The sequence below is a fragment of the Paralichthys olivaceus genome, chromosome 11 (assembly GCF_024713975.1).
Source record: "Paralichthys olivaceus isolate ysfri-2021 chromosome 11, ASM2471397v2, whole genome shotgun sequence".
Classification (NCBI taxonomy): Eukaryota; Metazoa; Chordata; class Actinopteri; order Pleuronectiformes; family Paralichthyidae; genus Paralichthys; species Paralichthys olivaceus.
In genome coordinates, this window is record NC_091103.1 from 14,296,388 (window position 1) to 15,449,611 (window position 1,153,224).

At 40.8% G+C, this 1,153,224-nt stretch overlaps 45 protein-coding genes, 5 long non-coding RNA genes and 7 other non-coding genes across 126 annotated transcripts; 28 read left to right on the forward strand and 29 right to left on the reverse strand.

The window, feature by feature from the left end:
* The first annotated feature begins 754 nt into the window (after positions 1 to 754).
* Positions 755 to 4,805, forward strand: crybb1l3 (crystallin, beta B1, like 3). 2 transcript variants are annotated; one of them, XM_020088161.2, is made up of 6 exons: positions 755 to 839; positions 2,625 to 2,698; positions 2,797 to 2,915; positions 3,004 to 3,136; positions 3,418 to 3,560; positions 3,839 to 4,805. In XM_020088161.2, exons 2-6 carry the CDS (start codon positions 2,633 to 2,635, stop codon positions 4,005 to 4,007), a joined length of 630 nt encoding a protein of 209 aa, XP_019943720.1. In that variant the 5' UTR covers positions 755 to 839; positions 2,625 to 2,632; the 3' UTR covers positions 4,008 to 4,805. The 2 variants fall into 2 exon arrangements, with proteins under 2 accessions (XP_019943720.1, XP_069390726.1); XM_069534625.1 differs by having other exon boundaries at positions 760 to 833.
* Positions 4,806 to 5,387: 582 nt separating this feature from the next.
* Positions 5,388 to 22,044, forward strand: unc119a1 (unc-119 lipid binding chaperone a1). The gene is made up of 5 exons (XM_020088179.2): positions 5,388 to 5,752; positions 18,437 to 18,550; positions 18,868 to 18,961; positions 20,711 to 20,883; positions 21,021 to 22,044. The coding sequence occupies exons 1-5, from the start codon at positions 5,629 to 5,631 to the stop codon at positions 21,131 to 21,133; spliced, it is 618 nt and encodes a 205-aa protein (XP_019943738.1). The 5' UTR covers positions 5,388 to 5,628; the 3' UTR covers positions 21,134 to 22,044.
* Positions 22,045 to 22,925: 881 nt separating this feature from the next.
* On the reverse strand, positions 22,926 to 36,370 carry foxn1 (forkhead box N1). Of its 12 annotated transcripts, none has more exons than XM_069534678.1 (10): positions 36,091 to 36,369; positions 35,407 to 35,471; positions 30,441 to 30,561; positions 29,777 to 30,100; positions 29,506 to 29,601; positions 28,959 to 29,089; positions 28,760 to 28,856; positions 25,206 to 25,413; positions 24,516 to 24,953; positions 22,926 to 23,680 (listed from the first exon to the last, which is right to left on the reverse strand). In XM_069534678.1, exons 3-10 carry the CDS (start codon positions 30,546 to 30,548, stop codon positions 23,388 to 23,390), a joined length of 1,695 nt encoding a protein of 564 aa, XP_069390779.1. In that variant the 5' UTR covers positions 30,549 to 30,561; positions 35,407 to 35,471; positions 36,091 to 36,369; the 3' UTR covers positions 22,926 to 23,387. The 12 variants fall into 12 exon arrangements, with proteins under 12 accessions (XP_069390779.1, XP_069390777.1, XP_069390787.1 ...); XM_069534676.1 differs by having other exon boundaries at positions 35,402 to 35,471; XM_069534686.1 differs by lacking the exon at positions 35,407 to 35,471 and having other exon boundaries at positions 29,777 to 30,064; positions 36,091 to 36,370.
* Positions 36,371 to 39,968: 3,598 nt separating this feature from the next.
* On the reverse strand, positions 39,969 to 51,313 carry LOC109630268 (solute carrier family 13 member 2-like). 2 transcript variants are annotated; one of them, XM_020088356.2, is made up of 15 exons: positions 51,182 to 51,313; positions 48,474 to 48,558; positions 48,239 to 48,344; positions 46,829 to 46,957; positions 46,597 to 46,733; positions 45,560 to 45,807; positions 45,392 to 45,451; positions 44,891 to 45,062; positions 44,210 to 44,332; positions 43,896 to 44,105; positions 43,542 to 43,636; positions 42,439 to 42,554; positions 42,182 to 42,343; positions 40,975 to 41,112; positions 39,969 to 40,657 (listed from the first exon to the last, which is right to left on the reverse strand). In XM_020088356.2, the coding sequence occupies exons 3-15, from the start codon at positions 48,338 to 48,340 to the stop codon at positions 40,529 to 40,531; spliced, it is 1,821 nt and encodes a 606-aa protein (XP_019943915.2). In that variant the 5' UTR covers positions 48,341 to 48,344; positions 48,474 to 48,558; positions 51,182 to 51,313; the 3' UTR covers positions 39,969 to 40,528. The 2 variants fall into 2 exon arrangements, with proteins under 2 accessions (XP_019943915.2, XP_069390761.1); XM_069534660.1 differs by lacking the exons at positions 48,474 to 48,558; positions 51,182 to 51,313 and having other exon boundaries at positions 48,239 to 48,452.
* slc46a1 (solute carrier family 46 member 1) lies at positions 51,297 to 56,771 on the forward strand. Of its 2 annotated transcripts, XM_020088357.2 has the most exons (6): positions 51,297 to 51,770; positions 52,710 to 53,101; positions 53,177 to 53,655; positions 53,928 to 54,011; positions 54,250 to 54,406; positions 54,563 to 56,771. In XM_020088357.2, the coding sequence occupies exons 1-6, from the start codon at positions 51,429 to 51,431 to the stop codon at positions 54,615 to 54,617; spliced, it is 1,509 nt and encodes a 502-aa protein (XP_019943916.1). In that variant the 5' UTR covers positions 51,297 to 51,428; the 3' UTR covers positions 54,618 to 56,771. The 2 variants fall into 2 exon arrangements, with proteins under 2 accessions (XP_019943916.1, XP_019943917.1); XM_020088358.2 differs by lacking the exon at positions 54,563 to 56,771 and having other exon boundaries at positions 54,250 to 54,410.
* Positions 56,476 to 61,949, reverse strand: sarm1 (sterile alpha and TIR motif containing 1). The gene is made up of 8 exons (XM_020088354.2): positions 60,772 to 61,949; positions 59,556 to 60,174; positions 59,250 to 59,462; positions 59,066 to 59,157; positions 58,654 to 58,980; positions 58,333 to 58,522; positions 58,004 to 58,125; positions 56,476 to 57,740 (listed from the first exon to the last, which is right to left on the reverse strand). The coding sequence occupies exons 1-8, from the start codon at positions 61,242 to 61,244 to the stop codon at positions 57,629 to 57,631; spliced, it is 2,148 nt and encodes a 715-aa protein (XP_019943913.2). The 5' UTR covers positions 61,245 to 61,949; the 3' UTR covers positions 56,476 to 57,628.
* A 958-nt stretch (positions 61,950 to 62,907) lies between these two features.
* Positions 62,908 to 67,451, forward strand: vtna (vitronectin a). Its single transcript, XM_020111097.2, has 8 exons — positions 62,908 to 62,975; positions 63,179 to 63,298; positions 63,384 to 63,827; positions 63,935 to 64,074; positions 64,172 to 64,328; positions 64,454 to 64,606; positions 64,689 to 65,204; positions 66,580 to 67,451. The coding sequence occupies exons 1-8, from the start codon at positions 62,918 to 62,920 to the stop codon at positions 66,696 to 66,698; spliced, it is 1,707 nt and encodes a 568-aa protein (XP_019966656.2). The 5' UTR covers positions 62,908 to 62,917; the 3' UTR covers positions 66,699 to 67,451.
* On the reverse strand, positions 66,929 to 75,433 carry scarf1 (scavenger receptor class F, member 1). The gene is made up of 11 exons (XM_069534659.1): positions 74,943 to 75,433; positions 74,573 to 74,634; positions 74,303 to 74,404; positions 72,693 to 73,233; positions 72,390 to 72,608; positions 71,599 to 71,727; positions 70,658 to 70,764; positions 70,383 to 70,494; positions 69,985 to 70,109; positions 69,288 to 69,425; positions 66,929 to 69,173 (listed from the first exon to the last, which is right to left on the reverse strand). The coding sequence occupies exons 1-11, from the start codon at positions 75,041 to 75,043 to the stop codon at positions 68,068 to 68,070; spliced, it is 2,742 nt and encodes a 913-aa protein (XP_069390760.1). The 5' UTR covers positions 75,044 to 75,433; the 3' UTR covers positions 66,929 to 68,067.
* A 155-nt stretch (positions 75,434 to 75,588) lies between these two features.
* rilp (Rab interacting lysosomal protein) lies at positions 75,589 to 85,280 on the reverse strand. Of its 4 annotated transcripts, none has more exons than XM_069534663.1 (9): positions 85,140 to 85,280; positions 84,549 to 84,951; positions 82,533 to 82,659; positions 80,801 to 80,922; positions 79,185 to 79,370; positions 78,614 to 78,783; positions 78,411 to 78,536; positions 78,212 to 78,313; positions 75,589 to 76,995 (listed from the first exon to the last, which is right to left on the reverse strand). In XM_069534663.1, the coding sequence occupies exons 2-9, from the start codon at positions 84,903 to 84,905 to the stop codon at positions 76,866 to 76,868; spliced, it is 1,320 nt and encodes a 439-aa protein (XP_069390764.1). In that variant the 5' UTR covers positions 84,906 to 84,951; positions 85,140 to 85,280; the 3' UTR covers positions 75,589 to 76,865. The 4 variants fall into 4 exon arrangements, with proteins under 4 accessions (XP_069390764.1, XP_019943523.2, XP_019943524.2 ...); XM_020087964.2 differs by having other exon boundaries at positions 82,533 to 82,662; XM_020087965.2 differs by lacking the exon at positions 85,140 to 85,280 and having other exon boundaries at positions 84,549 to 85,126.
* A 402-nt stretch (positions 85,281 to 85,682) lies between these two features.
* Positions 85,683 to 101,761, reverse strand: prpf8 (pre-mRNA processing factor 8). The gene is made up of 43 exons (XM_020088250.2): positions 101,535 to 101,761; positions 100,875 to 100,995; positions 100,597 to 100,765; positions 100,314 to 100,478; positions 99,948 to 100,166; positions 99,652 to 99,864; positions 99,326 to 99,451; positions 99,064 to 99,169; positions 98,563 to 98,753; positions 98,313 to 98,432; positions 98,013 to 98,202; positions 97,627 to 97,746; positions 97,286 to 97,420; positions 97,003 to 97,132; positions 96,684 to 96,880; positions 96,101 to 96,307; positions 95,449 to 95,612; positions 95,209 to 95,335; positions 94,803 to 94,995; positions 94,413 to 94,600; positions 94,035 to 94,273; positions 93,796 to 93,942; positions 93,468 to 93,678; positions 93,261 to 93,377; positions 92,923 to 93,170; positions 92,630 to 92,809; positions 92,353 to 92,488; positions 91,867 to 92,036; positions 91,558 to 91,687; positions 91,317 to 91,463; positions 91,029 to 91,189; positions 90,680 to 90,871; positions 89,921 to 90,158; positions 89,702 to 89,830; positions 89,283 to 89,396; positions 88,995 to 89,168; positions 88,503 to 88,696; positions 88,123 to 88,362; positions 87,861 to 88,002; positions 87,603 to 87,743; positions 87,349 to 87,488; positions 86,649 to 86,851; positions 85,683 to 86,288 (listed from the first exon to the last, which is right to left on the reverse strand). Exons 2-43 carry the CDS (start codon positions 100,981 to 100,983, stop codon positions 86,134 to 86,136), a joined length of 7,017 nt encoding a protein of 2,338 aa, XP_019943809.1. The 5' UTR covers positions 100,984 to 100,995; positions 101,535 to 101,761; the 3' UTR covers positions 85,683 to 86,133.
* A 576-nt stretch (positions 101,762 to 102,337) lies between these two features.
* Positions 102,338 to 102,456, reverse strand: LOC138412110 (5S ribosomal RNA). Its single transcript, XR_011244618.1, has one exon. It is a non-coding gene; the product is annotated as a 5S ribosomal RNA (ribosomal RNA).
* Positions 102,457 to 102,987: 531 nt separating this feature from the next.
* LOC109630091 (uncharacterized) lies at positions 102,988 to 105,584 on the forward strand. Its single transcript, XM_069534665.1, has 2 exons — positions 102,988 to 103,105; positions 104,027 to 105,584. The coding sequence occupies exon 2, from the start codon at positions 104,075 to 104,077 to the stop codon at positions 104,729 to 104,731; it is 657 nt and encodes a 218-aa protein (XP_069390766.1). The 5' UTR covers positions 102,988 to 103,105; positions 104,027 to 104,074; the 3' UTR covers positions 104,732 to 105,584.
* On the reverse strand, positions 103,395 to 103,468 carry trnai-aau (transfer RNA isoleucine (anticodon AAU)). Its single transcript has one exon. It is a non-coding gene; the product is annotated as a tRNA-Ile (tRNA).
* Positions 105,585 to 106,020: 436 nt separating the features above from the next.
* Positions 106,021 to 106,139, reverse strand: LOC138412121 (5S ribosomal RNA). Its single transcript, XR_011244629.1, has one exon. It is a non-coding gene; the product is annotated as a 5S ribosomal RNA (ribosomal RNA).
* Positions 106,140 to 106,668: 529 nt separating this feature from the next.
* On the forward strand, positions 106,669 to 111,460 carry LOC109630382 (arsenite methyltransferase). The gene is made up of 10 exons (XM_020088562.2): positions 106,669 to 106,858; positions 107,591 to 107,724; positions 108,216 to 108,366; positions 108,443 to 108,579; positions 109,151 to 109,220; positions 110,050 to 110,131; positions 110,228 to 110,359; positions 110,446 to 110,588; positions 110,675 to 110,797; positions 111,079 to 111,460. The coding sequence occupies exons 1-10, from the start codon at positions 106,823 to 106,825 to the stop codon at positions 111,166 to 111,168; spliced, it is 1,098 nt and encodes a 365-aa protein (XP_019944121.2). The 5' UTR covers positions 106,669 to 106,822; the 3' UTR covers positions 111,169 to 111,460.
* Positions 111,440 to 119,011, reverse strand: aifm4 (apoptosis inducing factor mitochondria associated 4). Its single transcript, XM_020088561.2, has 19 exons — positions 118,899 to 119,011; positions 117,668 to 117,763; positions 117,458 to 117,567; positions 117,249 to 117,358; positions 116,340 to 116,384; positions 116,182 to 116,263; positions 115,841 to 115,953; positions 115,447 to 115,533; positions 115,255 to 115,346; positions 115,041 to 115,171; positions 114,749 to 114,864; positions 114,588 to 114,659; positions 114,130 to 114,193; positions 113,908 to 113,984; positions 113,523 to 113,640; positions 113,321 to 113,419; positions 113,123 to 113,198; positions 112,922 to 113,026; positions 111,440 to 112,360 (listed from the first exon to the last, which is right to left on the reverse strand). Exons 1-19 carry the CDS (start codon positions 118,910 to 118,912, stop codon positions 112,330 to 112,332), a joined length of 1,638 nt encoding a protein of 545 aa, XP_019944120.2. The 5' UTR covers positions 118,913 to 119,011; the 3' UTR covers positions 111,440 to 112,329.
* Positions 119,012 to 121,291: 2,280 nt separating this feature from the next.
* tlcd2 (TLC domain containing 2) lies at positions 121,292 to 145,462 on the forward strand. The gene is made up of 4 exons (XM_020088399.2): positions 121,292 to 121,809; positions 122,556 to 122,638; positions 125,485 to 125,567; positions 142,815 to 145,462. The coding sequence occupies exons 1-4, from the start codon at positions 121,631 to 121,633 to the stop codon at positions 143,193 to 143,195; spliced, it is 726 nt and encodes a 241-aa protein (XP_019943958.1). The 5' UTR covers positions 121,292 to 121,630; the 3' UTR covers positions 143,196 to 145,462.
* Positions 145,463 to 146,506: 1,044 nt separating this feature from the next.
* On the forward strand, positions 146,507 to 156,417 carry ccdc92ba (coiled-coil domain containing 92Ba). The gene is made up of 4 exons (XM_020088398.2): positions 146,507 to 146,900; positions 147,796 to 147,940; positions 151,726 to 151,773; positions 153,901 to 156,417. Exons 2-4 carry the CDS (start codon positions 147,805 to 147,807, stop codon positions 154,608 to 154,610), a joined length of 894 nt encoding a protein of 297 aa, XP_019943957.1. The 5' UTR covers positions 146,507 to 146,900; positions 147,796 to 147,804; the 3' UTR covers positions 154,611 to 156,417.
* Positions 156,418 to 159,076: 2,659 nt separating this feature from the next.
* cluha (clustered mitochondria (cluA/CLU1) homolog a) lies at positions 159,077 to 178,988 on the forward strand. 4 transcript variants are annotated; one of them, XM_020088303.2, is made up of 27 exons: positions 159,077 to 159,497; positions 164,743 to 164,936; positions 165,364 to 165,535; positions 166,155 to 166,298; positions 166,588 to 166,715; positions 166,858 to 167,012; positions 168,221 to 168,346; positions 168,656 to 168,803; positions 168,904 to 168,996; positions 169,330 to 169,764; positions 170,217 to 170,476; positions 170,573 to 170,973; positions 172,188 to 172,289; positions 172,656 to 172,756; positions 172,860 to 173,012; positions 173,101 to 173,163; positions 173,251 to 173,495; positions 173,593 to 173,677; positions 173,778 to 173,931; positions 174,525 to 174,664; positions 174,754 to 174,834; positions 174,948 to 175,073; positions 175,184 to 175,305; positions 175,389 to 175,482; positions 175,575 to 175,709; positions 175,805 to 175,878; positions 176,341 to 178,988. In XM_020088303.2, exons 1-27 carry the CDS (start codon positions 159,368 to 159,370, stop codon positions 176,465 to 176,467), a joined length of 4,188 nt encoding a protein of 1,395 aa, XP_019943862.1. In that variant the 5' UTR covers positions 159,077 to 159,367; the 3' UTR covers positions 176,468 to 178,988. The 4 variants fall into 4 exon arrangements, with proteins under 4 accessions (XP_019943862.1, XP_019943863.1, XP_069391009.1 ...); XM_020088304.2 differs by having other exon boundaries at positions 170,573 to 170,886; XM_069534908.1 differs by lacking the exon at positions 159,077 to 159,497 and adding an exon at positions 159,845 to 160,134.
* A 1,154-nt stretch (positions 178,989 to 180,142) lies between these two features.
* Positions 180,143 to 209,753, forward strand: pafah1b1a (platelet-activating factor acetylhydrolase 1b, regulatory subunit 1a). Of its 2 annotated transcripts, none has more exons than XM_020088296.2 (11): positions 180,143 to 180,340; positions 187,114 to 187,429; positions 196,176 to 196,260; positions 198,637 to 198,711; positions 198,961 to 199,167; positions 202,134 to 202,302; positions 203,214 to 203,316; positions 203,449 to 203,677; positions 204,961 to 205,062; positions 205,174 to 205,330; positions 206,010 to 209,753. In XM_020088296.2, exons 2-11 carry the CDS (start codon positions 187,398 to 187,400, stop codon positions 206,081 to 206,083), a joined length of 1,233 nt encoding a protein of 410 aa, XP_019943855.1. In that variant the 5' UTR covers positions 180,143 to 180,340; positions 187,114 to 187,397; the 3' UTR covers positions 206,084 to 209,753. The 2 variants fall into 2 exon arrangements, with proteins under 2 accessions (XP_019943855.1, XP_019943856.1); XM_020088297.2 differs by having other exon boundaries at positions 180,218 to 180,513.
* Positions 209,754 to 210,232: 479 nt separating this feature from the next.
* Positions 210,233 to 227,742, forward strand: mettl16 (methyltransferase 16, N6-methyladenosine). Of its 5 annotated transcripts, none has more exons than XM_020088573.2 (10): positions 210,233 to 210,327; positions 210,736 to 210,871; positions 216,592 to 216,779; positions 218,110 to 218,250; positions 218,727 to 218,842; positions 219,000 to 219,142; positions 221,195 to 221,264; positions 222,627 to 222,716; positions 226,386 to 226,559; positions 226,722 to 227,742. In XM_020088573.2, exons 2-10 carry the CDS (start codon positions 210,744 to 210,746, stop codon positions 227,328 to 227,330), a joined length of 1,659 nt encoding a protein of 552 aa, XP_019944132.1. In that variant the 5' UTR covers positions 210,233 to 210,327; positions 210,736 to 210,743; the 3' UTR covers positions 227,331 to 227,742. The 5 variants fall into 5 exon arrangements, with proteins under 5 accessions (XP_019944132.1, XP_019944133.1, XP_019944131.1 ...); XM_020088574.2 differs by having other exon boundaries at positions 210,273 to 210,428; XM_020088572.2 differs by having other exon boundaries at positions 210,275 to 210,432.
* A 136-nt stretch (positions 227,743 to 227,878) lies between these two features.
* On the forward strand, positions 227,879 to 246,061 carry mnta (MAX network transcriptional repressor a). Its single transcript, XM_020088345.2, has 6 exons — positions 227,879 to 229,604; positions 234,788 to 235,403; positions 235,908 to 235,949; positions 236,145 to 236,256; positions 242,881 to 243,073; positions 243,260 to 246,061. Exons 1-6 carry the CDS (start codon positions 229,532 to 229,534, stop codon positions 244,060 to 244,062), a joined length of 1,839 nt encoding a protein of 612 aa, XP_019943904.2. The 5' UTR covers positions 227,879 to 229,531; the 3' UTR covers positions 244,063 to 246,061.
* A 3,377-nt stretch (positions 246,062 to 249,438) lies between these two features.
* On the reverse strand, positions 249,439 to 272,451 carry septin4b (septin 4b). Of its 5 annotated transcripts, XM_069533940.1 has the most exons (13): positions 264,305 to 264,750; positions 256,634 to 256,753; positions 255,475 to 255,816; positions 255,043 to 255,139; positions 254,844 to 254,930; positions 254,597 to 254,720; positions 254,306 to 254,440; positions 253,126 to 253,243; positions 252,871 to 252,972; positions 252,063 to 252,159; positions 251,672 to 251,834; positions 251,203 to 251,302; positions 249,439 to 249,566 (listed from the first exon to the last, which is right to left on the reverse strand). In XM_069533940.1, the coding sequence occupies exons 1-13, from the start codon at positions 264,338 to 264,340 to the stop codon at positions 249,498 to 249,500; spliced, it is 1,590 nt and encodes a 529-aa protein (XP_069390041.1). In that variant the 5' UTR covers positions 264,341 to 264,750; the 3' UTR covers positions 249,439 to 249,497. The 5 variants fall into 5 exon arrangements, with proteins under 5 accessions (XP_069390041.1, XP_069390042.1, XP_069390040.1 ...); XM_069533939.1 differs by lacking the exon at positions 249,439 to 249,566 and having other exon boundaries at positions 249,642 to 251,302; positions 264,305 to 264,754; XM_069533942.1 differs by lacking the exons at positions 249,439 to 249,566; positions 255,475 to 255,816 and having other exon boundaries at positions 249,645 to 251,302; positions 264,305 to 264,748.
* Positions 272,452 to 294,108: 21,657 nt separating this feature from the next.
* Positions 294,109 to 343,339, reverse strand: limk1a (LIM domain kinase 1a). 4 transcript variants are annotated; one of them, XM_069534108.1, is made up of 16 exons: positions 343,151 to 343,339; positions 340,461 to 340,563; positions 320,286 to 320,424; positions 306,895 to 307,004; positions 305,341 to 305,556; positions 305,045 to 305,150; positions 304,339 to 304,550; positions 303,670 to 303,856; positions 303,355 to 303,441; positions 300,507 to 300,638; positions 300,277 to 300,336; positions 299,621 to 299,686; positions 299,059 to 299,227; positions 298,832 to 298,887; positions 297,459 to 297,616; positions 294,109 to 297,288 (listed from the first exon to the last, which is right to left on the reverse strand). In XM_069534108.1, the coding sequence occupies exons 1-16, from the start codon at positions 343,206 to 343,208 to the stop codon at positions 297,114 to 297,116; spliced, it is 2,034 nt and encodes a 677-aa protein (XP_069390209.1). In that variant the 5' UTR covers positions 343,209 to 343,339; the 3' UTR covers positions 294,109 to 297,113. The 4 variants fall into 4 exon arrangements, with proteins under 4 accessions (XP_069390209.1, XP_069390208.1, XP_069390210.1 ...); XM_069534107.1 differs by having other exon boundaries at positions 340,461 to 340,560; positions 343,151 to 343,306; XM_069534109.1 differs by lacking the exons at positions 340,461 to 340,563; positions 343,151 to 343,339 and adding an exon at positions 334,508 to 334,702.
* On the reverse strand, positions 322,340 to 322,431 carry trnar-ucu (transfer RNA arginine (anticodon UCU)). The gene is given in 2 exon segments: positions 322,340 to 322,375; positions 322,395 to 322,431. It is a non-coding gene; the product is annotated as a tRNA-Arg (tRNA).
* Positions 343,340 to 344,550: 1,211 nt separating the features above from the next.
* On the forward strand, positions 344,551 to 344,623 carry trnav-cac (transfer RNA valine (anticodon CAC)). Its single transcript has one exon. It is a non-coding gene; the product is annotated as a tRNA-Val (tRNA).
* A 10,454-nt stretch (positions 344,624 to 355,077) lies between these two features.
* Positions 355,078 to 393,651, reverse strand: elna (elastin a). Of its 7 annotated transcripts, XM_069534397.1 has the most exons (34): positions 393,339 to 393,651; positions 383,535 to 383,603; positions 382,627 to 382,674; positions 381,425 to 381,526; positions 368,413 to 368,463; positions 368,176 to 368,247; positions 367,170 to 367,199; positions 365,896 to 365,970; positions 365,444 to 365,521; positions 364,202 to 364,249; positions 364,019 to 364,081; positions 363,751 to 363,786; positions 363,594 to 363,668; positions 362,207 to 362,248; positions 362,028 to 362,108; positions 361,910 to 361,951; positions 361,706 to 361,801; positions 361,443 to 361,493; positions 361,207 to 361,323; positions 360,910 to 360,942; positions 360,606 to 360,800; positions 360,221 to 360,478; positions 359,757 to 359,912; positions 359,451 to 359,603; positions 359,206 to 359,304; positions 358,909 to 359,055; positions 358,685 to 358,742; positions 358,587 to 358,654; positions 358,061 to 358,141; positions 357,903 to 357,941; positions 357,454 to 357,582; positions 356,814 to 356,933; positions 356,678 to 356,713; positions 355,078 to 356,315 (listed from the first exon to the last, which is right to left on the reverse strand). In XM_069534397.1, the coding sequence occupies exons 1-34, from the start codon at positions 393,412 to 393,414 to the stop codon at positions 356,227 to 356,229; spliced, it is 2,913 nt and encodes a 970-aa protein (XP_069390498.1). In that variant the 5' UTR covers positions 393,415 to 393,651; the 3' UTR covers positions 355,078 to 356,226. The 7 variants fall into 7 exon arrangements, with proteins under 7 accessions (XP_069390498.1, XP_069390496.1, XP_069390497.1 ...); XM_069534395.1 differs by having other exon boundaries at positions 355,079 to 356,315; positions 358,587 to 358,742; positions 358,909 to 359,037; XM_069534396.1 differs by having other exon boundaries at positions 355,080 to 356,315; positions 358,587 to 358,742; positions 359,757 to 359,891; positions 393,339 to 393,650.
* Positions 393,652 to 419,619: 25,968 nt separating this feature from the next.
* LOC109630192 (uncharacterized) lies at positions 419,620 to 426,066 on the reverse strand. Its single transcript, XR_002202768.2, has 3 exons — positions 425,905 to 426,066; positions 423,450 to 423,532; positions 419,620 to 422,279 (listed from the first exon to the last, which is right to left on the reverse strand). It is a non-coding gene; the product is annotated as an uncharacterized lncRNA (long non-coding RNA).
* A 7,027-nt stretch (positions 426,067 to 433,093) lies between these two features.
* nipsnap2 (nipsnap homolog 2) lies at positions 433,094 to 439,895 on the forward strand. The gene is made up of 10 exons (XM_020088435.2): positions 433,094 to 433,252; positions 433,895 to 434,034; positions 434,115 to 434,160; positions 434,548 to 434,642; positions 435,408 to 435,478; positions 435,586 to 435,726; positions 436,888 to 436,919; positions 438,211 to 438,305; positions 438,584 to 438,667; positions 438,852 to 439,895. The coding sequence occupies exons 1-10, from the start codon at positions 433,161 to 433,163 to the stop codon at positions 438,914 to 438,916; spliced, it is 861 nt and encodes a 286-aa protein (XP_019943994.1). The 5' UTR covers positions 433,094 to 433,160; the 3' UTR covers positions 438,917 to 439,895.
* Positions 439,896 to 439,897: 2 nt separating this feature from the next.
* psph (phosphoserine phosphatase) lies at positions 439,898 to 443,434 on the reverse strand. 2 transcript variants are annotated; one of them, XM_020088436.2, is made up of 6 exons: positions 443,275 to 443,434; positions 441,835 to 441,978; positions 441,603 to 441,737; positions 440,889 to 441,034; positions 440,555 to 440,703; positions 439,898 to 440,433 (listed from the first exon to the last, which is right to left on the reverse strand). In XM_020088436.2, the coding sequence occupies exons 1-6, from the start codon at positions 443,319 to 443,321 to the stop codon at positions 440,323 to 440,325; spliced, it is 732 nt and encodes a 243-aa protein (XP_019943995.1). In that variant the 5' UTR covers positions 443,322 to 443,434; the 3' UTR covers positions 439,898 to 440,322. The 2 variants fall into 2 exon arrangements, with proteins under 2 accessions (XP_019943995.1, XP_019943996.1); XM_020088437.2 differs by having other exon boundaries at positions 442,665 to 443,341.
* A 1,454-nt stretch (positions 443,435 to 444,888) lies between these two features.
* On the forward strand, positions 444,889 to 446,717 carry LOC109629981 (uncharacterized). Its single transcript, XR_002202750.2, has 5 exons — positions 444,889 to 445,125; positions 445,453 to 445,600; positions 445,721 to 445,772; positions 446,176 to 446,287; positions 446,598 to 446,717. It is a non-coding gene; the product is annotated as an uncharacterized lncRNA (long non-coding RNA).
* LOC138412125 (small nucleolar RNA SNORA15) lies at positions 445,808 to 445,946 on the forward strand. Its single transcript, XR_011244633.1, has one exon. It is a non-coding gene; the product is annotated as a small nucleolar RNA SNORA15 (small nucleolar RNA).
* On the forward strand, positions 446,353 to 446,489 carry LOC138412126 (small nucleolar RNA SNORA15). Its single transcript, XR_011244634.1, has one exon. It is a non-coding gene; the product is annotated as a small nucleolar RNA SNORA15 (small nucleolar RNA).
* A 91-nt stretch (positions 446,718 to 446,808) lies between the features above and the next one.
* phkg1a (phosphorylase kinase, gamma 1a (muscle)) lies at positions 446,809 to 453,344 on the reverse strand. Of its 2 annotated transcripts, none has more exons than XM_069534507.1 (10): positions 453,017 to 453,344; positions 451,857 to 452,009; positions 450,436 to 450,614; positions 450,108 to 450,162; positions 449,966 to 450,031; positions 449,720 to 449,883; positions 448,893 to 448,983; positions 448,654 to 448,807; positions 448,380 to 448,505; positions 446,809 to 447,945 (listed from the first exon to the last, which is right to left on the reverse strand). In XM_069534507.1, exons 2-10 carry the CDS (start codon positions 451,937 to 451,939, stop codon positions 447,682 to 447,684), a joined length of 1,182 nt encoding a protein of 393 aa, XP_069390608.1. In that variant the 5' UTR covers positions 451,940 to 452,009; positions 453,017 to 453,344; the 3' UTR covers positions 446,809 to 447,681. The 2 variants fall into 2 exon arrangements, with proteins under 2 accessions (XP_069390608.1, XP_019943522.2); XM_020087963.2 differs by having other exon boundaries at positions 447,547 to 447,945; positions 451,857 to 452,006; positions 453,017 to 453,156.
* Positions 453,345 to 454,239: 895 nt separating this feature from the next.
* Positions 454,240 to 457,945, reverse strand: chchd2 (coiled-coil-helix-coiled-coil-helix domain containing 2). The gene is made up of 4 exons (XM_020087959.2): positions 457,734 to 457,945; positions 456,202 to 456,454; positions 455,444 to 455,657; positions 454,240 to 454,614 (listed from the first exon to the last, which is right to left on the reverse strand). The coding sequence occupies exons 1-4, from the start codon at positions 457,781 to 457,783 to the stop codon at positions 454,604 to 454,606; spliced, it is 528 nt and encodes a 175-aa protein (XP_019943518.1). The 5' UTR covers positions 457,784 to 457,945; the 3' UTR covers positions 454,240 to 454,603.
* A 532-nt stretch (positions 457,946 to 458,477) lies between these two features.
* LOC109630127 (protein FAM98B) lies at positions 458,478 to 461,680 on the reverse strand. The gene is made up of 8 exons (XM_020088145.2): positions 461,522 to 461,680; positions 461,328 to 461,434; positions 460,387 to 460,512; positions 459,982 to 460,235; positions 459,817 to 459,897; positions 459,623 to 459,739; positions 458,988 to 459,134; positions 458,478 to 458,889 (listed from the first exon to the last, which is right to left on the reverse strand). Exons 1-8 carry the CDS (start codon positions 461,563 to 461,565, stop codon positions 458,734 to 458,736), a joined length of 1,032 nt encoding a protein of 343 aa, XP_019943704.1. The 5' UTR covers positions 461,566 to 461,680; the 3' UTR covers positions 458,478 to 458,733.
* Positions 461,681 to 464,690: 3,010 nt separating this feature from the next.
* LOC109630100 (BICD family-like cargo adapter 1) lies at positions 464,691 to 480,809 on the forward strand. 2 transcript variants are annotated; one of them, XM_020088112.2, is made up of 10 exons: positions 464,691 to 465,288; positions 466,741 to 466,956; positions 473,112 to 473,231; positions 474,652 to 474,798; positions 475,361 to 475,543; positions 477,677 to 477,841; positions 478,429 to 478,506; positions 478,984 to 479,096; positions 479,255 to 479,375; positions 479,890 to 480,809. In XM_020088112.2, exons 1-10 carry the CDS (start codon positions 465,043 to 465,045, stop codon positions 480,133 to 480,135), a joined length of 1,635 nt encoding a protein of 544 aa, XP_019943671.1. In that variant the 5' UTR covers positions 464,691 to 465,042; the 3' UTR covers positions 480,136 to 480,809. The 2 variants fall into 2 exon arrangements, with proteins under 2 accessions (XP_019943671.1, XP_069390709.1); XM_069534608.1 differs by lacking the exon at positions 477,677 to 477,841 and having other exon boundaries at positions 464,844 to 465,288.
* A 1,260-nt stretch (positions 480,810 to 482,069) lies between these two features.
* ube4a (ubiquitination factor E4A (UFD2 homolog, yeast)) lies at positions 482,070 to 493,833 on the forward strand. The gene is made up of 20 exons (XM_020088538.2): positions 482,070 to 482,200; positions 484,389 to 484,558; positions 484,674 to 484,850; positions 485,544 to 485,656; positions 485,780 to 485,932; positions 486,029 to 486,188; positions 486,312 to 486,514; positions 486,715 to 486,906; positions 487,012 to 487,345; positions 487,534 to 487,660; positions 487,819 to 488,126; positions 488,569 to 488,701; positions 488,857 to 489,047; positions 489,392 to 489,492; positions 489,936 to 490,049; positions 490,332 to 490,506; positions 490,606 to 490,786; positions 490,997 to 491,144; positions 491,324 to 491,481; positions 491,653 to 493,833. Exons 2-20 carry the CDS (start codon positions 484,429 to 484,431, stop codon positions 491,786 to 491,788), a joined length of 3,234 nt encoding a protein of 1,077 aa, XP_019944097.2. The 5' UTR covers positions 482,070 to 482,200; positions 484,389 to 484,428; the 3' UTR covers positions 491,789 to 493,833.
* A 2,520-nt stretch (positions 493,834 to 496,353) lies between these two features.
* On the forward strand, positions 496,354 to 535,562 carry kmt2a (lysine (K)-specific methyltransferase 2A). Of its 2 annotated transcripts, none has more exons than XM_020088293.2 (34): positions 496,354 to 496,696; positions 506,797 to 506,869; positions 507,001 to 510,314; positions 510,920 to 511,097; positions 511,349 to 511,577; positions 511,722 to 512,416; positions 512,520 to 512,593; positions 512,692 to 512,928; positions 513,054 to 513,200; positions 514,314 to 514,412; positions 514,630 to 514,750; positions 514,916 to 515,029; positions 515,276 to 515,460; positions 515,545 to 515,721; positions 515,976 to 516,086; positions 516,753 to 516,826; positions 519,200 to 519,414; positions 519,510 to 519,604; positions 519,697 to 519,834; positions 519,941 to 520,099; positions 520,320 to 520,431; positions 520,533 to 520,611; positions 520,727 to 520,887; positions 520,978 to 521,124; positions 521,289 to 523,935; positions 524,043 to 526,655; positions 527,446 to 527,514; positions 527,595 to 527,821; positions 528,088 to 528,162; positions 528,284 to 528,458; positions 530,218 to 530,325; positions 530,449 to 530,529; positions 530,699 to 530,828; positions 530,915 to 535,562. In XM_020088293.2, exons 1-34 carry the CDS (start codon positions 496,451 to 496,453, stop codon positions 531,188 to 531,190), a joined length of 13,581 nt encoding a protein of 4,526 aa, XP_019943852.2. In that variant the 5' UTR covers positions 496,354 to 496,450; the 3' UTR covers positions 531,191 to 535,562. The 2 variants fall into 2 exon arrangements, with proteins under 2 accessions (XP_019943852.2, XP_019943851.2); XM_020088292.2 differs by having other exon boundaries at positions 496,411 to 496,696; positions 514,317 to 514,412.
* A 2,942-nt stretch (positions 535,563 to 538,504) lies between these two features.
* Positions 538,505 to 542,832, forward strand: c1qtnf5 (C1q and TNF related 5). Of its 2 annotated transcripts, XM_069534546.1 has the most exons (4): positions 538,600 to 538,697; positions 541,280 to 541,327; positions 541,406 to 541,650; positions 541,937 to 542,832. In XM_069534546.1, the coding sequence occupies exons 3-4, from the start codon at positions 541,419 to 541,421 to the stop codon at positions 542,455 to 542,457; spliced, it is 753 nt and encodes a 250-aa protein (XP_069390647.1). In that variant the 5' UTR covers positions 538,600 to 538,697; positions 541,280 to 541,327; positions 541,406 to 541,418; the 3' UTR covers positions 542,458 to 542,832. The 2 variants fall into 2 exon arrangements, with proteins under 2 accessions (XP_019943853.1, XP_069390647.1); XM_020088294.2 differs by lacking the exon at positions 541,280 to 541,327 and having other exon boundaries at positions 538,505 to 538,697.
* A 3,159-nt stretch (positions 542,833 to 545,991) lies between these two features.
* On the forward strand, positions 545,992 to 549,364 carry LOC109630401 (uncharacterized). Its single transcript, XR_011244560.1, has 3 exons — positions 545,992 to 546,147; positions 547,258 to 547,400; positions 549,029 to 549,364. It is a non-coding gene; the product is annotated as an uncharacterized lncRNA (long non-coding RNA).
* Positions 549,365 to 549,760: 396 nt separating this feature from the next.
* rnf26 (ring finger protein 26) lies at positions 549,761 to 553,412 on the reverse strand. Its single transcript, XM_020088594.2, has one exon. The coding sequence runs from the start codon at positions 552,934 to 552,936 to the stop codon at positions 551,587 to 551,589; it is 1,350 nt and encodes a 449-aa protein (XP_019944153.2). The 5' UTR covers positions 552,937 to 553,412; the 3' UTR covers positions 549,761 to 551,586.
* Positions 551,788 to 595,657, forward strand: mcamb (melanoma cell adhesion molecule b). 3 transcript variants are annotated; one of them, XM_069534543.1, is made up of 18 exons: positions 551,788 to 553,429; positions 564,104 to 564,258; positions 585,907 to 586,031; positions 586,118 to 586,349; positions 587,034 to 587,104; positions 587,187 to 587,274; positions 587,390 to 587,569; positions 588,283 to 588,410; positions 588,607 to 588,742; positions 588,849 to 588,964; positions 589,989 to 590,130; positions 590,342 to 590,469; positions 591,154 to 591,295; positions 591,572 to 591,631; positions 592,972 to 593,013; positions 593,475 to 593,598; positions 593,805 to 593,916; positions 594,025 to 595,657. In XM_069534543.1, the coding sequence occupies exons 2-18, from the start codon at positions 564,195 to 564,197 to the stop codon at positions 594,025 to 594,027; spliced, it is 1,893 nt and encodes a 630-aa protein (XP_069390644.1). In that variant the 5' UTR covers positions 551,788 to 553,429; positions 564,104 to 564,194; the 3' UTR covers positions 594,028 to 595,657. The 3 variants fall into 3 exon arrangements, with proteins under 3 accessions (XP_069390644.1, XP_069390645.1, XP_069390646.1); XM_069534544.1 differs by lacking the exon at positions 591,572 to 591,631; XM_069534545.1 differs by lacking the exons at positions 591,572 to 591,631; positions 592,972 to 593,013.
* A 1,812-nt stretch (positions 595,658 to 597,469) lies between these two features.
* On the reverse strand, positions 597,470 to 632,713 carry cbl (Cbl proto-oncogene, E3 ubiquitin protein ligase). The gene is made up of 16 exons (XM_020088240.2): positions 632,567 to 632,713; positions 626,621 to 626,868; positions 613,311 to 613,457; positions 612,467 to 612,623; positions 609,056 to 609,177; positions 608,202 to 608,339; positions 607,386 to 607,473; positions 606,214 to 606,345; positions 605,810 to 606,028; positions 604,437 to 604,571; positions 603,719 to 604,132; positions 603,173 to 603,261; positions 602,785 to 602,979; positions 602,582 to 602,670; positions 601,446 to 601,682; positions 597,470 to 600,720 (listed from the first exon to the last, which is right to left on the reverse strand). Exons 1-16 carry the CDS (start codon positions 632,711 to 632,713, stop codon positions 600,425 to 600,427), a joined length of 2,853 nt encoding a protein of 950 aa, XP_019943799.2. The 3' UTR covers positions 597,470 to 600,424.
* A 751-nt stretch (positions 632,714 to 633,464) lies between these two features.
* On the forward strand, positions 633,465 to 639,085 carry drc12 (dynein regulatory complex subunit 12 homolog). 2 transcript variants are annotated; one of them, XM_069534547.1, is made up of 6 exons: positions 633,465 to 633,959; positions 634,038 to 634,112; positions 635,970 to 636,089; positions 636,331 to 636,423; positions 636,537 to 636,667; positions 638,475 to 639,085. In XM_069534547.1, the coding sequence occupies exons 1-6, from the start codon at positions 633,908 to 633,910 to the stop codon at positions 638,601 to 638,603; spliced, it is 600 nt and encodes a 199-aa protein (XP_069390648.1). In that variant the 5' UTR covers positions 633,465 to 633,907; the 3' UTR covers positions 638,604 to 639,085. The 2 variants fall into 2 exon arrangements, with proteins under 2 accessions (XP_069390648.1, XP_019943804.2); XM_020088245.2 differs by having other exon boundaries at positions 634,044 to 634,112.
* A 1,757-nt stretch (positions 639,086 to 640,842) lies between these two features.
* grik4 (glutamate receptor, ionotropic, kainate 4) lies at positions 640,843 to 941,661 on the reverse strand. Of its 3 annotated transcripts, none has more exons than XM_069534505.1 (21): positions 937,909 to 941,661; positions 873,283 to 873,486; positions 817,219 to 817,352; positions 785,678 to 785,842; positions 782,598 to 782,695; positions 759,277 to 759,442; positions 751,895 to 752,073; positions 747,530 to 747,583; positions 725,997 to 726,158; positions 721,451 to 721,603; positions 720,428 to 720,532; positions 700,476 to 700,583; positions 692,356 to 692,559; positions 689,695 to 689,808; positions 680,574 to 680,683; positions 679,377 to 679,550; positions 678,774 to 678,939; positions 649,616 to 649,841; positions 648,129 to 648,257; positions 647,857 to 647,975; positions 640,843 to 646,019 (listed from the first exon to the last, which is right to left on the reverse strand). In XM_069534505.1, the coding sequence occupies exons 3-21, from the start codon at positions 817,298 to 817,300 to the stop codon at positions 645,633 to 645,635; spliced, it is 2,901 nt and encodes a 966-aa protein (XP_069390606.1). In that variant the 5' UTR covers positions 817,301 to 817,352; positions 873,283 to 873,486; positions 937,909 to 941,661; the 3' UTR covers positions 640,843 to 645,632. The 3 variants fall into 3 exon arrangements, with proteins under 3 accessions (XP_069390606.1, XP_019943541.1, XP_069390607.1); XM_020087982.2 differs by having other exon boundaries at positions 640,843 to 646,022; XM_069534506.1 differs by having other exon boundaries at positions 645,995 to 646,132.
* LOC138412036 (uncharacterized) lies at positions 649,029 to 680,563 on the forward strand. Of its 2 annotated transcripts, none has more exons than XR_011244555.1 (3): positions 649,029 to 649,270; positions 649,620 to 649,721; positions 680,276 to 680,563. It is a non-coding gene; the product is annotated as an uncharacterized lncRNA (long non-coding RNA). The 2 variants fall into 2 exon arrangements; XR_011244554.1 differs by lacking the exon at positions 680,276 to 680,563 and adding an exon at positions 678,493 to 678,767.
* A 10,552-nt stretch (positions 941,662 to 952,213) lies between the features above and the next one.
* On the reverse strand, positions 952,214 to 990,489 carry arhgef12a (Rho guanine nucleotide exchange factor (GEF) 12a). 6 transcript variants are annotated; one of them, XM_020088376.2, is made up of 42 exons: positions 989,042 to 989,212; positions 974,632 to 974,652; positions 973,636 to 973,737; positions 973,463 to 973,554; positions 971,100 to 971,165; positions 967,945 to 968,043; positions 966,796 to 966,845; positions 966,515 to 966,572; positions 966,246 to 966,418; positions 965,871 to 965,948; positions 965,399 to 965,518; positions 964,828 to 964,935; positions 964,401 to 964,535; positions 964,191 to 964,277; positions 963,907 to 964,017; positions 963,688 to 963,786; positions 963,336 to 963,378; positions 962,908 to 963,013; positions 962,600 to 962,737; positions 962,401 to 962,433; positions 961,425 to 961,539; positions 961,227 to 961,332; positions 960,935 to 961,138; positions 960,712 to 960,850; positions 960,584 to 960,616; positions 960,333 to 960,484; positions 959,937 to 960,083; positions 959,095 to 959,180; positions 958,197 to 958,319; positions 957,829 to 957,943; positions 956,541 to 956,641; positions 956,258 to 956,335; positions 956,038 to 956,113; positions 955,780 to 955,947; positions 955,089 to 955,176; positions 954,934 to 955,011; positions 954,745 to 954,839; positions 954,416 to 954,616; positions 954,082 to 954,318; positions 953,731 to 953,957; positions 953,550 to 953,625; positions 952,214 to 953,458 (listed from the first exon to the last, which is right to left on the reverse strand). In XM_020088376.2, the coding sequence occupies exons 1-42, from the start codon at positions 989,071 to 989,073 to the stop codon at positions 953,448 to 953,450; spliced, it is 4,407 nt and encodes a 1,468-aa protein (XP_019943935.2). In that variant the 5' UTR covers positions 989,074 to 989,212; the 3' UTR covers positions 952,214 to 953,447. The 6 variants fall into 6 exon arrangements, with proteins under 6 accessions (XP_019943935.2, XP_019943934.2, XP_019943938.2 ...); XM_020088375.2 differs by having other exon boundaries at positions 953,731 to 953,960; XM_020088379.2 differs by lacking the exon at positions 973,636 to 973,737 and having other exon boundaries at positions 953,731 to 953,960; positions 989,042 to 990,485.
* A 2,854-nt stretch (positions 990,490 to 993,343) lies between these two features.
* tlcd5a (TLC domain containing 5a) lies at positions 993,344 to 998,619 on the reverse strand. 4 transcript variants are annotated; one of them, XM_020088018.2, is made up of 3 exons: positions 998,243 to 998,619; positions 996,549 to 996,752; positions 993,344 to 995,652 (listed from the first exon to the last, which is right to left on the reverse strand). In XM_020088018.2, the coding sequence occupies exons 2-3, from the start codon at positions 996,742 to 996,744 to the stop codon at positions 995,120 to 995,122; spliced, it is 729 nt and encodes a 242-aa protein (XP_019943577.1). In that variant the 5' UTR covers positions 996,745 to 996,752; positions 998,243 to 998,619; the 3' UTR covers positions 993,344 to 995,119. The 4 variants fall into 4 exon arrangements, with proteins under 4 accessions (XP_019943577.1, XP_069390724.1, XP_069390722.1 ...); XM_069534623.1 differs by lacking the exon at positions 998,243 to 998,619 and adding an exon at positions 996,928 to 997,466 and having other exon boundaries at positions 993,344 to 995,559; XM_069534621.1 differs by lacking the exon at positions 998,243 to 998,619 and adding an exon at positions 996,928 to 997,066.
* Positions 998,620 to 999,304: 685 nt separating this feature from the next.
* On the reverse strand, positions 999,305 to 1,015,284 carry oafa (OAF homolog a (Drosophila)). The gene is made up of 4 exons (XM_020088564.2): positions 1,014,542 to 1,015,284; positions 1,002,333 to 1,002,467; positions 1,002,056 to 1,002,236; positions 999,305 to 1,001,057 (listed from the first exon to the last, which is right to left on the reverse strand). The coding sequence occupies exons 1-4, from the start codon at positions 1,014,839 to 1,014,841 to the stop codon at positions 1,000,783 to 1,000,785; spliced, it is 891 nt and encodes a 296-aa protein (XP_019944123.1). The 5' UTR covers positions 1,014,842 to 1,015,284; the 3' UTR covers positions 999,305 to 1,000,782.
* Positions 1,015,285 to 1,030,569: 15,285 nt separating this feature from the next.
* Positions 1,030,570 to 1,040,869, reverse strand: pde9ac (phosphodiesterase 9ac). Of its 2 annotated transcripts, XM_020088134.2 has the most exons (20): positions 1,040,695 to 1,040,869; positions 1,040,198 to 1,040,359; positions 1,038,614 to 1,038,684; positions 1,037,852 to 1,037,929; positions 1,037,728 to 1,037,771; positions 1,037,544 to 1,037,598; positions 1,037,213 to 1,037,283; positions 1,036,869 to 1,036,956; positions 1,036,693 to 1,036,774; positions 1,036,528 to 1,036,602; positions 1,036,349 to 1,036,435; positions 1,036,079 to 1,036,183; positions 1,035,792 to 1,035,874; positions 1,034,878 to 1,035,034; positions 1,034,604 to 1,034,717; positions 1,034,246 to 1,034,350; positions 1,034,011 to 1,034,139; positions 1,033,824 to 1,033,919; positions 1,032,751 to 1,032,833; positions 1,030,570 to 1,031,266 (listed from the first exon to the last, which is right to left on the reverse strand). In XM_020088134.2, the coding sequence occupies exons 2-19, from the start codon at positions 1,040,264 to 1,040,266 to the stop codon at positions 1,032,783 to 1,032,785; spliced, it is 1,560 nt and encodes a 519-aa protein (XP_019943693.1). In that variant the 5' UTR covers positions 1,040,267 to 1,040,359; positions 1,040,695 to 1,040,869; the 3' UTR covers positions 1,030,570 to 1,031,266; positions 1,032,751 to 1,032,782. The 2 variants fall into 2 exon arrangements, with proteins under 2 accessions (XP_019943693.1, XP_069390844.1); XM_069534743.1 differs by lacking the exon at positions 1,032,751 to 1,032,833 and having other exon boundaries at positions 1,030,571 to 1,031,266.
* A 3,452-nt stretch (positions 1,040,870 to 1,044,321) lies between these two features.
* On the reverse strand, positions 1,044,322 to 1,051,978 carry hepacama (hepatic and glial cell adhesion molecule a). The gene is made up of 7 exons (XM_069534350.1): positions 1,051,457 to 1,051,978; positions 1,048,740 to 1,049,087; positions 1,047,755 to 1,048,036; positions 1,046,186 to 1,046,276; positions 1,045,885 to 1,045,952; positions 1,045,688 to 1,045,758; positions 1,044,322 to 1,045,192 (listed from the first exon to the last, which is right to left on the reverse strand). Exons 1-7 carry the CDS (start codon positions 1,051,548 to 1,051,550, stop codon positions 1,044,830 to 1,044,832), a joined length of 1,317 nt encoding a protein of 438 aa, XP_069390451.1. The 5' UTR covers positions 1,051,551 to 1,051,978; the 3' UTR covers positions 1,044,322 to 1,044,829.
* Positions 1,051,979 to 1,054,442: 2,464 nt separating this feature from the next.
* Positions 1,054,443 to 1,063,953, reverse strand: nrgnb (neurogranin (protein kinase C substrate, RC3) b). 6 transcript variants are annotated; one of them, XM_020087918.2, is made up of 7 exons: positions 1,063,854 to 1,063,953; positions 1,063,458 to 1,063,662; positions 1,063,042 to 1,063,121; positions 1,062,886 to 1,062,928; positions 1,060,351 to 1,062,092; positions 1,056,783 to 1,056,984; positions 1,054,443 to 1,055,396 (listed from the first exon to the last, which is right to left on the reverse strand). In XM_020087918.2, the coding sequence occupies exons 2-7, from the start codon at positions 1,063,609 to 1,063,611 to the stop codon at positions 1,055,341 to 1,055,343; spliced, it is 2,277 nt and encodes a 758-aa protein (XP_019943477.2). In that variant the 5' UTR covers positions 1,063,612 to 1,063,662; positions 1,063,854 to 1,063,953; the 3' UTR covers positions 1,054,443 to 1,055,340. The 6 variants fall into 6 exon arrangements, with proteins under 6 accessions (XP_019943477.2, XP_019943479.2, XP_069390450.1 ...); XM_020087920.2 differs by having other exon boundaries at positions 1,056,829 to 1,056,984; positions 1,063,854 to 1,063,951; XM_069534349.1 differs by having other exon boundaries at positions 1,063,458 to 1,063,658; positions 1,063,854 to 1,063,920.
* On the forward strand, positions 1,063,617 to 1,065,410 carry LOC138412019 (uncharacterized). The gene is made up of 3 exons (XR_011244533.1): positions 1,063,617 to 1,063,729; positions 1,064,272 to 1,064,371; positions 1,065,282 to 1,065,410. It is a non-coding gene; the product is annotated as an uncharacterized lncRNA (long non-coding RNA).
* On the reverse strand, positions 1,064,225 to 1,067,048 carry LOC138412018 (uncharacterized). Of its 2 annotated transcripts, XM_069534352.1 has the most exons (10): positions 1,066,865 to 1,067,048; positions 1,066,438 to 1,066,743; positions 1,066,261 to 1,066,314; positions 1,066,141 to 1,066,176; positions 1,065,890 to 1,066,006; positions 1,065,768 to 1,065,792; positions 1,065,623 to 1,065,663; positions 1,065,491 to 1,065,541; positions 1,065,265 to 1,065,377; positions 1,064,225 to 1,064,398 (listed from the first exon to the last, which is right to left on the reverse strand). In XM_069534352.1, the coding sequence occupies exons 1-10, from the start codon at positions 1,066,911 to 1,066,913 to the stop codon at positions 1,064,267 to 1,064,269; spliced, it is 924 nt and encodes a 307-aa protein (XP_069390453.1). In that variant the 5' UTR covers positions 1,066,914 to 1,067,048; the 3' UTR covers positions 1,064,225 to 1,064,266. The 2 variants fall into 2 exon arrangements, with proteins under 2 accessions (XP_069390453.1, XP_069390452.1); XM_069534351.1 differs by having other exon boundaries at positions 1,065,491 to 1,065,663; positions 1,066,865 to 1,067,024.
* Positions 1,067,049 to 1,067,515: 467 nt separating this feature from the next.
* LOC138412069 (SCO-spondin) lies at positions 1,067,516 to 1,117,708 on the forward strand. The gene is made up of 103 exons (XM_069534694.1): positions 1,067,516 to 1,067,528; positions 1,067,782 to 1,067,826; positions 1,067,965 to 1,068,079; positions 1,068,182 to 1,068,269; positions 1,068,603 to 1,068,791; positions 1,068,953 to 1,069,058; positions 1,069,155 to 1,069,388; positions 1,069,479 to 1,069,580; positions 1,069,760 to 1,069,951; positions 1,070,110 to 1,070,220; positions 1,070,734 to 1,070,926; positions 1,071,050 to 1,071,186; positions 1,071,623 to 1,071,847; positions 1,072,070 to 1,072,211; positions 1,072,362 to 1,072,485; positions 1,072,829 to 1,073,020; positions 1,073,109 to 1,073,246; positions 1,073,421 to 1,073,603; positions 1,073,762 to 1,073,956; positions 1,074,317 to 1,074,465; positions 1,074,581 to 1,074,749; positions 1,074,869 to 1,075,003; positions 1,075,158 to 1,075,310; positions 1,076,023 to 1,076,224; positions 1,076,435 to 1,076,575; positions 1,076,669 to 1,076,854; positions 1,077,130 to 1,077,201; positions 1,077,362 to 1,077,488; positions 1,077,574 to 1,077,707; positions 1,078,053 to 1,078,250; positions 1,078,715 to 1,078,864; positions 1,079,503 to 1,079,682; positions 1,080,530 to 1,080,646; positions 1,081,705 to 1,081,854; positions 1,081,968 to 1,082,120; positions 1,082,344 to 1,082,559; positions 1,083,161 to 1,083,265; positions 1,083,869 to 1,084,013; positions 1,084,124 to 1,084,335; positions 1,085,007 to 1,085,225; positions 1,085,386 to 1,085,492; positions 1,085,882 to 1,086,035; positions 1,086,166 to 1,086,265; positions 1,086,498 to 1,086,670; positions 1,086,799 to 1,087,035; positions 1,087,193 to 1,087,380; positions 1,087,825 to 1,087,945; positions 1,088,285 to 1,088,435; positions 1,088,605 to 1,088,744; positions 1,088,952 to 1,089,098; positions 1,089,893 to 1,090,015; positions 1,090,393 to 1,090,548; positions 1,092,176 to 1,092,292; positions 1,092,409 to 1,092,570; positions 1,092,766 to 1,092,984; positions 1,093,205 to 1,093,375; positions 1,093,725 to 1,093,859; positions 1,095,017 to 1,095,232; positions 1,095,881 to 1,096,059; positions 1,096,338 to 1,096,440; positions 1,096,558 to 1,096,716; positions 1,096,875 to 1,097,037; positions 1,097,595 to 1,097,698; positions 1,097,787 to 1,097,966; positions 1,098,084 to 1,098,293; positions 1,098,699 to 1,098,878; positions 1,098,979 to 1,099,170; positions 1,099,676 to 1,099,825; positions 1,099,953 to 1,100,056; positions 1,100,262 to 1,100,464; positions 1,101,249 to 1,101,469; positions 1,102,193 to 1,102,339; positions 1,102,457 to 1,102,621; positions 1,102,809 to 1,102,960; positions 1,103,156 to 1,103,324; positions 1,103,691 to 1,103,799; positions 1,104,262 to 1,104,398; positions 1,104,800 to 1,104,925; positions 1,105,496 to 1,105,669; positions 1,106,745 to 1,106,969; positions 1,107,093 to 1,107,219; positions 1,107,361 to 1,107,560; positions 1,107,652 to 1,107,864; positions 1,108,009 to 1,108,154; positions 1,108,482 to 1,108,609; positions 1,109,222 to 1,109,366; positions 1,110,069 to 1,110,201; positions 1,110,341 to 1,110,532; positions 1,110,645 to 1,110,771; positions 1,110,874 to 1,111,085; positions 1,111,181 to 1,111,343; positions 1,111,862 to 1,111,950; positions 1,112,713 to 1,112,873; positions 1,113,016 to 1,113,130; positions 1,113,957 to 1,114,138; positions 1,114,223 to 1,114,367; positions 1,114,455 to 1,114,787; positions 1,114,902 to 1,114,999; positions 1,115,092 to 1,115,198; positions 1,115,291 to 1,115,370; positions 1,116,140 to 1,116,168; positions 1,116,246 to 1,116,380; positions 1,116,784 to 1,117,708. The coding sequence occupies exons 1-103, from the start codon at positions 1,067,516 to 1,067,518 to the stop codon at positions 1,117,267 to 1,117,269; spliced, it is 16,152 nt and encodes a 5,383-aa protein (XP_069390795.1). The 3' UTR covers positions 1,117,270 to 1,117,708.
* Positions 1,117,709 to 1,120,007: 2,299 nt separating this feature from the next.
* Positions 1,120,008 to 1,133,039, forward strand: scn3b (sodium channel, voltage-gated, type III, beta). Of its 6 annotated transcripts, none has more exons than XM_069534401.1 (6): positions 1,121,200 to 1,121,612; positions 1,124,487 to 1,124,659; positions 1,124,778 to 1,125,000; positions 1,127,921 to 1,128,059; positions 1,131,429 to 1,131,494; positions 1,132,066 to 1,133,039. In XM_069534401.1, the coding sequence occupies exons 1-5, from the start codon at positions 1,121,450 to 1,121,452 to the stop codon at positions 1,131,490 to 1,131,492; spliced, it is 762 nt and encodes a 253-aa protein (XP_069390502.1). In that variant the 5' UTR covers positions 1,121,200 to 1,121,449; the 3' UTR covers positions 1,131,493 to 1,131,494; positions 1,132,066 to 1,133,039. The 6 variants fall into 6 exon arrangements, with proteins under 6 accessions (XP_069390503.1, XP_069390502.1, XP_069390501.1 ...); XM_069534400.1 differs by having other exon boundaries at positions 1,121,210 to 1,121,612; positions 1,131,429 to 1,131,513; XM_020088022.2 differs by having other exon boundaries at positions 1,121,470 to 1,122,143; positions 1,131,429 to 1,131,513.
* The last annotated feature ends 20,185 nt before the right edge of the window (positions 1,133,040 to 1,153,224 follow it).

The following is a 1,153,224-nucleotide window of genomic DNA, read 5'->3' on the forward strand; positions in this document are numbered from 1 at the left end:
TCTTATAACATCTGTCTGCAAACATTTGAAAAAATAATAATACAAATTTTGCTATACCCAACATGGAAAATCAATCATTAGAACACCAAGCAGACAGTTGAATCTTTTGCTTTACTCATAGATTAATCTGCGGCCCTTTGGTCACAATTAGTCTTTTACTATGGATGCATGTCACTGTGCATGTACATGTGATATGAATGTATGTATGGATACAGCTTATAGTGCAAAAGAGTGTCCAGCACTCGCCTGTCCAAACAATAGAGAGATGGATGTCGTTTGTGCAGTCAGCACATTACATACACTCAGAGGCTCAAAGGCTTGGAGCAGCGGCACCAAGGATCAGGAGAAACAGAGAGAATATGGAGGTGAAGAAAAAAACAGAGATCACAGACAAACTGCAGAACGAAGGAAAAGAGAAGAGGGAGAAAATAAATAAAGAATTTAGAAAGAAAGTGAGTAACAGGCAGTGAGAGCGGTGCAACTATGTGTGTGTGTGTGCACGTGTGTGTGTGCACGTGTGTGTGTGAAAGAGGTGCGAGTGGTGTAGTGTAAAGCCAAGCAAACTTTCTGCTGATGGCAGTGACTGTCCCTCGGTCCCCCACAATGGTGCCGGACAACAAAACAGTCAGCAGAGTCAGCACGACTCGTGCACAGATATGCAGTGTGACCTCTGACCCCTGGACCACGCTCTAAACAGCTGGCAGCCAATCAGGAGTCAGAATCCTGCCTCAATAGACTTGCTCTGGATGTGAATATATATATATATATATCCTCACTCACGACGCCTGCGTCAATCACTTTCTCCAAAGCTCGGTCCATTTCAACCTGCTGTTGTAAGTGTAAGTCTCCACTCTCAGGTCTTTTAACTCATTCAGAACTGTCTATGTAAACTTTGGACTTATAGAACCAGACGAGGATTGATTCCTCTTAAACCTTGACTTTGAACTGAGATGCTGTAAAATGTAGCAGAGTGTGATTTTTAAGTTTTAGAGCTGCACTTGTGTCTTGATGTAAAATTAATGACAGAGATCAGGGACTTTGTTGAAGATGGATGGTTTGGACAGATTTTGTTTAAAGGTTGATAATAGCATTCCTGCTCTAATTTACTGGACGAAATGTCAGAATTTGTAATGGGAATTTCCACTTTTACTAGAAAAACAGTCAACATTGTGCTACCAATGCTCGCATTATACCACATTTCTTTTTTTACTTTTCTTCATTTTGATTTTCACATTTAATTGAGTGAAGAAGAAAAAAGAAATCCTCAAGATTTATATTTGGTGCATCAAGAAGAAAAAATGTTGTAATCGGCTATTTACAAAATGATTTATTTGTAAACCATTGAGAATCTCGTGTTTTCGGATTCCAGTGATTTAAGATCTAACCTTGATCTAGTTGTGTGACATCAGAGTCGGGCATGGTTACACCATCACTGATGTTGGGTGTGGTCAGAGGGGAAATTGACTAAAATCTTTCAAAGGTCCAGTGTGTAAGATTTAGGTGAAAGGGATCTATTGGCAGAAATTGTAGAATAATCCTCATGATGTTTTCACTAGTTTGTTTCATCTAAATTGTATGAATTGTAGTTTTCTTTACCCCAGAAAAAACCCTTTATATTTAAATACTTTATATTTACATGAAGGGGACCCTCTCTACAGAGGCCGCCATGTTTTTTACATTAGTCCAGACTGGACAAACTAAACACTTTTTGAGTTTTTATGATAACTGAAGCTACCACAGGTCCTTTTTCATGTGTGGAAGGAGAGGGTGAGGTGAGGGGTGTTCAGCTGCAACATGCATCTTCACCACTAGATATCACAAAATTCTACACACTGTACCTTTAACTATAGAGGACAGTGAAACTCTGATTTTCAGCCTGATAGTTAGTTAGCTCTTAATAGTCTTTGTTATGTTGATATTATTGAATTTCAATTGAATTGTATCTATTTATTTACTTTATTAGTTTTTGATTATACACAATATTCTAGTTTTTTGCTCACTTTACTACACATATTGTCTCTCAGGATTTAATTATATAATCCTCATTTTATAAATCTTTCTATTTATTTCTATTGTTTTCACTCTCTTTTTTATTTAGCTTTTTTGAATTGTAGTCCTTTTTTATGTGGAGCATATTGTGTTACATTTTGTTTGTATGAAAAGTGCTTAATGAATAAAGTGTAATTGGTTGATTGATCACATTCAAACTGTCATCAAGAGAATAAATTGAGCTAAGTTTGATCTACATTCATTAATTTCTATGTAACTTTAAAGTCATGCGAACATATGAAGACCTGCAAAAGACAAAGCTGTCAGGCTGTGTTAAAGTCGTGAATATCTTCATATCGACATTCATTACATTTAAATATCAAGTTGTTCTTCACTCCATGACATTTGCACAGGGCCTTCAGGCAGCTCTGATGTTGATAAATGAATTTAAATGTTGGCTTGAGTAAAAGAAGCAGCTTTCCAGTGACTCTATCAACAAGAAGAATCCTTGTGCTCACACATCTGTTACATGCCACATACTGTGTTTGAGTACTTTCCAGTGATGAAGAAACAGTAATGACTCTCTCCACATCTCCACACTGACTGACTTCTGTTTTTGTGCCTGTTTTCTCCAGAACTGATCATGTCTCACTCAGGTGCTCAAGGCAGCATTGGTAGCCACTCTACCATTGGGCTGCGCAATTCAAAGGTACCTACTGATCCCAGGAATTACAAAGACTGATTATGAATTCAAAATACCTGCAGACTGCAGAAATAAAAGCATTTTGCTTTTCTTTTTTTTTTCAGATATACCTCTACGAACATGAGAACTTCCAGGGTCGTAAGATGGACCTGTTTGCAGAGTGCCGTAACCTGTCTGAGAAGGGTTTTGAAAAGATTGGCTCCATCAGGGTAGAGAATGGACCGTAAGTCACCAAACTTTCCATCCACATACTTGACAACATTGTATGTGTTTTTCTTAAGAGATTAAAAGTAAAATACCTATCTTTCCAGCTGGGTGGGTTATGAGCAGCAGAACTTGACCGGGGAGATGTTCATTCTGGAGAAGGGAGAGTACCCTCGCTGGGACACCTGGTCCAACAGCTACAGGTGTGACCGCTTTATGTCAGTCAGGCCCGTCCGCATGGTGAGTAGGGTTCATCTGCAGGATTTGGTGTGTATATATATTTGTGCTGCATTTTCTTCTTTATTCTTCTTGTCCACCTTTCATTGGTGTGGAGGACAGTGCTTTTTATGGCTTTATTGACATTTTTATATTTATGGATCCAAGCCACTGTCTGTATTTTTTGACTAAACCTTATATTATCATATAACATCAACATTTTGTGACGGTTTTCAGAATAATAATAAATAAAATAATTATAAGTTATCAGTTTGTTAACCCCAAAATATGTGTGTGTTTCTCAGGACCCCCAGGACCATAAGATTTGCTTGTATGAAAGCACAAACTTCGAGGGTCGTAAGATGGAGGTGTGCGACGAGGATATTCCCAGCCTGTGGTCGTATGGCTTCCAGGACCGTGTTGCCAGCATTCAGGTCACTGGTGGAACGTAAGTCACATCTTGTTGCACCCTTTAGTTTAGGAGAGAGATTTAAAGTGATAGATAATTTGAAGTGCGATATAATTAAGGTAAAATCATTTGAACGAGTATATCATTATCTATGAATGTTAGCAATAGAAATAGTTGAGAGATATGATTATACAAATTCAACTTCACTATCAAGCTGCACCAAATTTTCAACAGTTAAATAAAACAGCACACAACTTTGGGTCAACATAATAATAGTTTCATGGTTTACATCTGTTTCTCTCTTCTTCCCCATACAGCTGGGTGGGCTACCAGTACCCTGGCTACCGTGGCTACCAGTACGTGTTCGAAATGGGCCCATACAAGCACTGGAACGAGTGGGGGGCCCACCACCCACAGATCCAGTCCATCCGCAGGGTGAGGGACATGCAGACGCATCGCAGGGGCTGCTTTGAGATGTCCGCATAAAGAGGGGTCCAACAGACTGTGGGCGAAGGGAATAGCAAGGGGTCTGGCTCGCCATGCTGCCAACCATCCCTTGGAGATTCTTTAAGAGCCACTTAGCTAGTACAAGTTAATGGCTTTTGAATATTGTTATTGCTTTTACTGGTAGGATGTTCTGATTGTCACAGACCTCCAGAGTAAGTGTAACACTGGTAAAATCAGTAGCAATGCTCTCTGTCTACAGACCTCATTAAGATTACATGATTCAACCTATTTATCAACAGGGAATAAAGGGGATAAGTAGATTTAAGTTTATAGTTTGTGTTTTATTAGTTTGTTTCAAGGCTATTCGCAACAACACCTACAAACCTTTAATTTTATTTTTATTTACAAAACTACGTTTTATGCTCAAATGATGCCAATAAGCCTGTTCATCATCTCCTGCTCGTGAGAGCCACAGACTTTAGAGAGTTAGAAAGGGACAGACAGATCATATCACTCCTTACAAAGTTCTACTACAGGCAGCTCTCAGCTTGGCGCATGCCCTGCAGTAAGGTTACCAGGCAGAGGGAGGCGCTATCTCCTCACCACAGAGCTCAAGACTCACCTCAGTTGCGAGAGGAGGGTACTGGTCAGTCTGTGATTAAACAAGAGAAAGGTGGCCATGCAGGGTTGTGTGTTGCAGATGTGAATATCTTTATGGCCGGCCTGTTTCACCCTGTTGATGGGGCTGTCCAGAGGATTCTACACTTTCTCAGGGATGCTGGCATCTGGAAAGCAACTTTCCATTAGAAAAAATGAAATAAAAATATTATACCTGGACGGTTGTCTCATCTCCTTCTTGCTGTTTTCTCTCAGTTTTTTTTTACACAAACAATGGATTACATTAATGATGTGAAAGGGGTTGGTTGTACTGATGAGCTAAGAGAGTATTAACCAAACTCTGCAGTTCCCTCTATATAAGTCTATGGGTGATTTTAGCTTCTTTCAGCTTCTAGTTTTGATATTAATTTAATTTTACAGTTTTAAGTGTTCCCATCATATTGTGCCCAGACATGTCAGGTAGATGGTTTCAAAAGGTAAACGAAAGCAAGCACATCCAAACTTGATAGAGGTGGTGTGTGTGGACCAAAGCAACGCAGACCAATTTTGGTGTGTGTGCGTGTGTGTGTGTGTGTGTGTGTGTGTGTGTGTGTGTGTGTGTGTGTGTGTGTGTGTGTGTGTGTGCAGAAGACGAGGCCCGCAGACCTGTCAGCCATACACCTCTGGTCTGTTTAAAGCCACAGGATTTGGATTAAATAGCTTGTGAGAGAGCCGATGAGCCTTGGGCGAGGGAGGGAGGGAGGGAGGAGGAAAGCTAAGGGCTGATTTTTATCTTTTACCGGATCGAGGGAGGGAGGAGGAGGAGAGGAGGAGGAGGCACGGAGAATGAGTTATTCTTGTAGCCGCACAGAGCCTGTTTTCTGCGCCGAGTATTAGCCTGCGCGTCACCAGAAGCTCCGACGCAAGTAAATCGGCTCCTGCGGCGAACGACGCCGAGCGAGCATCATCATCATCATCATCATCATCATCATCATCTCCAGAAGAACCCCCCGGCTTCCCGTCAGGTCGCTCGCCGACACACACAGCACCTCTTCCACTGGACATGAAAGTGCAGCAGGGCTGCAACTCAGCAGACATGGGGATCCCGGTTACAACCGAAGAAGAGCTGCGCAGAAATACCGTAATAACGCCCGAGGATGTGCTGGGGCTCCAGAAGATCACCAAGAGTGAGTGTAACCTGCTGAAACTGAGACTGTAGTTAAAGCCTGATTAATGTCACCCATCTGCTGCTGCTTCGTGTCCCTGTGTCCTGACACCGGAACATACACTCCGTGCGTAACCGTCCTGTTTGTAGTGGCTGTGCAGAGGAAGCAGACATAGATACCATGGACAGCGACACACTCTGAAAGGTCATCAATGAGTCTCTACTGATTTAAATAAGAGGAAGTCAGTGAACAGTTATGGGTTTAAAGTCTGACCCAACTACATTACCCACAATCCTCTGTTAATAAGGAGAACAGTTTATTGACTTTACTTGTGTTCAGTTTACTATCAGTGCTCCTGTATGTTGTTCTATATGTGTTTGTAGGGGTTTGCATCTCTGTGCACTGTGTGTGGGCATGGTAAGAAAATGAAGGTGTGTGTGTGTGTGTGTGTGTGTGCTCAACAAATCCTGCCCCAAAAAAACCCATCCTGTCACTCTCCACATCCTCACCTCAAGGCACCTGTGGCTCTGAGGTAACAGGTGGCCGGAGATGTGATCCGCCGATTATAGCTCCTCATAGACAAATAGTCTGACGTAACAAACACAAGAGAATAAAACTATCAGCACGTTGTTTGACATATTGTAGTAACTGTTTCCACGTTAGGTCATGGAAACAGGGCAGCGTTGTCTGTCAAGGGCTGTAGAGACTAGGTCAGCTGGTAGATCTGGGTTCTATCTCCAATATCAGGAGAGTTGTATCAGAGAGAAAATTCTAATACAACTCACAACCTTGTGTTCATGTCTTTGCTTCTTAAACTGATTTTAATCTTGGTTTTCTTTTTTAACTGTTCTTATGTTACATATGTTATATATTGATTAGGTGTGTGTCTCCTAATCTTAGTTTAACTCTTGGATTATTCATGTGTTTACTTGATATATGATATATAGTAAGGTGTGTCTAGAATGACACAGTGAATACCATTTCTTATTATCATTATTCATATTATTACAACTCATGAGTACTTCATAATATCATACAGTGTTAAATGGAAGACTTTCTTCTGATTGCTTATATAATTGGTGAATTGCTTCTGAAATCTCACTAATTAAGTCCAGTTATACTTCTGCATTGTGCACATTTTGTGGATTGCCTTATAATTAACAGTAGGAAAGAACTGTAGTTTGTGTAATCTACCTAATTCCAAGAATGAGCATAGCAGTAAATGTACTAGTTTAGATCACTTAGGAAACATTAGTTTGACAATTTAATTAAAAACATTAATCCTAAATCACAAAATATAGTAAACTTTTTTCTGGAGCCTTCAACCTCACTCAATATCATTGTCTTTAAATGTGAGTAAAGCCCATGGGATATTAAAAGCTCTGAAAAATAATGCAGTCAACCTTTTTATTATTTATTTCAAAGTCTAATGATGTTCTGAATCTAAATATCTAAATACAAAAATATGTAAATATTTGCATTTTTAATTATCGCTGTTGGCAACTAAAATGTAAACAACAGGGTTACCCAACGACCAACATGCTTTTACTCCGAAATTGATTGATGGACTGATTGGTCCTTGATAACATTGACGACACAGGAAAGTTATTGTCATTTTCTGATACTGTAAACGTTTATTTGCATTCATTTTCACTCACTCAAAAATAAAAACTATTTTTAAAACTGACTCTTCGCCCTCATCCCTTCTCAGAGAATCAAATCTGTACCACCTCATCAAAAAGGCAATAGTCGTGCTGCATCAGTGTGATAAAACCTAAATTACTCATGATGGTGCAGTAATCTCTGCTCTCTACTGACATGTAATCTGGATTATGTCAGGACGGCTGTAACACATCATTCTGCAATGATGAGATGCGCCTCAGGTAATTAATGACCCTGCAGGTCACATTAAAATGGAGCTCTAGTCATTTATTTTCTGGCTTTTGACAGCAGTAAATGTAATATCCACTAAAATAAATCCTTGGTGGTAAAATATGGCATCTGTCACGTGTCGAAAATGTAATTTCTGGTGATTTGAACCGTCGCTAGATGATATTTGGGTCTATATATAACCATAGCGTTGAATCTGCTTCTTTGTTTCCTGTTAAAATGTCTCCCAAACATTTTAAATGGCAGACCATACAAATGATCTACACCACAGAGATAAACATTGAGTGTTGTTCAATTCAGACGCATCATTTTCTGCTGCAAGGGAAAGAAAATTGCTGTTGGAAAATGACTTTTCCAGTTGTGCTTTTTGGAGGTAAATACTGTACCACCATTTTGGGGCAGCCCGGCTCCAGTTTGTCACGGTGGTTCAGTGCTGATAAGCGAGGCGCAGCGCGTCATTGTCACACAGGCAGAGACGAGAAGAAATATAATCCAGGCAGATGAGAAGAGCTGCTGTGATATGAAAAATGTCACATTATCAGTTTACTGTTTACATGATGGATGAGTTGGATGATACACAGCCAGGCAGACAAACACAAACACTGTCACTGCCAAATATATCTTATGTTCATAACTGTCATTTTGTGACTTTATAATACCAAGAATTACAATAATTATCACTGGACAACAGAAAGTGTGAATTATAATTCATCCTTGGTTACAATCAGGAATAACAATCAGTTTTGGTTTGTTATGTGTTAAATGCATTTCTGGATCATTTTGTGTTGAAAATGTTGTTTACCTCTCAGCCATCATGCCTCATTGTGTTTCCATGGAAGTGGAAGTGGAGAGAGCAGTCAGAATTTTAAAAAAACACAATGCTGCATCTCACCAAAAATGCTCTAAAAATGATGTTTAGTCTTTCACTTTGGGGATTTAGATTTAAAGATATAGATTCATTTCTCAGTTGAATCATAACAAACTCAGAGCTCCCAGTTTTCATACGGTTGTGTGTTTTTTTCTGCGATAATACTATTGACCCCCCGCCTTAAATACTTTACCAAGCTGTTTACTAAGTTGTCAGGGTGGTCCTGTTATTCTATTTTTTATGTTTCGTCCCTAGTGTATGTCAAGGACCCAACAAATTAAATTCTTATATCTAAAAGAAAGAAAAGTATTTGTTGATGTTCATAGTGTCCAAACTTAAAGATGGAGCAAAGCCTGTGATCATAAAAAACAGAAATAAGAGTTCACAGTCTGTTCACAGTTCTCAAAGGCCTTCATTGTGTTTGAGAGAGATATTCAAAAGTCACACGAGTTGTCTGATGCGGCCCCCGTAACTCGGAGGTGTGGCAGGAGTGAGCGTCAGATGCTTCTCCACCATCTGACAAGCACTTTGTTAAAAATCACATTGATGAACAAGCTTACACAACAGCACCATCAGAACACTTTCTAAGAACAGATACCTCCATAGTATAGTATTGTATTACATTGTGTAATGGGATACCACACTTGAACCCCTGCTGTGCTGTATATTTGACTCAAAGGTTCCTTCTACTCTAATGGATCATCAATTATTTGGCCTTAATAAGTTGGGGACAGAGCGGCCCTTGTTCTGTGCTGGGTGGAATCTCTGCTCTGTGATGTCTGCCAATACAATAGATGCAGCTTTAATTAAAATTGATTGGTGCGGCCGGTAGTTAATCTGAAATGCACACAGCTGTCACAAGGTTATTCTTTCAGAGTGATTTGACATGGAGAGAGAGAAAGAGAAGCTTGTTACGTCCATGACAGTGATCAACACACGCTCATCGCTCACGTCTGCTCCTTGTGTCTCAATCTTCAAATCTGGCAGCTGTTTTTAGACTCAGAACCGTATGTCTATATATTACACATGTTATTTTAGGTAAGGTGCATTATAATCATAGATATATGTAGAGAGAGACAGGGATATAGGTAGATATATAAAGCTGTAAAGAGATTATACAGAAATGTTAAGAGATGGATATATAGAGATAGATATTTATTCATCTTTATGGAAAGATGGAGAGTCAAACCAGTGGTTTCTAACATGATCCATCTTTACTGGTGCTAGATGCCCATGGGTTGTGACCAGATCGACTAAAGAGAGATACAATTTTGTCCCCCTGTACTGAAAAAAAAAGAGGTTTGACTACCCAGACACTGATCACAAAACACCAATGATTAGAAGAAAAGGTGTAAATCTTTTTTACTGCTTTTCATTAATATTGTCATGTCCCATGGGATCATTTTATGGGTCCTTGGGTAGATCCTGACCCCAGACTGGGAGTCATTGGTTTAGGCCACTGCTCAGAAACACAGATATTAAAGGGGAATTGTGTTTATTATGGCCTAGGACATTATACAGAGCTTGGCGCCCTGGATGTATTCAATTAAAAAAAATCTATACCGTACATACATTATGGATAGAACTATAGTCCCTGTATACTTATACAAAGAACTTAAAATACTTCTTAAAGACATAGAGCAAAGCAAACATAATAAAACCAGAGTTTGGTTAAGGGCTTCTGTAACGTGTATAGTTAAAGAAATTGGAGCAGTTCAAATACTTTGGTAACTTGTTGTACAAAGAGGTTGTTGGTGGGACCTCACTCCACACATTAATCTATTGCTAATTATTTGCTGGCTGGTTAGGGTTTGTATTTAATTCATATAGAATTCAAGTTGTTTAATCAGATGAATAATATGTTATATTGAGTGAAACTCTTTTTATTCTGCACTTGTGTCTCAGAAGTCTTTTTAGATCATGACCAGAGATGAGGTGTGATCTGAAGGAGTGGAGGGAGTGAGACGGACAAATCATTGATGTCCCTTCAGGTCCCTCTCACAGTCTGACCCTGAATGTGACAGAGTGGTCAGTGTCTGTGTGTGTGTGTGTGTGTGTGTGTGTGTGTGTGTGTGTGTGTGTGTGTGTGTGTGTGTGTGTGTGTGTGTGTGTGTGTGTGTGTGTGTGTGTGTGTGTGTGTGTGTGTGTGTGTGCCCCCACAGGCACAGAGATTAGATCATGCTCTGTAATGAAGTGGTGTCATGCACCTGAAGCACACACACTGTGTAGTGTGCTATTGATGTGTGATGTGCTCCACAGAACATAACCCTAATTATTACAAACCCCAACGATCCTTGAGTTCAGTTACATTCAGGCTATTATTAATTATACAAATATAATTTTACTTATTACATGCTTTGAAGATAAAAAAAATGTTTAAGGCTCAAAAGGTCAAATGCTGTTAGCAACAGTGCAAATCATATAAAAAGAGAATCTACAGAGAAATAATTATAATTTCACTGCTCCCCTATTGATCAACAATAGAAAAGACACTGTAAAGTGAGAGTCTGGAGGAAGATTGAATAATGCTTCAAGGTAAAACAACACATATGGCACAGTTGATAAACAATCAGCTATTAGCTATTAACTTTTTGACAACAGCTAACATTAGAATTTAACCGCTCCGCTGCTAAAATAAGTGCTTGATACTGTCACATGATATGATGGGAAAAGTGTTCCGACAATGCACCTCCTGAACATATTTATTCAACCCTGGAGGTATGTGACATTTTTTCACTTCCTCAGAGATGAAGCCAAAATATTTCACATGTGAGCGCTGCGGTCTTGGGCCTGAGTCTGTGCAGTAGCGAACAGGAGTTCACATTATTGAGATCCCATCAATACACACTCAACCAATCACGAGTCAGTCTGAACTGTCAATTATGACGTCTCACCCCGTTATTAGTGCAACAAATATCTAATCAAAAACTAACGAAGCAGGAAAATTAGGACTTGAACAAACTAGTAAGATCAGTAAGATAAGACCACCCGAAAATGAAAGAAAACATCTTAGAGGTATGTATTAATATTAATATATGTTATATATACTTTTACTTTTTACTTTTGTCCCATTCACTAACATGTCGGAAGCAGGGTTTATGACCTATAATGTAGCCACCAGGTGGAAATTGGGAAACTTTGGCCTCAGTAAATGACAGAGAAGTAGACGGGGAGACACTAAGTATAAAAACAAATAAGATATTGCGTGTTAATTAGTGAGATTAAGGAATATTTACAGTTTCTAGTTTTTTTTTAGCAGACACATTCAAAAGTGATGTTGATCTTCTAACAAAGCAAGAAAGTGAATAAGCGCATAGCCAGAGATTTTAACTATTGGTTTCAGGTTGACAGAAGCAAATGGGCTTTTTTGTCCTTCAATGAATGTTTCATAGTTTAGATTACATTATAGTTAATCCTCATAAAACCAGGTACAGTACATTTGTTTTTTTCCACTCTGTGATACGGGCCAGGGAGCGATAAGAGATAAGAATCTAATCTGAATTCAGCTGCTCAGAGAGCAACCTCTCCATGAACCTCATCGGTTGCCAGTTTGCCTACAGGTGATACGAACAGAGAGACATGAAACAACCTGCCATACACAGGTGCACCGTATATCACCATGTGGACATCAAGGTTTAATGCTAACGTCACTATAACGGCCTGCAGCTACAGATTATTGTAATGTGAAGTCGACATGCCTGCATTGTTTTTCTTCGTGTTGTGGGATTAATTCATCTCTGCACTGATCGGAGACCACAAAGTCAAGCGGAAAGAATAAGACATGTGAAGTCAATCCCTGTGGCTGAAAGTCTGTAACTCCAGGCTAATCTCTAGGATTAAGGAGCTATAAATGGCAGCTCGCTTGCTCTTCATGAATGCCACTTTGGTGTCAGACAGACTCTGAGTATTTGAATACAGGAACACAGCATGACTCAAGACCTGGTGCTAATTTTACTCCCAATGGGGGCTGCTGCCAAACACATCTTTTCAGGATGGTAATGATACTTAGAGTGAAATTTGACAAAAATCTGCTTTTGGTCTTTGGCACCATGACTTGTGTGCTGACACAGATTATCGATTATCTTCAACCACAAAAAAAAAGATTTCTAATGTTAAAACAAAAGAAAAATCAACAACTGGAAGTCATTTTAAGACATAAACGTTAAACATAAATGTAGAATTGAACAATCCTCCTCTGAGTGAGAGTAGAAAGACCATAGTGTGTAATGATGTCAGATCATCTGTAAGAGTTAATATCTTTCTTCACAGGAACAGTAAAAAATATAGTAATCTATCCTATAATATAAACATATCCTCTTAATATTCTGCCTCCAATCTGCACTGTCTTCGTCGCTCCGCTGCTTCAGGGTTATGAAACTAGACGGGAGGTAGGCCTCTTTTTATAGGAAGAGGCCTCAGGTGTAGCCTGCCGTTCATCAAGTGTCAGACGAGGAACATTTCCCATTTGCATACGACTGATGTCAAACCCAAGATACACTCCTTTGATTCGCTGCTGCAACCGGTTGTTGCAGAGCAGCCAGGTGGATGAGGGGAAGGAAAAAGACGGACTAATCGAGCTGGCGTGCTATCAGAAGGAGCGTTGCTAGGTGACAGTGTTGAAGGAAGTGAAGTGGAGCATTTTTCGTGTGTGTGTGTGCTGTGCAGGTGAAAGAAAGAAGGAAAAAAGAAAGAAAGAAATGAGGTACAAACGTGTTTATTGTGGTGTTTTGGAATATTGTATTGGAGTCAATTCACCCTGATAATGTCAAGACATTGTGATTCGTTTAGCCAGATTTTAATGGTTAATTCCTTCCAGCATTATATTGTATTTTCCTGTTAGAAGAACAGTAAAAATAGGCAATTATGCCTGCAGTATGGTTTTCCTACAAAAATGCTACGGCAACTTGCGTAAAAAAATTGATTAGATCAATAACACTCTTACAGTGTTACAAGGTAGAAGACTCTGAGAGTTTAAAAACAATCTTTACGAGAGTCCTAGCTGGGTCCAAAGAAAGCTTACTTAAAGAATGATCACAGTAGAAATGCTGATATGTTCATAGGGGAACTGATGAGACACTGAGGTCAGGGAAACAGGGTATGAGTACGGGAAAAAACAAGACACAGATGAAAATGATAAGGGCAAACAATCAGCAGGTCGCAGGGTGAATGAGACAAAGATCGGAAGTCAAGTATTCTGAAATAAGAGACAACAAAATAAAACAGGAAGTAACTGCTAACATGCCGAAACAGAAAAACAAAATGTCTTAACTCAAGGAAAAAAATATGACCCTACAGCTAATAGCCAGTTAGCTTAGCTCAGCATAAAGACTGGAAGCGCCACTAACGCTTACAACTTTTGACATTTCATTTGTTTAATTCATTTAAAAAAAAACTGAAGGGTAAAATAAGCAAATTGGGAAATTTATGTGGACTATTTCATAGCTAGGCTAAGTTATGCTAACTGGCTGCTGGCTGTAGCCCTTTGCAGGACAAACAGACATGACACAGTGCGATCTGTTTTCTCAAACAAGAAAAAGTTTCTCAAACTTTCACACTCTTCTTTTAACAGTTCTTCATATTTGCACAAGTGTGATTCAATGTTTTGTCTGGCCTCTGGAATTATTTCTCAGTTTCTTCACCCACATTTCGAGGATACACATTCCTAATGAGAAGCTTCCGTAATGAGGTCTGTCGATTATTCTCAGTAATCATGGTATTGTTTGTGCACATTTCAATAACATCTCCAATAACTGTGAACTAATATGATTTTTGTTATTTGCATTTAATCACTTATGCCTATATCCATCATAGAAATCCCAGGAGTAAAATATGGTTTCCATTGATTTAATTTATATTCTGTCATGGATCATGTGTAAATTAATTATGTTTGAGAGGTTGGTGGATTCTTCTATCATATCTTTTCAGAAATTAAAATCTAACATTTGATAAATATTGCATATTAAGTTCCACAACCACCCCAACTGGAAGCCTATATACATCTATTATCACTGTGAAACAAGGCCTTGGTTGGTCATTAACTGCAGCCTGTGGATACATTGATCAGATTCAGTAGTAGACGTTTACAGAGAGGGTTTGTGGTTTGTTGAGCTTCATGTGACTGTAGGTGTGATGCGATTATGTGGGATTTCTTGAAGTGGACTGTGTGAAAGTGACTTTGTTGGCTGTGCTAACAGATTAAACACTCCATCTGTCTTTTTCAGAAGGTTTGGCAAGTAGTTGTGTCTGATTCACAAAATACATCTCCCGGTCATCTGCCCACAGAGAGGGCGAGCTCACTGATAGCTACACGAGATGAATTCAGAGCACAGCGCCAGCAGATTTTCTATTTTATTTTGGCAGACTGTAATTTACAATGAGAGAGGATTTATTACTTATGACTATGTGGTTTGGTGCACTGGTGCACTGGTGCTCTGAGAAAATGTTTAAACAGTAGAATTTATATATAAAGTTGGATGACATGACATTTTTCCAAAAGGGAAGCCAGAAGTTTCTTGATCGCCCCCTCTGGTGGCAGACTGCAGTGTAGGTCATAAATCTTGCCTCCCCCACGTTAGTAGATGGGACGTGGACCAAAATAAAAAGTGAAAGTATACGTCAAATAAACTTTCCTCAAATATGTTTTCTGTAGTTTTAGGTAGTTCTTATCACACTGATGTTTCTCCAAGTGTTAATTTATGTTTTGATTAGTTATGTGCAAGATGGTCCTTATCCGGGATAGTTTGGCTTCATTTCTGGACAGTGGGAGGAAGTGGAGACTCTTCGACCATCTTTATATACAATCTGTGGTTTAATCAAGTTAGATGAAAATAATTTGAATATGTTTATGATGCACATCTATTTAGCTTAAAAGGCAATACAGAAAGTTGTGTCATATGCAGATATTCTGTTGCAGTTTTACAGATTATTCATAAATATTTTTATCAACCCTTTATTAAACCTATTATTAAACTTAATTTATGTAATCAACATAACATTTAACATTAAGTATTCCACTGTGAGAATTGTGTTAAGGATGAAATAGTATTGATAGTTTTTTCTTAAATTAAGGAGACCTTCATATTAAACAGCAGCAGTAAAAATAAGTTCAAAAGGTATTACTGGGTATAAATTCTATTATAGATGCAAGTATTGTTAATATTTGTGCTCTAAGTGGTGAAGAGATGTGCAGTGTCAATATGTGTAAGCTGTAGAGAGTAGTTCTGTACAGTATTATCATGTATTATTATTATTTAGGAGTATTTGATGATGTTTTTATTATCTTCTAGTCATAAATTCTTCTGGTCACTTTAAACTAACTCTGCAGTGACTCAGGCCACATGCAGTCACTCTATAAATAGCATGTGAATTTTCTTTTCTTACAGTTGCTTCAGAAAAACACAGTCCCAGATGAACAGTAGGCTTATAGTAATATTCTCAGAGCAGATAAGCGCCTCACATCAAATGAACTGGCACTAGAGGGCACTCCATCAAGCGGAGGCCCGCTAACCCTCTTACTGCAGTTTGGAAGGCAGCATAAGGAGACTGCGTTTTTGAGCCAGAGAAGCTTTACGTGCAAATCTCTTCACCAGTCTTGTTACGTTCACCATGGAAACACTGCGCTCATATCGACAGTACATTAACATGAACTCACTAACTGTGCACGCTGCAGTGTGTGTGCAGAAAGATGCAACAGCAGCAAGTGTACGTACACTCACATATACAAATACATATATGTGCATACTCTGCACACATGCACAGAAATGTAGAATCTCCACTTTCCCGTACCGTTACTTTGAATTGTTCCTTGTCGTCATACGAACAACTTTACTTTTAGACATTTCTTTCATATCAGTAACCATCCAGACATGAAAATTGTGATAACACAAGTCAAGAAGAAGACATAACATTCTTCACTTTTATATAAAAGGCCATGTAAGCATTAGAGAGATGTAAAACTTTATACAAAATACATTTTATTTCTTTACCTTATTTTGAATGCTGTAGGGCATTGCTGATTTGTAAAAGATGTGATTTACATGATTCAAACCTCCAATCAACCACCTGACCAACCGTGCATCACAGCAGAACCTCAGTGTCACAAGGATAATATTGACTTAAAGCTCAAGTTGTCAGTCTGTTGCTTTATTTTATTGTGAAGCTCTGTGATGTTCTCCTTTTGAAAGCTGCTTTATAAATAAACTTACTGAGATCAGTTTTCGTGTCACAGCACTGATCCAGCACACTCTCACTGCTCTGCTGCTTTAACATGGTGATAAGATTTGTAAAGTCATGCCTGTAGGTGGACAGCGATGAAGCCTGACCTCATCTCTTATGTAAATAATATATTAGCATTTAAATGATCCAATAAATCAGTTGCATTTCTCTGCATGACTGTCACAGCCCAAGAAACTTGTAGATTTCTGTTTCGATTCATCTGTCTTTTACACGAGCGCTCAAAATATGCCATCCGCTCTAAATGGTGCCGTTTCACAAGAGCGACATTTTTGTACAAGGTGTCAGCTACAGTGTACTGTACTTTATGAAAAGGTCTATAAATACCTTCAAGCAGGTGGCTAAAGCCGGCGTGGCCCATCTGCTCCCTAACCCTCAGAAACAGAAGATGTAACAGTGTGAGCGTATTTGTGACCATATGCCTGAACATAAATACACAGATCGTCCTTCGTGTGTGTTGGTGATAAAGTCAGTGTAACGTTTGACCTCAGTTGATGTTCCGTGTTTGTCTTTTTTAACATGTTACATGTGAAACTAGCCGTAAGAAAGTCTCTTCAAGGCTTATGCAACATAGACTGCCAATAATAACCCTAATGAGATACTGGGTGCATGTGTGTGTGTGTGTGTGTGTGTGTGTGTTTGATAACCAGTTGGTCCATGTGATGGTAAAACACAATAAGCCTCTTAGGCCTAATCCTGCTCTGTTGGGAGGGTAGTGTCTCACCCATGCTTACAGAGAGAGAGAGAGAGAGAGAGAGAGTACACACACACACACACACACACACACACACACACTCTCCCTCTCTCTTTCTCTCTCTCGCTCTCTCTCTCTCACACACACACATACAGTGCCAGCGTGTATAAATCTGTCCCTCTGCTCAGGATACTGATACACTCCTCCACTGGGTCTGTGTGCACTGGACTTGATGATCTGTTGTCAGATGAAAAAACAAATGTATTCAGAGAAAAGTAAAGTTCAAGTAACTGTATCACGGGTATGAAGCAAACTATCCAGTTCTCAGGAGTCAGGAGGTGCAAGTGTGTGTTGATATAAAATGTTGGAAGTTTAAGATTACAAATGTAATACTTCAAACTACAACCAAAGTAAAAACTGGATTTTTTTATTTGTTTTGATGAACAAAAAGAAAAAAAGAAAACTCAGAACATAACTTAACTACACCAGAGACATAAAACAAAGTAGGAAAATATAAAAACTAATACATGCCAAAGGTTGAAATAATAAACAAATGAAACCGCTATTTACACATAGTAACTGCACAATCTGTTGTGTTGTATTGCAGTAAATATGAGCTGTATATACTTGATACTGTGTTATTTCTGTTGATCCTGCAGAGAGATCCCTCTTCTGCTCCTCTCCCTGAGGTTTCTTCATTGTTTCCCATTAAAGGGTTTTTTCCACATTACAATCATGGATTTACGATGTTTATCCTCTGAGGCTAATTTGTGATTTTAGCTTTGTTATTTGTTTGTTGTTACATACATGACAATGGTTTCTCGTTAGTTAACATAAGGGAAATAGTTTCCCTGGATTGTGAAGTTTCAGAGGTGAGAATTAATAAAAGGTCACAGAGGCGTCTTAAGTACAATTGCTGCCTGATACAAAGTTTCCTTTATTCAAAGGGTGTTAAGTGTGTAGTATAATTGTTTGTTATAAAGTCTAAAGGCTCCTTTCCTGTCTGTTTCTTATTTTTCAGATTATCTTTGTTCTCCAGAAGAAAACGTCCACATGATCGACTTCACCAGGTTTAAGATCCGTGACATGGAAACAGGGACAGTCCTGTTCGAGATCACTAAACCTCCAACTCCAGGTCAGCGTCAAACCTGACGCACAAACTGTTACACACCTTTTCCAGATTGAGTTCATGTATCCTTTAAAACTGTATGTCAAATTGTATTGTATGATCTTTTCCTTGTCCCATGGCCTTGTGTAGGATATGCTAATACAACAAAAATAATAATAGCAAATATAATAATGGATTTTTTTTTCTTGTCAGCTTTATATTGTCTGTTTGTATAATGAGCTATAGCTACATTTATCTCACTTGAGGAAATTAGTGAAACAAGGATTTGGAGAAGTTGGATTTTATTGCTCTAACTGCTTTTTTCTTTTCTTTTCTCTGTTTAGCGGGAGGTAAAAAGCATTGTGACCCAAACGCCGGCCGTTTCGTGCGATACCAGTTCACCCCAGCCTTCCTGCAGTTGCGGCAGGTTGGAGCCACGTAAGTTCACTGTGTGTTTCTTTCCTCCACACGAGAGATGAAGACTTGAGACTTTTGTCCTTGAACGAGCACAGTGATGCAATAACGTCCATTCAACCCCTGCTGCTAGACACACAGCAGAGGTAGGAGGCGCGTGGGCTTCAGTGTGTGGCGACAGGCTGGCGATGATGAGTGTGAACATACATAGCGACGCAGCCCACCTCCTGAGTCAGGCAGCAAATAACTGTCAGAGCTCCTGAGTGGTGTTTATCATCAGACTCCTACTCTGACTGCAGATTTCAGTCCAAACCAACAACTGACTCATCTAGATCTAATGAAAAAGATCAATGTATATTAGATATCATGTGTTCTGTGCAGCATGAAATTACATTGGCAGCACCGAAAAAAGATCCATGTTGAAGATCAATTTAAAGGATCATTTGTCATAGTGAGTCATTGTTGTCAGAAGTTGTATTCACTTAGATACGTTATTAATAATGAGTTCTGGTCCTACAGTGACATCATTAAGATTTTGTCAGACTGGCTGAACAGACAGGTGGAAAACAAATTCCCTAGTTAGACAAACTAGGGAAAAACAGAGGCAATAAAAGAAAAGTGTTAGTTGGTTGCAAGGTTCGACTTATTCAATTTTTAGATTTAGTCACACGTGTTTCCTTTTTCTTTTTTTTTCTTTTTTGTCTAGACAGATACAATATTTTCCCAGTGCAAAAAATACAAATCCAGTTTTTCAAAAGACTCCCACTGACGTGCTCAGCACAGTGGACTATTAGCATATGATGGAGAAATTGTGGAGCAGCAGAATCTGTGAAAAACTTTGATTTAAAAGTTTAGTTCACCCCTGGAAATAATTCTGGATGGAAAATGAGATCATGAAAACAACTTTGAAGATGCAGACGCTCTGGTCTGCATAGCGAATCCTGTTTGACCAAATCATCGAACAGCTGAGGTCACAAACAGGGCAAGCCTGTAGAGCTCTGATCATAGATATGCACACTTACAATTCTTCTCCTTTGACCAGTTATTAATGACAATAACTTCAACTTTTACAAATTCAGAATTAGTGTAAGATATACTGAACCAAACTTTAAAAGACATGAACATGATGCTTGTGTGTGCATGTCGTCTCTCTCCCCATTTCAATTGCATTGAACAGTGTCTAATAAAATAAAGGCAAAAAATACCCAGAAAACATGCTCAGAAGAATTGTAAGGTTTTTGCCTTGTTGTTATGCTGGCATAAAAACAGGAATATCACATCTGTAGTAAAATACCTTTTGTTTTGAAAGCACTTTAGAATCACTGCCACAAATCTGAACCAATTCTATAGCTGTTGCAGTGATACTGGTGATTTCCCATTCACAGAGATCCTACAATGATTCAGGTCAGGTGATTAAAGCCTCCAAACAAAATAGATAATATAATTATATATACACAATATATATATGTTTTTTTACAGCTAAATACCACAAAATACACAGTAAAAATACCATAAAACCATTTTACAGTTTGTAACCGCTATTTGCATGGCATTGTGGGTAAAGTGCATGATGCAGTACATCATTTACTGTAACTTTCTATATTTTTGGGGCGCAGTAGTGCTTTAAGCCAAAGAGTCCATCTGGTGGGTTATTGTATTTAAAAGGTGACCTCTTAGTTTGTGATCATCTGACTCATCATATTTCTTAATCATCTGTATTTTCAATGAGTTCAACGTTCAGTAAATTTCATTTCTCCCGTTGTGTCTGTGCAGGGTGGAGTTCACAGTGGGCGACACCCCCATCAACAACTTCCGCATGATCGAGAGACACTACTTCCGCGATCAGCTGCTCAAGAGCTTTGATTTCGAGTTTGGCTTCTGCATGCCCAGCAGCAAGAACACGTGCGAGCACATCTATGAGTTCCCCGCACTGTCAGAGGAAATCAGTGAGTGTGCCCCACACACACACACAAACACACACACAAACACAAACACGTAATCACAGGAGACAAATACACCCACACATAGACGTTTTATCAGATCTAACAGGATTTGATGTTGTTGTGTACTTGTTCTCTGTCAGTGCGTGAGATGATCCTGCATCCTTACGAGACGCAGTCTGACAGCTTCTACTTTGTGGACAACAAGCTGGTGATGCACAACAAGGCGGATTACTCCTACAGTGGGGGGCCTTAGGAAGACACACTGCCCTCCGTCCTATTACTCCCCCTCTCTTCTAGACATTTTCCATGATCCAGGTACCACGTCAGGACCACAACTGATGGACAAACCACTCCTGTTATTTTAACATGTTATTTCAATTCAGGTATTCAGTCACGTTTCTCCCTCTGTCTCTCTTTTGCCGGAGCATTGAATTCTGCCACTTTTATCATCAGTTTGCATTAGTTTGTTTGCATCAGTTCGTGTGTGTGTGTGTGTGTGTGTGTGTGTGTGTGTGGGCAGTAAACACATGCAGCGTCTGTACATACTGTCGATTTCAGTGTGTATATGTGGGCTCCACTTGATCATCAGGGAAACCAGGATTCATTTACATGTTGTGTGTTTTCATAGTCGTGAATGTGAAGAGGAGAAGGAGACAACGTTTGTCCTGAATCACATCACGAGACAAAGAGAGAGTTCAGTTAAAACAAAAAAAAGTTGAATCATCCTTTTGGATGTATATTTATATAGTTTGTATAGAATCTCATTACATTTTTACTCCTGAAGCTTCCCAGATTTGTAGACGTCATTCTCGTCTGAATGATTCAGTCCTCCTCCTGTGAGCGTTGTCATTGTTCAGTCGAATGACAAACAGATGTGTACTTTGTCTATGTTAATGTGTCATTCGTTTCACGTCCTCTGGTTCATAGTACTACTACTAACGTCAGGAGTATTTTTTAAATAAATAGCCATTTTGAAGTGTCAGAAAACATACATTAGACAAATTTAAAGGTCAGATACAAATTTTGATAAGCAGTATGTTCTGTGTAGTACTAAAGAACTATGTATACTTTATGATAAATGTTTTAAATAAAAAAAAGTATGTAAAGTTTTGACAGCCAAGATATCATCACTGCAATAAATATGGGATTTTTTCAAAAATTGTATATACATTGTGTGTTTTTTTTCACAAAGGATGTAACAAAGAACAAGAAAAATAAAGTTGAAAGTTATGCTGAACAGACAATATATTATCAAAACAACAAATATTATTAAGAGTCTTAGTTTCATTACACTTACTGGTGATATAAAAGATATAGAAAAACACTTTTCTGTAATTGCCTAATATATATATTAAAATGTGTTCTTTGTCTCCCCCATTAAACAATCCAGAATCTATGAATATGTATATGATTGCAATGTCTAATATTCACAAGCTGTATTAACTGGCCTAAAGGGCTGTGTGTCTAATTATTTAATGTAGTAAATTTAATCTACTCTTAGATATTAGATGGTAAATAAAACCAGTTTATGATAATACTTATACATGAACTGGTTGTTGAAACTGTGTAACCCAAAGATTTTCAGATAATATATATTTGACCTAATGTAATTGAAAGTGTTTTACCTCAGCGTTTCTCAGGCCTCACAATGAAGGAAGAACTAATTGTCTCTGCTGCCATCTTCTGTAACAACAGTCTCACTACACTGAGGACATGACGACTCCTACAAGTGTTTTCTACAGATCCAATGACAGTGGAGCCAGTTATGTCATATATAGTAAAATATAATATAAAACACAAAATCTTGTTTTTTATAAAATATCATATTGAATATATCTAATGTGAGTTGTCTAATCAGAGACTGATTGTTGTGTTGACTGCAGTTACAACTGGTTTGGCAGTTTGATATCATTTGATATCAAGGTGCTTTAGAAGAGGACTTCCTCATTTGTGTGTTTGTGTAAACTCTCATAAGGAAAATCTAAACCCAGACAGCAAATAAATCAATTCATTATCAGATCAAAAATAAAGGGCAGACCATACAATTGACATTCATGTTTAATTTGATAGGAACATTTATTTACAAATGACAATAAGACATTTAGTACTTTCAGGTGACTTAAACATCCAAAATAATGAAACAATTATACAACAATGTGACAATGAGGCTTATAAAAGGTAAATAAATAACTAAATTCACAAATAAATTTCACAAAACATATTCAATAAGGAACTTTATTACAATTATAATTTATATCATTTGTTAATTAACCATATATCAGCTCTTGTAAATAAACAGAATGGGGGAAATAAATGTGTTGTGAAATTGATAAAACTGTGTAATAAGAGATGTTTCTTTGGATGCGAACAGTGAATATGTTTAAATCATTTCCTCCACAGAGGATCTCATGGGTTAAATAACCACCACACTAATACTTTGGCACAAAGCTGCTGGTTATAATATTTCACATTCTGTTAAATATCAGTGTTCATTAGCCATCAGGTCTTTACATTAAGGAGATGGATGTGGTGCAGGAGGTCAGATAACCAGCCAGGTTCTCCACCCCTGAATAAGCCACAGGATGAAGTCCATTCGAACAGCCGTGCTGATCCAAGCTTCGTCCGCCGCCAGCGTCCTCGTCTTCATACTCTGCTTTACATCGACCCACAGGCGGCATCACCTGCAGGCAGCCGGTCTGGACCTGGGGCTCCTGCAGGACAGGGGTAGTGGACAGAGATGCAGCAGTAACATGTGGATCTGACAACAGGGCGTCCTCCCTCAACTCCTCCCAGAGGTTGCCTGAAACCAAAGAGGAAACCTCAGGTGGGTTTTGGAAAGTATCAAAACAAAAACAAAATACAAAAATGCTGAATTCATACAAATGTATAATTTCGCTGTTGGAGTAGAAAAGATAAATTCTTCATATTCCAGATTGAAATGATATCAATTTCCCTGTTGCAAATATTTTTTTTATCTTAAAACAGGTTCAGTGAGGAACTTCTGGATCAATTTGTCAAACAAAAACCAATACAAATGATTTTATTTCCTCATCTTCTTTCCAATATTTCATACAAAACACAGTATTTATTAAAAAAATAATCAAACAAGGAATAATTTCATTAATATCAAATACTACATTCATGGCGTGAAAGAAACTGAAGACCCAGAAGCACAGCTGAGTCAATAGTGGCAGGCAAAGAGTCTTTCAGAACAAGAAACCCGTATGAAGAGGTGGCAGGAGAAACAGTCAACAACACGCATCAGGGAGAGACTGAAGTTTTTCATCTACATCAATGAACTCAAAGATAATCTGACAAAAGTCAAGTTTGCTTATGACCTCTCAAAACACAGTTTTTGCATTTTTGGAGGATGAAGGTCAAAATTAAAAGTCATAGTGACCCTATAAACCAAGCTTTTGTGAATGCACCATCTCAGGAACACCTTGAAGGAACTTATTCAAGTTTAGTTCAAACATTCAATTGGAGTCAAAGTAGAACTGATCGGCTTTTGGGGGTCAAATGTCAAAGAGTTTTAAGTGATTTGAAATCAGGCGACACAAACTGAAACAGTTTGAACCTGTGAGCTATTATTCCCTGATAATGTGAATGTGTGGTTTTCTGGGACACTGTCATACCTTGCAGCTGCAGGTCAGTCAGACTGGGGTTGAACGTGTCAATATCATAACTGGCATCTCCCTCCAACAGTAAGTCCTGCATACTCCTGGGGCCAACACTGTACTGGGCCTGCAGAGGAGAATTATAACCTGGTGCCATCTTGCCTGCTAGGGGGGAGTTCAGGCCTCTAGCTGCAGGCTGCTGTCCACAGGGTGAGCACAGGTTAAATGAGTTGCCGGGGTGAGCTGTGGTGGGGGGAAGGTAGCAGGGCTGCTGCGGAAAATGGTTATAATGTGGGCGCCGCACGGGTTGGCAGAGTGGTTGGAGCTGGGCAGAGTTGCAAGAAGACGAGGAGGTGCTGTAAAATGGAGTCACTCTGGATAAGAGGGATGAGCTGGTGTAAGGAGGTAAAGACCTGAGCTTGTCTGGTCTCTCTCCCACGAGACGATCAAGGTCTTCTGCAGAGAAAAGCGTGGATCAAATTAGATTTTTAGTTTTAATCAAATAATACTTGATGAATTTTAAGCAAAGGTTGGATCAGCAAAAATATTATTCAAAGGTCAAACATCTGTGCAGAGCATTTTTGATCACTGAATCTTTCACTGACATGAATTCATGGTAAAAATCAATCTTTATCAAATTTAATTTTAAACATTTTTATTTTCAGTTCCTTTCATGGATTTGCTGTTCAGTGTATTGAGCGGATCCACCTGGCTTCGCCATGCTTCTGCGAACAGTGATGGGGTCTTTGCGTCTCCACTTGTGCAGCTCCTCCTGCATCTTCCCCACCTTGGCAGGATTGAGAGCCCACAGACAGCCTTTACGGGACGAGTTCCCATTTTTGTTCTCCACCTTCTCAAAGCACTTGTTCAGGGAGAGGTTGTGACGCACTGAGTTCTTCCAACCATCGGGAGCTGTCTGAATCACAGGGGAGGGGAAAGTTTTAATGCAGCTGTAGAGGTGAATCAGGTTAAAGACACAGCTCTTTGTTGAGGAACAGTAAGGAACCAATGCACATCAATTAATGAGTGTGAGCAAGATTTTGCAAAAAGTACTGGACGGATTACCACAAAACTTGGTGGAAGGATGTGGAATGGGTCAGGGAAGAATCCATTTAATTTTGGTTTGGATCCGGAGTAGGAGGCAGATCCAGATTATATATATTATGATTGTGAGATGGGTAGTTTGTTTTTACATCTTTGTAAATTTCCCAGAGAATAATTGAAAATAACATTTATGGAAACTGATTGAATTGAAGGGGACGGTTTGGCCTTGGTGGAGGATATGCACTCTTTGGAGTGACATTCTAGTTTTCTCATAAAAATTTCAGCAAAATGTCGCCCAGAATGTTTTCTCACTGGTGAACAGGAACCAGTAAACCATTTGTCATGTTTGTCTCAAAAAGAGAAGTTTGACTAAATTATTAATCATCTAATAGCTTCAATCAAACCGTCGAAACCGAATTAAAATTGTACTTAAATTATTAAAATCACTATGAACGTGTTTTATTTTCTTTGATGTAAATGTAAATTATTCTCTAATGTCTGTTATGGTTTGATAAACAAAGACACCCAGCCTTGTTGCAGCTTTGCCCTCTATCTGACTGTGTTTCACAGACTATGAGTCAAATCCGAGGACTGTTACAAACTGACAGAAATCAGCGCCATGCCCTCCCCTGAGGCAAAATTAAAACATGTATTCATTTTCCTGCAATCTGCAATGATTTATATGTGCGTGCCATGGCAAGTGTCCTCTGAACTGAACTGAACTCACACATACTCGACAATATTCATAAAGTTAATTCAATGAATCTCAAAGCTTTTGCTAAATCCACCTGACTTTCCTCAGTGAGTATCACTCTATCATGTGTCAGGTGTATTTTATGGCCCTGCAGCCTGTGTTCAGGGTCACAGGCAGCTGTTTGGAATGCAGCCATCTATAAGGTGCCTTCTTGAATAATAAAATGGCAGCACCTCTTTGAGCTCTTTCCAGAAGTGAATCTGAACAGATTTGATTTGTAGATATCTTGAATCCCTTTGTGAAATCTAGTGTGTTTGTGACGACTGAGGGTTCAAACCAAGGTTTGAACCTGCAGCTGCATGCTTCACCACTATAAAACCACAGGGCTGTGGATTTATGATGCGTTTTAATCTCCCAATCTTGACTAAATGAAACGATTAGAACTGTGGATATCTGGGTTTAATGTGAAGGTTTGATTTTCTGAATGGTCACAGAACTCACCTACATACATGTACACACACATGCTGGTGATATTAAACCGACACAAAACCACCCCTCCATCCCACTTCACATGCCAGCCTCATGGCTTTACAGGCTTCTGACAAGCTGGTCCAGAGCCACCCAGCTGCAGGTGCTGCACACTGCACAGTGCCATTAATCATTTCATGGGAGTAATCAATGTCAGCTACAACACAGATGTGGTTTGAGAAAATATTTCATTTACAGCAAAACACTGGGCAAACATGAACATCAGCCCTTCAGCTATAAACCACTGAAACCACTGTTACAAACATGTGCAACCACATGACCACACATATACACAAGTCTGTGCAATTGTTAGGACTCTGCATTGACTTCCATTTGATCAATTCTAACCTTACCCTAATCACAATTCCCATCTTACCCCAAAACCTTAACACGGGCCTCGGAAACTAAGATTTGTCTTATTAAAAACGAGGTTTGGTCCCCATGACATTTGCTGGTCCTGACAAGGTCAGTGTTTATTTTGGAAAAGGTCCTCAGACCTCAACCTTAAAGATAAGGTCCAAAATGTCAACTCAACACATGTAAGATAATTAAAATATATATATATACTGATACAATAGATATGTTAGGGCCAGAGCAACATGAGGACCCAAATCCAGATGACACACTCAAGGACAGATTAAAAAAAAGTCTTTTAATAAGACAAAAATGGTTGGGTGCACAGAAAAGATTTCAAGAAAGGTAGAGGTATAGAAAAAAAATAAAATAAAGCCAAAAGGAAAGCACCAATACAGGGAAACAAATTAAACGCAAGAAAGTCACAAGGACTCGGACCATAAAGTGGCATGAGAAACTGGCAATAAACTGTGGCACACAGGGTTTAAATAGAGCAGAGTTAATAAGACACATGTGTGAACAATGAAGGTCGGACAGGTGATCAGTGAGGGAGGGAAAACAGACAAACACAGGAAGTAAAATGCACTGAAATGAGAAACAAGGGTAAGTGACAAAATAAAACAGGGAATTGCAAGAATTTGCAAGAACAGAAAAAACATGAGTGAACTCAAGGTGCAAACAGCCGAGAAACAATACCAAAAAAACAAACACAAGGAAAACAACAAGTCCAAGAACACAAAAGATCCAGAACATATAAATCATAAATCCTTAAAAGATCGACACAGGATAGAATCATGACAAAATAAAAGCAAAAAGGTCAGATTCATTTGATTGGAAAACAACTTGTGGTGTCAAAACTATCCTGAACAAAAACATGGCTCCAGCTCCTGCTCTGTGCTTACTGTGATCATAAATACGTCACTTTGCTCTTAGTAGCACTGAGTTAGGTCTGTTTGGTCTGTTCTGTATTTTGTCTTTAAACAAATATGACAACTTATATTTTGTTTCGAAGATTTGAGTCTGGAGATCACGGAGATCACCATTATTTCTTTCTTTAAAATGGTGGGATAGGGCCTTGATGAAGGTTTGCACTCCCTGAGTGCCTTTCTAGCATTTGAAGGTTTAGTTTTTCAAAAAATTGATAAGTCAAAAAAACTTATTTCAACCATGTTTGTGCCTGGATTATGACTGTAATCACACATCATTTTTGGGTTTCTGTATGAAAAAGGGGTGGTTGCTTGGAAACAGGTAATTGAAAACAAGAGACAAGGTAAACAGCGTTAAACAAAAACCTTTGGAGGTTTAACATCTCCAGAGGAGAACTGACTGCTATGACCAAATAACGTTTGAACACCAAAAAGGTTTGTGAGAGGTGCAACAACAGAGGAAACATGTTTGACAAACAGTGCAACAACAAGAAGTAGACAAGATAATCTCAGATAATCTCAGATTCAATTCTCAATAGGATTAACCTAGTTAAAAATTATGCTGATAATAAATTATAGGATGTATTGAAATACTGGACAGATTTAGACAATATGAATGTCCAAATTTTGTATTATCCATTTCTGCTTCAGAGTCTGAGACTCTTTTTCTCTGTTAGATTCAGTGTGTGTAAAAAAACAAACTCATGTTGTGGTACCTTGAAATATGGGAAGTGTTCCGTCATGAAGCTGTAGATCTCGCTGACGGGCAGACTTCCTGTTTTACTACTCTTCAGAGCCATGAAAATCAGGATACTGCAGTGACAAAGGAGAATCTCTTTACATTAACACTTTAATTGATGCTTTAAATTGTTACACAGTTAAAAATATATGTGTTAAAGTGTGGTGCAGTTTCACCTGTAAGAGTAGATGGGTTTAGGGAAGAGGGACTGAGTGGTGCTCTCCTGGTGAGATTGAGTAGAGAGACTTTGGACAGAATATTTGGAGCTGTTGGACGGCTCATTGTTAGAGTAGAGTCTGGACGAGACCTGTAGAGAACACACAACCACACACACACGCACACACCCACACACCCACACATCCCACACATCCCACATACACATCCACACATCCACACATCCACACATACCCATATTATGACCAGAGAGTTGATAAAATACATGTGGCTCAGATATGTCCTTAACATTTTCTTTCCTTTGCCTTGATTGAGTCATATATATTGATCTATAAACTGCCAAAATGTTTATTACATTCAAGTAAAACCATTAATGAACCAATTTCACAACCACAACAATGTCTGGCATTATCTTGACTTTAATCAATTATTGTGATATCTTTAAATCATGAAAGAAAACCCATGTACCTGCCACTTGGGTTATTGTTCATCACATAAGTCCCATCTTCTGCAGCAGCCATGTGTTTGTGTGTATTGTCGCTCACTCACCTGTGGCAGAGGCCTGGATGAGCTGTAAGATGGGTAACTCTGAGACAGGAAGCAGGAGGGCTCCACTGGCACAGCTGGTAGCTCTTGGTACGAACTCTGCAAGTAGGAGAAAATAAAGGGGAAACTGCTCAGTGTGTGCAGGCGTGTGTATGTGTAACTATGGCCTATCATGTGAGGAACAAAGTGAAGTGCATCTTAATCGCATCTCCTTTGTTGAAGTCACCTTCCTTGGACTCAAATAACAAGTGAGTTGTACATAAGGAGCAGGAACCTGAATGCTGCTGTTGTATTGGTCCCAGGGTGGTGGTGGCCCCTCGCTGCTGGACCCTGGTGAACTTGGATCTGGACTGAACCCCTCCTGCAGACAGCTGAAGGAAGAAGAGCACTGCTGGAGGCAACCTGCGGCCGTCACCGCTCCATCTCCGTACTGTCGGCGGTATGGGTGGAATCGGTCGGAGTCGACGGGGGCTCTACCCGCTGCTGACCCTGACCCTGAACTCATGGTGCCATCAGCGCTGTGCCTCCTGTTCACAGCTGTGGTCCTCAGGGTGAAGGCATCCTGCTGAGTGTAGCAGACGTCCCTGACCTTAGTAGTCTGTGGTGTGATCATTAACATAGGGATGCAGATTATACATAGATTTGTTATTCTTGTCTTCAACCCTTTTGAAATAAAGACATAAAGATGCTTTCTATTACAAGCAAACAGAAATCCTGATCAATGGCAGGGAAAGTATTTGATCTTGGAAGTCTGTTTCTCAATGAATATTCAACACAAGTACAACTTCCATTTTCAAAACTAAAATCTGAGCATGCAGTTCAAACAGCAGCTACACTTGACCTCAAATCAGAGTCAGCTGTGTTTTTCTATTTCCACTTTACACCAAAGAAATGTTTTGAGGGTTAAAACCAGAGTGGAGCCTGAGGCAGCTCAGTACCTGTGATTCGGCCATCTGCTGGCAGGACGTCCCACCGGGCTCACAGGTGTGAAGGTTGGCCTGAGGGGTTGACGTTTGAGACCTGCTGCACGTCGACGAGTCTGACATTCTGCACCAGAATCTGGTCCCGAGAACAGACAAAAACAACAGGCTCAGTTTGAGAGTTATGTGTGAGTGATATTTGTGACTGACTGATTCAACAGGGTCATTGAAGCTGTGAGCTGCATCAATTTGGATTAAGGCTCACAAGGACAATGAAGCAAAAGTTTGGGAAATTAGCTTTTTCATATAATAATTAAGAATCTATGTTATCTTAGCATAGCATTAACATTGAAAACACATTAAAAACACTGAGGGATAAAATAGGTGATAAAATCCAACGACCATCTAATAAAAAATTACCAACATTGCTCCACTTTTGTGAAACTGTCTTTAATCACCCCCTGGTGGCTGGCTGAAATATAGGTCATAAACCCTGCTTCCTCCATGTTTGCAGATGGGACATGGAACAAACTAAAAAGTCAAAGTACATGTCAAATTAAAGTTTGCTATATAATGATTTCTGTCTTTTTAGGAATTTATTTTCACAAAAATATTCATAAGTGCAAGTTTTCCAGTTTAGGTAGTTTTTTATGGCATCAAATTTTAAAGTAATTCTACTGTGTGAGGGAAGGAGATACTATACTAAACTATAAGATACTTTTATTTACAGTCTATGATTTAATTCATGTAAAAAGCAAAGATAGGAAATAAATGGGGGGGTTATAAAGTCTTCTTTAAAGGATGTGTTGAGAGGAAGGTTAAAAAAAAAGTTTCAAAAGAAGTTCCGCTCAACTCGTTATAGTGTGTTTTTGATTTATACTTCTGTTGCCACATAACAGGAAGCAAAAGTATTGAGACAAAGTCACTGATCCTTTGAGATCTTATCTCCTGAATCATTATTCTAAATCTCTGACAGTATGAAAGCAGACGTGGGAACAGGAGATAATTTTTCTGTACTAACTCCACCATTTGAAGTACAGCACATGGGACAGGGGTTTATCTGGAGTGTGAAGAAGTGTTATCTGATCCCAGAGGAGGTGAGAGACACGTGGCACAGGCTGCATTAAAGGTAACCTCAACCCCCAACATAAACCAAGCTCATTAAAACTGCCAACGAACCATAGCTGCTGGGTCACACAAAGCCAGATAATGCTGAGGCTGACAAACCTTGTATGTGATGTGTGTGCATAGGTGTGTGTGTGTGAGAGAGAGAGAGAGAGAGAGAGAGAGAGAGAGAGACACTTTAGAGAGGCTAAAGTGTTGAGGTGAAAGTTGAAAGATTGTCTTTTCAACACTTAGGCAACAAATGCTCTCAGAGCCGCTGTCACCAGACCACTTACAAAGTAGAAATAGTGTTATAAATAACGTTTTAATAATTTTTGATTGTGTTTTACAAATAGAGCAGGTATGTAATGTAAAATTAGTTAAAAATCAGTTTTATCATTCAGCATATAGATTTTCTTCTCCATGTTAGAAACCCTGCCTTTGTGTTTTTGTACCTGAAACTTTGTAAAAAAATAATTTGGGCATTTATTTTTTTAAATAATTGGATAAACACAGCTTCATGAAAAATATCAACTGTATCATTTATCAGCAATTTCAAGACAGAAAAATCATAGTTTGTGTCTCCAACGTTTCTTCTGTTTTATAAAAAGTTTAAACCTGACCTGACCTAAAATGAAGTTTCTGTGGATCCTGTGAAAAACTCACATTAACCCGCATGAGTGTCCATCCTTAAACTAAGACTTTGTTGAAGCGTGTATGATTTTATCACAGCACTGTTTGTTGGGAGTCAGTTTCAGGACATCTCCTGTGCACTGCCCTCCTCAGGTCGCCCCACAGATTTTCAACTGGATTCAAGTCTGAGGAAGGGTTGAGCCATTACAAAACTTAAAACACCAATAGAAGATGCTGCCACTAAGTTCAACAAGATTTTATTTAGCAAAGTTCTGTTTTTTTCCTTGAGAATATTCTACCCTGCTGCCCACAGACTGCAGGACTTGCCTTCCTACCCCACAGCCCAGGTTGTGAAGAATACAGGAGATTGTTGTCACATGTAGGGATCGAACTGTACTTGCCAGAAATTCCTGCAGCTCCTTTAATGTAGCTGTAGGCCTTTTGGCAGCTTCCATGATCAGTTTTCACCATTTCTTTTTATCCATTTTCTGAGGAACATCCTGTTCTTAATGTCACTGCTGTACCATATCCTGTCCACATGTAAATCTGGACTTTACTTGGTTCTTCATTGGTATATCCAGTGCCCTGAACCTCTCATCTGATCGATTCTTTTCAACAACAAGATCCCTTTTATGCATTGAAACCTCTTTGTTAATAGTTGGATGCAACTAAAAGGAAAATCCGGACAGGAAAAGCTGAATTTTATTTGGGAGTAAACAACCAAAACAAACAGCTCAAGTCTCAGATAAGTTAGAAGAACAGACAGACTCTGTGGTTTAATGTTTTCAGATACAATACCCAATAGAAAAGAGAATAACTAGACTTAGACGTGTGGTTAGAATAAGATACTCTCGTTTATCTTCTCCTTGATAATTCAAGCCTAACTATTTCCTTTTAAAACATCCTATTCAAAACCTTCTTCTATTTGCTCACAAGATTACATCACAAGAGGGTGTGCACACTTAGTCAATCACGTTATGAACACTTTTTTACTGTTTCAGTTTAATTTTCACTTTAATTTTACAGGTTATAGGTCATATTAAAGGTGGAAAAGGTAAAACCTTCCATTTTAATGTTTGTCTATTTATATTCACAGCACAGTATAAGCAGCGAGACTTACAGCTCTCTTAGTGATTTCAGTCTATTCAATCAAGTTCGTCCATTGTATAAAAAATATCAAACACGGTTTTAACTTCACAAGATCTATGTGTCAAAGCGTCAACACAACAGTGTTGTGTAGCTGTTTACAGTGTCTGGTCTCATATTCATGGCTTTGATTAAAAAAAAACTGATATCTTATAAAGAGGCCAAAAGAAAAAATATTGTCAGGAAATGATTTAGATGAATAGACATTTGCTATCATGTGTGATCAAATCTGTAAATCTGATCAAAATTGATTCCTGTTTTTTAATTCAGCTTTAACATGAACTTCTAGTTTCGTTGGACTTGTTTCAAATCAGGGAACTCTCATGGTCAATGACTGTTTTTGTGGTTGCTGTTGTTCCTTGTCAGAATTTCTTTATAATGTGAACCATTAACCATATTATTTTATTAATGTATCACATTACCATAAAGCAATTATTGAGCCGTAATGCTAAAAGTTTTAAAATGTGTGTAAGTAGTTTTTTATATTTATTTGTATAATTTCTTATCAGATTGAGTACAGCTCCAAAGCTGTTAACACAAGTAACATCAACACATGTCCATCTAAGTTTGAACTTGTATGTATATCTGTTAATGCTCTAAAATGTCACTGAATTTGTTCTACAAGGTCATGAAGGAGTTTGAAGGGCCTATTATTGGAGACTGACTCACACAAGTCAACCAATGAGGCTGAGACAACAAGAGTGAACAGATATATCGACATGTATATTTTGGCTGATGAGCGTATATTTTCCTCTGAATCTGAGCTATTCCAATGAACTGAAATCGACAGTTATATCTGTTAAATATTTAAAAGGCTGTGTGAAAATGTCTCTTTATCAATCGTTGTATTTTATGGAGATTCAAAATATCATCAGATTCATTGGAATTCAACAAGATCAGGTTCATTTTCAGACCAATCAATTTTAATGACCAGTTAGTAAAAGTGTTTTGATTAGAAATAACAAGTTAAATGTGCTGAAAGTTCACCAAACTCATTAAATGAAGTCTCTAAGAAACATCAGGTTTCTTAGTGTTCAGGGTGAAAAATGTCGACAGATCACACTGATTTGTTGTCTGTTGAGAGGTTGCTTTTATATCTTAAAACTATGTTAAATTAAGTCATGTTTTTTGTTCATATTAATAAATACAGTGAGGACCATGATGGGGGCCGGTATATAGAACTGACTTTTAAAATTTCTCACCAGTTTTCTCAATTTGTTTAATCATTTCAGTCAACTCACTCATTTAGTTAATAGAAACTTAATAACAGGACATTGAATGTTTTATAGTTACAACATTATTTAAACTCTTATTTACTACCTTACAGTAGTATATAAACACAAAAGGCCCTTATTTGAAATATAAAACTTTAACAACTAAAGTTCACTTCAAATACATTAATGAAGAAATGTATTGTAAGTCGCTTTGGTTAAGCGTCAGCTAAATGAAATGTAATGTAAAAATCTAATGAAAAGTGAATTCTTCTCACTTGATGTCCTTAGTTGGTTCAACATAATTTCACCAGAGGTTTTCAAAATTCAAATCCTGCTCAATAACAAATGGAGGAGCTTCTAAGTATTTAAGAAAGGTATGTGATGCTGAAAATAATATAATACTGCAAATAAATGCTACTAAATCACTTCTAAGTTCATTTAATTACTAAACTGATTTTATTTGTATAAAGTGTAGCTTAGTATCGAGTCTGTCATTAGTGACAGAATCACAGCCCCATGTTTCGCATGGGAAACATGGGGCTGTGGTGCACCTCAAACTAAGTTTTACAAAAATGTTAATGAAGTTGCTAATTATCTTTTATGTTCTTAACTATCAGAAGACAGGAACAAGTGTATCTGCTCACTTTAGCATAATTACCAACATTATATACTGACAGTGACATGAGAAGCCACTCAAATGTTCAGAGAGGTGAACCAGCTGTCAGCACCTGCAGCAGTGCCAACAGTTTCAGTACAGAACAGTACACTGCTGCAATGTGTCTGAATGTTCCACCGTAAACACGGGGCAAAAAGTTGTAATCGTATTTAGGTAATAAGTTTATATCAGAGCAAAAACAACTAAAACCTTTTAAATGAACTCACCTAACCTTTGACTCTGCTCCGGTTTGTAGTTTCAGCTTGTCAGTCTGTCCACATCTTCAGCTCCCTCGCCCTGACAGTGAGCCACTTCGATTAGATTGACTGTCTAAATACTGTGTGTACCGAGCTGGGTGATGGGCTGGATTCCAGTTTTGGCAGCTCGGAATATCATCCTAATTCCGTGTGTGTGTGTGTGAGTGTGTGTGTGTGTGTGTGTGTGTGTGTGTGTGTGTGTGTGTGTGTGTGTGTGTGGCACTCGTCCAGGCTAGCCCAGCAATAACATATACAGAAAGAAAAACCTGTTCCAGCAGGTTCCAAAAAAGATCTGCCGATGCAGTCAGTGGCAGCTGGCAGCGCTCCCTTCCTTTCCCTTCCTCCTTCCATCACTCTTTCTTTGCCTCACTGAATGGTTACTTGTCTGAGTGGGACATAAGATACACTACTGATTACAGCCCATGGCAGAGAGCGAGTGGGCACTGTGCCCTAGTTTCTGAGCTCGCCCATGGCGGTGGCGGTCTCAAATGTGATCTAGTTCCACTTAACTGATGCACATTCAAACAAACATGTGCACATGTAAACACAGACGGGAGCATGTGAGCGTTTGGAGCATGCAAAAATGCACCGTTTACAGCTGAAGCATACTAACACTGCTCAAGAGAAGCTGGAGTTAATGTCACTATTGATGGACGTACCTATCATCAGGTTGTTGTGGTCTGCAGGCCGTGAAGTCAAACTATAATCCATAAACTTTAAACCATCAGACAGGTCCTACACGTTTTAGGATGATCCACAGCAAAGCATTTCTTCTTTCTTGATAAATTCAAACTTCAGTTCTTCTCTCTCTTCAAACATTCACAGCGAAGGTTTGAAGCTCAAAAGGCAGAGAAATAAGAGGCAAGCGAGAGAGGGAGAGGGAGTAGAGGTATGTCAATACAGGTAGATTCCTATCCTATCCTCCCGATGAACCAGAAAAACATCAGCACCCTTTGCTCATAGCTATACCTTGAACAAACCCTGTCCTCAGTGAGAGGGCGAGGCAGAATGACAGAGAGACGGAGGATTAATTACAGATTGAATAAACTCTTGTGTTACAGTGCAAGGCCTCTACAGAGCGAGGCTCCTGCCGAAGGCTTTTTCTGCCAAAGACGGAGTTCTTGAGGAGGGTGTAATGTGGGAAGAGATTCCAGGGGGCACTTAGGTGAAAGTCTCATTGTCTTCTGGGAAATAATTGCTCCAATGCTCAGGCGTTCTCGGTTGCAATATCATGTTGTGCAGCGCTTGAACACGTTATTGACCCTTTTATAATTTATAAGCAGTGACGGTGAGTTTCCAGTCAGTGGTAACCTTAACATGGATGAATCTTAATTTGAGATACCAGCCTTCTAATGCATTTTGAAGACACCACAGTAAAAACCAAGAAACAATGTATGACATGGTGACAGTTAATGCCAGTGGAAGATGTAATCATAATGACTCTTGACACATATCTGAGAACGCACTTTACATTCTGACATATTATGCAAATCAGCATCTCGCATTCCAGAGTCATCTAGACACATTGACTTGTGCACGCAGTTGTTTTGATGCATCTACAAGTATCTTCTCCTATTGACTAATTTCAAAATGAACATCGGCGACTCTAAATTATCTGTTTGTGAGAATGTGAGTGTGAACGGTTGTTTACTGCCTTCCTTCTGACCTTCCCCTGCGCATGTCCCTTACATAATCCCTGTACTCACCTGGGATTGGCTCCAACCGCCCTGTGACCCTCAAAGCGGTGGAGATATATGGATTTTCTCTAATAAAATTATTCATAAAGCAATGGTATGGGTGTAAGATCAAATTCCATATTTCATGTAATTAGAAAGACTGATTTATGAATGTCTTTTGAAAACTGAGGAAAACACACCTCTGTCCCTGAGGCAGTGAGAGGCTGAGATTTATCACTTCATACCTCACAGTTTGGCTCAGAGTGAAGCAGCCTATATCTTGGCAATAAACACAGAAATATGTCTGTCTTTCTGTCCATCATCTCTGTCTTTACCTCTCTTTTAACCCCTCATCCAGTCAACTTCAAACTTGATGGGTGTGTGTTTTAATGATCCATTTGATCAGTGAAGGAGAGAAAGGAATGAAGGTGACATGGTCTGGCCAGGTGGTGACCAGGGTGTGTGCCCGTGTGTTGTGAGATCTAACCATTCAGCCATCAGGATGCCAAGGTAGGTGTGTTTCTGAGGAACTATGCCAGTGCAGTGCTGACTGCGAAGATGTGACCATAACTGTCCATCTCTCTTTATCGTGCCTCCTGTTTGCTGCCATGGCAACCATGTTTAAGATAATCCTTTGACGATTGGATGACATGATCAGCAAAATCACAGAACTTTGCTTTCTGAGTTTGTAAATAGCAACTATATGACCTCAGTCTGACTATTTTCTTCACAATTCCCCAACAGTTATCAGTGTATTATAAGAAACCTACCAAGCAGCAAGTAAACACATTTGAAAAGCATGAACCAGCTCATGTTTGACATTTCTGCTTGATCAATGACTTTTGCTTTGATCAGTTATCAAAAACTGTCATTTTAAATATTCGTGATATTGCTGCCGTGTTCACAGAGCAACATTTTGATTGACAAAAGCATTATTTACAACCACGAGATAGGATGTGATTAGAATCTTTAGCATTTTTAACCTTTGCTCATAGTGTTACTAATCCCCTCAGTGGAGAAGCAAATCAAAACAGGCTACACCACAGGAACATACTACACAATCAAAGTACTGTATACTACTAGTTAATACTATTCCTGTCCCAGGGATATGTCAACTCACATAACTTTTTAGTACGATGTATTAACAATACCCAGCTACTCAAATGATTCAGGTCCCTTACTACAAATTATATCAGAAATATAGGTACAGCTCAGATGCATCACATTGATTCAAATCTTAATACTTCTTACACAAGGTCTGTAACTTAGACCGAGTACTGACAGTCCCCCTGAGCTTTTGAGTTGAAAATATACTGCTGCATTATAACAATACAAGTGAGACACATACACATGAAGAAAAATACAGTAGTCAAAAGTAAGACAGAAGATGTCTTACCTCCAATAGCGGACGTCCAACACACTTCCATCAACCTCCATCACTGTAAGAACTAATTTACCAAAAGAGAGAGTGATAGTTTTAATGTTGTTTCGTTGCTTGATTCCGTCTTTCACTCTCCACAAGAGGAACAGTCACTAGATTAACCCAAAATGTTTTTGGATTGCATGGCTGCTGACTCCTATGACCTCTGTGTGCTGTAGATTCATAACTTTAAAATCCCCTTGCATACAGCAGATATACGGACCCATGATAAGAAGTTCAATCAAATGTTTTCAGTCAGTTTTTGATTTCTGTGACCTCCCATCATTATTTTTACATTACTCCCACATTGACCTTTGAAAGGATTTGCCTCCTGTTCTCTTGGATCTCTTTAAATCAATCGGCGACCCCTGTAGTCCTAATCCTATGGAAGGCAATGAGATTGAGGCCATCATTAACTTTAACAGTCTCAGCCAAAACTACAGTGTACCACTGAAAATATCAATTTTCTTCTTTCATTGACAAACATCAGAAAATAGTTTGAGTGACTAAAATTGAATGCAGTAAAGTGTTAGTATTTTTCTATAAGCATCCAGTTAAAGTAGTAGCGATGTTTATTGTTCCCTGTGTCAAGACTCTTCAGCCTTCATAGAGTATAAAGGCTGAAGAGTGTCTTCACTCAAAAGACAATGATTGTTTATATATAATAAGGTAATTGTAATTTTTAATAGTAATAGTGACGCCCCTGCAGTAGAGAAATGTATGTTTGGTGTGTGTGAAAGTGCAGAGTGAAATCTGCCAAGTTTATGCTGAATCCTGGCTGCCTGCCGAGGACAGTAAAATCTTTATGGGTGTTTTACCTGCCCTTGACGTGGGTAGGAGTTTTCCCTGTGCTGAGGATCAATCTGACTGTGACAGAATGTCAGTCGGTGTGTTTGTGTGGGAGGGAGAGAGAGAGGAAGTGCGAGGCAAAGAGCCCTGTCCTCCTGTTCTATTCGAAACCATTCGGTTTAAACTTTTGAAAATAAATTGTGAAGCAGAATTAAGTATAGGATTTTTACTAGCACACACAAATTCTCTGGACAGGTAGCACTCTCTCTCACTCCCATAGCAGATGGGTGGATGCCTGAGAATGGGTGGGGGTGGTTCTTTGGTCATTTTGGTTTAAAGGGGATGGCATCCCCCATCATCCCCCATCAAACTGCCTACAGGTGACCATCCATTGTGTTTAATAACAAGTGCACATATAGACAAATCTTTTCAAACAGATCTGAAAGTAATTAATATGAATGAGCTGTTTCATGCTTTCTACTGAAAGTGCAATATAAATTCAGACCATTTAACATTTATGTATGAACCTGTACAACTCTGATTTTAAAATGTTATCTTCCTGTGAAGCACTTTGTGACTCTTGTAAAGTACTGGAAAAATGTATATTTCTTACTCACTGTCTCACATAGTAGTACAAGTAAATGTTTGCAAATTATTATTTTTTTACTTAAGTTTATTATATTAGGATAGTATAACACTTTATTACAGATGCAATGAACTCACAATATAAACAATTGCCACAATATATCTTTACAGCAATCTCCTTGTTTTTATGCAAGAACACTGGATTTTAAATACAATTTCTTGTCGGTAAAATACAGACCAAGTCAGTCTTGGATATGAATTACATTCATGATCAGTTTTTTTGTCTGTCCAGAAGATAAATTATCTAACTGAACTGAACTCACTTCAGTCACAACATGAACAAAAAGATGCTCCAGTGTTTCCAACTGGTTTCTGAGCACACAGCTCACAGTGTGAGGCAGGATATGAGACAGAAAGCTGCAGAGAGGAACCTGTATCAGCCTACAGGGACAGGCCTCAGTGCACATCAGGCTGTTCTGGCTGGAATCTGTGGGGCAGCGTTAAAATAAAAAAATAGCAAGGCACCTGCTCACCCAGTCTTCCTGTGGTGGAATCCTGATAAATAAGCAGATATTGTTCATCTCCCCTCTTTTTTTCTCCACTGTTTCTGTTTTTCTGAGCTCATGTTCATGGAGTTTTGGTGACATTAGCCCAAGAGGGAAACGTATCCAGCTTGAACATGGTCACACCCCACGTATTAATAGCAAGGTTGATGGTTAGGACACCGACAAAGTTCAGGATGAATCCAGTCTTGGCCTGAAATGAAGAGACAAATTATATTATATTTGGACCCCTGTGCAAGGTTTTGTCAACACAAACATAATGGGTTTTATAATCTAATAATATTAATACCATCTAGCTACATATACATAGCATTTGCTGCTAAGTCCCCCTGAGCTATTTCCATGGAAATACTCTGAATACTGTCTGAATACAAATACATTATAATGATCAGATACAGGGATTATTATAAGCTGCTTATCTAGAAACTGGATATGAGCCATTATCCAAAACAGTGCGTGTATGTCAACAAACACAGTTTCAGGTTTTCCATCTTTTCTGAACAGTCTTACCATGTCCATAACTTTGAGGTTGCCGTAGGAGAAGGCAATGGCGTTGGGTGGCGTGGCTACGGGCAGCATGAAAGCCAGCGAGGCGGCGATGGTGCAGGGAAACATGATGTACAGCGGGTGTAGCTTAATGGCAGTTGCCTGGAAAATAGAGCATTCACTCTGATGAGATTTCGGTAAGTAGATATATTTTAAAATCAGTTTTCATACAATGTCATTGCCTTTAATTTTTCATAATCAATTTTTACCATTGATTCCCATATGTTTCTGTCTGTTTAGTGCTTCAGTCTAAACATTATTGTTACTTATCTGTTACTACTGTTATCTGTTCCTGCTTGTATTTATATATCAATCTTTTTTTTATTGAATTTGCTCTCAATCTCGATTAGGACTCCTGGGCACAATAGATATTGTATCACAATTGGGCATTTAGTTAAATAAAGGATCAATTAAAAATAATAATAATAGGTCTCACATAGTAATGTGTAAAATGACAATAGCTCTTTATGTCTACAAGCAGTAAAAAGAAAATAAATAGAATTCTTATTAAGTTTTATGTAAACGTGAATTCTCTCAAAGGAAACCTGTGATTGAAACAAAACAAAATAGATTGAACACACACAAAAAGCTTCAGTATACAAACACATAGCATTTATGCTGATAAAGGGCAAAGTAAACAAGTTTGTGTAGAAGATAGTTTGGCGAGGATCTGCATCAGGGGGCAGATCTAGGAATGTTTTTCATTTGGTGAGATATGATGTTTTACATTTTTGAGATCATTATGTAAATTAGGCATGTGTAGAGTGCTTATATAGATGATTTGGATTTTGTAAATCCTTTGGGAAATATATTTTTTCATTAGGGTAATCTTTGTTCAGATACTGTACAGTAACAAACTTCCTAAAAGAGAATATATCTTTTGCTGGTGCTAAATGTGAGCAGTTTGCAGAACAATTCATTGTTATATGTATCTGATCTCAACATGCAATAAAATAAGACTTGGCAGAGGTATGGGTGCCTAACAAAAATGTGCCCTTCTAGACCATGATCAATTAACAAAAATAATCAATTTATGATATGTTCTGTGGAAAATATTGCGTAAAACTCTCCAGGCAACATGGTACTACATTATAAGTTATAAAGTTATGTATGCAGCGGGTGTTTGTAATGTTAGAGTTAAAAAATTAGTTTGTATCTTCTTCTGTCTCACCATGGAGGCCAGTATCGGCAGAAAGAGAGTGGTGGTGGCTGTGTTGCTGGAGCATTCGGTCAACATGGCCACCAGCAGACACAGCAGGATGGAGATGGCAAAAGGAGGGATATTCTGCAGCGGAATGAGAGTTTCTCCTAACCACTGAGAGAGTCCAGATTTCTTTATCCAGGGTGAGAAAAAACAAATCAGCATCCAAACACTTACACAAAGATTTATCTTCAGAAAAAAAATGTGCACTTGATCAACTGTGATACCTCACTTCCGTGGGCCAACGCAAAGCCTCCGCCAAGAAGTAAGAGGATGTTCCACGGCATCTTTTCATGGACGACATTCCAAGTTAGCAGAGGAGAGGGGACTTCAGCAGGGGTTCCTATTAGAAGAAGAAAATAAAGAAACTGACAGTTGACTTTCAGCCATTGGTTAGGACGGTCATATATTATGATATTTATTATAACCTAAGTGTAGAAAAGATTAACTTTTACAGTCCACAGATAAGATACTGAGACTTTAAAGACGCACCGTGAAGATAAGAAACCTGATGAAGTGGTATGCCATGAAAACCATAATAAAATCTGGTGCTGTAACTGGAGTCATACTTTTTAACAGATTTTTCTCTTGTCCAAGGTGACAAATTGACTTTGGCACCTTGAAGTCTGCATGACACCTTTTAATGTAAGTGTGTGTCAATCATTGTCGCCTCTCTGTGTACAAAACACTCTTTTACGCTTCAAGGAGGAGCAAAAACCTCGTTATATATGAAAGAAGGTCACGCTCAGCTTAAGTTACAAAGAGAGAAAAGGTTATCGTTGATACAGAAGTGGTTTGTGGAAGGAGTAGCACAGCATGTGCTGTTGCACAGGCTTGACCTTGGAGATATCAGGCTACAAGTCAGGAAGGAGTTTGGATAACATTTATTAGAAAGCACTGAATCAGCGAGATAAGTTGTCACAGGCAATAAACTTTATTGACTGTATCTTGGAGTGAACAGATGTGCTTATAAAACTGCACTCCTATCTTCATGTGACAGACCTAACCTGCCGCAAACATAAAACTGTGATGCAACAGTGGATGAACTCTTCCCATCCAGTTTTCCAGACAAACACACTTTGAAACTGATAAGAGAATAAGCTCCTGCTCCTTTTTCCTTAAACATATGGAATTTAATTTCTCTTAAAACTTGTTGACCTGTGTTCTTTTAATCCCAATTGTTTCAGTGTTGCACAAGAAATAGAAATAGAACTATAATTCTGAGCAGGCAGTGTGATCTCACATGAAACAGTTGCAAGTCTTTTTATTGTAAAGATGATTACATCAATGCACCTGTTGTATATGTGATGTCATCACAAACTTGACCTACCATCCTTAGACTTCCTCCAACATCTGGGCAGATTGGACGGGATGCAGAAGAAAAGCGATGACATCAATATGGCCACAGTGCCGTCTGTGATGAACCTGATAAGAAAAGATTCAAAATATCTGGTTCACATAATAACTTATTAACTCATTTAAAATTGATGTAATTTAGATTTTTAATAATTAAATCAAACAAGTGACACTGGACCAGCACTCAAAGATACAACAGGCCAGCGATAATCGACTGATTGATATATTTTTAGAAGTTGAACCCATAGATTCCCTGGTGGACTGTTCACCACCATTTATTCTCTGTGGAGTCAACATAATCTGTTAAACAAATGATGATTGAACTCACGACTTTTTTTCTCCGAACAGGACATTGGCCCAGCCCGGTATGAACCCAGGTTCCCTCGTAAACCACAGGATAACCAGCAAAGTGAAGATAGAAAGCACACAGCCCTCAGCGAAGCTCATACGACCCAACTTTTTGTACTCGTCTTTGATCACCTGGTACGCTTCGCTGTCACCAACTTTCTTTGTTCCGCATCCGAAGGACTTTTTGAAGCTGGAATAACACAACGTGAAAATAAATTATGTTTTTATACTTTTCAGGCTTTGGTTTAAATAAAATCTCTGAAACAGAGAATTACTCCACTTCATGAAACTTACTTGAAACCCAAAAACATAAATTGCAGCCACAACCAAGACAGAAACAGCATGAGCAGCATGTTGGGGAATGAGAAGCCAAACCAACTCGCAAAGTTGATGATATCTCCATTACCTGGAAAAAGTCTGTTTAGGAGACAAAAAAATTAATACCAAAAAATGACAGAACACCTGCAGGACTCTAATAATAGATGAGCAAATCTACAACTGATGCTAAATTGCTGTCTAAGCCAGTTGTTCTTTACATTTTCAAGACAAGACCCACCGGTTAAACCAGGCTGTTGTGCGCTGACATGAATCTGGAGTGGAAAAACAATCCTCAGTCTAAAATATGTAATTTTTAATGTATTGTATGATTTTTTTCTCCAAGATCATCTGGCAACCCTCAGAAATGATCTTGCGACCCTCATAGGGATGGGGACACCCAGGTTTAGAATTGCTGGTTGAAGCTATCACTTATCCTTTGGTAGTGGAACACCAACAGTAATTACCGCCACCAAGGAGGTTATGTTTTCATTCCTCTTTGTCTGTTGGTTAGCAAGATTACACAAAAACTACTGATCCCGTTTCCATGGAAGTTTGTGCGGGGGGGCATGACTCAATGAAGAACCCATTATGAAATAGGGTGTAGGCTTTTGCGTAGTCTGTTTCTCGGTTATTTTCATGAGCGCAGGTCATACTCACTCATCAATCTGGCCCTTCAGGATGACGTTGGGAGTTGTTCCAGTGAGGGTGGCTGTCCCTCCGATGCTGGCGGCATAACACACACTGAGGCTCATGCCTTTCGACAGCTTCTCGTACCACTGCTCCCTCTTCAGTCTTCGCTCCTCGGCCTCTGGACTCCTCTCACAAACACCTGGAGGGACAGAGCTCAGACCTTCAGCAGTGTCCTGTGCTGTGCCATGAATTTACAGCTTGGTCTTACAGGCTTTACCACTGTCTGTAAACATTTTATTTATTTAAGACAGAGTCGCTGCTGGAGTTTTCTGACATTATGAATGATTCTAATGATTATTTGAAGAATATCCATTATTATAAACAGAGCCAGCACTTTGATGAGTTAAGATTAGTATTTAAAACCATTATAATAATTTATTTGGCCTGCACTTTTATTCCTTTTCTTCATCTGAATTTTATTAAATTTTTCTAAACGAGTTAGTTTAAAGTCAAAGTTAGAAAACCTACTTGAATTGACATTGTTTTCTTTGATTTTCTTGTCTTTGGTGTGATCATCATCATCTGAATCTGCAAAAACATTGAAACAACAGTTAACATAACAATTTACAAGTACGGTGAATGAAAAGTTTAAAAAGAAAAAAATTAATACTGTCACAGTTATAAACAAACACGCACCGATGTGGATTTGGTTGTCCTTTAGTCTGAGCTCCTTGTCATAGTTTTCTTTCGAGTCGCTCATCTCAAATGCCTGATTCTCCTGACCGTCCTTTCCATGTGCATAATCCCTCTCGTCAGCGTTGGCCTCAGTGTCACACAGCTGCTGCAGCACAGCGTTAGCAATGGGCAGCATCATGGCTGCCGAGGCCGTGTTACTGATCCACATGGACAGGAAGGCTGTGGTGCTCATGAAACCAATCATCAGACTGGAGAGGACACAGAACAAATGGTTAGATGATAAGGTGATGGTCGAAGAAAGCATGTCAACTTAATCGTTTAAAAGTCCAGTGTGTAAGATTTAGGTGAAAGGGATCTATTGGCAGAAATTGAATATAAAATAATCCTAGTGATGTTTTCACTGGTGTTTCATTTACCATAGAATGGTATATTTACATGGCGGGGGGTCCTCTCTGTGGAGGCCACCATGTTTTTTTACTTTTGTCCAAACTGGACAAAATAAAACCTTTTGCATTTTCATGACAACTGAAGTTCACCACAGGTTCTCTTACATGATGGGAAGGGGAGGGTGAGATGAGGAGTATTCAACTTCACCTCTAGATATCACTACATTCTACACACTGAACCTTTAAATAAAGCTTTGTTTTCATAGTATTAAAAATGTCTTCACTGGAGGATATCAAGTTTTTACAGTCAAATTTCAGTGTTCACCAATTTCTGAGAAAAAGATTCCCACCAAAAGGACTTTAGATATTAGGTTGTTTTTAAAGAAGAGCTGAGGGACAGTCAGCAAATGAGAATGATTGGTAATCAGTTCAAATGTGTTACTGAAATTAGTTGGAGAAATATTTACTATATTTACAGTTTGTCAAACTGATTAGTTTGTTAATGTCAGGCATCATTTTATTCTAAACATTCTGTCAGCAGCAGCATGAGTGACAAAGACAGGAGAGTCCCCATACTTTCAAATATGGTAGCTGCAGTATGTATATGTAAGTGCACATGTTTGTTTGTATAAACAGCATAAGGTCTCTTACAGAGAAGGCTTCACTCCTACAATGAGCAGAACTTGAAGGGCGATCCTCCTGTGCAGTTTCCAGTTCTCGACAGCAATGGCCACCAGCAGCCCACCAAAAAAGAGCATGTTGGAGTCTTTCAGGTACTGGATACAAACCTGAGTGAGAGAAGAAAAGAAATATCCTGAACTAATTCTCAGTCAAAGAAAATATTTTTGTGAAAAGCAAAATATAAATATGCAGTTGGAAATACCTCTCCTGATGCCATGATGCCCATCATGGGGTACAGAATGACCGGTAGCAGGGCGGTCACAGCCAGGGGGATACACTCTGTACACCAGTACAGCGCCATGAGGATTATCACATAGCCACATTTTGCTTCCTGTAATGAAGATTATGTGACTTAAATTCTGACACACGTGACTACAAGTGCTCTGGTGTTGATGTCTAGTCAGACGGAGGAAACACATCAAACTACAACAACAGGCGAGAGACTTTCAGACCTCCATAAACCTGCTACAGCTCAGTCAGCCTGGTTCAACATTCTGTCATAGCTACAGTCAACATTAGAATCACTTCTATAACTGGAACATACTACATTTTCTGATGATAATCAAAGCATACTACTTTAAATTTTGAATATAAAAAAATAGATTCCTCATTTCATTCAAAATACCAAGAATAATATTTACAGAGATGAACCTACAATATTCCCATTGAATTGATTTGTTGAAGGTTGGGCTCAATCTTTCCTATGTTGTGGGGAATGAAGGGCACCGTGCACAATATCTATAGTTTAGAGTCTCTGGACTTCAGGGAGAATCTACAGTACTGAGAGACTTCACCCCTCACATTAGTGTTTGTAGTCAGTCTAGACTTCACTGAGGCTTAGTTGAGCTTCTGGGGTATTCAAGTCATAATGAGCCCTGTGTTTATAGTCTAGTCACATTATCTTTTCAACCCTTTCAGTTTGCTCATCGGTTGTTTTGTTTGATCGTAGACAAGATTACACAAAACAACTGAACGGATTTGCACAAAACTTGGTGGAAGGATAATTGGTCAAGGAACTTTTTTTCTCATGGATTAATTCATGGATCTTGATGGGAAATAATTAGACATATTTCATTATTTTGACATTGTAGTTCATAAGGGGTTTTGGTATCAGACCACCTTTGGCCAAAGGTCAAAGTTCAGATATGATAATGCACCTCTAGGTTCTATTGTCAGGTCTGTTATTGGATGATCTTTCAATGTTTTCGTAAAAGGGGTTAAGGAGGACCAGCTACCACACAGATCCCGTAAATGTGCAGTGAGGTTGACCTGGAGAAGTAATGAGTAAAGACTTGTCTAGAATTCTTGCAGCACTTGGGAAGCAACTTTTCATGCATCTACCCAAACAAATCACTGCCATCTCAATATAAACTTGTACATTTTAAAGCCACACTTGCTTAATTTTAATTTCTAGTCATTTCTAGCCAAAACTACAACAGACACTAGAAACACCTACTCATTCAGCTAAATGTAAAGGCTGAAAGTTTCATAGGGGTGACTTAATATAGTGCATGGCATCATCCAATCAGAGAAGTGATCCTTATACAATACATCCGAGTCAAAAACCTGTCTGCAGATTATCTCTTTTACAGAAAAGTATACATGTTCTTACTGGAGTTGGACTGCTGAGTGGCAGAGGCAGAAGCAGAAGAGGCGTCAGGAAGATCGTGATGTAATTCCTATACCGCCACAGACCTTTTAGAAATCCAGCCATGGTCCTAGAGGTGTGATGCACATCCACAGTATTGAGTCAAAGAGAGAAAAATAATTAGTGATCCCACTTTTCAATGTTTAAGACTGTTCGATATGAAGTCGGTTTATATACTGGAAAAAGATTAACGATTAACTTTAGAGTGAGGGGCCTGCATGTTGAGGGTGTGGCTCCATGTGTTTAGCAGGGGATAGATAAGGTAAGAAACCGTGAGCAATGATCTACAGAAAAAAAGAAAATCTTTTGATCTCGACTATAAAATGCGGTTGCTGCTTTGTCAGCTGTATAGGATTAATACAAACAAAACAATCATTATTATTATCAGGACCGATCACAGGGTTAGCACATCCAGTCAAAGACATTCATGTGATTTTAAAGCTGCGGACACTTAACATCGTAATGGGAGATAATAGCTAGGCAGCTTTAGTTATAAAGCACATTTCATACACAGCAGTAAATTCAAGGTGTTAGACAGAGATGTTAAAAACACCACAGATATCAAATGAGCGAAATAGCAAAAATAGCAAAATAAAAGTGGTAAAGCAATTAAAAGAGATAAAGAAATGAAATAAATAGATAAATCTGTATAAAAAATTTAAATAAGTTTTAAGTTATGGGAGATTAAGGTCAGATTTAATCAGACTTAATCAATAATTATCAAATTGAGGAAGATGCATTGAATCAAGTATAGATATCTCAAAATAAACCAGATAACAACTTAACCCCTGTATGGGACTACAAAGTGACGAGGGTGTTGTTGTGCATGTCAGGAGGCGAGGAAACAAAACAGAAAAACAAAGATTCGATTAGATAACAGAGTTCAAGCCTTGTACATAGCTCAGGTGGGTGTAACTAATGAATAACAATGTGGTTCCAATGAAATGTCTCCGATATGCAGACAAACCAGATTGTTCCTCTGCTGTGTGTGTGTGAGACAACCTTGAGTTTGTATTTAATTACTCCACAGGCAAAAGTCCCTAAATGTTACTGCACAGGGGAAAACAGTCTCTGCTTGGAAAAAGCATTATATATGACATTTGTTATTGAACTTTTGACTTACAATATATTTGTAGACAATCCCCTTTAATATTTTATTGAAGAGACAAAAATAATATATCAGTGTAAGTGTGACCAAGTCAAATAAAAGGTGTGTTGGTCTCATTGGTCAGGTGGGGTCAGGTGCATTTCTATCGTGAAGTAGCAGAGAGGGACAGACCAACAAAACAGAGGTGCAATGTTCCACTGTTATCTTAAGCGTAGATATTGATAATAATTTGCACCTAGGTGGATGAACAATATGTAAACATACAGATTTGTTTCCTCTGCAGACAAATGTTCTCTCTTACAACCTTGTAAATCCTCTAACAGCAATCTTATAATCATATAACCAATGTCCAAACTTACCTGACTTTTAATGTGAAAGCGGGATGGCTCTCTGATTAGTTTATTGCATACTACACCATAAAATAGTAAGTACAACCCTTTTCCCCAGCATGAAATTAGACCAAGTGGATGTGGACACTTTGCAATTAATACCATGTCCTTACATCAATAAAAATATGGCTTTATTTTGAACTTATTGAAATATTGTATTTACTCTCTTAATTAATGATTGGTGTGTTTTGGGTTCACATGTAAGAAAAGAAATTGGAATGCCACCTCCCATTCCCTTTAATATGTATTTTATCTTGAAATTAAGTTGAGAGAATTTGACTGATTAACCTAAGTCTGTAAACTTTAATTTATCTTTACTTTTTGCCTCTTAAAGTGTCACAAAATGTGTTTAGTTATTTGTCCTGTTAAAACACAACTGTAGAAACAATTGATTTCCTATGACACTGTTCTGCCACAAATATACCATTAATATAAACCTCGATCAGACATCCATATCACCTTTTTGCATTAAATTGAAGTTCATTATCACATATTAGAACTAAGAAAGACTGTACTGTATTTACTGTATTTTGTCTTCCCATGCAAACAGAGGAAGCTGCAATTCACACATTTCCTATGATGAGAAGAGAGTTGAGTTGTTATCAAAGAAAACTGACTATTCGTCTATAACTAAAAGATTTGTACGAACAAAATAAACACTCCTGTCTTAACGCAGTCCTGCTTTGACAAGCATCATAAGTGACTCGTGTCTATTTTCATTTTCATCCCTGCTCTGTAATTATTTTTATTTAACTGGCCTGAACAGTAAAGGGGTGTGTTCATGTTAGCAGCTGAAGTTACAATAATAAGATTCAGCAAAGAAACAATAAACTACCGATGTAAAAAAAAAAAAGCCTTCTAGGTAAACTGGCTTAGTTAAAATGTTTTTTCAATACATGTTTGTGTTGATCAATTACTATTCTGATTAAATTAAATAATAGTAAAGATAACATTCTTATTTCAAATGTATAAATCTTGATTTTTGTATCTGGTATGAAAGAAAGCCATTGACTAAGCATTTTAGGTATATAAGGTGACCTTAAAAAACAAAAGTAAGCTCAGACCATATGCTCAGATAATTAAGGTATGGACAAAAATACTGAAATATTCGTTAGTCGTTTTCACAACTTCTTAGTTGTATTGTGTGGTTGAATAAAGGCACGTGTGTGCATGAGTATCAGACATGAGCTTAGTTTCTGTGCGGTGTCAGGGTGCCCACACTTGAATTTGTATATCATATCCAATGACATCCAATATATATATATATATATATATATTATATCTAGTTTTTTTATAGACGATTAGCACAGGTTAACTTAACACAGTTCTATATTTATTTTCTGTGCACATCTATCTATCTATCTATCTATCTATCTATCCATCTATCAGTCTATCTGAAGTGTAGTTGACCGTTTCGTCCAGGTGGTGTCGCTGAATCACGGCTGGAACGTGTGTCCCTTCCTCCATGGAGCGGAGCCGCTGGATAAGTTCACTTCTTTAACTCAAAGTCCAGCAGCGCTAACTCTTCAACTCTTCTAGCATTAGCATGCTTAGCTAGTTAGCCGTTCGATCGTGTCTAGCTGGTTGGTTAGCGTGTGAATCCTCAGTGAACCCTGAGTCAGAGAAGTTCACAGTTCATGTTTACAGTTCCTCCGACATGGAGGAGTCGGACACCGCAGCCATTCTTCCCGCTGATGTGCTCAATGCTACATCCGCAGAGGAAGACCCAACTTCGGACTGGTTCGGCCACAAAGAAGAAGCGGAGGTACCGACCACCACCACCACCGGGAGCTGCGAGCCCCGACCCCGGTTCTCATGGCCGCTGCTGCCGCCGGTGTCCGTGGAACCGGTGCTGTTCCTCTCCATGTTCTCTCTGGCCCTGCAGGCGCCTTTGTCCACCCAGTACCTGTGGGACAGACTCAGCGAGGACCTCGGGTACAACGGCTCCAAGAGGTCGGAGTGCACCAACGGCTCCGTGCCCCCCGACCCCCTGCAGAAGGTGACCCCCGCACCCTCCGTCTGCTGACGGCTATTTATTTATCGTCCTATCGTCACGTATGGCTTCCGGGTGGCAGTGCTGATCGATATGTCTATTCGATAGTCGATTAGTCGAGATTGATCATTATCACTATTTGTGAGCAGAGAAAATATATGTTTTACAAATAGATCAGTGATGTTGTTTACCTCCTCACTGTTGATATCGATATATATTGTTACATCTCTGTTGTTTTATATATTGGAAAGTATATTAGGATGATTTCTGATGTTGTTTTATCGTCCATGTCTGTGCCACTGTAAATACCCAGTATCACAGCCACATGTCAGCGTGACCCCAGTACAAGACACTCAGTCTGTGCTGCTGGCAGATATTTCTGTGGTCTGGAATCTGGAAGAGAAAAGTAAAAATTGCACATATAGAATATAAGTTTTGGACAAAACTAACATTATGTGAACGCACGCACTCAGAACTGTCCACACGTGATCAGATCACAAAAACCACATGTTAATACCAGGTGTGGACAGGGCCTGAGGTGGTGTGTGTGGTTTTGGTCTCAACCTGTTTTCATGTGATCTGAGGGTGCTTAATTTGAGAATAAAACAAACCCACAAGGACCAAAGGTAAGGTGAAGTGGCACTTCAGAGAACCACTTAAAATCCTGTGGCTTTCCAAAGTGGGCCTTCATCAAAAACTCCAAAAGAATATAAATTGGCAGACAGAAAAAAACAGAACATTGTGATGCTGTATATTTGTGGGTTTATATGTTCCATAATTATCAAGTATAATGGTTTTTCGTCAAAATCTCTAGATGGGGAAAAAGAAAAGAAATCTGTTTTCAGTTTTGACAAAACTATTACTGTGTTTATCTGTAAAGTCTCCCTGACAAGAATGATGATGATGATTTCCACCCTGCCTTCTGTTTTTTGTTTTATTCATCAGGAGGTGGAAACCCTAACAGCCCACTGGAACCTGTACATCAGTCTGGCAGGCTTCTCTGTTGGCCTGTTGGTGGTGCCTCTCCTGGGCTCATGGAGTGACCTCGCGGGTCGCAGGCCAGTCCTCATCCTCCCTAACCTTGGCCTGGCACTGCAGGCAGTAGTTTACCTCGTAGTGATGTACCTGAAGCTGCCGGTGGTCTACTTTCTGCTGGGAAGAATGTTGAGTGGCCTTTCAGGTGATTTCAATGCCATCCTGGCAGGGTGCTTTGCATATGTGGCTGATACAAGTGACAGGAAGTCCCGCACCTTCAGGGTGGCAGTGCTGGAGGCCTGTCTGGGTCTTTCAGGGATGCTGGCCAGCATTATCGGGGGGCAGTGGCGGCGTGCACAAGGGTAAGAAATGTCAGTCAAGTTAGTGCACTTTGATTTGACTCAAAATCCTTACTATATGTTAATGCTTGCATTTAGGTACATCAACCCATTCTGGCTGGTCTTGGCCACCAACTTGGCCTCCGCTCTGTACGCTTACCTGTTTGTTAAAGAGACTGTCCTGCCAGACCCAAGTGCAAAGCTCCTCACCACTCGCCACCACAAAGCTATCTGGCGCCTCTACTCAGCAGGCGGCAGGAGCAGTGAGGATGGTGGAGGGTTTCAGAGATGCAAGCTGTGGTTTTACACACTGAGCTTCTTCCTGGTGGTGATGGTACATTCTGGCTGCAGGGAGCTGTATGTGCTGTACGAATTAAGCTCTCCGCTGTGCTGGGGGCCCGCCCTCATTGGCTACGGGTCAGCAGCTCAACACCTGGCCTACCTGAGCAGTCTGCTGGGGCTGAAGATCATGCAGCGCTGCCTGGAAGACTCCTGGGTGGCTCTTGTGGGTCTGGCCTCCAACATTACCGGGCTTGTGGTCTTCTCTGTAGCTGACACTATACAACTCATGTTCACAGGTGAGAGGCTCTGGAGTGAGTTCATGATCCAGATGTTTTGTAAACAGCTTTCCTTGTTAGTATTATGGTGGTTGAAAATAAGGTTTTTATTCAATTATTCTATTCAAAATCTAATCCCATGATTATCTATTTGGATCTTTTCTGGGATTATCCTATATATATATATATATCTCTTGTATAGACTAGTGCTATTACCAACTCCTGTATATTTCATTGATATTGATCTGTTTACTTGAGCTGCAAAGTAAAAATATGTCACTTTGTGTCACCAGGTTATGGTCTGTGTTTCCTCTTCATGGCCTCGACACCTGTTCTTAGGTCGAAGCTGTCGAAGTTGGTGGACCCTTCAGAGCAAGGTCAGCTGCCGATCACGTCTAAACACTGCAAAAACAACTGTTTTTGGCACAGCTCACTGTATCGATAATATTTAACCAGTATATTGTGAGGCAGCACAGCTGTGTTTTGTTTGAATTAGTCAGTGAACCATATGTAGAACAGTGTTGCACCAGTTGCTGTTTCATTTGCAGCACATGTTCCTTTTAACCAGAGGGACATGTTGTGTAGATAAATGTGTGTGTTTTTGTTTTGTTGAAGGTGCCCTGTTTGCCTCTGTTGCTTGTGTGGAGAGCTTATGTTTTCTGGTGGGTAGTGGTGTCTTCAACTCGCTGTACCCGGCCACCCTGTACTTCATGAAGGGCTTCTCCTTCCTTTTTGCTGCCATCATCCTCTTCATCCCCGCTGGAATAATAGGGTGAGTCTGCTTGTGTTTCAGTAACTTGTCTTTTCTTTATTTTACTGGTGTTCTCTTGTTATAAGAGGTAGAAATTCTCCACAAATGTGAAATTTCAGAAAATCTATATCCACTCTTTTTAAAATGTTTGCTACTTTTTATCATCTGTCTTTCAAGGACTCTACAATGTGTAGACCAGAGGAGAGAACTCAGAGACTCCACAGTATCCTGACCTGAAAAAAGATGCAGAGGGCAGGAACCTGTAATGGGGTTTAGGTTCATCCTGGTGTCAGTGTGTGAGGTGAGCTGCTGTGGCACAGAGACATTCATCCTGTCCAACTGCGATCCTCAGGGGATCAGTTTTAAGAGAGTTTAGCAACTGGATTCTTCCAAATAGTCCATCAAGGAGATAAACACCAAAGGATGAAGAATTAAACTTCTGTCTGACTTCACTGACAATGTCTTAATGAGTAGATGCTGGACACTGGAGTTTTGTTGAATGTTTGCAGGTCCTAAAATGGGAACTTTGTACTGTAATGGTGTAATGAAGATTTTATTTATGCTTTCATTTTGTGATTTGACACATTTTCAGTATCAATGCAATGAGTGCAAAAGGATGTTCTGTACATTTCCATTTTTGATATATGGACTTCAGCAGCTTTAATGGCACACTGCAGAGTAAAGTGCTAGGGGAAGGTCAAGTGCGAGAGGACTCTGAATAACAAAGCCAAACAGGGGAACTTGTACCTCAAAGAGAGGCAACGTTTGTCGCATGGACATGGTTTAGGTTTGACAACTTTAACATGGATGAGAAAACGGTACATTTTAAATTATGCCATAAAGCAGACTCAAACACCACTTATCTCTTTTGGCACCTACACAAGAATCATATTAAACAATACAGAGACAGATTAGAGCCACAAAAGAGCCGCAGCCAGATGTTGTAAAAGACTTTTACCTGAAACAGAACATATAAAGAATCACGAAGAAGGAAGGAGATAACAGCTGCTGTTGTTACCTAACCTAACAGTCAATAAAAGATTGATTGCTGATATGAAATCACCTCGGTCAGGATATGAGATCGGTCGCAAACATTTGTTCCTTCCTGGTAAGAACTTCACAGAGGTTATTTTACACAAAGTTTCTCAAATGTATTTTGGAATTGTTTCCTGTATTCTGTTTTTAAAATCAATCTCCCTAATTAACTGTTAACTGTTTTGGATACATATAACCTGCATTGAGGACACTTTATCTTTATCACACGTGGAAACACTGCATTCTCAGAAACTGGGGACTCGGCAGCAGTAAATAAAGTGGTTAAAATGAGCTCCACCTGCAGCAGTTATTATATTCAGATAATATAACATCCATTACTCTTGGTACTTCATTTCTGATTCTATTACTTTGGTACTTTTACTTATGCAAACTTTTGATTGCAGGATTTTACTTATTACAGATCATTTATACATCGGGCCATTGGTACTTTTACTCCAGTAAAAGATGGGAGCACATTAGAGTCGAGCCAACCATGGTAAATTTCCCCAAACCTGCAGAGGTAGAATTAGTCCATAAAACCCTCAAACAGATTCATGGTCTGATTCGTTAAGTTGACGGATCATCTATGGCAAACATGTCCAACCGCAACTACAAGTAAAACTGCAGTGGCAGCCTGGGATTACTGAGTTACACTTCTCTGGCCCTCCTCCCTCCCTCCTTTTCCCATAAAGCAGAGAGTACAGTCCAAACTCCCTGAACGACACTGGATAGTCCCAGAGCTCAGGCCCACAGCCCGACATGCACACAGGGGTCACAACCTGGCTCCACATTGAGGGAACCAGAGCTGCCAAATCAGCTTTAAAATGCACACAGGGAAGTCACAATGTTAAGTGGAGCATTAACTGGTCAACTGTGAATTGATTTCAAACATACTGAGTGACAAAACTGACCAATGATGCTGTTTTCACTTTATCATAATCAATATGTGTAGTATTGATTTTATTTATTGGAATAGAGCTGGATTGTTTTGTTTATTTTATGACTAAGATCATAACTGTTTACATTTCACATGTTCAAGATCATTTCACTGTTAATTACTTTTGTAATACATTTTATTTGTTTTCATGTTTCAAATAAAGAGACCAAATTATCTTTGTTTTACAATAAAAACATTGAAAAATTTGAAGATTAAAAATAAAGTATAAAAAATGTCAATGAGCCTTTTTAACAGATGCTATGAGGACATGGAAGGCAAATAATAATAAGGCATAACCAAATCAAATCAATTAAAAACAAACATGTGACCAGTACATCTTAACAACTGCTTTGGTTAATTTGCAAATGTTTCATTATGTCTTTATTTCAGCCTCAATAAAGAACAATGTTTTTTTTCTTTTTCTTTTTTTTGATCGATCGTCACAGGTGTACAGCTGCAGAAGTTATCCACCACTTCTCTTTTATATTTTCACAAACCTTGGTGTTTGTGTCATATTTCTGGATTTCTTCTATTGAATACACTTACTTACTCACATGATGAGATATTAACTGCAAAAGCAGATAAGTTATTACGAGTTATTACTCAACAGACTTAACACTGGCAGACAAAATCTCAAGTCAATTAATTACAGTTTTACATATTACGCTACTGTGTTGCAACGAGCCAAGAAAACACTGTAAAACAAACTGAGTCATAATTTTCCAGGAGTTACCTGTGCCTGTTTTCTGCCACGACCCGAAATTAAAAACAAAAAACAGACGTCATATGAATGTTGCATGTGACTTAATCAAAAGATGACATGTTGCTTTAATGAGGACGCCGGTGTCAGTGGAAGTCTTAGAAAATGCTATTGATAATGTTGCTGGGTGTCTGTGACAGCAGATCTATATCAGTTATTTTCCTGAGAAACAGAAGGCGTACCTGAATTTACATATACGGCAGCATGATACTAACATTAAAGGCTTTGAGTTTATTATGTACAATGTGAACTCCCTTTTTCAATTCAGTGTATTGTTTGCAATATATTTAGTTCTCTTTTGTCCATACAGACATATGCATCCTTGGGTGTCTTGAAAGACGCTATATAAATTCAAGCTATTATTATTATTATTATTGTTAGTCTAATTATATTAGGTCATCAAATTTACTTCACATGCATTTGGGCAGAGCAAGGAAAGCTGCCGGCCATTTCACCATAGGCCATGTGGAATTTGGCATCATTGAGTTATTATAGCTGCGTATATGTTCGTTTATTTCTTTTTCTGCCCTTTGGAGGTGTCTGGGCCGTCGACTTGGTCTGGGCATCTTTTCAGAAAGCGAAGGATCTTCTCGATGGTGGCCTCCTGATACTCATGGGACCATCTGTGTTAAAAGGAGGGAACAGGTATTTGAGGATTTGAAGACAAATTTGTTTTTCTCTGACGGATTTTACGGATCTGCTAAACATCAATCACAAATAATAGAAAGTTAAAACTTGGTTTGATAAAATTTTCACTTGAGGAATCTGAGGCTGTGAAAGATTAACAGCATCATATCTATTAAGTCAGTTGCACTAAACATGGTGAACACTGTGTGGTGAACACCAGAATGTACCAACCCAAATAGACAGTAAATCTGTTACTCACTTGACGCCGTTGAATTTGAGAACCGCTCTCATGTCCTCTGGCAGAGACATGGCATCTGGCCACGCAAAATTATCTATCACAGGGATTATGGTCTTCTTTCCAGCCAAGGCTGTGACTATCTCCTGCAAAGTAAATCATCATTTCTACAGAGTCTATGAGCTACTGAAATGTAATTACATATAAAAGCACCTTCCACAAATCTGATGTGGTTTATTCCAACTAATGCTGTTGTATCAACATAGATGTGGAATATCTTGATTGAGGCTTTTAAGCAAAAGTGAGATATAATGAGTGACATTTCAATATTTTGAAAATTTTAAACTACTGACCTTATGCACCCAATCCTTCATGTCAGTATCAGCCATGCATTTGTCGAGCGCGTTGGCTGACAGGACCAGGATGAAGTTGCTAGCTCGCTGGACACTCTGGATCAGTTTGTCATCAAATTTCCCAGCCTCCAGTTTCTCCACATCTATGAAGACGCTGTATCCTCGAACCTGCAGGTGAACCTTCAGAAGGCTTGGACCAGGGAAGGAAGAAAAGAAAGGATGAATACTGACTGAATTTTAAATCTCCCACTTTTAAACTAGCTTTAATTAAGCTAATTTCTCTTCCTGAATCACCTCCTCTAGTCCCGATTCAGTTCTTACCTGGCCAGTTGGGAGCCGGTGGTTCGACGGTAGCTTATGAATACGTCGGGCCCTGCAGGCTGGGCGTCTGTGAAACATGGCTTTAAAGGCCGGCGACTGGCAGACAGTACTATGGCTCTGTGTACTCCGTTGTCGATGTGGCAGTCATGCTGAAGCTGCTGATCGGTCACGTACTGGACATTGTTGCGATCGACACCTGACTGGACCAGACTGTAGGTGTACTGACGGAAGCAAGGGTCCACATCAACTAACCAGTCAGACATGTTGTTTGGGTCACATGTGGAGTAGTTGGCATATGTTTTTAACACACGCAGATCCCTCAGAAATCTGGAGGGGAATTGAAAAGGTGAAGAAAAAGGTGAAGGTTTTGCTTTTGCTCAGGTTGAGGTGTTAATGAGTTTTTACCACTTGCCTTTTTCGAGTGAGGCCTGCAGTCATTCCCAGGTCACTGTTCAGATCCTGGTCTGTGATGTTCAGCAGGAGGTCTCCATCCACCTGCAGCTCCTGCATAAGATCATGAACTGTGTCAGACACATTGCTGACAGATGCTGGAGGAAAGGATGAGTGGATCCATGACTCTTCGATATCTGACTCACCTTGAAACGGTCACAGAAGGTACTGAACCCAACCTGCTGCAGCCACTTCTGCACCTCACAGGTTTTCCAGTTTGGAACACACGACAGGATGCGATTTGGAACTTCCTCATCCATTATTTTCAGTGCCCGTTTGGCGAGGGAACAGGCTGTACCATTACTGGAGTACATGGCAATTCTTTTTAGGCCCTGCACTGCTCCGATCTCTTGAAATATCTCGAAACAGAGGAAAAAACTCATTCACAACACAGCTACCAGACAGTACAAGCTAAAATGTTGGGTTCTATAGAAAGCGGACATTGCTTGTACCTTAGTGTTGCGCTGACGAGACTTGATGCTGGCCTCAACACAAAAGTAAAAGGCTGCAATGCACTTTCCCTCCACTCTTGTTCCATCCAGTAAAGGCAGAAAGTGCTGCAGATCAGATGCTGTCCTCCCCTGCATGCAGTCTGCTCTGTCCAACAAATTGCGGGCAAAGTCATCCGGATCCAAGGACGAAATGAACGGTTCCACCAGCTCCAAGGTCCCAGATTTCACCACCTCCTTCTCAATTTCTTTGTTTGCGGCCAACACAGTCACAGCCAGGCATGCATGGAACCGGATAAGTTCGTCCTCTTTGGAGAAAGCCAGAGGGAAAAGCCACTCGGCCGCCTGTTTTTCAATCATCAATCGCTGGCAGCGGTGGCCCCCGTACATGGCACAGTTAGCCAGGGCCACGGCACAATGTCGCAGGACAGTGGGATCCGTGCCCCGGCACCAGAAGAGGAGGGCATCCAGGGCACCATTGGACATGAGGTAGACGGACGTCTCCTCTGTGTGTTTGAACATGTGCTCCAGGATCCCAGAGACGCTGCGAGCCAGCTGGGCATCTTCCTGCTTTTGAGTCAGGTTCAGGATGACCCCCAGTCCCATACGAGCAATGTAATCTCTGTCAACAGAAATGTGAACATGAATCACACAAACTTGTAGGTGATGTATTAGGATTTCCTGTGTTTCTGTTTTAAGTCATTTCTGGTTGAATATATTTAGTTTTGGGATGTAGGTTTGACAAATTACATTACAAGATGCCAGTATTAAGGTTTAGTGACATTTTGCAAACTAAACATCTTATAGATGAATTTAAAAAAAGAAAAAGAAAACTAAATGATTAAGATGAGCTGTAAAGTGAGGTTTAACTTAATAAATACTGCCTGAAACATTTGTAAATTTTACAATGTCAAAACCTCTGTTGAGAAGTTGACTAAATGACGTGATCATTGTAGTGGCTGTAGTTTGAGTTTGTTTTGTAGTTGCATTATACGAAAATATGTGTTTTTTATTATTGTGTTCTACAGATGTTATGGCAGTAGCACCTAGTACTGTACTGTACTGCATCATATTTTAGTGTGTTTTGTTTATTCATGTGCAAACAGCGCATGTCTGACAACAGAAATGAAACATTAATGATGTAATATTAATAATATATAGAGAGAGATAACAGGTTTCATTGCAGAGCTGTAGTTCTGGCTCTTCTTCCACTCTGTACCTGTTGTCTGAGACCAGTATCTGCTCCAGCAGTTTTGCAGACTCATAGATGATCTCCACAGAAGGTGTCTGGTGGAGTTGAAGCAGCAGCTCCAGGCCTCCTTCTAGCCGGACCCTGTTGCATATCTCCTCGGCCACCTGACGGCCCACGGTGGGCAGGACCCAGGCCTCCTCCACCAGCTGGAAGATCTCTGCAATGCCCCTGCGGGTCTCCTCCGAATCCCCGGACTCTTTGGCCGACTTCAGCCTCCCGATGGCGGCGCGCAGGGCGGGGAGCGAGGTGCTCAACACCGCCTGCACGTCGGCGTTGACGCCCGGGGACACCGGCCTTTGGGGGTCGGAGCCGGAGCCGGAGCCGCTCCTCCCTCTCTGCAGCCGGCTGACATAATCCGGCACCGTGAGCCTTTCTGAGCTGAACATGGCGCAGAAATATTGATGGAGCCTCCACAGGAGCTGCGTCAGGGAGAGGAGCATCTACCTCCGGAAACAAGTGAGATCAGTGTCTCTGTATGATGGTGGATTCAAGAACCTCTTCGAATAAAGCGGTTTTAAATACAGACAGATACAATGCTGCAGCTTGATGTTTATAAAGACGAAATGTAAAGCTGCTGTCAGTGAGGTCCAGTACACAGCCTCCTCCCTAAGGCCTCTGATGTTAATCACAGCTGACACATCTCATCAGGCTGCCTCTCTTCTCTGTGGATGTCATCTCTCACACTCAGTCAGCAGCTCAGCAGCTCAGAGGACGTTTACGCACAGTCACAGCTGCTGTTGTGTTTCTCTCGTACCAACGATCATTAGACAGGAATGTGAACACATCCGTTTGAAGAAGTGTCCTTAAAGAGGCCACATCTCAACCCACTCCAGCTGCAGAGACAGGGAGGACACTCCTGCTTGTTTACCGGAAATAAAGCATCTATTGTTTGTTTCTGCTCAGAGGTCCTGCAGACAAAGAGCGTCTCCTCATCCCATGTAGGGGTTTCATTCCACCGCAGTCGAGGAAGCACCGCACCGTCTTGTTTCACGTTCAAAATACCAAACATAGCAGCACCCAACTACCGCATCTTCAGGTCAGCATCCGCATCTCCAGGGGTCTGCACCGCCCACCGGCTCTTGACACAGCCGGCTATGTACAGAGAAAGAAGCGCACCATCCTCCCTGCAGCAAGGCCGGTCAGAACAGGCTCATTGTGAGGACTGCCCCCTGCTGGAGGAGCTGGGGAATAGCCCATGAGTTGGCTGTGAATGTGTGATGAGAGGGAGCTGGAATGGCAGTAGAGTGCATATACCTCCACCTCAGAACACAACAGTCCCCTTATGAAACCACATTGAAAGTCACTAGATGTGCTAACCATTTTTATCCGCACTACTTTGCACACACTCGTCAACGCCTGTCCCCTGAACATTTCTTTTCCCATCAACCTCCCAAATATTATCTGAGAAATGCAACGAAAATGTTTTTTAAAAAACGCCTGAAAAAGAGTGAAAAGGTATTCCTGGATTAGCCTCCTGATTGCTTCTTCCCTGACCCGTACCACATCCTTCCACCACATTCCATGGTAATCTGTCGGCAGTTTTTGCGTAATACTTAAAAACAAACTAACAACAAACAAACGGGTGAAAACATGACCTCATACCATACCTTCGTTAAACTTTTTTTACCAACTTAAAAAGACTATTTAGTTTGGAGGACACAGATGAATTAAGTTTGTTCAAAGTAAAGTTAACAGGTTATAGGCCTACTATCACAATTTTTAATTTAAATTAATTAAATTAATTTGTGTGTTATCAATATTTTTTAAGTTGTTGAATAATTTACTTTTGCAAATGTAAAGTTCACAATAGTCATTGCAATACATGATATATGAAAACATCTTGAACCAAGTTGATTTTAAAATGAAAATGTAGTAAATCCCCAGTATAAGTTCAAAAGTTGAGCGTTTAACCTTTAACAGACGATCATGTGGCTCAAACTTTTGTTTCCTGCTGAGCTCTTTCTTTCTGTGTCTGTTTATTCAGTTGAAAAAGAGGTTTGCCAATGAGATTAGTAAACAAGGATGTGGGGTGACTGACACATGCTTCCAATGATTAGGAGCACACAGTCCGTCATTACTTTGTCATTCTGTCCTCACACACAGCAGAGGCAACATGAGGCTGCGGGTCGTCCTGCTGCTCGCTCTGCTCGCTCACTCCTTTGCTGCTGAAGGTAAGTACAACATTTAAAATCTTATTTATAGCAAACAAAGTACAATTAGTCACAAACACTTTTGTTAATAAAGAGTAATAGTCCCATGAGCTTTATTATCCAAAGAATGACATTCATTACTTCAGAAGAAGAATACAGAGGACGCAGTATAAAAAACACATAAAGTAAGATACAGTTTTCTTTTACTTTCATCTTGTGTTAAGAATCATGTATGGATCGCTGTGAGAATGGCTTCGACTCTCAGAGGAGCTGTCAGTGTGACTCCATGTGCAAGTACTACAAGAGCTGCTGCTATGACTTCGAGGTGACCTGTGGGATGATGAGTAAGAAACCTCTCTGCTTTGTTTGTTCAAATAATACAGTTTTAAAACTACATACAGTCATCAGTCATTTTCATCCTCCCTTCAGCTCGTGGAGACACGTTTTCGTTTCCAGAGGATGCTGATGAAGATGAGGAGTTTGTGGGCACCACCCCTTCCCCCAGACATTCAGCACAGTCTTTTATCACAGCTGGTCATCCGCTGAAAACCATGCGTCCACCCGTCTCTGACTTCAGACCACAGCAGCTTCCAGAATCCACACTAGACATGAACAAACCACCACGACTGATGGACCCCATATTTCAGAGAGTCCCCATCAGACAGCAGACACCCGCCTCAAACACTGTCCTCCCTACACAGAAGGTCCCCTTCACAACTGAACCCCCTGAGATTAATACAGCAACTCAAACGACCACTGTACCCGTCACTACCCGCACCACTGAAGCCCCTGACCCAGACGCTGAGGTCTGCAGTGGAAGGCCTTTTGACTCTTTCATGCAGCTTAAAAATGGCTCCATCTTTGCCTTCAGAGGTGAGTTACTGGTACTACAACCCTATAATACTCAAATGTCGTGATCTGATATTTAAAGAGCAAACCTGCGGTTTAAAGTAGGATTCTTACCAATGTGTGTTTACTAGGGGACTACTTTTTTGAACTGGACCAGAAGTCGGTTGTGCCTGGTTATCCAAAGCTCATCAAGGATGTGTGGGGCATCAACGGGCCAATCGATGCTGCTTTCACCCGCGTCAACTGTCAAGGGAAGACCTACATCTTCAGGGTGGGGACAGAGAAAATGATCTTTTATCAATTTCACTTGATATCAGTATATCAGACAACCAAATATTACTGTTTTAATGCTTGAAAACTTTAAACAGGGTAACAAGTACTGGAGGTTTGATAGTGGCGTACTGGACGAAGACTATCCTCGAGATATCAGCGTGGGATTTGACAAAATTCCCGATCACGTGGACGCAGCATTTGCCCTCCCGTCCTCAGGTCATCATGGACGAGAGAGAGTCTATTTTTTCAAAGGTGGGGCCAAATATTCCTGAAATCTAGATATTTGGTTATTGAACACATGATACTGTTGAAAATCAAACACAACATACATGTCAAAAGTCCTTAAAATGTTTGTGGCCTCTTGTTGGCTTCTCCAGGGGATCAGTATTACATGTATGAGTTTTTGCACCAGCCGTCTCATGAGGAGTGCATCACTATGTCTGAGAGGTCTCCGTCCACGCTGTTCAGAAGCTACACTGACGTATACTACAACGCCTATGAAAGTTTCTTCAGCGAGCTTTTCTCTGACTGTGAGTTGTGAATCACTCATGTGTGTTTGGATTTGAGGCACATGTCATGTTCACAGCTTTATGTTTTTCCAACCTTCTTTAGTGCCTGAGCATCATAGCAATCACCACTTCATTGACAAAGACTGGAAGGGCCTCAAGTCTCCGGTGGATGCTGCCATGGCAGGAAGGATCTATGTGACTCCCTGGAGGTCATCACGCCGCGACGGCTATGGCCAGGACCAGCAGTGGGATCAGCAGTACAGACGGCAGTGGGATCAGCAGAACAGACAACAGTGGGATCAGCAGAACAGACAACAGTGGGATCAGCAGTACAGACGACAGTGGGGTCGCAGGAGGCAAAACCGTTCACCCGGCTGGGGCTCCATGGGTGAGCAGGGCATGAACATGGGTCAGGACTTCGCTACCAGGGGGATGGAAATGGGTCTGAAGTTGGCAGAGAAGAGGATGGAAATGGAGGAGCGGCTTGGACGAGGCTGGGACATAGAGTGGGGACAGGAAGGGGACCGATACCCGCAGAACAACAGACGCAATTATGACTCCAGGCACTTGGAGAGAGCGAGGAGATTGCCCATTCAGAGCGTCTACTTCTTTAAAGGAGGTAAGTCATCAGAGGAACGTGTCATTAGCAGAGAAATCCAGGTCTGGAATAATCAGACAGAACAGTTAAATATTTATTCACTTAACCTTTAGACTCATTACCACGGTGGATGTCTACAATCCATGAGAAAACAATTAGGCCTTCTGCTCATGATTATAACCATTATTGGTTAACTAACTGCTTCGTCCTTGAAATTTCAAAATGTCAGTTAATCGAGTGCCCAACCGTTCACCTGGTTGAACGAGTACCCTGTGTTCAGAGACTTGAGTTGTCCCGCAGCAGCCACATGTTCAGTTCCGACCCTCAGTTGCATGTCTTCCCTGTTCTTGCCCACCTTCACACTTAAGTGTCCAAAACAGATATATTTAATTTATCAGTGACATAAAACTGAGGGAACCAACTAAACGTACTGATAACTATTTGTTTTTGCATGTGGTTTCATAAGGGGACTGTTGGGCCTTGGCAGAGCATCTGAGTGCCATTCTAATTGTTTAATAAATTACTTTCGTTTATACTGACAGAATATGATAAGCTGTCCACAACATGTCCCATGAGTTTTTGCTACTAGCGTGTAATTAAAGCCTCATGGGATCTGTAATCAAATCAAATCCAATTTTACTTTATCAGTTGAATGAGGATATTAATTTGGTCAAAGTTGCACAGAAACCATGTGAAGAAAGATAATAAAGCAAAAGCTGTATGTTGTCATATCATCACCCTCCCTCCATACCAATGAAATCAGAATCCCTCTTTCTGAGTCACACACACAATCCCCCATGCATAAGTAGCTTTGACCAAAAATCAGAGATAAAAGGTGAAATAATGTAAACGGTACGTGGTCAATGTGGTCAAAAAATAACCTCTGCGTTATCTCTGTGTATGTTCAAAGTGCAAGGTGATCGAAACAGTAGAAGGTTCCCATGTAACCCCAAGAACCTTATTTCAGCTTTGTTGAGTTAGAGCCACAGACGTCAGCTGACAGACAAGAGAGGAACTCAGTAATTTCATCAAACTTTGAACCAGAAACTTGGCTCTGTCTCACCACGCCAGAGTTATTATAACTGGTTTCACATGCTGTGTATTAGTCCACATGACAAAGAAACAGATGCTTAAAATAACTTGAGTTTCCCTTTTACTCTCTGTTTTTGGGAATTGCTACTTCAACTTAACATGAAACAACCAGTGTTTCGATAAATGCTGATAGTGATGTCTTTATGAATATTAACTGAGTTTTGGATTCACAATGGGGACATGTCCAGTACAACTATTAGCAGCACTTAGACAGAAAAATTACAAAATTCATACTTTAACTCTTCAAACAAATTATGGATCCAGATGGAATTAATGATTGTCTTGTTTTGTGTGTTTTCTATAGATAAATACTACAGAGTGGACCTCAGCACCAAGAGAGTCGACCCTGCCGTTCCTCCATATCCCAGATCCATCGCCCAGTACTGGCTCGGCTGCTCAAAAACCAGCGGATCAGAGAAGTAGTGGTCCCAAATGTCTATATTGATATTTTTGTGTACGACAGAATCCAGATGGGCTGTGTTCACTGTGATATCTGTGTCAAACATGTTCAGTGTAACAAATAACTAGCTGCTCATTAACTTTAGAAAATATTGATCTGTGAAAGTCCTTGTTGTGGCCAAAGTTCAGCAGGCAGGTTTTCTGAACTCTGCAGGTCATCGGTTTACCTACTTTATCGAACACAACCGTTCTGATTAAAGAAAACCTATGTTTATTTGCAACAGTTAACAGGTTTAACATTTTATACATTCACAGCTTTTCATTTAAGTCTCCAGTGTCGTCATAGTTGAGGAGTGTGTTACAATACATCCATTCAAATACTCACACAGACACAGAATCACTTATGTTTTCTGAATCATGTATCTCAAATGTCAAAATGTTTATACTCTCATTATTAATTGTCAAGAAATATACAGTGATAGACATTTAAAACATTAATGGCAGGGAAGGAGGTGTCATAAATTTGATTAAGAGAAAAGAAAAACTCAGAATGTTCATGCTCAAGGACACAAATCATATTTACAACCACAGTTTTCTAACATTACTGATAAGCTTCAAAGAGTGAAATTGAACACAATAATGCACTGACAGAATGAACTAGGTAAATGTTGGTGGTTTTTGACTGACGTCTACAGGACATTCTGTTTACAGAGTCACGTTTGTTTGCATATTTACAGTCTGTTCTTAATTGTGTTTCAATAAAACAAGCAAATCTTATTCATTGTGTTCGCTTCAAAATTGCAACACATAATTCATTATACTGTGATCACATACATTTCTCCAGAATAGAAAAAGTGTTGCTTATATAAGCGTATGAATATGAGTTTATATAAGACTAGAAAAGCTCTCTATAAATACAACACATTTGTTCTTGTCCTTCTGTTACAATCCAGGAAGTAGGTGCTTGACATTCTCTCTCTAGGCTTAATGGTTTTCTCTTCTGGCAAAGGCCCAGATTTAACAGTACTTGTCCGTATTCACTTAACACAACACGGGTGCAAATTAAATAAAATATCATTCATTTGGTTTCCATATGACAATGGAGGTTGTGAATGCAACAAGTGGTTTTCTTAAAATTATCCAAGTTCCACACCTGAAACTCTTTAGTATTTGTGCTCTACCCTAACTATATATTTGTTAATGTTTATTCTATAGTCTCAATGCAAATGCTCGCCGCATGAATATCCTGATGTAAGCTGCACTTTTACATTACTGTTAAACATGATAACACCTTCATTCAAGAATCCATGGTCTGCTAACTGAAATTTACAGTAGTAAAAATAAATATACATCTGTTAGAATCAGTCCTGCTGATGCCGTGGTTAGTCAGAGGTCACAAGTGGTTAATCATGACATTTTCATAGCAAGGTTCATCATTCACACTGACCACTGCTCCTTCGTTGGTGATGACCTCTGTGAGACTCGCAGCGTCTCCTGACGGTCCTACAGTCAGGTAGTTGCTCTCGGTCTTTCCTGAACTGGAGCCCTCATCCTCAGCCCTCAGAACTGGCCCCGGGTCGCATGCAGCCAGCTCTGGCACGCTTTTCAAAATGGAGGACAGCGGTCGTTTGGGGGTGCCACTCTCTGATTGGGAAACATCACTACGGGCCACACTGTCAGAGGAGTTGTGAGAAGCATGCTTCCGTCTTATAGGTTTACAAATGGCGACCTCCCCTCCAGGTGGCTCTCCCCGCTCCCACACACTCGCCCTATCTCCAAGCTTCCGTCTGGGTGGTTTGGTGATCCCCTCGACTCCCTTGGATTTGGACTTGCCAGACTCCTGCTCTCTTTGTCTCTGAAGGCTGCCGAGTCTTCGCAGCATTGCTTGAACGGGGCCTTCCGAGCTTGTCTCTGAGACGGGTCTCCCTGCTTTACCCACTGTCACATACACTGTGGTGACTTTATTTAAAACCCCGGCCTGAGCATCACAGCCAGATGTTTGCGGCAGGTTCCCTTTATGTGCAGCTGTGTTGGACATGGTCCGTCTTCTTCCTGCTGAGCTTGGGACCTGTGAGGTGGCTCGGGATGGGGTTTTGTCTACTTCCTGGTCCCATGCCTCACAGCTTGACTCCTGGTTGTCTGTAGCCTGCTCATCCACTTCCTCTTCCTTGTCCTCACCCTCTGCTGCATCCTCATCCCCAGGTCTAGCAGCACCTCCCTGACTTTGAAGGGCAGAGAGCATCAAAACCCCCCAGGTGGATTTGGGTTTGTTGCGAGGGAGAGCGCCAGGGTCTTGAGCGGAGCCACGCCGCTCCTTGGGGCTGAAGCGGGTGCCCTCTGCGAAAGAGACAGATGGCCGCTTTGACTTGGCGATGCTGGAGGTGCGAGGGATGTTGAAGGGTGAGGTGATGTCCTCGCTGCTGAAGCCTGATGGGTCCAGGAACATGTTACACTTTGAGCTCATCTCATGGAACTCGCCGCCTGCCACGGCTGGGATGTCTGTCAAAGAGACGTCCAGAATGGAGGAGATAAATGGGAAGTACATCAGTTCTTCTTCTTCTCGCCAACAAAAGAGGGCAAGTAAAGTTTAGTTAAGAGTATCCCTGCTCCTACCTTCTCTTGGAGGCACACAGTAGAGAGCTTCACCCTCCTCCTCATCACTGTCAAAGGACGACCCCTCCGTCACCCAGCCAGAGGATGGAGGCTCAATGAAGCTGTGGTTGAAGGTCAGCTCTGGGTCATGGTGAGATACTGTGTGTGGCATGAAAATAGATTAAATAATATAGAGGGTAATGTTAGTCGAATCCATACAGGGCTTATCTAAATGGGGCTTTACCTGTGAGATTTAATACAGCAGGACTTTTTGGCCAAGCTCCCAAGTTTAGACAGTTATATTTTCAGCATGGGCTCAAATACTAAATTCTTCCTACATATGTTTCACAAATGTTGATAATAACACAGCGGTGGGGACATTTTTTTTATTAAATCCAGACACATTTAAAAATATCGATTTTAAGAAATTTCTAAGAAGCATAACTCAGGAATTACTGTTTGTATTTTAGTCTCAGGAGCAAAGTGGGGAGGTCTGACACATTTTCAACAACTGAGGGCTGTGACCATCAAAAAAGAGGTGAGCTAATGATAAACAGTTGAGTAACTGGTTTAGCAAATTAAACTTTCATATTTTACGTCACTCTACCCTTCAGCAACTTATGTATTAATAACAACATGAGTTCATAATTCATGAATTGTCCTGTGCTATGCTGTCCTTCTGAACATGTACAGCTTTGAATGAAGGTGTATTACTGACCGGTGACACGAGGCAGACCAGAGGACCAGCTAGAGATACATGGCAGAGCAGCACTGATGTTTGCCAGGACGCTGTAGACGTGATATTTCATCCGAACAGACAAACCCCCTTCAGCCACAGCCGCCCTAGGAGAAAAGTTTATAAAGTGCAAGTTTCACACAATAGCACAGTGCCACAGCTAAATTTGTGTTGATTGTAAAAATACAGTAAAAATGTTTTTTTACTTTTGTACATTTTAGAAAAAACAAAGCTTCTGCTGTCACTGAACATCTGTACAGTAAACCTGCATCCTCGGTTATATGTATGTGCTACTCAAGTAGAATCAGCTGTGCTTGGAGTGGAGCATTGTGTAAAGACATCTGTGACGGAATGATTTAAAGAGTGAGTGAGGTACAGACCTGTCTTTGCTGTCAACAGGGCCTCCTCCACAACACAAACAACAGCACAGCACAGCTAACAGCAACAGGAGCAAAGGGACCAACACTCCTGCTAGTACAGCACTCCTGCCACCTGACACACACAAACACACACACATACACACACACACACAACTCAAAAAACATCCCTTGAGGCTCATAGATGAATTGATGGATGGACAAATGGTCAAATGGACGGATGGTCAAATGGATGAACGGATGGATGGATGGTCAAATGGAGGGATGGATGGGCGTACTGTTGGGGCAGACTCCAGTGACTGGGTGGCAGCGGACCCCCTCAGCACAGTCACACACAGAGGAGCAGTTGAGGCCGAACTGCAGATCAGAGCAGCTGCTGTTACAGCTGGGAACAGCAGAGAATCACACAATTACATATAATCACCACAGCAAACAAACTAAAAACCTGCATACACAACTCAGTAAAAATACTGTGATGACTCATAAACACTGACTTCATAGAGAGGAAAACTAAAGCAACCATTACAGTGGTTCTGCATGTTTTCACCAAGTAACCTGAAATGTTATATGCTTGACAATAACATTACTGCCAACTACTATGTTTAAATTATTTAGATTATACCACTGGTTGGTTTGAAAACTCCCCTCATTCAGGCTTGAGAATAAGAATTGAAGTTCACATTTTGAACAGTCTCCTCTGGGTTTGAGTTCATGCTTCTAACTGTATTACCATGCGACAGTAATGTAACCTACATTAGGTTGCCATACAAATTGAATTATAGTGGCTAATGGGTCAAATCAAGTACGCCTTAATAAGGCTCAAACAGTCTAGACTAGCTAACAAAGGCAACTACAGAAACCTGGAGCTGAGAGATAAATTAAAGTTCAAAATTTGAAAGCGTCTTGTGTGTAACAGATGTACGTGTTGAAAAATCTTGACTTCATGCTTTAAGTTGATTATACTGCTGAACAATCTATGTTTCAACAATGTTAAAGCATCTAAGCTGAGCTAGGTAGCTTCGCTTTTAGTCTTTCGCAGGGCTTGTTTGTGTGTGTGTGTGTGTGTGTGTGTGTGTGTGTGTGTGTGTGTGTGTGTGTGTGTGTGTGTGTGTGTGTGTGTGTGTGTGTGTGTGTGTGTGTGTGTGTGTGTGTGTGTGCATGTTTGAAGTGACACTATAACCCTGTCCAAAGCAAACACAGACGCTTCTCTAACTCTCACCTCTCTCCCTGAAAGCCTGCCTGACAGACACATCTTCCTGTCACGTGATGGCAGTTACCATGGATACAAGGGCTGCACAGGAAGCTGCAGGAGTCTCCGAACGTCCTGTCAGGGCAGGCCTCCTCACACCTAAGCGACAGAGAACAGATAGCAAAGACACTTTAAATAAACGGACTCAACTTTAATAGATATTGTTCCACACTCGCTCTCATTTCATTTTCATGGTCTATAAAAAGTACACATGCTTTCCACTGGCTGCTTTTGAAATGTGAAGATCCATGCAAAGACATAATTATTCTCAACGAAAACAAACAACGATCATAGTGTTGTTTTTACATGTACGAAAGCAAAATAAATACACAAGATAGAAAAGTTCATACTCTTCACAATCCACCTCACAGGAAGTTATTTGAATTGACATTATCAAGTTAATACTTCCATGGGGAGATAATCCAATCCATCAATCACATTTGATCAATAAATAGAAATGCAGTTACCAGAAGCTAGAGGTTGGTTGCTTTTAGCAGGTTCAGCTGCTTGTCAGGAAACTTAAAGTATTTCATAACAACTACATAATAACTATAACATCAGCCTTTCTTGGAAACAGCAATGTAGTTGGTATTTGGGGAATTATTCCAAAGGTTTCCAGGAGATAAGGTGAAAAATACAGGAACTTTACCAGAATCTGTGATTCATTGGTCTGAAACATGAAAAATCCACCAAAAACCTTTAGTGTAACTTAAACACAGTCTGGTCACACATGCTCACATATGCTAAACGTGTGTGCACACCTGGATCCTGTCCATCCGTGGTCACACCTCCAACAATTTCCTGTCTTTGGGTCACATGGTTCGTTGTTCCTGCAACGTGGACACTTCTCCTGGCAGCCGTCACCGTAAAAACCGGACGGGCACGGGCGGTCGCACTGTGTACCGTTCCAGCCGGGTTCACAGGCGGCGCAGGCCCCGTCAGTGGCAGAGCAGAGCTGGTTGTCCTTACAGTAACCACAGCTGAGGACAGACCAGACAGGGTTTACCAGTAAATCCTGCAAGCTCAAGATCATAGAAACACACATATCTAACTTTTACACATACCTCATTTTACACCCACTGCCATACTTTCCAGATTCACAGGGCTGGTTACAGGTGGCACCCTGGTACCCCAGGTGGCACAGGCACTCCCCATTACTAGGGTCACAGCTGCCGTGTGTGAGGTCACAGTTACATCGCCGGTCACAGCTGGGTCCCCACCAGCCTGCCTCACACTCACACACACCAGTTCTCTCATTACACATCGACAGGTAGCAGTTGCAGGTGACGGGACATTTCAGCCCCCAGTGTCCTCTCCGGCACTGACAGCGGCCTGTTAGCTGGTCGCACCCGGGACCCACAGAGCCGTTGCTGACGCACTGGCACGGTTTGGAGCAGGTTTGCGTCCACCAGCCTTCGTCGCAGGTGCAGTTCCCATGGACGGGGTGGCAGTGGCCACGGCGGGTGCATTTGCAGGGGTACTGGCACAGTGGACCCCAGCGGTTTGGGTTGCAGGTGCATTCACCTGTGACGGGGTTACATCGGCCGTGTGGATGGCACCGACACACCTGGCGACAGTCTGACGCCCAGAACTCAGGAGGACAGCCTGATGACAAACAAACAAACAAACAAACATACAATTAAATTAAAATACTGAACATACACACTGGTTATAATACACACTGATACTGTACATACACACTAGTATGTACATATACACTAATACTGTTAATATATGATAGAATTAAAAATACACACAAATACAGCTGCAGATACTTACTAAAACTGTGTAACCACTGCATGAAGTGGGAGAATCTAACATTTACATCATCACATTTACTGCTTAAGGAGACATTTTCCCTCTAGTCTCAAAATTGGTTTCTCTTTTAATGATGTATAGTATAGATGTACTAATACTATTTTTATTTTCATTTAAGTATCAATTCAGCTCAAAACAGTGCTTCCTGCTTGTATGCACATTATTATAATAGCTCATAATCGAACTAATACTAAAGTAAAAATCAATTTATTAATATATCATTCAGGGGCTGAATAAATGCATTTACATTTGAAACTTTAAGTACATCAAGTTGATAATACCTGTATACTTTTAAAAGGATTTCCAATTTAGATCTATTTGTTATTTAGTATTTTTTTTATTGTTGTATTGGTCATTTCCCTTAAAGGTCCAGTGTGTACGGTTTAGGTGAAAAGGAACTATTGTCAGAAATTTAATGTAGAATAATCCTCATGATATTTTCACGAGTTTGCTTGATCTAAGTTGTATGGATTGTTGTTTTCTTTACCATAGAATTAACCTTTTGTATTTAGAAACTTTATACCATGTTTTTTACTGTCGTCCAAGCTGGACAAACTAAAACCTTTTGAGTTTTCATCAGAAGTGAAGTTCACCACAGGTTCTCTTTCATGTTGGGAAGGGGAGGGTGAAATGAGGAGTATGCAGCTGCAACATGAAAGTTCACCTCTAGATGTCACTAAATTCTACACACTGAACCTTTAAGATAAAGCTCTGAACACTTCTTTCTGGGTACCTATAAGAAACTACCAATATTAGTTTGAAAAAACTAGATCATCAACGTTTTTGATCTTTAGTGTAGTTTAATAAAAAAACCTTTTTAAACACACGCATCAATCTGCTGTTTAATGTAACTCACGTGTTTTGCAGTGAGCTCCGTAGTAGCCAGGTGGGCAACGACACACTCCAGGATATGCACAGATCTCATCCTTTAGACAGGCCTGCTCACCCTCACACACAGCTATACACACACACACACACACACACACACACACACACACACACACACACACACACACACACATATATATAACATATTAGTGAATGAGCAACAAGGACGTATAATGGAGGCAACATGGAGGCAGTAAAATTATTATTTCTACTTTCTATCAGAACAGTAAAAACTCACGTATAGTGCACTCGTTTCCCTCTTGACGCCATCCAGTGCAACAGACAAGGGCGGAGGGGTCTCTGAAAATGTAGGAAATAACTGAAACAGCCTTACAATTGAGACAGACAAAAAAATCCCAGTAGCCAAAGTGATAGCCACGTATTATGAGAAAAAGAAGATATGTAAAAAATCAGTTTGCATTTTAACAAAGGTCAAAGTTGAACACATCCTTATAATGAGAAAAACATTGATGGCAGTAAAATGTGTGACAGGAACAGCTCTTATATCCTGATTTCAAAGGGATGTCAACATATTTTGGTCACAAGCTTCTTCTAAACCAAAAAGTGAAGAGTCCACAGGTGTGATTGAAGGTGAAGTTTCACTCTACCTGATACTGCGGCACACGTTCTTCCCAGCAGGGTCCAGTGTGTGTGAGGATGACGACCAGCAGCAGAGCAGAACACTCAGAGCTGTGAGGACAATCTTCATCTCCACGCCAGACCACAAACCTGGAGCCGAATATCTTTCTCGTCTGAATGTCCAGTCTGTTCCTGATTTCTGTCTGTCCTCCCAGTTTGTTCTCCTTCCAGTCAGAGCACAATAAGAGGCAGCTGTATCTCTCTGTCCGCCCTCCACCCTTCCCTCCTTCCCCTGCTCCCCCTCTTTCTCTCCTGTGAGTCGTCTTGCAGCTTCAGTGTAGCCAGAGAGGCCGAAGCCCCCAGGTTTCCTCTTCCCATTTCCTGGGGAAGTCAGAGCCACTTCCTTCTATTCAGCCAGACTCAGAGCTTTTTAAAGATGGTTGAACACTAACACACAAAACACGCCACACACACACACACACACACCCCTGATGTTCACTCTTTTTCCCCAGAGTCTGACGTTTACAGTCTTCCTGGAGATGATGAAGAAAGCCTCACTGCTCCTTATAAGTCACGTCAGTCTTGTAAGTCAGTACAAAGATGGTCACATGATCAAACTACAATGACCCTCAATGGAGTTCTACAGTCTCCTTATGAAACCACATTTAAAATCACCAAATCCAGATTTTTATTTGGATCTGCACCAGTTGCAAACACTCATAAATAACTGCTCAGGTCAACATTTTTTTAATCAAGTTCAATTCATTATTTTATGAGAAATCAAGAAATGTGTCTTAAAACTTCCCGAATACATTTCTGAATATTTTTAAAGAAACTTTGGAAAAAATGGATTGAGACCATTTTTTCTTTTCAATACCAGTGTGTTAAATGGATTTTATTTAAGTTTGAAATATCAGGGTCACAGAAAATCCACATTTTGAATTTTTTTTGTCACATTTTCAATAAAGTTCAAATAGAAACTAAAATCTTAAATAAGCTTCGTCACCACACAATTTCATTATAAAGATACTTACAAAAATAGATTCCAAACAGTAATGAATGAAAACATGGTGTGATTTGCAGGTCATACATTGTCTCTGTATAAACACAACACCACTGGTCTGTGAGCAGTGTTATATTCAGACATTAGCACAGGCGTGAGATTACAGTGTTCAGATATTTTATGTTAATTGTCAGTTAATGTTGGAGAGAAAAGAAATCCCCACGTCTACTCTCATTTCCACACGGAAGTGCACAACTTCCTTAAACGGTAACCAGTCCACACAGGCCGGTACAGCAGCCAAATTAAGAAAATATAGTATACATGTTAAGGCTTATTCAGAATGCACCCACTGCTGGAAGAGTCTAGTACTGCAACTTCAAAGTGCTTAAAATCATGAAAAATATATGAGTAAATATTATTATTAGTTAAAAAAGGAAACAATACCCTCTTGTGGATTAGAGGTGCACTTAAAATACTGGTTTTCAGATTTACTAGTGGGGTTAGCTTTATTTCAGAATATATACTTTTGAAATTTTGTGTCTTTGGTTTTAGTTTAACTTGAAAAAATATAATTATCTGATCATTAAAAAAAATTACCAACAATAAAACAATGAAAAAAACATTATTTGTATCAATACATAAATCATATAAAAGGAAGCTGTGGTGAGTTCAAAGTTTCCCTTAATACTGTGGTACACCGAGCTGTTTATACTGTAGTTAAACAGTGTGACTCATATTTATGACCTCTGGGAAAATAAGGGAGCAAAGGTTAATGAGGATTAAAAACATTCTGTCTTCATGCTCACATAGTGCTTTTTGTGTTGCACACACTTGGCCTACACTGAGAGAACCTCCTGACCTCTCTACTGAGGAAAGACCAGACGAAGAGGTTGGGACCAAAAGGAGATAGGGCGTCAGGACTCGTAGGATGTCAGGTTCAGTACTGGGCTCAGGAGGACGTTCGCTGCTCCGTCTCATCATCGGTGGCCTCTGAGTCTCCGATGATCTCCCAGCCAGAGGCGGAGTTGCTCATGTGGGTGGGGCTACGGCCGGCGCCCGACCGCGTCAGAAAGCCAAAGCTGCAGAGTAGAGAGTAGAAAAAACAGGCCTGAGGTCAGATCTGCAGACGGGGATTAAAGCTAAATATAGAGCAGCACTGATGAGGATCCCTGCACTGTGACAGCAGACAGAGATAAAACCGAGGCTTTGATTCACAGATATCTGTTGTTTTTCTGATTCACCTTTAACACAAGCTGTACAGCGCTTCAGTTAGAGTTTAATTAAACATCATCTATAGTGTCTAATGTCTACATGTGTCTCAGAGGTTTGGTGCTGAAGTGATAACTCTATTTCAGATTACCTAAAGCAGAACTTTCAGCCCTAATAATCATTTCTATTATAATAATTCAATTATATTCAACTGGCTAATTAAGTCAAGCAGACTCATAACACATCCAAACTCAGCTGTATTTTCAGACCAGACAACATTACTCACATTTTATGCTTAATTCAGTTGAGAGGTTTCCCCCTCACCCAGACTCAAACAGACTTTCTCATAGATACTGTGGGAAGTTAAGATCAGTCTCAGCTACAACCCAGTTCGTTCTTTATCAGCTGAAACTGTTTAATCTCTTCTGTCTAAACAATTTCACATTTCTAAGAAAACAGACTTAATCTAAGGCTAAAATCATGAACACATGTCAACACATTAAATCTACTGAGTTGATTTGCTGAATCTAAGGACTCAAATCACATGTCAGACGTTTATCTTTCTCTCTCCATGTCCATTTCCTCTTCCCCTCCCACATTACAGCCTCACATGATTTGTATGTTGCAGATGACTGTTTCCTGAAGATCAGATTTAAATTCAGATATTGTGAAACGAAGGGGACTGACAGTAGCCAGATTCACTGGGTAAAATGTTCAGCTAGCAGGTAAAAGGGACAGATTGAAGGCTCCGTGACTCTGTGCACAGCCGGTTTTGCAACATGGGAAAGTCATTTAGGCTGAGTTTCAAAACCTACTCTCTCTCTCTGCTTCACATCAGGACATTTGTTTTGGAACTCAGTCAGTGGCATTGTGCAAATACTGACTTGCTTCCCAATGGACACATTTTAAGCACACACAAGAAGGTTTTGACTTTGTAATTGAGATAAAAAGCATGACTTGATGCTTCATTTTGTCATCTTTTTGTTTTTTGTGTTGTTTTTTTAAAGTTTTGCATCCTTTAAAAACATCATTAACATGCACGTCTGAGCAGTGAAGTGCAGCAGCGCAGGTCGAAGTTGTACTCACAGGTTTCGGATGCGTGATTCAGCTGGTTTGTCAGTGTCAGTGTCCACTCGTGCACCGTCTACTTGTGTCTGGCCGAAGAGAGAGCTCCTCTCCTCCTCATCACTGGAGAGAGAAAATAACAACTGTGAATAAAACTAAACCTTCTCTTCTGAACACCTAAACTGCCCCGTCATTTTGTGTTGTGTTTGTTGAGAGAGACCTGCTGCTGCACTCGTTCACAGAAATTCCGAGCATCTTGGCCTTGATGAGCTTTCTCCTTTTTTTGATGGCTGAGCGGACGGCTTCTAAGAGGAAACCCGGACACCTCTCCTCATTCAGGATCTCCCTGCAGAAACATCATTCACATGTCAAATCATAAGAAGACAATATTTGGTCCACACACACTGCGACAGGCGGACCTACCTTTGATAGTAGTTGAGCTCCTCCTGCACCAGGAACAGGTTGGTTTTGAGCTCGTTCCTCTCGAAAATGATGTCACGCACCTCCTTCTTGGTGAAGCACGGCTGATCGGGATCCTTCTGGTCACCGGTCGTCTTTTTCCTTGACTCGCGAGATGTTTGACTTGGACTGGACTGATGAGAAAACAAAGAGTCATTAGGTTGTCTTTATAAACTGCAGGAACCATGTCCTATCTTGAGTTTGTTAGGAGGAGGAGAACCAAGAGAACGAAGCCGATATATTTTGTCATGTTTGATTAAAGACACTGTCAATTTTAGATTTAACACATTTAGCTCTTTGTAGAATTAATGCTGAGCAGTTAAAATATATATAAGTCCACTCTTCAATTAAACATGTCCCTTATTATCTCCTATATTGCTTATATGTTTTGTAAATAATATACATTGTCCATGACGCAAAAATCTTTGAATTTGAGAAGCAAACCCACACAAGCATGGTGTTGTACATTACAGTGTTAACAGTTAAAATAACGTACTTCACTGGAAATGAAATGAAAAGAAGGACAGAAACATACAGGGCTGTTGCTGTTGGCTCTGTCCAGTTGTGCTTGGAGGTTTTCTATCTCTTTGCTCTTCTCTTTGAGATCGGTCTCCATGTCGGCCTTCCTCTCCACGGTGCTCTTCAGCTGAGCCTGCAGCACGTTCTGCTTGTGTCGCAGCTCTGCATTCATCTTCATGAAGCGGTCCAACTGCTCTTGGAGCTACACACACACACACACACACACACACACACACACGCACACACACACATATATACACCTTAACAAAATATTCTTAATATCAGGTGGATTTTCCTGGTTAAATAAAGGAAGTCCCAGCAAGTAGACCAAATAAATAGGTTTGAAATCTAACAGCTTCAATATTTCCAGCCAGGTATAAATATAAAATCAACATGCCAATGTTTGACCAAAAACACAATCTGCATCAGCCAAAAACAAACAAAAAACACTGCAGGAGAGTGGGTTGAAAATGTGTCCATGCTTGGGATTTGGACCTTAAGTCTGGGGGAGGGAGAAGAGTCAGAATGAAACCACACAACGTCAAGACAAGAGCAACATTCATTTCGAGGATGAAAAAAATTCTCGGCATCCAATAGAGCCAACAGAGGAACTAGTTTATTTGACCGTGAGTTGTTTTTCTCAGTCTTTTTAAAAGTTAAACGTCAACAAATGCACACCCAGTTATGACTGCTATTTAAATCATGTGGTACACATGCCTTGACATATTTAAAGACACGTGCAAACACTCACACCAGAGCGCACACACACACACACTCTGCAGTCATGTGGGGAGTAAACTCTGCTCAGACGTGTCTAAAGTGCAGCATAACTCTTAACTAGTAACTATGTGGATAATCCCTGCTGACTGTTAACTTTCTGGTTGTTTACTGCAGTGGCCACCACATGATTTAACTTCTCTTCTGACTTTATATATGTACAAATATTACAAAATGTATAACCTTAGCATGATAGAGATTAAAAAAAGGCCATTGTATCTGTTTGGAAAGTAAAAGAGTCTTTAAGGAGAGAGAACCTTTGAAGCCACAGTCATAAACATCATGTTGTTTGTGTGTTCATGTGTTAAAGGTGCAGCAGCTCTATTTCTCTGTCTCTCTCTCTGGTCTGAAACCTAGTGCTAACAAATGTTTTCATCTGCCTTTGTCTGTTACTTGGGATTACGCAAAAAAATACGCATTGGATTACCACTAAACTTGGTGCAAGGATAGTTTACAGGTCCAGAGAGATCTGGATCAGAGGCCAGATCCAGGGATTTTTTTTTCACTTTCTTAAACATTGTGAGATAGGGTGTGTCTATTCTAATTTATGAAAAATCTGACATGCTTAGGGGCTATGGTATCAAAGAGTGTTTTGAAATTTCTTGTGGAGCCAAATTAAAATCTGGAACTAGTGGATTTAAATGTGGTTTAATAAGGTTGTCAGCCACTGTATTTGAAATCTGAAACAAGCCCCATCGTGTCACTGAGAAACATAATGTAGCCTCAGCTTACAAGGGTTGTTGTTGGGCCTTGGTGGAGGTATGCGCTCTACTGAGTGTCATTCTAGCAGAGAGAATGTGTCAACATGCAAAGGCAGGGGAATCATCACACACACAAGCGTCTGTGTCTCCTTACCGCCTCCACCTCTTTGGAGATGGTGGTGATCTCCTGAGCCTTGGCCCTCAGCTCGTCCCTCTGCTTGTCCACCACCTGCTTCAGCTTCAGCATCACCTCTCGCTCCTGCCGCTGCACACGGTCTGACCATGGGAGAGAAAATAGCACCTTGACTGCATATGTGTTATGAAAGCACTTGGCAGGATATTTTCCATCTCAAGCCAAAGATAAGATCATAGTTATTCTGTAGCTTCTGAGAAAAGGGATAGAGTTGATTCATGAATCTGTGCACCTACTGAAAATTACATCAAAAACATGCGTAATCTATCAACAAATAGTCTTCACATAAAAGAACTTTATAATTGACAGGGGATACTAACTTAGAGGATCAGTTCACCCAAATGATAAAGCACATGGTATCTTTAAGAGCAGGTTATATTCAGGATCTTTTGGTTTTATGCCGTTCTTTATGCCATGAAACTGTTCCAGAGTCAATTGCAGGTAAATTAGGATAATTGCAGGAACAATTTTTTCTTTAAAAAGTTCAACACTTCATAGTGAGAATCTTATCTACAGTAGAAACAAAAACTGACACTTTTTCTTTGGAAAGAAATCTCACTGTTGTATTTTGTTTAATGCAAACATGCCACAGATTCCACACATTCCACTCTCCTCTATTGTATTGGTGAGGACTCAGAAATTGTGGATTTCTCAAATCCTGGGCAAATAGAACCAAAGCTATCCACAGCTCGATGCCATTCATGCCCAGATGTTTTCTGTGACCTACATAAATGGATTTGGACAAAAAAAGTGTCATGTTCTGTCGTCCCAAACTAAATTCTTCTACATAAACTAAAATAAACAGCAGCGCATGTGAACTGGGCTGGTTGAAGCACTGGAGCCTGATCTCAGTCACATTCATCAAATGAAATCAAATAACTAATTCACCTGCCACATGACTGCTTGTCAAATAACTCAAATTGCATGTTTTTCCTGTCAGCACAAGAAAACCGGAGCCACCATGATGACGCCCTTGTCTGGCTCACATTACTGTGGGGAGGTTTCTTCATGCTGAAATACATCAGAACTCTTTATCTAGCGTCCTCTGTATTTGCAAAGTAAGCACAGCCTCTCGTCCGAGTCCTCTCACACCTGTGAGAACTTCTGTTGCTTAATCTCCGAAAAATAACCACAAAACTGAAAGTGCAGCAACCAGTCTGACGGCTTTCAGCGTCCCTGTACGTGACTGTTAACCAACCATTTTGAATCTGTACTGTAATTGGTTGAGAAGATTTTTTTTTCCTGTTACATATGTTTGCATACCTGGACTAAAGCAAACTACATATTTAAACGGCCTTCAGGGTGATTTGCATCTTTAGAAAGACCAATAACAGACTTGGATAGGGGCAGGGGGATTTCTATGGATCACTGTGGCAAAATTACTAATCTGTTTAGAAAAATGTATGTTTGCACATAAGACTATGATAGCCACATTTATTCATTTTTTGAAAGTGACAGCCATCCTGAAAACATAGGGCCCCAAACATTTCCCCTTTTGAAATATATGTGATTCCCTCAGGGTAAGATTTCTCGGACTTCAAAAGTCATGTGAGGAATATTAACAACATGTAGTCGGAAGACTGAAAGGCTGCTTTTAGAAAGAAAAGAAATAAGTCTGTTGGAACTGATCTGGATTTAAAAAACCAGCATCATGCCTTACATTGGACTTTACTCATTTGATCCTCAGACATACCTTCATGTGCATAGCTGCCCTTCAGCCTGCTCTGCAGCTCCTCCCTGTCCTCCTGGAGCTGCTGCACCTGGACCTGCAGCTCCTCACACCTCCTGCTCCACTGCTGCTGCTCTTTCTGCTGCAGCTCCTGCTAAAGAGGATGAAAGACACACTGTAAAACCACAACATCAGAGACAGGATACCAAAGTTGTAAATAAATAAGATCAGAATTCTAGGTCAACTGTAAAAGCCTCTTGAGCATCCATGAATTTGCCTTCAGCTAAATGGGTCATTTCCAACAGGGTGTGTCATTAAACTGTTGAGTCATCACAAATGTTGTGTGGACCTCTGAATAACAACCACACCTCGTCTTTTACTTTCTCAACCGTGCTTATAACAGCACTGTCATGTCTGCAGCGTAATGGCACTAAAGAGTCAAGTGTGAGGTGCTATACATAATGAAAGATGAGTAGTAAATGAAGGTAGGTTAAATTATTTGCATAATTAGTTTAGCAGCTAGTTGAGTTAATCAATGTAATTCAAGAAATAACAGTGTTGCCTCTCAACAATGAAGCTCTTCTGTGTGTTAATAGTCCCATGACACATACAGAGTAATGACTGTGGGAGTAACTGCTGGTAATTCTATCACAGCACTGTTAACGTGGAACAAAAAATGAATTACTGATAACACTAATAACTGTTACTAATAACTTGTGTCCCTCTATTGGTGCTTTGAGTCTCTATTGTCAAGGCCGGCTGTGGCCCAGGAGGAAGAACTAGAAGGTTGGTGGTTCATCTCTCCCATGCTGAAGTGTCCACGGGCAAAAAGACACTGAACCCCTGCAGTAAATGTGTCAATGTTATGTGGTTACAGCTTCTTTAAGGGAACATTCTCTGATTTGTTTAGCCCCCTATAATAGTTGACTCAATACAATACTTTTACATTCGAGGACACAACTTTATGATTTAAAGGTCCAGTGTGTAAGATTTAGGTGAAAGGGAACTATTGGCAGAAATTTAATGTAGAATAATCCTTATGATGTTTTCACTAGTTCGTTTCATCTAAATTGTATGAATTGTAGTTTTCTTTACCCCAGAAAAGGCCCTTTATATTTAAATACTTTATATTTACATGGAGGGGGTCCTCTCTATGGAGGCTGCCATGTTTTTTACATTAGTCCAGACTGGACAAACTAAACATCTTCTTATGATAATTAAAGGCTGCCACAGGTTCTTTTTCATGTTTGGAAGGAGAGGGTGAGGTGAGGGGGGTTCAGCTGCAACATGCAACTTCAACACTACACATCACAAAATTCTACACACTGTACCTTTAAGAAAATGGGGTGACTTTTTTTCAATATGTTTTACAGTTTATTGGCCAAAGGACAATCCCATTAACTGAGATAAAATAACAGTTTGGTAAATAGTAAGTGAGTCAATATTTATAATGATTTGTTCATAATCGTCAGTGGTTGTCAAACTGCGGTTGTCTTGGAGACACAGGGGAGCAGCTGGTAATAGCAGGTTGGGGCAAATGTCAGGGGACACATATAGAACAGATGACTCCAGATAATATCCAGGTTCACACTATCCTGATTACACATATAACATAAAGCATGAAGTTATTATGTATAACTCGTGTCTGTATCTTTAATGTTTTTACTGTATTCAGAAGGCGTTGCCTCTCAACTCTGGCCTTGGTTATAAGTTTTAAGAAACAACCCAAAACCTTTTTCTATGATCTCACTTTTGATTGTCTTTATTTCTTACTTCTTTTTATACCTTTTGCTCGTTTTATGCTTTTTTCCTAAGTCTTTGTTTTACTGCTAACGTGTTCTTATTGAGCTATCTAATGTCACGTCTCTGGGTTTATTGTAAAGCACTTTGAGCTGTATAAATAAAATGTTTTATTGTTATTATTAATAATGTCACAGAAGAACCATGGCGCTGTTTAGTTCCACAGCTCTAACACAGAGTGGCTGGGACAGTGTTTCCAGACTGCAGGGAGGATCTCACAGCTACATGTCCGTGTCTCACCCGTGTCTCATGTCTGTCCTCCTCGCTGCTGTTGTCTTTACCACCTCCACGCTTCCTGTGCTGCTGCAGCTGCTGCTGCTGGAGCTGGATGGCCTCGAAGGTCTTCAGTAGCTCCTCTTCCTTCAGCTTGTGAGAGAGGTTCCTCGACGCGAAGCTCTCCAGCAGCTCCAGCACCTTCACGATCCTCGGCACCAGCCCCAGGACGCTCTCTTTCCCGTACCCGTCGATGAGCCTCTCCACCTCGGCGCCGATCAGCTTGGCGATCTCGTACACGTCGTCCAGCGTCAGCGCCGAGCAGGACTTGTCGAAGCAGCTCTCCGTGGGGCCGGTGTCCCGCTGAGCTTCGTGCGCCTCCATGTCCTCCTGTTTGTCCGATATCGAAAGCGACAGGGGCTCTTCAGCGCTGCATGTCAGTCACACGGAATAAAAGCATGTCAAAGTGAAGTTGAAACCGGTTTCTGTTGCGCATGGCTGAGTCGACATCCGAAAGTGACCTGCTCCCCTTCCGACGACACGTCATGCACGAACCTGCTGAGGTCACAACAACACAGCCCACATGAAAAAAAACACACAAGAACATCGAGTACTCACGATCCACTGTACTACAAGGCAGCACAGTCCAGGGCGGTAGACCTGCAGCCTGCATACTCCCCGCAGGATCCTCCTCCTTCTCTGTCCAATGTAATGTGAGCACACACACGCATAACAACATGTAAACGCTCTCCTGCCAAGTCGAGCATAGTAACGCAGGCAGCAGAGCTTGAACACTGGATTTCCTCTGCAGATCTGCAGTCACAAGTGTTGACTTATAGCTGCCCAATAAATGTCAAATTATAAACTAAGGAAGTTGTGAGGGGGAAGAAACTACACTTTGCTCTGAGTGAAGAGGGAAGCAAGCTGAAACCTGTTCCCCAGTACTGTCAAAATAAATATCCACATAGAATAACACTTCACTTCTCACCACACATGTATTTGACATTATAGATAGTACTAAGGGGAACGCCAGAGAATATCCGTGGCAACTGTCTCCAACATTTGCTTTCTCACATATAGACCCTCCAGAAAATTTCAGTTGATTATCCAGAGTTCAGTGCGGGTCTGAAAACAGCTTTATCACAGATCACATCACAAATGTTTATAAAAAATGTTTTTTATTTAAACCCAAGCTACAATGTCATAGGATGTACAGTACAACATAGTAACTGGCATGAAAATACAACTTTCATTTCTCAAAAGAGCTGAGGGGAAGTAAGTCTCCATTTAAAGATGATGTCATTATCAAATATCACACTGAAAGTATTGTATACTGAAAACTACACACAGATACACATAGGCAGGAGCCACAAGAATCAGATTTACTCAAAAAATAACCAAAACAGGGAAAGAGACGGAGCGGGTAGCAAGAAAAAGAACATTTGTAGAAAAAAAAAAAAATTAACAGGTTTCTAAAACTTCCTGAAGCCTTTACATAAAAATGTCCACAGTTAAACGTGATCGATAGAAATATTACAGCGGCTCTTCTCGACCGGCTCGTCATGGTGCTGGCAGAGTTATCTACAAAATGTATTGAGAGCAACGGGTCGACTCAAGCATACATGTCCTCTCGGTCAGCGTTGTAGATCTCGCCCTCCTGCAGCGAGGCGAAGTTGAGGAAGTGTGAGGGCCGATGGACTTCATGGTAGAACTCTTTGGGGTTGGCCAGCTGCAGATCGTACTTCATGTTGGGATCATGGCGCACGCCTGTTGAAAGAATGGTTTTTTTTAGTGAGCTAATTTCTGGTTTGAGCACTGCATGACTCAATTATTCCAGTCTTGCCTAAGTCATGGTTCATATCATTTAAATATTATACTGTACATTAATTTAAGGAGGAAAAGACGGTTTGCTTTCGAGCACGAAAGAGATTTTTCAGCTGTGAACCAGTTGCACAGTAAAATCAATCAAACAGAAACAGGGACACAGCGGAAACATCAATGTATGCCAACGATTTGTATCACAAATGAACACGAAATGCAGCACTGAGGATATCAGACATGTGACCTGGCAGTTTGAAGCAAAGGAATCAAGTTAATCTGAAAAAAATAAAAACTACAGCTACTGACCCATGAAGTTGTAGTTCCAGGAGACTTGTCCAGGCACCATGAAGAAGGCAAGGAAACGATCAGAGAGCAGCATCTGCACTCTCTCATAGTGGGAGGGCAGGTAACCTTTAGGGTTGTTTCCCTTGTCTGTGTTCTGACGACCCCACTCGTAGCCACTGGGCGTTAGCTTGTAGGCTGTGAGTGTGCACGAGCCGGGGGTGAAGCTGAAAACCAAAATCAAAAATACATTTAAGTCCCAGTTAATTTCCTACTAATTGCTTATTTTATGACATTGTGATAGCTCTTAAGTCCAAGAACGCCATTATTTTTCAAATTCATAGTATACATTAAGCAGCTCAGTTAATAAAGATTTTTTTTTACAAAAGACATGATGTTCATTTTCCAGGAAATTGTGATGTCAGAGGTTTTCAAAGTGTGAAGCGCTCGTGAGTAGCGCTAGTGAGGCTCCAAACTGTTACAGGGGAGGCTCAGTGAATGGAAGTAAAAATATATGACATTAGTTATCACATAAAAGCCTAAATGTGTGATTTTGTTAGAGATAGTTTAGAGATAGGAGTTTCTCCAATGAGGAGGACCACAACCTCTGAAAACCCCTGATCTACATGCTTTGTTCTAAAGCTTGACTTTTATATATTGTACATTAACTGACAAAATGCGGAAAGTTTGGGGATTTAATAGTCAGTCTTGTATTTAAACCTACCTGCAGGTGATGATGATGGTCTTTTCTCCATCCCATGAGGGGTTGTCAGCCATGACCTTAGCGTGAGTGGTGACGTCCTGAGGGGACAGCTGTGGTGACTCATTGGGCTGGGTGTGGATCCAGCCGAGGGGCTCCATTTCCTGTTTAAGTAAAGAAGTTAAAAAAACTGGAATAAAACTGAATAAAACTAGAATAAAAATTGAACTGAAAAGACAAGTACTGAACATCAATTTCTCACACTACGTGTGACTTACTTTAAGGTATTCATGACCAGGCAGCTGGTTGGGCAGGTGGACAGTCTGGTGCGTCCCCCATTGTGGTACCATGACGATACAACGGATCTCCTTCACCTGGGGGTTGTCTGGTGGGCTGGTGCCGTACAGGTAACCTGCGATCTGGAACACAGTGCACATTCAGAACGTGTTGAACAATGACAAAAAGGGTTTCTTTAGTTTGAAACACAACACAAAATGGAGGGTCCTAGTGGAGAGACGTAAAAGCATCATTCATACCTGTGCTCGTAGATCTGAGATACAGATGAACTTCTTGAGGACGTTCTTGGGCAGGATGTAGGTGTAACCCGTCTCCTTGATGTCATCAGACGACACATAGATGTGGTTGGTTCGGAGATGGAGGTTAGCAGCAGAAATAGCCCTGACAGGTGACAAGGAAGGATCATTAAAGCTGACTGAGATGGAAACCACAAGAGCTGAAATTATGATTGCCTTGATAACAGTTTAATTCAACACACGGACTTTAACACTGCCTGCATACCTCACTCTCCACTCAGTCTTGGAGGAGAAGGTCTGCGTCTCGTAGTTGGAGGTGGTGGAGGTGATGATCTCGTCACCATGCTTGTTGACGGTGCGGGTCTGTGTGGCGGTGAGCTGCGACTGCTCTTTGGTCTGTTTCTCGATCTCAGCAATTTGCTGGCGCTGCTGTGACGGAGCAGAGATCTCCATACCCAGGATGATGTCACGGATCTCAGACTGCGTCAGTGAGGCCACGTTCACACTGGAGGGAGAAAGGAAGCATTAACTACTAAATGCAAGTCTGGTTTTATTCTGTTTTATTAAAGATGTTTTACAATTACTATCTGAGCTACATTAAGCCTTCATTTTAGTGCAAGAATATCAATCCAAAACAATACTCACTTGTTCTTTTTGCCATAATCTGCCAGAATAAGGTCCTTGAGTTGCACCTCTACCTTGATCCACTCCTCATCAGTGAGTGTGGGCCAAATGTGGTGGGGCTCGGTAATTGTCGTCTTGTCAGGCTTGAGGATCACCTTTGCTCGGTCGTTGTTGACATGGAGCGCTCTGAGAATCAGGATGAGTCGAGAGAAGGCCTAGAGATGGAGCAGACAACCAAACACAAACTATTTACACAAGATAATTAGTTGATGTCACTAAAGAAAAAGCCCCGAAATGGGTTTGTTGGTTAATTACCTTGGATCAACTCAGGTTTGTTTGTAACCATCATTTATGTTGGTAAACAAGCACAGACGCTTTCTTACAGCTTTATGCATAATTTCCCAGTGGGATCAAATACAACAGAAGATCTTCAATACAGATGCACACAACGATACAAATTTGATACAATCCATTAAATCCTGATGTGAATCTCTTGTGGGGACTAAAACTCACTGTGTAAGATGAGATGGTCTTGAGCCAGTCGTCATAGAGGTTGAACAGCACCATCTGAGGTTCTGTAGCCTTCAGGATCAGGTCTCCAAACTTCTCCACCTTCAGACAGGCCTGGAAAGGCAGCTGCAACTCAGAGCCCTTGATCACAATGTTGGGGAAGTCAAGCAAGTGGACCTGCGTAGAAAAAACAATGGTATTAGGGCAGGAAGGCACTGTATGTATCCATCAAACAAAAAGATGACACATCAAGGCTTGAAATGATTATTGCAGTTCTCATCATGACCTCACCTCCAGAGGGTCCAGCATGCCCTTCCTGGTGACAATGATCTGTTTTGGCTGTTCTTCTACAGGGAGGGAGCGAATCAGGGCAGCCACTTCTTCAGCTGTCTTCCATTTCGCCAACTACAGAGAAACAATTGACAACTTTAGTGTATGTGACATTTACCCAAAGGGGTAGAAAAGGTGTTAAAGTGCAGGTGTTACTTATTGGGGACTTTTATGTTACGAACATAAAATAAACGTTAAAATTCAGCAATACTTCATCCCAGTGATATATGCTAAACAATTTAGCTGCAGTGCTTATGTAACAAAGAACAGGACAAAACTAAACAAAAAATGACACGAAGAAACCCTATTTTTAAACCTACATCAAAACTGACCACAGTAAGAGTCTGAAAAAGCTAAAGTTAGTAGTAGTTAAGCTGTACCTGTCCCAAACGTTTCTGTCCAGCCCACACAGATGTGTGAATGATCTTGAGGAAGAGCTGACCAGTCCTGGGGTTGAAGATGAAAATGGCTCCGTTGATAGGCTTTGTGGTCAAGTTACCTTCAAATGTCTTTTGACAAAGACAAGAAAATCATGTTAATTTTTGTAATAATCCTATACAAAGGTAATATATTTACTATCACACGTTGCCAGCCCTCACCTTGTGGATGGTGACTCTGTAGACATTGGTGTCATCCACAAACCAGATGATCTGGTTGGAGAAGAGTTCACCGTAGTTCTGTGAGGACAGGTAGGGCTCAGTGGGCTCTGAAGAGTACAGCTGCAGACCTTTGCGGATGCGCTCCCTGAGCACATACAGGGCAGGGTTGGCCTTCATGATCTTAGCCATGGCCTGCTGGATAAGAGGCTTGCTTCCCGGGAACCAGTTACCATAGGCACTGCAGAGGGAGAACAAATTAAATACCCAACCGTGCTGTTTGAGCTCATGTGCGTTGACAGTTGTGTTCATATACAACAACTTAGTACGTTGGTGTGAAACCTTTACAGGCTGCTGCAGAACATTTGTGAACACAAACAAGTGGATGCTAATATCTAAGGGATGGTGTCAAGCATTTGTCAGTTTTCTAGTTGTTAGACACATGTATCCACCATGGCTTGCTTTAATAATCACAAAATAAAATCACTGGCTTGACCTTTTCAACAACATATTAATGCAACTTTGGAATATAGAATAGGTTCAGTGACTTAAATAAAAAATAACTATGTGAATGTAACGAAAATAAAATATATAGTACCGTCACTCTGACCCAAAATCAGATTATGTTGATTATATTAAGGTACTCATATTTGCACCTTCAAAATAATGGGCGTTCAAGCAGAAGTTAATCTATAATGATAGCATTGATTATGTTCATCTTATATTTGCTGGTCACATAGCAATGCTTTAAACAATCCTTACCTGTGAAGGTTGTAGGCTAGGTCGATAGCAATCAGCACCCCAGTGGGGGAGGGGTAGATACTCATGTTGTCAGTGGTGTAGTCGAGGAACTTAGCCCTGGCGTAGCGCTCAATGTCATGTGAGTCGTAGTCACCCCAGCGGAGCTGAATGTCAATCCAGTACTTCTGCGTGGTGGTGCTGTCCATCACGTCTCTGAAGAAAGAGATGAACAATTTTATAAAAATGGATAATGACTTTTCATTGTGCACAGCTCATATAAAGGTCTTCCTTGTTCTAGTGAAAGTTGTCAGACTTCTCAAACTTTTTTTCTGTAGGTATCATAATGTGAACATTGCACCAGAAGTCATACTTGGAGTCAGCGAGCAGAGATGGTCGAGAGACATTCCACTTGTATGATGCAAAGAGTAGGATGTCTGCACAAGACGAGTTCATCTTGTATGACTTCCTAGGGTGAATGGTCTCCTTCTGCACCGTCTCAATCTCCAGAGCATCCAGTTCCTGGTCAAACACCTAAAAACAAAAATTAATCGCAGTTAGTCACATTGTGTTTGGTTTGCAGTATGATTTTAACATACTGACTGAGTTTGTCAGGATGCAGAAAAAAATCTGATTAACAGGGTTAAAGTAGAGAACGTACCTGACAGAGATCCATGACAATGCTCTCATGAATCTTCTGCCACAAGTGAGCCCTGAAGATCTGAATGAGTGAGATCTTCAGTGTGGGGATCTTTCCGTGCATGAAGATTCCAGTCAGGTCAAGTTGCACCTGGAAACCCACGTACACCTAGAAACAAAAAGAGGGTTAAAACTGTGAGTCTGAACCACCACAACCGTAAAATTACATGACCTGGTGAGAGATTTTTTTTACTTGTACTAACATTGGCTCTGTTGATGGTGGGTGACCACCACAGTGTGAATCGACGGTTGGGGATTTGGTTGAGACCAGACCTCTGAGCATTGGTCAGCTTCTTCCATTTCATAGACTCCTCAAAGCCACTGGCCTTCTCCCTAAAGCCCAGAAAAAAGGTTGTTGCATTTTAATAAATGTAATTTTGTGTGAAATAAATCAGGTCCTTCTCATGTACACAATCAGAGGGGAATAGAAAAATGAGGTAATGCAACTGGATTGTAACAGTCCTCATTTCCTAAAATGCATTAGAAGCATTTTAATGTTCAAGTGCTCTCACCAGAAGAGACCCTCCCATGTGGGGAAGTAAGTGCCTTTGAAGAGCGTGTGTTCCAAGATGCCCTCCACACCGCCCAGAGCCTGGATCATGTCTGTTCGGTAGTTGTTCAGGTTCCACAGTTTGCCATCGTGCCTCTGGTGAGTCCACCAGAACGGATTCTGCTTCAGCACCTGCACTCAGACAAGACGGGGCAGACATCAATATCCATGTGGATGTTGGCATTTACAGCTAAACGTCAAATATTGACATAGTACATTACTGCATGTTAACATTAACAACTGTTATTATTTTGGGTCTGGTACTGTATCTATCAAAATCAAAACAGATGCCTTGTATTTTAAGATTCAGGACAAAATGAACATAGTTTTGTCCTATAAAATCCTTGTGAGGCTTATTTTTTTCCAGTTTAGATAAATGCATCTTTAGATAATTCAATTACTGCAATTAAATGGCAGCCAGCAGCACACCAGGGGGTCTCCATCATACCTGGTACTGTTTGAAATCTGTCCTGACTCTCCAGCCTTTGTCATAAGCCAGCGTGTGTCTGTCCTTCTGGAAAAGGGTGTTGATACGGGGGATTCCTCTGTCCCATGAGTCCTCCAAATCCTCAAGGGTCAGGCGCCTGAAATACAAAAAACACCGCTATTTATTTCATCTAGTTTCAGCTCTCATTTCTTATACACAAATACTTCTCAGTGTAGCACAGAGAATCAATAAATCCTTGCTCATCAACTTTGAGAAGATGACAATTAAAAGCCCTTACCTGTTCTGGGCGATGGCCTCCTGTCTCTTGAGTGCGTACTCAGCCCAGACCCTCTGAGAGTCGATGAACTCACTCTCCCATGGCTGAATGTAACGATACAAGTTAGGAATCAGCTGGTCCTCTTCATGACTCATTCCAGATCTGAAGTGAGTGATGCCCACATCTGTCTGCTTGGACCACCTAGGGCAGAGAGAGAAAAACAACTATCCTGTTGGATGTGGCACTATGACTTGATTTATTCACAAGAAATCTACTGACGAGAGAGAAAGGTATGTATCAGTCTGCTGCCTTACCGTAGGTCTGACTGTGGGATGAGCACATGGCCCATGGACAGCATGCCAAGGCCACCCAGCTCTTTGGGAGTGTAGAAGACTACTGGAGGAAAGCGACTAGGCATTTTGGAGTTCAGACCGATCTTGATACGTGTCTGAATCTTGTTCTCACACTTCACCAGCAGATCTAGAAGCTCCTGTGTGTTGACCACAGCCTCACGGAAGTATGTCATCAAGCCGATCAGAGCTGTGTTCCATTTGTTCACAATCTGAGGGTAAAAACGGCATGCTGAAATATTCTGACAGACATTTTCTCGACTTATCCACTGGAGCTTTTTGGGACAAAGTTATCTACTGACCTTTGTGAATGTGGTGGATCCAGAGGCCATCAGGATCTGACGCACTCTGTTGTGGAAGCGCTGCATTGATTCATCATCCACACGCAGGAAACATTGAGCCGTCCTCTCTTTAGTTACCTACACATGAACAAACAGTGAGAGAATGTGGTTGTGACCATTTGAACAAATGAAGCAGTAAACATTTTGTTTCGGGCTTTATTTTCTCACCTCATTCTGCAGGTTCCACACACCATCCTTGTGAGTAAACTCTTCGTAACTGGTGCGGCACTTGGGAAGGATGCGACACTCAAATCCACACATGTTGAAGAGCAGGTTGGGATTGTCTTTGCTGTAGACTGACACAAAGCTGTTTTCCCATTGGATAGTGGTCACAGACCTGGGCAGGCGATTTTTGATGTCCCAGAACACTGCACGTCCACTGAGGACAATAAGGAAAGAAAGGTTACAGCCATTTGTCTCAAACTCTCGAGGCAATCTGTTTGACTGATTGTTAACAGTACTCGTTAATTATTTACAGTCTTCAGGTGAAACTCACAGATTGACATCGTGCTTCATCAGTCTCATGCGAGCATCACGGGGCCAGCACTTCTTGTTGTTGTAACCAACGATGTTCTCATTGTTGGGGTCTGGATGCTCCGTCAGATACCTCTGAATCAGATCTCTGGCCTCATCAGCCGAGAACCTGGAAGAGAATGTTTTTCAACTTATTCTCACCATTTTGGCAGAAGAAACAAGATCAGTGAGAAAGAGCTGTCTTTGGTGATTCAATCCCACCTGAAGAAGATGTGGATGCGGTCGATGTAGCGACAGTAAAGCCTGATTGGGTGGGCACTTTCTGTAGCTGTGTCCTGGAAACTGAGGAAGTCGTTTGGCATCTGAGGTGGACCAGCCATCTCACTGGCACGGTGCAAGCCCAGCACCAGCAGATCCATCACCAGGCCATAGTACTGTACAATAAACGAGGCGAACTGGAGCCCCCTGATGATGCCATAGGAGTTGGTGTGGTTCATGTCCTAGACAGAGAAAATAAATTTTTTATTAAACAATCATAAAAGAACATCTAAGATGCATCAAAATGGGGAAATTAAAGTTATTCAACTGTAAATAAATTCTATTTAGTCTGGATAATGAGCTATACGTGACCTAGTTTACCTTGTAGTTGATGACCACGTTGTTCTTGGCTGTCATGTAATCAGCGATGTTGTGGTCAACAATAAGACGTAACAGCCTATTGAGCAATGTTAAATCAATCTTCTCATACATTTTCTCATAACGAGACTCCAGCATCACGTTACACTCTCCCTCAGCAGTCTCCCACACATCCTGCAAGTTGTTGATGCCTGAGGACAAGAAACAAAAAGCCCTTAGACAAAGGTTGACAGTCATTCATGTTAACATAGTGGGATTGTCAAATTTGGAGCCCGTGCTATTAACAAATCAGTTTTATGCCCCTAAATTCAGAATAAAATATTACACAATCAGATGATCACATATCATAAGATAACCCTCCATCACATCAATTTCTAACATGACAAGTCTGACCTTGGCACCACTTGTAGACGAGCAGTGGCGGTGGTTCAGTGTCAGCAGGTTTGATCCAGGGTGGAAACAGGCGTCTTTTGTCTGCCTCATACCACAAGTATTGGTCCAAGTAGGCATCTGTGATCTTCTCCAGGGGCTCCACATCGTACACGGGCACCAGGTGGCTGTACAAGTCCATGAACTCGATACCCACCTGCAAAAAAAAAAAAATAATACCATTCAGACATTGAAAAAAGCATGATGTGTAAAACTATGCTGCTTATATTACTCATTTTGAAATTTCAGGACACTTTTCCAGTCAACAAAACATTTCCAAGTTCATCTAGTGTTTGAAAGCAAAAGCTTCACCATTTTTTATTCCGTGAGTGTAAATTAAAATCAAAAATCTGTTCGTCTTGGTCCTGACCTCTTTGAAGGCTCTCTGTGTGAGCAGATGACGTTTGATCCTGGACAAGGCCTCGTGGGGATTATCATAGGCCTGTTCTATCAGCCCCAGCTCCTCCCTCTGACTCTGGTTCAGACGAGACTTCACACTAGGAGATAGATAAAAAATAAATAATATAGAATAAATAGGCTGACACAGGTGTGTTACCTGGTTTGGATGAACATTTGCTGATGAAGTTGGTTGGGTGCGAAGCATGTTTACCTGTATGCTTCCTTGAGCCTCTCTAATGCCAGGATGAGCAGCTTGGTGTCATGTTTGTAGGACAGAGGAGGGAAGGGGATGGGTGAGAACCTCCGACTCTCCAGCCAGTGAACGGTAGTGGTGTAAATGGCCACTGCCTCTTCAGCTGTGATGTAGGGTCCATCCTGTAAGCAGAACATGTAAACATCAATTAAAAATACGGCAAAATGTGAAAAAACAAAGTTGCTTCGATAGTATAACAGCATTTGTGTATTGTATAAGCTAATAGCAAATATAGATGAACAGGTTACTGATAACAAATTGTAAATGTTAAAAAAAGTATAATCAGAGTATACATTTTCAGAGCAAATATCTGAATGGTGAAGAAAAAACTGCAGCCGCAGCCAGATAGAAATAAAAGAGCCACCATTCATTTTAATATTCCTCAAGTTCTTACGCACAGGCAAGCAGACCAATGCAAGTGCGCCTTTGTAAGAGGACTTCATTCATAACTTGGACTGGGAATTTGATATGAACAAAATATATTATATACATTCACTTTACTAGTAAATGCAGGGGTAGTCAATTTCTATATGGTTCAGAAAAAGTAAAGAAATACAATGAATATATTCATACAAATGTACATGTTGACTTGTTAATGAAAGATTCTTACTTTCAGGTAGTTGTGTTGTCTCTCCTGCTCAGCTTTCAGGTACAGACGAGTCAGTCTGCCTAGGTTCTTCTTACACACCGTCTTGTCCACAGTGGCTCCACGACGGATTCGCTCACGGTTGTAGTGGGCCGTGTTTGTCCACCAATCAGCTTTGGCCTTCACGTAGCGCAGGATCATGTTCTCAATGGGAGTGGGCAGGCCTGGCACCTGAAATGATGAGAAGAAAGAATGAATATTCAGTGTTTCATTGTTACTCAACATAAAGGGGTGTCAACTTTTTTTCCCCAACCACTGTTGCAAGCATTATTACTCAGACTGATTTTAACTTCTCATTGTGAACTTGCTATGTTATAAAGGAAATTATAGACAAGGTTTGAAAAATTTACAACCACAGTAAATAAGGCAAAATCAGCAAAGCTGTCTTTATCGCCTACATTATGAATCAACAAGGGCAAAGATAATAAAATAAAGAGGGCGCAGAGAACATCTTAAAAATCCGAAAGATTTTGGTGACATTACACTTGACAATCAAATGTCCCCTTTAACATACAGTACGGTGAGGTCATCTCTGTGATGCACTGACCTTCCAAGGGATGTTGGCCTTCCAGCACCTCCAGGACTCACTAAGGTGCTGAAGGATGGTCCTAGCCTTGTTCTGTTTGATACCCTCGGGCATCATGTCCAGGATGTCATGCATCACTGCAGCACGTAGCTCAAGGTCAAAGTGAGACTCCACACGCTGTTTGGTCACTGTCTTGGCCACACCCTTTGAGTGACGTCCTGGGATAATTGAAAAAAGCTGCTGCTTAAACTGGTATAGTTTCTTCCAACCAATACCTCTGAGTGTGTACATCACACCACTTGTTGCTGAAATAAATAACAAAAGGAAAAAGTAGACGTACCTTCAAACTGCCTGGCAAGAAGATTCCCCAGCCACCTCTCCAACAGTGGAGTGATGCCCCTCATGAAGAACAGCCACACTCTCCAGCCGGGAGCCCAGAAGCCACAACCTGGACCCTTGCCCACAGGACCCTGATCAAACAAACACACACAGATGAACCCAAACGTGAAGTAAGAATTCAGGTTTATTGGGTGTGTGATTCTGCATCTTTCCTATAGGTAATGGATTTATGATCTTTAATCCTCAGACAGTTGGCAGATCAACTTCATAGTAAATGTACTTACAGTGTTGAACCGGTAGTAGATAAGATGCTTCAGGTCTTTGCACATCCGAATCTGTCTCATCAACTTGTACTTGTAGCGGTACATGCCTGTCAGCTGACCAACGTGAGCGAAGATGTACTGCAGTCCATCAGACAACTACAATATGGAGAGAAGTGTGTAAGATGGACCACGTGTGAAATGACAGTAAAATAACCAAAACCATGTCGAAATAACATTAAAATAGCACCACTCGTCCAGTCAGTAAAGTTGCTTCCAGAAGAAAAAGTGAATATGGCAGGCAAGTGTAGTTAGCCTTAAAATTAGATGGGAAGCGCCATGTAAACTCCATAGCTGGAACTAACCTGGAAAGCATCAACATTTCCCAGTCTGTACTGCACGTGGCTGTCCACCACCAGCTTGCTGAGACGCAGCACCTCTCTGCACAGATGGAAGGCATTGCCGAATCTGGACTTCTTACGCTCCTGTTGGACACAAACAGAACAAGAGAACAAATTGGTCAGTTAATAATGCAATTGTTGGTTGTTTCTTGTTTGACATTGTGAAACAACAAAAATGTGAGACTAAACCAAATACATTTTTGCTTTGCAGAAATGATGGAATGACAAAACATACATGTTTTATACATAATACCTCCCACAATGGTAATAATAATGGATTCTGAGAAAAACTCTTTAAGCTCAACATTAAATCACACCATACTAAGATCAAGAGATGGATCTACTTGTACCTTTGTTGTCAGTGTTTTGACAGGCTTCAGATTGAAGTTGTAGTCGAGATGCAGGTAGTTGAGGTTCTTGCGGTGGATGAGCAGATTGAGCATGTTGTAACCCTGTCTGCAAACCTGCAGGCCGACCTCCACCCAGTCCAACTTGGTGGACTGAAAGAACTTGGTGGCCTTGAAGGAGCGGAACAGATACCTGAAGACACCAGAGGGAAAATGTTAACAGGTAATACTTAGGTGATGAGCAAAAGCAAATAAACAGTTTCAAAACACACAAGTTAAAATTAAGTGACAGATGATGTTCACCTCTTCTTCTGGGCCTTGGGTGGTCTGTGCTTCAGAGCATTGAGCACATAGTACTTGAGCAGTTTCTGGTATGATACACGCACTTTCACTGGCTGTCCTGCAGGACAATGCTCACGGTACCTGTAAAAACACCCAGCATAAAGCAGTTTTAGAAAATCTCATTTAACATATCGATTTTCACAAAGCCAATCCATCTGCTTTTCATCAGTAAGTTATGACACATGTTGCTATATGTTGATCAATATCTCACCAGTTCTTAATCAGGGGGATGTCAATGGCACGTCTTGTGCGGCCAGATCGGAGGTTGAAGGGTCTGGGCGCCCACAGCAGAGCAATGCCATTAGCTGTGTTGTCTGTATAGAGTGGGGTCTCTTTGAGGAAGGGTTCCACATACTCAGGTAGCTCAAATTCCTCATCATCATCAGGCAGAGGCTCTTGACTCTAATTGTGTAACACATGAAAGACATATGTGAGTGTTGTAGATAACATCAGATATGGTATTAAGGTGAATTTTTATCTCAAATTAACCCAAATAAAAGCAATATCTGAATGGTGAAAGGCCAGCTGCATCTGCAGCCAGAAATAAAAGTCACCATTCATTTTAATATTCCTCAAGTTCTTACGCACAGGCAAGCATACCAATGCAAGTGCGCCTTTGTAAGAGGATGTCTTTCAAACTTTGCTTGTGTTTTGTTGCAAGAGTATTAAACTTCTCCCAGCTGCCAATAAGTGGATTATAAGTCGCACTTACCTTGACAGAATGTCTGTGTGAAATGGGGTTGATCAGCGGGTCAAAGTAGAACGCTGGCAGATCTGGATCCTCTGTCTTGATAAACACCACATTTGGTGTGTGATACCTTCAGAGGTAATGTCACAAGTATTAACTAAGGTCATTTTGTACCAGGATGAGCAAGTTCAGGGGCATTCCAAACACATTACATCCAAACTATTTTGCTATAATTTATTTTAATTACTTTTCAATTAAAAACTTTACAATTTAAGTAATTTCTTACCAGGTAAGGTGGACATGGTGTGGCAAGTTGTTGTACAAATAGGGAAAAGCGATTTTGTACTCTGTCCTGATGGGCTGTCGGATGATGATTTTGTTGATGTCATTGAACTCATTCCAGTCTTCGTCTCTGTGGGAGAAACAAAGGGATCAGCTAAGGCACAAATCATGCATCATCTGTTCTTACTTTACATTTGAGATGAAGTAACAGGTATTTAAATAAATGAACGCTACCTTGACAAGTGAAGACAAAGTGGCCTTCAACATTGAAAACAATTAACAGCATAAAGTGTTTAGCTCTGTCATTAATTGAAAGCAGGGTGTGCTTACTGGAGGTTGATATCCCGCACCAGTGGCTCAAACTTTGGTCCCCCAGGGATGGCCATATTTAGGGCCTTAGAAGTGAAAAAGGCCTTGAGGTCAAAGAGATAAAAGTAGTTGAAATCCACCAGATCTGTCAGCAGCTGATTAGCCAGACGGTACAACGTGGACATCATAGGCAGTGTGAACTGCCAGCGACGGTAGGTGGTGCCATTCACAAACCTGAGGACACAAATTTATTAATTTCATTCTGCCAGCAATGCATCAGTTTGTAAAACTTAAAACGTGTGACGTGGTGAACTTACTTGGACGTGTCTTTGAGGGGCTGGTGCTCATAGAACCACTCAACAACTGAACCGTCCTCCTCAGAATCCAGCTCCATCTGAATGGCCTCCAGTGGCTCCACATCAAGGATGTTGTCAGCATAGTCCAGCGGCGGCTCCTCATCATCAAATGGTGGGAAACGCATCCGCTTGAAGTGCCGGCGATCACGCTTCTCACGACGCATCATGATCCACATGGTGCTACGAGGAGGATAAGCAATGACTTAAAAACACTAAAAAAAATGTGATGATTTTTTTCTGATGTGTAAGAAAAGGGGCTACGAAGATGACAACATAATAGTAAAGCACTGAGTTTTTAGGATCATTCAACAACACTCTATCACTCACCCCCACTGGGCAATGTACACCGGCTCTATGACCCAGGGTATTTCATTCACAAATGAAATAGCTCCAGTGATGTGGTAGAGAACAGGCACATCTCTGATCTGTTCCCAAGGCATGGGCATGTTCTCAAGCAGTTTCAGGACTGCATGGGGCATGTACTTGAGGGCACTGTTCAACAAAAAGAAAAAAAACAGGATGAGCTATGGGAGGAGTGGTGGATTCCATCAACATATACACTTCACTTTGTAAATTCTCTTCATTTTGTTGTTTAATTATTCATTTTTACCCAAGGTAGACCCTCTTGTCATGGCGAAACTTTCTATTGGTCATATCTCCATGGTCCCTGATGATCTTGCGGACATGCTCAGGTGGCATGTCTTCCTTCTGAGCATCGACAAATCCAAATTTTCTCTTTTCTGAGTAGCGCTTTGCCTGCAACTGCTGCCATTTTCTTGCTGTGAAGGACATTTTTACACATTATAACAACGTCACACACATCAATGCATGATAATACAATTGAACATACAACCATAAATGGGCTGTATTTAGAGGAAACAGGCATACCTTTCTCTTGTAGTTTCTCCTCAGACATGTAGTCTGGCACCGGCACAGGAGGGGGTACACCTGGTGGCATCGCTGGAGGGACCCCTCTGTAGGGGAAGGTAGCCGCCATGGTGCCTTAAAACTAAGAACAAACCACACAAAATTACACAAAATACTTTTACGATATTAGTTATGTGTGTGCGGAATCATCACAACTAAGGGAAAGCAAATAAAATAAATGTGACTTTAGTACAAGTCCAAAACTGTGTATTACACTGACACAATAAATCGTCGTTATTTTAATAGTTAGACAAATTATACTCCATAAGCAAAGCTGGTGACACAAACTTGTACTCGTCTACTGGCACCGTGACAAACATTAACTAGGCCAAGTAAACTCTCCAAGCGGGTACCCCGGAACAGCGGATACAGAAGCGTGAAACCATACTGTATCATCATCAAAGTTAATTTATATATCATGAGATGGATACATAAACGTAAACACTAGCACAAATGGGGGCTTTTCAGTGAGTGAGACCGGAGATCTTGTGAATATTAAGTTTACAGTCTGGATATTGAGAAGGCCAAGCGTGGAGGAGGCGGAAAGCTAGCTAACTGCTAAGATTAGCTTAGCGGCTAACAACTGAATGTTGGGGGGAAAACAAAGAAACTGTTCCAAACCTCGCTGACTTCACTCCCGCGGAAGATTCCGAACCTTGATGACGACCTTATCCGACGCACGATGGCTACCACCACATTTCTCTTTCCCCAGGGCCGTGCAGTCTTCTCTCTGGTTCACCGGTGTGTTGACTTGTCTTCATGCGGCGGCGCGACGAACAACGGCGGCCACACGATGGTCGCACTTACGTCGGATTCACAAACGACTGTTACGCCAGATGTACGTATTTGTTAACAACCAAACGCTGATGGGCTTACGTGGGAAAATACGCAAGCGTAAACCGAGCGTAGTTTCAAAATGCCCGGATGATCTTGTTTCCGGTACGCTGCTGCCCCCTATAGCGTTGGGGTGATTTGACTCATTTAAAATACATTGCAGGTTCAGTTCTCTCAGAGATCCAGGTTTGAACAATGATGTGTTAAGATTACATAAATAAAGGATTGTTCCGAAGAACGAGCTTAATGTGCATTTTTGTCGTATCAATGCAAGAATAAAATCATTACAATTTTCAAAAATGTGTCATTTTGTCCTAGTATTGCAAGCAAAAAAAGATAATGTGAATTTTCAATCATTTCCTTCATGAATTATGTCAGGGTTACAGGTACACGTTTTTCCTTGATGCTGAGGAAAGTCACTGACATGTTAAAAAGACATGGTAAAGTAGTGTTTTGACTACATCTGGTCTTTTGAATGCTCACTCTGTTGCTGCAGTGATGATGTGACGGTTTCATATCCTTTCTTTCTGTGATGAGCAGTCCTTCCTGCTCCAGCAGCAACAGCGCCCTCTTGCAAAGAAAAGTGTAAAAGCTTACAGCACCTGGTATTCCCAGGCGGTCTCCCATCCAAGTACTAACCAGGCCCGACCCTGCTTAGCTTCCGAGATCGGACGAGATCGGGCGTGTTCAGGGTGGTATGGCCGTAAGCGAGTGACTGCAACCACAACACCTCCTTTATACATGTGAATCATCATCATTGTCACTTGTTCTGTTGCTTTTGCGACTGCGTTCAAGTGAGCAGACGTTAGTCTTTTCCTGATTTCAAGTGCGCCCGTATATCAGAATTTATGGCAAATGCAGTCAGTCCACGATACGGAGCGAGTCAATGTTTTACTCTACTGTAAAATCTCTTTATTCTATAATTTCTGACAAGGGTTGTCAAAAGTTGTCATGGATCGAAGGGATTTTACAGCAGAGTAGATATTGCGCATAAAGCCTTTTTCAATTCAAAATAATGAACTCTGAGGCTGAATTTCTCAAACATGATACAGTAAATATGCTTGATACTGACTGAGTGAACAGTCAGGATGGCCCTGAGATCAAGTGTAAAATAACATGATCAGACACCATCGATTAACAACTCAAATTTGTTTCTAAACCTCCCAGTAAAAAATGACTGACACAACACTATTCTTTATTTATTTATTTATACTTAAGTTATTTTTACTTCTCCAAATGTCTGTTTCACTCTTACACAACACACACACGCCAAAACCAAACCTCGATTCAAAACGAAACGTACCGATCAGAAAGTGAAATTGACTGAAGGTGGCAGACAGAACAAGTCCTCATCGAAGGTAAGGTTGATCTGTTCTAATGTTCACGTGAGTTTAACAAGCCGGATTTGTTTTGTATAAGTAGTTGGAATGAAAAGTGGTGATTTGTTGCTGGGTTTACTGATAAAATATATAAAGAAGTGAATTGTTTTGCGCGAGTTGTCTGAGGGTAGAGTTACAGTTTGTTGCAGTAGGCCTGAAAGTGAAAGTGTTGAAGTGACTGAATGGTAAAGTGGATGTTTTTCATACAACACAGTAAATGTTACACAGTGTGTTTATGGAGACAATGATTGACCGTGAAAATACATGATGGCCCGTACGGGGATCGAACCCGCGACCTTGGCGTTATTAGCACCACGCTCTAACCAACTGAGCTAACCGGCCATGTAAAACGTGTGAATGACGTCAGCATAACCTCAAAATTAAATGTACAGATCAGAAATACCAAAAGATACATTTATTTAGTTGAAGTAGCTGTTATAAGAGTGTTCGGTGGCTGGTGGCTGGTGCCAAGATTCATGAATGACAAGAAACAGACAAGAACAGAGTAAACCTGAGAACAGAGGTTACAATGCACTTACGTTGCATTTGCACTGGTTTAGCTCAGTGGTTACTTCATCAACTTTCTCCTTGAGAATCACTGATCACCAGTCCCTCACAGGATTGAAACCACGGGCGCTGTCCAGTGTGTTTTTTTTAACCTGATTTCCCTTTGGGGATGAATTAAGTAATCTATCCATCGCAGTGCCAGATGTGCCAGATGTGACAGTTCAGGTCAATTTGTACTTGGATTTCAGGAGGTGAGTCATTCTTCTTCCAAAGGGGTGACAGACAGAAAAACGTATCTAATGTCTCATTGTACTTGCGTCCGTTAAGAAATGTTACATCCCCTCTCAAATCTGCTATAACGTGGTGTCATATTTGTGTTCTCGTTTCTCACAGAGTTGCAGATCTCTACACCTGAAGATCTTTGTTTAATCCTCATTCACGATGCCCGTGCAGTTCTCTGGCTGGGAGGTGGTCGATGACGGCGCTTCCTTTACTGGTGTGCTGCTGAAAGCAGATCAGAGCCCTCAGGACCAGGGCGTTTACACTATGTACCACGGGACCAGCATTGCCAGTGCAAGGCTCATCATTGCCAATGGTTTCAAACGATCGCTTACTGGCATGCTGGGAGAGGGCGTGTATGTCAGTCGTAGTATGATAAAGGCATCCAGTTATCCAAGGAATTGCATCGATTCAAACCGCGTGGTCCTTGAGGTACATGTGCGCGTTGGCCGTGTCAAGCGCATTGACAAGGACGACCACCCTCTGCAGTATACCTGGAGCACAAATGGCTACAACACCGCCTGGGTACCCCCTAATTGTGGCATGCAGTCTGTGCCCAGCGGACTAGAGGAGGATTGCGTGTATGACCCCAATAGAGTGAAGGTGGTGTGCATCGCAAAGGCCCCGAGCGCTGCCATAGAGAAGGAGCTACAACAGCTTATTGCGAGGTCCACTAGCGGAGGTGGCGGCAGTGCTCCGGACAGGTGCCCACTGTGTAAGAGGATGACCCAGCAGGGATCTCAACACATCGAGCAGCAGTGCTGGAAGTGTGGGAAAAAAATCTGCATTCTCATGTCCAAGCATTTCTGTCCATCTTAAAGGTCCAGTGTGTAGGTGAAAATAAACTATTTACAGAAATTTAATGAAGAGTAATCATAATGATGTGTTCACTAGTTGGTTTCATCTAAATTGCATGAATTGTAGTTGTCTTTACCACAGAAAAGGCCCTTTATATATTAATACTTAAATATTTACATCGAGGGGGTCCTCTTCATGTTTTTTACATTAGTCCAGACTGGACAAACAAAACACCTTTTGAGTTTTTATGACAACTGAAGCTACCAAAGGTTCTTTTTCATGTTTGGAAGGGGAGGGTGAGGTGAGGGGTGTTCTGCTGCAACATGCAACTTCAACACTAGATATCACAAAATTCTACACACTGTACCTTTAAACCCTGACGGCGGTTGAAGGAGGAAGACGGCTTGGAAAACAGAGCAGACAATCAAGCGAAGACAACCTACAGCCACACGGAAACAAACCCAGAGTGCATGTGATGAGAACCACAGCAGAGTTGTACTGACAGGAAACACAATCACATCAACACACAACTTCATAAAGTCTACACTCTTTAAACACCTTGAGTCCCCTCACAGCATCAGGTTACAAACCAGTTGTCTCAGGAAGATTTTCTTGGATCGTCACCTCATACTATGGATTGTTTTCATTATATATATTCATATAGATTTTTCAGTGTCTGCATTAACAGTTAAACGACTATTTTTACTAAAATGTTCATTTCTGATTTCTACTGCACAAGTGTTATACTCTCCGATCATCATTCATTATGAATTTGTGCCTTAGTATGAAAAACTCTTTGTAAAGCAACATTACTTTTTCCCTTTATCACATTTTGAAATGTAATAATAAAGAATGATTCTGATTCTTGGAAAAAGTTGACATTTAGTCAGCACTACATTATGTAACAGATCTGATATATATATATATATGTATATATAAAATACACACACACACACACACACACACACATATATATATATGCACAGTATATATATACATATACATATATATGTATATATTTATTTAAGATGTCTCACGTAGAAGTCTTACAGAATTTTTAAACTACAAAAATACAATGCACAAAAGTATTTTGATACAAAATGTGAATACATTTTCACCTTACCTGCCCTCTGCTGGCTGAACAATAAAACCTCACACAGTTGTTGATGTAGAGGTTTTTAATTCATACAACACAGTATGTGGTACATAATTATGGAGGAGGAGAAATGACTTCTGTTTATTTCTCGTCCTCCATACTTTCCAAGATGCGTCTCCTCTGAAGCAGCAGCAGCAACAAAGAAAAGTGTAAAAGCTTACAGCACCTGGTATTCCCAGGCGGTCTCCCATCCAAGTACTAACCAGGCCCGACCCTGCTTAGCTTCCGAGATCGGACGAGATCGGGCGTGTTCAGGGTGGTATGGCCGTAAGCGAATAATCACAACCACAACACCTTATTTATACATGTGAATCATCACCATCATTGATTGTTTTGTTGCTTTGCGACCCTGGAATCTTGAGGTGGGGGAGGGGTTAAATTGTTCAGAAAAACAAGCTCAAGGTGCAATTTTGTCATATCAGTGCAAGAAAAAAATCATTAGAATTTTTCACAAATTGATGAGCAGTCTTTCCATACATGAGTCCTCCTGCTCTCACTGCTGCTTGAAGTCAGCAGACGTGATTTTAAAAGAGGTTCTCGTTGATCAGGTAGCTCATACTGCTTTGACTCGTCATTTCGAATCCCGTCCCAGGTTTTTGTACTATATGTATTTTTTTACCCATATGATTTATATTGTTTTGTAATGCGATGACACGGACAGACATATCGTGACGGGGTTTTGTTTGGTGCTTTGTGAAAAATGACGAATCTGCGACCGAGTCTGCAACCGACCGGCAACATCTGGAATAAAGACAACAAGTCACCAGAGGCCACGATCCCCAGTTAAACTGCAACACCTGTCGAGACGTCGACAGTCACGTGACGTAACGTCACAGCAGCACGCGCTCACTCTGGAGGAAGAGGTTTAGGAGACAGCGAAGATCAGATCTGACACCACTGCAGCCTCTCGTTAACAACACGTGTGTTTTTATTTATGTGAAACTCGTTTGGACGCGATGACAAGTGTTGATGACGTGCGGGAAAACGTAAAGGTATTGATTATTGGTTTTGAATCATACACCGATGTCAATCAACTTCTGCTCTTTGTCTTGAAAACACCGATATCTGCTCTTGTCATTGAGATCGATACATTTTAGCTTCTTCATACGCGAACACTACGTCAAAACTCGTATGCTACGTTCCTATTATATAATAAACAGTGGCAACTGGCCAGTAGAGGGCACTAGGAGAGTGTGTGTTTTTTTATTTAAAAAATCTAACTATGATAACTTATTTAAGTATTTATTTGATTAAAATTCACCATAAATAAAATATAAATAAATATGTCCAGTGAAATGTGTGGGAAACGAGTGTTCAGGGCACAGTCTATGGTTCAAGCGCGCTGGAAAATAATGCCAGCACCACTGACACTGTCAATGGCAGCTACCAAATAAGGTACAATCTCTTCTCCAAACTCCATTCGAGAGAACTTTGGTTGAAAAACTGTGAATTCAAGAAATTGGACGAGATCAACCTGATATTAAAATCAGCCAAACAAGCCAGCGAAAAAGGTGAAACCTGAGGTCAGGGGAACACACATGAAGTTTTCTGTGTTTAAAGTTTACCCCATAAGATATCCAGAAGTATATGGCACCTCCTTTTATTTTGTTTTAGTGTAATAGTATTTGTTAGTAGTACTGTATATGTTTGTATGTATAAAATAATTTAGTTACATGTCAGAGCAAGTGTTAATAGCACATTGCATAACATGACTATGTGTGCAGAAATACTATGGCGGTCGACTGGAGTCCTCCTGTGATCTGCAAACAAGTGCTGCCTCCTGCACTTTGTCCTTGGGCTCAGTGCCGAGGAGTGTCAGAGATGCACTGAGGCTGGTTCACCCAGAGGTGACCAAAAGGTACAGTGCCTCTACATTTTATATGTCAAGTTTATTGTTAAAGCACATTTAAAACAAGCAGAGTGGACCAAAGTGCAATACGATCACTGAGAACAAAGAAAATTCAAGAATACATATCCCTCTGGGTCAGTAAAGTCTCTATCTGTCTATCTATAAGATATCTATAAAATAAAAGAGGCCTACATGATAAAATAAAATGTGAGAATTCTTTTTATCTTTTTATTCAGTTAAATGCAAAAAAGTGAATAAAAATAAGTAAGACAGTCAAAAGCCTAATAGAACATGCAGGTCTTCTCAGAAATCTCTGCACAGTCACATGACCAACATCTTGTTCATCAAAATCACATCCAGTAGAAAAAACACTCTTCCTCTCGTCTTCATTTGTTATTTTTGTTCTGAGCACCACAGGATTATCTCTGTAATGTCCATACACATCCTGTCATTGAAAAGTAACTCTGTGTTAATGCACTCTTGTCCTTAACAACACCCAGATTCTTCGGGTGCGGCCTTCCCTTCCCCGCGAAGCTCGAAGGCTGCAGAGTGCTGGACCTCGGCAGCGGCTCCGGCAGAGATTGTTATGCCTTCAGCAAACTTGTTGGCCCGAGTGGACATGTGATGGGGATCGATATGACGGAGGAGCTGGTAGCTTTACATGCATGCTCACACCACCAACTCTTAAATTCTGTACCTTCCACTGATTTAACTCGTCTCTGTTTAGGTCACTGCTTCTCAACAGTACATTGAGTATCATCAAAAGAAGTTTGACTACAAGGAGCCAAATGTTACCTTTGTCCAGGGGTACATGGAGAAGCTCGGTGAAGCTGGCATACAGAGTGGCTCAGTGGATGTTGTGCTGTATGTTTAAAGTGCAGTAACAACTGCTTTCAGACAGAACTCAGAAGATCCTCCGGACATTCTCTGGCGTCCAATTAAAAGCCTCCTGACTTTCTGCGGACTCTCTCCGGGCCAGTCCTGTAGTATAAAGTCAGCAGAATGTCCGGGGGAGCCAATGTTAGAACACAGCAGGAGATCCACTGCAGAATTGTGAGTGAGTGAGAGGGTTGATGACGTTTCTAACACGTGACAGATGTACGACTAAAAAATAACTAACCCAAAAGTAAACAAATATCCTGTGATGAAACAGCAGTGCCACACACTTAGAAGACACAGACACTGGTGTTGATGTGCTGTAAACAAAAACATGTCATCTCTACAGCAGGATTAATACATTACATCCTGCCTCTGTCTTCTGCACCACCCCTCACCTGAACGCTCTGGAGATTTCGGAGTTGTTCAGAACTCGTCTGAGCACAGAATCTCCTGCTGCATCGACTCTACAAGATCTGAGAATTAATTTAATGATCTGTTATTCACAGAGAACTTTGTTATGTTGATAAAAACTATTTTTTCCTTCTCATCTATCCAGATCCAACTGTGTCATCTGTTTGTGTCCTGATAAAAGAGCAGTGCTACAGCAAGCCTACAACGCCCTCAAGGTTGGTCTGAAGAAATTCTACCAGTTGATTACTCATTGAAGTTTGGCGGGTTATTTTATCAAGCCTTATTTTGTCCTTTAATTCTGTTATCATGTTTTACTGTAATAATTGGCCATGCTACAGTGATGCGGGTGAAGTGACATTGATTCAAGTCTAAAAACTGCGAACCACTGTTGAGTGTAAATATTCGATTAATGGGTCCTCTTTAAACAAATTGTGACTGTCTGTAGTCTGAGTAATGGTTAGTTTGTCATGAATCTGGTTTAACTTTGAAAACGTATCTGTCTGTGACAAACCAACCTTGCTCAAACAGTGTTCTCTCTGCATGTTCTCCCCGTATTCACAATGGTTGTCTCTAGATACTCCACCTTCTTCCTACAGTCCCATAGGTGTTGGGTTGATCACAGACTCTAAATTGACTGTATGTGTTAATGTTAGGGTGAAAGGTTGTTTGTCTGTGTTGGCCCTGCGACCTGTCAAGGGTGCATCCTGCCTGCTCAATGTCATGGTCCTGATCAGTATATAAACGGATGGATAGATGTTTTATTAAGTATATAGGATGTAATGATGCTTGTGCACTGCAACATGTATATGATCAATATGTTTCTCCATATTTTATCTGTAATTTTACATTTGTGGTTCATATTGTCACTGAGTCATTTTCTTCTGTTTTGCATAATACAAAGTTAATGCTCATTCTTTATTTTTTCAGTAATGCTGCTGACAGACAAATTGCAATGAAAACATAACCTTCTTAGCAAAGATTTATTTTCTATTCTTGAAAGACACTTTAGCACAAACTTTGTATGATTTTTAATATTTTATACAGGAGGGAGGTGAACTGTACTTCAGTGACATGTATGCCAGCAAAGTTGTTCCTGAACACATGAAACATGATGCAGTCCTGTGGGGTAAAATAACGCTTCATCATTGAAAATCCAGTTTAAAGGGCAAAAATACATAGTAGGATCACTCTATCACTGTGGGTTTCTTCTTTTTGGTCTAAGGTGAAGGAATGGGTGGTTCTTTGTTTTGGCAAGACCTCATTGCATTGGCCAACAGCGTAGGTTTCAGCACTCCACATCTTGTCTCAGCAAGCCACATTGTGGTCCACAACAATGATCTCAAGGCAAAGGCAGGTAAGAAACAAAAAAAGGGTAAGATTAAGCTTTTAATGATGTGTTTAAACATCATTCTACAGCTGAGCCAGCTCTTCATTGTGCAGGTGACGTCAGCTACACTTCTGGGACTTACCGGCTCTTCAAGCTGCCCAAACATACAGTCATGTCTCGGGCAACAGTGACCTACAGAGGAACTGTGGAAGATTTCCCAGATCAGCTGGACTTTGATTCATCAAACTGTTTCAAGGTATTTCACAAGTTGGTGTATTGTTACAAGGAACATTTTGATACTTTGAAAGACATGTAATGTATCATTATGTTTGTGCTCTACAGAAAGATGTTGCAGTGGAGGTAAATGGAGAGATGGCAGCGATTCTCCAGACATCCCGTTTCTTCCCTGATTTTGAAATCGAGGTGCTAGATGAACCTGAGTCCATCCCAGAGTCAACACCACAGGTAGCTGTTATTTTTGGTTTGATGAGTAAAATGCTTTAATTCTAATTGATTGATTATTGTATTCACTGTAGCTTGAACCCATTTTGTGCATGCAATCAGATCAAGTTATCTTTTAATTATTTGAAATGCTCTTATTTGAAATATCCCATTTTCCAAATATTAAAAAATAAATCAGATTGCACAACTTAAGAACTCTGATACAAAGAGATCATTTTTGGACCAAATTAATGTTTAAAGTTTTACATTAACAGATCCACCGATGTTCTTTATTTTTTCCTCAGTACTGCCACATCAACCCGTTTCTGTTGGCTGACAAACTGGGGTCTTGTGTCCAACAATGCTCCAAAACAAGCAAAGAAAGGGTCAAATGAATACAGATAAAATATATTTGAAGGACATCTCCTTAGTTTTTACAGGTTACTTAAAGGCTAAATATGTGTGTAATATACAGTATATTTGCTGACCATCATGTACCTGTGAAGATGTAGAAGGATTAGTGTCTGTCTGTGTTCATAGTCGATGTTTTCATTGGATAATATAGAGTAGTTTTACAACATTACATCATCAACAAAAAGCTGTTGAAAATAAGGATCTCACATGTCAACTTATGAAATATATAATAATAAAAAAATAATAAAAATCTTTTTGTTTGTGTCTCCAAAACTTTTTCTCTGTTGTGGTCGGTCAATGATTTATTGAATTGTGTGTAACACACCTGAAGGGGAAAAAAACTAGAATACATAACCATAGTGAAGCCACAGTTCTTGTAGAACCAACACTCATCACATCACATGCTCAGGGTCTTAATGGAATGAAGGCTGATAATATAGATAACCAGTGCTGTTGAAACTCTTCACATTAATTTAATACCTGAGCATTACTTGTATTTCCTGAGTAACTAAAAGACCTTTAACATGCTACAAAGTGCTTACTTACATGCTCTTACTTAAATCCAGTTTCAAGAATTTGGATTCTACAATTTAAGATAAAGACAGAACAAGTTACCTCTCTGCTGTAAACATTTGCGATACAAAGGATTAAGGCAGTACAGTACATATGAAACAAACTTCAAACATAAAGGTCAAATGAACTTAATTATCAACATGTTTCTGTATTTTAGATTTTAAATAACTTAAACCCAAACTCTTAACTTAATAAATTCTTCAAAGTGGATACATTACATTGCACTATTATTGCAGGGTACCAATATATTTGGATATAATGATATATGGTGATGTAACGCAATTTATTAATGACAAAGTGTAATGGTTTACAAACTTGATTTTAACTGTGGCTGGGCTGTATTCATTACGCTGAGATTAGATTATTCACTTGATGCCCAGTGTGTGTAAATTCAATAAAGTGTAAATTCAGTAAAGCTGTGTGTGCTGCTATGGTAACAGTGTACTGAGTTAGGGAGGAGAAGAGGTCTGATTGGCTGTCAGGAGGCCTGAGGCATTGAATTGAAAAAAGGGCGAGAGGAGTGACATCATGGGTGAGTGGCGTAACTCCTGAACCCAGCAGCCCTCTGGTCACATCTGCAGCCAGCTCAGGTCATCAGATCTGAGAAGATTAAAAAAGGGAGAAAACAAGTATTCAGTAAAGAGCAGTATCCAGGTAATGAGGCACGAGTGTAGAGACAAAACAAAGCCTATCAATGTGTTGACCAGAGCTTTGACTGTGTAGTCCCACTTACTGAACTGAAACACAAGTGCACTGTGGATATTACCCATGATCCCTGGCTTCCTTAACCAAAAGACCTGTCGTTGTAACAAAAACACCAAAGTCGCATTACTCCTGAACTGATTCTGGCAATTTAAGAAGTGTCAGTGAACCATCAAAGCTTGAAGCTGCTGATTTATGGTAAAAGGTTTAATTTGTTCTTAGAAAAGGGTTAATGTTGTGTTCACAGCCAGTCTCTGTTACCCCCAAGTGGCAAAAGAATTTAAGGCAGCTTTAATAATTGAAACTTAACACACTGTTAGTAATGGGTGTGTTTTAATGCTGTCCAATGGTTTAAGCTGCTTTATCACATCACTGGTAACACATGACAAAAACAAGCAAATATCAAAACTGAGGACTTCATCAGTGTGTCACATGTGAACATTTTACAATATCACTCACTGAGCCTGTGTCTTTTTTAAAACCTGCCCAGTAGCCATCAGCTCTGCGAGTCGTGCCACAGCAGGATCGAACATCAGGCTGGCTGCAGCAACCACCACCTCGTCCCTGTTGACAGAAGGACAAATTAAAAAAATAACTGCGACAAATCATATAAGATCTTCATTATTTACATGGATCAGGGGTTATTCCACAGATGCTTACTTTATGTAAAATGCCAGGAATTTCCTCTCTTCCACTTTGCCTTTAAATATAATTTCTGTGTATCCTTCCCCGTAGCCTGGAATGAGGAATTGAAAAGGTGAAATGTGAATCGACACAACCAGGGCTGAAATATTCTGATGTCAGGGAGAGATTACCTCCAAAAATGCTAAATAAAATAAACACATGTATATTTATTACCTGTGTATCTAATGCTCTTCCCAAGCAACACAGTCCAGAAGAAAGGAACTGACTCAATTTCGGTTGGTTTCCTCAGCATGTTCAGAGCAGCCACTCTTCCTGAGGTAAAGGAAATAAAGAAATTACCATCAAGTTCTCTGGAACAAAAATGTGAGAATAAACAGATCACAGAGTCATCAGTAACCCTGTATCTTTGACTTACCATGAGCCTGTGACATTTGCCAGTGACCAACGTTTACTCTTTGGTCTCCTCGAATGGCCAGAGGGAAGCAGGTAACATCTCCAGCACTGAAAATATCTGTAATATTGGTCCTCATGAACTGTTAGAGAGGATACAGCATTAGCTTTACAAACACAAGTATATACAGTATATGCACTATTCAGTATTCAGTCATCTGTACACAGTTAACAGAAGGATTCCGATAATATAATGTGCGTGTTTGACCAGAAGTATTCAAAAACATGCAACTCAATCCATCTGCAGGCATGAAACAAGTCATACATTTAAAGCCGTATAGACAAATTCTTGCTTCATCAGCTATGCCATTATCACAGTGATTAAATGTTGTCCATTAACTGTGTGTTACCTTGTCAACAATCACAGCTTTCCTTGCATCCACCTCCACCCCGCTTCCTTCTAGAAAATCTGAATTAGGGATCACACCTGTAAAACAGATCTTTGGTTTGGATTTCTTTTTTTTTGCAGAGCTGAAAATCTGAATGTGAAAGACCCTTTTTGGGGAATTTAAGCTGAGGCAGCAGACACCAAATAATAATAACAAACCGGAGCAAAAACAATAGGGTTTTACCAATTCCAGCAATCACCACATCAGCTTCCAGGACTGTACCACTCTTTAGCACCACCTCCTTCACCTGGAAAACATAAAATAGGAATCTGTGATAGAAAATAGATCAGGTTTGAAGCAGCATATAGTTTCCATGACAAAATGCAGCCTATAACTGTAGAATTAATAAACATAAAAAAGTGTTTAAATGAATAGATCAATCAGTCTGATGGATGTCGGCACAAAGCTGAGAAAGCTCAGATCTGACTAGTTAAAATGTAAACAATAACAGTGTAAAGTGGTTATTGATTATTAATGATAGCAGTAACAATTCATATAATAATGAATTACTGAGGTGTTGTTGTTAATAATAGTAATAAAAGTAATAGTTGTTGTCCTGCAGTTCTGGAGTCAGAGATATCTGCAATGAGAGAGAGAAAGAGAGAGAGGGCTATATGCCAACAGAATAAAGGTAGATTTACCTTGCCGTTCTCCCCTTTAATCTCAGTGACTATGTCATTCATGTAAAATTTCACGTTTTGCTCCTCCAACATCTGAAATAAAAAAAAATCATTTTATAGAAGACAAAACAGGAAATTTTGTTCTCTCACAGTAAAAGGTGAATCCTCTCTCTAGTACTCACTTGCATCGTCATTTTGCCGATCTCCGGGCCCAGAGACCACTCATACGGGTAAGTGGAGGTGCCCACCATGGCCACACTAGCAGCTTTGTCCGATAAGAAGGACACCACCTCCATACCTATTGTGTTTTAATAATCATGAAAAGCACTCCAATAGCCTACCTTTACTTTGCACTGTCAAATGCATTTTTAATATTAAGAGAGCCACAAATAATCACTTTACCTGATAATCATTAAAAGAAACAAACACTTACAAAGCTCATTCCTGCGATGTAAACAAATCAAATGTGATTACCTATGAAGGAAGATCCGATGACGACAGCCTTTCTTCCAAGACAGGAGCTGTGAATCTCTTTGGCGTCTTCATGATTCTGCAGTAACTTCACTCCCTGCAGGTCCCAACCAGGACAGCTGAGCGGCCGCGCTCTGTAAACACAATAAGGACCGTCACACCCCTGTGGAAATCTGTTTCTAAAACACTTGAGGAGCAGGATTGTGATGACTCTAACCTGCAGCCTGTTGATATAAGGAGCTGGTCATAATGCTGCACAGTGCCATCACCCAACTTCACCTCCTTACCCAGTGGGTTTACAGACACCACCTGCAAAATAAAAAAACACATTTCTTAACAAAGACCAAAGAGAGTTTCTTCTCAAAACGGTGAGAGAACATCACAGAGAGTTTGTGTTCTTTCTTCTCACCTCCTTCTTTGTCCACATCTCAATTCCATGTTGTTGATAAAAGTCATTTGACCGGAGGAGGATGCTGCTGCTGTCCAGGTTCATAGCCTGAAAGGAGGTTTATGCAACTCACATCTCAATACTGGATACAAACACAAAAGATGAACTAGTTCTTTTATTTTGATCGGGACAGTGGTCATTGATCATGAGATACAATTCTGTGTGTTAGCTGTATATGCACATTTTCATCTGTTGTACCTGAAATAAAGTAAGATTACCTGTCATCTGGAAGTACAAATATCCATAGATAGTATAAGTGGTCTGGTTCTTAGACCAGTACAATAAATACCCTCCAAACTAACTGTACACCCGATAAAAAAACCAAATATATATATATAAAAAGTGGGATAATTACCTTACTCAGTTTGGGTTTGTCAAACGGAGGGAGGGTGTCTTTGGTGACCATGATGATACGACCCTGGTAGCGGTTCTGTCTCAGTGTCTCCGCACAAACCAGCGAGGCAGGGCCTGAAAAAAATCATATTCACTGTGTAATTTTTCACAGGGAACATTCAGAGATGGAGCGTAAGGAAACACGGCAGCACTACACTACCACGTGTATTTCAACAGCATCTCTGGACCTGAATCTCTTTCTTCATCCTGCAAAGTTCCTATTTACTGATTAAACCTATTGAATACACGGGTTAAGTTCTTCAACTCTCCGAAGCGCTTGTATTTATTATATCTAGTCCTTACCTCCTCCTATGAGCAGAACAGTATGTTTGATGTCCGGCACCAGGCTGCACATCTCCTTCACTCGCCTGGTCAGATTAAGAGACTGAGGGAAACACACTATCTGTTTAAAATATGGTATTTTAAGATGTGAAACGAGTGTTTAACTTGCTGTCTCTTACTTTTTTGTCGATGGAAACATACACTTTGCCATCTTCAACTTTGACCTGTTGAATTCAATTTCAAAAAGGGATTACAAGTTCAGAGTCATGTTGGTACAGGTAAAAGGGTTTTAAAAAAAGAAATATTCTGAAAGGATGAGAAAGTATCCTGTTATATTAACAGAACTACAAATGTTGTGAACTGGGGCCAAGTATTAATTTGCAGTTTTACTGCTCTTTCTTACAAAGTTTTGATTACACACTGTGAACTCAATGTGGTGAGTAACCTGAATTTCTATACATAAAGAACAGACCAGCTGATAAGTTTTATAATTGTATTCTTCCATTTAATTAGCTATCTAGCCAAAACATACAGTATATCAAGAAAGCTGTTTTCAGACATGAACTCTGGAAAATGTCTGGAAAATTGCGTCAGGACATTTTCCAGAGTTTGCACGTGTGAAGAAAGCAGCAGGATATTGTCTGGGTCAGACACATTCACAGCAACAGGAAAATGTTGGGAATTTTCAGAGGGTGGTGCATGTAGGAGGCAGAGCAAACAGCATAAATTCCACTGCGGAGAGCATGGTGGTTTTGTTACAGCGGATCGACACCAGCGTCAGCCCTTATTGCTCTCAAATCTGGTGTTCTAGACACCTCTATTTCAACCTGAGATATTTGGGTTCTTCTAGTTTTGCATCCATCTCATGTTAGAAACTTCACATTCAATTACCTGCACTTTTTCCTGCTGTATTCTCACATGACTCCCTCCGACATTTTACAAGGGGGAATGGAAAATCAAATGAATGGGTGCAATTTTTGCAGATAAACCATCATGACTGTGACTACATTTTAAAATCTCTTCTGGATTTGTTTCTGTCATATGATCAGTAAATGTTATTAAAGTTGTTCTCTACAGCTGTGTTTCACCTTATAGCTGGGAAGAGAGTCTAAACCTGGATACTCTTCAATGTCTCCAGTTCGGACGTTAAAACAGGCACCATGAAAGGGACATCTGACTCTGTCACCAACCAATGTTCCTGCAGCATCAGAGGACAGAGGGTTCAAATCACTCAACGCAAAAGCAAAAATGAAATAAGTAATAAATCAGATGTCAATGTACAGTGATCAAAGTTTACCTTTGATAAGAGGAGCATTGTAATGAGAGCACTGGCTTCCAACAGCACTGTATTGACCGTGGGTACGGACCAGCAGCACTTTCTGCTCCCCCACAGTAACTTCCCTCATCCTTAATAAACACACAACAGACAAGGAGACAAAATCTAGCTGACTCAAACTAATCATATAAGTATTGATGATCTTGTATTTCCTGTGAGAAGAAGACTCACTGTCCATCGTTCAGGTCGTCCTCCTGACAAACCAGTCCAGTCACCTCCTCCTGCTCCACACTGTTACCTGATTCTTGACACTGACTCATCCTGGATCTGTTGAGAAAACGTGTGAGATGTTAGGCCTGAATTCCAAATGACTGTGAGTGACTTCATCAAGTTCATTGAAGCCATCTTTATCATTATGCTACTGATCTTAGATTTTATATTTATATCTTTCTTTATATCACCCGCAGGAAATAAAGAGCAGTAAAACTCCAAATATTGTGTGACGTTACTTTAAGCTCCTTTTTATTCCCAGTTGTCTGCTGTTGAGAGCAATTCAATTCTTGAAAACAAAATGCTGTGTCACTCTTGCAGATAATAACAGTGTGAATTCAAAACCAGTTTTTTGCACCACACACCTACTACACACTCCTTCAGGACAAAAGACAAAACAAACAACACAACATTGTGAAACAAAAGTGTGTACATTTGACAACCTGTTTTGGGCACTCTGGATGTTTAGCTTCAACAGCTACAAACAACCACAGACAAGAACAATAGGGACTTCTGCAACAGATGATGTGACCACAGCACACATCCCTGATCTCTGGGATCACATGAGCAGACAGAAAACACTGTGACATGTTGTAAACCTCAATTATAAAACTGCTGCATGTGAACTGAGGATAATCTGTGCTCTGGTAAAAGCCAAAGGGTGGTCACACCAAATTGGGGCTGCAACTAATGACTATTTCCAGCACAGCATCAATCATTTCCTAAGCTGATCTTTAATGGAAACATCAGAAAGCAGTGAAAATGCCCATCACAAATTCCAAGACCTCGAGCTGACGTAAATAACCTGTTTGGTTTTTTTTGTCCAAACCCCAACTTGAATTAGATTTTTGATCAATACATGGCTTGAGCGATTAGTCTTGTAGTCGAGTTATCATCGCAGCTCTACATCAATCATTCGTTCCATTTGTGTGTGTTTATTGAAACTTGTGTGCAGATATACTCTTATACAAACAAAGATATCATCACTTTTTCTTGAGCGCCTAAAGCGTTTGCACAGTGTTCTTGTGGTGTGAGCAGACAGAACAGAAATCCATACTGTTCTGAAATCAGCAGCTACAGAATAGGATCTCCAGTGCACGTGAAAGGTACCATACGGTATCTATTATATGCGACCTGTGTACTTTGATTGTATGCATGTATATACATTTGTAAGAGATGTATGAGAGCTCACCTGTTTTCCTTCATCTGACAGCGATCACAGAAAACGATGCTGTTGTGCTGATACACTGATCTGCGTCCACTCACCCGCGTGACAGCTAGGAGGAGCCACGTGGTCCGACTAAAGCTCCTCCCACCACGAGGGAGGGGCGGAGGAGTTTGGTTTTGGTTTGATAGCTCACTTCTATCTCTCTGATGTTTATTAGTCATGTTATCTATGGAGACTGGTTCCCCTTTTAAACTTCTTATATGGTTTCAATTAAATATGTGTTTGAAACATGTCTGAAAACATTACTGCAAATTTTCATCTTTCCTCTCCCATGTATTATTTTCCAGTTGTTTGACCTTAGAGGGAGCCAACCCATGTGTTGGGAACTACCCTTAACAACAATTAGCTATATAAAACAATACATATCTTCAACTTTCGCTGCTATAAAATAGCAAAATACTGCTCACACACATAACGTATTAACAATTTGATATGTGATAAAAAGCATGATATAACCCTGACAGAGTCCATTTCTGCAGAATGAGCACACTTTTGATTGAGAATGCACGTATACTCATGTGGGATTTGTATAGAAAGACTGTATGTAATATATTTTTTTCACAATGATGAGAATCTGAGTATTTCTTCCACCACTTTACTTTCATCATGAATGTTTATAGGCAGCGAAGAACTGCCTCAGTGCATTTGTATTGTTGTAAAACGTTTATGAATTCCCCCTCCCAAGAACATAAAGTTTTATCTTAACAAATAATAATGTGTTGATTATATTTTATATTATCAATAAAAATATACAAAAAACTGAAATCATTAAATAAATGACATTTAGTAAAAGTGCTATATTTTCTTCTGAATTGTAGTGGAGTGGAAATATAATGGTGCAAAATTTCAATACTCAAGTTAAGTCCTCAAATTGTACTTAATATGCTTAATTAGCACTGGATAAAAATGATTCCTAAAATTGTCAAAGCATTTGAATAATTCTAACAAATGTGTGTTTTTCTTATATTTGCAAATAAAAAATGTTTCAAAATTGATTAGAAATGTCTATAAATGTCTATAATTTCATCTTATCAGGGTCAAATCACCCATATTGTCAATATCCCTGTCAGAAGTATAGAATATTGTGTAACATTGTGTCCGGCACAATGCACCATGGTGCTTGACCGGATGGTGGCGCTGTGTCATTCACGTTCATGGCCCTGCTGTGACTTGACCGAAGACAGCGCTTCCTCGGTCACGAACACTGAATGAAACAACAGTGGAAAGACATATTTTAATAAAACTTAGATTTTCAGTTAGAGCATGAATCAACATTAAAACAAGTCTCTTACATGTGATTTATTTATTTGTGACATAAACTTGAATGAACCGAATGAAAGTTATGTGGGCTTCAAGTGCTCCTCGTAATTTAAAATCTCCTTTTTCAGACAGTACTTTCAATTGCATTCCTGGATTGTGATATTTCTGCTAGATTCTAATGAACCCCTCGTTCGTGACTTGTTTTATTTTAGAAAAATAGAACACACATTACGTAATGCTGTGATATATACGTGCAAACACAGCTCCAGAGGAGGATATCAGTGGATATTTAGGATAAAAACATGGCGTAAATGAGGCCCTAATTTGAATGTCTGGGTTTATGGACACATGGATGACAACACAGGAGCCGTATGGATTATTTCCCAGCAGATTTTGTTTTATTTAATTTTGTTTTAACCATTAGTATTTTGATATGTATATATATATTGCGTGGTTTATTTTTGTTCTACCTTTTACTTTGTGAAGCACTTTGTTCGACCCAGTTGTTTTAAAGGTCCAGTGTGTCAGATTTAGGGGAAAGAGAGGGGGGGTCCTCTCTGGGTTTTTTACTGTCGTCCAAATTGGACAAACTAAAACCGTTTGAGTTTTCATGTTGGGAAGGGGATGGATGAGATGAGGGGTATTCAGCTGCAACATGCAACTTCATCACTAGACATCACGAAATTCTACACACTGAACCTTTAAATGTGCTCTATAAAAATGTATATGGCATACAGTTTCCTGTTGTTTTTTAACATTTGAAGATCTGGTCACCATTTACTTCAGTTGTATTGGATTTGGCTGCAACACCGTTTACCCCTGAAACTCCAAAAGTGCGTTGTGGACTAAAACACTTCACCCACCCCTCCATAGGCATATTTATTTTTTGAATAAACCATCTCTTTAAGTACATCAATGATCATTAATGATACAGTATATCCCATAGCACACTGTGAGGTGTAGAGTGCAGTCTGCCATGTCTCCAGTCTGCGGTGGGGAAATGTCCGACGGCTCCTGAACGTGGGAACAACACATGTAACGTGCTCGTGGCCGCGCCCCTTCATAGTAGGGTGGGTTTGTGTTGATGTCAAAAAGTTACACAAGCGACCGACGAGGCAGCGGAAGAGGACGAAGACACACCGGTCACACCTGTAACCACACACACACACGTTTCTGTTCACACAGACGAAACAGCCACGACCGTCAGATCGAGTCAGCGGGGAAATCCTCTCACACAACCGAGCACGGCTCCTCCGTTCGGACAACACGTTGTTTTTTCCGGCGCGCACACCGCTCACTACTGGGAGGAGCACCGGCATGTCACCGTGATTTCCATCGGTTAACAAGTCGTCTCCTGCGCGGGGCCACGCTCCTCACTCTCCGCTCACAGACAGAAGTGTGGCCTGCTCACTTTGTACAACACCAACAGTTCAGTCATGGAGCTGAGCTCAGTGATTCTCACCACCGGCGGATCCGCGGTGTTCTTCAGGCTCCTCAACGCGGGGGTCAGTAGGCTGCCCATGCCCGCGTCAGCCTCCAGGAACGCGTGGAAATGGAGGAATATCTCCACATCGTTCGTGCACAGCCTCGTCACCGCGATATGGGCCGTGCTCTGGTAAGTTCAACACAAGAAGCACTCTTATTTATTCTACTTACTTTTATTTTGGAATTTAATCAGGGGATACAATATGATGCACTACGATACTCCAAGGTATGATGTGATAGTATATACTTATTTAATCCCTCACTTTACACCACAACACAGACAACAGGTAAGAGAAAATCTTTCTCTCAAGGCAGTAGACTCATGGAGAACACAGCTACAAGGTGACTATCAATAAATGATCAACGATCAAATGTTTATTTTGAATGGAAGTTGGGAATTCTGGAGTGCTTGTATTCAGTTTTAAGTTAATGATCTATTTATTTTCAGACTAGAGTTTGACTTAATTTTGTTTCAATCTAGGCAATATGGCTCAACATTTAATTAAGATAAGAAACATGTATATCAGTTGATATTGATAAATATGATACATTTCACATTATTTCTTTTTAAGTTTAGTCAAATGTTTTGCTCCTGAGTGAAGGGTGTGGTTTTAAATCCGCTTTTAATGACAAACACTTGATGAACAGCATTTTACAAGTCTGAGGTCATGGGTTATACTTCCACTGTGTTAACAATGAAGAAGTAATAAATCAATATATATTGAACCTTTGTTATATTGTTATTGACGGAAATTTAGATAATTATTAATAATTTTTAATCACTCAAAGTGAATTTTTACTGTAGATAAAGTTGGCCTGGTTCACACTCTCAAATCACTTTTCCTTTTCTGAACTGGTGGTTTTTTTTTTTGGCAGCTTTTTCCGTCACCCGCAGATGGCTGAGGATCTAATAGACACCTACTCGGCGTTTTCTCATGCTTTGGTGTCGTTTTCGATCGGTGAGTAGCAGCTCCACTGTGTTCACTGCTGAATTACAAGTTGTGTCCTCTGAATGGGACAGGGGAGGGTGCACCCAGAGAGATGCTGCCATCCTAAGGGAAAGCGAGGAAGTAATGTAATCCAGTATTCTGTTTCCTCTTCTTCTCCCACATGTAAGGGTTTACAGTAATGGGGCAGCCACAAACAGCTTTGCACATTTGTGCCATCCTGAATTCTCAATGAATTGCAGCTGACGTTTGAATGTGCCACATTATTTTATTGTTAAATCCTGTGGCTGTTAACTGACAGGTGATATTTACCATATTGTTTTTATGATGGTGTGTTAAAGTCATGCTGTCTCTGACTCAAACATCATCACTGCTGCCTTCAGTGTGACTTGGAGATTGATCTGAGACTCTTAGGTGTGTTCTTGGTAATGTTTACTCATGGGTGTGTATTTCAAGTTCACTTTATGTTGCCTTAACATTGTTGGCTACAGTCTGCTCTCTCTAAACCAAACTAAGACTATCATGAATTTGATTTGGCTTTATTTCCTCATGACCTCATGCAACCCCACATTCTTAAAATAGCAACTTGCCCTGCTTTTAACATTGAGTTAGACATATGGTTTTAGAGTGTCTAGAGTCTCTCACTCTAGAGCGCTTAAATCCATAAATTTGTTGGATCAGTGCCAGAGCAACAAGTTCTCCCGGAGGATTCCCAGGATGTTTGACATTCTTTCAGGAAGCCCAGCCCTGGAAGCTGACAATGCGAGGAGCATTGTCAGTGCGTGAAGATCAATGGGGGGCATTATGATCGGTCCCAGGCACCGGGTGCAACCCCTCGTATACAGTCATGGGCATCAACAGAGACTGCGCAGAAAGTTGATTTATGTGAGCAGTCCACATCAGATGTGGGTGATAACAGAGAGGGGAGTCTTCTATATGCAAAAACATAGGAAGAACTTCTCCGAAACCCTCCCACAAGAGATGTGGAGTGATTCTTCTGAGGCGTCACTAAGTGTTCAGAGGAGTTTTACTCCAGCAGATCTGTGGATGGAGCTTGGATACCACGCGGCAAAGCTCGCAGTGACATACCGTGAATGATTGTAGGCTTGTTGAATGAAGACCCTGTCCAGTGCCTTAAACAATGTCCGGCAGAGAAACCCAAGTATGGTTAATGTTTAAGGGTGTTGAGCTGTTTTCTTGGACCTGGAATTCTCAGCACTTCCTTCTCCATTTTTAGTGAATTTTGTTTTACCCTTTATAGATTACTCAATGTATCCCACAGTTTATCGTGAAAAGCACTGCACAACAGATGGTCACTAATGGAACAATATATACCATCATGCATTGCGCTCACCGCATTGACAGGAAGCAAAATCGCACAGAGACAAGAGGAGAGAGGGCAGCAAAAGACATGCTGATTGTGAATATCAGTTCTGCTTAGAAAAGAACCCACAGTGTAAGTCAAGTTTACACTGGCAGCATAAAGAAAAAGCCAAACAGTAAGATGTTTACATGTGGTAAGTTGATCAGTATCAGACTAAGTCAGGTGTCATAATCAGGTTTGTCATGCTTAACCTGATCATTCCGTCAGAATCATTGTGTTGACGTCTGAAACCTGGTTGTATGACTAATTGGCTTAAAAGAGGAATCCCCTGAATCTCACTGCAGGAGACGTTGAATGGACAAAAGTAAATGTAGCAGCTACTTCACCAGAAACCAACCTTTTCCTCTGCTGACTTTTCTATTCAGGCTTTTAAGTGATGGCAAGTGAAAAGTCAAAGCAGTGCTTGATTTCCTTGTTCTCGGTTTAGACATTGGCATTAATAGACATCAGCTGATAAAAATCTTGTGATATAATAATAACCTTTTTTGTATAAGACTTTTCAAAAAAAAGTTACAAAGGGCTTTATTGAAGAAAATGAAACAGAGCTCACAGTCAAGATAAAAACATCAAAACCTGAAAAATAGAACAAACAATCAACACAAAAAAAGTAAAACATATGTATAAAACAACATGGAAGAGACGATCTAACTAAAACGGAGTGTTAAGATCAAAATTATAGAGCCTGGGCTTCAAAATGGCATTTTGCCCATGTGTTAGTTTTTATATAGTGCAACTCTGTCGTCTTTATTTTTCCACATTCGTGATCTGAATAGAGATCTATCACATGGTTCTGAATTATGATACTGAGATATAATAAAAACCCAAGGGCAAGATGAGAGATGTGAATCCACTTGCTGGGGTTGACGGTTCATAGAAAACCTTGATCTAAACTCAACCTCTATCGGCTATTGTTGGAAAGACTGCATTGTGTAGGAGTTCCCCTTGTCCATTGTCAACGGTCTTCTGAAACAATATGAACTGTTATGGAGACCACATAATGAAAAAAAACCAATCAAATGCTTTGCAATAGCGATCTTGCAATAATTACTTGGTCCGTGGTTTGGTAGCAAGGACATTTGTTTATGTCGAAAGGAACCAAAATACGTCATCACAGCGACAGAAGGGTCCTGGTGTCAGATTTCAAACATAATGGGGGTGGGGGTTAATTCCTGCTTCTCCAAAGCCCTAAGCGCCTGTGCACCCTTCTATTCTCAACACATTTTTTTTTTCCAGCATTCAGAGCTGTCACCATGGATACGACTGGTGGCTGGGAAGGATGGGTTGGGGGTGGTGGATATGAATAGCCCCTCTCCAAGACACATCTTGGTTGCCATCGCTGTCGTCATGGAAGCAGGGGTCCTCCCCGGCACACTCAGTGAAACCCAATGCTGCTCTTGTCAAAAGAATCTGTTGCATTTTAGTTGATTAATGAATCTCTGAACCCTAAACTTAGATTTTCTGCTCATCCCCACAGGTTACTTCATCTACGACTTCTTTGACATGGTGCTCAACCAGAAGCTGAATCAGTCCTGGGAGCTCCTCTTCCATCACATTGTGGTAGGTCTATCAAATATAACTCACAGTTAAAATCAAGCTGTGGTCCGAGATTTTATATTTGGACCGAAGATGTCACTGAGAGGAGATAACCTGCACTTTATATATGAGTAAGAAACCTGATCATGAATTCAATAAACAGTGTCTGGACAAATCTTGCGCCAAAACTCCAGCACACCTGTCAGAGACACTGACATGGGAAAGACAAAATACCAGTCTTTCTTGTTGAGTTACAATGACCAAGTGAGGGAGGAACAAAGACAACCATTCCAGTGTGACATTCCCCTCCTCCCTCCCAATCATCGAACCTTGTCATGCCTCCAGAAAGATGAACTCCACCCGACTCCCTGTGTCTTTTTGCCATCCATTTAAGCACACGACACTTTAAAGCAGTGTCCCGTCAGATCCACTCATCTTCATGATACCGTAACCCTCACACAGCAGACGATATTTTCCTGAGAGTAGAACAAGTCCGACCCTTCCCCCCACTCCTGCCTCGAAACTCCATGGAAAATAAATAGGGGAAAGACCTGAAGTGGAAACATAGAAACTACACCCTGAATGAATATTTTCCTCCTCTGCTTCTGGCTGCCTGACCTACATCCAACACTGTGCTGATGCTCTGCGTGTGTGTGTCTGTGTGTCTTTCTGTTGCCAAGCTCTTGTTATTGTAGTGCATTGTTCACCTCACAGGGGACGCATGGGTTCAACTTTTATTGTAAATGTCTCTTGACAGAATTGGAGGGTATTTGTACTGTACAGCAGAGATGATTTACGTGTGTGTTTGGCTGTTAAAACAGAAGCGTTTTTATCCTGACATATGTTGAAATATTTGTCTGCAGCATTTAGAAATGAGGCCACTGAAAATGTGCTTTTCTTTACTGCGTGAAGAAAAGAGGATATTGCACATGGATGTTCCAGTAATGGAAGGAAGACATGCATAGCCTACACGTTTTGTACTAATGAAATCCATGATTTCAAAGCCTTGTCCAGCTGTTTACTGACGTTTGTCATGGTTAATGAAGAGAGAGGGAGAGAGATACAGACAGACACAGACAGACAGACAGAGAATTAAAAGACAGTTTTACTGTTTTACAAATTAGGAGTCTCTGTGGGGAAGAAAGACTCTCTGACCTTCTCCTGCTTGCCATTGAGCAAGACATACAAATAAACCAGAGTGAGGTCATAAAAAAGATGGCACCAAGGAGGATGCTCCTGTGAGGTAGCTGAATGACCCTGCTCCCTTCACCTCCTTTGTAAATAGTTGTATTTTATAGAATATATTGGAGGCTTTATTTTTATTTCATTTGTTCAGAGCAGAGTTTTGAGTTAGAATATTTTTATGATTGTTTTTTTCCTGTTATTCATTTATTTATTCAATTTGATAATTTGAGTTACCCTATTTGATTAGACTGTGTTGATTGTGTTACCAAAAATAAATATATAAGTTAAATATATCCTACCATGTTTACTTAGTTTTAGGAATAATTTTGGTGATGGGTGCCCTTTTTTTTGGCTTGAACACCTTCCCCCAAAAATGTCTGTGCACGTGCCTGTGTGTATTCAAATGCTAGAGTCAGAGGATGGTAAAGCTTTGTGAGATTTAATTTTTCGAGTGCCGAAGCGTTACTATTCCCATCAAGCACAGTGACCGCTGTGTGCTTCACCAGAGAAAAGTTTTTCCCACAATGCAGCAAGTAAAAGGTAATTTACCACAAGTAGTGTGTGAACGGAAACCTGCACTTTCTTTTCTTATCTTACTCGTTTTGGATCAGTTGTGGAGACACTGTGCTGATGTTGTCTGTACAACCTGTTTGTTGATGGCAAAGTCCTAAGTTTGAGAGTTTGAGAGAAGATAACTGTATCTCTGTATCAGAAAGTCTTGTTTTTTTTCTCCTCCACTTCCTCTAACCCTAGTGAATGGGTCCAGCTGGCTATAGATTGTCACTAGATTTCTTTCTCATTCACAGGCTCTTTGTGTTTCTCCGCTATTGCTAACATTTCTCTGTACTCCCTTTGTTTCCCTGCAGCGCCATCATTAACTTTCATTCATTCTTTTCAACGAGGTTCACTACTTGACTTCCATGGACCTTGGGCCATCCTCCTTCAACGCCTTTACAATCTTGTACCTTTTTTTTCCAGCTTTTTCCTGCAACTTTTATAAATTGGGTTATTGTGTTGGAGGTGAAAACAACAACTTCATATTGATTTATTAGTTCATGGGGGGGAAGTCCATCAGTTCCACCATGTATATACACACCTTGATGCATGTTAAGCAATTATGGACCCCAACAAACAAAGTTTTTCATGTGAATATAAAATGAGGACAAAATATTTTAAAGCTGTGTTATCAGTCCCAACAAGTCTGTCTTGACTTGACTTAGATGGTTCAGAATGATAGAATAAAAAAGTAGAGTCAAACCTCAAGTCTCATTTTCCTCCTTTGCTGTTATGCTCTGTTCAGCCCCCCACCTCCTTCTTAAGTGTTTGTCTGCACTTATATATAATCTTTTTTTTTTGACGCCCTCATTTCTGCAATCTGCCATGAGGGTTTCCTCTTACACAAACATAGTGAAAGACCATGTGGTGCAACTCGAGGCATGTTGATCCCTGTTGTCGCAGTCCAGGAACAAAATAATAAAGTCAAACATTCCATAGAAAGTTTTCCGCTCTCCTTCTTATTGACCCAAGTGGAGATTACAGCTTCTTATTTCTGTCTGAGAAAGATTTGGGTCCTGTCAGAGCCGCTGACGCCTCTTGAGATTCTGTCAGCCACAACCTTGTGTTTCCTTTGGAAAACAGGAAGTCCTGATAGTACTGCCAGAAATAGGGGGCCTCCCTGCAAGGAGATTAAATATATATGCACCTACTATAGATTGTATAAGAAATACAGCATCCAGAATTAATTAAGTAATCAGAAATGTGCAGATTGTATTAAAGAAAGAGCTTACTGTAGCTGGGCTGATTGAAGTATGTATAGTTAATGTAAAACCAAGATTTGTTTGCTGTGCTTGTAAAAAGAAAAAAAGGCAGATCCCATGTGGAGTCTGTTTCAGCCATGTTTGTTCATGAAACACAGAGGTAGATAGACAGAATTGTTCTCCCCTGAAGAGCGAAAGCATGTGAATAACAGTATGACCAATGTTCTCTTTGGATATTTATCATTGATGATAAAGAGTGAAAACACAGTCTGTCAGTTTGGCCCTCTTGTTGACTCTGTGCCCTCACAGACGGTTTGATGTTTTCCAACATCGTTGCTGTTTCCCTCCCAAAACTCTCTGTCATCCCTCTCTCATTAGTCTGAATTCAGTTATCTCTGTAGAGTGAGGCTCAAGGCTGACGCTCATCTAAAGCAGATCAGGGAGTCACGGGTTAACCGGCTATCTGAGGATCTGCGCTGTTTTCAATAACATCTTCTCTGCTCTGTCCAGTGTGGCCACCTCCAATTAAAAAAGCTTTAAAACAGTATATGTAGGCTCTTAAATATTCTCCCCTCTATGATTAATATTTATTCCAACTGTGTAACATCATTTATTCTCCAAGTAGCACGTGGGATTTTTCTCCTCTTCTACGTATATGCTCAAGATTGTTCCCACTGCACATCGAGCTTTCATAAACAGGTTCTCAGGAAAGATAATGCAACATTCATTCAACTTTTATTTTAACTCAGGATTACATATAATTATAAATAGAGGTATTGAGACCTCATTGACAATATAGCAGAGTACAGGAACTAATACAAACAAACAAGAAACCGTAAAATGTGTTAAAATAACAAATGTAAGAGTAAAAGCCTTAGGAATAGTTGGCGTACATAAATTTCAGTTTATCAGCATGTGTCTGTGTGAGGACCTCCTATCTTATGTGCCGATACCCTCATATTTGCCATGTTTTCAAATTCACATTTTTCCTCTCCAGCATTCGTCTTGCACCAACCTCAGACATGAATGGAACTTGTCTCAGTTTACGGGGCATGAAAATAGATACTTCTGGGAGGAGTGTGGCGCTGTCTCACAAACTCAACAGCGAATGTCACTTTTGGAAAGCGGGCAAGTAGTATATTTGGTGGTTAGCTATGTTGTCATTGTTGTCACGCCAAGGACTCAAATTTAACAAACTGAAATGCACAATTTAAACTGCATGGTGCAAGTGCATTTTTAGGCTTATTCAACTTAGGCTAGTTTAACGACAGGAAAAGAGTTAATGCAACAGTAACATGGTTCAAGGTTTTTTTTTTTAAACTCTTAATTAATCAGTGTCAGTCGGTTCCCTTTAAAAGACTGGGTCACGTGCACCTTGGCGTGTTGTGGTCGGCAGACTTGCAGAGGGAACACTTCTCTGCATGAAGAGTGTATGTTCATTGTGCACCCTCCTTTGCATGGGTCCTGTACTATGTTGTTGATGCATCCTTAAAATAACAGTGAAATCATTAATCACTGACTCAATACCAGGTTTTTTTGGTCAACTGCACAACACCTGTTGGCTGCCAAAGAAACTACAAGCAGCCTTATGTATGAGCTATTCTTACAATGCAAACATACACATGGTAGCACTTGTAATTCTTACAGATAAGTTTGAAGTCTTTTTGACGTTGCTGAATCAGCTCAAAGTTCTAATCTTGATCAGTTATTCTGGGGTCATTTCAACAGATATGGGACTTTCAGTGGTCACAGGAAAAAAAAAAAACACTTTAATCTGAAAAGAACAAGATATAGTATAAAATGTGGCTTTCCCTAAAGGTCATACTTCGTATGTGCACGGTTTGGCTTGCATCAAAGCTGCCATCAGGATTTTCAAAATGGTTTGTTTCTCTCTTACAATCTCTTGGGGCAGCCTCATTTAAACACAGCTCTCAGCTGAATAGACGGCTCCTCTGGGTTAAACTTCTAGTGGTTAATGTTGCATCAACAACATAAACAAGCATGTTGTGAAGTGTAGTGTGGTTCGTAATATACCCTTTGTTTTGTATTTCATGAATAAAGCAGCCATGGCCTCTTGATATTTTCAGCAGCAGCTGATGTAGTACGTATGGTATGTTTTTGTTTTTGGTCGCCAGCCCACAGATCTACTGTGTTTCCATTCATCCACAGTCTGTGGGCTATGCCACTCCTCCGATTTGACCCACACTTTGCTGTGACAGACCACATGGAACAAGCGTTACTTTCTAAAATCTCCAGCGTCAGCATTGTGTTTGCGAACCAAGAGCTGCTGGGACATCTGCTGTTTTTTTCCTGAGATGCTAGTAGAGCACACGGTTGGATGAGTGAGAAGGCCTTGTATGATTCATAGACAATAATATCATGACATACTCGGAATAATGATGGCCTGTGAGTGGGGCGAGAGACACATTGGAAAATAGGAAACGGAATATGTGTGTGTGTGAGAATTCTTTGGCGGGCGAAGATGATGATGTATTTCTCAGTAGCCTCATCATTTTGAAGGCGGAGACCCAGGAGGTTTCCCCCCATTCTGTGTGTATCCAGACAGGAGGACAGACATCTGGTCTCCACTTGAACCCCAGGCTCCAGAGAGACACGCACGCACGCACGCACACACACACACACACTTGCAGCAAACCTCAGCCTAACCCTATTTCCTGAGAGGGCTTTTCCAAATGTGTGCAAACCCCCCTAAAATGCTTCTTCACTGCAGCTTCCCTCATATATCACACACACAGGCTTGTTTTCGACCCCCTTATCCTTGCATAACCTCCAAAACATCTCCTCCGCCCTTGTCCACCTACTCTCTGCAACTTGTTCCGCCCCCTCACATGGATACAAACCAATGAGAGCCTCCACGCTCTGGTAGTATTATATATTGTTTTTGTGTGGGTTTCTTTCCCTCATGGTATAAAGGCCTCACACTGAGGACTTTCCTAGTGTGTTGTTTTTGTGTTGGAAAGTGTTCACACTCGAGTAATGCAAAGGAAATAAACAGTAAAATCCACTAATTTATACCTTCTTAACTTTTTATTAGCCTCTGAAATGATGCTGTGGTATATCCAGGATGTGTCCGGTACTTATACACAGCAGCAAAGTATAAATGGAGATAAACAACATGTGTAACATTGAATTTATTCAATGCCGAGTGCATTTAAGAATGAGAAAGCTTTCATAATTTGTGTGTATTCTGACTGCTCACTACTGTGAATGTCTCTGCAGAATAGTGAATAACTTTTGTGACCTTTTAAAGACAGATAAAGAAAACTGTTGGCATTGCTTTGGAATTCAAAGTAAGAAAATAGCAGGAACATTTTGTCAATTATAGATTCATTTAAAGAAAAGAGAAAGTATGCCAAAAACAGATGTACAACATATTTAGTCTTAATCCCATCACAAACGCTTATCAAGGGAGAGGAATTGTGAAATTCAGCAAAGAAAAATAAACAAAGGGTGCAAAGGCAGGTCCCATCTATCCTGAAAAGAACAGGCCATGGTGTGAAAGAGCCTTTTATTACTTCATCCTAAAACGAGGTGGACTTTGTTCACAGTTGCCATAGCATGAAGGAATGCTGTTTGTGGAGGCGTCCATACGTGCAGATTTAGATAACAGAGCTCACACTCAGTAAGCCACTTGTCACTGCTGAGAAGCAGGTAAAGGCGTTTGTGGGGATTTAAGTTGTTCTGTCATTACATCAATTGAATCCACAGAGAGGGAGAGGGGTTTGACTGCAGGGCTCCTCTCAGCGTGCATTTCCTGATTTCCTGTCCTGACAGTGGAGCTGACCTGAGAGCCGGACATGACCCTGCAGAAGGATCCGTGCGAGCAGAGGCCCTGCATGAGATCAGTGTAGACCTGAGGGGTTAAAAGGGAGGAGTGGAATAGAGGGTGTGACACTGTAAATAAATCCACGAGCTGTATGTAACTTTTAGATTTAAAATGTATGGAGGCTTTTAAAAGGTAAATAGTCAACGACCCAAACACAAATATTGATATTGGCTGGAAACACACTTTTCTTCACATGCCCTTTTCTCTTTCTACCTTTTCGACAAAAGACTCAACTACTGTAAGTTCATACTGCTTCTATATTAGATAAGATTTTGATTCTAATAGAGTAGTTTTAAAAATAAGCTGTGATTTGCAGTGTGTTTACATTTTACAAGCTTCAATACAATGCAAGCAGGATGATGGAGAAACATTAAGTTACCACACAGACGTTTATGGGCCTAATGATCATCATTGATTGTCTCTAAGAAGCATTACAAACACTATGCACTAAATGGACAATTGAAGTATCAGGCCCCTGTTATATTAGAAAAATGTAGCTGTGGCTTAGTCTGACACTGTAATTTTACAGTTTAAAAAAAATTATATTTAATGTAATTGAACTTCCTATAGTAATGTATATGATCGAGTATTTATATTTTTTCACATTGTATCCATGGTAACTTTTTTTTTATTCCCTCAGTGAGTCATTTTTTTCCTTTGTGTAAAACAAATCATACCAGTTCTATAGGTGTGGAGTTTATCTATAGAAAAGGGAGAGGAAAGGTCACACTCAAAAGAAGTGAAGTGTACAGGAAATCTACAGGCTTCATAAAGTCTGTCAGGTAAAACAGTGCATTAATAAACATCATTGTGTCATTTCCCATTACAGTGAAGGTGTCAATGAGTTAGTATAAAAGTTCAAATGATTCTTAATTTCCAAAGATCCTCTCAGTCAGTAATATGTGTGGTTTTAAATATAAATAGCTATTTACAGACACACATTTGAATATGTAATAGTTCATATCTGAGTATGTGGTGGAATAGAATATGCCAGAGGCATCATTTTTTGGTTTTTAACAGCCTGGTCTCTTACTTCTTCCCTCTGGCTGTCTGTTCCATATCCTTGTGGAAATGCCTGTGACTCCAGTGTGAAAGAAAAGTAGGCAAACTAGAAAGATGCCACGGCACCTGCCCAAAAAAAAAATGTCAGACACGTGTTGTTGGGACAACTCCTAGTGTGGCACCCCATTACAACCCCACCCACAACCCGCTGGCCACACACCCATACACACACAAACACACACTCCTCACTTATCCCAGGCTGCCACACCTAATGGCCTCGAACCAACGCATAAAGAGATAGAGAACAAACCTGGCTCACATCCAGCTGCTGTGGGAATTACACATTTAAAAACTAGTGTGGGTGGGTAGTGGTACGTAAATATGTGAGAATACAGCACTCACTCTAAGATCCATGTAATAAATATGTAGCTGGATCCAGCAGCTGGTTTGCGCAGTCTTGCACAATTACAGTAAACAGGGGGGAAACAAGAATCTCTGACCAAAGCAACATCTGCATTCTAGCACCTCTATCCAAGTCCTCTTCAGTTTTGAACTGACTGCAAGTCTACAAGTAAAGCACTTAAAATGCTACAAATATTGCAGCTCATGAACAATAGAATTTTGTCATCACTCGTCTTAATGAGCGTTATGATGCTTTGGAAAAGCTCTTTATCTTTCCCTTCCCCCATTTGAGGAGTGAGGTCATAGCTGAGACATAAGGTTAACACCAGGCAACGCAAATCACCACCTCTCCCTTCACATGCCTAAGTACATCAGCTGACTGTGATTCACCAAAAAACATAAATTAACCGTGACACAGCCTCACCAAGAAGAAGAGTCATCCTGTCATCATGTACTTTAACGACCACAAACACAACTGAATACCTGCACAATATCACGTTTGCCTTCAATCCTTCAATAAATGTGTTTGTGCACATCTGGTAAATTTCTGACCACACGTCTGTAACAAGAAGGAGCTGAAACATCCTTCTGTGCCTCTGTCAGCTGACGAGAATTAACGCAGGTCGCATGATGATACTTAGTTATGCCCATCCTCACACACACACACACACACACACACACACACACACACACACACACACACACACACACACACAGAGAGAGAGAGAGAGAGGTTTCCAAGCTAAACATCCTTCCCTCCATGTCCTCTTGTAGACTCTGAGCCTAAGTGAGGTTGTTGAGGTGGGAGGACCACTGTCGGTCTGTCATTGACCAGATGGCAAACATCTCTGTCCGTTTCCAATTAGTTTTCTCCCCATCGACTTCACCAAGCCTCTTCCTTTATGACCTGTGTTTGGGAAGGACCATCTGTAGTTTGTTGAGGCTCAGGGAAAATATGCAAGGAATATGAACAGAACTCTTAAGTTGTATTTAGACAGATAATCAATTGCTAGGGCATACTGAATTTTGTGAATATTACATAATAATTAAATTAAAAATTATACCAGTTTAAGCTATAGGTTCATAATACTTGTATATTTTTACTGCACTGGTGTACATTTACAGCTCTTGTTAGAAGCTAAATATTAACTGGTGAAACATGGTGATAGCCTCTCTCTTCTATGTGTCAAAATATATATTTTCCTCACGAGCGTTCTGAGACACACACACACACACACACTCACACACAGTCCCCTGTAAAGTAAGTCATACAGTATATTTGGAGTACATTTAATCATCATTTGGCAAATGTGGCTCTCATAAATATCTATGTCTTGTTAGTGTGAGTTGTGTGTTTGCATGCATGCTACATTGTGTCAAGCTCCTGTGTGCTAAGGACCTCCTTCATCTCACTACACCACCCTCTTTTTTTATTTATCATTCAACAATCACTTTGTAAGAAACGGGCTGCGTCAGTACTGAGCTTCACCTCTGACTGAGCCAGCTGGAGAGTTACCAGCTGGTAGGGAAACTGGTTGGACGTGGAAATCCTTAATCACCGTTGTGTCTGACTATTGTACCAGAAAGTGTGTATCAGGGAAGTCGAGCCAAGTTTGAAGTATTTTAAATATTTAAAGTCATTAATGAAAGGATCATCAGCATTGTGACGTATTTGCTGCTACTTCAGTTTATGGATGTGTGAGTTAAAGGACGTAAAAATGTTTAACACACCAAACCTTGTCATAGGCAGATAGAGAGAGACTGAGAGCAGGTGACCTGGTTTAACACTATATCCTGTCATAGGGACACATATGCATCACATGAAATTCTACATACCTCAACTACTCTGTTTAATGGTCAATTACTATAAGCTTTTGATTAATTTCATCTTAAATTTTTTAGTATGTTCATATGAGTTTCATATGTCCCTGTGTTTCTTGTCGGCTTCAAATCTGAATACTGATCACCACAGTGGCTTGGTACCTGGCATTTCGACCCAAACATTCATATTACTTTAGCTTTACCCCCACTTTTTGGTTGACCTTGCATAACCTCCAATTTTACATTGCAATTTTAGTTTTTTCCGATGATGCTAAAAGCCCAAAAAAGTGCCTCTCACCAGTGTTTCCCCTCTGAAAGCGAGGCGAGGGGATCCCTCACCAGGGTGTAGAGAACTTTGGTAACACTTTATATTAAGGTACACATATTCGCCATTAACTAGGTGCTTACTAAAATGCATATAAGTAGCAAACTAGCCCTTCATTAGTAATTATTAAGCACATATTAACACCTTATTCTACATAGCCGTATTCTACCTCTGTTACACCAGCCATTAAGGCTAAATGTAATCAAATGTAAACAGAGGTCTGAGTCCAAATTGAAGACCAGTCAAACAACAGACCAACTGTCAGGATTAGCTTGACATTTCCTAAATGTTTTTAAACCAAGCCTTTTCTTTAAACAACAGGTTTTAAAAGTGGTTAACTGGTAAAAGCATCTCCAACCCTTTTAATACTTTATTAGCAAAGGGAGGAGTGTTCCCTCGGATTTCATATCCTCGATTATGGTTCATTTTTCAGGGGTGTTACGCCCGCATTTCCTGGCAAAGGCCAGGAGGGTCTCCACTGCAGGTTACCAGAACTTTTAATTGAGCCCATGGGGACAAAATGCAAAGAACAAGCAGCCACACCACCTTGTTTTTCAGACCTTGTGTACAGGTGGCTATAACAGTATAGGTTAATGTATACAAGTGTTCAAATGTTAAATAACACACTTCTGTCCCATTTAAACTTTAAAGCTACACACCTGAGTCTGAAAAGTCTCTGTCTGTCCGTCAGGATTTTAAACTGTACGTGCTGTGCACAAGAATAATGTCTTCAGTGACATCCTAGAATATTGCTTTTATATTGTTATTGAAATATTGTTTTTGAATGAGGAAAAAGCGTTACGATGCAATAATGGAGATATCATAACACAAATCTGTTTAAATATTGTAAATGACCTTGTAAATCAGTTGACAATTCATACCAGAAGGCCCATTGTTTGTATATTTGTATTTTATAAATAGCTATGTAGCAGTGACTGTGTTTGCACTGTGCCAAAGAAGGACACTTAACTGTGACATGTAGTGTGCAATGGTGTGACCAACCTAAAAACAGTGGAGTACCTAGTGTCCAACCAACGTAAGCATTCAGTAGTTAAGTACAGTAAATCACCTAATCAAGCAAAGAACATAGGCTTAACAATTTGTCTGTCGACATACAATAATTTCTAAAATAAAAAATGAACTTAAGCGTTAAATATGGTACGATAGAAAGTGTATCAAAAAAGTGTTATGTTTTGAGTTCTTTCCGTGAGGTAATTTTCAAAACAGCCAATGGTCTGCTCAACCCAATATTGAGCAATCGTTGGCTCAGGATAAGTTCAACAGTGTCAAATGTCTTTGAAAGATTAACCTTCAAGGGTGTCGGTGGTACAATGTTCTTACCTGAAGCCACACTGATACGAAGAAATAATGGTATTAGTACTGAGGAGCTCCTTCAGTTGATCATTTATCAGTGCCAAAGGACCTTTGACAAGACAGATATAATGAAAAACGCATTTTAAGCAAAGGTGAAGGAGATGCTTATTTAGCCTTTAGTGATTAAAGACATGGTATGTATGGTTTCATATTATCTGGAACTGCATATTTTTTAGTGTGAAAGAGGAAATGGATCAAAACGGAAGGGCCAAATTAAAAAAAATATTAAATTGTCAGTCATTACAAATAGTTAAGATTAGTCTTGTCTGAGTTGCTGTTTTGTTGGCTTTTGCTCAAATCCAATTTCTCTCATGGACTTACTTAGCCTAGTCAGAACCAGTGGTTTCACCAATAAGTGTAGTGGAGCTTTTGATTTTATAACTCAATTTTACAGCTGTTTAAATTTCCATTTTTTGAACATATAGAGGACTTCTCATTTATGTTAAAGTACAGAGGGCTGGCTAGCTGCTGCTGTTTGTTTGGTGACATAAGTGAATGCAGTCACCTCTCCAGACCAGGAGGACAGACATGTGGTTCGTTTGTCCATTTTATCTTTTTATGGTTCATCGCTTCTACATTTCCTGCTGCCAGCCTTGAAAAGTTTTACTGAGGTGTAGGTGACTGTGACATAAGGCATTGACATTGTTGTGTTTTACATAAGGTCATTAAGCTCCTCTGAGCTGAGCTGCGCTGTTATCTACCTTTATGTTATTGGCTGATAAACCATGAACTGACAAAAATAGATGAGAGTTCACCACCATAAAACTAGATACATGCAGGTTTATAAATTGCCCTTAAAATAAAGATGTTTTCCTACATAAAAAGTTACGTTTGTTACATGAACATGTTTTAATCAATTGACAACTTATTGTAAGAAGTTGGACAAAATATAATAATAATAAGAGCAAGGTGTTAACTTATTTGCTTACCACTTTTTAATAATATTTCTGTGTTCACCAAACTGCAGGGAAATATTAAGTTAGCCCAACTTGTCTACATAGTGAGTTTCAACTATGTATTTTTTAAGATAAGTACATGCACAAATTTGCCCCGGCACGTTCTACCGCAGATGCCTCTATCACAAGAAGAGAAAGGAGGAAGACAAACGGGAGTTTTAATATTTGAATATCATGAGGGTAAGTAACTATCTTTGTTTTGTCTTATTCACAACTGCTAACTGAGTTCAGCACACAGTGCAAGATATTATTGTTTTTTATGCAGCACTTAAGTTAAATTATGGAGCTCATTTAGAAAACTCCTATAGGCATTCTTAGCTAGCTAACATTAATGCTGTCTCTTTTTGTCGGAGGCAGACAAATTACGTTACGTGGCACTGAACTTATATAGAGTTAGTTTTGCCACTGCAAAGGTAAGAGAGTAAGTATTTTACTGCATTTCAAGTTAAAGCTGGCACTGGTAGGGATGTTAAGCCATGTTAACGTGGAGCATAATCCAAAAGCCAATGGAAAAATCCTGTTGGCTTTTTGAGATAGAACCAGGGCGATGCTAACATTCCCGAAGCCTACAAAGCCTATGTTATCTCATACTCCGTGGATGTGCATTTTTTCTTGTTCACGGGATAATTCAGTCGAAGGAAGGAGAGAGGTCACTATCCGTTATCTGGTGGCGTTTCTCAGAGAAAAGGAGGAGGGCCTCTTCAAAGAGCACATGGTAAGAAACACTGAAGTTCAAACAGTTCACTGTACTTTGTGTTGCTCTTGTTTTTAAATGTGATGACTTAAAACACTAAAATATTTTCTGTCCTACTTATTACAGGATGGTGAAGCACAGGCTACCAGTGAGGTGATGAATGTGCCATAATGACTGACAGCCAGTGCAAGGATTGATGGAACAAAGGTCCTGGAAGACCTGAATGTACCAAGAGCATGTGCCTTGCTAATGGGGCTGATATACGCACTCAACCTCAGCTAATCAAAAGAACTGTACAAAACATTTGACCATCACACTTGTGTTTATCCTTCAGTGACTTCTGAAAATGGCTGCTAAAGGGCCTATTATGAAGACTATCTCATTTGGGGATGAGGAACCAGCTAAGCACCATCATTTCTCTTTTCCCAACTATTGTAGGAAGTGGCTGGGCATGTATATTTGGTGAACATAATTGTTAACAGTAAGAATAGTTTGAACAGTGTTTACAATAAAAAGACCATATTAAACTGTAATTGCTATTTGTTGTTCTTACTTAAGCTACACAAATAACTGATATCAATATCACGTTTTACATCAAGAATTTTGTTGGAATGATTTTTCATATTATCTCATGATCTTTAATTTTTGGATGTCAAATCCTCCTCCATCCTTATTGCTCTGTTAACTGTATCTTGTCTTATTTTAACATTGCCTTTAAATTAAGTCTATATATAAATTTTAAACATTCATCCCTCACTCCTGGTTCCTCTACCGTTTTATAACATGTAGTCTTATGGAACATGTTTTCTGCATCTGTTTTCTCACTGCGTTGAGTCAGTTTATGTATCTTCATCATCTTATCTCCAGGTTTTAGAATGGTTTGTTTTGACCATGACCTTCTCATTTAATGTTATATCATCCTAGATCAGATTACACAGGTTATCCAGGTTGAAGGCCCACTCCTTATAACACACATGCAAAAAACAACTTTGCGTGCTGTTTTTAGTGGGGGTATTATTGTAAACTGAAAGCAGGGACATTCCATAGCAACCCACCACAAACCTGTCACTTTATGTCACACAGACACTCACACTGAATTCATGGGACCTTGCAAAATTTTATTAGCTATATAACATTTTATTAGTTATCTCCTTTAAGCCAAATTACATGCAATGTATTTTCTGTCAAAAAGCATTGCAGCCAGGAGAGATTTACCAAGAAACAAATTAATATGAGTGAGGTAGAATGAAATGTAATTTATTTTGAACAGAGGAATAGACTTAGACCCCAGCAGGAAGTAGAACACCATGGAAATACACCTATGAATCAGGTGCTTTGGATCAAAGGAGACTTCCCCTAGAACCTAGACACTGGTGCTGATGAGGAATGGAGCAGGAAGTTGGGACGTCTGATGAAAGACATTTGATTGGATGGTGGATGGGCGATGACCTGGTATCCAGAGTTGAGGTGGTGCAGGGGTGGAAGTTGGTCACTCAGGGATTGTGGTAATGAAGCGACAGCTGAATGACAGGAGGAAGAGAGAGCATTTTAAACTCAGCTTACAGGTGATTGACACAAGGCAAGTGTCACGTTGTGATTGTATGAAAAGGGACAGTGAGTGTTTTAGCCAAATAGAAATTAAATAATTATTCATTTGTGTATTGTGCGACTGCACCCACTGAAAGACAGAAACAATAATCAGAGTGGTAGTTGTTTACCAGTCTGTTGGAGTTATTTGTATGATTACTAACATCTTACTCACCAGTTATTTTTTGACTTTGAGAACAGGGTGTTAATTCACACCTCATTTATCCAGTTTTCAGACCTGACCTGCTACACGTTTACAGAAAACATTTCACAGGACTGTTTGACTAGCACTGCAGTGTGAGCTTACATATTTGTGTGTGTGGGTGTGGCAGTGTGTGTGTTTGTGAATGTGTGTGAATGTGTGTGAGTGTGTGTGTGTGTGTGTGTGTGTGTGTGTGTGTGTGTGTGTGTGTCTTTGTTTCCTCCCTGAAAAGCCATGTGGTCTGTCAATTCATGGTCCCCATAGAAAATTTTGAGAAGATTGTAGTGACACATGACTGCCTATCACTTCCGTCCATGCGTGGACCTCTTGGAAATTAATGTCAGGACCACGAACCTGTGTAGCCTTATAGCAACACTTTGGAACTTTTACTGAGCAACAGCGCCCTCTGCAGCCACATGTGGTGATACACTCTGCTGGGCGCAATGTCCATGTGATTAAGTGGTTTCGTTAAGATAAAATAAATCCTATCAATCTAAACTCACTAAACTGAAACACAACTGAATTGTGGATATTTCCCATGATGCCCGGCTGTAACAAATACACCAAACTCTGTTTAGAATTCTTCACATTTAAAAGGTTTCCAATCTGTACATCAGAGATTAATGCAATTTTTTTAAATAACTTCAAATTTTTTGAAAACTGATCCAGAGTCCAGCATTGCTCTTGAACTTACTGGGCCTGATTCTGACAATTTAGGCTGCACCGATCAGTCAACCCATCACTTCTCACAGGAGATCGTACCCACTCACCAAAGTTACATAGTGCAAGAACAGACATTCAGGGTGAGGAGTGGGAATTAAAGTGGCTCCATGCTCCATATTCCAAGTCAGTGAACCATCCAACTCGGTTTATAGCTGCTGTTCTGAGATAACAAATTGTACAATGTTGCTTTAATATCAACTACTATTAAATATGATGAGTTTCGTAGGGTGCGTGCGTTAGGTGTTTTACTACACAAAGTACAACACGTACAGTGAAGAAACCTTTTGAGCTAAAGATAGAAGAATTACAGAGGATGCGTAGTGTTCTGTTGCTTAACCCGCCACAGTTACAATGCTTCACATGACTGTTGCATGAGAGATGGCATCCTGTGACCACAAACACACTCAAGCACAAGATGCTTCTCCAACAGAGCAGTGATTGATGGTAAAGGTCATCCTCTCGCACCACAGACTCATCCCATGACCTTGAACACTTGACTCTACTTTGGACGTTACACGGCAGCTTACGTGTTAATGATTGTGAAACTACATTCCACTCTGTGTGAACTCGGTTTGTCCCTGGAGTGTGCTCTGAGTGTGAATGAGGCTGTTGACATGCGGCGGTGGTGGGAGTGGGTGCCGGCTCCCGTGGGGAGTTGGCTGAACAGCCTGTTGCAGAGCAAACACATTTCTGTCGTCCAGATTTTACACAGCTGCTGTGAGTGTATTTGACATCAGCACAACATACCAGATACTGTTCGTAGTCCTTTCCCTTGACTCCTCTGTGAAATGTCAGCAGAACGGATGTGTTAAGTTGAATCTCGGAAAGGTTTTAAATAAAGATGCTGCTGCTGCCACCTTGTGGAGTTCATCAGTATGTTACATCACACACTTTCGTAAGCACTGCTCAGCAGAAATCAGTCCTGTCACATGATCAATGTCTATCAGAGGTGAAAGACATGGATGGAAACATGGAAATCACCTCTGTCGTAATGTTGTGCTGGGTATTATGAAAATTTAACACAAAAACGTTTTGACTTCTGGAATAAAAAAAACTAAAAAAAACCTCAAATAGTGTGAATGTTACGATCCAGCTCATAAGGATGAAGGAACAAAACATAAAACCAATTGTTGTTGGCTAAATTAATTATTTAGATTAAGTAAATAAATAAGGCTTGAGCAAAAAAGAGGAAACAGGTCTAAAGGGGCGGATTGAAAAAAACCAACAAAGGACTCCAGAGTTACCAGATATCTAAATGGTTAAAGCTAGGTTTGGTAATCCTGGAAAAGCATGAATCAAAATGAATCCATAATCCAGCACATTTTGTATTAAAATACTGTTACAGAATACTGTACTGCATCCAGTGTAATGCCCCTCCTCCCTGTCTGTCCTGTAGGTGATCTCCTGTTTTGGCCTCTCTGTGGTCTCGGGCCACTACGTGGGCTTCTCTGTGGTCGCCCTGTTGGTGGAGATAAACTCTGTTTTACTCCACCTCAGGCAGATGCTGCGTATGGCCAACATCGCTGCAGGAACACTGTACCGGGTCAACAGCATAATCAACCTGGGCACGTACGTGGTGTTCCGCATCAACACGCTGGCCTGGATGACCCGCTGGCTGGTGCTCAACCGGGACAAGGTGCCCCTCCTGGCCTACACGCTGGGCAGCGTGGGCATGGCCATCATGACGGTGATGAATATTGTCCTCTTTTATCGGCTGCTCCGGAGTGACTTTTTGAAGAATAGCACCCGGGAAACAAAGAAGGAGAAGGAGATGTAGAGACAAGGAGGAGGAAGAGACACAAGAAGGATTAGATTTCACACACTTATTGCTGTATGTTTACACCCTATGGCTCAGATTTGGTACCATTTTGCCTTTATGTATATAGTACAGTAAACTCATAGCTGGGAAACGAGCGATCTTTTTCATATTGTACAGATTGTAACCGGTGGGCCTCATTCCAAACACAGATCACACTCAGCCTTTATGCTGAAATCTGTCATTTGTAGTTTTGACAGTTTCTGTCCTCTTAAAGTGACATTAGTGGCTCACTGATGGTGAAAAAAGGATTTTTCATATAAACTTGTAAAACAACATCAACACCTTCATCGTCCTGCAGGGTGATTCAGCTAAATCTAAAATGTGGCTTATGGTAAGTGAATATGCACTGTTTGTAAACCCTCCCACACCCATGTATGCATTCATATTATATACTGTACATATTGCATATAATATACATACATATGCTGTTGTGGGTCATTTAAAAGTTTCCCATAAAGTTTATTTGCAGCATAAATTAAAATTTTAAGAATAAATTAGTGGAATTCAAATCCTCTGGGTGTGTAACACTAAAGCCTACAGAGGTGATTATTTCTTTTTTCTTTTTCCACCAAATATCCTCAACCAAAAACCACCTGCTACCTCGGAAAGCTTGTAACAGTCGTTTACTTCTTTCAAAAACAAGCTTCACTGTCAGTGTTTGGCTGGTAGTTTGTTGCTGGAGAAGAGTAAACGTTAGGAAAAGCTTTTGTCAAATAGAATCAGGAAATCCAGCAAACAGCAGTCCTCACACGGAGGAGAGAAGAGGGTACTCGGATGGTTAATAATTGCTAAATATGTCAAAAAGTGGCATTTAAATTAAAGCAAAATAGATTTGAACAATAATAGCCTTTTTAAAAGATTATGTAAAAATAACTCACAAAGCTTAAACAAATCAGTGATAAATCACATAAAATAAAAAAAGCGCATGTCTATTTGTTATAGAGTCCCATGATGGTGGACAGTCTGCAGTAAGAGCTTTCAGACTACCTGATATTCCTAATCTGGCCTATGGAGGGCAGCAAACTCCTTAACATCACCTCAGTGCCCTCAAGACCACCAGAGGTGTCTTTTATTTTGTAATATCCTCAGAAATATGTGCCTTTGATTTGAAGTTGGCACAGGAAGACATGGAGAAATCCTCGAGGTCAGTGTTGGATCAAGCAGGTCTGAGATCTGTGAATACAGCAAACTGTTAAACATGCTGCTGCCTACTCTTCCCACTCACACTATGACATCATGATGATGCCATTCGTGTTTTGTGTTTTTGCTTTTTTCGTGTATATTAATTGTCTCCAGGGGTTAAATTGTATATATGTATAATTTATTTGTAATTAAAATATAAATTGGGGATTAAAGATGGAATGAACACAGTGTTCAGGGAATTTCCCCCGATGTTTTTGGGTTGTCCACTTGTCCCATTCTTGTGAACACGATATCTCAGGAACACCTTGAGGAAATTTCTTCAAATTTAGTAAAAATGTTCAGTTGGACTCAAAGATGAACTTATTAGATTTCAGGGGTCAAAGATCATGTGACCTCACATGAAATGTATGTATAAATGTCTAAAATACACTGAACATTGTAACCTTCATGAAGGGAGGATTTGATGCTTAACTGTTGTGTTAGACTCAGTTTGTTTCGGCTGAATGTAGTTTGCAGATAAATATTTGACACAAACAAATTCAAATCTTTGTCCACATCAAAATCAAGACATCGCTGCACTAAACAGACTGCACAGTTTGGGAGGAAGGCAGTAGAGATTGAATTATTATTATTGTCGTGACTTAATTACCTTTTTTTAGTATCTCCCTTTTTGATTTGAGCCTATATTGTCAATCTAGATTTGCTTTTCTCCAACTTTTTCGGGCAGCTTTGTGGTTGTAGTAAGGAAAAATGGTGACGATTGAAGTTCTTACTAACAAACAAGCTTATATTTGTAAATGTGTTGTGCAAAGCTGTAATGTTATTGGAATTATACATGTTTGATACCAGATATGTCCATGATGTTGTTGTGGGGTCTTATAGGAAACACAGCAGCTGAATGCGGTTTCAAATGATGGCAGGATAAATGCCATCATCAGCCCTGCTCTTCCTGGGGTCCGCAGCAAACAAACCTACCTTATAAGTTGGATAACATTTTTATTTTTTATGTTTTATAAATGAAACTCCAATTTATGTTTATACAATAACTGTTTAACGTGACAATAAAGATCAATGAAATGAAACATTGTGTTTCGCTTTCGCTAAATGTCAGCGTTATCTTTATAGATGAGTAAACTACCAATAATTGTATTTTGATATCGATAAAGATTTTCTTTATTGCAGAGTTATGTGGGAAGGAGATGAAATCTGAAATGTTATTTTTATGGTTATATATGTCCTGGAGTTGTTTGAATAGATTGCTTATATCTCAGAGTTTTCATTAGGTAATGTGTTGTTTTAATCTGTGGTTAAATTGCATGGCTATATACTGTATATCTTATTATAAGGAGCATTGGAGTTTCTTTTAATTTAAAGGATTATTATCCTTGAACCTACCATTTATTCTGATATTTATTTACTTTGCTTCTTTACTCACGTGGCCTATGATTTAATAATATTAATAACAGCCTTTCTGTCAGTTTCCTCACTTCCTTTACATTAATTAAAGCCTTTTTTTGATAACCCCATGAATTAAAGGTACAGTGTGTAGAATTCAGTGATATCTAGTGTTGAAATTGCATGTTGCAGCTGAATACCAATAACCTCACTCTCCCCTTCCAAACATGAAAAAGAACCTGTGGTAGCTTCAGTTTTCAAAAAAACTCAAAAGGTGTTCAGTTTGTCCAGTCTGGACTAATGTAAAAACATTAGTAAACATTTTACATTAAATTTCTGCCAGTAGATGCCTTTCACCTAAATCTTACACACTGGACCTTTAATTATTGGTCCTCAGATGACAAACACTGTAGAAATCTCATCAACCAAAAACTCAGAATAATGACACTTGATACACAGCAGATGTTTGATGTGGATCTTTAAAACATGATATTTTCGAATCACATTGTTTAAGTACATGTTGTTCATGATGGTGTGTTGTTGTTTGTGCTCCCATGAGTCCACACACCCTTGGCTCTTTATATACAGTCTATGCTCGGCACTGATCCTCTTCAGACTCCCTCTATTCAGATCAGGGCTGCTCCCTCCAATCAGATGCCGTGTTCACTCCGTCGTACGATGTTCTCGCGTGTTTTGCGCACGGTGGCTTGTTTTCACAGCATTTCCGAGCTCAGCGTCCACAGCAGCCTGACGTGTGGGTGTGCGGGAGATGAGGAACAGACGCATGCATGTCGAAGAATATATAATTTGAAAACATGGGCTGCGCACCTCATCCTCGGACTTTGAAAACATGACGAATGACGCGGACGTCGCAGCGGTTTCTCCAGAGCGCAGCGGTGGTCGGGCATTTTAACGCAGCTCTCCAGCCTCTTGTTCCCCCTCCTGCTGGGATCAGACAGCGTCACATGCGGATGAGACGCACTCAGATAACATGTCTATGGATGAGAACCGCAGCCTGCATGATCTGGACCAGCGCTGGAGACCAGCATGCCCGCACCGGAGGACGTTTTTCTAACGATTGCAAACCACATCTCTTAAATTTTGGTACTTGACATCAATTATAAGGTAAGAAGAGACTCTTGTGTTGACCGATGGTTCAATGCAAAATGCGTAGCTGGGTCTGTGTCCTTGCATGATTTGCTGCCATTCCCTATAGTTGAATGTGGTAATCTAAAAAAAGAAATGTTCATTATTGTAATCATGTCATTCCATGGTTTATTCATGGAGTAACGAGACATAAGTATAATACTTCGTTTTTGATAATGCTGTGATGTATATTAATATGTCAATAACTTATTTTTGCAAAATCTACTTTTAAATGTTTGCTTTACCTAATGTGTACATTATCAAATTATAATGATCTGAATGTATTTGAATGCATTTTTAATGTTTGAATGTTGTGGTTTGCAAAGAGATAGATGACCGTGTTATGATCTTAAGATGGAAAACCATATTGCTGCTTGAAGTAGTTTACAAGAAACTATAGCTGAGTTTATCGGGTTTGAGCTAAGGCGCCTCCAAATGTCTTTGCACATCCCTGGTTTGATCCCATTTCTGTTCATCTCTCTGGTCATCAATACCTTATTTATAGACCCCCCCCCCCCAACATGACCTTAATACTTTCAATCCTCTCCCTCTTCGGCTGACACAAGCAGCATTCATCAGTGTGAGAAAATAACATTTGCAGCTTTACACTGTCACAAGTTAAACTATAGGACTCATACCATAAAAAATAATGACTGTTAGAAAAACACGATTCAGTTGTTGGTTTCTGGAATCAATATATTTGTAGCAAAGTCAACCCATATTTTTTATTTCAGCTACTTTGGCCACTAACTCGTTGGTATAATCTGCCAAGTGTGATTTTATTATTTCTAAGGTGTATCAAGTGTAAGGTCTAATAATTTAGAAACTATCCATAGAGTATTTGACCATGCCAATTCTCTCCCTGTGTCTGCAGCCTGCAGCCATGGCTGATGAGAGCAGCAGCGTGTCCCAGCAGATAAGGAGTGTGGAGAGGAGCATGGTGTTCCTCCGGCAGGAGCACCTCACTTTGCTCCACGGTCTCCACCTAGAGATCCTCTCCCTGCAGAAACGATGCTCAGGTGAACAGTGTGTGTGTGAAAGAGAGAGCGAGAGACCATAACACCAAAGACATTTTTAGCAGTTAAATCCTTTATATAGTAAAGTAAACCCTCAAGTGAATGAGAACGTAGACTTTTGTGTATGTATTAATTGTTGGTTTAGTCTCTAAAATGTCAATACAAGTAATGAGATCCTGCCCATCACATCAAAGTTTGTCATTTTTACTTGAAAAATCACAGATAGGATTCATCAATTATCAGAATACACTGTGATAAATTCTCTGTCAATAACAGACTAATAACTTCAGCTGTAAATAGCTCGTGTTTATGTGCTTCATTCGCCTTTGCCTCATGCTTAGCTGCTTTAATTCTTCATTAATCAGCAGGCACCCCTCTCATTGACCCCCTACCGTCACACAGGCGATTTATTCAGAGTTTTAATTACAGGCTTGATGGATTATAAGACGATTGTTCCAGGCCTTTTTTTAATGAGGGTTTAATAATCCACCAAGTCTGCGCCCACATATAATTCATTTGTAATGATTTCACCTTCTTTTATTCTGGCTGCATGACCAATATTTAATTTAAGGGCGTGGTGGTGGTTTAGTAACAGTCTTCGAATGTTCAAACAGTACCATGTGCACACGCTCCCTATTGTTCTCATGTGTGTCTGCTCCATCAGTCAGAGCCAGACTGTGACTACATGGTGATGTCATGCTACAATTCCTGTTGATTACATCATTTCCTGTTTGAGGCTTAATGGATAATGAATCCATATAATCAAGCAAGTGCAGATGAACACACGAACACACACACACACACACACACACACACACACACACACACACACACACACACACACACACACACACACACACACACACACACACACACACACACACACTGCTATTATACTTGTGAGGCACTTTGATTTTATCAGTTTTCTGGAGGCTGTCCCTTTCCTTTACTATTGCAGTTACATGCATAAAGCCAACACCCTCACATCATGCTGTATTCCTGCAATACAGATAAGAACATCTGATATTCTGACTTGCTCACACAATGATCCTATAACCTAAGTGCTAAAATATCACATCACACATCAGACAAAATGTCACATCAGCTTCAGCTGATTGTGTTGTTTAAGGTATTTGCTGCTGTTTTTAGAAGGTTACAATCAAACAGTGTATAGTTTAAACAAAATGAGCAGAATTAATTATTGTGAATGTTGGATTTTCTCTCAGCAGTGGTGCAATTTCAGTTATTCTGTCAACATTCTCCCAATGTCTGGGATTCCTGATATCTCCAAGTCAGAAGTCAAACAGTTTTCCCACTCAGCTGCTCTCAACTACAGTTTAAACATAGTGATATGAACATTGCAATAATCTTATCTGATCTGACCTGAAACCATGAAATGAATGTGCTGTAAAGACAGCAATCTGAACACAAACACATGGAAAAGACCAACAAACACACACACATTTATTGTCACACAAATAAATCCTCGGAAAGATGCACACAAACATATCCATCATGGTTTTGTTAATCCATGGATTCCATAGCGTTTAGTAATCCATCCGAAGGGTATTTTGGTTACATAAATACTGTGTGTGTGTGTGTGTATGGAGTCATGCATCTGCTCAGCAGTTTGTATCTGCCTGTTACACAGACCTTTATTTCCACACTCCTCAGAGGTTTCTGCAGGGTTGCATAAGCAGGGACATTATTCTGCTACATTCACTGAAACACCCAGGACCATCTCCTCTTTCTGCTGAGCGTCTTTAAAGCCTCTTATGATGCTTTCATGCCATAGTGGAAAATCTGTTTTCTAAGGCAACGTAGGATCCAAATAACTGCGGCACAGGAACAGGGATTTCCAGTAGGCAGGAAAATGAGACTGAAAATTCTCTCAAAAATGTAATTATGATCTTAATCATAGGTCGAAATGTAAAGTTTTGGTTGATGTGGAGAAACTTGAATGTCAAAACGTTGCTGCTTCGATTCATTGGAGCTTTCTTACTGGTTGATTATCCTGCACACTTCCACAAACAATCCCTGAAAGGCTCACCCCCCTCTCCTGTGAATGGTTTCTTCTGATTTAGAAAAAACTAGATGGAGCTGGTCCAAAATGCTCAACTTTAAAATGACACTTGGGTGTGATAGGTGTTTGCTGCCACCTCGCTTGTGTGCAGCCTGGAAGGGGACTGCTAGGTTGATCTGATGGTGAGAGCAGGCAGTATTATCTCTGTTGTTGTATTGCTGACCTCTACCTCCTTTACTCCTTATTGGCATGAAGGGGCTCTTTTCTCTGATATGATGTGTGTGTCACAGAAATCAATTATTTGAGGGTGTGTTCCTGCAGTTTGTCCTTCAAGATATCTTTACAGCGCCAAAGGTTGAGCCGAGAAACAAAACACTGAAATGCTCAGTGAGACTGCAGGAGATAAGTCTGATTCACAAAGCCATGCACACACACACACACACAAACGATGCTGAAATGTGCTGAGCACCTCTTTTCCTTTATGTGACTCTGTTTTCAAGAAATATTTCTCACAGTTGGCTCCCTGCAGTGAAATGAAATTTCATAAATGCTTCTGGTAGTTGTGAATGAGGATAATAACTAAAAATAAAATTCATATTCCTCCAAAATGATTCTGTATAATAGACTTTATTTAAAGATTGATGGCTAATGGATTCCTATAAGTGAAACCAAAGGTTGTGTTGAGAACTTGAGGTCAAGATTTCCCCACAGTCAGGCATCACTGACTGACTGAGTGACAGTCCAGACACGACCAGGCAGCTGTCTGGTTTCATCTGGAGACTAATGTTTTTATCAGGGACAATCCAAAACCACTAATAACTGAAAACCAGTCTGATACATTATCTTCTCAAACACATGAACCATTAGTTGCTGTAATGCCAGAACATGAGATATAATCCATCCAGAATCTAAAAATGTCAGTGTGCCAGATATCATATCACGTAATATTTGGATAATCCTAATCATGCCGCAGGGGGATCTCATGACGGCTACTACAATCATGTCTGTTTTACCCTGCTTTCACAAATGTACTGAAGTCTTGAAATTATTCAGAGGGGCTATATGTAAGAATGCAATTCTCTTGCTGTGTTCTTCAAATCTGAAACTCCAGAAAATGTCTGGACCCAATTTTTCCAAAACCCCCAAAAAAGCTGCTGAGAATCTGTCATTTTTAATCACACAAGACATCTGAATGCAGAAGTTATTGATTAAATCAAGCCATAAAATAAATATCTAGAGTGTTAGCTATATTTAGAAGTAACAAATAATATTTGATATTTCTAATTCATCAGCGTGCAGAATATTGAAACACACCAAAGAAATACCAAGCATTTCTATCTCACTATAGGTTCCTATTTGTTTGGTTTGCATTGCTCTTTGAAGAAAATTGCAGCGGCAGTAGTTTTTATTTAAGCGTGTATTGATTTCACAGAGGAATGCTAATAGTGCTTATACATCTTATTGAAGTTACAGTAAAGACTTTTTTTTATGCTCACTGCGACAAGTAATGAAGCAGGGCATCACTGGCAGAAAGTCTTTGGCACAAATTCTTTTGATGTAAAGTTTCAGATTTAGCCTCATAAAATATGTATGAGATCAGTGATGTGCTGGAAACTGCATCGAGCATCTGTTGTGTTAACCAACAGGAAACGTCTGCGTACATGCAGCTTATTTCAGAACCACTCAGCGTCTGTATTTATGCTCTAACAATATGATTTCACATGGTTTTAATGGCTCTCTCCTGTTTTTCTCTTGTGTTTTTCAGAATTGACGAGTGAGCTGAAGGTGGTTCCTTCAGGCAGAAGCCAATTAGGTAAAACTCACAATGATGAATTGATCTTTATGATTTTTTGTCGTCTTCTGGTTTGGAGACACAGAGTCAGACACATGTTTACGTTTCTCTGGGCCAGTTTCTCTCTCGCTGCACTCAACCCCCAATCGACCATCTCTCTCTGTGCCTGCATCCATCTCTGCCTCCCTCTGCCCTTCCCAACCTCCCATCCCCCCCAGGGACAGATCCCTGTCAGCCGCCCTCCTCCTTCTTTTCACCCCTGCCTCCTTATATCTCTCTGTCTGTTCATTCACAAGCTGCAGGAAGTCTCTTTCAAACAATGAGTGCAAAGCGCATCTGTGTTTTCCCCTGTGTGAGTGTTTATTTGCTTTGTTCCTCACATGTGCACATTTTTCTGCTTGAAAAAAATTGGTCATGGCCGTATGAAGATATATACACTGCAAAGACAGCGTGCCCCGATCTGCTTGGAACATAGCTGACATTCGCAGGACCATCTATTGTGTCTAAGATAGAAGTACAAATGTGTGTGTGTGTGTGTGCATGTGTGTGTGTCTGTGGCTACATTACTCAGACATTAGACCCCATCTTTTTTTCCAGCACAGGTTATCCCCCTGTCCATTAATACAACATGGCCCCATGTTCTCTCCTCTCCCACCTCGACAAAATTGATCCATCCTCTTTTTCTTTTTCCTGCTCTCTTTTTTCCGCCAGGGTCCCGGCGGGGGTGTCTGCTTACAGACTTTGCTGAAAGGGAGGGGAAGCATAGAGTCAGGAAAAGAGAAGGAAGAAGAGGTGGAGAGAGAGGTATATAGAAGAGAGCAATTAATGGAAAAGGTAAAGGCAGCAGGATCAGGATGTGTTGAGCTGCAGACATGGTGGAGAAGAAAAGGTTACTATGGGAAGTGAATAACACATTAGGTGGACATTAGTTTAGTGTAGAGCTCAACCTGGGTGTGGTGATGGGCGAAAATCTGAGACTGATCGAACCCAGAGGATCCACTGTGGAAGACAAAGGGAGACATAGAGAATACTAGAGGGAAAATATGGAAGGACAAGGATGTAGAAAAGGAAAGAAAAGGATGAAAGGAAAGAGTGATGTTTGAAGCACCTTATTACATTCAAGCCTAATCTGGACTCCCACTACCCATTGAGATTCTCTCACCCAGAAACCTCGTCCTAGTTCTACAGTCAGAGGTGTCAGCATCAGCCTCTGTGGATGTAATCTCCTTCTCCTCTGGAGAGCTGCAGCTCAGTCAGCCCTGAGGTTGCTGCACTGACTCAGGGCTTTTCATTCATCCCCCTGGAGAATTTCACAGGAATCAAAGAGCACAAAGGATATATACACAAGCAGAACATATATATACATTGTTAAATGAAACCTTGGAGGTTGGGGTGAGGAGACCTGAAGCACTAGTCTGTCCTTGTAGCCATCTTGGGAATGATGATACTGTACAGTACACAAAGGTTTGTATAGTGCAGCATTAACTGTGTTTGCTTTTAAAAAACTTTGACGTTTTAATTACTTTCCTCGGATATGAACTTGGACGAGATAAACAGAATATAAAATAACAAAATATAAATCTATTGTTTATGAAGATGGATGATATAATGTGATTGCCCCCTGGTGGCTGGCTGCAGTATTGGTCATAAACCTATTCTCCTCTGTGTTAGTGGATGGGACATGGACCAAACTAAGTCAAATACACATTGATTACCAGAAATGCAGTAAACAGCAATTTTGACGATTGATTATTGAATTAAAAAAACAAATAATGATTTGGTTTAGTTTCTAATTGGTTTAGAGGAAATTAGTGTAATAATAAAAATAGTCATGATTTGGTCCAGTTATTACTTTCATATAATATTTAAATGAACACATCTGTGCCAAGAATATGATCTGGATAATGTTGGAATTGTGACTCTGGTTCACACGTGTGCTGATGATGAAAGTGACAAAGACTCAGTTTTGCATATATAGGTGAGATTGTAACAATGTGTCACAAAGTGAAGAACACACAGTGCATTGTGGAGAGAGCATTCACATTATTTGACTCAGTTTGTGAATTATTGTGTTGAGCACATACACAGAGGTTTTATTCAAAACATATTCTAACGTGTTTCAACATTTTCATTTCTTCACCGTGTCAGAGTTACAGGAGGAAGAGGAACTCCTGGAAGCCCACTGTCGCGATGTGGAGAACCGGCTTGAAGATCAGGATTGCACCTTAGGAGAGCTGCGTAAAGAGCTGACTCACAAAGGGGCTTTGGTGGGAGCCCTCAGAGCCAATCTCAAAGAAAAAGAGCGCCATTTCCTGGAGGAGCTCAAACGCCGCAGCCACTGCTCGACCATCCTCAACACAGAGCTGCAGAAACAAACAGAGGCAGCAGCGTACCTCTCCTTCCAGCTGCACGCTGCGAGGCAGAAACTGCACCACCAGCGGATGCAGCAGAGGCAAGTGCTCCTCGCCAGGGCCAACATTCAGGGGGCCCAGTACAGTGCTGAGCAGAACCCTGTTTCTCCACACATGCCGTCAGGAGCCTCCCCTTCCTCCCCTGTGGTTAAACCGAAGCGTAAGAGCAGCAGGGCATCTTCGAGGGTGGAGCGTGCCCGGGAGTGCGTTCCCATAGAGAGAGTGACGGGCCCTGCAGAGCCCACAGCCATGCCGGACCCTGCGCTCTTCCTTCACCCTCGAAGGCAAAGAGCTCGATCCAGGCACACTGTGGCACAGAGACAGCCCCCACTCTGCATGGATGAGGAGGAAGGAGGTGGGGAGGGGCCAGTGGAGCCCCAAGATGAAGCTGCCAGACTGATGTCTTCAGCTACAGTGCCCCCTGCTGCTGAGACGAAGGCAGACTAGGAACTACAGTGACTTGTGCTTTTAACTGCAGTGTGATCACTGTATTAATATAATGTCAGACTGTTAATGCTGTTAACTGTTGTTCTGCACCTTGACTCAATTGATACAGAGACTGGGTTTAGCTATTGAATTATATTACACTTATCATAGAAAATTTTTTAGATGGACTTTGATATAACCTCAATCAACAAAGAGAAACTCAGTGAGTATCACTTCTTAAATTAAATCAGATCTATCTGTTTACACTGCTGCCACATGCTCTGTATACTGTGGGGCCTTATTATAAAGCAATCCCTTTTAGATTTACGGTGAGGGTGCGTTTGAAGAGGGCAGCAGCCATTTTGGGTGGACTACGAGCCAGGCTGTGTGGCCCGACCAACTGTGACCTTTCATGCCAACCATAAATCACTCCATGTTGAGAATAGCTGAAGTAAGGGGCACGTCCTGTGTGATGTCCTCCATGTGATCATTTTAAGGAAGATATATTTCACATTTGGTTACATTTTGAATTTGTGAAGTTGAACACCACTCTGTTACCATATTGTTTCATTGTGTTTTACATTTTATATCTTATTTACAGAATATATATTCTGATTGGCCCTAAAACCCAACAACAGACGAAAGTGCTCCAGAAGACAGAATTAACAGGCTGTTGCATTTTAAATTACAAGGGCACTTGGACAGCACATAACTTCTCCAAGGTGCCCTCTCTCACCATGCTTAAGAGAGTGAAATAATCGCCTGTTTATCCAGATCTCCAAATTGTAATGTGGAGCTTTGTCGGTTCATGCCTCACCCATCCACACAATTCCATGGGCTGGTAGGTGGATAAAAAGTTCAGTTAGTTGTTGTGACTGTTGCCCAGTGCATTCTTTCCCTCCAGGGCTGAACACACAGTATGTATTTATGTTACTCAAAGTTACACACCAAGACATTTGCAACTTCTCCTCTGTAGTGACTGTTTTGTATAAATAGACCACAATTCAGGTTACAATCAGTTGGCTTCAGGTGTGGTTTGTGTAATAAACACACACACTACTACTTCTTCAGCTCATTTGTGGTTGAGGTTGTTGGGGTGGTGGGTTTTTTTCACCTCAGGAAAAATGGACAAACAGGAGCATAACTGTAGGTCCAGTTCTGTTTTCAGCTGAAGGATGGTCTGTACCTGCACTTTGTTCATTTTCTGTTTCACACAAATCCCCAAAGATACTTTAAAATACAAGACGGCCGGCTCAGCTGAACATGAATGGAGTGTACATGAGTCCACTGTCATGTGCACATGGTTGCCCCAGGTGTAACAATGAGCAAATGGCATCTTGGGAAAAGGAAGCAGTAGAAAGAAAATCAAACTAACACTTTCAATGACTGTATGTAATGCAGGACATACTTTTCGTGTTATCGCTTACATGTATGAGTGCTGATTATTAATTCAATGTTCTGATGAATACCCCACTGTAGCTGCTGCCTTACTATAGAGGAGAATTGATGTTAGCAAAGCAGGACTGTGAACAAAATATGGAAACGTATATATGACATTTCTCTACTCAAGTAGTGTGTCCTTTTGTTTCTACTACACTTTTATAAGATGCTGTGGGGTTTGCATATAAAGGTTTTTCTTGATTTGAACGTATTTTATCCGGTCAACACTTGAGCCAGGATGTGACTGAACATCAGTAACTCTGACACAAGCTAATTCTGAATTTAATTGTGGTTAGTTGCTGTGAGGCTCTTCTTGCCTTCTACAGCTACTGGTTAGAAGTATAGGATCCTATTTTAGTAGTAAATGTTCAATAAAGCAATATATCAATATATTTATATATTATTAGTAGGTTACATCCACTGGATTAAGTACACTTGAAGTGTTAAAATAGATTATTAAGATTGTTTAACTTTGTATATTGCAACTGTATGTTTTGCTGAATATTTTTCTGAATTGATTTTTAAAAGTTCTGTTGATTTGTCACATAATTAATTGTGTTACAGTTTACAGGAGGCATGTAGGAATCAAGGATATGCTGTGTGTAAAGCTGCTTTAAGCAAACGGGCATATGTATGCAGCATGAGACTGTCTGGATGAAACGTTGACTTCTTTTTTAGCAAAAATGCAAAAACTACCGAGGGTTTTCGTTCACCTCTGAGCTGGTATCTATTAGCATAACTGTGCACTATTCTTCCTTGAGTTTTATGAGACAGTTTAGAGCTGTCTTCTTCAAAACTGTATTTTTTCCCAAGAGACTGTTAGACCTCATGACATCATCACTCCACTTGTCATCCAAACGAAACGACAGGTAGATTAAACTCTCCACCTTCGTGTACACTGATTTCACATTTCACACTTCAGTATTATGTAACTTCTCTGATGAATAATCAAAATAGTGGCTGCTGTATATGCACCCAAGCTGCAGTTTCTGCAAATCTGAGACTGATCATTTGTTTGTCGGCTTTGAGGGAAAAATGCTAATGAGCCAAATAGGCCCACCACCAAAATGAACACAAAGACAAATGGTGTGGTGTCTTTATGAAGATGTCTTTTCATGAACATTTCAGCTAAAGGGAGTAAATATTCACTGCCTCATTTTTTCCTAATCTTTAGAGCATGTCTAACTTCATTACTCAAACACTACAAGAAATTTGATAATTTACTCACGCCCACAGAGGACGTCTTCCATCTTTCTAAATGCCTATATCATAACTCTAATCCTCATAATAAAGATGCATCTCTGTCTCATCCTGGTTGAGGTCAACATTTTTATTTTTAGGGTTATGTTACATGGGCTCTAGCAATAATGCTTTGTGGTACCCAATGTTGGGAGCAGAGGTGCTGCTCTGGGTCTTTCTACGGTTTTTGGTCATTGGGAGAGCACAAGCTACTGACTGGTTACCGCATATACTGTGTTAAGCTTCCTATACTGATCTACTGTACATATAATTGGAATAAAATGGAGGATTGTCAAGTCTGCTGTCTGTGGTTTATTGAAACAGAGAACACATTTCCAGATGATTCAATGATTTATGTTTTCTCAGACATGTGGAATTTGATCATTTATCTTAGTCAACCACAATTATTTGTTGTAAGAGAAATCTGATGTCTATTTGGTTGGATTCTATTACGTCGCTGACCATATAGGGGACCGTCAACACATGATATCGAAGCACCTGATCAGCCAAAAATAACTGTTGCATACGTTATAAAACACATAGGGTCAGAAACATGCTGCATATTGAACAAGACAGTTTTATTCTACAAAAATGAATAAATTAGTTGATTGAGTAAAAGCAGTTTTAACCATCCGCAAACAGATTGATTGATAGAAACAGTGCATCTCATGTACACATGCCACCTAATCTTGCATAACTAAACAACACAACAGAAGGAAACAAAACCACTAAGGCAGTGTCTCACGCAAACCAACAAAGTAAAACATAATCAAACTCATATAACAAAGTAATAGTATCACTTAGGACTAATACATGTTATGGATTATGCATTGTGAAAATGTGGGGATCTTTCCATTATTCTCTCTTTTTATCTATACAGTAATTCAGTGTATTCAGTAAATGATAAAATAATATTCAAGCCAACATAGAAAGTTGCATGTCGATATTCTCAAAGATGTTTTCTGTCATTTAAGGAAGTTCTTATCACACTGATGGTCATGTGCTATTTTTTCCCGGTAGGTTTGGTTTTGATGAATTACTTGATGCTGTTAAAATGGGGTGAAAGGTCATGATTGACAGCTGAGACTGACTCTCGATTGGTTGAGCGTGTGCATCAGAGGAACATTGATACATTGACTCCATGTCTTATCGCAGCTGCACAGGCTCCAAATGTGCACAACTTTTGGTGTTTGTGTACGGGATATTTTTACTTAATCTCTGGACATTGGGAGGAATGGAGATGTGTCATCATCTTCATATACAGTCTATGGCAGCGGTTCTCAAACTTGAAGGACCCGTTTACTGTCGGAACCTAGACCACAGACTCCCATTTGCCAAGATTTTTTTGTTTAAATGTGTTATTTCAGTACGTGTATACAATTCAGGAACAAAGTAGTCATACATTATCTATGTTTCTTAAAGGTTAAATTCTAGTGAAAATAACTATTCCCCATTCAGTTGCACCATTTGGGGTCCCCGTACCCCATTTTGGGAATCTCGGTCTATGGTGATCACTGTCAAATATCTATACAATGGTCAGTGATCAGTTGTTACAGGTCATTGTTGTAAATTGTTGCTCTCAGTGGGAGTGGCCAGTGTAACAGCCACTAACGTGTGTCAAACTGTCAAAGGTAAGTGCTAGTAATTAATAATTGATTTGTGTTGTTGATAACAGTCACAGTGCTGCAGCTCTTTGTCTTCCAGGGTCATTTACTCTTCTTGTATATGAGAAACTCTCCGCTGTTAGATCAAGTAAAGATTAGTTTGTAAGAAAAAAAAGAGAATAGGAAGGTAAAAAAACATTTGTCGCATGCGGCTTTCCGTAGCGCCACGCTCAGTGGGTGGGGAAGTGCAACGCAAAGGCAAAGAGGTCAAGAGGAGGGAGGAGAGAACCACGTGTGATCACCACCATGTACAGCGCTGTCCTTCCTCCGTAGACTTGTTTTTGTAAGCTCGTACCCTTCGCATGTAGCCAGCTAGCCTGCGTTAGCCGGAGAAGCAGACAGGGATTTCTTTCGGTTGTTTTGCATTTCTTAAACAAGTCTCATACATTCGAGCAACCTGCTGGGGGGTGTCTGGAGCCACACTGACTGCCGACCATGGTGAGCAAGACAGATGACATCCCGGCGTCAGTGCCTAACTGTAATCCGGTTGATCTTGCGGATGACGCCGGGGATGGAGCCTATCACGAATCCAGCAAGACGCGGCTGAAGGATTCCTGCGAATGTGGTGAGACTCTGCAGCTACAGAGGCTGCTTCGTATCTTCTGTCATCACACTTAACATTTATCAAACACACGTTGATTCCACTTGTCACGATGCATGAACTGATCGTTAACATACACCCTACACTCATGTGCAAAGAACAATGTTAAGTGTACTATGTGTTATTGTCCCATTTAGCATCAACTAAAGCTGGAGACATTAGCTTCCATGCTTTCTGTGACTTCAAAGTCCTCAAACCCAAGGTGATGGTCTCTGAGGTTGACCCATAGGGGTTGACCCCTCCTTCTCCCCCCAACTATCTCCATGGTAGCCTCTTGAAGTTTAAAAGCACCTAGCATCACCTGCTAATCCGCAGTACACATACATATGTTTGGGCATGTTTATGCTACTGGCAAGTGAGCATCCTCCACTGGATCAAATGCAAGTCTACATCCGTGTGTCATAGCTGTAATCGAGCCTGACACTGAAACCGGGAGCATAGAAGGCTAACCCAAACACCGGCATGCTAACATTAGCACCGTCGCTCAGTACGCGGCTAGTTAGCTCGCCGGCTAACTAGCAAGCAGCTGCTCCACTCAATGTCGGCGCGTCACCTAGTGTCGCAGAGATGAGCGCAGGCGGTGAAACCGGGTGTTTTACGGGTAAAGTATGAGTCGACAGTGTTGCACATGATTCGTGGAGTTATCACAGTGGAGCCGCTTGTGTTGTACGAACCCGTAACGACGCACATGTTCGTTTACGACATGTGAGAGCCAGGAACTGAAGGTCACCTTCAGTGGAGCTGCTCACTGCCTGCATGAAGACAGGGGGCGGTCATAAAAAGGGTGATTTGTTCTAATGTAAAGGTGTCCATTAGTTCATGTGAAGGGTGTGTTACCGCCTTGATTTACTGTTAAAAGTACGTTATAATAGATGTCAGGTGGCTGAAACAAGCAGCGGCCAGTAATAACCTGCTAACCGGCCCCCTCACCTCCCCGCCGGGGACGATCATATCGAGCGTCCCTCGTCGACCGGGAAGCGGAAGCTGGTCGTTGCGGCGGTGTGTGCACGGTGAGAGGGAAGGTTACGCTCATGGTGAATGAAGTGCAGTAAGCTGGTGAGTATGGTGCCAGATAAAAAGTTGCTCTTGGGCGGATTGAACCGAGCGGAAACGATCCCGAGCGGTGTCAGCCGGCGGAGTTCACGTTACACAACTTGCAGAGCAACAGGAGTCGGTGCAGTGTGTCTGTCACATGTGGGACCTTCAATTGTCTCTGTGTGCCTCCTCATTGGAAAACACAGGAGGGATAAGCTTAATGCGAACTGTCTGAGTGCAGGTTCATTCACGTGTGTGTGTGTGTGTGTGTGTGTCTGCATGGGGACTTCTGTTCGAGCTGTCCTGTCCATCCTCAAACCCATTATACCTTATAAGTCCTTCAGTTAGAATGAATTATTATCGTATTGTGGCAGTAGAAGCACAAATCCCACACGTGTCCCATATGTTCTGTGGCCCCTGCTCATCAGCTCTGAGGATTGTGTGATATTTGTTTAAGTGATATTTAAAATAATGTTTGAAGTGTTGCTCAGACATCATAAGCAACCTGATGGTTTCATCTTGTGCTTTAGGAACCGTGTCAGGTTTAATACACATTTGAGGGCCCGAGTGATACATAATAAATTGATCTAGGAATAATCAGTAGTTGCAGCTACAGTTGATCAGCAGCAATATTTCAAGCAAAACATTGAAAGTTTTCTCTCTTTACGTGCATCTGTCTTGTCAGGATGTCATAGAGACAAGATAAGACATTTTGTGATTCACCTTGTGCTCTGAGAAAATGAGTGAATTGGCTGCTGATTCTAATGAGATAGTTCAGATTAACAAGTTGCGGTTCATGCATGTTAATGTTATGACTACAAGTCTCCGCTTCAAATCAATCTGAGCATGATTACAGATAAACATGCAAGTCCAGCCCCACATCCTCATCCTCTTTATATGGGCTGATTCTTGCTGGCAGCATCTTGAAAATTGTGCAGTAAGAATGAGGAGGGGCATCTCTCCAGACCCATATGACTGACTGGCTGATTTTTACCATTTGTTGGCTGCCTCATATTCTTGTCCAAGATCCTGCAGTTTTCTGATATTTGAATTTATTAAACCTCTCAGCCAATCACCAGTTCCTTGACTACAACAAGTTGTCTTTTAATGTCTTAATTTGTTTGATCAATAGATAATATTGGCATATAAAAATTATATAACTACCACAATAAAATCAGCACATCCCAACAAGCTGAAACCATTTTGTACCCACAACTATAACAACCTTCAGATGGACTTGCATCTTCTCGTTATATTTTATTATGTAGCTGAGGGATGTTGTTGTCATCATTCATTCTTGGCAAGTTTGATTTATAAAGTCAAACAAGCTTTTCATTCAGTCTTCACAGCTGTCACATCTGCATGACTCAGGGTCTGTCTGTCTACCAGGAGGTTTCCACCTTGTGATGCTAGTTGGGTTGTTGTTGTTTCAGGGTTGTCTGAGTGGCTGGTTAACGTTGCCATGGCGTCAGTCAGGGTGCCCATGTCAAGGGCTGCAGAGCAGAGACATAGCGGACTGCTGCTGAGTTTATTATTTTGTTATCAACAGGAGAAATTGTCTTTAATAAAAAACTGAAGAATAGTTTATTTCTTAGTGTTGTTTTCTCTGAAAGATGGTGATGTGAATCAGCCCTCTGAGCTGAAAGATTGATACACAGAAAGGTTTAGTCAGAGGAAAAATGGGTCAGTTGAAGTGTAAACTTACTCAATGAAACGTCTCCTTTTTTTTATTCACCTGTTCACCTCACTGCTTAATAACCTCTCATGTCTTAATTATGTGTGTTTTTAGCTGTTGTTGACATCTGAGGTTACAGAGTTGACTGATTTGTTCCCGTTTGAACTCTCCTGCAAATTACTGATGGAGAGTTGGTGTTGTTCTGGTATGATATTTAACTTGGATTGGATGTAAGAGTTTAAAGTTGAGTGAATGATACTTGAGGCTAGAAGAGAGGGCAAAGTTTGTCTTTAATATCATGGCAATATGGGTGGTTGACACAAAATTATCTTAAACTGAAAGAAAATCCCTGTAAACATATTGTGATACACTGAATAATTTTATTATTCTGTGATTAAACAGGTGATTCGCATTTTAACTGAAGAATAAATCGAATTAGTTTGGTGGGAGGGGAATTTATGAACTCAAAACGTACTTCATGATGCAGTACTTTGACAAATCTAGTATTGTCATAAAACATTCACAAATTTACATCCTTGCACACAGTGGCCCAGTATAATCACAAATATGTCACTCAGAGCTGTATCTGAAATGGATGACCTCTTATGACCCTTTATGAGAATGCAAACCAGAAACGTCAGCCTTTTTTTTCAGATCCAACTGCTGTTTCATCCTTTGACCATATTGTGTCTCACCACCAAAGCTCACTTCAACAGGAAATGCATCAAGATAAAAAAAACTTGATAGATCTAGGTTTATGCTTCTTTCTCTCTAAAGAAAACTGTCCTTTTCTATCAACTTGTTCATTCTTTGTCCTTTACAACTGCACCATTTAATGTTTGCTACACAAACAGACTTGAACTCCAAAAAGCTGCAGGAGAGGGAAAGGTGGTTGGAAATTTTGGTTGAACACATTTTTATATTCCTAGATCTGCAAATACTAAATAAGGCTAAGGTGTAGAGTTGCATCCAAGTCATTATAAGGACATGGGAACGACTGCAGCACCAAAACACTCGACACCAACCCCTCGGTCTCCTCTGGTTTGTAATGTTATGATCTTGTGTTGTCCAAAGCCATTGTATTTGTTATTCAGAGCGTGGCTTGAGCTCCTCCACCATTTTAGCACGTTCATTCCCCACCCGGGGTCGTAGTCCAGTTATGAGGCCCCACCCCTCCCTGCAGGCCCATCTCGTCAGTAACCCTGACGCTGTGTTACCCTTGATAAGTGAGCAAGGACACGCAGGCTGGCAGCAGTTGTCCCGGTGAGAGAAAACAGTTGTCTGACATCCACGTAATGATACTCAGCCCTGCTGCTCTGAATGAGTGTAGCCAGGGTGCTAATTTTTATTCATGTCATAATTCTTTCATCTTTAATGAGCTTATCATTCATTCGTGAAGATTCTTACAATACATAGTTTTTATGTATAAAAAAAATTATTGTAAAATTGAGAGATTAAACATCAGTTAAAGAGGGATTGTTGTGACATCACTCACAATCAGCCATGCAAGTTACCAGTAATACCCAGTTGTGAATGTTTAAGTACTTTGTTGCAACTAATAAGATTCATTCTTTCTTTATCAGCTTTTTACTTATTCTTAATTTTCTAATACAATTATTTGTCTGTTGTAGGTTCAAAGAGAGTATCAGCATTAATCTTTAGTTTATCGTTGAATTAATCTAAATTATATGCACTCACACAGCAGCACTGAATTACTGTAGCTTAGGTCTGTTGGCCCTGTTAACCCATTCATAAATATTTCATAAGGTTTTTGGAAAGGTCGTTGAGCCTCCGTGCTGTGAGCTTGGTGCTTTGTTTGTCACCAGGCTGCCTGAGAGCGTCTTGTGTTCATATGGTAGAAAAGTGTTTTCTGTGTTGTCAGGATGACTTGCATTGCTGAACTGAACTGTTCCTCAGATTATGTTTGGCTATTGAACAGAGCTGTTTCTTCATATAATAAAATTTTAGTGCAGGATATCAGGTGTAAATGCTTTGTATTTATTGTTTTTACACTAATAGATATAATATATACCTATTCATTATAATGTCAACAAGACATTTGTTATGTTTTGTTGACTTGTGTACTTGCATTATCCAAAATGTTTACAACAACCTTTAAACCCAGAAAAGTCCCCAGTTTTCTTTAAGATAACAGGACTTTTCATTTTGCTCGCCTTTTAATTGTCGCCTTGTTTTAAAGTCAGCTGTTTTTCCATTTGTATTGGTCATTTGTAATGGATCATGTTTATTAATTTCTGTTTGCTGCGTAACGTGAATTAAACTTCAATACATGACCTCATCTGTGAGCATGATTTGAGTAGCGTCAGGTGAACAACTCCCATGATCCCATGCTGCTTCAAGATGCCATCAAACTAGGTCTTTTGTTATTGTTTTCATTCAGGGGCCCAAAGCAGCTGAAGCTAAATATTGTACATTTACATTGTCAGAAAACTGTAATAAAATGTATAGTTAACAGCTGACCTGTGTTTTCCGCTGCAGGGCACAGTGGAGATACAGCCATGGTGAATGGGGACGGGGCTCACGAGCACACAGAGGAGGCAGAGGTGAAGCAGGATGGGACCGGTGAGGCGGACGGAGGAGAGGAGTCAAACGAACAGGAAGTGATTGTGATCCAGGACACAGGCTTCACTGTTAAGATCCAGGCACCAGGCACAGAGCCGTTTGACCTGCAGGTGAGGATATGGCACTTCACGAGCAGCAGGTCTTCAGGCTGGGTTTAAACCATAGAATCAATTTAAAGTTGCACGACATGTAAAATACTCAATCTGTTTATTTATGCCATTTACATAGTCATAGTCAGAAATTATAATAAAGCTGTAAGAAATAATTACCACTATAATAACTTTGTACGGTCGTGATATCCTTCTACATATCATATACAAAATAATGCTGCACCTTAGTGTGAGATATGCTTCAAATCAATGGATCTAAAACTCAAGTGTAGCCAACCTGGATTATATGAGACATGTTTTTGCTCTGAACACCAGGTAACTCTGACCAACTGATCCCAAAGTAGCTGATATTTCTCAAGCTGCAAATATTTCTAAAGATTTGCTTTTCAAGATTATTTCACCTCCCCTGTTCGCACCTCTTCGTCAGGTGTCTCCTCAAGAAATGGTACAGGAAATCCATCAGGTGTTGATAGACCGAGAGGACACCTGCCACCGCACCTGCTTTTCCCTGCAGCTGGATGGAAACGTGTTGGACAACTTCGCTGAGCTAAAGTCCATCGAGGGCCTGCAGGAAGGCTCGCTGCTCAAAGTGGTGGAAGGTCAGAATCAGAAGCCCGCCCGTAATTTGTCATAATTTTGGTGCAAATTTAGAAATGAGCATTGAAAAATTTAGCTGTTACCATAATGCTCCCATTGTTTTTGCCTGATATGTAAAGCATGTACAATAAATGCACAATCATTATCCTCGATGCAACACATTCGTATAATATTTTTACAAATAAAACTGCTTTTTATTAAATATCGAAAAGCTCCTAACGTAAAGCTGCAGTGTGACCATCTGTGTTTGGAAGCTACAGGGAAAATGTGTTTTACCTAACAATCGGAAAAAGTCCAAGACTAATCTAGTCGTGTGAAAACAAATAAACCATTAATGGCAGTGATAAAGTCAGACTGCATGGACAGGTGCAACCTGACAAACCTTATCAAGATCATATATCATCATTCACAGCAAATACAGTGTTAATCCTGTTTCATCTTCATGTAAATGGTTTTAGGAAGAATGCACAAGTTAAAACCTGCATAACTGGTAACATGGCTGCAGGCAAAGACTAAACTTAAATAAGTCCTTTTTATTTTCATAACAAATGTGGATTATCCTGATCTATCACTTCAACCCATTTGTAACCTTTGGGTTTCTTTTGCATGTTTTTGCTGCAGAGCCGTACACTGTACGTGAAGCTCGTATCCACGTGCGTCACATCAGAGACCTGCTGAAAAGTCTGGACCCATCAGACGCCTACAACGGCGTGGACTGCAACTCCCTCTCCTTCCTCAGCCTCTTCACTGATGGAGACCTTGGAGGTACAACACCACAGGGCTTTTTAGACAGTACCTTTTTATATTCAGTATGGTAAAGTTAAGCCTTTTTGTCATTGGTCTTGCATGACCTCAAATTAACACAACAGTTTTCTGCCATTGAACAACCTGAGCAACATGTTAAAATATGATCAGAATAATGTAAAGGGGTCCAGATCTGAAAGTGGCTTATCTGGTTATATTATCCTCCTTTGTTGCTGAGTTTTACACAGTAGTGCAAGATGGAACATATGTTGTCCTGCACAAACTCATCTTACTCGTGATGTGGTTGCAGATAGTGGTAAGCGAAAGAAAAAGGGTAATGACCTGGAGCAGATTGACTGCACCCCCCCAGAGCACATCCTGCCTGGCAGTAAAGACCGCCCCCTCGTGCCCCTTCAGCCACAGAACAAGGACTGGAAGGTGAGAAGTTGCCACGGTTTGGTTCTACATGTAAACGTAATCATGTACAGGAAATACTGAGCTTTAACCAATTCATAGTAATAAAATAAAGTTAAAATGTCATGTTTTAAACTTTGACTGATGGATTTAATGTGCTTGACAGCCTATGCAGTGCCTGAAGGTCCTGACAATGAGCGGCTGGAACCCTCCACCTGGAAACAGGAAGATGCACGGTGACCTCATGTACCTGTACATGGTGACTGTGGAGGAACGTCATATCAGCGTCACTGCGTCTACACGCGGCTTCTACCTCAACCAGTCAGTCAACATTTCTACCCTGTATCTTCGAACAGCTCCATTGTTTCATTTTAGTAATTCAATTTCAGTTTATACACAAAGTAGTTGGCAGGTGTTGTTATGCAGAGCAACAACTAGGGACCCATCTGACACCCGACACTAAGTGTCACAGGGGCAAATGTCATTTTCTCATTCAGCACATGTTGATGAAATAACAAATGCACTTGCATCCATCTGAGCACCTATGAGTTTGTTGGTCTGATAATGTGATGTGATCAGGTGCATTGTTGGTGCTTCAGGCAGAAGAAAGTTATTGCATCATTGACCAATAAAAACCTGGTCTAAAGAAGTATTCTCTCTGACTACCTAGCCAATTTTCAAGCTTGCCTGTATTTTACTAGGAATGGGCGATAGTACTCTGCTGGTCAATTACATATTACACCCAAAACACACCAATGATTAATTAAGATAGAAGTACAATTCTTTAAAAACCATGCATCTGGAGCATCAACTTTTCTTTACTATATCTAGATACATGATCCCAGATTGTTAAAATTGAATCCATAGTGTTGTTTTATTTATAACCTTCACAACCATCAGCTCAAATCGGGTCTCAGCAGTCAGACCTCGATTAGCTGCTGTTTAGTGCAAATGCGCTGCTGTGAGTGAAGTTAGGCTGTTGTCTCTATTGAAATAGAGCAGGGTTTCATATATTTGCAGCATATTTTAATTGAGGACAGTGTGATTAGTGGTGATAGAGACTCTAGAACTTTGGTCTATTAGCCGTTGTAGGATTCTAATTTTGGATGCCAGCAAAAGCTTAGCAATCAAATTAATGAGCTGCAATTGGATTACACTGGAAAATAGAATTGGGGAAGATATTGTTGCTTGGAGCAGTGTCGTCTGTCTGTTTCTAACAACTCTTTCACAGCCATTATACCATCTGTGTACCACTCAGCTAATTATTATATTTTGTTAATACAACCCCTGCAGCAAACAAACATTAAAAAAATTTCAAAATGTTAAAGCACTGTTAATTTTATGCCATGAACATAAAATACCTAGAGGTTCCTCTCATGTTTTAAATTCTATGAACATTGGTGCAATAAGTTACCTCCCTGCAGTAAAACTAGTCCCCAGTTCAGGCTTGTTAAGTCCTTTATCTTTTCTACCCAGTACTTCATATATTACTGTGAGTTATGATGGTAAAATGTGTGTGTTTATTCCAGATCTACCACCTACACCTTCAACCCCAAACCAGCCAATCCCAGCTTCCTGAGCCACTCTCTGGTGGAGCTGCTGAGCCAGATCAGCCCTGCCTTCAAGAAGAACTTCACTGCCCTGCAGAAGAAAAGGTGACGACATCTCTTCACCTTTAGTTTCACTTCATCTTTTCTCCTGTCAGCAATCAACCACCCACATCATTCAATTCAATTATTCATTCAATTTATTTTAACATATTCACAGTCTAGATCTGACCAGGAGGCATCAGGCCAAAATATCAAAGCACAATAAAGAAACAAATTTACTCTGATTCTTGTTATTCACTGGTTGTTATTTTAATGATGCAGAAACTGCTCCATATTTCCAGATGAACCTTCTGATATGTATTTTAAAAAAAAAACAAGCAAGTCATGTGTTGATATTTTATCTTTTTGCTGCAGGGTTCAGAGGCACCCCTTTGAGAGGATAGCCACGCCCTTCCAGGTGTACAGCTGGACCGCTCCGCAGGTAGACCACGCCATGGACTGTGTTCGTGCAGAGGACGCCTACACCTCCCGCCTGGGTTATGAGGAGCACATACCTGGACAGGTAGGCGCAACTGAACACATCATTTAACAAGGCAGATATGATTTATGATGTTAAGTTGTTTTTCCGTGTTTATAATGTATTTGTGCTGATGTGTCTCCAGACCAGAGATTGGAATGAGGAGCTGCAGACAACCAGAGAGCTTCCCAGGAAGAACCTGCCTGAACGGCTGCTGAGGGAGCGAGCCATATTCAAGGTAACGTTGAGCAGCTCGAGCTTTGTCCCATTGTGTGAATGTATATTGGATTTCTCGTGGTCTTGTAATGTCTGTAAAGTCTTGCTTTTCATTTTCAAAGATTCTTGCATATTTATCATTTCCTGCTGTAGGCAGTAACATCAGTTATTAAATATTTTTGTATGTGATTTGGCAGAAAATGGCAAAAAAATTGCTGCTGCTGTTTCAGTTGCAGTTGTTCAGGAGCCCTGTGCATAAACTTCACATTCTGATGTTTATTTAACGATGTTGGTTTTAAATGTGTAGCTTTACTTCTTAATCACCACCACGTCTCTTATTTTATTTCCTCTGCAGGTCCACAGTGACTTTGCAGCAGCTGCCACTCGAGGAGCAATGGCAGTAATAGATGGCAACGTCATGGCCATCAACCCTGGCGAAGAGACGCGCATGCAGATGTTTATCTGGAACAACATCTTCTTCAGCCTCGGCTTCGATGTGCGGGACCACTATCGTGAGTTGGGAGGAGATGCCGCTGCCCATGCTGCTCCCACCAATGACTTGAACGGAGTACGAGCGTACGGGGCAGTGGACGTGGAGGGTCTCTACACCCTGGGGACGGTAGTGGTGGACTACAGAGGCTACCGAGTGACTGCCCAGTCTATCATCCCAGGAATCCTGGAGCGTGAGCAGGAGCAGAGCGTCATCTATGGATCCATTGACTTTGGAAAGACTGTTGTGTCTCACAACAAATATCTGGAGCTGCTGGAGAAGACCAGCAGGCCGCTCAAGGTCAGTAAAGCCCAATTCATGCTTCTGTGTCGAAGTTATTTGTGAATATTTGTAAATAAGGGGACAAGAAACCGGAAGACAGTCAACACCAGCATAAAAACTCTACTGCCGCTAGTGTTTCGGCCATGTAATTGTAGTGTGACTCACACACACTTACACAAATCTGTGAATCCTCGCCCCTATGTGCGTACCTATGGCATAGCATATGTCAATAAATCCGTTTGTGTAGTGAAAACCTGATATGAGTTAGTCCTAAGGCCCCTGAGCTCCATTGATGGTGTAGTCAAGTCGTGGAGTAAGCATGACGTACTAACGCATCATTTTTGTTTTCATGGCATTTGTTGCTACTTAAAAAATATTACCAACCTTATCTTTTAAGGCTTTTTAAAATTAGTATTCTGATCCTCTGTCTTTCCAAGTCAACTTTGCCATATGCTGCGTATACATTGTAGGTCCAGAGACACGACGTACTGAATGAGAAGAACGACTCAGTGGACCTTTGCTCCTCTGTTGAGTGTAAAGGCATCATTGGAAACGATGGCCGACACTATATCCTGGACCTCCTGCGTACTTTCCCCCCTGACCTCAATTTCCTGCCCGTGGACGGAGAAGAACTTCCTCCAGAGAGTCGGCACCAAGGCTTCCCCCGCCAGCACCGCCACCGCCTGGCGTGTCTCCGCCAAGAGCTCATCGAGGCCTTTGTTGAGCACAGGTAAGAGTCTGCTGCAGTGCTACAGCACAAACACAGTTCTGTCGTTGCATGGAGCGTTTGTACATTTGCTTTACTGTTTTTTGTGTCCCTCTCCAGATATCTTCTCTTCATGAAGATGGCGGCATTACAGCTCATGCAACAGAAAGCAAACAAGGACACTAAGACTGACAGACCTGCCATCACAGAAAAATCCACAGAAATCAACGCAGACTCAAGCCAGACTCAGACCACTGCAGCAGATTCGACAGCAACAGAGGTCTCCTCAGACAGCACAAGCCTGACAGACAACAGCACCTCTGCTGCTTCACAGTCACCACCTGACAGTGAAGAAAACTCAACTACGCCCACCACAAACGGGCCTGTAGACCCGGCAACCACCCAGAATGGGGAGTGCAAGAGCCCATTGGAGGGTAAGGAGCTTGAGGAAAGTATTCCAGGATTAGCTCAGGCCAAAGAGCTGGCGGAGACCTTAGTTGCTGAAGATGGATCTGGTATTGGTACGTCCAAAAATAACCCAAAAAGCAAACCGAGGACGATGCAGGGAGAGCTACTCTGGTGGAAAATTGCATTGAAAAAAGTAGTGTTTAATCACAGTTGAGAAGTATTTTTAGTTGTCTTTGTGCAGCTAATTTTAGAGTGTGTAGCATTATCTATTAGAGCATTCAAGTGCCTATTACTGGATCATAGTGGCTTCTCTCCACCTGGCTACCTGTCCCTGCTCAGTCCTCAGCCTGCTGTGGGAAAGAGTGTTGGCACCCAATCAAATCTCTCGTCTCTCCCTGTTACAGTCTGCGACACCTCTGCTGTGGGATATTAACTGAATAATCAGTTGCAGTGTGTGCTAATCTTGTTCAGTGATTTGTGTACTGATTCTTAATCACAGTAATATGCTCGTCAAACACATTGACCTGATCTGTAGTGGTTGTAGTTTTGTATGTTCAGTGGATTTGAAAAAGGTGGTGGGTGCTCGTCCACATTGAGATTAACCTCAACTAACTGTGATACTGTCGAGGAAATCACTTGTTTATGCAATTACATGATGAATGCTCCTGTCTGTGTGGTCCTGCTGATCAGCAGGAATCACACAGCACTGATCTCACAGAGCTGGAGGTAACAGAAATCTGGCTTATATTAATTTAAAGATATTCTGATATCACTACCACCATTGAAAATCTCACCGGGCATCGACGAAGTACGCAAATCTATTTACCAATCTGATACTTGTCCTGGAAATCACTACTTATTGTTTTACCACTTAAACAGCAGTCACTCTGTCCTGCCACTGACACGTACTGTATTTAGAGAAGCTAATAAGAAGTGACCATGGGTTGTGAAGCATTAGCCAGAGCAAAATATTTCATGTTGTTAAATTCCTCATATAAAACAGTGATGTGTAATATATTCAAGACTTCAGTTGCAACACTAGCAATAGTTGACATCAGTCATCACAGCATAAAAAACAGAAAAATAATAATAAAAAAATTGTATAAGCTAATAATTTTTATTTAGGCACTAGTATTTGATTGGTGTTCTGTATCAGCCGATGTATCAGGATGGGAAAATGGTATCAGAATATCTCTATTTACACTATTGAGTCATATCACTCAACTGAGTTAGAGCACCTTCAGCTCTGTAATCCACATGTGTATGTTGCCATTACTTTAAACATTTCCCTTCTTTGACCTGTGTTTGATCCCTGTGTCACCAACAGATCCCAGGAGCCGTGAGGTCGTCCTTAATGCTTGCAAGGCAGTCGGGTCCATCAGCAACACATCTTTTGACATTCGCTTCAACCCTGACATCTTCTCCCCAGGTGATCATGATACAGATGATGAAGAGAAGCTTCACAAGAGCTTTAATGTATATTAAATATTAAAGTAAAACAAATTAAATATAAAGCATCTATAGGGTGGAAATATTTGGATTATTTTGCTTCTCAGGAATCAAACCTTAACAGCCAGGCTGGTGTGCTGTTCATACTTTGGTGGGAAACCCGGCTGATAAATGATGTAGCTTCAGAGCATTATTATATTATTACTATTATTATTCTAAATATTCCAAATATGAAAATAGTTTTAAAACGATAATGGCTTATGTAAAGTAAAAACTGAAACTGGTAAACATGAAACTGCATTGTATTGAACACAAACAATAATAAATGTATTATGCCTTCGAACAGGAGTACGTTTCCCAGACGACAGTGCAAGTGACGTCCAGAAGCAGAAGCAGCTGCTTAAAGATGCTGCTGCCTTCCTGGTGTCCTGTCAGATCCCGTCACTGGTCAGTAACACACACACACACACACACACAGATCCAGATCTTACAGGGGTAGAATTTTTCGTGTTGTGTATCTGAGCTCACAGCCGTATGTTTGTTCGAGCAGGTAAAAGACTGTTTGGACCACAGTACTCTGCCCATGGATGGAGCCACACTCACAGAGGCCCTACACCAGAGAGGCATCAATGCTCGGTATTTGGGGACAGTTCTGGAGTTTGTGGATAAAACCCCTGCTAAAGCACAGCTGGAGCACTTCTATGTGAGTCTGATTCCACAATACTGACCCTCACATACTGTTTGTACTTGTATTAAGTCATTGTAAATATATTTTTTCTTCCATATCTTAGAGAATAGGAATCAGTGAGCTGATCACCAGATGTGCAAAACATATCTTCAAGACATACCTCCAGGTTTGAAAGATTGAACTTTCATTATATATAGTTGAAAAAAGACAGATCTACTTTTATTTCAATTGTCTTATTTTTGTCGTCCTTCAGGGCGTGGAGTTGTCTGCCCTCTCTGCTGCTGTAAGTCATTTCCTCAACTGTTTACTGAGCTCCTTCCCTGACGCTGTCGCCCACCTGCCTCTCGACGAGCTGGTGTCACGCCGCAAAAGCCGTAAACGTCGCAACAGGGTCCCCGGCAGTGGAGACAACACCGCGTGGGCCAGCCTCACGCCCAGCGAGCTGTGGAAGAACATTGCCTCCGAGGCCCAGAGCTACTATCACTTCACCATACAGTGGTGAGGGCACCATCTTTCAGAGTGAAACAAATGTTTAAGGTGTTTTTGAATCTCTTTTGGTGACAAAAATTGTGTCTTGAAATGTTTGTTTGTTCAGTGAGAGCGCGGACCAGGTGGTGGAGAAATACGGCCTCCAGAAAAGCACCTTGCTCAGAGAAATTTCAATCAAAACTGGCATCCAGGTAACACCCATGGAGTCTGTAGTGGCCACCTCGTCGCCACTTTACCAAATGGCCACGTTGGTACATTTCATCTATATTATCTTCTTCATATGTCTTGTAGATTCTGATAAAGGAGTACAACTTTGACAGTCGCCACAAGCCTGCCTTCACAGAGGAGGACATCCTGAATATTTTCCCTGTTGTGAAGCACGTTAACCCAAAAGCCTCTGATGCCTTCCACTTCTTCCAGAGTGGACAGGCCAAAGTACAGCAAGGTGAGACATGCTTATTGCAACTGGTGCAGTCAGACATGTTAATTTACAAACCTGAGTCAAACATTAACCTCCTGATCCGGCGCCCTTCGTTTGTTAATGAGTGATTATGTTTGTGAATGAGAATTTTAGTGGCGTATAGACTGAAAAACGTACAGAGAGCACATACCAAGGTTGAATAGCCACTTTATCACCATATTGCAAATATAATTGTTGTATTAAATACATATTCAATTTACACAGAAACTGATTCAGTTGAAAGGAATATTTGTTACCGTACAGTAACTAAATTAAAATCACTTCCATAAAAATACTTATTTTGACTCACAACATTTTGCAAATTTGACCTGTTAATAGATATTGGCCCTCTAAACATTCTTATTATTATTTTATTTATTTATTTCATAAAGAACTCCATAGAATGGATTCTTCTCTGGCCCATACTTTATCCTTACACCAAGTTTCATGGTAATCTGTCTAGGGGTTTTTGTGTAATGTTGCTAACTACGGAACAAAGCAGATGAAAACTTGACCTCCTTGGTGGAGGTCATAAATACTGTAGATGCAGCACATCAACCATTTGTTCTGATTTCCAGGTTTCCTGAAGGAGGGCTGTGAGCTGATCAATGAGGCTCTCAACCTCTTCAACAACGTGTACGGACCCATGCACGTAGAGATCTGTGCCTGCCTGCGCCTGCTGGCACGCCTTAATTACATCATGGGAGACCACGCTGAGGTACTTAGAATTTATTCTAACCTTGTTTGTAACTTTAACAAAAATGTCTTAGTTATTATTTCACTAAACATGTATTTACCCGCACGCAGGCTCTGAGTAACCAGCAGAAGGCTGTTCTGATGAGTGAAAGAGTCCTCGGCATCGAGCACCCGAACACAATTCAAGAATATGTGAGTCATCAAACCCAGAGATGGATCTTTTTAGGTTATGTACAGAAATGTTTAAAATCCCTCTTGTATTTATTTGTATTTCCTGTGTGTGTGTGTGTCTCTCCACTTCTTAGATGCACTTGGCTCTGTACTGCTTTGCCAATGGGCAGCTGTCGACTGCCCTGAAGCTGCTGTATCGGGCCCGTTACCTCATGTTGCTGGTCTGCGGGGAGGACCACCCAGAGATGGCACTGCTAGATGTGAGTTTTCTTTTTTGAGCTTTATAAATAATCAACACCAACACTAATGTTGACGTACTGTGCTCTGTTGGCAGTTGTAATATTTACTGTTCATGGTTCTCCTTCCGCAGAGTAACATCGGGTTGGTGCTGCACGGAGTGATGGAGTATGATTTATCTCTAAGATTCTTGGAGAACGCTTTGGCCATCAATACAAAGTACCACGGACCCCGGTCCCTCAAAGTGGCACTCAGGTGGGGACACATTCGTCATCATCTATAATGATGTAATACTGACTTTACATGATGGTTTATATAACATGTTATTTTTTTTCCAGCCATCATTTGGTTGCGAGGGTTTACGAGAGCAAGGCTGAGTTCCGCTCTGCTCTACAGCATGAGAAGGAAGGCTACACTATTTACAAGAACCAGGTAAAGTCGGCTGAAATCCAACCTGCTGACAAACGTCTTTCTATCAAATGTGATGAAATGATGCTTAAAACTCCTCCTTCTCTTCCTCTCAGATGGGTGAGGCACATGAGAAAACCAAGGAGAGCTCAGAGTACCTGAAGTATCTCACCCAGCAGGCCGTGGCTCTGCAGAGAACCATGAATGAGATCTACAAGAACGGCTCCAACGCCAGCATCACGCCCCTCAAGGTGACTGCTCTGTCTGATGTGTTTTTGGGATTCCATCTGTTCAAACCCAAACATTCAGCACTGATGTAATGGTTTTATTTCCTCTGTTTCACCAGTTCACCGCCCCCAGCATGGCCAGCATCCTGGAACAGCTCAACATCATCAACGGCATCATCTTTATACCTCTCAGGTAGAGTCCCAATACAATATAAGTGTTATGTGGCTAAATACATAAATACGTGTATGTAGATTATACATAAAATGAATGGATCCGAAAGTCTGTTCAGAGTTACACAATCGTTGCAGTCACATGTGAATGCCTATGCTTCCCTTCATTGTCATTGTCAGTTGAAGAGTTTGCCTCTCTATTTTTTCCCCTGGTCTTGTTCAATGTCACAAATGTGCCGGAAACCAATGTTGTGCTTTGTAAATACTCAAAGGCTATGGCTATTTACGCGCTAATGCCCGTGGGTGTTAGTGGGTTTTTTGACCAGTGGAAAAGGGGCTTTAGAAACTGGTAGCTAAGTACTGAGTTCAAATATGGTCCTTTTTTAATAAAAGTTAAGGAAACATAAAAGGCTCACATTTTAAAAGGTGAATCTAGTAGTTTCTTCTACGAAACGTCATTGACCTGTCTCGTTTTCCTTTGCAGCCAAAAGGATCTGGAGAACCTGAAGGCGGAGGTTCAACGGCGGCAGCAGCTGCAGGAGCTGGGAAAGAGCGAGGAGCCGGCTGAAGACGGCCCACTGGAACTAGACGACAAAATTCCCATTGATTAATGCCCATAAATCCCTCAATGCACTGCTTCTTTCTGCTATTTGAGGGGGGAGGGAGAAGAGGCCGTGACGAAACAGCCATGTCACCAGGCCTGTGGACCCGAGGAGCGAGCAGTTTAAATCAGCGTTGAAATAAACGGGGCGGAAGAGGGAGGGATGGGCCAGGGCAGTCCAGACAACAAACTGTGTGAACTGTAGGACAAATAAATACAGAGCAGGAAGTTCCTACAAGGTAGGATGCGAGGGAGGAGAAAGTACAAACGACATAGAATCAATATTAATGTGCAATCTAAAAAAAAAAAAGAAAAACAATCCCCAACCCGAGAACCTGGTGATGAAGTCACTGGAGGCGTCAGCTGCTTAGAAATATGATCGTATGTGAACGAGTGTCTGCAGCCGGGGAGGGAGACCAAGGATGACCATGACATTGTATACCAGAGCCTTATCCACTTATCCACTGTACCATCATCCCAAAGTCAGGCTTCTTCTCAACTCAAACTTCCTATAACCACTGTAAGCCCAGGACCACATTTTGCCCCACCATTCCCTCACTAGCCTTGAGGAAACCCCAGGCATTTACCCCGCCCCTACACACGCCAAGCTGCCCTGGTGCTCTAAATGATAAAGCACCTACCCTGTCCTAGAACTCAGGGGTACTTTATACTGCGCACTAAGACCAGAATACAGTCAATAAATTTGAGATTTTTTTTCACGTGGGGCTTCAGAATGTAACTGTTCCCTCTCTGTGGCTTCTTTGAGTCACTTCATAACAACCGCTTATTGTTCTCACGTGACCCCGATGGTTTATTCATCATTTTATCATTTGTACTTACGACATCCCAGGTGGGTCCCTGCTGTGACCCATGGTTCCTGAATCTCCAAGCAAGCAAACAACGCATTAGTTCGCTTTTCAACTGTTTAAATCTTTGCTGAATTTGTTTTTTTCCTGTTTAAGTAATTTTTTTTTTCTAAAAGTGCACAGGAGAATTAAAAAGGTGTTTTAGGCCTGTTAATCATCAGTTAAATGAAGCCATGTCTGTTTTATAGAAAATGTATAGAAGTGGGGGAAAAAGATGTATACATCTCTATCGGGTTTAGACAGGTACTGGATGGATGCTAATGGCAAAAAAACGCAGATTTGAAAACGTCCACTTTATGCAGTAGATCAATCTATCTATATAGTAGCTGTGTCCAACTTTCTATTTTTACACATTGAAAGAAAATGTGTGCATGTGTGTTTGTATGTGTGACGGTGTGTGTGTGTCTTTGTGTAGTCCAAGAGAAAAATCTTATTGGTGAGAGCTGTTGCTAATTTTTTGCTGCTGCATAGTTTGAATAGAGGCTGAGTGAACATTGGCTTTCCAGATGTTTTATTTTTCTACACGCAGTAAACCTGTTGGATGGCTCACGCCTCTTTTCTTAAAACATTCATGGCCACCAATGTTGTCAATCTGTTTATGCATCAAACGTCTCACTATCGGACAGGTGCTCAACATTGGCAGTAGTGAGTGATTTATTGTTGCTGGGTGTATTTTTTCCTTCTCTTTTTTTTTTCCATTGTTGGTTCATGTCATCTTTTCATATCTAACAAAAAAAAAACCCAGCCAGGAGTGTCTGTTCATTGAGCAGTATTTAGAGCACTTTCTTGTGCTGTGTGGGTGTGTTAACATTCACGGCACCACCAAAAGTGGACAAACGAAGGGCTGCCTCGATGTGATGTACCAAAAAAAAAAGACTGATAAAAGGTTTGTTTGCGCTTGTATACATACAATGTATCCCTCCCATGGCAATTTGTTACTTAATTGTTGCCGTGTCTAAATGTCTATGTGATTAAAGCAATAGAGATGGTGCTGGAGCTGTTGCAGAAAATGCAGTTTTTACTTTGGCATAAGACGTCGGACATTGACTACTGGATGAGTGCAAATCCAGCAGACGTGTATGTGTGTATATATAAACAACATAAAGTGAGCTGTAGAGACTGATTCATGAAGTTTTTACAGTGAGTTTCCTGAATATGCTCCTAAAACATGATGCCATAACGTGCAGTAGCAGAGTCTGGTGTGTACTGTGCCTATTATTTATGCTTCTGAATGAAATGAGAGTGATGACAGGTAGAGTCTTCATAATGTTGAAATGTTCTTGATTTTTCTTTTTCCTGGATTTCTTGGATCATACTTTTTCAGTTTTACTTTTTCTCCTCTTAACCAAGTCTAGCGTGACAGTAATACCACCAGTGTCCACGAGGTGGCACACTAACACTTGTCTCATTGTGAAGTACATACATTAATCTAAATGTCAATCAGATGTAGTGTAAATGCGCACAAATACACAAGTTCCATACATTAAAGAGGGAATTGTTCTTTATTTTTTGTCCGATTATAGAAGTCAGATGACTAAAAATAATGACTGCTACCTTTTGAACATGTTTTAAACCTGTTGAAATCTCCCAACAGCAGTGAGTCTATTGTTTGAATATTTTAATAGTTCAATAATAAATAGAATAAATTCATTGAGAATAATCAAACTCTATATTGCTTTTTTTTTTTAACACTGTGTCGGTTCAGTTGTACACATCAGAGTCCAGTTTTCAGTTGTGGCCATTGAACAGGTTTAGCTGTTTTAAGTGCATGAAATTATTTCACACTATTAAACCTAAGCAAAGGACGAAATGGAAAACAATAAGGCACATTGTGTAATGATGCAAAGCCTAGTTTGAAGTCTATTCTTTCACATGGCTTTCAAATAAACCATTTGCAAAGCACCTTAATTGTAAAGTGCAGACAATAAAGCTGAAATATTACTACAATGCAACATTGTAAATAGAAATTGAGTAGAGATTTGTGTTTTATAAATGCAGATTATGGTGTCTTTAGTGTACATTCAGCACTGGGTATATTTTTAGTGTGTAATACAAACCTTATCTTGATTTTCAAAATAAGAAGTGTCCATAACAAGACTCAGGACTCAAGGTAATAGTATAACAAATTGTATGAACGTCTACAATACACGCATAAATGTGCAGAACAGCTACAATTTCATCTCCATAGTCTTGCATTTGATTCCAGGGGCCTATTGTCTTATAACCCATGCATAGCTGTCGATTTTTTGAGTTATAAATCGTAGCTACTATATATAGAATATATATATCTATATATATATGATACTGTATATTATAGTTTTTTAAATCATTATTTTGGCATTCATCAGACAATGTAACTGTGGATAGTGTACAATGTATTCATGATAAAAATCAGGATTTTAAAAGTAGAAATCACTCAGGAGTGTATTGGATCCATTCACTTGCAGCCTTTAAAGGTACAGTGTGTACAATTCATACAAATTAGATGAAGCGAACCAGTGAAAACATCATGAGGATTATTCTACACTAAATGTCTGCCAGTAGATCCCTTTCACCTAAATCTTACGCACTGGACCTCTAATGACTTGACTGCAGTTCATATGAACTGTCTCCATCCTCTTTAATGGGCCATTAAACAGTTAATAGTCTCTTTGTTTTGAGTGGTAATACTACAAGGTGCAGTGAATTGAGATGCTTCACATGCATTGTTCATATTTAATGCTGTGACAGTAACAGATCAGTAAAGAGTCGCCTCGTGTGAGGGACATTAAACAGTTAATAGTAAATAGTATCGAGTGCGTGCGCGCTCTCGTCGGTCCGTGAACGCGAGCTCCGTGCGCGCTCCGGGCTGAAGGCGAATGCGGCAGGCGACGAGAAAACAAGCGGCGGAGACGAGACGAGACGCGGCTCAGCTCCACATCACAAGACCCGACCCTTCTGCAGCGGAAACCTCACGCCCTGACGGGTCGTGTTACCGCAGGAGACGGCGGAGGACATCCACGGCCAGAGACCATAGGGTGAGTCCCAACGCGGTCCTGTCACCGAGCCGGTCGCGGGCGAAGGAATCGGCCGTTAGGGGGAAAATGACGATGTGGCTGTAACGTCTGCGCCTCCTTTCTATGTCTCAAAATGGCGGATAGGCCGCTTGGACCGGAGCAGCAGGTACCGTGTCAGCGGACTTTATCCTCGGGTACAGATAACCACCTTCCTGTTGGAGCAAAATACAGAAGTAGTCGGTCATTGTCAGCTACTGTGTGAGCTAACTGTCGCTAACTGAGCTTGACTCGCGCGCTGTACCGGAGCGAAGAGCCAACTTTCTGACTGAAGCTAACTTGGCTAACGTTAACTTCAGCTAACGATAACGCAGAGCTACCGGCTGTCAGCTCGACCGGAATCGTTACCGACTTCAACACCGGGGTGAAAACGTGTCAGTGTGTTCGGCGTGGTGACACCAGCTTACATTACGGTGGCGTCTGGCGTCCGTCCCAAGTTAGCTATAAGCAGTAATTAGCAGTGTGAAGCAGGGGCTCTGCCTGTCAACGTTGTTAAAAATACCACACGACAAAATCCAGTGTCGCTCACAGCGCCTAACATTAGCTCTGCTATCGGGAATGGTTGGACATGTTAGCGCTATCACCGTGTTGATGTTGTGTTAATCGCTTGTGTCCAGTGTTAGAATCTGAAAAGGGCGTAAAGTGCTGCTCGTCATCGGCCCTCAGCTGTTTGCTGTGCACACACACACACCATTGCATTTGAGCGCCACAGAACCCCTGCTGCAGTTTTTTAACATTGCATGTTCCCTCGTACATCTACTCTGCTGTGTCTGGCTGGAGGATGCTCCCTGCATCTCTCATGCTTCATGCGGTTTGTTGGCACGGCGTTATGAAATCAGGGTGGAGCACATCGGAGACGATGAGTTTATAGGAACTGCCTCTACCCAGTGCTCACGTGTTTGCTCTCTCATTGTGTGGATGTGACTTGAGGGCTTCTGGTCAGGGTTTTGTGGAACCTGCGTTTACATTGAGATGAATGGAAATCAGTGGCGATTGGTGGCTGGCACGGTTGTGCACTGAATTCAACGAACGGCGCTCTCTCGATTTGTGCAAGCATGTCACGGATATATGGGATAGAAAGCACTGGTTAAAGTCTGGGACCTTGGCTGTTTTAGTTTCCTCTGCCACGCCTGTAAGGACTGCCTTGCAGCTGATGAACTGGATTTATTGGATGTTGATGAAATTGTTCAGCTTTCTAAAAGAAACGCTGACTGTGCTCCACTCTCAGGTAAGAGTGTTTGTTTTAGACTTGAAGAGGGGTGTGAACCATATTTCTGCTTGGAGTCATTTTCACAGCTATTCTTAGTAACATTTAATCTACTCAAATGCACTAATGTTTGTTTGATTTTTAATATCACAGGTGAGGGATATCTTAACACTGTGATTGGTCAATGTCGAAATCTTACAGGGTGTTTTCACACCTACCTTGTTTGTTTTGAACCAAAATATCAGATGTGAAATTTGCCTTGGAACGCAGACTGGACCTAAGGGTTCAACTTTTGGCTCGATTGAGAAATGATGGTTTAGGTTCAGATCAGACACAACTATGGTCTGGTGTACTCTGGGAAAACGCTCTTTTGGATGGTATAGAATCTTGTACCAATTACAGGAAGTTGAAGCAGGTTCATCACCAATTAAATAATAGAAGAAAACTAACTGGACGAGAAGTAAATATGAGCTACAGTAACACATGGGGTGATGAGGACATTAAATATTTAATTATAATTTAATTTGCTTCGATGATAAAATCCAAAGCCAAAATAGTAATTTCAATATAGAGGCAATGATATTAATCGTATCATTTGATTTCAAATGATGCAACCTTCCAAACTGACAACACAATTAACCATCAATTCACCAGTCAGTGTCAAGTATAGGGAGACGTAGGCATGATATACAAAGTTTTTGAGTGTGCTCGTAAAAAATTGCAATGTGAAACCAAAAGTAGACAATGGAGCATAAACATAAACCTTGGTTGGACCATGGACTTGCATTTGTGAAAACACCTGACAGTGATGCTAAAAAGACTCAAAGTTCAAACTAGATTCAAATTGGGTCTAGCTACCTTGTTTGACTATTGGGAATAACAAACTAATATGACAACAGCAGCTCTTTGTTTTTGTATAATATCCACATGCTTCATTTCTTTAGCAGTAATTGTGGGAGACAGTGGATGCAGTTAGCTGGTTGTACTTGATAGCGTTCTTGAGTTTGGTCAGAGGTTGATTTGAATAAGTGCATCCCTGAAGCCAGGGTCTATTCAGTGCTGTCAGTAATGGAACCACTGCACCAGCACCAATTGTACATGCCTGCAACACAAAGCCTGGGCTCGCTTCCACTTATTCAGCAGAAGACTTGAACAATTCACAGTCACAGATCTTGTTGATCATTTCTTCCTCTCTAATACCGTTGTAAAAGACTGACAGGATTCTTAGAGGTATAACCTAAAAGCAAGCAATGGGGGAATCCTCCTTATTTTAAGTCAACACATGACGAAAGTGAGAGGCTGTTTGTCTTTGAGATTGTGGAGGGCTGCAGAGCAGGCATCCATATTACTCTCCCTCCCTGCCCAGTCACACTGACGTTGACCTTCCACACAGCAGCTAACTGTGATAACTGACCTGCTGCCAACCGCAGCGGCCTGTCACCTCACAAATGGTCTCTTTGACATGGTGTTTGTATATAATTTTGAAAATCAAATAATTGACAATGTTTGTGTGAAACTAATATCAATGTCAACAATCTCAAGAAGCTGTTGAATATCACCTAAGCAACCACTTATCCTTTAGTGTGTGCCAAAGTAGCTTTTGGAGAATTGAAACTTTGGATTTGAACATGTTTCATGCTTGGCAACAACAACTGGCAGACTCCACATTCACATCCCATCTAAATTTAGAGCTGTGACCATTTAAATCACAAACTTGTTGGCATGACGTGAATGCCCTGGAGAGATCCAAATCATGTTGATTTGAACAAGCACCTTATGGCTGCTAAGTGGGTGTCTGCTTGTACCATATAAACCTGCATGTCTGAATGAAGGAGGCTAACTAGTCAGTACTGCAATTTTCCCACTTGTGTGTGCCGGTTGGTAAATACAACTGAGTTGTTGTTTCTGCGAGTGTCCTGCCTGCTTTGTGTTTTGTCCCTCTGTTGGTTTTGTTGGATGCAAAATAAATTCAAAGAACTAAATCTGTAAACTGTGCAAGTAAACTTCTAACTTGATGCAGTGTGGAGCTGAGGAGTTGAAACAGATATTAGATGAGTCTTGAGTGATTGAGTCTGAGTCTTCAGTGCTTTAACTGAGTAGAAAAGTTTAATATATTCTTTGATAATGACCAAATATGCTGTCTTTTGTTTAAAAAAATCTATAGTACAAATGTTGACATAGATAAAGGGATAAATCACAGCAGATAACTATAACTACTATAATAATTTTCTCACCCTAATTAAAATGATGTCGGTCACTGCTCACTCCATTGTGTTGACCTCCAGTGTTTGTGTGTTACTTGTGCTCAGCTGGAGTGGAGCTTTGTCAACAAGCAGAGTCCACTTTCATGTCACATCACAATGTGTGCACACATTATTAAGCAAGAATGTGGAGTCACCTTTTGCTGTTGTATTTTCATGCATCTTTGAGTAAGTTAGCTGTTTCTACATGCCATACTGTAGTTTAGCCTTTCAGAATTCCTCCATGTTGTCTGTAAAGAGTCAGTCAAGTATGATGATAATGTTACCTTCCCAGTTTACAGACGAAATGAAGTTGAAGGCACCAAAAGAAAATGTGGGTGCTCCAGATTCCATCTGTTTGAGATGCTTGGTTTTTAAAGAGGTTTATGTCACAATGACACTGAGAAAAACTGAGCCGTGAACCAGAGGTGACAGTGAGGCGATAGCTATGTCAACACGATTGTGATTGTATGTATGTTTTTTGACAAGCTGCTAAGACACAATTTGACACTGCTGACTTGCCCTGCATTCCTCAGGGATGTGCTCTTTTTTGCAGACATGGAAGTGTTGATTATTAGAAAATGTTGAACACATATCTTGTCTGTCATATTTGAAAGGTTGAGTAATTATAAGCTGTAATATGGTACAAATTTAGGTTGCATTTTGACCAGATGGCAAATTGGTCAGCTTCAGTGTACATGTACACTAACTGTTCATCTCATTAAGATTTTGATGGTTTTGTGCTTTTCTGAAAGGTTGTCTGACACATTACTCTGATAGTTATTTAAGTGTTTTTTCGGTTTTTGTTACTTGCTGTTTTGACCTGTGTTAGGGTTTTTGAAATATATAGGCCCATCTCTCAAGCGCGACTTCATAAACACAGATTGTGCACAGACAGTGACACAGTGGGTGTGGTTCATTACAGTTTTGACTTGATGTTTGACGGAGACGGAGGAATCATTCCATTTATCATTAAAAATGACATTTTCACTACGGACAACCTGTTGGCACCCATCAGGAAATTAAACATCTATCAAGAGTCTGCTCCATTATTATAAGGAGCACTTTACTGTACAGTTGTCGTTGCTACACAAAAAAAAGAGAATCAATGGGAGGAAGACACATAACCATTATTAACCATCAGCAGGCAGATTTATAGATGCTGCAACCCATTCCCCCTTCCATAGAAACAGGACTGCATTTTTGTGCTGAGGCAATTAGTCTGATTATGGAATTGTGCAAACAGTTTACTCAATACTGAAGCCACAAACGAGATTTGCAGAGAGGGGAGTCTAACACATTAATGGATACATACGGAGATGACAGCTGCCAGCGGTGGAGGGGAAAGTGTCAGTTTATAGTAGATGACCTCATTTTACTCAGATAGCAGTTGTACAAGTTGATGTAGAAGGTGCTTGCTTTTAATGCATGTTTTGTGTGTGGACAGTTGTGAAGGATCAATTTTTATCTTCAGTGCCATCATCCTACTGTGTTGTTGTTATGCTGTGACCCTGAACCATGGCTGAGTTGTTGGGCAGCATCCAGAAACCACCAGCATGCCGTAATCTACACAGAGTCAGAGCTGAGCAGATATTTGGATGGCTGTTAGGTGGTGACATCAGCGTTCAGGGGTTAGCTGTTGGCTATGTTAGGTTACTGTCTGGGTAACAGGTTTTCTGCATTGTCAAATATGAAAATAAAAAGGCAAAAATGAGAGTTTTACTTAATGCCTTCAGAAAAGTCAGTATTACATCGGCATCCTTTGTGTTTTCCCTTTGTTCTCTAAAGCTGCTTTCAGACATGAACTGAACTCCGCAGATCCTCTGTACTTTCTCTGGAGAAGGTACAGGTGTGAGTGCAAAGTGAGAGGCACCGCAGTTTCTGCAGACTTTCTCCGCCGGGTCCCCTAGTATAAGGTCCTTGGATAGCCAGGTGAATATGATGTGAAAACACAGCTGGGGATCCCCTCACTGGATTCACCATCACTTCTTGCCTCTGTCTGCTGCATCCGGCTGCTCCACCTCTTGCCTCAATAATGCAGAGGATTTGTTGTTGTTGTGTATGTGTCCATGCCAAGAACCTCCTGCTGCGTTGTGCATGTGTGAAAGGCAAAGTCCGGGTTAAGTCTACACCCAATTCCTGGACTTAAACCACAGGTAATTTCTGAAAACAGCTTAAGTTTCTTTGCTTTTTGTGCAAACGAGGAGGAATTTAAAAGAGGAATTTTCCCTTGTGATAATGTCACTCCTGCATCATCAGCTGAATTGGTTAATGTGTCAGTTTTCCTTCATTGCAATGGAGTGTTTCCAATCCTCATGCTTACTCCAGATACATCCTTCAGGGGACCTGTTCGCAAATCTCTTGCCAGACACACTCGCTCTTCTGCACATGTCCGGACGTTGATGCCATGTTTTAGTTTTGTTGGTTTTTTGCAGGTCTCTGGAAGGACATACGTTGACTTTGTTTGAACTAGTCTGGCAGAGATTTAGTCAGACTGGTCCCAGTAGACTAAGAGGCTTAATGTAGCTCACAGTTGGTATTCTAGCTGGTACCTGTGTTGGTGAAGTGCTTTTCACGACTACGAAGCAGTATTAAAATAGACTCCATCACATTATTTTTCCTCACATCAACATTCCACTCCCAACAAGAAATTAATACTCACACTCACACTAATAAATTATTACAAATGGACGTAGTTATTACATTGTGCCATTAGCCAGCTTTTGAGGAGGTGTCATAATGAGATGAAAATGTCAGGGGAATTCAACAATAGCTCAGCCGTTACTCAGCCTGCTCGGCTATGTCCTGTTTTTCTTTTCTTTCTGCAACCTGGGAGGAGAAGCAGTTGCACTGAGAATGTGGGTCAGCCCTTATGTGCGCAGAGAGAGGAATTTGCTGCAAGAGCATAGCAGACCGGTGACATGACTGATTGACTGGACATGACAAGACTCATCATGTAGATGGCAGGATTGCATCTGAAAGCTACTTTTGGAGTGCTTTATAGGAAGGAGCTAGTTTTGATCAAATGTATGCTAGATGAGTGTATGTCGTCTTTTATCAGCTTTATGCTGAATGCTGTTGAAGTGTCACTGTGGGAGTTATCTTTCTGACAACACAGCTGGTATTGTTTTGTGCTTCTGTAATTTTAATAGTTTACAGACATTTTGTCTGTGTATAACTGGTGCTGATACTCATACAGCACTCCTTTGGCCCATAAACATTTTCATCCCCACCCACTTTCCCTGTAATCCATCATGCATACCTAATGTTGATTTTTCCCTCTTTTCCAGATGCAGTGTAGACTTGGCTGGTGACTGGTCTGCAGCCTCTCCACTTCTCTTGTCCCTGGAGTCAGACGGTTGGGGGGCAGATTCCTGCGTTCCCTTCTTCTCAGTCTCAGCCATCTCTGCCTGGACAAAACCAACCGCCTGCCATTGGAGTACACGGCTCATCCACGCCTGTGTTGCCTGGATCAGCACATCTAATCTCCTGACTGAGGAGAGCGCAGCAGCTGCACAAGATTCTCCTTTTACCAACTGATCCCTCCCAACCCCACCCACACCTCCCTGTCACCATGGTGCTGTCACAACGACAACGAGATGAACTGTGAGTTGCCAACACACCTTTCACAACATTTGGCTCGGATATGAAGATGTCAGAGTCATGGTTTGTGGCTTCATGCATTATGGTTGCAGTGTTGCTTACATCACGTGATGAGAAACACCTACTCAGCTGTAGAAAGAATGACCATGGATAAATGAGTTCTGTGTTTTGTGACGTTGAGAGAAGCTTCAAATGCCACACTAGAGGAACAATCAGAAATGCTCTGAGCTCACTGTGGAGTGTATGTATCTAGCAACTGGGTAAAGTGAGAGAGATTATTATGGGGAGGGGGTGTATTTTGGCCCTGCTCAATCTGTGGGCTTGGTAATTAACCCCTGAGGCAGGAGATGGAAAGGTAAGGCATTTCAATGTGAGATACAAGGTCACGAGTGGGAGTTTACATGATTGCGTTGAGATTTTCCCCTCCATGAAAGAAGCAAGCTAAAACTTTATAATTTATCCGTGCACTGTCTGAGAAATGCATCAATGCTCACATGACGAGGCTCTTTAACATTCAGTGCACTGTTTCTGTGTTTTCAGATTAGCACTGTGGGAGGGGACTGTTGGTATGGAGGGGTCCATTGGAATGCTAATCTATCATGCTATTTGCCATTCAGAGGAAGCTGCCAGCCCCCCCCACAAGTCTCTGGCCCCATAGTTTACAGAAAACTGGTGTTGGACACTTGAGTCACATTCAAGCATCTGTTGCATTCCACCTCACATTGAGTTAGTTAACATGAAGTGTCCTTAAGACCCTGTTCAGACCGAGTATTCATATATGTGTACAGTGATCTGATCTTAAGTGGTCAGGTGTAAACACATCAAAGACACACTGGAGAAAACCAATCAAAGACTCAGACCACATTAGAAGGTGTTTGGGGCAACACATCCTGTGCCACATTGAAGGACCACCTACTCAGCTGAAGATGCACAGTGTTAATGAACTTACATTTTGTGTTTCCCATACATTTTAATTTTATTTGTGGCCACTGAAGGGGCGGCTGTGGCTGAGGGGTAGAGCGGTCGTCCTCCAACCAGAAGGTCAGCAGCTCAATCCCCAGTCTTCCCCATCTGCATGTCGAAGTGTCCTTAGGCAAGATGCTGAACCCCGAATTGGCCTTCATAGAACAAAGAGTGCTGCTTATAGACACACTGTATGAATGGCAAACTGTACTGTGAAGAGCTTTGTGTGGGGATCAAGACTAGAAAAGACTAGAAAATCCAAACCATTTACCATTTATGATGCAAATATTAACACTGACCACTAGATACTTTTATTAGCAGTATTCTGAGTTATACTGCCTGTCTGCAGTATAACTCAAAAAAACTATTTAAATGATTTCAATAAAGTTTGGGGTCATGATCCAAGGAAGAAACCATAATATTTAGTAGTGGCTGCAGATAAATCCAGATGGATCAAGGATTCCCCCCCCCCCACTTAAACATGGTGAGATAGGGCCTTAGCAACGATATGCTCCCACCAAGTGCACTTCGAGTTTATCTTTTTATTTATTAATTATATACTTGAAAATGGTAGAAAAAAAGATAATATTTTTCCTTTTTGTTATTGTCTGAAAAGGGAATTAATGCTTGCCCCCTAAACCGATGCTGTTTTGTCAGCACCACAGTCAGATGCTGTAGTTGTTACAGCATCATCATAACAACTCTATTTTTATGTACATAGCGAATGAAAAGCTCATTTGTGTTTCTCTCCTGGGTCAGGGGACTCGTTCCCGCCGGTGTGCATTATAAATAGACACAGAGCACAAACTATCAGCTCCCCCTGAAAGACCTGGAGGCAGCCGTGTGCAGATTGGTCTTTGCTTTTGAACATTATCTTTGCTTTACAAAGAAAATCCCCTCAGCCTCCTCCATGTCTCAGGCTACAAGCTTGTTCATGTGATTTTGTCCTTTTTCCATCACCCCCTGGCTGTGAATGTGATGGATCAAGAGATTAAATGTCGAGACCTCTGCCATTCAGAGGACATAAAGGTGACTTAAACAAGCTTTAATGAAAACTGTTTGAATTCCTCAGTCAAACCTATGACAAGAGGAGGTTAGAGTGGTTAAGAGCATCTGTGAATTTGCCAGCTTTTTATTCTCAGTGTCCTAGACACAGAACAGATGTCATGTTTAGTGTATTTATTTACTAGTCTTACAGTATTCCTTCCCATTCAAATAATCTGAATTATGTAAAGCTCGAACTTCAGCTTCATTTGTAATGTCATGTTGTTCTACTGAGTTTTTTATATTTCCCAGCAATCCAAATAGAAATTCTTTAAAAATTGGTTATGATGAACAACGGAGAAACTGAAACTTGGTCCAAGGAAATTAATGAATGCAAAGCAGTAGCTGCTGATACACTTTTAGGCTAATGCTTGAAAAACAATGTATTTGTCCACAACAAATTGAAAGCTGATTGTTTTTAGTTATTTACACAAGGCTATAAAGTGAGACTATTATGATGGTTACATGTCAGGCTGAGTCAGACTTGGAATAAATTCTCATACCAGAAGGAGGATTTGGTAATGTCCTGTCCAGATAATGATGTATATCTTTACTTCTTGATCTTGATTTAGTTTCTTTAAATATCAGTTGGCGTTCAACATAACTTTTTGCAGCTATGATTGAGTCATCAGTTTAAATCTTGAGGGACACATTTGTGGATTAAAGGCCAAAGCGTCTTTTTGACTATTTTCACTGGTTGCATTGATTCTAACTGAGTTTATAGATGCACTATTTCAAGTGGTTGCATCTGTAGTAGCACTGTAGTGGTTGGCTGTGACTGATGTCTTCTCAGGGGTGGGGGTTGCATTCAGGGTTTGTCTCGTGTTTCTGGAGGGCTTATTAAGTTTCCAATTATGAGACGGTGTGGTTTTTCTCATCAGGGTGCAGACTGATACTTATCTTATCAATAACACCGTATCCAGGTCTTTATTGATATTTGTATTAGTTCTTGTTATTTTGAATACTAATAAAAATTTGAACAGGATCAAAGGAACAAAAACAAATAGTCTCTTGAGCAGCAAAAATAATATTCATACCAGAGTTAAAATGTCAATAAACTTAATAATATCATCACATTAAAACACAGTGAATTTGAAAAAAGGACACAGACAGTCGCTATCAGTCATCTCCTCTGTCGTCCTCCCTCTCATGATGTGGATTCATTGTCTACAGGTGACATTGCTAGAGAGGAGGAGGCTTGAAAACATTGCTTCTCTATGTGTTAAAAGCTTGTTGAACAGTTGGTTTGATAAAGGACTCACACTGAGTTTTTACTATGGTTCTGATTACATTTCAAGGGCTACACGCACAGTTATTGTGACCTAGAGTAAAACGTCACTTCTCACTGGTCCTCTTTTTACCTTTGTTGTTCAGTGTTTATGTACATGTTCACAATGTGATTGATTAAAATATAATTTATCGGTTGACACTACATTTTATTGCACGTTTTTGTCCCAGAATCTCTGCATTTGCGCTCAGTGTACTAAACTTAGCTGGGTGCAACTGCAGGGGGTCTATGGGCAATACAGATCTGATTTTGCCTTGGGACTAACACAGATGGACTGGCATTGTTACAGAGTGAGTCCTGGACTCATCATCCCATACCAATCATTCTCCATTCTTATAAAAGATTAACCTGGCTTTGGGAAGATGATTAGCCTACTAGATGTTTAAAACCAAAAATGTGCATGTTTTAAGTTTACAATTACAAAAAAAGCCCAAAAAGCCAATATATTCAGTTCACAATTATGCATGCATGCCGAAGATGTAAAGGGGCTGCAAATCCTCTCTTTTGAAATAACTGAAAAGATAAATACATTGATAATAATTTTCTGTTGTGCAGTTTGAGATCATCAGTTTTCTGTCATTGTATGTTTCATCACGATGATAAAATCTCTCAAATCCATCGCAGCAAAAAGTAGTCCTTCTCATGTGTGGCACTGTCCACAATAAATAGTACTGCTACCAGAGAAATTTAAAAAGATTACCACCTCAGGAAAAATGATTAAAAATAAAATCCTGTCTGCATGTGTGATAGGAAGTCTAGTCTCACATCTGTGCCCTGTCTCTCTGTTATCCTTTGTTTTTATAAGTTTAAATTACATGAACATTGGACATGTTGGTGTATAGACAAGACAGCTGTTTTTAAGCCCCATGCTGATTTTTGAAGAGTAATTCCTGCTGCATGTGCACACATGGGCATAATGAGGAATAGTAGGTGAATAGCCTGCCAGTGAATGGATTCTTCTCTCCTGTGGATCTCGGATAGAGGAAGATTCCCTCTTTAAAGGTTTCTTTGGGATTAAGAGATGATCCCTACTGCAGCGCTCTTAATTCATGTGGAAACAGAGACTTTTTTTCTTCCACAGCCTACCTGTTTCACATTGAAAGAGGCTTTGTGATACATGAAAGTTGGGAATCAAGTACAGAGCAGAATCTTCCATAGATAAACCAGATTTTCTCTTTTAAATGATTGTGATTAATGATATGGTTATAATGAGTGGTCATTGCCTTCAGGTGTCAAGCTTGATGTCTCACTAATCAAGGCCTGGGGCTCCTCATCAGTCAAGAAAAATAAATAGTGAATTGGTTAAACTTTTCACTGAGATGCAGCTGAAGCCGGCCAATTATGCAATCCTGTCATATGATTTTGTGGAATGTCTTTGGAAACAAGTTCTCCTTCAGACTTTATCAGCTGTTTAGTACTCAGCTGTTCAGATGGAGAAATAAGATGAACAGACTGAATACCTTGTTATTTTCAGATTAAACCTTTTGTTATGTTTTCTGTGCAATGTAAAAAACAGTTTGTTTGCAATCACTTGACCATCCTGGATATGCAAGTTGAAGCATGTTGTACCTGTTAGACTCTCTGGTCTAATTAATCGGTTGCTTTGTTGGACTGAGTTGTAGTACCGAGATCTTGTTGTTCTTTCAGTTGTCAAGCTGGGGGGAAAAAATGCTCCTATGGTTTTTGAGGCTTTTCATCAATTCCCCCAAAAATGTGTGCATTGGCTAAGAGCTTTTGTTTTTTTATTTGTTTGTACATTACTAAAAAAGACCTCCTGGCTTTTTAGCTCTTGAGATGGAGACCTGAAAGACTGACATGTGAGTTTTGCTTTTGTTCACAAATGAAGCATGAAAAAATATCTGTGTAAAGCTGCATGTCTGTTAACTGTTTTAGTCCTGAAATGGCATTCCACACTTTGCCATTTTTGCACAGTCTTTATTTGAGGGTCAGCATAAAGGAACATGAAATTAGATGTAGTTTCTTTCACTTGGGAAACTCTGAAAACAGTATTTTTCTTCAGCAGCATTGCCATGAGTACATATACTCAGCAGAGAAGGTGGTTACATAACCACACAGCACTGGCCTGTCGTCCTCTGGTGTTTGCTCTGTGATTATCATTTTAGAGAACAACCTCTGGTGTAGCCTTTGTAAGCTTTTGTAGGACAGGCGGGGCCAGCAGGAAATCTTAAGCCTTACAGTACACTTGTTTTCAAATGCAACATGTCTAAGGGTGTGACCTGCACACAAAAAACAGTTGACAGTGATGCATGCTTATACTGACATGTGCTGAAATGATGTACAGGAAGGTGAATTGTATATGTGCTTTGGGATCTTTCAGACTTTACACATAAGCTACTTTCTATTAAACATTCATCAGCTGTATTGAAAGATTAAACAGGTCTATACATTGTCAGCTCTTTAAAATACTCCTCTAAGGTTTTTACCAATTGACAAATATATGGTGCAGGTCAGCAGCCCGGTCAGACAAGCATAATTGCTCTTCAGCTCAGATTAATTAGATAGTGTAGCATTTGTTTGTTAATGATGGGAGTGCAGTAGTACTGTGTGCTTTATTCCTGCGCTGTCTGTGCTGTTTGGCTAACGTGTCCTCAGTTAAAAGTATCATAATCTGTGCTTTAATAGGAGCGTTTACTGGCTTAGTGATGTCTGTGCCCCGTTGGTTCATTGATCTATTTTTGGGGGGAAATTACGTATATATGAACCTTGCAAATTCAGACCTGGGCAAACATACATTTCGCTATGACATGCATTGTTTTGTTGTTTGTTTCTAAAGATGCTGGACATTACTGCTTTGTGAGGTTATTATTCCCACATTTTCTATGATAATCTAAAAAAGTGAAAAAAAATGTTAATCAGTACTTTTACCAAAAATAACATTAATAAACATAAACATTAAATCTGGTCACATTTCATCATTTACACAAAAAGTAGGGAAATCTGATAGTGGGTGGATGCTCAGTGTTACTCATCTCCACAATGATGTAGTATATGAAGTATATGATCATAGCGTAGGAACTGGCAGGAAGTGAGTCCAGTGGGAGACATGTTGGATGTGTGACTCACCTCTCTTCTCAGAACGATGAGGTCATACATACATCCATCCTCTCAACATCCTCTGTCACTACTTCGAGGGATTATTGTAGAGATCTGACCAACCACAGCACTGATCTAACCCATGTGAGGCCCACCTACAAGATAACTTGCACATCATAACATGAGTATGATTTTCAGTGAAGCAGAAGCATTGAAGATGACTGAGTTTACCTCTCTTCTCTCTGTCCTCCCTGTCCATGTATTCACCCTGCCCTCTTTCTCACTATCTCCCCATCACATCATCTAGCTTTGGGCTACTGGTAACCATGGAAACCAGCCCGTTTGCTCTCTCTCTGTCGACATTGATACACATCTCCCTCTTTTCCACTGTTTTCCTCTCCTTTCCTCGCAGTCTTTGAGGGCTCCACGTATTGAAAACTGCCTTACCCTTCCACATTCAGGGTAAAGTGGGAGTGGTGGATCCTCTGTGTTGATATTGAAGACTACCCTTTTGAGTGCACATTGTGCATTTTGAGTTATATGAATTTTGGCCCCTGTTTGATTGAGTTTGATTGCTTTGTGGTTATTTTCCATTATTAACAAAGCTACTAAAATGGTTTTATTTCAGTTATGGGTAGGATAAATCATTTTGTCCAGGGGTGGAGGCCTGCAAGGTTGTTTCATCCCGCCCGCAAAGCAATTCATAAATACAAAAAAAAAAAACTGCGCTCGACTTAAAATCTGTAAAGTTCTGTCTCTCATCTCCTCTCTCTTGAGTCAGGGAGCGAAGCAGAGTTTACACTTGCACACACAGAGCCAGCCCTGCTGCAACTCACTCACAAACAGACAGACAGACTGGGAGGCGGAGACGAGAACCCAGTAACGTGAATGAGGTGGTAAATGTCGAACAGTGGCCACAAAAAGTGTGAATACAGTACAGTGTCTCCACTATAGACCACAGCTACTTCAGGATCAAAAGTTGTTGACATTGGGTTTGGTTAACAGACACCTGGTCATGCAGATCTACTGACACACCCACACCACATCAAACTTCCTCAGCTTCCCTTCTGCCTCATTTGTTTCAGACAGGCTAGCCCACCTCAGCCCTCCCACCAGTTTTGTAGATGTCAAGCAGGCCTGCTGTCAGAGAAGCAGATAACCTCTTTCTAACCTTGAGCAGTAATAAGGTCTGCTTTTGTTGTCACAGGGATTCAGGTGGGCAAACGGAGACGGGGGTGTCAGTGCTCAACACTGACCAAAAGGGCACGGGGGGCACAGGCTGGGCTGACAGATTGTACCCCCCACCCCCTTCATATTGGCACCTCAAAGCACTGCTGCCTGACAGCTTGTCTAGCGTCTCCTGGCATTAATGGTGGGGATCGCTGTGCACACACACAGGAAGACTGGAATCAGGGAAATATTGTATTACTATTAGAGGAAAATTGCATTTTTATCAGACATTCATGAATTCAGTGTCTGTTTATGTGTTCTTCTAGTCATGTTTTTGTATTTTTAAGTCAATTATTATAGAGTCTGATATTCAGTAGAGAAAACTGAAGGTCTTGAAGAAAAGAAGTGTTCAGAGGTGTTGTTTAAAAAATAAATACTTTACTGCCAGGTGCTTATTCAAATTAAGTTCAACTGTGAGATAATGTTTTTGTTTGCTGTGTATTGTAATTAGTGAGTTTTTCTAGTGGAAAAATCAGGAGACAAAACAGGAAGAGTGAAGGTGTCCTCCTCTGTTCTTGCCTTCAGCTCTGACTGGTCTATTGTCTGTCCTATCTACACATCTCTCTGAAGAAATTGAAAGAATAAGGACAGTGACACAACACTGCTGCCGTCCCCACAATCATTAGTGTTGGCTTTCTGAAAGGTTGAGTGACAAACGTATGCCTGAGAAGGAGATGAACTGAAGCATCAGTAGCCAGTAACCCTGCTTCTCAAGGATGTCTCTGTCTGTGTGTATGTAGGTGATGGTAGCATGTACAATGACTCATTTCCCCATATCTACACCATAGGGAGTCATCCCTTCCTATTATTTGCCCACAGCAACAAGATCTCATTATTGAAGCCAGACGGATGTCTTCTCAATTTGTGTCAAATATGTGTGTGTGAGCAGCAGACTGTGAATGTTACGGGTAGTGTTTTGTGTAAGACAGTTTTTGTGCATGCAGAGCATTTTTATTATGACTTGGAAGCGTTAAATCTGTCTGAATGTGTGATGAACATGTTAAAATTACATCTTTGTCTGATACGTTTCCTGAACATGCCAATTTTTGTCTTTGTTTCACAGCAGTGAATACAACTTCAGTTTTCACCTTGTTTCTCTTATGCCAGTTAAACAACTATCACGTCTGCTAATCAGGAGAACTAATTACAGGTTCCCTTTGTCTGTTTCAGAAATCGAGCGATAGCCGATTATCTACGTTCCAATGGATATGAAGAGGCATATTCCACTTTCAAGAAGGAGGCGGAATTAGATAATGTAAGTAGCTTAATGGTGGACACGTACATCCTCACAGTCAATCAGACCAATTTATACCAACAATATGCCTTGATTTTCACTGAATTTCTCATTTCAGTCAATATGTTTACAAGTGTGACTGGGAGCACCTGCCCCCAATTATGGTGGTGTGTATCATTAAGCTTTAAGCTGTGTTCCTTTTTCCCTGCTTATCTTTGCTTTCTGATGAAATTACACTTAGCTGTATTTGAATATGGTTAAGATACACTTTATTAGGTATAGATGTACCTAATAAAGTGGTCAATGAGTGTACCTCAGTGACCACTTTATTATTATTTTACTGAGAAATGTTCCTCATATTCTACTTCCCACATGTAAATAGACAAAAAAAATGGAAACACCTCTTAATACGTGTACTTGTGTACATCACCCCAACTAGCTGTCCTCAATTATAAACATATGGCTGAATCACTTGAGAAAAAACTGATTCTCTTACTGTTCATCCAATATAGATGTGAATAGCTGCCATCACCCTTTAAGATGGAAGTCTGCACTTACACCTCTTAATCATTCTATTTTCTAACTTGATATACCCTGTTACAGAGCCAAATTGTGAATGAAAATCTCATTTTCTACCCTCCCTCTCTGCAGCGCCTTCATGTTACACCCAACCCCCCTCTCCTCAATGTCTTTATTCACTCTGTGTACTTGAAGGATTTCAATCAGAATAATTAATAGAAGGCATGCTGTAGTTTTATATTGCCCAGTGGAAGAAAACATATATACCTGCTTGCACACACAGATTTATTTAACACTGCCAATAGGCTGGCAGGCTGCAGTAAAGTCTGGCACTTGCCATTTTGTGTGTCCTTGTCTTGTGTGTCTGTCCGTCTGTGTGTGTTGGTGTAATGGGCATAGTGTCCAGGCAGATGGTAGATTAGATGACGGTAGACTTGTTCAAACTGGGTTTCCCATTCTCTTTTTTCTCCATTTGCCTCAGTTCATGTCTTTGTCTTTTGATACACCTCATGTTATAGTCTAAGGAATCACCTCTTGTTGTTTATAGGCGTCCTGGTTGAGCTAGTTGTGAAAACACTAATTTTCTCCCTCACTGACACTCATGGCTGTCTGTCAATGTGGATTTTTGATGCTTTCATAGTTAGTAATAGCCTCAAAGCATGGGCAAACACACGGTACCATCATAGCGATTACATTGGTTATATCTTTAGCAGAATAAAGTGAAATTTCACATAGTTTTAGTGTTTTTACCATTTAATCATATCTAGAGAAAGTGTCATTTTCATTTTTTATCTTAAAGCTGTTCCAGGAGGAGAAACACTAAACACTCATTTACATATTTTATAAATGTATTTATATCACTTGTGCCCATTGTAATCACCATCTTATTCCTCATTTGTTGTTCATGTGTATCGTGATGATGATATCATGATAATAATATTCAAACAACTTCAATAATGAAAATATCAATAATCTTTGTGGATAGGGGGTGTTACAGTTCTGAAACAGTGATACGTCCAGGAAATTTTCCAATTTGCACAGCTGAGAACTGTGATAGATTCTGTATTTTTGCTAACGATTGATTTTCAAAATCCATTACTTGACCTTTTTTTTCAAGTAATCATCAAATAATTTATAAGTCATCTAAGCATTGCAGCTCCACGTTTAATATTAGATTGTTCTTCAAAAAAAAGCAATTTGAGTGTGTCACTGCAGGCTTTGGGAAATGGTGATTATTGAAATTTAACTAATTTCTTACCTTCTTTATACCACCGGTTAATAAATGAAGAAAATAATTGATAGCTGAATTGATAATCATTCAATCAATAATTATTAGCTGAAGCCTCAGCATGAATTTCAGTTAGTATGTAGTGACTGAGTAGACTTCCCTCCACATTGTTTTGTTTGTTTCTTGGCAGTAAGATTAAATCTGTGAGTGCCATGAGGTCTGTTACGTAAAAGTTAGCAGCCAGCTTGGGGTATTATCCTGTGGGCTTCTGTCTGCCAGGACTGCCACAAGTTAACTTCCACTTCTGCCTCTGGTACTGTGTGTAGCTGTAAACTGCCTAAGTCTTCCTTGTCTGCAGAAGATTAGCCTGTGTGAGAGGGATTAGGACTAGGGTGTGTATATACGTTTGTGTGTGTGTGTGTCCCCTACACTAGGTTGGCGGTGTCTGGTAGTCAGGGTTGGCTTGTGACGGGTGTGTAAATAATTCCCTGTGCATTCTTACTATAACCAAAGACTTCAACATGCCACCCCAGCTGGCCCCCCTCCCACGGGTCTCGCAGATTATGCTGAGCCCACAACATTGATTGGCTTTCTTTGCATGTTTGCTGATATTCCATTTTTTTAACAACCCACCACTCTTTTCTCCACAGAATGAAGAGTTGGATAAGAAGTATGCTGGCCTTTTGGAAAAAAAATGGACCTCAGTCATCAGATTACAAAAGAAGGTTTGTGGGTCCTTTTCCTCCTCAAAGGATGGTTGAGGGAATTAGTCTTGTGAATGGTTCACGACATTACTGCTGGATCCACTAGGAAGTGTACCAAGGAATACATTAACATTCGACAAATTAGTACACATTAACAGATACAAGCAAACTTAACCCCTTTATTTCCTTCTTGGTACAACACGTGTTAAATGTTATTCATCATATTTTTATGCCCCTACGCTGTTAACACATACCATTGGCTTTGGACAGGTGATGGAGCTTGAATCCAAACTGAATGAAGCTAAAGAGGAGATCACCCTCGGAGGACCTGTTAGTCAGAAGCGTGACCCCAAAGAGTGGATCCCACGCCCCCCAGAAAGGTATGCTCTGAGTGGGCACCGCAGTCCGGTCACCCGCGTCATCTTCCACCCAGTCTTCAGTGTCATGGTGTCGGCTTCTGAGGACGCTACAATAAAGGTCAGTTCTGGTTTGACAATGACAATTTATTGTTTTATTTAGATTGCGTCTTAAATGATATTGGCTGCCTAGAGCAGGTTTTTTTTAATAAAAGCTGCCATATGTGATTACACAGAAGTTTTGCCTCTGGGATTGAAGAAATGCAAATAAGTGCAATCACTGGTGTAGTCAGAAATAAAACCTGCAGGACTGTTCTCTTTTTCACATGATTGGATAACCCTGAACAGTTCTGTGTCTGTTATTGTTTGTTTATTTCATAACCATGTACTGTGTGTACTTTATGTACACTTCAAGAGATTCCAAAGCCTCAGTAGAAAATGGAAATGAGGATAACCCTCTGTGATGAGCTTCAAACCTTTCATCTATCCAGGGATAAAAAGCATTATGGTTTTTTTGGGGTTTTAGGATTTTATTCGCTGTACACATGTATTTATCATTGAAAGCATCATTATAAACAAATTAAATTGTGTTTGGTAGTGATTAAGGAATGGGTATGATATTATACTTTTTTCTGTTTTTGCTTCAGACTAATTTATACTCAAATCAATACTGTCAGCAGATTTGAAGTCAGACATTAATGGTAATAAAAATAATATAGGTATCAAGCTGAGGTCACAGATGCTGTCATGTGTTGCAGAGCTGGTTGTAGAATTAATGTATTCATTAAGTAAAGCGTTTAACTGGTGAGAACATAAAATAGATGTTGATGAAATGTGTGGTAGGCAGGTTTGTGTACTACACTTTGTCATATGACATTATCACTAATGTATATTGTACAGTATATCTTGAGTGTTTACATTCTGGATTTAAAAAAATAATATCTTTAAATAACTTAACCTAATTTGCTGAGAGACAATTTTTGAATAGTATTTGTAAAATTCTATTATTCAGTCTTCCACTCACAGTTCACACAGAAAGCACACGTGCTGCTCAGCTTACTCTTCCAGACACGCCCTCATCTACACAAACATATCTCTGTTATCTCTGTTTCCCTAGATTTAAACTCCATGGTGTGTCTCAGGGCTATATTTGTGGCGGCGGCCCTCCCTTGCCTTGCTGTACAATGCCAATACTCTGCTGAGCTGTTTGTTCTCCATATATTATTCATGAGACAATAGGAGACACTTGTTCATCTCCTCCTCTGCTACACCCACACAGCAGGGATTCCTCTCTACGTTTTGCCATCTTCCTTCTCTTCCAACCTCACACCTCCCCTCCTCCCTCTGCACCCCACCCATCACACCGCCTCATTAATCTTCCACTCAAAGCTTCAGCTGCCCCACCATGACTACCTACCATCACAGACATCCATCCCTCAGCAGCAGGAGGAGGCAGGCATGGGCCCAAATGTATAATTCAGCCCTGCTTTCTTCCACCTAGCTCCTAGCTGGCTGGTCTCTCTGTGGCCTGGTCTAACTCCCCCTGTGTCCTACTTTTTCTCCTCCTGAGCAGCTCTGTTAAATTTTTAACCGGGGAGTGACCTTATGCTCTTTATGCTGAAAAGCACAGACTTAGAAGCTTATCTGCTTTCCACCTCATGCCAGGGCCTGACACTCAGACTAAACGTAATTTCATGTCTTTCAGTCAGCCTGACTTTATGTTCATGCCGACCCTTTTTTTTATTGATAGGAAAGGTTGCTTTGTTTGCCCTAAACAATCAGTGGCAATTGACACATTCACCCTGTCACAGAAGCTGCACCAGCGAATAGTTAAGAGCTAATATGGTTGATTTATTATACGGCCAGTCAATCATCGTAAAATATATCCATTTAACATTTGATTATACATTAATCGTTTTTAGATATTTTCTAAGCAAAAATGTCAAACGTTTTCTGGTCCTAACTTCTCAAATGTTTCTTTGTCATATGACATTTTATTGAATTTCAATAAAACAATTTAAGTAAAGTATGAATGACATTTCACTATTTTTAATAGAGTAAATATTTGCGAAATGATTTGTCCGATTTATCAATAAAGAAAATAACTGTTAGTTGTATCCGTAGCGATAGACTTTGCCAGGCAATAGGACATAAAAGGGAAGTATTCTTATTACTTCTGGCCATTGAATGACCACAATCCAAGGCATCCAAGAGAATCATCAGTGTTGAAGCATTGAGATACAGGTAGTTAAATGATGATGGGTGGTTTAGATGCTGCTATTGTGCACTGTTAGTTCAAACTGACCAGGTGTAGCTCAGAACACTTAAACTGCGTTGATCTTTTCTTGGATAAATCCCTGTACACACACATCACCATCTGCACTGTCTGTAGCTTCCTAGGGGGGCAGGCAGAAGGACCAGGGGGAGGGAGGAGAGGGTGGCATTCTCATGTTACCGTCTGTTCAAAATATCCCACCCCTCGAGATGGACCACGGAGGGTTTATCCCTCCATGAGAAACCTTCTGCCTGAAAGCCAGAGAAATGCAATAGCTTTCTCAGGCTATAAATCAGAATTATTACAGTTCACTCCATTTTTGTCTTTACGCCAACTGGCTTCACTGTACTCAGCATAATGAACTGTCGCTTGGCTTTTATCAGTTCTAACTATAACCCTAATTGGCATCTTGGAACATGCATCCCTGCCATAAGTGCCATTAGCAACAGTAATGCATCATGGATTCCCTAATTCAATATGTAAAAAGAGTCTGTGAGGCCTATGTGAGCTCTGAAGACAAAGGTAATGGCAGTGTTTGTAAAAATTCAATGTGAGCACTGAAATGGGACTTCTTCCCTGAGCAGCCTGCTTCTGTCTCCTCAGTTTGTTTTGGCTTCAGGGTTGCTCAGCTGAGACATGATCTGACTTCGAGTCACAGATGATCTGACACTCTGGGCTTTGCTGGGTTCTGGAAAAGGCTTCATTAAAAAATGAACAGCACACTCAAGTGTCTGAGTGACATACAGACTGTGGTTACTGTAAAACTGATCAGTTCCTCTTAAGATAATACTTTAATGTTTTCTCTTCTCCAGGTTTGGGACTATGAAACAGGAGACTTTGAACGCACACTGAAAGGGCACACAGATTCAGTGCAGGACATCTCTTTTGACCTGACAGGAAAACTGCTAGCATCCTGCTCTGCTGACATGACTATCAAGCTGTGGGATTTTCAAGGCTTTGAATGCATCAGGACCATGCACGGTAAGATAAAACCATTCATTTTTTCAATAAATTCAAATGATGGGGACTTTTATTTCTTGTCATCATGGACATGTTCTGTTATGTTTTCCATGTCATTGCTGTCAAAATGTAGCATGTGTGTTTACACAGGGCTCAGGTGGTAGAAATACTGTTCATTATCACATTTGATTCTGCCTATAAGCCTCAATCGGCTCCAATTCACTGCACCCTAATAATAATCAAAAGATTCTAATTCTAGCTGGAGTTGATGGAGGGAAAAACCATTTCCGCTCCATCCTTCTCTGTACCTCATCTCAATTCACTTATAATTCATCTACTCAGCCTTTTCTTGTTTTTTATTTACTCCCGTGTTTTTGCATCTGAAAAAATCAACTGGGCCAACTTGTGAAGTAGATTAGTGCAGATTTGGACAGCAGTTTAATTATCCTCTTCAGCACCAGATAGCACTTTATTGTGGCACTGCCACCCATTATTATAGCTTGATGGCATATGTACACACACACACACACACACACACACACACACACAGTTAAGCTGGCCTTTTAGCGTATACTTACTGTTGTCTTCTTCTGTTTAGCAGCTTAAATATGGCCTGGTGCCTAGTAATTAACCATCTCTTATTCTCCGTGGAACAGCATAGACCTCAGTAAATTGGCTGCCTAAATTGTCATTTAATTGGCTAATTACATCCAACCCCATCATTTTTGGAGCTGTTGGTGGCCAAATATATGTTACGAAGAAGTGATGCTGAATTTTGAGTATGATTTTTAGATAAAGAGACTAAAGAGATCAAGTGTTGCTGTCTGAAACTGTAAAATTACCTCTAGTCTATCTTGAAATGTTGCGTCGGCTTGTGTTGCTCAGTGTTTATAATGGTCTAAGATCTTAATTTTGTCTTCTCTGTTTTTCAGGACATGACCACAATGTTTCATCTGTAGCCATCATGCCCAATGGAGATCACATTGTTTCTGCCTCGAGGGACAAAACCATAAAAATGTGGGAGGTGGCAACTGGGTACGCAGAATCTAAAAACACCCTTTAACCATCCTTACAAACCACTTTTTTTTTCTTAAGGTTTATGTTGAGTCTCATGAATTACATCTACTCTGACAACTTGATGAACTGTTATTATTATATGCTTGTTAGATACTGTGTGAAGACCTTCACAGGCCACAGAGAGTGGGTCCGTATGGTGAGGCCGAACCAGGATGGCACACTGATCGCCAGCTGTTCAAATGACCAGACAGTGCGCGTTTGGGTTGTGGCTTCGAAAGACTGCAAGGCTGAACTGCGGGAGCATGAACATGTGGTGGAGTGCATCTCCTGGGCACCAGAGAGCGCCCACCCCACCATCCAAGAAGCCACAGGCTCTGAGGTAAGAACCGCTCAGACCTTTGCTAATTTCACTACATTTGATTCAGGTCTGGAGGGTTTCAGAAGGATTGCACTGTAGAGTTCAACGTGAGGACCTTTTGATTGGATTGAACCAGTAGCTCATAGGTCAACTCAGCTTGTGTTTGGTATCTGAAATCACAGTGGACCAGTATAAGCAGTGTGGGTAATGATCCAAACCAGACAGCCAAAAGAGTCCAATGTACACATCAAATTATCAACCGTGCATCAAAAATGGGGAAAAAAATCCAAAATATTATTAACTTGAAAATGAGCGATTGAAATTTACAAAAAAAAATGTAAACGAACATAACCAGTAACGTTTTGAGTCTGTGTGGATGCTTAATTTGTCACTTATGCTGCTGTTCAGTGACATAATTATGCCTCTTTAAGGCAAACAAGGGATTTGATGTGTTTGCTCATTTACCATGGATTTCTCACAGTATCAGATGATGCAGAACGTGTTCCCTCTACATGCGTAGCCATGTGAGTTGGTCTTATACGTCACTGCTCCAACGCACAGCCATGTGAACAAACCGACTCAAATGAGGTGCGCGTGTGTGCACACAAAAGAGAATATCAGCATGGCCTTAAGTCAACCCACGCTCCCTCGTCATGCCTTGTGACCTTGTGTGTCCAATTGTAGATTTATCAGATAAAACAATATTTCCCTTGCAGCTGTTACCCTGTTCTAACATGTGTAAAGCTGCAACAAACATTTTTTTCAATCGATTGATTATTCTTAGTCTTATTTGCCTTTTCTCGGTGCACAAAAAGACACTCTGTGGACACTATAATTGGGAATGAAAGTAAGCAGTGCAACACATTGAAATATATTTAAATACGTAAATCAATGTATTTAACATTATTTACTCAACAACATTAATGCGTTAAATATCACTGCCAGGTGTATGGACTGAACAATCCAGAACTTAAGAGATAGCTGTTGCCTCTCAGATGTTTGCATGTGTTCTTCGACTATTTGTCAATCACATTATACACTCACAGTCACTCTAACGTGTTGTATTTGGGCTGTTCTGCTGGTCAGTATGTTGTGCTACAAGCTCCTTGACCTTTCTGGTTATTGCCTTGAGGCACCTGCCAGCCTGTTTGAACACACTCTCCACTGATGCAGTTAAATGAGTGAATCCAGTGTCGCAGACACAGCTTGACCATAAAATGTCTTCTATAAACACAGAGAAAAAGGAGTTGTATTCATTTTTCATCATTATTGTTTTTTTTTCTCCACTCTTTGTGCCCAACCAGACCAAGAAGAGTGGTAAGCCAGGCCCCTTCCTGCTGTCTGGCTCCAGAGACAAAACCATCAAGATGTGGGATGTTAGCATTGGCATGTGCCTTATGACACTGGTGAGGACCATCTAAAGCTAATAGACTTTTCTGTTTGTATGTATATTTATTCACAAGTGAGATGAATTGGCTTAGAGCTTGCGTCTTGAGCAGCATCTGTCTGTGTCACAGGTCGGCCATGACAACTGGGTGCGTGGCATCACCTTCCACCCTGGAGGCAAGTTCATTGTGACCTGTGCAGACGACAAGACCTTAAGGATCTGGGACTACAAGAACAAGCGCTGCATGAAAACCCTGTGTGCCCACGAACACTTTGTTACCTCTCTGGGTAAGCAGCTCTTCACTTCACTCCCCCAAAACAAAGGTTTCATCCTTGTTATTGTTTGACCAGCCAGTGTCTTGAGGTGCAAGGAAATGTCTTTGTTTAGAGAAAGGTTCAGTATCTTCTCCAGCATCAGTGTGTTGAGTGTCCTGAGGGTTGCTGGCAGCAGGGGTGTAAGAGGGAGACGAGCGCTCCAGGATTTTCCCTCCTCCCCCTTCATGTATCTGCAGCTTTTCAGGACATCAAGGCTTGAGAAATCTCTTGAAGAAGAGATCACTGTGAGCTATTGAAGTGATGAACACGTTTTGTTTTTCATTCGAGTACAGTGTTGTCAAATACAGTGTCAAATATATTTGGACCCATTTCAACAGTGGTTTTGTAGATTCGGCCAGAACCACATGGCAGCATGCAAGTCATGATACTGAAGAGCTGCCTGTGTCGCGTAAAGGCCATGGTGCCAAACTTCTACCTGTCCATAGATTATACATAAATGTATCTTTATTTTTGTCTGTCCTACCTGCACTCTTCTGCTTTTGAGTTCCAGTCAGAGGCCTGTTGAATTATTGCAGTGGAAATGGGTTGGCAGCAGTCATATTGCATTCATTTTTCAGTGATTCTCGGCACAAGCAGAGTTTATTTCCTTGCTCGTACTTCATTCTCATGTTCATTTTTGTTTCCTCTGCAGATTTCCACAAGGCTGCTCCCTACGTCGTCACTGGGAGCGTAGATCAAACATTAAAAGTGTGGGAGTGCCGCTGATCTGGACCTCGGAGGATTGGACCACCACCCTAATTACCCAGGCGCTCCTCTGGATCCTACCTTCCTTCCTGCCATTCCACCTATCCCTTTCATCCCACCTCCCCCCACCCCCTCATCTAACATTAAGTCTCATCCGCACATCTTCATCTCCTCCGGCTGCACTTACCCCCCATGGTTATTTACCCATTGCGCTCTCTGGTCCAATAACTTTTGTCCTTCTTTGTAAATTATTCCTGGATGTAGATCAAGCTATTAAATGTTACACAAAAAAGTATTCTTGCATGGTAATCCAAAATTGTATACTGTAAATTTACATAACGTTGTCTAGAAGTACCATAGGTTTAACACGGGGCTGGCCGTCTGTCACGCAGCCTTACCGACCAACCGAAGGCAGATGTTTTTGACTGGGTGTAAAATGTAGGGCACTAAAAACCAATAATTTAAGAAATGACAGTGTCTTTATGTGTAAGATTTATTTTTGTCTATTTTTTTATTTAGGATTTTTTTCTGTTATTTCTCTCCATCACTGTCGTAGTCTGTTGGTGCCTAGCTTGGTGAAACTTTCGAGAGATAAGGCAGGAGAAGCATATATGACGCGATAAGATGCGATTGTTTGTGGGGCTTTGTTATTGAAATAATCTGTAGCTTTATAACGTCACTTCTCAAGTGTGCATACCATTTCTCTTCATGTGGAACTAGGTAATATTTTATTGGCTGTATATACGAATGTTTCAAACTGTTGTCGTTGGACCTCGGGGGTTTAAAAACAGCTTTGTACTCTTGTCATGTTGGCACATGAACCACTGCTAGGCTTTAGATAAAGGATCCCGTTTAATGAATCTGCAGTAAAGTATAAAAAGTTGAAGCGTTGCTGAGCGGCTTTGTGAAAAAACCCAAGTTTTTTACAAGAAGCCTGATGTAACGAGCATGTTTGTTTGGCTTTCGCTGTTAGTGAGCACCTTGAGTCCCAGCAGCAGTTACGGGATTACACCTATTTAATCTCTAGCACTTGATAAAGACCTTGGGTGTGTCTCCCTCCATCAGACATTTCCCTGTGACCTTGCATGTCAGACTTTTAAATGACTAAACACTGTCCACTTCTATTCTCCTGACTAGGCTGGTTGAGATTGAGGAATTATGTAAAGTCAGAAGATGCTCAGTCGAACAATGATGCATCTGAAAGCCACAAACAGAAGCCTCATGTGAAACAAGGCCGTTAAAGATTTAACAAAGACATGGCGAGGAGTCAAAGTAAGCCCCCCTGGGTTTGATATCTGGGATGTGCAAAGATCTCTTATTTTTGAGGGGTGAAATTTAAGTTCTGCGTAATAAAAATGGTTTTGATTGAAAAAACAGTTTTCTGTGAAAATATGAATTGTAAATTTAGCTTGTTATAGAGAGATTTGGCAGTTTTGTATTATCACACTATGGGATGAAGTTGATGGGAATTAAGGATTGGTGAGGAAGAGCCAGCAGCTGATGAGTTCTGTTGAGGCAATTTTTTCTTGAGGGGACTGATGTAGAGGTTGCGGTTTTATTGTGACGGACTCCTTGCTGAAAAGAGGTGGAGCACCTCCTGGATTAGATTACAGACAAACCCCACAGACAACCTCAAACATGTCTTTAGAGTGGCATTCCTCAAAGGTTCGACTTGTGGAGCCGTGACTATAAAACGAAAGACTGGAAAATGAGCGTAAACCAGGCCGTGCAGTAAAACGACCATTCCACTCCTCTCTGGAAGAAAAAACAGTGAACCATCATGCTTGTGACTGTTGCTGGCACGGTGATTCATTAATCTTGCACATCCCTGTTTTCACTAAGTCTTCGGTCCTTTTTAATAATGATCAAAGACGACTTTAAAATTGAATGATGTTGATAAATGCATAAACCTATAATTTCTGATTAGCCTTTTCATTCCAATTCAGTTCTTGGCTAATAAAGAATTCCATTGCTTAACTGATCTTAGCTTATTTGCCAAGTGTTCTTCTTCCTGTGTGTACTGGATGCGGTGATCTGCTGCTCAAGCTCCTACTAGTGGCTACTGTGAGCCTACTGTGACCTGTTGATGTAGCACTGCTGCATGTAAACCTGCACCAGCAGCAGAGCTGTCAGAACACTGAGCGTTCACAAAGATTAAATTCTGCTATTAACAGACCAATTTGATGGAATAAGGTGAGAAAAGGTCTGTATTTAAAGTAGTTTGACATTTGGGAAATAAACTTATTTGATTTTCATGCAGAGAGTTGGATGAGAATATTATATTTCAAAGGGGAAAAGACTATTAAATATTGTTAATCATTTTTTGAAAATGTACATTTGTGGACCTCAAGAGTTAACAAACCAGAGGTTATTCACTCAACAACTGCTTGTGTTGGCTAATGCTGCATTCAGGCACTGTCAGTAAAATGAGAGGACTGAAAACACCAGTTTTTATGACTCATCACTCCCAATTATTTAACCCTAGCGCTGGTACTAATGTATTTAGAGCATGTGTTGATAACACATGTATTTAGTAGTTTGTTAAAAATCAGATGAACAGATTGTATCAACCAGCAGCAGCAGCATCATTTGCAGCCACTCTGCCAACGGTTTGTTGACATGTTTTTATCAAGTTGGAAATAATCAATCCAGTGGCTAGAGTCCGGCTATTAGTCTGATTCCAGTTATGCTAAGCTAAGCTAGCCTGCTGCAAACATCCATCTTCTCATCTAAAACTCTGTAAGAAAGTGGGTCAGCCTTTTTTCCCCCCAAACTTTTTTTCCCAGAATGCTCCTGTAACATCAGAGAGTGTGTATGAGTTCAGACAGCTCTGTTCTCTGGTCGTAGAGACGCTGGTCGTGTTGTGTGTGATGCAAACTGATGAAGGTTCAACACCTCCATCTTCTGTAAATGCAATGGGATTGTGGCAGACTAGGATGTTCCAAAGGAGAAATCCTCTCTTTCAGGGAATATTACTGATGTCTCCCCTTGATGTGTGCCCCCTCCTCCGCCCCCGACCCGTACAAAGGTTTTATTTTATTTTCTACATTCTTTTTCTCCTGAGTGGAGAATCAGCTGATTTTTGTAGTCCTACTTGACATGGCTAATGAAGATGCCAGTGTGTTCAATGTTCTAGCTGAAGCCAAAAAAATGGAGACGTGTCAGAACAATCTGGTTTAAAAAAATGACGCTTGTCTCCTCAGGATCACGCTATGACATGCCAGACCATAAAATGTAAATTTATAGGGAAAAAAAAATCTTCCCTTCTTTGGTTTTATTCAAGGAAGGTGTTTAATTGAAGGTCAGGATGATGTGTGTCCTGGTTCTTTTGTAAGAAAAAGTAGATAGAAAAGCAGCGGCTGGTGTTTGTACACCAGTGTGCGCCCTGTTGAAGAAAATCCCCCTTTGCCATTTGCAGGTCCCAAGCAATCCCTGTGCTGCTCTGGTTGTGGTGTATGAAGAGACAGACAGGTCATAACTGTCTAGAGGTCATTTCCTGCTGCCTCAGGTCCACCTGTCCTCTGTAACCTGCCTGTGAACCACATGTGAGGGCTTCAGACCGCACAACAAGCTCTGACAGCAGAGCTTGTGATGTTTTCACCACTATGGTCTCACTCTTCACTCAGCAAACTGTCAACAATATACCTGGATGTCATTATTGTTTGCAATATAATAAAAGAAGTAAAATCTGCATCTGTGTCTCCTACTCATTTGTAGTGAGCTGTCAGGTTAACGGAAGAGCAGTGCATTTATAACAAAATTACATTTGGACACATTTTTATTAAATTTAAATTCTGTGAGTTACAGATCATCGTAGGTTGTGTCAACAGAGAAAAAAAAGAGTAAAAAGTAAGATGACTTAAATAATGAAATATATGATGTTTATTCTCAAAATGTCATTAATAAAAATATATTTGTATCTATTATTTAAAATGTGAAATTGTAACATTTGTTATGTAAACCTAGTGACTTTATCAAAAATGTAAAGCCTCAAAGGGAAATAGTAAATATGTTTATTTTCAATTGAAATTTAATTTGTAAAATAAAAATTCTAACAATAAAAAATCACTTTACATTCAAAATATACAATGAATAATATCTAATAAGTGATTATGATGTTTTGTGAGTAATTTTATTCAATTTGATCAAAAATTCAGTTGAAAAGCTGAAATGTTTTTTCCTGACGTCACTGCGCATCGACGTCGAGCGCTGACGTCGAGGTCATCCCGGAAGAGAGGAGCAGAGAGGGGAAACGTTTGGACAACGTGAGTTGTGCGATTGTTCGGCACAGTTTGAAAGTGTTGTGAAGTTTACACCGGCCGTAGAATAATAACAAAGCATCGTCACGACAAGACAAAGGCTTTGTGTAGGTAAGCAGGAAGTAGTGTTAGCTACGTGTTATCTTCCGGAGTTAGCTTACTGCACGGAGCAAGCTCAGTGAGTCCGTTAGTTTTTACTCCACGTTTGAGAAATGAAATATTTGTTTCGTTCTACATCGATCTGACAACAGCAGACGCTTGTTGATGGATGAGAAATGTTAATGGTATTTAGATCAAGTGTCATTGTGACATTTTTAATCAGCAGTTGTTTTGTAGTGTCTCTTGTGTAGTTTTGGTTCCAAACCCTCACATCATGTCTGTGGTGTTTTCTGTCTCTCTGTCCTTCTGTCTCAGCTCTGAACATGGCTCTGAATAAGTCCATGCATCCTCGGAACCGCTACAAAGACAGACCACCTGACTTCTCCTACCTGGCCTCCAAGTACCCAGACTTCCAGCAGCACGTGCACACCAGCCTCACAGGACGACCTGTGTGAGTACCTGACTGATCACTGATGAGTTTCCTCTCATGACACCATGCGAGCTTTAATATGTTGAGAAGAAAGAAATCAGTGGCTGAACAAAACCCTGCCGCTGGGTTTTTAAAAATCTGGTGGAAAGACCTTAACTCCGAAGAGTGCAGGCTGGTAAAGCTGCAGTTCTGAAGATGTTCAGGTGTCCACATACTTCTGTCAACTCAATCTGGGCTTTACTTCTGGTTCATCTTCTGGCATCAGCAGGAAGAATCAGAACCAGAGAGAAAGATCAACATTGGAAAAACAAACCCGACATCACCAGAGATTAGTTCTAATTCACTTCCTCCTCTGTTTAGTCGCTCTAATGAAGGAAAGGAGCAAACAAAGTTAATATGAGCAATTTTAAAAATAGCTTAATGTGTCAATCAAATACTGAACAGTGAGCTCCCAGTTTCACCTCACCTCTGTGTGTGTGTGTGTGTGTGTGTGTGTGTGTGTGTGTGTGTGTGTGTGTGTGTGTGTGTGTGTTCGTTCAGATTTTGGATCAATCAAGACATTTGTAGAAATCAATTAATGCTCCAGCTTAACGATGGATGGATAGATTGTAGTTTATTTATTTATTGTCATGTTGAAGGTCAAGCACAGATGTAACTTTAAATAACTGCTAGATTTCAGTTTATGACAATAACCAGTTATTCCATGACTGTTGCATTTTACTGTATTAGTTGTATCCATTTTTTTTGGATTTGATTATTCCACAATCGTGCATGTTGTTTAGTGTGAATCTAGTCTTTTTAGCAGGTTAAGTCCTCAAGTCTTTCATTTTTATTTTTTTACTGTCAGTAGATACAAACATTTGTCCAAAACAGGAACTTCCAGACTGAATGTAACTGACAGTTATTGTTGGACGTGTGTTTAAGCTCTGCTGTTCGTCTGTCAGCTCTGACGCCGCCCTCCTCCCTCTTTGTGTTTTCATGAAGCAGCTACCTCATCTGCTCTGTGAGGAAATCACTTGTTATGTTCAGTGTTATGCTGATGAGTGCAGATCTGGTGTCAGTGCAGAGAGTGTGAACATCTGTGTGCGACTGTGAACATATTGGTGTGGGCTGATCCTTTGTGGTTGTGAGGTGTCCAGTCAATCATACTGCGGCGGGGAGACGTGCATGTGTGGGCGAGCTGTGTGTGACAGGTGTTAATTATCAATCTGTGGTGTCAGTGTCCGTCTGTGGCTCCCAGACAGACAAACGGACAACGCACAATGTGGTCGTTGTGTTTGGACAAAGGACACCCAGGAAATAGTCATATGTAACATTTTTAGTACAAAAGAATGATCACAAAGCATGATCTACATGCATATCAGTCCCTTTATTAGGAACACTATACTAATATTATATATATATATATATATATTATTTTTTAAAGAATTCTTGTTGAAATTGTTTAAGGCCATCGTTAAAGTAACATTAGTCAGTTCCCGATTTATTGCTTTTGTCTCCAACATGAACGGATGCCCAGGATTTGCGTCTAACTTTCTGGTTAACAGTCTGCAGAAATTTGGCTCCTCTTCCTCGTCACTCTGTCATTCCATCAGTTGAGGGATTAGCATGGTTTTGTATTTCCCAATGAATTCATCTCCTGGGTTTTTAAGTATTTAAGCAGCGAGTCAGGGATGAGGGTAATCTTGGGGAGACACTCACTCATGACGTGTCCCCTCATTTAGGAGTCGTTAGTGGAGTGGGCTGATAGCAGCGGGCAGAGAGCTGAGCTCAGACCACAGGCAGCTGGAGAAGATGTGGTGAATGTGATTGGAAAGGGAAAAATGGATAAACCCCAAAATAGAGAGCGGGTTTATTTTGCGGACAGTGGCTCAGATTGGGGCGATAGAGGGGTGGGATTAGGGGAAATGAGTGGGTATTGAAAATGCAACATTCCTGGTGACATTTAATTTGGCAGTCTTATTTTTTATGGGCAAGGAGACTTTCACTTCCACAACTAATTAAATGTTTAATTTTCCCAGACTTATAATTTTAAGTATGTTCTGGCAATAAAAGATAAATGAATAAATAATTATGACCACTTTAAATTTATAAATGTAACCCTATGATGATCTGCATGACTTCTCTTACTTCTCTTACTGGAAAGTCCAGCTTTAACATACTGATACTTTTACAATCTAGTGGGAGATAAGTGAGAGTCAATGCCTCATATAGAACATTATTATTTTTACACATTTTAGCCTCTAAATGCTGTGAAGAAGTTGTGCTCTTAATATCCATGTAAAATCACCACTGTATCTAAATTGCTGTTTTCACATCATCAGCAGTTCTGCAGAATATCACCAAATAATCTCAGTGATATTCAGAGTCCATGTATCTTGTTTGTCATTTCTGCTCTTGTGAGGAATTAAAATGTTTCACTCAGTGTTTTAAAAGAAAAAAACCTGACGAGAGGGAAGTTGATGCTAATCAGCAAAAAGAGAGAGAGGTAGATCTACCTTGAAGGTCACCTCTCTGTGGACAGATTGAAAGTGTGTGTGTGTTTTCATGCTGATCATGTAACGTGGAGGTGAGAGCGAGCTGTTTGTCTCAGCAGTAAACTTCCCCCTGGTCTAATGATGTCTTCCTCTTCATCCATCTGAACCTGAGCCAAGGACGTTTCTGCTTCTCAGCACTTTCTTCTTCTCTTCCCTCCCTCCTTCCTTCCTTCCTTCCTTTAGATGCAGTCTCACTCTACACTTCTATTCCCTCTTTTCACCTGCTCCATGTGAGCTGGAATCAGCTTCAGCGCCTGAATCCTCCCCCTTTTTTCCCTTACTCTTTCTACCATCGTTACAGTGCATCTACTCTTTCATCTCATCACAACTTTCACGTTTGTCCCACTCTGTTTCCCGTCGGCCACGTTAATGTCGTATGCACGCAGCGGTGCACCTACGTGGCAGCACGAGACGTAAATCGCGGGCACTCTCACGCTCCGTCTGGTATCAGCCATTGCTCCAGCGTGGCCGGATTTGCGTGCTCTCTTCATCTGTTCAGTAGGTGGGGTTGCCATGGAGACGTTGCAGTGCTGCTGATGGGAGTGATTGGGCTGTATCCCCCCCCCCCCACACACACACACTATTGTATGCACACACAGTCATCAGGGACTATAAATAGAGGGCTGGCCTGAGCAGCCTGCCTCTCTGAATATTGATCGTTATCTAATGATTTCTCTGAGGAGAAGTGAGAGAGGGCAGAATATGTGAGAACTGGACAGATGAGAGAGATTGGCGTTCATTTTGGGAAAGTGAGTGTTGTGCTGATGTATCACTTCTGCCTCAATAGTCTCATTCCACGCCAAAGCTGGTTCTTCTTTGTAAATGTGTCGTACAACCTCAGAAGAGCCAGCTGTTAGTTTTTCTCCTAAGGGTCACACACGTTCAGCAGCTGATTACACTGGACCATTAACCTAATATGTTCATTAGGTGATAAGACACTGGCTGAGATTAATGTGGGACTCTCCAGGTAAACTACTTCTCATTTGTTTCTGTCTCAAACCTGGCTGCAGGAGGGTCTTTGTGATCTCTCCTGACTGGAGCTGTGTGCGTCTGTAGAAACACTCGACTCCCCTTCAGCCAAATTCACAAACCTGTTATTCCCCACTGGAATATTGTTACAGTTCTACAGGTTTGCCATATGTCAGTTCCTATGTACCAATATGAAGCATGTAATCATGATACCAACTGAAAAATTAGATTTTTGGATAAAGTAGAATTTAAGATGCTGCTTTCAGGGTTTCTGCATTATTGCTTCTCATGTTGTGCTGTAGTCTTGTAGTTTGCAAAACAACTCAAGTCACCACAATGCAGTTGTCAGTCACACAGACAATCTGGGGCCTTCTGACTGAGGCCTGATACTGTGTGATAATGAGCACTTCCCAAGATCAGATTGCCTTCAGCCCATAGATGTAGTGAGGGAGCTGAAAACAACACCACCTCACAGGCTACGGCTGTTTTTGAATGCAACACTTGTATTAACATCCATGTGTGTATATATATTTTGTTGCTGCTGTCTTGTGTTTTTTTTTTTTTTTTTTTTTTTTGTCGTTTTGCCACACCGTTGTCTTTGGTGTGTTTATGTGACTTGTACTTCTACTGGATAACTTACAGGTGCATTTATTCTGTAAAAATTTAAAATTAATAAAAGTAAAACAAAGACATTTGGAAATGATGATACAGTCACTGGTACGTAATTCTTTATCGGCAGTTATCAGTCATGACTTGTCTACCAGCAGTAAATACAAAGTGTTTCTAATACCTTTTCTAACTCTGCCTTGTTGCCCTGCTATTACTTTTCAACATTGCTCTTTCTCACTCATAGTATTTTTTGCAACTATGTGACCAACTGGAAATATACAATCTGCCTCAGTAACATCACAAGCTTAATTTCATATCTCACTGGTACCTGAAGCGATGCCGCCCTTGGTATTGTTATGACAAAGGACGGTTCTCAGCCCGAACTCTCACTTAAATTTAATTGTTGGAGTCTTTCTAGTCATTACACAGAGCTGGAAAGAAGAAAAAATTAACTGGGACACACTTTTGTGTAGTATCAGAGGATGAGCTGAACAATGAGAAAAATATTTCATCTGTTTGTGAGAAATTATTTTGTGAAAAGAAACAGTGTCCCTGTGAAAATAATGAAAAAATCTGGGGTTGCCTGTTTTAACTCTGAGTTGTGGCTCTGTCTAACCAGCAGTAAATGTTTTTTTTCCACTGGAATATGCTCACACCAAACTCGTGTGGTGCCAGACTCTCCCATCACCAGGACGCGTCTAATTACATCTGCCAAGGTGTGAAAGTGCTCATCCAAGCTTTAATTATACCGATCACACCCACTCGTTTTGTCTGCCGCACTCGTGCCCCCTCTTATGACAGGCGAAATCATTAAACATGTCGAGAGGAGAAGACGGGGGTGGCGAGTGAGTGGGACACAGAACTGGGAATAAAAAGTGGCACGTCTTAGTGTAGAAAATATGAATTCTTTTGTCATTAGCAGGGGATTGTGAACTCCTCATTGATGTGTGTGTGAGTGAGTGGTTTGAAGTAATAGGCTTCAGTGCAGGGAGCTGGCGTACTGTATTAAGAGCTGTTTGATTAATTGCGATCATATGCAACAGGATCATTTTGATCAAACTTAATTGGCAGAGAAAACAAGGGGAAACAGTAGAGCTATTACTCATAGTGTCTGTTGTACATTGAAATACCTTTTTATATAATCCCATATTACTCTATGATATTCAAACAGGTTATTTTACAAGCTGCTTCAGAATTTAAAGAAAGTCTTAAAAGTGACAAACTAAACTAATAAAAAAAAAAAGTATATCAATGAAATGGAAAAAATATTGTGCTGAACCAGATGTTCCCAACATTTGAAGGTTTCCTTAATATTGTGATACTGATTGTCAGTTGATTGTAAATGAAGTGGTTTCGATAATCTGGGTAAATTGTTGTCCTGTGTGAAACCTGTCTAATCGTCTGTCTGCTTTTGTTTGTTGATCTGTTGGTTTTATAGATGCGGTGTTGATTTCAGTTTTTGGCAGTGTAGTGTCATCATAACAGATAAAATGGCTAAAATTACAATAATAATTTTCTTTTACCCAACAGGTATGTTTTAGATGAGAGAGATTAATCAAATCCAAATGACTCTGTGCATTAAAATAATTCCCTGAACTTATTCAGCCATGTTTGTTTCTCCTCCAGTGTGAATTTCAAAGAGCCGGAGGCGGTGCGAGCGCTCACCTGCACTCTGCTGAAGGAGGATTTTGGTTTGACCATCGAGATCCCACTGGAGCGCCTCATACCCACTGTCCCCCTACGACTCAACTACATCCACTGGGTGGAGGACCTCATCGACGGCCAGAAGCAGCTACGCAGGGGCATCGACATCGGTACCACCACCACCACTGTCTGTGTCATTGCTGTAAATGTGTGGTCTTACTGTGTGTTTTTGATAGATATTACTTATAGTAGCGTGTAGTGAGGACGCGTCAAGTGAGTCCAGCTGACTGAACTTTTAAAATCACAATGTTCAACTTAGAAGGATGAAATTCAGTGCAGCAGAACCAAAGAACTGATCTGTTTTACCTGATGGTTTCTTAGTCCTTAGTAAATCCTGGGACCTCTTTAAACACTGTGTCTGATCACTGTTGGTTTCATCTTCAAGAGCAAGTTATTGTTCTCCAAGATTAAGATCTCACGCAGGAACTCAACTCAAATAAACATTCAGATAAATAAGAATTATTGCTTTAGTCATATAGCACATTTTAAAATGGCTGTTACAAAGTGCAAAGAGGGCAAATAAAAACCAAAATACAAAACAACAATGACAACAAACAAAAAAATTTGAAAGAAAATGATATGATACAACTTCATTTAAAAGTAATGACAAAAGAAAAGGATAAAAGAAACAAAAGTAATAACCAAAAACAATCAATTAAAAGCCATTCGGCAGCGGTACGTTTGGGGAGACTACCTAAAAGCATTTCAGGTCTGAGCTCCTCAGGTAAACTATGCCAGGATAACAAGACATGTTGCTCATGGTTGTTGTCAATTTTGTTGAGATTCAGTGTAAAGAAAATGAAATCCAAGAAATAAACACATTGAGAGTGTACTGCAGGGAATGGTCCCAGATTTGAGTTGTGGACTCCTGCTCCTGTTCTTTGTGTGTAGCAGCAGCTCTGAACCACACACCAAATGTCAGCTGTTGCTTCCAGCTGGTTCACATGTGCCCAGTTGCTCCCAGTGTTCCCAGCATATACCAGTCAAACCCCCTCCACATGTCACTGTGTGTTTGCTGTTCTGTCTTTCATAGGAAGCATTGCCTTTCTTTGTGTGCGTCCCTCTCTCATTAGAGCCTCTGGCGACCCTGACTCTTTCAGTACACAGACTGAAGCTGTCTTCTCTCTGATGGATCACCTTCACTAACTAATGTCACCTCTGGACTGAATCAAGCTTTAGTTCTTTAGATGTGAATGATTCAATAAAAGCTCCTGTCAGAGACATTTATTGATCACTGCGGCCACTAATTTAAAGATAATGATTTAAAATCACAGATCACACACACTGACACAGCCTTCCCTTCAGTCATTTACTTTAAATAGCATCTTAGAATATGTTTATACTGATCACTGAGACATAACCGTTCATCATCATCATCATGATTAAATACATCACTGTCACGCTGCCATAAGTGTGTGTCTGTTGTGTTTATTTCCACAGGCACCGGGGCGTCTTGTATTTACCCCTTACTGGGAGCCACAATGAACGGCTGGTATTTCCTCGCCACAGAGGTGGATGACATCTGTTTCGACTACGCTACGAAAAATGTGGAACAGAACAAGATGTCTGACCTCATTAAAGGTGAGTGTGGTCCTGGTCGAACCAGATCAAAAAAGACGGAAGCACAAAAACTGAGTACTGAGTGTGGTTTATATGCCTCCGCCAAGGATCTTGTGTTTTCTTTGCTGCCTGTGTGAAATTCAGGAGGATTACACAAAAACTATTATATAATATAATTTTTGTAAGGGGTGGGGCATGACCATTTTGGAGTGGATCCAGATAAAGGGGTGGATCCTGAATTTTATTTTGCCTACTTCAATACATGAGATAAGGGCGTTAGCCTTGGCGGAGGTATGCACTCTGAGCATCCATGTCAAACATGTTTTGGTTTCTCTGTTTAAATCTCAGAGATTTGCTCTTTGCTTTCTGTGATAATAAACTTGTGGGACAACCTAAAGTCTCACTTTGTTTTGTTTTTTTAATCAAAAATGATCATAATACCTAAAATCATCCAACAAATGCTTGTCTCGCTCAATTTTTTAAAAAACTTTCCTCAGTTGTCAAAGTTCCTCAGAAGACTTTACTGATGGATGCCTTGAAAGAAGAGACAGAGATCATATACGACTTCTGCATGTGCAACCCTCCTTTCTTTGCAAACCAGCTAGAAGCAAAGGTTAGTTTTCCTCCAACCTCCAACTGCTGCTTCGGTCACATTCTTTAACAGTAAAAGCTCAAACACAACACGGAGTAAACACCAAGACGATACACGGTAGTAAATGACTCTAATAGGATTTTGTCCTAATCTCTCTCTGTCTTGTTGCTCTCTCCAGGGGGTAAACTCCAGGAACCCACGCCGACCTCCTCCCAGTTCAGTAAACACAGGCGGGGTGACGGAGATCATGGCGGAGGGCGGGGAGCTGGAGTTTGTCAAGAGGATCATTCACGACAGTCTGCAGCTCAAGAAACGCCTGCGGTGAGGAGCGCAGGCCTTTGACCTTCAACATTGAAACCTAAATCACACGTGATGTTTGTCTTTAGCTGCAACCAAATCAAAACCAGATTCACCAAATCTAGTCCCACGGAAACTCCAAGTATTTAGGACCATAGAGCAATGTATTCAAATGAGCCGTTACTCTGTGCTCTGAGAGGCTGGGAGAGCTTTAAATGGCCACTGAGAGAACCAGTGAAGAGGTTGCTGCACATTGATGGAGCTGTCAGCCACACTAGCTCTAGTGAGTTTGGCACACGCTGTACCCTGCACTGTCTCTGAGAGTCCACAGGGAACAGCTGTGTTTGGGTGGGGAAGTTGGGGGGGGGGGTCTCCAGCGGCCGTCACTTTACCCTCCCCCTTAACCAGGGCTGTCACCGGGGCAGCGGAGTGAGACTGGGGTAGCAGGAGCTGCAGAGTGGTGCTATTAAAACTAATTAGACATGCCACACCTGCTTGGCCTCCTACAGTTAGAGCGTGTGCGTGCATGTGTGTGTGTGTGTGCGTATGCCTGTGTTCCCAAAATGAAAAGAGGAGCAGCCCTGAGGGGCTGATGTTAACACCTGCTTGCTCTGGTGTGGCTCTGTGTTACACTCGTGTAGCGAGGACACATAAAGTGAGAATGAACGCAGCCTCATTTAACAGTTTTGAGGGTTAGGGTTAGGCCAAACCAACCATGGCTGGCTGTTACTCCTAAAAGCATGCTGGGAAACCAGAGCCACCAGGTGTCCATGGAAACACTGCCAGCTTGTCCGATTGGTCCTTTGTGACGCTCCACCGCCGCGCCCTCCTCCTCTTTCACTCTTCTTTCTCGACACCTCAGTATTACACACATCCAGATATCCAGGAGCAAAGCCAGAAATGGGGAAACACTCCACATTTATCAAGGCATTGATATGAAAATGAATCCTCTCTGGTAATAAGATGGTAATCACATGTCTGCTTCAGAAACGTCTGGAGAGAGAAAAGATTGCATATGGATGCTGATGCAGCTGCACACTCTGGGCTGTTAGAAAAAGCCGTCTGGAGGAGGAGGGTTTTTTCGGGGGGCTCTTCTGGGTTTTTCTTCCCCACTGTGTGGAGAAGTGGGGAACATCTGTGAATATTAGAGCTGTTCAATATTTCATTCAGTGGCCTCAGATGATGACATGTTGCTCTCTCCACCCCTTCACCCCTCTGGGCATCTTCATACCTTCCAAACCTCTGTCAGCCACCAGTTTAAACAGTTTTTAACATGTTGCGTTGTTGAGTTGGGTGTGACTACAGCTATTTACAGAACAATGTGGTTGTGAATATGTCCTAACCTTTAAATACATAATTATTTTGTGATACTTGGAGATTATGTTCTTGAAGATTTGTTATGTTGCAAGGTCAGATATTTACTGATACTTTCATTTAGCTTCATCTGCTTTTCTTGATTAATCGATAATGTATAAAAAGAACTTTAAAAACGTTATACTGTGATGTTTAAGGGCAACTCAACAATGTTTTCATCCACTCTGAGCTTCTTTCATCTAAATTTTGGCAGCTGAAAAGTCAGAGGAACCTGTTTGAATAGGTGAAATAAATCAATCGCTCCCCTCAAAGTTCTAAACACTAAACTAAACAAAGATTTCACCAGTGGAACGTTGCACCCTAATCTTTAAATAGATATGCAAAGGCTTTAGATTTTTATATTCCACTTTCAGCCATTGAATAGAGACCAGATGATTGTATTGAATTATTATCTCTTGTAATGGGAGCGCTCTTTGTTTCAGACTGACTCTGATGTGTTTATTGTCCCTCCCTCTTCCTCTGCTGCTCACTGATCGAGACTAACCTCATCTCTTTACTGCTCAACAGAGTTTATTGATCAGATCTCCACCATGGGACGACTTCAAACCATCTTTTCTTCCACTTTGGGCTGAACACACTCAGCTCTTTGTCTTTGTGCTGCTCCCTCAAGCCCACCTCAGCTTGTTTGATCTCTGCTCTGTGGTTCACGCCCCGGCCCGTCACTGTCACACAGCTGGTTAATGTGGATCCTTCTTTCTGCAGGTGGTACAGCTGCATGTTGGGGAAGAAGTGCAGCCTGGCACCTTTGAAAGAGGAGCTGAGGAAACAAGGGGTGAGACCCAGAACAAATACAAACAAACACAATCACATCTGCATCCACTGTTTCACAAAGCAGCTTCAGCTTTTCGATCTGTCTGTTCCTGCAGCAACACGCTGCTCTGTGCACGGCTTTATGACAGCTTGTTAAAATAATCTTTGCCTCACATCTCAAACCAATGCTCTTCTGGGACTGAGCATCGATGCTAGCAGGCAGTTGTTGCTGTGCAGAGATCCAGAAAGCGATAACAGATCAGCTCTTTCTGATATGCCACCTAAGCAGTGTCACAAATGAGCCATGAACAAGCTGATTTCTGTTTGCAGTGCATGACTGAATCATGTGGCGCTCTGTAGCTAACATGCATTAGTGTCATTAGCCTAACTAATAGCCCAGCACATGATTTTCTGACTGCTGCAGACCTCTGGTCTTGTGCCAGTCACACCCTCACATGTTCAAAATGCAGAAATGGATGGTGAGATGTCTCCTCACACCTGCCATCCCTCTGTCCTCCTCCAGAGGTTTTAGAGCTGCTGTCGCTGCTCATCAGAGGGAGTGCAGCCTTGGCTGATATCCAGGGAGGAGTGTGTAAAAGGAAACCTGGCCCAGTTAATATGCTAATGCCTTTATCAGAAACAAACTAGTGAAAACATCACAAGGATTGTTTTACATTCAATCTCAGCCAATGGATCCCTGTCACCTAAATCTTACATACTGGACCTTTAAACAATTAAAATCTACATCAGAGTTTGAGTTTTATCAAAACTACCTTTTTACTGCAGCAGTTCAGACTGTTAAAGTTAAGAGGGTTTTCACAGCACATGCATGTTTTGTCACATCATAGATATATTTTATCACACCCTTGATTCAAGCTGTGGAATCAGCTCACAGTGACAAAATGTCGCTTTCACACTATCAGAGGTCAAAGAGTCACTGGGTGCTATAGGATTTATTTTAAGAGTGAAGTGATGAAAATGATTTGGTTATTTCAAGCTACATATTGCAGGGTTTCCACAACGTCTCACAAGTCTTCAATATGGTAAAATACTATGCACTAATTATTTTTGATAATGTTAATGCTCTCTAAGCCCTGCTCCAATCGCGATTTTTACATTTTGTTAAAATTTGCTGCACTGTTTTGGCCGCATGCAGTTTGTAATACATGCAAGTCCAACATGGAACCGATTCGACGCCTTGGTCAGAATTTATCTCAGCACACTGGGTTTGGCTGTGGGAAAGACTACAGATACCTACTTCAGTTTGCAAGAGCATTTCAAATGTTTCACTCATGACATGTAATTAAACTTTCTGAAATGGTCTGGGGCATCCATCTAACACACTGTTACTTTCTCGGTCCCTTTGTGTTTTCTTGTCGCTAAGGTGCCGAAGGTGACGCACACTGAGTTTTGTCAGGGACGGACCATGCGCTGGGCGCTGGCCTGGAGTTTCTACGATGATGTGATTGTTCCGGTAAGTCTGTGCAGATTCTAATTTCTGTTCCCTTGAAGATGTTTTATTCTGAATAATGAAATTCAGTGGCTTTATGAAAGGTTATGCTTTAAGAACAGTATCACACATTAATACCCCAAGAATGAATCTAATCAGCACGGGTCATTTTTCTCACGGAGCTGCTGCCCTCATACTCGTGACTGTTTCTAAACCTGCTTAATAATGCACCACCTCTGTCCCGCTCCGTTCTCTTGCCTCTCTCGACTGTATCCCCTTCCCCGCAGCCTCCTTTCCATTAGAAGCACTTATTCCTGCCTCTGGGGAGATGTTTATGTGATTTTAACACGCTGTAGCCAGGCAACAGTTGCCAGGTCACGAATGCAAGCGCACACACACACCTTAACATTGTCTTATGTGGACAGCAAGAGTTGGTAATAAATAGAAAATGGGCACACCAAGGACTGAGAATGATTCTTCAGTGGAGTGTGGGTGTGTGTGTGAGAGGACTGTTGGTGTTCTGGACTCTTCAGCATAGAAGCAGTTGAGCAGAAGGATTGGCCTACATTTCCTCCTCCTCCTCCACTTTCACCCAGATCCACTGCCATTCACTGTGTGTTGTGTGGTTACATGACAGAAGTTCTTGCATGTGTGATTCTTTGCATGGTTGACTTCCTGATTCTGTCTGCCTGCATGTGCATCTATGGTCGTCTGGTATAATGTATGTACATAGGAGGTTCATTAAAGTTACATATAGATGATAACATATGTGACATGCATCCAGATGTGACCTACTTATCTCCCTCCTTACCAGGTCAGCCTGGAAAATACTATTACCACCATTACTACTTTGTTTCCTCTGGTTTAAAATACATTTATCCAGACAGGAGAAATTCTCCTCTACAAGTGACTAAGTGAAATTATCATTAATAAACCAAGTTGAAGTTTTCAACCTCAAGTTATTCTGCACGGAAACAAATGTATGTTTCGTATAAATGACCCACTTTTCTCAGTCTCTACAAGGACTGGTCAGTTCTTCCACATGTATCAAGGTCATGAGTGGTTTTTTCTGTTATTGTCTTGAGTTAAAGAAACAGAATGTTGTGGTTTTCCTTCTGAAGTCTTTTTATTTTTTTACATTAAATAAACAACATATGTGTTAATTAGTGAGGTTTCTGCTGATGGGCAGATTTTTCTAGACTGTACAGACAAGACAGTAAATAATAATGGAATCATTAATCATGTCACTATGTTTATCATAGATGCAGAGGATGGATTTTAGTGAAGCAAAAGCAGATAAAGAAACCGAGTAAACACAGACAAAGGAGGAGGACAGAGGAACGAACACATGCAGACAGAATAAAAGAACGGATCAGACTGCATCAGACGGCCAGGCTTCATATGAGCCCTGAGGCAGTAGTGGTTGTTGCTCATACAGGCCTCTGGCAGGAGGAGGTTCAGGAGGGGTCCATACAGGGGGGAGTTGACAAAAAGGAAAATGGTTGTGGGGGGGAGAGGGGGTGATCACAGGGTGATTTACTATGTTCGCCTTAAGGAGAAATTGGCAGCATTTTTTGTGTGTGTGTGTGTGTGTTTGAGAGAGAGAGTGTGTGCACGTACACTCAGGAGGTCAAGAGAGATGACTGAATTACCTTCTATCTGGAGAGAAGAGCTCTTGTTGGATCTGTACGCTTTTAGTGTGGAGAGTTTTCAAAATGTGGCAAAGCTTTTGTTATGTCTACCCTGTGTGTGTGTGTGTGTCTGTCTGTCTGTGTGAAAGAGTATGCAGTGAGGTGCGTGTGTGTAAGTGGGATTAATAATAGTGTGAAAGAGCAGCCGTGTCTACTCATGGGTATCATGCTCTTTGTGTGTGTGTGTGTGTGTGTGTGTGTGTGTGTGTGTGTGTGTGTGTGTGTGTGTATTTATATACCAGTGTATTAGTGCAAGAATCTGTGTCAAGGATGCTCGGTACAAACACACAGATTTGGCCTGATGGATTTTATTGATTACCTCTCCCTCTGCATTGAGCTGCAGGGCCTGCAGAGCGAGGAGGAAATGGGGGAGAGACGTCTGTGAGAAACGATAAGAAATGAAAGAATATCTAACAGCATCTGGACGAGGCAGTGTTTTTTTGTTTTTTTTCATTTTTGTGGATTTATTTCACTGTATTTCAAATTCATCTATTCCTCTTCCAAAACAAATTTACATCATAAATTGTAAAAAACCCGACTATAAAGTCTCAAACGATGCACTCAAATGAACAAGTGCTCAAAACATGTCTCCAGATCATTGCAGCAGTGTGAAGGTCAATGTTTGCTCTATCCCTCAGTTGTTTGTAGGTCAGTCGGCCATACTGTCTGCTCCGTCACTGCACGCCTCTGCTGCTGCTGCAGACCCCTGCCGTCTCCCCACTCTCACTCAGCCTGCAGTGACGCACAAGTGCAGCTCTGAGATATTGGCTGCAGTGGACGTGAAGCGGACGATCGCTGCAGAGCGTCAGCTGGATTCAGACACTTTGGAGTAATGACATGCTCCGCCATGATAGCGTGACATCAGAGAGGATGAGAGATAAGGAACGGAGTTAACTTCATTGCAGGTTCAAGTGGAGTTCATGTGGTGTGTGCGCCCTCTTGTGGTGTGTAATGAACATCCATCCAGTGTCCACCCAGCTTGAAGTATCAGATCAACGCAAGAATAATGATCTGATCTGGTTAAATCAGTTGTTACATCTCAAGACAGTAATTGTTATAAATGAGAAGAGAACTTTTCATACATATTGCTCTGTGGTGATGTGACTGCAGTTCCTCTGTGGACTCCGTCTGTCCCAGTGTCTTCTGTCTCTTCATGTGATCTCACCACTGTGGGGTGACTGGATAGAATGGTTGAGACAAATACCACATAGGTGCATATTCCTTGAACAGCAGGTCGCCAACCGGACATTTTTCTGTCTCTCTCCTGTCTCATCGTCTCTGTTAACATAAAATATAACTGCAATAAATGTCCCTTTTTTTTTTCTTTTTCTTTTTAAAGAAAAAGAAATTCACTGTTGCCTGTGGTTACACCAAAGTAAAAATCAACTGACGATTCAGTTAATTTAATAAGAGCTGTACTCCATGCTCATACTCGCATGCTACAAATGTTTTAAACAAGGAAAGAATTGAATGTATACTGATCAGCTGGCGTGATTAACCCCCAGTCAGAATAAGAAGCTTTTCCTGTTCTTCACATTCTTCCTGTAGTGTGTAAATGCAGCATAACCCTAAAACAGTGCCAATAACTTTTGCAGTCCTGTGTAATGAATGTTAACATCACCACATGTGTGATTGTGATTTTTTTTTGGTTTTTACATCTGAACATTAGGTCAGATAAAGAAATAAAAGTAGTGAGACTAACAATTTGCAGCAGAATTGTGTAAAAAGAGAATAGAAAGGGAATTGGCAGAAACAACAATTCCGTACTGTTGAGGGGATGTTTTACTAAGTTGTTATAATGTTTCAGAATTGATGTGTCCATTATTAAATCATCTTATTGATTGTTATCCACGGTATCTCCTTTCAACTTGTCTGTTTCTTTATGAAATCATGCATCTAATAAGGAAACCGATTTCATTTGTATCCTGTTGCAGTTTGTCTTACACATCCAGAATCATCTTCAGGGCATATTATTGTTTAACTGTCGCTGGTTCTCTCTCAGTCTCCTCCCAGTAAGAAGCGTAAACTGGAGAAGTCCCGGAAACCGCTGTCCTTCACACTTCCAGAGGCTGGACTGAAGGAGCTGCAGGTCAAAGCTCTGGCAATCAGCTCCTCAGCCTGCAGCCCAGTGGACAACATCACTGCTCTGCTGGAGAGGACACTCACTGACCTGAGGGTAAGACTTCCAGAGATGGGACGTCCTGTCTCAGACTTGTTTGTGTGCGTTGTTGTGGCATCTGATTTTAAACTCAACAATGTTATTTAAACTACCAGATTTTATTTCTCAGTTTCACCAGTAACCGGAGCACATGCATCCATATGTCATCTCTCATGACAGGTGCTGCACAAGCGTATCCCCTGCAAGGAGCAGGAGCAGAGTCTCGTTCTGACAGCTGTGGAGAACACTTGGATTCATGGTCGACAGAAGCGACGCGAACAGAAGCGTCAGCTGCGAGAGCTTCCCAGGGCGCCTCACTGGGCCGCCGCCAGCTCTCAAACCACCGTGGCTTCAGCTGCAGCTCCAGTAACCACACCCTCCCAAAACCAGCCTGCTTCCACACAAGACAGCAACGACACTCAGGGGGATGTCTCTTACAGCGAAACCACACCTGCACAGGAGGAAGAGGAGACTGGCAAAGGCTGCTCTTCCAGTAAAGATGAAACACAGAACATGACTGGAGAACAGAACAAAGTCTCAAATGATGCGAGCAGTAAAGATGTGGACATGGAGTCTACAGGCCCGAAGGAAATGCCTCCCACAATGAATGAGCCCCCGAGCCCCGGTGAAGTCAAACACTTCCTGTTTAAGTGTCTGCTGAACGTGATGCTGGAGGGGAGCGATGTGCTGATCGAGATGCACTACGTCGAAGGTCAGAACAAAGACCTGATGAACCAGCTGTGCACCTACCTGAAGAACTCACTTTTAAAGTATATCGCGAAGCCCTAAACATCAGAAAGAACACAGTAGAGTCAGATATGAAACAACTGGAAGTAAAATTTCACCAACATTATTTTTAGAGGTTAGATCTGAGTACCTGTCTTTTGGGAAGTTTCTTTCAGGAGAATTAGAATGATTTTTCTGTGTATCCATCAGCAGGCAGCTTTTGAAAAGTTCAGAAAAAGCTGAGTTTGTTCCAGGAAAGAATCAACTATGTGCTCAGATGTTTTGTCTTCAAAATTTGGAAAACATTTTGAATAAATGTAGTTTTTTATTTTCTTTTATACAGTCAAGTATTTTTTCTACAATGATGCAGTGTCACTAAGTGGCCACATGGGGACAGTATTTGCGTTTCTTCTCCTGTAAAGGACAATTGCTGTCATGATTGGTTGTATGAAGATTAAAACCCTTTTAATCTGTGTGTTTTAGACACTGTATTTGTGAGCAACTTCGGTTTGGCAGTCGTGACATTTCACATTTACAGTCTGTGACTCAGGATGTTTGTGGAGCTTTTCCTGTTCCTGGACAACCGTCAGTGTTGTAGGCACCATTATTGCTCTGTAGTGGGTGACTCATTTCCTGACCAGAGTGGATAAGGAGAGAGACTTAAATATCCAGGTACATGTTTGGACGTGTAGAGTCAAAGGAAAACACACTGATCCTGGGCTTACGACATGTCCTATAGGTTATACCAGGGCTTTGAGTCCACAAGTGTGTGTGCCTGTCATGTGAGAGTTGGGCAACAGTAGATTTAAAAACACGCACTTTGTGTCCTTTTGTCACAGAATCCAGCCACTGACACTGTATTTATGTGTAAAGGTAAAACACCAGGCTAAAGTTCTATAGTTAAAAAAGTATAGTTCTATATCTATTTCTTCACATTTACAAAGAGTGAGAGTTAAATTCATGTGCTTAACTGAACATGTAAATCAGTCTGGATATTCCTGGGGGGTGGTTGGAATGGATAGATAATAATCATATAGTTTCCACTTATCAGTGTAATATCCTGTATTACCGGTTATTATGGATCTGTCTGGAGCTCAGTACATTCTGAAGAAGGTGTGTTCATCCTCAGATGACGCACAATGCATTACATAGACTTCTAGGATACATAGTAGAAGGATGCAGTGTGTGTCAGGAAAGAACGCATAACTTTGGACTTGGAGGATTTATGTGTGTATGTGTCTCTGTATTTATGAGCGTGTGCGATTTGTTGCCACCTGAAAGGTGACTGTTGAGCCCTGCTGGAGGAATGTGCTCTGCAGAGAGACACCCTGGAGTAAAGTTGTCAGATTCAGTTGAGTAAACAATACTTTAAACTGTATTTGAATGCAAGTACTTAAGTACAGTGCAAGTATCTCAAACTGTAATGAAGTACCACATTAAATTACTTAATTACTTTCCACCACTGCTGATACCTTTTTTGGTTTTTTTCTTGTTTACTCCACATGAAGGCATTTCAGGTCACTGAGTTTAAAGTGTAGGTCAGATGTAGAGGCTGAGTACATGTAGGTCAGCGGACTGAGCATCATGTTCCATCCACCAGCTGGTTAGATTTGGACTCATCTCTGTTGTGTGTGAAAGAGCACTTCATGTAAACTGCTCACAGGTGGGGTTCATACACAACATAGATGGTGGAGCCATCGCTGCTGGTTGACAGTGAACACTGATATTTAAAGTGACTGTTGTCATGGTAACTCGTTAATGTAAAAGTGTCATTTCCCCTGAAGTTCATCTTCTGGAGCAGTTGTCGTAACTAACCGTGTCTCTGGCCGCTGAACTGACGCGGTTAACGTCTGCTCCAGCGACATTTTGTGACTTTTCTCCAGCGGACTGATTCTTGAACGGACGTGAGTGTGACTCAGGCCCGCAGCTCCTGACCGTGAGTCCGGGACACTCCGCGTCCACACCTCCCTCCCGGTCGCTCCGTGTTTTCTCCGGAGGGAGGCAGCGTGTCTGTGGGCGGTTCTAAGCGCTGCGTGATTCACAAACCTTATTTGTTCCTACTACTTTGAGCGCCATCTTGTTTGTAACTCCCCTACGTAAGTGCTAGAGTTTCTGGTGAGGGGGTGTCTGGTTACCCGTTTTTTTCCAGCCTCAGTCTGGGGACCTCTCCCTGTGCTGCCCGGGCACGTAGCGCTGTTTTTGCCTCGTTGCTCTTTCTCTTGAGCATTTTGTTTTTCATTTCTATTTTTTACAACTGGACAGAGATGAGCATCGAAACGCTCCTGGAAGCAGCCAAGTTTTTGGAATTGCAAGCCCAGCAACAACAGAAAGCACGTGGTAAGTTGCTATTTTATTACATTTAAATATAATTAGCGTGTATCCCTTTGTGCTAACTGACATATATGCTTATCACGCGTAAAACCTCGTGAGAAAATTCATTTTCTGAGCCGAAGAGAAACTACATTTGTCGCTGGTGTATGAGCACCATGGTTGAACTACCTGCAGTATGCAGCTCACTGCTTTTAAACTTAAAGCTAACCCACGACCACTGAGGGGATCCTGGTTATGTAAACACGCGATATCTTACTTTTACTTTCATATTCGCTTTTTAGTACACAGACGTGCTGCAGAGTTTGACCTCAGTTAATCTCAGTTGTCTCAAATAAACAGTTAAACACACACGCACACACACACACACTGTGGCTGTTGCAGTCTGAGGAGTTACTGCATTGAAACCTGCTGCACACACACACACACGGAGCAGTGTTTATGTGCAGCAGCATCGCTCTGAACTTGTCCGATCCTCTCTGCCCCTGCTCCTCAGTGTGTTCCTGATCGTCTGCACGCACTGCAGCACATGTAAAACACGTAGAATAAATAGAAGTGCACCACGAACATGGGGGAAGGTGTAGGGCGGTGGCGCAGGGCCGAGCTTCTTTTACATAATGACCTGACATGGTCCGCCGGGGATCAAGTGACTGTATGTCAGCCCTCTGCTCTAACATGGCTGCCGCTGTTTGCATGTATATCCGCTGTGGTTGTGTTTCATGTCTCGCGCTGTCTGCATGTGTCCCGTGAATTACACGAATAGATAAATAAATAAACAAACTCCCTAAAACCTCTCAGACGCTACTGACGAGCTCCGAGTGTCTGTCGATGACGTGTACCCTCCAGTCACGCCCACACACGTTAACAGCTATCAGGGAACGAGAAGGCTGACCCCGCCCATTTCACCACGTGCGTGCTGGGCAACCCCTCCCAAAGATTGTTTATGAAGAAGATGACTCTCCTGCTCCACTAAAGCAGATTGTGTTAAACGCTTCACTTTCATGAGGATAAAACGTGACTTCTTTGATCAAAGAGAGCAGAGGCTGCAGCTCAGAGACTAAAACATGCTCCTGTTAAAGTAAAAGCATTTTATATAGAATGTCCAGTGTGTAGGATTTAGGTGGATCTACCACGAGAAATACAATGTAATGTTCATATATATAATCTCCTGCAACCAAGACTTCCACATGACTCAACCATGTGTCTACGGTAACACAGAAGGGACAAACCAGACTCTGGCTTTAGAGATACATGTGTTTTCTGAAGTGCACAGTAAATGCTTGGAAAGGAAAGGTTAAATGACGCTTATTTGGTTGCAATAGGTCACTGAATCCTACAAAGTCATCTTTATATATATTGCCCCGAGTTGGACTACATGTTTTTTGTGCCATGGCCCTCACAGTCCCCTGACCTAACCACTATTACAAATCTGTGCAGAGACCTCAAAAGACCAGGGCGTACCATAGAGACCAATAATCGCAGATAACTAGAGGGCAAGGACAAATGGACCAAAGTCCCACAAACAGGAAGTGAAAGACTGAGTCAAATCTACCTTGGAAAGGGGGTGTTACTACTTACTATGGAGAGTGGCCAAACTTTTGTTTCAGGCCCTTTTTCTTTTTTGTTATTTAAAAATGTAAAAGTTTTAAAAACACAATATAGTCAAAAAATATTTAAAAAATTGCATATGGAAATCAGGCCATCTGTTATCTACATATTATTCACAGTAACAGAAATTATGACCAGTGTTTCAAACGTTTTCATACCACAAGTGTGTGGCACATGTGTGTGTATTACATTAGAGAACTGTTACAGAGGGTGTGAATCAGCCCTTTTGCTCAAGCAGTTTAACATAACAATAGAGGAAAGATGTGCTACTACAAGCTCTAAAGCTCTATTCTTGTATATTGTACCCCCCAAAATTACCATATGTTCTACAGCTACCCTGAGCAATACATACACTTAGACTTTAGCCTTAAATGTGTGTGACAGTGGAACATATCCTTCAACCTTTTTTTGTTGTGAGTGTTTCCACAGCCATGGACCACAGTGTTTATTATTCCATGTCCTAATCAAGCAGAATTTAAGGATTTGCTCTCCTTTTATGGTAATGACAGGGTAACAACAGGTTACTGAAGTTGCTGTAAACAATATTATCTTTTATAAAATACATTACGTGAATTTCCTGTGTTGTGCGGGCTTGAATCATGCATAGCTTTTCTCTATGCGCAAAATTTCCCTCATGTTTAAACAGTCAGTACAGAGGAGATGTATTAAGGCCAAAATGCTATTAAATAGCAATTTAACATATTTCATTAAGGCCTGCATTTTCCCTCCTACTCTGATGATGGTGACATTATTGATATTTAGAACAGGGTCAGAGTGAGAGCTCCTGATTTTTTTCTCCTCTCCCTGCTCCTCTCCCTGCTCCTCCCGCCTTGCTGCATTGAGAGAGCAGAGTCCTCCCCCCTCTCTCTCCCTCTCTCCCTCCCTCCCTCCCTCCCTCCCTGCTACTGGAGAGCAGGTCACTGTGTGGAGGAAAGTAGGCCAGTGTTTCTCTATGTGCTGCTGCAGTTATATAATGTCTATAGAGAACCCTGTTGTTTTTTTTTTAAGTGTTTCATAGGTTTTCGCTCGGTAAAGGAGTCCTCTGATTAGTGTGTACTACAACATTAAATTATTGGTGTCTCATATCAAGGCGTGTCATATCTTATGAAAGCCGGCCTGCATACCAACCAGAACATCTTGTTCTTCTGATTTTCTTTTTACTTTGAAGAAAAGATTTTTGAGGGAAACATTATATACACATGCAGTAAAAAGTGACGAACAGAACTGTTCAATTTGACACCAATAAAATGTTCTCCAGAGCTAGTAAAAGCTGGAAATGTCTCTTACAGTGACAAACACGTTTGGCAAGTTAATGCACTGTCTATTAAAAAAAATAGGTTCACTACAAAAATAGAATAACTTTAAACTTGAACTGTTGGACAAATATAACCTACTATACTAAGTACTATCCACTTAAAATGTAACTGATTAATGCAAATCTTTCAAAACAATTAACATCAATTCAAGGCAGAAATATAAGAGAATAGCCTAATTCGTCTAAATATAAATCAGATTTAAGCCGTCATATAGTATAGTACGCTCAGCTGCCAGTTTATTAGGTACACCTAATAAACAGTTCACTAAACCTGTCCTCATGAAGGCTGTTTCTTTATTACGTGAGAAGGGTTGAATCTAGGACAACTGGGCTTGTTTGTAAAGACTCAGATACATTTGTGATGAACTGAAGAGACCTCCTATTCTACAAATATCTTAAAGTCTAGTTGTCCTTGATTAAACCCTCCCTGGATACATGACAGAGGATCTTCAGATGATGATTATTCTGATGGAGTACGTGATGATACAGTGTCCACAGGGGATGGTCAGTTATATGTAAAGTCATGATATTTTACAGTGTCTTGTTTTTTGTTTGGGGGAGAATCTTTTAATTTTCATGTTTCATGCATCATTGATAGCTTTGTGTTTTCAGTGGCTTTTAACAAACACGATGATGTGTAATTAACAGTTTCACTGTCAAAGAATCTGCAGTCAAGATAATATGGTGTAGTGCTGCTGCAGTGACCCTGGTCTCCTTCATAATGGTGTTAATGACAGCTACACCTCTGACTCTAACATCACAGCTGTCATAGCAACAAAGCAGCCCCTTCCTCCCACATTCATACATTATGGAGGGAGTTGGTTGAATATGAATGGGTAGTTCTACAAAGCTCTGTGATTCCAATTTTTCATGTGCATTGTGTCCAGACAAGTCTCAACTAAATAGTAGAGATGGAGTAAAAGCCAACCTCAAAAAAGTGCAAACTGTTTCACTCTTCACTACATGCCTCCTGTGTCCTTGACATTCTTTGGGACACCCTTTAACCAAAGTAAATGCTGGACATGTCTCAGTGGTAAGGCTCCCTTAGTGTGAGGTTTTGTTGGTAGAGACAGAGCAGACTTGCACCTACCTCCTGAACATCAGTGGACTGTGACTGGGATTACATTACAGCAATATCATCGCCATTAAAGCTACAGGCTCTTTTTGTTAGAGCTGCCACAGTTTAAAGTCAATTGAAGAGAAGTACCTCCGTCCCCATTAATTAAGACTTCCATTCATCCCTGTTTGCTCATCCGAAATAATGATACGTTTGCTAATGGGCAATATCATAGGCAGTGATCCTATGAAAATAGCAAGCCTTTTCTAATGATGGAGCATCCATTGCTGTTGCTGTAAGACCTTAGATCTTATCTGTAGGTGATCATTGACTGTATTGTGAGTTGATAAACACAATCCTGCCACTGACGTCATGTTGTGCCTGTTTTGAATTTTCAAGTTCCAAATTATTTTTTTTGCTGCCTTTTGTGGAGATACCCAGGGCTTTTCATCTTTACTGTTACTCTACTAAAGCTGTTTTAAGGCAAGCGCTGAACTCCATACATTTTCCTGAAATTTTCTGGAGGGGCCATACTTGAGCAGCAAATGCCTGAGTCCGTTTGTCTTTTTTTGCCCCCTACTAATTTCTTGAAAATGTCAGAGTTAGCCCCTGTGAGAATACAGCTGGAAAGTGGGCGTATTGATAGCGTTTCTAACCTGACGGTCGCAAAAGTGAAAAACAATACAAATCCCTTAGGATGAGAAAGAGGAGCCATAAATGTAGATGTGGAAGATGTCAACTTAGAAAGATGAGATTTGAGAGCTTTTGGTGATAATTGCAGACACAGGTGTGAACATGCTATCTCTGTAGCAGAATTTACAGTATATGTCACCTTCTTCCTCCTGCGTGCTCTATTGAAGCAACGCCCCTAATATGAATGTTCCAGACTTTCCCCTGTCTGACCCGGACAATCTCCTGCTGCATTCTTCATATGTGAAACTCTGGAAAATGTCTGGACACAATTTTACAGACATTTTTATAGAGTTCATGTCTGAAAACAACTGAAAACCAATGTGGCAGCTAACGTGCCTTTGGGTTAGTGTGTCACTTTTTTGTGAGTTGTAATTTTATGTCTGGTGTTTTCCCTACACATACTGTGCTGAATTATTATTTTTGTCATAAAATAAAGGGTATTCATATGGAGTACCCTGATTTATAGGAGCTGAATAGCTGTGGTATTTGTTCTGTTAACCTGTTGTTTTTCTTCTACAGAAGATGAACTAAAGGAAAAGCTTCACCTGGAGCTGATGACTGTGCAGAGACAGTCAGATGTGATCTATAACTCAACAATCCACATCAACAATGTCTCTAAAGCAGAAGTGCTCCGCACTGAGTTCTGCCCGGCCCCCACACCGCCCTCTCTACCTACCGCCCCCATGCCTATTGCTGTCATCCCCATCCCTGTGGTCACCCCCAACCCTGCAGGCTCTCCCACTCTGCCTCTGGCCACACTCTCCCCTCCAGCCGCTCCTCCACTGGCCTCCCCAATGAGAGACCCTCACTCCCCTCAGGAGGAAAGTGCCGTTGGCCTGCTGAGCCCTTCACAGCCCAAACCTGACCACCCAATCCCTGTGCTGACCGCCAGCCACAACCGGCTGATACAGAACCATCACCACCCACAGCTCATCGCCCCAACTAACAATACTAAACTACAGCAGCAGTTGGTCCAACGCTATCCTGGCTCCATTGTGTCACCCCCACAGCAGCACGCCTTACTCCCACAGTTGGGCCCTGTGCTCCAGCAGGCTCCACTACAGAACGGCTCCATCAGTCGGGGGAGTCCTCCTGATGATGCCCGCCAGCTCGACAACAAGAAGAGGCCTGGAGGGTAAACCTGTTTATTTGTTTACATTTTTACTAAAATATATAACTTTAATTGATTTGTTTGTTTTTGTCAATCAATATCAGCCTTTAAAATGTTAAACATTGATGAAATGATAAGAAATCCAGATGTGTTTCTGACCTGCAGACCCCTGAAACATTAGTGAAGATTAGCATCTGTGTAGCTGCTACATTATTGGAATAGAGTAATCTTAGTAATTTTAGAGTTAAAGATTTATTATTGTTAAGGCTAGAATTATTAATTGAGGAATTTCTAAGAGCTGACCAGAGACCTTCAATTTTAAAGTAGAATTTTTGTGCATGTTACAATATCTTTATTCACCCTAGATAAAACAAATTCTCCTTGAGTCATCTTAGATTTAATACTGTCCTTGTACTTTCTGATAGAAATAACATGAGAGAGCTCATCTGTGGATGATTTTGATAATTTTTGTCATGTTGCCCTTTTGGAGACCAAATTCTCACTGTGCTCTCGTCTGTGCTCTTACAGGGCAGGCACAAGAGAAGTGCACAACAAGCTTGAGAAAAACAGGTGGGTTAAACCTGTCGGCCACAGGGCCTTCTGTAACAGAGGGTATTTACACTGTTGAATTAGAATGATTGTATTTCCAAATGTCTTGTTCCATATAGCACTTTGTAATTGATGCATTTGTTTGGAATGGTTTAATTTTAGAACCTCCTGTACCATAATGAATGTTTCATGTCCTGTCCCCTCTGTGTCCCTCAGACGAGCACACTTGAAGGAGTGTTTCGAGACACTGAAAAAGAACATCCCCAACATAGACGAGAAGAAAACCTCCAATCTGAGTGTGCTGAGGAGTGCACTGAGATACATTCAGGTAAGCTGCTGGTGTCTGAGGTTTGGTCACTGTTTCATGCGTACACTTTTTTAAACAGTAGTTACTAATTGCTAAAAGACCTTATGTTAACCGTTTATTGTAATATGAATGGCTTGGACATTTTTACTTGGATGAGATTTGGGTCAGTGTATGGACAACCTGGCACTGGACCATGTGGCTTAAAGTTCTGTACATGGTCTTTGTTGTAATACATCTGTAATTTACACAACCATCCAGCATTTCCTGTCTTTTGTGTTTCTATATGAATCTAAAAAACATTTTGTACCATTTTTCAATGACTTTTTGTTTTAATATTGGAAAGTTTGTCATGTCTACAAATGATCATTTTGAGTCTGGTGCTAGGTAGGAGAGTAAAGTGGTTGTAACAGCTGATGCAAAGTTCCACCACTGGCCTATTTTAACGCTCAGACTGTGACTGTGCTGCTCAGCATGTCAGTGTTTACTGTGGGTAATTTTTTCCCTCCTATAGACAGTAGGTCATGTAGGGTGGCAGGTTTATTTATGAGATGCAAATTCACCCATGCGCCCAGACTGGCATCAGGTTTTGCAGCTTCGGTATTTATACTGCAATTATTTGTATTGCATATAAACCAGTAGAATTAATTCTTTTATTGTATTTGTGCGTGATATCCCTGATTGGTTATGAGCTTTTAAGGGCTCTATGAGAAGACTCTCCTGTAGTTGCTCATATTATTATATAACTTTGGTGCAGATTTACTCAACAAAACATTTAGCAGTGGACAGTGCTCTGAGTAACAGCAGTCTGGTGATTTCTCTCTGTGTGTGGATACTGAGGGAAACTAGGACAGCGTGGGTGCACAGCTCATCACCCAAACTCCTTCCCTCTGCCACCTCTCTGTGTGATTAAGCAACACACAGTGTACAGGGTTCTGTGTTCAACTGGCAGACGATCCTGCCTCCTCCTTTCTCCTGTCAAACAACAGCCGAGATGGACATCGGATATATTTAAATCAAATAGACTTAATGGGGAAAAAAAATCACTCGTATGTCCCTCTTTGTCACAGGGTGTCTTTTTACACTGGCCTGGCTGGGGGTGGAGTAAAAGATACACATCTTGCATGCAAAAAAAAAAAAACCTCTCCTGAACACTTCCTCTTCCTTCTGTACTCCTGTCCTTGACCTCCTCTGGGCTGGCAGCAGAGAAGCAGCCTGCAAACAAAAACTGGGCTCAGCACCACATTTCATTTGATGTATGTTACTCATTGTCTTTAGTGTTAATTTGGAACTAAGGACAGTGGTAGTAGTGGCTGAATATGATCAGTTTCCCACAGTGACGTTCCTGGCTCTTGCTTTACTGTCACAGTTCAAATTCCACTTCCTCATTTAATGTCAAAGCGCAAATGACTCAGCAACTATGACTTAAACCTTGCCTGCACTGTTTTGCAGTATGGTTGTGTCTGAGTTTTAAGTTAAACAGAGATATACAGGGGTTTGTGTTTTTAATGTCATGTAGTATATTTGTTCCTAAAGGCATTCCCCAGAGGCTGTAGTGGCACACCAAAAGTCGAGGCTGTAAAATAAGTCGTGATGCATGAAAGCTCCTCCTCTCTACTCCCCCTCCCTCCCTCCATCCTGCCTCGCTGAGCTTTTATGGCCACATGAGCAGCAAGCACATGGCTAGCCTGATCCGCGTGACGTCACCCCCTGTGCTGGGCCCCCGCCCAGTGCTGCAACAGTCAGGACTCGTCGTACCAGCAGGCTTAGCTGCCAGCCGCAGGGAGGAATACGAAGCGGTAAACACAAGGTTCGGTTTACTCTGCTCTGGCTTTGTTTCCCCCTCGATGCAGATAGAGCTCACTCCTCTGCTGCTTGTCCCCAAATGCCAATCTGAAGCATGTTGTGCCATCTTCTGGGGAAACGGAGGACATGAGTAAAAAAGCGTGTATGTTTAAGTCTCTGCTGCACTGTTGTGCAGATACATTTTCTACTGAAGCATGGCCTTAGAACAAAGGTGCACTGATAATTTGATCAGATTTTAAACGTCACTGCGTTGTAAAAAGCTCAGTGACACTTCTTTTGATTTTGAGTAAAGACAGTTGACCATCCGTATGTTGTATCTTTCACCAAGTAAATTAAGATTTTTCAGTGAAAAGAAGAAAAACCTCTGTCAGCAGGGTTGTTTCCTGCTCAGTTTCTTTTTTGAAATATGAACACCCACATGATAGTACTACAGCTATATTAGTTATAGTGCAGATTTGTTGTTTTATCTCACAGGAGTCTAACTTATTATAATAATTATTCTGTACTGCAGTATGGTCTGGACTAGTGCCCAGTTAGGTCTAAGCCAAGATGAGTTAATTGTGGCAGATATGACCAGCACAAGCTCGTACACAAGCAGTGCCTTGCAAAAGCAGTTATTTTTCCTCAGACAAGCCTTTTATTGTTGAAGTTGGACACCACGTGAAATCTTCTGTTCCACCTAGAAGGCACAGTAAGACATGGGTTTATGGTTACCACCACACTGTCACAAGACCTCTGTGGAGAAGCCTGATCAGTCAGCCAGGCTGTACAGCATGTCTGCAACGTGGCCTCCACTGCCCCTGGCCCTTTAAGAAAACCTAGCCTTGTGCTTTCTGTCCCAGGCTGCTGCAAATGTGAGTCAGTGAGTACAGCTTGTATTGCTCTCTTTCAATCGTCTGCTATCTGCTGCTCTCCCCCTCCCCCTCCCGTTCTCTTTGGGGCCATGTGCTCGGCACTCGCATTGCAGTGTGACAGCACTTGATCGGTGTTTACCTTGCGCACGCACACGCTCACACATAATGCAGCCTATCACCGCGCTGAACTAGATTTTCTCAAATGAGGCCGAGGTGTTGCCTTGTCTCTGTGGAGGGTGGAGCCATACGCAAAGAAACAAAAGGTGCTTGGCACATAGTGTCCTACCAACCTGGTGATTAACACTGATTAAGTCATGTGGGATCAATCTGCTACAGACTTGGTTATCAGGTGTAACCATGGTTAATCTAGACTAGTTTCTAAGGAGACGAGCTTGGTGTTTGTTCAATCCACCATCAGCACTGTAGCAGGGAGAGTTCAGTGGGTCTTGGTGTTTGTGGAGTGTTTCTCTCTCTCTCGATGAGTCATAGTTAGTGGCACGCACAGTTGTGGCTCCACTCATGTATGACTGCCTGCTAATACATGAGTGCAAGCGGGAGGCAGACAGTCCTTTTTGGTGCATGTGTTACATTCAGTACACACTTTACTAACACATTTTATTCCGCTCCACTGACAATCCTTTTTATTCTTTTAGAACATCTATTTTCAATTTATCTGAAAACAGTAACATCTACAATTATAGCCAGACTGGCTGTTGAAATAAACCTTTATGTAGAAACACTGAGAAAAGTACATTGCACCTATGGCACATGGTGTGCATGCTTTTAGGTTACTGAGGAAACCTTATAGGGTTTTTAGCTGTTTCCATGACAACCAAAGGTGGGGGCATTTCAGTATGCGGTCATGTGTTGAGGACGAGGCCACTGCAAATGTTGTGACTGAAACATGGATATTCCCAGCTCTTCAAGTCGAAAAAGAGAGACTGTTAATAACTGGTCCTGAGTGACACATGTTCAGATGTTCATATATTGTGTATTTAGGTTGATATCGGCTCATGAATGTGTGTGTCTGACAAGAGGTAACAAGAAACTGCAGTACTGAAATGTTAAACTAAGTTGGAGGTAACACAGAAGCAGGTTCACTTTTACATACAACTCCTCCACGCTAGAGCACTTACAATATGAAGACATCTATCTCAGTCAAAGGAAAATAATCCCAGGATGTGCTTCAGAATACTTTATCAATATTTAATTCCTAACTGTCAAATCAGTATTGGCCTTAACTCCAGGTACCATTCTTATCCTTGATTAATAGATTAAACAGTGTCTGTAGATTGGTGAGTTCTTGTTCACATCTTTCCACTACTAGTGTGATATGTGTCTAGGGCTGGGTGATAAAACGATAGCGACAATTATTGCAATATAACTTTTTCTTGATAGAAATATAATACATGGTCATATATAACTTCAATAGAACTAATTCTATCCATGTTTTGACAGACAACATGCACAGCCATTGACAATGACAATAGCACCGAACCAATCGTGGCTGGAATAGGGTTACACTCACATCATGTTAGATTGACACACACAGCACAGAGTGTAGGAGGAGCAGCATACGTGCTAATGTTTGGCCTCCTGCAGAGAGGAGAACGACTTCATCGATAAAGCGACAGAACAGAATTCATTCATGTTTTCAACTTTGTTCATTGTTTTAGCAGTTTTCTACCACTGAATAATTATAACCAGCGCTGCTTCAGAATCAGACAGACACACATTAAAGGTCGGGTCGTCCTGTGTCAGAGTCTCTGTTGGAGTCTACTTCCTCCTCACTCCTCCTCTGACCTGCGCTTATTTACACTTATAATAAACACCATCACTGATCACAAGTTATTAGAACATGTACAGGACTGACTTTACTTTGTGTTTGTTTGATTCGCTCTAGTTTATGAGACACATGTTTAAACCTGCTACACAACACAAGACATAACGTGACGCGTCAGTCAGGAGATCAGAGTTAAAGTGACCAGATTGATCCGTAGTTATGATCCGACACCATCGATTAATAACTATTTTAGAATTTAGGACTAGATGTTGAATATCCTATCCGATTATCAGTTCTTGTGTGAAGAGGGACAGAGATGAACACATACACAGAAGGTTCATTTTTCCCACAGATTTACAACATAATGTAACTTCATTGTTGTAGATGAAGCGACACCCATTATCCAGGAACATAATGTAAAGATTTTTATAAAGATCAGATCTACATGTGAGTGATTGGAAACCAACTAATTTTTCATGATATTTAAATGCAGTCTCATAAAGTCTAAACAAATCAAACAAACTCTAAGTTACTTCATGTACTGATCAGGTCCTGAGACAAACAGGTCATCACCTTGTCCTGAGGCCCTCTTCCTGCCTTCATTCCTTGGAATGGAGTCTTGCGGTATCCATGAAACAGTGTGTGTGTGTAAACTCCAACTCGCTCCCAGTCTCAAACAAACTTCTTCAGCAGTAGTAGATGCGTATGTACTGCTAACACCAGCCATTCTGTGCCGTGTCTGTGGAGATGTCAAAAACGTGAGCGGCATTCACAATCATATGTAAACTGATTCATTCAGTTCAGCGTTCACTAAAAATATGAACATGCACAACACTGACTTGCGCAAAGTAATGCACCTCAGTGCAGTGGCGCTGATTTGATTTATATCGTGATATATAGTGATATTGACTGATATGAATTCTTGTGATAAGATTTTGTTCCATATCGCCCAGCCCTATGTGTCCGAGTTTGAGTGTGAACAGCCCCAGTAAGACACAGCCAAAGCATAGAGCTATTGGCCTGTGTATTTCTAATCCTTGATAAGAACTAGAGACAGGTGCCGAATCAAAGAAGGCCCGCCTTTTGTCCCCCTTAGCTATTTATGTACGGGCATATTGTGCTGCAGATGCACTCACGGGCCATACACAGCCAATTTAACACACTGTACGACTAATGCCACGCACAGATTAATCTCTATCACACAGACATACACAGTGGCATGAACATCAGCAGGAATTCCAGTCGTCGAGGCTTTATGATCCTTATTCATCAGAACGTTGGTCATATACTGTATTTCATACAGAGTCACTTCCTTGAGCCTCGAGGCCAGAGAGCGTGCTGGATACGTGTCATAAATTACATGAAGTGTTTGATTTCAAAACCCTAATCCTGAACAACATAATTCTATCCTATTGGTACTCTAAGCCAGCAGTGATTCATTAAGAAATGCGTTCTTTGCATAGTATTTTGGTGCTTTGTCTTGGTTTAATTTTATTAATTCAACTTAACGTTCCTCCTGTTGCTGTGAACAGGGAAGTCCACCTCAGTGTTTAGTTTGCTGTGTGTCAGCTGACGGGTTAAGGGAAATTGGGTCACAGAAAGCCACTGCCTGGAAGCACCTCTTACTTTCCATACTCATCCACTCCCTCCCTCCCTCCCTCCCTCATTCCCTCCCTCGTGCTCCTGTCGCTCTGTTATTTTGTTCACTGCACACTGGCTCTGGTTTATAATTTATTACCATTTATTATTATAAGTCATTACTTGTTGGACATATTCCTGATTAATTAGCTATTAAGATAGGCAAGCATTATGCAAGCTTTTTCTGATGGAATTTTGAAGTAAACACAGTGAATTAACACAATAAATCATAATACAATATAATGACGGTGATAAAAATGTATACCAAACAAGTTTTAAATTAGTTTTTCTTTTCTATTTTCATATGTAACACTTAATATTGCCCAAAAGCTCTGTAAAAATCCCTGTGTTGGCAGCGTTTTTTCAGCCTGATGCTAAGTTTTTAATATAGACATATCACTATATTCAAAAATACCTCAGTCTAATACAAACTCACCAACTAAGGCCTTAAACATTAAACTCAAATTCAATCAGGACCTCCTGTCAAAAGCCCAGTTTCACAAAGACATGATTTCATGTGGAGATGCTTTGTTGGATTATTACAAAACATTGACTTTCTCTTCTCAGACATTGAAGCGGAAAGAGAAGGAGTACGAGCATGACATGGAGCGGCTGGCCAGAGAGAAGATCGCCACGCAGCAGCGATTAGCAGAGCTGAAGAATGACCTGAGCCAATGGATGGATGTAATTGAGATCGATCGTGTCCTCAGACAGACGGTTCAGCCTGAGGAGGACCAGGCCTCGACCTCGACTGCCTCAGGTAGGCTGATAGTCAGGGAGGAGCCACTGTAGTCCTCCCCCTGTATATGATTTAAGACTATTTAAATAAATGTTCATCTTGAGCAAATTTTTATTAGTTGGAGCGACAAACCTCTTTATTAATGCAGTTGCAAAAATCACAGTATTGGTTATACTAAGTGAATACGCTCACCTATTTATGTTGCAGAAGGTGAAGACGTCATGGAAGATGACCTAGATGAGGAAACTGCACCAAGAGCACAGGCAGCTTTACCCACAGTGCCTCAAACCATGAAACCTGAGCTGCACAAGAGTTCAGCACCTGCTCAGACCCCAACCCTGACCCCCGCCACCACCACTACCTCCTTCATCACCCAACACATCTCCATCCAGCACAAACCCCGTCTTCAGCCTCACCCGCTGCCAATGAATCTTCCACAGCCAGTTCCAAAGTCTGTAGCTGTACCTACACTCACAGCCACGACATCCAGCACTCTCACCACCCCCAGTCAACCCCTGATCCCCACCCAGACACAGATGGTGACGACGCCCAGCCTACACCCCACAGTTATTGCCCACGCTTCAGTGTCCCATCCCTCAGTCATCCAAGCAGTCAACCATGTCATCCAGGGAGGGGGTCCCAAACACATTGCCCACCTGGCTCCCTCAACCACGACCTCTGTCCAGTTAGCCCCTGGCCACCAACCCATCGGCCACATCACTGTGCATCCGGTGGCACACCTGAGCCCACATCTACCTGCCCTCTACCCCCAACAGGTAGCTGTCACACAATCAGCTGTGGTGAGTCACATCACCCACACGTTAAACCATGCCCACCCCCAGGTGAATGGCACTACCCCTAGCCAGCCAACTGCCACCATCATTGGCAAGCAGACAGCAGTGAGCACACAAATGGTGGCCCACCACCCACAGCTGGTGGGTCAGGCAGTGCTCAACCCTGTGACAATGGTGATGCCCCCCTTCCCCATCAGCGCTGTGAATATACTCTGAGCGATGCCAACGGGACCACCAGTGCTCAGAGACGCCCCCACGACAGGGGACAACCACAGGCCTTGGACCAGGCCCTTTACGAGCCCACAGTGACGGCAGGAGAAGTGACAGTACATGAAGCATTACAGCTGTTAAAAAGCAACCAGGATCATTCCTAAAACAAAGTACAAACCCTTCAGTACCAGTGTCCTGAAACATGGGATATACCAGACTGCATGTGACTGATGGTCGTTGTGTTCAGTGTGTGTGTGTGCGTGTGGAAATACACAGAAGGCAGATCTGCAGTTTTAGTTACTGATTAAGACGAAGCTATAGTCTATTTCACATGAGTTTTACAAAAACACCTCCGTTTAGCGAAGATATACGGAATAGTGTCCATAACAGCGTCCTGTGATAGAATGTCTGTAGGTTGGTGGTTAGACTCCCTCTTATCACTTCGACTGCTGTGGATCAACCAATAGCAGCTCATGCACTAGAGAGGCTAGAGTGAGGTTTGAGAGCAGTGACTGTGTAAGATCAGAGTGCTGGAGCAGCCATAGGCAGCACGTTGGGAATGTGATTTAGGAGAGCTCCTCCTCTCCAGCAGAGGCACATGCTGCAGGGCTGGAGCTAAACTGTGGCCAGAACTCCATCTTGTGCACTGGAGCTGCAGTCCTCAGTGATCACACATAAAGCAACAGCTCCACCTGCTGGCTGTTTGGGTGAATTAAAACTACAATCCCTGTAATGGTGGAAAGAATTCCTCTAAATGAAATATAATGCTGATGGTAGTCACTTAAAGAACATGCAGTTTTGGAATTAAAGGACAATCAACTTGTACCTATTTCTAATATTTGTCCTTCAAACAAACAAGCAACTGGTTTTAGGATGAAGTTTTTTTTTTGTCACCACTGTTTTAAAAATTATTTCCATATCTTCATGACCCCTCCATTCAAGTGTCCCAGCACACAGTGGCTTATTTAAAAATTAAACGTGGCAGCAAAAAATACACAGTCAAAGTTGAGTGTTTAGAGATTCTGAATGTGAAAACCTAAAAAAAAGGTCCATAAAATAGTGAAGTGTGTTTCTATGCTGTCTTTGTAGGGCAAATGGTGTAGACTGTGTGTTTGCATGCTGTGGATGCATGCCATGGCTTAGTTTGTGTAATGATTATTTGCAAAGTGAGGACATTGTTGTGGTTGCAGTAAGATTTTTTGGGCTCAGAGCTGAAGCTCTGTCATTCATACGTTTGGGTTGAGATCAGTACAAAGTGATTTCAGCAGCTGACATATATCCAATCCTTGTTTTTTTAATACCATCCTTTTTTCAAAGCTAGCACTGTGAAAATCAATGTTTGTCTCAATGAGCAGCAACCCCACAGTTCAGCGTAGCACTTGAACAGCAACACGCTGTGCTCTGATTTAATCTGAATGTACTGATCGGCAAAAGGATACTGAGCAGCGCACTCACCAGAAGTTTATACCTTTTTTGTTTTTAATAAAAAAATGTGATTACTTTATTAAAGTATCATGTGTATGTAAAGTGTAACATTTAAGAATGATTTTGTATTTCAAGATTTACTGTTTCATCTAGAGCATAACGTCTTCTGTTCAGTATACATTTTATAATATAGCTTTTTTTCTGGGACCATGTACAGTGCTGTATGTCAGAACAGACCTCCCACACTGATACCACATTCGGCCACTTTGGAAAGTATTCACCCTTAAATTTCTATATGTTTTGTTCTGATGCAATATGATATCAGCAAGTTCTTTAATTTCAAATGCATTTTATAACCATATTGCAGCAAAACCAAACGTGTGAAAGTCTACAGGGATTCAGGTACTGGAAGAAGCAACATTAATACATGTCTTTTCCCTATGGAGAAAGTTTACATTGTATATAGACTGTAAATGTTGGGCTGCATCTAGATCTAACTGTATTATGTAAAAAGCTGGGGAAAATATCAAATGAAAAATTTATTAAAAATATACTTAATAAAATTTATTATGTTTAAAAATGCCTGAAGACATTTTCTTTCAGGATCTCAGCAATTAAAAGATGTTTTTTTATTTGGCATTTAAGAAAAGTCAGAATAAAATGGTGATTTAATACTTTTAACAACTACTACTAAGGGGATTCAAAAATTGTGTCCATTCCATTTACAGAAGTGATGGTAGATTAAATGTTTGTCACACTGATGAAATGTCAATGATTAACAACAACATTAACAACATCAGATTTACTCGAGGCCTGTTGTTGACTTCATTAGTTATTAATTTACCATCCTGGGTGAACAGACGTATAGACTCCCTAAATATACAGTCTATGGCTGACACCTCACTGAAACACGTCTCCGTACTTACTGATAAGTGTTAAAGTTAAAAGCTCATCGTGAATATAAACATAGAATTTAGCGGAAACATCCTTCAGTGTGGCCCAGGATGTATTTTGTTTATGTTCACACTAAAAAAGAGCTGCATGTGTTAAGAACATAGCCTGTATACAAAGAGGCTGAGGCTTGTCTTCTTGTCTACTTTTTAGGAGGAAAGATACAAGATACATAATATGTCCAATTTAATCTGTAGTTCAGGTGGGACATTTTGATAACTTTACAAAATGACACATATCTAAGAGTTTTAATCTTAATCTAGTGGTGAAGTTGCATGTTGCAGATGATTACCCCCTCAGCTCACCCTCCCAAACATGAGAAAACCTGTGGTATACTGCAGTTGTCATAAAAACTCAAAAGCTGTTTGGTTTGTCCAGTCTGGACGACCGTAAAAAACACGGCGGCCTCTGTAGAGATATAAAGTATTTAAATAAAAAGGCCTGATTCTGGGGTAAAGAAAACTACAATTAATACAATTTAGATGAAACAAAGCAGTGATCTCAAGGGTTGTTTTACATTCAATTTCAGCTAATAGATCCCTTTCACCTAAATCTTACACAATGGACCTTTAAGAAGAAATACGAGGGAAAGTGAATGAATGGATGGAGCATCCCAGTGACAATAACGCTTTCACAAAAGTTTGAAAATGTTCTGAAGAGAAGCTGTACTACACATCAAGCTAGCTCTCTAAAGCACTTCAGGAATCATGCTATCTGCTTCGCGTGTGACAAGAAACACGTTTCAGTGGTGTAAACAAGACGATGGTAGATGGACATTCACAACTTGAAGGATAAGAATTGACTCACGGTTTTTCTTGCGTCATTAACTTCCCGTTTGTTCCTCGGCGAAATGACGCTAACCTCAGTAAACCGTCCAAGACCAGTTCAAGCTGGCTAGCTAACAGGTCATCAGTTAGCCGTTAGCTCCAACTGAAGCTAATTGCTTTGCTGTTAATAAAGCAGCAGCCGGTGATAAGACACTAGTGAATCATTCAACTAGTAGGAATGAGTTCCACTAACTAGTTCACTAGTGACACACTACAGGTGTTAGACACCTGAGGGGGCGGGGCCTCTGATCAGCCGCCTTCACAGAAGTTTTTTTTTAGCTTAACTGCAAAATATAAACAGCAGCAGGAATATGGAGCTAATCACGTTGTGTTGATTTGAATGGTGGAAGAAGGTTTTTAAATCTCCCTGCAGTACACGGACAATAACAATTCCCTTTCTGTTTCTGTTAATATTATTTTCTTTATTCTGTGAACTTCAGAAAGACATAAATGAAACATTAAATGTAGCAATAGTTTGGGCACGCTGCTAACATGTCAGTTCCAATCCCTCCTTCACCAAATGTAAATGTTGAGGCTTTGTAAAACCGACATAAGCAGATAAAAATGGATTCATCTCTGGATGTAGACGCCTCAAGAAAGTGAAAGTGGAAGATAAGAGACGTGAAATCTTTTTTGTATTTTATTACAATATTAGAATTTGTACATATCGTCCTCTTCATATGTATTTCGTTTTTTAAATTTATTACATAAATACTCCAAGAGTAGAATAACAAAAAAGTCAAATATAAAACAACTCAATTAAGAAAAAAAGAAAGAAAAAGAAGTAATACCTGACTCTGGGACAGAAGCTCAAGGAATGTTTTTTTTCTTTTAAAACAAAGGTCACACAACATGGCAGAATCGTCAGAGTTCCGTCACTCTTGGCTTTGACCAGTTATTCCAAAACAATATTCTTCATGTCAAAATAAAACGAAACCCACTCTTTGAAAAGGAAACATTTAGGACAATGAAATTTGTCGTTGTTGGCTTTGGTTATTAACGTTAAAGTTAGCACACGTTCAAGTTCCCATGAAGTGAGGACATCATTCAAACCAACCAAAACTATTTTCCTCAGAAAGTACATATTTTCTCTGCCCATAAATAACCATGTGATCACTACACTGATCTGCAATCTGAGTAACCTTCACAAAACACATGCAAAAATAAATACACTGCATGGACTCTGGTGCGACCCCTCTCTTAGACGCTCAGCTCATGCAAAATCAAGGGTCTTGTCTTTTTAAACTCCAGATCCTCTCTGACCACTGACGAGTCATCAGCTCTCACATGTGATCTGATGAAACAGGTCGAACATGTATGAGACGAACCGACTCTGAAACAACTTTGATTTGGGGATATTTCCAAATAGAAATAATAATAAAGGACTTCCTTTGTCATTTAAAAATCTGGATTATTTCAAATGTAGATATGGTGATCAACAAGCAATAATGAATAATGAATTCTTATGTGAGTTGTGGCTGATGTCAAGCATCCATGCTGAAAACTGATAAAGCTTCAAATATAAATGAAACAACCATCATATTAAGTTTAGACCAAATCAACTGCTACATAAAACAATCATCTATACATCATGTCAAGCAGTGCTGTGAGGTGTAGTTAAAGAAAAACTAGGGACACACACAGTAAAAGATGCAAAACAGTAGAAAAAAGGACTGTGGGTGTATTATAGAAAATTAAATTATGACAGTATATATATATGCATGTTGACCTTTATAATAAAAAATGAACACTTGCACCAGAAAAGCGTGCTTATAAAAAAATCTGAGCAGGTCACCAGTACTTGATGATGTAAACCTCATATAAGACCTCATGTAAAAAATAAAAATAAAGTAAAACAAGAACCCTGCGAACATGTGGCTAAATAAAGTTCAGATACGTGAACTAACCCTCAAACTATAGACTGATTCCTTCAGACAAACATCAGATCTGGCCATTTTATAATCATTTGATACTTTTTGACAGAAAACAGCAGAGTGGAGGAAGGTGGAGTGTTTTGCAGCAGCGGTGCAGTTAATGTCAGACCCTGTGGAGGATAAAGAGAGTTGATGAGCTGCAAATGTCAGACCGTCTTACCACCTCCTCGCAGGTCCCTGATGACGCTGAGCGGTGTTTGGGTGGACATGTGGTCAATGTTCTCGAGAGGAATTAAGGTTTCCTGTTGTTTTTTTTAATCCCAGTGATAGAGAGACACGTACGTGGTGTGACTGGTGTCCTGTGTTAATAGGCGTCTTTCTGAGTGTGCATCTGATCCTGGATCCTCTGCAGCATCTCCTGCATCCGCCGCAACTGAGAGGAGAGAGGAGACAAGAGTTAGGATCCACTATTGTGATTGTGTGTCAACAGTCTAAACACGTCAACACGCTCTGCTGCCTTTTATACAAACTAATTCTTCACACATGACTGCCCAGACAACAAATCGATAACAAGCAGGAGATGAGTCTGATCTGTTTAGATCACGTGACCTCTGCTGTCAAACACAGGGAACCACAGGCTCCTCTTCACCTACTGAATATTTAATATTACAGATGCTGCATATAAACTGTATCATTTACTTGATTATTTACTTTTTTCAATTCAAAATCTCTTACAATTGTTTTGCTTTGATTAAGATTTATCATATGATGTTTCATAAAACTTTCTAAAACACAATCATTAGCTGCTTTTGAATTTTAGTTGTTAGATTTAGTTTGGTTCCATTTGTGTAGTAAAGGATGTAAACTGACAACTATTTTCTCATTTCAGACACATGTTGAGACAGTTCGATATTACTTTAACTTTGTTTAACCACATTTAACTGTTCATTACACACAAAAAAAGAAACAACCGAGGACAAATAAACTCTTTATTTGTCAAAATAATGATTGAATGGGAAAAAGGGGGAAGGACTTAAATGAATGAACACTAACACCGTGTAAAACGATGTATGCCAGCTCAATTACCTTCACTGAAACATAATCACAGTGTCTGGACTCCTAAAGTGTGTGAAGGTTTAAATTTAGAAACCTAAAAAGAATAATACTTAAGCTAATACTTCCTCTAATAATATTCTTTCCACCCTGTGCCTACAATCTTGATTTTGTTCAGACAAAAATAATCAAATCATATTTCATACCAAGCCAAATGAGATAAATTATGATTTGTGAATATGGGCTACACAAATAAAATTGTATTGATTTGATTAATTGATAGTATTTTGATTTATTTAAATATAATAGCTAGGAGCTGAAAATAATTATCTTAAAATTAGAATAAAATTTCCTCAAGAGTTTGCACCATACTGACAGTATTGAACCAGCATATTTTAAAATAATTAATTAACCGAAGTCAAAAAGAAAAGCTGACTCCTTTCAATGTGGGCTTATGAAACATGTCTTAATGTAGGGTTTGATTTACGGATGTAAAACTTGGACAACAGTTTAAAATCTTTGTTATTTTCTATTCATGATTAAGATGTGTGCTGGATTCTGCTCACTGGGTAAATGTCTCATTTTATGATGAGCGTAGAGCATCATAATCAGCCCTAAAGGGATTTCAGGGTCAGTGTTGCTCAAAGTGAGAAGTCACCTGGATGTAGGCATTGACACTAGAGGGCGCAGCTCATATGAAAGAGAAGTAGTTATGTCTTGTTGTTTTCTACCCACAGTTCAGAGGTCAACGGGGTTGAGTGAGGACAGGGGGGAAGAGAAATTTGGATGTTTAAATACACTTATTCATGTTTCTGAAGCTGCTCATTGTCAGCTTCAGAAAACATGACGTGAGTGTGCTTCACACAAAGATTATATTTAATCCAAAGGTGTGACACTCAGAGAGCTTCGTCTTTTAAGAGATGTAAGTGTGTCTCTGGCTCGGGCTGAGAGTCTGAGTGCTCAGAGGTGTGGTCGTGACCATGTGACTCCAGGTGGTCATGGTCAGCATGCCGTACCTCCTCATCTTTCTCTCGGATGAGTTTTTCCGTCTCGCTGTCTGCCACTCCGGACACCGCTGGGAGAGGGAAGTCTGTGCCACTCTCCCGGGTTAGTTTGCTGCAGAGGGATTCAAGATGTAGAGAAGTTCAACATTAAATATTAACAGAAGGGTTTTGGAAGAGGAAGCATTTTCATTTTCTATGTTAGTATCAAGACGAATCCCTGTTTCAAGTTAACAACATTTACTCCAGATGTCACCAGGTGGAGCCAAACCATCTTACACTCACAACTCATTGGTACAATTCAAATCTGCTTTGGGCACTGTCATCTATTATGCAGCTGACAATCTTAATTAATACACAAACACCACATATCTGTATGTGTCTGTGAGGATAATTATGCTGCAGAATGAACCCTAAACCATTAAATACTTAAAAACAGCAATGTGTGTGTGTTTGTGTGTCCTGTGCTTCAGTGCGAGCGTACTTGCGGTTGCGTTCCTTCACCACCATGCGGGTCATGCTCTGGATGCACTGGGCTCTGTAGTTCTCGTAGTGGGTCTCCCGGGTCACGTCCTTCAGATCTTGCATGTGCGTGCGGACGAGCATGTTCCTCAGCTTCACAAAATCACAGTGTGCCGAGTTCTCCACTGCAAATCGCAGCATGCAGTTCGGTTTCAACAACATGTTCACCATATTCAATGTTTAAAAGGCAAAGGATCAATGAACACACACAAGCACTGTCATACAAAATGTATGCAGCTTCTCTAAACAACTATTATAATACATATGATCTTTATGTTTTTGTTTTTTTTGTCATTCATGCTGTTACGAGGAATCAGACTTTAACTTTTGACATTCTTGGAGAGTGTGGCTACCTTCTACGATGCCCCAGGGATACAGACGGCCCCTCACCCTCTTCCCTTTGGCCTCCACCACTGTGTTGCTGCCGATCACAGCAAAGGGAATACTTTCCTTGAGGGGAAAACAGACATTAGACAGAAGATTAAAAAGGTGTTTTCAAACATATCAGTGTCAATATATCAGTGAAGGAAGTAGATGATTTTATGGATGTTTTGGTTCATCTATCCACACTTTCCTCTTCAGTGTCTTTGTCATGTTCTCTCCAACATTGTTACATTTACTCCTAACTAACCACAACTCTTAGACATTCATTTGCTTAACTTTTAAACCTCCCAGTCTATTTTTTCAACTCTTTAATCTTTATTTCCCATTTTTAACACTATACATTTATCAGCGGCTACTCAAGGACAGAAGATTAACTGTGTCCTTACAGCCAGCTTATGATGTGTATTCTATGGTTTGCATATTGATTTCAAATCACTACACTACATAACTGGATAATCTTCTGTTTCGTGTTCGGGACAATAAAAGGGACAATGTTTTGGTACAGATCCAGATCAGGGGGCAGATCCAGGATTTTTTTTCCGCTTTGAGTTATATTGTGAGATAAACTTAAATGTTTTCTCAGAGAATAACTCTGTGTGTGAAATTTGGTGCAGCTTGATTGAATGTCAGGGGACAAATGGGGCTTTGTGTAATAGTAGCACAAGTTTTCAGGTTTGGTTGTTTACTTACTCGTGCACATGTCCACCTGGCGAGGTACCAACCTCAGACTGTAGAAAAGACAACTGGAAGAAAAAGACGCAGACAGCTGACTCTCACCTTCAGCTCGTGGTCCTGCTGCTTAAAGTCCTCATCTTCGTCAGAGTCACAGTCAGGAAACTGGTAAATCTTAATACCGTACTGCTCAATCTCTTCTCTGATCTGCAGAGGAACAAAAGAGCGAATGATGCCATCAGCGACGATACATGCTCAATAATCTTTTTTCATAAAGAACCATGCATGTATATCTGCGATGTGATTTCAGTTTCATCTGTGGGATAAAACACATACTCCAGACCAAGTTTACTCCCTTGCCTTGAATTTCTTTTTCTTCACCTCACTCGGGGTGAGGGTGTCGGCTTTGGCCAAAACAGGCACGATGTTGACCTTCTCATGCAGAGCTTTCATAAATTCCACATCCAAAGGTCGAAGGCTACAAGAGATACACCATAAACGAAATTAAACACAATTCTCTCTCGCATGTAAATAAAATAAAACCTTTAACACTCTTACAACATCTCTACAGATGAGTATTAGGATCAGGCATGAGAAGAAAATGAAAAGGTGAAGATTTATAGGTCACTAATTAACATTAGTAGTTTGATATATTAAAATTTTGACTTGATTCTTACTTTATTCTCGATATGGAAAGTGAAAAAATGCATTTTCTCTGATTTAATTTGACTCTTTTTTTTAACTCTTAAAATGCAAAATGAAAGAAACAAGTCTTTCTCTTCCCATATTTTTTCTGTTGCCTGGCCCTAATTCTATCCCGTACATTTCATTCTTTAAACACAAGGTGATATTTTTCAACTTTTTATAGACATGTCCATCAGTGCTGATTAACAAGGGACTGTTGCGTTATCAGAAGTCATCCAATGGCAATGGTCCCGTTCATTTTGTTCCTGATTTGAACTGTAGACATGATTTCTGATTCTATATTGTCAGTATAAACACAATGATTTGACCTTAAGTTTTAGCCATTAACACAATGTTTTTTCATCGTGGTGGTTGTTTGATCAGTGGGGCCAGAGGTTTTGCTCCCAGAGCTTCATCACTGTGTGCTATCTGATGAGTAATGACTGAAGCTTGTCAGCAGAGGGAGCCTTTCCTCCATCAGTGTGTCTGAAAAATGCACTGCAGCATACCTTGCAGCTTTGTGTTACATTAGTTCCTTAATGAGCACAGTTAATGTGGAACAGTGCATGTGAAAAGCACCACATCAGTACTCAGCACAAACAACTGCTTAGAGCTAAAGTGCTGCAGTAGATTTAAGTTCACCTGAAGGCAGCAGAGCACAGCTTTAACTCTGGAGAAGAGAATTAACAATTTATGGAGCTGAATGTACAATAAGTAAATAGAGATTTACAATAGAGTTAGGTGGCTGCGTGTGGAGGCTGATTATGATATAAGCACAAAAGATTTCATACAGTAAAGGGGGGGATGTTCCCCATTAAAACAGAGCGAGGGGTAAACCACTACAGGTTTGTCGTACCCATGACCGAAGGGCGAGATGAAGTAGAGGCAGCAGTGCACACGGTTGTCCTGGATGTTCTTGCGGTTGAGGCCGCTCTCGTCCCTGAAGTACTGCTCGAACTGCTGGTCGATGTAGTCAGCCACCGACTTCCAGCTACGACACAAACACACACAGGGTCGTTCACTCTCTGAGGCCACAGCTGCACGATGGCACATGACTTTCTAACCACAGTAAGAGCTCAAACAAGGTTATCCAGCTGTACTCTGCAAGGATTTATAGGTCAAGTCAAACAGTTTGATCCATTCGTACCATTCATAGTTGTTTACAGCGTCTCCAAACCCAGGTGTGTCCACGATGGTGAGCTTCAGTTTCACACCTTTCTCTTCTATATCCACCGTGTGTTTGGTGATTTCTACAGTTTGTGTGATTCGCTCTAGAGCACAGACACAAGCAGGCCATTGTTTTTAATATCAGCTACAACATGTTGTAGAACAAATATCTATTCAAAAACAAAGAAAAATTAATATATATATATGTATATACATATATTTATCACCTTCAGCATTGAGCAGCTTCCTATCTTTGTAAAGATCTGTGAGAAACAGGCTGTTGACCAGAGTGGACTTTCCCAGGCCAGACTCCCCTTCAAACAAAGAACAACACAGACTGACGTTAAGACTGTGTGATTACTAGTCTCTTCAAATTTGAGTCATGTGTGAAATCAAATGTCTGCTAATTTGAAGACGAGGATTTACCTGCCACCATGAGTGTGAAGTCAAATCCCTTCTTGACGGACTTGCGATGCACCTGGTTTGGCAACGTTGCGAAACCAACGTATTCCTTGTCCTGGTCCTGAAAGTGGAGACGAAGATATGAAAATACATCAGGGAAGCAAACAACAACCATTCCAAAAATCTGACGGTACCAGAGTATAATATACTCATTAATATTCATATTCTGAACTTTCCCACAGTAACAGAATTCTGAAGAACAACACAAGAGCGAAAAAAGCAGCGCTGCCATCTCAGAGCATCAAACTCAAAGCACAAATCGACCTCTTTTTACAATATACAATCTCGAACAAGCTCTGTCACATCATCAGTCTGAAGATGAAAAGTTCAACACATCACAGCACAAAGACAACATCGTCCTCTCTGGGTTTCATGGCCAGACCCACTTCATGTTACCTCATTATTGCTGTATGGGTCAAATCGACCCCAGGGGCTCTTGGGCCTGGACGGACTGACAGGAGACGGCAAGTCAAACTCCACACTCCTGCTCTGAGGAAAGCTGGGGTCTGAACCTGAATCTGACTGTGCCCTGCCAGCCACAGGGGGCCGCAAAGAAGACGGGGTGTGGGGGCGGTCTTCACCCTCAGCTTCCCTGTCAACATCATGATTCTCAGGGGCCTGATGGTGATGATGGTGCTCGTACTCATGGTGGTCATGGTGGTGATGGCCGTGCCCTCCTTCGTGGTGAGGGTCTTGCATAATGTTCTCTACCTCTGAGTCATCTGAAAGGCTTGAATGCTGGAGAGACGTTGTGGTTGAAGGGAGTGGATGAGGTGGTGCAGAGGAACAGGTGGAAAGAAAGAGAGAATGGTGTAAGAGGGAAGGGAAAGTGATCCAGGAAGCAGAAGGGACGGTGGTAGAGAATCGAAGTTGTTGAACATTCATTGCAAACAGGGACACTGAAATATATGTTTTCAGGCGTTTCGACTTTATTGACAGGACACTAAGAGTGTCTATCAATAAAGGGCCGGGTCAGAACTGAACCTGCGGCCGCTGCACGTCCCAAGCCTCCCTATCTGTGGTGGCCACATCATCAGGTGAGCTAGCGGACACCCCAGGGCACTGTAATTAATTTTTTTTTTCTTATGATTCTATTTATCTTTTGTTATTGTATTTATCTCTTATTTCTTTCATCATCTTCTGTTTCAAAAACAAAGCTTCTGCAGTAAGACTATACACAGCTGAAGTGTAAGCTACTGTGCAGACTCCAGTTACAACAGCTCTCCCAGTCCCTCACACCAAAGTCTCCCTGCCATTCGAGCACAAAGATAAATAATGCAGTGACCGTCACAAGGCAATGAGCCCTTGTAAAATGCAGCTGCAGGGCCACACTGTGACTCTGCACTCATGTTATGATTAGGCCCAATACATTAACTGAGGGGTAAAAGAAGATGAAAAATACCTGAAAGGCTCAACAGATATAGTTCAGTTGAGATGTTCTTAAATCATTTTGATCTCCTAACCGTACATTATGTTTGCTGTGAGTTAATCACTCAAATAAGACTATGGGTGGTAAAGTGGATAATTTGTGGGTTTGCAGAGACATCACCAATACCTCCTCTGCATCATGGTCCCTGCTGTGATTGGGGGAGGGAGGGCAGTCCTGCTCGTCTGCTGAAGAGTGTGCCTCGTGGTCACTGTCCTCCATTGCAACTGGACAGTACACTGCAATCTTCTACTGGAATGGAGCACGCGATGTGGAGAGGTTTAAGAGTGTGATGAAAAAAGGATGAGCCAGTTGGGAGAAGGACCAGAGAAAGTCCGCCATGAGGAGTGAATGTGTTCAGGCAGGACGGATGAAAAACAATAAAATAAAGATTAGATAAAGGCAAAGTAATGACATACAACACAACATACCATTTCCTTTAGTAAATGGTATGAATGCAGAGCAGATGTAAAGACTGCTTGGCTGAGTAGTGAGATGATTGACCGATGCATAATGGCATTTTGAGGGCAGTTGTCTACACAATCTATAATATAATGTTATTGCTCCAGCCTGGCCTCCTGCCACTACAGCACTGCCTAATGTTATTAGTTCCTCTCATATCGTCCTCGTCCTTGTTCCAGGCACCACCACCACTTGCACCACTGCAGCTGATGTCAGCACCAGCAGATGAGACAAGCATCCCCAGCTGCAGTTACATAATGCAGATAATCATTCATGAAAATTTGAATACAAAGTAAAACATGCTGAGACACAGTGTGCATGCCCAGAGAGACTTCATGCATCTCTAAAGCCACTTGGCAGTAAAAAAATCACTATCTGCTTTATGCCTTTACATGTTATCCTCACTGGAAACTACTTGGAGCCTGATGCAAGTTTGATAGCTTTCAATCACTCAACCAGAGTCAAAAAGCTTATTTAAGTGATCCTTAAATATTCTCTGTCCTCCTTCCATGGTTTTAATTATGCTGCTATTTAGAGCTTAAGGGAAGAGAAGGAATTGAAAGTTTCACAGTTTCACAGGAAATCAGTGACCTGCTTTCCTGTGCTACAACCAAAGATACAGAGATCAATGTCCCACATGGTGAATTCTGTGACCTACATAGAAGAGATGGTCGATCGCAACGCTGTAACAGACATGCACAAAGTTTCTCATTCAATTTAAAAAATGTTCTTAATTCCTGAGCATAACATTTTCTTCTTTGCATAAGTTGTAGCCTCTTGTCAAAAGAACAACTCACTCTATTACAGGGACATAAGAGCCCATCAAAGCCTTCCCTTTAGAAAAGTAGTTACAACATAAACCAAGCTCCCTCCATGCAGGGCCTCACCTGTGGTACCTTCAACCAGCGTGTAAAGTACTACTTCTTCTTTTTCTAGCCTCTGCCTTCACTGCTCTTCATTCCCAGTCTAGCAGGAAACAGAAGGCAGAGGCCAGGGGTTCCAGCTTTTATAAGCTCCTGTCCATCCCAGAGGACACACCGTCCTTCCGCAACATCGAGCCACCCCGTGCCTGGGGCAGCTGATCAGCAGCATTGATGAGCTACATGACACAGCGACCCACACACCAAGTACAGACTGAACAACTTTGAGATACAGAGCTGTCTAAAATTTAATATAAATTAAATATCTCACTTTCTCTTAGTTTGGTGACAGCATAAAAATATTTGGCGTTTTATTTTGAAAAATTATTGAAACAAGTGATCTTCCAAAATAATTTTGGGTTACTCAGCTAATCATTTCAGCTCTAAAACAACATGCTGACACATGCTCACTCCAACAAAGCAAATAATAAAGATAGCAACAAAATGAAGGAAAATGCTACGCACCATGTTTGGTGCGTAGCATAAGACCCACCACATAAAATGCTCAAAGTAAAATCATAATTGTAAATAATATATTAAACATAAGCTGCTGCGCTAATGAGTTCACTGCTTCAGCTAATAAATTAATTCATGATAGACTATTTATATGCCAGCGTATTTGTAAGAATTTCACATTTATATGCAAATATATGCAGCATGTTGCTCCCAAACTACTTTGTCTTTTACACACACACTCACACACACAGCCACGATAACAGAATTTTTGGGATAATTTGAAATTTCTCCTTCAATTTTCAAACGCACACCCGTTACCTTCTCATGGAGAGTTTCTACGCTGAACATTAAGCATTCCTGAACGTGACCTGAGCTTATGAATGATGTCACAGTTTTCTTCCATGATTCTCACAAACTATCTGGTTACACATGTGCATGTGAGATTCACGATCCACTTAAGCTCTAAATCAGCATTTTAAAGTTAAGATCAAAAACAAAACTGGAACACAGTGCAACCTTTTCCTCTCTCATTGAACCAGACGAGTCAGTCCGTGATGTGATTATCCTGGATACTCAAGTTTTTGGAGAAAGAAAAATACAGTTCCAGTTCATTCGTTTAAAAAAGGAACAAAAACAATCAGGTAAAGATTGAATAGAGCACCCAAACACCCTGATCTCTTTTATAACATAACACTGTGGCCTATAGAGAAAATCTAATGGGCTCAACATCATATTCACGGAGTTTCATTAGGCCACCACACAGAGTCTCCAATTCTCAGCTGAGACCTGAACCAATTATAGTTTCCATTACTGGCTGAAGTGACATTTCAATCAGTATATCATTAGTGATGCCCTGCAGAGTTTTCCACAGAATAAGCCTCAGACCAGGTAAAAAGGAGAGAAGGTGTTGTCTCCAGGAATTTTACTGGTTTAGAGTGGTGTAGTGTTGGTGTTCCCGTTAAAGAACACGGATACAGATGTCCTGTTTCAGGTTCATTTATTTGGCTGTGGTCTGCAATAGCATTACAAAGTATCCATCACTATAACAAACACCATACATGATACACAAACATAATGAGATAACTAAGGTTACAAAGGAATGTATTCAATAATCAAGTATATCATATAGATCATATAACATAAACAAATCACTTCACACAAGGCACACAGACAGCATGACCTAGCCTATTAGCTTTAACAACAAACCAGCATAACACAGCCACCCCCGACTGTCTGCACAGACAGTCGAATCCAAGGTAGAAAGGCCACTCAGCTAGGTGGATCTTCAGCTGCGTCTTCAAGCTTAGGGAGCTGGACCAGACAAGCTACTGGTCGATTGTAGATCCGATCCTTGACTTTGATGGCAGCAGTCCGGATGCGTCCATCAGCTCCAGGATAAGTAGCTGTTACCTTCCCAACAGGCCATGAAGCTTGTGGGAACTGGGGATCCACAATGAGCACCACTCGGTTTGGTTCGAGGTGTTTCCCATCTTTCTGCTACTTCTGTCTCTCCTGTAGGCTGTACAGGTGGTGACTGATGAATCTGGACCAGAAGTGGTCGACGAGGACTTGGCTGTGGATCATCAACAATTCCCGAGGGTGTTACTAGGGTCATAAACGGAGATGAGAGCTTTGACCTCTTCTGGGAATGACTCCAGCTGCGCCATTTTTAGGAGGAGATGCTCAGCTTTGATGTAGTCATCTGCTTCACTGGGTGAGTGAGAATTTGGGTTGGCCACCCCGTGAAGGGACCATGCTGTCCTGGCCAGGACAAAGGAGACATGAACTTCCTTCTGAGTGTCTTCTGTCAGCAACAGACCCGTAAGCCCTCTCAGAAGTGTCGCAGAAGATGTGTAGACCTCTGCTGGATGTCGGTGAGTCGGTACGCGCTGGTGCATAACATCTGGGAATTTCCATCTGGATGAGGTCTGGAATCTTCAGTTCCCAGGCAAGCCATCTATCACGGAGGCTCTGTGGCTGGATTGGGTCATCCCAGACGATTTGTTCCTTCCAAAGATCCTGAACTAGAATCTTGGCTCTGGTGGTAAATGCTACAATATAGCCTAGCAGGTTATATTGACAGGCAAGTACCTTGTAGACGTTTCTTAATGTGGGTTCAGTTTTCTCCACTGGTCTATGTTTGTACTTCGGGGAGTCACGGAGGCAATCCCATTGTAGCCCAAGAGTTCGCTCCTGAAGGTCCATGCTGGATTGGGAAAGCCATAGCTCACTGCTCCCGGATCTGACGTTGGATGGAAGATGTTCAATGACTGCCGGGACGTTGCTAGCCCACGTGCGTATATCGGGGCCCCCAGTGTGGAGTAGCTGGCACATACCATCAACAAGATCCTTCGCTTCCTCCTTTGAGTGGGTGCTGTGGACAACTTCTCAACACAATCAACGAGATGGCTGTTGGACTCATTTTTGTCCTGGACGTGCCACTGCAGTGCGTAGATGGCACAGCAAGGGCTGCAGGTAGTGCCAAATGGCAGGACTTGCCATTCGTAGATCTTTGGCTCTTCGGTCCGCTCCATCTTATCTAGTTTCTGGATCTCCTTAATAAAATAGACCTCAGTGCGCTGTGGGTCTTTGGCGAGTTTCCTCTCAGTGCTACAAAGACTTTAATTGAATGGAACTTAGTTCAATAAACAAGTTAACAATACATTAACAGTGCTGACTTTCTAACACCAGGTGAAACTATAATTTGGCTGCTTCACATCCAAAGTGCTGTGGTGCATACAGGACGGGAAATGTCTCAAAAACTCTGGGACAAACAAGCTTCAATATACAATAGAACAACTCAAGCTCACTTGGCTCTGAAGACTTCCTCACTAAATTCATTCACAGTTTCTTCACAGACTGGGGAAATGAAACAATGGAATGCCGACAGAAACATTAAGTGTTTGATAATGACATAAGGTCAACAGCTGCTTCTCTGGCATTTCCTGCTTCTTTGGTAAAAATGCACTTGTGGTGTGTTGATGGTGCTGAACACACTTTCATGCTGACCTACAGCTTATGCACAATCTACGATCTTTCTCTCAAGGAAATGTTGGCTGAAATGTCCTGTTTATCACATAAAATATGTAACGTCAATCTGGCCAGGTAACATTTTTGTTTTGTGGAAGGATATGGTATGGATCAGAAGAGAAGAACCCACAAAATTTTGGTGCGGATGTGAAATAATGGCCGGATCCAGGAATTTCATTTCACGTTCTCTGGATCGTTTCCCCTTGAATTTGTTTAATCTATGTCTGTAGCAGGTTGAGTGACAGGTGCACAGACGAAAGAATGCAAGAGAGTTCTCAAGAGAGGGAAAGAACTGCATTGCTTGTACGTGTACAACTGCTGCTGAAACTATGAGGTCTGACTGTCTGCATGGATGGTAACAACTTTATAGATGATGCACAGCTATGCAGAGCTATACAATGCAGCAACGGATAAAAACACCAACTAATTGATCTCTATTATCATGAGAGACAATTTTTTGGGGTTCATTAAGAAACTGTGGCAGGACAAATTTGAATATGGACATGTTTCAGGGACTGATATCTTCATGTTTGCAATTTGGTGTAGCTCCAAATAAAAATGTGGATCTAGTGAATTTATATGTAGTTTCATAAGGGAGGGGACTGTTGGGCCTCATCAGAGGTATGCAGTCTTTGAGTGCCCTTCTAGTTGCATACACAGTCCAGACCAATGTATCCAATCTTTTTAATGAAATTTAATGAGCGGTCTCAACGGAAAATAGAAGGTTTCTGCACAAAAACATAAACACATCATGTCCTCTGTAATCTTACATTCAAAGCATTTCAAGGAGGCCGCTGTTAGAAACTCTTCGGTATGTCAGAGTCATATTATATGATGGGACCCATACAGTCCCTGAGAAAAAATTGAAGGACATGAAATCTAATTACCCATAAACAAGTTGTGTATTTGACTATGCTGCTTTGTTACTGTTGGATCATGGTCGTAGGTCTGGCAGCCATGATGCTGATGGATGATGATTTGTTACATGAAACACAGTTCTCTCAGGAGAACTTCAAATATTCGCTGTGTGACATGGGAAATGCAATCAGATGCTGCCAGAAGTCATAAAGAAACTATACAGCACGTTGTAATTGATCTTCTAAGATGAAAACGCATTCCAGCTCCAGAGGAAATGCAGTCGACAAGAGTCATTTATAATCCAGCTACAATAATTACTAAACTATTATTCAATGACTGCTTAATCATTTTTTTCTTGGCAGACTTCTTCCTTGTTGGCAGGAATGATTACACTTGGTGCTGGGATATTGTGACGTTAAGACAGTTTTTCATGAAAAAGCATGAATATAAATGTGGTGGTTGAATCTAGAAACAACGCTCTGTTTATTCTCAGTTAAAAAGTGAATGTTGTGGAATGCTCAGGCTGAATACCAGTGAGGTTTCCCCTCGTGGCGTGGCCAGTAGCAGGTGGTGAAGTGAGCCATGTGCACTCTGTGTGAATGCTGAGGTTGTTTTGATAGAGCGGGGCTCTGTGTGAAGCTGGCTCAGGACAGAGAGAGAGAGAAACAGAAATAGCCCTGCATCACCACCATCACACACTCCCACAGCTATGAAGCTCCTGGAAATTTACACCAAATATTCAAAGCAAAATGAAAGACAATTATCACATACATTTCCGTGGGGTAAAGTTAAAAAAATATGGCAGAGACCTACGGTCATATGTGTCTCTGCCCCAAATATCTACCTGTGAGTGTAACAGCACTGTGCTCCATCATCAGAGGCAGACTCACCACACTCTCAATGCATTAAGCTGTCACTCTCATTGACTGTAAATAAACATGGACGACATGACTGCTCCCTAAAAGTGAAACCAAAGCGTCTTGATCACCACCTGGTGGTTGGCTGCAGTATATTACATAAACCCAGCCTCCTCCATGTTAGTGAATGGGGCATGGATGAAACTAAAAAGTTACAACACATGTCAAATAAATAATTCTGTTGTTTTACATATTCTTTTCATACTGTATGATCAAGTTAAATTTTTTTAGGTAAGTTTGTTTATATGTAGTTATTTGATGCAATAAAATTGAGGTGCAAAGTCATGACTGACAACTGAGCTTAGAGGTCGAGGGTGTGTATTGGTGGGACTTCAGTACCACAGCTCTATACAACTGATTGTTACTGTGCAGACTCTGGCTTCAAATGCACAAGATGGCGACATTCTTATCCTGGCTATTTCAGCTTAATTTCTCGATAGCCGAAGAATGTGGAGACATTTCCTCCATCTTTATGCAGTTGGTAATTGTGACGTGTGACATGTGCTTCCGGGGTTCAAGCTCTGGTATTTTCAAGATGCCACAGTGCTGTAACTGTAGATCTCAGATGGTGGAATGGCTTAAATATGACAGAAAACAAAGTCTGTCTGTCGACTTTGTATGCTAACGTTAGCAGCACATGAGCAATAACTGTGTGAGGACTGAAAGTAAGTTGATGAAATAAGTTGAGTTATGTGTGCTCCTGTTTAGCTGGAACATTTAAAAAAAAAAAAATTTGAATCCCTTTTTCACACAAAAAAAAGATGTGCATGGTGAATAAATTCCCAGGTGCAGATATACAGACTACGGTCACACCTGATCAATACACGTGTGTTTTAAAATCTTACAAAGCAGCAGAGTAACGCTCAGACACTCCAGATAGTTCCACAGTCATGTGCAAGACAGATATTCTAAACTATGTCAGTTGTTTTGCAGAAAATTGTCATCACTTGCTCAAAATCATACTTGAGCACAAGGCCTGGTCACATGCATTCATGTGAATGGAGCAGCTCCTGTGTGGCTTCACGGGGATAAGCTGCAGTGCACATAAGAGTGTGTATATGCACAGAGGAAATGTGCAACTACCCTGTGTTGAGACAGGGAGTAACACACACAGACACACACAAGAGTCAGCCAAAAGGAAAGTAACAAGCACATACCTCTGTATCACTGTTCATTTCTATGTTTGCAGCCATATTATCCCTTCAACACGAGCAGTATTCCTCCAGGTTCACCAGGCAGCAGAAATAAGAGCCAGACAGCAATGAAAAGGGCCTGTGAAAGCTCCTCAGTCTCAGTGTCACTTCTTTAGTTTCACAGCACCCTGGCATTACATAAGCGCACCTATTTTTCCTGCCTCACCAATTAGATCCAGGTTTTTACTAACCCCCATCCACTACACTTGGTCTTTAAGACACAGGTACACCTTCAGTCTCTCCCACTCTGCGTCTGGAGCATTTCAATAACTCCACCCTGCTCTCCACTCTTTTGGCCAGTCTGCAGCTGAAATGCAAATGAGCAGCAGCAGCTTGGTTGTGCGGAGACGTCCTGACTTGAGAAGAGGTGTTGCTCTGTGGGGAGCTCCACAACATCTGTCCCGTTGCCTCGCTACAAGCCTGCCGTGCCCTATTTCTTAAAGCCACATGTGAGTTTCAACACACAAATCATTACACGTGTGCGCACGCACACACACACACAAATGTCCCAAATGATTCAGAGATAAATTAAATTAATCATAAACAGAATAATGACTGTGAGGAAACCAATCAAGGTGAAGAGATCAATCAAATTTGTTGGAAATTCAAAGATATGGGGTCTGAGCATCAGAGGACAACAACAACAGTTTACACAAAAATTCTCACAATGGCTGTCACATCCAAGGACGTCCCAGCTGGCCAGTACCAGGGCCAGAGTGGCACAAGAAGAATCTGTGTGTCTGTGTGTGTGTGTGTGTGTGTGTGTGTGTGTGGTGAGTAAAAATGACTCATGGCCTACATGCTACAAATAATCTTTTTATCTAATACACACTATCTCTCTCCCTCTTACTCTAAAACACACACACACACACACACACACACACCACAAAGCCTTTCTTTTAATCTTTATGGATCTCTGTGCTTACAAGACTCATTTATTCTTAAAGAATTAGGATTTTGTGATTAAATTGGGATTGCTTCGAGTTCAGTACAGAAGTAAACAGGCTCAGTGTGTTTAGGCTACAACACAAAGACAGAGATGTAGTTGGAAAAGTTCAGTTTGTGTTGTTGCTCTGATCTAATCTAAGGCATTTTAGTTTAACATGAGCAAGCAGGAGGGTGCTGAGCAAAAACAGAATTCAGCTGAGAATTCATTTTGTGCCTGTGGGAGGAGGAACTGAACGTAACGTGATCCCAATCTTAATCGCTCTGACTGCGAGTGTGCCAACCTATACAACAGTAATAACAACCATAAGTAGTAGACAGGGAGTAACACAAATAGTATCGGGTGAACAGACGTGCCCGTCCAACAAACCACACAGCGGGCAACTCTCACTTAAACCCACATTTAACACATGCACAGAAATGGCCTGAGTGAGAGGAGGGAGGAAAAAAGACAGGCGACGTTACTTCCTACAAGCAAAGATGGTGTTTTGTTTGAATCCTCTGGCTGGACCAATTCATGATGATGGGTGGTGAGTATCATGGACTGTCTGAAAGGGCTGACAGTGCCCAGGGGATGGATGGCTTTAGATATCACATACACTTATTCACTGTATGTGATGGCCTGCCTGCACACACACACACACACACACACACACACACACACACACACACACACACACACACACACACACACACACACACACACACACACACACACGACACAGTAGGACAGATGAGTCATGACAGTAAAGTGTCATGTATGTTGCTGTGAGGATCACATTGCCAGTTCTAATTAAAATGTCTCGTGCCGGTGTACACTGTCCAGTCATCTGGCTCAGGTCCATGCAGCAGAGCTGGAATGAGCCACTACACAAACCAGACCAGCAGCCAACAAACACTGCAATTCAAACATGTACAACACCCAGCCAACAAACCAGAGATCTGAGCTATACTAAATTAACCTGCACAAAACACTGCAATGTGTGTGGCTACACTAGTACAGAATTTCTTTACTCACTGCAGAGGATGTGGCCACTGTCCCCCAGTGGAGCAGATAGTGGAGCGAGGGCAGTGCCACCTGCTGTTTATGACTGCATACAGCTTGACTTTGTTGTACATGTATCCGTGTGTGACATTCACTGGGTTGTATACGCGAATGGCCTTTTACACACAAGCAAATACACACACGTCTGTTACTAAGAGCAGTGAATAAGAACATTGATGACATTTTTGTTCTACCTCAGTGTCTCAGTAAACCATGACAGTGATATTACATGCAGTACATCTGAACCCTATGACTGAAGCAGCTAAATGGAATCAAGCTATTGATGTTATTACATTACACGCATGCCTTTCCTCATGTGACACGACAAAATGTCTCCTGCTGCCTAATGTTTAGATCCTGGACATTCAATCACCAGAGATCTAGATGCTCACAAATATGTAGTGTTGAAATTAATATTACATCATCCAGCCATCATCAAGAGTGGTTTTCCTTTTAGGGTCACATCAGGCTGGAGCCAATCCCAGCTGACATTGGGCGAGAAGCGGTGTAAACCCTGGACAGGTTACCTGTCCATCACATGGCCGAGCTACTGACACAAACAACCAATCACTCACATACAGACCGACATGCAATTTAGAGTTACCATAACCTGCATGTCTTGACTGTAGGGGGAACCCGGATAATATCAAATTATTACCATCTCAATTTATGATATAATATGGAACAAGTGGGAAAACATTTTGAATTTAAATGCTCTAATTGATCAAAGAAATGTGATAAACTATGTGCCAATATATGCAAAAAAATAAAACTGGTTATACGTGTTAGGCAAAGTTTTTTACAATCTCACAACACTGCTTTAAGTTTTGATAATAATTTGCTTGATCATTCAGGCTGTAAACTCACATCCAGCCCATTTGTCCACTTATCTTTAATGAGCACTAAGGCTTATTCATACTACATACAGATTCATACTGTACACAGCGGTTGTAAACTGAGGGACAATCTTCGACTTTACATGAGCAGCCATGTGACAACAAGATTTTGTGCGCACAAAGAATAAAACCTGTGTGGTTAGAGGGAAACAGAAAATGTGCAGAAAACATGAATTGGACATACATTTTTGGTGCAGCCTGAGAGAGAAGCTGGATGAAACATCTGAACTGTACTGTAATGTGCGGTGGACACTAACGCCCTCTGAAGCAGAGATCTACCATCTCTGCAGGAACATAAATATTGTTCTCTAACAGCAAGGAACGAGGAGACGCTGGATCTGCTGAACTTACACTTCCTACACTTCCTCCTCCATTCAATTAAGGCTTTTAATCTGACACAGAGAGATTCCTGTTGGAAGGGACTTCAAGTATTTTCTCCCTTTGTTTTTTTCCCCTTACAAAATGTGGCATGGTGCAACAATGGCTCATGTGAGTGGGGGGGTTTCCGCTGGACTTTTTCCAAAACCCGAATTACAGTCATATGAAGGTTTGCAACAGTCTGACAGGGACACAGCTGTTATTTACAATGTATTGATACACTTTCAGATTCAATTACTGTGTATGTTCAGGCCCTGTTACCTGTGGCTTGTCTAGGCTGTGTCTTCACTGACCAGTTTGGCGGCAGAGAGCAGCTGGTCTATAATCTGCCTCAAGACCATTTTAGCTACATTTTTTGCTTTTCAGAGAAGGTTATGTTTTCGGTTTGTTTGTTAGCAGGATTAGACATTACACCACCTGACGTATTACCACGAAACTAGTTGGAAGGATGCAGTACGGATCAGGACAGATCTTTGTAAAGATCAATGTATATTCATCATGATATGTAAATGTTCTGTATAGATGGATTGTGGGTAGGTTAAGATGGCGACTCTGTTTCTTTATTAGAAGTCTGAGGAAGAGCCTTGTGCTTGAAACCTCACGGCAAATAAATCCTTTATTGGAAGCTTTAGGTGTGCGGATTTCGTCTCTGTTGATCCAGCACCCATCAAAAGATTTTTACTGGATGTTGTTCCCATTTTGGGGGGTCAGAGAGAAGCTATTATGTTTTGGGGCAGATTTTCCCACGTTCTTTAACATAGTGTGCATCTTCGACATTTTCACTGATTTCTCACTCATGGATTTTAGTGAAAACAAAAATCAACATCTGGTGAATTTAAACGTGGTTTCACAAGGCAGGGTTTGTGATTGCTTTTGTGAGATATGTACAAAACATGCAAAAAGAATTGGAGTTAAAACAGCAGAAAATGAGAGCCATTAAAGTGAACTGTATTCTCAACATCTGGGTGTTTGCAATGTTCTGTTTGTAATCTTTTGATAAGTCTGACCCGCATCATTAGCAGTAGCATGGATGGTATAATGTTACCTGGCTAAATTATGAAAGAATCGAGCAGGTTTTAGGAGTTAGCACATACAAGGTGCTGATATTACACTTCAAAAGCCACAACTAAAGGTGTGGTTTCCCCTGAACTCAATACAAACATACTATTCCATAACCTCTGGCAGAGTCAAGCACCTTTTAATGACTTATGCTGTTTATTCTCGAAAATTATTCTAAATGAAAACAAGGAATTTGGCTCCAGTCGCTCCCATATCGCTGAACGAACCATCTCAGAACTCAAGGAAACCGCAGAACAAATTGCATGACTGGGATCCAGTGTTTAAAATGTGCTGTATTATTTAGACTAGTGCTGCAACCTTATATGACTGAGAAAAACCAACACCTCCGAGACAAAAGACGACGGCAGACAAAACAAAAGTCTGACATCTGCAGGGTGGTGGTGAACTCTTTCTCCCCCGATGAACGGAAGTCAGTCGGTTGTTGTGTGGCCAAATTTCTGCTGCGCTTAATTCCAACCAATCAATCTCCTATGTTACACTGAACACAAAACCACCGTGTGTGATTTTTGGCTCCTGCTGGGTCTTATCACGGCTCTGCTGGAGTCTGAAGTCAGAGCCTCAGACCTGCTGAAACAGTGTTGGCATTGTGTCTTGAACAGACTCAATAAGAGAAATTACATCAGAGTCTGGACTGAGTTTCCTGTCTTTCTTAAAAAGAGCCGACTGAGTGGAAACAAACATTAAGTAGCTGAACTATTCTCAGGTTCATTACTTTTGCAAAAGCAGATGAAGAAACAGTGTTGGAGGTTTTACTGTTCATTACATCATGCGCAATACATTAAAAATGTTTGACTGCGAGTTTGCACTGCAGGCGAAACACATGCCTGTGAGATAATCTGGGAGGTTTAACAACGTTTTTTACTGCTACATTAACATTATCAGCCCTATTGAGCTTCACCTTCCAAAGTTTGGTAGAATGTCTTAAAAGACAAACGTGCTTTTGCTGATCTCAGACCTCTGTCACAATAAAATTAATTGGAATGCAAACGCTATAATCTTATATAAAAACTGCCTCGTGAAAAAGGTTAGGGTGGTTGATGATTTCCTCTATGTTAATGAGAAACTGTAGAGTGAGCAGATAAAACAAGTCAAACTGTTTGCTCACTTCTCAATGCCATGTTGTTCCAAAAGCGCCTGGAGGGTGTTCCCATATCACATTATGTTATAATGTCATTCTAAACAGGAGGCTTCAGCATTAAATGGGCATCGTGTTGAAGTGTGATTGACATATGTTAATTTCTCCTTGGTGTGAACAGCCATTGCTCTAAATGCAACATACTGTAAGACAAAACTGGTATTTATCAAGTCTGATGTGGAAAGTTTAAGTTTTTTCACACATGGATACAGGATTAATTTACTGAGGTGATGATTTTTTTGTTGGTCAGGAAATATAAGGTATCTAACATGAACATATTTTCATTCCATAATGTCATTTTACAGGAAAATCCTCAACATCTGTAATAATTCAGAGTGTCCAAGATTTTAGAGACAGGAGGTAGAACAACTTACAATGTACAGACATTTCTTGGGTAATGACCAAAGTAGCTATAGGCAATATCACAAATTCTGTTCTGGATTAATGAATAATGTATATTTGAGCTTAAAGCACATTACACACACTCATGTTACAGTGAAGCCATAATAAGTCAGATATTTGAGAAAGTGTTAAATTCTTATAAAGGACATACAAAAACCTGAGCATGTGAGAGAATAATCCTCTGTACCAACCTCTTTCCAAAGAAAGCACAATTTTCTGCACCTACCGCGTAGACGTCTTTTGGGCTGTAGACTTTTATAAATAAAGTCTGAGCTGAATAAAGAGATAAATATACAATAGGCAAACACTTCTCTCCCAATGTAAACAAGATTATGATATTTTATCTGGATCGTGTATTTGTGAAGTGAAAAGCTGCACTGGGTTCCCCGCTACCCCTCCTGGGTCGTCTGGGGTCGTCTCCCTGAGGTGTTTGACTTTAGGTCAAAGATTGTTATGCACTTAACAGCGTCATTGATTGACAAGCAGCAGGGTCCAAATGAAGCTAACAAGAGCCTTTGATTGACAGTCCAGACATTGCATGCGATATCCCTGTGTGCTAAGGATTATGAAGCTGTTAGCATAACAAGCAGGAGAGCTCTCTGGTCTCAGGCTGACCTGTCAGGGCTAAAATTCTCCCTAAAGCTGCTGTAAAGGCTTAAGGTTGTTTGACTATAAAGTCGAACACGGCTCTTACATCTGGACCTCACCTGTTCTTCAGCCAGGTAGTCTGACGTACATGAGTGTGTTATAAAAAGGTAACATTTACATGTGGACTCTTTCATGTCACAGATTTCTTCTTATTCAAAAACAACTAGAATGGCTCTCAGCTGCACATACCTCCACCAAGACCCAACATTCTGAAAATTGTCTTAAAATTTAGCAATTTTTAAAAAAATTAACTAAAATCCTGGATCCTGCACCATTGTCCAGACTTTAATGGGTTCTTTTTTGGCCTGTGACCGATTGCCTACCAAGATTCGTGGCACTCTGCTCTGTGATTTTTTTTTTTACGAAATCTGCTCATTACACAAACAAACAAACAAACAAACAGACAGACAGACAGGGGGCGTAAACATAACCTCCTTGTCGGTTATAATAAGGATTTAGATACGTGCCAATCTGTGCCTAACACATACCCTCAACAGATGGCGGTGGTGACTTCTGGGGAGGTGCCTGTTTGGCTCAGGCTCAAACATGTACTACACATAATTGTTCTCTTCCTCCTTCTCTTTCCATCTGTTCTCCTCCTCTCGATCATAATCTGCTTCTCAAATGACCAGGAGCCACAAAAAAAAATACCCATAAAAAAAGCTTGGAAACAGTAACACAAGTGCCCACACACACATGCGATGCCTTGCCAGCTGAGTCATCTGTGATGCCAGTGACTTTAACACATGGAGCACAAACATACGTCATGTGCAATCAAGATGCTCCCCTTCATACTCCTCTTTGTCACATACTTGTTTAACCTGGTTTACAGCTGTTTTTATATTTGAGGAACATCTGGCTGCCAGGAGCAGATGAAAATGCCTCAGCTCTCACTACCGAACATTCCTTTGACCTCAGAAACACTGCCATCATGAAAATATCAATCCCAACACACACACTGCAGATACAGTCCAGACAGTCATTATTAAAGTCACAGCCTTCTTATTAAAGACTCCTGAGAGGACATCGCACTGAGAGAAGCAATAATAAACAACCAGGTCTTGAGAATCAGACTATAGAAATGTCAATATCAATGTCAAAAACAAAAGGCAGGATGATGAACACATGATTAATGTCTCTGCCTCTTCACATTATAAATGAACAGGACTTGTCTGTGACACCACTCCTGTGCCATGCAGACGAGCTGATCTCACTTGTCGTCACAATGCAGAAGACACGCTACACTTACCATTGTGCAGACGGCCAAGACACACACACGTGCACGACAAAGTAGAGGACAGCGACTGACTGCAAGCTGCTGCGGGTCTGTGCAGGCGAACCATTTGTACCTCCAGTTGCAGCAGAGCAAAACAGTCTTACAGCCAGACGTTAATAATGTAATGCTGAGCACAGACACATGCTGCATGCATCCCGGGTAGGACAACTGCTGCTGCTGCAAAAAGGAGCAGCAATGGTGGGGAAGGAGACGAGGGAGAGGGTTGCTGGAGTGTGAGGGACAGAGCTTAGGTGGGAAGAGAAGCTGGAAAAAATATGTGGGAGCTGGCATATCTAAGACCAGGACATCTCAAGTTAAACTTCAAATACATAATTTTATACGAATTTCTGATTTTGAAAATAAATTTTAGAAAATTCAGCATTAATTCTGTTAAAGGTCCAGTGTGTAAGATTTAGGTGAAAGGGATCTATTGGCAGAAATTGAATGTAGAATAATCCTCATGATGTTTTCACTAGTTCACTTCATCTAAATTGTATGAATTGTAGTTTTCTTTACCCCAGAAAAGACCCTTTACATATAAATACTTTATATTTACATCAAGGGCACCCTCTCTACAGAGGCAGCCATGTTTCTTACAGTAGTCCAGACTGGACAAACTGAACACTTTTTGAGTTTTTACTAAAGGCTTCCAAAGGTTCTTTTTCACTTTTGGAAGGAGAGGGTGAGGTGAGGGGTGTTCAGCTGCAACATGCAATTTCAACACTAGATATCACAAAATTCTACACACTGTACCTTTAAATACTATGTTTATTCACAAGATCTATTTCTGCGCTTGGTGTGGACAGTCTTTTTTCTTCTTGAGTAATTCATTTCTGAACCACAGTACACATTTTGATGGTTTTCCGTATGCCAAAGCAAATAATAAAACCAAAGGTAAAGCATTGAGATTAACACACCAATTTAAGCAACAAGTGAAGCTTTAACTGTTGTGGTTTAAAAGACGTTGAGGGGTAACTGCTGCTGTGGCCCGAGTGTGTTTGGGCACATTTAGTGGGGCATGATGATATTTATTTAGACTGTGCATACCCTGCTTCCTCACACACATGAACAGAGGTTGACACTGATGGTGCAGTGTCAGATTTACCACTTTAAAAACTTGTCACTGGGCTTGTATGAAAAACAGTGTTGAGCAGGCCATTAAATAAGTTTATTTTGCCAATTACATGAAGTTTTTTGCAGTATTAATCAAATATTCACTTTTCAAAAAGCAGAACAAGTGCACACTGAGATGTGAGCGCTGCTGCAGATTTCTTCACAATTCTTTATTCAAAGAGCAGGAAATTAAGTACAGCACATGTTGTGCGTCACCAGCACTCACACCTCAAATAGACGGGGTGTCATGACAGTGTCAAAAAGGAAATGGCACAGAATCAATGAGACACCTGGCATCATGCAGGGTCTCACACAGTCACATGTTTCACTCAGAACCTGACAAATGGAACTGAATCATACCATGAATAATACTATACTCCAGTGCTGAAACAAATCCTTTAGATTAAGTGGCTGCTCAACTGGCAACATATTAAAGCTGCCAATTTTGAATTTGGGTTGAGTTTGAGTTTCAATATCAGCATTTTAAGTTGATAAGATGTAAAAGTACAGAAAGTGTCGGACAGAAGCTAGTCTTAAATGTTAAGGACCTCTATTCTGTCTCTGATGAGTCAATAACTGTCATTGTAATGTGTCTATGGAAAAGAATGCCAAAGTCCTTAAACTGGGCCTTTGTAACTTTAGGAAGGTTCAGCTGCGTACATCCAGGATGTCATGTGGTAAAAGGTAGGAAACACTAGAGTTAGCATGGATAAATGGTCAACATTTAAGACTGACCGATACATTGGTTGGCCGATAATATTGGCCGTAATATCACAGACATATTGGTATTGATGTCTGACGTGTATGTTTGAGAGAAGATGAACACTTATGTTTAGTTTCTTAATTCATTTTCAATATATTTGGTTGTATCTGTGTTTTGTACTCTCAAATATAATAATATTGGCTTTGGCCTCCAAAGATCCATTGTTGTCAGGCTCTGTGTGTACAATAAAAATGTAGTTGGGAATTTTAAATACATACCAGCCATTAATACTTTCTGCAGTTTTACCCTTATCTCCTTAGTTGGATATTTCTTTTAATCATTTGATGCATAGGCTTATAGCCAAGCCCCACCACACAAACCTGGCGTGACTGCAGAGACACTGTGGAGACAAAGTGAGTTTAACCTGGCTGATGAGTGACCTTTCAGCTGGCACCAACACAGAGAGAGAAGCCCGTGTGGGACTGAATAAGAAGCCTCTTCAATGGAGCTTCAGTCAGACACAGGCTGCTCTGTGAGTCGAGCTAAATGAAGTGATGAACTCCAGAGTGTAACAGCCTCGCGTTCTCGTGGGCTGCTGGTAACAGGAGGGACTGAGCCACCAGGGCACAATGCGACAGTGATGTGAAGAGAAGGAAATGGGTTAAGGGCAAGTTAGGAGGCATTAACAACAGTGACAGAGAGGGAAAGAGTAGAGGAGGAGAGATAAGCCTCTGAGCAATGAATAGACTGATGCACAGAGAGCCGAGACGCTCAGAATCAAAAAACATCTCATAACTATCCACTAAGAGGCTGCTCTTTTTTTTCCTCGTCTTCAGCTCCGTTCACTTTATCCTTCACAGGCACCACTCCAGAAGGCTCACATTCCTGCATTTCATTCAACTCTGCTCAATTAGAAAAGTTAAATATGGCTATAATATCCACCAACATAAGTGAACTGCACATAGCAAAATGCTTCCAGCTCGGTTTCTGCATCTGTTGCTAAAGTCCATCCACCAGATGTTCATCGTATAATCTCCATAAACTAAAAATAGGAGATTTATGTTGCTGGACAAAATAAATTACTATCACAGTGGATATACAGTCACACACTAAAATTATTTATAAAACAGCAGACATACAGATTACTGTGTCAAACATGGTGAACTATTGTCATATTTAACCCTTCAGCTGTGAAAAAGTTTGAGTGGATTGTCATCTGTGTGGGTCTTTATGTACTGACTGTGTGTAGAGTCAGTGACATTCATCTGTCAGGGTTATACCAGGCTCACAAGGGCCATTGGTCCTCTGTTGATGTTTTTTTTATTTTTTGCATGATAGTTGAATGTGTGTGTCTAAGTAAAACTGTAAATGTGTGGGATTGTGTTTATGTTCTGACGTATGTATCTGTATGAGGGGACAGATTGATTGCACTGATGGATTGTTTCTAGATTTGAGGCAGCATTACGGACAGTAGTACAGAACTGCACCAGCTAACACTCAGTGGAACTGACATGCATCCAAAATAAGATAATATAAATAAGTAAAGATACAATATAAACAGAGGGATGTATGAGAAATAGAATTAGAAATGTATACAATGTGTGCAAAATGTAAATTGTAATATCTGATAGCACCGTGCTTTATTAAACTTAAAAATGTTAATCAAACATAAGCCTCGCAGTATCAGAAAAGGCAGCACACAATTGATTCTAAAGTTCTCTACAAATGCAGCAGCTGATACTTGGTGGCCACACAAATAAGTAGAAGTATTTTATGAGGAAGTTATCTTGTAAAATAAGCAAGTATAAATGTACCTCCAAGATTTCTTCAATGGTAAAACCAAGAACGACCTCAACTGCGATCATTGCATATCACAAAAAGGTGTTCAGCACACCACCTGGCTTACGGAGTGTGCCACACTGTAGAGTAGTTTAGTGTTCATAATGCAAATATGGGCCTTTATGACTTTATGCTTTGTCCTTTGCAGAACTCACATAAACAAAAACCTACACAACACACAAGAGGAAAGCATCATATGTGAGGGAGACTTCTCCCATTCTGAGAACCAGCTACATTGAAAGACAGTTCCAGTGCATACCAATGTGTCATCTCATGAATTAGAGAGATATAAAGTAGTTGCGATGCGGACGACACCTCCCATGATTTATGTAAGTCTCACTGTGTGAATCACAGGTGAGCTGGTGTAGACAGCAGGACACGACAGCTGGCACTTTACTGGAGGGAAATCTGGAGCAGCAGCAGAAGCAGGAGAGGGTCCCCCTACCTCACAGCACATAGATCCTGCATGTGTGGAGGTTTACATACATGAATAGAAATGTGAAAAATGCATAATTTCAGGGAGGGAGTTTTTTTCCTTCTCATTCCACTCCATGAGTTGGGAGCAGGAATCTGATTGCTGACCTTAGTCTAAATTCTCAGGCTAGCTCTATTAATAGCCCAGACACCAGTGAGTGCAAGACTCCTAAGTCAGCAGCCAGAGCTTGCTCACCAGGCCCCGCTTCAGTCTGGCTCTGGATGGATCAGGCTGGTGATTAGAAAGAAAAACAAGGCTCCAATTCATTCAAGTTCTCATTCTTCAGTGTTGACAAAAAAAGCACAAATACTGGGAAGCAAAGATCTTCAATGTAATAGTGATACACTAACTGCGTTTTTTCTGCACAAAGTTGTGTTTGTATTATTTCAATGCACAAAGCGCCATCTTCTCCTGATGGCAGTACGGCAGAGACGGGGGTACCCCATTTGGCATGTCTCCCATGGAAAGTGTGTAGCAATGTGAGACAGACACTGCTATGCCATAACGACTGCTCATTCAGAGTGAGGAAACTGTGCTTCTGTCTCCACAGACTCTGAAAAACAAAAAAGGTATTTACAGCGTTTTGGTGAACTGCAGCTCCAATGTTGACAAGAGCTCACAGTAAATCAGTTCAAAAACTTGCCCACATCCAGCAAAAGATAAACATCTACTGAGAAGCTCTTGGACATATTCTTTCTGACCTGCCAAAACCTATGACTCTGTGTTGTATGGCATCAGAAATTCACTGTTTAAGCATCACTTTCTTTCACACAATTCCCACTCCTGTGACTGTGTGAGGTTTACTTTCTTTAAAGCACTGGGGGATTGTACACATTGTCTTGGGATGTGATGCAATGCCAAGAAGTCTTTTCCCCGACCCACTCATACTGTAGTTTTCCCATTGAAAACAATGCCATAACCAAAGTGGCTCAAGTGGAAAAGGCCACAACTGTCATTTTAGATAAACATGGTCTCAAAGCTACATCTTACTGTCTGCCTACAAAGTTTCACTCTATTGTGTAGGAACCAAAATGAGACGAGTGTTATGCTAGTTAACTTATACAATGCCTGAAATACACACTCCTTTCATTACAGTCACAATGTCATGTTCAAATGAGAAGTTACACTGTGCCCCTCACCAGTTACAAAGTCATTTATTTAAAGCTTTAAAAAAATATAGTTTGTTTTGTAATCTGATCTGATACTTCACAGTAGGTTTAAAACATTCCCACCTCCTTCAGGGAGCTCCTAAAATACGTCACATTCCCCACAAACATAAATATCACAGACAGGCTGCACACGAGGGCGGCGGGTAGTCTGCTGTGGTGCAGTAGTGGTGGTGGTGGTTAACAGGTGGGGTAGAAGGGCAAGGACACTGAGGGCGTTAATTTACTGCCCAGTTGCTGCTCTGTGATTGTGGTGGGAGACTATGGGGGCCGAAGGGGTCCCCTCTGTGCTAAAAAGAAAGGTTCAGCAGTTTGGAGGTATTTCACGCTCACTACACATACACATTATATTGCAAAATGCGCCATGCAAATGTTTTGAGGCATGACAGGACAGCAGCACTGATAATTATAACATAATTAGACTAGAAGGGCACTCAGAGAGCACATACTTCCTATCTTGCAATGTTTAAGAAAGAGAAAAAAAACCTGGATCCAGCCAAAAGTTACTGATAACACTAGAATAACTGCCTTTTACCACCAAATTCTAATCAGACAAATTTGAAAGAATTCTCACATGGCAATCTTAATATTATACGTTCACAAGTAAAAGGGTTTTGCGAGATTACAGTGACCTTGCCCTACGACTACCAAAATCTTATCAGTTCATCGCTGAGGTTTTTTTAGAGGTTTCTTCCTGTCTCCTCCTCTCCACAGTGGCCAAAGTGCTGCTTATTGTGGGAACTGTTGGGTTTCTCTATATTAAATAAGATTTTAAGGTTTTGGCCTTCTATGTAAAGTGTCTAAAGATAATGTATATTATGATTTGGCGCTATTCAAATCAATTTGAATTGAATTGAAAACCTCTCACCAGCGTGAAGGCATAACAACAGCCTCTCGTTATGTTTCTGCATTAATTAACAGACTAATGGCGTCATTTATCAACACTGACAGTGATTTACTTACAACACAACAAAGTCACATCTTGGTCGAGTCATGATTAGTATACAAGCACAGTATTTAACACAGTGGGAGTTTGTCTTGAGCTATAGTTCACTTCTATGGGTAAACATTGTTTTGACCTTGGAGGCTGTAGATCTTATGGGAAATTAATGTGATAAATTAAGCTGGAAATAATAATCTCACTCTCAGCGACACAAGTATTCTTACGTCATAGTTATTTTAAGATGTTTTTGGCACTCAGTGTTCTTCAGTTTTTACGTAAATGGTTCTTCACACATCTTAGAGGAAGTGAACAGTGCTCAACCTGCTGTAAAACAACTTTCCGGTGTCTTTGACAAATTGTTTCATAAAAGAACAATGAAAACCAACAGATACTTGGAGAAAGGTCTGCATAGGCCCTGCAAGAATATCACTCTATAAAAGAGTTGCCCTTAGCAACCTGTAAATCTGCTAAAACTACCGGATGTTTTTCTCCTTTCCTTTCACTGACCAGGAGTCTAAGAAGAGACTGGAAGAGTTTTTCTAACAGTAAAAATAAGGAAGTCATTAGATAACTATGGAGCTTCTGCTTGAATAACTAAGACCAGCTCCATAAAGCAGTCAGTAATAGGCATCTATGTTGTGTGTCCTCTTAACCTTTTGAAGATCACACACACACACACACACACACACACACACACAGACACACACACACACACAAACACACACACACACACACACACCTGTAATTAAAGCTACCTCACACAGAGCAACAGTCAATGAGTGTGTGGTTTCCTACTGGGCTGCACTGCCAGAGGTTTTTGAACACGCTATATTTTGTGTAAATTCATTGTGAGTACCCTTAAATTAAGATATATATATATAACTTCACATACAGGTATAAGGATGAAGGAAATGTTTGTGACTTTATATTTAACAGGGAATAATCTAGATTGAATGAGAAATGGCATAGAGCTTGACATTTGGAGTAGAAACAAAAAACGTACTTGAACGCACTGTTGGCACATTGACATTTTCAATACGGTAATTGGTCCCTTATTATTATTTGATTAGTCGCTTAAAGGTTCAGTGTGTAAGATTTAGGTGAAAGGGATCGATTGGCAGAAAATTAATGTAGAAAAAATACTCATGATGTTTTCACTAGTTCGTTTCATCTAAATTGTATGAATTGTAGTTTTCTTTACCCCAGAATAAGTACTTTATATTTAAATACTTTATATTTACATGGAGGGGGTCCTCTCTACGGAGGCCGCCATGTTCTTTTACATTAGTCCAGACTGGACAAACTAAACACCGTTTGAGTTTTTATGAGAACTGAAGTCTATCACAGGTATTTTTTTATATTTGGAAGGTGAGGTGAGGGGTATTCAGTAATTTCAACACTAGATATGACAAAATTCTAAAAAAATTCACATGAACTACAAATCAATTACAAATCTAATCATCGCAGGTCTAAAACAGTGTCTCAGTTATGTCATTTTTCTAGAAGAAATCACAGACAATGTATTTATTTCAACTAAAAACACATCCCTAGATGTTTACAAAGATTCAGCAGTGACAGGAAGTTCATGATACTGAAAATAATACTTCTCTGATAAATAAAGATTACCTTATACCTATAAAATCTAATTTTTGTTTTTATAAACATATAATGCATTCATACTGTATAGGTTATGATGTATAGCAGATTCTTTCCAATAAAATAGAAATGAAAAAACTTAAACCTGTCTTTTATTTAAAATTTGGGGTTCAGAAATGTGGTCGTAGGCAGTGAAGACAGACACATGTGGAGAGAGGTGGGCGTGAAGAGTGACCCTGGTGTAGTTTGATGACGGGGAGGTCAACATGCTACAGATGTGGGATAATGTGAAGTATAAAGAAAGCCTGAAGCCTGAGAGAGTGAGACGTGCAAATGAGACAAACTGTTTTAACTTCAGACTTTTTGAGCTCAGAGTACTGGAAAATGAAGAGCAAAGTTTGAAAAGAAGGGAGAACATAAAGGGGCGAGGGGTGATCCCTGAGAGGCTCCAGGGTTGGAGGGAGGCAGGAACCTTGTGTCTCCCCTTTGATCCTTCAATGAGAGGCACATGTGTGTGTCACAGAGTTTGTGTGATCCCAGTCCTCACAGAAACACACCGCAGATACTTCCGTCACGAATCCCAACACATTTATAACACAACTGCTTTCAAACACTGAGTCTCAAAGCACTTCACATTTCAAAGCATTTACACACATCCGAAGAGTCATTCAAACTATCTCACAGTCTCCTGACTCAAAACAAAGCTTCACGATCACGGTTGTAATGTCACAGAAACCAAAAGACGACCAATCAATACCCAGATAAGAGACCAGACAGGTCATGGCCATGACTTTATCCAAACATACACGAGACTCATCAATACTGACCAGGCACACAGACACTACATCTATTTGAAGATACCTTGTTTGAATGGGAACAACAAAAATATCCTCTAGCTTTCAAAAGAAGAAAAAGTCTCATTAGAATACTTTAAATATCAAACATATTTATGCAGAATTTTGAAAGAAAAAAGACGAATTTATCACGTATAGCCCCATCACTACTGATTCTAAACCGTATGTGGATATTATCTGCTACAATCACCTACACTGCTGAGTCACCTGCACCTACAATACTGAATACCAAATACGCTACATAGAAAAATAGCAGTCAGCTCTGAAATCTAAAGAAGCTGAAACTATTATCATACAGTCACTCAATGAGCAGTAAATATTTACTGAATGTTAATGTGATAGAGCTGTGGTTATGGATTCAGTGTCTGGTTTCACAAGCATTGGCTGCTGAGGGATATGGATTCCCCCCCCCCACACACACACACACACACACACACACACACACACACACACACACACACACACACACACACACACACACACACACACACACACACACACACACACACACACACACACACTGTTGTGATAAGTGTAGGAGAGAAGTTCACATGGTCAATAGAAGTGCACCTGGTCTCATTGCCTCCACCAAAGAGGTTCTGTTTGATGGTACTTTTGTCTCTAAGCAGGATACAGCAGAAACATCTGAAGTGATTTTCTCGAAACTTCGTGGAAGGGTGGGACATGGATCAAGAAAGAACTCATTCAATTTTGGCGCAAATCTGAACAATGGCAATTTTTGAACATTTAGAGGCATTAACACTGTAGTTGTGATGGTTAGGGTTAGTGGCTAGGGAATGCATCATGTCAATGAGTGTCCTAACAACTATAGAGAGACATGCATTTGTGTGTGTAGATTGGGCTATTGGGTTATTCTCATTGGCACTAAGGTCTGGGCAACAGTAGATTCAAAAGTTGACCAAAAACCATGGCTACCACCAATTAAATGATTGATTTCCTCTTATTCTTGCTACTGTAATCACAATTACAGTAACATTCCCCAAAAATTGTGGTTGTGCCTCAAACTTCTGTCCCCTCTTCACTCCTCCATCTATCATCATGCCAACACATTCCATGCTTTCCTTACACCTAAGTGTTTAAATCTGATACCACCATCTGTAGATCTGTGTGTTTGGTCTGTGTGTCCCTGCTGGCTGTGTGGATGCTGATGCAGATAATGGTAGAATGCAGTAGGTTGAGGTTTCTCTATTGGCATCTTGTATTATAGAGTGTTGTTGGAGGCCAGAGGTTTTGTGGAGCAGCATCTTAAGTAAATGGAGAGCTGCTAAGAAGCTTCTGTTATCTTTTTTCATCAGTGTTTATTATAAAGTCTTAACCTTCATTGTTTTTCCCTGTTCCTTGCACTATAGTGACAATTCTACTTTAATCTTTTTCAAATGCTCATCTCTACAAAACGTAATCTTTTCGTTTCCCTTTTATCCATCTTACATCCAATTATCCAATATCCATTCCTCTTCATGTTGAACTCATACAGGATACAGGGCTCATTTGCAGATTGCATCAATATACAGGTCTCCCGTCCTCCTGGGATTTAAGCCACCATTCACTACATCCCCTGTCCTCAGCAAGATCTCCTCCATCTCTCCTGCTCTTCCTTTTGGCTTCCCTGGTATTTCCTCTCACTGTCCTGCAGAACGGTGGGAGCATCTGGAAGTGTTTTCCTAAAGGGAGTGAAGGCTGCTGCAGCTGAGAACCATGCTGCCGGTAGACACGCAGGACTGTCATCTCATCTCTACATGCATACTCACGCACAGTCACGCTACACGCTCACTCTACTTCAGGACCCATTGTTACAACTACAACTGTGAACAGTCAACCACCAACCATCAGTGTAAAGCTTTGCATATTATAAGAAAGGCTGACGAGAAAGTCAATTAAATTAAATTAAATTAAATCATAACATACATTATCTCAAGGCACTAAACATAAGGTTGAGACCTTAACTTTATAGAGACACCCAACAGTTCTGACAGCAAAAAGAATTATGGGATCAAGTCACACTGAATGGATAATTCAAAATCCGAAGAGAGTCAGTTTTTCTTTATCAGTGATCAATCTCAGAGCCCATTGGCTATCATCTAATTAGCCTCTGGTAGCAACGGACAATATTTTGACAGTAAAAATCTGAGCCAAGACCTTCTGTTCAGCATACACGTTTACAGTTTGACTAGTTTCATTTATCAAACATGCAGAAAGTTTCTCCGCACAAAACACAAAAAGCAATAATGTTTGTAGGTGTTTTAGGTCCAGACTACATTTTGGAAAATATCTTTTAACAGCTATTTGCATATAAATTCACATAAAATAAAAAGCTAATAAATTATTACGCCTTTTTTGCAACCAAACTGCAACCAAAGCCTGCTCACGTGATTGGTCAAACTACAAACAGGAACCAGAAGACCGGCCCCAAACTAATGTCCCTCACCAGCAGATATGCATTTACATGCGAGATTAGTCAGTGATCAACTGCTGTCTTAATAAATTGTCTTGAGTGCTCAAAATGTGAGACATTTCTGCACTTAAATTGTTCCCAGTATTTTGGGGTTTCTATCACAAACACAGCTTTTCATTTTTCTGCAGACATCACATCACATGTCAGAAATGTCAGCTGTGTTCACTGTTGTAGTGAAGTAGAAGTATGTAGCTGACTGTCCTAATTTGTTATCTGTCTGACATGTAGTTGTGTCTTCAAAGTGCCTCCATTTAGAGTCATTTGAGTAAACACACTGACTTTGCTCCCAGAAGCACAGAGATTAGATCAAGGCTTCCTGGCTCTCAGCATCAGCTACTCTTCATTCCAGCAAACGTTGCTCTGCCCGATTCACCAGTGCCTGAGTTGTTTGGGACTCCACTGCAGGAGTAAATTCATAACTCAGTGAGAGAAAACTCAATGAATATTCTGTGTGTTTTTCCTTTATTAAGCACCATAGTAGTGTAATGGAAATAATGTATATTTTACTGGCAATAAATGTGATTCAATAAATAATAAAACATTTACTAGAATGAATGTTTTTTTTGATTTGTGATAATGTTTTAGCGGAGCTACAGTACAGTAGGGTACGTTTTCTATTAAATACAGAATTATGGTTAACTGACAACAGGAACTACACATTTACAAGATAACTATAGGCACACCTCCTCATTTAAATACCTTTTCAATTGTTTGATTGAAACCACAGATTAAAAAAAGTTATTTGAAAGTTGTCCCATGGGTATTAGAGCTTACGAGTGAATGATGCAATACTGTAACTGTGTAATGTGAGGGATGTAAATCAGTCAGTCAGCTCCACAGCTAAATCACTGAGCACAGTGGAGAAACTGCAAGACATTTTGTCAAGACAATCTTTAGATGGACAAGTCTCTGAAACCAGAAACAGCTGGAGCACAGACTAATGATCTTCATACAGGAATGTTCCGTTATTTCCTGTGATCATGTGATAACTCTGAGAACAACTGTGATGACCTCAACACCTGCCTCACTTCCTCCCAGAAAGCTGATCATCCCTGAGTTGGTAACAGAGTGGTGCTCACTCTGGTGAAGCTGTGGCATATTGTGCTTTGGTAACTAAGAGCTGGAACCTCGGTGGGGGCCATGGGAACTGGGCTGAGATTATTTATAGCGGGTGGGGGGCTTGGCAGGGGCCACTTCTATGAGGCTCTAAAGGAATGTCTGAGGTCAACCCCTGACCAAAACGTCTTCAGAGTGCTGAGGCTGGAGGTTGGGAGGCAAGCTTGGGCTGACGTGGGACATCTGCGGAGATGAAGACACGAGCCAATTAGCTCGAGGTTCTGGTGAGCCGGCCCAGCAGGGACAGGAAGGAAGCGGTGAGCATAGGAAGTTAGGATGTCAGAGGAGGACCAAATAAAGCAATTCAGTGAGCCATTTAAAACCAGCAAAGATGCTTGTGTTCAACGTTCAGCCTTCAAGCTGATATTCCAGGGAGGATTGTAGAGGAATGCAGGAGATGGGACAGAACAGATTGTTTCTGTAGCAATGACAAATAAAAAAACGATTTTTAAATTTGCATTCACTGGGTTTCTTAATAGCATTTGATATAAGTATTTTGCTGCTGAGTGTTGTAGCGTAGCATCAAATGTTTGAGACTGTAGTTAGTGGTGGTGTAGGTGTCAGGTTTACGTTCAGCAATAGAAGAATTGGTGTTATTAATAACATTTAACAATTGCTCCGTTTGTTTCAAGTGTCCCAATAAGGGACTAAAACATTCAGAGGATGTGACCTTCGTAGAGTGAGTGGTCCCCCTTTCCTTCAAAATGGTACAGTCGCAGTGATGCAATCAATCCTGCAGCCTCCTAAGGGTGCGGTCCCCTGACACAGCTAAGCCATTTTCAGACATGAACTCCAAAAAATGTCCAGAAAATTGGCTCTGGACAGTTTCACACACTTTCACACATGAAGAAGGTTGCAGGAGATTGACTGAGTCAGACACATTCACAACAACAAAAAATATCTGGAACATTCAGGTGAAAGGTGACGTCTGGGTAGAACATGCAGGAGGTACGACATGAGGTCTATATTCCACAGCAGTAATCCCGTTTTTTTGTATTTACAGTTGGCCCTAATTGTCAAAAGATTGCGGATGTCATTGTCTTTCCAAGTAGAGATCTTTGGTGCCATCTTCTACGTGTATGAAACATCTTTTTCATCCTGAGATATTTGCATTCATCTTGTTTTTTTTTGTTTTGTGTCAGCACTAAAAAGGCCAACTGGACAGGATTATGCTACAGATTATACTGTGTGATGTTTCTAATAATTTTGCATGTCATCACCTCAATTAATTGTATATACTCAAACAAATAATGAATTGGAAATACTTGTGATGGGGTTAGATGATTAAACTCCACATAAACCCTTCATAACTCCTGATGACTGAAAGGTACATTTACAATAAAGCCTCTCTTCTGTTGGAGAAACATATGCTGGTGTCTGCTATTCACAGCAGATCCCTCTTCAAGCATCATCTTTCACCATCTCTTTATTGTTTGTCTCATGACGGCGTCATATTCAGTCAAGTGTTTCCTGCATCCTCCCTAACCCGATTGTTTGCCCTCACATCAAAACTGGAAAAGCCCACAGGGCTGCCTGTCAAAGCGAAGCCCACGGGCCAAAACCCTGCCGCTACAGCCTCAGTGTCTGCATCACCACTGTGCCATTATGACTACATGTTCAGAGGGTGAAGCCCACACACTTCACCTAGTGGAGAGTTATACAGAATGACGGATCGGGTTTCACCGATGAGTGATGCGTCACCACCTCTCACTGTGGGGCACACAGAGTAGAGTGGCATTATTGTCGGTGTGTGGATTAAGTGTGATAATGTACAGGATGATATCATTACTGCACAATGTGGAGTATAATGTTAACATTTGATACTGCACAATGATTCACATGATAACAAACACGACGAGAGACAACTGCTTGAATCTGGTTGAACAATGAGCTGAACATACCGTCAGCCAGTGTCATGAGATCCTGTCTCACACCCTACACTTGACATTCACTTGGCTTAATTACTGCTGATGTGTCAATCAGTGGAAAGACGGGTGTGGTTCAGCAAATCTGCACATTCTGCCGTTCCAGTTTGCAAATGAATGCAACACGCTGGCAGTGACAGCAAATGAGAAAAACAGACATGGCATCAGGGGAAACTGAGAAAAGGGGGGGAACACGGAAACCTCTGCAGAAGCTAGCAAGCTAATAGGCTAATAAAGTCCAAGTATAGACTGCATATGCTTTGGCTGCACTGGCGGGCAGCAATTGAAGGCACAGGAAGCTAATGGCTAGTTGAGTAAAAGCCACAGAGGAATGCACCATGAAGACAACCTCTGGAGAGACAACCATCCTCTATGTATCCCTGAGCACAGTTGGCACTGCCCAAGAACAGTGACGTCAGTCGGTGTCTGGGTATGTGTGTGTGTGAGTGCATGAGTGTGAGGTTATGTGGCATTTTAAGGCGAACAAAAGGAAGCCACAGCCACCCTCTTTGCTTCACCACACCCCGGAGTGGTGCTCCGTGGTTTGCAGCCATGGGGTGTAGCAGCAGGGGAGGGGCACTTGAGTTATGTCAAACTGGATTGAATGATGGCTTTCACAGGAGAGGCACATTGTGTTTAGATGGGAATCGCACAACCAGTTGGTTTTGAAGAACAGGAAATACATTTGTGCAGATTTGTTTTTTAATCACAACACCAGTGAGAGGCGTGCCAAACCACCACAAGTTAAAGTTGTCAATCAGCCTAAAGTCAACAGTAGCAGCAGCAGCCTCAGGATCCTATTCACTACATTAATACCAATAATCTGACCTTATTCTGTATTGGAGATTTTTGATTATGAGGTTTAGATAAATTGCTATTAATAATTCCATTCATATTTCTTTACATGTTAAGGAGCATAGTTTTATTACGAGCCATGGCAATATTACGTCCACTGCGTCAATGGTCCCCAAACTAAGGGTCTAGACCCCCTGGGGAGTTGTTGGAGACGCAGTGAGGGGGTCGTTAAAAGATTTCCATGAATCCAATATATTTTAAAACCAGTTAAAAACAGCACATTTTAGCAACATTTTTTACAAAAGATAAAAATAGTAGTAAAGATAAAACCATGCAAATAAAAATATTCCATCAACCATATAATTTTCTTCTTTTCTTTGTGATTTAGTTAGCAATCTAGCTCAAATTAGTATCTTCTGTGATATCGTGGGTGGTGAGGGTCAGGGTCCCACTACTTCATACACTTGACGTTCCTTAAAACCCCAACATGAAATTGTTTACTTCATTATGCTACTGTGTACCCTTTTGAGTGTTTTTCTTTCTAATTATGCAAAAGCGTCAACTTCTTGATATCTTTCCATCATGTTAACAATCGAACACAGAGCATCTGTCATCAAGCAGTTACCGTCACATAGGACGTAATAATGAAATGAACATGTCTACATAATGTAACTAATGTCGGAATATTCCACATGTTTTAGTTCTGTTAATGTTTATTCTGAGCGTGGCTTTATTCAGAAAGTCAGAAAGTGCTGTTTACATGACAAAATCTTATTCAAACTATTGTCTTAATCGGGTTAATATTGGAATATTGGTTTCCGTGAAAAAGTGTCTGTTGACAGATGTTAAAAGTTTCCTCAAAAGGTGTTCTCTCTGGCAGCACACACTACAGCTTTGTCACATAGGCTTGGAATGCTGCTGAGGAAGGAACAGAGGTCTGTCACACCCATACAGATTCACTCCTCTCCACTCGTCTGTGAATTGCTTGGTCTTGAAAACAAACACGCCCCCCTTTCATCCCCACTCAGCCGGGCTAAACACAGCTGCAGGATTTTGGGATATAGACAGTGACATTGAGAAGAGGAGTAAAGAGGAGGAGGTGGGGGGATGAGTCAGTTTTGACACTGATGTGACAAGCTGCTGGCTACTGGAAAGGTGATAACAGATGACAAACATGACTCCAGAGCCACGATATGCTTCATGGGAGCTAATGAGTCTGTCTAAGGTGGTTTGTGCAGACGCTGTCAAGTATAACCAGTGAAATGTTAAGAGTGAAACTCAGACAAAAGCAGCAGGTACACAAACAAAGCTGATGCACAGGGCAGATTCTCAGTTGTCACTTTGCGAGACAAGGAACAAGAAAATCTGGGCTCTGTGAACACACCTATTCTCACACAGCTATTTCTTGGTAGTGTCAAGTAAAACCCCAAAGCACATAACAGGGATAAGTCACACAAGCTCACGTACTCACAAATTCACAAGCTCAGTTGATAGGAAACATTTCTAAATTCAAATGACTTTTCCACTCACTTGAAACCAACAGACAAACTCCTTTTAAATTAAACTGCACAGCATGAGCTGCAGTGTCTGCAGGCTTGAAATGGGCTGACATCAACAAACCACAATGTCCTCATTTTGGTGAGATAATCGAGGTTAAATCTCGCTTCACCAACAACATACTTCATCTTCAGCAGCAGGACGGAGGAAAAACTCTGGTTTCTTACCTCATCGTCTAGTCAGAGGAGGACGATTGATGAGCAGGAGACGTGATTTCAAAATCCACATCCAACAGGGGTCAGACACAGAGGAGAGGAACAGAAACACATTGTTAGTGAAGTGACTATTTATTATGCAAATAAAATGCTGAAAATAGGTGAGCTAATGTTTGAAAAGACATTTTTGTGGTATCTGACACCTGATTTGTCTGATCTCAGAACCTGCCTGACAACATTTATTATTTTTAAGAAACTGAGACCCTATGTTGCCAGTAGGCTTACAGCTGGTTCAGACATTAGTGACTCAATAGTTAACTTTTACATTTCTCTTTAGGCTTTATCAAAGTTACAACAATAATGTTCCAAAAAACTGATCTTCCATCCTTTTAGGTGTTAAGACACCCAAGAAACAGACAGAATCGATGTATGAATCAGTTTAAATACATTTCATGAGACATAATGGTCAATTAATCTTTATCACATCCCACCAAAGAATCTCATGTTGATTAAGATTAAACTTCTGCACATTAAATTTTGTGTGTGTGTGTGTGTGTGTGCACATATGTCTGTGATGAAGCATGAGTGATGTTGTTGCAAAATACTGCAACATGCTTCTAGGACTGCATGAAATTCCGTCTTCAAAAGCTGAGCGTGCTTGTGGTTTATAAATAAATGGGTGCAGGGGCTCCCGGTGGGTTTTCAGATTTACACTGGGCGATTACAGCATCAGTCACTTCTTGAGGAGTTTGGTTTTTACTGAACAACGACAAGAGTGGGCACCCTGGTGGGGTCTTGCTCACAGAAACAAAGTAGGACTGTGGCATGTGCAGTTATCTCTCAAAGTCTGGTGCTTTCAGATCAGTCAGCACCTTAAGAAATTAAAATTATTCATGATGTTTCCAGTTTACTGATTCTCTCTGTTCTTAAAAAGTCAAGACAAATCTCTTTGCTCAAAGCTGCCGGTCCTGGGAAACTTACTGTGTTACAGATATTGATTCACTGCTTTAAACTCAGGTCGATCACAATCAGGTGACTTACAACTGCTTCAGAAGCAGCAGCAAAGTTACAGCAGACAGACAGTGTTTCACTGGTCCCTGCATATAAACTATATATAATGTATGAGCTCCATATTACTGCTGCTGCCCTTTAAAACAACTGACATCATTATGTATAGCTCCAGATGCAGTTTGAGTGAAAATACTTGACGTGCAAATGCGACTCCTGTGCACTGTTGACAGAGCAAACCAAGGAACAGATCATTTAAACATCCAAAGCTCTCTGAATGAATCTGCACATTCAGAGCTGAAAACTTCACATTACAGAGATGCAGACAATGTGATCAAAATAACTGCTGTGATGGCTACTCGCTCCACTTAATTTTTCTTGCGGTTTATTTCTTGACCTACATGCAGAGGTCCTGCACCAGTGACGCTGTCAGCGCAGCCACAGATAGAAGCGAGATGGGTAGTATCTCTCTGCAAGGCTTTTCCCTGAGGAATATTATCCACTGCTGACTGTGCCACCCAACCACACGCCGCTAACTCTCCCACTGGGTGCCCTTCAGTGTTAGACATTATTTTAAAGTGATTCTGATGTCGGTGGACTGTGTTGCTGCAAGTGGGTTATGGGCTCTTGATATAGCAGCTACATTTGCACCTACAGTTAAGAAGTTCATATTAGACCAGAAGGTAATTGAGAAATGTATCGATACATTGCATAGTCACTGTCTTGTTTGCGTGTTAGAAATAACTTTGACCACAGTGCTGCAAAGAAATATCATAGAAATGTAGAACAGCATTTTCCAGAAACACTAACAGAAAAAGTCAGACATGGAAAAACTAACATTTGAACTTGGCACCAATGTGTAAAATCTGATGTGTCTTAACAAAAAATGAACAGGCAAAGACCCACGGTGAATCTTTGGGCATGCAGTTTCATTCTCTACAACATGAAAAGGTAAAAAAAACCTTGAACAATTTGACAAAGGTTTAAAACATCTAACTACTGATGGCTGCTGAACTAGCTTCTGGTTAAACCACTGTAATAATTCATAGTGTTATATCTAGATCTATTCACAGATACATGAACACACCACTAGTGAGAGAAATAGTTCCCTTTGAGTTCCCTTTCAGCTTTGGGAAATGTGCATCAGAAGCCATAATCAATACATGCAAAGAAAACCACATGTAAACTCAGCACTATCTCTCTTTACTCTCTGCACATCACACACTAGTGCTCTCACAACCTCCCACTTTCTTCACTCTTTCTCCATCTCCAACACACCAGCCCTCTATGTACAAATCACTAAAATAAGCCTGATGTTTCAGTGTAACTGTTGCCTCTAGTACTAAATTACAAGCCCCTGAAAATAAACAAATTGTTTTACAAAGAGATCATGTCTTTGAAATAATGAATAGTAGGGATCCTGTCTGAGAATTTCTTATGTTATCCACTTCTTGCTTTGTGAAAATATACTATTAGCCAATGTCTAATGTTTGATATTTCAAAAACTCAGTTAAAGGTCCAGTGTGTAAGATTCAGGTGAAAGGGAACTATTGGCAGAAATTTAATGTAGAATAATCCTCATGATGTTTTCACTAGTTTGTTTCATCTTTGTATGAATTGTAGTTTTCTTTACCCTAGAAAAGGCCCTTTATATTTAAATACTTTATATTTACATCGAGGGGGTCCTCTGTATGGCGGCCGCCATATTTTTACATTAGTAAAAACTGGGCAAACTAAACACCAGAGGTTCTTTTTCATCTTTGGAAGGGGAGGGTGAGATGAGAGGTGTTCAGCTGCAACATGCAACTTCACCACTAGATATCGCTGAATTCTACACACTGCACCTTTAATAAGTGATTCAAAAAGATATTGAGCAGGCTATGGGAGCTTGAAGTGACAAGATCTCAATGACAAACAGCAGCATTTACTAGATTGAAAGCAACAAAAACCAAATTGGCTGCAGTTTATATAATCAATAACTAACATCAGTCAGTTTTCAGCTAAAAACATGTTGATGATTCCAAACTCTCAAATGTGATAATTAAAACGTTATTGCTTCTAATATTATGATAAATGTGATGCTGTCACCTTGAGCTCTGTGAAATGTTGTCCACTGTTTTCTTGTTATTGAAGACCGAATTATCAATCAATCGATCCACAAAATAATGGATGGTCTGTGATCTGTTGCAGCTTTGCAGCAAAGTGTCAAATAGAAAGTGTTAATTGTGTTAGCCTACTGAAGCACTGTCCACTCTCCTGCTCTGAACCCACAGAGGTGTGAAGTGTGTGGAGCTTCTTGACACAACAACCTGAGGCAGAGCTGCTTGTTTCACTGCAGCGTGAGAGTAAATAAGAAAACAGTCTTTGAGGGCTTTAACGCAGACCTCACATTATCGGTGCAACCCAGCCATGTCTTCAGTCCTGAAATAGTTTAGTGTGGTACCATTCTTGCATAACTGCAGGATCACACAGTGCTGCTGCTCTGGACTCTTCAGGGCTTTTCTTTCAGCAGGACGAAGTGTTCCCTGTGTCCTGTCACGATTACCCTGCACCCATAATACAACACGCACTCCGATATTCGGCTTATACACAACATTTTAGCCGTTAATGCTACGGTCCTCAATGAATCCATTTTAACTGGCGACCTGCTGGGTGCACTGTGATTTAACCCAGGAGACGAGCTGCACCTGAGTGAAAACATCCCACACACGGTCAGGTGAGGACGGCGTGGAGCTTCAGGACTCACCGTGGTTGAACACTGCGGAACGAAACCGGTTGATGCTGGACAAATTCTCCATCGCTCAAAGTTTCAGTTTGCGTCAACGGCTGCTGCGTCCTCCTCCGTCTTCTTCTTCGTCTTCTTCACCTCCTTCTTCTGCTCCTCCGGTATTTCCTTAATTTCCTCAGTCTGCGCACAACTGTGGTGAGATGACAGTCTGTGAGTGTGTGTGAGTGTGTGTGTGTGTGAGTGAGTGTGTGTGTTTGACCGGACAAACCCGTCCCCCCAACGTGTGTGTGTGTGTCGTTCAATCTGAAGCTCGTGTTGCCATGTTACACTGAACGCGTCTCTGTTTACGCCGCCAGCTACAAATTGAGCTTTATTTTAGTTTATTTTGAAGCCCAGTTGTTTACATTTAGGAAAAAAAACTACACCGATTTCTTCTTTATCGGTCCACATTTGTCAAGTTCACTTGAATGTGCTGACTCATATTGATAAATGATCTAAAATTAGAAGAAAACTTAAAATGTTCAGGAATCTCAAGCAAGTTCCGGATTTATAACTAGAATGCTTCCGATTCATTGGTTTCAGAGTTAATGCTATACTTGAAAAGTGTAAGCAGCGCTGAATGAAAAACAATGGTTGCATGCTCAAATGTAAGTTGTGAAGGTTGTTTTATCCCCCTCCTCTTTCGTTTCATATATAAAAACCGCCGGAGCCCAAATAACCAACAAGAACCTATTCAAGTCGTCCATTAAATACAGTGCAATTCACGGAAAAACGTCCAAACTGGCAACGCGGACACACGTTCCCGCCCCCTGTCGATGACGTCACGATACTCCCGCCGCCACTGCGTCGAAATGAAAACAATCGCACGTGGATGAGATGGGAGAAAGGTCACGTGCACCTCAGAGGCCAAACATCTAATAACAGTAATAATTGTGATCATAAAATGAAAGGATGCTATAACAGCACATTCATACAGGAGGGGGGGGGGGGGGGGTAGATGTGGCCTTAATGACTTCTGCTGTAAACGCCTTGGTACCTTTTATACTTTTTGAGTTCAAGACTACTTTTCAGTAAAGTAAAAGACGAAATACTTCTTCCATCACTAGTATTTTGCAGTGTTTATAGTAAATACACATGTATGCAGCTGTATTTAGTTTCTGAGTGTAGGGTTATTTACCCCTTAAATCAAAAGCAGCGTTAGATTGCGACATCTAGTGGTTGATTTGTGAACATCTTTTTACTGAATTAACCTGTTACTTCTTGAACAGAATTTAACTTTGTTTTAACCTCTTCACTGTAGCTCATACATTTTCTCCACCGGGATAACGCAGTACTCTGTGTACTCGTATATTGTTGGAGCTGTGGTGCTTTATTCTCTGTATGTGCTTCAGTAAGTGGAAATAGTCTGATAATGGTGTGAATACAAGTGAAGCTCAGATGGTTCTTGTCATTGAGATTTCATGAGCTGACAGTGACAGAGAGACGTCATCATTAATGAACACACTGTGAGTCTTTGGTTTGTTTAAGGAGCAACAGTTTTATTTTTAGCTGTGACAAAAGGAAAAAGAAACCGTCGCCTCCTCAGAGTCTACATGTTCACGTTCAGGATTAAAGTGCAGAATTGTTTTCACAGCTTGTGTAAAAAAAATTAAATAAGACAACAGAAGAAATATAATATTCAAATATCAAAACTGACAATGGAGATCTGGAAAATATAAATATGATACAGAACAAGATGAAATCTAATACAACATAGTGTCAGCAATGATATACAGTCCACTTGGATCAGGCTTGCACTTATGATACAATAAAACAAAAAAGAAGGAAATCTGTTCACGTTTTTTCGATTCGTTGGCAAGCCTAGCTTACAACAAAGGCACAGCATTGTTCAGAGGTAACGATCCTTTGCAAAGAAGTGCTGCTGAGACATTCTCACTGATCATCGACACGTCTAACATGCTCAACATGGATCAAACAGGAATGGACACAGAAACAAAGCCACTCACGTATACTACATGCTCACGGACGAACACATCAACCAGCAGGGGCTCGGTTGACAGAAAGCATGTGTTGTGTTATCAGCCTGTTTATATCGACAGAGGGTTACATGCACTCTGAGTGTCTGTGACGTAAGCTCCGGAAAAATTTTACGGCCCTGAGCCAAAAAGAGTGTGAAGAGAAGGTGAGAGGTGAGACAGGCCGGGTTAAGTGCTCTATCATCAGCAGTGGTTGCAGCCTCGGGGGGCATCACATGTGAAAACAAGCAAGTCAGAAACAACACAGGACATCTTTCACAAAGGACCAGTCTGTAGGCAGCAGGCAGAGCTGGGACATCACATCCTCCAGGTAGCAGAGACCAGAAAACATATTGTCTTGGCAGGTATTCAAGCGGACATGAAAGTGGAAAATAGAATTAATATTTCCCCTGGTGTATGACTTAACTTTACGATAAAGCTGCTTTCAGACATTCACTGAAGATAATCTCCATTCTCCAGGGGGGCTGAATGAGAGAATGCAAATGTTGAGTAAGAGGCTCTGGACTTTCTCTGGAGTTTGTCCTGCCAGGCCCCTGGTAAAAACTCTGGACCCTGATCCATGCTTAAAATGCATTTGAATCATCAGAAACGTCATTATTTAATGTTGATATAATCCAGTTTGCTATCAGGAGGATGAAATTCCCCAGATCCCATTTTTACAGTTGAAAGGCTCTATCAGTGTCTTGCATTCATATGTCTATCAACCTGAACTGACATAATTTATTTCCTTATCACAAGTAGCCCAAGAGAGGAAATCAACAAACATGGCTTCAACCAGCCATTTGGTAGGATAGTGCAAATTAAAGTACTCAAATTTGTACAAAAAGATTTCAGTGGTTTTATATATATATATATAAATTTATATATATATATATATGTGTGTGTGTGTATAAACAACAAATGCTGTGTTTTTTTTCCTCAATTCCTTTATAGCCTGGCTTTCTCTCTCAACCTTTTTTCCCCTTTTTTTCTTATTTAAAATCACATCAGTTAGATACAAAAAAGGAACTTGGTTCAGAAGCTGGGCAGACCTACAGTGGGGCATCATGCAGCTTGTGAAAACAGCAGCAGGAAATTGAAATTGAAATAAAAAGATTTTTTTAGATCAGAGATACAAGTCTTGTGTTAGAGGGTGCAAGAGAGAAATGTGACTGGTGGAAGAGATGACTTCTGAGGAGAGCGCATTATTGATGCAACGCACGCAGATGGATGTAAGGACGCACACAAGTATATACAGTGATATTTACAGATAGCATTTACATGTAAACAAAGGAGGAGGGACAAATGTGAGACAGTACCTTGTGTTTTCCAACACTAATCGAATAATGGGGCCAATGAAATGTTTAGAAGTATATTTTTGATGGAATGAAATGACAGAATGCAACATTTACTGAGACGTTTCATGGTGATGAGATTCCTCATCTCTCAAATGCTAATAAAAGCCTCTAACCTGCCACAGTGGCATTGCCCCTTTAACTGCAGTCCAACCACCACTCTCCTTTTTTTCAACCGGTCGGCCAGTAAAAATATGGCAATGTAGCGTACGTATATAAAATATGTCTGTACATTTACAATATTTAAAACATTTACAATGTCGCCAGCTATGTACAAGGGTAAAAATGCATGATGTAGTTTAAGTTGCCACATGAATGTGAATGAGATGCACTAAAAAGCTTTTAGAAACTGGGGAGGCAACGTACCAGATTTGTGATGTGTACCGATGTGTTTCGTCAGTGCTGCAAAATGAATGAGGGAGAGGAGCAGCAGGTCTGAGGTCAGAGCGACACGATGAACCAGGATCTGACCTGACGGCGTTATTTAAAAAGTCTACACTCTTCAGTGAGCTATTTAAAGCTTGAAAGGGATTGGTTTGACGTGCACTAGTTAGACAACAACATGATCTTAAACTCTGTGTCTTAAGCGACAAGTCAGGCACCTCTCCTTTGCAATTTTCATGAATTCAGTTTTAAGATCCAAACCGAAAAGCAAAATCAAACCAAACGCAGAGAGAAACACCTGCAAACACAGACTGCACCATGTGCTCTGTAGAAAATAGGCTGAAGTTCCACTTTTTGGACTAATTTATGCACGTGGATACACACACTACGGTTACTACAGGTTTTCTTAAAAGGCATGATGTTAAATCTACATGATTCAGGAGTCATGATTTGAAAGTTAGATCTGATTGCATATGACATGCTCCACTTTAGCTTTTGGTGCAGCAGAATCAAGCTATCGCAGTTAATGTCTCTTGATTTGACTGAATGCTTGCCTATGTGTGTGTGTGTGTGTGTGTTTATGTGTGTGTGTGCATCTTGCACAGGTGGCTTTTCACATCCACATTTTCCCCCTGAGTCTATCCGTTAAGCCTGAGCCTTCAAACACGGAGGGGTATGCTCATGACTCCTCTAGGCACCACACCACCCGCGCCAGGCGGTCGCCACCATAGTGGCATTAATTCAACCTTCCCACACCTCCTGTCACGCTCAGTCCTGCTCCGGCTGTTCAGGGTGGGTGTGCAGGCCGTTTTCAGGACGCACCATGCTGTGGTTCTCCCAGAAGGCCTTGTGCAGCGTGTCCAGTTCGGACACCAGGGGCAGACCAATGTCCAAGTGCATCTTGAGGTTCTCCAACCACTCCCCCAGTTTTGAGAAGGCAGGCCTAATGATAAAAAGGAAAAACACTATTATACAAACAAAAGCAGATAACATAACCTCCTTGGCAGAGGTAATAACACTGAACTTGGAGTGAGAGGAAAAAACTTTGTGTTGGGTGAACTGTCCCTTTAAATACAGTAACATTTTAGTGTGAATCTATTGTTGATGTCTGACCGTTTGTCTGCATCAAGGTCACAGCACAGAGCAGCCATGGGGAAAAAAGCAGGGGGACAATCTTGGGGACAGAAGTGCTCCAAGAAACCAGACACGTTCAATCCGAAGTCCATCGCCCTGGGGAGGTAGTCCGGGTCTGCATTCACCCTGCCAATTATCTGGAGGGGGAGCAAGAAAATCACAGAGAGAAAGAACAAGACAAGTTAAAGATGGAAGGATTCAGATTGAAGGGAGTCCTCTGAAAAAGCCTCCAGAGTCCTTTAAACAACCCTCCAAACTGAAGCTGATCATTCCCAGCAGACCACAACTACTGTTTGCCTGCCCGTCAGAAGCCACATGAAGACAGCTCTGCTTTCCTGCTCTCTCTAAACCCTGCAGTATTTTCTGGCTAATGGTGTCCATGTGGAGAAGTCATACTCTGAACCCAAACTGTGAATGGTGTGAGGCCAGGCCCAAAGACTTCCACACAGGCTCTGCTCAGCCCCTCCAGGAATAAGGAAATTTGTACACATAAAATTACTGAACACTGTATTCTATTTTTTAGAATTTTGCAGAAAAAAAAGTAAGCTTTCGTAAACAGAGAAGAAGAGAAAACTCAGAGACATAATTATAGCTGAACTTTGATTTTGGTGTAATTCATTGTGTAATAAAGCTGCAACACTTCAGACTCCAGAAGGTTTTAAATTAAGGTTTTGCAAGTGACAGTTCAACTACTAAAGGTAAAAACAGCTCTTTTGTTATTGTTTTGTTATTTTGGAAGATTTAATAAATACCAAGACAGTGAAAGCATGAGGGAACCATTCAAGCCTCAATCCTTTTACCCCCACCAGGCAGGTTATGTTTCAGCTGTTTTGTTATTGCAGGATTACGAAATACTACTGAGATTTCAATGAAATTTTGTGGATGGGTGGGACATGACCCAAGGATGAACCAATTACATAGATCAGCACCAAATCTGGATTTTTTAATTTTCTTTTCACATTGTGAGACAGGGTGTTTTCTAACATTTAAAAATTTGGTGCAGATCCAAATCCAGATCTAGTGAATTTAAATACAGTTTCTGTTGGGCCTTGGCAGAGGTATGTACACACCGTAGTATCATTCTTGTTTAGTATTACTCTTAATTATTATTAGCACATACCTCCACCCAGGCTAACAGCTTATTTTACCATATTAAAAAATGTGGACAAAAAACATCTTGGATCTGCCAATTTAAAGATCTGCTAAAATCTTGGGTCATGCCCTACCTCTCCACAAAATGTCATGAATCAATTCAGTAGATTTTGTGTAATCCTGCAAACAACAAACAGTGATGACAATATAACCTCGCTGAAATCGTAGCTATCTACTAGAGAGTGTGCAGGGCCACTCACCTCACAGAGCATGATACCAAAGGAAAAGATGTCCACTCTCTCGTCATAGCTCTTTCCTGTGAAGGAGGACAAATTGAAGTTTTACATTTAATATAGGAGGAATACAGCACACAATCAACAACTGCACTGCAGTGACAGTAGTTTTCCGTAGATATTTGAATGTGAATGGGTATAATTGAGTAAATCTTTATTTAGGTATGAAATAGCAATATCCCTGTAGCTCATACCATGGATCATCTCAGGAGCCATCCAGTAGGGGTTTCCCACAACAGTGTACCGCTTCCTGCGGTCAGGCCTCTTCAGACCTGGCAGTTTACCCTGCGACAACTTCTCCTCGTGCTTGTCATCGATCATGAGCCGCGCCAGCCCGAAGTCAGCCACCACCACTGTGTTGTTCTACACAAAGAAAATCCAACACGTCATAAACAATGAATGCTGCAAGTGAACATGCTGCCTGTCACTGCAAAAGGTAACAGCTTCAAGGTAACAGAGGCGTCTCACAGAGTAGAAGAACTTCACATGTGACGTGAACAAAACAAACTTCATGTGACACATGTACAATGATCTCTCTGTTTGAAGGGGGTGAGCTGGAGGTTAGTTGTGTGCCGCGAGTATTAAGACTTAAAGCTTAGTGTCTTATGGCTACTAACTAACAAAGCTCTCCTTTATTTCTGTATTTGAACTGCCCCAGCTAATGACAAGTGCACCATGTTAAATCCTCAAAGAAAACACACTGTATATGCACAGGTATGCCAACAAACACACACACAGGACTACACATGCTCTTACCTCTCGGACGAGACAGTTGTGTGAGTTCAGGTCCCGGTGGATTATGTTCATGGAATGCAGATATGACTGAATTGACAGAGAGACAGGAAGAATAAAATGAAGCCTTGAGTGGTTATCTCAATGCCAAGAGGAACAATCCTGCTTTTCTTCATCTCAAGTAGCTGCTGTTGTAAATATAATCAGTAATGCACGACATTCATCACTGTGCTCAAGGGAAAACACGAGGGAGTCGTGGTCTAATCCTGCAAGAATTCATGCCGTAATCTGCACAGAGGAAGATGGAAAATATCGTACACATTATGAGCAGAAGTGTTGTAGCTCACTGTGTGTGTGTGTGTGTGTGTGAGTGAATGGAGCCCTTTGAGAGTCTGATAAGAGGAGGAATGTTTTATATAAATACAGTAAACATTCACACACACATCAAGAAATATTAGATGTACAGATTAAATCTAAGTTTTTGATCATATAAACTACTGCAATACTGTTACATTGCAGCTGTGATTCAGGAGGTTCAGTGAATCCTGGATTGTCCTTGGTGTGTTTGTGTGTGTGTGTGTGTGTGTGTGTGTATGTGTGTGTGTGTGTGTGTGTGTGTGTGTGTGTGTGGTATGAAGAGTGAAGCCCGTTTACATGCACTTTTCGATCTTTGAACTCACCATCCCAGCAGCGATGTCCTTGCCAAAACTGACCCGCTGGTTCCAGGGATAGTTGCTGTCCTGTGAGAGAAAACAAAACAAATGTCAATGTCAAAAGTGCTGCTGATAAATTAAGCAAAGTGCAATGAGGACCTGATCATTTCCTCGGGCACAACCAGGCCCTTCCCCATGCATTTTGAATAGACAACAGGAAATAGACACGTTCCTGGAGGTGCACCCCCCATTCTCACCATTTTCTTGATGATTTCCCTTAAGGTGCCTCCTTTTATGTACTCAGCGATGAAGTTGAGCCTCTTGTCTTTGTAGAGGACTCCGATGAACTTGAGAACATTGGGGTGTTCCAGGCAACGCATGACCTTCACCTAATGAAACAACACAGAGCCTTTTTACACACTGACACAACCTCTCTGCAATAAGTCAACATCAGTGATACTAGTTGTTTATCTTGTAAAGTCTGAGGTCATTCTGCTGGTTCACACTTAGTCTCTGCTCTTTGCAGTTCTTCTTTCTACTTATAAAAGTCATAACCACACCACTGTTCTAAATGTAAGAGTAAATAGCAGTTGAACATTAATGTGGGTTGAGTACAAAATATTTTGACTTTGGGTGAAATAAAACTTTGAAAGAATTTCGGGACATGCGCTTTTATACTTTTCCTGCTGATAGTAAGTTGAGAGATGTGATACCACTGTTAAAAGATGAATATGGTACAGAGAACTATGTTACATATAATGTAATAACCAAAGATCTCCATGTGCTCAGCTGAGATCAAGTATTTTACTTTTGACTGTGGAAACTGGACTAAACTTTAATTTAGTGAAGGAAAGGTGGAGAGTGAGTTTCATGTCTCTTTCATTGTAAACTGTGTAATCTTCTGTGCTTTTAGATAAAAAAGACAGTGATTTTGTAAATACAGGTGATGTGAAAAGTTATTTGGAAAAAGTCTGGGAGAAGAGAAAAAAAGCTCCTAATTAAATCAATGTATAAATATGTAATAGTTCTGTTTGTGTAAGTTATTTTGATCTCTCTACCTTTTCTGTGTCATCTAAAAACACCAACATTACACAGAATTTAAAGTAAAATGAAGGAAAGAAAGAAAGAAAGAAGGGAAAGATTGTTTGGCTCTGTCCAAATTTAACACAATCCACCTAACAGCACAACTGAGACTCACAAAGGATGTAATGGATGTTAGGATGTTAGTCAGGGTGTGGGTAACCCTTTGACCTTTAACCTCTAAGCCCAAGATGTTATATATATTGTTATATTATTGCAACCGACCAGGAACTGTCTTTGTGCTAGGCTAAAAAAACTGCTCACCATAGCTTTCAGTTTAGCATACAACCATCAGAACCATTACAACTTTAATGTGACAAAATGTGAAAGTAGGAACAGAGTTTATGATACAAGTGTGAGAAACGACATTAGAGTCCAAGTTAAGTTTGACAACTTTTCTCAGCTACAATGAATCGTTGATCTCACAGCGGTCCCAGTGGGTAAACATACGTGCCACTCATCCCATCAATGAGGGTTCTGCAGTATTTTAGTACAGAGCTTTTAAAACCCAACAGAATACCAAAGTTACCAGTGAATCAAAAGCTTTGCCTCAGCCTCAGTCCTGTGACTCCACTACACAATTTGCTTTACTGATTTTTAATGCTACTATTTCTCTTTATTCAAAGGCATTTCTAAGGCAACAGAGAGAAACTTGGTTCAAAGCTGTGGTTTAATCGGTTACATGTGCTGCTCAGAGCGACACCTCATAAAACACTTCCCTCCCTGAAGCTTGGGCTGTGAAGAGAAGGAGGACACATATCCCTGTTACACACATAAACCTGAAATATTACCACTCAAGTCTCGTGATGTCTTTGTCTCAAGAGTTTGGTGCATTCCTGTCTTATGTTCACCAGAGAGGCCGTGAAGCACAAGATCACAAGAGGCTCTGTGATGTGAGATATGGGCCACCTACAAACAAACAGCCTGAGGGAGTAATAATAACCACGCTTCATTGTGGTTTGTTTTACTTCGTTGTCATCCACATTAATCACAAAGCAGAGACTCTTTATTATTGTAGCTGAATAGTAAAACAAGAGCCCCACGTACATAACATACATACGACCAAAGGAGAATAAGTCTGTGAACTTCAAACATCCTAATTAGAAGGTCTTTAACTGCAATACCAAACATCATATAGGAACATCTAGGCCACTTCAAGAGCAACTCAAACCCTCCAGTCTAAACTTCTCTGCAACCATTAACTCTATGTTATCTTTTCAGATTAATGGAAGGATGAGAGTGAGAGGTGAAGTTTTTGGAGGCTATTTCTCATTTCATTTTCGTCTGCATATGTTTGTCAGCAAGGTTATGCAAAAACTACTGAATGGATTACCATGACACTTGGTGGCAGGCTGGGTATGGGTCAGGAAAGAACCCTTTGTATTTGGGTGCAGATCCAAATCAGGGCAGATTCAGGGTTCGTTTTTCAATTTCGGTAACATTGTGAGACGGCTTGTTTTTGTCAGTAATTTCCTTGATTTCTCAGAGAATAATTAATGGACGCTGATGAACAATAATCAGGCATGTTCAGGGGATATTCAACACTGTATGGAGTTTGGTGCAGATCCAAATAAAAGTCCAGATCTAGTGAATTAAAATGTGGGAGGACAGCTATGTGCTCTACTGAGTCCCATTCCAGTTTCATATCTTTTACCTTAACTTATTAAAGGAGGAGAACTGCTCCTGTTTTATTCACTCATGTCCTACATTCACATGAGAGCTGCTAATTTTAACCTCAATCTCCTTCTCAGGCACAGACACATTTTCCTCCTTTACTTTCTGAGCACAGATTATTCCAGGCTGGTCAACGTATTCACACCTGAAACTTTCAAACAACAAATCTTCTTCACAAACCTTTGGGTTCTTGCCACTTATTTTAACATCTGAATCATCTGTCTAATAGCTGACTAAATCATGATTATACTAATATTATTTGTGAGGTGAAGGCTTACTAATTTCATTTTTCTGTTTAGGACACAACATGTATCTTCTTTTGGCCTCTGATTACAATTAAGTAAATCTTACCTCTTTCAGGAAAGTTCTCTGAGTCTCGTCATCAAAGCGAATCAACTCCTTCATCACCATCACCTCCCCCGTCTCCCTGTGGGTCACCTACAACCAAACACAATGACGCAACAAATCAAGTTCAGCAAACAGCTGGAAGAAATTATTATTATTATCCATAAACATTTGATTTTGACACTGACATTCAACTTGTATGTGAAAATAGGACTTTGTGTTAAACATCTCAATGCTGCCATCTTCTGGACATCACAAGTATAACCACATGAAAACGCCATGATGATATGATGTCAGTGTCTCTTTAACCCCCTCATCTACCTTGATGGCCTGTCCAAAGCAGCCCTTCCCCAGCACCTCTCCGTGGATGAGGTCAGACGGGCGGAAGATGCGGTGCGTTCGGTTTGAAACGACGCGGAGCGACTCTGATCGATTGATGTCCTTCCTCTGGGAGATGGGGGATGCTGCGTTACTGGAGCCTGGTGATTTATCAATACTGCAGCTCCGCCTGGAGGGTGAGAGGGAAGACAGTCAGGGTGAGAAGAGGAGGAATGAGTCAAGGAGAGGGAAAAATAGAAGAAACAGCAATATACATACTGATGGGACAATCTCATTAGGATCTCATTTATTTGACTTCATTCTTATTGAGAGCAAATACAGTAAATGCTAAGAGGATGATGGGATCATTATTGTAGATACACTCTAAAGTTTGAGCCTTTATGTTGATAGTGTGAGATAATATTGAAGTAAAGAAATACAAGACATTTTTCTAAGTCTAATATTTAATTAACACACTGTTGTGTAAAGAGTGAAATCACTTCTACAGTGAGTGGATTTTAGAGCTTAAGAGTCCAAAATGTTTTTTACTCACAAGTAACTATATATTGATTTATACATTTTATCACCAGAGGGTAAAAGTCATTTAAATATCTGTACATTGGGTACATTTCAATAGTTTTTCTATCGTGCACTTCTGTTTGTATTTCTTACGTGATGATGCGGGATCTCAGGTTGCTGATGTCAGGGTTAGGGGGCTGAGTGATGGGCAGGATGGGTCTGGGCCCCTCAGACAGGGGGCTGGACAGGGGCCCCTCCACATGCTCTCCAGACCCAGAGGAGTCTCCCTCTGGCCCCTGACTGTGAGGGTCGTGCTCGATGGTGAGCTGCAGCAGCCGGCTCGTCTCCTGGATCAGTAAGTCGATCTGGAGCAGAGGAGGTGGTTATGGGATGAGTCAGAATTAGAGGAGCGCATCTGTCTCACAGCTGAAGAAACGGTCTGATGGAGGAAGAAAGCTTTAGAACACTCAGCTTGGATCTGTTTGTATGTCCAGTGAAATGAAAAATTCACTTCTGCTGCTTGGTGCCTCAAGCGTTAATGAATATTTGATTTCCCTCTTACCACAGAGAAATATTAAACTTTTACAAGTCTGACGCTCAACAATTAACCATTAGTACAACTTCTATATTACAAGGCAGGTTTCAACATGCTACATTTAAGACTTTTTAAGACTACAATTTCATTTCAATAATTTCATTGTTCATGTAACAAAACTAAAAACCTTAACTTGTCATTTCTTGTTCACTAGATCAAACTAGCAGCACAGTACCAGTTCGAACAGGAGCATGAGAACATTCAATGCACTGTGGTTTCATTTGCATATTTGCTATAAAGAATAATAACCAGTGTGGTGAATACCTCGTCCAGAGGAACATTGTGAATAGGCGTCCCGTTGATTTCCAGGATCCGGTCTCCAACATGAATGGAATTCTTCACATCTGGACTGATGCAGTCTGCGTCCACTCTGGATGAAGAAGAAGAGGAACAGATAACAGATGATAAAATAACTTTTCAAACACCTATCTTAGCTCATTCATTGTCCTCCCTCTCAATTGCACATTTTAAAATGAATCTCATCCGTCACCGTCCTCCATTTTTAGTCCTCCTATCTCTCTCACACACACACACACACACACACACACAGATCGACTCACTGGGAGACTCTGATGGTATGTCCATGATCAGGGCTGTAGCCGTTGGTCGGGCTGAGTGGCTGATCGATGGCCACAGAGAAACCTCGCCCTCTGCGTCCGTTGTTGCCCTCGGCGGTGGCTGGGATGGACACCAGTGTAACTGTGTGAGGGATTCGCGAGCATGGCGAGTCTGGCAGCGACACCGGGGTGACGATGGTCTGGTAGTAACAGTGACCACTGGGTCCAGAGAGGAAGAGGAGACAAAAGATGAGAGAGGGAAGGATGGAAAGAAAGAGGGCAGTTATAAAAAAAAAAAAAGGAGGTTATGAAGTCAAGAAAATGAAAATCCTCGTGAGGTCTTTGGCTCGGTAACCATCCATGAAATCGTAAGAGGAACGTCAAGTTCTCATTACAACCGTTTTCACAGCATCACATGTTGTTGACAGGATGTTGCTTTAGCTTTGGAAAAACACTGTGCACTCATTGTGCAGACGTGAGGGCCAGCATGACTTCTGAAAAGTCAAGTGTGTGTTCCAAAAATTTGGAACACACTTTACTCTCTCATTCATGCGTCATCTCTATCAGACGAACAATTTGACGTAATCGCAGATTTCTTCTCCTGCTCCCAGTTGAGAACAACAGGAACCTGAAACAAACACATAATAAGATCCACGAGAGACTGATGTTTTTCATAATGCTCCTGATGTGAGATTTACTGATAAAGACTGTAACTGCTGTTCATCACCTCAGCCAAGGTTGTGTCTATTTGCAGCATTAGGCAAAAACTACTGAACCAACTTGATTAAAACTCAGTGGAAAGGTGGATTATGCGCCTAGTCAGCCATGGTGGAGGTAAGAGCTCTGGGTGCCCTCCTAAATATAAAAAAAAAAAAAAAAGTGGGTATCTGTGGCCCTCACTGGACTGTAATAAACAGGACCATTTAATCAGGATCATTTAATTCAGACCAAGTGTATCAGTAGCATTTTTTCAGCTTTTCAAGGATTACCAACTCTAGCTTCAATACCACTGAACTAATCTGAAAAGACTGGTTTTCTGCAATGCATCTGTCTCCAGCTGCAAACGTCTGCATTTTGAGTAGTTTCTAACACGTTTCTAGCTGGAAAAAGTAGCGTAAAAAATATCAAAAGCAACACATTTCAGACCATAACTTTAAATACGCCTGATAAACGTGCGGTTGCCCTGGTTTTCCCACTGTGCTTTGTGTCAGCCGTCCCCACATTTTGTGCTAATGTCGACAATAAGTTCTTTGAAGTCCAAAATAAGCTGCATAAACTTCAGATTCTGTCAGTCAACGACAGCTTTGGCTTCTTCTCTGTGGGTTTGGTTGCACTTCAAAGGGATTTCGAGTGGATTAGTTTGTGGTAGAGGAGGGAATTAAGATAACTAACTGAAACAAGTAATATAAGTTAGAAGGAAAGAAAACACACAAAGTAAAGAGGCACATTCTGCATTATCATGGCTGCCAGTGCTGAGACAAATAAATAAATCATATTTTAATTTTGGCTTTGAAAGATTTTGATATTCCAGCATGTGAATCTTGTATTGAGACTCACCAGTAGAGTTTGGATCTCTCCACCAGAGCGTATGTGTCCCCATCACCGATGAATGCCCTGCAGTTCAGGCAGGTGAAGCATTCTGGGTGATATTTCTGTTCCCCTGCGACCTGTTAGAAAGAAAACATTAAGCATGATTAAATAAATATTGTTATATAAATTTTCTAGAAACTGTAACCCACAATGTTAGAAAGTTAAAGAGCTTGTTCTCTGGTACAGACAGAAAACAGGGATCCATAACGACAGTGTTTGTGGTGTGACCAGAGCAACAGGCAACATGAGGCTTTATTAAATGTCGGAGAAGTAGGGCGAGGTCTGGCCGCTGAGGGTAAAGCTGAATTACAAGCTGGGAGATTGAGTTTAGTGCAGCCAGATCCCCCTCCAGGGCTTAGGGCAGTTTTGCAAAAAAGAAAAGGGAATTGAGTTATGGCCAAGCAACGAGGGAGGCAATGAGCAGATTAATCAGTGTGGCAGATCAGAGCACGATGCTGCAGCTGGAGGTTTCACTTCTGGGTGTTCTTCAGACCAGCAGGAGAAAACCGGAGACAAAGATCGACTGCATCATCATCACTGAGCGTCCCACCTACACTGCTCCTCATTAAATCTGTGTCCTCGCTTGTTGTGACTCTGAAAGACTGAGGCCGCTGCCTTCACATGTCAATATTCGTCCTTTTTAACTCTTTCTGGTCATTTTTTAAACGCCCCTTGGATGCAAATGACCCAAACACTCCGCCACCTAATTGTCTCTATGATTAAACATGAACTACACATTTTTGCTTTGAGAGGCAGAACAATTTGAAGGGAGCTGGGCCCCCTGACAGCACCTCTCAACCGCAATGATCTGCAATGCTAATTCAGTGTACTGAGGCAGAGGAGGGGCAGTGCACCCAGGACAACCCCACAAAGAATAATCTATTCAATGCAAATTAAAATCGAGGCGAAAACATAGATTCCTGCGTTAAAACTCCTTAAAATACAATTGAATGGCTAATGTCCAGTTTCACTGTGTATAAATTCTGCTCATGAAAAAACTCATCCACTGCTGCAGCCTGTAAGTAAAATGAATGCAGAACAGACACGTGGCCCAAATGGTCGATACAAGCAAAACAAAATGAGGGCTAAAGAGGGAGAAAATGTGAGGATCAAAGAATCAATAAAATCATTGTTTAAAGCCACATGTCTGCTGCTGCCCCACCCTCCTGGGAGAGCAGCATTAAAACTACGAGTGCACACAAACAGATAAACACATGCCACCAGCCCTCCGGCTGCAGGGAGGAAGACACCTTGCTTATTAATTAACAGCTTTTTAAGTAATTCATTGGAGCAGCTCCTTCCAGCTAAACACCAGAAAAAGATGCCACCACTTGGCCCAGATACCCAGAGAAGTATACTGTAACTAGTCTGGCTTATTCAAATCCTCTTTTTCTTTCTGTTTGTAGAGTAAAAATGACAAAGATTTGGAGCTACAAATAATTCAACTGTAAGATTAAAAAGCTCTCCTCTTGACTCCATGTTGTTTAATGCTCGAGCTGATCATAAAAGATCGTAGAGCAGGAGGAGAAAACACAGGCGTTGTTTAATGGACACGAGGATGAGCCAGCTGCAGGGCTTAATGACCATCTTCATTTCTTTATTTATCCTCCAAGCAGCCTCGTAAAAAAGGAGGCATTAACAATTACTGTCAGACATCAGCCAGTTAGAGGATACGAATCAGAGAGAGGAAAAGGAGAAGAGAGAGAGACGAGAGAGTGAATGTAAGGAGGACACCAAAGAGAGATCCAGAGAGATCATTTTAAGGTTAAATACAACATTTTGGTTTTTATGTTTTGAGTTTGGCAGTGTGTGTGTGTGTGTGTGTGTGTGTGTGTGTGTGTGTGTGTGTGTGTGTGTGTATATGACTTAAGTGTCGCCCTACAAATGGGAAAGACAGGAAAAGGAGGACAGCTGGACGGAGATGAAAAGGGCGTGTGGCTGCTACACAACCTGACATGCTGGCTGCCATTTGCTTGCCATGCAGCACACACACACACACATACACACACACACACACACACACCCTTCCTCTTTAAAACCACTTCTGACAGGCGACAGCTGCTGCCCTCAAATTTAGGACATGCTTCCTCTCCAAAGTGTAGAGATAAAGACAGATAACAGATACGTGATGTCAAAGCTGTGACCGCCTTGCAGCCTTTACAAGACAGACTCAAGAACCATCGCATTGTGTTAACGCCCCACAGCTTCCGTTCCTGATGCTCACTCCACACGGTGGTGCAGCTTCACGTGTCCTCAAGCCTCCAAGAGTGTACTTCTTTATTTGTGAGTTAGCTCATCATGCCCATGACTGCGTGTTAGCCGGTCATGAAGCCTCGTGGCCTCGTCTTCTTCTAGCGGCGAACCAGACTGTTTGCACATGTCTCCCTGGGGGGGAGGGTGAGCGGGTCGATGGGGTGCAGGAGGAAGTGGGTCAAATTGCAGAACAAAGCTCTGTTGCCAGGGGTGAATAGGATCTCCATCACATTAACTCTACTTACATTAAAGTATTAAAATATGTCTCGTATCCAGATTGTGTCTAGATCGAATTTTAATCTGATTACATTTACACTTAGTTTTATATATGTGTCTCCACTGTCCACACTGAGATCTGATTGAGATCCGATCACTTCTTCCAGCTCATGTTACATCCTCCTGTCTTTTCCAAAGGTCCCAAACATCAACACCACAAAAAGATGAGTAGACGATGTTAATTCATGAAGCCTTGGTTTTGTGTGTGCTTGTTTTTTAATTGGTCTCCATACACAACTGTCTCAGCAAGCTCCCCGCAGCTGCTGCTACCTCACAGGTTTGGAACAGTCACATGTGGTTTCCACTCGTCAAGTTGTTGTGTGTGGAATGACAATGTAACTGCATTTACACTTAAGTTCATGGTGGTCACACTGTATGTCTGACCACCTCCAGATGTGGTTTAACCAATCAGATCACAATTGTGCATCTTGGGTGCATTTACACTTTTGCTTTCATGTGGTGGAGCTCTATCTGATTGCAGTCTGTATTTTAATTACAAGTTTCAATGGCATAATTGTGACCTAAACTCCATGAATGAACTAAAGGACATGTAGCTCAAGTATGAAGTGCACTGCGTCTTTTGTAACTCAAACATCGAACCACTTTTATTTGTTACTCTTTGATACAAAGTCTAATCACTGTAACATTACAAAATTATATCATAACAGTTGATACAGTTATCATTAGGATCTTAGAAAAAGAGAGAAAATAATGCATTTAAGAGTTAAAACCAATGCTTACTTTATAAGACACACCAAATTGAAGCAAGGTATAATTGAAGCAGTATAAAACTAGCAGTAACGGTCAGCCTCTGAGACTGTTGACTGAGGCTGTCAGGGCCCTTCAGTTTTATTTGTTTTTAAAGATTTATACGTGTGACCTTAAGTTGGGCTGCAAAATGGGAAAAGACCCTTTCAGCCATCTGGAGGAATTTATGACTCTAATACTGTGTGACACTAAACAGTTGAGAAACATGTTGGTGGGTTTCTCGACCATTCCTTCAGGCCATCAGTCGCCCACTTATCCTGAGATGAGGTCTGAGTAATAAAAGCTCTGGACCTTAGAATTAGTTTGTACAAAATGTCAGAGATGTCAGACGTCAGCAGAAATCTGCAAAAATATTCTCAGAGGGTATTTTGTTGAATAAGAAACAACTTCTACTTATTTGCTGCTCTTTATATTGGTTATATTTCAAACAGAGTAATTTAGTTAAACATTTCACGATTTCCCACGATGTTCTAATTTCCTCATTCATGTGTGCTTTGTTGATTGTGTTGTGAAAGTGTGTCAGGGGGAGTTTGCAAAGATAAGGAGCAGCTGTAGATAACAACTGTTCAATGTCAAATAAAGAAGAAGTTACTTGAAATGAAGGCGACAAATATCTGATGAGTGTGTCAGGAGGATGACACATCTGAGGGATTTTTCATTTAAAAAAAAAGACTTTTCTAATGAAAGCAGTAGAGATCTTGTCAGCCACAACACTTAATACCATTCGTACTATTTTTAAAATAATCAGTAACATTGAAACTTGCAAATGTGAAGAACATGGGTCACATTTTTTTAAAGTCTTGTGTGAGATTTGTAGGTCAATATTTTTGGATTGTTTTACTTACATTATGCATATGGCCACAGAATCCTCAGAGCGTGTTGAAACACGTGTATTTATACTCAGGAGGACCTCATCCTCCACATCTATTAACACCAGTCAGACCCTGTGACTTCAGTCTGCTTCTGCTAAATGTGGAACAATGACCTCATATCAACACGGCTGTGGGTGCTTCTGAACTCACTAAATGATGGCAGATCTGGATCTCCTTAACCTCCTGCTTGATGTAATGACCTCCTTCATTACCTCAACTCAAAAAACAAGGTCCATATGTGTCTGAGAATCAACTTATACAGCTTGAAAAATTACCTCATGAGGAAATAGTAAAAACAACATGTGCACCAGGTACCTGATACTCCCCAGAGAGAGAGGGTTACAACTGGGTCAGATTCCAGAAATGTGTGGAAGGGAATTCCTACAATGCCGGATCAAAATGTAGTAGAGCTGCTGTTGTGGTGGTTTGAACAAAAATAAAGTCAGAAAGAAAAAGAGCCTGATGGCCAAAAGTCCCTATAGACCTTAAAGCTACAGCAGACATCATTTAGGCAAATACAATTAAACTGAGAGCCTGAGAGAGAGCGAGGACAGTGAGCCACATTCATGCTCTCTGAAAGGAAAACCCCCATCTTGCTCCAATCATACAGTAACACTGTACACAGGCCTCATCTTTAGAAATGCTGGTAATGTGTTTCCTCCTCTCTGTGAGTCTCACATTTACTGTCACCAGATGAGGAAATCATCACACAGTGTGATATGAATGTACCGGAGGTGGTGAATAAAAATAACACGCTGCTGTGACACAGCTATTAAACATGACAACCATGTTTCTCTGTCCCTGAATGTGATCACACACTTTGAGTCTCACTTTTATCTTTTATCTAAAAATAGCACGCGTGCCATGGCTGATCAGATTTTCATGACATGAAGAAAAGATGGAAAAAAAGCTGGGGCACAAGCAAAAAAAGAGGAAGAGATCTGAAATTGCAAAGCAGTAATATAGTGCCCCAGTTTAAAGGGACACACAACACAGCAGGCTACAACAACATGGCTCAGCTTCAACTTTAGAGTTGAAAACAGAAAGAGAGAAAGATGGAGGGAGAGTCTGCAAAGGCAACCAGCAAACCATGTCCTCCATCCCCTGAGATTATCTGCCTCCCGGCCTCCTCGCCGGCTCACGCATGACTGTACATCACCCAGAGGACACCCGGCAACCCAGAGCAGCATCATCAGCATTATCAGCACCATCCTCATCTTCATCATCATCAGCAGTGATCAGTGAGCATCCTCACCTTCTTGTCCCTTTTCCACAGCCTGAGACAGCAGAAGCTCCAGAAAAACAAGTCTCCCACCATGTCAGCGAGAGCCGGCTTCTGTCCCTCGCTTCTCTAGCTCATTCTACTGAGGCAGCCGATTCCCCCACTGTCACAACAAAACGCTGGCAGAGAGACACTGCTCTGAGGGGAGGGAGGGAGAGAGAGAGAGAGAGAGAGATAGAGAGAGAGTCCACGCCTTTGCAGCTGAGCTCATCTCTGAACCACTGACACTCCTCCTCCTCCTCCTCCTCCCAACCTCACTTTTACTATGACCTCATCGTTTCCTGTTTGGCCCCACCCACTCTTGCACATGCGCCGGCTAGCGGCATCACCCGCCCCCCAACCCCCTGGTGTCTTCAGTAAATTCCTCAGCCCTCCTCGCCTCCCACTCTGCAATCACATTTTGAAATCAATGATAACATCCAGAGTGACACAGTCACAGGCTTCACTAATGGGATGTTATGAGAATGAATAACACTAAATATTTGTTTACATGAATATTTTGTCAATCAATTATTCTCTAGATATCTGATTATTAAGTGATTAAAATGTAAAAACTTACTGAAACTAGAATTCCAGTCCGTATAACATTAATCTTCTGCCAAACATAATTTGTTTGTTACGTCAGAGTGAACTTGAACTAGTGCCGGGGGATACAGTCCAAAATTACATCAAGATAAATATAAGATATCAGACAATATTGATATTGATAATAGCATCTGGGAACTTAACAGTATTGCTAAGTTTCCTAAATTTCCCTCCTCGGGATCAATAAAATCTATCTATCTATCTATCTAAATGACCAAAGTTTCGACATATTTATCATACAGAAGGTAATAATAGGCCCTCTTCAGGGTAGACTGGACACGACAGCGCCTCGTTATTCATTAAGGGATAGCGAGTGCTTGTCCTCTACAGCACCAACAGAGTGCAACACCTATAGACCATTAATATCAACAAACAGCTGCCAGCACGAAACAGACGTCACCACAAGCTCTGAAGACTAAAGGGAATGTGACCAACACGATAATGATAGAACTCTATAAATCCTGTTTCAAAAAGACAATGTTAGTCAAACTACCTGTCCCCCCTCACTTTGTTTTAGTGCTGTGCTAACACTGATGAGTCAAATATTGTCTGCAGTCTTAAAGTCAAAGTATTATAACAGTGGGAATTTAGTTATCTCATCAATGTGATGCCAGTTATGTTTTCACATCACGCTTTTTAGCCAATATTCTTGGAAAGCTTGTGCCAACCTCAGGAGTGTGAGCATGTGCTACAGGATGACTGCAGTTTACTTAGCAGCCACATTAAGGGTTTTTCTGGATGTTACATATATAAAATTTAAGACATATGATAAGCTTGTGTGTTTTCTTTTTCCTTTTCTCCCTCATTCAGTCTCTGCTCCCAGCTTCATCTTTGCTGTGCGTCACTCTTTCCTTCGCCCTCCTCTTTCTGACTCCCTCTATCTAATACTTGCTGTCTCACTTTGCTCATGCCCCAAACATGTCCTGCATAGAAGTGTTGACCCCTCCCTTCACTCACAGGGCCGTGCTATGGGTTCATCTAAGAGTGCAGATATTAATAGATGGTCACATGCACTCTGTGAACTGCCTGTTGTTTCTTATGGAAAATCAGTAGATATACAGAGAGATGGTTAGTGAGGGAGTTTCAGAAGCTGCATTAATAACTGAAAGACACAGAGAAATCCACTGCAAGCAACATCAGGGCAAGGCAGATATTACAACTACACTGTAAATAATTACAGTGACAGTGGACATGACGTGAAGGAGTTGAAGTATTTCAGGGACTTGTTCATTAATGTGGAGACCATGGAGCGTGAGATGGACAGGCGTGTCGGTGTGGCGTCAACAGTATTGTAAAGGGCGGCTATGGTAAAGACAGAGCTGAGGTGCAAGGAAAAGCTTTCGATTTAATGATGGATCAACGTTCAAACCGTTCAAACCCTTACCTATGATCAAGAGCTATAGTGACTGAAAGAACGAGGTCGTGATTACAAGAAATTAGTCTTCGATGGGTAAAGCGGATATGATGCAACTAAAAGGCGACCGAAATGAACCAACCTTTTACCACTGTTTAAATGTGGGATTTCTCTTTAATTTGGGATTTCTCTTTCTATTATATCTTTAAATAACATTGAATGACTAAACATAACTCTGTTTAAGCCGTCAATGTTACATCTCAATTCTCAAACGAAGTGGCTCTGACTTTAAAGCTACAACCTTCAAATTGAGAAAAGTGAAAGGTGATATCGGTGGCTTAATGTTCACTACCTGAGCCTGGGGTACACTGCAGATCATTTCCTGTACCTATCTGAACTTTATATATCAAAATCAAATGTTAAGTCACAGTCAGATCAGAAGTGAAACCAGCAGCCCACAGTCGTAACACAGGGGGGAATTCAGCCTGGTGAGAGTTTTACTTTCATCAGTGTTTCCACACTGGAAAGAGGTGATGCTAAACAACTTACTTCAAATACTAAGCTGAGGATCACTTATTGCAAAATAAACAACCTTAAGTTCAAACCCTCTTTAGAACATGCAGTCATCCACGTAAAGTGTCCTCGAGCAAGGCACAGAGGCCTCAGCAGCTGCATCCTCCCTCTTTATCTGATCCTCACCTCCCTGAGGCAACTTCAAGAAAGGACCACTCTCCCTGATCATAAGTATTTCTAAATAATTTTTCACAGTGAGACAGAGCACTGTGTTCAGACTAGAATGACCGCTGTGTCTCACGCCACAGATGAGATCATCAACAGCTGATCTGGTTGCTAAGACGACAGTATTACAACCTGCACAGATCCTCACAGATAACGTTTCCCAACATTACACATGTCTGTCTTCACTTAAGTTTACAGAAACAAACTGGCAGATTCTTAATCACGGGGCTACCTCACACCAGTGGGAGTTGATGAATTTCAGTTTTTAATCTGGGACTTTCCATCAGTTTGACAGCCGAACTCCACAAGTATTTCTGTTTCTCTACCACCCATAAGGTCAGAGAGCAATGTGATGAAACACTGAACCTGAGACACACAACTGTTGGACTGCTCCTGTTTCAATGGTTCAATTTTATTTGTTTAGTGCCAAATCACAAAATGAATAAACTCATGTGACTTTAAATAGTCAGGGTGTTAAAGTGTAGATGTCTTTGTCTTTGACAGCTTAATTCATGGTCAAATGTTTTACTGTAAGTTCGGTGAAGCCCAGCTCAGTGCACAGACCTGAATTGGAAATTCAGTTTATGAGTTGATTAGTCCAAACCACTGCTGCTGCATCAGAGCACTGGTCACCTCTTCATTCAAAGTTTGTTAGCATTTGTTTGGGCCTTTAACAATACACATGCCAAGTGTGAAGATGATAAGATGAAAGCTTCTTGAGATATGTGTTGCACTTACAAACAGACAGAGATTTCTTAAATTAGTAGGTAGACCGACATATTGGCTGATATATCGATATCAGATTTTTTTTACTCCCTAATATCATTATCGGCATCAGTCCTCAAAACTCTACATCTGTTGTCCCAAAATGAAACAATTCAATTGTATCAACCAAACTGAAACCAACAACAATAACTCCTAATGACGCAATGAGGGGAAAACACATGGTGTAACAATCAGAACATGTAATTTGCATTTAACATGTTGCCAAACAAAAACTCCATGATTCATAAAAACTTTTGATTTCTGGGAAATATCTTTGGTTTGACCTTCAGTTGTTTCTGTGTGCTGCAATCTGTAAAACAAAGAGAGAAAAAGAGGAGAGACACAAAGTCCCTGAGATTTTGATTCCAGTCAGAGTCAAACCAGAACCATCTCTAAGGGGTTTTTTATGTAAAAGCATTGACATGATGACATTGCAAACAGCTTACTCATAACTTGTCATGTCCAAACAAGAAGAAGACCTAATGAGCTAACAGCTCGAGCTTCAGTGCTGCACAGAGGACGATCACAGAATATTTATCAATTGTTTTCTCTCATAACTCACACATGTCAAATATCTACACTTTGATCCACTTTGTTTCTTGGGATTCCAGAAGTTAATCCTACACTTTTCAATTATTTTCTTTCTCAATGAGTTGGCAACTTACTAACTAAGCTGCTTTCCGCTCATCTAACTCCAAACAATGAGCCCTTGACTGGGTCTCCTCGGGGATCAAACTCCATCTTAAAGTTCACAATCAAATGAAACCCATGCTAATTAATCCTTAAGGTCTTTGCACGTTAAAAATTAAATACAAACTCATGTTGTGTCAATCATGTTCACACAGCGGCTGCAGAACTTTGTCTAATCTTTTAGAAACAGGTTCCACGTGCTACGTTCCATCAGCTGACTCTCAGCCGTGAGTTGATCACAGAAAAACTGAGAGTGGAGATGAAGGTGACACTGCACATTCATCGGTCTGCAGCAGGAGTGATGGATGGACAGAATGACGGAGGGACTGGAGAAGTGAAAATTCAATTACAGAAGGTAAAGCTGTGTTCAGTATGTAAATCGGTCACAGTAAAGGTTGTAAATGACTGAGTAATATCCACTGACTGAATTACAACCTGTTTACTGGAGGCTGAAGCTGCTGACACACACACACACACAACAATGACTCCCTCCACAGAGCAGCTGCAGTTACTGAGAAAACGTACAGAATACACCAACACCTTCAATAAGACAACAATCCAACAAAAACAGTCACGCAGTTTGAGGGTTCAGCGTCTTGCCCAAGGACATGTCCCCATGCAGACTGGAGGAGCCCGGCATCAATCCACCAACTTTCTGGTTTGTGGATGACCAACTCTACCTCCTGGGCCACAGCTGCCTGAGCCAAGAAAAGAGCTCAAACAAGAAGTTAAATGGAAGCAAAATAATAATCTTGGTGGTTTTAAGTAAAAAATACTTTCACAAAAGTGCAGAGAATGCGATTAGAGTTTATAAAACATTTTAAAGGCTAAGCTTGAAATGAAATCCCATGAAATGCAAACACAGCTCGCTCGTTACTCTCCTCGTCTCACATTAATGGCTCTGTGGCTGACCATCAGTTGTGTGTCTGCAGACTCTGACTCATCACTGCATGAAGTCTTTGACTGTGACAGGACTTCAGTGTGCTGCTTCTCCTGCTGCTGGGTGTGGCACAGACGCAGGGCGCTGACCTTGTCCTGCTGCAGCCATGTTGGCAATAAGACCTGATTGGCTGACAGATCTCAGATTTACTTAAGTGTAACTGCAGAGATAGTCAATCACTGCAGTTCTGTAAAAGGAGCATTAAAGCAGAAGGGTGGTGCAGCAGTCCTCGCTCCACCCAATTCACTTTGGAGTCTCCTACATGTTTCATTACTCACATTGCACTGCAAAGAGCAAGCTGTCTGGAGGCAGTATGATAAAGCACACACACGCGCACACACACACACACACACACACGTACAGAGCCATGAATATGTTTTGTTCATTGTGACCATGACACATGAAGCCTGCAGAATCTGGCCTGGAAGCAAAGTGCAGTTTTATATTCAAAAGATAGACTCAGCTTTTTATTTTAAACCAGTTTCTTCTATCAGAGCAGCACAAACAGTCAAGGCATTTGTTCTTTTAATCAATAATCTGGGTTTTGGAGGAAAACAGTTTATAACCTCAGCTGGACAGAACTAAAGAAATAAAGACAAAACTAAAATTCAATTTCAACCACAGCTCTGATATATTTTGTTTGAAATAAAATCTAAAAATGTAAGTTAAATACAAAATGCTACCTGCATATAATTGAAATTCAAATTTATATAATTCTCAAGTTAAATCCCACTTCTAATAGCACTTTGAATAATTTCCCTGTCATATGCGCTTCATGCAAAGTAGACAGGCGGGAGTTTTCCAGAATATGAGCTTCACATATTTCCACATGCAGCTGACATAGTTTTCATATCGTCTGCTGCCATGGCTGATAATTCTAATTTTACCTCATGGGTGGATGCCACGACGAATACCACGGGCAGCTCTGTAAGCTTTCACAGTGATGAATGAGCAGGGAGGAAGATGTATGCCATAAATCCTGCTGCTGTTGAATCCTGCTGCTGTTCAACTCTACACACTGACCACATTCCTAAATACACCAAACTAGTTTCTGTGAAAAGTGTCCAGCTTTCTCCTTAAATATTATAATAATGTTTGGGTATCCTGTGTTGACATGGTGAATGTGTTTTAATACAACAAAGTAGATGTGTTAAATAAATAGGCTTTAATAATTAATAAAACTTATTCCAAGGGACATACATACATACAGGGACATACACATGTTTTCAATCTTGTAGGGTTTTTTGGCTGAGATAATAATAAAATCTGCTCTGTCAGGTAGTGAAATGTGTTGAGCAGCAGGATCCTGGTGTTCTGCCACTTTTCACCATGAAAGTGTTGCTGAAGATGAAATACATAAAGGGTTGTGAATACCAGGATTAGTAGCATGTACATGACATTATTAGTAAAATTGTTATTTTGTATTTTCCAGGTCATTAAATCTGCTGATCATTTCCCAAATTAATGGATTCATTTATAAATTAATTATAAGAGCTTCACATGATCCTTTCTGATTATATATTCCAGAACACACAGATGTCCTGTTTATCATCAGGCAAGACAAAGAAAAGACACTAATGCTTACAAGTGAAAACCTGGAATCATAGACTATGACTGTGGCCCAAAATGCAAGCCAAAATGTCTTGATCACCCCCTGGTGGCTGGCTACAGTATAGGTCATTTACCCAACCTCCTCCAGGTTCATGGATGTGACATGGAGCAAACTAAAAAGTCAACTTCCACGAAAAAATTTTCTTTAGTTATTTGATGCTATGAAAATGGGGTGAATCATCATGATTGACAGCTGAGACATTGATTGGCCAAGCTTGTATACTGACAGGACCTCACTACTGCGCAGACGTGGCAGTGTTTGTATCTGGGATATTTTGATTTCATTTGTGCATATTGGAAGAAGGTGGAGACTTAAAAAGAACTGATCTGATCAACTCATCATTAAAATAACTAATTGATTAAGCAACTAACCTTTTCAGCTGAATTAATAATAAATGGGTTGCCTATATCTACATTTTTATTTAAATGAACATTTTAATTCATGTTGAAAGCAACATTACAGTTGTTTTGTTTGTGGAGAGTCTGTGCAAACTAAACCGGTAACAATGACCATGCATTTTTACTAAAAGGTCTGAGCTGTCACGAGCTCAGGCCTGTTTCTGTGCTGAAAAGAGCATCAAGATACAAAGCTCTGAACAATCAGCATGAACACAGTCCTGCACCTCTTCAACCACCTCAGTAAGGTTGAGTTCATCTAGAGCCAGGAGACAAACACAAAAATATAAACATCTGCACGACAGACACCACATTGCACCTTCGCTTGTGCTGCCAGTGGCCTTGAGTGGCCTTGAATAAATATTCTAGTACACTGACATTCAGTATTATTCTGTTTCTACAAGCTTTGAATGAGTGTGATTCAACAACTAATCAACCAAAAGACACAACTCTCCTGTGGAGCCGGTATCTCGTCTTGTCTATAATGCAGCAGCACTTATCAACAGAGGTTGACTCTATTGTTTATCTGTTTTTCCGCTGCTGCAGCCACATCAATTCAGAAGCTCTGTGTTCTCCTGTGTCACAACAACTACACACAACAACAGCTCTGACGTTCACCGGTGGTCTGTAAGACAAGCTGACAAAGCAGTCAAAGGAATCAGGGTCAGTTACAGGTCTGGCGCCGATCCGACATGCATGTATGTAAGTGAGGCTGTAAATGTTTGGATGTCTGTGTGTCGCAGCTCCGAGCTGTAACTTGAGGTTCATCAGCAGACAAAGAAGCAGGGATGTGATGAGATAGGAGAGTCAGCGGACAGAACCTCTTACCATGATGAGGCCGGTGGTGATGGGATCATTGCAGCCGTGGCACAGCTCCCCAAACTTGGCCCAGTAGTCCTTCTTGCAGAAAAGCCGTCCATCTTTCTCATAATACCAGTGGGACAGCGAGGCTCTGCACTCACAACATCTGACAGGAAAGAAGACACAGAGAGCACTTAGGTATTTGAAGATGAAACCATCTTGACATGCCAGCAGAATTATTAAGGTTCAGGTCAACCACAACAATAATATTTCAAATTAAATTTACTGATCAGGAGAGTAGGTCAATTTTCAATAATCAAGCAACTGTCAAATCAAGACATAATCTCATGTGTTATTAAGCTGCTTTGTAACATTTTTTGAGCAGAAACAGCAGAAACAAGGTGGTCAGCATCATCACTCCATCACTAATTATCGGTTTGGACCTTTAACCAGTTGTTTTTGTGTCAACACTATATTACGTTGTACAGGACTCTGCAAACCCGGCTCTAACCCTCCTAATGACTCCCTGCAGGGCCACAAATTATAGTTTTCATGGGAATAATACATCCCTTAGTGTCTGTCACTCACCACCCCAGCTGAGGTGGAACATATGACATCACACCAAAACACGCAACACAACAATATCATTGTGGTGCACTACTACAACAACATGCTCTTCAGGGCAGAGTGTGTGTTTACTCTGACGACCACAGGGGCTGTCATATTTAGTGATGACATCAATATGTAGAGCACAGGAAGAAAGAACACGTTGTGGAGGAGAATGGGAACCATAATAAATACAGTTATATAAAGTGTATTTGTGCACAAACATGATCATCAGGGAGGAGACTTATTAGTCTTATATTGACTCTGTAGTGACACAAGCAAGACCAAGCAGACTCAGTCAGTCTGTCTGTCTCTGTGTGTCTCTTGGTATAGATTGAACACAGTGTACGACATGTCTGTGTACTGATGACTGACAATTGCATTCCGGTAGGTTTCATGGTTTCTAATGTTTAAGCTGAATGTGGGAAAAACTTGATTAGTGTTACTTTTATTTATTTTTCAGTGTGACTGAAATCAAAGAAACTGTAAATATTGGAAAGTTGAGCTGAGAGTGAAGTAATGTATGAACATTCATTTGAAATTTGTGTTTAACTCTGAAATATTTGTGAAGATTCTCAGTCATCCAGGTCATGGTATCTTCAGAGGTTGTACAAGTGCACGTAGGCAATTGGACTTGCTTGTGTTTCTGGAAGATGTTTCCCCTCTCATCCAATCGTCTTCAGTTCTTACTGACTAAAGGTTTTTTACACATCAGACAATAGCAGGGTGGGTCAATGACTGGCAGGTATCAACAGCTATTCACACCTTGACTCGGAGGACCCAAACGACCCACTAACTGGGGGATTGTCTAGAGCTTACCTGTTTAACATAACGACTCTCAACACAGGTACAGACCCAGAGAGGAGGAAGAAACTCAGAGAAACTGTCGTACTCAGAAGAGGATCAGGTCATTCTTACAAAGTTTTACCGAACTTTCATTTTCACTCAAACTGATGTATAAATATAGACACTGGTGGGAATCAATCCAACAAACTCTGAATAATGAGGAGAAGGCTATCGTGGAGAAATTCACAGACCACACCAGTGAGTACAGAACATGTACAGACTGAATGTTGTCAGTTACACTCGATCTGGTCAGTTTTCATTTAAAGGTTCAGTGTGTTAGATTTAGGTGAAAGTGATCGATTGGCAGAAATTTTACGTAGAATAATCCTCATGATGTTTTCACTAGTTTGTTTCATCTAAATTGTATGAATTGTTACCCCAGAACAGGCCATTTATAATTAAGTACTTTATATTAACATGAAGGGGGTCCTCTCTACGGAGGCCGCCATGTTTTTTACATTAGTCCAGACTGGACAAACTAAACACTTTTAATGAGAATTGAAGGCTACCACATGTTCTCTGTCATGTGATTTCATGTTTGTTTAGGTGAGGGGCATTCAGCTGCAACATGCAACTTCAACCCTGGATATCACAAAACTCCACACACTGTACCTTTAATGGATAAAACACGACTCTGGTGGGACTCGAACCCACAGCCTTTGAATGACTTGCCCATAACTCATCTAGAAGTCCAATGCGCTATCCATTGCGCCACAGAGCCACACACAGACTCTGTCTCCTAACACATGTAGAGATACATAACGGAGGAAGAAACTCAAACTGTGTGAAGTCGTACTCAGCAGAGGATCAGGTCATTCTTTAAAGTGATATACAGAACTTTCATTTGTGGGAATTGAACCAACAAACTCTGGACTCAGTGTCTGTCACTCACCACCCCAGCTGAGGTGGAACGTATGACATCACACCAAAACACACAACACAACATTATCATTGTGGTGCACGACTACAACAACATGCTCTTCAGGGCAGAGTGTGTGTTTACTCTGACGACCACAGGGGCTGTCATATTTAGTGATGACATCAATATGTAGAGCACAGGAAGAAAGAACACGTTGTGGAGGAGAATGGGAACCATAATAAATACAGTTATGACTCAGTCTGTCTGTCTCTCTGTCTCTGTGTGTCTGTCTTTCTGTGTCTGTCTGCCTGCAAGTGTCTGTGTGTGTGACTGTCTGTCTTTCACCAGAGTTCATTAGAAAACTGTCCCGACTGACGTCAGATCAGACTGACCGACTGATCAGACACCACATACCGACAGAGTGAAGGGAGGATGATTAAGAGACACACACACCCTTATAATGCAAACAACTTAACACACACTGCAGTGAACTGTGGGAGTATATTGAGTAAAGGGGTCACTGATGATCAGATCTGGATCTGATCTAGATTAGAGGGAAAGAGGATGCTGATGATGTCATGTGACTCAGGAGCTCTTGTTGGACTCAGCAGGTTTAAAACGGAACCAGCAGGTAGAACCTCACTGATCCTGTCGACCAGACATCGTGTCTCTATCATGTCTGCAAACACATTTACTCTGCATCAGTCCATAAATCAAACTGGCTGCTAATCCCCTGGTTTATAATGTACACATCAGTCAGTGCCCTGTTTACGTGCTTGCAGGCCTGTGTGCATGTTTGTAATCTGTCTAAATCTCTGTCACAACTAAGTGAGTGTCTGCAGAGCTTCCCTCACATCATCTTAAAACCAGCCCTTTCTGCTCTAACATATCAAGAGGGCATGGAGCTGAATATTTCATTTCATCCCACATATCACCATAGTTTTCTCTCATGCCCACTGTCCAATCATTTTAATTAACTCATTTTAGTAACATTTTGTGGTTCCTGGTGTCTAGATGTCATTTATGTCTATCTATCTAAAAAAACACACAAAAAACATTTTGGGAATTGAAACAAAATCTACTATGTCTTGTGGCTCTGACTTACTGAAGATATGTGGCATTTTTTATTTGAACATTATTTTTGCAATGTCATGTTATGCCATCAGATATAAGTGGGTCTGCATATTTTCTGACAGACTGAGTTTAAACCTGGCCTTTCACATGGACAACAATTGAACACAGTGAACCTCTAACAGTGAGTGTCCACATAAAGTGTATCGAACATGACTCATTCTAGCTGTGACACATCACAGGTTGCTGTGGAAACACTTGTTTGTGCTCAGTGGATGAAGTAAATCAAGGTCAGATCTGAGCCTAAAATACAAATGTCATCATGAAATGCATCATGGATATATTGACTATAGTTCATATACTGTGTATCACTTCGTTTTATACACAGTGCCAGAATTTATCTAATTGACTGAGTTTGTGCTACTTTTCTTTGTTTTCTTTGAAACATTTAATTTTAGGTTAGCTGACAAAAAAAGAAACTGCAAAGCACAATTTCCCTTTTTAAATATTCTATTGACATATTGATTGGTCAGTTAGTGGAAAAATAATCAATGGATTCATCCATTCTAAAATAATCATTAGCTGCAGCTCTCACTCACTCTGTTCTGCAGGGGCTTACATTTGAACAAAATCTAGAGAGTTACATCCACTCTGCAGTAAAACATGTTTGTGTCTGGTTCGTAACTCAATATGACTCTAATATAGTCTTGCACACACATACAAATATACACATGACCTTGCAGTACATACAGACACAATTTATTTATTAGACACACAGACACACCCTCTCCCTCCAGTGTCTGGGTGCAGAGCATCACCACAGCTCAGCAGATTGTAGCAGAGCTGCTTCGCTATGCAGTGTGTTTGGGTGAGCGGGGGGAGGAGGAGGAGGACACTTGGAAGTGGGTCAAGGCTTTCAGAAGACATCTACTACTCACTTCACTCTTTATGCCACTCAATAACTGCACACACACACACACACACACACATACACACACGCACACACACACACACACACACACAACCCTGCAGGGGCAAAATCTTACCTGGGGAGGGTTAGTGCAGTTAAATGTGCATGCACTCTCTGCACGCACACACACACACGCACGCACGCACACACACACACACACACACACACACACACACACTAAGAGGGAGTTTAATGCACACTAAGGTTCAGCTCCTTCATGGAAGCGTCTCTTGGAGCTGGGAGTGGCAGCAGAGGATTAAAGATATGGGTGAATAAATTAGTGACTCCCAGATGGAAATGCAAAAATCTCTGCCTTCAGGACAATAGTTTTGTCTCAGAAGTAAAGAAAACAGACAGAAACACTCAGTTTTAACCCGTAAATGAAGGAATGCCACAATACAATTTTTTTGTCAATATGTGGTTTTGTGTGCTCACATTCGGGCGTTTTTGTGCGATTGAGTTTGTGTGTGGATGAGCATTGAGCGTAAGAGGATTATCAGTGTGAAAGACTCTGCTATGATGCTCCCAAAATCAGTTTCTCACACTCTGCTAAGCTGTGGCACCTCACTGTGCAAAAATGAAAAAACTAAATAATGCATGTCCCTTTGCTTAGCAATGGAAACTGAAGTTCAAGGTTACACACAGGGAGAATATATGTGAGGGTATATGGAAAACACATTATAAGAAAGGGTAGAGAGTAAGGATAATAAAAGATGGTTGATTTAAGATACATTGTCCTTGGAGACAATAAAAAGGTCACAAGTTGCTGGGACATAAATAACAAGTGAGAGGGAGCAGATGCTGTGAGAGCCAGTTGTATCCCCCCCGAGGGTCAGGAAACAACCAGTGACAGAGCAGATGAGACAAATCCCTGATGGAATTAGCTCAAAGTGTCTGCCAGAGTAATAAATTCCTTTTCCAGGTCAAAAGCCAGCAGCCTTTTCCTCAACCCCTCACCTATAACATCTCACTCTAGCTGAGTGCTGTCTGTCACATTCACTTATCAATGTTTGTAATCTGTGAGAGCCACTTTCATTCTCTGAGAGAAAATCTGTGAATTTTAGGTCAGTGTGATCAACTCTCACAAAATATATAACATGACGAGGTGGAGAAAAAAGATGATTTAGAGGTCACAAGGTAAAATAGAACAGGAAATCTTACAATGTCACTCAGTAGAGCACATATCTCTGCCAAGGCCTAACAGTCCCCTTAAATTCAATCATCTGCAGCAATTGTCACACACTCATATCAGTTCCTTAAATGTGCTTAATTTATTGAACAAGATTAATGAATTATTCCCTGGAAAAAGGGTGAAAATGTAAAAAAAAATTATAAAATAAAATGCACAATGTTGAAGACAATAAAAAAAATCCTGATCTGAAACGGCACCTTAATTTAAAGGGTTCTCTCTTGAACCATACTGTGTCCTTCCACCAAGTTTCGTGGAAATCCATCCAGTGGTTTTCGTTTAATCTTGCTTACAAACAAGTCACCAATGGACAGGGCTGAAAGCATAATGTCCTTGGTGGAGGTAAAAATTCACCTCGGATAATTTTATAAGGAAAAACAATATTTTAAAATCATTTGTTTTATATTTATATTTTGTGTGTGTCTTTGGTCAATTGAAATGATTTATACACCAGATACAGTATCCAAGTGCTGCTCTGTATTAGTCCGTTATTATTCATATTTCTTATTCCCTCATTGATCTAATTGGACAGTTTCATGATGTAATGTGTTTTTGAACGACTCCTCGTCTATTCATCACGCTGACGTCTGACCCAGGTCAATACCTAACAGGATTCACTTGTCCCCGCTGATATGAATGAACCGAGAGCAGCAGGTCTGAGAGAACGAATGAAAGAGTCAAAGCCCCTGAGGGACTGAACTGCTGAATCTGATGAAAATGTAAATATATTGAACAAGACATTAGGACACACAGATGATGAGAAATAGAAAATGTGTCATCTGCCGTCACCTCTGATTACTAAATGTGTACAACAGATTACATTACAGTACATTCACATTACAATGTGTTCATGTGGGTTTTAAATACGACTAAAACTAAATTAAGTAATCTGTAAAAATATTCTAATAATTCAGTCGTTTTCAAAGCATAAATGTCAAATATTTTTGGTTCCAGCTTTTACAATATTATAATGTCTTACTATGTCATGAATTGCAATAAATTAAATAGGGTCAATGATGAGACAGAGCAGATTAATTAAAGATGTCTCTGAGGAATTATGACTTTAATAATTAAGAGTTTTTAAGAGCACTTTTAACTGGTGTTCTATGGATCTAATGACACACACAGAGGTAAATGACAGATATAGAGATGGACCATTAAATATTAATTAGGGGTAAATGTCGTCTGTTGGTGAAACTGGTCTGACATGCAGAGCTCTGTGGTTCTGTGTGTGTGTGTGTGTGTGTGTGTGTGTGTGTGTGTGTGTGTGTGTGTGTGTGTGTGTGTGTGTGTGAAACATGAGCAGCTGCTCCACTAAACTGTACAACTGACACAAATATCTACAGTACATGTCTGAACCAGGGCGGCAACTAACAGCTGTTTTGACCATCAATACATCTTGAGAATATTTTTCTAATAAATAAAAAAAAATTCTAATAAACTGAAAGATTTAAAGATTTAAAAAATGTCCATTGCAACTGCACAAAGCCCAATGTAATGTGTTAAACAGCTATGTTTTCTTAAATAAAACTAAAAAAATATTTGACTATTTTTGCGCAAAATAATCAAGCCCTTGATTGAATGTCAAAATATATTTCAATATAAATAAATCATGTATTGTATTTCTGTCAAACAGCTTATCCATTAATTAAAAAAATCACAGCAGCTCTCATTTGAACAAAGTACTGCACAAACACGCAGCTCTTTTATTCACTCTCTGATTTCTTGTTGTCAGATGTGTCCTTGAATGTCTCACAGTGAAATATAACTAAAATTTAACCTGACTCCCACACAAACCGTGCTGATCATGCAGTTCTGGTTTTATGATGTGTGTGTGTGTGTGTGTGTGTGTGTGTGTGTGTGTGTGTGTGTGTGTGTGTGCATGTGGCCAGAGGTCATTAAATGACGTGCAGGCTGACACCGCTACAGGAAGCAGGAGGAGTCAAAAGGAAACAGTGTGTGTGTGTCCTGGCAGAGGTGTGGAGCAGGATCATTACCAACTGACAGATGCACATTTATGAGGAGCTACACCTCTCACACACACACACACCAGCACAGACACACACACACATCTCCTCATTAAATATTAAGTCTTCCATCATCTGCGTGGAGCTCAGAAGGACATCCATCTCCTTCCTGTCTGCAGAGACAGCAGACCAGAAATGCTTTGAGTATTTGGGATCAATAAGTCAATACAATGGTCGACCCAGCCTTCCAGTACAATCTGACAGTAAACGTCAAGTATATGAGGTCTGACAGTGACAGAGACAAATGTGTCGACTGCAGAAAACCATCCCAGTGTTCAGCAAATGCTACTGGACCTGCAGGCGAAGCTGAAACCCTCACAGACAAAGAGAAAATACAGCCACTGGGAAAGAGACAGGGGGGCTATGGGTAAGAGGGAGGAACATACACACACACACACCCGTCCATGGTGATAAACCAGCTAACTGTCTGGGGGAGACCCCTCTCTTGATCCTCTGCGGAGACATAAATAGACAAGGATTCCTCATCCAGAGCCAAGATTTCCATCTTCCAGGAGGATTAGTAACACACAGGCCAATATATCAAGAGAGTATCCTCATCAAGAAATCTATAATACGACTCTGGAAAACAAACGTAGATTTAGTGACTGATAAAATGGCCGTAGCAACAGAAAGACAAATTAAAAAATTAAAAATTAAAACTCCAGTTTAGAGAACTATAAAGATGAAGTCGTCTTAAAGCAGAGCAAAGTGTGAAATAAATATACAAACAATAATATATTATCCGTGACTACGTTTTGTTGCGAGAGAATATTTTTAACCCTCAACAGAGATTCTCCACAGACTGTCAAAAGTTATATCCTGTGTTTACTGCAAAAAAGCTGCAACTAAAAATGAAGAGGAACCTCTGCGTCTTACACAACGGATGGACTGATACAGAATGTGAAAGAAAAACTGACACTGTGACATCGTCTCTGCAGACGACAAGGACGTGGTCATAGCCACAGCTGAGATAACGTCAATGACATAAAGTCAACAGAGGAAAAATCCAACCCCAGCAGGTTCCCATAGTTTGTCGTATTTATTTACTTTATTAAATCAATTGCTGTTAAAATGTACTGATATAAGCACATTTGTTATAACTCATAGACACACACACACACACACACACACACACACACACCTCCATCTCATTCCCACACTTCCCTTTCTGTGCCCCCTGTTTAATCAACCCACCCATCCTCCCCCCTTCCCCTTCCCATGGCAACAGAGAATGCCACCGCGATGATGTCACCCTCTCACATAAAGAGGCATTACCTCATCGCCTTCGACTAACCCCCTGTATTATTCGCCAGGATATCCCTCAGCCAATCGGGCTTAAATCTGTCTCCCCCTGACATTTGTGTATTTATCAAACTTTATTGATGAAGCAGTATTAACAATTGGAAAAAACCTATTCAATGCATATGATAAAAAAAAGAAATAAAGGAAAAAGATTAGTCATGGAATTATCTTTGAGCAGATAAGTGCTGTTTGAAATAATGGTGCCGTCAAATCAATGCCTCTCATTAGCTTAAATGAAGTTGAAATAAGCTCCCAGACTGCTTTTGTTACACATGCACATATTATTTTTTTATATGTTTATATATTTGATAATTTCTTATTCTATTTTTTATTGTTGTCTGATTTATACAACTACAGGGCTGATTCTCAATTTGTCTTATAAAAGAGATTCTACTGTAATGTTTCATATATTCAGCATCCACCTGGTTAAAAGCAACACTATGCAACTGTTTGTACTTTCAAACAGCTGCCTCAAATGATGGCTCAATGACTGTGAACATGGAGCATGGAGCCACTTTCATTCCCACTCATCCCACGTGAACGTCTGCTCTTGCTCTATGTAACTGTGGTGAGTGGGTACGATCTCCTCTGAGAAGTGTGGAACTGACTGATCGTCGCAGATTAAATTGACAGAAACAGATCCAATAAGTTCAGCATTGCTCTTGAAATTGTTAGAGATCTGAAACTTTTAAAATGTGAATAATTCTAAAAATAATTTGTTGGCTTTGTTACAGCTGCAGCTCCTCAGGTGGGGATTACCACACTGCGAGGGACAATACAGTCAAGAGATTGACAGGTTTTGTTTTGTCTCTACATGAAAACCTCTTGATCACTCAAACAGAATCAATCACCATGTGTGGCTGCAGAGGGCGCTGTTGCTCAGTAAAAGTTACATTGTTTTGCTTTAATTGCTAATTAATTGAACTGTTGACCTGCTAGTCAGGCTAGTTCCTGCAGGCTGAGGCTGCTTTTGTTTTTGACTTTGACTGACTTGATGGTGACACCAGGGAAACTGCCTTCATGTCAGACACACTTCCTCTTCCTGTAGCGTGTTGACAGAGCCGCAGCTTACTGTTCCCCTGACATTGGTAAACTCAAGCTCAGTGGCACTGACACCAGAATTAAACTCTGGGATTTCGCTGCTCCTAAATAAATCAATGAGCAGCAGAGGGAAGCAGGTTGTGAATTTTAATCGGTGGAAATAATTGCAGGCTGCGTAGCCTGGGCTCTGCTGAACAAATGTTTCAGCTGCTTTCTTTATCCGAGGATCGCTGGTCTATTCAGCTGATAAACAGGAGCGCTGGCAGACTGTGAGTGAATGATGTGCACGGCAGCAGTTTCCTTTGTGATTGTTAAGCTGCGTGGACTGACTGACTGTCAGCAGTCGGTCTGGGCCCTTCACACTTGTTCCACTGTGGGGAAATGATGAAAGGCCTCAGTGAGCTCTGGGAACCACCATGAGTGTTGTTTACTGGGATTCAGAGGAGACAGCAGAGGGCTCATTCATTAACAGCTCTCTTTGTGCTGCTGCTGTTTCATTTACAGCAGCCACTTCCACATCTCCTCCATTGTTTATGGTCACTCACTCACATCGCTTATTGGGACACTTGATGCAGTGAAGCCAATGTTTTCATTTACACCTCTGTTTTGCCTTCTTTAACAAAATGTCTGCAGTGAAAAGAATCTATTAAAAGATAAACTCTATTCATAGTGAGATTTAATATGTTTTCTTTTTTAAATGTCATTTTAAAACTAAAATTAAAAATCAAGTTTTCTGATCTGCATCCAGAATAACTGGAAACTGTGACTGCACCATTTTCTTCCTCACAATGAACATCATGATGTGTTGAAGTGGACTTGAAACTGTCATTGGAGAAGATAAACTCCTTTGAAAATGTTCACTAATGTTATGATTCCATCGAGAAGTAGAGTTATTTTTTTAGAGACTTCTCTAGAAGCTTTCCGCAACCGAGGAGTCGCCCTCTGCTGGTTATTCAAGAGAATACAGGTTTAAAGTACTTCACATTGGATTCACTCTATAGACCTGGAGTCTATGTTTATTTTCATATACAGTTCATGATCCATAGCACCACACCGTGTAAATGCAGTGAAAATGTATATCACAGACTCTTAGCGAAGATGCAGAATAACAACTTCAGCCTTTTAATGGTTAAAAACTCAAACCATAAGATTACATTGTAGCCACTGACGCCATGTTGCTGCTGCCAATGGAGACGATCTACTGGACCGATTCCAAACGCTTTAACCATAAACACTTAGATTTATCAACATAAGGCCCAGGTTGAAAAATTCTGAACTTTCCCTTTAAGTTTAGCAATTTTTTCAATATATATTATAAATTGTCAAAGGTGAATAAAGTGAAGGTCTGTATAATTTATTTTATGTGAATAAGGTCAAACCTGCAGTTACAGGACTCACTACTCAACACAAGGAGAACAAGGGCGTTAATCTTCCTTTCTTTAATCATGTTCAGGGTTTTAGTCTGGACTCTATCTGCTCCAAAAGCAACATCATTGAATTTTCACAGTGTGATTAAAAGTTTGGAAGTGGAGCCAAAGGTTAGAGTCTGGGAACAGCCGATTAATCAAAATGCGCCAACACATGACTCCTTTCTCCTGTCTACACGTTATCAGGAGGTACGAGTCGACTGAGGTTTCAGGGTGACGAGGAGCAGGAGTGCAGGCAGAGAGGAAGTGTGAGAAGAGAATATTCATTTCTTTTTTAAATGACAAGCTTTACTTGAATATCTAACAGCTTTAGAAAATCACACATGAAAATAGATTTATATAAAAGGGTTGTAAGCAGAAAATATCGAAGTGCATCATCTCATGTCTGTCTCAATGAGAGCTGCATGAAAAAATCAGACAAACAAATGTATATGCAGAAAAAATGTTATGATCAGTACAATATCAATAAATACATTGATAGCAGTTTCTGGTCAGGCACCATCTATCAAAGCACCCACACCTGGGAACTGCACCCACTGGACGGTAGTGTCTGTCAATCACACGGTATCCACGCCCCAATGTTTTCTGTGCTTTAACGTCTCTTTGACTCTAAATAGGACCATATGAATAAAATCATTCTGTATTCAAGAAGACTTGAAAGCTGAGAGTGACTATTTCTTCATTTTAGACCTTTATAACGACTGACTTCTTTAACCAGTGGAGTCTCCCTCTGCTGGCCATTCAAGAGAGTACAGGTTTCAGGCAATTCCACATTGGCTCCACTTTCTGGGCACTGCCTCTATATACATATACTTATATACTCTATTTTCATATATGGTCCATCATTATAAGCTAGCCTCCAGCACTTTGTTAACTATACGATGATTAGTGAGACCCCTCCAGCAAACAAGCCATTTATAGTTAATAAGTCATAAATAAACTGCTCTACAATGATCCAATAAGTCTACACTTGTAAACATTGATAAACAGTTTCTAAATGGATTTCCGTCCAGATGTCCTGCAGCACTTCTCCAGATAATAACTGTTCAAACAGTTCAGTGGAGAAAAGATGAATAAAAGAGCTTCTGTTCATATTATTGTCTTATAGCTGAACACAAATTAAGTAGGTTAAATGGTTTGTTAAAGATTTAAACAGCCATGAATTACTTTACAAACCCTGGTTAAAAGTTTCCTGAGCAAGGAGTGGCACCACACACACTCACACACACTCACACTCACACACACACACACACACACACACACACACACACACACACACACACACACACACACACACACACACACTTGTGAAATCCTCATGTCGTATTGTGACAGCAACATTCATCTATAATAACTACACATGCAGATGATGTGAGTCACAAGTGACACAGCAGCGTTTGATTCATTGTCCTGCTCTATAAACAGAAGTCAGCATCACACCCGGGGGATTTCTGGACACACACAGACAGAAGTGTGACACACACAACAGACTGATGTTTGCTGCACGCAACGAGAAGTGAGAGACAATCTAAAGAGAAATGAGAAATCATATCAACCACAATTCAATAACGACATCCCTCTAGTAAAACCTGTTTATTTAAACAGGCTTTTCAAGTTTGATTGTCTTCCATTTTTTATTCACTGTTCATTTCATTTTTGTTCATTTTTGATACACTGTTTCTTAGGTTGTTGTGTTTTTATCTGCTGTGTAAGGTGACCTTGAGTGTTCTGATAGGCAGCTATAAATAAAATGTATTTATGCGATTTATGTATTTTAAGAATCAAATGAAGGTGTTGTTTGTTACATTTGTGTGAGTTTAACAGTTTCTGTGTGGAGACGTGATGGGAAGTGAAACCTCAGGTGTGACAGTCAGCTGCTGCTGAGCCATGAGACGGATTATTCAGAAAACAGAGCACATAACCTGTGTTTGATGATTTCGAATCAATTCAAGAAAAATCACTGATATTAGTTTCTTTCTGCTTTTCTTTTTGTCCAAATAAAATGAACCTCTGGGCTTCAGACTGTTGTTTCGAAACACAAAGCACATTAGGGCTTTTATAGGAAGGGCGTTTTAATTTGAGTTAAATGAAAAATGTGGTGTTGGACAGAATGTTAGCTTTACTTTGTGTATTTAACAGAAACATTAGTGCAGATTAAAACTAGACACTAAAACTATTGATTATTACATTATTCATTATAAAACCGGAGACGATACCTCTGCCAAGGTCCAACAGCCTGTTTATAAAAAGAGATCTGCACCAAATTACACACACTCATAAATATCCGTCCCCTAAACAAGCCTTTTTCAACAAAGTCCATGAACTTTTCTCTGAGAAATCAACATAAATGTCTTTATCACACAACGTTAAATAAAGTGAAACAGATCTGTAAAGGTAATAAAATAGTGCCAAAATGAGTTGGACTTGCTTGTCTGGAAAACATGACACAATTTATGTTTTTTCTTCCTTGGATAATTTAATAGACAGTTTGTTGTTTCATTAACCAAATGATTATCTAATTAATGAAGGAGATTGTCTGTAAAGTAATTGATAATGAAAATAAGAATTAGTTGCAGTCGTATTCAGCCGACTGCGCAAATCAACAAACATTGTTAAATAAATTAAAACAATTCACATTTTACACCAAATAAAATGATGATAAAACAAGATAAATCTACTTAGTTCTCAGACTAATGTTTAGTTCGAACAACACGACACAACAAGACAAAGGCTGTCTTAAAAATAATCCAGCATTTTTTACGGTTCTTTTTAATGAAAGATCAACAAACCACGTCTGCTGGAGCGACTGTGACTTTGGTTAAGTCTCGTTTTTTTTCAGTCTATTTGTCCTGATATGATAAACTAAACACTCAATAATCATCCACTTGCATAACTTCACTGGTTCACTTACTTTGAGAGCAGCAGTCTGTCACTGCACTGGACCTCGGCTGACATGTCAGCGGTGGGAGCGAGGGTCTTGTTTTGACAGTCAGAGGAACGACTCATGTCAGCAGATCGGATGTTTAACAGCTCGACCGGCCTCACACTCTCTCACCGCCTCGCTGGCTCAACCATCAATGACTCTCTCCCTCTCTGTCTCTCTCTTCCTTTACTTCCTCTACTTCCTCTCAGCGCAGATGCACCAGGGGTCACGCTTCTTCTCTGACCATTTCCTGTCAACTGCCTGCCCTGTGGGAACAGACATGACCCAGCAGACGTCACATGGCTGCTAATTTCTTCTTTTTCAAACCCTATGAAGACTGGGATGAATCCTGCCCTTGTACCCTGCACAACGTTCAATACATTTAAAGATTCTAGCAGCACAAATCAGATTTCTACTACACATCATCTGTTAAAGCCTCCTAAAGGATGAGGGAGAGGCTGGAGTGAAACGTCATCTTCTCTTTTATCAGGTGAAGCGTAACCTCACTCACAGTCCGTACAGTCAAACGTTTCTCCACACAAAACACCAACAGAGATACTTTTTGTGGGTGTTTTATATTTAAAAAAGCTGATATCTGATGCATTTTGATCAATGTCGTCCTCCTCCTTTCCTCTCCACAGGGACTGTTTACCTGCGGGCGACCTAAGCCTGCTCAAACGTGATTGGTCGAACTAGAAACGTAAACCAGAAGAGTTCCAGCCATGAGGGGATTCTGCATATTCACATATTCACATGCAGAAACAACTCATCAGAGAAAACAAATCAGTTTAATTACTACTTTCATGCAGGACCTTTACTTGTAACGGCGTATTTTTACATTAAAGTACTTCTGAGAGTACAAGTACTTCTTCCAGCACTGGTGCTGTCGGCTCATTGATTTACAGCGAGTTACACAGAAAAAGTCAGTCAGTCCAATGATGGAGGGTAAATCCCATGTGGATGTCTCAGACTCACGTCACCATAGAAACAGTTGCTAAGGAGCACTACAGCATTAGAGACTAACACAGTTATCAGGATCTGGACATGTAAACAGCTAAAAATGAGATGTGTAGCATGTTTCATTAACTGAATACATGTTTACGACACAATCCGATCACAGCAATGAAGCAGATTATTTTTCTCTCAATCAACGGATCAATTAAACGACTGATTTTCAGCTCAACTCAACTTCACTGCAACTGTGTAAGATTTTCAAAGCTCCTCTGTTGAGAGTTTGATTGTGATTAACATCCACATCATCTTATTTTCCTCAGGGACTCCACAATGTTGTCTGACTCCACATAATCTGACTTTATCAACATCAGAGAACCAGTAACACAGAGGGAGGTCAGTGTTGTTCACTATGATTTATTTACTCCCTCAGCTCAGTCTACAATCCAACACATGCAGGCAAAATAAATGATCTTGTTCTGCCTCCATCTTTTCCTGCAGCTTCTGTTACCGGGCAGAGTTCATCTGCAGGTAGAAACAGCTGAGTCACTGCAGCTCTTCACTGTGTCTGTTACTGAGAAAAACTTCACTGCAGGACGGAGCTGCACAGCTAAATCTGGTGCACATTTCTATTTCAAATATAACCGACTTTCTTCATCTGCATTGATTCCTGGTCTTTATTTTTCTTTTGCTTCAATCTCTTGTTTCACCCGTGCAGATTTTCAAAACAATCACTACACATCAGTCCTAAATCAATCAGTTATCAGTGGCAGTGTTCTACAGAGTGAGTCAGCGTGCACGTATAAGTGCTATGACAGTCTCTGTGGTCCTTTGTGACTCAGCAGTGACTGTCGAGCAGAAATAGTTTTACTGAGAACAGGACAGAGCTGCACTGTGCTGCAGAGACACTGCAGCAGGAGTTCACTGCTTGAGTACAAATATAGAGATGTAGATTGGCAGTTTGGTTTTTTCTAGTTTCATGCATGTACATGTCTGCATGTCTTATATTTTATTGTCCATTTTTATTTCTATTTTGTACTAATCACTTGTTCTTTTGTCTAACTTTTGTCTAACTAGGAAAATTATTTTGAATTAATGTAAGCTGCCATTTCAGACTATGAAATAAATGTATATCTACATAATGACTAAATATACAAAAATCTAGAATAAAAACCATGAAACCAATAGAAAGCTGATGAGCATAAATCCTCTTATTCCTCAGAGGCACTCCGGGTTTTTAGTGCCGTCATAATGATTCTACACACCTTCATCTTTTCTGTAATGTCAAGAACAACGTTAACATAATATCTGCAACCCCCCTGACAAGTCGAATAAACTCACCCCCACAAATCTGAATAAGGCTTAAGTCTCTGAGTCCTGACGGCTTGTGAAAAAAATAATGAATTAATAAATGAATAATAAAAAATGGCATTTTCAAGCTGATCATGTGTCTCTGCTCTCATTTTTTAGGTGAAAACCACGATTCTATGAGACGCATCTCGTACAGTGGGACATGTGATGAACCAGGAGTGGGAACTGTTTCAGTTTTTGCAACATCAACATCACAACATGTGCATTTCATTGCAGTTAAAAATAATTGAGAAACTTTTGATTTGCTTTTTGTATTAATGAATATCCTAACAATGCAAGTTGTCTCATAAAGTGATTCTTTAGATCCATATTGGTGGTTGACTCATAAATCTTGGCACAGAATGGATGTTACGGTCTGTCTAGTTGAGCTTTGGGAAAAAACAGAGACAGAAAAAAACATCCAGTGTGAAAACAGTTCACAGTTAGAAAACTGCTGCAGTTCCCATGAAACCACCAGTCCAGTGAACCACTGCTGTTCTCTGAGGAACAGTTTTTTTCACCGAAGGGACTCATGAGAATCTCTATGTAACACTGACACTTTCATTTTGCATTCCTCCCCTCACCATTTTTTTGTTTGGATTTAAGCTCCCACTAGTGAAATGTTCCACAGAAGTGTTGTCTGACATATTAAATCCTCCTCCTCCATGACGATGCCGTCCCCTCTCAGGATGTGGATCTGGGTCAGACAAGCATTTCCTCTAATTTCTAGATCTGGTTTATTCTATGAGGAAGCAACACCTTCCTAAACACTATAATTAACTAAACTAAAGACTTAGTAACTGACATGGCGTTATTGCTGTATATTTAACACTTGTGTGATGCGTTGTGAAGCTGCAGGCTGATATCAGACACCTCTAAGAAGTGTGAATGTGGACGGTTCATGTCAAAACAGACCTCTGGGCTCAGAGGGGTAAGAGGCCTCCTTAAACGCGGTCTGATCATTTCTTTCTCTCTTTTTGCATCACTTTGGAATCGTTTTGTGTCTCTTTGGTCACTTTCTGTCTTTGAACTGAGGTCATTATACAACAGTCAGCATTCTCTCGGGCCCCCTGGCCTGTGTCTTATGGTCCTATCGTTCATCAATTACTGCTTTGATATCGCACTTAGAGAGGGGGGTGCTTATATAAGCTCTCTGTGCCAAAACACCCCAGAGAGCCACTTTACTTCACATGCTGAGGCAGCCAGATGTCTCTGTACACACACACACACACACACACACACACAAACACACACACACACACACACACACACACACACACACACACACACACACTGACTTCAGCCGTGTCCAGATACCCTCCTCAGATTTCTAATTCACTCTTCATTAATGACACACTGTGGGGGGGTTTCCACACAGAGACAATGTGTCGACCTGCACAGGAGGAGGCACGAGGACTTTTATTACCTCAAAGAAGAAGAAACTCATTAAGAGACCAGAAGGACAATGTCTACACTGGAATAACATTGTATTAACTATTAACTACTAGAGTAAATATAAACACTGACCAAATAATGTTGTATTCTCCTTAAACATTTGTCCTCAACTGTCAAATCTACATGATAAAAATCTAAGCTTTTTATTTCTGATTTAAACAGAATACAAGTACTGGGATCAGTAGCTTGGCTTTTCCAAGATTTCAAAGTACACCTCTTTACACCAAAATTAGAAATTGACTGACTTAGTCTCTGTATGTTGACTGTGTCTCAGGACCTGTGCAGGTTGTACCCCTCACCCAGTGTCAGTTGGGATTGGCTCCAGCCCCTTGTGACCCTCAAAAGGATAAGTGGTGCAGATGATGGATGGATGGGTTTTATAGTGATCATGCACCTCGGTTTTAGAGGAAAGAGAGCGAGCAGCAACATTTACAAATTTAATTTTAAGATTTTCTCTTGACTTATTAGACACAAAATTAATTCGTTTTTGAAATTGAATGATTTCATGACTTGTCTGTTTTAATTTGCTGCCTTGTGTGAAATATCAGGTCATATCAGAATATTTGTGCCCATGTAAACGTGTCCACTGTTTTTGTCAATGGAGATCATTTTAATAATATTACAGATGAAGGTTTTTGGTTTCACTGGTTAAAATTCAGAAATATGAATAAATGTCTTTCACACAGAGACACGTGTAATCTCACTGCCCACACACAAAATGCCACAGGGTCCTTTATCAGAATCTGACTGAGAGGAAACAGAAGACATTTTGTCCAGGTTCACATTTGAATCATATGAGTGTGAAGTGATGCTTCGATCTCAGTGTGCTCTCCAGACAAAAAACCCCTGAAAAGTAAAACTAAACACACACAAACATATACACACACACACACACACACACACACTCACTCACAGCGCTGTGGAAATGTTAATCACTGTGGCTGCAGATACTAGAGCTACACAAGCAGCTTGAAGAAAACAGAAACAAAAAACCTCAGGCGTTAAAAAGACCAAAGACATGAGGAAGAAATAAGAAAACAAAGGTATATTTCTAAGAAAGAGGAAAAGTAAAGATTGTTGAGAAGAAGTAAAGTGTAAATATGTGTCAAGTTAACGGACATGTCTACTCACTGCCAATAACACATGCAATAATGATTTTCCATTGATTAATCTGCTGACTATTTTCTCACTGGATTAAATAATCAATGTGATCATTAGAGAGAAAAACATAAGAAAAAATGTTAATCGGTTCATCGTAAATGATATTTCAAATTATTACAGAAAATGTGTGTGTGTGTTTGTGTGTGTGTGTGTGTGGTGTTATAATGCAGCAAATTCATTTTCTGAGTAATTAATCAATCAATCATTCAACTAGTTGTTTCAGCTCTAGACTCATCCATTCATTCATCATGAGACTCACCGGCTCTGCTCTTTAAAACTGCTGTGATCCATATTTTTATATTAAAAACAATAAATCAAATGATGATGTGCAGAGCAGGAGTCACCAACAGAGAATAATCCCCTCAATCTGCAGCTCCCCTCGTTTTCACAAACATTTTACTCATTGTTCGTTTACATTTACAGTTCTGGTTCATTCTCGCTGCTCTTAAAGCAGCTGTTTTCAGGAAATAACTCTAAAAGTCCACTTCACACCACTTGCTAAGCATTTTAAGGAGCTACAGAGTCTGATATTTCCATAAGAAGCTGGAGGAGCTAAATGGACAGAATTTAGATCTTGGTTTTCTCCTCTCATTGACCACTTAACATGTTTAACAGAACAATTCACATCCTCATTGTCACACATTCACAGAGCGCTTCCATACACAGCACCTTTTTCTATCATACGCAGTCAGCACAGTTGTCAAGGGTAATTTAGGCTTCAGTTTCTTGCTTTAGGACTTTTTAGACTGCATGGAGGAGCCAGGGATCGAACCATCAACCATCTGGTTAGTGGACAACCCGCTCTACCTCCTGAGCAACAGCCACCCCACTTATATTCACCCAGTGGTCTGTAACATGACCCCAAATGGATAATAATGTTGTCTGATTACTTGGACTGGATGTGTAAGATGTCTGTAAACTAGTTCACGATATCAACACCTTTTATCGGCTGTACCCAAAAAAAACAGTGAACCCACAAAGTCACTGTTATCATGTCGGGGGCGGAGTTTGTGTTGAGCGGTACCTGAAGCAGACGGTGTGCCAGTCAGTGTTGAGGGCCTGGAGGTACTGGTCATCGTAGATCCTCTGTTTGCATCCCGCACAGACGGGCAAACGTCCTCCTGCTGCTGCAACAACAACAACACGTCCGTGATCACACTGCATGTACACAATGACTCCTGTTTCATAAAGTGACTGGAGCTGCACGAGGAAAAGATATCAACACAAAAACCACAGTGTTCGACAATTCATCGCTACCGACAAACCAACACGACACACGAGTATGAGAAGCCAGGGTTGTGCTAAAGATCCTAGAATATAGATCTGTTTTTCAACTGATAAAGTTTCTCCTCTGAATTGTGCACAGTCTCCTCCCGTCTTCTAATGAGGAAAATGTTAATTATGATAAGAGTTCCAGGAAAAAAGTAATCAGGGACAGTTTATTCAGAAAAGCTTCACAAAGAGAGAGCAGCAGCAGAGTGTTGTCGAAGCAGCCGCAGCACATAGCAAACATCATCAGACTGTCTGAAAACCTGGACCCAACCTGGACCAAAACCAGCGATGAAAAGAAACCCAACATCTGTAGCAACAATGAAACAACACCTCTGCCTCCTGCATCTGAACATCTGGATACTGGTGCCAGCACGTTGCTAACACACAGTGATCGACGGTTTTAATTGTCAGCGTTTAGGTCTGAAAAGTGTGTTGGCAGAGGTTTTGTGTGATCAGCTCAGTCCTGTGATCGCTGAGTGCTGCGGCCCTGCTCGTGTTTTATTGATCAGATCAATACCCAGGGAGCTCTAGTTTGTTCCTGTGCCTGTTCTCTTCCTCTCCTTTCACCCTCACCTCTTTATCCATGAGTGTGTTTCACATAATCTCCCTGACGACGGCGTCCACTTCACCTCTGCTGTCAGCACATTCCTCAGGAAAGTCAAACAAACACACCTGCGTTTTCACACACACACACAAACGCACACAGTTTGAGTAGTGCAGGCGTAGGAACATGTTCCTCACCCGTATCTCACACAAACATTCTTCTTCCACATGAGCTGAACTCACTGTGACGCAACGTGACTCGTCACATAACAGATGCATTGTTGAGTTCAGTGAACCTGACTGACAGCTGCAGTCCCAGTATCTCATCAGAACTGAAACAAAGTATTCATCAGAGTATAGGACAGGATCAATAATGACGCAATATGACTTTCATCAGTAGAAATATTACAGAAATCCAACATATATTAACATAATGATGTATTCATTGTGAAGCACAGTGAGGAGGTGAAACACATGATCTGTAAAATGTTTTGCTGTTCATCAAAGTGTTTTTCTCTGCTCATAAAGAAGAGTTTAACAACCTTCACTCACAGAAACAATCAGAAGCATCACGACTTTTATCAGGACATAATCTTTATCCACATAATTCAGCCCTAATGAGACCAAAGCCTCTTCTAGAGCCAGGAATACAAATCCCACCGTGAAATAGCAATAAGAGTTCAGTGTGAAGGAGCGACAACAGTGTTACAATGAAAATTAAAGGAAATAATTGTTGTGTTTATTTATTTGTGTTGTTTTTCAGTTATGACAAACTAGATAATAAAATGTCATTTCAATCATTTATTCTCTGTATTTGTTTTTCAAAAGATTTCACCTGAGCCAAACAACAATGATGGCAATCATCACTTCTACACAGGGTTAGTATCATAGAGCTGTTATACACGTTGATGTTTCCACATGCACTCATATCAGACTGTTTCTCTGTATCGGCCGGTGCACAGTCCGGGTATCAGAGGCAGTATCTGGAAAAACGTTATCGAAACAGCTCTAGTTCAGACGCTCAGAGGGAAATCATTGTTCTATGTCTGCGGATCTGAAACTTTTCTTTAGAAGCTGCAGACAGTTCAAGCCCCCCACCTGTAATGGTGAAGGTAATTTATAAAAAGCATCCAAACTGAGTTATAGTGTTAACACGACAATGTCATTTAACTGTTTTCTTTTCTTACTTAATTCATATTAATGTAACTGTGTAATGTATTTTTGGGGTTATTCATTATTTCCCTGGTCATCCATGTCCCCCATGTAGCTCTATGTCCTCAGAGGGGGACCCACCCCTCAGTTTGAGACCCACTGCTCTATAGTAATATGGGCTTTTTAATAAAAATGTAATATTTGGTTGTTTTTTAATGTTTAAACCAATTGATGTGCAGCTCCACACCAGGAAAATGTCCCAACAACATTTTATCAGTGAGACTCTAACTTTAAGTAGCTCGTCATTAGGTGGTGTCATGTTTACATGACACACCCACACAGTCTCATGTATGTTACTAATCGAACGACCTGTTCATCAGTGGAGTTCATGTGAGTGTAGGTGAGCAGTGATCCTGTGTGGAGGTGAACACACCGACATGATGGTGCATCCTGTCAGAGAGAAAACATGGCTTCAGCTGCAGAGCAATGTGAGTCTGACGCTCCCTGCACACACACACACACACACACACACACACACACACACACACACACACACACACACACACACACATCCTGCCACACCTTCACTGAAGGATGATGGCCAAGCGCATGTTTGGTTTGCAGCCACTCTGAGGAGCATGTTTAGAGGATGCTCCGCTGTCCCTGCACCTCCCTCCGGCTGACCACACAGGCAGCCTCTCCTTCTCTCCTCTCCTCTCCTTCTCTCCTCTCCTTCTCTCCTCTCACCTTCCTCCTCTCCCATGCGTTCGTCCTTCCACGTGCAGCAGAGCAGCATCAACCTCATTCACTCTCCGGTCAGAGAGCCAGCCGCCTCTGGTCGACAGATTCCCGGTGTCCGACCACCTACACCACCGCTGCAGCCCGTCCGTGTGTCGGCCTCGCTCTGTTTCCTCCTTCCCTCGCTGCCTCCTGCAGCGCTTCATTCAAGAAGGAGGCCGACCAATGGAGCCGCAGAGCCTGCGAGAGGAAGAGACGCAGCGGCCAACCAGCGACGAGCCCCGGGTCATTAATGCAGAGAGGCGGGGTGGAGCAAAGGAGGAGGAGGAGGAGGAGGAGGATGGTGCGGTGCAGTGAAGATGAAGAAGTGAACAGGACATATAGAGGGAAATAATACTAACAACAACAATGACCACAATATTCATACAGGACTTTATCACCAATGTTCTTTGCTCTACATGGAGGAACCATTGACAATAACACAGTGAATAACAGTGGGACATGAGCAGAGAGAAGAGAAAACTAATATAGATAGATGGATGGATAGATAGATAGATAGATAGATAGATAGATAGATAGATAGATAGATAGATAGATAGATAGATAGATGGATAGATAGACATACTTTATTCATCTCCGGGGGGATTTTGTGTTCCAGCAGTACAGACATGTGCAATAAGTACAATTCTTTTTCTTTTTTTTTTTACATAGAAGGGCATACATGTAGGAAGAACATAAAAACATGAAACAGTGCAAGAGTAGAAGAGGTAGAGCAATAAAGTGATAAAACAGTGCAGGTAGTAAATGATACAGTGATGTACAAAAGAGACTAGCTCCTATATACAGTCTGCAAGAATAACATCTACTGATACTGATACCAGTCATTATAAACAGCAGCAAATAAATTACATTTACAATGCAGATGGAATAGGAGACTGATGTAGTTGAGTTAAACAGTCAGTTGGTACAATTGTTACAGGGAGTTATTATAGAACCTGATGGCAGATGGCAGGAATGACTTCCTGACTCTGTCCTTGTGACAGCGGAGTTGTCTGAGTCTATGTGAGAATGTGCTCCTCTGAGCCTGGAGGAGGTGGTGGAGAGGGTGGTCCATGATGGATAGCAGTTTGTTCAGCATCCTCCTCTCCACCACTGTTTCCATGTTGTCCAGTTTGCAGCCGATGATGGAGCTAGCCTTCTTAAGAGGATGGAGCTAGCCTTCTTAAGAGGATGGAGCTAGCCTTCTTAATTAGTTTATTGGGTCTGTCATGAGTTTATTAAGTCTGTATGAATATCATAAGTAGATCATCAGGATTAATCAGGGTTAGTCAGAAACTATTTGTCGTCTGTAAAAGTTTGAATAACTAGATTAACTCAAGGCGACAGATTAAGCCTGCTTACGTCACACAGTTTCCGTGGTGTAGTGGTTATCACGTTCGCCTCACACGCGAAAGGTCCCCGGTTCGAAACCGGGCGGAAACATTTATTTTTTATTTTTCGTATAGTATAGATCTTTTCTCCGGCAGTTATATGTTGTATCAGCTCTGATCTCGATAGAACCACATCAGATGTTATGACTTGCACTTAAGCTCAACTTTTAACTTAACTCTGCACCAGTCATTTCCTTAATTTCAGGACTTCTGTGCAATCATGTTCACTGTATATATTCCCTCACTGTGTATATTCTGTTTACACTGTACATATTAGTTTGATTCCAATTATACTTTCTTTTAGAGTTCCTTACATTTTTAAGAATTGCATGTTGATTTATTACTTTCTCATCTCTATTTTGACCACTGCTGTAACGTTTCTAACAATTTTCCTGCAGTGGGACTAATAAAGGATTATTTTATCTCACACAGACGGGGCTGAAAACACATAAAGAAATGTATTAAGAAGGATTTAAAAGAACCTTAAGACTTAGTCTGTGAAATGTCAAATGGGTTCAGTGAGTTTCATCACATGGAGGCTCTGACGTATAAAGCTCAGTCACCCTTTGTTACAAGGTGAAACCTTGGAGCAACCAGCAGGGCTCTGTCCACAAACCTCAGCAGTCAGAGGGCACGTACTGGGTCAGTTCATCTGAGAGGTAACTGGTTGCAAGTGCATTGAAGGGTTTAAGTGTTTTACAATCAATATGAAGTCTAACAGGGAGCCAGTGTAGAGAGGTAAGTTATATGTTCCTTTAATAGATCTAAAAAAAAGTTTGTAGTTTAGTTTTATTATCCTGCAGCTTCATAGGGTTTCTGAACATTACTCGACTAAAGCTTCTGCTGTTGGAACAACAGTGTGAGCTACTTTTTAAAGGATGTGGATCACAGGTCAGAGGTTCTCCCAGGAGATCTCCAGAGAACAGCATTGTGAGTTCATTATTTCCAGCTGGCACAACACGAGCAGAGTTTATCGTCACCACACTGGGGCCAAAAGTCTAATCTTAATCTGGGGCTTGTTTTCAACACAAGATTATTCAAATGGTCACTTTGCTCAGCAGGAGAGACAGGAAATATTTGGCAGAAGTGACTTGTATCAAAGTACCCGGGCAGGCAGGAATAGAGCTCAGGATATCATCAGTGTGTAGCTCACAGCAAACTGATCCACCAGGACGCTACAGGCCAGGTGGTTTTGATCAGGTCTCAGAACAAGCTCTCTCATGCACCGAGACAGAGAAAAGAAAAAAGCTCAGGAACACCCAAGATCTTTAAACACATTTTATTTTGTTATTTAATGAAGCAAATAAAATGCCGGGACATCACATGTGTCATGGAAATATAAAAAAGTGCAAAAAACATACTGTCCCTCCTTATAAAAAAACTGTTTTAAATAAAGATGAAGAGTATCCCACGGCACATATAGGACAAGGTCTGACCCAGCGCGGCTCAAAGACAGTTCTCACACAGCACCGAGTGGAGCAACTGAAGCCAGCTAACATCAAATTAGTACAAAATACAGTACACAATTACACACAAATAAAGATGGGGTCACTTGGCAAACAGCGCTCATGAACCTTTGGTCAGTAAAGCCTTTTTAAAAGCAGCTCAAGTAAATGAAGAACAACGGGAGCTCGTGCCTCACGTTAACACACTGTGGGCGCTCCTGTCAAACCAGGTCTTACAATTCTTAACAGTAAATGCAATAAGCAAAGGTTTGTTCTTGTTCACATATTCCTGATAACAATAAAGCTATGAGTCAAAACATGGTGCAAAAGAATCTTGGGTAATCATGTAATGACAAAGTTACATAAATGTAGATAAGTGCTGCGATGAGACTAAACATGTGAAGCAGACTCCGTCCCAGTCGTTAGGACAGTGACACGTTACTTATGAAGCATTCATACATTCATACATATAATGTACATGACAGAGTAGCATCTGAATGGTTTTATTCTTCTTGAAACTAAAAGGCAACACTTTGCTTTCTTTTGTTTTTTAAAAATCCTGTAATCAACTAAACATTTTTTATTGTCTTCAGCACATTTCCTCAGAGCAGCAGCTGCTCTTCATACATCACAAGTTTGGCAACATTAAAAATGCTGAGAAAACTGAACTGCATAGCAACAAGACTCAGCAAAGTTACTGTGAGCAGATGGGTTGGCCGGAGCTCCGATTCCTGCTGCTCTTTACCCAGCAGGCCTAAAAATAGCAGCGAAGGAAAGATGGGGAGCCAGAGACGACGCTGGGATTGGCCAGATTTCAGTTTTTTGGACGAGCCCCAGACCAACCCAGCCCCTGTGATATGTCAGAGAGGAGATCTGTGCCACACTGAGGACAGATCACCTGGCTTTAGGATTAAAAACCGAGAGGGAAATCATTGGTAGGTCACAACTACAGGCGATGGTTCAGACAGTCTTTCACACAACAGTACAACCATATGCCAAAACAAGACTAAACAGACACACACACACACACACACACACTACAACACAAGGTGACACAAACACACTTTGTATTCTATGTAGGCTGGTGGAGTACAGGGAGTTAAAACTGAATAACGTGACCACATTAAAGATTAAAGGCACGAGCAATAACTATCAATACGTCCCATAAGAACGTGTACAAGACTGTGGGTCGGTGGGTTTGTATAAAAACAGATACTGAAGTCAAGTCAGTGATACAAACATCTTTACACATTGACTAATGGGGGTTTGCTGGTATATAAAATGTACATTCTCAATCATGCAGTAGCACCATAGTTTTCTTGAGGTCACACTGGATCTCAAGAGATCCTCTACTTCCTCCTCCCGCAGAATTTGCCCTGGCATCCTGCGACTCCACCTGCAGCGAAGAGCAACACATTTACGCTTTAGTCTTTCTCAGCATAAACTAGTCCACACCACTTTGTTATATGGACGACATGTCTCCACTTTTCCCACTATCCAGAAATAAAACCAAGCCGAAGACATAAGAATTATCTAAAATGACAAAAAACATCTTTGAGAAAAATACACCTGCATACAACATATATAAATATAAAAGCTGTAAGTCTGTTACCTCTGTAGACGCCACCTCCTGCTGCTCCTCCTGCTGCTCCTCCTGCTCCACCAAGGAATCCCTGCAGTGGACCGTACTTGGCTGCTTTGGCTGCAAAAAACCAGAAGAAACAATCAAAATAAGCTTTCTACTTTAACCAGAAATGCTCCTTTGGTTCATAAATGTTTTATGAGTCATCTCATGCATGAATAAGTTTATGACCAGAGCTCGTGTGGGGTTTGACCACAACAACTGATTTCCCCAACCACTGACTAAACACAGGTGCTGTGAATTAAATTACAGATGGATATATTGATGATGACAGCGAGTTCAGAACAACTCACACAATGTGAGTTATAGTGCATCTGTATATGTTGTTATATTATCCCCTAAAACATTTAAGCACAGCAAATAATAGTGTTTATCATATGAAAGTGTGTATCATTAGTCATTATAAATATATATATATATTAATATCAAATTTTCAAAATGTAAAAAGTTGCATGATGGAGGGAGCTCTGTGTCTTTTTCTTCATGATTTGTCTCAGGGGTCAGACGGTCTTCTCTCTGATCAACAGTCAAAGGCTGAAGATAAGTCTATTTACTTCAGTTCACTTCCTGCGCTCAAGAACAGGGAATACATCTTTACACAATAAAGCTCCTTTTAAAACCAATAAACTCAAGTGGCCTAAATTTGAGAGATTATAAAACGATCAAAATGTCAAACGAATTTTAACTTAATTATCATTTTGAGTTTTTTAAAGAAAAAACTGAATATGAATTTTATTGAACTGTTTTAAGGCTCAGCTGGACCACACTGTACATGCCTTTTGCAACAATGATATTCCTCTTTAAAGTCTGGATTTTGTAAAATTCTATCTTATTTCTTCACATTTACCGTCACAATGAGAGTTCATCAGTAAGTCAGACACTATAAGAGTAAAAAACAGAGACACGTAGCTCTGAGACTTTCTTGAAATAATCCCACCAGCAGTAATCTCAGATGTTCAGGAAAATGCAGATTATCACGCATTCAGCATCCTGGTTGCTCTGCACCATCTGCACTGACAAACACACAGTGTACTAACCCACACTCCAGCCTTCTGAGATGTTGCTGTCCTCAGCAGAATTTATGAGGCAGAGAGAGCTGAGGAGCAGCGAATGTTTTCATGGCTGCAGCGCTTCACTATCACGTGTTTTGTGGATTTGAGGGGAAATGTGAGGAGGAGGGTGTTAGGTACCTTGTTGAGGAGTCAGTGGGGCTGGTACGTATCCACCTAAACAGCCATAAAGACAGATGAGAGATGAGTTGGTGTCATTACACTAAAGCTGAGATGAGATCTGTCACAGTGGTTGATGAGTTTCTTATGGCCATGATGAAGAAAATATTTAAGTGTTACCAGGCGATCACATGGGAGGTACTTAGATCTGGGGTCTGATACAGAGATCTCATTATTTTCCTAATTTGAGTCATTTTTCAATCAATTTGAATAAAGTGACCTCTGACACAAGAACTCACAGCATAATTTTCTCTTTTAGAAATCGGTCAAAGAATCACTTCAATATCATTTTAATTTTCATTACTGTACTAATCCAATTCATCTCCATAATTCGGTGCACAGCCATGAAAAATACAGATGACTGTCATTCAGACACAAATGAATTCCCTCAATTAAATTAACCTGCCATGTGTTTAAACAAGTGGTCCAATTCTTCTGAGTTTTTGCTGAAAGAAGTAAGACAGCATGAATTATTGAATTCAGGATTTCATGTGAATTAATGATCAAATGTAGTCATATCATCACAGAAGTTCAGGACTTTTCAAATTTAACCCCAGATTGAATTTGGTTATAATCTTTCTAGCGTACATCAACTTCTAAAATTCTAATAAATGCCCAGGAGATTAGAAAAAGACAGTGCAGAGGCAGCTCTGTGTTTAAGTGAAAGAGTCCAGTATAAAGGGAAGGAGAGTGAGAGTTGTTGAATCTTTCAGGGCTACTGAACCACAAAGAGACATTTTACATATATATTGTTCCTCATGCTTTACTGGATATCACTGAGGATTGTAATAACTGAGTGAGGAGAAACTTCCTGTTCTCCGCTCCCTCTCTTTATGCTCTCAGCTCTAATGGGGGGAAGAGACGTGTTAGTTTGCCTATTCACTCTTCCCTCCAGCTGTGTTACCTGGCTGCTGGCAGTTGGACATAAATCCTCCTCCTGATCCAGATACAAGGACGAAAAGTTAAAGAATTTTCTGTGATCTAAATCTTATGACTTGGTGGAGGCAGGTTTGAATCTGCTAGCTTATTGGCGGCTGATGATTGGCAGCCAGTGGAAAAAATAAGGATAAACTACTGTATGAATGCACTGTAAATGAAATAAAAACAATTTTATCAACTAAAGCAAACTGTATACTTTTGGAAGATACAGCCCTATCTCCCGATTATGTCAACCCCCCACAAAGATAACCCCACACCCTCACGTCCTCCTCCTACACCTCCTTATGATAAATGACTGTTCTCTCATCTGTTGGAACCTTTGCACTGAGTTATTGCACAGCTGATGCTCCTTTAAGGTCACTACACAGAATACTGTTTACCACACAACAAAAATACAAAATAAATACATGTGTCTGAGACCAATATTCTGATAATAACCAGTTAAATGCAATAGTCTGAATAAGACCCTTCCATGTAAACAGCATTTTCTGATTTACCTGAATGAGGTTGGACTCAGAATGAGCAATAATTGAATTAAGACATGTGGAGTATTCAGACCTTCATCACATTACATAGATTACATATATAGATACATTTATAAACTATTAGCATTATAACGTCTTGGGAGTTTTCACAGCCTTTAGCAGCATTGACATACAACATTTACCAAAATCTTCATGAACACAAACACAGAGAAATGAGGGGGAAACATTAGTAGTCGTACCTTGGTAGTACTGCTGGGGGTAACCACCTCCATAACCAGGAGCTACAGGAACCCCACCTGTAAAAATGAAAAGCAGAATAGACTCAGTAAACCCGTTAACAGATAAATGTCTTACAATAAATATTTATACTAAAATAAGGATAATAATTTCAGTTGGAGTAAACCTCATCACGTCCTGTATGTGCACTGTGAATAAATAACCTGGTGCCTTTATCAATTTGACCCCATTTTCATCCCAGTCTCTCTGATATAAAAACTGTGTGAGTAAATGAAAATGATTGAACCATCTGCAGCAGCGTATTACACAGACGGACGTCCGTGGCCAAAGGAAGGAGGATTAGGGCCGTGAGTTTATATGACGAGCTGGTACAGTATCTGTGGGACTGAGAGATGTGGCTGCTGCTGCGTGATTACACTCATCCCTCACTGATGCACAGAGGAAAAGGAGGGGCACAGGCAGGCCCCGAGGCAGAAGTGATATGTGTGTCATATGAGCAGAATATTGTTTGTTTCTTCTATCAAAAAAAAAGTAGAAAATATTTAACAAGCATGCAGTGGTCCTCACCTGCTGGCTGATATCCAGCACCACCACCAACTCCAAGATTCCCATAGCCTGTTGAAATGAGAATACAATAAGCAGATCATTAGAATGTGTCTATTCCTGTAAACTCGACTTCATGTAGGTTTTCTGTTTTTACAAAAACTGACATGTACTAGTGGCTCAGCTGAAGTCAGAGTCTGGCAGAGTTGTGTTATTTCAGTGCAGGACTCTCTGGGGGTTTGTGTTATCTTTACACAGTCACACTTTGATGTTGTACACAGAATTACTAACAGTAATCAGTCTCCACTGGGAAATGTTGTCTTGCTGTTTCCCCATTTACAAACTTCTGTTGGTGCAGCAACACTGCAGAGATCACTGACATTTTACAGGAGCTTATTGCATTTTATGACATTGTGGTGACATAACTACTGTGGCAGATTTTATACTGCCATCGTTAAACTTACTCCCTAATTCAAACATTTCCCTCACGAGGAATATTCATATGGCAAACAATGAAATAATTATAATTTCTTCAGTGAATTTATATGAGTTAATTGGGGGTGCTGCTTAAATCAACACTTTCCATTAGGAAATGCCTACTACATTACCTGGTTTGGGTGGTTTAACTCCGCCAGCAGCACCTCCCAGTCCAACTGCTGAGGGATACGTCAACCCACCTGCTGAAAGAGCCACAGCACTGGGTTAGTTAAGGTGATAGAGACCCTCAAACAGTGTGTCTGTACTGTACAGGATTGTAAACCAGTTGATTTTCTGCATCAAAGTGTCTGGCCTCTCATTCCTGACACTACGCCCAACACAGAAACTTATCAGCACGTCGGACAATTTCCTCCACAGGAAACAAGGCATCTCCTGACCAACTGCCACTCTGAGCAATGGGCAGAACGGTTTTGTTGTTGTTGGGGGGACATTGTGTATTAATGCTCTCAGCTTCCTCTCCTTTCATACATACCCTGTCCATAACCATGATGATATGGGATGTATCCCCCTGAATCACGATGACAGAGAAAAGTGGCATTATTGTCTGGTACGTTATCTCAGCTTCTACAGTTTGTGTTGGGGACGGTTGGTGGAAGAAACGGTAACAAGGCCTTATTGTGGAGGAAAAGTTGTGTTATATCTTGAAGCTGGACATTTTTTGAATTTGTTGTTTTGATTCTTCATGTTTTCTTGTTCACACCTACAGTATTCTTGTGTTCTTAAGGTTAATAAAAAGCTGTAATTTTACCGATGACATTAAATGTATGTGCCTTCTCACCTGGATAAGCTCCTGCTGCCAGTGGGATTCCAAATCCGCCTCCAGCTCCTCCCACAGCTACAAAAAGTAGAACACAACAATATATGATGTAAAAACAACCCTAAAACTGTTTGAACACTGATTGATCAATGTTGGATGGAGTCGTTGGTTTTAAAGTAGAAATGTGTCTGCACACACAGACACACACCTGGAGGTTTCAGAGGCTTCGCTCCGGCCAGTGTTCCTGTTCCAACTCCAGTTCCTGCTCCAGGAACAGGTCCAGTGCCGGTTCCTGCTCCATAAGGAACTAAGCACATAAAGGATCATAGCAATACTCACTGGAACGTAATGCATTATATTGATGTTAAATATAAAATCTGGGGAACTTGCCTCCATATGTTCCACCATAGGGATATCCACCTCCAGCACCTAAGGAGAAAAGTGTTGTAAGACTGAAGGTGTGAATTTGGGTTAAATAAAAGATTCTTCATTACAATTTTAAAAAACTATCCGTTTATGCTGGTTTTATACTCTTTAGCAAAAGGGTTATTGTTAGAGTAACTTCAAATACTTCTATACAAGTTACTGTGGGTGTGTGTTATTGATCTCAATAGGGTGAGACCATGGATGCTACTGTGTTCATTAAAACATTTCCTTTTCAGGATTTATCTTGATTTCTGATGGAATAAATTGGTCTAAATTAAATGCAATAAAAACATGTTGGACTTGGTCTCATGTCCATCACAGTTCAAACGTGCAGCGGAGCAGAGATGTTCCAAAACTGTAAACCCACTGATGCATAGAACTGATGACTGTTCAGTCTACTGAAGGGATACTTGGTGAAACAAAGGCCTGATGCAGCTTTTTCTTATATCTTAACTGATGCTGCTTTTATTGATTCCAGTCATTAACTGTCTAGACAGAATGTGCACAGTAAGACAAATGTACAGCCTGATAGGAATCTATGAGATTGAATAGGATCATGACAGTGTGCTGATAAATTACTACATCATAAGGATGTTTGGATTCTGAAGAAAGGTGTGTGTGTGTGTGTGTGTGTGTGTGTGTGTGTGTATTATGATGTTTCAGAAAAAGCTACCAAGGGAAGCAATTATCCTGTAATTCAGAAAGGAAGAGAGGAGGAAAGATAACGCAACAGCAGGACTGAAATAAACATGTACGTATTCATTCTTGTAACTTAAATATAATGTACGATTATATAAGTGATAAATAAATATAAACAAAGTACATGTACTGATGTGGGTAAATCTTAACATTGCATATAGAAGTTGAAGTAGTAATTCATTATTAATCAGATTATGTTCCATCTTACCATGTTTCTCTTTTTCCTCTCAACAGTCACACAAATATTAAGTATATTTTTTTAAAGTAATACTGTACATTAGGCACCTATAAATACAAATGATTTAATAGTTTTTGAGCCACTTAATTAGTAGTTAATGTTTTGTAAACCACAAGCAAGAGAAATGGAGAACCGAAAGTTGTAGAAATTTAACACACTATGATTGTTCATATATCGTCACATGTCGTCTTTGAAAGACAGGTATTAGTCATATTCACCTGGTAAAAACGGTTTGGGGGCTTTGACACCAGTGCCAACAGGAACACCTGAAACAGCAATGATTAGAGTTATCATTGTCAGACTGTAGCACAGATGAAGTTGTTGTTATTGTCTTTGTCGCCACCATGTGGCCAAAAGGATTCATCAAGAGTGACAATGACAAAACAGTCTCAGAGCAAAAAAACATCACACAGTTCGGAAATCAATAAAGTAAGTTACCATACCTCCGGGTTGTTGGACTCCAGTTCCAACTAAATGAGAAAAGAGAGTTTAAATGAATGGGTGAACAAATGAATAGGTAAACGTAGAAAGTGATCCTCTTTAAACTGTTGGAAAAAGAGCAGAGCTTCGCAAAAGAAAACACTTAAGAAAAAAAAAAGATTGAAAGAAAGCAAATACAGCAACAGTATTATTCACCCAAATACACAATAAAAGTGTATCATTACTCTTATGTGTGTTACACATTAGTGAATCTCCTATTTTCATAGTCTTATTACACTTTAAATATAAGCACGGTATATTTAAAGGCATAGAGCTGTACTGAACAGTACTGAGGGCAAATCAAATGACTTTGACCTTGGTGAACTTGTGAACCAACTGAAAACACAGGCAGATGTTAAATCAATTTATATCCAGCATGAAATATTAGTCAATCACACAGATGTGTACACAAAAGAAAGAGATCACTGCTCTCACCAGCAGGAGGTGCTCCAACACCTGTTCCACCTGTATCAAAAGAAACGCGCTTCAAATGTTCACACACATCTCATGTTTGAAGAAAAGCTGCACAAATGTATAGACTGTTGCAGGATCTTTGCTAATTTCAATATAATATATTATTTTTAACATATTTACCAATGCTTGTGCCAGCTGTGAAATAAAAAAATACAAATAAATTCAGCTATCATCTACAGAAAGTATATTTACAGTCATAGTGCAATATCTATGTGCAACTCACCATCAGGCTGGAGAATTCCACCAGAAACTGTAATAAACAAGAATAAAAGATCATTATAACAGATTGAGACATTAGACTAAATCAAATTAGGTAAATACAAATATATTTTGAGTAATGTGAACCCACCGCCTGTTTTCGCATTTTTCACACGTCCACAAAAAGAGTAGGCAGCGAAAAAAGAAAAACAACATTAGTCAAGCTTTGGAATGTAAAGTGTTTGTCTGTTTGGTTTGGCAAAATCAACAATAAAAAATACATATAATACTCTACAAAAAAATAGCTTTTCTAGGCTACAGTATATACTGTATATAGTAACTACTTGATTCAATACATTTTACATGCTGGAAATGGAAGGTATGGAAATAACAAACATGGACTGAAGAAAAGGCATATTCATTTAAATGTAATAAGACATATTCCAGTCAAAAAGATAAAAAAGAATGATGATAATAATACCGTGTCAAGACAGCAGACATAAAAACAGAGATCACAGTTCATTTACAACATGTATTTATATAAAAGGTATCTAAAACCTCATCAAATGACTTTCATGTCAGTGGGTTTATGACATTCAAATGCTGGAAACATCACAGAAATCCCTCAATATAAAATTTTATTGTTAAAAGAAACATTTAAACAACATCTAAGAGTGGAAAGACCTCTTTTAAAAGTCTCAGCGAAGTGGATTTACCAATATCCAAACAATACAGCTATGATGTGATGAGAAGTAAAGAACAGTGAGCTGTTAGTGAAAAGGAATGAAATCCACAAGACAAATCCTGCTGAGAGGAAGAGAACCTGTGATGTAATGATGAGGGAGATGCAGAGACCAGACACTAAATCAACTCGTCTTTCAGCACTTTGTGAAGAACTGTTTAAACATCGAGTCTAATGCTCAGCTGTCGTGCGTTAAAATTGTTTTATCTGGCACAGAGCAAAACAAACACATTCGCTTATTAGATCATGTGTAATGCTGAAAGATGTAGTGGAGTAGTGTCTGTCTTTACAGTGCCAAAAGGAAGCAGGAGAGAAAGGATTAAAATAGTAAATGGATGCTATAAAACAGTTTTTCCAAACAGTATTTGAGAAGATGAACAATTCTCATCAAATTCTATCCGACGCTGCAACTTCTGGCCATAAAGATTTTCAGCCTAATCCCCTGATATAGATTTAAATGTGTAGATTTAGACAAACTGGGAATTAATGATTTACAATGGTAGCTTTTAGAGGTGGTGGGGCTTCCTCTTTCATAGTTTGGTTTGGAACTATTCTTTAAGTATAATCACCTTCCCAAATACTGAGTAGACTGTTTCATACTAGGTCAGAGAAGTTTGTATCTATCAAATATCAAAAGTTTCATGCAAACAGCAAGTCTTACTGGGCGGTGGGACCTCTGGGGCTTTGCCAGTTGCATTAATAGCCATGAGCTCTGTCAAAAGACAACAGTTCCAGGTTCATCCACTGTACTATAAACAGCGGCCTATAAACAGCGGCAGAGTGAGAGAAACCAGAAGAGGCAGAAGCTGTAGGGCTGACCCTAATACTGCCACAGCTGGGAGGCTGTAAGCCAGAGCTGGTCAATAGCTGGCAGCGCTCGCCATACAGTCATGTGAGTTGTGTGGGCAGGAAATGGCTGGAGAAAATGTAGAGGGGATAAATGATGCCACAGTACTGCTGCGGTTGCCCAAATGTTGAGTACCATTGCCAAATATAAAAGGAAATGTAGCACTGTAGTGTACTTTAAAGGCTACTACATAACTATTGCAAAAACATAATACACCCAAACTGTACCTGGTCCAGCAGTTCCAGCGAGAAATACATCCTTTCCTGTAAAAGCAATAAAAAGATCATTCACAATACAAAAACTTATAAAAAGCTACATCCAAATAATGATGAACTTATTCTGAACTTGTATTCAATGTCTTACCTGGTTTTGAAGGAAGACCTGTCCCACCAGGTGACACAACAGCAGAACCATCTGGAACACCTCTGACAGCTGTATCTGGAGTAGCTCCTGGCACACTGAGTCCTACTCCAGTGATGCCTCCTGCAACAGGCATGCATGACGTCAGACACTGTTATGCTTTTAATTACAATTACAACTTGATTTTTTTAAAGTTTGTGTTTGATAAAATGCTTTGAAAAATAGCTCAATGCATCTGACGTCTCCCACTTTACACACTTCATCAGGCTCAGCACAAAGGCACAGCATTTGGCTGTCATTGTCAGGGCCACCCATGGTCTGCTGAACGTAAGGATCAGTTGGGCAGTTTGTGGCCCCAGGATACTGAAGAGGAACTTGCATTAGAAATATGGTACATTACCTCTGTAGTGGGAAAAGTATCTAGTAATGATAAGATCTAGATTAACAGCAGCTGGTGCTAGAGATTTGAACACCGTACCAGACTGTTGTAGTAAAGACAGAGCCTGTACATGAGGGCTAAGCTTTCAATTCACCAAATCTGCATTCTCTCAGGAGTTTTGGTTTACAGATCCAGACTGTTGCACAATCTATTTATTCACAAGTGTGTGAATCTGTAGCATGCAAGTGTGTTCATTTCACGTACCGTATTTAGCAGCTTTTGCAGCAGCAGAGTATTGGCCACCTGCTCCGGGTATTACTCCTCCTGCTCCTCCTGTCCCAACAAATCCTCCAGCTCCCAGCCCTGCTCCTAACCCTGCTCCTCCTGAAACCCCTGTTTAAAAATGGAGAGGGTTACACTAATTATTGAAATGTATGAATCATATCAGAATACATCTATCCATTAGAAAATATCACTTCAGCATGGATAAGTATTTTTGTTTTGTTATGTTTATTTCTGCTGCCATATTAGTCCTTATCCTGCACTGAGCTCTAGACCTACTGAGGGAACTTAAATTAAAAACTACACACACACAGTGTAGCAAATGCTGTTCAAAATGTTCAGATAAATCAGAAGACAGATTCAGATGATTGTTCAAATGTGTCGAAAATCATAAAAACAATCTCAAAAGCTGCTTAAAGAAAACTTCTTACCGTACTTCGGGGGTTTGACTCCAGCACCAGCTCCATAACCTTTCATGAAACAGCATTATTTATTAGATCATACTAACTCATCACAAAGCAAACAGCAGAAACACAAGCAGTGAAAAAAACCTTCTCGTCTGCACTGATACATCAATTCAACTGCTCACCACCATAACTGCCAAAACCAGGTAGTATCTGTCCTGCTCCTCCTGGAAGTCTGCCTCCTGCTTGTCCAGCTCCTCCCACTCCTGTTGAATAAAGAACTTTAAACCATTATAAATTAAAGATTACTAATTACATTACGTGTGACTGTAACATTCATTTTATTTACTATTCTAAATAGTATCTTGCTAACCTGATTATATTTTATGTTAATCAAGAAACTAAATGAAATAATAAATCACCGTCTCACCATATTTTGGAGGTTTGGCACCAGCTGCTAAAGCTGCAGCACAGCATGGTTATAAGGGGTGAGATTTAAAAGTTATACTAAAAGTTTTATTATTCATGTAGATGATTAAGTCTGTGGGATATGATTACATCCATATCCTGGTAAAAGTGGGACTCCAGGAACTCCTCCTGCACCTCCAGCACCACCTGCACCTTTCATGTAAACATGCACATTCACTTGTTGAAGTTGTTTTTTGTGCAATTTTTAATTCAGTTGTCTTTTGCAGTTTTAATTGTTGTTACCGTATTTAGCAGCTTTAGCAGCAGCAGCAGCAGCAGCAGCAGCAGCGGCAGGGTACCCTCCACCTCCACCCAGTCCTCCAGCTCCTAGTCCTGTTCCTCCCAGTCCTCCAGCTCCTAGTCCTGTTCCTCCCAGTCCTCCTGCTCCTCCCAGAGCCCCTTGTAATGCGGAGACAAATATTCTTATGTAAAGCTGGTGGTATGGTTTAATACAGTAATTTTTTTCTGTCACAATGATAAATACATCAAATCCAATGCCCTACGACATACAGTACATTTCTTCTGAGTTAAAATGCCCCAAAATGTGGTAAGTTTTGTGTATTACCATATTTAGCAGCTTTTGCAGCAGCTGAGTATCCTCCTGCACCCCCAAGTCCTCCAAGTCCTGTTTGTCCAAGTCCTCCAGGGCCTCCTTGTCCTGTTCCACCCAATCCTCCTGCGCCTCCCAGTCCTCCTGTGCCTCCCAGTGCCCCTTGTTAGGTGGAGACAAATTTATTCTAATCTAAAGCTGGTGGTAGTATGGTATAATAAAGTCTTTTAGTCACAATGATAACTTCTAATTCAAATTACTACAACGTACATTTGAGTTGGGCAAAAATAGGTAATTTTCATGTAATGTTACCATATTTAGCAGCTTTGGCAGCAGCAGCTGCTGCGGCAGGGTATCCTCCACCTCCTAGTCCTCCTGCTCCGCCCAGTCCTCCAGCGCCTCCCAGTGCCCCTGGTAATGTGGAGATAAATGTATTGTAATCTAAAGCTGGTGGTAGTATGGTATAATAAAGTATTTTTGTCACAATAACTTCAAATTCAAATTACTACAACGTACATATGAGTTGGGCAAAATAGGTAATTGTCATGTATTATTACCATATTTAGCAGCTTTGGCAGCAGCAGCTGCTGCGGCAGGGTATCCTCCGCCTCCTAGTCCTCCTGCTCCGCCCAGTCCTCCTGCTCCACCCAGTCCTCCTGCGCCTCCTAGGCCTCCTGCTCCTCCCAGTCCTCCTGCACCTCCTAGTGCCCCTTGTAATGTGGAGACACATTTATTCTAATCTAAAGCTGGTGGTAGTATGGTATAATACAGCAATTTGATCACAATGATTATAACTTCAAATTCAAATTACTACAACATACATTTGAGTTGGGCAAAAATAGGTAATTGTCATGTGTTATTACCATATTTAGCAGCTTTGGCAGCAGCAGCTGCTGCAGCAGGGTATCCTCCACCTCCCAGTCCTCCTGCTCCACCTAGTCCTCCTGCGCCTCCCAGTCCTCCTGCGCCTCCCAGTCCTCCTGCTCCTCCCAGTCCTCCTGCTCCTGCCAGTCCTCCTGCTCATGTTGAAAACATGATATGTATGGTAAAAATGGTAAACTGATCTGGTCTATCTTTCTCCATAAATACAGACTGAGAAAATGGTATTCCCACAGATGAATAATTGAAGACAATCTGAAACAAAAGATAAAATCTAATTTTATCTCTTTTGGTGATTTAGCAGATATGCATGGTGTAGGAAAATGCACTAAAATGTTTTTTTTTTCATTGTCCAGAACAAACAATTGTATCATCTGTAATTAAAAGGGTCAGTGAGATCCAGATCTCAAGAGCCAAGAGGAAATTATGTTTCAGATTTTACCCATACCATATTTAGCAGCTTTGGCGGCAGAAGAGTATCCCCCAGTTCCTAGTTGTCCTCCCGGTCCAAATTGTCCTCCTGTCCCAAATTGTCCTCCATTTCCGAATTGTCCGCCCGTTCCGAATTGTCCTCCAGTTCCTAATTGTCCTCCATTTCCGAATTGTCCTCCCGTTCCGAATTGTCCTCCAGTTCCGAATTGTCCTCCCGTTCCTAATTGTCCTCCCGTTCCTAATTGTCCCCCCGTTCCTAATTGTCCTCCTATCCCTATCAAGGAGAAACAAAACATAATTATAGCTAATACTTACTATGCATTTTGTACTTTAGAAGATGGGTATACATTTTAGAGTTCATAACCTGCAATGCATATGATAATTATGTATTTTACCATTACCATATTTAGCAGCTTTGGCTGCTGGTGAATATCCACCAACCACTGGTATTCTTGGAACTCCTCCTGGTACTCCAAGGGGTGCACCTCCCGGTACCCCTCCGGGTACTCCTCCAGGTACCCCTCCAGGCACTCCTCCAGGTACCCCTCCAGGTACCTCTCCAGGTACTCCTCCAGGTACTGCCCCTGGCACCACTCCTGTCCAGGGAGCACCAGTAGAAGAAACAAGTCAAGTGTGTCAGTATGAATAGATAAATTGTAAAGAACATAAGTTATATGTATATATAAAACTCCATCATGTTCTCACCATATTTAGCAGCCTTTGCCCCAGCTCCATATCCTGTGGTAAAACATGAAAAGACAGAGAATCATATGATCACATTTTTACAATACCAATTCAAAGGACATTTTACTCAATGTAAAAGTTAAGTGTTACTTTACAAATAATGTCTTTGATTCAGAGGGACATATTTGGATGACGGTATTCCTTATTAAAATATGAGAGCTGATGTCTTGGACTAACAAGCAAATCTTCCTCTTTATTTCCCACAGCAGTTTAGGATTGCTATTGATGTACATTTTTTATTTTTGCAAGTTATTATACCTCCTGGCACCAGCCCTGGATAGAGTCCACCAGTACCGCCCACACCTCCAGGGCCAACACCTCCAGTGCCAATACCTCCAACACCACCAGTGCCAACACCTCCAACACCACCCAAACCTGAAGCAGAGAGCACAGATGTCGGTCAGATAGATTCAGCACTGGTGTTACACAACCTGTATCATGTTAGTAGGAAAACAAAAACAAGTGGTGTCTTGGTGATGGATGTGATAATTTACCATATTTGGCAGCTTTGGCCTGAGCAGGTGAGATGCCGCCTTGTCCCACTCCTGCAGAATATTAAAAAATGCATGTTGAGTCTTTTCTGCCTCTCTACTAACAAGCAAATCTGCCCTTTTTTTTCTTTCCCACAACAGTACTTACATACCAGTCTTCTAGTACAAGTTTTCTGGTAAGTAAGGAAATTTAGGATCGCTATAGATGCTAAATATCCTAATTTTAGGATTGCTATAGATTTTTTTATTTTTGCAAGTTGTTATACCTCCTGGCCCCAGCCCTGGATATAGTCCACCAAAACCGCCAACACCTCCAGTGCCAAGACCTCCAGCACCACCTACACCACCAACGCCACCAAAACCTGAAGCAGAGAGCACAGATGTTAGTGAGATAGATTCAACACTGGTCTTACACAACCTGCATCATGTTAACCGGAAAACAAATCTTGTTGATGAATGTGATAATTTACCAGCTTTGGCCTGAGCAGGTGAAATACCCCCTGGTCCCACTCCTACAGAATATCAAAAAATGCAATTTCTACCACTCTACCTCATATCAGTTAACAGGAGATTTTTACAAACACACACCGGTTCCAATCGGATATCCAGGTTTTGAACCAGCTTGTCCTCCTGGCAGTCCAGCTCCACCGGTACCAAAGCCTCCATAACCTGAAACATGGTTAAGTGACACATTAGTAACCTCTGGATTTTAACATAATGCCACAGTTGTAACAAATCTTTGTAAAGACTTATTGAAGTATTTGTACCAAAGGGAAGTTTTCCTCCTCCAGGTTTTGCTCCATAGCCAACTGAGGAGAAAAAATATGAAACAAAGATCAATAACGTGACATCTATTGTACCATTATCTGCGACATGGTACGATAACTTGACCTTATTGCTATAAAATGCATGAAAACGTTTCACAACGACATCTAACCATTAAAGACATAAATCCCAGTAAACATTAGGATCAGAGCAAGTAGTTACAAACATGAAACACTGTATGAACTCTGTGATCCATAAAGCCTCATGTTACAGATCAAGCCATTCACTTAGCACCCAGCAAAGTCTATTAATGGGCTTCCTGTGTGCAGTGGTGCTGAACCTGTGCCGTTCGTTTTGTCTCTATTAAATAATAAGTTTACATCGTAATTCTCAGATACAAACATACAGTTTATCAGATAGAGTTATATTATTATTTTATGTGCACTGAGAGCCCCTGGTTTGAGTATAACTGGAGCCTGTAGTCAGATGTCTGATCACTGATCGATCCAATACTTGTGATTACATTAGGAAAATGATTTTAAGATTTTATGATTTTTAAAAGAAAGCAGTGTAAGGAGAAAATTATAATTCACTTAGAGGTCTTCATTGTATACAGGGTAATACAAGGCAGCTTCCCTCCAAAGGGCCTTTCAATAGACCTATTTAAATAAACTCAACCTCTAATCCTTTAAAGCAACACTATGTAAACTCTACTGAGCAACAGCGCCCTCTGTAGCCACACGTGATGATTAATTCTGTTAGGCTCTGTGTCCAAGTGATTATATGGTTTTCATGTTGAGAAAAAACAAAGTCTATTAATGTGTTGAGTAGACAGCAACTAAGTCAGTTACACACACACTCACAAGAGATTGTACCCACTCACCAAAGTTACACAGCAAGAACAGACATTCAGGCTGAGGACTGAGAAGCAAAGCACAATTTTTCCATTTAGTGTGGCATCAAACTAATTTTGAAGCTTCTATTTTAAGCTAAAAAATCTGTGTAGTGGTGCTTTAATGGTGTTTTGTGAAACCCTGATTGATATTGGTGAATTGGCAAGCTTACTCTGTAACAGCAATGTTTAGTAGCAGTATAGCAGTGGGAATTTCTACAAAGCAGAGGGTATTCTGTTTCTGGAGGCAATCAAAAGTAAAATAAACTTTCTGCGACACCAGGAGACAGACATCCCTCTTTAGAATCAATAGGTGATAAACCCACCATACAAAACCTTAGGGCGGTGCCCATTGGTTTTCATGCCATACGGTGATTAAGCCTGTCTGTGAGCTGAAGAGGAAAAAAACTGCTAAATCAAATTTCAAATAGTGTGAACATATCAGCTCATATGAGCACAGGGATGTAACATCTGAGTTACACAGATTCAGCTCGTACCTTGCACTTTGGGTGATTTGAGCGGGTATCCGTGGAACACCCCTGTTTGCATCTGACCACCATACCCACGGCTTCCTGTGTCAGGACATTTAAATTTTGATCAGCTGACACCAGTTATGCATCCAAAAAAACGAATAGAAATCCTGAATAACATTACCTGGTCCTTGAGCTCCTCCTTGTCCTCCACCTGCAACTGCACAAGAAAATGTTTGGAAGAGGACAATGAATTTAGGGGGTATTCAGCTGCAATATGCAACTTCACCACTAGATTTCACTAAATGTGCACACTGAACCTTTAAGTTATATGTAATATTGTCAATTTAGATGCTGTATATATTATCTATTCGATGGTTTCTCAATTGTTGAACTGCTGTGTTCCCCCATGCACAACATGTATGTGTACATTTGAAAAAAAACCTTCTTACTTGATTTTTGATTCAGGTCAGTTCCCATTGGCACACCAGGCAGAACTCCACGTCCACCAAACCCTGAAGGAGACACAAGAAACAGCCACGTTAAATCTCTGTACAGCACTAAAAGTACTGACCACTCACACAACGAAACACTTGCCAAATGCTGCCTGAAATGAATCAAAAAAAGAGATAAACCTTTTCCTGGCACCAGTCCTCCTTGGTAAAGTCCAGGCACACCCACACCTGTCACAGCCAATGAGAGAAGACAGTTTCTGCATCTACAGTCAAATACATGAGAAGGATCTGGCATGCACGATCGGTTTGAAGCGATTATGACAACAGCAACAAAACACCACCACCACATAGTGAAGCCAGATAGGATGCAGCCAATCCAGACAGTTGCTGCTGGCATCTGTAAAACCCGGCTACTAGTTGACTTTTTCATTGTGTGTGAACTTTCTTGTTTGATTCAACTACTGTATTTATGACCCAGCTGAGGTGTTGCTGTGCTTGGCTTCCCCTCTACAAATAAAAATAGTTATTTATTTACTTCTATTGCATCCAGTTTTATTTCAGGTGGAAAATAGCAGTAGTTACATTTAAATGTAATGGGCTTATTTCCTATGATATACACATATACATATATACATATACATATATATATATACATACATATATATATATATATATATATATATATATATATATATATATTTTGTATATTTAAATGTTTTAATTTGTTCCTCTTGTTCCACTTCTCCTTGCTCTCTAAGTATGATGGATTAAGTCTGAAATATTGAAGGTGCAGTAAAGTTTAAACAAAGACAATTTTAACAAAAGGCTAAAACATTAAAACATCCACAAATTAAGATCTAGATTTTGTAAAACATTAAATTTGATTAAATTTGATTCTGTAACAGATTCTGTATGTGAATGTTAAGAGTCTGTGGACGAGGGACAAGATTTTGGGGCCTGAAGCCTTCTGGTTTCGGTTTCTATTTTCTGCGTGGAGAGCAAAAAAAATGGACCATATCGCCATAGATACATTGGCTATCAGTTTATAAATGTACCTGTATTCATAGGCAGATAGCTATTAATAGAGATAAGCCAAAGTGATGTCTGGACCTAAAACACCTACAACTAGTCGGACTGCAAACAGTGTCTTGGCCTGGATATTGGCTGTCTTCACAGGAAGCCACAGAATACTGGCCGTTAATTCCAGTGGCCAATTTGTCATTACATGGGATCCAAGATTGGTATATCTTTAAATCACAACACATTATCTCAAGGCACTTTACTGAGTAAGGTTTTTACAGTTTTCCAGCCCTGAACACCTTCCACATTCAATAGAAAATGAATTTGATGAGGCTCTGCTGCCCTGTGAATTAAATCCTGTCTGCCTCCAGTTTTATGTGTTTATTGTTGAGTCTACAAGACCTGGCACTTTGGAAGCTTTCTTTCCTGCCGCGCCACCGGCTCCCCCTCCTGGAAGGCCTGTCTGAGGAATAACAGGTACTGGAAAAAAAAACATAAATGAAATAAAATGTTAGTTGGCTCATTGAGGGAGTTTGACAAATATACAGTGTGAAAAATATACAGACATCTTTCTTCTCCAGATACTGAGTCCAAAAAACTGTAACTGTGATTTCTGCCTCCTTCGGCCTTGACGACAGCTCTCTTTAAAATTGCAACTTTATTATATTAGGTAAAGAACTGGCTCTTCCACAGTACCTGAAGAGCCAATTAAGGCTTTAAATGTTGAACTTAGGAAGCACAAATCACAGTATGAATGTAAACACAAGCTGTAGCAAACTTCTTATTATTAACAAGCAGTACAAATACAAATTAAAATGAGCAGAATGATGTGTGTGGGTGTGTGTGCTACTTGCCTCCAGCAGGCAATGCAGCTCCACCTCCTGTGCCTCCAGGAACTCCTCCTGCCCCGAGCACTGTTCCTCCAGTCCCTGTTCAAACATAAATACATAATTTCACATTTGATCTTATACTCATTTATAATGATAAAGACAGACAATAGTAATAATAGGATAAATACAGTTAGAATAAAATAAAAATATATATTGCATAAAATAATATACTCTGATAGAACAAGTCAAAAATGCTAGTATATCAAGTTATAAAGTATGTTTAAAACTAAAGTTGACCAAAGTGCTGATGAACAGGCTTAAAATACAAAAAAAAAGATAAACAGAAACTACAAAAGCAATAAAATATTCTAAATCATTTCGGAAAGAAAATTGAGTATTCTTTAGCAGTATATCCCATGACCACTAGAGAGCCCTGTGATACTAAGAAGCAGTAATGAACAGGTGTACGTTTTGTAACTGACTTCACCTCCTCAGCAAGGAGCCAGATCCTCACACTGACCATCGGTATTGAAAGCAGCTAATCTGGCCCCACTAGTCTGTCATCGCGGCGTGATCAAAAACAACTTGGCTGATGTTTAATCAAATCAGGAGAGGCAGCCAGCAAGCATGGCATTTGCCTTGCCTCATCAAATGCCTCATTTCTTTGGCTATCCCCTCGCGGAGGAAATGAGCCATCAGCTTCACTTGTAAGGGAGTTTGGCAGCAGAATAAAACATCCATTTATTAAGTTTTTTTTATTTCATTTTTAAATCTTAGATTCCCCATAGTTTGCCGGACAGACATTGCGCACTGCCTGTAAGTATGTGGCCTGGGAGATTTGGTGAGGAAAAGTTTGGCGTAAGAATGGTTTGTTTTATCTGTGCTCTTTCTGAGGAAAGGCTTGTTTTTTTTTGAGTGTCATGAAAATACAGACTGATTCTACGGAACGGAGGTTTCGTCATTGCCAACTAATATTTAAGAGTAGGCTCTTTGCCATAGAGCAGTCCCAGCCATGATTGGACCCTCCTGAGTCCATGCTTAATCAGCCTAAATTAAAGCAAATCATGAGCAAACAGACACACGCACACACACAACCACACACAAACAAACACAGCGCAGGCCTTCATGTCATGGGCTCTAATGAAATTCAAATTGTCTGATGTTTGCAGGTTCATGTTAAAAATGTACATGTGTTTGCCAAAACACAGGTTTTTTTGCATACAGGTCTGTTAAAGTGCTGAAAAGATTTGAATCAGTATTCAGGACAATGCAAGCCTGTGGGCCAAGAATCAGCTTACCTCCCTGTGGTAGCAGATGGCCCCCTGCACCTGTGGTTGGAACAACAAGACCTTATACAGTAGTATTCATTAATATAAGAGATTCAGGAAATAAACATCAAGGACCCTTAGCAGAAAGGTTTTATTTCTTACCTCTGTCAAGGAGGTTATGTTTTCACCCCTGTCCATTTGTTTTTTGGTTGGTTGAGTCATTTTAAACCCAGAAAGTATCAGCCATCAAAATAAACAACTCACAACAAGCAAGTGGAACATAATAAGTTTCCTGTGCCAACAATCAATATTCCATCATCATGTCTGATGACCCCCAGTTTCCATCACAGTCTGAGCCTTCAGCACTGCACTTTGTTTAGAAATAAAGATTAAAGTGATCTCCTCACTTTGTGGTCTTTCTGTCCAATAGAAGCATCAATAAACAAATGGTGATTCAAACCTAGTCTTAGCAAAATAATAGGAGACAAAACCACATCAAATGATTTCTGAAGTCTTCTAGTGTAATTTAAATATTCATGATATTCATAATACTGGACATAATACAAACGGCAAAAATCAGAGAAAGTGACATATTTCTGTTTTTTATAGAGGAAATGTGCTAAAAGCAGCAAAGTCTCACCAGAGGTTCAAGTAACCAGGAGACCTGGCTTGATAGAGTACCTCATCTTAAAAGTTATTACAAATATGTGGTCGAAATTCGATTCTCCTTCATACGTTCAGATCAATAGTGTGTGAACTGTGAGAAACAGAGCAAGTGCATTAAGGCTCTTGAAAAAGAGGTGACGCACTGTAAATGTCTAAATTAGAGCAATAAGGGTATTTTTTATATTTGATAACCTTTCAAACTATTTAAATTTCATCTGTTCATATTCATTTATTTATTTATTATCTGTGGTGTAGTTAAGTTTCTCTACTCCTGAATTTGGTTCCTGATATATCAAAATTTGAAATTGCTTTAAACTGAACGAAACTCTGAGAATATGAGAACATTTTAAACGAAATGAAACAGCTGTACCTCTTTTAGCAGCTTTGTGTCCAGCTCCTGGAAAAAAGCCCCCAGTGCCTCCACCGTATCCACCATAACCACCTTAAGAAAACAAAGAGGCAAAGGCCAGTGAAACTTTTTGTGTGGTGTAAACTTTTAAAAGACATTTTGACCCCTTTGTTAAAAAAGGTATTTTATTAACACACTGAGTACAATGCTCAACCTAACATCAAACTAAATGTTAAAAATCTCAGTTTCAGTACTTACCTCCTCCAAGGCCACCACCTCCAAAACCACCACCTCCTAAATTGCCATAACCTGGATGGGAAAGAAAATGATAGATGAGCAGTCAACTGGAGTGAAAGAAATACAGCACAGATGGGGCAACAAGGGTCAAAGAAAAGACAAACAACTTTCTTCACTGTGAAGAAAAAATACTCAGCTGTACTGACCCTTCAATAAAAACAACCCATCACTCAGGCTTTCATCACAACATTTTTCAGGACCTGCAAGTACTACAAACTGTAGATTTAAAAAAAAAAAAGGAAAAACATGAAATATGACCCAATCAATGTGTGCTTAATCAAATGTGATTTAAAACACTCACATTTATGTTTCTAGAGCCAAAGACTGCATGTTGGGAGCAGTGGAAAGAGCTGACCCCCACTGAGTAAGCAACATGATACATGGCTGTGTTCTCGTTGTGCTATATTCCAAACACTGGAGGTAGCAGTCTGTTCTTTGCGAGACAAGAAATCCCCAAACTAATCCATGGGCGGCAAAGCTTTATGGCTTGACTTGACGGATTAATCAAATTTATCCCAGCTTGTGTCTCTGTTTGCTGATACCAAAAAAACGAACGAAAAAGATAGAGAAATGGAAAAAGAGTAAACATGGAATACAATGCTCACCAACTGCAAGAAAAGGGGAAGATCCTTAAAATTAGGAGCCTAACATGGGAAAATGGGGCCCTATGTGCATAGTCATGAAATAAACATCTATCATTCCAGAAATATGTTAGTGTGTAGAACGCATGTGGAGTGAGAACCGTTCCTCTTTTCAGCTTTACACTTGGCGTGTGTATGGTTAAGGGCCCAGGGGAAGTGCTGTGTCAAATTTCGTGTGATTTGGACACGCGATATGTTCAATATTAATCCTCTTTTAATAAACAGCAGTGACTGGGACTCAATGTAAGATGGCGACAACAACAGCTCCAGGGTTTTGCATACTAAGTCGAGCTTCTCTGAACTTTGAATAAATAGGGGAACAACTCTTGGTGCAGCAGTGGCTTCAGGGTCCAGCAGCTGGTCTTTACTTGCTGGCAGAAAGAAAGTGGACTCAAGTGGATGTCCTGGAATGATGTCAATTCAATTGAATTTAATACATCAGGCAATACATTAAAAATACAATAATTCAAGTTAAATTCTTTACAATAAAGTACATGGAAAAAAATTAAATAAGTAAAGGTGGAATACTATTTAACTCTAGATTCACTAAGTTTAACATAACGTGTCTCCAGAATACTGCTGAAGTCATGCATGTATATTTTCTAAGGATAACTTATGGCACTTAATGTGTCACATGTTTCTCAGAGCTGTGTTCCTAAGCTATGAGTTGAACAAGTTCACCAATCAGAGACAAACATGCTGGAGTAATGACTGTTTTTGAAACCAGGAGAAATTCAAAATGCAGCCAACAAGCTATTCCACCAAGGAACTTGTTTTCATCAATACTTGTAAGCCAAAAAATCTGGGGGTGAGAACATCTACGCATGGGAAACAAGCAGAACAAGAGAGAGGGAGAGAGAGACACATGAGGCTGGAGGGTGAGAGCTTGGAGTCACTCCAGTTATCTGCAGAGTTGCAGGTAATAATACTAATGAGGAGGAGGAGGAATGTGCTGGGACAGACAGAGAGAAAGATGGAAGTGTGGAGTTTCATGACCCAGTCAAAACAAATGTGGGCACTGGCCTTGCCAAGGGCTTGGCAAACACAGAGTGAAATGCGAGCCCAGACGTTAAGCTAAGCATCCTTGCGATAATCCATCTGCTTCAACGTTTTTTAGCTTGATTCACCTCGATTGCTCAACCATCCCTGGACACACCTTGAAGTAATAACAACAGCAATCATTTCTTGTATAAATCAGAGTGATCTAGGGCTTTCTCTTTTCCAGCGTCTCCTGAGCTGACACAAGGAATCCGAATCATTTGTCTCATTTTTATCAGTGAGCCTAACATACCATAAAATGTTAAGGAATTGACAGGAACTGACAAAAAACAGAGGAGTTACAAGATAAATGGCACATTGCTGATGCCTGAAACCTTTAGAATGACTAAGTATGGCTTGAAGTGTTCTCGTAAGACTGTACTGTCTGGTCTCGCCTCCAGATCACAGAATGTCTCATTTGCCAGAGACGTCTATGCGATTGTCGGAGTGACTGTTGGAAACAGCACAGTGTGCGCAACAGAGAGATTATGCACGTCAATGGAAGAGAAACACTGAGAATGAGTAAGGACAAGCAGAACCATGGATACTCTAAGCTTGTTCATCCATCATCTGGCCCACCTGCAATCACACGTGCATGACCCAAGCTGGCTCTGGCAAGTCGTACTCAGGGTCGATCAGCACCTGCCACGTGGAGCTCCGATTTAAGGTCAGGAGACAAGATACAGACATGCAGAAGTCAGCCTGAGAGGGTATTTGCGTGAGTGACCATGAGCGCAGGCCTTGGGCAGACGAAAGGTTTAGATAGGGGAGAAATCACCCAATACTGGGAAAATAAAACACATTTAAGTGAAAAGATAAAACTCTTGTGGAGGTTGTGTAATTTCAGGGCCAAAGTGAGAGGACATGCTTACAACACCCGGACCTTTGCTGGTTTGGGGTCCATCCACTAATTGTATTTGTGAGAGATAAAGTTTTAGTACAAAAGCTCTCAGTTTAGCCATATTTGCGCAAACTGCTCTGCTCAAACAAGAATGCTTTTGTTGGACTACCATCATTCCAGCACGTCAGCTCACACAAACAACCTGTCTAAGCTCACACATTACTGGAAGTCTACACTGATGTTTGTTGTCATAAACCACACACATAGAAAGTCTGCACCGCGACCCTGGTATCATATCATCGCATTTCTTTGGTGCGGCTCCCAGTATTTCGTTGATTTCTAACAAGCTGAATGGTTTCTGTACGATAATTTAGTGGCTAATTTTTCACTTCGATGCTCAAGGCCTTATGGGAAACCCAAGAGATCACTTGAAAGCCCAGCTGACTTTGGACAAAGGAACCTTACAGAAGGTCAACAGTCTGAATATAACAGTATTGGGACAGAAACACAATACTACACAGGAGGGAGGACTGGCGGCTGAGGAAATTGGAAGGCAAGTGATGCAGTACTGCAATGCATCATAGTTTCCTCCAGTTAGATTTCTAAAAGAGGTGCGACAGACAGATGGTTCACTTGCCAGTTTCCATTCAGGAAAGACCACTGGCTTCCACAGCTGTACAGGGACAAGTGCATCAGCAGGTTGTTGAGGTGAAATTTGGGATTGTGTGGCAGTGAATAACTGAGCGTTGCTCAAAATTCACTTGTGGTGGCGGGTTTCAGAATTATCTCAATCGAGGGTGCACATGTGTCTAGACCTTCTCGGACAAATAGGAGGCTTGTTTTTAGAGGTGATGAGGGACAGGCTGCCATATTGAGATGTGCAGGTATATTCACTGCCTCCTGCTCAGGTATCAACCCACTGTGATGTCATCCATTGGTCTGTAATCTGCCATTTAGAAGCCCCTGGATTGTTAGTTTAGCCACTGCCTTTTTTTTAAAACCAGAAGTAGGGCGAGCCTGGCAAACATCTCGAGGACATTGCACGCCTACCAATACATGTGTCCACTAGTGGTTACACTGTATCCCAGCCCAAAAGCCTACAGGGCTTTATCCTCTGTTTAACTCTAAATCAGAACCTAACTGACAAAAGGGAGAATCATAGGGTCATTTTCTCAAACTTCAATGGACAGACGTCTTTTTGCAGTTGCCCTCTGCTGGTAATTTGAGAGAATACAGGTTTCAGGCACTTTCGTACTGGCTTCACTTTCCAGACCCTAAATCCTGCTTTAAAACTTACTTATGCTTATATAAAATGGCAAATGGGAAGCATGGCCAGTTCTGCCAGCCACAGGTCATCTTTTTAAACTCTAGTCCAGTACAAGTAATGGATATGGTCCAATTTGAAGAAAGATATCTGGTTTCAATCTCAACATTGAAACATCTTGCTCATTCTCCATTGGGGTTAGGTAAGGTCATTCTCTGTTTCAGAACCAGACAAATACAAGATACATCAATCAAAACATTATCTACAGCCTGCAGTCTCTCTCTCTTGCTTTTTTTCTCTAAAATATTTCATCTCTTTTCTCTTTCTTCTTTTTTTTAACTGTATCAGTGTTGCGTTGACCAGACATGAGGTGGTAATGGTCATAACCAGAGGAAGCCAAACGTGAGAAGTTAAGATGGATTTGCTTGCTTCTTTCCATCACCTCCCTTTTCCTCCCCCACTCACCCTTCTCTCTCTACTTTGTGAACCAGCTGGGCCTGGTGAAGGCTTTAATTTAAGAGAGCAAAGAATTCCATGGCGGAGATCCACTTTAACTGATGGCAGACGCTTAGAGAGCAGACGTTGGAGCTGGAGGTCTGGAATGTTCAGCATTTTTTGGTCAATTATTTGCCATTGTGTTCTTTGTTTTCCCTCGTATTTAATCAGGGACGTGGTTTAGGAACAAATGCTTGTTTACTGAAAAGCAAGGACGGAAGATTCAAAAGGTTAAAAGTGTTGTCAGGAAACCGCTGTCAATGTGAAGCTGCTCCTCCGTGATGGGAGGGTTCCGCTAAACACTGGAATTACTATGAAACTAACAATAACTGCGAACATAAAAAAAGTAAAGACTAATTGTGAGAAGCAGAGAGGCATGATATGGCAATAAAATGCTGAAAATATGTTTAATGTGATGGAAAGTCTTGATGATAATTTCATCCCCAATTGTTCTGTGCAGGTCCCCATAGACTCAGCATTTTTCTGTGATTGACAGGGAGATTTTGCTCTCTGGCTGTGGTCTCATATAAATTTTCACTTTGAAAGCTAAGCCTATCATTATGTCCTTCACTGTCATGACACCAGATTTTTATCAGTATCAAATTATCACAGTGTTCCTCTTCCAAGTTAGTGAATAGATTGCATTCTTACGAGGTGACGCAGAACAAGCTGGATGAAAGCAGAATTATGTGAGGTGCTTTAGTGATTACATTTTGCGTGAGACCAATGGATATACCGAAGCTCTCCTTGATTCCTCCCTCTCCACTGACCTCCCTGCTCCTTGTCACTTCCAGGTCCTCCGTGCTCCCAGTCACGGGCACCAGACTGCGAGAAGCAGGACTAGTCACATGTTGGACTGATTAAGTATTCACAGTCACACCACCACACACAAAACCCTCCCTTGCTGGCTGATGTGAGCCAGCCGACACTGGCGGCGAGCCTTTTATTGTTTTTGCTTTCCTTTTCCATGTAGTCATTGACACTATCAATGATGTCCCAAAGGCCTGAGCCTCCCACTCTGCCAGATGACCCCAAGTGCAAAACTGTCAGGTCAAAGGACTGGACTTTCAAAACTGCTCTGTGCAGTTACTCATTGTTGGTATGGTTGCTCATTTGAACTTTTATTGGATACGGTTGCATCATACTAAAAAGAAAATGCTATGTGGTAAGCTCTTTTATTGATGAAGCACCTTTGCCTAACTTTTGAGGTTCTCACCAGCCCACGCACTTGGGCCGCTGAATACACATCATCTCTGAGGCATTGAGCAACTCTGTCAAAAGGGCTACAAATTAATTGTTACAGTAAAGGTCATCATTTCACGTTGTCTGGATTACAAGAGCTGCCACTGTGCCAAACCAGAGCTCCTTGCCCAGTGACGTCTGCAGCTGTCTGATCTCACCAGCTTGAGCCCTGGAGAGCCTCTCACCTCCATACTCTTATGGTTTATTTCAAATACATCCGTGTGAAGAGGGTTGCTGCCGTCCCTTAATTCAAGCTGTGCTAATTTGTACAGCATGCGTTAAACCATATCCACCGAGTTTGTGATGTCATTGTTTATGCAACAGATCAAACCGAGCAGATCACGCTATGCTGTAAGCTGTCAAGTTGACCAAATATTTCTCCCTTTTGATTAGTCGAGAGGCTCTGCTATTCTACGTTTTAAACACTTCTACAGGAAATGTAGAAGCAGCCAAAACTGAAGCCCCTGAATATGTCTTAAGAGTATCCCTAACACAGAGATCATACCATCATCCATTTAAGCTTGGCACACTCACTTACAACATGTACGGTGAAGGCATTCAGACAAAGCAGAAACACACTGCAAGCATTAGTGTACAGCAGGACACATGCTCTGAGAGAATCCATTTTTTATAACAACTCATGTTTGAATAGTATATTCCACAACCAGAGAAGTTCAATTGCACAAATTATACATAGGGTCAGAAAACCAGTCAACATACACAGCCTGTGGCTAAGGTATGTAAAGTTGGCCAAGAGTGTTTCCTCTCCCAGATGGTCCACATATGCATCTGACTGCTATTCCACTTTTCTGACAACTCTGGGCTGAGAAAAGAGACTCGTGTTCGACAGGTTGGCTCAACTCAAAACATGCAAATTGGAACAGTGACGTTAGATTCACTGAGGCGGCTTCAAAAGCATTTCCCAAATTCCTCTGACATTACAAAGACTGTCATCATTGTTCAGCCATCTGAGGCATTCCACACAAACATATGGGATGATCTATGAAGGAAAACAATTATAAGAGATAAATTGTGTCATTGACAGAGGAAAAGCTCTTTATCACATTATACATTATGTGTTTGCAAAGGATTTGCTAACATCTGAAGTGCTTAAGGTAGAGTAATTTAAAAACCATTATCTTCACTTACTCAACTTATCTTCATTTACAACAATGGTACTTTAAAATGTCTCATAAATCATTTTTGAAAAATAAGACAGGAATAACTAATGAATGCTTTTGTAATGACTATTAAAAAATATTTCTTTCAGAAAATATTATTGAATATGCATTGCAGCTCTACTTAATATTTGTAATACCCTGCATTACACTTCCTCTCGGACTATGTGTGATGCGATCATCAGCCATGTTAGTCTATCACTACCATGCCATGTATAGCCATTTTTCTAGGAGTTTTCCTTTCACATATGAAGAATGCAACAGGAGAATGTCAAGTCAGATGCAACAGAAGCATTTCCCTAGCTTTCAGGTGAGTGGTGGCACCTGAGTAGAGCATAGGAGGCAGAGAATGACTGGATCATTTCTGCAATGGCAAAATCATATGTTTTTGTTTGCAGCACGTAGACACAGGCCCTTATCACAAAAAACCTCTTGAATTTCATGGTCTGTCCAAGTTGACATCTTTGTCTGCATCTACAGCACCTCTTTTTCACCCTGAGGTATTTGTATTCTTATTCTTTTTTATCAGTTTTGCCTGCATTGTGTGTTATCAATGTGCCCTCTCGCTTGCTGTGAATTCCCCAAACATAATCCGTCTTCAGCAACTGACTCAGACATTTGCGTCCTCACATGCAGCCCCTCCAGATCATTTCAGAATTAAGAGATTATCCAGAGTACAGTGCATGTCTGAAAGCATCGTATGCAGGTTAAGTTGCACATTTTGATCAGCTGCTGCTGTACTCAAACACAAAAAAAACTTTTATAAGCTTTAACACCATTTTAATTGCCCAGTTAGCCACCAATTCATACACTTTCCCTGATTTAACAGAAAACAGCCCACCTCTACCAATGACTGCAACAAGGTCATTCAAATGCTGATTTGTCTTCATGGACTTTCTGAGAAATAAGAGCAAGAAACGTTTCCGTCACAACATTAAAAACACTTAGATTGGGCTGCCAGATGGACAAGGATAGTGGTCCATGCTCCAGACCTGCTGGCAAACGAAGCAGGGGAGAAGTTAAGAACAGCTGCCAGCAGGATGGCTCATCAAATAACACAGAGAACATGGGAAAGAACCACACTGATGGTAACATGCTCACTGGGGAACAAGCACACAGTCATGACACAGAGCAGGGTGGTGAAAGGCCAGGGAGCTGTTACTGAGTAATAGTGAAAGTTTTAGTCAAACATAGGGGGAAAATACCTCAGTTAGAAAGTGTAATGTGTGGCATGCGTGATACATTAGACACCAATAAAAACTAATAAAGCTCTTATCTTATTTTGCTTATCTTTATTCCCAAAATGAATTAGAGAGATTACTGTGGACACTAACAACAACATGTGGTGAGATCATGCAAAATTGTTCGGGAAGAGACAGGCTTTTCCAACAAGAAAAAACAAGCTGCACTGGCTGTGTGTATGTTGGGTGGGCTTCGTCGAGCACAAAGACAGTGTGGGTCTGATGTAAAATTGTTTCCTCTGCAGACAGTTAAGGTTTCCAAGATATTGAAAGTCTGGCACAGAGACAGATTGAGGAAAGGAAAAGAAAGATAGGTGGGTACGGATAAAGGACAAGCTAAACAAGCATGTATAGTATGTATTTTAAGAGGTAAGGTATGTTTCCGTGTACATGTATGAGTGTGTGCGTTGTAATTACCCAGATGAGGACCATAACCATATTTACATACACTTACGTTCAGGCACATTCACAGAGAGATGCTTCCAGGTCTGAGCTCCAGTAATGAAAAGCATATGTGCTCCCGGAGACTGAACCTCTTCCAAGCTCATCATCTTCTTCTGGCTAAACACTTTCATCTTCACCTCAATTCAGTCTCTTTTCTTTAACGACCTCTCTAAGCATGTGTGCCACAAGAATCAATGTGCACATAATGTTTTTTTCCTTTCCTTCACTTTTCTGTCCTCCCTGTATATTTCCACTTATCTGCCTTTCCTTTATTCTTCCTGATGCGGAGAAGACAAGTACATTTGGTGCTTCTTCAAACAAAGACCCTGATATGAACCAGATGATCCAAAGATGAATCTAAAAGAATCAGGTGTATAGATTGACCATGTAGGAGGATATGTAATTCAAAATCGGTGGATGGATAATAACATGAGCAATATTTCTATCACCAGCCTTAAAGTGAGAACCAAAACCAAAACAGTCTTGTGTTGGTCACAGGCATCTAAAACTCAAACCTACCTACCTATGCATTGTCTGCACCGAGAAGCTTTCCAGACGGCTGTCAGATCTACTCACAGAGACATGTTGCTGCAATGACTGATGTAATCCATTATTTTAAATTACAAACAATTGTCCAACCATGATTGTATCTTTCATGTAACCATTGGGACTATTTTCACTTTTACTCCATTACTTCAAATTGTTATGTTTATTCAGTGAAACTAAAGAGCCAAAGTAAAGTGAAATAAGAGTTGAGGACTATTTACACACAGCTTCCAGTTAATTTGGTACAATTATCTGAAACTAATGCAGCCTAATACAACAGCCCTGCAATCAGTCCTACCTCCAGGACATTTTGGAGACTATAGGTTGTGGTGTTATTGAGTGGTATTGAGATGTAATGTTAGTAATAGGCTCATATTACCATGCTCACAATATCAATTTCCATAGGTTTTTCAGCTCAGGGGTTGCGGGCGCAGCACTGAGGGTCAGCTTTGTAGAGTTACGGTTGGAGCGACTGAGAGCCCACACCATTTAGTGTTTTATCTGAGAAGTCAAGCTGAGCACCGACTACCAAATTTGATTGTATTTTCAACCAACCAAAAACAGTGAAACGAATTAAATAAAACATGAACATCTGTGATGAACAATGTTTTGACTTGCCACTGTGCTGATGCCAACTCAAGGGAAGCCCCCCAGACAACTGACTGCCAGCATTTAGACACTGCTATGCTATGTTCTCACACACACATGCACACGCACACACTTGGAGACTTACTCTAACCTTAACTAGTTACTACTTGCTAAACCCTAACTCTCACCTGAACCTTACCTTAATCGAAACCTTAAAGCATGTCTTCACCTTAAAATGTTAAGATTTACGTCATGACAACTTTTTGTCCCAGAAGGAAGAAGAGTCCCCATAATGTGATTCTGTAAACAGATTTAAGACCTGAATAACACCTGGACCACACACAAACATATATACTTTATCAGTCTTGACACTAATAAAGACCATAATGGGTATCGACAATATATTGGAAACAGATTAGAATGGCGGCTATAGTATTTCATCCATGTTCTATGAGAGGGAATATGAAAAAATGAAATTGCTTACAGATTCAGACTCATAATATAACGTTTCATTGTTCTCAGGTTATTATATTGCTGTACAACATTACTATTGTCAGTTTTCAGACGGCAAGAGAGAGGTGGGACAGACAACACGTTGTATTCAATTTGTTCTCTGTGAGTCGACTGGTGAGCTAATCGTGGACAAACACACCAAAAATATCCCACCCAGACACATTTTTTCTCAACGTGAACCAGACATTTGTAATGATACGATAAAGCTACACCAATAGTGAGAACTGTAACCGCAATGCTTCTTGTTAACTCCCTTCACACTGCCTGAAAGTGACAAGACGCTAGCCTATGAAAGCCAAGTTTTAGAAATCACTGAGACGAGGATTGAATCCACCTTTGCTTGCGGGGAAAAACTGAGACGCCATCCAACAGCTGTTCATAGAAAGAAAATTCCTCTCTTCCAGCTTTCAGTGTACTGTCAATGTTAGATGATGACAGGCCTCACAATTAGTGTAACATTTACAAGGTCTTGCATGAGCTGCACTGCAGTCACGCTACTCACATAGCTCGCTGCTACGCTTTATTACGGGCCAGGAAGGTGCGTGTCTGGGGAGTGCAATGTCACCACTCGGCTTCTAGGTAAAAATTAATGGCATCTTTTCTCATGTTTGTTTGAGTGATTTGCGATTGTTTTTGACAAAAATCCTGCTTTATGTATTATTGCTTAATAAATAACGGTCAATGATCTTTTGTATGGTGGTAGCAAGGCATTTCTTCTGGCATGGTTTGTCACAAGTCAAATACTGGCAAGCTGATAGGATTCTACTTGCCACTGTGTGAGGGTTACAAACTGGTGAACTATAGATGCACAGTTATGTAGTAATGGAAATGTAATTCTTGTCATTTATTCATACAATTTGCAAATCCAAATATGGATTGCTTAAGGTAATTTGATTCTGTTGGAAAGGAAATAGCATATATAAAAAAACTCACCAATGACAGAAATATTCAGAGATCACTGAACATAATTACGGTCGTGAAGCCGAACATATCACAACCCCTTTGTGAATTACAGTCTCTCCTTTCATTTAAATCGTAAAACCTTGTCTGACCCCGAGCTGTTCAGTCTTTGTTTAAGGTTTTCCCTTTTTTTCCATGCAACAGAGATTAGTATGGAATGTAGGAAGGAGCACCTACACCCAAATTGAATAAAAACACAAGGAACCGATTTTAACATCGGTTGCTTCCCTTTTTCTCACTAACGTAATTTCTGCCAGGTACGCCTTGTGAAGGAGAACTTGAATTCATACAAACGCTGGGACAATATTTCCCATGTAGAGCTCTGCTGATCCCAGCCAAGATCAACTTCCACCAAATACTGGATATTAGGTCATTTTCACAAAATGGCTCTCTAGCAAGTTGTACTGTACTGTGCTGGCAGGGGTGTGGCCCTCCAGAGGGACTCCTCAGTAACGGGCTGCATGAGTTATCAGGACAATCAGACGATTGCTTGGTTCCTTATCTTTCTAAACACATAGAGGTAAGCTCAGATTGTATCAGCGGTGCTTACGGAAATAAATGATGGCTAAATGTTCCTACAGCACCAATGCAGTGCAGGCTGAAAGGAAAATATTTACTGTACGGTATCCGAGAGAGGGGCCGTGGTAAATTTCAATATCTGTTTCCAGATATTGTAAGGGTCCAACATTACAATAACATTAATCAGTACTCTGGCACCATTGCTTGGCTGGCGTTGATGGCCGTTTGCACACTGCCAATCATCACTCCTTTATACAGCTGATGTGTAGGATTGGTGGAATCTTTGTATGGGCCAACCCAGACAGGACGCAACAAACAGCTGCCAAGTTAGTTTAAACCAGCCCCGACGAAAACACAAGGGCGATAAGAAAAACTTGGTGACAACCAATCAAAAGACTCTTTCTCTTTAGCCATTGCTGAGTATTTATGCAGGTCTCTGTTGGTGTGTGTGGGTGTATCAAGCAGTCTGTACATTAACCTACTTTATCCACCTCATAACAATGCACTCTGTTTCCTTCCTGTCAAAGCACTTGAACATCATATGTAATGAAGAAGAGTTTTTCTGTGTTGTAAACAAAAGAAGTCTGTTTCCCTCTATTACAGTATTGTTTTACAGCTTTACTGCATAATGTAAACTGAGCATGAGCACACTACATCTTCAAAAGATTTCATTAAAATGTTGATTGCTTTTTTTCCCCACAAATGGTATAGAACATTTGACAGTTTTAATGTACAGTTTGAACACATAACATAAATCCAGCCCATTCTATTACACCTTTTAAAAAAACTCGTGTTCCAGCTTACCTTAAAAGTAAAAGATTAAATATGTGGTTTCACGCAGTTTTCAGACAATGTAATATAAAAAGATACAATCTTTTAAAAAACATTGTTTTCACCTTAAACGGACTGATATCAATGAAGATGGGACGGGAAAGGATTAGGACATGCAGCACAGACTGTATATAAAGATTGATTATGCATCTCCATCTCTTCCCATTATTCCAGAATTGAAGGCAAAATATCCCAGATATAAAAGCATCCCGGAGTCTGTAGCAATAAGGACATGAAGTCATGAGGTCTCTCTGACCTCGAGTGAGTTAGTCAGCTTTCAATCATGACATTTCAAATAACTGATAAAAAAAAAAGACACTTGAACATACATCAGTGTGATAAGAACTACCCAAGATGACAAAACAGCTTTGAGAAAAATGTGTTTGATGTGTACTCTGACTTTTTGGTTTGAACCATGTCCCATCCACTAACATAGAGGCAGGATTTATGATCTATACTGCGATCAGCCATCAGGGAGCTAATGAGACACTTAAGCTTCACTTATGGGGAGCTGTCATGTCATCCATGTTTATACAGTACAGTCTATGAATTGAAACGAAGGCCCCAAGACAGAAATGAATGAAACAGTGCAGCTTCCAGGCGCTGATATCTGACCAACAGCAGCTTCATACCTGCAATGCCCTGGCCACCAGGTCCAACACCTCCTGGCACCAAACCCCCTGGGCCAACACCCTGGCCTCCACCACCTCCATGGCCTCCACCTCCATAGCCTCCTATTGTCAGGTATAAAACAGCAGCAGGTGTGATTGCGATCAGTACCTTCATCATCATTATTGTTGTCATTATTCACCAGAATCATCTGCCAACAATGTTCATGTCATTATGGCCTCCTCATGAATATACATTAGGCTCATGACTGAGGTTGTATGAGAGAACAGATCTCACATTTCCAAACCTCAAATTTCCAAATGTGTTCCCACTAAACTAGCTTAATAACAGTGGTTGGACTTAAAGACATTGTTTATTGCAACAGCAATATCCCGAAGGGATTTAATTACTCTTGCTTGTGATGCTGAGCCTATGAAGTCTCAGCATGTGTTTGCCCAACATCTGACGAAACCAGAACCAAGTGTTGACAGGGAAATTTTGTCTTTAGAATTTGTTTTTCTCCTTGTTGTTATTAACATAAACCTCACAGTTTTTAGCTCCAACTTGAGATTGCACGTAGCTCTCAAATGGATCTGAAAAACATCCAACTTACAACTCTGAGTAAAGACATTGCAAATTCTCATCAATAGTTTTTTTCCAGATTGATGGCTTATGTTATCGTGTGAAGCCACACAGGGTCAATGGGAGTTGAAGTCATGCCAATGTGCCCACGGTTGGTGAGCTGCTGCTTAAGTGGCAGGCATCTGTTATGGATGTGTGAAATGACAGACAGCTAACAGAGTATCTGTGTCTCTGTATTGAGCCCAATGAAGGCAACAGCCACTTGAACAAACAATCAGAGCCCTGAGAAAGCAGAGCCGCTGGCATGACAGAGAGATGGAGAAGATTTAATTGATTAATATTTAAAAACAGGAATTAGCCTGTAATAAAGGTAAATAAATAATGGAGGGATAAAGTTTAATAAGTGACTGAAAGATAAAACCACATGGGTTCATCTTCAAATTAAGTATCAAGCAAAGTTGAGGCCAAAAATTTCAAAAAAATTGAAGTCTGATTTCTACATTTTCACAATTAAATTAATCACATAAAAAAATTGCTTCTTGTTTTCAAATCACTACCACATTTGTGCATTTACCAATTTGTGACAAACCAGATGTTTTATCTTAAAAATGAATTTTATATGTTGAATAACATAACTTCTTACCTGCAGCTTTGGCTGGTTTATAGCCTGAAGGGACTCCTCCAACAGACCCTGGTAAAACAATAATAACAAAGTATTATTGTATTTATTATTGAGTTAAGATGTAGCAGACAGTTGTTTGCCAAACAATTCATCGTTTCAGCAGTTGGCTTTGTCTCAGGGCACCAGGAGAGTGTTGTGATATCCTGTATGTCTGCACTGATGGATCATGATGGAACAGGAATCCATACTGACATTTTGAGTGGTTCAAAATCCATACTCCATTTTTAAAATGTCACAATATTGTAATAAAAGCAGTAAGATATGCTGTACACCATGCGTGTTCGTATGTGTGTATGTTTACTTCTGATCCCCCCCTCCTGTGTTTAGTGGTTGAGAAAATGCATTGAGTGTGGAGAATGAAAACACTGCAGAGGACAACACAAATGAGCTGCAAAACATGCACATTGGAAAAACTTTCATCAACATTTATTACCTTCACCAAGAAGTTGTCGCCTGCATTTGTTTCTTAGTCAGTTAGCAGGATTACCCAGAACCTACTACCTCTACTACTGCACTGATTACCATGAAACTTGGTGGAAGGATGCTATATGGGTCAGGGAAAAAACTATTCAAAATCTGGTATATTTAAGGAACTGATATTGTGTACTTTGCTGCAGAAAAAAAAAAAAAAGTTTTTTATATATAGTCTGTATTTTATGTCAACACATAAAACAGTAAGTATCTTTACTTTAGGTTCAATGCCATATTGAGATTCTTTTATATTCTTGTTTTGTTTTAATAAAACCTCTGCTCTACAGCATAATTTGACTCTTATACCTCTGTTAATCATAAACAGACTGTTTGTTGTGGCTGAATTCTGGATTATTTTTCTTTGAACAGTCCAGACAAGTCATTGGAGGCTCTGTTACCTGGAAAGAATCCAGTGCCTGTTCCAGCGCCTCCTGGTCCGATCCCAGCACCAGGTGGTACATACACACCTGGAGAACACAACAGAGAGCATGCAGTCGTCACCATTATGTGTCACCAAGCCAAAGCCGCTTTCTCCCATCAGTGTTTTTTACTGAACAATGACCTGATTTATTAGACAATCAATCTCCAACATGAATCATCAGTGACTTGAACAACACAACTGAAACCTGTCCTCACGCCCCAGTTCACGGCAACGATGCAGCACATAATAAAACCTGAACACAGCAGCTCCAACCAGAGCGGAGAAATAAAAGAAAAGAAAAACTTTCTAGCCTTGATTAGAAGTAAATTCCTTCTTATGTTTTCGTTCTGATGAGGTATTGCAGTTGGAAATCTTCTTTCAGAAAACTGCTGCAGCAACATGGACAATGTTGACCCCCACCTCCATCCCCCAGCCTCATTTCAAGCAGATTTCTGGCTGCGCACCAAACTAACTCCTGAGATGGTCGTTCTTGATCCCAGAAACAGTGGCCTCATGTGTGCAAGGAACAACAACAGCCATAAAAAATAAAAATGACTGCAGTTGTTTTGGGACGACTAACAGCTAAATCCACTGGGACTGGTGAGCTAAGGCAACAATTACACTTACATTTTTTGAGGGCAAACCTGGTTTATATCAGTAAAAAGGGGAGATCAGGGCTGCAGGACCAAGGTGATTATGTTTAATGGTTCTTACATGTGTTAGCAGGCCAATTAATTTAAACCACATGTCACAGGCATCAATGTGTTTATTAGCAAACACTGCAAGAAAACAGCACTTTGTCCACTGAGTGCAGCCATTATGGGAAGAACATTACAATGAATTACTGTCCGATTGAGTTGAATGAAAAGTCATGGCTTTGACCTCTGAAGTCGAGACATATTTATTGGAGTACTGCCATACTAACATTAATATTCTCTGTATTGCACAGTTGAGGTTAAGAAAATGAGCAGCCAGTGCCAATAAATAGAGGGAAAACCAGACATGCTGTAAGGATCAACTTGTTGTATTGGTTTATAAAGATAATGAGGATTAAGAAAAAAGTAGGATGACTTCAAGAAAAAAGTATGACATTTTATTCAAAGAGTGAATCAATAACATGATAATAGGTCCAGGGCTCTGTATTTCATTATCAACTGACAAAATCAATACAAGTAATGTGTGTGTGTGTGTGTGTGTGTGTGTGTGTGTGACTGTGCCCGTGCCTTTGACTCCGTAGCAGTGGTTTTAGGTGCAGGCACCACACGACGGAGATGGGGCGATTGTTTTTAACTCTGCTCTTTCATTTCGCTGTGAAAAGGAGGATTTCCTGTCTCCGCATCGCAAGAGAGGGAGTGTGTGTCTGCTCCACTTTTCCTTTTTCTAAGAATCCCATCATGCTACTGTACCAGTTTTACAGAGTGCATTAGGTTCACTGTGGCCGTGTATCCAAATGAGGCATCTGCTGACTTCTGCCAAGTAACTTGACCTTCCTCAATATATCTAAAGATATCATTATGATTGCTCTGATTATCATAATCATCACTGTGCGTTTACACTGCTTGTGAAGTCAGCCAGGTTATGGGAATGTGCTGGAATGTGTGTGAAGGACAGGACTGACTTGTAGACCGCAAGGGATATGAAGAGGTATAATTTATTTCACAGTTGACCCCAGACAAGAGTTTGCCCTGAGTGTTTGTGATATGATTAATGTTGGTGAATGAAAAACAGAGAAAAAAAGATTTGAATTTTTTTTTACCACGCAGTGACTTTTATTTGCGATGAAACAATGGTTAGAAGCATCACTTATGACTACATTATTCAGATGGAAACTGAGAAATAAGTGTCAGAGTTTTACTACTTAATTTTGACGATGTGTAAAATGAAAGTCAGGGAAGCGTTGATAAATGACAGGTTGTTGACTGAACCTTTTACTGTTATTTTTTTAGTCTAGAGTTGTTCTGCGTGTATTAGGAGGGTGATGATGTACATGCACTCTAACAGGAATCCTGACAGTGTTTTAATTTTGTCCTAACGCCATTTTAAACTCACTTACAGAGGACAGAGTGTCAGTAAGCTACTTATGAAGCCAGTCATCCGTAAAAAGGGAATTGAATCAAATATATAGAGGGGTACTTAGCACAGCAGTGAGACAGCAACACTGAAGTGTGTTTGTGTCAAACCCAAAGGAGAAAAGTTTGGATTATTCTAAACTTTCAATTTGCAGGGGCAGGGCCATTGGCCCCAGCTGAAATCTGATTGGCTGCTATCCTGTCATTAGTCTTTTTCTTACATAGACTGTCTACTAACATAAATAACAATATGATAACTATTTTCTAAGCTTTTTGAAGTGCACAATGTGCTTGAACAAGATATATATATATATATATTTTAAAAACGTTCAATAATGTGTGGCTTTGCTCAAAGCTATAGAAGCAACAGTAAACGTAAATGTGCATCCTTACTGAATTAGAGAATCAGAATCAAAATCGTGGATCCTCTACTGAAAATTTGAGTCCCTCTCAGCCAACAATTGTAGCTCTGTCATGTCACTGTCTTGTGGCCATGAAGGGATGTCCATTTGGGCAACCCCCAACAAGGCAATTTTTTTTCTTTAACATTTCAAATCAAAATTTTCCCAATTCCATCCCATCACACATGTATCTGAAGCCACAAATTTAAGCTATTTCTGCAGATTCAAAGTTGTGACAATTCCCCAACTTCACCTGAGCTGCTGTTGGTGGGGGGCCAGGGGGTGGGCCCCATCATTTAGAATGTGTGCGTGATTGCACACAATTTATAACTGGCCAAGAGATGGGTGTTTTGAGCATGAACATCAAAAACTTTGTGTTGTGATTCCTTACAAACAGAAATGTAGACAGATTAATACAACTCTAAAACAAACGTTAACAACCTACAGACTCCAGCAGCCAATTTTGCTCTAATACAGATATTAAGAATTTACTATTGTGCAGTGTCTATAGATATAGAGACTAGCAAAACTAGAGCTTTAACTTTTTTAGGGGGTATAAAAATAATGCACCAAACAACATGAGCCCAGAAATTCTGGGTTTGCCTAAAGGGTTTTAGGATATTTAATTTATAGAAGGGAAAATCCTGTTACCATTTCCACATCATTAGTCAATACATAATCTAACAAGGCAACACAAGGGCTGAGATGATAATCAGAATGAGGTTTCAAATTTGTGTTTGTGTAACTCAAAGAATGTGATATTTGAAAAGCTCAAAGGCTTAAATGAAAATCATTTTCATACACAACATGTGCGTATGCAAGTGTTTTGGTTTCTTCTGTTCCCTTGATTTGAATTTTGATAAAATGACGTAACTCATCAGACACAGGCTAACAGAAGAAAAGGATTGGATACAGCCCCTTGCATGTTTAGTTTTGCATAATGGGATGTTTGAGTGTTGGCCTGGAAGTGACATGTTTATCAATGGTTTTCCTGGCAAGATGATTTATTTTATATTTTACCTCTACATCAATACCGGTGATACAGCTTAAAGAGGAACATTTATATCGCCTTAAAACACTTTGTTTAATGGGGGGTATGGGTCACTGGGCCCACGAATAATGACTGAATAGCAGAGAAGTTCGGAAACTATACGTAACAACTTGAAAGCGTTTAGTTTTACCTCATTTACAACAAGCTGGTGAGTAATGTGACATTTCCAGAAAGTCTTTTCTGTGGTTGCTTAATAATTGGCCTTTTAGTAAATAATTAAATCCTAAAGAGTTGATAGAACAAGCAGCATTCTCTGTTCATTACAAAAGACTTACGGGACCATTACCATTTATGATCTCAGTGCTGTGCACCACATAACTTGGGAAGTCCTCGGGAAAAGTACGCTGTAATGTGTTTACATCACTCTGGCCACCTGATATGTACACAGATGTGGCAAAATGTTTGCTGCATTTACTTGTATCTGAAACTTCTATCCCAGAGGAGAGAGTTTGGTTCTGTCTTTATGGAAATCTCTCATACTGCAACCCAGAGCAACCGCACTTTGAGGTAAATACTGTGATTCCTGGCGCCCCTTACATGTCCCGTTATCGGACACGTGACAGCTGGACTACTATCAGCTTACTATCAGCCCCCACACTGTCCATTTTCCAAACAATGTTGGAGGGTGGAAGAGGAAAGTATGAGGAGGAGCATCTTAGAAAAGAAAAACTTAAATGGGGAACATTTTTCTTTTTCTCGTACCCACCCAACCTGACTTCACTTTCTCTTTATTTGTTTGTCCCTACACCCACAAACACAGCCCATAATGACCAAGTAGACCTGATTCTATTCTTGTTATTGTTTGCCTTTGGGTGTCTTGAGTGAAGCCTACCCATTGGAAGCTGCCGGAATATCATTACAACTGATTCAGGAAATGCATGTCTTTGAAACAGGAAACGAAAAAGGGGTTTGGAAAAGCTTCGGCTCTCCTCTATAAATATTTTAGACCTCAACATGACTAACGGATAAGCCATGGTACAAGATAACCATCAACAATGTGAAATCACTACATGCTGGTGGAACAAACAGTTCATATTATGACTCTATTCCAGAAACTGATTTATGCAATGATATGGAACTGACAAGTTACAAGTGAAGGCCATAAAGGAGCACATTTACTACACACTGCAGCTTCACTTGTGTTGCATTAAACACCGAATACAATGTTCTGTTGGTTTTCTCACTGAAATATTGGTGATTATCTAATGTGACATCTGAAAATACAATACAATACAATTGAATTGTGTAGACTTCAACAAATATAAAATATAGGACATAATGTTTTTGTCGTGCTTTGGATTAAATATTGTGATAAAGAACCTGACTGGGTGAGGAAACTTCAGTGACATTTATGATATATACGATATTAACATTTTCATTTGATCTTTATATAGTTGAGAAATAAAGCACAGTTGAATGGGGAGAAAGCATTGATTTATTTCAAAGAGGACAGACGTTTCACCATCATGTTGCTAAAACCTAACAAGACACTTGCAGCTTTGTTTGGTTTAGACCAAATAGTTGATGCAATAGACCTAAAGGTGCCATGTCAACTCTCACCGCCTCCAATGAAAAAAAAGTGCACTGAAACTAATACAACACAGAGCACAGTGTTTTCTTGCCAGAGGACTTTGATTAAATTGACGTAATGTGTTTAATCAGAATTTCACTTTGTTACCATCTTTTCTCAACAGTTATGGCAACATATTAATACAACAGTGCTTATACTAATGTTGTGCTCATGTTGACATGTTTGCAAACTCAGGAAAGCTTTGACAGTAGTCAGTGGTGGGTCAAGATGAAAACATTCGTGACAGGAGCCATTTCAGATTGCTGGCCCAGTGAGACTACTGCTAGCAGCTCACAGCCTGGTAAGGGCTGGGATTAATCATCTGAGTTAATGTGCTTCTCTGTTAAATACTTGGCAATGGTTGAGGTGACCAGACATCTGACTGGAAGATGATAGGACTGACATTTATCCACAACTACAGACTCAGAGCTTAACTGATTATTGATTGAATATTAATGACTGAGTGTATACCAGTAGAGGAGGTACTCACTTTACTTAAGTACGAGTACAAATAAATAGACAAAAGTACTCAAGTAAAAGTACCACAATAACTTTTCTACCCGAGTAAAAGCAAGTACTTTTTTAATATACTTTATCACAGTAACCATTAACTGTGCCAACTACTTTAATAAGAATAACATAAGAGGATTAATACAGACTGTCATATAAAATAAAGTTGCACATGATGCTATTAAAACACTAACATTATCATACTAATTAATGGCTCAGCAGTTAGGGTCTGAATACATTTTTTTCACTGTGAAAATACAAAAAAACAATATGTATATGTGCAAGAAATGCATTGTAAAAATGTAGTGGAGTAGAAACTACAGATATTTGCTGATAAATCTTCAATAAAGTACAGATACAGTACATTAGAAACTTAAGTAAGTACATTAATGACATACTTTGCTAAAACCCACCAAAAGTGAATGCCCTCACATTATCAATGTTTATGCTGTGTCTACATGTGCAGAGGTACGACCTCTGGAGAAACCAGTAGGTGCTTCTCCCATGAGGATTTTGGACTGCACGTCAGCAAGTCATCCACTTATGAAGAACTGGATTGCATTAGACATTCAATCAGATTATCAAAGCTAAGACCAATAGTTGTAACAATGACGTGTGTAGAGGAGTTACACCCAAGACCTTTGTGCAGTCCTTTAGAGTTACAGTACTTCTAATAAAACAAGTCATCCATCCCAAACCTCTTGTGCCAACAACTCTAACAGTCTGTTGCAGTAAAATAGTGACATGAAAACCTGTAGGCCAAAATGTTAGTAATTACTCTGGCTAGGACCATCAATACAGAGTGTGACTTCCTGGTCATATAGTACACTGTGATGCAAAACTGCAAACCGTTAGTGGAATTTGTCCATTCTCCCAAACACTTACCTGGGACGTTTGCCAGAGCAAGACATGAATACATGGAATAACAGCTTTTCAAAATAGCAAACCCTGGTCACTCAGTGCTTGAAACCAAAAAGCCAATGAATTCTGGATGAGGTCACCTCACTGAAGATGACATCAAACCATAAAACATCAACAAATAAAAATGCTATTGTTGATCCATTAAAGGAAGATAATGAAACTGAACAAAAACATTCTGGAGAAAAAAAAAAAACTTTAACTGCAGCATAGAGTGCTGGGATCACTATGTGTCACATTAAGCCTACGCAGTGGCTGGCACTGCGCCCTGCAAAAAGAGGAATCAGTGCCTAATAGGTGCTTGCAACATACGCTTCCAATCAAGCCTGAACCCCACATCTTTGGGGAATCAAGACAATAATGCTACAATCCATCATTCACCATTAATTCATTGTGACAGCCAATGCGCACCAATTTCATTGACTTCACCTACCAGTTAATGAACGAAAATCCTGTGAGGTTTTGTGCTTGGGCCTAGCCGATGCCAAATGAGGTAAACTGCCTTCCAGCACCGCTAAAGAAAATATCGCACAACCTTTTTTCATTCTTTGGAGACGGTGAAAGAACGGTGTAGTTATTTTTCCCTCTTCATCTCCCGCTGGTCTCTGCCTGTCAGAATAGTGCCATTAACCTTTACATTTACTCTAACCAATGCTGTAATTATTCTTATGGACGTTCTACATTACACGTGGCATCTATTGCACTTCTGTTCGTCCTGGGAGAGGGATCCCTCACATGTGGCTCTCTCTGAGGTTTCTACATAATTTTTTCCCTGTTAAAAGGGTTTTTTAGTAGTTTTTCCTTACTCTTGTTGAGGGTTAAGGGAAGAGGATGTCACACCTTGTTAAAGCCCTATGCGACACATTGGGATTTGTGAATATGGGCTTTACAAATAAAACTTGATTGATTAACCATGTCCGTCATAAAAGTCAAACTAATGACTTTGGTGTGCCAGTTGGTTGTTGAGGTTGTCTGGAGGATTATAACATACGTCAATGTGAGTGATGTGATAGTGGATCGTCTCAAAGTTGGATTTTTATCCTCTCAAATTTGTAGCTCACTCTTCCCTTTAGTGAAGAATACGCCTGATTAAATTCCTAAGTTGAGGAATTTATTCAAGGAATTTTATCATCTGCTCAGGCCTGGTTTTGATTCAGTTATCATATATAGCAATAAAAAATAGAGGCCACTGAACCCAACCTTTGCCAACTTTAATTTTCTTTTGATAAGTATAACAAGAGATGTAAGAGGGGAGATGAAAACACTTAAAGAATCGAAGATAGAAAAGCGCATAATGGCCAAGATGGCAGTATGATACTGCATTTAATTTTGTCTCTCTCCTATTTCATGTAGATAAACGCCTGTCCTTGTTCGCCCATAATATCTGCCCAAGGTTGTAGCAGGATGGCTGCTGAGTAGCATGTCTATAAGGATTTTGAAAAAGAAAAACCTCCAACTCATGTGACAGATGCTATTTGCTTGTGGAATGTGGAAAAACTGCGTCCTCCAACATATAAGGGATAAACAACAAACATACCTGCACCTGGTCACTGGACAAATGACAGAGGAGACATTTATTACCAGACTCCTTCACAGATGTTTCCCCAGGACTATAAAAAAAATCCAGACCAGCCTCACACGTCATCGTAATTCAAGGGGTGAATTTCACAAGCCTTAGGTGTTCTGTGCGGAGGCATTAAATTAATGGATGGGTGTTAATGAGGTTCATGTTACACACAGATAATTGACCTCTGGGATGAGTCGAGAGCCCCCCCACACCCATGTTAAATCACACAGACACAGATGGAACTAGTTTGAGCGCCAAAGAAATGCTGGATATGGATGGATTCAACGCTCACTTGAGATCAAAGTTTCGCTCCTAAGTCAATGTTGATAACTGTTGGCTCCTTAACTTGTGATATATTTTGCCTGAATCCACCTTGAAATATCAACTGACATGTGTCTGTCACAGAGAAACAAGGATTCAATTTGGTATGAGTAGAAGGACAAAGATTTTTTTACATGATACAATGTCCAACCTGACAAAAACAGGTCAAAATGATCAAATTAAAAAAGGTCGACAAGCAACTAGGAAAAGTGAGCCTTTATATGGACAAAATATTTGTTTTAGGAATCTAACAAGTGATGCATCTCAAAGGACGCTTGGACAATGGAAGATAAGGAAAATAGGGAAACAGCTGTGACCTTTAAGCAAATCAATGCAACAGAAAATGTTCTTGACTCCAGCATACCTAGTCCCAGATGCTAAACATGTTTTCCAGTTGGGGGCTGAATAACTCAAGAGAATATCAGCCAAAAGTCAGTCCAAAAACCAAGTCAAAGCAACATGGAAAGAGGAGAAAAAGCAAACAGAGATTGAGGGAGAATGGTCGGGAACCTCTGTCTCACTTTCTGTCTGTCTGATACAGATAAGCTGCAAAACAAACCCCTAAAATCTGCGTGCTGCTACTCTGACTTGAGGAGATGACCCAGCCGAAGTCGTCACAGTGACACATACACTCCCACTCCCTGTGGGAGTTCATCAGGGGTGGATATAAACGGGGTTTTACAGAGTAGGGAGAGCAACCAGCTGGAAACTTCACTTCCTGAAATGTAATAGGACAGCGTCTGCAGCCATGTAAACATACTGTGTGTGCACAGGTGTGGGAAGGATGCAATTAAACTGTCTGAATACATTTAAAATACATATCAATAAGAAACCAATATAGCTTAGTTTGTTATTTATATAGATTGCATACACACTGATGACATGTGGTTATCTCTTACTTTTAAACCCATTAACAATTTAAAGTGGGACACGTCTTGCTCTTGAAAGGATTTTTACCAAGAGCAGTAGATATCAAAATATGATGTAAAATCTCTGAAAAGCTAAGTCAGAATTAAATTTCATGATTATAGCAGTAAGACTTATCAATATATATTAATTTATTTAAATCACCAAGTTAAAAATACACAGCGATGCAAATGTAGAGTTGTGTTTTTTGAGTTATAGCTGGGATTCAAGCCAAAAGGAACAATAAAACAATAAAAGTTATAGCTGAACACTTAATCACTTTTATTTCATGAATTTTCACACACCAACAGGAAGATGTTAGTTATATAAAATGTCTCAATTAAATAAATGAAAGTACCACTTGATAGTATATAAGTATATAAGTAAAATCTGAAAACTGCACCTGCTCCAAGCCTATATTTGATGCAGCAAAGATCCTGACTCAGTTCACCTGTAGCATAAACTTACCTCCTTGTAGAGAGGGCTGAATCAGTGCTAAGAGGAAGAGTCCACAGAAGAGCAACAGAATGTTTCTGTTAGCCATCTCGCTCCAAAATGCACCACCCCTCTCCCGATCAGCTGGTTTTATGCTCTTCAAGCTAATTACCTCGAGCCCCAAAGTCTTACAAAGCAGCGGAAAGGTGAAAAAAAGAGAAGAGATGTGAGACTCTACGTAATTAAGAGAGGGCAATGACTCTGTTTCAATGGATCACTTTGCTTTTTTTCCTCGTCTGTCTGGTGTTGCTGTTTTTATTCGGGTCACTCCTGCCAACAGCACAGACGCTGCTGCCAACAAGGAAAGAGAGAGAGAGTGCGAGACACACACACAGACAGGGAGAGAGAGAGACAACCCCCCACTCTCATCCAGAAGGAATTGAACCGTCTGCCAAACATTTGCATGGACACAGACCATACTTATCTGTAAGAGTCGAGAGAGAGAAGGAGGAAGAGCAAACCACAATCCCAGATAATTACCTTTCTCTAATGGTCAGCTGCATAGTTCTTACCGTACATTTTTACCGTTTCTCGCATCACCTCGAAAACTTTGAGGAAGAATGAAAAGAACACAGCGACTATCAACATGTGTGCACAATATATCAGAACAAAACATTACAAAGTGACTGGCTGCATAAATAAGAGGGAAGCAGCGGTACAGACTGTCTGGGAGTCCACGTGCACACACCGGTCACACTATTAATATATGAGAAAACTGTCAACATTGCAAGCAGATGACAAAAAAAGCAAAAAACTCCAAAAACATCAGCCTGCTACTCTCTGCAGCCCCTCAACCACTTAACTGGGATATTATCAGTCTCCAACCAGCCTCCGTCCATACTCACTGATGAGTGCAGAAACTGTACTTCTGTGATCAGCACCTGATACATTTCATACTTGGATCATTAATCATCACACAAAATAATTATAGAGATTAGAGAAAAAATGCTGCGTGTGTCTTGAATTTTTTATGGCTTTCTAAAGTCACAGATAACTTATTCGAGCAGCCGTGGCTTAGGAAGTAGAGCGGCTCGATCCCTGGCTCCTCCAGTCCACACGCTGAATAGTCCTTGGGTTGATGTGAATGTGACTTGCAGTGTAAAGTTCTTTAAGAGGTTAAGACTAGTAAAGTGCCATATAAAAACAGTCCATTTACTCACTGTGCCACAACCATTATGGAATGGTTCTTTTTCCTGATAATATCTTTGCAGCAGTGGCCACTTAATTCGTTCAATTGATGAATGGATGGATAATTTTTATGTCACATTTGTCACCAGATTAACATGCATCTATTAAAGATATAAGGACATGTTTATTACTTGTCAAATAAAACATATATTAATGCTAACTGCATCAGTAAGATATTCACAGAAAATGTTTTTTTAATGCTTAAACTTTCCAGTCATGCACAACAATATTCAAATGTAGTGAAAACAGAATTAATCTACTTTTTTTTACAGATATGCTTTAGGCACTTGGAGCACTTGGATATAAGAAAATATCACATTCTGGTTTAATACCAAAAACAGTGACTTCAATGTGTTTATTTAGGCTACAGTCAACCAAAACTGTTCCTTTACCCAAAGTACTTTTGTTGTCTAAACCAGACAGAACCTGTAGATGTGAATCAGGGTCTCTGCCGTCACAGTCCTGCGGCTTTGACCCACATCACCTGCTGGAATCTTCCTGTGTGATTCATTCATTCAAAATACATCATTGACTCTGAACATAAACCAGGTAGCAAGTACATTTGCAACCAAAACAATTTCAGGATATATGAAATTTAGTTCTAGCAGACAGGGTAGTTTGGCAAATGCCTTTTAACACACCGGTAAAAGAAAAAAGCTTAGTGAAAATATCAACTACGCTAGTGTACATTCTGAGGTATGTTAACAAATATATTTCAACAAAACAACTTTCTTAACTGCTCATCTTTTTTTTACTAATGTTGTGTAGATAAAGGATTTGCACAGGAGTGCTATTACTAACAGGACACATCCTCTCCAGACACCTGGTGTGCTGATTCATCTTGGCTCAAAACATCAAACCATTACTTAAGAAACACCTCGACGTCGACAGGGCCGTTGTCTGTCTTTTTTCCTCCCTGGGACACATTTCTGGGATTTCAAGTCAACAAGGTTGAGTAGCTGCACTTTTTTTACTGGCAAGAGCTGCAGCCAAAGTCGTTACTCTCTCAGACACAAACCTGACAGACTGACCGTCAGGCTGTTGCACGCATGCTAATAGATTCTGCTTTCCAAGACACACACTATCTTTCATCAAAGTGACATCCACATTTAATGTTCATAGTCCCTAATGATGATTTCCTTAAAGTTAAGCCAGGCATCCTTAAAGCTACTATCAGCTGTTAACGGTTTGCTCAGACTTAGAGCGAACCACAATTTCACTTGAATTATTAAGTATTATCAAACAGCCACAGATAAGCTTCAATTTTTCACTCCAGTAGGGTTAGGCAGCAGAGCCACCCAGACACTGTAAAGGCTATAATCAAAGTTTTTCATCACACAAGCTTAAATGCATGTGGACAGCATCGAAATAACCAAAATATTTCTATAACATGGCAAGCCAGGGCAATAGCCTAGCCGCTGACCGTGTAGCTCTATGTTTTGAGTGAACACACCTAAAATTCGAGCACACTATAATAAGTTTTTCATTACAGCTTAATGTGAAGTGAACTCAATTTGTTTATACCAGAGCCTCACCATTGGATTTATGGGGGCCGATGGTGATACTGATAAAAGGCAGTAAAAAAATTCCAATGCCAAAATATCTGCTAATATACAGTATATATATTTAAAAATGGCAATGAATCACACAAATACATGGATCTTGAAAATATAGAGATTTTTCACTTAATATTTGAGTAAGTGCAGATCGTCTCTGCATCGTTTATTCTGTAAAATATGAGTAAACATATCTATCATATCATAAGCTTTGGCTCATATTGGCCAATATTTATCAGCCAAGCATTATAATGGTACAGCATGTATAGTGGAAAAAACAGTAGTCTAATTGATTAGAAAAATCCCTGTTAATCTCAAAATTATCTTGCAGACAGGAACATATGGGTGAGGCAGCCATATGTTAACATCCTTCACATAACTGCATGTAATCAAAGTAAGTGAGCCAGCAAGTAAATACAACAAGCTGCCAGGTAATCAATTTATTGGATATTTATTCAATTTATTTGTGCTTAAATTCACTGGAGTGTTTAATTTTGCTTTAGTTATTTCAGGGCACTCCCGAGATCCCATTGCATTAGTGTGCCGTACCACACAATCATAGCCAGTGGTAATTTGAAGCTGCTTACAATATTTCCATATGATAATACAGGGGCGATGATTTCTGCAATGAGTCCAACATCTGTTTTTCTTAGTGAACTCATCAGACACATGAAAAAAGACACCAAATAAGTGCAAAACATCTATTAAAGTCCATGACAAACAGTTGAACATCCAGCTCTTATGATTAGAGCAATTATTTTAATGTTTGATTTGAGACCAAAAGCTGCAGCCGGCTGGATTGTTTGTGTAAAAGTGTATTCAACATGAGAGCAGTGTTTTTGTCTATTTATTTGAATCTAAATGTCCACTTTAGCTCATGTCTGTTACTGCTTTTTTGGCCTGAGCCGAACAGTGTTTTGGCCAAAACGGCTGAGACCGACTCCGGTCCAGGCTAAGGAGAGTTCACACAGAACTGAAATAATAATCTGTCCATTCTGCAAAACATTTACATTGTGTGATTTGATCAAGTGCATTTTTCTTCCCACCTTTTACAAATCAAAAACTGATTGAAGATACATAGTTATTGGCAACAGTGGCATATCTTAAAAATGTGCCAAAGAGATGGGAGAAGAAATATGTTCTGGAGCCTTGGTTGGTACGAATGTTTGGCCCAGATTATTTGGTTGTGTAAGAGGTTACAAATCCATTCTCAAACCTCCCAAACTGCCTGCTGAATCTTCTGGGCAGCCCTGATAATTATCGAGCATGTTTGAATTTAGGCTTTGAATTCAAGATGATTATGACAGTATTTGACATTGGTGCAAAGTAACAGCAAACATTCTGAGGCTAACGTCAGCTAGCGTGCTACTGTTGACAAATAAGACTGTCTCTCCAAATGTTTTCTCATCCAGACTCATTTAGCTTTCTGCTTTTGTTTGCAAATGTTTGAGCAAGTTGTTGCTCCACACCACTCTCCATTTTGTTTACATCTGACTCTGCATAGGAGAGACATGAGGTAGTGCGTCCCCACATCTAGAGCAATAATCAGATTAATATCCTGTATTGTGTGATGCCCCATTATTGTCAAATTTTGTAGTGTGGGCAAGTTTAAGATTATAGAGAATATATGTGAAGATTTTTCTTATGTTTATGATGCAACTCCATTTCAAAATCAGTACAATTTCTAAAACCCCTGTAGTCTGAGCCCAGCTTTGGTTTGATGTAATTAAGAAAGTGTGCAAAGCAAGATAATTTAACTGTAGCTTCTGTTATAGAGTTAGTATAGGTGGCTTTGCATGCTGGCGGTGGACTCTTTGTCTACTATCCGACTTGCAAATTATTCCAGCAGATGTGTAGATGTGTGGTTAGAAGACAAGCTCTAATAAATTTCAAGGTTATTGTTTCATCAGCCTCAGGTCACTAGCTAATCATATCATGAGCCTAATAAGATTGAGTTCAAGACTTTGGCTTGAGTTTGGACCTTCTTTGTATCTTTGTCACATCACATTGCCTGACATGCCCCAACATTAAGGCTTTTGTACTAGAAGCAGCTCTCTTGGAGACAACCGTGCATTACAAAAGACCCTCACTATAATTGCTCTGAATCTGCAGGCACAGTTGGCAGAGCATCACAATATAATCCACTTCAACCTTCCAAGTACTTCTGGCTTTGGTAGAAGGGAAATTAAGTCTGTAAAGACAAACTTTTGAGGTCACTGCCAGAAACCATATCAACTCACTGAGGTAGAAGTATATTAAATTCCAAGGAAGTGGAGGCTTCATTTACTAACAGACATACTGCTTAATTCTCAGGTCTAAAAATGAATGACCAAGTATCCACAGTTCAGTAACCAGCTGAAAAACAACCTGAAGTCAAATGTAACATTCCAGTTAAAATCACCTGGTTCGGGCTTCAAACCGTCATCTTTCGCATGAACATGATGTCACAAGTGATAACTCAAACATCTGTCTGCTGAGCAGGAACATGTTACTTTTATTCGTGGCATGCATGGTGAGCTGATTTGGCTGCCTGCGATGGTCTCAGTTTCAAACGACTGGCTGGTGTTGTTTCCTTGTGTATTTCTTGTAGCATGAGGGGGAATTACAGTTTAACACTCTACACATGGACGACTATTGAAACAATGAACCTTTGTTTACTAAGTAAGTGTTTACATCTTGCCGTTGGGTGCTGCACTGGATCACGTCTGAGATCAGTATCATGCAAGGATACCAGAGTGAGGTTGGTCAGCCATGTTGGTTCTGGCATACTGCTCATGCTGGCATGCCAAAAATGGATCGTCTTTTTCTACAGCTGACACAATACACACTGGCTTCTACAAAGTCTAGAACAACATTTACAATGTGTATGTGTTTTTGTTTAAAGCACATTGATACCAGTGTTGGCCCTTGTCACTAAAAGCTCTTGAATCTCATGGTCTTCCCTAGTTAGCAAGCATGCTTGTCTTTGTCTTCTACATGTAAGGCACTTCTTTTTCATCCGGAGATATTTGTATTCTCTTATTTAGTTTTGCATACATCGCGTGTTAGAAATATCATCAACTCGCTCGCTGTGAATTTTCCTGACATCTTCCTACTGTATTCTCACATGGAGTTGGACATTTTCACAACATTTTACTAGGAGGCTGGCAGCAAAAGTTTCAAAAATGTCTGGAGCAAATTAATTCGACATTTGTGTTCCCACCTACAGCCCATAATCCCAGAAAATGTCCAGAGCTCAGTGCAGATTCAAACTGCAGAGTGAAAGCTATCACAGATTGGTAGATGTTCAGTACACTGGTGCAGCACAAACACCATTCTCTTAATAGCCCGGTGTCACCAATACACACAGACGTCTAGGGTGGCCTACCTCCAAAGTGTGACACACACATCCAGACCACACTCCAGATGTCGTCTCTTTGCAGTTAACATTGCTCTGCAAGTGAGGCAGGTTCCAGTGAACATCAGATCCAAGTCAAAGCGCCCAGGGAAAACTGATGAGTTTTGGTGAGAGCCAGACCATGCAGCAGTGTGACTCATATTTGGCATAAAATCTTTAAGAGTACAGCTTTAAGAGAGATTTGAATGCACTCAAGTACAACATCTAAGTCTCTGTGTCTGCTCAACTTCTGCAGTGATTAATAATTTTACATGAGACAGTGTTCTCCATTAATAGTTGTTTGGGAGGAGTACCACAATAAAAGCCGTGTGTTTCCTGTGTTGGTTCATGTGCAAAGCTTTTGGTTTGGCTATTCACAGAACTTAGAGTGTTATGCTAGGTTTAGACTCCATCAGAGCTTGAGTCAGTCAAGTATCTACCAATTTTGTGGTGTTAAATTCACATAATAGAAAGTATTTTGGAGAATTATATCTGCATTGGAAGGGTCAATGTCAAATATTTGCTCAGCAACTCTAAAAGCACGTCTCTTTACTACTGATAGGTGATCACTGACATTGCAATAGGGTAGTTAAAGTAGGCAATGGCTGGGGCTCTGAGCTGAGAAGGAGCTCCCCCAGAACAAATGATTATGTTAGTCTACAGCAACAATAATTTTGTAAGAACCCCGTTAAATTTTATGATATGGCTATATACAGCAGACTCTAACGTCATCATGTTAGGAAACCCTCTAACAAGGTGCCATGCTACTATTCTCCCAAAGCCTTTATAATTTTGGGAGGTTTGGTTGAAGTAGTGTAGTTGGTTTAGGTATGATGTGTTTCTTTGGGTGGGAGACCCAAGGTCGATCTTACATGGGGCCTTGATACGCTCCTGTCGGAAACTGTTTAGGGGACAACATTTTAAGAATGGTACTGCAAGTCTCAATTGAAAAGAATCAGAATCTGTTTCCTCCGCATCAGTGAGTTACACTAAAGTGACACATTCACATCTATAAGATAATACAGCAGAGTTGGCAGAGTAGGGCAATGATAATTTACAGTGAAAATCAATGCTTACATATTTGTGTTGGGCTATGTTTGATTTTTGGCTTATCAAAGAATTTCTCAAGCTTATTTTGGGACTCTGCGGCAGGAAAGTCTGGCCACTTAATAGTGAGAAAGAGTGTAATGCATGGGAAACATGAAATGCTGATGAAACAACTTTTCATCATGTCAGATGATGGTGCCCAGAGACCAACACGCTTGGGATACTTTAACTATTAAGTGAGTTGTCAACAACATGCTGTTGTGGTTGTACCCAACACATGGGAAAACTGAGAGAGGCTAAAATGATCTGGAGTCCTAAACATAGCACCAACTTTTCACAACTTAAAACAAGCAAAAGGGAAATTTCTACAGATCAAAGTTATATAAAACTACATTAAGAAAATGTCAGTGAAATTCAGTTGCAGTTAGTTTGACCCCATTTATCAAGGCTCAAGTCAATGCAATGAGTCTAATTTCCGAAAGGCACACTAACACACTTCCTCAACATTGTTATAACTTCCTTATGCCTCTAACGGAAGTGTTGAGGCTAACAATAGGGAGCGATAAGTGCAAAGTAACCTTGTTACCTTAGTGAGCTCTCCTTGTGTGTGAACATTAATCAATGGCATTTTCATAAATACCAATGAGGAAAGACAAGTGACAAACTGACCCAATCCAAAGATAAGCCAGAAAGTTCTCACACCAAGTCAAAGTGGGTCACACCCTAAGAGACACTTTCCAAAAATGTGGTTGCTCAAAACAATCTAAAGGAACCACAACATCAATGATGTAGGCCTTAATCATTCACAAAAACAAAGTAAATCTGTAATCAAATGCAGCACTTTTTTTCTTTCTGCCCACTCCTCACCTCATGTTGAGTGCTATTGAGAGAAAAATGGTGTACACATTGGGATGCACATGTCACAAAGTTTCAGTAAAGCAGCAATTATCTCTGAGGACAGGTCTGACTAAAAAATCATTACAAACCAAGATAAAGCAGTTGTATTTGATCACAAGGGGCAAAAATAAACCAAAGACAAAACCACAGCAACGGAGCATCTTGCAGATAACGTGTTAACCATAGACTATATAAAGATGGAGAACAAGACAGACTTCTTATCACACTGACATATGTTCAAAAGTAAATTTTTCTGGTAAATTTGGTTTTAATGAGTCATTTGATGCTATAAAAACAGGGTGAAAAACCTTGATTGACAGCTGAGATTAACTCATGATTGGTCCATGGATCTTGATTGGACCGCTGACCCCCGCATCCCTCAATGGCTACTGTGCAGACTGGCACCAAACTTGAAAGATGGTAATGTTCATATCCAGGCTAATTTGGCTCAATTTCTGGATAATGGGAATAGGTGAAGATGCATCATTTATCTACATATAGAGCCTATGAGGCTGAAACACTTTACAACTTATAAATGCAGCAGAAACACAAATGGACACACCACTAAAGTCCCAATTAACACCTACTGTCCAATATGAAGCCAGAAATCAATTCAGCTAAGTCTCATCTCATACCTGTATGGCCCTTATTCCTGACAGAAAAATATTTTGGTGTATTTCGCTTGTTACATTACTGTAGTCTACTGTTTAATTCAGCTCACAACCATCTCATTCTGTTTAGACTGGTGAGGTACATCACCATGAGTGCCATGCATGATGCTCATGGCCTAAGCGTGGCAGTCTAGTGCATTGTTAATTAACTGCATAGAACTATGATCTGCACTCTCAGTGGAATGGTTGTTTTCTCATTGCACAAATAAATAAAATTTAGTTTTAAGTACTCCAACAAGGACAATTTCCTGCCATTTTAATCTTGACAAAAGTTATGTTTTTCAATAATCCTTTCATTGAAATGTTGTGTACGTATTGCTCTGCACTAATGTTTCACTCTCAATCATTATCATAGTAAGACACTACGATCCAGGCAAAAATAACACATACTTAAAAGCACTTAATGACTGATAATGGCTTACTGAATCCTGGCAGCCAGTTTCCAGTATCAACATAAATGTTGGCCATGATCTCTGAATAAGCATTACAGACATGGTGAATAGATAAACACTTTCTTTTTTTTAAAAGGCAGTGTGTCCCCTATGTGGCCCACCACCACTGCTGAAAAGAATCCTCAGGCAAACACTGAAAGGACAACTTAAATACTGCCTCCTTCTATGGTATATGAAATAGAAATGTTTTTTACACTCGACATTACAAAGATAAATACAAATGGATGTAGGACAGAATTCCCTAATGTACTGTATTTTATGGTTGCATAAAAATTGACTAAACTGATTTGAAAATGATAACACACGCAAAATTGCTTGCAAACCCACAATAAGCTAAAATATCCATTCTTTCAACTTTGTTAAAATAACACCAATCATACATTTAACCAACTTTGTGTGCAGCCTGACAACATTTCCTCAGTCCTTGATCCCTTGATCAAATAAAATAAAATAATTAAAGAGAGGCTATTTATGTGACCGTAAAACTTTCAAAGTTTATGCTGCAGCAGAATTAGGTGCATTATTTTATGTGTCTTAAGCAAATTCCTGGTAGAGAAGTAAGAAACAATTACAATGAAATAAACAGCTCTGACAGCGGCAAGCTCCATTTCTGAATTGCATACTCACTAACAGTTAAAAACAATGATACAAGGGCATGTCTCTGGACTCAGTTTTGGCTGGAAACCTCCATCCCACTAAAAAGTCCAGCACTGCTTAATGAGGCTTCTTTCAAACTGGCAGAAGGTACCATGAGACATGAAATAACTGCTGGAATGACTGTTTTTAAATAATTATGTAAGCGATACATCTGTCTTAAACTACTTTGTACCAGTAACTGAATTCCACATAAATCAATCGTGCAATGAATAATGCCCGAGTTCCTGAACATGGACTGAACTGCTCAAGTGTCTCTGACTACTATATTCACTGTCCATGTACATAAATACTTGTTAAGTTTTAAGCAGGCCATGTACTGGTTAAACCCAGAGAACAGAGCATTGGCAATTTGGAAATAAGAGCGTAATTAAAATATTCGATTCAAAAACAAGCTATCAATTTAAATACAGTATAGTCATAACAGAAACCTCACATTGCAGCTTTGCTGCAGATGCACAGCAGACAAGCAGCCTGTGTGGACAGATGCCCGTGACACGCAGCAGATCCCCGGTGCAGCCATTACGCACCACACACACAGACAGTGTGGTAGGACATCTGTCCACAAACCTCCTCATCCTTCTGGATGAACAAAAAGCCAATGTTTGTTTGTGCAAAACAAAGTGGGTCAGGGAGAAGAATAAGCCAATTTCACAAAAAGAGACTAATGGGACAGAAAGATGGAGTCAGATGAAATAGCACCGAAGAGGTTTGGAGCAGACTGCTTTAAAAGAAGATAACACAGCAAAGATAAATCAGAGGAAAAGCTGTTTAGTTGTTCCGACCACACAAGTTGTGTTGGTCACAGACTAAACAAGCTCTTCAGCCACTCTAAGATAGAGAAAAACAAAAATGTTAATTAATTAGGTATATATTATCTAAACTGTTAGGATTCTGCCCTGACCCCAAACTCTGCACATCTATTTTGGTTCTGTTTGATGGACTCCTCAGTTATGGACATTTGCCTGGGTTTACCCCTGTGTTTAGATTTGTGTTCATTTTGAGTTCTGTGTTTCCTGTTTTATTTTGAAGTTCTGATCAGTGTTTCTGTTCAATTCTGTCTTTGTCAGTCATCTGTTCAGTCTGTTTTCATGTTCTTTTTTTCATGCTGAGCTTGCCCTTTATTTTGTGGGGGGTTTTTACGCTCCTGCATTTGGGTCCACCTGCTTTCTACAAACGTTTCATGTACTGGACTATGGAGTTGGTTCTTAATATTTTACATCATGCATTGTTTTTCAGTGTTATGTCCTGCAGTGTAAAGCTGATTATCATTTGCAAGGAACCAAATAAAACTAATTTATCTTGATTTAGCTTTTGATGTTCAGTATTTATCCCCACCCCTCAATATAAAATAATATAAAGCTCAGAGTCGACTGGCCATAAAAGTCCTGTCTGTTGCATATAGACCTACTACTCTGTCTGCTGTGTATATTCAGTTGAAGCCATTACATTCCCTGTGCAGCTGCTGAAACTTGCATGCCAGGTCAGATGTTTACCCAGAGTGAGATCACATCAGATAAAACCCCAGAACTCCCAGAGCCAAAGTGTAGAGTATCACTACAATAGCAAAGGCATTTAATGTACAATATATTTACATGTAGATTTTGACACAGATATCTAGCTTCAATGACAAGCTCCACAAACTGCAAAGTAAATACCTTCCAAGTTCTTCGCAGTGCAGTCCTCTCAAGTTATACATTTACACAACTACTGTCCAAAAGCTGAGCATTATAATTGTAATGTACTGTTTGGCAGAGAACACCATATGCTTTTCATCTACAGGTATATACAGACTGAATATATACTACACTGAGGTCATCTATTGTTCTGTCTTTGATGACGCTTAAAATGAAGAAAGGCATTTTTTTTTTGTCTCTATTATGTACATGAATTGATTAAGCTTATGATTAAAATGACAATGATACTGAAAAGTAAACCTTTACATTTACTGGGTGGTGCTGAGAGTACAAATCATAAAATAAAAAAAGTTTGGCTCATGGTTTAAATCAAAATCAAACGTTTGGTATAAAAAAATTCTGATCACATATTCAGACCAGTTTAATATTTAAGAATGCCAATGCTTTGATGATCACAAGGCCCTTTCACACTGAACAAAAACACTACACTCACAATCATAATGACTAGGCCTAAGCTTAAAGCCAGCATATCAGTGTCCAGTAGAATAACAAGGGTTAATTTTCTACTACTTGCTGTGAACAGGAACAGGATATTTATTTCTCACCAGTTTATGTTCTTCCACAATAATGGCAAGAATCATTTAACAGTATGTGTATAAATTTCCAACAAATAAAATATTGTGCATTTACATGGCACGGTATGGCAGGCAAAATTTGGGTGCGCTCCACCATCTAGCAACACCAGTTTATAAAGTAAAAGACCTCCCTGTATGCACAATCATGACACCTATAGACTAATTTGGTGTCCTGCATACAATTATCCCAAAGCAAATGGCTCCTACACTCATTGAAATACAGCTTTCAACTTCATTGGGAAAGGGTACAATCAGCATTCATTGTCAGGTCAAATGGTTATACAGAAGTAATGGATATTAATCAGCTCTGATAGGGAGTGATGGAAACATGGGTGGACACGCAAAGTGATGCATGTCATATGTCATGGAGGCAATGAAGGCTTGTTGCCTCTGTTGAAGAACACATGCAACTTTTTTACATCTCATATCACAAATTCCGTCCATCTCTTCCAGCAATGCTTAAACAGTTTGGGATTCATATTTCAGAGACTTAAAAAATATGAAAGTAACCTGCATGTGGTCACAAGCCTCCTTGCTGCTTTTTCAAACAATACACAACAGAAAAATACAGAAAGATAAATATATCTACCAGCAATGGAAAAGAGTCAATTGCCTCGTTTACCCACATTTAAAATACCAGCACAAACACAATAAGGTGATGTAAAACATGGTTATACCATTGATTAATATAGCCTGAGCAAATTTTTTTTCTTTTTACAAAATTTTACAATAATACCTGATAATCTAGTTCAAGTGGGAAATTCATGGAGAATGATCAAGTCAGGAAGGAGCTTATGTTTGATCATTTGTCATAATCCTCAAAGGCGCCACAAATTTCACTCCAGACTTCCAGTCTTGTAATAAGTCCAATTTGCGCTGCTTAGCATTTGGAAATGTGTAGTCTAAATGTCATGCTGTAGCCCTGTTGTTAATTATCTCCCCTGGATATGTCATGTATGATTTACTCTATGTTCAAGCGGAAGAACTAAGCATCATCAAACGTGTTGAGTATCTGAATTAGTGTGGACCCCAAACACGACCAGCTGAGTTGCGCTGTAAAGACTCCAAAAAAACATTATAGGGATTTTCCAGAGCTTTTCACTTTTTTCACAAAACTAAATCAGATCATTTTTGGCTTTGTAACTTTAACATACAGATTAAATCATTAAGTCCTTATATTATTTTCCATCCAGTCTCTTTAATGGGAGAGATGAGCTCAATGATTTTAGTATTATAAGTAGAATCAATGCATAATCCAGAAATACTACTACCCATGCGACATTAAATCTGCTGAGGTCCGTGCTCTTCAGGGTAAGCATGTACATGTAATCCCTAAACTCTATTCAGTGACCATTAATGACCTTTTTCCAAATGAAGACAGTGCCAATTTTTTCTAGGAGGCTACCCTGTAGCTCAGACAGCAAATCACTTTTTGAATCTCAAGCAAATTTGCCAAAATACTGGACTCTAACAAAGATTGAATGGCTTGGGGTTAAAACAGCTTTCATGTAGTGCAACACTTGTTTCACTGAGTTTTAAAGAGAGCTGTTGTAGGGACTCAACCCACCCTGTGTTCCCCTGCAGCTGTCTGACCTGGGTAGTCCATTTTCCCCTAATCACTACAATGTTTGAAGGAGCTGATCATAAGCTTTGTTTAACAGATTGCAAAACTTTAAAACTAGAATTAGCTGGGAAGGCAACAAGGCAAGGTTTTGTTAGGAGGCTTAAAATCTATTATCACGCCAACCAATCACAGCACTTACTTTTCCCTGTTCTATTGTTTACTACTCCTTTAATTACCCCCACAGGAAGTTATTTCATGTCTGTTCATGTGTTTTTAAGCAAGATTTTCACAAAAATACTGGACGGATTACCACAAATTTTGGTTGAAGGATGCAGTATAGGTCAAGAAAGTTTGGGGTGGATCAGGAATTTCTTTTAAACTTTATTTCTCATTGAGACATTTTCACTGATTTCCCAGGGCATAAATCATGGATCTTGATTAAAAAAATTGGACTGATATGTGTTTCGTACAGCTTGATTGAATTTAAGGGAACTGTTAGGCCTTGGCAATAGTATGCACTCTACTCGTTTGGAAAGTAGAGTTTGCCGACATTTGTGGTAATGTCACTTTTTCCATTGATTACACAAACTTTCAGGATTCCAGACTCTTTTTAAATTATTAATAGAGAAGCTAGTTTGTTCGATGAAACCTGACCAATGGTACCTCACTTTCAAAATGTTTGTAAATGCAGCACTATGCTGTTTGGTGCCAGGTTTGCAAATTTTTTAAATAAATTTCTTTTCCAAGCTCACAAGTCAGCCAACACTTTACGACACTGCTGTTTTGACAGGCATTGGTTCTGTTCACTAGATGTGGCAGTGAAATAAAAAGCTCAAGAGTGAACATTTCCTGATGAAACAGATACACTATTCAACGGTAGAGACCTTTTCCTGACAATCCCTTTGGCGCAATGTTGAAGTTGTGCCACTTTCGTTTAGCTACAAGTTGGACTGTTAATTTCTGGATGTGGATCTTGGCATGAAGGTATGGACTCTTAATGGGGCAAATCCACTACGTAATGTCTGTGATATGTCCACTGAACATGCTCAGGAAGGGTTTGGCATTATTGTTCTGTATGTGAGCTAATTAAGCACTGCCAGCTTGGTCAGATTGTCGGCACTACAGAAACAAAAACAACCCCCCCCCCCATTCTTCGTTTGTCCAACTCTCCTGAAGTGACTCTTGTTCTCTTGTTTTGCAGCAGCTGTGTTCGCCTGGGAGGGAATGACGAAAGGAAAATGTGAACTAAGATGTGCCCGGGATGTGCCAGTATTTTTCCTTTTTGTTTTAAGCAACTTATGTCTGTTGTCCCAGTCTTCTGTATATATTGCAACCCTAAGCAGCACCACAGACTGATCCAACAGGTGGCACATATCAAATTGTTAAACACCCGAAACTGTTTTAAATGTGCATTAGAATGTCAGTGTCGGGTCAAATAAAAGTACAAACAATCTGTTTAAACTTTTAAGTAACTTCACCTCAAAGTTTGGAAGTGCCTCTCCCTGGAAATTCAGAAAATGGCAATTTGTGCTGGGAGGCGGGGCTACCTACCCCCCATCTCTCTCTTCTCCACACACACAGACATCATAAACATAAGCACACTAGGTTGTCTAGCAATGATTGGCGGCTCCAGTATCAGCACACACACTTGCGAAAGTAATGTCATTTGAAGTAGAGGCTTCTCACCACTAGAGATTCCCAATGGGCCAAGATCATGGTCACACCTAGTAGCTTGACCATTCCTACAGGCAACCAAAGCAGCCAAAGCCATAGTTGAAGCAACCGTGTCTGGGGAGCATGGTGGTCCTGAGCCGTTCAAACTACTGATATAGGTGGCTCTGGTCTTGGCCGCCAAGAAACTCCAGGGGCAAGAAGCCCTCTACTTCTTGCAACATTTAATTCGCAAAAGAGTGTGTGAGAACCAGTCATGTCTGAGGACATGAAAGGTCAGGGAAGGATGGTGGACATCTCTGAATGGTAGACCATGTGGTGGTTTAGGGGATTTGATGCAGCATAGATATTAAAAAGGGTGCAGCTCTCTAGATTCACACTCATGAGTTGTTGCTTTTGGTATTTTTTCATTTTAGAAAGACTTATTACATGGTCTCTATCCAATTTATTACAAAATAAAGAAAACTAGTTTGTACAATTATATAACTCTGTATTGAGGTAATGGAACTAACATCAGACTTACAGCTACAGTAATAAATATTTTGCCCTCTAAAAAGGTTCCCCACTCAGTTTTCTATTGTTACTGTTGAGACTGGTAACTTGAACCTTAAACAACAGTGTGTTTGCTCTTACAAAGAATAAGAACTTTTTAGTTCTAAAATCTGAGTAAATATACTTCGGTCAAGGTGACATCAGGGACTCATTTCCTGGTTCTGTTTTCAACTGAGATAAAACCTTTATGCTACCCTCATCAGTGTGATTAAAGATGTGGTAGGCTCAATAGATCTAGATTGTTGCACAATTTGATCAAGAATTGTCGTATAAAAGTAAAAACATATTTGGTTAATATGTGACTTATGATTCCTGTCCTGTAAGACAATGACTCCAGTAACAAACCTCTGCATGTGTGTAGTGGTGAACTAATTGAGGCATGAGATGCGTCATTAAACAGGACCATTGTTAAATATGCTGTAGTAGCATCACGCTAACTTAAGTCATTCCTAAAATCATATCCAAGAGGAATCCAGATGTAGGGTTTTCAGTGAACATGAGATTATTCTTGTCATCGCTGTCTTTCCAGCTGGATGCTATTTCTGTCTGAGATTTTTGACAACTGGCAATAGTCCTTTTTGACATCACCCTAAGCCAATCAGTAGTGAGCTGAGAAGACATCATGAATGCAATATTTATGGACTGCAGCTTTAGAGTAATCTATGGCTTAAATACAATTATCTGCTCTTATAGAAAAGTTTGAGCCTGGCCAACACAGCACCTCAGCAGCGGTTTCTGCTCCTGTTCTTTAATCTTATCTGAGTGCTGTGTGGCCTGGAGCAGTGCAACTAAAAACAGAATAAGTAACTAGTTTGATGTATATTAAACATCATGTTTTTAGTAATACCATTATTCAGTCACCTTTTTGATTTTTTTTAGGTCACATGTAAATAAGGAAGCATGGACCAAAGCACTAAAAAGGTATGGCCTGGCACCAAGATAACCTTTTGGAGCCAAGCAGAGTGTAATAATGGGATGAAAACGGTCTACAAGAAGAGGAACTTTCATTGCTGCCCTTACATTTGCATGACAGACTGAGCCAAGCCAAACCCACAGGGTAGAGGGTGGCAGCTTCTTGTTTACTTAATTGGTACCAGATATCATGGAGAAGAAGACTGGATGACTACATGACCATGGTGAGCATGAGAGACTCCATGAGATCCTGTCACATAATCACAATTTACAAAGACTAATATGTGAATCTATCTATCTACAATGAAACAGACAGAATGAATACTTCCTTTTGACAATGTATGTTGATCAAGACTTATTTCAAGTTCAATCCATAGACTGAATATATATCCGCCATATATATCAGCCATCAGGGGGCAGTCAAGCCTAATCCTCTTGACTGCCCCCTGATGGCTGGCTGTAGTATAGTTCATAAACACTGCATCTTTCATGTTAGTGGATGGGACCTGGACGAAATTAAAAAGTCAAAGAACAAGTTAAGATGCTTTCTGTCATTTTAGGTAGTTCTATCACAATTATGTACATTTAAGTGCCATTTTCTTTTGGTAAGTTTGGTTTTAATAAATTATTTGATGCAATGAAAACTGTCATCCCCCAAATTTGTGGAAATATCATATAATAATAATAATAACTGTATTTGTATAGCATTTATCTAAACAAAGTTCTTCATGAATATAAATAAATAAATGAATAAATCCATGGCAAGAAGAATAATAAATTATAATACTACTACTGGTAGATAATATCAGTTTAGGTGTTTGGGGTGGGCATGGTTTTTACCATATCAGTAATAAACTACAAGCAAAGCTATATAATATAAGTCTTTCATTAATCATCTTTGCAACAAATGATAATATCACCCAAAAGGAAAGTTTTTTTATAACATGGACCTGATTTCATTGCTTTTTATCTCAGATGGATTTGCATCAGGAACATTTCACACCACCTGCTGAGTGACAAAAGAAGGTTGAGCCTGTCACTGCAGTTAATAACGTGAATCCTCCGCTCCCTGGAAACCTTGCATGATCTTCACATTGCCTGAACAGTGCCATATTTTAAATCAGAACATAGGGATTTTATGTCGACTTAATATCTACCAGAGGGTCAGTAAATCACTTAATAGCTTGTCTCAGAGTCACTGATGGAACACTACTTACTCATTTCCTGGCAATGCCTCCCCGAATAAATGCTGTCTGACAGGCATATTATGGATAAAATCAAATCCTCTCCGGCTTGCTGTGAAATAAACCTTGAAGAAAATTCACGAGACTCTTGTTGAATGTAATAAAAAGGATGCAACTGCTTAACTATTCAGGAATCAACAATCCCAAACAAGAGAATGTTTTTTTTGTTCAGTGAAAGATTACGACAGTCTAAATAATTTCCCCCACTGTAAATAGGAACTTTGTATAGATGACAAAAGCATACACAGCTGACAAATTAAATTGAAAATATAATCCAATGTAATACCAGATTACTTTCTTCTTTGCCCACTGCATTCTCTTGTCAGGCAAGAAAATGGAATTGGAAATATTCTAAACTGGTCAAAATTCAACCACAGCATTAACAAAGATAGAAAGACAGACTCAACAGTAACTTTTGGTTTATTATGAGTCTCTAGTCAATCTGATATTTATATCTTGGACTATGGCAGGAAACCACAGCACCTGGAATTTGTAAATAATTCAACTTAAGAAGTCATTTTGAGGCTTTACTTTCTATTTGAGGCTCAGCTAGGTATGGAGACAAAGACAAAATTAATAATTACAAATCAGACTTGGACTAAAACATGGACTCATGTGCTTTATATCCTGCACACACTTTCATGAGCATTTATGATTCTGAGTCAAAATCAAAAGCACAGAATTTATACCATAGACTGTAAAGATGGACGACATGACATCTCCCTAAGCCAAAACATCTTGATCACCTCCCGGTGGCTGGCTGCAGTATAGGTCATAAATCCTGCCTACTGCATGTTAGGACATCGGACACCAATCTAAAAAGCACACATCAAGTGCATTTTATCTTACTGATATAACTCCAAGGGTTACTTTTACTTGTTATGTGATGCCATAAAAACGGGGTGAAACTTCATGATTGACAGCCGAGAATGACAGTTGGTCAAGTGTGTGTATCAATGGAACCTCACTATTGCGGCTCCATCCCGTGATCATTACTGCAAAGACTATGGCTCCATATGTGCAAGATGTGAGTGTTTGTATCCGGGACATATTGGCTTAATTTCCGGATAGATGTGTTGTCCATTTTTAAATATGATGATTCATATATATATCATGACTATCTAAGCACAGTGCATCAGTGTAAAGGTAGTATTCTTTTATATAATGAAGCACACAGAAAATTCTCCATAAACGTATGCATATGAGGGAGGGATAAGTAGTTCAATAGCATCTCAATGTCTTCAGTGAACATGAAGGTCGCCAAATATGGGCCATTGTAGGGCTGGGCAATTAACCAAAAATGTACAATTATAACCTCTAACCAACCTAATCTTGCTCATGTTTGTTGATTTAGGTAATACTTTCCCCAATGTGTGCAGTGTGCAAGTCAATAGAATAATCGCTCACTAATTGTAATCGAGGTAAAAGTTTGAAATAATTGTGATATTGATTTGAAGTCATATCGCCCAGAGCTAGGTCATTGTCAACTGTCTACTCTGTCAGGCCCTGCTTTCTCACAATTATGTTATTGCTGATGCAGTCCGACTACTCTTCGTTGGTTGTAATCAGTGCCCTCAGCCTCTGCAGTTTGATCTGTCAGGACTGCTCAGCCCTGAAAGGCAGTGTAAGCTCGAGACAGAGTGAAGGATTGTTGGCTGACAGATGACTGCACATGGTGCATGATCAGTGCACACCCTTATAACAGCCTGTTGGCTTTGCCGGCAGTATTTATAGCAAAGGAAAAGTACAAGCTGTCTAACAAACTGCTTGGTCTTTTGTTGATCTGATCATAAGAAATTGATTATATAGCCATAGATTTAAAAAAGTGAACCACTCCTTTGAGTTTCATGATCTACTTATGTGTTTTTATATATTGTAAAACAGAATAACTGTTAATTACTCATGTGGTGGGATACTTAACTAGCTTGGCGATGTAAATCATCAATGGAACTTCTTAGACACTCTACACCATGTCTGCCATCAGTTGATTTGACTTAAAACTTATCAATTACATTGTAGTTCCTTTATAACCTCAGAGATGGGATATCATATGTAAATGTGATATCAAATCAAAGCTAAAACACTCTGAGAAAATGGAAACGGAATAAAAACAAAAAAGTATAACTAATTCGTCAAGATTTTGTGTCATTGGCTCATAAAGTTTTGACAGGCAGGACAAACTGTCTAACAAAGAGATTTTTTCCATAGACTTTGCCAGGAAAATATCACAAAAATGCTTTTGGTGCAACTATGGCATGGTACATGCCTTTTGGGCCCTTCGTGAGATCAAACTTCTCAAACTCCTGGCATGGAGCTGGAAGGTTTGAAGAGACTTGGCAACAGTGGGAACTTCTGATGCACCATCAAGTGTCTAGTTACATCTGTATGAATGCTACAGTATTTCTTCAATGCCTGCATGTGTGTGTGTGTGTTGGGGGGGCAGACGGATACATTATGTTTTAACATTAAAAGAAAAAGTCATATTTTTGTTGCATGTGCAGTTACAGAAATGGAACTAGATAACTTCAGTGTCTCTTTGGATGAGGGTCAGAAAGCTAGCATCCCAACATTTGTTTTAGTTTAAAATATATAAACAATGTGGAAATCATAATCACCATAATGGCCTAAATCATAATTTATCACTTTGGTGATTTAGTGCGAAAGGCCGACTGGACAAAAAACAAGACGTAAGTATAACAGAAATGTGTGTAAAGAACCAAAGCTGAGGGAGCCTCTAATGGACTTACCATTTTGTTTCCTGTTTGTACCCGTTATTTTCTTTAAAAGCACAATCATGGAGCCCAAAGGACCATAACATACCTTCTTAGATCTTTCTGTCTTTCAGACCACACAAATGCTTGGGGTGAGAAGTCTGTTCAAGCAAAACGTGATATTGTAACCGATCTGTGTTTGAAAGAAAAGTAAATGGAAGCAGCTTGCATGATTGCTTGAAGTCTTTGCCTCCAACTATTTAATGTTTGAACGATGAGGTCATTCATTTTGCTTGTAGTTATACAATAATGATATTACAGTGGCAACAAAATTAACAGCTGGTTAATTTCCATTCAAAAACTACTTTTTTCAATGCACTTTATTCAAAAGACTTAGCAAATACAATAGCCGAGTTGATAACACGCTGACATACGCCTGTATACAAACCAGTGTCAAGTTTAGGTATACGCAGCCCACATAGGGGATGACAACAAGTCGTATGTAAGCAATACAAAAGTCTTTTCTACTGTAGTCCAGATTTCCAGATGTGAAAACACCCAAACAATGTCAGTGAATATTGATCCATGGATACAGACAGTCTCAAAAGCTGCTTCTTTATACATGTCAGTGGCCACAGACAGCAACATTATCACAATATCAAACAATTTCCCCCAATGTCCCACTCTCTTCTTCACAGAAACCATGATCAATGAGACGTTTCTGCAACAACAAAAATGATCCCTTACATGCTTTCTGACCACTGAGGATTCTAATATAACTTGTACCTCAAACACCAACAGTTGAATTGTCTCTCATCAACTCAATTCACTTCAAGTCTTCTGTAACAAATTGAACATGAACACAGCAAAGTCATTGTGAATCTTAGCAGTGACTGCTAACTCACAATGTGGTTTCATTTTACAAAAAATCTAAATAAAGCACAAGCCAAAACTATCAACCTTTATGAGGATGCAAAACTGTCAGCGCTGTGGCATCCACAATGTTTCTCCATTAAATAATATAAACCATGTCAGATGATGGAAATATGCAGAGGACAGAGAACTTTCTAACTGACAGCAAGACATTTTGGTCCTGGTTTTTACTAATGGAGCTAAAGGTTCATAACAGCATATTGAAAGAAAGTGAAAGTTCAGTCAGACAACTGTTTATTGCAGCAGTAGAACAGGTTTGTGTTTGGTGTCTAGGCTCCGACTTAATCACTCCCCCGATATGATTACACAGATATGATGGGAGTGACGAGCAAATACTTGTAACTCCCCCCAGAGGCTACAGGTGGCTGCTGGGATGGTGGAGGGGCTGAAGCAACTGGTAGCGATACTGCAGCAGCAGTGCGAGCAAAGGGGTTGATGGGAAATGTATCTCTGCTTAAATAGTTTGCCTAATAAGGTGGAAGTGTATAATAGATGATTGTGGAGAATGAGGTATGTCACATGATTGGAGCAGCGCAGCTCGAGTTGGCTGGCTGAACTAGCTCGCAGTGTTCGCTCCATTTTCTGAAATTTTACGCATTACACATGGTTGGATGTTAGGTAGTGCAATATGATAAAGTTTTAATTCCTTCAAGCAGAAACGATCTTTTTCTATGACAGAAAATATTTATTTTAGATCAGTCAAACACGGACACTTTCCCAGTCTGATAATCTAACAGGCCCTGCGATATATCATTTATCATTAAATGACCATTCATGATCACATTATATAAAAAAATGTAACTGGTAAAAGTCTAAATACCCTGACATTAGTGACAGAGGATGTAGAGAAATGTGGACTAAAGTAATCTTCTACGTCCTCTTCAAATATGTTTACAGAGCTGATTCAGCTCTCTCATCTGACCAAGGTGCAGCAGAGAATGCTGCATTATTTGATTTTAAATTTTGCACAGCTACACAATGTTTCATGTTCCTGTAGCTTCTGCCTAATAGGAAGATACAGAATGTGGATGTCTGTCTTTCCAACAGGTGTTCCTTTAAAATCTAATAAAACTATACTACTCAGTGTGTCACATGTGCAAATTCATTGATTTACTTTGACATTTATTTAATTGAGTCTCCTTACAGTACCATGCAGCACACAGAAAGATATGTTATTTTTATAACCAGAGAGGTTTTTTATACATCTGGTGGAGTTGTACAGGAAAAAAGCCATAAATACTCTGCATAAGGTCCTCCCTGCTAGTGTGCGGTGGAGGATCTGAGTGAGCCCGAGCCACCTGACCTCGCTGCAGGAGAAGCAAAGATGCTGTGACTGGTCCTGAACTTCTAACCCATTGTTTTGAAATCACAACAAATGTAATCATAGAAACTGCAGCTGCTTCCATTACCTTCTAGAAACAGGACTAGATGTGGGAGCTGCCAACACTGACGTTTATGGTAGCCTGAGCCGAACGACTTATGGACCAAAAATTAATTCAAAAAGATATACTCACTTGCCAACAATCAAGCACAGACATAATTTTATTTAACAGATGAATGTGAATGTCTGAAAAAGAAAATTGCACCTGCAGGGCTCCAGACTAACTTTTTTTTACATTGGTTGCACCGGTGTGCCTAACTTTTTCATTTAGGCGCACCAGAACATAATGGAGCTGCACCGCAAAATAATAGACCTATTACATCTGTTCTTGACAGGTTCCATATACGCGCTGGGTATCAATTCCAATTCACAAGGTCTTGATACAATTTGATTTCCAATTCAATGATGATTCAGTTCAGGATATTTGATTGTACAATACCAATTTTGCTTGGTTATGAAAGAAAGTCTCTGAGAATTAAAGCAGTAAACTGAGCAAAGAAACCTCTAACTTGGAGCATTATTAAAAATATTAAGGTAGGCCTGTCACAATAACAAATTATTGTGATGAATATATGATGGTTATTATTCTTGCCCTTCACACATTCACAGTATTGTGCTGCTCTCACACAGTTCTCCCTAACTGGGTGTGGCTTCTGCAGCTGCAGAGCCAGGTGCTGCCTGCTAAAGTCTCCTGGTGTGCACAGTTTGCCCATGTAAGCAAAGTGGGCAGTTTGTTTGACATATTTTGAATTTATTACATCAAATAATCAGTGTTGTGTTTAACTGCAGTGTCGTCTGTTAATAGGTGGGAGACGGACAAAATTAAACAGTGAAAGCACATGTTGTACTCGGACTGATTAATGCTTTGTCTATGGTAAAGATTAACTAGTGCCATCCAATATTTTTTATGTACATTATTCAATTTTAGTTCTATACACTGATCAATAATTAAACAAAATGTAATACCTCCACATGGATGAGAAAGAAAGGATGTGGGCTGCAAGTAATTTCACATGACCCCTGGTTTAGAAGTTAATTTATCACTCTGAACTGAATTAAGCAATCCTTGGAAAGCTAAACATGGAAAAACAATAAAGTGATAAGCGTTTAGCTGTGCTGCAGTGTATCCTGTCTGTCACCATGCTGGCAGAGTAGCTTCCACTTGGAATTTGTGGAATTGCACTGATGTAGGCACATGGTGATTATAAGCTTTAATCAATCTTTGAAAGAAAATTCAATAAGGTTAGGATATTTAACTGTTTGTAAAATATATTGAGAGCCTTATTTTAAAGTTAAGAATATGGTGGAGTAAGGGAACATGTGCATCATGCGCTTTATTGTGCATTTCAACATTAAGGGTTTTTGAGGGTGTTTACATTCAGATGTTTCCATTGGTGTGCATATGTCTGTTAGTTATCTGCATTACACAAAAATTACTGGACGGAAGGATGTGATATCAGTCAGGGAAGAACCCATTCATTTTTGGTGCTGATCGGGATCAGATGGCCTTTCTTTAACATTGTCAATCAATCAACCAATCAGATTTTATTTGTATTCACAAAACACAATTTGTCTAATAGGGCTTTAACAAGGTGTGACATCCTCTGCCCTTAACCCTGAACAGATAAAGTAGTTTAGAAAAACTATAAAAAGGGGAAAAGAGAAAAGAGTATTTACAGCATTGGTTAGAATGAAGTTTGTAGCATAAAGCAATTGTGGAATTATTGTCAATAATGGTAGAGTATTATAATATTATATATGACAATATAATTGTTAGACAGTATATTTTAGAAATATTTTCACTGAGAAAAGGGCATATTTAAGGAAGTGATATCTATAAGTGTGTACAATTTGGTGCAGCTTGATTAACTTTAAGGGGACTATTGGGCCTTGGCAGAGGTATGCACTTTACTGAGTAGCATTCTTGTTTTTTAATGTAATGCTGATGAAAGCAACTCTTATCATGAGGTCATTTTGAATCCATTATTGATCTTCCAGTGAGAATCACAAGTGAACAAACTCCATCAGCTTGATGACATACCAGTTAACACCTGGTTCAAGATGGCTTGTCTTTGATGCACAGAATTTTCCAAATGCACCAGTAATTCCGACCTTAAGGACATGTTGCACATTACCTCGATAACATAAGAGCTCATGAGCACTTGTGGAGTGACAGGATGTGTGGCCTCTCTGCTGTAAACGACATCACCACAACTGATTTAGACTTGAATTACATGGTCTTTTGATTCTAAAATCAGCTATTACTTGAGGGGATTAAATACATGTAAGATTATAAAACAATTCATAACAGTGTTTACATTAAATGTCATCTGCTGACTGAAAGTCTGCATTTGCTGGACAAAACTAAATTTGATGAAAATAAATGTTGATATCAATAACAACACTTGATCTAACGTTAATGACACCCCACACCACTGACCCATTAATCATGTTCATGACAGAAAAGAGACAAACATGCTCAAATCAAAATGGGGTTTCTGGTGAACACTACAGCACTGTTAACAATAAAATGATTCCCATCTGGGGAGCTTCAAATCCAAAGGACTGAATCAATCCTCTTTAATGTTAAGGTCGTGTTGGCACAAAGTGGACCAAATGATTACATCTGTTTGAGTGTTTGCTCTTTTAGATGTTGAAATCGCATTGGAGACTGCAAAGCCGTGTAATGCCCAATGCACAGTCAAATAACATCCAGCAACAGTACTGCTAAACAATGTTATGTGTTGACAAATCAGACTGCAGCATTGTACTTACAATTGCACTTGTGGAAAGATTTAGTAAGATCACAAATAGATAGTGTTACAGCCCAACATGAGCACACTGATGCACTACACATGCTATCTAACCTGTTCTCAAGACTGCTACAGTGAGAGAGTGGCTCAACATATAATCTCTGACCGGTCAAGTGAAGTTTATTTTAGATTTAATGTGCTTCAAAATAAAAGCAAAGATACATGAAAAATACATGACTAAACATATGAGTTTAAAATACATAGAATAAGATATATATATATATATATATATATATATATATATACACACACACACGCACACACACACACACACAATAAAATAAATGATTAAGTGAAAACAATGTAAAAAACAAAATAGTAATCAAGTAAGATAAAAATTAAAAAATAGTTAGGCATGAATCACAATTAAGAGAGCGATTAAAAGAGCAATAAAAATATAATTATTGAAAACATAAATATTGATTCAGCAATAAATAAAATATGGGGTACTCTTTCATTGTATGCTAATTAAAAGCTTGCAAAAAATATATAATATTAATTTTCTTTAAAAGAAGAAATTGTTGAGCAAGTAGAGCATCATGAGTGAGTCCATAATGACTGAAAGCACCATAAGAGTAATTTAGAGTCTATTCTATAGGTATTGTGAGGAGACCTGAGCAGTCTGTCTGGTTTGTATTCAATAGGCATGTCAGTAATACAGGAGGAGAAAGAGCATTTATACACTGACTGATTTGTTTAGTCTAGAGAAGTTAAGATAACATTAAGTGAAACTGGTGCCTTAAAGCCTTGGGAGCCACAGAAAGAATCTGTCTCACTAGTGAGAGTTTCTGGATATTTACAATCTAATCGGGTTTCAGGAAGAATAAGGATCAAAGTCTTCACGTGTCTGATTCATGGAGATACAGGTCAGAAGAGTTATTCAGGAACATCTAACAATAACTTCAGTAGAAAGCATCACCTTGGTGCTACAATTCATCATCCCTTGGGAGTATGTACAATCCATGAAGTAAAAACAGTGCCGCTTACCTTCCACCATAATTTAAAATTGTGGAAAAAATATTAAGCATTGAATAGGTGCAGTTTTCAGGACCAAGATCTGGACTAATAATTTTCCCGACTTGGGCCATAAAAAGTTAAATCCCATTTCACTGACCTTTTCCAAGTATTTTTTTTTTGATTTATGGTGCAGGTCAAATGATTGAGCAACTTCACACATGCTGTGCATCATCATCACTGTTTCCCAGAATACACTGACATGGAATTACTGTCCAAAATTGCTAAAAATAAAACAGCTGTGAATATAACTTTTGAATGATGAGTTAATCTGTGATATTATAGATTATTAGGGTTAAACTCAGCTGGAAATGATCTGTTGTGACTATAGATTTTGGCTTTATTTCTGGATATGTAGAGGGGTGTCATTCATCTTTATATAGACTTCCGATCATTACACAGGACACACTATTATAATCGATTAGTGTGTGATAATAGTGAGATGAAAATGTAAACTCAGAATAAAGCAGGGCTATCCAACAACGTTTTCAGATTCTCACAATCTTGATTGCAGTGAAATCAATGTAATCTGTTAAGAAAATAATGTAAAGTCATAGGGTTTTTCTTACCTGCTTCAAATCTTGCCATAATTTGACATGTATCTATCAATCTAGGCTCCACCAAAAGTAAAAGTTAAACATGCCTCAATTACTTTTCAGGGCATTTTTCCTCTCTGACGCTGTTGAGTTTTAGCATAAGCAGGAAATTACTTTCACATGGAGGCAATGTTTGCCACATTTTGTCAGAATATCTTTCCATGATATTGACAGCATCATCTTTTTTGGAGGGACTTCTCATAATCTTACTGGAACACCCTGCCGGTTTGGAGATGCGTGTATCTGCATAATAAATACTAACCACCATGAGAATATTATCGAAAAAGCAAAGGCCGTAGAAAAATAAACCCTAAAGGATTTCCCCTTCAAGTAAAACCATCTGTTGTTGTCCTCTACAATAAATGGACCCTCTCTTACAACAGCCTTTGCCTTAGTGACATGTGTTGTACTCTTTCAACTAACTTGCTAAAAGCTTAACTGGTCTTGAACATCTTTTGAAAACAGATTCTGTCAGGCAGCACTACGACCTATGTTTGAAATAATATAATATATTTGTGATATTCTTTTTTTTTATGTGTGAATCAAGTTTTGTTCTGCTTCTGAAGCAGCCAGGATGCACATATACCTTGCTTTTAATTTAAAAAAACAAGTTTAACAATCAACTTCATTTACCACTCTATGCCTACACGTCTCAATTTCATTCAGGGAAACAGCGTTTTGTGATAATGCAGTTCAGATGTGCAGTCTGGCTCCGTGCTTTTGAACAGCCTACCACATGTGACCTAATACTGCAAACATTTGGCTGAGTGACAGGTTACATGGTGTCTTATAAAACACTGATAAATGTTGATGGTACTTACAATGAGGAACTAGGAACTAAAGCATTAGGCATCAACATGTTTCCTGTGCGTCAGCTATAAAACACACTATAAAACAATTGATAACATGTAGTATAACTGGCACACATACTGTGCATACTCAAAGTTCATTACGGCTATAACGCTTTAGGGCTGATCTCAAAGACAACCAGTATATTTATTCATATTTTTGCTAACTGCACACCAACTGATTTAATAATACAGAATGTAAACTAATACTTCACAATGCATGAAATTATTGACATGATTACATCTGTACTGACTGGAGGTTAAGTCACAGATGCAGGCTGAGCTTCTCCCTTTCATGCTAATGACTCTATGAACTACTTAATATTGACATTCGGGCTCACATATGGTGCAAAACTGTGGTCCTCTCAAGAGATGTTGATGCAATGCTATTACACATGGAATTCACAGAAGATCATTGAGCTATTCTGCAGCTGGAATATGACTCCAACATTTACCTCATTTTCTGTCCTCAGCTTTCAAGGCTTGAATGAAACGTCCAATCAGTACATTTCAACAGAGGTTGGCCCTGGACCACCATGTCACAACCCCATCACCGTGACACCTGCAGGGAAATCAGAATGGCTGTTTTTAGCATGAGCATTTTTATTTTTGAATGAGTTATATGTGGTTGTCTTTTGGTCCTTTGGCTTCCTCCACACCTGTGAATTATCACAATCAGATCATTTTGCTACAGGCCTCTAGTTAAAGTAGTGTGTCTGTTATTTACCTTTACTCAGAACTCATTCTGATCTCTGTTTCCAGGACTCGGAGGACTTGCCTTTCCGACCAGCACCTTACTCTGACCTCACCTATCAGCCAGCACATTCCTTTTTCTGACTTTTTTCACTGAAAAAATGAATCACTTCACAATTCACTTGAACTAATTTTGTCTTATGACATCAATGACGCCTCTCATTCCACATATCAAACACTAAGAGTTAAAAGTAAAAGACAAATGACAGTTGCCCCCAGGCCTGACCTGTTTGATTGAGTGAGATCAACTGTGGAATACTTCTGAGTGGTTGTACCTCATGAAGACCCTTTGGCTGAAGAAGCTGAGCACATATCTGTAAAACATCCTGTTAGCCATGTTTAGATCTGTGAGTGTTTTCATTTCCGAGGAGCAGCCATGCTGACCTTAGAATTCTTTCTAGAAGTCATAATGCCATCTACATGCCTTTTATTGCAAAGATGAATCATTTCCCAGACTTACTCATTTTTTACATAAATATTTATTACATATTACTGATGTTCTTGTTTGTAAATGGTGCAGTATAAATTTAATATCACCTTTATAATGAATAGCATAACATAATATACATTTGTGTAGTCCCTAAAATACTGATATACCTGCTAAAGTAGTTAACTGAATATTTTCTGCAAAATATCTAGATTTTAAATATTTATCCAAAATATGTATTTTATTTATTTAATCTATTTAAGAAAAGCTTCAGAGTTCTTACCTTTGCTTATTGACAATAAATCAGGATTAATCAAAATATTTTCAAAAGCTATATTTTCTGTATACTGAATCCTAGCTTTTGTATATATTCTTTGGTTAACAGTACTCTTCCATGAACCACATTTGCTCTTATGTAGTTACTGAAATGCTGATTGCCATTGTTTTTTCTGCTTTGGAAGCTTAAAGTCTCACATCCAGCTTTAAGGTGTAAGTGTAATCTAATGTAACATCACATCTGTGGTGCGTATGATGAAGCATTGAGTTCCTTACCTCAAGAGTATGTAAGTGCCAAAGTCCTCCATACAGTGAGCTCTCACATCTGGCCTTTACAGCTACAGGTCGAAGTTTCACTGCTGTGAATTCAGTAGAGATAAAACAGAACATCATTGTACACCAGAATTTATATTTTTTAAATATTTTTGACTACTGCTATGACCTGACCTCATCTACAGTGATAAAGAGAATTACTGCAAATCTAAGCCATCCAGGGACTCAAAGTGTGAATGCAGTTTTATTATGTCAGTTTGTGGGTTTACACAGCTACCCAGTGGAAGAGGATGCATTCAGATACTTCACTGTAAAGTAAAACTACCGATAAGCAGGGAGCGAACCCTGCAAGCTAGTTCAGGCAGCCAACTCGAGCTGCGATGCTCCAATCATGTGACATACATCATGTGACATACCTCATTCTCCACAATCATCTATTATACACTTCCACCTTATTAGGCAAACTATTTAAGCAGAGATACATTTCCCATCAACCCTTTTGCTCGCACTGCTGCTGCAGTATCGCTACCAGTTGCTTCAGCCCCTCCACCACCCCAGCAGCCACCTGTAGCCTGGGGGGAGTTACAATTATTTGCTCGTCACTCCCATCATATCTGTGTAATCATATCGGGGGAGAGATTAAGTCGGAACCTAGACGCCAAACACAAACCTGTTCTACTGCTGCATAAAACATTTGAGTTGTCTAACTGAAATCCATTTATTGTTTGGTTTGTAATATGTAAGAAAATAAAAAGCAATGCCCATCACAAATATCCAGAGCTAAAAATTATACATTGTTATGTCGGAACCAGAAGTCCCAAAATTATGCAGTGCTAACTAAAAATCACCAAGCTACATAAAATGTCGGAAGTAGGGAGTGGTGGGGTTAAATAACTGAAAAGGTATCAGTATCATATGATGAGCCGTCCATATGCATAAACAACCTTTTCCAGACAAGCAATTTTTTCAGATAAATAAAATTAAAAAGTTTCAGCCTCCTGTGACCCTGAAGGGAAAATATGGAAAATTGACTAAACAGATATAACAGCTGACATATTTGAATATAAAGGTACTTTTTTCTAAGAGGAAAAAGAAATCACCCACTATCACATCATCTTGCTCTTTAACTGCTTCAGGGCAGACCGGTCTACAAGCATCTAGCATTTAAATTAGCCTCTTAAACTTTACAACTTCTTTGATTTAGTGTGGTTAAACCTTTTCCACTTGAGGTTGTGACAAAAAATCGGTTTTTATATGAGTTGACCTTGTCTCATGTCCTCACCTAAGATAAGTAGATGATGAGGAACCTGCTGCTGCTCCACTCTCTGGGGCTGTATCTGAAACTGAAGGCCATGTTATTTTCCCCAGGTAATATTAATAGATAATGTTACATAAATTTGCATCTAATTCAAGCAGAATAAAGATTGAAAATGTTATTCTCCATTCTTGGTTTACTTGTCCTACTTAACCCTCTGAAAACCATAGTGGATCATCTCACATTAACATTTCTATATTTTGAAGGCTGTTCCCAAATCAGTTTTTAACCTAGCACAAAGCCAGTGGTATCTAGCCTGTATCTATCTACATCTATCTGTATTTAGCCTCAAACATTTTATTTAAATCCCAAGAAAAGTTATCAGCAGTTGCAGATCAGACCTACCACGAATCAGAGAGATACATGGTGAAAGTAACAAAATATAAAAACAGACCACAGTGTGCTGTTATTTGTTGTTCTTTTAAATAGAATATACCATATCGTTCATTTAATACAATCTCAATGGTGGATGGTCTGACTAGTTTCGCCCTGGAATCAAGCGACTGAATCTAAACAACATATTTGCCATCGGTTTACTGATTCTATTCCATTACTTGACAGAAACTGGGCTGTTCGTGATTTTTCTTAAGAGGTTTACACAACTCTGGTTCACGCTCCAACACAGTGGGTGGGGGGGTAATGCACCTCAATGCTGGTTGCCACCCGCCAAAAAAACGAAACAGACGAAAACAGCCTTTTTCGTGATAGACAGAAATCAGTCTGAGAGGGAGGGTGGCCAAACTCATATACAAAAGCTAATAAACATAAACTAGCTAATTGGTCTGATGCCTAATTTGTATCACATGGATTTCAAAATCACAATGAATGTTATCGTAAACATGTTATGCTAGCTTAATGGAAAAAGAGCTGAATATGTGAATAACTGATGAACAGTGAGGTCGGTGATGACTCAATGTATGACTCAATCAGTATGTTTAGAAAACTCCACTCTCGACGTTAATGAAACTGAGGACCATTTCATGACACGTGGCAACAATGTTGATAGATATGTCATTTGACACTGTGTCAAGCTAGGATGCTAATCAATTTATGTTATCTTTGCAACTGTGTTTGGAGCTAGCTTCATGGCTAACTGCCTCCAATCTGCTGATATTATTTTCTAGCTTCGTTTGTTGTGCTCACCTTTCTGTTGGGAAGCTGCTTCCCCACAGTGACTCCGTTGTCTTTCTTCCCTTCCATTTTTTATCTTTCTTTTCTTTTCATAAAGTCTGTTTTTCTCTTGTTTGGGGGGAGACATGACTCACATCAGATGCTGCAGCCTCCAGCTCCTCCATCATCACTTAGCTGGATTAGCAGCTGAGTGCAGGTGTTCTGGGACGGACCAAACCATTTGGCATCACTTGTGAGGGGTGAGAGGAACAACATACGCTACTTTATTTATTTTCTCATACAGAGTTCAGTCCCCCAACCATTTTATTCGGTCAATTTAATCCACTTATGAGGGGGCATTCCTTTAAAAATTGAAAGCAAAAACAAAATGTTCATTCCTGGCTTTTCTGGGGCTTTCCCTCGGTGGGGCCCTGAGTAGTCAGACCCAGACCCCTCTCTCTGACACCCCTGCTGGTCAGAGACGTTCAAATATTCCTGAATAGATACTAGTTGTGTTTTTCCAATTGCAGTGGACCAGATGGTACAATGATTGATTTAATTATGGCAAAGTATCTGCCTCTCCCAAGAAAATCATGAGAAAACATGTGGTCTGAAATACCTCATGAGGACAAAGCAGAGAAAATATTTAGGCCTACCATTCATCCATCAAATCCCCAAAAAGCATGTTCTCTCACACATGCCCACTGCTGAGCAACTGGAACACAGTCCATGCTCCTTTTCAGAGTTATGGACCTTAGTTCCTCTAATGTATGATTTAAAAAGCAAACTTGTCTGTAATGTGGCTACCTCTCTCTGAGTGTTCAGAGGTGATGTAAAGGCTAAATCGCTTCCAGACAAACACCTCATAGGTGAAAAAGGAGACCTGGCACAAGAAGGTTGTTCTCGCCCTCTTAAATATCTTATTCTTGGCCTTGACTGCTGCCCACTCAATTTTTCATTCACACCTCTGACCTTATGTCTGAGTGTGACCAAGCCGAGGAGTGCAAGGCTGCAGCAGAAAGATATAGACAGAGTGCAATGTCATGACACACTACAGGAACAGGATTCCTTTATTTCCCAGGACCATTCTCAAAGGTCGATGGAGGGATCGGCCTGGTAAAACATATCACACAAGACAACACAGACAGAGGTGAATCCACTGCCAACAAACACAGGTGAAATCTCACATGTACCCTTTCATAATGCTTGAATACAGATACAGTCTATCCTTTAGAAATGAATCAGAATCACTTTGAAATTCACTGAGCTGGAGATATTCAGATATTTAGAATTATACAGGCAGGCTAATTTGGCACAGAAAAGTGGATTACAGCAACTCCAGTAATGGAACTCATTTTGTACTTCTCTTCTATATTTACAGAGTTTCAACACCCTGTGCTTCAGTGTCGGACTTGCCCTTGTGTGCTTCAGCTATGTTTTCCTTTGTGTCACCGACTCCGGAGCTGCCTGGATAAGTAATCGCACGTTTCCTCAGTTATTAGGTTGTGTAAATAGTATCATTCGTCTTTCAGTGGGCTCACAATGGCTGTGGAAACAGTTTAATCTAAGTATGGGAATGGTAGTGTATGGCTGGCCTGCAGGGCAGTAGCATGGCAACTATCATATTTTGTAGATAATAACCAGAATGTGTAGAAGAAGTTTTTTGAAAATCATGAAGACAAAATATTTTCTTATCTTATTTATGGAATAAATCTTGAGTATACTTCTGTACAGAAATATATATTTAGTTTTATTTTACATCAATTCAAGTAATGTCACTGTAGAATATTTATACAGTGTACAGATTATTTTTTTGTTACTGTACAAATTACTAATTACAATTTAGAAAGTCAACTAAAGGAAATTATTGCTTTCCATTAACTTGACAGCTGTACTTAGACCTACTTTTAGATGTAAAAACTTAAATGGTCTTATAACTAATCAAAAAAAACCAAACAGGATATAAATCTGCAGCTTAGTAAGACCATTCTATCCATTCAGCCTGACTCAGCAGACCTTTCAAGATTGTGCCCATCCTGAAAATTCTTGGAAATATTCATTTTTCTTATGTATTACTTCATTGAAATATAAACACAGACTAGTTCTTGGATATTAATCTATTAGACATTTTAAATGTTTTACAGCCAATGAATGCAGTAGTGCTGCCTTCACTCAGTGCAGTACCCAGACAAGATAAGGAGATATGTGTGTAAACAAGAAGTATTTTCTCACAAGTCATAGCATTTCTTAAATATCTTTTAACTGCAATCATGTACCTAATAATAAAGCCAAATATAATAACAGGAGGGAGATGGGAAACTGCAAGAGGAGATTGGTGATATTCAATTAGCTGAAGAACCTCACAGGACATGCTGTGTATATGAGAGAATGGTTAGGGGGATAAAGCCTCATGGGTCCTGGAGAATTAAGTAAAGGCCATTTTTTAATATATTTCTGTACTCCCTGATAAATGTTTTCCATTATTTTCTGGTGCATTAGTGAAGAATTCATATCAGCTGTTTTCACAGCTGCTTTCTTAGAGCCACGGTTCAGAGAAATTCATGGTATCCAAAAGTGAAATTTGAGAATATTGTAAGCGATTGTAGAGCTGCAGGGGAGCAACAAACCAGGACGTGTACTACAGAAATAAAGAAAAATATCTGTCTATCTATCTATCTATCTATCTAGTCATCCATCCATATTTCCATCAATCCGTCCATCTGTCTGTCTGAAGTTTCTTAGATGAGTTAACATACAGAAAGACAGTTTATGTATCTATGGAGCTGTGAAACTGGAGTTTTTTTGAAGAAAGCTGATCTCACTTCTTCCATCAATAAAAGGTACTTTGTGAAAGAAAAGTATTCCACGTCCAACTCTGATCATTAAAAATACAGATCAGGCCTCTTAGATTAATTCTGACTTTATAACAAGCAATTAATTTTCATGGCTGTTAGTAAGGTGTTCTTTTCATTAAATATAATAGGAAAATGAAAAATAACAGGAAACAACACGAAATAAGTGAGAAACATAAAAATGTTTGTTACTCAAAATCAACCACCTGGATGAATTTTGTAATGCAAAGAGCTAAATTTCAGTGGATATGATCAATCATAGTTGAAATTCCCAGACATTTTGGCTTTTGTTATTCAAAAAAAATTTCAAAGAGAAAATATTCCCTCGTGATTCATGTCTTTGAACTCCAAAAGACAAATCCCTCCATTGTTTCTGGTAAATACTCTCTACTAAAGCTGAGGGCGCCTGAGCAATATGGTCCCTGTTAGATTCATAGTCACTCTGTCAAATCATAAATCACTCTTAAATGTACTAAATTCCTCCATGGCTGCAAATCCCATCCAACCTCCATCATCCACATGCAAATGGATCATTTTGAGCTGATGGGCTCATCCCAGAGGCGTCAAAACACACTCCAGCTCATCCATTATCTTCCATCCATCATTACAAACAGCATACCGTTGTTGAAGAATACAAGGTCAAATGTCCCACAAGGATAAGCATATTATCCTATGTTTCTCTATTTTTGAATGAGCTATTCATTATAGTAGACTCTACTACTTGGGACTAGTTTATTAAATAGATGCGTCAAGTTTTTGTATTGTGTGAGATACAGTAGTGGAAGAAGTACTCAGATGTAGGAATTAGGTTAAAGTAAATACACAACATAGTATAATATTTAAGTTAAATTCATCCATCAGAAATTAATCTTAAATATGATTTGCTTAAACTATCCTGATAATTTACTTTCATTCCGGTGAAGCTAGTTTTATCTTATTTATAATTCAGCCCTGTTATCGACAACTGAACTTCCAGTTTGATTGATTCTATTGGGTACGGAAATGTCATTGTTAAGTTATTGTCAAACATGTGTCATTTCATTCCCACTGTTTATTCTCATGTTGTCTGTGTTTTAAAGGGACTGGACAGTAGTATCTCAGTAGGGCATTAAAATTGCTATTGACAGGATATGAATTGAATAGTAGCGCCCCCACCTGTTCAACAGATGTAGCATGCTTTGGGATGTATTTATTAACATATAGCACCTTGTTCATACATGCAATGCAAAATGCTTTATAATATAATATATACAAACAGGAACCAACAGAAATAATAAAGTTTATAAAAGTCAAATGAAAGATCTGATAAAACAAAGAAAAAGAAAAATGGTTTAAAAAAAAAGATGAAAGAAGAAGAAAGAGAACTCACACGGTACAAAAATCCTGCCTAAAAGTAGGATCATAAGTGGATACGAGCTTTCATAGCAGCACAGTAACTATTAGCAGTTTCACCATTTGTTTTGTGCATCACTTCAAGAGCAATTACAATACCAGCATCAGACTCTTATTCGTTGGTGTGAAAGGGTCTGAATTGTAAAAACACTGCTCTCATGGTCACTTAATTACATGAGCTTCAAAGTTTAAATCAAGTGTATAAATAAAAAATAATAATTATAAGTTAATAATTAAAATCCAAAGTTTCATGAATATTATGGAAACATCTTATTTTTATGTTAATTTAGTCATTTTATGCTATCATTATACTTTCCTGGAAATTAATAAATGAACAAATCAGTGACTGTTGTTTCATATTTGATGTCATTCGTATCTTAAGTAATGTTTCTGTTGTTTTATATGTTATTATTATAACGTTACAGTGCTTTATACTGCTGATGTACACCGTGAACAAATTACGTTGTATTATTGAGGCCAACAGAAAATAAACTTTCGGCCCCAATAAAAAAACTGTATTCTCATTTTTCTTCATCTTCATAGCCCCACATCTCTCACAGACTCTTTCTTTTCCAGGCATGCAAGCTGATGATACTTGGATATGTGATGTGCTACAGACGTACTCAGATAGACAATAGTAAGTGGGACCAGCCTCTGACTGGGCTGATGTCCACCACAAGAAACAATGGACCTTTATCCTCGCAGATGATGTGACATGTCATAGCAGGAGAAAACTGCAGGTGTAATTAATAACCATAATAAAAATTCAGTGTTCTCGCTCCAGGGTCAGGATACAGAGCTGGATCACTGGTACAACTTTATGATTTGTCTAAATAAAACAGAGCCAACATTATTTTTATTTGTTACACCTGTGTTTTCTCTGCTTTGACAGCCTAAAACCATGTGCGGTAACAACAAAACAAAAAAACGTGATGCGGAATCATGGAAACATGTTCAACGAAATGAGTTCACACTCTTTGCCGGAGTTTGGGCTCCCAACAAAGCAGCATTTACCAGACCACACTCTGACACAGACAATGTTCTGGAGGCGTGTTGCAGGGAATGAGCTAATGGCTAACCTCATTCAGAAGGAGAACTTGTGAAGGAGAGCCTTGTTACCACGGCGGAGCTGCTGGCACGTTTGAAATTGTTCCTAAATGTCACTTTATCTTGAAGAACCACAGCAGAGCCGATTACGAATATGGCACAAGATACTGAAAAAAACACGGACCACGAGAAATTTCCAGTCTTTCTGTCTGGCCTGCAGTGAACTTACAGAAACTAGCCACGCATTTTTGTGCACGCTATTGCACTGAAGTTTGATTCAAGACAGGAACTGCTATGTTTGAAAGCCATGAATACACACCTCGCAAAAAGTAGGAGGTCCAGCCATCGCATCAAAGAAGTTAGATGTTCAATACATTAGTGTGGCCCACAAAGGATGTCATAAAAAGAAAAACAGATTAACCATGCGCCTGGGGTTTACAGGCCAGGTTTTATCCGTTCCACTACGGTGGCGACACTGAAGCACAATCCAGCAGACAGTTCACCATCAACATGTGTCTGACTGTCAACTGGAGCCTTATCCCTAATCAGAACCTTATCTCCCATCAGAGTCATTATTACATGAGCCTTTCTCAGGGGTGATTCCTTGACTGTGGAAAGATTTTCGATGATGTTATTGCAATAATTCTCACATCACAGGTGTTTTTACTTCAATTCAAAGTCTCAGCTCTTTTCATGGTTGGAATGTGATGTTTCTTAACATTAGCAGTAACATTTGGGTTGAATTTAAAAGATTTGTTTTCTTTCCAATAAAGTTAAACAGCTTCATATTAGAATTATCCATGCAATGGATTCATTCACAATGAATTCATTAAACACATAGTTTCCCCCTGTTTTCATTCCCTACAAAAGGATTTAAGTTGTTTTCATCATTTTTTTATGTCTGTACTCGTTCAAGTAACTTCAGGATTTATTGTCCATATTAATAACACTTTATGTCTATTACAAAAAACTGGATTCAATTGTTTTTTATTTTTGTATGTAGTGTCTAACATGAAGGAAGTTGATAACTTCATTAAAAGGGGGCAGTTCTGTTTATCCCTTATAAAAACATTCATGTTGAACTTGAACCATTGTATATACCTGCATTTATGAACTATCAATACTTAAAAACTGAGAAAAGGATCATTTCTAAATCAATCATGAATTATAATTAATTTTATCTTTAATTGTGTTAATTAAGTGTTTTGGTCTTTAATGTCTGTGCTTTGTATTTTCCACATAGACACTGGTTTGGATAGAAAACAACAGTTCAAGGGTGCTTTGTTAATATCTATAAACCTGAAGTGAGATGTTGTAAGATATTTTCTCTTTGAGTGTCCATCCATCTAATCCAGAGCTGAACTTCTTCAGGTTTAAATATAGTTACTGCTTGAGCTGTGGGTTAGAAGACACAAATCATTCAATATCGATCATTGTCACAAAAATATTTGTATAAATATCATTATTGATATTGTTTTGTTGCCCTGCCCTACCGTGGATTATTAGCAGAACAATATGTAATACTGGAACTTTCGAAATTAAGAAAAATAAACATTTTTAAAAAGTTAATTATTGAAGTGAATTAGTAAAAAATTAAGTGAATAATTACGTGAATTATTTAAGTGAATTAGGTTAATGATCCAAGTAAAAACATATGTGAATTATCCAGGTTAATCAATTGATAAATTGAGTAAATGATTTAGGTGAATTGAGTAAAAAATAAGTCATTCATTTAAGGGAATTAGGTGAAAAAATAAATAATTAATTTAAGTGAATTAGGTGAAAATAAATAAATAATCTAAGTAAGTGAATCATTTCCGTAGATAACTGCAGTTTTATTACCTGAGTACTTTTTCACATTGGCGCTGGATTTAAAAAAAACACACTTCCTGGTTGTCAGCTGTGAGCGCTGCGGAGCTGCAGCTCCACCTGCTGGGCGGACATGAGAACAGCGTCCGTCGTGTGTATTCACCATAGACTGTATATAAACGGAGGAAGATGGCGACCGGAGTCCTTCAGAGAGTCCGTGGAGGTTTGTCCCGGGCCGCAGGCAGGGCCCGCCCGGCCGGACAGCTCGTCCTGTGGAGCAGGTGGGGCGGTCGTCAGTGTGCAGGGTTCACTGTTTATCTGTGTGTGTGTGTGTGTGTGTGTGTGTGTGTGTGTGTTTATCAGTGGGTGTGTGAAGAGTCTGCGCTGAAGCTAGTGTCTGTTATCTGTTGTTATCTGTTAGCTAGATTTCAGTGGCCTTCAGCTGGAACTTCACACTGTAACGTTGTTTGTTCAGGAATATTCCACATCGACCGCACATGTGTTTACAGGTGGAGGGCAAACAACACGAGTCTCTGTCACCTTTAGTTCCTGAGCAGCTCCGGGGCTCAAGGTCAATTTAACCATGTGTTTCTCTAGCGGAATCGAATGTGTGTGTCCTCTGACAGATGCTATGAATACACCCAGCTGTGTTTCATACTGTTCGCTGCTGTGTCTCACCCACGTTAGCACCATTGTGTTTGGATTGTGTTTGGATTGTGTGCACCAGAGGAGCTGACATGTCAAACTCAGGCTGGTTTCACCCAGCAGCTCTAAACCTGCAGTGTTACAGTGTTTATAACCAATAAAGCCTCATTCAAAGATGTTGTATTTATGTTTGTGCAAATCTAATCTGCTGTCAAGGATAGAGATGAGCAGAGTTTCTGTATTACACAACGAGACACTACTTGTGTGTGTGTCTGCAGGGGCTTCTCAACATCAGACAGCAGGAACGGACAGGACAGCTGGTTTAAATCTCTGTTTGTGAGGAAAGTGGATCCGAGGAAAGACGCACACGCAAACCTGCTGACCAAAAATGAGGAGAGTAACCTCTACAAAATTCAGTGTAAGTTGCTTTTTCTGCTGTCGGACTCAAACCACAACAACATGAGATTGTTTCTCCAAATGTCTACGTTCTTTTTTCAGTCCACAATGTGAAGCCTGAGTGCCTGGACTCATACAACAAACTCTGGTGAGCGTTATTTCATATTAATCTCTGAATCAGTATACTGTTGATACTCTTAAGTTCAGCAGATGTGCCAACAGATGTAGTAGTAGTAGTAGTTGGACACCAGAAGTACAGTGGTGTGTGGTGTTGAATATAAATAGTTGTGAGCAGTCTATTCCTGTAAGGTGATCAGTCCTTCACTGACCAACCGTGCTCATAGCTAAGATGCCTGCAGGCCGCTGACTTGTAGTTAAAGACAAACTTGGGACTTGAGACACTACACAGAGGTCACATGACCAGGAAACATGTGATTGTCATTTGGATTTGAAAATTTCTACTTCAGGAGACTTGAATGCAGATATTTTACTATTTGATTCAAGAGCCGTTAAATGAACTTCTGTGTCATCACAGTGAGGAAGTGTTGCCCTCCATCCATGCTGATAAGTACTACCCCTGTGAGCTGGTGGGAACCTGGAATACCTGGTATGGAGAACAGGATCAGGCTGGTAGGATTACTATTATCAACACATACACACATCTGCAGTACAACAGAGCTGGACATGCAAGATACAACTACACCTGTCCTTATGCAAGTATACCACAGAATAAAACATTTGATAAGAAATCAGTATATCAGCTTGAATCAGCTAAAAGTCTCTAGAAGCTATCAAGCTTCTATGAGCTGTTTTCCAAAGTCAGTATTTCTCATTCTCGTTGTTGAACAGGTTTGTGCTCGGGCTGTTTGATCAAGTCAAGTCTATAAAAAACTAGAATGGCACTCATTAGAGCTCATACCTCCCCCAACAGTCCACCAACAGTCCCCTTACCACATTTAAATTCACTATATCCAGATTTTAATTTTGATCTGCACCAAATGGCACACACTCATAAATATCAGTCCCCTAAACATGTCGGATTCTTTTCATCGTGGTCCATGACTTAATATCTGAGAGATCAACAAAAATATTATGACACAATGTTACAGAAAGAGAAAAGAAAAAATCCTGGATCCAGCCCCTGATCGGGATCTGCACCAAAATTTGGCACAAATTGTCATGAAAATTGAGTAGTTTTTGCGAAACCCTGCTAATTATCCAACTGACAAACAGACGGAAAACAAATGATATACAACTGTATATGGAATCTGAGGGCTGGGGTTATGTTTTATTACAATAGTGAATGATCCTGTTTTAAATCAATTATGTTTTATCAATAGGTTTTTTTCTCTTGTTATTGTGATTTTGGATCTATGATATATTTTACTTTCACAGTTCATTTGTGGCGTTACAGAGGAGGATACCCAGCTCTGACAGAGGTGATGAACAAGCTCAGGCAGAACAAGGTAAAGTCTCCTGCACTTCGCTTGTTTGTGTCACACTTGTGTAATTCTGTAGTCATATAGACAGGATTGGAAGTAAAGCTCATTGATTGGTGTCCGTCCACTGGCAGGAGTTCACAGCGTACAGGAAGGAGCGGGGTAAGATGCTGTTGTCTCGCAGGAACCAGCTCCTGTTGGAGTTCAGCTTCTGGAATGAGCCTGTACCCCGAGAGGGCCCCAACATCTATGAGCTCAGGTCGTACCAGCTCAGGGTGAGTGTTATAGCCGGGCTTTATCTTATCTTTGGCAGTGTTGCTGATGACAACGACAGATATATGAGCCAAGTCGTGTGTAATGTCTGACTTGGTACATTCCTTTGTTTTGAAATATCCGCTCACCAGCTGATGGTCCCACAAACTTTTGAATTATGCCCCAGGTAAAGTTTGGGGTATTTGTCTGAAGAAGAGCCTGTGCTCGTAAACGTCTCAGCCTTAGTTTGTGGGTGCATTTAGTACTAAGCTAGTTTGGATGTTCGTGCTTTCGTATACTTTCTGATAAATCCAAACACTTATTAAACTTAACAATAAAGAAGTATAAGTTCTTACATCTATATGAGTATTCCAGTTTTATTCATGTAAGCCAAAAATCACATCAAATTTGCCTTTTAACAACAAACAAAACCTTCTGTCTTCTATACTCCACTGCTGGTTCACATATTTCTCTCGCTTCTGAGCAGATCCTCTGCACAGGATGGGGCCTCAAGGCTAAAGGTCACCTGCCCAGCGGTTGTTGCAGAATAGGAGAACATTACTCTTTCATTTACCTCGCTCACATTTTCCCACTTAAAAACTGAAGCCTTCCCAGGTCGCATGTTTAACTGTTGAGACTCTCTACATTACCTCCACCCTCACAGACATACTGTCTGACAAGGAATGACCCTGTGTCTTCAGCAGTTACAAGACATCTGCTATTTTCAACTGGGTCACTTGAGAATTTATTTAAACAATTTATATCATCTCCTGTCCTTGGTTGGACTTGGTAATCCAGCGGCACATGATTCTTACTCGTGCACACTGCATGATACACACTCCTCCAGCTGCAGATTAAGTCGTTCTTTCTAATCCGAAAGACAGAACTGTGTAGATCAGCGCTCCCTGTGACATGTGATGAGTAAGCTATTATCCCTCATTACGTACTGATAGTACATCACAGAAACAATGTTTGTTTTCTTAAGCACCAGAGAGTTATTGAAGAAGCCATTGGGTGTAATTGTTATTGCAGCTTATCTTCACAAAGACAAAAATACCTGGGTTATGAGTTTACCGTTCCTTTGTGTCATTACGTTTACTGTGGGAAGAAGACAAACGTTTGCAAAACCTTGAATTAGACATGTTGGTAATTGTAATGAAGAATACTGTTTTCTCCCCCTGCAGCCAGGAACCATGATCGAATGGGGTAATTACTGGTAAGTTAGCCTGGATTCATTTCATTCACTGAACTGTAGTTACAGAAGAGTTGCACCTCACGAAGCCCTCCTCATCACACTGTCGTTAATAAGATCTATTCCACAGAGAGGAACCTATTTAAAGCTGGAATGTCACGCTCTCTAACAAAGATTCAGTTGAAGTGTATTAATATATAGAACAAGGGTTACCAGCGGATATTAATCTGAGCTAGCTTGCAGAAAAAAGAACCTCTGTGGTCATGTTGTAATGTGTCCGCCCCTAAATTAACCTGCTGCAGCCTGCTATGCAAAGCTGTGACTGAAATTAACATCATTTTATCTAAGATCCTGCATCTGTGTCTCACAACTCCCTAGTTTTGGATCCATTGATAGAGACGACCAGTGTATGTCCTAAATTGTTGTGTATAATGAGAGTGAAACTCCAGGTCTGACCGAGCCAACAGCTCAACAATCATCAGTTTGTGCAACACAGTTGATTGTTACTGATTAAAATGAATGTGAGCTCTGTGCACATGTCTTAGGTTACAATAGATTTTTTTCTGATAGCTCAGTAGTGGTCTGACCAGTTTCTTTAGGTGTAACCGACTGGTTACAGTTTTTGGCTGCTAGAACCACCTCTGAAGTTACTGGAGCGTGTATTGTGGTTATTGTACTGTAAAATCGTCTCCATCTTTTTCCAGTTAACCATCATGTGCATCTATTTATATGAAAATACATGTAAAGTGAAACCCTTGAATTATATCTAGAAGCTTTTGTGCTTTGAGGATTCATGTGTATCAACAGTCCCCTTATGAAGTCATGTCTAAATTCACTCCATCCTGATTTTTCACATTCTTTTCATCAAGATCCATGAATTATTCCCTGGGAGATGAGTGAATATGTTTAAAATCATCCTATCTCACAATCTTAAAGAACTGATAGACCATCAAATCTTCAACAAAATTTCATGGGTTCTTTCTTGGCCCAGGTCATCGGTGAAGTTTTCATGGTAATCGGCGTAGCATTTATTGTTTGTTATGCTGCTAACTAAGAGACAAAGTGAGTTATGGCAACACATCTTATGATAGGATGTATAATCACAGCTGTGGCATATAATTGTCGTCTGTCTTACGTTAACAAAACAAACTAAATCCACTTGTGTAAATTAAAAACAGTCCAGAGTAAATTTAGACACAATGTCCTGGTTTGAAGACCGGTCATGTATCTTATGTTTGGGGGCAGGTTGTGTTTTACCAGATGAAGCCTTGGTGTTTTTGGCCTGCGTCTTAACTGGAGTTGTTCTTGTCTGCAGGGCCCGGGCCATCGGATACCGCCAGCACAACAGCGAAGCTGTGGGAGGGTTTTTCTCTCAGATCGGGAACCTCTACATGGTTCATCACCTATGGGGTACGGTCAAACACCAGCTTTATTCAGAATAATAGTGTCAAGGATAAAAGTGACAATCCTAATGAGATGTCACCCTGTGTGTATATCTTAGTTCTGCTGCCACCAACTCTCCAGCAAAATCTGTTATATATTGTCAATGATTCATCTTTTAATCAAAAATTACAGTCACCAGATTAGGAAATAATGGAAATAATCACTATTTATAGCCATAAGTCTTGCAAAATAGCACATTGACTCTGTTTACTGTAAGAAAACGTGTTTTCATTTGTTGACCTCAGCTTACAAAGACCTTCAGTCCAGAGAAGACACCAGGAACTGTGCCTGGCAGCAGGAGGGCTGGGATGAGGTGGTGTATTACACAGGTGAGAGGAAATCAAATCCTGTTTCATACACAGAGAGGTGATGAAAACTTGTCGTAAACTTTATTTTAGGTGTGCAAGTTATTTGTCTAGAATAACAACATACTGAACTTTAGTCTCTGTTCGACCCTGCTGAACCTGATCAATATCCTATAGACTAAATCATTTGTGTTCCATCGTTCTCCAGTTCCGCTCATTCAGCACATGGACTCCAGGATTATGATCCCAACAAAGGCTTCCCCGCTGCAGTGAAACGGGCAGCGAGCTGGAAGCTGAAAACAAGTGGCACCCTTTCAATTGTCAACATCCATCCAGAGCTTCAATATCAAGGTTGTCACCTTCCTGTCGGTGCTGCCAGATAACGTCCCTTCCCTTTTACTTCAAGATGTCACCAGGTCAAAGGAGGCTACAATGCCTGCCCCGTATTTGGAAATTAGAAAAATGCCCAAACCATTTAACAGCACATGACAGCGCACAGCTTCTTTTCTTTCAGCTCTGGAGCAGAATAAGTAAATTGAATCAAACCTCCTGATGGTTATGTCCAACGTCTCGAGCCACATTAGAACTGGTCCACAAAGAGCTCATCTAAGTTTAGAACCAACCAAAGTTACTTGAAGACGAGCAGCTGTCTGGTGTGGGAGAGCAGAGAGCTGCTGAAGCTCACTGCATGATGCAGTGGCCGTTTATTTATTTAATGTAAATTTGGAATTCTTATATTATCTATTAGTGTGCTGTGGAAGTGGCACTTCCATGTAAGCCATGCACTTGGGAGAAGTGGGAAAAAACCTCTGTTATTCCATGGAAATCATTTTATGGTTGAATGTGGTATATGATGTATAAAATGTAAAACTGAGGTCTATTATACATCAGACTCCTTTCAGTTGCTGGATGTTTCTAAGTTCTCCGTCATGGTTATATTGTTGTTTCATGGTGCTGTACTGTAACTATGGGTCCCACTTTTTTTTTCCTGAAATGACAGCATGCTGGTTTTAAAACCTGTTTCTAGTCTCAACATGTTTTCATGAGGCATAATATTTATCGTGTATAATAACTCCCGACAACAACCATTATCTATCATTGGCTGAGGGGCCAGTCATGTTGCTGCATACTGTGATATCAAGGTTTTATTGAACTGAAAGGAAGCATGTTTTCCTTGTGTTTTTGGTTCACAGGGAACAGTGTAGAGGGAAGGGGAGCAACAGCAACACAGATTAAATAAATTCAAACAGCATCTTTGACAGCATGTGTTTATTTAATGCTGATGTTCTTGACGGGACTGACGTTACCACACCATAGAAATGCCTGGTTACAGCTCTACGTATCCATACAGAATTAAAACATTTCTAACACTCATTGCCACAATGTACAGGGGTTGTATTAGCTTAACTAAAGGCTTTGATGCAAAAAGTGCAAAAATACTAAAGTCGTCTTCATAACCTTCCACAAACCCAATGTGTTTGGTTATTCTTGTAGTATCTCCTAGTATAAAAATCAATAAGGCAATATCTCCATGAAGGTAAAATTGGTCTCACTGATGTAAACATATGCATTTATTATAAAAACCTATTGAGAGTCAAAGGAACTTTGTGTACTGGATAAAACCATCAGATATGCAAATGTGAAATGTTACCATTAATAACAGTTCCATTTTTGCATCTTTAAATCTTCTCCAGTTCTTTTAGGAGCTCCCCAAAACTGGTCACGTACCACGAACACCTCTCCTTCACCTGCGGCCTGGTGACGTTCCCACCAAATCCGATGAAAGCACTCTGAGGGCAGAGGGAAATAATAGTGTAATCACACTGCTGCTCCAATACGCTCGACTTGTTTCAAAAATACACATAAACAACATGCCAAAGATTTCTGTGTGCACACTTGAACAGCACTTACAGCAGGAGGGCAGGCCTCTAGATCAGTGGCTCCATCCCCGATCATCACCACAGTCTTGAAGCCGTATTGTTCCTTCAGCTGGCTGATGACCTTCCCCTTTCCACCGCTTTCAGCTGTGGGCTGACTCTCATCAAAACCAGCATACTCTCCTGTAAACACACGATGCACAAATGGAGGTTGACGTCCAAGAACAAGCGGACAAATAAAGACAAAGTCTGTATTTGATATTATTAGGTAGGAGAATCACACCTCGTCATTTCATTCATAGGGTGAGCACTGTTCAAGAAATACAATGGTCCACTGGAGTAAGGAGGGAGAAAAGTCATAAATATACCGTTGAAGTAGAACTTGAGCCTGTTTGCATGGACGTGATGCAGAGGAATGTTAAGCTGAGTGGCCACATGTTCGACAATGCAGCGGAACCCCCCTGAAATGAGGAACACCTTTATGTTGCGCTGGTGCAGATGGTCCACCAGCTCCCTGGAAGAAGACAAATGGATATTTAGCATCAATCAAACTGGACACATGCATGCATCTGTCACAGTGACAGCTAATTTCATTTAACGAGTGTGGATAAGTTGCAAGGTTATTCTATTCTTTTATTTTTGTGTTGCAGACAATTGGAATCCTCATTTAGACCATAGACTGCATGCACAGACAGATGGCATGACGACTCCCCAAAAATGAAACCAAAGTCTCGATCGCCGCCTGGTTGCTGCCAGTGCATTTTTCCTGTAAGTTTGGTTTGAATTAGTTATTTGATGCTATAAAAATGAGCAATACCCGATAACTACTTCACAGACTCTGGCTCCAGAACACGTCATCGGCACAAGATGGCAGCGTTTGTATCTGGGACATTTCTGGCTGTGTTTGTGTCTAGAAGGAGGAAGTGGAAGTGCTTCTTGAATCTTTACAGGAAGTCTATGATTTTGGCCTCAACCTTAAAATGGCTGAGCAGTTTTTTTGAATAAACCATGCTTGCACACGTTTTCAAGTCAGTGCCAGTAATTGGGCAGCTTCAAATCAAGAACAATTGTTACAAGCTCACCTGATACCTGGAGTGAGCTGAGGTGGGTGGTCTGTTATCAGTTTGTTCACTTGCTCTCTGGAACATCGGATGATGGAGAGACGCTCAGTCAGGGCCGTTTTAAACGTCAATGAGCCGCCCATAGCTTTCCGAGTCCTGAAATGTGAATGTAACACAGGATGGCTTCACATCTAGAACCAGCCCAGTGATATCAAGTGAAGACAAGTAACATTAACAACATCTCTACACATACATCTCAGTGACTGCATCCCCAACACCGCAGAATTTGGCGAGTTCATCGATGCCCTCCTCTTTGATGACTGTGCTGTCCACATCGAAACACACAGCTTCTGCTCTCCTGAACAGTTCCTTCGTTTGCGAAAGTGACATCATCATGCTGGGAGGAAAAGAATAGCATATGAAATGACCCACTCAGAAACAACAGCAGCAGTTCAACTGGATTTACAAGTCAGCTTTCACTTTCTTAAGTTTTCATAATCATTTAACAGAGCAAAATAAAGCACAAATTATCAAAATATACAACAACATGTGAATCGTCCCACATTGCACATGAAATTTTACATCTACTTGGGTAAAGTTTCTTTTAAGTAACACTAAGTACTACGCAGTGTTACTTTAACTGATGTCTATTGTTCAACTGTACTCTGTGCTGCAGCACCCCTTATTACTACTGCCCCCTTCATCTCTGGCAGACATTTTCTTTTTGAATATAAGCATAAAACATTACATTATTTATCCTTCTGTCTATCATTAGTAGTATTATTTGAAGGTTTTTTTGTATTCATGTTTAGTAGGGCCAGATCCAGGAATCTTTTTTTCACTTTCTTTAACATTGCAAGACAAAGTTTTCTTTTATTTGAACAATTTTCTAATTTCAGATTGCTACCACTACTAGTTTTATTTTCCACACCTTTTTATTTCACCACTTTGATTGCTGATGCTACTACTACTTTAATTTTACAGTCATATTTTCAAATCTGGGAAAAACAAATGAGACCTCACAAAAGTTTGTTCCCAAGTTTGGGGATAAAACTTTGAATGCATTGTGAATGATGTAATCACCTGAGGGATAATCTAACAGTCCTGCTCAGTGTCCCTGAAGCTGCAGAGGTGAGAAGGAGCTGTGGGACTGTGTTTTCCCAGGCTGCTGCTGCTGGAGGACTGTATTGTGTAACTAAAGTCCTGTGTGCAGTGGATGTCTTCGAGCCAGTGGAGCAGCAAACTCGTCCGTTGGGTGAAATACCGACACTGAGTGATCCTGGGATCAAACACGTGTCCCGGGCCCGGCGGTGTGTGACTAAATTGCGTTACATAAAGCTGCAGGCTGCATAAACAAACCATACAAGAGGGTTATGGACATCCCTTGTCCGTGTTGCATCACCCCGATGTGCATCGCGGTGCAGGGGACCCGGGCCGGCGGAGACCACACACGGTCCCCGTGAAGAGACGGTGGATCCCGGTGAATTAAAACCAACGGAATCTTTGTATAACATGAATCTAACGTCGCAGAAGAACTGTTTAAAGTTAGCGTGAACAAATGACCGTCACCAGCCTGGTGTCCTGTTCTGCTTCCTGACGCGTTTAAACACCGTGTCTCTCCCTGCGGAGCCTCGCGCTAACACACCGGACGGGTTCACGGTACATTACCCTCCGGTTCCCCGCTGTTACTTACCGGGAAGAGCAGAGTCGATGCGGTAGAGACAGCAGCTGCAGCAGCATTCACCGACACCTCGGCTCTCAGTGGACTCACCGAGCGCCGGCCAATCACAGAGCCGCTGCCGGAGGACCGCCCACTACCCGCTGCCACGGCTCCATGACAACAGGAACAGTCCATTCATTCATTCATCTTCAGAAGGTTTCATAAGTGTGACCCGCTGTCGACATCTGCCAATCACAGCTGAGCTGCTCCGGTGACGTCACTTCGCACCAGGAATTAAAATATTTATGGTCTGTCTGCCAAGTTTAAATTATGAGGGGGGGGGTCCATTTAGTAAAAAATGTATTGTCTTGGGAGAAACCATAGAGGATAAACCCCCTTGGGATGTACCATCTCGATTTAGAGGGGTCCAAATGGTCTAATCTTTATTTGAGATCAGATATGATTATAAAATAACACTTTTAATATATTTGGTTCATTCCCTGCCTAAGGAGATTTGTCTTGCCAGTTACCTGTTGCTTAAAACATATTTTGAAGGGAGGCCTTTTAATTGAGTTTTGTGTTTAGACGTGTACTACAGATGTAAAGATTAGTATTGTTGTTGTTATTATTAATAAACTGTAGCCTGTCAGATGATAACAGCTGAGTGATCGGTCCTTCAATGTGGTCCAGAACCACATTTGTGTTCACACTGCTAACAGAAAGCTTCCCGCACCCTTTTCAAATCTGGTTTTCACATCTGTCCCAAGTGATCCCATCACCACAGCACAGCTGTAAATACACATGTGGACACAACCAAGACACTTCAAGGACACATTTGAGATTAGCTCATGGAGACCACAACAGGAGTTGGTCCGGGACCATGTCTGTGACATGAGGCCACATTGTTTTGCTCTTGTGATCCGATCACCTGAGTGGGATATTAATAAATATGCTTCGGTCTTAGCAAGGCCCTTCTGCCAAAAGCCACACACTTTCATACACAGTGTAAGCAAACCTTTTACTGTTGAATTGATTCATTTGAGCATTAGCTTTTATGCTATGCTTTATCATTATTTCTAAAATGTATATACATATTTTGGTATTATTATACATTTTTGTATTATTTTTGAATCTTAGAGTGTTTGATTTACACTATTTTGTAAAATAAGTGTAAATTAACAACTGTTGACAGTTATTAACAAATCATCTGTGATGCTGCAAATCACTCGAAATTCCTCAAATTCAACTTGATTGAACACAAGGGGGGAGGGTCTTTTAACAATATCAGTGAGTAATGAGACATTTTAAAAAAAGACAATAATTAAAGACTTTGGAGGACTTCACAAATATAACTAGCGTGTGTTTCCTTCCAGCTGTTGACCAACAAATTTAGAGATGACTGGATTTTAAAATGGATTATAGGGAACTGTGAAGATTCCTCAGTTTTACAACACTTGTGGGTAAAGTTATAATGTCTGTTGTGGGCAGGGCTGAGAGGATTGACCCCCTGGACCCCCAGCAGATCAACTCTGACATCAGGGTGAGATGGCAGGACTAGTACCTGACATGAAAAACAACAAGGACAGTAGACATACTGCAAATGTCTGGTTGTAATGAAGACACGTGATTAGAGCAAATAAAACAAGACTTGAAATCAAACCGATAGGAAAGGAGGGATCAAGAGTAGTGTAGTACTCCAGGACACATGGTGGCGGTAATGAAGCGAGAGTAGTTTACAAAATCCTATAAATCACTGGAAGAAATCGGCAAAGAAGAAATCTACCGTACACAGCCTCGAGGGCCTGAGCTGGTCGAGTGGAGCTCAGACAAAATGTCTTTATACTTTCTCCTGTCTCGCTTTAAAATCTGGAGCCAAAGGGAAATGTGAGTATTTATGTCAGCACAATTTATTTCAGAGTAAATGTCAGCTTCTAGATTTCCACGTAAGATGATCTTAGCCTCTGGTGTGAAAAGCACGTGGTCCTACACGTGTGTGTGAGTAGTAGTTTCAAATTAATCTCAGTGAAAGAACGGACGGTTAATGTTAATCTAATAGTGTGACGGGCTGTTACTACTTGTATTTACATGTTCTAGTCTCTAAACCAAGTAGTTTGTGTTATATCGAGATTAGCTCAGTTATAAAGCTATTGCTGATCATTCTCACGCCAGTGTTATTTATTTGTGCACCTCTGTTTTCTGATCAAATCACAGCATCACCCTGGAAAAGGTGTCATGACTCCATCTCCACAAACCCAGACCACGTGTCAGAGCAGCAGAAAGTCCCTGACTTGTCCCTGATCATACAGGAGGAGGAGCTCAGTGAAGTGAACAACATGCTAAAGGTGCATTTTGTTGCCAGGTCAGTAGTGCAATTAAAACAAAACGCTTTTTAAATGTTTCGTTAATGTGATGTAATGTTACTTTTTATTTTCCTAAGCTGCTCGTTGTCATTGATCTGCTGCTGTTCTCTATGTTGCAGCTGGTGCTTGTGAAGATGAGCCTCATCGAGCCCAGAGGAGAAACATGCAGAGGTTAGTAAATAGTAGTTGATGTCCTGTATTTGAATGCATGGCAGAATTCTGTTTTACTCTTGAAATAGTAAATGCAGTCAGACACCATGCTAAATGATTGTTTTCACACACTGACTCAGTAACAGGAGAAGTGCTCGTTCTGGGCCTCTTTCTTATCTCAGAGTGAATACAGTGTTACTAGTTTGAATGATATTGTTTATATATAATTATATACAACTGAATATTAATTTCATTGAGGAGACATGTAGTCACATTCATTCTGTTATTTTTGATCAGGTAATTTAGTTAAACAATAACCATTAGTCAAATTTTTAAACCCTGTTATCATGTGTGTAAGAGATGAATTATCTCAGAAAAAGAATTACTCTCTTAAACTCTATTTTACCTTTTTTTTTTCTTCTAGCATGTGTCTAAATGTATATTTGTGGTGCAGTGATACAAGCTCAGTCCTGCAGCTCGTCTCTGCACACTGAAGCTGCTGTGACCTCCAGCCTGTGAAGAACGGCCTGGCGATGGTACGTTTGCACACTTGACACTGACATGCAACATTGTTCATAGTCCTGTAGAAGCTAGAGATAAGGCATGGAAGAATTCTGTTCCAGCTGCTCTGTGGTGGACACAGTCAGACACCATGCAAAAGTATCGTCTCATTCCTGCTTAATGACTGGATGTGTGCTGCCCCGTGCCTCATCTTACTCGACAGGAATGAGCACAGTGATGCACGAGGAAACTGAATATGCTGCTCTGTTTGTTTCTGTTGGTTTTTTGATAAAAGTAACTTATCTCTCTGTTGTATCATTTTTCTCTTTGTGTTTTTCTCAATAGATCCATTGTTGAAATGCAGATCTTATACGTGCGCTCCCTGCCCATGGATGAGTTCTATCAGAGATGTTGTGGATGTGCATGTACCAATCTTTTATAATAAACTTGTAGCTGTATTCAGAATGGGTCTCTTGAATTGTGTTTAAAGTTGTTGGTTTAAGAGAATTAAAATGAAAAAGCATCACAAAAAATGTCAATGAATGACTTTTAAAGATTTTAAATTAAAAGCAAGTTTAATAAATAAATTCTTAGCATTTTAAGTGCTTTAATCTTTACAACTTCACTGTTGCTGTTACCAGTATCGTACATCATGCACAACCATCACAAAGCCACACAGTATGCAGAAATGTAAGTCAGTGCCATTTCAAGTATGGAGATTATCTTTCATATTCCAGTTAAAATAAGTTTTACTCAAGTTTAGCTTCAACTGCTAAACCAAGGTTTCACAAACCTCTGCCAAGGCCCAACAGTTCCATTGAATTATCATTATCTGTGAATTATTCCCCCTAAAAAACTTAAATGTCGAAACAAGATTTACAAGGAAGTGATGGAAAATTGCAGAATCTACCAATTTACATGGACCAGTGCTAAATTGAATGGGTTATTTCTTGGCCCATGCCCCATCATTGCAAGTTTCCATTCTGTAGTTTTTGAGTAATGCAGCTGATCAAACAAATTCCTGAAAATCATTTATAAAACCAGGATCAATCAATCAAAAGAGCATCGTCATTCAAAATGTGTCTGATAATTAACATGGAGAAGCTGTTGCCTCCATTTGTAATAAATATCATCAGGATCATTTTAAGTAATGTACTTTAAAACACTTATTTAACAGCACATTTTTAAAGTCAGTTTTTTAACCTGGATGACAACAAGCAAACAGTTACACATCTTACTTGCAGAGCTACAGACATGTTTGCCACACTTGGCACGATTGTACTGCAGTACTGAAAAGTGCTTTTAAAGTTCATTGAATATACAGTCCACATTACTGACATACTTGTTTCACCTTGGTCTGGTAGAGGTCAGACACCAGATCATACAGAGTTCAGCTGCAGAGGATGCTCACCTGAGGAACAGGTGCCTGTTACCAGATGTGAATGGGCTCGTCTCCCTCTGCAGCTATCGACAGCAGGATGGCCTTGGGCGTGTTTTCGAACAGCGCTGCTCTGTTCTGAGTCTGGCCCTTCTTCACCCAGTGGCCGTAGATCTTGAAGGCGCAGGCGTCGATGAGCTTGCGGATGGGCTTGACGGCGTACGGGTCGCTCTTGATCACCTCCTTGGTGACAGGCTTGGCACGGCGGTAGTTGCAGTAGATTCTCATCGTGGCGAGCACAGTCATGCAGATGACCTGATGGAGAAAGGTCAGCAAGGGTCACTGGTTATTGGTGTTTGATCATAGACTGTATATTAAGATTTGTGAGAGTGTTTGATATGTTTGAACTGTGGGAAATCACGATCCCTGTGAATTTCATGAATTTAAACTGCTGGTTTTTCATGCTCATTAAAAATGTACATTATATCACAAATGATCCCTCTCTGTCTCAGTAATTGAAAATAGAAATTTAGATGAAAATAAATTCAGCCAATAAACTGTAGAATCCATAAATAAAAACATAAATAAAACAAACAGTCAATAAATGGTGAAATAATTCAACAAAATATTAAAATACATACATGAAACACAATAATAATTATGGGAACTATGTCATTAACATTGGAAATTATACAAAGGGATGCATGTAAAACATTAAGGCATTTTTCTTCAAATCTCTGTCAACTCACCTTGAAGCGTCTGTATGGGCTGAACTGTCTCACTTCATTCACCACATACTGTGAGAAGAACGAGTGGTTGAGAGCATCCATGGCTGTGAAACGCTGCTTTGGATCCACCACCAGCATCCGAGAGATCTGAGGGAACCACATGAAGAGTTTGAATAATTATCAAGAGAGTAAAACCTTTCTGAAACTTCAAACTTTACAACAAGATTTCTAAAATGATCAGATTCTTTTATTTTACGAAGCTTATTGAAGTTGTAGACGTGAGAAGAAATCCTACCAGATCTTTAACAGTGTCTGAGCGGTCTTCCCATTCAGGAGATGATAAGTCGTAATCACCGGCCAAGATCATCCGCAGCATCAGTATCTGTTTCCTGTGCCAGAAGGGCGGAGAGCCTGCGAGCAGCGTGTACATGATCACACCTGAACTCCATCTGTAAACACAAACCAAGGAGGATTTAAACCATTAAATGTTCAAATGACTTTCTGTAGTGATTTTATTCTCTGAACAACGCTCACATGTCCACAGCTGTCTCATATCCTGCATGTCCTACGTCCATGGAGCACTCGATGATCTCAGGAGCGAGGTAACCAGGGGTCCCACACACCTCTGCAGTACACACACATCACAACAGAAATGCCTGCCGTCCAGGTCATGGTATCTTCAGAAGTTCTACAATAGTATGTTGGCACCTGGACTTACTTGCGTTTCAAGTCCAGTTGACTACGTACAACTTCTTAAGATCAGAGCAGAAAAAGGAATTTAATATGAAATGATAATTCCAATCTTTTTATGAGCTGTACAATTATCTGTTAAAGGATTTCTACATATACACGGAGGAAACTATTTCTTAGAGAGTAAACAGAGCAGTGACATCACTCAGCCAAACCGAATTTTACTCCAACAAATGTAAAACTATCTATTGGAAGATTAGTTGCTCAGGACATTGAGGAGACTCAGTGGAAAGGTCAGTGTGCTGTAAGCGGGACTCCAGCAAACAGATCAGAGTGTCCTGTTGCCTCTTAACCTTTGTGAGAGCAGCTCTGAGAGAGGATTCTCCTCTGACCACCAGCAGCAGCTGCTGAACTGAAAAGTGCACCGAGCGACATAAATATAGGACATTTATTGGAGCAGGACATTTAGGGACCCTCCACTGGAAGGGACTTCTGCTGCATTCAAATCCTAAATATCAGTCCCCTTAACCGGACTGGTTTGAGTGAAAGTAATAAGAAATTCCTGGAAAGTATCCTCCCTGACTCATGCATCCTACCAACAAGTTTCATTATAATCCGTTCAGCAGTTTTTGCATAATCTGTCTTGCAAACACACACAACATCTCACTGACCTTTGAGCTTTTGATTCGGTTGAATTTGCACGGCGAAGCCAAAGTCAGTGAGCTTGATGTTCATGTCGTCGTCTAGAAGGATGTTCTCAGGCTTCAGGTCCCGGTGCACGATGTTCTGGGCGTGGAGGAACTGGACCACCTCCAGCAGAGCTCGCATGATGTTCCTTAAAACCAACACAACACAACTCAGATAATGCCTCACAGAGATGAGGATGATTCTTTCATTTCAGTGACACGCTCACTGACCTGGTTTCCTTCTCGCTCAGAGTAACTTTCTCTGTGAGGTAGTCAAAAAGTTCACCCCTCTTCATCCTGGAGGACAGAAACTGTTTTGAACAGCTGATAATTCATAGTTTAATATTGAGTCCACTTGAGATGTGACACTTACAGGTCAAAAACCAAGAAGAAGAAGGCGTTAGACACGTAGCAGTCTTTAAGCTGTACTGGAGAAAGAACAGAGACATTTGAGGCACATTCACTTTTCAACTTTATCAAGTCAGAGAGGACGCTGTTGATCAGCAGGTTAGACGGACAAAGGCCAAAAAAAATCTGTCTTTGCTTTGTGTAAGCAATAATAAGACTCGTGTTAGGCAACAGTCCATTTCCAAAATAAAATTTTGCTGATGCCTACAGTTTAAATTCATGTTTGTGTGTGTGTGTGTGTGTGTGTGTGTGTGTGTTGGGGGGGGGGGGGGGGGGGGTGTGACTGTGCTCACTGATGTTGTCCTTTCCGCAGACTTGCTTCAGGATGTCGATCTCCTTCACTGTCGCCTCCCTGATCTCCTCGATCTCCTGCGGGGTCGTCTTGTCTGAGGGGGTGATGTCTATGATCTTCACCGCGTACTCCTGAGATGTCCGCTTGTCGATGCAGAGACGCACCACGCTGCTCACCCCCCTAAGGAGGAGGAGGAGGAAAAACACATCCAGTTCTCTCTTTCTACAGCTCTGCCACATCTGTTTGGACAGCTGGACTCAGGAGGAAACATGGTTGGGGGAATGAAATCTATGAGTGTGTGACTAGAATACACTGTTGGGCCTTGGTGGAGGTCTGCGCTCCACTAAGTGCCATTCTAATTTAAATCCTGTTGAAAACCAGTGTTTTTACATACTCACACTAAAGAAATACAAAGTTTTATGACCTTCAGACTAAGTATAGACAGTGAAGAAATGTGTCCTTCAGTGTAACAGACAAGGTTTTCATACACACCAGTCTGGACAAACAGCTAAACTTTATATCAGTTCACCTTGAATCTGAGCACCAGACCATGAGAGAAACACGAGGGACTGCAGAACGCTGCAGCCACTGACTCTGGATCAGGAGGAAAGACCCCAAAATGTTAGGGACACCCAGGTTTGATCAGCCTGTGGTGGGTCTGCCTGAACAGAGGGTTTCTTGTGAAACAACTGATAACGCTGAGGAACACGACTGATGACACGTCTCTAACATCCACTGGTGGTTGCTAATATCAGCACCTTATCAATGTGGGAGACCTTTAAACTTACAAGGGATGCATGTCCTATACATTTTAATAATATCATTGTGATTGTCCATCTGATCTCATGTATCTACATCTAGACTTCAGGACAGAGACTTGAAGGTGACCCATGTTATGAAACTATAACTAATATCTTGTGTTTGAGAAGCTGATGGTCTCATCTGGTGACCTTGTGGCCTGCATGTGAGACGGTGAGTAACTTAACCTAACATGTTGGCACAGTCCCAGGCTGCTCTCCAATCTAAACCCTTTAAAAAACATGTTCTGAGTTAATGAATGCAGCTTCCATGAAGTGTTTGGTTTATGTAACAGCACCACCGTCTGACGGATGGTGGGGAATGACAATGAGCAGGCTCTGCACAGAGGACGTCTCTCAGGGACTTCTGGGAAACTCCAGGGAAACCATTCAGCCATTCTTTTTCTTTTTTACTGCCCAGACCAAGAGCGATGGTCAAAATGAACAAATAAACCTCACTGGTTGTGACAAATTCAAATCAAGTGTCTTTCCTTCATTAGAAACAAAAAAATGTAAATTAAAACAAAAGTTATTAAGTTGTTTACACAGATGATTGTATTTTTTGTGAGGTCCTGACCTCCATATTCAGACTATATTATTTTATACATGTGCTTTATGATCGTACCTTCCCAGAATCTCCTTGGTCTCATACTTGTCGTAGAACTCCTGAGCTCCGACGCAGTCAGGGATCTCCTCGTCTTTGGTCATGATGGAGGGATGTCAACTTCACCACCTCAGATAGAACAGTGTTCTCCTCTCACAGCTCAACACCAGGCTGCTGGAAGAAAACACATGTTCAACATGTTCAACAGGGCGACACCCACTGACACCACACTTACTCACTAACTTATCAGAGCTGGACGTAAAGTCACACGTCTGAAGAAGATATTTGGAAACAATGGACAAAGTATTTGTGTGAAATAAGTTGTTAGACAAACACTTACTGGCTGCTAATTTTAGTTTTTGCTCTTCAACTGTATAGAACATGTTTCTCTTATTATCTTTTCATATTTCATGAAGCAAACAACTTATTGAAAAATTGAGGAAAAAATGCAGACTAATCAAAAAACAGAAATAATTCAACATTGCATCACTGGGTAGTTATTTATACTTTTGTGCAGATAAATTTGAAACAGTACATAAAGTCTAATAAATCATATGATTTGAATGTTGTCACGTTATCTTAATATTTTAAAATTATGTAGACTACTAAATAATGTTGTGACTTCACAGAAAAATACTTATTAAGCTCTGTTATTCAAGAAGAATTACATTTTACTATATAATAACAATATAAAAATAACAATAATAATAACATTAATAATAATTTTCCTTTGAACCATGTCAGATGCCAGAGCTCTGATCTAAATATATATAGTCTAATTTTCCATTTATAAAAATAAGAAAACCAATCCATCAGACTAGATACAAATAAGTATAAGATATATGGATTTCATTTAACTTATTTATTTCCTGCACATTTCACCTTGTTCTTATAATAAATAAAGCAGAAACCACGCATGCATTAAAGGGGTCATTTCAATGGATTTTGATGACCTATATAACGTCAGCTCACAAACAGTTTGGGATTTTGACCACAAGTATAATACTCGTCCTGAACTTCAGATCATGTCCAGAGACAGATTTCAGTGTGGCCTATTAAAGCAAAGTGCCACCATGTGTGAACTAGATCTCTCTCCTCCTCTCTCACCGTCTGACCTTTAACCAGCTCCGATAAACCACTGCATTAAAAAAAACACACAAAAAACAAGTTGGATCACTCACCGTATCAGTACCGATCACTTCCTAGTGTAAAGATAATCCATAATCAATACTGGGTCTGTAGAGGAGGGGACGCACACAGAGGTGCAGTGAGTCTCTGGTGCTCCTGCAGCTTTGTGGGGTCGCTCCTCTCTCTGCTGAGGGTGAGCTTTAATGTCAGATGCCAAAAATAAGTTGTTGCTTCCTCTGCAGCAGCAGCAGCAGCCACACACTAACAACGTGTGTACAGACAAAAACAAGATCAGACCTACACTATAAAACATTACTACACATACAGCACTCAGGTAGTGGGTCTGACAGGCTGGAGTGACATGACAGCTGCTGGACAGACCTCTGCTTTTAACACTACAACTCTAATTAAAGAAACCGTCGGTAAAAATAGAAACGTTTCTTGGAAAGTCCAGTGTTATAATGCAGCTTCCAGACAGGCACTGAGAGAGGTTGTTTTTTCTTACCTGAACCATTTTAAAATCAATGACACCGAGTTCAAGATACTGTTTAACATAAGGAGCAGGTGCAGCTGTGTAGATAAATGACAGACATGAAACTAAAACAAATGTAATTAAACATAGATTAAAAAAATGTCAGTCAAAAGTCAGAACCAGAAATACTGCACCCTGGCTGTATGCTTCCACCAACAAGCAGTTGGAGTCTCCATAATGATCTTTCCAGACTCATAAGGTCACTGTGACCTTTGACCTCTGGGATCTTTTTGGTTCATCTCTGTGTCCTAGTCACAACTGGGAAAAAAGTCAGAAATTCCCTACAGGCAGATTTAATGTATCATGTTCGAGTCCAACTGGTCAGTTGCAAATTTGAAGAAATTCCTTCATGGCGTTCGTCAGATGTCGCATTAATGAGATGGACAGACCTGAGAACATAATGCCTCTGATCACTGGCTGACTCGTAGTGGAGCCTAATTGGAAGAACGTTTTAAGTTAGACATTTTTGGGGGTGGGGGGAGCCATTCATGAACATCCAGAAACAGAGCTTCAGTGTAAAAGCATCGTGAAATAAATGAGCGGTAGTTTGTTAAATCACAAAAAATACAATATTGGTATCAATACCAAAATTCTGTCTCAATGAGTCAGTGGATAGAAATTTAACATTGTTCAATTGTTGGTGGACTTGGAATTTGTATCTTGCGATTAGTTTTTATTGGATAGAATGTTTGGTACAAAATGGAACCTAAATCCGTGAAAGACACCATCACACAACACAGAGCATTCATGGTCCAAGTGCTTTATTACAGTGGACATCTACTGAGAAGATGTGAATTCACAAGTCATCTACAAGAATGCAGTTCACCTTATAATATTTATACTGGAGGAATTTTAAATTAAAAGCACTGAAGCTGCAGAAAAACGAATGAAATCAACTCGAAACGCTGCAACAAAAAAAACATATGAACATTATTGATACGACTGCGATTACAAGGTCTCCTGAGAAACAAACACAATGTTGTCTGATAATCAAACGTCTAAATAAAGCATGTTTATTGAACTCATGTGCATCACACCAGTAACTATCCAGTATGGGTATTTATTACAGTTTGTGCTGCGTTTCTTTCTCCAGGTATTAGTCTCAGCTTCATGACAAACCTGTGGACAAAAGACAAGTTTTATTAGCATACTGATTATCAGAATTCTTTTGTATTATAATCAGGGATTTGGTTTATTTGACCTCTTTGAACTCTGCAAAAGAATAAGTCCACCGGTGACTGTTTTGGTATTTTTATTATTAATTTTAATTTCTTGGAGGATCTTCAAATACTTCATATCACTCAACTCTGTACAACCTAAGTGGAAAGGTTATGCAAGTCAACAAACAATGAAGTACCTTATACAAACATTTGAAGTTATTTAGACTATGTATGTTTTTGTATGTTATGCTGCCATCCTCAGGCGCCACTTCATGTTATCAACATGTTTTTCACTGCACATAACAAAATGTATGTGAACTTAGGAGAAAGCTTCTGCTGCAAAAAGAAGGAATGCTACAACTATTATGGTTTTTCATTTAAAATGATTTGAACAGAATCATGCAAACAACGATCTCCCGCTGCCACAGGAGGTCCAGTTTCAAAGGGTTCAAAATAATACAGTACAAGAAATAAAGGTTATATAAAGCATTCAGAAGACCTTCAAAACTACTGCTCCTCCCATTGGGTGATATAACACATTACAACACGACTCTGGTGGCCTTGATGACAAGAGCTTAGGTTTTGCCTTTTTTATTTGTCAGTATTAAATCAGATATAAAAAGTAAAGTCAACAGCAAGATCAAAACTACAGAGACACTGTGTTGATGTGATATTAAATCAAGGATGAAGCCGATATTGTGTTGAAACATTATGATATAATTACACTTTCTATCAATGAGATGAATTCTTCAGGTATTCCAATAGAAGTAATTCCACACTTCACTCACCATTGGAGAACTTGCACTGTTTGAGCACTTCACTGAAGCCCTCGCACAGTTTGAAGTCACTCTGGTTCTGGGCGCAATCGATGAACTGTTTTAGTTCGTATGAGCAGGCCTGCTGCTCCTGCTGAGGAGGCTGCTGCTGCTGCTGGTACATGTACTGTGGCTGCTGCTGGTACTGTGGCTGCTGCTGGTACTGCGGCTGCTGCTGGTACGGCTCCTGAAAGACACGAGGCAGATGATGCAATTATAAATACATACGGTCCATATGGTATTTAAGACCAAAACATTAATTGAAACAAAGTGACGATTATAACATCTGGTTAACTCCTCGCAATTTTAGTTAACGAATAATATTTTTTCCTCCAAAACAAGTTGCGTCTGTTTGTCTGAACATGCATCTTTTCCTCTGTAACCAAATATCTGTAGATAAAAACACCAACAAATACCAGGCTGTGAAAAGACTATTGCAGGTAAGAACTCAATCACTAATTAAGAAGCACCAACTGCTGATAGAAACTGAAAACAAGATCACTGAGTTATGGTGTGAGGTTACAAATATCATTATTGTTTAATAAAGACATACACAGTGTTACATGTACTTGCATGTTCTGATCTGTTGATTACATCAAATGTGATGTTTGTTTCATCAACACTTTGACTCACACACACACTATCTTTGGGACCTGTGACCTACCTACCGAGCTACAGACACACTAATCTGCCTTGATGGTAATCCAGCACTACGATCACAGTTTATTTACCTGGTATGTAACGTCAGGCTTGGCAGGCTCTGATTGTCCTCCACCGAAGCCTCCACTGAGGGCGTGGCCGATGGTGTGTCCCACTGCAGAGCCCACTGCCACACCCGCGGCTGTAGTTGCCATCTGGGCAAACATACCCGGCTGCCTGGGTGCTGCTGGAGCGCCCACAGCAGAGGGAGGGGCCTGCATCGGAACCGGAGCATGGGAGGGAGGAGGCGCAGCCCTGGCCATGGGTGGTGGTGATGGGGCCCGTCTGCGAAGAGAAAATATATTCAGAGGTTCGGTCCAATTGCAATCAACAACTGGAAACTATATCGTTTACTGACACAATCTTATATAATGTCTTTGAGTTCTCATTTGTTTTTCTTACTCAAATCTCAGGCTCTGTTCAGACCTGGTATTAACATCCACCCTGGGAGATCTGATCAGTGGACAGTGCTAAGTTCAACTGTTCAGACCCGGCACTAAAATGCGTCCTGAGTGTTTCTCCTATCACCACTTGTGATCTAATCATTTACGTTCGCAAAGACAAACAGATGTGTCAGATGTGAATGTTAGTGTGTGAAGACAGAATTATTTCATAATTTAAAAAGTATTTATCATTATCTGGTGGTCAGCATTGATACCCAAAAGCGAAAAAATACTTTGAATGAGTGTGAAACTGTAGCAGGTCAGTGGCGTCATGTGAGCGGATTTGTGGGGATCACAACTCAGGACACAAATTTGGCAGCATTCAGACCTGAACTTAGTGCTGACCACGTGTGACTGGATCTCTCAGGATGGGTGTTAATACCAGGTCACAGCCTCCGGTGCATGCTAACATCATTGTTCGATTAAATGTTGTACTTTTGAAGAGACAAATGATTTAAAATACTTTAAGAGTAACAATAAAAGAAATGATGATGTGATAAAAGTAGAAAACATCATCAGATCAGAGTGAAAACTCCAGCAGCAGTGGCACATGGGGTCAGTTAAGGTCACTGTCATGAGACCTGCTGCTGTTTGTTTGGTATAAATCATGTTAAAGTCGATGGACACGAGGATGTTGAGACATGTGACAGAAAGGTTCGAGGTTCGATGCTCATATCAGAAGGTCCCATACGTTCAGAAACATTTGATTCAACTTAAGATCACATTTAAGATACAAATACCACACGTTTGTTTATTTGTACTTGTTGAAGAAAATCCAAAGTTCTATCTAGAGGTTTGAATTAAGTTGTGGGTTTGTGGGAAACACATTTAGCAAAGAGTAGTTTAATCTCACAACAAACTGTTGAAGCGCGTTTGATGCGACACAACAGAAAAATGGCGAAAACACGTGACCTTCAATTTCTGTACTCTGCTTGAAATTGAACGCAAATTTCCGGACGTGCAGATATAAAACTATCCACGGCTGGGAGTTTGTTGTGTCTCCAGCAGGCTAACATACGCTGCTGCGACGTAGCTAAAACCGCTAGCATGTTTTCTAAACCAGCCGCACGGTCGTTACAACAACTTTAAGCCCACAAATGTGATTCAATTCGGGGTGCTACCTGGCTGGAGGGGCCATCCTGGATGTCCTGCTTCTGCTTCCTCTCGGCATCGTCGTAATTGTCGGTACAAGTGTTGGTTTTCAGGAGAATTCAAACAGACGCGTCTCTCAGGAGCTGTCAGGCTAATCGACCTTTGCGTAGTCGGGAACTTTCCTTGTGTTACATCAGTTGTCTTCCGGGTAACTTCCTCGTATGACGGAACCAATGGAGCCACTAGTTTCATCTTGTTCTCTGGAGTTTTACGGCAGCGTGCACCCCACAGTGTTGCACTACTGCCACCCTCAGGCGTTATTCTAATTTGTTACCTCATTATTTTGAATCCCCATGTCCATTCCACTCACTAAAATAATAATAATAATAAAAAATCATTTTGACCTTTAATCTGTTAAAATCATAATTAACATTGTTTTAAATATACAACGTTAACAGCTGCAGAAGAACTGTTCTTCATGCACAGGTTTGGATCTGGAAGAAAGTGAAAAATTCCTGGATTCACAAAGAAAAAAAAAAAAATGGAATGGTTCATCCTTGGGTTTCATCTAAATTGATTGAGCTGCTTTTGCATAATGCTGCTAACAAACAAATAATCAACCAAACAGAAACAGTCAAAAAACATAACCTGCTTAGCAGAGGTAATAGCAAAATTAATATAAACTTGTGTTTCATAGGTTTAGGTATCCAGAATAAAATAAACCTAAAAATATAAAAGTGCAAAGCCAAGGTGTAAAAGAACATCACATATTATAACGTGAATGTTTTATTCTTTTATAAACAGAACAAAAATATCAGTTCACATACCAGCACATTACAGCAATTACAAGCTCTTTAATAAATGTCAGGTATGTTTATGTGGTATTACTCAAAATTATACCCACATTTAGAACTACAAAATTAAATCCCATGTGGCGATCCAAGACCACATTTTATTTGAAGTATTTAAATAAAGGAAAATGATCACTTATTCCTTAATTTGAACAGTAAAACTAAAAAGATAGATATGTTACTGTTTTTTCCCTTTCTTCTTATCTGGAAATTTACGCCGTTGATGGTGTCCACCTCCCCGCCCCCCTTTCGCGCTTCGCCCTCCCCACGCTGGCATAGGCGGCTCAATTTCCCCCGGTCGTCCTCCTCTGTCGGGTACACTGCCCATCCGTGTCTAGGGAGACCAAAGAAATATTAGAAACCATCATTCCAAGCTGAAAACACCTTCAGGCAGACTCACTGATGATGGTGTATACGTGTTTATAGTTGTACCTTGTACACGGCAGTGCTTCTTCCAGCCTTGATCGGCTCAATGTAGGACTGATCCTCTCTGGCAGCAAGCAGAAGAGACAGAGACACTCGGGAGGAGTGGGTGAGGGACGAAAGAGGAGGCACTGAGGCAAGCGCTTCTCTGCGCTCCTGTAAATAAAGAACTGATTGAACTGGGCTGTCTGATTTTATCATGACTCACAGAAATGCATCGTGTCCTCAGATTTTGACCAATAACAATAAAGAGAACATAACAAGAAGCTGAGAAGTCGTCAGCTGTAACTTTGTGTTGAAATACTGGGAGAAATTCAAACTGCTCCTATACTCAAAGGACACTCAGAGAAAGCATACCTCCACCAAGCCTAACCTTATCTCACCATGTTAGAGAAAAGGAAAAACTATTCTTGGATCCGCCCCTTAATCTGAATTCGCAACAACATGTATTGGGTTCTCCTCTGAACCGTATCACAACCGTCCACGAAGTTTCGTGGTAAATCCATCCAGTAGTTTTAATCCTGCTAACTAACAAACACACAAATGCAGATGAATACGTAACCTCCTTGCTGGAGGTAATTATACAAAGTTTGAAATGAGTTATTAACTTTTTTCTCTATGGACCAGACATTTAACATTCCTACCTTTTGTTTTTCTCCCCATGCAAATGACTCGAGTGTGACCTGAAAGCGTTTGATCATCATCTCCCACCGACACTGATAGTCCTTTGACATGTGTTGGTTGATCTTTTTAACTTGGACCTGAGAGACAGAAGAGAAAATAAGGTTGAGATGCTGATTTGAGGATTAAATATGAAACTGATGAACAGAAAACATACCCACTGCACTGAGCTGAGGTCGGTGTTAAGCAGAGGGTCCATCATGTCTCCACATGGTAGACGAGCGAGCCTGGACTCCACCTGCATAAAAATGCCATCAAATTAAGCTTTTACTAGTGTGATCATGACTTACACAATACTCATTCTCTCTTTCATCAGCCTTACTTCACTCAACACATCCTCAAATTGGGAAGAGGTGTTCATGTTAAGTGCATGCATCACTAATATCCACTCCGCCTGCATCTCAGCCTTCCTCCTTTCTTTTTCAGAATAATCTTCTTCTTCTTCATCTTCGTCTTCATGGCTGTGATCTTCAACTCGCTGCTCTTTTTCAGACTCATCTCCTGTTGTCTTCTCCTCAGGATGTAATTCCTTACGCTTGATCAAGTGAGCTGCTTGCAGTTCTGATACAAGGAATTCTGAAGGATGAAGCAATATTACACCCTTTATTTAAAAGGGATGTAGAGTACATGTATAGATCCATAGGCACTAATATCATCTGTTATTAGCATCAACAAAGAAATCTACAGCGGAAATAACTGGACGCGTCTTATTTTGATCATTTCTCACCAGTGACTTTGTTGAGGACGGTTGGCTCCAGCACCTCTGACGTCAGCACAGTGAGAGGAGAGAACATGTCCGATAGTAAAGTTCTCAGCTCGCCCACCAGAAAGACGTCGCCCATTCCAACTGAGTCTAAAAAAAAAGAATTGCAAAAGCTCACTAATTTATGCACCACAAATATAATTACTTGGACGTTGGGCAGTTGGTATGAAAAAAGCAATCTGAATATGTTCTCTTCATCTTAATTTAATCAACTGACTGATCGATTAATGGTGAAAACAATAATCTGATAATTGATACTTGCAATTCTAATTAAAAACATACAGCAAGAAAAGTATCTGGAAAAAACCCACAATAAATAAAATATAAGAAAAATTCAACAGAAATAAAAGGGTATATAAAATATTAAAACCTTATTAACAACCCAGACTTGTAGACACAGTTGTAACAGATCTCAGGGGAGCTGTCAGCTTGATTCAGAGAAAAGGAGAATATAAAATAATTGATCATTTTAATTACTTTTTAAGGACTTTGATGGTCTTTTTGTGTTCCATCCTCTTAGACGTACTTAATACTAAACACCCTCACTAGATGATGATTTTATTCTCCAGTAAAGCTACCACCTGTTGATCAGTGTGCAGCCCCCCCACTCAGCAGGCAGGGCTCTATTATCAAGTCTGGCTCTGGGTCTCACCCCCAGACCAACCCCTCGGGGCCCCAGGCTTTACTCCACAGCAGTGTCACGTTGCTTTTTTAATATTAAAAGTTTTTAATGTTCTGTTTCGTTTTGAGAAATGTACTTATGTAACTGTCATTTGAAATTAAAAACATGTTGACACTTCTTACGCTTCGTTGGTGCAAGATTATTTATGAGATAATGTTTGAGGGTCCCCAACTGGGACTTTTTGCTCGGGGCCCCAGTGGACTGCAGAATCGCCTCTGCTCACCCCTCAGCTCCGGACAGATCCTCCTCAGCTCCGCGGACAACCAGCTGAGCAGCGGGCACGGGAGCTCGTCACACCCACACCGAGCCAGGCAGCAGCTGCCCGGGTACCTGAGCAGGAAGTAGAGGCGACAGGTGAGAGACAGGTGAGAGACAGGTGAGAGACGCTGCTACAGTCACAGTGATGACGTAACTTACCCCAAAGCTCTGAGGGCGGAAACTGTCCCTCTGCTTCTCTCCATCGTGTCTGTGAGCGACACGTTGACACCCGCAGCTGCAGATCAGCGCCACAGACAACTACTGACAGTTCAGACGTGTTTACTGACTGCACTTCCTCTGTGCTGCTTTTTACAGTGTTTGAGGACGGGACGCACATTGCCACCCGCAGGCCGGAGTGTGCACTGCATGGTGCGGTGAAACATACATAAAAAATGTGAAACCTCTTGAAATCAAGAATAAAAGAGTAATATTATATTAAAAAACTAAAATACTTTGAAAGAAAAATTGAAACCTGAAAATAAAAGTGGGATTTATAAAATAATTTTGGCACAACATTTAACAAAAATGATGAATTAAAAAATAATAACAAAACATATATAGTAAAACATCTGCTACAAGATCATATTATTCATAACATAGATTGCCAGCCATTTACATAATATTAAAATTCAATTCTAAAATAAATCAACAAATACACGAAAAACAACTGTGATATTTTGAATATTTTTTCATGAATGTTACTTTATTTTTAGAACCTGTAAACTGAAGCTCATAGCAAGTGTGTGATATAATCTGTCATTCTACTTCCCTCTGCCCCCCCCTCCCTAAACACCTGGACAAAATTGGCTGACCCTCTCCCCCCTAACCTTTATAAAACTACTTTACAATAACCACTCTACCTTAAGAGTCGTCATTGTTTACAAGATTTTTCTCACATTCCTCAAATGAAACTGTACTTGAGAGGAAACAGTCAGTCCAGTTGTGATGTGTCACATATTTTTGATCCACTAGAAGGCGCTAAAGCTCTGGGATGAGGTATTTTAATAAGATAAAATCAAGTAACACACACATGAAAGGTGGAAACAGAAAGTGCACTCAACTCTTAAGTTTCATGTTGAGGATACCTAACTTGTCTATTATAATAATAATAAGCTATGATGTAACTTCCTGATATCTCCCAGACATACAGTCTCTGTTCACCTCAGGTTAGTCAGCCTGATCAAAGCCAGTGGCCAAACATAAGCTACTCTACTAATGGCTTTTTAATTCCTCCTCTACAGAAACTAGTTTGTTTGCTTTTTGTATCAAAATGTATCAACCTAGGACCAAAGAGCAGCTTTTTTTCCTTTTTCTGTCCAAAAAATAACCTGGGAGAAAAAGCTAATTATAGTTGCAGAGGACTTCACCTTGGCTCTGCCTTCGTCTTCTCCTCATCTTTATTATAATGACTTCACCTAACATTTATATGCCTGAGCCTGGTTTGTCCCACTCAGCACTCTCACGGGTCTTGCTGATGCAGCTCACACACACACATACACACACACACACACCCATACACAGTGTTATATGGAGTGTTGTTGTGAGGCAGCTCTTGATTTAAAACATCGATCAGGCTCTTATGGCTGCTGGTTCTGCTTGGGTATCACACACCTCCTGCCGCAGCTCTCACAGCAGAAAACCTTGAATTTAAGCGACACCATCACACTGGGAAAGCTAAGTGAACTAGTTCTCTGTGTGATCCGGCTCAGTAGATGAAGATGTGTATATAGTAATACGTGGAGAAAGCTGTTCAATTGTATCTTTTGTGTCTTAACAGGGCTGGTCCTCTGATGTCTGCTTCATTAGCTTTGTCTGATTGTGTTGTTGTGGCTGACTCCAAAAGGCCTCCCCTCCTCTGTGTGCACTGTTTGACCACATGTGGACTTCACTGCGGGAGGTATGTGAGACACCTCGTCACGCTTACGGCACAAGCCCCTCCATCAGCGGCCCGTAAACCGGACAGGAACAATGGAGACAATGGCATCGAGGCGTGCTAAGCCCTGACGTACAGTGCTTCTAAGTTTGCTTGGTCCCTGCCGCCATATGTACAGGAGCTTCGGCCTCCCTGACAACAAAAGCCTTGCCGTGCGTCAGATGCTTGGTCTTTTATTCCCCTGACACTGGCCCCTGCTGCATCAAACCTTGTAGGCGCTGACCTTTGACCTCTGGCAAGCGGCCAGACAAAGCAAGCAGAGACTCCCCCTCTTTGTCAGCCATGATCAAGCTCAGTGGACCTGTTGAACACTTGCAGGATGACGGAGAATGAGTAACACAATGACGTCTTGATGTCCTAACTGGATCCACTAAATACAGACCAGCAGGGAGAGAATAATTTAGATCATTTGATTTTTAAATTTTATTAAGATTGTAGAGATTTGTTTTGATTTTGATATTAAAGGGTCTTTTCTCTCTAAATCTATTTTATTTCAATGCTGTGGGGCAATAAACATGCCTTTCCAATAGACCTGTACTTTTAATAGGCTTTTCTTTTGCTAGTTATTTACATTGTATATTTTATTTTCATTTTTTTATTTCCTTGTGGGTTTTTTTTATTATTTGATTTATTTATTACTTTTACTGATTGTATATTTGTAATATTCCATTTTCTGCTGTAAGAAATCTCATTTCCTCATAGTGGAACTAATAAAAGTTTATCATAGGCCATAGTTTACAACAGGTTTTCATTTTATAGTCTGAAATGGCTGAAAATTTACTTGGATCAAATATTTTTTACTTTAATACAATATTAAAGACGGATACATTTATGTATGCAAAAATATAAATAAAGTAATAAGGAGAAGTGAAAAGTAATAAGAGAAAATAAGTATGATATGTGTCTTTAAAATAGATAAATATACTTAAACACAAGAAGTGTAAAGAAAATCAATGATTTCTCTTATCAACAAAAAAATGCCCCCACCCTCAAACAAAACATCACAATGCACTTTAGTTCGAGTGTTGGGGAAGTGGTGAAAAAAATGTATCACTTATAATAACATGAAGAATAACAAGAGGAATCTGTACGATAATATATTTCCATTGTCAAAATGGTAGAAGAAAGAGAAAGACGTGTTACGTATTCACGAATTATACATTTCACAGTTAGAATGGAAATGTGATAGTTTTTGATAACTTTTCCATTATCATATTATAGACACCACAATGCTATCTGACAACCTGTCCTGAAAGCCTTTTCATTACATTTCTACAAACTGCAGCAGATAATGAATCGATGTTTGTGGACAACAACTGATCATGAGAAGTAAAGTAGTTATTGTATCTGATGTCATCACACAGGCGTCCAAGTGGGATTTTCCCTGATGACAGAGTCAAGAGCAGAGGACAGGTGTGTGTGTGTGTGTGTGTGTGTGTGTGTGTGTGTGTGTGTGTGTGTGTTGACAGTGGGGGTGGGAACAGTTGCTCAGGTGACTGCAGCCGGTTACTCCCCCTGGAGACAAACCAGTAAGCAGTCATCTGCTGGTGACATAGGGAGCTGCCTCCTCTCTCTGCATCACTCACGCTCACACTCACAGAGACAGCAGCCACTGCTAGGTGCTATGGATGAACATCTCATCCACACCTGCGTGACTCCATTTCTGCGTCATTTCCTAGTTTCACTTTACTAAAAGACACTTTACGTCATTTATTTTACAAGAAGACTTGAGAGCATATCTTCTGTTATGGATCGACTGGATGAATGGAGCTTCAAGTCCAAGAGCATGGAGCTGGAGGAGGATTTCTACTTCGACTACGGAGCGGAGGAAATAACAGATTATCAGGACCCCAGTGAACTTGTGGTGGCTCTGAAACAAAAGGAGGAAGAGGTTATTTTGGCAGCTCAGCTGGGAAACGCTCTGCTCCTGAAAAACCGAGAGCTGAAAGAACAGAGCGAGAAACTTCATGAGCAGTACGCAGACAAGCTGGAGGTAAGAGCGGACTTTACGCACAAGTGTTTTTTATATCAAACTGAGTTACAGTGAGTTTAATAGAAGCTCCGCAGCTAGTTTGTGGAGTTTAAAACTCTTGGTGAAGCCTAATGTTGATGTTTGAAGTGGGCGGATGAAGAAATGAGGTTTCCTGATTCTAATTGAAGATTGTTCTTGAGCGTGAACTCAGAAACTCAGAAATTACGCATTATGGAGTCAGATTGAAGGTTAACTCTGACAACTCAACTGTGTGTGTGCTAATTAAACATCATTCACTATGTTCTAAAATACAACATGTCAATTATTTTAATCAATATATCAGATATCCATAGGGAACAGCTGCCTGTCACAGACCACAGTGTGAACAGGCAGAGAAGTGGCTCCATGTTACATACAGTACTACTAAAATGTCAATCTTGATCAGTATAGAAGTGTTTCATCTACACTGATACGAAAGTTATAAAAGCACCGGTTATAAAAGCAACTGACACCCTCCTGCTGCTGCTGCTGCAAAAATCACACTTATGTAAGACACCTGCTCCTAATGGGGTAATAAAAAATACAAGGATAGATCAATGTCAGCAGAGATCCACAGATTTAGTGGGATGACCTCACTCTGAACACACCTTGAAATGATAATTCTCTGTATTAAATACACATTGACATAACAACAGACAAAGTTAAAAGCAGCAGATGAAACCATGTGGCCTGTTCCCTGCTGCCCAGCGTCACACACCTGGGAGGTTGGTACAGACTAAATCCTGGTTGTCTCAAGGTGAAGGCTGTCCTCTGCCTCAGATCTTGTGTCCTGAGTCTTATCAGGTGCGATTACGTGTTAAATTACAGTATAAGGTCAAACAGACAAGGTGGGAAAGTGTCAAAGTGCAAAGTGACAGATGTTAAGTCGAGGACTTATCTGATAGGTGGATCTATTATGTGTTCATTGATTTTAAGTGCAATAATCAGAACAATCGATAATCATTGTTTTCTTTATCGATTGTTCTGATTATTCAGCAGATTATCCAGTTTATTGCATAACGTAACATAACGTTGCTCTCTTGACTTATTAACAGTCTAAAACCGCAAAGATATCTTTTTTACCAGCACATGACAGATGGAACTGTATTGCAGATTTGTGTTGTAGAATTATATTTATGATGTAAATTCTCTGTGAGATTTGATTCAGATTACAGATGTCACCGATTTCCCATGATCCTTTCCAGGACTAATTGAGGCTCATTGTTGCAGTTTGTCCTCAGTTCCCCACAAAACAATGAGATGTTGTTGTCACATCCGACAGCCAACAAGATTAATTCACCAGCAGTGTAATTTCAATCCAACACAGTACAAACACATTGAGTGAGCTGTATTTGTTTAGTCATTTTGTTGTCCCTCTGTGATGTTCTCACCATCACCTATGAACACGTTTATCTTTTTTCCACCTGTGCTTAGGAGCTGGAGCAGGGCCGGCATGAGCTGCGGCTGAAGCTGGAAGGCTGCCAGTCCCAGTGGGAGAGCCAGGTTGGGGACCTGGAGAGGGATGTGAGGGAGCTGAGCACCCAGGTGGAGCGGCTCACCCTGGCGCTCAGCGAGGCCGAGAGGGACAAGAGTCGAGCCCAGCTGGAGCACAGCGAGCACACGCAGCGACTCAGGGAGGAGCTCAACACAGTGAGTCCCACACATGGATGGTAGAGTTGAATGTTTGAGTGTGTCAATTCAATCATAATGTGATTCTATCTGCACCACATTTATAAAGAAGTGAGCGTGAAGTACATATCTGGGTGTAAAGAAACATCCATGCGGCAGCAGCTAACTGAGTCTTGGTGAAACAAACACCCTGTGTGAATTTCAAGCTGTTGGCCCTATGAGACAAACTCGATAAGACGGGCTGTCACCCAATCCACGCAGTGAAACGCTGTGTTCTTTACAAACCGCTCTGGTATCAGTCTGACTCAGTCTAATCTGTTCTCGAGCAAGGCCAGACGCTCAGGCTGTTTATACACTCAGAGCCATGCCGAGGGCAAAAAATGCTTACTGCACAAAAAGAGGAGAACGTTCATCTGAGCAGCAGAGAGCGAGGTGGAAAGAAGATGGTCTGTTGTCTGTTATCTGTTCTGTTGGCGACCTGAGACAAATGGTCTGTGCCAGTGTGTAGCAGGATGGAGACGATATGTTAGTGCCACGGTCTGATCTTAGATCCAGGAAAGAGGAGAGGAAGATGCTGCTTCCACTTGACTCAATTCCACTGTGTTTGTCAGTTTTGTTTAAAAGAATCCAAAACATGATCATAGAGCTGAAAGATAAGTTTTCAGTAATTAAGGATCTAGATTCAACTTATAATGCTAAAAATATACTGGTTACAGCATAGTGTACTGGTACCAAATGTGAATATTTGCATTCAAAGACATCATATTTGGCTCTGCAAACTTGTGACAGACAATTTTCTCTATTTATCTTTTACATTTTACTGACCAAACTAACTAAAATGACAGTCCATATAGAGCTAACCTCTGCCACGACGCAGTCTTCAGTTCCCTAAACATGCCTGATTTTGTTTCATTAAGAACCATGACTATTCCCTGGAAAATGTTCCTTTCTCACTATGTTAAAGAAAGTGAAAGAGTATTCCAGGATCAGCTAATTCGTTCAGTTGTCTTTGTGTAATCATACTCACGACCAAAAAAACAGTAAAAAAAAGGACAGGGGTGAAAACATAACCTCCTTGGTCGAGGAAAAAGATAACCAACTACTGATCTTATCATGAAAAAACAACATTTGAGGAAAAATGCCGAAAATTCAGATCCCAGCTTCTACGTTTTCTGTCTTTCTCTGTTTTATCTCATCGGTAAGTGAAAATCTTTTAAGTTTTGAACAGTTTATTCAGCAAACCAAAGATGCCATCTTGAGCTGTAATAAATAAAAAGTACAAAAAGCATTTTTTACTGACCACAAATCACCAAACCATGATCAACTGAATCAAATGTGGGGCTTGATTATAATCATTAACTTCTGCCCTGTATGAGAACATCATAGTCTATGACACCAGATCAACTATATTTAGTAATATAATTAAAGTTAGTGTTTAACTATATGACGTAATGGATTGGAAACAGCTGAATGAATCATTATCAGCAACATTATGTGCTGAGGTCAAATCTTTAGAGAAGACAATGTACACTGGCAGGAGAATCAAACCGGTGACATGTTTTACAACCTCTTATCAGTGAGGCTGGGTGACCGTGAGTGTTTTTCCAGCCTGAGAAACTCGGGGCTGTTTTGCTAAACATTACCGTGGTGACGTGTTGCTTCACACTTGACCAATCACTCAGTGGAGCGGTTCCTCGTGTTGTTTTAAAAATGATCATCAAACCTGAGCTTGCAAAGTTAAAAATGAACTCAAACAACAGAGTGAAACCCTCCCACGAGTCAAGGTCCGCAGTTTGAGGAACTGTGCGGAATTTCCTCCTCAAGAACTTGCGCTGAGGGAAACCGACTCCCCAGACGTCCAGGAAAAGGCCCATTTAGTTAAAAGGGGCTATCTCTGGTTAGGAAGTTCAAGAAGAACAAAATGGGGAGGAAACATTTTTTCACTTGGCTGTCGGGCACCGGTCGTGTGTAACTCTGGAATTGTGAGGGAAAGTAAAGACAGGGCGAGAGGAGGGTCCATGTCTGAAGTGTCTTTTCCAGACGTGGTGGTAAATGTTACTGCTGCCTCTGTTGCTAAGCTGCCGGCTCTGGTGAGTTGTGTTTGTGTTTCTGTGATTATGTGGGAGTGTGTTTGTACAGAAGCTTCCACAGTTATGACTGGAGCATGAGATTTGGTCCTGATTATAATTTTTTACTGTAGATCTGTAGATGATTTCCTCTTCAAACGGTGAATAAATGGTGAAAGATATCAGTTCCCATGAGTCTTCGAATATCTTGATTTGTTCAATCAACAGTCCAAAACCCTGAGCGGTTTAGTTTCCTATCATGAAAGTATCCATGTTTGGGATCAGAGGGCAGTGATGGACCCAGTAAATCTTTTTTACAACATTTTGCTTTACTCCAACAATGAATTACCTCAGCCAAGGAGGCCATGTTCTCTACCCTGTCTGTTTGTTTGTTGCTTGGTTGGTTGGTTTGTTTGTTTGTTTGCAGGATGACACAAAAACAACCAAACCAATGTCCATGACTCTTTGTGGAGGGATGGGGTGTTTGTTTATGGATATAAAACAGATATTTTTGGAGAGATAATAAGATTCCAAGATGCCCATCAGCTTTTGGTGCTGATAAATTTCAGTTGTGGGTAAAAAGCTTTAAATTGTTGACAAATAGACTATTCAAGTTGCTCTTGGTTTGTGTAGTCTCTTTGTAGATTGCAAGTCTACATATAATGAAGCATGAGCTCGTTTTCAAAGAGCTTGGAACTCGATATCGTAATTGTGAGAGTGTAACAGGAGCCTGATGGGAATCTGGAGGAGGAGGCCGACGACCTGAGAGAGAATGAATTCATGGCGTTGACCAGCAATAGCAGAGTAAAGCTCTGACGTGAGGGGGTTAGATTTACTGTGACTCCTCATCCTGGTGCATCTGATGCAGCGGCTGCACAAAGTGACGTCTCACTGACTGTATAAAGAGCAGCTCAGGTGCAGGAGGGTTAAGGTGTTGAAATATATGAGTGTTGAATGATGTCAGGATATTCTCCTGCTGATCACTTTACAAATGTTTTAATTTCTGCCACTGGAAACATCTGAGAACACTTTTTAATGAAGCAATGAGGAGTTTCTCATGTTTCTGATGCATCAGTTTGTCGATTGATCACATGACTCAGTTTTGAGAAGTGAATTTCCAGATAATCTCTAAAAAGATAAAACATGAAGTCTGATTCCCCCGAGCCAGATGGTTATGAAATAATTTACACAGAAGGAAAGAAAAATTAGATTAAGATGTTGTGTAAGAACAGCTTTCACAGCTCAGCATTATCAGTGTATTAGAAATCTGTATATAAACATCTACTAAGAGGAGCTGGAGCTGAGGGAGAATGATGAGATAAGATAAACTGCGCATTCTGATGAAACTGGGTTTGTGGGAAGAATTCATTTTATATTTTATTGACTCAAATGAAGAATTAAGGTAATCTCAGGACATCAGAGTTAAGTTGAATATAGCCCTCAGTGACTGACAGTTTCAGTTATCATGATTCCATTTGATGAGTAACAGTCAGTACTGAACCTGAATCAGTTCTTCAGTAAAACAATAATTGTGGTTTGACTTTGAACAGTGATAGTAGAGTCAGAAAAGAATCCAGTTTATAAGGAAATCCTCCTTCCTGAAGGTTTTAATGTTCAGTCTTTATTTAAATGACTTTAGAGGGATGTTGATTGAACTTCAGCTTGTGGAGCTGAAAGGATTCTCATTGACAGAAACATATTAAGAACTATTTAAATGATCAATGTATCATGAAGGGACATTTCCAAGCAGAAATATCAAACATTTGCTGGTTCCAGTTTCTCAAAACCTCTTTGCAGTTGCACTTTTTGTCAAAAAGTTGGCACTGTGGGCCCTGAGAAATCATCATTAAAGAGATCATTAAACTATTTACTGTCATCTTTCACCCCAAAAGCATAAAATTGTCACATTTGAGAAACTAAAACCAGCAAATATTTGGTTCCATCACTTTTCTGTTGATCAGCTAAACAATGAATCAACTAATTGTTGAAGCTCTTTCCTTTTTTGAACACAGTTAGATTAATTGATTAATTAAAAGTATCAGCAGATTAGTTGCTAGTGAAAATAATCCGCACTTTCAGTTTAAATAATATTTTCTCCTATCTCCCTTTCTTTTTATCAATAAAGTTAGACTAGGCATTAACTAAATATTTAGTGATCTTGTCATTGTTTTTCACTTTTCCTCTCCAGTTTTCTGCCCAGCGATACATGATTACCTTCCCAGAACAGGATCACAGTTTGTTATTGGACAACTGTCTCAAATCCCTCACTGCTGATTTCCGTTATTGTAAAAGGAGACGCCTAAATTGAGGCGAGCCCCTGTGACCTCTGCTCCCCCTGGCAGCATCATCAAGCTCATAAACAGAAAGGAAAAAACAGTATACATGGCAGAGAGATATAAATCTTTCATTTGCTCTTTTGATGCTGCCGCCGGTGCCCCATCGTCCCAGGGGAAAGCCGTCTTTTCTGTATCCTCCCCGAGGGCCTCGGCTGTGGCTGGGGTGGTCAGCTGTTGTTGGATAGCTCTGTGTTTGGACTGTGTGAGGGCCTGAGGCTCGGGGGCCATGCGAGGGGGATCATCATCTTTGTGTCTCTACCAAATGGAGCGTCCTCCTTCCACTTCTGTTTTGGGTGATTCTCAGTGGGTCGCTGCCTCTATTGTGGACCCTTGTTGGCGGGACGAGGCAGCAGTAATGACGACTCACGGACACAAACGTTCATCTTTAAGCCGCCCCCCCCCCCCCCCCCCCCCATAGTGTGTCTGCATGCTATGTTTTGTTATTGTCCATCAGTGCATGCTTTACTCTCAGACGCACACACACACTTCCCACTAATTTTAGCCCTCACGCCTGCCTCACTTCCTCTGCACACTCCTGCAAACACATACACACAAGCTGTCCCCTCCACTTTACCCCCCTAATGTCCAAGTTTACCCTCCACCACATTGTTGTCTAATGTAGCATGATGATGTCACCGGCAAGTCCAAGATGCAGCTCCATCTGCCTCAGAGGACGCTCTTTCATCTTGCATTATGTGGCCGTGATGGGACCTGACAGGGGCCCACAGGACTGCTGAGTAAGGGGAACAGAGGGTCCGAGACCGGGACGGGGGTAGGGAAGGGGTTGGTGTGAGGGCGACGGGTTGTTCACTGAACAGCGGTGCTCCAGTGATCCCTGAGTTTTTATGATATGAAATCATGTTGTGCTTCAGAGAGAAGTGATGTGAAATTGGACTGGAATTTGTATTCAGATTCTGTCTCAAGGAAATAGGTACGTTTAAGAAACAAGGATAAGGACAAATATAAAAATGATCTACATTCTTTATATCTACATTTGTGAACATGCTCATTATTACATGCCTGCTGCTACCTGTTGATGTGTTGAACCATGTCAAACCATTTTCTGTGTCGTGCTGTCGTCGCTCAGCTTAAAACATGGACCCCCTTGTAAAGACAATAACCCATGTCACGATTACTGGTCAAAAGGCAATATGACGTTAATGTGTGGTTATGAGTTCTGAGTAGGTTTTTCTTTACCTGAAGGAATTTGATGTCTGAAGTGACGAAAATATCCAGTAAAAGCAAAACATATTTTTCTTCTTTCAAACCTTTAATCTGCTTTTTATGTCCACCCAGATTTTTATCTTATTGGGATGTAGCTTTGGAACCACAGAAACACACAGTAGCCACTTTCAGTCATGTTTCATTTTCTTTCTGTTACAGGGCCGACAGAAAAAACAATACTAATCCCAACCTTTAGGGCAGATACCATGTTATATTTCTTCTCACGGGGTCTATATCACAGGTCTGTATCTCAGAGAGACCTCCTGCTGCACATATATGGTTATTTTTACATGTAAGATTAGGCTCTCAATTCTCTTAAAGCTCATGCCTCAGGTCAGCTTTGTTTTTGAGTTTTAAATTGAGTCATGCACATGTATGATCCCACTTTTCTTGCTCTTTGACTTCTGGCCTATATCTTTCAGTAATCTTTTCCTCATGTCAGAATCTGCACAAAGAGGGTTGACCTGCACATTGAAAAGCTACATTTCAGTTTTCTTGTACCCTATTGGTGCATTTTGTGTGTCTGATGTGCATTTGTGTGGGTGTTTAGGCAATGGAGGTGGAGCGGGCCGTGTCCAGCGAGCTGCAGGTTCTAAAACAGGAGCTTCAGCAGAAAGGAAGCCACAACAGGCCACAGGATGAGGAGCTGATCAGTGCCATGAGGGAGCAGGTAAATACTGCACACGAGTATACATGCACCAATGAACCCAAAGCTAAAGCCTAAACAACAACACCAAAAAAACCCCACAAAACCCCAAAACTTTCCAGTGACCAGACTGGAAAGCATTCTTGTCTGTAATGCTGATTTTATTTCCAGACACTGGTTCATCTGCCCTTAGCTTCAGTTTAATGTCATTAACAGAAGAAAATCCTTGACTGACGGTTTTTGAGATCGAGTTTTATGTAACATCTTTCCCAATACATAAAGAACATGATGCAACAAGTGTCTAGATCTGAAAGTGACACAAAAAATAGCAGGCATCAGAAGTCATCCACGCACATAAAGCACACGTCAAGAAATGGAATAAGACAAAACGTTAAACAAAACAGTACAAAGACTAGAATGGCATATAATCATCCTGCATCAAATTATTCACATTCATACCAGTCCTCTAAATATGCCTGATTTCATGCATTAATTATTCCCTGGGAGAGCGCCCTGTCTCGCAGTTGTAAAGAAAGTGAGTAAACAATGCACTGCACCAAAATCTGATGGGTTCTTACTCTGCCCATGTCCTTACTTTCCACCAAATTTCTTGGAAATCTGTTCTGTTTTTTAGTGTAAACCTGCTGAAACAAACAAAAAAACTGACATACAAACAGACAGGGGTCAAAACATAACCTCCTTGGCGATAGTATAAATGCAGCACAAATACAACAGCAGCAGTCTTTTCTAGGTCTGGTCACTCTGATGAATGCAGGGCATTAGATTGTCCTGTCTCTGACTCTTTGCATCTGTGGACACATTCTTTTGAACACGTATCTTAGAGTAGAAACGTCATACTTGCAAATCAGGTTCTGTCGTTGGAGTCGACCATCAGATTTGACTCTGGGGCATGTTTCTGTATTTGCATATTAACAAAGGAACACAGATTTCCTACACGTTGCATAAACACTTAAATCTTCATATCCAGATATGTGATAAAGCCAGCCGCTTGATTAGGTTTTGGTGTAACTTGCTGCATAAATGTGACTATTAATGAATGATTACTACAACTCTACTTTAATTATGCAAATTAATTTGTCATGTAAATAGTAGTGGGACATAAGACAAAACATATCTTTCTAATGATTAGATCCATTATTAAATTTACACACATACTCTTTCACACTATACTTGTGTTGTTTGGTTTTCTGCTTTTTGGAAACAAGTAATCACAAGTGTCTGCTGCATTTTTTACTCTTCCAGGAAATATATTTAGTTTTTTCAGGCAGAATCAAGTCAAAGAAAAACTCCCTAATATTTTCTCAATACTCTCAGATATTTGTGAATTGACGTGGTGGGATTTAAGGGATCAGCTGGAGGTGGTTGGGAGTCAGAGAGTTTTTTTCTTCATATTTAACGTCTGCCTTCGTGTGTATTTTTTTAGGTGTTGCGTCTCACCCAGAAGGAGCAGGTGCTGGAGGAGCGTTTGAAGAGTGTGTGTCAAGAAAACACTGAGCTGAGGACCAGTTTAGCCTCTTTACACACACGTCTGGCTCTGCACGACCAACTCAACCAGCAGCACAGCCAGCAGGTGCACACCTTCTACATTTATACAAACTGAAAACACAGACCACAAGCTTCACTCTTTCAGACAACACAGAGTAGCTCAGTGCTGTCGGTGTATGAATGAAAGAGCCTCAATAACAAAGGGGATTTTCTGCTCCCTGCCTGGCGGCCCTGGTTTCGGTGGGATTGTGTAAAACATTGCTAAACAATCACCTCATCCCCGTCATTGTAACTTTCACCCACAGCTCTGGATTCCACTCGTTTTCGTTCGTTGAGTTTCACGTCAGGGCTCGGGGCTGGAATCTGGCACGTCAGGATTTCTCTCGCACTGACCATTAGTAAAGTTTTTAAACGGCGTCTCAGGGCAGCGAGCTATTTAAAAAGTACACTTGGCCTAGAGTAAATTAAATTAGTGTTACCATATCTATCTTCCGTTGTCAGTTATCTATTTAAAAATCTATGAGGATTCATTATGTCATCTTAATGTCTGTCATCTGTTGTAAAACCTCAGAATCGCTCCTGTTCCTGTGTGTTCTGTATCTACACATGTTCCTTTGTGTGTTCATGCCTGTGCTCTGTGTTTCCAGCTCGCAGAGGCGTGGCAGGAGGTGGAGGTGGCCCGGGGTCGCTCCCAGCAGCTGCAGGCCCAGGTGGACGAGCTTCAAGAGGAGGTTTCCCTCCAGGAAGCCAGGAGCCACGGAGACGCCTCCCTGCTGTCCGAGCTGGAGAGCAGCCTGGAGACTGCAGGGCTGGGAGTCAGCAAAGAGGAGGTACTGAAACAGAAGCACTCGAGTGGATAAGTGTTGAAGGTTGTTTAAAACGTGGTGTCAGAAGAGAATTAAATTTGGCGTAAATCGGACTCTTGTCAGTGGGATTTAAGAAAGATAAAAAAGATGACTTAGATGTATGTTCCTTTCCTTATTGGATAAAGAACAAATGATATAAAATTGCCAAAACCAACAATGAAGGGATCTCACAAAAAATATTGTCAACTGTTGTCAACAAAACTTTCATATGACCTACATTACATTAGCTTTGCTACATAAACTATTTAACTGCCATTATGTTGTATTTATTCACTGTTGTTTGACTCCAAAGCTAACTTTTTATATCCTCTGTGCACATAGGTAAAGAACTGTGTTTATTATAAATGAAGTCTGTGCAGTTGTGTGGATCTGAGTGATCACTCAGTTACACAGTTGAACAGCGGAAATTAGTCCCCAACACAATCTCTATTTACTCATTGTTTGAGTAAAGTTTGGCAAAAAGTTAGAGGTGTTACTGAATACTGAATAATTCAGGATAACAACATGAAAAACAAAGTGATGATTGATATCTGGTTTGTCAATACATTCCACGACTTTTTAATTTGATCTACATCAGACATCTGTTCAAACAGTTTCAGTCAATGCTGCAGATAAATTGTGCAAAATGAAGTCTCTGCCCAGAGGTCGGAAACACTGAGATTATCTGAACAATACAACAAAGTCTGACTTAACTACAAGGCAAAGGCTGAAAATTCAACTGTGTTTCTCCCTTTATACACAGTCTATGGTTTCTCCACACTGTGGTTGGCAAGTGTTAGTTTTGGACTTGATCTATTGTTCTCCTGCCCACAATGAATCATGTATGTTCTCAGGGGAAATCATTTTCCTGTGATGACTGGAAACACACATTATATACTTTATACATTTATGTGTTTCAGCTGAAAGAAAAAGTGAGATCACATGTTAATGACACCAGAGAAACATCATCTATGAGCTGAATTCCATGTAGGATAATAGTTTGAATTGTATGAATGTATGAAAGCAAAAGCAAAGTAGCTGAGTCTGCAGACACGAACCATCTGACAGAACATCTTGTGCAAGCTCTCTGTGACAGTGTGACTTTGAAGTTATAACACACTCTGCAAAAAGAGGTTGTGAAAGTCCTGGTGTGCAAAGCGAAGACGCCACAAAAGAAACATCTGATGAGGCAGTGGTGCAGAAGATGCACTTATTATACATGCCTGCGACAGGACAGAAAAATGACTTAACAGTGAAGCAAAGACTTCTAGTTTTCACTCTCTGGGCGTCTGCCATTATTGTTTTGTTCCAGCAGGAAAATGTGATGTATAACTCGACCTGTGAGTCATTTCCTGTTTGTCACGGCCGCATCGCTGGAGAGTTTCTTCCTTTAACGGCACATGTGTCTGTGACCTTATCATAAAGTATTACGAGATTATCTCTTCTATCAAAACAAATCTATCATGAGATCAGTACCACTGTGATACATTTGACTCAAGGAAATTAAATGAAGTGATGAGATCATGTGAAGAGAATATAGTATATAATATGCTGAAGGATAAAGAGGGAAAGAAAGACCTCGTTTTGACCCAGTTTTATTTGTCAGGGATCATCTGAAACATTAGTTCTCTTATATATCAAGTAAACAGTATCAGCCTCTGAGCTATAGTTCACCAAACACCTCAAACTACCATGTTATGGCTACAACTATTTTGTATACATCAGACTTTTTACTTTGTCTCCCTACATTTGAACACAAATATCTATACTTTCTATTCCCTCCTTTTTTAAAACAGGCTCGTTATTTTCATTTTAACGCATTTTAGGAGAATTATCTGTTGTGTATATAATAAATTACATACTTTTTTAAATGTTATTTGAAGTAAGTTAAATAGTTTTGGAACTATATAATTGCAACACAAGTCTCAGTTTGCTTTGCACAGATACATCGAGTAGTAATATACTTTAAGTGTGTTTCAGAGCATGTAATTTTATACTTCATCCGTTTTTAGTATCTGTACTTTTGTTTGAGTAAAGTAAATGTTTGTACTTATACCACCTTTGCCTTTTAGTCATAATTAATATAAATCAATATGCCTGTCCCCCTTTTCTACTTAGATAACACAAGAAATAGGGTCCATCCTTCAGTTACTGCTCCCACTGACCCAGGATCCGAGCAGCTCAGCAGGATCAGATTTCCTGGATCAACAGGAGGATCTGCAGGCCGTGCTGCTCCGGCTGAAGGGAGTGGCCCAAACCCTGGTGCAGCGATCCAGCCCTCAGGTGGGTGAGAGACACGAAATGAGCAAGTGGGGAGGGTTGACCTTATTGTTTGAAACAAGAGGCGGATGTGAGTTTTTGAGCCATTTGTCATTGCACTTCATAAATGTTTAAGTGTAAAACCCCCTGCTCTAAAGTCCTAATGCATAGTGCTCTCATACTCTTACATAGTCTTATTAATGGGATCCAGATCTGTAAAGCAGCCTCCTCACATCACACAGCCATACATTTATTCAGTTACCCTATCTGCCCCCCAGTGGCTGTCAATGGTCCTATAGTGTCTTCACTGTGAACCATGCTGAGTTACAGTGCAACTTTGTTTATCCACAGAATGCCATTGAATTGTTGCCATTGTCAGCTTTGCTAAACCTGACAATGGCAGATTGTCGTGACCGAGCGTGTACAGCTGTCCAGTTGTGTCTCATAGCGTATATAGACCAGTCAGACCAGTAACACACATGCATCTGTAACTAAATATCCCTGCCCAGCCACTTCCTCCCTTGGGGCAACATGCAAATAGGCCACAGAAACTTGCTTTTGGTGTAATGCACAACTGACACACGATCTTTTTGGTAATGTCTCCGTTTCAGGAGCTGAATCTGGCTTTTGTCGACAGGACGGCTGATCAGTGTGGGAATAGGAGTGAGGCACAGGAGCTGAGGGATCAGGTAACCCAGTGTTGAACAAACACTTCTGTCAGGGAGGAGCAGCACCTGTGGCTGCTCCATTATTTTAGGATTTGGCTCTGCCGGTACTGACCTTGTTACTGTCACTGTAATCCATCTTATTGCCATGTGTAGATACAGATATGGGAGCCTTTTTTGACACAAGGTTACATTGTCTGCTGCAACATTTAATTCACATAAATGAAATAATATACTGCATCACTTGTAGAGGTCTGTAAGGTTTAGAAGAAGTTAGTTATCATAAGTGTGTGGCTGAGCCAAGTTCACGAATTACATCAAAGTGTCTTTAGTTTTTATTTTATTATGAATTGTAAATTGCAACACAAGTCATGTTGCTTTAGTGCAGCAATCATTTAGCATTGCTTTGAGTGCAACATCAATGTCATCTGTATTGTGCTTTAGGCAAAGAGTGTTTTGAACAGTGGTGTAATCACTGCCCATGTGATCCTTCTCCTGCAGAATGTCGAGCTGCAGCAGGAAAACACTGAGCTGAAACAGAAGCTGCTGAATGTCCAGGAACAAGGTGAAGTTGTTGGACAGGCCATCAGAGACCGAGATGAAGCCATAGCCAAGTGAGAAACTCATTATTTCTGATACCATCACTGTCATTTATAATTTCAAATATATCTCACATTCCATCATAAATCGAATCAGTCAGATATATGCAAATTAGTGTGTATGTATATAAAAATATACTGTATATAAAGAGGTTTCTTTAATTTCTTCATAGGAAAATCCTGATGGAGGGGGAGTTGGTGCGAAGTAAAAACGACATGATGTCTCTGAACAACCAGTTATTAGAAGCCATCCAACGTAAACTGGAACTGTCGCAGGAGCTGGAGGCCTGGCAGGTGGGCTACATGTTTCTCTGTTAATGCTTTTTTCCATTCTCATCCAGTCTACATTATCCTACAGCTCCCTTTATGCTGTCGTTTTATCACTCCATCTCACTGTCCTACTTTATGAAACATTTGATCGATATATGTGATTTACAATTTTAAATTGTAAAACCACTGAGGTCTGCTGTGTGCACTGCTAGTGATGACAGACACGAGAGGGATGGATCTCATTGTGAGTGTCATCAGTAGAAGGTCAGGGACATACGCAGCCATATTCCTCTCAATCTCTTGTTAGTCTCAAAGGTTATGAATGGTACGTGTCTCTGTCCATTAGATCCTTCTGCTGATGGGGCACTGTACCAAGCCAAGCTATCGAATGGAGGGTCTGACCTCACCTATGAATGTTATCAAAAAGAAAAGCCAAAATCTATGGATGCAGTATAGGTCATAAATCCTGCCTGCTGCATATGAGTTGTTGGCCCTCAGACCTCCTGCTCATCCCTTCTTTACCTCCACCTCTCCACAGGATGACATCCAGATCATCATCAACCAGCAGCTGAGGAACCAGCAGCAGTCGGAGCAGCCTCAGAAGAAACCAGCCTCCAACAGCATGTCATTCTTCCGGAGGCCCAGCAGGGTGGCCTCCACCTGGACCGGCCAACCCACTTCCTCCTTATCCTCAACCTGGAGTTCAGACATTAATCAGGACAAACCCCAATCCCCCTGGAGGGACTGGTTAAGACGTGGGAAAGGAGCGCAGTATGGCAAATAATGGACGCTGAGTATGAGGGGACAGAGGGACGTCACAGCTGAACTGATTATGTTTGGTGCTAAAGAGCCATAAAACACTATTGATTCAGTGATGAACAACAGAGCCACACTGGACTTGTCAAACAGACACTGACTGAAAGACATTTTACTGATAGGCTGAGCCTTCATAAAACCTAAAATGAGACAACCTGCAGCACTGTCATGTTCACAGAATCACGCTCCAAGGTTTGCTTGAGATTGTAAATATTGTGCCTTATTTTGTATTAATGTGAATGTCTTTCTGTCTGAGACTTTATATGATATACTGTGCATAATACTGTAGATATAGACAGTTAGAAAGTATTTGGATTATTTAATGTAACAGAACAAAGAAAAAAAGAATTAATGTCAGGAAATAAATGATAAAGATTTCATTTGTTAAAAAAAGTTAAGATGTTAGTATAAAAATGTTGATTGTTTAAAAAACATTGTATTATGTCTACTGAGAACGCTGTTTTTCTATAATTTTGTTTCTTTTTTGTTTTCATGTGTGTATGTAGCAGACGCATGTACTGTATGTGTGTGTTCTGTGACTCAGTGTTCACTATTGAAGCTGCTTAATTCAAACTGTGTTGTTTCCTAAGTTGTGGAATGATTTGCCAGAAAATTTCATAAAGAACAAATATTCCTGTCAGATATTTGGGTCCCGGAGTCTTTGTGTTCAGAATAATAGCATAAACTGACAACGGATGAATTAGACAAGTAACAAGAAGCGTCTACAGCAAATTATAGCTGACAATGCACAAACTCCATTTTGGAAAACAAAATGCATTTCAAGATACTTTGACCAATCTCCCCTGTGTTTTACAATGTGTCTTTCTGGAGCCGTCTGATTTCTTTCTCAATTTGTTCAACAGCCTCATTCATTTGTTGTTTGATTGTGACTTCACATTTTATCTAATGCTCATACTAGGATAGGAAATGCGTATAAATATGTGGAAAGTGAGTTCGGTTGCAGTATGGAAAAAAAGTTGCATGATAGACAGCCAAGCAATGACATCATCATATTGCACACGTCACTGACAACAGTAACTTAGTCAAAGCAAAACATAAAATGTTTAAAAGGAGAAAACCATATTGTCCAATTACAAAACAATTTTGCAAACAAATTAATTTGTACTCTAAGTCATAATACATATTCCATTTAAAAATTAGAGTATTATTCCAGCTTTGAATAAAACCTTTTCTTTTATTGATGTGATACACACTCTGGCCACTTCATCAGACAGCTGAAATAATGGTGGGCTGCTGCCCTCTGCTGTCCAAGCTTGTGGTGTGGCAGGTTTGCTTCATAGTAGTTGACATAATTTGATGAACCTAATCAATAGTGACTCCATAGATTCAATGTCATATATCCTGTTATTGGAGACAATGCAAAAAAAAAGGCTTTTAATTAGCAAAAACAACACACAGTTCTTTTTGTCAGTGATTGATTGATTGTGCAGTGTATGAAATGCTCATCACATAGTTGGAGTGCATATCAGTCAAAATTGAAAACTGCAACTTGAAATATTAAAATTTCTGTTATTCCATTTTGGGATTTTTGCTATAGAATTTACTAGAAGGAATAATTAAGCAATTACTGCCGTTTCATTTTCTGTCAATCTATTGATGAGCTATTTAAACTAGAGATAACAGGTTGGTTTGTGGCTGTCAACAACACATGGCCTGAGAGGTTAATCCATGATGCATTTTAAACTAAAAAGGTCAAAGTTCTCCCAACAATAGCACTTTCCTTCATCTTTCTATGAAACAGTTAATGATATTCAATATGAAACAGTCTAGTGGGGATCATTATATTATTTACTATTTATACAGCTGTGACGTTGAATCCTGTCTTGTTTTATCTCTAAAACACTTTTCCACGATTTATCTTTTTTTTTAAAGAAAAAAAAAGTTGCCCAGCAGAGATGGTGCTCCGTCTCAGTTTGATGACGTAGATGATTTCTGTTTACTAAGGAACTCCCTCTGGTTTCGAAGGAACCATTTGTTTAAACCTCAAACACACGTTTCTTCTCTTCAAACAGGTACGACATCAGCCTCTAGCGTTTCTGTTCGCTGTGTGAACTGGTCGGAGATGAGATTAACGTAACAGTTTGTTAATTCGATGCTGAAATGGAGCCGTGGTTGACCCCATGACAGCTTAGCTAGCTAGCTCGTCAGCTAACTAGCATCACGAGGCTAAAGCTGCGGTTTACAGCGGTTCGCAGGTGAAGTGACACCTGTGTAGCAGAGTCATGGAGGACTGTCAGGGAGCCAGGCCCGTAAAGAGACATATGTAATCGGTGGGTGGTGTTGAACTGGTGGCTAACCGGGACAAGCTGCTGCAACGTGAAGCTAAAGCACCGAGCGAACGTCCCGGTGACCGGTACACACCGTCAGTGTGGTGACACAGCTCGGTGTCAAACTGTGCATGAGGATCAGCTTTGTTCGGGCTGATTGTGATGACAGAGGCTTTCTAGTCTCGTCAGCACTGGTTTCAGTGCCACTGTCTGATGAGGCAGCATTAAAAGGTTATAATCCCTAAATAACTGTTTTCTCGTGCCGTTCATTCATGCTTTACAATTTAGTTACAAGCCTTTAATATGGAGAACCTCCAGGTTTTTGGAAAGTCCTTCTGCAGCCTGACCCCAGGGAGACCCCCTCTCTTCCCTGGTCTGTTTGACCTCTTACCTACCTATAATGCTGGATGTATTACAAACTGACCAAACGCCACAGTCCTAATTGCAAAGTTGAATTTTGCACCTCTTTGTATACAACATCACCAGTGATGGGCCCTCCATCCCAGTCTTGTGTTGTGGACTGGTTTTTTCAAAGGACTCAGGTTTTAAAGCCTTAATTCTTTTTAGTTTTTATTGAGCTCATATGTTGCAAAGTTGTGCTTTTGTACCACATTTTCCACCACATTTTCTAGAACGAACAGGGATTTTTTTTATTTTATATGATGCACTCAGTTATTTTCATCAGTGGAACAGACAGTAATATTTGTATACATCGATTGATTGTTTAGTTTATTAAATACCAGATGACAGTGAACATTTTCCATCAGTATTTTCTGAAGCCAAAGTGAACATAGGCCTATTGGGTTTTTTGTGTGCAACAGTCAAACTTACCAAAATGTGGAGTTTGCTGTCATATAAAATTTAGAAAAACTAGCAGATTGCTCATATTTTCCTTTTTGCATGTATATAACTTAAAAAAACCCAGTTAATAGTCAATAATGTTGACAATAATCTCTTACTAATGCTGTTTATTAGCAAATTCACACTCAACATTTAACAGTGGTTTAATGATGGTTTATCAACATTTATAACTGCATTGTTACTGAAGAGAAATCAGAGACATGTTATTCTGAAAACTGACATGAGAGTTTTTATTCAAACAACAGAGTGGAAACATATTTAGCAGATCTCATAGAGTTACGATATATTGTTAACATGTATCAACTATTGTTCAATCTGCTACATCCAACAGTCATCATGATGTCTTGTATGTAATCTGGTTAAGAAAGTAACCAATCAAGGAGAATGTGCCACATTCTTGTGCATCTCTGTATCTATCAGCATTTTGGAGACGGTAGACAAGCTGGCTGAACCAGCAGTCAATACGGGAATTGTCACTTCTGTTACAGATTGGTGTAAAAAAAATACACCAAAGTGTGGAGGTAGGGGAGTGGGCAGAAGAATGCTGCTTAAATATTTTTAGACTATACTGGACTGACTACAGATTGCTGTAGCCAGACAGAAAGGAGGGTTGAACCCCTTCTAAAGCAACATTTGTGATACTGCCTAGTTTAATACATCAAAAACAGAAGAGGAACATGCATCCCCCCTACAAAAAAAGACAGAGAATGCCATTTATTATGATGCATTCTGATTTAAATTATAATCATGATTGTGATAAACAATATTCAATGGTTGTCTGGAGACAAAAAGTTCAAGATAACCTGAATGAAGTGATGATGAAAGAAAGTAAGCTGTTAATGATCACATGCAGAAATTGGGCACTTTTTCATGTAATTGTAAGGTCGAGGTTATAGTCATAGACTTGATACAGTCAGTGGTGGTGGTGATGATGATAATGGGACACTGATGGAAATGATAATTTCATTTATATGTGGTAAAATTGCTGCACATGTTTACTAATCCCATATCTGGTTATTATATGTCCAGCTCCTCTGTCGCTCATTTTTTCTAATGTGAATTGCTCCCTAAGGCTGGGATCTTGGATGGAGTGAGTGTTGAGCCCCAATGAGATGACTGACCAGGGCAACAACAACCAGAACATCTCCTGCAACCCCTTCGCTGCCCTCTTCAGCTCACTGGCTGATGCTAAACAGTTTGCATCAGGCCAGAAACCGGAACAGCAGTCCGCTGAACCACCACGTAAGACGGGTTATCTGATCTTTTATTTTATTTTGAGTTAGTACAGGTCATACAAACACCTGAGTCAAGTTAATCCACATGGTTTCACACTTAAATCCTGTATCTGGTGTCACAGTGGAGGACTCGGGGGAGAGCCAATCGGACTCAGAAAACTCTGTGTCAGACAGCGTTGATGAAAATGACGACTCTGTGGCAGAGATCAGTCGCTCATTCCGGTCCCGCCAGGAGCTATGTGAACAGCTCAATGTCAATCACATGATCCAGCGCATATTTCTCATCACTCTGGACAACAGTAAGTAAAAGGAGAAAAATGATTGGGTATTAACTCATTAGGGAGGGTACAAGCTACCGTTTATTTTGGGTTATGACTGTGAACACTCATAGTTGTGTTATAGCTGTCTGAACACGTTAGACTGCATTCAGCTGACTAGAGTGTTCTGAATCAGTTCTGACCCTGTTACATCAGCAGCAAACAACTTTTAAATAGACTTTTGTGTTAATCCTTGCTTCCATCTGTAAAGAACAGTAGACAGACACACAGGGGCCTGACAGTGCTGTGTTCTGTGGTGTTGGCTGTGGTTGCTGTTCTTGAGAATCAAATTTGAAGTTTCCAGTAAATAACAAATGACTCACCACCTTTTAAGACAGAACAAAGCCCTCACACACTGTGAGATCTCCTAGTGAGTCGCTTGCATCTCTCTACCACTGTGCCTGCTTAAGAATGAATCATGATGTTAAGGAAATGCAGACTGAAAGCCCCTCAAGAGCCATTTCAATGAATTCCTCTTCCACCTCACTTTTGAATAAACCAGAGTAAAGACAAGCTGTGCATTTAATCCCCCTAGGTTTATTTTATTCTATATTGGGCTTTTGATTTATTTCCAGTATTCATGATTTGTCTGGTTTAAGCTTCATGGGAAGTTGCATATATATTCCAAAAAAGCAGACTTTATTTTATAAACTCTGATTCTATATTCAACCCCAGGTGATCCCAGTCTGAGAGGAGGTAATGGGATCCCCCCTCGCTGTGTATACCTGGAGGAGATGGCTGCAGATCTGGATGGACAGGACTGGCTGGACATGGACAACATAGAGCAGGTCAGATGTCAACAACGCGTTTTTTTGACACCACGCTTTAGTTGCCACGTCTCGTTTCTCTCCTCTCAATGAACATGTTACACAGTCTGATTTGTATCTGTGATGTTTTCCTCTGTCCCTCAGGCTCTGTTTAACCGCCTGCTGCTGCTAGAGCCAGGAAACCACCTCATCTACATGACGTCATGCAGTGCCGTGAATCTCTCTGCTGACCGTGACGCTGGAGAGAAATGTGCCATCCCTTACCTTTTTGCTTGTTACCAGAGAGCCAAAGAAGAGGTGCAAGATTTTTCTACGTCACTGTATATGTATTACTAAAACACTCAACTGTTTTTAGACTAGTTGGAACAAATGTCTTGATTATCTGTCCCCCAGGTGACGAAGGTTCCAGAGAAGTTACTCTCGTTTGCTGTTCGTTGTAAGAATCTGACTGTTTCTAACACACGGACAGTTCTGCTCACCCCAGAGATCTACATCAGCCAGAATATCTACGAGCAACTCTTTGACCTGCTGCTGGAAGCTTTCAATGGAGCCCGTAGGTTTAGTATTGTTGACACTTTCCTTTCATCTGTTGCCTTTTTTCTCCCTCCCTTTTACTTTTGTCTTTGCATTTTCTCTGTAAATACTTTTCTCCACTTAAAAAATCGTTGTGTTTCAGAGCCAGAAGAGGTGGTTGAGTTTGTGGAGGAGGCAATTGCTGGCCTGCTCTCTGACCAGGAGGTGCGGACCTTCGAGGAGGTGATAGTACCAGTGTTTGATATTTTCCAGGGACGCATCAAAGACATGGACCTCTGTCAGCCTCTCCTCTACTCCTACTTAGATGTTCTCCTGTACTTCAGCCACCATAAAGATATTGCTAAGGTCAGAGGACACACAGAGACATTATATCTGCAAATGTCATTGTAATGTTCTTTTTGGCAACAGATTACTACTTATAAATTAACATAAAATAATACACTGAAATCCCATAACATTTTACAGTGTTACCTAATATTATATGTCGGGGCCCTATCTTTTCAAATCATTCCAAAGGTGACTCTTTTTTTTTTTTTTTTTCTCAGGTACTGATGGAATACATCCAGCCCAAAGATCCAGCCAATGGTTTGCAGTACCAGAAGAGTCTATTGGGGGCAGTGCTAAGTATATCCTGCTTGTTAAAAACCCCAGGTGTGGTGGAGGGACATGGCTATTTCCTGAACCCCTCCCGCTCTAGTGCCCAGGAGACAAAGGTCCAGGAGGCCAACATCCACCAGGTAAACAGAATGATTTTAATCAGCATTTTTGCTGCTAAACTACAATATTGTCTTTGGACTACAAACACATCGGGGCTGATTGTCTTTGCTGTTCTTATGTTACAGTTTATGGGCCAGTTTCATGACAAGCTGCACCAAATATTGAAAAACTTGCTCCAGAGATCTGGTGAGACGCGTCACCTCCTGCTCTCATGGCTGGGCAACTGTCTGCAGGCTAATGCTGGACGGGCAAAGATATGGGCCAACCAGATGCCAGAGATCTTCTTCCAGATGTATGCTTCAGATGCATTCTTTTTAAACTTGGGTGCTGCTCTCCTGAAGCTGTGCCAGCCTTTCTGCAGGCCTCGTTCGCCCAAACTGCTCACCTTCAACCCCACCTACTGCAGCCTCAAAGAGCTGAGCGAAGAAGAGAGGCGCAATCGCAATGTGCACGCAAAAGGTCAATATATGTGAATGATTGTCAAAAACACTTTTCCTGTTATCGTTTTAAATTTTTTTCTATTATACAGTAGCTTTTGTTTTTTATTTGCTTTTACAAGTAAGTTTATAGAAATCTTTTACTACACCTCTCTAAAGGCTTAAGATTTTCCAAGAGTACAACTAAAGGATCCCTGTCGTTCATTTCAGGTCTCGACAAGGAAACCTGTCTGATCCCTCTGCCCCCTCAACAGCCGGTGGAGTCGGCACAGTCCTACAGCCTGCTGACTGAAAACCTCATCCTCACACAACTCACACAGCATCTAGGCTTCCACAGGTACATACCAACATCTTCTATGATGTTAAAATAGCTCATTTAGACTTCAACTAAAGCCTTTACAGTGAAGCTGTATTTTTCTCATGTTTTCACCATGTTTCAGCATTAACCCTCTTTGTCTTGCTCTGTTAATGTCCATGCAAAATATCCGTGTCCAGACTCCATGAGCAGATGGTGAAGATGAACCAGTCTCTCCACCGGCTCCAGGTGACATGGCAGGAGGCCCAGCGGACTGGCAACCCGATGTCAGAGCAGCTCCTTGAGCAGTTTGAGCGTCTGATGATTGTGTATCTGTCAACCAAAGCTGCCACGACGCAGCCTGCTATGCTGCAATGCTGCCTTAATCTCCAAGCTTCCACCGCTGCTCTGCTGGTTCAGCTTGGAATGGGAAACCAGGGGCCTGAACATGTAGCACTCAGTTTCCCCCTGCCCTCAATGCAGAATACTGTGCTCTGCTACGTACCAGGTAGGTCAGATCATCCACTGCACAATACAGAGTCACAGAAAAAAACCTTTTTGGTTTGACAGAATGACCCAATGAGATCAGAGGAGTTTCTCTGGAATTCTCTCCATCTTAAGTTGGATCAGGATTATTCACTTTTTTACCTCCTAAATTGGAACCTGTGATACAGTGTGTGTCATATGCTCCATCTGGCCTCACAATAATTTTGATTTAACAGCATTTTGGTAGCAATTTAAATGTCTTTCTAATTGTCAAATTTCACTTTTAATTTTGTTTGAGTTCATAGGCACAATGGCACAGGTGTCTGTAAGTTAATATTTAAGTTAAAATACTTTTGGTCCTGCTATTTAAATCTCTAACACTGGCTTATATACAGCTGATACCAATGCTGAACCCTTCTTAACATGACAGTCATTTCTAAAGTGCATCTTTGTTTGTTTGTCAGAGTTTTTTGCAGAAAACTTGGGAGATTTTTTCATCTTTCTGCGGCGATTTGCAGACGATGTTTTGGAGACTTCTGCAGAAAGTCTGGAGCAGATTCTCAACTTCATCACTGTCTTCATGGGTAATGTGGAAAGGTATGTTTTTTCTCTTATATAAAAAAAATCATGACTGCGATTGTCATTAGTTGTCTGTTGAACTAAAAGGAAGAGTTGTGAGAGCTCATCTAGTTCTGATCCTTATAAAATGTTCAGATAATGATCAAATCCCCTTTGTCGTGTTCCTCCAACAGGATGAAGAACCCACACTTAAGAGCAAAGCTTGCGGAGGTCTTAGAGGCGGTGATGCCACACATGGAGCCTGTGTCTCCTAGTGCTGCTCAGCCAATCCTGTTCCAGCGAGAGAGAGTCTTCTGTTCCTACAAATATGCACCTCAGCTGGCCGAGGCCCTCATCACTGTGTTTGTAGACATTGAATTCACAGGTGAATCCGTTGTATTCCTCACAGGTTTTTTACTTGCTAGTGTTATAGATGGAGATGCCACTGAACTTGTAAAAGAGAAGTATTATTCTCATCCATAGACTGAACAGAAGCTGTTACAAGTATGCACACTTGAAAAGAGTCAAAAGAATCTGCTTAAAGGCATTAATGGTATTATTCTGAAGACTGATTCCAGTCAAGTGGAACTGTTCAGAGGTCGGACTGTGTGTGCACACCTTTGTGTGTTTTACAGAGCAAGATAAGGAGAGGAGCTGGGTTAAGTGACAACAAATAGAAGGCATCATTGAAGCATGTTGATTTTATTTACTTTCCTCATTCTATTTCAGGTGATCCTCATCAGTTTGAGCAGAAATTCAACTACAGAAGGCCCATGTATCCCATCCTCAAGTACATGTGGGGCAAAGATAGCTATAGAGAGAGCATCAAGGTAATGAGGTATCAGTGTTTTTAACAGCCTGTTTAGAAGTTTAGATGATGATATGTATTTTTGCCTCATGACAAGATGTTCATTGGTTTGAATCTATTTCTGTGTGACTTCTTTATGAGTTGGTGGCTGACGAAATAATATTGTTTGCTGTTCCAATAGTGAGACACTGTAAACTCTTCAAATACCTTTCTATCAAGGATATTCTCTCTATTCACTCACCACTAATAGCTTATTAACAGGTTCCATAAACATACTGTCCTGAACAGTATTGCTATTAGATGAAAATTGTCACTATTACCACATCTCAGCCAAATAGTGTTCAGGTGTGAGAAGAGTAGTAAAGGACATGAAAAGTCAAAAGGTGTAAAATGTCACAGAATTTATATGAATGAACATTGATCCCACCATGTGCTCTTCATTTTATTTGTTATCTCTCGTTTCAGCATTTAGCTGACTATGCATCTGAGAACCTGGAGGCCATGAACCCCCCTCTGTTCCTAAGGTTCCTAAACTTACTGATGAATGATGCCATCTTCCTGCTAGATGAGGCTATTCAGGTGAGTTCACAAAGTTCACTGCACATTCACCTTTTTTTGTCTGAAGTGGTGATGCTTATTATTTAGTTGGTGGTAAATTCTATTTTCAAATTAGCAGAAATCTCAAAATACTGCTCCCAGTCATGCACAGATTTTGTCCTTTTGAAGCAATATGGAAATATAAAATTGTTAGTTTCAATTTATTTAAATCCCTAGCAATAGTGTATCTATTATCTTTAAGACTTTTACTCTGTACTACTACTTTTTTCATGATCTTAATAAAATTTAATTCTTTCCTCACAGTACCTGAGTAAAATCAAAGTTCTGCAGCTGGAGCGGGATCGAGGGGAGTGGGAAGGCCTGGCCCCCGATGCTAGAAGAGAGAAAGAGTCAAGCCTGCAGATGTTTGGACAGCTGGGACGCTTCCACAACATCATGTCCAATGAGACCATCGGCACACTGGCCTTTCTCACCTCAGGTAAGGCTGAAAAGATTTTTCTATGTAACTGTGTGTATTGATGAATCATTATCTTCATCCATCCACGTTTGTTTTCCTTTTTGCTGATTCCCTCTCCAGATATCAAGGGGATATTTGTGCACCCCTTCCTGGCTGAGAGGATCATTTCCATGCTGAACTACTTCCTCCAGCACCTGGTGGGTCCTAAGATGGGCGCCCTTAAAGTCAAGGACTTCAGTGAGTTCGACTTCAAGCCCCAGCAGCTTGTTTCTGATATCTGCACCATCTACCTGAACCTGGGGTATGTTGTCACACCCAACATTTACATGAATACACATAAGAAACAGGAAAAAAAAAGCAGTCTTTGTTTATTGTAATTCTATTCCTTGTATAGTATTTTTATTGGTGCTACAATATCTGGAAGATAGATATAGTGGCACATTGCTGACTACATGCTACAAAACAAACTGTTGTGATCACTTATTAAAAAACATGTTTTTGTCCTTGGCAGTGATGAGGAGAATTTCTGTGCTACAGTCCCAAAGGACGGCCGGTCGTACTCTCCTACCCTGTTTTCACAGACTGTTAGGGTACTGAAGAAGATCAACAAACCTGGTGAAATGATTGTTGGTTTTGGACTTATTGCTGATAAAATAAAGGTATGATTTGATTTGGTAAAATGTTGATAATAAGAGCATGTTTTCATCTTTTACAAATATTTCTCCTTTGAATCTGTACTGATTAATATTGACATACTGTAGTAGAAGAGTTTTAAAATTTGTACAACCGCAAGGTGTTGATTAAAACAAGTGTCTTTGCCATTTCATCTCTGTTTTAGTCCCATGCAGACAGGCAGCAGCAGGAAGAGGAGACCTATTCAGATGCTCCAGATGAGTTCTTAGACCCCATCATGTCCACTCTGATGCTGGATCCTGTTCTTCTCCCCTCATCCAACGTAACAGTTGATCGCTCAACTATAGCAAGGCATCTCCTTAGGTAAGTCACTTCCTACAATGCCCAGAAATTCCCAGACACCGGTCTTCATTGTTATCTGTCTCATTGCTATGACTGTAGAATCAGAACTCAAACTTGGGAGCATAATGTTCAAATAAGAGCTTGGTGTGCAGGAGTCAAATGAATTATTTATTGCTTATGTCCTCCTTGCAGTGACCAGACAGACCCTTTCAACCGCAGTCCTCTAACCATGGACCAGATCAGGCCAAACGAGGAACTCAAACAGCAGATTTTACAGTGGCTGGATAAGCATAAGCAGGAGAGGCTGCAGCTGGGACCCAGTGGCTAGCTGTGATCCCTAGCTGTGACAAACAATGACTGCATCCTTCTTTTCTTTCCTGGCCCACATCTCATGTGCTCCTCTGCTTTCTTGGCTAATCCACTGTGTGCTCTCCTCTGTGGAGTTTTTCTGAATCCTCCGATCCCACTAATGTTGCATTAGGCTTTTCATGCAGCCTTCATCCTCAGTGGATTCTCTCTGTGACAACAGTCCAGACAAACTGTAGCGCACAAGCTGGTGGTAACTTCAGAATCCATGCACAGCAGCTGACTCCATTGACTCCAAACATTAGCTGGGGTGATATCACCTCTGGTTCCTTTCCCTCCTGAACACTGTGTATTGATTAGTTATTATTACAGTAAGAGCTGTGGCCAGACGTATCAGATTCAACAAAACTTGTTGAAGGTACTGAATGAACTCCTGCCTGAGCAGCTGGCCAAAACAAGGTTTTATACTGCAAGGTGAGTATTTTTGGGATCTCATGAGGCAGAAGATGGCTAGAGTCATATATGATTTAACCTTGATTTCACCTCCATGAAGAATACATGATACACTGCCTTTCAAAGGTTTTGAACACCCTATATTTTAGCAGTTTTGGTTTAATCTTAAGCAGCAATAAAAATAGAATTAGTCACTAAAATTAAAGTAAAGTAAGTACTTTAAAAAAAAACTGAATTCTGTGGGACATAATTTATCGAAAAATAACCTATATTTATCTAAACCTAACCAAACCTGTAACACAAAAAAATGTGTATTTGAACATGTATACATGTAGGTATTTAATTTTTCAGGTGCACCTGCACTGTCTTAGAGAGGATGTGAGAGTTTGAACATTTGAGGGTGAGGTTGAACATTTCATTTACTGTACAATAATTATTCTAATTTGATCAATACTTTAGGATGTAGCACATGTAAAACACTCTACCCAAGTTCTCCAGAATTTAAAATAAAATTGCTTAATTGTTGAACAAAGATATACATATGGCACAGATGTTCACTTCCCTAAAGCAATTTTACATCCTTGTAAAAAACTATTTTGCTTATTTGAAAGAGTAATGGCTTTTATTTGCTGTTGGATAATAGTGAGAGGATAAGATATATTTTAGCACAGCAGGTTTGAGAATGGAAAAAGTTCTAGATCACGCTGACATCAATATGGACCTTGGTTAACTAATCATTATGCACTGAATACCACTGTGTAAATGGAATTTGTGTGCAATTTTCACTGCAACAACATGGTGGTGATTCTGGAAATGTCACTGAATTTCTCCTATAAATCTGAGGTGAAAGGTTAGCCAAGCGGCGCCAAAAAAACAGTGCTGATTTGTCACGTCCCTATCGAGACAGAGCTGAGTGGCTTCTCAGGTGAACGTGTCCTAAATCAGATCTTATTACTATTTTTAATAGAATCAAAAATCACAATATTATCCCCATCATCTGCACATATTCATTTTATTATCTTGCAATTAACCATATTTCTTGATACTGGACCAAAAAAGCAAGAATATAGGGTTCATATTTTTGACTGGCGGTCATTGTCATCCTTTGAATTACCATCACCGGGTTATAAGTGATGCTGAACCGAGTTGTGAGTGTGAATGCATAGTGAAATAGCGAGTGGCTAAACAGCTGATCAATAGAACTGGTGCCTAAAACCAAGAGCCTTGCAGTAAGTGTAAGCGAAGGAGGATCTGAATTGTTTCACACTTTAAAGAGACATAATTTGTCAGAGTTTGATTCAGTGAGGCATATGGGGAGCTGAGGTTGAAAATGAACGTAAATCAGAAAGGAAACTTGTTTTTGAGAAGATTTTTGAATTAAAAGGGTTTTAATTCAGATTTAAGTGTGGTTGTATAAAATGGGAAACTGTGATTGATGTACACAAAGCTGTATTCGCTGGCATGCCCTCATACTGTATGTTGAATATCTACCATCTGAAGGATTACTTGGGTTAAATTATAATGCAATATTTTTGTTGTAATTGTGATCATAAATTGTTTATTTTGAATGTACAGTATGATTTAAAAAATAAAACTAATGTGCGTTATATAAAACACTGTTATGTTCTCTTTCAGGAGTGATACATATAAATACATTAAGATATTTGTAGAAAATTATTTTTGTTCATAATATCAATTACGAAATTGATAACAAGCGAATCTCAAAAGACATATTTTAAGGAACACGGCGTAAAGGTATATTATTCACCATTTATTAATTTGTTTGTTATTTATTTGTTAACATCACATTGATATCGAAAAGGGTTGCAATAAATAATTGATGTTTCCTCTTTTTATAATATATATAATATAATATATATATAACTTGTCTCACAAGTCTTTGTGTAGCTTTTTTCAGTCTGTTGTGTGGTTTTTCAACCCAGGTCACACAAATTTGTTCTGGGTCACATAATTGCAAAACTAGTTAACATCATAAAGTTACGTTTTTATTATAGTGACCCTCAACGAGTATTGAGACACTGTGATATAGGAACCCGACATTGGTTGTTGGATTGTGTATTCATTAACTTTACTTGGATAGACACTAAAAGGAGCAGTTCTTATCAGTAACTAATTCAGCTTTCAGTGTTGTACATTTTTACGTATTAAACTCTGGTCCATTGGTTTTTACATTGTGCCTACGTTGCACTTACATTTTAAAGGGAGACATTATAATGTCAGATGCTCAAAAGTGCTGGTATTCTAGTTATTACTAAAACCAAAATTAAGTGTTTAGTTTGTTGTTCAGCTGAGAATTAATTTTTATTTTCTTTGCTTTTCCAGTTTGTATTTCACTACGAAAGTCACAATCAACTTTCACTATCAAAGTCTTCTCTGAGTTACATTGTACTTTTGTACTGTTTTAACTAAAGTATCTGAATATAAATCTCTCAGTTGCTGACAATTAGTGATATTTACAAACAGACAACATATGATTCTGTATAAAGTTTAATATTTAAAAAACGTTCCTAAAGTTTAAACATTTTATATTAGGGACATCGACTTTAATGGAAGACTTCTTTTCAAATCAATAACAATAATAATAACTCTAAAATAATAATCTAACTGTGTGTTTTTTATGTATGATTATCACAAACAATGGTGACATTACAAAGGTGAATGTAATCTTAGTTGACCTTAAACATTTTGACCAGTTTGATCTATTTTTCCAAGCTTTTAAAACTTAGTTATATTTAATTTTTTACTCATCTCAATAAGTTTTAAATTGCAACTAACAAATCTACCAAAACATTTCCCTCTATAACTTTTTGTTTATTACTTAGTCAAATACATAAAATAACTCCAAACGAGAGATGGGATGCATGCAGTCTCACATCACACTCTTGAAAGATGAATTATTTTTTAATTTTTTGCATCGATACTTTTAATTTCTAAATAAGGTTGATAGGAGTATTTTGGTACGGATTCTCCCAACTGTAGATTTAGGACTTGGTGAAGGGTCTCCTGCATCAGGTCCTGACTTTTTTCAGCTCTTTTGAGAAGTTGTATTTCAAGAAAAACATTTGTGGAGTTACACTCATATCTGCTCCATGTGTTTCCACAGCAGCTTTTTAAAGAAAACCTCACAGGATAAAGGCTTTGTCCGAAATCACTCACTAATCACATTGTTTCCCACAATGCATCATGAAAAGTGGTACACAACCGATGGTCAGTAACCAAGCAATATATACCAGAGAGACAAGAGGAGCGGGTTTAGACCGACCTGTCAACGTAAATGAAGCAGAGCAGTGCATCACAACGCAAAGTGCTGGAAACAAGTTTATTCCTACATTTAAAGATGATCATTCAACATGTTGTTTTTTACTAAAGGTCCAGTGTGTAAGATGCGGGTGATAGGGATCTATTGGCAGAATACATTGGATATAAAATAATCCTAGTCATCTAAATTGTATTGTTTTATCAATTGTTGTTTTCTTTAACCTCGAATGGGCTCTTTATAGTTATATACTTTATATTTACATCGGGAGCAGGTCCTCTCTACAGAGAGAACTAAACATCTTTTGGGTTTTTCTGATTGAAGGCTGCCACAGGCTTTCTTACATGTATGGAAGGGGAGGGTGAGGTGAGGGGGATTCAGCTGCAACATGCAACTCCAACACTAGATGTCACTAAATTTGACACACTGACCTACACTTACCTACAGACCTGAGTGACTACGGTCAGGACCATGGTCAGGACACAAAGTGGACAGAGTGGGTTGTGTTGCAGGGGGCGTTAAAGCAACATGGGCTGCAGATGTCTTTGCTGCGCCCCTGCTTTAACAGGTACACTCTGCCTTGCTCCTCCACTTCTTCTCGGTCTTGTATTATCTCACACTTTGACTGCCACTTATAAGAAACACATCCCACTTTCCTTGTTGAACAAACTGCGCCGGGAACGACGGCCTGGTCCTTTCTGGTGATTCAAGTGCGGAGCTCCTTTCCCGGGCAAAGCCCCTGAACCTGATTTGGATTCAGCCATGCAGAGTCTGAACGAGGCCGCTGAGGAAATGCATTGTCGGGGTTTCTTCGGTTCCGCCCCGCAACATGGATAACGACGTGTCGGCCAGTGAGAGCGGAGCGCTGTGGCGGAGGTTGTTTATGTGAGTGCTGGGTTAGGGTTCCGCCCACCGAGGTATCTGTGAGCGCAGGGCAGACAGGCAGAGTGTAAAATGGCGCACAGCTGTCGGTGGCGGTTCCCCGCTCGGCCCGGAGGGAGCAGCAACTCCGGTACCGGGAGGAGAGCGGGCCGAATCAGGGTTACTGCCTCTCTGCGGAGTGTCTCGGGAGGCCACCCCAACGCAGCTGGGCTCGGACCCGGGTTTGATGCTGCACTACAGGTCTCTTCGGTCATCGGGAGCAACCTGCAGAAATTTCGGGATGTTTTGGGGGAATCGAGCGACTCGAGCAGCGGGGAGGTAAGCACGGGACGGGACGGGAGCAGAGCCGGTGGAGCGTCGGGTGGGACCGCTGCTGGGCTCGGTCCCCCTGGAGAGCTGCTTCTCACAGACCAGGAGCTAACGGTTACTCTCTGACCATCTCCCCCTCGGTGGGGCTGGGAGCAAACTTGTCATTGCCCAGGATGCAGTTAACTTTGAGTTGGTTGTTGTGGCCTTAAACTCTCCGGTAACGTGTCACCGTGGTAACTTCAGGCACCGGCTGGTTATCACATTTATGTTCTCAGCGGTTCTACCTGAGAGAAAGTTTCCTCCTCGGTGGAGTGAGAGGAGCATGCTACATCCACAGTTTGGATGAGCAGCTGCTAGCATCAGTCTGCTAACCGAACCAAAACATTGTGGAGAAACCCTGGTGTTTTCCGGGTAATTACATCACACAGCACGGTCAACACACTGCACAGACACCGGTACATCCACTGACTGTCTGTGCTGTGTGTAGCTAAGCCGTTGTAACTGGTTTACTAGTTAGCTCCTTGACATTAGCTTTGACGTGAAGCCTTCAGATTCATGTCACATCAACGCACAGCAAAAGTTCTCGTCCCGTTTTAGCTTTAATACGATGTCTACACAGTAACACAGTGTTTGAATACGTCTGTTTATTTTGAGGACGACTGCTGAGAGAGTAGCATCCCGGGACCTTCATGGTAGCGTGTGACGTGTTTGAAAACAAGACATGTCAACTTGAGGGAGGCGAGAGTCTACAATTGTGGTTTGTAACTAGCTAACGTGAACTTAGCGTCCGTCTGTAGCTTCTCTGGGAGAGAGGCTGCTCATCATTCGCTTGATTGGCTCATTACTATCTAATAATCGGTCTTTACACGCGTCACAGCTCAGTATTTACAGCGTGAACCCAGGAGCTCGCTGTTTGAGGTTGAGGTGCCAACCACCCAGCGAGGCTCGGCTAACATAGCTTGATATGTTAGCTCGCAGGCTAGCTGTCTACACCTCACAGCTAAAACCACACCATTATCCCCCCCCGACGTAAGCGGCGTCAAAGTTGCAGCTTCGCCCGGGATGCTGCTGTGTTCAACCTCCGGCCAAGCACACATCGGGTTAAAGCTTTGTAGCCGGAGTTGGCGGAGCTCGCACACAAAAGTAAATAATTTCCATGGCTGTGTTTCGGTGGTGTGCTAGGGCAGCTACCATGCTACGCATTACGCCACGCTAGCCACTGGGGCTATTGCTGATGCATAGGAAAATGGGAGGGGGACATGTTTTCCCCGTCTCCACACAGCCACTACGTAGCTTGTACCAAAATAATATCGGGCTTATAATGCTCGGGGGTGATGTCTGGTGCACGGCCACACGTCCAGAATCGCCCCCCTCGGAGCTGGAGTGCTTAGAAGAGTGAATCTACGGGCTTTGGTGTGTGGATGAGCTTGGTTTCAGCAGAGAAACGAGACTGGATCGTGACAGTGCGCATGCAGGGCTGGCTACAATAACAACGAGCTCCTTCTTGACGAACCGTGTGATGTGGGGGTGTGTTCGCCTTAGCGAACTACCATCTTCCTTCTCCATGATGAGCAGCACGCGTTCATTGCAGTGGGAGCACGCTGTGTGGGGATGTTTACCATCAGCTCCACTGCTTCCAGTCTCATCTGGTTGAAGCACAGGAGTATTTGCATACACACTACTTTGACATTTAGTTACGCTTTTATTCTGAACTTGAAAATTGCATGGATCTTGAATACATTTTGAATGCAGATACTTGGGAGGTTACAAAAACTCACCAGTGTTGCAGTCACGTTTTGCAGAATATTGGAAAATATATTATTATCATATTAACGTCTTTATTTCACAGTATTGTAGAGAAACATTTTTATTTGAAATAAGACATTTGGAACCATATTGTTACTTACAACACCATGAGTCCATGTGACCACATACAAGCTGAAGATTGTCAACAGTTCAGACTGCAGCAGTGTTTGATTTTAAAGTGCAATATATTTTAAAACAATGCGTTATAATGTTCTGGAGAAACACATCTTCCTTGAAATGCAAGTTTTGTGTTCAAATAGCTTTTTAAGCTTTTTGAGCTCCTCCCACCCCCTCTCTGAAAGACTGAAAGCTGTGAGTAACAGAGTGAACGATGTGTGTAGACGCAGGCAGGTCTATTAAATTACTCTGCAGGTTGAATCATAGAAAGATTTTGGACACATTATAGTGGTTGTGACATACATTTGTGCTTTAAATCACTGCTTAATGTTACTCTAGAGAAACAGGTGTAACATCATCCATTCAAGCAAATGGTGTTTCATGTAACAATACATCCCCTCTGCCCTAACTCAAGTGAATGAGAAGATAGCAGTGTTTGGATTCGTGGAAACAGGACTGGACCATTAAACCCCCCTGGCACCTGAAGCCAGTGGACGATGCGGACGCATCGTGGGGATTTAATAGAGAAGCAGCGTAGTGCCTGTCTCGCCAGAATGGGGCAGGATTGTTCAGTGTCACACTGCAGCCTGCTGAGCTTACAGGGCGACCCTGAACTGAGTGCCAGCCTAACACTTTGTCAGCCCTCCTTCCTCCATCCAAGCAGAAAAACCCAAATCCACTTCAGACACACACAACCCCGTCTGAGAGGCAGAGCAACTTTTCTTCTGACAGCTGCCACTTTGGAATGGATCACTAAGCCTATTGGGGTGGCTCAAAAGGGTTCTTGTCGGCCGTTGCTGCCTTAATGAAGGCATTTGTTGGCTTTATGTGTGTAGGGAATTCATTTTCCTGATCCGGCCAAATTGTTGTTGCTTGTTTTGATGCTGAATTTAGTCTATGTTGACTTTTTTTTGTAAACGTGTGATCTTATCACCCCCCACAACCTCACTGTCCAGCTAATCAGGCTTTGCATCATTTTCCCTTTTTGTCCATGCTCCGTTTTATCATGCCTCCTGCTGCATCTATCCTTCCCCCATATCATTATCAATGTTTAATCATTCATACAAAAGTGCAGCTGAAAAGATGTATCAAACTAAATGTCTCTTTGCCTCACTGGTTTGAGAGAAATGGTGTGTTTGAGCGGAAGGGGTTTCAGTCCAGCAGGTGTTTGGCCTATTTAAATCGAAGACAACCCCCCCACCCGCTTACCCATCCCAGAGACAGCGTGTGGATTGGAGCAGGAAGCTTTGTGTCTGCTTTATTCTAGCTCTCACAAAGTGCAGGCGGCTGAAAGAGCACAGGCAGGGATATCAAAGGGTGTGGGGCGACACCCCTCCTCCCAACGGGACAACGCTGGGAGGAGAATTAGTCACAGACCCTCCCATCCATGGCTTTATACTACTACAGCAGGCGGGCAAGGAGCTTTCACCTCTGCCTTAGGAGTTGCCTGACTGGGAGAAAGCGACAATTGTGTCGTCTTACTCTTTGTGTGTGTGTGGGGGTGTGTGTGTGGCTGGTAGGGGTGTCCCTCAGACTTTATGTCCCTTATTGCACCCAGAAGTGGGCATGCCTTCTTTGTCTTTATTTTGATTAGAACTTCAATTCAAGTGGCCTACTTGGGTGGGTAGGAGGGTGTGTGTGTCTACGGACCCCAGCCTGTGTGTGTGCAAGACAGACACCATGCACACATGCCAATCAGTCTGTTTGTCTTTTTCCATTGACTGTTTGTGTCTCCCTACTTGCGAGGTGTAGGAAGAGAAGGTACCTTTCCCCGGAAGGTCTTTGTTTTGGTTTGTGTTCCTGTCGAGCAAATGTGAAACAGTTGCACTTGGTGTTTGGACACATGAAAAAAACAAATGTCCACCTTTTGCTTGGGGGCTGACAGGGGTTACAAAACAGTCCCACCACAGGGTAATTCCTTCTGGTGGAGGAAACAAGATGTTTTAGGCAGTGACTCAGAGTGGATTTTAAATATTCTTTCATATTACTCATGTACACTGCTTTGTATAATTAGCAGCAGTAGTTGGCTTGATTCTTGGAATTCTTCTTTGGCCTTTTTGAAGAGATATGTCATCAGAGGGCCATATATGAGTATGAACTCATCTCCAATTTGTATTCCAGGAAAGGATGATGCATAGTGTCTCTACAGTAAATGTAAGAGGTAAGCTGCTTGGAATGTGTCAAGAAAATGTGTGTTCTTTCTCAGAGTAGTAGGAAGAATGACCTCTTAAGAGCATCAGAGTGACTGACAGGGTCCTGACCTGACAAATTAAACATTTATTTGACATCCTTCCCCTCAGTCTGAGCCAAACTCGTACCACTCTTTTCCTCCCCATTATTCATTCAGATTTTTCTATCTTTAAGTGGATAACGTCTTAAAGTTTCTCAGTTTGCTTATTCATTGTGGCTCTTATGCATTTGTTAGCAAGATTTGTTTGAAATCTTGATAATTTATAAATTCAGGCTTATGTTCATTTTTGCATTTATTTAAATATGTCGGAGAGTAATGTGTTGCGGTGTGTGGGGTTAGGTAGCTGAGATGAGACACTTGTTTTCTAATACGAACAGTTTCTTGTGTTTCAATTTAACTTCTCATTAAACCATTTTGTGGTATTTTTTGTTTCTGGTTTAGGAAAAAATTTAATGGACTACTTTCTAGCAAAAAAAAAAATAGACTGCTCCATCTTCTTTCTTCCCTTGTTAACTCCAAATCTTAACTGTATTTCTTTCGACGGTTTTCTCATAGAATAAACTTTACTAGTAATGTAGGTTTTAATCATACGAGTGGTTGTCAAATCATGATTCTGAAAAGGAATGTGTCAAAATGCCCCAGAGTCTCATATTACGAATCCCAACACACATTGATATGGTTGCAACTTTAGCTTACATGTAGTGAGAAAAGTAATACCTTTAACTGTAATTGAGTTTTCAATTAGCTCATTTAATTCACATAGGTAAGAAAGTACAATGGAGTATGCTGATATTAATAAGTAGCAGTAAGTCTATCTGGTAACAGATTCATAGTAGTTTTGTTTAAACAAAAGTCAGAACAAGCTTCTACATTGAGCCTTTGTCCAACTCTCCATCTTCCAAAAGTACTCACCGTCATCTTTTGCAATGTAATATTTCATGAATATAAATATCTGATGCAGATAGCATCTTGACTGGGGGCTATACAAGTATTTTCTTAGTGAATATGTTTTATTTTCCTAATTTTTTCACATGTCTGTTGGTTAGTTTTTGTCAATAGGGTTGGGCGTATGTACTAAATCAGAGTGTTTACAGTGGAACGTCACAATTGATGATGTGTGTTTACCATGCTTTACTAATAATTAGCAACAATCACTAATAATCATCATTATCATTAGCAATGTAGCATAGAAAACAATCAGCTGATGCTGAGCATCGCTGTGTTAAAATAAAAATGTGCTGGTGGCCGTTGTATCAGCTGATGTCAATTAATTTGATGGCAGCTCTAAATGAAACATGGCTGTTTGTCAGTTTGTGTGATCTCTGCAAGTCACTATGTTGTGAAAGATCTGTGAGAGAAGAACTGCCACTCTAAAACCACAACCACTGTACAAGCATGGGTGAACTGTCTGTTTCTCTACTTCCAATAAATTTTACAGAGAGAGATGCTTTAGCGTTTTGTATCACGTTACTGCTGACGATGCTGTTCTCCACGATGAACTTTCATTCATATCATCTTACATACACATATTTTTGAACCATGTTCCTCAGTATTTGGATTAATAAGCTCATAAAACAGGATGTGTGGGAAGAACGAGTCTATAGCTGTGTTATTTCAATGTGTCAGATACACTAAGAATTTAATCAAAATACAGAATTGTTATGTTCAGACCTGATATTAAAGGTTCAGTGTGGAGGAGTTAGTGACATCTAGTGGTAAAGTTGCATGTTGCAGCTGAACACCCCTCACCTCACCCTCCCCTTTCAAATATATAATAGAACCTGTCCAGCCTTCAGTTGTCATAAAAACTGAAAAGATGTTTGGTTTGTCCAGTTTTGGGCTACTGTAAGAAACATGGCCGCCTCCGTAGAGACGAACCACTTCCAAAGTAAATACAAAGTATTAAAATATAAAGGACCCATTCTAGGGTAAATTTAGACGATTCAATTTTCAGCAAATTTCTTCTTTCTGTTTAAACATTTATATATGTGGCAGGGTCTGTCTGATTGTTGGTTGGATTGAGCTAAAGGGACACAATGATGTTGTCCATTTGCCCAACCCTATTTGTCAGTAGGATTAGGCAAAAGTACTTGGTGGAGGGATGGGGTATTGGCCAGAACCTGCTACATTATGCTGCGGATTTAGTTAAGGGGGTAGAATTTTTTTGTCCCTTTCCATAACATTGGGAAATAGGGCATTTTTCAATATTTGTTTCAGGAAAATTAGTATGAAAGTAAAATCAGACATATTCAAGATAGCCTTGGCAGAGGTGCGCTCTAGTTTTGTCTGCTCATACACTTTCAACAGGTAATGGGCTTATTGTGATTAATTACAGCTTTTATGAGCTCATGCAGGTTAAAGCTGTGTGTATTTATTTTAAGTAATAACAACTAATCTAGGTGCTAAAATATAATCTGTGTTAAAGGTAGTCTGAGAATCCATAGTTAAGGAAAGACTTCTGTAGATGAAAGCCTGGTTTATATCCTGCCCAGGAAACGTCTGGGATCAGTTTGTTTTCTGCTAAACGCTGTCTTGATTTTTAGTGAAAGTCCCCTCTGCTTTCCGTTGGAGAGGTTTACCTCAAACCAAATTCATTTTCGTCACATAACTGTCAGGGACAGTCCCCAGTACCTCTCGCGACTAATGATGGTGCTGCCTCAATGATGGTGCTGCCTCAATGATTCAGATCAGTTTCCTTTTCTCTTATCTTGGGATTTCATATCCACTCATTTATGTATTGATCATTTACATGAGATGTGACAGAGCAGCAGGAAGTCAAACTGCTCAGGATCTTTTGGTGAGAGCGACAGCAGGAGAAGAACTAGAACAGTGTTCAAAAACATTTTTGTACAATTTTTAAGCAAAAGAGAGGAAAAAGAAAAAGGAAACTCAGATTTTTTCAGTAACTTTTTATTCCTTGCATGTTGCAAGGAAAGGCAGTGCATGAACCTCACCTTGCTAGTCTACTACAGTGTTTGTTTACTTCTTGATGTTACCTCTGTGTGCCTGCCCTACTATTGAGCTCATGGTGAGCCTTGTGTTTCACATGCTGCTGCTCAGGGCTCGGGAGTCAGTGGGTGGGAAGCAGTGAGTGACTGAATATGTGTTTGGGAGCATGGCATGGAGCAGGAGAAAGGAGGTGCCTTGTCGTGTGTGGGAGGCCTGTTTGGATTGGGATTTGGCAAGCAGCTGCAGGAGCATGTTGAAACCCTTTTCATCCTCTGCTCCCAGGAGACTGCCATGCTCCCTCTGTTGTTGATGGTACATGTGGTCAAAATGCTGCTTCCTTGTCTCTTTCTTCTCTCCTCCTCTCCCTCCTCCCACAGACCTCCTCCTTTCTTTGCTCTGCTTTGCTTGCTTGCTTCGGCTGTGCTCCCCTCCCCCGCAAACCTCACTCCTGTGCTCCGCTTGTTTACATCTCGCTGTGCAGTTCATGCGCAGGTTTTTGTCTTCTCTCTATATGTGTGAAGTGTTCGTGTGGCTGACAGCATCGGAAGGTGCATGTGCACATGTTCGAGTGTGCATGTGCACCATGAACGTGCACAGTCTGCTCTGTGCACTCTCCCCTACTAAAGCATGTTGTGATGTCATTGACTGCTACTCGCACTATCACAGCGAGTCAGAGGCGTGTGTTGGTACTCCGCCCCCCTCTTCTCCGCAACAACACCAACCAAGAGCAGAAGCTATCTTAGAGAGGAGAGGATGCTGGTATTACTGTGACGAGGGAATGTAAGAGGAAAAAGATGCTCAGCTGCACTATGAGGAGTGGAGGATGCTCAGGTTTATATATCCTACCAGGCTTATATTGTGATTGTGAACAACTAAAGAAGCACACATTCATGGGTTTAGGACTTTTTAAATTAGGTATCAGGTATTCACTTCGAGACCTGTGAAATTCTTGGCTGGTACAAATCAGTTTGCATGTAATTGTGTGCGCACACTTGGTTAGCAGCTGCTCTACAAACTGGGCCAACGAGACCTCGACTGCATCCCTGCATGCTGCTATAAATAAACATGATGAAATGACATACTCACCTCGACTCTTAAACACACACACACTCTGATTCCAAGAGGTAGTGGCACACACTGAATCCTCAAGATGTTAATCATCCTCTGCTAACTTCATGCCTGCACATCAAGCTGTACTGAGAGCATGAGAGGAAAGATTCTTTTTCAGTATGTTTTTACAGTGTATCACATTAAATCACAATTTCTTGAATCACCCCCATCAAAATTAAGTCACAGATAAAACATGTTGAAGTTAGTAATTCCGTGAGTGGAATAACACTCACTCAATTGCAAGTTGGAATAAAGTATTTTTTTGTTGTGCAAAAAAATGGCACATAATTCATTATAGTTTGGTTGATCTGCCATATCAGGTTCTCAAATGCTTTTTGATGCATATCTGTCCCAGTGCCTTGTAAACACATGAAGACTTGTTTTTTATGTCATGTACCAAGAGAGGAAAAAAGAGAAATAAATCAGCTTTTGAGAAGTCGATGTCAGATGTCTACATCTCTTTACAGCCCTTTACCTCCCTATATAGCTCAGTCTGCCCCGATTGGCGGGCTGTCCCACTCCATAGTGACTGGTCAACCACTTCCAGCATATGTATGAAATGTTCACATTCGCTCTTGGTTTAACTGGCTTTGTTAAGGGGCATACATTATGCAAACTGGGGCCATCTGACATCATGATGCTATGGAAGTGTTGGCTAGACTTCTGATGAGACATTCAGGAGCTGCATTTTTTTTGGAGGACCTAACTTTACTATGGAATTTTAACATTTTTACATACACAAACCTTTCCAACACTAGAGGAAAAAGCTTAATTGAAAAGCTAAGTGTGATAAGCTCTGAGATCCTCTGAAATGCTTACCGTGTAAATGACATATCACCATAGGAAGGTAACAACATGGTTCTTGTGCACCACAAGACCTCATCACACCACACATCTTGTGTGATGGAGCTGTATAATGAGCATTTAACCTCACAGGGCTGCTCATATGGCTTTAGACCTAAAGGGATAGTTCACTCATTATCTACTCACCATTATGCAGATCTACGGGTGGGTGAAGTGTTTGAGTCCACAAAACACTTCTGGAGTCTCAGGGGTAAACTTCTTAGCAGCCGAATCCGATACAATTGAAGTAACTGGTGACCGAGACTTTTGAAGTAGTAAAACACTGGAACTAAGCTAGAGGACGTCAGCACATCAGACAGTCCGTGAATGCATCTCGTAGGAAGATATCAGAGGACATTTAGGCTTAAAACATGGTGTTAATGACCTAGTTTTGAGTCGAATATAAATGTCGGAGCTTGCACACACTTAGATGACACCACACAAGCAGTATGGAGGCATGTTAAGTTGTTTCTGTTGTTTTATTACGTTTGAAGTCATGGTCACCAGTTACCTCAATTGTATCGGATTCAGCTGCTACAAAGTTTACTTCTGAGACTCCAGAAGTGTTTAAAGGACTCAAACACTTCACCCACCCCTCCATCGGCATACTGGTGAGTAGATAATGAGTGCATTTTAATTTCTGGGTGAGCTATCCCTTTAAGGCCTCTCTGTTTTGTCTGTGTTCTTGTCCTGGCTCTCTGTCTGACTGTACAATGACTGACCAACCACCTTAGAATTTTAACATTTCCTTCCGGGAGCAGGAATGCAGCGCAATGTGTTAGTCACCCAGTAAGATGTGGATGTTAGCAATTCAAATGTTCTGTTGTGGTTTGAGACTTCTCTGGCTACAGACATGTCACCCTGAAAGCCAAAGAACATGAAAGCACAGAGTGAGCCAGCAGGCGAAAGTGATTGAGCACTTCATTATAGCCTTGAAGCCATATTATTTATCTGAGTCCAACTTCTGAACTGATATAAGTGTTGCCCATCTAAGCCAGCTGACAATTATGTAGCATGATCGATTTTGTAATAAGTTTTATCATTATAAATTAAATTGTATGATCATAAAGGAGTTTTTCCTTTTTTCTTGTAGGATGAAGCATTTGGAGGATTTGGGATGGTTGACGAGCAGAAAAGAGTACAGTGCACTTCAACAACCTCTTCAGGTAAAGTAACTCCCTTCTGGCCTAGAGACTTTGCAGTTGTCTTGAGATGCCTATTCCTGTACAGGTTGATTATATATCTGATGTTTCCATGCCACCTAAATGTCCCCCATTTCGTTCTTGGGTTTTATCAGAGGGCCCACCCATACAAGAGAAGAAGCCCAGAGGCCGACCACCACGGGCCCTGACTGCCCAGAAAGCTGCTACAAGTCTACCTTCCCCTTCTTCACTTCCCACCCCCACACAGACAAAACCTGAGGGTCCAGAAAGGCCAGCTGACAAGGTAAAAAGGTTGCCTGGGAGGCCACCTGGCACTGGGGAAAAGAGAAGAGGTCGACCCCCATCTTCAAGTAGCAAGAAAGCTTGGAGTACAGGCAGCCATGCAGCAGGGGATGACGGTAGGCAGGCTGGGTCTGAGTTGGGCATGGACACAGAGGAGGACACAGACAGAAAGGGTGCCAAGAGGATGCCACTTGCCTCTACTCAGCCTCATGACAGTGAGGCAAAGCTTCCCAAAGGGGGGCGGGGGGAATCCAAAGTTACCAACCTGAAGAGGCTAAGAGCAACTAAACTTACCCCTCTCAAGGCACGGCTTAAGACTTTGCCTGGTGTACCCCGACGGAGACGTGGGCGACCACCCTCTGCTGAGCGGCTCAAAGCTGAGGCAGCAGCTGCTGCTGCTGCTGCTGCAGCACAGCTCTCTACCTCTATTGAAGGTGGGGAAGGGAAAAGCAAGGCCTTTAGGGCCAGAGGAGGTGACAGAGGTGCAGAACCACATACTCCACAGCAGTTGATGCTGAGGAATGTAGATGGAGCTGAGGACCAGGACTCTTCCAATCCACCTGCCTCCCCATCTTCCTCTAAGCCAGGCAAGACGGTGGGCCTCAGAAAAAGCCCTCGCCATAGAAAGCCTGTCAGAATTGTGCCTCCTTCTAAACGCACTGATGCAACCATCGCTAAACAGCTGCTGCAGCGAGCAAAGAAAGGAGCACAGAAGCGAATGGAGAAAGAAGCTGTATCCATCGGGGGCAGTGGGACAGGAGCCATAGAAGCTGGCATCAGGAAGACACAACTGAAGAACATCAGACAGTTTATCATGCCTGTGGTCAGCACTGTTTCCCTTCGCATCATCAAAACCCCTAAGCGTTTCATTGAAGATGAGGGCAGCTTTGGAATGCCACCACCACATATGAAGATGCCACGGTTAGAAAGCAACCCCTCATCTGTCTCTGCATCTGCCCCACTCACCTCCACCACCACCACTTCCTCACTGTCTCCTGCGCTGGTCTCTACACCTGCTGTTACTAGCACTGGTACCTCTGCTCAAAATGACTCCCTCCCCCCTCCTACACCTACTGCCCCTATCCCTGCAGTTCCATCAACTGCTGCCAGTCTGCTCAACAATGACAACACCAACAATGCCACCAATGGGCGATTTAGCAGTAGTGCGGCATCTTGTGGCTCAAGTGCTGTGTCGCAGCATTCCTCCCAGCTCTCCTCTGCAGAGTCTTCCAGATCCAGCAGCCCAAGCTTGGATGACTCATCATGTGACTCCCAGGCTTCCGAGGCCACACAGGCTTTGTCAGAGCCAGAGGATCATTCTCCGTCCTCGCAAGGAGAGAGGGAGGGCAACCTGTTGCACAGCTCACGGCCTCCTTCCCCTCCCTCTGAGCCAGAGCCTGAGCATGAGCATGTGCCGGCAGAGAGGAGTCGACGGGGCCGGAGAGAATCAGCAGTTGGCCGGGGAGGTCAGAGCCAGAGAGTGAGAGAGACTCTCACCTCTGGGCCTAAAAAGCCCATCATCAGCCCACCAACAGGAGTGCTGATGTCCTCCTCTACACTTGTAAATTCCCAGCAAGCTTCATCCACAGCTTCCTCCTCTTCTTCACCTCCACCTCCCCCTCTCCTCACCCCTCCACAGCCTCTACAGTCAGCTTCCTCCAACACAGCTGCTATTAGTGAACACCACTCGCAGTCCCCCTGGATGCCTCATTTTCTGTCTGGCCCGTCAGTGCTGTCCAGCTTGGCAGACAAACGTAGCCGCTCAATTTTGAGGGAGCCCACCTTCCGTTGGACATCCCTGTCCCACCCTGAACATCAGTACTTTTCCTCTGCTAAATATGCCAAGGAAGGCCTCATTCGTAAGCCTGTATTTGACAACTTCCGTCCTCCCCCTCTCACAGCTGAAGATGTTGGGATGTTGCCCCAAAGTGTTAGTGGAGCAGGAGGAGCTGCTCCAGTGGCATTCCCGGCACCAGGCAGTGGAGCAGCAACAGGAACTCGTCTATTTGCCCCTCTTCACAGCCATACCCACCACCAACATCCCTCCTCATCCCGCTTTGATGCACCACTCCAGAAACGCAGCCCATTGCTCCGCGCTCCACGCTTTACACCCAGTGAGGCCCACTCAAGGATATTCGAGTCTGTTACCCTGAAGTCATCCTCTGGGAGCATCTCTGGCTCTATCTCCCCACACCAGTCATCCTCTGGCTCCAACAGATCCTCGCGGCGCAGGAGGCGACTTGTCACTGGAACGCTACGTGGCCACCCGCGGTCTCCTTCTCATTCAATGACCAGACGCAGCAGCCAAATTGGAGGCCAGATATCTGTGAGGAAAGGCTCCTCTGAGAGGTCTGTGCTGATGGGCTCTGTCTCAAGTAGTAACCCCAGCTCATTGCCAGGGGTCTCTACAAGTCCACTAGCCACTAGTGCCTTAACTCCTGCTTCTTTCAGCACCTTCTCTACTGTATCCCTGAGTCTGGCCTCACAAGGGACACCTGAAAGCAGGAGGGGAGCTGCTGGAAACCCACCACCTTTGTCAACTACATCAGCCACTTCTTCCCCACTTTTCCCTATCTTTCCTTCCAGTGCCCAGGACACAGGCAGAGGAGCTGGTAAAGGAGGTAAAGAAAAAAGCTCCCCAGCTCCCCAGGAACCTGCGCCCATGGAAAAAGAAAGGGATTCAGAGAAAAACAGAGAGAAAGAGAAGGAGAATAAGAAGGAAGGGAGGAAAGATGGGAGGGACTTAGAAGATGCTCTTTTATCTCTTGCTCCAAAAAAGGCTCCAGGGAGAAAAAAATCGACCTCAGTTGACACGGTTTCTGACACTGCCTCCTCAGAGGTACGTGGACCCCATTCCTCTGTTCCTGTGTCCATCGCTAAAGGACGCTTACCTAAAAAAGGTAGACCCTCTGAGAAAGGACCAGAAATGGAGGATGCAGAAAAGGAGAAGGAGAAACAAAGTGCTCCTAACCAGCAGACGGCAAGCCCTCAAGGGCAGCCGGGCAGACAACAGCTTCCTGTCTCCTCTCTTGGATCAGTGTTGGACATAGCAGAGAAACAGCCTGTGAGTGACAAGCGGGTAGTCGGACTACTGAAGAAGGCCAAAGCACAGCTCTTTAACTTGAACAAGAGTAAGCTGAAGCCTGCAGACCAGACCAAGGTCCAGGTCAGTTTGCCTGTTGCCTTCATTGTTTGCCATCACTCTGTCTCACCTAAATTCTTCTCCGTTTCTCTCATTCACATTAAAAAGCCACAAGCAAGTAGCTCTGACATGCTGCTATGAAGATTTGTTAAAAATAGAAATCTGTGTTTGTACTCAAACTGAAACTTGATAATAGGAAAGTCCCACGGAGGGTGTTACATAAGGGGAATTCTGTTTGCTTCATACATTATGCAGAACGCTGCACTGGCTTTGCTGTTGAAAGTATTGTCTTCTGTACAGAATATACTCATCTGTTCTTCTGCTCTTAATCTAAAGATTAAATGATCTTAGGCAGTCACTGCACATCTTCAACTGTTTCAGCTAAATTCAAACCAACCCACCCCCCCTGTCACCACATCATCATCTTTATTATTGCACATCGTTCATTGATGAGATTTTCATTTGGTTTAGTGAACAAATAAGATCTAGCATCCTAAGGACATAAGCAACATCTTAAAATGTCAGCCTTTTGTATTGAATATGTATAACTATCTGTGTATTCACTTCTTATTATGAAGCTCTTCAAATATTTGTTTCACTCTTTTGTGGTGATGTATGATTGTGAGCAGGGTCAAGAGAGTGACTCGTCAGAGACCTCAGTCCGTGGTCCACGCATCAAGCATGTATGTCGTCGTGCAGCTGTGGCTCTTGGCCGTAATCGGGCAGTCTTTCCTGATGATATGCCCACACTTAGTGCCTTGCCCTGGGAGGAGAGAGAGAAGATCCTATCTTCCATGGGGAATGATGGTAAGGCACAGTTTTATTGTCATAACTTTGTGGCGTAGAGAGGCCCCCCTAGATGTAAATATAAAGTATTTGAATATAAAGGGCCTTATCTGGGGTAAAGAAAACTACAGTTAATACAATTTAGATGAAATGAACTAGTGAAAACATCATGAGAATTATTCTACATTAAATTTCTGCCAATAGATCCCTTTCACCTCAATCTTACACACTGGACCTTTAAATTGCATAAATGATGTTTCTCATTTTTACAGACAAGTCATCAGTAGCAGGTTCTGAAGAGGCAGAGCCTCAATCCCCTCCCATAAAGCCACGAGAAACACGTCAAAAGTCCATTCAAGAAGCTCCTCCCAAGAAGGGACGTCGGTCGCGACGCTGTGGCCAATGCTCAGGCTGCCAGGTTCCAGAGGACTGTGGTGTCTGTACTAACTGTCTTGACAAGCCTAAGTTTGGAGGACGAAACATTAAAAAGCAATGCTGCAAGTAAGTAAGATGATGAGCCCTTTGGTGTACAAGATTATTATTAATCTCAAGAGAGTATTGAAGATCATTTTATTACAAACAAGTTTTTTTAATTCGATTTTTGAGAAATGCCGTGTTGAACTTTGTAAATTTCACTATCTACAGGATGAGGAAGTGTCAGAATTTGCAGTGGATGCCCTCAAAGATGTTTCTTCAGAAGCAAGGCAAAAGTAAGAAGGACAAGAAAAAGTACAGGTTGTCTGAGAGGAGAGAGGGTCTCAATCCGGGTAAAGGAGTGAACTCAGAGTCTGCCCCTAAGTTGTCTCCTGCACCACCCAAGGAAGAGCCCCCTCGCAGAAAGAGTGAAACTCCTCCTCTTAAGCTGGGAGAGGAGAAGTCAAGGCAGCAACCATCCTCAAAGCAATCATCTCCCGCCCTCACATCTTCCCCTGCCCCTGCTGATTCACCTCAGACCCCCAGCACAGTCACAGCCCAGGCTCCATCTCCAGCCCCAACACCAGAGCCTAAACAGGTCTCTGTCATGGCTAGTGTCACCAGTAAGAAGGGACAAAAATCACATCTGCCTATACCAACATCCTTCTCTTCGTCATCCTCCTCTTCCTTGTCGTCTTCTTCGTCATCGTCATCATCCTCATCCTCCTCGTCATCTTCAGCCCAGAATTCCCCCTCCCAGTCTACGCAGTCTCATCAAGCACCCCAACAGCAACAACGGGCTCTTACGAGTCAGACATCTCCAAAAAAAGATGCTTCACCCAAGATTCCTCTTAACGAGTCCAAGAAGAAGCCCCAGCAGCACTCGTTGCAACAGCAGAGCGCCAATACAAATATTTCAGATACAGGTAAAAAAAGACAAATGGTTGCATCGTGTTCCTTTTAGTAAATTTAAATATATAGTTCATATCCAGCACAATATGAATGTTATGTCCTTTCTGTTTTTAATAGTCGAATCAAAAACGTTGAAGAAGCCAACTTCTCGTATTGTTCCTCCATCTCCCAAACAGAGACCAAAAGACAAGGTAAGAGGAAGTCACTTTTTTATTTCTAAAAATGGTGGTACTTTATTTCCAATATTCATACTCCTCTCTCTCTTCTCCTGTGTGACAATCACCTAAAGCCGCTGACCACTAAACCCCCTGGCAGCAGTACTTTAAACTGGCTGAGCACTCCCTCGACTAGGGGCCAGACGAAGTCCAGAGCGCCCTGCGACGGAGTGCATCGTATCAGAGTGGATTTCAAGAAGGACCATGATGTGGAGAAGGTGTGGGAGGCAGGTGGCCTCAGCCTGCTCACCTCCATGCCGGTCACACCCAGGGTGCTCTGCTTCTTATGTGCAAGCAGCGGTAATGTTGAGGTAAAAAAAACTGTCTTCGTTGTTGTTAAAACTTGTCTTATTTATTTGTCTGTGTAATAACAAATCTTCTCTGTTTCCCCTGCTGCCTTCCTCTGTCTGCTGTTTCTCTGTCTCTTTATTGGTAGTTTGTCTTCTGTCAGGTATGCTGTGAACCGTTCCATCTCTTTTGCCTGGGGGAATCGGAGCGCCCTCTAAAGGAGCAGATTGAGAACTGGTGCTGTCGACGGTGTCGATTCTGCCAGGTCTGTGGGCGCCAGCACCAGAAAACTAAAGTAAGCCATTCAGTTCAGTTCTGTTCATTTCAAAGCTGCTCACAAAAGAAGCTTAGTTTAGAGTGACAGAGTGTAAAGGCTAAAGAATCTTCCTCAGAAAGAAGCTTGCCAGAAGACAGCACTTAATCAGCTTCTTGGATTCCTTCCATGATTTTATTATTTAACTCATGGTCTTAGTCTAGCATGGTTGTTAGGTCAGAAATATATGTGAACATATTTGGTCTACACAACACAATCATGTGCTTGTTGGATGGTTTTGTCCAGTGTCTACATGTTAATTAGGTTGTATGAACTTGTTGGTTATTGGTCTGTCAGTAGTTCGTGGCATAAGATGTGAATGGTATGGAAACTGATTTATTGCAGCCAGTTCTTTGACCCAAATCTCTGCCCAAAGAGCATTAAGCAATATATCTCTTTGATTGGCTTTTATATGTGACCAGATGAATAGCAGCAGACCTCTAGCACTTTCTAAACTCACATCTCAGTGCGGCTGAAATCTCAACTCCTGGTGATATCGGAGGCTTTCGGCATCACAGATCTGTGTTGCATGATCATAAAACGTACATATTGTATCAAGCATTAAGCAGTGTTTCATTTCCAGATAAATATTAAGTGGTGTCACGAGAAGGTCCTTAACTTGTCTATGTATTATTTTTAACAATAATAAATAGCACAATGGCTCATAGTTTAGAAAAGAAAAATGCGCTGCAGCACATTAACTGTGTGTTGCCTTAACGTGGGCTAAATGTGTTGACCCAAACCCACAGGTAAACTTGACTCTAGTTGCCACTTAAATGGCTGTCTACAAACACTGCCACGCTCAGCTCTAATAGTAGCTGCATCTAAATGCCTTTTAATTATGATGTTCATCCATCCATGAAGCCCATAGTGAATGTGCCACTCAGTTAACTCTATTACACTGTAGTTAAATGTATGCATGGCATGTTACGTACAAGCTGTATGATAACAATGTGTTGAAACCAGGTCACATACTTGTTGCCAATTTGCTGTGAACAGATCTGTTGTTTGTTTCGCATGGAAAGTTTAATGTTGCCACTTTTAATTTTTAAAATGATTTTTAAAATCATTCACTTTCTTTATCTGTCACCGTAGCAGCAGCTGCTCGAGTGCGATAAGTGCCGCAACAGCTATCACCCGGAGTGCCTGGGTCCCAACCATCCAACCAGACCCACCAAGAAGAAGAGAGTCTGGGTATGGACACACTCACCTCTCTTCATTTAGACACCGTCTACCTTTTCACCTTTGTGTAACTACCACAGTTTGCGCCACTGACAAACGTTAGTTTGGCTGTGTCTATGAAAACATTTGACTCCTCTCATAGCGTCACTTACATTTCTGCTCTTTAAACAACTGCTCGCAAGTTTTGGCCATGTAGTCACTGCCTTGCCTGTGTGCTCTTTCTTTTCAGGTTTGCACCAAGTGTGTGCGCTGTAAGAGTTGTGGAGCCACTAAACCTGGGAAGTCCTGGGATGCCCAATGGTCGCATGACTTCTCCATGTGTCATGACTGTGCCAAACTCTTTGCTAAAGGTGAGGACAGAGTATATATTACACCTCAGATTTTTTTCTGACATTAAAAGGAAAAGGATTCTGTAAGAATCTGTTCTGTATTTTGAAGCAACATCTTTAAAAAGACATTTCAATCTAAGCCAAGTAGTTTATTCAGAATGTAACTGTCACCGTTTTACCCCTCAGGGAACTTCTGCCCACTGTGTGATAAGTGCTATGATGATGACGATTATGACAGCAAGATGATGGAGTGTGGTCGTTGTAACCATTGGGTTCATGCCAAGTGTGAAAATCTGACAGGTTAGTAGGCCCCACACAAGCCAGGTAGAAACATGTATTAAAACACAAATTTACTCTCTTTTCCTTACAACTGGAGCTCTGTATTTAATATTTCCCAGCACTTGTTCTTTATTTGTCTTGTCAGCTGTCAGTGTCTGTGCAAATGACTGACAGGCTGCCCTGGGAGCGCTGTCATGCTGATGAGATGAAAGACGATAAACTTAATAACACACAATTAATGACCTGTCATCTCCCACTGTCCCCCAGATGAAATGTATGAGCTACTGTCAAAGCTGCCAGAGAGTGTTGCCTACACTTGTACCAAATGTACTGAACGCCATCCGGCCGAGTGGAGGACGGCGCTAGAGAGGGAGCTTCAGGGCTGCATTCGCCACGTCCTCACTGCACTGCTCAACTCGCGTACATCCACACACCTGTTGCGTTACAGACAGGTCAGAAACACACTGTTACTTCTTTCAGCTTAATGAACATGATAGTGATATTGGCCAGTGTGTAAACTTTTGGCTTTGGGGCAGGCGGTGAAGCCTCCGGATCTGAACCCAGAGACAGAGGAGAGTCTTCCGTCCCGTCGTTCCCCCGAGGGCCCAGATCCTCCAGTCCTGACTGAAGTCACCTCCACACCTTCCAGTGACTCCCCTCCAGACCTGGACAATGTTGAGAAAAAGATGGATCAAGGCCGCTACAATTCAGTGGTATGTTACCTTTTCAGTCTGTTGTCTGGAATAATGAGTTTTTTTCATCTAGAAGAGCAATTTGTATCTATTACGGACATAACTTTGAAGCTATGACAACAAGTTTCAGTTGTAGATTTAACTATTGGTCTCTTCTGAATCTGTTGTCAGGGAGATGAATAGTTATGTTAAATGACTTTTCCAGTGTCCATCGCCACTTCACTGTTTTAACAATTACTCTCCATATGTGTGTCTGTTCACCATTTCTCTCCCAGCTGGAGTTTAGTGACGACGTTGTGCGAATCATTCAAACGGCCATCAATGGTGACGGTGGCCAGCCGGAGAGCAGGAAAGCCAACAGCATGGTCAAGTCTTTCTTTATTCGGGTAAGAACTTCTCATTAATTATCTAGACTGTTGCAGCCCGCCATATTCTAAATTGCACGATTTGTTTTTACACTTATCATAATAACATTTAAGATCCCTAACTTGGGGATATGTGCAATGTATGCAGTACTATTTGCCGTGTATTCGCTTGCACTCTTGCACTACTGCATGTGTGCGCTACCACATGCTCGCTCTACCTCATGCTTGCGCTATGGTCCAAAATGTTTCTACCGTCTACGCTGACTGTCGTACCTCTTAGTTTCAGCTGCATTTGTAACATCAATGAAATTCTTCCACTCTTTAGTCTGTGTACCTGTCAATGTTAATGCTATAGATTGAATCAGTAATACAACATTGCAGAGCAGCTCACAGGCTCTCACTCAGGCTGTGTTTGTATGAAGTTATATGATGCGATATTCTTTTTTGACACACAAAAACGTTCACCGATACATCTTGTGTTTTTAATCATTACAAAAAATAACTTTGTCCTATGATTGGTGTACCCCTGCAGCAGGAATAGATGAAGTATATTAGTCAAGGTATGGCAGCATCAAGCTAGGGCCCTTCTGTTGAGCTACAGTGTGACTAACTACAAATTCTTGCCCGTAATTATGGTCTGTGCAAATGCTTTAGTGTGCAAACTTCATTGCATGTTTTCTCTTTCAGCAAATGGACCGGATCTTCCCATGGTTCAAAGCGAAAGAGTCCAGGTTCTGGGAAAGGCAAAAAGTCTCTGCCAAGTGAGTGTCTATCACCAAAGTCAATGCAAGAGTTTGTGTTCAGTGGTCCGTGTCCAACTCTTCTGACTAACTCATTAGAGTTATGTAAGCCATCATTTATATTACCAGTTGTTTCTCGATGACTTTTACAGAGTTATGATGTCATTATTCAAAAATGTTTTTCTACATTAAGACAAGTTATGCACTGACTGGTTTGTTTTATTTTTATTTCAAATTGAACGATTTGATATCCACACAGTCAGGAAACACTACTGACTGAAAGCTCAAACTAACATGAAGAATCTGAAGGTCAATATTTAAAGATGCCTCCCAGCATGCATTGCTCTCAATTTTGTGAAGTGTGTGATGTGCTGTAATTTTATAAACTTGCCTGTGAGTTATGTTGGTAATTACACAGAAGAATTTTTTTGGGTACTTTCGTAACGTGATCCCGTTCCAAGACCTTTGAAAGAAGAAGAACTGCCGTTTTTCAGGAACTGTAGGTCTGTAATTATTGAAATGAAGAGTAAGATGTGGTTTATCTGGGAGAAGCTGCAGCATCATCGTCTGTGTATAAGAAGGAACCAGAAAGCATTGAATTAATATTTCTAAAGTGTGTGGGCTGACTTTACCAACAACCCCTGAAGAAACTTGAGCCAAGTAGAAAGATTACGATTTGTAAGAGTGGAAATCTGCAAAGTTTTATGCTAGTCAGTTTTGTAAATCACAACTGTAACAGCTCAAGAAATGACTTAAGTGTGTTTTTTCAACATGCAGTAACCTAAGTCAGGACAGTTTATGTGATTAAAGGTCCCAGTCAAGATTTAAAGCTGCAGTAATGAAACTGATTACACAGTCTGTTTGATTAATGAACTCACTGGACAGTTCAGTGATGAATGTGAGGGAGTGATGATTGAAGGCTAATTGATGTGATTATTACAGTATTTAGTGGAAAGATGAAGTCAGTATCTATATTAGTCTGCACTGACTAATGGGTCAATGAAATCAACTCCCCACAGCTGCAATTACATATATTATATATTGATTGGTGCCTTTATATCAATGATTAATAATAAAATGGTCATTATGAATAATTGATGCTGTTCACAGAGATTTCAGTTTTATCTAGATTATAAGAAAGAATAAGTCATAGCCATTATATGGCAGCAGGAACCTTTCACAATGTATATGAATAGTGAGTTGTACTGTTCTGCCTATTGGAATTAACCACTACACGCTCCTTCACATTCATTAATTTACTAACTCACTCACTTAAGTGGAGCTATCGCCTCTCCTAGGCCATTTATCCTGCCTCGCCTCAAGGCATTGTGGGAGGCTAACCGTACGAGTTTCAAATTTCATTTGATGGCTCTCTGATACATACTTGTGGTCTAATTGTGGTTTACTTGTCAGTTTGCTCTGTTGCGTTATGTATCAGCGCTTCGGTCCAGGAAACTAGTGATCCATGCAGTGGATCCTGTGGCCGTCATGGGATGGATGCCTGTTTTAAAGCCCCTGCTGGTTTATTAGACTCAAAAGCATAGTTCACCCAAAAATTAAAATTCACTCATTGTCTACCCACCACTATGCCGACGGAGCAGTGGGTGAAGTGTTTGAGTCCACAAAACACTTGGTAAGCACTTCTTCAAATAAAAAAAAAGCCTCCATACTGCTCCTGTGGTGTCATCAAAGTGTCCATAAGCCCCAACATTCAAAGTCATGCTTTGGAAATAATAAGCATTATCTTACTTTAAGGCAGCATTCTATTTTATATTGATTTAAAGATTTGTTAAATTATATTTTTCAGAATCACATCTTGTCTCTCATTGAGATTTAAAAATCACAATGGTTCAGTGGAATTTTATTTGAAGGAAGTTTAATAAGATTAAGCAATAAATATCAGTTAATTCAGGAATGAGAAGATATATTTACATCATCATATGCTGATTGTTTATAGTATATATTTGTAATGTCTGTAAGGACATGATTTAAGTTGAGTAAATCTATTTAAGAACGAAATCTACCGTTGCACAGACTAACAATGAAACAATTAATGTCTCAAGATGTAATTTACCTAATCCTCAATAACATTTTAGAAGGTTAGAGGGATAGCATGCACATCCAAACTTGAGATTAGATGCTGTACAGAAGCGATGGAAACCAGAAGTCGGTAAATGTCCAACCACCGGTTGAGGCTCCCCTTAACCCAGAATTATGTGCTTGGAGTTTTTTTTCATGTCCTTAGTTTTCACTTAAGTTTTAAATCCACATAGTGACATGTGTGGTTATTTGAACTTTGGTAGTTCGGTTGTTTACATCAGTGCTTTGTAAATAAAATAATCAATGTTGGTACTAATTGAAATGTCTGTATCTCTGCTCGTCATTACTACCCAGCAATGGGCTCCTCCCGAATGCTGTGCTGCCTCCATCCCTGGATCACAACTACGCCCAGTGGCAGGAGAGACAGGAGCTTTCCCGCGCTGAGCACCCCCACCTCGTGAAAAAGATCATACCAGCTCCCCGACCCAAAACCCCCGGTGAACCAGATTCTCCAGCCTCCCCCCCTCCTCTCCCTCCCTCTCTACCACCACCACCTCCACTCCTATCTGGTAAGATAATAAACAGTTGTGTGTACGAACACTGTTTCTCACATCTTGTCACTTTCTCTTTATTCACAAATTCTAAATTGATCTCATCTCTTCAGATCGTGAAGACAGCCCAGAGCTCCCTCCGCCGCCGGGTGTTATTGATAATAGGCAGTGTGTTCTGTGTCTGAAATATGGAGACGAGAACACTAATGTGAGTCAAAAATCCACCCAAAATCTCTTAAACACACACAAGGGTCTATGAAGAAGAATATATGTCACTTACACCATTTTTGTATGTTTTAGGAGGGTGGCAGGCTGTTGTACATCGGCCAGAATGGGTGGACCCATGTGAACTGTGCGCTGTGGTCTGCTGAGGTGTTTGAGGATGATGATGGCGCACTGAAAAATGTTCATATGGCTGTTCTCAGGGGAAAACAGCTGGTAAGATGGGATACTTTGTCCATCACAAGTTCCCACACTTAATTTTGAATGTATATTTATTGGACTGAGTTTGATATATATTAATACTTTTATACTTTCTATGTAGCACTGTGAGAAGTGTCAAAAGCCAGGGGCTACCGTTGGCTGCTGCCTCACCTCATGCACCAGTAACTACCACTTCATGTGCGCCCGCCAGTGCCATTGCATCTTCCTGGAGGACAAGAAGGTCTATTGCCCAAAGCACAGGGACCTCATCAAGGGAGAAGTAAGGAAATACTATTATTTAGGATATAATAACAAAGATTATTACAAATTAATAAATTTAGATTGCAGACACCATAAATTGTCTTGGTCCAAATATTCAAAACTTTGTTGCAAAATCATGTATATTTATCTTGTGTTGATGGACCATTACAGGGTCGGAAAAGTGACTTAATATTCTTTATTTTTTACTCACCTATCCTGTTTGTGTATTTTTCCTCCAGGTGGTGTCTGGGTTTGAGGTAACCCGCAGGGTCCTGGTGGACCTGGAGGGAATCAGTCTCAGGAGGAAGTGGCTTGCAGGACTGGAGCCTGAAAATGTCCACACGATGATAGGTAGGTTGACTGCTGCTAATTGTTTGTCGATGATTGTGGCCCCATTTCTTTGTTTTACTGTCAGTGTCTCTTAAATGCTGATTCAAACCTCATCATTACAGGCTCCATGACCATTGATTGTTTGGGGACACTGACTGAACTGTCAGACTGCAAACGCAAACTCTTTCCTGTAGGATACCAGTAAGTCTTCTCTTGCTAAGTGCCATCATTACTATTGTCTCTACAATTAAAGTAAATCCACCTGCAAGAGGAAACTTAAATTGCCATGCAAGTTAATTTATTCTCATCTCTACAGGTGTTCAAGGGTATACTGGAGTACTTTAGATGCTCGAAAGCGCTGTGTGTACACCTGTAGGATCCTAGTTTGTCACCCTCCAGTGGTAGAAACTGACCTGAAGAACATGATGGCTTCCGAGGAGAATCGTACAATAGCACACAGCCCACCTACCATAGCAGGTAACCTACAGACTACTTCAGTTTTTAGTCTGTACTATATTTGGGACTATGATGTGTTGAACCTAAATGTGTAAATTTTTTCATATTTAGACTTTCCTGATCCATTTGAATCCCCGAGGCGTTCTGACACCCTTTCCCCCACCAACACCCCCAAGCTCAGGGTTTACTCAAGGAATCGACATCCCAGCTACCCCCCATGTCAGCGCTCCCTAGGCCCCAGGCCCATGCCCTCTCCAGGTATAAATACAAATTTCTGGAAAAAAAAAACATTTTGTCATAGAAAGAAACATGATATATATTTCTTTATACATAATAATAAAGTACAAGTAATTCCATTGAGTGGAATGTCAATGGTGTCTGCTTTCCACTGAGTAATCTTAATTTCCACTTTTATTTTGTAGGAGGTACCTCTCAGCCTCAAAGCCATGAGATTGTGACAGTAGGAGACTCCTTGGTGAACCCCGGCATGCGGAATATTGACTCACGTCGCCACAGCTCCCCTCCATTCTCTCCTCCTCCCCTCCACCTGAACAGACAGAGAGGAGTGACCTCCCCAACTCAGTTTTTGTCACGACCCCTTACTTCTCCCCCTCCCCTCATCCCTTCACCTGCCAGAGACCCAGAAAAGTCCAAACACCCCAGCAAAGACTCGGCAAAGAGTCCAGTCCAGAGAGATGATGACAGAGTAAGACTGTTCTCCACAGACAGAAACAGACTGCGAGAAACCAGAGATCAAGGGCAGAGAGATCCTGACAAGGGAAGAATGTCAAGTCGAGATCAAACTTCTAAAGATTCTGAGAAGAACAGATCGTCCAGAGAGCTGGCGCAAAAAGACGCAGACAAGGGCGAACAACCAGCCAAAGAGCCGGAAAAGAGGAGGTCACTGAGTAAAGACTCTGGTCTAAAAGAATCTGAGAGGGGAAGACCTCTCAGTCGAGATTCAGAAAAGGGGAGACAAGTAAACAGAGACTTTGAGAAGGGGAGACAGGCAAGCAGAGAGTCAAGCAATAGAGAAACAGATAAGAGCAAATCATTCTCTAGAGATTCCAGCTATAAGGATGTGGACAAAACAAAGTCACTCAATAGAGATTCTGGGTTTAGGGACTCTGATAAACATAGACAATACAGCAGAGAAACAGGAAAAGACTCAGGCCAAGTTAAAGACAGACCCTCTAGTAGAGACTCTGACAAGGGTCGACCTCCATCTAGAGACTCCAGTTACAGAAGCACAGAGAGAAACAAAGATTCTGGCTCAGGGAAAGATAGTAACCCTGGCACTCAGTCCAAACAGGCTGGAGGTGAGAGTAAGAGCCCCAGACTGGCACCTGCGTGTTCAGGCCAGTCCTCCCCTCCTGTGGGCACTGCTGTTCTCACAGGCCAGCAGAGAGTTGGCAGCACCAAGCAGATGGACAAGCAAGGGAAACACGGAGGTAAAGACCAGGATGTTTCTGCAAGCCTCAGCTTGTTGCCTCGTCACCGCTCGACCCCCACCTCCAACATTGTCCAGTCTAAAGATAAGCCCAGCTCAGGGAAGGAGAGTAGTAGTGGCACTGGAAATATAACATCAGCGCCACATCATAAGGACTCTGTTGTTGGGAAATCTGGCTCCACACAGCCTTCATTTCAGAAGTCCAGTGTAAAGAAATCAAATGATTACTCTTCAGGTTCAGCCTCGGCAGTGGTTATGAAGCCTCTGTGGCCATCTAGGACATTAGCGGAAGATGACGTGGTCAAGCGAGGCTCCTTGCACCTGGTCTCACCAGCTGGAGCCTCAGCTGCCAAAGACAAACACCCCAAAGTTAAGACAGCAGGCAGCAGAGAGGTGTCCAAAGACCGTGAAAAAGACAAGACTCTCCAAAACAACAACAACAACAGCAGCAACAAAATTCCCATCATCAACAATAATACTAAAGCCACAGCCGGCTCCAACACACATGTTTCAAACCCCAGTTCCCACAACAGCAGCAACAGCAAAGCTCCAGTGCTAGGAAACAGCACCAAAGTCCATGGGAAGTCTCAACATGGGGATAAGCATGAGAACCAGGGAGGAGACAGATCCTCCTTAAAGAGCAGAGAGAATTACTCTGAGAAGAAGAACATCTCCTCTGTGGATTTACAGCAGCTGCAGCAGGCTGGTTTAGCTCCAGAGAAAGGAGTGAAGACATCTTTCCAGTCTCACTCTAAACAAACAAACAACCAGCTGCCGTCATCTAGAGAGAAAAAGCGACCAGTTAAACCCCCCATTGTAACTCCACTGAAGAGTGATATCAAGACTGACCCTAATGGGACCATTTCTTCTTCTTCTTCCTGTTCCACGACCACTACCTCCACCATTTCTCCTGCTGGCCAGGGGACCCGTTCTGCAGGCTCTACTCTCTTTTCCTCACCGTCCGGTAGCAGCAGTGACAGCTCAGAATCTGACACCCAGACTCAGACAGAGGACGACGACGTGCACAAGGACCACTCACGCAGTGAGCTCAGAGACCACCATGGCCTCCTCACACAAGGCCCCGAGGATGAGGGTGACGGCCCGGATGACGACCATGACAGGGGTCTGGATGACAAACATCATGAGGATGACAGTGATGGATCAGGCTCAGCCAAGAGGCGGTACCCTCGACGCAGTGCCCGTGCACGATCAAACATGTTTTTTGGCCTCACGCCTTTCTATGGGGTTCGCTCATACGGTGAAGAAGACCTTGCCTTCTATGGTGGCGGTGATGGAACCGGGGCTGTGGTTAAGAGGAGGACCGGTGGCCGCAAGAAGTCAGCTGAGGGGCAGGTAGATGGAGCAGATGATATAAGCACCACCTCTTCGTCAGGGGACAGTGGTGAGGATGAAGACAGCGCAATGATACACAGGGGTAAAGACCCTTACTACTACAACTTCACCCGAACTGTGATCAACCCTGGTGAGGGCCTACCGTCTATAGAAGGGATAGACCAGTGTCTCGGACGGGGCTCACAGCTTCAGCGCTTTCTAAAAGATGAGGAGCAGCAACAACAGAGGGCTCAAGGAAAAGCTGAAGAGGACATGCTGAGTGCTTTGTAAGTCCACACAATTGTTTTGGTATAATTATTAGCAAAATCATGAAGAATATTATTCTATGATCTTCGATAACAATTGTATATATTGTCTCTGCTTTATTTAACAGGACATTAGGCAAGCAGCGTATTGGGCAGCTTGATGGCGTTGATGATGGCTCTGAGAGCGATACGAGCATCTGCACCACCAGCACCACAACTACTACCACCACATCCTCTACCACCCCACCTAAGAGCACTCCTAAGAGAAGGGGCAGAGAAAGACACACTGAGAAACATGACTCTCATGACTCGAACAAGGAGGCAGACAACAGTGCAGTGAGTAGTAACACCCGAGAAGGAAGAAAAAACCAGAAAGAAAATTGCCTTCCTCTAGGAGTCGGCGTCAAGTCGCAGCCCCAGAGTCAGGGTCAAGATCCTCTCGAGGCCCAACTTTCTCTTAGCACAGACCTACTCAAATCAGACTCGGACAACAACAATAGTGATGACTGTGGGAACATTTTGCCTTCAGACATCATGGAGTTCGTTTTGAACACACCCTCAATGCAGGCTCTGGGTCAGCAGTCTGAGCCGTCCTCCTCGGAGCTGCTGCTTGATGAGGGTTATGTTGGGGTGGATGTCAACCGGCGCAAAGACATTCTGTTTGACGACTTCTCCCAGCCGCTGCCAAGTGCTGAGAGTGGAGGTGTAGTGGAGAGTAGCGTGAACAGCTCCATATCTGTAGAGGAGCCATATCTTCCTCTGGAGCTGCCCTCTGATCTCTCTGTCCTGACCACACGCAGCCCGACTGTCAGCACCAGTCAGAACCACACTGCTGGAAGTCTCATCTCAGATACCTCAGACCGCACCATGCTCAGCTTGACCTCTGACCCAGAGACCATCAGTGCAGAAAAGAGTGGGGACAAGAAAAGAGCAGGGTCAGGTGTGTCACCATCTGAGAATCAGCATGATGCTCCAACTGTCCCTGAAGGTCACATGACTCCTGAGCAGTTTATTCCAAGTCCTGCTATTGGCCAGGTCGTTGACCCTCCAGGTAACCAGGACATTCCAAGGACTTCTGGCACACCAGGTTTGCCAAGTTCTCCCTCCCTGCCTCTTCAGGGTCAGAAGTACCTCCCAGCATCAGCTGCAACACAGGGCAGCCCGAGTTCAGTCCCTGGACCAGGACCGTCCCAGACTCAGGTTTCCAGTCCGGCACTCATCAAACCAGGCCCTGACAAACTCATTGTTGTCAATCAACAGTTCCAGCCCCTCTATGTCCTTCAGACTGTCCCGAATGGTGTCACCCAAAAAATAAGTGCTACAGGAGTGATGGATACCAGCTCTCCTACAGTGCTGAGCTCTATGACACTCACCACAGGGTTGAATACTGGTTTATCCACAGCCCAGCCAATATTTCCCACTGGTGGCAAAGTCCTGGGCACCATGTCTCACCCCTCTCATATTCACACCTTTACTGGAGCTGCACAGGCAGGTTTCCAAACTGGAATCCCCAGCACCACCTCAGGGCTTCTCATTGGGTTGCCCTCTCAGCCCCATGACCAATCCCAGATTTTGGTCTCAGAGGCAAGTCGACCACATGAGTTGGGACCCAATGTTGCTATAGTGTCCAGTCCCTCTTCCCTCACTTCCTCACAGACAGCACTCGCCTCTGCTCACGGCAGAAAGAGGCCCATCTCTCGTCTTCAGCCGCGTAAAGGCAAAAAGTTGGCCCGCTGCCGTAGTCAGCCTACTCTGGCCCCGTCTGAAGTGGGACCTCCTAACATGACCCTTATCAACCTGTCTTCCCCTCAGATCACTGCAAGCATCCCTGGCCAACCTGGTGGCCTGGTTGAGTTAACCTCCCTCTCTGCTACTCAGCGCAAGGTTCCAAATATCATCAAGAGACCAAAATCAGGTGGGGTTATGTACTTGGATCCCACTACTCTAATTCAGCAGAGGATTCCTGGTACTGCTCAGCCTGGGATCCTGGGTCACGATTCCTCTACGCATCTCCTGCCGTGCACAGTCTCTGGTCTCAACCCCAGTCAGTCAGTGTTGAATGTCGTGTCTGTGCCCTCTAGTGGTGCTGCTGGTCTTCTTGCCCCAGGATCAGTCTCCCTCTCAACCCCTGTTCTGAGCTCTACTGAAATCACAGGACCAATTAGCAGTCTCCTGTTTAAGGCAAGTCCGCGTGGCCTGGGCCTGTCAGATCAGCCAATGGTCCTTCAATCAGCAGGGGGAGCTCCTCTGATGTCACAGCTTAGCTCTTCGGTGCAGACGTCCATAGCCAGTAGCATCTGCGTTCTGCCCTCCCAACAGACCATCAGCATGGCTGTCAGCCATCAAGGAGAGAGCGAATGCAGTAATATCCACTTACAGCATCAGCCTGTTAACAGAATGCAGAGTTTGGATTCCTGTTCAACCACCACTGTTACTTTAGCCACCTGCACAGCCACCCCTCTGAGCCCTGCCAAGGGGCGTGTTGTTGGAGTGTTCACACAAACCTCTGCACACTCGCAGAGCAGCAGAACCACTCCTATTTCAAGATCATCAGAACAAAGGCCTGTTTACTCACACACAATCATGTCTACAGCAAGAACAGGTTCAGGAACAGAAAAGGGCAAACAGAAATCCAAGAGGAGCAGACAGAGTTCAGACACAAACAGCGGGAAGAAGCTCAAGGGCTCTCGGGCAGAGGATCATCACAGCAACCCTGCAGGACGACTTCCAACAAACCCAAGGTGAGACCGTCATACTGTACTGGATATTTGAGATGTATCAATATTGTGTGCTGGGTTTATTTTTGTTATGCAATATCTTCTTTAAGGCAGTAAGTACATTTTTTAAATGACTTCATAGCCCTCTGTCATTATTGTGACTTTACCTCAAAGAGATTCTTCAAAGTCCCATTGCATCTGCATGGAGATAAGATACAGTATAGTTCTTAATGAATTTAAGAATGGGGGTATAAAGTAATTTTATTCAGCAGATGCTTCTTCAAAAGAAACTGATCATTTTGTGCAAAATTATGTTTTTAGTTTGAGATAAAACATATAACCAGCAACAATTCACTGTCACATCTTGGAGGATAAGTATCTACTATTTTTTAGGTTAAAGGTCCAGTGTGTAAGATTTAGGTGAAAGGGATCTATTGGCAGAAATTTAATGTAGAATAATCCTTATGATGTTTTCACTAGTTCGTTTCATCTAAATTGTATGAATTGTAGTTTTCTTTACCCCAGAAAAGGCCCTTTATATTCAAATACTTTATATTGACATCGAGGGGACCCTCTCTATGGAGGCCGCCATGTTTTTTACATTTGTCCAGTCTGGACAAACTAAACATCTTTTGATTTTTTATGACAACCAAAGGCTACCAGAGGTTATTTTTCATGTTTGGAAGGAGAGGGTGGAATGAGGGGTGTTCAGCTGCAACATGCAATTTCAACACTAGATGTCACAAAATTCTACACACTGTACCTTTAAGTACTTTATGTAGAATATAAATATGTTTCCATTTTTTGCAAACAGTTCCAAAGAGCTGGTCTCCCCTGAACCCATGGACACCGGGAAACCTGCAGATAAGGCAACCAGCAAGGGGTATGGAGTTTCAATATTTGTCACCCATTTTCAAACTAATCATTAAATAGAGTTCTAATACTTCCCCATATCTTTTCCAGTGTTCTTGCTAAAAAGAAGACATCTGAGGGTTCTGTTTTACCGGGGAGAGTTGTGGGAAAAGACAAAGCATCTGCAGCTTTAGGAGCAGGGTCTCTTCTGGTCGCTTCACCCCCAGACCAGGATGGGAACAGCAGGGACACCGGCGTGGACAGCAAACCCAAGAAAGGCATCATCTTTGAAATCTGCAGTGAGGACGGCTTCCACATCCGCTGTGAGAGTATTGAAGGTGAGAGAAAACAAACCCTGGAAGATGACAACCTACACCCTGAAACACTAAATACTGTACATACAAAAATAGTTAAACTACCTTTCTGCTTTCATTGGGAGATTCAGTAAATATTCAATGTTATCAAAACATTGTTTACATTAATGGTACATACATATATTGTATTTTACATGTATAGATTGCTTTTCTATAAATATAATAAGAATAGTCAAAACACTGGGTGTAAAACACTAACTGTCATCTCCTGAATGCCTGTCCTGCTACAGAGGCTTGGAAATCTCTGACTGACAAAGTGCAGGAAGCTCGCTCCAACGCAAGACTCAAAGAGCTTTCTTTTGAAGGTGAGGCGTCACACTAAATTATAAAATAAGTTGTTTGTGTTCAAACTGTGTCTAAAATGCTTTCCAAACACAAATGCTATATTTAAATGGGGACCGTAATGACTGTCTCTGCTCGGCACAGGTGTGAATGGACTGAGGATGCTGGGAGTCGTCCATGAGGCAGTGGTCTTCCTGCTGGAGCAGCTGTATGGCTCCAGACACTGTCGGAGCTACCGCTTCCGCTTCCACAAACCAGAGGAAACCGATGAACCTCCCATCAACCCCCACGGCTCGGCTCGTGCAGAGATCAACCACAGGTCAGAAAGAGACCTACACAGAAAATGCATATTTCTAACACACACACATCTGTATAACATTGTGGGAGCAGGTTGTTTTAGCAGAGGCTGTAAATATATTTGTTTCTGTATCGCAGGCGTCGCCTGTTTGTTTTTGTCTCATTATTACTAAAGCAGAACCACATAACTTCTATTGTTTTCTAACTCCACACTGTACTATTGTTGATTGTACGCTGCACACAGTTAAATGACTTTTTTTTTTTTTTTTTTTTTTTTTTTTTCCACATCTTTTTATTCGTTTTTTCGTTCATTTACAGCAATAAATCACACATACAGTATATGCAGTATATATATGCAGAAATTCTTAGCAGTAGACAATAGTGGTAGGATGCCCTACACGATGTATGGTGATAACAACAATGTGATTGAGCTGAGCCAGAATGGCTTCTATGAACCACATTTAACCCTTGACCCTTCCCACCCACTGACCAAAAACAAAACAAAGGAAAAGTTAACTAATTGCATAATTAGACCATACATACTTTACATTACCAAAAAAAAAAAAAAAAAAAAAAAAAAAAAAATTAAATAAATAAAAGATAGGAAGGGGGGGGGGGGGGGGGGGGGGCATCTAGTCGCTTTCTGGGTGAATAGTGGATCTGTTTAAGTACTCTAGGAAAGGCTGCCAGGTTTTGTTAAAAGCAGTATCAGAACCCGCCAGCGAGAATCGAATCTTCTCGAGTTTGATATGTGTGAGGACCTCCCTAAGCCAGCTATTGTGTGAAGGTGGAGTAACTTGTTTCCATTTAAGCAAAATAAGGCGTCTGGCCAGTAGAGTAGTGAAGGCCAGTACCCGGCGTTTCGATGCAGGGAGACAAAGTGTCATAGGTGGGGGCAGGCCAAACAGGGCCGTGTAAGGCTCGGGGTTAAGATCTACTTCAAGTACAGTTGCAAGTGTATCAAAAATTTGGTACCAAAAGCTGGTGAGGTTCGAGCAGGACCAAAACATATGTGTGTGATTAGCAGGCGACTGCTTACATCTATTACAACTGTCATTGGTGCCCGGGTAAATCTTCGCCAGTCGAACGTTTGTGTAGTGCACTCTGAAAAGAACCTTACATTGTAATAAGCTGTGCCTGGCACATATAGAGGACGTGTGAACCAGCTCAAGGATTTGGACCCATTGGTCGTCTGAAACTGGAACTCCCATCTCCTGCTCCCAGGTCTGCTTCAGGCGAGTTGTTTGGTCAGGGTTGAGGGAGTCAATGGAATTGTAAATCACAGAGATGGAGCGCTTTTGAGAAGGATCGAGGGCGAGCAAGGAGTCACTCAGAGACCCGGGCGGGTGGTTAGGGAAGTGTGGATAGGCAGTTTGGACAAAGTGCCTGACTTGAAGGTAACGAAAAAAGTGAGAGTTAGGTAATTCAAACCTGGCTGCGAGCTCTGTAAAATCAGTAAATTTATTTTCCTTGTAGAGGTCTTTGACATATAATAAACCTTTGTCTCGCCAGATAGTAAAGGTGGGGTCAGATGAGGAGGGAGGGAATAGATGGTTTTTAACAACCGGGGCCAAAGTTGAGGGTTCATTCAAGCCATAATGTTTACGAAATTGATTCCAGATTTTCAGCGAGTTAGTAACAACAGGGTTCTGTGAGACGTTGTGGATCTTAAGGGGGTTAAATGACTTTTGTAAGGAAACTGCTTCACTTAATGAGAACCTTTCAACTGCCTTGTGTGTGTGTTTCTGACTGGTTGTCTCTGCCACCTGTCCACCCTCCAGGAGGTCTGTCTTTGACATGTTCAATTTCTTGGCCTCAAAACACCGCCAGCCTCCTGAGTACAGGCCGCATGAAGACGATGATGAGGAAGGGCAGCTCAAGACTGCCAGGTCAGTTACAGCAAGCACTGAACTTAACCTTAATGTTATTGTCCAAATCATTGTGTCAAGATGGTCTAATATTAGTTAGCAGAGAAACTGTCATCATTGTGATCATTTGTGCTGCTGTTTCAGGCGTGCCTCCATGGAGCTACCACTCACTCTGAGATTCAAACAGCTCAAGGCCACATCCAGAGAAACCGTGGGAGTCTACAGGTTAGATCAATGGCATTACATCACATATAATCATTTAGGATGATGTATAGTTTCACAAAAAGTAGATCATGTAGCTCCAGGATATGAAATGAAGGAGATTAAGATTATACCTGCATCTATATATCAAGACTTAAATAACGTTTTTGTTACTCACTGTTCTCCTCTGCAGGTCTCCCATTCATGGCCGCGGTCTGTTCTGCAAGAAAACCATCGACGTTGGGGAGATGATCATTGAATACTCTGGAAATGTCATTCGCTCTGTGCTCACTGACAAAAGGGAGAAATATTATGATGGAAAGGTGAGGTTTCAGTTTTAACTGCTGTTTGATGAACTTGACTGAAACAAATAAGTAAGATAAAACCTCTGTCTTTTCTCTCCTCAAAGGGCATTGGCTGTTACATGTTTCGGATCGATGACTACGAGGTGGTAGATGCAACGGTGCATGGCAACGCCGCCCGCTTCATCAACCACTCCTGTGAGCCCAACTGCTACTCTCGGGTCATCACCGTGGACGGCCAGAAACACATCGTCATCTTTGCCTCTCGCCGCATATTCTGCGGAGAGGAGCTCACCTATGACTACAAGTTCCCCATCGAGGACGCCAGCAACAAGCTACCCTGCAACTGTAGTGCAAAGAAGTGTCGCAAGTTCCTCAACTGATCTAAACAAGTAAAAGAGGACTGAAGATTTGGTGAGCAGCAAGGCCACAATTTTCTGAGGGCGCCCCCTGCTGGGGGTTTGTTGTGGCACTAGCTCTCTGAGTTTGGTCCATGTAGGACCACAGCTGCCAACTGTGCACCAACTCTGTCAGTGTTTCCGCTGCTGGTGTTGGCAGAACACGGCAGAGACAGAACTGTTGTGGGTCGTACTGTATATGCAGCTACAGCCACTTTAGTTTAAGGGCCATTTGCAGAAATTCCAACATATTGTGCCTCCTTTTGTCTCAGTTACATTTGGCATGGGACGTTTCACCTTTAGAGGTGAGGTATGAAACGGTTTGAGCCTTCACAACATTAAATTACAATATTAACTTTTGGATGATAAAGTTACCCCATCATGTTCTTTTTTTTACATTGCCACGTCCACTTATACTGAGATTTGATCACACTAAAAAATCAAAGAACTTGGTTCCATTTTACACCAAAGTGCAATTTGTTAAAGGGACTCGGAAAAGTAATTTTACTAGAAAGACGAATTAGAAACTTGTTAGAATTTGTTTTTTTTATTTGCGTCACAGTGTCGGGTGATAATGATTCACATCTCCCTGTGTGAATGTGACCTGATGCCTTCAGAGCCATTGTAATTTTACTGAAACCTTCCCCTAAAAGCTTGTGCATTCAACACTGTAAATAGGAGCAGCTAGTGTTTATCAGCCTGAAAATAGCTGTATAGATGGAAACACTAGGAGGAGCTGTGGCCACAGGAGAGAAGAGAGAAACAAGGAGGATTGAAATTTAGATTGGTTGAAATAAACTAAAGGTTATTTTTGGTAGTTCATGTAAAGGAGTGATACCTGAGGTTGATATCATCCTGTGTACTTAAAGCAACGTTTAGTCTGACAGCTTGGTAGCTACGTAGACATGTTGTTGGGATTAAGCGTCTGGCCTGAGAGAGCAAGGCAGCTAGAGATTCTGGTGGACTGACAGCCAAGGGACTGGAAAACCCTACTGATGTGCTTTAGTAGAAATATTTATAATTGAATTTTTTTGGAGGTGTGAACTACAAACAGCCATGGATCTGACAGAACCATACAGACGGATGTGTTGTCAGTTTGTGCATGCTGTTGTTGATATCAGACTTGTTGTTTTTTGGTAATTATATAAGCTCAGATTTTGAATCACGTTCCAAATTACAGCAGCAAAGAGAACCAAACATTACACTCTTGAATTTAATTTTCTCACCACTTTTCTTCTTGGCCTGTTGTGATAACCGTTACCATGGAGAAGATTTTATTTGTAAAAGTCTTTTAAAGTCTTGTCTATTATCTGTCTTTTTATTACGGGCAGGGAAGTATCATGCTTGCTTTTAAAAAACAAAACAAAACAACAAATGTAAATAATGTATATTTTTCTACGAAAAGACTTAAAAGCACTCACTAGTGAATAGCACTTAATGATGGTATTTATATTTTTTAAAGATCGTATTTATTTTATTGCCATTTTTGTAGGAAATAGAGGTTTACAAACACTAATGCTCGGTCTCTATGTTTTGTATTCCACTGCCTTTTCAAAGTTGTTTTTGTTGTGATTTATTTTTTTAATTTGTAGCCTGAATGTTTTCTTTGATTCCAAAGACTGACGCTGGTCTGTGGCTTGGTCCCGTTTTTAGTTCAGTCCACCAGTAGCTCTTTATCTATCCCAGGCCGTTCAGTCGGAGCTGACAGTTTTTATTTTCCGTTGTTCCAGTTCTAGCTGGCAGTGTGACAGTCATACCAACTATTAATATGCACTTGAGAGAGTTCAGATTGTTGATCCATAGCCAATATCTCCTCTCTCCAGCCTTATCGTCTCCACACCACATCACACCGAGAATCAAGTCCACTTTACGGACTGCTACGAGGCAGCCTCTTCTTGTCGCTAATAAACTGTGGGTTGGGAGACTTGCAGCCAACTGTTCACATGTGTAAAAACCCAACCAGAGTCCTGTTGGTGCAGTGTTCTGTCCCTCTGCAGTCAATAGTAAAGAGGTGCCTTTATTTTAAGCTACCAACGTCATTCAGCATCTGTGTTGAGCCAGTCCGTTTATTTGGTGACCACTCACCAGCATTTGGAAATCACTTTCTCTTCTTTTGATTATTGTTCTTGTGGTTTGCCTTAGTCGTAAACGAGCATGCCTTCATGTGCTGGACCCAATATCGAATTAGACTGTTTAGACCGACTCGTCCTGAAGTCACCTACTTCTGTTTTTGTCCTTTTTTTAAATGAAATTATTCTGGCCCACCTCTCACTCTGACTTTATCACCTAAAGGCCGTTAGCAGTTTCTCCCACACTGCCCTCTGTTGTTGTGAACGAAAAAGTGACCCACACATTGGTTTGCACTTAAGTTGTGACACCGGCACATATGAAATCTCAACCCTTTCTCCAGAAAGACAATGCAACTCTGATGCAGAAATAGTGCATGAGGCCCCTGAGTTCAGTCAAACTTAGAACTGAACTTGGTGTTTGAGGCTCTAGCGAAGTGCACTTGACTTTATTTTTTGTTTTTGCAGCAAAGTGAAGGCAGGGACCACACCAGCAGCCCATTCCTTCCTGAAGGTGCAGCCTGTACAAACCTCGGCTGTGCTTGGGCCCAAGATCAGGTCTTGTCTGACAGGTCGGCCTTGTGGTTTTACAGCTGCAACTACACCGGGCTCGCTGGGTTCTGCTGCTAAGGTCAACAATGAATGTATGTTCCTCCTCCACATCACCAGACTTGTGATAACGTCGAAACTTTGTCTGCTACATTTGTTTTCGGTTCCTGCGTCAACAACCCTGGTAGATAACAGATGGTGTTTAGATGTGACCTCACGCTGGGCAGCAGGAGTTTCATTTCAGCACTGGGAATAAAAAACACCAACACATGAACAGCAGTGGCACGTCTGCCTGTACGTCAACAGGTTCTTACTGAGTTAGCTCAACAGTTCAAGCTAGTATCGGTGACGACACATTTACTGATGCCAAGGGCTCTGTCTACTACTTGCTTCTCGAGATCCACTTCTGCATTTTCAGGGTTGGAGGGTTTAGTGAACAATTAGTCAGTGTATTTCACTTTTTTTAAACAACATATATACAATAAGGAAATGGTGTCTGTTGGTTCTTTGGACTTTGTTTTTCCACGCCACACCAGTGGCCCTTCTCCGTCACTATCTGTAATTATAGTATAAATACATGACAATAATATACGGAAACATGCATAGTAATTTCTTGTACTATACAATATATGGAATGGACAGACAAACTTAGTTACAGTAGCAAATCAGCAGATTTATAAAGGTTATTAGCAATGTTTCAATGTACTCTATAATGGTTTTGTGTTACAGTAATATCAGATGAAACTAACGTGCATCATTCTTTTGTATATTAATATCCAGTACCAGTTTTGCTGTGCCTGTGAGTGTTCCTGCACCAGCAAGGGACATTGCAGTTTTTCCTTTCCTTTTCTTTTCTCTGGAACAGAAGTGGTTTTTATGTGATGAGAAATATACCTGTATTAATGTGGTTGTGAATTCTTGAGGTCAGCCTATTTTTAGTTTTATTTTGCTTCGTTTGTTTGTTTCCCCCCTGGCTGTTGTAGTGAATGTTTTTCTGTTATTTTTTTCCTTTGTGCGTTTTAACAGGGACTTTTTAGACAACTTACTTGATGTGGTATAAATGAAGAGCGTGGTTTGTGGAGACAAATCAGGAGTCTTTAAACATTTGCACCAAAATGGCGTTTGTTTCATTTTGGAAGCCTCTCGTGTCTCCCTGACCACCTCTCTCTCCTCCGAAGCTTTGGTTGTACTTAACATGTACTGTTTTTATAGAAAGTCATAATGCTGATGTTAAAAACATTTTAATTTATTAATTTTGTGCAACATCCACCCTGAATTGTTCTTTTACAAGTCAAGGTTTGGGAGAGGTGGGACAAATACTGAGTATGTATTTGTGTTTTTCTACTTGTTTCTCGTGTATAGAAGTTGTCAGCCTAGGATGGGATGTGGTGTCACAGGGGGAGCGGATGTATGGATCATGGATTGTGGACATGCTTGCTTTTTTTATGCCTTGAATATACCTTTGTCTTATCAATACTCCTCCTGCTCTCTGTAATAACGGTGTTCATATGTTCAACAGTCATATTTCCTCCCGTTTTTAACAGTGTTCTTTCAATACACATCAACGAAATGAAGGAAAACCACCACAGTGAAAATAAACCACAAACTACTTGGTTGAATGTATAATTAGGAAACAAAGTTGTACATAAGTGTAAAAAGAAAAGTTTCTAATCATGTTTATTTTCTATGCACTTTTTTATTTAAGTGATAGTTTAAATAATAAACATGTCTCCTTTACTCTTCTCTGTTTCTTGACTCAGTCATTGTTTTGGCAGCTGCTGAGTGAAATTATAAAAAATTATAGTCTTAATTACGTTAATTTAGTACGACTTGGTTAATATGAAGAGAGAGAGAGAGAGTGAGTGTGTGTTGGTCAGAAACCGAAAGTAAAGGAGGATTTCTCCTCTCCCTGTGAACTCCTCTGATGAAGTTCTTTGTCCAGCATTGGTGGAAATGAGGCCGTTAACTAACGTTTCAGTGGCTCACGAACACAAAAACGTGACTCGTGAGAGGGAGGACACCGTAGTTAGATATCGTAGTTCTTACAATTCTTACGGTTATGAAATCGTGACGTCATCAAACCTTTAGGTTATCCAAAAACCGGTTAATCCCGACATCCCTTCTATAGATACCTACTGACTCTTCCATGATGTTTCTTCATATTTGTAGTATAGACATATGTCTTAGATTTCATTCATTATGGTCTTAAAAAGACTTAAATCTAACCTGATGAAACCTGCAGAAACCCTGTATAGAGAACATTTGCATAATCTGTCCCTGGGCAGGAAAATATAAAAGACAATAAAACATATACAGCAAAGAAAGACAATATAAAATATCTTGTTACAAAGGTTGTTTTGAGTTGTGTTGAAAGTGTTTTAAAATGACTGAATCATGTATTCATCCTCATCATATTAATTGTTGTTCTTCAGTTTTCAGTGTACATGATCTGCATAGTTGGAGTTTGCTTTTAAACCAGGTTTGGACAAAACTACATTCATCACAAAGAATGTGCAGCGTGATCTAAAGCTTCAGATCAACCACATGGACCTTGAGGTGAGATTGTTTTCGATGTTAATGATGTTTCTACAAATCACACATTCGTTTTCTCTGGACACTGTAAAAAGTTATTTTAAAGTTTGAAACATAATTAACCCTCCCACCAAGAGCAGATGTCATGGAAATAAAGTCATCATAAAACTAAAGTCTTTTTTAGAGATGTGTAAATCTGTTTACATCTTTGTGAGATCAAGACTCAGTTTCTGAAACACAGCTCAACCCTCAACTTTTATATAGCCAGCAGTTTTTTAAGCTCTTTTGCTGTAACCCCATACTACAAATAAACTCATTCTGCCCATTTACCAAAAGCTCCACAATAACAGTAAACCCTCCATTCAGCAGTTTATGGATTCTTACAGGAAATCAGCACAGCAGCACCAGAATGTGCTGATTCTGTTGCTGCTAATTAAAACCACGTCTTAACTCTGCTGTCGCCACAGGATCCTGCAGAAACTCCTCCTCACACCAGCCTGATGAGTGGAACTCAAAGGAAAGTCGCCTCTGCTTTCAAAGAGCTGCTCACACCCTCGCCACCCCCCCCCCCCCCCCCCCCCCCCCCCCCCCCCCCCCGGTCACCCCCCGATCACCCCCCCATAAAAACCAGTGTGTTTTAGTGTTGAAGCTCTAAGCAGACACATGTGTAGAGTCAGTGTTTCACTCTTTGCTCTCACCGTGACACCAAACATGTTGCATCAACATACTTCATTTGAAAAAGTGAAGGGGTGTGATTCATTATACATAAGAAGTTATGTCATTTTAATTGTCTCAGTATGTGATAATAACTCGTGAAGGCTGAATTAATCCATTGATTTACTTATTTAAACTATTACACCAGTGGTTGGTGATATGTGGCTTGTGTACTATAAAACTTCTCATAAATATTCTGATAAATCCTATAATTAATGACCCTGTGACATATAATGACCACAAGACACATAAACTGTGGCTAATGGGGTCCTGAAGTATAGTTAGTACACATGCAATACGTTAACCTCATGTTTACTGGGAGCCGACTGTTACACACGCTCATTAACCATGTGTTCAAGCTAAGCTAATGCTACTAGTTTGCACATGTGAGCCACATGATTTTCCCCGACCCCATTTTAAGTGCATGGACACCATTAAATGACTGGACATTAATGGTTATTGACCTAAACATGGGTTAAGGGTTTGATCTATTTTGAAAATATATTTCCAATTGTATTATTAAACAGTTTTTTACATTCATGTTACAGTATGTATATTCATCTGGTTAATGTTCTTCATTCAGCATCAGATCATGGCCGTCAAATAGTTCTTCACGTGTTTTCATTGTTCCTATAACATGCTGCCCCTCCTCTGTGAACTTGGATAATAAAACTGACGAGTGGCTCTGAACCTATAATTTGCAGACTCCTGTTTATTTTCTCTCTTCTCTTCTCCCTCACAGATTAACTGGATGGACCGTGGCCTCTAACATCTCCTTGGCACAGGGCTGGTTCCTCCAGGGTCTCTGCTGCTGCAACTGTCCAAACATGTTTCCACTGGCCTGGACTGAAGGCAGCTGCACGGTTTTTATCAGTCCAACCTCAGCTCTGCTGCCAAAATGATAGTTTGACTTTTTTCTCCACCGACTTCATGCTGCCACTGAGGGATTACAATCAAAAGAGGATTACTGTCAGGGAGTCTCGCTGGAGCAAAAGGACTGATAAGAAGATGGTATCGGGATCAGACAAACTGCTTCATCTTGGAGGCAGATAATGAAAATCACTGAGTGGAGAAGACCCGTCATGCAGATTGTGTGCGCCTCTTTGCCTCGTGATGTCTGTATTTACTTCTCTTCACCTTTCGTTTTGAAGCATTGGTGTTTCTGAGTAATAGAGATGGTTATAGCTCATTTTTCAGCTGCAGGTCATTGTCTTGGTGTTTGTCTTTCTCTGACCACAGTTCTGTGAACTCTCTGGCTCTGACTCAGAGAGTTTCCTCAAACACTGTTATATCATCCCTCAAACATTTATCATCCTGCCCTAAACTTTTCCCATCCCATCCGTCCAAACTGAACCCTTCCCTTCATTCCAACTGTGCCAAATTTTTTGATTTAGTTTATTTTTTATTTATTTTCTTTTAACTTGTGGTAGATTCCCATCACATATTTCACTCTGTATCCTCCCTGCTCTCTCTCCTCCGCCCCAGTTCCTCCTCCAGCCTCTAATTGGCTTCCATTACAGTACCGTTTCCTCTCAGTTTTTCCTCAGCCAGACTCTTGTGGGCAGGATCAGCTTCAGCTCCTCGACACTCACGAACATCAGCGGCTCTTAAAGACTTCATCACTTCAGCCTGTAAGTTAGGTTTTATTTCTTGAATAATGAATCTAAGCTGTCTACTGTATGTGAATGTCAAGGGACACATGTGAAGTCTGAACATGACAGGCCTGAGTTCGAGTTTTAGTCTTGAGGAAAGTGTTTCTTTTCCCCTTCAGAGCTTCTAAACTAAATTACAGCACAGAGCATCAGTGTGTATTTTGTCACTATATTACTGTTGATATTAATTAAACTTGAAAATATTCTCCTGAGAAATAGTAGGAGTTTAAAGTATTATCAATAAGTATACATTGTACTTAGTTACAGTATGAAAGGGTATTTTTAAACGACACCAGGTTCAAATAAATGAGCAGCTTTGCCTTTAACAGCCTGATAATGACTTACAGTAAATGTGGATAACAACTCAGAACTCCAGCTGGTCTGAAGGCTGAATGCCAAACCTTTTCCACTTGGCTGTTTGAGTTTGTTCGCTGACATCTTACAGAAATCCGATCTTGACACTGTCTGTAAAGGTTTAAACAAATCCTCCAACCAGACTTTCAACCTATAGACCACAGTCCAGTGATTTGGATTAATCTTAATGTATACTTCTTCAAACTGTTTTAAACTAAAAACAACAGGATAACAAATACACAAAGTCTTTCACATGCAAAAATAGCAAAGCCAATGATCTGCTCCGACAGTGTAAAGTGAGAGTGCGTAGAGTTGCTCAGTAAACACTCATGTTCACATGTCAGTGAACTTCAGAGGAGGGTTCTTCAGTGTGTGTTTCTCATCATCTGAGGGCGACTGAGACAGACAGCTGCTCAGACTCGCCAGTATTTCTCCTCTTGTCTGCTCCCCTCATCTGCCAGGAATCCTGACCTGCAAGTCTTTCTCCCTCACTCCTTCTTTCTCTCACTATTTCCCTCTTTTGTATCAGTTTTATTCCCCCCTCCCCTGTGAGGTTCTCCCTCTCTCTCTGTGTGTGTCTGTGGCTGTTGTGGATGTACAGTGTAAACTCAATAAGGAGACCTGCAGACAGACGACAGCTTTCATTACAAAACCATAAAGCTGGAACCCAGTGCTGTGAGCTGTAAGTCCTGGTGTTCAGTTCATCAGTTCAGTTAATGTTCCTGTGACGTCTGTCCAGCCCTCACACACACACACACACACACACACACACACACACACACACACACACACACACACACACACACACACACACAGCTCAACAGAGACAAGCTGCTGTTTCCTGACCAAAAATCCCACAGGAAAAGACAAGCGTGCTGCAAATACTTTGACGTTATACAGGGTCAGTTGCAGACACAGCTTGGTAACTGTCTGGTTGTCCACATTCTGTCAACTGAGGATTAGTTCACTCGGGAAACACAGAGTTTGAGATTAACTTTTTAAACACTTTTCAAGTGTGACCATGAATCGACTGTCTGGTATTCAGCATCTCATCATACTTTTTTGAAAAGCATCTGGTAATAATTTATTTGACCAATATGAGTAATCGTGATCTTGATCCATTAGTTTCACCTTCCTCATCTGCAGATCAACTATATATTCATTTAATCTGCACTTCAGCCACCAAACCATCACATATGACATGTTAGAAATACATGGGTATTTACTGTATATCTGATCTGTGTGTTAGGTAAACATATATTAGTTTGTAAAAAACTTCAATTATTAATTAAATTTAAAAAAAATTCGAATTACAAATGATCAATTACATCTGTGTAACTTTACTTGAACAAACTTAAATTATTTGTATGTTACCAACTGAAGTATATTTTGATAAACATTTTTTTCCTTTTCTTCTGTGTGAAATTGGACGCATACAAATAAATGCATTTGGGATCATGGATAATGGTAGCATGTCAAAATCAAAACTCTTTTACACCTTTTCTTATTTATTTTTCTGGTCATATTTTCCGTCCGTCATTCCATCACTTCCTTCCACATGTCTTCACTCACACAGAGCGTGATGTTCTTAGTGTCGTGACTCTGAGACGTTTATTTGCAGAAGCTGAATCACTGACTGAAACCAAAACCTGCTCCTGAGCTAACAGAAACAAGCTTCCAGTGTCTGTTGTAATAATGAGACCTTCACATAGGATCATTTAAACTTTAAAAACCATTAAATCTTATAAATATGTCTACCTGAGTGGAGAAGGACATATTTATTACATCATCTGTTTCAAATTAGTGGTTGCTTCCTTCCACTTTATATAATATAATGGAGAATACCAATCCTGTCACACAATACTTTGACCATACTTGACCCTCAAAACAAGAGAAGAACAACATAAAAGAGTGTTTTCTTTATTTCAAAGTAATTCCCCATTTCTACTGAACATCATCCTGCAGGTTTTGACTTATTCTAAATCAAAGAAGTTCTTGCCCTCAGTCCATCATGGTTTAGTATTGTCAGCTCTGCCTGAAAGACAAAAGTCCTTCAATTAATTTAATATAGATTCGTTTTCACTGGAACAAGAAAACATAAACTGAACATGTTCCTGTGTTTACAGATGTTGCTGTGTCATAATTTCTTCGTGCCTCCCCCCAGTGTTTGTAATCTGATAACCTTTGATTTGTCTTGATGTTTATAGTGCTATCTGTGGAGGACTGGTGTTTACCCAGATCACTGTAATCAAGTTGTGAGTGGTTCAGTTCAAACTCTAGGGTTATACACTGTTGTAAAATATTTAAATATTTAATCTCTCTCTCTCTCTCAGCTGTGACACTGCAATGACCTCACTCGGGTGGTTATCCTTGTTGCACTCCCTCCTTGTCCTACAAGTCCACTGGTCCAACCAGTTAGAGGACAACAAGATCCCCCCCAGTCTGTGTACGGGTCACCCTGGTATCCCGGGCTCTCCTGGAGTTCATGGCAGTCCTGGTCAGCCAGGAAGAGATGGGAGGGACGGGAGAGATGCTGCTCCGGCGGAGAAGGGAGAGAGAGGGGACAGGGGAGACTCAGGTGTGTATGTGGTTTAAGTAGGATTTATGTTGTGGGGACCTAAATCTGTTTACATGGTCACAAAATAAAGATAAACCAATTCCCATAATGTAGATGAAGATGACACAGGTTTTGGTTAAGGTTAGGTTTAGTTTAGGTTTAGTTTAGGTTTAGGCTAAGGTTGGGTAGGTGTCCAGGAAATCAATGTAAGTCAATGTGATGTCCAGAGACACAACTGTTTTTGTGTGTGTGTGTGTGTGTGTGTGTCTCTCTGGGTGTTCATGTCTGTGCTCCTCTTATTCTCCAGGTGAGACAGGAGTACGAGGCCTGATCGGAGACAAAGGCGACCCAGGTGAGAAGGGGGAGAGGGGCCAACAAGGCGAGTGTGCCGTGGCCCCCAAATCAGCCTTCAGTGCCAAACTATCTGAGGGCCACACTCTACCCCTCACTGTGGGCGACGCCCTCCGCTTTGACAAGATCCTGCTGAATGAACAGGGCGACTACAACACTGAGACGGGGCGCTTCACCTGCAAAGTCCCTGGAGTGTATTACTTCAGCGTCCACGCCACAGTTTACCGTGCCAGCCTGCAGTTTGACCTGATGAAGAATGGACACACGGTGGCATCTTATTTTCAGTTTTATGGAAACTGGCCCAAACCGGGGTCACTGTCTGGTGGCTCCCTGCTCCACCTTGTCCCTGGGGACCAGGTGTGGGTCCAGATGGCTCTGTCAGAGTACAACGGGTTTTACTCCAGCACCAAGACGGACAGCACCTTCATCGGCTTCCTGGTGTACTCTGAATGGAAAAACTCTGCTGTGTTTGCATGACGTGTGCTCATGAACAAAACAAAGTCACTTTCCTTTGTGGGAAATGAACACAACCTTTTTATAAGATTCCTAATTGAGATTTTCTGGATAATGACAAGTGAACTGGCTGTGATGTGCCACAGCTGTATTTGTGTATGAACAGACAATTCTCCTTGAATGGCACATACCGTACTGGTGAAGTGTGAGGTGCACACACGGAGCACCGATGTTTGTTCAGTGTCTGTTCTTCAGTTGACAGACACTTGATTCTTCTACCAGATGTTGCAACTAAACCAACCAACTCCAGGCCACCGATTCTAACAGTCTTAATAATGCACTTTGTTTCTGCTCAGTGAACATAAAACATGAATAAATCATTTTAGTTTTTGAAACACACTCGACTGATGTTTTTGGTCACAGCTTTACACTTAAATGTGAGATCGCTTTTGCCAGGAGTTTCAAATGATTCAAACATGAGCGTGGAGCCACTTACTCATAACACACCTGCTTGTAAATACAGCAGATGTTTTATTATACAGATGTTTATTCATTTTCTGTTGGTGGAAGTACCAACAAAACACTACAATCACTCTTCACTCCCATTTAAGTAAAAGCACAGAAGAAATCATGAGCAACATGGACCCCATCCATCCATCCATCCATCCATCATCCATCCATCCATCCATCATCCATCCATCCATCCATCCATCCATCATCCATCATTCATCCATCATCCATCATCCATCATTCATCCATCCATCATCCATAGATATATCCATCCATCCACCATTATCCATCCCTCCATCCATCCACATCCAATTTTTGATCTGCACGTGTTTGGACTGTGGTACTGAGAGTAAACCCACCCAGACACAGGAGCACATGAAATTGTATTCAGAGAGAGAGAGAATAAAACAAAAAGAAAATCGATTTAGATTTAAACAAATGAAACAATAAATACCCTCACGGGCAAGATGAGTGTGTCTAATTGGCCGGTCAGTGGGCAACCTGCTGATTAGCTCAGCTCTGGCATAAAAACAGGAAAAAAATATTTGTAACTTGTATCTTCACTGTCACAATGAAAAATGTGCATATCCATTACTCAGACTGTGAAACCTCAATGTTCAAAATATTCCTGCACAAATCTCAATTACACATCAAAAATATCTCTAAACTCTGTAACTCATGTTAATATAGTTTCTAAACAGTTTTCAGGTCATTTGATGCAGTTATCACATTTACAGGCCTCAGGGAAGTTGACATGTCTGTTGGAGGTCTGAGCAAACATCCACCTCTAACTATACTGCCATCTATTGACTATACTGATCCGTTCATACGAGACAATAGAAAGCAGTAATTCACTTTTTCTCCCTGTAAAATGATTCATGGAGCAGAAAAGAAGAAAAAGTAAAGTTATTTTGGATTTCTCTCTCCTACTTTACCTAAATGAGCCTCAAATTGTTACTTGAATGAGAACATCTGGGACGTTTGGAGAGTGAATCCACAGAACAACTCACAGGCATCTGAAACATGACAATGATGTTACATGACGTGCAGTGGGAATGATTAGTACCTGAAGCTGACTGGTGTTTGCTGTGCCACATTTTGCTTTACAGGTTTTCATTGTTTTGGTCTGGTTCACTGACCCGTGCATGAGGGCGTTCCCACAGGAGAGGGCGGAGTGAGGGACCCCTCCCCAGCACAGGTGTCAGGTATATTCAATCTGGAATCAATGCAAACTCAATGTCCCCCAGGAACCATTGGATGGGATTCACCTGACCTGATTAGGGCGTCCATCCAGGCCCTCCAGCAGAGCATCCTAAGGTGGGTGGTATTTCCCCTCATTATGTTGAGTAACTGGAGGCAAACACATTGAAGATCTTAACTAACCATCATCTTTCCCTGCACCAGTTGGATCTGACCCCTCCCCATATTGACCATTGTGCTTTAAATAAAAATAATAAATTAATAACACTTGGTGGCCCGTACCTTCAATCTTTATAACACACTGAAACATGAGACACTTTTTTGAGGAGTCATCAGCCAAAAATGCCTACAACCAATACTTTAACAGTCAGCATTGCACTGCTTTTTTCTTCATGTTGCATAAGATTATTTTTCACGTAAATTAGCCACAGCTGCTAAATGAATGTAGCGGAGCAAAGGGCAAAGTACTTGAGGAAGTGCACTTATACTTTCCACCTTTGCCTGATTGATTTACTTTTATTTTGGATTTTATTAATAAAACACTCATTTCTCTGTTTTTACTCTCACAGGCAGAGCCCCACTAGATTTAATGTCTTTAATGAGAATGCCTGGAAAAGATTCATTTTCCACTGAGTTCACAGTGTTTACCTTCGTCTGATGATTCCACCAAACGCTGTGAGTCCTGTGAGAGACTCTGAGAAGCTAATAGATGTCATCTCCCTCTCTCCGTCTCCTAAATCAAAAAGAACATGTTATTTTTCACAGTTTACTGAGTGAAGTCTCTGTCATTCTTTCTGACATTTTCTTGAGGCCTGATTTAAGGGACTAAAAACTGACAAGACCACAGCCTATGGGGGTGCACTCTGTGCCTGTCAAACACACTGTACCTCAGACATGAGCAAATGTTATTTTTCCTTCACTCCCACAGTGTCTGACATATAATTGGGCTCTAAATATAACCCCATAACTGTTTCTCTCTGGGACAGAACCAGAGGAGCAGGACGTTAATCAATCCTCCTCTGGCTTTAATCAGTTATTTCAATTAGTTCACGGCCTGTAAATTGAAGCTGATGACCAAGCAGACGGTGACATCACTCTGTGAACGAACTGGGTGGGTGTTTGTTTGGGTGGAGGAGAGTGACGCAAGAGTATGACATCTGGATTAAATAATGCAGATGAGTGAACATGCACAAAGAAGAGACAGGGCAGTATCAATGATTCAAGAAAATGCTGAGGTCAAAATCCACCACTTTAAAACATGTTTCATTTACCTCCAAAAGCCTTAAAAACATCATTCTCATTCTGTTTGCCATATTACCAAATCATATATTTCATGTCCCTGCATGAATGTCTAAATATCATTTTTAAGATCCATTTTGAAACTTTCTATCTAAAATTCTCTCTATCTAGACATTTCTCTTGGAAATATGTAGGCATTTCTGTAATATCATTAGCACTACAAGGTGAATAAATGACACTTTTTTCAGTTTGGTTCAAACAAGCAAGACATAATATGTTAGTGTTAGTTATATTCTAAATTAGCTGATGTACAAGTTTTAAGTTAAATGATTAAAAAGAAAAGAACTGAATCATCCATCAGATCGTGAACTTCTCCTCAGGTCAACAAAAACCCCAATTCACCAAAAACAATATCAAAAACATTTTTTTGTCTTCAATGAGACAATCTGCTCTCTGACGTCACCTTCTTTAGAGGTGGTCCAGCAGGGGGCAGAGTTGTAACAGCATTCAGCAGCTTAACTCTGCAGGAGCACCTTCAGTCTGCTTCAGATGACGTAACCAGGACTGATGTTGTTACAGCTGTTTCCATATCTGCTTCTAAAAACTGACCTGAGGTGCTTATATGATGAGTATAACAGCAGTTCTGGGTGTTATCAATAGATCAGACAGGAATGTATGGTACATAAGGATTCCAGTCATTATTTACTGATCACATCCTTCAGAAGATACAGGCTAGAATCTCATGAGATTAATGCAAAATTAAAGGTAAGTGGTATATTTGAATGATAACTGCTAAATCAAGACCTTACTGGTCACATGTTGACACTTACCAGAGGAAATGTGTGCATATATTCAAAACCACCTTTCCTTCATGGCTCTTCCCATAGTCTAGTTTTTCAGAGGATGTTCTCAAGAGTTAAAAAAGTAATCTCTAGTGAAATTGAGTGCTTCCGTGTGTTGCTGTTGGACGAGAAGTTCAGATCAACAACTGAAATTGATGTTTAATGAGACACTTTATGAAAGAAATATTCAACAGTGGACCTCAGTTATGCTGTTGTGGAACAATTACGAACAAGTTCCAGCGAGGTTTACTTTGAACCCGACTTTACCTTGTAAGGTCATTACTGGGAGGATTTCTTAACAGAAAAAATGCAGAATTCATTTTTGGAGGATGGAATCAGATACTTTACTGCACAAAGTAACTAAACAACCTCAAACCGACTTCAGCCATCAAAATAAATAGCTTTTCTTTTGTGTTATTCTTGGTGATATCATGCTCATATTCATTTCTAACAAACTATTATTTTCAGGGTGCAGATTTTGCCTTGATGCTGACAAAAATCTGTTTTCTGTCAGCATGACAATCAAATAAAACCCCCATCTTCACAATGATCTCCATTTAGATCATAATGGGACCACTGAAGATTTAAGTTAAAGAGGTTAAACACTATTTAGATAGATAGATACTTTATTGATCCTGAGGGGAAATTAGGCATCCAGTAGCATAAACACCAGTCAAACACACACAAGAGCATAAAAACCATAAAAAGTCAAGAATAAGTACATTTAATCTATAGTGGGATGAAAGTCTCACCACAAGAACAACTAATATATAAGATGAGTAAGTATGATTGAAAGTTTGAGGTGAGAGAAGTAGAGCACAGAAACTCAAGCAACTGAGCCTGAGTACTGTTGCCAAATATAAATACGGATTTAAAGATAAATATGTGAAGCTAAACAACGTTACGGTGCAGTGAAAAACTGTGGAAGAATAAAACTTCAAATATAAAAACTAGAGATATAAAAAAATAGTATATGTAAAATCAAATAAAGATAAGCCTGGTAACATGATGTATGCATTTCATTTTGCCATAGCTGAGAGGAGTTGTACAGTCATGGCCGGGGGGATACAAGACCTCCTCAGTCTCTGTTGGGCAGGACTGAGACAGCAGTCTGTCACTGGGGAAGCAGCGCACAGTTCTGGTGGGAACAACAACTTCCATGCAGAAGTTCCAATGGTCAGTAATGCAGTGTGTGACCTGATGTCCCTTCTGTGTGGTTCCTGCAGCACACTCTCATCAAATCTTTGTAATTGTAGCTCATTCAAATCACTTTACAGAGATTTCTATCTCCACGTTCACCTCACAGGCTTTTTATCTGTTTATCAGTGTCAGAAAAACCACATTAAATCACCTTAGATTCAGTGTTATCAAACGTTCATCATCACATATCTATCTGAACCGTTTTTAAATTGCCTCACAGCCCTGGTTCTGATCTCTTTGTGTTGGGAAACAGTGGCACATTTCATCTCTCTGTCAGGCTGAAGGTTAAAGTTTAAATACTACGGGGGGGGGGGGGGCAACCCGACTCCAGTGACCTGATGGCTATCATCCAGCTTCCTGCAGCGGGAGTCACCACCAGCTTTAATCTCTATGATGCCCATTCATCACACACTGTGTTTATTCAAAGCCATCAGGATTATCAGTGGTAGAAATCTGCTAATTAAAACCAACATCTTCATCACAGTACAGTCAGGGCTGAACGTCTGGGTCTTTATCTCACTGTCAAACAGCTGAGTTCACTTAATTCACTCTTTTCTCTCTCTGACTCTTTTGTTTCACTCTTCCTTTTGTAGATCTCTAATTTTATCTTCAATCTATGTCTCTTCTGTTTGTCTTTGCATCAAGCCGGAGGACTCTGTCACTTCAGGCTTGTCGATATATCAGAAATAGAAACATCAACTAAAACCTCCTGTAGTTTGTCTTGGTTGAGACAGTCTCGTGTGGTTTATGGGGCCCCTTACAGGGAGGTCAGGGGTCGGTGCTGCGCTGTTCTTCTGTGGCTCCATAATGTCGGTATGAGAGAATAATTTATAAAAAATGTATACACAGTGACAGGTTTTTATAAATGGTGGCTACTGGCTATAATATGATTACGTAGTTCTGCAAGCCACATCCCAAAAGTACTAACCCGCGAGACCAGGGACTTTTTGGGGGTTAAAGGATTTACCCATAACTTTATTTAGATCCCGGTCCCTGTGGTGGAAACACAGAGTTCATGCAAAGCTTCCAAGTTCCAGGAGAAAGTTCATGCTGTCACCTTTGACCTTTAGCATCACTGTTCTGAAGCCCTGGACTCCTCTGGTTTTGGAGAAGTTTTCCCAGTCATAAAGAGGCCAGGTTTAAAACAAACGAGAGATGATAGAGAAATCAGATGCCACACTGAGTCAGCATAAACAGAAAAAATACATCCTGAGTGAGGCGGACAAAAGTGCTCTTGGGTTTGACATTTTCCCACACTGCTCCCAACCGGGACCCCCAGAGTCTGAAGGAGGAGGTCGAACCCCCAGAGTATCAAGCTCTCCTCGGTTCACTCCTCCCTGCTCGTCCCCCCTCTCCGACATTAAACTTCCTCCCCTCTGTTAACACCACCCCATTAACAATTAACTGGTAAACACAGCAGAGGCAGGAATCATGGGTCAGGAGACAATAAACAACCTCTGGATTAGTTTTCCGATCCCTCTAACAGCTTGTTTGCTTGTTTGTGGACATCATGTAGAAACCTCTGAGTTATAAAGATGAGTAAAAGATGCCGGGGTCGTGTTCACAGACACGTAACATCTCATTGTATCCTTTTATCTCTGCAGATGTTGAATGTGGAGCTGGGGATATTTTTAGAGAAAACTTTGGGAACAGGACCGGACCCCCTGCATCACAGGCCTCTGGTGAATTGTCGTATGTTTGTGGAAGTAGTCCCTTGTGCATCAAGGCCTCCTCTCCTCCTCTACACTACAGCTCTGCTAGATCCCCCTTTACTTCTGCAGATACAGGACATGACAGTTCTGCTTTTAGATAAACATTGTTCCGCCCACAACTATTTCCATTTGTAGTAATCTGCATATGAAGGACACAGTCTGTGTGGACTGTTTAAAAACCTAGTAGAATCAGTATGATTAAATTTGAAATATACCAAAGGCCATGTTTCCTTTCATCTCATGTCAAAGTTTATCCTGGTGTACACATACTGTACCTGTGGCCGGAAAGAAATTGAGTTGAGTTGTTCATTTTCTACTTGTGCGTACATTTTTAGGGCTGATGTATTTACTTAAATAATTGATTAGGCAATCTTATTGCTGCACTGCTTATTTTAAGTTTTGTTCTGTCAATAGGACACAGGACAATTTAAGATGTAACAACAGACTCATGGAAATAGTTTTGTCCCATTTCCGGACATTCTACAGGACATGTTTTTCTGTGGTGTTTTTGTGAAGGAATGGAATTAGTTCAACCCCCAAATAACCCTCAAACAATAAGGAGTATAGATAATGACTCAATATTAACATGTGTAATGTGTTCAGTTGGTGAGAGGTCACAAGAACCAGTCTTGACTGTTGTTTTATTATGAACATTCAACTTATCATTATGTGGCAGCCACAGCATTAAAAAAAACACACAAATTACATTCACGTCTTCAAATGGCATTGTCCCACACTGTCATAATGACTGCAGAGAGCAGCAGTGATGGTCATGTGAGTGGTTTCAGTCCACTGCAATCTGTAGTTGGGGAATGCTGTACATTAGCATTAAAGGAATACCTGAGAGAGATCTATGCTGACTACAGTCTGGTCCCCAGAAATCTTTTACAACCTCATCAAACACTCAGTCACTCTCATTAATGATATTTGAGTAAGATACTAAAGACACATAGTAGTGTCAGTAATTTGTATTAAATGGCTCCTGTCACAAAAATAATGCAGAACTCTTATTTTTCTAAACAAACAAATTATTTAAACAAAATGTTTCAAAAGGCAAATGAGGTTAAAAACAGCCCTCTTCCCACAGATCTCACACCTCCACACCAACCACCATCGATAACACATAAGTGGCATCATAACATTGCCCTTTAAACACCGATCAATGACAACACGTCAGCTTCAACAGCTACAAATATAAAAACAAATGAAATTGTGAACCCTTATTAGTTTATGGTCCTTTTATACAATAGGAAAGAGAAAACCTTTTATGGATCATGTGAGGGGGGTGACTGTAACCTGCCTCTGATGCAGGACTGGAACATGTCCTATCAATAGAACAAATAAATGGAATAAAGCTTTATTTTTCTGTCACTGGCTGAACAATTATAAATGACCATCCTCAAATCCAGAAAACCTTTGTTAACTCTTACATGGCTCCATGCAGTATATTCAAATTGTAAAAGCTTCCACTGCAACAAAAAGTAATGGTGTTGATTTGAATATACTGTTAAATATACATGTGTGTAATCACTAGTATACTCATGCATGCGTTGGTATTCACAGCTTGGTCGATAAAAAGCGCATTTTTAAGACAAGAGCAGCGGTAAACATTTCAGCATCAGCAAGGGAGGGCACTTACGGGTTACCGTGGCTACGAGAGACCTCAGACTCAGCGTGGCAACACGGAATCATTTTTGAACGGGTTCATCACACTGGCAAAACAGAGACTGTAGCTGTGACGCACATCCATATAACAGGAAGTGTTCACACTTGAAAAGCAACAAAATGATCAGTACAAATACCAAACCCCTTTTATTATCCCACAGTAATGGAAAAAATAGTGGTGAAACAGTCCAGTTATATTTTAGAAAATAAGCCTTTTGCAGTCTCTTTTAGAGCCACAATGTTTTATCAATCACGTAACAGAAATAAAATTAAGCCGCAGATATGTTGTTAATGGATTAACTTTATCAGTTTTTTTTGCCTTATCCTATTCTGATTTCAGCTTCACAAAATATGTATTTTTTTTATCACATATGGTGGGAAACTAGTGAAGACTGTTGTTTGCATAAATCACCAGTCCACAAACAACATTTTCAGGACATTGCTTTGGGCTCCGGAAAGTTGTGTTTTTGACAATGTTTTGATGTTTTTTAGATTTCAATGATGAATCTGGAAAACAATCAGCAGATTCATCAACCGTGGAAATAATAATTACACTGCAACCCTTGTCTCTATTTATGGTTGTGGCATTTTATCATCCAAAGCATCCAAAGGCGTAGGTATTATATAATTTCCTGTTCACATGTTTACTTTTTTTAGCAAAAAAAAATATGAATTTAGATTTAAAGGAAACCCAGTAAAACAAAAGTCAGTGGTGGTAAAAGTTGAAGCATAGATACTGATTATCAGACTCCTTGATGTCAGGAGCCTTTAGGTCCACTGGTCCCTCATACATAGACGTCCATAGTGTTGAGGATCATGTGCCGACAGAGCGGACAGTTCTGTTGGTAGATGGGTTGCCTCAACAGGATGTTTGTACAGTCTCTACACAAGCAGAGGTGTCTGCACGGCAGCAGCACCACCGTCTTGTTACAGTCCTGACAGATCACACACTTCTTCCTGTCCTCCTGCTCCTTCAGTAGAGTCAGCAGATTCTCAGCAGGCAGAGGTTTGCTGCCTCTGCCTGGAGACGACACCTTCTTCAGTGGTCTGTCTGTACTCGAGGAGGGGAACGCTAAATCCAGCATCTCTTGGTGGGCTCCGTCCCCTGCTCTTCCGTCTGGTGGGCCCCGCTGCTCTTCTCTGGGGTCGCCGTCCCCTCGCGCTCTGTTGTTGTTATCCCTATGGAGGTGCGTCCTCAGCGCCAGGCCTATTTGGCTGCTGTGTCGAGACAGCTGCTGCCAGAGTCGTGTCTCCAGCAGGTAGAGGTGATGGAGTATCCTTCGAAGACGTCGCATGTTACCACGCAGCATATGTGGGAGACCCTGCACGGCTGAAGCGAGGCGGCAGAGAGCAAAATGCAGTCTGTGCAGAGCTTGAAAAGAGTTCATGTAATCCAGAATTAGTGCAGCAGCCCGTCGGGTCAGCTGTGGGTTCAGGTAGACTGTGGTGGTCAGAGCGATGGTGACAGTGAGCAGGAGGCCGTAGATGTTCAGTATGAAGATGCTGATGAACATGTGCACCAGAGAAACCAGAAAGTCCAACACCAGCTTGCAGGGCGACCACAAGAACGCTGATGTCCCGACCAGACTGCTGTACAGAAAGGTGAAGGAGGTCAGCATCAGCTCCAGCACCTTCTGCAGAGGGCTGGAGACCGTCTGCCACACACTGACCAAAGCCAGGTACACGTTCTGAGTGGCGATGAGTGCGTAGTTTACCACGGTGTTGGTGAAATAGACCACCAGGCTGACAGCGATGCCGCAGCCCTCCAGCATGGACAGCAGACCCCGACACAGGTGCTCCTTCCCGCGGAGGAGGACGTGCATGGACAGGTAACCCACCATCTTCAGGCTCTCCAGCAGCCCCTCCAGGGCCAGCACCAGGCTCCCCAGCATGGTGACGGAGCCCTGGGCCACGTTGGAGGTCGCCTCTGCCAGGGACACCAGGCAAAAGACAAGGAAGTTCCCCAGCTCCAGCACTGAGGTGAGGAGGAGGGTGGGCAGGCTGGTGATGAAGGTGACCAACGCCAGCAGAGTCCGCACCACGGTGTGGACGACGAGAAAGTTCAGGTCCAAGAGGAGACAGGCGGCGTCCAGACATTTTCCAACCGTGGAGAGGACAAAGTTCACCAGCCCCATGGCGCCCTCTCTGCTGCTGATCTGTACTCAGCGTGTCTCCAGTGAAGTTCGTTTACTAACCGACACACTTGGATGTCACATCTTGTTCAGGCCGTCAGCTCGTCCGGTGCGTTAGCCGAAACCATCAGCCACCCCCCGCTTCGTTTCACCATGAACTGCTTTATGTTTCATGTTCGATCCATGTCTGCTCGGTGAACAGGACGAGCCCACACAACAAACACACGCGCAACAGAGGCGGATGTTTGGTTTCAAACGAGAGAGGCACACTTCCGTTTCGCTTCTCTGTGTAGTTTTCTTCTCTCCGGTCAGAGAATGACCCAGAGAAGTTTCATCAGCTCACAAAGACGTTTTTAAAAAGTTTCAAACCGTAAAAATCCACCGACGGAATCAAGAGAGACGAAGAAAAACACATATACGCTTCGATGTTGTTACCTCCGTCGCCATATTTGTTTTGGTCGCGTCAGCTGACCTAAGCTTCTCTTTCCGGTTTCCGGTGAGTCTACAAAATAAAATGATTTACATCTTTGAATAGAGAGGAGTTAATGTTGTACTGTCAGGTTTCACTTTCACAGATTTTTTAAAAACATGAACTAATAAGCTAATAATCTAATAAGAATACTAATAATGCTTGTAAAGTTATAAGACGTAAACAAATAATAACACTATTGTATTACTGTAGTTAGCTGAGGTGAGGCTACTCTGATCTGCAGCATGGTGTAGTTATGTATGTAACACAGTAGAAAAGATTCAAGATTCAAGAGGTATTATTGTCATTGTACAAGAAAAAAAACAAAAAAAGCAATGCGATTAAATGTACAGCAGGTTTAAAATGTGCAGATTTAAACAGTTGAATACAATAAAAAAAAACTGTTCTTTATTTTAGTAACCTGGTTGGGGGGGTGCTGGCTCAATCAGGACCGATTGATATACAGCTACAGGGGTGTGTGTGTGTGTGTGTGTGTGCGTGTGTGTGTGTGTGTGTGTGTGGGGGGGGGTCTATCCTTCTTGTTTAGACGGCTAGCATATACCGTGTCCAGAGTCGGGAGCTTGGTTCCCATGATCCTCTGTGCTGTCTTGACTACTTAGTCTCTCCGGTTCTCAGCTGTGCAGCTGGTGTACCACACGGTGGCGCTTTGGCAGAGAATTGTCTCTATGGTGCTCCTGTAGAAGTTGACAGGGAGCTTTGGGGGGAGTTCTGCTTTTTTGAGTTTCCTCAAAAAGAAGAGCCTCTGTTGAGCTTTCTTCACCAGGTAGGAGGTGTGAAGGGCCCACGTCAGACCCTCTGTGATGTGGATTCCCAGGAACTTGTCATTCACACTCTCCACTTCCCCACCATTTATGTGAAGAGGGGGAGGTGTGGTCTTCCTGGTTCTCCTGAAACCAGCGATGATCTCTTTGGTTTTTGAGGTGTTGAGGACCAGGTTATTGTCAGTGCGCCACTCAACCAGATGTTGTACTTCCTCTCTGTAGAGCACCTCCTCATTGTCTGAGATCAGTCCTACTATAGTGGTGTCATCAGCAAACTTCACTATGGTGTTAGAGGAGTGGATGGGTGTACAATCATGAGTGAACAGGGTGAAGAGAGCAGGACTGAGCACACAGCCCTGCAGTGCTGCTGGATTCACAGTGATGGTGGAGGATGTGTGGTTGCCCATCCTAACAGTTTGTGAGGAAGTCCATAATCCATGAACAGAGTGTGGTGGTGGATAGTCTGAGGTTTTTGAGTTTGTTTACCAGTTTGTGGGGGACTATTGTGTTGCATGCGGAGCTGAAATCAACAAATAGCATCCTGGTGTATGTATTTGAATGCTCCAGGTGGGACAGGGGTGTATGAAGTGCTATAGAGACAGCATCCTCTGTAGATCTGTTTTCCCAGTTGGCAAACTGGTGGCTGTCCAGATCAGTGGAGATGTTGACCTGTGGGAAAGCACAAGTCTCTCAAAGCACTTCATTGCAATTGGTGTCAGGGCTATTGGGCGACAGTCATTGAGGTCTCTGAAAGTTTGTTTTTTGGGCACAGGGGTGATGTAGGTGGATTTGAGGCATGTGGGGACCACAGACTGTTGCAGGGAGAGGTTGAAGATGTTGGTAAACACCCTTGCTAGTTGGTCGGCACATGATTTCAGGATTCAACCTGATACCATGTCTGGTCCTGCTGCTTTGGTGATGTCAATCTTCAACAGAGTGGATCTCACCTGGTGGCTCTGTAGGACGAGTCCAGGCTCCTCCCTTGGTGGTGTTTTTGTTATTTCCACTCTGCTGGTGTCATGGTCAAAATGAGCAAAGAAGTGGTTCAGGACATCAGGAAGGGTGGTGTCATGGCTGGTCTGTGAGGTGTTGTTCTTGTATTCCGTCAAGACTTTATTATTCTTCCCAGTTTGTGTTTTCATAACAGTCCTGCAGCAGTGAAGTGGATTCTTCCCTCCAGACTTGGACAGTTTCAACAGTTGGTCTTGTTCTGCAGATTAGAGGTTTGTAGGATGGGGTCAATTCCAGTGAGATGTGGTCTCATAGGCCATGGTGGGGGGATGGTGCCGTTTTATATGTGTCCGGGACATTTGTGTCAACCTGATCAAGAATGTTCTTTTCTCTGGTTGGAAAATTTACATTTTTGTGCAGTTTGGGCATTAAAAAATGAGGCCCACGTGTACATAATAAAAACAGAAAAGCAATGCTGACAACATCACAGCATTCCTCTTATAAATAAATACCTAAACAATTAAAAGATACAATATACTGCACATGTGAATTTGGACAGTAGCGATCTACAGTTTGTCAGCAGTGAAACAACCTCATCTAACTTGTTTGTGTGTGTGTGTGGGGGGTGTTTCCAGGATTTTCCATTCTTCCCAACCTTTGGCCATTTGCACACAATCTCATGTGTTGATCTATTCTCTCACCCCAGCTGCTTCAGTGACAATGAAACATAAAAGCTTTACAATGGTGAACAATATGAAAACTTCCTTCCTTGCCATGTGCTTGATCCTCCTGATGGATCCCTTCAGCATTCAGCCTTCTTTTCCTTGCGAAGGGGAAACTGGACACGGCCAGATTGGCTGTTTCCCCCCCATTCAAATCTTTGTGCTCTGTGCTGACTGTAGGTACATATTTACACTACAGACATGAGAGTGGTATTGATCTTGTCATCGAACTCTCAATAAGAAAATTCAATGCACAAACTCTGAATATGACTATTCTCCTAAAGCCTTTTCCACACTGTCATGATAGGGTTGTATATTTTAATTTAATTTCATATCTTAATGGACATAATGGACACAAAAATGAACATAAAGCTGGGGTTTCAGCATCACCAATACTGGGCTGGAAATATGCAGCATTCAGAGTTTGTTTGTCAACTGTCACTATCACAACCAAACTGAGCGGGGACAAAAGAGTCATTGCAGGAAAAGAGGACAGGATGTCTCCTCCACTGAGAGAAACTACAGGAGGGTAATAAATACCTTTGCATGCTTAGTGGGAGGGGGCTGCAAGTTATAAGAACACAGATTCTCCTATGTTCTTTGCTCATTTGTGCATGTCATTCAGGTGATGTGTACTGATGAGTCCATCTGCAGATGCTGAATTAAACTTTCAGAAAGAAGTGTTTGACTTTGTGCTTGTTTCACATAAATTGCCACCACAAGTCGTCTTCTCAAGACCTTGTCTTTACATCTGCAGGATGTCCATGAGTCTGCAGGATGTAGTAGCAGCTTCCTGCTGCATGAGTCATTATTCCACCTCTGTACCAAAAAAATAACCTCAGAGGGATCCTTTGTTTAGTCACTGATAGGGCTGCTGTTGACGATTCTTTAATATCTGATCAATCTGATGTTTTTCAATCACTACATTAATCATTTAATCATTCTGCAGCCAACAATTACTAACATTATCAATAGTTGTTCGTCTTTTATGTGAATTGATTGATAATTTAGTCTATCAAATGATTTTGAAAGAGGTCCTGCTAAAACCAAAAAAACCTTCACAGTGCCTTCATGTGATCTCACAAGATGATGCTACGATGATGTTTTGGTCTGCAGCCTACTAATCAAGCAGAAGTTTTGAGGACACTATCCTGGAAAGAGTGCCTAACAACTCGTCTCCTCAGGAATGGTCATTAAACGTTAGGAAAGAACAAATAAATGGTCATTAAAAGTCAATGTTAAGATTTTAGAGGCGGATACATCTCATAGAAATGAAGCAGTTCACTCTCAAACATAAACCTAATCTTTCAAGGCGTATGGCTGCTGCATAACTCTTGAAACCTAAGTTTGACTTTGGAGACCTTGTGCTTCTAATTCATAATTCCTTATGAAATGAGCTGTTGTAGTATCTTCTTAAGCTTAATAAGAAATCTGAATTGCCCAAAACAAATGATATCAGATCAGGTTCTATGTGTTTTGACAGCATTGTAGAGAGTGAGTTAAAGACTCCAGATCATCAACAACCTACTGTTTAATAGACTTATCGTTTCAGTAAAATAAAGCATGAAAGCAAGATGCAATTTGCTATGTCAGGTGCTTCTTATTTTTAGTAGTTGAAACATGATCTTTCAATCATTAAAAGTGGACGCTGCATATAGAGGCCTGAGTGCTCCTGCAGCGGCCGCAGGTTCGGTTATGACCCAGCCCTTTGCTGCAGATCTTCCCCGTTCTCTCCTACCATTTTACACTTAAAACATTCATTCATTTCATGTCGTAAACTACTTGATGAATTCAATATTAATCAAACACAAGCATAGGAAAGGAAACCATATAATGATACAACATTGCATCATGATTTTATTATGTGACAACTTTTACAAAGCAAGATCTGTCGCTGTGGACAGGCTTTATTTTGAAGAATGAAAGCTACTCAATATATGCTGCAAAACTCTCAATTCTACTTTTATTGGCACATTCCTGATTCAATCTCCTTTATATTTAAATGTCCAGTGTGTAAGATTTAGGGGAAAGGGATCTATTGGCAGAAATTGAATATAAAATAATCCTAGTGATGTTTTCTCTAGTGTGTTTCACCTGTATTGTACGAATTGTTGTTTTCTTTACCCCAGAATGGGCCCTTCACATTTAAATACTTTATATTTACATTGGGAGCTAGTCCTCTCCACGGAAGCCGCCATGTTTTTTACAGTCAACCAAACTGGACAAACTAAACACCTTTTGAGTTTTTCTAACAAATGAAAGCTACCATAGGTTCTCATGTTTGGAAGGGGAGCGTGAGGTGAAGGGTATTCAGCTGCAACATGCAACTACACCACTAGATGTCACTAAATTCTACACAGTGAACCTTTTAGGAAGCGACTTTCTTTATTATCTCATGTTTCAAGATCCAGACACTAATTTTTGGAAACATCTTGAAACAAGAAACAAGGCGAAAGTGTCTCTCTCTCATGTTCTAATTTCCCTGTGGTTTGTTATCGCCCCAAGCAAAGATCAAAATTCTCATCATTAATCTGAAGTCATTAGAATTTATTAGCCTAATGTTTAATTCATCTTTCTTTTCTCTTCTTTTTAATATCAAAATCTTAACAGACTGAAACACTGAAGAAACATGTCAGTGGGTGGATCTATTATGATTAATGCCCCTATTACATATAATCACCATGGAGAAGCAATGTTCAAGCCTTGGCTCGCACAGTTATCACAGTGACTCTTTTGTCACAATCCCCGTTGTTGTGATGGAGTAGAGCAGAAATTCAAATTACTCTCCCACTCTTCCTCAGAGCCCCCTCACCATACCAGACCAGTGTATGCTCAAAAGCCCCCCGTCCTTCGGAGCCACTCGGACAATAGCCGCCTCTCATGCCGGACAGACTACCCCCAAAACAACTTGTTCTCCAGTCTGGCTTCAGTGGTTCGGAAAGAATGACTTCTTTTCCTATGTTTCCTTCCTTTAGGCTTTCCTTAGCCCATGAGCACAACGCTGTGAGCCCTGTTGAGATAAGCAGATGTAGTATTTTATCATCAATCACTGCGGAGTGGCATACACAGAGGTACACAGTAACAACACTTGAGTCAGTGCATCAGTAATGGAATTGTTAAAGGGGCCAAGTTTAATCCACCATCTTGATGAGAGTTAGAGGGTAATGAATAAAGGTGGTTAGACATGACGTATGAATTCTGATCGAGTCTCTTGACGTCCCTGCAACTTGTAGGAGAATTTTAGCATTGGCCCTTAGCGCCAAAAGCTCCTAAATCCCAGAGTTGACATGTTTGTTTGCATTTTTCATCCTGACGCTTGTCGAGTATAAGAAATAACTTGGAGACACCCTCACATAAACATCAATTTATTACTTATTATACAGATTTTTGTACAAATCAAATGAAAAGATTATCCAGCAAGTCTGTTCTATCAGACTCAGAACAGACAAAGCTAATCATCATAGAATAAATGCTATTTTTTTATGAATTACACAGTATATGTGCAACAGCTCATTTATGATAACCATTGGAAAAATAGGGGATTCATTTGAATAGGTTATTGGTTTAAAGCTGGAGGTATTCCCCAGGAAATATGGTCTTATATGTTTCAGGGCTTTGCAGTCCCTGGGAACCATGTGGGGGAGGGTATGTAACTTTTCCTGCTTCTATTTTCCTCATTCGGTCTCATTCCCAAACCCATTGCCCCCTGATATTCCCCAATGCCCTGTCCAGGATGTATCATATTAAATTGAGGGTGAAAAGGGCACATTCTTGCAATTTGTCCACCAGGAATTTTTAGAGGACTGTTGAAAAAAAGCGGTCTCACAAAATGTCTATATTTATTTACTGTACACAATTTCCCAAATGTGCCACACCCATGTCACATGGCAGCCCCTATGATTCAGTCATAATTTACTGACCCTGAATGGTAGAACAATGTAGCTGTTTTGAGAACAGCCTGTTCTTTCCTATCAAGGCAAACCATAAGGATTGTGCTTCACCTTAAAGAAAATGAAAGCATCAACACAGCAGTTCACACCTTTCTTCACATCTACACAGGCTACAGTACAATCAGTATGCTTTTGCTGACATATAGGATCCTTGATAGGTTTTAGATAAATATTTTAGATAGCATATTTAAGAAGAATTGAATTGAACATTATGAAACACTGTGTGTGTAATGGACATAGTGAGACGTCACACAATTGCAATTGTTTCCCTCGCTGCAGAAATGAAACAGTGATCCAGAGAGGATGTTGTGTAGAGACCCAATCACCACAACATCACGGCAGGCTCACACATGTGTTATCAGCACTGGCCTCATATTTCCATCAAAACACAGCCATATCTCCACCAACAGATCCCCTCTGATAGGGTTAGGAGGGAGAGGAAAACAGAGCACCAGTGATAATGGTGAACACAGTATCTGTCAACTACGAGCAGACACAAGCTCCTGCTTCCTCTCTGTTTTATTTCTGATTTCCACCTGCTTTGAACATTTAGACAAAGCAGAACCCTGAAAATAAGAGACTGCACAGACTATTATTAAATGTGTCAATCATTAGTTAATCTATTTTGTAACTCCTATTTGCTTTTTGCTTGGAGATTAATGGAAACATGGATACCACTCTCAGTTCAATTACTTTGCTAGAAAAGTTAGGCACCCACGCCTTCTCCTTCACATCATTAGTCTCTGACTACTTTGCATTGGAAAAGTTTCAAGATGTCTCTTGGATCACTGAAAAACATCTGTGTATGTGCACTGTTGGTTTAAAGTGGATTTTCTTGAAAATCTATATGCATCCGTTATTTTGTGGGAACATGTTGAAAATGCTGAAAAAGCCCAATCTGCTTATCCTGTTAAAGAAAGTGAAAAAAATCCTGGAGCCACAGCAAAATTTGATGGGGTCTTCGCTGACCAGCACTTTATCCTTCCACCAAAGTTCGTGGGCATACATTGGTTTTTTATGTGATTCATTTTGCTTGCAATCTTACTCTTGCTGATGAAAACACAGCCTCCTTGGCAGAATTGATAATGTGGAAAAGGCACAAACCCACATGACAGCTCCATGCCTCTGGAAAACATGAGGACTTTGATGGAGCAGCTGTTGCCGTGAGGATCGGACCTCGTCTCCACTGTGGACTCCAACACATCAGAGAGTCCAGTATCATCGCCTGCTCCTTCATATCCTGCGCTCAGAGGCAGCCCCCATGGCCGACACAGAGGGTAGACACTGTGTTTTCCAGCATCGAAGGTCTCAGAGTTTACATGACACGTTCTGCTCTTCTTTGATCTGTGGCCAACTGTACAGACTGTGATTGTTCACACGGGATCAAATAATGCTAAGATTAAATGACTGTTCTAATGGCGCAGACAGTCAGAGGTTTTATCACTGCCTGTTCAGAGAATGAGGAAACCTTGTATTGTTTCTAACATACATTGCTCTCTGAGGTGTTCTGATCATATGTTCCTGGCTGTGAACCACTGACAACACCAAAGTTCAGTTGAAGAGCAACGACCCTTCAACAACAACCCCTGCCATTGTGTGTGTGTGTGTGTGTGTGTGTGTGTGTGTGTGTGTGTGTGTGTGTGTGTGTGTGCTGCCATGGTTTGGTAAAGTTGAATGATTTTAAATTAAAGTATAATATAATGGCAGATTACATTTTTTTTAACAGCATCGTTGCTTTTAATCACTGCTGTCAACTGTACAGTGAGCCGCTGAGATCATATTTTGGTGACACTTAAAATAACCCTATTTTGGGATCCTCGTCCAAAATGTTCAAGTTACATGTGTAAGTTAAAAAAGAATGGGTCAAGAGCCCCTTGCACCCCTTATAGGATTAGCAGTATACATGGATACCATCATGAAACTCTCAAATTACACTCAACACACTGGTTGGTGACAAGGGCCAACCGTGGTGTAGTCTATCACCCACCGGAGCTGTGTTTGACTTTGTGGGTTAAGAGCTGATCCACTGTTTTACAGCTAGGACGGAAACCCCATCACTCCCCCTGAATCTGAAATTCGACAATTTGCTGGAGCTTTCTGTGCAGGACCACAGAGTAGTGTTTACTTAGGAGACTGAGCAGTGTGATTACCTGTCAGGGACCAAGCAGAAAGGCAAAGGAGAATTATCTTCAAATAAACAACTAAATCCATACGATTTACAAAAATAGAAAATAAACTACAAAATCATGGCCCGAACTTAAAGAGGTCAACTAAACAATAAGACAACTATATTTTCAACATAACTTACAGACCTCCTTTACAAATGACACACAGGGGGTATATACACATGTAGACTAGTCCAGACGGGCACACAGGGGAGATCTAATCAAACGTACCATGTTAACTACTCAAATAAACTATCAGCATACAAAAATAAACATCAAAATAAGTTAACAAACAGGATTAATTTATAACAACTACCGAGGTCAAATAAACAATTTTCAACCCATTCTAAATCTAACCACTTCCTGTGGGCTGGGCTTAAAAGGCCACTTCCTGCAGGCTTCAGGCCTTTTTCAAGGGAGCTCGATGCAAACAAAGTGTTATTGCAAATTAAAGAGAAACACAGAATAAGTCAAGACCAAATTGTGTGCACCCACCTCAGAAAATAAAGATGCTATGAACAAAAACTGTGTAAGGTTTTTACTGAAATGAAATCTAACAAATTTATACCAACACTGAGCTGATGGTGTAACCGTCACATTTCCCAATGATCCAAACACTTACTTCAGTTCCCCTTTTTGAAAATGGGAACCACTCTGCCACGTCTTTGATCCTCTCAAATACAAATAAATATCAGCCTCAAAAATCTGTTAGCTTTACATAAATTGGATTTACGCTGTCATTAACCCATTAGCATGAAAAGGTTTTTCTCCTCTTAACTCTATCCAACTCTAATGTCGACTTGCATCAACCCAGCTGGAACCATCTTTAGTACTGTGAGATCGTGTCTTCATGTCTTCAGTAGTGTGTGGGTCCTTTCTTACAGTTTAGCAAACACTGAATACAGGAGTCAACAGTACAGTATTATTTAATATTTTACTTCTCACAGACATGAGTGCTGCAGCCAAAGAGAAGAAGGTCCGTGTCACATTAATGATATAATCTCCTCTGGCAAGCACTGTGTTTTTACATGGTTTCTTTGGGGAGTCAGCCTGAGTCAACTCCCCTTTTTATGTCCATATTAAGCTTGGCCTCTCACACACAGAGGGAGTCATGTCCACATTTTTATGAGTGTGTAGATAAAGATTATCTGTAACACTTAGTGATTATATACTGACATGCTATAAGAGAATGAGAGAACCCCTGAATGGGCATGTGGTTTCAGACTTTTGGATATATCCATATATACTTATGCTTATATGTAACTATAGACTATGTGTTGTATGGGAATTCTGTATCTTATAATTTTACTTTGCTTTTTGTATTCACATTACATTACAATTTCATTTCCATGTACCATTTAACTCATATTGATGTTGTTTGCCTTGCACGCTGTGTTCATTATATCTTTGGTGTTCATTGTACAGTTTGTATATTGTTGCTATCCTGCCTGGGAGTTAATTGAGAGGAGCTGTGTTCAAATACTTGGTCAATAACTGTGATCCTGATGGTGCTGTCTGTAACCGCTGTCTCCCCGTCACGCCACAGCAGACATGAGTCCAGACATTATCTTGAAATCATTGAGTCTCAGAGCATCCACACAGCTGATACATGCACCATTTGTCCTGAGTGATTTAAGCTGAATCCCCCTTATGGAAAATAAGGAAACACCTACTCACAGGCACACTTCATATCAGCCAATCAAACTGAACCACACCTCATCAGTCATGACTGCCTGCTGAGGAATCATACTTTAATTATTCTCCTGCTGAGAAGATGTGTTGTGTAACTGCAAAGAGACTGTAATAAGTCCACACTGGATGTATGTGGCTGCAGACCTCCGCCCTTCCCCTCTCATTCACTGGGTTCCTCCTCTGCACACTCTAAATAATATCCTCCAATACTTTTTAACTGTGTGAACCTAACCCTTAACCCTAACTGTTCTTCAACAAATCTACACAAGCCATGAAAGTTCTGGAACTGAGTTGTTTAAAGCAAATCATGACATAATGAAATAATGAAACATAGTGCATTTGAGAACGACTGCACAGTGATAATGAGTTGTACAGATGGTCACTTTTTACAGTGTAGACCTCCTGTCTCTTCATCTGCCCCCCTCTCTCTCTCTTTCAGTCACTGGCAGACTTCCTCTTCACACACTCCCTCCACACACAAGCACACACACACACCCGAGCACAGACAGCTGCAGCACCAACCATCAACCATGGCTGTATGGGACACTGCCTCTCTGCTCCTCGGACTCCTGCTCCTCTTTCACACCTGGGGAGGTGAGTACCCACCCAGTGCAGCTGTAGGTTTTGGGGTTATTTGGACTGTGCTTGATGGGGAATCAGTGGTGACTTTGCAAACTTTTATCCAATGCAACATCACATAGATTCAGATGAACACCCTCTCACAGAAAACTAATTGAGAAGTTTATTTTGAAAGTAGGTATTTGCATGTGTTGTAACAATTGCAGGCTTGTCTTTGCCTTTCTTCAAGTGTTTAAGAGACATAATGGAATCAAACAGCTGGCCTGTTGATGGCAACTATTGGCTGCACAGAAATCCTCTCAGTGCTGATGGTCCAGGTGAAGCTGCTATAACTGCAGAGATGAAAAGACACAGTCTCCTCTTGCTTACATTATTTTTCAGAAAATCAACAGAGGCTGGTCAACAACGCTGTTACTGCGCTGTTGTAGTTTAGTATCTTTAATTGGAAAAATATTGTATATTTTGCCGTATTAAAGTATCCTTGAAGTGAATGGCCATTTCCGCCCCCCTCATAGTTTAAATGTATTTTCACGTTGAGACACCAGGATTGTTGGGACATACTGTGAAACCCTCTGAATGAAATGACCATAACGAGATGCAGCACTTTGCTAATTTCCATGGCTAAGTTGGTTAGTTTAAGAAGTTTGCAGGGATGTATTTTTAGCCGCTGTCATGTACAGAGGGGCAGTTGTACAGTGAAGGATACTCTCCCTCTGCGTTCTGTCAGCGCCTTGCCTGTTGAATACCTCTACCATGTTTCTATCACACACAGTCAAACACACTGAGGTAGACTGTGTGAGGCACTCGGCGGCTGCAAAGAGAAATATTCACGATTATCTTGCCATCTTGTTTATTGTAAAATAGACCATGTCTTTAAATCAGCTCTGAGAGACTAGTAACAGATTTTTTGGTGAGATGCATGTTGAGGGGCAGAGCAGGGCTGTTTATTCTCTGAAGAGAGTGTAAATGTATATGTTGTGTTATGTGGGTGAGAAGGGCATGCTACCTCTGATCTCCACATCACTGCTTCACTTTACTGGACCTCTGCTGTGTCGGTCTGCTCTCACTCAGGTCAGTGTTTTCCCTCTCAACCTTTCCTCTCTTTGAGCCTGACTTCCCTCCTCTCCCCCCGTCTTCACCTTTCCTTATTCCTGTTTGTCGTTGACCACACGAGCCTCCTTTCCTCACCTCTCTGCATTGTGTTGAGCTCCTGTTTAGGTTCAGCCAGACCATTGTCTGTGATCTCATTCAACTCTCTTCCCCTTAATCAAGTTCACTTCCTGGAGTAATGGTTTTGTGGCTTTCTTATCGCTTCACGTTTTCCCTTAGTTTTTGTTTTATTACATCATTTATCACATCTCATTCAGAAATGTCACATTATCTTCTCAATAGAGCTGTTTCTGTTGGGTTGGATTTCAAAGGGTGCAATAAATATATTGATACGCCTGTTAAAGGTGTGGCTCTTTTCAACAGCTTTTGAACAGTCCTTCATAAGATATCCAGTAAATTGACTTTTAATTTAGTCTGTGAAATGACAAAAATGAATGCCCATCAGTTTTTCCAGTGAAATCTTTAAATATAATTATGAAAGAAAATTGTAATATGTTTATATTTGAGAAACTGGGACAAACAATTCTGCAATAATTTTTATCTGCTTGGAAATTTGCAGCAGATTGATTGTTTTGTTGATTAATTAAGTTATTGTGTGCTGTTCTAATCGGTGTTAGGCAGACTTTTGTTAGGCAGACCACAAAGGAAAAGGAAAAGTCTTTGTGGTGAGATATTCTCAAGCATCTGATGATGTTTGTTAATGCCCACTCACGCCATGCCGGATCTGCAAAGACGCTATGTTTAAATACATGCACATCAATGTGCACATGGGTGCAAATGAGTGCGATTGTGTCTGTGCCAAAACTCTGTCTCCAGCCTGTGATGACATCGGAGGAAAGACGGACATGCTGTCGAGCAGTAGTAGTGACCCTCGATAAAGATGCAGTTCAGTTCCTGTGACATCAGCTAATCAAGCTGAGCCAAAGAGCAGCCACATTAGACCTTGCTGACTTAAAGGTCATCACTTTCTGCTGCAGCTGAGGCACTGAGACTTGCTTCCAACAACTGCTGCTCCTCAGAAGAAGTGAGCTGGTCACGGACAATAAATGTCCTTGTTGTGTCTCGGCCGCAGCATTGAAAATTAGGCTTGACAATCTGGCTGAGGATCAGCAGAGCAGCCTGAAATGAAAGTCTCTAACTTCAGTACTCTCTTCCGGAACATATACACAGCGAGGACTGTGACTGTTTTATTTCCAATAGGAGTCTATGAACAGCTGTTAGTTTGTGAAGCAGGTTAGACGTTGTAAAAAAAAAGTTTTGGAGGTCTTTGATGTTCTTTGATGTTCCATCAAGTTTTTTTCAATCACTGAAAGTAATTTTGCGCTCACTTTATTCACAATCAAATATATCAGCTCTATCAAATTATTGCAAGACATACTCATACAGTTTTGGCATAAAAAAGAGTGTCTTTGTAAACAGATGAAGAAAGTGATAATGATGGCCTGAAACCAGGTCCTTGTCCAGAGAAAGTTTGTCATGGGCACATGGTGTCTTATCTTTTTCCTGAAATAAAGCCCTGAGCTGTTCAAGCACTGTGTTTGTGTTCCCATGCAACAGACTCTTGAGGACAGCACAGAGAAAAGGAGCAGTCCACCACTGTTTTTGATCAGGCCCTTGACAGTGGAACATCAATCTGGAGATGTCTAAAATTGTTTTGGTGAATGTACGGTTGTTAATGTTAGTGAAACATTATCCAGATCCTAAGTGAAGCCTGGAAAGGAAACAGGAGTGAGTGTTAGTGCGGTGCCGTTCAATGTTATAATACAGTGGAACATATTAAGGCCAATGACAGAGAATATAACAGTTTTGAAAATATATGTCTTGATTAACCATGATTGTTCTTTAACATGGCACAGGCACGTACAGTGCTTCTTTGCTTGACTTTTGCTTCAGAGGGACTTGCTTTGTTTTTACAGTAAATGCACCTTTTAAAATTCTGACACACTAAAGCAAAGATACTGTTGGTGTGAACTGAAAGGAAAACAATAACACAAGTGATAAGTAAGAGTTCAGTCTTGCTACTCTTACTTTTGATGGAGAAAATCAGCAGTCTATCATCATGAGCCTTCCTTATTTGGTTAGGGCTTGGGGGTAACCAGTGGCTGCCGTTTAGAGACTTCTGGAGATGTCTCTGCTTGTGCATTCAGCATGTCTCCTAAACTTCAGTGGTTTTATACCTCAATAAAAACATGGATGTTTAACCTACATAGCCTGTTGTTAAAAGATTAGAAGATTACTGAACTTCTTACTGTAATTCTGTAGCAACACTGTTTTGTTATAGTAGATTTTGGCAGCGAAATAGTCCTCACAATCAAAGCAGTGGAAATTTGTCTTTGCTATGGTTCACACAAAGCACAGAAAAAATATAATTTTCTATAACATAATATATGCACACAACATCTCATAATCACAAATATACATGAAAAGGGTTTGGTTTTTCACAGAGTGACACAATAATAAAGCACAATAAAGAATTGTGTTGTTTAACCATCCAACATTGACTGAAAAGTATAAAAGAACTAAAGCAGAATTAAAGAAAAGTCTGGTACATACACCATGTTGGGAACAGCAGTTTCAGACATATGATTAATAACATGTGAATGCCAGCAACCTTTTCACCCTCTAACTCCACTGCTCTGGTATGTACAGTCATACTAGATGCTGGTAACAGTAGTCTGTTCATTATCTCATGTCATGACCAGGTTACTGAGTGAAATTGCCATGGGTAAGGAATTTCCTGAGTGACTTGTGGGTAAAATCGGAAGATAACATGTATGAGTAATGGATCTGTCAGTGTACATGGTGTATTCTGTTTTCTTTGACTGTTTTAATGTTGGCAGGTGATCAGACAAAGAAGAGCTTCAGATTGTGCTTTAGAAGTTAAAGATCAAAATGTAAACACACATTACTGATTAGTCTGTGTGTTTATGAACATTTGACCATGGAAGCAGAAGAAAAGCCACATTTTTCTTAAGTGTTTTTATGGAAACACCGTTTTGCTGCAGTGTCTCCCTGCAGAGCCATGTAATGGGTTGAAGCTGTGCACTTGGGAGCCTGCAGTGAAGAAACAAAAGGTTTCCTTTTACTGTTTGATCTTCCCATTGATGTGAATAACATCCATTATCACCATTACTTGGGTCAATATAGCAAACCAGTGATGAGAAGGTAGTGGAAGTGGTGGGGGGGTGCTACTAGGAGAAGAAGCTCACAGGCCTTTGTGCTTTTGTCATCTGGGCCATTTTGTGTGTTTTCCCAGAGTAGCAGCAAATGATTGTTTGTATAATGCGCCTCAGGAAAAGAAACACTCCGCAGATTTGCCTCATTGAATGATATCTTCCAATCAGGACTTTATTTTGCCAAAGCGAGCGGCCCAGCTCCTTCTTACAGTGTGAAAGGAAGGAAGCAGTTCAGTTTTGTCTTATCAGAACGGAAGAAAAACAACCTTTTGTCAACTTTTTTCTACCAAGGAGAAACTTTTTTTTTCTTGTGGTGCTGTTGGCTTGAAATGGGCAAACATCTGCAGTGAAAGGGATTTCACAAATACCACAGCATGACTGCTTTTAGTTTCAAAGCTTCTCGCAACATTCTTCAGCGCAGCTTGGTTTTCATAATGTGGAACACCCGATCAGTGATGCCCAGCTGAAAGCGTTAACACAATATCAGCTTTGTGTCTGGACGTGCAATGAGTCATTTCATCTGTAGGTCATATCTGAGAGCACTGCACAGCTTCAGGGTATCTGATGTATTGCTCTATGTTTGGCTGCAGGGCAAAACCATTTCATATCAGGGGGTTTAGAGATCACTTTTTAGCAAGTGCAGCATCTGAGGAGGCAGCTCCCCCTGACTGGTACCACTTACTGCAGCTTTGAAGTTCCCTGATCAGATGGACAGCTGTGTGCACCTGGTTCACACACACACACACACACACACACACACACACACACACACACACACACACACACACACACACACACACACACTGACCTGCTGTCATTATGTGTTACTTTTGTCAGAACAGGGTTAATGTTTCACTGCTGGTGACACCGACTGTAGAACCCCTCTGTTTAAGTTCAATTTTACTTACGTGCAATTTTTAAATATTTAAAGGAGATATATTTAGCTTTTTCAGTTTTTTTCGTTCCTCTAGTGTGTTAAAGGTTTTTCATGAATGAAAAATGTCTTCAAAGTTCAAAACACAAGCACAGAAAACCTGCTGGAAACAAGTTATCAGTAGTCCAACAGACACTTCTTGAGCATTGGGACATCACATCATTAATATGATAAGTATTAAAGGAACAAGTGTGCCTTGGTGGAGGTTTATGCTCTACTGAGCACCATTCTAGTTTGGTCCCTGCATTTGAAAGTTATCAATAAACTTGTCTTATAATTAGCGATATTAGTTATTGACCTAATTCATCTATAAATATGAACATTCATTATTTTATCCTTCATGACTGTTGTAACACTGTAAATGTCTCTGTGGAATTAGGAAAGGATTATATCATTTCATTTTCTCTCCCACACTCCTGCTCATTGACTGTGTTGAGGTTACTGTACTAAATGTAACTCTACTCTGTGGGGAGATAAGTTTAACTGGGGTCACGTTTGAAACAACAAACCAAACCAAGCTGTGCTGGCTTGAATCAGCCCTGAAATAAACTCCTGTGGCTTTTTTTTGTCCTCAAACAAATTGAGAAAACTCATCAGACAAAACATAAACATTTATTCTGAGGTCTCTTGTGGTTATGCACAGGGTAGAGGATAAAAGACTGGTGCCAATGAGCTAGAGATTTGAATCAATCATCATCGATCACTAGTGGTGATGAAAAATATGCTCGTAACTCTGTCAACATTAGAGCATTTGCCATAATCCCATAATTTTATGTTAAAAAACAACACTTTGTTTATGAAAATCTTGGCACTCTAAGGCAGCTAAATTCGGGTTAAGCTTCAGGAAAGATTATTGTTACTGTGAATTAACTATATATTGTAGGGGTTAGGCACCTGCACTGTCTTACAGTCTCCTGTGCGAAGCTACACATCCATCCACCACCTCCATACTCATCCATACTAAACCATGAGGAGCAGAATCATCCTTTATGGCTGTCCAGTAATACTGAGCTGTCGAAATAGCACAACGATAAACCCACAGTTTTAAGCACCCCTGAAGCAATCTAAAAGACCTAAAGATATTGGTCTCAATGTTCGATAAAAGTGGCAAATATGGGAAATGATAAGTCCAAACCATATAAATACATTTTTTTCCCGTGTCATTCATAGTTTTCACATGTGACTTTCCGTGGTGCATGAATATACGGTTATAGTTTGGGTTGCATGACCAGTTTTGCAGTTGTTTCAGTTTACAAAGGACACACATTTTCAATGTGGGATTGTAAATGCTCCAATTCACTTTTGTCCTCCCTCGCACTGGGTCAAAGGTAAGTTTGTGGCCCCCAGATGAGCAGTTGTTCCATCATGTCAGTCGCACTGACTCCAGTGTCAAAATGATGCTTTCTACACGGTTGCGCAGCTTTAAGAAATAGTGAACATTCTTCGGTGTACAGGGAGTTTTTCCAAAATGTTGAAATTGACACCATTCACACTGTCAGGGACGGGATTTTTTTATGTTCCACAATATACCACTAAACCTTTGCAATGACACAACAAGCATGACATCCCTTGTTGCTATATACACAGTGTCTCCATTCTTTTATAAAATACCATTTGTATCATTAGCTTGTACATTTATTTACGCCCTTTTAAAATGGTTTCATCACTGTAGAGTTTGTGACTTATATTTCAGCTTTAAGAGAAATAGTTTTGTCTGAATCCTTAGCAGTAATTTACTTAAAGTTTTCCATGTATCATCCTGAAATCAGCTGCTTTAATGCCTTAAGTACAAAGGTCTTTGGATTCTCCACTGTTGTGCTCCTCCCTCAGATTTATTTCCATCTGTGATTAGAGCCGACGTTGTTTGCCTCAGACTATTTAAGGAATAAAATGTGGTTGGACTCTTTGAGTCAAATTAAATTCTAATAATACAGCCATTAACTCCACAGGCATTAACTGCACAGACGAGCAGGCACAAATGGCTGTAAGCTGATTTAATACAGATGCTGTTGTTAAGTCAGAGCCACTTTGATCTTAATTTTCTTGTGCCATAACTATAACCTCTTACAAAATATTAACTGCAGTCGCTTTTATACTTTGATGTGTCATTGTAGTACTTTATCCTTGCTTATTTGAGAGACAGAGATACGTAGATAAACATAGACAAAAGTGAAAAACAAATGAATTACTCTGGAGGGAATTCATTTGTTTCTTATCACTAACAGAAACTACATTTACACATTTTACATATTCTTATCTCTGTAATTCAGTGGGGGGTGGGGTCAGCCCAGGCAGCAAGTCAGTGACATTGCAAAACATAAAAAAATTCAAAGTAAGATGTAAAAAAAGAAAAAGCCAGTACCCGAGGAAGTGATATCTTTTACTGATAAGATGAAGTAAGAAAGATGGAGTGAGAAAGATGGTGTGGTTTCCAGATTTCAGCATGAAACACACCTGAAGCACTGTCACAATGTGTGACATTTGAACTGATGTATGAAGGCAATGAGATGGTATTTAGTTGGTGTGAGTATTTAGTATTTAGCTTGGTGACAGTCTCATTGGCATGTCCTCCATCACTGGCGTGGAGAAGTTGTCTCTCTTCACTCTGGTGCCTTGATTCATGTGTTTCTCCACCTCTTGTCTCTGCTCTGAGGTCAAACACACAGAGAGCCCTCTGTGTCCCGCTGCCGAGTAGTGTCAATGTGAGAAACACACCCACTGCTCAGACCGAGGGGCCTCTCCTTTCACCTTCTGGTCTCTTTTAGCTTTTACAGTGATGAAGATGAGACTCCGCTGCTGCTCGATCACCAGGGACTGTGGAGCAGGGCTCAATACTGGGTCATTGCCAAGGGAGGGAGGGTGATATATCACTTTGTTTCCTCTTAGGGGAAGTGGCCAAAGACATGTAGCCAGAGGGTGAAGTTAAGACAGTATAAGACTATATACAGGCCAAAGAGACAAGTCGGGCCTTGAACTTCAAATCCAGTGAGCAATGAGAATGCTGTAGCTCACACAATGTAACTAAAAAACACAACCCAAGAATTTCATATCACAGACATGACCAGCATAATAAAATGAGCGAAATAAAAAAATTCAGGCAAATATAGAATGCATGATGCAAAATCAGGAATCATTTCGTAGAACTAAATTCAGTCACAAAATAAAGGTTCCAGCAGATTCTAAAACCTGCTCAACATGTCTGGACACACAAATTGTATAGTGTTTTCTGTTACAATGACATGAGATGAGATAAGATATATAAGATGTACCTTTATTGACCCCTTGGAGCTGAAATTCAATTTGACTCAGCAGCACAGAAAAGTAGCAGTTCAAGGGGAAGTGTAGATAGGATAAAAGGAAATACTCAGAATCCAATAAATAAGATTTAAATATACATTTTATACACAATAACACGACACAAATACAACATACGCTATATACATATGCAAATATGTCAGTTTATGTGTTTGTGCAATGTGTCCCTTGCAGCTTAACACAGGATATCGGGGAGGGCCAGCTCGGCACAAGTAATGGAATAAGTAGCAAACTACATGACTTATCACCATACAGCCTATATTAGCCTATAAAATCAATAGTTCATAAATATTTGATATACAAAGTGCATAGCGAAAATACAGTGTAGCAGGAATATATCTGTAAATGTGTTTTCATCTTGGATATTTCTCTACAACCCTAACTGTTCAGGACTAGATGCTTAAATTTAAGTTTTTGTTTGTGGTTGAACAGCTAATATTGATCAGAAATTCTCCAGATTTGAGTCGGTGAAGATGTTTTTGTTGCAGCGTGTTGAGCTCTCAGGGTCACACTCCAGATACTTTATGTCCTAGAAAGAGTTCAAAGCTGGAGGCGCAGAGATCCTGGTTGATCCGCAGATCTAAACTTGTCCTGTGGGAGCTGCAGTGGAGACTTGAGTCCCTGTCAGGATCTCTGTCTATTCTGTTAGTTCGACACCCTGCTTTAATAATAGATGTTGTTTTCCTGAAATAATGCTTTGTGCTGATCTAATGCACATTAGGATCCTTTTAACCTAATGCAACCTATCAGCCTTCAGCTACAACCACTGACTCCACAGAGCAGACTGATGTGTTTTCTGTGGCTTCACATTGTTTAGTTACAGCACATCACCGTTAGTAGTTAACTTTTATGGTTTGCTCTCCTCTCTGGCTCTAGTGTTTGTCTATGGGATTATTAAGGCCTAAATTTATGGTCTTATCTTAAAGTCTTAGTTGTACATCACTTTTATTGTCCTAATTATTCCTGTGTTGAGGGTTCTTTCTGCTGTGGCTAAGCTGTGATAAGTGAAATATTGTATCCATCTAGGTCAGAGCAGACATCCACAGGAAAATAAGCTGATACGATTTGACTCAGTTTCATTCATTTCATTTTAATCAGCCTCCTCCCAGTAGAATCGGCTGATACAGTCAAAAGAGATCATTGTTTTCATCGCTGTGCTGCTTCATCATGCTGCACAATCACCCTCAGATCACATGATGTCAGAGATTTTAAATCGACCTTTTTATTTGTCCTGTGATAAAGTAGAGCATGTGAGAAAGAGATGAGTTCACAACACTGGTACTGTTTTTTCTGTACAAGAACTCACAGAACTCACATTGATTTTCACCTATGGATCACCTTCCAGGGTTGTGGTGATTTGTGCTCGCTTTAATCCGTTCCGCTGTTACGTGATGTGTTTCGCACTGAAAGTGTGGAAGTGTGGTTGGACACAGCTCAGGGCAGATCAATTAAGGCTTATCTACATGTATAAAGAAGTACACATGCTAAGATTTGTTTACAAGAAATGTTGTTATGATTAGAACAGCATGAGTGGGCCTATAAATACACAAAAAGTTAAGTTTTACCATGAAGTTGAGATAACTAATCCTCCTTAAATGTTCCCTGAAAGTGTCTCTTTAATTCAAACATAAAGAGAAAGGGGTTAAACTCAAGTTTAAACCAATGGTTTGAAGGAATTTAAATGGAAAGCTAAAATAATTGAATTGTTTGGAGTTTTCTCATTTTGCAAATTTGAAACAGGAAACAATATAATATCTAATATATCCAACTATGTGCTTAATAATCAACCAACCATGTGAGTCGACCAAGCAAATAGGGACGATTCACATGAGCTTCATTATTACCTCTGTTCTCACCTCTGTCTGTTTATTGTTTTTTTATGTTCATCGGGTTGTTTTTAAGCAAGATTACACAAAAAAGCTGAACAGATTGCCACAAAACATAGTCTAAGGATGCGATACTGGTCAGGAAGGAACCTATCAAATTTTGGTTTGAGTACAGATCAGGGGGAAAAGATCCAGGAACGTTTTTTCAGTTTCTTTAACACTATGAGATGTTGTTCAACGTGCTTAAACCCCATTTTTAACCCTCATTTAATCAAATTGTTAATCATACAACTGGCTTGAGTCTTCATAATATATGTTCTCCCTGTATCTGTGTGGGTTTTCTCCTCCCACAGTCCAAAGACATGCAGCCTAATCTGTGACTCTAGATTATCCATAGGTGTGAATGTGAGTGTGAATAGTTTGTCTCTAAATGTCAGCCCTGCGATATACTGGCAACCTGCCCAGGGTTGGTGCCCTGCCTCTCGCCCAATGTCAGCTGGGATTGGCTGCAGCTCTACCTCTAACATGAACGCAGCTTTCGGTTACCACCAAGATGCTGATGTTGAGTTTCATTGGATCTCCGTCAAATTTATGACACTGGGAATGCGTGCAAATTCTAGATTTCTATATTACATGAGAAACACGCAGGGTAACACACACCTGTTGTTTTACTGTGAGCTCACTCTCTGGTGGTGTTAAGACACATGTTATGTAACACATGATTAAAGTGTTTGCCCTTTATCGATCAGATTATTTGTCTTGGTTACAATGGCACTTTAACAGGGAGATTTTAGCTAGGGCTAACCCTACCCCCTATTTCACAAACCTACACCATGGCATGCAAGATTCTAATGAATGTGTTCAATTATACGTTTTTTTTTAAATGGCTACTTGTTGCATCGCCACCAAATAAGGAGAGAGCTGCTGCTGAGCACCTTATCCTGTGAGCCAAACCAGTGTGTTTGTATGTGCGAGTATCCGCAATCTATCTTTAGCCATAATATGCCAGCAGCAAGCAATGCACATCTCATACTTGTGAGGCCATGTCATGGGACCTCTCTCTCTCTCTCTCTCTCCCCCCACCCCCCCGTCACAGTCACAATCAGCATCGAACGAAAATACTGTCTCCTTTGGTCTTTCCCATACTTCCACGAATCTTGTGTTATTTTATTTCTGCCCACTCACAGAGCGGCTCATATGAAGACAATTTTGTCGTATAAGGGACGTGGGAAAGAGGATGGAGGGGGTGACTGTTCCACCATGGGAGCAGACTTGAGGAAATGGCCCACTGAGACTCACTGATACTCGCTGAAACACACACATAGATACACGTATGCAAGTAGGCATAGATGTGTGAGAGCAATTTTTTACGAGAGCCATTTGGACATGGGAAGATGACTGCATCCCACGTGAAGTCAGTGAAGTCAGAAGTCATCTATTCAACATATATATTCTTTATGTGTGTGTGTGTGTGTGTGTGGCAAAAATAAAATAGCTGGTTGTGGAAACTTTGAGCAAAGGGGAGTTGGTCTTGTTGCCAAGTAGTTATCAAAGGCTTGAGAACAGAGTGAACCGCTGAGTAAAGAGTAAAGAGCTGCTTATAAAAGAGGATTTAGCCTCAGGTTAGAGAAGCTGTGCTGCTCCTCACAGCTCAACGCCTGCGGCTGGATCTTCACAGCTATAGTTAGAAATTATTTTTCTTTCAGCGCTCCATACATCTTTATTTTCTGGGGTAGTTGGGTTTGGTAGTTCATTCCCACCTCAATCTAAACCTACAGCTCTGACCCTAAATGCACCACCACCCCTGCTATTAGAAGTGACCTTATCAGAGACCCGCTCAGAGGTTTATTACTGTGCCGTTGTAACAGTTGTGAGTCAGGAGACCCCCCTGCATGATGGATGAAGTGGAGTGCGGTGTGATGAGAACAGAGTCACGTCTAGCCTGAGTTGATCTCTGCAACAGGTGGTGAGTTGAAATGGAATATAGCATCAAATCACCAGAAGAAATCAGAGAGCGACTTGACTCCCTCCATTCCTCCCCTGTTGTGTGGTCCACTCTGATCCTCTCCACTGTATTTACATTCTTTGTATCATTCCTCCCCCGCGCCTTTTGGAAATCGTTAATTCTGATGGCATGTTGAGAGGATTCTGCTGGCATTCGGCTCCAGCACCCTGGGGATGTGTGTGTGTGTGTGTGTGTGTGTGTGTGTGTGTGTGTGTGTGTGTGTGTTGGGGAAAGTGTCTGGTTGGTCAGTGTTACAAGCTGACCTTGTTTTCTCTGAGGCATCGTGGGAATGCATAGTTTGGCTGCTGCAGCTGTCACTGTCTGTCTCATTGTCTGCACGAAGCAGCTAAAATCACCTGAACCCCTCAAAGACCCCCTACAGGACCCTGCTGTACTTGTTTTTATGTAAAGTGTTAAACTGTCAGGGTTAATCATTGAGGCCCAAGTTATTAAGATGCTTATCAAATTCTGTAACACCAACATTACTTGTTTGGTTCAAACTGAGACCCACGTTGTATCTTACACCCCCTTTGCCAAAACCTAATATTTAAAACATGTCCAATGCACAATGTCTTATAGAAACTGTCTTTTGCCCTGAATGGAGAAACACAGACCTCCCATTTAAATGAATGGATGCCACTCCAGGGGCCTCTAGCTTAACAATGTAGGGTCGCTTGGCAGCAACAGAGTTTAGCCAGATCTCTGCTGCAATGCAACATGCCAGTCAACAAGGTCAACTACTGGCAGGTTTCTTTGGTTCAGTTCAGACCTGGTCTGATCAGTGGATGGATCTAATACTGGCGTAAGCGCAAGCAGGATGCACGTTAGATCCTCCCGGGTTCCACGTTGCCACAGCAGGGAGAACACAAATGTGTCCTGGGCTTCACTGACACAGACTAATCAGCTGATGATTGTGGCAGTTCGCCATAATGCAAACACTATCACATATTGATTTGTATTTTTCACCATAACAAATAGCATATAGCTCACTTTCTCTCACTTATTCAATCCATACCTTCTCTTCAACCATTTGATTGATTGTTGGGTGCGTCTGCACGTAATCTCCAAATTAGCCACAGTGAGGCCTTGTTAGTCTGTGTGATGCAGTACTGTGTAGTACTACATTTGTTTTTCTAATCTCTTTACTAAACACACCTTCAACTCTGTCATTCCCTCGGAGTCCAGTTTCTAGAGGCCATATCTGTTTGAGGCTGTCGGCCAGTCCTCTCTTCTTCAGGAGAATTACTGTGTGCAGCCAACATTGTGGGAATGGAGCCATCCACCCAAACAAGGTCACTGCGACGAGAGTAGTTTTATACATTTCTCCTCTCTATGTAACCTAAATCATTTTAATAGTGTTCTTTAATAAATGGAAGTTTAGTCTCTGGTAACATCTAAAGCAGGCAAACAACATAAAAAGCATGAATCCGAAGACGAAAGAGGAAAACACTGGTGATAAGAGCCTGGTGTTGGACATCACGTGCTGAATTACAATATATATATAAAATATAAATTTGACATTGGCATAACAAAATCTTCATGGAAAATAACAGCGACTCATGTATCTGTTGCAGAAAAATGTGTCATTCTATTTTTTTGAGTGACGTAATTGTGGTGTTAAAAACTGCATGTTGATGGAGAAATGATGTGTCTGTGGTTCCAGGGGATTCATGAGTCCCTGAGAAACAATTTCTTCCTGTGTGCCAATTTCAGAGTCCTGTGTTGTGTGTCTGTGTTAAAATGCCTCGGGGTGCGTCACAGGGTTAATGGGATTGATGAACGTGTGTCAAAACCTTTAGTGTCCACGTTTTCAAGAGCTTCTCATAACATTCCTCTGCACCATTTAGCCAAGCTGAGTTGACCAAAAGTGAGAGGGGCTTGTGTTCCAGCAACTGGATCTGTGAAAGAGGGGAGGGTCTGCGTCGTCTCAGTCATCCTGGACGTTTGACATAGAAGTAGGACTTCATAGGACTTACATGACATGGACAGATGTGCTTCAAGCTCTAAATTGAACCTGCAACACATTAAATGTGCAGCTTGAGGCAGGTTTTGGAGAGAGGACAGTTAAGCAGTGTTCAGGTATGAATTCCACCATGGAAATCATGTATTTTTGTTTCCAGCACATTGACACCAGCAAAGGTTCTTGTGGCTTTTTCCAAATTAACATCTCTGCCAGCATCCTCTACATGTATGGCTCCTCTTTTTCATCCTTAGATATTTGTCAGTTTTTTCGGACATTGTGCAAGGGAGAGTTACATCTCACATACTGGAAAATATCAGAACTTGTCTGAAAACAGAATTAGAGAAAAAGGGAAAGGCAACCCAAAGCCCTAATTTAATTGATTATTTTAATACACATCATGTAAGATGTATGGGCTCTGGAATAAACCAACAAGATATTGACAAAGCAAACTTGCACATTTAATATAATGTTTAATGCATTATTAGAATATCAAGAAAAATAAAATAAAGAATCTCATGCATTCAGAGCTGTTTGTGGTCTTTTTTTGTCCTGGGGACTCTGGAGTGTGTCAGGTTAAAGCTAGTTTAAAGTTTGAACTCAGGCTTAATGCTGCTTAATAGTAAGACCACTAATAAAGGGATTCTTTCACAATAAAAACACTAATTAGCTTCATAAAGGGATATTTAAAAGCTCATAATTTAATGGTCCTAAGACAATAACTGCTACACATTTAGACGTTTTCTATGCAAATGTCTGGTATTTATCCAAGAGCTGCTGAGTGGAATAAACACAGCCTGTCAAATGCAGGCTTCTGTGTGTGACCTGACTTTAATAAAGCTCACATCCTGCAGCCTGTCAGAAGCTAATGACAGTGGGAAGTCAGGGATTTCTTTTTGGCATTTAGAACCCCGTGTGTTTCTCCTCTCACCACACGAGAGTTACTATTTTCAGCTTGATAAAGTTGCCTTCTCTCTGTAAGTGTTCCATTGAGGGATTAGCTTGAAAATTTGTCAGAGGCCCCACCAGCCGTCGGAGAAACAAATTTATAAACACATATCTGCCACATTGATTTCTCCTCTACCGTGTAATATTTTCCTCTGACTGTTCTCTTGTTTTTCTTTTGTCTGTTTTCTCACCGTAAACTCTCAATCCACTTTTCTCAGGCCCATTTACACGCATACAAAGAGCAGCCTGACAGAGGCACAGTTTTTCTCATGCTCCCTTTCTCTCTGTCTCACCCTGTCCTGAAGTAGCGATGCTATTTCTGGTGCCAGTCGGGTCAGTGCACTGTAATTCTGCTGTATCATGTAAGCAAACAAGCTTGATAGGCCACTGTTATTCTTAGATGTGACAGGTCTGGAAACATGTCCCCGAGCTGTCATCTCAGAGTCTGGATGAAAGTATGTGACTTGGTTCCAGCTGCTAATGTACACTGTGGTCATCTTCACACAAACACACACACACACACACACACACACAAACACACACACACACACCCCCTAGCCCCTTACCCTACCCATCCAAACTAAATGCCTAATCTTAACTAAATTCTAACCCTGAAACCAAGTCTTAACCCTCAAAAACAACCCATTGTAAAAGTGAGGACTGGTCAAAATGTCCTCACTTTCTAAAAATGTTAGCTCTGCCGTCTTGATTGTTGTCATCTTTTAATACAATATTCTTGTCCTCTTTCATGTCTAAGTTCAACAGGCTCTCAACTTTTTCTTTCTTTGGGAGGGAACACACCAGATGTAATTCAAACATGAGTTGGATTCAATGGGAGGAGGTCCTTGGTATGTAAATATTAATATGGAGCCTTAAAATATTGCGGAAACAGATTATAGGACGCTTGTAATGAAAACAAAACTGTGCACTCTCTCTTTGAGACTAATGGATTGTGGACCACATAGTTACCTTTAGAGAGCAGAGTGTCTGCTGCCGTGTCACCAAAACAACTGTCTGGGAAATAATGAATGAAATGCACTAGTGTGGGGACGTGCGTCATGTTTTAATTGTGCTCTGAGACATTTGTGGGATCTCTAGTTCAGGCCAATATTCACGTTCCCCCTGATATGTATGAGTTAGAGACAGTTTAGATACCCCACGGTGCGTGTGTGAGACAGATGGACTTGTGTGTGTGTGTGTGTGTGTGTGTGTGTGTGTGTGTCTGCTTCCCTTTGACCTCAGTGATCATCCTGTCAGTCACTGCTGCTGCTTTGATCTCAGCTTTGATTTGATAAAGTGCCTTCTTCCTCACCAGCAGCAGGACTTAAGGAAACTGATGTTGGTCTGTCTGACAGCTGGTGAACAGTGGATGTGATTTTGGTGACCTTGTGACCTTTCCTCTAGCGCCACCATCAGGTCACATGAACATTAGAGATGTTCTGATACCGATATCAGCATCGCAAATGGCTCTGAGGCTGCTAAAAATGCTTGGACATGCATCAGCGAGTATGTAAATATATATATACCGATCTGATACTTGGTCTTAAATGTATATTAGTTCCACCCAGATAAAATTATGATTATATCTTCCCAGAAATCACTGCTCCTTTGTCGCTCCAAAACAGCAGTTTGGCTGTACTGCCACTGGCAAGTACTATTTTTAGAGCAGTGAAAAAGAAGTGATATCTATGCGAGCCTTCAGTTTCGAGTTTTTAAGGGTATTGGAACATCTCCGATAAAAATGTTATCCAATCAAAAGATTTTCATGATATATTTTCGGTATTTCCTTTTCGACTGAAGGTGAAACCCTGTCATGTCATACATTCCATAAGCTTTTCCTTTATCGCCCAATCCTAAGGTCAGAATGTCAAGTGTGCAGACAGGCTGTTTCTTTGTCTAAAAGCCATACTGCTATGGAATTTTCTGAGAGGGGATACTTCCTGCTGTAATTACCTTTCCTGTAGCACAACCCAGTCAGTATCCTATTAGCATTGTGTGGTGTATTGAACATTAAACTCCCTTGGGGCTGCTTGCTTTTGTTCTTGTTGCAACCCCGTTTCCTAGAAATGAAGTTTCTATACTAATCTGCAACTGCAAGTGTTTTTTTTAACAGAACTAATGATCTAATGTAGCACATCTATTATAATAAACCTGAAGGGTTAGTGGTTCATGAAAAAGGAATATTTTATCAGTAAGTAAGTCAGGACCAAAGCAAGTAGGAGGAAGGAAGGAAGGAAGGAAGGAAGGAAGAAAGGATATTTATAGCTTTTCAATGATGGGACCATGCTGTGCACTTGAGCCACCATTCTGTCATCCAATGAGATGTCAAACAGTTCACATGACGCTTATCTGGTTTGAATGCCAGTTCATGTGCTGGAGGTATAGACGTCCTCGCCCACCCATCACCATCTGTGGTATAGGCAGGGCGGGGGAGGGAGAGGGAGGTCGACTGCAGCTCTTCAATTAATCTTTCACAGTTTAAAAGTCAAAGCAGATTCCAGCCTTTGAACAAACATATGGCTCATCTCATCCATCTACTGTACCTGTCAGAGGGCGGACTGAGCCATCTGTTGAAAATATATGCTCATAAACGTCTAAAAATAAGTTATCCTGCTTTCAGAACGTCTGCCGATCACCTGACAATAGTTTTACACCGTGTGTGTGAGAGAAGAGATTTAATATATTGGTGTGGATCAACAGCTGCAGAAGCTCAGATTCTGGCAGGAAGCTTTGTTATCATCTCTCTCAGACTCAAACTGATTGTTTTGTCTACAATGAAATCAGAGCCTATTGTCAGGATACACACTGTCTTTGATACGACTTCCCCCCTGAGATGATCTTATCCTATCTGCCTCTGCTCTCCTTGGGTTTTGGGGATTCTTTTATCCTCTTATCTGTAAGTGCACCTAATTTAGTCCTGCCTCTGAATACAATCCACCCTATTTGTGGGATGAGCTTTGTTCTCGGGGGAACAGCTGAACCGAGATCACCTGCAGCCTCTTTGAACTTTGATGATCAGCACCAAGTGAGATGTGCATGTGTTTTTTTTGTGTGTCACAAAATTCAATTAGCCTCGTAAATCAAAGAAGATATCACTTTAATTTTTTTCTCTGAGGGAATATAAAGCAGGGCTGTTCTTGAAATAAGCATTTTACTCTTCCTGTCATGTGGGAATCTTTGTGTTGACCAAAGTAGAGTAAGTAAGTAGTTTTAATTTATTTTATTTCTTAAGTCGTGTTAAGGTTTTCTTCTCTCTCAGAAGAGGATTTTGAAGGTTTTGAACTGTTGGTTGGACAAAAGAAGCATTTGAAAAACCAGGTTGGGCTTCAGGAAGTTGTGATGGGAATTTTTTTCACTAGTTCTCCTTTCCTCTCCTCTCTTAGAAGCAGATATTTACTAAAGAGTGGATTTCTCGCTCTCTCTCTCGTGGAAACCAAACACTTTGTATGTGAAATTGTTGTCTCATGGTCAAACACACACACTCTCACTTTGTTTGCTGAGTGGAGCTCATAAAACTGGAGAGCCCAGTTTTCTCAGCCGTTTGGAGGCCATGCTCAGTATATCTTCTGTCATGCTGATTGAGGACTATTATCCGACGTGAATGGACTTTGCACTATCATCATCAGAGGGGATCGATCGGAGGCCTTGGAGTGCCAGCGTCTCTGACTGATGCACTATGGAGATGATCACATTTCTAATGAGATTTGATTGAGGTTCCCATGAGCAAATTGACTCCAGCAGCTCGAGGAGAGAGTTTGTGAAACATTCGGTTTGAGCTGCAAAGTATTATCTGACTCTCGTCCGGCTTGTGTCCATCTGAATCTCACTCCTTAGAGTAGGTAAACCTTCAGGCAGCGGCAGGGGGAGGGGTGGCATTCTGCTAGTGAGTCAGCGGTGTCCTTCCATCGCTAATGGCCAGAAAACGTCTATGTTAGAGGAACTAATTGGATTTCTTTAACAGGAAAGCATCCGTCCAGCTCCATTAGCCAGGGCTAAACAGCAACACACAGCAGAGGCAGGGGAGAGAGGCAGGGGAGAGAGGCAGGGGGAGAGAGGCAGGGAGGGAGTTTGGATGGGATGACAGAATCAAACCAGTGAAGAAGAGGGTGACTTACAGGTCAACATGCAGCAGAGGTTGAGTTTGAGAGACAGCAGTATCATCTTCATCATCATCTGAGCAGATGAAGATGCAATAAAATAGTATGTCTGGTTGATGAGCTCATCAGGAGGCTGCTGTTCTGGTGTTAAATTCATTTAAACACATTACTACACATCTGGTCGTTTTTCTGAATGACACAATGAAACAATTACTAACAATTAAATTAAACCTTTTATTTATATAGTGCCATAACAATGCTTAAATACACTTAGGTTAGAAAAACTGAGAAAATGTATGCGACTAACTGTAAATCTACAGTACCAATCATAATCACACATAATATAAAACTGTCTTTTTAATCAAACATTTGATTTCAATAGATTGTTTTGTTTTTAGAAGTAGAATAAGAACATTTCAATAGTACTTTAAAAATGGCAGATGAAATGGCAAAAGTTTAATGCACAAATTTCCCAGGTTTAGTTTTAAGTAATATTCTGGCACCTGTTATTATAATGCCACTTAAGTGCTGAAATATAGAACAGAAACACAAGGAAGTCCTTTATATTGCCTAAAGAACTTTAAGTTGTCGTCCACTAGCCACCTTTCATCTTGCTTTATCCAGGCATTTCGACCAAATCATACAACGACATGGATGAACCTTCAATCTCTTGAAAATAATCAGCTTTTAACATACACATGATGTAGAATACATGACTAAATGGATTTGTGATAACTCCTGTTCAGGTTTATTTAGACTAATTCATCTTTTTAATGGAAGTGGATGTTAAAATTAATGAATTCACACACAGACACCTCAAATGTTCTTGTGCAGCGCTTGATATAAACTCAGAAATGTCCCAACATAGCTTCTTTCTCTTCCTCGAGAGAAGCTACGTTCACCAGAAAAGACAGAAAACGCTCAATCAAACCTGACCGATACCTCCAGGCTACAGCTCTGGTTTGCATCTCACGCATCTTCTGAAACACTGCAATGTAACGCGTGACTGGGAGTCCGTCCTATAGACTATAGGATGCGTCATGGCCAGAGACCGTTGAAGGGGAAAACCAGTCAGAGACACATAAAGAAGGAACAGTGGAGCTACTATGCAGACTGTAAATTGAGCCTTTCTTCCTGTGAGAGGGTGACATGTTGGAATGCAGCACATTAATGTGGACATGGGTGGGCTCTCATTCCTTACATAGCATCTCTCTTCTCCTTTGACCCACTATGACTCTCTTCTCTCTTCTTTGCTTCCATGCCTCCTTTGGGTTTGTGTCAACACGGTGTATATGCAGAAGTTGTGTGTTTCTTTGGATGACGATCATTTGACAAAGGTTGTCATCCTCAGGTTCTGTCCTATTGTCCATTTAAGGATGAGTTAAATGAAGCTTTATCGGCATTAAGTCTTGATCTATCAGGACGACATATCATGTATGGGAATGTAATACTGGATAGATTAGAAGAACTAGTTTGACCAATGACAAAATGTGTTTTTTAACTGTAAAACATCTCTGTCTATACATGGTTACTACTACTAAAAGAAAAAAAATAATTATACTTTTTCTCTTCCCAGACCAGTGTACATAACAAATATAGTATTAGCATTATGGCCAGATCGGAGAAAGAATTTTGCGAGAATAAAGTTATAATTTAGTGGAAACAAAATGCATAATATTTCGAGAAAAAAAAAAAAATTCTTCTCCTTTTCATTGTTTCTTGAGAAACTACAGAACCTCTTTGAATATCTTGCAGCTGTAACAATATCCTCACAATTGACCACTACCAAACAAGTCCTTCTCCACTTAAGAGGCGATTTCCTCCAAGTCTGTGTGGTGCTTTAACATAAACACAGTTTCTTGCACAATCTTTTTAAAAATCCAGATACTTATCCTCATTTTAACACAGATGTAAGGTTGATCTTCTGATATCATTACAAGCATTGATTTTGTGATTCAATCATGAATTTCTTTGAATCATGACTATCCTCAAATGACTACATATAACAAACGAATAACTTCACATTATCCTCCGTTTGTTTTGAGTCACTTTTTGCTTTTTATAATAAAAGGATGTTGGCAGCTCCAACGCCAGAGAATTGCCCACTCAGAGAATTGAAGACTATTATTATAATCTCAAAAAACGTTTGAGGGATACATTGAAAACCTACCTTTGTTTTTGGTTAAAAAAAAATCTGTCAATTTTCTTAGTTTTGAAGAAATGCTGATGATCGATTAAAACATGTTGAAGAGGCGCACTCAACAACCACCCTCCTCTGTGTCTGTCTTTCAGCATGGGCCACAGTGCAGGTGAGCATGGAGGACAGAGTGGAGGTGTTCAGGGGAGACACAGCTCGGATCACCTGCATGTTCACATCAGACGAGGGCATCGGCGGCATGACCATAATGTGGTTCCACGTGAGTTTCATGACGCCTGATGCACACGTACAACTATGATGTTTCTGTACATGTGGAGTTTGATTTGCTCATCCTCTGACCTGTAGTCGAAACGACTGGGAGGGAGGCAGAAAATCTCCTACCAGGACTCCACCATGGAGGTCATAGATCAAGGCACGGCGTTCACGGACCGCATCAATTTGAACGGCACCGGGGCCAATAAAGAAGTGGTGCTGACCATCAACAATGTGCAGCTGGAGGACGAACTGGAATTTATCTGTTCCATCAATACTCTAACAGACGGAAGTGGGGAGGGAAGTACAAAGCTGAAGGTGTTTGGTAAGATTCAGATTCATGGCTCAGGATGTAGGACACAGATGATTTCTGAAAGATATATGATAAGTGTGACCAGCTCAGCAAAAGCACTTCATATTTTATGAAACCAAAATATGCTGGTGGCCACTAACACCTGCTAACATCTACTGGTAGTTGGTAACTTCAATTGTGCAGAAGACCTTCAAACATAGAAGAGATATTCACCATCATCTCCGTCCTATTATCTAAAATGAGAAGTCCTATCCACCAACATGGAGGAGGCAGTTTTATGACTTATACTGCAGCCAGCCACCAGGGGATATCAAGACGCTTTGGCATTACTTCTGGAGAGCTGTCATGTTGTCCATTTTTAGATACAGTCAATGAGTTACGACTGACACTTCAACTGCTTTCATCTTTTCCATCATCTGATTTTTCTTTCTTAAACTAACTTCTAGATGTTGTATTTCAAGAGTTTCTATCTTCTTCTCCATCTCTCCATCAGTCTCCTTCCACTACTTGCATGTTAACCGACATCAACTATGTCATTTCACTTATCATTGCAGTGACACCCATCAGCAAAAGACATTTTAAAACATTTTTACATGATTTTAATGAAGATGTTTAAACAGTGTGAAAGTGTTTCTAAACTGAGCACACAAACCTTTTTGTCATTGTTTTTTAAATCAATTTTTAATTCCTGTGCAGTAACACCAGACTATCCTACGATCAAGGCTGAACCAACAGCATTCTCAGTCAACTCTGGCAGCATGTCCAAGGTAAACAAGCTTCACATTGTGACGACTGTTTCCTTCTCTGAGTGTGTTCTTCTCTCACTCTGTCACCTCTCCTCTTCCACAGATTGGGCTCTGCGAAGTCAAGAACGGCTACCCCAAGCCGAACCTCACTTGGTACAGGGATAACACTCCCCTGCGCAATGATCTGGACGGTGAGACAGATCAACATCAGCATCTCTGATGCATTTCTCTCATTTGACTGTGCTTCATCTGGCTTCATGTATCTCCCTCTCTTTCTCCTCATCTCATGTGGGTTTTGTCCTCCAGTGGTGAAAGTGACGTCCACAATCACCACTGAGTCCAATAGTCTGGTCTCAGTGTTGAGTGAGCTGAGGCTGCGGGTGAGCAAGGAGGACAAGGACGCTAAGTTCTACTGCGAGGTCAACTTCTTGGTTCCTGGAGGAACCAGGATGAGAGAAACAGACAAAATCAACATCACAGTATACTGTGAGTTTCACACAGTTATTTAAAAGCTTACAAAGTAGTGAAATATTATTGATTGTTGATTGTTTCCCTTAACTGGATCTAATGAAGCAACTAAATAAAGAAATAACTAAACAGTCAGAACTTTGTAGGTGTGATTGAGAGTTGGGACATCAGGCAGAATGTGAAAACATATTTAATCAACCGATTCATTATAAAGAGACATGCACAAGTGTTTAAAGAGAATTTGTTATTAACCAATTCCAATTTTTTGCATTTTATCTGAGGTATGGATGCAATTCAAGTGGTTCAGTTCTGTTTTACAAGACATGCAGAGAGTCTGGAAAACTTCTAAAACTAAAAAAAATACATGATTTAGACGCCTTTAATGGAGAATTAAAAACGTTGCCCATTACATATTGGAGGGGCTGATGAATGACTCGCTACTGACTGGTTATGGCAGGGGGCTAGGGTTAACCCAAATAAAACAAAATACACCTCTTGGAGTAAATCTCTTCTTTTTTTACCTGTCAGCCAAGTTTCACTATGACTCCATGTTCCGGTTCAGGATGTCCCTTTCAGGTCCATCCCTCTGTCCACTGACTCTCACTCTCCAACATGTGTTTGCTGAAGGACACTGCAGCTTGAGATTCACTTGGATCATTTATCCGTCACAATTTACCAGCGTCAAAATGAAGTTTGTGCCCTGATGCTGAATTCCTCTCTCTCTGTTTCAGACCCCTCCACAGCCATTAGTGTGTGGGTGGAGTCACCAAAGGGCAAAATAAAAGAAGGGGACTCGATCGAGCTTCACTGCCACGGCAACGGGAATGCTCCATCAGTCTTAACAATCATCCATGGCGACGTAAGAACAAACACTTTACGACACATTTTTCCCGAAACTTAGTCCCACTTTGTGTGTTTCATCACAGGATCCATTAGTAGCTGCTCTGGAGCTTTCAATTGTATTGTATCATCTTCCTCAGTGGGTGGACGCACTCTTGGACCTCTTGTTAAATGGTATGTTTATGTGTTGATCAGATTACAATGGCTTTTTGTAGGTCCATCGCCCTGTCGAGGCCAATATGTTGGTGGTGAACAACGTGACCCGTCTGAACAGTGGAGTTTACGAGTGTACCTCTGAGGACATGGAAACCTATGATTTGATCTCCGGAAATACCAGTGTGACGGTCAACTGTGAGGAACCTGCACCATGACAACAAATATGCTTCATCAGCAGTCTGCATCGTGCCCAGTTTGAATGATTTGTTTCATCACTCCTTTCTTTTTGCTGTGTGTGTAGTTCTCGATCCTGCTGTGGTGTTTCCCAAAGACACTGTTGTGGTGGCCCATGGAAAGAATCTGACGGCCACCTGCAATGCCCTCTCCTCTCTCCAGACACACACTGCCTGGTTTAAGGTGTCTCTCTCTCTTTCTCTCTCACACACACACACACGCACGCCTTGTCTTGCAGTGTAGTGCGTCAGTTTGTGCTTTGGACCCTGACAAGCTTTCTATCCTAACAACTCCTGACAGTGCAATCATGACTGTTTGCAAGGCTCAACAGTCCCTTTGAATTCAATGAAGCTACACTAAATCTCACACTCATAGATATCAGTTACCAAAGTACTCTTCAGTAACGATGAGTTACTCTTGCGGGAAATTGCTGAATATGTCAAAAAACGCCCTACCTCGCACTGTCAAAGAGAGGGATAAAGGAATCCTGGATCCAGCCCTTTGTGTGGATCTGCATCAACATTTAATGAGTTCTTTCTGGGGCCAAGTCTCATCCTTCCAACAAGTTTTGTGGAAATCTATCCAGTAGTTTTTACTGCTACTGTGTCAGACGTCAAGCACTGTTGCAGTAATACAAATAGTTTTAAAGTACATTCATTTTCTGCTACTTTACACTTCTGATCCACGACAGCACAGAAGCAAATGTTGCACTTTTTACCCCACAACCTTTATAAAGTGAAGAGTTACTTACTTCAATCATTACATTACTGAGTACTTTACATAATATAAATAATACAAAGTAGAACTATCCAGTAAATTATGGTGCTTTAGTTTAGGTTCATATAAAATTTTGTTAACCTCACGTCCACCAATCCCAACATTAAAGAGATGCATACACTCTTGCATAAATGTAATGCAACAATATATATATAATATAAAATAATTTAATCTTGTTTCAAACAATAATGTGAAAGTTTACCATGCAGACAAAATTGAATATTGAACATTGAATATTGTCTTCTCATTCTTTGTAACTGATGCTGCACATCAGAAGTATCACACTTTAGGTTGAAAAAGACTTTTGTAAAGGGATTGTTTGAAAGTACATTTATGAATCCAATTAAACTAATCAAGTGGATATTGTGTGCTTGTATGCACATGTGTTAAATGTACCTGTTTGTGCCCATGTATGTGTGTGTGTGTGAAGGATGGAAAGGAGATATCAAGGGGTCACACTTGGACCCTGGCGGAAGCTACGTTCGACACAGCAGGGACATATGTGTGTATGGTGACTGTTCCTGATATCGAGGGAATGGAGACGAGTGGCACACTTCATGTTAATGTCGAAGGTGAGTCTGATCACAGACTAAATTAAGTTTTGTTTTTTTTTTTGCATTTCTGTGTATTTTCACTTTGTTTTCAATCACTGTATAAGTATTTAAAGAAATGTATAGTATCATGTGTATGCATATAGTGTAGTTGTGTTTGTGGGTTTGCAGCAATAGTTATATCTGTCATGGGAAAACATTTTAAGGTTATTTCCCACTGCTCTCTCTGCAGGCCCACCAGAGATCATGAGGCCAGACAACACAGAGATAGAAGAGAGTTTTGAGAAGTCGGTCGACCTCAGCTGCAGCGTCAGAGGTTTCCCTGCTCCCGACGTCACCTGGGCAACCTCTGATGGAAAGGTACAGCAGAGGGAAGCTTCACATTATTGGACAAAACCTCAAAGTGTCTTAAAAATTCTTAAAAAACACTTTGAACCTCCAGTACTAGATAAAACATTTTTTTATCTGCCCAATACTTTCCTTCTTTCTTTCAGTATTCAAATGTTAGTATGTAAGGTTGGTGGTTCGAGCTCCAGCTCCTTTGTGTGTAGAAATGTCCTTAGGCAAGACACTGATTTGTGCTGTGCTGATGGTGAATGGTGTGTGATAAACGGTGCAGCATAGAACTGCCGTATTAAATTATGTGTGAATGTGGTTTATAAAGTAAAGACCTTTGAATCCTCTATATAAATATGGTCCATTTAACGTGCTAAACTAAAGTGGTGAACATGAAACCTGCTAAACCTCAGCTCAACTGTGAGAATGGAAGTATTAGCATTCATCCCATGTCCAGGTACAGCCTTCCGGAGCCGTCAGCCTGGCTCTCAGGCTTAGTCCTGATGTGAGAGATCTCTTCAACAACTCCAACTGACCTGATTTTGACAAAACTCAGTGGATTATTTTTACTGTGTCAAAATAAATCTCTGACTGGTCCGGAGAACAGAGCGGTGAGGTGCAGCCTCAGTGACAGGACGTGTCAGAGCTGCACCTCATGCTACGAATTCTCTGGAACCCTCTCCGCTGACTGACCTGTTTTTGGACCAGGTCCTCAATCCAACATCCCTAAAGCAGACGGAGGAGGGCATTCAGAGTGTGGTCAGTGTCAAGGTCACCTCTGACGTCACCGTTTTCTGCAACGCCTCCAACGAGCACGGCACTGACTCGGTGGCCTTCAACATCAAAGCCAGTGAGTCCCCGCTGCTTGCCCTTCCTGTCGCTGCCCTTTGTGTTTATATATGTGTTTGTTTCTTTCTCTTGTCTCCCCCACCTTCTTTCCTTCTGCTCTCCCCCGTACAGCCACTGTTACGTCTTTGTTTTATTTTCTCTTCGCCTGAAGACGTCTGGCTCGGCCACACTCTGAAACACGTTGCCTGTCACTTTCAACCAGCGTTGTTGTCCATGTTGTCGTGAAGCCTGTGTTAACAGGGACTGTCCTCCCCTCTGTGCCTCTACCTGTTTTCAGCTATACACACCACCACACAAGCCACCACCACCACTAGCACTTCTATTTCCTCTACCACAGGTAAGGGCCACTGTCAAGTCTGCACTGCCTGATTCGCTACTCAAGAGAAAATCAAGTTTACTAAATGACAAGATCAATTCAAAATCTATTCGAACACTAGAATAGCACTCAGTGGAACAACATGTCCCACAATGGGAAATTTAAATTCACTAGATTCAGATTTTTATTTGCATCTGCACACACTCATAATTCAGGTTTTTTATCTTGTCCAGTTGCATGATGTTACTTCTTTTACTTGTACATGATTAAATATTTTTTTAAATGTGAAAAAGCAAACTTTGTTGCGTGAGAGGATGTTTTTTACCAAATTGAATTTTAAATGACACGGTTTACCTTCTGCAAAGAGGAACGTTTAGAGTAATGGGTATTTTAGGACGTGCAGATACATACACAGCACACAACCGCAAACAAACACAAGATCAATGTGACTCTAGAAAGCAGCTGATGCTTTAAATGCACTCAGATAGTCTCCTGACTTCCATTACTGCTGCTGCCTTGTGCTCTCTCTCTCTCTCCCTCTCTCTCTCTCTCTCTGCCTCTCTGTCCCCTCTCTCTTGTACGTCATGCCAGGAAATATCCGGCCCCTCAGAGGAAAACTGCTCTGTGTTGTTGTTTCTTGCACAGCACCAGTTACATGAGATTAAACAGAGATGCTCGCTGCTCAGGGGAAATGACTGCTGGGCTACTGACCACAGTCAGACTCGATGTTTAGCTTCAAATGACAAATAAGATAAAGATAAGATCAAATTAAACATCTGTTGGTTCAGTTCTGACCTCTGATGAATGTGTGAATGTGTGTGTGTACTTGTACTTCTATCTTTGTGAGGACCTTGGCATAGACCTTACACAGTGAGGACTTTTGGGGAAAGTGAGGAGATTTTAGCAGGTCCTCACTTTTTCAAACGCCTGTTTGAGGATAAAGATTTGATCTCAGGGTTAAGGGTTGTGGTTAGTGTGTAGTTTAGGGTTGGGGGGTTAGGTTAGTGTAAGGGTTGGGTTAGGTTTAGGTTCTGGGGGTTAGGTTAGCAGCACAGAGTCACTCATGTGCTTCTCTGCACAGGCCCCCTAACCCAGAATGCCCCCTTGGTAATGTGATTGTGGGGTACTATGTGTGGGGTAGCTGTACATGGATTAATAGGTCAGTGGTGGAGTCATTGTCTCTGCCACAGGCAACGCAGGTTCAAGTCCTCCTGATTTAGGATTGCATATTTAATTGTAAGTGGCTAGGGAATGTAATATCCTGAATAAGTGTCCTTGACTTAGAATCACAGGAGTGTATGTGTGCTCACTAACACATCCAGTCACCTTCCGATAACTGTGCTCTTGTGGTTTTTTCTCAGTTAAAGCAGCAACAGCTATCCCACCAAAGAAAATCAAGAAAGGTTTGTATGATCCGCTGCTGCAGATTCTCCCGCACCTCTCGATGTCCAAGGCAAAAAAGCTTCCATCTTCTTCTCCTCCACAGCACCCTTCTCTCATCAGACCCTCCCTCCTCTCTCTCTTCCGATGAACAAAACATTCAACCATCATTGAGTTGTTCATCTTCACTTCCTCCTGTGCATGTTGTCATGCTGTTATAGGAGCACACACCTCTCCTCCTACACTCCTCCTGCACCTTCCTTTCTTTAGGTTGCCAGGTTTAGGTCACCTGAATGATGCTCTGCGCTGCACTCTTTTTACACACTCTGTGAAATGCCATCTCCTGCTGCGACACACTGTGGAATGCTGCATCATCTGCCAAGCGTGTGATCCTTCTGTATCCGACTCTCCAGCCTCAGTCCGTCATCTCATTCCTGTTACAGTCAGTGACCCTGTGGTTGTGCTTGTGTTCCTTCTTCACCAGAGGGCAGTGGTGTGATCATCGCAGTCATCATCATCTGCATCCTGCTGCTGGCCATCTTGGGGAGTGTGCTCTACTACCTCTACAAAAAGGGCAAAATCTGTGGCCGATCAGGAAAGCAAGACCTGTGAGTGCAAGAAAAACTCTGTGTTTTATATAAAGATGTGTTTTAGAAAAGGAAGTCAGTTTTTAATCTGACACTGCTTATCTCATGTTTTTCCTATTTTTCTTCAGAGCCACCTCATATCTTCTCATTACCACATTTACAGGCCATTGAGATAATGCATCATGTGTTTCCAGATTTTTTTTTAAACCATATTCCTGTTCTTGCAGCACCAATGAGAAGTCCAACAAAGAAAACATCGTGGTGGAGATGAAAAGTGACAACACAGAGGAAGCCATTCTCCTTGGGGTCAACGGAGAAAAGCTACCTCCCAGTGACCAGGTACGTTAAAGTGAACGAGCTTAGGCCAAAGATGAAGTTGTTGCCGAATACACCATAACCATATTAAATGGAACCCCCTCCACCCCTCCTATGTCTTTGTCTCTGCAGTAAAAGGTGGTGAGCACCTGGACGTGCAGAAGTGAGGAGGTGACTTCAGCTGCTGCTCCTGTTCTTCCCTCTCAGGCTCGTACCTGCTGATGCCTTCAAGCTTCTGCCAGAACTCCTTATCTTAGAGTTATATCATGGAAACAGCTCAGTCGTCCATCAGTCAATATCCACATGGACGACAGTTGATCTGAGCTGCAACTTCTGCTTCCTGTTTCGTCACATCCACACACATTTCTCCTGGAACGCATCTCAAGCTTTAACGACACAATCCTGCAAATAAATCTTCTGCCTTAAACGAAAAGACCGACCTTAGACCGTAGCTCTCGGTTGCGCGAGTCGTATAAAATGCTGATCGTCTGTAGAACAAACATTTAGAGCACAAAGTTGACCAGGGACTGTTTTTATATGTGACTGAGCATCACCTCAGGCAAAGCAATCACAAGTGTATATATTATAATCTCTGTATATATTTCTTTATTTAAAATAACAATAGAAAAAAAAAAACAACAACCAAAAATAAATGACCAGATAGTGTTTTATGTTGTTCTGGTGCAGGGAGAGTTTAGGTAGTTGTAGTCCTCCTGTTTGTGTTTTCTTTTATTATGTTTTCTGTTCTGCTCAAGTCTGCACACTGAATTTTATGGGATGTTTCCCTCAATAAGCGATTTCCAGCCTTTCTCAATAATGTTGCCTTTTAGCTCTGAAATCAAACTTTAAGGAAATTTAATCCCATATCGTTCACATCTGATTTTTCTCCATCCACAGCTTACACCTCACACTTTCTGTGTACTAAAGAAAATATTTTTAAAGACGGGTGAATAATCTGTTCAGGATTTGACTTTCAAGGATTAACATTATCGTTTCTTTCCTTCACAATCTAGTTTTGTATTTTATGTGTGTTTTTGAATTCAGTCACATTTTCTATTTAGTTACAGTCATATTTAATGTTCGGTGCACTGATTTTTTTGATTTTATCCTCCATGCAGTTGTGTTGTGTTTCTCTAATGTGAAACCCTCGTCTTGTTTAATGTGAATGAAAATTATTACTTTAGTGTTTATTTCTTTTTTTAGGAGGAAGGATGAGGATTATTGGTCAATGATAAAAATTGTTCACGGCATGAAGTCGACGTCATTATCAGAAAAAGACACATTTCTGTTTACTGAATGAATGAATTCATGTGTTGGCTGAAACATGAAATAATCTGTTGGATCAGAGAGAAGCAGACGGATCCCCCCTCAGACATGCGATGCTTTAAATCAACACGCGCTCTGTGTAAATGTATTTTCATGTTGTGACATTATAACATGTAAGACTACTGAGGAGGGGGAAACGACTGTGACTCCAGATTTGCAAATGAAGTTGGACGACAGCAACCAATCAAGCTGCTCCGTGCAGCCGTCTAACTCTCCCCTCCTCTTCTCTGTTGGTCTGTTTTCTGTTCCTGCTGTTTTTGTTTTTTTAGGATCTACCACTGTTAAATTGTTGTGGATGTATGAAATCTGTTAAAATGCCTTTTAATGCCTAAGAGTTTAAATTAATGTCATAGATGGCATTCAAACCAATTTACCAACAAAGCCACTGTTTGTAGTTTTTGAGAATTATACCAAATAAAGATTGACTGTTAATTGAAAAGAAGGACTGAGAAAGTGTCTTTTTGAGTTTAAATTCTATTTTACTTTTTTTGTATGTTTTAATTTTTTATTTCTGTCCCAGGTTTCTTCATAGTTTTCCAAGGAAGTTTCCTCAGTCAGAACTAATTAGATTCTAACTATGGGAAGAATCTAGGGTGCAGTTGCTAGTACGTCACCTCAGGGCCTTGGTTCGAATCCTTGTTCAACAGGATCTTTCAGTGTGGAGTTTGCATGTTCTCCCCATGTCTGTGTGCGTTGGGTTCTCTGGCTTCCAAAGACATGCAGCTTAGATTAATTAGAATGTCTTTGAATGTCGGCCCTGTGATAAACCTGTGACGTGGCCAGGCTGTACCTCACCCCTCACCCAATGTCAGTTGGGATTAGCTCTAGCCCTCCCACAACCTTTAAAAGTAATACGGCAATAATACTAGATGGATGAATGGATGGATGGATGGAAGAATGGATGAATGGATTGTTGGATTGATCAATGGATGGATGGAAGAATGGAAGAAGGGATTAATGGATGGATAGATGGAAGAATGGATGGATGGAAGAATGGATTAATGGGTTGATGGATGAAAAGATGAATGGATGGATGGAGGAATGAATTAATGGATGGATGGAAGATTGAATGGATGGAAGAATAGTTGAATGGATGGAAGAGTGGTTGAATGGATGGAAGAATGGATGAATGGATGGATGGAAGAATGGATGGAAGAAAAGATGAATGGATGAATGGATGGATACAGGTTGAGGAACAACCCTGTTGAATTTGTTCACTTCAGTGATAGTTTGCTTAATATAGAATTTTGGTCAATGCACCACAGGCTAGCTCAACTAAAAATGTGTCTACAGACAAGCATGCAAAAAATGTTAAATGTTAAATGTGAAATATGAATATTTATTTGGGTTTAAATTAAATATTTATTTTGAAAAGAGATAGATTTGAACCTATACATATTTATGCTATATTTAATAAGAACTTTTATAGGAAACATTTGGAAAATACCAACCCGCAAATAAATTGTTCCTGTAAGTAACAGGATGCTGTCATATTGTTGTTTCTCTTCTGCGGAAATAGATGTCGTACCTTTAGCAGTGTGTTGGTGTACAGAATACAGGTTTATTAAATCTGGTTATTAAACCAGCTCTCAGATATGAGGCTGATTAGATCTACCAGCCGGGAAGCCAAATCTGATTTTGTCTTTAAAATGCAATTTTCAGACAGACAAGACCATCAGCAGAGAACTGAAGAACTGAACCTGCCTGCAGGTCTGTCCAAGTACTTTCCCGTTGTATTCTTTATATATGTATTATAGTATAAAACACACTGTCACATAACACAAAAGTTTCATCAAATCTGGACCATCATTCTGTTTGCAGTCCTTTTGAGTCCTGAACAGTTTCTGATTTCTCCTCCTCCTCGACTTCACTCGACTCTTTTCAATGTCGGAAAAACTAACAATGTTGGTTCTGTTGCATTGAGCCCTCCGAGTCAGCCATCATAACTTTCCATCCTCATAATATGAGCTGTGTATTGGATCTGTGCAATAATGGTATTGCAATCCAAACTTAACATGACAGTATTTGCCTTAAAATACTTTAATGCTTTTAATTTTATGTTATTAACCCATTGAGCCCATAAGTCAAGTGAAATACTGAATCATCATGAATAGTAAATCTTTTCAGTTTTACTGCGAAAAGGTTAATAAATGGTTTTAAACCATTTTCCTGCATTTGGACAATTGTCAGAGTAATAATAATAATTACAAAAATGTACAAGCTAAACATCTTACAGAGGAGAGACGTGTGATGGCTTTTGCTTATTGTTTTATTAACAGCACTGTGCATACTTCCAAAGTGATATGAGCTTTAAAAACCATCAAAAAGTTAATGAATGCCTTTTACTGATGAGAAGCAACACGGAACAACATCTCCCTCTCCTGGCAGAAAGCTGAAGTACCCCAGCAGAGGGACCGGGGGGGGTCGAGCATCACTGAGGCCAAGAACTGATCTGGGACACGATTCATCTTTAAGGTGAGAGGGAAACAAAGCTATTCACAGATCAGCATGTCAGCTTTCTCAGATGAAGCCTGATGCGACTGACGATTCAGAGAGGACACATTAATACAAGCAATACTGCACAATCTTCAGAGATCAACGGGTACAAACCAATACCTACAAACTCTCCTAAAGAAAAAGGCCTGACTCTACACATGGTGAAGATCTCTGAACGTATGGCACTGCTCACAGAATTATTCACAGAAGTAAACAAATCCTTTGGAACAAAATACATGTACAGGAATGCAAAATGAAATAAAACAGCAACTTTTTTCTATTCATATCACTGACTTTATACAATTTGCTTTTTTTTCTTTTCTTTAGAGTGACAGTATCAAAGCACAAATTGGTATGCTGTGCGAAAAAACAAAACGGTAAATAATACAGGACAACGTTGTCCTCAAAAACATCAACAAAACATTGGTACAGTATTGAGGTTCGGGGACCTCCCCGTTCATTACCCATCATTCAAGACGTTTCTCAAGGCAACTAGGAACAGAAATAAGAAGAACTAGAGGATGGTCAGACAGCGTGGAGATAGCTTCCAGTCAACACACAGTAAAACCCAGGGTAAACTAGGGCTGATTAGCTATTGATGTGTCTTCTATACCCTCCTGTAAAAAAATAAAACAACATTCTTCATATGCTGGGAGAGGTCTGTATGTACCTAAAAGCTCTGTGTCATTTCCTTATTCATTCATAGTACCTGGAAATAAAGCTGCTGTCTCTAGTTCTGTCAATATCAGAAACAATATGCGTAATAACAAAAAATGTGCAAGTTATAATGTGAGAAAATAAAAGTAATAGGCTACTTGTGTGACTTCACTGAGCGGATGCTTTTGGCAACATGTCACCTGACAGGTGAGCTTCTGTCTCAGCCAATGGATCTTCTTTTTTTTTTTTTTTTTGACAGCCAGGGTGAACGCCACATGTTCAGATAAACTTTATTCCTGAGTTCATTCTTACAGTCGGCCCAAATACTGATTTCAGTGTAGACTTGGGGGTGGGCCAGCAAACCCATGAGCCTACTTTTTAAAAAAAAAAATTTTTTAAATGGCCTCACTCTTTCAGATCAGAGGTGCGAAAGGAAACTAATGTGGAGGAGAAGCCTGAATCTATTAGAAAATGGCTGCTTTCCATACCCAACGCATTTTGTTTGCTTTATTACTGTTGCTATAACAGAGTCTACCTCAGGAAAAAAAAGAAGAAAAGGGAGTCGACAGCTTGAGAGGGCTGCAAGCTCACAAGCCGTTTGTACTTTCAAGTATGCTACATTACGGACTGGAGGAACACAGGTGATACTGTCACTTTAAAGAAACACGGTTAAACACAATATTCACAAATGTACATTTAAGGCTTAATTGTTTAGCACTAACAATAGTAGCAGCAGTGAAGCACTTCTGAATTAATTATAATAACAATATTGATGATCATATTACAATAATATATTACCAAAGTAAATCAATAACAGTTTTTTTTGTTTCAAAATCACTGGCCTGAGCTGGAGACAGAAACCTGAACCAGCCAGCCAGTGAAGTTAGACAAAGACAAAACGAAAACAAATTTCAGCCGCCACGGATCACGCAGCACTAGCCTGTCTGATACTGCAGGGTTGTCAACATTAGTACGTCCTCTAATAATCTCATTGTCAGGCTCTAAGCTACACTAGGCCCTGACATGAGTTAGAGCAGTAGTACATTTACAGAGCGTGAGTCTGAATACACAGACTCTAATTCCACATTCATGATGTACAGGAACAGGGTTCGTTTAAGAGCAGGTCACAGGAGCAGGTCTGGCAGGCACACAGTCGTCATGCATGCTCACATACACAGACGCACACTCACACATAGACACACACGCTGCCAGACAACAGCCCTGACCTGAAACCATCGTCATGCTACTTGGAAAAACACAACACGACAAAAACAAGGATGTCTTTCTAAAAAACAGAAAAAGTACCAAAGCAACATTGTTGTTAATCAAAGGCCATAACAGACTGAATTCATCATGGAAAAAGCTCTGCTGCATGTCTTCTAAGCTGCTGCTGACCAACACGTCCCAGTGAGGAAGACTCCCCGACTCTTCCTCACTTCTCCACACTCTCACATCCCTTAGTCCGACAGAGGGCCACACCCCCCTTTAATCTGGTCCCTGTCCACCCATATCACTTGTACCAACAGCGACCCTCAAAGCTGAAATCATTTTCGCATACTGTATATGCACGTACTGTATATATTATACACATTTAATATATATTTACTCATATATTAAATTTTTATATAGATATACATTTTTAGTTTAATTTGTGAGGTGTTGGTTAAATTTTCAACAAAATGCTTCGACATGAAAGAGAAAAATCCGTCTTCCCAAGATTTCTTGCGAAAAGTCTTGTGGTGTCATGTGGCGTCCTGTCATTGTTCCACATGTGCTCGGCCGGTTCCACGGAGATGTTCTTGAAAAAGAGGAGGCCTGCTGTAACAGTTTTTAAGAAGGCCAGACACTGTTGAAAGCGCATGGAGTGCAGGACGCTGAGTCCCAGAGATGCCGTGAGCTCGCTGAATTGACAGCCAGTTAAAATCCACAAGGGGCATCAGCCAGCACCAGAGGTAGTGCTGCAGGCGATGGGCTTTGGGCTGTGCCAACCTAAACCCAACCAGGCCAAGCTAGGGCGAGAGAGCAAACACGAGAGACAGGCACAGGGAGTGTGCTATGTCTGAATATGAGCAGTGGAGGGAATGGAGACAAACTCACGTAGGATATTCTTGGCCATTTCGATATTGTTCTGTGCAATCATCAGTGCTTTCTGGATGTCCTGGTAAGAGTATCCCTGACTCATGAGGTGCTCTATCTCACTACTGATTTGAGGGTTGGCTTCTCCACCTGTTGCTCCACCACTGGGCGGTGCGCAGATGGGTGGGACGGGGCTGGGTCGACGCTCTGAGTTGATTCGTCTGGGCAGAGGCTTCGGGGGTCTCTCTGGTGCTTCCACCGACTCTGAGAAGGCTGTAGAAACGAGAAGAAGACAAATGGTTTGACACACTCTAGCTTTGAGTTGTAGTTGCATCCAAAACAAGAACAACTACTTTAAAATAGTTAAAAGGTCGATGTGAATGACTTGAGAAAGTATGTGATTACTGTAATTTGGAGCCTGTATCAGACAACATGCTGAGTATGTCTGGGGTAAGATACCTGCTAATTATACTGTATATATGGTGAACTGGTTGACCTTTCCACTGCACTGACTTTTAATAAATCACTCAAAGGGTCCAATTATGATGTGAGAGCTTGTTAATTGCTCTTCAAACACAGAGATTGAGGTCTCAAGTGGAACTCAGGCACCTGGCAATCATCACTGGAGGTAAATGTCAGCCGGCTGAGATTACTCTCCAGAAGATTGATGCATGAAGAAACAGACAACTGTTATGGACATTGGCTTGCACCACTAAAAGGCTTCATATCAGCAGCATTGAAAGGGAAATGTCTTGTCATCACTCCAGTAAGCTCAGGGATACTGACTCAACAGAAATCCTTTAAAGCAACACTTCCATGTTGCACTGAAGTCCGCACTGAAGTCCTGCTCAGTCAAAAGGATTACATCACTATTGATTTGATCATTTATTTTTTTATTTTGAGCAACTCCCCGCTGCAAAGAGAAATCGTACAGGAAATGCTGGGTCACCATTAATGCAAGTTTTTGGAAGACAATTTTCAGAGCCAATTATACTTACGTGCTGCAGCTCCAGCGTCTGAATCTAAAGAAAGGCGGCTGAAAGCTGCCATGGAGGATGATGAGGAGGATGATGAGGAAGAAGAGGACCCTGCCAGTTCAGAAAGGGTCCGTCGGGCAGGGGGCATGGGGAGCCGTGGTTTTGGGAAGTCGTAGCCGTTTTCCTCCTCTTCCCTGTCCACGGCTGTGTGGTCTGCGGGACCGTTGGTCAATGCCACAGGGGGCAACTCCGAGTAATCTGGTGGGAAGTTAAATAATTCATAAGCACTACAGTATTTGACAAAAAGAGAACTAAATTAATTAATATATACCTGGTATATACCTGGTTTCATTAATACAAACTCTTATCATTATATTCTCTAAAACAGTTTCAGATGACTCACAACCGTAAACAGACTATTTATTTATCATTCATGTTAAGGCAAACACAGATTGACTCTAAAACAAGATCCTCCCCTTATTCTAATATTCTTATGTTCAGGTTCATGATTCCATAAATGATTTGTTTTACAGTACATAACACAAAGACATTTTTCAGACAGAACAGTCTGTCAAAAAACATCTTTGCACGTACATTATTTTTTTAACAGTTTACATTTCTTTATGCACAATAATAAATACTGACCTCAAAGACTCTTGTCCAGTTCAGTAGAGCACATACCTCTGCTAAGGCTCAAACGTTCCCTTCTAAAACCACCTTTAATTCTACTAGGTCTGGATTTTTATTTAGATCTGCACCACATTGCACTCAATTTCAAGGTCAATGAATTATTCTCAGAGAAATCGATGAAAATGTAAAAAAACCCAAATAAAGTCATCATGCTAAAGTGAAAAATAATGATCTAGATTTTTAATGGGATATTTTCAATGAAAATCTCATTGAAATAAATTGACCTTTGACCACCAAATCTAATCAGTTCATCCTTGTGTCCAAGAGAATATTTGTACCAAATTGAAGAAATTCGCTCAAGGCAATCTTGAGATATTGCGTTCACTGGAATGGGACAACCCGAAAAACACAATGCCTCCAGCCACTCGCTGTTGTCGGCACAGAGGCATAAAAAAAAACAATCAAACAAACAATCAAATGAAAAGAAAATCTTGGTGGAGGTAAATGAGGTTAGTAAATTCAAATACCTGAATCTCTGGCTTGTTGTGACCTGGACTGGATGTTGTACATGGCTTCATACATTTGAGGTCCATCCTCCAGTTCAGCCATCGCCAACCTTCAACAGAAAACAATAATTAAATAACAGTGTTGTACAACCCTGCCATTACTAACAGGCGTCAGGCATTTTCCATGATGTGCTCCTGGAGGTGGATTCATGAAGTGTGAATACCTTGAGTTGTGTGTGGAAGCCCCGAGTGCTGGGGGAGGCTGAGGTTGTGGGGGCCTCGGTACTGGTGGGGTCTCCCCTACAGGTGGTGAGGTGATGGGGGGCAGGACAGGGCGAGAGGACGGGATCATGTACTCCGACTCCTCCTCACTGTCACGGGCCTCCTCTCCTGCCACTGCCCTCAGGACTTGAGATGGTCTGCAAATAAACAACACATGATTTTTTTTACGGTAGAACTGGATTAGAAAAACAATGAAGGAAGAATTTTCTGAGAGGAACAAACTTCCTAAATTAAGTAAAATGTGTCGACATGCTTTGTAGAATTCATTAATATACAGTGTGATCATCAAGTTAACTCAAATAAAAAAAAACCATTATGGGGCCAGCGTACCTGTTTGCCAGTGAATAGATGGCGTTGGCTGAGGATGAGGGCTTAACTTTGGGGTTGTCATAATCTTGAGCACCTACTGCAGCAAAAATCTGGAAACAAAGCAAGAATTTGACTTTAATAAGAAGAATATTTTCACAACCAAAATTTAAAAACAAAAAAAACCCAATCATATTAATGGAATATTTCTGCATTTTGGAAAACACGCTCATTTGGTTTCTTGCTGAGATTTGGAAAGAGAGTGAATTAGCATATCGCAATTAATGTCAATCATTAATGACAGCTGATGGAAAATGTAATGTCAAGAAGACGACAGTACCAGACGAAACAAATACACTTTAATGTCATGGCTCTGCTGTTGTGATCAAACAGTGGCTGTGTAGTGTTCGTCAGGAATGACCGGCTACAGAAACAATAAGTGTATACTGGATTATTTCAGTTGTTTTACTTGCACAGTTCCTACCATCTCTGAGCTGGTAATAGTAAACAGAGCTACACATTCAATCAAGGGATTAATGGTTTAGCATGCAGTGGTTTGTGGTTCCTGACCAGCTGGTGATCCAGACTGAGGGAGCTGTTGTTCTTCTGAGAATCTGAGCGGGTGTCCAGAGCGGAGGGCAGCGCCAATGGGAGGGAGTGTCGGTTGGAGAGTTCCCTGACACCTGCCCGGATGTCCCCTCCCAGACTGGACACTTGGGAGGATGAGGACGATGAGGACGAGGAAGAAGAGGCGGGGGCCTTGGGAACAGGCCTGGAGTTCCAGTCGGCCAGCAGCCGGTTTGGAGGTGTAGGAGGGAGCTTATCTCGAGGGGGCTCCCCAGGAGTGCAGGGTAAGGGACGCCTCTGCAGTCGTCCATCAGGGCCCGTCCCAGATGCGTGGGGCCTGTCTGGAGGAGGAGGAGGGGGAAGGTCCCGTAGCGCTGGGGGAAGAGGGAGAGGCTTGTCTTTGTGGTGAGATGCTGCCTGAGAAGAAGAAACAGAGATGCGGGGAGCCCATTAAGACAACATACCGTATCGATACAGAGATAATCCATTTAGTAGCAAAACCATTTGTGGCTATAATCAACAATAAACATTATTTAGATGAATATATCATCAGCAGATAATACCAGATTCCTATCAACAGTTTACATTTATCTACATATGAGCAGAATTTGCCTCATTATTGGTGATGCTGCGTGATTGTGAAACACAAACATTTTCAACAGACTATTATTTGAATGTCCTCTCTTGCCTGAACAAGGTGCTACCTTGGTTGTGTATTTACCTTAGTGGTGACTCCAGGGCTGGAGGCACCAGGGGCGTTGGGCGGTCTGTGTGGTGGGATCAGGTCTAGTCTGGGTGGCACAGGGGGCAGAGAGGACTGAGGAGCCATGGACATGGGTGACGGGGGCCGCTCCACCTGGATCACATTTACAACAGCAGAGAACGACCAACGATCAAATTCTGCTACATGGGAAACAATTCAACATAATCAGCTTTTGCTCCAGACTTGAACTACATGATGAATGCAGCTGCTGATGATAAATGCAGCTAATGTTACACAACCACACTGAGTTTTAATCTAAACTATCTGTGTTGTGTATGGATCAAAAGGAACACACAACACTACAGTGATCATCTTATTTCTCTTTGAATGGTCTGAGGTTATCTCTACCTAGAGCAGGATGCTTACATCACATAATGTCGCACAACAACAATGGTTCACATTCATTGTAATGCATTGTAATATTCTTTGTATTCTTTTTACCTGATGACGGTTCTGTTTTTCTCATCTTAACCTGCTGTTTATATTCCATTAAATCTGTTCTTGTTTTATTGCAACTGTTTTTCAGTACTTTTATGTGAAAAAAATTAAGTTAATTGATCTTCTTATATTAATATTATTATTAATTTATGCTTATTACTGAGGCCATGGTAATGGGTGGTGTGGTACTGGACTACTTTGTATTGAAATGTGTTTTACCCGTCATGTTTGTGGGAGTGTTATTAGAAACGCATCTCAATGAATTACACAGATTTTACAGGAGTAATTAATAAAGTGGAACACTTCCAACAAACAGAAATCTAAAGATAATACTTGAAATACAGCCAAGTACTTTACATAGAACGAGTACATTTAATGAAATAGTAGTAGTCAAGGATGAGACAGAGACTGGGTCAGCAAACAAAGCCCAAGAAATTCCAGGGACCACATCAAAGTGTGTCTGATCTCAGGCATCCATCTACTCTATAAGCAGACTAATGCACACAGAGCTCCTCCAGAGGCACATAAAAGATGCAGGATAGGAGAATGCCCCACGTATCAAACACCGAGAGGCACAAAAAAAGCTGCTACCTTGGCACCATGAAAGATGGAGATGAAAGACTTCAGATATGAGCCGAGAGCTTGAAGTGCACAAAAAGTGAAAAGGGCAGAGGGGGGAGTGTTTCATCTGCACTGAGATGGGTCTCTCAGAAAAACAGATAGGAGAGGAGAGGAGGACAGCAGGAACCCATGAACAGCACCCAGGGCATCAACTCAACCAAGCGCCTCAGTGTTATATCAGTGGAAAACACCAGCTCTCCCAGTGTCATGAATGGAAACTTTGAGCAAATCAAATTTGTCTCAATTATGTCATGGTCTTTGCACGGTCTTACCTTTGTGCACGCAAGTTTGCTCATCATTAGATGGGGGTCTTCAAGTCTGTCGTCATCGTCGTCTTCAAAGCAAGGTGATGGGGCACCTTCGGCCCCGTACATGCCCCTGCAGGAGCCCCCGCTGTTGTCCTTGGGGTCAAAAGGATCCACGACAATGGGCTCTGTACCCTTTATCTCACAACGACAGAAGGGACACCCCGTCCCCTGACCCTCTGATTCCTGTAACACAAGAAGATGCAGCAGCACACAGGAGATGAAAGGGAGTTCTGTTCTTCTATTTGCACGTTATGTCTGTACACAAGAGCACTTCAACTGCAAGTTTTTCTCTCAACAGGTTTGAGCTATGACACTTAACTCGGAGCAAGCAACCCACACAAACCCCTTCAATCCGCCCACTCTCTTACCTGCCAGGCAGTGAGACAGGAGGTGCACATGAGATGGCCACAGGGCTCAATCTTCACATCCTTGTCATTCTCTGCACAGATCTTACACAGCTGGAAAGTGGAGCCCATCTCACAGTACAGCTCATATTGCTCCTGGGGGGTAAAGAAAAAATTAGACGGATATGAGCCCACGATTCCTAAACGCAGAGTAAAATGATACGATACTAACACCAACTGAGATCATTTCCAAAGAGCCTAGGAGGATCTGAAGCAGAGTGTGGGGGTGTGTTTTTAGTTTCAGTCCTATGCTCAAGCAAAATGGATCTGTTCATTAAATTCCTCACAAAACTGAGTGGACATACATGTATAAACAGGTTAGAGACTGCAATGCATCTTTTTTCCTCCTTATTTTACACTCAAAGTCACATCCTGACATTTAACTTGAGGTTAACTGTCACACTCTTAAAAAGAGATGACTCAACATTAAAGCCAAAACATCCCGTAAAAAATATTATAGAAGGTTGAGCAACGTTCCTCATACTGCAAATGTTCATGCTTTGCCATCTTCTCTTATTTGCTGATTTATTTCACAAGCGTTCTTCTTTCAAAACAAGCAATAATTTTTTTATTCCAGTTTTTAACCATGCTTTTGACCTTCTCACAGGAGATTGTGTTTTCACTGACATTTGTCTGTTAGCATCATTACACAAAAACAATACAAAACTTGGAAGAAAGTGTTAGTGGTCAGGGAAGAACCCATTAAATTGTGTGGATCCAGATCAGGGGTCAGATCAGGGACAACATTGGGAGATAGGGTGTTATTCAGCATTTATGTTGATTTCTCAGAGAATAATTCATGGACCTCGGTGGAAAAAATATCAGGCATGTTATGATAATTATGAGTATGAAAATCCATATAATGATCTGCATCTAGTAAATTTAAATGAGATTTCATAAGGGGACTGTTGGGCGGTATGCGCTCTCTGAGTGACTTTTTGAGTTATCAAGTCTTCTACTTCTCCTTTCGGCTGTGCTCAGCACTGTCACATCATTTTTTTCAACTGATATCTTTCCTGTGTCCACCCAAAAAAAGAAAAAAACATTTGACCTTTATAAGAAAATGCCAAAGACCAACAGGTTTGTGTGAGATATAAGAGACTGAGGATGAAGCCTGAGAAGCACACTGCTCAGACCTGTGTGACTTTGATGTGGTCTTGAGGCGAAGGCTCACACAGTCCTGTCAGGTCAGGGTTTTGCGTCCGGCCGTCAGGGAATAAATAGCTGCAGGAGCAGAGGAACATAAATTTAGAGGCTACACAGAGAAGTTCCCATTAAGTATCCTTGGGTAGTTCCACAGGCATTTTCCTTTAAAAGTTATCATCATCATTATTAGTTAGTATGATTGTACTGCATGTAAATCAGGCAGAGGTAATGAAAACATCTGTTCAATCTATTAATGCAACATGTTTTAATGAACCTTGAGTTGCTGCATTTACAGTATGTGATCATTTCATAAGTGGTCACATGCTGTAATTATCATCTGATAAATGTTTTGTGCATGCAAGCGATATACTGTTTAGGATTTCCCAGTTTAAATTAGCGCTCGATTACAGGTTGTGACAGGCCAACCATAGCTTTCATTAGACTAAAGAATGAACGCTGGCATGAGAAGATGAGTTTCATGCCAGCCACGTAGACCACTGAATGAGCTGTATATTAGAAACCAACAGTTATACACTGGTTATGATAACAGCAGAATTGTGGGAATAAGCAATATGATATGGCTGGATTGGGCAGCGATTCGTGCTTTGTGGGGAGAGGAATGAAAAAGAGAAATGACAAAAAGAGCCCTACACATGAAAAGAAGTTTGACTTATATATAATTTATTTAAACGACATCAAATGGAAGAGCGAAACCCAGCCACGAAATGGCTAATCAGAGGTCCAGATGTAAACCCCCAAGAAAATGACAGATATAACAGTGCCAAACAAAATGCCAGTGCACTTACAATCCTTCCCTGAAGCCATCTATGAGGGCCTGGAAGAGGGGTTTATTGTGAGGAATGGTTTGCAGTATGTTTCCATCTGCTGTCACGTAGCCGATTGCCCACTGGCCGAGCCGCGTACAACTCAGTCGGAAGATGTAACTGGGGAGGAACAAAAAGGGTTACACTTTGTTCAACTTAATATAGAGATCAAATAGTAGGGACTACACATATTCTCTGTAAATTGTGAACAAGAAGAAACATGAAGTATGCACATCACTTTATATGAACCAAGTTAAGATAAATATATTGTGAACTATGCATGAAAATAGCCGCTCTGCAATTTGATGATTGAAAATGGTCTGAACATGTATCCCATGAAAAAACTCTTCAGTGCTACAGGAAATAGCCTAAACAGTGACATCAGCTTTCAGTGTACAATCAGAGTATTGAGGCTAGGTACCATTACTACAGTGTGCCACACGCACAGAAAAAACTGTTAAACCGTAAAACCGAGACTGAACTTAAGCCATGTCTGTCATTGTATTTATGCAAAACTAAGCATTGATGATATGCATGTGTTCATGTGCAGAGTGAAAGATGAGACTAAAATCTATGATCTCAAAATACAACCTGAGAACTACAGTGAACCATACTGTTGCCCACAGAAACACATGAGCATGGTTTGTCTGATGCATCTCATTACCAAAATTGGCAAAACAATTGTGTCACTCACATGCTCCTGAAATTTGAATAGACTTTGAGGGCAAAGCCAAAGCAGATATTTACTTTAGTAAAAAATTACTACAGTCACACCAAGAAGATTCACTATAGGTCATATGTCCATGTGTTACATACAGTATACACATGTGTCTCACCTGCCAGGCTTGTGAATGAACTTCTGTAGCCGTGCTTTGACCTCATCGTAGGTGAGGAAGGCCATGTACCCTGGGTGAGTAACTGCCAAGCTGTTCCAGTTTCGCAGCAGGGACGACCAAGGCTACATACACATGAGAAAGAGAGAAGAGAGTGACTCATCTGATGAGTGAGTGACTCGACACAGCAGTAACAGCAAGAGGAGAGTAATGGAGCAGCTTAAACATCAGTGTGATTTACAATGGACATCCAATCTGGGTCACGCATCATAAAAAGGTTGTTTAAAGCTGAATTTGCAACACAGAACACATTTGAAGTTATTTGGTACCATCCAGGGTCACAGAATGAGGAAGGTTATATGGAAACTAGCAGACTGATCACCATATTCTATATAAAGCAGTTGAAAGACAACTTTCTTTAAAGACTTCTTGGCCTAAATCGATTCAAACCATTATAACAGTTAAAGGTAAAATAAAATAAATAATTCATAGTACTCAAAAGCACGTTGACTGAAAGCAGCGGTGAGTCAGAGGTTCTGCAGTTGCTCTCAACAATGTGTCTTGTGTGTGAAAGGAAGTAGAATTAACACAACGGTGAAAATGAGCTGCACAGGTCAGAACCATGGTTACAACTATACAAGAGTTATTAATATATAAAATCACACAGTCTTTATTAGGCTGAATGACAAAGAGGGATTGATCTGTCCCTCTGTTATTACTGCACACAGGAAATGACAACACAATCATCTCCTTTACTGGACTCCAGTTTGGATGCATCCTATGACCTTCAGTTTAATGTGATCACAGACTAGCTGTGTGGGTAAATTAATGTGTGCTTAGTAATGTTATATCCAGTACATGTATTTTTAGTTGCCTCTTGTTGTCATTTGGACATCAGTTCACTCCAGAAAAGCTCTGCGTACAGTTTACTGAGCAGAGCAAGCAAACACTGCTCAAAAATATTGGTTAATAATCACCACCGCATCCTTCAGCCTTTAGATACAGCATGAAATGAGACCTTTGAAGGGCCCTTAATGTAATAAAAGGCAGTCTATTGCATATCAAAGAGACAGCTTAAAATGGCCACAGGCTCACTTCCTCTTCTGAGTTTAAGGGTATTTAGAGAAGGTCTTTTTCTGTATGAGGGAGTGTCATAGGAAATGTCTGTAATCTGTTTAGGTTTCATTAAGCCTGTTGGTGCCCTGCACATAAGCAGCCAGGTACAATGCCACTGAGGGAGCAAAAAACATAAACTAATGCATACCAGATAAGATGAATCACAATGCTGATACAACATGCTTCCACTACATACAAAAGATAAGCTGAAGATGCTGCCTGATAAACCGCCCTCTGCCCTTCCCTTCCTCTACACCTTTTTATCCATTGTCCTTTCTCCTGCTGCTTCATTCTATAATGATTGAAAAACAAATGGGCTATTTCCTGCTGCCTTGTATATTTGATTCACACAATCAGCTTTGTGAGTTTCTCCAGGAAAGTAATGTATATGAAGACTTTCAGTCAGGGTTTAGAGCTCACCACAGCACAGAGACAGCCTTAACAAAAGTCACTAATGACCTCCTAATAGCTGCAGATCAAGGGTTTGTGTCTGTTCTTTTCCTGTTAGACCTTAGTGCAGCATTTGACACTATTGATAATCAAATTCTATTACAGATATTAGAACAGCTAATTTACATTATCAGGACACACTCCTGATAATGTAAATTTCCACTGCTATGCACCCAGTTATTCTTATCAATTAAAACCAGAGCAATGCAATCGATTAACTAAACTTCAAGCATGTCTCAAGGACATAAAAACCTGGAATTCAGACTTTTTGTCCCTAAAGTATCAAAAAAAGTAGAGTAGGAGCCAGAGCTTTCAGCTATCAAGCTCCTCTCCTGTGGAATCATCTCCCCGCTTCAGTTCGGGAGGCAGACACCCTCTCTACGTTTAAGAGTAGGCTTAAAACATTCCTTGATAAAGCTTATAGTTAGAGCTGGTCCAGGCTTGTCTTAGATCTGCTCTTAGTTATCCTGCACATGCCACATGGAGATCCTTTCCTCTTCTCCTTCCTTAGCACATCAAATAACTTAATGTCACATCAATACATGTTACTGACTTGACTTCTTCCCCGGAGTCCCTGCGGCTTATCTCTCACAGATCCAGGGCCACGACTGCGGCCACATCGTGGATTATGATGGTGGATCGCGAATCAGAGATCGTGATCATAACAGCGGACCCTGTATCGTGCTGGCTGGTTGTGATGGTAATGGCAGATCCTGCACCATGCTGGCATCTGATCATAGTGGTGGACCATGATTAAGGCGGCAGGTGGCAGTGGATCATGATGATGGATTATAATGGTGTATCCTGATCGTGGTGGCCGCTGATCGTGGACTATGACTACAACAACTGCTTGACATACAATATGTCTCCTCAGATACTCGACCATTACTGACAATAATTCCTCAATTCATTTACCTTCCATCATGCTACAAACTGTTTACTCTAACCAATGCTGTAATTACTCTATTTCTCTGACACTCTCCATTACATGTGGCTTCTATTTCACTTCTGTCCGTCCTGGGAGAGGGATCCCTCGCATGTGGCTCTCTGTGAGGTTTCTACATTTTTTCCACAGTTGAAAGGGTTTTTGGTAGTTTTTCCTTACTCTTGTTGAGGGTTAACGGCAGAGGATGTCACAGCTTGTTAAAGCCCTATGAGACACATTGTGATTTGTGAATATGGACTATACAAATAAAATTTGATTGATTGATTCCAAGGTATAAGGTTGCCTTTCACATCACTACAATGTACAGCATACATGCTTCTACTGTGGTCTATCACTTGCAAGCTGAGTCAGGGTTTGGCAAAGTACAACAACTGATAAACTGGCAACGTGCAAAGAGTCATGTCCAAAGATTTTCATTCCACCGGTTTATTATTCATCCAAGTGTCAGAAAGTACATCCTCGGGAGAGAATATATAAAGAAGACCTTGAGAGAGATCTCAGTGTGACTTTAGATGGTAGAACACATAGAGAGACATAGTCTGGACCTTGTGAGGCAACAACAGATGACCATGAAAAAGGACAAAATCCCTTTCAAACATTTCTGTCTGCACTGTGTGAGCAGAGTCACAGAAAGTTCCAACTTCCGCTCCCTCTGACAGTGTGAATATGTCAGCAGACGTCCCGCTAACGACTTGATAGAGTTAGCCGAAAAAAGATGTGGCGGATTAGTTTAAGTTCATTATGTGCAGCTTTAAATGAAATTTTGAGCGAACAGACTGCTATGAATGACTTGCACTCTACGTCACAGTAATCCTCTGCACATTTCTTCTCTAATTAACTCACCAGCGAATGATAAAACTAGGAGAAAAGGTGCAGTTTGCAGCGGCGTGTGTGTTCTCTACCTGAAATAGCCTTGTGAAGATGTCAAACTCAAAAACAGAGATGTAGTCGTTGCAGGTGAGGTCTATGGTGGACTTGAGCGCCATGGCCTCCAGTCCAGAGCTGATGGGATGAAACTCGTGCAGAGACTGACGGAAGACCTTCCAAGGCACGATGGTCCTTTAACACATAAAGCAAAAACACTAAATAGATGACGACATTCCCTTGCAAAGCCTGAAATCAAACATCCAAAAATCCTACAACTACCTGAGATTTATTATTTTTTTATTGTTTATTATTTAAAAAGAGGAAATACCATTTGTTAACAGGCTATTTGAGCACATCCAAATCGAGGTCATGAAAACTGGCCTGATGTGATCTCTTTTAAATTGAAATGCCCTCAGAGCATTACAGAACTAAGTTTTCCAATGATGGTCCTATTTTTGGTCAGCTGCTGCATTGCTCCTATAAGATATGTAAACCCTACAGTTATCTAAATGGAGGGAATTCGTGTATTATTATGTGGTATTGAGAAACCCAGCAATTTAACTGCCCCTGTAGTTCCACATGGCTGGTTTACTTTTGTGCTGCATTCAGTTTCAATCCAACTTGTATAGTATATGAGTTCCAACATTTACATTACATTGACTTCTTCATTCAATGACCATACATTTGCCCTAGAGAAGATGCTAACTACTGTAAAAGAAAAGCAAAGATGTTGCTTAGTGTGTATTAATTATATATTCTCTTACTGCAGTAACTTCCGATTAAGTGGTGAAATAAACTCATTTTCTTGGGAAGGACCCCAAAGGGCCCCAGGGTGCCACTGGAGAAATATAACATTCTATTTGTAAATCAATTACTCACTTATCGCCAAAAGCACGCCTCCAGAACTCTGCAGCATCTGCCTTGGTGATGCGGAAGTTATCACCCTGAAACAGACCGTTGGGGAAGATGGCCTTCAGCTCAGCCAGCATGTGGCTGAAGATCAACGACAGCTTGGTGAGGTTCCGCCTGTGGAAGTTAAGAGAAGAGGGGAGTGGGTCAGGATTCACATCTTTTTCATTACTTTCGCAACATTTGTAATTGATAACATTGGTTATTGCTTTCTAAATTCTATCTAATGTAAATGGAGTAAGGTCCCTCAGCAGTTTGCTGGCCAATGAAAACATGCTTGGTAACAGTGGTGAAAATAAGAGCTGAGTGGGTGCTCCAAGTACAAACTCAGTGTATCATGAATTTAGTGCCGACACACATGTGGGGAAGCAATGCAAATGCTTAGCCTCAACTATTAACAAACATGAGATATGAATGGAGACTGTTCACTTCCATAAGAATAACATGCTATAGTTTACAGGTTTTAATACAGGTAATAAGGAGGCTTAAGGCTGGAAATGAAGACTCAAATCTAGGTATGTGCTTGGCGATTTTTCCCACTGAGATTGTCCTTGGATGCTTAATACAGAAATAGTTACAGGTCCATGGAGACAACATAACAGTGTTAAAGGACACACATAATCATAGAGTCACTGAAATGTAGAGACTAGCACATCCTACACAGCCCTATTATCAGTTTCAAAAGGGGTAGTCAACAAGCACAGGACAGGAAATAGCTTAAAAGTAAGAATGTAAAAAAAAAAAAAAAATAAAGCTCTGAGAAAGAAGCAGATGAGGAGAGGAGTATGATTGTGGGAAAATGTGTGAGAAAAGGAGACAAGAAAAAAGCTGCATAAAGTCCCCGTCCCCTGCACCCCATCGCTGCATTGGAGGCGTTATGCTGAGAGAGCCATGATTTACGAGGGCAGCACAGAGTGAGATTGTGCTTGGCTGTGTGGCAGGGTGAATTGACATGCATGAGAGAGACAGCAATGAAAGCGTGGCAACGCTGCAGCTGCCCCGTACTACACTACACACCCTATGAGTGGAGTGAGTGGAAAGAGTGAATGAGGGAGGAGGACAGTGGCTGAAGATGGATGAATGAAGATAAGTGTATGTTGAGATCATGCCAAAATAGACCAGCACTTGTTGGGGTGTTGGTTAACCTCAGAAACATGTGTGAACTGCGATAAAGAATTATATTTACACCCTCTCAGCAGTAAATGATCCTCAAACAGAGAACATTTGTTGCTTGATGTCTAATCATTTCAACTGCATGGCCCACTTAAAATCTACAGCAACGACTTGAAGCAAGATGCATCAATTGTATTCTTTGAAGTCAGGGCTGCCCTCATCAGTGATGCAATGTGGAAAACAAGACCATGGACTACTCTCAGCATTTCCCGTGCCGCCAGAGTCATGAACACTTTCCATCACCATCTCGAGAATAAGCTGCCTTGATCGATACTGCATTTCTCGGTGTTTTCTTCAGCAGCTATCATCTCAGCAGGAGGTCCCCCCGTTTCTCCTGCTTCCTGGCCCGACCGACCTGACTGAGCCTTGGAGCTAAGCCTCATCCATTCTCCTGTCAACCTCTTCCTACCCTGTGCTTTTATCAAAGTTACAACAGCCTCCCTCCTGCTCTACTTCCATCTACAAGGCAATCACATGAAGACAGTTATCCTCTCTTGCAAGTTTATGCGTGGAATTAATCTCTCCTCACTCCCAGCTTTGATTTTCACATCTAGGTTAGTTTACAGCGTTATGAATACTCTTACCCAATCCCCTGGTCTCTGAACACGAAGAAGCTCCATAAGACTTTAAGCTTATAAAGTCCTCTCTTCAAACCTACATTTTTATTACTAATTCACCAGTAAATGCTAATGATAGAGTCTCACTTGGGGCCACATTTTCTGTGGGCCGATATTCACTTAAATTCTGTGATCTGAAGAGACTGATGCTTGGATGGATTTTACATTCATTCATAGGGCCATCGGTTTCTGGTCAGTATAAAGATTTTCTATGGGAAACTTCCAGTATGACTGGAGCTCTGTGAAGTGGAGTTACATGTAACCACTGCCATCCAGTTCAGCCAAACACACTGAACTAAATGTGTGTGCAGAATGAATGTGAAGCAAAAGTTCGAAAAAAACAAAAACAGTCACGCATTCTTTCTAAGTTGGGCAGTCTGAGGTTATGATGAGTTCGAATGCTTTTTTAAACTAAAAACAAATTGTCCTTATCTGAGTGAATGAATGTACAGAAATAAGTACAAAGACCGGATTTAGTGCATATGATCAGTGGAGACACACTGATTAACAGACCAAAAACAAATCTGCATGCTACTATTTATTACTATTATAAGGAAAAAAAACAAAACTGTTAGGGTCGGGACAAACAATGACTTCAATTATTGGTTATTGTATGTCCTAAAAGGTCAAAAGATTCTGAAATGCCCATCAAAATGTATTGACCAGTCAACAGTCCAAAAACAAAAAATATTAAGTCTACAATGTGAAAAGTGACAAACTATTTTCTATCAAAGTAGTTGCTGATTATTTTTCCATTGACTAATTATAAAACAATTAGACATTCAAACTGACACATTCAGACTTGATTTTGACATGTTAGCTGAAAATTACACCCAGATACTCAGAGCAACATTCATTTCAGGGTCATGCTTTAGTCACTGATAACTGCAACATTAATTTATTTTTTTGCTACTTTATAAAAGCTGTAAGAGGCAAAAAGCTCTATAGAGCTGCAGGATTTGCTAAAAATTCAGTAATTTCATCACTACAAGCCACTCCTCCATTCGTCAGTCAATTGACACAAAGTAGTAGTAGTAGTCATTATTCATTAAGGCTTTAACACAAACTCATCTCTACTAGGCTCTGTTCACTCATGGTGGAGAAAGTGAACACTGGCATCAGATTCACAGGGTGGTACAGCCGTCTCTGGCATGAGATTTGCCCAGTGAATGAGACTCTGTTGTGTTTGATTGTCTCCATGACAGAGTCAGTATTTCCAAAGGCTGAAAAATATTTTTAAACTCAACTTAAGATACAGACTCAAATCTAATTGCGCATGGCAGAGGAAGCTGATATCTTTAAGGATCTCTCTATCTCAGTCCATCCTTATCCTTCTCTATCGTCAATACCAGGTCTGTGTGCACTGGTATGATCGGTTGGTGTGTGTGTGTGTGTGTGTGTGTGTGTGTGTGTGTGTGTGTGTGTGTGTGTGTGTGTGTGTGTGTGTGTGTGTGTGTGCGTTCCAATGCACCAATAACCTACCCATAGAACTGTGATTGAAGTTGGTATGCCAACACTGACTTCAGATGGACGAAACGGTTTGGTGACCTTCTTTGGACTGTCATATGTCTATTATGTTTCTTTTCCATCTGTCACTATCATTCTTAACCACGACCACAGCAAAAATCCAAACTTTTTTTTCTCAGAACACTAGGTTTTTGTCCCCCATCCCCCTCATGGTATAGATTGACCTCTGACCTTGCAGCTGGCTGCTCCCTTCCTGTTTCCTGCTGGCTGTGATAAAGTAGCTCAGCCAGCCAGCCAGCACAGCGCTGCGCTAATGCACCGCAGCACAGCCAGCGAGGGACAACCTTAAAGAATGAGAGTCTGTCTGGACAGGCACTCACAAGTAGCTGTAATATCATCATGCAGCTGTATTATCTTTTCAGCATAACTTTTAAGGGAAAACAGATCAGGCATGAGCTGAGCCCTGCGTCAATGCTAGAAAAAGTGTTGACAACACTTTATAAGATAAATTAAATCACAACAGTTCCAAGTACCTTGTTGATAACTACCATGTTTTTTATCTATAAACAGGATTTTAATCAGATTTGGAAATGTAAGAACTGGCTGACAGTACAGTTTGCCATTCATCCATTCACACACACAGAGTCATACAGTGCATCTACTAGCAGCACTTTTAAAATATTAGACTGTTACGTGGACATTTGATGACACAACCTTGAGTTATTTCTGCCTATATGGCAAACAATTAAATGATTCATTGAGAGTAAGTGGAAGATTAATCAATAATGAAAATAACAGTTTGTTGTCTGAGAAACACAGTGGCTTATGTGTTTGAAATTCTGGCTTACGATTTTACAGTGGTCATCACTTTATGAATTCAACTCTCCAGAACTGGCTTCATTCCAGATCTCCATCAGGAAACTGCCATGACAGCGCACACACAAACACACACTTTCTGCTTCTTTACACAAACTCCTAAATAATCTAAATACATTAAGCTGAAGCTAGACCAACTTCTCAAAATGTGCATTTGAATTTTGATTTAATCTTACTTCCAAAGCTCGTGTTATTCTAAACAGTTGATTAAGGCTTAAACTCATTATGAAGGAGAAATGAATGGTATCATAAACCAAAGGAAAAAAGCTCCATAATCCTCCCAATAAAGTTGAATAGTCAGCTAAGTGCATTTCTGAGCTCATGTAACCATGAGGAGAAGAGGACTTTTTGGTTTTCATCATGCTGATCACAATAATCTAATAGTGTGAGGACCACATGAGTTCTGCTCAGTGATACTACTGCGAAATAAATAACCATGATGCTCTGCTATTTGTATGTGTGAAAATGTAAAGCCCAGAGCTATAAGTATTCAAATGTAACAGATGCAGAAGCACTCACCACAGACTCTAAAGTGTGAAGTGAGTTTTCTATTCCAAAGACTGATAACCCCTTAGCTACTTCACTAACCTCTAAGAGCTTTCCTTACTTTACTCACAACTCCATCACAACCTGCAGCTAACCACTCCCTGGTCCTGGCCGTGGCAGAGCAGAGAGAGCCAATGCTTTTTTCCCCTTTAATTCATCTCAGTTTGTAGAGAGAGATGAGCCACAGAGAACTCATATCTTATGCCTATCTAAAAGCAGTGGTGTTAAAGAGCAGTGTGGTTTTCTGAGAGAGCGACGCTACAATAACACTGTAGATTCCATTTAATTTAGGCTCAGAGTATGCAGAACATCAACCTGAGCTATACTTGGAACGTTTCAGAGTGATATTTTGTTAGTGCAGTGCACAGGGTATCATTATTACTAACTTCTTTTCTGGTGTAGTGCACAGGCAGACAATAGATAAGCAACAAAAAAAACTTGTGTGGCAGAACTTGAGTTTCATTTCCACAAGAAATAAAACACATGAACAACTCAACATTTTCTTACCCTTGTATTGTATTAATTGATTCCAAAGTATAAGGTTGCCTTTCACATCACTACAATGTACAGCGTACGTGCCTCTAGTGTGGTCTATCACTTGCAAGCTGAGTCAGGGTTTGGCAAAATACAACAACTGATAAACTGACAATGTGCAATAAGTCATGTCCAAAAATATTCATTCCACTGGTTTATTATTAATCCAAGTGTTAGAAAGTACATCCTCGGGGGAAAAATATATAAAGAAGACCTTGAGAGAGATGTGTGAATTTAGATGGTAGAACACATACTAGTCTGGACCTTGTGAGGCAACAACAGACGACCATGAAAAAGGACAAAATCCCTTTCATTTGTGAATATGGGCTTAACAAATAAAATTTGATTGATTGATTTCTTTGTTTTAGGGGGAAATAAAGGAGATCTGCTTCAACCCAAATACAGAGCAGACCACTCTCTGGGTACAATCTTTACAATCTTAACAATTCAGAGACGATTTCCCACTGCAACACTGAAATAAACATACATGAAACTGCCTGTCTAAGATCAGCGACAAGTTTAATCTTTAATATCAGACAAACCATGAGTGTATTTTCCTACTTTTAAACATTTAAGCGTGGAAGTGTGTGTGTATATATATTTTTTTATTTTTTATTTAACTTATCTCTCTACTGTAATCAATTTGACAGTTTTACAACATTTTATTGCACCAATGCATTTGTACATTGCTCCATCCAACACTACAAACACAGATGTTTCCTTCATGGTTAGAGCCTCAGTGATAAGATGGGTCACCAGATAGTCAAAGTGAGGGACTTTTGTTTCACATGGATGTCAGGTACAATTACAGAAAATAGGAAATCATATTTTAGGATGTAGATGTTCGGAGTGCCAATGACATTTGTAAATACCAGAGGTACTGTACTGTAAAATGACTTGTTATTCTCTGTCCACAATGGCATGCCGACATCAATCATTGTCAACAACACAGATGCACTTTACTGTAAACAGCTGCAGAACAGGTTTCCTGCTGTGATTCTTTTCTGTCCAGGATTGACGTCATTAACAAGATGTGACCTGTGCAACAAATACGATTAACTCTATAACTGAGATCTATGTCCAAACAAGAAGCAGCCAGTAACAATGTCATAGCATCATACACAACAGTGCCAAGCACCTGTTACAGCGCACTGAAAGGAAGGCCTCATGCAAAGCGTGCACGCTTCATCTCCATGTGGCTTCAGATAAAGATGCAAAAATGGTTCTGACAATCTCTGGCTTTTTCCGAACCATGGATTAAAATAAACAGTGTGTGTGTGTGTGTGTGTGTGTTATAAAGGAACTGAAAATAATAAATGTTTGGTTAATTATAAATATTTTTGATTTCATTTGAACATTAATTTTTACAAAGAAAGAAGCTGATGTAAATCATTTTGGAGTTTTTCCATGACACCTGCAAAAGAAGCCTGAACAGTAGTGCAGATAAGCCTGAAAGAGTCAAAGCTTTAGGAAGTTGTTCCTACCAACCATTGTAATAATATCACAGAAGCATGTCTGGAATGCATTTTTCTATTGTGCAAGGGACTGGGGCAATATGCTTTTAGTGGGGTAGAGATGATGGAAACAAATAAAGAAGGAAGGCTAACAGTGAAGTGTGGGATTAAAAGATGTGTGGATTAAACAGAACCATGAATATGGTTGCCACTAACTATTATTTTGATTAACATAGATGACGCATTTGATTGACTAATCAATTTAGTCTTTAAAATGTCAAAAAGTTACGAAAAATGCCTAATTTTTCCAAGGTGACATCTCCTGTTTTGTTCAAGCGACAGTTCAGAACCCGAAGATATGGAGTTGTCAATGATATAATGCCAAACTGGCTGCTGAAAATGAACTACATGCTGTGTGATCTGACCTGGATTTGAGGTGTGCATAGCACAAAATGACATAACATTTCTAAAGAGATGAGACGCTCTCCTCTCCTGTTTTAAGCCAGTTCACGATGGTGAGATTTAGAACCTTAAATTCCTTCAGTATAAATGTTGGCAGGACTCAGTGAAGTAGCTTAAAAGAGTGTTAAAACAAAGTCAACAGCCATAATGCTTTTCATGACCGAGAGCTAAGGTGTGTAAAGATTAAATATGGGTCAAATTGGACAGTAAAAGATATACACCCATACTACAAATACAATTTACAACATATTATTAGCCTTTAGCTTTATTACTTTTTGCAGCGTAGGCTGTCCCACAGTGTAAATGCATCACCCTGCAGCCTACAAGCACACCACTTCCTGTGACCAGCTGGACCTATCGACGGTGGTCAGGATGTGAAGGCAGCTTAGCCCATCAAGATGATCAAACAGTCTCTCACAGAGAGGTCAAAGCTGTATCCGGTTAGAGGAGAGTTAAAGGGCTTTTGAGAGGACACATTGATCAACCCTTCCAGTGTATTGCTCTGCTCAGAAGCTGCAGAATGTGTACTGTTAAACTTTAACATAAAGGTTTCCTATCAGACCATGAACTGGCTTCAGACAAAGTGGCTGTGTTAAACACCAGGAAGAAGCTCATGAGGACAGCACAGTCATTTATCAACACAGAGATATTAAACAAAACTAAGCAGCAAAGCATTTCATTAATAGATCACAGTTACAAGTCAGTAGAACCCTAAAAAAAACATTATTTTCTCCTACATGGCTTACAGACAAGTGAGGCAGCCAAACTTTGTACTCATTTATGTAAACATTTATAGACCACAGCGATATTCATCTACTCAATGTGACTTAGTTGGAGTTATAACAGTTAATCATATAAATATAAAAACATAACTTGAATATAAATACAAATTATCATATCCTGGATCTGAAACAAAAAAAAAAAGTTTGCTTGAGAACTGACTCAAAAGATTGATTATCCAAATATTTACCAATTAATTAATAACCATATCCAATTATGTTTTCAGCATCATCGCTGACATAAATGAAGCATTTTGCAAAATTTTAACCTCTGGTTGACATTGTTCTGTTAGTCACTGTCTTTTCAGACAATATTTCACATTTGGGTGAAGAGTAGAAGAAAACGTGTTGACTAAAAAAAAACCCAACTCATTCCTATGTGGATCTCTGTCAACGCTAAGGCCAGAAAATGTCTTGGCCTATGCTGTGTAAGCCAGAAGAGGAAGTAAGGGAAACAAACAAAGAGGAAGTGCTGACTGTGCTGTGTTGATTCTGACTGAACATGGGCTGTTAGTGTCAATAATTAAGTCTCACAATAGAATCACTTTTATATACACTCCATCCAAAGAGTGAGCCATTCCTTTTTCTCCCCTCTGTCAGGATATAAAAACACTGTAAATACATTATGCCTCGTACCCACACAACACAGCTGCTACTAACATCAGGACCATCTTATCAGACTGTTGCTCTACATAAACAAACCCAAGGTTATACTGCACTACATCAACTCCACTTTATCTCTACAGCTGAACAATCTGTGTGATTCATATGGAAGTGGGGGCTGGATAAATAAAGGCTCTAAACCTCTGGGGAAGATAACGTGGACGCTGCATCCAGGGGCTCCCGTGACATACTGGGATCTTTCACTCTGACTTGAAAATAAGAGTCCAGATTTTCATCATTTAACTGATTAACTATCAAGCACTGATACTGACTGAAGTCACAGTGGTGAAAATAACAGTGGTTGCTAATGTCAAATTTTAATTCAGGCTGAATTGAAGGATATAATGAAAGCAGCGTAATATCAGACACATTTTTCTGCATTCAGGCAGATTATCTTTAAATGTAGTTTGTCTTTTCTGTCTGAAACATGTGCTGAGTTCAGCTTCAGCCTAACTACAAACTAGTCTCTCTACGTCATTGGTTGATTCGATAGCATAGTTAATTGGGCTGATACTCATTGGTTAGTGTCACTGCCACTGCCTTCTCCACAAAGACAATAGCAGTCTTTGTGTGTAATGTCTGGCGATGTCGTGGGCGTGTGAGCGTTTCCTCTACTTCAACCAGGGATTTGTTTCCGCACAGTTCTTGGTGCAATGAAGTGATGATGAAAATGAATTTCACAGTGGATTGGTTAAGATTCACTAAAATAACTTCATCGAGGTACATGCAGCGGTGGATGAGATAGAAGCCGCTTCTGCTTTCCTGTTGCCTTAGTGGGGTTTTTCTGTCTGCAAGATTGCTATCATGGTTGATGAGAAAGATCACTCTCAGAGGAACTAAGCAACAACAAGAGGATGTGTCACCTAGGACTCAATAAATGAAACTATTACCAAATTTAAGGCCAGGTCCAAAGATGCTGTAGGATTTTAAATCTTTTCTCAAGAGGACACTGAACAAAACCAAAAAACTGTTGATTCACAGAGGGCTAATATAGCATGCTGTCTCCAGAGTTTGTACTGCTGCAATGTTAAGGCTCTAGAGCTTTAAAACTATGGTCTCCTTCACAGAATTCCTGTCATGGGTCAGGTCCCTGGTTCACATTTGGCTGTGGCCATACTTATTTTGGTTGTTCAACCAGCTGATTTTAACATGGTTTCTTAATATTCACGACAGATCAGAACCACTGTGACTTATGCAAACTTATGCGAACCCTGTCATCCACAGTGAAGTGATTGTTACAAGCCAGGCTAAATAGTTACTAAATAATCCGGTTGGGCTATGCATTAACACAGATGTGCAGCCTATTCTTACATTACCATAATTCCTGCACCTACTACTGAGGCTGGGTGTCCAATTAAAAATTAGTTTCACACAAAAAGAGTTGGTACAACTGCTTCCTGAATTACTCCCACCTATAAGGGCATACTCCTGAAACTTCTGCAAACACTGTACCTCCATGAGGTCCATACCTCATGTGATAAAAATATGAATACATAATGGTTCATATTTTCTTTGTTTTTTGTGATACATATGAACATTTTAACAACAGACCTGTTATCATTAACACCCAAATGACTCCAGCATGGTCTCATTCATTTGTACACGATTTGGGGACAATTGTGCAAACAAAGCAAACATGTTTGTTTAAATATAGAAGAATATTGAGTCCAAAACAAATCATATTATTAATATAACAAAGTATATTGTATCGTATAGTATGTTTGCTTCATTATGACCTTTAGTTTTCACAATTTATTTATTTAACATGCAATGCTAAGGACTTCAAATGAACAAGTCACTGCTGTTTATTGAGTGCAAGGCCTATGCTAAACAAGAGTCATCAGGAGAGGATCTATTATATTTTGATGAGAATAATCATAAATATGACAAAGCACACTTTAAACTAGTTGATCATTTTCTTATCCTACAACCTGAGAGCTGCCCACAGGATTTTATGGTCACTCCAGTTTGTCTTTACACAGTGTTAATTTAGTGTCCTGTAATCCTGCATTCAGTGTCAGTGCCTTGTTTGTCATTGGTGAAAAGTTCTGCATTGAGAGATATTCTCAATTTGGCCAAGTCAAACTCGTTGCCATAGAAATACAGAAAGGATGAAAGATTTCAAGGTACAACTTCACTCCCTGATTAACATAACTGTGGAGTTTAATGAATATAAAGGTTTTTGAATTGAAAAGACGCATCAACAGATGTACAGACAGATAGATCACTGTATTCTACTGCATTATGTTGCCTGGGGGATAAAAATGTAATTATATGTGGTGCAAACTTCAAAAAGGTACAAACTTAGATTAAACTGGTGCAGCTTTGACCTGTTCGCTTATTTTATGAGTTTCAATACGGGCTCATTATTTTATACTACCCATTTTTATTTATGCTCAGTAAAAATGTGAAAGTAATTTTCTGTGTTGTGGCATTTCCATCTTTGACATTTATTACTTATTACTACGGCCATCAGAGTGTCCTGAGTCCAAGTGTTAAAAGCTACCATGACAAAGCGAGCATGAATAACACAATTTATAACAATTCCAAGGTTATTTTCAGCCATTATTCCACAGATGTTGTGACATCATACACACAGTGACATGTACACATTAGCATGACTGCTGAAAACATTAACTCATGACCATTTACCTGCTCCATAGGGATGAACTGAATTAACTCATAAATCCTACAGTTATCAGCTGTTTTACTTTGCTTATGCATCAACATATATTTATTCATGAAGGACATGGGATGCCCCTTCCAAAAACCACATGGTGGCTCAAATATAGGGCTGGGTAATTAAACAATGTCAGTAATTATTATTATTATAATATATTATTATTTTATCAATGGCGATAGAGGAAAATTCTAATATATATTAATACATTGCTTATGCATTGTGTAAGCACAGTGAGAAGGTTTAACACATAATTGATCTATCTCAGATTTGTAAAAATGTCTTGCTGTTTGTCGAATGATTGTCATTCTCTTCCCAATAGAAAGACTTTAAAATCACAACTTTCACTCGGGCAAAAATCAATCTTGAACTTAAAAGAAATAATTGATTGAAATGTAAAACAATTATCAATAACAACTGATCATTTTTGGCCATATCATCCAGTCCTACTCAGATAATAACAGTAATGAGGTATAAAGTTGAATATTTCTTTTAATCTTATATTTACAATGATGACAATTGTAAGAAAAAATGTATGTCAGCACACATTATAATAGTTCTGCAACACAGAAAATATCTAAACCAAGATGTTGCACGGCAAAACAACCCAGCTGAGGAAATTGTTTTTGATCTGGTTTGTCAAGGAGGTCATTAAAACGCTATGCTTGGCAAATGAATAAAGCCATTTTCAGGCTCTTATATTGCTATTACCGTCTCCCTTAGGGCAAGAGTCTGTCCACTCATTTCCACTTCCGCTCTGTGTCATTGTCCAACTGACCTATTCAAACCCTTCTGCAGACAGCAGCAACTAAAGCCGTTTTTAGACATGACCTGGGGATAAAGACTGGAGAATTGGGTCCAGACTTCACCCAAAGTTTGCTTTTCACACATGCACAATGTAGTGGGAGGTTCTTTCATTTTATTCAGGAGAGAGGGGGAGCAGTCGGGTGCAGCAGGCAGAGGCAGGAAGTAACGTATTAATTCCGCTGCAGAGATCACGTGACTATCTTGACCACACACAGACACTGGTGTCAGCTCTATTCAACACAAACTCTTAAGATATCTTCTTTGGTGTCTTCTATGTGTATGACACTGCTTTTTCACTGGGAGATATTTGTTTTCTTATATTATTTTATTTTTGTGGCCCCACTTGCTTGCAATGAATCCAGCGGGGGAGCCCCTGCTGTGTTCTCACATCGGATTCCTACAAACTTTACACAAGGGGGCCAGACGGAGAAAATCTGCCGGCTCTCACATGGACATTAGCTTTCAAACTTGCAACTCCTTGAAGAAAATGTGGAGAATCTCCGGAGTTCAGTGCATGTCTGAAAGCAGCTTAACGGTAGCCAGACACATAATTCTGTCTTGACAACCTACTCATTATTACCAGCAACTTTAAAGCTGTTTTGTCTGGAGGTATCTATAGGTTTTCTCATCTTTGATATTTTTTAAACCATGACAAGAGGAATGTGGTATTAATTAAACTTACACAAGTCTTTCCATACTTTAAATCAGAATAAAGTTTACTTTTAATAATTGTATGTCAGTGGGATGGATAAAGACTACTGAATTGTATGAGGAATGGAAGGTAAGGGGAAGGAGCCACTTCGTCCTTTCAAAAAATAAACATTACATTAAGACACACAAAAGAGAAAAAGTTCAAGCAGATGGTAATCTCTACACAAAACTGAAGTGACAAGCAGGCAGGCAGGCAGGCAGGCAGGCAGCTGTACATTAAGCGCCATTCTGACCACATTTGTTCACATGATCAAACCACGCATCTATCTCCTCTTGTTTTCACACATCTTGAGCTATAACCACTCTGGGGGTTAGGAATGGGTGCAGTTGTTCTCTCTGCACCACCACAGTCATAATTATTCAGAATGAACTCCACCTTTTTCAGACAGGCTCATTGAGAAGAATTCAAACAAAAACACAGAACAAAGTTTGAGAAGAGAACAGAGAAACCAAAGTGAGCCATTTTTGACACTGTACTTTTCAATGCCATATTTGTATCCACTTAACTCACCTGGGTTGTGAGTTTTCCTCATACATGCGCTCTTTGCCCTCCTTGAACAAGCTGATGGTCTGCTTGGTCTTTTTTGTTAGGTTCTCCATGAAGACCCGGAAGTACTCGTTTTCCCCTAGAGTCTCCATTTTGCCCTCATAGCGAGACAAGATGGTGCGCAGGTGCTGGTAGGTGTCTGGCAGCAGATCTAGGATGTAAGGGGGGCTGTTCTTTAGAGCCAATTTGGGGTTTTGGCACAGACGCACCACCTGCAGAAAGAGAGGATGTGACAAGATAACGTAACTGACACGAGGCGGAAAACGTTCAAGACAGAAGATGTGTTAGAAAGATAGTGGTAAGAGTGGGGTTAACAGAGAGTGACAGCGACAGAAAATCAGACAATTGTCCAAAGTGTCCCTACAAATGTTCATTCTGTGCATTAATAAGAAGTTTGGATTAGAAGAGCTCTTTTCTGTATGTAAGCACTTATCTTTAATGCACAACATTGTTCGTGAGCCGAGATGCAAGATATGCAGAATAAAAAATGCCAACAAAGTTGAAGACCAAACGAAAGGCCCTTAAAAGCCCTGTCAAGGTTGAAGCTTTGAGTGTGGGAAGTTATGTAGTGGTCGGAGTTAATCCCTTTTAGCATCAAGAGGTATTTTACCACTCAACATTACTTTTGTATCAAGAAAAGAAGAAGATGGAGGTGAAAGAGGGTGACGGAACTGCATTCATCCATGCACAGTTTCTGTTCTCTCTATGAAGCAAATGACCCTATTTCTTACAAATTTACCATACAGATGTGTATGAGGATGTAGGAATGATTGCAACTTATTACACTTCTACAATGGCAAGCCTGAAGCTTCTTCTTAAGCATTTCAAGAGTAGCCGTTGGTATATTTAAACTTCCCCATTTCAATTATCTGCACACTTCTGCCTTTAAAACAAATTCTCTTGACTCAACAATAGAGTATGTCTGCTTAGCAAACCGCTAAAGAACTGAGTGTGACAATGATAACACGGAAATGAGCTTTAATTTTAGTGACATGTCGCAAATTAAACTTTTTAAATGTAGGAATGATTCTCAAAAGTGAAAAGCCTGCATCTGTGGTCCTCGCAGGACTGTACCAAACACGTTCATTCAGTCAGAATGAAGCGATATGTCAGCGTACCTGTCTGTCACTAACTGTCCTGCCAGCTTGCCAACAACCTGCTTGTATTCTCACAGCATATGACAGCATCTTCAGTCAGGGGCTTAGACTGCTGAAGAAGACGATAGCCAAAAGTCAGTGAAAATGTTGACTTTTGACAAAAAGGCTGATGGTAAGGGGTGCGATGTATTGGTTGTATTATTTCAAAGTGTAGCATGCTCTTGTTAGCTTATCCAGGATTACCAACCATAGCTTCAAGTACAAAATACACAAAAAAACACATATCAAACAGTCTGACAAATATTTATTACTGACCCCATAGAAAGAGAATTGCATAATTCTAGAGAACGTCTTCTATTTGATAGTTTCATAAAACAATTAACTGCTGCCATGTCAATCGTCAGACCATGGGAAATGTGTCTGTTTCCACCTCAGTAATGTTCAACCTTTCCTCACCCATCTCACTGTACTGCTGCACTGAATCTGAGTCACTGTGATGACCATTACAAAACACACTGGCGGGCGGCCTACAATGCTTTGTCATTGAGCTCTGTCTGGACATGACTGCTGTCGTACTCACAACAGGACTCAAGTCTACAGGCACTAATGTGAGCACAGTGGTACAAAATATACTACACAACGCTCCTCAAGCAGTCAGGGGTCTCATGTCCCGGTTTGAACCAGCACTGATATGGAGCTCAGCTGTTAGCTTCATTGATAACCGAACAATTGCACGTCAACAACAGGATATGGACATTGTCGACTGATCATGTCTGAGGGGAAATATGGCAGGGATAGCATTACAAGAATGTTGCTTTGAATTTCCTTGCCGCTTCGTTTTGGAAGCCATCGGTTTGTCGTTATGGACTTCAAAAGAACTTCGGTCAGTTTATAATTGAATCAAGTCTGGGACCACATATTTTTATCAATTATCACCAATAGAGAAACAATTTTCCTTTTAATGCATGAATAAATATCCTGCAGACATATGAATCTGTGGTATGGTAAAATAGTTGACTGTAGACGTAATAACATTTTTCATGTGATCCCATTTAAATTCTGCCAATAGGTCCCACTAAATCTTACACATGTCAGAAGTCAAACTTTAGCAATATTCAACAATTATTTGATACAATTCATCAGTTCTTCTCAATTTCCTCACTGCCATCAAGATGATTGAAAGTAATTTTTTCGATAAAAAAATTCTTTAATTCCAGCTTCTCATTTGTTATGATGATCTGATCTTTGTGGCTTATGTCATTGTAATTGAATATCTTTGAAATCTCAAAATAAGCTATTTGGTGGTGTCATCTAAACTGTTATGAAATTGTGTTGAGTATGTTCCAGAAGTTTCTCACATTTTTTAACCAAATCATTAAGAAAAAAAACTCAAATGATGAGAACAATCCTTAGTTGGTGCTTTATAGATCCTTGAGTGAGAGTGCAACACATATATGAGATACCACTTTGTATATGGGCCACTGGACTCGGACCAGGACTTTCATCATCACTGTATCAAATGCTTCTCAAAAGAATAAGGTCACATTTGACTGGTGGGATATTTTCGGCAGGGTCGCTTCCACAACATGGAGAGCGTTTTTAGCATTTGGGCTTTCTTCGGTCTGCGAGAAGTGAGTCTCAACTTCCTACTGACACTGAGGGTAAAATCGATCAATGCAATTAGATCAAGTAGATATCAACTACATCCAACACTTAATTTTTAAATTAAAAATCATCGTTTTTAACATCAACAATAATCAGAGTTCATTGAAACATGAATGGATTGGAAGCTACAAAAAGTAATATGGCTCGTTTTGTAGGACATTCAACTACAAAACGACTATTTATCAAATATTGGTCATAAGCATCCATAGTGCATTCAGCATTAGACTGAACAGGTAAAGTTAGCAATGACCATTTCATTTAATCTATTTAATCAATAAGAAAAACTAAGATGCTACTGAAGGAGAAAGACGAGCCCAAAGCTGCTTTGGAACAACTTCTACTCAAGTGTACGCAGCACAGTAAAAAGAGCTGTGTACCTTTACGTATTTTACATAATCTTTTTATAGTTGACATTTGGATTCTTTTTTTTTTTTTGACTACATTAACAATTGAGCTGATGCCAATATGCCTCCTGTGTCATTACCAACCAACACTGTGTCTTCATTCCTTACCCTTCTCCATGTGCAAGGAAGTTTACACTGGTTATGACTGTTGTTGTGCCTCGAACAATATCATCTACCGCAACAAGACTTATATCCAAACCTCAGGCAAGCACATGTACATGCATGCAAGGGCACAATAACCGAGTACTCTGGTAAGGCTGCTGACTTGATGTAAAATGTTGAGTGGCTCCAAGCTAAACTGCATTCCACTCATCTTTTTCTCTTGCTCTCTTCTAGCTGATTCTAAACATGGCACGGACCTGGAAGTTTTTAAAAAACAACTTTTTAAACAACAAGTGTGAAGAAAAGTTGACGCTGGTGGAATTTGTTGTCTCAACTTTCCCTATTAAAGGGCAACGGTTTCCTCTTTCTGTAGAGCTCAAAGACTGTTCCTGGAAAAATGAACAATAAGTTCATTACTCGATTTTTGATTTCACTATGTGGATCTTTTTTTCAATAAGAAAGTCTGATAAAACTATGTTGTACACCTCAATCAACCATTTTTTTGAACCATTTTGTATTTTGAAGTACTATCAAAGTTGAATTTAGCGTTTACACTCAGTAGATTAAAGCTATGTTTAAGATAAGACAGTGACTGCTGTCTTACTACAATTGTGTAGGCACAAAAGACATAAAAAGAACAAAAACCAATGAAAAAAGGAAGTGCTACAGGAGAACAGGACAGAATTTGTCAGCCAGACAATGGAACTGGTATAATTCAAAATAAAATGGCTACTTTCATTATTTCAACTCCTGCAAACAAAAATGAAGAAAACAAAAGTATATTGATACTAAATACCTCCATGTCAACATAATATAATTTTAACATTTTACCAATGTAAATACGATGATTAATGGGTAGAGATATATCTAATTTCACACAGCTATCATTCTCTGATAAGTTCAGAAATGTGCGTCAGTGAGCTGTACTCACAAAACTGCTATCATCCATATCATCTCTGAGCAGCCTTTGAACTAGAATTCACTTCTGATTATCTCCAAGAGTGTCTTTAATAAGCCAAATAAGTAAAGTAATCTTAGCCAGAAGTGTGGCTGATTTTCCACAACAATATTCCGGTTTGGGTTAAAGAATGGATAATTAGCCTGAAGCATGTAGCACGCAGAGCAGAGGCAGTATTGTAACACGTAATGGTTAAACTTTTATAGCTATAAAGTTAAATTCTCTGTTCAAACTTGATTCAGACTCCTAAACGCAAATTTTGTCAGGGTATCACAAATGTATTGTTCAAGTCAAAAGCTTGCACACAACATTTCAATAATTAAGCTTCGTTATGCTGTCTATGGAAAAGGCACACTGAGTAACACTGAAGAGAAATATTAACCTAATGCTTCTGATAAAATGTAACTTGCTGTGTGGGAGGTGTTTTTTTAAGAGAAACTATTTTTACTTTGCAAGTGTTGGTCTATGGTTTATATGCTGGGCTGTTTTCCTGAAGACAGCGCTGACCAATATTTCTGCAGCTATTTTGAACAATCTGGTTGAGATACTTCTGGTCTTAAAGTCTTCATAAAAAGGTGAGATACTTTTTTTTTTTTTTTCTCTCTCGCTGGTCCCGCAACCGTTTTCCTGCATCAAATGAATATGGTAAATTATTCTCACACTGTAAACTGCAAAAGCTAATCTGTCTGTGCAGGTGGTTTAACTGGCATCAGGTCAGTTGTGCATCTTGTGTCATCTTGTCTGCACTTCGAACACAGAGACACAAAAACTTTTTTTTTTTCGAGTTTTGAACATTCACTGGGAACAAAAAATGACTGACGCTGAAGGGTCACTCGTGTCAGGTCTACAGATGCTAATGGGGCAAAATAAACTGGGTTGTGGTTTCTTAATAATAGCTTTGGAAACTGGCTTAACATCAGATCTTCGAACTAAGGCCTCGAAGAGGAAGGAGACACAAAAGAGTGGCCTGTCTTCCTCCTCAGACTAATACTGCTGTGTGAATCTCTACAGGAAACTGGGGGTCAAACTGCTACAGACTTCTTTCCTGAGAAGTGAAGCTGTGAAATGAGTCTTCCCTGTGAAACAGCATAACTGGCCTAGTTAAATGGACTCATTTCCTTTATGTTTTACTTGGTGCCTTGTTACAGTTTCCAGCAGCTGACAGACAGTTGACTGTATTTCAACAACAATATACAGGAGGGACTGTTCCTGTGCTAAACTCGATGAATCTCAAGACTTGGTTTCTTTAATTAATGTTTACGATACATCTTAGTATTCAGATGTGCTCCAACAAGTTGGCTGTAGCACGACATGACAACAAGTTAGCAAGAGTGGCACAACAGTAGCAAACAGATGTGTTGCAGAAAGTCTCTCTCGCTCCATGAGCTAACGTTAATGTTGCGCTGTTTTAAGGCTCTGTGTTTTAAAGTGTGCGTGAGGGAGTCTGCGACTTCATTCACTATGTAGTAAACTTTGTGTTTGTAAATGAGCTAACGCTGGCTAACCAAGTCTTCAACCAACTGACTAGCCAACTTCACGCTAGCTACAACAGACCTGCAGCAGGCGAAGATTAGCTAGCTTATCGCTAGTTAGCTGCGGTTAGCTAGCAGTCGCCCAAGGCACCCACCGCTGCGGCTAACGTGAAGAGCTAGTTAAGGGCTAGTTAACGGCGATCAGAACAAACCTTGTCCATCAGCTTCCAACATTTCTCCACAGTCTTTTTGTCCACGGCCCCTGGCTGGTGATGGGAGTGGAGGTTGTGATGGTGTGGCTGGAAGGCATCCTTCATCATACCGATGAGCCCCCCGCCTTTCTTCAGGTTGCCTGCCATGTTCGGGCTCGGCTAGGGTCGGCCAGAGCGGCAGACAGGCGAGGCGAGGCAGGGGTCAGGGTGACCGAACCGCCGCCTGGAGTTAGGTGGACCGGGCGACGGTGATCCGGCACCCCCCGGCGAGGACAGCGCCCGAGCGGCGACTCTGAGCCACGGTCCGACAGGGGGTAGAGGGAGGGAGGGATGACTATCGGACAAATACTCCCATCAGGAAACCTAACATGAGTTTGCCAGATAAATGTCCCGATCGTGGCTAAAGCCCCTCGGTCACTCACACCCTGTGAGCCGCTGTGTGCTGCAGCTAGCTGCTCTGTCTCTCTGCAGGGACCCACGCAGGCTAATTAGCAGAGCACCAGACCTGCCTCCACTCGCCCTCAGCTGGAAGAAAATGGCACCGTCTCTCCGTGCTGGAGCCTCGGCTCGTCTCCTCTCGACAAAATCCCGATGCCGTCCCCCTCTTCGGTGGCAGCCCGTTTCTCCCGTGCTGTGTGTTGACGGGAAGTTCGGTGTCTGTGTGACAGAGTCAGCCCTCCTCCTCTGCGGGCTGACGACAGCGAGCGCTCACCGGTGACCGGGAACAGGAAGTTGCGCCGAAAACTGCGAAAGCTTCTCGGACACACGCGGGGACAGAGATGAATAAATAACGACGGGAATCAAACATTGCTCAGGATTTTTTTCTTTCTGTTTCCTCTTCATGTAGTCTATGGTTTCCTCCCGTGACGTGTGCGTGCGGCCCTTTTCCTTTCATTTGATTCACGTTCCCTTCCCTTGGCCCAGCCCCTCTGGTGCGCGTTCACGAGCCATGAATGTAACCGGGTGCGCGCAGCTTTTCCAAAACGTTGCGGAAGCGCTGAACTCTCCCGGGATCGTCCCGGGAGGCACACGGTCGCCCCGGGCAACAACGGACGCTTTGACACGTCTCACTAAAAGTACGGATCCGGTGTCAGGGTGTGCACGAGCTTCTAACCGCGGGAGGGGCCCTAGACAACTTGTGATTTGCTGATGTCACAGTCAGTCAGCAGTCAATTAAGCGACACGGCCAGTTAGTGCCGTGGCAACTCACTGTGGCAACCAGCGCCCAGCAACAAAGACTCATCCCTCTCTGTGGTTAGAGTGTGTGTGTGTTTGTGTGTGTGTGTGTGTGTGTGTGTGTGTACTCAGAGGAGTGAGCAGGCAGACACACAGCGAGCAAACATGTCTCCAAAGAAAAAGACAAAAAAGATTACAAAGAAGAAACAAGACAGATGTAATTTTCCTCTAAGATGATCCACAGTTTTTCTTTCTCATGTGATGCAACATGGACGTAAAAGTATTTTTTGTCTAGTTGCAGGTGACAATGACCTGGAGGCAAAGTACAGACGCAGCGTTCTGGATGTGGCCATCCTACAGGATCACATTGGTGAGCAGCTATTTTAAAGTTGACTTATTTGATTGAGTGTGCTTTAAATATTGACCATATTACTGTACCTTACTTTCAGGGTCAAACTAGAGGCGACCTTTGTTTAAAATAAATAACCCTTCATGTTTAAAAAAGAATGAATTAACACTGTAGTTTCTTAAGAATGTCTGACGTAACATGTTCTGTTGCTTCCTTTCATACTTAACAGATTCATAATTCAATCAACTAAATGTTAGACAGTAGTAGGAAAAATAATCTGTCCGTTTCTCAGGTTAGTTGTGTTGTTCGACCAAAAGTCCACAAAACAAATGTATCTGTTAAATTCATTTAAAACAGAAAAAAACAAATCCTATAAAAAATGTGGACAAACAAGTGTGGGAATACTCGGCCCACTCCGGGTAAACAAGGGAGAGGAGAATGGGGTTTGAGCACAGTCTTTATTTCATGTCGCCTCGCCTGGCAACCACACGCATATATTCACGGGTCTCTCAACCCACACACATCCACACACGTCCCCACACGTCCACACACGTCCACACACGTCCACACATGTCCACACAAGTCCCCACACGTCCACACATGTCCACACACGTCCACACACGTCCACACACGTCCACACATGTCCACACAAGTCCCCACACGTCCACACACGTCCACACACGTCCACACATGTCCACACACGTCATCCGGCTGCTCCAGTGTCAGGAACCCAGCCTACTGCAAGAGAACAGAACCAGGTCACCAGCATGCTCTTATTGATGGCCTGATCACCTGATTCCTCCCTGTTGTCCTACAGTTGGCGCCCTAACCACACCCCACCGTCACAACAAGTTTTGGGCATTTGCACTTAATTTATCGTTTCATTATTAAAACATTACTTCTCTGTTGATCAAATTATCGGATACATGTTTAGTTTTTAAAACATGTTTTTTCATATCAACCATTTCCCGTTATAGACTGTTTAAAGTTGTTAAACTTCACTTTAGGGTAGTTTACTGAAACACATCTGTTTTTATTCTACCCTCTACTTCTACTACACTAAACTTTTCAGTGGGAAATCATTTACCTTTTGACAGATGTAGTTAATAGCTTAAGTTACATTAATTGTTTCATAGGACACATTTATTTAATACCAATGGTTCACCCTGCACCTGATACAAAATTAAAATCTTCTTAAAGGTTCAGTGTGTAAGATTTAGGTGAAAGGGATCTATTGGCAGAAATTGAATATAAAATAATCCTAGTGATGTTTTCACTGGTGTTTCATCTAAATTGTACAAATTGTGGTTTTCTTCACCCTAGAATAGGCCCTTCACATTTAAATACTTTATATTTACATTAGGACCCACAATGTTTTTTTCACAGTCGTCCAAACTGGACAATCTAAACAACTTTTGAGTTTTTATGACAACTGAAGCTACCACAGGATCTTTTTCATGTTTGGAAGGGGAGGGTGAGGTGAGGGGTGTTCAGCTGCAACATGCAACTTCACTACTAGATATCACTGAATTCTACACACTGAACCTTTAAAATATTCATTGATTCAGTAAAAGCAAAACCAAAATAAGTACATCTGCTGATAATACTTTTATTTAGGTAATATTATGAATGCAGGACTTTTAGTTGGGGCTTTTATTTCAATATTGTTTTAGTTTTTACTGTAAAGTATTAGAATAATATGTCGTCCAGTTGGAGGCTGGGAGTTCGTCCAGCATCATACCACCTACAACACCTAATTATTATTGCACTAATTAGATACATAAGCACGTTTTACTAATGAGGCTTCAGTTTAGCAACACAACTGTGACAGGAGTATTTTCACAAAGTGTTCTTGTCGTTTGTGTGATTATACCACAGCTGTACAGTGTGAGTCTGTAAGAACGGTCCAGTCTGATAGGATTGACCTGAGGAGACGTGTGAGAGACATGGAGCAGAAGCTGCAGCATGAGCGACAAGACCACAGGGACGTCAACTCTAGTACGGTACAGACGGGGCATGGATGAACAATTAGCCTCTCTTTTAATAACCTGAGATACAGCATGGATCCCTATGGGAGTGAGGACAAGGGGCTTATTTGCTAAGGTTATGGTAATTTTTTGTGGAACAAAAGGTCTAATTAGCTGGGTACCTAAGCTGATTGCTGCATTAGCCTCACATAGTGAATCAGCAATGAAGGATGTAGAATATATATAAATATTGAATACAAATGTCATTGTAGACATCAGTCGCCAGTACAAAACCATGCAGACAGAACTGACTGACAAGACGAAGAGGCTGGAGAAGGAGGTCAGCCAGCTAAATGAAGAGCTTGGTATGAATATGCCTCATTTGAATATGTATTCTTGAGTAAATACAGACATAGGAGTACCATGTAGTTTTCAAATTTAAAGTGATGACATGTCTATGAATTTGTCTGTCCTGTAGCTCTGTGTCAGGAGGAACTGAGGAAAGAGAAAGGAGAGCGGGAGAAGATGGAGCAGGAGAAGGATGCCACCATCGCTGAGCTCCAACGCAAACTGGACAACATGGAAACAGACTATGAGAAGATCCTGCATGTGAGTTGTAACGCAACCAATTCAAACTAGACTGTCACTCAGTATAGCACATACCTCCACCAAGGCCAACAGTCCAATTAAATTCAGACAATCTGCACCAAACACCCTTAACATGACAGATTTTTAAAAACTAAGATCCATAAATGATTCTCTTGGAAATTTAACAAAAACATTGAAAAACGTCCTATACAGTATCCAACCCCTGATCCTAATATGCACCAAAATGTTATGGCATCCTTCCACCAAGTTTCAAACAAACAAATAAAGATGGAAACAGAACCTAATTGGCAGAGGTAATAAAAAGGATTTAAAGAAAGTTGTGAAGGAGCAGCTACTAACACAACTCTGTAATTTTCACTGGACATCTTTAAGGCCCAATGTGCTGTAAACCTGCAAACATAGTTATGTGCTAAGCCAATTGGGATGAACATCATTCCCACCCCCCCATTCCTCATCTAGTTTTCATTAGTTTCTATAGTGACTATCAGCGTTTCCCCTCGTCTGTGCAGAGATCAGCCTTGTAGGCAGGGACTAGTATTTCTTCATAATGGTCAGGTCTGTGCAGATGTGGAGAGTACTTGGGACTCATAGAGCATTGCACTGAGACCAGCTTTGTATCAGATGGGTTACACAGCACACACTCTGCACAACAGGTCAGATGGAGTGTGGTGATTTTATTAATTTCTGTATAGTGACAGTCAGGTTTAAGCCTACAATGTTTTGTAAGTACTGCTCCTTCACAGCTTTCTTTAAATCCTTCTTTATAAATACTGAACCAGTCATTACTGGATGGAAAGTTAGTTTTTTATATTTTTTAAGAATAACAAGACACTCATGATGGCAATTGCTGCAGTCTGTGTTTCATTCATTGAATTTAGATATAAAATCCCTGATCAACACTGATCAACTATTAAAAAAAAAAACCTAATGTTGTGGCTGATTGGTGTGTGGGGACTTCAGGGCACAGCAGGGGGTCATCAGATATTATTCTTAAGCTCGAGTAGAGTCTGTGTCAAACAGCGACATAATTACATGTAATGCAGTAATTAGCTCTCCTGTTGCTCGGAAAATGCTTTGTTTACAACCTGGGTCATAGTTTTATAAAACTAAACGTTAACATAAATTTGTACCATCAATATAGAGATAACAGACACAACTATAAAAAACAACTGTCTTAATCAAGTATTTTGAGGCCAAACTTACTCCAATCACATGTTAGAATGTTCTTGCTTTATACAGCCTCAGAACATCAATCTGCATGTTGACCCCACTTTGGTTACAGGAAGATGTGAGGAGGATTCAAAATAAAGCATAGAAAAGTATTTTATTGTTGCTTTAATGATCATATTTCCTTTCCCTACGGGGCTCTGTTGTGGATGTATTATATGCAGCGAGCACAAGTGCTCATGCTTTTTATAGCCACAATAATTTTGTACAGAGTTATGCTCACCTACAGGCACATTCTATTGTTTCAAACAAACTCCAGTTGTGAAATAGCAGAATTTTCCATCAGGGCATAATGATGTAATTTGCAGATAATGCAAAAATGTTTAGTGCACAGATCTTTTAAAATAAGTGATCAAGCCCTGTTAGAGGAGTCAACCTGTAATTATAGCACTCGGATGTGTATAATCATCATTATTTCTCTCTTTCCTGGTATGACACAGAATCTAATTAAGCCCCTTCATTATCAGCTCTCGCCTGAAATACATCAGCGTTAAAGGTGGTGAAAGGTGGGAGGGATATAATGTTTGACAACCGGGTGAAGCTTCAGCTTGTGTCTCATTCTCCCTGCTGTGTTCTGCAGGATACTCTGGACAGCCTGACCTCGCAGCTCTCTGTGGCTCGACAGCGGTGGGAGGACACGAGCACGACCTTTCATCAAAACTCCCAGGGGCTGCTCTCTGAATTTGGCCTGAATGCACTGGACATCTGAAAGATGGGCTCCTCACAAATGAAAGCAGCAGCACTTCTTAGAGAGAGTTTGGCTGAATTGAACATTGTGTAACTTTGCAAGTCACAATTCAGAATATGTAGCACAGAGATGGATGTTGTTATTACATAATATTTTACCACCAGTGTCTATAGACTGAGTTATCTAAACATGTATTCAGGGGTTCACCATGGAGTGTCTGTAATGTTGTGTAATGCCCACTAGATGTAGCAAATGACTGTTTGAGGAAGGGGAGATGTTGGCCAGTATACAAACATATAGAATACATATACAGACGTTCTTAAGTTTGGTGTTTTATGTGTAAATATGTGGTTTTCTTTGTTCTTTTTGACACAAAATATTTTTAAAATGAATAAAATTATGTGACGATTAGGATTACAGTTACATGCTATGGAATTATTGAAGCTGGAAAGAGCATACTGTACTGTACATAACACATAAAGGCACGGTAGCAAAACGGAAAATGCTTTTTATCATTTCTCATTTATCCTGAGTGAGCGTACCAGAGGCCAAATATGGACGTAAGAGGCAGCATCACCACCACTGCTATATTACAGTTAATAATACCACACTGCTGAGTTTGCATTCAACACACAACTATCACTAAACAGAAAGTATAAGGAAGGAAAATATAAAAAGTAAACAAAAATATGAGGTCGACTCACAATAGACAATAACTACAGTAAGGCGAAATAACAGTTAATGATGCAGGAAATATGATTTAGCTGCACACCATCGATAAAACTCAATTTCCCCCTCGGGGCACTGGATGAACAGATTTTACTTCCAAGGCTGTCATTTGTGTCTTTTTCATAAAATCTTTTGAGCCTCTCATCTGTGAGGTAATGAATCATTTACTCAGGGTTTAAAATAATTCTTAGCTCCAATGACCAATTAACACAAGGACCAAAGAGGCCTTTATCTGAAAACCAATATTTTCTCCTCAAACCACAAGGAGCTGCTGCCTTACCATCTCTACGTGTTTCTGTTTGCTCAGGGTTTAATGGGGATGACTGCAATTATCCCAGGTCTCATAAGTGTTATATGCATAATGCAATAAAAATACTACAATAATAACCTGTGGTAGAAGAAATATTTGGTAATTCTAAAAGTACAATTACAGCAACATAAAACTAAAGTCCATTACAAGTTAATTATGAAAAATTATGAAGTCTAAGTATTAAAATAAAGAAGCTAGAAGTACTTCATGTATCAAAATATAACTTGTTGCATAGGAAAAATACATTTTTTTAATTTTCTATTTTCTGCTGCATTAATGTGCATGTACTGAGCTGATCGAGGTGCAGCTTTGTACAGCCAAGTTTATCTATTTCAGTCCAGTGGTCATAAACTCAGGGGCTGGGTCTTTCCAAGGGGTCAAAAGATACATCTGAGCTTTCGTGAGATAATTATCTATAAAGTAGATTAAAGATTAGATTAAAATACTTATCATTTGTATTTCTGCAAAATATTAATCTTAATTAAATGTAAGTTAAAATAATATTTTTTTAAACATCTTTTTAAAGTGAAATATGCAAGTTAATATATATATATTTCTTTAAAACAAAATGAAATAATAATATTCCTGGTAATAATGTTAATCTAGTGAGTTTACCTAAAGTGTATGAACCTTTTTCCTGCAGCTATGCAGTAAAATGATTAGACAGAGTTTGGTCCATGTTGCACATGATAAATGAACTGATTCTTATTTGATTCTTTATTCATTTTTTCAGTAACTGAAGTTTTTTCTGAGATATAATACTTCATAGAATGTTGAGTCATCTTCTTGAGAAGTGACTGATGTGAACTTGAACTTTATCCGAGATCAACAACATTCAACTTGACTCACGTTTCGTGTCAGTTTTATCAGGTGATGTGGGTGTAGTGCTGTAATTCATTGATTGATTTCAACAGTGAATGCTGGCTGCTTTCATTTTGCTGGTGGTGCACCTCCACTGGAATCTGACTTGGCTGTTGATTGCGTTTTATTCAGCTTTTGGGAGATGACACAAGAAGATGGCCTCTAGTGGACGAATCAGGATGTCCACACTGCGAGTTACCTCGGAGTCAAGTGCAGGACAGAGTACACACACACACACACACACACACACACACACACACACACACACACACACACACACACGGTAAGACAAGGTAATCAATGCTACAATGAGATGAAGAGATGAATAATGAGGGAATGATGAGGGACCCAAGCACAGAGTAAATGAAGCTCCATTTTATTTCTCTGAAAGACAAACAATGTGTAAAGATGTTTTGGTCAATATGTTCAACAACGACTGTCGGTGAACAAAAGGCTGTATAACAGCCTTGACAGCGTCTCACCTTGGAGAGAATTCTTGCACTCTTGAAAACCTTTTCTTTGAGCACACAACAACAACAACAACAAGCCTTTTGCAATGAATCGCCAGCAAATCAATAGGAACGCTCTCACTCAAAAATGTGCACCGGCCTCACTGTGTATCAGGTCGTTTCCGCTGATGGTCTGTTCTGTCTTTCAGTCGCTATCTTGATCCAGTGCTCATTAGTGGCTGTTATGGGGCAATTGTGTACATGCTCACTGTTAACCTTGGAAAAAATCCACTGCGGAGAGAAAGCAGTTTTATGACAAAGGGATGTCATTTTGGCAGTAGGAATGGGATGAATAGATTCAACAATAATAGTGAATGCAGTTATAGACCCGCAGTATTCTAAACATGTCTCAACATCTCAGGTGCCATGTTTTGATTTCCTGAAACTGGACACAAAACTTGTGAAACTCTAAAATAAAAGATATGAATTTTATGTGGGTGTCATGCTAAAGAAAAAGAAACCATGTATTTATGGGAAATGGGCTGATAAGAAAAGTTACTCTTCAAGTATATGGAATCTGAGCTGTACTGTGACTCAGTAAACTGTAATTCCTAAATCCTCACAAAATAACATTAACCACGGGGAAATTGGTATTGCTATGGTGCTACGACTGGGTAAGCTCGAGGAGTGAAGTAGATGTTCACACACCTCTGCAGGCACTCAATGCTCATCTTGGGCTCCATAAATCCAACAGCAGCAGTGGTGGGTAGAGATGCACTTAATTTATGGACCTGGAGCACCAGAGGGAGACGGAGAAGCATGCGTACGATGGAATAAACTCAACACAGCAGTGGTATACAGGTGGTGGTGAGTGTTTATATATATATGTGTGTTTGGTGTGGATAAGCAGTCACTAGTTGGTGACGTACTGAAAACGTAATCTCTAATGCTGCAGGGGAGAGATTGGGAGACAGGCACTCAGAGAGAGAGAGAGAGAGGGAGAGTGAGAGAGGAAGAGAGAGAGAGAGGGAGAGAGAGAGACAGTCTGAATAAAACCGTTGATCAGATTCAGGTTGTGTTTTGTGGCGTTCACTCATTATCCTGAGGAAAGAGAAATAAACTCTAAAAATCACAGTGATAGATGGACCACGGACGAGAGGATGCGAATACAGCACATAAGTGATTTGTTAAACTCATTAGCCTCCGTTAAGACTTCCCGCCCACACAAATTCTCAGCTGTTCAATGGATTCACATGTGTGCAGATGTTGATTCGGTTCTGGGAGAGAAACCAGAGATGTACTGTACGCATCACTTCCCCCCGGGTTCACCCAACTATTGTCATGTTTACTCAGCTATGAACTGCTACGTCCTGGTACTGCTTCTCTGCATGTGTGCATGTCACAACAAAACAGGTGTGCCGTCTGAATATTCCTCCCCCCTGAATAATAAAACTTGGGGGGAAAAACAAAGTGCACTCAGGAGCTATTTAGCATGACAGATCAGAACGGCTCAGAAGGCCAAATACGTCAAGAGTGAGGACAAGACAAACCCAGAGCCCCACAGAATAAAGGTTGTTTTAAGAAATGCATTTATAATGGAATAAAAATGTCAACATAAGAAAATAAAGCAGATAAAATATGGCAGGCGAGCGCTGCTGCCTCTCCCAGTGAAGGTCGCCCAGTGTATCCGAGAGACTTGTTTTAATTCTTACTCTTCTGCTCTTCATGCCTTCAAGGTAATTGGCAATCTCAATGTGACTACGCTTGATTTAGCAGCGCTGTAAATGTTTTCAGTGTTTAAGGAGTTAGCATCAGGTGCAGGGGAGCCTTGTTGCTTGCATGAGTTTCTTACGGACATTCAGGAAATTGATAGAAACATCTTCTATAAAACTGGTAATTAAATGTGGCTCTTTTTATCTTGGCCGATTTGCTTGGCAATTTTTCTTCAGCAAGTTATTATAAAAAAGAAATATAGAAAGTTTACATAACTGTAAATAATAATGCCCATATGAACATTATAGGCATGTAGAGCTGTGTCTCTCTGTTAACGTAATAAAAAAAACACTTTGGACCATTACTGGGGAACCCTGTTGATCACACTGAGTAAACAAACCTTCTGCAGCTCATTACTGGAGGATTAGATGCACTGGTGTGTTTAGCTCTTCAGCAGATGATAATGTAAAGCCTATGCTAGTCCCTCTTGTTTCTATGGTGAATCAAAAGTTTCAGAACCTGGCGTGTCCTTGTGGGATTTCAGACCTGAGTCGAAAAGTCATTTGAAGTCCTGAAACACTTTTCAGCAACTTGAAAATGGGAGTAAAAGACCCCCTCAAATAGAAATTCCACTATTTTGTGATTCCAATCACTCAACATGTTCAGAGCCATCCATCCATTATGTGTAACACTTGCAGGGGGGCTGGAGCCAATCCCATGCTGACATTGGGCATAAGGCGACAATGATACCCACTGTACCACTGTTTCATCTGAGTTCAGAATGATCAGTTGTGACAGTACAAATGTATCATAGTATTGTAGTTCAGGCCTGTCAGTGGTTGATCTACCACAGTATCACATGATCGCCAGCTTCTGAAACTACACACCGGTCCTGAAAAACAGAAACAGAAGCATTTTGGGTGAAATGATGTCACTGTGCTTATGAAATTGTATACAATGTATGTGTGTGTATATCATTTATAGATTTGTATGTATGTATATACATACATACAAATCTATAAATGACTGATAAATGATTCAGATTGATTCAAAATGTTATTTCTATAAAAACATTTAAACATGGTCACTGATCAGCGGGGGTGGTCACCTCCTCTAAACAACCCCCCCTACGCACAATGATACTTTAAAAGAGCATATGGACAGAATTTCTAACTGTGACAACCTGCGTGACGGAGATAGAAAGTGAACGTTGAGAGAAACTGCAGCATTTCCTTGGAGCCATGTGGAGTTGGTGGCCTATTTCTGAGGGACGTTGATTGACAGAACCTGATGGGCAGATTTAAAATGATGGACACATCAGAGATAAGCAAGAAGCAGCAGTGACAGGTGCACGGCCGCTGATTCCCACTGTGCAACAGTCAGATGATCATAGAGTAACACCTTCAAACTATCGTCAGTTCAGTGGGAAAATATCAAGGAATATGTCACAGTTGAAGCAGAAGGTAACGGCATCGCAAGGAAACACTCGCTGGCAGCTTGTTCTCATTTTTCACATTTAGAGGAAAATAAAAGGAATAAAAGACAGCTATTCTTTCAATACTTACATACAACCAAATGGGGTGAATACATTACAAACAGGGATTTAAAACTAGAATCATTGAATCATTTCAGTTAAAATACTGTAATCACCACTGATAAACATTTGATTAAATGATTATTCAGACTTTCTCTTTATCAGTCTTGATTTTAAAAAATCACTCTCTAAAGACCTAATTAAAAAAATTCTATGTTTGGATTTTGCAAGAATAAAACTATGAAAATGCCAAACAGCATCTGGTCTGATCTGAACTGAAATACTCCTGGAAGCAGTGTGTAAAACATCACGTTCTATAAAAGTTTAACTGCCTTGACATTTAACAACTTAAGTCAATTGCTGATATAAAAAAAACTTTTTCTTTTGCTTCATGTTTTTTGGTTGGTGTGTGATGTTTGCGTGGTTTCATTTATACGCAGGCTTTTCCTCATGAAACCTGAACCATTGTTGAATATGTGAGATGAGAGAAGTACTTCTAATCTCTGGCAGAGTGTGTATATGGTGCAGAAGAGTGTGTGTATATTTTCTAATGAGAGATCATAAAGAGGACAGGTGGCGAGACAGAAAATGTGTTGAAGATGCAGGACAGATGGAGAGGAAGGTGATGTGAGGACAGAAAGAAGGAGATGAATGTGTGTCGCCATCATTTCAGCAGGTTTTCATTCTTTCAGCTGCTCAGCGACCACATAATCATTCACTGAGCACCTGCAAACACCCCTGGACATGCATCGCTGTCTTTCAGAGATACCAACAATTAAAACTTTTTTAATAGAATATCACTACTATGAAAGAAGTCTGTGGTTCGTTTTGACTCTGTTCGCTTTAGGTTCAGTTGAGTTGTCGTCTTCTCAAGGCTGTGGTGCTTTTCTTCAGCCACAAGATAATACTTCTTGTTTTTGGCACTTTCAAAATAAAAGGATTTGAAGGATGACCTTGCATTAGTCTGTTTATCTTCGCAGCTCTTCCGAGGCAATATACGTTCATACAGCAAATTGTCTGATATAAAAAGGGAACTTGTTTGAAGTTTTTTTTTTCAAAGAACAATAGAATAACAATATTCAATACTGATAATCCAACAGAGGAAAGAAATAATTTAAAAATGAAAAAAAGAAACAGCACAATGATAAATGACTGAAAATACTGCATAGTACAAAAGCCCTGTGGCTGTTTTTGCCCATCCTGTTTCATACGGTTCAGAGGGCCGACAGGGACAGACCACAATGAGACAGACTCATCAGTTTTTCCTATGACCAAGGAGATTCCAAAAGCTGACTGCTGGCGGTTGCCTCTAGGGCAAAAAAAAGTCCAGGGAATCGTCCTGCCCTTTAACACCGAGCTCCAAATGGCTGTATGAAAATACTACTTGATCTTTGATCCCTGGAAAGAAGAGAGGTCTCTGCCTGGAGAGTCAGTCCTGTTGGAATCACCGGGTGTTATTCAGGTTCACTGCTATTTGTGGTCTTGTCCCACTCTATGCTCTCCTCACTGTGTGTGGGAGATGGGAGGGCCCCTGTGGCCCCTGCAGGACGCATCCTCAGTCCCTGGAAGCGTCGGCACTCTGGGCAAATGCGTATGTGGCTGCACCCCCTCGCAACAAGGGCAGCCTCCTGCGTCAGTCTGTGGGAGAGAGGTTCAGGCAGTCCGGTGCCCCCGCACAGCTTACCATTACTGAGGCCCACGGCAGCGGCTCGCGCCCGGCGCTCGTCCAGGGGTAAGGGCCGTGGCCTCAGCATTGAAGATGCTCGCCGGCGCCTCACCTGAAGGCTGTCGCGACACAGGACGATGCCCTGGAGCTCCCGAGCCATCTCCTCACACATTGTCTGCTGCAAGCACACACACAGGGAGAAGAAGAGAGGATAGAGGGGGATAAGAGAGGGAGAGAAAGGGAGAGAGGCCAGAAACCTCACTGACTGACTGACTTGATCAGAGAAGACTGATGTACGTCACAGACACATAACATACAAAGACACACACAAACACACACACACACACATTTATGGTTATCTTTATTATCTCTGAGTAGAGAAGGACAACAGAGGGATGGCTAATGTAGATAAAACAAACAGCAGTAAATATAAGAACACATGCAGAGCATATTGAATTTTAAACTTACTTTTCAGACACACACAGACACAAAACACACATTTTATCTCACACCTTATTGTGAGCAGGCGTGTGTTAATTTTTGAGTGATCCTGAGTGGTCAGAGTGGGATGTGTGGGGGACAACACCTCTGCAGTAGAGAACAGTGTGCTGGTTGCTTTAACTCATATCGCAAAAGTGGTATCTACCAAGTTTATGCTGAATCCTGCCTGGCGAAGATGGCAAAATCTTTATGGATGGTCACCAACACAGGTGAGATTTCTACTGGTGCTGCTGATGGTCAGTGTGACTGTGACAGATGGTCAGTTTGTTTGTGTAGCAAGGAGCGCTCTCCTCCTGTTCATTTGATACCATTCATTATAAACTGAAGATCCCGTAATTTAGTCAGCAGCACTAACTATCGTGCCAGTACACACAAATTCTTTATCTGCATGGACAGCTTCTTTCCTGTAGAGGTTGCAAATTGTCTACTGTACACATGTATATAAGTGGAGAGCAAGGCATCAATCTTTGCTGCCCAAGAAGAAGAAATAATAGGAGTTGTTTCTTGACTTTTACGTTCTAAAATTTTATCAAATTAAAATCACAGTATGGAGTCCATTTGAAAGAGATAATAAGTGTCTTTTGAAGGAATCACACCAGACACAATTATAACACAGCATGCACATCTTCCTCTGATATATTGTTTCATCATTTTGTTAATTGTGTTTCTGCCTCAGGAAAATCATGGAATAGCTCCTTCAATCACAGAATTGATCAGTTTCTGAAAGTTTAAACTGACCTTTGTCTGGATGAGAATTTTCTAAAAAAAAGTAGCAATTATGTGACAATACTGGAACCACTTTCTATTCCTTACTCCTGATGAAGCTATCAGATTTACAGTATATTTAGTATATATGATTATGCATCATTTATACTGTTCACTTAGGATAATCACATTCTGTCACTTTTCACATTGAAACATACTTCAACTTTTTCTCAGTAATGTAAATAAGTTCATATTTACAAACTCCTCTAGGTTGCATCTTGGCGGTTCATCATTAATGCAAAGTTCAGGTTGGTGGAAACAAGTCGTCCATCACTGTCAATCATTTAGCCCATGATGGATTGAATGACTTCTGGTCTCTGACAGTTGGATTTTGAGAGACGTGCACATAATTGCAGGCAGCTTTTAAATACATTTAACTGGACTGAGGCTAAAATATAACAAACAATTATATCTATTAGCAAACGCTCATTAGCAGCACCCTGCAGGCAACTACTGTACTCACCATAATCAGATCTAATTACATTCAGTATTCTATATTATGTGCAATATTCCTTGTAATTTACATGTGTAAATCTTCTACAGTTAGAAATAGAAAAGAATCCACCATACTGTGTGAGTGCATGTACTCTGTGGAGCCCAGAGGAAGAAGGAAACACCTGCTACACTTCCTGTCAAAGCTGTGCACTGTTTGAAAATCCAGCAGCTCGGTGAGAGGGGGGTGGGGGTGGTTACCAGGCAGGGGAGAGGGAGACGAAGCAGAAGCAGGTTAGATAGCCCTCTCTCACCTCATTTCCTGGTGTCTGCCTTAACATCCAGACAAACTCCAGCACTGCCATGAAGATGGCCACCAGCAGGCCACACACCAGCACCACGAAGATGCCGCCGATGTTCTCCATTCCCAGACCTAGAGGGACAAAAGGTCGAGTGTCAGGCATGTGAGAGAGATGGTGGGAAGAGGGAATTATAGAAGAAGGGAAAATTAAAACAGACACACTATTGTTCAAAACATGGTCTGAGTGGAGCTTAAAAACAAAATGAGGGTTAATCAGAGACGGACCTTTGGCACGGTGGTCCTCCTCCTTTGGACACTTGCCACCATCCCACCACTTCCTCTTGAGGATCTCCAAACGATTGTCCTCCTGCAGTTTGAGAATGGCCAGGTCAAACTCATCACGGTACACTGACCCTGGAGGGAAGAGACGGGGAAAGCTCACACGTGTACACTGCAAAATATGTCCTTGTAAGAAATCTAGCATCCAACAATAAAACTGTACCTTCAGACAAAAAAAAACATTTGAATAGCCTCCCTGCGGTTGTATGCCTCTGCCAACCAGTTCAGTTTCAGTCGACATGCATTTTTTTTCCAGGGTCATATAAAGTCACTGTGACCTTTGACCACAGAAATCTAATCAGTTCATTTTGAAAACTGGACAAAATTTGAAGAAATTCCCTAAAGATACACTTGAGATGTCATGTTCCATGCTTCATGTTCAGAAGCCAAACACATGTTTTGTGAAGCCACAGTGACCTTGACCTTTGACCACCCAAATCTAACCAGCTGATCTAAGAGTATGTTGTGCCAAATGTGAAAGTTTTCCTATGAGGTTTTCTTAAGATAACATGTACACGAGGCAAACCTTTTTAGAAACTTCCTCAAAACATTCTTGAGATATTGTGTTCACAAGAAATTGATAGATTGGTAAATGGATGGAAGGACAACTTGAAAACATAATGCAGCAGGTAAGGAAGGCATAAAAATCTCCTCGCTTCAACACACAGCATTTTCACAGTTTTTTTCATCAGGTTATCCATGGCATGAAATTGTGTCGCTCCATTAGAAGACTTTGTTTCAACAAAAAATACAATTTCAAATCAACGGTTACGGCTTATGACCGTTTTGCAGTGTTGTGTCACATCACAGTATTTGGTATGGTTCATTCAATAAGAGTGGGGTTTATCTGTCCTTTAAACATCAAAGGGAGTGAAATTAATCTTGTTTACTTTGAGATATATTTTCCCCCTGTCTGCAGTTTGACTGAACCTGAGATCAAAGTGTAAGTAAACCCTGTGTTTATACCCCCAGAGCAGCGATCCAGTCATACAGCAACAGTTCCACATTCAACAGGAACAATATCTCAAATTCCCTTTCTCTCACCCTCGCTTCTCCACTGTTGGCAGCCGCTCTATTTAAGTCTTGCAGTAAGTCTCTAAGTTTCTCACTTTTTGCATCATTTTCCCTCACGATAGCAGCTAATGGTTTGGATTTGCTGAGGCTTTACTTTTCAATTTAACTCGCCGTTGTGACATTTATGGTGGATCCTCTGACTAATGCTCCTGCTCTTCTACAACATGAATTATAGAAAGCAGTTAAGCAAAAGCTTTTGTCCTCCGCTGCCTTCATTTTATACTGAACTTCCTTTACCCCCTCTACTTCTCTGTCTGTCTGATATCCATTAGGCTTCCAACCTCTGTGAGTAAAGTGTTAAGTTCTCAAGAATATCCTTCCCTGACTTTTAATTGTCTTCCCTCTGCTCCTCCACTCACCCAGCGGCATGCCAATGCCGTAGCCCTTCGTGTCCAGCAGTCCTCCAATCTGAGTCAGGTTGCAGTTCCTCTGGCGGTAATACTCGTTCATGGTGCTCTCCAGCAGGTAGGCATAGTTGGATTTGAGGACGCGAGCTATCCCCTCCTCTGTGCTCTTCACAAATACACTGGGCTGCTTTGAGTGCATGAAATTCCACATACGCTGGTAGGTCTGGTAGCGAGAGTTCTGCAGAGCCGTCATAGAAGAGATGTGAGAAACAGTCAGTCAGATGTTTATCAGACATATTTTCAGTGTTGGCAGAGTTTGGTTTTCATTTGTTTTACATTTTCTTGAATCATCTATTCAAACTCTCTTATTCTCTGAAAGCAGGTTTCCTCCCCAACCCTAACCCTAACCCTGGCTGCAACCCTAACCCTAATTGCAACCCTAACCCTAACCCTAACCCTCATTTCAGCCCTAACCCTATTCACCCTAGGGTGAATAACTCTGCGCTGCTTGCTCGAAACGGGCTGAAATTTGGTGTGGGTGCGTGGCTGTCTCCCATTTAGTATGTGTGAAATGCGCAAGTCTCTACGACGTTCAGAAAAAAAGTTATTCAAAAATATCGTGTACTTTTTGGTTGAGATTTGGTAGTTTGACCCCTTCCGGAGGTCGTAGAAGCTCGGGGATGGTAGCAATGGATCGGGCATCCCCACATTAATTCAGATGGAACCGACTTCCAAGTCTCTATGACCTTCAGAACAAAAGTTATTCAAGAATATCTTGATCTCCAATGGGGTTTCCTCCCCAACCCTAACCCTAACCCTGGCTGCAACCCTAACCCTAATTGCAACCCTAACCCTAACCCTAACCCTCATTTCAGCCCTAACCCTATTCACCCTAGGGTGAATAACTCTGCGCTGCTTGCTCGAAACGGGCTGAAATTTGGTGTGGGTGCGTGGCTGTCTCCCATTTAGTATGTGTGAAATGCCCAAGTCTCTACGATGTTCAGAAAAAAAGTTATTCAAAAATATCGTGTACTTTTTGGTTCAGATTTGGTGGTTTGACCCCTTCCGGAGGTCGTAGAAGCTCGGGGATGGTAGCAATGGATCGGGCATCCCCCCATTAGTTGAGATGGAACCGACTTCCAAGTCTCTATGACCTTCAGAACAAAAGTTATTCAAGAATATCTTGATCTCCAATGGGGTTTCCTCCCCAACCCTAACCCTAACCCTGGCTGCAACCCTAACCCTAATTGCAACCCTAACCCTAACCCTCATTTCAGCCCTAACCCTATTCACCCTAGGGTGAATAACTCTGCGCTGCTTGCTCGAAACGGGCTGAAATTTGGTGTGGGTGCGTGGCTGTCTCCCATTTAGTATGTGTGAAATGCCCAAGTCTCTACGACGTTCAGAAAAAAAAGTTATTCAAAAATATCGTGTACTTTTTGGTTGAGATTTGGTGGTTTGACCCCTTCCGGAGGTCGTAGAAGCTCGGGGATGGTAGCAATGGATCGGGCATCCCCACATTAGTTGAGATGGAACCGACTTCCAAGTCTCTATGACCTTCAGAACAAAAGTTATTCAAGAATATCTAGATCTCCAATGGGGTTTCCTCCCCAACCCTATCCCTAACCCTGGCTGCAACCCTAACCCTAATTGCAACCCTAACCCTAACCCTAACCCTAACCCTCATTTCAGCCCTAACCCTATTCACCCTAGGGTGAATAACTCTGCGTTGCTTGCTCGAAACGGGCTGAAATTTGGTGTGGGTGCGTGGCTGTCTCCTATTTAGTATGTGTGAAATGCCCAAGTCTCTACGACGTTCAGAAAAAAAGTTATTCAAAAATATCGTGTACTTTTTGGTTGAGATTTGGTAGTTTGACCCCTTCCGGAGGTCGTAGAAGCTCGGCGATGGTAGCAATGGATCGGGCATCCCCACATTAGTTCGATGGAACCGACTTCCAAGTCTCTATGACCTTCAGAACAAAAGTTATTCAAGAATATCTTGATCTCCAATGGGGTTTCCTCCCCAACCCTAACCCTAACCCTGGCTGCAACCCTAACCCTAATTGCAACCCTAACCCTAACCCTCATTTCAGCCCTAACCCTATTCACCCTAGGGTGAATAACGCTGCGCTGCTTGCTCAAAATGGGCTGAAATTTGGTGTGGGTGCATGGCTGTCTCCCATTTAGTATGTGTGAAATGCCCAAGTCTCTACGACGTTCAGAAAAAAAGTTATTCAAAAATATTGTGTACTTTTTGGTTGAGATTTGGTGGTTTGACCCCTTCCGGAGGTCGTAGAAGCTCGGGGGTGGTAGCAATGGATCGGGCATCCCCACATTAGTTGAGATGGAACCGACTTCCAAGTCTCTATGACCTTCAGAACAAAAGTTATTCAAGAATATCTTGATCTCCAATGGGGTTTCCTCCCCAACCCTATCCCTAACCCTGGCTGCAACCCTAACCCTAATTGCAACCCTAACCCTAACCCTAACCCTCATTTCAGCCCTAACCCTATTCACCCTAGGGTGAATAACTCTGCGCTGCTTGCTCGAAACGGGCTGAAATTTGGTGTGGGTGCGTGGCTGTCTCCCATTTAGTATGTGTGAAATGCCCAAGTCTCTACGACGTTCAGAAAAAAAGTTATTCAAAAATATCGTGTACTTTTTGGTTGAGATTTGGTGGTTTGACCCCTTCCGGAGGTCGTAGAAGCTCGGGGATGGTAGCAATGGATCGGGCATCCCCACATTAGTTGAGATGGAACCGACTTCCAAGTCTCTATGACCTTCAGAACAAAAGTTATTCAAGAATATCTTGATCTCCAATGGGGTTTCCTCCCCAACCCTATCCCTAACCCTGGCTGCAACCCTAACCCTAATTGCAACCCTAACCCTAACCCTAACCCTCATTTCAGCCCTAACCCTATTCACCCTAGGGTGAATAACTCTGCGCTGCTTGCTCGAAACGGGCTGAAATTTGGTGTGGGTGCGTGGCTGTCTCCCATTTAGTATGTGTGAAATGCCCAAGTCTCTACGACGTTCAGAAAAAAAGTTATTCAAAAATATCGTGTACTTTTTGGTTGAGATTTGGTGGTTTGACCCCTTCCGGAGGTCGTAGAAGCTCGGGGATGGTAGCAATGGATCGGGCATCCCCACATTAGTTGAGATGGAACCGACTTCCAAGTCTCTATGACCTTCAGAACAAAAGTTATTCAAGAATATCTTGATCTCCAATGGGGTTTCCTCCCCAACCCTATCCCTAACCCTGGCTGCAACCCTAACCCTAATTGCAACCCTAACCCTAACCCTAACCCTCATTTCAGCCCTAACCCTATTCACCCTAGGGTGAATAACTCTGCGCTGCTTGCTCGAAACGGGCTGAAATTTGGTGTGGGTGCGTGGCTGTCTCCCATTTAGTATGTGTGAAATGCCCAAGTCTCTACGACGTTCAGAAAAAAAGTTATTCAAAAATATCGTGTACTTTTTGGTTGAGATTTGGTGGTTTGACCCCTTCCGGAGGTCGTAGAAGCTCGGGGATGGTAGCAATGGATCGGGCATCCCCACATTAGTTGAGATGGAACCGACTTCCAAGTCTCTATGACCTTCAGAACAAAAGTTATTCAAGAATATCTTGATCTCCAATGGGGTTTCCTCCCCAACCCTATCCCTAACCCTGGCTGCAACCCTAACCCTAATTGCAACCCTAACCCTAACCCTAACCCTCATTTCAGCCCTAACCCTATTCACCCTAGGGTGAATAACTCTGCGCTGCTTGCTCGAAACGGGCTGAAATTTGGTGTGGGTGCGTGGCTGTGTCCCATTTAGTATGTGTGAAATGCCCAAGTCTCTACGACGTTCAGAAAAAAAGTTATTCAAAAATATCGTGTACTTTTTGGTTGAGATTTGGTGGTTTGACCCCTTCCGGAGGTCGTAGAAGCTCGGGGATGGTAGCAATGGATCGGGCATCCCCACATTAGTTGAGATGGAACCGACTTCCAAGTCTCTATGACCTTCAGAACAAAAGTTATTCAAGAATATCTTGATCTCCAATGGGGTTTCCTCCCCAACCCTATCCCTAACCCTGGCTGCAACCCTAACCCTAATTGCAACCCTAACCCTAACCCTAACCCTCATTTCAGCCCTAACCCTATTCACCCTAGGGTGAATAACTCTGCGCTGCTTGCTCGAAACGGGCTGAAATTTGGTGTGGGTGCGTGGCTGTCTCCCATTTAGTATGTGTGAAATGCCCAAGTCTCTACGATGTTCAGAAAAAAAGTTATTCAAAAATATCGTGTACTTTTTGGTTCAGATTTGGTGGTTTGACCCCTTCCGGAGGTCGTAGAAGCTCGGGGATGGTAGCAATGGATCGGGCATCCCCCCATTAGTTGAGATGGAACCGACTTCCAAGTCTCTATGACCTTCAGAACAAAAGTTATTCAAGAATATCTTGATCTCCAATGGGGTTTCCTCCCCAACCCTAACCCTAACCCTGGCTGCAACCCTAACCCTAATTGCAACCCTAACCCTAACCCTCATTTCAGCCCTAACCCTATTCACCCTAGGGTGAATAACGCTGCGCTGCTTGCTCAAAATGGGCTGAAATTTGGTGTGGGTGCATGGCTGTCTCCCATTTAGTATGTGTGAAATGCCCAAGTCTCTACGACGTTCAGAAAAAAAGTTATTCAAAAATATTGTGTACTTTTTGGTTGAGATTTGGTGGTTTGACCCCTTCCGGAGGTCGTAGAAGCTCGGGGGTGGTAGCAATGGATCGGGCATCCCCACATTAGTTGAGATGGAACCGACTTCCAAGTCTCTATGACCTTCAGAACAAAAGTTATTCAAGAATATCTTGATCTCCAATGGGGTTTCCTCCCCAACCCTATCCCTAACCCTGGCTGCAACCCTAACCCTAATTGCAACCCTAACCCTAACCCTAACCCTCATTTCAGCCCTAACCCTATTCACCCTAGGGTGAATAACTCTGCGCTGCTTGCTCGAAACGGGCTGAAATTTGGTGTGGGTGCGTGGCTGTCTCCCATTTAGTATGTGTGAAATGCCCAAGTCTCTACGACGTTCAGAAAAAAAAGTTATTCAAAAATATCGTGTACTTTTTGGTTGAGATTTGGTGGTTTGACCCCTTCCGGAGGTCGTAGAAGCTCGGGGATGGTAGCAATGGATCGGGCATCCCCACATTAGTTGAGATGGAACCGACTTCCAAGTCTCTATGACCTTCAGAACAAAAGTTATTCAAGAATATCTAGATCTCCAATGGGGTTTCCTCCCCAACCCTATCCCTAACCCTGGCTGCAACCCTAACCCTAATTGCAACCCTAACCCTAACCCTAACCCTAACCCTCATTTCAGCCCTAACCCTATTCACCCTAGGGTGAATAACTCTGCGTTGCTTGCTCGAAACGGGCTGAAATTTGGTGTGGGTGCGTGGCTGTCTCCTATTTAGTATGTGTGAAATGCCCAAGTCTCTACGACGTTCAGAAAAAAAGTTATTCAAAAATATCGTGTACTTTTTGGTTGAGATTTGGTAGTTTGACCCCTTCCGGAGGTCGTAGAAGCTCGGCGATGGTAGCAATGGATCGGGCATCCCCACATTAGTTCGATGGAACCGACTTCCAAGTCTCTATGACCTTCAGAACAAAAGTTATTCAAGAATATCTTGATCTCCAATGGGGTTTCCTCCCCAACCCTAACCCTAACCCTGGCTGCAACCCTAACCCTAATTGCAACCCTAACCCTAACCCTCATTTCAGCCCTAACCCTATTCACCCTAGGGTGAATAACGCTGCGCTGCTTGCTCAAAATGGGCTGAAATTTGGTGTGGGTGCATGGCTGTCTCCCATTTAGTATGTGTGAAATGCCCAAGTCTCTACGACGTTCAGAAAAAAAGTTATTCAAAAATATTGTGTACTTTTTGGTTGAGATTTGGTGGTTTGACCCCTTCCGGAGGTCGTAGAAGCTCGGGGGTGGTAGCAATGGATCGGGCATCCCCACATTAGTTGAGATGGAACCGACTTCCAAGTCTCTATGACCTTCAGAACAAAAGTTATTCAAGAATATCTTGATCTCCAATGGGGTTTCCTCCCCAACCCTATCCCTAACCCTGGCTGCAACCCTAACCCTAATTGCAACCCTAACCCTAACCCTAACCCTCATTTCAGCCCTAACCCTATTCACCCTAGGGTGAATAACTCTGCGCTGCTTGCTCGAAACGGGCTGAAATTTGGTGTGGGTGCGTGGCTGTCTCCCATTTAGTATGTGTGAAATGCCCAAGTCTCTACGACGTTCAGAAAAAAAGTTATTCAAAAATATCGTGTACTTTTTGGTTGAGATTTGGTGGTTTGACCCCTTCCGGAGGTCGTAGAAGCTCGGGGATGGTAGCAATGGATCGGGCATCCCCACATTAGTTGAGATGGAACCGACTTCCAAGTCTCTATGACCTTCAGAACAAAAGTTATTCAAGAATATCTTGATCTCCAATGGGGTTTCCTCCCCAACCCTATCCCTAACCCTGGCTGCAACCCTAACCCTAATTGCAACCCTAACCCTAACCCTAACCCTCATTTCAGCCCTAACCCTATTCACCCTAGGGTGAATAACTCTGCGCTGCTTGCTCGAAACGGGCTGAAATTTGGTGTGGGTGCGTGGCTGTCTCCCATTTAGTATGTGTGAAATGCCCAAGTCTCTACGACGTTCAGAAAAAAAGTTATTCAAAAATATCGTGTACTTTTTGGTTGAGATTTGGTGGTTTGACCCCTTCCGGAGGTCGTAGAAGCTCGGGGATGGTAGCAATGGATCGGGCATCCCCACATTAGTTGAGATGGAACCGACTTCCAAGTCTCTATGACCTTCAGAACAAAAGTTATTCAAGAATATCTTGATCTCCAATGGGGTTTCCTCCCCAACCCTATCCCTAACCCTGGCTGCAACCCTAACCCTAATTGCAACCCTAACCCTAACCCTAACCCTCATTTCAGCCCTAACCCTATTCACCCTAGGGTGAATAACTCTGCGCTGCTTGCTCGAAACGGGCTGAAATTTGGTGTGGGTGCGTGGCTGTGTCCCATTTAGTATGTGTGAAATGCCCAAGTCTCTACGACGTTCAGAAAAAAAGTTATTCAAAAATATCGTGTACTTTTTGGTTGAGATTTGGTGGTTTGACCCCTTCCGGAGGTCGTAGAAGCTCGGGGATGGTAGCAATGGATCGGGCATCCCCACATTAGTTGAGATGGAACCGACTTCCAAGTCTCTATGACCTTCAGAACAAAAGTTATTCAAGAATATCTTGATCTCCAATGGGGTTTCCTCCCCAACCCTATCCCTAACCCTGGCTGCAACCCTAACCCTAATTGCAACCCTAACCCTAACCCTAACCCTCATTTCAGCCCTAACCCTATTCACCCTAGGGTGAATAACTCTGCGCTGCTTGCTCGAAACGGGCTGAAATTTGGTGTGGGTGCGTGGCTGTCTCCCATTTAGTATGTGTGAAATGCCCAAGTCTCTACGATGTTCAGAAAAAAAGTTATTCAAAAATATCGTGTACTTTTTGGTTCAGATTTGGTGGTTTGACCCCTTCCGGAGGTCGTAGAAGCTCGGGGATGGTAGCAATGGATCGGGCATCCCCCCATTAGTTGAGATGGAACCGACTTCCAAGTCTCTATGACCTTCAGAACAAAAGTTATTCAAGAATATCTTGATCTCCAATGGGGTTTCCTCCCCAACCCTAACCCTAACCCTGGCTGCAACCCTAACCCTAATTGCAACCCTAACCCTAATTGCAACCCTAACCCTCATTTCAGCCCTAACCCTATTCACCCTAGGGTGAATAACTCTGCGCTGCTTGCTCGAAACGGGCTGAAATTTGGTGTGGGTGCGTGGCTATCTCCCATTTAGTATGTGTGAAATGCCCAAGTCTCTACGACGTTCAGAAAAAAAGTTATTCAAAAATATCGTGTACTTTTTGGTTGATTTGACCCCTTCCGGAGGTCGTAGAAGCTCGCGGATGGTAGCAATGGATCGGGCATCCCCACATTAGTTGAGATGGAACCGACTTCCAAGTCTCTATGACCTTCAGAACAAAAGTTATTCAAGAATATCTTGATCTCCAATGGGGTTTCCTCCCCAACCCTAACCCTAACCCTGGCTGCAACCCTAACCCTAATTGCAACCCTAACCCTAACCCTCATTTCAGCCCTAACCCTATTCACCCTAGGGTGAATAACTCTGCGCTGCTTGCTCGAAACGGGCTGAAATTTGGTGTGGGTGCGTGGCTGTCTCCCATTTAGTATGTGTGAAATGCCCAAGTCTCTACGACGTTCAGAAAAAAAGTTATTCAAAAATATTGTGTACTTTTTGGTTGAGATTTGGTGGTTTGACCCCTTCCGGAGGTCGTAGAAGCTCGGGGATGGTAGCAATGGATCGGGCATCCCCACATTAGTTGAGATGGAACTGACTTCCAAGTCTCTATGACCTTCAGAACAAAAGTTATTCAAGAATATCTTGATCTCCAATGGGGTTTCCTCCCCAACCCTATCCCTAACCCTGGCTGCAACCCTAACCCTAATTGCAACCCTAACCCTAACCCTAACCCTCATTTCAGCCCTAACCCTATTCACCCTAGGGTGAATAACTCTGCGCTGCTTGCTCGAAACGGGCTGAAATTTGGTGTGGGTGCGTGGCTGTCTCCCATTTAGTATGTGTGAAATGCCCAAGTCTCTACGACGTTCAGAAAAAAAGTTATTCAAAAATATCGTGTACTTTTTGGTTGAGATTTGGTGGTTTGACCCCTTCCGGAGGTCGTAGAAGCTCGGGGATGGTAGCAATGGATCGGGCATCCCCACATTAGTTGAGATGGAACCGACTTCCAAGTCTCTATGACCTTCAGAACAAAAGTTATTCAAGAATATCTTGATCTCCAATGGGGTTTCCTCCCCAACCCTATCCCTAACCCTGGCTGCAACCCTAACCCTAATTGCAACCCTAACCCTAACCCTAACCCTCATTTCAGCCCTAACCCTATTCACCCTAGGGTGAATAACTCTGCGCTGCTTGCTCGAAACGGGCTGAAATTTGGTGTGGGTGCGTGGCTGTCTCCCATTTAGTATGTGTGAAATGCCCAAGTCTCTACGACGTTCAGAAAAAAAGTTATTCAAAAATATCGTGTACTTTTTGGTTGAGATTTGGTGGTTTGACCCCTTCCGGAGGTCGTAGAAGCTCGGGGATGGTAGCAATGGATCGGGCATCCCCACATTAGTTGAGATGGAACCGACTTCCAAGTCTCTATGACCTTCAGAACAAAAGTTATTCAAGAATATCTTGATCTCCAATGGGGTTTCCTCCCCAACCCTATCCCTAACCCTGGCTGCAACCCTAACCCTAATTGCAACCCTAACCCTAACCCTAACCCTCATTTCAGCCCTAACCCTATTCACCCTAGGGTGAATAACTCTGCGCTGCTTGCTCGAAACGGGCTGAAATTTGGTGTGGGTGCGTGGCTGTCTCCCATTTAGTATGTGTGAAATGCCCAAGTCTCTACGACGTTCAGAAAAAAAGTTATTCAAAAATATCGTGTACTTTTTGGTTGAGATTTGGTGGTTTGACCCCTTCCGGAGGTCGTAGAAGCTCGGGGATGGTAGCAATGGATCGGGCATCCCCACATTAGTTGAGATGGAACCGACTTCCAAGTCTCTATGACCTTCAGAACAAAAGTTATTCAAGAATATCTTGATCTCCAATGGGGTTTCCTCCCCAACCCTATCCCTAACCCTGGCTGCAACCCTAACCCTAATTGCAACCCTAACCCTAACCCTAACCCTCATTTCAGCCCTAACCCTATTCACCCTAGGGTGAATAACTCTGCGCTGCTTGCTCGAAACGGGCTGAAATTTGGTGTGGGTGCGTGGCTGTGTCCCATTTAGTATGTGTGAAATGCCCAAGTCTCTACGACGTTCAGAAAAAAAGTTATTCAAAAATATCGTGTACTTTTTGGTTGAGATTTGGTGGTTTGACCCCTTCCGGAGGTCGTAGAAGCTCGGGGATGGTAGCAATGGATCGGGCATCCCCACATTAGTTGAGATGGAACCGACTTCCAAGTCTCTATGACCTTCAGAACAAAAGTTATTCAAGAATATCTTGATCTCCAATGGGGTTTCCTCCCCAACCCTATCCCTAACCCTGGCTGCAACCCTAACCCTAATTGCAACCCTAACCCTAACCCTAACCCTCATTTCAGCCCTAACCCTATTCACCCTAGGGTGAATAACTCTGCGCTGCTTGCTCGAAACGGGCTGAAATTTGGTGTGGGTGCGTGGCTGTCTCCCATTTAGTATGTGTGAAATGCCCAAGTCTCTACGATGTTCAGAAAAAAAGTTATTCAAAAATATCGTGTACTTTTTGGTTCAGATTTGGTGGTTTGACCCCTTCCGGAGGTCGTAGAAGCTCGGGGATGGTAGCAATGGATCGGGCATCCCCCCATTAGTTGAGATGGAACCGACTTCCAAGTCTCTATGACCTTCAGAACAAAAGTTATTCAAGAATATCTTGATCTCCAATGGGGTTTCCTCCCCAACCCTAACCCTAACCCTGGCTGCAACCCTAACCCTAATTGCAACCCTAACCCTAATTGCAACCCTAACCCTCATTTCAGCCCTAACCCTATTCACCCTAGGGTGAATAACTCTGCGCTGCTTGCTCGAAACGGGCTGAAATTTGGTGTGGGTGCGTGGCTATCTCCCATTTAGTATGTGTGAAATGCCCAAGTCTCTACGACGTTCAGAAAAAAAGTTATTCAAAAATATCGTGTACTTTTTGGTTGATTTGACCCCTTCCGGAGGTCGTAGAAGCTCGCGGATGGTAGCAATGGATCGGGCATCCCCACATTAGTTGAGATGGAACCGACTTCCAAGTCTCTATGACCTTCAGAACAAAAGTTATTCAAGAATATCTTGATCTCCAATGGGGTTTCCTCCCCAACCCTAACCCTAACCCTGGCTGCAACCCTAACCCTAATTGCAACCCTAACCCTAACCCTCATTTCAGCCCTAACCCTATTCACCCTAGGGTGAATAACTCTGCGCTGCTTGCTCGAAACGGGCTGAAATTTGGTGTGGGTGCGTGGCTGTCTCCCATTTAGTATGTGTGAAATGCCCAAGTCTCTACGACGTTCAGAAAAAAAGTTATTCAAAAATATTGTGTACTTTTTGGTTGAGATTTGGTGGTTTGACCCCTTCCGGAGGTCGTAGAAGCTCGGGGATGGTAGCAATGGATCGGGCATCCCCACATTAGTTGAGATGGAACTGACTTCCAAGTCTCTATGACCTTCAGAACAAAAGTTATTCAAGAATATCTTGATCTCCAATGGGGTTTCCTCCCCAACCCTATCCCTAACCCTGGCTGCAACCCTAACCCTAATTGCAACCCTAACCCTAACCCTAACCCTCATTTCAGCCCTAACCCTATTCACCCTAGGGTGAATAACTCTGCGCTGCTTGCTCGAAACGGGCTGAAATTTGGTGTGGGTGCGTGGCTGTCTCCCATTTAGTATGTGTGAAATGCCCAAGTCTCTACGACGTTCAGAAAAAAAGTTATTCAAAAATATCGTGTACTTTTTGGTTGAGATTTGGTGGTTTGACCCCTTCCGGAGGTCGTAGAAGCTCGGGGATGGTAGCAATGGATCGGGCATCCCCACATTAGTTGAGATGGAACCGACTTCCAAGTCTCTATGACCTTCAGAACAAAAGTTATTCAAGAATATCTTGATCTCCAATGGGGTTTCCTCCCCAACCCTATCCCTAACCCTGGCTGCAACCCTAACCCTAATTGCAACCCTAACCCTAACCCTAACCCTCATTTCAGCCCTAACCCTATTCACCCTAGGGTGAATAACTCTGCGCTGCTTGCTCGAAACGGGCTGAAATTTGGTGTGGGTGCGTGGCTGTCTCCCATTTAGTATGTGTGAAATGCCCAAGTCTCTACGATGTTCAGAAAAAAAGTTATTCAAAAATATCGTGTACTTTTTGGTTCAGATTTGGTGGTTTGACCCCTTCCGGAGGTCGTAGAAGCTCGGGGATGGTAGCAATGGATCGGGCATCCCCCCATTAGTTGAGATGGAACCGACTTCCAAGTCTCTATGACCTTCAGAACAAAAGTTATTCAAGAATATCTTGATCTCCAATGGGGTTTCCTCCCCAACCCTAACCCTAACCCTGGCTGCAACCCTAACCCTAATTGCAACCCTAACCCTAATTGCAACCCTAACCCTCATTTCAGCCCTAACCCTATTCACCCTAGGGTGAATAACTCTGCGCTGCTTGCTCGAAACGGGCTGAAATTTGGTGTGGGTGCGTGGCTATCTCCCATTTAGTATGTGTGAAATGCCCAAGTCTCTACGACGTTCAGAAAAAAAGTTATTCAAAAATATCGTGTACTTTTTGGTTGATTTGACCCCTTCCGGAGGTCGTAGAAGCTCGGGGATGGTAGCAATGGATCGGGCATCCCCACATTAGTTGAGATGGAACCGACTTCCAAGTCTCTATGACCTTCAGAACAAAAGTTATTCAAGAATATCTTGATCTCCAATGGGGTTTCCTCCCCAACCCTAACCCTAACCCTGGCTGCAACCCTAACCCTAATTGCAACCCTAACCCTAACCCTCATTTCAGCCCTAACCCTATTCACCCTAGGGTGAATAACTCTGCGCTGCTTGCTCGAAACGGGCTGAAATTTGGTGTGGGTGCGTGGCTTTCTCCCATTTAGTATGTGTGAAATGCCCAAGTCTCTACAACGTTCAGATAAAAAGTTATTCAAAAATATTGTGTACTTTTTGGTTGAGATTTGGTGGTTTGACCCCTTCCGGAGGTCGTAGAAGCTCGGGGATGGTAGCAATGGATCGGGCATCCCCACATTAGTTGAGATGGAACCGACTTCCAAGTCTCTATGACCTTCAGAACAAAAGTTATTCAAGAATATCTTGATCTCCAATGGGGTTTCCTCCCCAACCCTAACCCTAACCCTGGCTGCAACCCTAACCCTAATTGCAACCCTAACCCTAACCCTAACCCTCATTTCAGCCCTAACCCTATTCACCCTAGGGTGAATAACTCTGCGCTGCTTGCTCGAAACGGGCTGAAATTTGGTGTGGGTGCGTGGCTTTCTCCCATTTAGTATGTGTGAAATGCCCAAGTCTCTACAACGTTCAGATAAAAAGTTATTCAAAAATATTGTGTACTTTTTGGTTGAGATTTGGTGGTTTGACCCCTTCCGGAGGTCGTAGAAGCTCGGGGATGGTAGCAATGGATCGGGCATCCCCACATTAGTTGAGATGGAACCGACTTCCAAGTCTCTATGACCTTCAGAACAAAAGTTATTCAAGAATATCTTGATCTCCAATGGGGTTTCCTCCCCAACCCTAACCCTAACCCTGGCTGCAACCCTAACCCTAATTGCAACCCTAACCCTAACCCTAACCCTAACCCTCATTTCAGCCCTAACCCTATTCACCCTAGGGTGAATAACTCTGCGCTGCTTGCTCGAAACGGGCTGAAATTTGGTGTGGGTGCGTGGCTGTCTCCCATTTAGTATGTGTGAAATGCCCAAGTCTCTACGACGTTCAGAAAAAAAGTTATTCAAAAATATCGTGTACTTTTTGGTTGATTTGACCCCTTCCGGAGGTCGTAGAAGCTCGGGGATGGTAGCAATGGATCGGGCATCCCCACATTAGTTGAGATGGAACCGACTTCCAAGTCTCTATGACCTTCAGAACAAAAGTTATTCAAGAATATCTTGATCTCCAATGGGGTTTCCTCCCCAACCCTAACCCTAACCCTGGCTGCAACCCTAACCCTAATTGCAACCCTAACCCTAACCCTCATTTCAGCCCTAACCCTATTCACCCTAGGGTGAATAACTCTGCGCTGCTTGCTCGAAACGGGCTGAAATTTGGTGTGGGTGCGTGGCTGTCTCCCATTTAGTATGTGTGAAATGCCCAAGTCTCTACGACGTTCAGAAAAAAAGTTATTCAAAAATATTGTGTACTTTTTGGTTGAGATTTGGTGGTTTGACCCCTTCCGGGGGGCGTAGAAGCTCGGGGATGGTAGCAATGGATCGGGCATCCCCACATTAGTTGAGATGGAACTGACTTCCAAGTCTCTATGACCTTCAGAACAAAAGTTATTCAAGAATATCTTGATCTCCAATGGGGTTTCCTCCCCAACCCTATCCCTAACCCTGGCTGCAACCCTAACCCTAATTGCAACCCTAACCCTAACCCTAACCCTAACCCTCATTTCAGCCCTAACCCTATTCACCCTAGGGTGAATAACTCTGCGCTGCTTGCTCGAAACGGGCTGAAATTTGGTGTGGGTGCGTGGCTTTCTCCCATTTAGTATGTGTGAAATGCCCAAGTCTCTACGCCGTTCAGATAAAAAGTTATTCAAAAATATTGTGTACTTTTTGGTTGAGATTTGGTGGTTTGACCCCTTCCGGAGGTCGTAGAAGCTCGGGGATGGTAGCAATGGATCGGGCATCCCCACATTAGTTGAGATGGAACCGACTTCCAAGTCTCTATGACCTTCAGAACAAAAGTTATTCAAGAATATCTTGATCTCCAATGGGGTTTCCTCCCCAACCCTAACCCTAACCCTGGCTGCAACCCTAACCCTAATTGCAACCCTAACCCTAACCCTCATTTCAGCCCTAACCCTATTCACCCTAGGGTGAATAACTCTGCGCTGCTTGCTCGAAACGGGCTGAAATTTGGTGTGGGTGCGTGGCTGTCTCCCATTTAGTATGTGTGAAATGCCCAAGTCTCTACGACGTTCAGAAAAAAAGTTATTCAAAAATATCGTGTACTTTTTGGTTGAGATTTGGTGGTTTGACCCCTTCCGGAGGTCGTAGAAGCTCGGGGATGGTAGCAATGGATCGGGCATCCCCACATTAATTGAGATGGAACCGACTTCCAAGTCTCTATGACCTTCAGAACAAAAGTTATTCAAGAATATCTTGATCTCCAATGGGGTTTCCTCCCCAACCCTATCCCTAACCCTGGCTGCAACCCTAACCCTAATTGCAACCCTAACCCTAACCCTAACCCTCATTTCAGCCCTAACCCTATTCACCCTAGGGTGAATAACTCTGCGCTGCTTGCTCGAAACGGGCTGAAATTTGGTGTGGGTGCGTGGCTGTCTCCCATTTAGTATGTGTGAAATGCCCAAGTCTCTACGACGTTCAGAAAAAAAAGTTATTCAAAAATATCGTGTACTTTTTGGTTGAGATTTGGTGGTTTGACCCCTTCCGGAGGTCGTAGAAGCTCGGGGATGGTAGCAATGGATCGGGCATCCCCACATTAGTTGAGATGGAACCGACTTCCAAGTCTCTATGACCTTCAGAACAAAAGTTATTCAAGAATATCTAGATCTCCAATGGGGTTTCCTCCCCAACCCTATCCCTAACCCTGGCTGCAACCCTAACCCTAATTGCAACCCTAACCCTAACCCTAACCCTCATTTCAGCCCTAACCCTATTCACCCTAGGGTGAATAACTCTGCGTTGCTTGCTCGAAACGGGCTGAAATTTGGTGTGGGTGCGTGGCTGTCTCCTATTTAGTATGTTTGAAATGCCCAAGTCTCTACGACGTTCAGAAAAAAAGTTATTCAAAAATATCGTGTACTTTTTGGTTGAGATTTGGTAGTTTGACCCCTTCCGGAGGTCGTAGAAGCTCGGCGATGGTAGCAATGGATCGGGCATCCCCACATTAGTCCGATGGAACCGACTTCCAAGTCTCTATGACCTTCAGAACAAAAGTTATTCAAGAATATCTTGATCTCCAATGGGGTTTCCTCCCCAACCCTAACCCTAACCCTGGCTGCAACCCTAACCCTAATTGCAACCCTAACCCTAACCCTCATTTCAGCCCTAACCCTATTCACCCTAGGGTGAATAACGCTGCGCTGCTTGCTCAAAATGGGCTGAAATTTGGTGTGGGTGCATGGCTGTCTCCCATTTAGTATGTGTGAAATGCCCAAGTCTCTACGACGTTCAGAAAAAAAGTTATTCAAAAATATTGTGTACTTTTTGGTTGAGATTTGGTGGTTTGACCCCTTCCGGAGGTCGTAGAAGCTCGGGGGTGGTAGCAATGGATCGGGCATCCCCACATTAGTTGAGATGGAACCGACTTCCAAGTCTCTATGACCTTCAGAACAAAAGTTATTCAAGAATATCTTGATCTCCAATGGGGTTTCCTCCCCAACCCTATCCCTAACCCTGGCTGCAACCCTAACCCTAATTGCAACCCTAACCCTAACCCTAACCCTCATTTCAGCCCTAACCCTATTCACCCTAGGGTGAATAACTCTGCGCTGCTTGCTCGAAACGGGCTGAAATTTGGTGTGGGTGCGTGGCTGTCTCCCATTTAGTATGTGTGAAATGCCCAAGTCTCTACGACGTTCAGAAAAAAAGTTATTCAAAAATATCGTGTACTTTTTGGTTGAGATTTGGTGGTTTGACCCCTTCCGGAGGTCGTAGAAGCTCGGGGATGGTAGCAATGGATCGGGCATCCCCACATTAGTTGAGATGGAACCGACTTCCAAGTCTCTATGACCTTCAGAACAAAAGTTATTCAAGAATATCTTGATCTCCAATGGGGTTTCCTCCCCAACCCTATCCCTAACCCTGGCTGCAACCCTAACCCTAATTGCAACCCTAACCCTAACCCTAACCCTCATTTCAGCCCTAACCCTATTCACCCTAGGGTGAATAACTCTGCGCTGCTTGCTCGAAACGGGCTGAAATTTGGTGTGGGTGCGTGGCTGTCTCCCATTTAGTATGTGTGAAATGCCCAAGTCTCTACGATGTTCAGAAAAAAAGTTATTCAAAAATATCGTGTACTTTTTGGTTCAGATTTGGTGGTTTGACCCCTTCCGGAGGTCGTAGAAGCTCGGGGATGGTAGCAATGGATCGGGCATCCCCCCATTAGTTGAGATGGAACCGACTTCCAAGTCTCTATGACCTTCAGAACAAAAGTTATTCAAGAATATCTTGATCTCCAATGGGGTTTCCTCCCCAACCCTAACCCTAACCCTGGCTGCAACCCTAACCCTAATTGCAACCCTAACCCTAATTGCAACCCTAACCCTCATTTCAGCCCTAACCCTATTCACCCTAGGGTGAATAACTCTGCGCTGCTTGCTCGAAACGGGCTGAAATTTGGTGTGGGTGCGTGGCTATCTCCCATTTAGTATGTGTGAAATGCCCAAGTCTCTACGACGTTCAGAAAAAAAGTTATTCAAAAATATCGTGTACTTTTTGGTTGATTTGACCCCTTCCGGAGGTCGTAGAAGCTCGCGGATGGTAGCAATGGATCGGGCATCCCCACATTAGTTGAGATGGAACCGACTTCCAAGTCTCTATGACCTTCAGAACAAAAGTTATTCAAGAATATCTTGATCTCCAATGGGGTTTCCTCCCCAACCCTAACCCTAACCCTGGCTGCAACCCTAACCCTAATTGCAACCCTAACCCTAACCCTCATTTCAGCCCTAACCCTATTCACCCTAGGGTGAATAACTCTGCGCTGCTTGCTCGAAACGGGCTGAAATTTGGTGTGGGTGCGTGGCTGTCTCCCATTTAGTATGTGTGAAATGCCCAAGTCTCTACGACGTTCAGAAAAAAAGTTATTCAAAAATATTGTGTACTTTTTGGTTGAGATTTGGTGGTTTGACCCCTTCCGGAGGTCGTAGAAGCTCGGGGATGGTAGCAATGGATCGGGCATCCCCACATTAGTTGAGATGGAACTGACTTCCAAGTCTCTATGACCTTCAGAACAAAAGTTATTCAAGAATATCTTGATCTCCAATGGGGTTTCCTCCCCAACCCTATCCCTAACCCTGGCTGCAACCCTAACCCTAATTGCAACCCTAACCCTAACCCTAACCCTCATTTCAGCCCTAACCCTATTCACCCTAGGGTGAATAACTCTGCGCTGCTTGCTCGAAACGGGCTGAAATTTGGTGTGGGTGCGTGGCTGTCTCCCATTTAGTATGTGTGAAATGCCCAAGTCTCTACGACGTTCAGAAAAAAAGTTATTCAAAAATATCGTGTACTTTTTGGTTGAGATTTGGTGGTTTGACCCCTTCCGGAGGTCGTAGAAGCTCGGGGATGGTAGCAATGGATCGGGCATCCCCACATTAGTTGAGATGGAACCGACTTCCAAGTCTCTATGACCTTCAGAACAAAAGTTATTCAAGAATATCTTGATCTCCAATGGGGTTTCCTCCCCAACCCTATCCCTAACCCTGGCTGCAACCCTAACCCTAATTGCAACCCTAACCCTAACCCTAACCCTCATTTCAGCCCTAACCCTATTCACCCTAGGGTGAATAACTCTGCGCTGCTTGCTCGAAACGGGCTGAAATTTGGTGTGGGTGCGTGGCTGTCTCCCATTTAGTATGTGTGAAATGCCCAAGTCTCTACGATGTTCAGAAAAAAAGTTATTCAAAAATATCGTGTACTTTTTGGTTCAGATTTGGTGGTTTGACCCCTTCCGGAGGTCGTAGAAGCTCGGGGATGGTAGCAATGGATCGGGCATCCCCCCATTAGTTGAGATGGAACCGACTTCCAAGTCTCTATGACCTTCAGAACAAAAGTTATTCAAGAATATCTTGATCTCCAATGGGGTTTCCTCCCCAACCCTAACCCTAACCCTGGCTGCAACCCTAACCCTAATTGCAACCCTAACCCTAATTGCAACCCTAACCCTCATTTCAGCCCTAACCCTATTCACCCTAGGGTGAATAACTCTGCGCTGCTTGCTCGAAACGGGCTGAAATTTGGTGTGGGTGCGTGGCTATCTCCCATTTAGTATGTGTGAAATGCCCAAGTCTCTACGACGTTCAGAAAAAAAGTTATTCAAAAATATCGTGTACTTTTTGGTTGATTTGACCCCTTCCGGAGGTCGTAGAAGCTCGCGGATGGTAGCAATGGATCGGGCATCCCCACATTAGTTGAGATGGAACCGACTTCCAAGTCTCTATGACCTTCAGAACAAAAGTTATTCAAGAATATCTTGATCTCCAATGGGGTTTCCTCCCCAACCCTAACCCTAACCCTGGCTGCAACCCTAACCCTAATTGCAACCCTAACCCTAACCCTCATTTCAGCCCTAACCCTATTCACCCTAGGGTGAATAACTCTGCGCTGCTTGCTCGAAACGGGCTGAAATTTGGTGTGGGTGCGTGGCTGTCTCCCATTTAGTATGTGTGAAATGCCCAAGTCTCTACGACGTTCAGAAAAAAAGTTATTCAAAAATATCGTGTACTTTTTGGTTGAGATTTGGTGGTTTGACCCCTTCCGGAGGTCGTAGAAGCTCGGGGATGGTAGCAATGGATCGGGCATCCCCACATTAGTTGAGATGGAACCGACTTCCAAGTCTCTATGACCTTCAGAACAAAAGTTATTCAAGAATATCTTGATCTCCAATGGGGTTTCCTCCCCAACCCTATCCCTAACCCTGGCTGCAACCCTAACCCTAATTGCAACCCTAACCCTAACCCTAACCCTCATTTCAGCCCTAACCCTATTCACCCTAGGGTGAATAACTCTGCGCTGCTTGCTCGAAACGGGCTGAAATTTGGTGTGGGTGCGTGGCTGTCTCCCATTTAGTATGTGTGAAATGCCCAAGTCTCTACGATGTTCAGAAAAAAAGTTATTCAAAAATATCGTGTACTTTTTGGTTCAGATTTGGTGGTTTGACCCCTTCCGGAGGTCGTAGAAGCTCGGGGATGGTAGCAATGGATCGGGCATCCCCCCATTAGTTGAGATGGAACCGACTTCCAAGTCTCTATGACCTTCAGAACAAAAGTTATTCAAGAATATCTTGATCTCCAATGGGGTTTCCTCCCCAACCCTAACCCTAACCCTGGCTGCAACCCTAACCCTAATTGCAACCCTAACCCTAATTGCAACCCTAACCCTCATTTCAGCCCTAACCCTATTCACCCTAGGGTGAATAACTCTGCGCTGCTTGCTCGAAACGGGCTGAAATTTGGTGTGGGTGCGTGGCTATCTCCCATTTAGTATGTGTGAAATGCCCAAGTCTCTACGACGTTCAGAAAAAAAGTTATTCAAAAATATCGTGTACTTTTTGGTTGATTTGACCCCTTCCGGAGGTCGTAGAAGCTCGCGGATGGTAGCAATGGATCGGGCATCCCCACATTAGTTGAGATGGAACCGACTTCCAAGTCTCTATGACCTTCAGAACAAAAGTTATTCAAGAATATCTTGATCTCCAATGGGGTTTCCTCCCCAACCCTAACCCTAACCCTGGCTGCAACCCTAACCCTAATTGCAACCCTAACCCTAACCCTCATTTCAGCCCTAACCCTATTCACCCTAGGGTGAATAACTCTGCGCTGCTTGCTCGAAACGGGCTGAAATTTGGTGTGGGTGCGTGGCTGTCTCCCATTTAGTATGTGTGAAATGCCCAAGTCTCTACGACGTTCAGAAAAAAAGTTATTCAAAAATATTGTGTACTTTTTGGTTGAGATTTGGTGGTTTGACCCCTTCCGGAGGTCGTAGAAGCTCGGGGATGGTAGCAATGGATCGGGCATCCCCACATTAGTTGAGATGGAACTGACTTCCAAGTCTCTATGACCTTCAGAACAAAAGTTATTCAAGAATATCTTGATCTCCAATGGGGTTTCCTCCCCAACCCTATCCCTAACCCTGGCTGCAACCCTAACCCTAATTGCAACCCTAACCCTAACCCTAACCCTCATTTCAGCCCTAACCCTATTCACCCTAGGGTGAATAACTCTGCGCTGCTTGCTCGAAACGGGCTGAAATTTGGTGTGGGTGCGTGGCTTTCTCCCATTTAGTATGTGTGAAATGCCCAAGTCTCTACAACGTTCAGATAAAAAGTTATTCAAAAATATTGTGTACTTTTTGGTTGAGATTTGGTGGTTTGACCCCTTCCGGAGGTCGTAGAAGCTCGGGGATGGTAGCAATGGATCGGGCATCCCCACATTAGTTGAGATGGAACCGACTTCCAAGTCTCTATGACCTTCAGAACAAAAGTTATTCAAGAATATCTTGATCTCCAATGGGGTTTCCTCCCCAACCCTAACCCTAACCCTGGCTGCAACCCTAACCCTAATTGCAACCCTAACCCTAACCCTAACCCTAACCCTCATTTCAGCCCTAACCCTATTCACCCTAGGGTGAATAACTCTGCGCTGCTTGCTCGAAACGGGCTGAAATTTGGTGTGGGTGCGTGGCTTTCTCCCATTTAGTATGTGTGAAATGCCCAAGTCTCTACAACGTTCAGATAAAAAGTTATTCAAAAATATTGTGTACTTTTTGGTTGAGATTTGGTGGTTTGACCCCTTCCGGAGGTCGTAGAAGCTCGGGGATGGTAGCAATGGATCGGGCATCCCCACATTAGTTGAGATGGAACCGACTTCCAAGTCTCTATGACCTTCAGAACAAAAGTTATTCAAGAATATCTTGATCTCCAATGGGGTTTCCTCCCCAACCCTAACCCTAACCCTGGCTGCAACCCTAACCCTAATTGCAACCCTAACCCTAACCCTAACCCTAACCCTCATTTCAGCCCTAACCCTATTCACCCTAGGGTGAATAACTCTGCGCTGCTTGCTCGAAACGGGCTGAAATTTGGTGTGGGTGCGTGGCTGTCTCCCATTTAGTATGTGTGAAATGCCCAAGTCTCTACGACGTTCAGAAAAAAAGTTATTCAAAAATATCGTGTACTTTTTGGTTGATTTGACCCCTTCCGGAGGTCGTAGAAGCTCGGGGATGGTAGCAATGGATCGGGCATCCCCACATTAGTTGAGATGGAACCGACTTCCAAGTCTCTATGACCTTCAGAACAAAAGTTATTCAAGAATATCTTGATCTCCAATGGGGTTTCCTCCCCAACCCTAACCCTAACCCTGGCTGCAACCCTAACCCTAATTGCAACCCTAACCCTAACCCTCATTTCAGCCCTAACCCTATTCACCCTAGGGTGAATAACTCTGCGCTGCTTGCTCGAAACGGGCTGAAATTTGGTGTGGGTGCGTGGCTGTCTCCCATTTAGTATGTGTGAAATGCCCAAGTCTCTACGACGTTCAGAAAAAAAGTTATTCAAAAATATTGTGTACTTTTTGGTTGAGATTTGGTGGTTTGACCCCTTCCGGAGGTCGTAGAAGCTCGGGGATGGTAGCAATGGATCGGGCATCCCCACATTAGTTGAGATGGAACTGACTTCCAAGTCTCTATGACCTTCAGAACAAAAGTTATTCAAGAATATCTTGATCTCCAATGGGGTTTCCTCCCCAACCCTATCCCTAACCCTGGCTGCAACCCTAACCCTAATTGCAACCCTAACCCTAACCCTAACCCTAACCCTAACCCTCATTTCAGCCCTAACCCTATTCACCCTAGGGTGAATAACTCTGCGCTGCTTGCTCGAAACGGGCTGAAATTTGGTGTGGGTGCGTGGCTTTCTCCCATTTAGTATGTGTGAAATGCCCAAGTCTCTACAACGTTCAGATAAAAAGTTATTCAAAAATATTGTGTACTTTTTGGTTGAGATTTGGTGGTTTGACCCCTTCCGGAGGTCGTAGAAGCTCGGGGATGGTAGCAATGGATCGGGCATCCCCACATTAGTTGAGATGGAACCGACTTCCAAGTCTCTATGACCTTCAGAACAAAAGTTATTCAAGAATATCTTGATCTCCAATGGGGTTTCCTCCCCAACCCTAACCCTAACCCTGGCTGCAACCCTAACCCTAATTGCAACCCTAACCCTAACCCTAACCCTAACCCTCATTTCAGCCCTAACCCTATTCACCCTAGGGTGAATAACTCTGCGCTGCTTGCTCGAAACGGGCTGAAATTTGGTGTGGGTGCGTGGCTTTCTCCCATTTAGTATGTGTGAAATGCCCAAGTCTCTACAACGTTCAGATAAAAAGTTATTCAAAAATATTGTGTACTTTTTGGTTGAGATTTGGTGGTTTGACCCCTTCCGGAGGTCGTAGAAGCTCGGGGATGGTAGCAATGGATCGGGCATCCCCACATTAGTTGAGATGGAACCGACTTCCAAGTCTCTATGACCTTCAGAACAAAAGTTATTCAAGAATATCTTGATCTCCAATGGGGTTTCCTCCCCAACCCTAACCCTAACCCTGGCTGCAACCCTAACCCTAATTGCAACCCTAACCCTAACCCTAACCCTAACCCTCATTTCAGCCCTAACCCTATTCACCCTAGGGTGAATAACTCTGCGCTGCTTGCTCGAAACGGGCTGAAATTTGGTGTGGGTGCGTGGCTGTCTCCCATTTAGTATGTGTGAAATGCCCAAGTCTCTACGACGTTCAGAAAAAAAGTTATTCAAAAATATCGTGTACTTTTTGGTTGATTTGACCCCTTCCGGAGGTCGTAGAAGCTCGGGGATGGTAGCAATGGATCGGGCATCCCCACATTAGTTGAGATGGAACCGACTTCCAAGTCTCTATGACCTTCAGAACAAAAGTTATTCAAGAATATCTTGATCTCCAATGGGGTTTCCTCCCCAACCCTAACCCTAACCCTGGCTGCAACCCTAACCCTAATTGCAACCCTAACCCTAACCCTCATTTCAGCCCTAACCCTATTCACCCTAGGGTGAATAACTCTGCGCTGCTTGCTCGAAACGGGCTGAAATTTGGTGTGGGTGCGTGGCTGTCTCCCATTTAGTATGTGTGAAATGCCCAAGTCTCTACGACGTTCAGAAAAAAAGTTATTCAAAAATATTGTGTACTTTTTGGTTGAGATTTGGTGGTTTGACCCCTTCCGGAGGTCGTAGAAGCTCGGGGATGGTAGCAATGGATCGGGCATCCCCACATTAGTTGAGATGGAACTGACTTCCAAGTCTCTATGACCTTCAGAACAAAAGTTATTCAAGAATATCTTGATCTCCAATGGGGTTTCCTCCCCAACCCTATCCCTAACCCTGGCTGCAACCCTAACCCTAATTGCAACCCTAACCCTAACCCTAACCCTAACCCTAACCCTCATTTCAGCCCTAACCCTATTCACCCTAGGGTGAATAACTCTGCGCTGCTTGCTCGAAACGGGCTGAAATTTGGTGTGGGTGCGTGGCTTTCTCCCATTTAGTATGTGTGAAATGCCCAAGTCTCTACGCCGTTCAGATAAAAAGTTATTCAAAAATATTGTGTACTTTTTGGTTGAGATTTGGTGGTTTGACCCCTTCCGGAGGTCGTAGAAGCTCGGGGATGGTAGCAATGGATCGGGCATCCCCACATTAGTTGAGATGGAACCGACTTCCAAGTCTCTATGACCTTCAGAACAAAAGTTATTCAAGAATATCTTGATCTCCAATGGGGTTTCCTCCCCAACCCTAACCCTAACCCTGGCTGCAACCCTAACCCTAATTGCAACCCTAACCCTAACCCTCATTTCAGCCCTAACCCTATTCACCCTAGGGTGAATAACTCTGCGCTGCTTGCTCGAAACGGGCTGAAATTTGGTGTGGGTGCGTGGCTGTCTCCCATTTAGTATGTGTGAAATGCCCAAGTCTCTACGACGTTCAGAAAAAAAGTTATTCAAAAATATCGTGTACTTTTTGGTTGAGATTTGGTGGTTTGACCCCTTCCGGAGGTCGTAGAAGCTCGGGGATGGTAGCAATGGATCGGGCATCCCCACATTAATTCAGATGGAACCGACTTCCAAGTCTCTATGACCTTCAGAACAAAAGTTATTCAAGAATATCTTGATCTCCAATGGGGTTTCCTCCCCAACCCTAACCCTAACCCTAATTGCAACCCTAACCCTAACCCTCATTTCAGCCCTAACCCTATTCACCCTAGGGTGAATAACTCTGCGCTGCTTGCTCGAAACGGGCTGAAATTTGGTGTGGGTGCGTGGCTTTCTCCCATTTAGTATGTGTGAAATGCCCAAGTCTCTACAACGTTCAGATAAAAAGTTATTCAAAAATATTGTGTACTTTTTGGTTGAGATTTGGTGGTTTGACCCCTTCCGGAGGTCGTAGAAGCTCGGGGATGGTAGCAATGGATCGGGCATCCCCACATTAGTTGAGATGGAACCGACTTCCAAGTCTCTATGACCTTCAGAACAAAAGTTATTCAAGAATATCTTGATCTCCAATGGGGTTTCCTCCCCAACCCTAACCCTAACCCTGGCTGCAACCCTAACCCTAATTGCAACCCTAACCCTAACCCTAACCCTAACCCTCATTTCAGCCCTAACCCTATTCACCCTAGGGTGAATAACTCTGCGCTGCTTGCTCGAAACGGGCTGAAATTTGGTGTGGGTGCGTGGCTGTCTCCCATTTAGTATGTGTGAAATGCCCAAGTCTCTACGACGTTCAGAAAAAAAGTTATTCAAAAATATCGTGTACTTTTTGGTTGATTTGACCCCTTCCGGAGGTCGTAGAAGCTCGGGGATGGTAGCAATGGATCGGGCATCCCCACATTAGTTGAGATGGAACCGACTTCCAAGTCTCTATGACCTTCAGAACAAAAGTTATTCAAGAATATCTTGATCTCCAATGGGGTTTCCTCCCCAACCCTAACCCTAACCCTGGCTGCAACCCTAACCCTAATTGCAACCCTAACCCTAACCCTCATTTCAGCCCTAACCCTATTCACCCTAGGGTGAATAACTCTGCGCTGCTTGCTCGAAACGGGCTGAAATTTGGTGTGGGTGCGTGGCTGTCTCCCATTTAGTATGTGTGAAATGCCCAAGTCTCTACGACGTTCAGAAAAAAAGTTATTCAAAAATATTGTGTACTTTTTGGTTGAGATTTGGTGGTTTGACCCCTTCCGGAGGTCGTAGAAGCTCGGGGATGGTAGCAATGGATCGGGCATCCCCACATTAGTTGAGATGGAACTGACTTCCAAGTCTCTATGACCTTCAGAACAAAAGTTATTCAAGAATATCTTGATCTCCAATGGGGTTTCCTCCCCAACCCTATCCCTAACCCTGGCTGCAACCCTAACCCTAATTGCAACCCTAACCCTAACCCTAACCCTAACCCTAACCCTCATTTCAGCCCTAACCCTATTCACCCTAGGGTGAATAACTCTGCGCTGCTTGCTCGAAACGGGCTGAAATTTGGTGTGGGTGCGTGGCTTTCTCCCATTTAGTATGTGTGAAATGCCCAAGTCTCTACGCCGTTCAGATAAAAAGTTATTCAAAAATATTGTGTACTTTTTGGTTGAGATTTGGTGGTTTGACCCCTTCCGGAGGTCGTAGAAGCTCGGGGATGGTAGCAATGGATCGGGCATCCCCACATTAGTTGAGATGGAACCGACTTCCAAGTCTCTATGACCTTCAGAACAAAAGTTATTCAAGAATATCTTGATCTCCAATGGGGTTTCCTCCCCAACCCTAACCCTAACCCTGGCTGCAACCCTAACCCTAATTGCAACCCTAACCCTAACCCTCATTTCAGCCCTAACCCTATTCACCCTAGGGTGAATAACTCTGCGCTGCTTGCTCGAAACGGGCTGAAATTTGGTGTGGGTGCGTGGCTGTCTCCCATTTAGTATGTGTGAAATGCCCAAGTCTCTACGACGTTCAGAAAAAAAGTTATTCAAAAATATCGTGTACTTTTTGGTTGAGATTTGGTGGTTTGACCCCTTCCGGAGGTCGTAGAAGCTCGGGGATGGTAGCAATGGATCGGGCATCCCCACATTAATTCAGATGGAACCGACTTCCAAGTCTCTATGACCTTCAGAACAAAAGTTATTCAAGAATATCTTGATCTCCAATGGGGTTTCCTCCCCAACCCTAACCCTAACCCTAATTGCAACCCTAACCCTAACCCTCATTTCAGCCCTAACCCTATTCACCCTAGGGTGAATAACTCTGCGCTGCTTGCTCGAAACGGGCTGAAATTTGGTGTGGGTGCGTGGCTGTCTCCCATTTAGTATGTGTGAAATGCCCAAGTCTCTACGACGTTCAGAAAAAAAGTTATTCAAAAATATCGTGTACTTTTTGGTTGAGATTTGGTGGTTTGACCCCTTCCGGAGGTCGTAGAAGCTCGGGGATGGTAGCAATGGATCGGGCATCCCCACATTAATTCAGATGGAACCGACTTCCAAGTCTCTATGACCTTCAGAACAAAAGTTATTCAAGAATATCTTGATCTCCAATGGGGTTTCCTCCCCAACCCTAACCCTAACCCTGGCTGCAACCCTAACCCTAATTGCAACCCTAACCCTAACCCTAACCCTCATTTCAGCCCTAACCCTATTCACCCTAGGGTGAATAACTCTGCGCTGCTTGCTCGAAACGGGCTGAAATTTGGTGTGGGTGCGTGGCTGTCTCCCATTTAGTATGTGTGAAATGCCCAAGTCTCTACGACGTTCAGAAAAAAAGTTATTCAAAAATATCGTGTACTTTTTGGTTGAGATTTGGTAGTTTGACCCCTTCCGGAGGTCGTAGAAGCTCGGGGATGGTAGCAATGGATCGGGCATCCCCACATTAGTTCGATGGAACCGACTTCCAAGTCTCTATGACCTTCAGAACAAAAGTTATTCAAGAATATCTTGATCTCCAATGGGGTTTCCTCCCCAACCCTAACCCTAACCCTGGCTGCAACCCTAACCCTAATTGCAACCCTAACCCTAACCCTCATTTCAGCCCTAACCCTATTCACCCTAGGGTGAATAACTCTGCGCTGCTTGCTTGAAACGGGCTGAAATTTGGTGTGGGTGCGTGGCTGTCTCCCATTTAGTATGTGTGAAATGCCCAAGTCTCTACGACGTTCAGAAAAAAGTTATTCAAAAATATCGTGTACTTTTTGGTTGATTTGACCCCTTCCGGAGGTCGTAGAAGCTCTGGGATGGTAGCAATGGATCGGGCATCCCCCCATTAGTTGAGATGGAACTGACTTCCAAGTCTCTATGACCTTCAGAACAAAAGTTATTCAAGAATATCTTGATCTCCAATGGGGTTTCCTCCCCAACCCTAACCCTAACCCTGGCTGCAACCCTAACCCTAATTGCAACCCTAACCCTAACCCTAACCCTCATTTCAGCCCTAACCCTATTCACCCTAGGGTGAATAACTCTGCGCTGCTTGCTTGAAACGGGCTGAAATTTGGTGTGGGTGCGTGGCTGTCTCCCATTTAGTATGTGTGAAATGCCCAAGTCTCTACGACGTTCAGAAAAAAAGTTATTCAAAAATATCGTGTACTTTTTGGTTGATTTGACCCCTTCCGGAGGTCGTAGAAGCTCGGGGATGGTAGCAATGGATCGGGCATCCCCACATTAATTCAGATGGAACGACTTCCAAGTCTCTATGACCTTCAGAACAAAAGTTATTCGAGAATATCTTGATCTCCAATGGGGTTTCCTCCCCAACCCTAACCCTAACCCTAGCTGCAACCCTAACCCTAATTGCAACCCTAACCCTAACCCTCATTTCAGCCCTAATCCTATTCACCCTAGGATGAATAACGCTGCGCTGCTTGCTCGAAACGGGCTGAAATTTGGTGTGGGTGCGTGGCTGTCTCCCTTTTAGTATGTGTGAAATGCCCAAGTCTCTACGACGTTCAGAAAAAAAGTTATTCAAAAATATCGTGTACTTTTTGGTTGAGATTTGGTGGTTTGACCCCTTCCTTGCCTTATTTCCGTTTGAGTATTATCAGAGTCCGGAACAGAAGTCTCATTTAACATTCCCAGTGGTCCCTCTACTTTCTCTTGGTCTGTCTTTCCTGAGTTATTCATTTAAGGTCCAGTGGACATTAAAGCAGTAAAAAAGACAAGGCTAATGTCTCTCATTCCTCCCCTAAATATCATCCTTCACTGTCTCTCCCCTGTAACAAACTCTTTTTTTCTTTCTATTCTGTCTCTCTCTCTGAGGTCAAACGTGGAGAATATGAAAGAGGAGAGTGTGTGTCTCTCTAAGAGACCTGGACAGTGCCCCGTCTCCCTGAGGAGAGGATATTGAATGGTTGTGGTGAAAAACAGACAGGAAACATGTGGTTAGAGGAGGCAGACAGGAAGGACAGGGTGGTGATGAGGAGAATAACACTATCGATGGCTCATTGATCACAGAGGGCTCTGGGGTCAGTTGGTGTTTGCGGCTGGGATCTAAGAATATAAACAATCTATCATATGCAAGGATGTGTGTAACCTCTGACCTGGAAGAAGGTCATTGTTGATCCTCCGTGCATGGTGCCGTACTCTATCGCCGTCTGATCTGCCAGGTCGTCGACCGACTCTATCGGCACCTCCATCCTCTGGACTGTTAGGAAGGCAGCGAGGTTGGCGGTGTAGGATGAGATTATGATTAATGTGAAGGCCCACCTGTGGAGGACAAGAACATATGTATTCACCCATAAAAGTATGTATATGGAAAGAGCGCTGTATGAAGATAGATTGGATGAAAGTGTCAGAGGATTAAAATAACAGCACACCTGAGAGGAGAAGACACTGCAGGGTTTTCAGTGGATGAAGAGGTGGATGGATGAAGGGGTGGGTGTGTATGATGAGATGATAACGCTCAGTTTGTATGAAAGGAAGTGAAGTTTTCACTCTGAAGGTAGACATACACAGATAATATCTCCCATGTACATGCAAATTCTGCCATCACGGTCTCATTTCAAACCCTGATGTCCCAGAAATGGAGCAACAAGCACAAAATTAAAACAGACCACAAGTTGATGGGCATTTCCATGTGTGGATTTGAAAAAAAGCATGCAAATGCACGCATGTGTGTGTGTGTCCCTGTAGTCCATACTGACCACACGCCGCTGACACATCGTGTGGACAGAGCTCTGGGAGCAATAGTGGATCCTTGCTGCATGAAGCCGCCAACTGGGAACCAGAAACTGTTGCCAAGGGAATACTGATTGATCAGCAGGTTACAACGACCCTTCAGGCAGGGGTGGGGGTTATACCACTCGTATGGCGTCAATCTGGGAAGAACAGAGACAATGTGGTGAGACGACAGTGAAAGCTGGATTATGTATTCTGATGAGAGCACAACTCAAGAGACAGAGAGAGAGAAGGTGGAATGTAGAAAGAACAGTTGAGAAAGACAAAGAGACAAACAACTCCAACTATCAACTGAACACAAAGTCACCTTGACTCTCTGGAGAGAGAACAAACCTGCTTCCTATTTCCCATGTGCTGCCTACTTAAACAGTGGGGGTGAAGGCAGTGTAATTGGTATGTTCAGATGGCGCTGCATGAAGCGTATGTTATGTGACGACTCTGTCATGAGCTCGATTGACAGAATAGCATAAAAGCTATTAAAGCTAGGGTGCAAATTTCTTCTGATCTGTCAAAAATGTACAAAGACGTAACATTTTCTGAGTCTAACTTAATACAACACTCACGTGCTTGACGGAGTATTTGATGACTGTAATTATTCTTCCTGATCATAATGGCTTCGAAAAGATCTATTCCTAAACCAAGTGGGTATCTTCAAAAGTTTTTAGGTTGTTATCTCCTCTTTGTGTTTCCCAGGAAGACATTTACTTGCTGGGCTATTGTGGAGGGACCACAAGAGCAGATGTTGTTAATGTGTCAGTTTATACAGACAAAAAGACAGAAGGCAACGTGGGGACTGATTGATTGATTTCAGAAGTGTTACAATAGTTTCTCAATGAGATACAGTCTAATGTAATGATGTTTCAAGTGTTCACACAGTTGAGTCTTGAAGAGCAGTGAACAACCAGTTCCCTGCCTGTCCAGCGGGTGTCAGTGTGATGCTGAAGACCCACAATTGGGAGAACATCTCTTTCACTGTGATGTGGAAGATCAACAGAAGAGAAGAAGCGAGAAAACACCAGACACCTGTTTCCTTGTCTACATTTCCCCGAAACAAACCTTTATTTAGTTTTTGGCTCTCTGTGTTTTAGTCTGTTCTCCTTCTCGCTTTCTTACTCCTCTCTGTCATATGTACAGAGTGGGCTATATGTTAGTGAGATCTTTACCTTGCCACGAGAAAGAGAACACAGCTGACAGCCAAGTAGGCCAGGAGCATGAAGAGCCAGACTCCAGGGGAGAAGGGATCCAGGAAGGAAAAGTAGCCTGGCCTACGTCCCTGAAACATAAAACAGACACAGGGGTACAGAGTCAAAATCATTAGATCCTGCTCAGGACAAGTAACCGTTTGATCCTGCATGTTGAAATCATACTGGTCAAAACAAGAAGGGCTTCTGTCAAACGAGAGGTGAGAGGTTAAACACTTGCTAGCCACTAATTTGCTTGTTAAAACATCACCTCCATACACAGTGCCAGGGTTAATTAGGGAGAAATGTTAGTGAATTTCAGTGTTGATTCTTTTGCCTCAGGCCCAATTTGGTGTGTGATAACACACATTTATCGCCTGTGTAATTCGGAGAAGATGAAAAAGGTGACTGGGACAGTAAATAAAGGGATTTTGATGTGATAAGCAGAGATAGATTTTCCGCTGCTAAACTGATAGCACTATAATTATGTGAATCCCATTTGCATGTAAACATTCATCAGATTCCAACACCATATGAAAGCACAAACCCAGTCTCCCATGAATTGTCAACAGAGCGGCACAGGCCTCTGCATTGATACAACATCACAGATAATAGGTTTTATATCCCCAATTCTGGCACTGAAAAAATAAAGAAACCTGACAAGCATTTCCTGTTAATTGGTATATCGTGTGCATGTACATGAATTACAATCACGAAGAAGAATTAGAGGACAAAATCATTAACAGAGATAAAGACAACAGACACCATTTATGGTCTATGCAAGGTTGCATGCAGCTGAGAGAAAGGTCAAATAATCAACTAAGCCATTACAGCTACATTAAACAGAAATTCATTTCTGTGACCTATAATTGACTTCTTGTATGACTGGGAGTGCGGTGTCCCAGCTCGCAGGGAAAGAAAGGGAGGGAGATTAATAGCTAGGCAAGCTGTGCCGCAGCAGCTAGGGGCTGTAATGTATTGGTTTGAACTAGTAACCAGTGGTCGAGGATATAAAATGGCGAAAATAAGGTTTGCAGCAAGTAGACTAATGGGAATATAGGCAGCTAATTCCTAATGTTTCATTATTCAGCACCAGCGGCTATTGTCCTCTAAATGAAACTAATTACTGGTAAAGCTGTGCCAAGTATCAGAACGCGAGTGTGTGTGTGTGTGTGTGTGTGTGTGTGTGTGTGTGTGTTTGTGTTTGTGCATGCTCATATTTCTTATGTGCCTATAGCCAAGCTGACCGTACATCAGCAAGAGTATAAGCCATTTTCACACAGAGGCTCATTCTCCATCTGTTAATGACAATGAAACTGAGGTGGTTGTCAGAGCCGGCAGGACAGTTAAGCGGTAGAGGTAATCAAACTACCAACTGTCCGAGTGGTGTTCTGAGACGTACTACAGTTCCGTGTTTTCCATTTCTGCATCAACAGGCAGTGCAATGGAGCCCACCTGAACAAGCTTAAATTGCTTTTATGCAAAAATACTTCATTAGGAGCTCCTGGGGGACATCACGCATGCCAAAACACTGCAGTAATACATTTCAGAGGCTCTCGAAAATTAAATTTGCAGCAAGAGGGTGAAATTATTTTGGTGGGCATTTGTTATGATAAATGAACCCCCATTTAGAGTTGCGCCGAGATGAAAATTCATTAATGCACGCGTAATCACTTGCATATTAGCCTGACAGAGTAAAACAGGAGGGGTTGCAGAAAGCAGGAGGGGAGAATATACATTTGTTCTGTATTCTGTATAAATTTCAGCTTGATTCAAATCAGCATGCCAGACCTGCTGTCTGGCGGTCTATCTTTAGAGTGCAATGCTTATGATGATGATGGTGATTGCTGTCTGGAAATAGAACAGTGGAGTGGTGAAACACACAATGGCCGTCTCAGAGGTGATGTATTGATGCAAAGTGACAACCACTGCCAGAGCTGCTTCTAGTTGGCACTGGTATTACTGGGCTAACAGCAGTATGTGCTGACAGGAGTCGTCCTCTTTGCTAGTCCAGTTTGGTGCATGCTGAACCAGCGTTTTGCTAACTGCTCACCCCACTCGTCCACATCCTTAGCTCCCTCCAAGGTGCTATTATTAAGATGAAGAGAGCTGCAGAGACTCGGGACTCCCCGCACTAACAGATGGTGGAGAAGTGAAGGTGCAGGGGAGCTTATCAGAAAAAAGAATCAGAGAAAAAGGTGGGAAGAGACGAAGACTCTGGTGCTGTAATGTGTGTGACTCAGAGTCAAAGTTCTGTTTTTTAGGGGTTGAAATTATCCGTAGCGAGGCTCCAGCAGACACACTACTGTGCTAATGAGATTCAAATAGGATACATGAGAACTGTACAAAATGTATTTGAAGTCTGTGAGCATATTTCAAAAATGTTTCAGGATATTTTTCTCCGGAAACATTTTAGGTCTTGTAAACTGAGTCCCAGAAAGAACATCTTGTAAAAACAAAGAGCATAATATTGCTTGCTATGATGTCTGCCAATGTAATATTAAAAAAACGGCTAATCTAATCGATATCTTTATTTTTGATCAAGTGGATGGGAACAATGGATCAAACTATTGTGTATATTATTGTGTATTAAAACATCACCCATAAGGGCCAAACCAACTCCTTTGTATTTCCACTACTCTCTCTGGACCATTTAAGTGTCTTTCAACTCGTTGTTTTGATTTTACAGCAACAACTTTACTGTTAAGCAGCTAAAGAAACACGTGCATTTCATTTCAAATGCACATTTGTCAGATTCCTGAATGAACATGAATCCAAATGAATGTTAATGATGTTCCTTTTCTGTTGGACGTGTAAACACAGCAGCCAACAGTTTATTAACACATTAGCCTAAATAGCTTCATAAAGGTGACGTGCCAATGTTGGGTTTACAGCTTGTTGTGGAGGCAGAGAAAGATCCGGTACACTGACTCCTGTTTTCTGTGATGTTGTTATGAATCAGTGCATTTGTCCTTCACAGGGACTTACCTCTGATTAATCTCTTTAATTGAGGGCTCAGTGTCATTGACATTAGCACAGTTTGTAAATAACTTTCATCCACAAATATTAAGTGCATTTAGAAATTAATAAAGATTTTAAAGAGACCTTAAGTACCTACTAGTCCATCTCTATGGCCTGGGATTATTGTTTGGACAGGGAGCTCATATAGGTGGCCTGTGCGCGTGACATTTTGGAAGGTAAGTCTGTGTATGCAAGACAGGCTGTCAGTAGCTGTGTGTTTGTGTGTGTTTGCTTCAAAGCTGGTCAGAAGCTGTCTAGGCTGCCAGTCATCTGTAGCACGGCAGATACAGTACGTGCCTGGGCAGCCCAGTGCCCGAAGCAAAAGGGCTGAACACATGAGGGGCAGACCATCGATATCTGGCTGGGGAAAACGCAGCAACCATGGCTAGGTATTTTCTGTTGAATAGATAGGCTGTTTACTTAGAAAAGTGAGAAGACTCCAAAAACTGACATAACAAGCAAACAAAACAGCAGTGCAAACATTAACAGTTGCCTTTGTGCATGGTGTTGGATATCAAAATAAATCTGCTGCTATAAATGGATTTCAGAGCAGTATATATGAGTGCACATTACATCCACAGGTTGCCGTCACTCTTCACACATAAACATTCGCTGCTGTGTTTAAATTATTTCTATTAGTAGCAGGGGGATCATTTTGCAGAGGTTTATAATCATGTTAAGATGATAAGAGGACGTGAGGCAAATCAAAAGACTGAAGAGATGCAAACGCGGCATTGAGGGTAAAACATCCTTTATGGCCTCTTTTTATGAGTATATCTCAACAAATGGAATACTTAGGAATGTCCCCTCTTCCTCTTAACATATAGATGAAGAGATCATTCATTTTACTTTGCTCTGCCCTTGTTCTTGCTCACCATCCTTCCTTCATTCCCTCTCCTCCCCCCCAATGTGTCTCTCAGGGAGATTGCCTGCATGCCAGGAGGGTGACTGAAGGAGCTAGTGAGGTTATCCAGTCAAGGATTTCACCTAGTCATCCTCCCTCTTGGTATTCATACCACACTGTTGCCCCCTGAGGCTGCCTGCCTGAATACCAACTCACTGAAGGAGACTCTCCACTGTCATTTCAACCCTCACTCTCTCCTGCTCGCTTCTCTGCTCCCATTTCTCCATCTTCTCTCCGCCTCCTCTGCTTCTCTTTCTACCTGTTTCTCTCTCCCTCCCTTTTATGCAAGCATTCTTCCTCTCCAACCCCGGCGTCTCCCCCTCCTTCCATCTGTGTTTTTGCTTAGTGCATTTCTAATTGTGTCTGAGCAGTTTGTCAGAGATGGTTTGTGAGATGGCCACGGGGGCAATATGCAAAGAGCAGTTGATTTGGTGGAGGTCACAAGTTCATATTCACAACAACATACTGCTTCTCTGTGTGTTTTGCACCCAAGTGTGTGTTACAATGCATGTGCTTGTATGTGTGAATGCATGCGTGTGAAGAGTACTTAATCAGGTTTACCGGCACGCCTGCTTATTCATGCATGGTGCATCCTGTGACAGCAGTGCAGTGCATAAAATCCTGCAGATACAGGTCAGGAGCTTCAGTTAATGTTCACATCAAACATAAGAATGGGGAAAATATGTGATCTAAGTGACTTTGACTGTGGCATGATTGTTAGTGCCAGATGGACTGGTTCGAGTATATCTGTGTTGTTGCTGATCATGTGCGTCCTTAATGGCCACAATTTAACATCTTCCAATGACCACTTGCAGCAAATCATAAAGCAACAGTCGACTCAAATTTAGTACGATAATGAATTCAGTGTTCTTCAGTGACCAGATGTGAATTCAACTAAACAGCATTGGGATGTGATAGAACCACAGATTGGTTGCACAAATGTGCAGCTGACAAATCCGCACTAATGATGTGATGCAGTCACGTCAACGTGGGCCAGCATATTTTAACATCATGTGGAATCAATGTTGCAAAGAACTGAGGCTGTACCGAGAGCAAAGAGAGGCCCTGCCCAGTATGTTCTCATCTGTTTGTTTTTTATCAGGACCTTGCTCTATTTAACAGATTTCTATGATATTTTGTGGAGGGGTGGGGCGTGACTCAAAGAAAAAACACATTCAATTATGGTATGGATCCAGATTAAGGGAGATCCCGAAGTATGTTTTCTCTTTCTGTACCATTGGGAGAGATTTGTTTTTCAACATTTTCGCTGATTTCTCCGGGAAAACTCCATGGATCTTGATGAAAACAATCAGGCATGTTATGTTATGTTATGTTATGTAGGGGACTGATATGTATGAGAATGAAAATGTTGGCGCAGCACCAAATAAACAACCAGATCCAGTGAATATGAATTTGATTTCATAGGGAGACTGTTGGGCTTTATTTGCAGATGTATGCACTCTATGAATGCCATTGCAGTTCCTAATAAAGTGCTTGAGCATGTGTTTTTGACTATGTAATTTTGCCTGAGGTGGTGTGTGGCGAGAGACTCAATAAGGCTCTGTGTGTCAAGCTCTACCCTCGGGGCAGCTGCAGAACGTAACACAGCTTCCACACACCCCCTAATTAACTCCTTTGTCTAATTAAGCACCACTCTCTCTTCCTCTTGTACACACACACACACACACACACACACACACACAGCATTTGAATGATAGAAAAGGCTCAAATCCTGGGTTACAATGTAAAGGGAGAGAAAGCTTTTATAAGAAGAGGTCCACAGTCACTTTAGGTTCTGTCTGAGTTCTAAACTCTGATGCACAATTCAAGCCAGCATTGACACATTGTACCAGCTGACATGAAGATGCGCTCTTTGATTTGTATGTAAAAACAAATCAAACTAACCTGCATGTCAAAGAACACAAAGCACACCATATGAATTACACGACTATATAACTGCAGTACCTAACTACAAATCCTTTAACCATACACACAAAGACTCAGGTGAGACTGCTGGAGAACCTAGACAGCAGCTTGTCTTCTGCAGACACGCTGTGAGCTGTCTGAGGTTGGTTTCTGTATTTTTCGTTTCACCTGGTGCCTCAGACATGACATACAGAATCAGTTGAAAAGAAAACGCTGTTTCCTCCAGGGAATCAGATCCCCTGTAATTAAGTGTTATCATTTGCCACTGTTCTGGACACCCCGTGGAAAACCTGACTGTGTCAGGTGACAGTATGTTTTGCAGTGGAGGAAGTAAAAGAGGCTCAGTGCAGGTTTCTTACCTCGTTCTGCTGTTTCATAATGTAAATGCTTTTTTTTTTTTAGTTCTGCCATCTTTCTCTGAATTGGGTTCAAATGAAGCGATAATCAGAAATACATACAATTCATTTTTCCTATTAAGAGTTTTGCCTTTATGTTGTTGAGAAAAAGATTGTGCCTTTAGTTTGGCTCATAATGTGAATACATGTCACAGTGTTAATAAATAGACATCAATGACATAGACAGTACAAAAAACACAAAACAGAATCTGTGTGTGTGTGCGTGTGTGTGCGTGTGTGCGTGTGTGTGTGTGTGTGTGTGCATGCACGTGTGAGTGAGAGACAGAAACACAGACAGGCCAACAATACACACAAAATGACAAAAAGGAGAAATGGAGAATAAATAGCTCATAGTCTGAAGGTAATTAATACTCAACAGGTGGCTTTATTTTATTGCGTTTGCCATTCTTATTGATCTGACAGAAATTTTCATTTAAAGTTTCAAATAGGCAACAAAACCTCCATGTAGAAACCTCTGTGCCTCAAATCAATAGCCAGTGGATTAGAACAAAACAAGTGCAGTCACAGAAATTCAAATATCGAATGGTGGAGCCATGCAAAGGGACTGCTCTGAGTCAGATCAGAGAAAATGCCAAGAGGCACTGGAAAATTAAAGCGAGAATGAAGGAATGAAAGATGGAGCGATAGAGACAGACAAGGGACACATGTTTTCACTTCCTCTCTCATCTGGTCCCTTTCTGTTTTCTCTCTTTTCAAAAGCTCCACACACTTCTACCATTTCATGAAAGAAAACTAGCATGAATCGTTCACTCTGTTACTGCTGTGTGCCTTTGCTCACTTTGCCTATGTATTTTATACTCCACTATATAGTGAGATCACCATTTTGTAGTGCTGTCTGAATGTTTAGTGAGAAACACTCTGTAGTGGACTCATTGTATCCCATAATGCATTGTGAAAAGTTCTGTAAGGCTTTGTGCTCACATTACATGAAAAAAAAACGGCCAACAGACAAGAAGAGAGAACTGTATGATGTGAAAACAAACTTGCACCATGTCTGAATGAAAAGCTTCAGGTGTGATTCAATAGAAACAGCAACAAACAGAAAAGACTTGATTAAAAAGAACTAAAAGTTTAAGCCGAGACAAAATATTTTCTATATATTAATTTGGGAAAAATCTGCACAGTATCAATGTGTACCAGTCATGGACCTACGTTGGTATGAAATGTTATTAGTTGAGGGACAACAATGATGTTCTTCCAGGCACAGAGAATGTGATTAGTGCCCGAAGGTGCTTTGTTCATTTAGCTGACAAGCTCACAATATGTTGTCCTCTACATGGAACTCATTGAGTAGGATGGAGTGAATCAGTGAGTGATTTCACAATGTCAGTCTTGAGACACAAAGTCAATGCAAATTTTTGTCATGTTTAATCAACCTTTTTATTCTTAGTACATTTTTTGTTGAGTAAAATTCTGGATAAGTTAGTCTCATCTTAGTCAAAGAAAAGCATAAATATTTCCGTCAAACTTTTAGTTTAGTTTAGTTTAGAATTTTAGTTTTAGTCCAGACCAAGAATGACCGTTCTAGTTGAACCGAAGCAAAGTGCTTTCAAATAATACATCATCCTACTGATTTTTCTAGTCTAAAACAACATTAGCAAATAATTCTGAGTTAATCAGAAAGTAACCAGAATGACCATTGGTAATCAAAAAGTGATTCAGCCAAGATAAAGAGAAAGTCAATGAAAAAGGTCAATTTCGAACATGTGTTCATAGTTTTTGTTATAATAATAATGCCTTTTTTTATTTCTCTCTTATTGATTTCTTAATCAGAAATTTCAACTGTCAATTGGATCAGGTCTGTGTCAGCCCTGAGGGACATGTGCTCCATATCACCTCCTAATGCTGCCACCCTGCCTGCCAGAATCCAACTTCAGAGGTGTTACGCTACCCAGCAGCCCCTTTGACACTGCACCCGCTGTGAGCATCGATTGATTCTCCTCCAGCTCTTGCTGCTCAATTGACTCCCTCACTGTTACAACTATTAGTGTTGCGCTCAAACTATGGGAAGGTGAGAAGCAGCAAGGTTTACAAGAGAAGGAGATGGGAACAAGAAGGACTGTGAGTAAGCACCCCTTTGGGATACTATACTAATCTTAGCTAGTGCACGTGGCATGGCACCTCAGAGCGGACCAGTGGCCAGAGCCCCACTGGACCCTGCTGTGTCACCTTGGGTTTTGGGGAAGGACTGATGATTAATGGGCCACTGACTCTGCAAACACTGGCTCATTTCCACCTGTGCTGCAGTTGTTTCGCTGTTTCTTGCTCTGGCTTGCTCTCTCTAAGAAGCTCGGTCCGTGTTGCTTGCGAGAATAAGATGGCCAAACCTAATCAGAGGGTGAGCAGAACGCAACTGTGAAACTACTTCATTCATCAGGATGGTCTCACAACAAAACACACCATCTGGTTCTGGAAGGAAGCGGAGGGGGGAAGATGGGAAATGGGCAAAAACACAGGGGAGGTGAAAAGAACTGGACACTGGGAAAGGATGTAGGGAAGATTAAGAAAAAGCTAGAAAAAGAGGCTAAAGGTTGGAGGAGAGGAGAAGGTTTAGTCACGGAAACACACAAGTGATGGCGGAATGGAGTAGCTCGGAGGTGAAGAAGAGGAGAGTGAGTGGAGGGACTTAGGCAAAGTAAGAGAGTCAAGAGGCCGGAAAGACCAAAAGCGAGAGTAGTTTTTTTCCAGCCATTAGACATGGCTTAAAGTCTTCTGTGGTATGTCCGCAAGCTGTACTAGAGAGAGTTCGATGGTTGAGAGTGTGTGCGTCTGTGTGAGTGTGTGTGTGTGTGTGTGTGTGGTAGTGGTGGGGAGTGGCTGATGGGAGCTAACTCACCAGGTGGACGCGATACATGATGCTGATGCCAAGGGTCATGAAAGGCTTGGAAAAGTCAATGACCTTTTCACGCTCTGCTGTGATGGTGAGGCCTGCCACTGCCAGGTCAGCTTTCTGAAACACAGAGCAGTATCGTGTTATATAAGCACCCACAGTCAAAGACACACACTCGAAGGCACGATGCACACAGACGTAACTAAGGTTGATGTCATAACCAATATTTTGAGAGTTTGACGAGACGATAATTATGACATAAGAAGTGGGCTGATAATGTCCTTTTGTATCCCACAGTCTTTGTGCCCACTAATAACACTATCTGTGATGAGCATAATTCTGCATTGGTGCTGTGTGTAAGTGACTGTATGTGTGTGTGTGTGTGTGTGTGTGTGTGCATGCGTGTGTGTGTAGAGCACAAGAGACCTCAGGGTAACCATTGCAGCTGGCTTAGGGAGCACTGTCAAGACAAATCACTTGACAAAGCAGCTGCTGGTAAAACACACTTAGAAACAGACACATGTAGAAATGGTCAATGCATGCCAACTGCTAGATGGCTCCCTCCTAATAAAACAGGCCAGCAAAGTGCAACTGCAAAGGATTTTTCATCTCCTGAGGAGCAAAGAGCGAAAGCAGCAACTCATTGCTCTTTGTCTGCTGCAGGAGAACTAAGAGGATTGGAGAGAGGGAGAGGAATGGGAGAATGAGAGTGAGGAGAGGGGAGAGCTGCTGCAGCACCACACATCCACAAACACATTGTTCCTGTGTCAAAAGAAGGGAGACAAAGAGAGGGAGCATCACACAAACACCTACAACACCCATTTTGTTGTGATGTGTAATACTTTCCATAATAATTCTGACCTTTAAATATTAGGAGATTCACCTAAAGCCCCAAAACCCCACAGTCCTGCTTTGTCTGTGCTTCAATTAGCGCATTACACGTACAATTTCAACCTCTTTAGCCGCACCACAGCCTACACTCCACACTGTGGCTGAATGTCTCCTGCTGGCCTATCCCCAGCCCACAGGCTTTGACCCTCCATCATCATCTGTCCCCAGCTTTTCTCTCTCTCTCTCTGTCGTTTGAAAGTCTGATCGCCTGCTCCCAGTGCCGGAACACAGCCCCGTGCGGGGGAATGACTATCCAGGCAATTTTAAAAGAGATAGTCACTGATCCTTTGAAAAATGAACACACAGTCGTAACAGCCACTGAAATATTCATGTGACGATAGAATATTAATATTGATTACTGGATTCCCCTGCCTGCTCGCTGTTATGCCTTCCAGTGCAACTTAAAAAAACGAGAAACAAACAAACAAAAAACTGTGTAATGCTGCCTGTTCAATATTACATCACACCTGCTTTCACTGGCATTCAATCATATCATGCTAATCCAGTAGAAAAAGGACATACTAAAATGTGCAGGATGAATTAAACATTACCCTCTAGGATGCAGCATCTGACTTCAAGAGTTTAGTCTTTGGAGATGCTCTCTGCCTTTGTTCTCTAACTGCAGCACTGTGGATAAAGGAACCAGGACACACTGCACTTAGACTATGGTCTGGATCCCTCCTGGCCTGACTCACTGTTAGCTCATGCTGTCTGACACCCGTCAAACTAATCACCGTCATACAGAGAAATATCGTCCATTCTGAACAACACTGGCAGGGACAAAGATAACTGTTGTGTTGAATAACCTCAGGCTGTCGTCCTTTGCTGCTCCAAAGTGTATATTTCATATCCTTTCAGCTTATCCATTAAACTCACGATCGCGACTCTCCCCTTGTTTTTCTCCACAATCTTCTCACTCTGCCTTCTTTCCTCATTCCTCTCTAAGCCTTTAACCAAACAAGCTCAAGCGTCTCTGTCCACCATGGAACATCCCCTCCAGACATCCTGCGTCCTGTGACAAATCCCTCTCAAGCACATTTTGACTTTTTGTCCGCCCCCCATACCTTGATGCTCCGCTCCCCATACCTTGATGCTCCGCTCCAACTGCTTGTCAGAAACACATGTCGACTTGGACCACAAATCTCCGGAAGGTCAGCCCTCTGGAGACAACTTACAGCGGGACAAGAGCGGTGGCAGGCCGTGACAATAACAAGAGCAGGCAATCTTTGCTTTACATATTTAATGACTGTGCCCTCCATTAGCCTACAGAATTAAGACAGATCACCACTTAGGATCGACTCAATCCCACTCAGCTTCATTCGCTTTTCCTCACCGCGGCGTTCCTCCTCACTTCTTTTCACTCCCACTTTTTCTCCTTCCTCTTGTCTCCCCTCAGCTCCCTTATATAAGCTTATCTGAATGTTAACAGCTACATACAGCGACACTTGAGGAAGGCAAAGCCTCACTCAGAGATTTAACATCAACAAAAACATGGACTGGTTCCAGGGGAAACTCTGTTAAAGTCAGTTTAGAAAGGAGCTGACAGGGAACAAGCCACCAACAAGGCGTGACTATTTTAGAAAATACAGGGGTTAAGCTTAAAAGGCCACCGCTGAATAAAACATAACAAGTGTGTGACGTGGAAGAAAAGGTGCGAGCTGTGAACTGTATAACAGCTGATTGATTTGCTTGTGTGCGTCTAGGAAGTGCATTGGGTATTTGTTTATGCTGGGGTACACTATAGTCTCAGCATGCGTACTCTATATATTTATATACCCTTGAGATGAGCTCCCCGACCATGCCAGTCCACGTTCCATTAGCCCCGGGAACTCCGTACAGTCTGTCACCGACCAGCCGGATGCGATACTTGAACTTCAGGATATCTGCCAGCTCCTTCAGCATGTCCACACAGAAGCCTTCGTAGCGGTCATTTCCATCCAGTTCTTGGTGGTTGTGCCGCAGCATTACATATGGATTTTCCTGAAAAACACGTATTGTTCCAATGAAAACAGGATAATGACAATTTATTGCAGTAAGGAAAAAATAATACTGGATCAATCCTATTTTGGAGGGGTACTACACTGATTGTAAACATCATAATCACACAGAGCTCTAGTCAGCCTGTAGAAATATGAAAAAAATAGTCAGCATGGGATTGACATGGAATTTGAAAGAAATGTACCATTGAGATGCACTATGGGAAACGTAGAATACTTTGTTTGTTTGTGGAGGCTTTGATTTTGATGATTCCTCTAAAAATCTATCTCTTGGAAGCCTCCCACATTGCTGAGGTTCCCCTTTAAAGTTTAAAGTTACCACTGAACCACAGCACCTAAGCAAAGCTTTTACAGCCAGGAAGAATGGTGGAGGCATCCCATATGTCCTCTGTAGGTCACAGTTCACATCAGTTTTACTGCCCTCAATAAAACCTGAGATTTGTGAATCTGAAGCAGAGCCAGGCACTTAAAGCAGGAACAGACAGACATGTGCTAATCTGTTATGTTCAGCAGAAAAGTAGATTAGAAACAAAAGCAACATGCACACGCACTCACACACCCAAACACACACCTATTTACAACCTGTCTTTTAGAGGAGCTATTCTCTGTTCGGCTGTCTGTTTATTTATGTCTTGTTTGGTCATTTAGTTGATGTTGCAGGAAGATTTAAAGAGCTCCGCAGTGATATATTTTGGAGCCACTCTTATTGTGCCATTTTTCAAATAATGCAACTGTCAAAGCGGCGCGCTCAGGTTCCACTACATCATAAAACACATAGCGTTATGTACCACTTTGTTGATGCACTATCCCTGCACTCAGTTCGTGAATCTAGCTCAAAGTAACTTACTTTGGCAACATGAAATCAGATAACGATGATTAACAAGTCTGAGCATCTCCTCTTGCTGAAATGCTCCATTAAAAAAAAAACAAAGGGAAATAAAGTTCTGTTTACTTTTTTATTGCACACTGAAGTTTCGTTAAGTCTTTTTTGACAACACAAGTTTGTTTGCTAATGTAAAAAAAAATACTTGTGAATTTAATTGTGAGTTTGTTCAAGCTTGGGGCTGTCGGCTACTTATGTTCACATAAATGCCTTCAGCGAGCCGTGCCAGTCATCACAGTCTTATGTGCGTAAGCCACTGTTTCTAATTTTAGGAGTGTAAAACATGAGCAGTAGTGTTGTGTACCGGTCTTTTTAGAGAACTTGTATGGAGGTGAAATTGTTTTGCCATGGTCACAGTAGGAATAGCTGCTGATTGATTTGCATCCCACAGAAACCAACATAAATAATAGCTACACTAAAATTGGAAGTAATTTGAGAACTTGGAGCACATCAGGTGGCACAGCTGTTACTGTGACCTGCCCTGTAGTCATAGCAACTGTGCGGTTTCACCTGTAGCTGCGTGCTATGGTTGTCAGCTGTGTCCTTCAAAGGTAGACAGGAAAACAAAATGTGACTTGGCTCAGAGTCAGTCAAGCTTTTAACCACTTTATTTAGCACCCTGTAAATATGTCCATCATTACCTCCATACAATAGCCACACGTGTCACCTAACTGGCCAACACCTATTCATGCTTATACTTCAGATGGCATCAAGCCAGATATATAAATGCTAATTCCACAGCTCACAGACTTCTAAAGCCTTACAGTCAAACTCTCCTTCCAATATGTGCAACACTGTGGGTGAGGTTTGCTTGATCTGTGTTTTACATATTGCCAATTGAACGGAGTGACAGGCAGAAAAAGTGGCACACAAACCTGCTAAACAGCCTCATATCAGCTTTTCACATCCTCAATGCACAGACCAGAAAGGTGTCTGAATGAATGCATGTTCTTCTCCCAAAAGGTTCAGTGTGTAAGATTTAGGTGAAAAGGATTTTTGGCAGAAATTGAATATTTGTGGAGGCCACCATGTTTTTTACTGTCGTTCAAACTGGGAAAACTAAAACCTTTTGAGTTTTCATGACAGCTGAAGTTCACCACAGGTTCTCTGTCATATTGGGAAGGGGAGGGTGAGATGAGGAGTATTCAGCTGCAACATAAATGTTCCCCTCTAGATATCACTGAATTCTACACACTGAACCTTTAAGCAAAAAACATTATTGACTGCTTCTCGTTGATTTATGTGTGTGGAGAAAAGCAAAAGCATTCTATATTTCCAACAAATGGCCTCCGTCATTAGGAAGCTCAATCTCCTGAAGTGAGGCTAGAATATATTGCCTTGGTATCTTCCCTCCATCCCTTGTCTGTGTAGACCTGGTTAAGTACAGACTAATAAAATTGGAAGCAGCAAACATCAATCACACCAGTAAAAACCCAATAGCAATCAATAACAAAGGGACTGTTGGAGTGTCACCAAGCCCAAAAGGTGTTTTCCTTTTCACTCCCCTGTTTTTTTTTCTATCATTTTTTCCTGAGTTTCAATTTCTCTCCCTCTGTGAGGTCGAGTTGTTTTATAAAATTGTCCACAACAAAACTGTCTATTATCAAGACCATTGCTTCGGTGCATGACATGGAAAAACAACTGTTATTAAAATTTGATATTTCTGCAGCAGTTATACTCCTAAAACTTCAACCAAACACTGTCAAATGAGTACAAGAAACTAGAAGCCTCTTTGAAAGTTGAGAACAAAATCAAATGAAAAATAATATATATAAAGGTAAGAAAAGTCTATGAAAGTGCTGTCTTCCATGAAGGCAAAATCACAGTCAAATTCCATCTTCCTTCTTTTGCACACCACAGCAAAACAGCAATAAAACCACGAGTTTGAAGCTATAAAGAAATGCAGACTTTTAAAGCAACGTCTTATTCCCAGGCCAAGAGGAGTCTGGTTGTGGACTGATAACTTTGGAGAAGGAAGCATGCTCTTACATATGCACGAGCAGGTAGTGTACACACACACACACCCACACACACATTGTTCTCATGGGTATTGTTCAAATCCAGCTTCACACACACCACAGTGGAGTTTCCCCTTTTAAAACCTCAGGGTATTCGAGATGTCTTCACACAACCCTCCTTACTTTCCTCAACTGTTTTTTTATCCTTAAAAAGTTGCTCTCCAGAGCACAAACTGGCAGCCCAGATACAATTCTCTCACAGTGCCCAGAAGTCCTGTTTGAAGAGGAGCCATGGAAGCTCTGACAATATTCGTAAAGATACTAGGTCTTTAGAAGAAAAGGCTATGTCTTATTAATTTCTTTGAATAACACTTTTGTGCTTCACTGTAAAAAAAAAGAAGCAGGATATTCAAATACAAATGAATTGAAAACAGGAACAAAACAAGTACATAAAAAACTTTGAAAAACAGGGACAGGTCTTGCGTACTTTGTGTATCATGTGCACATGCCTCAGTGCTTCGGTGTCTGTGTGCCAGCAAACCTGCCTCTGCGTCTGCTTTTATCAGTCGACACTCTTTGCACCATTTCTCCCAATATATAGTGAGTGGATTTGAGAGCACTCATATGACACAAGGGTAGGCTGCTCGAGAACTGAGTGAACGATCGAGAGTGTGGTGCCTGACAAAGGCAGGAGATGGTTCTTACTGTTGGGACTTAAAGCAGGTTTGAGGCATTAACAATAAAAGGAGTTGGGATTTAACTATTGAGACGGCGTGATTCCCTAACAGTGGCAGAGAGCTGGCATAAAGAGAGATGTCCCTACAGGTAGAGATCTGCTCGGTTTTAATTCTTTCAGGAACGAAGACTAACACAGTGTTGAATATCTGCGAGCACATGGGTATTATTTATGAGCCTTATTAAACGAGTGATACATTAACACCCTAGGCTGTATATTGATTTGCTCGCGGTGTAATAACCACATGTATTTACATCATTCAGTGAAGAAAGACTCTATCCGTCTTACATTAGACATGAGTGTGTTTGTGACGTGTGTGCAGGAACATGCTTGACCCAATGCTTAGAGGAGTAACTCCTATTATCAGCCCTCTATGCTGTTCAGGTTCATAAAAATTAATATATTTTTGGTGTGACTTGGGTTGGCTCTGTGTGCATGATCTGTATCTTTGTGAATGTGTATAGATGTGTTTTACGTGTGTTTGTAGGGGAAGTGGCGGTTGTTGCTGGTGGTCAGCTCCTGCAGGGAGGGCCACTGGTGAGATATAACAAATTTACTTTGTTACTGTTTACTTTACTTAAAGGTCCAGTGTGTAAGATTTAGGTGAAAGGGATCTATTGGCAGAAATTGAATGTAGAATAATCCTCATGATGTTTTCATTAGTTCATTTAATCTAAATTTTATGAATTGTAGTTTTCTTTACCCCAGAAAAGGCCCTTTACATTTAAATACTTTATATTTACATCGAGGGGGTCCTCTGTACGGAGGCCGCCATGTTTTTTACATTCGTTTTGGAAGGAGAGGGTGAGGTGAGTGGTGTTCAGCTGCAACATGCAATTTCAACACTAGATATCACAAAATTCTACACACTGTACCTTTAAGTAACTTTAATATCGGGTATTTTACTGCAAATATTTTTACTCCACTACCTTTGCGTGTGGTGTGGATCAGGAAAGAACGTTTTGGAGCAGCTTTGAATAAATGCTGGGATCCAAGAATCTTAATTTTCTCTGCAGATTTCCTACAGAATTAATACTATCTATGAGAGCTGGGGTGCATGTATGCACACACACACAAACGCTGCTCCAAGTGACAAGGACACAGACTGACTGTTTGCGTGGAAGGTCACAACTTGCGGATGATAACATCAAAAATGGAAGAGGCCACCGCCTAGACTCAGGCATAATGATGTAGTAGACCACTGCATTAGGGAATAGGTTAAACTTTACTGAAATACTTTTACTTTAAATACTTTCAACTTGACCATGGGGAGATACATAACCAGAACTAAACACGTGGAATGAGGCAAAAGTAGAAATAAATGATTTAAGGTGTGTGGATGTGATTCATTTGGGAACAAGTGTGCACTGTATGAGAGGATCCGAGACCAAAATAGACAAACACAGGTTACACCATCTGTTTGAAGCCTGTTCAGTGATGCTCTTGGCTTAACAGCCTCTGGCTCTGGGTTGCTTGGATACTTATAAATCTAGTTATTTTTTTATAGTTGTTTGTTGATTCCAGTTGAACCTTGGATTGGATTCATAAATTGAATCCTTCTGAAAAAGTAATAGGACGCCTGTCGCTTGATCTTTTGTTGAGCTAATCACACTGGGTCCCCTTTAAGAGATGATGACACTTCTGGCTCTTGAAATCCAGCAGCTACAATTACAATGCAAATAAGCAGAGATCAGAAAGAGCTGTAAATACAGAAATGATGACAGGCCGCCCTTTCTACAGCTTCCTGTTCTACTGCTGTTGTTCAGGAGCCACAAATGATTTAGAACAACACAACTGTCAAAGAGTTGACTTTTTCTATTCGCTATAGCCACTGAGGCTATAAAGACATTCTTTCACTAATAGTTAAAAAGGTCCTGTAACAAACTCAGTGATTGGAAACACAGATTCTGGCATTGATAATCAGTTCTGTTCGTTTTTTCTGGAGCAGTTTGAGTGGGAAGGTGACGTCCACAAGGAACCATAATGAAACCGTTCTGTAAAAGCCAGTCGGACATGTCCAGCCTGCCCACTAACACACAAGCTGAACATACAGCCACAAATGCTGGTAAGAGAGCGTCCATAAATACTGTAAGTGCTTGTGCCGACACACACACATACACACTGCCTCCCAGGCCAGTGCTACAGGTAAGGAATTCTTAGAAAGGCTTTCAGCTGTGGCTCGCCTGCCGCCCACAAGCGAGATAACAGCGACACGGCAATCACACCATGATGAATGAGCTGTGATAGGCACTGAAAATTGCTCCTTGGTGGCTTCCGAAGTTTGGTCCAGGGACTTGGTATCTCCAAAGTGAAATCAAATCTCTGTGCTCCACCAATTCTTTCTTTCACATCCTCTTTCTGTTGGGAAAATATTGTCCTATTTGTACTCCTCCTCAACACACACACACACACACATACGTCTCCATCCTCCCCTGTGCCCTTCCCATCCTGTGTGCGAAATGAGCCGACTGTGTGAATCCCAATCAGTCTCAATGAGACCAGTGAGTTGTTCAGTGGCGAAATATGGCAATATGTCCTTCCCTCATTCTCACGGGTCCCAGATGATGAGGCAGCCATTGGCAAAAACACGCCAGGCCAATTGCCTCTGCTTACAAGCTACTTTGTGTGTTATCATCTGATTCATCAGCCAGAAGGTGGAGCTGGGCGAGTGACAGGCTTGTGCGTATATCAAGCGATCGCATGCAGCTGACAGGAAACGTGAAGGGTTTTACACATACATAAAACCATTTGTTGTTTTACAGTTTCCTGCCAATGTATAGAAGCAATATCAAAGCTACTGTAAAACAGAAAATGGTCAGATTGTCGTGAGCATTTAATTCTTCTCACAAGGTTTCTGTCTATCAAAACAGGAAGGTGATGGACTGATGCTTAATAATTAATCAATGTTAACAATTTGAAGAAAGATTGAAATGTTCCAACGGCATATTTGTTCATATACTGTTATTACACTTTACATCTTTATTATTATGATTATTGATCTGTCTTTATTACTTACTAAGATACTTATTTTTTTGCTCTTACAAAGCTTCCCTGTAAAAGCTTTCCACATAATTATAATAATTATAACAGTAAACATCATGAATCTCAAATCATTGCTTTAATGCTTGCACGTTTTCAGTAACGACTTAATTACTCTAACAGGGACATTTGTCAGTTCAGTGATCAGCTGTGATGCAGCAAAATGTGCACTGGTTTTTCCATATGACATCAATGACATGTGCCTTTTTCCTTGAGGATCTATTGAAGCTCATTTAAACCGAACTACTGTACATAAATGCTTTAGCAGATTGCAGAGGTCAGAATGTAAAAGCAACAATCCAACCAGCCCCTGCATGCAGCAATCTGGTAACTGTCAGTAAACTTTTAATCTGAATGATCATCTGATATTCCCTCCGCAACTACTCTTATGCCTTTGTTTTTCAGGAAAGACTACTATTTTTCCCCACAGGGTTTACAATTCAATGTGTTTAGATGACAGGAACATGCAAAATATAGAAAACTCTTGTGGAGAGAAGGGGAAGGCAGTGGCACGCATAAGGATTTTTAGTCCACCTTCAAATTCAGAGCTGCATACTGAATCACTATAACCTTTTATCATTGAGAGACTGCTTTAGACACATGCAGGTTTGGTCTTGTCTAACTATCTTCCAATAAAACCTTCAAGTTGAACTTAATTCTATGATTATTAATCTTAAAATTAGTTTGGCCATTTGTTCGGTAATGGATTTCAGTGTAGGAGCAGCAATATAATTTCAATGTTTAATCTTATTTAAATAATTACCATGTGTTTATTTCATCAATTATTCAGATAACTCATTTATTTGCAGAGTGCTCCAAAAATAGACCACAGTTTAAACCCAGCTTTCATTGGGGGAAGGTATGTGTTTTATATTTTATAAGCCTTTAACAATTCATAGATTTTTGATCATTAACATGGTAGGTGATTAGGGGCATCGCTTAAAAACAGCATCTGTTGTAACAGGTACCACAGTGAGGGTGGTGAGACCCACACTCACTGGATCTATATTTACAACGGCGGCTGAGAGAGGCTGACATGGTGAATTATTAGCTCCTGCTGATGCACTGTGATGTGCTCTCATCTCAAGTACTCAGAGCAAAACAATTGTGCGGCATCAGTTCCTCTGATCCCAAGAGGACCGAGTTTGGATCTGAAAACACAAAATAGGGTTTTGATATGGTAATTGTCTGTCAACCGCAGAATGTCAGCCAAGATGGACTACACCGTTGATGTGTGCGTCTCGGTGTGCATACTGTGGTACCTACCAATATACAGCACTTACCAATATTGTCGTGATGGTAAGAGTAGTATTGAAGAGGGTGTCTGTCACATTGATTGATGGTAGTTTTTTCTCCATGGACAATCCATCTTCAGAGTGCCACAGGCCAATCTGCAAACAAAGCACACACACACACACAAATCACTTTAGAGGACGTTTTATCGACTTCCATTAATTTCCTGGAGATTTACTCTAACCTCAACCAACTGCAATGTGTTTCAAACCCTAACCCCAATGTCAACCTAAATCTAACCTCAACCTAATCTCAAAATATTTCTTCAATTCAAAAAATTAAATGATTTACATTATGGCAGCCTTTTGTCTCCATAATATGACTGTGTAATCAGATTCAGGTCCCCACAAGACAAGTAATACCTCGACCACACACACATACACACACATATAAGCGTCACTGTGTATACAAGCAATCACCTGAAAAAGGCCAATAGAAACCATGTGGGTTTCCTCCTATAGTTTGACCTTCACATGAGACAGTGTAGGACGACAGAAAACAGTGGACATGACGCCACTCTGTGAGACAAGGTGATAGCGAAACTTAGCGAGACTGCAGGAGGAAACAATGACAACATGTGTGTGGTTCCTTGAGGAGTGAATACAGGGCATGTGTTCAATCAGAGGCAACAGAATGCATTCATTAAACCAATTACCGGCAAATCCTGTGGCAGGGAGCCACATTCTCATTCTCATTACAGCTGAATGGAGGATTCACACCACCACCTCACATGGTGTCTGTCCTCCCCTTTCAGTCTGTCTCTGCCATCTCCTGTTTCATTCATTTACCCAAATCTGTCAAAACCTTGAATCTATGATGAGGATAATATGAGTAAACGTGAGCATTTTGAGCGTTTGCTTCTTTCAAGAACACATTCTTCTTATTCACCTTCATCTTAACTAATGGCATTGACATGGAAACGTTCTGACCTTGAAGAATTTACACGGCTCCTCTAATGGTTAGGAGAAACTCTGCAATCCTGTGACACCTTGCTGGAAAGACTTGGTGACACAAAAGGGGCAACTGTCAGCAAAGCAATTTTCTTTTCCTTATCGTGGTAGTTTGACAAGATGTGATTTCATTTATGAAGCTGATGCAAATTACCAACAATTTCAATGTCAATAATATACAGAGAAATTGCTCTATGTGTTGGCACTGCAGATAAACTCGAGATAAATCAAGGTCAAAACGATGTGCAAAAAATGCTTTGTGTAATCTTCATTGATTCAATTCAGGTTTAATATGTGTGAAGTATTTTTAGAACTTATGATGTCATCAAACCCACTGCACTCCAACTAAGTTTATACACCGACTTTTTGCTATGGAAACGGTGCAGCGCTTTCAGCACTTAATTAAAGATGTAAAGAAAAACGATCCTCACTGAGAAATAAAGTGATGGTGACTAAAAACATTCATCATTTAGTCATTAACATTCATTCTGTAATCTACTTTATTATGTTAACATTACCACCTCTATGCGGAAAAAAATAATTTACCTTATCATAATAATCAACCTCCCTGCACCATGAATATATAGTATATATAGGAGGAGACACAAGAGGATATAATTTAGCCTTGTTAGTGTATTCTCTGATTACATGTAAGAAAACTATTGGGAACATTATAATAAGAGTCAGCGAGGATGCACTGTTGGATAAGCTCTTGAAGTCTGATTTAAAAAAGAAAAGAAAGAGCTACAGCAAACAAAGCTCTCCAGGCTTGGTCATAGACCGTTTCAAGGCTAAATTGTCAAAATCCTCAAGAGGTTTCAAACCATTCATGTTGATCAGAGCCTACGTTTGGAGGCAGTTTAACCACGCTCCCAATACGGATTATAAATTCTGATCCTATGATAGAAAAAAAGAAGAGAAGAGAGAGCTGGCAGAATCAAAGCTTTCCTTTGAGTGTATGATCAAAAAGATTTTGCCTTCCATTTCCTCTGCTGTACCTGAGAAACAGCACCTTGCTCACACAAATAGTCTACATCTACCCAAACACCCCACACAACACATTGCACACTCTTTGGCGATGATGGCCGCAAGATACTGAGAAGGAAATAATGCAATGTAGCTCGATCAGAAAACCGGTGAAATATGGTGTTCAGTAATCAGCGCACACAATCAGTTGTCAGAGCCTGTGGAGGTGGCGGGAGGTGGAAGTCTGTGGCTCAGCAGGTGTCGCCAAAGGTCTGAGTGTGGGGGTGACTGAGAGGGTAATGGCACAGGGTTGCACGGTAACTCCTTCCCATGAACACGGAGGGAGATGAGGCAGCTGGGTGCAGGAAGGGAGAGGAAGCAAAAGCTGGCAGGGGAGGAAATGGCCCTTTGGTGGCCGGGGTGTCAACTCTCTTTGAGCTGGGGGGGGGGGGGGGGCTGTTGGACACTTCGACGAAGTTGAAGATGTGTATTTTGCTCAGGATCACACACTCTGTGACATTTATCAGGGAAGACTGTAAAACTTAAATGGTTTAAATTGCTCTGTGTGAAACTTATTTTAATAAAATACAATTTTCATTATTAATCTGCAACAGTAAAGGGAAGCTTCTGATTATAAAGCACTGTGTGTGAGAGACACCAACACACAACTGAGTGAATATTAATACGTGCACAACACAGTTTGCCAATAATCTGAGAACCACAAAAGAACATCAGTAATATTAGTCTGTCTTTTCACTTGAAACACAGTTTAAAATATTTTTGTAGGTTGTGCAAACACTAAAGTGAAGGGTAGCATAACCATGGCATTAATCCTGGTGAAGCACCAGCATTGAGCCATTGCATAAAACCTCATTATGCACACAGCACAACCCAAGAATCTATTAGCTTCATAAGCTTTTAGAGAAGAAGCTGCATATTGCCATACACCAGGCTGTGTTTGTGTACAACAATATAATAAGCTGGAACTGGATGTTTCTCATTTGCAGTGCCATTAATCTGGTATTTACACTGCGATTAAAATAAATAACTAGCGTGCAGTGCAGTCTCAGAATCTAGAAAACAAGATTCAAAGTTCAGGCTGCTGACGAGTACTGTTCTCTATTTATTTTACTGAGAAACGGGGAGGCAGGAGAAAGAATATGGCATAACAAGAGAGAGGGGGGGGGGGTAGGAGGGGAGCAAAAGGGAAAGGCTGAAAGAGAAATAGAAAGATGCAGGGGAATGTCAATCACTTACTGAGTAGGTGTGGTAAAGCTGGCAAATGGCAAGAAAATCAATGAGAAAGTATGAGGAGCAGCCAGCTAGGGAGGCAGAACATAAGAGAAGCAGAGAACAAGAGAAAGAGACGGCAACAGAGACAGAAAAAAGTTAGAGAGAGAGAGAATTTATGCAAGTAAGAAATAAAAGAAAGAGTGAGAGCATGAGGTAAAAAGAGAGAGAAAGAGAGAAAGAAAGAGAGAGAGAGACAGAGAGAGAGAGAGCGAAGCACCCACTGAAGGATTACCCAGGGATCATTCTTCAACCTGGAATTACAGCACAAGGAAAAGATTACGGGGGCTGCTCACTGAAGCGTCAGGATTGGCTGACTATCCTGTCAAAAAATGCCGTATCCAATAGGGTGTGGCAGGACTGCACTGTGACAGACACATCCATCATGCATGAGGGAAGCAATGGCTGCCATTATCAAACATAATGTCATACAGTACACTTAGAGCCGGGCTAAAGCATTCAGGTGTCACGGCAGTGCAAATGAGTCTGAGTGGAAATGTGTGTGTGTGTGTGTGTAGTTCTCGGGTGTATACCTGCATGTGTGCCTATGCCTGTTTGCGGCTGTTTGTATTGGAGAAGCAAAATATCCTCATGGGCCCCTGAAGATGGACTTTTATTGCTCTTATCGCAAGATTGTGCTTTTTCGGCTTCAGGAAAATATGCTGAAGTTGACGTAGTTTCTACCCACCAGGGGACATTACCACTTGTTGAATCAGCAGCTGGAGTGGTTAGGAACTAAACAGAGGACAGTTATATTTAGAGAGCACCCACTCTGCCTCACAATGATCCCATTGTTCAAATGACAAGCGAAGTCATTGTACTGGTGTTTGTTTGTGTGAAGCCGTTGTGGATGTTTTCTCTATGGAATAGTGAGTGGGAAAAATGTGCTAACTTCTCACAGAAGCTCTCTCTAGTATTACTCATTATCAGCAGAAAAGAGACTAATCAGGTTGGCGCCGCAGGCAAACTTCAGGGGCTAGATAAACACAGGTGGTGGTGTAGGTGGTTGGCACAGCCGTTCAGTAAAGAGAGAATTGGTGAAAGCACATAAATGTGACTTGAGTGCTGATTGAAGGAGCTTGAGACTTTTCATACACTGAAAGTATTTGTGTTGATATTCCCTGTTGTTCGAAATGTCTCTAATCCCTGGCAGTGGAAAACATAGACCTGGTTACACATTTCTATGAACAGATTCTGTTATGCAAAATCTGTAGGAGAGGGACAAGACTTAGAGGCCAGAAGTCTACTGGTTCTGACCAACCACATTTGAGGAAGCAGGTAAACAGTCCCTGTGGAGAGCAAAAGCAGCAGAACACATAGACCCAAATGAATCAGCTATCGACTTTTTCATTTAACTACATTCATATGCAAATAGCTTTTAATAGAGATTAGCCAAAATGCCATCTGGACCCAAAATACATACAAAAAGAGACTGTTTGTGGAGAAATATTTAACTCAGGCTGTAAACAGTGTACAGGGAATGGACTACAGACTCATATCCACTGTCTACACCACAAACCACAAAATATTCACTGTTGCCCAAAAAGTCTGGACCGAAGCCTGAACCAAATTCATGTCTTTGTTACCTTTCATACATTTGATCCACTTTTGGTTTCACATCACAATAAAAGGAGCACACCAAATAATTCTGTACGACATAGGTATATCCTGTCAATATTACCAACGTTGGCTGAATCTATACCTATACTTGATGATTGGGCTTTTTTGGCAGTTGTACATCTAACATTGGGTGGTTAGTAGTCTTACCATTTTAATGTAGAAAATTTAAATATAAGTTAGTTAATTTCCATTGCTATTGCCAATGTAATATCATTATGGTATTACTACCAGCATCACCAAGCATCAGGTGCAGTACTCGACACTAGTTTGAATGAGCCAAATGAACGTCCTCAACGTTTAAATATTATATCCTTGGAGGCAAAGACTGCAGGCCTGGGAAACTGTTTCTGGAGACAACAGTAAAGCTTCCACTTCTTTCTATTCTTCTTTTGTTTAATGCAAGGCAGCACACTCATTATTTGGCATTATGGTGAATAAAGGCATTGCTTGTTTAATCGTCAGAATGAGACACAAGCTCTGGGTTGAAGAGAAGGTCTTTTCGGCTGTCAGAGCGAATTTTCAAAGCAGCGGGTTCACCGAGTTCTGCATCCCCTGTTGAGCGGACAACAAACCACAGATGACCTTGCAGTCACAGTTCCGCCTGACAGACCGAATGTCTTCATCTACTGTGTGGCGACCAAGTTAATGGTCTAAACACTGGGGACAGACCAAGACTTTACAGATGTGTAAAAATCATGATCTCCCCATTTTTTGCTTTTCACCCTTCGGACAGTGTATTATACATATGTGATGTGAAGTACTAAAATATAATGGGTCATGCTTGTATGACATGATAATGTGTCAAACAGAAGCTATAAAATGACTGTTCAGAAGGACAACACCACACTGTCCAAGCACACAGGCTTTCTAGGTATAGTAAATCTCAAAGGCTCCACTACAGGAATATATATAGTACTTCAAATCTCTAACAAAGAATTCTGGGAGTATTTACAAAGATCTTATCTTGTGTGAATCATTACGGTTGTATCCAACTGACTATTTTGTCAGTATCAGATTCGGCTGTTCAATATTAATCGTGCCTTGTTTCCATTTGCATTTCCAATGTTTTATTGGACTGATGGATTTTTGGATGGATTTCAATGGGATGTTCAAGATGACTGGAATGTTCACATTACATAGTAAACAAGCCATCCAAGCTAATGGTGTGTCTACTACGCTAACGGCAGATCAAAAACATATTTGTTGTCATTGGATATTAAATAAAAGACAGACTATACTGTGGGCAGCAAATTCACTAGGGTTGCTATGGTAATAGTTGTTAGACTATCGCCAATTACTTAACTTGCCCACTGGCCCCACCATCTATTTCATTTTCACCTATTAGTGGTAACATCCATTATGATCAAATTCTAGTTCTCTGTATTAAAGACTAAAAGCAGAGAAAGAATCACATCACAGAGAAACTAGTCTCATCAGTCTACAAGAGGAGAGTTCCAATTATTAGTTGGTCAACTCTTACAAATTAGACTTTGGCGGATCGCCACAGTCAAAGAGGGATTTTGCCTCGGAGAGCAGCTTGAAAGTGAGGAGATCTCAGTCTGTAGCTATTGGGAACCAAAACGTCCCCAAAAGTACACTGCATACTGACTGAAAAATAATGAATGCTTAAATGGAAGGATCTCAATTGACTAAGGGGTCTACTTTCAGAGGGTAGCACTAATCTTCTACTTGGAGCCTTCTGGGATGGAGGCGGAGCCAGTGAGTGGGTTCAGTTAGAGGCTTTGTGTTTGAGGATGGTGTTGTTTGGGTTTGTTTGTTTACATTTTTGCTTCATTATTACATTTTTGATTTGTCTAGTGAAAGAAGTACAAGAATACCTGTAAGGTTGCAACTCATCTATGGTTGTTCTGTAGCTACCATAGAATTACTTGACATTATATGAGGAGTCTTGGTAGAAATCGGTGCACTGTGCAGAGTGATAAAAACAGAGACACAGAGGCAAACTTGCAGGCACATAGGAACAGAGGCACTCAGGCACATACACATAAATTTGCATGTACAGGCATACTACACACATACACACACTCAAACACACACACCCACCCAGCCAAGCAACAGATACGCAGTCTCACCCAGCCTTGAAATCCGTTAAGACTGGGGGCTCTTGCAGAACAGCTCATCCATTCTGCTTTTGATCTATTCCCCATCTCCAGCCTGCAAAGTGCAAACTGAGGAAAACAAAAGAGGAAAGGGGACTGCTGTACGTCTCCGAGAGACCAAACAAAGGAGAGAGCTAGATACACACAGAGGACGCCGGTGTGTGTTGACTAGTGATGTGAGTCTGTGTATCAACAAATTCAATATGAATTTCAATATGCAGTCAAAGAATTAGCGCAGGGACGGTAACCCTGAGCAGCAGGTTGATACTCCAAGAGGGTTGCCTTAATTTCTTTTTTGATCTCATACAATGAGATTGGTTGCGATTCAACAAAGTTTGTGCTACACACCCACACAGACTTAAACATGTGCACTCAGGATGAAGCAGTTGCATCAAACCTCGTCTTTGACGAGATTACGATTTCCTCCAAATGCAGTGAATCTCAGTCAAGATGCAATAAAAAAAAATAAAAAAAATGAAACCAGAAACATCTTGGGGGAGAAAATGTCAAAAGACGACTAATGTGATTTGTAAACAATGCTGCACATCTTTCTCGTAGTCTCATACATTTAAATCAACAGCCATATCATGCAGCCGACACAGTCTCCACCAGTGATGCATCTTTGCAACAAATGACTGTGTCTGTGTCTGAGGAAAAAAACATCTTTGTCAGACAGCATTAGATGATTTATGCAAACACGCTGTACAAAGCCCTACAATCAGAATCAACTCTATTCACATAAGGTCAGACCTTCTAACCATACTTCAGAAGTAATACATTAAATCACATTTATGACTTGTGATTAGCATTCATCCAGATTCCAGAAAGTGGAATAAAAATGAAATGAGAAGAAATCTATTAAAAGTGACTTGAGTTTTGCTTGCACAGAAGTTGTTTCTTTTCAGTATCCATAGCCTCCCTGACCTCCAGGACTGTCTGCAGCACTCAGGACATTTATTTTATAACACAGACAGCTTTGCTAGCAATAAACTGAAGAAGACAACGCCATTCATAAAACAATCTATGGCTGTGCAACTGAGCATTACCGACAAGAGCGACAGGGCACGTGTGCTTTAACTTAACTTAGCCCACATCCGGAAACGTTTTTCTACACAAGGTTTACATAGTGATATAAAAAAAGATATAATATATCATTTTATAATGATATAAAAGCAAAATGTTGTGTGAGGAATTGATAGTGATAGACAATGCAGTTTTCATATTGTAAATCTGAACTTCCAGGAACTTGATCCCAAAGTCTAAATTCTCTCCTGAAAAAGCACAGAGCACCTTCACAATCAAATGTACAGAAGTTGAGGGGAAGAAAATGGCACATTAACAAGGTGAAAGAGAAGCCATGTTTAATAGAAGTTAATGTGGTCTGACATGCTGCAGCAACATGCTGCCGTTTCAGTGGCTTGAAACATTAACTTCACACACTAATGAACATAAACACACACCATCTACAACAGCAGAATACTGATGACAGGACCTCAATGTAGCGCTCAGTCCTGATGCGCTTATGAATATTGTCACTGGGGTTCAGCTTGCAATGAATAAAAAATTCTATATAATGATATATGAATATAAAAGCCCTGAGAGAGAATTCTTCTTTCTAGCTGAGTTTTTCCATTTCCTTGAGCTGAGATGCTCTGCAACTTGTCAAATACAATTTTATTTAACAGTGAAATAATACAGCTGCATTGCATACTGGCAAATAAACACTGAATTTATAGCACTACGATTTCCTTCCCCCTGCTGGCAAATTGCAGGTTTCCATTCAAGCCTTTGCCCTCAAATAGTCAGTACTGTATACCTTCTTTGTTGACGACTAGATTGGGTTCTATCAGGGGCCTTTTTTTTCACAGGTTCAAATTTCACAGGCATTTCATGAATTTTGCAGGAGAACTCCCCCTGGAGCCCCTATTAAGTTCTGACCCTGATATACGCACATGTATAATGAGTTGGGGCAAAACTGGATTCGCAGACCCGAAATTGATTTATTCTTGTTTTAGGAGAAAATCTGGATACCTCGACTTCAAACTTCTAGACTTCAGACAAATACTTTCTTATATAGATTCTGTCTGTCTATCTGTCTGACTGTGATTTACTGAGTCAGACACATACACACACATACACATATACACTAAAATATGTTTAAACTGCACAGCTGGAGGAGATCAGAGGGCCGCCTCAGTCTCCAAACTCGCTCTAACCTTCGTGTCAGTAGCTCAAGCAGCAGCACTTGCGTATTAGCCCCTGTATGTCTATCAGACCTGGTTAAGATGTACTCATCTCTGCTGGAGCCCGAGGCAGAGAAAGAGATCCAAGCCGTGTCTTGATGTGCTGAGCTACACCCAGCTCCTATGATAATGTCCTTCAAGGGGAGGAAAAAGGGCGGAGGCAGTCTTGAATTAGTCAGCCTGCTGTGCACCTTCCCACACCCCTTATACCCCCCCCCCCTACCTTGCTCGTACCCATCCTTGCCCTCCCTCCCTCCCTCCCTCACGTTGCAGCAGCGGACAAAAAAAAAGAAAAGAATTGAGTGCATTTGCATCCAGAGTCAAGGCAGCAGCTAGAGTAATAGTGCTCTCAGAAACGAGGTGGGGGCATTGAAAAGGGGAGGGGGTAAGGTAAAAGCAGATTGCCGTAATAAACACAGAGGCAGCACTGACAGGAAATAAATAAATCCAATAGAAAAGAGAGGGAAATTGAACAAGCACATTTCGCTGGAAGGAGTTGTGTGTAAAACGCTCCAATCATTCCATGCTAACCAAAGTGGTGCCCATGCAGTGTGTATGTGTGAGTGTGCCTGTATTCCAGGTGCTCAGCATTTCCTCAGATACATGTGAGTAGGAGGATAAAAATGGTCTCCTCTTACCCCCACTGTTCCTTCTCTGAAGACCTTGACTAAAGGACACATGGGGACTAAAGTTTATTAAAAAAACAAATAGAATTACAGCCTCAGCGATGTCTGTCTCCATCAACTTGTTATGTTGCACTTCACATCCATATCTGTCCACACTCATATTTAATATATGAGGGAAGGTTGAATGAATTTAAGAAAAGATATCAAGTGTATTTGCAGAACATTATGCGACAGTGAGGTTGACCTTGTGGATATGAAATGTCATCACATCATCAGCAATTTATCTTTTTAGACATTTAGGTGGAGTTTTGTTAGCAATTAATATATGGATTCTTTAGCTATGACCAAAAATGTGTTTAGGTAGGTTTGAGCGTAACCTTGACCATAGACCAAAGAAATTTGAAGAAATTCCCTCACAGTATTCCTGAGATAACGCATTTCTGAGAATGGGACGGATGGACAATCCGAAAAACATGTCTGTGGCCACAGCTGTCGCCAGCACCGAGGCATAAAGCACAATCTGGTTGTAAATGTTCACATGATAATTGTGGAAATTGGAAAGGATGTACCAGCACAGGTCTGGATCATTGAACAGTTTATTGAGGATCTCTTCATTAAGATTTACTAGGGGTCATACAAAGGCACAGAAATTAGAACATGGGACTGAAATGTGGGAGGAAAACACCATTAAAAAAGATGAATATACAATGTTATAGAAAAGGTGGTAAAATCAAGGATCCTGCTTATTTATATCAGATGAACAAATGTTTAGACTGTGGCTGCTGAAATGTAATATTCTGCAGGAAATGAGGCAAAATAACCAGAAAGAATTTGATTGCCGTGCTGAACATGACTAGAATATTCTCTACCTGATCTGGAAACCTAATCAGTTCTTTGTGTTTGGGGAATTCACTCTTAATGCTGCAGCAAATGTAATCTACCCTGTTAAAAAAGAATGAGTTGTGACATTCGCTTTCTATTTCAGTAGATCTGCGAGTGGCTGTACTGGGCAGCTTGTGCATTTGCCTGGGGAGGAATTTATATTACTACAGTGGAAGGAATGGGGAAAAAAAAAACATTTTCAAGTTATGTTGATGGGATTAGGGGAGCGGAATCTGAAGATGGCATTAAACACAGTGAGAGAATTTGTGCAGCTTCTGGGACAACTAAAAGATCTGAGGTAAGTCCCAGCCACTAAAATAATACCTCAAATTCTTTCACACTTCTTTGACATTTGTTTTATAGCTAGTCAATATAGCAAACTTGATAAGAACACAGTAAGAATGTGCCTGACTGTCAGAGCAAAATCTATTCCTGAGCATCAACTTTTTGAAAGGACCTGTGGATTTGATAATGACAACAATTTGCCTTGAGACACGCTGCCATTGGCCTTTGGCCTTTTTCCACTTCTGGCCAGCGTGTCCTGCTGTGACCCACTCCCTGCTCCATAGCCTCTTCCAGCCCCTCAACTGACTCTGTCACTCGAAATATTTCTCTCTTTCTGTTGTTTCCCTCTCCTCTCTCTCTCTGGTGGTTTCCTTTACCCAAGCTGTGAAGTGCCTCCATCATAAAACTTAATTAGTGATTCTCTTCTCTCCAGGAATTGGTTTGCAGGTCACCAATCCCCATCAAAGATGAACACATGTACACGCAGCAGCAAGCACAAACACAAATACATGGGCACTGCTTCCATGGCATCTATTCGTTTGTACTCTCACACAGCAGACAACAGCTTGCCTGCCCCCAAACTGCAATTACTTGTTTTATATCTTCCTCCAATTAACAGGCGTTCTGCTGTCAGCGAGCTCCATGCAGAAAATGAGGGCCAGTCGTCGAAGGCCAGGGGGCTGGAGAGAGGCTGGACTGCTCAGTATGGTGTGTGCTGTGGTGCAGTTGGCTGCCAGGCTGCGGTGTGTTTGTTTTGGAAAAGAACTGTACCTCCGCTGAACATGCAAATATGGCAGTGGGCTTGTTGTGTGTGCAGAAGAAGCAGGCAGCGGGGGCTGGAACCGAACCCATTGCATGCTCACACACACACACACACACACACACACACACACTCACTCACTCACTCACTCAGGTCGTCAGGTGGATCAGTCAGTGGTCTTACAGCTTCCACAGCCCAGCATCACACCAAAGTGACAACAGCTCTCATACTCCTGGTCCAGTCCACACTAGGAAAACTTTGTAATCCATTCGAGCACGAAGGGTTTGAAAGCTGCGTGTGTCTGTGTGTGTTTGGAGGAACAGGTTGAGTTATATTAGTCATTTGTATATATCCAGATTAATTTACTGTTTTATAGTGTACCCCTGGTGTTCATGCCATCTGGAGGATACACACGCAGAAACATGTTCACATTTGCAAACACAATCCAACCATAGCTCTTTGTATTAGGCTCCTTTATCTAGCTCATTACACTGGCTTGTGAGAGGACGCAGCAGAAGGATATAGAGGATTACTGTCAACTCTCTTAAAATAATATGATTAGTCATTCCAAGAAGAAATCTGTGTAAAGGTCAATGTTAATGCTTTCAGGATTAGGTGCGGCGACAACTAAAATAGTACAGGTCCAACAAAAAGGATCCCCAGCATTTCATATGAGGAAATATTGTTTTCCTGTGTCCATTTTTATAGCTTTGTCTTCACCTCTTTTCTTTGTCTCCTATTTTTCTCTCACATACCCTTCTCATTTGCTTTCTCCCTTTCATCCTCTTTTCCTCTTCCCTCATCACTCTTCTCCTCTCCTCTCTCTCTCTCTCTCCCTCCACCTGACCCACTCTGTGGATTATTGTTGGTAAGAGTAGCAAGTGGTGCCTCGGCCAGAGTGCGGGCACTGCCATGCCGACTTATTACACCATCATCACTGGCCTACCTGGCTGTCAGCACAGGAGCAGCTGGGTATATGACTTTGCCAAAACTGAACAAATAAAGATTATTACACAATGCAGCCACATCATACTCTGGAGATAAGGTAGGTTTACCAAGCTGTCAGCTGAGATAGTTTTCAAGTTGGATTTATATATTGTGATATTGAATTACTAAATGTATAATTTGCAGATGATATATTGCCTGGGCAGCATGGTGGTGAAGGTCAAATCCAGGGTCTTCCTGTGTGGCGTTTGCATGTACTCCCTGTGTTTCAGTGTGTCCTCCCTCAATCCAAACACATGCAGATCAGCCATAGATGTGAATATGGTGTAAATGGTTCTTTGTACCTATACAACAAAGCCCTGCGATAGAATAGATAATATATGAATTGATTATAGCACATCTCCCACAGAGAAGTACATGTTGAAAAAACATAATAATTCAAACAAAAGAAATAAAACAAGTTAAGTTATAGTTTATATCCACGTCTGTCCAGGTTCATATAATATATATTAACATAGGAAAACGTCGAAGGAGTTAAATAAAAGTTGGGAATTAAATCAAACGTATGAAGTGTATTTTTGATGAGGTTATGACTACATTGACATGTATGATTTGAGAGTTATCTTTAATTTTCCAAATGATCACACATTTCTTCAACCCAGCAAGATCTAAACAACTTCCACAGTTTCAAGAGGGGCACCAAAGATTACTATCGCCAATTCAGTATCGGACCAAATGTGAAACAATCTTTGATTTTGTTCCTGATTTAAAGACAAGCAAAGTTATTACATTACAATGACACTGACCTTTGAACTTTTTAATATAAAAAAAAATTCCATCAACTTATCATTTAATTCTTCAAGATTTTTGTGCAAGTTTGTCATAATTAGTGTGTGAATTTCTGAGTAATGGCCAAGATGTGAACTTGGATCACCAAAACCTTTGCAGAACATCTTTGAGTCCAACTTAATGGTCTGCAAGAAGTGAAATCCTAAAGTCGTTCAGTAAGTGTGGTTTGGGTCCTTTTTGCTCCGGTTTTGTTTTCATATGATCCTTGCTGAAGAGTCTTGAACTAGTGAAGACTGTTACTACGGACTACAGATGTGGAGGTTTGATTTCAAAATAGAGGATGGATGACTGTCTCCAAATCCTCAATAATGAATATGATAATTAAAGCAGCATCAAAGACGCAAAGGCAAAGCACATCCAGTGACTGCTGCTCATTACTCATTAGGGTTGTAAAGTAATGCAGAAAACACCACATGATGCTGCCTAACTAGACGGACAGATGAACAGATAAATAGATAAAACGGAGTGTGTGATGTGTGTGCGTGTGTGAAAATGCCTGCTAGAGAAATTCAATTTGTGATGGTTATTGGCTGTAGAGTGTGAACCCCCAAGGAGCTGATGGTCACACATGTGAGCCGATCTATAACGCAGCCACAGGGTGTGAGATGAGAGGATGGTGGGTACCAACCACTGAGGAAACAAAGAGGAGGTGGGCTTGAGAATTAGAGATTGTTGGCTGCGTACAGCAGATCTCATTAATCTATTTCCGGAAAGTGTTGGATGGAGGACTTTTTCAAATTCTGAATGAAAGATGTGCATTTTTGGGTGAGACAGTGTGGGTGCTGTAACCTATGAAACTACTCCTCTATTTAAACCGAACAGAAGGGGGGGGGGGGGCTGTGAGTCACGTTCCTTATCTCTGCCAAGGCCCTGGCACCTCCAGTGTCTGCATGACTGAAGCAGCCCCAACCAACAGCATGTGGGAGGCGTAAGTCAACAAAACAAACAACACCCCCATCCCGTCCCCCGTCTCACACCTTGCTTCCCTCCATTAACATAACTGGCAGGGCTGCTTTATAATACTTCTGGTTGAAATCATCACATTAGGCCTGATAGCATTATCCTCCTGCCTCCCTGGCCAAGTTCCAGTATGAAGATGGGACACGGGGAGGCGCAGACAAGGTTAATAAAAGCAGATGGGCCACTGTCAGTCTCTTTTACAGGTTGCAGGTAAAACATTTTCTCACAATCAGGATGCAACTCTGCTCTTCCATAGAGATCGTCCCAACTGAAATGATCAGATCTTGTAAAAAGAGGTATGTCTGTGTCACAATACAATAACAACTACTTAGAATGCTGTAGATAAAAAGTACTCGTATCGTCTGCAGTAGGGTGGTGACAGTTGTATTATTGATAAGTTAATAACTTAGCTGTCATTGCTGCATACATAATGCTGCGAAGACAGAAAAACACAACACTCAGGGCAACAGGGAAATGCACACCATAAATGTCAGGGTGAAAGACATGTATTTTCCAGGGGAAATATTGTGCACAGTTTGGTACAGCACCATGAAAAAGCATGAACTTGAGGGATTACAGTTATCGCTTTACATCAAGCACTGGGCCTTAAGATGAAATAGGAAATTTTGAGTTCTGGCATTTATGGAAAGCAGAGTTTTAGGAGCAAGCTGTGCAAGACTAGCAGACAGTATCAGTGACTGAATGTAAAAACAATGGCTTTCAGAACTGTCTGTGCTATTCAGTCATTGTGGGACACTCTAAGTAAAGATGCCAGCAGATAGGTGTAATCCTTTCATTGGAGGGACTGAAAGACAGTGAGAAAGAAGCAGAGACAATGAGGGGAAGTGGAATAAGAGGAATAGACTCTGTATTCAGATTAGTTTGACAAAACCAGAGGAGCATATGTGTCTATGTGAGTTTGTAGATGAACATCCACCCCAGATGCAGAGAGATCTCACCTATTGTGGCTCCCATTAGTCTGGTATTCAACTCGAGTGAACAAACCAGATTAGATGTGTGCTCTGCAAAGCACAGCTACACCATTGTGACATGTGGGAGAAAATGAGACTGAAAATGGTTCAGTCAGGGACACTATGTCATGATTTACCCATTTGTTGCAAATGGGGATACAGTTATGATTGGCGCTTAAGGCTCCGTTCTTTGGATGTTCCCTGGATTAGCCGAGCAGCGTGCTAAGATAAAACAGGGAACATGTGCAGAACCCCAAAACAATGGAACCCCAACACCAACATCAAGCTAGAATGATGATATCTGTGTAGCAGCAAGCATGCTGCAGGCCTCTAATCTAGAATGCAGGCATGCATTCTGCGAGAGGTCATACTACTGTTAAGTGGAATGTCTATATATGGATATATGGAATATCCGTGTGTTGCAGCCAGCAAAAAACGGAAAGATTTGCTGTTAAGTTATTAGCACTCATGGTCATTTTAGCTGAGATTTGAACGTAGAACATTAAAGCATGGTTGCTTCGTTTTCACGGAACTCATTAGTTTCCTTGACCAGATTTGCCCCAGAGATGCGAGCAACAATAATAGGATATAATTCTAAGGAGCAGTGGGTTGACGTAAGAGGGAAGATCAAGCAGTTCTTTGCCCAAAACCATGCATTATTGTAGATCCCCTGAAAAACTGATAACGGGAGCAGCATCAGTAAACAATCTGATGGCTAGTGATGTCGTTGTTGCAGAGAAAAAAAAAAAATATATAAATGTATGTTGTATATATGTATGTACATATATATGCTGTTCTGCTTTACACACGGCAGTGAAAATTTGATTTATTCTGGATCAAATATATGTTTTTCTACAAAATCATGCGGTTTATCCACAATTTGTCGGAGGTCCAATAATCTAGAGATAAGTGATCTACCTTGGGGAATGATATGCATGGCGAAATTAAAATGTCCCAATTAATACGTAGTTCTGTTTTTTGTAATGGATGCTGCATCCAGCGCACTTTGCGTGGCTTCTCAAATTCGCATTGGCTTTTGTAGAGGTAGTGATACTTGCATAGGGTCGCTGTCTTAATAAGATGCCTAAGACTATCTTTTTTAAAGAGCCTTGAGTTTTCTTTTTTGAGAGTGGCAGCTTAAAAACTTTTTTTCATTGCGTTGATGCATCTATTTTGGCTGGGACTGAGGATGATCGAATACTAGGAAATAGTCGGGTAGGTGAATAACGAATGCATGTTGCCGGCAGCAGGCATGGGTGGCAGTGTAGCTGAGCAGGGATCAGTGAGGATGAGGTCGTATTTAAAAGGACCGCTTTGGTGAGAGAATGGGCTGTGATTGGGTGGGTGGCTGACGGGCACCGACAACCTATCGGAAGCTGGCTGCTGAGCACATGACTCTGTGTCCTGCATAAACTAACGCGATGCATCATTTCTCTCTGCAGAGATTTTACTGTCGTTTGGATTTTACAGTGCACATGTGAACTAGTATCAATATGAAATATAATCACTAAGGGATGATTGGTTTCTGATCATTGCTTGGCATTTGCTAAATGAATGGGGTCACCTTTCATTAAACTGGGTGAACTGGGTAAGTAACACTAAATATTAATTCATGCTCAAAACTCTCAACAATAATTTTCTGGGCAAAAGTGACCTATTTTTACAATGCACAGGTGTTATTGTTACATACCATTGACTACATATAAAGATGGATGATGCATCTCCACTCCCCTTTATTAAGAAATGCATCTAAAATCCCACCATGTTGTGCATCTGGAACCAGAGTCTGTGCAGTGGTGGACAGGGAGAGTCGTAGTAGTGATGTCCCACGGATAAATGCGCTCCCTTTTTTTTTATAACTGATTAAAACCAAACCTACTATAAAATAACATAAAACATAAATCAATGAGATAAGTACTCTTTAAAATGACAGAAACCATTTTTGAGAAAAATGTATTCAACATGTATTTAGATTTTCTTAGCTTAGCATAATACATTTCTTTAAACAGGGCAGGCAGAAACACACAAGTAATATTTCTATTCATACAACTCATGCATATACACTCCCCCTTTTTTATTCAACTTTTTACATTTGTCCCCAGATATTAACCAATATAATCTTATTCATCCGCAAATTACTGGATATTGCACAGCCTGCGATATCAGAGTAGAAAATGGAAACTGTAGCTTTTCTGTGACTCCCATATCCATGAATATTTTAAAATCCAGTGTTATACAGCTATTACCATAAAAGTAAACACTACAACAGCCATCTTTAACTACACCTCTATCAGAAGCGTCTGACACTTTCGTGCAGATGTTTACATTTGGAGCCTTTTCGCCTTCCAGCAATCACTGTCCTACAACGTATACTTTTTTTTAACCTGGGAGATCAACTACAGATTTTTACTGCTGGTGGCGTTTCAGCTCCACTGGAGCATTTGGAGATGCTGTTGATGGATGGGAGAGTGTTGGGTAATCACTTTGCTCAAACAGTCATTTGAAGCAATGTTCTCAGTGTGTCTACCTTTCTCGCTGGATTCCTTTTCACTCCTTTTGCATCGAGGGTTCTCAGAAATACATACAGAACTTCAATGAAAATCATTTATTTATTTAGGCATTATTACTGACAACGGTTTCATTATGAGATTTAAACATCAATTGAACAAAACAGAAAGCCTTTCTAAAAAAAGAATATCTTAGGTCTAATGCTTGACAATTTGTGCATTCTTGACTTGTAAGTGGAAATGTCCCCTGATGTGAAACTAAAGCAAAGAAATGTCAGAGGAGACCAGTTTCAAAGATTGTGCACGGTAGTTCAGGGTGCAGACTAAATGCCTGGTGGTGGTCTGGTGGTGTGTGTGCGTGGTGTATCCCCACTAATTGAAAGTAGAAAAAAACAGCAAAACAAGACTGGTTGTGTAGGAAGCTGGAAATAACAGCATCCACTGAGGTCTTTACTGGTATTGATCAGTGCCACCCACAAATCCCTGCTGATAGTCATTGTGTGAAACAAGTCAATAAAATAATGGCATAGTAAAAATATTACAACTGCGATTCTTTGTTCCATAAAGAATCACAATCTTGCATGTGGAGGTCATATTTATCTAAAGTTACAGTATTATCTGTAAAAACCAGCAATAAAAGCAGCAGAGCCGAAGCCGACACCCATATACTTTGGTTTCCATCTAAATGGATTTTCTGTAAAGATTCTTCTTTTCACCTTAAAAGAGGAATCCACAGGATTTAAGACTGACAACCGCCCCACCCCGCCCCACCGCTTTTCTGAAGATAGTGTTTCCAGGTTATGGAAAACAGGACGCAACATGCTCAACACTCTGGACGCAGAAGAGAACAGTCGAATATTGTATTGCAACAATAACTACAGCAGTGTTGGATAAAGGCTGTGTTAATAAGTAGGCAGGTCTTGTTACTAACTGATCTAGTAGAATTAATGAAAACCAAATGTCAGTTTGAAACACTCCCCGGAGGGCTCTCCTCTTATCGAGCGAACACCCATCTGTGGTTGACTCTTGTTTTACCTCGTTTTCTCTCACTCTCCCTTCGCTTCCTCCTTTGACAATGTGGCTCTTGCTCTTCCCTTTTTATGATTGCGTAATGGCAGATGAACTTTCTTTGTGCTGTAAATCAAACCGAAATGTTCCAGGGAAATTTTGTACCCTGTGGCAGACAGACTTGCCAAGTGAAAGTAAGGCTTACGAGGAATGAATGTAAACGATGACTGTGTAGTGACTCTTCAGCCATTTCATTGTGCAATCAACATTAAATTCACAATGATAAGCTAAAGCCTCTTCACACCTACAGCCCATTCATACAGGTGTTTTCTGACTAGAGCTGTGTCCCCATTCAGGTGATGCATCCTTTGAAGGACTCAGTCTACAAAGGCGTGGCCTTTATACACCAAGTGGACTAAGAAAGCCTAAACTATGGAGGATTTCCTATTTGCATCACCACCTCTAACCATTGTTAGCCACTTTGAGCGACCATTTACTTTAGCTCAGATACCTGCAACGAATCCTGGTGTTTAAAAACACCTCATCATTTACTACTTTTAATTTTGTCCTCTGACACCTTGACGTTTCTGCTCATCTGATAATGTGGATTGTCAGCACCAAAAGATGTCAGTTGAACAAATATTCCCAAGGCCCCTTCCTGTACGGTCCAGTTTACGTTACATCACTGCCTCAAACACGACTGTGCTGTTGTGGGAGAGCAATGTGTTCAGCAATAACAGTTTTATTACGGCCAGTGTCTATCTAAAGAGAAAATCGAAGTATCTGTGTGGGTCACTTCAGAAACACCAGACTATTTATATGTAAATTCTTTTGAAGCAATCAAATGAACTTTATGCGGCAGCAAAGCTTTGCTGATGTTGCCGGAATCTATAGTGGTGTGATGAGTTTGGAGGCAGATAACACCAACATCAGATTTGTATGACCAGGACTTTACTTTACCTGCCTTAGGCCATCCTTGCTGTTCTGCATGATCCTCAGGGAGTAGTTGGACCGCTGGCCCTTGCTGTTGAATTCAATATGGCCCGTTAGACCTTCCAACTCTACCTGTCCAACACAGAGACATCAACGTGTTCAAAGACGTTGCCCCACAATCTCGCCTGCTTCCTTCTCACCACACAGAAGATGGATATGACTGGAGGCTACATTAGCATGACTGGATCAGTACCTGCCTTGTGTCTAATTTAGAACAATATTGTGAACACACAGCTGCAATTTCTTCAATTTACAGTAAAATAGGATATCGAACGTACGTCACACACAAGTATTTTGATAGCCCAATTACTTACAGCTATTTCATCGTCATAGGAAAGAACATTTTATTCACTGACAGCTCATCTTTATCTCTCCTCCTCCATTGTCTCTCAGTATATGATCAGAAATAAAGAGTCAAGATAAAGTGACCTAGTCGATGGGGAGTATATCTTTAAAGGAGATGAGAGCACAGCCCACACATTATTATCTGTTGTCATTGACAGTATCTAGGCTCAGGAACAACCAATTAACATGTAGCAAGTGGCTATCTGACATCTTCTAATTAATGCTATTTCCTTGTTGAAAAAGAGAGTCAGAAAACAGAATAAAAACATAAAAAAGTGTAACAAATCTAAAATTTCAAATATAGTTATATAGAAATCAGCGAATTTGGATCCATTCAACGGTAAGAAACTCCACCTACCAACACCTCACTAAGGAAAAAGTGATTTTCTAGTCTTATCAACAACTTATCAATGACATTTACACACATTGATAAAGGACTATTGCTAATTATCTATTTTAGATAGATAGATAGATTACGGCTGAAGGTTCATATTTGCTGTACAGGCATGACAATAGTATCCATGGTCTTGTCTAACACAAGATAGCAAATAACCACATTTCCCAAAATGTCAAACTATTCCTCTAAGGATTGCAGAGGCCAGCACTGTCATTGGTTTCCATCACATCGAGCAGTGGCAATCTTACCATCCTCAGGTAATTCATGAGGCTGGTACCATGCTCCCAAATCTTGGAGGACTTGCAGGAGAGCTGAGTGGCGCCAACGTTCTGGCTACGGTTCAACTCCTGGACTGCTGCCACCACCGCGTATACCGCATCAAAGAGCAGCGCTGAAGAGAGCTGCAGAGGAAGAGGTAGAGGGGGGGAAGAGGTTGAATACATTATGTGTACACACACACACACACACACACACACAAAGCTAAAAAAAGTACCCAAAATGCAAGTGTAACATGTCAGTGGTTAGCGGTCAGTGAGGGGTTAACCCATCCCTGGAGTGGTATTGAGATTATTCCATTAGATCATTAGACAGACTCTGATCTGCTGACAGCAGTGAAAACCATCTCTCTCTCTCTCTGTCTGTCTCTCTGAGAGACTCTGTCCTTCCAACTCTTATCCCCACTGAAGCTGGCACACCCTGACTATTCCAATTACCGCGTGCCTCTCTCAGCAAGGGCCAGAAAACAGTGGGAGAGGCAGCTTTTCCTCTCATCTCCCCTGTACAAACAGCCTCATCATCACTACCACTGCATCCTGCTATGTACATTTGATTAAAATGCATGATGCCCCATATTAGAAAGTAGGGAAGAGTTGAAGATTCACTGCTGTATATCTGTGTAATGGAACTAGAAATGAAATTGCTCTGTTGTTTGGTGCATATTGATACAGGCTTGAGAGAAGTTATGATGCATAGTGAATTCTGGAGATTAAAGATAATTACAATAGGGCATTAAACTGCAGAACTGTGATGTATTACAACCTTCAGTTTGCTAATATAATTAGTGGAATGGACATTAAGTGTGACATGGTAAAAAACAGCCCACAACGACTTTATAAACACAAGTCAGTGGAGTTTAGTGTGAAATATGGGGATAAACACATGGTGCATAAAGACAAAGTCAAATTGTTAAGTCACCATTAAAAACTGAATAACAAATCATTTTCTTCTGATTATATTCTAATTAAATCATTAACATTGGCAATGTCAATCTACTGCACATCCATCTGATAGTCTCTCCTAATCTGTAGCATATTTAGTATTTACTATTGTCGGGTATGAACACCTAAACTGTATATAAAGAGTTACAGACATCTAGTTGTGTTTGCAGCTGAATACCTCTGAACTAACCCTCCCCTTCCAAACAGGAAAGAGAACCTGTGGTAGCCTTCAAGCTGTCCAGTTTGGACGACTGTGAAAAACATGACTGCCTCTGTAGGAAGGACTCACTCCCAATGTAAATATGAATATTACATATAAAGTGCTCATTCTAGGATCAAGAAAACAATTTGTGAATTTAAATGAAACACACTAATAAAAAACATCACTAGGATTATTTTATATCCAACTTCTGCTAATAGATCCCTTTGACTTAAATCTTACCTCACCTTTAATGTCTTTCTAGTAGACATTTCCACTGTAGATATTTATATATATAACTTAATTAAAACTAGTGTACTTTTACCCTTGACTTCTCAAACTCATTTACACACAATTACATTTTGCTCCTCAAAATGAATTGAATACAACTCAATTCTCTTGATCTAAAATGAATTTTAAGTAGTAAAAATTGAATTACTGATATGTTGGCTTGGTATGTATGTTGTTTATTATAACTAGTAGGTATGATATATCAGATATCTGAAATAACTTATATTCATTAGTAACAACTGCATTTAAGATACCTACATTTCCTTTAATACCTACTCATAATTGAATGTTAGATATCCAAAAAGGAATTTCCACTTGACAAAATAACACTGAAGATAGGCATCTTTAATTTCAAAATTAGTATGCTAATTAGACAAAGTATGCCAAAAAAAATACATTAATTAGGAATGTCAGGTGAAAAGAATATGCAAATACAGCAACACATTCAAAATATTTTTAACATATCAAAATTAAATTCCGTCATGTCAAAAAAAGAAAATTAGCTTCTCCTCTCTCCTCTGTCACTGGTGCTCTCTGTTCGTGTGCCATCATGGGCTGAATTCACCATTTCAGAAAAATGAATATTTTTCCTGACATCTCTCCATTTGTGGTTTTGTTTGATGTTCTCTCTCACGAACACAGTCATGTCTTGTGTAGCTACTGATATTTAAGTCTTGTAAGAAGATACAGATCATCTCTGTGTGGTTACCTGGTGTTAATTCAACAATATCATCACAGAAGTGCAAGATACAATAAGGCAGAATAATCTGTCTCCCGTAAAACCTTCTTCTCCTGTGAACCTTTCCGTTTTAAATGTCACAACCCGCAGTTTTTCAGATGAACTGTTATGATCAGTTAGTTTGCCTCAAGTCTTTATCTTCAAATGCACTAAATCCCATAGCTCTGCACATGTAAAGAGATCCCTTGCATGCATTTGTTGTATATGTGAGCCCCAAAGTTACATTTCCTCCAGACCTAATTACTGTTAATGAAAGGACAGCATATTATCTATGTGCATGTCTAATTGAGTTCATCACTTCCTTGCTCTGCCATCATCAGCCTTTTATTCACTCTACTTATTAGCTAATTAGTCACAAGTCCTAATTGCTGAAGGCTCAGAAGTATCCGAGTGACCCGCTGTGCACAGAATGCAACATTCTTTTTTTTTTGCTGTGTTCAAACTATTCTTAACCTGTTGCACTGCCCAGCCTGTGTGAGGCAGAGATGGGTGATGGGTACATCAATTTCATTTTTATTGTGTCTTAATGCCTGCTGATCACCCCTCTCGACATTTGTGGGGACATTGCAGATTTAAAGCTGAACGTGACAGATTATCAGGCTGAATGATCCTGTAGTGTGGGGGGTTTCAGACATAATATTAATGTTATCCTAATGTCATCGTAAATATCAAAATATGTTAACTATCTACTTTGGATGTTGTGTACTTGTGTTTTGAACAGAAACATACCGTGTTATATGATTTTTGTCTCCAGTAACCTACCAGGTGAACATATAAGGAGAGCTAATTTGTGGAATTGTAGTAACAGTATGAGTATGACAACAACCGGCTGACGACGCAGGCAGTCAGCCTCCATGTTTGTTTTTGTGTTTCTGAGTTTGCCAAGTATCAAGAATCGCCACTCAAATCACTTGTTTGAATGCAAAGCATGTGGTCCTGCGTCTTGACTGGATATTGTAGTGTGCGTGTTCTTTTGATTTAAACGTTAAAAATCAGTTACATCTTTCGTCTGTGATCTTCCACATTTTTAACATCAGTCAAGATGAGAAAATCCTCTAGTGTCCAACAGGCATTACTTTAAACAGCATGAAGATTCATTCCTCCTCCGATCAAAGACAGCCAGACAACAAGATGCTGTTTGTTGTGCCCAGTGTGGATCTTGATGTTTTTATTATTTTGTAGAAAAAATAAGACTACAATAGTAGAAAATATCTAATACCTTAATTGAGATATAACTGGAGATTCATATGAATGTATATAATCATGGAGGCACTCAACTGTTGTCCATGTCTACAAACACACTACCACAACCACAACACTATTAACATTGAAGGCACGATACAGTGAGCTTGTGTTTATTGGTCTCAGAGTGCAGGAATTGAATCTAATAGCTGGTGGAGCTCTTGTTACTCTCAGATGCCGTTTTTATGAGTGACACTTCTGGGTGGACAAATGGGTAAGAGTGCTCTGCCTTCAGACGAGATTAATGGGCTATCTGTAAATTTTCATCTCATAAACAAGCAGTCATTTATAAATAGGTGGCACTCATCAAATTTATGTGGGTAATTTACGACATTTTATTTATCAACTTTGACGTAGAAAAATAAGATAAGCCTATCTTGTAACAGAGGTGTGAGGAGTGTTAAGAATAATAATGTGATAAGAATATAAAATGTTCTTGTATGAGGCCTGATATTTCTACTTGGTATGGTTGGCTTCAATATAAAAAACTGCTGAGCAAGCGTGAAACGTAAGTGAACTATCTCTAGTTCATCTCCTGCAACAGTTCTCAGTCACTCGTATATAAACATTAACTTGATTTGTGATTTCATGCTGTTTTGAATTGACTCATTCAAATATGCAGAGTGCAGCAAGTTACACGTTGAGCTACTGACACGGTTCAGATGACAACAGAGGATGATTTTAGGTGGGTGTTGTAAGGATAAGCAACTCTTTTGCTTTGCATTTCATCTGAAGCAAGTTTAACGAGGAAGATGCCATTATAAATGTAATAAGGAGGGTGGCAAACGTTGATAATGAGCTTTCTGGGAAACAACCACTGCCTACAGCAACACCTGTGATTACCGCAGTTAACTGGATAAATGTCATCCTTGTTTATTTCACAGGCGTTTTGTGTCTAAGTGACTTCAATGTCTCAGTTGGTGAGTTTAGGATACAGCAGTAAACTGGCAGAGTAATCCTCAGGCAGGCCCTGTCTGGACCTTGTGAGGAAATAAAGAAGGTTCATCCATTATTCTTACACGGGTAAGCTTCATCTTCCAAGTGTGTGTGAGATGATGTCTGTCTGTCTGTCTGTGTGTGTGTGTGTGTGTGTTGTTTGCACTAACTGGGGTGCCAGCGAAGGGTGCATGGTCACAGTTCTCCTGCCAGGAGCGGTTGAGGCTTAGCACAAAATCCTGAAAGAAGGGATGAGTTTTGTTGAAGACTGAAAAACCGACTATGTTGACTCGTTGATCCGCCACATCATCCAGCCGTAGTAAAGAGAACTCCTGTGGGGCAGAATGAGAAGAGAGAAGAAAGTTACTGGGTGAATGCAGCTTATTTAGATGGGAGGTGTCATATTCTGCTGTGATCTGCCCTAATCTGCCTTAAGTAACATCAAATGTTATATTGAATTATTGTCAGTGTAAAAAGGGCACATGTTAATCAAGCACATTAACATCCATCTCACTCAGGTTTCATTAACTCCCATTATTCCGCTTGATTGAGAAAGCTACAACAATTTGTTCATTCTCTCCTTTTAGCTATGCACCACTGCACCAAATCAAGTATTTTGCACCGGCCTTGTTCATTTCCTGACAAACAGGTCATTGTATGAATAGTAGAAGCTAAGGGGCTAATTAGAGATGGACAGAAAATGGGGAAAAATGAGGACACTAAGACGATAGATAATTGACAAAGCGATTTAGACACATATGGCATATTGAAATGCTCCAGGAGGTAAATACTGATATTTGTTATTTGGGTCTTTTTACTCCAGGGATAATCTAGTTTTCTCCACCTGGGGAACTGCAGACAGGGGACAGGGGGAGATAGAGATGAGGAAGAGCAGGAGAGAAAGGAGGCAAGGGTGTGACGGGGGATAGACGTTTCCTGAAGGTTAATAGAGGTGTCAGAACCCAGTCCCACTCCCCTCAGGTGGCAGCCATCGCCTGGCAGCCCGTTGTGCCATCGAGCTGATGACAGCCAGACCAAGCCCAGTCTACCTATCTGTCTGTTACCAGGGCCAAGGACACTGAAGATAAGACAGGTTGGAGGGGATGGTGGGCAGCAGAGGTGAGGCTCCAAAAATCAAAAAAGTTTTGGTGTGTGAGGGAAGAGTTGGCAAGAGAAACTGGGATGCTTTACCATGGACAATCAATTTTCCAAAGAGTTAGAAGTGCATGTAAATACAGAGAACCAAAACTATTAAGAAACAATAGTCTTTTATTCAAAAACAATGATCAAAGCTACAAATAGCTCCTCTCCTTTAGAACTCCTGCCAGCCTACATCATGTGTGGTACCAGCCTGGAGGATTAAGTCAAAATCATATTTAAAAAAGCAAAACAAACAAACCAATAAACCAAGTCAGTTGAATCGAAATCTTGACTGGCTTCTGGAGATATCAAAGCTTACTATAGGCGCAGAGCTACATCACAACCGCAAAATGAAACACAGCTAAATCAAAGCAGGAAAAAATGGTCTTTTCATCTGCGAGAGGAAAATGGATGAGAGGGGAGGCAGATCGGATAATAGACACTGATGCAAAAAGAGTGAATAGGTCACTGAATTAAATAACTGATAAGCAGGTGGGTAGAAAAAGCTCTCAGACCAGGAAGGGACCAGGCGTGAGTCTCTCCACTGCGGGTGACTGCACTGATAGAGACTCGGAGCAAAGTGGGGCAGGAGACAGCATATTGACTTTGAGTGGGAGGTTTATTATTCCCCGATGCCAACCTCCCATGAAACCTGAAAACCTCAAATGTTCAGTTATGATGACGTGCAGCAGGAAGGACTGCATGTAAAAAACAAGGAGCTCAAATATATATTCCATGTAGGGGAGGAAAAGAATGAATGATGAGAACAAGGACATCACAAAAGAGGTATATATGGAGAGTTAGGGCAGGATGGTTACAGACAGGGATATGTATGAGATATATGAATGATATCTGTCCTGAGCAGCAGTACATAACAGGAATAATATCTGTGATGTATCTGGAAGCTCTGTGCACTTTTGTGTTACATAACCTCATGTATCTGAGCTTAGGGATTGTCCGAGAAAGTAAAATCACTTTTACAAGAACAAGGCCTCGATTCGCCCCCTCATCCAATAGAAAGAAATTCTTCTGCCTTCAAAGAGGATAATAGCATCTGACTTGTCATTGCTGATATTAATGTCTAAGTAAACCCCAACCTGAGAGAACAATAACCAACAAAATCCCAATGTTGAGCCATGTTAGCGATGCATGCTCCTGCAGTTTAAACTTACACCCACACTGTCACAATAAAGCAAATTCTGTCAAAATCAAGCCTGGATTGTTATTCATCCTGCTCCAATAGTGCTTTCAGATTGGATTGCATTGCACCAGCACTGTGTGTGTGCCTAAGTCTGCAGATAAGTTTTACACTTGCACTCAATTTCACAAAAATAAAGCCTGAATAAATCACAAAACAAATGGAAACAAAAATAGAGCTGATTAAAAGTGTGACATTGCAGGTTTCTTTCTTAAATATGTGTGAGAAAAAGATATGCTACAGAGAAATACTGCAAAGCGAGCAGTCTTAAAACACATCACATCATGATTTGAGGCAGAGAGGAACTGTCAAACATGTTTAATGAGAACACTGATGAGAAAGCGAAGCACTGAAATCAGAGGGGCTGCACGCTGCTGCAGAACTTCTGTTAATGATGAGGCTAATGCTCTAATTGGTCTTGTTAGAGAAGAGGCTGTCTGTTCTTTGTAACTCTTCTAATGAATTTGAAAAACATTACTCAGTTAAACTGATCATCTGGCTCTTTTGATTTTTTACTTTCAAACATAAAGAATTGAATTAATGGTCATACTGTGACGGTGGATGTAATCGCAGCCTTGGAACATGTACAGTGAATAAGCAAAGAGAGGAGCGAGAGGGATTACATGTTCCTCGGCAAAGCTCAAGGAACACTTAATTCCACCCACATTATTATGTCAGAAGAAAAATCTTAGTGTTTGATTTCATGATAAATTCAAAGCAAAGGTCATGTTCATAATATTATTGATTCCCATGAATTGCATTAAATCCATTGGCTTTTCCATAGGCTCCTTGAATCTTTAGCTCTCCCCTGTGGAGTCTTCTATAAGCCTTTTGGGACTGGTCATACAATTAGTGGGTAAGTGTATGTTAATAGATCATTAGAGGCAGGACTGTGCAAATGAGCCCATCATTAAGCATGCCCCTGAAGCCTGCCTGTACGTATGGATGCGCTCGCACAAACACAAGCTGTAGAGTGCATCATGCGCACACCCACACGCAGGAAAATGAAATCCCTATAATTGAGCAACACATGCACATACCCGAGTACGCACTGAAGACCAAGGTCACCAGAAATATCCCCGGGCTATGTCTGAAGGAAACTAATGTGGTGCATTTGTGGGCTCTGAGGGCACAGACACTATAACACCACTGCACATTGAGATTCAAATACACACACACACACACACACACACACACACACACACACACAAACAGACTAAATCCCTCCACATGAGCAATTATGCCCTCTTGCACACTGAATAGGAGGTGTAAAATGGACAGTGGTTGGTAGAGGACAATTGGTTCCCAGCAGTGGGTGAATGGAATGGCAGAGTTGGAGGGTAGAAGAGGAGAGTCCAAGCTAATCCAACTGAAGGGGCAAAATAAGGGCGGAGGAGCATAATGATGATGAGGACGACAGCGACCGAAAATGACTGAGAGTGTTGAATCAATGGAGAGAGAAGAAGGTGAGAGATTAGTTGGCACAATTGAGAGCTTAAAAAGCAGTGGGGGGAGAGAGGGAGTAATAGAGCAAAACCAAAGGGGGTGGGGTGCAATCGAATGACAGTCTGGCCAAGGGCCCCCCGACACTGGCTGTCACCTGGAGATCAATCAGCAGCTGGGAACCAAGCCAACCAACCAAAAACTGTTACCCCAGCTCCGCAATTCCTGCCATCTTACCTCACAATCATCTCATCTATTCTATATTTCTGGAATCCTGTTTTATTCTCTATGTCTATTTTATCATTTTATGTCTATTACATAATTTATCCTAGTTTTCACATAATGGAGCCTTCACACATGTACATGGCCAACACAAATGTTTGAATGTGGGACCACTTGCTGTCTGTTATGATGTAGTCTGCTTGAACAGTGAATAATGAGATCCCAGGAGAACGGATACTGCTGAAAGCACGATGTACTGTCATGAACTCTACCTCGCCACTCCCGACACATCCCTAACACATACAGAAACATACGTGGACACATTTTTTTATGCTGTTGTGTGAGCCTCTACAAATCCACCCTACTCGAAAGGATCACAAAAATGAAGCAGCCTCTTTCCGTTCTCTCATCTCTTTAAATAGGATAGAAATGTTGGGACTATAGCTATTCTTTAGGCTCCAGGGGCGTCTACTGAATCCAGCTGCATCTCTGCTGCATGCATAGCAACACCCTGTAACTGAAAACTCATATCCTAACTGTACGGGGACATTTGTAATATGCATGCATGCAGTGCAGGGAATATTGGAATGCTGATTTCATACTGTCACTTCACACTCATGTTATGTTTAATGCATGAATAGTCTGAGTATTTCAATGACTTTGAGTCATCTGAACATTTTGTTTGTTTGAGGAGTTTTGATAAAGTGGCATTAAAATTAATGGAGTTTGCTGAAGTTTGAAAACTGCAGATAATCACAGTACTTCTGTGGAGGAACACTGCAATAATGTCAAATGAGTTGGAACAATAAATGGAAGTTACACATTAAATGACTCACAGGCGTTATGTTTTGCATAAAGTTAAGGAGAATTGAGGACTGTTGCACAGATACATTTTCTGCCATTTATTAGCATAAGCAGAGGTATGGATCAAGCAGCAGTAACTGATTTTTGGCCAATTGGGAGCAGTGTAACAAGCTGTAAACGCTGAGGTATAATGACCTTATAATGTTGTAGTTGTTTAATGTGTTGGAAACAATTTGCTGTGTACACAACTGGCAGATAAACAACAAAATTAACACTCATTTGGAAATGTGTGTGTGTCTTATTGATGAATGGGGCCATTGTCTAAACCAAGGTTTGTTTTTGTTGCATTGTTTTCAGGTGATCTGGTTAGTTTTGGTTTCAACATTGTAACTTAGGGAGCACACTTAAGACTTTTGTATATGTACATCCTGTTGTCATCACCTACGTGGGCTGTCTACCAATACTTGACATTGATTCGTTTGTAGATGGACGTGCATCTGATATTGACGGGTTCATTTTGTTTATCTGGTTACTACAATAAAATTGTTATTCTATTTCTACCAGCATCACCAACTTCAGAAGCAGTACTCAACATTAGCTTGGATGTGCCAAATGAACATCCTCGTTATTCAAACGTTATATCATCAGAGGTGTTGACTGCAACCTTGGTAAATTAGTTTAAGAGTCAAGTCAAATAAGGCTTGCTCTTCTTTCTCTTCTTCATTGTTAAACGTGGTCTCAACTTCCTGCAATTGGTCTGAAAGTCTGAACTTTCCAAAATATATATTTTTTTTAACTACAAACCAAACGAACCACAGTGCAGTTTGATCCAGACTAAGAACACCTCTTTTTGTCAAAATAAATTTTGGTCTGTTGGTCTGGACCATGATCCGAGGCACCTTTCACACCTGTTACTTTCATTCAGACTAGTTAAGTTAGTTAAGTTTTAACTCTACTTCTAACTCTTTTTAGGATTCCAGTCAATTCTGAGTAAATATATCTGTATAACAGTTTCTGACTAAATGCTCCAATATGTTCAGCAGCTAGTTTATTACTGCTTGTCTGCCTTTTGGTGCCAGGAGCGCAGCATGCAGAGGGGGTTTATCAGAGGATTTGCTGCTGCTGGAGACAAAACTAATGAGAGCGTTGAGACTGAACCAAACAATAAAGCTGCAGCTGAAGATTAAAAAAAGCTCTGTACATTTGAGGGCAGCTGCGGAGCTGGGCGACAGATGTATGCATGTTTGTCACTATGAAACACCTCTTTCACATTTCATTGGGACTATGTAGTTATTTGTTACATTATTATAATTATAACAATGTTGATTGGAGCAGCTTTAAGCAGACAGGCATATGGCATGTCCTTCAGCTGCTGATCCCTCAGATGGAAAGATACATATTTTTGTCTCTGTGTGTCTATGTGCCCAGGATAAAGACAGAACCGTCAGTGGTGATAATCATCATTGACAAGTTGAAAGAAAGAAAAATGATCTCTACTACTTATCTATCTGGCACCACTGTGAAAAAACTAACAGCTCCAGTGGCCTATGAAATGAGTAACATTTCTGTAAATTGCATATTGATCTTCCTCATAATAAAATACTAATTAATGACATCCCTCATTTAATTCTGGGGGAAGGGTATAACAGGATAAAACCTTAAGGTCTGACTCCGGCTCTGCAACGAGATCCATTTCCAGTGGCAGACTGATTATTCGCTAATAGCTGGAATGTTCACGCAGTGTTTTTGGCAATAAGTCATTTCATGCTTGTGTCAATTGGCACACAAATTCAGGCTGAGCTCTAAAGCCTCCTGCAGCCTTTTAATTACAATGTTCTCAGTGAGCGTGGGATGGAATAGAGAAGGAGCACTACCAAACGTCCTTTCTGCAGACTTGTTATGAACCTGGGATGTAATCGCAAAATTGGATAAATGATTTACTGAACTTTATGTTCATTAAACTCAATGCAATAATCTAGTGCAGCTGGATGTGAGAACTATAATTGCAGCTTCGTCCATTGCTCACCAGTTGCTGCGTGGAGGTTTTGCTTTCTGTGCGTGCACTGAACCAAAGTCATCCCTCTTGAGCAGGTCACTAACCTGTCACCCCATCGCCAGCGGCCAGCTCGTGTCATTTGCTGTGAGGTGTCCATGAAATTAACATAGAGTGTACCTCAGTGCAGCATGCTGGGGTTGATACATTAGCTTTGTTTCAAAGCTTTTAATGGCCACATATATCAAAACAATCTGGCAGCATTCCTGCAGAGCGTTGGAAACAAATTACCAATTTTATTCCATTATTCATAGAATTATGTCCAACCTACAACAGTAACAACCTATTTGTGAGGCAGAGACCTTATGCCCAGAATAATTCGTAGGCTGGTGAAGGCCAAAAACATCGTGAATATTGCAGACAGCAGCATATGGTTGGAATCTGAAACAGTCTATCTTTTCCAGTAAGCTATTCAATCAAACCCCCGCAGGATTTTATAAAGGAACATAACAGATGAAAAGAGAAAATATTAAATTTCAAACGAGAAAATCCTTCAAAGTCAAAGAAAATTTAATGTCTGCTTCTTTTAATTGAAAAGTCGGGATTATTTTACTGAGAAATCGGACAGGGTTCCTGGACGTTGAAGGTTGCGTTCAGCAACTGGCAGGAAGACTGGAAAGCTGAAATACTGAGACAGAAAAAAAGAAATACAGAGGGAGGAGCGGCAGATAATGGAGATAAGACTCCATCTAAACACTGCTCATCTCTGTGAAGCCCTGAGTGTTCCACATCGATCACCTGGCTGTTTCTCATGGAGACCAAGTAACTCCTCAGCTTTGGAACTGTTCTCTGTCTGTTAGAAAGAGCCAGAATAAAAAGGAATATCTGTAAAAGAAATCTCTGTATGGATTTCAATGGTCTTGTTCGTGTTGGTTTCATATTATTTGCTATAATTTAATATCACACATTTCCTCTGCTTTTATTTTTGTAGATCAGGATTCTGTGTTCCCTGGTAAAAAACAAACTTGAACCACACCTAATCTATGTGCTCACCGGCAAAGGTGATTTAAGTGTTGCTGGCTCAGCTCTGTAGTTGGTGAATTGATGGCAAACAAAGCTCACTAAGGTTTTTATAACAATAATGGGGATCTTGCTGCCACTTTCAGATTTTGTTTTGAATAAGCATATTGACAGTTTCCTATCCTAAGATTCTAGGTGAGTCTCTCCAGTGAAAGTGAGATGGCTCCAGCTCACAAAATTGTAAACATGACACCCAGGTGGACATGCTCCATTTTTACACCTTTTCCACGCTGCAGCATCTTGAACCACTTTTTACCTAAACACTGCAGAGCTGTTAAATAAGAAAAACTTCAGCAACATCTTATTTTTATAGTCCCGGTAAAATTGATTTTAGGTGAGATCCATATTTCCAGTCTGCTAGATATTTGTTTGTTGTCTCTCTTGCACAAAAAGTAACTTTATTCAGCTGTTCCTGTTGTGTTTATAGAAGGCAGTTTACACCAGGCTACAGATTATATAGAAAACAACATGAGGGGAGGCTGGAGGCGTGGCTCATTTATTTTGGTCAGAGTGTGTCGTGTCATGTAATGGCAGTGAATATTGCATTTATAATCCGCACATATAACCTCTAATTATTTACAGTGTCAGTACATAGAGTTCCCTGACATTAATTTCATAAATCCTGCGAAGCTGCTTTCTGTCCTCGGTGACCATTACTGTGAATTCTGTTAGTTGTCTTTTTAAAAACTTTTCAGTGTAATTACTTTTCTTGTCTTTAGTTACCTCTTAATCCTATTTTGCCTCATTTTGTTGCGGAGCGAATATGTTTGTGTTACTCTAAGCTCGACGTATCCCACATGTCTTAATCAGAAAATGCTACATAATAAATTAGACCAGATTTGTCATATCCAAACAGAACATGCTTACATGGCCCATATCAAATATATGAATACAGTATAATAATGGTCAGAAAAAAATAGCAGCATATTAGTGTGCATGTAAACGTACTGATTGTCCCTCACTAATCCTGATTGGACACGATCAGCATCAGCACAGCTTGACTGTGTATTGAACTTTCCGTTCAGATTTCTTTGTCTGGGTTAGGGGATAATCAGATTTCAATAACAGTTGTGCCTTTCATTAAAATTAAAGCTCCATCAGGCTGATTAAAACAGCCAATTTGCAAAATTTGCAACATATATCATGAATTTGCTTTCTGGTAGATGTTATCAAATGTGTTGGAATGTATTGGCACAACCAAAGTCATATGTGTGATTAGTTAAAGAGGCATGACATCAGGCTGAGTGAGGTCACTGACCACTGACGCTGATTTACAGCAAAAAGTAATCAACCAAGTGAAGAAAAAAAAGCGTGTATATAAATGAGCAAATGCACTTGTATTCACTATTTTAGAAGCATAGCAGTGAGAAATTCCATCTTAATGGAAGCCCTTCTTACAAAGCACACATGTAACGTCTTTGATAAATTACACATGAAGTGGAGTGAAAAGAAAGACGAATCTTGACTTGTGGTGACTTTGTGTTGGCAGGTTTCTGGTTTATTACACGGTACATGGCAGGTTTGAGATGGGTGAATGAGGAGGAGAAAAAGTGGTCTGGAATATAAAGGGATTAAAGAATGTCGGTGACCAATGAAGCGATGAATTCAAAGAGAAGAGGAAAGGAAGGACAGAAGTAGCCTGGTGGCCATGGGATTGTGGGATGATGGCGGGAAGAAATTTATAGAGCATAGAAAGTAAGTCAGGTACGAAGTTAGCAAGCAATTTCAACTTTCCAAAGAAGATCCTACAGTAAGCCGGGACTCAAGCCCTGGGATTTGGGAGATAATAGGCGTTAATACAATTGTCAACACTGTCATCTGGACATGGGGCTCAGGGGGGAGAGTTGCAGGTAATAGGGCTGACATGGAGTAATCAATACAACAGAACTCTGCAAAGGTCTGAGCCCGAGAGTTGGATCAGTACCCTAAATGATTTACTTTCATTCACATCCAGCCACAGATAAAAAGAGACCAGGGGACTCATTTTATGGAAAATAAGGCTTCTAAGTGTGTTTTTAATAAATTATAACTTATATTAAGTGTGATAATCTCAGGTGTTTTGACATGCAAGGACATAAATTGGCCCTCTCTCAACTCTGCTGTCTCCACATAAGTCAGTCAACAACTATTCAATATTGTATTTGCATACCATATTTTAAAATGCACTCTCCCACTCTACAGGCAGACTTTGGATTTCATTAATGTCACTGCTCTTTAGAGGTTCAGTGTGTAGAATTTAATGATATCGAGTGTTGAAGTTGCACGTTGCAGCTGAACACCCCTCACCTCACCCTCTCCTTCCAAACATGAAAAGAACCTGTGGTAGCTTCAGTTGTCATGAAAACTCAAAAGGTGTTTAGTTTGTCCAGTCTGGACTAATGTAAAAAACATGGCGGCCTCCGTAGAGAGGACCCCCTCGATGAAAATATAAAGTATTTAAATATAAAGGCCTTTTCTGGTGTAAAGAAAACTACAATTCATACAATTTAGATTAAATGAACTAAACATCATGAGGATTATTCTACACTAAATTTCTGCCAATAGTTCCCTTTCACCTAAATCTTACACACTGAACTTTAAACATCACTATACCTTTGATCACGCTTGTTCACTTTATGAATCCTAATCAGTTTTTAATTTTTACATAAACAGAACAATTTACATCCCACCCTGTTACCCCTGAAAGTTAGACAGAAATGATTAATGAATGCCCTTCATGGAAACTGATACATACGTCAATGTGTTTTTCTGTCTTTTCTTTTTGTGTGAGGAAAAGAGAAAAGACGTTTGTTAAGTGGATGGACATCTCGGCAACCAACGTAATTGTGACCTTATATGAGCTCTTCTCTTCCAGTAGTGGCTTATTTGCGGGATCACGTGAGCCCACAATAGATGGACGATTTTTGAATAAAGTAGAAAACAAGGAAATAAATAAATGATGTACATGAAGCTCAGATTATTAACCGTCTGTGCAATCTGATATGGAGAATAATGAGCTGATTGGAAGTTAAAATAGAACATTTCACTCAGCGTCCGTGCCAAAGCACAATGCACACTGCAAAACAGTTTTTAAGCCCTTTTCATATAAAGGACCTGCAACATAACTGGACAATCACATAACTCCAACAACTATAATGCCAATCGAAAACCAATCCAATGTAATGTGGATATGTCATAATGTCATATGTGAATGGTTTAATTGTGACATAAGCATCAGAGAGGTTTCATAAAGGTAACTGTTGTTTTAATATGTGTAGGTTCACTGGTGGGTTATGACTTTCAAGGCTGAGTGTATTTTTTACCTTTAAATCCAGAGGTATACGTTCCATCTTTTGTAAATGATACTTGGCAGGTAAATACCAGAGTCAGCAGCAGTGCTGCGCTGCTGCAGCAGAAATTAATGCCATCGCCATCCACTACATGTTATTCTTCTCAGCAGTTCACAGGACAGAATGGCCAAGGCCTTGATCCCTTCCTTGATGACTTTATTGAATAGTTAATGACGCAGAGAGGCAGGATGGAGGAGACGGAGCTGGAAGATGGATGATGGTCCTCATCAAATATGATCTTAATCAAAACCAGGATAGCAAGGGGACGGCGTACACACCGTATCCAACCAGGCCACCACGAAGGCCCTGACCTTTCCCACTGTACAGATAGATTTATAGTTCTGGATTCAGGAGTTACAGCATCGATGTTGACCCTATAAGTACACTGACACCAACTTGGAAGCTTATGTGTTCTCCAATAGGTTGGTCAGTAGAGATTGATAAAAAATAAAAGAGAAGCATTGATGATGAAATTCCTGATTATGTCGATCATTGTAACATTCAACATAAATATGGCCGTTCCACAGCATTATTCAGTACAGTGATGAGACAAAGTGACATAGAAGTTTGAATTTATCATAAGACAATGAGTAGAGCACATACCTTTTTTTCATCAATATAAATGAACTATTCTCTAAGAAATGAACACAAATATTGAAAAATGTCTTGTCTAGCAATGTTAAAGAAAGTGAAAATGAATTTGTGGATGCGTCCCCTGATCCAGATCCGTACTAAAGTTTAATGGGTTCTTCTTTGGATCATGCCTAACCCCTCCACAAAAGCTCATGAGGAAATTGGTTGAATCGTTTTTGCGTAATCCTGATTTACTAACAAACAAACAAAACATAATCGCCTTGGCAGAGGTAATTTTATGGCTGACCAATATACCCTCTTTAAGAAACGTAAATATAAACACACTCACTATTTGGATTATAATTAAAGCACAATATGACTTCTGATGCTGAATTATAAATTGAAACATCTGGCATAGACCGGACGGGGATTAACATTTAAACTAAAACTAGATCATTGAGATAATAACACTTCCATGATAATAACATAAGTGTGTTTTGCATTCTGCTCAACTAGATCTTTTAGAGACTTTGAAAAGACAAAACCAGAAACTAACATTAGTGCAAATGTGCAGAGTGGGAATGTATAAATTACAACCTCAGAAGAATTTCTATCTGGGGTGCAGTTGTGTTAGTGTTATACTGCTCTCTACACCACCAACACAATAAACGTAACTCAAAGTAAGTTTGCATCTTTGCATTACAAATGAGTAGCATGCAGACATTATTCGGTAAAACACACTTCTTGTGACATAATCATCACATAGTTTATATTCTGGCTAGATGCACTTCTGTGTTGTCACCGTCCACGTAGCCTATTACCTTTTCTATTACTCAGTTGATTAATTCTCAAACTCTGTGTCTAAACAGGGAAATATGAACTTTACATAAGCCGTGGAGGGGAATTAATTAAATCCCAATCATTTTCACAGTCACAGTGGCTGCCCTCTAAAGCAGGTTGAGTGACAAGAGTTTTTTTTAAGGGGGATTTATAAGTCTTCTGTACCAGAGTGCACGGCAGAGATGGTTGAGGTGAAGTGATTTTTTGTTCCATTTTTTTATTGGAATGTTCCCTTCATTCATTCACAGATATGGGACGAGAAAATGTACCAGAACAATAAACTTTTGGAATTGAATTCTGTATCACCTAGACAATATTTTTTATCAAGGCCAGGCACACCTGGACAGAAATACAGAGTGGGGGAGAGAAGCCGAAAGGGGAAGACAGAGTGAGAAAGACAGACAGAGGGGAAGCAGGTTTTGGCAGCACGGAAAGAGATGAAACTACCGGGACAAGGTCAGACAGCAAATACTGACTTCCCTTTACTAGCACAGAGCATTTTAACGTTGGGAGGAATAGGAGTGTGGAGCATGTTGAGCCCGGAACCTTAACTGGCCAAGAACAAATGGCGGGAGCAGGTCAGGGTCTGGGAAATAATAGGGATTAACTAGTGAATAACAGCATCAGCCATGCTTCAGAGGTCAAACCTTACTCCCTTCATCACGCTTCTACACAAACCTGCCAATCAGCTCTAAGAAATATGAATGAAGAAAGAGGGAAGGAGAAAGAAAGATGAGGGAGAATCAAATATGCAGCCTGCTTCTCTATTACTGCTGTGGGTTTATGACAGCAACACCAGCTCACACAAAAAAATACACAGCTTATTTCCTGGAAGCAGACAGAGAGGCAGGTAGATAAGCGGGCTAAGACGTTAAAACTGTATGCATGTGCGACTGGCAGGGGTGGGATGTTGTGTGGGTGAGCATGTACATGAGGAAGTGCTGGCAGCTCCTCAGGCATGGATGCATGACAATGACTGCAGTGACAAGAGGGATCACGGGTGTGTGGAGGGGAAATGGAACATGAAGAACAAAACAAACAGACAGAGGGGTGTGTGTGTGTGTGTGTGTGTGTGTGTGTGTCTGTCTGTTTGTGTGTGTGTGGAAGGCTGAACTGATGGCTCTGCTTTGCAGAGACGGATAATACGTCAGCCAGCACTGGGTGTCAAAGCATGTTTTTGATTGTTGTGTGAAGATATGTGTGAGTGTGTGTGAGAGAGAGAGACAGAGTGAGCCCGCACGCTTTCATCAAGACTCAAAATGACATCACAAAGTGAAAGTGTGCCATGCGAGGCGCTGCGAGGCCCAATCCCGTGCTCACCTAACCTTCAAATGACATTAGGCATTCCGTTAACATGTGATGAGTCACTGCCAAGCTAATGTGATTTATTCAATCCTGACGAATGGCTCGGATCGCAGGATACAAATCACTTAGATGGAAGCCACAGAGTGGGGGCCAAGTGTCAGCAAATGTATGTGTGTGTGTGTGTGTGTGTGTGTGTGTGTGCGTTCTCTGTTTGTTTTGATTCTTTCCATCAGTGCATTTAGGTCTGTGCTTGGCTCTCATGTGCGCGCCCATGTGTTGGATTATGTTCAAGCTGAGGAAGCTGCAGGATGTCGGCCACTCACGTCTTCTTAAACAAAGTTGTCTTCACAGAGAGAGGCTGTAAAAACCCTGTGGAGCTGTTGAGATTTCTTGCTCTTCCATGAAGCATGTTTTTGTTTTAATTTCTCCGCCCACTGTGACCCGAGGGCCTCGATTTCTATCTTACAATTAAAGCTCAGGATATTTACGGCTATCAGTAAGTGGCCCTAATGAGAGAGAGGAAAATAAACGGGCGCTAAGGGCTTTTTCACACAGAATAAAAGAAACAATGCTTGATAATATCTGAGTGATGTCTCTGTGCTCCACATCCTCCCCATCACCTGCTTCTAATTCTGATCAGCTCCATCAACTAAAGGGAATACTTGGATCTAGATTAAACATTGCATCACTAATGACGGATCCCTGGCAAATCACAGAGGTAAATTAATGTAGCCAAGAACACATTCCAGGTTTCAGAGACACAACAATCTGAGTCTTATGGCTTTTTAACACACGAACCATCCATCTATGTTCTCCACAGAGACTTTAGTAATACATTGACTGATACCATATATGAATAACAAACATACAAATTACTGGGAGATGAGGATGCAAACGCGTGAATTGTTTATTACCCAATTTGAATTATCCGACCACATTCACAAGAATGCAGTGCAATAATTCTGCTTCATAGTGATGGAAGAGAGCGAGCATCTTCCTTCTCTACCGTCTCAAAAATCGGATTAATAAACGCATCACTCAAGAAGCAAAACAAAAACTGAAATTAGCCTCAAAGTTGTCATATCCAGAAATGACAGAAACCCCTAACTGGAGACGGGTAGCTGCGTGAGGACGTTGATGAGCGTCTTGAGATGATTCAGGTGAAACAGATTAGGCAGGGGAGCAGTCTGGCAAATCGTTAGTCAGAGATGTCAAGAAACGCAGATAAATGAAGTGTCAGCAGAGGAGGGAGACGGGAGGAGGCAATGGTGTGAGAAAGAGAGGGGGAAACAAGGGAGAGAACAGAGAGATGGAGACAGAGGAGAGAGCAGGATCGAATAATTTAGGAATAATTAATGTGTGTGAGCCTTAACGATTTGGAAGGTAATGGTGGGATTTCAGAGGAATAAACTCCACGGGTTACAATTTTCAGTGAAGTTATACATCACAGGCAATTATGTTAGCCACACGTTTCTTTTGGTTCATCAGTGAATCACAACTTCATCATCTAATGTTAACTCATGCATAGTTAATCATAAGACGGTCTCTTAAGAAAGTCGTGTATTTATCATTATTTTTAATAAAGCTGCATGATTGATCGTTTCCAGTTGAGCCTTAATGCTTAACAAATTATTTATAAAGGTACTGTGAGTAATCTCACACGTTGCACATTATACAGTGTGTGTGTCTCATCTTCTAAACTGTTTTTGATATGAGCACAAACTACTTTGTACAACTATGTGTCATGATTTATGAAGCAAACAGGTGTCATGACATGTTTTCTCTAGTTTGGAAGTGTTTCTAATGTTTTGTGTAAGTGCTTTAATCACACTTAAAAGAGTATGTTATTTTTCCGAGAGCAGAGGGACGACATGAAATACAAGTTTTATACCTACAATTTAATTTTATGTTATGCAATTGGTAAATGGACTGTATCGATACAGCACTTTTCCAGTTTTATCTAGCACTCAAAATGCTTTTACAGTACAATTCAAATTCACCTATTCATGCATACATTCATAGAGCATTTCTATAGGCAGTGCTCTTGCTTTCCCACACATTCATTAAGTGTCAGGCATTCAAGGCTCAGTATCTTGCCAATGGAGGCACCACATACCTCCTGAGCCATGACAGGTACAGTACTTGTGCTGTAAATACCTTGTGGCTGGAAAGACTGGAAAAGCACCATATAAATACAATCTATTTATTTATCATAAAATTAAAATCTTTCAGGTTTGAATCTGGTATAAAATCTGTATTTCCTGTTATTCCTCTCCTTGACCGACCCACGTCTCCTGCCTGATAATTAAGATCATGAAAGCTTATATACGAGCTTGTGGATATGATTATACCAGCACATCTAAAGTGTGTCTATACTGAAATCTAGTTAATAATCAGGATAAATGTAAGAGCATTAACAATTTTGCACTTAATCTACATTCACCATTTATTAATGACCTACCATGAAATCATCCCAGCAAGGGGGAAAAGAAAAATACACAATCCTGTGATTCAAAAACTAAACAAAGGTAAGACATCAGTATGAGAGGAGCTGGAGGTCCAACTATTCACATGAGGTCAAACGCAATAAGCAGCCAAATTGAATCAGCTCAGTTCTCACAATGTGTAGAACTGAACTGAATTGAGTCATTGCCATCAACACAACATTTTCCTGCTGTAGGATATTGTATTGAGCAGTACATGTTTCTAATGCTGCGGCAACCCATTGCAATGTAAACCTATAATTTCATAAAAATCTCACAGTATGTACTTGTCTAACCCTCGGGTTGAACACTCACTTGTTCCATCATGCAAACCAATCAACTGAAAAGTCTTGACAGTAATTGAGATTAATTAGATGCTCTTTTGATACAGAATCCACAGTGAGGGTTCCCACCCTAAAGACACATTAGATGGTTATTAACTCGAATTTGAACCTCAAAGTAGAACTTTTATTACCTGTTTATCAATTATAAGTTTCTTTAGGTCCCATGTTTCAATGATAACGATCTGTTTCAACTCAATTATTATAGACTATGATAAACATATCTAAAAAAATAGTTGAAATTGAAGCAGACAGAACTCAGATTTATGTAAGCTAACAAGGAACCATCATAAGCGATGAACGTTTTACCACTGCCAAATAACTATTCGCAAACAGTAAAGACTCACATCTCTGAGCTTTATGTGTCATGTCCCTCTTTAATAGAAATAAAAATAGAAATTATGCATGCTGCCTACTGTCCTGAAAAAGTACAGGAAAATAGGAAAAAGGATAAATAAAAAAGTTTCTCCATAAAGACTTTAATTCTGTGTTGCAGGGGTGGTCTCCATGCAGAGCTCTGTCTGAAACTAAATACGAGTCAAACTGATGTCGAAACACCAACAATCATCTCTCAGCAAAGAGACGCCACACTGACAAAAGACATCACGCAATTATATCAAATTGCTGCCGCCTTCCATTAATGTAAACTCAGCATATCACAAACACATGCAGTTCGCTGCCCATTTCACATCCATCATGTGTAACTACTTTCTTCTCAACATCACAGAATATGAAAATCCTTACATGTTGCAGGATTCATTTTGCTACTGAGCATTCTCCTATGTCGTTAAATCGACCATGTCCACAAAAAGGATGGTCAGGAATAAGTAAGCGTATCAGGTCACAGGTGGTCTGATGTAAAAGCTTTTTCCAGGTGGAAAGGTGAGGGAACAGGAGATAAGTGTAACATTTAATTTGACCTACGAAATGTTATTTGCTCCCTGAGGATAATGGAAATATCTGCACTGGAACACCTGTTACTATTAAAAGTGCACATATATGCACACACACACGTATACACACACATGTAGACCGATAAGCAATTGTACAATCTTTATCACGTCTCACTTCCTCTATCAGGAGGTCTCTTAAACGGAAGGCGTGGAGAAAACATATCACACCAATAAATTTAAACTTATCCTGAAGCCCTTATTTAAAATGTCAATCATAACATATTTTAAAAAAAAGCCTCTATATAAGCAGGAGCCTCTTTCCCGTCAGCTCCCCTTAAAGGGGTAGTTCACTGAAAAATTAAACTAAACCCTTTAACTACTCGCCACTAATGATGGAGGGGTGGGCAAAGTGTTTGAGTCCACGAAACACTTCTGGAGTCTCAGGGGTAAACTTTGTTGGAGCAGAATCCAATACAATTGAAGTCCATGGTGTCATCTTCTTCAGATGTAATACCACAACTGAAAAATGTCCGCAAGCCCCGACATTCATATTTGACTCGGGACGAAGTCATTTACATGTGTTTTATGCCTTAGTACATTTGAAATTTCAAAAGCATATTTTTAATTGATTGTATTCATAATTATCTAATATAGGTAATTTTATAAAATGCATAAAACAGATAAGACAGACTTAATTGAAAATACGGTCCCCACACACGGATTTATGCCCAAACCTCCACGCGACAAACGTGAATACACATGTGATCACTGCCACAAATTTGATTAACCTACTCTTGTGATTTCCATGCAAGGTTAATTGCATGAATTGTTATAAATAACCTGTGACCACCAAAGCTCTGTCAATTTTAGAGAGGGCTGTGTCTAATGCAGTGTAGCTCAGTGGAAATGCCTGGATAAATAAGAAACCAGAGTGTCTGTCAGAGATGGAAAATGTTATTCATTCAAACTGATTTTTTTTTTTCCAAAACCTCTCTGTGGCACAGCAAGAAGTCAAAACCCCAAAGTCGAACACTTTTCACTGTTTACTTGTGAACACAGAAATAAAAAAAATGCTCCCAAGTCTGGATGAATGCTGCTTTGGAAGTTTGGAGGTTGCTCACTTCCTCCACTTCAGATGTCGTAGTGTCCTTGGCTAAGACACTGAACCCTAAATTGCCCCTGATGGCTGTGCCGTCAGTGTGCAATAGAAAAATTATATATAAATAGTGTAGTGTAAAATGCTTTGTGTAGTTGGTGATTCCAGATAGGCACTTTACAAATGCTGTCAATTTACCATGAAAAACTACAAGCACAGCACAGCAGGAACTTGTTCCACCCTAACTTGATTTCGCTGATATCCATAACTCACTAATGCTCTCTCTTCTTATTTCTGCCTAATGTCTGGCTAAATAAACAGCTTACTAACCACAGTGGTTACTATGGCTCACATCCAAAATCAATACATGTCATTATACATGGATGCCATTTATTGATTGTTTTTTGCTTAGAAATTAGACACTTGTCTGAAGAGCCTGCTTTTCAAAAACTGCTGAAAAATATCATGTTATGTCTCAGTTATTTCTGTAAACTGCATATTTGTCTCATAAAGATGAAATGAAAGCTAATGGAAATATTGCTGTTTCTTGATTGATAACCCCAGTCTCAAATAATCTGATTATATTAATACGATTTTAAGGTCTTGACCTTTTATGTAAAGTGCCTTGAGATAATGTATATTATGATTTGGCGCTATACAAATACAATTGAATTGAATTGAATTAAACCACTGAGCACCCCCACCCACATACCTTTACTTTTCTCTGCACTGTGAGGACATCACATGACATCCTGCTTTAGCACTGAATGTTCTCAGTGTTTTATGGGTTTTGAACAAATGGCCGAATGCTGTCAATTCCTTGCACAAGACAGTCTCTTGTGATGACGTAATGCACTTTAATGGGAGGATGAAAAAGAGATCCAAGCTTTTAATGTATTACCTCCAACAATGAGCTGAACTATAATAGAACATAATGGAAACCATCCACTGTCCACTCCTCTTTTGTGTTCAGGTGTATTTGTATGTGTGTGAGTGTGTGGTGACAAGCAGAGCCTTTTAAAAACAGAATTAATTGGATGAATCACTTACTATGGCAAGCAAAGAGACAACAGCTCTTCTATTTTCTACTCACAGCTCTTGCATTATGTCCCAGGCTCGTGTTCAGGCACACTGCTGACCATGTTAATATAAGCTGGAGCTATTAACACAGCTGCCGCAGAGCAATGGCCGGATTTTAAGAAAATGGTGATGATGGTATAGCAGGAGAGCAAATACGAGGTCATCATCTATCTACCATGAATCTGTGTGCTATATGCGGTGTCGTCCAACAGAGCTGCTGCAGCGACACCAGGGAAGAGTGATGAGGAAGCTTATGTAGGCGCAGACACAAAGAGAAGACACACAGGTTAAAGAAAAAGTGGAGGAGAAAAGATCGGTACAATAAGAGAAAGTGTCAAGAGCTGTGGAGGAAAACATGAAGATGGCAGCAGCCCACTCTTAATGAGTCATAAATCAGCCTGATATGAATCCTCTCTACAGCACTATTAGAGCAAAGTGTTTCAAAGCTCATTAATTTCCATTAGGGAGCAGCTATCTGGTGAGTTTACTATAGCATCAAATTTTCTCCTATCTTTATGATCTTACAATAACTCTCACATGTCCCCTGGCCTCTGTGTGCCTATACTCTATTATGCTCACATTTGTGGTAAATACCTTTCTTATTCAGCAGGGACGTGCAATTTCAATCTAATGCAGCAGAGTAACTGATATAAAGTAAAATGTAAAACCCTCCTAATTTACAAACATATATGATTACTGACAGCTTTCCATATAAACACTTAAGAGGCTGAACAAATACTGCAGAGGTGACTTATGTTTATACCTGCGGTAGATGGAGCATTTAAGAAGTGGCTGTAAGATATTTCAGTTGTAATGATTCAGCTGTTGGTCTGCTGCTGCTGCTTAGAAAGCAACTTAGTAAAGAATCAGTGCTTTTAGCTGCCTCTCTCAGCTCTTTCTCTTTCTGCCTCTGTCACCGCTTTTCAACTCACTGCCACTGTAAACAATATAAAACCCCCAGGACGAAGCATTGCTTACAAAGCTACATTAAGTTTAACTAACCACAGGTAGCAAGTAGCTTTAAGAGACTGTGCACTCAACAATACAGTCAAAATGTGAATATGGTGAAATCAGTAATAAAACAGTTCATGGGCAGGGACGAAAAGATGTTGCATGATGTATGAAACCTTTCCCAAATGTAAAATAGTAGCGTTTCAGGCTAAAAACTGCAACAAACAAAAACTCTAAGGTGCACACTGTGTTAATTAACATTAGGATTTTAGACTGCACATTAGTGAGTCAGAGTCTGTGCAATAGCGAAGAAAATGTATTGGACCTTGACCCATATGCTAACATGGAGGAAGCAGGGTTTATGACCCACTAGGCAACAATTAAGATGTTTGAGTAAATGGGAAAGAAAGAAAGAAATAAGGAAAGAAAGAAAGAAAGAAAAACAGTTAGAGCCAGAAATGAGTGCTTGAGACAATGACTTCATGACTAATTCAATCAGACCTTGGCAGCTGTTCAACAATCATAATTAGAAGCAAAAGGGCAAAAATGACAACAGCAATAATACTAATGAATAAATACTAAGCAATTAAATGATCATTATTATTAATTTGTCTGGTCCAGAAATCCCCTTCAGCCAACAGGGGCAAATGAACAGCGATCAAAGCCACTGAAGACACTTCTGACCACGCTCAGCATGTCTCTAATTTGAAGTCACATGCACTGAGGGAGAAAATCGACTATGCTATAAAGATGCAATGCAGTAATTCCTTTCTGTTTAACTCCATCCATTTGGTCATTCATTCAAGTGAGTACCAATTAACGTGTACTATTCTTATACACTACATAAGCACAGCATTAGAGTACTGATGTGCCTCTGTAGGTGTGGAATCAATATTGCCTTTAGATGCCCACTGCATCGCCCATTTCCTTACCAGAGAGGTGAAGATGTAAGTGTAGTAGACGGACAGCATTCCCAGCTCTGATGCCTGCAGAGGGAAAAGACAAGAAGGGGCAAGAGGTGAAATAGACAGAAAAATGCACAAGAAAGAAAGTTCAAAATGCTCGAAACAGGGCATAGAGTTTGAACAAGGAAGTCAGAGAACCCAAGGAGAGAGGGGAGACTTAAACAGAGAGGGAGACTAACAGAAATAAAGGGGTGGGGAGAGAGGGGGAGAGAAAATTGAGAGGTCACTGATTGTGTGTAACTCCACTCTCCACAGAAAACAGATCAAATCCACATCTTGATGGGACCAGGCACATTCTTATCTGACGACGGCTCTCAATGGAGCGTTTAATTTCTGTGGTGCATTAGTATGCCACCCGTCACTCTGACTTACAATTTGATTAAATCAAAGTCACAGCGAGGAGCAGTTGTGAAGGACAGGGTGAACTTTTCATAGTTTTATTTCATTAAACACATTAGCAAAATAGAAAATCATCGAACTATAGACTTCTGTTTAATCACGCTGCAATACACACAATGATTAAAATCAATAAATATGATGTAGATACATCAAACTAAAGAGAATGTTTCAAAGTACAATCTCTTTTCTGAGCATTTCTTCTCATAAATCATTATTTAATCCAGTATGAAATTCTTCATGAGCATGAATTCACCCATGTGTATCATCAGAGTTTAAAAGTATTTGGCTGTAATATCTGAAAAAGGTGTAACCTCACACTGTACGTCACTCAGCTGTTGAATATCTACCCAACTGTTCTGCAGGTGCATGAATAATAAAACACCAACACATAGAAAAGCACTAATTGCAACTAGAATTACTGGTTGTAGCATCTCCCCTGTTGTTCTTTTATGTGTGTGAACAGCGAAGAGAAAATAGTTTTTGCAGAATATTATGATTTCACAGTACAGTGAAATGTCACTTCATTATTTTATAATTTCATCAAAACCAAATCATGTTTTGTGAGGTCACAGTGACGTTGAGATATCGAATCAACAAGAACAGGGCAAAACCCCAAAGCAAGGTCACCGATGCTGGTGTGGAGGCGTAAAAGGATAAAAACATATTTCATATTGAACTCTGAATGAAGTCTCATGATGTCTTCATACAGCTTTCTCCATTAAATGTTTTAAGCACATCATTACTCTGAAACAATAAGCATGGCAACTGTGAAAAGTGATTATTATGCTTCATGGAAGTTGTTAGCTTCTGCCTTGGGATTACACACAGTGAGTAAATCTAGCTAATGGAACAGGGTGGTTGAGATATTTCTTACTGATCATAGAGAATATAAAAAGGAATATTTAAAAGAGGTGATTCTGTTGCCTTGAGTATCCCGTGCCTCTAACGCTATCAAAAAGAAACTGACATTATAACCTTTACCTCCTTTGGTTGCACCCACATCCCATTGAGAAGAGACAATACAACCATAACAAGCAGCAGATGGAAAATATCCTATTGGTCTTCTTTCACTGCATCGCAACGAGCTTCCCCGCACACTGTTTGATCTGCTCGCTGCTCTGCTGCAGTTGTTTGTCAGGGTGCATGCAGTTTGCACCACCCCTATACGCTCACTATCTCCCCCACTCTGCTTCTGTGCAGCTGTGCACAACAGTGGAGGCCTGAATGAATGAGATTACATTGAAAACTAGCACTGCTGACCTAAACCCCTCTGAATGGTAAAACCTCAGAGTGTGAGACCTCTGTCTGAAAAGGGTACGATGTAAGATGTAAACAGACATATAAGGCCAAATGTCTTGCATGACAAAGGAAGATCGTGTCCCTGGAGACAAGCCGGAAGCTCTTGTTATCTTCGCAAACTGTTAATACGCCAGCACACAGCTTTGATATGTTTGGCAACTCTGCGCTCCACATGAGGGACAGGGCTGCCAACTTTGCGCCACCCTCACTGCAGGACTGTCTCCTGACGGACAGAGAGACAAACAGAGTGACACATAAAAGAGACAAAGGAATTAGAGATGGAAGGATTGATAAAGGAGAACATGCAGGGAGAGAGGTATGAAGAAACACAGTGCCGCTGTCTTCTTTGCATTTGGACACAGAACAAAGAATGAGTAAGAGAGGAAATCTATATTGAAACTGAAGACACAGACGGAGGCAGAAGGGGAGCAGAGGAGAGACGTCCCACTGCGGGCTCATGCTGCTCTGTGGCCCAGGGTTGCCATGGCAACTAGATGACCACTGATGGCAGCCCGCGCACTTGATTGAGGTGAGCGTTCGAGATTTAATACAACTGTGGGCTATGGAAAGAGAGAGAGAGAGAGAGAGAGAGAGAAACTGCACAACCTATTTCTGTCTCCAAGTTATTGTCACCTCCAGTCCAATCATCCGTCGACTTCTAGAAATAATGAGGTGTGTATTAATTACTAAGAAACCAAATGCTGCTGCCAAACCTCCTGGCTTCCTCGGCTCTTAGAGTCACCTTTATAGACGCCATAAAGGCTCAAACAGACAGTAAGTCTCCAATCAGGAGAAGCTCCATCATTATGTTGAGCTCAGACTGTCCAAGCTCTTCATCGTGTTCTGTGATGTTAATTATTGGTATGTGCCATTAGTGCTCGCACAGTTAAGGTCATTGAGAAGTAGCGCTTACTAACATTGTCTGAAAGTTGTCTCGCTGCATGAGCTTTATAGCTCTGCTTATTACATTTATTGTTACATTTCTATGCAACAGGAAAAGTGAACCAACAGATGGGTAATAGCCGACAAGGACATAAAATAATTGGTGTACTTAATTTGCTTCACTGACTTATAGAACAGCTTGTTTTCATCCATAACTTCAACTGGAGCCTATAAGGAAGAAGACAAAAGGCCTCCATCCTTTTACGAGTCTGTTTTACTCACATTAATCCACTTAACTGTGCAGAATTCTCTCTTATTGATGATGAATTATTGGAACACATCTTCTTTTAAAGCTGTCATCCAGATAATTTAATGTAACCAGTTTATATGACAAGGTTGATTGATAGGCAGTACAACCCTTTCTCTTTAAAAGCTGTAGAGGTAGTGAGAGTGTGTGTGTGTGTGTGTGTGTATGTGTGTATGTGTGAGTGTGTGTGCGCTACGGCTTTGATTTAATGTCAGAGTTGAACCATGAGACACCCACAGGTTATTTTGGTTCTCTCATACTATCATTTTGATTTCTAGAAATAAAGCTCAAATGTATTGTTGTTAAAGAAGTAAGAGATACTTATTTAAATCTATATGAAGTACTGGTTATGTGCCGATGCGGAATATATTGTATTATACAAATCAGAGTTGTATTTTTCTCCTGTGGACAATTATCATTGATTTTTACCTCCGTATTCAGGAGTCAGTTTGAGCAACTTTTTTATGCATGTTGAGACGTAAAACTCTGTCTTTGTCAGCTTTAACTGTCTTCAGAATTTGAGTGCAATGTAATTCCTAGTTTGCCAATATATTGTATCACAAATGATGTGTCAAACTTAGAAATAATAAAAAAGCAAGTGTGAAAAACAGCATTTTTTCCCCAAACATGAATTGCGAGCCAGGATGCTCAGCAGCGTTGCTACTATTAAAAGCTGATTCATGCTTCTGCACCGAAGCTATGCAGTAAGTACGCACGTAGCCTATACGCATGAGGCAGAGCATTCACAGTTGTGCGTAGGTATGTGTGAGTCACGCTTTAACTACACCGCCAAAACGCTAGTGGTGGTAGAGTCTCTATGCTTGTGTTGACTGTCTTCCGGTTTCTGGTCCGCTTATTAACAAATTATCTGGCGTCTCTGTTTCCTTCAGACAAATGGCGAGTGTTACTAAGCAGATCGTGTTGGAATTGAAGCTGATAGATGTTGAAGATCAGTTACTAGGGTACACGTCACATTACATTTATTAATTAACCTACAATAAGGGGCAGACTACTGCTCCCCGAAACACATGTATGCCAGACCTGTACCTCATGGTCATTCTTTTTGTTATCCAATTAACACAATCAGCCTTTTCTTTCTCAAGATGTGTGAAAAGTGAAAAGATGTTGAGTCATGTTAAAAAACAAGACACTAGGTGGTTTTCCAACACTATATTTCAAACTGTGTAGGAGATACAACCTGTATCTCTACGGAATAAAACTGAAGACTAACTTACTTTTTCTCCCAGTTAAAAAATTAATTCTTCACATATACAATTACTTGAATACTTTTTTTTGCCACAGGCATTTTTCTGTTACTTTTCCTTTTCAAGAGTTATGAGAATCATATAAATCCAGGCCTTGGGAATTTTAAAAACAGCATAAATTTAAGGCTTCATATATGGGGACACATCAATGCACATTAAACACGGCTATCATGTACTAACCCGTTCCAAAATGATATGTGACATGGTGGCGTTGGCATCGACTATGATGGTGGCGGTCTTGTCATCTCGTATCTCCTTCAGGAGTGGGGTCGGGTCCTGGGTGTCGTCAAGCATACGCACTGACAGAGTCTCCTTGGAGATGAGGAATCGCCTGAGGAGCTGCTCCAGGTTCAATAAGCCTGCCGGTAAAGCACACACAGACGCACAGATTAGGGGGTTACTTGTAATGAAGGGAAGACTCTTCCAAGGAGATGGAGCGTAGCTGTAATAGTCTTTTTTTAAAAGTTGAAGTTGAAGTCAAGAAAGTATATGGGACATGCAGCATAAACTTAATTGAGGTTCACTGTCCTCAATTGCAAAGAAATGTGCCTCTCACTTGCTTTACACCACATTTAAAAACAAGGAATCCTGATCAACTTTTCCTTGAAGAGCAACAAAACCGTTTTCCTTTAATTCCAATTATTGGAAAGCCATCAAACATAAAGAGACATTCCAGCCACTTCTCTCGTAATATAACCTGTGGTAATATACCATTTAACTCTGGTGAGGTAAGTGGGATTGGCCCTTATTAAGGAATAGCTATCTTAATCAAAATGCTCCCAGCAGCAGCTTACCAGCCACTTTGCATCTATATATTAACACACCCTGAGAGGTTACTGGGCTAATTGTCCACACAGGACTTTAAACTCATTTGTATTGTGTGTTAAAGTGAGAAAAATACAACCTGAACAAAACCTCACTGTGACGATATTACAGTTACATTGGCTTCACTGTAGGAGATCTGGCTCCAACTCATCTCCCTCATAAAACACCTTGTGATTTTGGCAGGGAGGAGGACATAACTTTGAGGGGAAGGACTCGGATCACAGAGCCCCTACCTTCTATTGCCATTATGATTTAAATATGAAATGACACTCAAGACTTTGTTGTCAATTATATGTGATTTTCACCATGGCGACAGCACAGCCGTTCATCTGTCACACCGAGACCAATTTGGTTGCAGAAATTTGAAGTTGTCAAACTAACTCCTTCAGCTTCCCCACAGCACATTAACACAAGCTACATTACTTTGCCAGTCATGTCTAATAGCTTCTGTAATTATGTCTCAGTGTCTGCCTGTCTTTACGTCGGTGCGGCAGAATATCAGAGTGTGAGTTTGTCTTCCTGTACCCGGCTACCTGTGTCTGTGCACCCAGGAGACATCATTCCTGGCTGCTGCTTGCTTGCCTGCCCGTGTCTCAAACCTGTCAGATCAGCTTCCTCTGTACTATAACACAGAATAAATCTGATGAGCTTGAAATAGCTTCTGCTAAACTGCCCTCCTTGTCTGCTTCTTGCATGCACTCTCCCTAGCTTCTTGCGGGGCATCGAATACAATTTCACGTCATGTCCATGACATTAGATGGTGCGCTGTACTAGTACACACACACACGCACACATGCACACACACACACACACACACACACACACACACACACACACACACACACACACACACACACACACACACACACACACACACACACAGAGAAATGCTCAAATTCTCTTTAATGTTCTGGCTGTATTGGATTCAAAGGGGAGTCAATTTTATTTTCACCAGGCTGCTTTACAGCAGCCATGTTGTTCCCTCCCTGTTTGCTTCTGGTCAACCAGTTAAAATCAAATAAAAAACATGCAGCTGAATGACAAGTGTGCTCTTCTTCAGTCTTTCTTGTAAACAGAGAAAACAAAGAACAAAGTTTGTGGGATTGTGTGTGTGTGTGTGTGTGATTTTTGTCACCTCATTAGGAGGTTTTCCAGTACAAACACTGACCTTGTCAGGACCAGCAGACCTCAGAGGACCCAAAGCCTGGTCCTAATGAGGGAAAACATCACTTCCGTGGGCCTGGGTAAGGTCAATGTGAATTGTGGTTAGGTTAAGTTTAGGGTTAGGGTTATATTGGTCCTGGCTAAGGTTAGGGATCAATTGTGTCCACAGTGAATGGAAGTCAATGCAAAGTCCTAATAAAGATAACTGAGCAAACCTGTGTCTGTGATTAATTGTATTTTAGGTCTCTATTAGGAACCAGTTTTGTATTTAATTAGTTTACTATTTTCTACAGAATATTGTTAATTAGTTAATTAATTCACATTAAATACGCCTGATAATATAAACCAGAAAATATACATTTAAGCAATATCCTTTCAATGTATTTTCATCTGTAATTGCTTTATGTAGGGGTTATTATTGTTACAGGCTGTGTTGAATTTAATGGAAATTACATGCATGTACACCAGTGTTACTTGTAATATCTATATCTAACTGACAGTGACCTCATTATCAATGTCTTGCTTCCCTGCTAGAAACAGAGCTGTGTTAATTTACTGCTAATGGAGTTTAGAACATGTCATCTCGCTGTTGCTTCATATTAAAAGTGTTTAGCTGTTTAGTTGATAACACCCTCTGGAAAGCGATAATGAACTAGAATGGCACTCAGTGGTGCCTCCGCCTAGGCTCACCAGTCCCGTTACATTCAATCAAGCTGCACCAAATTTCACACATTTATAGAAATCAGTCAGATAAATATGAACCAATTTCTTCCATCAAGATTCATTGACTATTCCCTAGGAAATCAGTGAAATTGTTGAAAAACGCCTATATCTCACAATGTTAGAGAAAATGAAACAAACCCAAATTGAGTGGGTACTTCTCTGACACATATTACATTCTTCCCCCAAGTTGTGTGGTAATCCATTCAATAGTTTTTGTGTCTCACAAACAAACCAGTTGTCAGGGGTGAAAATACGTATAAACGTCCTTGGCAAAGTAACTACGAGACTCCAGGTGATGCCAGACTCGTGGTTTAACTCGTCCCCTTGGTGAAGTAATGGACATTCTAGATGTTCTCCAGGACCCCTTGACATCTCTGCTGGATACAACAAAGAATGCCTCGGAATATACTGAACCACGCACATCACATTCAGTTACTATTTATATGTTTAAGACAAGGCTAATAGCACGTAGTGTGAATCTATCGGGAATATCAAACAGGGTCCTCACAAGTATGGAAATAAACATTTCTGAGTGTGTTAGTGAGACTTAAGTTCCTCATTAGCATTGACGACACGTCGCTCCGAATCTCTCTCAGGCACAAAGATAAAGGTGAGAGCTGACATTCAACTGAGGCAGCCGCTCATTTACCTTTCACACACTGTCACCACAAGGTGCCATCGCACACACACACATGCACCCACAAATACAAAATACCCCAGTGTAAAAACTTTAACCTGTGAATGAGACACAGCTTTCATTCACATGTGTTGGTGGATGATGTATAACAAAACCTTCAGTCGCAGACGAAGCTTTAAACACGGACCCAAAAGCCCCGATGACAACCGAACATTACGATGACTCATCATTTAGCCTTGAGCACAGACTAAGACCTGGTTTTATAACTTTGCCAGCGTTGGGCCATCACTTTAAAATGCTGAAGACAAGATCATGTTTCAAAGCAGTTTCAATATATCTGAGCATATTATTCCATTAACCCAAATATCAATAAAAGTGGAACCATCAATTCTGACTGTGATCCATCTGCCGGAGCGTGATGGTGCTGCAGATGTGCTCCTGCTGATCCACCCTGGTTCTCTGCAAACAGTCTTTTTATTCCTTCTTCACAAAGCAAACTAGAAACTATGCTTCTCTGGTTGGATGAGATATTATTTGTCTGGCTTTTTTATATGTAAAGGCAGTTTAACAGTGGTATAAAAAACCGAGGGAGGCACGTATACAACAATCTTCCTGTTGGATTTAAACTCAACATGTGACATGATGGGTTTCAATTCAACTATTCTAAAAAAATTGAAAACAACATATGCAAAATGTGCAAAAATGTTTTGACACTTGGTGAGCAAAGTGTGATGGGAGCAAGGTGAGCAAACAAAGCTCAGATCTGTGTGAAGCAATGCGATGTAAACTTTATTCAAAAATGAAACAAACATATTTCATGTTTCTTGCTTCACTTTCAAAAGTCGGCGGTTTGGATTGCATCCCTTCTTTGATAATGTTTTTTGGGGCATTTTGCCTTTATTGACAAGAAAGACAAGAGAGACACTGGGAGAGAGTGGGGGAAGATACACAGCCCAGGGCCGAGGCAGAACTGAACCCTGCTACCTGAGGTCTGGTGCTCTTTTAATTATATTTCTAGTTGTTCCTCCACTAATGGCAGTGATTTGGAGAATGAAAGCCACCAGCTGATTAATTTGAGGTGCTCATCTCCTAATATTTACAGTCCTGGATGGATTCTCTGGAAATTCCATGTTTTTCACCACATGTGGGTGGAAACCTGCTCGTCTTTCAATGGAAACGTTGATATTTTATCGTCACAGGTGATAAATCAGCCAAGTCTTTGTCCTGATTATACAATAAGGATCAGAAAAGGCTTTTGCACTTCACTGAAGCAAAGATACTGCAAACTCCACCCACCCTCCACAAAGTACAAACTCTCATCAATCTGAGTCATTTTAGATTTTACACATGAAGCAACACTAACTGTCCTCCAGCTATTCAGAAAGTACTGTATACTACCACTTCGCTCTCCACCACCCTCAGGATCATTAGTAGCCACAGAAAAATTACTATCATCAAAATCATCAATACTGTCACTTGTAATTACTTTGTTCGTTTCATTATTACACCTTCATATACATTCCTGTTCACCAGTCACTGAATTATCTTTCATCTAACGTTGATTACAGGTTAGTGATGGCAGCACCACAAAGCACAGAGACAGGAATTGAGGACTACAGACTGTGAGTGATGGAGTATTGAACGTTAGTGGATAATGCAGGCAGTCAATTATCACCAGAGTAAAGAGCAATTAGGCATGTTATATAATAATGGACATCTTGCTTCAACAAGAAGTTTTGCTTTCCGCTGTAGCTGCAGTGGAACGAGTCAGTGAGCTAGAAGGGCAAACTTTGCCCCCCGACTGTGCTAAAGGTGGAAAAATGCTCAGCAAGCATTTGAGACCCACTGTTTTGTTGAACTTAGAAATTCTGTACCTGCACTGCAGCTCCGGTTAAATTACAGAGCTCATTGGCTGTTCTCTTAGCATACTGACAGCAGCACCAATCATCTCACTAATGAAAGTGCACCACTAAGACTGTGAGTGCTGGACACCTGCAGGCAAATTGTGTGCACATGTTAAACATGCAAATTTTTATGTGCATGAACTCATTTACCAAAGGCCACTGCCACCTGACATGTGGGGCCACCCAGCAGGCCTGAATATTCAACCACATGGACAATACTGTGTCCGGAGATAAAGTACTGCAGCTGCTACTGCAAACACTGACGTTGATAGTGGAGGTTAGCTAGATTAATGTCTGTCCTGGCGTGCACCATGCCTTTGGGCACAGATTCCTTTTCACTCCTGCCTCCTCAGCCATGGCTGGAAAATATTCATGAATTGGCCACGGTCTATTAGGCTGTCACTGGCTTGGGTGATTAATGGGGCCGGCACATGTGGACGAGCCACCGACAGCAGGCTGCCAACCGACCAACTGACTGCCTGAGCTGACGGGGAGGGGTGGAGCTGGAGCCAAAGTCGAATGGGTCCCAGCTGATGCTACTGCAAAACACAAATCTTTGCAACAATCTACACAAAACAAGCACATACATATTCAGGCCTGCTTTATTTTCTGTCCAATGAATGAGGGTCACATGTGAGTGTGCTATCAATACCTCTAAGTCATTTCCTGGACTGTCTCCCTATCATTGATAATGTATAATGCCAGGATGGTAACTTTCTCCCCTTCCCTCACCCCAATCACTACATTTCACCTCCCTCCATCTGCCAAATAGCATCCTTTCCTCTCCAATTTTCAACCTCCCCTCGGCCTCCTCCATCTAACCCTCATCTTCGCCCATTTCTTTTCATTTCATTTAATTTCCTCTCCAGTCCTCTCTTAGCCCACTGACACATAATAAGAAACCTCCCCGCTGACCCGCGCACCCACACACAACCGTAGAGAAGGAGAAAAGTAATGTAAAAAATTAGTTTCTTTTCTCCAAACCCACACATATTAAAGTCAGGGTGTGCCTAAAAGACTCACTTGTAATCACAGTTCTCCACAAAGCTGTATTCATCAACTCTCTGCAGAATAAATGTTCGGAAATATACCGGAACAGCAACTGAGCCCTGAATAAGAAAATGAGTGACAGGTACAGGAACACCTCGAGGAAAAACAATTAATGATACTTTTTTGACCCCAGCAGTTATAATGGGTTAGGTACACTTTTACATGTAAAGCATTTTATTATAGTATTCAATTAATCAATCCTAGTAGTTTCCTATGTCTGCATGATTAAATGCCAGGTATCCTTTCAATTTCATTAATTCGCTAAAAGTTAATTTCTGTTTTAAAAGCTCTGAAAAACAAGCAAGTCTGGCTTCATAGATGAGATATGGAGCTTTAAGGGTCAAATCTTAAAGGTTATGAATGAAAGGTAGCGACCGTGAGACAGTCAAAGAGGAAATTGAAAGGCAGAAGAAGTCAGAATTGAGATGGATGGGGTGGGCGGCTCGAAGTGGCTCGTTGCCATTTCTGGGCTGTTTGACACATAGTTGATGTCTCAAGTGTATTTCCTTTCTTCAAAGCCTTGTCCTGATTAGGAAAAAGGTTAGCTGGTGCCACTCAGGGTCACGATGCCTTTGTCTAGGGAGTTGTAATTACCGCTTGCTAGACTACAAGAGGGTGGGAATGGGTCACGATTTAATCTTCTTCTTCTCTATTTACGAAAATAACTTTCCTGGAGGAGATTTTCAGGCCTTTTTTAAGGTAATTTAGTTTAGTATCTTTAGAATCTAATGAGTGCCTTTGACAAAGAGGCACTCAGATCACTGGCAGATACAGCTGCAAACACTATCCTCGTTCTCTTTCGTCTGTCTCAAAGATGTGTTTTCCCATCAGCTGGCAGTGCTTTCAGACATCACACTGAGATTATACAAGGCCCACTGCAACTTTATATATCATGATTTTAATTGAAGGATGATGATGACATTGAGAAAGAGAAAGGATTTGCAGTAACGGTAATTTATTTTGGGATGCAGACGTCGGGCAGACTGCAGGATGAAGGCGTTATAGTTGTGGAGTGCAGCAGCTGCTTCAGAGGGGAGTGTAGCACAGGGTGAGATGTTGATAAGCACTGCATCTGTTGTCAGAACCCAGTTGGTGTGCACCGAGAAGCTTATGCGTGCTAACACGTGTTAAAGAATAGCAGGCATTTAACAAAAATGCTCACACTTTGTTGGCAGATGTAAGGAACGCCGCGTGTGAGCGTTCTACGCAGGTGTGCTTGGCTGTGTGTTTTGCTGTGAGGGTGTGAATGTGGTACTCACAGTCAGCCTGAGCACATATGAGGCAGGCGGTGGTGCTGTTAAAGAAGGTGAGAAGACCGGCCACAGCCAGGCTGATGTCAGTGTTGGTTGGCCTCATGTCCAGGGTGGTGAACCGAGGGAACTGAACCTTCAGAATATCCTCTGGAGCCACCTTGACGTAGGGCACCTGCACAGATGATATCGTGTCAGATCATATGTTGCATTTTTTACAATTTGCACTTGATTTTAACATTTCACATTCATGTTTAAAAATGCAGCAGGCATCTGCAGACAGGACAACCTTGAAAGATAAAACAAGAGAAAAAGTGTGTTCGCGGCAGAATAAAAATAGTACAAACACCTGTAGAAAGAATACCTCCGAGCAATATGGGATTAATCTATTATGATCAATTTTAAGTGAGGATAACCCATGGATCGGTGCATATTCAGAACAGACATTTTTCAGTGACATGGCAAAGGCACTAATGTTAAGCACAAGTATGTAAAAACTTGTTTGGTTCCACCCACACAAACAAGAGAAATCTTCAGGATGACACCTCCTCTCCTGCTGTTACAAAACAGTTGTTTATCCTCACTGTGCAGCTCTACTGTGTGTTTCAGGTGACACAAAAACAAGAGAGCAAAGACATAACAATATCAAAGCATTGTCACAAAACATCTGGAGTAAGATTATTACACAAGATGATGTTTTCATTGCTGTCTGTCTGCACAATTACTCAAACAATATTTAACTGATTTCCATAAAATTTTGGATAAATGGGTTGATCCAGGATTTTTCTTTTGACTTAAATGGAGAGATAGGGCATTAGTCGTAATGGAACTATGCACTCTCCAAGCGCTCTTCTAGTAACACGTAGAAAGATTTTCTGTTATCTTCAGTCAACCAGAAAAGTCAAAACCTAATGAAACTGTTAGAAATACCATTAAACACTGTTACACTGAGGGTGGGTACATCCACATCAGAGAGACTCTTTCTACAAAGTCCTGCAACTTTAGAATAAAAGTAATTGGACAATTATATTTATGCATGAATAAAAGAATCTTATTCAGTCATTTGAGCTTTACCATTTGCAGTCACTGATCACACAAAACATATGAACAATCCAAGAATGTCAGATGCTTCAATTCTCTTCACTTCTAACTTGTTTCAGGATTTTTCTTCTTTGCCTCCAATTCATCTAAACAGGTTAAACGTGTACTGAATTAGACTGAGATTGTGTTGGGTTGCCTCCTCAATGTCATGTGTTGTCATTAATGCCTGCTCTGTTCTGTGCTGAGGGTCCTGCTCTCCCTGACTCACAATCCAGGAAGGCTCATGAAAAGGTGGGGAGGTGTGTCCATGCATGTGGAAGGGTATGGAGGTCCCAGAACAGGGCCATACCACCAAATATATGTTATTGCAATTTTTGAAATAAAATGTATTTTAAATGAAGTGCTCCTGACTGAAATGTACTATAATGGAGGATTATTGTGAACCGTGTGTCAAAATATCCTTTAATTTATATTAAATCCCTAAAAGCACAAATCCAAAAACTACAGAAAACGGTCTCAGTCCAGACTTGAATGTAGAGCGGAAAACCATATCCTTACACACTCAATAATAAACAATACACTGAGACAGAAGATATTTACTCAAGTGCATGTGTATTTTCAGTATTTGGAACAATGATCAGACACAAGTACAACAAAGCCAGCCAAGCATTTATGATCAATAAACACAAAGTTCCTGTATCCCAGCCCCAGTGAGGTGTGAATTTTCAGTGGGATTGATTTCTGTGCTTTCATAGTGTTCATTTGCTGTAGCTTTATTATTAATATCTGTATTCATCAGCTGCCTCTAATGGATTTATCATACCAGCCCCACTGTACTAACAGGTAAGTCGAACACAGGATCATCCCCAGTGTCAGAAGCAAGGTTAAGTACACAGCAGCTAACCTTGCAGCCTTCATCTGTCCCTGAACACAGCATCCAATCCAGATTAAAGCTCCTTACAAATCTGATCAACTTCAAGAAAATTACAGATTACATTCCACCTCTGTGGCAGATACATGCTGCCAGGACAGAACAGTGGGCCACTGAACGAAGGGGCGAGAGTGAGAATACCGATGAGTGTGGCAGGTGTCGGTTCGGTCGGCTGGCAAAGCATTGCGATAGAGTGCAGTGGGGCTTGAAGGGGATCCAGTCGGACATGCCGGGTCCGAGAGCAGGAACAGGGAAGTGAGGCTCTACATCATGGCAGATTGCCTGTCTGTATGGTTCCCAGTGCCCATACATTGCTTTCCCCCATAGTCCCCATATCCCCTCGATTGGTTTTCCATTCCTGCCCATCAGGGTGTAATGGAGTCCCCTGGGTGTCTGGATGGATGGAGGTGCGGCCACTACTGACAGCCATTGCTTGGATGCCATTCATTCCTCTCAAAGAGCCCTAAAACCTGGGTAATAGTTGTACACCACACTGGGGAAATGTGCCCCTCTTCAGGTGAGTCCTTCATCCTCCTGTTGCATTTGTACAATTTCTCACCACCCTTTTCTCATTTCTGCCGCCTTGCTCTCCTGTTTCTCTGCGTACCCCATATTGTTGCCTCTTTTTTCCCCCCTATCTGTTCGTTTCTTTTCCTTTCAGCACTGTGGACTGGGGCTTCCCCGACCCCTTTCATTTCGAAACCTGACATGCTTCAATAGGCTGTATCTGAGGCAGCAAGGGTTTAGAAAGCTGCTTACACACACACGCATATTCACATGCACACACACACCCATAAACTTTGTAATTTTTCATCACATTGGCCTGCTGGACCCGCTTGAAACACATGGAGGAATAACTTGGGTTTGAGTTTTAAGTCATGCACCTTGAATATATCCAACCAACACTGAAAATTTCCCCATAATATATCTTCTAGAAACACAAGGGTTCTGCATATGCTAAATGTACATACTTTAACTTACAATAAGGCCTGAGGTTTGGTTCCAACCTTCCCGCTTTGTGTCTTTATGAAATGATTAATTGGTTTTAAACTGCAGTAATCACTGTCCTCCTCTTGTGACAAAGTGTTTTGAATGAAGACTAGAGTTAAAACAGGGCAATACTCTGAGCACAGAAAATAAATCTCCACATTACTAACAGCAAGTTGTCAGCCACATCAAAGTAAGTTCCCAGACTTCTTATCTGCAGCCAACAGCTAGAATCAGTCACTCTGCTGGTCGATCACAAAAATAAAAACAGAAACATCTTTCCTACATGTGTTTTTGCAGGGCACAACTTCAAAGACTCAAGGAACCCAACAGCTGCATCACTTTCACTTCAGCTCTGCAGGAAACAACTATACTGAGTCATTTTTGAGCCAAACTGGCACATCCTACTGCTTGATGATTAGAGTAATGGTTGATGCCACTCTTTGTTTCAGCATAGCTGCACTTATCAATGTTTTCATTCAAATAATGATTCAAATGACAATGTATGATGTGAAAGGAGCTGCTCATACAGATGAACCCACAGAGTGAGTGTTTGTTTCCAGCTGAAACATTTTAAGAGTTTGTTTTATCTCATTATTTTGGATTTGTATCCTGCAAATTAAATGTTTTGATTCATTCTCAGCACTCCCAACAACCTTGTATCCAGGGTTGTTGTCCACAGACAAACTGCTGTTTTTTTAAGGGAAAGGGTTTTGATAAACCCTTACATACGCATTTTTCTGCTAAGCAACAAATGGCAGACAAACAACTAGAAATACCACCCTGAGTTGTATGTCCCCATCAACCAATTTCAGTACGTGTACCACATTTAAAAGGATTACCTGGAGGAGTTCTTGAGATATTGCATTAATGGGAAGGTAAAAGTGTTTTTTGTGAGGCCGAAGCAACCTTGACTTTTGACCACCAAAATTGAATCAGTGTAATCTTGAGTCCAACTTTGCACCAAATTTGAAGTAATTTCCCCCAAGCATTCTTGAGATATCTTGTTCAGAATGGGAGGGACGGAGAAATGGACATATTTATGTATGGGTGCATGGACCGGAAACCTGAAAAGATTTACAGGGTTTTGTTTTGCTACATGTGAAAATAATTAAACAGTTAGAAATTTCACTTGAAAAAGAAAATAAATTATTTATGGTTTAAAATATTCTTGTCAAGTTATTATAAATTAAACTATTATGAATAGAGACAGCAGCTTTGTCAAAATAAAACCTCTGCTAGGGCACGGGAAATGATTAGAAGCTATGTAAACAACTTGTAAATACTAGTAAACATGCTGTAACTCAAAATTAGATGGGATTTTCTTTAAAAAGCATCCACTCACAGCTGTGGCTCAATTGGTGTGGGAGTGAAACTAATTACATTTGAAAATTGTGAAGGGAAGAAAATCTTGGGCAAACAATGAAGCCCAAGGTAATCGCTCAGCTTTTATTAATCTGCTTGCACCACTGTAAATAGAACTAAATACCATGGTGACTGCTGTGGGGAGAGATGGGAGTAGTGTGTTTGGTTGAATGATGGGTGGATGAGGAGAGAGAGAGACAGAGAGATCGTGAAAGAAAAATGATGAGAAGATAGAGAGAGATAGAGAGAAAGTGACGGCCTGACTGACAGAAGAAGAGAGCAGTGAAGTGAACCAGACGGAGGAAACAGGACAAGATGAGGGGACAACTTAAACACATGATAGATCTGAACAGAGTGTGGGAGGAAGGGGTTGCAATCAGCTCTCATTAGACGGTGCCACTGAATTTAGCTGTGTGAAAATGAATCTGTTGTCAAAGGCAATTTATCTCATGTTCTGCTCTTTATTGGTTCATTTCTCACGGCGTACACTTTCATGGGATTCAGCATCAGCATTTAGCTTTGTTATTGTTTGGTCTCTCTGGGCTACAAATACATTCCAAGTTAAAGCAGAATATTGTGGCTCTCATTTATTATTTAGAAGATGCAGTTCTTATTAGCTAATAGAATAGGAACTCATAAAAGCTGTTTATGCTGAATTCATTCTGTAATGACTGGAGTTGAGAATTGGCCATGAAAAAGTTAGAGGCAATTTCGATGCATAGATTCATATCCATCATGCAAAATACCACCAGGGAGGTGTCTGATTGGTCTTGAAATTATTCTGCAGTATGACAACTAAACCAGACAGACGCATACTCATAAAAATGCTATCTTCAGCGAGAGTCTTGCAACAGATGTTGTGGTTCCCACAGAGCCCACGTTTCAACATCATGGAGTCAGACTGGGTTTACATAAAAAGACAAACGACACTGAGCCAGTCAAAATCTCAAACACTCCTGGAACAACACTCCTGCTGAGCAGCCTGAAAAAGTACCTGTGTGCAAGTATCCCCAAGAGGAATTGGTGGTATTTTAAAGGAAAGTGCGTTTCTTAGTTTACCACACGTTACGTGTAAATAAATTAAAGCAATTCATGGCATTATTTTTAAAAGCATACTCACTTCATTTTCATCTTCATTCTCAGTAGCACAGTAGCTGTGCCCCTGTTGAAGCCATTCTGCAGATTTACATTGCATTGTTATGTTATTTTTATATAGAGACATCACATACTTTGAGTGTGAGTGATGCTAATCATGTGCTGAAATCTCTTATGTTGAGTAGATTATTATTGTTATTATTAATATTTGGATCATTATTACGATCTGATTTAGAGTGGTGTGGTGTGCCCTTCATTTAGGAGAGCTGGACAGGTATTCACAGAGGGAGAGTGGAGGGGCGATTTTTCAACCGCGCAACTATGAATCCTTTTCGACATTAAATGTATCTCTTTTCATAAAATTAGAATCATGTGGAAAATGCACATTGATTTTGACTGACCACTCCTAACCGTCCCTCTTTGGAGGACACAAACTATGTGGCCCATGGAGGAGGCCCGGAGGACCAAATCAAAATGAGACAGTCTTGTCAGTGGAGGATTTCTGATATTTGCATCACCAGCTTGTCCAACCCTAACAGATCTTTAGTTGGACATGGTCAGAATGTTTTAATGTCCCTTGTTTTTTTTTAACATGTGTACAGCTGTTCAGTTGTGTCGAAGACTGATACATTTAAAATGGAAGGATCTGACATTTTGTTTCTTCCCCTGCCACCGCAATCATCTCTTTGTCACCGAAAAGCAATTAATCCTGGGATAGTTTGGCCACCCGTTGGAGCCATCTTTGCTCGGGGATGAAAGGATGCATTTGTCGGCCACATTTGAAGGAGCCTTTGAAATGGGACAAACTAGTCACGCCTCGGTTTTAAAATGCAGCCTCCAAAGGATACGGCCTCAGCATTGAGACAGCTTATGTCTCCAGTTCTGAGCATCAACCTCTGAATATTTGGTGAAATTCTTAGACAGTGCTAAAAATGAAAACAACACATTAAAAAAATGCAACTGGCATAATTGGCAGTTTTGGGCATAAGTTAGATAATGAAATAGAAACTCCAGTTTGAGTAATAGATCATTATTTTAAACGATTATCAGAAACCGAAACACTGCACAGCTAGAAAGTTATCAAGTTAACAATCACTCCATCTTTTGTCACTCCTGTCATGAGGTAGAAAACACAGTGTAAAATTATCTATCAATAATATGTTCTTACATATTTTGGATATCAAATGATACCAAGAACAGTATATGTGTATATGTGTGTGCGTGTGTGTGTGTGTGTGTGTTTCCTGCAGTGTGACAGAGCGGCTGGCAGGTCTGCAGACAGAGTTTTGACAGGCGTTTAATGAGGAAGCTCTCACAGGACACAGGCTTTGCACAAGTAACACACATACATGCACTCCTGCACACACAGTGAGCAGTGGGGAAAAGGAGGTGCATTTGTTTGGCAGGCTAAAATACCTCAGCCTAATTATAATGTGTGTGTAATATTCTTACCTTAATTACACTGCGATTGCACAATAATCTGCTCCGATAAACTATTAAAACAAGGAATACAATGAACCAGCACATTTTCTAACTGCCAAGCCTGTGATATGCAATTTGTTGGAAACAGCCAGGGGGTTTCATTGCTTCGTATAAAGCTTCCCAACAGCTTCTCTAACCCCTTCTCGATAAAAAATTCAAGGTTACATTTGAGAGAGGTAACCTGGCTTTAGAAATGAGACTGTTGTTCTGAGTTAGAGTGAAGGTGAAAGTTAATTTCCCTTTCATCCAGTCCAGCAAGCGTCAGGTTGCATCGGTTGTTGAGCTGACAAGTGCCCAAGTCATTTTGCTACCTGTTCGCTATAAACCTAACAGGAGCCTGTCAGTCACAGGCCTGAGTGAGGGGAGGTACAGAGAAGGTGGATGTGCAGTATTGCCTCATGGAGACCAGAGACATGTAGAAAAACTACATTTGTTGTCTCGGAGTGAGAGGTGCAGCGGAAAGAAAACTCTGTTCAATAAAGCATCAGCACTCTGTTATGGGTCTCGTATTGTGTCAGCACGGTTGCAGGAACATTATACATTATGTTATATATTACCACATGTTGACTGAGCCTATAACACATACTTGGCAGAAAGATTGGAACTGCCCTTGAACACACTAGCAATGCAGTTAAGTGGACGGCAGCCATTTAGTCTTACTGAGCTGAATACAAGGTTCAGTGAAGCCAGACGGAGAACAGTTCATTTAACGGTAAAAAGTGGACACAGCTAATCAGTTTGGAGATCATCATCACTTGTGGAAAACCAACCAGCAATACAACACAGAGTATAGAGTCTGGCTGGGTGCAGCTCATTGGAAGCCAGAGAATTATGTTGGCCACTGAGCATTAGAGAACAGATGCTGCTGGAGACATTGTCCATCAGTCAGCAAGAGTAGTGCCAAGGCTGGACCGTGTGGAGTGGAGTTGGCAAGGAGGTCTATTTGGGGTGGCAGGAGACGGAGAAGGGCAGGTGGTGGTCTATTATGGCTACCTGATCCCCTTTTGTACCAAAAGGTTTACAGAGGGATTTGTGAAAGCAGCTGCTGGCATTCAGAAAAAGGCAAATAAAAATCTCGTGGGAGAGGGAAGAGGAAGACGAAACATTAGAGTGAGGGACAGTCCGAGTGTCTGCAGACATTCTCCAGCCACAATCGCCTGCTCATTCCATTCTCAGCCCATGCAGCCAGACATCTATTTGTGGTAGTAATGAGCCTGCATCAGGTCCCTGTGGTCAGAAGCAGACCAGTGATAAAGATGAAGTGGGCTGGGATCCCATGGTGCCTTTTAGGAGAGTGGAACATTGACCACGAGATCTCTATCTCATTGATCAGCCAGTTCAGAGAGAAAAAAGTTGCTGTCCTCCAGAGAGGCTTGTTCCTCACTCCACTGTCCTTTTTCAGGAAAAAAGGTCTTTTGCTAATGGCTGTGCTCGTGTCATTGTCAGCAGCATGGATGAGAAAAGGAATCATTGTTTTAAGTTGGGGAGTTTTCTAAATCCCTCTACCTGATTAAATGAAGTCAAATCTTCCCGCAATTATAGTCTTAAATGCCCGATGCAAGCATATCCGTGTTTATCTAGCATGGAAAAACAAGTTTGGATTGTTAAATCCAAAATTTCTATTGGGAGCTTTGATTGGAAAAGTTGTTTTAAATTTTGAACAGTGGACTTAATCCACTTCTGGGAATCTAGCCAAATGTTTGACTTGCACCATCAAAACAAAACACAGCTAAACTTTGCCAACGAATCTTTGAGGAACCTGGCCTTTTGAGTGCAACGCAAACACGTTGATGGAGAGACAAAACGCTCAAATGTTCCTGACGAGGTTCAGGATCGTGGAGTGAAAATGGCAGCGCATCAATTCAGTGAGCAGCTGGGTTGAGCGTTGGCTCCTTCAATGCAAGATAAAAAACTATATCACAACGTTCAGCGTGTGTGAGGATGAAACAAAGCAACATTGTGAGAAGCAGCCCAGTTCCTTTTCACAGCCTTGACAACGACAATCAGCTAAATTGAAATCCCTTTTGCTTGCTGCTCACCTGGGAGTTACTGTGTTCTTGTTCTTTTTTTTTTCTTTCTTTCATCTCAGTGATCAAATCAAAATAGTGGATGTGGATTTGCACATTATGGTGCTGCTGGTGAGGCCTTGACAAGACAGATCAATAATATTGTTAGAAAAGGGTCAGCGGAGGTGGAGGCGACAGCTGTGCTCCTCTAATTATGAGCGGGCGGCAACAAAAGATGCACCTGCATTTTGTGTGAAAGCAGAGGAACCATAGGAAACCTGTGCACAGCAACACCCGGCTTAACGTAAACACTCTTACCTAGACCTCTCTACAGTTAAATGCACAAGCACAGACAAAGCTTAGAGACATGAATTATGCTATTATTATGTATAATTCATCATTTCGATGAAATGATGAACTCCTTCATAATCATGTGCCATTTTGTGCCTGACACTGTGTACTGTAGCTCGAGCAGCTACAAGTATAAAGACAAAGCACTTATGGCTGAAATTGATTTGCTTTACAGTTTATAATATTAGATAAATGTACAATATACCGACCGTACTGTAATATTATTCACTAACAAAAACAGTGTATACTTTAAGATAAATTATTCCACATATTTCAGAGATTCCGAATAAGTTTGTGTTAAAAACTGACAGCCTGACAAAAACATAGAACTGTACCAATATTTATACATCTGCAGGTAGGTAACAAGTGAATAAAGCACAACAACGTCAATGTCAAAGGCGATTTTTGAGACGCTGCCTCAATTTCAGAGTTTCTCTAAGTAGACACAGACAAGTCATTTATTTTATTATTTTAAATTGTCAAAATATTCACTGCACTCAACGACTAAACAAATAATACATTGACAATATTTAATAATCATAATTAGAGAACAAAAATATGATATAAATAAAATGCTAACACTGTAATCATTTGCCAGTTTTGGTTGATGTGTAGTAGCATTATACTGTTTTTACTACTTTGTCCACTTCATTTATATCAATAAGGGTATAGATTAAATAACAGAACCACTCTTCTGTATAATTTATCCATTTTTATGTTCAGGTTTCCTTTATAGGGACAGATTGATTGTATGCAATACATAGAGACTGTCTCAGCATTAATTCAATGCAATGCATCACAGTAAATGTAAGAACTGGTAATTACCAATGCCTGTCCCTGGAAGGGCATTTAAAACAGCACATAACGCTTCAACAGTAATGCAGAGCAATTTATTAGTCAAACTACACCCATCAAAACAGCCATATAGTTGAACACATCTGTAAAAGTTTCAAATTGTAAAACAGATCTTCATAACCTTCATTACTACAGGATTGTTAAAATTAAACTGCATTCATTTTATTAGTGGACTGAATAAAGTGGTACCTTGAGTTGCTTTCAGACATGCACTGGACTCCTCTGTATTTTCTCCAGACGACGTGCATGTGTGAACGCAAATGTAAGAGTGAGACACTTTGCAGTTTATGCAGACTTCCGCCAAAGTATTAAATCTGTAGAAATCCTGAGTCTGTCTGTGAACACAGCAGGGGATCCCCTGCTGGATTAACCGCAACAGAAGCAAAAATGAAAAAAACTAAAAGTACGCAATTATCTCCAAGTGAAAAAGTGGTGAAGTAGAGACCGACAAAGATTTCAAGAGAGTTTGTGGTGATAAGAGCTGACGACTGTCAGTGTGCTATAAACAAAATCACATGATCTCAGCAGCAGAGTTATTACGTCACTTCCTGCCCACTGTCCGTTGTACCCAGGTGCTCCCTCTCTGTGTTGTGAATGTGTCAACGGCAGACTACGGGTAAACTCTGTAGCCAATTCTTCAGATTTTACCCGGAGGTCATGTATAAAAATGGCTTTAAGGTACTTATTAGCAAAGGCCTGTAGCTATATGCAAAATGCATCGTATTGGATTTCATAGAGAAATTTAAACATACATAAATAGAAAGAAAAAGTGTTGCTGAACAACTACTCACATATAACATATAACTCAGATATATGAAGCATTGCGTCATGCAGGACACGGAGTCATGTGCTCAGCTGTCTGTTAGCAATAGGTCTATGGGTGCTCGTCAGCCACTGACCAATCACAGCCCATTCTCTCACCAAAGCGGCCCCTTTAAATACGACCTCATCCTTACTGATCCCTGCTCAGCTACATTGCCACCCACACCTGCTGCGGGCAACTTGCCTCCACCACCCTAGCCTCCACCTTTTAGCACCGAGTCCAAACACGGTCGTGGTAAAACGATATTCATCTTAAACAAATGTACATTGCCTGCTACGCCCAACAGGGGGTTCTGCACATGTTCCCTGTTTTATATTAGCATGCTGCTCGGCTAATCGAGGGAACATTCAAAGAATGGAGCCTTTAGCACCAATCATAACTGTATCTGCATTTGCAACAAATGGGTAAATTGTGTTCCTGAAAAAAATGAAAAAAATACATTTTCTATAAATGGCAACAGTAACAACCGACGCAAAGTGCTGTTATTTAAATTCATGTAGACCCCATGCTATGATCATATTTCAGTTTACATCCTCAAAACAATCAATGCACCTCATGCATTTATTACTTAGATGGTGCACTGGTAAAACTAAGATAGTAAAAGCTTTGATTACACAAACAGCACAGAAAATACACTAAAGGGAACCGCTGTAGACTGATTTACTGACCTGTCACTAAACAGCTACAGAGCTTTACAAACTAAAGTTTGAGGCAAACAGTAAAGCTCTTTAAAAGTCCAAAAAAGGAAATAAATATGTGAGGGATGATGCAGCTCCACTTCTGAGACTTCTCCATTAAACCTTTTTCACTTTCACTCCTGAGTCTAAGATTTAATTCCTAAAACTTTCCAACACACTGACACAAAGAGACTGACAGAACTATAACTATAATTTAATTTCAACAGAATATGTCTTTGTAGGATTTATCTTATTCTAATGCTAGGTGTTCCTTATAGAAAGTCTTAGAGAATAAGTCTGATAATTTCCCTCCATAGATAGTAATGAAACCATTATCATGATAATGAAAGTCGAGTGGAGCACATAAAACAAGTGCTGGAATTAAATTCAGCTGTAAAGGGAGAGAAGATCATTTTAATTGTATTCCGCTGCATCATGTTTGTTTGAGCGAGGAAAATAAATAAAAGGCTGTGTCTAAAAAAACGCAGAAATCTTATTGAGATTCAACAGGCAACTCACTGCTCCTGCATTGCGGTGAATAAACAAGCTGCAGCTAAACTTTTTGAATCCACATTATATACATCATAGTGGCTCTTCTGCCCAGCTGGTCATACACTGCACTGAGGAAAATGCAAATCAGCTCCACTTAATCAGATCTGATTTCGAGTTGTGACCAGTAATGTGTGACTTGCTACCAAAACAACGTTGCTTTTGGCTGGAGCGTGTTCGACTTTACATATAATGATTTTAAAGCCCAATTACAGTGGAGAGATGAACCATAAGCTGACCCCCCGAGCAGAACAAGACCGACACAGCAGAACTAATACCACTATGCACTCAGCCAGCGTGAGACTGATGGAGGGTGATTAGGGAGAAACAGACAGAGAGGTGGCCGCTGTTTGAATATTATTTCCACCTATTTCCATTTGTTTTGTTAAGAAAGGTGAATCCTGACCTGGTCGTCATCAATACTTGATGTCTGAGGTAGAAGGGAAATGACAGGAAAGAGAGGTGGAGGAGGTGAAATGAGAAAATAAGGAAAAGGAGGAGACAGAAAAGAGAAAGAAAGAAAAGGTGAGAATAAGGACAAGAGAGCGACGGGAGCTGAGGCTCATGTGCAGGCAGTAATAGCAGACATGAGAGGAGGGATGAAGGCAGAGACGTGGAAATTGATTAAAACTGTGGTAGGGTGAAAGGGAAGAAGTAAAATAAAGAGAAATGGGGCAATGAGTAAGAGGAGAGAGTGTAAATCACAGCAGCAAAGGACAAAGGTGTTCATAATATTGACGCAGTCGTTCATTGGATCTGTGTCAACATCCTCTTTGTTGGTTTATGAAATAAAAATAAGAGGTAGGCAGCACTTTAAACTTGGGAAATAAAAACAGAGGCATCGAGCTGGTGCCTGGCAGAATTAGGAAGAATTCTCAGCTCCCCTATTAAGACCCGACTAACCAAATCTAGATGCGCGTCAGGCTACGGCGTAGGGGTCTGCGTCGACGTAGCTACGCCGTCGATGCGACGCAGAAGCATAAACTAGGCTTTTGAAGGAAATATTTTTTTCTATCCTAAGTTGCCAGGAATATTATGTTTATTTCTTGTTGGTAACTATCTCTTATTGTTGAACCAATTACAAAATAATTGTTGTAAGTTACTAATGCTCTAAGATAGGATTAGGATAAAGAGTCACGGCTATGACAAAAGGACATGAAATAAATGATGCAATGATGTTTGCCAATTGAAGAAATATGTAACTAAATACTTATCTAAAATCAAAGGATTTATCCAGTGTCAATCCTGTCTTATTCAATCATTGTTATTACAATATATAAATGCAGTTCATATTTCCATGGATATTCTATTTACTAAGGCATAAACAAACCCATGACCTACGCATATTACAGTGCAGGTTCAATATCTGGATGATACTGTGACCACACATGAAAGCCAAGCAGAAGTTGGCTGTACACAAACAGGAGATGTGGTGCTGGCTTTGCTCTGACCAACTGTGGTGCAGCGTGTCTGGCAGGGATATGGTCTAAAATGAGCATAGCTACCGTATAACTGGTCTCTGGCCAGAGAGGATTTGCTGGGTTGGCTAGCTGGCTTATCATGTCACAAAAAAGCAATTCCACACCATGTGTGGCACTGAGCGGCTCGACAAGTTGCCCATTTAAATCAGTTTGGAAGGTTTTACACACAGTGTACATACAGCAGAAAGAAAGTGTCTGAACATGTGAATGGAAAATTAATGAAAGCACTTAGATATTTTAACTATGCAGTGAGAGAATTTCTCCACAAAGACATAAATGAAGCACTGAACCTGCAAATTCTGTTTCCCAGACAACAGGGGCAAATGTTTCTTTAAAATTTGTTCAGTGTCCATTCACAAGCAATCACTTGTGCCTCAGCTTTGTCTGGCAAGCTGGAGGAATCCCACAGAGTTCATTTGAGTGCTAATAAAGTCATCTTGAGAAAATGTGATCCAAACTATCGTGGAATTAAACTGAGACTCAAAAATGAAAAGATTTATTTTTCATTTTTGAGTGAATGTTTTTTTTCAGCATAACCACAACACCGGTGCTCACAATTGAGCAAAATACTTCATCTTATGAGACTGGAGAGAAAGAGGCAGAAGATTAGATGAGCAGAGTGTCTAGGACAGACTGAGGGAGAGAGAGAAAGACACAGAGAACCCTAAAAGCAAAAATAATCTAGTACTTGAACATTTGCACATAAATGACACTTGAGCTGCAGGCATTATTTTAAGTACTTTCTGGGTGGTTGTATAAAAGTGAGTCAGAGTTGTGACTTTGCATGTGTCTGTGTGTTAGAAAAGCACACATCTCTCATTATTACCCATTTTCAGGGCTTGAACTACACCACTACAAACTCTGTCCAGTGCGCTCTTTGTTTGCCCAGCGGGCCTCGGGTTCACCTCTAAATCCAACCTGGACACCACTCAGCTGAAACGCAGTTGTCTAATCTCCATGTACTTCTACAACCAGATGGTTCTGCAAGCGCAAAGCAACCCCTGGACATTAGAGTGGACATTAATATTCATGACTACTTCTGACACATGTTTAAATCATAGAGGAATATGTTCCCCCTCTTAAGCAGACAAGTGTGTACACTGCACATGTCTTCCTTTATGGCAGAAGACAGGAGGAATGAGGTAAAAGGCAGTCAGAACTGAACACAAGATGTCTTAGGTATGAATTCAGAAACTGACCTCAGACTTTGTACGAAAATACCTGAGACAGGCGGTGAATGTAAATGGAGCCATGTGCAGATATGAATGTGGAATTAAAAGTCTTTGAGACCATTATTTCATATCTAAGCCACCACTTCTAAATAAGACTTGGATTTCTTATCCTTGACTTACACAGAAAACAAATCAACAACAAGAAAAGTGCATTGCATGCTCCAGCTACTCTGGCTATAGCTGCTGCAGCAGCCAGCAGAGAAGCACCTGTAAAGCAGCATGGCCCCCTTATCCAAATCCTCATTTAATGTTTCTCATTAGCCTATATTAATCTGCTCTTCCTCAAAATCCTGACCCCCAGGTTTATTTGTCACAGAGCATACGATGAAAACAAACTACCGACATGATGTGCACTGTCAACCCCTCTGCAGTGGCTGTTTTTCTATTTGTCACTATTAGTGTGAAAACCAGATGGGCTCAGTCGCTCCAGTGAAAGTAGCCTCGACAGCAGCAGCGGAACCCGGGGAGTGATTGATGCAGACGTGTAGATGATGTGCTGATCACCTTGTGGGGTCTGTCAGCCGCAATATTGCTGCCAGTGTCCCAGACGACCAGCTGCCAGAGCAATGGCCCCTACAGCCTCACGCTCATAGTGAAGAATTAGTTGGTCAGACTTAAGAGTCACGTGTTCACAGACATAGACACACACACACACACACACACACACACACACACACACACACACACACACACACACACACACACTTAGTTATATGCTATTGTATGTCACACAATGGTCATATCCATTCATCCAGAACATTTGTCTTCGACTTTTCGTAATTTCATCATCATATTTTTGATCCTATTTTCCTTTTTTCATCTACAAGCTCTCTGGAGGGCAGGTGGTGGGGTGTCTGAGTGGAAAAGTAATATTGAGAACAAACACCTGCTTGTATCCACCAGGAAAACTACTTATCTCCTGCTCAGCAGTCGTCAGAGCGGTGCTACAGACTACTTGGCTGCAAAGTAAAGAGAATAAAGATTTACATTATTTCCCAATGGACTGTGTATTTCTCTTCTGTGCTGCTGAAAGAGCCTGAACCATAGTGCAGCTCGTTCTGTGCTGCTCATCTCATCTAAGATATCCTAGACCATTTAAGATTTTGTAAGTGTAAGATTTCCCACTGTGATGGGCCTTCAATGCTGTCAGAACTGAAATGATAGCTTACTAATGGTAGCTTACTGTTCATCCTCCTCTGGTCATATTTTTTGTTTGTTGTGTCTTGTCAGGATCGGAGATGTCCATAATTGGTGAAGTAAGAAAAGAGTTAATGGATTTTTAAGGTCAGAAAGGCAATAAAAGAGGAGATCTGCATTTTTGAAAACAACTTTGCTTTTCCAGGTTGTTTTCCTCCTGAGTGACTCCATGGTTTTCATACGTACTTTGTTTGCATTCTGTGTTATAGGAGCTATACCTTCAATACATTTTATTTGGGTTATTACAGCACAGCTCTACTAATATAAGGCCAGGCAGCTTTTTTTTCTAACAGTGATTTTATCACATTCCAGGATCACAAATGTTACAGGAATACTGCACTAAAAACCCAATTCAACCTCTTTTCACTTAAAGTGGTAAACACAAAGATCAGATAAGTTTATTGGCTGAATATAAATATTAAATAAGGTATAGACATTATGTTAGGAGGGTGTTGATAACTATTTAAAAACTCCCAATGTTACACTAGTGATGGTGATGAAACCAGTGTACTGCCCACCCCTGCTTCAGAGTAACCATGACAAGATCAGCGTGACCTTTTCTAGAACACACCCACACGCACACACCAGCTGCTGACTCCACTGATTTGCATACCTCGGGCATGAGATGGGCGACCTAATCACTGAAATTAGCTGCATAGTTTGGAATAGAAATTCACAGACTATCAGATCTTGATAGCAGCTGGGGACGACCACTGAGTTAAGAACATTGGTTTGATCCTGACCCTGAGGAACCACACAGCTACGACTGCTGCTTTTCTGGATCTCTAATGTAGGATTGGAGTGATAAAGACGAGAATTAAAGACCAGCAGCAAAGTCCTGACGACCACAGATATGAATCATCAGGATTTTTTATCCCATGAATTGTTGGACAACTCAAAACTAAGTTACTGATTGCATTTTACACACCAAAAAATGAGATTAAAATATCAACATATTCCCAAGGAAATATGATTTTCCCCTGGATGTATTTATCTGTTAATTTTGTTTATCAAAATCCCTTATCTCTGCCTGGAAATTGAACATATGACTCATCCAACTCGACTCATCCAACTCCACTAGCTCTCTTGTTATATAAAAGCTGCAGATCTACAAAACTGACAAGTGTAAATATAAGATAGAGCTGATTTAATTGTCCATTTTCAGAATCATTTCACGCACTCCTCAGTTCCAAAGGTTTCTCCTCTTTTTTAACTGGTGGTGAGAAAATCTGCTGCTCCTTTTTAAACTGAAAAATCGAATCCTCTTTGATGTTCAGGTGAGAAATATGACACATCAAAATTGTGCATTTCCCACTTCATCATGTCAAAGATGGAACACTTCAAACCATTTTACGATCTTAAACACATGTAAACTATTTATGGGCTAAAATACCTGCTCAGTTTAGCAGTCACTGTTCCATCTGCCTCCTGTTTTGTACAACACTTCACTTTGTACGATGTCAAAATGTCAAATACGTGTACCCCAAACATTTAATAAATACATAATACATAAAGCTGAATGTGGTCAGAAGGGCAACATCTGAACTCAGAGGGGTCAGTTCAGAAGTCTTTTTTCTCCAAACACAATTTTGTGTGAAACTGTTCTTTAAGATCGACTGTAAAAAGAGGTGGTGAAAGGTAACAACCATTTCTTCAAATACTATTATTAAGTTAGTATTCAAGATACTACTACTGTAGTTTACTTGAATATTTATAATGTTCTATGCCTATGCCAACAGTATAATGTTACTTACAAATTTATGAGTAATCCAATGCTGTTGGTTATGAAGGTCTTACATGTTTTTTTAGTGGCATTTCCATGCAATGGAATTTTTAATGTGGAATGGAATATTTATATACAGTCATATTTATATACTGTAGTCATTTGAGTAATTCCTCCTCTGCAGTTAAAATGAATGAAACTCAATCTATGTCTCTTCTCTTAACCTTTTGAACATTGTAGTTTTGAGCAGGGGTTTGTTTTAATCTGTTGTCATATTTCAAATTTAGAAGATTTACATGATGTTATAGTGGAAATAGCTTGTAGCTCAAAATACCAGAGTATCGGAAAAATTCAACTTCTGTAAGACTTAAAAATTAGTCATTCAGAATGGTGTCTGAAAACTCTTATCACAAACAGCAGCAGGAGAATTTCTGCTGACTTTGCCAGTGTTGTTGATCCCCTTTTTATTTGGACCTGAGGTGGTTGATGCTGACTTTGCTCTATGCTCCTGAAACGAGATGATGCTCAGGATGTGGAAGTTGCTAATCTATGAGGGTCAGATAAAGGGCTGCTCCCCTGAACTGGCGATCTCATACAAATGATGAAGGAGCGGAGTTAAAGCAAAGGATGATTTTTGATGGTAGACTGCATATGTAACATGGTTCTTCTGATGTGACTGCTGAATAGTGTAATATGTCCTGCCACAGTTGGAGAATGAACCACCATTTTTTCCATCTCTCATTATAACATACAACATCTATTATGCTGTTGCTTCATTGCAGCGGCATGCTTCACCTCACTCTCAGTTTAAATTCAAATTTAAGAATTTCATGTATTTGTAGATTAATATATCAATTTTTTTTTTTTTTTAATCAAATGTTGCTCTGAGTTCCATTAAGTTCTCCTGGAGGATCTGTTTCATCGACCAGTCATCTTGGTCTGTTGTCCCCTGTGCACAAGTATAGATGCTCACAATGGTGTATAGGCCATTTGCACAGGCTACAGCAGAAAATCTGCATCAATCCTGTGCAAAAGTTTAAATCGGGCAATGGAGAGGAGGAGGAGAGGGATAGAGAGAGAGCACTCATTATGTGTTCAGTGATGACTCTTTTTTTTTTAATATATATTCCAGTTTGTTGAATAAAACATCAGACCCTCCTTGAGATCCGGAGCCAGGGTGACCACGGAGGGTCACAAAGTGGTTTCACATCCTGCTGTTAATTTTATTATCATGACAAAGCATCGGCCTCTTCAGTTGGGAGAACGTTGGTTCCTTACTGGCCAATTTTAATTATGACACGTTAACAGAGGGGTGAGCGGGCCACTTGGCAGATCCTGAGAGTCTGAACCCACAGAGTTTATTCAAAACCCAACATAAATCTATGGGATTCAGAAAAAGGAACGTGAGAGAACAGTCACCAAGGGTCATATATGTTTATTGTATTTCATAGGTCATTTTTCCCCCTGGTAGTATAATAATTAAATACTACTGTAATATTACTGAATAATTAGGTATTAACCTAAATACTGAACTGGATTCAGACTACAATCGTGGTCAATGTCTGATGTATTTCTAAGTAAGTGTGAAAGGAGTAAAAGATTTGGATATGAGGACACCATTTTATAATCCTACCGTCCGTGACCCACATGGACATTTCTCTGAGCTTCAAAGTATTCTGGTCATCCAAATGAATACTACTCATACACAAGTACAATAGAAAGGGATGAATGGAGATTACATTTTAAGACAGTGCGGGGAATCTGTGAATCATGTGGACCAGTACTGAATCCTTTTGAGTATTTCAAGACTACACTGTAAGTATCTGTTAACTCAAAAATGTCATTTCTCACTTCATCTTTCGTATTCACACAGTGGTATTATCACAGTCAGTCTTTAAAAGCATTCCGGCCTGCCAGTCAATGTCAGCAGAGATTTTTCACCAGCAGGGAGTCCTTGTCCTTCTACCACTGTAACAGGCTGATGTCTCATTAGAAAGACGGCTGTGCTGAACCAGAGGACATTAAAGAGATGGTAATGGGATGTCTTTTAATATGGGCTGTCCTTTAATAGTCATGCTGATCAAATTCATACGGTTAAAAAGACTGTTTCCCTGTGGACCAAATCCAATTATGGCAGCAAGCACACCAGAATACACTAGTGGAAGCCAAGTGATTGATGGAGTGAAAGAAAGCTGACATGTAGTTTTTTGAAAATCTGAAGGTAGCATACATGTGTGTTATTCATATTTTCAACCGTTTTCTACAAATGGAGCAAAAACTAAAAAACGTGGATGAGGGAAGCACTGCATGACTCCGGCTGATCCGACAGGTGCTCTTTAGTGAGGCTCGTAGAAGTACAAAAGAACCCAGGAGTCTTGGGTAGTGAATAATGCAGACAGCTGTGGTAAAAAAATACGTGGGCACTCTGTCTCCAAGTGAATATTTATTTTATATTCTTTGTTTATCGATCCTCTGCCTCATCAGGGTTAAAAAAAAGTATAAATGTTAGTAAATGCAGCAAAGCACTGCATTAAAGCTGTCATTGTTAAAATTACGGACACAAGTGTACATTTCTTTTCTTATCTATAATTGATTGTGATGTAGTTTTGTCTAATTCAAAGGTTCTCTGGCTCATCAGACAACAAAACACAAAATTTCAAGTCAAATAATTCCACCTGGGACTTTTATATTACATAAAGCTCTACTCATATCAGACATTATGGCTGTTAACTAGTTTTATCCCAATAATAACAATAATGAAATTTTTTTTACATCATATCCATGTTTGAAGGAGAATATTCAAAAGTCACAGAGATCCTTAGAAAGCAATGAAAAAGCAGGTATAGCAGTAAGAGTAAGGGCTAAGCAAAAAATGCAGCATAATCAAACTAAATCAAATTAAACAAAAAGACAAAAGTAAAAAGATGAGCATAAGTAGAAATAAATCTGCAATATAGATCACCGGGTTTAATCATGTGTCTCTGTGTTAAGCCCCCCTCCCCACCCACAATATCATATCATCTTTAAATTTTCTCTTCCTGTATAACAGTTCCCACTGTTTGATGACTCATCCTGCACTCAGGGCCATTTACTAATTTTAGTTCCAATGATAATGCTTTCTGGAGGTTTTAACTCCCTCCCTGTGACCTCTGCCAGTTACGACCTGCGCAGAGGGACCTAATCTCTCTGATTCATCATTTAAATCCACAGGCGTAGGTGTTGCAGAGAGGTCTGTTGTCATGACTTAACATCTCGAGCTGATGGCTACTGTGAACTCATGGGTGGGGGCGTGACCATGACGCACATTCCCCACTGTTTGCTCCTGTGAATCCAGCACGCTCTCATGTGCACCCTGAACGACAGATGAGCAGAGGGGACCTGCTGAGGAGTACATGCTTACAAGTTGTGTTATGCTGAGTTCTGTCTGCCAAGGTTTTTCGACAGTTTACTGACCCAATGATTCAGTGGGATTTTACACTATATGTCAGTTCAACTGTGACAGACAGGTCAAAGTGCCTGGTGAGAAAGACAGAGAGAGAGAGAGAGCCAGAGAAGCCATTGAAAATTGGCTAAGGAGTTCACCTACAGTTTGCCTTTCTCGCATGCACAACACAGCAGGAGGTTCAGACTCGAAATCAAATCCTCCACATTATTCAGGCGAGAGGTGGAGCAGCCGGGTGCAGCAGGAGGAGGCAGGAAGTGATTTTCTTGACAGCACAATGACACCGGTGTTGGCTCTTATCACCACAAACTCTCTTGACATTTTTGTCGATTTCTTCCATGTGTGTGTCACCTCTTTCTCACTGGAGATATTTGTTTTCTTTTTTCATTTTAACGTCTGACTTTCCAAAGACTTTATAGTTTTCTTTTAGGACACGATGGAGAAAATGTAGTTTGTAGGTCTTCTGCACAATTTAATTTACCAACTACCAGTTACGGACATAAATTCAGTTGCGCACATTAGCATCACCAAGGGTTTTGCCTTGTAATCAATGATACAGGTCGAACTTGAGGGTACACTGAGGCTAAATCTGGCTTCTGGTTTGTATGGCAGTACTATGAAAGCCATATGGCCACTCAGTAGATCACACATCATTACCTCTATGCCTTTTTAAAATTAAACACTGTCCCCTTTTACAACATGAAGAACATCCCTTGTATGTTCTACCCTTTATATACAGTCTATGGTTCTACCGCACTAATTAATGCCTAACACCAGTTGATGTTAGCAGATGTCAGTGACCACCAGTGGATGTCGGGGAAGCGAGGTGGAGAAAGTCCGCCGAGACTGTGGACATGTGCGTTCACACATGCACCTCCTACAGAGAAAATACGGAGGATCTGCAGAGTTCAGTGCATGTCTGGAAACAGCTAGAGTGAGAGAGCGAAAGAGAGAAAGATAGGGTGAAAGAGAGAGGGAGATAGAGAGAGAAAGAGAGGGGAGAGATAGAGAGAGAGGGAGAGCATGCGGCAGTGGTGCAAGGAGAGGCTGAGCATTGATGTGTTGAGAATGGCTTTAGACACAATCTACACCACAAGACTCTAAGTTGGAATAAGACCGGGGTAACCTGCCACAGAACACACGCCTTTGCATTCATGTCCACTTTGCAAATGTTATGTGCACTGTGTGTATTTGCTAGTTCTTTCATTTGAAACTTCATGCCCCCCTGCAGTAATTGCCAGTCAACATCTGACCAATGATCGGTCACCTCTGTGGGGCACAAGCTGCTCGAACATGTTTTGTTCAGGAGAGAGAGATAGTGACTAAGGTGGATATGTTGAAGTGAAAATGCAAAACAGTGTTGACATATAAACTTACAAGAGAGGAGAGAAGCTCAGTCTCTCTCTAGATTTGGACTGAAGATTTCATTAATTTCCAGTGGCATTACCATTCATTGTCTGCACTCTGCTTTCACCTCTGTTAACAGACTCAAGGGTCTGGCAGCTACTTTCTGTATTCAGGTAGTAATTAGATTTTTGGGAAACAGCTTTTGCTAAAACATCTTTCATGACCTATTTGATATTCAGCCATATTAAATACTATGTACTGTGTTCATATTGATAAAAGCTTGATGAGTTAAAGAGCATTTTGCATGTTGTACATGTTGTGCATGGGTTTAGATGTTCCACTAAGAAGAAACCTTCATGCAACAAAGCAGCAGCCAAGGAAAACAGCATTAACAGTCAGGGAAATCTTCAGAAGAGGACTGGGTTGACCAGGTGCACCAATACAAACAAAACTTTGTTTTCGGTGGCCATCGGTGAGCCAAAGAGCTCTAAGCTAATGAGGTGAATAGAGGAAATAAAATCTCCAGCGGAGCTTTGATTTGAATGCGACTGGAATGGACACCATTGAGGTATTTCATCATTTTCACAAACAAGCAGGATTTCATTCCCCCTCAGTCTCCCACAAAATAAACCCACATAGCTGCTAATGAGCATCATTGTTTCAAGCTCTGTGTTACTGGTGTTGTGTGAGTGGGCTGCTGAACCTGGGCCTGCAGGCACATAGGCCAGTTGGGTGCATAAACTCACCTCCTTCTCTCCACAGATATTGCTGATGATGGAGTTGGAGGCCGGACTGGCTGAGGGGCCGAGCACTGCCACTACCCCTTTAGACATGATCTGGCACACTGAGAGGAACAGAGGGGGTGGGTGGGTGGGTGGGGGATGAAGGGGTGGGAGGGGAATAGAGACAGGAAGAGACAAAGCAAGTCAATCGGTGCTAAAGAGGAATGTAAAGTGCAGGATTTCTTGAAGAATCTGAGGCAAGCCATTTAAAAACAGGCCTCTTCAGATGTTAATGGATGCACATGCTGACTACCTCAGCGTCTTAACAGTTCGCAGCCTGAGCAAGCACTTCTATTGTCTCAAGGGAAGCTGATCCTACATGTGTTGGTGAAATGTCTACAAGGCCGAATGCATTTGTCCACACTTGATATGCAAAGCGTGATGCACATACAAATTCAATCCTACAGCGTCTGTCCCTGAGAGTTTAATAGTTTGTGGGAGGAACTCAGAATCTTATGACCGACAGTGAGAGCGGCCAAAAACAGTGACATGCAGTAATATCTGTTGGATTATAATATTAAATCTCCTATTTGAACATTTGCACAGAAACGACATAACATTCAGAAAAGTGACACACAAATGTTTTCCAGATTCTAAATTTACAATAAAAACTATTCTTAGACAGAAACATTTTAGAGGATGAGAGTTCATTGTACACAGGCCATATGCTTTACCCTCTTATACAGGAAAACCAAATGTCATTTCTTGTGGTTTTATAATCCTTAGCTTCTAATTAAACCACCACAGTCAATGATGTGAGTCAGACGCACATATTTACTGGGGAGAATGCAGAGCAGTAATCAGCTCTGTATGGGAAAGTGGGAATGGGGAACTGTTTTCTGACCGACGCCATGAATCCAGAGACAGTGAATCCAATAATTAATAAGTCATTCATAGTCACCCATGGAGGCAGTAAGACATGAACACACAGACACTTTACACAAACACACACATACACATGTATGCACACATTTCTATAGACACACACCAATGCACACTTGCCTGCACAGGTTCACCAAAGCCACATGATTTGACTGCCAGTAAACATGCTCCTTGTCCTTTTGACACGTTTGCTCTTTTTATGGTAGCTGGCATTGTGTGTGTGTGTGTGTGTGACTACATTACATACATATATGTATATGCATTCATCCATACATATTCGCTCTCTTGTAAACGTTCTCCCTCTTCACCACAGTTTATGTTTTTTCCCCAGACATTGGCATCAGTGTTAAGGCGTCTATTAGTGAGTTGTCAGAAATTAACTGTGCTGCTCACTGCAGGGAAATTATGGTGAGAAGGTCACTAGGTCGAGTGAAGTCAATTTTCCCATCTTGACATTGATTCTCCCTGATCAATACGAGCTATTGAACCTTGGAATGATTACAGCTGTAATGAGTTAGACCTGAGAAATACTTGACAAGTTTGCTGGTTACAAGATGAAGAAAAGATGCAGACAGACAGAAGAATAAACATGACAGTAGACATTTAAACAAGATACACAACTTGCACGTATACACACAATAGACTACAATGGATAGAATTGGAGCTAAAATGTCCCAGATATGAATGCAGCCATGTTGTGTGCACTGAGACAGAGTCTACACGGGGGTGATTGGGTGGTGGAGCTGCAGTAGCTATATCCTGTTGATACATGTGTTTGACCAATAGTGAGTCAGACTCAGCTGTCAATCATGACATTTGACCCCATTTTTAAAGCATCAAGTAGGTAATTAAAATCAAAATTAGCGGAAAAAGTTGCAGCAGATCATTCATCTGTGTACACTTTGACTTTTTTTCAACATATGCAATCAACATCTTCCATCTGCAGGTTGGGCTACTAAAAAACTTCCAGTTTTCTTTTAGATCCTATTGAATTAAAATGATTTGGATTCAAGCAATCTTTGTTTCCTCAGATGCACAAAAAGGAAACCAGTTATATATGCTGCATGGATTTAAATGCAGCAGATTAACTTCGACAGAAGTCCTTTCATACGTTATTTTCTACCTTCAAAAAGCAGCAGCCAATCTAGTGATGCATGCATTTAGGAGCAATATACTACACAGTTGTAGTTGTTTGAAAAGTGGGGGTGGGACTTTTCTGGTCAGGTACTGCTCCCTCTGTGATATTTTATCTAACTGCTTCCACTGATCCATCCCTAATCCAATACCTGCCTCTAATTACAAACACACACACACACACACACACACACACACACACACACACAGCTTAATATAGCTTAATATACACACACAATCCAGCATACATACCCACGAACACACTCAGAAACATGGAAGGGTCTGTGGTAAACCAGGCAGAGAAGGTAATAGAGTTTCCCCTTGTTGTGGTAAGTGAAGCGGTGTTTCCATGGATTTAGCGATGCCACGGCAGCTCTTTGGTTTGTGAAAGTGGAAATTTGTCATATTGAAAATCCATTCTCACACTTCTTGTCATAGCTGTTTGTAGAGGTAGTTTTGGACAGACACAGGCTGTGATGTGTTGATTTTGGATTGTTTTTATTAAAATAATCAATAGCTTTGATAAAATTGATAAAAAAAAATCTAGATATTTAAGCTAGTTGAGTCAATATCAGTGATATATTTGCGAGATAAATTACTGGAAGTTCCATAATGGGTGTGTTTTAATGTCACTACACAGCAAATGTGTTGCTGTGCCATGAGAAGTTGCTCCTGTATAAAAACCAAGAAAACAGACATGAAAACACCTTTTGATTCCTGTAGCTTTCAAGAAATCACAGCTCCTTTTGTGTTTGTACAATACACCAGTCTGCCATCCGTTTTTGTAACCACGGAGACGTATCTCTGCACAAGGGGGGATGAGTGTGTGAAAGATGGAGGGACGAAGTAGACAGTAGCTCTGAGTGACAGACAAGTTTTACTGGTGTGATTCCTGAATTATCCAGCGGCGCCTCATATTTAATATGTTCTCCATGTTTTTCTCTGACTCAACACGCCACCATACATAACACCCAAACTCTTTTTTTCCCCACCAACAAATGGGCATGTCCCCTCCCTGTGTTACTTACTTGTTTCCCCCATCTCATATTCACTGTCTCTCAGCAGTTCAAAGATGTCCACCTCCAACTTGCCAGTGGTGGATCGGTTTGTGTTCCTGTTGATGCTGTCTTTGGCCAGCGTGATGGCTAAACGCTCTCCTCTGCTGCACTCCATAGGGTCATCAAGGATGGCAGCTGCAGTGAGGGAAAGGGAAAAAAGCGATAGTTTGTGATGGTGAGAATAGACACGAAAGGATAACTAAGTATCGGCAGTCTACAGACAGGCTGTTTTTTGGGGCCAGGGCTTCCCACGTGGCCAATGATCATTCAATCTGAAAATCTGTAAAGACAGGTCATGCATTTAAACTTTTTTAGATATAAAATAAAAGTTCACTCCACTGAAAGTTGCTCCCAAGGTGTATGGATTTATTAGCACCAATACTTGGGTGACATTTTGTGCACACTGCTCTCCATTAATCTAGAGTGCCTGCAGAGGCACAGTGTTGTTTTTAATAAAACCACACTTTGGAAGCAGCTTTTAGTGTGTGGAATACACTTTTCTTCTAAAAGGGTGAGTGCTATTTAATGTAAATATCTTATCTGTACAATAAAACCCTGAAAAGCTCTAAGGTTTAAAATATTGGTAAGATTTTAAAGATCACTACAAAAAATGAATCACAGTATATTGGTTAAGGCAGAAAAAACATGAAAAACATGTGCTGGCTGTTTTGTTTTCATAAAGGCACAGTAGAGACTCCAGTCACTGCTGCAGATTTTCAGAGATGCTACACTATTTAAAAATGTAATTAGTTTTCTAAAGGAGCATCAAATAATGACGAGACAACATGTTCAACAGAATTGATTCATTCTCATTCTGTATGCTGTAATGTATTGGATGTTTTGGAGCAATACAATTAGAATAACTGATGCCTGTCCTGTATATGGCATAACTCAGCCACTTACAAAGAAAATAAATGTAGGTAATGCAGTCATCTCATATTTTATGCAGAAAAAGGGAATATAATATCATCACAATAACTGAAGGGGATTAGTATTAAAAAGGCTGTTAATCATCTAATCATCAACTTTACAAGATGTCCCTGACGGCAACCTTGGTTTTCTTAAGGATTGCAAATGGTTCTATTCAAGAGTATATTTGATATGAGTAACATTTTCAATTTATTCTATGATCTTTAACAGCAGATGTCACTTTGTCATCATGGCTGATAAAAAAAAAACACCAATTTTTATAATTTTATATAAAGGTTATGAACATATTTAAATAGAGGCGGACAAAGTAACATGAACCTTTTTCAACACAACACAATGCTGTTCAACAAAATGAAAGCACAGTTGAATCAACACCTCTTTAACACAAATACTGAATCATCACCTTTAAGACTGGTAAATAAGACTGGATTTGTCCAAATAAATGAATAACTAAAAATAGATATGTCCATTTCCCATACAGTAACATGGAGTAGGCTGGGTTTGAGAACTTTACTGCAGCCAGCCACCAGGGGGCAATCAAGGCACTTTGGCTTCGCTGTTGGGGAGCTGTCACGTTGTCCATCTATTTATATACACAGTCTGTGTTTAACTCTAAACTGCACCAAAGCTCGTCTTAACCACAGGAAATATAATTATTTTAACAGAAATAACCTCTTTATCGATACGTTTACACTCAAGGTAGAAAGGGAAAAATACAAAATGAGCAACAGGTGTCTGAAAGCAGGCTTTGAAATGACTGTAATTATGCTGGGTTGGCACAGCTTCTAAAAGTTAAAGAGATTACATTTAAAGCTCAAGTAGAGACGGGATAAAAGTAACCTACTCGGAAAAGTGTGAAATTCATAAGGTGTTTAAAAAAAGAATTCAGTACAACTTGCAAAGGTAAATGTACTGTAGACTATCCATCAGAAGGAGAAAAAAAGGCGGCAGGATGAGTGTTGTAGTCCGGAGCCTAATCATAACAGAATTCGGTGAACAGAGCTGCACACAGAGCTGGAACATGTTTGAAGTGACCTTTTCTTTGCTGATAACACAGTTGAATAAACAACAACTGCATTTGACTTGCAAAGATGAGACGTATCCACTCATCTGATATCATCGTGGGGCTGAGTCACAGCAGGCCAATATCTACAACCAATAAGCATGCTCTGCTAAGAAGCAAAGAGTCATCCAAGGTTGTACTCATCTCTACAACTTAATATGATCAGTGGTATAATACTTGAATAGTTCAATAAAATCTAAGGCACCGATCAATTAAAATTTCTCTGCAATGAACTCAAGTTGCACTTTATGTGTCGTGTTAAAAGTGAGTGTTCAAGGTAAGCTTTTAAAATACTGCTGTTTATGGCTTTATTGTGTAGAATAGTCATCTTACATCTAACTACCATAATGGCCTTAGCATTCACTACAGTCATCTTTAAGCACGGTCTTCTACGACACAAAAATATTCATCACTCAGCTCTCAGGACTTATGTCCGTCTGATGATTGACACTTCAGATCAATTTGAAATGGATTTCAACATGATTTCTTGACAAGTTCATGAATAAAGTTCTCACGCTAACATCCAAACATAGCAGTGTAACATCACTGGACTTTAAAGCTGCTACAATTGATTTCAATAATGGCGCAAACGGCTGCATGTATGTGAAAGGGGTCGCTCGTAGTGTCCCTCAGCTCTATGGAACACTTAAGTGTCTTTCAGCTCATCATTTTGGTTTTAAGGCTGACAACTTTACTGTTTCAGTTCACTCTCACTGTTCTTATCGGCAGTTTAATCTCCACCATTAGTCTGTCAAAAGGATTACTCAAAAAGTACAAAGCTGATTTCTATTAATTATTTATGGAGGGGTGGAAGATGACCCAAGGAAGAACCCATTAGATTTTGGAAATAAACAGCCTGATCCTGATACAAGTTCCCATCTAGTTTTTGAAAAGTCATATCCTTTTAGCTATTTGTCCTAAAATCTCTACAATATGCTACCTATCAACACCACATGGCAGAGAGACAAATTTGACCAGCTGTTGAACAAAGTAAGATATTTCCCTCATGATTTGTTTAAGACCAAAAGCTGAGAAAAACTGAAATGAATTTAGGTTTTCCCTTGGCCAGGATCACACCTAATTTAAACAATGAACCACTGTCCAATTCCCTGCAAACATGTTTGCCATAAAAACTTGAAAAAGGTGATAATAACAATGTTGTTTGTTGCCCAAAGTGGCCAAACAAATCTGTTATATAAAAGAATTAAATAAATAATAAGATAAAAATGGCATTTCTCAAGGAGATAAATAGAGGTCAGGTGAATAGTTTTCAGTTTGCCAAGTTGTAGCACATCATTAATATTCACTAATAATAAGAACAACTGAGAGTATCTGGTATGTCAGGGGTTAGATGGTGGAAAACATCCTCAGTGAATTTGTGCATGATTCTGTATAAATTTGCAAATGTAATGCATTACAATGTGATGGAAAACATACCTCATGAGTTATTAAAATGTTTACTATGATATCTGCCTTCCCTTCTGTCTCTACTGTAACTTTTGGCCTCACTCTTGACATCTTCTGTGTTTGTGTGTTGTTTTTCTTCTCTTTGCCACAATGTTTTATAGTCTGTTTCTGACATTTATTTGATCAGTGACAACTTTTCTTTACAAGAAAAAAGTGGGTAAATACCTTCTTTCCTCAAGGCCTCAAAAAAGAAAGAACATCCATATATGCAGTGAAGTTAAATACCTAATTATAGAGTGCAAATCTAGCAACACAGATATGAACCTACATCAGTGAAATAAACGTATATTTCTGAAATGTCTTGGTCTCACAGGAGATTGACTGTTAGGAGTGGTCAATACATGACAGCAGGCAAACAAGCACTGCTGTTTCCACGCAGGCAAAACATGAGCTCAGCCTTGATCCATTGGAACAAATCAATGAGTAGCCTGGAGGTATGCCGAGGCTCAGTGGAAAGTAAGTATAAAGTGAGAATTCCTGTAAAATAAAGGCACTAAAGGCACAGGGAACTGATCTCATGAGGTCTTTGAGCATCTCTCACATGTGATCCTTTCTGCTAACCCCTGGCTTACTTTAATCATAACACCCCAGGAACATTAAAGATCAACAGCACCGAACCATTTTACACAAACCGTATAAACTCTGTAAGCCTTGTCATTCTCAATAATAGTTCTGTCTATTAGATTGAGAGCCCTTATTACATGGAGCAATGCAATTGTGTCGCCTTTGTGACACGAGCAACAACTATGCATCTCTTGTTTAAGATGTGCGCACACGCACACACGCACACACACACACACACACACACACACACACACACACACACACACACACACACACACACACACACACACACACACACACACACACACACACACACACAGAGAGCGCTATCAAGAATTTCTGTCACTGGCATTTAGAATCTGGAGTTATCCATCCCGAACATGAGATTTAAAGTAAGGCAGCAACACATTTACAATTTAAAAACTTGAATATGTGTAGCTTTCTATCCCTTTCTCCGCTTGTTCTTTCTAAACAGACAAACACAGAATGGCACAGCTCTGTGAAGTGTGTTTTTTAATGGAATTGAGGAGCTGCTACTAAATGTAAACCACAATCAAGACATATGGACCTCAACCTCAGATGTCAAGCAGTTTGAAATCAGTAACAGAGCCTTTGTAGTACAATAGGAAGGTCAAAACAGGCAGGCACTGCCTCAGGAGCTGAGGTATGTAACGTCAGCATTTAGAAGTTTGGTGTGTCCCTTGCAACCAAGGGTAAAAAACTCATTATCTATAGATCTACTGGCTTCTCTATTAACTCAATGGCTGTATCCACCTTTCCCTCCGACCATGAGTTGGATGCAGATCAAATGTACACGCTCTATATCTACTGTATGAGGTAATTAATGGTAAAGTACTTTTAAAATTGCGGGCTTTGATCGAGAAAAAATACATTATCAGATCGGGAGGGGGGTATTCAGAGGGACTTGGCCCTTGATCAAATAAATGCCTTTAGAGAATATAAATACTGCATATTGTAACGTGGCTGTCATTTGAATTGTACATCAATGGAGCCTATTGCCAGGCTGTGCTGCCAATAGCTGTTATTACGTTGAGTGACTGTTCCTGTGGCCACATATAAATGAGAAGCTAGAATTAATTCAGAGCGAGAAGTGAATACAATCATGCAAACCATACTTACTTTCAGAGAACTGTTTCAAAAAGGAAGTAATACGTTACAATGTAGCCGTTCTCTATTTACTATTTAGAGTATTTTTAAGAATCAAACATTTCAAATCTACATTTCAAGTCAAAATTAAAGTGTAACGTACAACAACTGAGAGGAGCCAAATCAGGCTGCAGAAGAGAAGAAGCCACATGGTTTGTGGCAGCTGGAGGAGAGAGCTCCACATTCAGAGAGGAGCCACTATCAGCTCCCAGTCTGTGGTTTAAACGTTCACAATCACTGAGCGGGGGTCAGGGGATGCATTCACACCGGGGCAGGATCTAACTGGGCAATAAAATTATGCAGCCATGGTTAAGATTAGTATTACCTTGGCAAAGATAAAAAATCACATCTGCTTTAATTAATCAGCGATTTAACTCACCATCCCATCCTGCGACCATGGTGAATGTATGTGTATAATAGAGGTGGATCATTCTGCTGAGACGTCTACAGTATGTATTCCTGTTGCAACTGGTTCTATTTTGCATTGAGAAGGATGTTGCAGAGAAGTCAGATTCAGATCTTTGTGGTGGGGTTAGGGTTATTTAAGAGTCACCTTCAGTAGGCATGTGCATCAACTTACAACTGATTGTTATAACTAACTGTACAGACTTCTGTGTTGCCTATCAATGTACCACTTTGTCTGAAACTGTCTTTGGCAGCCAGGACCACAGTAATTACCCCTTCTACACACTTACTAACAGAAACATCTCAACTTAAAGGTTCAGTTTGTAGAATTTAGTGACATCTAGTGGTAAAATTGCATGTTGCAGCTGAATACCCCTCACCTCACCCTCCCCTATCAAACATGTAAGCGAACCTGTGGGAGACTTCAGTTGTTGTAAAAACTCAAAAGGTGTTTAGTTTGTCCAGTCTGGACTAATGTAAAAAACATGGTGGCCTCTGTAGAGAGGACCCCCTCCATGTAAATATAAAGTATTTAAATATAAAGTACTTATTCTGGGGTAAAGAAAACAACAATTCGTACAATATTGATCAAACACACTACTGAAAACATCATGAGGATTATTTTATATTCAATTTGTGCCAATAGATCTGTTTCACCTAAATCTTACACACTGAACCTTTAATACAGCCTCAACAGGAGGATGAAAATAGGTAAAAGTTATACTGGGATTGGCATTGTGGTGTCTGGAGTGCCATGTGTTGTCTTTCTCTCTGACGGAAGTCGGTTTATGGGTCTGAGGTCCACAGGCCCTGAGAATCCAGAAGTCCATATGCTGTGAGTGTGGGCATCAGGTCAATAGGTCAAGGCCCAGATGTGTTTCATCAGGTTTTACGACAACAGCTCTCTCTATATAAATGGGGAGTTGGCGCTGTTAGGGAGAAGAGATTCACATCAGCTCCGAATCTCTCCAGGCAGACTGCAGTGCTTGAATTAATGCTGAACTTCTTGTAATAAACCTTTTATACAAGCAAGACAGTGTCAGCAGAGATTCCTTCATCATCTTCACATCATCGCCACTCAATAAACAGCATCTACACGTTTGACATGTTTCAAGTCATAAGTGTAATTACAGCACACACAGAGGATTTTTGGCAGTCACTAAGACTGAGTATTTGTTTTATTAAAATGTATTTATCAGCCACTTGTTCTTTGCTTTCATAAGGTGGAAAGAGACCTCCATGTTTCCATTTTTTGTCTCTTTGCTCGGCTCCTTCTTTCAAATATAATGTTTCGCTATTTAAATCTTAATTAAGTGTACATCTGCACTTCTCAAATTAAGTACATACAGACACATGTGGCCCTTCAAATCATTTTTCAAAGATGGTACAACTCTTAACAGCCCATAAACACAAGCCCCTGATGCACTAAGTGGCTTTGTGTCATTTTAACACCGTGTTAGTTTCCTTGTTGTAGATCATCTTCTACTCTAGGAAAAATAATTACAATGTAAACTAACTTAAAAGTTAAAATCAGTAAAGTACAAATGTTCAAAAAAATGCCATCTTTATTTTGACACTATAAATAATGTGTTGCTCATCTGTAAACCGATTGTTCACTTGACAAAGTGCCTGCAAAGATATTTATTAATTTGAAGACTAATACTCTGCTTTACAAACTAATCACCTGCAGTCCTCTTTTTTTAGTGAGCTGCATATTGGGGCTTTACATAATTCATTGCAAACATTCCTCTCCCTCACATTCTGACATCGACTCCTGCTTCAGCAACTTAATTGGCGGTCTGCTTGTTTTGTAGGAGCTGCAGATTAGTCCAGGCTATCATGTGTTCAGGAGGGATCAGATCAGGGCCAACACAGAAACAGAGCTGCGTACTAATGCAGGTTTGAAAAGGGTTTAATGACAACTTCAACTCAGCAGCCACTACGGACCAGGCCATGCACCGCAATGCCTTTTGAGCACAAGGAATAACAAAGCAGTTAATTAGCTAATCAAACTCTGCTTTGGGACACTGACTCATATCTTAGACACTCTCTTTATCACTGTTACTGCAGTCCTTTATGCCTTTATTACACTAACTCTAAATATAGCTTTGACATACTTTATTTATGAATTGCTAGAAATTTCTACCCTAAACCTTATACATTTATTCGATGTGATCCGATCTGATTTAAATGGGTCTGTGCATTTCGCCCTTTTTTCAAAGAGTGAGGCCAAAGGTGCTGATGATGGTTACTAAAAGGGAAAGTTGTATTTTTAAAATGTTCCACCGATGGCACAGACTTAATGTCAAGGTTATGTCAGGAGATTCTACTTCATATATTTTTCACTAAAAGGTCACTTTCATCAGAGCGGGTTGCAAATGCAGACACACACACGCTTTCGCTATCTCTCTGTCTTTTAAAGTCTGCTGCTAAAAATCACGAAATTTGAAATCTGCTCATTCAGAACCATTACGTTTCTTTTTTCTTACCCGTTTAAATAACACTTGGGAAAAAAACAACTAATCTGGTATTTTCAACATGATAGCTTTTCTCATTTCTTTGACGACTGGTTCGACATTCATTAGCGGAGACTCTCTGCAGCCATCATGCTCTTTTCAGTCAGATAGTCCATGTTTATCTGCAAGTGTATGAATGTGTGTTTGTACCTGTGTGCGCCTCAGTGCCCAGGCACTTGTGTATGCCGACAGATGAAAATGCTGTGTCTTGTGCTTGTCTAATAGCTGTTTTATTCACTTGAAGAGGCATGACTGCGAACTATACCACAGCCAATCTGTCTGCTTGTCTGACTGCATGGCAAATGGAATTGCTAGTTCCACACTTTAATCAATCTCATCCACAAGCCCTGTGGTGCAGTGCACTACCAAAAGGAAGCGGAGGTGCTATCTTACATAATTAGAAAAATCTCGCTCACGGAAGACCTGGCAACAAGAGACTGATTTCCTGGTGTCGCATAATATAATTATAGCCCACATAATGTGAGCGAGTGGACTGATGTGTTGAGTCTCATTAATCCAAGGCTGAGTGCCGTAGAAAAGTTTGACAGTCATTTCAATTATTGCATAGTTAGGCAGCGGTCCTTACATTTTCTGTTGTCACCCGTGGCCAGTGGGGAAATGGACAGAACCATAAATGTAGATATCAATTGGATGCAATTATGATGATTGGTGTTGAAATCACTATTTTGTGTTTAAAGGGAACGCTTTGATAGAGTCCCTGTGGGTCTGTGAATCAAATCACAATTATGCACTGCCTTTGCTTTCAAACTTCCTTATACAAAGAATACCTGACAACGGGTGAATGACAACACTGAGATAAAGAGACAATAATGAAAAAGCTGTAACGTCAGGCTTCTGGTTTTCTGACAGCATTTCCCATCAGACCACTCTTCACCACGTTTGGTGAGACAATGAGGACATCAGGGGAAAAAAGCTTCTGATGTTGCCCTCACAGTAGCCAAGTCAGAAAATTATCATATGATCAAACGCCAACAAAGGAAACCTTGTAATGATGACAGATAAAACATTACAGTAAATGGATTTTTAAGTATCATCCTATGACACGGATAAATGAGTATTTAAGCTTTTATCCATTGTAACTATATCCTCTCTGTCTATTTTTATTTGTCTCTAGAAGAAGATGGACAACGCATCTCCACCTTCTGCCACTATCCAGAAATGAAGTAAAAAATATCCAAATGCTGCCATTTTGCAGCCAGATTCTGTTAAGTAGTGATCGGGATGGAGGAGCGCTGGTGAGATCCTGCCCATACACATGCTCAACCAATCATGAGTCACTCTCAGCTGTCACTCATGAAGTTTCATCCCAGTTTTATAGTATCACATAACAAATTAAAACCAAACTTACCTGAAAAATTAAAACTTGTGTGATAAGAACTACCTAAAATGACGAAAACCATCTTAGAGGAAGGGTTTATGATCTGTACTGCAGCCAGCCACCAGGTGGCAATTGAGACCAAAACCAAGGTTATGTGTCTGAAGAAGAGCAAGGGGTGGGTGTGGATGAGAAATTGATGAGTGATGACTGCTTTTCAGTAGTGTGTCTCAGATCATTGCTGACTGTATGTTATATGCAAGAGTTACTGTGTCATGTATTCTCTTGTGTGCACTCTGCATGTCTTCATGCATGTGTTCACTGGTTGTTGCGTAAGCAAAGTGTTTTTTATACAGTGTATATTTATAATCTGAGTTTTGACGTGCGGCTCATTTCACTCAGGGGAAAATGAGCAGAGGGTCTCATCCAGCATGTCTGTGAGACTGCACTCATGGGGAATGGTGTTTTTACACTGTGTTTGTATTGTATGCATGTGTCTTGGGAATAATTGCTTATATAATGTTGCTCTAATGTCTGCCCCACTTCAACTTATTACCTGGCATCACTGCAGAGCCGTACAGCTTTTAAACAAAAGCTAGCCAAGTGTAAGTACACAATTCCCTGATGCAGTACCACAGGGGCTTTAGGAGCCGTAGAATCTGAGGTGAGGTTTATGCAGAATCACTCAGGAGCAGCAGTTGTGTTTTTACAGCTTCTCTTACACAACACAATATTCCACTCAAAGTCCAATTAAATCCAAGATCACAAAGTCAAAATAGCACTACAAAAAAGTAGTGATAATTCACTTCACGAGCAAAAAGATGCAAAGATGCTACGTTTGTATACAGCTTGGAGAAAAAAGGGAATATTTGGCAAACATTATATCTGGCACAAACACATAGTGACTGCAGCTGGTGGAAATGCTGCAGATGTTGACCTGAAGCACTAAAGAGCCAATGGATACACACAGAAAATGTCCTGCCTGCTATTGTTTATACATTAGCACAAAGAGTGGTGACAGTGGCTGCATGAGGACATTAGATATACTGAAAGCACAGAAGTTGTTTGCAGAAGAGTTCCACCTGTGGGACCTTGCCAGCATCTGCATGATAACAGGACGTCCACGAGGCACATAATGGAGTCGGTGGGGAAACTTTCAAAGGAGAGCTCAGATTGCGGAAAATGGATGTGGCACAATGAGAAAATGATGTTGCATAAGCACAGAAAACAAGCAATGTGAATGATTGGCTCTGCATTAACATGTTGGGCCATAACTTCATCCTCCTGTGTGCGTACTGAGCACTCTGTTTTTTTCTGATCACCCTTTCACTGACAGACTAATGCTGCTATATGCAAAGTTTGAAAGCGATTTATCAATGTAAAGCAGCTTGAACTTCTCTTTCAGCTGAGCGAAGAAGGACGCTTGAAATTCTGACGTCTTCATGCCGACTAATGGCCATCCATATTTGGTAAACTGTTGGCAAACATTTCAACTTTCAAAAAGAATGGGTTATTTCGGACAGCATGGTGATAATTAATGAGCAGTGGTTGTCATGGGGAGACAGCAGGGAGCATGATTCATTGGACCCAGAACACACTGACACAACGCAGGCTCATCTCCAGCAGTACAGGGGCATCTATTGCTTGAACCAGAAGTCTGGAGTTCATGAACTCAAGATTGATTTTTAGTAGCTACTGGCAGAGTGAGGAACATTTGTAACTTTAGCACATTCTGTTGTGTTAAATGAGAACAAAGACCGACACTCTCCACCTTTCAAGTCATTCAGCACAAATTTAAGGTTTATTAAATTAGATAGACTTCAGACTTCCAGTACTTTATATGTTTACTGACTGCCGGGGGACAGTGCACTTTAAACAAAACACTCTACCGCCTTACTTTGCATTCAGACAGCACTGCATCAAATACGTATATGCAAGGGGCTTAGATGGTGGGGGTATGCGGATGTGGGTACCAATGAGACTATGATATACAAGTGAGTAATAAAAGAGTGCTACAGCTTATTAGATGCCAAAACACTGCAGTTCATAATAATACGGACAAAAAATTCATAATTCTGGAAAAGGCTCAAAGTGGTAGATGTTTTACCTTCTTTTGCAACAATTACCAGGGAAATATAAAACTGATTCCCTCCCTGTTACAAAGTAATCTGGGAGGGATGTGCAATAGCATATATTTGAATGGCCATTGCAGCACTCAGCCACTTGACAGAGCATTGTGTCACAACAAAAGAAAGGCTTTCCTTTAGTAGACAACCCTGTATCTCAACTGTGCCAAGGCAGTGGCATCATTGAAATGAATGAGGGGTCTACACTTTGTCCACTCTGGTCTACTCTGACGTCAGTGCCATGTTCAGTATGCACTTTTACCTTAAAAGTGCAGGTGTGACGCAACTAAGTCGCAGATGCCAAATGGCAAAGGAAAGGCCCTTTTAAATGTATGATGACCTGATTGCTAGAGTTCACACATGATAAGAGGAGTGGGTCAGTGGTTTGACTCCCTTGGCTCCCTTTTATTGAATGTCATTCCCCAGGATTTAAGGGGAATTGGAAAAGGTAGCAGCGTGAGAAAAGCTACGACCAAAGAGGAGAAAGAACATTCATTGCTCCATGGAAGGATGAATCCCCCTGGGTCAAACAAGACGACAGAAATAGAAATATGCGTTGCGTGGTGTGCTGCCAGCCCCTGTCAAAGCTGGACACAACGGAGGGGATCATTCTTCAGAGGCTGTGGAGTCTCTTGAGGGCCACGACAACAGCCGGTAACACAGACAGACAGCACAGTCAAATCCTAAGCCCATCACTTTATAAATACTTGCACTGTCTGGAAACATAGATTGAAGTAATAAACGTGACAGAACATAAAAATTAACACAAGTTAAAGTTTTCTTTTAATCATTGGTCATTAAAAATTTGATGGAACCAATAAAACATTTCTAGGAGCAGTAGTTTTATAAGTCACGGACCAACAATGAGGCTGGAGGAAAAAACAAAAAAAAATGCTAACACTGAACCCTGACAGAGCTGGATGCAGCTGATAAACTGCAGTGAATTAGAATATTGTTTTGCTAATTAATAATCAAAAGATCGAAAACTATTTGTATTTGTGTGTGTGTGTGTGTTAATTAACCTTTAATGCCCTGTCCACACTAATACAGATATTTTGTGAAAAAAAACATTTTCATTAGGTTAGTGCATCTCATCTACATGTAATAGCGTTTAAAGTCATGAAGTCTGTGTGCACTTGTACACACACTCACACACACACACACACACACACACACACTCTCTCTCTCAAACATCCACATAGACCTTTGCTCTCTTCTCCTTTAAACCACGACCACCTTTAAAACCTAGTACCACAAGGAGAAAATAAAGTTAACGCAATGGGCCTTAAAAACTGAAAGGGACAGGAGGTAGAAATGTGGAAATGAATGCCAAAAGTTTAACTTCACTCAGCCTCTCTCAGTCTGAGTGAGTGAAAATGAATGATAGTTTGGACAGATCCTGAAAGAGTCAGAGTGACAGGACACGGGAGGAGGAAAGAGATTTAAAGTGAGAATTACAGACTGAGAGAAATAGAAAAAGAGAGGGAAAGAGACAGGTAGAGATGGTGACAGAGAGAAAACCCTGGGGAGACCTGTTGCACTGAGCAACGGACCAACAGATTGTGACAGAGGAAGACAGTGAGACAGCTGACATGCTGTTGGGAGTGTGATGTGTGTGGTAAACAGAAAATCTTGTTGATGTCGATGATGATGATGATGATGATAAAAAGAAGGAGGTGGATGATTATTATGATGAAAACAGTATTGCTGGGGCTCTCATAGTTGGCAGCCTGGAAGGCAGGCAACTGAATCTTGGGTGAATTCAAGCTCTCAGTGGGTGTCATTACCTGTCAGTCAGTGTTTCCCCCTCAACGGGCTTGGCCTACAGACAGAGCCACTGGCATGTAATTGTCTGGAAGGTCATGGGAGAGCAGCGGATGGTTTGATGAGAGGAAGAGGGGGAAAGGTTAAGAGACATGGAGGAAAGAACAGAGCAAAGTTGATGATGGAGAAAAAGAGGAAACTTTTCCTCTCACAAGATAGTGACAGGGAAACTGAACTAAATGTCACCTCCAGGGAAACTTTTAATAGGGACAGACATAACCATAAAGTAACACAGTGTCCTGTGGTTGTTTGTACTGTAATAGCATTTAACACCTGATGTAACCTCAGAGAGACACTTAAACAAACAGTCTGCTGACCATAAACAGCAACATGCGGCCTGAGACGAGCCTTTGGCATTTTTACATGGTCATTTAATCTGCAGTAAACTGACCTTTATTATTGAAGACAACATCTGACAGTGGATGACATGAGAACCTCTTTCAAAACAGTCTGATGGACAGAGTCAGATAAACCTCATTCAATCAAAGGTCAGTGCAGAGAGTTACCAGCCCTGAGCAATACTGATGCCTTTAAAGCTGTGTTAATTTCGTCAGCTACTTTTAGATTTAGTCTAAATCGTGGTCCATTAAGTTGGACGACATGACTCCCCCCCAAAAGTGAAGCCATTGTTTTAATCACCACCTGGCGGCTGGCCGAAGCATAGTTCATAAGTCCCTACTCAACCGTGTTAGTAGATTCGGATGAGGACCAAACTAAAAAGTCAAAGTGCATGACAAATAAAATTATCTAAAATATGGCTGTAGAACATTTTACCAGACTGATGTTTGTTCAAGTCTTTTTCTATTCTAGTAATTTGATGCTATAAAAACCTGGCAAAACATCACGATTGAGATGATTGGTAAGCACGTGTATTAAATTTACCTTACTACCACGGCTCCATCAACGGTTGAATGAACAGATTCCGAATGTGCAAGATGGCAGCTCTTGTATCCGAGATATTAAGGCTTCATTTATGGATAGTGGAAGAAGTGGAGTCACTTCATCCATCTTTATGTACAGTCTATGGTCCATCTTAGTGGAGTGTTAATATTTAAAAGAAGCCTAAATGCTTATTCAAAGTCTGAACTAAAGCTAGACTATATGTCTAGCGTTCAACTAAAGCTAGACTAAAAATGGCTGGAGTGTCAGTGAGGGTTTCAGAGTGAGGTTGGCTAAAGAAGGTAAAGAAAACGTTGAAAATAAAATCATATAACTTGCCAAAAGTGGTTTGAGAGTGGAGAGAGATGTTAGTCTATAGATAGAATGTAGAGATTTGCCGCATACAGCAACATATAACCTCAAGTGAATGAAAAGTTTCAAAGGGAAATAAAATGGCAATACTGTATCATTCCCCTGTTATCTGTTATCACCACAGAACTGTTTCCTGTGTCTGTGACAGCTTTTGATGTGACAGTCTGTGGAAGTAGACGGAATTTTAGCCGCCCCTAACGGGTTCAGAGCAACCAAAGATGGAGGAGAGGGCTACGCTCATCTTGTCTCTTTAGGGCAACGCTAGAGTATAATCCACCACATGAAAAGGACATTAGTAACCTTTCTTTCAATCACTCATCTCTCTCCTCCTCTTGCTCTACCTTCCTCTTCATTTTCTCTCTCACACACACACACACACACAGGCATGCAGTGGTATGGTCACACTATGAGTGATGGCCACTGCACATTAGGTATCGACTTTTTATCACCATTTCAACAGGGTAGGCAGGGACAGAGTGAAAGTCACGGCTCTGCGAGCGTACATCACTCGAAGAGACAAAAACCAAAGCTCCTTAGGCCCTTCAACACAATCAGCACTGATTTGTACTGGATATCCCCCAATACCAGCTCTCACAATCATTTCTCCAACCCCCGCCCTCTCTCTTGCTCTCCACTGCCTTTTACTTTCATACTTTTTGCTTCCTAACCATCTTGCTATTTTGCTAATATTGTCCAAACAACACATTATTAGGTAATGAAACGGAACGGAGGATAAAATTGGGTATGAAAAGAGGACAGATATTGTTCACAACATTTGAGGACTTTCAAATGGAAGATTTTGAAGAGGCCATTAGGTATGGGGATTATATAAAGCTTGAATCAAATTAACTAAATAAATGAAAAGTACATCTATTCTGCAAAATACAAGAAACATTTCAAAATACCTGAATAAGAAAACCCTTTTCAAACTCTGAGAAGTACAAGATTAGATTAAACATGGACTCAAAGACAGATACCGCTGAAGCTGTGTTTATCTCTGCGGTGAATGACTGGTGTGAAAACTTCAAACTGGGCTCCGGGTTAACTCGGCTATCCTCAGGAGATTTAATGCACTTTGGAGAAGACTACAAAGATAATAAGATGGAAGGGAGGAACATTAAGTTGTGTAGAGAGATGCTGCAGGGAGACGTCTGGAGGGAGGGAGAGCAAGACAAGTCATTTGTGATGTGTTGGGTTGTTGAGAAGGGGGCAGGATGTATCTGAGGGCATCCACAGTGATTGCAGCAAAGACTAACAAAGCACCATGGAGAACAACGGTGGACTCAGTGTCACGTACAGGGTGTTGGTCTGTGCCTCAGTACATATACATGTCGTCATCAACCTCCATCCCTCTCCTTCTACAGCTACAATACCCAACAGGTGTTGCATCAGCCCCTCTCGTGGTTTCTACTGCGGTGCTGCAGCTGAGGGCCACTTTATACCCGTACATAAACAGTGCAGGGACCCAGATGGCTATTGAGGCCCCTGGAGGCTAGTATCTAACACCACGGTAGCACCTCCTCATCGTTCACACATAGCTCCATAAATGAGGCCTGAATGTTAAAGAGGGATGTTATCATGCAGGCACTCGCTATAGATGTTTCCCTAGTGAACAGAAAAGGAGGGTTAACAATGTAACTGGTGGACCCCGAGGGATCTGCCAGGGTAAACACTGTGTGCTTAAGCCTGATTCAGTAAACACCCTCCAATTGCGAGTGGATCTTTGTATATTTATGTCCTGCTTCCTGCTCCAGTCTATACGAGCAAGAGGTAACAAGGACAATATGCTTTCGTCAATGGGGTTGTAAAAGGACCAGCGGAAGAAGTATCCACATGGGAGACCCTGCCGGAGCATGTATGCAGCTGATAAGGTGAGGAGTCCGGGGGACACGACAGGACACGACAGGACAGGAAACAGGAGAATGGGAGTGCAAGGTAATTCATGACGCTTCCCTGCAGGACTTCACTCTGTGTAATCTGAGGTAAGGCGGTAGGAGAAATACAAGAGGGACAATCATCCGATGACCCTGAGCAGCCAGGGAGACGGTGATGGAGACTTGTGAAGCAAAGAAAGGGGACAAGAAGCTACGCAAACACACACGTTTAGACACACACTGACACCTGGGGACCTGACAATTGATTCAGTGCAGAGCGAGTTAATAACCAGTCGGCTGCACAGTGAAAATGGCCAACCTATCTGCACACAGTTAATAGACTGCCACATTGCCCGAGAGTCCCAGCTGTATGTGTGTGTGGTTAATTGTTCCTGTGTTCATCTTCTCAACAGTGTCCTTGATATTCTGCAAAGAAAATGTTTTTCACAACCTGTACCTTGTTTTATTTATCCATCACAGCGCCTTTCATTCTAAAAAGAGTCAAAATATTAGAATTAAAGGATTTTGTTTGTACATCAAAATGGTTTTCTTATGCTTTGGATTTTCATTAAGCTTTAATTTTTGTAAATTGAATCACTGCACTGCTTTTTAGTGTTTTAAAGAAACAAATTACCCCGTTAGCACGTCTGTTAATCTGCCACAAATATTAAGAATGTAAATACCAAAACTGAAAGTGCAATCACACAGGTCACATTAGACTGCTTCATATTTTTATTCTTTTTATCTGTTGTGCATATCTATCAGGCAATAAGAACCAATTTCAACTGCTATCAAAGAACCAATGACCAGGTTCATGTTTTCTTTACCTTAACTATATCTAAATATTAAGGCTCCAACCTCCACTCTTTTTTTTCCATAACTGCCCTTTTTATTATCATTGCCTTTATCTTTTCTTTCCTCTAACCTTCAACTACAATATATTTTTAAAATTGGAGTTCTCTCATTACTATTCAATTATTTTCTTTTGTAAGTCTCCCTTCAATATGAAAATTTTCTCACGTAGATGCATATTACACTAAACACTTTGGAAATAATGTTGTAACTAGGCAACACAGAGGTTTGACTGAATGGAGACCTATCACAATACAAAATGGCAGGAAGGATCTTTTTTTCTTTTTTTTTAAATAAGCTGTTGTGCTGCCTTAGAGCAACCACAGTTTCTCACATCTCAAGACAAACATCCCCCATGACCAAAATACAGTCCCTCCATCTTATTGATCAGTCTGACCTGAGAGAGTGGAATCACTGAAATATATATCGTGAACAAACTATCAGTTGTGAGCTCCATTCTTGCTTGTGTCCTCCCAACCAGACACAGGATATCTGGTATCTGGAGCTGGGAACAAGACAACTACAACTCCCTGCCAGGGTTAGCTAGCCATTAGGCAAGCAGCCATTTCTTGCCTTCCTGGAGAAGGGCCTGGTAAATTAACCATTAAGACATGGCAATGAATTTCAAATAAAACAGCAGGTAATGCCACAGATGTACACTCAGAGAGGAGGATGGATGTGGACATGTGCGCAGGTGAGTGCATACATTAGTGTTAACACAGAGTCGCAGGTAGGCGCGGGAGCAAATTTTGCACACATCGGGCATCTGTGCAGCCAGAGGTGTTGCTCGAGGCGCGGGTGACAGCTGCCTATGACAGTGCCAACTGTGTGCAGCGGCAGAAGGGCCTGGCAACAGCTGGGAGGGGGCTCTGAGGACTCGCCAAACTCTTCACTGTGAGTCATGATGAAAGATGTGGCATAATGGAGTGGGACTGACAAGATGGGGTGACAGAGGAGTGTGTATAGTGGGAGAGGGGTCTCCGTATGTGCATGTGTGTTGAGTGCATGTGGATAATTTGCTCATGCAGGTATAAAATGGATGGATGAGATTAGAAAGGTATTTGACACCAGGGCACAGGCACCAAATCAGTGTGCTAATTCACCACCTGGTGTATGAGAGGCTGATACACACAATGACTAGGACTGATACATTGTAAAGTGTATATCTACACTGAAAAAATGTTTTTGTAAAGTTAAAGCCAATAGTGTTTTAAAATACAATCTAATATAATGTTTCCAAAAGAACATTCTAAATTATTTAAATATTGTCATTGTCAGTAGTGCTTTCCAGCTCTCATTTTTTTTCTCTTCACAGAAAGCATATACCAGCCAACCAATACTTTTAAATAAATTTAGTAAACCACAAACAAGACTGACAGGCTGAGTTTTAGTGGAGAACTTTGCTTCATTTCCAACATTTCTATCCATGGAACAAGATTACTCATTACTGCCTTGTTACTTTGTGTTGTCATGTTGTTGGACCTACACTCATTTCTAAAGCCCTAAAATAGCCTGAAGCGACTGTAAAATATTTGAATAATAGCCTTGGAAATTCAATAATGTATGTAACCTGTGCAAATAGGAAGACTAAGCTTGTTAAAGTTGATGAAATAGTGGAGAAGCTCAACAGATTTTAATTTCTGTTTATCGATACAAGTATATGCCCTACGCTTATTGTCAAAACAAAAACAAAAAATAATACTTTTTTTTTTGTTCATTCATCAGATCTGTAATTGTAAATGTTGTAAAAAAAAATTCAGCAGCACTGAAAAAAAGCTGCAGCTGGTGACTCCATATGTATCAGAAGAGACACATGACAATCTTTACCCTCTGCAGGTCAACAGTGACAAGCACCGCAGTGCAGAATGAACTGGCTAATCCTAAATTGGGAGGGGGGAAAAGGAAAGAAATGAGAAAAGGGGGAAAAAGGATTTAGACTTTACGGAGGAAGAAAATACATTTCCATCCAGACAAAGAAAACAGGAGAGAAGAACGACTGCTATGATAGATCAATGAAACTTCATTGTCATAGCACCAGGATATATCTAAGGCCAGTCTTCTAATCTCGGTTATAACTGCTGTTTCTCTGTGGTAATCGACCAAATCCCATACAGACTGTAAAATGATCCAAGCACACACCCATTAGCTTCAACATAGCTGCCATTAGTCTGGGCTATTGAGCCATACATGCTTCTCTGCATGTAAGACAGACTTGCTTCTCTTCTTGCAAGGACAAATATGTGCTGCAAGTGTGTGTGTGTGTGTGTGTGTGAGAGAGAGAGAGAGCTTCTTATCGGAAATGAATTGGTCAAGGACAGTCTCCCATAATGGCAGCTATTTGTGATCTTCTTTAACCCCTAGCCAAAGTGCTGAAGAAGGACAAAGAAAAGGATATGGTCTCAGTTGTGTATATGTGTGTATGTGTGATTTGATGTGTACCTGCCTGCACTTAAGCATGAAGCTGTCAGCCAGCCCAAGCCTCAACATCACAATCATCCTGTCGTCCTCATCCTTCTGTACCTGCAGTACTAAATAAAGCTCTAAATCATTACTTCCTATTGAAAAGGTAGCATGGTTTAGATGCTAGATGCCTTTCTTTTCTTTGTTTCTGAATAGGAAAAATGGGCACACAGCTCAATCACTACATTCACTTAATTTCATACACAAATGTTGACTAACTAACCCTACTTACAATACATATAATTATAGGAAGGATGAGTTTGTTATTGTAATTGCAAATTGTGAACATGAAACCATTGAAGCTTTCTTTAAACACAGACAATAACTAATAATAAAGGGAGTCCTGTTTTTTCATAGGCAGCCATGTGGCCAAGAGATGTATACACAGAGCATATTGTTCCAGCTGCTGCAGCCATCTGAGCATAAAGACCTTATCACTGTAGCAAAGTAACAAGCAGCTAAATGAGAGGGCATCAGGGAAGTTAAAGTTTAATGGCAGCATAGTTGAAAATCACCCAGACAGAGAGAGCCAGAGAGAGGGTGAGAGCGAGAAAATCTCTGCCCCTGTGAACATTCACATAAACTGCGTATGCACAAGCCAGTATATGCATGCATGCATACCTGGGATTGATGTTGTGTTGTTCTGCCCTCATCAAAACCCAGTCAACAAAGGCTGTTTTTTTCCGCTAGCTGCCAAGAGATAATAGCTCTCCACAGGAGGAAAAGCGGAGCGTTTTCAGCATTTACAGCTACATTTTCACAAATAAAGGCAGAAGCGCAGGCACTGGCATAAACTCACACAACTGGCAGTGGCAATATATTTTTAGTAATCCAAGAGTCCAACGTTGTTGGTACAGCAGTGGTGCACACGTGCTGCAGGTGTAAAACAGTTATGAACAGGGGGGAATGAATTACAATAAGTGTTTGGTTGGCATCAATCATAACTAATCAAATCATCTCCTTTGATTCCCTTAAAGACCAAGGCTTGCTCCACGATACACTGACCATAATGGATGAGTAGAGTCAAGATCCACTACACAATACTAGCTTCTACTAAGAGGAAATTGATGTCCTTGTCTGGGAGATGCAGTGTCCTGATGTGCAAATGTGGGATGACTGCAAATAAATTTGCCTCAGCCTTTTCCTGTAGAAAACACGTTATAGTAGTACACTCGTAGCAGTACTAGTATGCAAGTATTGTATTGATCGGTAAGCTGGATAGTATGAGTGCTCATGGGACTGTTGAGTGTCCTGGTTAATTTTAGCTGATTTAGTTATTTTAGTAATGTGTTAATGACTAATGACTTATACATATATACATCATTCCCTGAGACATTCCCCGAGACTGTTGGGGATGGTGTGTTTGATAGGGTTCAGGCACTGTTCATGTAAAATGTGGTGAGCGAGGCACAAGCTGAGAGGCAAAATCAAAATCTTTGTACAATATTAAAGGTACAGTGTGTAGAATTTTGTGATATGTAGTGTTGAAATTGCATGTTGCAGCTGAACACCCCTCACCTCACCCTCCCCTTCAAAACATGAAAAAGAACCTCTGGTTGTCATAAAAACTCAAAAGGTGTTTAGTTTGTACAGCCTGGACTAATGTAAAAAACATGGCTGCCTCCGTAGAGAGGGTCCCTCGATGTAAATATAAAGTATTTAAATGTAAAGGGCCTGTAAAGGGTAAAGAAAACTACAATTCATACAATTTAGATTAAAAGAACTAGTGAAAACATCATGAGGATTATTCTACATTCAATTTCTGCCAATAGTTCCCTTTCACCTAAATCTTACACACTGGACCTTTAATTGCCAGTTACTACAGATAACTTACCCAGAATGCAGGTACCTAATCATGCAGGCCTTGAAATGTAACCACGAGGATCTTCAGCTGTATTGTGAATTTTTACAGGGATCCAGAATAATAGGAAAGGCGGTGGCCTTCTGGGCCACATGCAGCTGATACAGGAGTGTGCTGCCAAAGCAACTTAAAGGGGAGTTGGATGAAAGTGGGGTGAAATGAATGAACAGTGTGATTATATCCATATCCATTACAGAGTAATAAAAATAATGGGACACCTCTACACAAGTGTTTACTTCATCCCATTTAAACTTCAGCCATGGTGCTGCTGTACAATGACCTTCATACCACACGATCACAGGACTATAAAACATACAGTAATAATGTTTGTGTTCTCTTCTCACACCATTTTATATTAACTAAGCTTCTGCCTTTCGTCTCAGCATGACGCAAGCTCCATTACACATCCCAAAACATCACCCTGCAGCTTGTTATTAGCTGTTAATAATTTAAATACTAATGTTTTCGTGTTTGTGAGTGACTGAGGATAGTTTACCCTTATAGATTATACGCACATGTGCATGGGCAAATGAACAAACATTCATTTAAATTTGTCTTTGTCAATCCCAGTGGGGATTCATTATTCAGGGGAGTGTGTTTTGTGTGTGTGTGTGTCAGAATGTGTGATTGAAGCTAAGAGCACACGCACCACATGCCTGTGCTCCGCGACTTTATCAGATTTACTGAATAATTTATGGAGTAAGCTCGGGAGCAAAGTACTGTGCATAATTGCATAACATCACTCCTATCTGCCATTCCTGCCATTAACTAAACGATTGGTCCCAGCACCTGCCCTGGTAATTAAAACCTTAAAGATTAATCATAAACTCTGCCCCTTTCAGCCTGAGCCTGAGGTTCAGATTTGTGTTTTCATAGGTATGGGAGGCATTCAACTTAAAAAACATATTATTTAACACCAGAAATCCCAAACACTGACTTTCAAATGAGTGGTCTTGTATGAAAGATGCATGGCTGCCTCCAGGCACACACGGCCCTGTAATTAAGCTCCCTTTTCTTTCTGATATGACCTCATTACCGTTGCTGGCATTTGAGTGAAACAGAGAGGACTGGGCAGTAGGCTCTGGTAACAGGTGGTCACCTAAAAGAGAGGCTTTAGCTCAGATGTGCCCTGTAGCTCCAGGTCTGCGAGAACATTTGTCTGATCATCATTAACCTGATGACTCACAGAGCACATGGCTGGGTAATTAAAATTAGGGAGATTAATCATGTAGTCTACTCTTGTGGTTCCTCAGTTGAGCATCAGTCTTTGCTTTCGTCTCCATTCATAAAAGAATCATGTGTCTCTACAGAGGAAGTGAGGCTATAACTCAGAGGATATTTTAAAATAACACAGGACAGCTCCCTCACAGTTATTTACTCTGCTTCCCCCCCAACATGCTATCTCCTCTACTCTTCCAGTAACAGTGGCAGCGAGTTAAATGAGTTTCAAGATACCAACTGAAGTCTGAGGGCAGAATGAACATGACTGGAGGCAAGGGCACAATAATTCAACCATGGTGGCTCTAGCAGCAATAGCCTAAATATGTGACCGTGAGCATAGATGAGGCCGAGTCATGGGAATTTAACAGTATGGTGCTTCTGACTTCTGGATATTAGCTCAGTGGGGCTAATTATGCTATGAGACTCTACCCGTGGGCTTCAATTTGGCTGATCCAGCCATACATGCCCTTAGTGAGGAACTAAAGTTTGCACACAGAGCAGTCCAGTGTCCTAAAAAATGTTCATACTGAATGACTTTGCAACCAGTGGTCTATGTCCAGCTCATTACCGGGGCCGGAAGTAACTTGCCCTCAGGTACATTGATGGGCATGCAGAATGTAAGACTTTCATGCTGAAGAGCAGAGTTGGCAATATTTCTTGCTTTTTGTTTTTTGTGAACATAACTTAATATTTTATCGGCCTAGACTTTGCTTAAACCATGCAGCATGCATGGATATTGTTGGAATATGTAATTGTGAAAATCCTTTTTTAACTATAGCAGCACTAAGTAGAACCCAGGGCCCAACAGTCCCCTTAAATCAATCTAAGTTGCACCAAAATGCACACAAACATATCAGTCCTCTTAATAATAATAATAACTCCCTGTAAAAATTGTAACAACTGACTGTTTAACTCAACTACATAAGTCTCCTATTCCCATCTGCATTGTAAATTTAAGTTATTCGCAGATAACGGCTGGTATTCAGTATCAGTAGATGTTATTCTTGCAGACTGTAGCTAGTCTCTTTTGCACATCACTGTATCACTTACTACTATCTATCTATCTTTATGCCGGATTTTTTTCATCAAGATCCATGAAATATTCCCTGGAAAATTGGTAAAATTGTCAAAAAATGCCTTTTCCATTATCTGCCTCTTATGCATATATGCACCCCAAAATCTAGATGGAAAATGCCCCTTTGTGCGCCAAAATTTAAAGGATTCTTTCTTGGCCTATGTCCCATTGTATAGTTTTTACATCATCCTGCTGACAAACCAACCAACCAACCCACAAGGTAATAGAGAGGGGTGAAAACACAACCTCCTTGGTAAACGTATTGAAGTGAACTATCATAATCACATTTCCACAAAGTCCAATGTGCACTGTTGAAGGAAGTTGTGGTTGTAGGTAGAACACACAGTTATCAGGACTTCCCCAGTGGCTACGACTCTAAGCTTTATTTAAGTTGCAGCCACAGGGGTACACAGTTCCGCTGTATTTACTAAACAGAGGCCCCCTCGAGCAAGGATCACTCCATCATGCTCAGTGCTCTTTGGCTTTAAGTCTATCGCACAACACATTTGACTAACAGATCCAGTGCTGCCAGTCTTGGTAAAGATGGCGCAGGCAGGTACAGCCTCTGCCGCAGAGAAAGTGGAGCCAATTGAATTTAGCCCACGGTGAATCCTCCATCATGTTTTCCTGCTGAGTGTGGAAAAGGGAGCAAAGGTTTGACTGACTTCTTCCTGTGGAGCTTGTCTGGTTGTCGCTCCCTCAGTATTCAGGGATGCTCAGTAAGAGGTTTTTTTTGGTGTGAAGTAGAGACAGCTGTAAATTTTGTGTTTAACACACCTCAAGCTGGGTCTTGTGTAGTGTGTGTATTTGGGGGTACAGCATCAGGTTTCACACAGCATGTATGCCCTAGTATCTATATATAATACAACTTTAAGTTATACTGTTGTTATGGTTCTAGGTGCCAAACTTTACTGGAGATTATTCACATAAATCAGTTAATTGTTATCTGATGACATAATCATTGAGGCCTTCCCAAACTAATGCAAGCTTCAATAATTCAATGGTTAAATTACAAGCTGTTTGTAATATGTTGGAGCAGCTGATACAATGATAACATGCTGACCATAAAACAATCCAGAAGTTCTGTCAAAAATACAACGATGCATCAAGAATATAATTTAAAACAATTGTACGTTAACTAATCCGCTAAATTAAAATTTAAATCATTGAATAGGACATTTGAGCTGATAGATCTACTTTTTCCAAACATTATATTATAACCATAAATAATTCACTGCATTATAATGTTGACAGTTACCTGGTGTGACATTTAGTATGACTAATGAATGCACTTTACTTTTTATTGGCTGGTAACAAACACCTCACTCACAAATATGGTTATTTCATTGTCCCTGCTAATAATTTCATGGATGGTATAAATGATGTATAATACATTATGTTTGAGTGTATGGGAAATCTTGTGAAAGTTTAAATGCCAGGATTGTACAGGGAATTCTATTATCTTCAGGCTATCTCAGACCTGATGTGACATGGTTAATGTAAACGACATGTCACACTAATACAAACACACTAATATGGCTCTGGTTACTGAAGATGCAGGTTGTAGCATAGTCTAAGAGAAGATTTAACAACCAGAGCAGTCAACAAAAGAAACTAAATGGTCAGTTTTCTTTAAGGAAGAGTCTTAAACTTGATGGTCTGTACGACACAAGAGGTTGGACTCTTTGTAGTAAAACAAGCTCTGATACACTCAGGTTTTGGGAAATGAGAGCAGGGATGGATACAGACAGTAAACATCATATTTAATCCACTCTATGCAAGAAGAGTTTTTAAAGTTGGGATGACCATAAGATAAGATAAGATAATCTTTTATTAGTCTCGCAATGGGGAAATTTGTAGTATTACAGCAGCAAGAGTCAAAAGGCATCAGCAAGTAAGTAACATGCAATACTTAAGTGTGAGGAATATATATAAAATATATATGGAAATATAGAAAATGATGAATGTAATTAAACTAATATATACAGTGTAAAGACAGGATAAATATGTGCAGTGTGAGAATGTGTATGTATGTTGAAACTATTGCTTCTTCACATTAAGAGGAGCAGGTTGATGACTTTGAGGTAAACCGTCGATTACCTGGGCCTCTAACCCGAGAGGTATATAACTGGGAGGGGACCGCGAGGCAAACCCAGGATATACTGGAGGGACAACCTCTCCCAACTGTTCTGTAGCAAAGGAAAACAATGTATGGGTTTCTCTACTGGCCCTGTTGCCACTGTGACACTGGATAGAAAAATAATGACTGAATCAATGATGAAAATACCCAGAGGCTCTTGATTTATCCCATAGGGGCTCATAATAAGAAGAGTTATTCTTCAAACAAATGTTAGTGTCAGCAAAACATTTGTTTCAACACATTCCCCTGTCACACTTTGCATTACTCGTTCAAAGTAAACACTTGTATTTTGACAATTCATACATGATACATAGGATAAATGATAATCAATTAAAAAAAACGATTTCATAGGCTTTTGAACATGTGTCATCGCCCTTTAAAAGCCTATTCAATTATGTTTATTAATGATATTTTGTTTTTCAAATGCCGCTATGGAGCGAACAAGTTCTTGATTATAGATTTTGAGCAACAGGAAAATACATATTTAAGGACCTTGTTATGCAACTCAAACATGACTTTGGTTAAATTGTGGCTCCCAAATCCATTATGAACACCAAAAATGCAAGTGCTGGTGATATTGTGTGCAGCTTACAACAGCTTTCCATAACAATCCATATTAATCCTTACTCTGGTTTAACAGGGACCACACATGCTCTAAAAATGAAATCCAAAGCTTGCTGTCTTGTTGTATCACAGAACAGCACATTGAAGGTGAGCTAAAAGATTGGGCACTTGAGTGAGCCAACACCCAGTATGTGCCAACAGCTAAATTTGGCACAGGGATGCACCAATTCAAATGTTTCTGTCTCTTTACTGATACTTATACCTGGTTTGATTACTGAGTACTGATCAGTTACCAGTGTTTCATTAATGAGCTGTATGATTCACTGTATGTAAGAGACTGGTTTTGTTCTTTATGTATCAGGAAACATTGAGCTTAGATTTATCTCTTAACTGCTCTTCTTGATCCTGTAGAGATTGTAGCTGTACTACTGTACTATAACATAACATACCTCAAACCTTGTTTTTCCGCAATTTAATGCTATTGCAAGTTGAGATTTATTTTGGTGAAGATTTAGTTTGTCTATTAGAGTAGAATAGAGTATATATATATATATGTATATAATATTTATTGTATTAGGTCTCTTATCTTAGATCAGGAACAACATAGTATGGTGCATCTTGTCTGCATGGTAGTGATTGGTGGTGATTGGTGGTGCAATAGAATATAAGGTTAATATTCAATTGTCCTGATGCTGAAGTGGACATTAAAGTTGACTTAGTAAGACACTGTCAAATGAAGCAGTTCTTGTGTCCTTGCTTGCTTCCTTTAAGTTTGTGTATTTATACTAGAATGCTCATATTGACTAGCATTACACTGAAGATATGGAGACATAGTTTTTCTGCAGAGTAAAAGCCTAATATAAATTAAAAACAGTCCAAGGGCTTCAGTGAGATAAGAGAACCTGATGTGAGAGTGACACTTAATAATACAGTGAATTAAGAGTCACTAAACTGAAGGAGGCAATGAAATCTTTTGAAAACAGGGAAAACTTTTTTTAAATCGTAGTAATGACTTTATATCATCCTGCTCTGCTCCAGCTATGTTCATTTCAATAGAGGCTATGAGAGACAAAACTATCCATCTCCTCCTCTGAACCTACTCTCTCTCTTTGATTTACGAATCACAGATAATTGGCTTTTATATACTGATATTGAACTGCACGAGGCATTTATGGAGCGGAGTGAGGACTCTGCAGTGTTTATCAATCTAGATCTAATGAAGGATCATATGGTTTTCCTAGATTTTCACTCCCTGTATTAAATAGAACAGACATCAGCTTATAGCAGTGATTACGCACGTTTGGAAAATGATTTATCCGAGTTAACACAAGCAGCGGGTTGTTGAAGGCAGACGCTCTTTCACTTAACTAATGAGGGAATACCACCCACAACAACAAGCTGCACCATATGGTAGTGAACAGGCTTTTTCATGTAATTTTATGCAGAATCTCTTGGTTTAAATATTTTACTTATGTACTGCTGTCCCAAGTCTGACGAGGTCTTGTGTCTTTGTGAAATGGTTTTACCTTAATGAACATTTTTGTCTTCTTCCCTGTGATCTTATCTGCTGAACTATGCGGTTCATGAATAATTAAAGCATCACTTGTCTGTGTGGTTTGCCTTATTAAACGCAAAATTCAATTATTTATGTTTTCTAAGGTCAATATCCATGTAATTAATCTTTCATTATACTCAGACCTCCAGCAACACAACAGCCTACACACTGTTCCACTGCTGCAATGAAAAATGCCATTAAAGTCACTTTTTACGTGAAGCTCATCATCCCAATGAGAAGGTCAATTAGATGGCAAGCAGGCATACCTTAATTTGCCTGAACTAATTTGCAAGAGAAAAAACACAGCAGTAGACGAAGAGAAGTTCCTTAGTTCACCTACGCTGCACTTGCTGCTGGCTGGTCCTGGCAGGGGAATGTGGCAGGGGTGGGAGGTTGTTTTTGGCCCTGACACATTTAGAGAAGGCCAGACAGTGACATTATGCCAGCCAGGCAGCACTCGAGGGACAGCCATGTTAAATACCATCTCCTAGAACGCAAATGGCAGCGAGTTTGTGGTGGTGTTCGGGGGTGTGTGTTTGTTTATGTGTGTGTGTGTGTCTGTTCATATCTATTCCTTGCACAGCCTTGTGTGTAAACACAAACAAACACTGAAAGTACACTGTCAAGGAGATGTGTGTTGTGCTCAAATGATATAAGAAGAAAAGGAAAAAATGGGCCAAGCGCCTAATTATCCATCAAAAAAGCAACATGACTGAGGTAAACACAAACCAGAACAAACTGCGGAGGTGCTTTTGTAGAATCAGGTGAAGGGTGGTAGAGAATTCCGAGAGAACGCAGAGAAACACAGCTGTTTCTTCTTTATCCAACAGTATTCACAAAGAAAAGATTTCTTCTGTGTTTGTGCATGTTGATACAGTAAACTCTCAAACTGTGTTGTTTTAAGAAAGCACAGAAGATTGTTTGGGGGCACCGGATGCCAAACCACCAAACATTCTGCAAACTGTAGCTGTGTCGTGGCAGAGCTGTGAGACAGGGAGCAGACAGAAAACTGTTCCAGAAAATATCTTCTAAGTAAGAAAGACGGCAGTTTTGAAGTGGCTCCGTTTTGTCAGGGAAAGATCAGAAGCAGGCTGCACTAAAGTTCCAATATGCATTCATGAGTTTGTAAAACTGGGACTTCTCACACTTAGACTTTTTTCATCATCACTGCAACTCATTCCTCCAGAAAGTAAGCACTGTATTTTTGATCATGCTGAGAACTGAATCCATCACTCCAGAAGAGACTACTTTCACAAGGCAAACTATCAGTTTCTAATAGTTTTATGATTTTTTCTACAGTTAAATGTCACTTCATCTCAAGAAACAGGTTTCTGAGGCACTGTTTGGTTTTGCTCAAAGGTTTAATTGCCTTAATATAATCACAGTGACTTTTGTGTTTTTGTTATGGATTTTGGGACTTTTTGGGAAATGAACATCTGCTTCATCTAAGCCAAACATCTTCACATAATGACTACACAAGAGTTTTAAATGTTTCTGTGTCTCACTGATAGCAAAACCTTTTATATCAGACTGCAATGATTGGTTTGCCAAAGATGAAGAGAGGAGCAACCGTAACAACGCAGATGGAGCAAACTGCAGTCACTTTGAGTGTGGTGGAAAAACCAAGTTTCTGATGCGCCAGATAAAAAAATAAATTTAGTGTTCAGAGGAAGGACTAAAGTGTAAAAAAGAAAGTGATTGATGGCGACAACAAACATGGTTAAACATTTTCCTTGTTGGAGAGCACTGTTTGTGTAATTACTCTTGCTGGCAGAAGAGGCAGACATTAGCCCCCCCCCTTCAGTTGACAAGAAATGTCACTCTCTGCTGTTTCTGGAAGTTGACAACCATGCTAAAGATTTAAAGCCAGTCATTCAGTCACCACACAGTCTGTGAGCTGTAGAATCAGTCTCATTCTTCATCTTTACCTTTACTTCCCATCAGTGTCTACATACAATATACATCAATTATAACATATATATACATATATCACATACACACACATGCAGCGTTTCTCACCCGAGACTGGGGGTCTATGCATAAATAAAGAGGCAGTCAGTCAAACTTTTAGACAGCGAGCCAGTGACAGGGAGTCAGAGACCTGCTGACTGAAGAAGAATAATAACAAGAAGGAACAACTCCCATTGGTTAGCAGCAGACTCTGGCAGGTTATGGGACTCTTGAACCATGCCCTCTTAGATACAAAGTCTAGTAAGACTCAACCTTGGTCCACCGATCTGCCACTGTTTCCTCAAGCAGAATATCTCAGTGGTTTCCTTCCGACTTTGGGTCTGTACTATTGTAGAAAAAGCTCAAGCATAACAACGACATTAATTTAGCCCTGAATTAGACCAACTACAATGTATTTGAAGTAATCAAGCAATGATACATAACTAATGCTTAAATTGTAAATGCGTCAGTGAGTTGTCTACTGAATTTCAGGTGATCTGCACTAATAGATTATGAAGCATTTTGAATAGCTAGGTTGAAGCTAATATTAAAGCTGAGGTTGCATACACAAAATGGTTATATTTGTTGTTTTAGTTGTTAAGTTCCCTTAAAGCTAACAGCTAATGAAAGAGTGAGTTTAACAGAACTGAAATTATAAAATGAATGCTCATAATGTTTTATACAAAACTTTGATTGTATTTCCACGTTCAGTAACTGTAAGATAACGTAATATTTTCCACGTAGTATTTTGTTTTCAATCAAAGCTGTTCTATGATATATGAATGATTATGCAGTAAAACATTTGCACAGTAAAAAAGTAAAAAATATATCTGACTCCCCAAACTGAATGGGTGGTATGAATGTCTATTGTGTCATAGCCTCAAATTATAAAATTCTACATGGATTCATGAATTTCCCACTGCAACAGGGCACAGAGCCACTGACGATCTTTGTTTGTCTGTGTTTGATATAGCTACGTGATTATACTTTTTTATCCTGTTGATGAAGTGTAACTGGGGAAATATAGGTAATTAATTTCTTTCAGCAGTCACAGGTTAGATTGTACTTTCAATTTGAGCTAGGATTTCATCTGTTATTTCATTTGAACTCTTACTTGACATTGAAAAATTTAAATTCATTGATTTGTTCACAGATTTTGTAATGAAAATGAAAATGATTCTATTCCCGTTAATTTCTTGAAAAAGCTACATCATCTCTGACCCAATAAGAAAAGCAGACCTCCAGGATCAACATGTGTAGGCAGCAGTTTTGCCTCCCTCACTTAACTGTATGTTAGTCTCATAACTTACCTATTCTGAAGGAGAGCGGGCCACCGGAGGTGCTTCTCACCCACATGGCTAAGAAGAGCAGAAGCGCCCAGGCTGTGAGCATCTTCTATGACTCCTCATGGGTCCTGCCCCGGGGGTGCCCCTGTCACAGCCACCTGGAAAATACACAAAAGACAGCACAACATTTATACATCAACCAACATCTAGGAAAACACAAATTAGACTTAACTGTGCAACATACGGACAAACCCACTGTTTCTTCTGTAGTATTGTGTGGGAGCGAGTTTGCTTCTCCAAAGCACCCTCTTTTTTTACATGGAGCCAAAACACAATCCATGTGACTTATGACTTTCATTATGTTCAGGAAGTGTGCTGTATTTTGGACCCAAACATTGGCCTTGATAAAGGTTTCAAAACTCAGTGGTTGACTTTGTTTGTAAATCAATGCATTGAACTTAAGTCTACACAGCCTTTTTTCTTTGGATCCATTCCTTTACTTGCTGTAGGAGATATATTGTGTTTTTTCAGTTTTTCCCTCTCATCTAGTTTGTTGAGGTTTTTTATACAAAAGGTCTGCAAATTTAAAAACACACATTCTGTTTTAAAGGGAGCTTCCCCACAGAAAACACTCACTCCTGAAGCTCCTGATGTTCAGGAAACGCCTCATCAGTGTTCTGACCGATACCTCTGATATTGGATGTGTACATTTACATAATGCACAGCCTGCGACTAGTCTAGCATGCCTGCTAACAATGACAGGTAAAGTGAGAGTGCACACTGACATTTTGACAATCAGGAGAAGCAGCAGCATTGAACAGTATGAGGAAAATGATGTGTTTTCTGAACATAAGAGCATGTAAACCTATATCAAGTAATAAAACTACTTAAAATGATAAACCCTGAATATGAGCATAATATCATTTAAACTTCAGCAATGGTAATTTGGGAGTGGCAGACATTGCTCTTACACAGATTTATGTTGCCAGTGCAGAGATCAAACTGGGAACTCTTCACTCACAAGCTGCTTATCTAACCTTTTGCTCCCCATTGTCCTGGTGTAGATGAAAGTAAAAAGATGCAATCCTTCATGCGTGTAGCACATACACTTCTCATAGGCTTTTAATCTGCAAAGTCCTTCTCACTGCAAGGCCACAGGCCACCTATGACAGCCTCTTGTCGTGTGTCTCTTATGTATGAATGAGGCAGTTGTTGTCTCTGTCTGCTGTGTTCATTCTCTGAAGCGGTGTGTCCTCTGTGCCCTCTGTTTCTCCTGGTACATCTCCTCTGTTTCACAGCATCAGACTCTGATCTACTGTTGTATGGGTATTCAGCAATGTGGACAGGTCATTGTTTGACTTTATTTTTATCCAAACCTCTGTTCCAACGGTTCCATTGTTTCCATCTGAGTAAACAGATGTGACAGCAGCCTCTCATGCACTCAAGCAGAGGATTGCAGAAAACACCTGCCTCCCACCTGTCCATCCTAAAACGTAGTTGACCAATAGAGGGAAACAAACTGTACACAAATTCTTGATAAAAGTCAAGATCTGACTGCTCAAAGCAGCAGACACCAGCAACTGCTATGGTTGAGCACAGCTTCCAAATTATATCAGATCATGTGCTGGTTTGAGCTTCATGCTCCTTTGGACAAAACAAATGGTGTTAGCTAAAAACATGTCAGTTCTTAAAAAAAAAAAAAAACAGCACCCAAAGCTTGAAATTGTGAAAATTGCCAAGAAGCACAAAATGTAAAATGTATTAATATGATAATGTGAAATGTGCATTAATGCCTTACTTAGTGTTTTCAGTGATTCTTCTTTATTCATTCCAGTCATACTGTGATGAATTTAAGAGCAGGCAGTTTAAAGATTACTGGTGGGAAGGGAAGACTGAAAAGAGCAGTTGGTTCTACATCTCATTCAACTGACACACAGAAGAAACCCTGTGAGGTTGAAGTTATGTTCTTAGTCGTGGGAATAGTTTTAGTGCAAGAGAGGCTGGACCTTTATCTCACATTTCATAGTGAAGAATCCGTCCTAACTGACCCACAGTGCAACTAATGAAGGACATGTGTATTTGGTTGTTAAGCTTCCTCAAACAGAGTCATTGGATTGAAATTAGGGCTCAGTCGAACTCATATTGGATCTGTGATTTGAAACAACACGATTAGCAAACCGCAGGTTTAAATGCGTCATGTCAATGGTTTTACAAATTCATGCCACCCTAGTGTTAGTCATGCTGACCAATCAGAATGTTGTTGAAACATTTATATTACCCGTAAATATTAGACCCAATTTTGATTGAAAAATAAATAAAATGCCAAATAGATATTTCTTACCAGGTCCTTCAGCACTAATTAAATTGTATTTGAACTGGCTCTACAGGATAATTGGTCAAATCTATCTACCACAAACCTGGGCCAACACAAGAGTTCTCTCATTTCATGCTTAATTGAAAACAAGGAAATAGAGCTACAACATTTGGTTTATCTGGTGGAAGTTGTGACCTCATTTATTTCTCCCCCAAACTCCACTAACATGTAAATTCAATAACTCTTCCCACCAAGAAAATACGGCAAATGAAGAACTACAATTAAATGGAGAATAGCAGAAGCCATTAAACCTAAATTAGTTTTACATACCATACGGACCAAGAGCATTGATCTACATCTCTGCTACTGGATAAATGACTCACCGAAATTAAGATATTAGTGGAGCTATAGTATTCACATTCATACTGAAAATGAACAGCCTAAGTAAGAAAGCAATGTAAGATTTATCATTAGAAAGCTATAACTGATATTTTTCATGAAAATGTATTAAATGACAACATAAAAAAAAAAAAATGACAGAGTGAAAAGAGACACTTGGGATGTGATCTCCACACACACATGCATGCACACACACACTACCTGGTGAACAGACAAGCAACAAACAACAGATTTACACAGTTAGCAAACTATAGCTGGTGATAGAGTGGAGCATTCAGCAGCTACAGAGCCAGATCTTAGAAAGCAACAACAACGATAAATGAGAGTGAATATTTCACTTCTACTGTATTTGTCCGGTGGACAGTCAAATGAATGCTGCTCAGTTACAGGGTGTATAAATGAGCAAGCATTTGCTACAAAGGAACTGAAACAGTGATGATACATCAATGTTCAAAACCTATTTCCTCTGCTGCAAAACAGCTAAAGAAAAAAAGCTATTGCAGGTTTAAGATAGAGGCTGATCAAGATGGATTTTTGGGGGCCGATTCCAATACAGATATTGGGGAGTAAAAATGTGGTATTCAATATGTCGGTATCAGAAATTAAATATCAGGGGTTTATGGTTGTATATATTTAACCATAAACATTTGAATAAATTACTATAAAGACAGACACAAATATCTGCATGTAAAAAGTATACAAAAATGCAAGTCTTCTGCATTGTTATTTTGTGGAATAAAAGATTTCGTGCAAATCGGCAAATGTAAACGCAGTTTTATATCTGTGAGAAACTGTGTCTCATATTAGTTCAAGTACAATGTCATAGATGTAAAACATATGTACTTGGGTATTTTTTTCACTGCAGTCTGGGTTTGCTGGGGTTCCGTCTGGTATATCTTTCGCATTCATTCATAATTAATTTTACGACACAATTCTCAGTGTAAACCAGTAAAACAATGATTTCATTCATATTGTTACTGCTACTTTAACTTATCACGATTCCTTCAAGTGATTCTAATATGCTTACCAAACGCCAGTCCTCCTGTCTTTTTGTCAAGGTTAGATTTTGTCATTTGAAGCAATAAAGGAGTGGGTGGATCTGGTTATCAGATATAGAGGGTGGTGTCTTCTTTCAGCGTCTTATGTTTTTAATCAAGGTGCAGAGAATCGACTAAGAAGTCGAGAGGGGTCAGTGACAAGGTCAGTGTAGCTGGAACAGACTTAACTTTGGACAAGCAAAAGTCCTCTTTAGACACATACACCCAAATATAGTCAATCAGTTTCATCTGTTAGGTGCACAGAGGACAGAGCATCCAAATGTCAGATAGTACATCCGTGGAGATGACAGGAAGATTAGTGCAGTCAGACAAAATAGACCTGGGGTTCTATTTTAATACCAGCACAAAGTAATTTTCGTCAGGAGGAAGTCGGGTGCCTTGTGATTGGCCTTTTTTGATTATTTGTTTCCTGTGGTGCTGTAGCCTCTGGATTTGGGGCATTGTTTACCTGGAGAGTCTCATCTGGCCAGCTAGACTTTACGAAAGGAGTGAAGAAGTGAAGTCTTAAGACTCAGTAGAGGAACCAGAAAAATCCCTGCCAGCTCATCAGTGTTGAGGAGAATTCATTATAGGACAGGGGGCAGAGCAGAGGGCATCCAGATATGTTGTGGAAGATATTTGCAGGGAACTTGGTTTTTCTATTTCCATGCAGCTTTTATTATGTGCTTCTACTGACTTGTATCTTATTGTAGCGTAACACTGGGATGAGTCTTGTTTCAACATGACTGGGCACCTCTCTGTATCTCTTGACTCACTTGTCTATCATGTCAGTCATAGGTAGAGTCCATGTAATAAATGGACCAGAACAGTTTTCAATGCCATTTTTCCCCCTAGCTATGTTTGAGTAGGTAATTTCCAAGCACAAGAGGAACCTTGAGTAAGTGAAACTACACAAAACTACAGCTTTTACGATTCTGATAGCGCCCCAAGCCCGGTCACTCAGTCAGTGGTGGAAGAAATCAGACGGTACTTGCAATGACGGCCACACACTAGTAACCTGACTAGTCTAATGATGCATACTCTACTTACTATCTGAGCACAAGAGCAACAACTATTAATAATTTACATTATTTATCAATCTGATGTTTACTATTATTGTTTATTGATGAATAATTACCTACTATTTCACAAAGAACTGGTATCCTGCAGTTTGTGTAGTGGGATGGTTACTGAAAACTGAGTATGGCACGGCACGGCCCCACCAAGAATATTTTTAACCAGCCGCCACTGGATTTCAGTATAAATGATCCACATTGGCACAGGAAATCAACCTCTGCAACGTGAACGCCCAAGAGACAGCGAAAACATCAGGTTCACTTCAGTCTCATCTGCTTGCTGTTTATATTGCTGGTATTTAGGAAACATTTGGTGGCTCACTGACTGTGATGGGCAATAAGATGGATCCTGTGAGCTCTCAAACTACCTTAGTTATTGCTCAGGAGAGGGCTCAGGGAACTGTTGGATGGGACTGACACACATCAAGATAATTTCACAGAATTTTCCTTGGAAAATGATGCAAATAACAGCTGTCTTCCCCTAAGGTTCTCGGAAGATGAGGAAATACAGAACAGCACCATGTGAGAGGCCTGTTCCAAAATTAATTGAGTACTGGAAATTCCTTGCAGCTTATATCATCATGCACGCAGGGGGATTAATGCATTTATTTTTCAATTAGCCTGACTTGAGAGTAGCTTGTTACAAAGTCAAATGTTTTAACACAACTAACAACTGATAAACCAAGAGGGCATGAGAAAAAAAGTAAAGATTCAACTGGAACAGACAGATGTCTTTAAACAATCTTGATTCATTAAAAATAGAAGTGTTTGATACATCTCAGAGATCGCACATGAAAGCTTTACCATTTCTACAAATAGGACACTATTACTTTAACCTCATTGGGAAGCGGGACAAAAAAGCCATTCACAAAGCTGATTCAATATCCTTGAGAGTAACTATGGCAAATCTATGTCAATACTAGCTCAGATATGTTGCAGCAGCCTTCACAGGTTAAATCACCACTGAGTGGAGACAAATGCTTTAAGAGGCTTTAGTCTGCTAGTCACAGCAATCTGTAACACTAATGGCTCTTCAGTGAGATCAGCTTGTTCATGTTAGAGCACAACACAAATTCCAGTACACCTAATACAGGGGTAAAATGAAATATTGAGTTGAATGATCGCCCTTGCTCTTCAACACTACTGAGTCTATGCTATCAGTTTGAGTCCAGATTCTTATCTGAGAAATATAAACACAAATTGATGTATAGCTCTATAACACTGTATTGCTCCAGCACTGGCTAACATGCACACTGCCCCTTTAAATCAGGCTATATTTGGGAGTCCAAGAGGGAAAAGTGATGAAATGAGTGAGAGGCGAGAGGATTCAGGAAAAGGAGAGACTATTACTTTTGTTTCCTCAGGTATAATTATTACTTCCATACATTTCTAATATGCACTGGTATACAGCTTATATTTAATACTGTGTGTGTGTTGCAAGTCTACAGAGAGTGTGTTTCCAGATCTCCTCTCTTCACTGTCCATTACCTTTAGGCTTTTCTCCCCAAAAATGTTTCCTACTTTAAACTCACTCCCTTGCAGCCTTAAGCCCAAACATCCCCCACAAACAATTTATTTGACAATGTTATTTCCCTGTTAGGTGGGTTTTGTTCTCCATACACTGTTCCTCGCCAAACACCTTAAATTAAACATTAGACGCCAGATTTGCATCTTGACTTGTGCAATACTTTTTAAGATATTTATAGTCCTCATGACACTAACACATTGGACAGAAACCTAGTGAAAATACAAAGCTGTGATGATTCTTTCTGAGCATCTGAATCTATAACAACATCAAGTTCCTATTGATGAGACTGGATTATGGAGGAACGAAGAGAACAATAGCACAGATTACTTTGACTGTGAGTTGGTATGAATAGGTAGACAGACAGGCAATCATACTGTATAGAGTTGTACCCATTGCATTTCCAGTATAAGCCTCCTCTGACTACTGAATAGGCTGAGGATTGGGAAATAAAATACCAGCTATTGTAACTCGTGCTTTTGTTTCTTTGCTCTGAGAAAAGCCGGCACAGGCTGAGATGGAGAGATGAAATCAGAGAAAAGACGACTGCAGTGTAATCACAGCTCTACCGAACAAGGCTTTGAAAACAAAGCTTTCAGATGTAGTACACAGAATAATAATGACTTCATACTGTAAGGAGGGAAAGTCACTTCCTCTAAAGTTTGTAGACTTCACTATTTGACTTTGACAAAATATGTTGGATGTGTCGTCTGAGGACTGAGGGGATGAAGACAGAGAGAACAATGAGTCTGAACACATCTGCAAACAGAATTTGAAGGAAAATATGATAATAATATAGCTACTATGTCGTGGATGCATAAGCAGGCAACTTTGCCTTTTCTTCCCAAGTGACCAAAAATAAATTAATGAATTAATCATACAGCTTTAATGCACTCACAAGAAGTAACTGCAAACAGAGACAGAATGCATCTTTAAAATTAATGTTTTTGTGCAGCTAGTTTCAAAGGGAAATAGGTGTAACGGTAAAAAAAGACAAGAGAAGATAAATAGTTTAGGGACGGAAAAATAAAATTGCGGGGATAATGTGGGGACTGTTTCAATTTGCACTAAATCTGTAATGTACTAAAAGGTCCAGTGTGTAAGATTTAGGTGAAAGGGATCAATTGGCACAAATTTAATGTAGAATAATCCTCATGGTGTTTCCATTAGTTTGTTTCATCTAAATTGTATGAATTGTTGTTTTCTTTACCCTAGAATGGTCCCTTTATATTTAAATACTTTATATTTATATCAAAAGGGGTCCTCTCCACCTTTAAGAGACGTACTTATTTATTTCTTATTTGTTTGTATGCTCATCTACATCTGTAGTCCCTATAGGCAGGTACAACTGCAACTATAACTAGAAGAAAAGTAAACAACATGACGGAACATGTCCAGTAAAAAGTATCCACAGATAACTGATAGCTGATGACTTCAGCCAGTCTTTGAGATGTGTTATAGGTCATGTCAATACTTACTGTCCTTTAATGACAACACAGTTTATTTTCAAATATATGGAAATATTGGAAGGACTGATAAATCACTTTTTGCTTTAGAAGTAAATATCACATTTGCACAACGTTCTGGCAGTTCCTCCTTCTGACACATTATTAATATGCCTCTCAACTCTAGCTGCTCCATGCCTGTGGAACAAATAAAATAGTAAATATGTAGTGAGATCAACCCTGTGCAATATTCAACAAACTGTATAAAACATTCAACACACAGACTCACACATGAGTGCAATACGGCTATGCAATATTTTACAGGTTTTCAACCTTTCACTCTTTTTTCACTGTCATGATGTTTTCATATTGTTATTTTATCATTGTAGATTCATTTTGTGAAAACATATTTTAGTACTTAACTGCTTTATTTTGAGGTAACTCACTCTTTTTAAGTGGAGCGTCCCTTAATCACAAAAACTGGGGTGAAAATAAACCTCTTGAATCTTCCATCTTGAATGACACAAAAACACAATCGTCTCTGATTGAATCACATCTTCATCAAAACCATGATGGATAGGCCTTTGTGTGGAAGAAAACAGACACACAATCAATTCCCTCAATCAAATGTTTTAATTGTCAACCGATTCCTCACTGTTGTCTTTGTGCATCTTTGCATGTACAGTATAAACTGTATATTTGCATCTCTACAAGGAGAAGTGTGTCTGTAGGCATCAAACTGCTGTGTTATATGACACAAAAAAAAACACAGCTAATAATGACGGACATACTTTTGGCAGCGACTTGTGACTGTTGAAGCTAATGATGAACTAATAATGTGGCCATGTTTTATTGCAGGTGTGTATTCAGTTTAGAAGGGGAGTAAACTAATGCAGAGGGCAGCTGCGGCTCCAGAGGGGTGTAGATGCCTATAAATACAACACTTTCTACTCTGACCCTGCACTTCACACACCCTGATGAGAGGTAATGGCTCACTGACTTCCTGGCACCAATATTGACCTTAAATATGAATCATGTTGACTGTCTGGCATCAGCACTAATTTTCTTTGCATCCCTTTACACCTGACCCATTTTAATATTAGTTCCTGTGTCAAACGTTTGCAAATCACAATGCAGTTATTTTACGATGTTATCATCAATTAATAGCAAGAGGAGCAAAATCAGTCTCCACTAAAAACTAAATCAGCTGCTGCTGCGGTTCTCTCTGAGGCTGCTAAAGTGTTTAATACCTGCTTCAACGCTCAAACAAATACATTGAAACCATAGACTGTGTAAAAAGATGGACAACAACATAAACCCCCCCTCCTCAATGTTAGTGGATGTAACATGGACCAAACTAAAGAGTCAGTGTCGTGTAAGGTTTTTATTAGTTATCTAATGCAATAAAAACAGGGTGAAATGATTGACTGCTGAGACTGGTCAAATGTGTACATTGGCGGGGCCTTGCTATTGTGGCTCAATTCCCTGATCGCTATTACGCAGACTCTGCCTCCAAAATCTGCAGTATGAACGCAATTGTATCCAGAATATGTTGGCTTTATTACTGGATATTGGTGTGTAGAAGCATTGTCCATCTTTATATATGGTCTATTGCAGGTGTTTAATTGCCATTTTTTAAGTAAATTATTATTTTTACCACCTCAATGACTATATTATATTATATTCTCACCGGTTTGGTTGTTGGTTTATTTGTTAACAGGATTACACATAAACTACCAAACGGATTTCGACCAACCATGGCCTGAGAAGAACCAAATTCAATTACAGTGCAGATACAAATTAAGGGATGGATTCTGTATTTTTCTTTATGTTTTAGGAGAAAGACATCCTCTATCAGACCATCTCTTTACTCAATAGTGTTTCTTCTATAATATATAGACAATTGTGTACAGGTTAAATTCTGCAAATGAGTTACTGTTGGTAATCTTAACCTGTGAACTTAACCTGTAAACTATTCCAAAATCTTATTTACAAACAAGCCTATAACCAATCAATCAATCCAATAAGACAATACATCAGGAGTTCTGAGCTGTGAGGTTAATTTGGTTGTGTCACCAGGGAAAGATGAGGAAGAGCATCCACTGATAGAACAGGATGGTCTTGACAGCTGTTTGACTTCCCTCTCAGAGCAACAGTTTACAAAATCCAAATATCACAACTGTCAATCAAGCATCCAACGTTGTGTAGTTCAATTGCAAATGGGCCATTAAAGATGACAGTCTGAACCAAAGGCAAGTCAGAGGCATAATAAGCCTGGCATATTTGCATATATTCATGTACTGTTGCATCGGACATCTCACAACTGGCAGAAAAGGAAGTTGTAGATGGAAATGTGTGACGTGCAACCAATGTTTAAGGAGGTTTGAGAGACTGTCGCAAGCTGCAGGAAATGAATATGCATGTGGTACTTGTACTCCTCCTGTGAATATTTGCAGTGAGTTCAAAGTGATTGTATGTCTATTGGATATGTCTAAACATGAAAAAAAAATCAACAAAGGAGGAGGCAGGGATATTTGTCTACAAAAATAAAACATAGATATATAAAGTATTTGAGTGTTCATTTCCCTGAAACGACCCAAGTTTCTGCTTTGGAATGAACTGGACTGTCGCAGACACAGCACGATGTTCACCTGCATCCCACAGGAGTAAACACACATTTCATAAAGACCTAATCTCAGCAGTCTCTGTGTGCAAAACAGGACTGATGACAATCGGCCTGTTGTTGTAGCAGCTAATGAAGAGTAGTAAATCAAAGAAAACCCAGCGAACAGCACACTAATCTAGGAGGCTTCCTCTGGTCTATTGACTTGTAAGGAGTCCAGGGCATTTGTTGACTTGGCAGAGGTTTATTTAGCAATATTTTAGAGAAGCCTTAAAATGTGTGTTCGTTTTTTTTTTTTATGTTGTTCTGCAGTTTTTGAATTTATTCCCTGAAATATAACTTAACTGCAATGGGATCCACCTTGAAAGCCCTGCTCTCCCAGAGGGGAGTAAAATACTTAACATAACTGAGCACAAACATAGCAAGCACACAGTTTACTTTAAGGATCTAGAAAACAAGTTCTCAAGAGATGTTACGCAGATAGGAACGTTTTACCCTGCATGATGTTGTCACTTTTTTTTGCTAGGCGTATAGATGTTGTACAAGAATGTGTGTACAATTGTATTCAATGTCTCCCTCTGAAGCACAAACAACTATTGTTCGATCTGAAGATACTTGTTGTTGTTGTAGTGTCAACCATTCTGCAGCTCTGGGTTACATCTGCACTTCCAGCAAACCAAGAGAGAGAAACATGGTAGTGCTAAAGTAAGGCACCTGACAGATCCCTAAACATCACCACACACACTTGTTGAGATCATGAAGTGGAGCCACTCAGCATTTAAGTATGACACTACATTTACAGACCTAAAGAAACACACTTGTATCCACTGTTGAGTAATTTTCGTACATCCTCACACATTACTGTATATACCACTATATAACATTATATCTGTACACCATTAAGAGAAGAGTTCCTGGCTAATTCCACAGATACTCCCGTCTCTCCCTCAGCAGTACACAAGAGACTCTCATATCTAACTCAGATGCTCCAGACAGAGAGACACCAACTTCAACTCTTTTGCACTACTTTGCCAAATGAATCATACAATTGGAAATCAGGTGAGGAACTGAAAATGTGGTTCCATTTCAGACAGAGAAAGAAAGAAGAATTAAAAATTTGCATGAAAACAAAATCGTACAGTGTGAGCACAGTGATAATGCAAAATAGTAGAGAAAATAAGGCTGCCCCTGAAAGATGAAGTGATAGAAAACCAAGGCCTAATCAGGAATGATCACAGGTGAGCTAATCACCCATCACAGGTTAACAGCAATTTGAAAGCAAGGTAAAAAAGGTTCTTTTTTCCCACAAAGCTGTTTTGGAAGTTTGCAGTTTAGCAATAAATGGCTCCACATTATGATGACAGCAGAGTAAAGTGGAATCATCCCTATGGGGCGATAATTTGAAGTTCTAATTAAATGATGATCTGAGATATACTGTATGTGTTAATTGCAGGTTGAAAAGTCCCAACTTCAATATTCTCCTTGCATTATTAAAGAGTCAATGTGAGCACTGCCCTCTGGCTATTTAAAAAGAACCAGAGTTACTTTAAGTAGACAAATTACTATCATACTGCTGGGACAGTCCGTTTGTTATTAAGACGTGACAATATGTTGACAGGCTGTCATTACAGTTTGTGCAGAAAATAATAATCCGCATCAGCCCTGTACAACAGTCAATTTATACATTCTACATATATGTCTGCAAGGATGGTTCAAATAATGCAATAAGAGGATACATTTACTAGGGGAGAGGAGAGGACAGGGGAGAAAGGAAGAGGGGAGAACAAGACAAGATTAGAGATGGCAGGGAGATCAGGAGCAGCTGATCAAGAGCATCCTCCCATTTTTGCCAGTCACACCACAGGCAGTGACTTGAGGATGTAAACATTCCAAATCAGTGGCTATTTTATTGAGGGAAAATATAGAGATCTTACCCAGCACTGTCCAGGAACCTCATACTATCCAACTACACTGAAACCATACTTCACAATATTCTGTGATTTTCTTTTTTATCATGCATCATAACAAAAGGTCAGTGGATGAACAGACTTGGTGCTTTCCTTGCATGATATTTCTAAGTTGTGATTCTTGATCACTATTTGAATCGCACATTTAATGATCTGAGTTTGCAGTGTCTTCCTAATGCTGACTCCGCACCTTATCAAATACAGCACGTTAAGCACATTTCTTTTGCATACTGTAATGGTTAAGCATTCATTTTTCTAGCATGGAGCATACAGAAGAGGCCAGAAGTCCTTCAGGGGATATCTTCTTTTTTTTAATCCAGAATTTTTTTTTGATAAAGTTATATTTATTCTGAACATTATAAATTCTACCACTTAAACAGCAGGAATCAACACTAATGCTAAAGTGCTCTTCGCTCACACTCGAGTTATGAAGAAGAGCCTGTTCTTTGTTTTTATCCAGAGCTTAAGTGTCTTAGTTAAAGCTGCACACAATTAACTTGACTGGCTCAGTGTGTATTTTGTGTAGAAACCTGATTAAAAAAATATGGAAATACACACATATATCACATTGCAATTAGGGTTGGTAACCAAACTTACTGAATCAGAAATGGTTCCTGAACGTGATAATCCATTTTAATACTTGAATCACAACAAATTAAAGCCTCCATAAGAAGCAGCCTGTTTATTATTCTCTCAATCAAAAGATAGTTCATTGTATATTACATACTCTCTCTAGCTCTCTGCCATTTTCCTTTAGTGACTGTTCAACAAGCAAAAACATGCAGACGCCAACAGTTGGCAATACCACATGCCCCTGTTGGTGTGTGACTGCTCCTGAGTGATCTTGATCTATTATTGAAGATGTTTTTAATGCATGTTAAACACCATTTACTTTGTGACACTTCAAAGAACAAATATTTTTGTTCACTCATCGTTTGACCTCAACTTGAACAATGAATAACAGCAACATATGTAATTATAGACACAAGCAGCAATATGCGGGTTGTAACTGCTTTGCACTTAACAGATGGAAGCAGCTTAATTGGAATGATTTAAATCAATGATCACCAATTAAGACGTACCAGGTTTGAGAAAGCTTGAGAAAGACATCTCTGATAGTTAAGCAAGGTCAATAAAATAATTCTTTGGTTGGCCTATTCCAAACCACGACCAGAAGATATCTCACAAGGTTTATGATAATTGGACACATTCTGAAAGAGTTGTATATATTATAATATATGCTGAGCCCCACCATGTTTTAAGATGATTTGGTTGATGTCGACTATACAGTATATTTGAACTAATTTTGGATATATTTCTATTATATAAGGCTATATTAATTGTACGGTTTGCATTAGGCTAATACATTTGATCCCATTCTGTGACCTTGACCTTTGATGGATTTGGGAGAAAAAAAACAATAAGGTAGGGCGTTGTATCAGTGTAGCAGAGAGATTGAAAGATGGACAAAGCCATCTTCTTGCTAGGGGTATAATCAGCTGTGATGAATTCTTGTGGACAAACCTACAATTGTGTTTGATTGGTGTAGTGTTTTGAATTTCTTGCAGTGATTCATTGCAGGGTAACCTCACAACTGGCCTGTCGAGAGGTAGAGATGCTTCATGAAATTACATGATTTCATGAAGCAGAAGAGGAGAAATCGAATGAAGAGACAATAAATGGAAAAGGGCAGAGCTGAATTAAAGATGAACGGATGTGGCACAAACACTCATCCGATCGATCTCTCGTCAAGTGTCTCCTACGCCCAGTGTGCTCCACTGCTTAACAGGTATATCACAAATTCCCTACCTACTTTATATCAGTGTATACGCACACAGGTCAAACTTGTGTGTGGTTGAACCTAACCTGTGTGTATTTGTGTGTGTGTGTATCACACTCTGTTCTAAATGATTAAGACCTAGAGAATGCTCCAGAGGGGAAATCAAACTGAACAACACTGCCAAGGGCAACAGGAAAGAGAAGCAGAAACACAGGTCATACGTAAACAGGTAGTGCAGCCGGAATATCAGCTCAATGGCAGAGTCGTGTAGCTACAGCTCCCAGTTGGCAAAACTCACTGAAGGGGAAACAAACTTGATTTCAAAATCAATGTCCCTCCAAATTGTAACAGCTTGTCACTTAGGTTGAACAGCTGTCAGGGTCAAACTGCAAGGTACACTAAGGTGCTTTATTTTGGTGAGAAGTTCACATAAACACACAAAAACTAATGGGGTGTACAGAAACTTGCAATGAACTGTTTCTTTTCATTGGTACGACTATTATTGACTATACTACTATATATTATATAATAGTATTATTACTATTATTTTGAATGTATTCTTGTTTAACAGGGAGCATGTTACGAGGTTGTGTCATCTGCATGCCAAAGTGTCCTTGGGCAAGATACTGAACCCCGAATCGCCCCTCATAGAAAAAGTTCTGCCCATAGATGCACTGTATGATTGTGTGTGTGAATGGGCTAATGGCAATAACCTGTACTGTTAAGCGCATTGAGTGGTCATCAAGACTAGAAAAGCGCTACATAAATACAGACCATTTACCATTTTCCCATGAACTTGAACAGACCGTTGTGGTGAAGAAGGAGCTGAGCTGCAAGGCAAATCTGTACATTTACCAGAGGATCTATGTTTCAACCCTCAACTATGATCACAAGCTCTGGGTAGTGACCAAAAGAATGACATCGCAATTACAAGCAGTTGAAAAACGTTTTATCCATTTGGTGCCTGAGCTCAGCCTTAGAGATCGGTTTACTTGACATGCCCAAACGGGAGAGGACCCCTGGGAAGACCTAGAACTGGCTGGAGGAATTTTAAATCCCATTCAGCCTGGGAATGACTCGTATTCTCCAGGAAGAGCTGGAAGAAGTGGCTAGAGAGAGGGATGTCCGGACTACTGAACTTGGCCAGCTACCTCAGCAGCCAAAGCCCAGACAAGCAGAAGAGAATGGATGGACAGACAGATCGATGTTTTTTTTTCCCTTGCAATTACCATGCAATAATTATGTTGACTGCGATAACATTTCAAGCATTAAGTTAATGATCTTATATGGGACTTATAATGGTACATATATACGCTGCATATAAAAACATTGTCTTTTGTAGAAATTGAGCCTCCAGCGTTTGTAATAAAGTAACCTTTCGATACCAGTGAAAACACTATACTCCCCCTAGCCCATAGCTTTTCAAGGAATTGACATTCATACCAACAGGTATCTTATAAAAAATAACTTAGCTGCACACAGGCAGGTGAATGGAGAGCTTATGTTCTTTATCTATTGTTGATCATGGATCTTTCTTTTAACAAGCCTCACTCCAAATTTACTCCTGGAAAACTGCACTGCCACAGGTTTTAACTTGTGTTCTCTGAGTAACTCCATTTGAGCAGTCCAGGAAGGTAAAAGCCTCACTCACGGACACATACTGTGTTAAATATGAGCAGGGGCCATTAATAATGATTATTAAAAGCCCCTAGAGGAACAAAGATTGAAAATGGCTCTATCAATAGTGCTCTCTTTTCCCTGTAAAATGTGAAATAATGCGTCCCCACATGGGCGGGAAGTATAATGAAAGGGAAGAATATGCAATTTTCTAAAAATGAAAAGGAGTATATGAGTCCTCACTATCATTTTAATGTGATGAAATTTAAACAAGTCATTGTTCATGTATTTCAGGATCTGCTTTAAGTTTGCAGACACTTGGATATGTTTTTAGATTTTAAATGGTACATTATGAGAGTGGAGTGGCACCAACACCAGTTACTTTAGTGGGAGCTGTTCTTCTACGGATGAATCTCTAGGACCAATTTCTATGAGAACAACTGAATGCTATGTGTGGATTAGTAAAGTTTTTATTTGATCTAATCTTATCTTAAATCAGCGCCACCGCACTGAGGTGCATTACTTCACTGGTCAACAACAGACTCTGCTCCTGGATAAACGGGGCGTTGCTTCTTCTGCAACAAGGACTGTGCTGCGTCGTAATCTGCGGAAGGAACGTCTGTCTGCAGGAGTGTCTGCGTGTGTGTTTGTCCCCGCTCGTCTCTGTCCCTCTTACACACAAACTGATAATCACATGTAGTATTTAGTTATTGATCGCAGATGTCGGATCATGACTCCCAATCATTCTAGTCACTTTAACCCTGATGTCTGTGTCCATGTTATGTCTTGTGTTGTGTAGCAGGTTTAAACATGTGTCTCATAAACTAGAGCGAATCAAACAAACACAAAGTAAAGTCAGTCCTGTACGTGTTCTAATAACTTGTGATCAGTGATGGTGTTTATTATAAGTGTAAATAAGCGCAGGTCAGAGGAGGAGTGAGGAGGAAGTAGACTCCAACAGAGACTCTGACACAGGACGACCCAACCTTTAATGTGTGTCTGTCTGATTCTGAAGCAGCGCTGGTTATAATTATTCAGTGGTAGAAAACTGCTAAAACAATGAACAAAGCTGAAAACATGAATCGATTCTGTTCCGTCACTGCACCGATGCAGAGTCGTTCTCCTCTCTGCAAGAGGCCAAACATTAGCACGTATGCTGCTGCTGCTCCTCCTACACTCTGTGCTGTGTTTGTCAACCTAACCTGACATTTAGTTTCTCCTCTTCTAATGTGCACCACACTTAGGGCCCTTTAAAACTGCAGGTTTAGCATGCTGAAATTTATGACCAGACTTAATTGTGTTATGCTTACATTGTGAATGCATATACAGACATACACTCAAATTAAGTTCTAATCGGCAGAACGCAGCTATAGTTAATAAAACAGAAGGCCCATTAACTGAATTGCTGCTGGAGGAAAATACAAAAAATGGCCATCTAAACAATCAACGCATACACATGGAAAGGACAGGCATGTATATTTCTAATGCATGTTATTCGGTCTGTGCATTGGCATATTGGTGTTTTTTTATGTAGTAAAATAATGTCTGCAATGCACTTTCATCCATTTTGCTTCTAAGCAGTTCATCTCTCTCCCCTCCTCTCAGTCTGTCTGAATCTGACTCTCCCCTGTGTGTCCTGAAAGGCCCCGACCCCCTCTGTGTTCTTCTCGTAATGAGGTCCAAGCCAGAACTCCTCCTAATGCCACAATTATTGGCATATCTATGGGCTCTTGGGTTGTTTTCTTTGCTGTGTAAAGCCATTAAGGGCACACTGCTCCTACCCGGCACTTCCCCATAAGGTATACACAGCAAAATTACAGCCAATAATATCATGCAGCTGAAGGGCCACCCTGCTCACACCTACCCACAGCCTGGCTAAGACAGTGTAGTTCATATTTAGAATGTCTGTTTTGACTGAATTTAAAACATTCTTATGGAAATATTACAAAATGACTGAAATATTCAGTATATTCTTGTAAACCCTAATACAGTGGAAGCCGCTTATAGTAATCACGGATATAATGATCAACGTTTATATGGATCAAAAAGCTTGGGACAGAATGGTTCCTAAACAATGCTGTTTAAATAATTGGGTTATAGTGATCAAGTATCCCACTTAGAGGGATCATTTTGAGTCTTTTTCATATATATTTGGATCGTGAAAACGTATGTTTTACAGTTTTTACCGGCTCCCTCAGATTTACTCTCTTTGTCTCTATCATTCACGCTGCGCACTGCCAACCGAGTCGAGCCAAACCGAGTGCGTTCTCTATGTATTACTTAAGTTTAAAAATTATTTTGTTTTTACACAGTCTGAGTTTACAGATGTGGCCGTGAACTCTCTATCAGCACGTGTTTAAGAGAGAAGTGAGCAGTGGAGTCAGTATGTGTGTGTTGTGTGTGCATACCTGAATGCACAGTGTTGCCTATGAGTCTCATACAGAATACAATGCAATGCAGTTATAGTAATCAACGGCTTATAATGATATATAATTGTAATGATTTAAGCTGGGAACAAATGTGATCACTATAAGTGATTTCTACTATATTCTGAATGCACCAAATCCTTTTGCTAACTGTTGCATGAGAGTGATAAAGGATGGTGGTGATGGGATCAAGAATGTCTCAAATGTGGATTCTTCTGTCCATTAATTAATTCAATACGTTTAAGCCATGATGGCGATTTGGGTCAAGTATCTTATTTAATTAACTGAAGACTGTTTGTCTTGGCACTTGGACCCACAACTAATTACTCCGTAGCTGCATCCAAAACTGTAATGACACGAGTCAGCGGCAGAATGCCTGATTCTTTTTATAAGATACTACTGTAAATTCATATTTAAATAAAGTGGAAGAGGGAAAGGTGAATGTTTAGTTTGTGGATCGAAAGAACATATAATCATTTATTTTAAGGACCTTGGATTGTGCCTTAATTAGTTCAGTTAATCACTTTGAGTTGACCTGAGCAACCAATAAAATGCACCCTTACTTGGATGTGCGTTGGCTATACAGTCGATGGTGTTGGCAGAGCAGAGCAGTATCCACAAAGAATATGAGATATCAGCAGAAGCCGCTGCTGCCAGTTCTGCTGAATGTCCCCTGGGAGCCATTATCTGACACCTTCCAGATGTAGACATGTTTTGTGACTATATACCATAGGTTACATGTCTTATGCAAAATCAGTCAATTTAATACCCAACGTTATATTGAATCCACTCTGTATGCCACCCATCACTGACAAGAATGGAAGATGGAAACCAGCCCAAGCAGTAAGTACAAAGCATCCACAGCTCCTAAGAGGTATCTATGGTGTGTAGGAATCATAATAACCAGCCATGCTAGTCATCCATCATGGAAGCTTGGCTAGAAAACAATCAGCGATTTAACCTGCCTCTGTGGCAGTGCACAGCTGGTGAGAGAAATGGCTTGTACCTGCAGGCTGGTGGATAATGTAGGTGAGCATCACAGACAGCAAACTGTGCTTCAGTAACAGTATCTTTCCCAAACCCAACCAACTCTGAAATCATTCAGGAATCCTGTACACATCAATAAAGGCTATGTGACGGCCAACTTTTCATACAAACGCAGTGGAAGTGGTCCTGAGGGCTGCTTAAGATTCATATACAACTCAGTGGCCTCTATTTTTGCAGCAACGGATGCATTGGACTAGTTTGTGTGCAGAAGAACTTGTTAATCCTACAAGCACACTTATTTTTCTTCGTACATACACAAGACACAAAAGCAAAGGGTGAAGTGGTAAATAATTGGATGGTGTGGTAAGTCATTTTCTCAGAACTTCACTTCCTGTCTCCTGCCTCTTAAGCCTAGTTTATGCTTCCGCGTCCCGTGGACGCCGTACCTACGCCATTGACGCGGACCCCTACGGCGTAGCCTGACGCGCACCTCCAAAAAATCCTTTACTACGCGTCGCGTTGACGCGGACCGCAAGCGCTGTGATTGGTCCGCTCAGAACATAAGTTCCGGCAGTTGCTTTTTCCGGTCTTTCTTCCTCGTCATAAAAACCACCTCTGCAAACGTCTTCTCTGTCGCCTGCGCTTCAACATTTGCAGTATAAGCATTTGTTCTTCAATATTGATGAGCTCCAACTCCAAATACAGCTACTCCACCTCGGTCGCCATTGTTTACTGTTGTTTACTTTACGGAAGAAAAAGCGAGGATTCTGCTATAACCACCAAACACACCGCCACACCCCCCTAGCGGCATGGCGGTGAATTACAGAGCAACGCGTTCCCTCGACGCAGAACTTCGAATGCTCAACGACTGCGTCACGTCGACGGCGTAGGTACGGCGTCGACATGACACAGAAGCATAAACTATGCTTTAGTCTACAGCAACACATAATAAAAACACCTAACCCTTTGGAGAACAGTGAAATCTTTTTCTTCTTTGAAAAATGTCTATGAGATGCAATGTTGCAAGTCAATGATTTATGGCAAAGACTAGGGGCATGTGTTGGATGAAGTGATGAAATAAACTGGTAAAATGAAATAATAAAATAAATCTGAAAAGGACCCCTTTGAAATAATAATGAAATTAAGTACTTGTGTTACACATCCTGAAGTAACTTATTTTGAGAAAATAATTAAAATGATTTTCTTACATCAACAAGAAAATGGGGGTGTGAATGTTTCTACTTTAGATTAATCCTCTTATTCCATATGCCATCCAAAGTCAGTTGAGACCTTGGCCAGCCATGACTTGAATAATATTAATGGCATTTTGGATGGAAATGCAGTTAAAATTCAGTTATTAACAGTTATGAGCAAGAGTCCTGAAGCCCTGAAGCTAGAAAACTCATTAACCAAAAGGCCAATATAAGGTGTATTAAGCCTGGCAGTATACAAATACAACAAAAGAATTATGTTTGCACCTTGACAAATGAATTCAGTTAAAACAATCAAAGTTACAGTTTCCACAGTTAGTTACACATGATTCTCTTCCTTGAAAATGCTGTGATAGAGCAACATTAGTCCTTTTAGGAGGATGGTTGCTTTCCATCTGGGTCAGTGCTGAGGAATGCAGGCCGTGCATTAAAATCACAACAGTTTTTCAATTTGCAAAAGAGAAAATCAAAAACAGAAAGAAGGGGTGTGCAAAGAGCTAGAAGGAATAGAAAGCTATAATGACGCTTCTCCCAGGAGGCTCATTATCTTTCAAAAATGACCCCTATTACCATCCAAAAAGACAAAAAGACATCCTTTCAATTCACGTCTCATGTCTCATCTGCAGTTAAGATGGTATATTTAGACATTTAGAAAAATATGTGTCTAAAGATAGTGAGTCATGACTAAAATCAGGCTTTTGAGGTTGAAAAACCAACCTTGACTGTTTGTAAACACGAAAAGAGACACCTTTTTCTGGAGTTACCGATTTTGTATGCTTCGACTCTCACTTTGGCCTCCATCCTTATGAGCTGTGTGTGTGTGTGTATAACTACACCATACTACTTCTGTCATCATTTGCACGACCACAGGAGGTCACTTGTCAGGAAAGGAAAACTCAAGTAGATTAGCTATTTGAACAAACAACCAATGCTGTCCTGCTTGTTTTGCCACTTGCTGCAAGGGCTCAGGCAGTTCTACCAATGCAACAGAATCCAGATGACATCGCAAGTAAAAACAGTATTTCCTGTCAATGAGATAAAATCAAGTAAGAGACATCTCACACAACAGGAAAAAAACATATAATCAAAATCTTTTATTTAAATGAATTGAAGTATGAAAGGTATTTTGCTTCTTGTCTGCATGATGCCTCCTGAGTGATTTAATTACACAGCGTGTAATGGCAGAGAGGAGTTCAGAGATAGAGCATTCGAGCAAGAACTTCTCTGTTGTCCCTGATCTCCAGTGTAATTTTGATATTTGTATTCCTACAATAAAAACACTGGGAGCAGAAATGCATTCAATAACTATTCATAAATCAGCCAGGGAGGGTAGAGATCGAGCAAACACAAGTAAACAAAGCTTCTAGGTCTGCAAAGGGCTTTCACCTCCCAGTTACCTTTTCTCCTCTCTTTCTTTTAATTCTTACTCCTACAGAAAAGGACACATGCAGATACACACTGGTGCAACTTTTTCCAAATTATTATGTAAATGAGATATTGTGAGGGAGCCCATCAATTTAAATCCACTCAAAGATGTGTTTTGCTTTTTGTTATTTGACTTGGATATTTAAAAGATGTGCAAATGCTGGAAGGCCATTTTCATAGTCATCTGCTAAATGGGTAAACCTTTTCAGCACGCACCTTAAATTTGAGTTTTAGGCATGCACATGAGAGCAAGATTTTGTGACATCACAGGTAATTTGGGGCCAATCATGAAGCCAAGTGTGATGTGGACCCCTGAAATTCCAAGCACACAATGACAGATTTTTCCTTTTTTTATTTTTGGAAAAAAACTCAAATCAAATCAAAATCAAATCAGAATTTAAAACTGCATCTGGTTTAACAGTGTCCACTCTATCTCCAGTTACCTGGAAGATGAAAGATGGATAATGAGTTTTCTGATGAAAACTCACAAGCACTTACTGTGCAATTTAGGTCCACTCCTTCACCATATCTCCAACAATTTGTCTTGCTGAACAGATTTGCCACTTCGTACTTACTTCAAGGTCTCCTATTTTACTGAAGCTTTTGTGTAGTGTTTCTCATGTAAGTCACTTTAAATCTAAATATCTGCCAAATTACCAAATATGGACAGAATACACACAGCTAAACCATTAAGCACAAATAGACTTCTGATTCTGATCACTTCTTTCTGATCGAAGAACCAGAACTTTTTAAGGGTCTACTTAGTTTACAGCAATAGACTGTAGTGGCTATATAGAGGATTTTTGTCTAAGTACAGTACACAGCTCCTGTAGTAATATTAAAGTGATTTTCACAGTGATTCAGTTCATGAGGAAATGTGATCTATGGTGGCAATAGTTTATTGACATTAAACAGCATTACTCTGCTTAATTACTGCTCTGTGTATGCTGTAGTAAATGATGTTCAGTAATGTTAGTGTAGGAGATAGAGCACTATTTAGGGAAGAAAACATTGCCACAAAGGAAGGGATACTGGATGACTCCAGTTAACACTAATACATTCACTTCCATTTCATCTATTATGACTATTCAATTTCAACTTGAAATTTTTGGGGATATAACCACAATGTCTGAAAAAAACCAACTGCAATACACATGTTTTTTATATAGATAACTAAAGCCACATGGACGTAGCCTTGATACAGCTGCAAAAGAATAGCTGATTTCCGATAATGGAACTGGTGTAAAAAAGTTTTTTAGCCTTTGTCTGCCTCTCTATGATTTATATTTTAAATTCTATGATACTCAAACACATGGTAACACTACCAAATCCAATTACATGCAAACAGCAGGGGTTCATTCATGGCTGTATACTCAAGCCGCCTGGATTCAGATTGAAACAAATCTATGCAAAACTCCTCATAACCCATGTGTGCACAAAGAAAATTCAATAAAAAGTGTGGATGTGTAGGTTGACTTATTACATTTTCTGCATATTTGTTGTAACCTGAATCAAGCCAACTACATTTTTTTATATCATTTGTTTTTTTGTCATTTTATTAGTATGCTATTGCAGTAATTGTAAAAATTCAATTGTATGGAAAATAAGGGCAGATTGTCTGCACTTGGCCTGAAAATGGATATTATGTGTCTCAATTGACTATACTCCACAAAATCTGCATTTCCATGCCTCTTATTACTTCTTGAAAAGGGCAAATGTTCACAGTAAAAGGTCCTGAGGATAAATATGACTCTGCATTAAATTGGAGGCACTGTTGTCTGCACCGCTCTGACAACACCATGCCTTTTTCTCTGTAGCTGGGACAATTCAAGTTTACATCTACATGCCTGTACCACGATTATTCCTCATGGAAGCACAAAAGGTCAAGTCTTTTTCATATAGAGAAGTAGCTGGTGGGTAGGTAAGTGCAAAGCAGAGGCATCTTGATAAATCAGCCCTGGGGGTGTTAGGGTGTGGGGAAATACGGTGGGGGTTGAGCAGGGTTCAGGGTAAGTTGAAAAGGGTAACGTTGCAAGGGAAAAGGGAGGGGAGTGAACAAAGAGGTGGGTAAGGGGTGAGAAAAGTGAGGAGCGAGTAAACGAGACATGTGAGGAGATCAGATGGATCAGGCCAGTCCATGTTTGCGTGTTTGTGGCAAGATGAAACAAGAAGGAAGGGGTTGGAGGGAATGGATCAAGGACAGTATAAGATTATAGAGGCGATGAGGGAAATGGAAGACAAGGATACAACGAAGAATGCCTAGCCTTACCTTGCCTTGCTGCACAGCCTACAGCCTTCACTGCCAAGCCTTGTTGATCAAACACAGATTTTTCACAAACGTCTAGATATAAACACTCAAATAGACATGAATAAGACCTGTGCAGTGACAAAGCTATGATAGGCATCTTCTAGGCTCTCATCCAGCTCTTACTGTACCTTCATCACAATTCACATGTAGCTGAGCTTGACTACACAGTCTGGCTCAGATGGGTGAGTCACTATAATTGAAACTCTGAAGGTGAAGTGAGCAGTGACATAGCAGCAAGGAGACTGACTATTTACTGTTGCCACCTGAATAAACAGTCAAATTACCTTCAGGGTCAACATTACACATCAGTTTGATGTTGTGAATTTAGTAAGGACTTTAGTAACAGTGATGATATACTGTAAATGGGCACAATTGAATTTTAGTTATTTCGATCCCAGTGCCCTGATTAGGATCTCATTAGTACCAGTGTGTCTGGCACTGCTGGCACAAGTCGGGCAGTCATTCAGGTGATTGAACATGTTGAATTTTTGATGTTATCAGTGAGAGGGACCTGCCTTCACTGTTCCAACTACAGCAGAGGTTTCATTGCATTATGTTGCGGGCTAAAATTTGAGTTTGCTGAATAAGCCATTATTAGAGTGTACCCGTAGAAGTACAGACAATAATCATCATACTAAAAAACAAAAACATTTTAAAAATGTGATGATTCTCAGGCAAGTTCTGGAGTAATTAGGAGAATTTTTCCCAAACCCAGAGTGGGAGCTGGTTCCACAGGAGAGGAGCCTGGAAGCTGAATGCCCTACCTCCTGTTCTACTCTTACAGACTCTTGGAACCACAAGAGAGCCTGTGTTTTGTGAATGGAGTGATCCATTTGGATAATACGGTGTTATGAGCTCTTTGATGTATGAAGGGGCTTGATCGTTAATGGCTTTAAATGTGAGGAGCAGGATGTTGAATTCTAACAAATGTGTGGACTAGTTTCTCAGCATCCTTCTGAGACAGGATGTGTCTAATTTTCTTAATATTGTGCAGGTAGAAGAAAGCTGTCCTAGAGACTTGTTTTACGTGTTGGTCAAATGACATGTCCTGGTCGAACATAACTCCAAGGTTCCTCACAGTGGAGCTGGGGGCCAAACCTATACCATCCAAGCTGACAATCTGTTCAGACAGTGTTTCTCTGAGATGTTGAGGGCCAATTACAACGTCCTCAGTTTTGTCTGAATTTAGAAGTAAGAAGTTTTGGGTCATCCAGGCCTTGATGCTCTTGAGACATTCCTGAAGCTGAATAAATGATTAGATTCATCAGGCTTCATAGAAATGTACAGCTGGGTGTCGTCTGAGTAACAATGGTAGTGTATGTGGTGCTTTCTGATGATGTTGCCTAAGGGGAGCATATATAAGGTGAAGAGTATCAGTCCAAGGACAGAACCTTTGGTGTCAAATGCTGCACTAAGATCCAACAGGATGAGTATAGAAACAAGTCCATCATCTGATGCCATGAAAAGGTCATTAGTGACTTTTAATAGTGCTGTTTGTGTGCTGTGATGGATTCTAAATCCTGACTGAAATTTTGGTTAACAACAGCTTTTTCTCGGATTTTGGAAATGAAGGGTAGGTTTGATATGGGTCTATAATTTGCTAAAACCAAGAGCGGGCTTTTTACGCTGAGGTTTAATAACATCTAAATTATCATTATAATTATTAATCATACTTTGCTTCCCTCTCTATGCTACTGATACAACAATTTTTAATGCCCGGTTTCTGTTATCTTGCCATAATGGTCTCTGTTATCTTGCCTGCAAATCCTTAGTGTGGCCATGGCAACCCCAGGAATAACTTAGCATCAGGAGAGATGCTTTTTCTGGTATCAGAGTGCTCTGAATTATACCTCCTCTTGAGCAATTATGGCTGTAAAGGAAGATAACTTTCTGAGTTGGATTTTCTGGCTTGAGTTACTTGCTGTTACCTCTCAGGAAAAAACATTGACGTCTCTGGGGAGCAGAGGTAGCACTAACTAGCCTCTACATGTGAGCTTAGTAACACTCTACCTCTGGTTTAAGTGTGTCTATAAAAAATACATTGGGAGACAATGTACATGTCAATACATGCTGTTGTTATGATGGAGACAGTTTAGTTGTTCTGGCGTTGTATTTGTGTGATGTGTGTTCACAGGGTGTGCTTGTGAGAGGGGAACAGATAGAAAGATGCAAACAAATGTGTATCGTTATGCCTGTAGCAATGGTTTATAGATGCCAGAGTAACATCTAGGTGCACCACAGTCTCACAGTATACATGCACCTGAGGCGAACAGGATCATTAACATTGAAAGTACAAGCTCTCTCCACAACCTAATCCTGGCCCTTTGTCAAAAAGTGATGATGATGCACTTGGTTCAACAGTAGTTGTTTCTCCTCACATTCATCTTTTCCAAGGAAACAATATATTCATGTAAACCATGCTGTGGTTCTCATTTTGGAAGGTAATATGTTAGGTCATATTCTCTTTAACCCTGATAAGCAGCAGTATATCACTGCCAATCTAGCCTAGCTATGCTACGAGAGGAAAATAACAGAGTTTCTTGAATTTTCCCAACATGAATATGAAATCCAAGAATCCCAAGGTGATTCATGGGTCATTGACAACAAATGCACCTCAGCAAACATAAACTTTTCAAGATCATTCCACTATATAGATAGATAGGCATATAGATAGATTTTTTTGACATAATGTAATTTTACAAGCAAGTACACAGCACTTAAAGTATTCTGAAAGAGTAAAGTAAGTAAACTTGGTGTTTTGAAATGGGCTAAATTATTCTGATCACAATGTCTACATTAAAAAAGTTCTGTAAAAAATTAAATGTAACACTTATTATTTCAGTCATTACACAACCAGTGTCTCTAAATAAGGGGGTGCTGGACAGCCAGTTATGTTATACATTTTCACGGATATGTGTCTGGTCAGTGTGTATATAAATACGTATGTATGTATGTTTGTTTGTTTGTATGTGTGTATATTTTGTCAGATGTGTAAATTCCTCTTATGGTAGATAGTGTATGAAGGAGTTAATGTCCTGCAGTACATGGTGCATGGTAACAGGCCAAAAAGGCAAACCCGGATTAAACAATCATCAAACACACGGAAATCTAGATCTTGATCAAGCACCATTGATAATGCAAGGACTTTCAGGACTTTCAGGATTAGGAACTTTAATCCTGAAAGGCAGGATGAAAACGTTCAATTTATTTACCAATGCATCAGGCAAGAACTGATGTACAAATTATCCATGTGAGACATGTCAATGCATAGACATACTTCACTAGTAGTTTACTGTTTTCTTAATTCATCACTAATCAAGTATTAATAGAGTTATTTAAACTGAATTGAATTAAGCAGAAATAGGTAAGCATCCAAGCAACAATCAAAACCAGACAAACTGTACCTGCCATCAACATCAAATCAATTAACAGATAGTTTCCCCTTTGTGGTATAAGTGTATAAGGGTAATCTATTATTTCAGAGAAACATACAGAAATCTACTGGGTCAGTCCAGAATATGAGCAGGGATTTGGAGAAAAACACCATAAGACACAACATAAGACACCCTAAATAATAAGAGACAGTTTGTCCTGCTCTTGATTTTTGGCACTTACTTTAACACATAAAAAACAACAAACAACAAAAACAATGTGTGTTCAAAATAATGGACCATCTTATAGAAGCATCAAGTTATTATCAGTGAATATTTCTGAAACCATAAAATAATCCCCTCTGACCATAACATGTCCCAATTTAACCCCTGATCACATGAATGTGAAAAATGTTATCGGCTGGTAAAGCTTCTGTGTCAAGTACTCAAAGCCACGCAAGGTAAAAAAAAATATTTTTTAATAGTTTTCACAGCATGAAACTGTGAAACTAAAGCCTGTCAAATGTACAGCTATAAATTCTAATTCAATCTGTTATGTATGGTTTTGAAAAATGGATAAACAGTGGAAATGTGCGACTGCAAGTGGTTTCAATAGTGATGTCCCTGCAGCCTCAAAACCACAGACACTCATGCATATTATTATTGATCTGAGCCCAAGATTATATCATTTTTCTGTATATTCATTTATGAGTGTGCAGACACAGTTGCAAATATTTAAACATAAACACACTCAGAAAAATACACATATGCTTAAACATGTGCACACACACACCCCAATACTTATGAAATTTTACAGCTCGCCTGTGTGGAATTTCTTTCTGATTAAATTTCATTTACTCCAACTGGGGTTTCATCACCCAATAATAACCAGAGAAGCTGAGGCACTGATACATACTTACACCAGGCACCGGGAGAATATCAAAGCATGCCACCTATCCTCTTGTATTTCTCCTGCTACATCTTCTCACTTCTTTCCTCTCTTCTCCCTTTTCTTCACACATACCTATATTCTCACCTCCGACCTCTCTGTCTTCTCTCAGGTCTTTTATTCCCCTGAATCTCTTCCTCGCTCCTCTTGTTCACATTCCTCACCCAGCATAGCGGTGTCATGTAAGACACACTGCCTGGTCTAGCAGAACGACAACAGCCCAGAGAGGAAACTACAACATTATGGACACTCTACATTGACAGAACATCACTGGCCAACAGCCTCCAATGGACTATAAACCACTTCTGCTTGAGGTATAAAACACTGCAATAGATAGTGGCGCACTATGTTTACATAAAGCCGTGGACTCTAAAATTGAAATATATATTTTCTAGATTAAACTCTTAATCAATTAATTGTGAAAAGATAATCGTACATTCGATCGTCATGTGTTGAGTTGTCATTTGTGCAATGATTGGTTGCAGATCTTTAACACAATGGCTCTTATATCCAAACTTGACCTTCTCAATGCCGACACCAAGGAGGCCAATGACTCAACAACACCCCCCGGAAGATCTGACCACAACCTGGTTCATCTCGTGCTTGTGCACAAACCTCTCATGCACAGGCAACAAGCTGTGACCTGCACAGTGAACAGGTGGTCCCACGAGACCCATGAGGCTCTGAAGGACTGTTTCAAGTCAACTATGTGAGAAGAACTCTGTGAGGGTCATGGGGAGGACATCGACAGCCTCAAACACTGAATGATGAACTACATTAACTTCTGTGTGGAGAACACCGGACCCACCAGGATTGTACGGCATTTCTGGAATACCAAACCTCACTTATTGACTGTGATATTTGCTGCTGTAAACTGCAAATGTCCCTGTTGTGGGACTAATAAAGAATCTTACATCATATCACCCTGTCAGAGGGGAGATGCCAAGAGGAGACAGGAAGACGGGGGGGGAAAGGAGATATGTTCAGCAGAAAGTTATACAGTGAACCAAACACCAACCATGGTTGGTGACACAAGAACAGGACCAGAGTGGGCTGAGTATCGAGTGGAGTAATTACGGAAAGCGAGGCTGAGGTTACCGGCACTTTTCGGTATGGCCTGCATCCTTCCTTGTTGGAAACAATGTCATTCAGTCTATGTTGTGACCAACTGTAGTAAAGCCACAAAGCTTGGTGGTAATTATATCCCCCAGAGCTGACAAAAAGTAATTTCACCAGTACTGCCTGTGCTGTGACACAATAATGAAAAGCCCTTGTTACAGCTCTGTCAAAACTTATTACAGAAATACTTCACATGAGCACTAGTAGTTCAAAAAGTCTGTGTTCATTTTTTAAATAAAAGGTGACTATCTAATTTCGGATGGTTGGCTTAACTGAACTGAATAGCTTTGCCTGTGGCCCACAGTTTTTCTCTATAAGACAGGGGTGCTGTGGGCTTATACATTTGTGTTTAATGATAAGTGCTTCGTCTGAGTCACCATAAATACAAGACAAGGTGAACGATTGGTCTGAGCACTGCTGCCCACTTACAAACAGTGTGCGCTTACTCATTTCAACAGCCCATAAAGCCAGAAATGTTCAAGATGTTACAAGATGTTGATAACAATGGTCGGTGGCCACGTGCCAGCTGGTCTTGACCATGTCTTGTAAACAGCAGGCAGCAGGACATACACACGCTGGGAGAAATCACATGCACAGACACAATCAACACAACTTAAGACACTAAAAAAAAACAACAGCCCCACACTGTGCTGTCAAAAAGAGAGGCTGATTGTTCACTACTTTTTCTTGCATTCTTTATACAAACTTGCACAAGCCTTCACGCAGTGCTTTTATACACTCAACAGCAGTATTTATTTATTTTCAAGGAAGGTTACTGTTTACTGGGTGTTTTGCAACCATGACTGGCTTCACAGCTGCTTCTCAAAACCCTTACTGGGATTTCCCTGCACAGTTGGTGCTTCATGTTGTTTATGGTTAGGTGTTTTGTGCAAGGAGAACTCAGTGCCAGTTTATAACGGAGGTGAGAGGAATGTTTGTGTACTTAACCTCCTTAAATCTTAATCTTGGTTTTCAGGGAAGAAGTTCTTCTTCTTCTACTTCAAGTCCCAATGATATCTTTCACAATTCACATTAAGAGGTATTGTCTGCACTTTCTGAAGTGTATTGTATGGTTTGTGGTCAGTATGTCAGAGCATATATGAGCTTCCTATTTCCCAATGCTGCTCAGCCTAAAAAAACATCAGGCTGCTGGATTGAGCATTTCATGGCATTTGTAAGTGACTGACATCATTGGGTACAAACGTATACAACAAGAAATATGTTTTTTAAATGTATCTTTGCCATGCTTACAATACAAAGCTGGCATTGAGGCTGTGGAAGAAATTGTCTAAATATGGAGAGTGGGGTTGTAGCACAAGTAATTGATTTCACTTCTGCTTCCCCAATTGTTTTAGTGATTATAATGCTACACTTTCTTAAGCCCTAATTTGCATTTTTCCTTTACAGAACAATGAAAGGCCACATGTATGGAAGCTATATCCTCCACCATAAAAAGTCTTCATATATTCTTGCTTTAGAAACTCTGTGACAGTTGTAAAATTGAGCATTAAAGTAATTATTTTTCTCAGGAAAAACACTGGGAAGTAGTTGCTAGGCAACTGCTAATGCCACATCAGTGATTCATTTTAAATTCACGTTTGTTCTATCAGTACCAAAGCAGCAATGTCATCCGTGCCATTCCACCTTTAGTACAGAAATAGATGATGACAATTTTAATATAATGTCCGGTGTAATGAGTGGTCATTTGACATTTAATACATTTAAATGACAATATATCCTGTACTAGATATGACCCTGCAGGAATATAATGTTGGAATGATGAGCCATTTGTCTGAAGGCAAACAGGATATCCCTCTCTGGGTCAATTTGCTTGTCATCCTGTTGCCCATCAATCATTTTTGATTGTTGTAAATTCTGATGACCACTATTGAGTAGTTAGGTGACAGAACTTAAACCCACACACATGCTGCACATGAGAACAGACAGGCAGACACACACACACACAGTCTCACATAAGACAGAGACTGATTGGAGGCTAGATGGACAAAGTGAGAAAGATGGGAAAGAGAAATATTAATCATTGGATTTGACATGTATTCCCACCACCTGTCAGCCTGATGTTTGTCAGGGTTTAGAGGAGATGACAAGGCAAGGAGGGTCATGAAGGAGGCAAGCAGCTCATTATATGTGATACGCATAGGTGGGCTGTCTGCCACACACACGCACACACACACGCACACACACACACACACACACACACACACACACACACACACACACACACACACACACACACACACTAAGGATGAATACAAGTAACACTACAGCCTTCCAGTATGTGTGTACAAATCCTCCAGAGACCAGAATCCTTTAGAAACTGCATAATTAGTCTTTTGGAGCCTTTATATGCAAGCAATACCGAAAAATCAAAGTATAACATTTGGTCCAGTAATTAGAAAAACACAAACAAAAGAGCCATGACGACAAACAACTGCGCATTTGTTCATATCACTATAAATAAGTAAAGACAACAACAAGTATTGTTGGAAAAAAGTAAAGGGTGATGATACCAATGAAATGTCCGGCTGGTTGTCAAAGATTCTGTTTGTGTTGAGATGAAAAGGCCAACCTGAGGAGTGTGTGTCATGTAAACTGTTGTAAGTTGTGTAAAGTTGTGAGGTGATTACAGTAATATGTGATGTGTGATATGTGTGATATGTGTGAGTCTCCATTCCCCTTTCTCTTTCTCTGACGGATTACAAACATGAAAATACTAGTTCTGTCAAGACAGTCAGTAACAAATGAGATGGCTTATTGACTTAAATGTCCCCCAGGACAGCACATACCACAGTCAAGGCCCAACAGTCCCCTTAAATTCAATCAGGCTGCAGCAAACTGCAAACAATTGTTTTCCATCAAGAGCAATTTCGTTACAGAAAGTGATACATATTCCTGGATCAACACAGAGATAAAAAAGTAATGTCAAGTCATTAACAGGTTTATACACTCACCATTGAATTCCACAAATTAGAGATTGCGTGAAAGATTGAGGGCAGAGTGGGGAACAGAGCCAGGGTCATGAGTGGCTCATGGACCAAGTGGACGCACACATAGCTTTGGTTAGCAAGTATATGAAATATGGTGAAGCCCGGTTCAGATTGAAGAGCAGACTTGCCAGAATTGATAGATAGAAAAAGAAGCATGAACAGAAATTAGGGACAAAAGTTACTGATTGCGATCATCTTCAATGATGACCGCAATTCCTGTGGTCGAGAAGACTTATGAGAATGCAAGTTTTGATTAGTGCCATCCAACCATAAGAAGTGTAAAATATCGATATAAACCTGCTAACATTGTTATGAACCGCTCTATACTGTGTCTTCTTGCTTACTGTGCACGTAATTTGGCTGCAGGCTGGAGTTGATTTTTCCAAATCTAAATGTTTTGCCCGTGAAGACGGGCCTTTGTAGTTGGACTAAAACTGGAGCAAGAGGAAAGAAATAGAAAGCAATCAATAAGTGCCAAGGGAGCAAGTGTGTTCTGTGTTTCTTTTTGTTCTGCGAATACATGTACATGTGTGGTGCTGCCTCCAAAAATGTGTAAGCTGCATTGTGGCCCCTTGCCCTGTTTTGATCTGTCCCTTCCTACGAGATTTCAGATAAACAGGCCTTAGCCTTCTAGCTAATGCAGTTTAAGCCAAGATGAGTTGTGTGGGTGCCACCTACTCACTGCAGCTTTCTATCTCTTAGTTCTCTCTGCTTCAATTCCACACCTCTTCACAGTCACTATTTCTGACTTGCTTCAATTGTTATATGTTTTGGCTATGAGGAATTTAATGTTGATTTCTTTTTTCATCCTGAATCAGGGTCCTAGGACACTGAAGAGCCATCTGATTTTATATATCCATTGTGAAGTAGCTATTTTAACCAAGCTTTGAATAGATTTAGGATTATAGGAAGGTTTAGGATATATTTATTTGAATGGCTGTGGATTCAGTTAAAATGACTGCTATTTGGGGATCATTTTTTAGACTGACTTTGAAACTGCCAAGTAGAAGTGTCCCTGGTCTCTGTTGGCATGAAGGTCCCTTGAGACAAAAAGCAGAGGCTGGCGTGGGTTTTTTTTTTCGAGGCTGCAGGCAGGTATAAATCAGTCAACTTGAAATTACTGGTCAGCTTTTTCGATTTTATTCTGTAGCATACCACACAGTTTTCTGCAACATGTAATTATTTCATCATACTGAAACTGTGTTACTTGTTCTGTCAAGGCTCAGAAATGAGAAATGAGATGGCAATTGACACAGAATGTAGAATGGTGGACATGTTTTGAGAAAGTAGATTGAGGGGTTTGGCAGTCTTCCAGCTATACATACTGTAGCTTTGGCACCATTAAACTACTATGAGAGTATTTCGAGTTATATTAGCTAAATATTAAGCAGGAATTAATGAATAAGCATTGCTAATATGTGGCATACTTTGTAAATCTCAAATATGCAAAACAGATGCTACATCATTTTATTGGGTATACCTCAAATATAAGCTTTTTGCTGCTGCAACATGACTGATAACTATTGGCAATTTAGAGCTTGATTTACCACTGGTGTAGTGTAAGCTGTCTGTATGTCCAAGTAATGTGTCTATAATAAGACCAAAGAGGGAACTCTAGGGTGAAAGGCAGAAAACATACTAGAGCACGACTGTGCTGGAAAGGAGACAGAGGGCTGAGGCTCGCTGTTCTCTACATTTTAATTGAGAACAAGCTGTTGATTTAATCTGTGTCCCTTGTCTGCAATAAGAGGCAGCCATGTGTAAAACGCTTGTATCTTTACCATTAACGTAATACGCTTCCTTTTGTAGATAGTGTTTACCAAGGTTGGATTTATGCCTGTGTGTATATCAGTGTGTCTGTATGCATATGTCTGTTTTCCCATTTCCAAAGTCTCCAGTGGTGAACTTACTTTGTCTACCGGTTTCATTTCCCCCAGAGGTACAGTACCGTCACTTTGTAGCGTGGGAGGCGACAGGGGGATTTACAGCAGCTGCAGCTCCTTTAGTAGATATCACTTTACAGAAAAAAAAATGAGGAGTGACTTGATGAAATACTTCCCGACAAGATACTTTTCTTTTGGAGAACAAAGCCAATGGATAGATGGTGTCTCACTCTCTCAGGGACTTGGGATATTATGTCACAGAAGAAGAGACCATATAAGGTAGGGAGGATAGGAGCTCAAATCAAATACAGTGTTGTTGCTGTAGTTAATGTAGAATAATGGTATCAGTGTGTGTGGGCGTGGGCCCTCTGGAATATATTGTATTGTCATTAACAATACCAATGTTTTGCAATTAAAATCCAATTCATCACTGTGAGTAGGCGAACTCATTCATAATACAATCCTTGGCAATGAGTTCCACTGTGTATATTATATTTATCAGTAATTTTGACAACATCAAAAGCTGTGCCAAGACAAGGACAGAGAGCTGGGATAATGAGATCTCAATGTCTAGGCCAAATGGCCTGTCCAACAGCCCTATCTCCAACAGCTCTGTTGGACAGGCCAGTGTCACTCAGCTCTTAAAATAAGCACTAAAGGTTGACGTCAAAGTGTGTGTGTGTGTGTGTGTGTGTGTGTATATATGGAGAGAGAGTGAGCAACAGACGAAAACAGAGCTGTGTGCGTCTGAGTATAAATCTGTTAAATTGTCTGTGTTAGAATGGGAGATGATCAATCTAAGCAAAGGTTTGCACAGAGGGAGGGAACCAGACCCAATCCTGGCTCACATACATATTGAGTCAATATGAAAATCAGTGAAGTGTTGGGAGAGGCTGCCCTGTGAACATTTTTCAAGCAACTGTAACAAAAAAATGCAGCTGTGGCTTTTTCTGAACATATCAGGCCTTCTTTTCATCACTATTCAACTGAGACAAATAAAACACAAATATAATCCAAATGCTCATCTCAAAGATCTTGAGCAACATGCCTTCATTTAAGAACTTCAAAATGTTTCTCAAGAAAATGTCAAATTCTTATTCAAATTCATTATAGTTTAATGAATACCAAATGTCTTACTGAATACCCCCAAAATCAAAACCAACATATTTCCTGATGTTAAAAAATTTGTAAAAATGACATGAGTGCACTATTCCCTCATTACAGAAAACAGGCATCTTGAATATCCCATGGGTTGTGCAGCACAAAGAGGTGAGAGAACCATGCTCCCAGTGATCTCACCATCTGTTACACAGGGATTGATTTCTGCAGCATCTGGCTGAATGCTTGTCTACATTTCAATGACCTGCATCACTCCCTGCATCTCTGTCTCTTTCACCCACACAATCACATACATATAAGGGACCTATACTGATTGCACATGTTTTAATACACCTCCAGTGTGTGTGTGTGTGTGTGTGTGTGTTTATAGAAATTTATATTGAAGTTAAGTCTGGGGATATTGCTCTTTATAATCATTTGGCACAAATAATAAATAAAATATATTTCAGTCAGAACTCACATTCAAATGTTTATTGCAGCAGTAGAACAGGTTTGTGTTTGGCGTCTAGGCTCCGACTTAATCTCTCCCCCGATATGATTACACAGATATGATGGGAGTGACGAGCAAATACTTGTAACTCCCCCCAGAGGCTACAGGTGGCTGCTGGGGTGGTGGAGGGGCTGAAGCAACTGGTAGCGATACTGCAGCAGCAGTGCGAGCAAAAGGGTTGATGGGAAATTTTAATAAGTTGGGTGTGTATAATAGATGATTGTGGAGAATGAGGTATGTCACATGATGTGTGTCACATGATTGGAGCAGCGCAGCTCGAGTTGGCTGCCTGAACTAGCTCGCAGGGTTAGCTCCATATATTGCACACATCACATAATAACACATAATATACTGCTGCATAATACACAAATTAATCTAAATCATACTATACCAAACATTATATGAAAAACTAATAGCACACTTTCATCCAACCAGACAAAAAAATTGCTGTGTTTACAACTACCAAAATGAATATCTGCTTAAAGACAGTTTTCTTTGAGTGAACTTTAGTGAAATCAAACACAAAAACAAAAAAACACTACATAAACTACAATTCTAATGCTTTGGAGGTTTTTACCAGGATGGTCATTAATGCAAAGTGAAAAAAGAGTGGAAATATGAGCCTGCGTCTAATTCTGTTCATTGCAAATACTTACATTAAATCAAAATCTCTTACACAGTCTAATATATGTCCAGTGCAGTTCAAGAGCAATTTAATTAATTAGTATAGTCTTACTATATACTAGAAAATCTATAACTATTGGATGTGTGACTAAACTGCTATCCATTGCACCCGCAGCCTTTCATTTATAAAGACTCTTACACTGATTCATACAATTTGCATTAAAACGTTGGCCTTTTTATCAGACAGGGTCTTATAAAGATTATTAAGTCATTAGAGATGTTACCAAGTGAGAAAAGCAAGACACTAAATTATGAGTATGAATTATTATTAGGAATTCAGACTAGTTTTAACTTATGTTCAAAGGATTACGGAACAATCTCAATGTTTTACAAATAAAGCACTATGCAAATTTGACTGTGAAACTGTTTCTGTTGTGACAACCAAACGATTATCTTTGCCCATTTCTGCATGGATACATCACTGTTCTGCACTCCTTCCAAGCTTTGGCCACAAGGGACAATGGTTGAATGCTGATCTGAAGGAGCAGGGATGTAGTGTGTGGGATACCAAGTTGCACACTGTTCAGGGGTATCCAATTGAAGTCCTGCTTCAAACACTATGCAACCACATTATGTGGGAGTCTTTGCACATGTACTCCTCTGCATGTTGAGCTATTTATTTGTTGGCTACATTTACTAGCCCGCCTCAACTGAAGGATCACAAGAGTGCAAGCAAAACAATCGCTCGCTTGAGGTAAAGAAAGCTAGTTTGATGTGGTAAACAATCCATGAACTGACATGATCGAGAGTAAAATTCTGCAACCAGTGCTTAGCCTCCGAAAACAGAACGACTGGGATGGTTTGGATTACACAAAGTTATACAGGATGTTTCAGAACAGACTACACAGGAAGAATATAAGAACAAATCACCAAGTATATAAATAAAAAATGATCCAGAGATATCAGGGAATCATCTGTTATTAGAGTTCATCATCTGGAAACCATGTAGTTGTTGAGATATTTCCTTCTGGACCAAAACAGTGGATTGACCATAAAAATAAAACACATCATTCACAAATTTAATTTCAAAAATCAGACTTACCCCATCTTTTAGAATACGTGAGACCAGTGTAACATCTAAGGCATCACCAAGAACGGAGCCAGCACTAGGGATAGAAACTCTATGGGAAATACCAATGTTTTTTCATCTGCATAATATGTGAAATTCAGTAATTCATCAATTATGATAGGATTTTTGGAGGTTCACTTCATAATGGGGAAAGCTGGGATCGAACCACGACCCTCTTGTTAGAGGATGGCTACTCTACTCCTCTCAGCCACAAGTGATCCTGCCCATGTCTCTCATCCTTGACACCATTACCTCTGCCAAGGTCGAAAAGCCTACAAATGCCACTAGTTCTGACAGATGTATAGCATCAATATTTAATGTTTGTTTGATGGTCTTTGCATAATATAGCTAACAAATAAACCATCAAACAAACCAACAGAAACAGATAAAAACATAAGAAGGAGCAGAAGGTATAAACCTCATTTGAAGGTAGCAAAAATATATAGAAGAAAACTTCAATACTTCATACAAAATCAACAGACAAGACATGAAAAGTTGAGGAAATGAAATTTTAAAATGAAATAAACAAAGGCAACTATGGTCAAATCTTTATACATACATGGTCAATGCCTATAAATTTCTTTCATGGCTTTAAGAACATCACGGGTAAAAAAAAAATGCTTAGCTGGTAAAATGGCGCACATTCAGAGTTGGACTCTGGCTTGCAGACAAACCAACTTACTAAAACTGTGTTCTTATCTTATGATGTGCACCATCCTTCCTTTTGTTTCTGTGAGCCTGGGAAACAAGCTCCTTGCTACATTGCCAAAAGGAATCTTCATTCTTTGACATATCCATTAAAATGCAGTGATGCGCCACAGCTAATAAAAGGAGACAGAGGACAACAGCATGACCACCTAACGGCATCATAAAGTTAGTGAGGGGAGCATAAATAATGGAACGCTCATTTTCTCAAACTGCCTTGGTCGAGCTGCTGGTGCCTTTTCTGTAGCACAGGTTTCTGCCGGGCGGCATGGAAATCTGTTAGAATATTGGTAGAGACTCGAAAAGAAAATATATGAATGTCATGCCACTGACTATATAAATTAGGTGCATTGGAGCTGTAAAGTAGTTCTGTCAGAATGAAAGATAAAGTATAGAAGCAAGAGGTAAAGAAATGTTGGAATGTACTAGAGTAAAAGCATAATGCAAATTGGTTTCACCCCAACACACATTGGACTGAAAATATAAATTTAGTTAAAATCATAGCTACCTTCAGTTGTTAGAAAAACACTCACTGAGGCCAAAAGACTACTCTAGCATCCTGTAGAAACCATTTATATATTTTATGTACTGCAAACGATTCATGTTTCCTTTTCGGAGGGTCTGGGTTAAAATGCACTTCCATGTTTGTGTAGGAAGTGAGACAGTAGTCCCCCCCTAGTGAACTGCCATTGTCCCACTGATGGGAGAATAAGCCGTGTCGGGGGAGCAGGTGACACTCATGTATGGTGCTGCATGGATGAGACTAACAGCCAGGAGGATAAATCAGGCCTGTGTGAAAAAGAGGCAGGGGTGCAATTACACAAAGATGGAGAAACAAAGAGAAGGGAGTTTGTTTGCCACAGCATGGACACCATTGCTCAGCAAGAGTGAGAATGGAATCTATTTACCTCAGAGAACGGTGACAGTTCTCACTTTTTTGCCCCCTCATGTCTCTGCATGTCCCTTCGCTGTCCTACCCCACATGCTACCCGCACTTCATTGTTATGACCTAATTTCCTTTCAGGACATCTCTGTCCTCCTATAAATGGCAACCCCCCTGTCCAATCTTTCATAGAGTTCTTCATGTCTGAAGGTCAGTGCCAGGCTGACATACACTCAGAGGCACGATAACCTGGCTGAAACAGATGACAAATGCTGATTCACATATAGAGGAAGACAAAGTCAATCATTTTTAAATTGGGTCTGGATTGAACACGCCACATCTATTTCATTGAATCTGAAGGTAATGGCCATAGGCGATGTTCACAGAACCTGCTGAATCCCTGGATGCCTTCATTTAGATGTTCTGATTTAGCCCAGAGAACAAAATTCATTGTGCAGGATTTCTAATTTCACTGGGTGTTCTCCAGTCAAAAATAAAGGGAGCAAGTAATTTGATCTTATAGATTTAAGACAACTTAAAATAAGAGTACTTTTACTGGGGAACAGCACGTTTATGCTTTTTACCCAGTTTTGTTTTATTTCATTACGTGATCCATTTTTAACCCCCACCTTTTAACTTGACTTAGTTTAATGAAGTAGGTGTATACATATAATGAATAATACAATATGACCTGTAAAGATATGATTAGCAGTGCTAGTTCTATTACAAACATCATTCAGGGAAGTTACCGTCATAATAAAACACAAGTCACAGTGGCAATGCAATACAAGTCAGTAGCCAGTCAGATTTACCTTAGCCTTTCTCAACGTTATTTTGATTAATAGGCTGAAACACTTGATAACACCAACGTACAATTGAAGATATTATTTTCATTACAACAACCACTCTTACAGAGCTCAAATGTGATGGTTAAACTGCTCCGTGGCCCAAAAAATTGAACTGAATTGAATACCTTTTTATTATAATTTATTCTTCTTCAAGCCATGGATTTTGTTATTTTTCTTGTGAAGCACTTTGCAACTTTGTGTAGATAAGTGCTATACAAATGTAGTTATCATTATTATTATTAATATTATATTTTGGAGCTCTCTGCCTAGAGGGGAAGATTTTGTGTATCACTTGCAATCACAGATAGTAGTCACCATCTTACCATGACTTTACACTACAAGATTACTGTTTAATGCATATATGTTATATATTGTTCATATTGTGATGTACACAGAACATCTTGCATAATCATCTACAATCCTTTCAGATGAAACATACTGGTTGTTGTAGGAACAAATGTGTATTACTGAATTCTGTCAGCTTAAGCAGTGTTCTTGTCACATGTTGTGCGATACTAATAATAGATTAAGTCTTATACTAAATAGATGGAGATACTCAAAGGATTAGAAATCCAGTCACAGCTCTGAATTAATGGCAGGTCTCTGTGCTAATGTACTTTGTAGTGATCAGAGTGTACATTTCCTTATGTTTATATACTCAACACTAAAGAAGCAGTTTGACAAATGAGATGGTCTTAATCCATTTTGTCAGCAAAATACCTCAGACACAGTACACTGCTAAAATCACTTGATGTCATCCAAGAGAGATTAAAGTTGCATATAATAACTGATTTACCGTAGATGACCTTGCGCATCTAAAATTAGAAGAAAGCTATTGAGCGTTGGAATGTGTTGTTGGTTGTTAGCTTGATACAGTATGTGTTGTGCTCAGAGTTAACAGCAAAACCTTTGAAAACTGCTTAACATACTGGAGAAACTTTTTGGGAACACATATTCTCTATAAATAGCGGTGGAATTTGAAAACAGAACACTGTGTATGTGTTTGCGTAGGGAGAGATGAACAGAGACCCAATGTGTCAGGGAGAGAGAGAGAGTGAAAGAGAGAGAGAAAAGCAAGAGGAGTCAGAAAGAGTGACGAGAGGATACAAAGGCTAATTTATCAAAGAGATCTGTCTTGCCTTTGTTCACCTGAGAAAGTTTGGAGTTTAAGGACATTGTGTCTGTGTTGTTTGGCAGGAAACACTTAGAAGTGCATGAAAGAATACATTTTAAGAGATTACCTTACCTCACTTCTAGAAAACCTAAAAATCTAAACAGGAAATGGCTCCAGTGCTTATCTGACTGTCAGCATATAGAGCAACTTTGACTTACTCTATCAGTCAGAGAACTGGAGTGAAAAGCCTCCGGTCATCAATTATGCACAAAATGTGCAGATGATGGAAGCCATAGACATTTGGGAAATGATGGGACATGTAAAAAAAAACTTTCTAACAGAAGCTTACTATTAGAAGACTCTTTTTTTTTTTGATTTATTACTTCCTGAGCAAAACCTTGTGGTTTCTATCCATCCTTACATTTGGCTATTTCCCTCATCATATTATCAGTTTTAAATCTAAGAGCAAAGCTTCCCTGGTTCATACAAGAATGCATATAATAAACACAGAAATAGTTTTTATCTATTTGCCTTATTAGCCATGTTCATCTTTTGAGAAGGTCTGTCAACTGCAGTAGCTCTTCTCTGTGCAATGTACAGAATAAAGTGGCATATCAAAATGAAAACAGACAGTCTACTGGCAACAACAAACCTGTCCTTTTCAGATTCATGGCATGAGTCTAATCTGCTGAAACAAACACATTATAACTACTCACAAGACTGTAATCACAAAACATGGATAGGAGATTTACAGTAGGTTTAATATATTATCATTTAAACATTGATATAGCACCATACAACTATTTAGATATGTAAAAATAGATAAGAGTGATGAGCAGAGAATGCTCAGCAAGCTTCTCTGTTCAACAGAGTGCAGTACAAAGTGTTCAGGTGAAAGTGACCTTCCAGAATTTCCTCAAACTAAAGAAACATTCTTCAGCTAAACAGGCCTTGGACAAAGAAAGAGATTAGACCAGAGTCAATCTTTGCCTGGATTTCGTGAGACTGAGAAAAAAGTACAAGCTGCAGAAGGGCTCCAACTTCACTCTGAATTGGGTTCTATACTATAACGCAATTTCAGACATGACCTCCTGAGGAACTCTAGAGAATTGGGTCCGGACTTTCTCCAGAGATTTCTTTTCAAACATGAGCAACACAGCTGAAGATTCTCTAGTCAGACGCGTTCACAGCGGCAACAAATCCTCCAGAAGAATCAGATGAATGGTGGTGCAGCAGGCAGAGGCAGGAGCATTTTTCTCAGATATGTGTTTTTCTGGACCGCGGTTTTGGTTTTGGTTCGAGAATTGATACAGACAAACCATTTGTTTTGGTCCAAAAAGCCCCAAACATCTAGTGGCAGTGAATATTTTATATAAAACCTTTAATGTGGTTATCACATGTTAACTGTTGATTGGTAGCATGTTATGGTTGATAAACTAGCATCTTTTTTGATAAGGATGTTGACACTAATAAGTGCCTGAAGCAGAATGTTTGAAAACATAAACTGTATGAACTATCAATAGAGAGTTGGCACGCTTGAGAAAAGGTTAAGCATCAAATCCCAGAGTTAAGCCTTGGCCTCAAAGCGCTGCCTCTTGTCTCCCAGAGGATCCACTCCACAGCTAGATCAGCATGCCGAGTGAGATCCAGTACAGTCAGAGGAGAAATCACTAGAACACAGACAGCTTAAGTGTCCACCGCTTAAACCCAGCCAACAACAGCAGGGTTTAAGTTCACACTCAGCCACAGATGGGTCAAAAACAGACAAGCAAGTACAGGAACTCCTCTGACCGCTTAACTCTGCATTACACTGCCCATAAACAATGAAGGAGATTTGAGTCATTCTATCTAACTTATTATTACTGTTGTGTGAACAAAACAGTTAATTCAAACAGTTTCTTTGATTTAAACATTAAGTTTCATTCAAGCTGTTTGTCCATATCGTTCATGTATGCATGAATACACCCAGCGTATAAACTGTTGGTAAAGTTGTGCAGCAGGATGACAGTTATTGTAAATCCACTTGATAAATTCTACGGTGGCGGGGTCATTTTGCTCATCAGTAACAGATGTTTATGGCTCTACTGGTGGTAAGCAGTTGGTAAATGGAGCTCAGCAAAAGTTCAACTTCACTCACTCTCTAGTGCACCTTCATTTATTACTTCTCCCTCAGCTGCTCCTATTGGCTCGTATCCATCCATGTACCTCCCTGCTTCCCTCTATTATCCAATCACATTAAAATCTAAAAGGCATCTGCCTGCTCCTTCACTTCACACCATTGAGTGCGTCCAAAAGTACAGCCAGCCCAAACCCCTACGAGGTTGACAGGTTGTTGACTTGATAACTGCAAATAAAGTTCCCAAATAATGAATGCTCGACTGCTGCTGAAGATGTTTATGAGTAAAGTTTTATGTCACTCTTAAAAAAGCAGTCTGCAGCTTATTTAAATTAAATACCAAGTGTCACAAGTCACTAATAAGAACTTTACAACCCATGGCACCTGTCAGTTCCCTCGCCGCCAGCGATCTTTTACATCTTTCACAACTTGAAGTAGAAAGTGATGGGGAGCCAGCAAATTAGCCTTGCATTCAATGTTTGTTTTTTCTCTACCACAAAAAATACTCAATCCTGAATGACAGTCTCCTATTACCAGTCCAATTAACTGCTTCCCTTGTGCTCTGCTTACAGCTACTGAAGGTGATGCCAGCTTCGAACCGTGTACCCACTGTTCCATCTTCACACTTGAAAACAGACAACTAGAAACAGAGTGCTGCAATAATTTTCAGGCTCATCCCCATAACTCAACTAATTAAGATCATAAAACAAATTTAAAATAGGATTGGGTGATATTGCCAAAATTATATCGAGATAAATATTGACAATTATCACGATACATGTAATACCGTGTCTAAAAGAGGTTTAAGGAGGTTTTTGTTTCTGAGTGACAGTTGTGGTTTTAAACTCTTCTTTCTGGACAGAGGATGGCAAACAGCAAATCATTTTATAAATCTGACGTAAATGTGATATACCTCCTCCCCGTGCTTGTTTAATACATAAGCATTATATCCATATACTTTGGACTTTTGTTATATTGCTATTGTTGTAAATTGTATTGTGACAATTATTGGTAATATTTCCGTACCTGTCCCCAATTTAAACTCTACATTTCAACAGCATTGTTGTATATCCTTTGACTAGTCTGATTGCAAAACTACAATAGTGAGCTGGGAGTCCGAGTTTAAAAATGTGAGGACAGGTTGAAAAATAAAAATGAAATCAGAAATGTCACATTCTGCGTGCACAGAATCCATTGAGGTAAGTACTCCTGAGCAGTACACAAGTGCTACTATTACTTCTGTTGTAATCTGCTGGGTTCATGGCTTGTCCACTGTGAGCTATTAAACTGCTGCTGCATTAAACTCCAGGAGCTTCCCCCTCCGATCACTGCTGACCTGAGACGCGATCAACCAAGTCCTGATTAATGGCTCTCTAAACCTCTGTTGGAGGCAATCACACAAATGGAACATTCAGCAATCATCCTTTATTGCATCAATAACCTCAGTTATCGATTGATCAGCATTACAATTTTAGAGGAGCAACATGCTTTAATTGCTGTTGTGTGACACATCTTTAATGCACATCTCACACAACCCCCCTGTGTGTATTTTCAGAACAAAAATGGGCTTTCAATCAATTTTACAAAGCTGGGTTCAGAGTAAGAAGATCTGCACAGACATGACCCAAGTAGTCTAGGGTAACATTGGGTTTCCATGGTGATCAGCATGTGCAGAGGCAAGCAGTGACCGATGACATTAAGAAATTGAACTTTTACTAAACTAGCACAATATTTAAACTGGTCTATTCACCTAAAGCTGAGGCAGTAGGGCACAGAACCCCCCTCCTTTTTATCTCTCCATGGAAGTGTTACGGGTCATTTGGGATGAGAGGGAGTGACTTGTCTCTCTCCTGGTGGTGGTGGTGGTGTAGGTGGTGGTGGTGGTGGAGGCGTTGGTGTATTTCAGGGACAGAGGCAAAGATTGCCCTCATCAATCTAATGCCTGTCCCCTTGAGGTAATCATTTCCACAGAGCAACATGGCATCTCATTAGACTGATTTGCTCTCAGTGTCAGTCGGCCTCAGACACCTTCACAACAAAAACTCTGGCGTGAAAGAGCACACACACTTAGATTATTAGACAACCTGATGGCACAGGCTCTCACACCTACGGTACATTGGCATAATTGGTCAAGTTTAGTTTTTTTCCATTTTCCAGGAGTGTTTCATCAAAGTATGAGATTACATGCATAAAGTCATCCTCATTAGTATAGAGGATATCAAAGATGTGGATTTACTTTTAAGGAGCTAGAATCAACCAACCAGAAATTTGACAAGTGAGATACAATAGTGTTCTTTAAAATGAAAATGTCCTGAGTGATCCGATCACAAGTGGTCAGCCCAGGTGTGATCTCACCCAAATGCGTCCTTTAAGGTGTCCTGAGATCCAATCACTTAGACCACATTCAGAGGTGGATGCATGTGGCCACATTATTTTCATTGTGTGAGCGCTAATGGGTCCTGGGCGACATATGAAGGAGCATCTACACAGCTGACCTGCAAAAGTTTCACTATGAACATAAGTATTTTTTCCTCTTCTCAGTGTCTTCACACTCTCTCTGTCTCTCTCTCTCCAAACATACACAGTAAATATTTACTTTTATCGCCTCCAGTCACACATAAATGGTCATCGGACACAACTGTACAGTCGTGCTGGCCAAAAACATCTTGTCCTCTTATTTGGTCGAGCACAAGTGTTATACATGATAATTTGCATGGGCGGCACGGTGGTCTGGTGATTAGTGCTGTCACCTCACAGCAAGGAGGTTCCTGGTTTGAATGCCTGATTTCTGTGTTGAGTTGTTTTTCCCATGTTTGCGTGGGCATCTTCTTGGTACTACAGCTTCACAGACATGCAGATTGATGTTAGGTTCATTGAACACTCTGTTGAACGGTTCTGAACAGGGCCAATAACTATTTACTTATACTTGTGTTTTGTTGTTCGAAAAAAAGGAATATGTCACACCACAGATATATAAAATCACATTCTAACAAAGTTGCTGAACTATTTCCTGACTTGTTTGTGAATGATTCATATGAGTCTAAAAAGCTCGAAGCCCGAACTGTATCCTGAGAAACCCCCAGCCAGAGGGTGGGGTCTACACAGAAGAGTTTAGAGTGAAACAGCCTTAACACACACATGCACATACTCACACACTAACACATACACACAAAATCATACACCACCAACCCCAGAGCCTCTGATTCAAAAACATCTTGTGAAACTGGGAGGGTTGGAAAAGGACCATGCCACAGAGACAAAGTAAAAGGGGGCAGAAAGCAAACCAGGCCGTTTGTGGATTTCCCAGGACATGTTCTGCTCTTTTGCCCGGGGCCTCAGGGCCTATCACTCTGCAACAATCTGTTTTCAGGTGAAAAGACTCCAACTAAACTCTTGCTTTAATTAACTACCTACACACAGATGGGACTTTTAAACCAAGATATCAAAGAACAGACATCTTTGTTAACAAACACACAGAGACACTGTTAAATAATCTATCATCTAGTAACAGATATAGTTCAACTCATGGGATACCACGCCTTTATTCTCTTTCCTCCCACATCTCACCTCTCTCTTACTCTTTCCAACTTTGCATGTGGAGATGTAACTGGGGCTGGCATGTTCCCTGGACATTTTAATTAGCAAGTCTTTAATTCAGCCTGACCCTCTTTCAACTTTGATCAGCCAGCGGGGGCTCTGATAAGGACCTGTCAGTCACACGCAAACACTGGGGTTACTCGACAGCAAATTGTCTCTCCGCCATTCGCAGATGCTCTCTACCTGTGCTGTCAGAGGAGAGCTGTTCACGCTTCAGTGAAAACTAAAGCCCAGCGAGAATGGAAATATGGTGCGTGAGCAGTGCTCATTCATCCCAACTCTCTATTCACAACCGCACTCTGACTGTGACAGGGTTGAATACAAATGCACTCCTTGATTATTAAGAGCAAATTCGATGTGTTACAGTATTAGCTTGCAGTTTCAAAGACAAGCATTGGGTTTCAGTCTTGAGGTGGTATGAGTCTTGGCCTTTACAAGAACCAGATCAGAGCAAAAATAAAACTACAGAAATAAAACTACTAGACCCCGAATGAACACAGTATGCCCTGCCTAATAAAATTTTAACATTTACAGTAATGGCAGGGCATTGCTGATGTGTTGAGAGTTGTTTCCCTCTTGACATTATGCCATTGTGGTAGCCTGATTATACATTATGTCCAATGGGCATTTTTTAACTTTGTGTAGTGTGCTGAAAAAATACCTTATAACTATAAGGTTGTTTTGAGGCTACTGTCCTATCTTGCATTGTTAAAGGAACTGAAAAGATATTCCTGAATCCACCCAAAATTGAACAGGTTCTTCCTTGGGTCATGACCCACCCCTCCACAAACCTTCGTGGAAATTGGTGCAGTCGTTTTTGAGTCATCCTGCTGACAAACAAACAGCAGTTAAAACCTGCTCGCTGGAAATAAAATAAAGTGTGCGCTCCATTACAGCAGCTGTGTTCAAAAGGGTTGCATTTTAGAAAGCGTTTTACAGCAGATACCTTCAATCATTTTTCAGCATCATAAAATGGCCGTATCCTGTGTCAGTATGTGGGTCTTTGGATTACCTGTTCACTGAAACACCAGAGGTATCAGCTGTGTAACTCTACATCCCCTCTAGCTTTAACAGTATGCATCCTCAGAAAGAACCACGGTTGCAAGACAAATCTTCTCACTGCTCTATGTGCACTAAGCTGTGCCTGGCTACTATGTGTGTGTGGTGTGTGTGCTCCATTCCCTTTACAGCTGAATGAAATCAGTTGTCTCATTGTATAAAACAGATTTAAATAAAACGTGTTATTTAGGCGAATAATTACTAAACCATCACGCAGTGCCGCCTCTGTCTACTAATGTCATTTGCAGCTGACAAGTATAGATGGTATTCTTTACCAAGGCAGAACACTGAATAAGTTTAACCCAGTGTTCAACAGGCATTATTGCATACAAAACATACTCAGTGCAGTTTGGACCTTCCAGACTCGGTCTGGGCTCAGTATGTGTATCCAATTTTTGGATCCATTAATATCTCTAACCAGCCTTAACCAGTCCATTATCAGCATAATCAAATGTAACACAGTGGCTTTATTATCTGGACAGAGTACTGTCAGAACCACTGTTATCAAGCCACTAGACAGTAATAATACAACTCTGACCTCCTCTGCCCCATTATCATTAGATCTGTCAAGCAAAGTGGTCCCATCCATCAGCAGGCTTAGCCAGTGACAGCAGCCAGTTTCTGTGCGAGTGTGACTGGTGGTCCTTCCAATTTGTAAATGGGATTGTCAAGCATCTATAAAGGCTGAAACAATACCACCCCTCACCACACACGGCTGGAGCCAGCTGTCGTGTTTAGCCTCTGTGCCAGCTGCTGCCCTTCACTCTCGTGCTGATCGTATCTGTTGATGCTGCGGTGACTTTGTCTATTGCACTCATTCATCGAGCACCTTTCCTTCTAAAGTCTGAGGTATCATGTCTCTCTCCCTGTCTCAGTTCCACTTGCGGAATTCTTAGACGGTCTCCTTTTTCTCTTAAACCCTCCGTCTATTCATTATCTCTTATTCTCTTCTCATGAGCCCTTATACCTACACTCTTTAATAATCTCTCTCACTTGGCTCTTTCTTTCTTTGTTATCTCTTATTCTTCTTAAAACTCCACCATCTCTTGCTGTCCGTCCCTCTGTTTGCGATCACAGACAGAAACCTGTGGAGGATATTCACTACCATTCAACAGGCAAAATGTTAAGTAAAGCACGACATGGCCATTGACTCGGCATACAGAAATATGACCTGAAGAAAACTAACAAAACCAGAGACTTATGACAGTAGATTTGTGCGACAGTGTGTAACAGTGAATCTTTAATATACTTCCAAGACTACATAGCAGAAATTACAGTGCACATTCATAAATAACAGCGATGCAAGTGGCGAACACTTTATGGAGGTTATGTTTCATGGGTTTGGATTTTCCAATTATGCACTGCAGTGCCCCGATAAAGCCCAACAGCAGTTAATAATGCTGACAAAAATCACTGCTCCATGTTTGGAGGCTGCACAGTGCAATGGACAGTGCAATAGCCAAAGGTGCCATTTTTAAAATAACTGGTCCTTGGTCCTTTAAGAAACAGAACTGGATGTGTAAATGGTATGCAAAGCCTCTATCACCATAGTCCAGACCAACCGGCTGCATTTTGTGCTTCCCTCTTCCATGGAAAAAAGTAATACAAAATGTGGAAAAATACAGAACAAAATAGGCTTGCTTAAATTAAAATATTTTTGCTGCATCCATTGTTATCAGTTTATACACTGAAATATCTCACCTCATTCCAGCAACAGAGTTATCTATTGAAATACTTCAACAAAATACACATCGAACGCTTCACTTCTTCTGAACGTAGATTGTATATAAAGCTGGACGACATGACTCGTGACTGCAAGCTGAAATGTACCACAAGCAACCCAAGACTTGATCCATGTGTTATTTATCTATTTAATATGGTTCACTTTCAATTACAGTAACTTTTCCATGCAATAGTGCAGGTATTTTTAAATAGGATTATTTCAATTATATGGCTCAATATGTGCTCATTCATCCTGGATGATAGGACTGTTTGAGACTCAAGTGGAATTTAGCAGGTTATTATTTAATGTGCATTATGTGCATTAACTTCAAAATGCACATATCTAAGAGATTTTATTAAAGCATTATTCATTGTGCTAATCTGTCATTGACCCCCAGTAGCTGTTACACTATCAAATTCAGTCTTAACTATCTTCATAAGCTGCACTTGACCTTGTAAAACTCTGCTTCTTAACTCTTTCTAAACCCCTAGATCCTCTCTGGGCTTTCTCCAGCATGTATATTCGATATGCTAACCAGCCAAAGCATACTGTGTGTGAATCATATATTATCCCCTGTCCCCTGCTCATGCTCATGCATCTTTCCTTTCATCTAATTTCATTTTTCAGTATGAGCTGTCAGGCGTGTGGAAGGACCTGTCTACCGCATGGTGTGGGGAGCAATGAACAATATATATTCTGCCAGTTGGGCCACAATCGCCCAGCATCTTCACAATTGTCCACATAAATATTGAGACAACTATTTAAACAGCTCTGATCAAACACCAGTCAGTCAGACTGAAACATTGGGCTCAAAGAGAAATAATTTGTCGAAATGAGAGAGAATGGAGCAAGACAGCAGTGTTCAGCCAATGCTTGAGGTTAAAATAACTCAAAAAGCTGTGACACGTTGTTATGGCATAAGCTTGTAACATCTGATATCGACTAAAGATTGTAATAGATTTTCCTGTAATATATACAAGAAATACTTATTTGGGAAACAGAAGTTCTAAAACTCCCAAGATCCATTTATAATCCACTTTTACACTCTGACCTCCTCATTTTCAGTCTCACTTTTGCCCGATTCATCTTCTGCCTCGCTCTCTCTTTTTGTGACACATTTACTGCAACACAGCAGGCTTCTTTTTTTTAGCTCTCATTCACTTCTTTAAGTGAACCTTTAAACAGGAGAGCTCTGTTCTTCTGTTTCAGAAAACACACCTCTATGTTGCTCAGACGCACAAAGGTATGATGCAGATAATATGCCTGATCTCTTGAGGACTCGACTTGGCATCACAGTAGTACACCATTTAAGTTTTTCTCTTCCTTATACTCTGCTCCCTGACCCTTGTGAAAGCAATTTTCTGTCCCTGAAATCTGTTAATGTTTTTACACCAAAGCAGAAAAGGCCTAATTAGCACTTCTACATGCAGTTATCTCAGCCTTAAAATGCTCAGAGCCTGGTGCTCGAAGAGTAAACATAGAAAAAGCAATGCACATACTTGAACATAGAACAAGCATGTGCACACACCACACATTTTTCCCTCTCCTGTCTTATGATAGCTTCTGCTAATTGGTCACTTGCCTTCATGTGAATAAAACACCTCATTATTTAGTTTTTAAATGTCGGCTCATTACTATCAACGAAGGACTTCACAGTCAGAAAACCCATTAAGATTCCATTTACAACTTTTTAACAAAAATGAGATTCCACAGTGACTTTAACGACACACGACAACTGCACTGAAGCCTGCTGTCTTACAATGCCACATTAAAATGGAAAATGTGGAATGGAAATCCCAGAATTGTGTTTCCAGTCCAACACTGGTTATTAAATTATGATGAACTGATTACATGTTCAAATAAATGAATGGATATTTCCCATAGTAACTCACATGTGTTTCACTCTGAGCAGCATTTAACTGTGGAGCAGTGCATGTGAAGAAGCCGCATGGCACTCAGAGCTTGGTGCTGTGGTCACCTTAGATATCCAAAGCAAGTTCTCCTTTGGCCTCCAGTTTACTGTAGCTGTCTGCCAGAGCCCGCAGTCTGCTTCAGTAATCTGCCAGGGAGCAGACAAACATCAGTGGGCGTTATCTCCACTTCTCAGGAGCAGCCGGGAAGGAGGTAGGAAAAAGGCAGGTGGCCCAGCGGCAACACAGACAGGAGCAGACTGAGGCAGACTCAAAATTTCAGTCAACATACAAATAGAAACACTTCTTTAAAAATGTGCAGACACATACATCTCAAACACCCACCAACATGCATCAAACTTCCTCTGGAAAGAGGGGAAGAGTTCATTTTAAATGAACTAACCAGGTCTAACCCTCAGCTGGTAAAGATACATATACTACAGGTAGCAGCAAGAGCATCAGTGATGTGGTAAAAAAACAAGGATGATTTCAATGAGTTTGACCAGAACCAGTTCAATATTTCCAGTAAGGCTGAGCGAGAGCATTTACCCAGTGGCGCTGTGAATACATACTGAGGAGCTATAATACACCATCTGCACCAAAGTGATATTCAATACTTGCATCTCATGCAAGATTGCACATGTGAGCAATGGCATTGAAAACATCTCCTCAAACCACTCTCCTTGAGCCAAAGTCAGTAAAAAGTCAAATTCTGTGAGCAGCAGATTTCAGAGGGCACTGGTGCCACGGAGAAATACAATGTCTCACAGCGCAATGTGTGCTCTGGACGTATTTGTATTCACAGCATACTGGAGCTGCCTGTGGGGGATGTGGTGGCTTAAAAAGTATGAAAGGCGTGTTATCCTGCATATGAATTGGGTTGTTCAGTCACTGGCACATTTAAGAGTTTGTAATATGACATAGGCTAGATAAGGGGTCGTGTAATGTGTGTGTGTGTGTGTGTGTGTGTGTGTCCTTGCACTTCTATCTTTGTGAGGACCAGTTTGTGTTTTGACCTTTTGACCTAGTTAAAAACACTGTCCTTGTAAGGACCAGTAGACCTCATGGGGACCAAAGCCTGGTCCTAATGAGGCAAAACATCATTGCTGAGCTCCTGGTTAAGTGTTGGGGTAAGATATGAATTGTGGTTAGGTTAGGATTGAATGATAGGATATGGTTTCGGTTAGGCTTTCCACAATGAATAGAGGTTAATCCTAACAAAGATAGCTGCACAAATGTGGGAGTGTACGTTAGAGTTTTAACCTTACATTTTGGCAGATCGAGCACATTTCTAGTTGTCTGAGGGTGAAGACTTGGTTGGTAGAATTAAGGTCAGGATAAGGTGTGAAGTAAGGCTAAGAGATGTGGTAGTTGAGGTTCAGGTAAGGGGCTAGGGAATGAATTATGCATTAAATACAATACTCTGCTTCTAACACCCTGTTTCATTCTATAAAAACCTACTGAGTTCAGTGTGTGTGGTTCGGGCAAATCCAAATCCTCTTAGTTTTCACCTACAAGCCTCCTGTGATGCTTTCTGTATTTCATCTGAACAGAGCACAGCAGGGTGGCTTTTGGAGAGAAGCCTCCAGATGACACAATATCCTGTCCTCTAAATAAATAGTACTATAAAAAAACCAACCCTGACACTCTCACTCATGTGCAACAGTGTCCAGTCTGTCCCCTTGGTCTCAAACTACAATATTTCTGCAGCTTTTGTCAGAAACTAACAAACACATATTAGGAAGGTCACAGAGAAAGTAGATGGCCCAGAGAGAGAGATGCTGAAATTGAGTGCCTGTTTTTATGTAGTAGGAGAAAAGGTTATACTCATGTCGGCAAAACATCGTCATCTGAAACTTTGTTTTCTTGCTGACTTTAGTCTGGGTCTAACTATCTGACCTACACCCAACTTATAGTTCACCTGCATATACACCTTATTATGAGATCCTGGACAGAAAACTAGATTTTAAAACTACAGAACACATAGGTTACCTAGATATACAGACACATCTGTCATCGGCTTACTCACTTCTTACGATTAACATTTTAAGGGTTAAGGTTAAAACTATGGTTCAGGTTAGCCTAACCCTGTATACTGTATCATCAGTTCTAACAAATCAAGCAGACATTGTGTTTTTGTTAGTTGCTGCCTTTCTTGATAAGTAAATCTGACTTTCCTTGTGTGATTATGTAAAAATTCGAAGCTATAGAATGACAAATGATTACGCTTACTGGATTCCTTATTTGCTGAGAACATTTAACGAGTTTGTTGAAGAAAAAAAATTGCATTTAGCCTCCTTCACAGATGAACCTGTCCCCATTGTTGAGAAGCTCTCTCGCTAAATTACAGTGCGTAGTAGGAGCACTTTGCATGGCAGCTCTGCAAAATGTGGAATGACTGACACAATAGTTGTCAGAAAAAATATCAGGATACCTGCTTCGTGACAAATTATTCATCTTCAGATTGCTGGTTAGAAAATGCGACAAAATAACTGGAGGTAACAGTTGAGATCACTCAGGAGGGAACAGTGGTAACCGAACAGAGAACAAAATAGAGAAAATGTATTTTTTATGGATCCAATTTTTATGGATGGAAAAAAACCTTGACTTAAAAAAATCTCAATAAAATAATCCCCTTTTACACAGTGCATTGTTTGACGATGGTTCCTTGTACTCACAAAAAATAACAAGTCTGTGTCATGGTGAGGTTGTTGTGAGCAGTGTCTTGTTTCATTTAATTTTCTTTTTCAATGTAGGGACATAGAATTAATTTAGTATTGTAGAAATGATCTGTTTATCCCTTCAATTACAATGACCACAACCATTACTGTAGCAGCAGGTATGTCTCAACAGCAGAAAGGAAAACTTGACCCTGAAAGCTATTATAATGTTATTGTAAGGTATATCAACAGCCTCTGACGTTAAGTGTGCTCAAGGGACTATTTTGTGATGTCAAAATCATTCACCTTTAGGTTTAGCGTCCTCATTTTTCCCTTACCTGCCTCATCTGTTTCTAATTCACCCAGCATTTCCCTGCATTTACCAGAATTACTTCCAACAACTCCCAGAGAAATTGCCTGAGCTCGTTGCCTATCACCAGTGCTTTTATTTATAGACAGAGCGAGACACAGCATACTAATCACAATTGTAAGCGTGTGTTTTCCTGGCTCAGTTGTTCCCGCAGCTCACAAGAGCAACACAGGACCTTCTGGACTTGCTGACAAAATTGGAGACGTGGGCAGTAATTCAGGGGTCTATCCCCATGTTTACCACTGATGTTTTAGATTGCTGATATGTCTCCTCTTGAATTAACTTCTTGATATATCCCCCTTAAGCACGGTCGACATTAGGAAACAGTTTTATCATCTATAGTCCAACAGTCTCAAAATGTGATTTTCTCTTTGCTTGTACTAGTGCTTTGGTTCAGTGATTCTACAATATTGTATCACTGCTTCATTTCTAATGAAATAATAAAACCTACAATATAATTTGTCAGCATGACATACAGTATAAGGTATCTTTAAAAAGTATGTCTACTTATTCCAATTACTCCAAAAATGTTAGAATTCAAAGACACTGAACTTACTACAGTGTATGTATTATTATTGTTTTTGGATATCTTTCAGGCATTTCACCTTTACTGACAGGACAATAAACATAAAATAGGGAGAGAAAATCGGGGAAGACACGCAGCAAAGGGCCGGGTCAGAACCAAACCCACGGATGCTCCAGGAGGACTCGTATTCCGGCCACCATGCTACTGTTTGAGATAGGAGTTTGAATTCTACTCTAGGTGTGCTTAAATATATATTATGTCCCCTTCTCCTATTTTGGTAAGTGATCCACATAATAGGCTCAGTAATGTCTTACTTGTTTAACATTTATGATGGAATAATTTTTAGGATCCTACAGCTTTTTAATAATACCCATACAGTAGATGGTTTGATACCTGCAGGGATAATTAACCACAGATTGGCTCCATGCGACCATCAGAGGATAAGCTGTATAGATAATGGACGGTTGGTTGGATAATAAACCACAGTAAAATCAGTATTTCTATTAACTTATCCATCACAACTTCAACAAATAGTAAGTCTTTCATGACCACACCTTTGAGGCCATAACAGAAATGTCAGTAGTATTAGACATTTGGGTTTGTAAGCCTGCCGCACACAGATGGCTGAGAGACCTTAGCATAAACTCATTGTCATTCATTATTTCCTCTCTCTTCTTCACTCTCTCCATCCCTTTATTGAACAGGGCAGGTGAGTGGCGGCTGATTACCAAACATTTTTTCCTACCTTTGATCTCCTGTGGCGTGGGGCTCTAATCCATCGTGCATCACAGGAGGCCGTCTGATCTGGGTGGTTGTGGTGGCCTCTTAGCTTCTCCTCATCTCACATACACATGTAGTATGTGCCACCGGCTCTCGCACAGGCGTGTAGCTATCCGCACACACACACACACAGTCAGGGCTCTGCTCACTGCGCTACTCTGTGTGGACACTGTAAGAGGAGAAAAGAAAAAAAAAAGATAAGAACTCGAAGTCAGAAAAACACAACGGTGGATGAATATGATTTTATGAGGCACATCGACATTTCGAGCGAGTCCAATCCATTTCACACTGCACAGTGTTTTAGTAATTCAAGACATAAAGATGCCCTCTTTTGGGAGTGTATGAGAAATCAAAAGATGCATAAAGGCATGGTTTGTCCTGCTTGCTATCCTGACAGTAAACTATAAGTTTCTAAATGCAACTTCAGCACAATGGTTTTGCATTATAAATCATACATCTGGTCAGGTATCAGCCCCTACAGTCCTGCAATGTAGTGAGATGCTGGAGAGAAGGTTTAGGAGAACTAAATGTCTTATGCAGAAGCTGTTTATTGTTGCTCAATGCATAACGCAGAAGAGGAGACAAGTAATACATGTTAACATTGTGCAATGCGACCCAATTCTGATGGCAGCCCTTCCCATGGCGTATTGAAACCCAAAATGTCATCATATGGAACAGACTTACAGTGTTACCTCCACTTAATGACTATGAGACATGCTGAGACGCTGGCTGTTTGTTTTGGCTGTCTTTCCCTAATCGGTTCGGTCATAGCCAACCCAGACAGACAGTGAACTATTATTTATAAGCAGTGACATCTGAGTGTGACCTGTGTACAGAAGCATGACCTGATACTACCTGGATAACTCAAGATCTAATAAAACAGAAATCATATCTAAAGAAGGAAAAAGGTCTCTGACACTGCCGATGGCCAGTCCAGCTATGATAACGCAATGTATTCGTGTTTGCTCGCATGAGAGAGAGACTACTACTGAGGGAGAGTGAGTGATAGAGAGTAATCTATGATGACGCAACGGTGCACTAAGTTGGAGATCCTGTCTGTTTTATGAGAAGTGTAATTTGGATCATTATGAAGCTAATTAATGGGAATATGTTGAGGCCTACCGGTCTGTTTTATTCTTTTACTTCATTAACAGCAGCTGCAGGTGGTGATGATGTGTGAATCCCCATATTAAGCTGCTATTTGCACGCGTAGGAATAATCATTTATTTTACGTTCATTCTAAACAGCAGATTTTAATCTGAAAAATGTCACATACAGATATATCTGTCGTATATATATATATACGTATATAACCCTAATGACGGATAAAATGTAAAAGAGGCTTGATATTTTACAGTTTAAACAAACTTGTATTTACTATCTATGATATATCATCTATAAAATTAAAACAAGTACAACTTAAAGGGGCAGTGTGTAGAAATCTGAGGCTCTCTGGGATATGATCCTGATATCTAAGTTATATGAAGTGTGTAGTGAGCCTAAAACAAAAAACAAGTGTTTGTCTTATATACTATAAGACTCGCCCATGAAACGGTGAAATGAAAACTACTGAGAGAACAAGAGCTTCAGATTGATGCTGAAGTCTCAAGTTTCCAGTTGAACAGGTAATTTAGCACATCAATATAAATTCAATCTGTTTGATGGATCAGTTCAAGTACTATGCACCAGACATAATGTTTTATTCAGTCAGATGCTGATACAGTAACATTGACATTGTTACAGATAGATTCAAATTGTTCATTCATGCCGTCATAATTGTTGAGACACCCGAGATTTATGTATTTTTATTTAACTTGTTTAGTGAACTTCCCACCACCAGGATGTAAAAGCATTTATTTCCGGAGAAGACCACTGTGTCATCTATCACTTCTTTTCTTACTGTTCTCTTACGGCTTTCAGACAGACCCTGATACATCAACTCCAATGGCAAGCATTTGCATTCAAAATTGTAATGTTCCTGTGACGTCATCCAAGCCCCGACATTCAAATGGTCCAGAAAGAAAGAAGGTCATTTACATCATGTTTTTAGCCTGAATATCCGCTGTGATCATAGACTGTATATAAAGGGGCTGTGATCTTCCTCCGGAACTGCAGTCACGTTTGCCCCCACGCAGCGCACAAGCTTGATCCTCTATGCTCTCGCCCAAAGGGCACGTGATGACATCTGATAGTCTTGTTTTACTGTCATATACTCATCCAACATGCATACTACTAGTGTGTACACCTCCGAAAATCATCAGCATTCCAAACAAGGCCTGGCATACAATACTGCGAGACAATTTCAATGGTAAATGAGAAAGTAAATGTCACCTACAAGATGAGCATTAATCACATGTCATTGCATTTTAATGGCACCCTTACTCAGAGGAGGATTCAACTTCTCCCTAGAGATCAACCTAATCACTTACCAACATGCTGAAGTCCCCCTCCTATGTCACAGCAGATGCACATGAAGGACCCGCCATGTCACATATGAACTGCAATCATACTGTACCTTTGAGTGACCTTGTGAAGTCCTTTCTTTATTCATAAGCAGACGCTCCTCATCATTATCACACCAACTAAATATACTCTCAGCTTCAAAAGGTTAACAGGTTCTCTTTTCCACTCTCTGCACTAGTATTTATGACACTTTCTGTGGGAACAACCGAGAGCAACACTAAGAACTAGAGCGTTCACTGATCCTGATATTTGAATTTGTGTTACATTCGTCCTTCTCTATGATGACCACTTTTTCAACCCATCCAACTGTTGTTCTGAGGAGCTCTCTCCGACTCTCCATTGTCATTGGGTTATACTAGAGGCTTTTACGAACTGGAATGGAAAATAAAGTAATGCACTTCTTTTTCAATTGGAATCATTTTTGCACAAACAAAAGCTTCAGTGTTTAATGTGCATGTAAGATATCATATTGACATCAATCACATATAATCATTTAAGAAAATGTTGTACATGAAAGCCACTTAGAGGAATGCAAAGTAACTAAGTAAATCTTAAGCAAAACTACACGGAAGCAGACACAACACAGTTTTAACACATTATCTCACATTACGCCATCCAGGCAAACCACATGCTGTTATATCGTCAATACACTAGTTTAGTTCTGGTGGTTTGTCTTTTGCAGTATTGATCTCATTAAATTCGGCCGACTCCTCTGTCGACATACTGTAAAATGGATTAATACTGCTACTTTGTGATGGTAACCGGAAAACAGAGATTCTGCAAGCACTCCCGAGAGGCCTCCAGCGGCTCAAGTACATTTGCAGAGATGAATCAATTCAATGCATTCATTTTATTCAGCCAGGAAATCCACTTGTAATTACTTGCAATACGTTTTAAAGAATTTATGTATCCAGCTTGAGACAATTTGGGCACGGAATAAAAGGTTAGATCAAATGAATATTTGAAGTTCTTGTAGGGGTTGTGGGATAAATAATGATGGGGAAACTTCTGAAGTGCTGACATATGTAAAGTTTCAGCACAGAGGATATTGTTGCTGAATTTTCCCTGTGCTTTCCTCTCCAACTCATTTTCCTCAATCTTTATCCTTCCTCCCCTCTGTTTCTATTCTTCTCTCTTCCTTTAATCTTCTGGCTGCTGTATATAAGCCTCAGGTACAGATTCTATTTCCTGTCAAATATTGCCCAAGGCTCTAACATCCCTCTTGTACTACCTGACCTTACCATAAAAAAATCACCTTTACTACTACTTTTAAATTTTTTGAGGAAAGGTATTGCATAGCCGGTTTGAAGTTTGGCCACAACACACAAATTGGGCCATTGCTCTTAAATGTCATTCTTTGGATTTATTTCACATTATGTAGACTATGGGTTTTTAACAATGTGAAAATGCAGTTAAGAAAATCATATTCTAAAAACTGCATATATAATGCCAGACATATGCTGCTTATTTTCCCAGCAGTCAATCCATTTAGAAACAAGGCGGTTCGAAAGATGCCAATGGCTGTTATTTCACTGATTATCCTAGGTGCTGAGCATATTTGCAAATAACTACACCAGATTATATGCATTTGATTATGTATGGCAGAGAAATAAGCAACTATGCTTTGCTTGAAAAATATCTACTTCTGGTGTGCTTGTCATCTCATAAAAAGCAGTAACTAGCTGTAAGGCACGTTTTAAAAGAACACAAACGCCACACTGTAAAAACTACATTATAAAAAGCCCTTGGGAAATCGTTCTCGTGTATTTTGCACCATCTGCGTGGAGAAAGCATTTGCCTTAGGCTTCAATTGTTCTGCAAACCCTCAAACATTCTGAACAGGATTTTGGTTTGTGGTGATTGTAAAAATAACAGTTTTGTGCACCAATAATATTCATGTGTGAATCAGAATTGTAAATTCTCTCCTGAGTGCAAGAAAACACTAAATTCCTAAATAAGTTAATTATTAAATGTAATGATGGCTGAATTCCATTTAGGCTTATTTTTGTCACGATGCAACGAAGGGAAAGTAAAACATATTAATTCTACCCATTCTATGGACATATTTTACCTAAAATCTTTTTACCTAAAAGATTTACACATTTTGAAATCAGATCAAATCAAGGTCAGGATGATTTAATCAAAACGTTATGGGGTGAAATCTATTCTATTTTCTTATTACAGAGACTTTTGGAACCATGATTGTCTCCTTTTTATCTTTCTTTTAATATTCTACATAAAATGTGTTTACTATGACGCTGAATAATATGAATTGCAGTTTAATAATAAAAGGTATACGATCTTGATCTTTATTAGTACTGCAACATTAATCTCAAAATTCTACTGCTGACATTTTGGCCTTCAACATAGTTTATAGTTTCAAAGCACCAAAATATGCCAGGGCAGCAAGGACGTCGTAATTCTGCTGTGACAAAATCATGAACCAAGTCAATCCTTTTTTTAAATGGAATCAGTTATTTCATCTGCTTCAGATGTTATGTTTTTGTTGTGATTTGTTATAGGAAAGCTCAAAAGCTCAAAAACTGATATCTGGATATCTGAACAGACTGGGGGACTGTGGAGCATTGAGCGAGGCACAAGTATGACAGTTTTTAAAAATCATGTCATCACATGTTCGACACAATGGCCTCCAGGACACTGATGGCCCCTCAGGCTGCATGCCATCTATATAAACAGGGAAACTGTGGGCAATGTCTAACCTATCAATAATACAATTCCCTGATTTCTGATTCCTGCATTATCACATGAAAACATGAAGAGAGAACATATTCTTATATGTGCTGTCAACACTGCCTTTAATGAGCCTGTGTGTGTATACTGCATTGTATATTTGTGCTTGTATACATGTGTGTATTATAATGTGCATTGTGCATGCAAATTAAAGTGTACTCATAAATTGTACTTTTACTTCATGAATAAAATCCATCAGCGCTTGGGTTGAATGGATTTTTCATTTGACTTTCCTCTTTAATTGCCTCTGCGAAGGAGAAAAGTACAAAAAAAGGTTTTAAAAGGCTGCTTGATAAAATACTGTCCTAAAGCAGCTTTATGTTGATTTACTTCTAAACATGTGTTGTTCTGCAGCAGTATATGTCATATGCAGATTGATATTTCACACTGAAATCAATGTAAAATGGAAAGGGCAGGAGAGCAGTATGGATTTTTCTGTTTTTGCTTTGGCATGGTCATCAATCCCTATAGGTAATCTGGCAAAAGGGACACACAGGAGCACGAGCAAGACAGCTGCTAAGAGCTGCTGCAGCAGGGGTGACAGGTCAGGAAGGTTTTGATTTATTTACCCTTTACAGTGTAGGATAGCAACTCAATGCTCCCAAAACATTCTCTACAATACACAAGTGAAAATCTAACATTTTTAGGGCTTCGTCATGCAGCAGAAAGTTTGAAGTGTCTTCTCAGGGACTTTAAATGACACATATTACCACTGACTCCAATATTAGCGTTGAGAAGTTCACAATTTGAGTATAGGAGCTACACATCATCTTCACCACATGTCCATCCTGTCAGCCTCTTAACTGCATTTATAGTAAATGCTAACTTAATAGGATAGTTTACAAAGATGATAAAATGCCCATATTTATAGATTTGTAGCTTCCTATAACTATAGAGTGACTACATATTTTGATTGGATGATTAACAGAAAAATCTTATTGAATTGTTTTGACAATCATTTAAATAATTTTCCTGGCAAAAAAAAAAAAAAAGAAACATTTCTATGTTTGAGCCTCAGTTGTGAGAATTGGCTGGGTATTTGTTTATGTGATAGCAAATTGATGAATTGTCCAAACATTTTATAGATCAAAAAAGAAAATGGACAGATTGATGGACAAAAACTATCGATAATCACACCCCAAACATGCATGATTTTTGTCATTCTGGTGAACTGAAGTCGATAAGACATTCAGTAAACTCCATCTATTGATATAGACCATATGATATGATTGGAAGCTGAAGAACCGCTACTGTTCCAAAGGGATCTTAAAATGTACTTACTTTCAAAGTATAAAACAACACATCTGGATCATATCTGAAGGCAACTTTGTTTAAATCTGAAGGCGTCTTGGCCTGTCAGTCAGCTTGTGTTCAGCCCTGCCATCTCTGTGCCGCTGTTCTTAATACTGAACTCTGGAGCTCTGCCTCCAGTTATGAAGGAATATAGCTTCCTATCGGTCTGTGCCATGACCCCAATTGGAGAGCCATATTCAATGCAACACACAGGAGAGATGAGAGGCAGCAGTGAGCTGCCCAGACAGGCTGCAGGGGACAGATAAAGCTTTTAGAATTCACGAGCTGTCATCACACCGTCCCTGATACTAACCCGCCCCGCTCCTCCTCCATCAACCCCCAGGTGGCAATGGGACTGTACGTGAAAAATTGTTTACAGTGACACAACAAATATGCAGGCATAAGTATACAAATCCTCCCAATTTTCTCCACCAACCCACACAGAGGTTAGTGGACATAAAATGTTTTATCCTGACAGGCAAACAGATTCAATCAAAACAAAGAAGAAATCCATGTATTGTTTATTAATCTAGCTTCAGAAGCATTTATTTGATCATTTTCACAGATTGTTGAAAAACCAACACAGGAAAAAGAAAAGCTACAAGGGATGGGATAAAAAGTGTTGGAGTAAAATAAAGGGAGATCATGAGAAGGTGTGCTTTTCATGATCAGACCACACACCAACTGTAGGTCCTGAATCTTAATGTCAGCGTGATACAGTTGAGTTGGTGAGTAAGTAAACGGCCCATTCCAAACAGGCAGGTTTAGAGTAGCTCTGCTACTAGTTAAATTAATTCAAGTTCTATACATTTGGTTGTTGTGGTGGTTTCTTTTTATTTATAGTATTTATAATATACATTATTTTATAGTTATCGCCATCTGAAATTATTTGCTCCCTGCTCCTGCCCACAAGAGATCATATCGGTACTTTTAATGATCTGAAAGCAGAATTAACTTGATATTTTCTAATGTATAAATTAAAGCCTTTTAATTAACAATTCACCACTGAGTTTCGGGTTAAAAAGCCAAATGAAGCCAAGAATATAGCAGAGCAAACAGAGCATCCCAAAGAGCTGGCTTGCTAAGATGTTTCATGCTTGTTTCCTCCACTGCTGCATGCTTTGGAACAGTTTCTAATTATATGAGGTCGACATCTCTGGGCTGGACCTCGCAATAAAAGTGACAACAACCAATAACAGCACAGTATCTGGATGTGGTGGACTGTGCGTGTAAAGATAAGGCAACAGAAACATAAAATGCATGGACAGACAATAAATGCAGAGGAGGGAGGGGGGAGACAGTAAGAAGGCGGAGATGTGAGTGAGGCAGAATGAAAGAGGAGGGAAAAAAAGGGATGAACTGGAAGAGAGAATAGAGAAGTGGCAGCAGGACGGGGAGGGCATATTAGGAGCTGGAGAAGTTGAGTAAGTGGCAGACTGCCACGTTGGGCATTGCAGGACAGAACAGACTCATTTAGGTGTCTGCAGTCGAGGCTGCTGAATGGCAATAGTGCTTCCTCTGCTGCTGGTTTCAGGGACGTGCCTTGAGTATAGAGTAGCCCTCTTCCTGTGGCCTGGGGCCTTAAATCAGTTCTGCACTAGACACACCAATCAGCAGCTGCACACACACACTCTACCTCTGTTTCTTGCTCTCGCTCTCTTTCTCATGGCCAACAGAGAGGTCCCATTTGCTCACCATGACCCTAGGGTGAGACTTAAGAAGACAATATTGACCTTGAACTTAACAACATTCACGAGAGAGAAGGAAAAAAAAAGAGTAAGACCACAGATTGAGACAAGGAATGTAAGCGTAAACAGGAACCAGCCAAAAGGGAACCTTGAAAAGACATCCATGTGTGACAGTTCTGACGCAGCTCCAGCTGATGTAATGCTATGGACAAGGAATTGCAGGAGGACTTATTCGATCCAGGCGCCCTGCAAGCGATATTGAGCAATAGCAGAGCAAGGTCTCCACACAGCTGATGTGTCCTTACCCCTATTCCCTGGGTGGCCAGAATTACAAAAGCAACATGACTTTGAATCGTTTTGGGCTTTAACCTTACCTGAGGACACCAGGTGTTGTGTATCCTACAGTTGTCTGTGTTCATTTATAATGCATGACCTGGAGTACAATATTATTTCCTGAGGGTACACAGGTATATGCATAATTTACCACAGATTCCATGAAAGAAGACAGCTCACAGCATGACCACTGGGAGGTTTTGTCAGGAAATCCTGCTGACGAAACTGGAATTCCAGTGATTTGTAGAAATAAAAAAAAAAACTAAGAGCATACTTCAATACTTCAAGAAAGATTTAAATTCTCTTCAGATATCCATGACTGAGACAAGAACACAGACAGCTGAGTTATGACCAACGTACAAAACCAATCTTATTTCCACAAACCAGAAAACAACCTGTATTCTGTTCAGATACGTAATGGTCCTGTTTTTATAAATGGAATGACTTCCTGTCTTTCTCCTTTCAACATGTCATGTCAGTTTAAGGTTCAGCTTGTCAGAGTCTTAACTGCCCTTTAAATCCAAAATGTTTTAGACCTAGAGAACTTGTACTGTTTTTTTAAGAACCCTCTTCCGACAACACATCAGCAGAATAAAACAAATCTTAGCCAGTAAGCCAAATCATCGACATGTTGAATGCATCATACTTTTCCTCCAAATGACACGGAATGAAAATCCAGCATGTCAATCACTACCATTACAACACCACAAGAACAAGGTGTTTTATGACTCCATTACTCTCTGAATTATTTGAATTCCCCTTTTTATAAATGCTGGTCATCTGTTATACATTTTGAGTGTTGTAAGACAAAAGTAAATTTTACTATGAACATTCTGGAGAGGAGAAAATATTATATTTTGATATTTCTTTTTTAATACTCAGTTTTTTCAAAATGTATTTTCAAATATGCACAGATGAAGAAAAAAACATTTCAGTTGTGACTGCAGTTGATTTTTCAGTTGACATGGTGGTGATGCATTTCTTCACTTCCTCATCCCTCCTCTCATAAGCCATGATTCATTAGCATCTGTGTGTGCCATTAGATAATTCACACACTCCTGTGATTATTAGGAGCTGCACGCCCCCAGCACCTCATAAAGTATCCATCCTCACTCTATTGATCCACGTCTGTCTCATATTCAAGTCTCCAGATGCCTCTGGTTTTGTTTTGCAGTTAGTTTCCCTCTCAACCTGTTCACCAATCTGACACGCACAAACAACAAGGCACGCTAATGGCACTTTGATGAGATGCTTGACCATGAAGACGAGCTGACATTGAGCAAGGACCTTGAGACACACATACTCGTGTGAGCCAGTGGCTGCAGTGAGTTCTGAGGTTAATTTATGAATGCATAAAAAGTTTTAATGCCAAAAGGCCCTTACATTTGCATGAGCGTCAAGTTGTAAATAAAATTAACACCAGTACGAATGCACACACCCCCACACACACATATAGCATGTGGCAGCTCAAGGAGAGAGCAGTACCATAATGCTCTCCAGACGCAGTGATCATTTCCTAGATATGAACATAGTAATTCATGTGTAATTTGCAGTTATATATATAGTAACGTTTATGGCCTGTCGTCTGTCTAAAATTACAGCTATAAGATACTTACACGGTAGATGAATACAACTAAAATCTAAAAGCAGCTATGTTCAAAGCGTTCATTCTAATATCTCCTCCGTTTTCACCAAACATTGCAGAGACAACATTGATCACAGTGAAGAGAGACAATATCACAGAGGCTTAAGGGCAGATATGTCATCTCTTGATTTCATTTCATTAAATTTTCATGAACCTTATCTTTTTTTGGTAAAAATATTTTCTTACACCACAAACCGTAATCTTAATTTTGATTTTAACCTGCAGGCTTGAATCTATGGCCTAATCTTAGCTTCAATCAATAGCGTTGATGAAGTGAGTTAATGAAAATTTGATTTTATGTGCAATAATGTGTCTGTTTTTTTGTTTCACTAATGATACTGCATCCTGGAGTCTTCGATTCATTGTAGTCAAGTGTTCATAAGTGTCAGACAATATGTTTGATTTAAGGCTGTTAGCAGTATTGAGCCACATGAGACTGAGAGATCTTTTGATTAGATGAGAGTTGAGAAAAAGGGCTTGTTTCTTTGTGAATGATGTTCTTAAAAAGTAAACAGACAGGAGAAGACAAACTTATTGATCCATGATCTGCAAATTGTGCACTATAAAGCTGATAAATAAAACTAGAATATTACTAAGAGAGGACAAACCTCCTCAAAGACCCAACAGTCTGAAACTACATTTAAATTCACTATATCTGGATTCACATTTGAATCTGAATAAAATTGCACATACTCATATATAAATATCAGTCCCCTTAACATGTCAACATCAACATTTTTATCTGAGAAATTAAGGAAAATGCTGATGCCCCTGATGCGAACCAAAATATAATGAGAACTTTCCTCACCCATACTGCGTCCTTTTAGTTTTAGTGAAATCCTGCTATTTAAACACAGTTAAACTAAATGAAATGACAAACAAAATGTTAATCAACCTACAAAAAAGCCAACCTTCCTGCAAAAAATGATGTAAAAAATTATAGAAATAGAAGTTATAGGTCAGTGTTTGCTAATGACCAACGGCTAAAACGACTACACACAAAAAAAAAAGCTCTCAGTGACTGTTGAACAAAATGAAGTGGGCCGATGATCCCGGCATATGCTCAACAACACACTGAAAATATAACAACCACTCGAAAATGTTAACAAATTAATTTATGTTTTAAGTATCCTCCAAAATGAAGTCAAAATATTTCCGACATAATGAAGCTGCACCATGCAGACTTTGCCTAAAGCGGTGTTAAATAGTCCATTAATACAAAAAGAAACACTACTCCAGTCTAGAAAATTTTAGGAAAAACAATTAAAAACTTTCTCCAATATCAGATATAAACCACATTGAAATGTCTTTTGTTTTTACATTTTACAAAGGAGATGAACATTAGGCAGGTCCCTGACCTTTGAAACACCACCATCTCAGGTCTGGTGCTAAGGGTTCTTTTAGCGCTGCATGAGAGGTTAGTAGATGAGATTATGAATGGAGATGTCATTTTCCTACATAAATAAACATTTTACTACATTCATGAACATTATGAGACTGCTGACATTGAACTATCTGTACAAGTTGCTGTGTGTTGTCTCAGAGTCTTTTTGCAGCAGAGACAGAGAGAGCTACAACACACATTCCCAGTCAAACTGAGGGAATTGCACTTCACGGTCAGTATATTAACCATTCAGCCATGGTCTTAAAAAGGAATGTGTATTTGAGTAATGGGACTAGAATTGGTTAAAAGCTCCTTGCAACTGGTATAGCTGGTTCTGTGTTTACTGGAAAAAATGACTTGGTAGGGATGGATAATGATGAGATAACAGTCACAAACACAAGCAGAAGAACAGGTTTAATGAATGAGGTGAAATGAAATGCTAGTTCAGGTTGATCATAAAGTTTGTTCAACACTGGCCTCCTGATCATGCTGCTTTCTCTTAATCTGCCTCCCTGGATCTCTTCCTACTTTCTAACGCTCTGCCTGCTTCCCTGCCCACGCTCCCACTCTAACCTTCTCATGTATCTTTTTCGATCCCACCCACCCCTTCATGAGTCCCATCCTCCCTCTGCCTCCCGGCTAATTTAATCATCTCAAATGCGTATTGTCTGGCAGTAATTGATTTACCTCCTGCAAAGTGAAGTCTGAAACCACAAGAGAAACCAGCGATCTGCCGCTCAAAGTTGGCAGGTTGTTGCGTGTGACGTAAACAGAGCAAAATTGCACTGTATATTTTCCTGAGCTCATTTCCTCTTTTGTCTATTTGTAACCAACACCCTTTTATCGATGTAACCAGAATACAAACAAGAGCTACGGGCCAGGAAATTTGTATGGGTAAATCATGGACCAGGAAATTAGTGTTGGAGTAAGGGATGAAAAACCAAACACAAAGTTAATGAATGTTTCATTTTATGCTACAAAGATTTCTTAACATCACTTTAAAGGCAGATCACTGATTCAGTCAGAAGATGTGTTTAATATCCACAGCCAGAGACTACTGTCAGACCGAAATCAATAACATGGTAGCGACATGAATGATGAATCTGGTAAACAAGTGATAACGGATGTGCATAACAAAGTGCATTATATGTTATACTTGATGGATTTATACAACAGCACAGTCAATTCAAATCAAATAATAAAGTCAGAAGGAATTGTAAAATTAGAGGACTTTTTAAAGCTTCAACAGTGCGTGTTCATGGATTCAAATTTATGTAGTGATAATTAGAGCTGGAAAGTCGGTTGAAGTTTGTTGTACCCTTTACCAAAAGTACGAGGGTGAAACTGGGGCTGTTTTTGAAATGAATAAAATGCAAACCAGAGTTTGGCTCTCATCGTCAAAAGCTCTAGAGCAAATCAAACAAACACAAAGTACACTTCATTACTGTTAATGTTGTAATATTCTAATAACTTCTGATTAGTGATGGTGTTCATTGTTGGTCAGCGGCAGGGTAATACGGTACAAGAATACTGGGCAGACGCTGCAAAATGAACATGGGGAAACCCTGATGTTTGTTAAAAACATCAACACAACTCCCTCACTTTGAATTTTCTGAAAGTTCTCACATGGGCTCATTCAGCTATTTCAGGGATACTTTACTAGGGGTCTGTCAGGTAAAGGTTAAGAAAATGTCTGCAGCAACTGACTCATAGATTTTTGTTCTCGTATGCAGACCCTCCAGGAAATTTCAGAAAATGTCTGAACCTCAGTACATGTCAGCTCAGGAGGTCTAGGGGGTGTTTGCATAGTAGTGTAGAGAATGTCCACAAAGCAGAGAAAAAAGGAGGAAAACATTCCTACAGGATCCAGAAACAAAGAACACAACTAAAGACCCTTTCAGATGCCAGACCTGTGGTCCGTCTGCAAAGTCATGTCTGTGTAATCTGACATGTGAGGAATATGTCTTTCATTTGCTTTCCATTGATCACCTTTCTCTCTGAGATCACCACTTATTTTTGCCTTGGAGCTCCAGCGAAGGTTTAGTCTTCAAACAGATCATTCACATATTGGCCCAGCCGGTGATTGCACCTCAGTGATTAAATCACCTCTTTATCATCATTTTATCATGGGTTGATGATTTTGTTTCCTTCTCTCATGCTCATTTTCCCTCCTAGTATGCAATGGATGACTGTGAACAGCTGTTTTCTTTGCCCATAAAACTGCCAACTACTCCTGGAGGTCAGATAGTTTCTCATGATTACAAGTCATATTTTTGCATTCAGTTGCCCAAAATATTGTCTTTAATGATCGTTGTTGGCATCTTCATTTATTACAATTAGTGCTTTCAAATGATAGCAATCCTTATAACAGTAGATAACACAGCATCACTAATGATGTAGACCATCTTTTGTGCAATAATTCATACTATCTCTTGCAAGAAGTAATGTTGCTCACAAAAGGCTTGCATTTTCTAAAGTCATTGTAATAAATATCTGTTAACAAATCCAATTACATTTCTTAAGGACAATTTGTAATATTTGATATTTGACTCTCTTAATTCAGGCTAAAAACTTAAAGCTTGCAACCCTTTAAATAATTTAAAGAGATGTGAAAGGTTTGAGGTGTGAAAGGAGGCTCGGATCATGGATAACAGACAAAAAAAATGTCTGCCCAAGAGAGTTGCTCTAGCTACTTATCAGACTGAAGCAGCCTGTTCCAAGCCCAGGGCAGACACCCGGGGAGCCATGTGCAGCTCCACTGCCCCAGCCAGAGCACACAGAGCCAGAGCGCACGGACCCGGGGACTCCAGACAGCTCCGCTGCCTGGGCCAGGGTGCCCACAGACTGGCCACAGTGCCATCAAGAGACAGACGTCCAGGGGCTCCCTGGACGTGCAGCCCCATTGAGTCCACTCAAAGTGTTAATTTGGATCTTTTCATACATGTTTGGACTGTAACAAAGTTGTTTTTACAGTTTTTACCACCTTCTCTTCTATCATTTGCGCTGCACACTGCCAACTGAGTCGAGCCAAACATAGCAAACCCCGCCATCTCCTCCAGCTCTCCATACATTGCCAAGATTACAAATTCTGTTGTTACCCATTCTGTCTATACACATGCATCTGATGACACTGTTTCAATGTGTGACTGCGACCTCATGATTCTCTATACGGGAAAAACCCTGTAAGTAGATGCAGCCCTGATGAAGCCAGGACACACGTATCTCTACAATATAACAAGACATGAAGATTTTAGACATGAACCTTAGTTCGGACCATGGTTGGGATTTTGAGGTGTGAAAACATCCATAAATTGATTTGAAATTGATGTTTTTCAACTTTGTTTTACAAAATGCTTCCATGTGTATTTTTTTTACAAAGGTAATTTCACAGGAAATTAGCGACCTCAGATGTAAATGCATCAATATGCCAAAAGCATTTTTCGTGCTCACCACAACGGCAGATGTTACAGGCTGTGATATCTACTGAGCGGCCTCAACACAGCAGGACATCTGAAAACACCTGCTATTAGTCAAACACATGGTATGGGACACATGCCCAGCACGGAGCCTGAGGGCTTCACTTGTCATGTCTTCAAACAGGGATGATTTCCCCTCTCACTTTGTAAACAGCATTAAATCATAATCCACAAAACATGAATCAAGTTCTTCCTCTGCTGACTGAAGCAGCGTTGTGTGCTCCTTCAGACCTCCACTTCCTTGATTAAAGGGGATGACACCCAAAGAGAGACGGCCATCGCAACCCAAGCCCGGTTTCCCGGGCAACATTCCTCTCCCTTGTCTCCTCTGCTCTTCTTTCCTTTCCTCTGTTACAGCCGTTGCCACCTGTCAGTGACTTGAATTTAATCAGGCTTCATTGAAACAGAAAGGTAGCCCTGAGCAACAGAGGCTGAGTGAGGAATTTGTGGACAAGGAAAGCGAGCTGAGACATAGCATTGTTGTAATAGTGTGTAGATTTCACATTTAACAGATTGTAAAAGAACACACTGTCCATCATATGTATTGCTTTGCAACATTACAGAGTCCTTTGGTCTCATTCTCTTGTAAAATAATCATGATCAACATTTAAATTCTTCAATTGAATCATGTTTTCATGTCTGGTGCATTTCACTCAATTGATGTCACTGTGACGTGAATGCTTTTTTTGAAGATTAGCCGCATAGGAATTTGTGGGAAAGTTTTTAAAAGAGAGTACAACATCCAAGGCAGTGTGCATTAAATAGCATTTTTCTTTTCAACTTCTCTGCAGACGTCAAGCCACCCACGCAGGGAAAAACATCAACATGCACTCACACACCACAAAAGAGAACAACCTGCATGTTCAAACAAAAAAGAAAAATTAAATAAACATTTGAATAAACATGATAAAAGCAAATCTTCCCTGAACAAATCCACCACAGTAATTGCATTGAACAAGATAATGGTGCTCCGCCTTTTCCATTCCTGTTTGAGATTTTAAAACAGTCCGTTCAAAATGTTTCAACCTTGGGTGTGGAGGCGTTCTGCTGACTGCCCCACAAATGGAATTCATTGGAATCTCCACCTCTCCAAGTCTTTCACAGCCACTCCATCACGTTTTATGTGATAAATGGTCCCGCTCTTCAGAACAAATAATTCTTTTTGCCTGAAATGTACTGTTTCATTTTCCTGCATTTGCATAAGCTCAAGTAGATGGGTGCATTACTGAAATAGCTCCATCACTGCTGCCTTTTAGCAAAGCAGAGGATGAGATTGCACGGTAACGTATCTTTCTTCAACTTACTTTGACAGAGTTGGCCATGATCAGCCCACCTGTATCCCACGTGTTCCACGCACCCAAATATAAACATATGTACACCCACCTATGTTGTTCTCGGCCAAACCACAAGGGCAATATAATGTGGTTGACTAATAGCTGTCTCTGCACTGGACCTCAATTTATTTCCCACAGATGATCCTCTAGGTGATCTTAAGCATGATAACCTGTAATATTGACAATCTTTGACGATTTTAATTCCCTGAGTGCTAAAATTATGGATAACCTTTTACATTATTTGTGTTTGATGGGTTTAAATATATAAATACGGTCTATTTAATTCAATAGTTGATAATCTGGAATCAAGACATGTGAGAGATTGTGGCTGCAATGCACTTACTCATCTCTACATGTGTGTGCATGTAAAGTGTGTGTATACACATCACTTAAAGTGCCTGTGAGAACATATAATACCATACAAATAAAAGTAACCCTCTTGGCCACTGGTCTGTTAGAGTGTTGTGACAAGAGCCAGTAAAATTTGGAGACCAAGCCTTGTGCTGCTACTGGTAATAGTAATTTATGAAGTGGAATGAAATGGAATGAAACCACCAATTAGTGGTGATAAAGCAATATCAGTAATTATGCCAATATTATTTTCATCAATAGTATTATAAGAAAAGTTCAATATAAACTGATATAATGCTCACATATTGTACAAACACAGTAAAGTGGTATATAACATAATGTATTTATCTCAGATTTGTAAAATGTTTGTTGTCCCCTGTCTATCAAGATGAATTTAAACCAAGCACCTTCCCTGGCTGTATCAATAATCTAATATTATCAAATAGAGGTGGGTGTGACTCCCATGCAAAAGAACGGCTACACTATTTCTTTGCCTTACTCCACACTGAGAGCAGGAGTGAAACAATAGGGCCGTGTTCATGACACTATTAATACTGTGTTTCCTGTTTAAAGGTTATTATCCATTAGAGAAGCTTAAAATATGCAGAGCAAAGAATGAAGACAAAAATGGCTGCATAATCACACCTTTATATCTTTCTCTTCCTTATTTACACAGTGTCTGACCCTTAAACACTTTAATGATCAGAAGCAGGTCAGGTATGCACATTGAAAGTGGTCATCACAACCTTCTGTCTCACACACACATGCTTGGCTCTCGCCTGTATTCCCCTCACTTCATTGTGTCATTTGTACTCTCTCTGTACACAAAGTGCCCATTAATATCTATAACACTGGACACTGTCCAAGATTAAACAGTGGAATGTGTCAGCACTGCGGTCATATTTAAAGAGCATGTAGTAATATTTTCCATTACTAGAGAGGAGCTGGCTGCCATCTTGATATTAAAGGTTATGGCATCCATAAACAAGACCTGTGAAATATTTTGGCTATGATCTTAGTTTTATTCAGTCCAGCTAATGACGTCTTGATGATAATCTTAAACTACCTAACAGGCTGTTTGGATAACAGTTGTTTTCAAAAATAAACACTGTATTTTAATTATATTAATGTGAGACATTTTGTGCCCTCTTTCCTTTCCTTTTTAATTAGTCGCAATTAAAAATACATTCGATTTCTTTGGATAAAGGATCTTGTTTTAGTAAGCATACTGCTGAAAATAACCTTTGTTTATCTTGTTAAAGATGCAGCAGCAAATGTCTACCCAACTCCGAACAAACATTTAACACAGTGTGACGAACAGTGATAACTAGATTATTAGATCTACAGCCAAGCTGGTTAACTGCAAAGCAGAGTGACAGGTTGATAAAGGGTCAAATGAAATTAAGTCCAGGTGTATAAACCTGCTGTAATGGAAATTCTGCAGAAACGGAACATTGACTGAAAGGCAGAGAGTCACATATGGATATCAGTAGAAAATAGTAATATAAGTCATGTAACACACATGCCCACACACTCACTATGTATTGCATATGTATGTATTGTACATCCAAACCAAATGCTTCATTACAGCAATGGCCTCACGATGACGCACGTCTGACTAAACACAACAAAAAGCACCAAATATCAGTCTGCAGCTAAAGCAAACATCACATCCCTCCAGAATTCATCTTGACATATTTCAGGTCCTGTTTAGATTCCCCAGTGAGCCACGCTTAGAAGAGCCATTACCTGACACCACTGTGGTGAAAATAACAGAGAAGAAAAACAGCTGTTCAGCCCCGCCAGAAACTACGTGACAGACAAAAGCTGCTTTCACACATACAACCCTAAACCTCCCTTGACACGGAGGAGCTGTATGTTTGATCGTAAACATTTGAATCAGTGGAGCCGGACGATAAACGGACTTCACACTGCCTGCACCCTAGAACAAAGTCGGTGTAATGTCTGATTGAGCCAATGTGCAAACAGATAAAGGGCTGAAACCGGCTGACACTTGACAGAATGCAAATACGCTGATGTCATTAATATGTTAATTAACGCTCTCAATTTCACACATTGACCACACATCACAGACCAGCCATACAAGGTTTGGACCTGGTTGTCTCCTATGAGTATTTGAAAGGAGCAATATATAATGCACACTTGATCAGAAAGGAAGATGATGTTTGAAGGATGAAGGTGGATAACATACCACAAAAATTGCCACTGCTAAATATAACAGGCGACCTTGGAGCGTTCTGAATGAGATGCTTTTCACTGAGCTGATTACAAATGTGCTTGAAAGCTCCTATTGCAGCAGATTCTCTTTGACTCTTTATCAATGAGGAATGGTGAAATAAATAAATGTGTTTCTCAGAGGTTTTTGTGATTTAAATAAAATTCTGATTACTTCAAGGCTCAGTGAGATCTGCGCTAACAGAGAGTTATAATAGTAAACAAGCAAAATGACAAATATATTTCATTGGTTTTAATAAATATAATCAAATTTTTCCATTTAATCCATTTTAGGTTTTTTGTGGGGGTTTTTTCATGGTCAGTGAAATGAAGGAAGAACTAATATGACTGATTAAATGTGTGAAACAACTTTTAGTTTTTATTTATTTAACAAGCCAACCTGAACCGGTTGGAGACCGAACCAGGCATCGATATTATACATCCATGTAATGAAGTGGTCCATATTACACTAACAAACTGTCAGTAGATATAGTTGTTTTCTTTAATGCAGCTTTCTATAGTTAGAAAGGATCTGTATTGTTGTCAGAGGAGGAGGAGGCATAAGTGCTATAGTATTCATTAACCTGCAGAGGTAAGCAAAGTCTGGCTCATCAATTTTTGATAGTAATGACATACACGAACACAAACAGAAAAGGCAGAAACCTTTTGATATGAATTTCATCTATAGTTGATTTTCCAAGTTGTATTTATGTTTTAATGAGAACACTTTCATAAATAAATCCATATGTGAAAGTACATAAAACTGCCACAATTGCTGCTGGTGCTGTCCAAATTCTCCTAAAAGGTGATGTGCTTATCGATTTGCACCTGTCTGGCTTGACATTGCCAAATAACTCAGTGAACACACTAGATGCAATTTTTTTCACTTCAAGTTTTTTTATTTTAACACATTAAAATGAACAGCTCAGGAGCACTGCATCACAGGGGTCCTTCCACTTAACCTTCTACAACAAGTCTATTTACTTTGCACTAGACATCATATCAACCACCACCTGCAGCAAAGAGATGGGGACAGCATGCATGAAATGTCATATTTTAGCTGTGAGTGGACCATCTTTGCTATAGCTGCCATCTGCTGGAATGCCTGTCTGGACTCTGTGCCTTCTGGGATGTGACTATTACCTGCTTATCTAAATGATTAGGGGGGTGTTGAGGACTTTGCATCTAATAGGATCTCCAGAAGCCTTATCTATATCTATGTCCAACTGGATTTAGAGTGATACCAAAATCTACAATATACTGTACGGACAGTCACAATGTCTGCGGCATGGAAAACAAGTATTTAAATGGAGGGGATTAAAGTTACAGTGTGTAGAATTTTGTGATATCTAGTGTTGAAATTGCATGTTGCAGCTGAACACCCTTCACCTCACCCTCTCCTTCCAAACATGAAAAATAACCTGTGGTAGCCTTACATTGTCATAAAAACTCAAAAATAGTTTTTCCAGTCTGGACTAATGTAAAAAACATGGCGGCCTCCGTAGAGCGGACCCCCTCGATGTAAATATAAAATATTTAAATATAAAGGGCCTTTTCTGGGGTAAAGAAAACTACAATTCATAAAATTTAGATGAAACAAACTAGTGAAAACATCATGAGAATTATTCTACATTAAATTTCTGCCAGTAAATCCCTTTCACCTCAGTCTTACACACTGGACCTTTAAGTTCCCCCACTAGAACTTGTCAAAGCAAATCAATACCTTGATCAACTAAACTCTGCATTTTACGGTAAAGTAACAGGTAACACAGAGAGAGACAAAGGGAGACAGATAGACCAAGCCAGGGGTGGCAGACAGTGATTCAAAAAGTAGTATTCTTCTTCTTAATCTCTGTGTGTGTGTGTGTGTGTGTGTGTGTGTGTGTGTGTGTGTGTGTGTGTGTGTGTGTGTGTGTGTTTAACATGCCATATTTACTTCTCATTCAATGATCACAAGCAGTAATGAGGTGTGAAGGACTGAATCATGACAGGTCCCACTGTTCCAATCACATATTGTAATAAATTCACCTCCCATGTTTCCGAAGCAGTATAATTTTAAAACAGGATGTAGAGTTAGGTAATTAAAGTAGTCAAACTCCAGGAAAAATAATCACCAATGATGGATTAATCTCATTTGTGACTTCTTATTTGTTTTTATACTTGGTATAATAGCCATTGTTCAATAAACACTTACAGCTAAATAACTGTTGTGATTATTCTGAGTGTTTCTTTGTATTTTAAAGCACTGAGAGCAGTGGCTACCAAGAATACAGATAACTGCTGGTATTGACGTTTACTGGTCAAAACAGATTTTGCCATTCAATATGAATATTCATTGTTCGACTTGTGCTTATCTCCATATAGACAATGAAGAAAGATTTTATTGAACTGCCAGATTTTTGAATGGTGTTTGGTGCGACATTCAGGTAAAACAAGTAAGCCAGCCAAGTTATCCCTCTGAGCTAATGTGTGCTAACAAAGCTAGTGACGGATCAAAAATTTGCAAATGCATTTACTGCCAAAACTAGACATATAATACAATTCAGTGTGAAAGCACGGAACGCTGACTCTGTAGCTTCTTCTGGGGACTGAAGACAATAGCTCAACTACAAAAAAGGCCCTTGTAATGAGAAAAACAGTGCAGTGCATATATGCGTAGGACTGGAAGGAAAAACAATAATGCCACTATATAGTGCATTTAGAAAGTACTCAGATACCAAGTTTGCATTTCATTGTATTAGTTATGCAAATTATTCTTCAAATATTTTTAATGATAAACCTTTTAATGATTATGAAAACAGAATTTGCTTTGACACTTGAAATCAGTTGTCCCTAATTTCTTTTGATCATTTTTAATACACATTGACAGGATATTTGATTTACTGATCTGTGATCAATTCAATTGATGTAGAAGAAAAGGTGCCTATCGGAGCAAAAAGCTTACATGTTCAGTGGTCATCAACTCTCATCGGCCCCCCAATGTTAGCAATAAGGGCATTAGTAGTCACATTTGTCAGACCTCAAAACAGAATTTAAGCAGATTCATAGCAGACAGCTTGTGAACTGGTTTTTCAGAAATAGCAGCATGTTGACGTGAGGTCGGACTCGTGTGTTCCCTGTGAGAATACCTGGTTCATATGGAACCAATGTCCAAGGACTGAGAGATTTGAATGTGCCACTACATTTTCTTAACCCTTCAGGTGATTTTTAATCAATCACACAATCAGTAAATAGTTGTATGGCTAACCATGAACATCCCTTAATGAAACTGGTCTAGATGTCCATCTCAACAGGACAATAACCAGAAGCACACAGCCAATACAATCCAGAATTTCCTTAGGGACAACTCTGAGTCTCTTACGAAGTGGGGACGTCATCTTTATAGTGGTTAACAATTATTACAGGTGGCAACATAGAAGGAAAAAACATTACAAAAACATTCAGGTCAATGCTTCTCTGGCTTTATCGCTGAGGTCATTACTGCCTGTAAGCACTTTGGTGCCATCAGCCCCTGGAATCGGGCTATTATGCCCCTACGGTTACGATTACAGCACTGAATAGCTCAACAGCAACATATCTCATTGTAGACAGGTTTTATTATAACTTATATTCCACTAAGAAAAAAATCTGTTACCATTGTAAACACCTCCGTAAACATTAGTAAAGCACTGATTCTGAAATGAGATGCCACTGTCAAGATTTTCAAAGTAATTTCTTATGTTTCATTGTGTTTTTATGCAGTTATGTTTTTAAGTGAAACATTTTGTTTGTCTCTCTTTATTTGGCACTACTTGTTTTGCCAAGTGCTCTGCAGCAGCTCAACAAATGTAGGCCACTTTGTGGAGCACACTAAAATGAGCATGTAATTCAGTACTACTGTGATAAGCTACTCAGTACGACAGAGCTGCATGTCAAGAGTGGAGGATCAGAGTTGAGGAGTTTGGAGACAGCTAGAGTGACACATCAAACAAAGAAGACTTTGTGTTGTAAACATTTCAAGTGAGGTGACGTTTGTGGGTCATTGTAATAAACATGACAAATGCAGGAAGCACCTTAATATCTAGATGTGGTCCCGTATATCACACAGGATCCTCTTACAGAAGGGACCGTCAGTAATATGCTTCCAACAAGAAAGCCCCCTGGTGGCTGGCAGCAGTTTAAGTCATAAACGCCCCCTTCTCCATGTTAGTAGATGCGAAATGGACCAAACTGGACCAGTAAAAGTACACATCAAAAACATTATCTCAAAGATGGTTTCTATCGCTTTAGGTATTTCCTATTACACTAATATTCAAGTGTTCATTTCTTCCAGTTGGTATTAGTTAGTTATTTGATGCTATAAAAACATTGAAAACATCCTGATTGACAGCTGACTCTGATCGGTCGAGTGCTTGCCACAGTGGGACCTTGATACCCAGGTTTCATCCCCTATCACTGCTGCGCAGACTCCAGCTCCAAATGACATAATTGGTGTCAGCGTACATATCCCTCATATTTTAGCTTCATTTCTGGATAGTGGGAGGAAGCAGAGACGCATCATAAATATTTATATACCATTGATGATTTATACACAGTCTACAGATCTCTGAATGACTAAGATATTGCTGTGCTGCAGAGAGAAAGCTATGGGGGGCTGCCAAAATATGGCTGTATATGTCTGCAAATGTATATTGGATGTCATTTATAAGGGTTAGAGATGATTGTAATAGTGCCATAACAAAGAGTCCATCAGATGAATTACAGCAGCAACTATAACATGTCTGTGTCGGCTATAGAGACAGTATTCTCTACCTGCATGTTTCTGTCCCTCCCCTGGGTCCCATCTCAATGATCCAGTAACAAGCCATCTGTCATTGTCATTGTAATTAATCTGGTGCTATTTAGTGGATAATGAGATGCTGTCGTGGGTTTTGTGCAGCTTCACTTCCCAGAGACTTGTTTCTTGTCTCCGCCGGAGCAAGGAGAAGAAGAAGAAGGGGCGGAGGAGAAAGAATGCAATAGAGCCGTACTGTGCCGCAGTGGCTGCGGCTGGTGTCAGCATACAGATGGTTTGGATATTTACTCGCCAGCGTTCACTTGCTCTGAGAACGGTGCTCATCACTTGAGAATCAAGCGTTCATGACATGGGTGCTTAAAGCAATCAGCAACAAAGAGGGTTTATGTCTTACATATGCATACTTGTCTTCATCCACGTAGGGTGTGTTGTTTATAGATATGGAACTGGTTTTAAATTATGTAGGGAGGCATAAAATCTAACATGCTCCCAATGTGATTCTACTGGCTGTTTCGTAGATCAGATTATTTATGGGAAAGGTATCAATTCCACTGAAGCTAATCTGACAGAGCCTGAGTACCAGTCAGCTCTGAGGCAAATCTTTTACAATCACATGTGAAAATTAAATGCTGGACTAGATGGGGTGCTCCTGCTCGGGATGGAAATTGCCCTGCCACATGCAATATCTCATGCTAAGGTGTTGCTCTCAACAGTCACATCATTTGCCTTCTTCACTCATAGAATTCATGATGGGATTGTGTTGTTCGGCAGATGAATACATTTTCACTCTCTGACGCGGACAGACGGTGTCAGGGCCTGTGAAATTTCACACATAAACACCATGAATGTAGGTGATCTTCTTCAATCTTACACCATGAGCTCCATGTATTACCTGCCACTGGCTTTATTATTATATTATAACACTTTATGGCACATCTGTGAGTTGATCGCACCTCCAGAATATAAATAAAACAAAGAATTGAAGGCAGAGAGAAGTAATGTGATGGACATAAAAATGGGTGTATTACCTTGCACAGATTTTTTATAAATATAGTATAAAATCAATCAATGCCCTCAAAGAAATAAGGCCATGTAATGGTACCAACAGAGCCGTGAAAATAGAATGATGAAGAGAAGGCATGCAGTTTGACAGTCAAAGGAATGAAGCTATTAAATACAATTTACTTTATTCACCATGTACGACAACATCACTTTACTTCTCAATCATGTTAGCCGCTGACAGCAACCCACAACTGCCGTGATCCAATCAACTCCAAGGAAATGAGGTGAGGACATGACTAAGCAGGACATGAGCAGAATTTCAAAGGAATGAATAAATGATTTTGGTTTGCCCTGCTGGTCTCTTCAATTTCCAATTATTTACTGCCAAGGGCCTCTATTATCAACATTTGTTACAACCCATCCCAATGATAGATCTCACCCACTTACCCTCACTGTTTACATACAGAGAGGTAAGTCAGCTGAGCCTCTGTCGAATCAACAGACGTTTTTTGTTCACATGCAGAGAAAGAAACACTCGAAAAAAGGCATCAAAAATGGTGTAATTTAACGAAAGAGGTAGCCGATCCAGGGTGACTCAACAGTGTGTCTACAAGGGCTACAGCTGCACTCTCGTTGGGTAGATTGATGGTTGACACTGGAACGTAGTCGGTGGGTGCTGGAGTCAAGCATCATTACTGTGGCCAAGCACCCCAGGTATGTGGTTAATGGCAGTAAAGAGAGTAGTGTGCATGTGTGCCAGTTGCTCAATGAGGCTCTGCAGTGTTGTGGGGGGGAAGAAAAGAAAGAAAGAAAGCAAGTGGTGATCACTTGACTGAACTACAATCTAAAGTGAGCATCCAAAGTCATTCAAAGCTATGAGCTGAATTTAATTATATCATTAGGGACTCAAGATTGTTATTAGTTTGACATTATGCTGTTCAGTTATTCCAGAAAGGGACCAGATTTCACTGGCCCTTACAAACTCAATTTTCAAAACGTTGCTCTCTGAGAGTTTTGGGTGATGAGGATGAGATGTGGTCAGAAAAGACTCTGAGATCAAGGCAGTCTGAAAATGTGTTCTGCAGTTCCAATGTGTGTTCTCATTAAATTTGAATAGGAATAAAAGCCTGAAGGGGGCCTGGTAGTGTGAGCAAGTACTCTTGATTAGTTGGAGAACAAACCATTCATAATGACTCCAAACACGGCCCTTTCCATGAAAATAAAAACGCTGGTGGGCAAGGTCTCCCAGGTGGAATGGAGCCTGTGGTCTGGATGAGGCCTGACAGTTTGACATGGACAGTGATATGACAGCTCTTGCTGTTGGTTAAACGGACTCCGTGCATTGCATAGTTTTCTGATTGTCTGGGCACATTAATCAGAGAGTCAGCTCAGCAGAAGAGTTATGAATGAACTACAGAACTGTTGGAGATGGGGACCACTGGGACAAACACAGACCTACTGCTACCATCTTGTAAACAACGGGGGAGGGATTCTACAGCAGAAGATATTGCGTGCTCTTTTTTTTTGTTTCTGTTGCGCTGCATTGGACGACAACAACGCTGGGTAATCTTGATCAAATAAATCATTCATCTTAATGCCTTCTCTGTGACAGAAAGGCAATTACCTCGCAAAATACATGGACTCTCAATGTCTGAGCACTTATTAAAAATTCACTATGAAAAGTCAAAACAAATCTCAAAATGTAACCATTAGTGTGTCTCACAAATCACAACCTGACATTAAGTTTGTAAATCCAAACAATACTCAACACTTCATGCAAAAAGAAGCAACATCTGCTCGTCTAATCCCTAATAAGACTTCTGTTTACACACAAGTATCACAACAACCGATTTGTGGGATATTAAACAGATGATATTCTTGATGAACTTTGTGACATTGGGTTGCGGGTATTACGAATAAGCAAAGTGTGATCTAAATTTAAAAATTGGATTAATGGAGCGTAAACAAATATCGTTTGAAAATAGAAGGGTGCTCAGAGAGCGAATACATCCACCAAGGCCCCATCTCTCCATGTTAAAGAAAGTAATAAAAATAAAGTCCTGGATCTGTGCCTTTGTTTGGATCTGAGCCAAAATTTAATGGGTTCTTTCTTGGCCCATGTCCCATCTTTCCCAAAAAATTGTGGAAATCCATTGAGTAGTTTTTGTGTAATCCTGCTGACAAACAAACCCACAAATAAACCAACCAGCCAACAAACAAGCAAACACACAGGGGTGAAAACATTACCTCTTTGGCAAAGGTGAAAAAAGAATAAGTCCGATGTCAATCACCTATATTTTGCACAGAGGATGCAGAAGCAAATAATGAAGAAAGATAATCTATATGAGAAATTATTCATAATCCTGCAAACATCCCATGGTCCATTAATTGTGGAGTACTGGCTTAAGAAGAATGAATAATCAAAGTTGTGCACAAGAGACCAGCATGTTAAAATGTTATTAAGAGCGATGTATTTCAAAGTGAAAGAGAACATGTTGAGAGGGTATCAACAGGGAGGAGATTTGATCAAATCAAGAATATAACTACACTTCTCTGAAGTGATTGTGGACTTAGCAAGCATGAATCTCAGGAGAACTTCAAGAATACACAGCTAAAGATGACTGTTGACTCGTGCCTATCTTTTTCTAACCCGCATTCTTAGAGCAGAAGATGAACTAAACTATCCTCTTTGGGAAACAGAGCTTCCTAACTGGTATCCTAGCACGTGTAAGATAAGATACCAGGTACACTGATTCCACTGATAAGGCTACAACCCACAAACCAACAGTCAAAATGGTCTTATATGATGGCAGTTGATGAATACAATGACCAAAGATCATCTAACAAAGTAAACAATTGGGATTTTTCAATATAAAATTACATTAACACATTTGGTGTGCAAAGTTTTAAACCAATAATTTATACTGGATTTCACTGAAAGTGATTTCCCACATAAACAGTACTTATGTTGAGTTATTATTAATATATTATTCTACAGCTTCAAAAGGTCAAACTTCTCAGTTAACATGCCATGAAAAAAACATCCTCGCCTATTGTTTATCCAGGCCAAATTTGCTTGACCTTTTCAGGTGAGAACATGTTTCTGGTGGTCTATGAAAACAACTGGTAGAGTACAGTACAGTTAATGCAGAAGGTGACAGTACAGATCTTCCCACTGTGGTTTGAGATTGAGAAAAGTGTTTTTATCTAATTAGACCCTTAAGACTGGCAAAGGTCGAACAACAAAAGTAGTTTTTCCCCATCCATTTCACGTTTCCTCGATTTCATGGAAGTGCTATGATGCATGCAGCTTTTAATAGGACAAGGGACCTGAAGTACGTTTAATCGATTGATATGTACCACCACTGTTCGGCTGCACTTAACACTGCAATTACATACTGGCAGCAATTAGCTCTAATACAGGCCAACACACGAGGAGAGATAATGAACTGATGCACATTTAACACATGGTTTCTCTCGCTCACACACACACACACACACACACACAGGTCTCCATGACATCTGAGGACATTAGACTTGCATTTATTTACTTTCACCTTAACCATAACAACTGCTTAACTCTAAGTCTATAGCATGTCTTCACCCAAAAATGTCTAATTTACTTTATGGGGACTTGCTTTCTGTCCCCATGTGTAAACAGATTTAGGTCCCTGCAACATAATTAATTCCTATACCACACACACGCAGTCGCTGCTCTGGGATTTAACATATCTACATCTCATATCCCGAAGCTTCCAAAGCTTCTTGCTACATCCCCCTGGTTGAATATTCACATCTCAATTGGATTAGCGTGACTGTGTGAATGTCAACAAGCTTCACAGCAACAATTAGCACCCAGCTCTAATTGTGTGCATGTGTGTATGCATGTCTGTGGTGGAGACAAATGACTCGTTGAACGAATAGGTTGTGTGTGAACCGTGTGTGCTGGAGCATATCAAACAGCATATTTAAAAGATCAGGATGAGGTGGGAGCTTGTAGCGTTTCTATAATCTGTGTTTTCCGCATCAACAGCGCTTATTATTCTTGAGCTTTAAAAAGCTCATCAACATGTCACAAAAACTGTTGATCATCCAGGCCATGACATTTCCACTCAAAGGAAAGAGCATTCACCTGATTGAACTACATTTTCTATGCTTAACACTCCTGTGTCTGAATGCCACATTTACTGTACACACAGGCGTAGATTTCACTCTCATGTGTTTGTTCCCACCTGAATTTCTGCTGTTTAACCCGAATGCAGCTCAATGGTTGTACAGCTGGCATGGTGCCATTGTGGCAGATGAGCATAAGATATAGTTGTGCAAATATGTTTATATCTGTACACCCAGCACTGCTTTAAGGTCAGATGGGAAATTTCACATCTATCTCCAGATCAAGGTTACCTTTATAATGTCTGATTACAGTTTTGCTTTGTGTACTTGACCCTTCAGCTTCATACACAAAATAAAATCTCCAGATGTTTGAAGAGCTTTTTCCTTTCCTCGAATATATTTTTTTCATACTGCGAGTGCTACATTCATGGTCTAGCACAATTCCAACCTTGACCATTGAAATGATTACAAATCAATTATAATTAAAGCCTATAATTGCAAAGTGTACCCAGTTGACTAGTTAAATGTTTGCACAACCTGATTAATTCTGGTGGTTTTGAGGATTTTTTTGAACATATTTAAAATAAAGCTGAGCCAAATTCTGCCAGAGATGGTTCCAATCCATTCTCAGTGAAAAAGAGGAAATGAATGCTATGTTTATATTTGAGTCATGGTGACTGCTGTGACACAGACACCAGGAGGATTGATTCAATCTAGTTCTGTGGGCTAAAGCATCTTAAAGTCATCTGCTTGTCCTGGGTTTAAACCTAGAGAGCAGACACTGTAAAACTTGTGTTGAAGTTGACAAGAAATATGTATGCACGTTGTGTGCAAAGTATACATACCATACGACCGCCTCCTAATTATATGTGTAGTATGTGGTACACCCAAAAAAAGTCAAGGCCAAAGAAGTAAAACTAATGATGATGGGTGTATTTTTATGCCTAGGCATAGCGGCACAATTTAAATTTGCCAGACATTAATTAATTAGATAGAAGGGAGGAAATTGTGCTCTGCAGCACTGTCCTGGATAAATAGTTTAAAAACACAAACCTGAAGGGATTCTATAAAGCAATTCTTAAAAACTGAGCTTTTACAAACATATTCGATGCCACCAGGCATGAAACGCACAAACATTAGCGCTGCCATAGAAGGAATACATTGGGTCACCAAGAACTAACATAAACAGTGCATAAAAAGCATGGTGGATTTTATTGCATTTCTTTACATAATTCCAAAGAGTCTCAATCAGATCAAGCTGCTTTTGACACAACTCTCTAGGAAGCAGTTACAACATGCAAACAAGAACCAGTGGCTTGAATTCACATATGAAGATAAGACGAGCCTTTGCATTGAACAGGATTTAGGAAGGAAATGTCAGTAGGACTCATTTGGGTGATGGAAGCACAGTGGAGTGGCCATTAAGCAGTAAAACAGCTCTCTTATTTGGAGGCTGATAGATGAGGCAGTCATCTTTATTCACAGCCTTCCTTGTCAAATGGAACAAATCTTTGTGTGGCCTCTTTTTTTCTTTCTCTCCGTGTTTCTCACTTTCTCACAAACACCCATGTGCATCATTATGTATTATGGAACAGATGAAGCCTCTCCACACTTTGTAATTAATAACAATGGTGTAATCAAATTAAGGGCCATCTTATTCTCTGCTATTTTTTTTGTAGTGTGACAATTATTCCACCCTAATGAGTTTGCCCCTCCCTGCGCTGCTCTCTAAACCCCTCTGTGACACCAAGGGAACTTTTGATAATGAAGTTATAGGGAGAGGATGGGGTAACAGTGCAGCTGGAGGGATCAGTCTCTCTGCAGGGCAGCGACACGGGTGCAGTGGAGTGCCAGGTACTGAGGTAAGACGGGCCAGAGGAGGGAGTGAGGCTGGAATCATGTAGGAAAGAGAGAGAAATGACGGACTGCAGTAATTAAGGTGAGATCACAGTAGTGGCGAAGTTGGAGGGTCATGTCAAAGACTGAGACAGCAGAGAACATCATACAGGATGAGTCAGAGGGGTGGGCATACAGTGGTGGTGAGAAAGAAAAAAAGGACGCAGCTGAGGATTAAGGCCTCTCCCAGAGCTACAGGAGACGCACACTGGGCTATATTTAGTTTTCAGTCACAGCTTTGAAGACAGAGGTCATTGTAACCAGTGCTCTGCAGAAAACAGGCTAATGATCTTACCTGCTTCTTGGTTAGTGACCAGTTTACCGCTTTCATCATTGAAACCACCGTCATGTTCTGCCACAACATGGATTTTGAAATATACAATTACTGTGACATACACATTTTGTATTCACCACACACACTAGGAAGAGCAACCTCACACATCCCCCAATGAGCTGTGTCACACCTACAGGTTATATACAAGGCAATGTGCAGTCGCATTCAATTCAATGCTGCACTGGACAACACAGACATCATCTGATACATACTGGATTTAAAACAACAATGCTTGTTCGAAACATGCCTATTATGAATCTGTGGAGATGCTGACGACAGCTTTCTTTCAAAAACTGTAAAAGTGACCTGCAGTACTCAGCCCACAGAACCTTGAAGTTGAGCAACCACTGCCAAACAAAGCACTGTTCACCTATATATTCAAAGTTTGGTGAGACTCAACTCAGTACGCAGAACTGGAGAATCAGTTGTAATTGTTGTGAATGCACCCGTTGTCGTGAACGTGCTGATGTTGTAATCGACAACATTATTTAAGCTGAGTACCAGCCACCGTTGCTACACAGCACTAGTTGCCTGTCTAAGCAGCACCAAATCTGACACTACACTTCTTTGGACCCTAAAAATCACACATGCCAAGTGTGAAGCAGATAAGACGAATGGTTGTCAAGATATCAGAGCCTCATAAACGTTGTTGGATCAAGGTGAATTGCTCTCCTCCACCCTCTATGATGTCAGTGCTTTGTCCTCATTGGCTTAAAGCTTCATAGATCTGCGAAGTGTGGTGCGTTTTCTGTTTCAAGAACATCCCACCCATTATTGACTGTAGATATCTCTCTCAGAGAGGATGCAGCCTCTTTGGATCTCCTTCTGCCAGCTCATTTGTCACATATGGGCATCTGACACTATGTGTGTGTGACTTACACCCTATTCCTGTGGGTTTAAATCAAAAACCTGATGTTTCAACAAAGATGTACATTTTATTATTGTTATTGATCAGATTCAATTTGCTTAGCAATACAGTTCACTCACCGCTCAAAACAACAGCATGGCTATTAACTCTGATACTGAAATGCATTACATTTCCTAATTACCCTGGGCGCAAGCTTGTCCTTGCAAAAACACGGGCAGGTCAAGCCTATACCTCATTGTCATTCATATCTTTTGAACTTTTGAGTTTTTTGGCCGACACAAGAAGCAAACCAACAGCAAGGCAGGTGTGGTAGGTTGTGCATTTGATAAACAAAAAGCAGGCTTGCACTTCAGATGGCAGGTGGCAGGCAGACAAGATCCAAACTTAAATAAATCCAGAAAGCGAAAGACAAAAAATCAACCAGAAGCAGGACTGAAACTAGGAAATATCCACTAACACTGGATAGTGGGGAACAGAGACTATACGGACAAAGGAAGCATGGATAACTAAACTTAAGGTGGACTTATGAGGACAGGTACAGACATCACAAAGGAGGGAAACCATACTAAGACAGGAAGTAAAGTAAGAGATGGATACAAGCTATAAAATATAAAATAGGAGCCAACAAAAAATGACCTCAAAATGTAGACCAAGATATAAATGCAAAGCCAAGAACCAATGAAGGGGAATAAGTCAATAAATTAAGTCGAAACATCCAAATATACAAAAGGTCCATCAAGTCAATAAATTAAACATAAAGTGAGTAAGCAAAATCCAAAGACAAATCAAAAGTCCTACAATACTCAGCAGGGTATGACAGTATGACAGTAAATACATTTCCTTTTCATACGTAAATTCCAGAACTTATCAGATAAAAAAATGTGGACAATCCTGGTAAATTTTGGAAAAACATGATACAATCCTGTCACTGTAGAAAACAAGAATAATGTGATACACATTTTAGTTTCTCTAACCCATAGCCTACCATTACTGAGGCACACTGATTCATAGCAAGCTCAATATACATTTAAGGATCATCATTCACATCAATTCAAAATTAGTTAAGGATGACGTGTCTGGGGCCTTTTAAGTCTCCAACTCTTCTTTAAAGCTGGATTCAAAGCAATGGGATAGAGGCATATCTAATTGTGAATGTGTTTGGTCCTGACAGTCTGGTAACAGGCCAGACAGGTGATGGATTTGATCACCTGACAGGTTGGAAAACTCACAGGCACTCTGCATGACTCCTGCCCTTGAAAGCATTCGTCTTGATAAGGCTCAAGTCACTCAATGCCAGAGACTAGTGCACATCTTACACAAGTCCATTATGGTCAGCACAGTTTGACATGCTGATGTGTTGTGGGTCGGCAACGCCAACGCGAGGAGGCTGGCAGACTCAACAAACTGTCGAAAAAAAGGATAGTCTTTAGAACTGGAAGGTGGGAGACAAAGCAATGCTTGATGTTTTGTTTGTTGACAATGAAGGTAAGGAATAATAAAAGAAATGTATGATTGCACCTTTGCAGAGGAGCGTTTATGAGAGTCAGCCGCAAGATGCCAGACAACATGTGATTACTTGATGACGCCTCCTCAGTTTTTCAAGGTCTACTCACAGGCTATTCAGTGTCTATTGAGAGTCTGAAGCACTTCATTGTGTTGGATATTTCAAAGTCATCACTTTACCTTTGGCCAAGGCTGACAACGACGAAATTATACCCTCGTTATGAACAGCACAGCAATTACCGTGGCCAAGAATCTATTGGAGAGAAATTAATGAAAAGATCAGTAATAATCTGGCTTTACTTCCATCACTGAGCCCCAACTCCAGTCTTTTACCATTTTACCAAAACTCCCTTTGTGCAGCAGTGAGTTCAAAAGTCTGAGAACACTTGCCCATGTATAAATTATACAAGTTTAGTTTCAGCCCTCAGTGATTTTAGCTCTGCATCAAATGTTTCTTGATAGCTACAATTGCGGGATAAACAATTGAAGAAAATCACTTTATCACAATTCAATTCACATTTAATTCAATGGTTGAACTGGCACAAAAGCTATGAAGGTGATTTTCTGTGTGAGCTAGAGGAAAAGATTTCAAAATAACTTGGGCGAGGCATGAAGAATTACTGCTCTGTTCACATCTAAAACTGCTACAGAGATATGTACACTTAATAATAACTCATTTGGTAAGCAGCAAAACAAGAGACAAGCCTGGGACAGAGTCAAATTTACAGGTGGAGACCAAGATAACTTGTTGTCACAAAATGAGCCCTGACCAAATACCTATGTACTCCTACAGCTCAGCAAGCTGCCTCTAATTAAAGAAGCTGCCATGCCCCATTGAGCATATTGCAACCCTCCAGGAGCAAGAAACAGTGCATATGAGAAGATTCACCTTAATCCTGAGACACATTCACTTATATCTTGTACTGAGTGCTGGGAAAGCGAGAGAGAGAGCTAGGGAGCACTGTTGAGAGAAGAGTTATGGGAAGAGAGAAACAGAGAGAGAAAGATGAGTGGGAAGACAATGTGAGAAAGCATGTCAGAGAAAGTATACAGATTTTCAGAGACAGCGAAGAAAGAGAGGAATCTAGTACAGAAATAGAGGTAAGTGGGGGTGCAAGGGTGAGGAGAGACGGGAGAGAAGAAGTGAGAGTTGTTCTCTGTGTTTTGGAATATGAGCAAAGCTCCTGGATTAATCAGGCTGAGTCATGGTGTCACAGGGGGCATCTGCTCTGTTTAGCCCTGTTCAGATTGTTGCACTTGCCAGCGGGCATTAAGATCCACTCACATTCACCCCAAAGCCTAATGCAATCTGCGAAATGGCCTCAGCAGTAAGTGCTTTCTAAGAGAGAATATGTAAGACATAATTAAGAATTTGTTCGAGCATACAAAAGAAAATATAATGCCAGTGAGACTTTCTCCATTTGAGCGTCTGCATAGTTAAGTTTAGTACAAGAATAAAATAATTGTTAACTTACAAGCACTATTATTCCTGTCCTGTCCCCATAATGAGTTGGACAAATATCAGCCTGTGAGGAAGAGTACATATTATTGTGTATTGAGCGGAAGTGGGGACTTTATTATGAAGGTACAGGAAGTGGTTGAAAAAAAGCATTTACTCCTAATATTCAACTATTACTAGTTAGAAGTAAGGAGTGCACATACAGTATAAATAAGTAAGTATAAATTGTCAGAAATATGGATGTGTCTCTCCATAGGCTGGACCAGGTTTGCTTGGTTCACAGGTGAAAATTGCCTTAATGATTTAAATTTTATGGTCTTATTTAATTTGAGCAGCTAAAAATGTAAAAAAGTTAAAGTCGTTTTTTATGAGGCAAGCAGCCTAATTAAATGTCCCCCTCTTTCTCTTTAGTCTCTTCCACAATCGCACATTAAGTAGCCTCAGGCTTAAAAAATGACTCTATGACAGTACACTAAAAATGATCTGATAATAAATCTTGAACTGTGTTCCACCTCGTGATAATCATCTGGCTCCCAAAAAGACAAAATAAATAAGTGTATAATACGGTAACAGACAGCGATGGAAACATAACATCCTTGGCAGTAGTAAAAAAAAGAAAGAAAAGAAGCTGGTACATTGTTAACTTGTCACAATTAGATCCACACTTCATTACAGACCTATGAGATAATTATCTGTTGCGGCAAGTGTAAAAGGAATTGGTTTAAGCAGACAACGGTTTAAGGGGAATATAACAACAAAGGGACATTTATTTCATTGTTGCTGAGATTTGTGAGGAATACGTTTATTTGTATATTGCACCTTAAACCTTGATTAAGATTATTCTTTTTATAGACTGACTAAGTTGCATACAATTTTCAATCAACTAATAACAATACTGATATTTCTGGAACTGCTCCTGAAACTGGAAAGTAACTCCCAGGTAGTGAAAGATTCAAATCTAAGATTTCAGTCTAAAAAACACTAGACATCACATGACCTCCAGTCCAACTGTATGAGAGACAGGGTTCAAACATTAAAATAGTACTCTAGAGAGAAAAACGCCTGACTGATCTTTAAAGATCCATTGAAAAAAGACATCTAAAATGTTCTCTGGATTGTTAAAATGTCATTAAAGTTCTCTAGTGAAACAAAATGACTTTTGAAGCAGAAGTGCTACCATCTAAAAATAAGCTGAATGAGAAACTAAATTGCCTGTTGCTGAGACACTTAAGGACAATCATAAAATCTGTGAACTATCAGGATATTTTGGAGCAAAATGCCAGTAAAATGGCAATCTGTCAGAGATCCTCGTTTCACATGCAGGATGAGGAACCAAAAGACAAATCAAATAATGTGAAAGGGGGTACTTCAGCTTTTGATGCTTTTAGAAAACATATTAAATAGGGTACAGCAACTAAAACTAATTATTCGTCCCTGGACTATTGCACAGCTAAAAGTCCAGTTCAGTTAGAAAAGTCCAAACATCTTGAGACTATTGTCAGATCTTTATGCCCTCCTCTCAGCAACCAACATACAGACAGTGGTTCTGTAAGGCTCAATAAGAAGTAGAAGAAGAAAGCTTCTTCAATTAACGTTAATGAGGTAAAATAAATCATGTTAGCAGGGCTCTTTGGTGGTGATTCACCGACTAGGGCCATTAACACAGACCGAGTGAGAATGCTCATCATCAACCTAGCCCCCTGCGCATGTTGACAAATAATACGCTGTAATAGACCATAACCATGGAAGAAACCATTACCTAAGAGAGCATCATGTCACGGTACGCTGATCATAACTAATTTGATTTTGGTGTGAATTTGAGCTGTATGTTTTGTCTGCACTTTCATGGATGTGAAGTGTCTGTGTAATAATGAGTCTCAACAGAATCTGTCACCCCAGGCTTCAAACCCACATTCTGCCTCAGACAAAGACGGTTGGCAGATGTTTAAATACACTGAAGCCTTTGTCAGCATAAGGACTTTAATTAAAGTGGGGGACATTATGGATTAATTGACTTTCTTGCACATAAAAAAAATATCCCCATATTTAGAGCATGACACCCTGTGATCAAACGTCAATATCTTCGCAGCAGGAGTCTGATACTGCTGCCAAACAGCAGCCTGCGGCAAAAGAGACCAATGCATCATTTCATATCAGTACATTTGCTACAGGAAAATATTCATTGATGTCAGAATGAGAATTAGTCTTTTGATGCAGCCTCTGGGTATAGATCCTCAGGCACACACACATACATGTAAGTATACACTTGCATAAACAGGCACTGAGGTGGGAGTTTTAAATCTTCAAGCCAATGTCTCCTTCCTCCCCATCCTCGTTTTTTGGGGTTTTGTTATCAATCGTGCCCAGCTCTCCGAGGGCTCTGTAATTTCTTAATAAATAAATCATTAGTAGCTGCAGCATGAGGATTAATCAGTGGCTGCCGCTGCTGCTTCTGCCTCTCTGTGGGAGTGTACAGTCACTCCCACCACATTCACATCAAGTCCCATCAGCAGCAACTAGCTGGGCTATGTCGATTGGCAGCGCTTAAGGTGGGGGATTAGAAGCGGCAGCCTGGAACCTTCACATAATGCTCATTTCAGCTACCTCTTTTTCTCCCTTTCTTTCACAGTCTGCCTCTCTCTCTGATTATTTTTTTTTTCTAAAGGAACAAGTGTAGCAGAACCCTGTGATATTAACAGCATTTTCATATGTGTGGTTTTATCTATAATGAATATCTGGAATTCTTGAATGATCTAACTTTGAGGGAAACATGTTGATAGCCATCTTAAAGAGCTATGTGTAATTGAGTCACAGAGTTGAGGGAGTTGGTGAAATAGGGAAGCAGATGCAAGGACAGTTTAGAGAAGGCTGGTGAAGAATAGGTGCTCCCATGAATTCAAGTATAATATATTGCTTACAAAACAGTAAGGCCACCAGAACAGCTGATAGATTATTACATTTTTTAAGATGCTGTTTGAGCCAAATTTCTAGGATTACTTTTGGGTTTTTGTGATGAATAATTTGTTAATAAATAGATTGAATTAAACATTTATCTGTCTTGCACAGAAACAAAACACACATTAGGAATGTCAAAATACCAGGAATTTGGTTGCTGGTACCAATACAATTTCAATAGCATGGTACACACACACACACACACACACACACACAATATTTTGATATGCACCATTTTGTGTTAGCCTAAATAAGACGTTAGCCTTTGTGATCATTGTGTGTAGAGCGTTGATACACAATAACAGCTGTCACAATTTTGCCAACAATAACAGTTGCATTTCAGTGGATGATTATTTAGATTATGATGTTAATGTAAAGTTACCAATTGTAATTAAATAAGTCCCTGAATTTTTTGCTTGTCTAAAACACAAACACAGAAAGTTTAAGAATGAACAGAGATATGATTATACACAGAAATATAAATATTTAAAAAATTGCAGATTATACAACTGAAGATTGTATGTTGTTGTTGTAGTTGAACAAATCATTATATCATATATCATAGATTGATCTGCTGATTATTCCTCCCAGAAAATGAATGATGATTTTATTTATTTTAATTCTGAAATCGGGGAGAAATGCCATCAAAATGGTTGCCAGTTTAGTGTATGTGCACCAGAGTCTGTCTCTACCTTTAACACACACAAACACACACACACACACAAACACACACAAACAAACGTATGTCACCCTCCGAGCTGGGAACCTTTGTGTGTGATTCTACATGCAGTCAGATTGAGGTCAGTGTGTGTCTCTAAATCAGATGCTACAGAAAAAACCAGTGTAGCCAGGAGGCAGAAAGTGGACAATTATTTCAGTAGTACAGTTTATGATCACATTTAAACATTCATACATCAGGGATTAATGTACTTAACAGGACACATACTTTGATCAGCATAAAGTGATGGTGTTCTTGATGAGGGGCCACGGTGTTTGATGTGTGTCCTCCTTTGGAAGCCACTTAACAACCACATCTGTTGCAAACTGGATGGACAGCCACCCTCGAGGACAACCTCACATTTGTTTTTTAGGATATGCAAAGTAATCTCAGGCTGCTGAGTTAATTTGTATGGGGGTTACATCAGTCTCACTTCTCTCTTCCATTCTTTCCGCTGCATATGTGTGTGTGGTGTGGACAGGTAAACAAAAGAATATGCGTGAAGGCACAAGGTGAAATTTCTTATTAATACTGGTCTATTTCTGTAGGCCTGTAGCTATTACAAGGGAACAGGAGGAACTTATTTTGGAGATATAAATATATCCTGGCCTGTTTGACCTAGAGTCCTGGCATTCTAAATATAAAATTTAAAAATACATTTGCTGGTGAAAAGAAGCTGGAGTGATGTCTTCTGATGAAAAAAAAGAAAAACACCAAATATTCGGCAGACAACTCCTGAATCCACTGCAGTTCCCCAAAATGTACTTAATATGCTAAATATACTGCTTTAAATGTAGTGCTGTCTATAACCCTGTTTGGACCTAGTGCTAATATCTTGATCCAACCGCGCAACAGCAGTTCAAAGTACAGATGCCAACGTGCCCTCAAAGCAGGTTCAGATCAAATCACTCAAATCAACTTCATCTTCAATATTGGACCTAATAATAGGTCAACACCTTTTGCATATGCCATCATGCCACTTCTGGCATAACTAGACCCACTGTGGTGAACTTCTCCTGGCTTCGCAGTATTCTTGTTGGATAAGAAACTCTCCTAAAATTATGACAGGCGCTTCACCCACAAACACACGGCAAATACACACACACTGTCAGACTGTATAAACAGGGTTTTGATGCAAATGAATGCCAATGAGTACCTTTTCTACCGCTATCCTGCTTCAATGTTTACTTTGGCGTAGTATGTTAACGAAAACAGGATTGATCCAAAAATCTGAAATGTTACAGGAGCGTGCAGCTGTTAAGCGCAGCTGAAGAATGCCAGTGAAAAGAAGAAAGAGAAACCTTTTGTAATGTTAGCATGCTCTTAAAGCAAACTTCCTGCTGTTTTACAACTGAAGCCTCCCAGGAAAGACAATTAATTTTGACTGTGATTCTGCCACAGGAACGACTGAGTAATTGTGTGCAGCTGAGATAAAAGGTTCATGTGTATCTATATTTGGAAAGGTCTCACTGAAATGTATTCAGATTGACTGGTCTTACAATGAGAAATCTCAGCAGTGTGTATTATTTTTGCCCACACAGCTGTGAAAGACATGAAAAAGAACTTCATTTTGTATATATCTTTAAAAATTCAAGATTATTAATGAACTGCTAATTGACCATTCTTGATGCTGTGAAAATATTTGGTTTCCTTCTTAGTTGAAGGCACTTGTTCAAAGCTTATATTATCAAAGCAGAAAAAGACAGACAGATTTTGAATTTACTCTGAGCTCCTTGAGCCATAAGCTGTGCTTTAGTTGTCTGTTTGCCAAACGTGATCCAGCAACACTGAAGGATAAGAATTATTCAAGTGTAGAAAGGCTTGAAGTTGGCGTTAAGTCTCGTTGACAAGAAGATACACTGACAAGGACATGACATGCATCAGACTACATTTGATCATCGAATAAAGGATTTGACATTTTGTATGCATATGTATGTACTCTGTGTGTGTGTTTGCAAGAGACAGGCCCATAAATTGGTCTAAAAGAGGAACAGTCAGTGTTCATGTGCACACAAACACATGGCACAACACTGACATGACCTGCTTCTTTAGGGCACAGTTTGAATATAGAATTAGAAAAACATTTTTAACATTAGATGGGGGCAAGAAAAGTGGCACTTTACCCAGCTGTCTTCTTCCCAAGTTTTCATGTGGGCCTGGGCCACTGCACTGAAAGCATCGCATGAGAGACAGAAGTCACACAACGCCAATTTCAATGATTGAAAATGAAATGTAGGTCAACCTGAAATGAGCGAATAATTTAACAACTATGTGGTAATGATGCAAAAGTTCACAACCCAACTCATCCATAGAGACAGTGATTTGAATCCAAGCAATTTAAAAACACCAATGTGGAAATACTTAGGATTTTGGGTCAGATGGCAAAATAATATAACTTCAAAATTAAGTTTTATAAAAGCATGATTTCTAGCACTAGCAACCAGTGGGCACATCTCGAAAAACATGGACCCAATTCAGCATGGCCTGATGTCCAGACCTCCACCCAAACAACCATGACATGGAGATATTACTACACATTCAGCTGCGTCATTTACATCATGTTTTTAGCCTAAACATCCGTGTTATCCTCAGCCCTGAGCCGCTCGCTCATGCAAATTGACATTTTTGGGTGAACTATCACTTTTATCTTTAATCTTCTCTCTTTACCACTTGCTCCTTTTGTTTCTCTGTGTGTCCATGCAGATGTCAGAATGTCAAATGATAGGGGAGGAGAGGAGACAAAAATGATTGCCCTCATTTTGAGGAAAGAACAACAGTGAGAGAACATCTAATTACTCTTATGAGCTTGTGCCAGGCACACTGTATGAATCCTAAACACAGTTTCGGAGCACCACTGGCATTTTGCTCCAAGACAGAAGCCAAACAAAATGGGGAGTAGATAGGAGGCAAAGTGGTGAATAAAGAGAGCAACTCAGTCAGAGAGAAAGGGCAGGAGTAGAGAGGAGATGGTTGAGGTGGGAGGAAGCAAGTGATGGAGGAAGGGAACTAACTGCTGGAGTCCCGACGGAGTTAAAGATGAGATAAATAAGAGGAGAGGCACTAGCTTGGAGTGAAGAGAAGAGAAATGTAATTTACCATCAGCTAACACATCAGTCCAAGTATGTACCAAAGTCACTGGGCTTGACTGGAATGGCAGGATGACTCCAGTTCTCTTTGATCTTCTGATAGAGCATGTATTGCAATCACTTGGATGTGAGTCAAGGAGAGGACAGTGGCCCTATGGTATTTTTCTCTGCGCTCCTGTTGTCATCTCTGTGCTTTTAAGTCACAGATAGGGTAGAAATGAATGTGTGCACAAACATGTAACAGCCCCACCTAATCTCCACCCGCACATGAATCCTGCTCACATGGACCATTCCTCCCCTTTATTTTGCACAATGGGACTCGGTGGAACTCCAGCTACATTATCAATTCAATCAGCACCCCCACAAGGCCATGCCCCAGACTGATGAGCATCAACAGCTAAAAGGAGGGCTCAGTGTGTGTGTCTGATACAGACACACACGGGAGAGGACTGAGAACATGCACGGCTTAACTTTTGCTTGAATTATTGTGCAGAACAGTTTTGAAAACCTCAACTTTTGTATTTAAATAAATACCACAAAACGCATTCGGACTCATGGATGATTTTGAATAAGTCACAGTAGAAACTCTGCTTAGTATCTTCAGTAAGACTCTTCAGAAATGGACCACTACGTTTTGTCTGGTTCACTGAAAGATTCAATTAAATTAGCTAACTCTATAACAGTGTCTTTTGTGATGTCACTTATTGGAAAGCATCTCAACATGGCTAGTCACAAAGCAGCCATTTACCACTGTTAGAAGGAATCTCTATCTGCAACAACAGCCTCATTTTTGCACGTAATAGTTATTTTAACATAGGCGAGTACTTGCATTAATGTGGTAGCAGGCAATCTCTGGAGTGAATTGAACTGGCTGTCTTTCTAATGAGGACAATATTTAATGTAGATGGCTTCTGATATTGGTTCAGGTATAAATAATTTAAAAACTGTGTGATTTAAAATCATAATATATTTTCTTTTCTGAAAACTAAAATGCTTAACATTTGTATGAAGACGATTTAAGGTCAATTACATTTTTGTAGCTCAATGTTATTCTAGTGTGTCAAGGTCATTTGTCATTGTTACCTTTAAATGTCAATGGTACAAGAAAGACATGGTCAAAGAGGCTTCTGGACAAAATGAAGCTGGGTGGTTGTGGGTCTGTTTAATTCAAACCTGCCCCCATCGTGGAGAAACAGTGTAAAGTTGATCAGATCATAATTTCACTTTATCAAAGTACTTTCATATTAAATTATTTTAGGTTCGAGCAGTTTAAAGAAAGAAAAAAATGTTAGTAAACACTGGCAACATGTTCCATACTGGCATGTCATTACGGCACACACAGTCAGAACACCTCACTTTATTCTCTTCAATTAGTAATTATTTTGAAAATTGTGAAATGCTCTTTACTGACGTTTCACAGAGCCCTGCAGCTCTTGAACTTAGACAGCCTAATGTTACTCACCCACACATTAACTGGCATGATTCACTCCTCATAAAAGTCATGTGTGTGTGTGTGTGTTCGTGCGTGTGTGCGTGTGTGTGTGAGTCTCTTAATGTGGATTTCTAGCTGGCTGGACACATTATCGTGGGCTGCTGCAGAAGAGATCCTGTCCTGCTCAGCTATTTCTCTGAAGCTGAAATCAGTCAGGACCAATCACAATGCAGGACAGAATAATGCTGGATGTAATATGTGGGGACTGGATTTATATTTAGTTTAAGTTATAAAATTATCCATCAATGCTTCTTTGACAATGACCTGTATTCCCAACCTTTACAGGGATATACAGTGCAGAAACTACAGTTTGGGCAGACAGATGAATATTTTGTTCCATATAAATGAGTCTAGCTCAGTTTCAAATTTGAATATAGCAATTAGAAAACACTCCTATAAATCAGAAGAAGCACAGAGCCTTCCATAAGTGCCGGCTGCCAGCCAGACAGCCAATGACTTGCTGAAGTCCAGCCAGCTGCTTTATTTTTTTAATTTTGGATTGGCAACTCAATATGTGCATGTGCCACTTCAAAACAATAACAACCAGTCCAGTCCCCACATGCCCTCTATGACTGTATGAGTGCACAGTCACTTGAAATGTATATGACAAATAAAAGCAAAATAATCAAATAAACGTCTATGGGCTTAATGAAAAAAAAAAAATCGATGGAAGAATTACAAAACTACAAAATTGTATCACCAATTATGCAAATAAATATCAGATGCATCAAATTATGTTTAAAAAATACAATATAATGGTTCTTTTCAAAGTATGTTTTTCCTGTCTGACATACTATGCTCTATGGTATCATTAATGGCATACAGAAGTAAAGCAGATCCTCCATGACATCACAATCTTTGACGGATGTCACGGTTATAAAGGGGTAATACATTTTTTCAGTAATATTATAACTTTTTTGATGTTCATTGAATTATGTCTAGTGAATCAAATGATGCTTTTCCATTTTCCCCCAAGTTCAGCTTTTATTTTTAATCTATTCAACATAGTTTCAGCTTTTGGCTATCATTTTCCTGTTCCTTGCATTACACATGGCAACTGAGGGACCAAAGTATGGGATTATTCTGTTGAAAACACCTCCAAAAAAGCACAATGTGGAGTGTGCAATAAAGTTTTAAGTATGATATCATTACCAGCCATAACCTAAAAGAATACCTGCAACAAGTAAAGTCACCTTAAGCACCATCCAGAGGGTACTTCTCACAACTTAAAAACTCCTGCAATCATTCTAAAACAATGTTCATAGCCCCTCAACTATTTCATCAACGGTAAAAATGTACATCTTCAGACCCCAGGACCAAGAAAAAAGACAATTATGGAGATGCTCACTACAGCTAACCAACTATTCTGTGCTCTCAGATATTGGTTTTCAGTGGTATTAGTGAATTGGTAAGCCCTATTACAAAATGAAGGATGACACCTTAGACTGTGTGCAGATGCTTGATGAAACCTATATGGTTGTGACTCTAATGGGCCAAACTATATCTCATTGAAACTAGCAAAGACATGTGTGTTGCGTGGTCTTCTGCCGTATGCATGATTCTCATCCTCTAACTGTTTAGAAAATATACTGCGATTGGACGGTCCGTCTTACACAGGCATCAAAACCCTGCAGAAAACTGTGGGTGACAGGTTGACAGGTTGACAAGGCAATTCTTCAATTCATTGTTGGCAACTGAAAGAAGTTGTACAGGAGATGGTAAGACAGTGGAAAAGACTGGTGAAGCTGAGGATCAGAGTCTCAGGTCGATCCCTTAAACTCCACAATCTCTCTGGACAGTCTGTATGCAAAACTTCTGAGAGCAGCTGACACACAATTTTGAAACTGACCTGGACTGTTACCTGAAAGAGCCAGGGGCTGAGAGGAGCACCCAACCTTTGGAGTGGTGGAAAGGAAATGAGGAGCGACTTCAAAGATTTGCTGCACTGGCCAGAAAATACCTGCATCTGCCACGCTCCACTGTCCCAAGTAAGTGTGCTGCAAGGTCAGCATCCTATATGTCAAGTGGAGATGCCATGTTTTTGGAGAGAATTCTCAAGCTCAGATTGTTTGTATTTAAATGTATTTATTTATTTTTTGGGTGTATATTAATTTGTATTTGATTTGACAGTTATCCAGTTTGTGATAAAGTCAAGGACTGTTGATGTGCAATAGCTGATATCTACTAATTGATCAGCTACCTGCTTTTTTCTGCTCCAAACTATCATTATCATACCATCATATCAGGGTCACCACTACCAGATGGTATCCTAGTACCGTGCCATATCTTTCCCATGTCCTCCCACCTCACTCACCTGCTGACCTGCGCTCACTTTTCATGTCAACAATAAAAACGAATCAGAAGTTATTAGGGAACGTATAGTCCTTGAAGTTTACTTTATGTTTGTTTGATTTGCTCTGAAGTTTGAGACACGTATTTAAAAATGTAGACAAAAAGTCCAACATTTTGCAGGCACACAGTTCACCTGCCACACACAACACAAGTTGTGACACGCAAAGCCAGGACATCAGTGCTTAAGTGACCAGAACCATCCGGATTTATGATCTGACACGATCGATTAATAACTAAATGAATGTGATCATCTGTTTGTGTGAACAGCGATAGAGACGAGACACACACACAGGCTGCTGACAGGAGAGAAGTGATTCCGACTACATCACTATTGATTTTATTATTTGTATATTTGTTTATTTATTTATCGGGGGGGTTATAAAATGTGTCACTAGAAAACATAACTCAACCCTATCAACACACCTTTCCTGCAGCTAACACAGTCTATTACCATTATGTCTGTGTTTATGTCTGTACAGTGTCTAAAAGAGAGGAATACCAAGTGGGCGTCTGTCAACAGCCAACCCCACGTGCTGACTATTTCCATCATGCTGTTCACATCTGAAGCACTGCAATCAAAATTAAACATGTATCCAAGACTAAGAAAATCCTTTAAAAAGATCTCAGCACTGAATTGAGACTCATGTCTTTTCAAGCCAAAGGAGAAGTGGTGTAAATCTTTTCACTCCTGTTGTTAATGACAGAGCAATATGAGCAAAAACATGGCTCACTCCCCACGGAACCTAGAGCATTCATGTCAACGACCACCCTATTACAGGTGTGAAATGGGGCTAAATGGAGAAAAATGATGTCCAGTCAGGCGGACAGGACCCTGTCCCCAAGCAGTTGTTCAGCAGTTTGATCTACAGCATGGGTCACCTTGTCCACCCACTTACAACAAAGCTACAGCACACCCAAACCCAATTCACAAAACATCAGGGGAAGGAAAGATGAATCATTGGGTCAATATGATCAGGCGGCCTTTTCTCACCTCCGTGCTGCATTCTTATAACACTTAACCTTCAACTCTGAAAAAATGGCCCAAAAGATCCCATTGAGACACCAAGCATTGAGCCAAATGCTGTGTATGCTCACCCTTGGGTACTGCAACTGCATTATTCACAATTATGTTAGTATGCAAAGACTCTAGCTAATTAAAAGCATTTTTGTGTGTTTGGCTGAAAGCCTGCAGGAGTGTAAAAGAGTAAAGAACAGCTTTAAGAAAAACCACTGGGAGGAGAGCTATGAAAAATAAAAACTATGGAAAGTATATGAATCAGCAGATGCCAGCTACCTGTGAAATGTCTCGGGTTTGGTATATGTATAGTATAAGTACACAAGAAACTGTAGTAGACACAAATCAGCCTAGCCCACATTATGACCTATTTTACCTTATTACATTGCTTTACATGCAAGTTTGTCCTTAGTGATGCACGAGTAAAAACATTGCTATTGAAAAAATAAATAATTGATACCGAAATCCAGTATCAGTTGGGTTATACACATATAGCATATTATAACCAGAATCTTATGTTAAAAAAAATCAACATGCTAAATTTTCAGGTGCACCAAGGAATCTGTCAGAGATTTTTGGCAACAATGGGAAAGTGACGCTTATCAGGTGATGGTCTGCCAAACAGCAAAATTGGTCAGTTGACTTGTTTCAGAAGCTGGCCGCTCCCTGCAGGGGGTTGGTAGATCAAAGTTGGCTCTTCACTGGTCGATGTCGTTCACTGGCCAGGAGATGCAAAGAAATGTCCATCTTGCAGCTGGGTAGTTCCCGGATATTTGGAATTGAGGCTCTGGCTGTGAAGAGTATAGTGGCTTCTGGCTAGAACTACTGGGGGTCTTTGAAAGTAGCACTGATCCTATATGGAGGTGTGTCAACAGTCAGCTCTCACATGCCAGGGGGCATGCTCCTCCATGAAGAAAAATAATATCTAGCTTCGTAGCTAACACATGACACATGACTTAAACGACCCATCATGGATTTTAAAAATGTAGCAGTATTTTGCTTAAAAAATGAGTTTGTGTGTTCTCTCAACTGCTGCTTGACAACTGCTACTGTTTTTTCCAATTTTAACTAAGCTTTTGATCCTTCTTGCACTGCCACTACAATTAACCCCATGTTCATATCAGTTCTCATCATGACTGCAGACGGCAGCCGGGAGCTTCTCTTCCATTTCCATACCTCTAATGAGATGTCAGCAAAACGAGACAGACAAAGATGCTGGGTGTACACTTGCCTGAATAACTGTAGCAAATAAAGTACTAGCCAGATATATCGTCAGTTGTTTTTTGGTGGGGGGGAAATGGTTGGGCAATTTGTTATCTTATTTTGCTGATATAATACATTATACATTGTAATAGGCACTGGTCTCTCTCTCTCAACCAAGTCGATCAGTTGACCAGCTTTAGTTAAAATATTGACATTTTTAAATTAATACTTTTCTTTCTTAATAGCTGAGCACATTCATTCATTTGTTAAGCCCCTCCTGACTCTTCCTCTCTTCCTCTCTCACCAGCCCTGACACACAGACACACGCACTCACACACAATCACGCTGTCATCCGTGTGTGTAAAATCCAACTGAGTATAGACAACATAATTTGGTCTTCATGAAAACAAATGACAGAGCTCTTCCATAATTGCATTCGCTGATACTGGCGGGCACACGCATGCACATGAATATATCGGCAATCAGCAGCTGATGGGCTGACATGGCTGTTTGGAAAATTTTAGCATATAACCCTAGTTTCCATTCTAAAAGTTTGTTTTGAAGTAAAGGTTTACTGTCGTGAAGATGGGCTGAAAATGTAAAATTTTTGTATGTGTGTGAACACATGCATGTGTATTTGAGTCCCAAATGGAAATCCTAAAGGTCGATCCGTAAAGGGTCTTTGTCTCTGAGGAGCAATTGTCCAATGCACCTGACCCATAATGCACTTTTGCTTCATTAAGTGTGTTTCCTATTTTAGCACAACTTGGCCAGATGCCCTCTTAACAGCACACTGCCTTCCCCAGAAGGCCCACAGGCAATCACACTCAAAAGTGATTCATTGTGGCATTGCTAATAAACCACTGTACTGAGATGAAAAGCCAAGAATGAAAAATAGAGGCCTTATTCCTTCAGAAGAACTAGTAGCTGAGTCTTCAGGGTTTTCGGGCAACAGATGACAATATATCTGATATCTAGTGTTACAAAACATGATATCTTATATTTAAATTTAATTGGATCACTGATCCAGGGACAGCTGTATAAACGACAATCTCAGATGAAAAAAAAGGTTTTAAATGTAAGAGGGGGTCATCCTCACATTACATGGAACAAGCTTGTTATAAATCATTGTAGATAGGCCATAGGGTGCTGATTAATTCACATCAATCAATTTTGCTTGCGAAAGCATTAATACTTTTAGATTGTGTTGTAAGTCCAGGACTTACAACACAATCAGTGTATTGTGTTCAGAAGTCATTTTAACTAACTTTCTTAATGTGCCATAGACTGTATATAAAACAGACACATCTCCACTTCCTCCCTTTGTACAAAATGTAAGCCACATTATCCCCGATACAACGTGTGTGAAGGATATGTGTTATCCTTTTCATTTCTTTCCTTTATTTTTTTCTTGTCATGTTGTGCAAAAACCATAGAAGGCTGGTTAAACCGATAGCAATGTGTTTGCAATTGTTATGGAGAGGCTAAAAAAGGTTTTCGCCCTGTAGTATAAGTGATGTTAGTTTGCCATGAAACTGGCCAATTTGTGTGACTTTATCTTCTGTCTGAGAAACACACACCCCTTCTGTCATGTATCACAGTAAATCACAGCATCAGCAGAGGGAAGAGGACAGGAAGAAGGACTGATGCTGACTGATGTCTGTGTTCTTCACTCTCCCTCTACTTCACTCACTATTTTGATGTAGGGAATATAATTTATTTTGAAAGCCAGCTAGACGGTTTGCCCTAGGACCCAGGACACCCCAAGTCGGATATGTTTTCGTACTTGCTGGCTACTCCATGTCATTGTGGAAAACTCTGATTGTCTATTTATAAAGGGTTTTTCAACTAGAAAAATTGCCAATGTGGAGTGTGAGGCTAGGTTGAAGCCTGGGGCTACGCAGTGGGTGTGAGAAAGAAACTCAGTAAATGTATGTGTCAAGGACTTGCATGGAATAACCTGCCACTTTGGTGAAGCACATGCATTGAAATTTAAGTAAAAAAGCTTTTGCCATTAATTTACTCTTGATAATTTACAACAACAAAACAGCATGACTGCTGCCAAACAAAGACCAGATAATGTCTGCACTTTCCGAGAAAAGTTATTTGGTCCAAATCTGCAGAGGCATAGCAGGTGGATGAATTGGCTGTTACACAGTCAGACAGGCTGACAGCAATGTGGCCTTTAATGTATCCGGTGCACTGACTGTATAGAAGCAATAACATGAAATAGAAAGAACAGCAGCAGTAGCTGCAAACATCCCATGAGCAAAGAACATCAGTGTTCCCTAATCTCTGTCAGCAGCCTCCTCTTCTTCTTCCTCTGCTCCTCTAATCGATATCAGACTCCACAGCACATACTAGGTTCGAAGAGGCTGCTGGTCCACTGATCATAATCTACGCTCCTCAGCATTTAAGGCCGGAAGAGGCAACACTTTTTTCTCCCACCTCCACTCATTGGGCTAATTAAGATGGTAATAAAGAGTAGAGAAGATCTAAGAAAGCTTAAGTTCAGTGAAACTATAGCAGCTATTTTGAGCCCACAAATGACCAGATAAATTGCCACTTGACACCTATTGTGCACAGGTATCTTTGTCACAGACACCCACAGCCTTCAGTATACCACTGTCTCCTGCCATCATGTGTTGTTGTTGTTTTTTACCTCACAAATCCTGTTGGGCCACAGTCTGAGTGTGCTGTTGGACCATTGGTGGGACAGTGGACCATCAAAAAATCCACATAAGTTTTGTCTGGATTTTAGGACCTATGTCTTTTTTGACAAAATAGTTCATTTGGGAGCATATTAGGCTGAAGATCCAAATATTAAATAACTGATGTCCTGACAGGACAGGGTTGCAAATTTCCCTACAATGACACTAATAAAGGATTCTCGTGACGCTTCATATCTGTGTGATCATCACAAACCCCAGTCTTTACACTCAAGAGATTGTAATGTCTCAGGTGGGTATTATAATTTATGGTTTTACTTTACTTAATAAGTAATACCAGCGCTTTTGTCTGCCGTAATTCTCTTTGAGGAATCACAAATCACAGCAGACTTGCAGCAGAAGCAGAGCATTTTATTATTTTCTCCCCCACTTGATGGTGGATGTCATGTGAGATGAACCTGTAAGCATGTTGGGTGTGTGTTCCATCCAGTACTTAAAGGGTAAAGACTCAAACACTTCACCCACCCCTCCATTGGCATAGAGGTGAGTATAATGAGTTGAGGTAATGATGAATTTTCACTGTTGGGTGAAATATTCCTTGAAGCAAAATGTTACCTGTAGCAATTGGTTGTTGGATTTGGTGGAAGGGCAGACTCAGGTGTATTGAGAGCCACTGCAGTAAAAAGAAAGGGAGGTGTGAAGACGAGATGAAAGGAGCAGAGACAGAGGACTGAACTTGCCACCTTAAGTCAGATACAAGTCATGTTTGTAGTTTTGTGCATGAATCTATGGCTGCATGATTAATCAAAATAGGATTACGCTTCAGGCCTTTATGCAATCTCATTTTTATGTGACCAAGATTCTGCCTTGTTTGTATGAGCCTACCATTGACTGACTGCTAGAGGTGCACGTCTTCACCAGCCTCTGCAGATTTGTGCTTCAGACTGTTATTACAAGTGTGATGTAATTTACAAAATATGGTTTTCAGTGCTCTCCACACTGATTTGACATTCATTCACTTTAGACTTGTGTGTGATGCATCTTCAGCCTTTACTGTATCAGGGAGGCCCTGGCAGCATCGAGGCGCATTACTCCACAGGTCAACAAGAGATTCTGCTCCTCGGCTCTTTTCTAATCTCTCACACTTAGAACTGATCTTTTTAAAAACCTGCTGAACCATTATTATTTTCCTGGATAAGCGGGGCGTCGCTTCTTCTGCAACAATGAAGTAAAAAATAAAATCAGTGTTGTGCAGCCTGTGTGTGTGTGTTTCTGCCCATCTCTGTTGCTCACAAAAACTAATAAACCACATGTATTTGGTTATTAATTCACGGTGTCGGATCATGAATCAAGATCGTTCCGGTCGTTTTAACCCTGATGTCCTGGCTGTGCACATCTTGTGCTGTGGGCAGCAGATGAACTACGTGCGCAAGTGTTTAAACACGAGCCTCATAAACTCTAGAGAGAATCAACAAACACAAAGTAAACGTCAGTACTGTTCAGGTCATAATAACTTCTGATTAATGTCGGCGTGAGAGTTAAGAGTAAATTGAGCGCAGGTCAGTGGAAGAGTGGACAGAGGACACTCAGACAAGAGACTCTGACACGAACCTTTTATACTTACAGTACTACTCCAGCTATAATTTACAGAGTAATGATGTGTAATTTTGAAAATGTCTTTGAGTGAACAAGAGACCAATCAGCTCTTGAGTTGCCAGGTATACAGTGCACAATCCATTTTTATAACACTACACTATTCTAAATGACACAATGATGAGTTAATGTAGGCGTTAGAGAAGAATTACCCATGCATTCATGAATACCATGCAAGAAAAGGTCAGAAACGATAGCTCGGTAATGATAAAGGATCACGTGCAGCAGAGGAGAAATGTGCGTGTGCATGTGCGTGTGCGTGCAAACTAAATGAAAAGCTTTAGGCAGCAAGACTTTTTTTCCGGTCTCCTCCCCTCACAAGTCACAGCATTAATTTACAGGTAATTATAAGCAAGTGGTTCTGTACCTTTTTATCTCTCCACACATCTCTTAGGCTTATGAAAATCATGCATGAAATAAAGAGCTGTACCAAACCAGAAAACAGAAGTGCATTCATAGATTCATCAATTAGATATATTATATTACATTCGTATATAATATTTTAAAAGGTCTCTGTGACTGACTGACCACAGAGCTGTCATTCAGTGAGTGAGCAAGCTACCTCTTGAAACACCTGCAACATTGAATTCTTACACAACATACATCTGTCAAATGTATAATTGCAGACCTTGCTGCTATAACGTAAATCCATTTACACTCCATGCATCGTAAATAAAATATACATTAACTACTAAGTGTGTGAAATGTAGTGCCTTATTCAAACATAATATAAAACCATATGTTGCATTTAGAAAAGTAGAGATGCAAAGAAGCTCACACTTATAAATAAATGAGCCAGTCAGCCACCGGACATCATTAAGGCCAGCGTTACTGACCGTTGCTTGATTTATTGGCTCTTCAGCCTCGTGAATCAGTGATTTCTTTAATTTAGTGTTTTTTTCTCCTTAATCTTCACCCCTGCCTCATCCTTTCTGATTCCTCAAGCAAAACAGACTCTAACCGACGACGCCACAGCAAAGCAAAACTTTGCAGTATCAGAGCTTTTTCTGAGACACAGCCTATTCTCATTTGTATTCCAAGTATATGACCAGACTATTTAATCTGATTCACAGTGGCATGAGATTGGTTGGCTGGCTTGTTTTGTCCGTCTCTTCATGTTGAGTTGAAATGCAAACTACTATCTATTTATTTGCTGCCACAAACAGCACTGAAGATTTGTGCAAGCCTGTGGTTAGCTGGCTGTCAGCAGCAGTCTTTGTAGTGTGTTTGTGTGAAACTGTTTACAGTAGACATCAGGCGACCTGAGCCGATGCACCACACCAGCCTGGTTTGTTAGAGCTCTACAAAGTAAACCCTTTGACAGGAAGTAGTTCACTGCACCATTACACATTTTTCTACATTTGACCAATAATTTCATGTACCAAGGTAAAATGGGAGAACCAAACCTTGATTTTGCTTTTCATGCAAAAATGGCTTTGCATTTTTGGGCCTTTTTGATCTCCCTCTATTTAATACTTTTTGTATTCTGGAAATCTGATAGAAACTATCAGAGAAGGGCACAAAGTGACTTCTCTTCACACCTTTTACACAGGAGCATTGCATTGGCTCATATCTTTTCTATTCATATATTTGAAATGAAGTGAGCGCAGACTGTTGAGGTCAGTCGAGCTCATCATATCTAAAATGCTATTAACACCCAAACTGTCATCTGCTGTGCTCATCAGAATGGAATGAGTTCACAGATTACACACAATCCTAGGGCCTTCGATTTGGGTTCCCTGACAGAGTGAGTCCCTCTTCTCTGTTGCATATCTCTCCAGTAACTCTGTAACCCCTGAGGAGGCTACCATCTGAATACTGATGTATTTTTTTCCCCCAGTCGAAACACAGTGAAGAGCCATAATCCCAAGGCCCCTGCACAAGGATGTCCTCCTTGAACCATAATCACCCTTACATCTCTTATCAGCCCCAGCCTGGAGAACATGATTAGAAAGTGGCCAGGACATACTGCCACTGCACCTGGGATATGACTGGTCCCTGCTGCCACATGTCAATCAAGCTGTGGGGTGCAGATCTGCAGTGACTCATGTCCCCCACCAGCCAATTAGAACAAATCCACATAGCTTTAGCAGTACATTAAAGGGTCTCAGCAGAAAAGGTGGGGTCTAACTGAGCAATAAGTGTATAAATTGATCAGGACTATGGAGAGAGAGAGAGAGAGAGAGGGAGAGGGGATTGAGGGCTGACAACAAAAAAGGAAGAGTCAATGGCAACTGGTCCCCAGCAGTCTGGGGCAAACAACTGAAAGTCAAATCTCCATTAAGAGAGACTGATTAGGAAGAGGAGAGGATACAGGAAGAAGTGCAAGTAGCAGAGTAAACAAAGCAATTAAAATGTATAAATCTAGAGCTTGGGACCTGGAAAGTATTGTGTGTTACCCCTGAGAGACAAATGTGACTACATGCACTGAAAAAATGTTTGTGGATAATCGTTGGATAATCAGAGGAGAAAAGAGAAAGAAAGTGGAGCATGGCAAAGAAAAGGAAAAAGAGCAGAAAGGAAAATGGAAATGTGAGCTTAAATTAAATAGGGAAAGATTCTATGGAAAAAGGAAAAAAGACCACCGTGTTTAGCTTCTACATCCTGGAACTTCACGTGTTGTCTCACCAAGACAAATCACAGCACTTTAATGAGTGCAATCTTTCTGCTGTGGATTACACTCTGGGGGCTGAAGAATTCAATGTGCCACATAAGTCTCCCTCAGTCAGCATGAAGCATCCTACTCTATTGTCAACTGCTCCCAAGACAAGAATGAGAGGATGCTCTGGTCTTAGGCATCTAGGCTGCACTAACAAACCACAATCCATAGAAGTACAATGTCCTCTACACAAAAACCGTCTTGTTGTGGCAAGTGAAGGCAAGCAGAGTTCTAATTTTCATCTTAAAGCACTGGAGAGGGAATAGGTGGTGGTCTGCCAGTGCTAGGAAATAGGAAAATATTGAGCAGTGAGCTCATTTCTTGCCTACAGCACTATAAAACGCCCATTTGGATATGATTCAAAAGAGCATATTGATGTTTGATAAAATTCACATTCACAAATCAAAGTGTAATTGTAAGGCTGCCAGTTGAGCTGGCTGGCATACAGGCCAGCAAGTGGGAGAATAGGGAGGTACAGTGGCCCGCATGCTTTACAAGCTGGGAGTTGTAGAAGTTATGTACCAGGATCAATCCTAACAATGTCCCCTATCTGCATACACCAATGGAAGAAGTAGTCAAACTCTGATGGATTAATATGATCGTGTTTAAAGCTAAAATTTTGGAGTAGATGGCTGAGTTTTAGCTGCATAAATATTTATAAGAACAGAATTTTGCCATTAGGGTAAATGTATCTATAAATGCTTTCAGGCACGCACTGCAGTCTGCACATTTTCCTGAAATATTCTGTATGTGAAATTAACATTTTCAGGATAAAACAAAGAGAATACATGTATAAGACGCTGATGATGTTAAATGGAGGTAAGGGCCAACACTGGTTTCAAAGTGCTGTAAGAAAAAGATATGTTTTACGCAGCAAAGTTTATACATCATGTCCTGACTCCTTCATGCTCTACCCAGGCACAACCCCTTGTCTGAATATTCCAGATATTTTCTCTGAATGTTTCTCACCATACAATCTCCTGTTGCGTTCTTCATTTGTTAAAGACAGATCTTTCCGGAGCATATAACAGAAATATACCCTGTAGCTGAATAGTAACTTTGTTACCGGTCCAGATAACTTATCACACATGGGTGACAAATTAAAGGAAAAATCATCATAAAGCATTTCAATAAGTCATTGGGCCATCACCAGCCTTCAGATCAGTTTCAGTTCCTCTTGGTCTAGTTTCTTCATTCTTGATTGCAAAGATCATTTACATCATTGTACTACTGATACCTTGTGCTGTTCCGAAGCATTTGCATTTGTTAGGTTTACCTTTTTTCTATCAATGATTCTTTGCTTAATTTGTCACAATTTTAGTTTTTTTTAATACATTTTGGCAACTGGACCTGAAAGATTAGTAGATGTAATCACTTTGAGGTCTCATCCCAGACATGTCCCAAACCTTAAGCTCCACTTCTTGTTTGTGGCTGTTAAATCGGGAATAGAAATCTCTGCATGCTGAGAATTGCTGCAGGTTCTTAAAAATGGGTGATTTCACAGTGGCTGACCATACACAGCCTTTTCTGCCGCTGCTGCTCCCGAGTTTGTTTAGTTTATCTTGAAGCCACTGAAAATGTCACAATAAAAACTTCGGCTGTCTATCGTCAACTGATTAAATTCATGGCTCCACATGTTACAGAAAATTATGCCTGGCTTCATGCAGCTGGGAGGAAGATAGCGTTCTAGGGATTATTAAAATATTAAAATAAAAATGTTTTCAATTGAGAACATTTTCATCATGTAGAAGAAGTAGCCATTTGTTTTTTGGACATGTAAGAATATTTCTTTCTTTTTGCCTTGTTGTGACCAAACAATAGCAGCAGTCTGACAGCTTGACAGGACCTAAAGACACCGTGTTCCTGTTCTGAGGGATGCATACATTAACTTGCCTTTTATGGCTAAAATGACCAGAATGACATAAAGTGGCTGCTATGGCAACAAATATCATGCTGCAGGGATAGTGCTGGATAAAAGCAACGTTAAGTTCTTCCCCGTGCATGCAAACCAGATTACACTTCCATTAGACATTACGAAATGTAGTCAAAACACAATTTTTTGTCACGAAAAAAAAAAGAGCTCTATCTTGCAAATGATATCGCACCATATTCACATTATAATCCCTGGCAGTTCAAATTAGGTTAATCATGGGTGATTACCTTAAAAAGTGAGCAAGCTCTGTCCAGTCCAGTTGCATAATGTGTGTTAGTTTACAAGTTTAATGCGTTATTGATTTACAGTGGGGAAAATCTAAGGCCCCCCCCCCCCCCCCCCCCCATGTGCAGCATAATAATGAGGGTCAGGGAAAAGCTAGGAGACCATTTATCTATTTCATCTCTCCCTCGCTTGTACGTTAGACTTGGGCCATTTCAGAGTCTATTATATGCGCCATCTTTAAAATCCATTCTGATGTACAGTGACCTGAAGAGCTTTGTGAAAGTGCTGGAATGAACGGCTACCAATTGTGTCATTCAGTCACCAGTTTTAGTTTACGTTTGAAGAGAACGATCAACAAGCCCTCTCATTTACACAATGAGTGCCACCAGGTGGTTGATGAGGGGCAGGAGAAAGTAAATCAAACCAACTTAGTTTTACTTTACTTGAATGATGTGTTTATTTATGATACTGTGTCCTTGGGTGTCTAGAAAGGCACTGTGAAATAAAATGGATCATTATTATATTATTATTATAAAGGGACAAGTGTATATAATTGTTATATTATAATATATATAATTTTATATAATTACATTTAAATTTTGGATTTTATTTCTAATATTGCAATTTAACTTTGGTTGTCCACATTCAAGCAATGTTTGCAAGTTTTAACAACTGAGCTGACACTTACTTTAATAATATATTACTTTAATAGGGCACTTATCAAAATGATACAGAGTGGTGCTCCTCTCTCATCAAAATGATATGTGAATGAGCATAACTAGTGCTGACACAGATGTGCTGAGAGCACATTAAGCACACAGCCAAGAATTTCGATTTGTAGTTTGGCAAACTCAAAGGAATTTTGGATACAGCTACAACTGACTGAATCTGCTGCAGACAGTTGAGTTATGAAATCAATGGTCGACAAAAAATGAGACACTGATTGAAATCTTGAGTCTTCACACTTGAGAACTCATGAATCTTAAATGTGGATTCAAGACAGCTAATATCATCCCAACAATTAAGTAAAACCAGCTTTTTATGTGCCTATTGTAGTTGTATCCTTATGCCAACACATACTCGGAGTCTGTGGCACCTCTTGGAGGTTCACACTTATATCTATGTTGTGTCCATCTAGGTTTTTTTTTTTCCTCTTGTCCACAGGCAGGTCAGAATCCCAGCAGGTGCTTTATCTATGGCAGCCTGCCTTGCACATATTCTCCTACTCGTTTATCATTGTCCAAACAGTTGACATGTGGTGCAGTAGATATGGATCATCTTAGACAGTCAAATGAAGCGCTCCCAAAGGCACACTGTTCACACTGTACACACTGTACACACTGTACACAGGTGCTGTCATAAGACAAATGAGAAAAGAAACAAGCCCAAGAGGAATCACATACATATTGTAGGTCAGTGATTCTCAACCACCAGGCCATGACCTGGTGATGCTCTGTGCTGTGCTTGCTGCTGAGCAGATGTTATGTGACAACCTCTGCAAAAACTATAACGCTGTGCAGGCTGTTCAGCTTTTATCTCCAGTGATCTATGATTTTAGAACGGGACCCCTGTAGTCACCCTCTTTCCTTCTGTTACATTTTGTAAAGTGCTAAAGTGTAGCTGAAAGAGGATTTGTCTTGTGTGCTCTCTCAGGTTGTCAAATCCCCCCTGAAGAACACCAGCATCTGGGTAAATGACATGTTTTTGCCTTTATTGTCACTAGTTGCTATGTGCATGCTCCACAGGCTAAAGGATGGATGTGCAGTAGCTGGTTAACCTTCACAACTTTGGGGACCTGGGCTACCACGTCCAATCCATCAATTGATCAGGAATGCAATGAGACCATGAATCTTACTTCACTTTTCTTGTCAGCACATTGCAAATGGCCCTTGCAGATGTAATATCATGTTTGCTCAGCTTGGCACTTACTCAACATAGAAGCAGAAAACTCCCTTTTGGCTTTCCACTTCTCTAACTTTTCCTCTTTCCAGTGAACTTGTAATGTTTATTTACTCTCAGGTCCACAACTTTAGCGATCTCTCAGTTGGATGGAAGCAGACGAACAGACAGACAGGCTCACTATTGATGACTCCTCACTCAGAACTTTTGAAAAAATGTGTGCTTAAAATGTATATTGCTCCCTGGTCGACTCTACAATCAGATTGCTCTGCTATATATTTAAGCTTTCCAAAGTTAACTTCATCCATCATGTTGTTAAACCTATCAGTTAGTAATAGTCTTGGTTATTTCCGCAGAAGCTTCAGTAAAATTGATTCCTTTTTGGCTCTACAATGACTCACTATCACCTCTTGAGGTACAGACAGGAAATAATGAGACTAGCTGGTTAGCATGCTTCAGTACATGTACCTCGTCTTTGATGCAATGTCAAAACTTTTATTTAATCACATTGTGTTGAAAAATTGAGTTTATTTGTGAATGTTTTAAACTGGAATACTTATATACACAATCTATGTATTGTGTAAAAATTTGAGAATTTGTATATAGCAGTCTCATCCAAGGACAGGGACAGAAAACCACACAATTGGGATTCTTTACGTCCAAGGAGTCCTACCAGGATTAATAATAATAATAATGGGGCTTGGATGAGAATTTCAATTTTATGTCATCTACCATGGTCATTTGTTTCATGATAGAATCTCCCCAAACAGCAGTTAACCACATGTTGAGAGACACATAATTAAAAGCTCCATTGCTCCTTCCTGCTTCTCCAGTTTGCTCGTCAACTGAACACAACAAAATACTGCATCACATGCTTGCAGAAGGTAACCCAGTATGAACTGGCTTTAATCCCTGTAAAGGTGCCTGCAAATTGGACATCCCTGCAGCGTCTTTACAGCAAGATGTGTCTCTCAGCTTTCTTCTGGGGGCAAAAAATAAAACAGCTCCCACCGTTACTGCTACAGTGAACTTGATTTACTTCTGACTGAATGTGAATCAGTCTTACTGAACACAAACCTATTTTAAATTCTTTTCAAGCATTTTAGTTTTTGGATAAATAAATCAATGCTGGCCTATGGGAGTCTGGTGTTAAGCTAATATCACCTCAATCATCTCAGTCAAGATATTGGAAGCACGAAATGCCAGAGGCAGAGAGAAATCACATATCTAACAATATGTTGCAGAGCGAATCCGAAGTTCTGAAGTTGGATATAAAAACAAGTAATATGGTTGGAAAGCTTGCTGTGCAGGCACGGTCCCAAAGTGACATTGGTTGTGGCAACAATCTTACACCACAGGTGGCCAAGCTGCAACATATAACTATCACAAAGTACGTTTGACATTTAAAAGGCTTCTGAAATAACAAGACTCCCTGGTCAACTGTGTAACTGTACATTCAGGTGAGCTCTGGATCCACGATTTACTAAGTGAGATGTCTTTGTTTAACAGATTAGCCACCCTTTTATATGACTTCTTATTTTTTACATAGCTTAGACACACACAAAACTAAATAAGTCTTCATAAGTGGATTGCAGAGGTAATCTGACGAAAAAAAGATCTGTTTTACTTGAAATCATTTTTGCAGGATTAAGCTTTAAATGGTTCCACCCACCAGAATCACTGCTACACCTGACTGATCAAATGAAACAAAATAGAAATTTTGTCTCATTATCAGGCAAGATATAATGCATTACAAATATTAAGGATGGATGGATAGATGGATAAAGTAAATAGTAACTGAGGGATTTTCCCAACCTCAGTAAACGCCAAAGCTTCACTGCAGCCCTCCAAGGATGTGCCCTCAACACTCAACCTTGAAAACTGTCCAGGAATATACAGCAACCAAGAAGAAATCACAAAGGCAGAGAAGCATACCTGAGCACCATTAGGCTGGTGTGTTTATCATGAGAAAGGTACCGTTAGTGTAACCTTGAGCAAACTCTGCTGGCTGTATTAGCACAATGAATATGCTGGATGGAAGCAAGGCAAGGATGAAGACAGCCCGCTGAACTCAGTCATGAGTGTCAGCACGCTGCAGCGACGGCTGGCTAAATGAAGAAGGACAGATGCAGAGCGCCACAGCTACGTTCCCTCCTGCTCACGGGAAAAGAGACTTTGTTGAGACCTAGTGATTGTCACTCTGTCCCTCACAGTGAGGCGGGAAGTGGCCGGTGATAATTAACCTTTAACACAGTCGGCCAAGACTTCGGAAAGCAATGTCACACAAACCCTGAAAGTGGTGTCATATATATTAAGTTGCGTAATTGGACAAAATGTAATACCGAACTTCCATGTCAAGGAAAATAAAATGCAAAGATTAATTACACTACATTTACAGGCTGACCTTGTTCTTAGTTTGCATCCTTATACTATTACCTCATCTTGTTTAACATGTGCTTATGTTTTATAAAGCTCAAACTAAACTGTGTCAAAGTGACTGCCAAATTACCATCATTTCATCTTATTGAAATTACTTCATTATTTTGTGCAACTGAGATATATTTAGCTTTGTCAGGCTTATAATGGATGTCTCAGCTAAGGTAGAAAAAACACACTAACTGCTTTGCTTACTAAAGCAGGAAGTTTAAAGTGTCAGCTAAGGACAGCCGTTTAATGGATTCAAACAGTGAACATATTGACTCTGGCTGACCAGGGTGTGAAATGCTTGAGGGATGAAAACATACAAATTGGCAACACACACCACCAATTAAATTGCTATGAGAATTAAAAATTTCACATCAAATGTTGTATTTGCTTCATGTTCTGACCTTTGACTTAAACAATTCCTTGTAATTTCTCACAGGACTATGGTTCAGATATGTGGATGTGTTTTCCTGCTATATAATGAACACTGGGATAAACAGCAGGCTCCTGTTTCAGCAAATTGTGTGTGTACGATTACCTTTTAACTCTAACGTGATTATCATGGTTTTACTATTAATCATGTAAAATACAACAAATAGTAGTAGTAGACTCAAGGCCCAAGTTACCATTATCATAAAGTGTCATTATTAAATTAGGGGTTTTAGAGCCAGTCTTCTGTGTGAGTATTGGAGCTGACTGAGGTCTGTGTGAAGTACTGTATAACACAAAGTTACATGGTATAACATAAAGTAATAAACTATGCAGTGTATAAAACTTGATACATTTCCAGTCATTTATTTATTCAAGTCTAGGAGTTGGCACATAGCAGCTTGTGGGCTAGATCTGGACTGTGGCCTAGTTGTGAATGTATTTGCATTACAGATGCTACACATCTAAGCTGGATACTATGTAGGTTTATGAATAACAATATTCGAACAAACAGAAATAACTACGGTCTCTATCGCCGCTGTAAAACAGCATTGGCACCAAACATGCTGTAAAACTGATCCCTGAATCTAAGTGCCAAACACTGCTCCAGGTACGCCAGCTGTCAATTCCCCAGTGTGCTCTGTTAAAACAGTGGATGTGTCATAACACACACACACACACACACACACACACACACACACACACACACACACACACACACACACACACACACACAAATACACACACGACTAAATAGCAGCAGATGAGCAAAGTGGGCAGCACCCCTCTGCACATCTCAGAAACAAAGCCATGAAATTCTCAAACAGGCACAGGACGGCACAAAAATTGAATTTGCACCCAGTGAAAGTGGGTAGTCCAGCAGAATATGCAGCGCAGAAACAGAGCCATAAAGCTTAAGTGGTGCCCCTAAAAATAGAAACGTGGTCTTTTTGTGATCATCAAAAAATGGAATCCCCAACGGCCTGTACATCTGCCAGAAACCTAACCTGCTGTGGGCCACTCCAGTGAGCAGGGCCTCCCTCATGCTGCTGGTGTGGAACTTGGACTACGCCTGTCTGTGGCATCTTGATGCTGAAGTGGCTCGAGCTGGAACGAACTGATGCTCCTTCCTCTCCTTTACTGTCAAAGCCAATCAAACAAATTTCTACGGATCTGTCATAGGTGAAAGATCTGTTAAATGTAACATCAACAGGATGTGTTTCTAGTCGATTGTGAATTTCCTAGGATCAATAAAGATACATCTTATCTTATCATAAAATAGATTCACATGTGGAGCATAAAGGTTCATTCTTGATGTTGGCAATAGTAGTCTGATAAAGTTGTATAAGGTCAGTTTTGTAGCTAGTTTTCTACCACATTGCACAGTCTTCATCAGTGGATGGAGTTCTTCCAGCTGATGGAGTCGTATTCTCAGCTGTCACCTCACAGAAGCAGCATGTTTCACGATTTAACAATCTGGCAGCACGATTCTGTAATTTATACCAATAATCACCCAAATGACTAAATTATTCCTAATTTTATTATCCCACAATGATTAATCCCCACTTCCTGGCTCTGTTTTGGAACAAAGCCTTTGACAAAGCTGGATTTGCAGGACAAAAAAACTATTGCTGTGCACCCGCTTCATGATTGCACACATTATCACCATCCTCCAATTACTGCGCTGACAAACTTTAAGTGTTCCTTTGAGGCTGTGGCACTTGGCATCAAGCACTGTGTGAACTTGAACTGCCAAGCCGCAGATAAACTTATGAACATGAAATTGATTCTGTGGAGGGCATTTCTGACTTAAAACAAGACGGAGCCAGCAAAGCAGTTTGTGTTTATGCAACACAAATGAGCTTGCAGAAATGTGAGCTTCAACTGGCAAAGGCGAGGCACTAACAGGTGGTTACTGTGCAGTTGCCAGTAAAGTTCCCAGTGACTGAGAGTACTCATTGAGAGAGAGATTTCTCTGCATAAGAAACATGATTATTATCAAACCTTTTTTTGAAATGGACAAAGTTCAACCAGTGATGCAGAGAAAGCCAAACCCACATATGAAAAATCTCATTTACATGTGAAGAACACCTCAGACCATGAAGCTGTGTGCAGATTCACTCTTTCATGGGAAGGGGTATTTGATAGCTGCTGCTCTGAGCTTAAGTAGTTGTGATCCTAGTATCAATCAGCCCACATTTCAATTTACCACGGAACATACCAATAATTATATGAGATTGTAAAAAAATAAAATGTGTTTGGAAGAATAGGTTACAAATAAAAGCAAAGCATAGCATGTGGATGCCACGACTGGAGCCAAAACAGGTACTAAACTGAACCACACGGTGGTGCCCAAGTGAGCTCATCCTCTGCCAATATCATCACGTTCAATCTTCCTCTTCTTTCTGTCCTTAATAATAGAAAAATCTAACCGGTGAAAGTCTGAACTGAAGCTCTGCGGGGAGTTTTAAATCAACACTGAACCAGGACAGCAAACGATCATTAACTTAATGAATTTACGCTTGATCTGTATCACTCTTCCATCCTAAGTGTGAATACTTGATCATCGTGTGCCCTCCTGTGATCCGTCACGACTGAAGCATCCTCGGCCTCTGCCTCCCATCAGTGAGCCCTCACGGAGACTCTGATCCGCTGCCGCTGCCACAAGGACACTTTGCCTCCAGCACAACACAGCATGCAACAATTAGGCTGCAGCGAGAGTTTAAACCAACGCAGCTGCATGACGCACGGGGCAAGAGAAATAAACCCAACTGATGCAGGTGTTTGGATGAAGCATAATTTCATTATGGGTGTCTCAACTTCTGCTGCGTAAAGAAGCAATAACCCATCAGAGGATGTTTAGTCAAGTCATTGAAGCTGCTCGTCGTTTTCCAAATTGGCACCTTTTACGCACACCAACTATTTGCTTATGCGGCTCTTGATGCGTAAATCCACTTTAAAAACTAGATTCCCTTACCTGGGTGTCCGTGCAGCCTCTTGTCCCGGGTTCAAAATAAAATCTCTGTTAATTTGGCACAGGTTTAATGTGCGCGTACGTGTCCGCTGCCCGCTGAAATACCTCGATATTGCAAGAAAAGCGTAATTTCCTCCCCTTTTAGTTCACTGGATCTTGTTCCGCGCCTCCCTCCACCACCACCACCACTCTCGGGGCTGATGGATACAAATGCGTACCCAATAAGATCACCAGCAGTCCGGTTAAATCTGATCTTCAGGGTGTTCCTGCTTCATGGGGCATTAGCGCGCACTGTAAATTAAAAAAACATCCACGAACCCAAAATAGTTGGATAAAATATCCCTCCTCACTTTATCCTCCGAAGAAAAACAGTCCCCTTCCTCACCGGTGCAGTTTTGTGTTTCTCTGTCTCCCTGTTCCTCTTCACTCCCAGTTGCTTTAAAATGTGAAGGCCTATACTGGAAGTGGAAGCTCCATCTATTAGGGTTATTCTAACAATGCCGGTGATGCTGCGTATCCTGCATCCCACTTCCCAGCGAGGCAAGAGCGCAACGGAGGAGAAGGGAAAAAAAGAGAAAAGGGGAGGAAGGCAGTGGAATTCGCTTTGTGCTGAGCTCCTCCAAACACAAGCTGGACCGGTGGAAACACGCTCCGTCCAAACCCTGCTTCACCTCCTCTGCTGTAGCTGTGTATTGTCCTGTGTGTTGAGCAGGCGACTGTATCCACTGCGGTCCGGTGGAGAGATGCGGAGCAGACTGAGGTGCAGGCGAAGTCTCGTCCTTTTTCTCTTGCGCGCACACACACTCAACAGTCAGAGGATTTTTTTTTTTTTGGTTGCTTCTTCGCCCTGACGTGGAAGGGAAGACGCTCCGGACTCTTGATGCATTGAGAGGAAGGTTAAAAGTCCAGAGCTGCTTTTCTTTCAGCATGTATGCATGCAGCCTGCAACAGAAAAAGCTCCTCTGATATTAAAGCAAACAGATATTAACCAAAATAAAAGCAATTCTTTAAATGTTGCTGCAGTGCATTTAAAAAGGAACTCGCCAAAATAAAAACACAATGTGCAAAAAAGGAAATTAACCTGTGTCTTTGTGTGATTTAAAGCACATCACTTTAGTGCAACTTCTATAAATGCATACATGCTCACCTCTTAAATAGGATATTTCTCAAGCATGTGAACCAATCCACAAGGGACAAAGAGAGGGGATGCAGCAACAAAATGGGGCACATGCAGCAGCAACAAGGTGATCTCCCTCTGAGCAGGTGAGAAGTACACTGTGACCTCTGGAGAAGAGTTTCCACCAACCATATCGCCAACAAACAAACAGCCCACAGCCTTGATTTGCACTTTCACCTCGGTCAAAATGTGTAAGGACTCAATGGGTGAACAACAAGGTCACACAGCAGCTCTGTCTATGCCCTACGACTGGTTGTTGCAGCCGCAGCAGTTCATCATGCACATGGATGAAATGGGAGTTGGAGAGTGACGTCCATTCTGTAACATCGCAGATGAATCACAGCCTCAGCAGCAGTGGACTTCTGTTTAAACACCAAACACTAAAGGGTGAAGGTTGATGTAAGTGCAGAGAGCTGTGAGGGGACATCAGAGAATATTGTAATGACATTTTCACCACGACACCTTCAACAACCCCACCGATAATGCCAGATGCATCTTCATGAAGAGAGGCCGCAGAGAGCCCATCCACCACTCGATGAAGGAAGGTGTCCGCAGGCATGTTTGGATATAACCTCAGGAAATGCAGTGAGTGAATGAATTACCGCTGTACTATGCACAAACACAGCAGCAGATCTTGAAGTGCATTATCACTAAAGCAATTTGCATACCATAACGTCTGTGCTGAGTAATTTATGATCCATTATTGATAAAAAATTAAATCAGCATGCCTCAAGTGGGACTCAATGAAGTGATACCCATCATCCACATTTCATTATATGTGCCCAGAATGGAGATGTAATGGGATGTTTGTGTCTGGTAATGTAGGCCCACAGTTTATATAAATTTTTCATAAGACCCCTGGGACAAACAGGAAGCTCGGCCGAATATGTATTTGGCTGTTTGCTATTCTCTGAACTTATTGGATAGTTCACTGTTATTATCGTGCGAGCCAGGAGTTTGGCCCCATTGTCACCGACTGCAGCCATAACAGGTTGATTCGTGAATGACATGCTGTCACTCAAGGACAGTGTGCTGAGTGTTCAAATGGAAAAGTCTTGAGAGCGAAGCTGCTAAGCAACGGCAACATGGATGCTCATTTTAACATTATTTGTATCAGTATATCAGTGTCCAGAAGCTACAGCTAACAATTAAGCAAGACATGGGACGTAATGCTGTAAATGCAAAGGCACAAGAGGAAAATTAAAACTTTCTATTCAACTTCCATAGCCGAACACACTGTTATGACTTCTAGTGCACATGCTTCTTATAAAATGACAGTAAAAAAAACACAAGTGTTTTCCTTTTATGATCCCCACGCCCCTAATAAATGTTGTACATGAAAATGTGTTAAACTTCAAGTATCTTTTAAAATTATAAGTCATGATCAACAGTCTCTTTTACAGAACACATGTTTTTGTTTTTGAATACGATGTCAGCAATCAAATCAATGAAAAATGTGTGTAGACACAACAGGACTCAAAACAATGATGTGACGTCTGGTAGAAGAAATGTGCAGTGATGTTTTTCAAAGAAAGGTTTTAATGACAATGTTGGATTTCTACTTCAGTCAATAATACATTAGTGACTGCTGGTTGGTTTTTACAAGCACTCACCCAGTGGTCTACCCCCCTTGAGCAGGCCCCCCTCAGATCTTATGATCTTTAATAACTGATGGCTGATTTCAAAGCCGCACATCTAATCAAGAGCTTCAAGAAAAAAGAAAGTTGAAACTAACCATAACATTTTCAGCAAAATTTCAATCAGATCATTCTCTTGCTGTCAGAAGTGATTTTATTATTGTATTGATCAGCGGCTCTGTCTGGTCTCATTAACATTTCAGACCTCTGAACCTCAGACTGTCATCTCCAGGCCTGAATGTCCTCAAACTACACTGAAAACAGGAGGAGAGCCAGGATGTTCTCAATCTATGTTGCTTGTACGATATTAGATTTAAATTGTACCAACTGTTTTAATCATTATTTCAACAATTAGGGCAAACACAATATGCAATAAGCATAAATGAACAATTAAAAACAAATTGATGTATAGAAATGGCCACAATGGAGATTATTAACCTCCCTCTGACATGAATCAACATTGCTGAAAGTCTAAACTTGTGAAAGTTCTTTTGTGGTGTGTTTCCTTATATTGTTGCTAAATCTCCATGTTTTAGCAATGGAAAATATAATGGTCTGATTTTAATTACTGATTTTCTCTTCGGAAAAAAAGACAATTGTAAACATATAACACAATATTGCTTGTTCAGGTAGTCTTAACGTGAAACACATGGATCCAACAGAACATTACACCATAACTGAGGTCGCAGTAAGTGGATGGATGGGGAATGGATAATGTTAAAGTTACATCCACTAAGGTCAACAAAGGATCTGAAGTCTTCTTTAGAAAAACGTGCACATTTCTCTCTCACTGGTAAAAACTCCACCAAATGTTAGCGGCCGATACAAACTAGTAAACATAAAACAACAGTGACATTGAATCAAGGCGAATCATCAATAGATATAATACAAAGGAAAGGAAATGGCCTCAAACAATTGGCACAATAAACAGAAACAAACTTACTGGTGGCCGCATGGTCTTCAACTTTTTTTTCTTTTGGGCGTTATTGGCGGTTGGCAAACAACTATTTAGTGCATTACTGCCACCAGCTGGTATGGAGTGTGGATCAAGCTGTCTTATAATTATATTCTATATATCTATTCTATTGAGTTAATTATAAATAAAACAGCAAACCCCTCCTCCACCCCGACCTCACACACTGGGCCTCATTCTGTCTTTTCTTTAACAATCTGTTTGTCCGATATATCTTCAATGACTTTTCTGAAAATTATGATGAAACCTGACATATATTATTATTAGTCACATTTTTTGCTTTCCCACTCAAATCTATACACCCTGTGGACATTCACTGTCACACACATACACACATCCTATCAGCAGACATGGGACCAAACAAATCCCACATCATTGACACAGTCAAACGCTGACGACATAAATGCTCTGTTGATTTGTCCACAGCTCAGTGCAGTGCAGTGTTGGATGGTCTGTCCGAATGGCCACTGAACACGATTGATTTTCTGTGCAGTGTCGAGAGCCTGGAATATGAACTAGCATATCTGATGTCCCACTTCAGGCCCAAGTGTGTATCTTCTGATGGGAATAGGTTATTAATGAGGCATGGAAAGAAAAACTGTGGCTGAAAGTCTGACGTGTGGAAGTGGCACATTGACAGCTGCAAAGCATTTGCTGAGGCACAGTATAGTATATATACGTGACTCAGTTTCACTGGTAGTGTGAAACAAGCCACTGAAGCATGATGTAAAATCCACCACAAGAAAATAGACGTTGCATCCAAGCAGAGAGTCTCTTCGCCATGTGCCATAAGTGAGAGTGAACTCTGTGCGCCTTGATAAGTGTCGGCGTGACCACCTCTGACTTGAGACAAATCATATTTGAGCGAGAGCCATTTTGTAATTAGGCAGCCCACTGACATGGCAATAGGCTTTATTGGCAGAGTCTTACACATAAATCCCCGGTGAGCTCCAACGATGTGTGGGCGTGAGGGACGTGAATGAGGCTGCCGATGCTAAAATGGCAGGACAAGGGTACAGTCACCTCGCCATGATGCGAAACAAGGGTGCGTGGTGCAGCTCACAATGGATGACACATTTATGCTAAGTCAGAGAGTCGGTGCATCACCAGTGGTGTATTGATTGAAGGGAGCTGGCAAGGTACACTAACAGGGAATACAACTCAGCCACAAATCAGAACATGGATTGTCAGCAATTTCCCTCATTACCATTCCAGGCATTATCCTATTGACAGCTGTTTTGGCATCGACTCCCGCATTCTCTTGTCAACCTGAGAGGTTTCTTCTCTGATGGAGGACCGGTGCGAACTTTGCGGTGAACTTTGTGAACCAAAATCAAACATCATTCATTCCTGGGAGTAAATCTAGTTTCCTTTAAATCTAATGATTGGTCTGTGAGAGGTAAAACCATGAAATCTCTTCTTTTCACGCAGCTCCTTAAGATGATCGATGACATGTCCTGCCACAGATCTAACAGCTCTTCATTCTGCTCTTCGTGTGTTCAAAATGGACGTGGAAAAGAAGGGATGTTACATGTCTGTCCACCAATCATGATTTAAACTTCCATCCATTATCTATACCGCTCACATTTTAGCCCTGAGGAGTTGCTGATCATGCCAGCATGATCAGGACACATGCCTGCTCCATAATGCCACAGCGTAAAAACAAAAATATTAAAAAGAAAAGAAGAATAGAAACATCAATTATCTTTCTAGCATGTTAAATCTTTTTAAAGGCAAAATTAAAAGCTTTCACAAAAGGGCCAAAATATCCCTAGAGCAAATCCCAGGTGACATTGGGTGAGAGGCGGGATACAACCTTAACAGGTCGCCAGCCAATCACACGGCCAACATACAAGCATCCTTCGGAGGACACGGTCTATGGAGATCGCCTCCTTTGTGGGCAGCAATGAATCCAGGGATAGTTTGGGTCTGTAAGGATCCACTCATTGGAGCATTAGTTTTTCTTGGAATGGAAGGATGCATCTGTTGGCAGCATCTGTCAAAGGACTTTAGGACAGCCTAGTCAGTCTTCAAATGCAACCTCTGAAGGATGCAGCCCCTGAATTGAGATTCACACTCACATTTGAATCAAAATGTGATGCAGTTGTTGGCTCGTAGTTTCAGGCCATAGTCATATTTTAACCAAATGTGATTAAACTGCACCAATTCAATCACGATGAAGCAGATGAGCTGAATTTCTGACTGACAAAGTAACAATGAATAACTAACAATGTTTTTCCCCCAAAACTTTTCAACTCTGACTGTTGCACATCTCATAATGAATATTTGATGTTAAACTTGACGTCACATTTACAGAGTCTGCTATAGTTGTTTTTTTGTTGTTTATAAAGTTACTGGTGCAGATTATTCTGGAACTCAATTATTCACAATGAAGGTCAAAACAGACGTCGACTCGTCGCTTGTAGATGATAATGTCCCTAATGCAGGAGCGTGAAGAGGACAAGTATGTGAGCAGGTGCACGAGTGAAGCATATTTGACTCATTTGTCATGTGGTAATTTTGGTATATGAGCAATAATAAGGTATGAAGCCGAACAGCATCATACAGCACAGATGGCAAGTGTTGATTTCACAGTCCTTGGGGATGAGCAGCCTTCAATCACACTGCACCTTGTCAGAGTCCATTGGGGATGAAAGACAGAGCGTGCGTTCAATGCCACATACATATGGACGTACACATAAATATGTACATGCATGTAGAGCTCTCAATAAGCACTGATGCATGACCATGTGTGTGTGGAGAGTAAACCCTTCCCCTCGGCAACCGCTTTATGAGATTGATTTACAACTCTCAGCCACCGGTGGTTCAACACCCCTCCCCAGAGAGCCACTGCAGTTGCACACACGGCATGGCTGCTTGGTTAATATTCATCAGCCATGAATCAGACCACTGCTGCACCGGTGCATCGCTGCCGTGTCGATGTGTCAGTTTGTGATGCGTGATGTCAAGTCAGTGTGTGCACAAACGCTGCCTCCACCGCATCACCTTCCATCCCCACAGGCCCCACACACAGCATTGTGCATTGTGCGACCCCCCCCCCCCAAAAAATGAAATCTGCTGCTCATATTGCATCATCTAACAGGATGGATCCCCGTCCTCTCACAGACTGACAGCAGGCTAATGACTCTGGATTTCTTCCAGTGGCCAGAAAGAGAGAAAAAGGGAGAAAGTAAGGAATAAAGTCGTTAAGAAGAGGAGAGCAATGTGAAAACCACAACTCCTTTTCCACGTTAGCGCCAAAGCCGGGTTGACTTCAACATTAACCCTATGCGACAGTTTTGAAAGCGATCACACAATTAGATGCCGTCTGGATCTGACTTGCGTGTGGATGTGAGTCTTCGAGGAGAAGCTGCTGCCGAACGCGATTAATGCCTGATGGGGGAACCCAGGGTTACGTGCTTTGTTTGGACAATTTTGTCACTCCTGGCAAAACATTACCCAGACACAGCGAGGAGGTATATTGCACTCATCTAAGGAGAATGGGCCGTTAAGTGTTTTTCCTATTCTCAGCAAGACGGGAGAAATGAGCAATGAAGACAGGATTGACTGTAATAGTTTGAAGAAGGCCTCAAATCACCGCTCAGGAGGCGTCGGGCTGGCAGGTGGGAGGCTGTAGTAGAGTTGATTCACAAACACAGACTAGCAGGAGTCTTCTCGTATATGCGAGGGATCAAAATACTAATCTCCGGGAAAATAGTGCAGCCGCTGAAGCGTTGAATATTCCCATTCACCTCCTGTCGCTAAATCGAAGCATGCATCGCCTTTGCTGGAATAAAGAGTCATCAGTTGCAGAATGACTCAAGTAGATGCATCCTTTGACCCCAAATGAAGAAAGTCAGTTTGAATTTAGGAAGATTAACTTGCAGGGCGGGCTAACGCTCACAAGCACAACATCCTCTCTTATCTTCATTTCCCTCGGCTCAGGAGTAATCTTGCTCAGTTGTCAATCACTGCTCCTGACTTTATTAGGGGTTAAATAGCACAGGTCTCCATTTCCTCCCTCTATAAGTCGGCAGCGTGGATTTTCTGAAATCAGATGACGACATCATAGCCGATGGCGCTCTGCAACTGTCAGTGCATGACCTCTATAAACAGGGAGGGGACATGAAAAGACCCATTCCAGATCAGCTATTACCTAAATGAGATTCCTCTCAAGAACAGATGCTCCGACTCTGACAGGGGTTTGATTTCCGTGGGTTGAAATACTTTGACGGCGAACAAAAGTCTGCACACTGTAAAAGCTGTTTCAAGAGGTGAAAGCACCTTTTTATCCAGTTTGGCTAAGAAGACGATTACACAGGAGGAGTGAAGCCTCTCTGCAGGCCATCACTTAATAGGTGGCCTTCCTTTACTCCCCCCTGGCCCTTGTGAATCAGTTTAGTGGGATTAGCGGGGCCCTTGACTGGAGTCATTCTCTGCAGAACCCCACCGGTGAACTTCTGCTCCAGCAGGTCTGCGGAGACAGCTCACCTTCAGGCCTTACCAGGGATTATTAGCGTGCCCTGAATTCGTGCCCTTTTAAAAAAAATGGCAGCAGGAGTCTGTCAGATGAGTCCGGGTGGATGGCGGGAGGCGCTCACTGATGTTTCAAATGACTAGTTCAACCTGTGGAGAAAGTAGCAGGGGAGGACCAAACAAAAGAGTCATTTATAATTCCAGTCAGGCTTTGTTGTTATTCTCTTTTCGGCTTCGCTCAGTCTCTTTATTTCCATTCTTTTTTTCTCAAGTGGATTCCTTCCTTCCCGATGTTGATGTTAGCATCGGAGCATTATTGATCAGCACTCTGCCGGAGCATGTCAGGTAGATTAAATCACCTGACCCCATCTTGGTCTCGCAGCATCCATTCAGGACTTTTAGACGGACGTGCATTACTGCTCCTTATCTGAGGCTGTGAAAGCTGAGCGAGGCCCTCCATGCCAACACTGCATACTCCTTAAATCCAACTGTTATCTTTAATGGATTATTTTTGTTTTATTTTGAAAGATGCATTACATTCTGAGTGAGCGAGTTAGAAAAAGGTGGGGTTATCAGTCAGATGAATCTCTCTGTGGATGCACACCATCTTTTAAACCCCCCTTCCCTGAATTAATTCATCCTCAGAGATCAGATCCCGCCTCCTGGAGCAGTTTTACACCTTTACATGAAAGATACACGTTTTTCCTCTGTTACGGCTCCAGATCAAATCCTCTCCTTTTTGATTTTTTTTTTTTTTTTTTTTTTAGATTCGCTGTTTACAAACACTGTCAATGTAGAACAAACCCATTCAGCTTCAAAGCTCATGTAAAATTCATGCTCATGCTTAAAACATAAAGTGAGCGGGGCATCAGTGGCTCATAAGAAGACAGTGTGTTGTCATTATGGATTTAGGCTTTAAATACTGCAGAAGCCTGTCTGTACTGTACATGCTCACCAAGAACGAGCGCACAATAGAGGAGTGTGCGTACGCTCCACGCAACAGAGGCGGACTCATGAATCCTAGATGACTCACACTTAGTGACTCATGACCATAAGGTTGTAATAAGAGGGATTAAACAAATGGTGCAGGCAACTCACTCCTAATACGACCAGATTCATGCAGCAATTATCTTTCATCAGCTGTTTTTCTATCAGTGTGAGGTGTTATACACCAGCAGCTGTGTTACACTGTCTCCCAAGTCTCAAATTTAGCTCTTCATATTACACAGCACGTGTTGCTCTCATGTTCCTGCAGTAGAAACATTGATTCATGTGGTTGTTTTCATATTCACAGTTTTAAAGGAACACATTTGAACACACTGTGATGGAGGTTTTCTGGAAGCTGGTGAAAGGAGAACTCAGGCAGCAGCTGATGTCTTATGCAGAAGATTTTAATGTAGACTCGATGCATCAAGGAGACCAGAAGGTGAAACAATATACAAACAGAGTAACAAGAGCAGTTGTCACCCCCCAGTCTGAAGATGTCTCCCACAGCATCCCAGTATATCTCCTTTACCCTGGGTCTTCCATTCCAACAGCAAATCAATAGCAGGCTATTATTGCTGTGACTCTCTATGTTACATGTAGGTGTTCACATACTATTGGATATTTAAACCTAAACTAAAGTGTGCATTCCTTAATGACGTTCTTTCCTAACGTCTATTTTTTTTATGTATCTGTACTTCACTTGTGTAGTGTTGTTTTCAAGTAGTACATTTTACTCCATAAATAAGCAAATGTATTTCTACTCCACTACATTGTTTTGCAATGGTTACATGCAGTAATCAGTAACAAGAATGGAGTGATGCACTGATCCAATCAGCGCAGGCAGGTAACACTAGACTCCGCCTTCTGCAGCAGCATTTCATCGGTCTTGGATTCGTGCTAAGTTTGAACTATTTCAGGAGACTCTGTGACATTTACTGGATTGACTATATAAACACTTTGCTCTCCTGAGTATCAAAATAACTGCAGTATGAGAAATATGGTCTTTGCTGAGATATCATGATTTATCATTATATTCTAAGTACCATCACATCACTAATTCTTTACAGTGGTCATGCTCAGACAAAATACCAATGCACTGCTTTACTGATGGGATCCCAGGACACCTGACAGTGTGTTCAAATAACCATAATTTTGGTGCTGAATTCATTACAGAGCTGCACTCACACCAGTGATTGAATGTTGAGGTGGAGCCGCTACATGTTAACCAGACACATGAGGGTGAGATGAATCCTGTAAATCACAGGAGGAAAGTGAATGTGTTCTCCTGTGTCGAGTTCTGCTTCGCATGGCTCTTTTCTTCATGTGCCCCGACGGTGGCAGCCATGTATTAAGGATGATAAATAACTAATCAATTTCTCCTTTCAACCAAATCCAGCACCAGGAGAAGCGAGGCAAGTGTCCATTCATCGCTGTCACATACTGTAACTGAGGTCCCATCACAGCGGCCGACTCCAGCCATGTGTCATTAAACATCTCACTTTGTTTTCATTTCTGGTTTCAATCCTTTGTTTTTTTGGTGTCTGTTTTTGTGCCTCGTGCTGGACACACGGACTCGGGCCCACACTCGGCCCAACCAACTTGGCAGGACGGAGGCGGCAGCTGCGCACTTTGCCAGCACTGGTGACCAAAATCAGCAGAAGCATGGCTGCCAATGGTGTCATCGATTTCTGCTGAGGCTCTGAGGTGCACCGGGCCTGGACGTGCTCCCAGGTCACAGCTCAACAGCGGCGCCCCCTCTGGTTTCCCTTTCACAGCAGACTGAGCTGGGGAGCCCGGTGCCAGGTGGTCTGTGGGAGGCTCCCTGCCCAGATTCTCCATCAAATTGAGGTGTGGTAATTAGACAGGGGGAATGCCAAGCCACAGGTGCCTATTTATTATTGGATAGTTTGATTCTAAAGTGTCCCACAGCCACAGGTCTCCTCTCCTCTTTATCACACATGACTTTACGCTTACATTTTTTTAGCATATCCCTCCCATTAGAAGGACTCAGTTCATTCATCTCTAGGCATCGGCTTAACGCATCCTCCCCAAGTCCTGCCGGCCTCATTGTTGTGCTTGGGACAGTGATTACTCGAAAGGCTATGGATTAATCAGACTGTGGAGAGCACATTGATCTTCAGTCCAATCCATCTTCCATTGGCTTCTGCATCGATGGAGGGGGAGAGGTGCAGCATGGAAATCAATCCTGTAAGGTCAGGGGTCCCCGTTTGGGAAACAGGTTATAATAGAGGTGCCTTTTTACACAGAAACATCAAATGTCCCCGATTGAGGATGACACCATCTGATCATAACCACGCCCCCTGGCAAAGCAATTTACAAAAGCATGCCTTCTCAGATTTTATAATGTCTTCAATGTAAAAAACCTACAATGGTGAGCGGTTATTTCTAACAGCATCCCTTCCTCCTCTCCAGGAAAGAGAATCAGAGACTAGCCACAGCCATAAATCACCATGTGAACAGCTGATATATGTGAATCCAACTCTACTGTTTTTTCGGGGCACTTCACGTTATTCTCGTTTTTAGTTATAACCTCTGCAGTCTGAAATATAAACGTCTTTGAAGGGAACCACACAACTAGACAGTGATTTATTACACAGGAAAACAAGCCCGCTGTGACTCAGCTGGCAACGCTAAGCAGATGTAAAGGTGGAATATAACCAATTATTTTATTGACTGATCTCAAGTTTCACCTCACACAGTCTCGCTCACGTCACAGACCGTGTGCTGGGCCCTATAGTAGAGCGCGTATATACTGGGCAGCAGCTCACGATTCTGTGTGTGTGCTGTGCATCCTGCTGCAAACACACACAGATGAATATTGATGAAACAGCTCCATCTGACCAAAAAGGGATAAATGAAGCGTGCCGCACAGTGAACGAGGCTCATTCTGTGCATGGTTTTCTTCATGACAATTTGAAATTTTGTTGTAGGTTGCGTGTGTGAATACGACGGAAGCTGCAGCGGCTGGTCCTGTAGCAACAATACAGTTTTAATCCAATTCCATGCAGAGACGCAGGACGGCTGCAAACGCACAAGTGTAAATAGATTAAGACCTGGAAAGAATTCACTTGTAGGTGTATTAGCATATTGATGAGAAACTCTTTCCAGATGGAAACATGCACATGTGTATGAATGGGTTAGTGTGCGTGGTTCAGTTATGTGCAGTGTTGCTTTGAAGAGATGTGGGTGAAAAAGAGGATATTCTGCAGAAACATCTTTGTTTGCTTCCTTCCTTTTCCAACGCTAGGTCATTTAGTTTGGGATCTTTATCTTGGAAGTTAAACCCATGGCAACAACCATGATTGTATCTGCTATTGTTATAACATCAGAATCAGGTAAACACATCAAATCCTCAACTGGATTTTTTGATGTTGAACGTGTTTCCAAAACAACATCTGAAAATGTGGGTGTGGTGTTTTGATAGTATGTTTAAAGGACGACATAATGTGAACGGCCTGGTGCGGTGAACGCAAGAAAACGGGTCTTGATTTGGGTTGTAGGATAGAGCTTCAGTTTCCTGCCTGACCCACAGCACTGTTGCATACATACGTGAGGAAGAGGAGGAGGAGAAGCAGAAAGGCTGGTCTCAGCAGGGCTCAACGTGTGACTGACACCTCTCTCCTCTTTGTCTTTGCCACTCCAATTAGCTCGGTGATGGGAGTGTGTGTGTGTGTGTGTGTGTGTGTGTGTGTGTGTGTGTGTGTGTGTGTGTGTGTGTGTGTGTGTGTGTGGAGAAACTAGACAATCAATTACCGTCCCCTCTCTTCTCCCCACAGATCCCCTCTTCATCTTCCACACGTCTTTATCACACCCCATCCCTCACCTCTTCCTTTCTTTAATTTATGGTCTTCTCTCCCTCTGTTTTTTTAAAATACATTTTCCTTACCATGTCCATCCTCCTCCAACAGTGTCCTCACACAATCTTTTCTCCTCTCTGTGTTTCACTGCAGCAGTCAGGGTGACAGTGAGAGGAAAGGAGGGAACATGTCAGTGGGAACTGTGAGGCTTCCTCCTGCGTTTCACTCACACACTTACACACTGAGCAAAAATCCCTGCCAGGCATGACACTGCTGTGTCTCCACTTCTGCAGGTAAAGGCAGAGTTGATGCTGCACAGTAACCTGGGAGGGGCTTCCTGACCATTGTCTCATTGAGGAGGCAAAACAGACACAATGCTAGAGTCAAATATAAATGGAGAATCAGCAGGTTATTTACAACACTGATGTCACTGCAGGTTTCAGGGTGGGTCCTCTTCACCGTGCTGTTTAATGGTGGAAGTTTGCCACCTGCTGGAAATAATCATCACCTTCTGTGGTGTCCTTGATCAAACCTCTCTGGTGGTTTCCCTTTAATGAAACGACTCTGCCCCACTCTGACATTTAGCTCCGCTCAAACGTCCACAGGAGCCGTCTCTCTCTGTTAAGGTCAAAAGTAAATTCTTTCGCCTGATGACGAGGATCAAATTAAAATGGTCTAAAAATGTCTCGCAAATTTTCAACCCTGGTCTCAATTTTGAAAAGTCTTCAGGCGAAAAAAACACGTGCCATTCACTTTTGGTTCTCACAAACAAGAGATCGTGTCTCAGACGCCCTGTAGCCATGAACAACACTGAGTCCTGCAGTGCAAGAGGCAGTCATACATAACGTCCTGTCAAAGTGCTCCTGCACTGTACTGAAGAGATACTGTAGTTCCTTCACTTACACAGTAAACATCCAATTCAAAATAGAATACAGCCTTCTCTTTACTCTGTTTTCAATTTCAGCATGTTTCACTCAAACTGAATCAATATTTGAATTACTGGTCTCCAGTATATTGATCTGCAACGACGTGTTAACATTGGGCTGATTGTGTAATTGTAACTGAATTCTGAAATCAGGCGTGATACAGTCCATACAATGGACAACCCAGACAACCCATCCACTGGCTATTGCAGGGACAGAGGCATAAACAAACATCATCTCTCCATCTCTGAAACTATCATTAAAAACGGACTCAGTTTCATATTAAATCGTTTCTTGAAAATGTCAAACAGGCTAGGTTTTCCTTTTTCAATGTGTCATGGCACCATTTATTTATTAAAGTTATGCATAACCTTCCAACTTGATCATTGTACAGTATATGTTGAACTTCATGACATTGTTAGAATATCAGGCAGTCAGATCAGAACAGCCAACAGTAGCAGAGAGAAGCAGCATTTCTGTCAGAAGCTAATACAGAGAGAGCATGACCGCTCCTTGCAGAAGAGAGGGGAGGGGAGAACGGGGGCAAGATCCCCAAAGGGAAGATGAGAAAGCATGACATATAGAGTGCAGCAGGGGATAAAGAAGCATGAACGCCACCGGGCTGCAAGGAAAAAAAAAAAAGAAGGATGACACCTGTAAGTGTTCAAAAGGAAAAAGAAGGAGAAGAGTCACACGCAGAGGAGTAGAGGAGTAGACAGGAGGAAAAAATAGCCCTCACGGCGAGGAGGAGGAGGAGGAGGCACAGAAATGCAACAGGACCAGATCAGAGCCGCGAGACTCTTCATTCTAGTTAACACCACAAATAGAATTTATCTAAAATTCTAGTCTTTTAACACAGTTCAAGAGTTTCAACACAATGGGATCTATCCATCACCAGTGCAACTCCGGCCTCTATCAGTCTGAATATACTCCTGCCACTTCATCAGGACTACGCTCGGCTGATGCTCGCGTGCACTCATCACTCGCACAAAGCCTGTGTGACTGAAGCAGGGAGGAGCAGCCAAAAAGGTAACACCATGGCCAAAAGCATGCAAGCAATGTGGAAACACTTTTTTTAAAAAATGAAAAGAAAGAAAATAAATACATCTTGGGATAAAAAAAATCTTAATACATTATCTTAAAATTTTCCTTTTCTTGTTTTGTGTTTCATATATATATATTCTAAACACACATCTTTGTACATTTTGGTATAAGTTCTCTTTCTTGCAGGGAGTTCAGGGGGAAACGGGTGTTAGATGGTCGAGGGATGAGGTTCTGGGGCAATCCCACTTCCCTGATTGCCTTGTGCTGATGGAGGGGGGAGGGGGGGTACGGCGTCGCTAAAGACACCACGTTTCTGCTCAAACTCAGTCTCTCATTCTCAGTGGCGACCGTGGGCGACGGCGATGGAAAGAAAAATAGGGGGACTCAGCAGTGAGAGGACAAGCTTATAGGAGGTCCAGAAAGTCCAGGACACGAGAAGTAAGAACAGACGACGAGTCAGGACTTCCTCTTTGGGACCAGAGCCAGAAGCTGTGGAGTGGACTTCCACTATCTCTTATCTGAGGGAAAGAAACATTGAAGCCAAGGATCAGATGATGGACAGATATAGGAAGTGTTAAGATCTAGTGATTCATGCTGACGATGAGATACCTTTGTTTCCATCCATGTCTGCTGCGGACCTTTCAGGCCTTTGGCGTATTAGATTATTGTACTTGGCCTCAACGTCCTGCAGGAAAAAATACAATCCACTGTAAGGACGCGCAGTAAAAATGATCACTATGTGTTTATATCATGGACTCGCTACATGTGATGAGGAGTAATTGTCAGATACCTTCAGATAGTTTAGGTTGGACTGAAGGTTTCTGAGGTGAGACAGGACTTGTCTGCTGAAAGAGGAGAGGCTGCCGGCCTGTGACGTTGAAGAAAACCTCAAGTTGATGCCGGAGTCCGTGGCGCAGCCTTGTGAGGTGCTCAGCTGCTTCCCTGTGGTTGATGCCAAGATGTCATCATCTGTGTTGCTCTCCCCCGGGCCACCGTAACCCTCCAGGACTAAGTATCCTGCTGAGAGAATCAAAAGAAGCCCTTTTATACTAATGTCATCAGGGTTGGGATCAGGAGGAGGACATGGAGCATGGAGAAACAAGTTCATAGCTACGGTGCAGTGTAGACGGCCCAGGCTCACCATAATCGTCAGGAGAGTCGAAGAAGCCTGTGTCCCCAGAACCCAGGTCCTGAGCTGGGTCCTCCGTCTGAGAGCTGTTCTTCTCAGAGCCGTTGTGGACCATCACTCGTGCGCGGCTGTCGATGGGTGTCCGCAGAGAAGTGGTCCTGAGGAGACGAGCCCCTGTGGAGCGTTTGCTTTGCTCTGCAGCCTCCTGGGACATCAGCTGGGTCACCAAAACCTGCTTTAATGCTGCCACTGACGGACAGAGGAGGGGACGAGTTAATGATTTAAAAAAACAAAAATCACATATAAACTATTGGAGGGTTTTGAGTTGTCTGTTTTGAACGCTTACGTGTTTTCAGAGCTTCGTCTGCTCTGGAGGGATAAACGTTAAACGAGTCTCCTTCTCTGCCATCCTCAGCCGCTTGGTAAGGAAGCTCCGGGTCCACAAAACCTTCCTCCTCCTCCTCCTCAGCCTTCACACTCTCGAATGGATTATTACCAGGTAGAGAGCTCGGCAATGCGCTTCTAGGAGCCGGACTGCTCTCTTTGTCTAACGAGGAACGATCACAGTTATCAGATTAGTTATAATTAGATGAGGATTGTCTACACAGTTGAGAAGCGTAGAATAATGAAGTAACAAGGAATGAATAAGTGAAGAAATGTGTGTAAATATGGCACCTGTTGACTGGGTGCTGCCAGTGGATGTGCGGTCTGCGTCTCGACTCAGCCTGGAAACACCTGCGGTAATGATCTCCATGTCTTCTCTCTCCCCACTGGCACACAAGCAATATCTTTTGTCAGTAACAAGCTCAAACCCTGAGAACCATCACATCCAATCAAATTATGAAAGATGATGAAGCAACGTACTCGCTCTGAGGTAACGGTATGATGCTGTGAGGTTTGACTTTCATGGCCTCGGCTCTCTGAATGATTAGTCGCTGCCACCTTTCGTTAAGGAAACAAAACAAATGTTAGATCACGATAATAATTGAATGAATCGATTAAAAGATGTTGTGTCTCACGTTATCTGATCTGCGACTGTGGGCGCCATCAGCTCATAGATCTGGGCTCCATTGTCTGACATGGACAGGACAAAAAAGGACTTGTTGTCTGGATGGGGAGAGAGTGGAGAGACGGTTTGAGGTGAGATTTATCAGCTTTACTCTACTATTTATGCACAAACTGTTTTCAGACCTGCACTGAACTCTGGAATATTTGTAAGTGAGAATGCAAATGTACAAATCAGTTGCTCCAGACATTCTCCAGAACATTTTCTGCCAGCCTGCTAGTAAAAAGTCCGGATAATGAGCCCATGTGAAAATACGGCACCAAAGTGGCGAGTGGGTGTGTTGATGACGTTTCTACATGGTAGATGCAAAATGAGATGATGTCAACTTGGGAGGACTAGATTTGAGAGCTTTTTGTGATGAGCTAGACAAGCTTTCTGCAGTTGAATTAATTTGACATGTCCTGCCGTCTGCATGCTCTACTCAGGTGCCACGCATTCGCCTGAATGTTCTGGACATTTTCCTGTTGTGAACGCGTCTGTCTCACACAATCTCCTGCTGTATTCTTTATTTGTGTAAGGCAAACTCTGGAAACTGTTCAGACTCAAATTTTCCAGAGATTTTTCTGAAAACAACTGCAGAAACATTTAAGAAAGCAAAGGGAGGATACTTTTGTGTCTTGTGAGAGATTGTTGTGTTAACGGACCTGTGGCCACAGAGCGCACCAGCACAGTGTTGAGTTTGATGATGGGGCTGAAGATATGTTTGGTATCTGCGGTGCCTGCCAGGTTTTTGCTGTGACACTTCAGGATCAGACGCTCATCTTGTTTCTGTAGCAGAACCAGGATGTCCTCCAGGAGGAGCGTGTACAGCTCTATAAAAGAGTCAGACAACACGGTTATTTCCCATATTCACATACTGTATTCAACAATAATCAAAGTCTAATAAAGCACTGATTACAAACCAATAGTCTTGTCCTTGTTCACTTTCCACGACAGAGGTCCCTCGTGCACCAGTGTTCTCTTGGTAAGATCCAGGTTCTGAAGAAAATAAGTGAAACATCATCTCACTGATTCATACTGGTCTATTTTTTTTATCTGGCAGAGATTTAAAACTGCATGTGTGGGTTTAAAACGAGTGAGTACACCTTTACTGTAGATAAAAGGGTCATGTAGACATCTCACCTTTAGCTCCAGGATCACAGGGTTATCTGTCTGCTTTAGAGAGGACAGGTCCAGTCTTCTCTGATAGTCCTCCAGCCTCTGGAGGAGGGATGGAGAGAAAGAGACAGGAGAAAAAGGGATAAGTGAGTGCTTTTTTAAAAGGAAGCCACTGCCTGGGGAGTGAGGCGGCGGTGATAAAATAAACTTTGAGCCGAGCAGGAAAGAAGATGAGGACTTAGGATGAGACTGAAGGGGACGTAGAGAAAAGTCCTGAAATGGAAAGACATTTTCTTAAAGCACATACCTGCTTGTCCTCAGATTCCTTCACAGCCTGGTTGACGTGATTTAGGATCTTCCTACAGCAGTCTGCCGCCTGCTTTATTTTGTCCTTCTCCACTGTGTTGTCTGAAAGATATTTTATCAAATGAGAAGGCCTACTAACTTACCCAGCAGGGGTGTCTGGTAATTTCATATTTTCTCCTTCCATTAACAAACAATTATTCTCAAAAATGACGATAAAGCAGGGGGGCATTATGATCCTATAATAGCCAGTTATAATTTATCATTTGTGCGTTCTCTCTGTGTGAGACTCGAACCCCCGGACTAAAATGATGGACCAAATAATGGGCAATACATTCCTGAAATGTGCACTAATGCTCCAGGGCCATTAAAATGATAATCTGTTCATAAGTCTGCGTAATTCTCTAACGGTTGTCATGTAACCACTCAAGACCTTTTATTAAGACTTCATTTGGTTCATTTCTATCCACTTTTCTCAGGAGTTGATTTCCATTTTTGTTTCATATTACAATCAGTTTATAAAATCCAAACGAGCTATTGTTCCTGTATTAAGCATTTCCATGGTTACTTACAACCTGAGTTCATTAACTCCAAGGATCTCATTGATTCAACGATATATTCAACAATATATCTTCAACATGTACAGCTAGAGTTACACTCAGAAGAGCCCATTCCTCTGCCATGTTCCCCTTACCAAACCACATTTAAAGTCACACGATCCAGATTTCTCTTTGGATCTATTCAGTTCCACACACTGCCTCCTAAATGTGTCTGATTTTCTTTTCATCAACATTCATGCATTATTCATTCAGAAATCTTTCTAAAAAACACCCAATGTTAAAGAAAATAATACAGATTTAAAGATCAATTCCTTTATCCAGATCTGACCCAAAACAGACAGGGATGAAAACACGACTTCCTCGGTGGGGGTAATAAGGATCCCTAAAAACATGTTAGCGCTCCCTAGTGGACAAAATATATGATGGAGGCACAATTTCTACATTAACTTGAATCTAGTTTGAGACTTTCAACTGACATAAATATCTGCAGTAAGCTAATATCAGCCAAAACACAGATCGTGGTTTATCGATTTAATTCTGGTGGCTATTATTGTGCGTTAATCACAATTCTCATGTCTACGATGTTCAACCATTATTCAGCATGACTAATATTTATCAGCTAGAATTTTTACTTTATCCAATCATCCCGTTTTGAAATCATTTACGACAACACATGCAGTGAATATACAGACTGATATATGCATGGTGGTCCGCAGGGCAACAGCACAGCACCTGTGTATTTGGAGATGTTTTCTAGTAGCAGAGGGTATTTGGTGAGTCGCTGCATCTCTACAGGAATGATGTCTTTAAGCTGCAGTCTGCGACACAGTCTGTTGCTCTCTGCCTCCTGCAAAAGCAATGACGATTACAAGTTACACTTACACGGTCAGCTACCTGTGTAATCTAAAAGGTATAGAGAGTGAATGAGCAACATTCACAGTTGAATTCTTTGAAAAGGACAGTTTTAAACTTTTTAAATCTTCTGTGCGACACAATTTGAGTATTTCATTCAGTCTAGAGCTGCCGAGAACCATTTTTCTTTAAACAATTATTTATTTATAATAATAATTTTGTGTAATATACAAGGATAACGTCAGTACCTGGATGAACGAGGTGAACCTTGAGTCTTTCTTCTGCTTGGTCTTAATGATCTCCAGAGCGAAAGGCTGGTTACTGCAGAATGTCCCCACCGCCTGCTTGATCTTCTCCTCTCCGCCACTGAACTGTAAACACCAGACCCAAGACGGGACAGAGTCGAGACGGACAGAGAAGAGAAATCAGACACTTGATTGCCCTGTGTCAGGGGGTGTGTAGTTGCCATGGAAATGCCTAGTACTTAACCATTATAATGAGCGGCACCTCCCAGGAGGGGGCCAGGCTTAAGTCCTCGTAGCAGGGGCAGCTTAAGTTTAAACGTAGACGAGAAGTTGAGACCCCCAGGGAACCGTTTACCCTACTTATCCCCAATAGAGACATTTCAGACATGGATGCCAACTGATATGTGGCTACCTCATATCTTATGTATCTCACCCGATACTGAGATGTCAGACACATTTAGGGCATCGTCTGACGTAACATTTACTGAGAAATGGGCTTCCATTTAATTTACTTGTTTCTGCTGTGATAATTCTTCTTGTTACTGACGAGGGCAGAGCAATTCTACTGTGCCATATTTAAGCTTTTGTCTATCAGGGTCTCGAGGTAGGATATAAGAGGTTGATTATGACAACATTGCCAATAACCCATTCTCTATCACATAAAAACTTGAAATGATTGTTTTCTTGTACATATGACATGTTAACAGATGTGAGGCTGAGGGAAGCAATCAATTGCCAATGTCATTTTCTTTACTTGCTATGAAGCAATTTTGGGCAACAGATCAATTTCTTTGTGCGCAATACATTTTTTTCCTGCCACATCAGTCATCTTGAAATTCATTCAATATAGGAAGATGTTTGAAAGGGGGAAATACAATTTCAGCCTGAGAACTGTACTCACCCAGGAGAGCAAGTCGTCTCCTATCTGATCAATTACTGAGGACTCATTTCTCTTCCGCACGGCTGCCATTTGCTCCAGTATTGAAACTGAAATTCCAAGAAGAGACACCAAAGAACAGTCAGTGTGTGTGACAACATGTAAGGATGCTGTGTGTGTGCTTAATTTACATTCTGTCTTTTATTATTGTTGTCACTTTAAACATTAATCTAACCCTCGCTACCAGAAGCTGTTTTCAGACATGAACGTGACTTTGTCTTTCACATATAAAAAACGCAGCAGGAGCTTGTTCCGTTCAGACACGATAAGAAATGACAATAGGAAAATGTTCGGAACATTCAGGTGAGGGTTGGTGTCAGGGTGGATCATGCAGGAGGCAGAACATTCCACTGTGGAAATCACATATTTTTTGTTAAAGATCATCAACACCGGCATCTGCCCTTATAACCAAGAGTTCTCAAATCTTGTTGTCTTTCCAAGTTGACATCTACAACTGCATGTTGGACACACTATACATTTTGTTTTCTTTTTCAGTTTTGCATCGATCACATTTTAGAAATGTCCTCAACATTTTCCTGCTGTATTCTCAGATGGGCTTAATCCGACATCTTACAAGGGTGCTGGCAGGAAAGGTTCTGAAAAACGTCTGGAGCAAAAGACTTGGACATTTGCATTCTTATATACAGTCCCTCTTGAAAATTGCAGTATCATGTCCAGAGTTCAGTGCAGTTGAAAACAGTATTGCTTTTGAGTGTTTTACTGCTTCATACATTTTCAAACATGGGTAATACTTTTTGTTCAGGTTTTGTGTGTGTGTGTGTGTGTGTGTGTGTGTGTGTGTCTACCATGCAGCTGCAGAATCTCCTCCAGGTTGGTGAAGATGTTCTTGATGTCAGCAGGAGGCAGGATGCTCTCTTTTGAAAGCTTCTGGTAGAAAACGTGGTCCAAAACTCTCAGCATCCGCACATGTGCACGCTCCGTGTAAAACAGCTCTGCAGACAAAACGCAAGATGTAAATTCAAGATGGCAGATCATCTGCACAGCTCAATGTGATTTACGTTTTGACAGAGACTTGGGTCTGATCCCAGCAAATGCACTGATGCATATCTCTCTCTTCTCCCCTCTACTCAATGCGTGACATATCACAACAGTTTTTTAAATCAAGCGGAGTATCAACTTCATATAATCTTTGAGAAATAGTAATGCAGCCTTAAATAAATTGTACAATGTTATGCTCTCACCATTGATAACTTCCTGCCTCTTGATTTCATGAGGCCGGAGCCCCGCTAGCACTTCTCGCCCAACCAGCTGCTGCCAGTTTGGGGGGTCGTGCTCAGAGTCTGTTCCCTGGTCGTCTTCACTCGGGACATCGGCTGCACCCAGTCCCTCAAGCCTACAGCAAGAGAAAGGTTAGCATTTCAACTGGCTAACAAAAATGTATCCAGTAAATACCACCCATCTCCTTTTAGATGGATTTAAGTGGCATCCTTACCGTCTTATGGCCTTTGGTGTTCCCTCGTGAGCTCTACAGAAAATGTAAACAGAAGACTCACTGTTAGAAATAAATATTCTCTCTTTAAGGAAGCAAATGTGTTGCTGCTCATGTGACTGTAAATGCACCTGTCACTTTCTCTGTCGTCCTCTTGCAGTTGGTCCAGGCTGTAAAGGTCAAAGTGTGAAGAAGGGTAGGGCAGCCCGTCCAGAGGGTCAGTCTGAAGGCCGTCACTCAGCCTGTGGGGGCCTGAGGTCGGAGTTCCACCTGAGAGATGAGGAACAAGTTAGAAACCATCACTTTCTGTGTCTCTCTTCCACTCATGTTCATTTGAGTTGATCAATAGCTCACCCATGTCAGCGTCTCGGCTCGTGTCTGAGCTGTAGGTGGTGCTGTTTGGGGATGAGGTGTTGACAGACATGGAGTGTGTGAGCTCAGAGCCCTCACTTGATTGGCTGCCTCTTAAACGACCAGTTTCTGTGTGCTCGTTTGCCCCCAGTGAAGGCTGAGACAATTGTTTCTGAGGTCGTGGGCGACCATCCAAGGCTTTACCCACTACAAATATAAAGAGATGTGTAAACATATTTTCAAATGCTTCAGAAGTAGAGTCATAATTTGGGTGTATCAAAAAGTCTCAACCCACCAGATGATGCTTCAATGCGGCTGGGCCGTCGCTGAGGACCGAGGATACTGGGAAATCTGGGTTTCTTCACCTTTTCTTCTCCTTCCTTTTCTGTCTTTATGCTTTTCTGTATTTTATTAAAAATACAAGAGAACACAATGTGTCAGGCAGGTGACAAAGGTGGAGAGACCCATAGTGCAGCAATCAATATTGAAATACCTTGATCTTGGGAAGAAAGTTGATCCGGACCCGTTTGGACTCCAGACTGCGAGGTTCCTTGACCCTCACACCAAGGTGCTTCATGTATGTATAGATGACATACTGCATTGTAGTGCTAAATGACAACAAAGTTTCTCAATTATGACCAACAAAACAACGCTATCATTCGAAGTGAACAAGTGTCCATATTGTGGATTGTACCATATGTCATTCTCATACAATCTCTACACAAACCATCTGGACTGTGCTGCGACCATATGGTATTTCAAACTCCACTGTCTGAATCAGTCACACGTTTGAATTATTCAGTATAAACATACTGCATAAATTACATGTTTTCTTTGCAACGCTGCCCGAATACTTCATTTGTAAACTGTGGGGATGTAGACAAGGGACTTGGATGACACCAATATGTTGTTTTGTGCTCTTTGTCATAACAGCAAAGACTGAAAACACTGACTGACTGAATTTAGCACATATAATAATTTAAAAGAGACAATCAGTGTAAAATAATACGTTGTGACATGTTTATTATTTTAGATGATCATGAGACAGAATATTATTTATCTAAAAACATATATTGCTACAGTGCCAATTGTCACTGTTTCTGATTGGTCAGCTGGCCCGCTCTTGTGATTGGTCAACTGCTTAGTGTGTGTGAGAATAGTGATCATATATTAACACTGCTGTAGCCATGGTAACAGTGGCAATAGTTCTGCTTCTGCCATATCAATTTGAGCCAAACAAGTCCCTCGGTGGGCATGTCACATGGTGCAGTATATGTTGTGTTCAGAAGCAGTGTTTTTTGTGGGAAACAAAGACTCACTTTGGCCTGTGTAACTCAGAAGAGCTTTTTGGAGCAATGGTAAAATGAAGACACAAAGTGTAATATGGGCCCTAAAATTATACTGGATGCACTTTGAGAGATACTCTTCATGTCAGTCAACCAAATGCGCCATATGACAAGTTTACTCACCATTTCTCTTCCTCTGTGGTCTGAGTAGTTAAGCTAGAGACGATACAAAAAATAAAAAGTATTTCAGTGGCTGGTAACAGATAGAAATGTGATTGGGTTAGAGAGTATCTGTGCAACCATTACATTTCATTTCAACCAAGCAGCATTTGTCTTGATGTGCGGTATTTGTGTTACGTGACTGTGTGCATGTGCTACTTACAGGATATCCTCTATCTTGGTGATGATGTTTTCAGCATATGAGCGCTCTCGCTCCAGAGTGACCCGGTCTCTGACTCGCTCTTGGTCCAGTCTGGCCAATTCAGCTTCAGCCACGGTTAGACCCATACTGCGCTTCTGCCTACATGTTCCAAAATAATAATGTCGACAATTTCTCAGCAAAAATTGGCAAAACAAAGCGAGAATACTACTTTTTTTGTTTGATGTGGGGCCTAACAAAATTCTCAAATTCAATAATTAATTGGAACATACACAGTGCAGAAAGTACAAATTTAGGGTTGACATGTTTACCTGAAATCCTCAAGGTTCTTCTGGATGTCAGGAAGCAGAGAGTCCTGCAGAGTTTGAACGTGTTGCCTGTTTATTTCCTCTGGGATCAGTTCTGTCCGTCGCCGGTCTGCACACACACACACACACACACACACACACACACACACACACACACACACACACACACTCAGATACACTGTACACCAAGTACCAACCGATTGTGGCATGTGCATCCTAAATAGGTGATATAAGACTAAGCAATACGTTCCAAACCACCAGATCACTTGATTAGTCAGGAATGTGCATGGCTGAGTGAGTGATCACTTACAGGGACTGTATAATGACGACAAATGGTTTAATTGAGCAACAGAAGCACAAAAGGTGAGCGTAACAAATTAAAAAAAAGACTGAGCAGAGGCAAGCACACACATACACCATGAAATACTTACCAAGATCAGAAGAGATCGATTCAGGGACAGCAACTTTCAAATTCTGTAACAAAAATGAAACTGCTTTATACTAAAAGTTTCAAATTATATAAAATGTCAATGTTAAGGCCAAATATAAAAAACAAAGCATATTTTTTCTTTTTCTTTTCAAACAGATATTCTTATTTTGGATTTCTTACACTGGGATTGGATATGACTGCTGATGTTTTGGTCTGTTTGTTTATTTCTTCCTTGTATGAATTTTGTTTAATTGGTGTTTCAGTTTTTTGTTCAGGATATAAAGACAATAACACCAGATGTAGAGGCCTGTAGTTTTTTCCATATTTCACTCCAACAAACAAAAACTACTTACAGCTCCACGGTCTATGAAGAAGGTGTGGAGGTCCATGAACACCCGTCTGGTCTCTTTGGAGTTGGTCTGCTTGTAGAGGTCAGCATAGAGGTAGCACAGCTGAGGACACAGGATTACAACATAAAACACTACAAAAAAACAGTGACCTGTAGTCTGCCAGGCTGCATAAAATAAATATGTGCAAGAGTTTAAACAAGGTGTGAAGGGAGCAGGTCTTACCACAGGAGCAGGGTCGAACTGAGAGATGACATGGTGAAGGAAGGCAGTGAGGTGGGCGGGGCGAGACTTGAGCTGCTCGATGCTGTTAAAGCTGTTACACTGGCCGTTTGTCTGAAACAAAGTCAGTACAACAGTTTGCAATCTGACAATAAAAATCTTACTTTAATTGCAGCAACAACAATACTAAACGGAGTCAGGTCTTTTGAAGTATATTCAGCATCTGTCAGCTGTATTTAGAGATAATTTAAAATACATGAGGTTAACCTTGCCCTGCAGTAAAATACCTGTTCCTGGTCTGAATCAAAATAGTCGTCCTCAGCTCCAATGATTTGTGAGACGAGGCGAGAAGACGAGGTGGGGGACAGAGAGTCCTGGGGACAAGACATTCATATGTTGTGAATCATTCTTTCCTATAAAGTTTGGACAATTATAAAATCTGCTAATTAAGTACATATTTTAAGGAGAATTGAACAAAGCCAAAAAAGTACAGTTACCAGGTCAGTGGTGTCCTCTGTGTCTGGGGAGTGGCAGGAGTTGAAGCTGTTCCTGGGTGTGCTCTTTGGGCTGGGGCAGGATGTCTCTCTTGTACACAAAATGTCTGGAGATCCAGGCCCAAATCTGTGAGATAACTGGAGGTGGGATGGAACAAAGCCCCACATTATCATTCAGTCTAAATTTAGCTAAAGAAATAACTGACAAAACTGAACAACTCAAATAATTTATTACTGTAGATGGTCAGCAGTAATTTTGATGCAGAATACAGTAATAGTGGCAAACGATTGTGTTGTAAAGACTTAAAGAACGCATATCTAAGCAGGGCTAATTTAATAAATAATCCAATAATTTACCGAGGCTCTGAGTTAAGGTTTAATGTGAAGCTCAGACAGAAAATTGAATAGCGTTGTTAAGGTGAAAACTTACAGACGTGATTCTCCAGGACATGTCTGTGCTGTTGTCTCCCTTTGAGGTGAGAGTGTGCTCTGACTCAAACATGCAACCTTCATCTGCATCACCACCTGGAACAGCCTCCTACGGGATTTTTGTAAACAAGACATTTATGATTAATTGTGTGAATCTTATTACAAAAAAAAACAAGATATACAAAGTGTGAAAGGAAATGAAAAGAATGAAAAAGCAAGAAGCAAACTGATGCACGCATGAATTTATCAGTATTTTAAGAGTGTAAATTCATAAAATATAACTAAATTTTAAAATTCAAAGAGCACTTTTGTGTTGATGCACAAAACAAAAGGCTCAGTGAGCAATGTATATAAAATAAGCTGTCACACAGACACAAAAGAGTGGCTTCCCACAGAGAAAGCCTAATCCTTTGATAAGATTAGGATTTAGGTTTGTCTGAAACGGGCCCTAAATGCTTGACACAAAATCATACAAAGACTACTTGCAAGTTGCTGGTAGAACAGTGTCCCTAGATGCCCCCACTTGGTTCAATGTACAAGTTATTTAATTGTAAGGGAGTTATTTGCTTTACCTGTGTTGCCCCAGTGGCCTTGAAGAGCTGACCCTGCAGCTGAGGAATGTGTTTTTTAGCTTCCTGGATGTCTTTCAGTAGTTTGGGGGAGGGGTTCTTGCTGTACTCCTCCTTCATGGCCTAGACAGCAAGAGAAGGGAAATCAAAACAAGGATTCATACATATGTTTACTTTGGCATGGAGGATAGGGATGTTAAAGAACCTTATTTGAAAATGACTGCTTCACTGGTTTCCCAACTGTACACATCCTACGATCCTTCTACTCGAACATAATCTCCTATTTACAGACATGATATGAGATGATTCTTTCACTTTCAAATACAGATAATAACTGAAGACACCTTAACAAGGTTAGATATACACGCCTGTGGAATAAAGGGTGCAAAATGACCCTGCAATTTCTGACAACTACAGAGGAAAACAGTATTACAACAAAGAGCAGACAATGAGTGACAGTGATTGCTATGCTAACCTGCAGCTCCTGCTGCTCTTTCGAGAGCATCCTTTGCAAGATATCAACCCTTTGGTTGCAGACACTGCTATTCTCATCCTGCAGGAGAAAAAAGAAAAAAATGAGGCAAATGGAGGAACTGTGAATTAGACTATATGACAATCATTCAGGCAGATTTTAGATCTACATAATCCAGAGTACAGAAAATTCTGAAAATGTGGAAGAAAAGATGAGATACAGAGAAGCCACTCCAAAAATTGGACCATATTTAGAAGGATGAGGAAAACAGAGATAAGACATAGACAATCTACAAGATGATGAGAAGAATGACGAAGAAGGAAGGGGTATGTGGAAGTGAGATATAGAAAGAGTGCAACAACATATGTCATTTAGTACCCATGGTGGTTGTGTAGAAGAGAGGCGGTCCTGAGGACTGTAAGGGCGTTCTGATGCTGGGGAGTTTGGAGAGGAAATGCTAACGCCCAACATTTCAGACTCTGCTTCAGACAAAGGGATCTGGGCGAGCCCTGGAGGGCGCCCCAACACTGTGAGGGCCACATAGGAGCCCGCTGAAGAAGGAAAAGTAAGACATGTGTTTTAATTTAAGATTTATGTATTAAAATGGAGAATTTGCTTAAATAGAAAGACAGCCAAGAAGAACTTACATTTGATTAGCTTCACCACTTCAATGTGGTTAGAATGTGTTACAAGTGTCCCATTGACCTGGAAGACAGTAATGATACAATGATGAGAATTAAGACTGATACAGGAACGACCTTCCATTCTAGGCCCAGATTTCCACATTGATGTCTCACTCCAGCTTCACACACAACAGAAAGAGTAGATATTGTAATTGACCAGAAGGTGGCAGCACACAGCCTCTGCATTGGCCTTGGACTAGAAAACAGTGAAGCCAACCGTTTTAAGCGGTAGATGAACACAATACCTTGATGATCCTGTCCCCTGTCTGAACACCTGCCCGCATTGCAGCCCCATCTGGCAGACACAGAGGAAAAAGAGCATTAAAACAACAGAGGAGGGCAGGAAGAAACTAAATAAATAGAAGAGGGAAATGTATCGAAGGGAAAACCGAGCGAAAATAAAGCTTTGTGGTGCAATTGTGGACATTTCCCCACGAGTACACCATGTATCCCTGACAGACCAGATGTTGCAGAGTGGCTACTGAAGTGCTATTTTGAAAGACCATAACAGTGGTTATATTACAAGAAGGACCTGTTTCACAGCTCCAACCCAAACAAAGGGATTTAGGCATGAGACAGGTTATTATAAGATTCAGGTCTGACTCTAGAGTCAGCAGCAAGGAGCTAAAGAAGAAACTAAAAACAGTTTTAAGAAAACACTACTTGTGATCATTTGGGGTTTTCAGTTTTGCATTAATGTGGACATTTTTAACTAGTGTTACTGAAATAAGGCCCTAATCTTGTCTTATCAGTCTAAAAGTACAGAACTATAGTTACTGGTAACTTGTGACCAACTGATATTTCTACTTATGATTAGGTGTTTGTTTTCACACTAACCAGGAACTTCGTTTCGATCCATTTACAATGAAATGAAATAAAACAACTTTTATAAATTATTAAAATGAAACTAAGTAGATTGCTCTTAGTGCTGAGTCATTAACATAGACACAAATGGAGAGCCGTAGAGGAGTAAGTAAACCCTGCCAAGCACTGATGACAGTGCAACTAAAGTTTTCCATCAGTTCCTTCCTTTTTTGTCTCTTTCCACTACTGTACACACACTGTCATGTTTTCTGTGGCCTGATAACAGCCCACATTTAGAGGCAGCAAGTATCCTGTCAAAGTCCCCTCTTTAAAAGACAAAACGATAACTGCAGCTATTAGGAAACTGCTAAGGAGGAAATAAACAGTACATGACTTCAGTACTCTAAGTAGGAGGTGGTGGTAGTCATTGAGTCACAGTTATCCCTCACATCTGTGAAAACAGACTGCTATGGCAGTTTGATGTCAGTGCATGAAACGGGAGCCCACATCTCTATTACAATGGCTTTACACCAAAGTAGAAAGAAAATCAGTCATTGTAGCTTCCTTTTAAGTTTGAGGCTTCTCCTTACCTTCTTTGACAAGCTGCACAAACACCGGGTTGTCACCGCTGACAGTGAGCCCAAAGCCATTTTCATCTTTCTGGATGATTACACATCGCTGGACCAGACCTGCGAGTGAGACATACAGACAGGACAGAAAAAAAACAGTGTCTTCATAAGGACAAGGAGGTCACTAAAGTTTCCTCTTCCATACTGACCAAGAAGATTTGTTTTCCTCCATAACTTCCACTGAAACTGCTTTTACATTTTTGTTTGCATCCAGTATGGACAATGACCAATAAAGCTTTTTTTATATGTACATTTGCCCATGTGGGTATTATCTTGAAAAAAATGTGAATCTATATATAAGAAGATAACTCATCACCAGTAGTCTAGACGCTGTTGTCAATAAAACAAGAGGCATGTGAAAAACTTCTGGTTGAGATTGGACAGAAACATTTTAAGAGCTTAAAGTTTGCAGTAGATTTTGACATAATATACAGAAAACACAACTCATTTCATACATATCTTGATTTCTATTCAATTCAGTATTGTACCAAATAAGAACATATATATTATCCCAGGAATTTGAGAGTAAGGTCAAGTGCTTATAATAATAATAATAATAATAATAATACATTTATAAAGAAATGCTAATACTTAAAATGGTCCCAGACAGGTCAGGAGGAGGAACGTTACTTTTCAGGTTCTCTACAGTGTTTCATTAGTGTTGCAAACTGAGATTAGAGCTTATCTTACATCTGGCCGACTGACAGGGTAGTCGACAAAAAAGGAAACACAATGCAAAGAATGCAAAATGCTTAGACAGAAGAAAAAAAGAGTCGGTTTTCCAAAATAAACAAAACATTTCTATCATAAGAGACCCAGACTGAATGAGGTGACCCTTGAACTGGTTTCAGTGATGTGTCTGTGATTTCCTAATCAGTGCAGCATCAACCAGAGAGAGGTGAGTCGATCAATAAGGACAGTGGTGTGGGGGTTGGAGAGTGGAAGGAATGGGGGCTTAAACACAGAGAGTGGTTAAGTGGGGCCAAAAGCCTGAGGCTGGGGGGAAGGGAGTAAAGAGGGGGTGATGTAGAGCTATAGGAGCAGGGGGAAGGGAAAAAGGGAGAGGGCAAGGGTGTCAAAAAAACAGATGAAGCCATGTGGGTTAAAGGGCTGGTGTGAATTTGCCTCTAGATGTTGATCTTCTGCCTTTTTCAACACATAACAGTATTTCACAGGCTCTGGTTGGTATTATTTAACGTGAGGAAAAGGCAGGACTGATATGATCGCTGATCAGGTTTATCCGTCCAAGCTAATGTATTATTCAGGGAGTCAACTGATCCATAGTCAGCACCCTTTGCTGAAACACAAGGAAATGTACTCAAGAGAATAAACTGACCTTTAATACTGACAGAGTACCTTAAGCACCACAGTCAGAAAAAGTAATTAGAATACCACATGCAAAGGCCAGTCTACTTTTCATAAAAACTAAAAGTCTGAGTATTTAGAGCTTCAAATAGGAACATGGCGTTTCATCTGTATAGCGATAACTGGTTCAAACAGGAAGACCACAAATATGCTTTGTCAAATGTGACAGTGGAACCTTATCTTAATACACTGTGTCCAACACAGAGACAAGACTGTCATCAGCAGAAACTGGCATTTCTGGCGGCTGTCTTAAGAATTTGTTTTGTCAGTTCACTGCTTGTGAGGCCAGGCACCCGCTACAAGTCACTTGGTAGGAAATCTCACATTATCTGACTATTTCTGTCTCAAGACCTTCTTGTGTCATTGTGGCCAATAGCCAATGAAAAGGTGTCCCACATTGTGTAAGAAGCACATGAGCGCTGTTGAACCTCGTTATAATGACACTCTCACACCACAGGAGAAAAGAGGCTCCATAATGACCCTGCTTACATGATGATTCTGAAAACAAGTCACTTTAGCTGTTCTTTGAGTGAAAGTAAGTCCCTGTAAGCATGTATGTGTTATTCTCTGTGTGAGCTTAATTTATAATCACATTCAGACGATGAAGTTACTGAAACTGCATAAATATTTGGATCTAAATCAAGTGTGGGTTTATGGATGAAAGTAAGTAGTGCAACTGCATCCTGGTAATCCAAAATCAATCTTTTAAGTAGTGCTTAGCTCAGCTGCTAAGGTCATGATGAATACAATTGAATAGTGATAATTTTTCAATTAAAGACATTCATAGATTAAGTTGGAAGTTATGTGTTTTAGCTGCAAACAATATGACTTGAGTTTACTGAACATAGATAAATATTGACCAGCAGAAAAGATGAGGGTTTAATTGTTTTTGACACGTAATTTTAAAACCAAATATCTCACAACCCAGCAAAGTAAACACTGAGTAAGTAAGTAAAGAAATCTGGTGATTTAAAAACTCAAAATTCCCTGACACGTAATTTTGCACTGGCTGAATAACTGTTATCCTATTTGGAGAATGATAATTCCAAACCTCAGCGGGCTATTTGCACTGTTAGATAATCTCAAGGCTCAACAATAATCAAATACATTATTATTTGAGCCAGATAATTTCAAAGTAGATCTGAGGTAACTTGTAAATCTACATTTTCAAGCAAAAGATACCAAATATTCAATATAACATTTTCTCAGTTGTGAGGTTTTACTGCTTGTTTTGATAATAATACAATAAACAATAAACTTGATATTTCGCAATTTTGAAAATTTGGTCAAACAAAACAAAGTTTGATGTGTTCAAAGTAAGTTGTGTTTGAAAAGATCAAATAATTAGCAAATTAATCAATAATGAAAGTGTTAGTTGTGTTAAAGGACATCCAGTCTGGTTTTAGCTGTCAGAGTAATCATGTGGAAAACATCTCTCAATTCAGAGTATGGTAATTTATTGTAATTAAAACTGTACTGATTTTTCTTCAGTATCAATTTTAATGTTCTTTTTTAAAGCAGGTAAATCATAACTTGATGTGTCACAGTTGCACAGAAATTAGACAGTCATGCAAATCAGACCTCTGACTGTGCAGCCTTATATTCCGATGATGAAAATAAATGAGATAAATAGAAATAGTCACTGGTATCACTCTGTTTGAAATAAACACTGAGGGGCAATTTCACACCAGGGTCTGAAGCATGTATAGATGCTAGTTGTCACACCAGCCATTCCAGCAGGAGCATCTTACCACAGGACTCAGGCTTCCCCTCTGCTAGCACACTGCTGCTGCCACTCTTCTGCACCACCAGAGCTTCTGCTCACAGCCCCAACCACGCAGACCACAGCACAGACAGTACAGCAGCAGACAAACACACACACATACACACAAGCACGAACAAAAACAAGAACAAACACAAGGAAAGGAAACACAAAACAGGAAAGAGAAAATCATGAAGAAGAAACAATCATGGGAGAAGAAAAATTAAATGAACAAATAGGTTGTTTAATAAAAACACAATGGTTGGGACAGGCAGGAGTGCAGTTGCTAAAAATTAACTTGCTTAGTTTCCTTTCTAAAGAACCTCCACTCCTGTAGAGGTCACTCTACTTATTCATTGTGACTTAACGATAAAAGACTGACTTTTTTCCTAAACATGTATCCTGCATCAAGATCTTTTTTATAAAGTGTTTAAATGTAGTTTAGACTAAATAATACGAACGCACTGGAAAACAAATTACAATTGTGTTCTAATATTACCAAACTGGACACTGAACATGGGCTTTCATGTTATGATATAATTAATTTGTAACATGCTGAATATGTAGCTGGTGCCACTGCATTTATATCAACTTGTGGTATACAAGATCATGCTAAAATTAAAAACAATGGTACACCTCATACTGGAGGTAGAACCATTTTTCATCCAACTATGGAAAAAAGGTAATCAAAGTGTTTTTGAAAAATGTTTAGTATACATTACCAAATAGCTGCCCATAATCCACTCTTTTGGAAATGGGAATCTCGGTTCTAACATCCATTTCCAGAGTATCTGACTACTCCTGCCGACCCTTAATAAACCCAACCACCAAATTATGTCAGAAAAGGCAAACAGAAGAAAATCTGGGAAAAGATTCATGCAACTTGCAGATAACTAGAAAGAGACAAACAGAAATATCGACTAACATCATGCAGGCATGCAAAACGTCATGACATAAATTTAAACATGAAACATACCTAGAAATAATAATCTTACAATTCAGGGAATCATCCTCTGCTTCTCTATGGCTACTGTGCCATCAGTTAAATCCCTGCCTCTTTCCAAACATTGTTAAAAACCATCAGAGAAATACATTTTAGCATTGTGCTTCAAACAGACTGTGCATGTATTGTTGTGTAACCACATCTTCTCTATGTTCCTGTTGCATCATACAGAGATAAACCACCATGTGGTCCAGGGATTTTCTTTTTTTGTTTTGAAAACAGAAGCCATACCAAAAATCATGCTGGCCTGATTTGTAGCAAATCAAACAGGGAGTGTCGCTCCCAACAAACTAGTCTGTTTCTGAACCCGACATTCACTATTTCACCCTGCAATAAACTTGCAAACTGGAGTGCATAACAGGCTTTGAGGCTTTTAGTGTACCAGTCAAGTATGTACTGAGACCACCCAACTATTTTAAGCAGTCAAAACCCACAATGCACTGATTTATGTAAGAACCATGTGGACATTAAACATGCAGCTGCAGATTGTTAAGTTCCCCTGATCAAACCTTCCAGTGCTCATCAGCTTAAAAAATCATGTAATGTGACATAGGATGTAGAAGGGGTAGAATTAAAAAAACTCCATTTACTTTGTTACTGTACTTCAGTACATTTGTCATGTATCTTATTTACTTTAGATTTACTTTCAGGTACAATTCTCCTTTATTTCACTATACATCAGCAAGTACCAGTACAAAGCATTTGGGTTACATGTTTGCATTGATGTAGTGGACAGGTTACCCTCAGCAAGTACTTTTGGTTTCAATACTTTAAGTATACCTAAAAGCAAGTACTTGACTTAAATTGGTCAATGTGGTACTTTTATTTTTACTAAAGTACATTTTTGTCAATTTAGCTGTACTTTTACATAAGTAAAATGTGTGATTGAGTACTTCATCCACAACTGACTCTTCTGCAGTATAGTGCAGTTGTGACTCAGATAATAAAGACTTGTTTATTATATTATAATGTCCAGAGGTGAGACAATTTTTAGAAAATGGATCAAAGAACAAAATAAGTTGTTAGGCTTAAGTGACAAAACCACACACATAAAATGTATATTAACACAAAGCATAGAGAAAGATACACACACCACCTTTCATCATCACAGCATGGCCAGTCCAAACCATCATGAGCGCACTTGTGTTATGAGACTGCTTGTGTGTGTGTGTTTTAGAAAGAGTGAGAAAGAGAGCAAGAAATAAACGAGTGAGAGGGAGACAGACAAAAACATGAGGCAGTCAGATGAAGTGATGCATACAGAGATATAGTGAGAGGATGAAAAAAGAGTGGAAAACAATAAAAAACAGAATGTGGTTATGAGACAGAAAGCGAAAGCGAAAAGTTACCTGTAGGGTCAAACTCATTGGAGGGAAGTGAGGTTTTGTCACTTTTGGTTTTCTTGTCTGGGGGATGGTCTTTACTGAGAATGCTGCTGGTTCTAGAGAGAGAGGAAGGCAGAAACACCCATGAGAAAAGGTAAACAGACAAAACATTGGCATTGGTCCTTTATATACCTTACTTTATGTCATTCAGTCGTAGGGATGTCACCATATGAAATTTTGCTGCCATGATTATTGTCAGTGGAAATATCACGGTTTCACGATTTTCATGATTATTGATACTATAGGAGGAAAAAGACACACAACAAACAATATAAAGCTAATAATATAGCTAATGAACTAAAATATTTACTATTATCATCAACAATATCCAATTAGTTTTTAAAGTGTAACCTTAACCGTAATTTATGTAAACCATTATATTTAGTTGCCCTATTGTGGAGGGTTGGTCAGTGAATTTGTGTTCCCTGTCATCATAAGCAGTGAATCTGTATGGGACTTTTATTGTGAAGGGACATTATTCAGTCGTCATTTGTCCTTAACATTTTTTGTTAATTAATTTCAAAGTATGCATCTTGCTGTACTACTACCCTGTATATACACACACTGCAGGCAAGAGAAGATTCTGAAGAATTACAGCGATGCACAGAACCAACAATTGTTCACTTTATCAGCAGCTCCGAGTGTATGAATCATGCTGAGTGTGTCTACTGTATAATGTGATAGCCAGAGAGGATGTGGAGCCGATCTGCTGAGTGCCCCAGAGAGCAGGGCCAGAGAAAGGACGCTCCTCAGAGGAGGTGCCATAAGGCCAGACTCCAGCTTGAACCTTGGGAGGCTATGTATGGCTGTCTCTGCCTATACCAGCCCCAACTGTGAAAGGCCACTGTTCTGTTCACAGTGAAAGGCGGTGATGGGCCGCCCTTAGAAGAGGGACCCCTTTGTCAGTCACTGTGTGTGCGCGTGTGTGTGTGTGTACATGAGTGAGAGGGGGTAGGGTGTGGGCTATGTTTGGTACAAACTCTGAAGACTTCTGTGTTGCAGCTCACCAGGCCTAGTAAAACCTGCCTTTTTTCCCCTCATCGTGAACTCTGTGCATGTGTGTTGCCACAGGATTACCTACTCATAAGCATGCATGTCTCCACAATAAAATATGAGAAAATAAAAATGCTTACCTGTTTGCTTTCTTGGGAAACCTGCAACGTAGGAGAAAGACCATCAGTATCTCAAAGAAATTAAATGTCACACTATTAATGACTGTTTCTGCCTATATTAAGGCTGGAAAACAAGATGCTGAGCTCACAGCTTCCTCTGAGACCCACATAGCGGTAAACATGATAATCCTGATAAAAAACAGAGATCTTCAGCTGCAGATTAAAGCTTTTTCCAGGTCAAATGTCCTCAGATCTCAGCTGCATGTGCCATGATTTAGTTACTGACAGACATTACACATTGACTGTTATAATCTTATCATAATTACATCTGTGGCTTGTTTCCTTGAAGGTAGGCTGCCCTGAGACCTACTGCTGCCACCAAAGTAATGTACCGATTTAAAAGATGTTGGAAAACCATCAGCACCATATTGGAAAAGGGAATGTTTTACAGGACGTTTGAGATGAGTATTGACCTGTTGTGCAAAGCCAGCATGAAGTAAAATGAAGATTTAAGGCAACACTCAAAAGTAGCTCAGTGTTTTCATACATACAAAGATCTTAAGAATTCTACATTTAGGATTTCTGCAAATTATTTAGAGACTCTAAGAAAGATTGTTATTAATAGTATGTCTTATTTGTACAGAAAATCTCCGGAACACTGATGAAGATATTTGGGCGGCCCCTCAGCTCGACATTATCGCTGGTGAGGACTGCACATTGTCATTTTTCTACAGTCAGAGGGAGCCATGTTTTGCCATTCTTCCTTATGTTGTAATAAAAAACACTTCCATCGGGTTGAAAGTTATACTGGTACACAGTTAAGTCTAAATTTAAACTCTGGTTTATTGTAATGATGTGGAAAACATGGAAGAGATTGATGTCCGGGCCAGGAAATAATCCCACATCTCTTTATTCAGGGCGTCTTTACTTGGTGTGACACTGATAATTTCAAGCTGGTTGACATCTAGAACTTCTGAACATGATCTACTGTAGGCTTTGTAAATGCAAAATAGACAAATACAACAAGAAATGAATGTAAACTGCACTAGCATCCATTACAATTTTTAAACACAAAGTAATATAAAACAGGAATACAGAAAGAATTGTTTAGTATTTTAGAACAGCAGTCTTCCATAAAGGGGAGGTCTCACGACTAACTAGCACACATTAACTCTCTTTCTCCTGGCGACAGTGAGTCCCATTCAGACCCTTGCAGGGGCAGCTGAATGGCCCGTTTATGAAAATGCCTCAGACTGTAATAAGTTCCAGAGCCTCCAGCAGAAAAAAAAACTAGCTTTAAGTAACCCACTCCCTAAGAAACCTCTGACTTGGAGAGATGGAAAAGTCAGCACATAAACACACATCGAACTGGGACATGCGTATGCACAGGCTCTGGGATGGCAAAACTGAGTAGGCAGATGTTGTTCTTGGTGGATCATGGAGGAACAAATGAAAACATGACAGTCCAACCAAGTTCAAGGAGCTGGATGATGCATCACTCTGGATCATATCCATAGTCCGCTGAACTAGAGTTCAGAACCTTGCTTTCAGAAATAATGCTCTAATTCTATTGTAAGTTTTAATAGCAGCTGTGCAGATTAACACCTAACATGAAATGACTTGCCTAAGACGTGGAAGAAGGACAAAAGAAGTCACGATGAAAGATTACAGCATGAAAGTAGGACAGGGAGATTGAAAAGGCCTGAGTAGTGACAGATGAGGTGTTTGAGATACAATAAAAGACTCAAGGTAGAAGAACACTGTGCACTAGTAAAAAAGAAGTTAAAGTAAGAGTGGCATAGAAAAGTCTGAATATTTATGACAGTTTTACTCAGAAGATCTTCAAAAGAAGAGGAAACTTTCATAAAAATGCATAAACCTAAATTGAAAGGGCTTGTTGTAGTTTCATGATATCAAACACGGTCTGATTTTAACCATTATAATTAATGATTTGGGGAACTTTTCTGAAATTATAGGTAGTATTTCTAAATGGCTAACATAAAAAATATTGCAGCACAGAATCCAGAAACTGCAGGCATCTGCTGGATGTTGGTGAAAACTCACAAACATGTCACTCCAGGCCTCCACAGTAAAAGTTCCCGTTCCCTTGTTGCCCCTGAATGAGATCTGGATCATCGTAAAGCCAGTTTTAAAGGTCTGGGTGTGATTGTTCACGACCACTTTTCCAATGCTCATAATAAAAATCAAATAAAAATGTTCTCTCAGGAACGACTTTCTGCCTCAGTGGATGAGAGTCTGCTCTCAAATTGATTTTCACGCTAAACAAGCAAAAGTGGGCATGGAGGTAAAAACTGATAAACAAGTCCTTTATCACATATCCCTGTGTGTGCGCATATATACACACACAGTGCAGTCTTTAAAGCATCCTCGGAGTTACATACACAAAGTATTACAAACACATTATTAAAGTTATTTAATTTAAGTCTCCACAAACAGAGTTGCTTCTGTGCTTTCTATGACCAATTACATTGAGTACCCTACAGTGAACACAGCGTGGCAGAAATTACAACTTCAAATTACTAAAGTGAAATCGATAAAGGGCATAACTTTCATGTCAAGTGTCCCTTGATTGACTTAAATGTCCAACAAAATACTCCGTAAAACATAGCCTGTATGTTGGCAAAGCTGCTCACAAATAAATCATTGTGTCTGATTTATGCAGTGTGTAGTTTGTCACATTGTGAGAAACAAACACAGTCAGGTTCCTTGTAAGTGGTCACACAGTAGACCAACCAACCAAACTATTCTTATAGAATCCAAAGTTACTTAGTTATTAAAAGCTGTGAAAAATGCTTTAAATATGGACCATGGGAACCAGACTGTGTCATGGTGAGAAGAAAGGAAATTATTCAGGAGGTGCAGGCTTATTTACATGGTATAATCAAATGTGTATTCATAGATAATATCAATGCTTAATATTTTATACCATATCATGTCAATACCGGTATATTGTGAAACCCCCAATTTGTATGAATATTTTAGTTATGGCCAGAAAGGTGTTTTCTTGGGTCACAGTTACCTTGAGAAAACATAATGTCTCTGACCATGGCTGCTGCAGGCTCAGAGGTATTTAATAACACTTGCACTAGGCTGATCAAAGCTGACATGTTATCTCTGTTAACATTATATTTATTCTAGTTCATTGTCTGTAGTCTAATCGTAATGACTTGTATTAGAGTTTGTGGTCGGTATAAAAATGAATAATACATTTTTCTGTTAAAAACGATTCTGTATTAGAATGTGCTTTAAACAAGTTATTTTCCGTTGTTACACACCTTTGGCTCATTGCTAACGGCAGCATGCATCCTTTTTCAGTTTTTTTTAGTTTAGAGGGAATGAGATGTCATGCAGCCAGGGGTAAGGACTCAGCCTTGACATATGGTACGCGCTTCAACAAGTGAGCTACCAGGATGCCGTCACCATGCATTCTTAACCCTAGCCCAAGACTGACTGTCCAAAGTAAGTCATTTGCATAGATAGCTCAGCAGCTAAAATGATCAGTAGACTGAATTGTGAGTATTTTCCTCTTCTCAGACTTGTAGCAGACTTTACCTGGAGTTTGCATTTCACACATTCACAACACAGCAGGAAGTTTTCGGCACAGACACATTCACACCAGCAAAATATCCTCCACGTTATTCAGGCTAGAGGTGAAGCAGACAGAGGCAGGAAGTACACGTAACCCTGCCGTGTAGATCACGTGATCATGTTAACAGCACGATGACACCGTTGTCGGCTCTTATCACCACAAACTCTCTTGACATCTTTGTCTGTGTCTTCTATGTGTGTGTCACGGCTTTTTCACTGGGAGATATTTGTTTTTCACTTTTGCGCCTGTCACGTGTTAGAAGCATCATCACCCCCCCTACTCGCTCACTGTGAATCTAGTAGGGGATCACCCGTTGAGTTCACACACAGACTTCTCCTGGATTTCTGGTGGTGGATAAAGTCTGCAGAAACTGCGGCGCATCTCACTCAGACATTTGCGTTGACAAATGCACCTTCAGTGTATGTCTGAATGCAGCTTCTGTAGTCACACAGTCAGTTCTGTATGTACAAAGCTGTAGTTGCCAGGGGAAAGTGATATGAACTGTATTGTAGTTGAGATGGAGAAAATTCTGAGGAGATGCTTGCTGCAGTGACCCTGTCGCTTGATTGTTACAGACTCTTGTCACTGCATGGTCCACTGGTCTCACTTTTATCACTTGAATTTCAACAGTTAAGTGTAACTGACACAGTCATTGCTCACATATAACTTCACAGTAAATTTCAAATGAACTATCATAATGGTTAAACATCAGCAGGATATCTCTTGTTCAGTAGACAATAGTATAGTAAATTAATTAGCTTTCAAAAAAGTAAACAGCAACCATTTTCACTGGCCAAATTGTTATTATATTATTTGAAAGGGAAAATGCCCAAGAATATGGGCTTCTTGTTTGGGGATGTGTTCTGATTTTCTCATTTATATGAGGTGAACTTACATTTTGGGTTTTAGACAGTTAATAGATCAAAACAAGCAATTTGAAAATGTTAGTGTAATGAAATGTCTCTGTTATTTTCCAACATTGATTAGAGTAAATTATTAGTCATGGAAATAATCAACAGATTAATGAATTATGAAAATAATTATTTGTTGCAGCGCTCGAAAATACACATTTATTGAACAATTGCTGATATCGCTCAGAAAAATTTGATTCGTACTCCTAAATTATTGTTTGAGTCAAAAAACTGATTCAGTTGTTTTACTTAAATCAGTTCAAGTTTTAAAAACCTTTTGACTAGAAATTATATGTAGTTTTAACAGAAACCCTGCAAACAAAATGCAAAAAGAATACATTTTCCTCAGTTCATGAAATACTTCCGATCTAGCTGTAAAATACTTAAAGTTTGAGTTAGGACTTCTTCCTGGACGGAGCCATTTAATATGCAGGGAGTAGGAAAAGGAGAGAAGTCAGAGTCAGAAAAGGGTGGGATGGGAGGGAGGGAGGGGCAGCAGCGGTGGAGCGGGCCTGGGCTTGAATGCTCCATTGAGGTTTGGTGTTTTGATGGAAAACTGTGGCAGAGCTGGGCCAACTGCAGCAACAGTGGTAGGGAGAGAGGCCGGGACCAGACCAGACATGGAGAGAGAAAAAGTAGTGAAAGAGGGAGGAACGAACAGCCCCGAGGGAGCAGGAGTTCTGACACACAGCCATTTCTGTGAAAGGGTCTCCCAAACTGAAGAGGAAAGAAAATAGTAAACAATAAGGACCTTTACCAACTCGTGCAAAATTTTAGGGGAAGCACATCAGGTTGTCCTTGTTTTTCTTAGAATAAATCAAAGCAGGCACCGACAGATAATTTTAAACTACAGTCAATATAAAAAAGAAAGCTACCACAAAATAGACACTTCATACCGGTGTGTTAACATATACACATGTGGGACATCAATGGTTGCTGTTTCCCACTGAGCTCAACAGACTCAAAAGGCACCCAGCTACACCACAGGGGACAGTTGAGAAAGTCTCAACTTTATGCAAATCTCTGACGCGGAGCGGGTGACAACCAGGCTATCACACGATCATGATCATCTTCAAATCCAGCAGACCCACTCCACTGGAAGCACAGATTGAAACAAAACAGAGTTTTAAGTACAGGACCTAAGTGTGATTGCATTGAGATGCATTTGAGATCCCATCAGTCACACCACATTCGGAGGTAATCTGGGACGCATGTGGACAGATTCTTTTGAGAAGTGTGAACATCCTGGGCCACAGCGATGGACCACCTACTCATTCACTGACCTGCTATGGTTTCGTTATGAAACAAAAATATTTTTACACATCTCTTTCCCATAAATGTATTTATTTGTGGCCATCTCCATAATAATAACCTGACCACCACGTATCGATTCTTTTCAAATGGGTAAAATCTTATTTTACTGTAAAGCTGCACGCAGTATATTGATTCATTCAGGTCTTCCTGGCTCTGATCTCTTCCTCCCTTGCATACACAAACACACTGACAACAGACACATCTGTATCGACTAAAAACAAACAGAGGTTAAGTACATATTTAAATGCATATAGAGCACGGAAGTGAAAAGACCTTATTAAACCTGTCCAACTGTGATCATATCACTGGAGGTGGATGTTGGATAAGAACAGGGCATTTAATTGGGTGGTCAACTACTTTTTATCAATACGTGTGAAAGTCCCATTAGAGTTGCCAGGATATGTCCAAGCCAAGAAAATTAGTGGGTTGATGCTTGATAAACTAACATGACTTTCAGACACTGCTATAGTAACCTGTGCTGTAATACAGTTGCTGCAGTAATCTGGAGTCTCCTGGCAGAGGCAGAGCTGCACAAACCCAGCACAGGTGTTGGAGAGGTGAAGCCTTGTCTGAAACTGGGAGAGGTTTTGGGAGTTGCCTGCAGGCTGCAGAGATCACTCTGAGGTGTGTTCCATTCCAGGAGGTAAAATACAACACAGCCTTGCACACTGCAACACATCCTCAGATGTTAGATTATACTGGAAATCCTGGCAGATTTGGATTGGAACACGATGGTGACAGCACAAATGTCCTCAGCTGGTTTTTGTGCCGAGTCATGCCACAGGCCTGCCAAGTAGCTTATGAAACTGGCGGTCAACTTTTCAGCCAGGCAGCCATTCATGCCACCTCTTTAAAATTGGTCTGTGATTCTATCTCAATTGTGTTGTTACACAGCCTCTTCAACAGCGTGATCCACGTCTGCAGCCTGCCAACAGGAGAGGACACACTCACATATCTTGTTATCTAATCTATACACCTGAATCACAATGTGGGTGCACTCACAAACAGCCTGCATGGCGTCACTGCTTTCCACTCCCTGCCACTGAGAAAGAGTTTACACCCACACAGTGTCCTTTTAAAGCACTTTCTGTATCACAGTGCAGCTTACCAATAAGCACAATGATGTCACTCTCAACATTTGACTTTGGTAGTGCAACCATGTAGCATGGTGTATACTGAGACTTGAAAAGAGTGTTAAGTGAGTGTATGAGAAAGAAAGAAAGAAAGACACACTCAGACAGATAAAGGGGGGGTGGGGTGCATGTTATAAAGACAAGAGCAATAGCTCTAGAGCTCAAGCTACAGCCTGAGGGGGAAAACGGTGCCCTTTCTGCCCCAATAAACCTCATCAGGATTCCTAACATGAGGGCCGGGGGATAGACATTTCTTCACGCTATGCTGTCTGCTGTCCTCTAGCACTGGGAAAGCAAAGGAAGTGGTTCAAAATGCTACACTGTCCCCACTGCTGCTGGTTGTGGGCCCTGCCTCAAACTAGAGAACTTCTTTTAATCAATGAATATCTTCTCTGAACTTAAACTTAAACTTCCTTTATTGATCCCACAAGGGGGAAATTCTTTTTACACTCATTTTACAGTTTAACCCAACCCCCCCCCCCCACACACACACACACACACACACACAGGGGGCTCAAAGACATGCACATTTTTGGAGAGAGATTGTAGAGTGAGAATACTACTCCTAATACTGAGCCTCCTTCTAATGCACTCATTTCCTTTTCAGTTCAGATTGATTTCGGGGGAGATTGTGCCAACTGTAGAACTATAGTTTGAGGTATGTTAAAGTGTCTGCCAGTGACACCTGAAATGACGCACTTTCAGATCACTGCAGAATAACAAATCATAAACACAATGATTTATTAACAGGTTTTAGAGGCAGACCCATGATGGTATTTGAGCTGATGCAACCTGAAGTAAAAGCACTTGCCTGACACTTCATTCTCCCCAAAGCTATAAAATTTTCCATCTATTACCCTATACTTAGCACAAAAACGCTAGCTTGGTGAAAGCAGGATGATACTCAATATACTGAGTGATTCACTAAGGGAAACAGTATGTCATGAATGTCCTCATGGGACAACATGGATACCCACACTAAGGATTCTTGTAGCGAAGGTATAACAATTCAATCTTCCTCTTTCTCACAGTCCTTTCACCTTTTCTGTCTTTTGGCTAATCATTCCGAAAGAAGTGTCTTTCACTCAATAGAACTGGTGTCATGATACTGGTTCTTGTAGAGTAAGAGTATAGGGGTGTGTTAGATTGTCTAGTCACCTCTGAATCAGCAGAAGCATGCAGCGCAAGATTAATCACAGTGCAGCAGAAAGTTGCTGGTCTCTCCCTACAACACATCCTCCCCTCAAGGGCTGACCTGAATGCCGCAAAGCTTTGACCGTTGCCATAGTAATCAAGGTCTAAATCAGTATTCAAATGCCGCCCAATTTTTGAATTACTATTTTGAATTACTACTATTACTATTATTATATGTGCATTACCACAGATATCCAAAACAGAAATCCAACATTATTCATTATAAATCAAAATCAATTATTATTAGTTATTCTTAGACAATATTAATAAAAGTGTTGTGTCGCAGCTCTGATTAACCATCACAAGCGTTGACTCACACGTGTGGGGGGGACATGCCTGACATTTGATGGCTCGATCCTCTTCATGATAGCAATCAATGTTAGATGCTCAGGACACACAACTGGCTTTCATGCTATCTATCAATGCAATGTTAAAGAAAAGTACATATGAACATAAAACCCACAATCAGAAACACACATAACAGATTCATCAACCGCCTCTGTCTCTTCTTTTGCAGTAAGGTGATTTGATTGGCTGGTGCCTCCGCTGCACGATGAAAGGTTGAGCTCTGCTCTTCAGTCCTACTCAGCACGGGCAACACAACGCTACAGAGCCACAATGCAATTCGGCAATGCATGGTGGCACCCCATTCAAAGTGAATGTGCACCATTTCTGTTGAGGCCTACATGCGTAAATGTGAGTCCTTCATTGTATCAACACTAGCAAATTGTTGAAAATGGCATGTGGAGAGACAGCCCTACCTCGAACACTGAGACAACATTCAATTTGAGCACCCTCATTCTGTGTCCCAGCCTCAACATGTCACATAAATCACATCCAATTAACTGCAGCAGTGATGTTGCTTTTTAACATCAACCATCAAATTCCTAGTATATCTATGAGTCAGCAGACATGCGTGTGCACTGAGAACTAGACCAAAAGTATCGCTACATTTAAAGAGTCAATGTGTAAATTTAAGAATTTAAACAACAAGAAAAGTGCCACAATCATATATTATCGGGCACTGCAGAATATCATTGTTTCTCAAGTGCCATAGTTGGCTTGGAGGCAGTAGCCTAGTTCATGGCCACAAAACCCTTAGATGGACATGTGAGAATGTGACACTAGGGCATGACAGCTCTCTTTGTGTGTCCCCTTTTTCTTTCATTGTTGTGATCCTATCTTCTGTAGAGTGAAAGTAATGTTTGGGCCCTGGAGCTTTCTTGGCTAACAGGGCAGAATTGTGTCCACAAGCATCAGCATCACAGAACTGGGTGACAGACCCCAACTCCCTCTGCACTGAGATCCCCAGCCAATGTCCGGACTCCACCCTCTTTACAACATCACTACCCCAGCGGCAAAGTCAGATTTTCTCCTTTCTTCAATGTCCTAGTCTTTCTCCATTTATTTTAGCCTGCCTTGACCAAGATAATGAAAGAATAATCAATATCCTTAAAAAGCCCAGACAGACCCAGCCTGAACCACAGAACGGGTTAATAATTTCCTAACAATTTCCCTGCCCACTTTTAATTTGTGCTTGTTTGACTGATGAAGTGAATGATGAAATATGATGCAATAGGAAATGCTCCCAATCTTGCGGGGTAATAAAAATGTGGTGATGATGGGAAAAAGGGACTAATTGAAGCATAGAATGGAATAAAAGATTGATGCGATTGAGAGACTGTGTGAAAAAGAGAGAAATGGGACTTGGCAAGAGTGAACAGAGTATGGTGAGAGTTGATGTGTGCCTGCCAAAGTGGCATTGAAGTGTGAGACTTCTTACGGTCCCCATTTACATTCTATAAATAAACAAGTCTAAGAATCTGGTCAGTCATTCAGTGTACAATTTCAGGTTTGAGATTTTTTGGTTTGAAAACAGACAATCCCCCCCCCCCCCCAAAGTTTAAGATGACATAACAGCAGCCTTTCTAAATAAATAATACAAAGCAGCCCACCTTACTCAGAATGTGACAATTCCAATAATAATTGATAATAACAAAACCATTAAGTTTAATGCATCACTGACAACCTACAACTGGAATATAGTATTATAGTGACTACGCAAACCAGTGAGGTTGCAGTTTACATCAATGTCTGTCCAGAATCATAAGTTTATTAGCATAGAATGAATAGTTGTGGTATGGCCAAAAACATATTTTATGAGGTATCTCAAACCTTGACCTTTGACCACCAAATTCTAATCAGTACAACCTTGAGTGCAGGGGGATGTAATTCCCTTCAGGCATTCAAGAATGAGATGGAGGTGAGGTTATAGTGATCTTGACCTCTGACCACACAATTTAATCAGTTCCTCTTAGAGTCTTTGGATGGTTGTACCAAATTTGAAAACATTCCCTCAGGTGTCACTGAGATATTGGTTTAAAGAAAATTGGAAAGAAGAACAGACAGTGTGAAAACATGATGCCTCCAGCCACAGTAGCAGCAAAGATTTGAATGGAGAAGAAAGGCCCATAGGCTATCATAACTAGGATTAAGGTATATCAATTATTCACATTTCATCTCTGCTCTTGACTGTAGCTAGAGGACCTTGACCATCGCTGCCATCTGGGAAAAATCACACTCTTTCCAATGTGCTAGGGTTATATTGCAAATACTTAGTATGTTTTGTGCTCAGCCAATGGTTCAAAACACAAATATATTACTATAACTATAAAGCTGTGAAAAGCCACAAGTCGTTATATTACAGTAGCTGTAAAGACAGGCTGAATATCTTTACAATACTATTTGAAAAAGACTGATGGTGTCAGATGAAAGACACCTCTGTTTGCAGCTTCCAAAGGAACAAACAGGTGGTGATAATATGTACTTTTACATAATCAGAGTGCATGACAGAACATGCCGTTTTTGGTCTAGTTCTCAAATATGATTTATGAATTGACATTTGCCCTGTTTTAGGGAAGACAGCAAATCAGTGCAACAAGAATGCACATAACAGGCAAACCCACTGGAGTCACAGACAACAACACAGGCAATAGTCTCAGTAATAATGATAATGGCCCATTATAAGAAAAAACGCACATGTAGTGATTATTCATAATTTAAACATTACATTGGAAAATGGTGGGTCCTGTGCTAACTGCACATCTGGGAATTGTGATGGTCATGTTTGTAGGGGGTTGACTCCTTGGATCGTCCTGCATGAATAGCAGTGGGTGAATAGCCAGTCTTCACTCCCATACCAGGAGCAGCTGAACAAGGTTTTTATACCAAAGAATGGATAACTCTGTTGGGCTTTATAGTGTCTAGATTACTTGCTGCTGCAGCCTATAATTGACTGAAATGACCCAGAGAGGATGTCAGTGGGGTAATTATCCACATCAATCTCGACTGAATTCATATAATTCTTTGCCATTCATTTCCTTCCTGCACCTATCCTTTTGACGACCCAGCTGCATTTTTGAATAAGCACTAAACATCCATAGTCCATTAAATTTGATCGCATGAGTCAGACTCCAAGTTCAGGCATGGAGGCTTTTACAGGTTAGGCACAAGTGGCTCAGTGAACGGGCCCGGACCCACAACACCCATCCACCCTCCATTGCCAATCCCAACTACCACTGCCCCTATTGGTGTGTGCTTCGAAATGCACAGTACAGATTAATATTTTACTGAGTGGAAGGGAGGTAGAATATTAAATTAGCACAATAACATGACAAAAATCTCTGCAACACCATCAACACTTTAAACAGTTCAGAGCAGCTGACACAGCTTTCCCAGTATCAGTGCTGCGTAGATGGAGTAAAGGCACACTGCATTATCAGGAAGGGATGCCAAATGCAGGAGAAGCATACAAGCAGACTTGGCTGTCAGAAATATTCATGAAAACACTTATCATGAGGAAACAAATTCCTCTGCGGTAAGGCAACTCCAATGCCATGTTATAATCAGCTGGTGTTGACACAATTACTTTGAAATTCCACAGACATTATGTTAATTGTTAAAACTTTAGATAATCAAGTAACTCATTTATTATTGTGTCCTGTTCAATTGCCAAACATTTGCTGGTTCAAGAATGTCAGATTTTTGGATTTTCTCTTTTTTCTTTTATTGTGCATTGAATGTTATGAGTGGAATAATCTGAAGACTTTGGGCTCTATTAAATTGTGATGGACATTTTGGCATTGTAAGTGATATAATGACTAAATGGGCAATTGCTGAATCCTTTACATCATCAAACACATGATGCGTATTACACATGATGATAAATTAGTTATGGCCAAACTAGTTGCAGACATATTATCAATAACTGGCCACAGATGCAATTTTTCCTTAAACTGGGTAACACTGAAGACAGCCCTAGATGTACCTGACCTACACCGGCGGACATGTATTTGAGCACACGGCAGACAGCCTGTTTGCCCCCACTGAAAGCCATTGTTTACTATTAGTGATGTCACCAGCACCACTTCCCGGGAGGGCCTCAGAGGGGGGGTGGGAAAAACGTGGAGATCAGCAGAACTCCATGACAAAGAGCTAACAGCACACTAAACTGACCCATCGGCTGGCAGCCCAACCCCAATGGATGATGGGTGCACACTCCCACCATAGTCAACTGAGTGAAAACAAAATGAACAACACATCGCACTGAGGGGAAAAGAAAGAAAGAAAAAAATGACAGGAAAATACACACATAAGAGAGGGGGGAGACATACAACACCACCAATCAATAAAGTCATTACCATCATCAGCCATGGAGGAAAAAACCCTCAAAACTGCTGCATCTTAAACAGGGATTCTCATCAGAGGCCAAATCATTTTTGTGCAAAGAGATACAGGGATACTCCAACCACCCCCGCCCTAGATGTACCTGACCTACAATCACAGATTGTTGTCACACTGTTTTGCATGATTTTGTTTTGCATTAACATAATGCAGTGAATCACGCTCTTCTAGTAGAGTAACGACAGCGACTTTTAGGACACAGCTTGTGAAACCAAAACAAACTGATGAACAAACCATTAAAATATCAACCCATATATTTAACAGAGGACGACTAGTCAAATTTGTGCAGCACTGTCTGTCTCAAGCCTTCAAGTGCAGCAGCAAATCTGGATATGAAACACACTGCACTGTCGAACAGCAGAAGCATCAGAGATTAGGTTCATCATGCCATCTGCAGTATTTCTGTGCTTACCATCTGGTGTTTAAATTTTATTACACGTATACTACAGTGAATAGTACTGGTTTAGTTAATTCTACTTGTGAAAGCAAGTAAAGAAATCATATCTATAGCAGTTAGGTTAATACTGCCACTCTCAGTGATGTGGTAATATGAATAAATAAAAATGAACCAAACAAAACAATAAACAGCACCAAAATAGCAGTTGGTGCCAGCCACTGTTGCCATCGTTGCAGTGGGGGAAGGGGGTCATGTAAAATGGGGTTGGGCTTTAGCCTCTATAGCTCAAGCCATGAGGATATTTCATTTCCCAACCTGTGCAATAAACCTCCTCCGGTCAAAATCTACAGAGCACATTATTGACCTGCTCTCCTCGCAGGTAATGTATGTGTGATCCAGGAAGACATGATGTGATGCAACAGCTTCATTTCTGTTTCACTGGCCAGTTAAAAAAAAAAAAAAATTCTCCAGGTACAAAATCGAAGAGGAGTTTCTTCCTGCAATGATGCAAAGAATATTTATAAACACAATAATGCAATGGATTAGGCTGCTGCAGACTGATCCCCCTCTATTATTTAGCGTGTTCCTCCGGCCATGACACATCATTCAGACTGTTGGTCTAAGCAACAGTGTCCAACCTTTTGGCTTTAAGTTGACAGATGCCTTAGATAAGGTGATTACTTGACTGGGCTGAGGTTTTGTCTAAATCCAGAGATTGTTTTAATAGGTGTAGGAGAAGGTTAGCTTTAGAGGCTTAGAGGTAATAGTGATGTCGAAAGGTGTACAGGGATCACAGATGACTGTTGCAGGGCACAAAAACAGTGGCAGGCCTTCTGGACAAGTGGTACTTTACTGTCTGCAGAGAACTCCATTACCCATGCTGAGATCAGCAGAGTTTCCATTAAGATATGTCCTTCCCTTAGTAATTAGATTGTGTAACACAGTTATTACTGAGCACATCACCACAAAGAAAAGCTTTACTTTAACCAAGCAAAACACAGATTGAAACACACAGCATCATAACCAAATAAAAAACTTTAACCAAATCTGACACTCTGAAGTCTCCATTTGTGCATGTGATGTGCAGACAGTGCATTAATAGGATATAACGAGTCAGTGTGTGGTATACCTGTCAGTGAAGCTGGACTGTGTGTCACTCATTGGGCTTCCGGTTCTAGATTTGCAGCAAATTATATCCGATTAACATTTTCCAGAGTGTGATGAGGCGATTTCCTGGAGCGTCCTTCCCTGGCATTCGTCTGAAGTAGGCAGGGATTTGGGGGAAATAGACGGTGCTGATAATAAATTAATCTGAGATAACTGTTGTTGTCGTTGCAGGGCACGTCCAAATACTGTCACTACCGACACGGTATCTTTCGATCAATACTCCTTGGCAAAAATCAGATAGCAGAGAGGAATCGACGGTGCAGAGCTTCGAACATGAATCGGGGCCTCTGTCGTATTAGCTGTGCAGTCAGATGGTATCATACCCCGGCATCAAACTATATTTTAGCAACAACAATGAAAACACTGCTCCGGCTGGCACAAGTTGTCGTGCATGTATGAACTCCTCGTGTGATCCTTCGCCTCCACGTCCCAAAATTTCCGCCGATGTGAAACGTGTAAACAATCTGTATTCCCAATGAAACAGACACCCTGGCCCTGCGGTGTAGCCCCGTCTGCCACCACCCCTGCTCGGGCTGAATGGCCTCGGTGCCTAAATGATCTCCGAAGATGCTGGAAATTCCTCCAGTCCCATTTGGTGTTCCTTGCTCCCGGAGATCTGCTGCGGCTGCGGGGACGAGTTTCCCTCGACCATGAGACTCGCTCGACACCCGAGAAGAAAACGACCCGTTTTACAAATGAGCAAACACACAAGCGGCAGCTAATCTCACACAATGCGCGAGACGCTGGATTCAAAACACAAAAGCGATTAAATTGTGGATTTAAAAATAAATGTAATAAAAAAAGCACATTAGCTTCTGTGAAAGCGTTTCTCACGGTGCGCTGGCTCGGGCTGAGTCTCGCCAGCTAGCAGCTAACAAAACAGACGAGCTCTTTCAGCAGAAAACTTTGCTTCGTGTGCAAACTAAGCAAACTCCCGTTCACAACAATGAACCGGCCGACCAACGAAACATACATATACACAACCGCGCATCGATGTTCACCGGCTTCCGACGTGTACCCGCGTTGTGTCCTTCGGAAAAACGCGTCTCCGCTCACGGAGAAGAGTCCAGTGGAGTCGGTTAGCACCACGGCGCAGCGCTCCTTGACTCCATGTTTCCAGAATTCAGTCGTTTCTCGGCAGAATTCCAGTGGATGGAAAGCAGGCTAGCTCTGCGGCCAGCTAACGGGACAGAAAGTAACAGCCGGTCCTCCGAGAACAACGACGGAAAAACACCGCACAGGAGGCTTACAACTCCCGGTGAACGACACGCGCAGGTTTTTCTAACGCCGGGCGCTATTTGTACAAGAATACAAGTTAATCAAAGGTACGAAAAATCCCACTTTCCGCCGCTAGCAACGCCCTAGCCTGCTAGCTGCTGGTGTCCTGTAGCGCTTCCACTAACCACTTCCGCCGGGAGATGACAAAACTCAGTTTGTTCCAGCTGAATGTTTCAGTGTTGCACGAAACATAACAACACAATCAAAGTACAACACAACAACAGCAACGCTGTTAGCAGCCCGACTGCACACTTACACTCTTATTACTGTAGGTCTTCTATTTATTTCATGTACACATTTATATAGGAGGCTGTAAATAAAAGGTGAGGCAGTGCTAGCAGATACGATTTATACCAATAGTCCATCAATCGGTGAGTTGGGTTGACAGGAAATAGTATTATTTTATTTATTATATACACATATATTGAATGCATATATATGTGTATATATATATATATATATCTGTGTGTGTGTATATATATATATATATATATATATATATATATATATGTGTGTGTGTGTCTATATATGTATACATTTCATAATTGAATAGTGAAAAAATGTTCAATTGACTATTCAACACTTTAAACCCAAAGATTATCAGTTGACTATGAAAAAGAAAACACATACACGTGTATTTATATTTATACTATATCATAAAATATATAGGTTGTGGCACTACTATTCATGGTATATATTATTACAAGAACAAGTCTATATGATATTAGTAAAGACAATAAATTGATGAGTGCAATCATCGGAAATTAAGACTTCACATCATGAATTAAATGTTTTTTCAGTTATCAAGCACAGAGACATTGTTGGTTCCAGCTTCTGAAAGGTGAAGAATACCTGGTTTTCTCTTGGTACAAACATCTTTTGGTTTTATACTATTAGTCAAAACAACCAGTTTTTAATGACAATGTTAAACCATTTTCCATTGTTCACTTGAGTAATTGATAGTGGAAATCATTATTAGTCCGAGTTGTTTCCATAGATATTGTTTGATACTTACCAAGGTAGGACAGCTGTTTTAAAACAATCCACTAAGGAGTCACTTTCTTTAATAAGGTTGATTAACTTGTGTGTGCGTTGTTGTATGATTAGTCCTTCTCGTGGCTGTCTGTGGTTGGTCTGGGAGAGCAGTCATTATGTTCATTATTTACTGCTTACCGTCCAGGCCTCAGTCCACAAGGAGACACTCCTATTCTAATGGAGCATCCTGAGCATACAGCCTATGATCCTGAGACAGCAGGAAAGACCAGAACAGAGGGAAAACAAACTCAAACAGCAGTGGGTGTGTGTAGGAGGCAGATAATTGAAAACACAAAATATATTTGTCTATCTGGAGTTTATTTAGTTTGAAAATCATCTACAAACTATTGCAGATTCAGAGTAGACAAGATTTCATGACCAAGTCCATATTTGAGAATGTAATTCAGCCACAGCAATCCCAAATAAATTATAATTAATAATTAACACGGTGAAAGGTTCATGCATGAAGTGTAATTGATCAGCAGTTTCAAAAAATCTCTCTAGGAGTGTATTACCTAATTTCATTGTTGTAAAAATATTGTTTTGATCATATATTTCACTCACTGGTGACATTGACAGAAATGCTGTGGTAAACTAAACTTTACATAATGGACCCAAGACTAAATTATATTCTGATAAAGGACATTTAATGATTTTATTAGTTAATATTGTTTATCTTAATTGTGTTTCCATTTTTTGAAAACATAGCAAAACGTGTAGTATTCCAGTTCTTCCAGTTCTATTTTTTCACATGTCGATATAATGTTAATGTATAAACAAATAATTTTAAAGGTGCTGTGTACTAAAAACACAAAAAACACTTACTGAGCACATTCAAGTGTCTCAATGTACCATGAAAATAAAGATAATACCAAAAAATAATATACAAAGTAGGGCTGGACTGGGCAGACAACACAAGTCAAGAAACTACTGATGCAAAGCAGGAACCACTAGAGGTCAGCAAAAACATGTTCATCCTGCATTACTCTTTACGTAAATGATCTGTTCACCGAACATTAGATATTTCACATACCCCTGGTGTTATTATCAATAAAGCAGGGTGCTGCCATATACTGATGTTAGATTATTGGATCTATCAGTGGGACTATTATTGTACTTTTATCTGACAGTGCTTAAATAAAGCAGTTACAGTGCTACGCCTCATCTCTTTTCTTTCAGCTCAACTGAGGTGAGTCTGTTTCTGCTACAGGTTTATCTCTGTTAGAAGGAGTTTTTCCCCCTCACCACTCTGTGAAGGTCACTGAGACAGTGTATATCGGTGCTCACAAATGAAAGATCATTGAATGAAAGGGTCTTTTCAATATGCTGGTTGCTACAGAGCTGAACAGAATCCTGCCACCTATTGAACCAGATATATTACACAATTATCTTTTCACTGCATTGTACATTGCAGTCCTGTATTACATATAGTTTCATACATCATATATATACAATTTCTCCCTAACATTTTGTTGGATTAATTCTACAATACAATCAAAACAGACCACTTTTGTTTAATTAGAAGTATAACGTAACATTATCTACAGCTGCCAATGCTTTATTTCAGCACTGCCAAATGATGCTCACTGCTTATTCATACCTTACATAGATGATTTGACACCCTCACGTGGACAACATGGGAAATGTCAGTATAGTCTCAGGTTATCCTGGAGTTTTAGTTGGACATTTGAAGCCAACTCTGCCAAGTAGGTTATGTTTCAACCTGTGTCTGTTTATTTGTTAGCAGGATTATGCAAAAACTACAAAATCTGATTTCAACCAATTGTTGTTGAGGGACAGAGGCTGGATCCATGAAGAACCCATGCATCCAGTATTTTGTTTCACTTTCTTTAGGAGAAATAAATTGTTTAGGTTATCGGACCATCTTGGAGGAGGTATACTCTCTATTCTCTAGTATGCACTCGACTCCTTATGTATTCACAAGCATACAAAGAATATATCAGAGATTTATTGTTTGTCAAAGGGAGAGAAATTACAAAAAGGCAAATCATTGAAACCCAAATCTGAAAATAGTTACACGCACGCCCACACAAACACTCACACTCACAGATAGAGAAATACATTCACATAACTAAGGCACACACCAGTTAGAGTTTTACTGCCATGGATACAATGTTGCTAGTATAATAATAGCAGCCAAGTAAAGAGTAATTATAAGACAGAAACACATTTCAATCCAACAGAAATTGGAAAATAAAGGGATGACAAGTTTTAAGCAAATAGCTGTAAAAAACATGTGCACTAAAATAACAAATAGATAGAGTCACAATAATAAGAAAACGTGTAAAGTCTGGGCACTAAGATGACAGAATGTGCTTTGCATGGAACAAATGCAGTCTTAGAGTGGGCCTAGTCATGATATTATCTCAAGTCAACAAGTCTACCATCTTAACACAATGAGGCATCTGTGATTTTTATCCGATGTTGTAACTCAATTTTAAAACATTGAATTTAATATTTTTCAATTAATTAATATCACAATATGGAAAACAATTTACACAAATCACACATAACATACTAAAACCAATGTTCACTTGGATAAAAAACTTCCCACATGTGTTTGTATGCTAGTATGTTGGTTACTATTAAATTGGACAATAGCAAAACAATAATCTGATATAATTACATCATCTCAATGTGTTTTACTGACAGTCAACCAATGATAACTATTGCCCAGTCTTGGTTGTGTGTGTGTATATCTTGTGTTAAGAATAAATCTATAAATCCAACATTTTGCATGGCTGCAGGCAGTGTTGTGTGAACCACGTACATTAATGTTCACAGGTGCTGGCTCAAATACAAACATCAGCTCAGTGTAGATAGCTCACAATAACTTCAACTGAACTGTCAAGTTCTCTGTGAAACTGAAACAATACTCTATTGAATAAAAAGGAACAAGGGGCTCTCAGTGCTTTCGGTGCCTTCAGCGTGAAACCTGAAATGTGTAAACTTAAAATGATGACACCAATTCATGGATCCAAATGGACTGCAAAATAAATTACCAGTGCAGAGCTATGTAACAAAGAGTGGTGTCTCTCAATGTATCCACGTACATCAGATAAGTAAAATAAGTGGAAATATTTTGAGCAGGCTCTGGAATAGGATTTCAGACAGCAGACAAAGTTTACAGGAATAACTATAAATTATGATAAACAAAGTAATCAAGCTCATAACACACATTTCTCTGGAATTCACTTTCCAGTCTGACTTCATCTCCCTGAGTACACCTTTCCTATCTGCTCCAAGTTTTACAAATGCCAAAAAAACCATCAGGTTTCCATGAAACCAATCCTAATGTTTTCTATGTGCTTAAAAATCTTTCACAAGGATCACGGATAGTACATGTAAACTATTTCTGTATTAATAGTGAACTTCCCACGACCACATACGACAAGGCAACAGTTCACTGTAACTGAAAGCAACATCTGCTCATGTGATTATAGAAAGTGCTTTGGTTTTCTATAACGTAAACTGCATCTGTGTTGTTTCTGCACCAGTAGGCTACCTTTTACATAATAAATCTAACAAGTGTTCAGCAGCAATGACGACAAATCACACAGGATATATCCTAGTATAGAAAATTAGGATTTTAAAATATCCCCCTTTTTTAAAAAACCTCACTCAAACATACAAAAAATGATCCTTGTCCTTTCCCTTGCATCTCCAAAACAAAATGTAAAGTGATTTCCTATAAAGAAATGTTCAATCAGTCCACCTTTCCTTCATGCCCATTAGCTGCGACCATCTCCGGCTGCTCTCTCTGCTGCTTGTGCCAACTCTTGCTTTTTCTTCTGGCGAATCGAACAATGTCCACCATGAACACCCAGGAGAGAGCGTACATGGCCACTCCCCCGCACTTGATGAAGAATCTGGGTCTCGGGGAGATCAGCTCACAGTACAGCATTGTGCCTCCCACAAAGATTCGCATCACCACAAACAGCAGCACAAACAGGACGTCCACCACGTTCCCCAGCAGCGACCTGTAATGTCCCGTCTGTTTGAGGAACCAGCGTGCCTGCAGGAGTGGGTTAGTGATTTCACTGCCGAAGAGAACCGCACACGACTCGATGCCAGACTCCCCCAGCCACAGGGTCAGCAGGATTCCCAGGATGCTCATGGTGTGGTGGGCCAGCATAACGGGTCCCTCTGTGCGGAAGTACACACACCAGGCCATGTCAAAGATAAAGTAGCCCAGGCTCACCACCATGGCACTTATCTGCAGAGGGGTGTTCTTAGTACCTGGCATTCACAAAACAGAACAGAAACAAGTTTTAGCTGGGATATTTTCAAATGAAAGAAAAAAACAACCTGCTGAATTTTGAACGTGAAGGATTAGTCATCAAATAAAAATTGTATAAAGTATGTTGGCAATAGAATAAACTTGTTACATATCTTTGGATTTTTTTGGGCAAACCAAGACATTAAATAAAAATTAAAATGAGCTCTTTAAAGATTTTTTTTCCTACATTTTATAGACCAAATTATATTCAATAACATTATTAGCAGAATGGCAGTTATACTCTAAATCCTTTTAATCTATATTCGAACCCCAACTGATGTAGATTTTGAGCGGCTGATGCCAATAATAGAGTCAAACATTTCCGAGATCAATCATAAACTTTATTACAATTAACTTTAGATAAAGAGAAAGCATATATACAACCAAATATATCCCTTGAATTAATAATTTATGAACACCTTTTCCACTTTTATATTGTAAAATAAACATAAACAGCAATACCGAAAAATAAAAAAGCCTCGAGAGCAAATCTGAGGAATCTATATTTGAAACATGCTGTTCACTCCTTCTGTCTCTTTTGTAAAATCTTTATTGAATAAATAGTGTCAATCCTGGCATCCTGGTGTGAGCTGGAATATATTTTGATCCTGCACCAGCTGGCACCCAGGAGAAGCACTGCTGTTCACAGGGATCTTTAACCTTTTGGTCAATACCAATGTACCTGTAAAAGGCTCATACCGGTCGATATTATCAGCCAACCAAAACATACACATATCATGATGACAGCCCTTACCGTTAGTGATTATCTTTACAGTACAAATGAAAATGATATTTTCTTGATGAAATAAAATGATAGAATTTCATGATTTGAATCCACAGAAGGTGAGCATGCTACCTGGATAGGTGAAAGGCCAGGGTCCATCCACATAGCCTATATATGCTGTGATGCAGACAGCCAGGATGCCGTGTACCAGGGTGACGAGGCGGCAGTTCCACTCATAGCTCCTGGAGCCGTTGACGTAACACAAGATAAAGTAGAAAGAGGCCCAGCAGGAAAGGCACAGGAGTGAGCAAACCACGAGCAGTTCCATCTTCTCTTCTGAAGACAAAACGAACAGGAAAAGCAGCTAAAACAAACTCACAGTTTCTTTCAAAACACTTGTCAGTCAGCGATCGTCAAGCCAACTTTGAATCACATCACACGGTTAGAGAAAAAAGCCTGGAGGCACATCTTGCTCAGTAATATCGCTTACAGTAGAAAGACACAGCATTACCCTCCAAAGACATGGACTGTGCAGTCCTTTGTGAGTAACCAAACAAGTAGCCTTTGCTTGAACTATAATAGCACTATAGTTGGCCGGCCGAGGGTCTGGTGGGGTGAGGGGGACGTCTCTCCATCTGCTGTGACGTTTGTACAAGGAGGTAAGACCATGCGGATTGAGAGTCCCCCCCCTCACTGGAATGGGACACACGCTTTATTCTCAAAGACTTCAAGATAGATTCAAAATAGATGGGAGGTTAGTGGGTGCTGAAGCACAGACTGCTCCCACTGGACATGTGCACTTTGAAAACGAAATAAATCAGGCTAGAATTGTATCGTTGTTGCCTTGGTTGCTATGTGCAGCACAATTAACACACGGGTGTCAGGATGTCACGGGGAGGTGAAGAGGTGATATTACATGTAGCAGAAAAACTCAGTTTGAATGCATGCAAGTGCGTTGTCACATAATTATTCGAGTAAGAGTTATAGAAAAAGACACTTGATTTCAATGAATTCAAACATGTGTGTCTATAGTTATTATTTGGATATGGTATAGTTTAGTGTCAGGTGTGACAAGGGTAACCCTGACCTTTTATCAATTCACTTATTTATTTGTTTTTGTGTATGCACGATCATATGCCAAGATAAATAAACATAAACACAAGCCAAAATAAATCTATCTCTCTATGAAAGAAGGGTTAGGGTTAGAAGACATGGACATGCACAGACGAACTGACATCAAATCATAAAAAAACTAATAAAACAAAAAAGGGGGTATGCATAAAGGCACACGAGTCTGGAACAGTTTTCTTTAGGTGCAAAAGAGAAACATTGATATATATTATTCACGTTTACTTATTATCCCTGTATGTTGTATAACCTCTGTGCTCTAGGTGGCAGTCCTGTTTAAGATACTTATTTGATATTTCTTGAATTAAAGCTAACAGAACGTTACATTAGGACAGTGTCAGTATTTTAGAATGACATGTGTGGAAGCAGATATTAAGGTCTTTTGGATTTTAGGTTGCACAAAAACTAATTGAGAACATTTGAGAGGCTCTAATTGCGTTCCCATGGAAACCCCCACAGGAGTGAGGCAGAGGGGAAGTAGCCGAGCTGATGTTGATGTTTTTAAATCCTCGGTTAATCCAGTGAATAGACGGCAGCAGCAGCTGATGTCTGTGAACTCAAAGTGGCAGCGGGACCTCGGCTCATCCCTGGTTTCCACTCAACACCGCCCCGCTCAGTTAGCTGGATCAGACAGCAGTAAGCTAACGACAGAGCGGCTAACCAAGCTAAGCTAAGTGATGGAGGGGGACATCATTTACCTTAAAGGGACACATGGGGCAGCTTCTTCACTCAGGTCCTGGGTGGTGTGTGTTTCTGAGGGAGACTGTCACACACAAACACACACACAGACACACACAGACTCACACACTCCTCCAGCTGCTGCTTGTCCTCCTTCATCGCTGATTCCACCGGTGGCAACAACAGCAGCTTTCCTCAGCATCCCTGGATCCGTCCTGCACCTCATCGGCCACCGTACATGCACATGGGCAACTAGTAACAACACCAAGGGCTGTGTCCGAGTTGTGTTTTCTTATACTGCGCTGTAGTTTCAATATTAAGACAGGATTATCTCATATTCATATAATACATGTTTCTATTTTCCTCCATTTCTTCCCCGGTCACTGGAAGCTGTCTCCTCTCTTAGTAGCGGTAAAAGCGACAACTAGTGGTCAACGACGAGAAGTACACGCATCATTTCCAGCACTTGGGGCACAAAATGGAAGAAACTCGTTGTAATAACATAACAAACCCTGCACAATAGTTTTATGGTTGCAGAGAACTTGCCACCTGCATGAGCTGGGTTCATACCCTAGTGACACGACCTGCCAAAGTGTCCACAAGCAAGGCATTCAGTCCCAATCGTCCAGCTGGACTTGTGTTTGACCTCATGGTTTGAGTAAGTAAATAGTTACTTGAACATGAGCACATTAAAGTATGAAGTTAATGTTATATTATTACATATATAATCAAGTTGCCAATAGGTTTAATTTGCTTATTATGTGTTCACAGAGTAACCTAACAAGAATGGCACTCAGTATAGAGCACATACCTCCACCAGGGCCCAACAGTTCATTTATGAAAGAACATGTAATTCCACTAGATTCAGATATTTATTTGGATCTACACCAAATTGCACACACTCTGTCCCCTAAACATGTTTTTCATCAAGATAAGATAAATAATTATTCTCTGGAAAATCTAGGATCATGTTGACAAGTGTCCTATTTCACAAAGAATGTAAAAAGAACTTCCTGGATCAGCAGCAAAATGTAATGGTAAAGGTAATTAAGTCATAGAAATAAACATGCATAAGTACAGTATGCAGTGCAAGGAAAGACTTTATTGAAACAATTAATGTAAAACGACTCATAAATGGTACACCACCTAACTGCTTCATTTTATCCTTATGGCAACATTTTACAGCATATTCAGAACTCTTTCATAGAAAAAAATATATTTAACAACTTAAACTACATAATTACATAGCAAAGATATCAGTGGAAATGTTAAGGCACTTGATCACCAGAAAAGGCCACAATTAGAAATGCTTCGCTCATTTGGTTCTTTAGTTAGCAGGACATACATAATAAAAAGATGAACCTTTGATATGGCAGTAAAGACTTAAATGAAGATGGAGGTAAGAGAAACCAAAAAAAATCATACTTCCAAACTATTGCTCTAAGGAACAGACAATAATGACATTTGGTCCCACAAGTTTAAGAAGTGCTCCTTAAATTATGTCTGTAAATAATTAGGGATATGTGATGTATAAATTATTAAAATTTAGGAGACATGAAACACAAGAAACACTGTATGACCAGTAGATGGCAGTATAGATTATAAAAAGTTTAACCTGCAGGAAAACGTCAAGCTGAAGAGCCGGTTTCTAAAATGTGAAACTTTACACCCTTTGACAGTATTTACTTGTGACTTTGGTTTACTGGAAACAGACGTGGGATGTGGGTATGATGGGTTAAAGCAGAACTAAAACTGACTGTCCTGTGATATACGATGATAAACCTAGTTTAGAAGTAACGTGACATCTGGATTTTAACGAGGAGGTTAAATGTTTCTGAAATGTGTTTGATTTCTTCCTACTACTGAGGACCTGTGGTTTGGATATTGAAGATTAAGAGCTAGTTTAATTGAAAAAAAAGAGGAGAAAATGATGAGGTTATTTTAAAAAAAATTATACAAAAATAGTCATCCATAATTTCACTTTGCAACCAAAATAAATAAAGCCAGCATTGAAGAAACATTTTCTCTGTCAGCCATCTTACATTGTTATAAGCAGGCATTTAGCTGGATATACCAAGGTTTTTCACAGAGCTTTAGGAGAGGGAGAAATCAACCATCCAAATATTCCTTCATCAGGATGGAAGAGTGTGTTTGTATAACTCCTTTGTGTCAGAGAGGGACTCTGTCCATCTTTGTGCATACAGTAGCTTCCTCGAGAGGTTATTGTTGTTGGTCTCCGTCAACTGCTCCAGGAATCCCCCCCCCCCCAAAAAAAGGCACAAAAGAGTTTCTTGGCAAAGTCACACTGTAGTTGCATTTTCCCAGAAAGTTGAATGAGTCTCTTCAAACAATGTGCTGCATCTGTCCCCCTGTGATGGTTTTGGTCTCATTTGTGAACCTGAATTTGTTTCTGTTTGAGCTGGAACATCTGGATCTCACCACTCCCCATCTGAGACAGCTTCCCTCGTCATCACATAAACTGAGGTCCAGTGTTACTGTGTTTACTTTGAACAGCAGGGGTGGGGAAGCATCTCTTTTCTTCGCCGCCCAGAAACAAACACTAAGTCTCCTCGTCCCATAGACACAGCTGCTTCTGGGGAACATAGTAGGTGAAATGGTATCCCTTGCTGCAGCTCTTTATGCCACACTTGTAGGTGGAGCCTCTACCTGTGGTGTCCCGGCTGCGGCAGTACTTCAGCAGACATGGGTACCACTCCAGACGCAGGCTGTACGTGCAGAGACAGGGCTGCCACAAGTCTTTAGTGGAGTGACAGGCCTGAAAGCTGGGCGCCTCCGTTGTTATGGGCAGGACCTCGAATATGGAGCCATCCACACCTACGACAGAGGAGCAGGGGCATTATTATCAAGTCATGCAGCGTTATATACAAAGATCGTGCTATCATACAGCTGTGTGAATCATTCCCTCTCACTGAAACACCACACTGTACTGAAGAGGGTAAACAAAGTGGCTAAAAGGAGGGAGACGGTGCTGTGGTTTGGAAGCTTTGTTATGCAAAGGAGACATAACTGTGATTCCCTCTACAGATACCAGTGCACAGCTTGTTTAATGCAAAAGAGAGCTTTGTGAGCCATGACGATCAACTTTGTTCCCTGTATAACAGTGCTGTCAGCAGACAATGGTGCTGTCGTATGGATTCTCCTCAGCTGGAACAATTTGGAGTTCATTGCCATTAAGATGCAGGATCCCACTGGATTCCAAAAGAAAAAACACATGGCTAGATTTTATTACTTTATTACTGTGTTTTAAATCCAGGGGAATGAGGACAATTTAGAGAAATATACAAAATGTACCTTCTCGGTTCAACTGCGAGTCCACGGGTATAACCTTAATCACTACTATACACATATTGGATGCTGGAGTTTCTATGTCACATCCTGCCTCCTTCACACTCTTCCCGGGCACCAACCCTCGCCTGAATGTTCTGGACATATCCTTGTTGCAGTGAACATGTCTGACCAGCACAATCTCCTGTTGTGTTCTTCTTATGTGAAAGTAAGAAACTCCAAAAAATGTCCAGATCAAATTTTCCGGATGTCTTCCAGAGTTCATGTCTAAGAACGGCTACAGATAGAATGAAGATTGATGTAGCCATATCACAAAAAAACAAGATAAATCATGGAGTCATATCACTGACATGAGGAAAGAGGTGTTGAGGCAATACGGATGACAGGGACGGTGTGGGGGGGATGAGAACAGTCAGTGGAGAGATAATGAGGGGGGTGGCAGAGAAGAGATAAACCAACAGACAAACATGTTGCTCAGTCCACCTATAAAAGTTTCTGTTATAAACAACGGTACGATGAGCACTGACCTTTGTCCAGCCAGTGTTTGACATCTGCCTCCCTGGTGTACACGGCCTCTCGGGCTTCGCTGCACATGTTGTGGATGTGGGAGCTGAGCTGCGAGGCCTGGCTGAGATTGACAGCCACGCTCATGGTCAGCTGCTCCAGTCCTCTCCGCTCCTCTGCCAAGCGAATGGCCTGAGGATTTTTCTGAGCAGACAGTGCAGGATAATAAGCATTCTGGGCAATGTGATCAATCTATTGATGAGAGTAACGGAGCTGAAAATTTCACAGCCAATGTCATACCTGTCTGAGACGGGCCATAGACTCGCTGGGGATGATCTCATTGCGGTTGAGGCGAGAGATGAAGCACAGCGCCTGGTACTGGTTCTGCCCTCTTTCCAGCTCGCCGAGAATAAGCGCCCGAAATATCTTCACATCCTGAAAGACACGGCGAGATGAGAGATGTCTGGCTGGCTGAACGGATACACAGACAGTTCCCAGAAGACATTGAAGTGGTGCGAGAGGCGAGGTTGTTGTAACTTACTGTTTATATGCACAGACTCATACAGATTAGAAAAAATACTCTTTCCATTTTGGTACTTGATGCAGTACTTTTCCAGACACACAAAGTAATTCAATATGTGGAGTTCAAAGATGCTCAAACAACCGTCTGCTAAAAGTAAAGAGGAGTTTATGTTCTCTCCATCGATAGAGTCTCATCTGACAGTTTGTTGATACTTTTTATTGTCTGTATGCCTGTGAGACGTTGCTCCAGTCACGCTCTGGTTACTTTTGCTGTCAAATTAAGGCCCATGGGCCTGTTTCATGACAAACCTATCGTTTTTTTTAACCACTCTGTTTTATGTGGAGCCGTAGAAATAGGAAAACTGTGATAGCGGAGAACTCTCTCGCGCACACACACACACAAGAACCTTGCTGCTGTTGGCAAATGTGACGGAGATCTGGCACTGAACCAAAGGCCATAAAGAGTTCCGTAAGAGGGCAGGCAAAGCATGATGGGAAGCTTGAGGAGTGGGGAGAGCAGAGCAGCAGACCTGTCTCCCTATTCATTAGACAACACCCCCCCTCCTTGGCTTCAGCTTCCAAGACAGGCACACACAGTCCCAAACACCCCTCCTCCGCTTTTCACACACAGGTCTGAAGCAAACAGGCTTCAGAGGAGGAGGCTGTCACTCCCCGAGCTGGAGGAACCCTGCGGATAAAATGCAGCAGAGATAACCCCATCGAGTCCTCCCCGAGCTTGAGGGTCCCACCGCCTGCATGCAAGAATGTACGCACTGGCAGGAAAGCAATACAACCTTTATGGGATCGCCGGTTCCCCATCCCAAGCGCCACTGCTATCTGTGAAAAGAGTTTCTGGCAGGCGTACAATACAAGCATGGCTATTACACAAGACAATCATGCGATGCTATTTGACCTTTGGAAAGCAAATTACTGAGCAAATATTGATTCACAGGCTTTGCGAGATATTAACCTCAGATCGCACACCCCCAACAGATCTCTGTGAGCTGCCTTATGAACTCATAGACTCAAAGAAACCCAGAAAGTTGAAATTAAATACCTCAGATGTTGCCCTACTGTAATAATAACCCAATACTCTAGTTTTTTTTTTTTTTTTTTAAAGAGAGAACAAAGTCTGACTGATTAAAGAGAATGTCAGGACTAGAGGAGGCACTGATATATCATCGTGAACGGAGACGGGGAAGAGTGCCATTTCCCCTCAAGTGAAGGGAGACGCAGAGGCCACGGCTTCCAGACCTCCCATATTGCAGACACATGGCGCTACACTGGGACGCTGTATGTGTAGGCAGGGAGAGAGGGAGAGAGAGGGAGAGGGAGAGAGAGAGAGAGAGAGAGAGAGAGAGAGAGAGAGAAGGGGGAAGGCATTCGTCTCAGCCACATGGATCTGCCCCAGGGCTCTCTGGGTAATTACAGAGAAGCAGGGTAGAACCCCACGAACTCTGCTTCTTTGGAACTTTGCTTAGTACTAATGTGTGGAGCCTGAGATCTCCTCCTCCTCTGGTGTCATTATTTGTCCAGATTAATGATTGTCTACCTCTGCTGCTACGCAATTGGATTTAGGCCAAAAAGGCAAGGGGAGGGCACCGGTGTAAACTGTGGCAACAACATTTTCTGATGCAACTTAACCCGACATCATCTGTACACAATAGGACATTTAATGGGAAATTTACTTTAATGCAGAGTAAGATGAGACAATCAACACCACTCTTTTGTTTCTATGCTAAAAGTGAATCTACAGTGGGCAGGCGATTGCTTAAATGGCTAAAAAACAAACCAGTGTTGATATCCTGGCAGTTTAGGTACAGCTGAGATAATAATCAGCGTGGCTTCTGCCAGCCCATAGAGTAATAACAATGACATCATCTGCCACATCTCTGTTCCAGACAGAAGCTGCTGGATTCAACCGTTTGTTTGGACAAGACCAGACTCACTGCCTGAAAACCAGCACTGGCACATGCACACGCTGACTCGCTTGTGAAGGCACACACTCAAAGTGTGATGAAAGGAAAAGGTAGTAAAACGAGTAAAATGTGAACTGCTGTTGTGATGACAGGCAGCATCCAAACAAGTCGGAGCCTAATGCAAAGTGTTGATGAGGAGAGATGCCGGATGTTAATGAGTCTGAGAGTCTCTGCAGTGGAAATCAGGGATAAGGCCACGGCAGCGATGTCCCGCTGGTCTCAGCTGTCTATAACATATCTATAGACTCAAATAACTAATCAAAACCAAACTTACTGTAAAGATAAGCAATTGAACAAACATCACTGTGATAAGAGCAACCGATAATAGTAGTGAGTAACATACTGTTTCCTGTTGTGGCAGAACCTTTGAACTCTATATTAAGGTTCAGTCAAATGTTGCTTGTATAACAGTCCACAGATCAGTTTAATGCTGTTGATGCTTCTAAATAGAAAAACACAACTGCAACTTCAGTCAACTAGAGCCAGAGCTCAAAACTTAAGGTTAAGTCAAATTAAATTCAGAACTACTGCTGAAAGAAGTGGTTGTTCCTATATCAGGGAAGTGAGTCACCACCTAAAAGTGCATTTCCTCAGACCTAAATAAAATGAAAGGTTGGCAGACCAACACTTAGAGCAAATCATCAGGTATGGACATTAAGAATTAAAAGAGTGACATTTCCCTCGTCATGAAAGAGACGGGCAATATCATAATCAAAGGGCAGTGTTGCCTTGAGTTTTTTCCCCCCAGAGCAGCGTAAATGTCAGCACGGCTATAAATAATCCACACAAGTACAGATTCTTCAGCATTGCTCCTTGACACCGGGGACTTAGTGCATTTGTAGACAAACTACCGCTGGCCAACAGCCAAACACAAGTCTGTATTCATGCAACGTGACGTGTGGGTCATACTAAGACCTGTTAAACAGGAGATAGGCGGGGGCCTGTTTGTGGCTACCTTTGGTGGGCCAGATTATTTAATGAGGTGCACAAAAGCCTATTCAAACACTCAAAGGGTGCCATTTACAGAGAATATTCTCCATCACTGTAGTTGTAACCCACCTGGTCAAATGTACTCTCTTTATAGAGCATGTACCTGGTTTACTGGCTCTTAGAATCAGAGCTGTGAGAAGCTCATATACTGGAACAAAAACAAGGTTATTTTTCTAACAGGCTTCTGTAGCTAAGAGCAGTTTAAATGCCACAGTGAAATACTACAAGACATAAAAATCTCACTTTGGATTTTTACACAAACTGTGCCACCTCACACTTGCATGCATGGATGGAACTCACAGAAATGCATGCGCACACACACACACACTGGGGAAGTTCCACTTCCACTGACCCACACCCACAACACCCACACACACACAAACACACACAGTGTACCAATAGCTATCCCCCTGAGCAGCGAGTTCTTCCTGTTTTCCAATCCCCTCTAAGACCCTGTCTGTTGATAAGGCTGATGGCTAGCTGCTGGTCACCCATGCTCTGAGTCATTTGAAATCATAGTGGGTCTCTATGGGTTTGTGCAATGGTCTGAAATTACCTTTTAAAGTAATTGTTTAGAGCTGAAATCAGATGATTGATTTATAAAAAAATGGAATCAATTTTTTTCGATCTTTTAAATTCCCTTTCCCTGTCAGTGGTTACTATGCCTGCATGTTTTTCAAATAACAGGAACTCAGCAGGAGATTGTCCTGGTGAGGAAAATGTCTGGAACTTTCAGGTAACGGGTAGAATCTGGGAGGCAGGACATTAACAAATTCTGCTGTGGAAATCAAACGTTTTTGTTTACAGTATAATGACACTGGCATTGGCTCTTATCACCAAAAGCTCTCAAATCTCATTGTCTTCCCAAATTGACATCTTGGTCTGTGTCCAGAGACATTTTTATTCTTTTTGGTTTTTCAGTTTTGCGTCTGTTGCGCATTCCAAACAACACCAACACCAACATCACTAAATCTTTCTGGACATCCTATCCTGATGTATGCTCACGTGGGCTCACTGGGACATTTTACTCGGAGGGCTAGCAGGAAAAGTTCTAGGATGAGCCTGGAGCAACTAATGCAGAAATCTGTGTTCTTGTGTGCAATCCCTTCAGAATATTTCAGGAAAATGTTCATACTTCAGTGCATGACTGAAAGGAGTTTAACATTAAAGCCCATAAAATCCATTTGATCCATTAGTCTTTTATTTGTAGTAAGATACCAGATAAAACACTGTATTGACTTTTGAGACCACCCAAACTCACTGAATGGTTCTGACTCTGTGATACAAACAGCATATGGATTTACCATATTTTGGAATAAGGAAGATATTTGCTGTGGTGCATGAGTGGAGCGTGCTGGGAAAGAAAGCACAGGTGTGGGCAGGGATTAAGGAACACGTTGGGGGAGAGCGGGGGGAAAACAGGGGGAGACAGACAAAAGGAGCGGGAGAAAAGCTGCTACGCTAAGAAATGCTTGAGTTGAAGCTAATTACAGAGGCTCCAAAGGCAGGAATGTGGAGTCACATTTGGGGCTGGTCACACCTGGCTGTCCAAAGAGTGAACCAATTAGTAAACAGTGGCAGTGAATGGACAATGCAAACATGGGAGGCCACAGAAAGAAAGGAGTTCTCCTGGGATATTTTCTTGGCAACATTGGGAGGTAACTTACTTTGCCTACTGCTGGAGTTTTAATACATGAACTCAGAAGTCGAACCATAAAAACTGCACCAACAGCTTTTACCAACAGTATTCCAAATGCTTCAAACCTGTGTAAAATATGTGCAGGCCACACTGAGGGAACCATTTCTTCACACAGAATCTGGATGCAATTATCCAGACACCCAAACTGTTTATGGAGACTTTGCATTCAGGAAATGAGAGACAAACAGCGAGTGCAAACAGGGAAGGAAACGAGGCAGATAGATAAGGGAAAAAACAAAACAATAGAGACAGCTTCGGTCCAATTCTGCCTCTAACCATTGACCCACAGCTTTCATATCCTGTGGCTGGACACACACCAACAGCTGTTTTAAGGCAAAGGATTATAAAAACATTGGTATCATTCAAACTATATATATGAAAAACTTTTTTGTGAAAGCAGATATATGAATAATGCTGTATTTTCAAAGGTTTTACTTATAACAATAGTTTTCCATTACATTTGGAAAATATGAATATCAAGTGTTTATTTTATAGAAAAGAAAATCAATTGGCCAAATAATACTTGTTCTTTAAAAGCACTTTTCAAAACATACTTTCTTTCCTCTTTTTCTTAACTTTTATTGTAGGAATTCTCTTTTATGGATAGAAAAGTGACAAGAGCAGTTTATTTGACAGAGAAAAATGGGTGGGGTAATACCATCACACGTGTTGACTTTAAACTTCAGCAATAGAACTGAACTGATGCAGAGTGAAGTGTAACACAGTACATTTGTGTAAAGTAGCCAAAAAGGACACAGCCATGGATAGATTTGACTATAGTGCACTTCAGGACACTGTGTGGGGATCAAAACGGAAGATGTGGCAGACTAAACCCTTTGTTAGCTTTTTGTTGCCAACTGTGATCTTCTGAATGATCACAACTATGCGCAGTGCAAGCCACAACTGCTGTCTGCTTATCCATCAAAGGATGTCAGCAGCTCGGTGCACTCAACTGTCACTGATCACTGGAGAAAAAAAAAAAAGATCTGAACATGTGAATGATAGCTGTTCCTGTCTCCCCCTGCGTCACTGTGGGAGTAGGAAGCCCTTTTCTTTATCAGCAGTATTACATATGAACATCTGGCCCGTATGGTGGGGGGAGGATCACGGATAAAGACATCAACGGAGGCCACAAGAGGCAAAAGGGGGCCCATGTGGGGCCTTGAAGGGCCACAACAAGGCCGCAGAAGAGGCCTTTTTTCCACTGGGATTCAGAGTCAGCCAGAACAAAGGGTGGTTAGGACATGATATAAGAGGGTCCATCCCTGGAAAGGTAAACAGCCTGCATATACTGGAATGACAATGCATGGGATAAACAGAAACTGATTTATATAAAAAAACAACCCAAAATCTGCAATGATTTTATTTAATATATAAACTAGAAGGGAATAGAGTGTATATATTAACAAAGGAATTTAAATTCACTTGATCAGGATTTTATTTGGATCTATATCAAATTGCACACACTCATGATTATCGGCCCATCAATTATTCAACAGAGATGTTGAAAAACGCTAGCTCTCGAATATTAGAGAAAGTGAAAAAAAGAATCCTGGATCTGCCCCCCAATTCAGATTCAAATTTGAAAATTTAAGAGGCTCATTCCTGACTAGAACACATCCTTCCACCAGATTTCATGTTAATCTGTCCAGCACAAAGACCTCGGCAGTTAGAATTAGATCAATAAACATTAATATTATTTCAAGTAATGAGGGACTATTTCTTGAAAAGTAAGAGCGGTTTGTTAGTTTGTAATCCCACATGTTATTTTATCATTAACTTATTTAGTGGAGTTTCTCTCTCCCACCCAGAAAAGAGCCATCGCCATGACAAGGAAGGCTGAGCAGGAAGAAGAAGTCTTCTGAGTGACTGCTCAACACAAACAACAGCTTGAATATCTGAATGTTCATTGTGCCGACAAAGGAATATGTGAAATTCAATGTGAGTGGCTTCATTTTCACTCACTCTGGGGCTGCATTTATCGCACGGATGAGTTCACTGACTGATGGTGACTCGCAGATGACTCACTGTGACCTTTCCCAACAGTTGTGAGGAAAAGTCATCATCTGCCCCCACAGTGTGTGTGTGTGTCCTCACAAGACATTTCCTGGAATAGGTGACATGTACCTGTAAAAAAATAAACTTTACAGTACAAGTTTGTGCAAGTGACAAAATGGGATGGTGTTTCAGGGTTGAGTGAGAGGCAAGGTGTGGCAGCCCAAAGAAGAAAAAAAAGAGGTGACGGCACCGACTTTTATCTGATGTAGAGCCAGCAGTCAGGGAAAAACCACTGGCAGTGGCTTCCCAGAAAACAAAAAAGAACAAAATCAATTGCCAAAAAGTCTCACACACAGGACAGTTTGCAGAATGGCTACAGTTCAAATTCAGCTATCTACAAACTCCACAAATCTCAGTTAGTTTGTCTGTTTGTGGCTCACGCATCTTGATAATCGTTCATCTTATCGGCTTCACACTTCACACTCGGCATGTGTATTGATAAGGGCCCAAGGATGAGCAGTGTCAAATTTGGAAAAGCAATACCTTTGACATAAGTGACGCTGTTGAACACGACAACAGTGCACTCACGAACACAGAAATTAGGGTTCTGTCGATCTTTACTTGCCACGGCTCAATTACTACAGCACACTTCTACAATTTCAGACAGAAAGCTGCAACCAGCATTACCATATTCAAAGCAAACAGCCCATTCCACACAGGCTTGTTTAGAATGGCCACTGCACTAGTTAGAACAATTCTGATGAACAATGAAGTAAGTGAAGGCTGCGAGAGAACTAGGAATGGTCACCTGCCAAAATGGGTCACAGATATTGTGTATCCCAAAGGGAGAGAGGCATCCCACCTCTCATTCTGCTTTTAACATAGCACATGAGGGTGTGTGAGGAATCTTCAGTGCATTCTTACAGCAAGCTCATTGTTGTGCGTAATGACATCAAGCCACTGTACTTTGAAGACAATATACACATCACAATATACACTATAGTGTGAGCTGACCGGAGGGCCCCTGGCTGAAACTCAATCCGCTTTATAAAGGCTGAATTAACAGAAGCGGCAGACGTGCTCATTCACATCATGGCGCCATTGTTTACAAAATCCAGACCCATTTAACGTAATAGTGTGAGATAGTCGAGTGACTTCCCAACATCTGTTGCTCCCTTGACCCGTCAGCACAGCAAGAGGTAGCTTATGCTGTGTCAACACTGACATAGACACATTTACAACTTTCATGCCAAGAAGAAACTCTCCAAAACTTCCAATCTTATTTTGTTGTTTATTATTTTATGTTTATAACAATGCTGAAGCTTTTTTAAACCTGATGTGATTTTTTGCATGATCAGTTGTTTAAAGCATGCCAATAACACTATTTTCAGTCTGCACCCAATTTTCCAGATTTTTTCCAGAGATTGCTTTTCACATATGAAGAGCACAGCAGGAAATTGTCTCGTCAGATGCGTTCACAAATAAAGGAACATTTTCGGGGGAATATATGAGATAGATGGTGTCTGGGTGAAGCAGAAGGCATGGCATAACTTATATATGTAAAATTTGCAGCAGAAATCTGTCACATTGAAGATGGTGGGAGAAGATACTAACAGCCTTCAAATTTATCTGAGAGGTGACAACAAATTTGAAAAGGAGATGGATATATTTGCATTCTTCCAGTTTTTCACCTGACACCTCTAGCAGGAAAATTTCAGGAAAATATCCGTATTTTAATGCATGTCTGAAAGCAGACACCATCCAAACTTTGACTACTGAGGCATTTCTTTGATGACAGCAGACTGTTTGAACATGATCTTAAAACACCAGTGTATATAGAAAGCTTGAATAGCCTTTCAAATCCTTCTGCACTATTGTGACCAAAGGGTTACTTGTATAACTTCAAAAGACATAAAACTGTTCTAACATTGCTCTCAGATGTTCTATTATATACTGTAGCCAAGGTGCATGAAGGATGTGCACCATTTCATCCTAGAAATGAAACCTTCTTCAAGTGTGAACTCAGCTGAGAGAGCCCTGTGAAGTCACTCGCATTCCTGCATTGATCAAACCAACTAGTTGGACATGAAAGTCAGACACACGGAGAACAAACTGATTAACTCCTGTGACAAAGTTCCTACATCTGGAACGACCCAAAACAGCCTCTTCAAATATGTGAGACATTTCCCTGGGATTAATCTACGAGACATGGTTTATGTTCAGCTCAAGGTCTCTGACTGTGTTAGACCATAAATTGTTTCAATGGTTGCCGAAGGAAAAAAAAAAGCAGATCAGCAAATAACAAATAACTGTCAGTACGAGGTTACAACAGCACATCTGCCTTCACATTTGTCATGTGCTGCACAATTGTACATTACAGCTTGTTTATCTAACAGATTGCTGCAATTTCCCATTATTGAGAGAAGATTCAGTTGTAAAAACTGGACTGTGACACCAGATAGGAGGAGAGTTAAATTGCTCAAATAAATGTGCAGTGTGCAACGTTGATCGCAAAGAAACAAAGTCCTTGTTTGAAGACATTGTGCAGCAGTGTGGGATCAAAGGAGTTGTTGTCTTCACCATTGCTGATGAAAACCGACCCTCAGTCCAAGCATGTTCACAGATCAGGTCATGTATTAATGTTTTATTCACATTATGCAGCGAATGGTAATGACTAACCGTGATCCAGGTCAAGTGACCAATGGAAACATTGGCAGGAGAAAACAGCAGATTGACTAACTTACTAGAAGTGTATTTTAACTTCGCCATATATAGTTGGTCCCAAAATGATATGATGCAAATTAAAAGAAGTCCAAAATGAAATGTCCTGTTACCTCAAATAAAATTGTGGATTTCGGGTTTAACATTGTTGGAAATATTTTAATGTATGTGCACAGTCAACAAATAACATATCATAGACTGCCTTTTCTAACCTGCAAAAGCTCTTGGACAATAATCAAAAATGACGTTACAGTTCTTAAGTGGTTTCAGCGTATTTACTCAACATGACACTGAGGTGTCGAGTGTAAGCTGAACCACATTATTTTTTCCATATGTCTACATGCCATCAGAGCAAACGTAACCCTCTTGGAATCACAGTGCGGCTGATTCTCACAGTGATTCATTGCTTGGATAAGGTTGACTAAACTTCCTTCTCACATCCAGTAGAGCACTCCACCAGTGTCTAATGGCTTTTAACCATCACATCTCTGCCACGTATTCACAAAGCACCAAAGAGCAAGAGGCTGGCTGTCTGATGATTATCCCTAAACCCTTTCTTTGGAAATGATTCTGGTAAAGATCATAGACTTTACAGAATGAAAGACAAAAGTGGAAATGCTTGTTGATAAGTTACATTCACTTATCCTAAGTAACAAAAGAGGATTTGTACCAGTGGGCTGCGATACCTATCCACCGTTGGCTGTGAAGTTCATTATAATCTCTCCAGTGTACAACATCCCTGTTAAAACGCTCTTCTTCCCACATGCATTCATCTGGACTGTATATTCATGGCAGCTGAAAGTGACAGCTCATCCAACTTTCCATAAATTTTGGAGATACTGCACAAGAGCTGAATAAAAAACACATGCAGGAGAAGTGAGGGGAGAGTGGCAAGGAGCAAGCAAGAGACACAGGGGGACAGAGGGAGAAAGAGCCACAGAAAGAGGAGGGGGTGAGGAGGGCGACCTACAACTGGAGCAGATAAATCAAGCAACGGAAAAGTAAAGTGATCTAAGAGGTTCTTGTTGGCTTTATTCAAGTAAACAAAACCATATGTGCACATGTAGCCTGTGTGTGTGTGCAGGGACATGCGCATGCATCAAGGGACACAGCAGCGCCGGTCGCCTGCACGACCAACGCTCTCTCTCACAGATCAGTGTATGTCTCTTTATATTGGTGTGTCACCAATGATTGGGGGCGACGGCCTCTTCTCTTTCAACTTTAAATTAGCTGTTTTGGTTAGTGAACCAGACGTGCAGATCAAAAAGGTCAGACATGCCCACTTAATCCTGGTAAATCTCCCCCTTCACATCTCGCCAGCCTGTCAGCTTCTGTGTGACAGCAACCATCACAGACACATGCCTTTGCTCTGTGCGCCTCTGTGAGCGCCTCCTCCCCTCATGCTCAGCAGTTGTAGTTTTCCTTCCAGCTCTGACATTTATGTGACTGAGAAGTGATTGTTAAAAGTGAAATAGTGTCATCTCTCCCAAAAAAACTCTCAAGTGCAGTGCTGGCCAGGGCGGGACACTTGATCAGCTTGTCTACTTTTAGAAGAATGCTAAATATGGCTGCCGATGCTCAGCTCTGGGCCGGTCCCACGAGCGGCAGGCGTTTTAGGGCTGCTGGGGTCTGTGGCCAACCACATCTGAGGAGCAGCAGCTGTCTTGACCTCTGCCAGACGCATGCTGGGATGGAAAACGATGAATAAAACCAAAGCCCTACTTGGGTTACACTCTACTCCAGGACGTTTTGAGGGTTTTCACATTGGTAACCCTGCATCCTTGCAACAATTAAGTAGGAACCACAAGGCAAGTGCAGTTATTTGATTTAAGCTTTGACTTGATTTGGGGCTGATCTCATGTGGTAATCACAAAAAATGGTGAGGGAAAATACCCCAAGGAAAAGGCGATTGGTAAATAAGTGGACCTATACTACTGTTTGCCACAACTGAGTTTTTGGATTGTTGACCTTACATCTTGGTACATAACTTGAATTTGCAGGGGTTTTGTGATTCTGTGTAACACAAACAAACTCCTGTATGATCAGTTTTTGTCCTGATGGGGACCAGTTGAGTGGAAGTGAAGTTTGGGGCTGATTATTGGTCCCCGTAATGTCTCCATGGTCTCTCAAGTAAAAAAAGTGACTGAGTAATTTTGGATTAGTCTAACAATGACTTAATTATGGATTGTTGCTGCCGGGATGCAAGCTGGTACTTGTTGGGTCACCTGAGTGAGGTGGTCTGATGTTGACACCCGAACCCCCCAATGACCCCAGGAAGATCACTGACGATGGACCCCAAGCGCATTCTACAGATATATCTCGCAGCCTTAAAAAGCTCAGTCTTCTTCTACAGGATAAACTTCTTGTTTAATGTGAGGACCTCCTGAAGCACTCAGGGACCACCTCAGTTATTTTGGGGACCATGGGGTGGACTCAGATGCAACAAGTTCTGATGGGGACAAATCTGAGACTCGATGAGAGCAACTTTAAAATCACATCATCATCACATAGTGTCAGAATAAAGCAGGGGGGTGCACCGGTGCGTAAAAATGTGTAGTAGTAATGTGTAGTATGTAGTTTAAGTTGTTACCACCTCTCACCTGTTTAAAGTCCGCCACAAAAGTGATGAGTGTCCCATCTCCCTGCTTGAATTCCAGTGATATCGAGTCTCTCTCGCCATCCGCCTCCAGCACCTCCTCGGTCACCAGTCCGTCAACGAGCCGGACCCGGACCCTCAGCTCCGACCCGAGTCCCACCGCGGCCACCAGCACCAGGGCGCACAGACGCGTCAGTATCCGAACTGAAGCCGCAGAGACCCAACTCGCACACATCCCCAAAGACGCACAACCCGACCCGACAGAGGAGAAAATCGAGGAGAATTCCCCCAGATCTGCGTTCATATCCCTTCAACTATTCTCTGGGATTTGTCGCGAAAAGTCTTCTCCTTCATATTCAGAGCTGGGCTGTAGTTTGCAGGTCGCACCTCCATATGGCCTCCTCCTCCGCCGCCTCCTCCTCCTGAGCGCAAGCACTTTCCACAATTAAATGGAAATCAGGACGACAATCCCCCTCTCTGAAATCTCTGCTCTTTCACTTGTAGGAGCAGAGTTAACCTCCATTGAAAGTGTGTGTCCGGTGATAAGATCGTGCGCAATCCAGTCCCCCCCCCCAGCGCTACAGCGGCAGCCGGCAGTCCGACAGTGGCACGTTGCTCCTCATTCTGCTTTCTGTTGATATTCACGTCTTCTTTTTATTCCTCCCTCGACACTTCATGCTCCCCCGTCACTTCCTATGCGTCGGTATCGCACCGCTTCCAAACTTTCTGTGTGTGTGTGTGAGTGTGTGTGTGAGTGTGTGTAGGGATGGTAGTAAACTCTTAAAGCTATACCACCCTCTGAAAGCACTGCCCATCCCCCTAAAGGCCTCATGTGATCGCTCTGCAACCAGCGAGCAGGCTGCACTGATTATATCCAAGTATTATAACAAAGGTGAAGTTAGGACTTATTAAATCACCGTGGTTGCCCCTGGAGGCCTAAACACAACAGAACATCACAAAACACAACAACAGATGGAAAAAGACATGAAAAAAACACAACAAATCACAAAACCCAACAACAGATGAAAAAAGACATAAAAAAAACAGTAAACCACAAAACGCAACAAATTAAAGACAACTCATCAAATCAAATCACAAATCAGCAAAACATTAAACACAACAGCAAATCATAAAACACAACAAAGCAAAAAACAACAGCAAATTACAAAACACAACAACTCAAAAAACAACTACAACTCAAAAAACAACAGCAAATCACACAACACAACAGATAGACCAAAGAAAAAAATACAATCTGTCAGCAAAACATTTAAACACAACAGACCACAAATCACCACAGCAAATCACCTTAGACTACAACAAATCCTAAAACACAACTAATCTCAAAACACAACAAATCACAAAACTCAACAAATCTCAAAACACAACAGCAAATTACAAAACACAACAAATAAGAAAAACAACAGAACAAATCAAAACACAACAGCAAACATTAAACACAACAGCAGATGAAAAAAACACAACTGCAACTCACTCAACACAACAACAAATAACAGAACACAACAGCAATTTTGAAAACACAAGAAGACAACATATAGCACAATGCAAAATCAAAAAACACAACACATAATGAAAAAACTACAGCAAATCTCAAAGCACTGTCGTGTTTTCTTTGCCCTTTTCTTATGTTATTTGTATTTTGACTTGTTTTGGTGTTTTTGTGATTCGTTGGCATGTTTTTTGATTTTGCGTTGTGCTATGTGATTAGTAGTTGTGTTTGTGGTTTGCACATCAGGGCCACTTGAGGCTCCTTACAGTATCAAGATAAATGTGATAAATTCAATTTAGTATTTAATTCCTTAACAGTAGCACTGGATGAATTCTTCCAACTCATCTTTTTTGGGGCATATCAGATATTATTGTGGTATATTTGGATTCCACATGTGTGAAATCCAGCATTTCAGTCTACAGTCTACATCTTAATGAGGATAACTGCAGTGTAGGATGTTGTAGTGTTTTCTCTCTGATGTCTCTAATAAATAGTTTTATGAACAAAGCTGTGTAAAGTAGAATTTCCCCTCTGTTGTGTTTCAGCTGTTTATCTAATGGATCAATCTAATCTCTGACACTCTTTGTTTATGAGTTCAGTTGTGGTAGCAGCCCTCTGAAATAAATCAGGTAATTATTACCTTTGAAGACAACATATGGTTGATTCCCCTTTATTCTTTGGCATATGTTATTACGTTTTAAGATGTCCTCAGGGGAAGAGCTTGAAGAGCCTGAGGTGAGAGCTGCCAAACAAAGAAAAGCTGCCTATCTGATGTCAGAGCCACATTAAATGTTTGATTACCACAGTGTGTGTGTTGCAAAAGGGAGGGTGACATCCTTGCAGCACCTACACCACCTGAGCAGCTGTGTGTTATCTCTACGTGACTTGGCGCACTGCTTTCTGGGTGGGCCAGGCCCCAGGCCGGTGACCCCCCCCCCCCCCCCCCCCCCCCCCCCACCCCAATTGTGGCCGCACTCGAGTGCTGCTGAGACCAAGAGGTGGTCGCTTCAGTGAAGGGGAAAACAAACAGAGAGGCCATAAAGCAGAACAAACATGGTGAGCTGGGCCTGGCAAACCAAACTGGGCCCTGGATCCTGATAGAGTGCAGGAGAGGAGGTCAGGCAAACACACCTCTTTGTCAGGGAGTTCAGGCCTCGAGTATTCTGCGGCTACGTCTCAGTTAGAGCGGTTTAAGTAGCCTCAGGCCAAACTTGGAGCCATAGAACAGGTCATGGGACACGTGTCACATCTGATATTTCACTAAACCTCGTGAAGACAACCCACTGCCAGCAAACATGCAGCGTCTCCCTTCATTCCGATAATCAGGAGTCATTTTGTCACGTGCTTGCTTGTTGCACTTGTCATGTTGGATTCATCCACTCAGAAGTCCAAAGTGCAGTGACACTGCAAGACTGTTTGCATGCAGCGATAAAATCAGACAGTGCAAAGCTACAGTTACTGAGGGAAGTTGTCCTGCAGTAATTACAGGCCTCTTTTTTCCATCTAGTGATGGGCGAACCAGGTCAGGGCATCACCTCGGTGGTCTGGTATAAAACAATGGGCCAGAGAAGAGAACAAGCAAATGTGAAAATCATGCAAACACCCTGAATATGTTTTTACTGGCATGTGATCTGGTTTACACTCACACTGATGTGTCGACACTGATGTTGATACATTTAAAAAGTTATCAAGCAAGAAGAAGCTTTCCAAAACTTGTATTATTCAAGCCCATAATTAAGTTTTTCCAAAAAACCAATGTGATTTGTAATGCGATCAGTGAGAAAAGCTATTGGCTTAATTTTCGAAAGCATCCCAATCATACTCTTTTTTCAGGTGTAAACTATGGAAAATGTCCGGGATATTGGGTTTGGTTATTTTCTGGAGTTTGTATCACATATGAAGAACGCAGCAGGAGAATGTTCAGGTCAGTAGCATTCACAACAACAGGAAAATGTCGGGAACATTCAGGTGAGAGCTTCCGCAGTGATTCCACAGAAGATTCCAGATAACGCAACTGACTCAAACATTTGTGTTCTCACATACAGCCCCAGCAGAAAACATCAGAAATATTTTGATTTGAGAGCATGTCTGAAAGCAGCTTAAAGGTTCAGTGTGTAGAATTAGTGACAGCTAGTGGTGACGTTGCATGTTGCAGCTGAATACCCCTCACTTCACCCTCCGCTTCCAAACATGACAGAGAACCTGTGGTAGTCTTCAGTTGTCATAAATACTCAAAAGGTGTTCAGATTCCAGTTTGAGCTACTGTAAAAACTCTCCAGAGAGAGGACCCACTTCAGATGTAAATATAAAGTATCTAAATATAAAGGGGCGTCTAGGGTAAAGAAAACAACAATTCGTACAATTTAGATGAAACACACTAGTGAAAACATTGCATATAAAATTTCTGACAATAGATCCCTTTCACCCAAATCAACCATTACTGTAAGACAACATCTAAGAACTTCAAAGTTCCCTATCGAGCATGAAAGCAGCTTAAGTGATAGCCTCATATGTTGATATAATGAATTCTACTATCAATTTACTTGTTTGATTTCATTTTATGTTCACTGTTCCCTGATTTACTATCTTTATCTTTGTTGTGAAAAGCTCAAATGTACTTGAATATACTCCTGATGGTTCCAGCTGAAATGGAGGGAAGGTATTTGCATTCCTGAAGGCAGAACCTATGAAATAGACACCGTCGTCTTCGGTCCGTCTCCTCTAGACTCTCTACGTGATCCCTTTTTTATCCAAGTAACACAGCTGGAAAAGTTTCCTTACCTAAACACATGAAATCTTGGCTTCCTCCTATTGTGAAATAAGAAAAACAATATACTGTACATCTCTGTTCAAACACATGCATTCACTCTTGAGCAATGATGTGATCATAGAGACAAAGAGTTATGAGTTTTATGTATATATTTTGACATCTCGCTAACTTTATAGCTGTGGGGCATTATTGTTACACAGTGAATCACAGCTGAAATAAATGCTAAAGATGTTATCAGAGTTTTAATATTCAAGGAGCCAAATCTAAAAGCAGCAGGAAATTTGATTTTTTTGGGGCGACAATATAGGATTTAATGTGGTCGACATGGTTCTGAAATAATCCTCAACTGCTACAAACACACTCACACGTCCACTTCTGCTTTTCCTTGTAGAAATGAAAGGTATTTCCAGCCTTTGATGAGGGACAATTGTGCTTATTTGTGAAGCATTTTGCTTTGGCTACAGCCGAGGTGCTAAAACTGCATTCCACTCGTGTGCACAAAGTAAGTTTAAAATGGACATTTGAGAAGAGATTTGTACCACCCAGATAGAACTTCTCGCCAAAACTCTTTTATTATAGTGAACTGAAGGAAAGAGAGGCGGCCCTCTGATTTATACATCTCCTAAATACATGCAGTAGTGTGGATTCAGAGCATGTTCCCCCAACTGGAACACTTTGCTTTCATAGCAGGGCGTGAAAACTCCAGATAGAGAAAGACAATATTTGCATTGTGAGTTGATTGCCATCACATGCGGCCTCATATCCCTAATACTCCCTGTATGGCCATAATATTTTCCTCCATAATGGTTTGCTTGAACAGAGTATTCAGAGGTAATCAGAAAGCAATGAGCTGATGGAGTTTTACTGCAGAGAGGAGAGCCAAGTCCTGTGATTGATCTGTCGTTGATCTCTCCTCCAGACAGATGCCAAAGGTGTTTGTGTGAGTTTGTGTGGTTTGTGTGTGTGTGTGTGTGTGTGTGTGTGTGTGTGTGTGTGTGTGTGTGTGTGTGTGAGTGTGTGCTGCTCTTTGAGAATGTGAAAAGGATTGCGGGGGCTGAAATCAAGCTGCTCTCTGGTCCTCTGATGATATTCTCATGTCTTTACACCCCTCCTTTTCTTCCCTTGGTTGAACTGCTTTGCCGACAGTGTGTCGGGGCAGCAGCCAGTCGCTCGGTGAGCTCCCTGCATGTGGGCTGACTGAAGGTATCCTCTTACATATGTGGGGCTCTGGGGCCACTGTAACTCTTGTGGAACACAGGCTCACATGGAGGAAAAGAGAGAGGATCAAGGCTGGAGGACGGTGGGGAGACAATTAAGAAACCAGAGGGAAGGGAAGGGAAGCTACTGAAAATCCAAAGTATTTAAAAGAGAAGTAGAGAGAAGAGGAAGAAGGACAATAAAGATTTTTGGCAGTAAAATATTACTAGTATATGGATAACCAAATGATTTCTTTCACATTATTGAAAGTAAACAAAATGGATGGTTTTAAAAGAAATAATCAATAGGTACATTTACTCAAGACATTTTTTAATTTACGCAAGTACTTGTCTTTCATGCCTACTCATGTTTTTACAAACCTTGGTTACTAGTTACTTTACAGATTAAAACTCTACATCCACATCATTTAGGAAATATGACGCACTGTCATAGATTAAAAAACTGGTATGAAATTGTTCAATTTAGCTAGATCATTTAAAGAAACTTAGTTACAGTGGGCGATATATGAACCGAGCTCACATAGGTCTCTTATTTTGCATTGTCTTGTTTTGACTCATGTTTCAGTAAATTAAAGTCAACTTTATTGTGAAAACCCAATGGCAGGAAAGCTTGAAGGAGGGTTTTATATGATCCTTATTCCAGCGTCACTGCAGGTGATCCAACATCACAGACTCAATACTCACTGCACTTTATCCTTTAGCTCACTCAGTCAAAGCGTGCGTCGTTCCAAACCTCTGTAGACTCTCCGTCTCTTCAGCACCATGCTGTCAACATAGCACATTCATTTTGCCTTACTCCTGATACTTTAACAGATTTTTTTACTTATGGTGAAGTGTTATTTTTTGTAACCTTTACTTAAAAAAAGCTCTGAACACTTTCTCTATCACTTTCTAGCACTGGACATTCCTCATGTCCTTGTGTAGGTTTTCTAGTATCTATGATAGAAGAAATCCCAAACACTAAGAGAATAGGTCATAGTTTGCTAGCTGGTTGACTTGGACAGACTTTGTGATTTTCTTTACAAATGTTCAGTTAAGCTTGAATGATTCAACATTATTTAGAATGATGCAGTGGCACGGGTCAACATAGTGATCACTTAACCTCTGACTTGCCAAGGAAAAACCTCACACCCCCTCAACAGATTCTGTGCGTCACTTACATGACATAATAGTTCCATGGAAATTCCTATAAAGTTAATGACAGAGAGATCAGGAGAATGGAAAAAAGAATGGGAGGGATGCAGAAGGGGGAACAAAAGGCCTCTTCTGAATTGTGAAAATAAATAAACATGTTTGGGCTTATAGCTCAGAGCATTAAACCCCACAGTGAGAATGTTTCCTGGCAGCGTCCCAGCAGGAGATGAAAGACAATCCCACTTTAAACATAGTCGTAGAAATATATCATTTATCTTTCCTCCATTACGGTCAAATCTGTAATAATCTAATAGCTAAGGTAGAGTCTCCTCCCTCTTTCTTTCTAGACAGTACAAATACAAATACCTGTAACATCTACTGTGTAACACTGTATGGTAATTACAGAGGAGAAGAAGTACGTCCCATACTACGTGTGTGTACACATCAGGTAAACCTCCACCAAACCCTTTTGTAAACATGAATACATCCATGTTCCAGAGCTCCTAGTGAAAATTTAAGTGTTCTTGTTGTTGGTGCTAACATGTAAAGCTTCAAGGTAGATGCTGCTCAGCCAGGATCCTCCAGCACCATCATATGGCGTTGATTTAATTCTTGGTTCTAAGGGAGAACATGACTCACAAAACATCTGTTCAGGATTCAGGGAACATCTCCTCAGTACATTTAATTAATTAAACTCTTGGTCTGCTGGGGTTAAAGCAGAAATGACTGCTAATTCACAGGAGGGGAGGGAGGGGGCACAGGCTTTTAATAAGGTTGCTAGGAGTCACAAGGAGGTGAATCACAAATCGCAATATTTCCTGTGAGTAAAGCTGTGGTTATACTACAGATGTTCCGCAGTGTTTCACTTGAGTAAAGCTGTGGCTTGCGCATACTGTATTTTAGTAGTTGTTTTCGGTGTATATGCCTCTAAAGCAGGACCCAGTATCATCTCATATACAGTGTTTGTCATAGATATATTCTGTCAACTGATTGAAAAGACATCAGTGATACTGTGCCACTCAGCAGCTCAAGTCATATTTACAATGGTGCATAATGCTTGCTCACTAATAACAGAGCTGTTATTCAGACTAAAGTGGTCCCACTATTTTCCAGAAATGAAGCGTGACAGTCAACACAACTATGCTCATGTACCGAGTTAGTATCACTCTCTTGCTCAAGGCCTTTTCCTCCAAAATAATAACAGGGTTGGCAGAAAACCTCTCAGGATACAATAGGTTCATATTTGTATTAGTTTGAACCATGCACTGCTAACCAACACAAGTGAATTGAGATTCCCCATCAGCTGTGAGTGACTCTGAGCCTGTGAAAGCACAATGGTCAACAGAGTTCAGACTGTGTGAGCCAACATGGCACTACATGGACGTGACAGTGCCTTCAAATATAAACTGAGAGAAATACAATGCCAACCGAAGCATGAGCGTTTGGCCACTAAGAGTTTATTTCTACTTCAGCCCTCTTCAGCTCTATGTTGCATTCCAGCTTAATTTTAATGTTTTGGGTCATTTTCACCACCCACAATTTAGTTTTTATCCTCGACAAGCAGCTGAATATTTAGTAAAATGTGTACAATACCAGCTTGACACCAAATGATGGACAGAAAGATAGCGACTAGCTGACATAGTCCATCATATAGCAGCTAAATGAGTCAGAAATTTGCTTCAGGGGTCGGCAGAGACCAAAAGGAGAGTTAATATTGGAGGTTTTTGGCTGTGTTTGTCAACCATATTTACCAATATCAGAGATCACAATTTGTCGGAGTTACCTTACAGCTTGTTTCTGTGGCAAAAATGTGTTTATTGCAATTTCCAGTAAAGTTTGTGTTCCTGGTTTGTGTTGCTGCCACAATTAAAAAAAAGGAACAACCACCAATACAGTCATGCTGAAGCAATAATTCTACCATTAGCTGCAATACCAGAGAATATTCTGAAGCTGCCATTATAAAAATGAAAAACTCAGAATACAATTATGTTAAAAGTGGTGAGTTTGAACATTACACTGTTCACTTTAACTTTAATTCCCTCCAGCCCCATGCTATTACCCCCGACTGAGATTATAGAGGGAGGAATTTAAAGTATTTTCTTTTGCAAGCGTATTCTCCATATGTCCATCTGTCATTAGGCCTTAACTGCACTAACAGGCCTGCTACTCATACAGATAAGAGGCCAGTCTAATTGCTGTGTGGCAACGCAATCACGACACGGCTGCTGATGCCCTGCCAACACACAATCAAGATGTCCGCTCCAGATTATAACGCTGTAAACAAACCTCTGCAAACTGTCAGGGTCTCTCTTCTTATGCTGGGATTAGTATTTTCAACTGTCAGCTGCCAGACTGGGCTCCCTGGTACAGAGGAGTTATGATTTAGATAAACCACCACACATATCAAGGCCAATCAGCTGTCCATCAATCGATCAATGTATTTTAGTTTATCTATATTAGTATATATATGCTGAATATGCCTTTCCTGAGTATTAGTCATTACTGGTTCCCTGGTGCTCTGTTTTACTGGGGGAACTATTAATCTAAGTGCTTCTCTGAGAAGAACAGTAAACCAGTGAGATGTCAGTTTTTGGATGGCTGTAAATTTTAAATTGAGGGGGAAACTTTAAGGTTGTGTTTAATGACTCCCAGACTTTGGATTCATGTGTGCAGAGTTTAATTAAAGTAAAGAAACACAACACTGTAAATAGTCTATATAAAGTAATTGCTCCTGTTTTAATGCATACAAAATGTTTAAATATGAAGGAATAACCTGAGGGAGTTTGAGTGCAGGATTTTACAATTTCCTGCTCAAAGTTCATGTGAAACTAACCATAAAGAGTCAATGAAACAAACATAGAAACACCTACAAATAATTACAGTCATTTACCACTGCCTCTAAAAATCTGTATCTGACAAGAGAGAAAGAAAACTAACATGTAGTTTTCTCACAGAGCATGAATGACCTTTGCAAACATGAAAAGTAGAACATCTATATAAAGTTCAGCTTCTTAAATGCCAACCAAAGACAATGCAGTAAAGCACAAACACAAACTGAGGATGAAGGCTAAGGAGAAGCATTTATCTGACTACACGTAGAACAACAGAGCGGCAGTTCTTGTTGAGATGATGCAGGGGTCTGGCCTGCATGCGGCAGCTGGGAAAGCAACAGTATTATCTAAAAGATGCTGGTATGCAGGAAATGGATACTTGAACTGAAACTGCGTTCGTGAGCACAACTCTCCAGTTATCAGATCTTTCAATTCCTACTTAAAACTAGTGTAGCCTCTGATGGTTGAACCTCTGTGACCTACAAGAGGACGAGGAAGAGGAAGAGGAATACGTGATATTATAATGGGTGATGTTGTCACTGAAGAAACAGGTCATGATCATAGTTTGTATATACAGATGGACGATATGACAGCGCACTTAAAGTGAAGCCAAAGCATCTTGTTTGCCTCCTGGTGGCTGGCTACAGTATAGGTCACATACATTTTTCTCAAAGATGGTTTCTGTTATTTCATCCATCACACTGAAGTTTGTCCAAGCGCTTGATTTTCAGGTAATTTTGGTTTAAGTAGTTATTTGCTGTTAATAGAACAGGGTGAAACATCGTGAAAGCCGAGACTGACTCCTGATTGGTCGAGTATTAGTGGCTCCATCTCCTGATCGCTACTGCACATATATTTTGGCTTTGATTCTGGATAATGGGAAGAAATAGAGATTTGTCATCCATCTTTATATACAGTTTATGATTGTGACCTAAAAGAGAACTAAATGCATGGATTGACACTGATATGTGACATATGACATTATAATGGGTGATGTAGTCATCGAATAAACAATGACTTAACACTGAGAGAGATGCAAAATACAATGTCTTAGTCAAATGAACTCTCATATAGAGTATCACCTTTCTAACACCTTTTTATACACACAATAGATGCACTGTTTCAAGGTGTAAAATGGTGATTGTTTAGCAATTGTTTAAAATAAACTTCTTTAATAAATTTCCACCAGTTCTGTCATGCAAAACAAATACTAAGATTACTAAACAGTAATATAGCATTGCACTGATTTTCCAAATGTCTGACAGAGTAGTAACCCTTCTATTTCTCACTAAAATGAGTTATTGTGCGGTGACAGCACTTCACAGAAACATTAAGTTTAACACCTCCTTTATCAGGGTGTAGCGCAGGTGTCGTTGTGGAGCGTGTGAGGTCTTTCTACCTTGTAAAAAAAGGGAGTAGCTTTTAAAGAGACTTGTGAGGCTTTTGGATCGGGTTATTCTGTTAACTAGAGCTAAAACATCAACAAGCACATTTCAAAAGGAGGAGAGAGCACAAAGCTAAATTGAAGAGACACTGATTTGCAGTTCTGCAAGAGAAAGAAAGGAGAAACTATTTTGTTTTGGTGCCCAGATTTAGTACATCTGTCACTGCTCTTTGTCTCCTCTGCCACAGAGTCTTTGGCTGCTGACACAAAAATGCAGGAGCAGAATTTAGGGTTTACTCTCTCCTCTGACCTCTGACTTCTTGCCATTCTTGTCAGGGATGTAACTGTCCTCACTAAATCCTGCTTGTGAATTCGAAGCCCAGTGGTCAAATAAGGAAGCGGAGATTCTTGTGAATGTGGGAGTCAGGGGAAGGGGACATGCATGATGATTTAACTGTCTTCTTCCACAAGCATGTGTCTGTGTGATGTGTTTGCCCACATTAAATAGGTCTGGACAGTGGAGTTGTCTGGTCAGCAGAGAAAAGCCTCTGCGGCTGACTCATTCCCCTAAACGATGCCACAGTCAAACTGTGGTTTCGACAGAAGATAAATGCAAAATGTGCAGAGAATCCAACAGCCTCCACATTGAGTTCATTCAGATGACTGTAAAAAAAACAGCTGCTGGACGAGCTAGAAGTTCATAATGATGAACAGATTAATGGACAGTATAGCAATAAAAAAGCCAGGTAGTGCTGCAGTCGAAATTTATTCCACAACATGTGTTTTGCATTTTACCCAGTTTCCCATGAAACTAGGCCATGGATCATCCACCGCTTCCTGCTGCAAGACTTCAACTTTGGAGAGCCTGTTGACAGCGCGCGCGCACACACACACACACACACACACACACACACACTCACACACACTACACAAACACACACAAGAACGCACACACACATTGCCCTTTTACCTCAACCCCTGGAAGAGCACTCGCTGGGAGGAATTCTCCACACTGCGTTCTTGCGTGAGACAGCTGTAAGTGAGAGAAGGAGAAAAACTGTTGAGGAAAGGAGGAAACAGAGAAGGACATATTTCTGAGTTATGGACAAAAGTCTTAACTTCACCTGTAAATCTATATCTATTAATGAGAAGTTTCCAGAACACACATGAAGCTAAGAGAGAGCTGTTTCCTAGATGACGGTTTTCATTAGGCTCATAGGAGCTCTATTCCCGCAACCGTAACACAACCGTGGTCAAGTCAAAACAGGCTCGTAGCTCAGCACAAACATTTACAGGGCAGTAACATTTCAGACACACACACAGGAGATGTGTTGTTTTCTTACTTCTCTGTGCTGCCAATCAGTTCTGATCAACATTCATAGATAGGTATTTTTTTACAAATTTGACAGAATGACTTATGCTGGATCAAAATACCTTTCGGGTTTCTTGCAGCATTAGTTGTCAGACCACCAGTGTAGATCTGTGATCCATGATTTGGAGCTGTGGGAGGTAGCTGCCGTAATTCACAGAGATAATGTACATCTCTGCAAAGGACAGCCTTTGCATGGATTAACAAAGTATTTCATGGTGAAGAGTTCATTAAATAAAATGCCGGTGAGACACATAACTGTCGTCATTCTATCACTTTAAAGCAAACTCCAGGAAATAAAGAAAAAAACTGAGGATAAATGATCTCTGGAACATCAGCAGTAAAAAAAATTGTGACACGTGACAAATAATTAAATAAACGCAGCTACTGTTGCTCAGAAGTTTCAGGTTGTTCACCAACCAGAAGTGAATGGCAAAATACTGAGTACTGTAATGTGCATTGAGTGCAAACTGCAAAATCTTTGCAAAGGATTTTATTCAAGGGTATTTGGGCCTCTGCTTTGATTTGTAGTTCTCTTGTTCTCACCCAGATTCGGCTGGGATTGGTTCCACCTCTCCCTGCTGTGACCCTCAAAGGTTAAGCGGTACAGATATTGGATGGATCTGTTCTCGTGAGTCTCTCAGTGTTATGAGATGGTAAATCATCTAAACACCCCTGTAACCTGCAGATCTTCACATCACAGATCATCTAAGAAAGAAGGGTTTCCTCTGCAGATGGGTTGGTATTGGCAGAGATCAACTATTATTTCTCCTCTAAGCCAATAGAAAATATGATTTCAGTGGGTGCAACCAGAAACTGGCCAGTCCAATAACCTGATGTAAGGACATGATAAACAATACAATTCAATTTGTGTGTTTGGCGGTCCAAATATGTTAATATGTATATATTTGGATTGTCTACGATGACACTTTGGTTGGTGTTTTTTATACAAGAAAACATTGTCATAGAGGAACAGTTTACCTTATGTAAACACTCAACTTAATAAGTAAATAAAACATGTGAGGCCCTGATCGAATGTCTCTGCAAAACTGCCACACCTTCAGTAGCATGCAAAGGTCTGATATATCTAATATATCTGAAAACAACTGCTTATTAAACCACCACTAAGGTGCCTTTGTAAAAGATACAGTATTCACTGTCACATCAACAAACCGACCCATTGAAGTATAGTGACTCCCAGCCTCAAGGCAAAATGAATGACTCAATAGTTGTAAATATCAGTTACGTTAATTAGAGTTGGACTCATGAAAACATATAACTGTCGACTCAGAGACAAGTAACTAGACTGGAAATATTTTCAATATGAGCTGTTCATCTGCTGATGTTTCAACTGAAATAAAGATCTGCATCATGAACCATGTTGTCAGTCAGTTATAGGGAAGACAAACAAAATAAAACCTTATAACAAACCTTCTGTGTTCAGGTCTCATAAACAAGCAAGACTAAAAGGATTTTTAACTCTTCTTTCCAATTTTTAAGATGTGAGCCGCCACAGACAGAGTGACAGATTAAACCGATTTTTGATATTATACCTGTGAGAGCACAGGTCGTCCAATAACCGGACGATTTGGCCAGAACACACACTCGCCATTGGCAGGAAACAATTTCACAGTGGCGAGAGCCTTGAGATGTTACAGAAACCTTTCTTCTTCTTATAGCGGATGGCAAACAAATCTTAGGTGCATTAGCGCCACTGGAGTGTGGAAAAGTCACATGGTTAAACATGACTTCAGAATAAAAAATGGAGGACCGACGTCGTCAGCTGGCTGTGTTCTGTTTTGGGGCGAAAAATATAAAAAAGACAATAAGAACTATTGATGAAATCATGGCTGAGAAGGTGGAATTGGCTTGTAAGATTTTTCAGCTTGCTCTCATTGGCTATTGCTGGTTTCTGTTGAAGCGGTTATCATGATTACTATACCACATCCTTCTGTCAAGTTTCTTGGTATACCGTCCAGTAGTTTCTAAGTTCTCCTGCAAACTAACAATGAGAGTAAAATGCAATCAGTGGAACACACTGTAACTCTACCAAGGCCCAACAGTCCAGATCTGCAACCAACTGTAATAAGTTCTTCGTGGGACCATACTGCATCCTTCCACCAAGTTTCATGGTCGAAAGTTGTTTTGTAAAATCCTGCTAACAATCAAACAACCCAACATAAAGGCAAACGTAACCTCCATGGCAGAGCTAATAATGTAATATGTAGTGCACCTTGTCTAAACCTGTTTGTAGAAACTCCCTTTATTTATGTGTGGCAGAGCTTTAGTCAGTGGCAGGTTGCTGTCAACACACTGTGTCATGTTATGTGGAGAAGGTGATGGGTAGTTACATTCATTCAAACAAGACACGCACGCACGCATGTGTGTACAGACATGATGCTACAAACTAAGAGGGTGAAACTGAAGTTTGATACCTCCCATTCTTGATTTCTCAATTCAAATACACATCTGAAAAAAAAGGGTAGTATAATTAATGTCCTGGTGAGTCATACTGTTATTACTTTGTCTTAATATGATTTTTACAGAACTATGTAGGTGGTATTTGAAGTGTGAGATAAGGCAAGCAGGTGAGGCAAGGACTACACTGGAGTAATTGGCAACATGTTGCAGAAAGACAGCAATAAAAGCAGTGAGGTGTAGCTGGAGGAAAACCACCCATATCTGATTTTGCTCAAAGGGAAGCTGCAGGGGGGGGTGGGGCGGCATGGTGCAGGCTGAGATAAGTAGCACCTTTGGGTGGTACATAGTTAAATAACTAGTCGTATTTCAACACGTGTCAACTGTATTGAGCCCTCAAGTCCAAAATGTGATAATAAAATGTGTTTCAATTAGAACGGTGGGATGAGGAGCTGTGCACACCTGGAGGGGGGGGGGTCTGCTCAATAACTCATAAGCATCATGCAGCATCAGCCTGAGATGTCAAAATGAAGATAAAGTTTGACAGTTCTTTCAAATATAAAATTTCACTCATGATGTGGTGTTTGTAATAACATCCCATTTACACATATAAACACATCTTCCATTGGCAAGAAACATCAACTTGCTGATAATGAAGTATCTTTACCTCGGAGGTTAAGTTTTCACTTCTGTCCTTTTGTTTGTTTGCATGAGACCTGGGGGAAGGATGCATTATGCGTCAGGCCACAACCCATCAAATGTTTGTGTGCCGGATCAGGGGCGGATCCTGGTTTGTTTGTTTTTTTACTTTCTTTGACATTGTGGACGTTTTTCAGAATTCAGTCAAAGCATTGTTGTAGAGGTATGTGATATGTGATAGAGGTATGTGTCTCCCTAACTATTGTGAGCATTTTAAAATGGTGAAGTAGGAGCCTCTGAGCTTTTATGACGACAGATCCATCTCCACTACAACCAAGGAAACTCAGTCTGCTGATGAAGACTGTGTAATATGGATGGAAGCTCCAGTAAAAGCTGTTTAGGATTATGTAAATCTATTATTTGTGGTCCTGATTATCTACAGTAATATAATCGCATTATGGTAAATGGAGTGTATGTGTATGGCAGTCAAAGCAATTAACAATACACACAGGGGCAGTTTAGTATCTTGTCACAGTACACTTTGGAATGCAGACTGGAGGAGCCAGGGATTGAACCACCAACCATCTGGACAGTGGCAGCCCATGAATTACTTCATGTGATAAAGTGGCAGCCCTTTATCACATGAAGTAATTCGCCTCACCATGGACACACATTCAAGATAGAAGATAGTGAATTGTTGTCCTACCTTTTTCATACTTTCAGAGGAACAGATATACAAAGCACAGTATTGTGAGATATTTAAACTTTTTATTGGACAAATTGTGTAACATCTTGAACAATATACATCCCTACGTGCCTTTATTTCATTAAAAATCTTGAACATAAAAGAAGAGTCCTAGTATTGTGATGGTCTAACTCAATGTGTGTGAACAAAAACAGGAAAGCAGCATTTTTTCTTTGAAAAACACTCCATGTCAGTGAGAAAATATGTTGCTACAGTGAGGTGAAAACATCCCACTTTGGTGCATTTTTATTTTTCTACTGGACAAAAAACTGAAGGAAATATCATAAAAAATCATTATTGCTTGAAGAATTTTCCTGAAACTTTGGTCCGTGAGGCCAATTCTGTAGCCGTTGTGTATATCTTTTTAAAATGCACCATAAATCAATCTGGAATTAAGATTTGTTTTTAAAGAAACTGATCCTTCAAACTCTTGAGCGCTATAGGAAGAGAGCACAACATAAACACCATAAATATGCCGAGAGGTCAGCAGGTCCCTCTCTTTTACATCCAGTGCAAAAAGTCTAAGTCAAAGTTCAAGATGTGCCACCTTGATGCCTAAGTATAGTTCAGTGTGTAGCCGAGCAGTCTGCCTCTTTTCCCTCTCCCTCCTGCTCAGTGTGTCGTCTTCAGCACACAGCCCAGAATGTCTTCATCAAGGCCTCGCTCATGTTTTGTTAAAGTCTTTCCTGAAAGGGATCACAAAAGAAGAGTCCTGTAACAGAACGTGAGCTGGGATTAGTTAGAGAGACACGGCCCTGGGAGGTAAACAGAAACTTAAAGTACTTTTAAAAGAACCCAAGAGTGCTGTGCCTAGATCAGCACAAACCATCCAGTATCATCCACCTCAGTGCTCATAGAGAATAAGAAAAGATTTGATTGAAGTTGCCATTGAGCTGTGAGTGGGTGTTGACTTCTCTGTGTGGAAAGTCAAAACTTACTCAGACTCTCATGGTTTGCTTCATTTTTATTTCTGTGAAAGAGCTAAGTGTAAAATGACAGGAAAAAACTAGTTTTTAGTTTCAGATCACCAGCAGATGTTTCTTGTTACTGAGTGACATTCTCACCACTTTGTTTTCAGCATCTCAGTCATTGTAACAGCAAAATAAGATTTCTATGATTTAGTTACAATCTGGCAGTTAGAATATAAAAAAGCAGAATCATTTGTACTTGAAATTTGTGTTTTCTTGTGTAATTGTACTGTTATGGTTTCATTATTTGTTTTTTAATTTTTACTTCAGTCATTTTTGTGGGATTTCTTTTATTTTTCTTTGTGTCCGACATTATTTTTTCTTTCCAGGCCATTGATCTTCTAACTGTTTTCAGACATGAACTCCATCCAGAAAACTGGGTCATTACCTTTATCGTCACATATGAAGAATGCAGCAGGAGATTATCGAGATCAGACGCGTTCAAAACAACAGGAACACTTACGGAGCATTCAGATGAAGTCTGTGTAGAGCCTGGACATGACGAATACATTGTGCTAATTGCAGGGCCTTGAAGGGGCCACAATAAAGGGGGCCAATTCCATGTCCAACATCCATGCACAATCCCTAATTCAGTAGGGGGCACATGTAAATCATTCCACGTTCTCTGTCAGCTATTATGGATTTGAGACACATATCACTGAATACATAAAAAATAAAGATGACTGACAGGACAGAGGTACTTCAGGGGCTAATCAGATTTCAGTTGGGGTCTGTACCCCCTTGCCCCACCCCTGGATCCACCCCTGGCCTTGTGTCACTACTTATCACCAAACACTCTCTGGTCTCATTTTCTTTCCAATTTGACATCTTCAACTGCATCTTCTTCTCGCTCACTTTTAATTCTCTGGAAATTTTCCTGCTGCATTCCCACACGGACATTTTTCTAGGGGGCGGGTGGCAGGAAGTGACTCAAACGTTTGCATTCTCACATTCAGCCCCTCCAGCCAAATTACGGAAAAATACCCGGACGTCTGTGCATGTCTGAAAGCAGCTGTAAAGAGCTACACTTTAGCTCACGCTGACTAAATGGGATCGGCCCCGTTTGTAAAGTGACGAGAATCCAAAGTGATGAAAGTGCTGCACAGTCCTACAGAGTTAGAGAGGAGAGGTGCTGTGGAGAGGCCAGAGTGAGGCAGAGACAGAGAGCACTCGTGACACTATCACTAGACACCAAAGCACAACCAAGGAGTCAGTTACTTTTACTTACACAGATACCACTGCACTCACTCACTGCAGAGCTTACTTCTTCTTCCCGCCTAATGACATATTTTCAGTTTTTTTCTTCTGTGCCTCATTGAACAAAAGACACACCTTTATGTTAGCAAGTTGTTGTGTGTGTGACCCCACCCGAGTGAAAACAAATTGCATAACTGATAATTGGTAGTGTTTTGTTGCTCCAGGTGTAAAAGCTTCAGTGAAAAGCTGAGATGTGTGAGTCAACTTGGATTTTGTTTACCTGTTTTCATCATTGCAGGAAGCACACATATTATAGTTTTAATGATTTACACTCCCATTTAAATACCCCGCCCCCAGTTCCACATGTCCTCACAGGCTTGTTTTCGACCATAAAGACGAGTCACTATTAGCTTTGTTTGCTGCGTGTGTGTGCAGGCTCAGACCAGTCTTATTTCCTGGCTCATTCCCCCGAGGTCAGGATATGAAATGTGAAGTGTCACAATGTGAAAAAAACCTCATAAAAAACAATATTCTGTCATTGTGATTATTTCAAGTTTAAAAATCTATATATTTCCCTGTTAACTGTTAATGAAAAATATGAATGAAAAGTGATTTCTGGGAGAGTATTAGTTAAATGTTATTATAAAAATTTCAACTTGCAGTTTTAATAGGGGGTTATTTACAGGACTATTTATTGACTGGGACCATCCAGAAGTCTCTGCTTGTTGCTTCAGGGGTATACGGATAAAAAGGGTTGTAAACATAGAGAAATAAAACTGAATTGACTTGCCTGTAACCAGTCAGAGCCAATAAACTCTCTTCTGTTTTTGTACATAGTAAACAAGTGTTAATTGGTGAGTTGTAGAGGTGCTGGAGACAAACTAGCTGATTCCCACTTTTTACAGTCTTAATGCTCAGCTGGGATCACTGGCTGCTCTCTGTAGCCTTACACCATGAGTACACAGGAGGCCGAGGTAAGCAGCAGCTTCAGTGCTCCATGTGCACAATGCATATATAGTTCACACAATCTTTAGCAGCACTCAGAGCCCAACACACTTCAGTTTACACTAAGACAGACGGACGGATGGATAAAATTGGTTGTACCTCTGTCATGGCATCATCGATCTGTTTCAGCTCCTCATAGTGATCGCGAGAGTCTCTCAGAGGCTGAACCATGATCTCCTCGATCTGAGGGAAAAGCTGCAGGAAAAAACGCCACAGTATGAACGTGACCTGTCAACTGAGGAGAGCGTGATGAAATAGACACACACCCACAAGGGCCAGGCTCTACCTTCATGACCGTTTCGAACATTGGAATGAGGACAAACTTGATGAATCCGATTTGAGCAGTGGGTTTGGTGACTTTGTCTCTGTCCATGAAGGGAGCCACAGGGAGACCTTCAGACTTCTCCCTGTCACTCTAGAGACAACAGAGGAGGACATGTTAGTTTACCCCTACTCTCTTCCTCATGCTGATTACATGCTGGATTTAGGGGTAAATGTGAAGGCTTTAGTTGAAGGTTCACCTGCATGAAGTACTCCTGCAGTAGACAGTCCACCCATGGCTCAGCCACCTCAGTCGGCCTGACTTCATTGGAAATATCACAGCACTTGATCAAAACCATCTTCAGCTGAAAACACAATTGTGGACAGAAGCCTATTCATTATTAAAATGACACACACACACACACACACACACACACACACACACACACAGTCCACTGTCTTCCTGTGACCACCCTAACAATAACACTATCCCAATCCATTTGGCTTCTGCTAATTACTGTACAGACAAAGGATAAAGGCCCACTTGTCTGAATGTACAATCCGGCAAACATCTGGTGTCAGGTGGAGATGCAATGTGATCTTGTAAGACATACATACACATGTCACATGCTCTTCATTGGTGAAATCAAAGTTGTCCACTTTTTGCTTAAAGGAGTCTAGTATCTCTCCATGTCTGGCCATGTCAGTGGCGAGGATGAGGGTGATGATCGCCTGAAAATATAACAGACAGAATCAAAAGTGGAAGGGGAAGACATTTACTCATATTTTAAATCATAAAATCATGGTAATCAGCAACAGAGCCTTACAATGTCTCTGTCTACACTACAGTGCTACACTGCCCAGTAAATAGAGTTTCAATAGCACGTTTCACCTGTCGGATCTGTTTGTAAGCCTCAGGATCCACATTTGCAAAGATGTTGCACTCAGGAAGAGAAAGGATCTGGAAGGCCACAGCACAGTGGTGGTTCTCCAGTGGAGATATGTCATTGTAGCGTACTGCCAGCTCTGTGCGAGCATTGATCTGATACCTGGTAGATGAATAACAGATGATTAGGAAGTATTATGGGGTTATGGGTTAGGGGCTTAGGGGATAAATATTTTATACATTTTGATGTTTATGGCAAAACCTAACCCCAACCCTAACCAATTAAATTTTCTTTGCCTAGCCCTAACCTCGACCTAACCAAATTCCATCTACCTTATCCAGGCTTTGTGACATTTTCCAAATCCAACAACATCATTCTTAACCTTTTAACCTTTTGTAAATATCAAATTATTGGGAGCCCAACTCCAACATCTCCTTTCACCCCAATCATTCTTATTTCTGTGACAGGAATAGATGGGAACTCTGAGTGATATGCACCAGCACGTGCCTTGCCTTTGTCGCTCCACTCCAAACCATGAAGCCATCAGTCTGCATGGGTAAAGTCATCGTGATTGATGTATATACCTAACCCTAAACCTTTAAACGGCCAGTGTTTACGAATAGTAATTGATGTGGTTTGTCAAGATGAGCACTAGGCGGTGCTAATTCTGACACACATTTAAAATTCATCAGGTTTCCATCATAAGAGAGCCCCTCTCTTTCCTGAAACCCCGACATGAAAACACCATGGTAATCTTGATCAGCGTGTTTTCATACCAGCACACTGTCCATGCTGAACTACTTTCACAGCTCATCGACAACAATGTTGTGGTGGGGATGTCAAAACATGCAGCGGGTCAATGGGCATCTGCACTGCTCTTATCTGTAAACGCCTCTGCAGACAGAGAGGTGAGTCTTACGTGTTGTTGTAGCCGGGGTGGTCCAGGTCATGACACACTGCAGCTGTCATTAAAATGCCCATATCTGTGAGAGTCAGCTTCTCCTGGACAACAGTGAAAAGGAACGGTGTTATCAGAAAAAGTTAGAATGTCCCGCGAATTTGCATATTTTTCATTTTGAATCATGGATTGTTTCTCAAAATTATGGCTTGTAAGAAATTATGTTTTGTCCTGACCTGTCAAATATTTTGTGGACCATTCTTTGACATGCAGGAACATACACTGTTTTGACAAATGTTGTGGTTTACCTGCAGGTTGCAGAGGTGAATCATGCCGTACATCATCTGGCTCACGCAGAAGCAGTGACGGAAGTTGTGGAAAGGGTTGTTACGGTAGTTCTCCTGGATCGCCAGCTAGAAGACACAGAATTTTTCACTTAATGCTCTTGCTACAAAATCTTAAATCAAAAGTGTATCTAGGCTTGAACCCATTGAGAATTATTTTCTGAGTTAAAAAGCTTTAAAAATCTGGACCATCTGCATTGCAGGATATAAGACCCTCTATTGCTCTAACTGTACCAGCCAGCGTTTGAGTGTGATGGGGTTCATGTTGAATTCCTTCACCAGCCCCAAATCATGGTACATGTACTCCAGACAGCTCAGCATCTGCCGCAGCAAAGAAAGAGCAAAGAAATTCATCACATTGTTGATCAGGAGTGGAAGCGACTGATTTGAGTGAAGTGGTGCCAGCGACGAACCTCATTGTGTTCCCAGTGCCACACGTCGAAAGTTGGCTTCTTCAGAGCTTCAATGGTCTCCTGGGACAGTGTGTACTGTACATGCCAAATAAAAACATCAACTGTTGATCGCCAGAAGTCAGCTTTGTCTAGAAGTGAAGAGAAGATCTACCACAGTGGACGCACCTTTGGATAATTGGGGACATCCCTTCGAGGAGTGACCTTCTTCCCATCGTCTGAGAAGTTGTATTTGCACGGACAGCTCACTCTGAAATGGCAAGTACAAGAAGAAAAAAACGAGAAGTTACATTTTAAAAGAGGTTTTTATGGATGAACAGGAGCGTGGAGTGCGTTCATCTCACCTGCCGGCATCTCTCGAAGTCATCTCATCTCGTAGCCTCTTCAGGTCGTTTTTACACTTCTCAATCTCCACCACTTTCAAGCCCTCCACTGCAAAACAATCACAAATAAGAATTATTTCATTACCTGTGCTACGGAGGTTTCCTGTTTATCATTAAACCATTAGCATTATCATTTGCTACAGACCAGTACAAATCTGGATATAGTGAATTTAAATGTAGTTTCATATGTGGACTGAGGTATGCACGCATCTGAATGCTATTGTAGTAGTTTTGTATTGTGGTCATTCCAAATTGGGTTTCCTCTGAGATCCCTTCAGATACAGCGTCCAAAATGTACCACTCACGTTCCACTCTCTTCTCCAGCATGGCTAGCCTGTTGGTGACCTCAGTCTTCAACTCATTGATGCGAAAGGCTCTGTGAGAGAGAAGCAAAACACAAGGATTGATGACGATAAGACAATGACATGGTTCATTTGTCAGAATCACAAAATAAATCTGGAAAGTGACCTAGACCACAGTATAAATGACAAAGGTGAAAGAAGTTGTTCTGAACTCGCCTCTGTGGGTGTCAGCGTGTATTACCACTATAAAGCAGCGGCGCCTGGTATGTGTGAGTTATGTGTTAGGGTGGGGAAGGGCAGGCTTCAGCCATAACATAAACAACGGAGGGGTTACCTGCTGAACTGCTCAGCCACCTGGGACAAGACGTTCTGAAACATGTCCTCCTTCTCTGCAGATACAAACACAATCCTGATGAATCACTGTGAGCAGAGACCATTTTGTCAACTTATAGCTCTTCACTACTATCACAGAGGATGTGCCGTTGATATGTGTCTGTTAGTCGAGTAAAGGACAGTACCTCCGAGTTGACCAGTAGATAGAGGGACAACTTTGTACAAAGAGCTGTGAGGAAATCAGACGTGCAATCGTTATTATTCATTTATGAACTCAAAAAGGTGTTTGAAGTGATTCAAACATGTCACCTTGGAGAGTTGGTGGGCATGGTGGGGTCAATGGACACCAAGGCACCTTCTGGATCCACCATCATGATGGCAGTGTTCCTGTCACGACACGAGGAGAGGCTGAGTGAGAACAGTAGAATCATCTGCCCTTCAAAATGTTTTGCACTATTTCTTCAAGAGTGGAGTTTTTTTTAAATAGATTTTTTTCCTCGGAGTGAGACAATATGATCATGACACTGGAGCTCTGTTATGCTCTGAGATATGTTGTTATAGGACACACCAAATTTACATTTACTTTATTCACAGCTGCTTTTATCTAAAGGGAATTACCAGCGAGGAAAAACCTTGAAGTGTAAAAATCCATCGAAAATGTTTGTATTTTATTTTATTGTTAAACACACAAAACAACACAATGTGCAATGTGCCTTGAATGTATTATTTTAACTTTTACAAAGGCATTCAGTGGAAATAAAGCACATCATCACTTGGAGTTAAAGCATTTGCAACCATCTTCAAGGAAACAAGTCAGCTGACATAGCAATGTTTGACAGGTTTATTTCCCCCAGTTAAAGCAGATGACGACCAGATCTTGCCTCTGTCATTTATCATCGTCTGCTTTGATGTGCATGGCTAGGGGAGTATGTCTTTGACTTTTTCATGCATGTGTTCCTTCTCTGTCTCTGCTCTACAATGTGGAGCTTCTCAAAATGTTTTTGTGTCCCTGGAGAAACCTCTTGGATGACTCATGATGACCTGGATGACTGAGAATCGTCACTGACAAACCTGGGAATGTTGGACGAGGAACACAGGAGCTCCTTGATGTCACACGGACTGCAGTGCCGACTGAACACCACCTGCGAGACACACACAGCAACATCTAAATTCAAATATAAACTTTTATTAATTTAAACACGTGTGATGGAAAAAGATGGCAGAAGGTTGCAGGTTGATATAAAATCAATTATGTCCCAGGCATTAATGACTTTCTCGTCATGGTATTGAGAAAACCTCCTCTGTGGGTCTTAAATCCAACACAGTGCAGTCTGTGTTTCCAAAGGCACACCTGCGCACAGCTGCACACAAACAGCTGCTGTGGTTTTGACATAAGGCCTTAGTGTTCTGACAGGGTAGGGGGGTTATCACATTTCATGTTTTTTAGACCACCGGGTCACATGGGAGCGTAGAGTTAGGGTTGGTTGGCTTCATGGCTGAATGAAGCGAGGTGGGCGGAGGAACCAATGAGGGAAAGAGAAGCAGTGAGAATGCACGAAACCCAACTTTATCTGTCGGGCTAAAATAAATCAGATCACATTACAAAGCTCAGCGCACTGCATGGCTTGTATACACTCATGCACAATATCTGTCTGTAGTGTGCATGGACCCTGAGAAAAAAGTGTGATCTTAGAGTGAGCAGGTGTAGCAGACAAACATTCAGCCTCAGGCTGCGGGCTTGGCGCTCTTGAACAGACATGTGTCATCGCCAGCTCTCTACTTGAAGCACTCTACATCAGCCAGATCTGCAAGTGTCTCATTTGTATTTATCTCAGTATTTTGGGATCAAACACGAAACCCAAGCCTGAAGACATTTGTCACGACTGTGTTAATGATCCTTAAAATGCTGCTCTGTTGTCGTTGATGATGACTGATTAAAAAGCTGAAATGGGCTATATGCTGTTTTACAGCAGTTGTTTGATTGCTGCGTCTGTAAACCTGAGCGAGGGAAGAGATTAAACCAAATCCATCATTTCTGTCAGAGCTGCAAGTCAGCAGAAAGGGTGTGTGAGCTGCTAATAACAGGTGTTTGTTTCTGTCAGTAACACTTGAAAGGCAAACGCACCACCGTCTAATTTTAGCTCCTCAGGTGACTCAGTCCATGGGGAACACTTTCTACGTGAGTCAGGGAGGTGAATTATAAAGGGAATTATTTAATTGACATAGTTGACAAGTTACTCAAGGTTACTTTTTTAAATTAACCTCAATATCATTATCAGTGTATTAAAATAGCAAAAATAATTTCGATTTAATAGATGAGATTAAATTCACATTTGAATATTTTATTATTATTGTTTTTTCCAATAAACTTTTGATGACAAACATTTCAACAGCTTCATTTATCACTTTATCCATTTTATCTTTAGGTTGACACATAATCCACATGCAAACATAGTTTATATTAAATCTTAAATTTGTATATATCCAATATATCCAGACCTTAATTAATTCATATTTACCAGCACATTTATAAACAAAGATTTACATGTCCATGAAACTGGTCAGTGTTTTGGTCAGATTAGTTCTCAAACAAAACGTTTGGTTATGAGCATGATTTTAAAAATGGAAAAACATTTCCACTGGGATGGGACCTACCTTTTGCACCTTGCCATCCACATCCAGGTAAATGGTTTTGGGGGCATAGGAGGAGGAGCTGGAGCCCATGTTGACCTCCCACTCCTCTCTTACACACCCACAGAGATTCTGGCTCGGATTCCTGATCGACAAACCTGGACAGCGAATAAACAGGGTCTTACCCTGAGAAAATAAGATAACATAAGATAACATAAGATAAGATGTGATATGATTAGATAGACAAAGATAGATACAAAAATAATAAGTAAACATGCTAAACTTATAATATTAGGAAATATAAAGAGTATAAAATATATATACATGGCCTATAATATATACAGTGTGAACAAAATAGAGATATGGTGATAAATTAAATTAAATTACAAATCTCCAGCTAAGAAGAAAACACTCACTTTCAATAAAATCAAAAATCCAATTATACATATTTATACATATACTGCATTTTTTAATCTGTCAAATTAATTTGCAAAAAGCAACAGCAGATATGTTAAACTCACAGTGTCAGCGATGCAGTTTCCCCTGTGGAGACTGGAGGTAATGTCCCAGGTGCTGAGGGTGCAGCTGACTCACATGCAGATGCCCTCGGACACAAACGCACACAAGCAAAGGTGGAAGTGATGGGGAGGAGAGCGAGAGAGGCTGTGGGTTAAACAGAGGGTGAGGAAGGGTATGTGTGAGGCAGCCAGTGGGGTATAGAGTTCTACCAATTTAACTGGCACTCATACCGGTTGCCGGGTGACTGTTACTATGGGAGAAAAAACAACCTCATCATCTCAAGTGGTGCATGGCGTTTACCTGCGCTGATCACAGACGTCTTATCTGCATACAGAGATTCAACGTATAGAATAGAAAATCACAATACAAAACACGATGTGACCTGTTTTGAACAGCTATCTGATTTAAACCTGACTGCAGAATTAAATTATATGTTTGCACTATTGAAAACAGCAAGTATTATTGGCATAAGAGGCACACACAAACCAAACTGATTAGAGCACTCAACAGTACTTGGACAATTATATCTTATCAGGGTGACTCTGCTACTGAACAAGAGGGGCCCTAATTTCAGGTGGCCGTGTTCTTTCTGTCTGATCTGCACAGGTTCTGCATTTGTACGTACATACAGTTTGTGTACAAGTGTGTGATTTGTTTGATTTGTATTTTTCTGTGTGTGTGTGTGTGTGTGTGTGGTCCACTCATCCACTCCAGTGTTCAGAACAGGTCCAGCAGATGGTTTGGTCAGATGACTTAAGCAGAGCACTCGAGGAGATTTCAGTGCATTTTATTTTTAGCAATCCATTTATGATTGAGCATGGACAGTAAAATAAATACACCATCAAAATGTCCAAAAATGCATTTTCTAATAGCATCTCAGAAATTGTTAAAACCTCGATGTCTGGGCAATTCATTGTGTTTAGTCCAAAATCTCAAATCCATGTCTCTTCCACAGTGTGGAAATGTGCATTGTCTATCTTTGGACCCTCAGAAGAAGTACTTAGATACTTTTAAAGGTATAATGCTATAATATAATAATTATAATAATAATATAATATAATAATAATAATAGGTATTGGAAGTCCAGCAAATATTCTGCTTAAGTTAATAAGCATTATCAGAAAATAATGCTCTCATTCTGCAGAATAATGGCCCCTGAGATATTATCAGATGTCACAATATTAGTTTAAACTGCTTTGATTACAGATGGACATTTTGAGGAGTTGGGCTCAGATAAATCTGAGGGGCTGTGAAATAATAATTCAAACTAAAAATCAAACTCTGTTTTGAATATTCTTAAACATTTGCTTTATTGTTAAATATTATAATATTTAACTTACTTGAGTCTTAAACCATTATTTAAATAAAACCATCTGAGACATTTAGAGGACAGGTGTAAGACGTCAGTTTCTTTTGTGAAGCTACAATCCAAAAAAGTGGAAAACCATAGTTTGAATTTTTAATAAATAATATTATATGATAAACAGATGATATATGTTTAAATTGAACATTTTATCTGAAACAAAACCAGTAACTAAATCCATTAAATGACTATAGTTGATTAAAATGTCCAGTGTTACTCTCTCTTACTTACTTTACTCTGTATAATAGTACAACTAGAGTATGGAAAAATAAAGACAGATATAATGCATATGCACAATATACAGAAGTAGTCATAGTAGTACTGTGATCAAAACTATTAATTAAATATGGTACATAATATGAAATACATTGAGTTAACATTAAGTGTCATATGTTCTAAGAATTTCAGGTTAAGTATAAAATGGTTTTAAGTAGACTGCATCAGAGAAGAAACCTTTTTCTTCTTCCTGTCCACTACACAGGAACTGTTGTAGTCTGACTCTGACAGATCCTGACCTATAGAAACAAGGAGCCAGAATAAGAGCTTTCAAACAATAAAGTCAACCTACTCTTCTGGGATTTTCACATAGCAGGCTGGTGTGAGCGAGGGCATTAGTGAGGAGGCTCATCCAGGCAAGAAGAGGAGGTCATTAATTAGAGATGGTGAACATCATACATGATCTCTGTTCAACTCATGGGACCCCTACTCATGTGCACAAACACAGACGCACGTATGTGTGAGGAAGTAATGCTGCTCCCCAGAGTCTGATTACTGCCTCTGCCACACTGAAGGAGAGGAGGAACAAATATGTGATAGATCGTGTGACCAACAAACAAAATGTTGGTGACCAAAAAAAGCTGTGTCCAAGCTGAATATGAGAGGTCCAATCTCATCATCCGAGGAAATTAAGCCACAAGTGATTATGCACATGTTTGTGAGTGTGCTTGCTCGTCCTGTGTACCCGGGCCTGCTGCATGTGTATTCATGAGTCTATGCACAGAGGTATAAAAGACCACAAAGCCCAGATCAAAAACATGGGGACGTCATTTGCTTATGCCACAACAAGACTCATCACACCTTCATTAGCAGAAGATACAGTTAAGGGATCAAAGCAGCAAATCAGGCAGATTTTCATGACAAAAGACGTCCAGCTGGTCGTGTGAAGGGAACACGTTTCACTGATAATAGTGATGGACCAGGCTGCTCATTGCGTGTGTGTGAGTGTGCACATGTATTAGTTCACCTCACGACAACCGAGCACATCCTTTAATCCTTTATCTTTTCATTCCATGCTGTCTAATATGGTTGTTGTGTAAAAAACAAACAAACATGCAATTTAATGAGGATAAAAAACCAAACAATTTTGAATATATTTTTCTTATGCATAGACACAATCATCATGATTTCAGGTATGGTTTGTCCATAAGTAATCAGATTGTTATTTGTAAGAAAACATCCTATTCTCTTAAAATCAGTGGGGTGGCTGTGGCTCAGGGGGTAGAGCGTGTTCCTCTAAGCAGAGGGTTGTTGGTACAGTCCCAGTCTTCCTCTTCCACATGCCATGCCGTTCTGAAAGAACAAGTGCTGCATATGGATCCACTGTATGTGTTCGTGAATAACAAAAACTGTAAAGCGCTTTGAGCTCTGAGTGGTCATCAAGGCTAGAAAAGCTGAGCATTTATTTGGAGGTTTCATGATTGAAGTGAGTGGCCTGCATTATTCAGAACTCACTGTAGATTAACTCTTGAAGGGCACATAACAGCCTTCTCTTGACATCCATTTGATCTATTTCTTTTTCTCCCTTTAGAATTGTTTTTGTAATGATTAAGTTTGAACATTAAGCACATCTTAAACCTTGTTGACCTTCTTACTCAATTAAGTGAAGAGAGAGGGCTCCGCTCAGACAGGATGCAGTTTTGGCAGTGAGAGGCGTCTTTTTCCATGTGTCAGAGGCACGAAGTCATCAGTTAACCATTTGTCTGCTTTAGATAAAGTGAAAGGGATGAAGCTTCCAAAGCACAACACATAACCTTGCAAAATATACTCCAAAATTACATATGGTAAAAGAATGGATGAAAAAAGATTAAAGTAAATCTGTCTCTTTAGAACTTCTCCTCTTCATGTGTACCTCAAAATACAGTATTTTTAGGAAATGTGTGGGTGACATCTGATGGACAAGACAGGAATTACACTCAAGAACAGAACAGACAAATGATAAAAACACCCAAATCTGTTGGTGATTGTTACCAAATTGATGACAACTTACAACTATTTAAATTGTTTTATTACCTTAGATTATACAATGACCTAATGTAGAATGATAATACAATTTGTGGTTTAATATTTTAAAAGAAAAGAAAACAGCCAACCCCTTAACAACAATTTACTTACATATATGTACAGGCACTTATCAAGGTTCCCAGTAAAATTCACAATGAAACAAAAGGTAAAATATATATCAGAGCTGGTAATTCTGTTCTGTCTCAGCATCATATTCAGGATACACTACCTGTTGGTGAAAAAAATATAATTTTTCTTATCAGAGGATAACATCAAAAAAACTACAGACATTGTAGATAACCACAGATAAACTGATGATAAATAATGGAATATAAAGAGTTAGCTGAAAGGAAACTCATCTCTGATCCTAGTGCATCAAATCCAAAATCCTCATTTTCTTCGGGACACAATAGAGGAACAACAAACTATACACAAACTTTACATATCACAGAATGAAAGCATACTTCCCAGGGAGGTTGAGAAACGTGCATTTATCATTGTTGGGGCGGACAGTGAGTCTGATCACTGGGATCTGGACACTCTGCCTCTACGGGCAGGTGGCTGGTTGGGATGCCCACTGGGGGACGGACCTTTCTTATTGGGCTGAAACTGCGTGGAGATGACCCGGGGGAGTGAGCAGGTGAGCGGACAGGCCGCAGTGGAGGACCAAGAGGGGGCTGTGGGAGGGGTAGTGCTAGTGGAGAGGGGCTGCGGGGGTACCTGCGAGGGGCAGACCAGATGGGCCGCTCAGTTCTGTTTGAGGAGGGGGGAAGGACGGGAGCATAGGTAGCAGGGATACACATTTCTGATTGGCTGAGAGCGTTGCCAGAACATTCTTCCAAACGCTCCAGAGTCTCCTGAAACAACAAGAAGATGCCTAAGTTACAATCATCGGTGGTGTTTTATCTATGATTCTAATTCTAAAGGTTCAGTGTGTAAGATTTAGCTGAAAGGTATTCAGTGCCAACATTCAACTTCACTGCTAGATGTCACTAGAGCCTACACTCTGAAGTTTTAATGAAGCTGTCATTTTTAGCTAAATAATGACATGTTTTCGCAGCACTGTGGGCTGCAGTGAAATGTCTCAACAAGATATGATGTTTGCCATGAACTTTTCTCCACACGTTCATGATCACCACAGAATGAATGACTGAAGTTTCATTTTTTGACATTCAGGGAAAACCTTTTTGAAAACTGTTGGGTGGATAAGCAATTTTTACGCCAGCCCCCTCCGGTGATCCCCTGATCCCCTCTAGCGCCACCCATAGGTGAAATAGTGTTTTTTTTTAAAGGCTGGATGTGGCTGATATAAATGTTGCATGGAGATTTTGGGAGGAAAAAGAATGACTTACATCTTCATTTAGAACATAAAGAGGCATCGGACTCCTTCGACCGAGAGTTGTTGGTTTGGGTACAACATCAACTGCAAATACATATATTCATTTCAGAAATGGTTCACATTTTGCTTAATCAAAGTGTGATATAATTATGTGTGACAATATGCCTCATTTTGTGTTGATGTATAGGAACAAGTGCAGCTGTTGCTCACCATCGTGGCCATTTTCACTCTGCTCGACATATACAGGAGCTCTTTGGGGGACAGGTCGATGCTTCTTTCTACAACAAGAAGAAAAACCCACACTAAAACACATCCAACCATCAAGCTGCAGATCAATGTGCTCTCCAATTTTCCACTACATGTTCAGAGTGGTGGAGTTGACACTGTGGAGCCACTTTATATTCTAGTCACATCCTTAAGAGCAATATCTAAGCCAGTGAGAGACAGAAGAAAGTGAGAGAGAGAGAGAGAGAGAGAGAGAGAGGGTAAAAGAAGAAAGAGTAACTCTCACTTGGAAGGTTTCCAACAGGCACACACTGTAACCAGGGTGATTAGGAGGAATATGCCCCCGGTGGACAGGATGATGTATAGCGAGCTCCGTCCTGAACCAGAGTGAAACAGAGAGGTATATGAGGACAAGAAGAGAAAGAAAGAAAGAAATTGTCAGTAACAGCCAGATAACAGCAGAGCAATTCCCTTTCACTGAACTTGTCCCTTTGTTTCACTTTTGCTTTTCATCTCTTTGCTTTTTACTTTTTGACCCTACAGAATAAATGTAAAAGATTTACCTGCTAGTTCTGCAAAGTGTCTGTCAATCTTTTACAATTTTTGTCACACAATTGTGTTGCATTTTGCCTTGACCCTAGGAAAGTAAAGTTTGCAAAGAGTAACTAGGTCTTTAAGACAATAGATTGCTATTTTCTTTGTTTAGACTATAGGCTTATCATGAAACATGGCCAGGACATGGAGCAGGTATGACTTTCAATTCTTTCCTCCACTGCATGCTAAGTCTATAGAGTGCTATGGCAGTGAAGTAGCACATTAGGTTAGTCACTCTGAGACTTTGAGCCGCGCTCCTGCCCATGCAGAGAGAACAGAAAGCGGTTTGAGGGCCTGAAGCTGCCTCCTCATGCAACACATCACAGTACAGCAATAATGAAGTCAGGATTACTGAGGTCCACTGGGGCAGAGCGTTCGCCCCACCTGCCTTCTTTTTCTCTGCCCCCTCCTCATAAATAACTGTCCATTCATTGGATTAAAGTGCCTCGGCCTCGCGTTCAGTCTGACATGTAGTTCTATGCTGGCGCCCAGTAACAGCCGTTCGGAGCCAACTCTGCCGCACTTGGATTTGCACTTTGTTGTAAACAACATTGTTAGAGAGGCAGGCATGCAGGCTTGTGTGTAGGTCAGCATGAGATGATAATTGCTTCAGTGAGATGTAAATGGATGGTTGTGTAACAATGAGATAAAACAGAGTACTACAGTTTTCATAAGCAGAAAAAAAGTAAAAAAAAAATCCTGGATTCGTTCCCTGATCAGTATTCCGTGCTAGAATTTAATGGGCTCTTCCCTGACCCATATTACATCCTTTCACAAAGTTTCAGGTTAATCTGTTTAGTTGTTTTTGCATAATTTATTTTACAAACAGACAAACCAACAAACAAATGAGGTGGAAACAGTCTCTTACATTTATCTGACTTATACTTATAGATATAGATGCTATCTAATTTGCAGATTAAAGTTCATCTCATATGATACATTTTTATAGATAAAACTAAGCAGCAGTTTGCACATCGGTTTACACTGACCCCAACTCAGCTAGCTCCAAATTTAAACTTGTCATTGCAGGTCATTGCATAGTAATTATTTATACTTATTAAATAATAGAACATATAATGGTATTTATCAAATAATAGAACATAGCAATATAAAAGTGAAAAGGGTCTTTCTGCATAATGATTGCTTTTTATAATTTGAGTATTTTGGCTGTGATATGGAACGTTACTATAGCATCATCTCTTCCATCTTAATATAAACTTGTATGACTTGACATCCTACCCGTGTGAAACATGTCACCTACTGTAGACAGTGAGCTTGACAGGTGTACTCTTCACGCTGCTGATGGGGTTCTCCACTGTGCAGGCGTAAATGTCATCGTCTGACATCAGGACTCGTGCGATGGTCAGCACCTTTTGGTCATGTGAGAGCAGCAGGCGCGAGTCATTGGCCAGCACCTTGCCTCCCTTCAGCCAACTGTAGACGGCCTTCGTGCCATTATCGTGGGAACAGTGCAGGTGGAAGTGCTCGCTGTACTCCAGGACGGACGACGCTATCATCTGGATGTAAGGTTTGGACACTGGAACTAAGGACGACAGGGCAAAAGGCACAAGCATGACGGGGAAGTTTATTTCTATTTACACTGAAAAGAGAATTTTTTTAGTGTCAATGTCAATGTCAACTTTGTTTATATAACACATTTAAAACAACTTGGTTGACCAAAGTGCTTTACAAAGTAAAAGGTACAAAAAGACAACAGCAACATGTAATATATCAAAAGACTAATGATATTTAAAATAAAATAAAATAAAATCTGCTGGGATAAAAACGTTCTCAACTAAAAAAGAAGGCCAAAGAGACAAGATGTGTTGTTGGAACAACTTAAATTAACTGCAATTGGCAACACGAGCTTAAATCAGTTTTTGCATATTAAAGTTACTTAATAACCCAATTGTGTTAATCTAATTTGTTATCTTTAAGTTGAACAAACTTAATTGCTTTGTGTGTTACCAACTGAAGTATTTGTTAAGCTGCTGAACAATTTTCTTTTTCCAGTGTGTATAAGAACAACTGAAAAGTGGAACCACAGTTGATGCTTCAAAGAGCAAACCACCAACACGGTGAATCACTGTATCGTGCACTGAACATGTTAAACTTGGTGATAATAACTTGGGCAACAAACTTTATTTTTAACAAATATTGATTTTGCTTTAGCTCAAAACTGCTCCTCAGTTTGTGGCTGGTGGTTTGAAGTAAAGAGAAATGAAGAGGATGGTAACTTTGCATACCATCCACAGTGAGCTCGGTGTAGTGCTCCCCAGTGAAGCTGTCGTCTGTGATGGAGATCTCCACCTCGTATGCCCCTTCGTCTGAGAGCTGCAGGTTGTGAAGCAGAAGTGACCCATTCTCGAACACCAGGACACGGTTGCGGTACTCAGGCCTCAGGTTCCCGATAACGTCCGTTCCTATGGACTGCACGACGGTGATGGGTTTTTCTTTGCTCCTCTTCAGCTGCCACTTAATCACGGGCTTGTCGGAGCTGCTGCTGGAGTAGCTGACTGACAACAGGGCCTCTTTGCCCACAGTGCCCCTCACCACCTGGCTTTGACTGGTCACGTTCACCCCCGACACCTCACCTGGATAAAAACACCAAGAGACAGGACTGAAGTTCAAACTCTGGGAGCAGACAGAGAGGAATACACGGATAGTAACGTTTTGGGGACAGTTACTATGCTGTCTTTGATGCTCTGCCACACTCAAACAATAGAGTACTCATGCAAAGACACACTAATTACTGCAACACTAATTACTACTATTACAAAATGAAATGGAAAATCTGAGCAGTGAAGGGGCCGGGATGCCGATAAACCAGAGTTAGAAAGTAACAAGACACTTTTATGTGGCTATACATAAAATAAAATTGTTGCAACAACTTAAGAAACAAACTTTAGATTTAAGTTAGCAATTGTGTTAATTTAACAAACTTAATTAATTTGTGAAACCAATTGAAGTTTTTCTTTAGTTAGTAAACAAGTCAGTGTACAGTATAAACAAAGTAATATGACTTAATTTATAAATTCCTGTTTGTGATCATGTGATCACTACTCCTACAAAAATGAATTGTGTTTGAGAATATTGGATTTTTTACTTGCTTTTTATCAGTTTTTCAATAAACTCTATAATGAGCCCTAGAAATGTTATTTGTTTCTATACATTGGAACTCACCAATAGTAAGCATCTTAGTTGTTTTAAATTATAACACAGCTAAAAGCATTAAAAACACTGTAGGTGTTTCATTCTTTAAACTGTAAAAAGCTAAATAAAAATTGTAATTTAATGATAGTTTTGTAACACTATCACCCCACTTACAGCACAATGCTAAAATGCTACAGCACCTAAAACATCGAACATAGAAAACGGAAGAGGCTGCACGCCATGGACCAATGCAATTTTGTTGGAACTTGGGTGCAGAGGCTACCTTTTCATCTCTTCTTAGCAACACTCCTTACCCAGTTCTTTTTCCACCACTCCTGAAAATATATGAAGTATTGCTTTTTTGCGCACCACTTACTTTGTAAACAACTAAATATTATTATATCTCACTGACTACTGATGTGGGTACACATTATATTTTCATATCTCAAACTGCTCATTTCAGATGTAAGCTATGCAATTTTTAATACAATTCCGATTACTTTTACTTACTAAGAAGCTTCAAGGTTTTTTTTGTTAATATATCACGTCAATTCTAGAAAGGACCTTTGTTCTTCACACATTTGTCAGGTGTTTCTCAGTTACAGACTTTATGAATCGAAATTCTGTCCTTTTTTTTGCCTTTAACAACTATTATACAGCTTTAAATGTGCACAAACATATGCACACATGTCACTCTGTTTCTCCTTCACGATGTCTAGTAATGTCTTGATCACTAATCTCAGAAACCCCTCCGCCACAGGAATTCCTCTTGACCCCTCGCGGTGAACAAGTAATAACAAATTTGATTTGTGCTCCTCAATTATCCTCCAGCTCCCGCAAGGATATGGGGATGAGGTGTTACAGTGAGGAGCCACATTTCAATCTTTATAGACGAGGCCTGTCTTGGAAACCAAACGCAGCCAAGCTATTATGTTCACAGTGGAGGCTCCTATAACTCAGCTGTAGCTAGACACATGGAGGTCTAAACATTGGCTTCGGGCCTTCGAGGGACATCCTACTGTTCAGCTTTCAACGATGGAAAAAAATCAACCCTGGAGAGAGGGAGAGAGAGGAAAGGGAGGGGGGGGAAGAGAGACTCTGCACTGTTAGCTATTCTTCGCAGTGAGGCAGTTAGCAGGGCATCGCCTCATTGCTGTGGCAACCATTTGGTCCGCCTGACAGGGGTTGCCAAGGCAATAAGACAAAGGGCATGATTGTTGGAACTAGTTTCCTCCACTGAAAAGAGTGCGAGAGCGTTAGAGAGGGAGAGAGAAAGAGAAACTCTTTGTCACTGGCGAAGTTGGAGATAGACACAGGATCCAGTGATTCTCCTAAAACCGACTTGGTTTGGTAAACTGGACCCTTGTTACGGCCGTGAAATCAAATCAAACATTTTAAAAAGCAAAATCACCACGTGCTTAAAACTTGACATCACTTTTTCACTTAAACAAATGTCCCTAATACAGCAGGCTCTGCCCTATTCAACACTTAACCTACACATCCCCTCCTTACACATGTACAATAGACACTCCAGGATCCTTTAAGCATCTTATTGGGACCCAATAGAGAGAGCACCACCCATTATAGAGAATCCACCGAGCTGGAAACACACGGACAAGAAACACACTAACTTAACCTGGATTAACCTTACTACCTTCAGGGATGAAGGTTGTGATGTAGTTTGAAGTGACACAATGAGAAAGAACCAAAGACTTTTAAGTAAAATAGTAAATGAATAACTGTAATTTCAGTTTTGAGAGAAATTCCACTTGTTTTACTCGTTCTCTGAAACTAACACTGAAAGTCTCACCTGTGACGAGGAGGAGGAGGCCAAAGAACCACAGCAGCGCAGGAATGTCAGTGAAGCTGTCGCTGCTAGAGGAGGTCTTCCTCTTCACCTTCATCTTGAGTCCTGGGCAGAGTCTTTCTCCCAGTTAGTGAGCATGGTTTATCCACCCTGGGCACGTCCCTGCGGCTCCACACACTCTCTCCACCACACTGCCTGCCTGCCTGCAACACTGGCCTCTGCCTGGTCACACTGAGCCCCTACTCTCCACACAGCACCCCAGTCACAGCCAACTGTGTGTGCGTGTGTGTGTTTGACTGTGTGTGTATGTTTGAGTGAGACAGAGACACAGTGTGGATGAGCTCCCCTCTTCCACTCCACGCTGCCTTTTCAGGAAGGAACATAATGAAAAATAATGTTTGCCTCTTTAGGTGGTTACTTAGCTTTAAGCATCTGTTATTTTTGAGAGCTTTCTGAAAAGAAATTGCTGTCTCTTTTCCAATTTAACTTCTTTGCAAGAATTCCTGCCAAAGCTCCAGCTCTTGAGACAAGCCCACCTCAAACTGAAATGTCTGAGCTTGAAAAACAACTCACTTCCCCTTTCTCTGGCCCACTTTTGTCACATTCTCTTTCTCAGGACTTAAGGACCCCCCCCCCCCCCCCCCCCCCCCCCCACACACACACACACAAGCACTTTGTTCCAACATTATGTCTCAGGTGCACGATTCATGTGACTGTTCCTGTCTGAGAGCTGCATGATAAAAAAGGCAAAACACATAAGAGGAGATAAGAATAACTTGTACCTGTTTTGTCCTCTAGGTGGTGTAGGAGCTACACGATGGTATAGGGAACTGAAGGAGGTGATACTGAAGAAGAGGCTGACATCAACAGTGCTGATCATGTTTTGACATTAAAATCGTGACCTATAATACAACCTTATCTTTTTTCCCTGTCATTTAAGCAGGTGAAAAAAACAGTGGAATGCATCACAACAATCAAAGAGAAAATAAAAGGAAAACATCAGGTGATCTTTAAAAAGATTGCATTGCTTTAGAGCCATTTACCCTTCTTGTGACGCCGATTTAACATTGAGGATTAAGGCCTGTTTGCATGTTCCGATGAGTCGGAGCAGCCTTCTCTTGAGCTTCTGCAGGATTTTGTCTGACCACAAAGGGAAGCTTCGTGCAGAGGAGGACGCACGGCTGACAGAAAGCGTCAGGACTGTGGGAACCAGCGGCTGTTTTGACATCACTCTCTCTCCCAGGGCTCGGGCTGCTGTGTAGTCAGCCATCAAAGCTAAAACCTCTCCCCTCCACCTCTGCCCTCGCTAAAAGCAGCGCCTCCCTCTTCCTCTCATCTTCGAACGCGCTCTAAATCAAGGGGGACACTTTGCAGTCAAAAGAGTAAAGGAGAGAGACGGGACACAGACGCTGTGATTGTGTGTCCCAGTAGATTTGTGTGCATGTGTTATGACAGAAACCATTGTCACATTTAGGCCTCGATGAGATTGATGCCATCCTGTGTGACGCAGACATCAGGACGCTCACATCCTGGATTCCACTATTTTACAGATCAGGTGCTGTTTATGCAGCCATGGGAATGAAGCCCACTCATGTATATCCTCTCATTATCGCTAAGTGCATAAAAAAAACATCATCTCTTTTTAGATGGCAAGGCCCCATTCATTACAACAGTGAAGCTTGCGCCCCCTGCTGCTTGTCCTGGCTTCTTCATCTCTAATTATCACCCAGGAGAGTACAGAGATCTTCTCTCACTGACAAGCTGTCTGAGACAGAGAACAAAACCAGCCAAGCAGATTTTTCATATGATCTACTCCTGAAATAGTCCACTTAAGCTTAACAAGTTGTAAGAGGTAGGGACAGCACTATTATTCATTGGCAGGTTTCAGGCTGGCCTGTGTTTCACAAACTTCCCTCACATGACTCACACGAGGATCTATAAAGACACAAACACGACTTTCAGGCAAAAATATGTCTTTTCCCTCACTCTCAGAATCCAGTGGGAACCACCAAGTGGGTGTTGTGCTATATTTGGAGGTGTGCAGAATATTGATTGTTCACCCACAGTCATTAAAGAGACAGGAGAATGTGGCCATGTCACCTCTGGGACTGAGTAGGAGAAAAGAGAGAATAAGTCCATGTGAAAAACCCATAGAGGATGTTTGAGAGTGAAGCGGAGGAGGCATGTCAGCCTGAGAAGGAAGTGCTCTGCAAAACTGCTGAGAGCAGGACCCATGATGGTACCTACAGCTGGTGACACAACCAAGAATCTGTCTGTGTGTGTGTGTGTGTGTTTGTGTTTGCGTACGAGTATGACAATGAATGACTTTGGTGAGATCTGCATACCAAAGTCGGGGCTGTGTTCTTCCTGTGTGAAAATGCATGTGCAGTTTGAGTGTGTGCCGTGTGCTGTATGGCTCAGATGTGCGTGGGCGGGCTGAGTGGGAACATTGGGAGACTGAAGATGCTCTAGCCTGTTTCTCATAAAGTGAACAAGACTGCCTGGGCAAATGAAGCAAGCCCAGTGTTGTTCCTTTGTGATATAAACAGCCTTATTGCAGTGAAGGTAGGACATGTATTACAAAACATCTGACGAGTGCAAGCAAATTACCCTGTGGTGTTTTCACGACTATGCACCTGATACATTTTATGGATTAATACATATGGGCTCTAAAATCACCAGCAATATAACTATTTAAATTGCCTTATTCAACTATTTATTAAACAATTTAAATGATCTGTAAATATTAGAAATACAGAGTTTTTAGGTGATGAATGTTTCAGCGTCATGGAAATCCGCTCTTTCGAATCAGCAACCTTCTTATATTGCAGTAACAAAAGAAACATAATGAATGAGAAGTTTTTGTTGTTGTGGTGTTTTACAAAAAAAACACTCAACATTAAATAATCTTTTCGAAACAAACGTCCTTATCATCCCTGACAAAACTCCTTCACTTGGACTGATGAAGTTTAAAAGAGACATGTCACCATATATTTAAGGTGGATTTATTTGTGTAATGTTATGACTCTACAGCAAAGTGCAGCAAGGTACTATGCATTTAGATTTAAAGCATGAACGCTCTGCAAACAACGGGATCTTTTTTTTTTTTACACAATTCAAACAAGTCAAACCCAGCAACACAACAATAGAGCATATTGAACCAGTGTCTCATAAAAGTAAAGCTGTACTAGATGCATCTGGAAAAAAGTGTAATAACTGCATGCTGTTGTGGAAGATCAGATTTATAGAAAACGGTTTAAAAGAGATCGTTCTTGTGATCGAAATGAGAATCAAGGGAATTGCAATAATAAATAGAACATACATAGCTACTCCCTTTTGATATTTTGGAGGTTTTAATAATTTTTGTAAGCATGTCAAATAATAAATCATGTTCGAGATACAAGCACACCAGAAAACAATGCAAAATAGGAAATAATTTAAGCCACAGAGTTACGCAAAGTCTAATGCTGATGATGCATACAAGGTTTATACACAGATGGTATGAACTGATCCTTGCAAAATAAGCCCTGTTTAGCATTTAGAGGACATTCATTTTCACGTTCACAGATCATCATCTAAAAACTAGCACACTACCAGAAGTTTCACAAGTACATGCAGTGAGTTGCAAATTCTGGGTCAAAGAGATTCGTACTGATGAGGCTGCTGGAGAAGCAGAGAAGGAGTGTTAAAGTTCACGAAAATTCACAGAACACACCCTCAAAACTGTTCATTTTTCTAATGATAATTGGTGTTGAAAAAGAAAACGACTCCTGGGATAAAAAGGTGTGTCTGAAAGCCAGACCAGTCAGCTGACGCCATCGCCAGCCATCTCTCGCTACCTCGCACCCCTCCCCCTCTTTCTCTTCATCCAGGTCAGGACATGGGGGTCACTGCTCTGGCACAGATGTGTCGTCGCTCTCTACTGCCCCCGATCCTCCTGTCGCTAAAAAGAGAGAAACAGGCAAGACGTTAATCACAGCAGAGCCTGTGTACGCTTGTCAAGGTTGAAACTTACATGTGGGCGGATCTTTTCATTTCACTAAAACTCAATATTGAGCAGCTACTTACAGATGAGTCATTTCCAAGGAATCTTTCTACAATAACAATTATATTGAAGTAGAATTTACTTTCTAAGATTTAAAGTACTGAATTAAAACTTTTAACATAACTGATGAGATCAAAAACACACAGCTTATTGTGAAAAGGGGGTCTACCCCAATGGGAGCTACTATAGATGCTCGATGCCAGTTCGACAGGCCCATTAATTCTGCTCAACCCTCGGAAGCATAAGTATACTGCACCTAAAGCACCTGGAGCTATAAATACTTCCACAAAAGCATGCAGGGCGGCCAGCAAATGGGTTAGGGAGAATCATTGACATAGATTCCTTGTCTCAGCCACATCCCCAATGAAAAAGCTGCTGTCTTACAAGGAAGTGTGACATTTCGAGATCTGGGTATCTTAATGCCTTCTCCAGTTTACATGTTCTTGGTGGTTCAGGTAGATTTAAAAAAAAAAAAAACGATTTGAGTGGCTATCTGATGGAAATGTTAATTTTATGGTATTTTTGTCCGCAGAAATCTCTTGGAAAGGTTTTGGTTTGCATCAGCGTAAAAACAAATCTAAATGCAACCTTTGCTTGTTTTGAAATAATCAACATTACAAGGAGGCAACAGCAAAAACACTTTAGGACTAATCAAATCCTCAATGTTGTGACAATGTAACTTGACCTTTACAATCTAAACCAACCACTCGTGAACATGTTTTCCCTCTGATGACTCGACTATCTAGAAGAAGATTCATTAAAATACCCCTGTAAAAGAAGAATTAATTGAAAGATTCAATCATCTGTTGCTTGAGTCCTCATGGGGAAATTAAATGAGTCACTCGGTTATGTGTTGCATTAATCACATGTGATCTTAACCATTATGGGCTCTAATCGTGTGTTTAATTGTGTATGGCTTTTAAATGGGCTTCTCACTTGTGTGTAAAACGGTAAATCAGGTTGTGTGCCTGCATCCTGCTCCAGTGTACGACACAAAGAAAAGATTTGCCCCACTCTCGTCTTAAAATGGGAAATTGTTAAAATCAAAGAAGACGCATGCTCTGCCAACAACATGGAGAATTTAAATCTAAACAGCAAAACTGCTTCTACTCACAAGAGTCTGTTAATGGTCAAATATGCAACTTATGCTCTCCATCACTTACCTTATGTCACCGCCTGTGGCTACACCTCCTGATGGGAGCATCTCCTACCATGCTTAAAGTCACTACCCATCTTTGATGGCATTATGTGACCTGGTCTTATCCCTCGTCCTACACCACTGACCTGTGTCCCCCCGGCTGCTGTTGAGCACATCCCCAGTGCTGCTCACCTCCTCCCCTTCCGCTTTGTCCTCGGGCTTCATCTTCTTGCGGGTCATGTGGCCCCGGAAGCCAGCCTGGATCTTGGCGGCAGCCCTGTTGGCCTCTGGGTCATCCAGGGGGATGTCCATGATGTCCTCCTCCTCCTGGGGCCGACTGCACTCCTCCTGTAGAGAAGGGCAACAGTGTATTGGTTATTCAAAATAGGACAGCATATTAAAGAGTGTTTTATCCCTTCAACACTCTCATCCTTAACAGATCGTGAACTTCTTTTGTAAAGCATATATGCTACAACATTGTCTTTTTGACAGCAAGAAATGTGATTGTTGTCATGTGCATTACATGACTTAAGTGGGTGCTCCCTCCTGAGGCCAATGACTGACATTTAACAGCGATAACTTAATTCCTCTCTCTTTTCTCTTGTTGTCATAAAATCTATAAATACACTGCTGGAGAAAACATGTCTGAGACAGACTGTTTTGTGATGAATTACCATGGTCTGTTGTTAACTTTTTGCTGAAAAGGATGAAATGCAAATGCGGTCAACAGCAGCTCCTCCAGAGACTGAAAGTGCAGCATCCACTGTCCCAAAGGAAACGTGGAGAGGGAGGGCACGGAGAGAAATACTGGCTTGTCATAAAGTGGCAGAGGAAAAAGCACAGAGGCTGTCGAGGAGTTATGTAAACATGAATTCAGATTGTGTGGCAAAAATGGATCCGCTACACCCCGAGATTGGCATTTCACACAAAGGCAGCTGGCAAAACAAGCCCACTACCATCCCCCTACCTCGGTGAGGCAGTGCTGCATGTCTCCAGTGAAACCCCTCCAGTGTAGGAGTGTGACCACCCACCTGTTCAGCCAGTATTCATTAGCCTCTGTGTCTGACTGCTCACTAAACAGCCACAATCCGGCAGCAGCAGAGATGCAGGATTCTGCCAGCTACACACTATCTCAGGGGGCTTTTTGTTGTTATTGCCTCGGGGTCTTCATACATGAATTGATTTCAAATATTCTCAGGTAATATTAACAAATTACGATGAAAAAAAGCTTAAAAGCCTTTAGAAAATATGGCTTTACATTGTCCCTTCTCTGTAAAGAAATATATATTTAAGATTCATAAGCACACAAATTGCCAACATTAACTCTCGTGAAGCGACACCACATCAACACATGGCAGGGTACCAAACACTAGTAAAAACTATTAGTTACTAAAAAGTAAATAAAAATGAAAATCTCTTTAAAAAAGTTAATCTGAAACTTTTACTTACATTATGACAGTCCATGTTTCTCAGGTGAGCTGACCTAGTATAAGTTGTGAGCTCAATTTCTGCGTGGAACCAGCAAAGCAGTCTTTGAACGAGTCTCCAGTATAATACAGATGCCTCACTGGCTTTTACTAACAATCCCTGTATGTTCAGGAACACCCGCTCACGCACACAGAGTGAGAGAGAGGGAGAGAGGGAGAGAGAGACCTACAGTCACAGAGAGAGGACGGGAGAAAGAGGGAGGGAGGGAAGGAGAGAGAGACCTCCTACAAACATGACAGCATGTGTTCCATCTTTTCAGTCTCATTAAGGTTGCTGACCTACTGTGTTCACATTACTGTTACAGACATTTACCAGACTAGCAACCGTCAAAATGAGGAGTCATAGAAATATTCAGAATATGAGACTGTTTCACTGATTTAAAGTTTAACACTTTTGAAACAAGTGAAAAAGAGAGAATTATTTAGTCTGGGTACCAATAAGGAAAATGCAAAGTGACAACCGCATGGAGTGAGCCTCATAAAAACAAGTTGCAGTGTTACAATAATAAACTCATGTAAACAGATGACCAACATAGAAATACTATGCAAAAGCCAGATGGTCATGAAAGAATAATTGCTGACTTTCAAAATCATCTAATAGTGTGAAAATAAAGAAGTGTAAGCATCTTGGACTGCTTTACACTAGGAGGTGTTATAAATTTATTAGAGGCAGAGCGAGCGCGCAGCCCTCTCCATCCCTCTGATCCCAGCTGGTATGGCCGCCCACACTCCTCTGCCAGCCTCAGAGACAAGACGGAGAGGGAGAGGAACAGAAAGTATCCATTTATCTGACTTATTTCTCTGACATTAAACGCTCTCCCACTGGTTTTGCTAATCACTCAAACAATATGCTGAGTTATCCTCAGGCCTTATTTCAGTACGCTGACACCCTTTATCAATCAATTCACTTTGGTTATTTGTAGGAGTGATAAACTCAGTGTAATTGAATTTACTGAAATCAAATCACAGTTGTCTGCACATATTATCCTAATCACTGGTGTATAAAACACATGTATCCACCTTAAACGATTAGAGGAGGATCATAGTGCGCACACATTACATGTCACTTAGCTGACGCTTTTATCAAAAGCGACTTACAATGCATTCAACATTTATGAAGGGTGCCAATTTTGGGGTTCAGCATCTTGCCTAAGGACGCTTCATCATGAGCTGGGATGAGAGCCACCGACCGTCTGTTTAGAGGACGACCACTCTACCCCCTCAGCCACAGCCACCACTTATGAGTTAAAGGTGTAAAAGTTAAAATAAAAAAGACCTGGAGAGGCTTCTGAGATACTGAAGCTAGGTCACTGTGAGAGTAGATGGCCTACATACTGCACAATTGTGTTCCAGCTGAAATAAATTCTTCCACTAAGCAAGAGTACACATAAGACCACTGCATTTAGAAATATGCTCTTTTACTGTTTAATGAGTCAGTTAGAAACTGCGATTAAAGGTGCATTACTGATACAGATGGTGCCTAGCAACTATCAGCATCATTAATTTCATGATGACACTAAGAGAGCAGGATGGTGAGGGGTTACCATGGTAACATTCTCAGTACCCCTTCCTACACTCCCTCCCTGTGAGTGTTTGGAGCTCTGTTGGTCCAGACAAATCAGACGGAGCTAACTGTGGCAGCAGTAAAAAAAAATGTTGAAGGCCTGATTCGCAAGACAAATCGTTCAGTCTGTTTTTTATGATGACAAGCTACTGCATTGAGTTTCAATCTGTGGAGGCCGTGGTGGCTCCCAAGAGGGGAGTGAATCTGGTAGTAACAAAGCCAATGTATTACAGTTTTATGAGTGTGCAGCGGAGTAAAGGCCTCATACAGCATTGTGAGCAAAAATGCAGATTATGCTGAAGTTTGAGGCCGAAACTACAGTTTCTGCACAGCTCAGTTCAGATGATTTAGATTACAGCCCTCTTGATGATGTTCAAAGTTTGTCAGAGCAACTGCCACACGTCATCCACAGGGTGAACTATTTTGGAGATATTTTCAGTCACCTACCCCTGAGAACCCAGAGGAGAAAGAAAAAATGTGAGGGGCATTGTTGACTTGTCCTTGAAGGGTTTATTTATACAGGCTACTGGAGACAAGAATGGGAACAGAACAGACTGTAGCCTGGCTCAGACAACTCTGTATGACAACTGTAGGAACTTTTACACTCTGACTGCTGAAGAAAGTGGATCATATTCAATATATAAATAATATATCAAACTTTACCTTGTCAGTACTCTTCTTCTCCTCTGTCTCTTGTGTGTCTGTTTCAGATGCGAGTAGTATTTCTTCTCCTTGCTGATCAGCATCTGTCCCATCTGCAATATGAGTGATGTTGATGCTCTCCTCTTCACACATTGCACCACTTTCTTCTTCTTCTGGAACTTTTTCTCCTTCGTCTAATGTGGCCTCTTTTTCTCCCCCTGTATGCTCAGGCCATGACTCTACATGCATTCCCTGATGCTCGTCCGATAGATGTTGTGCACTTGTTTTGAAAGTCTCACTCTCTCCTTCCATCTCAGCTGTTGCTGTATTCGGTTTTACTTGTGATGAATGGTTTTCTGCACCATCATCATTAATGTCTCCATCCTCCACCTCAAAATAACCTTCTGTATTTCTGTCCTGTTTGTTTCCTACAACCGTGTCTGTTGTCTCCTCTTTTTTAAAGTCAGCATCACTTGACTTTGTCTCTTTCTCAGAAACCTCACTCTGGAGAAATGTCCTTTCTCTTATCTTCTCGTTATCGCCAGTTGTATGATCTGTTTCATCGTCTGTGTTCCTTTCGTCTGTTTCGGTGTTGGGCTGAACAGATGGGCTGCTGTTTAATTTACGTTCTCCCTTATCACTGTCATTTAAATCAGAGTCATTTGTGGCCACCTCTTCCTGCATTATATCAGATACATTGAACTGACTTTCCATTTCCTCCCCTTCAGAGTTCAATTCCTTTTCAGCTCCGCCTGTCTCAGGTTCATCTCGGTGTTGTGGACCAGATATATTTTGGTCTGTTGACACTGCAGTAACCTCCTTGGGCTCCTCTCCCTGTTGCATTTCTAATATCTCATTTTGTAACACCTCTACTGAACCCTCTTCCTCTGGCTGTTTCTCCTCAGCCTCAGTAATTTGCTGAGCCTCTGGAACATCTTCAAAGCTAATCTCAACCAATGAATCCTCCTTTGGTACAGTATCACTATCTAAAACACCCTCAATATGAGCTAAACTTTCATGTGTTTCCCCAAAGGAAGCTTTAGTCTCTGTGTCCTCCTCCTCCTTTGTTTTTTCTGCCTGATCTTCTGCTTCTTGTTGATTATCCTCAGGGGTCCCAAACTGAGACAGTGATGATTGTGCAAGTGTTTCCTCTGGCTGAGGTTTAAAGCTTTCCTCTTCATCGCTGAGTGTATCATTTTCAGAAGTGGCTCTTTCGTCTGTTCCTCTGAGCTCTGTTGCACAAATGTCCATATCAGCAAGTCCAGAATGCGGATAGATCTCGACTGGTTCTTCTCCTTCAGTATTTTCCTCTTCTTCTGAGTCTTCAATCTCCTTCTCTACAACAGCAGCTTCTTGTTTATCACCCACATTATCTTCTGTCACCCCTAACTCCTGAGCACATACATTTACGTTAAAAAGCCCACTGAATGATAACATGTCAGCGGATGCAGACTGAGGTACATCTTGGTCTGAAGCAGAGCCGATATCTTTTTCATTAGCTGCCCTGACATCTTTATCAAGTGCATGAAGTGTTGGGTCTTTGTCTTCCTTCATCCCACTCTTTTCATCTGCAGTAGCGGGGCTGTTGATTGATTCTCCTTCTGAAAGCCCCCTTTCCATTGAAGTACTATAATTCTCTGCAACATCATGTTGTTCTTCTTTGGTTTCAGTTACATCGACCTTTTCAGAGACATTAGTTTGTGTGGTAGATAGTTCCGGGGCTTCTGCTGAATGACTTGATTCAATTGCAGTTTTGGACTCTTCTAAAAAGCACCAATCAAAATGAAAGACTTTAGGTGAGAAACGCTCAGTGTGACATGGGGAACATTTGAATGAAGGTGAAGGTAATGCTTTTTTAAAAACCATGCGATGTAATCTCTGTTGCCTTTGTGACCCTCATCTGGAACCTGTCACTGTGCAGGTAGCTGCTGTCTCTTGTTGACCGGTCCTGCTCTCTCCTCTCACTCCTGACACTGCAAACCTTACAGCGCTTCAGATGCTGAGCTGACATACCATGCTAGTTCTGGGCCTCTATTACACAATGTAGTCCTCTTTAGATACTTTAACATGGATTCTTACAATGAAAACATTGAAGCATGAGATTGGACCACACAAGTATCAGTATTTGCCCTTTTTTCAGCCCTTTCCATTTGTGTGTCAGATGGTTTGTAGGTTTATAAGCACGATTATGCAAACAACTGGATGCATTACCACAATACTTGGTGGGAGGATGCAATATGGGTCAGGGAAGAATCTGTTAAATTTTGATGTGGATCTGGATCAGGGGAAGATCCAAGATATTTTTTTCTCTTTCTTTAACATTGCGAGAGGGGGGCTTTTTTCAGCATTATCATTAATTTCTCCGAGAACAATTCATGGATTTTGATAGCATGCTTAGAATACTGATATTTATGAATGTGTGAAATTTGGAGCAATTCCCAACAAGGGTCCATAAAATAAAATGTATTCATCTCTACTTGTCGCTATTCTTTCCCTCATGTTCTCCCTCTCCTGTTGCTCCTCCTGGCTGATGATAGCACATGAGGTGAGACTCACTTGGACTTGTGATCTCTGGTGCAGGCTCTTTCTCAGGACGTGCCTGTTAGGGTGGAAATAAAAGAAACGTGTGCTGGTAAAGAGAGATACACTTAAAAAGACAGGAGAGTTTATGTTGAGCAAAGTAGGTGTATGTACAGTAGGTTGATTTTATACCTCAGTAGCCTTGAACGCATGGTTGTTGTAAAATCTGTCCTCCAGTTTAGCAGCCCACTCAGCTGGATCCATCCCACTCTCTTCAAAAAAAAAGAAGAAAATATATATTTGACAGCATCTTATTGCAGCACAGTTCTGCCATGTTAATAAAATCCTGTCAGTCAACGTGATGAAAGACTTTCTCTAAATAATGACTTGCCAACTCAAAATAAGGCCTCAGGAACTCAAAGTAAAGGCTTAGTATGTCATAATTTCGAATTTCAATTTCACAATTATGATTTATTATCTCATAATTTCAATTTACAATCTCATATATATATATATGACTGTTGAATTTTACTCTCCTAATTTGACACAGCATTATTTATTTTTTCTTTCACCGGCAGACATGGGCTTCCATACTGAAGTGGAGTTACCGTCTCTTTGTTCGAGGAGAGCTTCGAAGTACTGTGCAGCATATTTGGAGATGTCTTCAGGCTGGTCTCGTAAGATTTCTCTGGCTAGTCCTTCCAGGATCGAACCAAATCCTCGAGGGACCCGCAGATGGGTGTTGGAGAAGGGAACTGACATTTTAGCGATAAACAGGCCGGAGAAGTTTGTCCTCGCTGGTTTGTTTACTTTCTTCCCGACATGCAGCGTAGAAGAAGAAGAAGAAGAAGAAGAAGAAGCGAGCGGCTAGCGTTAGCTGGTAAAGAATATACCGATAACTTGACGTTTATAGTTTAAAGTCACCATACACAACGTAAACTGCTTGGATATATATTAAATAAGATTTATACAACGTGACAAAACAACTTATTTATACCTGTTACCTGAAATAACTCGTGTCCACCTTTACATTGAACTGCTAAAGCTAGTAGTAGGCGTCTGGTTGACAGATGTTGCTAGGCAACGACTCCAACTACGGTCACTGACAAGGCACAAATTTGATCAAACGCAAAACATTTATTCGACATAATGTGGGAACTAATCTCGACTTTAAGATGTTATGATTCTGCGCTTAAATTGATTAATCTAATACCTTTTATTTCAGTTCATTCATTTTTTGCCATGAATTTTGTGTGGCACTTCCCTTATTGAGATAAATGCTATACAAATAGAGTGTTTAATATTATCATTGATATTGTGATTGCAGGTACAGTTAAACACAACACACAGAGTAATAAGTACACACAGAATACCATTATTATTAACACAAGATCAGTTTATTAACGTGTATTTCTGCTCAAGCATATGTGATGACTGCATACTCGGAGCTGGAGCTCATCTGGCGGCTGACCTCCCTGGGCAGGAGCACGTGCAGCCTGTCAGCTGATCGGGAGGCCTGCAGGTGAGACCCTGGTTCACCTCCCCACCACTGATGCAAAACAAGCAGAAACTCATGAGATGTTCTCTCATTATGCTCTCTCATGACATCACCAGAGACAGTAAGAGACAGATGGTAAGATGCTAATCATTTCAAAACGTATTTTGTGCTTGAGTTGCAGTTTAACCTTGCAGTTTGCAAAGAGGAAGGCAACAGTTTACGAAAATGAGTAAAGTTTGTTTCAAAAGTGGAGTAAATGACACAATCTATTCAATACCTCTGCAGTGAATCATGTCTTCATGAAGTATATGCTGAGGTTTATTTAAACAGTTTAAGAAACATTGTGATTATTTTCGAATCCATATTAATGGATCTTCTCCCTGTAAAGAGAGTTGTTCCAAAGTTCAGTTAAACATATGTGATATATTTAACTTAAATGAATAAACAGGTAACTGACATTGTGGCAATTTACACAAAACTATTATGAAATGCATCTGATCGTACAAACATGGACATCAAAACAAATGAACAGACAACTTTATATCCTTCTTGTTTTGCAACCCTAAAATGACTTATGCTCTATATGTACATTACATAGCTCCCATGTTCACCTATGCTGTGAGTTTGGCTATAAAGTAATGGCTCTTTCATTTAAAATGATATAATCTGGGTCATTGTAAATGGCAAATTATGTAGCGCTTTTCTATTCCTGCCGACCACTCAATGCATTTTACAGTACAGTTGGGCCTCCTTACACACCAACAGCAATCAGTTGCAGGCATTTACCAGCTTTAGATTCATAATTATGATCTAAGGTTGCAATGACACGCTCAAAGCAGAATGGAGACAGTAAGCTGTCTTTTGAATTTGTGATTCAAACGTGATAAACCGGTTTATGCTGAAGTGGTGTCCCTCACCTCTTTCTGATCTCCAGGAGTCAAGAAGCCAACCTGAGTGAGCTCTGGCGTACTGACGCCTCGGACAGTGATCATTATGTCAGCATATGGAACTTCAGTGTCGCTCTCATCATCTGCGCCAAAGAAATTATTCAGTATATCACAGGTTTCAGTCTTTGCATTGTAAACAGTGATGATGTGTCACTTAGATTAGTGTTGTGCTGTTACTCATCCAGAATTGATTTACCTGGTGTTGGAATTCTCAAAGTCACTCTTTCATTTTGTGTAGACATGCACCCTTGGGGAATATGACAGGTAAGAATAACGAGGCTGCTTTTGAAGGCTAACATTCGTACATTTAATATTTTAAACTGTTTACCCATCACTGGTGAGAAGACAGTGCGGAGTGGTAGTGGTGAGCTGAAAGAGTAATGGATAAGGAAATAACTAACAAAGAATCATAGATTTCTTTAATGTTATTAGATACATGTTTACACAAACAGTAATTTGTAAATTGTACTCACCCTGACCTGGACACAACAGGCTCTCCTGCAATGTGTGAAATTGTTAACACAACAGAGATAGAAAATTATATACATTTAAATCTAAATTATCCTACTGCATTATTATCTTATTTTTGAATCACCTTTATCATTCCAGCTCTGTCTGATCTGCTTTACACACAGGTAAGCAGCCAGTGCTGCCAGCATCAGGGCGACAACAATGGTAAATGTTACCAAAACCTTCATTCCTGTAAATTCTCCTGTTTACATTGGAAAAAAAACTGTTAATTTGGGCTGTATTTAATAAAAAGACAGCTTTTACTCCTGCACATAATTATACAAGAGACACAGCCAATCATAGATTATCGATGTAAATTAACTTGTGCTATCTCACCTCCTTTTGAATCTTTTGGTTTAGCAGGAAGCGATGCTGATAAATATAGAACAAGGTATAAAAGTATTGTAAATATCTGAAATTAAATATTGTAATTTTTTAAACCTAAAAGTGCCTCACCATTTTTAGTGTCTGTCTTTGGGGTAACTGTCCAGTGTGGGATACTTGTTTGAACTGAAAAAAAAAGGCAAAAACACTGAAATTGAATCTACTTCTGTTATTCTAACATTTGTTTACTCGTCTCTGTCTTATATAGTAGATCAATCCTATTTATTTCCATATAATAATATGATCTACCTCCAAGTTGCAGTAAAACAACACGCTCTGTTTTTTGTTGAAGTTGAGGGTCTTCTGTGTCTTGCGTGTAGCAAGTGTAGCTCTTATCGAGATCTTCGGCAGACACATTTGACAGATGGAGCGATATTGTGCAAAAGCTGCTTTTGCTTAATATCCCCAGACAGCGCGAATTATCTGATGCTCCGCTCCAGCAGCCACGAACAAATCCAGTGGAGCAGTTGTAGGTGCAGTTTAATGTGAGATTGTCTCCCAACACCACTGCTAAGAATTCAGTGGGAGTCTTCATATTAACACAGCTCACAAAATCTGCAGAGAGAGAGTATAATTTCAGCTACTTTACATGACAAGCTTCTATTTTACAACAAATGAAGCGCATTTTGAGAGCATTAATGAATAGATAAACAATACAATGACAAATTAACTTTACCTTGTGTCAACCACAAAAACAGCAATGTGAAATGCACTGAGATCCCCATCGTATTTGTCTGGTTCCTGACGTCTTAAAAAACCTGCAATCAAATATCTTGTGCTACTGAGTTTGGTGATGCTTGCACCTGCAGAACTTTTAAATACCCACACATATGCACTAACGTTGGAAAGGTACAGGAAGTGGTAATCAACAGGATAAGTTTCCATTCATTGCACTTGACTTCCTGGAAAATATCATTTCAGTTGATAGCTTAAAGCTTTAAAGCTTTTTCTTCAAAATGTTGGTGCACTGATGACACAATAACATTTATATGACCAAATTTTGTGTGTTTATTAATAATGCACAGCAAAAATTTTGCACCTGGCTTGGAGAACAGATTCTGTGTGTGATAATGTGGTTTGCACATATATGTCTGCAGATGCACCAGTGCAGAGGATGTCTGACTTTCACTTTATTTTTTATATCCTCAGCACTTAAAGGAAATATGGGTCTTTTGTGGTAATGCTTTCAACGATAGCCTAATTTAAATGATTATAGAAATGTATCTCTTGTTCTAGCCTTTAGATGAATAACATAAGTTTTATAAATAATTGAAGATCCACTAACAGCTACAATTTCGCAGTTAGCTTTAGCACATACTCATGCATTATGAAAGTGGAAGGTACAGTTACAGAGCATCATTGTACACCATTATCAGCTTGAGCCTTCCCCTGGGAATCACGTTTCGTGCTCCTGTTTCGGCTTCAGTGACAGACGGCCTCTCACTTTCATTGCTTTAAACAATACGTAGTCACGTAGGCTCAGACCAAACAGTTGGGAATGAAGATACACAAATAACTGAAACAGAGTGGACTTGATTGAAGATCCAGCGAAGATGTGCTCATGTAGAGTGATGCATCTGCTCTGTTTTTCAGCTGCGTGGGTTTTTCTGCTGCTGACACCATCTGGACTCGCCTCAGGTAAGAACAGGGATTGTTAAAGGTTATGTTTTCAGTATATTTAATACATAAAGCCAATTAAAAAAGAAATAAATCAATATAGTATTGACAAATGACAGACTCCTACACCCTTCCCTTACGTGAATTTATTTGTGTAAGAATCATTTGAAGGGAGTGCAGACCCCCCCGTCAACAAAGAGACAGACCTCGATCAGTGCCCAGGAGGAAAATACTTCTCCCACCAGCTTTGTTTAGAGTGTCCCTCTGGCCACTTGTAAGTAATCAACAAATGTTTGATAAAATGTAAAAAATTAAACATGTTCAATCACTGTGATTAAAACCTGTAACTATAACGGAACATACATCTGTTGTATAGTTGTCCAGGCAATGTGTCTGCACCTCATAGATGCCCAGCAGGAACATTCAACCTCTACACAGGAAAAAGCAATATCAGTGACTGCAAGGTAAAAAAACGCATCAGCATACAAGTCACTGCCTCTTAAACCCTTTGTGCAGTGCCTTCCCTCGAAAGCCAAAGAAAGACCATATTTCATTTGTCATTTATAGCAGTGATTCAGATTCATTGACTTTTTTCAAAGCAGACATTTTGGCTCCTGTATTTACTGCAATCCAACTCAGCAGTATTAATTAGTTATAACTGTGTTGGACAAGTCTGAATGTCTGCTGTTAAAAAAGGTATATTTGTCTTTTTCTACTTACCCTCATCAAATGTGTGTTCATACCTCAAATACTGAGTTTGATGCCGTCTTTACTCATTTGAATTCCATGTGTTGCAGCCTTGTTTTCCAGGTCTGATCAGCTCAGAGGACAAAGTGGACTGTAGGCTGTGTCCTGCAGGTTTCGCATGTGACCCGGTGAAGGGGACGCTCTTTCTATGCCCCCCAGGACAACATTCTCCTGAAGGGGTCCTGCTGTGTCTGACCTGCCCCGTAGACTCTGTCTGTCCCTCTGGATTCCCTCATAAGGTGACAATATTGGCAGACTTTGTCAATTGCACTTGTATTTTGTATTTGAGAAAGAAAAAAAGACATTATTCTGACAGAAGTGTTCCTACAAACTACAATTTACCAAATCCATTTGCTTTTTCTACGTGTTCCTATGTTGATCTCTCATATTTGGCTTACAGTGTGGGCCTGGTAAAGAACCCAGTGTCGATCACACTGTGTGTAATGACTGTGCCCCTGGCTTCTATTCCACTGTATGTACTGTCCAGTGTCTGCAGTGTCCAGCAGGTAATTCAATATTAAAAGACCAGTTAATCAGTTTATTTATGTTTAAATTAAAGTAAGGCCCCCGACCATTAAAAGTGGGTCCTCTGTCTGTCATAGGAAGTTACTGTCCAGGTAATGGGATGTCACAGCCTCTTCCTTGTCCTCCTGGTTGGTCCTCCGCTCCTGGACAGACTCACTGCCGCAGCTGTAATGACTCGTCTTTACTGTGTGGGGGAGCTGTGGCCCCCTGCTGGAACCAGCCACTGCACAGATCCAGTCAACCCATCACCTGTCGACCAGGAACATACAAAGACACGAGGGAAGAGTTGGCATGTGTGATCTGTCCAATAGGTTAGTGTTTTATCTCTGTTTGCTGTCATTAACGATGTACTGGCTGGAAGACGCCCAATTATGCATTTGAGCGTTTTCTCTTCACTCCAGGTCATTACTGTGTGGGAGGTGTAGCTCTACCTTGTCCTGCAGGCACATATGGCCCTAAAGAAGGTCTGCAGAGGCTGAGAGACTGCACAATCTGTCCTGCAGGTATAGTGGCAACCCTTCTTTCTTTGTTTCACATCCAAATATGTACAGAAAATCATATCACTATATCTATAAACTTACCCCCTCAGTTTTTACTTTGCTGATTGTTTTACAAGACTTTACCAGACATGCTATCCTGAAACAAAAATCTTATGACCTTACCTATAAATACTTTTCTCTAGGGTTTTATTGTCTGGAAGGCAGCTCCCGGAGACCCATCTCCCAGTTCCTGTGCCCACAGGGCTATTACTGTGAAGAAGGCATGGCCACCCCTCATGGGTCACCTTGCCCTGCTGGCACAGCGGGGGAACAACTGGGTCAGACAAGTAGGGCGGCCTGTAAGAGATGTAGAGAAGGACGCTTCTGTCCTGCAGGTAAGTCTTAGCACAAATACACTGACTTCAATGGAGCAACAAAAAAAATGGTGTAACATTGTAGCTGTAGCCATACTTGAAGAAAGAACATGAAGATCAATTTTGTTGCTGCAAGATGTTGTGCATTTAGTGTGTGTGTGTGTGTGTTTGTGTGACAGGCTCTTCCGGTCCTGGCTTGCCCTGTGCTCGGGGGAGATATTGCCCTGCTGGCACCTTGGAAGAAGTGATATGTCCCCAAGGCACCTTCACCCCTCATCAAGGGGCAATAAGTCAGTTTATATTCTGCATTATTTCTGTGTTATACGCACCACTCAGAGTAATATTGACTGTCCATTTATTGTTCATTTATTTCTAAGTAGTAATTTGTATTTGCTTTTTCAAAATCTCTTCTACAATTAATATGGTGCTAAAACAGCCTAACACAACTCAGTGATAATAAAGACATATAAGTGTTATTTAGCTGCCATGATGAAGCAGAATATACAGATGGGAAATTGCAACAGATGGATGTGAAAAGGGCAAAGAGAGGAAGTGACTAATTTGGTGGTAAAAACACATTTGATGGCAAGCAGGAGCTGTTAGTCCACTCTAGAAAAGGTGACTGAGGGAAATCGGATGATGAGCTATATGATATGCTATATCTCATATATGCTATATGAGAACACCACAGGAATTTCTACCGATACCTTCAAATGAATCTGACAGACAACCTAATGAAGTGGGCTGACAGTGTAATCTAATCCTGCATAAATCCTCAACATGTTTGTACCTGTTTCCTCCAGGTGTGAAGGATTGCCTCAAATGCCCTGCTGGTTTTTTCTGTCCTGAGGGGACAAGCGACCCTGTGCCATGTCCACCAGGCTCCTTCAACCTCCTGGAGGGTCAGGACGAGCTGGCTGACTGCAGGGAGTGCTATGCAGGGAAGGCCTGCACACAGGTTGCTCTGAAAGCCCCAGATGTGGACTGCATGCAGGGGTACATAATCTATTCAGGTTCAGCAAAAGGTTTTTCTGTCATTTGCTTCAGTGATGTCAGGTACTGAGAAATCTGTAATATAAACATGACATGTTAGTCCATGATTTTGTTTGAATCCTATAGGTTTGTGTGTCCTCCTGGTTCCTCTAAACCCAACGACCCAGCCAACGCTTGTCCACCGGGGACACTGAGCAACCGCACTGACCTCACCGACCGCTCCCAGTGTCAGCAGTGTCCAGCACGATACGCCTGCCTTCGAGGTGCCATTTACCTTTCACACAAATACATGTTCAGTTGGCCTTTAAGAGCACTGTTTGATATTTCACCGCAGGCAATTAATGTATTTGCCTTTGCCTAATATTTTGCAATAGGAATACAAATATTGATACAGCTATAATATGTGCATTGGGGTTATATTAAACATAATGAGAATTTACTTCATTGCACTTGATGAAATTAACAACGAATGTCTGCACCAATTTTCAATAGTTATTTACTTCCCTAAAAATATGTTAATATGTTTTTATAATTTCCTAAATATTGTCAACTTATTTCCTCATTGAGGTATTTAGTAAAAGACGTGGTGTTATTTGATTGCGTCAGCTGCACATAGACCTTATATCATTAAAATCTGTAGCTTTCTGATCATTTCCAAGCCCTCTCAGCTTAATATCCATGTTATTTATCTGATATCAGGAACTGGTGGGATCCAGAGACCACCACTCTCCTGCTTTGCTGGACATTATTGTCCCCCTGGAACCATGTTCCCCACCCAGTACAAGTGTCCTGTGGGGACTTGGAACTCTCACAGTGGACAGGAAGCTGAAAGTGAGTGTCGGCCATGCCCACAGGGCTGGTACTGTTTGGCTGGGTCTGGAGCTCCGTCAGGTCGATGCAGCTCGGGACACTACTGTCCTGAAGGTACACATAAGCATCACATAGTATAGGTATTATTTATACTCAATAATTGAATAAATGAGTTCAGTTTTGTTGTTCAGAAGTCTGCCACACAAAATCATTCAAGTAATGAAATATTGTACTTTTTAAACTTAGGACATAGATTTACATAAAATGATTTCATAATTCATAGATTTGTACTATGAGTCATTCATGTTGATATAACTGTCGATGTTTCATCTCCAGGGACTGCATATGGCACCCAGTTCCCTTGCCCTGCAGGAACCTACAGCCTGCGAATGGGTAACAGGCACAGAGAAGACTGTCTGAGTTGTCCTCAAGGCTCATTCTGTCAGCAGGGCACCTCCAAACCTTCACCATGTCCAATGTAAGTAGTGATTGTGTGTTGTTATCAGCAGGGATGTGTGAGTATAAAAATGAGGTTTGTGTAGAAAGAATTTGCTAAAAGGGGTAAAATGAAGGATTTAGCAGTAATGATAAATTCTCTAGAACATCCATTGTGTTCTGTCTTTTCCAGCTCCACATTTCGTCGTCTGAAAGGAGGTCGGCGGCTGGAGGACTGCTCTGCCTGCCCTGCTGGTTATTTTTGTCCCCACTCAGCCACTGTCAACCCCAGAGAGTGTGGAACTGGAAGCTACTCTGTAAGGTCCCATCTATAACACAGTCCACTAGCTGGTCAACTGACAGAACCAGTGGAAACCGGAGCTTTTATGGACTTGTCTTCCTATAAGTCATTCCGATTGTTCTATTTTTAGATTTCCACCCACAGTGTTATCATCTTACATATCTCTTTCTATGTAAATCCATGTGGTAAATGGCTGCAAGAAGAGTTGTTTTACATTTTCTTCAAGTTTTATCATTATTTGTGTGTTTTTCTCTTCGCCCTTGCATTTTCAATCCATATTTTCTGTGTCCCTCCCCCATATTACTTGATATCCTTAACTTCAACCCTCTGCATCTTCCTTCATATTCTCTCGTGTGTAGGACGAGGGCTCTGTGGAGTGTTCTCCATGCCTGCAGGGCCACTACTGCAGTAATGAGACCACTAGCGAGGAAGCGATGTTAAGCGTCATGGTGTGCCCCCCAGGCTTCCTCTGCTCTCAGGGTTTGGCCCGGGACCCCCAGCGTTCGGCCACCCTCTGTCCTCGAGGCTTCTACTGCCCAGGGGGAGGCATTGTGAGTCAGAGAATAACACATACAGCTAAGGAAGAATTTTGTTAAGTGACCAAGACACTAAACCATCTGCACATGGTGCCCCTCGTAGGATCCCAACCCCATTCCTTGCCCCAGTGGCACCTACAGTGAGGTTCCAGGTCTCCGTGACATGAGTGAGTGTGTTCAGTGTCCTGAGGGGAAGTACTGTTACTCTGCGCAGCCTGAAGAGCAGCCGATTACCCAGCCTGTAAGATAACAAATACATGACATACATGCATAGTGTTTGAAGAGCAAGAACTGCATAGTGCATGTTTTTAATATTTTAATATTCATTTGTTTAGACTTTTGTTAGCATACATTTTAAGATAAACAATAAATTTACAAGATTTATTACACAATTATGTTCTATTTTGTAATTCAGACAGGGGTGTGTCCTGATGGGCACTACTGCCCCCTAGGGACCGGCTACCCATATACCCACGCATGCCAGGCAGGTCAATACAGGAATAATACACTTGGTCACAGTGGGGAGGCGTGTGTTTCATGTCCATCCAGGTACTACTGTGGCAGATCGGGAACCCAAACACCCTTAGTCTGTCCTCAGGTACTTTTGTAATATGGAATGTAAATACAAATGATTTAATGCATGAATAAGACAGTTTAACCTCCACAACACACACATCTCTCACCCACAAGATCTCTGCTGGAAACGACCTGTTTCTTTCTCTGTGTCTCTCTTCCTCTGTGTCACACAATTTGTAGGGCTTCTACTGTCCAGAGGGCACCTCTGCTCCAGAGCCTTGTCCTGAAGGAACCTACAGCTCCCGGCCTGCTCTAAGTGACAGGTCTGAGTGCTCCCCATGTGGCGGAGGCCAGTATTGCACTGGCGTGGGACTCAAGGAGCCCTCTGGAAGCTGCAAGGAGCGCTTCTACTGTCGAGAGGGAGCCAAGTCTGCAGTACGTCAACGCAGTTTTAATCATTTATTGAATAAAGCTTGTAGTCATTAATTCTTAATCCTTTTCTTTATACATTTGGATCTGCATTAACTCACATTAAGTGGTTGCTCATCTTCCTGGAGTTGATAAGTGGATTTGGGTAAATTAATGATAACTTTCCATCTATAGGATTTGATTTTTTAAGATGTCACATGTGCAAAACCAGTCACGTTAAGCCAGTTGATAATCTCTGTTTTTCAGTGTCACAAAGAAAGTCACATAAAGAAACCTTACAGATGGGCATTTTAGGAGTGAAATCCTTCACTACAGTACATTTTTTTCTCCTCTTCACTTTGTATTCTGTACTGGGAATTTATCCAGACTCCCGTCGATGGTCCGACAGGAGGTTTGTGTCCTGCAGGAAGTTACTGTCCTCCAGCCTCTGTCACCCCCCTCTCCTGTCCCCCCGGCACCTTCAGTAATAGCACAGGCCTCAGCAGATCTGAGGAGTGTGTCAGCTGTCCACCTGGGTACCTTCACTCATTCAATAATTTCTGCAATATTATTATTCTGATATCAGTTGATGTATAGAGGACTATGTAAAACCGTAGTCTGTGTGTACTCATGTGTTTCTCTCCTTGTCAGTTTCTATTGTTTAGGCCTCAACAACACCTCACCTTCAGGTCCTTGCTTTCCTGGCTTCTACTGTACTGGTGGCTCAGCTTCGCCTGTGCAGAATGAAGCAGAAACGGGTTATTTTACCTCAGAGGGGGCATTCAGGGCACAACCGTGTCCTCTTGGCACTTTTCAGATGGTATGAAATCATCCAAACAGAATACTGATCCCTGCTCCTCTGAAAAATGTGCTGTTAAAATTAGAGAATGACATGATGCCATAGTCAAGGTTGTTCTCTTGTCCATAAATCTTCCACAGCATCGAGGTGCACGGTCCTGCATAGAGTGTCAGGGAGGCAAACTGTGTGACCAGACAGGCTTGTCCCAGGCACCACTATGCCCCAAAGGACACTTCTGTCCTCCAGGGTCCTCTGTCGCTCGCCCTTGTCCTCTAGTCAGTATCTGAGTGTGTTTCTATTCAGCTGCTCTTCTTCATTGCACTTATGATGTGTTATCTTAGTCTATAATATTTGCTGTCACCCTTCAATCAAAGTCACATCTATTAAAATCACATGAATAATATTTTTTTTAACTTTGTGATTACTCAGGGTTCTTACTCTGACCAGACTGGGGGCGATGCTGTGCAGCACTGTCGGCCATGCGAGGCTGGTTGGTTCTGTGGCAGGACCGGTCTCTCTGAACCTCAGGGCCTCTGTGATCCGGGACACTACTGCACCTCTGGAGCCTCCACTGCCTCTCCAGTAAGACGTGATCAATGACGGTGTCTTTATGTGACGACTACAAACACAGCATCTGAGATTGTGTACAGATAATGAGGGAACTGAGACAATAACTTAATTCTACAGGTAGTGCAATGAATTTAATGGACCATTGTTTTGATGTCATATCACTAACAACGTTACCATTATTTTGCGCAGTCATGCTTCATATGCAGCAATGTAACAAGAAACCAGGCCTTTCATATTTACCATGCTGATCTCGAAATGATATATGATAATGATGTCATCTTATCATCATTTTATCTGCTGTGCCCTTTTTGATGATTTATGCTGCTAATTTTGTTCAAGTGATGTAAAGCTGTATTTCACACAGCACACGAGTCAGTGGGAAGGAAAAGGGAAAACATGGGGCAATTTAAAGAGGTTGAGGTTGAGTGTTTCTTCCTTCTAAATTTAAAGCTGTGTATTTAATTTGAAGGCAGCTACTAATCTTCCACTCTCTCAAAGTGTTTTCTCTCACTAGATCTGAATATGAATCTAGAGGCCTATTTCATCAAGTTTGCTTTAGTTAAATAAATAACTTGCTTTTTGTTTTTCAATAAGCTGCCATGCGTGGGGAGTGAGTGACAGCTATTAACTCAAGCTGCCCACAGCTTTCATTTTTAAATGTCGAACTAGAATTGAAAGCCAAAGTGATCAAACTTCTCTGACGATTACTCCAACAATCACACAGGTGGCCTTGGCCTCTGGTGGTATGTGTCCTGCAGGCTACGTTTGTCCACGAGGGACCAAGGACCCCCAGCAGTACCCCTGCCCTGCAGGAACCTGGAGCAACTCTTTGGGAGCCCAAAACCTGTCCTCCTGTGTGCCCTGTCCGCCAAGACTCTACTGCAACAGCACTGGACTGAGCCAGCCCACAGGAATCTGTGATGCAGGTGAGAATTTATCACATTAGTGAGAACATCATTATAAGAATGATTCATTTCAATACTTCATTTAATGGATAGGTACAAATGTCTGTCCCTTCTAATGTTCATAACGAAAGTGACACAAAAGATTAAGAAAAACATAAAGACCAGAAAAGATTTTGATCAAGCATAGTCAATTAATTTATATCAGTAACTTTTGGATCTCCTGATTTGCAGGGTATTACTGTTCAGGAGGGGCTGTGTCTCCAATGCCCTCAGGTGGACTGACGGGGGACATCTGTCCAGTTGAACACTACTGTCCAACAGGCTCAGCTTCTCCTGTACTCTGCCCTGATGGGACTCACTCAAACACTACAGGTAATGAAAATATCTCATGGTGGCTGTAATGTAAAATTTGAAATATAAAATGCTAGAAGCCATTCATTTTTTAAATGTTTTTCTGTGATGAAGGAGCCGAAGTGTGCGATGACTGTCCCTCAGGGACATACTGTCTGTCAGGGGAAGGTGTCCAGCCCTGTCCAGCAGGACACTACTGTCTCGGTGGTGGTGTCGAGGGCATCTTGCCTTGTCCCCCTGGCACCTACAGCCCACACTTTAGCCTCAGCCAAGTGGAGCAGTGCCTCATTTGTCCAGCAGGTGAAAGTGTTGCCACATGTTTGTCATCAATGCTCTGTCTACAAGACGCCGAGAGGTTGTCCTTATGTTGAGTGAGCTGAAACTGATGTTGATGCAGTACATTTTGATGTATTTGCTGGATGTGTTGAAATCAAATCATTTTAACAAAGGCAATAATTTAATGTTTTATTAAATGTAATTAACTGGAGGGAGAATATTTTCCATTGTTATAAAGACTTTTTTCATGCCATTTTCTCACTGCAATGACATTCTCTGTTTCCATGCTTTAAAAACAGCGTTCTACTGTGAGGACTGGGGTCTGTTTGAACCCACTGGACCCTGTCAGGCTGGTTATTACTGCTTGGCAGGTACACGTGTATGATACTTGCACAGCTTTTGACTTACTAGTGGACAATAAATCAACCAAATGCTAAATATTGCTTATAATCTAACTAACAGACCTGATGCTCCAAAACTGCCTCAATGGATTAGATGACTGATTCTAACTAAAATGTGAAACTTCTCAAGGTGTAAACTTTCAGATCCCAGATGGCAACTTCAGCACAGGAGTAGGAGGAGCATGTCCAAAGGGGAGCTACTGTCCTGAAGGCACCAGTATCCCGCTGCCCTGCCCACCAGGGACCTACTCCAACAGGTTGGTTTGGCCAAAACCTTACACATAATGTACACAGCACTGTGTTACAGTATGTAACTACATGTTTGTGTGCGTATGATTGCAGTCTCCATCTGACAGACATCTCTGGCTGTAGTCCATGTCCTCCCGGTCACTTCTGTGGTAGTGCAGGTCTCACTCGTCCATCTGGCCTGTGTGAGGCTCGATTCTACTGTCTTGGGGGAGATTCAACAGCCACAGGTAAAATGGCTGAAACACTTTTTATTATTTACTTGATTTAATTTGTGCCTCAAATATCAACACATTGATTCAATTTATCATAGGTGAGTAGTTATATATATATATATATATATATATATATGTTGGGTGAAATAAAATAGTGGAGATTGACTGTGTGAATGGAAATCTTATGAATAGGCATCAGATATGAAAGAAACAGATGCTGATGAATGGATGGAATCTGAATATGTGAGGGTGTTTAGTTGAATGAATGTTTGCTGAATTAATCAGTATTTATCACATTAAGGGCTCAGCGGTCATAATCTCACTAATTTGCTTCATCTAATTGCTTTTTTTCTTCTCCAGGCTCTGAAGGAGGTCTTTGCCCACCAGCTCATTACTGCCCTGAGGGCACCGCAAGCCCAGTGCCATGTCCAGCTGGAACCTACACCAACCTCACGGGCCAGTCACTTTGTTCCCGCTGCCCCGCTGGATACTACTGTCCAGAAAAGACTGGCAACTTCACCAAGTTCCCCTGTCCCCCCGGATTCTACTGCCCTGATGGTAGATGTGGCCGAAAACACAATTAGTGATGGTTGTGCGTGCATAGATTAACGGGATCTTCTTCAAAATTTACATTCTCATCACTACCAACCCCCTCAATACTGTTGGTCACACATTTTTGTTCAAGATCCAAACATACTTCTTCGAGGAATCAACGCTAATTTTGAAATACGTCCTATCTCACAATGTTGAAGAAAGTTCCCTGACCCATACCACACCCTGTATGTTTCATGGTAATCTGTCCAGCAGATTTTGTGTAATGCTGCTTAACTGATAGACAAACTAACAAACATCAATGCAAACATAACCTCCTTGGCGGAAGGTAAAAAAGAGCACCGAAAGATTTTCTCTGGTTTGATAAACTCTTCCTTCAACCTTACAAAACAGATCAAAACAGTGATACAATTCAAAACACCAACATAGCTTGTGCCACTTTTTAATATCTACTTGAATTATGTACATAGGGACCAGACATGCCACCCAGTATCCCTGCCCTCGTGGATACTACAACCCAGAGCCCATGACTCAGAGTCTGGACAGCTGCCTACCTTGTCCTCCAGGACACTACTGTGAGAAGGAGAGGCTGACCAAAGTGTCTGGAAAATGCAAGGCTGGTCAGTAATAGTGTCTTTGTTTACTTCTACAAAAGATGCAATCACAGCTGTACAGCCTAGTTTCTCAGTGTCAGGACTTTGTACTCAGTGCGAGACTATTTATCCCTCGGGGCCAGGAAGCCAGTCTTAGTCAGGCTGCGAGAATTGGAGTAAGGGAAAAAAAAGCGAGTGCATGTTAAGCACAAAACGTCCCGGTTCCACACGAGACACATCATTCATTATTTATCTTCTTTTCTTTATACACTTTAACTCAATTCAGTCACAACAGCAACTTTTAAATAAGCCATTCTGAATTATTTGTTAATGTATAAAGATGCGAAACAGTCAGGCTTTATATGTCAACCACAAAAAGCATAGTCTCAGTGTCTGGCAGGTATTAGAACACTGGCTTCCTTTTATTAATAAACATTTGTTTTCTCTTGGATGACTCATCTCCCCCCCCTTACTGTCTTCCTGCTGTATTCAGCCTCCCAATCCCCCCATGCTGAGGGAGTTATCATATGATGTCAAGTGTCAGTGATGCTACAGAGTACGTCAGGAGCAAATGTTTTATAAATCAGAGACAGACAGCACACAATAATAAATCACTGTCCTTGTCTCCCACTCTGTCTCTGGCTGCTGTTTTTTTCTCCTCTCAGGTTGGTTCTGCGTGTCCGCAGCATGGAACTCTCAGCCTTTCGACCTCGACAATTACACAAATGCCAACTGTCTATGTCCAGCTACCTCCACAGGGGGGCACTGCCAGGTGGGATTTTACTGCCCCTTGGGTAGCTCAGAGCCCCTCCCTTGTCCACCGGGAACCTTCTGTAACATCTCAGGTGCTTGGACACACAACATCACACAAGCATGCACAGCAGCTTTAAACCACAGTCAGCAGGGCAGTGGTCTTTGGCAGTGGTTCGTTAAATGCTGCAAGGATTTCCTGTTTTTCATTCAAAACTAACACGTGTAATGATATCAAATATGGGTTCTCATTTAAAACTTCAACCCGCTGCAGTGTTTGCACAGTAACACTATGTGACATTCAACAGAGGTTAAAGGCTGAACCCAAACTAAGGACATTGCTGTTCATGGTCGGCACCCTAAGGCCTGCTTGGTGCCTGCAGAAGTTACATATGACCCTTTCCGACATTTGCTTATCTGTCGCTATAAATCCTAAAAAGATAGAAAAATATCCTGCAATATAATAGAATTGTATTTAAATTAATAATAATAATAAAGACACATTAAAATATTTAATAAAATGAAGGGTAACATAAAATAGTGTAAAATGTTTTGCACCATGACAAAGAGATATTATATTGTAAATATGTCATAGTATTTCAAATATTTATACATACACATTTATGATGATGAAAGTATCATTATTATTTTGAGGTGAATATATTGGTTTCTGTCTCCTTCAGGTCAGTGCAGCTATTGTTTATTTGTTCTGGCCACTACCAGTACTGTGATGACATGATCATATGATGTGACAAATACACATGGTATAATCCTTTGTTTATTGAGGGCTGACAGAGTTTGGTATATAAATAGAGAAGTATAAATGGATTACAAGCCCAAGAGGAACACATTATTCTGCAGAAAATAATTGCAGTCTCTATTCGCCACACTCTTCATGATATTTGGAGGATATGAAACAAACGTACTTATGCTTCTCAAAAGGTTTGGCTCTGCCTGTGGGTCCCTGCTCTCCTGGGTTTTACTGTGCAGGAGGAGCCACTGAGGCCAGACCAGCAGATGGAGAAACAGGCAGCATCTGTCCACCTGGGACATACTGTGGTAAGTCTTGCTTTACTGCCTTGGAATGGTTCAATCTATAATTTGCCAGCACAGATTTTAAGCCTGTGAATAAAATGCTTGGCGAAGTGGACATTACATTGCTTCCACAGAAGACTGAAATAATGATTCTAACATTTATAACTGAGCGTCCATTGCTTTTATTGACTAAGAGCAAACAAAGAGTTAACCCTTGTCTATGTTTAAATCTATATATTTATTCCTATATAGGAAGTGGAGGACATATAAACAAAAGTAGGCTGAGGGTGCTGAGAGAAAGACAAGATTTTCTTTCCACAGACCAAAGGAATGCAAATTAGTTGGACTGAGATTTTCAAATAGCTTTAACTATGACTCAGGTGGGTTTGCCTCACTGAATAACCAACAGGTATGAGTGTGAGTCATCTTGTATCTATTTGTGTTCGCCCATTGATGAGCTGTTGACCTGTGTCAGGAGCCTCCCCACTTTCTGCTCCGTGTGTCCTGCATCAGATCCCTGCCTCAGCTTTGTTTATTTTTGCTGCCGTCTCTTGTGACTCTCCATCTGCCCACAAGATGTCCTCGGACTTACATCTACTCACACCCGCCTACTCACCCACTCATGACTGCCACACCCACCTCACCTATTTCCCATTCATGTATATCCCATCCTTCCCCCACTCATTTGCCATTCATGTTTTTTCTTTAGTCACACACAGTCAAACACAGCTCTTTGTCTATCACACATATACTGCCTTCACGGGCAATTTGGGGGTTCGGTCTCATACTAACCAACGTTCTGGTTCATGCATGGCCTGCTCTACCTCCTGAGCCATAGCTGCCAATCCTTTTTATGCCAGTATATGCCTCCTGCCTGCTTTTATCACCATCAAGTCTAATAAATGTACTGCGCTGTCCTGGCTTGACTCGCCTGTGTCTGCATTTCAGTGCTCTGTCGCTCACATCGTATAAACCATAACATCCTGATACAAGCTGCAGTGCCTTGTAAGCATTGGTATGCAAAGACAATCCACCGACAGATGACTGAATGACAGCCTTTTCTGATTATTTCCTCTTTACAGTCGAGGGCTCAGGAGAGCCAGAGTTGTGTCCAGCTGGTTCTTTCTCACCGGTGCCAGGTCTAACCAGCAAGTCTGGCTGTCAGCCCTGCATAGCAGGGCTCTACTGCAGAGGAGCAGGCCTCAGGGCTCCGACTGGACCCTGCAGTCAAGGTCAGGACATACACTGTTTCATAAATCATTTTAAGAACTTTTTTTACATCCTTTGGAAGCTTCAACTTCCGTTCCATCCTGTTCACACTCTGCTGTGTTGTGTCATTTGATAGGCTACTGGTGCCCTCCTGGTCAGACTGTGGCTACAGCTCTGCCATGTCCTTCCGGCCATTTCTGCACACAGGGTAGTGCAGCCCCAGAGCCCTGCCCACCAGGAACCTACCAGGACAGAGAGAGACAGGAAGTCTGCTTTGTCTGTGAGGCAGGTAGGAGTCGTCCTCACCATTTTTTTTACCATCTCAGCAGAAGCATGTAGTTCATATTTTTGTTTTGCTGAACAGGGTATAATGAAAACAGCTCTCAATCTACCAAGCAAATGTCTCCCACTTATGATATACTGCACCTTTCATGTTTGTTTAAAGTATTCTGTGTTTCATTTTACATCACCACACTGGCTTATTTAAAAATACACATTTCTCCTCTTTCAAGGTTCCTACTGTGATATGAGACTGGGGGAAGCTAACACCTCTTTGCCAAGGCCATGCCCTAAAGGACACTACTGCCCTGCAGGTACAGCCCTGCCCAACCAACACCCCTGCCCTGTAGGCACCTTCAACCCGAGACAGCGCACAGGCAGCCCAGCAGACTGCATGCCATGTGTTGCTGGACACTACTGTCCTTCTGTGGGACTGCCAGAGCCTACAGGTGAGAAAACATCTCTCCATTCCTCCCCCATGTCTTTTTCTTATTGTTTTACAATTATTTTCAGCAGTTACTGTTATTTAAATTAAATTGTTAGATATGATATTTGACTGGACAAGATTTCTGCGAAAAATGGCGGCAGGATGGGATATGGGCCAAGAAATAATCCATTTAATTTGGACAAAGGGGCATTTTTTTGCTTTCTTTAATATTGTGAGATATTTTATTTTGAGTTATTTCCCAGGGAATAATTCAAGGATCTAGATGAAAAAATCATACATATTTAGGACTGATATCTATGAGCGTGTGAAATTCAGTGCAGCTTGATTGAATTTAAGGAGACTGTTGGGCCTTGGGGGAGGTATGCGCTCGACTGAGTGCCATTATTGTTTCTCATCTAACTCCAGTGCTGATAGCTGTGGATTTGCACTATTTGCAAATGTTGTGAGATTTATCTCAGAGAGTATATCTCTAAATCTAGGTCAAAAAAATAATGAAGTTTGATCAGATTGTTAATACTGGGAAACTAGGAGTTGGTGATCTTTAGAAATTTGGGCTGTAGGTGTTTTACTGATAATGTCTCGTAATATTCATGTATCCATAGGACCATGCCATGCTGGTTATTGGTGCAGAGAGGGAGCATCCTCTCCCAGCCCGCTGGATGACCTCTCAGGCTCCCTGTGTCCACCTGGTCACTACTGCCCCTCAGGTTATTGGCTCGTTCTCCTTTAATAAGCGAGCAGCCATCATACAGCGGCTTGAATCCTGCTATATAATGATGATGCCTGCATTTCATCAAGTTACAGGGGATGGTCCACATTTTCAAAATAGTGTTTTTTGCAATGCAATGCTGATGCAGCTTTTTTTTATAGGTTAATATACTCAAATTTATTCTGTATGAGGGTATTAACATTCTACTCTACTATATTCCTGGGCTAAAATGTTTTATTCATGGTATTTATCATTCGGTGGCATACACGTCCTGACAGCATTTGTCTTGTAACTTTTGATACTCGTTTCTTCAAATTAATTTTTACGCTTGTTCTCTCACACTCAGGGCACTGACCCATACTTTAAAAATGATGCCCTCGGGTACACTCTGCCTTTTGCTGAGTTGCCCCACACTTCATGCAGCAGCGCTTTATAAGAGTGTCTCACTCTAATGCTGCTCACAATGTGTAAAACATTGTCACTGTGTGTTGTATCACCACACCCAATTACTGCACCGCTCCTGTCATGTGCTAACACTTTTTTGCACAGCTCTATTTTGTTGAGTTGAAATGTAGAGTTGGTTTTTGCTTCATCTTTCCAGGCACCACAGCTCCCTGGGCCTGCCCTGAAGGAAGCTTGTCAAACACCTCTGGCCTGGGCAGCCAGGAGGACTGCAGGCCCTGTGTGGGGGGATTTTACTGTGGCTCTGCTGGTCTCACTAAACCAAGTGGACCATGCAGTGCGGGGTACACCACATTCACATTTAATGAACATGACTTCCATTGTTATTTAGACTAATACCTTAAAAATGCCATCATATTTATTTGAAAATGTAATTCCTGTAATTGTCCTGCAGGTATTACTGTGCAGAGGGAGCCATCACATCCACACCTACAGATGGAATTACAGGGGGACCTTGTCCAGAGGGTTACTTCTGCCCAGAGGGAACTGTTCAGCCTGTACCGTGTGATCCAGGGACGTATGTGGCTGTTACACATGCTACTCAGTGTGAACCCTGTGAGCCAGGCTGGTACTGTGTGTCTGGCACTCTGCACCTGTGTCCTGCAGGTTTGTAGTTTCTCTACAGATCCCCTGAAGTCCCAAAATATTATATATTTTTTATCTTGTGTGCAGATGATAAATTATTTGTGCAAACACAATTGCCATCTGTGGTAAATGCATTGAAAACAACACTAAGTTGCGTTTATAGCTTTTAAGATTTTTTTAATTTCTCAAGTCTTATGAAACATAGTCCTTCTGTTTGCTGAGCCTGTTGTCCTTCAGCATGCACTGCAATTGATTCCTGACAATCCTGTGTCTCTGTGGAAGAGCAACAAGAATTTCATTGTGTGACATACCCAGGTGAAAATAAGAGTTTTCTCCATCAATGGTACACATCTGGTGGCTGTGTGCATCTGAATGATTAAAACACAAATATCTTCTTAAAATAAATGTCTTGTATGCACAGGATAATTGTCTCGTTGCAACAAGTTATTAACTTTCTCCCACAAGATAATAACAATCTTGTGTGCACAAGATTGAAAAAATATAATCTTTTGGGACTTCATGGGCTCCGTAGTTTTCGGTTAAAATATTTGAAATATACTTTATATTTTTATTTTCATGCTAATTTTACGAAATTATCAAGCGAAACAATACTGATCAGATAAAAAGTGGATGCACAAAAATGTAAGCCTTCTTATTTATTAATTTCCTGGTTTATGGTCTGTGACATGTAGGTTTTTACTGCCCTGAAAGAACTGGATTTGACTTGAGAGGCTGTCCAGAGGGAACTTACGGTCCTGACCCAGGCTACTGGTCCATCTCTCAGTGCAGACACTGTGACGGCGGCCATTACTGCTCCTCCAGAAATGGCACAGCTGTCACTGGACCGTGTCAGGAAGGACATTACTGCTCACGTGGAAACTCCTCTCCACGACCCGTCTCACAGGCTGCAGGTAACACATACATTACTCACCTGACAGCCACTGCATGTTCACAAATCCAGGAGATACAGCACAGAATGGTCCAACGTAATCACGTTTTTTCGGGTAAACTGGTAATCCTGTTGTAAGATGGTTGACAAATGGCACCTGTGTTCTGTTTGTCTCTCACCAGGAGAGGGAGGGCCATGTCCTGCCGGTCATTACTGCCCCCGGGCCTCCATCCATCCTCTGCCCTGTCCACGTGGAACATTCTCTAACCTCACCAAATTAATCTCCCAGGTGGCTTTGACTCACTATTCTACTCACATATATCATTGACAGGGATCAAGCCAGACATCTATCTGCTCAGAGTTACTCCAGGATGGAATTTGAATGGAGTCATCCATTTTTTTTGTGTCCTTTTTCATTCCAAAGTAACCGCCAATAACACAACTGGCTCTGTCCTGGTTGTGCTGATAATAGAAACAGGCATTGGGTTTAAAAAAAGGATTTAATAAATGATGAATGAAATGAAGCAGGAAAACAATTGCATATCGTTCTTTATTGTCTCAACCAATCAATATCTAAACCAAAATCGATGTTGCAATGAAGCAAACTCTTTTCCTTTTCCTTTGTTCAACAGCCTCTCTGTCTTTGTCTGTCGCTATCTCTCTCATTTCCCCTCTCAGGAGGATTGCCAGCCATGTCTCCCTGGTTACTACTGCGATACCATGGGGCTCTCGGCGCCTTCAGGAGAATGCTGGGAAGGTTTCTTTTGTCTGGGGGGTGCAGGTCGGCCCGACCCTCCTCTTGGAGACAGTTGTGGTGGACCGTGCCCGAAAGGTTATCAGATCCCTCCGAATTTAGACAACTGCAATTCATTTTTCAAATGTGTGTGAGTCTGTGTGTGTGTCTGTGTGTGTCTGTGTGTGTCTGTGTCTCCCCTCTATGACTCTTGTCTTCACACAACCAGGTTATTACTGCTCCGAGGGCTCGGTGACTCCTCAGCAGTGCCCCCTGGGAACCATCAGTACAGAGGACGGCCGAGCCAGCTGCAGTGGCTGTCCCCAGGGGTAAACTCACTTATAGGCCACACACACTCACGCCGCACTGTAAACATGCACACTTTCACATACGGACATGATGGACTATGCAGGAACTGTAAATATAGATACAGTACATGTTTTGCATGTTAACACACATATTTTTCTTCTCGGTTTGCATACTTATATACACAGACAGACAGAAGTTGCTACTACAAGTAGCCCAGACCAAATTAGTCCTCTCTTGTTTTTGTCTGGGCAGATTTTATTGTCCTGTCAGTAGTAATGGCTCTTCTTCAGGGAGTTATGAATGTCCGGTGGGTCATTACTGCCCGTCTGGGACCTGGTCCAAACACCAGTACCCGTGTCCACCTGGATCCATCAACCCTCACACTCGGATGGCAACACCCCAGGACTGCTCACCCTGCCCTCCAGGTCACATGCCATTTGCTGCTAATACATTTTTATAGATATAAACTAGATCACAACCCAAATTCATACAGTGTGGAGTTGTTTTCCATTTCGCCCAATTTCACTCACATTTCCTCATCCTCTCAAAGCAGGCTCCTTCTGTGCATCCCCTGGGAAGGGTGTTGTAACGGGCCAGTGTGGTGCTGGTTACTACTGCTTCTCTGGGGCCTCGTCACCCACACCAGAGGATGGAGGGACGACAGGTGACAGATGTCCCGAAGGTCATTACTGTCCCCAGGGCTCCTCTGCACCACTGCCCTGTCCCATAGGATATTACAGCAACGAGACCAGGAACATCCATCTTTCCAGCTGCCTGCCTTGTCCTCCAGGTTGGCACTAATTCACCTCATGTTGTATACAACCATGTTTAAGTATGTCTTTTATCACTCAGATGTTTAAGATCCCATTACATAACTATATTTATCGAGGGTTAATCTCCTCATTCAATGGTTGTGACTGCTTGACAGTGCTGCTTTTGTTTTATAGGCTTCCTGTGTGTCACCAGAGGGCTCTCTTTCCCTTCTCATATCTGTCCTGGCGGCTCTTACTGTCCAGGCCGAGACAACGGCAGTGTAAAGTCCTCTATACCCTGTTTACCTGGAAACATGTGCCCACCGGGAACTGACAGGCAGGTGTCCTGTTCACCAGGGACCTACCAGGATTTACCAGGACAGGTGAGGAAGATGAGTAATATTCTGATATCTCCTGCAGTTCAAATGTGGTCTGAATAAAAATAACCTACAGTGTATGGCTTGATATACTGGACTGAAACATGTTTATGAGAAGTAATTAAAACCAAACCCAGATCCAAAATGGTGCTCTTGACTAAATGGATATGGCCTATAAAACATAAGTTCTTCAACTACGGTCACACTGTGTTGTCTTCATTCTGAGGGGAACTTAGGGCTCCCCTGAAATCAAATAGATAATATTCCAGCCAGCCCATCTCTTTCAACATCTGTGTGTACTGTAAACAGTTGATGGCTGAGCTTTTATCATCTCCAACACAATCATCTAAAAGGTTATTGTCTGTTTATATCCATCAATATCTGTAGTCATAATTTTGTGTTTGTGCTGTGTATTAAAAAAAATGATGTGTGTGATTTACTCCTCCACAGCCAGAGTGTGTTGAATGTCCAGCAGGATTTTATTGTCCTGGCTCAGTAGAGGCTGACACTGGGCATGTGTCTGGGACTCAGACTCCCGTGCTGTGTCCTGAAGGACACTACTGCCCAGCAGGTAGGATACAGCAGTGTGGCAAGTCTAACACATTCATGACAAATGTTGTCAGATAGAAATATGTGGGACACCAGTGATGCTGCAGGGTCAGTGAGGTTGATTAACTAATGCTGTGATGCATTGCATGCAAAATGTTCTGCAATATCCTTCTGGGTTTGTGAGAACTCGTGAAACAAGTGGCTTGAACAGGAAATGGCTTCTAATTTTGCAAATAGACACTTTTGAGCATATTCAAAATAAGGGTGTTGAACAGCATCCTTATCTTCTAATATGCTCTGTAATGTTCTGTTATGTTTATTCGACTACCATCTGCAGATATTAAATGCTATTAATCCACAGGAACACAGTCTGGTGTAGCATTTCCATGCCCAGCTGGTGCCTTCAGCCGGCAGATGGGGTTGTCCAATAAGTCGGGCTGCGAGCCTTGTCCACCAGGGAGATACTGCAGTTCCTCCGGACTGACTGCTCCCACCGGGGTCTGCTCTCCTGGGTAAACACAGGCACAATGAACACACATACTCCACCATGTTCATAGACAGGACTATGAAATGTATGACATCCTGTTTGTCTTTAATACTGTCCCTATAATTGCACCTCCTTTGTGCTCTGTCTCTCATTACTTGCTACATCCCACATCCTCATCCTTCCTCTGCTCCTAGTTACCTCTGTATCAGTGGTTCTGTTTCTGCCCAGCCAGAGGAAGGCCCAACAGGAGGCCCCTGCTCTGCAGGGTCCTACTGCCCCCAGGGCACCATCTATATGGTTCCCTGCCCCGCAGGCACCTTCAGCTCAATAGACGGTGACATGTAACACTATACAATTACACAGATACACTGTTCCTGACATTTGAACATAATAGATTTATAGCAGAAGTTATTCATGTTGCTAAATGTACATTTTTGTATTGAAGGATTTCCCTTAAACCAAGTGAAACGGAAATGTTAAACCTCTAAGTTAATTATAACAAACTTCCTATCAGATATGAGTTGTGTTCTTGATTTATCAGGGGCGGTTTCCAAAGAAGCGTGTCAGCCATGTTTACCTGGTTATCACTGTGCAGAGGTTGGCCTCTCCTCCCCATCTGGGCCATGCGACCCTGGCTTCTATTGCACAGGTGGATCCACAACAGCCACACCTTGGGGGAAACTCACAGGTAACAGGCTTTTCCTTCTTTCCCCTCATGAAGAGTTAAATCCAGGGTTGATAATCCTGGAAAAGCTAGCAGGAGCTGGCTACACTTTGAAGATATGCAACTGTTACATCCCACCCCCCCCCATCGGCCTTCTTGTCAAAGCTACGCCACCAATACACATGAACAATCACACACAATTGCTTTCCAGTGACTAGTTGGCAAATGTTTGACTAACGTCTTTGCTTCAGCAGTGCATTTCTCTCTGGTGGAAGACTGTGGTCATGTGCAGTGAGAGCACATGCAGGGTGCATGCAGGCAGGCAGGTCGGTTAGTGACATACAGGTATACACCAGCGAATTATCTCTTTCCTGTGATTGGTCGTGTTTATTACAGACCTGCAAGGGGCCACATACTCCGGCTTCTTCTCCTAAATTTTCCAGACGACTTTATTTATTGATGGCTGATGATCGACATATGAAGAAGATTTCAACAATAAGATTTAACTTACAAAACTTGCCTTTTATTAAATGCATGGCAACAAACACAACTGCTTCTTATTGAAATTGGATTTGTTATATAAAAAGCTAAGGTAATATTTAAAGAGCTTGTAAAATACAGTACTGTGCACCTTTTTCCTGATTGTACTACTGTTTTTACGTAACAATTTCATGGCCTTTGACTCCACAGTCTCGCAAAACATTTACATCTCTCTCTCAATTATTTTTCATCTTTGCACTGCAGGAAATGGCTCTGGGCTTTTATTTCACTTGTTAAGCAAATGAGGAATGGCATGCAATAAAGGTCCATTGTCTCAGTTGCAGGAGATTTCACAACCCCACATCCTGGCAATTCAATCCTGGGTTCGTTCCATGGTGACGTGTGTCCTGTGGGCCACTATTGTCCTCGAGGGAGTTCAAAGCCAAGTCCCTGTCCTCCAGGTAAAAAGAAAATGGGATGTAAAGTATTCCCGTTCGCATGAATCATGAATATGTTGCTTAAGAGAAGCATACGTGAAAGTCCCCTGTCGTTTTTCCAAAAGATCTGTGTCTGACCTCTTGCCTTTTTATTACTAAGGTTGTGTACAGTGCCATAAAAACCCCAAACTTTAGAGGTGGTCGTAAAACCTAATGCAGGTCCAATAAAACCATCATAATGGTCAGGCAGCTGCTTAACTAAGTGAATTAAAACAGACACACATAAGACTGTCAAGCCATGTTATTTCCTTTTCTCTCTGTGAGTGTGATTGTGTGAAGGGCAGAAAGTAATATAGGGGAAGCTATTTTAACTCCCTTGATAATTTGTGTTCTTCACATAGGCACTTTCTTGGGGAAGTCTGCAGCTGAGTCAGAAGCTGACTGTGAAGCTTGTTACCCTGGTTCTTACTGCCCCTCATGGGCTCAGATCTCTGCTGACCTCCTGTGCCCCGCAGGGTGGTTCTGTCCACTACGCTCAATGTCTGGACGTCAGCCAGGTACAGTAGGAATGATCCCGGGTCAGCTCAGGTTTAATCACACTAGTCTTTCCACTTCATCATTTCTCTTTTCCTTTTTGAAGTGTTTTATAGTTTGCCTAGTTTTCAAACAGCTGGCCGAAATATACTCACATGATGAGATCAGTACAGAGGAACAAACTTATCTTGTATGCAACTAAAATAAGGTTGTACTGTAGTGCAACTTAACATATGAATGACATTGCAGATCTCAGACAAAATACTGTTAAGAAATGATTATACTATGGAGTTGAAATTATATTAAATTAAAGCTAATTACAATTGCGATACCATGAGCAATACTGACATACTCCATGTGGCATTTGTTGTTGCACTGTTTTCAGACTTTAGAATAATGTTCTGATCATCCAACTGGCTTTTAAGATGTATTTGATTTAGGAAGTAGGTGAATTTCCTCACCCCATGAAGAAACTCCATAATCTGAAAGTCTTTCTGGAAAACTAAATATGGCCAACACAGCAGACATGTGTTTTTATTGAACAGTGTTCTCCCTTTTGTTCAGTCTCAACACAACCATAGACTGTATTAAAGATGGACGACATGCCGACAAAGCAAAGCGCATTGATCGCCACCTGGTGGCTGGATGCATTATCGGTCACAACTTCTTCCTCCTCGTCCTAGTTGAAGGATGGGACGCAGGTCAAACTAAAACATAGACATCAATACAATATTGTTGAATGTGGTTTCTACATTATAGTGGTTCTTATCACACTGGTGTATGTTCAACTGTTAAGTTTTCTGTAAATCTGTTTTTCGTTTTTTATTCGATTATGAAAAAATCAGAGTGAAATTACATGATTGGCAGCTGAGACTGACTCGAGATTGGTTGACGGAATGTATCGCCAGGGCCTCAGTCTTGCGGCTCCATTTCCCAAACGCTACTGTGCAGACTTAGGCTCCTAATGCCCAAGATGCCCAAGACAGTATCTTGCATTATTTGCCCTAATTTCTGTATATTAAGAGCAAGTGGAGCTGCATTGTCCAGCTTTATATACAGTCTATGGCCACTGCTGATGGATATTTGTAGTTGTGGTTTTAATGACTTTGGGATGAGGTGTTGGGATTATTTCTGCCCTGATAATCTATTTGTTCAGTAACTGGTCCTCTAACAAGTAGTGCGAAGCAGAACTCATCCCTCACATGATTAAGCTGGCTATACAATGGGGGTGATTCTATTCCTAGGATGAGCTCCTCTAATATCCTCTAATATTGCATGTACTTCTAGAGATTCTTTTGAGAGGCATCCTCGTCCCCTCTTCACCTTTCATTGAAAATACTTTTTGCTAATTTGAGCATGAAATGGCCCAGAACATAAAAATTGTCTCCAGCTCATGGTTGTCAGTCAGGGCACCTGCTGCTGAGCCTGCTTTCTCTTCTCCGTGCCTCCCACAGGATATGGTGCAGGATGCATTATGATCAGTCACTGTTGGCTTCATTGCTATGTGTCTCTGTCACACCACACTGGGCATGGTGAAATTAATCGCTATTCTTTTTCCATGAATAACTACCTCCTTGGTGTACTTAGGATAAATCATAGTAATTCTATAAATACTGTACATGAACTTATATTTTTCTGACTGTGTCACAGGACATCAGTGCCCACATGGCCACGCGTGCCCACATGGTAGCGCTGAGCCATCCATCTGTAGCCCTGGCACATTTCAGTCAACATCTGGACAGTCAACATGTAACATCTGCCCACCAGGTAATTAAAAAATAAAAACACTTGTGTATTCATAATGGATAAACAATAAACTGTTCATAAAGAAACAAAAGGAGACCTGAGGGTGAACATAAACTGAAACAAGCCACCTCTCCCAGGTTTCTACTGTATGGAAGGTTCGTCTGTGCCAACTCCGTGTCCGCCGGGCCACATCAGTCCATCGGCAGGCAAGACGTCCCTCAGTGACTGCTCCCCCTGCCCCCCTGGCTCCTTTTGCAACAGCAGTGCTCAGACTAAGCCATCTGGGCTCTGCCACCCAGGTCTGACAGTTTATTATCACACCGGGATATAATGTCAGAGAATTGAGCTACAGCAAAAAAAGGCTGTAGTTTCCTCTACTGTATTTTTGCAATGTATTGAGCTAATTTACATTGAATCACAGATCTAATTATATAGAAAAACCTCTATTTCAAAAATGTTTTTTTAGAGATGTCTAATTGTGTTGTCCACCACAGGACATTTTTGCTCCCTGGGATCCACTGAGCTTTCTCCTATCTCCCAGTCTCATGGAGATGTTTGTCCTATGGGACACTTCTGCCCTCTGGGTAGTGGGTCACCAAAACCTTGTCCTGTTGGCAGCTTCCTCCCAGAGCCTGGAGCTTCCTCCCCGTCTCACTGCCACCCTTGCCCCCCAGGGAAATACTGCCTCAGTCCTGGAGCCTCGCAGCCCACAGGTGGGAGATTTTGGCAGCTTTGCATTTGTCAAGGAAAGTCAAGGCCAGTGTTGTTCCAGAATTGTGAAACGCTACTCAAATTAGATTTTTTATGTAACTTTTAACCAATGTATTGAAACTAAATGACAATTTACTATGTTTATCAGTCTAAGCTGATAAATAAGGAGGTTTACAGTCAACCCAATGCTTGCAGCCCTATCATAATACCTCCCTTTGTTAGGTCTGTGTTCTGCAGGTTTCTTCTGCTCTGGAGGTGCACAAAGCCCCACACCTCGAGCCAGCTCCTCTCTGTTCAGCTGTCTGCATGAAATACTGGAGGCTTTTACCATTGAGACAGACACGGCCTTCTGGATGCACAATCTGTCTTTCTTCAGTAACTCCACTAACTTTGGTAAAACATGAACTTTTCTGGTTTGTAATTACACAATGAATGCCTCTGCCGAAAGAACAGTACATCAATTTCTTTAAACTGTTCAAGCAGAGAGCAGAACCTTAATGTGTCGTGATGAATGTCGCTCAAAGCAACAGCTCTCAGTTCGACCTTCCCCCGAAAGTATTCTGCAATTAATCATTGCCTTTTGGTGTTATGTCATACAAAGATGGTTGTACCCTTGACAGTCAAAACTGTTAAATCAGTTGTAGAGAGAGAAGATTGGCTTCTCTCTGGTTTCCTGTCTGCGAGACAAAGATATTAACTTAGACCTCTTTAATGCTTTTCAATCTGCCATATTTTATTATAGGGAGGGATGCTTCACGGATGGAAGTGGTAACGGCACCACAGGCAGATTCTGACCATAATGTGACTCACTCACCGCCGTGTCTTCAGAGTCCACATTACGCATGTTCCACCTACAGAGGAGATATATGCCCTAGAGGTGGGTAAATCTTCACTGTGAACTTGTGCACTCTATATGATACTTTGTTCATCTCCTTCAGCGTACACGTTATCTTGGAGATCGTGACACTGTAGACCAATCTACTTCAACAGCTGTGATATATGACTAATTGTGTGTGTGCCACATTCCAGATTTGATGCTTCATCTTAGTTTTATTTGGAAATTCTTTCAAAAACTAACTGACATCTTAAGGTAGTTTGGAGAATGAATATCCAGTTTGATTACTTTTATAAAAAGTAGAATGGCAGTCAGAGAGTGCTTACCTCTGCACACCACATTTAAATTCACTAGATCCAGATTTTACTCATAAATATCAGTCCCCAAGACGTCTGATTTTTTTCAGGATCATTTCATTATAATTCTGAGAAATTAATTAAAACCAATTTTGCATAACGCAAAAATACCTCATGATATTAAAGAAGTGGAATAAAAATCCTGTGGGTTAGGGGGTCGTCCTCTTCCGAGATACTGATCCCCAAATTGCCCCTGCTCACAGAGAAAGTGCTGCACATAGATGCACTGTATGAATGTGTGTGTGGATGGCAAAACTGTACTGACCCATACCACATCCTCTTGTGGTTATATGTCCAGTAGTTCCTGTCTACTCCTGCTAACTAACTGACAAACAAATACAGTCACAAAACAAAAGCTCCTTGGCTGAGGTAAGAATCAGGACAGAAAAAGCTTTATAACGGCACTCTATAATGACATTATCGTGTGACTCAGTAAAAGCAGCACAAGATAAATGCTGAAGCTGCAGATTAACCTCACTTTTTATGGTTTGAATCCCCCAATTTGAAGACGTGAAAGCCTGAATGCTGGAGCTGTTGGTCCTCCCTGGAGATTTTGTTGTGTGGCGATGCGCATAAAAACAGCAGCCGTGAAATAAAAGCTGATGTCAGACCAGCAGGGCACAGAATTAAATTCTCTCAACAAAGTAATTACAGCCCCCTGATACACAAGAAATCTGGTGAGTTAACAGTAAATACGAGCAGAAAATAGGTTTGTGGGAATTAAAAGTTCAGGGTTTGAGAAAGTCCTCCATCTGTGTGGGGTGTGTGAATTAGAACCGTAATCCTCCTGATTGGTGTTTTTCGGTACGGTAGAAGTTAATAGTCTTTGTGTTTATTTTTCAGGTTTCTATTGCCCCCTGGGTTCTGCCTACCCCCAGCCCTGTGAGGCTGGCTCTTATTGTAACCAGACGGGTCTAGATGCCCCGGTGGGTCCCTGTGCTGCAGGATATTACTGCCCCAAAGGCTCTTTTGACCCCCTTGCCACCCTGTGCCCCACCGGACACTACTGCCCTCTCGGAACTCCACTCCCTCTGCCCTGCCCTCTTGGAACCATAAAAAGTGAGAAATTTCTTTTGCATGTGTTATTGTTTGATTTAACTAAAAATCTCACTTAGTGTAGATTCCTTGTTGTGTGTGTGAACTGTTTAATCATCAAAACAAAAATCCTTTGAAAAGACAGAAAGGTTCGTTGTCCCCTGTCTTTTCTACAGTAATTAATTAATGTTGCATGAGAAATCAGACACAGTACTACTGTGAAAAAATACAGAGCTCAATCCTCCTTTGTTGCTCGAATTGTCCATTTTTAAATGCTAATATCCTCACATGAACCTGCTGTCTGTATCTGCCATTCACTGATGGGGAGAAACTAAAATTCTATTCAAACCTCTCTTTCTCCCCTGGGCGCTCATGAATAATTTCAGACACAAAGTGGTTTAATCTTGTGATTGTATTCATGTCTCGCGGCAGACAACTAGAATCCTATTAAAACATGCTGTAGCTCCTTTGACTGGATACGAATTCTAAACTGATGAGGGAATCAAAGTATGTACTTTGCATCATATTAACATTGTGATGTATCTTAATGCTTCCATTACCCCCGGCCACAGTGTGATTTGTTATTTCAGACACTGTGGGTTTATCTATACATCTGTGTGTACACAAACAAATCAGGACAGAATCAATTGATGGATTTTCCAAACTATTAAGGTTCCCGTGGTGGATCTACAGTTGAGGCTTGCCAGCTGTGTCCTCCAGGTCACTACTGCCACCAGAGCGGCAGAGCGGAGCCCAATGGTCAGTGTGCGGAGGGCTATTACTGTCCGGAGGGACAGAGCTCTAAGAGCCCACAACAACACGTCTGCTCAGCGGGACATTATTGTGAGAAGGTCAGCCATCCAGCGTTAGTCTTAAAGCTAGTGTCAATCATCGTCGCTGAATATTGCATGTGATGTCTCTGCATGAGTCTACCTCCCCTCCTCAGATATGATTTATATTCTCTAATGACAAGCGTGGTGCTGTTGCACTGCACATGCCAAGTCAACTGTCTCAGTCCTCCTTCCTGTGCTGTGTCTGTCTCCACTGTTATTGTTAGACCATGATTATTCCTGATGATGCATGTTATCTCCTGGATGTAAGGTCAAATGAATTTTAATGGTTGATTCAGGGAAGTGTCAGTCAGACTGCCTGTCTGCCAGGCAGCTACCAGCACAGACAAGGCCAGGGCAGCTGCGAGACATGCCCCGCTGGTTTCTACTGTCACTATCAAGGTAAAGTTGACAGGTGGATGACTGAGCATTAGCAGTGGAGAACATAAATGCATATCAATCTTTTAAATAATTATCAGGAATGACGTTTTTTTTTTAAAATCTTTACTTGAACATCAGGAATGACCCATCCCCTTCTGTGTGAGGGAGGATTTTATTGTCCCAGTGGATCAGCAAATCAGAGTCCATGTCCAGCAGGGACCTATGGAAACATGTCAGGGCTGGTTGAAGAACGACAGTGCTCCCTGTGTAACCCTGGGATGTTCTGTAAAGAAACCGGTACAATGCACCCACTCCCCTGACACCTATCACTTGCTTGTTATATGATTCTCATAGATGTCTATTTTGTAGACAGCTTTCCAGAGACAATTATAATTCAATGGCTGCTCTGTTGTTAGTGTGATTAAGAACCTTGCTGGAATGATATTTGTTTAAAGGGAGGAGTTTTCCCAGTGGGCTGTGTGCTGCAGGGTTTGTATGTGTTGGAAAAGCCTCAGAAGCTTCGCCATCAGATGGTCTGACTGGATTTCCATGTCCTGCTGGTTTCTACTGCTCTGTTGGGACTTCTGTACCAAAGCCATGTCCGAAGGGAACATTCAGGTGCATGTCCTGCATCTCAATACAACACTACATAAACTCATGAAGCGCTCTATTAGGAACACCAGACTAATGCTGGGTCGCCTCAGTTCTTCATGGCAAGAATTCAACAGTCCTTTAAAATTCTGCTCCTTTTTGACGTGATTGCATCACATTAATTCTGCAGATTTGTCAGCTGCAAGTTCATGCTGTGAATCTCCTGCTCTACTACATCCCAAAGGTGCTCTCTCGGATTCAGAGCTAAAGACGGGAGAGCCTGCTGAATTTTACTGAACTCATTGTCATGTTAAAGAAACGATTGAGTTGATGTGGTGCATTAAACATGTGCAGCACATGCTCAGCAGTTGAAGGTGTGGCATTCAAACAATGATTATAACCACTATTACCCCACCACCGCCAGCCTTAAGGATCCTCATTTACCTAAGTTTTATTGTTTGTATAAAACACAACAGTACGAGAGGCAAGGAGTGCTTTCTTTAATGTAATACTAAGCTGTTCTTATCCAAATTAGATGTAATCACTCGACTACCATTACCATTAATGTTCACATCCCTTGACAGCGAGCAGAGTGGACTTGCAGATGAGTCTGAGTGTCGTAGCTGCAGTCCTGGCTTCTACTGTTCAGAGACTGGCCTCGCTGCTGTCTCTGGACCTTGTCTGCCAGGTAAGAAAAAAATAAAATTGGGTTCAGTGAGTGTGATGCCTTATCCTACTTGATATGGAAATTAGCTTTGCAAAGTGTTTTTCTCCAGGTTTCTACTGTCTAGAGGGATCCCACACTGCCACTCCAATGTCAGATATCTCTGGGAGTGTTTGTCCAGTGGGCCACTACTGCACAGAGGGCAGTAGCGTACCCTCCCCCTGCCCAGCTGGCTCCCATCAAAATGAGACAGGAGGAAAAAGTAAAGATGACTGCAAACCATGTCCTCTGGGTAAACAAGAAGTTATACTGTGTGAAGTTAACTCTGCAAAACAGGCTTTTCTATGTGCTTGTACAAATTCCCTTGCCCTCCCAGAAAATCTCCTCTCTGTTTGAGTGTCTTTACCAGGCTGGTTCCAGGATTTATCAGGCCAGAGAGCGTGCAATCGCTGTCCTCCCGGGTTCCATTGCCCGAGTCACAGCTCCAGCAGGGGGAGCTCCAGTGGCAGCCCTCTGCTCTGCCCGGCTGGCTATGTCTGTCCTAGGGAGAGTTCAGACAGTCTGCCTGTCCCCTGCCCCAGAGGCACCTACAGCCCCAACCAGGGTCTCACCACCACAGGTGAAAAGCTAGATCCTTTGAGATAAAAAGGGGACAAACTAAAATTATCTTGCACTTTTAGCAGGTTAAATTCTTGTTTTTTTTGTGTAAAAAATAAAAAAAAGTAATTTAAAGAACTAACAAATTATGGAAAAATCTTTCCAGTGTTTCTCAGTGCTTCAGGAAACTATTTGTTACTTCTTAGTTATTATCTGGTTTCCCTTAAACAAAAGGAAAAAATCTTGTCTACAGCAGTTTAGTAATGATAACGATTTCAAGTCTTGCAAAATAATCCTCCTTAACTATTTTAGTTACCTCAGGACACCGACACACAGCGGTGTGCGGCCGTGCTGACTGATGGCACCTGGCAGGAAGCTTGGTTTGTGTTTTAGGACTGAAGTCAAAGCTGTCAGTCTGTGTTTGCAGGTGAGTGCCTGGTGTGTCCAGTCGGTCAGTACTGTGGCTCTGAAGGTTTGGATAAGCCCTCTGGGTCGTGTGCTTCTGGCTTTCTTTGTCTGATGGGAGCCACGGTGCCGAATCCGACTGACAACAGAACTGGGTCTATCTGTCCACCTGGGATTTTCTGCCAAAAGGGGCAAAGAGCAGGTCGGTGGAATAAAAGATATGCAGCAAAGGTTCTCGGATGATGAATTTGATGGATTTTTAAAAATAACATCCTCCATTTCTTTTCCCTGTTGTGCTCAAGGTGATTGCTTGGCTGGGTTTTATTGTGGCTGGGGCTCCAGCAGAGCCGATAAGGCCCTGTGCCCAGCTGGTTTCTTCTGCCCCAGCGGAACACCACTCCCCATGCCTTGCCCTGCAGGAACATTTAGCTCCAAAGAGGGGAACACACACCAGAGCAACTGCACCACCTGTACCCCTGGATCCTACTGTCAAGGTAGTAAGCAAGAGCAGCGAGTGTATTTTCCCACTTTCAAGCTCCAACAGCGATCAGGGAATCGATTCAAGGGGGTCTAGGTATCATAATTTATTTTCCAGTAGTAGTCAAAATAAATTAGCATGGCCACGAGGCAAGTTTTCAATAAGGTGTTCTATAATAAGGGACACAACTATTCACACACATAGACACAGTTTAATGAAAGCAACAATTTCACACCCATTCCATGGGGATCGTCCAAAGTCATTCTGAAGGTTTTACTAACTGAAGCTGAGCTGATACATCCTGAGGTAAAACAGGGACAGCCAGAGGAAGTCACATACCTCTTTTTATCTTTGCTTATCTAACTGAAAACTTATTTTACAGTGTCAGCAAGTCAGTTTCTTTAATTATGCCGTTGTATCTTGTCAAAGACGTGACACTGAAAAGTTATGAAAAAGCTTTTCATTTTATTCGTCTATTTAGATCTCACCTTCATTTATTAATTCGTCTTGCATTGTCTCAGTTGAAGGCACCGTACGGCCTGCTCTCTGTCCCCCTGGATACTACTGTCCTGCAGGATTGACTCTCGGCCTGGAGTTTCCTTGTCCTCCTGGCACCGTGCAGAACCAGCTCGGAGCCTCCAGTGCTGATGCCTGCTTACCCTGCCCTGCTGGTATGGAAAAGGATTTGCGGGTTTTATTTTTCTACATTATCCGAACCTAAACTCATGTGCAGTCAGGTCAGTGTGTTTCAAATATTTATGATGATGTGCAGTTTTATTCCGTTTGTGTTTCCTGCAGGAATGTTCTGCTCTCAGTCTGGTGTGTCCCAGCCAACAGGACCGTGTGAAGCAGGATACTACTGTCCTGCTGGATCAAGCAGCCCCAACTCAACTGAGTATCAGGTGTTGCTCTTGTTCTCTCTTATGCATAACCTGTTGATGTTGGTCAGCTGCTCCTTGTCCTTACATTATTCTTAATGATTCAGGGGGCCCTTAAATCTAACTCCATGTGAAAATGTCACAGTGATCAGAATTTTAAGGAAAGGATATTATCAAGTACAAATATCACCTGTCTATCTTTACATCTTCATATTTTCCTGTTTCTCAGTGGAATTCATCCAGAAGCCGTCTCTGCCCCTCAGGCCACTACTGCCCCTCTGGCACTGGCTATCCTCTGCCCTGCCCCACGGGCTCTCTATCCATCTCCGGAGGGCTGAAGGAAGTTGACGAATGCTCACTCTGTCCCCCTGGACTGTTTTGTGACAAGCCTGCAATAACAGAGTTCTCAGATGCTCTCCCATGTCACGCTGGGTAAACACATCTGCTCTTCTAACTGCTCTTCTTGTATGCATGTAGTTTTGGATTCATATGTGGTAATTTATTTTAATTTATACTTGTACTAAAGGGAAGATTTCAGTACATCAGCGAGATGTGATGATTTAAAAAATCAGACACAAGTCAGTGTGTGGGAAATCAGATGGATAACTGAGGACAGCAGATGCATTTTTTATCAGTCTCAGCAGGAAGCAGGTGTCTTCAACAGGACAAAATCCTCTCAGAACACTTCGCTAAGTGCTGCATTTGGTTGGAAATATTGAATAATCAGCAATAAACACCTGTAGCACTGCAGTTTGTTTCCCAGAGGCTTCAGAGTCTGAGTTGTTTTCTTTTCTGGTTGAATGCGAAGTCAGACAAAAAAAGAGTTTTAACTACTTATAATCCAGTTTATTAAAACATTATTTTTTTCTGGGAACACACTATGCTCAGCAGCTGGTGAAGCTTATTTGTGAATAAGCAGAATTGCATATATATGTGTAATGATAACTGCAATAACATTGAATATTGTTCTTTAAACTGACTACAATGACTGGTTAGACCAAGCGAAATTAAAATGTCTGCAAGTTTCCAATTTTGTTGTCTAAATGCAGCCAAATACTGTTTTTACGCTTGCTTTTAATGAAAATAATTTCACCGTAATGTTTTTTCTAAAATTGAAAACTTTAATTTCCTCGCTGGCAGATTGTCAAAAGTTGCTGACAACAGCTTATGGCAATATGTTTGATGTGAAGTTTGTTTTGTTGGTTTATGCCCCCAGGTATGTGTGCCTCGGTGGCAGCTCCAGTCCCATCCCCTCAGATGGTTCCCATGGCTACCTCTGCCCGGCTGGCCATAGCTGTCCTGTTGGCTCAGCAAGTGAGGTTCCCTGTGAGCCTGGTACTTACAGTCGTGCCCCCGGAGCAGCCCGCTGCACAACATGCCCCCCAGGGACAATGTGTTCCTCCTCAGCCACTCAGGAGCCCTCTGTCTGCCCAGCTGGTGAGCATTGTGAATAATCCATTGATGGAATTTGATCCTATAATATTAATATATAATATTAATACACTGCTCAAAACAATTAAGGGAACACTTAAATCACACATCAAATCTTGATGAACAAATTATCCTAGTTGAAAATCTTTGCTGATGTACATTCTATAATTTGATGAGAACAATGAACGTCATCATGTTAACTCATAATGTGACTCAGTAGTGTGTATGGCCCCCACGTGCCTATGTGCACTCTTGACAATGTCTGGGCGTGCTTCTGATGTGTCAGCGGTGGGTGTCCTGGGTGATCTCCTCCCTGAACTGGATCAGGGAGCTCCTGGACAGTTTGTGGAGGTACTGGGTGAATGATACATAATGTCCCATAGGTGCTCAATATGATTTAGGTTCAGGGGAATGTGAATCTGCAATCCAGGAACTGCCTACACACTCTGGCCACAAGAGTCCAGGCATTGTCCTGCACCAGGAGGAACCCACGGCCCAAGGCACCAGCGTAAGGTCTGATAATTGCTCTGAGCATTTCATCCCGGTAACAGCAGTCAGGGCAGCGTTGGCTACTCCAAGGATATGCCTCCCCACACCATCACTGACCCACGACAAACCGTCATACTGGATGATGCAGCATAACGTTCACCTATATTATATACTGTGATGATTAAGTGTTCCCCTAAAGTTTTGAGCAGTATTAATAATATAAATGTGTTATTTTTCTAGGTCATTTTTGCCCTGCAGGGACGGCCCTGCCTCAGCCCTGCCCTCCAGGGACTTTAAACAACCAGACAGGAGCTCACTCTCTCTCTCTGTGTCGCCCCTGTCCCTCTGGAGTGTACTGTAGCTCGTATGGAGCCTCAATGCCTCAAGGTGATAAGATACAAACTTATATGGTGACAAAATTGGAGCCTTTTTGAAGAATGCACAAAGACTTTTCTTTTAAGATTTACTAATAGGGAAGCTTACTAATAGTGTTTGTATTTGTAGGTCGTTGTTTGCAGGGTTATTTCTGCCATGGTGGGGCTATGGGACCAACACCTCAGAGCTCTGATGACTTCCCCCTGAATGGCCCTTGTCCTATGGGCCACTACTGCCCAGAAGGGTGTCTCTCCCCAATTACATGTCCTCTTGGCAGTATTCGCAAGACCACTGGTACACCTGCTTTCACGTTCATCACAAAATGACATCTTCCACCGTCACCATCGTGTGAAGAATCAAATAATCTGTTATACGACTCATATCATTAGTCTGGACCGTGCATTTGCATTTGAAAGCAATCCCGATGGGATCTCTGCTTGTCTGATCTGCATCACTGGTATCTCTTGTTCTCCTGTTATAGGAGGTGTGTCCTCCGACAGCTGCTCGGCCTGTCCTGCAGGTCACTTTTGCTCCACCGAGGGTCTGGCCAACACCAGTGGTCCCTGTGCTGCAGGTTTCTACTGCCCTTTTGACTTCTCCTCAACCACTCCGTATGCCTTCCTCTGTCCCAAGGTGAAGGTTATTCTTACACTCTTTTATTCCTCTCTGTATATTCCCCCTCCCTCTTCGTCCCTGGTCCACTGTTCTTTGTAATTTCCAAACAAAACCTTTCAGAGAAAAGCATGTACCATGATGATGAATATTAATGTCCTGCTACACTGGATGCCACCCTTCAGCTGCCCCATTGTTATTTTTATTATTTTCTAGGGCCACTACTGTCGGGAAGGCTCTGCCCTGGCCTTACCTTGTCCCACAGGAGAGTACCAGCCGAACCCCGGCTCAGACAGCTGCATCCCCTGCCGACCTGGATTCTACTGTGAGGAAGCTATAGTGGGGGAGCCGTGGCCCTGCCCGCCACACTCTTTCTGCCCGGCAGGTGCACTTTTAGCACAATGATTTAAAATCTGCCTACCAGCATCTCTACAGTTCACTAATGAACACGCAGCATTTTGTTTGTTAAATTTGCACAAAATGTCAAGTAGTCCTTTGTGTGGTTTTGTGCCAGGCTTTATATTCATCATGCTGATTAAGAGGGGGATAAATCTTTTAATCTAACACCCAACAAGCCAGTTATTGAGGTTTTTTCCAAAAATGATGATCTATTCATTTAATTGTTATTTAACACTAAATGGTTTAGTTTAATGCAAAATAAAAGTGCAACATATTACATTGCGCTAATTCTGAAGATTACTATGTAATAAATCATGGTTGACTCTATTTTACTGCATCTTTTTTTCCCCAGGCACCATGGTTCCTCAGCCCTGCCCCAATGGGACTTACACTCATACAAATCAGGGAGGACTGCAGGAGGAGAGAGAGTGTTTACCATGCCCTTCAGGGAAGTTCTGCAGGTACTGGATGAATTAAAGCACCGGTACAGACAAGTGCTCACATGACACACTTATATACCCTGACAGACACACACACACACACACACACACACACACACACACACAAACAATAAGGCACATGCACATTCGCACTCATGCATACACACTCAGATGCATGCTCAAAGGCACACACTCATCTCTGTTTTGATCAGACTCACAATTAGAAGAATGCTGGAGTATATCATGTTCCAGAGTCATGGATCACTGAGCAGCCAATTAACATCTTCATGTGCATGAATGTAATGAATGTGGAAGATGGAAATGTTAGAAATTATGTAATCATAAAATCTATTTATCTAATGAAGCGTGCATTTCAGTGTCTTCAAAAGGTTCCTCTGTATATATATATGTTTTTCTGTGTGTGTGTCTGGAGTGAATATTTTAGTTTTGTGGCTAAACTAACCTGGTGCACACTTTCATCAGGGCTGGAAGGATCCAGGGCGTGTGTGCTGCGGGGTATCTTTGTGTTTCTGGGAGTGCAGATTTTACCCCTCAGGGCCCAGTGTCCAACTTCATCCAGTGTCAGTGGGGTATGCAGTGCGCTGGACCATGTCCATCAGGTACAATACTTACGAACTAGAAATAACACGTGTTTTTATGCCTCCATTTTTTGGCATAATTTAACCTATAATTATATTAAGATGTATGACCAACACAATCTAATCACTTTGTATCTGGGTCAAAGTGGATGGTTGTACCAGATTTGAAGAAATTCCCTCAAACTCTATTGATTATATTCCCTCTAATCAAAATCTAATCATTTCATCTTGAGTCCAAACATCTGAGGCACCAAATTTAAGGACACTCCCTTGAGATGTTGTTAAGATGCATTCCTGAGAAATGGATGGTTAGATGGACAAACTGGGAAAAAAAAATTACATTAACAGAAAATTGCTGCCAGCAGATGATATCCAGGCTACATGCACAGATGTTCATTTTCCATGATCTAATACTTTACTAGGTTTCTATTGTCCTGAGGGCACAGAGGAGGCTCAGTTGTGTCCTGCAAATACTGTAAGAAGCTCCTCTGGAGGTTCCAGCCTACAGGATTGTTTACCCTGCCCACCCCAGTACTGGTGTAAACCTGGTATGAGCTGCCTGTTTGTGAGTGGTTAGATGTGTTTTTGTTGCTGCTGTAATAAGGTTTTTAGAGAGGAAATGCAGGTTATGGTTCAAATATTGAAGCAGTCCTTTTTGGATGGTTTTGTTTTGAGAGGTTATGAAAGGGAAGAGCTAAGTTTCAGATTATTTAGAATGTAAAAGCACACTGATACTTGGGACACAGCGTATTGTTTGCTTCATTTCCTATCATGAACTTCATTACATTTACTGTGTGTTATGCAAACTGAGCTTAAGTAGACACAGTATAATCATTCCTAGGAATGGGACTACAGTTAAAACCAGCAGACTGAGAATAAGAAAGAGCCACAAGCACCCTGCTGACGAAGCTTGGGCTCATGACGGGTTAACACGTGAGAAATACAGCCAGGGGCATGCGCTTAGTGAGCCATAAAACAGATCAATAAAGTGAAATGAATTAGATAAATGTCTCAGCTGATCAGCAACAGAGTATAAATTGTTCCACTAAGCCCTCTCACCATAGAAATACCTGAACCTCTTATTCTACTGCAAATGTAACTGTTGTGTTTGTTTGCAGGAGATCCAGCTCTTCATCTGTGTCCTGCTGGTCATTACTGTGATGGGCTGCCTAAGGGACACTTCAGTGGAGGACCCACGCCATGTCCTCTGTACACTTATCAAGCTTCCCCTGGAGCAGGCAGCAAGGGTGACTGCCTACCGTGTCCTCCTGGTTCACACTGTAACAGCACAGGTCTGACACACACATATCTCACACAGCAGGATAGCTATATTTATAGAAACCATGCATACTAATGTGTCATTTATTTTCCATTAAAGCTGATTTTTTTTTTTTGCTTTGTCACTCTGCTATGTCCTGTGCCAACTATACAATTACCTGTGAAGTCAGAAGGTTTGAATTTACATTTGCAAGGACAGTTCAAAGAAAATTGCCTTTTGAGGTTGTATTAATTTCACTCAGTGTGCTCAGTGTTATGCCTGTGCCTGAGATAAAAGTGAAGGAGGAGTGAGATTGAAGGCAGTGAATTTAAAACTTGTCATACTGCAGACTACACTAATGATTGAGTGGTGGAGTTACAAAGGAAAAACTTTTTTCTAATCTTCCTCACAAATGTTTAATGTAAATCACCATATTGTTACTCTAATTTGGTTGATGATGCCCAGGAGATGACCTTCTGATGACTGAAGAAATGCAGGTGTCTTTAATAATGAATAGCAAGAAACTTCACTGGTGTTGGTGTCATTTTGTTAAGAATTACAGTTCAGGTTTATTACTTAAGTTCCTGCTCAGTGTGTATGGACACAATGATGCAGCAGATTTAATTCTACATGAATACTAATACTACACATAATAATAATAAACTTAATTTATAAGCACTTTTCTTTAAGAAAATTCAAATAAAAAAAGGAAAAATAGAAAAAAACAGACTAGGCAGTTAACTAAAAGGACATTGGCCAGATTAAGGGATAAGAACAGTAAAAAATAATAAACAAATAGTATATTAATAAACATTTTTTTAATAAAAACAGTAAATCATACATTCAAACATTCAGAAAGAAAGAGGTTTTAAGATGAGGTTTAAAAGAAGCTAGAGAGGTAGTGTGTCTGAGTTCAAACGGCATAAAGTTTCAGATTTGGGGGGTTCTAATAGCAAAAGTTCGATCTCCCTTTGTCATGTACTGTGAACTGGGAGTGACCAGCAGGGCTCCAATCTGCAGTTCAGCGATCAGGTGCATGCAAACCAGCTCAAATAGATCTGAAATGTATTTCGGGGCTAAACCATGTTGTTTTATATGCATATTTCCAGGGCTTACAGACTATTCCCACAGTCCCTGTCCACCTGGTTACTGGTGCAGTGGGTCTGGCCCCCCCATCTACTGCCCTGCAGGCACCAAGAGGCCCCTTCCTGGAGCTGCTACACCCAGACACTGTGAACCCTGTGCTGGGGGAACCTTCTGTCCAGACCCCCGGGAAACAGGGAAGCCCAATGTGGAGGGAATCCGTTGCAGGGCGTCCTATCAATGCCCCATAGGTGAATTAATAATGTTAGCATATTTGCCTCTTTGTATGTGATGACTGTGAATCGTTTTATTATTAATGAATGTCTGTCTCCTTAAAGGTTTTTTGCAGTAATGAGATTTTGTTAATAATCCAGGTGCAGCCTCAGAGAGGCCGTGCAGAGCTGGCTCATACTGCGGACCTCAGACTGCTGAGCCTCAAGTTTGTCCTAAAGGTTATTTTTGTCCTGAGGGATCCCACTCCTACAATACACCCAAACAACTGTGAGTGCATGAAAGCTCTAATGTAAAACGTGGCTTGTGGAAATGAAGGACATTGAATTGCTGAAGCTCCCTGGCTTTGGACCGATACTACCAGGGTGTGGATTAAAGCTTTATAAATAACCCTGTTTTCATGCTCCACAGCTGTCCTTTCCCCTACTACTGCCCGGCCAACAGCTCCACCATGAAGTCCTGCGAAGGTGGTTTCATGCCTGTCAACACCAGTGGGCTCAGGGGATCCAAAAACAGCTGCTGTAATGTGTGTGAGGGGGGCACGTATCGCCCTCCTCTCTCCCCCGTCCCACAATGCCTTCCGTGTCCGCCAGGATACTTTTGCCCACCAGGTACCTTACTGGCTACCACAAATCATTCCAGATACCATGTCATGTGTAGAACAATTCTTATTTCAAGTATGAATTTATTTTAATTCAACAGGTACTGACTATTACAAAAGTCGCCCTTGCCCTTTTGGGTCTGTCTGTCCCATGGGATCCACTGAACCCGTACCCTGCCCCCCTGGTTCTTTTGGTAACCTCACCCATGCTGGGGAAATGAGTGACTGTTACTCATGTCCAGCTGGAACCTTTAACCACCTGCCCGCCCAGAGAGCCTGTTTTCCCTGTGGCAGCTCCTCTACCTCACCAACCGGTTAGATGTTCCTAGTTAACTCAGACCTTATAAAATGCTCTCACCTGAGCCAAGAATAAACAAAGCTTTAACAACTGGAAACATATAAAATCTCTGTGAGGAGAGTGTCTCTGTTGATCAAATCAGCCTCTTGTGTGTCCTCAGGTTCTTCCTCCTGTATCTGCATCGGTAAGAACCGTGCATTCCAGCATTCAGACGGTTCATGTTTGTGTAGAACTGGATTTATCTTCTACAATGAGCTGGATTACCAAAGCTCCACCTCTGACAGTGAACTGGACTGCCAGCCTGAGGTCAGTAATAGATCAGGATTTACTTAAAGTCTCACTTCAGTAGCTCATTACATTTACTAAAAGTCTTCTTTGCTCCCCAAACTGAAATATTTAAATTCCCCTCATGGCCCTAAAATGGAACTCTCCATCCTCATTTCATGAGTGGGATGGTAACCTGCAACTGAGGAGTCTCATTCTGCCCCTGAGCCCCACCCACAAGTTGACAGGATTGGTTTCTTAAGTTTTTGAGATCACAAACCCTTGTAGAATATTTGAAAATCAACACAGGGAAAGGTGGAAACACCTTTGCACTGTTGCCCAATAATGAATGAAGTCTGTGTGTTTCAGGTAAACAGACGGTGTTCCACAGGACAGGCTCGCCTGGCAGCATCCAGGGAGTGTGTGTCCCCTTCCCTCCACTCCTGTAATAAAACCTGTGGACCACATGGAGGGAGTCTGGATTTGGAGATGGGAATGTAAATCTCCTATTTTTCTACTTTTATATGTCAGTCCTTTACATTAAATGTAGTGAAGGAATCAATTACAATCTTTAAGTGATAAATACAATAGTTCACATTAGTGTCCTTGTTATGATCATGTTTTAAGAGTCTTCTGGTTATGTTAAACACATGTTAACGGATCTTACTGGTTTCATAAATCTGGACAAGTCCCTATTCTGGTTTTGAGAAATGTGAATACCTTAGGCTGTGGCATGAAAACCAGGTCCTGGTAGGATGGTTGCGTAGGTTTTATATACAGTAGATTATCTTATGTCTATATTTGACAACTGCTCATCCAAAAAACGTCACAGTCAACACTTTACTTATCCGGTCCTCAGCGATAAATCCATGAAGCTCGAAATCGAAAGAATGAGTTCTCAAACATTTGAAATACACACAGAGATTTCTCAATCTGCAGTTTCCATTATAATCCAAGTGCAGACCCCAGGAGTTTATCCACTCATGTTTGTTCACCAGCTTGAGTCTTGTTGGCCGGGCATCCTTTATTTGCTTGTGCCGAACATGCCCTCTGATTTAATTGACTATCGTTTTTCATTTTCTCTTATCTGCCCGATCCTGGCACCCCAGCTGCCAGTGTGAGCGTTATGTATCTGCTGAGGAGCTTTGCAATACTTCTTGCCTCTCCCGTCTGCCTCAGCTCTCTGCGCAACTCTCACCAGATGGACGCCTGCTGCTCAGCCTGAAGGACAGAAGCAACATGGTCTGGACAAGGGTGAGGGAGCAGCAATGGGGCTTTTCACAAACCTGTTGTCATCTACACTGGAGAATTTGTATTTACCCTATACTAACTGATCAAAGTGTGTGTATGACTGATAGGAAGGATTCTCAGAACCTTCTGCCAACAGATAAGGATGAGCACTAATGCAACATTAGTATTACTGATGCAACCCAGAAGCTTGTAGGACTGTAGGGTTGAACTAAACTGATTGGTTGGTGGAAAGCTGGGCTTAGCATTTATCAGGGTCTCGGCCATGACTGAGTCTCATCAGGACACCTAGAGAGATGTTGCAGCTGCAGATTGTGTGATATCTTTGCACCACAGCGAAGAGACCGTGATAAAGAAAACCAAGCTCTCCATTCAAGGGAAAATAGAAGAAGAAATCTATGAATGGGCATGTTTTGTGTGTGTCTACTTTTGTCTTTTTATGAGATATTTATTCTGTATTTGTCAGTTTGAAATTGTAATTGTTTGACCATGATCTCATACATACACACATCAGGACACATTTTGTGACAGAAACAAAGCATGTTATTTGAGCCAGCATTGTGCTATAGTAGCATATACTGATATGCTGTACATAGCCAGATTTATAGTCAGTAATTATATATTGTATCCTTAATATATGACATGCTGTTGCTGTACTAGAAGGTCTTAGTAGCAGGTCTTATCCAACTTGTTTCTGTTCACTTCCAGACTGTAATGGATGTTTTAGGTCCAGATATTCATGCAAATCATTTTGGGAAAATTCATCTGGTCCAATTTGACTCTGAGGGAGTATTTGGTTGGATTCCCGCACAGATGCAACTTATCAATCAATTCCTGTCAGGTGAATAGACCTTATTTGTCATATTGGTTGATTGAATTTGAATTTATGTTTCCACTCTATATGTTTGACTTTAACATCAAGTATAATTTTACCGGAAAATGTTGATTTTTTTATAAGTGGATGGTTTATCTCTACTTAGAACCAATAGAACTCCTAAATACAAGACCCAGGAAGAGGAGAGACACAGATGAGGATGATGACGATGCTAATGATGTTGATGATGATGCTGCTGTTGATGGTGACCTGGCTGCTCTTCCACGGATCCCCAACCCCATTGCTTGTTTATCCTCCGGAGACATGCTCATTTTCCATCTTGCCATCAATCACACTGGTATTCTGCTTTCTTTGATCCCACATGTGATTATCGTTACAATCATGAAAAGATGATTTATCTTTCGTTTTAATAGATGTAATATTTCTATAAATTCATTTATACCCCTTAGACCGCCATCTCAGTCACTTCCCGGTGTATCAGAAAGACCACCTGTTCAATAGTAACCCCAGCTGGGACTTTGGAGCCTTCAGACATTTGCAGATGCTCGTGACGCAGACAAACTTCAACTCCACAAGGTAGAGTTGGGCCCAAACACATCAGGTTGAACCTCAAGTTTTTTTGGGGCGGAAATGACACCTTGTGAACATCTCCTGTCTTATTTTGTTTCCCTTTCTCAGGTTTGCCCATGTGTTTTCAGAAACGGGGAAGTATGTGTTTGTGGACAGCGCTGTCCCAGAGTGGAGTTTGGTGGTGGTGGTCAGTGAGGAGGGGACGGAGTGCGATGCTAGGTCATCTGTGTTCCAGCCCATGACCCCGGCACATCTGGTCAGATTTGGGATTGTCAAGCAGCACAGGCTCAACCTTCTGCCTGACTGGGGAGTAATAGCAGGTGTGTATCCTCAGTGTCTTCTCATCATTTGGTCACAGTTAAACTTGTCATTGTTGAATTCGTCTTTATCGTGACAAGATGACAACTGTGCACAGGGGTCCTGAGTCTGCTGCTGGTGGTAGTTGTAGTTGTGACCACCACATTGCTTGTTCTGCGACCCAGCAAAGCAAAGCTGGTCTCCCAGTGGAGGATGAAGCCAAAGTGGCGCAGTCTCGGAGAGCCCTTCTGTCCGGTGGAGTGTGTTTGCAATGGAGACAGGTCTGTTGTTGTGACTGCAGGTATACTGTGTTTTTCATCCATGTGTCAGGATGTTGGCTATGTGTGTACTGGTGGAAGAAACAGTACAATGTCCCCTTCATCATGCTCAAGTAATATGGCCTCCTCCTCTCACTCTTATTTTAAACTCTAAAATTACATAGATGATGGGAATTTGTGACTTCTACATCTGTAAAGACTTTTGTAAGTTTAGTGCTAGGAGTAACCTTCCTGTTTCTGGCACTGTATCCCTTTGATTGTACTTTAATTTGTTTGGTTTGACTGTGTATGTACATTGGACAAATTATCTTCTCTGTCGACAGATTAATGTTGTAATAAACTCATATTTGAGCACGGACAACTAAGGCAAATTGAGTCGGTGTATATACCGCTGTGAACACCGATTAGAAATCCAGTATTTCATTTACTATCGGTGTGAAAGACTTTTGTTCATCAATGAAACATAAATGTATAAAAAAATCTAAATAAAACCACATTGTGGCTTGTGTTTTGTGTTTCAGCATCGCTGTCCCTAGTTTAGGTGGTGCTCTAGGCAGCAGGGGTGCAGGAGAAGGTGCCGAGGCTGAGGAACCTGCTGTTTCAAAGGGAGGTAAAGTCACTATTTAATAAATTTACATTTTTATCATATTTACATTTATCATATACTGTAGATATATATATATATATACATATATATATATATATATATATAGTAGGTATTTTCAGTTCAAAGTTAATCAATCCTTATACCTGACTAATCAACATTACCATTTATAGAGCTCAAAATGTTGAGTATACAGTTTATAGATTGTCACATGGGGAAAAAAAAAGTTCAATTCAATAAATGCGACCATCTGTCTTTACTATTTGCAATAAACCAATTATTGAAAGTGATTCACAACAAGTTTCACTGGTTGCTTTTCAATATCGTTCAGCACTGGCATGTGATAATGTTTGAAATGACTTTTAGGGGGAGTTCTCACTTGGTACATATTGCATTATTCATGCAGCTTGAAGGGGTGTTTAAATGTCCATTGGTTGGATCATTATGAAACCACCATGCATGACTAGATAGCAGTTAAGAGTCTTTCCCCCACTTGATTGATGATAAATAAAATAATGGCTAATATCCCACTCTAATGACTTGTGCTCTTATCTGTAGGTCCCTAGTTAGCCTCTGCAATTTTAATTCAAGTACTTATCATCCACTGCATGTTCTCTCCCTGAGTATCTCAAGAATGAATTATTATAAAACTCAGTTAAGGAAGCTTTTGTTTTTAAAGGTGCATTCACTCATCATAGGAGCATCTTCTCAGTTAAAATGAAGAAAGTGACAACTTACATATCATTGATATTTACTGGCCTTATTTAGGAAGTGTATCAGGACGCTGTGATCTAGAGGAGTTCAATGTGAAAACTCTGTACGACAAACTCGAGGACCAGAACCTCCACATTGCCTCACAGCTGGCTCGACACCGCAAAGACATGCAGGAGTTTTACAGAAACATTTGTCAACAGGCGGAAACACTCAAGGTGAGTTTCACTACACTGACTCAATACAAGGTATTAAATGATTAATTCAAGAAAAAATGTGTGATTTGATGTGAAATATCTTCAAGTTATGATTTAAAGTGTCTCAAGAAAACTGTGTAAAATAAGGTGTTTTTGTTCTAAGAATGTCTTTGAGAATATGGACCATAAAAAACTGAGTCTTCTCAAAGAGCTGCTTGTCCATAATACGATGAGGGATAAAGCATCCAACAGCTGTGTGGGGGAGAGAGAAGCACAAGGTAAGACTGGAATGTTCAGGTTCTTCTTGACTGTTGGATAAGAGGATCAATGCAGCTTTCACATTCATACTACCGCAGATCAGAAATTCAGACTTTGTTGTGTTCTGTATACTATGCATTATAGAGCATTTAGAGGTACTTTAAAGCTACATGGTTAAGAATGTTTTGGTGCAATACCGATACCAATGTGAGGGGGTGAAACTTTCTAATACAGATATATCAGCCAAAATATGTGTTTGAGAAAAAAAGAAATTGGCAGTGATTCCTAATTATCAAGCCCTTATTTTAAACAAATGTAATTTAGGCTTGATGTTTTACAGTTTAACTGTAAATATTAAGATCAATAAATATAAATAAAATAATAACTATGAATAAAAAACACAAGTACAACTAAATATATAGAAAACAATAATATATAACAAATACCCATCTTTTCTATATTGCTTATCCTGTAAAATAAACTTTTTTTATATTTGTGAATATCAGCAAACCTGAACACAGGTACTCCACTTGATAAATCATTTAGGCTCCACTGCAGGTCCTACAGATGTCTTAAACTTGAATGTACAGTATTTTGACTTCCTAAATAATACACAGGAGAACTAATTGAGCACATTTTTTAACCTGGAGGTGCTCTTTATATTGTCCCCTGCATTACCCTCGGGATCAGTTAAGTATTTGTCTACATTAATTATTTATATTCCTTAAAGCAACTGTACTTCCCTTGTGGTTAATGGCTCCGAGACCCATATCTACTCAACTTTTTAATCACCTGTTGTTGGTTTGTGTTTTTAACATATGGAACTGAATGTTCTTATCACTCTAGCTGAGGCCTCTGTGGCGTTACTGGGAACTGTTCTCAGGTCTGTGGAAGCTCTCGTCTTCAGGGTGACGGGAGAAGCTTGGCAGAACCGGGATTACTGTCATTCTGGTCCTCATGATACCAGGGAGTGTGAACAGCAAGCTGGATACACAGAACCCGGTGACACCAACATGTGTTACACACAGGTGCTGGAGTAGCTTTTGTATTTTCTTTTTGTGAAAATTGTAGAATTTTGTAAATAACAATAAATAATCCATGTAATTTTCCAGAGTCTACAGAGCACAGTCCCTTGTGTAAGTGACCATGACTTATCCAAGCTGGTCAGTATATCTCCTCTGTTCAAGACCCTGCATGAGATCCAGCAGTCTTTACAGAGTCTCTCCGCAGCTGAGCCCGCTCAGCATCTCCACCATGGTACAGACATATGATTTGAAAAAAGTTTAAATCAGAAAAGAGACAAACTGAATATAATGATAATAAATGTACAAATTTCCATCTCAGCTGTAGAGCCGTCTGTCCAGGAGAACTACGACGGGGAACTCATCCCAACTGCTCTGGACAACCTATCACCTCAGCACGCTGCAGTTTTTCTGTTTGGTTGCCAGGTGATGAAGTTGCTCGAAAAATGCCCCCAGTTCCCCTCCGTGCTTTTGCTACTGGCCAAGTCTATCCCAATTTCTTTGTTGTCCTCTAATGATGCCACGCTGGCACATTGTTCTGGGGACTTTTATTTTGATGCGACCAATCAAATCCTTTATCTGTCAGAGGTAAAGCTTCAGCATGTGGGGCAGTTTATCGCCGTCCTTCTGCAGTCCATGGCCCACATTGCGTCAGGTAAGTGGAAGTGGTCATCACAGTTATTCCTCAAAACCTGATCTTGTGTCCTTTGAAAACCACCAAGTATGCAATCAGCTTTGGAAAAATCACATTTTCAATTATTTGTACCAGCATTGAAACCTCAGAGCTTTATGCAAGTGCTGCACGAGGCCATTTCAGCGGTTAGCCTTCAGCTGTTTAACATCTCTTTCAAATGGAGCACAGAGGAGGTGAGAAAGTGCTGTAAACCTCACACATCCATCTGAAACGGCACAGGTTGGGGAAGATATATTTTATGTCTTTCTTTTTCCCTTTTTTACAGTCAAAATTCACCAGTGCGGAGAGTCAGCACGGTGCAGTAGTTCAAGAATTTCTCAACATCAGGGTTCCCGCTGAGGTGCATTTCACTGAGCACCTGTTAGCTCGCAGGTTGGTGACAAACATGAACCCCGCAGCAGAGTGTGCTATAAGCGAAACAATGCAGATAACAAACTTTTTCTTACTTCTCTCCTCTGATTTAGACTTGAGAAATACAAGTATTTCAAGTTAGAGCAGCTCATCTTCAACCTCAGACAGTGTTCCACTGAGGACACAGACGCAGGTAGGACGAGTGCACATTTCTAGTCATGTTACATGTAAAATCAATAACTGCAAATACTGCAAAGTAAGTGTATAAATATGGTGATGGTTACAAATGTACATGTGTAAAAGTGGTTTACCACCTTAGAACACAGATAGTTGCTAAATTAGTTGATAATAAATCATGATGATTATGGTCTTTATTGTCAATATAGAAAGAATCCTAACCTGGTGCAAGGAGCACAATGATTTGCCCCTTGATCGATGTAGCCTCGACTTGGAGCCTCGCACAATTTGTGGGGATGAGTTTTATACTTTCTCACCACAATGTTGGAGCCATTGATCCATAATAGAATGCAATTTTGTGCAACCCACAGAATTCCATTATTTCAAAACAATAACACTCCCGTACAAAGTAATGACAAGATCTAAATGTAACTTCAGATTGAAGTTGTTTCTCCAATTCTTCCCGGTCGCAGGATTTATATTATAGGAAGTGTTGGAGAAAAGAGTTGATTTTCACCCACTCTGTCACCGAAAGAGCTTTTTGTTCCAAAAGAGTGGGTCAATAACCTTCTACACACAGTTTGTGACTTCAGTGGCAGCATGCCAATGAACATTGGAGCTATTTTGAAGCCAGGGGGTGTTTTCTGGGAGATATGCAATCACATATTATTATGGGTTTCATTCAATTATTGTCATTTTCATCAGAACAGATTTAATCAACACTGTCACACTGAAATCAGTTGTTTTGATTCTTAGGGAATAAAAGTGTAATTTAATTTCTGCAGGTTTACAAAGAAAAGGGACACCGATACAGGTACATATCCTACATTAATTAATAGTCTCTATCCTCCAGGTACGACAAATGTTACCTTCACATTTCTTCTACTCCAGATTTCCTGTGTAGAAGAAGAAATCGACTGCTTGAATGAGTCTTTCTTGCAGCTTAGCATGCAGCTACAGAAGAGAGCTCAAATGAGCAGATGGCAAAAGGAGACACAGACTGGGAGTGCTGGGAACCATTCTGCGGTAATTAACTGGAATATTACACATTGCATAATTTCAAACAATTAATCTGTGTGGTACTTCTTGTGAAGAGGCTCACAAATGCTCTTAGTTTTTTATATCCTATAGATTTCGACATGCTGAGATATTTCATTTTGACTTTCTCACATTTCATTAGCATTTCATTCATGAAACTGACATGTTGCATTGGTACATTTTGTTAAAAGATAGTAAATCCTTCACATTTCTGCTCTTCAAGCTGATTTCAATTGTTCCTAGATTTAAGAGAAAAATGTGTGAGTGCAGTGAGCCAGCATTTTCATATTTGCATCTCATCATAGTCTTTGAGACCATGCAGATTCATTAATTTGCATCTTTTGCCACATCATTGTCCACAATACATATTCTGTGATGTATCCTTTCGCAGAGGGCTACACCAACAAGCAGCGAGCCAAGCCTGAGTCATAGTGGAACAATGATGCTGGAGCTGAAGAGACGCCATGTATCACAGCGTCTCAATGAGCTCCAACTCACATTAGGCCGGATCAGACAGCGTGGCAGCACGTCAAAAGATGGGACAGGAGGCCATAAAACAACAGACAGCAGCAGCAGCACTCAGCCGCGACGGAGGGAGCCATATCCTGGCATGGATGGCTGCAGTCCCGCTGACGGCCAGCAGCAGGGCGGTAATCCAGTGAGCCGAAGTCACAGCCAGGAAAACATACAGGGCAGAGCTCTTGGTAACTGTAGAGAGGAGAGTCATATTTCCAACCAGCAGAGGAGTAACAACCCTGAAATGTTGCTGGGCTGCCAGATGCTTGAGAGCCAAGATCAGCTGCTTCTGACTGTGCCAGGAAAACAGGAGCTAAACGGTCAGATCACAATAGAAAATACAACTGGACACAGGCAGTGATGACATGTGGGCGCCTACCGATCAGAAAATAGACAAATGCTGAGAAGAATTAATATTGTTATGTATTATGTGAGAATTATTCCTCCTGCTTGTGCTCAAACAATCCAGTTATATCTGTACACTATAAAATTCTGTCTTTTTTTTTTTTAAGTCTTTTTAATTATCTGTGATCCCGGACAGAAATAATTTCTGGCAACAAGCAGTGTGGCGTGACACAGTCTGTCATCTTGTCCAAATAGTTTCTCAGTCAGGAGTTAATTCCGGCCTCAAACACAGGCTCTGTTCATTACCATATTCTAATTAAGATAATAAACTCCAGCCGACTGAACACAAGGTGACACTTGTGCGTCTGTGCGCACAACAACCTCCCTTGTGTAGAGGCGACAACCCTTGGGTCTTCATGAATATTTAATATCAAACAACAATAATTCTCTAACCCTCTTTCTAAGGTCCTCTAACCTGTCGTTTGTTTCTTTTCCATGCGCTTTAGCTCCTTTCATTTATTTTCCTCTGTGACCAACAGGCTATGCAAGTCAAACTTTGATGGTTTATCTGTCGTACTGGGGTTCTGGGTCTTATAATAGAAAGTGAGTATTACTACAGGGGGACTGTGAGCCAAATCATAAGGTCAAATGGAACAAGTCTTCACTTGCAATCAGTGTTGGCTCAGAGGTCTGTGCCAAGTCCCCCAGGGTTGAGTGTCTTTGAGTGTGTGCGTGTGTGTGTGTGTGTGTGTGTGTGTGTGTGTGTGTGTGTGTGTGTGTGTGTGTGTGTGTGTGGTTCAGTATCTCCCTGTACTCCTTATCAATTAGATTAGCTAAAATGTGCCACTGATCTGGCCTGTGTGTGTGTGTGTGTCCGGGACATGACATTGTATAACATGTCAACATCAGCAGTAGAGTTGTTTGCGTGGTTGTTTACAGTGGTGCTGCATTATGCTCGCTCTACTTGTTTAGATCAACACATGGGTTATTTTTAGGAACAGGGTCTTTGTGTGATGTTTGTGTGGGTATATGTCTGTGTATATGCGCAGGCTTCTGTTTGTATCTGTGATCTCGGGGTTGATTTCAGTGCTGTTTTGTAGCATGTCAGCAGTTCCATCTTTCCACAACAAAATAGCAATAATAACACAAACACACCCTAACACTGAAATTAGTTTTTGTATGCGATATGTTTCCCCCCCTGTCTGTTTGTCAACAGGATAAATACTGAGTGGATTTCAATGAAACTTGGTGGAAGGATGGGAAATGGGACAAGAAAGGGGTGGAACCAAGATTTTTGTAAATAACTGTTCTTAACATTGCGAGATGCTGTGTGAGGTGGCATATTTAGGGGACTGATATGTGTGCAATTTGGTGCAGATCCAAATATAAATCTGTATCTTATAAGGAGACTGTTGGGCCTTGGGGGAGATATGTGCTCAATATACAGTAAGTGCCATTCTAGATTGTGTATGAGTTTCAATTTATTTTCTAATCACAAAATCCAAAGTAATTTCACAGTGCATCAGATGTAATATAGCCGACCCGCAGATATACCAATAATGAACATCGATGTTAAATGTTGTAGAAATGAGAGCTGCTGCTTATACTCGCTTTATATTGGAGCATTTAAGAGGGGTTTATTCTGGCGAAGAAGGATTTACATCTCAATTTCCAACGTGCTCCATCCATGGCTGCTTGATGTAATCATGATATAATCTGAAAATCCTTTCAAATCCCTTTAAATCTGCTCTTTGCAGTGAGTCCTCGAAGGACTCTGCATGCACACACACACGTGCGCGCACACACAAATTTACATCCATTAACAAATATACGCTCTCTATTTCTTTTTTTTTTTTTTGACCCTAGATGTGCTTGTTCCCTGATTCAAACTCTTATGTAAAACTGTAATTGACTCATAACTCTTACATAAAATTGCTCTCATGCTCTCCTGTTTTTCTTACTACTGTCTTTACATTTAGCCCCATATCTTCAACACATTTATCACTTGTGCACACTATGTTGTAAGAAAAAGTTACTTGAAACATGATTTATTCACCTTTTTTATTGAAATAGTTTGTTTTTTTTGAAAGGGAGTAAAAACACACTGGATACCTGTGAAAATGGAGCGCTGTGCTCAAAGCTTCCTTCCTGAGTCTGTGGGCTGTGGCCTAAGCAAACCTCCTGTCATCACCATGGCATTGCATTACTGTTGCTATGGTTTCTTTATCTCCAGGATGTGGTTCAACCAGGCCTGCCATATTTAGCCTGCTCCTCAGAATGCCAGTCTGATGATGCTGACAGCAATATGAGAGTGCACTCAGCTGTCTTTCTGCTCATCTCTCTATATCAAATATATCTGCACCAGCGACTCTGAATCAACAAGTGTTTGCAGTGACGCTCAGTTTTTCGACAGTTAGCATTTACACAGAGTATTTATCTGCAGACATTCTCATTTAATATCTACTGATAAATACAAAAACTAAATAGAAATGCATGGTTTATCATCTTTATTTGACGTGGACTCTTCTCATTGGGATAAATCCTCTTATGACTCCAGATACCATAGCTGTAGGATGCTGTGATGTCACAGTGAGATTAATTCGGTCGAGGAGACCATATCACAGATTTGCATTAATCAGTTATTTCTCTGTTCTTTCAGAGTTGGCATAACAACAGCAAATGTCACAGCACATCCTGCTTTTTTGGCGGTTGTCTCAGAAACGTTCAGAGCGAGAAAAACCATGACAAATGAAAAAGTATTTTCTGACGTGCAGAGAGAAACAGAAACACCATGTCTTGGTTAGTATGCGTAAATAATTATAGTCATACTGATTGAGATCATGACTGTATGTTCATAATGTTTTAAAAATTCATAGATTTGCTTTCTACAAATCAAACTGATTAAAGTGTTTTACCTTATAATCAGTGATATGTGAAGTAGCACAACCTTTTTCATACAGAGGAGATCAGGCAACAGATATCCCACTTCCTAAGAAAGCACTTGTCAGTGCAAGCCTATTGATATACTGGATGTACTGCTGGTCTATCGGACCAGGAAAAGAAAGGGAATGAAAAAATGGCAAATTGAGGTTGTAAAACCATTTTATTGTGTCCTTATCCTCTAACAGCTTCCACTAGAGATTACAGAAATGAAAGATAAAAAATTTATAAAATTCCACTTCTCTTTGGCACAGGTTGAGGATGAGGAATTATTTTTTTACCACCTGTATCAGTTTATTTATCGTTTATATCTTAAATGACCAAATAATAAGGAACAAAAAGAGAAAAGGGAGGCGGCAGTTGCTGGAGGGCAGTAATGTAGTATGCAAGTGTTTGAACCCAAATATAGAACACTGAAGAAAAGGTCTCTGCCTGAAGTCCGAACTCCAGAGGATGGAAGATCATTAGATTAGTGGCTCGTGTCCTGCACTCTGTTTTATCAGCTGCAGGAAGCCAGAGCTATAGATTCAACTCTGTATGTGCTCAGCATTAGATCGAGGCTGTGAATTGTTACCTTATGTTTTCATCTGTTTGTTTAGGATCACACAAACCCAATAGATTTCTATGAAATGTTGGAAGGGGTTGGTGGGGCATGATCCAAAGAAGATACCATGACATTTTGGGTGTGAATCTAGATAAGGGGGCAGGTCCAGGATTTATTTTTTTTTTTCAATCTCTCCAAATTTGTAAGATAAGGACTTTTATAATATTTGTTTTTGTTGATTTCTCAGAAAATATTCATGGATCTTAATGGAAAAAAAATGACTGTGCTTTTCTGTCTGCACACGTGGATATGCTTAATTACAGGGGTCAGTGTGCATCCTGCCTGCCTCTATTTCCTGCAGCCAGACTGAATCCCTGCCTCTGTCTCTGTTTTTTACTAAGAGGACACAGCAAAGACTTTAGAAGTAAAGAATTGCTGATGTTTAAAACATGACAGCTCTGCTAGCAGCTGCTAAAGAATGTTATGCAACACATCTGAAAGACTTCTAAATGCAATAACCTTAAAAAACCCTGGTTTGCATCAGGCTCCTGCTGATGCAGGCTCCTGCACATGAGGCTGTAACACGACGCTGTGTGTTGTTTGTTCAGCTCGTCAGCCTGCAGTGCACAAGCAAATGAAACGCACGATGATGCTGCTCGGGCCTAAACGACACTGATGTGGTCAGAGTGGAGTCAGAGGGAGTGACTCACGCATGCGCATCACAACCTGCGCTCCTGTGACTGCTGGGAAACAAAGGCAGGGATCCTCGGCCGGGAGAGAAGTCATCAGTCATCTTGAATCCAGGAAACAGACTCCAGACTGTCAGGGGTGTGATTCTATGAGCGGAGGAGTACCATCAGTGTTCCTGCTGCTCTGTGAGTGAACACGACTCCACATCTGCTTCTGTGAGTGACTGAATCGGCTCTCGAGAATCCACAGGTTCCTCTTCATCATCCTCTTCATCATCATCATCTCTCCCCTCGTGTGTGTGAGTGTGCGTGTGTCTGAATGACAGCACCTGTGGGCCAAGGAGCTGTTGCATCACACCTCACCACGGACTTGTTTATTTCACCGAGTGGAGGGAGCAATGGAGTTTAGTTGTTTCTAGGTGGGTGATGAAATACGAGCCGGTTGCTTGGCGGAGGATTTAAATTCCCCCGTTGCGTTAAAAGCCTTTTTTTTTTTACACGTTGTACTTTGACTTCCTGTTTTTTTGTTGTTTGGATTTTTCCACCCGCGCGCATCTGCCAAGGAGAGGCGCTGTCCGTGGTTCTGAAGTCACATCCTGAAAACTCCTGAACACAACTTCCACAGAAAGAACCAGAGAGGACCTGTGCACCAGCAGCCTAATATGGTAACTCGACCCAGAGTTCAGCTGCACACTTTGGTACTTTTGCTCTTAGTTGGTGAGTATGACTGTAAGAGAGATGTTGAAAAAAGTTTAAATAAAGATTTACCATGTTACAGCCAGGGGTGGATCCAGGGGCAGGGCCCAGGGGGCACTTGCCCCAGCTTAAATGTTATTGGCTCCCTCAGGAGCCCTTGTCTTGTCAGTAGTCTTTTTTTTCTTCTTTTTTTAAATACACTAGTTAAACAGCTTTCAGACATGAACTGAACTCTGGATGTGAAAATGCAAATTTCCAAGTGCGAGCCTCCATTCTCCAGGGTTTTTCCTGCCAGCAGCCAATTAAAACTCTGGATAATGTCCCAGTGAGTCAAGGTGAGAGCATGACCGGAGACTCTCTGGAATTCACTGTGAGCGAGATTCACCGCATGGGCATGTTAATGACGTTTCTAACATGTGACGGCTCACAGGAGGAAAAAGTGGACCCACACATGTAGCAGACACTAACAAAATTGTCAAGAGAACTTTTGGTCATAAGGGCCAACGCTGGTGTTGATGTGCAGTAAACAAAAACATGTCTCTGCTGCACCAACCTTAACGCTCTGGAGATTTCTATGTTGTTGTGAACACATCTGAGCGGCAAATCTCCTGTTGCATTGTTCAGGTGAAAGGTGTTTTCTGAAGTTTTTCAGAGAAAGTACAGACCCAATTGTTTCGACATTACTCCAGAGTTCATGCCTGAGAATGAATTAAGACTATTAACAATTTGTTAAGAATGTATATTTTCTAAAGTTACACAGTGTTGTTTAACAGTAAATAAGGAAATGTGCAGTTTACTGGATCAGGCATGATTCTTTGGAAAATAGTCGGCCCCCTCTGTGTAAAATGTGGCCCACCTATGGCCCCTGATTTAGAAAAATCCAAGATCTGCCACTGGTTACTGAAGCAAAAAGAAGAGAGTGAAATAGAATAACTGTAAAAGTAATACAAGAAAAGTACAGTATAAACACAAGGAACTACAAAGACTAGAAAGTAATATATAAAGTGTAGACAGAGTGTAACAGTATTGCACATACATGAAATTGAAATTGCAGATGGACATTTTTTATTGCAGTTATTTGTTTGACATTGTGAATTCTGCATGGCCCATGTCAGTGTTACTTACATGCACAGATGGGCCTTGTCAACAGCATTTAAGTGAAACCATTGAAAAGAGGACACCAAGGTTCAGCTTCCTCTCTGCCCTTGCTCCATGTGTTTGCATTGGCCCTCAGTACAGAGAAGGAAAAAAAAGATGAGATGAGATGGAATCGATGTTGTCACTGTCTGCCCAGGGGGCGACTTTGGGTCATTATATAAGAGCACTGGACCCACGTTGCAACAGTCTCACAAAGTCATCCATGTGACGTGCTGGCTGAGCTCACTGCCTCACTTCACATGAAATCCATCTGTGTGTATAATCCTCGGCCTCCCTTAAATTATTCTGACTCTTAATGCATTTATGAGACTTATCAATCAATTCTGGACCACAGTACCTTGTGGACAACAAGGCATTGTTCCCATCACCCACAGTCCCTCCATTCACTCCACCCTCTGCAAGCTGAAACTAATGGGCACAGGCCATCATTAGTGCTCACTGGCCTGGATGAGCTGGGATTTGTTATCAGTGTTGTGACTCAAGTCTCCCCAGTGTTCACAGAGCTGTATAATTCAATATGTGTCTTTTTAACACCTGCTGCTTTCTGGTTCAACTTTGTATTCAACACGCAGGAGCTGATGACCTCAATAAGAAAGAGTGGGCCAGCTTATTATTACTGTCAGTCTGTCTGTCTGTGTGTGCGTGTGTGTGTGTGGTAAAGACGGAAAGTTGTGTCACTGACTGTGCTGTTTGTGGCTGTAAGCCAAATTAGATCAGTAACAAACAGTAGAGTACAGTACAGATGCATGGGAAGGACCAAGGGTCAGATATTACAATTAAGTAATCAGATAAGGCAAATCCAAATAAGAAGCAGGCAGAGATGCCAAGTCCAGAAAAATTCTGTTTTATCCCAGGTAGCTGACAAATGACGGAGGAAAGTTACTGAAATATGCCACTTAAATATCCCATCCAAACATGTTTTAAGACCTAAAAATACCCTGCTTTAAATAATAACTTTCTTTACGAGCTTATCTACTTAATAGTTTTTAAAAAATCTATCAATGATGTCTACTTCTTCAATGAAAAGTGTCACAAATCATTATGTACTTATTCATCTTAAACAGGGACTTAAAGTGAGCATTTCATTTCAGATAAATGTCTTTCTAATGTCTTTCTAGAGGAAAACACATTTGGGAGTGGGTACAGACTTTAAACACAAACATTTTAACTGCTCTAATTGTGTGCGACACCTCTATGCTCCTCCAGTCCACCTAGGCCAGCCAGTATGTGTCGATGTGCCCTCGGCGACAGAAGCCGTCCTTGGGAAATCCATGATGTTGACCTGCATCTTCTGTATGAAGAGGGAGGAGATCAAAGCAAAGACACGTGTGGATTGGTACTACATGCCAACAAATGAAAAAGACATCCCAAAAACTCATGTAAGTTACTTTGACATTATTGCACAGGGTATAACATGTATGTGTGAGTCTTCATACTAGTGAGTCATCAACTGTTTGTATATTTCCTCCATACATGCTTGTTTTTCCTCTGTCCTAGATATATAAGTATGAGAAAGATGTGCCATCACAACTGGACGGACCATTTAAGGGCCGTCTTACCTGGAACGGGAGCTACGACTTGCAAGAGGTCTCCATTGAAATCCATAATGTCACTTACAATGACAGTGGTATCTATGAGTGCCATGTGGTTCGTGATTTCGACTACTTCACTCACTCCGTGTATGTCGTGAAGAACATCACGCTGAAGGTGAAAGAGAAAGGTGTGGCTCTTTTTTTTCTTTTATTCTGTGCTAAGGTTTAATCAAATGCTTGGTTTCCATATTAGCACAGCTCAGTGTTCAGTGACTGTGATGACACCAATCACTTAAGCAGGGATATTACAGAGATGCACACACATGGTCATACAGACCTAGAAGTGCTAAGTGCTTCACAGGCTGTGGCATGCCACCGGTGAGGTTACCAGAAATAGACAGTCATCCAGAGATCACACCACAGCTCAAATCTGACACTTGAAGTGTTATGAAGATGCTTTTGCAATAACATAGTCTACTGCAAAACAAAGTAGTTTTATTTCAACATTTTAAAGATGTAAAAGTTTTCATTGCCCCAAAGGAAATGTATAATTCATATCCAGCCTTAATATAAACACAAGCTCTTATAAAGCCAGTAGAGTCTGTGCAAAATCTTTTTCCTGCTTTACAACGTCAACAGAACTGATGTATTTAGTTTTATTTAATCTCTATCTAAACAGGGGGTCTCGTTTAGATTTTTAGCTCTTTTTCAAAAGAGACCTGAGAACAGGAGAATCAGCACAACAAATAATTCATTAAAACAAATACAAGAATCATGAAGAACAGCTTGTTTTGCTGATGCAGGACATAATAACTGATACTTTCATTGCAGTTTTGCACGTATTAACACAGAGTGGAGCAGCTATTATGTTGAAGATGATGATCCAGCTGCACAAACTTTAATCTATAGAGACAGATGTGTTCCTTTAAAATCTCTAATGATGGAAACACTACTCTGTGCACTGTGTTGACTTCTGTGTACCTGGTGTTCTCCTTGTGCCGCCCCTCCTGTGATGTTGTCTAAAGCGTTCCTCAGAATGCCTTTTGTCTTTTTGTATTTTATCCTTTATTTCTAGCTCACTACTTTCACACAGATGCAATCACACAGATGCATCACGCCACACAGCCACTCACAACACCACTCTCCTTCTCCCCTCTGTGATGACGCGGAAATAATTGTGTCTTGTTTTGTCTGCCTTATTGTCCATCAGCGCTTTCTTCTGTTATCAGTGAAGGGATTAATTCAAACCAGCTACTTTGCTATCTATTAAGAGGGGTAATGTATTCTGCTTCCTGAATGCTTGGCTTGCTGAATGTGTGATATTCCATCTTGATCGAATATACAATACAACATGTATATTTGGATGAACTTAACTCTTCCCATTTCTTTATGTAACATCTATATCTGCTTGCAAGAGGTAGTTCATTATCAGAGTCCTATACAAAACAGGGTTTGTTTCAGATTTAGAGGAAAAAACATGCTAGTTTGGATCCTCCAAAGTCTGCAAAATTTAGTGTGTTTAATTCCTTTAAGACATACTCTAAATAAAAGCCTATACTACATCTCATACAACAGTGGCATCAAATTTCACAGAGCCTGTGCAGCCAGTGTATTGTACATTATAGCCTGGGTATCATGTTACGGTAATTTTGCCCATAGAATTGAAATGGATTTGTTCACGACAAACATATCTTTGCTTTTCCCACCTAAGGGATTATCTTACACTAATAGGCTCTATTTGCAGAGGCTGCAGAATCAAATCAGTGAAAGCCGTGAGCAGGCTCTGTGATATTTGGTCCACACTCATCGGTAGTGTGGTTCACAGTGGCTCATAATGACATTAAAATGAAAAATATTATTGCACAGAAGCAAACCAGAACCAAATGTGGTTGTAAACAATAGTCACATGCTCATATGTTCATGTTAAAACTGATTTGCAATGCTGTAATAAATTGTCTTGTTCATACTGGGCATTAAGAGAAATCCACAGTCCTCTTTCTGCGTAACATTTCATTTATTCTTTCTCATGAAACATTGTCTAAAGAGGAGGTTTTATAAGGTTGTGACTTTAATGAGCTCCTGACTGCTGGAGCTTCATATTAACTTAACTGTGGAATATTTGCACAGAACAAGGACTGTAATTTGCTCCCTCAACTGCTTGGAAGCTTGTTGAAAAGTATGAGCAGGAGGACGGTTTACAGCAAGCAGAACAGCTTCAGCAGGCTTATGAGTATTAATTTAAGACGAACTTAATAAAACTTGAAACTTCAATTAAAATCCAATAATATAACTTAATGAATTAGTTAGAATGTTATTAGCCTTGTCCTTGTATACATACCTAATGATCTAAAACATGAGGTAATAATTTACATAAACTTAACATCTTTGCCCTGAGAACCACTGTACCTCGCATTTTCCTCTTCTTTTATATTTAAAGGTACTTTGTGGAGTTCTAGTCGTAGTCTTGCTATCGAGCATTGGTTTTACAAGTGGCAAATGGATGGACATGTACAAGTAGTTTCTCTGCTGATTGACTCACAACACAACATTATGAAATATGTACCCATGCAGCAGTAAAGACGACTCATAAGTAAAGATGGAAGTAAACTAAATATCTGAAACAACTGTCTCCGCCATTTTAGTGAATGCTGGTAAGAAACACTGAACTAAAACATAACTTTAGTTTATGTTCACAAAAAACTCCACAGGGCACTTTTAACTCAGTGAAGGCTCTACTGTTGTTGCAACACAGGTATGGCCATAATGTTCTGTATGCAACAAAGTTTGTGCATCATTTTTTAAATATACCCAACAACAGGAAGTTCACCTGGAAACATGACTTTGCTTGAACTTCAGCTGCATCATAAAAACTTCATAATGAGTTGGACTTTCCATTCAGCAAAATGATGTAGAAATGTTGCCTTATTGTCTGTTATGAATGAGTTTATTGTGGGTCAGCAGTGTTGCACATAAATGAACATGATTAGCATGACCTCCTTAAACCCATGAATAAATAATTATCCCCTGCTCCATTAAACAACAACAAAAACCATTCAGAGGAAAGATGCATATTGAATAATACATGTTATTGCTGTTTGCTCTCCACAGCCAGTAACGAGGCCGCGGCGCTCTACTCTGAGATCATGATGTATGTGCTGCTGGTGTTCCTGACCCTGTGGCTGCTGGTAGAAATGGTCTACTGCTACAGGAAGATCTCCAACTCTGATGAGCAGGCGCAGGACACAGCGTGAGTCTCGAACAGCAACGTGCAAACAAACTCAATCACAGAGAAGTTTGAGTTGCCGAAATAAAAACAGTGTCCCAAAAGCAGACCCTTTGTTGGCACCTTAAAATACATGCAAGTTTTTCTTTCCTCAAAATGCATTTGTGATTATTAATTAAGTCATTTAAATCTCAGAAATATGTGGGCAAGACAGATTTAGGAGGCGACCGAGAAGAGAGCAGGACAGAGAGTAGGAGGAAAGAGTCAGGCAGGTAAATGAACAGGAAGACATACAGAGAGGTAATTGAGTCTACACCATATCGGTTTGTAACCCCCCTGCAACAGTAATCTGTCTTTTTACTCACACCTTCTGACAGGCCTGAATAATTCTCAGCACTGCTGACTGCTCCTTTTTCCAAACAAACCATTTTTTCCATCAGTAGATTTGCAGCTCCCTCAGAAACAGTCTTTTTGCGTCACCTTCTCAGAGCTGACAAAGACCAGAGGGCATCTGTAGAGTCAGCTCCCACCGGATTGTCATGGTGTTGACCAGGCCTATCCAGGTGGACAACTTCTGATCAGGCAATTGGTGTCCCCTAACAGAACAATCACTGATAACACACTGCAACATGTGCTGATGGAGTTATTGTATCTTTGCAGACTATTAATCCTGATTCTAAGTCAGACTCTTGCAGTGACACATGAAGCCCCGACCATGGGATTTCTAATACTGTGTATGTGTTCAGAATAGTAATTATACAGTGGGCAGAATGCTAAGCAACAAAGCACAACAACCTTAAGATACTCTGCAATAGTAAGGGGTTTCTGTTTACTGTGTTTTTTACCAGGGAAACCAACGTTTCCCACTAATTCTAGAAAATGTGTTCATTCGAAACTGTATTGACCATATATGTTGAATCATGCCCGGTGACTCTGGGTCATAGCAACCAATTGGAATGATTGAAGTGGGAAGTATATTGTACCAATTAAATACTCCATTGTTAAGTTCTTTACAGGAAACTGAAATTGTGTGAAAATGTGTAGAATCAAACATCACAGAACAAAATAACACAAATCAATGTACAATATAAATATAAACCGGTAAAACTATGAGCCAAAATATGTCCTCAGAAACCGTGGATTTTTCAATCAAAAAAATAAAAAATAAAATATGCAGATTTGCTGCTTAGTTACTTATGGTCATTAATTGAATATAACTTTCAAATGACTTTACAGAATATGCTACTATGTTAGTAGTAGTAATAATAATGCTGCCTTAAATAACACCTGAATCAACTATAACTGAAGAATGCAAGATTTACAATGATAAGTGTTAATTGAACACCTATTCTTCTAGATTATATTTAGCTGTGTAACAACCTCAGACACGAATGCTGGTGGACTCAAATGCACGACTCTGCAGTGAATATAACAAAGGTTTATTTTTAGTCAAAGTGCACAAACAGAAAGCGCTCTCTTGGAGGATCAAAAAGTAACAAAACAAAACACTTGCAAAACTGCGAATCAAACAAAAGATCATAAACTTGAAAAGGCAAACGAAACTCTCATAAACTCTCATGGAACAAACAAGACGAACTGGCACAGGACAAAGGGAGACGAGGACTATTTATACATGAGGAAGGGGGAAACAGGTGAAACCAATCAGGGGCGGGGAAGACGATCACCAAGGCGGGAAAAATCACACAAAGGGAGGAAGTCAGGGTCTGAAACGAGAGGGAAAAGGTGAGTACAAAATAAAACAGGAAGTGCACGACGAGACTAGACATGAGTGAAGTTTAACTTGCTGAAAACACACATGAATAAACATGGACTAAACACAGGCATGACAGAACTTTAAACATGAACATGAATAAACTTAACATAATTGACGAGACATAACAAGCTGTATATTACATGTCTTATCTGCATAATTGTAAAAATATGTTTGATAACTTCACTTTTATGGATAATAATGTACAATAACATTAAATAATGAAAAACATAGGATTGCACAATGTAGAATATTTATTCATGCATTTTGTTGAATGTCAAAGCTGAAGTGGGTCAAAAATGATCATGGAATGAAATGTACAGTTGTGTGTAACATTTAATGGCACATTCAGGCCATTAGGCTGCTGTCGACTAATGTTCTTTTAAGATGGAGATTACATTCCACTTCACCCTCAGCATTTGGGTAAAGTTTATTGATCCATGTGCAGATAATGGCGGCACATTAAGTCAAGAACCAATGATCGAATGTGTATCAGTCTGTAAACTTTATTTCATGCAGTTAAAAGAGTTGATGCGTTGTGGCCGCCTCACAGCCATTATTGAGCTGTAGGACAACAATGCATCCGTCAGGGAGGAGCTACACCCAGTCAAAGAGGCTGCCCTGTGGTCAACTTCTTAGCTACCGGGGCTTAATGGATTTATACCACATCAAGAACTTTTTCAGGTTACAATTTGTGATGCATTAGTGGCCCAGCTCGTATTTTTCGTTACTGCAGGAAAAGATGGAATGTAGAAGCTAAAGTGATCATTTGTCAGAGCGACAAAATGAGGCTGGATTTTAAATTTGCTGACAGTCACAAAAGACTGTTCACTCTGTTACTGTTTCTATGCAGCTCCAATGAATGAACTATATATTTAGCAAAGGCACTGTGGTTTTTGAACAACATGACATATTACTGTTATATTCAGTAGATCTCCACATGTCACATTACAGTGATGGTCTTATCAATAGACTGTATATAAAGATGGATGATATGTCTCAGCTTCCTCAAATTGTACAAAAACAAAGCCAAAATATCCTAAAACATGGGAGATGAACTTCATTCATTGTGCTTTTGACGTCATTTAGAGCCAAAGGCAGTGCAGTAGTGATCGTGGAGTGACCACACACACGCTTGGCCAATCACGAGTCAGTCTCAGCTGTCAATCATGAAGTTTCACCTCGTTCTTTTAGAACATCAGATAACCAATTGAAACCAAACTGTGATAATACCTACCTACCATGACAGAAACCATATTTGAGAAAACAGTTTTTTAGCTTGGTCCATGTCACATGCATTAACAAGGAGGAGGAAATGTTCATGACCTATAATGCAGCCAGCCACCTGGGGCTGCTCAAGATGATTTGGCTACACTCTTTTGAAGCAGACGTGTCGTACATTTTTATTTACAGTCCATGGTTTTAGCCTTAAAATAAACATTCATGTATTTGAGTGGATATTAAAGCTTCACCGCCCAAAAAACTAGAAATTCAGTCACGCTCCACTGGAGTGAATGTTGTTCAAACTTCGACCAGCTCTAATCTGTGGTGCGAGGTAACAAGAGTGATTCCTACAACCAGTTCTTAGACTCTCCTCTGTTTTTCTACTGATCTGCCTGCAGGACCAACTACCTAGCCGTTCCCTCTGAGCAGAAAGACAATGCGGCTGCTCCTGTTACCGAATAAAAGTTGGTTATCAGTGACACGGTATTTTACATGTAACTCTTTTCACAACCAAATCCCAGCCAGTGAAACCATCCCGCTCTCTTTCAACTCATCGTTTGTACCTTTTATCATAATTGTCAAAGTGTTGGAGTCCTGTCGCTTCAGCACCTTTTCTGTCTCGTATTGTGCGTTCTCTTCAATAGCGACTGTCACTCCTGTCATTTTCCGTCCTCCATTTGCACTCATGTATGCAACCTCCCCATTATCAATGATTAGCCATGAGAAAGAATTTATGTCTTGTGTGAAAAGTGGTATAGTTTGAAGTATTTCAGGTAAACTGTTAATATGAGCATGACATAAGTAATATATAGAAATTCAACTGATAAACAGTCTCCTCTTGCTCTGCTCTGCATAGTGAAAGTGAATCTAAATCTAACATGTATGCCATTTGCATGTTTACGAAATAGGAATCCTGAGCTATCATAATCCTTAGATGGTGTGGAATTTGTATATTGTTTAATATAACACACATACAACACTGGTTATTAAGCATTTAAATCATTCCGTGTACAACATGTTCTCTTCTCTTTTCAGGTACTGACCAATCACTCTCGTCTCCATCGTCAAGAGACAGAAACAAGAATAGACTTCACGACCCAGTCCCTGCCTCTATGAAGGTGTCATTACTCGCAGACGGCCGAGGGAATCCCGCAAACCCTACCTCCCCTTTGTATCGGCTGTGTCTTGTGGAGAGCCTGATTTTCACCTCCTTTTCCTCCCATCTTTTATTTTTCTTTTTTTCCTTCATGCAGACATCTGAAAGCATAAATGCAGCAGGTCACAGAACAAACTGTCAGTGTCCTGCACATCAAATCAGAAAAATACCAACCATGCTTTATTCAGACCGGCCAGTGCATAGAGTTACTACACAATGTCTTAGTAGTGAGTGTTGCCTATGTGATATACAACCTATTGTAATATATATATATATACAATCTGAGGAAAGAATCTGCCGTTTTACTGACTGTGCTGTTTGCCTGGTTCATTTTGTTTTATTACAATTTTCTAGACCATACTGAGATTTATGAGCCACAGTTGTATTTGTACCGGCCGATATCTTTTTTCAATGTCTTTTTAAGGAAAATGGTTTGCATAGATTTTATATTGACTGGATCTGCATTTCTTCCTCTTATAGTGTTTGTGTTTTGGAAACATTCATAACTTGCAAAACCATATCAAGTCACCAGTTCAGCTAATCTGAGTTCAGCTAGAGGTCCCTTCTATACTCTCCTCCGTGCAAATCTTTAATGCATGTAACATCAAAGTATATTCAGTGAGTTGAGCCTTACTGCACACAGTTACTCTAAACTCCTCTGGGCTTTGACTGTTGCTGATGAAGTAACATTGCTATTGAGAACCAGTGTGTGCCTATTTCGATAGTGCGAAACTGTAGAAATGTATATATGTAGTGATTCAATCATTTAGTGCTGTTCATTGTCTGTTACAGATAAAACATTTCCTGTGTGAGTGAGCTGCTTTTGAACTATTAAATACAATGCATTCCATTATCCAGGCTGAAGCTCCTTTTTTCCTCCTGAAAACGTCTTGTTACAGTGTTATTGCAGGGATCCTATAGAATTTGCACAATGAGTCCACGTTGAGACCATTACCGGAAAGGTAATTTTTTTTTCAAAGGAAAATGCAATATTGACTTCTCATTTTCTCTCTGCATGGCGGTGTCGAAAGGAAAGATGTGGACTCTAAACAAACCACAATGAGCAGCTGTCATGTTTTCCAGCTCTCATTAACAGTGCTGGGTAGGAGCCGAAAGGAGGAACCTTTTTTTTCTCTTGATGTAGACTTGTATCGTGTGTTTTGATTGCTAGTCTTCATGGAGCTGAGATGCAGGACAGTGCAGTGAGTTGAATTCACTGAGATCACAGCTGGTCCGGATGAGCGAGGTCAGAAAAGGTTGTGGAGGTAAAATGTGGGAGTGAAGAGGAAGGATGGGGGAAAAGACTGGCAGTTATAGGGGGACGTGATGTATGTTGCTCTTTTAGTTTGCCGTGACCCACAGCAGTGACAGATATAGCAGCAGCTGTTGTTATGGCAACATAGGCATGCCTGTAGCCAGGCAGACCGCATAGTTGAGGACATTACTGTGCAATAGTTGACACACGCTTATGCACAGCCATTAGAAATGTAGGGTTTTCATTACTTAATATGCACATAAATAAAATTAATAAATAAGGAAGCTGTCACCCAGCATGCTTTGCTCCAAGAGAAAGATAGACTATCCCAGAACAGAACAGATGCCACCACAAGCCGACCAAGGTCAGGTATATTGTCTAAATGGCAAATAGGTAACGTTAAACGCAAACCCTTTATCCATCCATCAAGTTCACCTAAATTGGTTATTGATTGTGCAACACATCCCATAAACTCTGCAACAATACGGCATTATGGCTTTGAGATGCATTGTGAAAGTGCAATTCCAATCCCTCACTCCTCCTGCTACCTGCCTCCCAGTGTCTCTCCCTCTTCCACCTTCATTCTTACACAGTTCCTCCCTGAGGAGGCAACCCAGTAATATGGCCCACATTTAACTAAAATACATTTCAATTAAACTGCCATGCCCCGACTGTGGCAATGCCAGCAACACGGACGAGATGTGACTACGAACACTGTTGTCTTTGCACCGAAATGGGAATTGCTAATCAAATCAAGTATCACCGGTGACAAAGGGATTCAAGCAGCTCAATGTACAAAGCGCTCTGTACATGCAGCATTGATGTCCTTCTCCCACCTAATGGTCTGTTCATGTGGTGTTGCCTGAAGATGTTGCCTAAGACTGACCACAAGTGTTGCAGCAATTTGGTGTCATAAAATAAAACCATAAATCATTAATCTGGACAACACAAAACGTGTCTGTCAATAAAGGGACTTTGTCTCCCCCTAGTGTAAATCTTATTATGTCATCAAACGTTGACATGTAATTACAGAGGAGTTATGAACATCAGGCTGTTTGTTCTCTCTTCTTTAAAATAAACTTACACCTAGAATAAGCCTGCTGTAGTTTGATTGGTAATTTCTGATGACTAAGATGTTTGATAACAAACAGATATTAATAATCGTGATTTATTGATCCCATCTCTTTTTGGATGTGTCCTGTTCAGAAACGCACAGCTGTGCTGCGAGCATCGATGCAGCCTGCTCTCTGCTGGCAGACGTTGCAGTCAACCGGAAACACAGTTTATTGATTACAGATCCATAGTCACTTTGCTGCAGCCGATTTCTATCTGTTTTAGCATTAATGTGTTATGATAGAAGGGAACATATTGATACATTTCAAAGTGAGTGATTTGTATGCTTTGGTTTTGCCTCTCTGACTAGAATACCTGTTACCCATGAAATTTGTTTTTCTGTGTTGGTACAGTCCCTAAAGTCACACCAGACCAAGCCAGAGCTAAGACCATGTTTCCTCTAAAATTCTCATCCCTGCCATATTCCATTTCTTTTAGCTGTTAAAGATGACTGCACTCAGAAATTGAATAATTTCTTCCAGAGAAGCCCTTCTGAGATAACAATGGGCAGCCCACAAATCTTCACACATTTCAAGCGGTGTACTTCTGGCCAGGGAACAGGTGTTGACTCTGCAGTGCATTTTATTTATATATATTCAATTTCTGGATTCAGCAAGTTTCATCTTCATTATAGAGATCCAGCCAAGAAGAAATGAAAGATTTGTTTTTGGACTGCAAACAATATCTCTTTTAGCAGATATAAATAAAACTGGAATCCAGATTCTCGGACCTAAGATAAAGTTAAAGCCAGAAGAAGTTCTCCTGATAAGGCTGTGTCAATAAAAAATCATCAATAGTAAGAATTACCATTTGAAATAAAAGGCCGGGACAGAGAAAACAATGTCTCTTATTTAAAAAGTTTTGAAATGTAACAACAAGGAGGTCCTGTATCTGTGAGTTTTCTACTTCCTCCCACAGTCCATTCAGATTGGAGACTTTAAATTGCCTGTAGATGTGAGTGGGAATGGTTGTCTATATGTCAGCCCTGTGATTTGCTGTCAACCTGTCCTGGATGTACCCTGCTTTACACCCAATGTCATCTGGGATTGGCTCCTGTTTCTCCCTGATGCTTAAAGGATAAGCTGTATCGATAACGGATGAATAGATGGAGAAATATAACAGATCATTACACCTTATCCTATTGTTTTAGCACAGATGTATCTGCAGATACATCAAATTAAACATCAGTGATTGCTATTCACAGTCAAGGATTTTTATCATCCAAAGAAGCTGCATGCTTATGTGGGCCTTATATTATTATCTAAACAGAGGAACATTAGTGTCTCTCTCTATATCTCTGTATCAATCATTTGATAAGAGAGAGTTTTAGTGCCCAGGTTTTATATAAGTATACTGGGTCGCAGGGGGAGTAGCAGCCAATTCCAGCTGACATAGGGGGGGAGGAATGGCTTCACCCTGGACAGGTCGCCACAACCACTCACAATCACATTTACAACCAGTCAATTCAGAGTCTCCAATTAACCTAACTTTACCCAGAGAAAACTAACACAAACATGGGGAGAACATACAAACTCCACACACAATGATCCCTGTCGAACTGGGATTTTAACCAGCAACCACCTTGCTGCCCAGAATTTGTGTTTTTTCCAACAATATTAAAAGTATGCCTTCAATTTAGACTCCAAATTAACTTTATTATCTTGTTATCTGATAGTAGTAACGGTTATAGTAATTACAATGAGGTCATGCAGACATTTTTGTACTTGATGTATGATTGTTCACAGTATATAAATTCAAAGTCATTACTTTTCACGGAAGATAAAACTGCTTGCACAACACAACACAACGTGTTTAAAGTGTCTTTGTCAACTGTCAAATTGCATCTGAACAACTCTGGAGCACCTCCAGAGCACCTCTCCACCTAAGTTTGGTGTAATGTGACTTCGGACAGGGTGAAAAGTCCCTGTGAATTATTCCTTAGTGTGTGTATAATTATATCAAGCTCTACTATTATGGAGTTGTCGTCCCCCATGTGGTGTCTTTTGCATAAAAGCAGAGCAAAGAGGTAGTGCTGTGCCTTACACACAGAGAGCTGCTCCTGACTACTGAATGAGCATCTTATCTTCTCTGGAATATTCATTTACTGTCCTGTAATCCATCAAAGATCCTTTTTTATAACAGAAGTGGGCAGCTGGGTGTTTCTGCCGTCTCTCCGCCTGTCTCCAGCAGTGGATTATATCCTTAGTCTTCTCGTCATTCCTCAGAGATGTGTGATATTTGTCGAGCAATATTCCTTAAACCTGCCATGCCTTCTCTAATCTGGTATTTCTCCTATGTTTCATAATTACAAAGCTGGTGTTTGTCTATTTGATTCAATCCAGTGCAGACACAACAGCATTAGCCCTGTAAGGTGCCGTCCATAAACCATATGAAAGACTGTTGCCACACTGTCAGCTTCAATATTTCATACAAATGGATTAGAGGCTGCCAAACATCTGCTCACCAACGTCGCATGTTAGAGAACACAGGTATCAGCAGCTTTAGACTTATATTGTTTCTGATATTGAACGTCTCCTTTATCTGCTACAATTTTTTCAAACCTCTCATTGAACCTGAGCCTCGGGTTTGTTAGTCATCACACGATAAGCTTCGTCACTGAGGACTGATACTGAAAGGAGGAGATAGCATATCCACAACACCATCTGTTTAAAACACCTAATCAGAATTGAATCCATGAATTAAACAGGAACCCCTTCCACTGTATACCTTAACCTTTCCTCCCCACCGGCCGCCTCTCCACATCCATCATCCCATCCTTCATTTCATTCAGCCGCATTTCAAACAAGAGGCATCTTTGATTAGCGAGACAAAGAGGACGGCCTTAAATAAAAACACCATTTACAAGTCAGACTCGGCGAGCGAGGCAGCGACTGGGCCGTGTTTTTCTAATTTGCGATGAGAGGATGGAGCTGGCCCGTGGCACAGTGACGTCGCCGCTCTATTGTTAGTAAAATGAACACCTGGCTGCCAGAGAAGTGCTAAATCACTGCTCTGTGTTTTGCCACACCTGAGGCTCCCCCACGCAAAGTGACACAAAGCAGAACATTACATTCCAGCTTGGATGAATTCAACTGTAACTGTGCCTGAGACGCAGGATTTTTCATACGATCAATCAACAACTGTTCAGTCGATTGGGTGGAAATTTATTGCATGTCGCTATAGGTCTAATAACTGCAATATTTTTTTTTCCTGGGAGGAGAGGCCCTGAAAATGAATCACAGTCTAACCTGATTATACAGAGGTGAAGCCGGGGGAAATCCGCCCTGTGGATTTCTGCAGATTATGATATGTAGTGAGAAGTTGATAAGGGAAAAAGGCAAGGTTTTAAAACATCTCTAGACTCTGATGAATCCTGCTGCTTTATTACTTTTGTGCTTCACCCAAGGCAGGAGTTGTCTGATACCCTTCTTGACACTACTAGTTATAGAGCCCCACCATGTCTGATAAATCTTATTCTAGCCCTGTGGTTGTAAATGCACTCTTCAAGGGCGATCCTTACAAATGATAAACAGAAATGTAAAGTCTCCATAAAAATCGGCATGATCTATTCATTTGAGTTTGTTGAACATCAATGATACTGTGGGTTTAAAATCAAATGATCAATATGAGACAAGAGTTCAGAATTTCCTTTTATTACATGATACTTACATCCAGATGTGTTAAAACAACTTGGGAAACTGCCTTTTGGCTCGTCTGTTTAAACATTAAAAACGCTTTGAAAGAATAATCAGATAGCCTTCGGTCTCACCTCTGAAGACTGTATTCATTGCTCAAAAGATTAAAGCAGGAACAGCAGGAAATAAAAGATGTAATGCTGAATCCTCTCAACAAAAGGAACTTGCCCTTAGTTGTTTTTAAGGGGTTTCTACATCCCTTTGGATTTAAACGTCATAAAATTCCTCCATACCCTCTCATGCCAGAAGGTTCAATCTTAAGAGGATGACTTTATAGACAGGTAGTGAGATATAACAGCTGCTCTTCCCATGGAAGGTGGTGAACTCTTATTTCGATGATAAATCCCAAGGCTGTAAAGGTACTAAAGTCAAAACTCCTCTTCACAAATCCTCTGGGATCAATTAACATAGGGTGCACAGGAAATGGGAATATGTTCACACCAGTAAATTCTAGAAAATTTCAGATAATTCCCTGCGAGGAAGTATTATTTACATACTTTGCAGCTCCTCCTGTGCACTTTGATTAAGACTTCAAGCGTATCCGGCAGAGGTGAGCGCGTGTATCCTCTTATGACTTTACTAATAATTTGGAGCAGGGACTAATGAACACATCGGATCAATATCAGAACCACACAGCATGGCCAGTAAGAGGAGTATGCTGTTCACGTCCCTGCAGCAATTGACTGCTAGTGGGCTTAGCTGACCTGATCTGCCTCGACTCGGGTCAAAGGTGGGAAACAAGAGGAACTGTTGGTGAGTCACAGGAAGTGACGTCACTGGAAAGAAGGTCCATCACCATCCAAAGCAAAATAAATCACATTAACACTTTGAAGGCTGCGTGGTATGGAATAGAGGATGTTGGTGTTTCGGGTGGTTTGGATATTGAATTGTGTTATTTTTTCAATTATTGTCTATTTTCATCTGTTTGTTTGTTTGTTTGTTTGCAGGATTACAGTGAAAACAACAAAACGGAATACCATTAAACCTGGTAAGAGAATGTGGTATGGGTCAGGAAATAACTGGTTAAGTTTTGGTGCAGAACTTGATCAGCATGAATGTAAGGGGACTGCTGAGCCTTGGCGGAGGTATTGGCTCTACTAAATGCTATAAGACAAGATGAGATAATATAAGACAAGATGAGATAATATAAGATAAGATGAGATAATATAAGATGAGATAATATAAGATAAGATGAGATAATATAAGATGAGATAAGATAAGATAAGATGAGCTAATATAAAATAAGACAAGATGAGATAAGATAAAATAAGAAAAGATAAGATAAGAGGAATGAGATGAGATAAGATAAGGTAAGGTAAGATAAGAAAAAGACAAGATGAGGTAAGGTAAGTCGCACATGTGTGCTACAGCAGCATAGAGGTTAAAGTAATGAAAAGCATCAGTAGAAATGTCATAAATAAGTAAACATGTAATATTAATATAATGAAATATTAAAATAGCAACAATACATTCAAAGTAAATCATATATTCAATATAAACATAATTTGCACATGGACAGACATTGCACTGACAACTGAAGTATTGCACAGTTTAAATGAAATTGCACCAGAGTGAATGAGTCGTGCAGCTGTTTGTCAGGACTCTGGAGCTCGTGGTCGACTGGGAGCGGTGCTGGTTGTGAAGTGGGACAGCAGCAGGAAGGATAGAGCTGTTTATCCCTTAGTCCTTTCGCTTTCAGCTCATTAAAGCTTAAAGTATTTGTTTCCTTGTTTTTATTCATTCCTCTCTCTCAGAGGTGCATTTCCTGTGAGTTTTCACAGAGCAAATTAAAAAATTAAAACTTTACAGTCACTGTTGTTTTGTTGAAAATAAGGGTAGAGCCACACTTTATATACGGAGAGGTAAGGACATGGTTTGTTTTTTTGTGGCTGGTCTGCAAAAATTGTACCTGAACTGTTTTTCATTATATACAGTCTAATCACTTCTGATCTGAAGAACCATATACAGCGTCACTCTTTGTAAGAAATGCCTCAAAACAACATGTTTGTGTTCTAGGCCACAATATAAGAATGCAGCAAAACAAAATGTAAAATCAATTAGAAACAATCTATTTTTACCAATAATTGCAACAGAATTTAGAAAAAAAGCTATGACAATAAAATATATGATCAGCCTTGAGATATTCTGATACATCAGTTGCGGCAGGTCAATTTACAGCACATCAGGGAACACTGCAGTGTTACTGAGGTGATTTAATGTGAACTACCTTTAATCCTTTGTATTCTTCATACACTTCTGGGGATAATAGGGGTCACAGATCTCATTATTTTGGGGGTCATGGGCTGAAAGTAAGGGAACCTCTATACTACAGAGTGTCACAGCTCGTCAAGGAAAGACGACGGGTTTGATGGATGGGTTGACAGGACGTTGGGCTGCTTCTTTTCTGTTTTTTATCTAATTGTGTACGTTGTTTTATTTAAAGCACGACCACTGCTGTTCTCTGACCTTAACCGTGTGCTTATTTGTGTAACCATAACGATAAAAACATTGATGAAGTTCTTATTTTTACCCAAACCATTTTCTTTCCCTGATCCTGACCAATTAATGTTCGTACCTGAACATAATTAAACACAACATTGCGAAATTGGACAGTTAAACTGTGACACATCTCATGCCCCGTCAGGGTCACTAATTCAGGAAGTGATCCAATATGGGTCCTAACAGATCATCTATAACTGTATATCAAGATGGACAACATGACAACCCCTCAAAATATAAACATCTTGGTTGCTCCCTGGTGGCTGGCTGCAGTATAAATAACATCATAAACCCTGCCTCCTCCATGTTAGTGGATTGGACATGGGCCAAAAGTTAAAATACACATTAAATACATTTGTCATTATCACACAAATGTTTTTCCAAGTGCTCATGTTTCCTGTAAGGTGGGTTTTAATTAGTTATTGAAAATGGCTTGTGATAGATTGAGCGTTTGCGTCACTTGGGACCCTGATACCGTGGCTCAATCCCCTCATCCCTACTGCGCACATTTTGGCCCAAACTTTTGCCATTGCTGCAAGATGGCAGCAATATTATATTTTGGCTTAATTTCAGGAGAGAAGTGGAAATGTCTTGTCCATCTTTAAGTGTGAGATGGCTGGGATGAACTGTACTTAGGCACAGGGATGCTTTGAGCTTAATTTTAATTTTAGCATGCTCATAAATGAGGATGCAGATGTTTAGCAGGTATAATATGTGCCATTTAAACCATGTGGGTTAACATGTTCTACTGAGCACATAGAACAGCTGAGTTGGATGCGAACTTCTTGTAGGTATTTGGTCACAAGACATAACGGACAAAACAAAATCTTAACCTATGATGCCACTAAGTGTCATAGTTTACAGTTCAACCTGTGAGGATCATGAATATCTGTACTGAATTTAATGGCAATCCAATCATTCACTCAAACCCACATATGTCAACCACTTGGTGACACTAAAGGAAAAGTCAGGGATCATCAAAGTCATTTGATTCATCATCTGAGGAGCAGGATAGAAGCATACAAACATTTTTGGCTATGTTATAATTGTTCCCATATGTTTTGTTGACATTGACATTGTTTCATGTCCATTTTATGCCTCTGTCTTGTTTGTTTTTTAAATGTGTTGAGCATTGAAAAGAGAAAGGAAGAAAGGAGGACAAAACAATAAGAAGATCATAAAAATAGATCATTACCTCAATCTCTCCAGTTTATTTTCCCTAACAGCTCCTCTCTGTCGCACCTCTCAGCAGTGTAGATCAAATTTACCTCCCCTGGTGAATTTGACCCACACTTCACCATAAAAATCACTTAACCAAGAGAATTTGATCTCGGTTGAATTGGATCGAGTTTCGTGCTGTGCAGCTGTGGGAACCGGCAAAGAAAAGGTGTGACTGAATACAACAGACCTTGACTGAGGCAAAGCTTTTCTGATAAGAGGAGACAAATTGCTTCCCAGCAGCTGTCTCCAGCCAATTAACCTGTGTACGCTCACAGATATGAATTTTACACTTTCACTGAAAACTGGGAATTACATGAAGTCAAAGTCTGCATTTACCCTCACAGGTAATTAGTTACTAAAAGTGAGGAAATCAAAACAGAAATACATCTTTTGGAAATGTGAGTGTTAAGCACTTAACTGTGGATTCACAGATCAGGAAAATCAAATAAGGGCTAACAGGAGCTTCAGGTCTCCATTATCTCCTGAGGTGTAATAGAAATAATAAGACCCATATTGATTCTTTTATTGAATCTTACAAGATGATTATTTTTATACGTGTCTCAATGATGATTATGAAAGGAACTGAAGTGATTATCAGAAATCAGAATCAGGGTTTCTTGCAAAGTAGGTGTATTCATACAAGGAATTGGTGTGTTTGTGCAAGTATAAATATAAAATATAAAAAACTAACTAAATAAAAGACTAAATTAAATATTGAAATATTCTAAGCACCACGGAAGGGATTGTGCAATATGTTGTAAATAAACCCTAGAGAATGGATTCTCTGCAAAGTATAGTAAGTGTGTTACTGTCCACAGGAAGTTAAAGTGTCACAGTCACAGGCGGGGACATCAGTGCAGTCCAGCAATGGTGCGGATATGTCTGTCTCTGTTCACTGACTGTGACTGATCTATACACAAAGAGAGAATAGGAGCATGTAGTATGAACAAAGGACTCAAATCAATGCCGAGCAGAGTAGTTGTTTTTTCTCTTTTCTGCTTATTTATGGTCATTTAAACATCCACACACACACACACACACACACACACACACACACACACACACACACACACACAGTATAATACATTTGTCTAGCAGTAATTAATTTCTTGGGGTTAAAAAAAAGGAGCTTTTCTTGTTTCAAGTTTGTCGTAACTCCCAGACTGAATATATTAGTCTCTCTGGTCACATAATGAATTATTCTGTGCACTTCTCTCTCCTCTCTGGGGAAGCCAGAGGATAAACTTCAAATTTAAAAGCAGAAATGAAGGAGCAAATATTATTTGGGTCAGTGAACTTATTGCAGACCTTTCGAAAAACAAACTCTGTGGGAATATAACAGTAGTGTACCAGTGATTTCTTGCCCGGTCAGACAGTACTGTGACTGACAACAGAAAGTCACCACCAATACGGTGACTGTGTGACTGAGTGTGTGTGTGAGTGTGTCTGTGTGTGTGTGTGTGTAAGTGTGTGTGTTCATAAATACCTTGATTTCAAAGTTAATTACCAGCAGGTCTCCTGACATACATGAAACATTTCCTGGATGATCTGCTTTTCAATATCATCACCATAGAAAATGAACCTCTTCCAGGCATATTTATCTTTTCCCAGCTTGTGTAAATACAGCGGCAATAGAGGGGAGCTTAAATTAATGAATGTTGGAAACAGCATACAGATGTATATAAATAGGATTAAGATCTAAAGGCCATCAGTTTTCAGATGTGCACACAGTAATGGATAAAGGGATGAAGCAGGTGAGGCTTGGTGAGAATGTGTGAGGCTAGCTGACGGAGCTCTTAATAGACCTGTGTGAATCCTAACAGAGCAGCAGAAGGAACATGGAGGGGTCGATGGAAACCTTAACGGTGGAGGAGAAGATGGAGCAGCAGAGATGCTGTGGATGAGTTCAAAATCACTGATGCTCAAGAGGAAACCAGGGGGATGGGGCAAGGTGATGCTTACTATGCGGTCGCTAGGCAACAAATGTCCATGTGCCGATTAGCAAAGCAGCTAACATTTATTTGCCGCTGCCTAAGTGTAGCCATTCAACAGCAGGTATTATGATGCAAATATCCTTCTGTACCACTTATCCTTTGAGGGTCAAAGAGGACCTGGAGCCATGATGCAAATATATAACATAAAAAAAGGAGTTTGCATACTTTCTTGTCTTTGTGCATGATATACAAAAGAAGTGAGTTACAGCAGCAGTTGGGATTTGGTTCTAAATTTCTGGCACTGTTTGACTTTTGACGTATTGTTTGCAGAAGCACTGAATTGGCTGCCAGCGGACTTACCTCACTGTTAGTTGTAAGATCATCAATTGTGACTGACAACAGAAGATTTTTGGAATCTTGGATTGACTAACCTTTTTCTGGGACAGCCCTAAATTACACAGTGTAAGAGAATCTGTGGACTTCACCATCTTTACTGTTCATGCAGAGCTTCATTTTCCTTTTATGCACTGTCATGAAACATGTCATTGAAGCTGTCAAACTAAACAAGGGATGCAGCAAAAAAAAGAAGAAGAAAATCAGACAACCTGGTATGGGTTGGGATCCTCTGAGTCTTCCAGATGCTGTGTTGTTTTCTTGCAATAAGACAAACTACTCCTGACCGGATGAGCAATATTTTCAAATTCGCACGACGCTCATTTTTGCTGTCATTGCAGAACACCATTGCCTTGTCTGATCGCAGATTAGTATGTACCTGGTTTTTAAGCCTATTAATTATTAAAACTAAACCAAAGTAAACTAAATCAACCTTATTTTGCAACAATAAAAAAGTAACTGGTAGTTCGATATGAATACTTGGTGTTACTCAGCAATTATCTTGTTTTTCAGAAAGTATCTTTTTGTCCAAAGCTTTGCAGCAAGGTGTGTAAAGGACGTCCATGTTGTACTACCTCAAAGTCCTCACCACTCATTATTTCTCACAAACACTTTAAAACTACTCTGCAGCAGGAGTTAGAAAACGAGAGCTATATCACTAACATGGACACATTCATTCTGATTGAGTGTAACCTTAAACTCATAGCCGACACCCAAACCGCATCTGAACTCATTAGTTGGAGAACTCGTGCTGTACTTGTGTTTTATTTTATTATTTATTATTTAGTAATAATGAGCAGTGAACAGTTAAGTGTTGCTTCTGTCCTTAAATTATACTTTAGTTGTCTTTCCTCTTTCCTGAATGTGAAATAAGCTTATGTTTTAACTCATTTCTGTTGGTTGGTTGGTGTGTTATTCAAAAACAAAAACAAAATGGCTTTGCATGAAACTTGGTGGAAGGATGTATTATGTGTCTGGGAAGAATTGCGAAACCAATTCCCAGTAAAAGGGGGATGGGGCCTGGGGCTGGGAAATAATGGTGCGGATGCAGATTTAGCTATATTTTATGATAAATATATTATTTAGGTTATCAGACAACTTCTTTGCTACCATGTGAAGTGTTCAATCATGTGTAAGATTTGTCCTCAGCAGAAGTATGTTCTCGTTTTAAATACATACTGTAGTACTGGTTGGTGGGTACATTGAATGTTACGATTACACAACAGTTATTTCTCCGATAGCCTTTATTTTTTTCCATCTTGAGTTTTGTCTAAATATCCTCAATGTGCTGATCAGTCATGGTTATAAACTGTGCCAGTGCAACAACTTGCTCATATCCATGTTGCCCTTGAGACCAACCCACATGGAGACACTTCTGCCTACTTCCTCCCTCTATCATCAGACATTAATTGATTGTGATGGTTGTCAAGGTCCAACTGAGTGACAGTCAATAACACATTAACTGGTGAGGACTTCTGTCACCAGTCATGTCAATGGATACACACGCAACACACATGCAGTGCACATGCAACACATAAACATGTTTACACATGCCCACTAACACACTTACACACACACACACACACACACACACCAATCAAGTGGTATCGTCACAGATGGACAGGAAATGCGACTAACTGTCCAAGTCGTGCTTTGCCCTGCAATGGCTGACACCTCTGTACCAAACCTCTCCCATTAAAGACTGCACCACTAAATATTTCAAAGATGTCGGTTGCTTAGATCTAACTCATTGAACCTGCTGCAAAAACACAAACCACACGATTTGTTTACATACACAAGCACTGGTGTGTGCTCGTGGTACGAAATCCCTCTGAAGTGTCATAGTCATACTACTTGATTACAACTGAATAAACCCTTCAATAAAATTGCATAAATGAATCCTAAGCACACTTTTTAAAAAACTGTATTCCCTGAAGCTTTTGAGACAGCAGGGTACTTCAGATCTTCCCTTTGTAATGTCATTTCATATTATTCACGGCATCCCCCCCTACCCACCATCCATATGTGTCTCTTTTTCATTCCTCCCCTGGCCCCCCCGCTATCCCATTTTTCTTATCTCACCCTTTCTCTTCTCCTCCTATCTCTTTGAATCCACTTTCCACATCCTCTCCTGCCTCACAGCATTCATGTGGCAGCAGCAGAGCTGTGGCTGTTGTGTGCTGTTGCACTCCAATCAAAAAAGGACACTAAAGACTCATTAACACACAAGCTGCAAGCACACACACACACACACACACACACACACACACACACACACACACACACACACACACACACACACACACACACACACAGATTTAGAGTGAAATAGGAATTTTCCGACACAAGCAAACGACATGTAGAATGGCTCTTGATGGGCTCTTACTCTAAGTTCTCCCAATGGATGTTCTGACTTCAGTGTAACATTAAACTTCTGAGAAAAATGCTGATGTGAGAAAAGACATAATACACTGAAAATACTGTGATAGCATAGTGCTCAAGAAATGCCATAAATAAGGAGGGAAGAGAAGGGCGAGAGGGAGAGGTGGAAATGGCAAGACACAGAAAGATGACTTTCTGCTTTGAGATGGCAGCGGCAGTGAAATTACAGTGTGGGCCAAATGAGTGTGAGAAAAGAGAGATCAAAAGGAAGAAAAAAGCAAAAGATGAAATGTGAGAAAGAGAGAGGGAGTGACAGTTTTTGAGTTGACAGGCTCCAAATACGAGCAGTGCATTGGCTCCCTGAGGACGTGTGTCGGGAGTCAGAGGGAGACAGCACTTGGGAACACCAACACTCCCTGGGCAAGGAGACCTCTCGCCTGGTCGAGACTCCTTATGTAAATACAGATCACAGTTTCTCTGTGTATGGGGGGGTGATTAAGACCCTACAAATGTAGATGAGGAAAATGTTTGCACAAATAAAAATAAAAAAATCCTCCCTGCTGAGGCGGAAATGAGCGCAGGCCCAGTTTGGACATGAGAGGAGTGAGGCTGGAAAGAGCAGTGTTGTAATGTAAGCAGGTAAGTCTAAACCAGCATGTGCAGCCATTACACTGTTGTGAAAATCAATGCGTGGCCTTTGACTCGGACTATGCATGCTTCAGTTACACTCCCAGTGATGCAGGGGGAATGTGCTGGGTAAACTGTCTCTGTGGGACCGTGTTTTAGACATGGTTCATTTCTCCATCTTTCATGTGCTTGTTGTTTGCTGACACATCTACAGAGGTCTGTGCTCCCAGGACCTCTTCATTATTTTCCGTGAGTAGTGCAGAAAAGGCCTGTTTTCGGTCACAGTGCCTGGCTTTGATAATTGCAGGAATGAATTAAAACATTTTCTCAAATAACAGCCCATACCGCTTCTCCGTGACCTTCCACACCAAATAAAATATTTACCGGCAGCGATGGATCCACTTGTAGCTAATTAGAGAAGGGCACTGTGGTCAGGTGGAGAGATCTGTCAGTGGATGGAGATAAGCACAAAGGCCCTCCATGTGGAAGATAGATGCAATAAATCAAGTAGAATAAGAGTTACTGTGGATTCTCTTGTTATTGTAGGTTTTTGGTTTTCTCAGTATCACACATTAATGACAGTAATAGTAGAATCTACACAGATCGAGTTGTCTCAGAGTAAAAATATACAGTATGTAGAGCTACAGTACCTTTCTCAGCTTCCGTCAAACCTTAATATAAAGATTAAGATGAAATGACTGGCTGGTGTCAGTGTAGGTCATAAACCCTGCCTCCTCCACATTAGTGAATGGGACATAGCATACTAAAAAGTCAAAGTACACTTCAAATCAAAATGCCAGTCGTTTTATCTATCACACTTCAAATGTAAATTTTTTTGGTAAGTTTGGTTTTAATGAGTTATTTGATGTTTAAAAAACAACACCACGATCACCCACTGTGCAGACTCATTCATTATACTGGATGTTTCAGCTTAGTTTTTGTCTGTCAGGAGGAAGTGCAGATGTGTTGTTAGTCTTTATACACAGATCATGGCCCCCCTACTGTGCTGTCAGTATCCAATAGTGCAGGGTGTTCTCGGGTCCCTGAACAAGTACAGCATGCTCACACATGCACCCTGACAGGAACAAAGAGTGAGGGCCTGTGAGGAGACTGACAGGGCCTGTAAACGTGTTTATTGGTTTTGTTTATTCTCCACTGGCCCACCAGTGCAGTGGCTCACCGCGCCAGTATTTGTGCCAGTGGTCCCGATGGCCACTTGAAATGGTTCAAAACAAACATTCATTAGGATATCAGTAAGTAACAAAACCTGCCTACTTATTAAAAATACACAGGGTGGGGGTGTTCTTTGCCTTCTCTGAAACACTGATATCAGGGTTTCTTTTCAATTGTCTTTCTCACACTTTTCTCTTGCTTTGGACTGGAGCCAGACTGATAGTTGTAACCACTGCAATCCAGTCTTTTCAACAGTGTGTCAACACTAATGCCACTTGGAACAGTGCTGAAATACAACAGCTATAAAACTGCTCCTTCGACTCTCTCTCTCTCCTCTTATCCTGTCTTTCCACAACTCCTCCTACTCTCCTCTCTCCCCATTTCTCTCTTTTCAAAAGCCGCCGATCAAGGTCTGGTTCTGCCTAATGAGGTTCTTTTCTCTCCCCTGCCACCAAGTGCCTGCTTATTGTGGGAACTGTTGGGTTTCTGGTTATATTATTCTCAGGGCTTTGACCTGACTCTGCCTTGAGATGTACTGTATGTTGTGGTTTGTTGCCATACAAACAAAATGGAATTGAAATTAATTAAAATGCTCAGGGGTTGGAATAGTTCCACTTTAATGCAATATCTGGTAATGAGACATTTAATGTGAGTTTTACTGGTTTTGTTGTGGTGTAAGAGTTAATCTCACTCATCCATGAAACGAAGTTGGCATGGGGTGAAAGCACAGCCCTTTGATTTGCACTCAGGAATCATCCTTCGGCACTATCCAGTCACCACCTTCACCAAACTGAGGCCAGGTATAGTAACACAGCACCAATGGCCCCATTTTTCATGTTGCCATCAAGTCCAGGACAAGAGACAGCAGACGCTCTCCACAGCTCTTCCTGACATAGATGAATTGTTGCTCCCCTGTGTCAGAGGGTGTCCTGGATGATTCAGATTATTCTTGGGTATTTTCCACCTCTGTCAGGTAAGACTGTTATCCTCATTCCTCCTCCATCTCTACATACAGACACTTGTGATTTTGCACTTTGGCACCTTTAAGCTGATCTAAAAAAATCTTTCCCTCTTGACCTTACTTTTCTCGCCATCTCTGCTCATTGTCCTTTCTCCTGCTCTATCCCCCTCTTCCACTCAGGGGGAAACCTCCACACTTGGGCTAATGATCACATCATAGACTCATATCACTGCTCCCGCTAGCTCCCAATTATAGTCGAGAGTTGGCTTCTTTAAAATACAGATCCTTATCCTCCTGCTACAGAGGCCACTTCAACTCCTGCAGCCTTCATTACCCAAGGTTCTCTGTTTGTCTGTGCGCCTGCCAGGCTTTCTGGCCCATTAGCCTCTCATCCATCCATCTATCTTTTCTTTCATCTCTTCCTCTTTCTTTCTGTTGCTGTTTGTTTCTTGCTTTCAAAAACTTTGCTCTCTTCATCAAGCAATTTCAAGCGTAGGAACCCACTGACCAAACTTTTGTTGAAGTAGTGAGATACAGAGAAAATTATTCCTCATGCTGAACAAAAGAGAAATGACTTTATTGAATATAACTGTGCTCTTTAATGGCAAGAAGGATGTTTCATTAAATGGGAGAGGATTTATAGGCATGGTCTGTGGAAGTACTTTGAAATGCTGCAGAATTAACAGAATTTTTTTCAGTTTGAAGCTCTGTATAGTTTCATCACTGGTGTCAGGACTATTGGTTAGAATAAATAATATATATTGTTGACTGTTGCAAAAGAATCACCAGCATATTCCCAATCAGCCTCTGCAGCTGAAATTAAATGAGGTTCTTTTAGGCAGAGGCAGACAAATAACAAGTCAATCCAGGCATTAGCATGGAGATAGAGGGCAGTTGCAAGCTATGGACTACTGGGTTTAAAACTGTTTAATATACATATTCAGGAGAAATGATGTGTTTGCGCACTTTTTTCCACAAAATGACAAAATACGGAGGAACAGATAAATGAAAGCACAAATATTTGACTACCTTCTAAATGATACTTAATTAAACTCAGGCATATCCTCCAAGGAACGGCAGTGATAGAAAAAATACATGAGATTTTTTATAAGATGCACATCTTTGTACTCTGAACCAGCCACAACGATGCACAGAAGTTGAGAAACAATTGCAAACACGACACATTTCCACAATATTAACTTTTTGTAAACCTTTTTCTTTCACTTCTTTCAAGCTGTCTCTTTATATAAATGCAGCTGTTACCTCTTTTACCCTTGAGTGTATATGTGTATGTGTCATGTTAACAGATGAGGGTCAGTGTTGAAAACAGAGTCTCTGTGAAAAGGTGAGACATAAATGCTTTGTGAATGGGGATGTCTGTAGGAGTGTGTGGGTAGCAGCAGAAGTGTCACCAGCTGTAGTACTATACATATAAACCTTCACTGAGTGTGGACTCACAGAGTGTTTGTGTAAAAACCTTTATTTTTTTCTGATGATTATACTGTACTTTAATTGAGATGTAGGCTAATGAACATACGACTCCATTGAAATTGATCCCAGCTGGCATTGAGTCCCTGGACAGGTCACCAGTAAGGCCTACATGCATTTATTGTCAATTTAGAGTCTCAAGTTAATCCCCAATCTGCACATCTTTAGAATGTGGGAGGAAGACGAAGCCTTACATGCGAACCCAGGATCTGTTTGCCATAACACTGCACCACCACGCTGCCACTCTTTATATGTTTAAGAAAAAGATTTTAGTTGGTATTTTTGTGAATTTGCTGAGCCCTATTTGTTTTCTCTCAGATAGTTTGAATAAGATTATTGATAACTGGAGCCAAGAGATGTTAGGTTACCATAGCAAAAAGATTGGAGTGAGAGGAATCCAACAAATATGGCACTATCTAAACATAACAAGATCTTCCTACCAGTTCCTCAGCTACCACAGCTCATTATAATGACATTATCATCATATCTTATTTGTGCAATTGTTTGATTAACCAAGTCTTGTGGTTACCAGGCAACTAGTGGAGTCAGGAATGTCTTCAGTCACAACTTTTGTACAGATAGGATTGGACAACAATATATAATGAACTTTAGAGGTAATAGAAAGCATATATTGTTACCCTCATGGAAAGAACCAGGTTTACCACTGTTTTTATTCTGTATGCTAAACTAAGCTAATCAGCTGGTCCACGGTCCATCATTAGTATCAAGCTTTTAATTCTCACCCAGAAAATGTAAAAAACATTTCTCTGAATGTCAAACTATTACTTCAAACCATTGATCACCATAGACAAATCCTGCCTCCTCCATGTTAGTGGATGGAACATGGAACAAACTAAAAATTCAAAGTATACTTCTCAAAGATGGTTTCTGTCATTTTAGATAGTTCTTATCACACTGATGTTAGTTCAACTGTTAATTTTTCCAGTAAGTTTGGTTTTTATTGATTATTTGAAGCCATAAAAACAATGATTGACAGATGATTAGTCGAGGACACGAATTGGACCGAACTTATCATGATTCCATCCCCCAACTGTTACTGTGCAGACTCTGGCTACAAATGAGCAAGATAGCGGCTTTCATATCCGGTATATTTTAGCTTTTCTGGATAGTGGGAGGAAATGGAGACGTGTCGTCCATTTTTAAATAGGCCTACGGCCATATTTTCAGTCTAAATGCTCAGCTATGATAATCATCTGGTGGCTGTAGAGCGCTTAACTTTCAGCAAGAAACTGAATAAACACCAACTATTTGGTGTTTATTTCCAACCAAGTTTTTCACTTCTAGAAGTCGCAGCATGCATAATGCCTTTGTTCAATTAGCATGTGAGAGGATCCACAGTTATTACCCACAGTTCACCTCACCCTCCCATCGACTTGTGTGGAATACAGAGGTGAGAAAGGGACCATTACCATAATTCCTTTAATATAACATGACAGGTGTCCCTCTGTGGCATTGAGCCCCCATTGAGCTGATTAAACCACGGGAAAAGCCTCAGAAGGGAGTTAGTGCTCCAACCTGCAGAACAATGCAGCTGGGGAAGTCAGTCACATGTCACAGCTCCAACAGCAATATGGTGTATGAGGACTGTTTAAGTTCTGTTATCTTTTTATGCTTTTTTTTTTTATGTGTTGAAACAGCTGTATACTCTTTTATCTATCTATCTATCTATCTATCTATCTATCTATCTATCTATCGTACGTCTATCTATCTTTGTCTGGGGAAAAAGGGTTTTCATTCCTAAAGCTGCCTGCAATCAGTTCCAAGTGGGGAACGGACACATGAAAGCAGACAAACTCTCTCTGTACTCAGTCATGGGTGGATGTAAAGCTAACAAGCTTGTTTGTGAATGCAAAGGCAACTCCCAGTGCCACATCATACTTTCCACATACTGCTCGGCCTGGCAGCTTCAGCAATGTGTAACCTCGAGCTCCACTATTACCTGACGGATTTCTGTTCCCTCAGCCTTAAATCTCCTCCACATTGTTTGGACGAAGCTACAGTTTGCATCTATTTCTCTCTTGGCCGTAATCAAGCTATATGACTTTAAAATGTACACCATCAATTATTTACCTTAAAGCTCTTCCTCCTTTGACACTTATGTTTCATTCAGTGCATCACTTTTCTTCCCTTCCTCCAAATGTACCTGCTGCATGAGATGAAATGTAACAATGGAACGTATGAAGAGTTGCCATGAACACTGCGAAGCTCCACTAAAGGGTAATGAGTAAAGTTCAGTCGCATATTACACAGGAAATTGGTGTAATTAAACAGGCTTA

Excerpts from the sequence above, each read along its gene's own strand:
- crybb1l3 (XM_020088161.2), top strand. The coding sequence starts at position 2,633 with ATGTCTCACTCAGGTGCTCAAGGCAGCATTGGTAGCCACTCTACCATT. Across the intron at positions 3,137-3,417 it reads CAGTCAGGCCCGTCCGCATG|GACCCCCAGGACCATAAGAT; the intron begins GTGAGTAGGGTT and ends TGTGTTTCTCAG. Across the intron at positions 3,561-3,838 it reads ATTCAGGTCACTGGTGGAAC|CTGGGTGGGCTACCAGTACC; the intron begins GTAAGTCACATC and ends TTCCCCATACAG.
- unc119a1 (XM_020088179.2), top strand. The coding sequence starts at position 5,629 with ATGAAAGTGCAGCAGGGCTGCAACTCAGCAGACATGGGGATCCCGGTT. Across the intron at positions 18,551-18,867 it reads CACTAAACCTCCAACTCCAG|CGGGAGGTAAAAAGCATTGT; the intron begins GTCAGCGTCAAA and ends TTCTCTGTTTAG. Across the intron at positions 20,884-21,020 it reads CGCACTGTCAGAGGAAATCA|TGCGTGAGATGATCCTGCAT; the intron begins GTGAGTGTGCCC and ends GTTCTCTGTCAG.
- foxn1 (XM_069534679.1), bottom strand. The coding sequence starts at position 30,548 with ATGTCAGACTCGTCGACGTGCAGCAGGTCTCAAACGTCAACCCCTCAG. Across the intron at positions 29,090-29,505 it reads CATCCAGGCCTCTGCCACAG|GTCTCGTCCAGACTCTACTC; the intron begins GTGAGTGAGCGA and ends TGTTCTCTACAG. Across the intron at positions 25,414-28,759 it reads AACACTTCCCATATTTCAAG|ACAGCTCCCGATGGTTGGAA; the intron begins GTACCACAACAT and ends CCTGTGATTCAG.
- LOC109630268 (XM_020088356.2), bottom strand. The coding sequence starts at position 48,340 with ATGGCTGGATTTCTAAAAGGTCTGTGGCGGTATAGGAATTACATCACG. Across the intron at positions 43,637-43,895 it reads CTGTTCGGAGAAAAAAAGTC|GTTCATCACAGACGGCACTG; the intron begins GTGAGTTCAATC and ends TTTTCTTATCAG. Across the intron at positions 42,344-42,438 it reads CGTTGGCCCACGGAAGTGAG|AAATCTGGACTCTCTCAGTG; the intron begins GTATCACAGTTG and ends CCCTGGATAAAG.
- slc46a1 (XM_020088357.2), top strand. The coding sequence starts at position 51,429 with ATGGAGGAGTCGGACACCGCAGCCATTCTTCCCGCTGATGTGCTCAAT. Across the intron at positions 51,771-52,709 it reads CCCCCGACCCCCTGCAGAAG|GAGGTGGAAACCCTAACAGC; the intron begins GTGACCCCCGCA and ends TTTATTCATCAG. Across the intron at positions 53,656-53,927 it reads TATACAACTCATGTTCACAG|GTTATGGTCTGTGTTTCCTC; the intron begins GTGAGAGGCTCT and ends TTGTGTCACCAG.
- sarm1 (XM_020088354.2), bottom strand. The coding sequence starts at position 61,244 with ATGCTCCTCTCCCTGACGCAGCTCCTGTGGAGGCTCCATCAATATTTC. Across the intron at positions 59,463-59,555 it reads CTCGTCAGCGCAACACTAAG|ATATTTCAAGAGATCGGAGC; the intron begins GTACAAGCAATG and ends CTCTGTTTCGAG. Across the intron at positions 57,741-58,003 it reads CTCAAATTCAACGGCGTCAA|ATGGTCCCATGAGTATCAGG; the intron begins GTGAGTAACAGA and ends CTTTTAACACAG.
- vtna (XM_020111097.2), top strand. The coding sequence starts at position 62,918 with ATGAGGCTGCGGGTCGTCCTGCTGCTCGCTCTGCTCGCTCACTCCTTT. Across the intron at positions 63,299-63,383 it reads GGTGACCTGTGGGATGATGA|CTCGTGGAGACACGTTTTCG; the intron begins GTAAGAAACCTC and ends TCCTCCCTTCAG. Across the intron at positions 65,205-66,579 it reads CGTCTACTTCTTTAAAGGAG|ATAAATACTACAGAGTGGAC; the intron begins GTAAGTCATCAG and ends TGTTTTCTATAG.
- scarf1 (XM_069534659.1), bottom strand. The coding sequence starts at position 75,043 with ATGAAGATTGTCCTCACAGCTCTGAGTGTTCTGCTCTGCTGCTGGTCG. Across the intron at positions 74,405-74,572 it reads GGGAAACGAGTGCACTATAC|CTGTGTGTGAGGGTGAGCAG; the intron begins GTGAGTTTTTAC and ends GTGTGTGTATAG. Across the intron at positions 72,609-72,692 it reads GGCAGTGGGTGTAAAATGAG|CTGTGGTTACTGTAAGGACA; the intron begins GTATGTGTAAAA and ends GTCTGTCCTCAG.
- rilp (XM_020087964.2), bottom strand. The coding sequence starts at position 84,905 with ATGGAGGCGCACGAAGCTCAGCGGGACACCGGCCCCACGGAGAGCTGC. Across the intron at positions 79,371-80,800 it reads TCTCCAAAGAGGTGGAGGCG|CTCCAAGAGCAGTTGGACCG; the intron begins GTAAGGAGACAC and ends GTGTGTGTGTAG. Across the intron at positions 78,537-78,613 it reads GAGCTCAACTACTATCAAAG|GGAGATCCTGAATGAGGAGA; the intron begins GTAGGTCCGCCT and ends ATGTTTCTGCAG.
- prpf8 (XM_020088250.2), bottom strand. The coding sequence starts at position 100,983 with ATGGCGGCTACCTTCCCCTACAGAGGGGTCCCTCCAGCGATGCCACCA. Across the intron at positions 95,613-96,100 it reads GACAACACAACTACCTGAAA|GATGGACCCTACATCACAGC; the intron begins GTAAGAATCTTT and ends TTCTGCTTACAG. Across the intron at positions 92,037-92,352 it reads CAGATTTCAAACAGTACCAG|GTGCTGAAGCAGAATCCGTT; the intron begins GTATGATGGAGA and ends GTCTGAGTGCAG.
- LOC109630091 (XM_069534665.1), top strand. The coding sequence starts at position 104,075 with ATGCCCGTGCAGTTCTCTGGCTGGGAGGTGGTCGATGACGGCGCTTCC.
- LOC109630382 (XM_020088562.2), top strand. The coding sequence starts at position 106,823 with ATGACAAGTGTTGATGACGTGCGGGAAAACGTAAAG. Across the intron at positions 106,859-107,590 it reads ACGTGCGGGAAAACGTAAAG|AAATACTATGGCGGTCGACT; the intron begins GTATTGATTATT and ends CTATGTGTGCAG. Across the intron at positions 110,132-110,227 it reads ACATGATGCAGTCCTGTGGG|GTGAAGGAATGGGTGGTTCT; the intron begins GTAAAATAACGC and ends TTTTGGTCTAAG.
- aifm4 (XM_020088561.2), bottom strand. Across the intron at positions 116,264-116,339 it reads ATGTTTCCATCGACAAAAAA|TCTCTTAATCTGACCAGGCG; the intron begins GTAAGAGACAGC and ends TGTTTCCCTCAG. Across the intron at positions 113,027-113,122 it reads TTCCTGGCATTTTACATAAA|GGACGAGGTGGTGGTTGCTG; the intron begins GTAAGCATCTGT and ends TTCTGTCAACAG.
- tlcd2 (XM_020088399.2), top strand. The coding sequence starts at position 121,631 with ATGGAGCTGAGCTCAGTGATTCTCACCACCGGCGGATCCGCGGTGTTC. Across the intron at positions 121,810-122,555 it reads GCGATATGGGCCGTGCTCTG|CTTTTTCCGTCACCCGCAGA; the intron begins GTAAGTTCAACA and ends TTTTTTTGGCAG. Across the intron at positions 125,568-142,814 it reads TCCTCTTCCATCACATTGTG|GTGATCTCCTGTTTTGGCCT; the intron begins GTAGGTCTATCA and ends TCTGTCCTGTAG.
- ccdc92ba (XM_020088398.2), top strand. The coding sequence starts at position 147,805 with ATGGCTGATGAGAGCAGCAGCGTGTCCCAGCAGATAAGGAGTGTGGAG. Across the intron at positions 147,941-151,725 it reads CCTGCAGAAACGATGCTCAG|AATTGACGAGTGAGCTGAAG; the intron begins GTGAACAGTGTG and ends TGTGTTTTTCAG. Across the intron at positions 151,774-153,900 it reads TTCAGGCAGAAGCCAATTAG|AGTTACAGGAGGAAGAGGAA; the intron begins GTAAAACTCACA and ends TCACCGTGTCAG.
- cluha (XM_020088303.2), top strand. The coding sequence starts at position 159,368 with ATGGTGAGCAAGACAGATGACATCCCGGCGTCAGTGCCTAACTGTAAT. Across the intron at positions 172,757-172,859 it reads CCTGTCAGATCCCGTCACTG|GTAAAAGACTGTTTGGACCA; the intron begins GTCAGTAACACA and ends TTGTTCGAGCAG. Across the intron at positions 173,496-173,592 it reads TATCACTTCACCATACAGTG|TGAGAGCGCGGACCAGGTGG; the intron begins GTGAGGGCACCA and ends TTGTTTGTTCAG.
- pafah1b1a (XM_020088296.2), top strand. The coding sequence starts at position 187,398 with ATGGTGCTGTCACAACGACAACGAGATGAACT. Across the intron at positions 199,168-202,133 it reads CTGAGGACGCTACAATAAAG|GTTTGGGACTATGAAACAGG; the intron begins GTCAGTTCTGGT and ends TCTCTTCTCCAG. Across the intron at positions 205,331-206,009 it reads ACACTTTGTTACCTCTCTGG|ATTTCCACAAGGCTGCTCCC; the intron begins GTAAGCAGCTCT and ends TTTCCTCTGCAG.
- mettl16 (XM_020088571.2), top strand. Across the intron at positions 219,143-221,194 it reads CAGCTCAAGAAACGCCTGCG|GTGGTACAGCTGCATGTTGG; the intron begins GTGAGGAGCGCA and ends TTCTTTCTGCAG. Across the intron at positions 222,717-226,385 it reads ACGATGATGTGATTGTTCCG|TCTCCTCCCAGTAAGAAGCG; the intron begins GTAAGTCTGTGC and ends GTTCTCTCTCAG.
- mnta (XM_020088345.2), top strand. The coding sequence starts at position 229,532 with ATGAGCATCGAAACGCTCCTGGAAGCAGCCAAGTTTTTGGAATTGCAA. Across the intron at positions 229,605-234,787 it reads GCAACAACAGAAAGCACGTG|AAGATGAACTAAAGGAAAAG; the intron begins GTAAGTTGCTAT and ends TTTCTTCTACAG. Across the intron at positions 235,404-235,907 it reads AACAAGAAGAGGCCTGGAGG|GGCAGGCACAAGAGAAGTGC; the intron begins GTAAACCTGTTT and ends GTGCTCTTACAG.
- septin4b (XM_069533939.1), bottom strand. The coding sequence starts at position 264,340 with ATGGCTGCAAACATAGAAATGAACAGTGATACAGAG. Across the intron at positions 252,973-253,125 it reads TGAAGAAAAAGAAATTCAAG|ATCAGAGAAGAGATTGAGCA; the intron begins GCAAGGGAGTAA and ends GTTCCTCTGCAG. Across the intron at positions 251,835-252,062 it reads TCCCTGGGGCATCGTAGAAG|TGGAGAACTCGGCACACTGT; the intron begins GTAGCCACACTC and ends TGCGATTTGCAG.
- limk1a (XM_069534108.1), bottom strand. The coding sequence starts at position 343,208 with ATGAGGTTGATGCTGCTCTGCTGCACGTGGAAGGACGAACGCATGGGA. Across the intron at positions 340,564-343,150 it reads ACGCATGGGAGAGGAGGAAG|CAGCAGGAGGACGTTTGCCC; the intron begins GTGAGAGGAGAG and ends TTGTTGTTGCAG. Across the intron at positions 300,639-303,354 it reads AGAGAACTTTCCTGAAAGAG|GTGAAGGTCATGCGTTGCCT; the intron begins GTAAGATTTACT and ends TTGTTTCATTAG.
- elna (XM_069534393.1), bottom strand. The coding sequence starts at position 393,414 with ATGGCTAACAGAAACATTCTGTTGCTCTTCTGTGGACTCTTCCTCTTA. Across the intron at positions 368,464-381,424 it reads TGGTGGCCAGGGCATTGCAG|GTTATGGCAATTTAGGAGGT; the intron begins GTATGAAGCTGC and ends TTTCCCATCCAG. Across the intron at positions 361,802-361,909 it reads ACCTGCTCAGGCCAAAGCTG|GTTTTGGTGGCGTTGGTGGT; the intron begins GTAAATTATCAC and ends TCTCTGCTTCAG.
- nipsnap2 (XM_020088435.2), top strand. The coding sequence starts at position 433,161 with ATGGCGACCGGAGTCCTTCAGAGAGTCCGTGGAGGTTTGTCCCGGGCC. Across the intron at positions 433,253-433,894 it reads CAGCTCGTCCTGTGGAGCAG|GGGCTTCTCAACATCAGACA; the intron begins GTGGGGCGGTCG and ends GTGTGTCTGCAG. Across the intron at positions 436,920-438,210 it reads ATCGAATGGGGTAATTACTG|GGCCCGGGCCATCGGATACC; the intron begins GTAAGTTAGCCT and ends TCTTGTCTGCAG.
- psph (XM_020088436.2), bottom strand. The coding sequence starts at position 443,321 with ATGCTGCTGCAGCTGCTGTCTCTACCGCATCGACTCTGCTCTTCCCG. Across the intron at positions 441,979-443,274 it reads CATCGACTCTGCTCTTCCCG|CATGATGATGTCACTTTCGC; the intron begins GTAAGTAACAGC and ends TTTTCCTCCCAG. Across the intron at positions 441,738-441,834 it reads GGGGATGCAGTCACTGAGAT|GACTCGGAAAGCTATGGGCG; the intron begins GTATGTGTAGAG and ends TTCACATTTCAG.
- phkg1a (XM_069534507.1), bottom strand. The coding sequence starts at position 451,939 with ATGACCAAAGACGAGGAGATCCCTGACTGCGTCGGAGCTCAGGAGTTC. Across the intron at positions 450,163-450,435 it reads CTGCGGAAAGGACAACATCA|TACAGCTTAAAGACTGCTAC; the intron begins GTGAGCACAGTC and ends TTCTTTCTCCAG. Across the intron at positions 448,808-448,892 it reads TATGAGACAGCTGTGGACAT|ATGGAGTTCAGGTGTGATCA; the intron begins GTGAGCGTTGTT and ends TTGTGTTTACAG.
- chchd2 (XM_020087959.2), bottom strand. The coding sequence starts at position 457,783 with ATGCCGAGAGGAAGCAGAAGCAGGACATCCAGGATGGCCCCTCCAGCC. Across the intron at positions 456,455-457,733 it reads AGGATGGCCCCTCCAGCCAG|ACGGGCCCCATCACCACCAC; the intron begins GTAGCACCCCGA and ends TTCTCTTCGCAG. Across the intron at positions 455,658-456,201 it reads AGCCTGACGTTACATACCAG|GAGCCGTACCAGCAGCAGCC; the intron begins GTAAATAAACTG and ends CGTGTCTTTCAG.
- LOC109630127 (XM_020088145.2), bottom strand. The coding sequence starts at position 461,565 with ATGGAGAGAAGCAGAGGGACAGTTTCCGCCCTCAGAGCTTTGGG. Across the intron at positions 461,435-461,521 it reads TCCGCCCTCAGAGCTTTGGG|GTACCCGGGCAGCTGCTGCC; the intron begins GTAAGTTACGTC and ends CTTCCTGCTCAG. Across the intron at positions 459,135-459,622 it reads CATGGGGAGAAAAACAAAAG|GAGCGCAGAGAAGCGCTTGC; the intron begins GTAGGAATGTTA and ends CTTTATTTACAG.
- LOC109630100 (XM_020088112.2), top strand. The coding sequence starts at position 465,043 with ATGGATCGACTGGATGAATGGAGCTTCAAGTCCAAGAGCATGGAGCTG. Across the intron at positions 478,507-478,983 it reads CACAGGAGCTGAGGGATCAG|AATGTCGAGCTGCAGCAGGA; the intron begins GTAACCCAGTGT and ends CTTCTCCTGCAG. Across the intron at positions 479,376-479,889 it reads AGGAGCTGGAGGCCTGGCAG|GATGACATCCAGATCATCAT; the intron begins GTGGGCTACATG and ends ACCTCTCCACAG.
- ube4a (XM_020088538.2), top strand. The coding sequence starts at position 484,429 with ATGACTGACCAGGGCAACAACAACCAGAACATCTCCTGCAACCCCTTC. Across the intron at positions 490,050-490,331 it reads TGCTAGATGAGGCTATTCAG|TACCTGAGTAAAATCAAAGT; the intron begins GTGAGTTCACAA and ends CTTTCCTCACAG. Across the intron at positions 490,507-490,605 it reads ACTGGCCTTTCTCACCTCAG|ATATCAAGGGGATATTTGTG; the intron begins GTAAGGCTGAAA and ends TTCCCTCTCCAG.
- kmt2a (XM_020088293.2), top strand. The coding sequence starts at position 496,451 with ATGGCGCACAGCTGTCGGTGGCGGTTCCCCGCTCGGCCCGGAGGGAGC. Across the intron at positions 516,827-519,199 it reads AGGCAAAAAGTCTCTGCCAA|CAATGGGCTCCTCCCGAATG; the intron begins GTGAGTGTCTAT and ends ATTACTACCCAG. Across the intron at positions 519,415-519,509 it reads ACCACCTCCACTCCTATCTG|ATCGTGAAGACAGCCCAGAG; the intron begins GTAAGATAATAA and ends TCATCTCTTCAG.
- c1qtnf5 (XM_020088294.2), top strand. The coding sequence starts at position 541,419 with ATGACCTCACTCGGGTGGTTATCCTTGTTGCACTCCCTCCTTGTCCTA. Across the intron at positions 541,651-541,936 it reads AGGGGACAGGGGAGACTCAG|GTGAGACAGGAGTACGAGGC; the intron begins GTGTGTATGTGG and ends CTTATTCTCCAG.
- rnf26 (XM_020088594.2), bottom strand. The coding sequence starts at position 552,936 with ATGGGGCTGGTGAACTTTGTCCTCTCCACGGTTGGAAAATGTCTGGAC.
- mcamb (XM_069534543.1), top strand. The coding sequence starts at position 564,195 with ATGGCTGTATGGGACACTGCCTCTCTGCTCCTCGGACTCCTGCTCCTC. Across the intron at positions 588,411-588,606 it reads TAACAATCATCCATGGCGAC|GTCCATCGCCCTGTCGAGGC; the intron begins GTAAGAACAAAC and ends GGCTTTTTGTAG. Across the intron at positions 593,014-593,474 it reads ACCAAAGAAAATCAAGAAAG|AGGGCAGTGGTGTGATCATC; the intron begins GTTTGTATGATC and ends CTTCTTCACCAG.
- cbl (XM_020088240.2), bottom strand. The coding sequence starts at position 632,713 with ATGGCAGGCAACCTGAAGAAAGGCGGGGGGCTCATCGGTATGATGAAG. Across the intron at positions 613,458-626,620 it reads GAGGAAAACTCACAACCCAG|GCGGAACCTCACCAAGCTGT; the intron begins GTGAGTTAAGTG and ends TAACTTCCACAG. Across the intron at positions 603,262-603,718 it reads TCAGTCTGGATCACCAGCTG|ATTTTTGCTGCAGTAGGTGC; the intron begins GTCAGGAACCAC and ends CTTTGTTTCCAG.
- drc12 (XM_069534547.1), top strand. The coding sequence starts at position 633,908 with ATGTCTCCAAAGAAAAAGACAAAAAAGATTACAAAGAAGAAACAAGAC. Across the intron at positions 636,424-636,536 it reads CCAGCTAAATGAAGAGCTTG|CTCTGTGTCAGGAGGAACTG; the intron begins GTATGAATATGC and ends TCTGTCCTGTAG. Across the intron at positions 636,668-638,474 it reads ACTATGAGAAGATCCTGCAT|GATACTCTGGACAGCCTGAC; the intron begins GTGAGTTGTAAC and ends TGTGTTCTGCAG.
- grik4 (XM_020087982.2), bottom strand. The coding sequence starts at position 817,300 with ATGCTCACAGCCTGGGCGCTTCTGCTCTTCTTAGCCATGTGGGTGAGA. Across the intron at positions 759,443-782,597 it reads ATATCTGTGGAGAGAAGGAG|GTGCCCTACGTCAAGGTGGC; the intron begins GTGAGTTTATGC and ends TCATCTGTGCAG. Across the intron at positions 721,604-725,996 it reads CACCCTTCGCTGGCACCCCA|CTCTCTTCAGCGCTGCTCTT; the intron begins GTTAGTGCAAAC and ends CTTCCTCTGCAG.
- arhgef12a (XM_020088375.2), bottom strand. The coding sequence starts at position 989,073 with ATGAGTGACACACAGTCCAGCTTCACTGACAG. Across the intron at positions 960,485-960,583 it reads ACACCAAAGGCCATAAGACG|GCTTGAGGGACTGGGTGCAG; the intron begins GTAAGGATGCCA and ends CTCTTGCTGTAG. Across the intron at positions 956,336-956,540 it reads AGGAATCTGAGGACAAGCAG|AGGCTGGAGGACTATCAGAG; the intron begins GTATGTGCTTTA and ends TCCCTCCTCCAG.
- tlcd5a (XM_069534621.1), bottom strand. Across the intron at positions 995,653-996,548 it reads CTGGCCTTTCACCTATCCAG|GTACTAAGAACACCCCTCTG; the intron begins GTAGCATGCTCA and ends TGTGAATGCCAG.
- oafa (XM_020088564.2), bottom strand. The coding sequence starts at position 1,014,841 with ATGAACGCAGATCTGGGGGAATTCTCCTCGATTTTCTCCTCTGTCGGG. Across the intron at positions 1,002,468-1,014,541 it reads TTGTGGCGGACTTTAAACAG|GATGTGAAGATATTTCGGGC; the intron begins GTGAGAGGTGGT and ends CGTGTCTTTCAG. Across the intron at positions 1,002,237-1,002,332 it reads CTATGGCCCGTCTCAGACAG|AAAAATCCTCAGGCCATTCG; the intron begins GTATGACATTGG and ends CTGTCTGCTCAG.
- pde9ac (XM_020088134.2), bottom strand. The coding sequence starts at position 1,040,266 with ATGGGCTCCAGCTCCTCCTCCTATGCCCCCAAAACCATTTACCTGGAT. Across the intron at positions 1,037,599-1,037,727 it reads ATCTACTGGTCAACTCGGAG|AGAAGGAGGACATGTTTCAG; the intron begins GTACTGTCCTTT and ends TTGTATCTGCAG. Across the intron at positions 1,034,718-1,034,877 it reads CTTACAAACAGATCCGACAG|GCGATCATCACCCTCATCCT; the intron begins GTGAAACGTGCT and ends TTATATTTTCAG.
- hepacama (XM_069534350.1), bottom strand. The coding sequence starts at position 1,051,550 with ATGAAGGTGAAGAGGAAGACCTCCTCTAGCAGCGACAGCTTCACTGAC. Across the intron at positions 1,049,088-1,051,456 it reads CCTCCTCCTCCTCGTCACAG|GTGAGGTGTCGGGGGTGAAC; the intron begins GTGAGACTTTCA and ends GTTTTTATCCAG. Across the intron at positions 1,045,193-1,045,687 it reads TTTATGTTCTAAATGAAGAT|GAGACTCTGGAGCGTTTGGA; the intron begins GTAAGTCATTCT and ends TTGTTGTTTCAG.
- nrgnb (XM_020087918.2), bottom strand. The coding sequence starts at position 1,063,611 with ATGTCAGTTCCCTTCTCCAACACCCATCTGCGGGTCCCTCGAGGATTT. Across the intron at positions 1,062,929-1,063,041 it reads ATGCGTTCAAGGCTACTGAG|GCACGTCCTGAGAAAGAGCC; the intron begins GTATAAAATCAA and ends CCACCCTAACAG. Across the intron at positions 1,062,093-1,062,885 it reads ACCAGAGATCACAAGTCCAA|AAGAGTCCAAAACTGCAATT; the intron begins GTGAGTCTCACC and ends GGTGCTTTTTAG.
- LOC138412018 (XM_069534351.1), bottom strand. The coding sequence starts at position 1,066,913 with ATGGGGATCTCAGTGCATTTCACATTGCTGTTTTTGTGGTTGACACAA. Across the intron at positions 1,065,664-1,065,767 it reads CCTGTTGTGTCCAGGTCAGG|CTCACCACTACCACTCCGCA; the intron begins GTGAGTACAATT and ends TTACTCTTTCAG. Across the intron at positions 1,065,378-1,065,490 it reads TTTGAGAATTCCAACACCAG|ATGATGAGAGCGACACTGAA; the intron begins GTAAATCAATTC and ends TCTTTGGCGCAG.
- LOC138412069 (XM_069534694.1), top strand. Across the intron at positions 1,084,014-1,084,123 it reads AGTGGACCATGCAGTGCGGG|GTATTACTGTGCAGAGGGAG; the intron begins GTACACCACATT and ends ATTGTCCTGCAG. Across the intron at positions 1,108,155-1,108,481 it reads AACTGGACTGCCAGCCTGAG|GTAAACAGACGGTGTTCCAC; the intron begins GTCAGTAATAGA and ends TGTGTGTTTCAG.
- scn3b (XM_069534401.1), top strand. The coding sequence starts at position 1,121,450 with ATGCGCATCACAACCTGCGCTCCTGTGACTGCTGGGAAACAAAGGCAG. Across the intron at positions 1,121,613-1,124,486 it reads ATCAGTGTTCCTGCTGCTCT|TCCACCTAGGCCAGCCAGTA; the intron begins GTGAGTGAACAC and ends ATGCTCCTCCAG. Across the intron at positions 1,124,660-1,124,777 it reads AAGACATCCCAAAAACTCAT|ATATATAAGTATGAGAAAGA; the intron begins GTAAGTTACTTT and ends CCTCTGTCCTAG.